Below are 1,066,597 nucleotides of genomic sequence, written 5' to 3'. Positions count from 1 at the left end.
ACCTTTGCTAAAAGGTGGATCCATGTTGACACCACACAGCCTTTTTTGTGCACTTCTCTAGCAGCTGTCAGCATGAACTTGTATTTCCTGTCTGTTTTACACATCCTGTCATAAAGCCTAGGAGAGCCCTTGCTTTCTGGATAGAAGACCAGCCCCATACTCAGACTTTTCCTATCGTTTTCAAATCCTGGTAACTAAAAGCACTTCCTCATTTATTCTAATTCAAGATTGATTTGACACATTTGATGACTCCTTTACTGTTTAAAGAGATGCAAGGTCAAGTCAGAATCTTGAAACCATTGTGAGACATGTGAATATATATATATATTTTGCTTAGTTATAGATGCCTGAATGACACTCTAGCTGAAAGGGATTTATGAATTCCTAAATATTGATTTAGAATTAACCTTATGCTAATGTGTAAGGATTAAATCTAGAGTACTTATAAAAATAAGAATTAGAGTCCATTATTCTTATTTTAAAATGTTTGCATGGAAAGGAGGGGAATGCTGAGAAGTGGGGAGGGGAGGAAGAAGGAACACACAAAGGAAGAGGAGGGGAACGAAGGGTAAGGAGGTAATGGAAAGGATGTTCAGTGTTGGGAGTCATGGACCTGGACTGGAATCCTGGCCGAGTTGTGTAGTACTTGTAAAACCCAGGGTGAGCACATCAAACAGTGGGAAAACAGGTCACCCATAAAAATCTGTTTCCTTATTCCTAAAATGCAGGTGGTTATGCGTATTGGGGTAATCAAAGTTGTTATTTATAGAAAACAGAAACTAGTTTGGCTAAGTTAAAAAACAGAAGAATGTTTTAGATAGCTATCACTGAACCAAAAGTCTTAGGAAAATGAAAAATAGAAAAAGGAGCAGGTATCAAAGGAAGGCAGGAACGATGTCCTACCACTAAGTCCGTTTATGATGCAGTGATGGGAATGTTACTATGGATTCCCTGTTGCAGTCACTGCAAGTAGTCATCAGAGCTCCCTCTACCTTTGAGTTACTTCACAAAGATTCAGATTTGTAGGCAAGTGGACAAACCTAGGTCAGATGGCTGTGGAGCTAAGGAAAGGTCTATTTTCCCACATCCCCCACTTTGGTGAATTGGGGTGAACTCTGCCTCCTTCCTATCTCTGGATTTCCCCAAACTCAGGAGAGTGTCTTCCTGTTGAACAGACAGATATCACAAATGCCTATTACACAATCACAGTTCTAAAAAGAAACATTCTAGTAAATCACTGGCACTTAGTGGATGCTCAATAAATTTTTTTTTTGCATGTTTCTTTTTCCTGGTTACACATTCACATTTTCACAACAATCCTATATGTAGAATGAGAATTGCTCTTTGCATGTTAACTAAAAGAAAATTAAGGGAAATGTAAATTCTTTTTTAAACTTAAGTGATCTATTATAGAAGTATACCTACAAATAACTGCACCGTTCTCTTTGTGTGTTAGGATCATGTTGCACAAAATTAACATATTAAATCATTTTGTCCACTCCAACACCCCCAACCCATTTCCCAGAAAACACATTCAAATATTGATATATGTATTAAGTCACATTCCTTCTCTGATGAAAACTATGCTACATCATCTTATTTTTCATAGTAATAAGCACTGGGTCAGTGTGACTTTATCTGCTTGGCATCCCTTAACTTCACCCTGTGCCACGAGGTACTGTTCTCTGTCCTAGATGCTACTTCTGCTCTTTGTTTTCCCTGCTAGGCTCCAGTACTGCTCTGTTAGATCCTTCCAGGGGCTCCTGCTAACATCCCAAGGCTGTTGGTCCTCTCGAGTGACCAACTGCTCCAAGGGACACTCTGTCCCCACTGGATGCTGTTTTCCCCATGGTCTCCCACAGACACAGACACCAGGCTGGCCCAGCGCCAACAGCACACTGGCAAAGAATCTCTGCTTCTTTTAGTATTATATTATTCTAAGGGCCCCAGAGTGTGCTTTTTTGTGCCCCAGTGTTTTGCAAATTCTAGCAAAAATGTCTTCCGTGTCTTTCGATGAACTGTTCTCTCCTAAGGAGCTTGGTCTGCATCTAGGGACCTTAATTCAATGCATTTAAATTCCATCTGCTACGGAGTATCCCAAATCATCCCCTCCCCTCCGGTTTCTACCACCCCAAACACACACACATTAATAAGGCTTTCTTACAGCCCTCTTTCTAATTGAATCCTGGATCCTTCATGCAAAGAAACACATGGAGGATTATTGGAATTTCAGGGCACATCACGATAAGCAAGAAACCCATATCTTATAGTCCAACAAATGAGTATCCAATGAGCCTTTTTTCCTCATAAAGATGCTTAGGGTTTTTTTGTTGTTTGAATTTGGTGTCTCTCCATTACAGCTCTGCATGACGGAGCAGTTGCTTTACTCTTTGGAAGGGGCCTTTGAGCCAGTGCTGCCCAATAGAACTTTCTGCAATGATGGAAATGTTCTATATGTCTGCTGTCCAATGCAGTAGGCATTAGCCACGTGCAACATCTGAACACTTGACACATGGCTAGTGTTACTGAGGAGCTCACATTTTAATTGTAATTGCTTTACATTATTTAAATAGCTAACCTGTCATTTGTGACTACCATGTTGGGCAATACAGCTGAAGGGAAGATTAAGACGAGAAATATCTTATTCTCAGTTCCCTTAGATGTGGAAGAGTAAATTTTAAAAATATGTATCTATGGAAAACTATAAAGAATAAGACAAACATTAGGGTAGGTGGTGGTGGCACAGTGGCAGAGTTCTCACCTGCCATGCCGGCTACTCAGGTTCAATTCCCAGTGCCTGCCCATGCAAAACAAACAAACAAACAAACAAAACTTTAATTTAGGTAAGACCTTGACATCATTAAATTACAAATGAAAGAAGGAAAGAAAGGAAATAGTCAAGAATAAAATTGCCAAAAAGACTGTCAACAACACATAATTTAAACATCTCATTGAAACTAAAGAAGTAACTATCTGGATTTAATGTCACTGTGGGAAGCTTGAAACAATTAAAAGAAACTGTTCCAAGAAGTAAAATAATTTGGTCCTGAAGAGTAATGGTTAGAAGTAATTGCATTGGCTGTCAAGCATCTATCCAATTTCCTGATTTTAATATCTTAAATACAAAGCATACAAGCAGTACAGCTGACTTTAAATACGCTCAGATTTTTTTTCCTTCCTTTGGAGATCAAACACATTCAGAGTGGAGAGAAGAAAATGATAGGAAAAGATAAGCAAAGGTGACATGGACCACCCACTCTGTGACTCGAATTAAAAGCTGATGCACTATCAGGAAGTTCCTAAATTCATAAATGGAACCATTGCTTATCCCCATCCTCAGACTTTCCAACCATTCCTTAATAAACCTAATTCGTGGGAATTATGCTACATTCAGTGCTTCAGGTCATACCACTTTGAAATCTTGAGGTGAGGTGGAGAGCTACAAGCAATTAAAAAATTGCAAACTGAGGATATGATGTGTGCCTGGGACCCTAGCATTGCTTCTGATAATTAACGAATAGCTATGTTAATTTTTCTTTTTATACATTCTGTCATTGACACTATAATTGCTCTGGGATGTTGTGAGGATTAAATGCTTTTGTGCCTGAATTTCATTAAGTCCTTGCTAATATCTATGCGACAGAGAATTATAGATGTGGTGCATTATAAAGGGATATGTGGAGAAGGGGTTGGCAGTGGAAATGTAGAAAGGGACACATCAGTCAAGACAGGTGCCTTATTGTCTGTTACTCTCCTTGGTGACTTTGTAGCTTGCCTTTAAATCCCAAGGGAAAGTGAGAGGGTGTAGAGGTGACAGGAGTCCTATTCGTAGCCCAGTGTAGTTCTTCAGAGGATAAATGATGAGAGAGACCTCAGTTCTGGGAATTCAAAATGGGAAGAAAGCTAACTATTTTAGCCTTCAAAGAATAACAACAATCATCTTTTATTTGGGGATTAGACACCCTGCATAGGACATATTTCTACCTGTATATTTTATCATCTCAATTTTGAATGGAGTGAAAATTAAAAATAACATTTACATGATGTACAAAAGTATTAGGGCAACATGGTACAGTGAAACTAGTTGCTTTGGAGGCAGCCAGCCATAGGTTTTAATAACTGCTCACTAGTTATTTGTGAGAAACCCTTGAGAACTTTTCCTTAACTCCCAGAGGCTCAGTTTACTCTCCTGTAAAACAAAATCAAAACACCTCTCTTAAAGGATTATTGCGTCAATAGATAAATTATCAAAAGCACATGGTGGACTGAAGTACATTAATTTCCTCCCTCCTAGTGCTCTTTCCACCAGGCCAAGCCCCAAGGAAAAGAAATTATTTGAGACAAATGTGTAATTTGTTTTCCAAGCCAGGGCTCTTGTCCTGAATGCTTTCCCCTTGCCTACCCCTTTTAATTGAGCTGCAAAAACTTGAAGGAAATTGAAAATCTTATTTATCAATGTCTTCTTAAGACAAGAAGCTGGGAACCAGTGCTAAACAGCCAGCTCATGCTAACTTTTCCATGATCTCCCCAGTTCAGTGGCAACAAAGGTGAAAAGCAAAACAAAAGGGACTGTCAGCTACAGAAAGTAGTAATTCAAACTTTCGAAAATTGAAAAGTATTCAAAAAGCATCTGTTCAAGCTTTTAGGAAAACCTTTAGTACTCCCTGGAAAGAACCACCATTCCATTTCTGGAATGGAGCCTACATCTTTCTCATCTTTCTCTCCCCCCAAAAAGGAAAACAGCATTTGCCTCATGTTTTAGTTTGCTAAAGCTGCCAGAATGCAATATACCAGAAATAAAATGACTTTTATAAAGGGAATGTATTAAGTTGCAAGTTTGCAGTTCTAAGGCCATGAAAATGTCCAAATTAAGGCACCGACAAAAGGTTACCTTCACTCACTAAAGGCTTATGCCATTCGGAACACCTCTGTCAGCAGGGAAGGCACGTGGCTAGCATCTGGTGGGTTTTGTTCCCAGTTCCATTTCTTCCAGCTTCTGATGCCAGTGGTTTCCTCTCTAAGCATCTGTGGGCCTTCAGCTCCTCCAAGACACAACTCTGGTTCTGACTTGCTTAGCATTGCATGGGAAAGCATATGGCAATGTCTGCTGCACTCTGCCCATGTCTAGGCACCTGTCCCCTCTGTTGGCACTCCAAGCATTTTCAAACATGCATGTCTCTGTCAGCTCTGAAGCAATTGTTCTCCAAGCTACTGCATCTGAGGTTTCTCAAAAATGTGTCCCCTTTTAAAGGACTCTAGTAAAGTAATCAAGACCCACCCTGAATAGGTGGAATCACATCTCCATCTAATCAAAAGGTCATACCCACAATTGTGTGTGTTGCATGTCCATGGAAGTAACCCAATGAACGTTTAAGCCGTAAACTATAGATCTGATCCCATAAGATGGTATCAGGATTAGAACATGACTTTGTTGGGGTACATATAGTTTCAAACTGGTACACCTCACTCCCAGCCAAGGATCTGTACAATAGCAACCCCTGGTTTCCTGATAACCTTCCTACTGCTTTCAGCACTGCTCTGCTTCTCTGAGTGTGCCTTAATAATAACGGTGGTTGTGATGACTGTGCCACAACCAGCATTTATTCAGTGATTGTAGAATACTGGGACAGGTGATTTATATACTTCCGGCAACTCTCTAATATAGGGAATGTTAGTTTCATGTCCATTTTGTGAATGAATAAACCGAGCCTTAAAGAGGTTAATTTGCCCTTTCATGTAGTTAGTAAATGGTGTAGCTGTAGTTCATTCTTAATTGCTCTCAAGCCCACATCCCATTTTCTTAACACCACACTACACTGCAGTTTTCAGCCTTTTCCACCATCATTTTGGCTTCTGAAATCAGAATCCCTATGCAGTGAGGTTGGAGTGAACAGTGAGGAGGTTATGGACTCCTCAGAAAAGATAAGGAGATATTGTGAAACAGTGAAATAAAAAGTAGAAGGAACTAAAAAGCTTGCCGCAGTCAATGCAATACTGAAAAGATTTCCTTTTTTTTTTCTGAGTCACACTGTCCTGCTCTATAAATGTAGTTAATAAGCTCCATCCTGCCTGTCTACTTACCGTAGATGTTTGTTGAAAGGCTCTCATAAGATGCTTTATGTGATATCTGCCTGAAAAACCATAAAGCCTTATACAATGTAGGTCTTATCATTCAAACTAGATGTTACATAATTTTACCACCCTCCCGGAAAAAATTCCCAACCTTCAACCACAGATCACATGGAATAGAAGCACAGTTTTTTTTCTTGTTTCATTTCATTCATAAGAGATCTATTTTAGAAATGAAGTTGGAGGCAGTTATAGAAAGATCGTAGGCTGTACAGTTTGACAGATTTGGATTGTATGCCAACTTCAACACTTACTTGTCTTGTATTGCACCACTGCAATTATTTACATAATCTGTTTCATTCCTCTCGTTTCTATAATGGGACTAATGCTACTACCACTTTCACAGAATTCCTGGGAGGGTTAATGAGATACCCTGGCAAAACACTTAGCCCAGTATACTGTATCCAATAAAGGGTCAACAGATGTTGAAGCATTCTCCATCCTTACTTAAGTGACTGGGAAGGTTGTAGGTTAAAACAGGATGGACTCTTTAAATGTGTGATTATCATGTAGAAATTCACTCAAGTCTGGCTCACCCTGATACACGTGGAGATTTCGTTAAACACAGGTCCCCAGGTTACATATGTGAATTCTGATTCCCTAAATCTGGGGTAAAGCTCAGGAATGTGAATTTTTAACAAGCCTCCAAGGGAATTCTTATGGGAAAACAGGCTTGGGAACCATAGTCTTCAGTGATAAGACTGATATTCCAATTATACTGTTTGTAGTTCTTCCCAATATGTCTTATACTGATCACACTTTAGAGAATAACATCAATCATTGTGCTATGTCTTGGTTTATAAATCACTGCAAGAATATTTTGAAACTATCATGTAAATGTGAGGCTTTGGGAATCAGGGCAAGTCAATGTAAAACTTAGTTTTATCTCATCTTGATCCTTGATTTAGTGAATAACCCTCCTGCTTCTTGGTTCCTTTTGGAAAACAAAAAATCCTTTGAACAGTACAAGTTATTATTACTTCTATCACCGACTCCTCACTTTCACATGCATGATGACTTATTGGGGACAGTGTAGGTTACTATGGAGACAGTGACTCTTTTCTAGTTGACTGACAGTTTCCACTTATGTAGCTCCTTTACTGTTATGAGTTAAAGCAATAAAAATAGTGTAAAACAGTGATAAGATTTTCCATGTCTTGAAATGAAATGTGTCTCAACTTGACATACTTACCAGACAAAGGGAAAGAAAAATTCACTTTAATTCCTCCTTTCTTCCCTTACTTGCTCAACTTGTTTTCACTTTTTTTTTGCATAATAACAGAATTTGATCAAGGTATGGGTTTTCAGCTCTTTTATTAAAATATTTTCAATGATGGCTTCCTAACTACCATCACATTCTTGAGGATCTAGAAGATCGGTATTGCATAAGAATTTTCTCAATATGAGCTTGTGTTAACTACAATGTTTTGTAACTACACAAAGAAATTTACTCCATTTCGAGGTTCTCAGGAAGTTCTTAGGATGACAAAGTTGGAATATTGGATTCCTAAGATTGCCATAACAGATTACTGCAAACCACATAATTTGGAACACAGGAATTTATTCTCTTACAGTTCTGGAGGCCAGAATTCAGAAATCAGGGTGTCAGTAGGGTTGCTTCTAGGGGCTTTAAGGGATTATCATTCTGTACCTCTCTCCTAGCTTCAGGTGGCTGCTGGCCATCCTTGGCATTCCTTGGCCTGTAGACACATCTCTGCAATTGGTGCCTCCATCATCATGACATTGTTCTATCGCTTTCTCCTCTGTGAACCTTCTCCCTTTCTCTTCTCTTATAATGATATTTGGCATTTGATTTCAGGCTCATTCTCATCCAGAATGACTTCATCTTAACCTGGTTGCATCTGAAAAATCATTTTTCCAAGTAAGGTCACTTTCACAGGTTCTGGGTGGACATATCTTTTAGGGGTCATGTCTCAACCCACTAAGTGCACCATTTGGGATTGTCTCAGATGCAGACATGAGGAAGTGTGATCTTGAGTGGGGGTGATGGACAGGACTTGCAAAAATGGTATCAGGGTAAGGCATGAACTGAAAGAACAGGGGTATCAGAAATATGAACGGAAGGTCTAGAAAATTTCTTGACATCCCCAAAACACTTATTTACTCCTCGCATGCATTTTTATCTTTGGCCAAATCTGTTCCAAAGGACAGATAGATTTAAATTGGCAGAGTTCAGATTCTCAAAATTGGCCATCTGTGAGCATACAAATTAAGTTTCCTTTTGCTCATTTATCACTGAGGTATGAAACATTCTGCATTTTAAAAGAATCAATTCAAGTAAATAAGCAACCCTCTTGTGTGTGTGTGTGTGTCTTCCTACCCACACTTCCCTGGGAATCTTGTTTTAGGAATCTAATGAGCCCACATAACAATATACCTCAAGGTGCATAAAAGGGCATTTATAGGATCATCTTGATTTACAATAGTAAGTCTCATCTTCAAACCCTGTTTCAGACCATATGATTTAATTTTAGGCTCAGAAAATAGGGTGACTCCAAGTGTGTGGCAGAAGAAATAGCAACGACCTTGTCAGGGACCCTGGATACTCTATCTGGATCTGCTATCCCCATGGACTCAGATGTGCTATTTTTCATCTCTGTGCCACCTTTCTTAAGTATAAAATAAAAATCATATTGAACTCTATTTGTAGATTAAAAAATTTTTTTTCTTAAAGAGCTAACCTCTCTTTTAAAAATGCCAGAAAGTATAGATAAAATGGAATCATAACACATATGCTTGGAACCTAATAAAAAATAACTACCTATTCATAGTTATATCATGATGAATCAGGAACTATTAATGAGTATTTTAATATTAATACATTTAATACTCACAAAATTCCATTTAACAGATATAGGTACTGAGATCCAGAGAGGTTCAATAAGTCACATGGCTAGTAATACGGGCTGGGATTTGGACTTCTTACTATCTGACCCTAGAATCTTTGAACTTAATCAGGTTCTTCCTATATTTTATCAGATTTGCTTCAAACTTTATGTTTAAAAATATAAATTTGAAGTTCTTATTTTAATTCTCCACAGGAAACTAATATCATGAATGTGGCATATATATAATCAGTTCTTTTGTCTTTTTTTATATAGTTATATTTAAAATGTATGTTATTCCTTTATTTCTATAAATTTGCATAAATGGTGCCATTTCATTTATCATTATGTCAGTTGCTTTCAGTCAGCATTATTTTCTAGATCCAGATTTGTTAACACATATAGTTTTTATGTGTTTGACCCAACTGTCATGTTTCAATTTAATATATCACAGCTTTTTCATCATTCCCTTACTGATGGCCATTTGGGCTTTCTTATTACAAACGATCATTTTTTTCAGTGTGTTTCCCTACATATATGTATTCCTATATCTATACATACACACACACATAGAGGCAGACGTGACATATATATCATAGAGAATTTTTGTTAGCCATGTTTTTGTTATTTATTTATTTTTTTTTTTTTTTGGTGCATGGACACCAGTTTGAAACTATCGTGTACTCAAGTGTTCTAGTTTGCTAGCTGCTGGAATGCAATATACCAGAAATGAAATAACTTTTAAAAAGGGGGATTTAATAAGTTGCAAGTTAACAGTTTTTAGGCAGTGGAAATGTCCCCATTAAAGCCAGTCTATAGAAAATGTCCAATCTAAGGCATCCAGGGAAAGATACCTTGGTTCAAGAAGGCCAATGAAGTTCAGGGTCTATCTGTCTAGTGAGAAGGCAAATGGTGAACACAGTCAGGGTTTCACTTTCAGCTGGAAGGGCACATGGTGAACACGGCATCATCTGCTAACTTTCTCTACTGGCTTTCTGTTTCATGAAGCTCCCTGGGAGGCATTTCCCTTCTTCATCTCCAAAGGTCGCTGGCTGGTGGACTCTCTGCTTCTTGTGGCTGAATCCTTCTGTTCTGCTCTCTCTGAATCTCCCTCTTTCTCCAAAATGTTTCCCCTTTTATAGGATTCCAGTAAACTAATCAAGACCCACCCTAATGGGTGGAGACACATCTCCACCTAATTCAGTTTAACAACCATTCTTGATTGAGTCACATCTCCAGGGAGAAGACCTAATTATAGTTTCAAGCATACAGTACTGAATAAGGATTAGAAGAAATGACTGCCTTTACAAAATGAGATTAGGATTAAAACATGGCTTTTCTAGGGTACATACATCCTGTCAAACCAGCACACCAAGAAAAACCATATTCTTTAATACTGACTCAATATTGTTTAGGGCGGAACATTTGATTAGATTGTTTCCATGGCGACTGACCCACTTAATGGTGGGTAAGACCTTTTTCTTTTCTTTTGACATGGGCAGGTACCAGGAATTGAACCCGGGGCTCCAGCATGGCAGACAAGAACTCTGCCACTGACCCACCTTTGCCTGCCTGGGTATGACCTTTTCCTTAGATAGAGATGTGGCCTTGCCCATTCAAGGTAGGTCTTGATTAGTTTTCTTGAGTCCTTTAAAAGGGAACTATTTAGGAGAGAGCTGACACAGAGATGTTTGGAGATGGAGAAAGAAAATGACCCAAGGGAAGTTGTTTGAAACCAGAAGCCAAAGGGTCAGCAGGTACCAGTCATGCATTCCCGGCTGACAGAGGTGCTCCAGACCCACTGGCCTTTTTTGAGTCAAAGTATCTTTCCCTGGATGTCTTATTTTGAACATTTTTTATGGCCTTAGAACCATAAAATTATACTTAATAAATTCCCTTTATAAAAACCAACCCATTTCTGGTATATTGTATTTCTGGAAGCATTGACAAACCAAAATAGCCTGGAATTGAACCTGGGTCTCCCAAATACTGGCAAGAATTTGACCACTGAACTACCCATGCACCTCCAAATAATCTTTTATTGTGAAACTTTTATTATCCTCCTTGATCATATATGTATAAGTGTATGTTTTTTTATTTAGATGTGCAATTTGGGTAGGGAGTGTCAAAGTGTATGTGCATTTTCATGTTTATTAAATATTGCCTAACCATTTTCTAAAGTGTTGATAGACATTTATTCTGAAACAATAGAGGTATAAATTCCCTTTTGTTTTATATCTTTACCAGCACTTTATATTATCAGACATTAAAAACTACTCTATTTTGCATTTTCCTAATTATTGGTGACATTGAAGATCATTTCCTAAGTTTGTTGGCTATCTTTATTTTCTCTTCTATGAATTGTCTGTTCATATCCTTCCTTTGTTTCTCTGAGTTGGTATCCTTTTCCTTATTTATTATACGTGTAACTTATGCATTCTGGACACTAATATTCCATTGGTTTATGTATTGCAAAACTCTAAACAATGTTTTATGTATTTCAAAACTCTGTTTGGATTTAACTTTGTTGTCCAATGATAAAGCTTTTATTTATGTTTTGAAATATCATAAGGTTTTTCTTCATGCTTTCTTATTTTTTGTCTTACGTAAACAACTTTTCTGTCCCTGAAGATCCTAAATATGTTCTTTGATATCTTTAAATTCTGTTTTTCACATTCAAGTACATAAATCTTCTGAAGGTTATTTTTTGTATTATGTGTGATGATGACATTTAAAGCCAAATGTATCAATAATACTAGGAATTCATAATCCAAGTCTTTAAATTATAATGTCTCCTCCTTTAAAAGTTTCCATTCATGCCTCCATCTGTTTCTCAGCTCCCTTTCTGCTTTCCTGATCAATTTACATATTCCCATGCCAATATCACACTATATTAATTACTATTGCAATAAAAATATCCCTGCTATATAGTAGGACCAGTCCCCCCACCCATATTTCTTACTTCAGAATTAATTTGCATATTCTTTAAATATTACTCTTCCAATTTACTTTAAAAGTAGTTTACTGTGTTAAATGAAGAGTCTTCTTGGGATTTTGATAGGAATTAGAGCTGAATTTATACATTCATTGAGAAATAACTGATCTATATGTTTGCTATTGAGTTCTCTCACATTGCATTTAGGTCTTATTTCAGGTAAAGAAAACACATTTTTAATATCCTCTGTAGAGGTTTATTCTTTATCAAGTTTATTTTTGGTACATTTTACTCATCCTCTTACTGTGAATAATGGCATATATTTTTGTTTTAATCATAAGCTCTAATTTTTATTACTGATATTAAGAAACAAAATTAAATTTTTATAAATTGTTTTTCTATCCAGAAAATGTGCTAAGCTCTAGTGTTAGCTCTATTAACTTCTCTACTTTTTATATTGGGATTTGTATGCAGTGAATAATTTATTTGCATATAATGACATTTTTGTCTCCTTCGATCTTTACAATTTTATTTCTTTTATTTGATTTAGGACTTGCTTTACAGTATTAAATATCAGGGGCAGTAGTGAGCATCCTAGTATTCATCCTAAATTTAGTCAGAAAACATCTAACTTTTCACAGATGTGATGTTTGCTGCAGGTTTTTTGGAGAAAAGTTTTTCCAAATTAAGTGCGTTGCTTAAGGCAATGCTTGTTGTTCTAACAGATAAACTCCAAAATCTCAATGCCTTAACAAATTTGGAGCTTATTTCTTGTTCACTTTTCAGAAAGTATTCTTAGTACAGGGGTATGGCTCTGTCTGCTTCAGACAGTTATTTGGGGACCTAAGACGATGGAGGATTCAGTAGTTGTAAATTTAGTGTCCAAAGTTACTCTGGGCAGTGAATCGAGAGGAGTCAAAAGTGAAAGGATTTTGTAGTGTAGACCTGGAAGTTGTGCATAATTGCCAAAAATCAACCACATAGCCACACATACCTGCAAATGGAGGCTGGGAAATACTATCCAACTGGTGCCCAGAAAGAAGAGAAAATGGATTTGGTAAGCAAAGTTCACTTGATGCTCCTTTAGGAAAGCCCCTTCTACTTACTCCCTATTTAGCTAAGAATGATTATAAATTATTTGTTAACATGGTCAAATGCCTATATCTATATCCATTGAGAAGATAATAGCCATTTTGTCTAATCTCTAAAGGGGTGAATTCCACTGACAGATTTTTCTCATGTTTGTGTCTTGTGAATTTGTATGTGAAGTATTTTTTCATCAATGCATTGTTGAATGTGATTTGTTAATACTTCATTTGAGGCATTTCATTTTAGTTAGTTTATTTTTTTATTTTGCTTACCTCACAAAATAGATCGAGGAACTCTTATGTTCGTCATTGAAAATGTTTGTATGAAATAGGTAATCTATTCTTTGAAACATGGTAAAATTTATCTGTTGCATACTGTTCAGGTCATGTCTTATGAGGGGATTTTAAAAATTATTTTTAGACTGGATTATAGTCAACTATTTTTCTTTTAAATCAGTCTACCTTAAGTAGTATTATTTAGTTGACAAAGTCAAAGAAAGGACTGTTTAGAAAGACCCAATATAAGTCATTCACATCTTAGAATGAATTTAACTAAATGCATTCCGCTTTCAATGGTAGTTGCATATTAAACATTTCCTCTCTCAGGGTGGTTTCAAGACTCTTTCTCTTATCATTGAAAAATAAAGCATTAACTAATGAATGGATTTGATAATGAAATGGGGATAGAGACAGAACCCAGTGTTTATGATATAACCCACTTTTATCTACCTTCAGTTAATGCCCAACCCATACACTGCAAATTATTTTTTTGCTACCATAGTTTGTTGGCAGGACATAAACCTATTGGAGCAATGTAAAAAGTATCACCAGGCACTATCCTGTTGGCTTTTTTCCATGGACTTCTAAGGTTCTACTATCACGCTTCAGGAGTTTCTTAAACATTTGGTACAGATTTCATTGCATTAACATGCTTTTAATATTTTCCCAACTGTAGAGTTAAACTACTGTAATAAAACTTAACATGTATAATAAAAAAAAATTTGCTTAATAGTTTTTAGCATATAAGAGAGCAAAAAAAAAAAATCAATGTTAAAGCAATGCCAAGGCACTTTGGAATAGAGCTTTGAATAAGATTTCTTCAACTATTTCTATGCTTACGTTAGAATTTATTTTAAGTGCAATACTGATAAGGATTGTTATGAGTCAGTATTTTGTTAACTTCAAAACTTCTTGATCCAAGACAAGAAAGAAGAGAAAAGTTCTCTACTATTTATTGCTTTTGACTTTTTTTTAAAAACCTATCCATTTATCTCATTATGTGTATTCATCTAAGTTAGAAAATCAAGCTATTTCTTAAAATATGCTGAAATTCTTGGTCTCTGGCAAACTTCTCTTCTCATTTATGATATAAAATTGTACTGGAGGATTCTTTGTATCCATCTTATCCTTTGTTGCAGTACAGGAGAAGTGATAGCTATCTCAATAAAATGGGAAAAAAACCACAGTGCACGTAAAGGTTTTTATCTACTGATTCTATTTCAAAAGATCCGTTTAAGAGGTCAGTTATTGGGGCAATGTCTCTCATGTAGTTATATTCAAAAGAAAAGTAGTGTATCCTATGCATCTTTCTCTTGGCTATAGTTCCTATCTTTTTTTAGAGAAGAAAGCTCTCTAAACAAAAAGCAGTAAAGTATCAGATAGGTGCCTCTAAAAAGAATGGTAAAATGTTTAAACACTTATAAAAGATGTAGTTGAGATTTTAATGTTAGTGGCTTTTAAACCCTGATAGAACTATTTTGGTTTCTGTTGATAGGGGGAAGTGGTACATCAACAATTGGTATAATTTACTGCTTCCTATTTTTTCTCAACTACCCCCCTCCAATTGCCCCAAACACACATGAACTTTTTCATCTGAGATCTTTTGAGATCTTTATTACCTTGGGTGTTGAAGATGTGAAAGAAAGAATGACAGGAATTCCTTTCCCCCTCTCTTGAGATGATCCACCATAAAAAAAATTAAAAAAAAAAAATACACTTGCTGGTTCTTCTGGTCCACAATTTCCTAGTAAATTATAATAACTTACTTATTTTGCACATAAAAGAAAAGCAAAACGACATCCTCTGGTATTCTCCCTTGTTGCATCAAGTACACATGATCATACTAGAAAGATTAACTTGGAAAGCAGCAATTACTTGTCTATTATTTCTGATTCTTTGGAAAATATCACCCTTTCAAATATGATGTATTTTCTTTTGTTTCATTTGCAAGACCATTTAAATGTCAGTGAGGTTACTGGCAATAAATAAAGAAGTATTCATTCCATGATTCATCAAATATATACCAAGAACATGTGGAGGGGAAAAGAACTCTCTGATGGAATGTCCTCCAACCTCAATATCAACATTTTCTCAAATGTTGGTATTTCTGTGATGCATTCATATAGTAATATATAATGAAAACTTAGGAATATTAGGGCAGAGCAAAACATCATAGTAGCAGAAAATCATCCTACTTCAAATCACATCTTCAAAATGGGTATATATCTAATTGCAACCCCAAACCTCAATGGTCCATCTAATTCTCTTGTACAAAGAAGAGAATTATCTTTGCTGGCAATGCAGTTTGTAACACCAACAAGTCCTTCCTTGTCAATTCCTTTTCACACATCACTATCCTCCCTTGCAATTCTGCAATTTATAGCTGCTACTGATATGATTTTTATAATGGGGAATAAGTGCATGGCACTAACTTTTGCTAAAATATGTGTAAAAAATAGCTGTCAGCCCAACAGGAATGCATTGGCAATTACCCCCCAAACTAACAAATCCTGCTCTAAATGAGAATATTTTCATACTGTATTGCTTTGTTTAACATTGGCTCAATTGTCTGTTGTCATCAGTTTCTAGGAGATGGATTGTGTATTTGTCTGTCTTTAAAGGTTTTGAGCTTCTTGGCTTTTGAGTGATTTTTGCAAAGTAGGGAAATACTAAGTACAGATGGAAAGTCATCCCCAGTTGTATTCAAACAGATGGTCTTTGGAATCTAATTTGGGGAGCTGTGAGACATGTGTGAAAGCATGTTGCCTGTATAGCAGTTGCTATTAAGGATGCAATGCTGCTCATCTATGCAACAGTCTTGTTGAGTTGCTTTTCACTGGCTTCTCCTTTCCCCTTCCCTAGGTCTAGGGTATATCCAATTTTACTTGGAGGAGAATTGGGTAGAAGATAGCTTCATCCTTATCTCTATAGTGACCATTCTTCTTAGAGTCAGGAATTCTTAGCAAAAGCCACTTTGCCACTCAAAGTGTAGTCTATGGTCCAGATACTTCAGCATTAACTAATAACTTGCAAGTAAAGCAAAATTTCAGTCCCTACTCAAGACCTGCTGAATAGGAATCTGTAATTTTACAAAATCCTCAGGCAATCTCTATTCATGTTTGGTTTGAGAGCTAATATGTAAGAATTCATCTAATCTTGTTCTTTCTTTTAATAGTAGAACCCAGCAGAGAAGTTATCTCACATGTCCAAAGTCACATAAGCAATTGCTAGTAGAATAGAGACTAGAAACTGGAGATAGTGGTACAAGTATTGACTTCACTGAATAACAAGTATAGTTCAAATCTGAGTTCTGCCGCATATTAGTCTTGTGATGCTAAGCATGACAGGGTTTGTGACCTCACCTGGCATCAGCTGCCAGAAGTGGGAAGGACTTTAGATAGCAGACCCAAAGCAAACAAGTCTACAAGTCATAAAATAAAACCAAACAAATGAAGAAATTGGGGGAAATGTATATATGTGGGGTTACCAAGTCCCACCTTCTTAGGGTAGTTGTAAAGATCACATGAGATCATATATGAAAATAAAGTGCACAGCACAGTCAAATGCTTTCCTGCCTCCAACCCAATGCACTTCCTTAGTCTTACAGCTTCCTATCAATAGCTGCAAAGAAGATGTAATCAGTGGCTCTAAAGGCCACACTTATCATTGAATCCAAGAATGAGGGTGTGAGTAATGGATGGGGGTTTTCCAGCAGTACTCTGATTCCCAGGTGAGAAAGAAGGGGCTCTAGAAGTTGGATTGTGTTTTGCAGATTCCTTCATTATTCTAATGAATATTTCCAGGCATGAATATTTGCTACAATTCCCAATACCCAAATGAGAGAGAAAATAGAAGATTCTTCAGGAATGAGAAAGAACTCCTCTACAAGCCAAGATGCTGCTGGACATTGTGGCACATACCATTCACTCAGAGTTTCAGTTCATTCCACATGCAGTATCCAATACCTGTTTCATGCTATGCGTATGGTGTTGATGAGAAGTCAGTCCCCCTACTTCCAGAATCTTACCATATGGGACCAAAGAATAACAACAACAGTAAAATGTGACCCAATGCCATTGTGCAATAATCAAAGGTATGTACAAACTGTTCTTGGAGCAGAGGAGGGTTTGGAATAGGTGATTGGAGAAAGTTTAACAAAAAAGTGCCTTTGACTAGAATCTTGATGAGGCCCATTGTGAATAAACCTTGGCACAACAGTAGAGGTCAGAGCAGAGAATGACTGCTGCTGACATGGCTAGAACTCTCCCTTCCTTCCTCCTTCTTTCCTTCCTTCTCCCCACCTCTCTGCTCCTCCTCCTTCTTTTAACTAATAAACTTAGAAATTCAATTAGAAATAATTTTGTGAAGTAGCTTTGACTATTATATCTTTTAGTTGTTCTCACACTAGAGTGAGGCTAAAGTCAGAAATTATAGACCTGGGAAAATTAGGGGAAGCTTCTTTCAATCTCTGAGGGAAAAAAATTAAATGAAATTAAATAATCACTTTGTTTCACCTAACTCGCAGATTTCACCTGAACACAAATCCAGTTGTTCAAGCCACAAAAGTGGGGATGAAGGCTGCTTCACAGTCATTGGCTCTTTTTTTCAGTACATAGATTTTCATCCCCCACTCACAAAGTAGGCTTCAAAAATCTAAATAATGTGCAAACCTAAAGTTCATTTTAAAATGATAGGCCAGAGATTTTCATGCAGAGCAAAAGAGATCATTTAAACTGCTGCAGGTTTCCATTAGTGAATTTCAAGTTTCTCTCTCTTTTTTTTTTGAATCAAATATGAGATATTTATTCTTCCATCTTTACACAAGCAAAATCCCCTCCAATTTCTAACAGGATAATTCTTGTACAGTTCTAAAAATGCCTTGGTTTATATTTATTTTAATCTGGGTATAATAATGCCTTCTGCTTTATAATTAAACAGTTTTTAGATTACTATGTTACTCATGTTCTTTTTAAAATTTTGCTTTAATATTTAAATGTATGCATGCATAATCTATTACTAATCTTTTTAGATGGCATTAAATATTTTGTCATCAGCAACTAAAATTAAACTCAGTCTTCATTACCAGTAATCTGGCATCCAGCAGAAATCTATAATATTTAATTGTTTTTATTTACCAATGGAGGATCTTCTCAGGCTTTGCCTTGCTATCATATAGAAGTTCATACTACATTATTAAATAAACTTTTTTTCTATAATTCATAAGGTTATTTATAAAGGGAGAGAAAATATAGAGAGATAAGCATTTCTCAAGTAAGTAAAACTATTGGGGTTATGCTTCAGTGTTTTAGTTTCCTAGGCTGTATAAAGCAAAACACCATGAAATCGGTTAACTTTAAACAATGGGATTGATTTGCTTACAATTTAAGGCCATGACTATGTCCAAATCAAGGCAATATCAAGGCGATGCTTTCTTCCCAAAGATCAGCTGCTGATCCTTGACTCCTCTGCCACATGGCAAGGAATATGACAGCATCTGCTGGTCCCTCCTTTCTCTTCCCAGTTTCCTTGCTTTCATCTTCTTACTTCCATCACTTTTTATCTATCTGTCTTTCTGTCTAGCTGTGTATCTCTCTATCTCTCCATCTCTTTCTTTGTCTTGTTTATAAAGGACTACAGTCCTCATGAAAAGATCCTACTTACGATGGGTCCACACCCACAGGAATAGATTAGATTTAAGAACATGATTTTCTGTGGTAAATAAAGCTTCAATCCACCACAGTCAGTATTAACTGATTCTACAAGCTCAGTTCATAGTGCTATTTTTCTTCATAATATGTCAGGTTATGCATTCTTAAAAGAAGTCACATGAGTATTTTAAAATTAACATACAGTTATACCTTAGAGGTTTTCTTTCTTTAATTTAACATGGAATTTTTCATCTTGAATGTAAATCTGTATTTCAGATATGCTATACTAATAGATTATTTTTATCACTTGATGAAGATGAACTTTAACATTTAAATACTCTTTAAATACATTAAAGGGTAGTGATAAAGAATATTTTAAGTATATAAATTATTGGCAAATATAATGTAAAGGAAAACCTCTAGTAAGTTTTCTCAATCCGTAAAATTTTAATCAATGAATTAATGCTTTGATTATTAATTGAAATGAATTGAAAGGTCATTAATAATTTTATAATATCGTTAAAAGGATTTTTAAAAGAGAAGAGCATCTATGTATATATGCTGATTTGGGGAAAATCAAAGCAAAAGAAATAGATTGAATTCAGTCCGTCAAGGAAATAATTAGAGAAACAACTGATTGAATCTGATACTGTAAAATACTCCAAATCCATGTTAAATCAATTAAATATACATAGAATTAATAATCACTACTCTGGTCCTATTGACCTAACATATTGTATTAGTTTGCTAATGCTGCCAGAAAGCAATATACCAGAAATGGGTTGGCTTTTATAAAGGGAATTTATTACATTACAAGGTTACAGTTCTAAGGTTAGAAAATGTCCAAATTAAGGTACCAAATTAAGGCAACAAGAGGTTACCTTCCCTTAAGAAAGGCTGATATCATCTGGAACACCTCTGTCAGCTGGGAAGGCATGTAGCTGGCATCTGCTGGTCCCTTGCTTCTGGGCACCATTGCTTTCAGCCTCTGTTTCCTCTCCAAGCACTTGTGGGTCTTCGCTTAGCTGCTCACGAAAACAACTCTGGGTTCTAGCTTGCTTAGAGTCTCACGAGAATGCACATGGTGACATCTGCTGACTCTGCCAATGTCTAGCATCTGCTCTGTCAGCGCTACAAGTATCTCCAAACATCCATGTCTCTGTCACCTCTGCAGCAACTGTTCTCCAAGCATCTGAATCTGCTCTCACTGTTGGCAGGTCAAGTATGTGAGCTTTTTCCAAACTGTTTCCTGTTTTAAAGGACTCCGGTAAATTAATTATGACCAACCCTGAATGGGTGGAGTCACATCTCCATCTAACAAAAAGGCCACACCCACAATTGGGCATGCCACATCTTCATGGAGATAATTTCAGTCACAGGTCAAGCCCACAACTGAGAGCATTCCATCCCCATGGGGACAAGATAATCAAAAGGGTTTCCACCCTACAATATTGAATCAGGATTAAAGGACATGGCTTTTCGGGGGTACACAACACTTTCAAACCAGCAACCATACATATCCATGTGTTGTTTTAAAAGCAAACTGTACTACATTAAGTACAAATTCACATAATCTAAAGTTCATTAAAAATAAGATTTTAAGTCACCGAGACATAAGCAGAAACATGAAATTTTTATTAATTACACTCTTGCTTCTAGTGAATCACTGACTTATCACATAGAATGTTACATTAAAAGTGTATAGCCTGGAGAGAGAGCTGAGGCCTGTGTGAAGAGAAGAAGCAAAGGAAGAACATTACGTTACATTGGGAAATTACTTTACGTCAAGCTAAAACTTTTTATTTTAAATTATCAATTGATTTATATAAACTTCTTATACATCTAATTGCTTGTCACTTCCCCACATTTTCTCATCTACTAGGTTTGCCATAAGGGTAGTTCTTTGAAAAGAACGAATCCATTTATATCCTTTTGCTTTACATATAGTTTCTCTTTGACTAAAATCCCTTTCTTGGGCTTTCCCACTTCTTTATTCCTTTCTTTCTTAACTTGCAAGAAAACTCCTTCTTATTTTATGATTAGTCAAGCAAGGCATCATTTCTTCTATGGATTTTTATTTTGTCTCCCCACTGATAAGCCCTGCCTCAGGCTGAGGATACCATCTTCCTTTTAATTGTCTTTCTCCCTCGCTTGTTTGTGGACTCTGAATGGAGATATTTCTCTTGTCCCTTTAGCCCTATGCATCTTTTTACCTCATTGCCTTTCAAAGTGGCTGAACCATAGTGTGAACTCAATTTATATAATGTTATGTCCCCCAGTTTTCCTTATGATTTTTTAGGTACAAATAATAACCAGCACAATTTAAAGTACCTTATGTAATGAGTACAATATATTAACTCATATAGTAAGGTAAATGCATGTTGGTATATCTGCCACCTTTACTGCTCAGTCTATAGCCTTGTTACACTCACTGGTTTTTAAAGTAAACAATTTCTGCAACTCATAGTAGTTGAAATTCTAAAAGATTTTACAAAGGTAAAAAGATAGTCAAGTAACTAATCATCTTAACTTGTGTTTGAATTCTCTGCCTGATGGCATAATTGGCCTCAATACTTTACAGCTTCTGTCAGCAAGACATGATGCAGTTTCCCTACTCCATGAATCTGTACTGATTTTATGACATATTTTGACCATTAAAGTGCAGCAGAAATGCCACTTTATAAGCTTTGCACCTAGACCTTAAGAGGCCTTGCAATTTCCACCTTTACTGATTTGGAACTCAGTAACCATCAAGTGAAAGGAGGCAGGGCTTGCCTGCTGCAGGTTGAGGGACCACACAAAGAAAGATGTCAGGTAATCCAGCTGTGTTAGCTGAAATCAATATAAACCTACCAGCACAGCCACTAGTTTATAGCAGACGCATAAACACACCCAGTCAAGATTAGCTAAGCTCTGCCATACCAAAAACAAGCAAACAAAAAGGCACACCCAAAAACTAAGCAAACAAGTTTTGATTTGCTGACCCACAGAATTTTGCACTACATCGACAAATGTTGTTTGAAGCCACTTAGTCCTGGAGTGAATTTTGTTGCATAGCAAAAGTTGCCTAATATAAATTCTATCCAGTTTATGTTTCACATTTTAGTTTTACTTTGTTCAAATAAGATGAATATATCTTTGAGACATAGTATGTGTTGAGTGGTGTCCATATTAAATTTGGAAATTGGAGTTGAACATTTGAGTAGGATGTTTTTGTTGATCTTTATTTAAAAGGAAAGAAAAAATGAACTTTTTGAGGTTGGTCACTGTGTAATTTGTAATTATGAATCAAATGCTGCTTGACCATAAGAATTCTGCAAAATTCTAGGCAAATACTACTCAGGAAACATTTCCATTTTTTTGTATTTGCAAACCATCCTCTCAGGTAGATTCTCTCTAACTTTGCTTGGAACATCAGCTCTTTACTAAACACTTATTTTCTCCTTTGAGGATGCTTAGAGAACTTTATTTCACTAAGGAAAAACACTCAATGCCATTGACCCCTTTTCAGATTTTTCTGTTTTCATCCTGTGACAACTGATACAGAATATTTGCTTGTTAGTTAGTTCTACCATATGATTTGCTGCTCCCAAACTTTCCTGAAATTAGATATCTTTCAAAGATAAAAAAACAAGTGATTTTTTTCCATGCAAGATAGTCTCTCTCAAACCATATAACCCTGGTAATAAATAAGTCCTAGCTATTTTGAAGTCAAAATTGATCTTCAACTTTCATTCTCCCTTCACCCCATTTACCCCATGCTCACTTCAAGCTCTCAGTGCCCTAAATTTTTTTTTCGGTTTCTTTGCTCTTTATTTCAAATCTTCTTCATTGTACTACCAAATTGCTGCCTAAAAATCCTAGATTTTTACTTACTGTTCTCTATACTAAAACATTCCATATTTAACTCCTTTTTATAGTCTATAATCTTAATATTTTTAGCATTTATTTCTGACATATGTATTGAGTTTCTGACCAGTCAGAGTGGCTTTGACTGAAAAGTAACTAAACACCTGGCTTATTCATTGAATCTCTCTAATGATTTCATATAAAATGAAGTCTGACATTGGCATTTCCAAAGTTAGTTCAATGGCCCCATATCTAGGCTCTTTTAATCCTCATTTTCCATTGTTCACAATAAAATAGTTTTAAAAAACACAGTATCATTTATTCCAAGAAAATTAAATACTATGGTATAAATATGTATAGGATCTGCATGCTGCAAATCACAAAATGCTGATGAAAGAAATCAAAGAACAAAATAATGCCATGTTCATGGATCAGAATACCCAACACAATAAACCAGTTGGAAAAATACATGAAAAGTCACTTCACCAAGGAAGATACACAGATGTAAAATAATCACATAAAAAAATGCTCAATGTCACCAGCCATCAGAGAATTGCAAACCAAAACCACAATGATATACCACCACACACCCACCAGAATGGCTGAAAAAAAAAAAAGAAAGAAAGTGACAGCATCAAATGCTTGTAAGGATGTGAAACAACTGGACTACTAATATATTGCTGTTTGGGAACATAAAATAGTGCAGCCACCCTGGAAAAGTTTGCTAGTTTCTCAAAAAAACAAACATAAAACCACCATACTCTCCAGCAACTGCATTTTGGGGCATTTATTTCAGATAAATGAACACTTATATTCACACAGAAATCTCTAAACAAATGTTATACCAGCTTTATTCATAACAATCAAAAACTGGAAAGAGCCCAGCTGTCCTTCAATGGGTGAATGGCTAAAGAAACTGTGATACATCTGTACCATGAAATATTACCTAGCTACAAAAGGAACAAATTGTTGATATATGTGAAAACTTGGATGAACATTGGGGAATGATGCTGTGTTCTAAAAGGTTATATAATGTAGGTATTCATATAATATTTTAAAATAACAACATTTTAGAAATGGAAAGTAGATTCCTACCTGCCACGAGTCAGGGATGGATGAGAGGTGTATGAGAGAGAGATGGGTGGTGGCTACAAAAGAGCAACATACAGAATCCTTGGGATAATGGATCAATACAGTAGCTTTTATCTTTAGGTTTATCACCTCATGGTCACAAACATCTGCCATAGTTCCTGGCATCATGTTCTCACACATCAGTGCCCAAACATGAGTGACGAAAAAATCTTTCTATTTGTGAGTTTTCCCTTTTTTTCAAGGAAGATCCTTGGTTAGATTTCAGCTTATACCATTGGCCAAAATTGTGTGCCAACTCTTAACCAAGATGGCTAGACAAATTTTGTTTTTTAAATAAAGTTCTATTAAAATACATACATGCCTGTTTATTTATTGTTGTTTATAGCTGCTGTCCTGTTACAGCAACAGATTTGAGTAGTTGTGACAAGAGGCAATATGGCCTGTAACTCTTAAAATAATTAAACACTGGCCCTTTACAAAAAATGTTGGCTAACACCTACACTTGACCAAGGTTTGCAAATTACCATAAAAAGACATGAAATAACCATGATGGGTATAAACCAGTCAAGATTCATCACCTAGGGCATATTGCTGATTGGCAAAGTTGAAATTCTATAAATTAAAGAAATAGGCTGTGTGATGGTTAACTTCTTTTGTCAACTTGGCCAAATGATGGTGCCCAGTTGTCTGGCCTAACCATTACTACAAAGACATTTCATGAACTTAAATCATCAGTCAGTTGATTGTATCTATGGCTGATTCCATCTAAGATCAACTGAGGGGGTGTCTTCCACAACGAGATAATCCAATCAGTTCAAATCAATATAATCAGCTAGATCTAATCTGTTGGGTATAATCCAATCAGTTGAAGACTTTTAAGGGAGAGGTGACATTTTAGCAGTCAGTGAAGATAATTTTCATCTCTACTTCAGCCAACCAACCTCTTCTGGGGAAGTCATCAAAAACCTTCATCGTCATTGCCAACTCGTAGCCTACTCTATGGAATTTGGACTCATACAACCCCATAGTTGCATGAAACACTTTTATAAAATCTCATAGCTATAGATGTCTCCTTTTGGTTCTGTTTCCCTAGAGAACCCTGATGAATACAGACTGCTACTCAGGAAACTAGAAGTCCTTGTCAGTGCATCTATTATTTGGTAGAGCTCTGTGATTAGGTAAGGAAATACAAATTAAATACCCAACCTTTGTCCTCAGTTAGCTGAGGTATAATGAAAGAGATATATGTGAAAGATAATTTCCAAAAAGTATGATTAGTACTCTCTATAATATAGGTATATACCTCATGCTATTGGAGTTCTTTATAATTAAAGCCACTTTAATTGTATATTTTCCTCCCTTTCTTTTTTATGTAGGGTCACATTTAAATTGTGTTGTCTTCAATGCTATCCCATAGCCCTTCCATAAGTGCCTCTGCCATGTTTTACAAGAGCTGCTTTGATTCTTCCACTCTCCTCACAGTTCTAATGCCAATACCTTCTACTTTTTCATGAGCCAGACTTCATGGCAAATAAAATCAATCAATAGGAAAAAAGTACTTCCTTAACTTCCAAACTACCTATATATAAAATTATCTATACCTGAATTGATCTTCTCTCCTGGCTTAGAGGAAGACCTGTACCCCTCTGCTTTAGTCTGCAAGTTGACAGAATGCAATATACCAGAAAAAGAACAGATTTTTAAAAAGGGGAATTTAATAAGCTGCAAGTTTACAGTTCTAAGGCCATGAAAATGTCCATATTAAGGCAAGACTATAAGAGTGCCCAAATTAAGGCACCCAGGAAAAGATACCTTGGTTCACAAAGGCTGATGCTGTTCGGGGTTTCTCTCTCAACTAGAAAGGCACATTGTGATATCTACTAGTTTTCTCTCCAGGCTTCTCCAGTGACTTCCCCCAGGTGTTTTCTCTCTTCATCTCCAATACTCTCTAGCTGTGTGGGCTCTGTTGGTTCTAGTAGATCTAAAGCTTTTTCCAAAATGGTTCCCTTTTAAAGGGCTCCAGTAAGCAACCCCACCTTGAATGTGTGGAGACACATCTCCATGGAAACCATCTAATCAAAAGTTACCACCCACAATTGGATGGGTCACATCTCTGTGGAAATAGTAAAAAAGATCCTACCCAGCAATACTGAATAAGGATTAAATAGCTTGGCTTTTCTGGGGTATGCAACAGATTCAAATGGGCACACTCTCCTACCCATGACCAACTCTAATTTTTTACAAGACTCATGGCCCACATCTACTTTTATACTTTCTTAAACCTTATTTCATCAATTATTAATTATCACTTCTTTTCAGTATATTTAAACTCCTCCTCCTCAAAGACTTCTTCACCTCAACATGTAAATATCCTTGAATTTCCCCCAACTTCCTCTTGGGGGAAAACTTCCTCTCTTCTACTGTATACCATCCTCTGGCTCTTTGTTTATGACTGCCTTTTGCCTATAAGACCAGCTTCTTGGAAGAGGCTGGCACACTCATTGTCTAGATTTTCTCATCTCTCATTGACTCATCCATTCACAATGATCTGCTTTTACCTTCAAAACTCACTGAAATTGCTCTCACAAAGTTCAACAATGAAGTTTCGTTTTCCTGGCTGCCAAATCAAATATCACACACTGGGTTGGTGTAAATAATGGGAATTTATCGGCTCACAGTTCTGAGAGTAGAAGTCCAAAATCAAGGTGTCATCAAAGTGATGCTTTCTCCCCAAAGACTGTTATTTGGGGGCCGGCTACCACAAGCATTTATTTCTGGCCTTTCCGTTACATGGTAATGCACATGGTGGCCTCTTCTGGCTTCTTTCTTTTCATCTGGTTCGACTGACTTTCAGCTTATGGCTGCTTCCTCTGTTTTTTTTTTTTGTTTTCTTTGTCTCTGACTTTCACTCTGCTTATAAAGAATTCCGGTAATCTGGATTAAAGCTCAAACTGATTCATTTGGGCCATGCCTTAACTGAAGTAACATCTTGGAAAGATTTTATTTACAATGGTTCCATATCCAGAGAAATAGATTGAGTTTTGAAAAAAATGTTTATTTTTTTCTGTCATGCATGGTTCCAAACCATCACAGCCTCTTAAATGTCAAATCCACTGGACATTTTTCAGATCTTCTGTTAACTTCTTTCTTTCATTTCCACTATGATAATAGGGTCCTTCTTAAATTACTTTCCATGCCTAGTCCCCCAACAATGGACTCATTTTCCTTCTCCTATCTCTTAAATATGATGCTGTTCTTTGATCATTTTCTCATCTCATTTTATAGACTTATTCTTATTGATTCCAGCTACCTGTACAATCTCTACCATTTCTTCCACATTTCTGCCTGAGTGATATATCTAAACTGTAAAGTGTATATTGTTACAATCTGCTTCAAATTCTTTGGGGGCTCCTTAAACTTTCGGAAAATTCCAAAGTCCTTAGTACATATTTCAAAGTTCACCATAATATGACCCTCTTCCAACTTTCCAGTCATCAGCCCCTGCCAGAGTTCTACAGGAAAGCAACTCATGGCCCTGTTCTATGAAATTAGGTATGATTCCTGGAACATAGCATGATTTTTTTTGTACTTTTGCAACTTAACAGGTATTTTTCTGACTGGAAAACCATTCCCTCGTTTGGTCTACTTGAATACTTATTTTATTTGGAAAATAAAAGTAAAAATAAAACCTTGCATATGTCTGTTCTCTGATTCATTTCTCAGTAGAACTTAATAATAATATTGTGGACATTGCAGAGATAATGCTAATTCTAATCTAAGTATTATTTTATTATTTGTGTGTTACAGATTGTATTAGGTCAAATTTATTCCACCTTGTATTTATAGAATGTGATAATTAATGGCTTATTACATGTAGGCATTCATAGTTAAAGCTTTGGTGGTTGAAAGACTTAGTAGGAATTCATTTCTCCCACTTCTTGGTTTTGTGAACCTATGAAATTCATTTAACATCTGAAACTTGTTTTCTCAGTTATTAATTTTGTGATCATATGGTGCTTAATGGGGATAGGGACACTAATTCCCCACTTCTGATATTTCCATTGAGGAAAGGAAGTTTTGTCTTAACTTTCAATGGAAGAAAATCATTGGAGAAACATTTCCAGTTACTCTGCTCCTCCTCACTCATTTCTCCCCACAGAGGAGAGTACTATTTGATCAGCAAATTTTGGAGAAGAAAATAAGCCTGCCCAGCTCAGTTGCTTCTTCTTTCTTCAGAGTTTTCCTCAGGAGGCAAACATGCTAGTGAACTATCTGCTAGTCTGCAAGTATAAAGGGGAAGGCATTGCCACTATGGGGAGAGACCTTGAGGTGTCCAGTTGTGCTGTGTGGGAAAACTGTTTATGCTGAAGTGAAACATTATCCCATTTGGCTGCAGAACTAAGGCTATATTTTTCAAAAAGCATTATCAGTAATGCATTAGTTTCTTAATGCTGTCCAAATGCAATATACCAAGAATGGGTTGGCTTTTATAAAGGGAACTTATTAAATTGCAGGTTTACAGTTCTAAGGCCATAAAAATGTCCAAACTAAGGCATCCAGAGAAGGATAGCTTGACTCAAGAAAACCTGATGGGTCCAGAACATCTCTGCAAGTTGGGAAGGAATGTGGCTGGCATCTGCTGGGTCTTTGGCTTCTGATTCCAATCAGCTTCCCTGGAGGCATTTACTTTCTGCATCTCCAATTGTTTGGGTCATATGTTGGCTCTGTCCCTTCTTCCAATATGGTTCCATCTTAAAGAACTCCAGTAAGCGCCCCCACCTTAAATGGGTAGAGATGCATCTCCATGGAAGCCACCAATTCAAAAGGTCCCACCCACAATGGGGTAGGTCACATCTCCATGGAAACAACTTAAGCCAAAAGATCCCACCCATGATTGGATGGGTCACATCTTCATGGAAACAACCTAATCGATAGGTCCCACCATAAACAATGGGTCTGCCTCCACAAGATTGCATTAGGAAAAAGAATATGGCTTTTCTGGGGGACGCAATAGTCTCAAATAAGCACAAGTAATAAAAAAATGATATATTTCTTTTCCATTTGCCCTAACCCTGGGTACTCTATCTCAATTGATTCTGAATTTGGGCAAAGGAAAGTGATACTGTTAATACCCCCAACAGTACTGATTATAGTACTATTTCCTGATAAAATGTTAAGGTACCTTGCACAGGGTGTAGTACATCCTACTTGCTCAATTAATGTTAGTTATTATTATTGAACATTCTTGAAAACGTTTGGGTCATATCACTGTTCATTTTTTTAAGCAGAGCACATCCCTGATATGATAATGGAGATTAATGGAAACATCATGCTTACTTTAGCAACACTAACATCCTCTCAAGAACACACTGATTTCATTTTGCCATAATCACCCATATATAGAACTAGCCAGATCCCACATGCTTGATGTCATTATGGACAAAATATCAAGATGGGGGACTCAAGTAATTATTGTCAAGTGGCTATTTTGACATTATGGAGGAGGCATAATGTATAAGTTCTCACCTTCAGAATAGGACGTAAACAGGGGCATTTCCTGCTGAAATCAAAATTTCAATATTTCTTCATCAGAATCTGCTTTTTAGAGATGCTGCTGCATTTTACTACCTCTTCATCTTGTCCTTCAATTTTTCTTTATTTCTGTTGCCCCAAACTTGAACATATTTTGATCATTCAATCCTTTGAACATTCAAGTGCCTCTGGCAGTTATCACTTTTAAGCAGCCTTTCCTAAAATCACCATCAAGAGCAGTAAACTCATAATAGGTGTCAAAATGATGGATGGCTCTCCGCAACGACCTTTGATGCCTCCAAAGTACTGGGCCGCGTGGAGACGGGAAATGAGGAATCACACATAAAGCAATCTAGAGCAAGAGTGATGTGATGCAGAATCATTCTGACCAAAAATTGAAAAGCTCTTTTGGTTAAAAAGAAAAAACTTTAAAAAATAAAAATGAAATAGAGTAAATATAGCACAGGTCATTTCTAAGTAAACATCACTTGGATGTTCCCTTATAGACAAAGAGGCACTATCCTCTGAGGCCATGGTGGCACAAGAAAAGGACAGAAATATTCTTTGTCATTGGCATCTATCTACTGCGTGAAGGACACAAGGCTCAGCACATACTCATCACATTCCCTGAGAACCGCATGTATTACGTCCACTTCTCTTTTTAACATATTAACGTATGGGTAAACTCAGAGAAATTAAGCACTTTACCCAATGTCACAGGCAAATAGATGTCAGAACTAGGATTCAGAAACCCAAGGATCTCCTTTCCAGGCTGTTTATGGTAATTGAATGAGTTAACATTTGTAACAACACATGATCTGTGTTTGCAAAATATAAATTATTACCTTATTATATCCCAGCCTGCAATGTTTGGCTGAAAAAGAGTGTCAAACTTTGGGACATTTAACAAACATGCTCAACAAACATTTAAGAAGTTCAGACTCTGTGCCAGACAATAAAATCTCTTAACTATGCCAAGTGCTCTATGTACGTTAGTAATCCTTATAAATCATTATAAAGGAGGTATTCTCATTTCAATAATATTCTTGAACAGTCAGAATTTGCTTATTGCTGCCACTTTCTTATTTTAATGTAATTTTATTGATATATATTCACACACCAAACAGTCCATCCAAAATATACCATTTTCAGTGGTTCACAGTATCATCACATAGTTGTGCACTCATCACCATGATCATTTTGGAATATTTGCATTAATTCAGAAAAAGGAAAACCGCAAACATCTTATACCCCTTTCCCCACCAGTAATATGGAACCCCACCCAATTTTAAGACTTACAGTAGATGTAGATGAATTAAGAAAGTGTAATATTGTCAGAAATATATATATATATATATCATTGAGGCAAAGCAAAACATTCATAAATAGATCCACACAAACACAGGCAATCGACTTTTTTTTTTTTTTTTTTGCTATATAGTTTTACAATCATTATCAAAGACCTGTGCTACTGGATTACAGTTCAACAACTTTAGGTACTTCCTTATGGCTATTCTAAAACAGTAGAGGCCTAAAAGAAGTATCTATATAATGCATCAATAGTCACAGTCATTTGTTACATCTTAGTTTTTCAGTTACACTCCCTCTCATATGATCTTCCTCAAATTTGATCTTCCTCTCAATCTTCAGGGAAAAATAAACTTACTAAGAAAAACTTTTATAGACACTTAGATAGAGCCTAGAGCACTCTCTAGGATTTTCAGAATTACTGTTGGTTGGGGCTTGGCATACTGTGGCAATTTGTGATACGTGGCTGAAGTTTGCATAAGAGTAACCTCCAGAATGACCTCTCAACTCTATTTGAGATCCCTTAGCCACTGCAACTTTATTTTATTCCATTTCTTTCCCCCCTTTTGGTCAAGATGCATTCTACATCCCATGGGGCTAAGACCAGGCTCATACTGGGCATCATGTCCCATGTTGCCAGGGGAGGCTTTTACCCCAGGGAGTCATGTCCCATGTAGGGAGAAGGGTAGTGAGTTTATTTGCAAAGTTGGCTTACAGAGAAAGCCACATCTGAGCAACAAATGAGGCTCTCTGGGAGTGACTCTTAGGCATAAATTCCAAGCAGACCTAGCTTTGCCATTACAGAAATAAGTCTCATAAGACAAGCCTCAAGATCAAGAACATCCCCCAAATTGTGAGTCCCTAATGCTTGAGAGAATATTAGAAATTCTCCAGGTGGGGAAGTTTAATAGTTCCTCATTTTTGCCCAATCCCTCAAGAAGACTTTGCAAATACTTTTTTTTTTACTGCCCACACTACTCTGGAATATATCCAAGTATTACATTAACCTGTGTAGAATAATAAAATCTCATTCCCTATTCTAGGTTCCATGTAATTAGGTAGTTTAAATAAACTGACCAGACAAGTTAAATTAGACAGTGTGCTACAGAAAGTTCAAATTTTGGATCAAATAAACATCTCTTCCTTTGGTCTCACAACAGAAAGTGAAATTCTAAAATATAGACAATATCATCTTTTACCCTGCATTCTGGGTCATCCCGGTCCTAACCAAGTCCATTCATTCTCATCTCCAATTAGAATTGATCTCTCCTTCAACCTCTTCAACGGTTGCTGTGTGGAGCAGTGCTGACCTTCAGATTTGCATAACTCCAAATCTGAGTCTCAAGTGTCACACAGATACCAAATTTTCCAGGGAAACACCAAGTCACATACCAAGAATACAGCATCTCAAAATTTAGAAATAACAGTTAAAACTCAAAAATAGATGTGACTGCTGCAAGAGTCCACAATCCAGGAACCATTACAATGAGCCTTACTTGAACATTCTGTACTTCTTGATCTTTGACCACCTGATATCTAAGCACTCTCCATCCCATGACAACCCACACACTCAAATTAAATTCTCAAAGTTTGCTCATTATAGTTAGTTCACACCAATGAAATTATATATTAATTGTTCATTTATTTCTGGCTTATTTTACTCAAAGTAATGCCCCCAAGTTTCATTCACTAGTGAATGCAGTGAAGAACTAATAGAAACCTGATCAGAACTAATGGAAACCTGGGGTATGGAATTCATTGCATACCACATGATTTCATTCTTTCCTGCAGCCATTCAATATTCCATCGTATGTATACATCACAGCTTGCCCCGCTGATCAACAGTTAAAGTATTCTTAGGTCACCTCCGTCCATTGCAAATTGTGAATAATGCTGCTATAAACATGAGTGTGCAAATGTCTATTTGTGTCCCTGCTTTCATTTCTTCCAAGTCTTTGTCTAATAACAGGGTTGCAGGATAATGTGGGGACTTCATACATAGCCTCCTGTGAAACCACCACACTGGCCTTCTGAGAGGTTGCACCATTCTACTTCCCTACTAAAAATGAATTACTATGTATCTGTCTTTACATTTTCTCCAGCACTTGTATCCTTCTGTTTATTTTTTAAACCACTTTATTCACACACATATAATCCAACCGTAAGTGAACAGAGGTCCCCAATACAATCACATAGTTATGCATTCACCGCCACAGTCTGTATGAGAATATTTCCATTCGTTCTGCAAAGAAAGAAAAAGAGGAGAAAAGAAGAAAAAAAAGGGAGAAAACAACAACAACAAGAATTCTATACCCCAGGTTTCCATTAGTTCTCATCAGGTTTCCATTAGTTCTTCACTACACTCACCAGACCTTTATCCAAACCATTGATGTTGCTGACCTGTAGATCACCCACTGCCCAGGGCACGGTCTCCCAGGGCTTTCAAATCTGCAGAGGACTTTGCAACTTAAATGACACTGTGGTACTCGGGTCATAATTGAGCCAGGGGCAAAGTTCTGTTATCATAAATGATGAACATGCTCTTTTCTTCCCTGAGACCAGTCACGACCCCTGGGAAAGCATGGGGTCCAGAAGTCATATCCTCCCTCTCTTGTCTGTGTTTATCCATCACCCTAGGAGCTCTTGACATTTGGGGGCTCAACCTCTACATTCCCTACTCACCCATAGTAAGCTTCCTAGTGAATATTCAGTGAATATATGCTCTGCCTGTGTTTACAGTAAAAGGAGAAAGTGAGAAATAGAGACATGTAGGGATCAGTAACAGCTATAGATATGAATTGGCCCTTATCCTTATAAAAGTCCAATTGCTGACAGACAGACAATGGAGATAAAGGTTGATTACCTATAGCACTCTTGGAGACGTCCACAGTAAAAAGATTGGTTTGTACCATAAAAATGGAAATGCAGAGCTTCTTTATGGGTTTATAACTCCTAAAGCTATAGGCTTATGTGAGAGGTTCTGACCTGCAATTGTAATTATGGTCTTCATCATCCTATGAAAAGGAGGCCGAGAATTGTAAATACGTCAAGGGCTGTAATGGTTTGGAAATGACTTTTAGAAGACCTATTCAAGGGGAAGGATGTGGAATGCTAATTTTGAAAACGATTATTTTTTAAAGGGATGAAAAAGTACCCAGTTTTATGATAGCTATGTAATCTCAAAAATTATACCACAATTATCTGATGGTTCCTAATATTTCAACTCAAAACAACACAGCATCCCAATAAATTCATGTTGGATTTGAACCACTGGGGGCAAAAATGAATGTTTAATACTAAGCTGAAGTCTCTTTTTTGCCCTCCAAAGGTCATAGTGTGAACTGTAAAACTCTTATATTACTTCATCAGTGTTTCTTGTCTGGCAGTTAACCCTATTTTGTATTATATTATATTTACCTCATCTCTTGTATTTAACTATAGGCAGCACAGTGTAGCAGAGAAGACAAAAACAAGGCAAATTCAGCAGGCCTTTAGAAGTTGGCTCCTGGCTCCATGTTTACCAAATGTGCAAACTTATGCAAGTTACCTATTCAGTTTTCTCATTTGCCAATTAAAAATATATCCCTTCATCATAGTGCTGTGACAGTCAAATACGATAAGATATGTAAACATATAAAACATCCCACCTGATATACAGTGGTTATTTTATAAACATTAATTCCCTTTCTTTCACCTCTGCCCACCAGAGGAAAGAATTGTGTATCTGATTCATCTTTATAACTACTCACACCCAGTCCCGTGACTTGGAGGAATCTGGCACCCTATCATATTAGATTGAAATAAAGGAATAAATAAATAAATAAACCATTTTCTGAAAATCAAGGAAAGGTTAAGAGCAGAGTGAAAGGTAACATTATTTTCAGAATTATCTGAAATTAGAGCACAGGAGTAAGAGTTCTTGGAATTTGAATCATTTTCCTACATGCAAAATCTGTACATCAGAGTATTATTTTTGAACCTCAGAGAAGTGGTGCTTAACTTTGTTAAAAATGAATCAAATTAAATGTTTCCCCAATTATCTGAATATTTTGCTGTGATCCATTTCCATTGACTTAACAGAAAGAAAATCATTAGAAAAAGATGATGACACTTTTTCCAAAACTCTCTGAGCTAATTATGGTAATTTATCCCATAGCAAAATTAATGTAATGTTTGAATAATTTAATTGCCCAAGCTATCTACCTGCACAGCTCAGAGCTGCACAGTTTTCTAGAAATACAATACCTATATACACAAAGGATACTGGTCTATTATATAGGTGAAACAGTCATTCAAGTCAACTTGCAAAATATACAGTGCAAAACTTAAATTATCCAGAGACTTATTGCAAAATGTGAATTATTCAGAAGAGGATACGTACATATTTTAGCATTTTCTGTAAGCATTTTTACTGGCATTTTAAAAGAATTTTAGATATTCACCATTTTACTTCTATGATACATCTCATAATACTTAGACTTTTAAAATATGAATACATGTGTTTCTAAGTTTATTTAGATACTAGAAAGCCCATTGTGTGCTAATGCTACTTATTTTTATTAATAATAAAAGTGTATAGTAACTGTGATCTTTATGCTTCCTCTTGGAAATGATTCTTTTGTTTTTATATTTGTGTAATACATAGTTTGGAAAATGAGTGCCTTCAATATCCAGGTAAAAGTTACCTTCTAATTAGCTTATCAGAAAGGCCAACTTCCAATTGTCACTTTTTACGATATAATCACAATTAAGGCAATTTTGATATTCAGTTTTATCCATGGCAACAAAAATGCAAAGCCACAGTATGGATTCTGTGCTAAATGCTGGGAATATGAAGATAAATATGAACCCTGCACTCAAGTATCTCACAGAATTACAACCAGTTAAACATTATTATTAATTGTATATAAGTGAATGAAACATTCACTTTTGAAACATTGCATTGTAATCTAGAATACAAATCCTAAAACTTAAGAAATTGTTAACTATTCTTCCACACAGCAGCATTTATCATGAACAATAGTTTGAAATAATTTATTAGGCATCTGTGCCTGTTTAAAACTAGTATGTACTCATGAAAAGCCATGTATGAATCCTCATCCAAACTTATAGGGCAGACCTATTGTTTAGCATGGAAAACTTGGATTGGATTATTTCCAAGGAGATGGGACACACCAGTAGTGGATGTGACCTTTTGGTTAGGTTACTTCCATGTATATGTCACACACTCAATTGTGAGAATGGCCTTTTGATTAGCTAGAGATGCCACTCTACTCAATCAAGTTGGGTCTTGATTAGTTTACTAGATATCTTTAAGAGGGGAAACAGACTTCTAGGAAGATGGCTGAATAGAGTAGCTCAAGATTATCCCTGCTTCACAGAAAACTTAGAGAAGGGACAGGAGGGTGACTGGGGCAGCAATTTGGGAGTGCAGTTGACCTGGGAGAACCTTCTGCACCACATGGGGCAGCCCTGGTCGCAAAGGCTGAGTAACTGAGAGGCAGAAAGCTGGAGCCTGGTGTGGAGCCGTGGAACCATGGAGCCCGTGAGAGTGCACAGACGGGAGCTGGGGACTACAAAAGTAAGCTAGGACATATTCCTTGTGTGCTTTACCCTCACCAGTGCAGCCCCATGATCCATGACTCACCTCATACCCCATGCACCCAAACCCTGTCACCTGCTCCCATTCCCCATGCTCCAGGAGTCCTCACCCCACCAGCCCCCAGTGCACCTACCTGCCCCCACCCCCACCCCAAGGGCAGCCCAATCCACCTCTCCTGCACCCCTCCTGAGCACTACTTCCCACTCCCTGTTTCCTGCAGGCTGTTGCCAGCGCATAAAGGCTGTGGACACTAACCTCCATACCCAGGCTACCCCTGCCCCTGCCCATAGTGTTGCACTTTGCACAGCCTCTCCCCACTCCTGCAGAGCTCTGCGCATCAGTTCATGGGACTCCTAGGCCATGGCATGTGCATGGGCTCCCAATCATGTCATTCATCTCTGGGAACCGCACTTTACAGCAGTCCTAGAACCATGCATGCACACAGCCCTCAGACACACTTCTCAGCTCTAAGAAAGTGCTGGCCTGCACAACCAGGTCACATCTGCCCCCAGTGCCTGAAGGCATAACACTGACCTGCTGCCTCATCTATACACGTGTGCAAAAAGGAGCCCATGCCTTAGACCAGTGTACACCATGGTTATGCCCCATAGACCAGTGCACTTGCATAGCTACACCCTCCCTGGCCACTGAATGCCCATGTTCACAAGCATCAGTGTAACATCCCCAACCTGCACCTATACCTGCCCTGAAAGAAATTACCACATTTAGTACCACACCCAGTACCCTGCACTCTGCTATATAACCATCCCATAAACACGAGGCCTTAGAGTACTGAATGAAATCAATTCCCGAAGTAAATTTGTCAAGATATTTACATGCCACAAAGATAGCAGAATATCACTAAGCATATCACAATGCAGACAGATATAGCCCTGCCTAATGACCAAACTAAAACACCAGAGGAGACCCAGACATTGTAACAACTATTCAAAGATGTTGATACAGCTCTACTTAATAAAATAAATGGGATAGCAAATGACATAAAGGAGTTCAAGAAGACAGTAGAAGAGCATAAAAAGGAATTTGAAAGAATAAATAGAAAAATAGCAGATATCACAGAGATTAAAAACTCAGTTGGCCAAATAAAAAACATACTAGAGACATGCAACACCAGATTTGAAGAGACAAAGAAAGAATAAGTGATATAGAGAACAGGATAACTGACTTCAAAGACTCAAACAGCAAATGGCAAAAAGAAGATGGGAAAAATTGAATTGGATCTCAGGGAAATGATAGACAAAACAAAGTTCACAAATATAAGAATCTTTGGTGTCCCAAAAGAAGAAGAGAAGAGTAATGGGCTAGGAAGAGTACTTGAGGGTAAAACTTCCCAACCCTCATAAAGGACATAAATATACAAGTCAAAGATGCCCAGCAAACTCCAAACAGAATAAATCCAAATAGGCTTTCCACAAGGCACATACGAATCAGTCTGTCAAATTTTGAAGAGAAGTAGAAAATCCAGAAAGCAGCAAGAGAAAAGTAATCTACTACATACAAGGGAAACCAAATAAGACTGAGTTCGGACTACTCAACTGGCACCCTGGAGGTGAGAAGGCAGTGGTATGATATATTCAAGATCCTAAAAGAGAAAGACTTCCAGCCAAGAATTCTGTACCAAATCAAATTGTCCTTCAAAACTGAGGTAGAACCAAAAATCAAGATTAAAGTTTTCACAGACAAAAAAGTCCTGAAAGAATCTGTCAACAAGAGACTGGCCCTACAAGAAATACTAAAAGGAGTTCTGACAGCTGGAAAAAAAAAGACAGGAGAGGGAGGTCTGGAGGAGGGCACAGAATTGAAGAGTACTACTAAGGGCAATTTAAAGAATACAAAGAGAAAGAGGGGAAAAGAATATATAGATCTGACAAATAAAATAAAAAAGATAAGATGGTGGAATCAAGAAATGCCTTTTCAGTAATAACTTTGAATGTTAACAGAACAAACTTACCAATTAGAAGATACAGATTGGCAAAATGGATTAAGAAACATAATCCAGCTATGTGCTGCTTACAAGAGACTCATCTTAGATACAAGGATGCAAATAGATTGGAAGTGAAAAGATGGAAAAAGATTTTCCACACAAGTTGTAACCAAAAGAAAGCAGGAGTAGCTATCCTAATATTGGACAAAGTGGACTTGAAATGTAAAGACATCATAAGAGACAAAGAAGGACACCAAATACTAATTAAAGGGTCAATTCACCAAGAAGCTGTAACAATCATAAATGTGTATGCTCCCAATCAAGGTGCTCCAAAGTACATGAGACAGACATTGGCAAAACTGAAGGGAGTGATAGATGTTTCAACAGTAATAGCAGGAGACTTCAATACACCACTCTCCTCTATAGATAGAACAACCAGACAGAAGATCAACAAGGAAATAGAGAAGTTAAATATCTGGATAAATGAATTAGACATAACAGATATATATAGGTCGCTGCACCCCAAAGCATAAGTTTATACATTCTTCTCTACTGCTCATGGAACATTCTCCAGGATAGATCATATGCTGGGGCACAAAACAGGTCTTTATAAATTTAAAAGCATTGAAACTGTTTAAAGCACTTTCTCTGATCACAATGGGATGAAGCTGGTTCTCAATGACCACCAAAGAATGAGAACATTTACAAATATATGGATATGATATAACACACTCTTAAACAACCAGTGGGTCAAAGAATAAATTGCTAGAAAAATAAGTGCTATCTGGAGATGAATGAAAATGAGAATACAACTTATCAGAACATATGGGATGTGGCAAAGGCTGTGGTGAGAGGGAAATTTATTGCCCTAAATGCCTAAAAACATGAAAGAGCAAAAATCGAGGATGTAACAGCACTCCTGGAGGAACTTGAGAAAGAACAGCAAACTAACCCCAAAGCAGATAGGAGAAGAGAAATAACAAAGATTAAAGCAGGGATGAATGAATGGGAGAACAAAAGAACAATAGAAAGAATCAATAAAACCAAAAGTTGGTTCTTTGAGAAAATTGATAAAATTGATGGGCCACTAGCAAGACTGACAAAGAAAAAAAGAGAGAGGATGCAGATAAACAAAATCAGAAATGTGAAGGGGTGCGTTACCACAGACCCTGAAGAAATAAAAGAAATCATAAGAGAATACTATGAGCAACTATACACCAACAAACTACACAACTTAGATGACATGGACAAATTCCTGGAGGCACACAAACAAGCTACACTGACTCAGGAAGAAATAGAAGATCTCAAAAACCAATCACAAGTAAAGAGATTCAATCAATCATCAAAAGTCTTCCTACAAAGAAAAGCCCAGAACCAGATGGCTTCACAGGAGAATTTTATCAAACATTCCAAAAAGAACTGAAACCAATTCTGCTCAAATTTTTCCAAAAACTTGAGGAAAAAGGAAATTTACCTAACTCATTTTATGAAGCTAATATCATTTTAATACCAAAACTGGTAAAGATGCTATAAGAAAGGAAAACTATATGCCAATCTCCCTAATGAACATAGATGCAAAAATTTTCAATAAGATATTATTAGCAAATGGAATCCAACAACACTTTAAAAGAATTATACACCATGACAAAATGGAGTTTATTCCAGGAATGCAAGGATGGTTTAACACAAGAAAATCAATTAATGTAATATACAGATTAACAAATCGAAAGGGAAAAATCACAATCATCTCAATTGGTGCTGAAAAAGCATTTGACAAAATTCAGCATCCTTTTCTGATAAAAATACTTCAAAAGGTAAGAATCAAAGGTAACTATCTCAATATAATAAAGGGAATATGTGAAAAACCGATAGCCAGCATCATACTCAATGGAGAGAGACTGAAAAAAGTCTTTCTTTTTCCCCCTAAGATCAGGAACAAGACAAGGGTGCCCACTCATCACTATTATTCAACATTGTGCTAGAAGTTCTAGTTAGAGCAATCAGGCAGGACAAAGAAATAAAAGGCATCCAAATTGGAAAGGAAGAAGTAAAACTCTCATTATTTGCAGATGATATGATACAATACTTGGAAGATCCTGAGACATCTAGAGCAAACTTACTTGAGCTAATAAACAAATTCAGCAAGGTGGTGTGATATAAATTTACTGTGCAAAAATCTGTAACATTTCTATACACAAGTAATGACCTAGCTGAGGAGTTAGCTAAGGAAAAAACTCCATTCAAGATAGCAACTAAAAGAATCAAGCACTTAGGAATGAACTTAACTAGGGATTTGAAGGACTTGTACACAGAAAACTACATAACATTGCTAAAAGAAACCAAAGGAAATCTAAATAGTCTGAAAGACATTCCTTGCTCATGGATAGGAAGGCTAAATATGGTTAAGATGTCAATTCTTCCCAAATTGATCTACAGATTAGACACAATACCAATCAAAATTCCAACAACCTGCTTTGAACATTTGGAAAAGCTAACTACCAAATTCATCTGAAAGGGAAAGGACCCTGAATAGCTAAAAGCATCCTAAAGAAGTAGAACAAACTGGGAGGATTAACACTCCCTGACTTTAAAACCTTTTATAAAGTCACACTGGTCAAAACAGTGGCACAAAGGTAGAAGCATTGACCAATGGAATTGAATTGACAGTGCAGAAATAGACCACCAAATCTATGGTCAAGTGATTTTTGACAAGGCCCCCAAATCCTCTGGACTGGGACAAAATAGTCTTTTCAATAATTGGGTATGGAAGAACTGGATATCAATAGCCAAGAGAATGAAAGAGACCCCTATCTTACACCCTATACAAAAATTAACTCAAACTGGATCAAACACCTAAATATAAGAACTTGCACTATAAGCTTCCAGAATAAAATGTAGGGTAACATCTTCAAGACTTAGAAGACTTAGCTTCCTAAACTTTACACCCAAAGCTCAAGCAACAAAAGAAAAAAATAGATTAAGTGGGAACTCCTCAAAATCAAATGCTTCTGCACTCCAAAAGATTTTGGAGAAATCTTCCAACTCAATGGGAGAAAAATATTTGGAAATCACATATCGGACAAAGATTTGATTTCCTGTATATAAGAAATCATACAACTCAACAACAAAAGAACAAACAACCTAATCGTAAAAAAGGCTTAAGATATGGATAGGCATTTTTCTGAAGAACAAATACAGATGGCTCAAAAGCACGTGAAGAGATGCTAATTTTCATTTGGCTATAAGGGAAATGCAGATCAAGACTACAATGAGATACCACCTCACACCCATAAGAATGGCTGCTATTAAACAAACAGGAGACTATAAATGTAGGAGAGGATGTGGAGGAACTGGGACACTTATGCAATACTGGTGGGAAAGAGTACTGCTGCAGGCACTATGGAAGACTGTTTGGCAGTTCCTTAGGAAAGTAAATATCGAGCTACCCTATGACCCAGCAATAACACTACTTTGTATATACCCAGAAGAGCTGAAAGCAACAACACAAACAGACATTTGCACGTTGATGTTCATAACAGCATTATTCACAATCACCAAAATAAGGAAATAAACCAATGCCCATCAACAAAATGTGGTAAATACATACGATGGAATATCATGCAGCAGTAAGACAAAATGACATCCTGAAGCACATGACAAGATGGATGATCTTTGAGGACATAATGCTGAGCAAAATTAGCCAGTTACAAAAGGGTGGATACTGTATGATTCCAGTTTTATGACCAGCATAAAGGTATAATCAGGGGCTTATAATACAGAATATAGGGAACTTAGAGATACATAGAAGCTAGAGATGGGTGAAGCATTAGCTAATGAGGTTGAACTCCAATGTAAGGGAATAGATAGGAATGAAGGTGATTCCCTAGTGGGTCTAGAAGTAATATTACCACATTGAAGATGAACAAGATTGAAAGGTGTTGTATAGATCTGCATGTCCCACTGATTAACACTAGAAATATGAATTAGTTCTCACAAGAATTACTTCAAAGATATGATTCTTTTCTGTAGTGCATAATCTAATTCAACCTATCTGTATAGCTCATTTGAACAATTGAAAAAACAGGGCGCACAGAATAAGGAAGAGGTCCTTTAATCCTGTATAGATTATTGTAATGCCTAGATACATTCTAGAGTATTTTAAGTAGATAATCAAAAAGTATTTGCAGGGCAGGCCACAGTGGTTCAGCAGGCAGAGTTTTCTCCTGTCATGCCGGAGACCCAGGTTTGATTCCCAGTGCCTGCCCATGCCAAAAAAAAAAAAGAAAAAAAAAAGTATTGGTAAAGTCCCCTGAGGGATGGGGAAAAAAAATAATAGATCTATTAGATCTATTAGACCTTACCATCAGGGAATCCCTGGATACTGTGTCAATCTTTAGTGACACCCAAATCAATAGGCCATGCCCACGATCATGAGGCTTACTCTTGTGAAACTTATGTAGGTAGCAGAGAAGCTTAGACTACGTATAGGCATGCCTTAGAGTTAACTTCTGGAGGACCTCTTTTGTTGCTCAAATGTGGCTTCAGTCTCTCTAAGCCCAACTCTATAAGTGAAATCATTACCCTCCCCTCTACGTAGGTCATGCCATCCAGGAGTGGAAGTCTCCCTGGTGACGTGGGAGATGACTCCCAGGGATGAATCCAGACCTAGCACCATGAGATCAACATCCCATCCTGACCAAAAGGGGGGAAAGTAGTATCATAAAGTATCAGTGGCAGAGTTCAAATAGAGTCAAGAGGCTACTCTGGGGGTTTCTCTTACACAAGTTTCAGTTAGACATTGCTACCTATCATTACCTGCCAATCCCCAACCAGAACCATTCCACCCAATCCTAAAGAACACCAAGGTTAATATATAAGATTCCACTGGGTTCCATGCACTAGAGTAACTTTCCGGAAACCTACAACCTCCAGATGGGTCTGTGGTCTAGATAAGTCCTGAAACCTAGTCCAGCCTCTCCAGGACATCAGATAGTTCCATCTTCCTACCCCATATTAGTGACACACCCTTCCAATATGAAGAATTTAGAATCATCATAACCTAAACACCCCTAAAGAGAGGGATGGAAAGATCAAAGGTGATGGTGAAGTTATACAGAGAAGACAGGATGTAACAAATGAATATGAATGCTGAATCATCAAACTGATATCTCTTTTAGTCTCCAGTATTTTAGAGCAACTAGAAGTAAAAACCTAAAATTTTGAAATTGTAACCCATGCCAAACTCTGAAATATGTTCTACAACTAATTGCGGTGCTGTGCTTTGAAATTTATAGCTTTTTTGTATATATGTTATTTTTCACAAAAAATAAGGAAAAAAGTCAATTGTGATAATAAAAAAATGTTTAAGCCATCTAATCCTATATTCTGGAGCAGCTAGAAGGAAAAATATGAGAGGATCATACAGTAGTCCATGACAAACTCTGGGATCTGTCCTGTAACTATTTGTTGAAGAGTACTTTGAAAACTATTGCTTTTTTTTCTTTGCTTTGTATTTATGTTATGCTATACAACTAAAAAAGTTAAAAAAAAAAAAAAGTGGGGGAAACATTTTGGAGAAATCTCAAATGCTTGGAAAACAGTTAGTTCAGAGCTGACAGAGCCAACAGAGAGAGCCAACATGAGACCCAGATATTTGGCGATGCAAAAAGAAAATGCCCCCAGGGAAGCTGTTTGAAACCAGAAGCTGAAGGACCAGTAGCTACCAGCCACACGCCTTCCCAGCTGACAGATGTGTCCTGGACCCATTGGACTTTCTTGAGTCAATGTATCTGTGCTGGTTTGAAAGGATTTATGTACCCCAGAAAAGCCGTGTTTTAATCCTAATCAATCTTGTGAGAGCAATGGTTTCTTCTAATTCCTATTCAGTACGTAGGTTGGAAACTTGATTAGGTTATGACTCAATCAATTGTGGGTATTAAAGTTGATTAGATGGAGACCTGTCTTGATTTGTTTACTGGAACCCTATCAAAGTGGAGACATTTTAGAGAAAGTTCCTTTTTCAGAATGAAGAGAGAGCTGCAGAACTATGACAGAAGGATGAGAGAACCCCAGAATCTACCAGCTAGCAACCTTTGGAGAGAAGAAGGAAAATCCCTCCCAGGGAGCTTCATGAAGCAGAAGACTTGGATAGAAAGTTAGCAGATGCTGCTGTGTTTGCCATGAGCCCTTCCAGTTGAGAGAGAAAGGCTGAACATCATTGGCCTTCTTGAAATAAGATATCTTTCCCTGGATGTCTTAGATTGGACATTTCTACAGACTTGTTTTAATCTGGACAATTTCACAGCTTTAGAACTGTAAGCTAGCAACTTATTAAATTCTCCTTTTTCAAAACTATTCCATTTCTGGTGTATTGCATTTTGGCAGCTAGCAATCTAGAATAGCATCTTTCCCTGGATGCCTTATTTTGGACATTTTTAGGGCCTTAGAACTGTAAACTTGTAAGCTAATAAATTCCCTTTATAAAAACCATTCCATTTCTGGTATATTGCATTCTGGCAGCATTTAACACACCAATACATCTATGTTAATCTAGTGGAGGAAAAGGGGAATTTGAGGACTGCACTTTATATCATAGTCTTTGAGGGAAATATGAAATCTAGTTTCTTTGTTCTGTACACTAAGCAAAGACACAGTTACCTGGATAAGTGGCATGTACTCATAATAGTGCCCAGGGCAAAACTGAGTATTTAATGAAAATGATAGAAAGTTTAAAATGACCCTGTACCCTCATGCCTCTCCTGACCCTAGGCCTTGTTCCTTCAGATAACTCTTGAAACACGTACCTTACAGAAACACATGCCTTCCACAGGCTATTAAAATTAAGGACATAGAAGTTTGTTGAAAGTACATTATCATCTCTTTTTCTCCCTTCCCCCAAGTCCCTTCCATTTAGTACTTAACCTAATTTCCAGCTAGCCATGTAACATGTAAAAATCTTTCTCTGAAAGCACACAGGCTAAGGGGAGATAGCAGGTAGCATGCTCCCTCCCTAAGAAATAGAGAAATCAGTGACTGGACACTGCAAGTGAGAATCATTCATAGGCTGAAAGCTTGTTCACGGTGCATGAGTCATTAAGAATGCTAGCAAACGGTCCCCTCACTCTGACTGAAGAAAGAACATGATAAAATAGAAAAGATTTTCAAAATTCACATCCTCATTTTTACCAGAACATCATTCCTCTAGGTGTTTCAAGGAGAAGAAGGAGCCGTGGAGGGGGAGAAATGGAGCCAAAAGAAAGGCAAAAGGAAACCCCAATCAGTATCTACCTGCTGCAACGGAACCCAGGTTTAAGGATGTCAGAAGTCTAATGAAATTTACTGGCTTGCATGGTGGAGAAGCTGGTGTGAAAATGCAGACTCCTTTTTGAAATGCAGCTTTTCTGTAGGTGTTTTGTAGAAATCATCTCAGCAAAGACTATATCAATAGAGAGCTTGTTGAAGCTAAATATCATGTTTGAAGTTGTTATGGATATATTAGTGGAAAATAATTATAGACAGACTATTATAAATGAAAATGAAGCAGTTTTGTCAGTAATCTGTTTTAAGCATGGGAAACAGGCAGCTTTTAGCAATAATTACTATGTTCTGAAAAGTAGTTTGCATTAATGAAGTGGCATGTATTCCTGAAACCTTCCTCAACAGACCCATAACATATACAGCTATGTATGCAAATCACTGCCATTTATTTGGTGCTTACTATGTATCAGCTACTGCTCTGAGCTTTAATTGATTAAATAATGTCAATCTCAGTACTGCCTTTTGAGTAAGTTATTAACTTCATTTAGTAAATAGTGGAAGGTACCAGGATTTTTATCCAGATGTTCTTACTCCAGAATACACACATACATAGGTATAGAAATATATATATATATATATATATATATATATATATGTATGTATTTCTCTCTCTCTCTGAGAAATATATATATATATATATATATATATATATAGAGAGAGAGAGAGAGAGAGAGAGAGAGAGAGAGAAACAAAGAGAAAGAATGAGAGAGAAAACCATATAAATATACACACATTGCTACATATTGGGTTCTCCAGAAGCAGATATTGAGATGAATGAGTCCTAGATATTAGGAATCACCATCTAAGAAGGAAAAGAAGAGGAAGGAGCACTGAACAGAAGTAAAAAAGGAGACCTACACTTAAGGCCTAACAAAATGTTGGCCAATTTGGCAAGGAATGCAGTCATAATAATGTTCTATGTCTGGCCAAAACGACTGGGATTCTATATCCCCACCTTGCTCAACCACTATGTTTGGGCTGCTTCTGGAGGGGCATGTCCTTGGGAAGGGTGGATCACTGCAGCTGAGATGGACCCAGAGTTGCTGAAAGCTGAAGGGTGTCTGCTGACTACATTCTCATGGTTGGGCAACAAATTCTCCCTTAAAGACGGATCTGGGAGACATATGTATATGTTTTGGGAGGCACATTTATATGTTTATCATCTCCTCCCACAAACACAAATTGATAGTAATATATATTTGCCTTTTTTGTTTGTCTGATATTTTTTCCATTGGAAAATTGCCTCTTCCCATATCCATGGAGTTCTGAAGGAGCTGACAATTAATTACATGAGATAGGAAGTTATGTAAGTATAAGCAAAGTTTTGTAAGTATAAGAATTGCTAGCTGCTGTAACACTTGAGCTCTGAATTACTCACATAGAAAGTGAAATGCAAATACTCCTGATTGGTGAATTCTGGGTTACTATTTAGAAATTAAGGCTTCTTTCTATTTCTTATGAATTGTCTCCATTCAGTTCATAGATAAGAAAAGAGAATAGAGGACTGTTTGTAAGGTTTATGCGAACGATGTTTGGGAAAGGAGGACATTGCTTCTGTTCCAAACTTCATTGGCTAAACTCAGTCACTTGTCCACATTTAATTGCAAGGGAGACATGGAATTGTAAATGTAACTGTATATTCCATAACCAAAGGAAAAAGGAAATGTGAAAAATAGTGTTTTCTGCCAAAGCAAGGTAATTAAGACCTGATTACTCTTAAAATATTATCCCTGGGTGACAGTGATTGGTCCAATAAGTGAGCACATAACCTAACCAGGTATTGCTCTATCATATAGAGACAAAAATATAAATGTTCCCTCAGTTTCTATGTTGTAAGTATAAGAAATTACACTACCAACTGGCCATCTTCAGGGAGAAGTTCCATCTGAAGTAGATGACCCTTAGACCAAGAAACAAAGGAAATTATCAGAATGAGAGATAAAAAGAGACAGACCACCCTGATGACATTTATTGAGATCTTGAATCCAGGCAATTCTGAGGATACCGAATGTCTCAATTACGTGAACCAATAAATTCCATATATATTTAAGCACGTTTGATTTGGGTTTTTCCAATCAGAAAAAATTTTCATACATTTTTCTACCAAGATTGTAATTTGAAAAGAATGAGCAGAAAAATGTCAAGAGATTGATAGTATATTAGCAACACCTTATATTCTTGCAAAGTTCTTAAAAGAAGAAAGTCTCCTGTTAAATTTCCCCTTCTGAAAGCAGTGTGCAAAGATCCTACTACTTGTATAATAGAAGCCTTTTCTGCTCAGGTCAGCAATCTAAGACTACCAAAGATAAGATAAGTTTTATGAAATAGCCAAGGTCTACTGCTCTACCCTTTGTTAAGATGACAAAAGCAAGAGTAAATTATGTCAAAACAGTGGGAAATAAGATTGGGACCCAGGAGAAGACAGGAAAATGTTGGGAGGCTGAGGAACCATGTAAATATCTCACACACCAGAAAAAATAAAGTATTTATTTCCCTACATTAAATACCACCTTTTGGAAAGCAACCTCAGTTAGAAGTCAGAGTCTTGCTCTTCCAACTCAGCTAATTGTTTTAATTTTTCTTAAGACACAGATTAACATGGAATCCTTGAAACTAAAGTTTGGAAAGATGGACAAAACACCAAGGCCTGTTGCTAAAAGATAGGACCCTAAATGCAGTGTCGAGATAAAAAAGACCAAACAGGTTTTTACTGTTTATTACTAGTTCACAGGTTTCTCATTAAGTAATCTGACTGGCAATGCTGACGAGGGATTCATGTGACCTGCTGTTGTAAGAGAGATCACCGGACTGTTCAGCCAAGACAATTTCCACATCACATAACCATGGCATCAAAAAGTGAGGACATCTTCAGCTTCCTGAGAGTTATCTTCTTATATGTTCTCTGTGTCCCTCACCCATGATCTAATCATATCAGAAAGAGCTCTGATATACAGATAGACATATATGATTCTAATACACCTGCCTTCAGCACATGCACACTTTAACAGAGCACAGTGGTTAAGAGTATGTACTTTGTGGAGTGAGGCTATCCTGCATTCTAATCACAGCTCTCTCACTTCCTACTCTTCTGACCTTGAACTAATTATATAACCTGGCTGAGCTTTAGTTTCTTCACCATAAAATGAAAATGATAACATAACCTACCTCATCGAGTTCTTGTGAGGATTAAATGTTATAACTCATTTAAGGTTCTTAACATAGTGCTCATAACATAAGTGACTAACATATGATCTGGTATTACTAATGTCATTATCATTTTATTCACATAAATGGTCATGCTTAAATGTATCCCCATCTCTTGATGGAATAACATTCATGTAATTCATTACCAAAGAATATTAAGGTTATTTTTTCCAAAATCAGTGTCACTACTCAGAAATCTTTGAATGTCAGTCTTGCGGGACTCTAAGTTTTAAGCCTCCCTCCCTATCTACTCACCACTCAAAAAGTTTAGAATACTTCCTGGACCATGCACCCAAAAAATAAAAAAAAATAAGGAATCTATGATACACGAGCTGTCTGACTGCCATTTTATGGGATTCAATGAAGGGGTGATTGCAAAGTACCTAAGAATGGATATCCATAGGTATATGGATATGTGTTGTGGGTGTCCCAGAAGGAGAAGAGAAGGGAAAAGGAGGAGAAAAACTAATGGAAGAAATTATCACTGAAAATTTCCCAACTCTTATGAAAGACCTAAATTTGCAGATCCAAGAAGTGCAGTGCACCCCAAAGAGAATAGACCCAAATAGGTGTTCTCCAAGACACTTACTAGTTAGAATGTCAGAGGTCAAAGAGAAAGAGAGGATCTTGAAAGCAGCAAGAGAAAAACAATCTGTCACATACAAGGGAAACCCAATAAGACTATGTGTAGATTTCTCAGCAGAAACCATGGAAGCTAGAAGACAGTGGGATGATATATTTAAATTACTAAAAGAGAAAAACTGCCAACCAAGACTTCTATATCCAGCAAAATATCCACTATATCCACTGACAGCTTTTAAGATTATTTATAAGTGGAAAGAATGAAGTTTGAAAAATAAAAATCATGTTTGATTATAAATGGTTATCCCTTGAATTTTACATACAAAAGATGAGAGATCTAGACTCAGCTTTTTCAGGACTAGAATGTGTTACAGAACCTTTCTTAACCCTTGCTCAAACACTTATAAAGTGGGGATAGTAATATGTTTCTTTAAATGATCAAAATGTAAATGCAATAGAAGTGGTTTATAAAATGTGAAATGTTAAATAAATGCAAGCTGTTGAGGATTATTGGAAATAGTAATTTTTTGACAGTGTTATTCCCTCATCTACAACCCATCCTAGGTGTACAATAAATGGCTCCTGGCATAATCACATAATTATGCACTCATCACCACAATCTATATGAGAACATTCTCATTTCCTCTGAAAAGAAATAAGAAGAGAAAAAAATCACATACCCCCTCCTTTATATCCCCCTCCTATTGACATTTAGCTTTGGTATATTGCCTTTGGTACAATTAATGAAAAAATATTACAATGTTAATGTTAACTATAAAACTTAGTTTGCATTAACTGTGTTTTTTCCATATACCATCCCATTTTTAACAACTTGTAATAAGTGACATACATTTGTTCTTATTCATGTAAAAACTTTCTTGTATTTGTACAATTAACCACCATCATTGTCCATTCTAGTTTTTGCTAATTGTACAGCTCAGTATAATTTTTTTATTCTCCACCTTTCCTTCTGGTGACATGCATGCCCCTAGTCTTCCTCTTTCAACTATACTCAGACGTAGTTTTGTTCATTATACTTACAATATTGTGCTACCATCACACAATATTGTGCTATCCATTTCTGAACTTTTATAATCAACCTTGTTAAACATTCTGTACTCCATAAGCATCAAATGCCCAATCTCTACACTCTATCTCCTGATAACTTGTGTTCTCAACTTTAACTTTCAGAGTTTGCTCATTATATTTAGTTCGTATTAGTAATATCATACAATATATGTCCTTTTGTTTCTAGATTTCTTTGCTGGATATAATGTCCTCAAGGTTCATCCATGTTGTTGCATGCAACATGACTTTATTCCATTATATGGCTGCGTAATATTCCATCATAAGTATATGCCACAGTTTGTTTGTCCACTCATCAGTTGATGGACATTTGAGCTGTTTCCATCTGTTGGCAATCATGAATGAAACCACTGTAAACATCGGTTTGCAAATGTCTGGCAGTGTCCCTGCTTTCAGTTCTTCTGAGTATGTACTTAGAAATGGGATTATTGGATCCTATGGCAATTCCATACTTAGCTTTCTGAGGAACTGCCAAACTGCCTTTCAGAGTGGCTACACAAATATACATTCCCACCAACAGTGAATAAGTGTGCCTATCTCTCCACATCCTCTCCAGCACTTGTAGTTTTCTGATTTTTTTTTATAATGGCCATTCTATTAGGCGTGAGATGATATCTCATTGTGGGTTTAATCTTCATTTCCTTAATAACTAGTGAAGCTGAGCATCTTTTCATATGTTTTTGAGCCACTTGTATTTCCTCTTTGGAAAAGTGTCTACCTATTTCTTTTGCCCACTTTTAAATTGGATTGTTTGACTTTTTGTTGTTGAGTAGGATCTCTTTATATATTCTAGCTATTAAACCCTTATAAGATATGTGGTTTCCAAGTATAGTCTCCCATTGAGTAGGCTGCCATTTTACTTTCTTGACAAAGTGCTTTAATGCACAGAAGTATTCAGTTTTGAAGAGAACCCATTTAACTATTTCTTGTTTCATTCCTCATGCTTTGGGTGTAAGTACAGTCTCTCTGGATGGCAGTTCGGCAGTTCCTCAGGAAGCTAAGTATAGAAACCACCTCCTACCACAAAATCTTTAATATATTTCCCTACATTTTCTTTTAAAAGTTTATTGTCTTAACTGTAATGTTTAGATCTTTGATTCATTTTGAGTTAATTTTTGTGTAAGGTGTGAGATAGAGGTCCTACTTCATTCTTTTGGATATGGATATCCAATTCTCCAAGCACCATTTATTAAAGAGGTTGTTCTGTTCCAGTTGAATGGACTTGGCTGCCTTATCAAAACTCAATTGGACTTCCAGAGAAGATGGCGGCTTAGTAAGACGTACGGGTCTTAGTTCCTCCTCCAGAAAAGCAACTAAAGAAACAGAAAAAATACAAAACAGCTCCCGGAGCCACGACAGAGACCAAAAAGACAGCGTACCCCATTCTGGAACGGCTGAACGGGCAGGGAGAATCCGCTGCGGTGAGATACCCGAGGGGCGCGCGTTTTCCCGGCCGGGGCGGCTGGCAACTGGGGTCCCTTCCATGCACGTGGCTCCCCAGTCTGACTGGGAACGTTGGATAGTGGGGCCCTCCTGCCACACTTGGCGTCTTGGGCCAGCTGGGCAACTTGGACCAGCATTCCCCCAAGCCGCGGCAGCCGGCGAGCCCCCCCTTCACGCGGGGTTTCCGGGCCGACTGTGAGATTCGGATTGGCAAGTTAAAGGAGCCACAGCATCTTTTACTGGTGGGCCCTGCAGACAGACGAGCGCCACGAGCGCCACCTACTGTGCAGGAAAAGAAAAACAGAGCCCAGAGATTTCACAGAAAAACCTTTCAACCAGCCGGGTCCCACACCCAGGGAAATCTGATCAAATGTCCAGACGCCAGCAGAAAATAATGGATGATGCTCGGAAAATTGAAGATATGGCCCAGTCAAAGGAACAAACCAATAGTTCAAATGAGATACAGGAGCTGAGACAACTAATGCTGAATATACGAACAGAAATGGAAAAACTCTTCAAAAACCAAATCAATAAATTGAGGGAGGACATGAAGAAGACATGGGCTGAACAAAAAGAAGAAATAGAAAATCTGAAAAAACAAATCACAGTACTTATGGGAGTGAAGGACAAAGAAGAAAAAATGGAAAAAACAATGGATACCTACAATGGTAGATCTAAAGAGACAGAAGCTACAATTAGTGAACTGGAAGATGGAACATCTGAATTCCAAAAAGAAACAGAAACTATAGGGAAAAGAGTGGAAAAACTTGAGCAGGGGATTAGGGAACTGAATGACAATATGAAGCGCACAAATATACGTGTTGTGGGTGTCCCAGAAGGAGAAGAGAAGGGAAAAGGAGGAGAAAAACTAATGGAAGAAATTATCACTGAAAATTTCCCAACTCTTATGAAAGACCTAAATTTGCAGATCCAAGAAGTGCAGTGCACCCCAAAGAGAATAGACCCAAATAGGCGTTCTCCAAGACATTTACTAGTTAGAATGTCAGAGGTCAAAGAGAAAGAGAGGATCTTGAAAGCAGCAAGAGAAAAACAATCTGTCACATACAAGGGAAACCCAATAAGACTATGTGTAGATTTCTCAGCAGAAACCATGGAAGCTAGAAGACAGTGGGATGATATATTTAAATTACTAAAAGAGAAAAACTGCCAACCAAGACTTCTATATCCAGCAAAATTGTCCTTCAAAAATGAAGGAGAAATTAAAACATTTATAGACAAAAAGTCACTGAGAGAATTTGTGACCAAGAGACCAGCTCTGCAAGAAATACTAAAGGGAGCACTAGAGTCAGATACGAAAAGACAGAAGAGAGAGGTATGGAGAAGAGTGTAGAAAGAAGGAAAATCAGATATGATATATATAATACAAAAGGCAAAATGGTAGAGGAAAATATTATCCAAACAGTAATAACACTAAAAGTTAATGGACTGAATTTCCCAATCAAAAGACATAGAATGGCAGAATGGATTACGACCCAGCAATACCACTGCTAGGTATCTACTCAAAGGACTCAAGGGCAAAGACACAGACAAACATTTGCACACCAGTGTTTATAGCAGCATTATCTACAATTGCAAAGAGATGGAAACAGCCAAAATGTCCATCAACAGACAAGTGGCTAAACAAACTGGCGTATACCTACGATGGAATATTATGCAGCTTTAAGACAGACTAAACTTATGAAGCATGTAATAACATGGATGGACCTAGAGAACATTATGCTGAGTGAATCTAGCCAAAAACTAAAGGACAAATACTGTATGTCCCGCTGATGTGAACCGACATTCGAGAATCAGCTTGGAATATATCATTGGTAACAGAGACCAGCAGGAGTTAGAAACAGGGTAAGATAATGGGTAATTGGAGCTGAAGGGATACAGACTGTGCAACAGGACTAGATACAAAAACTCAAAAATGGACAGCACAATAATACCTAAGTATAATGTAACTATGTTGGAACACTGAATGAAGCTGCACCTGAAATATATATATAAAAAAAAAAAAAAAAAGGGAGGCAAACCTTCTGAGACAAAATGAAGTACAGAGGAAACCAGTTGCTGTTCTCAAGAGACCTAACCAGTTAAACAGAAAGAATAATATTCCAGCCAATTTTACCAGAAGTGGAAATAAATTAAGCCATCAGAAAGATACACGTCAGGCAACTTTTCTTTTCAGAAGAGGCCTGAAGGTTCAGGCCCAGTTGAACACAGAACAACTGCTAGATGATGTAGAAACAAAGAGAACTCGCCAATGGCGGACTTCTACAACTAATGGAGGAATTTTAACTGTCTCCATTGACAATCCTGGAGCAGTGCAGTGCCCAGTAACTCAGAAACCACGATTAAGTCGTACGCTGTACCCTCATTCTTGGCAAAGCGGAAACAATCTGATATAAAGAAGGTTCCTAAAGGTGTACCCCTACAATTTGACATAAATAGTGTTGGAAAACAGACAGGGATGACTTTGAATGAGCGATTTGGGATCCTGAAAGAACAAAGAGCCACTTTCACATTCAACAAAGGAGGAAGCCACTTTGTAACCATGGGATAGATCCCATGTCAGAGGGACTTTTTGAATGACAGCTCTATTTGAAAAGTTGAATTGCTTGAAGAGTTTGTCATAGAAATTCAAGAAACTTTATTGCAAAATATTCTCAAGGCTAAATAACTCTTTATTTTTATTTGTGAAGTTTTTTTAAAACATGTATAAAATAATGTCCTGAAAGAATAACAGGGACTATATACCTATCTGTTCTTAAAGTTTTCATGGTTAGTTCAGCAGAACAACCCTCTGTTTGAGTTCTTTGGTTCCTCATGCAGCAGAAGAAAGAAAAAGATAGAAATCGATTATTTTTGTGATAGTGCTATTTAGAATTTCATCTCCTTTGCCTATTGTTTAGATTTTGCCATGGTAAATCTTGGTCTTTGGAAATATGAGTAGGGTCCCTTCATTGCTGTCACTTATACTTTAATAGTTTTGATGTAATACGTGCAGTTGCCTTTTCTTCAGTAAAAATGTTTTTTAAAAATTTCATTAGAATTCCAGTTTGGGGTTTTAAGATTCAGGGGAATATCTGTAACTCAGTTCTTTTTTTTTTTTCAGCTAGTGTTAGGTTAATTCCTCAGAATGATAATAAATCTTCAGTGAAAAACTTTTAATATGAAATATGGCTCTAGGCATTAGTCTCAGTTTAAGATGTTGGTGTTAAAAGACTGTAAATGCATGTTTACAAAGTTTTCTGATAGAGCCTTGTAGGAGAAGGTCCAATGTAAAAAAATATCATAATTTGTGTTTAGTAAATGAAGAAAGCTTGAAAGAAAGTAGCAGGTTGAGGAACAGGTAACTGAGTGAAAAACTTTAAAATCCAGGTAGAGGTATTCTGTTTGGATGTAGTATAATCTTGGTCCAATGTCCACAAAGTATTTTTCAAATAATATTTAAAAGAACTATAATTATTACATATTTTGGTAGTAAAATTAATAACCATAAAGACCTATACTTCTTTCTTATTTAAAAAGTTGATTTTAAAACCTTTTGAGTTTGCCAAATTAAGCAGTATCCTATTCCAAAAAGAAAAATATACTTGTCTTTGTCACAAAGGAAAGTAATGCAAAAGTGAAAAGAGAGTTGCAATATGACCTTGCTTTATACCTCTCACTTTGATTTAATTTAAGGTATAAAGTTCAGGAATTTGTGGGGAGGAAACAATTTGGTTTTTACCCCTACTGGCGTGGTACAAGGAGTTAGTCTTTTATGCCAAGATCTTAGAGTCCTCTGATAGTTGTATACTAGAAGTTATGGCATAATGCCAAAATGCAGCAAAATATTCCAGCTAGAAGTTATAAATTTGGTCATTACGAAGCTTGATCTTTTGGTTTTCTCTAAATGTGTGTTAGTTTCTCTAGAGTATAATATTAGTGTTTACTTTTCCTATTAAAAAAACATTTAGTTTATCACTCTTGCCTGCCTTGCATTGTGTACTAGATTTCATTGTCACTCATGCTCCTTAGGTTTCTTATTGGTTTATTCAGAAGCCATGGAAAACTGTCATTAACAGTTTCATGCTTACACCAAAGAATTAAATCTGATCCTAAATATCTGGTGTTTTGAAAATACTTCTACTGATAAAGGATTATTGGAAGTCAGTCACAGTATTTGAAAATAAACTCTAGTCTCTCTAGCTATTTTATGCTTTTTGTGGAGGCCAAGGTACCTTTGCAAAAACAATTTTTGCAAGTATGAATGTTTGTATTTGGTCCAGGAGCAGTACATTTTAGACTGGTTAGAATTACTGGTAGCTTATTTTAAAGCAAAGGAGAAAACAACTGAACATGAGTTTGTTGTGATTAGAACAATTTGTGAAAATATGGTGTGAAGGTAGGTTTCATTTTCCTGTTATGTTAAATATTGTACAGAACTATTATTAATGCCTTTTTTTAACCTTAAAAATTGCCCCAAATATTGACATTAAGTGCATCAAACAACAAAATGTCTTTGGTATATTATTCTTTGTGCATCTGTAATTTAATTTTCTTTTTAAATATAAAATTTTGCCTTTGGTACAAATAAATTAAAACTGAGTGCTAATATGTTGTATATACACAAAAGAGAAGAAATTTCCTTTCTTGAAAGTTTAGCTGCTAATATGGTTTGTAGTCATTCTTTTTTAGTACTTAAAGATTTTTTGTTTTTTAAAACAGGATGCCATTTAAAATTCCTTTTGCATCAAGGCGTATGTAAAACATTGATGCAGTGCATCACAAATCGAAAGTTTGTATTTAATGAGGACGTGCTTTACCTGTACTTTTTGGTGTTTTTGGAAACGTTGCATTTAGATCTATTCTGAAGATGTTCATTTAAATAAAAATAAAATGTACAGGTTTCACATAAAAAAATAAACAAAACAAAAAAACTCAATTGTCTGTAGATAAGAGAGCCTATGTCTGAACTCTCAATTCAATTCCATTCTTTATGCCAATATCATATTGTTTTGACCACTGTAGCTTCATAATGTGTTTTGAAGTCAGGTAGTGTGAGATCTCCAACTTCAGTTTTCTTTCTCAAGATGTTTTTAGCTATTTGAGACAAACTGCCTTTCCAAATAAATTTGATTATTGATTTTTCTACTTCTGAAAAGTAAGTTGTTGAAATTTTTATTGGTATTGCATTGAATCTATTCAATAGAATCATTTTGGGTAGAATTGACATCATAACTATATTTAGTCTTTCAATCCATGAACGTGGTATGTCCTTACATTTATTTATTTCTTCCTTGATTAGTTTTAGCAATGTCTTGTACTTTTCTGTGTATAGGTCTTTTATGTCCTTAGATAAATTTATTCCAAGATATTTTATTCTTTTGGTGGCTATTGCAAATGGAATTTTTTTCTTGATTTCCTCCTCAGATTGCTCATTACTTATGTATAGAAACACTACTTATTTTTGCATGTTGATCTTTGTGCTGGTTTGAAACAGTTATGTACCCCAGAAAAGCCATGTTTTAAAATCCAATCATTGGGATTTTATATTTTCTTCAAGTTCTTGAAGAAGGTGTTCTTTTACCTTTCCCCCCTCCTGCCTCTTCCTCTTTCCCTTCCCTCCTTTACAATAAACCCTTTTCAACCTCTGCTCACTGCGTGGTTATGAGTGTTGGACTGAACCACCCCAATTTGTTCTAATATATTGTGCCAAAAATGGTTATGTCCTCACTCTCTCTGCTGTAGCTTGAGCATCCCTCCTTTCATTTCACTGCACCCAACTCCGGCCCACTCCTACTATAAGGTAAGATTGAGGATTTGGATTCTACTGAAATACTCTCATGGGACATCTCAGCAGGGTCCATGGCGGTTTGGCCTCAGGTGTACACTCTCAGGAGGGGCCCCACTCTCAGGAAAGTTTTGTTCGGTGTTCCAGGAACACTCCGCCCTGTCTGGGACAATGCAATGAAGGCTCTCCTCTCACAAATCTAAGCGCTTAGTCAGTACCTCCCACAAGCTATTACCTCGCTCCTAGTCCTAGTCCCAGTGGGTTCTGGGGATGCCCGGACTCCATTTGGAGTCTCTCTCTCTCTCTCTTTCTCTCTCTTGCACAGATGTGGGGACGCCCACTTCTGTCCTTCCAAGACACGGTCTACGCCCCTGAACTGTGACCCCAAAGAGTGTCCCCACTGAGTATTCTTGTTCTTTTCCCCCTCCTCACTCTCTTTCTCTTCCCTGGTCATGGGGACAACACAATGTATTCCCCCTAAAGACACTCCCTTGTGCTGTCTGTTATGCCGCCTAAAAGCCTAGATCTACAAGGCAACATCAAACCAAAGAAACTTTTATTTTTCTCTACTGTGGCTTGGCCCCAGTACCCTCTGGACAACCAAAATTGGCCTGAAAACAGTACTTTTGATCTTAAAATTTTACTGACCTTAATAACTTCCTGCAGCAATCTGCAAAGTGGGATGAGGCACCCTATACCCAAACTTTCTGGACACTGCGTGCTAAACCCTTGATCTGTTCTTCTCTAACTACATACCAAATCCTCCTCAACACACAAAAAAACATCTCACTCCTCCCTCTTCAGGAAAGCCAAACCTCCCTACTCCTCCCCCCTCATCTCCCCCTCCCACTGACACCTACGACCCAGCTGAGCACATCTCTCCTTATGACCCCCCCAACCTCTGCCTCTTCCACTGCCTTCCCCCTCCCCAAACCCTCAGCTCCTCCCTGCTCTTCCTCCTCCTCACCCTTCTCCCCTCCCCATACCCGGTTATGTGGTTATGTAGAGCAGTCCCAGCCCCCACCTCTTCTGTTGCCTTATCCCTCCCTCCCTCTTTTCCCCCTAGTGCTGAATTTCCCACTTCCTCATCTTCACCTGCTACCCCCTCTGCCAGTACTTTTCTTCATAGGAAAGTAGCAGGCCATGAATTTAAATTTTTAACTCAATTTATGATCTCACCTATGAGGATGCAGTTGTAATCCTTACTTCCTCCACCACTCCAGAAAAAATAAAACAACACATTTGGGTGGCTGCTACTGCTCATGCAGATCAACTTTTGTCATTAACCCTCAAATTTATTCATAGGGCTCCGCTGCAGTTCCAACATCACCCCAATTGGAGTTACCAACCCAACTCCCCTAATTCACTCAAATTATGCCACTTCTTCACTTGTCTCTTACAAGAAATTTTTTAAAAAGCAGCATTTGAGGCAATCAATTATGACAAACTTTTAGAGATCTCCCAGGGATCAGATGAAAATCCCATGGCTTTTATGAGCCACCTAACAGATTCAATTCTCAAATACACTGCTCTAAATCCAGCCTCACCTGAAGGACACCCTTCCCCTCACACACACACACACACACTTCATTACACAATCAGCTCCAGATTTTTGTAAAAAACTTCAAAAGTGGAGTGAGGACTCCAAACCCCACAAGATGAATTTATCCAGGTTGACTTCTGGGTTTTCAACAGTGGACGGGAGGAAAAGGAAACTAAAAAATCAACTCAGGAGAAACTCAGGCAGGAGTGCAAAGATGCTCAGGATTTGTTATTAGTCAATGCCCTACGAGGATCCACCCACGCCTGGTGAGATGGAACCAAACCCGGAACTAAGTCACCCCCAGGTCCCTGTTTTCACTGTGGCTACGAGGAACATTGAACAGCTTGCCCTAATCCCAAGCTACCTCTGCATCCTCTTTGCCATAAGACAAGACACTGAAAAGCTGAATGTCCTTTGGCCTCTCATCATGGGAATAGACAGTTACCCTTAGCAGGCGGCCACTCCTCAGACTTTAAAGTCTCAGACCTCCTTGGCTCAGCCACTCAAGACTGACAGGGCCTGGACTCTTCAGCTCTGACTCTTCCCATCTCCATAGCCAAGCCCAGGGTACCTCATGGCAGGTACGCCAATCTCTTTTGTAGTTAACACAGGAGCCGTATTTTCAGTCTTACCTGAGTTTTCAGGACCTCTAACCCCTTGTGTCTATAGTTGAAATTATCAGAGAAAGCATCCACCCACTACAAACTTCACCCATAGCCCACACTCTTCAAAACACTTCCTTTTTCCACTCATTCTTAGCAGTGCCTGCATACCCAGTCCCCCTTTTAAAATGAAACATTCTAGGTAAATTAAACACGGTGCTCACACTTCCCTTACTTAAAGCTAAGCCTTATGCCACCTGCATTCCTGCTGCTTACCCTCAGCTACAAACTTCACCCAATCCCAATCTTAAATTCTTAATAAAAATTGCAAAATTATTGTTTCAAAAATGATTCACTAATGTGTCATAAATATTTTTTATAACAGACATTATTCTGACAGGTTTAAGTTTGATGGTCATTGTATGTAATGAGATGTTTGCTTGGAAACTTCATTATGAAGGATATGAAGGATGTGATTCTATTAAAAGGAAAAAAAAGGATAGTTTTGTATTAAGATAAAATAAATAGTTGTTACAGAATGAGGAAAAAGTAGACAAAACCTGGATGGGTGTAGTAAGTCATAAAATGTTAGTGGAAAGGAAAATCTGATGGGTAAAACTTTAATGTCAAATAATATATTAATGCAAAATTAAAATTTAGTTTTCTCTCTGTTAAAATAACAAAGTTTTCTTGGATTATTAGTCCATTTTAGTAAAAATTATGAAAGTCATGTCTACCTACTAACTGGCCAGGAATTTATACCTGGTCTACCTAACACACAAAATCTCAGTAGCTCCCACTAATCAATCCTTCCCTATTCCTCTCAACATTAACCTAAGACCAAAACAAAATGGTATCCTTCTGTCTCTCTTAGCCACTGTAGGCATCCTAACAGGGGTAAACACTGGGATTAATGGAATAATAATCTCACAGTTGCTCTCAAAAAAACTCCAAGATAGTAGGAAAAGACTTTCTGCCACTGTAATTAATGTGCAAAACCAAATGAACTCACTGGCAGCACATATGCTGCAAAACAGGCATGGACTAAACCTGCTAACAGCCAAAGAAGGTGGCCTTTGCCTATTCCTCAATGAGAAATGCTGCTTCTATGTTAATAATTTACTTACCCAAGCACCCTTATCTGTAATCTTGTTAATCAATTCTATGCCACATTGTCACTTCACTAAATCAAAAGACAGTTCATAACATATTACTCTTAAGTTCTTTCAAAAACAGCATGCTAGGTCACCAAAGACTTGCAAGGCAAGAATTGGATGAAGCAGCCCTTGCCTATCGTCACATCTAAACTCCTGCCTCCATCCCCAAAGCCCCCTAAGACCACCCCCGTCCAACAGGAAGCAATTAAGAATGACAAACGGCACCCTGCCTCCTTCCCTTAAATCTATAATAAACAAAAGGCAGGAATGACAGATCACAGGGGATGAAACTCAGCCCCCCTACCCCCTGCTCACTGTGTAGCAATGGCTGAAACTCATGGTCCACTGACTTGTGACCCTTTCCCTCCCCCTCCTCCTTGCCACAACTTGTGATGCCTCTTGCCAAATGCTGCCCAGGGCAAGAAACCGCATCATAGAAGGACTTACAGCGGAAACTCCACCAATAAAGAGCAAGCAGGTGAGGACAGGCACAAAAAGGAGAAAGCAAAAATACTAGCCAAAGGCAATCAGATGAGTTGCCAAATGCAGAATTCAGAACCAATAAGGGATGGAGAACTTCGGAGTATAAAAGGAGAAACATATCACAATGCAGGCGAACATTTTCTTCAGGCTCTTGAAGAAGGTGTTCCTTTACCCTTCCCCCTACCCCTTCTTCTTACCCTTCCCTCCTTTACAATAAACCCCTTTCAACCTCTGCTCACTGCATGGTTATGAGTGTTGGACTGAACCACCCCAATTTGTTCTAACAATAGGCATTTAAAAATAGTTACCTATGTAACCAAGAAATTAGGATTTGATAAATAATTATGATTATTGAAAAAAATCCAATCATGTGGGGAGTAGACCTATTGCTAGGTGGAACCTTTTCATTAGGTTGATCCCATAGAGGGTGACCTCACCCATTCAAGATGAGCCTTAATCCTCTTACTGGAGTCCTTTAAGAACAGATGCTTGTAGATGGAAAATACCTGAGGAGAAACCAGAAGGACCCACAGGAGCTGAGAGATCCATTTTGAAACCAATCCAGGAGAGAAGAGCCAACAAAAGTCACCATGTGCCTTCCCATGTGACAGAGAAACCTCAATGTGTTAGACCTTTCTTGAGTGAAAGTATCCTCTTGTTGATGCCTTAATTTGGACATTTTCATGGCCTTTAGAATTGTTAATTTGTAACCTAATAGATTACCTTTGTAAAAGTTAATCCATTTCTAGTATACTGTATTCTAGCAGCATTAGCAAACCAAAACAATCTTGTATCCTGCCACTTTGCTGAACTCATTTATTAGTTTTAATAGCGGTGTTGTGGATTTTTCAGGATTTTTTTACATGTAGAGTCATGTCTTCTGCAAAGAATGAAAGTTTTTACTTCTACCTTTCCAATTTGGATGCCTTTAAGTTCTTTTCCTTGCCTAATTGCTCTAGCTAGAACTTTTGGCACAATGTTTTATAGATGTAGTGACTGTGGGCATCCTGGTCTGTTCCAGATCTTAGAGGAAAAGATTTCAATCTTTCTCCATTGAGGATGATGTTTGATGTGGGTTTTTTGTGTAATCCCTTCATGAGGTTGAGAAAGTTTCCTTTTATTCCTATCCTTTGAGTGTCTTCACCAATAAAGCATGCTGAATTTTGTCAAATGCCTTTTCTACATCAATTGAGATGATGATATGGTTTTTCCACTTTGATTTATTAATGTGGTATATTATATAAATTGATTTTCTTGTGTTGAACTACCATTTCATACCTGGAATAAAATCCACTTGCTCATGATGTATAATTATTTTAATGTGCTGCTGGGTTCAATTTGTAAATGTTTTATTGAGGATTTTTGCATCTATAGGCATTAGAGAGATTGATCTCTAATTTTCTTTTCTTGTAGTGTCTTTGTCTGACTTTAGTATTAGGGTGATGTTGGCTTCATAGAATGAGTTAAGTAGCTTTTCCTCCTCTACAGTTTGTGAAGACTTCTGGTCCTAGGCTTTTCTTTCTTGGGAAGTTTTTGATGATTGATTCAGTCTCTACTTGTGATTGGTTTTGAGTGCTCCTATTTCTTTTTGAGTCAGTGTTGGTTTTTCTAGAAAGCTGTCCATGTCATCTAGATTGTCTAGTTTGTTGGCAAATGGTTGCTCATAGTATCCTCTCATTATCTCTCTGATTTCCTCAGAGTCAGTAGTAATGTCCCTTCCCCATTTCTGATTTTATTTGTTTGCATCCACTCTCTTTTTTTCTTTGTCAGCCTAGCTAAAGGGTCCATCAATTTTATTGATTTTCTCAAAGAATCAACTTCTGGCTATGTTGATTCTCTCTATTGTTTTTATGTCCTCAATTTCATTTATTTCTGCTTTGGTTTTTGTTATTACTTTCCTTCTGTTTTCTATGGGATTAGTTTGTTGTTATTTTTCTAGTTCCTCCAGGTGTGCAGTTAAATCTTTGGTATTTGCTTTCTTCTTTTTTTAATATAGGCATTTAGGGCAATACATTCTCCTCTCAGCACTGCCTTTCTTGCATCCCATAAGATTTTATATGTTGTGTTCTCGTTTTCATTTGCCTCAAGATATTTACTGATTTATTGTAATATCTTCTTCCCACTGGTTGTTTAAGAATGTGTTGTTTAGCTTCCTGATATCCATGATTTTTATAGCCCTCTGCCTGTTATTGATTTCCAGCTTCATTCCACTATAATCTGAGAAAGTGTTTTATAAAATATCAACATTTTTTCAAACTTTTTGAGACCTGCATTGTGAGCCAACATGTGGTCTCTCCTGGATCATGATCCATGAACACTTGAGAAGAATGTATATCTTGTTATTGGATGCAATGTTCTTTAAATGTCTGTTAAGTTTAGTTCATTTATCACATTATTCAAAATCTCTCTTTACTTATTGATCCTCTTTCTAGATGTTCTATCCATGAATGAGAGTGGTGCATTGATGTCTCCAACTAATATTGTGGAGGTATTTATTTCTCTCTTCAGTGTGTGCTTTACATATTTTGGGACACTCTGGCTAGGTACAAAAAATACTGATTGTTTCTTCTTGATTCATTGTTCCTTTTATTAATACATAGTGTCCTTCTTTGTCTCTTTTAACTGTTTTACATTTAAAGTCTAATTTGTCTGATATTAATATAGCTACCCCTGCTTTTTTCTGTTTGCTGTTTGCATAGAATATCTTTCTCCAAACTTTCACTTTCAACCTAAAAATAGGTTAGGTCTAAAATGAGTTTTTTATAGACAGTATATAGATGGATCCTGTTTAGTTATCCTTTCTGCCAATCTTTGTCTTTTTTTTGTATGCTGTATGATGGGGGTCACAATTCATTCCTTTTTCCATGTGACTATCCAGTTATTGCAGCACCATTTGTTGAATTTCTTGTTGTTGTTGTTATTATTGTTTTTATTGTTTTGTTGTTGTTGTTTTGGGGAAGTGCATGGGCCAGGAATCAAACCTGAGTCTCCTGCACATCAGGAGAAAATTCTACCACTGAACTCCCTTTACACCCTCCCCAATCTATGTTTTTTGACTAGGGAGTTTAATCCATTAACATTCAATGTTATTGCAGTAAAGGGAGTACATTCCTCAACCATTTTGTCATTTGGACTTTATCTGTCATACTTATTTTTTTCTGTCTTTCTACCCACTTAGTTTCCCTTACTGATAGTCTTCGTTTCCATACTCTCCTCCAAACCTCTCTCTCCTGACTTTTCCTTTCAGCCAATAGCACTCCCTTTTGTGTTTCTTGAACAGCAATTCTCTTGTTCACAAATTTAATGTCTGTTTATCTGTAAATATTTTAACCTCTGTTTTAGTTTGCTAGATGCCAGAATGTGATATACCAGAACCAGAGCAGCTTTTATAAAGGAGAATTCAATAAGCTACAATTTTACAGTTCTAAGGAAGTGAAAGTATCCAAATTAAGGCACCAACAGGAGGTTAACTTCACTCAAGAAAGGTCAATGGGTCTGGAGCAGCTTTGTCAGCTGTGAAGTCATGTGGCTGGCATCTACTGCTCTCTTCCACCTGGTCTCCATCACTTTCAGTTTCTGTCCATGTGGAGTTCTTCACTTTGATTCTCCATGGCTGGCTTTCTTTTCTTGGCTTCCCTTGGCTCTCTCCAGGTTCTAGCTTGCTTAACATCCCGTGGTGATGCTGAGCTCCAAGCATCTCCAAACATTTGTGTCTCTGTTCTCTGAAGCAACTATTCTCCAAGCTACTACATCTGCTCTCTCTGTTGGCTCTGAGGCTTCCATCATTTCTGCATGCTTTCTCCTCTTTTAAAGAAGTCCCGCAAGCCAACCAAGACCCACTTGGAATGGGTGGATCATATGTCCATCTAATCAAAGTTAATACTCACAATTGGGTGTGTCACATCTCCATGGAGGTAATCTAATCAAAAGATTCCAACATGCAATGTCAAATCAGGATTAAGAGGAAAGGCTGCCTCTACAAGATTGGATCAAGATTAAAACATGGCTTTTCAAAGGTACATAATATTTCCAAACCAGCACACTCTCCCACATTATTTTTGGGGTACATGGGCCAGGAATTTAACCCAGGTCTTCCAATGGCAAGCAAGCATTCTACCACTGAACCATCTGTGCACCCATTCTCCCTAATTTTTGAAGGACAGTTTTTGCCAGGTATATAATTCTTGGCTGGCAGTTTTACTCTTTCAATATCATAAATATATGATAACACTGCCTTTTTATCTCCATGGTTTCTGTTGAGAAATCCATACTTTGTCTTATTGCTCTTCCCTTTTATGTGATGGATTGCTTTTTTCTTGCTGCTTCTAGAATTCTCTTTGTCTTTGACATTTGACAATCTGATTAGTAACTGTTTTGGGGTAGGTCTTTTTGGATTTATTCTATTTTGGTTGTGGGGTGTCTCTTGGATCTATAATTTGATGTCTTACATAATAGTTGGAAATTTTTTGGCTTTTATTTCCTCAATTATTCTTTCTGCCCCTTTTCCTCTGTATTCTTCCTCTGTAGCACCAATAATATGTATATTCATGTGCTTCATGTTGTCATTCAATTCCATGATACCTGCACAAATTTTTCCATCCTTTCCCCAACCTGTCCTTTCATTGTAGAATTTCATGTCTTGTCCTCTAGTTCACTAATTCTTTCTTCTGCCTCTTCAAATCTGCTGTTGTATGTCTCCATTGTACTTTTCATCTCTTCTATCATTTTTCATTCCCATAAGTTCTGTTAACTTTTTTGTAAGCTTCTTAGTTCTTCTTTATGGTCAACCAGTTTGGTTTTTTATCCTTCATCCCTTTTGCCACATTTTCCTTGAACTCATTCAATAGATTTAGAAGATTTGTTTAAATATACATAATTATTGTTTCAACTGCTGCATCTCATGTGACATTTCAGTTTGTTCTTTGACTGTGTCATTTCCTTAAGCTTCCTAGTATGACTTGTGAATTTTTGTTGGTATCTAGGCATCTGATTTCTTTATTAGTTTACTCTGTGAGTCATTTTCACTTTTTTGTCTAGGGTTTTCTTCTTTGTTCACTTTGTGTTCTAACTGTTCTTTGACATCTGTTTCAGCTTATTAAAGTCCTCTAGCATAGCTTCTGTGTAATTGTTCAGAATTTTTTCAGCTTTTATTTTTTGGATTCTTGTCCTGCATATATGGAATTATTTCTGAGATTGCCCTTTTTGTGCAGTTTTTGCCCCCAGTAAAAAGCTTTCTCTTCCCTGTTCTTCCTCAGGGTATATTAATCTGTGTTTTGTTGTTGTTGTTTGTTTGTTTTTGCCTCTATATGCTTTTAACACTCCTTTCATTGTCTCTAGCACCTTTTACCTAGAGGGCTGATTCTGGGAAGAGGGTCATCTCAGAAAGGATCTACCCTGGTCATTTTTCCCCAAACAAAACTGGTCCAGGACTCACAAAGGGAGTATAGATCAGTATCAAAATTCTCTGAGGATGAGACAAAGCAGTGTGCCAGTTTTTCCTGTGAAGCTTCCTGATTCAGTACTTTTGTTGTCCTGCCCAACAGGAAAAAAATAATTTAAGTTGAGATGTATCTAGTTTTTTCTTTTTTAATTTCAAAGTCCTGGTTCTGGTTATATTGCATTTCAAATAAAATATTGCTGATTCTCATTCATTCATCTACAAGGAACACCGAATTTGAATTTGGTTGATTTTACTATGTGCTTCATATGGAAGGAATATCAGTATGAAGCCTAACAAAGTTTGCAATGGTAGTTGGGGTTAAAATATATACACAGATGAAAAGTTAGAAAGAAATTCCAAACAACACTCTGAATCATAGGTTCTCAACTGAAGGCCTTGGTAAAACACAGATTGCTGGACCCCACCCCCAAAAGTTTCTGCTTCTCATTGGGGTGGAGCTAAGGAATTCTCATATTTAAAAATTCTCAGGCAGTGACTATGATGCTGGTGTAGGTATCACATGGCAATGAACATGGAATAGCAATTGAGTAGCAAAGTTACCTAGTGCGTATTGACTTCAATCAATTCAGAAAACAATAGAAAAGCATTGCTGAGAGCCAAAGTCTTGCCCCATATTTTCAATAGTTTAGAATTAATTGGCTGCTAATCTCTCTGAAAACATAAGTACATGTAAATGAGATGATATCTTCCCAAGAAAAGCTGTTTTTTAAGATTATGTATATGATCTTGCAGCAAAGATTCCTGCTCTTTCTGTACAGCTTGTTCCATGAAAACAATCGCTTTTGCTACAGTCCATCAAGGAGCCTTGACATTGCAATTGATCTGAACTATAATTCTTATGGCAATTCTTCACTGTCTACCCAGGGTGAGCACTAGCCCTGAGGTCTATCGCATGATCCAAAAGCACCAACTCCCTTCTCTCTTTCTAATTTAGTGTTGTAGTTCTCTAGGTATTACCTACCACCCAGATATTTCTGTTGTTCACTACATAAGGCCTTGGTTAGAAAATTTTTCTCTTAATGGTTTCCCATAAATTTAAAATATTATAGAACACATGTTAGTGATATCAATCTCTTTTATCCCGGAGGATGCCTGGTATCCACATGTGATGTGCCCCCCTGCCCACTGAGCTCCTTACTAGTGCCTGCAGAGTTTATCTAGACTAAAGAAGAAAGAGGGAAATGCAACTCTGGTTGTGGTTCCTTCTGTCAAGTCATACTAACCTATTTACTTCCTACTGGTGAGTATTCCTTTCCCTTCCCCAGACTATTATCTAGAAATTTATTGATGAAACTGTAACAAGATGCAATGCCTCCTTTTGTATGATGAATGTGTTGTCTCTGCAGTATTTATTAATGTGACAGAAATCTATCAGGAAAACCATCCATTTGAATATAATTAAAGGTGACCATTTATTTGGGGCCATCCATATCTTTTCAGACTCATTTATCAGAGATAATTTTCAATGGATAATCACGCATGTTATAAACTAACTGAGGAAAAGCTGAACCACCTCCTGGCATCCTTAGTCATTAATGCTAACCTCAAATGCCTCAATTTATTGTAATTACTTCAGATGACGGAAGATGTGCCCTTCTCCTTAATTTTCTTATGGTAACCTATATGGTTTATTCATTATTGTTCCATTTATTTCCTGAATATCACACAAACAAAATCTTTCTAGCATTCTTACAAAACTATTCGCAGTGTACCTTTGGGGAACTGAATCAAAACAGCATAATATTAATTTAGGATTATATGGCATAAGATTTATATTTTAGATGATGTATGTTAATGTTAATTAAATCTTTAAAGTATATAACCCCCATTCCCCTAGCATTGTATCTGGGATGAAAAGGATCTGGGATTGCCCCTTGCATAATGTTCTTGTGCCTAAGGAATGAGTTCTTGAGAGAGAACACTGATTATTCGGATCCCACCCATTATGCTGCTTGGACTGGCTTACAGCTGAAGTCCTATCTCTATTAGAATACTTATAGGCACAAGTAGTAGAAACCTGAGCCAACTTTGTTTAAATAAAGCAAGACTTAAGTAGTTCACATACCTTCAAGAAAATAAATAGCTGGATTTCAGGCATGGTTTGAGCAAGACTCCATTTCTCTGCAGTTCTCTGGTTTTGCCCTTTGATTCTCTCAAGGTCACAAAATGGACACCAGCAGTAACTTAGCAATGTCTTTGTGCCAGTTTGAAAGTATTATATACTCTAGAAAAGGCATGTTTTAATCCTGACCCTATCTTGTGGACAGCCATTTCTTTTAATCCTGATTCAGATACTCAATTTTGATTAGATTATCTCCGTGGAAATGTGGCATGCCCAAAAAAGGCCTTTTGATTAGATGGAGATATGACCCCACCCATTCCAGGTGGGTCTTGATTAATATTCTTGAGTCCTTTAAAAGAGGAAACATTTTGGAGAAAGATTAGAGCAGAACTGTCAGAAACTTCAGAGCCCAGAGTAGAGTATATCCAGATGCTTGGAGAACAGTTTCTTCAAAGAACAGAGACACTATGTTTGAAAATGCTTGGAGCCTAGCATGCATCACTATGAGATATTAAGCAAGCTAGAACCTGGAGAGAGCCAAAGGAAGCCAAGAGATGAAAGCCAGCCCTGAAGAAGCAAAGAGAAGAACACCCACGGGAACAGAGGCTGAAAGCAACAGAGCCCAGGAGCAAGGAACCAGCAGATGTCAGTCATGTGACTTCCTAGCTGACAGATGTGTTCCAGACCCATCAGCCATACTTGAATTAAGGTATCTTTACCTGGATGCCTTTGTTTGGATATTTTTATAGGCTTAGAGCTGTAAACTTGCAACTTATTAAATTCCCTTTTCAAAAGCTGTTCTATTTCTGCTATATCATTACTGAAGATTAGAGCTACTGAATTACAGTTCTACAATTTCAGGTATTTTCTTCTGACCATTCTAATACACTAGAAACTAAAAAAAAAATATCTAAATAATGAGTCAGTAGTCATAATCATTTGTTAAATCCTAATTTCTCAGTTCACCTCCTCCATCTCATTTGATCATTCTCTCAATCTTCAGGATTATCTGGCCAATGACCATCTTGATATCTTCATGCTGGAAAAGGATGTCAACCTTATGGAGTAGAGGGATGAACTTGGTTGATGTTCTTGGAAGACTGGTACCTCTGAGTTTCAGGGCTTATCTAGCATAGGAACAATGCAGAAGCCTTAAGTTTTTGAAAAAATAAACTTATTAAGTAAAACTTTTATAGAGTCTTAGAGATCACAGGGTAATCTTAAGGGTTTTCAGGAATAGTGTTGGTTGGGACTTGGCATACTGTGGCAATTTACAATATCTAGCTGAAGCTTGCATAAGAGTAACCTCCAGAATGACATCTCAAGTCTATTTGAAATCTCTTAGCCATGTAAACTTTATTTTGTTCATTTCTTATCCCCCTTTTGGTCAAGAAGGCATTCTCAATCCCACAATGCCAAGGCCAGGCTCAATCTTGGGAATCATGTCCCACATTTCCAGGAGACTTACACCCTGGGAATCATGTCCCACATAAGAGGGAGGGTACTGAGTTTATGTGCAGAAGTGGCATAGAGAAAGAGGCCACATCTGAGTAACAAAAGAATTTCTCTGGAGGTGACTCCAGTATAATTATAACTAGGCTCAGTTTGCCATTGCAGAAGTAACTTTTATAAGGGCAAACCTCAATATCAAAGGTTTGGCTTATTAAATGGGGAGTCCCTAACGCTTGAGAGAATATCAGGAATTATCCAGGTGGCGCAGTTTAATGGTTCCACAATTTCCCCCAATCCATCAACAAAACTTTGCAAATATTTATTTTTTTTCTTCCAAGAATACTCTAGAATGTATCAGGGTATAACATTAACCTATACAGAATAAAAATATGTCATCCCCTGTTCTAAATTCCACATAATTTGGTTGTTTAAATAAACTGACCAGAAAGGTTAAATTAGATAGTGTGCTACAGAAAGTTTAAATTTTGAATGAAATAAACATCTCTTCCTTTGCTCTCATGCTGAAGTTGAAGTTTTAAACTATAAATATTATCACACTTTATCCTGTATTCTTATTTACCTAATCCTAACCAGATCCACTTCATTTATATCTCTAATTGAAATCTGATCTCTTTTCAGCTTCTTTAGCAGTTGCTTTATGGAGTAATGCTGACTTTCAGAGTTGCAGAACTCCAACTCTGAATCTGGAGACACCCAATGTTCCAGGGAACTACAAGGTTATACACATAGAGCACACATCTCAGAATTTAGAAATCACATTTAAAACTGAGGAATACATGTGAATGCTATAAGAGATTACAATCTAAGAACCTTTACAATGAGCCTTATTGAACATTCTGTACTCATTAATCATCAATTGCCTAATCTCTGTCCACTTTCTATTCCTTGATGACCTATGCTCTCAAATTCAATTCTCAGAGTTTGCTCATTATGATTGATTTGTATTACTGAGACCATGCAATATTTGTCCTTTTGTTTCTGACTTATTTCATTCATCATAATGACCTCAAGATTCATTCACCTAGTTGTGTGCCTCACAACTTCATTCCTTTCTGCAAGCTGTGCAATATTCCGTTATATGTATACACCACAGTTCTCATTCCATTCATCAGTCAGTGTACCCTTAGGCCACTTACATCTATTGACAATTGTGAATAATGCTACCATAAACACCAGTGTGCAAATGACTATTCATGTCCTTGCTTTCAGTTCTTCCAAGTATATACCTAATAATAGGCTTGCATGATCATTTGGCAACTCTTTACTTAGCCTCTTGTGGAATCACCACCCTGCCCTCCAGAGGAGCTGCACCATTCTCCTTCCCTGTCACAGTGAATAGGTACAATCAGTGGCTCCTGGCATAATCCTATAGTTATGCATTCACCACCACAGTCTATATAAGAACATTTCCATTTCTTCTGCAAAGATAGAACAAAAACAGGAGAGACAAGAACAACAAAAATCCCACACTCCTCCCTCTTAGTGACATTTAGCTTTGGCATACTGCCTTTTGTTCTAGTTTGCTAGCTGCCAGAATATAATATACCAGGAACAGAATGGCTTTTTAAAAGGAGAATTTCATAAGCTGCTAGTTTGCAGTTCTAAGACTGAAACAATGTCCCAATTAAAACAAGTCTATAGAAAGGTCCAATCAAAGGCATCCAGAGAAAGATACCTTGGTTCAAGTAGGCCGATGACATTCAGGGTTTCTCTCTCAAATGAGAAGGCACATGGTGAACATAGTCAGGGTTTCTCTCTCAGCTGGAAGGGTGCATGGTGAACACGGCATCAACTGTGGGTTTCTCTCTTGGCTTCCTGTTTCATGAAGCTCCCTGGGAGGCTGTTTCCTTCTTTATCTCCAAAGTTCGCTGGCTGGTACCCTCTGCTTATCGTGGCTATGTCATTCTCTGCTTTCACAGAGATCTCTCATTCTCCATAATGTTTCCTCTTTTATAGAACTCCAGTAAACCAATCAAGACACACCTAAATGGGTGGAGACACTTCTCCCCTAATCCAGCTTAACAACCACTCTTGAATGGGTTACATCTCTAGGGAGATGATCTACTTACAGATTCAAACATACAGTAATGAATAGGGATTATTCTGCCTTTACAAAATGGGATTTTGATTAAAACATGGCTTTTCTAGGGGCCATACATCCTTTCGAACCAGCACACCTTTGTTACAATTAATGAAATCCTTTAGAATTTTTAAACCATTCATCTAATACCTTTTAATGTCAATAAGGTTAATGAGATATATGATGTTGGTCTGATTTCTTTTTGATCGAAGATGTCTTAATTCCCTCTTTCTCTCTTTTTCTTCTGCCTTCTCTCTTTTTCTTCCCCTTTCTCCCCCTCTTCCTTTCTCCTTCTCCTCTCTCTCTCTCTCTTTTAAAAATCTTTGGTGTTCTTAAATTTCATAATGATTTATTTAGGTATTGGAAATGTTTCATTTATTCTGATTTCCCTTTGACAATCCCTTTCAAAATGGAGATTTACCTCCTATTTGTATTTTTAAATAATGTCTTACTTTCTGTTTGTTGCTATCATTCTCTATTCCTGGAATTACTATTGTTAAATATTTATCTTCTCCAAATATTGTCTATGTCTCATCTTTACATTCACATTTTTTGTTTTTCCCTATATTTTAAAATATGTCCTCAAATTTAGCTTTCAATGTCCTCAAATTTAGCTTTCAATCATTCTAGAGACTTGTTTTATTTCAGCAATCATATTTTCATTCACAGCTTTTATCATTCCTCCTTTTTAATTGTGTTCTAGTAATATTTTATGGCTAAATAAATGTTCTTTGAGGATATTGAGCAGTCTTTTAAAAGTTATTTTATCTTTCATAAAATTTTTCTTTCAACCAGGAAGAGAAAGGAGAATGAGTTTGTTTTTCTTGAACTTTCTCTTCATAATGCAGGTGCCTGGTGATCCTTTTTTGCCTTTTCCCCTTTAAGATGAGACAGAAATGAGGCTATAAATGAAAAGTTCAAGGGCAGAGCTTTTACCTTTACCTATTTTACTTTGGAGGAAGACCAGCAGAAACTGATATTGTGCCACAGAGCTCACAAATGTCAGGCACAAAAGTCATTACTCTGGTGTGCCAATACCCCATGGTATTTGTCCTACTTCCCCCAAATTGATTTATCTAGAGAAGAAACTTTTACTTATGATTGTCAGTAGGTAAGTACTTGGTTTCAGGATGTTTTGTCTTAGGAAATAGAGAATATCAATTTAGAGATTTTAAATCATCTATTTATTTTGTCTCTTTCTTCTCACTCTGATTTGTCAGAAGTTTCAAGGTCTAGAGATTTGTCAAGGTCTGTCAGTTGTCTCCTGCCTTGAAATTCATTCCTTGCCTATTCTAGGCTATGTCTTCATGGCCCTGCTTCTTTAGTCAACCCTCATGTACTTGTTTTCCTTTTCTGAAAAAATGAAATTCTTCATCTAATGCTGTCCCTCTTCCCATTATGATCACTATTGCAGATTTATATAAATTGCATCTATTACTGTATATTACTGGGGACCCAGAAGGGAGCATTTATATATGCATGTGCTCAGTACTGTATCTTGATTGAGAATTTATCTTTAAATATACAAAGTAGTAAGTTGTTTAAGATATAGTGTCTTCAGAAATCGTGTTTGTAGTAGGAGTGATTAAACATTAACTCATAAAACATCTGCACATATGCACACCATACATACAACCATGTGTATTGAGGTGTTGCTTCATGATGCTGGGGTTAAAATTCAGAGTTATGTTTTGTTAATTTTTTTTTAATTAATAAAAAAAAAATTCAGAGTTATTGCTTAAGGTTTCATTATAATGAAGAAGGAAATTTGGTCAAGGTCCTCAGGTTGGGGCATTGCCAAGAAAGGACAGCTCTTTGCAATATTCTTTGTATTAAGAGGGAGAATATAAAAATTCAAATGGTACCAGAAGAGATTAAGCACACTAGATATTAGAAGGAGTATATAAGTGAATGAGGAATGTAGTGCCAGATATTGCCTGGACTTGAAATTCAAAGGCTTATATTTAAGTCTCAACAATCATATTTTTAGCTAAGTGGCCAAAAAGTTAGTTTTACAATATTTTTAAATAATAAAAAGAGGGAAAAATTAAAGAGTTTGTGTACTTTTAGAAAGCAATGCTTCACTTAAAATCAAAACCTAGGAGAAAATTCCCCTTATGAATGTGCCTTAAGGGTACCCTGTGTGATGAAATGAACAATATGCAAATGTGCTTCTGGATAACAGGGATATCTCACTTACCAACACAGGCATATAATGGCAATCAAATTTATGCTAGTGAGTCATGGAAGCTCCAGATCTCCTTCTGCTCCAATTGCAGAAATTACATTTTTCCCACAAATGTTTCCAATCCTGCATATTTGCATTCAGAAAGTTGTCCTGATGGTTGCTCAAAGTTGTCAGTAGCTGAGTCAGGGCCCCATTATAAGTTGGGAGGGGGAAGCAGCATTGACTAATCCAGTTGAAACTGTCTAAGTGGTTCTTCCAATCAATATCCTGCTACCAAGTTAGCTAAATCATGGCAGATTCCATCAATAGGTATCATATTTAGCCCCTGAAACACTTAGCCTCTGACAGACTCCTTCCTCCCTTAAGGTTATTCAAAGACCAAGTCCTTTCCCACTCCCACCTCCTCTACCATAATTCCACCAGATATGATTGTTTACAACTGAAATACACTTGTGATCAACAGTCTCTTTCTCTTTTTTCCCAAAAGGCTTCTCAGGCACTGTTTAAATCAATGGCTATAAATCATTACTTGAAATGAGGGATGTCAGCTAATCTCACAAAAAATACAATAGCAAGTTTTCTATACTCACTTTAAATAATATCCCTCAACCCAAAACAAGAATGTACCTCACATTACTAATGCACAATTCAGAGCAATGTGATCTTGGATCACATGACTCAATCAGGTATGTCATTTTTTAAAATGTTAAGAAAATTAACAGATTCCATATACTTCTGGTAGTTCTCTGTTGTCATTACTACTTGCAATTGAGCTTTGGGCAAGGGTTGGGCAATATCAGTAGACAATTTGAGATTATATATTCATCAAGGATCTGGAGTATAGATTAATTACAGAGACAAAGAAGCAGATGTATGCTTTGAAAAATAAAACAAAGCAAAACTGTGTGCAACTCCACAACAGAGATTGGTAAAAGGAGACATGGAAAGACAGATTCATAATTGTCTTTATAAATGAACTACTAAGCCCCTAAAAAACCATGTCAGAATTGCAATGAATTTCATGAATCAGTATGGCACAATAATTACATAATCAAACTGTTGATTCAATCACACCTGAGTTTGAATTCAGTTTCTGATGCTTGTTGTTAAAGAATGAGTTAATTGGGCGACTTTCACACTGGGTTAATTGCTTTTATGTTTCAATTTCCCATTTTATAAAATATCTTAAATAATAGTATCTTTTACTTAAAGTGGTTAACCTTGCATAGAAATATGCACAAAAAGTGCTTAGCATAGTGCTTTGGATAAAATAAATGCTAAGTAAATACTAGCAAATTCCAGGAGCATTTACACACACACATGTGCACACAAACACATAGAGTCCTGTGATCAAATTAGTTTAGGGAATTATTTTAAGCAGGCTTTAAGAAGAGATATTTCATAAGTGTTAAAATATTAATGTGCATTGTGAATCTTCAAGAGAGCAATACTATTCCAATTTCACAAAACAATTTGAAATCATTATTTCTCAGAGCATCAAAAATAACTGGAGGCAGGGCAAGAGGGCAGTGTGGAGTTAGTACTCCACAGCACCTAATAAATAGCCAGGAACTGTCTGGAACAACTGTTTGGGGGACATCTGTGACTGTACACACATCACTCTGGAACTGGTGGAAGGGCCAAGATCACAGCACAGAAATATAAGTAAAGCTCCCAAACTGTGGAGACTGGTGCCCTTCTCCAACTGGCACAGTAGGCTCTGTTGGAGACAATTCACTATGAGAAAAAGAAGCAGTCACTACTAGGAACAAGGGAGGGTAACCCAACCAAGATCCAATTGCAGTTTTAATTAGCAAATTTGGACTGCTAAATACAAGCTCTGAACACAGAGAAAGCAGCAGGCAAATAACCCTGAGGTCTCTTCTGGCAGAGAGGAGAAGGGGCTGATGAAGAAAAAGAAATATAGAACTTTTAGAGTTGGCTGAGCTCAGTATCCTGGAAGAAGGCTGTGCCCCAAGGATAGGGGCACAGAGAGATGAGTGCCAATTCCAGCTTTTGACTGGTGAAAGTTGGGGCCTGGCTCTGAAAAGGATTTATTTTATTTTTATCATTTTTTTCTGTCTCCTTTTTATTTTAATTTTTTCTAAGCATTTCATCAGAGAAAGCCTTAGACATTTCAGTTATCAATGCTGAACCAAGCAAGGGCAGAGTTAAGATAGGTCTGAAAGACAAAGTAACAAGCCAAGTGAAGGAGATAATTACCTAAAGAACCTATCTTTCCCAAGAAACAGGGGGCAGGATCCAGCTCAAGAGGCAGCCCTTCTACAGAGAATTCAGGCCCAGGGGCTGGAATCAGAAACAGCCTAAGCTTGCCTTCCACCTCAGCCTCTATCTCAAACACACACCTGATGGGGACAGAGTCTTCTGAGAATTAAAGACACCACACCACTTTATGCTGGTGGGGAGCTATGGGTTGAGAAATGCCACTTACTGGGCACGATAGGAAAAGCACAGAGTCAAGAGGCTTCCCAGGAGAGACAGGAAACCTGCAGGGTCTCATCCTCAGAGAAATTTGATATTGATTAGACCCTCCTCCTGAGAACTGACCTACCTTTCTGGGAAAGTCTGATTGAGGTCGTTCATATCTGGTGAGACCCTCCCCAACAACAATTTCTATATAGGCAGGGTAAGCACCAGAAAAACAAGAGCTGAATATTACTGATCAGTTAAACAGAGTATGCTACAGTCTACAATAAGTTGAACTGAATGCCAAAGAATGGGTAAAGAACAAATCCAACCAATAAGAAACCCAAAAAAAGAGTGAAAATGACCTCCAGAATAAAGTAATCAAGAAAATCAGACACTGGGTGGGCTACAGTGGCTCAGCAGGCAATAATGTTTGCCTGCCAAGCCTGAGGACCCAGGTTCGATTCCTGGTGCCTGCCCATGTAAAAAAAAAAAAAAGAAAGAAAAAGAAAATCAGACACCAACAAAAAAATTACGTGTCATACGAGGTGTGGTAGTTAGATTCAGGTGTGAACTTGGCTAGGTGAAGGTGCTTCATTCTATTGCTATGGACATGAACCACTGGCATGTGAACCTCATCTGTTGTTGATTACATCTGCAGTTGGCTGGGAGGTGTGCCTGCTGCAATGAATGATGTTTGATTTAATTGGCTGGTGCTTAAATGAGAGACTCAATATAGAACAGCGCAAGCAGCTCAGCATACCTCATCTCGGCACTCACAGCTCAGCCCAGGCCTTTGGAGATGCAGAAAGGAATCACCCTGGGGAAAGTTGTTGGAACCCAGAGGCCTGGAGAGAAGGCCAGCAGGGATCACCCTGTGCCTTCCCACATAAGAAAGAATCTCAGTTGAATGTTAGCTGCTTTTCCTCTGAAGAACTAACAAAAATATATCCCCTTTTATTAAAAGCTAATCTGTTTCTGGTGTGTTGCATTTTGGCAGCTAGCAAACTAGAACACTAGGCAAAACAAAGTTATAGCCTAGTTAAAGGAAAAAACAACACTTTAAATGAGATACAGGAGTTGACACAACTAATTAAAGATGTTCAAACAAGATTGCTAAATCAGTTAAACACAAACAAACAAACAAGTCAATGAGTTGAGGGAAGATTTGGCAAAAGAGATGAAAGATATAAAGAAGCCATTGGGGTCCATAAAGAAAAACTTGAAAGCTTGAAAAAATACATGGCAGAATTTATGGGCATGAAAGACAAAATAGGAGAGATGAAAAACAATGGAGACTTACAACAGCAGATTTGAAGAGGCAGAAGAAAGGATTAGTGAACTAGAGGGCAGGACATCTGAAATTCTACCCTCCAAAGAACAGATAGGAAAAAGAATAGAAAAATATAAGCATAATCTCAGTGAATTGAATGATAACATGAAGCTTGCAAATATATGTGTTATGGGTGTCCCAGAAGGAGAAGACAAGGGAAAAGTGACAGAAAGAATAATTGAGGAAATAATCACTGAAAATTTCCCATCTCCTATGAAAGAGATAAAATTACAGACCCAAGAAGAACACCATACTCCAAGCAGAATAGATCTAAATATACCTACTCCATGGCACTTACTAATCAGATTGCCAAATTTCAAAGAGAGAATTCTGAAGCAGAAAGAGAAAAGTGATCCATTACTTACAAGGGAAGCTTGATGTGACTTTATTAAGATTTCTCAGCAAAAAACCATGAAGGAAAGAAGGCAGTCAGTATGATATATTTGAGATACCAAAAGGGAAAAGCTGCCAACCAAGAATTATATATCCAGCAAAACTGTTCTTAAAAAATGAGGGAAAGTTTGAAATATTGTCAGATAAACAAACACATAGTTTCTGAACAAGAGACATACTCTAAAAGAAATACTAAAGGAAACACTACAGGCAGATAAGAAACAACAAGAGAGAGAGTTCTGGAGTAGAGTGTAGGAATGAAGACTATCAGTAAAGGTAAAAAGAGAGAAAAATAAGATATGATATATCAGAATAAAGTCATGATGCCTTTCAAACAACATGGATGAAATTTAAGAACATTATATTGTGTGATATTAGCCAGAAGCAAAAGGATACATACAGTTTGGTTTCACTGACATGAGCTAACATTAGTGAGTGAACTTTGAGAGTTAAAGTCAAGAACACAGGTTATCAGGAGATGGAAAGAGTGTAGAGATTGGGTGTTTGATGCTGAAGGAGTACAGAATGTTCAACATGATTGATTGTAAAGATTAGAAATGGATAGTACAATAGTATCAGATGACAGCACAATATTGTAAGTGAACAAAGCTGAGTATAAGTATGGTTGAAAGAGGAAGGATGGAAGCATGTTTGACACTAGAAGGAAAGATAGAAGATAAAGACTGGAACTGTATAACTTAGTGAAACATAGAGTGGACAATGATGGTGATTAAATGCACAAATATAAGAATGTTTTTACATTAAGGTGAACGAATGAATGTCAACAGTTAAAGGTGTTAAAAGTGGGATAGTATATGGAAAAAATACAATGAATCCAATGTAGAGCCTATAGTTATCAGTAGCATTGTAATATGCATCTATTGAATGTAGCAAAGGCAATATAGCAAAGCTAAATGTCAATAGCAGGGAGATATAAGGGGGGAATACAGGATTCCTGGTAGTGATGGTGTTTCTCCTTTTTATTTTATTTCTTTTTTATTCTTAATTTTTCCCCTCTCCTTTTATTGTGGAAGAAATGAAATTATCTTCATATAGAACATGGTGGTTAATGCATAACTATTTGATTATACCAGGAACCATTGATTGTTTACTTAGGATGGATTGCATGGTGTGTGAATAATACTGTTTAAAAAATAAACAGAAAGATATATGTGCTGGAGAAAATGTGGAGAGATGCACTTATTCACCTACTGTTGGTAGGGAAGTAGAATGGTGCAACCCCTCTGGAGGGCTGTGTGTTGGCTCCACAGTTGGATAATTATAGGATTGTCATATGATCCTTCAACCCCATTATTAGGAATATACTTGGAAGAACTGAAAGCCAGGGCACAAATAGACATTTTCATATTGGTGTTTATGGTTGTAGTAGTCACTATCTGCAATGGATGTAGGTGGCCTAAGGGCATGACTGATCAAGGGAAGGGTGAACTATGCTGTATACATACAATGGGATATTGAGCAGCTGCAAGAAAGAATGAAGTTGTGAACATGCAACCAGCGGAAAGAAAGAAGCCAGAAACAAAAAGACAGATATTATAATGCCTTATTAATATGAACTAATTATAATGTGCAAACTCTGAAAATTGAATTTGAGAGCATAGGTTATCAGGGGAAGGCTTATTGTAAAGGTTCCTAGATTGTAAGCATTCCTGAGTTGTAATGGTTATTTCTAAATTCTGAGATGCTGAGCTCAGCTCTTTGTATATAACCTGGGCATTCCCTGGAACTTCCGGTATCTGCTTGACACCTAAAGCTCAGAGTTTTCTAGCTATGAAAGTCAGCATTATCCCATACAGCAACTGTTTAAAAGTTGAAAAAGAGACCTGACTTCAATTAGAGTTATAAATGAAGCTGATCTGGTTAGGACTAAAGTAAATCAGAATACAGGGTAAAGGATGATATTGTCTATGTTTTAAAACATCAATTTCTGAGTGAGACCAAAGGATGAGATGTTTATTTGGTTCAAAATTTATATTTTCTGTAGTACACTATCTAATTTAACTTGTAAGCTCAATTTATTCAAATACCATAATTACATGGAAACTTTAATAGGGAGTGAAATCTTGGTGGTTTTTACACCTTAGTGTGATGCCCCAATACTTCCCAGAGTAACCTGGGCAGAAGATAAAAAAAAAGTATTTGCAAAGTCCCCTTGAGGAACTTGGGGGTAAATGGGGAAATATTAAACCTCCCCACCTAGGAAAGACTTGATATTCTCGCAAATATTAGAGACTACCAATCTAATAGGCTGAGCCCTCCATCTTGGGCCCTGCCCTTATGAAACATATTCCTGTAAATGAGAACCTAAGACTACTTATAATTATGCCCAAGAGATCACCCCCAGAGTTCTTCTTTCATTGCTTAGATGTGGCCATTCTCTCTCTAAACCAACTCTACAGGATGAAATCACTGCCCTTCCTTCTCTGTGGGACATGATTCCCAGGGGTTGCAAATCTCCTGGGCATGAGCCTGGTCCTGGCATTGTGGAATTAAGAAAGATTTTTTGACCCAAATTGGGAAGAGAAATGAAAAAAAAATTAAGTTTTAGAGACTGAGCGATTTCAAAAACTATCAAGAGGTCCTTCTGGAGGTTATTCTTATGCATTATATAGATATCGCTTTTCAGTTTTTGGTGTATTAGAATAGCTAGAGGAAAATGCCTGAAAGTCTCAATTGTAACCCAGTTGCCTTGCTTCTTGAAGATGAGTATGTAACTATATAGCTTTTAAGGTGTGACCATGTGATTGTCAAAACCTTGTGACTGACACTCCCTTCATCCAGTGTATGGACAGATGAGTAAGAAAATAAAGACAAAAATAAATAAATAATAAGGGGGGGTAGGGGCGCAGGATGTTTTGGGTGTTCTTTTTTACTTTTCTCTTATTTTTGTTCTTATTTTTATTGTTTTTAGACTAATGAAAATGTTCAAAAATCGATTGTGATGATGAGTGCACAGTTATACAATGATAGGATGAACCAGTGATTGTATACCTTAGATGATTATATAATGTGAGTATATCTCATTAAAATCACATTAAAAAATAAAAATTTAAATTAAGAAAAAAAACAACTAATGTGTCACAGAATATCCTTTGAGAAATACTAGTGCATGCTCTAGGGGGTAGCCATAAATTTTTATGGCAATGGCTATTTTAATTTAGCACTTTGATACTGTCATTTTAATGAAAAGGATATTTTAATATAAAGTATTGACATGATCACATCAAAATGGCTCTTTTATTTTTTAATTGCTAAATAATACGCACAGTACATATCCTTGATCCTCACACCTCACAACGTCAACTTTCTACTTTATTCATTCCCCTGCCATTTTGGATTTTTTATAAGTCTGTATTAATTTTAGCAACCAGAAAAATATGTTAAGTCTAGTATTGACTGGGTTATGTGATCTTAGTTAGTTATCTAAAAATTATTATTTTTAAGTTTATTTATGGCATTGTATTTTACTGAAACAGCTAAAAAAAATATTGGAGGATTGACTGTATTGTTTGACAGCTGAGTTTGGGGAGCAATTTATGGACACATATTCTGTGTTCTATGTGGAATGTTCTCTCCAATTCTTGCATCTTGACCAGTCAAATCCTCATTCGTCTGAGTTCAGCACAAATATCACTTCTTCAAGAAACATTTGCTTGACTCTCAATAGAAATCAGGTATTCCTGTTATATACTCATCATTACTAACCTACACTTTGCTCTCAAGCCAGCGTCACAACTAAAATTAAATAATTCTTTAATTAGGTGTACAGGTGCCTCCTTTACCCCTGCAGCCCTCACAAAAACTAAGGCTCACAGAGGATAGGGTTTTGTCTGTCTCATTGACTACCATATTTTTAGGATCTAGCTCAGTGTTTTGTTCTTGCTAAAATGGTATTCAATTTTCCAATGTTACAAAGCCAAGAAGGGAATGTTTTCCTTTTAGGCCTAATAAATGTTCACACATGAAAGATCTCATCAAAGTGGCTGACCCTAAATATCATGAATCTAATTGTTTCGTGCTAGAGAAATAGTTCAGTATCACATAAAGGAAACACAAAGTTGTCTTGTAATGTAACTCTGGGTGAATTCTCCAAGGAAAGTTAATCCTTTGAAATTAAATGAGCTCATAGGCTATGTAGAATTCTTAGCAATAAGCTATATAAAATATTAGAATACAGCTGCCCCAAATGCTGATTTCTTACAAGAATCAGTCTGTGCCACTGTTTCTATTATTAGAGAGAAGGATGAGTTACCTATCACAACCGTTTATAATTTAAGATAGTGAAACTATCATCAGTTTGAAAGACAACGTTTATTTTTCTGTCACCATAGCAGTAGGCCTTGAATCTTGCTCTGCCAAATATGTTTTCATGTCACTGAAATAACGAATTTTTTAAAAGGGGAAATGGGGGAAGAAAAGCTTTAAAAATCAGTGCCTTATGCCACCTACATATTCACTCTGCCTGTCAAGATCTACTCTGGCTTACTGTTTCTGTAAGGTTAAACGCTCTAACAATCATTACCAGGGGCTCGTTTTGAAGTTATACTACCGCTTCCTCTACTGGCTGCTAACCAGAGTCAAAAGCTGAATGAGAGACAGTGGTGAAACCAACACAAGCTGGAAACAAACTAATTTTGCTTTGAACATATTTCTTTACGTGGTTATTGGCAATAGTCAGCTATGATATATCCATGCTTAAATTCTGGTCCTCACCCTAAGAAACTTACAATTTTTTTTAAAAAGAAACCAAAAGGATATGCCCAATTTACTACTGAATTAATTTAGAAGAAATAGAGAATCACCCTTTTTGAAAATAGTAGATCCTTACTGAGACTAGTCCCTTATCAATAAAGGTAAATTAATTGGCAATGTTTAAACCCATTAACCTGAGTAAACACTGAACCATCTGGGGTGACGAAAAATCTTCCTGGTCAATTTTTTCAAGTTGTGTGCTATTATCAATCATGATGCTATTATTACTAGCATCAAATTAAAGAGAAGCTTGGGAACCAATAAAGTTCCAGGTACCTTTTCTTGGATGTAAATCTTAAACACATGGTCATCCCACTTCCCACAATGCATTGAAATCTAGCAAGTATATTTCAATATTTCACACATTCCATTCTTTATGACAAATTCCAGAGAGTGGGTTATTCTATATATTAGGTTCTCTGATTTCCTTACAGAATAGTTCCTGTATTTTTCCAAATGAATTGTTCCATCTTTATTATATCTCCGATTAAAAACAACATGCACTATTGTGTTTATAAAGAAAGATATAACAACTGCCTGTATTTATTTTGCAACGTGTATAAAAGAGATAACTTCACTGGACAAACTGTCTATAAAATGAAGGCACTCTGGTTTTGTTTCATAATGGGTAATCCTGTTATGCACTAAGGAATCAGATTTCTCGGCAGTCAGAAATCTCCATGTATAAACCTAAGTGGTCTCATTTTCAGTCTTGAGCAGCATTTTCAATGTTCTTGAACTAAGAATTTATCCATCTTTCAAACCCCTCAGTGTGATCCCCAGATTCATTTTTCTTTGCTTCTCCAGGAAGTTTTTATTTCCTCTCCTTCCAAAGTGATTTCCCTTGCTGGCCACTTTACAAAGGAGAATTTTATCTGCCACTGTGAATTAAATTCAAGGAGCACAGTGAAATACTCAACCAATCATCTGTTCAAGTTATAAAGCCACAGAATCAGCTAACTCAGTTCTCAGAAGACCCACATTTTTCATTAATATTAATGTTTGGGGAATAAATCGCCAAAATCATTTCCTGAATTCTTAGTTCACTTTGCATATATAGACATTTTCAGGTTCTTATCTTCTCAGAATAGATTTTCTTTCCTTTTATTTTCAACTGTAACTCAATTTTGTATTACCTTATGAATAAACTGTTTCTGAAAATAAAACAAGTACTTCTGAAGATTAGAATTGCCATTTTGGGGTGCTTGAAGTTGTCGTTTTCTTACAGTGAATTCCCTCACAAGAAGACAACCAGTTCACTAATCTTATTGAATCAGATGACTTGAAAAGATGTTGCTGTATATTTTGTTTCTGAATTTCACTACATTATTGAAAATTGTGACAAAATAGCTTTCAGTGCTCAGTAATGCCTAGTGTAAATGAACACTGTAAGCTAACAGTACATTTGTATGTACTTATTTAAAACAAACTAAACCAGGAGACTTGTTCAGCAAAATTGTTCACCCCATGCTACTTCCAAATCTCCGCTTCTCTTCTAAAATGAAGAAAATAAATTTCTCAGACTATGTAGAGAGAAAGCAAAAGAGTCAAAATTACATGTAGAACAGGTACTATGGATAAGACATTTCTGAGTTTTCTGGATATGTTAAAATCTATAGTAACTCTATGAAACTCTGTGAAAGTCAGAATGACTTATAAGCAAGACAATGTCATCAGACCTAAATTTTAAGGAAGACATAAAAGAAAGTCATTCCTAAACCATGAGGATTTGAACGCTACTGTGGAACCAAAAATGGGTCAGAAGTTGTTGGCATACTATATTATGGAAAGATGGAATGCTGTTAGTGGAATGAAGATAGTGCTTCACTACTATGAGGATTTATCTCAGAAAACATCAGTGAATTCTCCCTTAGAAAACATCAGTGAATTCTCTGTAATAAAGTCCAACCAAAATATTGTATTACTTGATATTCATTTAAAAATTCCCCGAAAGCCCAACTTCTCTCCCAAGAAGTCTAAGGACAGTGGACTCCCTCAGCCTGAAACTGTCTGAATTCTCTTATCCTGTACCATATTGCCTACCTAGAAAATAGAATCACGTAAATTTAGATGTGGAAGAGCTCAAGGACTCTATCTAATCCAAATCCCCTACCCCCGTTTTTACCAAAGAGGATCTTGGAATCCAAACTTTTAGGTGACTTGTCCAATGCCACTCAGCATATTAAACATACATTGCTATTAGACCCTACGACAAGAACAAATGCTTCTTGGTTGTCTTATTCTCCTGAATTCCTAGAATTTAGCATATCATACACCTTGTAGGTTTCTATTTTTAAATGAAAACAACCAGTTAATAAATAACTCCTACTTAAGACAGTTTTCATTCCTTTGATCCAGTGATTGTTAAAGTGTGGTCCCTGGACTAGAAGCATCATCAACACCTCGGAATTTGTTAGAAATGACAATTCTAGGACTGCAGATGTAATGAATCAGAAACTCTGGGTTTTAAGAAGTCCTCTAAGTGGTTCTGATACACACTTAAATTTAAGAACCAATACTAGAGAATGGTATTCAACCCTAGATACCCATCTGACTTATTTAAGGAACTTTTCAAATATACAAATATATGGCACTCACTCCAGAGCAATAAATTCAAAATATCTCTGGGCGGATCTTGAGCGTTGATATTTTTAAAAACCCCAAATTAATTCTTATTTGTTGTCAAAGTAGCAAACCACCATTCCCACCCCAAATTCTGTGCGTGTGTGTTGTGTATATGCATATGTGAAGTAGCTGGGTTTCAGAAAAAAATGCCCTCTTGATTTTGTGTCCCTCAATTCCATCACTTTCTCCAAACTTCATCCTTCCTGAAATCCCTTTTCTCCTTCTCTTGTCATCTTCCTCCAGTAAACCCTAAATTATAACCCAATTTCTCTAGCCTGATTCATAGCCTATATAACCAATATTAACTATAAGCATATTCCTAAAAGGCTTGGAGAAAATTTTATTTTCGATTCACTCTCTACTATAATATCTAGATTCATCAATATTTTTGTAGTTGTTGTTTCACATATGAAACTGATTATAACTAGTTAAATACTGTTTTCAAATTTGTCCCCGAAATGATATATCCCAAGAGAAATCGCTTTGAAATATCTTTGAAAATTATCTCAATATGAGATAAAGCACATTAAAGTGTATTCTCAGCTATAAAGGTCCATATTAATGTCCATATTAATGTAAGCTATTGATATGAATTGGAATGTAGATCCTGGAAGACATAGAATATGGTTATTTACCTTTGTTTTCCCACCATCTCAAAAAGTTTTTGAAGGCATCTTAAAAAGCCGGAATTAGTTTATTTTTAATAACTTATTTATTGATTAATTGATTTCCATCATGAAATTAAAGTCAGCACAAGCAAGAACTTTGAAAACTTAACTTTGATGACTAAGTTACAATAAATAGGCATAGAATCCTGTATATAGCACAGTGCATGAGAGAGAAAATTAATAATAGAACTTTGCAAAGATTGATGGCAGGATAAGAATACAGATAATGCTAACTGGAAGAACACGGGCTCTCTTAGGAAAATATATGAAAACAACTACTTTTAAAATAAAGAATTTGACATTGAATAGCTATTCAAATAAATAAATGTCTTGATGAAAATGGTGATGATGAAGATGATGACGAGGAGGACAAAAATTATAATCGATGTGTTCTCTTCACAATCCCGGCTAAACACATCTTTACAATGTCTGGAGATTAAATTAATTTTTAAGAGTTTTGATCAAGAATTCTTTCATCATAAATTCAGTTTGAAATAGTGGTAAATGAAAGCAAGGGGTAAGGAGTATGGTATGTATAGTCTTTTTTTCTCTATTATCATTTTATTTCTTTTTCTGTTGTCTTTTTATTTCTTTTTCTAAATCGATGAAAATGTACTAAGAAATGATGAATATGCAACCATGTGATGATATTAAGAATTACTGATTGCGTATGTAGAATGGAATGATATCTAAATGTTTTGTTTGTTAATTTTTTTATTAATAAAAAATGGTAAAAAAAGAATTCTTTCATCAACTTTTATAGGCTAAAACTTATATATACAAAGTTGTTTCATTTAGATATATAATGGTTGGTTTGTAAAGGCAAAATTTAGAACAAAGGATTAAGATTTTCCAACATCATTTCTAATCACATTGCTTTCTAAGCTTTTGTCCTCAAGTCTGATTCTATTTTCTGTGTTCTTTTGCTGATTATTATCTTACAGTTTTCTGAGAGCAGAGAGTTCAAGGACTAAAATAATGCTGAAGTCTACCTTGTTCATTTACTATTTCATTAGTCAGAATATTGCTATTAACACCTGTTATTAATTAGTTAAGAACCATGAAAAGCCTTGATCTTCTCTACTCCCTCCCAGGAGATTGTATTTGAATAAGCACTATAATTCAGAGGAAAACACTTTCCCCGTTACATTTTACAAACAAATCCCTTGACCGCCTCAAGAGTATCAATGCTCTGAAAGAAACAATTTTCACTTACTTTGATGTGTAGTACATGTTCTCTTAAAGAATTAGCCGTGAAGGTCTTTTTGTAGAAACAAAACCAACAACCGGAAAGGTTTTTTTTCCCATTATTGAGGTAGAATGACTGGGACTCTAGATGTAAAAGTGATTTATATGAATTAAAGAACATACTCAGACTACATAGAAATAGTCTTTTGGAATGATTTTCATGAGCTTCATTATGTTTGCTTAGATTTCAACAGGAGTCAAACACATAACTGTCCTCCCCTAACAGCAATGTTTTGAGTAAAAAACACAGAAAGCTATATAATATACTTTTACCTAAATAAAGCATTTTTCAGTACATTCTAAATATCATCATTTAGGTTGCTATTAATTGGATGTAGGGATATGTTACAGTGGAAAGACACTTAGACTGGGAATATGGAGAGTTAGTTTCAATATTGGCTCAGTTAGCTGCGTCTTTCTGGATCGTGATTTTCTCGTTTTTAAAGTGAAAAGATTGGGGTATATGATCTCAAGCAGCTCTTTTAAACTTTAACGTTCTGGAATGCCGTAAGATTCATCAATAATTTGCTCGCTTCCACCATTTTCGGTTTACTATGGAAATTCTTAAACCATTCATTATTTTGTTATTTGAAGATGCATTGAAGCCTACCCTCAAGGGTATTTAAAGCCTGCATACACAGTTTGAAAGTTATGAAAATATTACAAAGATGACAAGGATATTTAATTTAAATAACTGTGTGCTTGTATCTTACTTACATCATTGAAAAGGAGATGAAAGTAATGATCCAATGGTTTGAATTCATTAGGTTCTGCCTGGAGAAGGATTTACATGTGTGTCTTATCTGAAAGGATAGAAAGGAAAATCAGCCTCTCTTTCTCCACCCCTCCTAACTGCCTAGCAAAATACCCTTGTTTAATGCTTAATTAATTCCTACAGGTAGGTAGCAGAAGCCAAAACATAATTAGCAGGGTCAACACAGAAGGAAATCCAGGAGACCCAGGGGAGTATGGGGTATTACTTAGAAAGAACAGGAAAGCTCAGATCCATTAAACATTAGGGATTCTGTAGAGCATATCCTTAGGAATATTAGAGGCTTTGGTTCCTTCTTGCCTGGTTTCTTTTTTCACTTTGATATGATTAAGGGAAGGAGGAAGAAGGGCATTTGTCTGGCACAAAAATTAAAAGAAGGGAATTATGACTGTGCATTACAAATAGTCCAGAAATTGTAAGGGGATTTTTACAAAGAAAAAAAATCCCTTTTTGACTCCTTTTTTCACAATCTTAAAGCCAAATGAACTAAGAAAGGAGAAAAGGAGCAATGGAGGAGGAAGGCAAATTGCTCACAGAATTCTGGTGTTATCCTTAAACCTCACATTTCTGCTCCTGAGCTAGCAGCACAGAGATTCATGAGCATCCCAGGGCTTAAAAAAATGTGCATATTCCAGCCCATATCTAGGGAGAGAGTGGAGGGTATGTATAAGAAAGAGTGTGACAAAAAGAGAGAACTTGCTGGGACAGAGGGTAGGAGAAGAGGTAGCTACAACACGGTAATACAGATACCAACGGTGTATGCTTGTTTAATGGGCTAAACAAAGAAAACTTTGAAAAGATGTGCAAAATTTCTGAAAATTTATCTCATCTACTTGAAATGCAATTAACAAGTTCTCACCTTTCATAACCAGATTTCTCTCATTATCTAAAATATATTTCTTGGAATAAGGTTAATATTTGTGGAAGCATTACTACATTACAACAGCATTTGGGACTTCCTATGCCTAATGCCTCTCACCGCTCTCCCAATTTCTTACTTGCCTTCACAACTGGCTTATGGAAAGAATGACCCAGAAAACTCAAGCAATACAGGTCATTTTTGTTTTCTCACAAATGGAGACTAACGTGGGTGTTCACAATGATTGAATGTTTAATGATTTATAATGAGCAAATGTTCTTCTCTCATCATCTTGTAAATATATCTAAGTGTTTCTTTTCTCAAAAGACAATGCAGCAAAATAACAAGGTCAATGTATCAGTAGAAATTGTTTTCTTTAAATCAGTTTTGAATAGGTTATATGTGTACAGTATGAAACAAAACACCAGTAGTGCAAAATGGTATGTGGTGAAACCTCAATCATATCTCTGTTCTCCTCACCCAGTTCCTTTCTTGAAGGCAACTGCCCTTGTAGGTTCATGAGTATTCTTTAAGGGGAAGTATTCTTTACACAGACAAATGTATATATGCTCCATGCCTGAACACTTGTGTGTGATGTCCATATTCTACACCTTGCTTTTTACATTTAATAGATTTTGGAGATTCCATATCATTAGTTATAGAGCTGACTCATTTTTTTTTTTAAAAATGGCTAGAATACATTCCATTTTAACAATGTGCTGTAAAATGTAAAATCATCTCTCTTAGATGATTATTTAGTATTTGTTAGAATCTTTCCCTATTACAAACAGTAGTGAAATGAAAGTACATAGAGATGCAACATTTCACACGTATGAAAATCCTAGAAGGTGAATGTTGGAGCCAAAAAACACGTGCTTATTTAATTTTAATAGGTTTTGTGACATTTCATTTAAAAGACATATACTATTTTATACTCTTACTTGTAAGTTTGAGTTCCTGTTTATCCACACTCTTGCCAATAATAGAACACCTTATCAAACCAGTATTTGCCAATCTAATAGGTAAAAATAGCATTGCATTATAGCCATAATTTTCATTTCTCTTATCATAGATAAGAATGGACATATTTTCATATTTTTAAGAGCACTTTGTGTTTCTAGGTGAGGATTAAATCAAATTTTGGTTTATAATAATTAATTAATATTCACTTTTAATCACTTTCTTTAGTTAGTATTTTTTAAATTACATGTCCCAGTCTTTCTTTCATCTTAGGTTCTCAATGAAATTTAGGTTCAATCAATCCACTGGGACTTCCACATGATTGCTTAAAGACAGACATAAGGAAAAGTTGTATTTCTTTTATTTCTGTTTCTTTTAGTTTTCTGCTGATAAATATGTTTATGGAGGCACTGAAATTTTCTTTGGCAGCCTTAGAAAAGATCCTAGTAGCCAGTCATAAGTTTCAGAGGCAGGAAACAGAGTCCATTTTTGGCTGATGCCTCTAGCAGGCAGGTCTGGCTCTGGGCCAAATGACTGCAGTGTCACAGGTCCCTGGATGATAGTTGTGGCTGTGTATTTCTGGAGTCAGCACTTCCAGTAGCATTTTTGTGTTTCCTCGGTTTCTCATACAACTCCTGATAATCTCTAGGTTTTTTCTTTTAGCAGAAAGAACAGCTTTCATGTAGTAGTCCTGTTCTATGTTTTATAAGTGCCCCCAGGAAGACCAGCCTAGAGTCTACTCTTCCAAAGCCTCAAAAGCCTTGAAACTCTCTATTCCCCTGGTTATTCATTTTCAAACAGATGAGGACTCGTTTCCATTTTCTGCTACTGAATACTGGCTTATATAGTATCCTTATAAATCCTTAGCTACCTTTCCTAATCGTATCTTTTTTGTCTCTGAGATGAGCTGTCCCTGGCCCAGCTATCTCCAAGGGTTTTGTACTGGGGGAAAGAGCAAGATATGAGGCTCTTAGGAATTTTCCCTAGCTCAGATTGACGCTCCTACTGGCACAGGTTTGCATAAGTGTGTCACATTTCTTAGCCTCTACTTCTCCCAACCAACAAAAAAGCAGTTTTTCTTCTTTATCTTGCCTCATTGATCCTTCATATATAACATGCCTGTGAGCTTCCTCATTCAGCAATTCCTCTCCTGCTCCTCTGTGTTAGCAAATGGTACCCAGAAAAGTTTCCACTGCCAGTTTATACATCCTATTATCCATTGCTCCAAAGAAAGGACTGTTGATTTTAGTTCACAGAATAAGCCACTTACACCAGAAAACTGTTCAAGGCCGGTTTAATTCAAGAACTGTAACTTTATGTGTCTCTTCAGGTAGTCTCCCAGTTTCATTGACAATATTGGCCATTATTTCTTAGAGGACAAAGGGCCAACACCACCTTTACTCTGCCATCTTATTAACCCTAGTGTTATTAACTTTCAATGGTATAAAATATTTGACTCATAAGTGCATCAAGTTATAGAAGTAGATTTGTTTATGAGAGTAGTTAGGTTTGAAAAGTGATTCCAGGTCCATCGAATTTTAGCCCCAGAATTAATAGAATATGACTATCATAAAACATGAAGGGAACTGGGACTGCTGAGAACACATCTTTAACCTTTTCGGGTTGATGCTTTCAAATTAAAACCAATTTATTTTTCCTACCAACAAGCATTTCTTTGAGGACAAATAGACACAAAAATTTATGGTGATAATATAATTCACTTGTCTTCCCTTCTATGACTCCTTTGTCCTTTTTTGTCCATCATTGCTTCCCAAACACCAGTTTAACTGCATAGAAATCTCCTATTAAAAATATATGTGGGCAGTGTGACAGTGGCTCAGAGGAAGAATTCTTGCCTACCATGCCGGAGACCTGGGTTTGATTCCCAGGGCCTACCCGTGTAAAAAAAAAAAAAATCAAAATATATGTGACTGGGATCCCACCCAGACCCAATGAATGAGAATCTCCAGGGCTGGAGATTTTAACATTTCGGGTCTAAGGAATTTCATTTTATTTATTTTAAAGGCATAAGTAATTGGGATATAATTTAACATCTGCTATTAGCAGAGTGAAAAAAAATGAGATGACTGGGTCCATTATAAGAGAGAGAAAAACTTATAAAGGAACACAACATTTAGTTATAAAAAAAAGAGAGAGAGAGAGAAAAGAAACCTATCCTGAAAATAAAGAACCTGGAAATATCTATATAGGAAAAGCAAATTCAAGATTGTAAGCAATTATTCTGGCATGCAGAAGAGTAAACCTAAACATTTACATTTGCCAGTGTTTTTTTTTTTAAATGTGTTGGCTGTTTGTGCTTTTGTGATTCATTCTGCTTGTACTCACAAGGAGTCCCTCACAAGGAATAAAATACTAGAAAGAAAGAATCTCAGTGAGGGTGTTTGGAAACTTATCATTCAACCAGAATTTGTTGAGTATCACCGTGCTCTAAGAACTTTGATGCTTTTTATATGTTACTTCTTCCAATCCTTGTAACAACCCTGTGGGTAAAGTACTGCCCTCATTTTACAGATAAGGAAACAGAATCAGTGACACTAAATTACTTACCTAAAGACATACTTCTATAAAGTAGCAAAGTAATACACCTGGACTCCTTAAAACCATTTTGGCACATTTTCCATGATGACAAAATTGTCTATTATATGTTTTGGTGTCCCTTAGTCTGTCTCCCCTTCTGTAATTGGGCATTCATTTATTTTCTGGCATCTCCAATCTCCTTTGAAACATATTTCCATGATTGTTCATTTCCACCTAACCACCAAATACATTAAACCTCCTTGGGATCTTGGCATCTTCTGAGTAACATGTGGAGGTGAAGGCCATGCTTGTTTGCAGAATCTCAAGAAAATAGATTATTTCCATGGTGCCTACTGGTATAATAGAAAGAGGCAACATGATGTTTAAAGTCAGGTCAAAGGTGTAAACGTATACAAAATTTAACGTAGAGGTTAAAAGCCTCTTCCTCATTCCACAGTCAAATTCAGATATACATCTCCCCACCTTCTAATTATTGTAAAAGCTAAATACCAGAATAAAGAATAAAATCTTTCAGTAAATATAGAAAGAAGAAGATTGGGACATGGGTCCCAACATGGAATGTTAGTCACCAACATCTTCCTGCCCAGTTTCATGCCCAGTGGTCCTTGCAGATCTGCAAATTGAGACCATGGGCAATGGGTTTGCCCCCAAGGAATGCCACACAGCCAGAAGGCCCAGTGCTCAGTCAGTACGGACAGTGACTTCGTTTCATTTTATTTTCTTACAAGCTCTTAATATTTTTTTGTGGCAAAAAAGCACTGACTCATTAACACTGGGGAATAAACTTTACCTGGATGAAGGTATTCTTAAAATGTATCACCAGGTGTTGGCCTCCCTATTGTCTAGCGAACACCAAGAGAACATAAATCCGGTGCTAACAGTCACCCTACAAACAATGACAGACCCTATGGGTTGACTACAGCTGGATTTCGTTCTGAGTGGTTGGTGTCTAACTTGTACTGGTGGCTAAATATTTTGACAATGACATCCTAATAAATCATAAGAATTTAAAGTAACTCAACTATATAAAAAAGCCAACAGACAGAATACTAAGTACTCAGTAACTCATCAAAAGTGAACCCAAAATAAGGTAGGTAATAAGGTCAAAATGAATTTAAGATACCCCCTACAAAATATTTCCCAGTGCTGTTTATTGCCATTCATCCATACACCTTTCCTTTTAAGGGCATTAAGAGGCAAAGGAGGGACATGGAGCTGATAGAACAGAAAGCATATCCTGCATCTTCAGATAGAACTGAATACAAATTCTGTAGCTATGATCTTGACAAGTTATTTTAAATCTGTTTCCTCAAAAGTGATGTTAAGATTAGGATAATACCTATATTGCATTTTTTATAACAGTTAAACAAAATAAGCTAGCATCCTACACATAGATGCTAGAACAAATGATAGCTCTTTTGCGCTCTTTTAACAATTCTTTGGTAGGGGGACTGAGGGGGCCTTAGATGGCCAAATAAATAACCTGAAAATAGACTAAGCACTTGTTTGGACTATTTTTCCTTTGGTAACTTGAACTCAGAGTAAAATACTTAGGAAAACATGTCAGAAATAATCCTTTGTTTACTTCTGTCTTTTACATGCCATTGGAAGAATGAAAACAGGCATTTTATATATTACCAAAGTTGTACCATATGCTGGCTCACATTACTAATTAGAGAAACAAAAATTCCTGAAAGGAAATCAATTTCAAACATGGAGCAATGCCAAGTCTTGCCCCAAAAGCAACCAATCTTCAACAAGACATTTTACAGATCATTCTTCTATACTATTTATTCATATCCTACTGTACATAGCGATTTGACACCTTCATTTAGAGTCAGTGCTCATAACAAGAGTTCATTTAATTTGTAGTCCAAATGCAGTTGTAATTAGTTTGCAGAAGTTTTTAAAGTTAATACTTTTGAGACTTGTTTCCAAAACACACTAATAGGATGCTCTAAGCTCACCTGAACCCATGCAGATTTGGGAGTTGCATCTCCTCCTATTTCTACTACCATCCCATATGAGTCTCCCATTACTATTACATTCTACAATTGATATCTTCACTCCCAAAGTATTATCTTCATAGCTGTTCTACCACAGTCAACAGTTATCAACCATCATCACCACCATTTCCACCACCTTTTACTCATGAATTCCCCTTAGTCTTCTTCCTTCAGGATGTCTTTCTCTTTGATATGTTTTACAGAATTAAATGATAGCAGAAATTACTTATTTCTTGCTGTCTGATGAATACCCCAACTATTTTTCTTAATTTCAGAAGCCCAATTGCAGGTCATTCTCTGCTCTGTCAAGCAACTTAGTGTATCTGCACCCGAGAAGAGACTCCACAGTGGAGTTACTTTCCTGCTGTACTATTTATGTTCTAAAAGGGATCTACATGTTAGCCCATTTTAAGTTTCAATTTATTGCATTACCATAATATGAGGTTGGCAGTGGGAACCAAAATGCTGTTGCAACAATCAAGTTTGTCCAGGTTGGAAATCCAGGTGTTTCATTTTTATTCGTTTACTTCTAACCAATAAATATAGTTTTCACAAGACTTTCCTCTTTTGAATTCCAGTAGACTTGCCCCATCAAGAATCTGGGTACCTTTTAGGAATTCTGTATCAGGATTTTAGCATGAGGAAGTAGCTATTGACTAAACTTCTATGATTTTGTTGAAGTTTCAGTATCACCGTTTCACCGAACTTACAAGTTCTATCCAATTAAGACAATATACACAAGGTCTAAAGGGGTATTAAAGTATTACATTTGAAAATCTCTCCAGTAAAACAGGATTGGGACTGTATCTTGGACCAGAAGCCTTAGGGTTGGCTTCCACTTCATCAGGTTAAAGACATGGACTCCCAGAGCAAATGGTTGGTCTAGCTGACTGACATAATCTCAGGTAGAGAAAACTGGGTAACACCAACCATATCCTACTCCTCTCAATTCCAAAAGGACTTAGTCAGGTGGGTCAGCTGCACGAGGCCAGGAAATCCAGTGTCCTTACCCATCCTTGAGGGAAAATAACAGCCCTCATTATTACAAACGTGGCTGAATTAGATCTGCTAGCTGAGTCTAGCAGAAGAAATAAGTAAGGTAAGAGTTAGTGCCTACTGTTTTCAAAAAATCTTTTCAGAGAAGAACAGCACCCAACTAGTTCTCCTATGGGGAAGAGAGCAGAGATTTATTTTTCATGTGATCTTTACTCTGTGAGTTTGGGGAAATCAAGGACATCCACATGTGCATCTTCTATTACCCCTTCAAACTCCTTTGGCAGAAGGCAGTAAAAAGAGATATTCTTTAATATTTCAGAATAAGTCTCCCATCCCCCCAGGAATGACTTTTAAAGTCATTTTTTATGTTATCTGAGTCAGATTTCCTGGTACTTAATACAATCTAGGAGACAAACACACTCTCTCCCTTCTCTCTTTTTAATGCACTAAATTCCAAATATGTATCTATTCTAAATGAAAGCTTTAGAGATTGGGGACACCAAGAACCTCTGAAAAAAAAAAAGAGAGAGATGGAGATGAAAAGACAACTGGTGGAAAATATGTGTATACATAAATTACACTCTTGAATACATTACTCCATACCACTACTACTTTTCTTCAATCCAGAAAAAAAGTGGAATTTACTTATGGAAATATTTGCACAGCTGAGAACAGGAAAGAGAACAAGAAAAGAAAAGATACCAAAAACAAGAAAATGTTTGAAAGCCCTGTGCTAAATGCTGAGAACTATGATGTTCTCTTTTCCTCTCTTCAATTAAAAAAACACTAGTAGAGCTGTGCTATTCGCTCTCTCAAGGGAGATATGTAAAGATTACTCTCTGGACATAGACCCCAATTCAAATGCCTATAGATACTGCAGATGTGGGAAGGCCTTTCGATAAAAGGAAATATCCATTCCTTATCTATTCACCCTGTAGAGAAGACATCTTACCCACACGTAAGTGCCTGTAGATGCATCCGTGTATCTCTATCTCAAATTTCCAATTAACATTTCTATGTTTTAATTGATCCTTATCTGATCAGGATCAAAATACATTGGAGGAAATCCCCTAATGTGAAAGATGCAGAGAAAACTGGAGAAAAAAAAAAGGACCTTGAAAGAAAGAGAGATAATAAAGAGAACAGAATAAAACATTTAAAAAACACTCTAACCTATCCTCAGATAAAATATAGCCTACATTCAAAGGATAGGATATAAAAGGCACACTCAGAGATAGAAAGAACTCATAGAAAGCTTAACAATTGATATCAGAAATAATACAATGGTAGACAAGGAGAAAAGGTAGGTGCAAAATAAGTTGATCAAGGATGAATGTTGAATGTTACCCCCTTATCCTGCTTCTAAACGCAAACCTGTTCATCCAGTTTAAAGGCTTTTGTAGAGGGTGCTGTCCCAGTTACTCTAACATTTGTTAGAGAGTCACAACATCTACCGAAGTGAATCCATTCGTATCAAGACTTTCATTTTCTCTGGTACCCTTCTCCCATATGAATATTAAGTATGTCCCTATTTCCTTCCCTATACTTTATCTTCATTTTGTTCTTGAGTTGCAGTGTGATGCAGACCAAAGAGCGTGGGTTTAGCAGTTGGAATAAAGGTTTGTTTTGTGATTCTACCACTTATGGGTTAGCAACCTTGGTCAATAACTTAAACTCCATGAACCTCAGTTTCCTTATCTGAGTAGAACTGATTTTGCCTATTATATGTGGTTATTGTGAGGATTAAATAAGATAAAGTATGTTGCCCTGCCTAGTACAGTAACTAACATCAAGTGAGATGTTAACCAATGTAGAGGGTTGTTCTTTTTTCTCTTTGATAGGAGGGCTTGTGAAATTCTGTCATAGCCTGTTGAAAGGGAGACCAAATTTTATCAATACTATAACCAATTGACCTGTTGAAGGCAAAGGTTTTCATCATTCAACCAGTTTCTTGTCATCAGAAAAAAAAAAATGGATTGGAATGTTTTTGTTTAATTTTTTGTTTCTTATATTTTTTACAATTCAATTGCTCATTTAATTGTCATTGTTTACTTATAATATAAATTAATTAGAAGTTTTAGAATTTAAATGAATTTAATCCCTTTTTCTTTTATGAGTTTATGGTCAAAATATCTAATAATGACATTAAAAAAAAACCCTCTCTGGTGGTTCATAGAAGGTAAATAATTATTTGACTGTCGAGGGCAAGTCCATTGTTGTTTTATGTGCATGTTAGTTTCCTGTGCAGGCTGTCTTCCTTTGGGGTGAAGAGACAATGAATCACAATCCTTTCATATGTGAATAATATGGAATTAGTGAGCATTATCTTTATGAATTCCTTGCCTAACAAATAAAGCTTCTCTTAGCTATTTAAGGAACAGAATTGTAGGCAGTAGACAAAACTATCTTCCTGCTTTCATCTTGAGTAGAGTCCAATTATTCATAGTATTTTGCCCCATACACTCTGTGCCATAGAACAAATTGCTAGAATTTTGAAGAAAGCCAATATGTAATTTTCTTTTCACTTTCTAATGCTTGTTTGAGAAACTCATTAAAGAAGATTTCAAGTTCAGCAGTTCACATGTCACATGTGAGACAGAATCCAGTTACTCTGGAAACGACCATTCCTTCCACACTCAATTGTCATCTATTATTCAAATCAGAAAGAGGAATTCCCTCTGTACAGCTAGATAAATAGTTACAAATAGTATGTGTTAGGCAGAGGCTGAGGTTTTTAGCCCAAACACAGAGCCCAGGAGGAAGGGACAGAGAATTGTTGTCCACATTTCTCCCCCAGTTGCTAGTCTCTCGGCGTGTTGAGAGTGAAGGAATCTCGGAACTCAGTTTTAAATAAGATCACAGCCCCTCATTTTAAATAATAGATACAGTTGGCAAACTGAAACATACAATTTTAATTAGATTCTTTGCAGCTGCATGGCTTTGATGTGATGTATGCTCAGTAAATCACAATAGCCCTGTGTTGCCGTTGTTTTGTTTCCCATCCAGTGGTGTGTGAGTTGAGCTTATATAATAGATTTGATCGAAAGGAGCACGGACTGCAAATGGAGAAGGGAAACCAAATGAAAAGGTCCTTTGCTAGTTTTACCCGTGAGTTTAGGAAATTGATATATTCATTGTAAGGTTCAGTTTCCTCTTTATATTATGCTTTTGTAAAACTAGACCCCAATGTACCTACTTCTCAACGAAAAGCTCTGAACACTATTTTCTTTCCTTCTGTAATTGGGAAATAGGGACATTGTTGAGATGCATAAAATTAAAATTATTTCAGATCCTGAAACTAGAATAGATTATCAATGGCAAAAGGTCATTTCAGGATGCTTAGGTCCTCTGTTTTTTTTATCAATACTTATTCATTCATTAATATATATTCGTTAGACACCTACTATATGTGAATCACTACGCTCGTTCCTGGGGTTATGAATCAAACAGACAGTGCCCTGCCTTCACAGAGCTTATGATTCAGTTAGGGGGATAAAAAATGAAACAAGTAATTAAAGTTGAGTGTAAACTTTAGAGCTAAAGAGAGAGTTTAGGATGTTATGGAAGCACTTAGTTGAGGCAGAAGTTAGCAGTTCAATGAGACCAAAAGAAATAGTGATACTCGAAAAATTGGATGAATCTAGTCACAAGTACTTATTGGTAACCTTGATTAAAAAGTGTCAATGGAGTAATAATGGTTAAAACAGATTAAAATGGTTTGAGAAATGACTGAGAACTGAAGAAATGAAAACAAAAAGTTTAAACAAATATTTTGTTTGGCTGTAAATGGTGGAAACAGAAATGGGGTGTTAGCAAAGGAGGTATATAATATCAAAAGAATGTTTTGAGTTTGTGATCTTTTATAAAATACTTTTGAGGAAAGGAGAGAAAGGAATATATTTAAAGGTTCTCAAGTATTATACAAATAGCATTACACAGGTAATGAATGTCCATGGTTAAAAGCACAAATTTGCAGGCAAAAATTATTTGTAAACTTCACCTACAATCCCACCACTTAGATATAAACACTAATAAACATTTTAGTGTATAATCTGGCAATTTTTAATACTTGCAAACATATGTAATTCACATAGACATATGTGTATAATTTTATCTATATGGGATCATTTGTATGTTTCTATGTTTGTCAAGATTTAAATATGGTACATATCGTTCTATAACCTTTCTTTTGCAATGAAAAATGTATATGAAATCTATTCACGTAATTATGCTTAAAACCTGCACAATCTTGTATCACCTAATTGTCACTTAATGTATTTTATCATTCTCCTATTATTTAACAAGTAGGGTATTTCCAATTTTTCGCAAATGCAAACAATGCAAGTATGAAGTGTACGCTTCTGATCATTTCCTTGGAATACTCAACACTTTAATTATTTATTCAAGATACATAAATTCCTAGAAGTAGCTTAGGCATTGCCCTAAAAGTTTGCAGCTCAGTTTGAATGCTGACTGTATGGCTGCCACAGGGATATGAACTAGGAAAACCAACAACAAAGTAACTAACCCCAGGTCATGACTGAGTTAGAGTCAACTTTGCTTGTAGGGATAATGGGGCCCCAGTGAGCACTGACTAGAAACTGTCTGTGGGCACTTGGGGATGTTCTGGCACTCCTATCCAACAGAGTTGCTGTAGCAGAGGAAATACAGGCAAATAACTAATTAAACAAGATGCAATAGAATAAGAATCCTTCTAGGGGAGAGATTCGGGGTCAAGCTGGCATTGCTATTTATGATAGTGAGGAGCCCAGAGAGTGTCCCAGGTGAGAAGGGACCTATTTACCTGAATTTCACTTCTGAAATTGTTTCTGAACTGAAAGACCGATAGATGGGCAACTGTTTAACAAGTTGTATTTTCGCACTGTTGACTTGGAAAATGCTAAACATTTGGCAACCCTGGTTAGGTTTCTTACCCAAGAGGGATAAAAACAATAATTACCACCAAAACAAAACACACGTTTCTGAACTAGCATCACTTTCTAGTGCTTCATTTTAGCCAATAGCTACGAGTTTGCTTTTCCTTCCATAGAAAGTCATGACTAACAGAGGCTATTGTGCAGCACTCATCATAGAATACTTAAAAGTGTGACAGTTTCACATATAATTAGAGCAAATACAATGATAAAAATAAAGATGGGGTACAAAATTGTTTAATATTTCTTAGCATCCATTTATTTTGATTGTTGTAACTAATTACAACATATTAGAAATAGAGGTGCATCCCTGTCTTCTACATGCATTTCTGATATACTTTAATTCAGAATTGGATGCAGAGGTAGCACAGTACCAATATTTGATACAGTCAGCTTTTTAGAAGTCAGCATTTAGAAATGATATTAATGCATAAAACGTTTAAATGGTCTGTAAAATATCCCAGCACATCATTACTTGTACATAAAATAGCTCAAAATATGATATGACCTTGTGTTTGTTTATAATTTTATGAAAACTTTCATCGATGTAAACTGCATCCATATTACATAGATTTTTGTTTTAATGTGTGTGTTGGTGGAGGTGGTCGAAGAATTTTAATATCTGTCAGGCTGCTTTTCTCTGTATTTGGCTAGGAAAACAAACAGCCCTATTTGATTTTTTTTTTATTAATTAAAAAAAATTAACTAACACAACATTTAGAAATCATTCCATTCTACATATGCAATCAGTAATTCTTAATATCATCACATAGATGTATGATCATCATTTCTTAGTACATATGCATCGATTTAGAAAAAGAAACAGCAAGACAACAGAAAAGAAATAAAATGATAATATAGAGAAAAAATAAAAATAAAAATAAAAAATACAAAAATATATAAGAAAAAACAAACAAACAAACAAAAAAACTATAGTTCAGATGCAGCTTCATTCAGTGTGTTAACATAATTACATTACAATTAGGTAGTATTGTGCTGTCCATTTTTTTTTTTTTTTAGAAATCATACCATTCTACATATGCAATCAGTAATTCTTAACATCATCACATAGATGCATCATCATCGTTTCTTAGTACATTTGCATCGGTTTAGAAGAACTAGCAATATAACGGAAAAAGATATAGAATGTTAATATAGAGAAAAAAAATAAAAGTAATAATAGTAAGAACAAAACAAAAACCTATAGCTCGGATGCAGCTTCATTCAGTGTTTTAACATGATTACTTTACAATTAGGTATTATTGTGCTATCCATTTTTGAGTTTTTGTATCTAGTCCTATTGCACAGTCTGTATCCCATCAGCTCCAATTACCCATTATCTTACCCTGTTTCTAACTCCTGCTGAACTCTGTTACCAATGACATATTCCAAGTTTATTCTCGAGTGTCGATTCACATCATTGGGACCATACAGTATTTGTCTTTTAGTTTTTGGCTAGACTCACTCAGCATAATGTTCTCTAGGTCCATCCATGTTATTACATGCTTCATAAGTTTATCCTGCCTTAAAGCTGCATAATATTCCATCGTATGTATATACCACAGTTTGTTTAGCCACTCGTCTGTTGATGGACATTTTGGCTGTTTCCATCTCTTTGCAATTGTAAATAACGCTGCTATAAACATTGGTGTGCAAATGTCCATTTGAGTTTTTGCCCTTAATTCCTTTGAGTAGATTCCCAGCAATGGTATTGCTGGGTTGTATGGCAATTCTATATTCAGCTTTTTGAGGAACCGCCAAACTGCCTTCCACAGTGGTTGCACCATTTGACATTCCCACCAACAGTGGATAAGTGTGCCTCTTTCACCGCATCCTCTCCAGCACTTGTCATTTTCTGTTTTGTTGATAATGGCCATTCTGGTGGGTGTGAGATGATATCTCATTGTGGTTTTGATTTGCATTTCTCTAATGGCCAGGGACATTGAGCATCTCTTCATGTGCCTTTTGGCCATTTGTATTTCCTCTTCTGGTAGGTGTCTGTTCAAGTCTTTTTCCCATTTTGTAATTGGGTTGGCTGTCTTTTTGTTGTTGAGTTGAACAATCTCTTTATAAATTCTGGATACTAGACCTTTATCTGATATGTCGTTTCCAAATATTGTCTCCCATTGTGTAGGCTGTCTTTCTACTTTCTTGATGAAGTTCTTTGATGCACAAAAGTGTTTAATTTTGAGGAGCTCCCATTTATTTATTTCCTTCTTCAGTGTTCTTGCTTTAGGTTTAAGGTCCATAAAAATGCCTCCAGTCATAAGATTCATAAGATATCTCCCTACATTTTCCTCTAACTGTTTTATGGTCTTAGACCTAATGTTTAGATCTTTGATCCATTTTGAGTCAACTTTTGTGTAGGGTGTGAGATATGGGTCTTCTTTCATTTTTTTGCATATGGATATCCAGTTCTCTAGGCACCATTTATTGAAGAGACTGTTCTGTCCCAGGTGAGTTGGCTTGACTGCCTTATCAAAGATCAAATGTCCACAGATGAGAGGGTCTATATCTGAGCACTCTATTTGATTCCATTGGTCGATATATCTATCTTTATGCCAATACCATGCTGTTTTGACCACTGTGGCTTCATAATATGCCTTAAAGTCAGGCAGCATGAGACCTCCAGCTTCGTTTTTTTTCCTCAAGTTGTTTTTAGCAATTCGGGGCACCCTGCCCTTCCAGATAAATTTGCTTATTGGTTTTTCTATTTCTGAAAAATAAGTTGTTGGGATTTTGATTGGTATTGCATTGAATCTGTAAATCAATTTAGGTAGGATTGACATCTTAACTATATTTAGTCTTCCAATCCATGAACACGGTATGCCCTTCCATCTATTTAGGTCTTCTGTGATTTCCTTTAGCAGTTTTTTGTAGTTTTCTTTATATAGGTTTTTTGTCTCTTTAGTTAAATTTATTCCTAGGTATTTTATTCTTTTAGTTGCAATTGTAAATGGGATTCGTTTCTTGATTTCCCCCTCTGCTTGTTCATTGCTAGTGTATAGAAATGCTACAGATTTTTGAATGTTGATCTTGTAACCTGCTACTTTGCTGTACTCATTTATTAGCTCTAGTAGTTTTGTTGTGGATTTTTCCGGGTTTTCGACGTATAGTATCATATCGTCTGCAAACAGTGATAGTTTTACTTCTTCCTTTCCAATTTTGATGCCTTGTATTTCTTTTTCTTGTCTAATTGCTCTGGCTAGAACCTCCAACACAATGTTGAATAATAGTGGTGATAGTGGACATCCTTGTCTTGTTCCTGATCTTAGGGGGAAAGTTTTCAATTTTTCCCCATTGAGGATGATATTAGCTGTGGGTTTTTCATATATTCCCTCTATCATTTTAAGGAAGTTCCCTTGTATTCCTATCCTTTGAAGTGTTTTCAACAGGAAAGGATGTTGAATCTTGTCAAATGCCTTCTCTGCATCAATTGAGATGATCATGTGATTTTTCTGCTTTGATTTGTTGATATGGTGTATTACATTAATTGATTTTCTTATGTTGAACCATCCTTGCATACCTGGGATGAATCCTACTTGGTCATGATGTATAACTCTTTTAATGTGTTGTTGGATATGATTTGCTAGAATTTTATTGAGGATTTTTGCATCTATATTCATTAGAGAGATTGGTCTGTAGTTTTCTTTTTTTGTAATATCTTTGCCTGGTTTTGGTATGAGGGTGATGTTGGCTTCATAGAATGAATTAGGTAGTTTTCCCTCCGCTTCGATTTTTTTGAAGAGTTTGAGGAGAGTTGGTACTAATTCTTTCTGGAATGTTTGATAGAATTCACATGTGAACCCGTCTGGTCCTGGACTTTTCTTTTTAGGAAGCTTTTGAATGACTAATTCAATTTCTTTACTTGTGATTGGTTTGTTGAGGTCATCTATGTCTTTTTGAGTCAAAGTTGGTTGTTCATGTCTTTCCAGGAACCCGTCCATTTCCTCTAAATTGTTGTATTTATTAGCGTAAAGTTGTTCATAGTATCCTGTTATTTCCTCCTTTATTTCTGTGAGATCAGTAGTTATGTCTCCTCTTCCATTTCTGATCTTATTTATTTGCATCCTCTCTCTTCTTCTTTTTGTCAATCTTGCTAAGGGCCCATCAATCTTATTGATTTTCTCATAGAACCAACTTCTGGCCTTATTGATTTTCTCTATTGTTTTCATGTTTTCAATTTCATTTATTTCTGCTCTAATCTTTGTTATTTCTTTCCTTTTGCTTGCTTTGGAATAAGTTTGCTCTTCTTTCTCCAGTTCTTCCAAATGGATAGTTAATTCCTGAATTTTTGCCTTTTCTTCTTTTCTGATATAGGCATTTAGGGCAATAAATTTCCCTCTTAGCACTGCCTTTGCTGCGTCCCATAAGTTTTGATATGTTGTGTTTTCATTTTTATTCGCCTCAAGGTATTTGCTAATTTCTCTAGCAATTTCTTCTTTGACCCACTCGTTGTTTAGGAGTGTGTTTTTGAGCTTCCACGTATTTGTGAATTTTCTGGCACTCCGCCTATTATTGATTTCCAACTTCATTCCTTTATGATCCGAGAAAGTTTTGTGTATGATTTCAATCTTGTTAAATTTGTTAAGACTTGCTTTGTGACCCAGCATATGGTCTATCTTTGAGAATGATCCATGAGCACTTGAGAAAAAGGTGTATCCTGCTGTTGTGGGATGTAATGTCCTATAAATGTCTGTTAATTCAAGCTCATTTATAGTAATATTCAGATTCTCTATTTCTTTATTGATCCTCTGTCTAGATGTTCTGTCCATTGATGAGAGTGGTGAATTGAAGTCTCCAACTATTATGGTATATGAGTCTATTTCCCTTTTCAGTGTTTGCACTGTATTCCTCACGTATTTTGAGGCATTCTGGTTCGGTGCGTAAATATTTATGATTGTTATGTCTTCTTGTTTAATTGTTCCTTTTATTAGTATATAGTGTCCTTCTTTGTCTCTTTTAACTGCTTTACATTTGAAGTCTAATTTGTTGGATATTAGTGTAGACACTCCTGCTCTTTTCTGGTTGTTATTTGCATGAAATATCTTTTCCCAACCTTTCACTTTCAACCTATGTTTATCTTTGGGTCTAAGATGTGTTTCCTGTAGACAGCATATCGAAGGATCCTGTTTTTTAATCCATTCTGCCAATCTATGTCTTTTGATTGGGGAATTCAGTCCATTAACTTTTAGTGTTATTACTGTTTGGATAATATTTTCCTCTACCATTTTGGCTTTTGTATTATATAGATCATATCTGATTTTCCTTCTTTCTACACTCTTCTCCACACCTCTCTCTTCTGTCTTTTTGTATCTGACTCTAGTGCTCCCTTTAGTATTTCTTGCAGAGCTGGTATCTTGGTCACAAATTCTCTCAGTGCCTTTTTGTCTGAGAATGTTTTAATTTCTCCTTCATTTTTGAAGGATAATTTTGCTGGATATAGGAGTCTTGGTTGACAGTTTTTCTCTTTTAGTAATTTAAATATATCATCCCACTGTCTTCTAGCTTCCATGGTTTCTGCTGAGAAATCTACACATAGTCTTATTGGGTTTCCCTTGTATGTGATGGATTGTTTTTCTCTTGCTGCTTTCAAGATCCTCTCTTTCTCTTTGACCTCTGACATTCTAACTAGTAAGTGTCTTGGAGAACGCCTATTTGGGTCTAATCTCTTTGGGGTGCGCTGCACTTCTTGGATCTGTAATTTTAGGTCTTTCATAAGAGTTGGGAAATTTTCAGTGATAATTTCTTCCATTAGTTTTTCTCCTCCTTTTCCCTTCTCTTCTCCTTCTGGGACACCCACAACACGTATATTTGTGCGGTTCATATTGTCTTTGAGTTCCCTGATACCCTGTTCAAATTTTTCCATTCTTTTCCCGATATTTTCTGTTTCTTTTTGGAATTCAGATGTTCCATCCTCCAAATCACTAATTCTATCTTCTGTCTCTTTAAATCTATCATTGTAGCTATCCATTATTTTTTCTATGTTTGCTACTTTATCCTTCACTTCCATAAGTTCTGCGATTTGTTTTTTCAGTTTTTCTATTTCTTCTTTATGTTCAGCCCATGTCCTCTTCATGTCCTCCCTCAATTTACTGATTTGGTTTTTGAAGAGTTTTTCCATTTCTGTTCGTATATTCAGCATTAGTTGTCTCAGCTCTTGTATCTCATTTGAACTATTGGTTTGTTCCTTTGACTGGGCCATATTCTCAATCTTCTGAGCATGGACGGTTATCTTCTGCTGCTGGCGTCTGGGCATTTATTCAGATTTCCCTGGGTATCGGACCCAACAAGGTTGTAAGATTTTTCTGTGAAATCTCTGGGTTCTGTTTTTCTTATCCTGCCCAATTGGTTGGCGCTCCTGGCACACGTTTGTCTGAGGGTCCCACCAGTAAAAGGTGCTGTGGGTCCTTTAACTATGGAAAACTCTCGCTGTCCGGGAGGTTCGCTATCCGAAGCGGCTTGGAAGAGTGCCAGCCGGCCCGGGGTCCGAACATGGGGAGGGTCGCTGGCTGCTGCAGCCCGGGAAAGAGCCCGTCCGAATTTCCTAGTCGGCCCGGGGTACCAAGTTTGGCAGGAGGTCGCCAGCCGCAGCGGCCCGCCCGGGAGAGTGCATGTTCCCGGGGAGTCACGGGTTTGGAAGGGCCCCCCCCCCGTCACCGTTCTCCGCGGCCTGGGGATTTCCGATCCAATTCTCTCAGTTGGCCCGGGGGTCCGCGCGTGGTGTGGGCGCCAGCTGCTGCGGTTTGAGGGGACCGCCTGTCCAATTCTCCCAGCTGGCCCAGGGAGGGGGAAGGGAGTGACTCCGGCCGCTTGCCGCCCCGCCCGGTGAAGCTCGCACCCCTCGGCGATCTCACCAGAGCGGGTTCTCTCAGCCAGCCAGCCGTTCCAGGATGGGGTATGCTGTCTTTTTATCTCTGTCGTGGCTTTGGGAGCTGTTCTGTATCGTTTCTACTCCCCTAGTAGCTGTCCTGGAGGAGAAACTAAGATCCGCGCGTCTTACTAAGCCGCCATCTTCTCCGGAAGTCCCGTGGCAGTGCGACAGTATCCGATCCCTCAAAAGGCTCTGGAAGAGATTCAAAGCCACTTGGTGCAGTTAGAAGCACACCGAATCATCCGACCGTGCAACTCTCCATGGAACACTCCACTGCTGCCATGAAAAAAGCCCAAACCGGGGAATTCTGCCCTGTCCAGGACCTGTGAGCAGTTAATACAGCCGCAGAAACGATCTATCCTGTGGTTCCAAATCCATACACACTCCTCAGCCTCCCTATTTGATTTTAACTGATATTCATTAAAGGAGTTTTGGAATTGCATAAACTACACAGCCCTCCTTGAAATTTACATTGTACCCCAGCTTATTAAAAGATCAGCAAAGTACTGCAGTAACTTTTATTTAGCAAATGCCTACTAAGCAGTGCCAGGTATTGCATTAGCTACACTAAATGTCTCATCCTCACATCATACAAAGTTTATATCATCTTTACTTTGCAGGTGAGGAAGTAGACAGGTGAAGCAATGACCTAATTTGGCCTGCGTGTTAATTAATTTAGGGAGACCAGGAATCACAATGGACTAACATCAATGCCCATGCTCTTTCTAAAATATTCATATAGGAAAATTAAACATCTCAGTTTGGGGCATATTCCGATCTGGTGAGTAATTTGATTCAAGGCTTCAAAGTCAAATCAGGTAATAAAACCAGCCTTTGTTTTTTTCTAAGAGTTGAGATGCATCCTGAGGTTGGGATGGGCGCCTCATCTATGTGTGGCCCCGAGCCCTTATCATTCTCCTCTGTAAGGTCTTCACGGCAGGTCAGGAGCCCCTTGAGGTCAGAGATGGCGTCTGGCTCATTGATGTGTCCTCACTGCCCAACAGTGTATTCTGGGCACAGGGTCTGCCTTCAACAGACACTGAACATGAAGAACAGCTAAGCTAACGTGTGTAGCCCCTGAGGGTTAACTGAGAAGCCCCTTCTGTTTTCACCAATACCAACATTAAATTACAACTCAGAACTCTTCAGTGAACCCTAATATCCCACTCACTTCCAAAGTTGTATCTACTGGTGTTGAGTTTATTGGCAATTTTACTAAGAGGTGGAGCAGAAGACTTGCATTATATACTAGAGGCAACTATAATTCCAATTCCTGTTAGCCATTCTAATGCTTTCCAAATTGCCTATCTAATAATGCTCCCAAAATGGTTCCTCTTTGACCTTTTCACTCTCTTGCTGTCTGTTCCAGCCTTTTTTCTACAGCCTTTAACTCTTCCTGCTACTGCAAAAAAGCCGTAGGAAGCAAAATCCACTAATGGTCTTTCTCAGTGTTTCACTGAAAATATGATTTTTACTGATGCAGACCTCTTTTTTTAAACTCACCAATTCTTAAGTAATTAAATGTGGAAGAGAAGACAAAACTTTATTTTATATTTTCTAAGAAGGTATTTTTCTAAATTTTTCCTAGCTAATAGTTTGAACATGTCTTATTTGATTGTATGGATTTTAATAGAGAGGTTTATCGTATAATTTAAAACTTCTTTAAAAGATGATTTCCTATTTAAATCATTAGTGAAACATATTTTCTTGGAATTATTTATCTCAGATTGAATAAAAATGAAGTTGTCTATAATAAAACATTTTGTTAAGATTTATCTTCTATAGTCTACAGAAATAAATAGCATATATATATCAAATCAAGTAGTTGAGACATACACATTTAGACAATTTAACCCACAGCATTCATATAGCTATAAAGGGACTGCAGTGCACTTTTATATCCCACAGTAGTACATAAAAGGAATAAAAATGTAAACAGTGAGAAGATATGATTATTTTTAAAGCATTCTCTGATCCTGTACCACTGCATAATGATGTGTAAAATGCGCTACAATTTCAAAGTCAGAGGACAATGTATATCGTATGTAAAATTATATTAATTATTAAAAGTTGCCTTTTCCTTCTTTTAAAACCTTTACACGTCAATCATCATGATAGCTTCCTTAGATAAACTTTTAAAAACATTAAGGTTAAGTATGCAGCATATCAGAGAATCTTTCGTTAACTTGTATCATTGGAGAGAAAGTCCCTGTGGCTTTTACAATCATACGCCCATGTCATTTTAGGCTCAATGATTTTATTATCATTACCACCATTTTTTCCAGTGGTTTATCTTCAACTATCAAAGTGCAAATGGAATCCAAAGGGTGGAACATTTCTCCATTATGTTGACTTCTACTGTTAAAGCAAACATCTCTTTAAAGCAGTGAGAAATGTGACAGGGTAGCTACTTAGGGTTTATATTTACAAGTTTATTTTTTCTAATGACCAAAAATGTGCCTTCATTTTATATGTTCTAGGCCAGCAATGTCACCATAGTAACTGAAGTTGATTTTCTATAACAATGTGTTTTACAGCTAAGGATCAATTTAATTCAATAAACATTTTAGTGAAGGCTTTGGCCATGTATTACCTTAAACTCAGGAAATACAGACATAAGTGAGACTGATGCCTGCCTTCAAGAACATTACAGCTTAATGACAGAGATGAGGATAAGGGATGTTATGGGAGAGCTATGCACTCAGCCCTCAAGATAAGCAGAAGAGAAAACACATTTTTGCAGCTTGCCACCCAGGCTGAGACTTAAAGAGTGAATATGAGTTCACCAGGGTAGACCCCACATCCACTCCAGTGTATATACCCTAAGGGCAATCTACAAATCACAGTGTAGGGCCCAGGGGCTTAGATTTAATGGGCTGAAAAGACAGAGGTTGGCACTTGAGACTGTCAATGAGTGAGGAATCTCAAAGACAAAACCCCTAAATTTTAGAGGAGTAAAATACAGGGAGGGGCCAAAACTTCCCCTCAATTATTGGCTGACTCCTCAACTGCACATATGCAGGATGAGATTCCAAAGGCCCAAACAAAATAGCACACTGATTCTGAAGAGTGCGCAAAGATTTCAGCAGCTCCAAGGGAGATAAGGGTTGTGATTCAAGCTCTGACAAAATGAAGGAGCCTAGATAAACAGTTCAGTAAGGCCTAGGAATAAGGTCCTAGGAATAAGGACCACACAGTAAGAGAAACAGCCAAGATCTAGGAGTAACAGCAAAAGCAATAGATTAGTGCTAACAAATTCCAAAATTAAACAAATCTAGTTTATGATGACTGAGATCAGAAAAGTGGTTACTTTTGGGGGTGGAGGGTACTAGTGAGGAGTGGGCCTAAGAGAGACCTCGTGGGTGCTGGAAATATTCTATATCTTAATTTGTGTGATGATCACACAAATAGGTTCATGTCTCACATTTCACCAAGTTTGTACATTTAAGCTTTGTGCACTTAATTTTATGTAATACATACTTTGCTGGAAAGAATGAAAATTCCAATAGACATTATGTGCATCTTGCTGAAAGTCCCATGCCTCATTATCTCATCCATCTCCACATATAACTAACAATTTGCAGAAAACATTTAGGATAGAGGAGCATGTTTACTGACACCATGGGGATAGCATAAGCAAAATCCTGAAAATGGGAAATTCTAAGAGAAAAGTAGCTTATAAAACATAAAAAAATACATAAGTTTTGGGAGGAACGTTTTTATTTAAAGGGATGTAAACCATATATCAAGTAATCTTAAATATGGGTCTTCTTTGGCTCTTGATTCAAACAAAAAATATGAAAATAAAAATATGTTTACTGAGGAAATGTTAACACCGACTAGATATCTGGCAATGTTAGAGATATTTTTAATATTGTTGCCAGAGTGGGAATGGTGTGTGGCTTTATTTCAAAAGTTGAGTTGATGACTTCCAGATTGCAGACTGAAGACTTCATGTATATATAGTCCCCCATAAATGCAGGGGAAATAGGCAAAAGTTGTCAAAAAAAACTTTACAAAACTCTGAAAATTGATCAAAGGCTTGCAACACCCTTACAAGCATTTATGCAAGGAAAAACAGCTGAAACTGAGTAAGAAAAGTGTGGTTGGTGGCATTTAAACATAGCCTGTTCCTTCCTCTTCAACCCAGCCACGTGGCAGCCCTGAAAAACAGCAGCATACAATAATATGTAAACAGCAATAGCTATAAAAACTAGCAGTATGAAGCTCCTGAAGGAAGAAGAAGGGATTTGGAGCTCCTCAAAAAATGCCATGTCTGGAGCCCTTGACTGGTTCCTCAACAACCTGGAAAAGTACCATTCACAGAGCACTGTTATTGTTGGGTCTGGCTCAGGGCATTTTCTGTAGGAAAAGCCCTATCCCCAGTGGCAGTTGTTTAATATCACAGGCGCCTGAGGCTGTAATATTGGTTGCAGCAAACCAGAGCTTCACCACAAATTTGAAAAGAAGATCTGGGGAATGAGAAGTCCACAAGGGACTCTGAAAATCTCCAATATATTCCTGGGTATCTAGAAGGCTGTGTGCATAAACAGAATGGTGTGCCTGACCAGATCAGACTTTTAACTTCACAAGAGTTAAAAGCTTTTGTGCTACAAAAAATACCATAAAGAAAGTAAACAAAAAACACCCCAGGGGTGGGCGATGGTGGTACAGTGATAGAGTTCTCGCCTGCCATGCCAGAGACCCAGGTTCGATTCCCTGGTGCCTGCCCATGCAAAAAAAAACCACCCCAAATTAGGAGAAAATATTTGCAAATCATATTTGATAAGGGTCTTGTATCCAGTTTATATAAACAACACGATAATAAAAAGACAAATAATCAAATGTAGAAACGGATAAAAATCTGAATAGACATGTCCCCAAACAAGGTAAACAGATAACCAAGGATCCCCTGAAAGGATGCTCAAGGTCATTAGTCATTAGGAAATGAAAATCAAAACCACGATGAGATTCCACTTTATACCAAATAGGATAGCAAAAATAATTTTGTTTTTAAAAAAGACAAACAATAACATGTGAGGCTGTAAGGAAATTGGAACCCTCATGCATTGCTAGTGGGAAAGTAAAAAAAAGTAAAATGGTGCAGCCACTTTGGAAAACTGTTTGGCAGTTCCTCAAAACGTTAAACATAGCATTATATTATGATTCATTAATTCCATTCCTAGTTATATACTCAAGAGAAATGAGAACAGATGCACACTCAAACATTTGTACAGGCATGTTCATAACGTTATTCATAATAGCCCCAAATGGAAACAACCTAAATGCCCATCAGCTGATAATTTGACAGTGTGGTATATCCATAACAAAGAATATATTTGGAAATAAAGAAGAGTGAAGAACTGATATGTGCTAAAATATAGACAAATCTCAAAAACAAAAAACAAAAAGCATTATACTAAGTGAAAGAAGCTATCACAAAAGACCAAATATTGTACAATTCCATTTTTATTAAATGGCCAGAATAGGCAAATCTCTACAAACAGTAATTAGATTAGTGACTTTCTAGGGCTAGGGTTAGAGGAAGACTGCAGACTGATTGCTTATGGGTATGAGATTTACTTTGGGGGTGATGAAAATGTTCTAAGATTGGACTTTGGTGATTCTTACACAATTCTGTGGATACTAAAACACACTATAGTGTACATTTGAATGAATTTTATGGTGTTAGATTATATCTCAATAAAGTTATTTGAAAAATGAAAAGGAATACTAAGTTACATATTTAGGTAGCATAATGATTCTGAAATTTGAGTAAAAAATACAAGGCAGGTAAGTAATTGATAAGACAAGATTATCCACGGATTGCTAATTACTGAAGCTGGCTGAATGCATCTGAAAGTTCATTTTTCTACTTTTGCCTGTGCTCAAATTCTTCAATAAAATCAATTTTTAAAATAATGTTTACAACCATTGTTGTAACACCTCAGAAGATTATGCCGTCTGTTTAGAAAAACTGATTGCACTAAGCAAAAGAGGCTTTAACCTATGAACTAGCTCATCAATTGTGTCAAATTAACAACTGGCAGAGATTAAACACAGTTGACGTATTAAATAAAAACCTCCAGAGATGTAAAATGAGAATATTTATTCCTCTGGCAATGGGACAATTTCTGGGTCATCTCTTTGGAAATTAGTCATGTTAAAATTAGAATGGATCTTTGAGAAATTAAATCCCAAATCTTTCTCTCTATCTTTTCCTCGATAAAGGATTGAATCATGACAAATCAAGTTGTAATACCTGATGCTTGTCTATCTTCCTCCCTTAAGGATGCCTCTGGAGGATCCCTTTGGGAAGAAAATTCAGTCCTTAGTAAGAACTCAAGCCTCCAAATCTTGATTATAATTGAAAGCTAAGCAGAGAATGCTATTTCTTCTGTCATTTACGATCTGCTAGCGATTCTTATCTTCAGGGAGGTAAGGCCAGACCAGGGATGAAGATTAGGACGGGAATGGAAAATCCTTCACATCCATACTGCCATTTCCTCTTCATACATTAGTTCCAGCATTGCTATTTGATCTTGGAACTCTTTCCTACTGATCCTTAGAATCTTCCTCAACAAAATTATCCTGAGCAAATACTACCAATCTGTTTGCGTGTGAGTGAAAACTTATTTGCTTTTCAAGTTTTGGGTTGATGCTGGTATTTAAGATACTGTTAAGGGAAGGATAAGATAAGATTTAACATGGAGCTAAGTGTTAATCCCAGGACAAGAGGCTTTCACTAGGGTTAGGATTAGCATGAGACTACGGCTAAATTTAACACCAGAATTAGGGTTAGTGTTAGGAGATAAGGTTGGATTTGAGGATACAGTTAGGTCTTAGAACTTTTGGCTTGCTAGAAAAGGAGTTAGAATTGGGTGGATGTTACTGTGATAGCTGGAATCGGTTGAAAATATAGAAAAATCTCCTAAAGTTGACATATATCTCCTCTTATTAATCTTGAGCGCATTTTTTTTTGCTAGATCAAAATGAAAGAGCTAAAGAAATATGACATAGATACTAATTACTAAGTTCTTAAATTAGTTGTTTTATTTTGTAGATTGTTCTATATGACATGCACATTTTAACGCTTATTTTAAACACTTGCTTAATGACATTTATTAGGCTTCTTAAGAAAGTCTGCAAAACATTTGAAAACATCTTTTCATCACCATTTCAAAAATTTCCCAGACCAAGGTTGTTAAAAACTACTAGTGAGGTAACAAGTATAAAAAATGATCATCATATACAGTGAATTAATAGTGAGTCAGAATGAATAACTACATCTACATTAGAGCAATGAGTTTCAATAACAATGCAAAATAATACATTTTAAGGAAATATTTGAGCACATGACAGCAACACATCACAGGGGCATTGTTGCTCAATTCTACCAGCTGTGTCGTTTTCATTCTTATTTCAAAAACAGAAAGCAGGAAATACTTTATAAATATTAGCAAGCATAAATTTAATCTTTTTTTCATTTTAAAAAAGGGAACTGATTCTTACTGACACAATGACATGAAGGTTAAATGTAACTTTATTGCTTGCTTTCTTGCTTCCTTGCTAATTAACAATCTACCTATTTTCTTCCATTTTCAAAAGGAAGCAAGGCAAAATAAATGTAAATAATTAAGAACCACAATAAAAATAAATATTTTTATAAACTTTGCAGCTACAAACATAAAAAGAAAAGCTATTACAAGATTCTAATTGTCTATAAAGTGAAGTAATACCAATGACTTTTGATGAAAGACAGTGGGTCAAACACTCTCTTCCCTGTCCCTATAAAATGACAAGTCTACAAGGAGAGGAAACAAAAGCAACCGTGTTCTTTTTTGGGGGGTGGGGTGCAAGGGTAGTTCAGTGGTAGATTTCTTGCTTGCCATGAGGAAGACACCGGTTCTATTCCCAGTCCATGTACTTCCCCCAAAACAAACAAACAAGCAAAACAAACAATGGGATGCTCACATGGAAAAATAATGAAATGTGACCCCGCCATACAGCATGCAAATACAAAAAAGCATCAGCATTTTGAATGTTAGAAAGCAGATGGAAAAATGACAACTTAACATATCAGAGATACTTAATGCAACTGTGAGGAAAGCCACTAAGCAACCAGATTTTCATGGAGAAGTCCCCCCAAAATAGGAAATGACAGTACCAGATAGCTCTGGAAGTGAGTAAAGATGGGGACAAAAACAGAAAAATTATGCAAAAGTATGTTTAGGAAATTATACTTTCATATTCCAATTGCCCTCTTCATGGCAACTGCTTCTTACCCTCCCCTTCCACCCCCTCACCCCCCACCACCATGCCAGCAGATAACAAGAGGATTGATCTCTGGAGAGGATAAAATGGAAAGTCTCTGGACTGGGAGCTATGAGGCAGAGTTTAGAGATGGGTCACTACTGACAAAAAAGGCATCAACTGAAAGTTTATGTACTAAATGTTGCGATCCACTCACCATTCTTCCCCTACCACAGGAAACTGGCAGCTAAGATTGTATACCCAAAGGGGTGAGCGAGGAAAGATTAGGAATCTTCTCTAGGAAATCTGCCCAGCTCAGGGAAAAATAACTAAGTATGCTGATATTGGGAATTTTCTCAGAAGAGCCCAGGCAGCTCACACCATTGGGATCAGGTGACAGTACTAGACAGGCACACAGAGCTTCAAGTTAGGGTTTTAGTGTCCCAGAATTATAATGCGTTCACATCCAAGGATCGTTAAGAACTCTTTCAGCATGGAGGTAGAGTGCTAAACAAAAACTCAAAAATATAAACAAAGAAACAAAAATGACAAAGCATTTGGGAGAATAGAGACTATATAGAAAAAAATAGGGAAAATTACAGTTTGCATCTTCAGATGTATGAGAATAGATGGTATTGAAACAAGAACAGATATTCTCTAGAGAAGTGAAAATCAAAAGTAACATATTTGGAGAACAAACAAAAAAGTTCATGGAATTTAAAATTATGATAGCAGAAATTAAAAACAATAAAGAATTGAAGATAATGTTTAGAAAATCTCTCAAAGGGTAAAGTAAATTTATAAATAAAAGGAAACTAGGAAAGAAGAGATTGTTACAAGTCAGAGGTCCGGCCTAGGGAGTCAAATCTAAATAAGAAGAGAGATTATCCTGGAGCTTATTCTTATGCATTAAGTAGATATCACCTTGTTATTCAAATGTAATGCAGAGGCTGAAGGGAACTGCCTGAAAATGTAGAGCTGTGTTCCAGTAGCCATGTTTCTTGAAGATGATTGTATAATGATATAGATTTCACAATGTGACTGTGTGATTGTGAAAACCTTGTGTCTGATGCTCCTTTTATCTACCTTGTCAATAGACGAGTAGAACATATGGAATAAAAATAAATAATAGGGGGAACAAATGTTAAAATAAATTTAGTTTGAAATGCTAGTGATCAATGAAAGGTGGTAAAGGGTATGGTATGCATAAATTTTTTTTCTGTTTTTGTTTTATTTCTTTTTCTGAATAGATGCAAATGTTCCAAGAAATGATCATGATGATGAATATGCAACTATGTAATGATATTGTGAATTACTGATTATATATGTAGAACGGAATGATCAAAATAGGAATGTTTGCGTTTGTTTGGTGCTTTTGGTATTTAAAAAAAATAAAATTAAAAAATTAAAAAAAAGAAGAATCCCATACAGAAAGGTTTATTAGTTTCCTGTGGCTGCTATAACAAGTTACTACAAACTTGATGGCTTAAAATAACAGAAACTTATTTTCAGTTCTTGAGGCCGGAAATTCAAAATTAGTTTCATCAGCCAAAATTTAGGTATCAGGAGGGCTGTGCTTCCCCTGGAAGCTCTAGGGGAGAATCCATTCCTTGTCTCTTCCAGATTCTGGTGGCTGATGGTGGCATCACTCCAATGTCTGCCTCTGTCTTCACAATGCTTTCCCGTGTGTGTGTGTGTGTGTGTGTGTGTGTGTGTATGTGTGTGCAAGTCTCACCCTGTCTCCCCTTTGTGTTGGCATTTAGGGCCCACCTGAGTCTTCCAGGATCATCTCCCCATTTCAAGATCTTTAACTTAATCATCTGCAAAGGCCCTTTTTGTAAATATGACAACATTGACAGGTTCCAGGAATTAGGATTGATATCTTTGGGGGCCATTGTTCAGCTCATTGCAGAGAGCAACAAAAATCGAGAAGAGAAACTCAGCAGTGAAATAATGCAATCACATGCCCCCAAAATAAAATGCATGTGTCTCCAGATTCAAAGGACTTATCAAGTATGCAATATGATGGATGAAAATAATCCATATAATAGCGCATCACTATGAAGCTTCAGAACAGCAGGACAAAAGACAATATTTTACAAGTATCCAGGGAAATTAAAAGAAAAAAACAGAATTCATACAATGATTAAAAAAACAAATGGCATCATACTTCTCAACAGAAACTTTGGTAGCTAGAAAGCAGTGGATAAATGTTTTAACAATTTTAAGGGAAAAGGAAGTACAACTTAAAATCCTATATCGAGCAAAATTATCGATTAAGCATGAGAGTGGGGATTTAAAAGACAATTTAAGATTTTCAAGTTTCCCTGAAAAAATGATCTCCCAGGAACTTTTTTCAGAAGCTACTAACTAAAAAAAGAATTGGGAATCAAGACAGAGGCTCTGACAAGAGAGCCAGTAGAGAGGAATCTCTAGGATTGTGGTAAAGGGAAAAGAGCTCGTAGAAGTCCAGTAAGAGCAACTTGTCCAGTTTGGAGCAAGTGAGAAAGTCCTCAAGAAAGATTTAATCAAGAAAAAGAAATTAATAGAGTACCTAACCTACTTGAAAATATTGAAACAGTAATTATATTGTTTCAATATTTATAATGTTTCGACTGGGGGAGAGTATAAGTATTAATTTGGTACATAAAGTAGGAACATAATAAGTAAATAAATAATAGACAAATTAGTAAAGTACTTATTACCTCTTAAGAGGAGAAAATACTGTAGAATATAAGCAAGAATTCCATCATTTCAGCTGTGAAAAACATTTGCTTTGCCTTAATGCTGCAAACAACAAATATTGACCTAATCAAAATTACAATCCAACTAAATTGGACATGTATAGGGCAATGGCAGAGAGGCTTGTAAGAAAGAACTAAAACTTCAACTTCTAGCACAGAAATCAGTGAATAGTGCCTAAAACTAAAAAACTAAGAAGTGCCAGAATTAAGGATATGATAACTGTTTTAGTTTGCTAAATCTACTGGAATGCAACATACTAGAAACAGAATGACTTTTACAAAGGGGAATTTATTAAGTTGCAAGTTTACTGTTCTAAAGCTGTGACAATGTCTAAATTAAGGCAAGGCTATAAAAATGTCCAAACTAAGGCATCCATAAAAAGATACCCTGGCTCAAGAAGGCCAATAAGGTTCAGGGTTCCTGTCTCAGATGGAAAGGCACAAGGTGACGTCTGTTAGCTTTCTCTCTGGGCTTCTTCAGTGGCTTCCCCCAGGGTGTTTATTTTCTTCATCTCCAGCAGTCTTTGGCTGTGTGGGCTCCATTCATTCTATTGACTGTTGGTTCTAAAGCTTTTTCCAAAATGGTTCTCTCTAAGAGGGCTCTAGTAAGCAACCTCACCTTGAATAGGTGGAGACACATCTCCATGGTAACCATTTAATCAAAAGTTACCACCCACAATTGGGTGGGTCACATCTCCATGACAACAATCAAAATATCCCACCTAGCAATATTGAATTAAGATTAAAGGACATGACTTTTCTGGGATACATAATAGCTTCAAACCAGCATATTTCACTCTTTTGACCCCCAAAAGACATGTTCTTTCCAAATGCAAAATACATTCATTCCATCACAATATAAGAAAGCCTTAAATCATTTCAGTAACAATGCAAATACAATAAAAAGTCAGAAACAGTACAAACTCTCATCAAAGTCAGCTGCAGACATGTCTGTACTAAGGCAAAACTTTCCTCTGGATCTGGACTTGTAAAACTCAGAACAAGTTATCTGCTACTAATATATAAAGGAGGCACAGTCATAGAATACATATTTCCATTTCCATAGGGAGAAATTGGAAGGACACAGGGGTCTCTGGACCCAAACATTTCTAGAAACCTGCAGAGCAAACTCCATTAGGTTTTAAAGTCTGAGAGTCATTTATCTTCAGGGCTTTAGAAAGTGGCAGTCCCACCCTTTCCAAGGGCCTTTGCTGTGGCCTGGTTCTCTCCAAATGCAACCTTGGGGGACATTGGGGAGACCACCTTTTTCTCAGATACACCCTCTCCAAGCATTGGGGCAGCACCTGGGCTTTCTGCCATCTCTGGGGCACAGGCTCAGCCCCTCCAGAACAATGGGGTAGCAGCCAAGCTCTCCCCAATCCCCAAGGAATGTGCTCCATCATCTCCAAGGTGTGAAAGCAGCACAACTCCTCCTGAGCAAGGAAGTGGAAGGCTCACCCTCTGCCTTCAGGGAAAACTCATCCTTTCTACTTTTCTGGCCCAAGTTTCCTTGTCTTGAGACCTTAGCTTCCAAGGTTCTGCCTCTAAAGTTATGATTCCTCCAATTTGTCCCTTTTCAGTCCCTTTTAGTCCAGACTGGCAGTGATTCTTTTATACAGATCCCACAATGCTATTATTGGTTTTCTATGCAGTACACTGGGATCATGGCCATCAGACAAAAGAATGTTCCACAAATCCTTTCTGGATAACTCCATCTCAAATCCTCACTTGTCCTTTAAAAGCTGACTGCTTCCATGTTTGCTTAAATCTTTACATGGGGCAATATTCTCTGAGGGTCTCACTTTCTGGAAGTTCAGAATTTTTCAGACTATCAGTTTCTGGTTTCTTTGAACCCAAGAGTTCAGTTCTCAGTTCATCTCTTTCTTGTCACATTTTATTATAAGCTGCAAGGAGTAGCCAAGCTGCATTTTCCACAGTTAGTTTGATAATTTCCCCAGCTAACATCCCAGGTTGTCACTTCAAAATTCTAACTTCCATCCAGCAGCAATGCAGAATTATTCAAGATTCTGTGCCACTTAACAACAAGGATTAGGTGGGCCAAGGTGGCTCAGCAGGCAGAGTTCTTGCCTGCCATGCAGAGACCCGGGTTTGATTCCCAGTGCCTGGCCATGAAAAAAAAATCACCTCTCTTCCTGTTTGCAATAACACATGCCTCATTTCTGCCAAAGGCCATATCAGAGGTATTGTGAAAGTCCACATTTCTACCAGCAGTCTCTTCAGAGCACTGTATGCCTTCTGTATCAAGCTCCTCACAACTCTTCCAGAAACTTCGACTTATCAATTTAGAAACATGTTGCAACATGTTTGGTATTTGCAAATCACAGCAACACCCCACTTCTCTGGTATAGCAAAATCTGTTTTAGTTTGTAAAAGCTGCCAGAATGCAACATACCTGAAATGGGATGATTTTTTAAAAGGGAAATTTATTAAGTTGCAAGTTTACAGTTCTAAGGCCATGAAAATGTCCAAATTAAAGCAAGGCTCTAAAAATGTCCAAACTAAGGCATCTAAGGAAAGATACCTTGGTTCAAGAAGACTGATGACATTTGGGATTTCTCTGTCAGCTAGAAAGGCACATGGCAATATCTGCTAGCTTTCTCTCCAGGCTTCTCCAATGGGTTCCCGAGGACTTTCTCTGTTCTGTTGGCTCTGTAGGTTCTGGTGGCCCTAAAGCTTTTTCCAAAATGGTTCCCTCTTAAAAGGCTCCAATAAGCAACCCCTTCTTGAATGGGTGGAGACACATCTCCATGGAAACAATAAAAAAGATCCCACCCAACATAACTGAATGAGGATTAACAAACTTGGCTTTTCTGGGGTACACAAAAGACTCAAACCAGCACGATGACCAAAAGCATCAGTTGAAAGTGCTGTCCATGTTTCCCTCTGGGTATAGGGATATGGTAGAGGGGCAGGCACAGATTGCTCTTCTTAACATGCCTTGCAGAAGTGTGAATCTCTAGACTTAGTGCATGTACAACTTTGACCACAAATTAAAATTAAAAATTAAAAATTTTACTGATTATTCTAGACCAGTGAGTTTTTTGGGGTTCTGAGTTCTAGAGGAAATTTCTTCTATTACTTCAAAAAATGAGGATCATGAGTGATAGGATGGATGGTATTTTCAACAATGCCATTAACAATACCTGTAAGAGTTCCTACTGCTCTTTTTTAAAAAAATATTTTTATGTAAGAAAGCAAGCAATACACTTAGAACCACCAAAAATTGACATCTTAATTAGCTTAACCATAGGCATATTTAAGTAAAGTATCCAAATATTCATTGTAAACCTGTTTGTACAGTAAGTTTCATAAACCAATTTAAAACTATGGCAACAAGGAAAAAGTCTACAAATTTTAATAACACACTTCAAAACTTTGCAAAGACCTGATACACACAATTCAGCATAAATGATTCCTCAGCACATCGGAACCCTGCTTGCCAAACAGATCCTAGTTTCCAGAAACAGGCCAGATTCCATATCCTTGCTATATTCATAATCTCTGTTGAAGCCCTGCCCTGTTGTTTTAAGGAATTGAGATCCTGGCACAATGCCACATCAGATCGGGCCAGTACAGACACAAGATAGAAGGACAATAGACAGGTTGTCTAGTAGCTTTGGTGTGGTATGATAGGAAAAGCTTGCTCAGTAAGAATTAAGGTTTTGATATGACCAGATTAACAAAATCCTCTCTCAAGAGAACTCTAAACTCAAGGTGTGAAGTATCTGCAGAAGACAAAAGACACACTGCAAAGAGAGTAGCTATAGTATAACAGCCTAAAATAGTGTCACTTTCTTGCTTCCAACCTGCTTGTTGGCTTTCTTTTTAGCCTACAAGATGAAATCTAGACTCCTGCATTTATAAGACCACTCACAATTTAGTTCCATCCTGCCCCAAAACCAATTACAGCTACTACACTCACCACATGCTCCTGTCCTGTCTCACCTTCCTGGAGTCTATCGGGAGCTGTGCTTTTGTTCATGTGGGGCAATGGCCTCTTCCATCCCTTTCTAAAAAAGCCCTGATCAACTCTCAGCTCTTCATAAAAACCTTTCTGCCTCCTCCTAACTGCAGTAGTAGTAGATCCTTCCTTTTTGTTTCCAGAACAATTATAATATGTACCACATTCTGTTCCAATATATTGTTCATCAACACATGGACTTATTTATCTACCCATATGCCTTAGACCCTAGCATTGTGCTCAGATAATGCTTGGTTTTCAATGACTATTTGATGAGTGAATGAAAGCTTAACATTTTCCAACAATCCTCGTAACAATACCAAGAAAGATGTTATCATTATATGTATTTTTTACGGTTCCATGACCTACGAGTAGCAAAAGGGCCAGCTGATTTTACCTATAGTGGTGATGTTGATGATAAAATATGATTAATAAAAGAATAAATGAATGTATGAACAATTATTTAAAATATTTCTCATCTTGGAGCATTCTTTATTCATATAAGCTTGGATATGTTAAAAATGGAAGGATAAAATGACATTTTCTTTTTCGTTATCTATGTTTCTTCTTAGAAAAAAAGCAGAACTCCAGTCTCAAGAGCAAAGTTACGGTCTATTCATGTGGATTTCTTGAAGTAAGGTAAGAAGCTATGATATAATAAATCTATTTCTAGTCTTGCAAGTTTTCAAGAGAATCTAAAATAGTATCATTTTATCAAGGACAAAGTTTCATATCAAATAGTGTGTAAAATCTAATAATACTTAGCAAGTGATAGAGGCAATGCATGGGAAAATGAAGGCTGTATAGAAACGTTATCAGGGACATTATAGTTGTGAATGAATGGTTCCATTGTTTAGATTATGCAACTGTGTATACAGAAAAAGAAAAAGAGTCACAATCCTGGATACTGTTAGTGGCAAGTGCAATTTTCTCCATCTTTTCCCTTTTTAATTCACTTCCACACTTTAATTTTTACAGTTTTTCTAGGCATTTAAGAGTCTTGGTGGAGACAATGGACTAGAAAAAGCTCTTATTGGAAGGTATAGAATCTGACCCTTGCTTTTTGCTTTGCCACTAACTAGCCTTCTCCCTTCATCTCTTTCATCTCTGTGTCCCCAGCTTTAAATGTGAAGTCAGTGAGCCCCTAAATTCAAATTCCAGATTTTCTTTCTAGCAATTATATTACTTAAGACAAATTACTTAACCTCTCTGATCCTTAACTCTTTATCTACAAATGGGATCCAATGTGAAATATCATACGTAACACCTGTAAGGACAGAATGAACTAATGCATCTTCAAAGCTTACCAATGTATCCAGTACACAATACATGCACAATGCCTTCATTTCTTTTCCTAACACCTTTTCATTCCTCTTCAACTTTAAAGTCTCTCCAGCCCTAAAAACTTCTGCTTATATTAAGAAACAATATATGTAAACCAATGCCTCAGCAGCATTGAATGCATGATGGAGCCACACTCCTTTTAGTGTTCAAATCAAATTACACCATGGTCCCAACCAATTATTTATGGGAATGCCATTTTCCTACCCCCTAAAAGTCCCCCTCCAAAGTTAAGTCCATGGACCCCAAGAAGCTAACTTGGTCCTAGTTCCTCAAAGAAAGAAAGAAACATAAGAAAAAAATAAAAAAATTCCTCTATGCACCGAATTCACAAAATCTTCTAATCTTTGTTGTGTCTTGGCAACTGCCACCTGACAGCTGCCACCGTACTTGCTAGGTGCAGTTACCCAAAGTATACCTTACGTTTCTTTCCAGCAGTGGAAACTCCCCAGATCTGTTTCAGTATCTGTGTGTGTGATGGTAGAGGAGGATGTGGAAGGGAAAGAAGTCTCTCTTCCCCAGTGTCCTACTCAGCAGTGGTCACTCTATATTATTCTACTAGGCCTGGTGTTCTCTGTCATGTATATCCTAAGTGACACCACTTCTAAGTGCGCACATGCACACTCACAGGCCTTTTTCTAAGATAGGACAATGGTGCAAGAGTGGCTGAGTTAGAGAAATTTCCAGCAGTATTAACACATTATACCTAGAATTGGCCCTCATTTAGAGCAGAACAATCTGCTTTTTTCTCACATTTTGCTTAATGGGTCCAGCTCCAAGGTTGGAGCCCAAGGCCGATTATCACTACTAGCAGTGAAAGGGTGGGGTAGGGATGAGACACAGATTGAAACTTCATTATTGGTTTTTTTCCCTGATTTGCAAACCATTAAAACTGCCCCAGACTAATCTGATTATTGAGGACAAGCACTTCCTGCCCAGATTCTACCCTGGGGTGGCCCACAATAGAAAATCTCCTTGTCTTGTTCCCAGTGGTCCCCAACAGATAACCACAAAAGAAATTCAGTCTGACTTTGGTGTATGTTCAAAAAGCTAGGCTATTCATTTTATCATTTTGTTACACCCATGGCAGGAAATCTTTGTATATTCAAGAGGCCATCTCCATCATAATGGTCATAAAATCTTGGATCAAAGTGGGGCTCTTTTCATACCTAGTGACAGAATCTAAACAAACTCCTTTTCTTGCATTCTCATCCCTCTGAACTCCTCCTGCTTCTGTGCCAGGATCAAATTCAACTTCAATGTTCCCATTTCAAAAATCCCTTTGGAGAAGGGGAACTCTTCTGGCTTTAATGAGTATACTGAAATTGTTTTTCTGAGAATGATTAAGACAGTCAGATTTTATATTGGTAGCAGTAATTACTCCCCACACTATCTTAGCAAGGAACAGAGCTGTTGGGAACAGCACATACTGCAGCATTACGTAAGAACTCATTACTCTGCTTTGTGCCTCTGCTCATGGGCTCCCGAAGCAGTGTTGGGCTCCAGTGTGCACCTAAGAGAACCCTGATAGAGTTTAAGGGTATGCTACAAGACAAGCTATGGAAAAGAAATAAAACAGAATAAACGTAGAAAAGGACCTAAAAGTAAAGAAAAGCAAAAGATCCATAAACGCAGGTGTGGAGTCCCTAGCAGCTGACTTTGGAAGGAAGGAGGGAGAACCGTCTCCCTAGGCCAGCCATATGTAACAGGGCCCTGTGATATGCTGCCATTGCCTCATTAACAGCAGCTGAAGTAACTTAAATGCTGCAGAATTACAAAGTCATCACTTAGGACATGTTTCTTAGAAAAATAAGGAATTAAATCCTGAGTTCGACTGAAATGTGAAACCATCTTGGCAATTTAAAGGGTCTAAAATTGGCCAAAGCAGTAATTTAGTCTTACCTTTATTATTAAACATTCCAATAAAATTTTGGAATCAAATGAAACATGAGTGAAAAAAAAAAACTTTCATTAAGTGCCTACTATGTGTAACTATCTGATTGGCCACAACAGTTATTTGATATATTTATGGTCATCCTCACTAGAGAGATGAGGAACTTGAGTTTTAAGATTTAGGTAATTTGCCCAAGAGCACAGGCAAGAACAGAAGCAGACTGAAGCCCTGCTGCGACTCCCAAGGCCATGTGATCTCCACAGAACTGTGCTGCTGCTACATTGACAGCTCAGGATAGTGGGAAAACAGAGTGGAAGACCTATCATCGCCACTCATCCAGCACCTAGAAATCGTGGTTTATATCCTGACTTGTTCTCACAGGTATCTGTCTTCTTTCCTTGGGCCAGCAGTTCAGAGTGGCTGGGTTCAATGCCCAGTTCTAACACTAACTATACAAATTTAACTTTTCTGTGGCTTAGTTTATCCATCTTTAAAATAGATCATATTGTAACCGCCTCATAAGGATGTGAATGAGTTAATACAGAGAGCCAGAACATTACTTGGTACAGATTTAACTCTCCATAAATGTAAGCTAGCAATGTTCATCTGTTTTCTAGCATCCACAATACCACCAAGCAGCATCCAGCTACTAATTATGCTGCATCAGACAAGGCTTCCTCTGTTTCTAGATGCCTGACCTTGGAAAGTCACTAAACTTTGGATTGGATTAAATGTCATAACAAGAGGGTAGGAAGACAAAGGGCATTTTAGGTGGATAAAGGCAAAGAAACATCACTTAGAAGAGTATAATTGGGAATCTCTTCCCATCAACTTGTTATTATTGAAATATAAACCAAAAGGAGGAAAATTTTAGGAAGTAAAACTGGAGGGGAAGAAGAACTTGAGGTTGAGCCTCATCCTGTAAGCAGTTGGTAAACCAGGCAGGTAGAGATAAGCAATTGATGTACAGTTTTATTTTGAGAGAAAACACTGTGTTCTACCATAAATGTTATTTTCATACTTGCCTGATAACTTACTCTACACCAATGTTCCCAAACTTGTTTGCATATGAAAAGCACTTGGGTAGCTTTTTAAAAAATACCAGTGCAAAATAAACATCAAATCAAGTCAGAATTTCTGGGTGTAGGGGACAGTCATTAATAATTTGTATTTCTCATTTGCAGCCAGGTTTGAGAACCAGTGTGCTAATCCAATAATGGCAGCTTTCCATTTCAAGGAAAATATATTATATATTGGGGCTCTGGTGCTGGTTGACTAGTAACAGAACTAGTCCATTGATGTCTTTGCTGAGAGCGAAGATAATGGAAGGTGAAGAAGACAATGCTTTTTCATGTAGGCAAACCTAGCTGGTGACTACAGGATATTACAACATCAAAATTATCCCATTTAATGTGATAATAGTTAAAACTGGGAAAAAATTGTAAAACTAAGAACTTAACCAAAAAAAAAGATAAATGCTGCAAGGAGTATAGAAAGTTTTAGTGAAAATACTGATATATTGAATGCAATATTATCTGAGAATCATAATTCTGCCATGAAGATGCAACACTTCTGCTGAACCTGTATCTCTAATTTCCTATATTTTTTCTTCTCTTCTCTCCTACCTATGAACATTCGTCAGCTGGATTTGAAGCTACAACTAGCTGCTGCTTCACCTCTCCTGCTCGAAGGACTATTCTCCATATAAATGGTCCATGTAAATCTGCTTCTGTCTTACTTTTGTCTCCCACAAAAATATTAACCCTAAATATAATTCATTAGATTTCTTCACAAACTTCCCCACCATGGAACACAGAAAAAAATCATATTCATAGTAAGATAATTGCTTTATTAAACCTATCCCAAACTTACTATTTACAGAAATCATCTGGGTCACCCAACAAGGGTTCTGGTTTTTAGTGTTGAAATAATATTCTAAAATGAAACCCAATATAACATGCAAAATTATTAGAAAAAGGTGAATTGTGAGCATATCTTTCCCTCGCTTAAACATTTAGAGATGTTACAACTTATTGTTGTTTGTCCAACACAACTCAACTGAATGTCCAGTTATTAAACCAATGGTCTACAAGGATAAAAATATGAATAAACCTAAAAAAAAAAGCATCATAGGACTGCAAGAGAAGCTAAAAGGAGATCTCAAATTGGGGGAAAATCTGCAGGTTATGGTGATATTGTTGCAGCAGTGGGTACTAAATTGGAGACATATGACATAGCGTAAGGAAGTTAAAACAGTTTAAAGACAAAGAGCATAACCTCTGGCAAACATCTTAATCTTGCATTAATCTGTAATAGAAGAATAGAGTTAGTAACACCTGCCTCAAACTCGCATGTGGATTAATTAAGACCAGAAATGGAAAAAATATCTAGCACAGCATTAGACACATTATGTGTTTGTTCCTTATTCTTTCCACATTGTATGCTTGTATTTTTAAAACAATTTTGATGACATACCATAGAAATATAGTTTATATCACAACATATTAAAAACCTCTTTCTATATATACTTGCATGTGTGTATGTGCATGTCACTGAATGCCAACTTACATAGTTAGCTACTGCATAGAGCAAATTACCTGAAAACTTAGTGGCTTAAAACAATAGTAAGCATTTATTTTCTCTCACATTTCTGGGGATCAGGTATTTGGGAGTAGCTTAAGTGCCTAGTTCTGGTTCAGAGTCTGTCATACGTGTCCAGTAAAGGGGTAGGCAGGCTGCAATTATCTGCAAACTCAACTGCAGTCGAAGGAGGCACTTCCAAGATGCCACATTCACATGATTGGCAAGTTGGTGATAGTTTTTGATAGGAAGCTTCATTCATTCCCTCATGGACTCTCCTCAGGGCTATTTGAGCATCCCATAACATGGCAGCTAGTTTCTCACAGAGTGAATAATCCAAAGGAAGCCAAGACAGACCCTGCAGAGCCCTTTATGGTCTAGCCTCAGAAGTTACACACCATTACTTCTGCAAGATCCTATTGATAGGACAAGTCAGCCATGATTGCATATGGAAGGAAAATAGCAGAGGGCATCAATACAAAGAGGCAAGGATCATAAGGGACCATTTTGAAGGCTGACTACTATGGTATATCTATCATTGTTTGTCTATCCCTTTATCTATCTATCCTCATATACACATACATACATACAACTAAAACTAACATTTCTTAAAGTAATACGTGCTTTTATTATGAGAAATATAATAAAATGGTCTTCTCTGTCCATTCTACTTCTCTTTTAAATGCTTTTGAAACATTAGACTTCACAACTCACTAATTGGTTGCCACTCTTATCTGAAACATACTTACATACATGATGTTATTAAGTATCAATGTTCTTATTAACACATAGGGAGTGTTTATTGGTTTTACACAGGTAACATTATGAAATCTCACAAAAGGAGATTCCCCTTTACTTAGATACTAAAGAAAAGCAACTATCCCCCTAACTCAAGGGGTTGAAAGAAACCCTTTGACCACTTTATTGCTCCTGAAGAATGATGAAGGCAGAGGCTATTCGCCAAGACAAAGGGCATTTTAGGTGGATAAAGGCAAAGAAACATCACTTAGAAGAGTATAATTGGGAATCTACCATCAACTTGTTATTATCGAAATAAAAGAGAAGGTGCTGGCTGGATAGAGCGCTCACAAAGACTGGGCCAAGGAAATGGGTACCCTTAGGTTCAGCGAGGAAATTAGGACTTTTCATTGACTATGACATATTGGAGATCAATATAGGCCCCATAATCAAGAGATTGTATAAAGTATCATTCAAACAAGAGCAAGAGTAAGGAGAGCTGTGACTAATTACATTGGGACAAGTATAAACTCAGAGCTGTTGTAGGCAAACCAAAAATACGTTTACCCTTCCCATAAGTGTTCTACTTGAGGAACTGTTTTGAGCATTACCAGATGAAAGCACTGGGTATTTTTTCCAAATAGTAATCAGACACTTTTTCTAAGAAGTAAATGTCTTGCAGTGTTCATGCGTGAGTGTTAAATAAATAACGAACATGAAACCCTTAAAAAGTGTCCTGCATGTAGTAAGTACTACATAGGTTCACATAGTTAACTGTGCTTGGAGATCTTCTTGGAAAAAGGGCCTGGTTACTATTTGCAAATAATAGTGAGTGCCTATAGTCAAGCATAACAGACTGTTGTTTGCATCCCAGAAGATAACAATTATTATCAATTCCTCATGAGGAAGATTTAACGATCACCATCAGATCCCAACGTGTATACTGCAGTCAACCGTTTTGCAAACGGTTACATTGCAAAGTATGGGTTTAATTTTCCTAACAAAACATTTGTTTGTCCCATCCAACAAATGAACATATACACATTCATATCTCAGCCAAGTAGATTCCAGCTGACAGTTAAGACAAGGCTATAGGTTTGTAGGCTGAGTAAACGGTGTTAAATAATTTGTCGCGCTTAGCTTGCCTTAACATGGCTTACTTGTCTGTTTTATTCTACATGGTGCAGAATCTCAGCCTATGTCGATCCTTAAAATTCCGGAAGTGTCCAAATGAAGAGTTAGTTGCTGTTCTGGCCAATCAGCATAATGACAAAAATAAAATAATGTATGCCAGCTCTTAAATGGAACAGGAGAGTAGCTTTCCAGAAGGTAGATAAATTTGAAAGCTAACATACTTTTAGCTTTGTTTATTAAGAATTTATTAAGAATCATCTTTATGATGGGCACTATATTAGGCTATTCACTTACCCTAAGTCACTTACTTTTTTATTTGGTCATCGCAATTATACTACATACAGAACAATATTGGGGTTTTAACAAGTTGAAATAATTTATTTAACTTCAGTCGTATGTGATAATGGTATGGCTAAAATTCTGGTCCCCTAATATGTAGCCTGTACTTTTTCACTACTCTGGTGCCTCCACGAAATGCTTGTTTATATCTATAAAAGACAGTCCCTAGGGTATTGGGTAGCTTGGATCAACTTTGAGTTTAAAACCTTAATCCAGGTGCTTCTGCTGGAGCAGTGGCAGAGTGAAGGCAAATAGTACCCAGAGGGAAGCAATAAGCTGGGGATTCTCCTGTCTGTGATGCCAGGGTGCAATTCCTCTGCAATAAATAAACTGGTAGGAGCCATTCTTGCCATCAACAGTCACCAATAGCAACTCAGTATAAAATTGAAATAAAAATTGTTGCTTTATGATACCTGCCTATTAGAGTGCCCACAGGACATGTGTTCCCACCTTCATCTCCTGCTATATGCATCAGAGATGGAGAGGAAGTGAGCAAATATAGGAAGAACCCAAAGACAGAAAAGGGCAGGCTTGGTATTCTTTATGTTCACCGGTACCTCTGTTAGTTCTGGAATGGACACATTTCCCAATAGGAATTTTTTTCATTCCGTTCTCTTTCTTCCCTTTGGTGCAATCTGAATACTGTACTTTTCAGTTAAGATTATGTCCTCAGTGCTCATATTCTCCTTCTTTCCAATCATACTTATAAACTGCCAGCACATTGTTGTGGAAAAGCATAATAACCTCTGTAAATGCAAGGTACTTTACAGCAAAGTGGAGGGTGTTAATATAACGGGTGCAGTAATTCTGAAGGAGGGGGAAAAAAAACTCGTAGCTTACAATTTGGAGTCATTTGGCACCTCTGGGCCTATTCTGGAAAAGACTGTTTAAATGAGACAATAAGAGGAAACCAATTTACAACTTGAAATAAGCAGAACTCATGTTTCCATATTACTAAAAGGCAAGGTTAGAAGAACACTGTACAGTTATCATAAAATTTTTATCAAGAAGCTGCAATACCTTTAATAATTCATTATTTTACCTTCTTACAAGAGCTCCTCTATATGCTTTTAAAATGTTGTTTTCATTATCTTGGAAGAATTGGTTTTGGAAAGGAATCTTTCTCTAACTACATGGAGTCAAATCTATTATCAGAGTCATAATTAGTATACACTAATTTTATCCATACTCCTTATACATATTACAATTGATTATATTAACAAAATTATCCTCCTTAATGCAGGATAAAAAAAAGTAAAAAAGTATCCAGCTTAATGGCATATTGAGGAAAATACAAAATTGCATATTCAAATAACCCTGAGCGGCTAAAAGGAATAATAATGCTAGACTATTTTTCTTATGAAGATCTAGCATAAATAGGTATGTACCTTATTTCACTAGAAAGAGAATCCCTTCTAAGTCCTTCATGAATGAAATTCTGTATATTGCTAAATATATGTAATCTGTCAGTAAACTGACAACTCGTGTTAGAAAGCATTTACGTTAAAGCCTGGTAAAATTTACTTGATTTCACATTGATCAATCCAAGCCAATCACCCTAAATTCAGCACCCAAATGAATGATTGAATCTGTACATGGTCTTCTGATCACTCATGGATAAAAGGAAGTCACAAAGCCTTTGTTAGATATAATTTAATTGCAAATTGCACAAAGCAAGCACCTACTTGTCACGCTGATTCCGAATTTAGTTTGTCTCGTCAAATTATTTTTAAAGGCATTTTCTACTGACTTAGTTGGTGTTACAAAATGAAAGTATGACTTACTGAGGGAAAAACCCAGCAATTTATATGTCCATATAATCAGAGAGCTTGAATCATAATAAAACATGCTGATCTGAGCTTGATGTGGCCAAATTAACCAAATCTGTTTTTTTGTTTTTGATTCTTTGTTTGTGTGCTGTATGGCTGGGGTCACATTTCATTCTCTTTCCATCTGAGTATCCTCTTATTGCAAGACCATTTGTTGAATTTTTGTTTGTTAGTTTTCTTTGTTTGCTTGTTTGTTTGTTTTTTTTGAGAAATACATGGGCTGGGAATCGAATCCGGGTCTCCCACATGGCAGGCAAGAATTCTACCACTGAACTACCCTTGCACCCCACAAATGTGTGTTTTAAAAATATGTTGGAGGGGGTGGGCCACGGTGGCTCAGCAGGCAGAGTTCTCGCCTGCCATGCCGGAGACCCAGTTTCAATTCCCGGTACCCGCCCATGAAAAAAATATATGTATATATATATTTATGATGGAGGACTCCAGCATCCATGCCATGGTTTGATAACTTACAAAGTATGGATTTTAAAACCCAATTCATAGAATAACAACAAATAAAACAATGTAAGAAAAACATTTTCTGTAGCTTCCTCATTTAGTAATTCTCATAATTGGCAAATTAATGCTTATGATAATAAATATGCCTTTCATGCACAATATCAAATAAATTCTGGATGTGGACATTTATGGCAGGGATAAAAAGTTTTTAATTTTCATTGAAAAAATCATAGTACATAGTGAAGAAAACATAGTGTTTTCAATTTTCATATAAAATCTTTCATTCATCAGTAGGGAGATAAAGCATGGACCCAATTCCTGACCTTGCCACCTGAACTGCTCAGCATGCTGCACATAATTTGATCTAAAGACATGCAGAATATCTAGCAACCCAATGTACATTTATTCCAAGGGTTACCCAAAGGAGAGGTGGAAAGTCACTGGATAAGGTCCAAAGGGAGTTTGGTTGTTTGGTATAAACGGTTTTGGACCTGAAGAGAAAAACAGAATCCCATTTTTATTCCTCCTTTTGTAGCCTCCTCTCTGCCACCCCCACACCTCCACCACTGATCTGCAGAGAGGAAAATAAAGGGAATGTGTGAGACAGCAGGTTTTCTAATATAGCACGAAAAGGTCAAGTTCTTTTTGGCCATCCTTCTTTCGAGACCCTATGCTGACCCTGACCCTGGCCCTGGAATCAGTCAACAATATTATAAATGAAACATCAAGCTAGGAATAGTGTGTGTTTGTGTTTGTGAGTGTGTGTGTGCGTGCGTACACTCAAGAGCCATACAGAGCTGAGGGAAATGGGTAGCGGGGGAGCTGGGTTAGGAGAGCCTATATCTATAAGGTACAAAGCTATTTGAAATATCTGCATTCCTGAGTAAGTGAGTGCAAAAGAATCTCTATGTACATGTGTATAGAGGGAGGCAGTTTGTCTATATAGAGTTGGGCCTCTGTAGACTACCTCTTTTCAAATCCTGGCTTTGTCACCAGCTCTCAGCTTACTCATCTGTAAAACAAAGGAAAATATTAGAACCTACCTTATATGGTTGCTGTTGATATAAGATGAGATAAAATATTTAAGCCTACAGTCGTGCCCAGCATAGTAAGTGCTCAATAAATACTATCTATTAAGGAGTCTTCCACTATCCTAAAAGGAGAAGGTTCTATATAGCAGTTCATTCATTCATTCATTCAATTTTTTTCTTTACCCAGTATCCTCTGCATGTTAGGCTGCAATCTGGGGACAGAGCAGTGAACAAGACAGACATGGTATTAATGCTCTGGAGCCTTATGATGCAGTAACAAACTACAACGATAAGTACTTAATTACGTACAAGAAGGATGCCATTAGAGTTTATAGACTTGGTGTTGAATCTGTTCTGCAAGCCCAAGGGAGGATTTTCTGGGAAGTAAATTATATACCAAACCTGAAGGATAAGTCAGAGTGACATACATGGAGAGGAGAGGAAGATGGCTACACACAAAGAAAATTTGTGTGAAAGTTTCAAAATGGGAAGCTGCATGGCATATTTGAGAACCTGATGAAACAGACTGTATTGAACAGAACCAGATAAAGCTGGGCAAGTAGACATGAGTCCTGTCTGGCAAGGCCACACTAATTTATTAGAGATTTTGGGCTTGAACAATCCCAAGACAATAATGGAAAGCTATGAAGATTTAACCATGAAAAAGGACAATACATGTATATTTAATAAATGTGTAATGGGAAGCTATGAAGGTTTAATCATGAAAAGGATAATATTTGTATATCTAATAAATGTTCCCAGTTGCAACATAGAAGCAAATGCAGCCAATCAGGGAAGAGAGGATGGTGTGTGGACAAGCATGTACAGGTAGTAGAATTGGAGAGAAGTGAATGGATTCAAGAAAGGTGACAAAATGCACAACACTAAATAATGTTATATTAAATATAGACAGGCAAAGTAGTAGATGGCCAATCTGTTGAGAACAAGATCGAAACCAGAGTCTGAGAGACAACGTGAAGTCTCTGGAATCCTTTTGCCTGACAGACTGGTGAGAACTGGGGAGAGATTTCAAACAAGTAAGTGGCTGAGATTCAGACACAGGGAAATAGCTCTGTTCCCAACATGGGCTAGAGAACAAAGCAAAACACTGATAAAAAAAAAATTGGCATAACCCAGGGGTTTTAAAGAAAACCTGAGACCCAGTGGTCAGGAGGATGTTCAGAGTATGTCCCAGGCATGTCCAGATGCATGTGCCTACAGCTAGGAGGCGACAATGGAGAGTAGAGGTGAGGGATTCAGATATGCCGACAGGCTGCATAGGATCAGAGTCTAACTCTGTCACTTAGGGCAAATGACTTATACTCTCTGTGCCTCAGTCGCCTCTTTAAAATCACGTGCATGCTGCATAGGGTTGTTGAAAGGACTGAATGTATGGAATGACTGAGGGTATTTCTGACACATCCCAAGAGATCAGTAAATATTAACTTATTTCTGACACATTCCAAGTAATAAGTAAATATTATCTCATTATCATTCAGACCTCACCAGCTGATGGTTCTTGAATTGCTCTGCCTGAATCAAAATGAGCTAATGAGCTCTATGGGGCTGAGCTTGGAGAGAGTTAGCATCAAGGCCTATACCTGAGCAGGGAGGGTCAAGCAAGACAGACTGAACTTGAACTGGAGACAAAGAACTCAGACTCAAGAGGGAGACCAACTGTGAAGAACTAAAGGAAGGGGTCAGAACACTTTGCTTCTGGTGTCCAAGCACTGTCTCTATCTGAGGAACAACAGGAAATAAGGGACAGATACCTGTGATGAGTCAGTGGTTTGGAGACTGTGAGAATGGGGAGATGGACTGAAGAAGGGAAGTGGGGAGATTGCCTGCATTCTTTTGCATGAGAACTTTTTAAATCCCTTGTTAAAAATTAATTTTATTCTTTCATATTCCTAGTTTGCAAAGCATTTCCAATTACCGTGTATTTTTGATGACCATAAAGCTGAAGATCTCAAACTCATTTAAAAAATACAATTTTGATCCATTATAAGAATTTTTGCAAAGGTAAATTAGCAAAAGAAGAAGAATTTCAGAATAAGTCACATTGTTTTTATTTAAAGAAAAAGAAAAACACTGTTTGATCTAATTCCTAGTCTAGAAACTACAAACCAAATTTCTTCTCCATTTCCCAGAAGAGCATTTTCCTGATTTAAAATACTCAGAAATTTAGCATTTTGAATGTGCGTGGCTGCAGCACTAAATAATGATTATTATTGTTTGGAAATGTTAATTAAAATGACAACATTTTCTACAAATCTCAGCAAGAGACTTTTATGTCTGCCTTGTAGCTGCAGTTTGTCTCATGCTTAAGGTTCGTAGATAATATCTGGGTAGCATTAAGGTGTATCCATCAACACCCTTGTCACAATAGATGGTTTCGGAGACTGGTAATGGGCCTCTGAGCAATCCACCTCTGGGTCACTAGTTCAAATGTGGCTCAGCGTAAGAGCGAATGAGACTCCTTATTATACAAGTCCTATGAAGAACTTGTATAAGTCCTATGAAGTTCTTGAGGAAAAGCCTGCAATGTCTGGCTAATTTCTGGAGAAAAAGGATTCTAATTTAAGTGCTATATTGCATTAATTAGCTCTCTTTAAAATGGTAATAATAAACTTTGGATGTCAGGCAAAAGAAATGTTGCATATTTATTTTTGATGAAATGGAACCATATCTGTTGACATTTACTTTCCAGGTTAGCAAGCTCTTTTATCTCCTCCACTGCTATTGACAATACACTAGAAGTAAAAGACAGATTGAAGAAAGTCCAAGTAGTATTGGCTCTTGTGCTTGTTTTTTCACTGATTGGTTTATTTGCAGCACTCTTTCCCATGCACAGGACTGATACCTAGCTCTTCATTCCAGTAGCATGTGGAAAAGGCAGACCAATTCCTTTAAATGACAGCTTAAGTCATCAGTATGTCCAAAAACAATTTTGCCTTTGAAATAGATATTTAAATATTGGTCAACCTACATTGCTAATTTTTTAAGGTTAAGAATCTTTGTTCCCATATGCCCTGGCAAAAACTATGTTGTATCAGGACCATGTTGGGGAGGAGTTAAGGTGTATCCTATATAATTACCATAAGGCTTAGGTATTTGCCCCACTCTCCTCATCTATAAAATGAAGCTAATGATCATGGTACCTACCGCCTAGGCTCTTGAGTATTGAATAAAATAGCCTGTAAGAATTTTACCATTCTGCCTGAAAAATGTTCAATAAATAGAAGACAGTGATGGTGATGGGTATGGTGATGATGATGATGAAGAAGAAGAAGAATGAGTGTATTTGATTTATTTTGTTAGTTGGTGCATGTGGGGTAGAAACACAGGTGAAGCTAGCTACATGGATGAACCAGGCATAGAGCATTACAACACTAACAGTCCATTGTCAGGCATTTATAGGAAAGCATGTAAAGGCCTACTTCACACTTGTCCTGTAGTCATCCATGACAACCCGTTTCTTCATTTTCCTTCTCAGAAAACAGTTTGATGTCCATTCTATGTGTTGCTAGGTGGTGAACAACTCTTGGGGTTCTGAGGTCAGTGTACTGTGGTAGAAAGAACGCCCAGTTCAGAAGACCAGGCCGTGAATTCCAACTGTACCTCTTGATTGAAATATGGTCTCAGACTAGTCAAAAGCTGTCTTAGTCTCAGTTCTCTCTAATCTTTAAATGAGGATAAGGATAACTTCTTGTTACTGATCACCTACTACAAAACAGGCCTGTTCTAGGCCAACTACCTGCATTTCCCCACGTCAGTCTCACACACATGCTGAAATTATATCTTTCCTTCAAAACATCCTCTGAGAAATCATTTTGTGAACTGTGAATGTGGTAGTCCATACTTCCACATTTGACATTTGAGTGAGGTACTATGAACATATAAAGTTAAAGTTAATAATGGGAGTATATTTGGCTTTTAGCCCTGAGGAATAAAAATACAAAAATCAAAATTTCTTCCCAATGATTTCTATAGAGTCTTGGTTGATGGTCCTATACAAGCTGACGCTGGACCAAGGATTTTGGGTGAAAAAGTTTTATAAAGGAAATGTCACCAGGGGAAAGCATACAGAGAATGCAGGCAGAGAATGCAAGACTGAGAAGGGAAAAAGCCAAATGTAGGTGTAATTTCAGCAGAAATTTCCAACACATTCTGTTCTTTCAGGGAGTTCCTGAGGAGTTTTGATCAAATAGAACTTTGAGTGATGATAAAAATATTTTGTATCTTCACTTTCCGATATGCTAACCACTATCTAAATGTTCCTCATGAGCACTCAAAATGTGGTTAGTGCAACTGGGGAACTGAATTTTTTTTAATTGCAATTTATTCAAATTTAAACAGCCCCAAGTAACGGACAGCTCAACTGTATGACATGTATTCCATGCCAGAGTTTATCCCACCTTGGAACAAAGGATCTGTGTTTTGGTGTTCCTCTACTGGTCAGCCATTGGCAATAGATCATACCTAACATAAAATACCCAGGTCCGTTCACATGTCCTTTTGAAAGGTGGCTTAAGTGTCCAATCTTCACGTTGAAACAATTAGCCACAAAACATGCATAAACTAAAGGATGGGCACACAGAATTGGGAAAATGGGTCCAAAGCAATCTGTATGAGGCTCCAGCAGAATCCCCCATTCCTGGTGATGATTAAACTTCCCCCTCTCCCCCAATCTTCCACCTCTGGGATTTAATTGCTGGAGCCATAGTTCTACCATTTGACATAATTTTGAGCCAGTGCTTCTTTGACAAACTTCCTGACTCTACCAATGTAGAACCTATTCTTCTATACCACCAGAATCTGGTCTCACTAAGGCAGAGAAGAGTAGTTGATCTCCATCATGAAGATCGCAACATCTAAGGCCCCTTAAATTGTTTGTGCTTTTCAATTTCTTAAGATAGCCTCAGTTCCATTACTTTCATTTGATTTTTATTTTCTTCGATCAACAGACTCTCCCTCAACACAAGCACACATATGCAGACAGATACACACACACAAACTTCCCTGTTTTTCTCCACCTAAAAACACTAAATACGTTACTCTAGAATAGGTTTATTGATATGTGAGTGGCAAGATTAAATGCTATGCTTAGATATAGTCTATCCCCTTGTTGATGGACCAATATCCCAGGAAAAGCCAAATAACACCACTAATTTGCTTAAGAGCAGTCCTCTGCTTACCTAGAACTAACTTTAAGAGGTTTTTGTACCTTCACCAACACCTGTGGGATGCCTTTTCCAAACCCCTTTGAGAAACACACTATATGAAATAATATTGTTTCTTAGCGCAATGGGCTTACTATACTAAGTTTTAGACTTAAAATTTGTACTTGACTGGCAATCTTTTTCTTCCCAAAGAATTTTAGCAAAGGAAAAAAAATGCAAGTTTTTAATTCATAGCAAAGCTCATGACTGTGCCATTTGCAATTGATGCAAATAAAAATTACATTGTTAAAAAAGTCAAATGAGCTCTTGCTTCATAAAAGAAAGTCTGAACAATTAGAAGTTAAACTATTGAGCTCATTGAAATGTAGCTCTTTGGTTTACCAAACATCATCATCATTTTGTTAACATAGCTGTTTAGAACTGATGACCAGTGTGTCTATAGATGACAAGGAACCATTTACATAAAAAAATCCTAGATAAATGTGGCTAATTTTTTCCACTGACTGATAGTCTCCACATCTTGTCTGAAAGAGTAACATTAGAGAAGAACAATTGAAGAATTAGAGAAAAGATTAAGTTAAATCTGGGGGAAAATCCAGGCTTTCTAAGAGTTTCACATTATGCCCATTTCCATAGCCTCATTAAGCTCACTATCAAAGATTCTTGAAATAATGGGAATCCCACTGGGGACCACAATATATGAAATGATACTGTTTTTCAGTTGTCTGGTTTTTAGATTCCTCCTCAGTAAAAGTGAGAATGGGTAGTGATCTCTTCTACCTTATGTGATATTCTCACATCTCTTATCACATTATGTGCTATTTTGTTTGTGAGTGGAAAGTATGCCAAACTAGGAGTCAGAAGACCTAAATTATTACCCCAATTCTATCCTATTCTAGGTATATTCTTTAACTAAGAACCCAGGTATTTTTGCCTCCTAATCCGACGTTCTTTCCAAACTCTCATTCTATCTAAGACAAAAGAAGACCTGTAAAGTAAGTATAGATAACACTTGTGTCTCCTCTAAACTTATGATTGGAGAGATCTAGTTACCAAGCTCAGCTCTGCTTCATACTAACTATATAAACTTATGTGGTTTACTAACCATAAAAACAGATTTCTTTCTGTTCCAAGACAAAAACCTAATTCAAACTTACATGCACAAAAAGGGGCATTTATTGGCTCATATAATTTTAAAACCTAGGGGTAGTTCTGATTTCAGACCTAGCTGGATTTGGCAGCTCAAATGTCACCAGCATGTGGTTTCTTATGATTCATGGGCTTTACCATCCATTGATTCACATTTATTCCTAGATTCTCTGAAGAGGTGACTTATAGTTCCAGGTTCACTTTCTCATAAATGCATGTAGAGTGGAAAAGGCTCATTTTCATACTGCTTGGTTCCATAGGAATCCAGAAAATTATTGAATTTTGGCCCTAAACCAACCACTCTACTCAGGAGAATGCAGTACTCTAATTGGCTAGTTGTGAATTGCATGTTCTCATCTATCTAAAGATAAGGGGTGGATCTTTCATAAAGCACATAGACTGATAGTTTATTTGGGAATTATTTCCCAAAATAAAGTCAGGATAGCACTATTTGAAGTAAGAGAAGCCAATATAGGACCCCCAAAAGACAAATACTCAGTTTAGAACCTCTGTGAGTTTGGGAACATTTCCTCATCTGAATAGTATATAATAATATCCATCTCTAGAACACCATAAGAATAAACAAAATGCTATTTATAAAGAACCTGATATTTTGTCTTGTACATTGGAAAAACTCAATAATTATTATTGTCTGTCCATACAAGCACTTAAGTCCTATGCCTTTCCATCATTATCTTAAAATCCTTATGGCTCTCCTAGATTCCCAGAACCTCCCACGAAAAATAAAATTAGTATTACTGTTATACACATATAGAGAATACAATAGTTCACAAGTATTTTCTATATACCTTGTAGATAAATGTCTCCTCTGTCCCTATAGTTTTCTTTTGCTGCCTAATGAATTGCCACAAATTTAGCAGCTTAAAACAAGACACATTTATTATCTCATTATCTCATCATTTCCATGGGCCAGGAGTCCAGGCATTAGGGACTCACAAGGCTGCAATCTAGAGGTCAGTGGGGAGCCATATCCTTATCTGAGTGTCCGACTAGGAAAGAATCTGCTTCCAACTTCATTTAGGTTGCTGGCAGATTTCATTTCCTTATGGCTTCCTTGCCAACTTATTACTGGCCATTGGAGAGGCTGTTCTAGGTACTAGAAACCACCTGCAGTTTTCTGCCTAGTCATCCTCTCCATTGGCACTTCATAACATGGCTGTTTGCTTCTTCAAAGCCAAAGGAGAAACTTTCTATACAGTCTACTAAGACTTACATAACCAAACCTAATCAAGGGGATTGCATCCTGTCAACTTTGCCATAATTATTCATTAGAAGCAAGTCTCAGGTTCTCTCTGAGCTCGAGTGGAGGGAACTTTTTCAAGGACATGACTAAATAAGATCATCTTAAGGTGTATCCGTCCCATGCCCCAGTTGCAATAGTGAATAACAATTTTTTAAAGACTTAGATACATTTTCCCATTTGATACTCTCAAAAACACTGTGAATTATCTAAATTGGGAATTATTATCCATATTTAAAGAAAGGGAAACTAATGTTAAACCATTAGTTTAACCCAAAATGCACAGGCAATTATTTATAAATTTGAGAAACCGTAGTTCTGATTTCAGTCTTTCTGCCACTTCATGTTATACTACAGTGATTCCCAAATGTCAGTCACTGGAGAGCCACCTTCACAAAGTTCGTCTATCTACAGGCTGACATAATATGTTATTGATGTGCAATCATTTTAAAAAATAGTTCCTTTCTTCATTTAAATACATTACTTGAATAAGAATATTCATATTGACACTGCAAATGGATGACCAGTATCAGCAGTAGTAAGCAGAAGGAAAGCAATAAATTATTATTATTTTAAAGCTATTACAATTAATAGTTTGCTATTTTCATCCCTAAATTTATAGTGCATGTATGTTGTTGTGCTTTGGGGATATCAATCACATGCATTGAAAAATGCCCCAAAAGATATCCTCCCTCCTATTCATAATTATAACTTGAAAAAAGGAATTTGGGATATGTGTATATATGTTCTTGCTTTGGTAAGGAGATACATTCTCTATAAGTTGGCAAGGATCCCAGTACATTCTCTGGACACTCCTCCTTTGGCTGCCTCTGAAAGCCAAAGTGAAGCCTCTTGTTAGGCATTGCTGTGACTCTGGATGTTGGAGCATCAGTAGAGGAGAATGCTATTAGCAAATACAATTAGTGCCAACATATTGAAGCATGTCCCTGTCCTTACTATCCCCAATACCATGCAAAGCTTTGTGTATATTTTGCTATAAAACAATGCATACATTTTGTGGCTTCTTCTTCCTTCGTTGCTTCCTTCAACATCCTTCTCATGATTGCTTCAAGGTATCAGCACACAAAAATGTTGGGAAATGTCAGGAGGAGCCGCATCTTCCATTTGTCTCTTCGAGAGACAGATTTATCTCAATCCTCTACCTCTCAAGGATCACTTTATTCCTGTTCAAATTCTCTTCAAAAAGCTTCCATAACATTCTCTCATGTTGTTTTTTAATGCTGCTTTTTAATGTAGATTCCCACAACTGTATTTATTACTGAAATCTTTATTTCATCAAATTCAACATGGACACCTAAGACTATGCTATCCTAAACCAGTATACAGATCTTAAGTTCATATTTTGTCACAACAAATGGGACAGATGTGCTAATTCTATGCTCTTATCTTCACTGTTGGGAAGTAAGACTCATAAAAAATAAATATATATGCATAAATAGGGACAGAACAAATATGCTGCTTATGTATAATAAGCATGCTTGAATAATTAACAAACCCCATATAGTTTCTGCATAATTATTTTAACCACTGAAGAAGCAAGGAAAGAGACAAATGTCTGGGTTTAAAGAGAAAGCATCCCACAATAACTACCCCCATAATGTCAAAATAGGTCACTTTAATCAAGAAGAGCGAGTGACATTTGCATTGGAAAGCTCATCTGCATCCACATTTTTATTTGATCCTTAGGAAAACCTCATATGAATTTTCTAAGCCCATGACCCCTGAAATAAATCAAATCTTCCATGGAAACCACTGAGATAGCCTCTACATGATTACTTGTCTGCTACTATGCATTTTTCTGCACATCTATCAATTCTGTTGCTCTTTGCTTATATCATCTTGGTTGCTAATTTCGCATTCAAGACCCTGTGTCTGCCTCCAGAGCATCTCTTTATTTTGGTAACCCACGTAGATTTTCTTTTCTGACTTTTTGCCCCACCCCATATGTAACTCTTCGTTCTTCCTTAATTTCAATGAATCTGGAATCTGGCAAAAATCACATCCTGCTAACTAACAGAGCTACCCTCTGGAAGAATCAGAGATTGTAGCTAGACTTTGGAATAGCTGTAGTCAAGATTTTGGAGGTGGTGCTATTACTGTTGATGATGAGATCAAGCATAGGTCAAAAGGAATTGTTGGGCTGGGCCATGGTGGCTCAGCAGGCAGAATTTTTGCCTGCCATACTGGAGACTCAGGTTCAATTCCTGGTGCCTGCCCACACACACACAAACAACGAATTGATGTTTGAAATGAGGTAGAAGCAGAGATCATAAGAACTAGCTCCTAAAGAATTGAAAAATGACCCACGTGGACGTCCCTGAGACTGGAAAGGAATTAATGGTAGAGGCAAAAACTGTGAACAAGTGCTAAACTCATGCACGAATGAAAATTAGTAGATAGAAGTAAATAGGTATGCTACCAATGTTAGTTTCAACAGAGTGGACATAAAAGAAGCTGCAAGTTTTTTTGTTGCATAGGCAGGCTCCAGGAATCGAACCCAGGTCTCTGGGATGGCAGGAAGAACTCTGCCACTAACCCACTGTGGCCCGCCCAGCTGCAAGTTTTGATGGAAGCAAGGAAATACATAGCTTGGAAGCAGCAGGTAATGGAATCTTCAGGTCCTGAGATGTGTCGAGTATGAAACTAAAATTAGCTTTCACTCATGGGAGCTGCAAGAGACACCATGTTTCTGCTATTTTGAGGAGTGATTGAGGGGTTGAGGACATAGGAGATATTGTTTAATTTAGGCCAGAGTAAAGGAATGGTTTAGGAGAACTGAACAGTGAAGTAAGATTAAAGTGGCATGGGTTGAGATGTGGTAGCCAGTTTCTGGTAATGATTGAAGCTAAACTGTACAAGGCATGATGAAAGTAGTTCTGTTAATCACTTAGAACTCGCTGTCCAGATTATGGACCATGGACCACCATCAGCAACATCACTTGGGGGCTTGTTAGAAAATCAAACCCTTAGGCCCTACCCTATACCTAGTGAATCAGATTCTGCTTTTTTAACAAAATCCCTAGGGGATTAGGTATGCACACTAAAGTTCGAGAAACACTTTCCCAAAGGAGGAAGGGTAGTAAGTTTACACTGGAATGTATGGGGCCAATGGATAATTGTTCAAGTGTCAATCCTGTTAGAGTGGACTCTAGATAAATGAGCCATGTCTCCCCATGAAGCCTTCTATCTTGAATGTTAAGGGGACCTCTTTTCATCTACAGTGCAATGAAGTGGCAATCCAGAGAAAGTGTGGACTTAACTGAAGCAGGCCCAAATTAATGAAATTATCTCCTTGCTAATTTGGTTCAGTGTGTTGAGGCTGACAGGGTTATAAGCAGAAAAGCTTGCTCTCTCCTGCATCTGCAGGTGACTTAGAAGAAGAGACAAGAAGTTGTTTTGCCATCTCTCCTATAGCTCTAGTTTGGGATATTTCCTTCTCTGGATTTGTATACATTTTCAAATTTGTGAAAATCATCTGACTTTCCCATCTCAGAAATAGTTCTATATCAATTGTATGTTGCTACAATAACACTTAAAAACACACCAAGACAAGGGTGCAAGTGTAGTTCAGTGGTAGGATTCTCTCCTGCCATGCAGGAGACCTGGGTTTGATTCCCAGCCCATACACTTCCTGAAAAGAAAACAACAAGAAAAGAAAGAAAAAGAAATTCAAGAAATGATGCTGCAATAACAGGATACCCAAAACGAAAAAGATTGAAATGTGAACCCCACCATATAGCATACAAACAAAAAATGCAAACCAGGCCACATCTTAGTGTCTGAAAACAACAGCCATTCATTACTTCTCCTATGTCTGCTGGTGGGCTGAGCCACGCAGCTTGGCTAGGGCTGGTTGGTCCAAGGACAGTGTTGGCTGGGGTGATCACACTTTCTAGCAGGTTAACCTGGGTTTCTAGGACAGAAAGCAGACACACACAGACTCTTGAGTCTAGGCTCAGAACTAGCACACCGTTTCTTCTACTGCAGTCTATTGGCCAAAACAAGTAAGAAAGCCCAGATTCAAAAAGTGGAGAAAATGACTTTACCTCTTGAAAAGAGTGGCAAAATCACAGGAGATTTGGGGGCCATTTTTAAAATCAACTGATGAAAGGTCCTGTCATGGTCAGGTTCATGTGTCAACTTGGCCAAATGGTGGTACCTGTTTGTCTGGTTTGGCAAGTGCTGGCCTGTCTGTTGCGATGAGGACATTTCATAGAATTAAATCATGATCACATCAGCTGCATCCACAGCTGATTCCATTTGTAATCAGCCAAGGGGCATGTCTTCTGCAATGAGTAATGCTTAATCTAATCACTGGAAGCCTTTTAAGGAGGATTCAGAAGAGACAGGCTCTCTTCCTGCTTCGGCCAGCGAGCCTCTCCTGTGGAGTTCATCCAGACCCTCCATCGGAATAGTTGGCTTCACAGCCTACCCTGAGGATTTTGGACTCTACGTTCCCATGGTTACATGAGACACTTTTATGAATTTTATGTTTGTGAGTGTTTCCTGTTGATTCTGTTTCTCTAGAGAACCCTAACTAATACAGGGTCCTTTGGCTGGATCCCTGTTTAAAGAGAAGTTTTCTTCTAATACAATGTAGTGGGTATTATTATGCAGAGAGACAATATTCTTACAAGAACATGACTCATTTGATACTTTACAAAGGACTATTACTAGGAGGCTCTATCCTTATTTACTGGAGCAATGCACCATCTTGCACTTACTTTATTGCTCATTTTACCCTCTAAAAACAACAATGGAAATTGTTTTCCTAAACATTTTCACAAGTTTAATAGACGATGTAAAGGGTTCCTATGACTGCTGTACTTGTGAAAATTATTGTCAAAAGAGCTATAACAATAAAGGTTTCTCTACATAAAAGCTAGTTTATCTATTTAAGTGAATGCATGGATATGTGGATATTTTGATTACGCTCTGTCTCATAGGACACTAAATATTTGGTAACTATCCTGTGACTAATGAAAAAGTGCATGATAAAATTCCTTTATTTCTGGTTGGCACTTCCAGTAGGAAAACCCTGTATGTCACCTTCAATTTAGCAGCCAATCTAGCAGATTTCATAGTTGCCCTCACTTGTTCAAATTCTTACATGGGCCTCCAAGGTTTCAAGGTCAGTGAGGGATAGTTTTCCTCTCCCCCCTTCCCACCTAACCAGTAGAAACAGCTGTGTAAGTTCAATGATATTAGGGTAAATAATTACATGTAAAAAAAGAAAGAACACCTCTCAAGTATGCACAGCTCCGAGAACTTAATGTTCGCTGATATTTGTAGGCATTGAAGAAGGAATTCATACCTTCTATCCTATGCTTGAGGTTTTTGGGGGGGAGGGAGGAGAAAAAATGTTAGCAGAGACCTCTGAGAATGTAGTTTGGGGAAGAGGTAGAAGGAAAGTAAGAAAATGCAGAAAAAGGTTGAAAGCGATAGGCAGGAAAAAGAATCTAAGCTCCCTGGCAACAGGCAGCATGTCTAGAGGTTAAGAACACAAGCAATGAATTCAGATGTGTATGTTGCAAATCCTAGCTGAAAGAACTTGGACAGGTTTCTCAAATTTTCCCATAAGAAAAATAAGAATGAAATTGATATTTACCTAAAAAGTTTGTTATAAGGATCAAATAAAATGATACCAGTAAAATATCTGATAAATATTATCATTTAGTATCCTTGACTAAATGATTCTTGAAAGAATCAGTGCAATTCATCTTGACATCCAGATAGGGGCTTGGGATTCACATTCTAAGAAGAGTTATCCTGATGCTGGTAACTAAACTCTTTTCCAAAATGTGCACAGAGAATCAATGGGCCAGGAGTCAAGGCTGAAGTTAAGAAAGGTAAAGATATGGATGAGATCCAGTTCAAGATAGCAGACTGAGCCCAGTCATTTCCCTCTTCTTTATCCCAAAACCGCACTGAATAGATCAAAAGACCTGAGAAAAATAATCTTTTTTTTGTATTGTAGATCATCAGCCAAAAAAATCTGAGAAAACTCAGAAAGCAGGGAGATTTAATAGAAAAGACAGAGAAGAGAAAAATTATAAGATAATATAAATATAAGAAAGAATCAAGAGTAATTAATTCTGAAGGACAAGTAAAATGCAAGAGAAGGTAATTGTTCTCCCCAATTTAACATACACATTTAAAGCAATCCCAGTTACAGACCTTAATAGATTGCTTTATGGATATTGATAAACCTATTTTTAAGTTGTCCAAAAGTATATCTGCATAGTTTTCTGCTTTTGGAATTTCTGTCTTGTTGAAAACTCTCTCTGTCATCAGTCATATCTCTTTGTGGCATTTTCAGCCAGGATCAGTCTTCCAGGGTGGCTCTAAACCAAGTGGTATTGAGGAAATCAAAGGAGGTAGGAAGCATTACTTAGGCTTTCACTCTTAAAGAGGAAAGCAAAGCACTATAACATCAAAACTTCATAAATTACACTAAGGAATAAGGGTAGACCCTTATAAAGCAACTCTGCTTACATTTAAGTACATTACAGTGCTGAATTCCCAACACTAACTCAAAAATAAAGGCTTCTAAGTTTGGCATCTGTTTCAGATTCTTGAATGCTAGAAAAAAATACCATGAACGGGTTGGCTTAAAACAGGAATGTATTGGTCACAGTTTCAGACACAAGGATTGTTCCCTCCCAGGGTTGTATCTTCTGGCTGACTGGCAATCTTAGGGGTTCCTTGGCTTTTCTGTCACGTGGCAATATGCATGAAAGTGTCTTCTTTCTCCTCCAAGTTATGTTGGCTTCCAGCTTCTGACTGCCCTCCTTGGCTTCCTCTCTTCCTCCCTGTCTTGTAAAGCACTCCAATAATGCAGAGTAAAGACCACCCTATTTCATTTAGGCCACACCTGAACCAGAGTAATATTATCAAAGGTCCTATTTACAAATAGGTTCAGACCCAGAGGACCAGGTTTTGGAACCTGAACATACCCTTTGTGGGGGATATGATTTGATCCCCAGTAGCATCTACGAGATCTTCCAGTGTGCTTTCCAACTTCATTTCCTAAAGAAAGCCCTTCTCATCTGTATGCCTTAATTGATTATGCAGAACCCATAGTCAACTTTTTAGCTGAGGGATGAGGCCTGATGTGGAAATAGCTTTGGCTAAAACTCTTGTCAGCTAATCAAGCTTGGCCTTTGTTCATAAATATAAGTAATCAAAATTTCCAAGCATTTGAATTAAAACTCACACATGAAAGAGATGATCCAAGTTTAACCCCAGAGGAAACATATAATGAATAGGCCAGAATAAAACTAGTTTTTAAAATACTGCATAATTGTTATATACAAAAAGTTTAAAGTGTTAATTCTAATCACACAAAAAAACAGACCATGATAAAGAAGGAGAGAGAACAAAAGAGGATTATTGGAAATTAAAAACTTGCTGCTTCCCAAGGCATGTGTCCAGATGGAAACACTTGGTATTGATTCTCTTTAATTTAATCTATAAATTCAATCCCAGTCAGAATCCCAAATAAATCTTTTATGAAACTTAATACAGTCATTCTAAAGGTCATGTGGAAAAATAATTGCATGAAAATTGTCAAGCAAGATATTCTATAGGAAAAGATGAATTTTTAGATTGCCAGGCTTAACTAACTGCAATTTTAATTTTTCATAGTAAGAAAATCACATTTAAAAACGTAAAGGATAATTGACAGATTGGGAGAAAATGTTTTGAAAAAAGTATAGTAGAAAATATTATATATGCAGAATAAATCAGAAATATCTCTGATAGAAACAATAACAATTCAAATAGACAACAGGTGTGAAATGCAATTCATGGAAGTGATACAAGTGGTGATGCAAATGCAGATATATGTCTGATCCCATGAGTCAAAGAGAAGCGAAGATTTAAATATGAGGGACTTGAATTTTTCATGTATCACATTTTCTCCTAATACGTTCTCTGAGCAGTTGGGGTTGTCAGAACCTAAGTTTAGTGGAGAGGATCACCTACTTCTGCCTGGAACAGTAATGGCCGTCTATTAGGTGAGGACAAGAGCTGCAGAGAGAGCACTCTGGAGTCTGCTGACCCCTCCCTCCCTAAGTAGAATGAGACCAAGAAGACAGGGGAGCAGGTCTGGGTGGCAAACCAAGAACAACCAGCATAGTCACCCTTTTTCACTGATAGCTCTCAGCCCAAAACCCCACCCTCTCTCTCCTTCATTATGTAGAGTAACCAAGATCAGGTCCCAGAAAAACTTAGGCTATGAACACAATGCTTCCATACTGTTACCCTGCTAGATAGGCCATTGGATTGAGATAAGAATGTGTATTTCTTCCCCAAGATTCCAAAATTTTTGAGAGGATTCTTTTTAAAACTCTATAGTTCATATCAGTAGAAGAAGCTGAATGAACATTGCTTGCAAGAATAAACAAACAAATAAACAAAATGCCATGCAAATACTCCAATTTCCATCTCTTAGTGTCTGAATAGTACATTGATTATGGTTTTCATGAAACATAAATGAATTTGGACATCTTGATCCGTGTTATTTTGGGGGGGATTCTTTCCCACAATTCATTCATCTGCCTTAAGCACACAATCCCCAGCTTGAAAAAAGATTCTTTATGAATAGATGGGCTTAAGAAGTGAAGGCGCAAAGGCAAATTTTGTTTAACACAATAGCTGTTTGTAATGTGTACCTTGTTAACAAAGAGGAAGTTGTAATTCTGAACTATTGATATAAACCTGTGCTGTCCAATAGAAGTTTCTGCAATGATGGAAAAGTTCTACATCCACCTGCACATACTGAAAAGAAAGTATATTAAATGTAGCTGGTTCATCTAACAAACTGAATTTTTTAGTTTATTTAATTGTAGCATCTACATGTGTTAATAGTTACCATATTGAATAGTTCGGGTATTGACAGAGCATGATCCAAATAACAGTGAACCTCAGATTCCTATTTTGCTCAGCAATTGAGAAAATGCTGTTACTGATATATAATCTGTGCTAAAGTTCCTAATTAATTTTTGCTGGTCTTTAAGAGCAGAGCAGCACATCATGTTAAAAGTAAAATATTCATAGCTTCATTACCACAATGAAAATATAAAATCGTCCCTGATGTATCAGCGTCAATAGGAATTTATTGAATTGGAGACAATAACGGTAAAGATAGCTTTATAGGGCCTGCTGCACTCTTCACCCTTTTTCTACTTGAAGGCACTCTCCTGCCATTTCCTGAAAAGGCTTCTGTTCCCTGTGTAGATCCCTACCTTTCAAATCAGATGGAAATGAATTCAAATCTCAGCTCTGCTATTTAAAATTGTTAATTTGTGAAGCTACTGGAACTGTATGAACTTCAGTTTTCTGACATGCAAGATAGTGATACAAAGCCTATCCATTAGTGGTATGTGGATAAATTGCACAAGGTTATATATGCAAAGTGCCTGACTTACTAGCGCTTTTACAAATGTGATTTCCTACTGTTGGAAGCTGTTCTCAGGTAGACCTGAGACATTTACGCTCAGATGACTACCTATATCCAGAGACATTTTCTTCTGGCCTTAGATAAGCTAATTAAATTTTATGAGCCATTTCTTTAATATTGTAAAATATTACTCTTCAGGGTTGATTTCTGGATTATGAATATGATATGTAAAGTGGCTTGGACTTAGTGGATGCTCAACAGTGGGGAGAAAGAGATATTAATGTCTTAAAATTAGAATAATAGTTTTCAAGGACAAATTCATTTGATGGAGGGTCAGCACTGTATCCAAACTACCAAGGCTTTCCAGCAAATTCGGTCAACTTTAATTCTCGAAAGTGCTAAAATAAGTTTGGAAGATATTTACAGGTTCCTGTCTTTTACATTGTTTCTCCCTCTTTTCCAGGTCCCTCTTTCTCTCCAAATAGACAAGAAAATTCCTTCTTTGACTATCTACCCTCTCTCAAACTCTTCTCTATTCTGCAGTTTATGCCAATAGCCTTTTATATGCAGTGCTATATTATGGAGCTCAAAAGTTACCTTTGACCTATCTTTTGACCCTTTTGTAAACAAAGACTGTGTGTGTGTCTTCATTATTGGGGTATGCTGGAAGAAAAGGAGAATACAGAGGCCTGGGAACAAATGGATTCTGATGAAAAGTTTGGTCAAAAACTCGGAAACACTGATAAAAAAACAACAGAATAGCAAGTTGGATTTTTCCCTCTATTGAAAGCAAATCTGAATTTCGTATTCAGAAATGGTACTTTCAGGAGTTGATGGAAACACTTAGAAATCCTCATCATAGCTCCCGAGCAAACGTCTCCTATAATACTAGAGCGCTTATTAAACACAGTATAAATTGGTGCCAACTGAATATCATTCCACAAATGTTTGGGGTGTTTAATTGTTTCCCAATTGTAATACTATGTATGGGAGTTACCAAGTTTATTTGAACAGAGTCTCTGAATTCCATGGGCTCACATGGAAGTGGAGGAGACATGCACATTGATAACTATTTACAACAATGTGGCCAGTGCTTTAGGTGAGATTTGGACAAGAGGCTGTAGCAAAGCATAGAAAACAGAAAGAGAGAAGGGAAAGAAGGACTTTACTTTACAAGAAGAGGATTAAAATCTCACATCTCAAAGGAAACAACGCCGGGACCCAATATTTAGGTTTGTGGTGAAAACTTTGGGGAAATATATAATAATAGTCCACCTCCCAGGATTCAACACTTTAATATTTTGGCATAATTATATCTTTAATATTTGAAATATATATATATATATATTTAAAATATGTGTGCACATAAACAAACAGAACTTGGATTAAAGTACTTATTACCCGGCTATTTTCCCATAATATTATACAGTAATTACTGTCACATAACTTTAAATATTCTGTGAAATATAATTTTAATGATTGTATAGTGTTTTGTCATAGGCATGCGCAATTCCCCTATTAGAAATTTAAGTTGTGTCTTATTTTTCACATTATAAATAATGCTATAATAAAAATCCTTGACTGCACCCCTCATTAGGACAAATTCTAAAATTAGGACTATCAAGCCAACACTTTAATATTTTTTTTGACCTACAGCAAATTATTTTTTAGAAAGGTCTTACCATTTTACATTCTTACTAGCTGTGCATATCACTGCTAGCTTCCCATGGCTCATTTAGAAAGGCAGCATGAAAGAACAGCCAAAATGAAAATGACATTTGAGTGGCTTTGAGAGAAGGAATTCAACAAGTGGCTCCTTGTCACCTAGAAAGAGTACGGTTACTTGTCTGCTAGGGGCACCTACCTTAAGGAAATTACCGAGTTCCAAACACTGGTTCTCAATGAGGCTAAATCATTTGCTAACTGTAATATGGATCCTACTGGCTTCAGATATTGAAACTACCATTTTCATTTTTAAAATCCTTCTGACTTTCAAAGCCCCATATAAGTTGACCTCATCCAACAATGATGATGACGATGATGGTGATGATGATGATGATGATGCGACCATGACGGCAGGGCAGCCGCACTACCAAGAAAACTAGCATTTATGGAGTACTATGTATAGTACTATTATTAGCCACCCTATCCACCCATTATGCCCATTTTACACATAAGACAGTGAGACTTAGAGCTGTTCGGAGACTTGCTCAAAATGAGTGGATGCACTGACATTTGAACTCAAGCAGTCTGATGCAAAAAATCCTAGCTCCTAACTCATTCCAGGTTAAACATATTGATAAATTCTTGGCCAAATCCTAATGTGCTAGACTGACTCATTCTATTGGACCTGCTTTGGTGTCAAGCTCACTAAAACCAGTTACCACGTTGAATAGTTTTGTACCCAGCTGCTTCAAGAATCTGTGCTACCTACTGATCCTTCCCTGAAGTACAAGTGATGCTTCACTTGATGACATTTTCAGTATGTTCATCCAATAAAGTAAAGGTAGGTATAGAGAGGTATAGGGAGGAGAAAAACTAGCTGGTATTTGTATAGTCCTTGCATTATGCTAGACTCTTTGTATAAAATTATCTTTAAACCCCAATACCAACCTGAGAGGTAGGCTTTATCATCTCCACTTTATGTGAGGAAACTACGGCTGAAGAGTTTAAATAATGTTTTCATTCAATTAAGGAGGCAAAAGAGAGTGGATTTGATTTAAGTCTACTGGATTCCAAATTTCAAGCTCTTTCATACATCAATCTCTGTCCACAGGACATTTTCCCTTGAACTGAACATCTTCTCTATGATAGAAACCTTCTGGTTTCACTCCCACATTTTCCCATTTAGTAGAAATTACATTCCATATATCTTCTTGTCTTAGTCAGGTTAGATTAGGCTCTGTAGCTATAAAAAATTAGCTCAGAAATCTCAGTTATCTAATGCAGGCTGGCTTTTTTATTAATTTTTTTCATCTTTGCACAGCATGAGCAATATGGTAATATAAGGTGGGAGTGGCGGCTGCCTCACACTATCTCTCAAAGATACCAGGTGATGGAAAGTTCCACCACTGAAAATGTCTCTGGTCGTCCTGGCAGAGGAAGAGAATTCTGGAGGATCTGGAACCTGGCATAATGTTCTTTAGCCAGAAGTGGTCATAATTAGTACCATGGCCTCTTCCCATTTCATAGGGCTGGAAATATCAAGGAACACTTGGAATATTTGTGACTATTATCCTCTCAACTATAGTTTGTTCCTCTGGAAACCAAAAGTTAGAAAGCTTCTTCCTTCCTCCCACACATAGAACATAATTAAATCCCCCAAAGGAGAATGCCCAAGAATGCCATTCAGTTAACGTATCACCTCAAAATCTAGGGTATCTAGCAATGCATGATAATGTCTACATTAGATTGAATTGTAATTCTTCTTGGTCTGGATACCAATTAATTAAGTAGACAAGAATTCTACCTTCTTCTAGTCTATCAGGTAACACAAGGTGCAGTATAACCACAGTAGCTGCTTGAAGGTGAACTCACACAGCAGTCATAGGTTCAATTCTGCAATCTTGCTGGGCAGACGTTGTAAGGAACAGCAACCCCAGGAGTCAGGATGAGCTTTTTGATTCTGCTTTCTGGAAGAATTGTTTTTGTGCACTGTTTTCTATAGCCACTGGCTCACTCCTCTGAGAGGTTCTCTTTTGTTCCTTAACCTCTTTGCCCACAGGAAAAGTGTTTGTTGGGGTAAAAGCTCACTTCCTGGCTGTAAAATGTTGGGACCCAAGATGTGCTAATTCAGACTCTTGGTTACTTTGTCAGTGTTAATCTCTTGAAAATTTAGTAGGGTTCATATTTATTTGCTTCTGGTCATTTTCAAATGGAATTAATCCCTATTCCTTTTCCTACATGCACACACACACACACACACACACAAACACACATACCCATAGTAGATGGTCACATCTGCTGTATTTCTTTGCCTTCTTGCCCCCAAAAATTAGTCTCCAATTAATGATGGGCCCATTGGGTTTATCTGAAATAGTAGGTAGAAAGGACTTCCTTACCATGATTTTTGCCCCAGTGCATTTAATCAACTGATACACTTTCCTGGGCACCATATCCTTAGTATAATCTTTGTCCAGTGGTATATCAATCCAGTGAGGAATCTTAAGAAATGTTTTGAAGGCCACACTCTTAATCTGATCTTTACTCAATTTGGCTTTTCCCACATTGTCAGGTCATACATTTCTGAAATTCTGTTTTCTTCCATTTTTACTTGCAACTAACCAATACTACTGAAACTTTATTTCTTTCTGTAATTCCAAGCTAAATACCGAAAATAAAATGACCACTAATACAAACTATCATCAATTTGCTTTCCATTCCTTTTCCCCCAAAGCAGTAGTTCATTAGGTATGTAATCTACTTTCCAAGTTACTGTAGACAATAGTTTCACCAAACATTTTGCCGTTGCATTAAAAGTATTGCTATTACTACTGCCTTTTTTCTTAGCATCCTTGCCAAACCATATTTAGGTTTTCTGTGACCGTGTCATACCACTGATACCAATTTTATTATTAGTCAGAACAAGCAAAATATGCTACATTATAAATTAACCTCTACATTCCAGAGCCTTAACACAACTAGTGTTTATTTCTTTTACATGCTGCATGTCCAACATAGGTCATTAGGGAGACATGCTACCCATGTTTCCTCAGGGACCCAACCAGAGTGAAGCTGCACCATCTGCAATGCAACTTGTCACTGTTGCAGAGAAAGAGAAATCCATCAGCTCACATGCTCTTCTATGCTCCTGCCCAGAAGTAATACACGTTACTTGAGCTCAGAATGAGTAATGTGGATCTGCCCAACTGCGTGAATGCTGGGAAATATATGGAGCTCATGAACTACATAGTGAGCATTTCTATTTCAGTCACATGTGTCTTCTTCTAAAAATCTAGCATCCAGGCCATATCTTGAAACCTCTGTTTTTTTTTTCAGAATTACTTTAGTGTCTATAAGGAAAGCAGTAGCTATAGAGATCCTTTGTTCTACTACTACCTCACAAATGGAACCACTTACCATGCAAACTATAAAAGTCGCTTGAAATCCTGTGTTTAGAATGGATCTGATTCCTCTTCCATTGATAAATTCCTCTATAAAAATGGTTTTACCTGTACTGTAAGTGTGGTTTAGGTCTATTTGACTAAAACTTGAGTACATCCTCAGACATTTTGAAGAATTTCCTCCTTTTAAATCTGCTGTATTTACTGACATTTTCACCCCCTGGAAATCTAGTTCTCTTATTTAATAGAGCTGCTAAAATGAAAGTTTGCCACCTGATTAATTTTAATAGTTTAGCCAGAAACCTGTGGATAATGTATATTGGCTGCCAAGCTTGAGATAAATTCTATTGGCTCTGTTGCAAAGATTTGAGCAGAAATAAAGCCTGCCCTTTGCAAAAAAACGCACTGTGGAGCTAGAAGTATGGAATTTCAAAAGCAAGTGTGAAGTAAAAGACTGTTTTGTCTTTCTTTGTGACTTCCCACTGCTGCGGGGATCTGATAAACCATTCAGTGCAATTCTTTTTTAGACCTCGTATGTTTTATTTTAACATTATAGCTCAGGAAGAATTGTAAGCCTTTTGTGTATAGCTAGACCCAATTCAAAGTCAGGAAAACTTCAGAGGCAGCTTGGTGGGACCAACTGTAGGCTGTTGTGATTTTTGTAAAAGACCTGGACAACTAAATAGCATCTTAGAGCACCAGGAGATTACCATGGAGTTTCGTGTTGGAAAAGATCAAACTTTTAAACAATTTATGTACACCATACAGTTGTCTCAATATTGGTTCTTTTTCAGGACTGCTACACAATTTACAGAGCCCAGTACACTATTAAAATGCTGGGACACTTGCTCAAAGAAATAAAGGGAGAAGTGCCTTTATAATATTGAAATACAAAGCTTTTTCCTTTCTTCTCTGGTCTTTCTCTTGCCTTGTCATGGTGTTTATTTTTTGTCATTTAATGTTACTCTAAGTTAAGAAAAAATAAACATTTTAATTATTAGCATGAATTTTAATGTTTATCTTTATAGTGTGCATGCAATGCCAGTTTTAAGCACAGATATCAGAGAATTTAATTTATAGGCATAATCACTGAAATGACAGAATTCCTATTTATGGCTTATATTTGGAGGGTAGCTTAAACTGGCCAGAAGAGAAAAACACAAGCCAGGTTCAAAAAAGTTGGAAGGAGGATGAAAAGATGGACCCAGGCATGGACCTGGCCAAGGTAGTATCAGGCAAGGAATACTTATGAAAGGGAGTTTTCTATTTGGTTGTTTCCCTGGAGTTGTGAGCCATCTTAAGGTGGGTCTTAATCTTTTACTGGAGTCCTTTAAGATAGCTCACAGTGAGAAAGAGCTTAGAAAGAAAACACCACTGGATAATCTAGGAGAGAAAGAAACACCCAGAGACATTTTGGAGAGAAGAATAGCAGATGTTGCCATGTGCTTTCCCATGAGACAGAGAAATTGGATGCCAGCAGCCTTTCTCCAGAGAAGGTAGCTCCCTCTTGATGCCTTAATTTAGACATTTTCATGGCCATAGAACTGCAAATTTGAAACCTAAAAAATCCCTATTGAAATAGTGAACCCATTTCTGGTATACTGCATTCTAGAAGCTTTAGCAAACTGAAACAGATTTTGGTACCAGAGAAGTAGGGTGCTGAGATTTACAAACACTGAAAATGTTTCAGTGGAATGTCTTTATAAATGGGTAAGGGTAGATTTTGGGAGAATAGTGAGATGCTTGATTGTGAAATGTCAGGATTGGAAATGAAGTTATCCAGAAAGGATTTGTGGAAAGTCCTGTAGTCTGATGGCTGGGAATCCTGTTTGTTGCATGGAAAACTGACAAGCTTGTTGTGGGAACCACTGCCAATCTGTACTAAAATAGGACAGAATAAGGTACAGGTTGAGGGAAAAATAACTTCAAAAGCAGAACTATGGAAACTGAGGTCTGAAGCAAAGAAACCTTGGACCATAAAAGAGGACCCACCTATTCAGGTGGATAGAGTGAGTTTGACTAGATATTGCAGAGTGGACCCTCTGCCCTGCTGTTCAGGAAGGGTGCTGCTGCCTCAGGGCTCTCAGATGCCTGCAGAACTGAGAGGAACTGGACTGTTTCATTTTTCAGGAAGAATGCTTCTGCCTCAAGTTTCAAAGAGGGTGGAGCACATTCCCCAGGGATTGAAGAGAGCCCAGCTACCACCCCACTGTTCTGAAGGAGTTAGACATGTGTCTGGGAGATGGCAAAGAGTCCAGGCACCACCCAAATGCTTGAGTAGGGGGCCAAGAACAAGGTGGCCTTCCCAATACTTGGGGCTATCAGATCCCTCATCCAGTGCTTGGAGAGAGCAGGGCTACTGCATAAACCCTTGGAGAGGGTGAGACTGTTGCTCTCTCAAGCCTCAAGGATAAAACATCTCTCTGTAGATGACTCTCAGACTTTGAAAACTAATGGGGTTTTCCCTACAGGTCTTCAGAACTGTTGGCCATGGACAGAAACAGTTGCCACCACACCCTACTTGTTCAAAGATGTTGCAGAAACTGATGCTTAACTCCTAACCCTAACCCTAACCAGGTCCCCACCAGGGAAAGAGGGTGGCAGTAAGGCAAGAGTGAAAAAGTGGAGGCCTGGTGGGCCAGTGCACCAGGATCAGAGAAGCAGGCAGCTCAGAACCTGTCCCGAAGAAGCTTTAGAAGCATAATCCATGTAAGCCAAGGCTCGCAGCTCCAGCACATGCTCCATCATTCTATTGGTCTTTACTTACAATACAGAAATCCAGAGTTAAAACTGTTAAGGCTTTCAATATGTCACCTGCAGAACATTAAACTCCAAGTGCAGAGCCCTAAGCCCCTGAAACTGCACTAGTTAAGTCAACCATCACTCATTAGTACTGGACGTGGTGGCAGCCTACTTAGTTTGTATTATTTTGAATATTAGTATTTGAAGATGAAGAGATTTTTTTTTAAATAAATTGTCTTTAAGAAACCATACTACAGGAAAATAACATACTCCATACATCTTCAAGTCATCAAGAGAAAATATACTTTTCTGTTCATTTAAAATTGTATTTGCTCTAATTCTGTCATGTATTTGTCAAGATAGGTTAGTTGATGCTGTAATAATAATGAATTCTGAAATCCCAGTGGCTTAGCATCAAAAGCCCTCGGTGAGCAAGGGCTCTGCTCCACATTGTCCTCGAGGTTCCATGCTGGCAGAAGCTCTGCCTTTTCCTGGTTGTGCCCTCTGGAACCATTCCCTCTGAAGAAGACAGGAATGGAGGGCTGTGCACCAGTGTTTGAATGACTGAGCCCAACAGTGCACTGATCGCTGTTCTATGCTGGGAATTAGTTCCAACTGTTTCCCACACACACAAAGTCTGTTACTATTGGCAGGTCTCCTAACTATTCTCAACCCATAGTTTCTTCAGTATGATATGTAGATAATATAGTCTACATCATAGGATTATTATTAAATCATACAATTCTATGAAAGCACTTCGTAAGTCATAAAGTGCTATTCAAATAATAAAATATTATCATATATTAGACTTAAAGAAAACCAGAGAGATACATTGACCTTGTCCTAAGCATCTGAACACTCAAAAGAAGAACTCTATTATTTCTTCAATCTCTCAAGAAAATCCCACAATATTCAATGTTAGCACTCACCCTCAATTGAAGCTCAGAAGAGAGAGGCCTTATCAGTGCCATTAGATGGTCATGGAACCTATCCATAAAATGAAGAGGTTATATCAGCATAGGGCCCATCCCCCATCCAATCTAATACTTTGAGACTAGTCACCTACTTCTAAGATGTGGCCTGAGACAAATAAAATAAAACTCTTCTCTGTCCCACATGTTCTTTCCCACTGGCCCTGTGACCACAACTATGATGCATTCTTCTGCCCAAGAGTATCGAAGGTTGCTGTTAAGAAATGGCTTGTCTTTGAGTGGAACAATTATGATATTTGTAATGATTGATATTAAACAAGCAGCTAACTACTTTTAAATGCAATATCCAAAAGTTTCATACGATTCTTTACATTATCTTTCTATGATTCCTCCTTATTAAAAATTAATCATTTCAGCATTTCATTTATAATTATTATACTCTGAGCAGGCCTAATTTTGTGCATATATATTATTTTCTTCTTATCCTATTTTCACTTATTATATAGATCATTTAATTAATTTATTTCTATTTAGCTTTTATAATTGAGTTTGGCCAGTGCTCTCCTGAGTAGCTGCAGCAAAATATACTTAACCATTCTCCTACTGAGGGAAACCGATAATTTCCCATTCTTACTCTTATAGGTAACCCTAGCATGATTAATTTTGTGCATGTGATTTTAATCTTCTCTTGGATTAGTCCTCTGTGATTAGCTCTCAGAAGTGGAAACAATGATCAGATGATTAAATTAAAAGTTATTTATGCCAATTGGCCTAAATATCTGCCAGATTATAGAAGCGTATAAACCAATAAAGTAACCGTTGTGTTATTCATTGTAATTTTTGTTGTTGTTGTTGTTCTGTATTGACTTTTCTTCGTCAACAAACCCAATCAGCTCAAGTTTCCCTCTGGGTATTGGAGGCAATGAGGGAAAGGTGAATGAGACACTGTATTAGTTTTCAATTGCAGTGTGACAAATTGCCTCCAAGCCCAGTAGATTAAAACAAGAGCATTTATTCCCTTCCAGCTTCTGTGGGTCAAGAATCCAGGCACAGTTTAGCTGTGTGCTCTGGTTCAATGTCCATCAACAGGTTGCAATCAAAGCGTCTATCAGTCAGGGTTACAGTCATCTCAAGACTTCCCTCGCAAAGGCTCTGCTTCTGAGCATGCTCATCTGGTTATTTGCAGGTTTCAGCTCTTCCCCAAGTTGTGGGGCAGAAGATCTGTTTTTCAGGTAGCTCATAGCATGCATCTTGTTTCATCAGGGTGAGTAAGGAAGAAGAGCCAGGGAGATAGTATGACCAAAGTGAAAATCATCATCTCTTATCACCTAATACCCTCGGGACATCTCATCACCTTTACTGCATTCTGTTTTTTAGAAGCAAGTCATGAGGTTCAGCCCCACTCAAATGGAGAGTCCACTCAAATTCACAAGAGTGTGAATGCCAGGCCCCTGGAGAGCTATTACAGAAGTTACTTAACATAGATACTGTGGTCTGCCTTTCACTCCTTACTAAAAAAAAAAAAAAAAGATTGTAGACCACCTTTATTCTCTAGTCTTTATTCAGTCTTTATTGCCTCCTGCCCAGCCATTACACCTCCCTCTTAATAGGGGTCTATTGCTGGTTTCTCCCCTTTAGTGATAGACGACTGTGTTTATCAGGATCAGAAGAATCTTCTCAGAGCCCTACACTCCATTTCATTTTGAGTATAATAAGAATTATGGGTAGAATGAGAATTAGTGAGATATTTCTAAATTTACAGCATGATTTCATCCTTCCATTTGAATTTGTAAGCATGGACCTGTACTGTTTCTTCCATTTCCATTATTTTGTTAAAACCTGGAAAAGAGGTAAGACAACACCAGGTATTTGGCAGAAATCCTTTTCATTTTGTCTAAAGGTCAGAAAATGCTTATCTCCTTCTTCTTCGCTAAATGCTATGATTTCAAACAAATTTAAATTTGTTTTGAAACCACCCAGAACTTTATATTTCATTTTAGGCATGATCGTCTCCTAATTTTTACTACACAACCCTTATTCTAAGTGTCCAGCCTCAGTCCTCTATGCATATCTTTATTATGCTACTTGTTGTTTATTGAGATAATAAAATGTTCTTGAACCCCCTGCAAAACAAACAAACAAACAAACAAAACACATGTAGATCACATTAGACTGTAAACAAACTAAGAAAAAAAAATTGCAGCCATGTTAACCACAAATAGGATGTAAACAAATTGAAAATGTTTTTCTAGCAAGTGATAACCACACATTTATGCAAGAATCTGATATGACTGCTTGATGCCAGCCAGAGCGGCACGTCTTATAAGTGCAGAAGTCAGTTGCACACTGAGACCAGACCAGGTCCTCTGACTTCTCTGGCTTGAATCCTCCGCTGAACTGTACAAGGGGCATGGCTCTGGAAATTCCTCTTTAACAATTCTGCCCACTTTTCCCCCAGCCCTCAGGTCAACAGAATTTCAAGACTGGTATCCTTCCCCTTTAAATGTATTGTGTTTCCTTGACCTGACTGTTATGCATTGGTTATATTAGCAGTTTGAAATTAAGCAAGTAAATAAATTGCATTGAACATTCAAACTAGAGCTCCATGGGATCTGCTTTCAAAGGCTGAATTTCCTTTCAGTTTCTATCTGCTTTAGGTTGGTTAAGACAACTACATTTACATGACACTTGCCCAAGTATGTGTGTTTCTCCCCACTCATCTGGGAATTAATTTTGACCAGGAATTTTCAGCAACTGGAAGAGTAATGGAGCTCAAAAGATATTTGCTGAGTGAATGAATGAGACAGTGAACAAGCTCGGCAGTCATGCTAAATAACTCTTCAGCTCTCAAAGCCAGGGTTGTATGGAAAAGAATCACGTGGAGTCTCATCAAGCCTCACTGTTTTAATAACAATAGAAATGAGGGCTGCAAGTACACATTTTGCTATGGAGCCAGAAATTACGTGTTTAAGCAGGACCAGAAGCCACCCTCCTACTCAAGGACATAAGCTTTCATGAAAAGAAAGTGCATTTTGCAGAAATAGATCAAGGTCTGTGCTTTATAAGAGTTGGTTCTGAGCTGGGCTTTCCTTTAACTATCCAGAGGGTAGTTTCTACAAATATTATTCATTCAGATATGAATAATAAACTGCCTCTTGAGATCTAAACCTGTGGCCCTGGGGCAAAAATAGAGTGGCCATTTGCTTTGAAGAAACTGAAGCTTTCTATTTATAGGGTTAGGACAGGACATGAAGATTCCAACTCAACCTCTAAGATACAAGAGGTAATGTCACAATTACTTCACGTATCTTCACGTGATACGTATCTTCATGTGATATGTAGGTTAGAACTTAAGGGAAACTTTGAAAAGGACCATTTCTTGGTGTTTTCTTTTTCTTTTTTTTAATTTTTTTTGTTGTTGTTGTAAAACATAACATATGTACATAGCAAAGACAGAAAAAAAGCAGTAATTTTCAAAGCATACCTTAACAAGTAGTCACAGAACAGATCCCATGGTTTTTCATGGGCTACCATTCCACCATCTCAAATTTTTCCCTCTTGCTGCCCCAAAGCACTGGAAACTAGAAGGAATATTAATATAGTGATTCAGTAGTCATACTCATTTGTTAAATCCTATTTTGTCTGTTATATTTCCCCCATCTCCTGTGATCCTCCTCCCAATCTCTAGGGATCTTTGGGCAATGCCCGTTCTTTTTCCTGTTGAGAAGGGGTATTGACACTAGAGCAGAAAGGGATGTAATTAATTGATACTCTTGGAGAGGCTGATCCCTCTGAGTTTTAGGAACCCTCTGGGAATTGAAGATTCCAGAAAAACAAACTTAGTGCATGAAACCTTTATAGAGTCTCAGTTCAGGCCTTAGGTGTTCTTAAGTATCAACAGGAGTGATACTGATTGGGATTTAGCAAAGCATGGTAATTAGCACTATCTAACTGAAGTTTGCAAAAAAGTAGCCTCCAGAATAGCCTCTTGACTCCGTTTGATCTCTTAGCCACTGATGCCTTATTTTCTTGCACTTCTGTTCCCCCTTTTGGTGCAGAAGGCATTGTACATCCTACAGTGCCAATGCCAGACTCATCCCTGGGAGCCATGCCCTACATTGTCAAGGGGACCTTCATCCCTCAGTGTCTAGTCTCATGTAATGGGGAGGACAATGATTTTCCTTGTAGAGCTGGGCTTAGAGAGAGAGGCAACATGTAAGCAACAAAGAGATTCCTGGAAGCAATTCTTATACCTCATTATGGGTAATCTTAGCTTCTCCTCTAAAAAAATAAGTTTCGTAAGGTCAATACTCAAAATCCAGGGCTTGGCCTATTTTCTTAGGAGTCCCCAATGGTTGAGAAGTTACTCAGGGTTTCACAGATGGGAAAGTTTAATAAATACAGTAAACGTAAAATTTATATGTAAACATATATATTTTTTTCTTCAGACCCTCAAGGTGTTCCACCAATACTTTTTAATTATCAGCCCACCATAGTCTGAGATGTATACTGATATTACATTAAGCTGTGCAGAATTACTAGGCCTTGTTCCCATTCTGAGCTCTAAGAGTTTGGGTTATTTAAATGAGCTATCTAGACTGGTTGATTTAGATTATGAGTTATAGAAAATTCAGATTATAGACATAATAAATATTTCTGCCTTTGGTCTCATATAGTAAGTGAAGATCTAGAGTACATACACTATCATTGTTTACCCTGTATTCTGATTTACCTTAGAACTTCGATGGGCTTCATTTTGAACTCTGAGGTCTGATCTCTTTTTTGGTTACTTCAGCGGTTATTATATATAGTTATGCAGGGCTGCAGCGCTCCATTTCTGGGACCCAGGTATCACAGAGTTACTCAAAGCCCCAGGGAAATACCAGTTGATACACATACAGCTCAGCATCTCAGAATCCAGAAAGACATTTACAACTTCAGACTAAGTATGGCTGCTCTAAGAGCTTGCAACCTAGGCTCCAATTTTCTTATAAGTATTTTCGTTTGAACAAGATCTTAGCATATTTGCTCATTTGTTTCTGGCTTATTTTGCACAACTCATTGTCCCCAAGGTTATTCAGTGTGTTGTATGCCTTTTGACATCCATCCTTTTTGTAGCTGAACCATATTCCGTCATATATAAATGTATCACAATTTGCCATTCTGCTTCTCATTTGTTGTACACTTCGGTCCCTTCCATCTATTAGACATCATGGATCATGTCCAAAATAAACAAGCCATGTCTTACAGTATCTTCACTTGGTTGTACAACCAGCAGCACTCTCAATTTTAGACATTTTTCATTGGTCTGTAATGACAAAGAACTGACAAACACAGCATCAGCAAATATCAAATCAAAATTATTCCTTATCAGGGCAAGATGGCAGCATAGTGAGGTGTGGAATTTAATTCATCCCCCATAACAGCTAATAAATAGCCAGAAACAGTGCAAAACAACTGCTGAGGGAACATCAGTGACTGGGTTCACAACATTCAACAGTCTGGACCAGGTGGAACAGCTGAGATCCCATGCAGAACTGTAAGTTCCCCAAGCCATGGAGGTTGGCACCCCTCCACTACAGGCATGGCAGGCTGGTTCCCCAAGGTAAAAGGAAATAGACTTTACTAGTTGCAAGGGCTTAGATCAACCAAGCTCCAATTGCATAATTAATTAACAATTTCCAACTACTGAAAATAAGACCCCAGCACAGATAATTCCAGGAAAAGCACTAAAGGAACTAGGAGTTTTTGCCCTGGCAGAAAGGGGCAGTGATGATGGAATAAAAAACAAGACAAAACAAAACAACAAACAAGCAAAAAACAGAGGCCTTTGAGTGGACAGCACAAAATACTAGAAAAAGGATGGATGCCAAGAAAAATGGGCACATAGAGCATGAAGATACATAGAGCCCCCATCAACTCAAGCTTTTGATTGACAAACCCAAAGAGCAAAAAACCAGCTCTTAAAAGTCTTGTTTGCTTTATTTATTTATGTATTTATTTATTTTTACTTAACAGCTCATTAGATAGAATTGGATTTATTTTTACTTAACAGCTCATTAAATAGAACTAGAAGCATTCTTAGGCTCCAGCACTGCCCCACCAAGGATGGAACTAAAGCTTGTCTGAGAGACAAAGTAACTAGTCAGCTGAAAAGGGTAAATTCCCTAAAGAGTTTATCTCCCCCAAGAAAAAGAGGGCAGGACCCAGATCAAGCAGAATCCCTCCTTCAAGGAATTCAGGCCCTAGAGACTGGAAAACAGAGGCAATCAAAGCCATCCCTACTACATCAACTCTGTCTCAACCACACCCCAGGCAGGTAGAATTTGCTGAAATTAAAGGCACCACATCACTTTAAGCTGGTGGGAAGCTGTGGGCAGACAAGCACCACATGCTGGGCAGGATAGGAAAAGCACAGAGTCTAGAGGCTTCATGGGAAAGTCCAACAACCTGCTAGGTCTCACCCTCAGAGATAACCAATGCTGGCTACTATTTCCTCCTGAGATGTAGGCCTGTGTGCTCTGGGAAAATCTGGGGTCCATAATATTTGAGGAGACCCTCCTCAAAAAAAAAAAAAGAAGAAACAGAAAAATAAGAACTGAAATATTCTGATCAGTTAAGCATAACCTATGCTAGAGGTCTAGAATAAATTGAACTGAATGTCAAAGAACAGATAGAAAACAAAGCCATACTGCAAGACACCTCTAGCTAAAAGAATGAAAACGACCTCCAGAATAAACTAATTAGAAATCAAATACCTAGATGCCAGCAAAAGATAATGAGTCATAGTAGGAAAATTGAAGACATGACCCTGTTAAAGGAACAAACCAATATTTCAAACAGATACAGGAGTTGAAACAACTAATTCAGGATGTTTGAATAGACATGGAAAATCTCATCAAAAATCAAATCAATAAGTTGAGGAGGAATATAAAGAAAACATTGGGTGAATGTAAAGAAGAACTCAAAAGTTACAAAACACAAATCACAGAACTTATGGGGATGAAAGGCATAATGGAAGAGATGAAAAACAATGGAAACCTACAAAAATAGATTTGAAGAGGCAGAAGAAAGGATTAATGAACTAGAGAACTGGACAGCTGAAATCCACACACAAAAGAAAATATAGGAGAAATAATAGGAAAAAAAATCTCAGGGAACTGAATAACAATGTGAAGTGCATGAATATTTGTGTTGTGGGTGTCCCAGAAGGAGAAGAGAAGGGAAAAGGAAAAGAAAAACTAATGGAGGAAATAATCACTGAAAGTTTCCTATCTCTTATGAAAGACATAAAATTACAGATCCAAGAAGTGCAGCATACCCTAACTGGAATAGATCCAAATAAATTTATTCTGAGACACATACTAATCAGATTGTCAAATGTTAAAGGCAAACAGAGAATTTTGAATGCAGCAAGAGAAAAGCTATCCATCACATACAAGGAAAACTCAATAAGACTATGTATGGATTTCTCAGCCTAACCCATGGAGGTGAGAGGGCAATGTATGATATATTTAAGATTCTAAAAGAGAAAAACTGTCAACCAAGAATTCTATACCCATTGAAACTGTCATTCAAAAATAAGGGAGAGATTAAAATATTTTCAGACAAACAATCACTAAGGGAATTTATGACTAAGACTAGTCTGCAAAAAAAAACTAAAGGGAATACTATAGGCAGGTAGGAAAAGGTAGGAGAGAGAGGTGTGTAGAAAAGTGTAGAAATGAAGACTATTAGTAAAGGAATAAAGGAAAAAAGAAAAGAAAATAGATATGACATATAAAGTCCAAAAAACAAAATGGCAGGAGAAAGTACTGCCTTTATGGTAGTAACATTAAATGTTAATGGAACAAACTCCCCAATCAAAAAGGCATAGACTGGTAGAAGGGTTTTAAAAAGAGGACCCATAGATGTGCTGTCTACAGGAGACTCAATTTAGACCCAAGGACAAAAATAGATTGAAATTGAAAGTTTGGGTAATGATATTTCATGCAAGCAACAATCAGAAAAGAGTAAGAGTACCTATAATAATATTCAAAATATTAGAATTCAAATGTAAAACAATTAAAAGAAACAAAGAAGGACACTATGTATTAATAAAAAGAACACTTCAACAAGAAGACATAACAATCATAAATATTTATGCAATGAGCCAGAGTACTCCAAAACACATGAGGTAAACACTGACAACACTGAAGGGAGAAGTAGACACCTCTACCATAATAATTGGAGACTTCAATTTATCACTGTCATCTAATGGTTAGAACATCTAGACAGAGAATCAAAAGGAAACAGAGGTTTTGAATAATGTAATAAATGAAACTAGACTTAACAGATGTTTACAGAACAGTACACCACACAACAGCAGGGTATGCATTTTTCTCAAATGTTAATGGATAATTCTCAAGGATAGGCCATATGCTGGTTCACAAAGCAAGTCTCAATAAATTGAAAAATACTGAAATCATACAAAACACTTTCTTGGACCATAATGGGATGAAGTTGGAAATCAATAACAGGCAGAGAGCAAGAAAATTCACAAATGTATGGAGGCTAAAAAACACAACCTTAAACAATCAGAGGGTCAAGGAGGAAATTACAAGAGCTATCAGTAAATATCTTGAAGTAAATGAAAACACAACATATCAAAATATGGGATGCAGCAAAGGCAGTACTGAGAGGGAAATTTAATGCCTTAAATGCCTATATTAAAAAAGAAGAAAGAGCAAAACCTGAAGAATTAACTGTTCACTTGGAAGAACTAGAGAATGAGCAGGAAACTAACCCCAAAGCAAATAAAATAAAATAAATAATGAAGATTAGAGCATAAATAAATAAAATTGAGAACATAAAACATTGATAAAAATCAACAAAATCAGAAGTTGGTTCTTTGAGAAAATCAATAAAATCAATGGACCCTTAACTAGGTTGACAAAAAAGAGGATGCAAATAACTGAAATCAGAAATGGAAAAGGAGACATAAACACTGGCCCCACAGAAATAAAGGAGGTAATGAGAGGATACTATGGGCAACCATTTGCTAATAAACTAGACACAATGGAGATGAAATGCACAACTTCCTAGAAAGATATGAACAACCAACATTGACTCGAGAATAGATGACCTCGACAACCAATCACAAGTAAAGTGATTGAATCAGTCATCAAGAAATGCCAAAAGAGAAAAGTTGAAGAGCAGATGGCTTCACATGTGAATTCTACCAAGCATTCAAGAAAGAATGAGTACCAATCCTGCTCAAACTCTTCAAAAAAAACTGAAGAGGAGGGAAAGCTACCTAATCATTCTGTGAAGCCAACATCACCCTAACAAGAAAGTCAGACAAAGATACTACAAAAAAAGAAAATCACGGACCAATCTCTTTAATGAATATAAATGCAAAAATCCTCAGCAAAATACTTGCAAATCGAATCCAGAAGCACACTAAAAGAATTATGCACCATGTACAAGTGACATTTATTCCAGGTATGCAAGGCTGGTTCAACATAAGAAAATCAATTAATATAATACATCATATCAACAAATCAAAGGGAGAAAACTATGTGATCATCTCAATGGATGCAGAAAAGTCATTTGAAAAAATTCAACATTTCATGATGAAAACACTTCAAAGTATAAGAATAGAAGGGAACTTCCTCAACATGATAAAGAGAATATTTGAAAAACCCACAGCTAACATCATCCCCAATGAGGAAAGACTGAAAGCTTGTCCTTTAAAATCAGAAACAAGACAAGGATGCCCACTGTCACCTTGTTATTCAACATTGTGCTGGAAGTTCTAGCCAAAGTATCTAGTTAGATAACAAAAAAGAAATTAAAGGCATCCAAATGGGAAAGGAAAAAGTAAAACTCTCCCTGTCTGCAGATGAAATGATACTATATGTCAAAAAAACAAACTTCTGCAAAGCTAATAGAGCTAATAAATGAGTACAGGAAAGTATACAAGATCAATGCCCCAAAATCAGTAGTATTTCAATACACTAGTGATGAGCAATTTGAGGAGAAAATCAACAAACATATTCCATTTACAATAGCAGCCAAAAGAATCAAATAACTAGGAATGAATTTAAGAGTACAAAAGACCTATACTGTTATAGTTTTATAGAAACTATAAGAAATTGCTAAAAGAAATCATGGAAGACCTAAATAAATGGAAGGGTATAATGTGTTCATGGATTAGAAGACTAAATATAGTTAAGATGGCAATTGTACCCAAGTTTATTTATTGATTCAACGCAATAAATTCCAAAAACTTACTTTTCATAAATTAAAAAAAAAAACAGTAACCAAATTTATTTGGAAGGGCAGTGTGCCCCAAATAGCTAAAACTATCTTGAAAAAGAAAATGAAGAGGGAGGTCTCACACTACCTGACTTTAAAGCATATTATGAAGCTATTGGTGGTCAATACAGCATGGTCCTGGCATAAAGATAGATATACAAACAAATGGAACTGAATCAAGTGTTCAGAAATAGACCCTCTCAGCTATGGACATCTGATCTTTGATAAGGTAGTGAAACCAACCCACCTGGGACAGAGCAGCCTCTTCAGTAAATAGTGTTTGGAGAACTGGATATCCATATTCGAAAAAATGAAAGAAGATCTACATCTCACATCCTATACAAAAATTAACTCAAAATGGATCAAAGACCTAAACATTAGAGCTAATCCATAAAACTTTTAGGGGAAAGTTTCTTAGATCTTACACTGAAAAAAGAAATAGATAAATGGGATCGTCTCAAAATTTAACACTTTTGTTTATCAAAGAACTTTTTCAGGAAAGTAAAAAGGCAGTCTATGCAATAGGAGACAATATATGGAAACCACATATTAGATAAGGATTTAGTATGCAGAATATATAAAGAGATTCTTCAACTCAACAACAAAAAGACAAACAACCCAGTTAAAAAAGCAGGCAAAAGATATGAACAGACACTTCTCTGAAAAGGAAATACAAATGGCTAAAAGGCACATGAAAAGATGCTCAACTTCACTGGCTATTAGGGTAATTTAAATCAAAACCATGAGATATCATCTGCCACCCACTAGAATGGCATTATAAAAAAAAAAAACAGAAAATGACAAGTGCTGGAGAAGACATGGAGAAAGAGGCACACTTATCCACTGTTGGTGGGAATGTAGAATGGTACAACCACTCCGGAATACAGTTTGGCGGTTCCTCAGAAAGCTAAATATAGAGTTGCCATATGATCCAGCAATTCCATAGCTAGTTATATAGTCAGAGAACCTGAAAGCAAGGACATAAATGAACATTTGCACACCAATGTTTATAACAACACTATTCATGATTGCCAAGAAATGGCAACAACCCAAATGTCCATCAATGGACAAGTGGCTAAACAAGCTATGGTATATACACACTATGGAATATTGTGCAGCTGTAAGACAGAACAAAGTTATGAAGCATTTAACAACATAGGTGAACCCTGAGGACATTATGTTAAGTGAAATTAGTGAGAAATAAAGGGACAAATACTGTATGGTCTCACTAATATGAACTAACATTAAGTGAATGAACTTTGAGAGTTGAAGTTAAGAACAGGTTGTCAGGAGATAGAAATAAAGTAGAGACCAGACATTTGGTGCTGAAGGAATACAGATTGTGCAACAGAACTAATTGTAAAAATTCAGAAATAGATAGCACTGTACTACCCAATTGTAGCACAATTATTTAAGTACACTGAATGAAGCTGAATGTGAGTATGATTGAGGGAGAAGGGCTAGGGGTACTTATGGAACCAGAAGGAAAGATAGAGGGTAAAAACTGAGATGGTATAACTTAGGAATGCCTAGAGTGGACAATGATGGTGATCAAGTGTACAAATATAAAAGCATTTTTGCGTAAGCGAGAACAAATGAATGTCAACATTGCGAGGTGTTGAAAATGGACAGTGTATAGGAAAAAGTACAATCAATGTAAGCTAGGGTCTATAGTCCACAGTAACATTGTAATATGCTCCCACTGAATGTAACAAAGACATTATGCCAAAACTAAGTGCAGGTGGGTGCATGGGAGAGGAGTATGGATTCTGTGTAGAAGAAAAGGAAATGTCTTCATATAGATTAAGGTGGCAAAGACATGTCTATTTACTTAGGTTGGATTGTATGATGTGCAAATAAAACTTTAAAAGTGAACATGGGAAAACAAATGCAAGAGAAAATGTGGAAAGAGATGTACCTAGTCACTGTCAGTAGGAAAACTGAGAGGTACAGCCCCTTGGAGGGCAGTATGGTGGTTCCACAGAAGGCTGGGGTGGGATTGTCATATGATCCTGCAACCTCCTTGCTCAGTATATACCTGGAGGAACTGAGTGTGTGGGCATGAGTGGACATCTGCACACTGATGTTTATGGTGGCAGTGTTCATGGATTCACAATGGATGGAGGTGGTCTAAGGATACAATGGCTGAGGAAAAGAAGAGAGAACTGTGGTGTATACATGCAATGGACTACTAAGTGGCCACAAGAAGGAATGAACTTGTAAGGCATGCAACTAGGTAAAGGAAACTTAAGGACTGTATGTTGCATGAAATGTCAGAAACAAAAAGACAAAGACAAATATTATCATGCTTCACTCACATGGACTAACTATAATATAAAAACTCAATGAATTAAAATTGAGAGCATGGGTTATCATCAAGTTGGGGCCTATTGTAAAAGGGTCCTAGATCATAAGCTTTTACAGCAGTCACATCTATTCCAGAGTTATAGCTGTTATTTCTAAATTCTAAGATAATGAGTTGTTTTTATATAACCTGGTCATTCCCAGAAACTTCAGGTATTTAAGTGACACTTGAGACTCAGAGTTAGAACTGAAGCTATGAAAGTCAGCACTACCCCACACAGGAACTGTTTAAAAAACTGAAAAAGGGATCAGACTTCAACTAGAGATATGAATGAAGCTGATCTGGATAGTACTAAGGTAAATCAGAATGCAGGGTAAAGAATGATATCCTCCATATTTTAAAACTTCAACTTCTGTGTGAGACCGAAGGAGAGATGTTTATTTGGTGTAAAATTTTTATTTTGGGTAGCACGTTACATAATTTAGCCTCTATGGTCAGTTTAGTTGAACACCATAAGTACATGGAATCTTGAATATGGCATGAGATCCTGTGATGCACCAGTATATCCCAGAGTAATTTGGGCAGTGAATAAAGAAGAATTTGCGAAGTCCCTATGGGGGACTGGGGAGAAAAGAGGAAATATTCAACTTCTCCATTTGGAGAATTCCTGATATTCTTTCAAGCAGTGGGGACAGCCAAATCGATAGGCTGAGCCATTGATTTTGAGGTTCACTCCTATGACTTATTCCTACAAAGGATAGGCTAAGCCCAATTAAAATTAAGCCTATGGGTCACCCCCAGAGAACTTCTTTTGCTGCTTAGATTTGGCCTCTCTAAGTCAACTCAGCAGGTGAATGCACTACCCTCTCTTCTATGTGGGACATGTCTCCTAGGGGTATAAATCTCCCTGGCAATATGGGACAGAACTTCTGGGAGCTTTAAGGTCAGGAAATGATAGTCCTCCCACTTCACTCATCATTTTTAGGATATATTTAGCTATTTGGGGTCTCATTCCCTTCCAATATTTGATTACTAGCTTTTCCAAGTCTTCAAAGTAGGTTGTTGGGATTTTGATTGGTATTGCATTGAATCTGTAGATCAATTTGGGTAGAATTGGCATCTTAATGCATTGCACCTTACTATCTATGAGCATGGAATATCTTTTCATTTATTTAGGTCACTTTAAAATTTCTTTTAGCAATGCTTTTTAATTGTCTGTGCACAAGTCCTTTACATCTCTGATTTGGTTTATTCCTAGATCCATGATTCTTTTGGTTGCTATTTTGAATGGAATTTTTTCCTTAATTATCTCCTCAGATAAGTAATTGCTTATATATAGAAACATTACTGATTTTTGTACATTAATCTTGTATCCCACCACTTTGCTGAATTTATTAGCTCAAATGCTTTTCATAGATTTCTCAGGGTTTTCTAAATATAACATCATGTCATCTGCAAATAATGAAAGTTTTACTTCTTACTTTCCTATCTGGATGCATTTTTTTCTTTCTCCTTTCTAATCACTCTAGCTAGAACTTCTAGTACAATGTTGAATAATAGTTGTGACAATGGGCATCCTTGTCTCATTTCTGATCTTTTTAGTCTTTCGCCATTAAGCATGATGCTGGCGATGGGTTTTTCATATTTGCCCTTTTTGATACTGAGAGTTTCCTTTGATTCCTACCTTTTAAAGTGTTTTTGTGAGGAAAGGATGCTTAATTTTGTCATATGCTTTTTCAGCATCAATTGAGATTATATGATTTTTCTCTTTTGATTTGTGAATGTGCTATAATGTTGATTGATTTTATTGTGTTGCATCACCCTTACCTTCCTGGCATAAACCCCACATTTGGTTGTGCTGTATAATTCTTTTAACACATTGTTGAAGTCATTTTGGCAGTATTTTGTTGAGAATTTTTGTATCCATTTTCATTAGGGAGATTGGTCTATATTTCCTTTCTTGTAGTGTTTTTTTCCAGTTTTGGTGTTAGAGTGATGTTAGATTTATAAAAAGAGTTAGGTAGCATTCCTTTTTCCCTCAATTTTTTGAAGAGTTTGAGCAGGACTGTTAGTTCTTTTTGGACTGTTTGGTAAAATTCCCCTGTGAAGACGTCTGGTCCTGGGTTTTTCTTTGTGGGAAGATCTGTGATGACTGATTGACTCTCTTTACTTGCAACTGGTTTGTTGAGATCTGCTATTTCTTCCTGAGTCAGTGTAGGCAGTTCATGTATTTCTAAGAATTTGAACATTTCATCTAAGTTGTCTAGTTTGTTGGCATATAGTTGTTCATAATATTCTCTTGTGATTTTTAAAATTTCTTCAGGATCCATGACAATGACGCTCTCATTTCTGATTTTATTTATTTGCATCTTCTCTTTCTTTATTAGTTAGTCTAGATAGGGGCCCATCAATTTTATTGATTTTCTCAAAGAACCAACTTTTGGTTTGGTTAGATCTTTCTATTGTTTTATTGTTCTCCAGTTTGTTTATTTCAGCTTTAATATTTGTTATCTCTCTTCTTTTATTTTCTTTAGGGTTGGTTTGTGATTTTTTTCTCTAAATTCTCTGGCTGAGCAGTTAAGTCCTCAATTTTTGCTCATTCTTATTTTTAATATTGGCATTTAGGGCAATAAATTTCCCTCTCAGCACTGCCTTTGCCACATCCCATAAGTTCTGATATGTTGTATATTCTTATTATCATTTGTCTCCAGATATTTATCAACTTTTCTACCAATGTCTTCTTTGACACACTAATTATTTAAGAGTGTGCAGTTTAATCTCCATGTATTTGTGGAAGCTCTGCTTCTCTGCTGATTTTTAATTTCCAGCTTTATTTCAGTTTGGTCAGAGAAAGTGCTTTGGATAATTCCAATCTTAATAAATTCATAAAGACTCAATTTTTGCCCCAGCATATGATCTATCCTGGAGAATATTCCATGTGCACCAGAAAAGAATGTATATCCTGGTGTTTTGGGGTGTAATGATCTATAAATGTTTATTAAATCTTATTTGTTTATCACATTGTTTAGATTTTCTATTTCCTTGTTAATCCTCTGATTGTTCTAACTATAGTGGAGAGTGGTATATTAAGTCTCTCATGTTATTGTTCAAATATCTATAGCTTCTTTCAGTTTTTCCAATGTTTGATTCATGTATTTGGAGCTCCTTGATTGGGATCATAAACATTTATTACTGTTCTTTCCTCTTGGTGAATTGTCCCTTTTATTAATATATAGTGTCCTTCTTTGTCTCTTATGATGTCTTTATATTTAAAGTCTATTTTACCTGATATTAGTATAGCTACTCTTGCTTTGTTGAGGTTACAACTTGTATGGTACATCTTTTTCCATCCTTTCAACTACAGTCTAATTGTGTCCTTAGGTTTAAGATGCATCTTTTGTAAAAAGCATATAGATGGATTATATTTTTAATCCATTTTGCTAATCTGCATCTTTTAATTGATGAGTTTAGTCCATTAACATCCAAAGTTATTACTGTAAAAGTAGTTTTTGATCTACCATCTTACCCTTTAGTTTTAATTTGTCAGATCTATATATTCTTTTCCCTCTTTTTGTTTTTAACCTTTAAATTACCATTCCTGGTATTTTTCAATTGTGAGCCCTCCTGCAGACCTTCCTCTCCTGCCTTTTTTTCTCATGTTTCAGGACTCCCTTTAGTATTTCTTGTAGGGCAGATCTCTTGTTGACTAGTTCTGTCAGCCTTTGTCTGTCTTTGAAGATTTTAACCTCTTCCTCAAATCTGATGGACAACTCGGCTGGATAAAGAGTTATTGGCTAAAGCCTTTCTCATTCAGGATCTTAAATATTTCATGCCACTGCTTTCTTGCTTTCACAGTGCCTGGTGAGTCATCCAAACTCAATCTATGTGTTTTCCCTTGAATGTAGTAGGTCACTTATCTCAGGCTGCATTCAGGATTCTGTTTCTCTTCAACTTTTGACATTTTGATAACTGTGTGTCTTTGAGTAAACTATTTGGATTTATTCTATTTGGAGTTCACAGGGCCATTTTGATCTGTGTATTTATGTCTTTTATAAGGATTGGAAAATTTTCCCTGATTATATCTGTAACTAACTTTCCCAGCCCTACTCTTTTTTTCTCTTTCTGGGACACCAATGATTCCTATATTTGAACACCTCCTATTGTCCGTCATTTTCCTAAGGTCCAGTTCCATTTTTTTCACCTTTCTTGCCATTTTTTCTTTTAGTCACTCTAGTTCAATTGTTCTGTTTTCTATCTCACTTATTCTTCCCTTCTTCAAGTCTGCTATCATGTGTCTCCAGTATATTCTAATTCAGTCTATTGTATCTTTCACTTCTGTGAAATCTGCCATTTTTCTATTTAATCTTTCAAATTCTTCTTTATGCTCTTCTAGTGTCTTCCTAATATCCTTTATTTCTTTATAAATATCCTTGAATAGGTGCTCCTCATTCTGTGTCCCCATGGTGTTTTGATTTGGTTGTTTGCCTGGCCCATTTCTGCTTGGCTCTTCATGTGGTTTATGATTTTCTTTTCTGTTCAGGGCATTTATTATCTTAATAAGGTTATTTTACAAGTTGGTTTCCTTCATTTGTCTAAAGTTTTGTATTTGCTTGACTGCATTGAAGGTTTCCTTTAGCACTTGATTTGTTAGTTACTCCCTGCCAAACCAAGGCCAGGACTTCACATAGAGGCTACAGTTCTACTTGAGGGTCTACTGGAAGCTACGCAAAGGTGCACGGGAATTTCAGTGGAAGAAATCCCACCTACCAAGTGGGAGACCTGGGATCTCCCAAAAAAATATGCACCCCAAAAAATAAAATTAATAATAACATTAAAATAATAAAAATATGAAAACAACAGACAGCAAAAAAGACCTCACTAGTAATGGGCCTCAAAGTCAGAAGGAGACATCCTAAGATATATTGGAATGAATTCATTCAGGTGCTCACAAAAGGGAGAGAAAATAAAAATTAAAAAAAGTAAATAATTAAAATGAAATAGAATAATAAAATAATAATAGAAAGAAATAGAAAACTAAATATATAATATATATAAATTAAAAATAAAAAATACATACAGAAAAAATATATTGAGAGAAAAGGAAAAAAGAGAAAAACCCTAGGCAGATAAGGAGGCTGCCTGTCTGCACTTACCACTTCTTACCAGGTGATGGCACTCCTGAGGCACTTCCTCAGGCCTGCACCTCTGTGACTGCAGCTGATGACCGGAAAGATGGCATGCCTGGTAGGGGAGGGCCACTCCTGGCACACAGGATGGGGGAGCCAAACAGTCCCCAGGAGAAGCAGCTGACTCGCAGCACCCTGCACCTGGCTGATCCACTACCCACCATGCCTGACAGGATGGCTATTCGTGGTACCCAGCTGGGCGACCACTACAGTTCTTTATGGCAGATGGCCAAGCCTGCTCATAGGCTCCCCACAGGCACTGCCAGCTGCGAGGCCACTTGGGGAGGTGTCCCCAGCCAGTAGCTGGGGAAGGCTGGAATGGTCAATTCCCTCCTATCTAGCCTTCCCACAGCTGCCATCTGTCCCCCATTCGGGGTCACGGCTTATCTAACCCAACCCATCCTCCCAGTCCCAATCATTCCACCTCTCTCCTCCCCAGAATACCCTGGAGACCCTCTTTGATGGCTCGCCCCCTGGTCATTTTCTGCCTATCTCCTACCTTGTCTCATGGAGCAGGGGTGAATTCAATCCACCCCATTCTGGGGTCTTCCAGGAAGTCTCTTTGTGCTTTCTTGCTATCACCTCACTCTTTTGACATTCAAATTCACCAAGATTCCTGCTGAAGCCAGATTTCCATTTCCAGTTGTTATGTTCTGTTCTTTATTTTTAGTGTATTGGTTCATGGAAATCAGATTTTGGAAAAAATTTATGAGGAAAATATTTTCAAATGCTTCGTATGGTGCAAAGAGAAAAATTAGGACAGATACTGGATCCTAGTGATTCAGAAAACAGAAAGCAGGAGAGTAACGTTGTTTATCTCCTTGGTATCTTGCAGCTCACAGAGTTTATAAGGCTTTTTGTGCCTGAGTCGTCACTTGTACTGATTGAAAGTAAAATACCCGGCCCAAGAAGTGGCAATATGATATCACAGTGACAGAATCAAAAGGAAAACAAAACAAAACCACATGCATAATTAACCAGTTCACATTTTGTTAAAAGCTGAAAACAGGGACTTCTAGCATTAACCATTTTTCAGTACATTTGAAAGTAAACATTAGCATATCTGCAACAACTGTATTTTTCCATTCGAGGTAGGTGTTGTCATTTTATGATGTTATGTTCAATTGGACTCCCTAGTAAGTATCTCTGGAAAGGCCATTTAGTTCCACATTGTGCTTCCTTTCAATTCAGTTGAACTGAGAATAGCTCTTTATTTTCTTCTTGTCCCAAACCCTTCACTTTATGTACATTTCCTAGAACAGCAGATATGCCAACACTGATGGAGTTATACTAAAAGCAGAACTTATTAAGAATGTTAAAATAAATTTAGACATAATACTATTTAGCATCATGCTCTAGTTTATGAAATGGGTTTGATTTTTGTTTGTTTGTTCTATAGAATCCTAAAGAAAATTTTAAAATGTTGGTGCCTAAAACTTTCATCTCTTCTGCCTGCCATACAACATTACCAAAACTTGTTTGTAATCCTTGCATGATTTTCATACTATAAAGACTGTGTTATAATGTACACTTTAACACATACAATCTCATTTAATTATGCTAATACTCTTTATATAATGATTAGCAGAAAAAATATTCAAATCTCTTCTGAATTCTTATCATGACAGATATATTCTTACCTATTTGAAACTACCAGCAGCTACCTCTTTGAAGATGATATTTTGTTGATACTAAACAATCAAATGAATAGGAGAAATACATTTTCTGAAGATACAGTACTGCTGCCATGCCAGAGACCCAGGTTTGATTCCTGGAGCCTGCCCATGCCAAAACAAACAAACAAGCAAACAAAAAACTGTATTAGAAAGATACAGTATTGCAATTCTCCTTTGTTTCCTGCTAGGTAGAAATTTAAAACTAGAAAATTTAAAAGTAGAAAAGAAATAATTGCTCCATAATTCTAAAAAAAAAAATAGATGCATTCTCCTGATAGTATAAAAATTGTAAATTAGCGATACATGAATAACATTCTTGTAGAGAAAAATACGATCTATTTAAAATTTTATGAGTTATCATTGAAATGTATGACAACAATAGTTGTCACACACTGACAACAGTAGTTGTCGCAGATGTGACATATATGTTGTCATATACTGACTGATGGTGACATATATGACAATGATAGGACAAAGGACTGAGGGAGAAAGTGTGGAAATACACTGTTATACACTTCTTACACTTATGTCGAGTGGTACAGTATGAATTGAAGGTCAACTCTGACAAGTTAGATAGGAAGACTATAAACCATGGAGCAACAACTGAAAATAAAGTTATGATTAACAAGTCATAATAGAGATATTATGAAATAATTATAAAAATTCATCTTAAAGAAGGCAGGGATGAAGCAAAAAGGGAACAAAGAGAAAACATATCACAAGATGGTAGATTCATACTCAATATCAACAACTACTTTAAATGTAAGCAGCCTAAACACCCCAATTATAAGGCAATATTTGAATCCAATCTAACAGTTAGGAACAAAGGAAAAAATTTAAAAACAAGATACCATATGTGATATCTACAAAGTAACCCACTTTAAATACACAAAACAAAACAAAACACAGAGAGAGTTGGATTAAGTGAAACGATAAAGTTCTACTGTATAAATACGAGTCCAAAGAAATCAAGAATATATACCTTAAATCAGACAAATTAGACTTCAGAAAAAGAGACAGAGCAACACGATAATAGCAGAAGAATCAGCTGATCGAGAGAACATAATGACTTTCAATGCATATGTACTCAATAGCAAAGGTGCAGAGTAGATGAAGAAAAAAGTGTAAGAAGAAATAGAAAAAATGCCACAATTTTAGTTGGAATTTCAAAATTCCTTCTCAGTAATTGGCAGAGTAGTTCAGAGAAAGCCAATAAGATAGAGAGGAGCTGAAGAACACCATCCACCAACTGGACCTGACTGACATTTTAGAACACTCTACCCAATAGCAGTGGCATGCTCTAGACATTCATACAGGCCATTCACAAAGATAAACCTTATTTGGAGGTCATAAAACATTAGATCAAATTTAAGAGACCTGAAATCATATAACCCAGTTTTTTTTTACTACAAACAAACTAAATTAGATATCAATAACAGAAAGATATCAGAAAAAATTCCCACAATATGTGACACTTGAACAAAACACTTATAATCTGTGGATAAAATTAGACTCAGAAGGGAAATTGGAGAATATTTTTACATGAATGAAAATTTAAAAAAAACACATTAAAATTTGTGGGATGCAGCTAATGCAGCATTCAAAAGGAAATTTATACTATTAAAAATGAGCATTAGGAGGGTGGGCCACGGTGGCTGAGCTGGCAAAATTCTCACCTGCCATGCCAGAGACCCGGGTTCAATTCCTGGTGCCTGCCCATACAAAACAAAAACGAACGAACAAAAAGTGAACATTACAAAAGAATAAGGGTCTCGAATCAGTAACATCAGCTTCTGTCTTAAAAAAACAGAAAAGAATGAACAAATAAAATGCAAAGCATACAAAGGGAAGGAAATAATAATAATTAAGAGAAATTAAGAACCAAACAGCAATAGACAAAATCAATGAAAACTAAAAGGTGGTTCTTTGCATAAAGTTAATTAATAAAATAGATTATCTTCTAGCCAACCTGATAAATAAAAATGAAAGAGATACAAATTAACAATATCAGGGATAAAAGGCATCACTACAAATCCTATAAATCCTATAGGTATTAAAAGGTGAAGGAATATCAAATAAAACCTCCCTGCCAATAAATTTGGAAATTTAGATGAAATGGACATGTTCCTTCAAAGACACAAACTTCTACACTTACTCAAGAAGAAACAGATTTGCTTTTTATCTACCAAATATATTATCTTGTTAAAGAATTTGCATGCAAAGTTAAAAATGTTACCACTAAGAAAACTCCAGTATAAGGTGACTTTATTGGTAAATTAAATTCTGCCAAACATTTAAGATGGAAATAATACCAGTTTTTCAGAAACATTTCCTGAACATAAAAGAAGAATAAATACTTCCCAATTCAATTTACAAGGCAAGGATTACCCTGATACCAAATTCAGCAAAGACATTACAGTAATTCAGGTGTGACCCTTTTCATGAACCATTCCCCACACTCCACTTCACTGTGACACCATGGTATCCTGAGTGTAATTCTACCACAGCATTTATCAAATGTAATTGGCCGTCTCATTTATGAAACCAAAATCAACCTTAGAATCATTTCTCCTTCATATGTATAACCTAATTATCTAACACAAAAAGCATATTTAAATAAACAATAAATGAGTCAAGAGTATACCGGTACTTCGAGCTAGGAAATTTTGCTTTCATTAAACTGTAATACTATGTTAACTTCCATTTGAATCTACTAGCTTTTTCAAAATTCCACTGGATTTCTCTAGTTTCTTAATTAATGAGTATTTTTATGAATTTGTGTTTACATTTTCCAATCAGAGCACATTATCTGTCTAGTAGATTATTAGTTTATTGGAGAGAGCTAATAAAATCTCTCTCTCTATCCTGGAGGGTATTATTATTTACAATACCATGCACCAAAACTTGGTCATTTTGCTGCACCGCTTCCTTCCCCTACATCAAGATCCTTTTGGAGCAATCAAAGGTCAAAGTCATTTCCTTCTTGTTCTCACTATGTCCCTCCAAGTACCCATTCAAGTCTATTAAAATAGAGCTTCTGGTTTGTCACTCATGCGCTATGATTCAGAATGTGCCAGCTATTAATTTCAGAAGCACTGAAGAAACACACGAGAATCCTTCACTCTCTTTTTTCTCTTTGCAAGAGTCTTATAAGTGAGCTGGCTTTGTGTCGTATAGGCCAACTGTCTGACTTGGAATTGGGTACTTCATCATGGAAAGATTCAAGTTCCTCAAAATTACACCTGGGTGGAAAATGATTTAAATGGAAATCCCCTTAGCTATTGTAAGATAAGAAAGAGCCAAGTGTATGTCAAAAAGTAGTAAGCTGCTCACTAAGAGACAACAAATAAAATATGTAAATAGGCAGAGATGAAAGGATTAGTTACTGAGACTTGAAATATCAGATTTAAGTGGTTTTCATTGATTCTCTCTCAGAGACAAAACGTCTTTTCCTTTTTATTTCCTTAAAAAATAAAGTAGTCTTTTGTGTCTGTCTTTATCTTTCACATATGACATTTTTAACCTAGTCTATGTCAGGCACTGTGCCACATAAATATTGCAGGTTTCTGCCATTATGAATTTAATGTCTTGGTTTTGACCTATATCAAGAGCATCGTGAGTTCAATATAAATAAGAAAACTATCACAGAAAAATTGTCAGACATTTCTAAAGCAGTGAATTAAAGTAGATAAAGCACTTAAAATAGTAAGAAAAAGTTTTGCCATGAAATCACTGAAATCTTCAGAATGCTTTGTGTTAAAGTAGTAACAGCAGTAGTAAAAGTAATAGTTTTTATAAAGATAGGAGTAATAGCAGCAGAGGTAATAAGCATTTACATTTATTAACCAATTACTGGGTAACAGACTTTGTGCTAATTGGTTGATGTGCATCAACACATTTAATTTTCATAATAACAATATGAAGTAGGTGCTATTATCCCCATTTTAGAGATGAAAACACTGAGTACAAGGGAGGCTAAATAATTTTCCCATGATTGCATAGCTAGCCTATAGTGAAAATAGGTTTGGGAACCGAGGTCTGTTGTTTTCAAAGCCCATCTATAGTAGGATTTACAAAGAAGCCAGACTAGATGAAACTTAGTCCTTAACTCTTCCTACTGAGTAAGCTCTAGAAGTTTTACCACAGGGGTTAGCAAATTTTTTTTTTCTGTAAAGAGTCATATAAAATTTTAAGCTATGTGGACCATATAGTCTTTTGTTGCAAATACTCAATTCTGCTGTTATGGGGTGAAAACAGTCACAAATAAAATTGTATTTGGAAAAACAGGCCAATCCTTGAGTTACATAATTGCAATGAGCTTCAAATTTTTTCATCTATAAAATGGAGAGGGTTCTACTTTTGAAATTGCTATAATTATTTTAAATAAATATGCAAGTGACCCAACATGATAGACAGCAGGTGGATAATATATTAGTTAGTTTATCATTATTTTACTTAATTCTCTCATATCTAATCCCCTAAATGGAGATAATCTCTATATTTTTGCTCCACAATTTAAAAGCGTCCCCAAAAAAGACAAAACGCAAATATGGTATTAAAAGTATAAAGCTGCGTGTGAAAAATCTACTATAAAAAAGAAGGGACATGTTATTTCATTATATTAGAGAGTCTGTCATGCACAGAATCTCCTGGGTGCTGGAAATGCAAAGATCAAATAAATATGGACTTGTCTTTTAAAAGATACAATCTAATTAAGAAAGATGACGTATATAAAATTTATCCAAATTTGGAAGATGTATTTTCTATTAATACCTCTATAAGACTTATCAAACTGTGTTACAAGAATTTATATTCTTTTCTGATCCCTCCATAATTAGCCTAGGATGGCCTGTTCCCTATATATACTCAGCATTTACAGTGGATCCTTACTCATAGCAGTAAATATATACCTAGGAATAAAGAATGCATGGCAAATCAAGTGCGAAGTCATATGTGATCACAAGATAAAAGAGCTACCTTCCAACCGTAATAAACCAGGAAAATGCAATTCATTTACCAACTTATATTAAGCATCTCGGGGGAATTTGAGTGAGATTTGCCTGCACAGCAAACTTTTACTTGACACTTGGGGTAAACCTACATAACCTCTCTAGGTGTGATTTTCCTCTACCAAAAATAGGGAAAATTATTTCACAAAATTTCTGAGGGAATTGACTCATTTCCCTCACAAAAAGGCTTGTTCAGGCCCCACAGGGTGTGAGCCATTTGTAAACAGGATCTCTGAAGATGTGGTCAGTTAAGGTGCACCCAAACTGAGTAAGAGAGAGTCTTAATCCTATATGGCTAAAGTCCTTAAAGCAAAGGAAATTGGATAAAGTAAGAGAAGTCACTGGGATAACCGGAAGTTCAAAGTTAATAGAACCCAAAAGTAAAAGGAGACGATGCTGCTGTATACATTGCCTTGTGACAGAAAAGCCAAGGAACCCCAAAGTTTGCTAACCAGCCAAAAGATACCAACCCAGGAAGGAAGCAAGCCTTCTAGCCCCTCAAATTGTGAGCCAATAAGTCCCTGTTGTTAAGGCAACCCATTGTACAGTATTTATTTTAGCAGCTAGGAAATTAAAACAGATTGCGTAAGATAATTTTACTTAAAGAACTCATACAGTGACTAACACACAGTATAAATAACAGCTAGGATGGTGATGATGAAGATTTCAATAATGGTGATGGACAGTAACATCTGGAGTGTGATTGGCAGAAAGTAACAAACAGTAAGAGTGAGTTAAACAATGAAGAGTTTATTTTTATCACACAATGAAAATTCCAGAATTAAGCATTTGGTGATATTAATTCAACTGCTCTGCAATGTCTTCAGGGACCTAGGAACTTTCTATCATTCTCTTCTGCCATCTTTTAGTTAATTACTATCGAATATGTGCCCCATGGACCAGGAGCATTAGCATTACCGGGAGCTTGTTAGAAATGTAGGGTACCTCCCTACCTACTGAATCAGAACTCTGGATGTGCAACCCAGGAAACCATAGTTTATCCAAGCTTCCCGAGTCATTTATTTAGGCACATTAAAGTTTGAGAGACACAGCTTTAGCCTGTGTTTTCATCTTCACACTTGTTTTCTCGTAGCTGCAAGATACCTTCTGTAGTTTCAAATAGTCTTCCCATGTTGAAGACAGGTAGAAAAAGGAGGAATGATTCTAGTGAGCAGGTTATTTCTGGTTGGAATGTATGTAGGAAGGTATGTCAGGAAAATAGTAAATAACTTAGGTGAAATGGAAAAAATACTTAAAATGTAGTTTTGAATATTAGACAGAGAAAATAGTGATATCTGGTAAAATAATTTAGATTTTATTCACAAGAGGGTGGGGACAGAATCAGAATTGTGTATTTGGACATTCAGTCTAAAAGCATTGAAGAAAATTTTCTGTAAACCAGTTCCTCCCAGATTGGAAAAGGAATGAGTTTCCCATGTGAGTGGAGCACCTGATACGTGCAACTCTATCCTGTGTTTCCCATTGCAATTCTCTCTTAACAATACATTATTAATTATCACTACCACCAAGAGTAGACATACAGCCTTTTAATGCCACTCAACACTTATTGAGATAAGACTTTTAAACAAGGCTTTACAAACAGATTAAAGCTTTGAATGTGACAAAAACAAAATAAAGAATATAATGTAACTATACAATGTGACTCAAAAGATGAGTATTGTGGGCTCATTGTTGCTAGCTTTGGAAGAGGTCTCCTTTAGATTTTACCACCATTGACTTCTCTGAAGGACCTTAAGACCCCTTGAAGTCCAGGAGATACTTTCCCACATTCTTAAGTCTCATCTTCAGAATGTGAGTGTGACAGTTTGAAGCTGTTGTGTACCCCAGAAAAGCCAAGTTCTATAATCCTTATTCAATATTGCTGGGTGGGTGTTTTTTGACTGCTCTCGTGGAGATATGACCCATCCAATTATGGGTGGCAACTTTTGATTGGATGGTTTCCATGGAGATGTGTCTCCACCCATTCAAGATAGGGTTGCTTACTGGAACCCTTTAAGAGGGAACCATTTTGGAAAAAGCTTTAGAGCCATGAGAGCAACCAGAGCTGATAGAGCCACCAGAACCAAAAAAACCAACAGAAAGGACAGTGCCCCGGGGAAGCCATTGAAGAGAAAACTAGCAGAACTTGCCTAGTGCCTTTCTAGCTAAGAGGGAAACCCTGGATATCATTGGCCTTCTTGAACCAAAGTATCTTCCCTGGATGCCTTAATTTGGACATTTTTATAGCCTTGCTTTTATTTGGACATTTTCATGACCTTAGAACTGTAAACTAGCAACTTAATAAATTCCCCCTTTTTTAAAGCTGTTCCATTTCTGATATATTGCTTTTCAGCAGCTCGCAAACAAGAACAGTGAGTTTCTTCTCCAAATGGTAACTTCATTCTTATATGATGGATGGTAAAACAAGAAAAAGAGTTACTGCCTTTAAGAGATAAATGATCTTCTTGTTATTTTTAGAAATATTTTATAATTTCTGAGAATTTAAGTTAAGAACAAAGAGGCCATCAGGAGATAGAAATAGGGTAGATATTGGGGAATTGGAGCTGAAGGGATATAGATTGTGCAACAGGACTGACTGTAAAAATTCAGAAATGGATAGCACAATACTAGATAATTGTAACACAATAATGTTAGTACACTGAATGAGGCTGAATGTGAGAATGATAGAGGGAGGAGGCCTGGGGGCACAAATGAAACCAGAAGGAAAGATAGATGATAAAACTGAGATGGTATAATCTAGTAATGCCTAAAGTGTACAATGATAGTCACTAAACGTACAAATTAAAAAATGTTTTTGCATGAAGAAGAACAAAGAAATGTCAATATTGCAGGGTGTTGAAAATAGATGGTAATTCATATTTTAAAACTTCAATTTATGTGTGAGATTAAAGCAGGTAAGTGCTAAATTGTTAAAAAAAATTTCAAATATATAGAAAATTTCAGCACTTTCATGAAGTTTAACTTTTATTCATTCTTATTTCAAATAACAATTTAAACAATATCACAGTCACCTTTTAACACTTTACCTATTCTCTCCTATTCTTCCTCTCAAACCAATTTGTTAAATGACTTCTTGTGCTGGTTTGAAAATATCATGTACCCCAGAAAAACCATGTTTTAGTCCTGATCCAATCTTGTGGGAGCAGCCATTTCTTTTAATCCTGATTTAACACTGCAGGTTAGAAATTTTTTATTAGGCTATCTTCCATGAAGATGTGATGCACCCAATTGTGGGTGTGACTCTCTGATTAGATGGAAATATGAGTCTACCCATTCCAAGGGGGTCTTGATTAGTTTATTGGAATCCTTTAAAAGAGGAAACATTTTAGAGAGAGTCAGAAATGGCAGAAACAGTGCAGAGTTGACACAGATGCCAACACTTAGAGAATAGAAACACGGATGTTTGGAGATGCTTAGAGCCAAGCAGTTGTTGCTATGAGATGTTACACAAACCAAAAACCTGGAGTGAGCCAAGGGAAGCCAAGAGATGAAAGACAGCCCCAGAGAAGCAAAGTGAGGAAGCACCACAGGAACAGAGACTGAAAGCAACAGAGCCCAAGAGCAAGGGACCAGCAAATGCCAGCCACGTGACTACCCAGCTGAGAGAGGTGTTCCTGACCCATCTGCTTTTCTTGAGTGAAGGTGGCTCTTGTTGGTACCTTAATTTGGACACTTTTGCTTTCTTAGATCTGTAAACTTGAAATTTATTGAATTCCCCTTTTTTAAAAGAGGTCCTGGTTCTGGTATATGGCATTCTGGCAGCTAACAAACCAAGACATTCCATTCCTATTAGATTCTATGTAAATACCATTCCCTGGATTTGGCTCCTAGGATGTCATCCGTGTGAATGGTGCCTCAAAGCATGTTCAAAACAGGTGAAAGTCTTTCTTTCTCATCCATATTTGTATGTTCATACTTTTATTTAAATGTGTATTATCTCATTAAAATAGTATTAACATGCTCATTTGAAAACTTCAAATCAATGTTATCATACTGTTTGTATTGTCCAAGGTATTAGACAAGTACACTAGGCTGTTAAAAAAATAAACCCAAACTCTTCTGTGGTTTACAATTCTTAATTTATTCCTACATTCCATGTGAAAATGGTTCTGTCACCTTGCATTTTCACTTTATATTGCTCTGTACAAACTATCACAAAGTTTGCAGCATAAAAAACACCCACGTGTTGGCTCACAATTCTGTAGGTCAGAAATGTAGGTACAGCATGGCTGGGTTCTCAGCTCTTCCAGTGCTAAAATCAAGATGTTGACCTAGATGCAATCCTTTAAGGGACCCTTGGGACTTCTGCTTCCAAGTTAACTCAGATTGATGGGAATTTTCACTTTCAAACTGAGAAACTAAAGTCCCAGTTTCCCTTCTATGTATCAGCTGGGGCTGCTATCAGCTCCTAGAGGCCACCCTCATATCTGGCCTCATAACCCATCAATCTTCAAAGACAGAAACAGAGAATCTCCCTCCTGTCAAATCCCTCTCAAACTTCAAATCTCCTAAGAGAGCTCAGTTCTTTTTAAAGTTTCACCTTATAAGGTCAGACTCACCAAGGATAACTTCTATTTTAAGGTCAACAGATTTCAAACCTTAATTACATTTTGCAAAATGCCTTCACAAAGGTGCACCTAGATTAGTGTTTAACTGTACAAAGGTGGATATATATTAGGGGCATCTTGAGGTCCATCTTTGAATTATGTCTACCACTTCTTCAACATGTTGCTCCCACAGTTGCTCTGGTATCACCATCCCAGTCAGCCTCAAGGCAAAAAAAGTATCGAAGGGCAGTCAGAAAAGTTGTTTGTAAGCCAAAGCTGGCAGTAGCACATTTCAATTCTCTATACGTTCTGTTGGAGAGAAGTTAGTTGTGTCACAGCCCTACCTGCAAGAGAAGATGGCTTAAGTCTCCTGGAATTTTATACAATAAGAGAAAGTTAATTTTGGTTGATAGCTAGGGGACTTCACTACATTAATCATGATTTGGTCATCCTCTTTCTCTTTCTTCCACCCTCTCTGAGCTTACCTTGTATGTCTGACACCCCTGTTAAATATATATTATAAGTGGGTCTATGTGGCAGGAGTTAAGCAAAAGGAAGTTATCTCAAGATATGTTTAGAAACTGTCTAGATCATATGCCTTTGTTTTCAAGAAACTTCATGCAAGCCAGGGCCTCAGAAGTGGCTGGAAGAGAATCTGTACTCTGGCCCATGCTTTAAGCATAAAACCTGAGTTAGCACCCCCATCCCCCTTTGTGCCAGTTCATTCTTTTTTAATCTGCAATTCCACTAGGGGTCAAACTCAGTTTCTCTGTTTTGGGGACTTTGATGCCAACAAAACCTATAATTTCATTTATGCTTATGGATGTATTTCCATTCAACCGTTTTCATCAATGGAAATATTTATCTGCATTTTATATGTTCTCTTTTTACATCCTAACCATTATTAGTAAATGTTGGAGAAGAGTTGAAGACTCAAAAGAAAACTTAGAGGGTGTGCCACGGTGGCTCAGCAGGCAGAGTTCTCGCCTGCCATGTGGCGACCCGGGTTCAATTCCCAGTGCCTGCCTGTGCCAAAAAAAAAAAGTAAACTCAGAAATGCCATCTTCAACAGATATATCTGAGTAATGATTTTAACCTGAATCCTATGGATCTATTGCTTATTGTTTTTCCTATTATTTTGTTCATATTTTCCAGTCTCTTGTGTGTCTTATTATTTTGATTGAGCGCCAGAAATTTTATTTGAAAAATTATACATATAATTTGAGACTTAGATTGATATTATCCTCCTAGAAGCTAGAATTTTATTCTGACGGGTGACAAGGACGTAAGCAATCAATGATCATCTTTATGGAATTTCAAAATTTGAGACAATTCTAAACTGGCATTCAGTTACTATGTAGCCATTTATAGCCGAAATCTAAACCATGAAAAGTTTACTAGGCCTCTAACCCAAACTGTGGGTCCAGGAATACAATTTTTGTGTGCATAGCAGTGAGGCCATCAAAAGTACTGCTTAGCTTCTTGTGTTTATCTCCTCTAGAATTCGTATTACTCCTATGGGTAAAATGACCTCAAAGTCAGGGCTCACCTCTTCGGGTTTCTCTCTTCTCGTAAGTCTTGGATCCTAATATTCGTTGCCACCTTTTTTGTCCTCTCATGTCTTCAAGTCTTATTTTTTAAACACATCTTATCTAATTTATTAGTATTTTTAATAGGTCATATGATTGATCTAAAATAATTGGTCAATCAATATTCTGGGTGTATTTCTAATATTTAAATATTTTTCTTTCAAATATAGTAGACATACATAGTATAACCTGTAAATAATCATCTTTCATATTTTACTGTTGAAATTTTATTCATTGGTTCAAGTAAAAAATATTTATTATTTTAGGAACAAAATGTTGCCATGGTGAAAAAGGATTGGGAAAGCTGTTAATTTTGTGTACAAAAATAATTATTAAGAACTTTCAAAGAATTAAGCAGATAGAGAAATAATTTGAAAGTTAATACAAATAAGGAGATGATTAATTAGTAGATAATATTAGAAAAAACTTTTTATCACTTTGAACTAACAGATGTTTATATGATTTAATTAATATTACAATAAAATTAATGGAAATTAGGGTATCTCCTAATTTTAATCAATACATGTTCTAATCAACTGATGTTTTAGCCTTTATAAAATTAAATAATGTATAGATATATATTGTAATTATTTAATTGAATAAAGGTCACAAGGATTTTAAGAAAAAGCCCTATCTGGGAATTTTTATTTTGTGAAGATGAATTAAAAACAATATCAAGTTCGCTACCATCAAGTTTCAAAAGGAGATATGGTTCCAAAAGTAAGTACCACTATATCCTTTTTAAATTATCTTTGATACAGATACATTCAAAAATATAAAAAGCATGAAGTGAAGAATGTTTAAGGAAATGGTGTATCCTAAAAAAATCTTGTTCCTTCACCATTCAAGCTGGAAGAGAACATCTATTTATTATCACAAATGTGTAATATAATGATTGTAGGAGCAACAGAGCTGCTGGTTGAGCTGAGAAATTATTGTTCCTGCACCATAATATCAAGCTTACAAAATTTGAACACTAAAATTTTAGTATTAAAATTTTAATGACATTTACATTTGGAATAATATTTAAGATTTGTTCCTGTATCCTAAACATTCATTCTATGATGAAAACATCAAGCTTCAGCTGACTATTGATTTTAGCATTTAGCCATCTGGCATTCAACTAAAATGCATATTCAGTTACATGTCAAAATATATTTATATTTTAAAACCAATTTCCCTTTTTTTTTCTCCCACTCACTTTCTTTTGCATATGGTATGTGTTAGCAGTGCTTAACTTTAAGTTTTAGTCCATTTTTTGAAAAAAAAAATTGATTCAGGATCATGAAGATCTAGAATAGTGGAAATACAGAAATCCCAGACTTGATCAGTTGAGAATGCCAAAGTCATATTCTTTTGAATATGGGGAAACGGGCAGGGGGTACAGTATGAACACTTAAGGTCATATATTTCATATCATAGACACTTGGTAACTGGAACATGGGCATAACCCACAGACCCAGTAATCAGATGCTCAAACAGAGGATTATTAACCCCAGGAAGTGATACATCTCTGCAAGGGCATGTTAGACTACCCATACAATTTAACTACTTGAAGTCATCTCCTGAACACCAGAATGCAAGTAGCTGATGACAAACCAAAAACAGCCATTAGATTTCCATGATATCCATCTCTGTGCATGAGAAAGCATGGGGAACTACCATGGCATCTGATGGACCTGAGAACTATGGAATTCAAAATAATATAAGCAGGTATTCATTAAGAAACACAGAAGGCAAATATGAGAGCAACAGCTAAGACTGGATGGGTGTTCCCTAATCTAATAGTGAATGAATGCACAGATTCTGCAGGAAAGCCTACATCCTCTGAACTCTTAACACTGATCCATTAGGACTCTCTTCTGTTTAAGCCCTGCACCTAGGAGAAACTCCTGAGAGTGTAATCACAACTGAGCAGAAATGCAAAAAAGAGAGGTTCAGATAAAAGTTGAGAAGGGGAACAGAGCCAAATATCTCAGAAAGCAGGCTATCATACATATTTTTAGTTCCAAGAAAACAACAATAGAGGTATCTTGGTGAAATTGCAGTAGCCACACCTCCTTGTAAGAATTCAGGAAAACCATATCCTATTAAATGAGCAATGGAAAAACATCAAGCTCAAATTGCCTAAAAAGTTAACATAAAAAAAGATAATAAACAGAATAACATTCTTATAGATGATAAAAGTACATCAGATCCGGTGCCTGCCCATGCAGAAAAAAAAAAAGTACATTAGAAAGAAACACACAGAATGGATCAAAATATTTACCTTCTATTCAAAAGGAGCTGATAGACATTAGGAAATTGATAAAAGATATAACACAACAGCAGAATTAGAAAAACTCGTAAAAACAGATAACAAAACTCAATAAATCATTTACATATTTTAAAAGTTATTTCTGAATAATAGTCTTTGTCTACTGATATTTATACCTTTCCATAGTATAGTACAATGACACAGAAGAGACCAATAGAGTACTCTGGAAATGATGACATGTCACATGAAATTACATCATAAAAGGCACTGTGTCTTCCATTTGCCTCCATTGATCTCTTGCACTGGAGGGAGCCATCTTCCATGTATTGGAGACAGCTCTGTGGAGAAGCCAATATGGAAAAGAACTGAGGTCTCTGACCAATAGCCAGTATCAACTGTCCAGCCATGGAGAGTTGAAAGTGAATCTTCCAGCCTTCAGTTAAACCTTCAGATGACTAAAACTTCACAAGAGATCCGAGTCAGAACTGTTCAGCCAAGCCACTTCTGAATTCCTGAAACAGACAAATGGCAAAAGATGATGTTTATTTTTCTTTATGTTGCTTTAATCCCCTATGTTTTTGGTCATTTGTTGTGCAGCAACAGATAATTATAAAGATTAAATTATAAAGGAAACAAGAGGGATAAATACAATTAATTGTGCCATGGAAGACATAAAAGACAGAAAAGATGAATAATTGAAAAATCTAGAAATTAAAGAGATTCCAAAAAGTGACAAACATTGAAAAGGGAGGGAAAGTCCAACTCATAAATGATAGGAGTCTCTGTAAAAGAAAACCAAAGTAAGCAAACAGAGCAAATACTAAAGTAGAGACAAAAATACATGACTTTAAAAATGAATTAGAGATATTTCACAGATTATTTGTATGTATAACATGTATGTGTGTGCACATATGTATATATATATATGCATATATACATTAATGCCTACTTAATGGGAATTAATTTCTGTTAAATCCTGCTAGATACAACTGGTATACCTTTGGCAAGTGGAGCTCCATCAGTCTTACTTTCGTGATTTGTATCAGTGGCTAATAATACTTCGTAGGATTTGCTAAAATGAAATTAGATAATTAAGTAACTTGTGTAGTACAATGCATGACACCCACTTCTCAATAAGTGATTGTTACCATTTTTTTATTACTGACTTGTGAAAAGGAGTACTAAAGGCTGATGTACAATATTTCGAATCTGAGTGACTTGTTTGATTACAGCAAAACACCCTGGCAGAGGAGCCAGTCTGTGGACAGAATGAATTAAATTTTGCTCATATGAAATTCACATTTTGAACAACCATGTCATTATTGATTTTTCCAAGAAAATATTCATTTTAAATTCAGAGTACAGATAGCAGTTCTTCTGAGGCAAGATTGACGTGCTAGCGTTGGGATTCTAAACATCTCCAATGCAAATGGTCAAATTCAGTCCTGTCTTGTCAGCAAAACAAGGGGAATTAATTAAAGTACTTGGTGCAGGCTTATTAACCAATCAATTAACCATGAAACTTTGATTTGGGTATTTGCTACTCTATAATTAGTCAAACATATCAGTAGAGGAGTAGACTGGATAATAGGGAAATTCCACTAATGAGTACTCTTTGCTAATTGGACCAGCATCGGTGACAATGGAAAGAAAGGGACATTGGTGATTATCCAATCAGGACTTTCTCCTCCACCATTCCCTTCTACCTTACCATGCACAGCTCAATCTCGGCACCACTATCTGTCCATCCTTTAGGAATAGCTGGCTCCTTGTCTTATTTTTAACAGCTTTAGTACTGTCACTGTTGTCTCCAATTGTTGCCTTCCAGATCATGAGAATTGTACCTATTTTAACTGTCCATTATTGATGAATTGAACCCAATCCAAGCCAAAATCCTGAATTATCAAAGTACCATTCAGTTTCCTCCAAAGAATGCATTATCAATATAACAAATCACTGCTGAAAATCACATAATACCTTGCAGTCCAGTGTAGCCCATGAGTGAATGGTTGTATTTAACAGCTGATTTACTTACCTTTCTGTATCATCAGTCACATGTCTGCGACATCACAGAGGCTATTTTCACTTTTGGATCATTCTTATTTTCTCCACATTTTCTTTTTGCTCACTACTTTGTATTTCTGAAATAGGTGCTCATCACCTATTAAAATCTCCTAAGCATTAGCTTTGTATTATTTATCTAAGTGAGGATAGTATAGCAAGGAGGAAGAAGTGGTTTACCATTATAACTTCTGCTTGTAGGATTTGTAAGCTGAGGACTACACCTGATCATAGGATTTAGAAAATTGGTGGCTTGGGAAAGCAACTGTAAAGGAGTACTGGAAACTAAAGCCTTGACAGAGTGCATTTAAAAGGAAAGGGGAACAGAAGAAGTAAAGATTATCAATATAAATAGTTCTTTCAGAAGTCTTGTTAGACAGGGGAACAAAAAAATAAGGTGGTAACTGGCAATAAAACTGGAATCAAGAGGTTTTATTTTAGTGTATTGGGAACTTTTTAAATATGGGACAATTAGAAGCATGTTTATATGCTGTTAGGAGTGACTCTTACTAGCAGAGAAAAATATGTAAGAGAAATAGAGAATTCCTAGAGCTAAGCCTTTGAGAAGGTGATAAGGGCTCAGTTCCAGGGCACAGGTGGAGAGACTAGTGTTATGTAGGAGCAGGGATTGCTCATCTTGGCTAACAGGCAGGAAGATGAGGGTTATGCAGCCACTAGAGAAAAGGTGACAGTAGCATCACACAGCATAGGAGAGTCCCTAATAAGGAAACTTGGTCCAAGGGCCAGAGGTTATCTCCCCAAAATTTACAGAGCTGTTCCAGGGATTGAATTTAAGAGTTAAAGCTTCAAAGTACTCTAGAGTCTTCAGTCTGGAAAGGTCTAAATTTTCTGCAGCTCTGCCACTCCCCAGAATGTTCCCACTATCTTAAATCTGAAAGATTAGGTTTCCTTCTTTACATCTCCTTAGGGTTTTAAAAGAAACATTGGTATCTTCTCTGATTTGCCAAGAGTCCAGGAACAGAACTTGGAAACCTTGAAAGATTAAATAATCGGCTTCCAGTTCTTTCTCTTAACACGGATTTGCATCTGGGGCTAGAGGACAAGAAACATCCTCCCTGAAACACCCTCAAGAAGGCACAGCCCAGTTATTCACTGTGGGAGAGCAGTAAGCTCCGTTGTGCTATTTAAGATAATGAATGGCCTCAGAGCCCTTCTCTCCCTCGCTCTCTGATAAAGTATTGGAAAAAAAGATTCAATTACAAATTGGACCTCATATAACAAATGGATAAATGATAGTGTGGATTGGGAAAGAGTGAACAGTAAGCAATTTCTGTTGAGGCATGAATTGGGATTCAGCCAGAAGGCAGGTTTCGACAAGTAAGAAAGATGTTTCAAGGCTTTTGGGGGTGTCATTTGAAGTTCTGTGGGTTTACCAAGCTCAGCAGCATTAATTAAACTTAATTAAAATTAGCACATTAAAAATTAAGTGCTTGCAGTTTGAAGGGAAATTTTGCTTTTTGTAAAATTAAATCTCCTTGTATACAATGACCTTCTACTATAACTTACTCTGAAGAACTCATTCTCTGCAATTACTATCATGATAAATGTTACTGTAAAATAATGCTCATTTAGAACACTACATTTACATATAACAATCTTTAAGTCAGATTAAGAAATATTTGACCAATTCAATTTTTTAAAAGAAAAAGGGGAAATAAATAATAAATTTGAGCCTACATACCTTAGCTGAAATTCTAGCTCTGAGATTTATTTGGAGAGTAATTTAGGACAAGCAATTTAATTTTTCTGACTCTTAGTTCCTTTGTCTGCTTTGCAAGGACAATGATTCCTACCTTGTCTTATTATTTCCGGGATTTAATGAGATAAAGTATATAAATCACCTAACATTGTCTGGGAGGTTGCAGATACTTAATAGATTTAGTCAGATCTGAATCTGAGAACTATAGCATGTAAATTCCACAATGGGAATGCAGAGAGTTATACTATTATGTAAGAAATTAGCAAGAAGAAAGGGGACTTTCCCCTTAGTTTTACACATATAAAGGCTTGAGTTTCTGGATAGTTGTATCCACCCAACCCAGAACCTAGCATATTCTCAAGTGTAGTTTAAACACAACCTTCCCTAGTTCTCTGCCAAAATTCCCTTCATTCAAATCCTCCAGCTAGTTAAAAGTCACTTACCAACATTCAGAGTTGTGGGTACTTATGCAAACATGCTAGTTGGAAAGTGGTTTGTTTGGAAATACGAGTGAAGAAGGCCTGTGGGAGGGAAGGAAAAGTGAATATTTTATGACTCCATGTCTGAGTTTTTTCAGCAGGAAATTCCGTTGCTGGGTAACTGCAATACTGAATAAGAAGCATGATTGGCTAGTGAAGGAGATAGGGGTTTCTCTTTCATGCCGCAAAATGCAAAGTCATGCTCTATTTGGTCAGCTAACAGCTCTGACTCTTTCATCTAGAATAAAACAGGGAATTAAGAGGAGCAAGTACTGATTGTTGTGGTAGCTCCCAAATTACTACAGATTCGTCCTGTCAAATCCAAACCAGTGGCATGCTCTGTTCTTGCTACTCTTGTCCCAGGAACATTGCTATCAGTTTTACCTACACAGCATTCTTTAGTGTGCCTTGTCGCCAAGTTAGAAGGTGTTTTGGTTTGCGAAAGCTGAATAAATGCAACATACTAGAAATGGACTGGCTTTTAACAATGGGAGTTTATTCGCTTACACATTTACAGTTCTAAGGCCATAAAAATTTCTCAATTAAGATATCAATAGGACGATACCTTTTCTGAAGACTAGTCATGGTGAGCTTGGGCTCCTCCGTCCGATAGCAAGGTACATGGTGATACCTACTGGTCCTCCTCTCCCAGGTTTTGTTGCTTTAGCTTCTGGCTTCTCCATCTGTGGCTTTTTCTCTAAACTTCTCTGCATGTTGCTCTCTCAGCTTCTGTGTCTCTTCATTCTGTCTGGCTTTTATCCTTTCATAAAGATCTCCAGTAAAACGATAAAAGCCCACCTTGAAATGGGAGTAGGGAGTTACACCTCAATTGAAATAACCTACTCAAGAGGTCCCACCCACAATATGCTGCACCCACTGGAATGAATTAAATGAACATGGCCTTTCCTGGGGTACCTCACAACTTCAAACTACCACAGAAGGTATACTGGAAAAGTGAGCCCGGAGTCCTGCCTTGGCTTCCCATCGATGCAGTCAAATTCACCATATGGATTGAGAACTTCTGAGAGAATCTGTACATTCATTTCAGTGCATGCATAATGATCTTACTTGTAGTTTAGAAGAAAGGTGAGGGGGTCATCTGGCCTTTCGGTAAGAGCAAGGAATGGAAAGATTTGAAAGAGAGATTTTCATTAGACTTTAAAATTTTCCTTGAGAAGAATGCCAACAGAAATAAATTCAGTCACTGACAAGAAGGATGTGTAGATGCCTTAGAACAGGGATGTCTCAAAACTAGCAACCCCCAATCCTACCCACAGAGGCGGTGTGTCAGCCAAAACCGCTCCCCTCACTTGGAAAACAACAAAGAGCTTGTAACTGTATAAGCAGCCCTTGCAACCTATTTGTTCCTTTTCTATTTTTATCTACCAGCTAATAAAAAATAACAGATCTTTCAAATTGATATACCCTCACTGGCATCCTCATTTTCAAAATTGCAGCAGTTATAGATCCTCATTATTATATTAGTGATGGTGCTCCTTGCAGCCTATCTTCATCACGATCATTTTTTGCAAATCACCAAAGAAATAGTGGCCTATTTTGAAACAAAATATTGTGCATAATACATCATATAATGCCTGACTCATAAAATTTGTCACTTGAGTTGGAATCATAAGCAATCTCTGACATTGTCTGATGGTAGGAATAAGACAGGAGATAGCAAGGTGTCTTGAAAAGACCATAGGCTGGGGGTCTGGTATTTCTGGGTTCAAATCCAGATTTTCCACGATTAGGAGCATGACCTCAGACACAGTTCTCAACCCTGCTGGTTATCTATTTTCTAATTTATAAAAGGTAGCTATTAATTCTTATGACAGTTTTGTTGTAAGGGATAGAAAAAATATAGTGTCTTGTGTAGAGGAGGCATATGTAATTATAATTATCCTAAAGGATTCTTTTGCAGGGGATTCTATATAAAAATTCCCATAGGGGGCGGGCCGCGGTGGCTCAGCGGGCAAAGTGCTTGCCTGCTATGCGGGAGGACCTCGGTTCGATTCCCGGCCCCAGCCCATGTAACAAATACGGAGAAACAGAATACAATAAAACAAGAAAATGTTTAAAGATGTTTCCCTTTCTTCCTTCCTTCCTTCCTTCTATCCTTCCTTCCTTCTCTCTGTCTTTCCTTTAAAAAAAAAAAAAAAAAAAAAAAAAAAAAAAAAAATTCCCATAGGAATTATCTTTCCTCTCTGAAAATCTGAACTTAAGCTGTTCTCAAAAATGAAAAAGAAGTAGTTTTGAAAAGTGACCTTCCTTCTTGTCATCCCTGAGAACATATTCAATTAAAACAGTTTTGCCAGTTTTGAGACACCTGCAAAGGAGAGAAAGGACAACTGTCATCTGCATTTGCTGGCACCAGATCCTACAACAAAGATGTTCTAGGCATGTTTCATTACAACATGCTCGATGTCTATTCAAACTGTCAGATTCTAAAGTGTTCTGGTTATTCAAGACAAGTGATCTGACTTCTTCAATGCCTCATTCATAATACCAGTGAGTGACTCTCTCTATTAATGGCCTCTTCTCTTTATTTTAGAGTTGATCAGAATAACATTCATAATTGAGATTTGTTCAATCCATACAGATAACCCTTAGCATAACTAGTATGAAAGTTTTTGATTATTGCCATTATTGGTGCTATAAGGTGAATACAAGAAAGAGATCTCAAGTTATCATTGGTGTCACTGAGGGAAATTGGCCAAATGTTTGGCAATGTTGTTTACTGTGAAAATCAAAAAATTGCCAATTAATTCACATTTAAAGGTATGAGCTTATCATAATATCCAAAGCAGTCACAGAGATTGGGCTAGGACCTTGAACTGGGAGGAGCCAGGATTGTAAATGGAATCAATCCCATGCCTCCATGGAATTGGGCAGGGAGGAGTCAAAACCAATAAATTAAGAGGTAGGGCTAGTCACATTCCTGGGCAAGCAATGAGTGCCCTAGTTTGTGCTGGTAGTTTCTCTGGTAATTTTACTGTACTAGAAGGAGTATGTGATTATGAGTTAGAAATATCCATAGGTTGGGCAGGTACTAAGGGAGGAAAAGGACAAAATCCACTACTGTTGAGGGAAACAAATCAGCCCAAAAGAAAGAATAGTTTTTCCTGAGAACCTAAAGAGAGGCAACAATGAGAGCTTTGTCCATGGATGGCATCAGGCATTGTAAGAGGGGATATTGAGGCCATGGAAGGCAGGAACAAGAACAGATGGGGACACTTCAACAAAAAAATATAGGGTTGAGGAAGAAGATTGGTCAGACTCTAGTACAGTTAGGAATATACTTATGAGGAAACAACTACCTAAGAATGCAACTCAACTATTCAATGCCATTTGCAATTTGCCATTTGTTGAGCTCTTACTGTATTCTCAAGTAGCAGCCAGGATAATCCCTTAATTCATGAGAAAGGCTGAGAGCTGCTTGCATTTATTGAAGTATAAGCAAAATGTGGAGTGAGCTCATCTATCTTGGCTATTTTTTGTCAGGTATGTAGAACAGTGTTTACAGGCATTTAATTAAAAGTTTCAAAATATGGCATCCTCAGAAATGTTGCTTAGTTATTCTAGTCCAGTTTGAAAAAGAAACTAGATATATGACTGAAGGTAAGGTTAAAGCAACTAATCCCATGGGGTAAGAGGTTGTGTCCCTATTGCCACAGGCCCACCTACTTTCTTCAATGTTTTGATCATTTCTTACATATGTCAAAACTTTAAAAAATCGTCAGTATCATCGAGTGGCCACAGAAATGGCTTCTTTGCACTCTCTTGTCAGCTGAAAGATCCTGGCCCCTCTCCATTGTAGTTGGTTCAATAGTGTCCTGCCCCACCTCTTAACATTGAATACTCCATGCCAATTGAAAATTGATTCAAGATCAGGAAAAAATATATATTTGACCAGTACAAGAACAAATCTCCAGATATTCAGGATAACTCTTATTTATGGATCAAGAATAGGAAAAGAAATTGCTTCAAAAATCTTCTATGAAATATACACGGGAAGATGTGAGAAAGAGAGAGAGAGAGATTATAGATGCGATGGACAGCATTCAGCCAGACAGGCAGTCAACAAGTAGTGGCTGATCTCCAAATAGGCCTGGGAAGCAGAAGTCCATACCACAGCTAGTTTTGCTTCATGAGTAAGTTACCTCAACTCTCTGGGCCTCAATGTCCTCATCTGTAAAACAAGAATGCTGAGTCTGATGGTCTTATTGGCAGTGTTGATATTCCACAACTTAACGGGTATGCATTTCCATGCATGATTTCCTCTCCACCGCACTCTTCATTTTCATTTATTCAGCACTAATCCAAATATACTCTACTCTCTTACTGTGGGGAGTCTTTGTTGGAAGGATGGTTACACTATGTGCATCAATCTGAAGCTGATTTCTGCAGTGAGCATCTGTTTCCACTCAGGTAACAAACAGGCAGTGATGACTACCTGCCTCTTGAAGACGTGTGGGTCTGCACACTGTGTGTGTGTGTCTGGCCTGGGGGAAGAGGGGAGGATAACTGGAAAGCCATAGAAAAGAAGACACGGACTCAAGTGCTTGTCAATTGAGCAAAATGTAGATCTAATGGGACTGATGAAAAAGAGCAGAAAGCTGTGGTCTCTGTGTACTTCACCTCCCCCAGAACAGGGTTTGTCAGCCAGAAGGAAGAATCAAGAGGTGCTTTGCAGAGTTCAGATTAGGCTTTAAAAAGAAAATTAGATTCTCTAGTGGGAAAAAAGTGACTCTGAAGGGCCAGTATTATCATTTGGAGGACTGTATGGCTTTGTATAACTGAGGGGGAAAAGTACTCTAAAAAAATCAAGAGTTAAGGGTGCAAATAAGCATTATTTTAGGACCTCAGAGAACTAGCCAGGTCAGAGTCATCAACTGGCATTGATGGGGAGTTCAAAAAGCAAACAAGCAAATAATTTCATAAGTAAAGAGAGCCTTCAGAATGTCTTAACAATAATCAGTATGAATGACACTTTTGCAATCATTGAACAAAATATTAATTTAGTGACTTGCAGTAGGTGTTATAGTAGGTAGTTAGATAGAAAGTAAGCATGAGCAGATAGGGTCTTTTTCTTCATGAAGCTTACATTCTAGTGATGATGACAGATACTGGCAAAAATTACAAAATTAAAACCCTTGTAAGTGCTAAGAATGGAAAACACATGGTGCTATGAAATCCTATGATAGAGGTGTTCAATACAGTAAACAATGTCAAGGATTGATTTCCTAAGGAAGCAATGATGAGTTTAGACCTGAAGAGCGGAAAGTAGCCTGCTATGTGAGAGGAGCAATGACTGTTCCATGCCAAAAATTAAAAAAAAAAAATACAAAAAACAGTATATGTTAAAACACTTTGGTGGTGGGAGGATGATTAGTATTGAGACTTCAAAGTCTCACACAGCTGAGACATAATGTAGCTGAAATGAAGACAACTGTCAGAAGGGGAGTGGATTAAGATCACAAAATTAGGCTGCAGAAGTAGGTAACGGCAGATTATGACAACTTTGTGGGCCATATTAAGAAATTTGGTTCTCATCCGAAGGCTTAAAAGAAGTGTTTTTAGCTGGGAGTGGAGGACTATGTTTATGTTTGACATGGTCAGGTTTCTTTTAAAAATGAAAGTATTTTATTCGTAAATTATTTTTCTAAATCTCCTGCACGGAGAACAAATGAGATCCCGAGCACCAACACAGGCAGGCCCTTTAGGATGATGGAAGTGTTGGAGATGGAGAGATAAGCACAGACCACAGATGCTTAAGAAGCAGAGTCAGTGGATTTGTAAGAGAAATGGAGGATAGAAGAATATCAGATGATTTCTGGATGTGTGAGTGTCACGACTAGATGGAGCAAGATGCTACTCGCTGAGAGAGAGAAACCTGGAAGGTGATTAGTTTGGGAGTGGGTAGAGAAAATATTGGTTCGGATGGGGCATATTAATTTTAATGGGTCCCTGTGGCATCTAATAAGTATTGAGAGTTCAGAGGGGATGTCTAACCTGCATGTGAGTGTAAAGAAACCCTGAGGATGGAGAAGAATATCTACAAAGAAAGCACTGAGTAAGAGTGGAAGAGTAAAGCCTGTGAGTAAAGCTTGATGAATTCTACCATTCAGTTGCTACACAGATGGAATAAGCCTGCAAAACAGATTGATAAGCAGTCAAGAAGGACAATCTGGTTGAATGGAAGTCAAGGAAAAGAGAAAATCAAGAGACCTCTAACACTGTCCGAAGCTAGTAAAAGACAAGTAATGTGAGGCCTGAGAACTGTCAGAATTAATGGTATAAAGGTCATGGGAGGCAGAATAAGAAGCATTTTGGCGGAGTGATGGAGCCAGGTGCCACATGGATTGGGTTGAGGATTAAATAATAAGTGAAGCATTGGAGTGTCTGATATTATAAAACATAATAATAACAATAATAGTTATAATAAAGCAGAAATGGGGTGGCAAGAGAAGGGGAATATGAAGTTAGAAGAGGTTTTTTGTCTGCTTGCTTATGTGTTTAATTGTAAAACTTCAAAGATATTTAGAAGTTGATAGGTAGGATCCAGATTATAGGGAGTAATTGAAGATATGAGAGAGGGAGAGAGAATAATTTAAGAGATGTAATGACGTTTTTAAAATTTAGATGTAGGTTGATTATAAGCATAATATGAGATATAGCAAGCGAAATACAAAAACAAAAACAAGCAAAAACATCTAAGGAGAAGTGTTTAAAATAAGGGGATAGCCCCACTTGCTTCTGGACTGGTCAAGCCTTCTGTGACAAAATGGGTCGTGGTTATAAGACTGATCTCTGGACCCAAACTGCTTGGTTTAAATCTCAGCTCTGCCAATTCCTAACTATGTGATACATGCCAAGTTATTTAGCCTTTCCCTGCCATCCTTACCTCATCAAGTAAGATGAGCATTAAAATAGTACTCTGCATATATGTTTATAGGATTAAATATGCCATATATAAATGTAAGCATCACAGGGTGCACGGGTGAGTCCAGTGGTAGAATGCTCACCTTCCATGTGGGAGACCTGGGTCTGATTCCTGGACCATGCACCCCCCCCCCAAATGTAAGCATCACACACACATATATATATGGAAATATAATAGCAATAAGTTCTATAAATGAGTGTTGGAAACTATAATATGAGTAATATTACCCTGGAATTTTCGGCAGGACAATTTTATATGAATATATAGGAAGTCAAAGCTATTAGCATAGGTTTATTTTAGCCTGCGTTCCTTTTAATCAGGTTTTCTTGCTTACATTTGGGAAATGATGGCAGCTATGTGTAATACCTACATTTCATCCAAGAATGCCTCACCGAAGAATTCTAAGGAGATCTTTTGGGAACTTATCAAGCACGCTGCATCAATTCATTTCATTTATTGCATACATCTGTGCAGATTGTCTAACCTGGGCCAGGCACTATACTAGGGACTGGGGAAATAACAATGGGCATGACACAGTGCCCCTCCTTACAGGAGGCATAGACATATAAAGACACCATGGCAAAATAAAATAATAAAGATGCTGAGGGAGCAACAAGTTCTGGGGACACCAATCAAAGACAGACTGAGCATCTACTGTAAGTTCACTGCTGGATGAGTCAGGGCTACAGCTCAGTACTCAGATCCTGGGTTCCATTGGATGGGTAACTGGTCTACATGCAGTGCAGCCTAGAGACAAGGGAAACTGAGAAGCAGCATCAAAGGGTGAAGTTGGGGTCCAGCCAGATAAACTAAATCAAGAACTCTCAACCCTTGCTGCAAATTAGATCCACCTGAAGAGCTTTAAAAAATCTGGATGTCTGGGCCTTCTACAAGAATAATTAAATCAGAATTTCTGGGATGTGTATCAGACATCAGAGTATTTTAATACTCTCCAGTGGGAACTAAGGTGCAGCCCAGGGGAAAGAAACACTGCTGTCAAGCATCAAGTCAAAGGATAGAGGCACAGAGGTAGAAACAAGTTATGGGCAAACCATAGATTCTTTCTATTCAAAGTGTGTTCCATGAACCAACAATGTCAACATTGCCTGGAATTTGGGGAAATGCAGTCTCTTGAACCCAACCCCATTAGTAGCCACAATTTGACAAGTTTCTCCATGACTCTTTTGCACACTGAAATTTGAGATTCTCTGCCATAGAATTTTGGATATTTGTGATGCCCATCCCCCAACTTTCAAACTGGTCTTCCTGCTTCTACCCATTCTTACCCAGAGCTGCCAGAATTTATATTGAACTTACATTGTTGAGAACTTAGCACACATCATAACTGAACTTGCCTGAATTTTCTTTAAAGAATGAGGACAAAGTCGTATAGTGATGAAGACAGATGTTACAAACTATTGAACATCCCCCCAGGAAACAGATTTTCCCAAAATGGAAATCAAGGTCAAGAAATTACCCTGTAAATTCCAAACCTACTTCAGAGGAGTTGTCACAGTCTGGCAATCTAAGACACTCATGAAATGCTTGAACCAGGATTTAGATCAGTTTTTAAATCTGGGCATCAATATTCACAATATATGCATTTGTAAATAAAGACCCATCCTACTCCTCCTCATCAAGATGACAAGAGTTTTAAACCATACTAGGCCAATCAGGAATGTCTGTCTGATATTATTCTGAAACATTATTGGATTGGTGATAAAATCCAATAATGTGCTTGAGCGTAAAGGAAGATCTGTCAGAAGAGCACAGCTTTAATTATTAGAGGACCTGGTGGTGAATTGAAAGAACTCTTTAAAAAGTTGGTTTCTGTCAGCAACACAAGAAAAGAACCTGTTTTTGGTATTGTCTTGTGTTTAACACTGATCAAATTTCTCTAATTTTAAGAGCATAACAAATCCATAATTTATTAAACATTGTCTTAAGCTAACAAGCTAAGAGTAGCAGACATTTCTGTTTATTCTAAATAATATAATCTGAATATCCACTATTTTCTATTTCAAAAATTGGAATAGGGAGTGCAGAAAAGTCTAGAAGTATTGGCTAAAGCTGAGGAATGCAGGAAATGTATGCAGAGACACAATATTTTAAAACTTTACATTTACTTGTTATTGAGGTTATTGAGCCCATAATAATCCATAGGATGCGCAAGTTTATTTTCCAGCTAAATTCTTACAACTAGCCAAAAGAGTAGGAGCTATTTATCATTTTGTTTTGATTGCAGAGAAACCTGAATTTCATAAAAGCCATGACTTTTACAAAGGTTTTGGCTTGACACAAGCCTTTGACCAAATTCCCTGACTCCAAATCTCAAACCTATTTCATTCTAATAAGTTACCTCTCCTGTACTTTAATTTATCACATTCCTGAGAGTTAGGAATTTTTCTCTTTTGGTGTTACCCAAAGAGCTTGAAGAAAAGCATCTAGGTTTCTGAACAATTGGTTCCTACATTTTGACCCTGGGAACGGAATTTCCAGCTTCATTCTCCCAACTCCCTTAAGAAAAAGAAAATCAATGTCTTCAAAACATAATCCCAGTTCCATTCAAAGGAAATTGTATTTTGCTTTTTGGTTATTGACAGAGCCCCAGTGTCTTATCAAATCAAACTGATTCCAAAACAATCAGACTAGATTTTGTTTACCGTGAAGAAAGCTGTGTGAAGAGAGTCTATGTTGGGCTTGTCTTAGACGCGGAGCAGTTAGTCAGTCTTAGTCATGATTTGTGATACTACTTCCGTCACTGTGTTTATAGAAGAGCTCTGCTTTTTTTCTTCTTCTTCTTCTTGATACTGATTGTTTGCTCTGGATTGCACAAAGCCCTAATTAGCATAGAAAAATCAGCTCATAAAATGAATGCCAACATTTGAACAATTATGAAGATGAAATAAGACAATGTTGAGAGATTTTTGTCCTCTACAGGAGAACATCTTCTGTTGGTCCAGTAGAGAGGTGGGCAGATGGAACGGTGTACCAGAAAGACTGTCTGCCAACCTGATTCTTATGTGAGAAATCTGTGCTCCATGGAGGTGATTCCAGAGAGTCATTTTGCCCTGAAAGGAATGTTGGAGACAAAGGCCAAATAACATGGATATAATTTAATTTTAAATCCATTGAAAGAATTAAAACTTTCTTGATTAAAAAAAGACAGAGTAACATAATTATTTAATTTCTCTCCAATTAGAGAGCACCTGTGAATTCTTCCCTTACCTCTGGGAGAATATTTACGATTTATGGGGTGTATTTGGTCCTTACCTTTGACCTGAGACCCCTTGTTTCCCTTCCCCCCTTATTTCTGTGTTTAATTATATTTACCTCATACTCTGTGTATCTTTGCAAACATCCTCAAATGTTTCTTGAAAAGAAAATGGAAAGAAATCAACTAATCAATCAATCATCTGTTTCTTTGAAAAACAAGTTTTCTGTCACTGGTCTTCTGGCTCCTTTCTCTGTGTTCCCCAAATCCAAAGCTTTAATATAACTTTGTGCAGAAAATAAATTATATGGGACCTAATAGACCTCAATTCAATTGTACTGCTGGGGTCACCCTAGAGAAGAAACTATCCACCCTGAATCTGATTCTAGAGTCATATATATAGGCCTGCCAACTAACTTACAATTTAACACAATATAGATTGATAGAATTTTTTAATTTTAATTTAATTAAGGAATTACAAATGGTAAGAGATCTATTATACAGTATATGCCCAAAGAACCTGTCCTCAAGATACTTTCCACGAAGTGGTAGCTTTTAGGCTGATTTTCTTGGCAATGTCAGGTTATAATCCTCAGCCTACAGCCCTGAAATTAGTATGAACCATAACTATGAGATATTAAACTATTACTGATGCACCTGGCATTTTTAGTAAAAATTTAAGACCCCCAAATAATTCTGAGCAGCAGTAAGAAGTAAGTTACTTCATCACTGATTACCTAGAGAGAGTTCATGAGCTGGACAGAAGTCCTGGCTCCTCTCCTTAGGATCACAATAGAACAATTACAAACAGGAGCTGGAAGACCCAGGTTTGAAACCAAGTCCCAACCATTTATTAGTGGTGTGATTCTGGACAAGTCATTAGAACTCTCTAAGACATATTTTCCTCATCTATAAAATTGGAAGAAATAATAGTGACTACACTACAGAGTTGTGGTGTAACTATTACATAGAGAAGTATCTAGTAAATGCTTTCACATGGTATGGGTGAAATAAATATTAACTGGTTCTGGTTTTCTCTCAGTGTGACTGCTCACAGGCCTAAGTCACAAGATTTACCAACATGAATTTATCTGACAAGCCTTTCCCTGTGCACTCCCTGACAGCATCATTTCCACTCTTATTATGCCATTCTCATAAGCACACAAGTAGGTTATGACAACTCTCAGTTTTAAATCCCTTCACTAGTTCCATTACCCTATTCTCCTATATGGTGAACTCCTGGAATAAAGAATGAGTTCTGGTAGTTTTCACTTCTGCACTTCCATATTTTGCTTAGCCCACTTTGATTTGGCCTTCATCCCCAGCATTCTGCACACACCACATTTGTCATTCACTAATGGCCCCTATCTTCCCAAGTCGATTGGTCAATTCTTGGTCTTCATTTTATTTGACCTCTAGGTAGCATGTGACACAGTTGATTAATTTCCCTGTTTTAAAACCCTTCATTCACTTGACTTCTTGGAAACTGTGTTCTTCTGGTTTTTTCTCTTTCTTTGACTGATCCTCAGTGTCCTTTGCCAACAATTTGTCTTATTCTAAATTTTGTAAGAACCAGACTCTGACCTCTTTTCACTACATATGCTCACTCCTTAGTGATATCCATAACTTCGAATACCTTTTTGAATGCTGATGTCTCCTACGTTTTTATTTCTAACATTTTTTCTCCCTGAGTCCCAAACTAAAATATGTGCTGTGCTTCAACAGCTCTAAATGGATTTCCAATAGCCATCTCAACCTTACCATGTATTGATTATACCTTGAAGCTTCCCTGCAAGTCTTTTCAGTAAACAAATCACTATTCATCCCATTATTCAGGAAAAAATATATAACTAAAATTTAAACTAATTTCTGTGTCCTCCATTTTTATATGACATCATCTCCTTAGTGTTGTACATTTAGCCTCACCCACAATGACCATCTTGTTGATATTCAACTCCAAAACATAATGTGTCTTGGGGCCTTTAACTTTTTTCATTGTTTTTTCTATTTTCACACATTCCAAACACTTTTCTGTTATTTATTTAGTAATAGTCATTCTTGTGAGTGTGAAATAGTATCTCATTGTGTTTTATTTTTTATTAGAGAACTTGAAGGTTTACAGAAAAATCATATATAAAATACAGAGTTCCCACGTATCTACCTTACATTAACACTTTACATTAGTGGGGTACATTTATTATAATTGATGGAAGAATGCTATTGCAATTGTACTGTTAACTATAGACCAAGGTTTACATTAGGGTTCATTGATCGTGTTGTACATTCCTATGGGTTTTTTTTATTTTTATTCTAGTAACATATATACAACCTAAAACTTCCCCCTTTTAACCACATTCAAATATATAATTAAGTGCTGTTAATTATGTTCAAAATGTGCTACAATCACCGCCATCCATTACCAAACCTTTTCCATCACCCCAAACAGTGACTCCATAAATTTTAAGACTTAATTCCTTATTCCCCTCCCAGACTCCAATCCCTGATAATCTGCATACTAGATTCTGACTCTATGTGTTTGCCTATTCTAATTATTTCATATTGATGAGATCATATAATATGTATCCTTTTGTGTCTGGCTTATTTCACTAAACATGATGTCTTCAAGTTCTATCCATGTTGTCATATGTACCAAAACTTTATTCCTTTTTATAGCTGAATAGTATTCCATTGTATGTATATGCAACATCTTGTTTATCCATCAATTGATAGACACTTGGGTTGCTTCCATCTTTTGGCAATTGTGAATATTGCTACTATGAAAATCAGTGTATAATTATCTGTTTGAGTCCCTGTTTTCAATTCTTTGAGGTGCATACCTGGCAGTTGGATTACTGGGCCATATGGTAGCTCCATACTTAACTTTCTGAGGAACTGCTAAGTTGTCTTCCATAGTGGCTGCACCATTGTACATTCTGATAAACAATGAGTGTGTATTCCTATTTTTCTACATCTTCTCCAGCACTTGTAATTTCTTCTGTCCTTTCAATAATATCCATTCTCATGGATTTGAAATGGTATATCATTTTGGCTTTGATTTGCATTTTTCTAATGACAAATGATTTTTTTCACATGCTTTTTGACCATTTGTGTATCTTTTTCGAAAAATGGTCTACATGCAAATCTTTTGCCCAGTTTTTAATTGGGTTCTTTGTCCTTTTGTTTTTGAGTTGTATGATTTCTTCGTATAGTCTAGATATTAAACTCTTATTGGATATGTGATGTCCAATTATTTTCTCCCATTCTGCAGGTTGTCCATTTACTTTCATAAAAATGTCCTTTGATGCACAGAAGGTTTCAGTTTGATGAAGCACCATTTATCTGTTTTTTCTTCTGTTATTCAAAAAGACATGTTCTTTCCCTATGTGAAATGCATTCATTTTATTACAATATCCCAAAGTCTTAAGTCATTTCAGTAACAATGTAGTACAAAGTCTCATCAAAATCAGTTATGGGCCTGGTTTGTTCTGTGACAAAAATTTCTGAAGGTCTGTGGACCTTGAAACTTAGAAAACAAGTTACCCACTTCCAATATTCAAAGGAAGGACAGGCATAGGATAAACATTCCATTGCAAAAGGGAGAGATTGGAAGGTAAATAGTGGTCATGGGTCTCAAATAATTTTGAAACCCCACAGGAAAAATTCCACTAGATTTCAAGGTCTGAGGGTCATCCATGGCTTGATGCTTTGTCCTCTGGCCTAATAGAGTGCAGCCCCACCCACCCCTTCCAAACACTTGTGCAGCAACCATGCTCTCCTTGATCACTGGGGTGTAGGTACTACTCTTTTCAAGCAATGGAATGGCAGCTAGGCTTTCCTAGTGCTTTCCCCTGTGTTTCCTCAAACCCCTGGACACTGGTCTCACCCTCTCTGAGCACTGAGGTAGAAACAATCTTTCTGATCAGTGGATAAGGCCTTCCCTTTCCAAGTGCAGGAGTGGATCTGACCTTTCCATACACATGTATGTCCCCCTTTCTTGGCTTGGGGAGATCTTTTTGGTCCAGACTTCAATTTCCGTGCTTTTGCTCTTGAAATCATTCTTCTTTCAGTTTATCCCTTGTCTGTCCCTTGCAGCTCAAGCTGACAGTGGTTCTGCTCATACAAATTTTGCAAAAGCCTTGTCAGCTTTGATGCATAAGACAGAAGGACTGTCCACAGATATTTCCTGAGTAACTCTACTTCCAATCCTAACATCCACTGAAATTACCAATTAGATCTATGTTCAACTATACCCTCTTTAGCAAAGATTTGGTTCAATCCTCACATGGACCCTTGTCCTCTGGGTACTCAGTTCCCAAAATCTCAAGTAGCTCCTTGATGGAACTGCTTTTAGCTCTAGTCTCAGAGCACAATATGTATATAGGCTCAGAATTTTCCAAACTATCAATTTCTGATTCCTTTGTACTTAAGAGTTCAGTTCTCAACTTACCTCTTTCTTGTTTCATTTTACTATAAACTGCAAGGAGAAGCCAAGCAGCATCTTCCCCATTTAGCTTGGAAATTTCATCAGCTAAATATCTAAATTCATCACTTACAAGCTCCACTTTCAGTCTGATAGCAGAATATAATTTTTCCAATTTCGAATGACACATCTGTCATTTCCTGCTAAGGCCTCATTGGAAGTACCTGTAATTCCCATATTTCTATTGACCATCTCTTTAAAGTAATCTAAACTTGTTCTATCAAGTACCTCAAAAGTTTTCCAACTTCTACCCATCAATTTATTCCAAAGCTGTTTCCACATTTTAGGTATTTTTAAATAATAAGATACCCCACTCCTGGTACAAAAACTGTTTCGTTTCCTCGCTGCTAAAATATATACCATGCAATGGATTGTCTTAAATTATGGGAATTTATTGGCTCACAATTTTGAGGGTAGGAAAAGTCCAAATGCAAGGCATCATCAAAGTGATGCTTTCTACCATTTACAATAACAACTAAAATAATTGAATATCCAGAAAAAGATCTAACCACAGATGCAAAGGACTAGACACAGAAGACTACAAAACATTGCTAAAAGGTATGGCTGCTGACACACCTTGGTCCTTGGCTTTTTTATCACATGCAATGCCCAAGTCAGCTTCTTCTGGTTTCTCTGGGTTACATTGATTTCCAGCTTATTCCCATGTTTTTCTCTTATTCCTGAAGGCAATATTCTTTGTTGATTGACTATGTAATCATCTCTAAATACAATCAACTTACTCATTATTTAAATTCACAAAATATCTTCACACTAACAATCAGGCCACTGATTGCTTGATCAAATAGCTGGATACAATAACCTAGTCATATTTGCACATGAACTTAACTATCACAAGCAGACATGAAAAATCTACCACTAATATAATACTCAATGGTGAAAGACTGAAGTCTTCTCTCCCCTAAGATCAGAAACCAGACAAGTATGCCCACTGTCACTGTATTGTACTAGACATTCTAGCCAGAGCAATTAAGCTAAAGAAAGAAATGAAATGTATTCAGATTGGAAAAGAAGTGAAACATTCCCTATTTGTAAATACCATGATTCTAATTACAGAAAATCCTGAAAAATCCACAACAAAGCTACTAGAACTAATTTTAAAGTTCAGCAAAATGGTTGGATACAAGACCCAATATGCAAAAATCAATAATTTTTCATTACACTAATAATAATTCATTATTATTATCAATAATAATTCATTACACTAATAATGAATACTCAAGAAGAAATCAAGGGGAAAAAATCATTTAAAATAGCCACTACAAGAGTCAAATATCCAGGAATAAATCTAACCAAGGATGTAAAGAAATATACACAGTATCCTACAAAACATTGCTAAAATAAATCAAAGAATGCCTAAATAAATAGAAGTACATTCTACGTTCAGGGATTAGAAAACTAAGCATTATTAAGATGACAATTCTACCAAAACATTAACAGATTCCATGCAATCTCCTTCAAAATTCCAATAGTCTTATTTGCAGAAATGGAAAAGCCAATCACAAAATTCATTTGGAGGTATAAGAAGTCCTGAATAGTCAAATATATTTTGAAAAAAAAACAACAAAGTTGGATGATTCATGGGTCCTTTAACTTTGATAGTACTTGTGCATCCCTAAAATGATGTTTCCCCACATCTTCACATGGCTTGCTCCTTTAAAGCATTCAGGTATCAATTCAAATATCATTTCTTCCCCAATTTTCCTAAAGACCTTATCTAATACAGACTCCTCCAACATTTTCTATATTACAACCTTGTTGTAACTTTCCATGTAGAGCTATTTTATCTTATATGATTCACTCATTCATTTACATATAGAATGTTTCTCTCACCCACCAGAATTTAAGGTCCATAAAAGCAAATCATTCTTCTCTTTTTCTACTGTGTCCCTGATTCCTTCTTTTAACAAATTCCCCCAAAAGTATTTGTGGAATGAATGAATCCTGGAGAGGGAACTTGATTAAGGAAGGATCTGATTCATACTTGGGACGTTAGAGGCCATTTACTGAAAATGAATATTTATCTAAAAACTTTCTGTTCTCATTTACCATCTCAACGTTTTTAGACATTGGAAAAAGTGCTGAACTTGAAAGCAGAAGCACAACAGTGGTGGCTCTGGTCCTGTTACCTATAGTCTGTACCTCCCAGGGATCGTCATTTGCTGTCTTAACAACTCAATGCCCTAGGCTGTAAAATGGTGATAATAACATCTGACATTACTAACTTAGAGAATTGCCAAATGGGAAAAGAAACTATCACTTATTAATCACCTATGTTATATAAGGCATTGTAATATCACATACATCTCTCATTTACATCTCTCTTCTGAATTAATACAAAGACTTCCTTACTCGTTTCTCTGACTTCACTCCATGCAATCTATTTAAGATGGTCCTGGAGTAATTCTAAAAATATATAAATATGATCCTGTCTCCCAATGACACTCTCATATCTCCATTGACTAGATAATAAAATCTAAAGAGTGGCATAAAAAACAAACAAACTTTAAATGATAGAGATCCCGCCTCTCTCTCCTGCTTCATTTCCTCCAGTTGAGCTTTCCCCCATTCCACCATCTGACATTCTCAAAACAATGGCCTGGTACTGATTCCTAAGTAAAGCAGGCTATTTCTCACCATTGGACTCTGAATTTGCTGTGTCCTCTGTCTGGATTTCCTTTCTCACCATTTGTCTTCCTGTCAAACTCCCATTTATCCTGTAAATTTCTACAGACATGTAATCACCTGCAGCAATCCTTTACTAGAACACCCCAATCCTCCAGAACAGTTCGTCTCAGCATAGTATTTCAGTACCTTTACGTATAATCATCACCCTTAATATTTTGTGCTGTAATGTTTGGTTGCCATATATACTGCAAGTTCTTTGTCATCTTTGCATCTGCAGATACTGAACATGCTGTAAATGTTCTAGAAATGTTGGTTAAATTGATTAATGAATTAACTCATATAATTCTAGTGTTCAATCCATGAAGGAAGTCTTATTATACCCAATTTCAACAGAGAACATTATGATATTGCCTAAATCTATCAATATGGAAGATTAATTTGAACTCCATATATCTCTCGTTATGAATTTTAAATACATTTTTATAGTAATTAGTGCTTGCTTTGGGGTTAATATGGTACTAAGTAGGTTTGTTTTTTTAACTATGCATCTTAGCTTTATTCAGCTGTAAAAATGCTAAATGTGTTTCCCAAATATGATAGGGATGAAGATAATAAAATACTCTCATTTTATATCCCCATTTTTAGCTCAGTCCTTTCTAATTAAGCAAGAAAAAGTGCTTAGATAATTAAACGGAAAAAGTTGGGGACTACATTTCTTTAGGCAAGAAAAGCAGTGTGGATATGTTGGTTTGGAGCTGTTATGTACCCCCACAAAAGGCCTTGTTTTTTTAATCCATCACTATGGGGACAGACCTATGGTGGGTGGGACTTTTTGGTTCAATTGAGATATGATTCAGCCTATTCAGGGTAGATCTTAATCCCTTTACTGGGGTCCTTCATGAGGACAAGAGAGAGAAAACACCCAGAGACATTTGGAGAGAGTCACTGAAAAAAGAACCCAGGAGAGAAGAACCAGCAAATGTCACCATGTGCCTTCCCCTGTGGCAGAGGAAACCTGGATGCCAGCAGCCTTTCCTCAGAGAAGATATTTTCTGTAATTTCTGCACATTTTCATGACCATAGAACTATAATTTTGAGACTAATGAATCCCCGTTCAAAAAGTCAACCCATTTCTGGTATATTGCATTCTGGCAGCTTTAGCAAACTGAAACAGTGGGAGAAAGGATTGAATAGAATTTGGGTAGAGATAAGAGAGATGAGTTGTAATAAGGGAAATAAGTATCAGGTATTAGGATTAATTGCTCTTGAGGAGACTGTGGCAGACATGTATGAAGAGAATTTGGGGGAAATTTTGTTGTATATTATGACACAAAACATTTCTGATGTTGCCTCTTCAAGAGGCAGCAATAAATAGTCGCATTTTGTTTCAAAGCTTTAGGAGTCGACATAAGGACTTTTAAAAATATTAGATCATAGAGAATTAGAGCAAGATGTGTATATTTTAACAAGAGGTCCAACATGACTGCACTGAGCTCACAAAACCATATACACTGAAAATGCCGTTAAAATGCTCTGGCCCAACATTTGCACCCTGGTGTTTATGGCAGCAGTGTTCACAATTCTTAATGGATGAACGTGGCCTAAGGGTACAACGGCTGAGGAATGGACGGGGAAACTGTGGTATAAATATACAATGGACTACTGAGTGGCTGCAAGAAGGAATGAAATTGTGAGGCATGCAACTAGATGAATGAAGCTTAAGGACCGTATGCTAAATGAAATGGCAGAAACAAAAAGATAAATATTATAATGCCTCACTCATATAAGTATAATATAAGAACTGGGAGAATTGAAGTGGAGAGCATGGGTTATCAGGTTGGGGCCTATTGTAAAGGGTCCTAGATTGTAAACTCTTACAGCAATCACATATATTCAGAAGTTGTAACTGCTATTTCTAAATTCTGAGATACTGAGCTATTTGTTTATAACCTGGTGGTCTCCTGAAACTTCAGGTATTAATGTGACACCTGGGACTCTGAATTAGAGCACTGAAGCTATGGAAGTCAGAATTTCTCCATACAGCAACTGTTAAAAAAAGGTTGAAAAAATGATCAGACTTCAATTAGAGATATGAATGAAGCTGATCTGGATAAGACTGAGTCAAATCAGAATACAGGGTAAAAGATGATACAATCAATGTTTTAAAGCTTCAATTTCTGTATAAGACCAAAGGGAGAGATGATTATTTGGTGCAAAATTTATATTTTGGGTAGTGCATTACCTAATTTAGCGTATGTGGTCAGTTTATATGAGAGAAAATAAAGTTTCAGTGGCTGAGAGATTTCAAAGAGTCAAGAGGTTATCTTGGATTTTATTCTTATGCAGTATTTAGATATTCCTTTTTAATTTATGGTGTATTGGAGTGGCTGGAGGGAAGTACCTGAAACTGTTGAACTGTGTTCCTTTTTATCCAGGGTATGGACAGATAAGTTAAAAAAAAAAAGTATAAAAATAAATAAATAATAGGGGGATAAAGGGTAAAAAAATTGGGTAAACTGGAGAAATAGTAGTGGTCAATGAGAGGGCGGGGTAAGGGATTTGGGATAATAAGTTTTTTCTTTTTATTTCTTTTTCTGGAGTGATGCAAATGTTCTAAAAATGATCATGGTGATGAATACACAACTATGTGATGATATTGTGAGTCACTGATTGTATACTGTGGATGGACTGTATGTGTGTGAAGATTTCTCAATAAAAAAAGAAGACCCTCCCTGACCATTCTCAGACTCACAGCACATGTTCTGGCAAGGGAGGGCTTGACCTGCACAGAGGCAGGGGCTCAATGGCAGTGCCCAGTTGTCCCAAATGAGTACATGCATGACCCTGGTGTACCAAACTTGGCTGCACAAGCCAGCACACTCTCGCTATGGAGAGTGGGGAGACACAGGCGCATTTAGCAAGAAGCAAGGCAGAAAGAACACAGGTTCCCTAGGGCCACCTACCAGCCCTGTGACCTCAGACATACAACTTCTGACGAGTTATCTAACTGTGCCTTGATCATCTCATCTGCAAAATGGGGGTGATAAAATTACTTACGTCAAAAAGTTGTTCAGAAGATTTCATGTAAATAAAAATTTGTATGTATTTCTTATTGTCTACCCATTTTCTTGTCAAGTGAAAAATTAAAAGTTATCAAAAAAATGTTCTGGTCCAATATATCCTCTAAGCTTGTTCTAATTTTCCACGTCGCTTTATTTTACCATTATTTATAATTATATAGCTCATTTATTCATTTACTAGTGGGATTGTCACACCCACCAGAATTTAAGCTGTGTCAGATCAAAGCTGTTGTCTCTTTCTCCCAGCTAAGCTTGTAGTTCTCATTTGTCCTTTCAACTAGTATGTACCAAGCACTTCTATATATAGGAACCCATGTAGGATAGAGAGCAACCCCTTTCAAACCTCTTATGGTAAACATATCTGTCCACACACACATGCACACACACATTCTCACATGCCAATCTACAAGCAGCTTTAAGAAGAAGTGGGGGATATGGACAAGTAGGAAAATAAGAATTATGTTGGGCAAATGTGCATTGGGAATTCATACCAAAAAAAAATTGAGATCCTCCTATGGAAAAGGGAGCAATTTTAGTGCCAAAACACAATATCCAGAATGTGGATCAAGGGGTGCTTTGATAGAAATCCTGATCTAGGGATAAAACAGAAAATAAAATAAGAAAACATAGTGGGAGCAAGTAGATAGTGAAGGAAAAAAGAAATCCTGAATGAGTGCCTCAAATGCTTCTAAGAAGCAACAGGTGCAGAGCTGTTGGGCAGGTCTGGCTGGCAACATAGGCAGAAAAGCCACCCAAACACATGGCTGTACAATATGGACAATTGGCCCTCAGCATATTACATTATAGAAAGAGAGATAAAACACATACAGTAATGATAATCATTATTATGTTCTGTAGCTAGTACTCAATTGTTCATTATTGTCTCCCAGGAATTTTATCAGATGCCCGCTATAAATTATTTCATTAAAACTTTATAGCAACATTATAATTAAGTAATATTCTCTTCTCTATATTTCAGATAAGAAAACTTGAGAGGTGATAAATCAATTATCCAATCATGTATCTTGTAAGCGGGAAAGCTATGGAGTGTTTAATTCAGGAAAACAAAAATATACAGGCTCCCCTTGGAAGACAGCCTGAGGTGAGCACTACCAAGTGCCATAAGTGAGCACCACATAGAAGCAAAGATGTAACCATTTTAATCAGTGGTGTGCAGGGAAGATCATTGAGCAGGAAGCCATTGAATTGGGCTATGAAAGATGAACAGCAAAAATCTTCTCTATCTCAGTAAACGACAGTTTTAGCAGCGCTAGCCAGCATAACCTGGAATTACTCTTGACACATCATTATCTCCAATATCATTTTGTTCATATTACCTTGCATGAGGTATGGTAGTCAAGATGCAGATCAAGAGAGAGACTGGAAGTGTTTGAAGGATTTATTATACTCACAGTTCTCTGGGGAAAGCAAAGCACACCATGCAGAGTCACAAGGGGGAAACACCAGGGTTGATCACCAGACAGTGAGAGAGAGAAAGAAAGTGACACTAAGTAATTTTTATTGTGGCCCAAGGGAAGCTTCTAAGAATGAGGCAGATATATGCTAAAATGGGATTGGTTAGTTATATTTGAAAGTGGTGCCCAAGCTACTCTGAGGTATTTCCTTGTAAGTAGGATGCAGTCATAATTATCTAAAGAGTAACCAAGTATAGATAGTGGTTGATCACCCGGGACCATCTATAAACATAAAAGAATCAATCTATAGGAGCTAGAAAATATGGTTAATACGCACACCAGCATTTATTCTGTCAAACTATTCTGTCAGCTTTACTTCCTAAATATACCCAGAGACCTCTGCTGCCTGCTGTGATGGGGGATCTTGTAGCAGTCTAAGGGTCTCATGGAGAACAATTAGGATGCCCAGATTTAAAAAAATGTTTAAAGCAAAACGAAATGAAACACCGACACACTGTTAATTGGATCAAGACACGCCAAGGCGATCAGTACTTAAGAGCCTAAGATTCTTGAAAGAGGAAAATCACAGCGAGGTGAGCGAACATCCTTTTGCTTTTTCTGTAGGGAGAGTTGCCCATTTTTGGCTAAGCCAAATGCCTGATAATAGATGAGAAGCCAGCAGTATTTGGGGGCAGAATGTCAGGGCTTAGGAAGCAAAATTGTCAGGACTTCCTCAGCCTGTTTCCCAGACAGAGAGAGGAGAAAAGAAGAAATGCTAACACTCAGTGATTTTCACCTTGATGCGTTTGCCTAGTTCTGATGTCCAGGGCTAGCATTTGAGAAGCCAAGAAGAAAGCTGTTAAAAAGCAGATCAAAATTATGAGTAGCCTCAAAAACTGAAGCGAGACAACTGACGATCCAGGCCTGCCGAGAAAGGGGAACGTCATAAATATGGGAGGTGATCTCTTGATATTCCTAAAAGATACACCCCAGGCAGGAGCAAACCAGAGATAGGCAGAGCTTTGTCAAGAATTCAACTACCTTCAGATCAATTTAGCTCTGAATGGATTAAGTTGGTACTACTCACTTAATCTGTCCAACAGAGAACAAAATAAATACTCTCCAGGTGGAGAAAACATTGCCCAGAGCCTCTACAACTTTTCACAATCCATGTTCAATATTCAATAAAAAATGAACAGCATATCAAGAAAGAAAAAAAAAGAAAAGAAATAGACATTAGAGACAGACCTATAGATGGTGTTATCAGATAGGGATTTTACTATAGATGTGATTAATATGTACAATGAGAAGATGACAAGATGTAGAATTTCACAGGGATAGGATTCCATAAAAATAATAAAATTGAAATTCTCAAACTTAAAAATAACTGGCATTAAGAATGGAAATGATGGATTCTAAAATGGATTGAATATAATGGAAGAGATAAGCATAGTGAGAAAACAGAATGGGAAATACTAAAAACAGAGCTTAAGAGATATGTGGGACATGATAAATTCATGCATACGTTATTGCAGTTTCAGAAGGAGACAAGATAGCAAATGTGGGAGAGGTGATATTTGAATATGTAATAGTCAAGAGTTTTCCCAGACTAATAAAACACTAACACATTAGTTACAAAAAAAATTACAATTAACAAATAATTACAAATAAGCCTTCCCTAGGTATATCATATATCATTACTAAAAGACAATGATAAAGAAGAAAGTTTTAAAGCAGAGAGACAAGAGATATATTACTTCAAAGGATCAACAGCTGATTTCTCACCGAAATAAGTAAGCTAGAAAACAAGGAAATAAAAGATTTAAAATGCCTTAAAAATATGAATGACAATTCATTCTATTACAAGAAAAATTAGCCCTCAAAAGTGATGGGTAAATGAAGACATTCCAGAGAAACAAGTTTTGAGAGAATTTGTAGTCAATGGAACCACTCTAAAAGAAATACTAAGACCATTTATTCAGCAATGAGAAAAATAATAGATGGAAATATAATAATTGTAAAAGATTAAATATTAATCCTATTAAATGACAAGAAGAGTAAATATGTGTGTAAAATCCAAAAAAATTACTGCCATCAAACATGATATTAATGTATTGTGTGCTTATATGTATCTGTAAAATTAAAATTCATGTCAACAATAGCAGAAAAAGCAAAAGAGGAGCAGAAGAAATAGTGTTCTAAGGCCCTAGCATTTTCTAGAAATTGACAAAATTACTCATTATATTAGACTGTAATAAGTGAAAAATCATGTGGTAATATATAGTAAAATCACTAAAAATTGCAAACATCCATAAATAACAAGGAAAATAAAATGATTTTAAAAATTTAAGAAAAGAATGGAATATTAAGTAAGTGGTGCAAGGAGAAAACAAATAGTAAGATGGAAAATATAAAGCCAAATATATCAACAGTTATATTAAAAGTAAATGGGGCAAGCCACAGTGGCTCAGCAGGCAGAGTTCTCACCTGCCATGCCAGAGACTGGGTTCTATTCCTGGTGCCTGCCCATGTAAAAAAAGAAAAAAAAAAGTAAAAGTCCCACTGGTATGGCTATAATTAAAAAAATAAATAAAATAAAAAAGTGTTGTCAAGGATGTGGCAAAATTGAAGCCCATGCCCATGGCTGGTGAGAATATAAAATGGTGCAACTTGTGGAAAACAGTTTGGCAGAACCTCAAGATGGTAAGCATAAAATTACCTTGTGATGCAGCAATTCCACTCTTAGTTATATACCCAAAAGAACAGAAACAGATATTCAAAGAAATACTTGTGCATGCACGCTCACAGCAGCACTATTCCCAACAGTCCAAAGGTGAAAACAACCCAGATGGCACATCAATGGATAAACGGATAAACTAAATATAGAATATGCATACAATGGAATATTATTCAACCATAAAAAGGAATGAAGTACTGATACATGTTACAACATGGATCAGTCTTGCAAAAATTATGCTAAGCAAGAGAATCCAGACACAAAAAGTCACATATTGTATGATTCCATTTATATAAATTATATAAACTTGATGGATCATAGAGACAGAAAGCAGATGGGTAGTTAAAAGGGGCTTGTAAGAGGGAACAATGAGGAACAACTGCTTAATGAACATGGGATTTCATTTTGGTGTAATAAATTTTTGGAATAAGATACGGCTGGTATTTTACTATGTGTAAATGTACTCAATGCCAATGAATTGTACCCTTTAAAAAGATTAATTCTATATTATATGAATTTCACCTCAAAAAATGTGAAAACCAGTGGCTTTCTTTGTCTCTTGTAACAGTTTTTACTTATAGTCTATTATTTGTCTGATACAACAGCCCTAGCTCTCTTTGGGTTACTATTTGCATGGAATACATTTTCCATCCTTTTACTTTCAGCCTATTTTTGTCTTTGGATCTAAAATAGGTCTCTTGTAAATGGCATTCAGTTGGATCAATCTTTTTTATTAATGATAAATGAATTAGAGAATAGAAAAACAATTGAGAGGATCAACAAAACTTTAAGTTGGTTCCTTGAAAAGATTCACAAAACTTACAAATCTTTTGCTATACTGGCAAAGAAAAATAGACAGAAGTTGTAAATAATTAAATATTAAGAGAAAACTGGGTGGGTGATGGTGGCACAGTGACAGGGTTCTCGCCTGCCATGCCAGAGACCCAGGTTCAATTCCTGGTGCCTGCCCATGCAAAAACAAACAAACAAAAAAACCAACTATGAACAATTGCATGCCAACAAATTAGATAATCTGGATGAAAAAGACAAATTCCTATAAACATTCAAACTACCTAAACAAACTCAGAAAGAAATAGAAAACATCAACAGCTCTATAAAAAGTACAGAGATTGAATAAATAATCAAAAACCTTATATCAAAGAAAAGTCCAGGACCAGGTGGTTGCACTGGTGAATTCCACCAAGCATTTAAAAATTAATGTCAATTCTTCTCAGACTTTTCCAAATAATTCAAGAGGAGGGTACACTTGCTGATTCATTCTATGAAGCCAGCATTATTATGATAGTAAAGACAAAGATATCACAAGAAAGAAAATTAAGGACCAATTTCTCTTATGAATATAGATGCAAAAATCTGTAACAAAATGTGAGCAAATAAAATCCTACAGCATATTTAAAATATTATGAACAATGACTGTATTAGTCAGGGTTCCTTAGAGAAACAAAACCAACAGGAGATATCTGTAAATATGAGATTTAATAAAGTGTCTCACAAAACCGTGGGGACCTAAGAGTACAAAATCTGTAGGGCAGACCACGAGCTGGCAGCTCCGATTAAGGTCTTCAACAAATTCCCCAGGAGAGACCAGCTGGCTGAAGCAGAAAAAGAGAGATTCTCTCTTTTGAATTCTCCTTAAAAGCCTTTGAGTGATTGGATTAAGTGCCGCTCTTTGCAGAAGATGCTCCCCTTAGCCAACTGCAGATGTAATCAGATGTGGATGCAACCAGTGTGCTCCTGATTAAGGTCCATGAAATGTCCATAGTACTCCTCCCGCTGCACCAGCCCTCTATAGCTGCATCAGGTCCCCCAACTCTGGCTTCACTTAGTCCTACCTTCTTTCTAACTTCCATATTCCACAATACAGTGTTTTCAGGTTGACTTGCAGTAGACCAGACTGAGTGAAGTGAAAATAAACAACTTTACAATGGATGTGAAGGGACAAGGAAAGTTGAGGGTTGTGGGGCCGAGTTCAATGTGATCCCAGTTTTCAATCCTTAGTGATAGGAAGGATAATAGTTCAATTTGTGTAAGTGAGAAAACCAAGAGAAAAACTATTCATTTAAGTTTTAAATATGTTGATTTTGAAGACTTCAGGTAAAATAGCTGTCAATAATTGGAAATGTGGGCTTTGATACTAGGAAGTGTGTACATCTAGGGCACAAATTTGGGAATCATTCCCATTGATGTGGTATTTGAAACTGAGAAAGCAAATGAGATGAGTAAAAGAAAAGTGAGAAGAAACAAACCATTTTAGCAAGATGTTATAACCAATTTAAGCTGGTTGATGAGGAAAACAAGAGAAGGAATGACAGCAAAGGAAAAGTGGGGGTCATCTTAACATCATGTGAGCAGTGAATGGTGAGACAATCACAAAAGAATAACTTGATTATGAAGCAGCCAAGAGGACCCAGCTGAGAGAAATCTATGGGGAGCTGAGACTAAGTGGTCTCATGCCTTTTGCTAGCTATGTTAGTGAAGAAATAAAAAAGGCAAATAGTGAGAAATTCTCCAGGTTAAAACTTGATCCAGTAGGCATAGGATTGATCTGCTAAGCTAATGATTGATATCATCATTATCACAATCAGTCAAAGGTAAGGAATTCAAGGACATAAGTAGTATTATGCTGAAAGTCCTGGTTGAAAGGCTCTGTCTTTAGTACAAGTCCTGGGAAAATCACCAAGGTCATTGAAAAGCTAAAGCTAAAAATCAGAAGAAGGAAGTAATAGATTCACAGAATATCAAAACTGGAAAAAAATCCAATCCTTCTATTGATTGATTAATTAAGTGATTTAAAGTTTTCATAGACCTTGAGCAGCACCAATATATCATGCACTATTCTCAGCTCTGGGCATGCAAAAGTCTCAGAGGAGGAAAGAGATGAGGTAAAGCAACTTGATGTAGGTCTCACAAGAAGTTTGTAGCAAAACTTCCTGAGTCTTGGGCCATGCTTTTTCTCCCTATGTCCAATTCCTTGCACTTTTCTCTAACCAACTACTAGTTTATTCTTTTCCAAATCCAAATTAATTTCTTCAGATGTCCTTGTATATTTTGGCATTTTGGCATTTGTGCTTATTTTATAGGTTCCTTCATTTAATCAAAACTCTATTTCTCCCACTATAAAATAATAATATAAAGAAAGGTTCCTTATATATGACAATAAGCATGACAGAAAAGTCCTTGAAGAAAGTCATGATGGAGGCAAAGACAGGTATTCCATAGTATAAACAATATGAACTTCTCTTGCTGTCAAATGTTATTTAAATAATATGAAATAGAAAAATAGAGCATTTCAGATATATGCAAATGCTCAAAAATGATCATGGTGATGAATACACAACTATGTGATGATATTGTGAGCCGTTGATTGTACACCATGTCAAGAATGTATGTCAAGACTGTTTGTATGTTTGATTGTTGTTTACAATAAAAAAAAGAAAAATACAGCATTTCAAATTCCATTTTAGAAAGATATTCATTCTGATCTAGCTGTGCCATGAAAGGAAGAAAAGAAAGCACTATTCTTTGTACCTGAAACAAACAGAAAATGGCTGTTTTCATTTCACTCTCAGGCAACTCACTTAGGTTTGCTTTATTAACACAACAGGAGGAAGATCTGTTTAAGGGAAAACAATGACAATATTTTGTCATACATGATGCGTTCTCTGGGGAGTAGGTATGCCTTGGTCAGTGCAATTTAATGCATTTTCATCACCCTGGCTGTGCTGGAGTGTTCTATGGCCAACTTGGGTACCATGAGAACTATGTTTTCCAGGACTCCCTTCTCCATAAGGTTCTAGGTTTGTGTTGGACAAAGTCAAATGCAATTTGGGCAGAAGTAGCAGTCATCGTACTCTGAAATTTGTGGGTTAAAAAGTAGGGAGAGCAGATACGGATGTCCTGGTAGATTCCAGTTTCCCCATATTCTTTTCTTCTTCACATACAGCTGTTTCCAGCTGCTACCACTGCTGTGATAGGCAGAACTCTAAGATGGATTTGTAAGATCCAGTTCAACATGTTAAAAATTCCAACTTTCTTAAAACAAGGCTTTTGTTATCTCTCCACCCCCAGCTGACTCTGAACTGTTGCTAGAGGAAGCCTGTAGTGAGGCAAGAAGCTATAGCTCTTGTCTGTTTTCCCACCATCATTTCTGCTTTTCAGCCACAACTTATTGACTAAACTTTCTGACCATTTTGGTTGAATGTGGAGAATGAAGAAAGTAAAGGGGCTGAGACTAACTTTCACTTGACTGATGTTTTTTTTTCTGGACTTGGAAGAAGTTCAAAGCTGAACGTTTATCCCTTGATACCTTCATAAAATCTTTGGGACCACGCTAGGGGCTTTCTACTTACGGTTCCTTTTGTCTCCATTCTGGATTTTCTGGTCATTTATTCCATCCTTAGTTCCTAAAACTCAGATCATCCCTTCAGTTTATTTCTAATGACATCCTTTGTCCCTCCACGCAACCCTCTGACTCTCTTCTAGCTTTCTTTTACACCTGATCCATCATTGGTTCATGAAAAACACTCATGTTTTCTTACTGACAAATGCTGGGAACACAGGCTGCTCAGAATAGCCACTTCCAATGCCTCTTTTGTTGGCTGTTAGTCAGCCAATGCCTTGCCCTATTGACTTCTTTTATAGGAGTCAGATATCAGTGCAGTCTACACCTCAACTCTGAGTCATCCCATAGGCTTGAGGCGAGGGGCAGGCACCACCCTTTACGCTTGTGAGCAGTGGGAGAACACAGTGTACACCAACAGTTTTCCCCCAAATGTTTATTTATTTACATTTTTTTATTTATTACACAAATTCTCTTTTCAATATTAACCCACTGCTCGATGGGGAGGAGGGGTTTAAAAGCCGTCTAACCAGTTTCCAGCCATCTCTTTCTGTGAATCCTCCACTGTAAATAGTCATGTTCCCTTTGGTGTTTGATGTGTATTTGCTTACATCCCAGAAGAAAATTCCATCGTAAAATACCATCTTGAATCACTAAACCTTGCCCATCCTATACTTCAATTCTTAATCTGTTCTCTTACCTTCCCTAGTTACCAAATTTGCTGTTCATGATATAATTATATTCTCTTCTCTCTCCTTTCAAATAAATGTTATTTCAGTTACTTCATGGCATGCTTCATAACTATTATTTCTATGGCTTAGCTTCCTTCATACAATTTCTTAGTTAGGTCATACTACATGCACATACTATATGTTAAGCATTAGGCTATTCATGAGGATATTAAGGGGCAGTAAGCTATAAATCTTGCCCACAAAGAGAGTGCTAACTATTATATAAGCATCATTAGAAGACTATGCAAAGGGCATTATAATCACATAAGAGAGAAGAATCAGAGAAAAGAGGGTACACCACAGGAGATGATGCATTAATAGTCTTCAAAAATGAATAAGAGTCAGAGCTATTCCAGAGAAAAGGAAAAAAAAAGGTATGTCAGAGAATGGAGACCTGAATCGGGATGGGATATACAGTTGACCACAAATGGATTTGTTCTCATGGGACACGTAGACTGGAAGGCACAAAATGGCCATTGATGAGCTGGCCAAGTATACAGAATACACATTTTCAAGGAATTTGTACTCCCTGTTAAAGACTTTGAAATGTATCTTGAAGGGAATGGAAATACCACATTTTAAATAGGAGCGTGCTTTGTTAATGCTTGAATTTTAGAGAGATCATTCTGACTAAAGGATGCCTAATATTGGGAGGGGGGCAGTAAAACACATTATGACAAAGCACTGATATTCTCTATAAATAAAGGTCTCATATACATAAATAAAAAGCCAAACATTGCAAAAGGAAATAAAAACAAGATCAACAAAAATATATTTTGCTCTACCAGAACTCATGGAAAGGCAAAATTAAAGATGAAATATTTTTCACCCATAAGATAAAAAACCTTCAATGTCAAATATGATGAGGATATGGAAAAATAATCACTTACATAGCTGGTAGGAGTATAAATTGGTGCAGTCACTTTGGAAGGCAATTTTGCAGTTTCTATTAGAACTAAGGGTTCAGCAGATCTTTTTCCAGGTATCTTCTGCCCCAAGCACTTATATCTATGTACAGAAAGGCCTGCTCGAGGATACTCAGAACTGCATTGTGTGGCACAGAAAAATCTTGAAAACTACTGTAAAAAGATGCAGTGAGGTAAAAAGTGGAATTTTTCTCTTTTTTCCTAGAACTAACTAAAGAACACAGGTGAGAACAAAAGGTACCATGCACCCCCACAGTGTCTAAATCTAGAGAATGGTCAAATATTTGGGAGCACTCACCTCCTCTGGGAGCCTGCCTAGGGGTAACATTTCGGTAAAATTGACAGGTGGCTGCCCTCCCACCCCATCCGTGGTCACAGTAGGGGAAATGGGAGGAAAAGAAGAATTTTGGGGGGGTGCTCCCTCCAATTTCCTCAACCAGGAAAGGAAGGGCCAAGAGAATCACTCAGAATGGTTTGTAGATGTCTTTTAAAAAGGGAGATACACATGTTTATTCTCTGGCTAAATTTCTGTTTAGTCACAGAAGATACAATGCTACAGGTGTAAGGGATCGAATGGAACATTACAAGGGAAAGATGGCTGAGAGGGGCAGCCAGTTGGAGGGAGGAACTGACAATGCCCCGAAGTTCCCAATTTCTAATAGGTATAGAAATTAGATCCTGCCTTGGCCAACTATACCCACAGAAAGCAGGGGAGATTGGACTGTGCTCTCTTGCTGGGGATCACCACTGCATGAAGCCACAAGGCTGCTACTTGAAAGGAATGCTGTGAGATGTTCTGGGGGAAGCTGGAAATCTCTATTTCACAAGGAAATCAACGAACTGGGAAAGTGCGTACAGCCAACCCTAGGAAGGGTCTCCAGGCTGGGCTGTTCAATAGATGATGTGTTTTATTCCTTCCTCTCCTCTTGGCCAAAACCAGCAGGGAGGAGAAGGGGAAGGGGAAGGAAAGAGGGGGACATTGTGGGAGTCGGCACGTGAGGAATCATGAACAGTCTATGCTTCCCCCCAATCCAAGCCCTTAGAGCCACACGTTTGTTCAGGTGGAGAGGGGAAGAAAAGGGATATTGTTTTAAATCAAATATGAAACTATAGTGTTAAAATGTACATTACTGAGTCTTAAAGAACTGAATTGGGACAGGTTCAATATCAGGAAGTGATTTTGCTGACTCAAATGAGTTGTCATTAAGGGATCCCACTACCCAGCCAAAGAGAGTGGGGGGAGAGGTTAGTAGAGCATTACAACTGTAGTTATGGAGAAAAATAAAGTTAGCCGTGTACCCTCAGAGAATTGAGACTCTTTTTAAAATAACTGTACAAACTGAATGTTCAGCAATAAGGAAAAGGACAAGTAAATCTCTGTGTTCATATACTATGAATCCAGATACACAAAGCAGTTCAAAAGAATGCACATGCAGTGGTTCTATGTTATAAACATGGGTTTCTCAAAAATACATTGGCAGAAAACAATGAGTCAAAGAACAATTCAGACACAAGATGATATTATATATATATATTCTATGGATGCATATTTATGTATATAAAGGTATATATAAAATTCTTAGAAGATCAAAATCATGTTAGCACTTTACTGGAGGAGGAGGAATGGGAAAAAATGGAGGGTACAAGGTCAAGGGAAACTTTATCTGGATACCCAATGTGTTTATTTTCATTAAAAAAACAAGGACAGTGTATTCATATACTACTTATGTAACTTAAGCAACTTATAAACATAAATTAGACTGAGAGCGATTATAACAAAATGAAAACAATGGTGAATTTTGTGTGATGGATATTTGGGTAGTTGTCATTTTCTTCTTTTCATTTTTCTATATTTTAAAATAACGCTACCATTCAAAACTAAAGGAATGAAGGAGGGAAAAAGAACATGAAAATCAATTCATGAAAGAAGAATTTATAATAAAAAAAACAACATGCAAAATAGCAATCAACATCAGTAGAGTCACATAAAATCCAATAAAAATAGCAGTATTATTTTCTAATGTATTGAAGTGTTTAATTGCAATAATCAAGGAGCTCATTTGCAGCAGGTAGAAGTATATACTGTCACATTCCTTTCTGGAGAGCAATTCGGCAATATGCAAAAAAAAGCCTTTTAAAAAATCATGACAATATATGCATAAAAAAATTCCAAAAGATCATATAGTAAAATATTAACTGGATTAATGTCTGAGTTTGGGGATTATGGGCAATACCTGCTTATATATATTATATGATTTTTCTATAATAAGAATGTAACATTTGTGTCATAAACATATACACAAATGTGCACATACATATTTACATTTTTTACTCATTGACCTAGCAAGTTTTCACGTAGAAACGTATTGTAAGGAAATAAGAGATTTGTCCACAATTTATTACAAAGATATCCATGGCAACATTATTCATGATAGCTAAAAAATGGAAACAACCTTTGTGCTTAACAGTAGGAGAATGTTTTAAGTACATTATCAACAATCATATGATGAAATACAAAGCCCTTCATTAAAATGCTGTTTTCAAAACACAGTGAATTGCATGGGAAAATTCTCATGATGTAATGTTGCAAGAAATAAGAAAGGAAGACAAACAGCGATCAATTAACCGCTAGTCTCCAGGGACTAACAAAACTTGAAAACCATGCAGAAAATAGATATCCTCTGGGAAACTAAACCAATGCCAAATGCAATGAGCCCTGTTTTCCCAGAGTTTTGCTCTTCAGGTTTCAATCACCTTTGCCTAAAGCACTGTATTTCCGAGGACCAGTCACCGGAAGGTGCAGAGGTCCTTGTGTCCTGGGAGGTCCTCCACTCAGCAAACGTGAAGTCCTACTGGCACAGAGGTGAAAAAGCTTTGGTGTCAGCGGCAAACCAATATTTATGTTGAGGGTGCCAGGAAGATCTTTGGGATCTCTCTGACTCAACCCCCAAAGAGTCTGATTAGCAAAGCAACAGTGGGATCACCTTTATTTGTATATCCTGGCAGATGAAAATACACAAATATACACCCAGGCTCTTCCATTTCATTATCACTCAGATCATTGGCTTCTCTTCCACCTTTTTGTCTTGGTTATTGTATTAAATATTGTTGTTTTGGCAACCCCTTACTGTGAATTATACTTCAGTACTAATAAATGCATATGCCAAAGATATTTTATGTTAAACTGTAGACTTTCTGGAAATACATCTGAACTCTATGAATCTGAGGGGTTATATAAACTATGTACTTTAATTCCAGCCTCCTTCTCTCCCTTTAAGAGATCCTGTGACATTTTATTCACAGTTGGCAAACAACAGTTCAAGCCAAGCACACACAAAGAGGGCTCTGAGTGAATCTTTTAAAAGTACATGTGATGGTCAGGCCTCACCTTCAAGGATTCTGATTCAAAATTCTATAAGGCAAATGCCCATTTTATTCAGATTGCATTAATAATGGCTACTGTAGTCCCTTACAGAATTTCTTACTTTAGAAAGAGATATATAGCCATTTTCCAGGGGAGTGTTCTGCATTCAGAGCTGGCCTAATATGCTCCTCTCGAAACACAGACCTCAAAGGTTCTAAATTTGGATGTAGCACTCTACAGCCTCTGGGTTTTAGTTTACCTCTCCCACCTCAGGTTTTGAAAGAGGATTAACAGAATACCTCAGGTGCCACCACCTCTTTAAAGATCACTTCATATGCAATAAACTCCTTCACATCTCCCAACTCTTCAGTGGATTCTGCCACTGCAGTATTCACACACAACTGATCATCACATAATGTCACCTGCAGCTGTCTAGAGTTGATGATCTCCCACCCTGACTCTCTAATTTTAGATACCAAGGTTCCAAAACCACTATGGAAGGCATGTACCAGACTCTACTAATGAAGAATATGCTGATGCGTGTCATTAATTTATGTATTAATTTCCTGCATAGTCATGTCTCACTCCTCACTCCATACTCTTCACTTCCCAAGGTGCCACCCTCCTGACCGTCATACACACACTAGCCACTTCAGCCTAATTCCCATTCCAGTATTATCCAACTCTCATATTTGGCGTTGCTCTTGTTGTCATTGTCATTTTTAGGTAATGAATAGCTTGCGCATGTTTATAGGCTAAGATGAAGGTAGTAGACAAAGAATGAAGAATCAGAAGATGGTGGAGATATTGGTGAGGCTAGATTCCTATGCAGTGTTAGGATTTGACTGACAGAGGAAGGAGAACTGGTATCATGGCAGTGTTTGGAATAAAATATTCTAACAGGAAGATTGTTTCAGCAGAGAATTCTGGTTTTTTGAATTTTATTCTTGACTGTTGACTTAACGCTGTCCATCTCCATTATCACTCAGGGAAAATAAATAGATACGGAAAATTAAAGGACCTAGATCCACCAATATGACTTCTGTTTTCTGATTCTGCATCTTCTCTTTCTCCATCAGCTGTTTCACCTTAGCCTAAAATCATCTTCAAGTTATTCACTATCTCAAAAGGATCATAAAACCACAGCAAATACAAAGATGTGACTTGGGCATTAAGCAGGAAAATGCATCTATCTGATTACTACAAGGCTTTGACTCAAAAGCTCCATTCTGTAGGCTGTTTAGCTAGACTTGTTTTTGTATAATACTTTTGTTTGGCTAAAGACAAGCCTAGAAACTTGAAGCCAAATGTTATCGGACAAAGGCCATGGATTCTTTTGCCCAACATGCTCAATAGCCAATTCCTGAGACACAAGAGTTTCCAAGAAAGAAGAGTTTATTATTAGATGTATAGTAGGAGAGCAGATGGCCTAAAGGCCCAAAGTCTGTCTCCCTGAACTACAGTATTTTGGACAGTTTTATTAGAGAAAAGATGGGCATGGTTCAGCTAATGAGCACAATGACCCCAGATGATGTAATTAGAGGTGATCTAATTACTGAGCATGGGCAGACTGATTACATGCTTAGTCATAGAATGTATGAAAGAAAATGGCAGAAGGAGGTATAGATGACTTGTAGGTTAAAGTCTAAGCTACTGTGCATGTCAGGTGAACCCACTTTGGTTAGATCAGTGATCAAGATAACCTTAGATTTGGTTGGGTTTGTTCTAGGCTGACCCAGGACCCTTCACTAATAAACATTAGGGGCTGTCTTTAGCAATTACAAGCTTCTAAAGTTGAAAATCTGGATAACTGAGAACAAATGAATGTTAATCACACACAGGCAAACTTTTACAATCATGAAGGCAGAAGATAAGGGCCATACAATCACTATCAGAGATCAAGGCAGCTGGATTATAATTTAAAGATTCCAAGAATTTCCCTCTGTCTACCCTAATATACCAGAAAACAAAAAAGGAATATCTGTATAATGATTCAGTAATCAAAATCATCCCTTAGGAGAGGGGGCCAAGATGGTGGCTTAGTAAGATACGTGCGTCTTAGTTCCTCCTCCAGAGCAACTACTAGGTGACCTGAAACAGTGCAGAACAGCTCCCGGGGCCACGGCAGGGACCGGACACACAGTGTACCCCAGTCTGGACTGGCTGGACCATCTGTGAGACTCCGCTGTGGTGAGCTCCCTGAGCGGCGCGCATTTCCCCGGGCCACGGTGGCTGGTGGCTGGTGGTTGGCGCCCCTCCCTCCCTCCTTCCTGAACCAGCTGAGAGGCTCAGAGAGGCAAGTTTCCCAAGCCGCAGTGGTCGGCGCCCCTCTTTCACAGGCTGCTTCCCGGACCGGCTACAAGTCTCAGATCAGCGGGCTCCCCAAGTTACAATTGCAACTAAAAGAATATAATACTTAGGAATAAATTTAACTAAAGAGACAAAAGACCTATACAAAGAAAACTACAAAGAACTGTTAAGAGAAATCACAGAAGACCTAAACAGATGGAAGGGTATACCGTGTTCATGGATTGGAAGACTAAATATAGTTAAGATGTCAATTCTATCTAAATTGATTTACAGATTCAATGCAATACCAATCAAAATCCCAACAATTTATTTTTCAGAAATAGAAAAACCAATAAGCAAATTTATCTGGAAGGGCAGGGTGCCCCAAATTTCTAAAAGTATCTTGAGGAAAAAAAACGAAGCTGGAGGTCTCACACTGCCTGACTTTAAGGCATATTATGAAGCCACAGTGGTCAAAACAGCATGGTACTGGCATAAAGATAGATATATTGACCAATGGAATCGAATAGAGTGCTCAGATATAGACCCTCTCATCTATAGACATTTGATCTTTGATAAAGCAGTCAAGCCAACTCACCTGGGGCAGAACAGTTTCTTCAATAAATGGTGCCTAGAGAACTGGATATCCATATGCAAAAGAATGAAAGAGGACCCGTATCTCACACCCTATACAAAAGTTAACTCAAAATGGATCAAAGATCTAAACATTAGGTCTAAGACCATAAAACAGTTAGAGGAAAATGTAGGGAGATATCTTATGAATCTTACAGTTGGAGGCGGTTTTCTGGACCTTAAACCTAAAGCAAGAGCACTGAAGAAAGAAAGAAATAAATGGGAGCTTCTCAAAATTAAACACTTTTGTGCATCAAAGAACTTCATCAACAAAGTAGAAAGACAGCCTACTACAATGGGAGACAATATTTGGAAATGACATATCAGATAAAGGTCTAGTATCCAGAATTTATAAAGAGATTGTCCAACTCAACAACAAAAAGACAGCCAACCCAATTACAAAATGGGAAAAAGACTTGAACAGACACCTCTCAGAAGAGGAAATACAAATGGCCAAAAGGCACATGAAGAGATGCTCAATGTCCCTGGCCATTAGAGAAATGCAAATCAAAACCACAATGAGATATCATCTCACACCCACCAGAATGGTCATTATCAACAAAACAGAAAATGACAAGTGCTGGAGACGATGTGGTGAAAGAGGCACACTTATCCACTGTTGGTGGGAATGTCAAATGGTGCAACCACTGTGGAAGGCAGTTTGGCGGTTCCTCAAAAAGCTGAATATAGAATTGCCATATGACCCAGCAATACCATTGCTAGGTATCTACTCAGAGGACTTAAGGGCAAAGACACAAACGGACATTTGCACACCAATGTTTATAGCAGCATTATTTACAATTGCAAAGAGATGGAAACAGCTGAAGTCTCCATCAACAGAAGAGTGGCTAAACAAACTGTGGTATATACATACGATGGAACATTATGCAGCTTTAAGACAGAATAAACTTATGAAGCATGTAATAACATGGATGGACCTAGAGAACATTATGCTGAGTGAGACTAGCCAAAAACTAAAGGACAAATACTGTATGGTCCCACTGATGTGAACCGACATTAGAGAATTATCTTGGAATATGTCATTGGTAACAGAGACCATCAGGAGATAGAAATAGGGTAAGATAATGGGTAATTGGAGCTGAAGGGATACAGACTGTGCAACAGGACTGGATACAAAAACTCAGAAATGGACAGCACAATAATACCTAATTGTAATGTAATTATGTTAAAACACTGAATGATGCTTCATCTGAGGTATAGTTTCTTTTTATTTTATTTTATTTTTTTATTTTTTATTTTTATTTTTTTCTCTCTATTATTGTTTTATTTCTTTTTCTGTTGTCTTTCTATTTCTTTTTCTGAATCGATGCAAATGTACTAAGAAATGATGAATATGCATCTATGTGATGATATTAAGAATTACTGATTGTATATGTAGGATGGAATGATTTCTAAATGTTGTGTTAGTTAATTTTTTTAATTAATAAAAAAAATCATCCCTTAAATCTAGATTTCTCAGTTATAATTCCTCTTTCTCATTTGATAATTATCTGTCAATCTTGAGGGATATCTGGGCAATGACGCTCTAACTGCTTCAAAGCTGTAAAAGAGTGTTGTTACTAAGGGGCAAGGGATGAAACCAGTTACTTTTCTTGGAGAATCCAGTATCTCTGTGTTTCAGAGATTCTCTGGCATTGGAATGATCTGGAGGTTTCAAGTCTCTGAAAAACAAACTTAAAAGTAAAATTTTATAGATCAGAGGATATCTTTCAGGTTTCTAGGAACACTGTTGGCTGGCGTTTGCATATTTTGGCAGTTTGCAATATCTGACTGAAACTTGAATAAGAGTAAACTCCAGAATGACCTCTTGACTTAATTTGAAATCTCCCAGCTATTGAAACTCTATTTCTTTACCCCCTATTGGTCAACCAACCCATGATGAGTTGTGTCCTGCAATGCCACGGCCAGTTGTTTCACGCTGCCAGTGCCAGGTTGTCCCCATGGAAATTATGTCTCATGTTGGGGGGAAGCTCAGAGTTTGTCTTAGAGAGAGACCACATTTAAGCAACAGCAGAGATTTTCTGGAGATGACTCTTAGGCACTGATCATAAAGAGGTTCAGTTTACTATAACAGAAATAAGTTTCAAAAGGGCAAGCCTCAAGATTGAGGCCTTGGCTTACTAAATTGGGAGCCCCACTTTCTTAAGAAAATGTCAGGAATTCCTTAGGTGGGGAAGCTTAATAGTTCTATTTTTCCCAGTCTCTCAAGGGACTTTGCCAACACTTTTCCATTTGCTTCCCAAAATACTCTGAAATGCATCTTTGCATAACATTGACTTGTGTATAACATTACGATTTTGTTCCTTAATTCCAGCTTCTATATAAAATAAAGCTGGATTAGGTTAATTGATGAGACAGATTAAATTAGATAGTGTGAATTTTGGGCACAATAAACATTTTTCTTTTTGTCTCACACAAATGTTAAAGCTTTAAAATGCAAACAGTATTTCCTTTGCCTTGTATACTGATTTACCTTAGTTTTAATCAGATCAGTTTCATAACACTTTTAATCTGTTTGATCTCTTTCAGTTTTTTTTTTTTTTTTTTTTTAAGCAGTTGCTGTATGGACCCATGCTGAGTGTCAGAGGTGGAGAACCAAATCTGAGTTTCAGGTGTCACATAGACACTAGTTCCAGGAAACTACTGGGCTATACAAAGAGAAAAACACCTCATAATTTAAAGATAATGGTTAAAGCTTACACTCTAACCCTCTAATTTTTATAAGCATTTTTAAATGAAGCTGCTTTCAGAAATAAAACATTGGATAGTTCTTTTATATTAATCAATCATAGCAGAGGTTTTGTTCTGATTTACTTTTACATGTTTACTACAGCTATGTTAATTAACAGATAAAATGTGATTTATATATTTGTCCTGCCTCTCTTTTAAAGTCTTTCCTTGTTGCAGATGGAGTTCTGACCTATAGTTGACTACATATACTTTTAGAGAGGTGTTAGAGCAAAGCAATGCAACTGACAATTTGGCTGTTTCTATGATGTGTAGCCTTTTAGGAATAACCAAAACCATGACTAACACCACCATACCACTGTTTAACATCATATAGATTAGAATCAGGAAAGAACATTGATAGTGAAAATACTGTCAGGTTTTTAGAAATTTTATACAATCTAATATTATTTTACCTCTACAAATTTAACTGGTAACAGAATAGAAAATTTTTTAAACACTGTAATACTTCCCAAGCACCTCCTATGCAGTAGGTTAAATGATTTCATCACCTGAAAGAACAATTTGTAATAGTTTTTCTCTTAACAGTGAGAAGACTTGACTTCTGAAATAAAGGAGAAGGGCAAGGATATTTACAAGGATATTATTATAAGATCTTTGTCTTATAGGCAGAGTACTTAGATGATTAGGAAAAACTTTTTTTAAACTTTTTTTTAAAACTTTACATTAAGAGCAGACTAACAACCCACATTATTTTTACGGGGAGAAAACTAAGCTTTTATGTGAATACTCAGCTTAATACAAAAGCTTTCTTTTTTTGAAATATATGATAAACAAACCAAATTCACAAATCTTTTGAATCTGCATACTTCTTTCCAATAACAGTATTCATGAAAGGGAGAAGAGACACAGATATTACAAAATAATGGAAAAAGGAAGAAGTTTATGCTTGGGTTTGGAACACAATCAGGCATCTATATACTTTATACTCAGAACACACAAACAATTACAATATGCCTAAAATCTCTCAATCCAATTAAACACTATCTTCAAAGTTCAGAAAAGCCCAATCAGCTTTTTGTGTTTAAGGGATTTCTATCCAGAAAAAACCTCAAACTTTTTCTCAACATTATTTGCAAGTGCTAAGTAGTACCAGCAATATATTCATTTACAAAATTAAGTTTGGCTTCTAAAAAACTAGTTCAGAGTTCTATTTATTTAAATGCTGCATTTTAAATTTAAAGAACTTAACAAGTGTCATCTCTTCTATGAAGACTTCTTAGGTCATTCTTTATCTGTCTGCTTCTAAAATTCTTCCAGCATTTTTATTCCTTCATTGCCACTGTCTTATACTATGCCCTTGTACAGGTATATTCTAATTAGGATATAAACTCTTTAAAGCTAAGAATTAGGTTTTCTCTATTCATGGCAGCCTTTACTAACAGAAATATTCTGATTGACATTAACCAAGTCACTAAAATTCAAATTCTTTCACATACTGAGGTAACAAATGGCCAAGTAACAAAAAGCCAGATTCTTTGAAATCTAGGTACTCAAAGTTACTAAAAAATCTCCTTATATTTCCTACTAAATTTAACCAATTTCTTAAATGCGGTATATTTGAAGCTTTAGCACATTTTAAATTTTATTGTACTTTATACAAGTTTTATTACCAGGTACATTCCTCAGTTCATGTAACCTAACCTATCTAATTACACTATTTTAAGAGGAATTTTATAAATACTAGCTTATTTTATCATTAAGCTTATATAGACTTAAGGAGAATACACCCAAGCAGGATAAAGTCACATTTGTTCAATTTAAAATTTATCATAAAATTCCTTTTATCAGAGGTTGAAAAAATCTCATTGTTTTCCTAATATCTTAAAACACAAATAATTTTAAAAGTACATTGACTATCAAGTTCTGGAAAATATACTGCAATTGTTTAATTTGTCCCAAGGCTAAGTCCAGGAAAAGTTTTCCTTATCTCTCAAAGATCTTTCATTTCACTTACTATAATTTGATAATTATATGTTATTCAATTATTCCTATCCCAAGGCTATTTATACATTAATAATAATCTGATTATTACAGTTGCCATTGCAAAGGTAGTGTTGGAAAAAATACTAACAACCATAACCTTTTCTGTAGTATTTTATGCTTACCATTTCTAATCTCTAGCCCAGTAAAAAAATAATTCTAGACCACACCTTGCCATATATTTCTGTGCCTTGCCTTCCCCCTATAACTGCTTTAGGAGGTTAGCACTTGGGGTAGGGATAGGTTGGACAGAAAGAAGCTAGGTTTGTGGGTTTGGAAGTTTTAGGTGAAGGTTGTGGAATTCTGAGAGTTCCTATGCCCTTCTTTAACTATTTCCCATTGTTAGATTTATTTTACTAAAAGCTGTGACTAAGACCATTGGAAAAAGTCTTTCTTTACTTTTTCCAGAGGCAGCCCATTGGCAGCTTTCTGCTGCCTTAAGGGAATTCCAGAAGCAATTTCTTTCTAACGTCCAGGTTTGTTTACAGTAATTACAATCCATATTGATTACGTTACATAAATAAAACCTTTTTTATAGGCTCATAACCAAATTTTTTCAATTTTCAATACAGTCCCAAAATTTCCTTTTTAAAAGAATTTCCATAATCAGTAACCAATATAGGAACATTTGGCCAATACAAATTCAGAAACATGCCAATCAACAAATTCAAACAGATACTTAACACTTATTATATTTAAGTAGCACACCAACTAATAACTAGACCGAACAAATGAACTAACAAACAGGCATTAAATGCTTAACATACTGATTAACAATTAAACAAGCATCAACTCTTACTATACCCAGATAACATACCTGATAGCACTTAAACCATTTAAACAGGTTTACTTAATTTCATTAAATACCAATTAATTGTTGGATTACCCTTTTTTTTTTTTTTGAGTATAGTCAGCAGACAAATTTAGGTCAGTACCTTAAACCACACGAGTTAGCAATTAAACAATACCTAGATGACACACCGGTTAACATTAAACAGGCCTACTTAATTTCATTAAACACCAGCTAATTGTTGGATTAGGTCAGGGCTTCCATACCTGTATGGTATGGTTTCCAAAATCAGAAGGTGTAGCAGTCAGAGCAAAGGAGATTGTTCTGAAAGCATGACCCTGGCCTGGGTCAAGGGGACTCGAATTACATTTACTTTCCAATCCACCTTTACCCTGATGACCCACTCACCCAACCAGATGTCCATACATGGAACTGGAAATGGTTTCTGTCTTTTAAGCTTTGAAAGGCACCAAAAGTCTCTGGAGTTTCAGCAGAACAAAGTAACCCCAGCTGCCAAGCCTCTAGACTAAATTCGGTCCAGTGGCTGCAAAAGGATTGGTTACCAGGCTTACCTGCACTGCTGGGGCTCCAGAGATGTGGGCATTTGTCCTTTTGTGGTCACCAAATTGTTATTGCACAAAGGTTGTGGATTCTTTTGCCCGACACACTCAATAACCAATTCCAGAGACACCGGGGTTTCAAAGAGAGAAAGAGTTTATTACGCAACACATAGGAGAGCAGAGGGCATTGTGGCCCCAAAATCTGTCTCCCCAAACTGCAATATTTTGGATGGTTTATTTAGAGAAAAAGTGGGCAGGGTTTAGGATTATGAGCACAGTGGCTATATAATTAATAGATATGATATAATTAAAGGTTATCTAATTATTGGGCATGCTCAGATTGATTACATGCTTAGTCACAGAATGTATGAAAGAAAATGGTGGAATGAGGTAATAGTGGCTTATAGGTTAAAGTCTAAACTATTGTGCATGCCAGACAGGCCCACTAGGTGAGATCCAGTCTCGGTCATAAAGATAACTTTAGATTTGGGGTGGGTTAGTTCTGGGCTGACCCAGGACCCTTCATCAATAAAATTAGGGGCCTTCTTTAGCAATTACAAGACTCTAAAGTTGAAAAACTGGATAACTGGGTACAAATGAAGGTTTGTCACAAGGCTGTACAATCATTATCAGAGATCAAGGTAGCTGGATTGCAATTTAGAGATTTCAGGAATTTCCATCTGTCTACTTCAATATACTGTTAGGCCCAAATCGTTAGGAAATCCATGCAGGACAGTGAGTCAAAGATTAACAGATTTATTGAGGGGAGAAAGCAGGGAGAATGCAGGTAGGAGCCAGCAAAGCCTGCCAGCAAAAGGAAAGAAAAGGGCTCCAGCTTGCTTTCTTTTAAAGGAAAAAACACATCGGGAGGGGAAGGTATGGTGTGAAGCACACACTGGCAGGGTTATCAAGCAGGGACGGTTCTTAACTACAGGCTTACGGTTGTTTGTCATATCTTCATTCACCTTCCAGTGGCTGAGGCGTTGGCACCTCTGTGACCATTGATCTAATCACCACATCAGGTTCTTCCAAGTGAAGCTGAGGGACCCCTGAGTCAAAAAGTCCCTTTTATATGTAAAGTTCTTTTTCTGAGACCTGACGTACACCAGAAAGCAAAAAGGAATATCTATATAATGATTCAGTAATCAAAATCATCCCTTAAATCCTGATTTCTTTGCTATACAAACAGATTGAAACTCCTCTCCACTTGTCTCTCTCAACCTGTGACTGAACTCCAAGTTCACCTTTCATAAAACTCTGATGAAAGGAAAAGATTAGTCCTAGAAGAAGATGCAGCTAGGGAGAAGAAACATGCACAAGAGCACAAATGATTGCACCACTGCTTAGAGCAGAGATGATGTAGCCTTTATGCCAAAAGACTTTCTAATGGGAGGAACAGCTTCCAAAGTTTCAGGTCCTAAGTTTCCTGGAAAAACATCCAGAGGGAGCAAAGGAAGATCCCAAGGGAAAGAGCAATAGATGTCAAGGCCTCCATCTGAGCATTTCTGCTGGAGGAAGCAAGAGACACAAAAGACCTAAAACTGAATTTTCTTTAGAAAGCTCTTGAATGAAAGAGATACAGGTTTATTTATATTCTTTCTGCTCAAACCTTACCATTTTAAAATGTTGTCCAATTGTAACAGGTACCCTGCTGGCAATAGTGCTGATGAGCCCCGTTCCAGATTTCAGGGTCCCACCACTAAAAGAATTTAGACAAACAAGAGGAATGGTAGGAAAAAGTAGTCAAGTTTAATAAAGAAAAAGAGGGTATACATTAAAGAGATAATGCAGATGTGTTCAAGGGGGAAACACACTGAGTGGGAGTGGGTTAGCTAGCTTTAGAGGAAGATTATTACTAGTGGCAATTTTCCATAGTAACCTTTGAACACTAGGGACTTACAAGGTTTCTATTAACCAGGTGCTTACAGGGCTAGCATTATTTCAGGAAGAGAAAACTATTGATGCTTTTGGCTAGCCCATCACATGTCAAAAATTTGTCTTTAGGTAGATGTTTAACAATCTTCACCACCCCAGACTTTCTGTTATTAACTACGAGTTTGCTTGGGGCCCATAATTTTACAAGCTTTTGTGGTTTTAGGAAGTTTGGGAGCTTTAGGGGAAATTCTTGTCCCAGGAAGTCTGCAGGTAAAGTTTGCAATTTACAATAGTTTCTGTGGGTAACAAACAAGGGATTTGTAATTTTCCATGAACTCTTTTAAGAGGTGGATAGAAAACTAGGGATTTGCAGTTGTTCTTAAGTCTTTCAGACCTGGGTAGGGCAGGGACCTGCAATTGTCCTATTCTATCCTGCTTCACAATGGGGCTCTGGGAACTGACAATTTAAAGCTTCAGTCTTCCTCCAAAGGAGTTTTAAGCTTCTAGTGAACTAGCAAGTGAATGTTAAACATCTTCTCTGACATAATAGGAAAAGAAATACATTTAGGTGAGAGGGTTAGTACAAGTCAAGCCAGTAAATATAGCTCTTAGAGTAAGTTTGGAAATATGCCTTCAGTGTGCTATGCTACTCATGATAAAAGTACAAGTGTTTCTAAGTGAATTTTTTGAGTTGGAAAATTTTCAGTTTTCAAAATCCCAAATAATTGCAGTTGAAAAATATCAAAGTGATTACCCAAAGACATTTGCTTCAACTCTGGCAAAGACCCCTGCTTTGTAGAGAAGAACTGCTCCTAGGAAAGGTGCAAGGGCAAAGGGCACCAATACAGATGTTCAAATCCAGGACAGAGCGGGAGCTGGGGCAGAGCTGCCTCAGCCTGGGATGTGCCTGCAGCCACGGTGGTAGTCCTTGATGAGCATCCCGACATTCAGTTTGCTTTTGTGAACCCACCGAATGCCTTAAGTTCCAAAACCGGTACCTGAGTCTGAATACATCGTAAGCAGCAATGGGTTCTCACAAACCTCTTTTCCATTTGACGACCACGTTTTTAAGCTGCATAGCCTTCTTTACTGCAGTGGCCATACGTTTCTTGGTTGATGGCTTGCCACTTATAAAAGAGGTTGAAGATGCAATGAGTTTTCTGATGATGAATTCTGAAGATAGGTCAGAGAGATTTCATTTCCTCTTTTTTTATGAGGCTCTGTTTTGGCTTCAATTATACTCTATTCCAACTCATCCAGTGCCAGCTAAGTTACCTCCCAGTCATCTGGGGGAGCTTTCCAGCTTCCTCTGACTTTTGGCATTTTCTTTCACAAGATAATTTGCCAAATTTCCATGACTTTGGAGAGGTTGCATTCCCTCTCTGATCATCAGTTTCCTGATTAGGACAGTTGCCACTTTGTGACTCAAAGATATACTTTTAAAATTAATTAGAGCCCATTCAAGGTTAGCCCTATGACACTATCAGCCCTACCCACTGGCATTCTGACAGCTTTCTAGAATGTAAGAGGAAAAGTCATGTGGCTTTCTGCTTATAAAAGAGGTTTTTCTTATAAAATTATTGCTGGGGCTTCTCTGAATCTCAAACCCAGTCCAAGAGAGTGGCTTGAATTTAGACTGTGATCATTATTTGTGTGTAGCCTTGGTATAAAAAAAGACTGTTGAAGTGACACAACACTCTGAAGTTTACAAATGAGAACCAGAGAAATAAAGTGACTAACCACATGCCAAGGAGTAAATTAAAGGCAGAAAAGGAATTAGAGCCTTATGAACTCCAGTTCAAGCCATTTCCAATACACGAACCTGCCCTCTTTGTAAGGAGCTAACCAAGACTGGAAAAGGATATAAACTGGTAAAGTGAAAGGCAAGAGTGGCTTTCCAAAAAAGTCTTGTTGGAATGGAAAGTTAAAACTTCACATATCCTCACATCTCCTAACCGAATCCCAGAAAGAAAGCTTGTCTCTGTCACCTAAATTAGCTAATGTCTTTTGGATTTCTAGAATTAGAGAACAGTTCATATGTGCGGTGAGTATGGAGAAAGGGCTTGTAATTTTTGCTTTGAACTGCCATTCCTTTTAATTTGACAAAGCTCCACTTAACACACAATTCAGATAATGCTGAAATGTCAATACATTTCCCTATTCAGGCAGCTATCTGCATTACCATACGAAAGGCCATTCAATTTACCAACGGGATGACAATCAGTGCAAGCTCTATTCTTTTTACAGAGGAGAAAACCTTTAGCTTCTCCCACCCCAAGTAATTATTGTTAATACCTCCAGTGAACAGCAAATTCCCTTTCGAAAGTTATCATTAGTGTCCTTCCACGGCCAGAAGCATGAAGATAGAGGGGTAAAGATGACATATTTCAACATAACCTTTAAAAGCCCCCTTTGAAATTCTTTGTGTAAAAGGAAAATCTCCAATGACCTGAACCTTTGCAACTAAATAAACAGTCAACAGGCATTACCGTGGAAGTTTCCCCTTAGGGATGCTTTAATGAGTGAGAAGCAGAGCATTTGTCAGGGTTCCCTACTTGATCTTTTGATTTCTTCATAAGCAGATCCATGGCAGACTCGGACACAGGAGAAAGCCCTGTTTCTAGCTGGTGCTTACATACAAAGTAAGCAACGTTAATGCTAATCACTGTAATTTGTAGTGCACTTTGTATTTTATGAAAAATAATTTAGACAAATTGACCTATTTGTTACTGACAACAACCCTGGAAGCAATGCAGGAGTTATTACTATCATTTCATAGCTAAGGAATTTTAGGCAGAAAGATTGGGAATGAAAATAGGTTACATAATGATTACATAACAAGTTGTTTGCAGTGATGTCTTGTGCTGATGGATATTCTCCATGTCTGGAAAAATATTTCAGTAGGCCTATTATGTCCTACAATGGCAGTCTACAGACTTTTGCTTATTTATCTTTAAAATTTTTTTGAAAGATTATGTAGACTATTATACATTTTTAATAGTCTCGCCTAAAGGATTTCCTCATAAGATCAAATACCTGCAAAGTATATAACTTCTGGCATATTGTAATTATTGAAATTTTAAAATAAGATTATTTCTTCACATTTTTAACATATCCAAACAAATCTAAATACCACTTGTGATCTGACATATGCCTTTATCCATAAATATATTGCATTAAGTAAGTCTTTAACAGTCAGAAATTTAACATTATTTCATTTTCCTCCTGAACTCATAAGTATAGTCCATTTTCCAATGAACTTTTGTTCTTATATAGTATATTTTTACATTTGGACTCTTGTTATGTTGTCATTCCTTCACACTTCTGGGGAAAATACACACACATACACACTGAGTGTATTTCATTTATTTGAGTATCCTATTATCACAAAATTGTAATTGTTAAAATTCATATTTTTATTGAGATATTAAGCAGTTACCATTAGTACAAAATTGATTCAAACAACAGAAAATTATTATTAATGTTGGTAAATAATTCTTATTATTAATATTAAAAGTTCATGTAAAATGTGGCCCTTAATGAGATGTAGGGGGGTTGTGATAAACAGAATAATACCTCCCCCCTTGTCCTAATCCCTAGAACCTGTGGATGTGTTACTTTACATGGTAAAAGGGACATTGAAGATATGATTAATTTTAGGATGTTGACATGGAGAGATTTTTCCTGGATTAACTGGGTAAGCATAATGTAATACAAGGATCCTCAGAAGATGAAGGTAAAAGGTTCAAAATCAGAAAAAGATGTAAGAATGGAAGTCAAGGTTGGAATGATGTGCTTTGAAGATAGAGGAGAGGGTCACAAGCCAAGGAATGTAGGCAGCCTCTGGAAGCTGAAAAAAGCAAGGAATGAATTCTTCCTTGTAGCTTCCAGATGGAATATGATTCTGTGCACATTTTGATTTTAGCTCTTGAAGACACATTTCAAACTTCTGACCTCCAGAATTATAAGAGAATGAATTTGTGTTGCTTGAGGCAACTGCATGGGTGGTCATTTGTCATAGCAGCTCTAGAAAACTAATACAGAGCTTTTACATGAAAATATGACTATTTATCAATGGATGACTATGTTGTATAGCAAGAATGAGACAAGATTTAGCATTAATTCTATACCTATTTATCATTTTTGTATATGTAAGTATAAAAAAGTCTGCTCACAAAGAAAAATTTCACTATGCAATGGCAGACATTTCCTTGAATGTTTTCTGAGCATTATAATAAAAATAAAAAAGTGATCTAATAGCAAAAATTGTTTTGACTCTATCAGCTAACATCTCAATTGACTTGTCCTGTGGTCGGGACTAGGGTGAGACAAAGAAGGAGAGCTCACTTACAGATTTGCACAAGCACAGGATGGGCATGTGTATGACCCTGAGAGTTAGGGCCCATTCAAATTTTGCTCCCTAGATGCCTCGCTTGCCTCACCCTAGCCCTGGTCTTTGCTCCTACTCCAATTTTATAAAAAGCAAAGGAAAGGTAACAATCTGATCAACAACAACAACAATAAATGCTAGTATATATTAGTATACATTATTAAAGAAATTCATTCCCTCAATCTCTAAGTATTTCAAAAGACTTTACCAAGACTTAGCAAATATATATTATTTTTTCAATTGACTTTTTAAAATATGCTTCTTGCTTGTCTCAGAACATTGAAAAATAAATTGAAACGTTGTTAATTTCAATAGTTTTCCAATGTTACAGTTTTTACACAGTAAAAAAACTTTTATTCTGCACTTGAAATGTATTTTTCAAAGCCTTATAGCTGAATATACAGCTCAATAGGTTCATGGAAAATGTCTGCCTATAAATGTATTGGAAACCAATTAGCCAAATTGGTTTCTTTAATGTCAGAAAGAATATTACTTTATTATTTTATGTTACATTTAATTCAAAGAAACATGTTAATACATTATCTCCATGATAACCATTTTACTTATGAATCCTGATTTAGGTAGAGAGCAAGGCATTGGGATATCAAGTGACTACAACACTTAATCAGTATGAAGGCAATGATAACTGTAAGAATTGTGAGTTGGACCTCTTCTTTTTACAGCACTGGAGAACTAGAGAGAACAAAACCGGAGACATAGATTCAACCAGTTTACCAATTTAAGATATGTTCTCAAAATTAAAGGGTCTCTTTCTCTCAGCTTTAAAGGAAACTTATCTCCTGTAGCTACAGGGAAGACTGTATTGAAAATTGGAACAAAGATCTAATTATAAAGGTGACAGATGTGAAAATGTATACTCTCAAGATATGTTTTCTGTTCAATTCAAGACAGTGACCTTATGTTGCCTGAGAAGGTAATATTTGGGTGAATGACCTGAAAATACTGAACCCTCAAATTCTTTTGGCAGCAATCTTCCCCCTATTCTGGAAAAGTACAGCTTCCCCTTATGTGAGGTTATATAATATCTTTACCTTACTGTCTCATATAATAACAATATTTTTTCTCAGATTCCTTCTGTGCCATTCCTAATTGCCTATAGACCAATAACCGGTTCATGCCTAAACTCAGCCTAAACAGATTAATTTAAACCCTTCTCCATGAAAAAATAACCTATATGCCAAAGAATGTCTAATATACTGGCAGGAACTTGGAAAATACAGAGTATAAGACTTGATAGCAGATAATGCATTAAACATTAAGGGTACTCATTTATGATTTGAGATTCAATATTTTGGCAAGGATATCTAGCATCAGTCCTAAGAGTTGGCAGAGATGGCTCATTAAATCTGAAAACTATTAAGGCCTATAGTCCACAAAGTGAAGGTGCCAAAATTTCCTTGGGATAGTATAAAAAAAAGGTTAAGATGACTCATGGATGTGGGAATGTTAGGGTGGATTTATTGTGTGTCACCTGAGACCCTTCCATCTGATAATGTCCCCAAGTAGGGCCTAGAGAACACTCTTATCACTAAAGCAATTCAGAAAGAAATGGTGAAAGTAGTACCACCATCTTTGAGAGGCTCAAAAAATGAATGTGTGCTATGGGCTAAGATTGACTATAAGGGTACCTCCATGAAGCTGGGCTCTCTAATGTCATTGGGAACGATAAGATCCAAGACTAGCAGAAGTCAGGGGCAAAATGTATGCACTTTCCATAGTTGGAAGCAAAGTCATAGTAAAAGAAACAGGATAACTTAATGCTCGAGGTTCTGTAGAAATTGTTAATTATGGTACTTCTAGGATAGAGACCTAGACACAACCCACCAGAGGACTGCTTGGTATGTATGAACAGAAAAGAAAGAGAGAGAGGGTTGGAAAGCAGAGGGCTTATGTAGTGCCCACAATAAAAATGTCATTCTTTCACCTAGTTTCTAGATCCAAGTCATTCACAAAGTCAGAACCCATTGATTAAAGTGAAGGATGGGTCCTATAGAGGAAGAACTTTGCTATACATACTGCAAGAATGTACAGTAGGGCGGGCCATGATGGCTCAGTGGGCAGAGTTCTCATCTGCCATGCTGGAAACCCGGGTTCAGTTCCCAGTGCTTGCCCACGCAAAAAAAAAAAAAAGAAAGTGCAGTAAATATTCTCCCAATCCTGCCCCAAATGTATATATATATTTTTTTTTCCAAATATTTGTTATTCACCTGGGTAACTGTGCACTGGAGATTTTTCAAGAACAGCCTCAAGTCTATGTGGGGCATATAAAGGTCAAGTGATGAGAGCTGAAATTAAGGTGAAGCAGGTGAGATGCCTAAAGAAGGAAATTTAAGGAGGCAATCACTGTAAGGGTTCTGCAAGTGTTAAGTGCCAACTCTTCACTTGTATGACCCTAAAAATGGTTGCCTTCTCAGATTTTGATCCGTACTTGCCTTATTTGCCTCATCTTATTCCTGGACCTGCAAGTGATACATCAGTTTGGCACACATCCATCTCGTGTTATGTTCAAAAGCTGTGGACACACTCTGTGGTTGTTTCCACGATTCTTGCAGGTATAATTGTAAGATAGCTGGCATTTGGCAGAACGGCATTGTTTTCGTAAGAGCAATTATAGGAAGAATCAAGTGGAAGGCTCCGAACATGTTCTACGTTCCCTCTGTCAAGATAGTTAATTAGAAGAAATACAGCAATCCTGGAGAACTGCAGATTAGCACCACTATCTAAAATGTAACATAACCAAGGAAAATGGGCCCCTCCAAGTCCCTTTTCAACGCATTTCCCTAGTTTCTGTGAAAAAAACAGATGGCTTGTGGCAAATTGCAGTGAAATATTGTAAACTTATCCAGGTGCTAATTCTAATTGCAGATACTGTGCAATTGCAACAAGTGCATTTACCTTAGAGAGAATATCACCACATGCTCTGGACTACATGAGCCCTAAAAATTTTACCCACGTGGTGAACTCTTGAATCTTCATGGGTTTATTCCCAACCCTCTGAAATGCATATGCCTTTCTTGGACATATAGGTTATTTTTCACTTCCAACTGTCAGGGCCAATGATCATATTGACATCAATTTAAAGGACTGGCATGATGTACATAATTTCAAGGTGATCAAGTTTCTGGTAAAACTAGTTTATGACAAAGAGCAGGAAGTTATATAGACTGGTTGAAGGCAGTAAAAGGTAGTAATAGTGTACTGTTCTTGTCGTGTAGTGGTAAGCCATCAGCAGGAAGATCCTGCTGATGGAGATTAAGGAAGAAGTATTCACTTAGTAGTTATGTTACCTGTTGGAAGCTGTGTTTCTCTGTTACACTAAAGAAGAAACCATTCTACACAGCACTTAGTGAACGTTTTGGTTTTTGGTGGGGGTGAGGTTGGAGGCAGCTATATAGAACACTTGAAATAACTGCCCCGATTCTGTATTAAATGACCTGAAGAGCTTTCTGCTTCAGAGCAAGAGATGGATTTTCAGCTGGTCTAGCCTGAAGTGTAAGCTATCCTATCACTTGAGTCATATTTTGCGTTACACAATTGCATTACAAGTATGGTTGTAAATGGATGCAAACATGACACAAAAATCCTCTTATATGTGATAGCTAAAATTCGCTAGACTTAGGAATAGAATAATACTGTGTTTGAGCTGAACTTAAAAGCATAAGGAAGAATAAGGGCACAAATTTTTGGCTTTAATAAATTAAATATTAATTTCTAAAACCAATTTAAATCTCTGAATAGTCTTTTCTGAGTGCAAAAATTGCCCTCAAGGGCACCAAATATCTAACACATAATAACATTTATTAGCAATATGTCTAGCTGAAGTGGCTTGACCTCTAAGAGCCTTTTTTTCTTATCAGCAAATGGAGTAAGAATAAAGATTAAATGATATGATACAGGTAAACTTCTAGCCTATGTCTGGTACCTAATAAATGATTAAAAAATGATGATTGTTCTAAAAAGCTTTATAAGTAATAAATCACCATTTACATGAAAACTATAACTTCAGGAAAATCATTCTAAAGAAATATACATCTATCTACACAGAAGTATATGCATAATTATGTTCAGTAAAGCATTATTTTCATAGTAAAAAAACTGAAAACAACATAAATGTCTAACAATAAGGGCTTAATAAAACAAATTACAATGCATTCATATGATGAAATAATTTGCAAATGTTAGCGGGGTAGATATATATATACTCAAGAAAATCTCTCTCAAGACATATTATTAAATAATGAAAAACACATCACAGAAATGTAAATATCAATATTATCACATTTATGTGCAAACAAAGAAGTGGAATATATATACATTCCTAGCAAAAGAACTGGAAGGACTCAAACCAACTGTTAACAGTGATTTCCTCTTGTATAGTGATGGTGAAAGGATGGTGATTGATGGGAAATTGTTTTACTCTGTATACCTAGGCACTTGTCCATTATATAAACTGTTAATCAGATAATGACAAAAGATAAACAGCCATGCATGTGTGTATGTGTGTCTGTCTTTTCCATATATATTATATAAATATATGTTCTATATTTTGTATCTATGTGTATGTGTCTGTCTTTTATCATTACTGGATGAATATTTGTATAATATATAAGTACACAGGAATATATATAATATGTGGTAAAAACAAGAAGTTTAATTAATGGCAAAATAAATTAATTTTTTTTAACATATGTGCTTAAGCAATCCTCTCCACCTCGACACAACATAATTGTTCTACCACTGTTTGTGCCACCTGTTTGAAACCTATCAGAAGCAGCTTTCTTGAAACTGCCCTGAGAAGATCTTTCCAAATGAGTTTGAGTACTCTGATGGTATCAAATGCTTTGCTTTCAGGTTTTTGCACAATTTGAGCTAATAGACAAACAGGGAAATAATAATGATAGCAGCGATAGCAGTAATAAACTGACATTAAGTGTTTACTATGTGCTAGGCACTGCTCTGAGAACTTTGGTTTAATTAACTTTGGTTTCATCCTAGTATCAACTGCATGAGGTACACATCATTCATATCATCCTCCCTAGATAAAAATCCTCCCTAGATAAGAAACACAGAAAGTTTGGGTTACCTGCTGGAAGGCTGAACAGCTAGTAAGTGATAGAAATTGGATTTAAACTCAGGATCCGGCTTCTGAATTTTTACTTATCACCATTGTGTCCCACTATCTTCCTAGTAGAGAAAGGATAGCAGTAATAGTACAATGGACATATGCTTAAGGACAGAAAATTTTCAGGTTAAAAAGCAGTGCCAAACACAAATTGATGCTGTTTAACACTCTACATTCTTTCTTTTAAACTGAGAAAGATGTGTACTATCACAAATGAAGCCCTACTGCCCTCAAGTGAGATCAAAATTCAAGGGAAGATAGGGTCGCTACAACAACTTCTCCCGACAATGTTCCGCCCACACACCACCAAAAAGAACAAAGAGTTCTCCTCACTCTTCTACCCCGTTTCCTTTCTGGAGGTAAAACAACTTGGCCAAAGTCTCACAGCTATCGAGGAGCAGAGCTCGGACAAGTAACCAGAATTTGGGGCAGGAGATCCATGTCCTCACTCACCTATTTCTGAAAACAAGTAGGCTTGTTTTCTAATTTTGAGAGCCGCAATCTACTGTTTACCTAGAAAATAATATATTTGGATATCAAATGGGCTCAAGGATATTCCTGAAGCTGTGTGGTTCAGGAAGAAAACCATCGATTTGGGACCTAAAGTTGAATTAGAAACCTAGCTCTACTCCTTACTGTCTGTGTCATATTGGGATATTATTCCAACTTCTCTGAAAAGTAATACTCTAATAAGTAAAATGGGAGAACTGCCTATGCAATAAGATTATTGCTATAGTTTCAAATTACTCTTAAGAAGTGAACTCTTTATGATCTTGGACAAGTTATTTATTCTCTTGGTGTCCCATTATTTTCACCGGTAAAGTGGGGGCCTAAAAAGTATTAACCTCCTAAGATTATTGGGAGGATTAATAGAGATAAGCCATGTAAAGTGCTTAATACAATTTGAAGAACACAGCCATCCTCATGGGGATTATCACATAAATGCTGGATAAAGAAATATTAGTCTCAAAAAATCTAGATCCACTTTATTTTCATACCACTGGATAAATAATATGACTGTTTCGTAAGTATGTCTTCAAAGTTCTTTATAAAACTTCTGTTTCTATACTATGATATTTTACTGCATTGAGCTTGACGTATTATCCAGTGTACAGTTAAAAAGTAAATGCACCAAGGTTTCTACATCCCAACTCTTCTCAGGAAGTCAGCATAATCCCGATAACAGAAGATGACAAAGAGATTAAAAGAAAATTGTAGGCTTCTTTTCTATGAAATTATATGAACAACTTCAGGTGAAAGGAAGAAGGGAAGGGGAGGAAAGAAGGAAGGAAGCAGGGAGAGAGGAGAGAAAAAACCCAATGATGTATAAAACTATGACTACCTTTGGTTTATTTCAGAAATGTGAGGTTTGTTTGAGATTCAAAATCAATCTAATTCACCCCCTGAGCAGAATAAAGAAGAAAAACACATGATAAATCAATAGATACAAGAAAAGCTTTTGATAAAACAGCACTCATTCATGATAGAAATGCTAAGATAACTGAGACTAGAAGGGTATGATGAAGAAAATCTACCAACAAAAATTTGTAACAACGGATGGCCAAGAGGCACATGAAGAGATGCTCAATGTCCCTGGCCATTAGAGAAATGCAAATCAAAACCACAATGAGATATCATCTCACACCCACCAGAATGGCCATTATCAACAAAACAGAAAATGACAAGTGCTGGAGAGGATGCGGAGAAAGAGGCACACTTATCCACTGTTGGTGGGAATGTCAAAGGGTGCAACCACTGTGGAAGGCAGTTTGGCGGTTCCTCAAAAAGCTGAATATAGAATTGCCATACGACCCAGCAATACCATTGCTAGGTATCTACTCAAAGGACTTAAGGGCAAAGACACAAACGGACATTTGCACACCAATGTTTATAGCAGCGTTATTTACAATTGCAAAGAGATGGAAACAGCCAAAATCTCCATCAACAGAAGAGTGGCTAAACAAACTGTGGTATATACATACGATGGAATATTATGCAGCTTTAAGACAAGATAAACTTATGAACCATGTAATAACATGGATGGACCTAGAGAATATTATGCTGAGTGAATCCAGCCAAAAACTAAAGGACAAATACTGTATGGTCCCACTGATGTGAACGGACATTCGAGAATAAACTTGAAATATGTCATTGGTAACAGAGTTCAGCAGGAGTTAGAAACAGGGTAAGACAATGGGTAATTGAAGCTGAAGGGATACAGACTGTGCAACAGGACTAGATACAAAAACTCAAAAATGGACAGCACAATAATACCTAATTGTAAAGTAATCATGTTAAAATACTGAATGAAGCTGCATCTGAGCTATAGGGTTTTTTTTGTTTTTGTTTGCTTGTTGGTTTGTTTGTTGTTGTTGTTTTTTACTATTACTACTACTTTTATTTCTTTTCTTTATATTAACATTTTATATCTTTTTCTGTTGTGTTGCTAGTTCCTCTAAACCGATGCAAATGTACTAAGAAACAATGATCATGCATCTATGTGATGATGTTAAGAATTACTGAGTGCATATGTAGAATGGTATGATTTCTAAATGTTGTGTTAATTTCTTTTTTTTTTTCCGTTAATAAAAAATAAAAATAAAAAAAAACTAAAAAAAAAAAAAAAAAAAAAAAATTTGTAACAAGTATCATACTGGACAGGAAAATACAGGCTGTATTCCCCTGAGATTGTAAAAGAGACAAGGATGCTGGTTATCACCATTTCTGGTCAACATTTTTATAAGAGCTGGAAAGAATGAAATAAAACTTTTTTTATTCATAGATGATATGATTATGTGTATTAAACTACAAAAGAATATAGGGAAAAACTGTTACAACTTATAAGTATATTTGATGAGGTGGCTGGATACAAGGTCATCATTTCAAAAAATCATCTGCACTTCTAAATAATAGCAACAAAAAAATAAAAACATGTATTAAAAAGATACATTTGCAAACTATCAAAATTCTAGGAAGAAATCTATGATGTCTAAGACTTTTATGTTGATTAAGAGAAATTAAAGAAGAGCTAAATAAAATGGTACGATATACCATGTTCTTGGACTGGAAGACTAAGTATATAAATAGTTTACTTCTTCCTTCACAGATGTATACATCCAATACAATTCCAGTAAAAGAGGCTTTTGTGGTAGAAATTAACAAGCAGATAATAAAATAATACCAAAAAAACACTACACAGGGGAACACTTGACAATTTTTTGCAAGATTTCCATATTTCAGATAGTATAAGAATAAACAAACAGATAAATGCACCAATCTTAAAATAGACCTACAAAAGTCTGTCCGTATATGACGAAGGGGCATGCAATGAGTATAATGATGTCAAGATAGCCTTTTCACCATGGATCTGGCTCAACATGTGGGAAAAAATGAATCTTCACCGCTTCTAGAGAAAATATGCTTGATCATCTTCATTTCTGAGAATACAAAAAGCACTAAGTGTAAAAGTAAAGTTTGATTACTTCAACTACATTCAAATGAAGAACTTCTGTTCAACAAAAAGCAAAGAGATCTAAAGAGGCAAGTCACATAAAGGGGAAAATGATTTGCTATCCCTGTTATCCTCTGAAGGACCCATATCAAGAATACGGACAGAGCTGCCACAAATAAGAAAGATAAACACAGGCAACACAATAAAAAAACTACAAAAAACTTAAACAGGCAATGGTCAAAAATGTATGAAAAAGTATTCACCCTCTCTTTAATCACCTAGGAAATGCAAACAAAACTCACAAAGAACTATCACAACACATCCACCAAGGTAGCAAGAATGAAGTTGTTGGCAAAGCTGTAGTACAACTAAAATTGCCAAGGTCTAATACTGATTATATAATTATGTAGAAACACTCTGGAAAACTGTGTTCATACATACTAAAATTCAACATACTTTTACATTATGAGCCATATATTCCACCTTTAGGTATATACACAACAAGACAGTCAAATTTTGGGAGAAAGACAAATGCCCATCATCAACATACAGAAAAATAAATTGCATTATATTTATATAATAAAATACAATACAAAATGAGAATGAACTATTGCAAAACAAAACAACATGATTGTATTTTACAAACATAATATCATGTGACATAAGCCATATACTTCTTTAACTTTAAAAACAGGCAATACTAATCTCCCCTGGACCAACAGACTGCCAGAACACCTTTTTCTCATGGTGATGGACAGAATGCAAGACATCAAGCCCAACCACTTCCAGAGCCTAAAGACATCTGACTATTGGTGAGACAGTGGCTCAAGAATGAAGAGTTCAAGTTTAAGGAACTGAAGGATGAGCTCATTAAAAACAGATAATGGGAACTAAACTACAGAAAGATATCAGAGAAGCTAGCTTTTTCATTTAATTTATCCCATTCCCCACCCCACCCCACACCAATGCTACCTTCAGAAATGCTTTGTTTGACCATGTGAAAGATGGTGGGACATAAGGAAAAACAGCCCTTACTGGAAGCCAAATGGCTTTGGTACTAGCTTTGGCCAATCAAGAAGAATGTCTGTATATCTGAGCCACAGCTCTCTCATTTGTAGAAGTTAATAATATTTACCCAGCATTTCTATCTAACATGGCTATCAGTGATTTAAATTATACTAGCATTTATTTAGCTTGTTAGGCCTTCTCAAGTGAGACAAGGTGATAGTCTATGGTAAAGTTCATTGTAAACTTTAAAGGACTATACAAAAGCTGACAGAGCCATTGCTAACAAATATAGTAATTTACACAAGCTGCTCACATTTAGGTCAAGTTACAATGCAGTCAAATAATGATGAAGCTTGTCATTAACTAGATGTCAGCCAATTTCTTGTACGTTTTATTTTATTGCAATGTTAAGCAGCTTATGTTCTTTGCTTGTTGCTCATGTAGACTGGTTGTCTGCTTACAGCTTTAAAAAAATTAGGAGTATTATTTCTTGTAACTCAAAACCTGGTTTTAGGAAATCATGCAGTGAGTCAGTCGTGAAAATGGTCTATGAGAAGGCGTCTCTGAATTCTGAGACTGTTACTTAGCACAGCAGGTTCATATTCTTCTAGGGATATTGAAACTACAAATGGGGAGGAAAAGAGACTAACTGTATATGTGATGTCTCACTAAGGCTAGGTAATGGGTAATTTTAATACTTGTGTATCAACCCCTGATCTCCTGAAACTCTCATTTACATTTTTTTTCAATCAGGAGGTGTTTTGAGTAATCATGGAACACTGAATTGTTCATTCTTTAAGGGAAGAACTCTTAATCCTGTCTTTGTGAAATATGGGTTTCGGAAATTCTGTCTATGTGAAGGAAGGAAAATAAACATTTTTTATTATTGCTTTATTTATCATGTAGGGGGAAATGTGGATTTCCTTTAAATGACACACTGACACAGAATGAATGTTGTAAAAACATTGAAAAAGTTCTAAATGTAACCCCTTTTCTCCTCTGTAAGAGCAACTACTGTCTAACAGGTACATGGCATATAGTTTACTAGTTAGAAGGTTGAACTCTGGAGTCAGTCAAGCTATCGAGTGTTGTGAATGCACAAACTACAAAGAAATGTGATCACGGGGAGGGGGCCAAGATGGCTGCTTAGTAAGGTGCGCGCGTCTTAGTTCCTCCTCCAGAACAACTACTAAATAACCAGAAACAGTGCAGAACAGCTCCCGGGGCTACGGCAGGGATGGGACACACAGTGTACCCCAGTCTGGATTGGCTGGTCTGGCTGCGAGAATCTGCTGCAGTGAGCTCCCTGAGTGGCGCGCGATTTCCCGGGCTTTGGCAGCTGGTGGCTGGCGCCCCTCCATCCCTCCTTCCCGGACAGGCTGGGAGTCTCAGAGAGGCAAGTTTCCCAAGCTGCGCTGGCCAGCGGCTGACACACTCCCTTGCGGGCAGCTTCCCTGACCGGCTACGAGTCTCGGATCGGCGAGTTTCCCAGGCCTCGGCGACCGGTGCCCCTCCCCCACAGGCAGCTTCCTGGAGGAAAAGGAAAGAGTCTCCAAACAGTAGCGGGGACTGAGCCCAACCAAACACCAATAGTGGCGTTAATGGACAAATTCTGACTACTAGAAGTAGGCCCCCAGCTCAGGCGAAACTGATTAAGGCGGAAGTCACCTATTGGGCTAACTGAAAAAGAGGAAAGGGGGCAAAACAGAGCCTTCTGCGGCTGTTTCTACGGAGGCTCGGTTGCCTCTGGGCTCAGCACCGGGATTACACAAGGTGCAACTGCCCTAAACACAGAAACAGGCTACTTTCAGGGCTCTCTACCACATGAACCTTCTCCACGGGAGGGGTGAAACGCAACTCAGGTAGAGTCCCTCTCTCAGGGAATTCAGATCCCAGGACTTCGCAATTTGAAGCCATTAAAACTAGCCTACAACCTTTCCTCGGTCTCCACCATGCACACAGCAGGGAGAGCCTTTCAAAGTTAAAGGAGCCACAACATCTTTTGCTGGTGGGACCCACAGACAGACAAACACCACATACTGGGCAGGATAAGAAAAACAGACCCCAGGAACTTCACAGGAAAGTCTTTCAACCTGCTGGGTCTCACACTCAGGGAAATCTGATTAAACGTCCAGACGCCAGCAAAAAATAACAAATCACACCAGGAAAATTGAAGATATGGCCCAGTCAAAGGAATAAACCAATAGTTCAAATGAGATACAGGAGCTGAGACAACTAATTCTGAATATATGAACAGAAATGGAAAACCTCATCAAAAACCAAATCAGTAAATTGAGGGAGGAGGTGAAGAAGGCATGAGATGAACAAAAAGAAGAACTGGAATGTCTGAAAAAACAAATTGCAGAACTTATGGGAATAAAAGACACAGTAGAAGAGATGAAAAAAACAACTGAAACCTACAATGGTAGATTTCAAGAGACAGAGGTTAGAATTAGTGAACTGGAGAATGGAACATCTGAAATCCAAAAAGAAACAGAAACTATAGGGAAAAGAATGGAAAAATTTGAGCAGGGGCTCAGGGAATTGAATGATAATACGAAGCGCACAAATATACGTGTTGTGGGTGTCCCAGAAGGAGAAGAGAAGGGAAAAGGAGGAGAAAAACTAAAGGAAGAAATTATCACTGAAAATTTCCCAACTCTTATGAAAGACCTAAAATTACATATCCAAGAAGTGCAATGCACCCCAAAGAGAATAGATCCAAATAGACGTTCTCCAAGACACTTACTAGTCAGAATGACAGAGGTCAAAGAGAAAGAGAGGATCTTGAAAGCAGCAAGAGAAAAGCAATCCATCACATACAAGGGAAAGCCAATAAGACTATGTGTAGATTTCTCAGCAGACCATGGAGGCAAGAAGACAGTGGGATGATATATTTAAATTACTAAAAGAGAAAAACTGCCAACCAAGACTCCTATATCCAGCAAAATTGTCCTTCAAAAATGAGGGAGAAATTAAAACATTTTCAGACAAAAAGTCACTGAGAGAATTTGTGACCAAGATACCAGCTCTGCAAGCAATACTAAAGGGAGCACTAGAGACAGATACGAAAAGAAAGAAGAGAGAGGTGTGGAGAAGAGTGTAGAAAGCAGGAAAATTAGATATGATATATAAAATACAAAAGGCAAAATGGTAGAGGAAAGTACTACCCAAACAGTAATAACACTAAATGTTAATGGACTGAACTTCCAATCAAAAGACATAGACTGGCAGAATGGATTAAAAAACAGGATCCTTCTATATGCTGTCTACAGGAAACACATCTTAGACACAAAGATAAACATAGGTTGAAAGTGAAAGGTTGGGAAAAGATATTTCATGCAAATAACAACCAGAAAAGAGCAGGAGTAGCTATACTAATATCCAACAAATTAGACTTCAAATGTAAAACAGCTAAAAGAGACAAAGAAGGATACTATCTACTAATAAAAGGAACAATTCAACAAGAAAACATAACAATCATAAATATTTATGCACCGAACCAGAATGCCCCAAAATACATGAGGAATACACTACAAATACTGAAAAGGGAAATAGACACATCTACCATAATAGTTGGAGACTTCAATTCCCCACTCTCATCAATGGACAGAACATCTAGACAGAGGATCAATAAAGAAACAGAATTTGAATATTAAAATAAATGAGCTAGACTTAACAGACATTTATAGGACATTACACCCCGCAACAGCAGGATACACCTTTTTCTCAAGTGCTAATGGATCATTCTCAAAGATAGACCATATGCTGGGTCACAAAGCAAGTCTCAACAAATGTAAAAAGATTGAAATCATACACAACACTTTCTCAGATCATAAAGGAATGAAGTTGGAAATCAATAATAGGCAGAGTGCCAGAAAATTCACAAATACGTGGAGGCTCAACAACACACTCTTAAACAACAAGTGGGTCAAGGAAGAAATTACAAGAGAAATTAGTAAATATCTCGAGGTGAATGAAAATGAAAACACAACATATCAAAACCTATAGGACACAGCAAAGGCAGTGCTAAGAGGGAAATTTATTACCCTAAATGCCTATATCAAAAAAGAAGAAAGGGCAAAAATTTGGGAATTAACTGTCCACTTGGAAGAACTGGAGAAAGAACAGCAAACTAATTCCAAAGCAAGCAAAAGGAAGGAAATAACAAAGATTAGAGCAGAAATAAATGAAATTGAGGACATGAAAACAATAGAGAAAATCAATAAGACCCAACAAGATTGATGGGTCCTTAGCAAGACTGACAAAAAGAAGAAGAAAGAGGATGCAAATAAATAAGATCAGAAATGGAAGAGGAGACATAACCACTGACCTCACAGAAATAAAGGAGGTAATAACAGGATACTATGAACAACTATATGCTAATAAATACAACAATGTAGATGAAATGGACAAGTTCCTAGAAAGGCATGAACAACCAAATTTGACTCAAGAAGAAACAGACGACCTCAACAAACCAATCACAAGTACAGAAATTGAATCAGTCATTCAAACGCTTCCCAAAAAGAAAAGTCCAGGACCAGATGGCTTCACATGTGAATTCTACCAAACATTCCAGGAAGATTTAGTACCAACCCTGCTCAAACTCTTCAAAAAAATCAAAGTGAAGGGAAAGCTACCTAATTCATTCTGGAAACAAACATCACCCTCATACCAAAACCAGGCAAAGATATTACAAAAAAAGAAAACTACAGACCAATCTCTCCAATGAATATAGATGCAAAAATGCTTAACAAAATTCTAGCAAATCCAATCCAGCAACACATTAAACGAATTATACATCATGACCAAGTAGGATTCATCCCAGGTATGCAAGGATGGTTCAACATAAGAAAATCAATTAATGTAATACACCATATCAACAAATCAAAGCAGAAAAATCACATGATCATCTCAATTGATGCAGAGAAGGCATTTGACAAGATTCAACATCCTTTCCTGTTGAAAACACTTCAAAGGATAGGAATACAAGGGAACTTCCTTAAAATGATAGAGGGAATATATGAAAAACCCACAGTTAATATCATCCTCAATGGGGAAAAATTGAAAACTTTCCCCCTAAGATCAGGAACAAGACAAGGATGTCCATTATCACCACTGTTATTCAACATTGTGTTGGAGGTTCTAGCCAGAGCAATTAGACAAGAAAAAGAAATACAAGGCATCAAAATTGGAAAGGAAGAAGTAAAACTATCACTGTTTGCCGACGATATGATACTATATGTCGAAAACCCTGAAAAATCCACAGCAAAACTACTAGAGCTAATAAATGAGTACAGCAAAGTAGCAGGTTACAAGATCAACATTCAAAAATCTGTAGTGTTTCTATACACTAACAATGAACAAGCTGAGGGGGAAATCAAGAAACAAATTCCATTTACAATTGCAACTAAAAGAATAAAATACTTAGGAATAAATTTAACTAAAGAGACAAAAGACCTATACAAAGAAAACTACAAAGAACTGTTAAGAGAAATCACAGAAAACCTAAACAGATGGAAGGGCATACCGTGTTCATGGATTGGAAGACTAAATATAGTTAAGATGTCAATTCTACCTAAATTGATTTACAAATTCAATGCAATACCAATCAAAATCCCAACAACTTATTTTTCAGAAATAGAAAAACCAATAAGCAAATTCATCTGGAAACGCAGGGTGCTCCAAATTGCTAAAAGTATCTTGAGGAAAAAAAACAAAGCTGGAGGTCTCACACTGCCTGACTTTAAGGCATATTATGAAGCCACAGTGGTCAAAACAGCATGGTATTGGCATAAAGATAGATATATCGACCAATGGAATCGAATACAGTGCTCAGATATAGACCCTCTCATCTATGGACATTTGATCTTTGATAAGGCAGTCAAGCCAACTCACCTGGGACAGAACAGTCTCTTCAATAAATGGTGCCTAGAGAACTGGATATCCATATGCAAAAGAATGAAAGAGGACCCGTATCTCACACCCTATACAAAAGTTAACTCAAAATGGATCAAAGATCTAAACATTAGGTCTAAGACCATAAAACAGTTAGAGGAAAATGTAGGGAAATATCTTATGAATCTTACAGTTGGAGGCGGTTTTATGGACCTTAAACCTAAAGCAAGAGCACTGAAGAAAGAAAGAAATAAATGGGAGCTCCTCAAAATTAAACACTTTTGTGCATCAAAGAACTTCATCAAGAAAGTAGAAAGACAGCCTACACAATGGGAGACAATATTTGGAAATGACATATCAGATAAAGGTCTTGTATCCAGAATTTATAAAGAGATTGTTCAACTCAACAACAAAAAGACAGCCAATCCAATTACAAAATGGGAAAAAGACTTGAACAGACACCTCTCAGAAGAGGAAATACAAATGGCCAAAAGGTACATGAAGAGATGCTCAATGTCCCTAGCCATTAGAGAAATGCAAATCAAAACCACAATGAGATATCTCCTCACACCCACCAGAATGGCCATTATCAACAAAACAGGAAATGACAAGTGCTGGAGGGGATGTGGAGAAAGAGGCACACTTATCCACTGTTGGTGGGAATTTCAAATGGTGCAACCACTGTGGAAGGCAGTTTGGCGGTCCCTCAAAAAGCTGAATATAGAATTGCCATACGACCCAGCAATACCATTGCTAGTTATCTACTCAGAGGACTTAAGGGCAAAGACACAAACGGACATTTGCACACCAATGTTTATAGCAGCATTATTTACAATTGCAAAGAGATGGAAACAGCCAAAATGTCCATCAACAGACGAGTGACTAAACAAACTGTGGTATATACATACGATGGAATATTATGCAGCTTTAAGACAGAATAAACTTATGAAGCATGTAATAAAATGGATGGACCTAGAGAACATTATGCTGAGTGAGATTAGCCAAAAACTAAAGGACAAATACTGTATGGTCCCACTGATGTGAACCAACATTAGAGAATAAACATGGAATATGTCATTGGTAACAGAGACCATCAGGAGATAGAAATAGGGTAAGATAATGGGTAATTGGAGCTGAAGGGATACAGACTGTGCAACAAGATTGGATAAAAAAACTCAGAAATGGACAGCACAATAATACCTAATTGTAATGTAATTATGTTAAAACACTGAATGAAGCTGCATCTGAAGTATAGTTTTTTTATTATTTTTTTAATTTCTTTTAATTTTTCCTCTCTATTATCGTTTTATTTCTTTTTCCGTTGTCTTTCTATTTCTTTTTCTAAATCGATGCAAATGTACTAAGAAATGATGAATATGCATCTATGTGATGATATTAAGAATTACTGATTGTATATGTAGAATGGAATGATTTCTAAATGTTGTGTTAGTTAATTTTTTTTAATTAATAACAAAAAGAAATGTGATCACGGATGTTTTAAGTCATTAGCAGAAAAAGTAGCTAAAACATGGGATTTGAGTAGCAAAGGAGTGAATTTCATTCATCATCTTGGTCAGGATATAAGTTATCTATAAATAAGCATTTTGAAGAAGGTAATAAAAAATAGAGAAGCAGCAAAGATTCTGTCCTTTTCACTAATTGGGAAATCAAATTGATTGCTTAGCAGATTATGGTTAAAAAAAAGTGCTTTCTGAAAGGGCTCCATGAACAATAGTAGATGAAAGAAAAATTATGGAAAGCCCATACAGAGAGGGTTTTGAAGGATGTACCCTTACATACAGGATTTGTTCACAAAATACATTACACCATATAACTTGTCCTAGATGGGCCTTCAATCACTTGTGGAAATTTTTTCATAAGACCTTGATTGCTTCCTTCTGCTCCACTATTGTTCTTCTAAACCTTTTTTTTCCTTCTGTTTTATCAAGACATCATCTCCCCTCTCAACTCCTCACTCTCATCTGAAGATCTTGTTCCCTACTTCTATGGGAAAATAACCATAGAACTTAGATTTCTGAATCATAATCTCTCTGGCCTGAAATGTATGCATTCTTTAAACTTCTTCTTCTTTTCACCTCTCCAAAAGAAGACATTGACATTTTCTTCCTGAGGCTGATACCTCTGAAGAATTCAGAGACGCCTTCTCATAGACCATCTTCATGACTGACTCACTGCATGATTTCCTAAAACCAGGTGTTGAGCTATAAGAAATAATACTCTTAACTTTTTTAAAGCTGTGAGCAGACAGCCAGTCTACATGAGCAACAAGCAAAGACCATAAGCTGTTTAACATTGCAATAAATGTTTTTTATTTGTTTGCTATGTTTTCAACTTTTTCCTCTCTAAAGCATTGCTTCATCAAGTATTCTGTCTGTCGGATATTTCAAATCTCCTCCATTGGCTTCTTCCCTTGATCCTACAGACATGTTTAAATCTCTACTATCCTTAAAAATTTCAAAATAAAACCTTGTCTCACCCTGTTCTCTCTAAAGTCACTATCTGTCTCTCTCTTTTTTCCTTCTCACTCAGATTTCTTGAGTCAATACTTTGTTTTTTCCTTAAACCACTGCATTCTAGCTTCTACTCCAACAACTTAACTAAATTGTTTTTTTCATAGGCTATTAACAATTTCAAATTATTATACCCACTGTTTTTAACTTTTCTTATCTGACATCTTATTTTATTTTATTGAGTAATTGCACTATCGTAGTTTCCTTTCTAATTTCATTGACAATGATTGTCTTCTTTTGACTATTTTTTTTGTTGTTCATTCGTTAAATACTTTTAAAGATGTACCCTCCTCCCTTTCTCTCTTCATCTACATACTAGCCTTGGTGTTACTAATCAATTCTTGTGACTTCAACTATTTTACTTTGGTTGGATTATTCTGAAAGAATAATAGCAATAATTTAAAGTGTTTTCAAGCTCCTGGCTACACCTTATTTCATATTCCTGTGCTAAAACTGTTTCAAATTTGATAAATGCAAAATTAAACACACTTATTTTCTTTAAACTTGCTCCTTTGGTGTTTTAGTTTCATAGCTCCTAAAAAAGATATCATGTGATGGGCTGGTGTAACAGCAGGCATTTGATGGCTTACAGTTTCAAGGCTAGGAGAAGTCCACAATCAAGGCACCACCAAGATGAGCTTTCTTCCCCCAACCCATAGCAGTCTGGGACTATGTGCTGGCAATCCTTGGTCCCTGGGTTCTCTGTCAAACAGCAATGCAATGGCAATGTCTTTTCATTTCTCTTCCAGGTTCCCTTGACTTCCAGTTTCTATCTGTTCCCTATGGCTTTTCCTTCCATGTTCAATTTTCTATGCTTATAAGGACTTTAGCCACACTGAATTAAGGCCTACCCTCATTCAGTTTGGGCACACCATAGCTCATAACATTATTCAAAGGTCCTCTTTACAAATGGGTTCACACCAACAGGACCAGAACATGTCTTTACTGGAAGACATGATTCAATCCCAACCTCTTGGTATTCTTCAACCAAACCTGGACACAGATAGGTCATTCCACTACTTGAAAATCCCTACCATCTTATAGTGTTTACAACGCTGCAACAGAGACACTTATCCTGGGTGCACAGCTATACTACATTACCAAGTGTCTCTTTCAGCTGGATGTAACCTTATACTCTAATTCTGCCAATGGAATATGGATAAAAGTAAAGTGCTCTATGTCCAGGAATGGCCCATAAGTATCTCTTATACTATCTCCACTGACTCTATTCTCCACTCCAGGCTGAGAAGTTGTCAATAACCAAGGTACTGAAGATGGTACAGTCTGCCTCAGACTGAGCCACAAAATTATTGTGGCTCACAATAGAGTAGAAGACTCTCCTGTGCCACTAATCAGGAATACTCAATTTTAAAAGTAACAAGTTCAACAAATACACTTCTACATATTAAGATAGCAAGATTTCAGAGTTTTTCTGTAATTACCTTCAATGATAGGCCAAACTTTGGCAAACAGGTTTATCTATTGCTAATTTACTTTCCCCATGATCTTTTATACATTTTGCCTTTGCACATACTACTGTTATATGGAATTCTCCCTTTCATTTCCTGTTCATATGCAGAATGTTTATTCATTTTTAATATATAGTTCAAAGATATGCTCATTGGTGAAGCTATCTCTAACTCTCTAGATGAATTCCTCCCTGCTCTATGCTTTCATCACTCTTTGTCATGTAGTTTATTTCTTAGGAAATTTTTGCATGCTTTATATACTGGAAATTCATTTTTGTTTCTTCCAGAACAAAGAACACTATCTGGCATATTTAGATTTTCAAATAACCAGAAGACTAACCAAAGAGACACATTTTAAAAATTCAAAATCCTGGGATTGAGAATTCCGTATTTACTTTATGACATTTCTAGTAAGAAAGGGTCTAGATTTTTATAATTTGTTAAATGGGCATAAGATTCACATATCACAGGATTATTTCAAGATTAGATAACACATTTAAATAATTGTGTTATTTGTAATTCACTAAAAGAAAAATGTTATTTCTGGAATTAAGAAAACATGATATAGATGTGCTACAATGTGATTGCAATGCATGGCTGTAAATAGGTGATGTGTCAAATAAGAACATAACTGTCCCCTTAAAAAAGGGGTTGCTCTTGTAAAAATGCAGGACAAGTATCCAAAGGCTCAGCAGAACTTATAAAAAAAAGTAAGAAATGCTATGAGGACTAGACTCATAAGGCAATGAAACATCTTAACATCTGCCTCAAAGCATACAGGAAAGATACCTGAGCCCTAAGGAGAAAAAGAGTGAAAGTTTCTTGGGAGTAAATAGAAGAAAAGTGAAGGTAAATTTCCAGAGGTGGTATAGAGAGAGTGAGAAAAATAATAGCTAGTTTAGAACAAGAAGCCATGTAGGAAAATAACAGAAAGGCTCTGATAAAGGAAGATGAGGGAAGATATGTTTTTAAAAATTCAGCTTTGACTGTAGTTCACAGAGAAAATAAAGAAGGAGGTGGGGCAGTGAACCTAATAGGAAAGACTTAACAGAATTTGAAGAACAGGCCCTCACTTGAGAAATTTGAGGCTTAAGTTAAATAGGCCTGCAGAAGCTGATAAATAGAATAGAAAGAAAGAGAAATGCCAAAAGGAAAGAAATGGGAGGGATTCCAAGGAAGCCTAGATGGGTGAACCAAAATCGTAGAAATGCTTGTGAGACCTCATTCCCTAGCAAAATACAGAACAAACAACTGAAGACTGCAGAATCTTAGGGTTGTAGCCTATAGAGCCCTAAGGAGAAACAGTGAGTACATTAAAAAAAAAAAGGTAGGCATTCTTTTTCTTTTTCTTCTTAACTAACTTGATGTTGCTTGAAATGGTTAAGGAGAGAAGAAAAAGCTATGCATATAGCATATTGTTTAAAACAAAATAGGGATAGTTAAGTGACATGAGTCCCGAGCAGGAGGATGTGAATTAGATAACAGAAACATCAGAATTATAAATGTATATGAAAGAAAACAGCTTGAAATTTGAAGCACCATCCCTGAATTTGGTTTAAGGGAAATGTTAGGAGTTAACTCTATCTTTGGGAAAGGAATTACATACACTGGAGCATAATTGGTCAAATCTCTAGAAAAATGGATTCTCTAGACAAAACAAAATAACTGTACCAGAGAAGTTGACTATATTTATACCTTGTGCCATAATATGGGGTGTTAAAGATATTTCTTTTTACATTAAAAGGCAAAATTAATTACTCTAAACTTGGGGTGCTTGGTTGAACTACAAAGAGTATATTCAATTCTGTTGGGAAAAGAATAAATGTTAAAACAAGATAGGGGTTAAGGAGGGGATGAGAATGAAAGCAATGTTTTCTTTGCGCATGTCTGTGTGTTGTGTGCATTTGTGTGTTTTCCCCAAGATGCAGAAAAGGTTGAGTCATGTTACAAACTGATAAGAAGAGAGCTCTTAGGAAAGGAGTAACACCCAAGAGTTGAAGAAAACCCTGGCTGTGATCAGAGAAAATACAATTATTGTGGAACTTGTATTAGAGAGGCTACAAAGAGTAGCAAGTCTGTAGGAGGTTTAGGAAGCAAGCAGACTTAAATGCAAAAGCTGGCTCTGCCAATTACCAGCTCTGAGGTTTTAGGGGCTTTATTGAAAACCAAGCATAAGCGCCATAAAAACAGAGACTTGGACTTGGCTGGCATTTCTCATGGCTGTGTCCCCAGAGTCTAGAACAGCACCAGACACATAGTCAATGCTCAGCAGATATTTGTGGAATTGATCAATATAATTTGACCATTTCATTTCATTCCACAGGTAAGCAAATGACAATCCCAGTTACCCAGTTTCTCTGCAGATCATCTGTTCTTAGAATGAACTTGTTCATGATTTCTGTGCTGCCTGAGAAAAGCAACCCAGCTTTAAATTGAGCACCTATGTGTACTAGGTACTTGAAAGGCATAGTAAAACAGTGAGCAAGATACAATTCCTTTTTCCTGTTTTCAAGGACATCAGAGTATAGAAAAGGGAGAGAAATAAATGAACAATGTAAGTGGCTAAATGGAAATCAACAGTAAAATGGCCTAGATTGTCTTACTAATGGTAGAAGTAGAACCAAACGAAGCCTCACAGAGGGATTAAGACCCCAGATAATAGGTGACTACTTTATTTCTGGGTTGAATTTAGGACCCGTATGTCTGACAGAGACCAAGGCACATATGTAGCAAGATCATGTGAGGACATACTGAAACTTGAAAGAAATTAACTTCTGTGAACTGGGTTTATCTTGACTGTAAAATAGGAATGATATCACCAACCTCAAGGCATTGGGAGAAGCATTAAATAAAATACATAAACAGTATGAATTAGATAGATATTCAACAAATATTAATTCTTTCCTCATTACATTCAATACTTGTTAAGAACCTATTATGTCCCAAGAACTCTGTTCAGAACAGTTATACAATACTGAGGAAAATGGGCATTTCTCCCGCTCTTCTTTAGCTTATAGAACAATGGGGAGCGATGGTGGTCATAAGTACCAATAATGATAAGCACTGTGATGGAAGAAGAGAGAACAGAGGGGGATGTGATAGGGAAACTTGATTTCATCTGGTGGGCTAGAGAAGTCCTCTATGGAAAGTGAATTTGAAACTATACCTGGCAGATTACCTCTGTATAGAGAAGAGTACATGAAGGAACTTCCCTGGCAGGGTGGAAAGGGCCAGAGAGAGTGGCAAACATGAGATACTTGAGGGATGAATCCAAGGCCAATGGGGCTGGAGCACAGAGAGGAAGGGGGATGGTAGTGAACCTAGGCTGAAGAAATAGGCAGCAACCAGATCTGCATTTCACAATGTGATCCCGAGCAAGCTCACTGATGATTTATGACTGTTTCATACCTGCAATGCTGGCTCTAATTATGGTGACGGAGTATTGTCCTTCTATTTTTTTGGAGATGTGCTTCTTTTTTTTTCTAATTGTGAAATATAGATACAAAAAAGCCATAAATTTCAAAGTACATTATAACAAGTAATTATAGAACAGATTTCAGAGTTTGGTGTGGGTTACTGTTCCACAATTTTAAGTTTTTCCTTCTATCTGCGCCAAGATGCTGGAGACTAAAAGAAATGTCAATATAGTGATTCAGCAGTCATGCTCATTTATTAAATCCTATCTACTCTGTTATAATTCTTCCTTCTCCTTTACTCTTTCTCCCAATCTTTAGGGGTATTTGGACTATGCTCATTCTAACATTTTCATGTTGGAAAGGGCTAAAAACAGTAAGGGATAGGGGGATGGTACTAGTTGTTGCTGTGGAGAGGATGGCCCTTCAGACTTTTAGGACTTACCTGGCCTAGGAATGCATCTGGAAGTTGTAGGTTTCTAGAAAGTACTCATAATGCATGGAGTTTTTGTAGAACCTCAGATAGGACTTCAGGTGTTCTTTAGGGTTGGCAGGAATGGTTTTGGTTGGGGGTTGGCAAACCATGGTAATTAGTAATATCTAGCTGAAGCTTGTGTGAGAGTAGCCTTCAGAATAGCCTCGCTACGCTATTTGAACGCTCTCTTCCAGTAAAACCTTTTTTGTTACAATTCTTTTCTTGCATTTGGTTAGGCAGGCATTGTCAATCCCATGATGCCAGGGCCAGGTTGAACCCAGGAATTCATATCCCACGTTGGGGGAAGATTTTCACCCCTGAATGTCACATCCGACACAGGAGGGAGGGTAGTGATTTTACTTGCAGAGTTGGGCTTAGAGATAGAGAGGCCACATTTTGTTGAGAATTTTTGCATCTATATTTATTAAGAAGATTGGCCTGCAGTTTTCATTTCTTACAGCATATTTACCCAGTTTTGGTAGTAAGTGATGTTAGCTTCATAAAATGAGTTAGGTAGTGTTCCCTTTCCCTCAATATTTTGGAACAGTTTGAGCAGGATTGGTGTTAGTTCTTTATAGAATGTTTGATAAAATTCCCCTGTGAAGCCATGTGGCCGTGGACTTTTCTTTGTAGGAAGATGTTTCATGACTGATTGAAGCTCTGTACTTATGATTGGTTTGTTAAGTCTTCCATTTCTTCTGGAGTCAGTGTAGCTTGCTCATGTGTTTCTAGGAATTTGTCCATTTCCTCTAAGTTGTCAAGTTTGTTGGCATATGATTGTTCATAGTATGCTCCTATGACTGTTTTTATTTCTTTAGAGTCCATCATAATGACCCCCCTCTCGTTATTGATTTTGTTTATTTGCATCCTCTCTCTTTTTTTCTTTATCAGCCTATGAGAGGTCCAACTTTTGGTTTTATTGATTTTTCTTTGTTTTCTTTTTTGTCGTTCTTTTGTTCTCTAATTCATTTAATTCTGTTTTAATCTTTGTTATTTCTCTTCTGCTGCTTTGGGGTTAGTTTGCTGTTCTTTCTCTGGTTCTTCCAGATGAGCAGTTAAGTCCTTGATTTTTACTCTTACTTCATTATTAATATAGGCATTTAGGGCAATAAATTTCCCTCTCACCACTGCCTTTGACACATCTCATGACTTCTGATATGTTGTAGTCTCATTTTCATTCATCTCCATATATTTTCCAATTTCTCTTTGACACAGTGGTTGTTTAAGAGTACATTATTTAGATTCCATATATTTGTGAAAGTTCTTGTTTTTTGGTGGTTATTTCTTTCCAGTTTCATTCCACCATGATCAGAGAAAGTGCTATGAATGATTTCAATCTTTTTAAAGTTATAAAGACCAGTTTTGTGCCCGAGCACATTATCTGTCCTAGAGAACATTCCATGAGCATTAAATAAGAATATATATCCTGGTGTTTTGGGGTGTAACAATCTGTATATTTCTGTTAGGTCTAATTCATTAATCAAATTCTTTTTGGTTTCTATTTCCTTATTGATCCTTTGTCTAGTTGTTCCATCTATAGAGGAGAGTAGTATATTGAAGTCTTCCACTATTATTGTTGAAACATCTACTGTACCCTTCGGTTTTGCCAATGTTTGCCTCATGTACTTTGGAGTTCCTTGATTGGGAGCATAAACATTTATGATTATTATTTCTTCTTGGTGAATTGTTCCTTTTATTAATATGTACCATCTTTCTTTGTCTCTTATGATGTCTATCTTGTCTGATATTAGTACAGCTACTCCTGTTTTCTTTTGGTTACAACTTGTATGGTACATCTTTTTTCATCCTTTCACTTTCAATCCTAATTGTATCCTTGGGTCTAAGATGAATCTCTTGAGAGCAGCATATAGACAGATCATATTTCTTCATCCATTCTGCCAATTTGTATTTTAGTCCATTAACATTCAAAATTATTACTGTAAAAGCAGTTCTTGAATCCACCATCTTATACTTTAGTTTTTATTTGTCAGATCTATATATTATTTTCCCTCTTTCTCTTTTTATCCTTTAAAGTTAACTTTATGGATACTCTTCAATTCTGTGCCCTTCTTCAGACCTCCCTCTTCTTTTTTTTTCCCAGCTGACAGAACTCCCTTTAGTATTTCTTGTAGAGCTAGTCTCTTGTTGACAAATTCTCCCAGCATTTGTCTGTCTGTGAAAATTTTAATCTCTTCCTCAATTTTGAAGGACAATTTGGCTGGATTCAGAATTCTTGGTTGGAAGTCTTTCTCTTTCAATATCTTGAATATATCATACCACTGCCTTCCCACCTCCATGGTGCCTATTTAGTAGGACAATCTCAGTCTTATGTGATTTCTCTTCTGTGGTGAGTTGCTTTTCTCTTGCTGCTTTCAGAATTTTCTGCTTCTTGTCAATATTTGACAGACCGATTAGTATGTATCTAGAGTAGGCCTATTTGGATTTATTCTATTTGGGGTTTGTTGGGCTTCTTTAATTTGCATATTTATATCTTTCATAAGGGTGGAAATATTTTACCCCATTATCTCCTCTATTAATCTTCTTTGCCCTGTGCTCCTCTCCTTCTGGGACACTGAAAATACTTATATTTGCATGCTTTGTTTTGTCCATCATTTCCCTGAGCTCCTGTTCAAATTTCCCCATCTTTTTTGCCATTCATTCTTTTGTGCATTTGAATTCAATTATCTTGCCCTCTAGTTCACTCATTCTTTCTTCTGCCTCTTCAAATCTGCTATTGTGTGTCTCTAGTATATTTTTTATTTGGTCTACAATAACTTTCAGCTCTTTGATATCTGTTATTTTTGTGCTTATTTGTTCAAATTCTTTTTTATGCTCTTCTAGTGTCTTTTTCATATTCTTTATGTCATTAGCCAGCCCACTGAATTTGATTAGTAAAGTTGTATGACTATCTTTGGTTCATTGTTCCAAAGTCTGTGTCTCCAATAGTGTTTTAATTTGGTGATTAGGCTGGGCTATATCTATCTGCATCTTCATATGCGCTGTGATTTTCTGTTGACTTCAAGGCATTTAATTATCTTGATAGAGTTACTTTGGAAGCGGATTTCCCTCAGTCATCAATGGTTTTGTATTCACGGGACAAGCGTGGGGCAGGGCATTGTGGCCCAGTGGTGGAGGACTAGGCACAGGGAGGGGGCACTATGCTGGTTCCCAGGGGAATGGGGTGTGGGGTATACCATCAAAGGGGGAGGCATGAGGGCTGTTGGGGTGGGGTGGGGTGCAGTGTAGGCAGCCCTTGAGCACAGGGGCAGGGTGTGGTGCAGTGTCGTGGAGTCAGGGGACAGTGGAAGGCTGATTGTGGGGGCTGTGCAGATGCATAAGGCACAGGGGTGGTGAGAAATTGGGGGAACAGAGTGTAACGGTTTAGGCACAGGCACATGCATATGCGGGCCATGGGGGTGGGGGTATTGGAGAATGGGGTTTGGAAGTTCAGGGCACGGGTGCTTGGGTGAGTGGGACCCTTTGCAGGGTAAGGGGGGAGGAGGAGAGGTGCAGGTCCTCATATGCATGGGGCTTAGGGTGCAAGTGCCCATATGTGATGGGCACAGGGAGCAGAGGGACCAGGGCATGGATGCAAGCGTGCCTGGATTGGGGTGGCTGGGGGGAAGGTACAGGGGTGGGATGGGGGTGGGGGTGTGGGCCAGGGTAGAACATGCTCTGGGTACAGTATAAAGGGAGCTGTGGGGTGCAGAGGTAGGCAGGGCTCAAGTGCATGAGGAATTGTGGGGTGGGGCATGAGGCACATTTGAAGATGGCACTTGGGTGTGAGGAGGTCAAGGGGTGGGCTATGACTTTATCTTTATAAATTCATCCACCCATCCTTTATTTATTGATACCCTACTTTGTTCCAGGTACTATGGGAAAACATGTTATGTGAAGCATTGTCTTTCCTCAAGGAACCTAGATTCTAGACAGGAATATAGTTAATTATCTTCAGGTAGTCTTCAAGTAAAATATACATGGGCCTTATGGGGAAAGATTGTCTCTTAAATCAGGTTGGAGGCATCAGGAGAGACACTTTTGCTGAGTTTTAAAGACAAAGTATTTTTAATATAGTGAGGGTGGTCCCAGGTTCCTCATCCCGGGTTCCCTGTTTGTGCACTCCCGAAGGCTCTGGGCCTTCTTTTGGAGAGGTGGACCGTAGGCTCAGTGCATTAATTGGATGGTCCTATGAGCAGGGCATGCTCATTTACTGGCTTTTAGGTTTACCAAGGGATTTCCAGCCTGTGGAGCTGGGCGGGGGCTGGCGACTAATCTTCCAAGCTAGCTGCAGGGGCAGGCACTTTCCTGGGTGTGGCCTCTTGTCCCAGGTGGAGTACTGATGGAACCAACTCACCCCATTCCCTGCATCCCAATTCCTCAGCTTTTTCATCCAGGGCATCCTATATAGTGTAAAAGATCCTTTCAGGTCACTCATACCCTGCAACTGCTATCCTGACCATTTTTCTGTCACTTTTCTAGCTGTTGCGTAGAGCAGGGGTAAACTCAGTCTTTCCTATTCCACCACCTTCCCAGAAGTCCCATCCTTCTATTCTGTATCTCCTGTCTTTCTAGATGCTATTCTTCACTTAGAATTGCTTTGACCACCCTTACTATATTAAAAATACTTTGTCTTTAAAACTCAGCAAAAGTGTCTCTCCTGATGCCTCCAACCTGATTTAAGAGACAATCTTTCCCCATAAGGCCCATGTATATTTTACTTGAAGACTACCTGAAGATAATTAACTATATTCCTGTCTAGAATCTAGGTTCCTTGAGGAAAGACAATACTTCACATTTCATGTTTTCCCATAGCACCTGGAACAAAGTAGGGTATCAATAAATAAAGGATGGATGGATGAATTTACAAACATGAATGTTGTGCCATCTGTTAAATAACTTTACCTTGTGTTAGACTAAGAACTTTATAAATGTGTTCGTGACATCTTTCAAATGAGGAGGACAGCATCTGATATTAGGTAGGAATGGTGCTTGTGGTGATTTTGTTCCTTGATTCCAATGCAGAGGAAATCAAACTCTTTCTGAAATTTTATGATCATTCAAATGTGGCAGAAATAATTATGCATTGATTTCCTTTTTAAAATATAGAAGCCGAAGAACCATTACATAAGCAGATTTTAAAAGCCATTCTCAATTCAGACCAAATATTTGCATCCTTTATCTGAATAGCTCAAGGGTGGGGCCAGGCAATTCTTTGGATTACCATGGGGTAGTAGGTATTTGCTCAGTGGGGAAAATGGTAAATGGACATCTCAGGGGACATCCTGTGGCCTCACCTACCACCTTCACACCTGCACAACAAACCTCACAAAAACAGTATCTTGTTTGCAATTAAAGTATGTTTAGTTTTTTAGTTTAGATTTTTTTTTGCCCCTTCCCTTAAGAAAAATGCCTTTTGAAATCATAACTCAAATCTCATTACATGAAAAACAGCATGCTGAGTTTACAGTCTGAAATCATCAGAAAAGGAAAAAAGCAGAAAAAGAATTTCATTCTTTGTTGGCTATAAAATTTCATCTGATGTGAAAGAATCCTTGTGAAACCCAGGGCGTGTCTGACAGAGTATCAGAATCAATATTACAGGATAAAATTAGGAACAATGTGAATACCTGCTGACAGGGGAAGATAAATAACCAAGATATCCAAACTGATGGAGCTATTCATTGACAATAATGGCTCTAAGGAACTCCTATGATACAGTAAATGAAATAATGTGTGTGTTTCTGTGCATGTCCATATTTGCCTATCTACTCAGAAAATTCATACTATGTCCTAGGAAATTTCTCTGTGCCTGGGAATCAGGAGTCAGTAGGTGAACACAAGCCTACAGGCATGGAGCTTACAATCTACCTCAGCGGTTCTCAAAGTATTGTTTGTGGACCAGCAGCAACATCTAGGAACGTGCCCAAAACCCAAAGGTTTGAACTTTATCCAACGTTAGCTGCATCAAAAAATTGAGGGGTGTTTTAGCAAGCACTCCAGGTGATTTTGATGCCAGCTAAATTTTAAGAATTACTGATCTAGCTGAGGAGGCAGATATTAAACAATGTTATTTATGGTAATTATGTCATGTCATAAGGGAAGGAAAAGTAATTATAAGATAGGTTATGATGATAGGATGTAAGGTGTTCTTTACTTTGGGGATAAGGCTTCACTGAAGATTTGACTTTTAGTATGATATTTAATGGCATAATAGTGGACCATTGATTACAATAGACGAATCAATAGGTAGATATATGATAAAGCAAGCATAATAAATTGTTAATGATAGAATCTAGATGGTGAGCGTTCATATTTTTACTGACATTTTTCAACCTTGCTATATATTTGAAAATGTTCATAATAAAATGTTGAAGAAAGTAGAGGGTCTTTAAGGAAGATTAAAGGTGGTAGAAGTGTGAATGAAGGTCTTTCTGATAACAGAGAATAAATTCCTTGCTACTCAATCCTCATCAATAAACCAAGTTTTATGAGTCCTATAAGTAAATGAAAGAAAGACATTTCTTCTGGAACATAGTGGAGCATAGGGACTGGTGGAGACTAGGGGAGAGACAGGCAAACAAGGTCAAGACAAGAGGTAAACAGGTTAGCTTGTAGCAGTCAGGCCTCCCCCTCTTTCTGGTTCAGCTGTGCTCTCTGTGGAAAATCCCCAAACCTGCTCTCCTGACCTTCAGGAAGGGGTAAAACTGCAGGCAAGTGAGATAAGACACATTCCTGGGATAGAAACCCCCTCCCCTAGCCTTCAGGAACTGGTGAAAATGCAAATAGGCAAGAGAAGACATTCCTGGGGTGGGGGCCCCTCCCTTAACGGTTTAGCTTTCGGCCATTCTCAACTTAAATCAGCCAATTGTTTACCTTGTCTTTAACATGTCATACAGTCTATAAAAGCTAAGCTTGCCTCAGACTTTCAGAGGCTACTCAGCTGAGCCCTATGGCCATAGAAAATAAAACCTGCTTCCCGAACTACAGATCCTTAGTCTCAGCCTGTTCTAACTTTGCCGAACATTCCTGGAGGCCTGCAGCCTTGTTCCCAGTTTTCGTGCTGCAAGCTAATCTAGGGTTGGGTCAGAAAAGCCATGGTCTTTTCTGTAAGTGCAATCATTGAAATTGGTGGCAAGATTGGAATTATAAAGGAAAATTACAGTGGCTTCTAGATGAATGTTCTAGTTTGCTAGCTGCCAGAATGCAATATACCAGAAACAGAATGGCTTTTTAAAAAGGGGAATGTAATAAGTTGCTAGTTTACAGTTCTAAGGCTGAGAAAATGTCCCAATTAAAACAAGTCTATAAAAATGTCCAATCTAAGGTATCCAGGAAAAGATATCTTGGTTCAAGAAAGCTGACAAAGTTCAGGGTTTCTCTCTCATTTGGAAAGGCACATGGCAAACACAGTCACAGTTTCTCTCTTAACTGGAAGGGCACATGGTGAGCAAGGCATCATCTGCTAACTTTCTCTCCTGGCTTCCTGTTTTATGAAGCTCCTGGGAGGTGCTTTCCTTCTCCATCTCCAAAGGTCACTGGCTTGTGGGATCTCTGCTTCTCATGGCTATGTCATTCTTCTCTGCACTCTCTGAATCTCTTTCATTCTCCAAAATGTTTCCTCTTTTATAGGACTACAGAAACGTATCAAGACCCACCCAAATGGGTGGAGACATGTCGACACCTAATCCAGTTTAACAACCACGCTTGATTAAATCACTTATCTAATTACAGTTTCAAACATAATAAGGATTATTCTGAATGGGATTTTGATTAAAACATGGCTTTTCTAGGGTCCATACATCCTTTTAAACCAGCACAATGAGTATTTGAAAATCGGCAAGAATGTATATAGTGTCACCACTCAAGAAGCTATGCAATAGTCCATGTGAGAGAGGATGGAAAGAAGTAGGTAGAAATCCAGAAATGTGAGTGTCAGTGATGGTGATGCTCCTATATATGTGATTGGGAAAACTCAGAGAGAAGTGGAGATAGGGAATAAATGACAAAAGTTCAATACTAAATGTATTTATATATGAATAAGAAGACCAAAGGGAAATAAACCCAAGCACTAACAATGTCTGTGATAAAATAGTACAACAGTATTTTTTGCTGTAGTTTCTAAATATTGTGTGAATATGGTTATGTTATTTCCCCAGCTATTTTTTATTGAAATACAATTTACACACAGTGCAATGAGCTTTGACATATATATATACACCATCTACACCACATCCCCATCAAGATATAGATTTTCATCACACTAGAAAGTTTCTTCATACCCATTAAAAGTCAAGCTGCACCATACCTCATCCTAAGCAACTCTCCGGATTTCTATCACCATAGGTTTGTTTTGCCTCTTCTAGAACTCTATATAAATGGAAACATAGTTATGTGCCCATTTATATATGATTCTTTTCATTCAGTAAAATGCTTCTTAAAGTTGTACTTGTTGCTGCGTGTATAATTTCTCATTCATTTTTATTGCTAAATAATATTCCATTATATGACTATCCCACTTTGCTTATTCATTCTCCAATAGATGGACATTTCAATTGTTTCCAGTTTTTGACTGCTATGAATAAAGCTGCTAGGAACAATTGCATTGAAGTTTTCAGAGGGCATGTGATTTAATTTACCCTGGAATTGCTGATTATAAGGTAGATATATGTTTAGAAAATTGCCGAACAGTGTAGCAGTGTTCTCAAAGAGTTATACCACTTTACACCCCCACCACCAGTGTATGAAAACTCTGGTTTTCATTTGAGACATGCTAATAGATGTATAGTGGTATCTCATTGCTTTCAATTTATATTTCCCTAACGACTAACATTGACTACTCTCTCATGAGTTCACTAACCATTAGAATATATTCTTCTGAGAAGTGTTCTCTTTAAATTTTTGCCACTTGTAATTGGATTGTTTTGCTTATTAATGAGTTGTAGGACTTCTTTATATATTCCTGGTTCAACTCCTTTATCAAAAGATATGTTGTGTCTGGAAGATGGCGGCTTAGTAAGACGCACGGATCTTAGTTTCTTCTCCAGGACACCTACTAGGTGAGTAGAAACGATACAGAAAGCGCCCAAAGCCACAACAGAGATAAAAAAGACAGTGTACCCCATCCTGGAACGGCTGGCTGGCTGAGAGAAGCAGCTCGGGTGAGATCGCCGAGGCGCGCGGGCCTTACCGGGCAGGGTGGCAAGCGGCTGGAGTTACTCCCTTCCCCCTTCCCGGGCCGGCTGGGAGAATTGGAGAGGTGGTCCCCTGAAACCAAGGCGGCTGGCGCCCACACCACGCGCAGCCCCCGGACCAACTGAGAGAATTGGATCGGAAACCCCCAGGCCGCGGAGAACGGTGACCCCGTGACTCCCGGGGAACGTGCACTCTCTCGGGCGGGCCGCTGCCGCTGGCGCCCTCCCGCCATGCTTGTTGCCCAGGGCCGACTAGGAAATTCGGACGGGCTCTTTCCCTGGCTGCGGCGACCAGCAACCCTCCCTGCGTTCGGACACCCTCCCTGCGTTCGGACCCCGGGCCGGCTCAAGCCGCTTCGGCTAGCGAACCCCCAGGACGGCGAGAGTTTTCCAAAGTTTAAGGTCCCACAGCACCTTTTACTGGTGGGACCCGCAGACAAACGTGTGCCACGAGCGCCACCTACTGGGCAGGATAAGAAAAACAGAACCCAGAGATTTCACAGAAAAATATTACAACCTTGCTGGGTCCAACACCAAGAGAAATCTGAATAAATGCCCAGACGCCAGCAGCAGAAGATAACTGTCCACGCTCAAAAGATTGAGAATATGGCTCAGTCAAAGGAACAAACCAATAGCTCAAAAGAGACACAAGAGCTGAGACAACTAATGCTGAATATACGAACAGAAATGGAAAACCTCTTCAAAAATGAAATCGATAAATTGAGGGAGGACATGAAGAGGACATGGGCTGAACATAAAGAAGAAATAGAAAAACTGAAAAAACAAATCACAGAACTTATGGAAGTGAAGGATAAAGTAGAAAAGATGGAAAAAACAATGGATACCTACAATGATAGATTTAAAGAGACAGAAGATAGAATTAGTGATTTGGAGGATGGAACATCTGAATTCCAAAAAGAAACAGAAACTATAGGGAAAAGAATGGAAAAATTTGAACAGGGTATCAGGGAACTCAAGGACAATATGAACCGCACAAATATACGTGTTGTGGGTGTCCCAGAAGGAGAAGAGAAGGGAAAAGGAGGAGAAAAACTAATGGAAGAAATTATCACTGAAAATTTCCCAACTCTTATGAAAGACCTAAAATTACAGATCCAAGAAGTGCAGCGCACCCCAAAGAGATTAGACACAAATAGGCGTTTTCCAAGACACCTACTAGTTAGAATGTCAGAGGTCAAAGAGAAAGAGAAGATCTTGAAAGCAGCAAGAGAAAAACAATCCATTACATACAAGGGAAACCCAATAAGACTATGTGTAGATTTCTCAGCAGAAACCATGGAAGCTAGAAGACAGTGGGATGATATATTTAAAATACTAAAAGAGAAAAACTGCCAGCCAAGACTCCTATATCCAGCAAAATTATCCTTCAAAAATGAGGGAGAAATTAAAACATTCTCAGACAAAAAGTCACTGAAAGAATTTGTGACCAAGAGACCAGCTCTGCAAGAAATACTAAAGGGAGCACTAGAGTCAGATACAAAAAGACAGAAGAGAGAGATATGGAAAAGAGTGTAGAAAGAAGGAAAATCAGATATGATATATATAATACAAAAGGCAAAATGTTAGAGGAAAATATTATCCAAACAGTAATAACACTAAATGTCAATTGACTGAATTCCCCAATCAAAAGACATAGATTGGCAGAATGGATTAAAAAACAGGATCCTTCGATATGCTGTCTACAGGAAACACATCTTAGACCCAAAGATAAACATAGGTTGAAAGTGAAAGGTTGGGAAAAGATATTTCATGCAAATAACAACCAGAAAAGAGCAGGAGTGGCTATACTAATATCCAACAAATTAGACTTCAAATGTAAAACAGTTAAAAGAGACAAAGAAGGACACTATATACTAATAAAAGGAACAATTAAACAAGAAGACATAACAATCATAAATATTTACGCACCGAATCAGAATGCCCCGAAATACGTGAGGAATATACTGCAAACACTGAAAAGGGAAATAGACTCATATACCATAATAGTTGGAGACTTCAACTCACCACTCTCATCAAGGGACAGAACATCTAGACAGAGGATCAACAAAGAAATAGAGAATCTGAATATTACTATAAATGAACTAGACTTAATAGACATTTATAGGACATTACATCCCACAACAGCAGGATACACCTTTTTCTCAAGTGCTCATGGATCATTCTCAAAGATAGACCATATGCTGGGTCACAAAGCAAGTCTCAACAAATTTAAAAAGATTGAAATCTTACACAACACTTTCTCGGACCATAAAGGAATGATGTTGGAAATCAATAATAGGCAGAGTGCCAGAAAATTCACAAATACGTGGAGGCTCAACAACACACTCCTAAACAACGACTGGGTCAAAGAAGAAATTGCAAGAGAAATTAGCAAATACCTCGAGGCGAATGAAAATGAAAACACAACATATCAAAACTTATGGGACGCAGCAAAGGCAGTGCTAAGAGGGAAATTTATTGCTCTAAATGCCTATATCAGAAAAGAAGAAAAGGCAAAAATTCAGGAATTAACTATCCATTTGGAAGAACTGGAGAAAGAACAGCAAGCTAACCCCAAAGCAAGCAAAAGGAAAGAAATAACAAAGATTAGAGCACAAATAAATGAAATTGAAAACATGAAAACAATAGAGAAAATCAATAAGGCCAGAAGTTGGTTCTATGAGAAAATCAATAAGATTGATGGGCCCTTAGCAAGATTGACAAAAAGAAGAAGAGAGAGGATGCAAATAAATAAGATCAGAAATGGAAGAGGAGACATAACTACTGACCTCACAGAAATAAAGGAGGTAATAACAGGATACTATGAACAACTTTACGCTAATAAATACAACAATTTAGAGGAAATGGACGGGTTCCTGGAAAGACATGAACAACCAACTTTGACTCAAGAAGACATAGATGACCTCAACAAACCAATCACAAGTAAAGAAATTGAATTAGTCATTCAAAAGCTTCCTAAAAAGAAAAGTCCAGGACCAGATGGCTTCACATGTGAATTCTACCAAACGTTCCAGAAAGAATTAGTACCAATTCTCTTCAAACTCTTCAAAAAAATCGAAGTGGAGGGAAAACTACCTAATTCATTCTATGAAGCCAACATCACCCTCATACCAAAACCAGGCAAAGATATTACAAAAAAAGAAAACTACAGACCAATCTCTCTAATGAATACAGATGCAAAAATCCTCAATAAAATTCTAGCAAATCGTATCCAACAACACATTAAAAGAATTATACATCATGACCAAGTAGGATTCATCCCAGGTATGCAAGGATGGTTCAACATAAGAAAATCAATTAATGTAATACACCATATCAACAAATCAAAGCAGAAAAATCACATGATCATCTCAATTGATGCAGAGAAGGCATTTGACAAGATTCAACATCCTTTCCTGTGGAAAACACTTCAAAAGATAGGAATACAAGGGAACTTCCTTAAAATGATAGAAGGAATATATGAAAAACCCACAGCTAATATCATCCTCAATGGGGAAAAATTGAAAACTTTCCCCCTAAGATCAGGAACAAGACAAGGATGTCCACTATCACCACTATTATTCAACATTGTGTTGGAGGTTCTAGCCAGAGCAATTAGACAAGAAAAAGAAATACAAGGCATCAAAATTGGAAAGGAAGAAGTAAAACTATCACTGTTTGCAGACGATATGATACTATACGTCGAAAACCCGGAAAAATCCACAACAAAACTACTAGAGCTAATAAATGAGTACAGCAAAGTAGCAGGTTATAAGATCAACATTCAAAAATCTGTAGCATTTCTATACACTAGTAAGGAACAAGCTGAGGGGGAAATCAAGAAACGAATCCCATTCACAATTGCAACTAAAAGAATAAAATACCTAGGAATAAATTTAACTAAAGAGACAAAAAACCTATATAAAGAAAACTACAAAAAACTGCTAAAAGAAATCACAGAAGACCTAAATAGATGGAAGGGCATACCGTGTTCATGGATTGGAAGACTAAATATAGTTAAGATGTCAATCCTACCTAAATTGATTTACAGATTCAATGCAATACCAATCAAAATCCCAACAACTTATTTTTCAGAAATAGAAAAACCAATAAGCAAATTTATCTGGAAGGGCAGGGTGCCCCGAATTGCTAAAAACATCTTGAGGAAAAAAAACGAAGCTGGAGGTCTCGCGCTGCCTGACTTTAAGGCATATTATGAAGCCACAGTGGTCAAAACAGCATGGTATTGGCATAAAGATAGATATATCGACCAATGGAATCGAATAGAGTGCTCAGATATAGACCCTCTCATCTATGGACATTTGATCTTTGATAAGGCAGTCAAGCCAACTCACCTGGGACAGAACAGTCTCTTCAATAAATGGTGCCTAGAGAACTGGATATCCATATGCAAAAGAATGAAAGAAGACCCATCTCTCACACCCTATACAAAAGTTAACTCAAAATGGATCAAAGATCTAAACATTAGGTCTAAGACCATAAAACAGTTAGAGGAAAATGTAGGGAGATATCTTATGGATCTTACAACTGGAGGCGGTTTTATGGACCTTAAACCTAAAGCAAGAGCACTGAAGAAGGAAATAAATAAATGGGAACTCCTCAAAATTAAACACTTTTGTGCATCAAAGAACTTCATCAAGAAAGTAGAAAGACAGCCTTCACAATGGGAGACAATATTTGGAAATGATATATCAGATAAAGGTCTAGTATCCAGAATTTATAAAGAGATTGTTCATCTCAACAACAAAAAGACAGCCAACCCAATTACAAAATGGGAAAAAGACTTGAACAGACACCTCTCAGAAGAGGAAATACGGATGGCCAAGAGGCACATGAAGAGATGCTCAATGTCCCTGGCCATTAGAGAAATGCAAATCAAAACCACAATGAGATATCATCTCACACCCACCAGAATGGCCATTATCAACAAAACAGAAAATGACAAGTGCTGGAGAGGATGCGGAGAAAGAGGCACACTTATCCACTGTTGGTGGGAATGTCAAAGGGTGCAACCACTGTGGAAGGCAGTTTGGCGGTTCCTCAAAAAGCTGAATATAGAATTGCCATACGACCCAGCAATACCATTGCTAGGTATCTACTCAAAGGACTTAAGGGCAAAGACACAAACGGACATTTGCACACCAATGTTTATAGCAGCATTATTTACAATTGCAAAGAGATGGAAACAGCCAAAATCTCCATCAACAGAAGAGTGGCTAAACAAACTGTGGTATATACATACGATGGAATATTATGCAGCTTTAAGACAAGATAAACTTATGAACCATGTAATAACATGGATGGACCTAGAGAATATTATGCTCAGTGAATCCAGCCAAAAACTAAAGGACAAATACTGTATGGTCCCACTGATGTGAACGGACATTCGAGAATAAACTTGAAATATGTCATTGGTAACAGAGTTCAGCAGGAGTTAGAAACAGGGTAAGACAATGGGTAATTGAAGCTGAAGGGATACAGACTGTGCAACAGGACTAGATACAAAAACTCAAAAATGGACAGCACAATAATACCTAATTGTAAAGTAATCATGTTAAAACACTGAATGAAGCTGCATCTGAGCTATAGGTTTTTGTTTTGTTTTGTTTTGTTTTGTTTTGATTTTACTATTATTACTTTTATTTTTTTCTCTATATTAACATTCTATATCTTTTTCAGTTATGTTGCTAGTTCTTCTAAACCAATGCAAATATACTAAGAAATGATGATCATGCATCTATGTGATGATGTTAAGAATTAATGATTGCATGTGTAGAATGGTATGATCTCTAAATGTTGGGTTAATTTCTTTTTTTCCGTTAATTAAAAAAAAAAAAAAAGAGAAGGGATAATTGGAGATGAAGGGATACAGACTGTACAACGGGACTGGATATAAAAACTCAGAAATGGACAGCACAATACTACCCAATTGTAGTGCAATTATGTTAAAACACTGAATGAAGCTGCATGTGAGGTATAGGTTTTTTGTTTTTGTTTTTTTTGTTTTTTTTTCTTTCTATTATTGTTTTAATTCTTATTCTTTTGTCTTTTTATTTCATTTTCTAAATCGATGCAAATGTACTAAGAAATGATGAATATGCAACTATGTGATGTTATTAAGAATTACTGATTGTACATGTAGATTGGAATGATTTCTAATTGTTTTGTTAATTCTTTTTTTAATTAATAAAAAAAAAGAAATAAAAAAAAAAAAAAGATATGTTGTGAATGTTTTCTCCCAATCTATGCCTTGCTTATTTGATTTCTTGATATGCAGAGGTTTTAAGTGTTAATGAGATCCCATTTATCAAGATTTTCCTTTTAGATTCCATCTTTTCTGTATCATTTCCAAAAAAAAAAAATCTTCGTCTAATGCTATGTTAAACAAAGTTATTCTTCTATGTTTTATTTTAAGAGTTTCATAGACTTAGCTTTTATGTCTAGGTCTGTGTTACATCTCAAATAGATTTTACTGTATGGTGTGAAGTAGGAGTTGAGTTTCATTTTTTTCCATGCAGATATCCAATTACTGCAGCAGAATTTGTTGAGAACACTTTTCATTGTTTATTGAATTGCTCTAGTATCTTTGGAATTTTACCATATGAATGTGGGCTCATTTCTAGACCTTCTATTATATCCTTTTGATTTATGTGCATATCCTTTATCTACACCAGTTTGCTTTGATCACAGTAGCTTTACAGCAAAGTCTTGAAAGCATATAGCATAATAATCCACATTTTTCTTCCTCTTCTAGATCTGTTTTTGGTCTATTCTAGGGTCCTTTGTATTCCTGTACGAATTTTACAAAAAGAAAAAATCTTTAAGATTTTCTTTTAAAAGTTCTTTAAATGTCTTTAACTTTTTTCTTTAAATAAGAGCCTAGTGGAATTTGATTGCCATTGCATTTAATTTGATATTATTTTGATGAGACTTGAAATCTTAACATTATTCTTCTGGATATAACATGGATATAATATATCTCTTTATTTACTTAGGACATTAAAATTTACCTCAGCAATCTTTTGTATTTTTCAGTATATAGGGCTTGCGTGTGTTTTGTTAAGTTTATCCTCCAGTAATTAACATTTGGATGCTATGTGAATGGTAAGTTTAAATTTAATTTTCTAAGTGTTAGTTGCTAGCCTATAAAAATGAAATTGATTTTTGAAATTGTAAGTTGTATATTGTGTCTTGATAGATTCACTTAATTCTAGTAGTTTTTTAAATTAGGAGTTTCTTTGTACACCTGTCACCAGCGAATAAAGACTGTTGACGTCTTTCTTTCTAATCATTGTCTTTTTGTTGTTGTAGCCTTGAAGCACTGTTTAGATTCTCCAGTATAATGTTAAATACAAGTGGTAAGAGTTGACATCCTTGTCTGTTACCAGTCTTTGGGAGAGTATTGTTTTAAGTCCTTTGACATTAAGAATGGCGTTAGCTATAGATTTTAAATGGATGTCTTTAGACTGGGAAGTTTCCTTTCCTAGTTTGTTTAGAGTTTTAATCAGCAACAGGTTTTGAATTTTGTGCTTTTTCTGCATCTACTTAAATGATCATACGATTTTTCATCTTTATTCTGTTAATGTGATGAATTATATTAACCAATATTTTAATATTGAACCATTCTTGCATTCTTGAGATAAAACCACTTGCTCATAATAAATTGTGTTTTCTCATCAATCTTTACATCTATGGTAATGTGAGATTTTGATCTTTGTTTTTCTTTCATGTCCTTGCCTAGCTTTGATATCAGGTTACGTTAAATTCATAAAATGAGTTGGCAATTTAAATAAAGCAGGATATTTATTTCCAGAGTTTGTGTGAAATTACTGTGGTTTCTATTTTAAATTTTGACAGCATTCCTTAAGGAAGTCTTTCTGGGACGGGAATTTCCTTCGTGGAAGGATTTTAAATGTTGAACTCAGTCTTTTGAATACACACAGCCTATTTAGACTTTTTGTGACTTCTAATGTCAGTTAAAGTAAGTTGTGCTTTTCAAATTTTTCAGTTTAAGTAAGTTGTACTTTTCAAATTTTTTTCATTTATCTAAATTTCTAGAATTACCAGGAAAAACTTATAAAAATATAACTCCTTATTATACTTTTAATGGATCTGTAGTGCTAGTATATCTTTCATTCTGATATTACTAGTTTGCACTTTCAAGTTTATTTTTAAGTTTATTTTTAACTAATAAATTTTAAGTTTTAGCAAATTTATTTTGTCAAAGAACCAGCATTTGATTTTGTTGACTTTTCTCAATTGTTTGTCCATTTCTATTGTTTCAAGTTTTTTATTGTGTAACATAACATATATACAAAGCAAAGAAATAAAAAAGCTATAGTTTTCAAAGCACTCTTCAACAAGTGGCTATAGGACAGATTCCAGATTTTGTCATGGGCTACCATATGATCTTTTCATATTTTTCCTTCTAGTTGCTCCAGAATATAAGGGACTAGAGTGCTTAAATACTTTTTTATCATCAGAATCGACTTTTTTCCCTTCTTTTCTTGTGAAAAATCACATATATACAAAAAAGCTATAAATTTCAAAGCACAGCACCACAATTAGCTGTAGAACATATTTCAGACTTTGATATGGGTTACAATTTCACAATTTTAGGTTTTTACTTCTAACTGTTCTAAAATACTAGACAGTAAAAGACATATCAATTTAATGATTCAGTATTCATATTCATTTGTTAAGTCCTGTCTGCTATGTATGATTCCACCATCACCTGTGATCTTTCTATATCTCTCTTTGGGGTTGCTTGGGCTATGGCAATTCTAAATTTTTGATACTGGAAGGGTCTGTCACTAATATGGGTTAGGGAGATGGAACTTTCTGATGTTCTGGAGAGGCTGGGCTAGGTTTCAGGACTTATCTTGATCAGGGACCCATCTAGAGGTTACAGGTTTCTGGAAAGTTACTCTAGTGTCTGGAACCCTTATGGAATCTTATATATTGCCCTAGGTGTTCTTTAGGATTGGCTGGAATGGTCCTGGTTGGAGGTTGGCAGGTTATGATAGGTAGCAAGGTCTACCTGAAGCTTGCGTAACAGCAACCTCCAGAGTAGCCTTTTGACTCATTTGAACACTCTCTGTCACTGATACTTTATTCATTACACCTCTTTTCCCCCTTTTGGTCAGGATGGAATTGTTGATCCCATGGTGCCAGGTGTGGATTCATCCCTGGGAGTCCTCTCTCATGTGGCCAGGGAGAATTTCACCCCTGGATGTCATGTCCCACATAGTGGGGAGGGCAATGATTTCACTTGCAGAGTTGGGCTTAGAGAGACTGAGGCCACATCTGAGCAACAACAGAGGTCCTCCAGAAGTAACTCTTAGGCATGCCTATGGGTAGTCTAAGCTTCTTTGCTACCTACATAAGCTTCATAAGAATAAGCCTCCTGATGGAGGGCATGGCCTATTGATTTGGGTATCCCTAAAGTTTGACACAGTATCGGGGGTTCCCTGATGGTAAGGTTTAATAGTTCCATATTCTTTCTCCCATCCCTCAGGGGACTTTGCCAATACTTTTTGATTATCTGCTTAATATACTCTAGGATGTTTCCAGGCATTACAATAATCTATACAGGATTAAAGGACTCCTTTCTTATTCTGTGCTTCCTGTGTTTCAATTTTGTTCAAATGAGCTATACAGATAGGTTGAATTAGATTATGTACTGCAGAAAATTTCAGTTACAGATCAAATAAACCTTTCTTCCATTGGTCTCAAGGAGTATGTGTGGTTCTAAAATATAGACACTGTCTTCCTTACTCCTATGTTCTGATTTACTTAAACCCCAACCTGCTCGGCTTTGTTCTTATTTCTAAATATAAGATTATATGTATAAAACAGCCTCTCAAAGTCCAGAAATAATAATCACCATTGCAGACTTAATGTCTGTTCTAAAAGCTTACAATCTAGGCCCCTGTTTTCTTATAAGCATTTTCTAAAGGTGACCATACCATTGTTGTTTTTTGTTTCTGGTTTATTTTGTATCACCAAATGTCCCACATGTTCATTCACATAGTTGCATGCCTCACGACATTGTTACCTTTTGTAGCAATACAACCTTCGTTCATACGTATACACCATCAATCGCCAGTCTACTTCTCTGCCAGTGCATCCTTCAGCCACCTGCATTCATCGGGCATCATGTAGAAGTCCCAAAGTCCACAGTCCATCAACAGTCTCAATTTTAGATAATTTCATTGTTGCCAAGAGACAGAAAACCAATAAACATATCCTCACCAAATAGGAAATCTAAACCTCCTCTTAACTCTTGTCCCTCATCCCATTATTTACCTCTGCTGTTGCTGTGGTAGTGCTGATGGTTTCCTTTTGAGCATAGCTCATAGCATGTAACAGCAGTTTTCTCCCTGTATCTGGACTTAAAAATTCTTTATACAAGAATCATGTATTTGAGGTAATTCTTAGGAGAACTCATTCATGTTTCTACTGTGAATCAGTGGGACACGTAGGTCTATACAACCCTTTTCAATCTTGTTCATCTTCAATATGGTAATATTACTTCTAGACCCACTAGAGAATCACCTTTGCTCCTATCTATTCCCTTACATTGGAGTTCAACCTCATTGGATAGTGGGTTCACCCATCTCCAGCTTCTATGTATCTCTAAGTCCCCTATATTCTGTATTATAAGCCTCTGATTATACCTTTATGCTGGTCATAAAAGTGGAATCATACAGTATCTATCCTTTTGTGTCTGGGTAATGTTGTTCAGCATTATGTCCTCAAGGCTCATGCATCTTGTCATGTGCTTCAGGGCATCATTTTGTCTTACTGCTGTATAATATTCCATCATATGTACATACCACATTTTGTTGATCCACTCCTCTGTTGTTGGGCATTTGGTTTGTTTCCATCTTTTGGCAATTGTGAATAATGCTACTATGAACACTGGTGTGCAAATGTCTGTTTGTGTTGTTGCTTTCAGCTCTACTGGGTATATACCAAGTAGTACTATTGCTGGGTCATAGGGTAACTTGATATTTAGTTCCTAAGGAATTGCCAAACATTCTTCCATAGTGGGTACATCATTACACATTCCCACCAGCAGTGCTTAAGTGTCCCAGTTTCTCCACATCCTCTCCAACATTTGTAGTTTCCTGTTTGTTCAATAGCAGCCATTCTTGTAGGTGTGAGGTGGTATCACATTGTAGTCTTGATCTGCATTTCCCTTATAGCCAGTGAAAATGAACATCTTTTCATGTGATTTTGAGCCATCAGTATTTGCTCTTCAGAAAAATGCCTATTCCCATCTTTAGCCCATTTTATACTTGGGTAGTTTGTTCTTTTGTTGTTGAGTTGTACGATTTCTTTGTATATACAGGAAATCAAGCCTTTGTCTGATATGTGACTTCCAAATATTTTCTCCCATTGAGTTGGCTGCCTCTTCATCTATTTGACAAAGTTTTTTGAGGTGCAGAAGCATTTGAGTTTGAGGAGTTACCATTTATTTTTTCTTTTGTTACTTGTGCTTTGGGTATAAAGTTTAGGAGGCTACCACTTATTACTAGGTCTTGAAGATGTTTCCCTACATTTTCTTCTAGAAGCTTTATGGTGCTAGTTCTTATATGTAGGTGTTTGATCCACTTTGAGTTAATTTTTGTGTAGGGTGTAAGATTGGGGTCCTCTTTCATTTTCTTGGCTATTGATATCCAGTTCTTCCATGCCCAATTATTGAAAAGACTATTTTGTCCCAGTTCAGAGGATTTGGGGGCCTTGCCAAAAATCAGTTGACCATTGATTTGGTGGTCTGATTCGATTCCATTGGCCAATGCTTCTGTCTTTGTGCCAGTACCATGCTGTTTTGACTCTGTGGCTTTATAATGGGTTTTAAAGTCAGGGAGTGTTAATCCTTCCACTTTGTTCTTTTTTAGGATGCTTCTAGCTATTCGGTGTCTCTTTCCCTTCCAGATGAATTTGGTAGTTAGCTTTTCCAGATCTTCAAAGTAGGTTGTTGGAATTTTGATTGGTAATGTGTTGAATCTGTAGATCAATTTGGGGAGAAGTGACATCTTAACTATATTTAGCCTTCCTATCCATGAGCAGGGAATGTCATTCCATGTATTTAGATCCCTTTGATTTCTTTTAGCAATGTTATGTCATCTTCTGTGTACAAGTCCTTTATGTTCCTAGTAATTCCTAGTAAGTTCAATTTGATTCTTTTAGTTGCTATTTTGAAGGAAAATTTTTGCTTAACTAACTCCTCATTGCTTGCCTATAGGTCATTGTTTATGCATAGAAATGTTATTGATTTTTGTACATTAATTTTATATCCTTCCACCTTGCTGAACTTATTTATTAGCTCAAGTAACTTTGCTGTAGATTTCTCAGGATCTTCCAGGTATAGTATCATATCATCTGCAAATATTGAGAGTTTTACTTCTTCCTTTCCAATCTGGATGCCTTTTATTTCTTTGTCCTGCCTGATTGCTCTAGCTAGAAGTTCTAGAACAATGCCTAATGATAGTGGTGACAGTGGGCATCCTTGTCTTGCACCTGATCATAGGGGGAAGGCTTTCAGTCTCTCTCCATTGAGTACGATGCTGGCTATTGATTTTTCATACATTCCCTTTATCATGTTGAGGTAGTTGCCTTTGATTCCTATCTTTTGGAATGTTATCAGAAAAGGGTGCTGAATTTTGTCAAATGCTTTTTCAGCAGCAATCAAGCTGATCATGTGATTTTTCCCTTTTGATTTGCTAATGTGCTGTATTACATTAATTGATTTTCTTGTGTTGAATAATCCTTGCATTCCTGGTGTAATCCCCATTTGGCCATGGTGTATAATTCTTTCAATGTGCTGTTGGATTGGATTTGCTAATAATTTATTGAGAATTTTGCATCTATGTTCATTAGGGAGATTAGCTTGTAGTTTTCCTTTCTTATAGCATCTTTACTCAGTTTTGGTATTAAAATGATATTAGCTTCATAAAATGAGTTAGGTAGAGTTCCTTTTTCCACAGTTTTTTGGAAAAGTTTGAGCAGGATGGTGTTAGTTCTTTCTGGAATGTTTGATAAAATTCCCCCTGTGAAGCCATCTGTCCCTGGGTTTTTCTTTGTAGGAAAATTTTTGATGACTGATTGAATCTCTTTACTTGTAATTGGTTTGTTGAGATCTTCTATTTCTTCCTGAGTCAGTGTAGCCTGCTTGTGTGTCTCCAGGAATTTGTCCATTTCATCTAAGTTGTCTAGTTTGTTGGCATATAGTTGTTCATTGTATTCTCTTGTGATTCTTTTTATTTCTTCAGGGTCTGTGGTAATGCATCCCTTCTCATTTCTGATTTTGTTTATTTGCATCCTCTCTCTTTTTTTCTTTGTCAATCTTGCTAGTGGCCCATCAATTTTACTGATTTTCTCAAAGAACCAATTTCTGGTTTTATTGATTCTTTCTATTGTTCTTTTTTTCTCCCATTCATTTATCTCTGCTTTAATCTTTGTTATTTCTCTTCTCCTATTTGCTTTGGGGTTAGTTTGCTGTTCTTTCTCAAGTTCCTCCAGGTTTGTTGTTTAGTCCTCAATTTTTGGTCTTTCTTGTTTTTTAATATAGGCATTTAGGGCAATAAATTTCCCTTTCAGCACAGCCTTTGCCACATCCCATAAGTTCTGATAAGTTGTAGTCTCATTTTCATTCATTTTCAGATAGCCACTGATTTCTTTAGCAAAGTCTTCGTTGACCCACTGGTTGTTTAAGAGTGCGTTGTTTAATCTCTATGTATTTGTGAATGTTTTTGGTCTTTGGTGGTTATTGGGATCCAGCTTCATCCCATTGTGATCAGAGAAAGTGCTTTGAATAATTTCAATATTTTTTTATTTATAAAGACCTGTTTTGTGTCCCAGCATATGATCTGTCCTGGAGAATGAGAATGTTCCATGCACACTAGAGAAGAATGTATAACCTTGTGCTTTGGGGTGCAATGACCTATATATGTCTGTTAGGTCTAATTCATTTATCAAGTTATTTAACTTCTCTATTTCCTTGTTGATCTTTTGTCTGGTTATTCTATCTATAGAGGATTGTGGTGCATTGAAGTCTCCTACTATTATTGTTGAAACATCTATCACTCCCTTCAGTTTTGCCAATGTCTGTCTCATGTACTTTGGAGCTCCTTGATTGGGAGCATAAACATTTATGATTGCTATATCTTCTTGGTGAATTGACCCTTTAATTAGTATTTAGTGTCCTTCTTTGTCTCTTATGATGTCTTTACATATAAAGTTTATTTTGTCAAGGTTAGTATAGCTACTCCTGCTTGGTTACAACTTGCATGAAAAAGCTTTTTCCATCCTTTCACTTTCAATCTATTTGTATCCTTGTGTCTAAGATGAGTCTCTTGTGGGCAGCATATAGCTGGATTATGTTTCTTAATCCATTTTGCCAATCTGTATCTTTTAATTGCTAAATTTAGTCTGTTAACATTCAAAGTTATTACTGAAAGGCATTTCTTGATTCCACCATCTTATCTTTTTTATTTTATTTGTCAGATCTATATGTTCTTTTCCTTCTTTTGCTTTGTATTGTTTAAATTACCCTTAGCCATACTCTTCAATTCTGTGCCCTCCTCCAAAACTGCCTCTCCTTTCTCTTTCTTTTTCAGCCAGCAGAACTCCTTTTGGTATTTTTTGTAGGGCCAGTTCCTTGTTGATAGATTCTTTCAGGACTTCTTCATCTATGAAAACTTTAATCTCTCCATCAATTTTGAAGGACAATTTGGCTGGGTACAGAATTCTTGGCTGGAAGTCTTTCTCTTTCAGGATCTTGAATATATCATACCACTGCCTTCTCACCTCCAGGGTGCTAGTTAACTGGTCTGAAGTCAGTCTTATTTGATTTCCCTTGTATGCATTAGATTGTTTTTCTCTTGCCGTTTTGAGGATTTTCTGCTTCTCTTCAACATTTGACAGACTGATTAGGATGTTTGCCTTGGGGAAGGGCTATTTGGATTTATTCTGTTTGGAGTTCTTTGGGATTCTTTGACTTATATATTTATGTCCTTTGTGAGGGTTGAGAAGTTTTCCCCCATTATATCCTCAACTACTCTTCCTAGCCCTTTACTCCTCTCTTCTCCTTCTGGGATACCAATGATTCTTATATTTGTGTGCTTTGTTTTGTTTATCATTTCCCTGAGTTCCCATTCAATTTTTCCCATCTTTTTTGCCATTTGCTGTTTTGAGTCTTTGAAGTCAATTATCCTGTCCTCTATGTCACTTATTCTTTCTTCTGTCTCTTCAAATCTGATGTTGTGTGCCTCTTGTATGTTTTTTATTTGGTCAACAGAGTTTTTAATCTCCATGATTTCCACTATTTTTCTATTTATTCTTTCAAATTCCTCTTTGTGTTCTACTGTCTTCTTGATCTCCTTTATGTCATTTGCTATCCCACTTATTTTATTACGTAGAGTTGTATGAACATCTTTGATTAGTTGTTCCAACTTCTGTGTCTCCTCTGCTGTTTTAATCTGGTCATTAAGCAGGGCTATATCTGTCTGCTTTGTGATATGCTTAATGATCTTCTGCTATCTTCATGGCATGTAAATATCTAAGGCCTTGTGTTTGCCGGATGGTTGTACAGCAGGGAGCAGGGCACAGGGTGGAGCACTCAGTATAGTGATTTGTTTTAGGGCAGGTATGGGTACAGGTTGGGGATGTTATGCTGATGCTTGGCACCCAGCAGCCAAGGATGATGTAGCTGTGCTGTTGTACTGGTCTGGGGGGTGTAACCCTGGTGTGCACTAGTCTAAGGCATGGGGCCCTTTGCCCTACTATTGCAGCAGGTCAGCTTTATGCCTTCACGGATTGGGCACAGATGTGACTCGGCTGCGCAGGTTAGCACTTTCTCAGAGGTGGGAAGTGAGGTTGAGGGCTGTGCGAATGTTCTAGGATTGCTGTAAGTGTGGTTTCCAGAGCTGAATGACTTGATTGGGAGCCTGTGCACATGCGTGGGCCTGGGGGTGCCATAAATGGACGCGCTGAGCTCAGGGAGGGCAGGGTGAGGCTGTGAGACACTATGGGTGGGGGTCGAGGGTAGCCTAGGTATGAAGGTTAGTGCCTGCAACCTTTAGGGCTGACAATAACCCACAAGGAACAGGGAGGGGGAGGTAGTGCTGGGGAGGGGTGCAGGAGAGGTGGGTTGGGCTGCACTTGGGGTGGGGGGGTGGGGCATGTAAGTGCACTGGGGGCTGGTGGGGTGGGGGTGCCTGGAGTGTGAGGAATGGAAGCAGGTGAGGGGGTTCAGGTGTATGGGGTGTGGGGTGAGTCGCCGGTCATGGGGCTGCACTGGTGAGGGTAGCGTGCCCAAGGAACACAGCCTGGCTTACTTCCTAGGCCTGCACTCCCCTCTGTGCAGTCCTGCCAGCTCCGTGGCTCCGTGCCCCCATGCCAGGCTCCAGCTTCTGCCTCTCAGTTCCTCGGCCTCTGTGACCAGGGCTGCCGCATGTGGAGCAGAAGGCTCTCCCAGGTCAGCCGCACTCCTGAATTGCTGCCTCAGTAACCCTCCTGTCCCTTCTCTAACTTTTCCTTGGAGCAGAACTATTTTTGAGCTATTCTAATTGGCCATCTTCCCAGAAGTCCTGTCCATTTCTATTTTATTGATATCTACAATTATTATATTAAAGACTTTCTTCTACTTGCTTTGCTTTTATTAGTTCTTTTTCTAGACTTTTGAAGTTGAATCCTAGATCATTGCTTTTTTTTTATTTTCTTCCTTTTAATACAGTCAATTAAACTATGTGTCCCTCAGATACTTCCCATGAATTTTAACATACTCTGTTTTCATTTTATTCATTCAAAATATTTTCTAATTTTTTTGTGCTTTCTTCTTTGTTAAGTGGGCTATTCCATAGTCAGTTAATTTCCAAATATTTAGGGATTTTTCATATATCTTTCTATTGTTGAATCCAAATTAATACTCTCATGGTATGAGAGTATTATAATCTACACAATTTCACTCCTTTAAAGCATACTGAGTGATGACTGTGTAAGTATATCGCTGTTACAGTGTGACTGTGTGATTGTGAAAACTTTCTGGTTGATGATCCCTTTATCATCATCCAGATGAGTAGAAACTAAGGACAAAAATAAATAAGTAATAGGGAGTGATAAAGCATATAGGATGTTTTGGGTGGTCTTTTTCATTTTTATTTTGATTTTTATTCTCATATGTATTTTTTGGAGTAGTGAAAATGTTCTAGAATTGATTGGGGTGATGAATGCACAAGTACACGATGATACTATGAGCCACTGATTATACACTTGGCATGATTATACGATATGCAAACGCATCTCAATAAAATCGCATTAAAATAAAACATATCGGGACTTGTTTTACGGCCCAGCTTATGGTATATGATGGCAAATGTTCCTAGTACACTTGAGAACTATAATCCGTTTCTTGTTCATTTTATCACGGGTCAGTTGAGGCCTTTCACAAACCGTCATCCCCCTGAGAGCCTGATGGGGGAAGCGTCCCCTAAACTGAGCATCGCTGCGCTCACGTCAGAGGAAAGGGAGAGTGAAACAAAGCACCCAACGGTTCTTAAAAATTCTACCTAGAATTGACATATATTTCTTCCATCCATATTGCACTGGTTAAAAAAGTAACATTACTATTTCAAAGTCAATCAAAAAGAAATATATAAAATCCTCCCACAGGAAAGAGCCCGAATAATTTGAACAAAAATACTATCCGTGACATATTCTAATGTGACCTGTTGATACTGTCTCCAATCAATAACCCCTACATTCCCGCGGCCTCCGCGGTTGTCCAAACACTCACATCAGCATTGCTGTGAAAGAACTCTTATGGATTTATCTGCATCCACTTTAGCTCCCTGGCAGCAGTTAGAATATTATATTATGAAAAAAAAAAATCTGACATTGCCACACACATTCTCTTCCCACCATCTCGATCACTTCCAACCCCACCACCCAGCCCCATGCATTTAAAACCCCGGTAATGGCTTCTCTTTGCACTTAGGTGAAAATGCAGTATCTTCAGTGGTCTGCAAGGCCCTGCATCACTTAGCCTCAGCCCACCTCCTCTGGCCCGTCTCTCCCCACTCTGGTTCTCACTCGGAGCCTCCTGGCCCCTTTTAGCGCCTAGAATGCATCATTCTATTTAAAGCGCCACAGCCTTTTTTTTTTTTTGCACAAGCTGTTCCCTCTTTCCTTCATACATCACAGGGCTCACCTTAATAACCTCTGTCTTAGAAACACCCTGACCCTGCTTATTCTTAGACATAGCATTTTAAAATTTTATCCACACCCAACATCTTGGTTTGCAGTTATATATTTATTTGTATAATTACTTATTTTCCCCCTCTTGGATCATAGATTTGAGACCATCGTGTGATGAAGTTCAGGATACAATAATCTGTAAGTAATTTTTTTTAGCTTTTCATTTTCATTCTCCTTTACCACTCTTTTTCTTTCATGTGTTTAACTTGATTACATGAGCAGTCCATGCTTATCATAGAGCTACTGTAAATACAGACAAAAATAAGCCCCCACTCTGCCATCATCCAGAGAAAAGCACTTTCAACCCACGTGTATGTGTTTCCAGGCTTTTCTAAGCTCACACATATTTCATGGGTGCTATCAGGCTATAAAGGGTTGTCACTTTTCTTCCCCTTACAATAAATCAGAGACCTTTTTCCTTACTGACATTGTCTACATTGGATTTTTTAAATTGTGAAATGTTTCATATACACAGAACTGTATATAAAGCATACACGTACACTTAAAATAATAACAAAAAAACCCAGGTGCTCCAACATCCCCCCCACCCACCCCGCCCCCTCGTAAATGAACAGGCATTATCTGCATCCTCGCTGCCCTCTGGGGCCCTCCCCAGTGAGTCCTCCTCCCCACTCCCCAGGCGGAACCTCTACATTGCCTTTGGACTTTGCTTTTCTTTAGAGTTGTGTTAATATGGCTTCTATATGTTTCCCTGGGGAACTGTGCTGATTTGATTTGAACAGCTGGGGGCCTGCTCACAGGGGGCTCGGGGCGGATGGGCTCTCTGAGCAGACCAGAAGAAGCCTCCTGGGAAGGTGTAAAGAAGGGGGCTTCTGGGGCACAGACCAGCCTCAGCCTCCCCGAGCACCGACAAGAGCCCCTTCGCCGTTGTCAGAGGGAAAGGTCGTGGCCAGGCGGGAGACGCAGGTCTCCCTGGTCAGGATATCTGGCAGGCTGTGGCCTGTAGGTCCAGTCGGAGGACGGAGCTGTCCTGTCTTCTCGTCTCTGCCCTCACTGTGCCCTGCCCCACGTTCAGCTCTCAGGAGTAGGGTGAACTCAGACGGTCTCTGAGCTGGGCATGGCGGGGAGAGCAGACCATCAGCTCCATCAAAAATCTGGGCTGGGCTCATCGGTCATTCTTTGATAATTTTTGCAGCATTTTTTATTGAAAGATGTAACACGCATACAAAGCAAAGAAAGAAAAAAGCAATAATTTTCAAAGCACATTTCAGAAAGTAGTTACAGAACAGATCCCAGAATTTGTCATGGGCTACCATTCCACCATCTCAGATTTTTCCATCTAGCTGCTCCTAAACACTGGAGGCTAGAAGGAATATTAATATAAAGATTCAGCACTCATACTCATTTACCAAATCCTATTTTCTCTGTTATACCTCATCCTTCTTCTTTGATCCTTCTCCCAATCTATAGGGATCTTTGAGCAATGCCTGTTCTGACTTTTTCATGTTGAGAGGTGTATTGACACCAAAGGATAGGGGGTTGTAATTAATTGATAATCCTGGAGAGGCTGTAAGCCATGCCCCATGCCGTCAGGGAGAATTTCACCCCTGAATGTCATGTCCCACACAGGGAGTAGGACAGTGACTTTCTTTGCAGAGTTGGGCCTAGAGAGAAAGGGGCCACATCTGAGCAACAAAGAGGTTTGTCTGTTTATAGCCTCCACCCATTTTATAATTGGGTTGTTCGTTCTTTTGCTGTCTGAAAGGTTTAGGAGGCGAAAGGGTAAGAAAGAAGGACGGTAGACCAGGAAATTTAAAGTGGGCAGGTTCATTTCTGCACTCCGGGGCTGAGCTCACCAAATCCAAGATGGAGGGAGGTGAGTCAGCGCCTGAGTGATGGCGTGGGCAGTTTTTAAGCAAGCGGGTCAGGTGACGTCGGGAAAGGGCGGTTCTCCAGAAGTCAGGTGTCTGGAAGGGGCGGTTCCAAAGTCATGTTGGAAGGGGCAATAACAGCCTCCGCAGCTCCAGTTATAGTGCCCTTCCCCATTCCCCTGACCTAACACTGTCAAGCTGTATAATTTCTTTATGTACACAGGATATACCACTCTGTTCTAGTTTGCTAGCTGCCAGAATGCAATATAACAGACATGGAATGATTTTAAAAAGGGGAATTTAATGAGTTGCTACTTTTCAGTTCTAAGGCTGAGAAAATGTCCCAATCAAAACAAGTCTATAGAAATGTCCAATTTAAGGCATCCAGGGAAAGATACCTTGGTTCAAGAAGGCCAATGAAGTTCAGGGTTTCTCTCTCAAGTGAGAAGGCACATGGCGAACACAGTCAGGGCTTCTGTCTTGCCTGGAAGGGCACATGGTGAATACTGCGTCATCTGCTAGCTTTCTCTCCTGGCTTCCGGTTTCATGAAGCTCTGCGGGAGGCGTTTTCCTTCTTCATCTCCAAAGGTCAATGGCTTGTGGACTCTGCTTTGTGGTGCTGCAGCATTCTCTGCTCTCTCTGAATCTCTCATTCTCCAAAATATTTCCTCTTTTATAGGACTCCAATAAACCATTCAAGACCCACTCAAATGGGTGGAGACATGTCATCCCCTAATCCAGTTTAACAACCATTCTTGACTAAATCACATCATCCAGGGAGATGATCTGATTACAGTTTCAAACATACAGTATTGAATAGAGATTATTCTACCTTTACGAAATGATATTTTGATTAAAACATGGCTTTTCTAGGGGGGAAAACATACTTTCTTTCAAACCAGCACACATTCCTTTTCTACCCCTCAGTTTAGCCACTAATTCTAGTCCATTTAAAGGGTGTCCCTCCAATATTCATTGTATTTGTTATACACATACATATACGCCAACACACAGTGTTTTGTAAGCATTCAGATTTTTACTGTCCTTACTTAGAACTTAGCAGTTTCTGAGATGTATCTTTGTTGCCACGTGAATATCAAGTTCATTGTTTCTGGCTAATCCTTTGCTGCATCAGCCCCAGTTTACAAATGAAGAAACCAAAGCTCAGGGAGGCTGAGAGATCTCTTAAGATGTCCCAGGTAGAATTTGGTAGATCCATGAACAGAAACCAGATTTGTTTCACCCCTACATTCCTGTAGAGGAATGTCAGTCCTCTACACTTCCATCCCTATCACGTTGTCCTTGCAGTCACTCTGTCCTTGCTAGAGACAAGAAACTTGATAACAGAGAGGTCAGGTGATTTCCGCAAGTGGTAAAGTTGGACATAAACCCATTAGTCTCTCATTCTCTGTACAGCAATGTCTGCTTAACTGGCCCCAATCAATGCTCCCTAAACACACTGACTGAATTCAAGGTCAAATTTCCTGTCGTGATTTCAGAATCTGGATGTCTTTTTCCTCTTCTGAAGCCAACTCCTGAAATGACTACAAACCCCAAAGCTGTGTGCCAGCTCTTAGCTCTGTGCAAAGCATTCCCATTTGCCTGGCCTGGAGCCAGCTGTTCAGAGTTGGTAAAGCTGTTTACTTTCAAGCCTCCACTGTCAATAGATCAAGTAGAAGCACTGATAACTCAATGAAGCTCTGGGCAGCCTGCCCATCAGGCACATCAACATGATACATTTCTATGTACAAGAAGATTTACCTCTGGAACCTTAGCAAACAGGAATTCTTGATTCTGTTCCAGAATGACTATCAGTATTGTCCAACCCCATGTTGCCAGGGCAGGAAGGAAGCTACGCAAACATCTATCTTGGCTAAAATAGCCTTTTGGACCTTGAGGGTACTAATGGGCTTAAGGCTTAATAGGCATGAACAAATAGCTTATAGGGCTGCAGCTGAGATTAGTAAATGATGGGTGAGACAGGCCAAGCTCTCACTCCCTCAACAAGTATTTATTATCTATAATGTGGCAGGCACTGCGGTAGGAATGGTGATACTCAGAATAAAATACAGAGTCTCTACGGTCAACATAGTCACAAGTCTAATGGGAGAAGTAAGTAAAGCAAGATAACTAAGTAAAGCAACCATAGCAATGCTGTGCAATGCCCTCCAGGGGCTGAGGTCTAAGTCTTACCTGATAAGGTAAACTTCAAATGGGATAGAAAACAGAGTTTCTATTCCTGGTGCTACTTAATTGTGTCTTGAACACTTCAACGCACCGAGTGTAGACAGATCATAAAGCTGGAGCTTTCATGGTGATGCTGACAGCGTCAGACATTCTGGAAATTAACTCCCAAGGGGTGCCCGGAAACACATTCAAACTTCCTTTAAAAAATCTCTATAACTGAAATACTTGCGTTACTCTTTTTGCAAGCCACATGAGATGACTCACCAAGGAATATTATATAAACCTAAGATTGTATATATATTTCATTATTATTCTGATATCTGATTTTCCATTAGATGTTCTCTGGTATTTTTCTCTTCTTTTCCGTATCCTCAGTGTCACTGTAGGCTGCTCCTCTTCTCTCTCCTACTTTTTAATTATTTACTAAATAGAGAAGACAAAGTTTGAAACTAAGGAAATAACACAAGTTTTTATTAGATAATAAAGCATGTTCATCTCAGCAATTTATTTTATAATGAAACATGTTTTAGAAGCATGATATATATTTCAGCATTTGAGATTTGTACTCTTTTGATGACTTCACTTTAATCATTATTTTCAGCCTTCTTAGAACACACAGCTACCTCTTGTAGGAGAAAACAAATTAAAAACTGCCGTGTCCAAGCCAGGGCTGCTGCCTATGGTTGCACAGATTACTGCAGAGGGTGCTATTCACCCCACAGCCCAGTGAAGGCATCCTTGCAGCCAGTCTAGGCCTACTTATTTTAATGGAACTCTGCTACAAAATTAAGGGATTGTGCATTATGTATCTAATGAGGGGAACAAACCTGATGGGAGCTAAGATTTCTTTCTGCACTTGAAAGAAATGGCTCATGGCCTTGTCTCATGAACAGCATTGAATCTAGGAGGCAGGATCGAGGCCAGGTGTGCCAAACCAGAATTGACAATGAAACATAGGGACAATTTATCAGACTGAGCTGCCCCATGGCCTATTCTTGGAGCCTAAAGAAGTAGTATGTCACAAGCCAGACAAAAGTAAATGCCAGTGAGATAAGATCAGCACTTTGGATTTGGTGTTGGGACCTATGATTAATGGGTATGTGGTAAACAGGATATTCTACTTGGCAGAAATATTCACAACTTATTTCTAAGGTTGGTTTTTACTTCTCTCTCTCCCACCAGACTAGTCACTTTAAGAGCAGAACTTTATATTCTATGCCCTGAGATTAATTCTGTGCTCAGAGATTAATAGTCAATGTTGGCATATCAAAGCATCTGAAAAGTGCTACAGAAGGTAAACTAGTTTCATCTGGTTTAAGCCACTGTTTCCACACTAATACAACCACAGAATCCCTTTTTCACAGAAAACATATTAATGTCTCACAAAGCCTCCAGGGAATCGTCTGGATAACACTACTTCAAGTGCTCTCCTCCTCTTTGCTGCCAGAATTACCCTTTATTACTACGTTGTCAATACCTGTGTCTAGACTGCATTAATATACGAAGAGAATCATAGATAGAGAAACATAGTTGCTGGGGAAAATGGCTTTAGTCTATACTACACTATTTCACCAACTAACTGTTAGAGCTCACCCCTACTGAAAGGACTAAGGCCAAATGTGCAAAAGGTGTTAGAAAGATCAATGTCCTCTCCCCTTCTTTTCCAACTCATGTCATGCCACATCAGGCTTCAAGCCAAAGTCAGCAATCGCTCTGCCATGGCTAGACTTTTCCCCAAAGGTGTAAGAGAGCTGGAGGCTGTTCTAAATGGGTGAGGGGTAGAGTCAGGGCCAGTGGAATAGTTACCCATTTTGGTACATTTTCCTCCTTTAGTTGCTATTATTGACCATCTTGCCACTTTTCCATTTTCTCTATTTCCCCCTGCCTGTTCTATACCCGGTTTAACTAGAGATTTAATACTAGCCTTTCTAACTCTCATTCCTAAGGGTCCTACTTCAGTCCCATTACCAGGCTCCTGTTTTCCTCCCCAGGGCTAAAACATTCCTTGCAAACAAAGACATATGTTGGGCTCTGACCCAAAGCCTTGACTGGTACTTTTCCATGCCTCTGGCTTCTTTTGAAATGGCCAATATTTTTTCATGGAGTTGTAAATTTCACTCCTGGTCATGAGAGACCAGAAGAAAATTAGAAAAGATAACATTCTGTGGACCTGGGTATACAAATAACCATGCAGCATCTTACAGAAACAAAATTTGCTTTTGGTCACTCCCTGCCTTTAAGTCCTTCAAAAGTTCTCCAGCGTATAAAGGTTGATGATAATACTGGTTAACTTTTACAGGGAACAAGCATTGTGTGAAATTCTGTGGTAAGAGCAGCTTTAACTCTAATCCTCTACAAAGAAGGTATAACTATTATCTCTATTTTATAGATTAAGAAACAAAGGTTCAGACCTTATGAAAGCTACCAAGTGGTTCATGATGGAGTGGTCATTCAAACCCGGGCAGCCTGATAGTGTTTGGGCTTAAGCGTTAAACAAAACTCCTTATTTTAGCCTGGATGAAGTATCAGCTCTTTACCTGGACATATTAAAACCCTCCACATTTAACTAGGTGAACAATCAGGGTAAGTGCCTTTTAGGTAGAGGAACCAGAATATACAAATGTCCAAAGTCACATGTGAGCAAGGTCTATTTGGGGGGCCAGGAAGTTCAAAATGATCAGAGTACAGGTGTTTAGCGGAGAGTGATGGGAAATGGGGCTAAAGAGGTAAAGGAAAAAAAAAACAGATTATGAAGGGCTTGGCCTGCCAGGAAAAGGAGATTTTTTTTTTTTTTTTATGAAAACATTTTACACTTAAGATGGTGTAAACAGCTGTTTCAGTTGTAAAGATAACCATGGAAATAGCCTAAAGGGTAAAAGTTTTAGATTAGATTGAGTTTATATCCAGGAGACTGTTATCATTCCCTTCCCCATGCACATACACACGCACATACACGCATGTGCACACGCACTCACACACACACACACACACACACGGTTAATAAAAAGGGGACATGGGAGCTCCTTGGCCTGATTCCCCTGCTGATGCTGCCCCTGGAGCCTTCCGGTACAGGCCACTCTCCTTTTTGCCATTCTGCTTTGTGCTCCGATAGCCTCCCCATTTGTTTTGCTTCCCAAGGAAATTTCAAGTTTTCTTATTCATGCACTCTATGTAAGGAATATCTCATCATTCTTATCGGAGTCCCTGAAGATTTCTGAAATTTCCATCCTCAGAACACAAAAATATAAATCCTATATTCTAAGGCAGTCTGTATTTATTAGGATGAGTACTATTTTGCTTGCCAATGACAGAAATCCAACTTAATTTAGCTAATGTAAAAAAGTGAATGCATTTGCTTAGGTAACCAGAGAGACCCAGGGCACGGAATCTGGCCAGGTAAAACTAGATCCAAGGTTTCAAATGGTGGACAGGGCCCTCTGTCTTCACATCTTGACTCTTCAATCTTCTGTGCCTTATTTTCATGTACTGTATACTCTCTTCACAAGGAAGTAAGCACCGTGACCAACAGCTCAGGTTTACGTCGTCTTCACAGCATTAATCCCAGAGGAAAGTGCATGGCCTTCTCCCTTTAAGCATCCATATCAATCCTTCATAAGGATGTTATCAGTCTTGGCTGGATTAGGTGCCTGACTCTGGACCAGTCTTTGTGTCCAGAGAAATATAAGGTATCGGGATTGGCTTCTTAGCAGCGGTGTAACACAGCTGGGTTGAATCAGTCTGTAAAACCAGCTTTACACTTTCTCTTCCCAACTCCCCAATTAGTGATGCCAGGTGACTATCTTGAAATCAGTCATTGTGGGAAAATAGGGGCATTTACACCCCAGAAACTTTACAAACACTACAAATCAGTACTTCCTTGTTTTGGAGAGGCAGATGATCAGCATATCACTTCTGTTTGTATCATATTCACATCCTTATCTTAGGAAATAAAGGGTTACATGATTGGCATCCCCACCAAAATCACATCAAATATTGAAATTTCCAAAAGGGAAGGCAAAAAAGGAGAGAACAAAATGTAGCTGATATCCGCCACGTATATTTTTTCTTTGATTTTAGTCATAAATGATAAGCCCTTCCCTTTTGGGTGGTAAAAGTAGTTATCCATGCTATTTCAAAAGCACACCTCTCAGGTACACTCCTGTAGTCACCTTCAGAAAGCAGGAAAAGGAAGAAAGGAAGATCAAGGCACATTTCCCATCCTTGGAGCTCTCTCCCCCTAGAAGTGATTTTTATTTTAACAAGTGTATCTACTGGAGAAATTGAAAATCTATAGCAATCATCTTACACAATGGAAGCACCACCCAATGCATATTGGAAGTTTAATATTTATTAAAATATCATGATGAGTAGTCATTTTAGGACTATCAGATGTGTTATGAATGGAAGCTGTGCTGGTTGTGACAGAGCTAAGTTGGCTACTGTGTAGAGTAAGGCAGAGCCTTTCCCCAAGACATTTGAGAATATCTTAACTTTCAAGACATTATGGATATACTGAAACAAACATCCAGAAATATCCATTGCCTTGGTTAAAGCCAAGGAGCAGATAGAAAAGAAGGTGAGACTTATTCATAATTATCTTTACATCTGATAAATCATTTGCCCCCTTCCTCCTACAAGAAAAGAAGTAGTAGGTCTGAGAAGATACACACATACACACACACACACACACACACACACACATACATACACACACCATTTTGATTGACGGGAACTGCTGGGGCAGGGCAGATTTGGTTCCCTGGTCCATGTGCTCCTATGTGAGTTTATGCCTATTCTCTGACCTAACCTACAATCCTAATTGTTTGTGCCCCCCGGCACGAGAATGACTATCAAATGAAAGACGATTGTCCCTGGGAGTTAAAGCAGCTTTGCTGTTGGAACCTTCAATGAAAAGTTAGACAGCAATGGCACAGAGTTTGCTGATCTGGAGAAGGCCTCCTGGAGTCAGCAGCCCAGGGGAGATGGAGAAGAAATGGGGCCAGTGGGCAGAGCAGCAGAACAACACTGGGCAATTAGCAGAGGAATCCCAGAGCAGCAAGTGGTGAGACATCCCTATGCCCTGCCAACCCCTGAGGAATTGATAAAAGAAAGGAACTTGAGATAGATATTAGAACTAAAGAGCACATGTAGAAACCTTTCAGGATTCCCAAGAATATTGACAGAGGGAATTTCCTGGAAAATAATGGCTTCCTGATATCAGTGTGTAAGGACTCAGAATATCTAGATTTGGCTTCTTACAGGAAAAAGTAACCACAACGTTATTAATTAGCTAGCAAAGCCTGTGACATATAAGTTAAAATTGACTATCACCTGAGAGAGTTCAAGGACGGTAAAAATAGAAGGGTGGTCCCCTATGTGGGTCTAGTTCTCAGACATCAAATTTAATGTCACAAATAGTCCTAAATAATTATGCAGCTCCTTGTTAAAACACATTTCACTAGTTGCTTATTTCCTCTAAAAGTAAAGACTTAACTCTAGTTTGGTATGTGGTATCCATGTGGTTTTGACCCCTGCATCTCTCTCCAGTCTCATCTCCTTTTTTCTCCTATAAATACAGAACTCAAAGCCATGTCAGTCTGAATGTATTTCAGGGAACATATGATGTACATGCCTTGATGCCTTTTGATATGCTGTTCCCCCTACTTAGGATGCTTTACAAACCCTATCTTCCCTGTTTTGGTAATATCTTTAATGTTTAAGAAATAGCTCAGTTAGGTTTTTTCTGACCCTACTTCCTCTTTGTTGACTCCTGTCTACCTCAATCCACACTCAAGTGACATTAGGTCCAACCCTCCACTCTCCTCCTAACCATCATATGAGAATATTCACCACAATATTTTGAGTTTATATGTATCTTCCACAGTAAGTCATGTGTTTCTTGAGAGGAGGAGTTCTGCCTGGTCCTATTCTGCATTCCTGGAGCTTACTACAATTCTAGTTTCCTAGTAAGTATTTAATAAACATGTGATGAATTTAAATAAGCCCAAATACAGTTTAAAAACTCTTTGGAAATATTAGAAACTCTATCAAGAAATATTTTAAAGAATAATTATTTGTAGCCAGACATATTAAAATAATAATAAAATCTTTGCAAAGCCCTATGCTAAGTACTATGTGAGTAGAAATTAAAAAAAAAAACCTAGAAGTCAGTTCACATCTTTAGCTTACTTATTAAAATTTATTTAATGAAATTATTTATTAAAATTTATTTATTAAAATATAGTTTAATATTTATTTATTAAAATAGTAAAATATTTAATCTATTTTATCTGATAGATGAAACTATTTTTCAAGCACAGAGAATGTCTCAAAGTGCAGTAAAGCACATTACTAAACACTATAATTAATTGATTCTAGACAAAAGCAGCATATTAAATTGCTAATTATGTCAACAGAGCAATGGCTATCCAGCAGATGAATGAATGGAAAAATATCTCTTCAGTTCCATCAAAAAAATATGATCAAAGAAATTACAGCTATACCAGAGTAAATCACAATAATTTGCAAATTATTTCAAATACTAAAGGTGCAATGACATATTTTCCCAAGAAAAACATTTTCAGTGTGGAAAACTTCCTGTGATAAACATGAATGTTGGAGTAGAATTAATTTTCTTTTGAAGAAATGGACCTATCTATCTATACCCATATATACTGGTAGATAAATATGTAAGTAATTGATATTTACCCAAAATAAGATGAAGCTAATTAATCAAAAATAAAAAAAGATGGAGTCCTATTATTAATATCATTGGAAATATTTGGAAAAGCCAGGAAATTTTGAGGAAAAAAAAAGGAAGAATAAACTGGTACTTGCCCTATGTTATATTACAGTAAATTGTAAATGTATAGTAAAGTCATTTCACAAACTGATGTGATCTCAATGCTTGGCAACTTTAGGTCATACCTGACTTGAGCCCCAACTCAAAACTGGTATTTACCTAATCTTGTTATTTTTATTCTACTTCTGACCTTATTTCAGATTGGCTCACCTCTTGAACTAGTGTTTCTCAAAGTGGGATACATGGACCAGATGCCAATGAATCATCTGGTTTGCATACTAAAATACAGACCCTGGGCCCTACTGCAGGCTTTTAGTTTGAGAACCACTAGATGAAAGTTTGAGACCCACTGTCTTATATTTTGTTTTACATGTATCATCCCACCCCACCCTCGTTCTCTAACTTGGTTTACAGTTTTATCTGAATTCTAACCATCATTGCATGTACTAACATTGTGGAACTCTCTTTTCCTAAAAAAACAAAAAAAATATTTCCTAGATCTGAGGTCAAATTGCTGCTTTCCTTCACTTACTCCCCACAGCACATACTCTTCAGGTATCACCAGTTCATCCTAGCAACTATTGGTGCCACCTCCATCTTTTTATTGGACTTGACATGGTCAGTGTGGCACCATTTACTACTTATTGTATGGTCATGTATTCCTCTATATTTCTCACTCCCCTTGCAGTTAAGCAGGGCCTTGTAATTCATTTGGCCAGTGAAATGAATATGGGGGAAATGGCAGATGTTACATCCAGGATGAAACACTGAAGAGTTGATGCTTAATCCTTCATTTCTACTTTCCCCCTATAAGTAGAATATTGAGGTGGCAGCTTAACAATTCAAAACAGCCTGGATCAAAGAGTCACTTCAAGCAGGACAGCTGCCCTGGAGATCTCATCTTCCAACTCACATCAATATTTACACAATGTTTTAGTTTGCTAAAGCTCCTGGAAGGCAATATACCGGAAATGGGTTGGCTTTTATATAGGGGATTTATTAAGTTACAAGTTTACAGTTCTAAGGACATAAAAATATCCAAACTAAGACATCAACAAGCTGAAACCTGGACTCCTGCTGGCATGTGAACACCTCTGTCAACTGGGAAAGCATGTGGCTGGTATCTGCCACTCACGGGCTCCTGGGCTCTGTTCCTCTCCGCCTCTGTTTCCAGTAGGGGTTCCCCTGAGCTGCTTCTGTCTGTCTGCAAGCATTTCTCTCAGCTGCATCAATGTTGGCTCTGAAGCAGCTTGAATTTCATCTCTTACCTTTGCTGGGCTGTCTAGGTTCTGGCTTTTCACACCTGTGGTCCTTGCTTAGCATTTCATGGGAAGGCACATGGCAATGGCTGCCGGGCCTTGGTTCCCAACGGCTCTCCAAGCGTCTTGTGTCAGCACTCCAAGCACTTCCAAATGCCTGCATCTCTGTTGGCTCTTTTAAGGTCTCCAGTAAAGTAATTAAGACCCACCTTGAATGGGTGGAGTCACATCTCCATCTAATCAAAAGGCCACACTCATCATTGGGCGTGCTACATCTCCATGGATGGGATCTAATCCAAAGGTCATACTCAATATTGAGTAGGTCAATCTCCATGGAAACAATCTAATCAAAGGTCTCCAGCCTAAACAATAGGTTTGCCCCCACAAGACAGGATTAGGAAAAGAACCTGGCTTCTCTGGGGTTCATAACAGTTTCAAACTAGCACACACAAGCAAGCAATAAATCTCTACTGTGTAAGCCACAAAGATAACAGAGCTGACATTATCACAGCTCAGCCTATGCCCACTAACGTAGTAGGTGTACTGTATTAATCTGTTCAGTTTGCCACGTTGATTTTTGTAGTTCTAGTGAGTTTGCAATATATATGTCTTTCCCCATGTTTACTGACCATTAGCATCTGAAAACATTTATACTAGACATTTTGGTCTGTAAGGCTTTTCCAGTGACCTATACTCGTAGTCACTGATGATCAAAGCTGGCCCTGACCAGTCGGACATAAAATCTAGCATTGATTATAAAATATACTTACTTCTGTTTTCCTGGATGCCTTGGAAACATTCGGTGCTTAATACATGTTTATTGGAATAAACTTGTAAATTAATTCATCCTTTCTATCAGATTATTTGCTTTCTGTTGGAAGGAACTCTGTCTTGCTTTTCTTTGCATTCTTTACAATGCTGTGCTCATATTAGAAGCTGAATGAACATTTTATTTGACTTTAACAAGTAAGTATGACAATATCCAAAGGGGGGAGGGGTAGTACTTGGGCCACCAGGTGTGACAAGTGACCATCCATCTGTTTTTAACTTTGATGAATCAGTGCCAGTGAGATGTTCAGCAACATCTCAAGCAATCTTTTATTCTCCATATTTCACACCCCTCCCACATTCAATATCTAGTCATGAGACTTAACAGACAATAAGAACAGCAAACAAATGTTTAGAGTCTCTAATTTCAGTTTTGCTTGCTTCTCCAAATTGGCACTAGAGTATTAAAATGTCAGTCAGATCAATTCAGACTTATAGCTACCTTTCATGAGATAAATACATAGAGACAGATACGTAAGTAGTTGATATTTACCTCCTTACTCTTAGTAAGAGTAAACACACCCCCTCTACGAAAAACAGGATTGAAAGTTCTGAATTATACATATTTAGAAGATATATAAGCAGGATCCTAACAGAAAATGGATGACACCCTTAAAAAGAATTAAACCAAAAATATTTTGTAATAAAGGAGTGAGGTACTGAGGTATGAATTACACTGAGAAGGTTAATGTAATGACAACTAAAATCTGGGGATTATCCCCAGAGTGACTGTTCCCGAACCTTGAAAATTGTTAAGAAGCACATAGCTCAAGAATATATTTAATAAGTCCCAGCCATTATTGTTCTCATGAAAATATTTTAAAATTACAAGGTTGGTAAACTTAGGCAATGCAACTGGGTACCAAATATAAGATGTGCCTTTTTTTATTTGCAATTTATAACTGTCTCTGGGACTATGCCAAAGGAGGAATTTCCAAAGTTTTTCATTGCTAGGAATGAGTACTTGCCTCCAGCAGCATCTATTTTGAAGTGTGCCACTAATTTGGTTGCTTGTTTAAATAGAAGACCCTCTGCTTTATAGTCACCCCAACTTCCTAGATACAGGCTCAGGGACAGATGCATTCCATGCAGACCCACCTCTAAGGACTCCTGTCTGAAGACCTTCACGAACAGGTACTTCTTAGCTGGCAGGATGTGGCCTGAGCACAAGTCTCTTGATGTGCAAGCCTGATTCTTTCCCCCAGGCTGAAAGGGTTTCTCTGCTTCTATTCTCCTTTCCACGGACCCAGATGTAGATCTGCAGATCTGTCTGTTTGAGAAGACTGCATAAATCAGCTAAGTAGAAATTAGGCCACCTTGCTGTAATCATAGCACTGGATGGCATTCTTCAAGACCCTCTATTGTTCCTGGTTTTCTGAGCGACCGAGGCCCCTCCCGGGAGACACAGGCTGCTTCCTAGGTAATGGAGCCCTGTCATGGGGCCATTTGGATGTGGCAGGTGGAAGGAGATAGGAAAGTAAATGATCCACACCTCTGCTGGGGAGTGTATGATGTAAGAATGAACTTGACCAAAATCTCAGTGTAGGTCACCAGAGCAAGCAAATAGAAAGTTATAGCCATGTTTCACCTTTATAGACTGTAATTGCCTTGGTTTGATTGGCCCCAGAGGTTGTAAAGGTAGGATTCAGGGTAGGGATGGGATGCAAGGGAAGGAGCTGACCAGAAATAGCCATCAATAATGCATATGTATAATAATAGTTCAATGTGTAAAGTCTCTATCTCACCCACCATCTTCCTGGGGCTTTTATTTTTATTTCCCCACTTCAGAAATGAAGAAACCAAGGTGTAGCGAGGTATAGGGACTTTTCTAAGAGGTAAATACAACTGGAAAATGTTAGAACAAAGTCAAAAACCTAGACCTCTGGAGCTAAACACTTGGTTTGTTCCCCTCTGCCAACTACATCTGCTGCCAACCCCTCAGCCATCTGCCACAGTCGCCAGCCCTGTGACTGCTCCAGGAAGCTCCCTAGTAATAATAATATTCTTCAGTTAGAATAATATTGTTTTGATATTTATTACATGCTTCCTGTGTACCACACCATTTGTTCAATGCTTCATTGGATGATCCCATTTAATCCTTAAAACAATTTAGAAGTGTGACCATTATCTTCGTTTGAGACATGAAAACACTGAATAACATTAGGAACTTGCCTAGACCACAGAGCTGGGATTCAACCCCGGTATGATTCTGGGGCCCAGGAATTTAAATCCTACATTCTTATAGCCAAGGAACCCTGTGATGACTATCAAAATTTTCTGTGTGTGCTACCTTGCTGCTCTTTCTTTTTTAGCTAAGCCACTTGCCTCAACCCTGACCCTTGGCCTAGTTAATCAGCAGCTTTCCCAGTCCTGGGGCAAAAAGCTCCCCCACCTCCCCATCCCGGAGCCCACCTGTGGTCACCACCACACCACCTGTACACTCACCCAAAACCCACAGCTGGTCCCATTTGATAAGCTAACAGTCCCGTGACCCTCTCAACCAGTCACTTCTCCTGTAGGGCGTGTGGGCTCTAACCACTCCTTGCGGCCCTCAGGAAATTGAATGAACTCCACCCCTGAACCGCTTTAAAGGCCCCAACTCAAGGGTAGCCATGCTCTGTCTGGCTGAGCCGCCTGAGCCCGTCACGAGTCCCTCGAGACCGCTCACCTCCTCCTGGCCCCCATCTCTCTGTGAGTAACAAACTCTGTTTTCTCATGCATTATGGCTTCGGATTCCTGGACCCAAATTTGAAATCCAACTTAATTCTGAATCGTCACCTCCCTGCAGCCCCCTGGCCCCAGGATCATTCAACATACCAGGAACGGTCACCACTCCTCTGGGGAGCCTTACCTTTTGGGCTTCTAATGGCCGGCCAGCCAGATTCCTGGGAACTGAGTAGAAACTGAAGGAGCAGGCATAGATAAGGAGACCTGAGGTTTCTAGAGACCCACCACAAAAGATAACCTTTTTCTTTATTCCCCCCATTATACAGCAAATATTTTGTCCTCCTTTTATTGCACCCTACTGCTGTATACCTGTCTGAGCGATCCATGGGCTTAATAAAATAGTCCCCAAACAAAGTAAAAAAACAATACAGGGCTAAAATGGAGTTGTAGGAAATAAAGTACCACGGACTTTGCGGGACTCCTCAGGCTATTTTTCTTCTTGGTACGTTTAGTGCTTACTCCTGTCTGCGAACCTCTGGGCTCGCTGTCACCAGCCCAGTCAATTATTATTTTTCTCAGCGTTTCATCAGCAGGTCCAGATTTTTCAGGACTCTGACACCTCAATGAATCTAATTTCACCACACTCCCGCAGACTTTCTTTCCCTCCTCCTTTACTAAATGGCAGCCCTTATAATCCATTTTAAGATGAAAACTCTTTCCCTGTGTGGTCCCAGGATTTGGAGCCTGGACTTTTACTCTGGTAGTGTAGGTTTGAGAAGGAGCCAGAAGGGGCGGAAAATAGCAGAGTGGCCTGCAAGTGGACTCTGTGGGGGCTGATCCCTTCCCTGCCAGTACCCCATGGCTTCATTCAGATGATGTATTTTGAGTGCTCCCTGCATGCCAACTACTGGGCCGCGGGCTATATGAACCACACACATCCACTTTCCCAATCTCCAAAATGAAATGGTCTGGCTGGAAAACCTCTCAGGTTGCTTCCAACCTTTTGGTGTGGAGTCATTGATTTAAATGGGGGTGTTCGTTTATGTGGCAGTATGAGCAGATGTGGAGGGTGGTTGGAAAAGAGTACCATAGAAAGCAAACAAGATAGATTTCAGTCTTGCAGTCCCACTGTATCGCTTCCTTCTCCAACTTCATTTTCTCAGGCTTTTCCATCGCTGACACCTTGGGTCTTTTCTGGGGTACAAGTAGAACAAATCCGTCATCACGTGGACATCCCTTAGTGTAGGCAAAGAGGTTTAAGGATTCTACTTCCTTTGCTTAGCTGGGGGACTCCACAGACAGTGCAGACTGAGGGGTGGGCTTAGGGCATTGGATTATCCTTTGGAACGTGAATTGTGATCCTCCCTCTTTGTCTTTTCATCTTCTCTGATATTGTCTTAGCTCTGATTCTAATGAGTTCATTCCTGATTTAATACAACAGGGAAGAAATTTAGCTGGACTTCCTGCCTCAGGTCCTTTTACTGCCCCTGCCCCCTCCTTCTAATCTAGAGTGTGTTTCTACTTTCAACATCTAATTCTAAACAGGCAATAATACCCTTCACTGGCTCCCTGATTTCTGCCCCACCCAGCCCATCTTGTCCCCTCCAGAGCCCACTGTGCACTATCTATTTTACCCTGATACCAAAATCAGACAAAAACATTAGGAAAAAAAAAAATCATGTTTGTGAGTCAAGTGAGCATGACTTTTCCTATTTTTCCTGACAAGTGCTCACTCACAACTCAGGGAAAAAACCCACAAAACTCTCTGACTTGGAATCACGTAAGAATTACCAACAAAATAAAATCAATTACCAAAAAGCTAAGAGAAACAGAAACAGTGACAGCACTGAAAAAAACCTGATAGTCCTCAATTTATGAGAGCAATAGAATATTTATCTCCAGTGTGAGGATTAAATTGCTAAAGCACAGGTCTCCCTGCTAGCAAGCTATAAATAACACCCCAGTAACACTATGTAAAGGAAGACATTGTGTTTGTGGAAGGATGAAGACCCATCTGTGCCTTAGCTCTGTAAGCTAAAACATCCTAGCAGGTGCTAGGATGGAATTGGTGGCATTGTTCCTAGGAATTGTATCCTAATTGTTTATGAGGAAATTAAAGTGGAAATGAAGTGGTAATTAGCATTTTTTGCATAAATTTGTAAACTCCAAAGAAGCGATAACACTTCCAAAATATAAACTAATATGACCACTAGTTATTCAATTGTATTAGTTGGATGAAGCTGCTGGAATGCATTATACCAGAAATGGGATGGATTTTATAAAGGGAATGTATTTAAATTACAAATTTACAATTCTAAGGCCATAAGAATGTCTAAACTAAGGCATCCAGGGAAAGTTATCTTGACTTAAGAAAGGCCAGTGGGTCCAGAAGACCTCTATCAGCTGGGAAGGCAGGTGGCTGGCGTCTCCTGGTCCTTTGGCTTCGAGTTTCAAACAGCTTTTCTGGAGGCATTTTCTTTCTGCTTCTCCAGAGATGTCAGCTCTTTCCAAAATGTTTCCCTCTTAAAGGATTCCAGTAGGTGGATTGAAATCCACCTTGAATGGGTGGAGTCACATCTCCATGGAAACAACTTAGTCAAAAAGATCCCACCGAATAATATTGAATGAAAATCAAAGAATATGGCTTTTCTGGGGTACACAACAGTTTCAAACTGGCATATCAATCATAGTAAATAGGAACTTCTTTTAGCAACTTGTCTCTTCCTGGCCTACCTGAAAGGAGTTATAGAAGGTCAACATTGTTTTTTACACTACTATATTCAGAGAGAATGTTACCACTAAATTATAACTCAGTTTAAGGCTTAGGCAAGAACCTCTCCTGGGTCCAAACTTAAGTAACACCCTCCTAACACTTTGGCTTATACTCAAGTCTTTGGCAAATCTGGATCCTCTTCACCTTTCTCACTTACCTAGGGTGATTTCTAACGCTGCTTCCCAAACCCAGTCATTGATCTTTCTGAAAGTCTATACAGACCTTGATTTTAATTCATTTGGTTTTTCTTTGATTAGCAGAATAATTCAGTGTCAACTAAATGCCAAACTATGTGCCCAACCCTGCCCACATACTGCCTTCTTTTTGTGCCTTTCCCATCCACCTGTTCCCAGGCTACTGACATTGGTTCTCCTTTATCCCAGACTCAACAGCTCAGGGAGTTGATTAGAGTCTCCTTTGATCTGTGTCCGCTGACCCTGTAGGTCAGGTCTGCCCACTCCCGCATGGCCTGAGACCCATGAAATCCCAATCTAGGCTATCAGTGAGCATGAAGTTATCCATGAATCCTGAAATTTTCTAGGCTTTCTATTTATTTTGACTCCCAGAGCTCATACTGACATAGTAGCCCTGACTGAATATGCTGGGTTTGGTTCTCTGTCATCAGAAAGTTCTCCTAACATGAGTAAGAGAGAAGTGTCTGAGGCTTTCAATGACTCTTCTTCTATTCTCCAGCATAATATAAGGGACCTACCACAAGTACAGCTTCATGGCCCAAATCCAGGGGTGTCATTTACATAATTCCATTTGAGTGTGTCCCTTGGAGCACTGGGTCCACAGCAGGTCTGCACACAATAGCAGGCAGTGGTTCCAAGGACTTGATCCAGTATTGTTCCCCATGGCATAATATTGCCAAATGAGCTGACTGTGTTCCAGAGACCTTGATGTGAACTCAGAGCTTGGTGAACCCCACAGAGGCTAAGATGAGACTCTTTATCCCTCCACAGAAAATGAGCTGGTTTAAATAATATGAGACCTGAGACTCTTAATGTATTCTGTTGAGGATCCAAAAGTTGGTGTCTGTTTTAGTTTCCCAGCTGCTAAATCAAATGCCATGCAATAGGTTTACTTAAACAACAGTAGGAATTTACTGTGTCATGGCTTTGAGGCTAGGAAAAGTCTAAAATCAAGGCGTCGGCAAGCCAAGACTTCTTCCCCAAGACTGTGACATTCGGGGTCTGGCTGCTGGCTATTCTCAGACCTTGACTTTTCTGTCACATGATAATGTGCATGGATGCCTTTCCTGGATTCTCACTCCATCTGACTTTCACTGTGCCTGTAAAGGCCTCCAATAGTGCAGGTTAACATCACAGCTTAACTGAAGTAAATGCATCAAAATTCATATTTACAATAGATGTATATACATAGAAATGGATTAAGATTAAGAACATGTTTTTCTGGGGTATATAACTGCAAGCCACCAGTTTCCTTCAGATTTTATTAGGCCTTTCCTTCCTCTGCAAGGGCCTCAAGTGCTCTCTTTTTCTTTAAAATAGCATTATTGAGATAAAGTTTACATACCAGAAAAGTCTCTTATTTTAAGGATACAAGTCAGTAGGGCTTTTGGTTTTTATTTATTTATTTATTTATTTTTGGTATTTTTGCAAAGTTATATAAGCATCACCATGATCTCATAACATTTCCATCACTGCAAAAAGAGCTATATGCTTGCTTTCATTCAATCCCCACACCCATTTCTGACCCTACATAGCCACTGATTTGCTTTTTATTCCAGATGTTTCATATAAATGGAATCATACAATTCATGACCTTTTGTTTCTAGCTTCTTTCAGTCAGCATAATATTTTCAAGGTCCATCCATGTTGTAGCATGCATTAGTATGCCATTCCTTTTTATTGCTCAATAGTATTCCATTAAATGGATTTATAACACTTTATCAATTCATCTTCCAGTGCTCTTTTGAAAAAAATATTTAGGAGTTGAGACCTCAATGCAGTCACCATCCATGGCTTTTAAGTTGATTCTGAATAGCTCCAAAACTAGACTTTCAGAAGCTGCAGTTAGTGACATTGCCCTTGGGTGGGGAGGCGGTAAGGGTAGAGAGTTTTCTGGACTCATCTGTGCCAGAAGGTTGTGATGTCCTTTGGCCTCTGCAACATCCCTGTTATCTTCCAGTACTTGACAGTCATTTAAGAGTTGTGAGTTACTTTGACAAAGCCCTGATGTAGTCTCTAGGGCTGGTATTTCAGCCCCTGGTCCAGACTCCTTGATTGTCTTGTAAGCATCATTTCATGCTAACACTAACAACTGGGTGTTTGAAAGTTCTGAGGTGGAGTTTCTTGGCCACATCCAAGGAGAAGATGACAGCCCTTCTAGAAACACCACCATATTAATTCCCATATTGTCTCAATTTCTTGAGACTTATAGCTACCTTTTAGGTATTCCTTTTAGGAAATCCTATTGGTATCCTACCAGTTGGTAGGATACCAATAGGATTTCCCATATTGTCTCAATTCTACCAGATAAATCTCTTATTCATTTATTTATTCCACTATCCTCAACAGTCCTAAAGTCTTAAAACCTGAAATATATGATCCTCAAGAAATGAAGTTTTTAACTCATCCCTGGAAGCTTCTATTTCATTAAAATGGCTAAGGATGTTATCTCTGGCCTTACATTGATAATGTCCTTTGTTGCACGTTTGAGACAGACCTCTCATCCAGCACTATAAGCTTTTATCTCACAGCAAGACCACAGATCTTGAAACAGATTATTCATTCTCATTCTTATCATGGTAGTTCCTAACTGATGTTGACCAGTTGTCCAATGTCTCTGAATTTACCTGGCCATTGTAGAAAACTACATGTTATATTCAAAATGCACAAAAGAAACCAACTTTCAGTCAATAATTCTACTGGTACTAGTTATCCTAAAGGCTTTGAATCTTATGTAAGCTAATTAATGGCTATACTTTGCAAGGGAAATATTCACAGAAAGTTTAATTTAAGAACTAGCTCTTTCCTACTGTATCTATAACTTCAGTTTGGATCTGAAGCTGAAGCATCATGTTTGTTGCATTCTGGAAAATTGAGAGTCTCTAGAGGCACATAAGTACACCATTGTCTATGAAACAATATTTGAGGTAGATAATATTTCAGTTTATCCATTTTCTAAGGACTGCAGTAAATGAAAACTGTCCTTCCAAAACAAAGGCTTGGACAGTGGGAGCATTCCTCACGGAACCAGCTAAGCCTCTGTTCCAGGCGTGCAATGTAATGTAGGCAACATGTCTAAAAGTAAGTTCAGTTACCTTAACTGAAAAGCAAGGAAGAAAATGTCTGTCTCTGTCATTTTTTACTGGAACAGATGAAAAGATAGATTGATGTTTACCGTTTTAAGGTGGCAAGACGCAGGTTTCAGATGACAGGGGTTTTACTCTCAAGTCAAACAAGACCGGGATAGATAACATTGTTTAGACCCTCACTGTATCTCAATGAACAGCTCGGGCACTATAATGGAAAACTGCAGGGCATCCCAGGTGGTGTGGATTTTTCTTATGAGGGTAATAGCTATGACTAAAAATCTAACAGCAATCAAAAGCGAGTCCCGAGGGGCGAATTCCCTTCTTTCAATGTTGCTGAACAATAGCAGCGGCACTTTGGATGCTTGAGAGCTGATGAATGACCAAGATTGCTGCAGTGTTGTATAACTTTTCAAAGCCATTTCTGACATCAGGAAAATCGAGACATGTGGTAAGCAAGCCTAAAAACGGCAATGGCTCTAAAATAGACTCTGAAAAATAATGGGAAGCTGAGCAGCTGTAATCGTAACATAGTACGTAAAGAAGAGTGAGCCCTGCTGTCATCTTCCAATTTTTCAAGACTCCGCAAAAATCCTAACCCTACCTCCCTAGCTCTGAAATGCAATCCCTCTACTCACCTCACCACCTCTACCTCCCAAACCAAAAAGTACTGTTCTAGGGAGATCAGGGTGCATTAATAAATAGATGACCTTGGGCAACTTATTTAATTGAGACTCCATTTTCTAATATGATTTAATTATAATGCTAAGAATAATGAACAGGGATAAATTTATAATAATGACAACCTTTATACACTAACAGGTTTTGAAGGTGATAAATATGATCATTATCTTATTTAATTCTCATTTTAAAATTATTAATTTAGTGGGGCGCAAGGGTAATTCAGTGGTAGAATTCTTGCCTGCCATGCAGGAAACCCGAATTTGATTCCGGGTTCCTGCACTTCCAAAAATAAAAAATAAAAATTCAACAAATGATACTGCTATCACGGGATAGTCACATGGGAAAAGAATGAAACATGACCCCCACCATACAGCATGCAAAGAAATCTTTGAGTTTAGGTATTACAATTCATACCATTTTATGGAAGTGGAAATGGAGTTTCAGCATTATGTAACTTGCCCAGGGTTAGTCAACTAGTAAACGGCAGTATTGTAATTTGAGCCCAAGTATTTTACTTCCAAATGCCGAACTGCTTTGTTTTCTGGCATCTTAGAGTTTGAAGTGAATTTTGCTGACAGAGCGTTTCTTATATGCAGGACTCATAGTAGTTTTCAGTAAACGCTTGGTTCCCTTTTTGTCTTTCTTTGGTGAAGCAAATCCTTGCCCTCTCATTAAATCCCTATTGCAATTCATACTGTACTGACCCTCCCTCTTTTCTTCTGAAGGAACTTAAACTGGTGTGAGCAAAACAAACTGTGAGCTGCATCTACTGGGAGCCAATGCCCACTAGTCACTAGAAAGAATAAGCATTGTTTTCTCCAGCAGAAATTCTCAGTAAGGAAAGACACCTTTCTTCTCAAACTCTATGCCGCACGGTGTTGGGGGTAGGGAAACCTGTAAGAGTTTCCCAGAGAAATGTCTTTGTAAGTGATGAACTTCAGAACCTTAGAACCAAGAGCTAGGAGAAGGTGGGGAAAAGTCTTAGGGGCTTGGAAGACTTGTGTGTCCACTGGGCACTACCCAATCTATAGTTCCTCAAATCTTCCATAATATATTTGTTCTTAAAATTGGCATGAATCAGATGTTTATTTAAAAATCAAATTTTATTTCTCCATTGTGTTATATTTGAAATTTCAAGATGAGGTTCCAAGAGGAAAGTGACCCAAGACATAATCAAAACCATATTTTAGGATTCAGTAAATGCCACATTTAAAGGAAAATGTATGCATGCCATGACTAAGTATGGGTAAGCTCAATGTGTTCTGCTAGCAGGTCTAAGGTAGTCTAAAGGCATAGATGTGCTATGAAAGACTGCCAGCTACGACAGGGCAGGCCTGCAAAAAGAAACCTCAAACTGATCGCTCAAGCATAAGCTCACACAAACATGAGCTTACTTGGTGGCAATCTAGCCCTAAGAAACCTGGCTCACACCAATCAAACCCACATGGGATTGAGGTATTAGAAGGGCATTATAATAAATGACAGGGAGAAATGTTTAACTACTGGATTTCAGCTATCCACCGCAGCCTTCCCGCTGGGGAAACCTGCTTGAGAGACAGTCTGCACGGTGGGCATTTATTAGGGAATTCAATCATAAATTGATTGAAAGCCAGTGTTTGATAAAGGATTACTTAAGACAGATGATATTAGCGAAAAACACTCCAATGGACAATGTAAACAATCTATACTTTCAGATTTTCCAAGTTGTTAAATCATCAGAAAACAAAGTGCTTGGACTATATTCGCTCAACATTCTCTGTAATAGAAGATGTTGTCTGCTGTCTCCAAGAGTCCTCTAATCACACTCCATAAATGCTGTTATCATATTTCTTTGAGTGTGATTATAGAGGATGTGAGAAGAAGAGGTAAAAATTTATCTCTGCATTTGAAAGTTGCAAATAACTTTATATTGTGTTTAGTCAGATTTCTCAACAGATGTTATTAAGCTCCAACTATGTGTTAGATGCTCGTCAAAATGTTGAAATTGAATGAGACATAGTCCCTGTCATGGGGGAGTTCATTCTATTAGGCAGACATACACTTAAAACAGCTAACATTACCAGCATTGGAGGCATGTGCAAAGAGACATGAAACAATTCAGCAATAATGAAAAGATAAAATGGCCCAGGATGGGTATTATTGGCAAAAGAAAACATCATATATTTACTGGACAGAATTCTCTGGTTGAAAGTGGGGTAGATACCCACTATAAAGTAGCGTGGAAATGTGGTTTATTACCTTATAAACCTAGAATGTTCATCAGGGTATATTGTGTTCACTATTCACTTTTGGTTGACCTGAAACCTGGTGCTCGCACTGCATCATTGTCTTCTGTTTTCAACACTAACTACATTGCCATCTCTAGGTGATAAGAGAGCAAACAGCTATTTGAGGCTTGCATGTCCCTTGCAGCCTATGATTCCAAAGGATCTTAAGGAATATCTTTCTTCATAATCCCTACAAACATCCAGAAAAGAACTTTGGGTCTGGTGGTATTGTATGCCCATCCCAAACCATTGTGATGGAATTCTCTTAAGTGGTCACAGTGGAGTGTGGGGACTGGATAGTTACTATGACATCATAGTTAGGTGGACATTATCAGGAAGCAAAGCTGGAGAAAGAAAATATATGTATCCCCTACCCTGTAAAAGCCTATTTATCTATATTGTGTTCTAGAATTCATAGGCATGGCTATGAGTGGATCCAATTCAAAAAATATTGGAAAATTGATCCAAAAAGTAAGGTGGTTTCCAATGAAGCTTTCAGAAGAGTAATGCATCTGACAATATGATCGGTACATATTTCCCTAAAGGGATAGGTGTTTATTCTAAATGTCAGTGGGAAACAGTTATCTCTTGTTGGCTGCTTAAAATGTGCCTCACACTTTATAAAGGGTACATCATTACATTGAATCCGCATTAATTCCCCTAAATTGGTTACTGTCATCTTCATTCAAAGATGGAAAAAATAAAGTTAAGTGATTTACCCAATTTCAGAGAGCAGATAAAAAGCAGAGTCAGGATTCAGACTCTGAATTCCAAAACCCCTTCCGATTCCAGATTCCAATTCCAAGACCCATACTCTTAATCCCTATGCAAATTTATGCCGTATTTTAGGGGAATTTGCCACCAAGAAGAAGGATAGTTTTAAAATGGCAGTGGTCTGTACTGAGAAAACAAATGAGGATTGAGAACTCTGAAGTGCTGCCCCAGAGTTCTGCTCTATGACTATCTGGTTTTCAGGGGTAAAGGTGATTGAGCAAAAATATCTGTTCCTTAAGGATAGCCTTTCTCTTTTCCTCCGCCCCATATCCCATCGGCGGGTGGCTTCCAGAACTGTGAGTGCATCGCAATATTTGGGCATTAACAAACTCCATAGGTGGTGCTGATGATCAGCCACATTTGGAATCCATTCTATCTTTGACCTCCTAATTTTAATGTGGCATTTATTTTTTCCTGGGTACATTGATTTTTATTCCAAGCAGGTGCTTAGTAAAAATGTCAGGTATTTTACACGACCTGATGCTTAGGTTAGAGGTTTGCTGCCTGCTGTTCACTAAGACTTCAAGTCTCTTGATTTAAGAGACTCTATGAGCAATTCTAATTCCCTCCATCAGGTATCTGCTTTAATTCTCTCATTTCAAAGTTTGAAATTTATTTATCCTAAGCATTCTGAACATTTTAAAACTATGGCTACTTCATTTAGTGCAGCTTTAAATTTTCTTTGACTTCAAAAAGTTGTGATTACCTCAACATCCTTCTAAAGTTTTATTTTCCCTACCATTAAATATGTCTGATTTCTGTTTATCTTCCCTTTCATAAATCAGAACTATTTCGTTTAAGTGTTTTATGGTTACATTTAGAATGAACATTTTTTTCCTTACTCTAATCACTTTGCAGATAATCACTCTTTGTTTGGGGTATTGTGTGAGTTTTTAAAATGTAACAGATTCAAGCAGAACATCAGTAAAATAAACCATCAGGAAGGAATCTATCAGTAATTGATATCTCCATGTATAGGAATTTATCAGATGCTTTCCTAAGCTGAGATTGATAAGAGGTAGAGAGGATCTGATCGCTCTGGGTACCCACATGCAGCCAGCTCAGAAGGAAAGGGGGATAAAAGGCACAGAAAGGGAAGACTTGAAGGAGAAAAAAGTCACCATACCTCTTGCATAGTTCCTTAGAATGGCTCCCCCACTTGAGCTCCCCGGTAATTCTCAGAAATCTGAATGTGTTCTGGGAAGAATCTGAGCAGACCTTTTGATCTTGCAGTACGTGGAATTGTTTGCCCACAGAGAGCAAAGTTCAAGAGCATTTGTTCAATATTTCCAAAGTCATCCATATAAACCCAAATGTGAATTGAGGTTTTAGAGTTCAAAGCATTTAGAACATTTTATTAATCATCCATCTATGAGTAAATAGAGGACCATCACATGCAAGAATATTTAATAGTGAATATTTCATTGATATCAGATATCAGTGGAAGTTTTGTGAGTACAGAGAAAGGATAACTGACTTCTGATTATCTGTAGGAAAAGGAAGCACATTTTCAAGATGGGAAAAAAAATTAAAGTTTCATTATCAGGCATTTTCTTGAAGTTAATTTTCCTTGCCCTTGTTTCAGTGTGCAGGGGCTCTATCACAGAGAAGATTTATGAGTGTCTTCGTTTAATTAGCAGTCTGGAGGTAAATGTTCTGTGAAAAGTTGAGTGTGTGGCCTCAGTGCACCAGGCTGCAAAGGGAACATATTGTGAAACACGTTACATGAGCTTACTAATGTCATATATTATATTTGCAGTTGTTTCTTCTTCCTTTTCTTAATGCCCAATAAGTGGCCAGAGGTGGGTTAACCATGAATCTAATAAAATTGAAGCTTCATGGCTCCTACCTTACACTGGGTCTATGCAAGGCCTGGGACGGGCCCCAGCAATGCCATGTGTGTTTGTAAAATGGGTTCAGTAAGCTATATCTGCTTCAATCATTGAGCATACTATTTCTTTCCACCCCAGCAGGTTTTCTTTCAAACTGCCCCTTATGCCAGTTGATATTGATATGGCCATGAGCATTTTTAAAATCCAGTTATAGGGAAGTCAAGTTGAGACATACATTTATTTTGCATTTAATGGGATATGGCTACGTAGTTCTGTTCCACTTCTTTGTACAGCTAAAGACTCCTCCTGGTCATGATGGAGACTCATTGTGACATGGTATGAATGTACAGGGTGAGAGCAGGTGTCATATAAAGAAGGTATCGCTCAGGTCTCAGAAATGCAGAGCTCAGTACTGGAAGGACACAATGTTTGGATTTCATGAAATCAGAAGCCAGTCTCTGGAAATTTCTCTCAGATTTCACACGTGTAAAAGTGTAAGCAGAGCTTTGTTTCTTAGTGATGTCTAGTCAAGACAAAAATTATCTTCTGTCATGAATATGACTGATAATGCAGCATATACATTTATAATTGTATTGGGAATTTCTATGGAAATCATGCAAAATAGAATTTAGCAGAATTCTGCTGTCTGTAAGGGAGACACCCACATCAGAAATATAAAACAGAGAGGATACATGTGGGAGAATTTCATGTTCTATTCCTAACCAACATCAATGATTTTTTAAACTAATTTTGATTATTCATACTGAGGGAAAGATTGAATTATTTGTCCAAAATCACTGCAGAAAATATTTAAAAACCATTGTTCCATAAAGAGGTGGCTGATCAAAGAATATGTGTCCAATAGTTGTAGAGTTAAAAGTACCATAGAGGTGGGTCATCAAGCAGTTAATGAATAAAACCATTGTTATTTTTCTAGATTTTGTGATATTTATTATATTTGTCAGCTTTAAAAATTTTCAATTTGTTATGGTTTCTTTTCACATTTTAAATAAATATTCAATTGTATAGCAAATGTCATATTCACAAAATCTGCATGTTTATTTGTATAGGTAGAACCCAAATTAAGTAAACTCTAGGTCCCTATAAACTTGAATCTGCCTCTGTAGGCAACTTTCTCTAGGAATAAGGTCTCTGAAAAAAGAACAAATGCTTTCTTCTTGCAGGGTGGAGTTTTTCTCCTTTTTAGAGAACATAAACAAGCAGTATTTGTTTTAGGAATTTAAGAATGATTAACTTTAGAAAAATCTGTTAAGGTAATTTACCCCATTAATTTATTTAAGTGATACAATTGTATGATCATGTTAATAGATCCAAAAGTATATTGGGTCAAATGTAATATCCATGAGAGATAAGACATAGCAGGGAGTGTCCTTAACTTAATAGAGGGACCTATCAGAAGGCTATAGCAAGGATTGCTCTTAAGATAAAATATTAGATTCACTTTCAAATCAGGAACAGTATAAAGATCCACAGTATCACTGCTAATCAGAGCAAAAACACAACAAAAAGCAGTAAGAGGTAAAAGAATTAGAAATGCAAGTAAAGTTCATAATCCGTAGGTTATGATTGTCCTCCTACGCTACTGAATATAATCCACAGAAAGTGCTAGAAATAATAAGCAATATTGTTGCATTAAAAAGCCACAAATTAATAACCTCCCTATGTACTAGAAACAGCCATTAAGAAAATGTAATAATTGTTTTTAAAGACACCATTCACGTTAGCAGTGGAAACTATGACAGCCATAAATAAATCTATCAACAAGAAAATGAAAAATGTCTTTATTGAAGGACATAAAAGACAGCCCTAAATAAATGGAGAAAGATGCTTTTGGTCATGGATGAGAATAATCAATGTCATAAAGTTGCCAATTTCCTCTAAATTAATCCATAAATTTAACATATTCCTAGCCTAATCCCATTGCAATTTCCTATAGACTGTAACAAGCTGGTCTGAAGATGCATATGGAAGAGGATATAGCCAAGAATGATTAAGTTAATTTCCAGAGAAGAATTTAAGAAATAGGTATTTCCCTACCACATAGCAAGACAGTATTCAGCTATAAAAATTAAGAGAATATTTATTCAGAGATAGATAAACAGGCCATGGAACGTAATAGAAAGGACCCTGATCTGCTTAAAAATATGTGAGCTTTATGTTTGACAAAGGCAGCATTACAATCGAACAGGAAAATGAACTATGTAATAAGTAGTGCAGGAGCAATTAGCATTCATATAGAAAGAGAAAAAATAGGTTCTCAACTGGGGTTGATTTTGGCCCCCAAGGGACACTTGGAGACACTTTTTATTATAACAACCTGGGGTGGGGAGTGCAAAAGACACTACTGTCATCTCACGGATAGAGGCCTGGGATGCTGCTAAGCATCCTACAGTGCACAGGCCAGCTCCCCGACAAGGAAGAATTCTTCTGTCCAAAAAGGCAAAAGTGCCCACATTGAGAAACCCAGCTCTCGTTGGAACAGACTTGCCCCAGACGGCAATTTCCTTACACCTTTCAAGACTGTTCAAGTATCACCTTGTCAATAAGATTGATCTGAACTCTTCTACTTAAAATTCACTCCTCACTTCCCTTTTCTGTGACACTCCTGATCCTTCTTACTCTGTTCTTCTTTTTCTTTATTCCACAACATTTATCACATTCTAGCATTATATCACTTATTAATCTTCTAACATCCAGCAAAATTTACTTATTTATTATATCTCTTCTTTATTGTCGGGCTGCTAGAATGTCTTGTTCTGTTCACTGATGTACCCCCAAACTCCTAGAAGAGTGCTTAGTACACAGCAGGTAATCAATAAATGTTTGCTGAGTAAATGAATAAACAACCCCGAGTGCTAATTGGTGTAGAGTAGCAGGCTCACTTATAAAATACTGGTTGAGAGTGTCACATTAGGAGGAATTTGATATTTTCAAAATATTTAGAGCCGCATATACCAAGGAGTCAGTGTGAAGATGGCATGCTGAGTCATCACAGAATTTCCTTCCCCCAACACCTGACAAATGAGCCAGAAAAGTAAGTACCTATTTAAAAAACCATCAGCAAAACAGAAATAACTCAAATCTATAAACTTTAACAACATGTAACTGAATAAAGAAGCTGAAGATTAAGAACAGCAGGAGATGTCACACAGTAGGGGGCCTATCCTGCCCACCCCCAATTGGTATATCCTTATCTTTTTCCTTTTCAGATAATAGTGACTCATATCTCTACACTCTTTCTTCTAATGGAAAAAAATAACTGGTAAAAATGCTATTATCTGAGCACAACAATCTAGAAGAATCACACAGGGCATAGAAGCGGTATGTGTGTGAGTTTGTACATGTGTGCATATGTATGTATGTGTGTGTGTGTGTGTGTGTGTGTATATATATATAAATGCGTATATCTATATATTTATATCCATCCCAAGCCAAGACCTATTGAACCAGAGTCCCAAGGTATGAAGCCCAAGAATCTTTGTTTCGTTAATTTGTGTAAAGCTCCTCAGCTGATTCTAGTGGTCAGCCAAGTTTGAGAACTCTCTCTCCAGTAGGTTTTCAACCATGTCCTGAGGGTATCTGGGTATCTGTGGAGGCATTTCAGGAGTCATTTCTTGAACATTCTGGGAATGCAGGTGACTTCATCTGTTTCATATAAAAGATTTTGAGGAAGATATTGCTTGGAATAAGAGGTACTGCTTCTTGAAAAAAAAAAGCTATAATCCATTCATCTAGAGAAGCCTGTCAAATTGAGGGACAGTCAAAGTATGTGACAGGTACTGTGCTGTGCCACCCACATCTTCAGGAGTGAGGTTTTTCTCACGCTTTTGGGAATGCAGCCAGAAGACTGTCCTCAGCTGTCAGCCATCTTTGAGACTTGCCTCAAAACTGCCCTGCCGAAGGTCAGACTCCTCCAGGTAAAGCCCATATCCAATGACTAGTCTATGCTGGAGTCAAAAGGCTTGGCCTCGTGCCTCAACTTGGGATAACTTTGAAGAGTTCTCCCACTTGGACACTTGGACAACATTAGAGCTCTTCCCTTGCCCAAACCTGCTCTTTCCCTCTTCTACTGTTCATCCTCGGAGCACCCCATAATAAGCACTCTGCTCACCAACCTCCATCTCAGCATCTACTTCTTAGGAAGCCAACCTGAAATGCCAAGTGAACCTAGGTTTGTATGATGTATTTTATGATACTCCATCATTGCCCAAGTAAATAAACTGACCATATGACTGACAAGCAGATCAAAGGAGAAAAAATATAGTGGACACCAAAACCAGACTGCTCTGCATTAGATGGAAACTAATGATCTGCAAGTTGTGAGTTAGGAAAATTGGGAGCTTACAAGGTATACTAGTGTGATGTTGAGATGGATACACATCTTCTGCCATCATCACCTGCTTATCCAGTTCCGATATTTTGAATTTAGATTGGTCACAAGATTTGGAGAAGGACAAGGGCAGGCATTACTTAAAATCTGAGAAATTAAATGATCGAAGAAAAGCCAAAGTATTTGTTGTAAAGATAGTGTCCTCTCAGAGTGGTGGAAAGAATTAAATGAACTGTTTCCACCTTCCAATTTGTGGTCAATTAGTGTATATATAATTTATTTATTGGGGAATACAAAGATGTATTTATATCAGAAGGAGAAAACACATCATCTAAATACATACCAAAACTTTGGGGGCCCTGTACTGGCATCAGGGCTCCACTGGTGGTGAAGGAGACTCAGTTTAGCAGCACCCTGAGTGTGGGGCCATTTGGGGGTGGCCTTTCCCTCTCAGCTCTCCAGGGTAGCTGTATTATTTGCATCTTCTGAGGAATGTGCATTCCGAATCCTTATATTTATAGAGGTTTATAGTCGTTGCTGCTGTTTTACTGTTCAGTAGATTCCCTACTGAGGAACACCACTTAATGTCAGGAGGAAGCCTTCAGATGAATAACCATTGAAAAAGGTGAAAGGATCACTGTCAACATCATAAAAAAAAGTTTAGTCAAAAGAGATATTTGACAGGGCTGCCAAGACTACAGGATGTGCTAAGCCTGGGACAAAACTGAAAATGAACAGCTTCTTATGCAAGCATTTCTATGACAGACAAAATGCAGAATAAAGAGTGAGGGTTTTTTTTTTCATTCTGTGGCTCAAATGATTGCTGTCTTACTTTGATTTTTTTTTGTTTTGAAAATACAGATTTGTACACATTGATTTTCCCCAAATCTGTTTATTATTGTTCCAATAAATAAATGTGACAAAAAAGAAAAAACAAACAAAAGCAACTTCAATGTAACATTTCTTTCAACCTAATAGAACATCAATTCTGCTTATTTTTTTCTCATGAGAATATAGATCCTGATTTGAATGATTTCTTAACTTCTTTCCACTTTTCATAAATCCAACTAATGTGTAAATAAAAAGACATATCTGGTATAGTAAGGAACCTAGCATTCAGCATCTGTTAGTTACTTAGCCAAACTTTCTCTGATGCCTAAAATTTGGCTCAGTACCACCAGAGGAGCAATGTTGCTTTGGGGTTTTCAATGTACACAAAATGCTTAGACTTACTACAAGCATGAAAAGCAGCCAGGGCTAAGATGTGAATGTCCTTCTCTCTTCAATGATGTCATTATAATAGGCTAATTATTAAAATAGAGCATGAATTATTTAAATGCCCATTATTAAAAGTGTATGAAGTTCTGTAAACTAGGAACAAGTTACAATGACTGTAAAATAAAAATCTCCACCACAACCAGATGAGTAATGGGGAGTAAGACACATTTGTCTAAGAATTTATTAAAGCAGAGTTATTTTAAACTTTGGATTCACAAAAGGAGCCAAACATTAGTCCTGTGGGAAGGGAATAGAAGGAGCTATCTTGCACTGTATAAGAGTATCTGTGAAAAAAAAGAAGCAGGGTAGAGAGGTTGAGAAGAAAGAGGGGATAAAAGAGAGGTAGGCTGAATAGACAGCAAGAAGTAAGATCAGGATTAGCAGAAATAATTTAGACATCTGAAAATGTGGACGGTGCAACAATTAGTTAAAGGATGTTTGATTGTAAATTCCTCCAAACTTTCAGTGAAGTCTGCCACACCTTAAAATGCCTTCTGTAAACAATGTGTGAGTAATGTGTATGTGTGTGCATGTGTGTGTGTGTGTGTGTGTGTAATGTCGGGGATGGGGCGGGGGATAAAGAAAAGCCTGGACCTGTGGAGGAAAGGCGCATGCTTAGGAGAGTGAATGGATGCAGGAATCAGCAAAGAACTTGGGAAAAGAATTCTCTTGGGAATTTGAAGACTCCCTGGGAGAGCCTTGGCCTTTCCGCAATTCGCAGACTAGGGTTTTGAGCTAGTCTTATTTGGATATTATAGACTCATCCCAGCCAATATTTCAGGTTCATATATAAGCATGTGCTGGTATATTTAATGATTTAAAATTCAGGAATACCAGCTCCTGCTAAATTGTACTCGTATTCTCTGAAGAATTGGTTTAATGTCATCATGGATCTTTTCTGAAGGTCAGAAATATCCTGAGCTATCCTGACTTAACCATGTTCAAAGCAGTAAGGACCATGTCTCCCACCCCACTGACCTCAAGAGGCTGATACTAACTCTCTTATCTAGACCTTAAATAATTCAAGCTTTCTGCCATACTTAGGAACTCTAGATGCTGCTAGCAGTTCCATTGTTTCATATGATGATTTTTGCTCCAAAACTCTTTGACCTTTCTCTTCTAAGACAAACCCAAGTATTTAAAGAAAAATATGTTGGCACCAATACACTGTGATTCTCCCACAGTACCCTCTATCTGAGAAAGAATAACCTTTGGAGACTACCTCCATGCCTTCCACCCCTCCAATCTCCTCCTTCCTTTGAACAGTTATGGTTTAGTGAATACTTAAATGCCCTTTGTCTAAATCTTTTAGAGATTTTACCATCTTACTTTCTCTTGGTCAGAACTGGTCCTTTTCCTTCTCTCATGAAAAAGCACTTAGCTCTTTCAAAACTAATTTAGAAATGTATTTACAGTGGTTTCCTCCTAAGGTTCAATTGTTAAAACTGAGCACATGATCGCAAGTCATTCCACCTCTCTGCAACTCTTCTCAACAAGGAATTGGCTAACAAACAGTGGAAAGGAAACACCAAAATAGGATGTTTCCATAAGCTCTTAAATTTATAATGTAACCCATTACCTGTCTGGGGAATAGCATATATGACCATAAACGTTTTGCTTTCTCCCACACTGAATAAGGTATTTCATTGTTTTCTCCACCACAGATTATATTTTGTAATCATTTTGAGAGTTAATTGAATATATAAAAATAATTAAGAAAGTGAAAAAATCACATGACTAACATTATGTATCATCCAAATTGAGATACTTTTCAGAGTGAAAATGGATGTTGTTAATTATTACTTTGGGGCAAGAGACTATTCCAGGCCAACGATGACCTGTGTCATTGTATCCTACCTTCAAAAGATGTACAGAACTTTTCAATGAATATACATACTACAGAGTGCCTGTCTATTTAGAAAATGGGATCATAATATATATAGTCTTTTCTAGAACTTTCTTGTATTAACTCGAAATGGACAAATTTATTTCTATGTCAAAACGCTACAAAATCTTTGTGATGGTGGTATTGACCTTCACATAGCAAGTGTTATGGTTTAATATTAGTTATTTTTATTACTTATTTTAAATTTATTAAATTTTTATTAAAATTTATTTTATTTAAATTCATTATCTATTGAAAGTAAAAATATAACTGTTAGAAAGAGCACAATTGGAAATACCACATTTTAAGTAGGAGCGTGCTTTGTTAAAGAACACCATACTTGAAAGAGAATAAACGCTCACCCGATTGTGGAGAAGAAAAGAATTTCTTCACCATCTTGCTAGAACGGCCACCTAACTGAAAAATGGTGGCCTGTGCACCAAACAATAAAATGCCACGATATACCTATGCCTAGTCAGCAGACCCTTCCCCTGTTTCTCTGGATACTCCAGAGATTACAACCTATCCAGATAGTCTAACTAATTTAAGCTTCCCACAGAAGATTTCCCCATTTAATTAAACTTTATATCTTAATGACCCCGTCCATTAAGAATTTGGTACCAATTTTAGGCTTCTGTCAGAGGCCCTCCCCTCTCCCTGCCTGTATCACCTTATGTGAAATCTAAACTTAGTTTGATCCTTACATGACCTTATCTTACCCAAATGACTAACCATTTGCTCTAAGACTGGTAACGCCTGTCAATCTGGCATTTCATTCTCTCCTATCTAAAACTCTAACATCTGCTCTTAGACTTTTTCTGAATTTATTCTGTTCAAGTGACATGCCAATCTATTCTGGTGCCACTATCTTGCTGTATTAATTACTGTAGCTTTATAGTATATTTTAACACATGGAAGAGCAAGTCCCCTTTCCTTCTTAAATTTTGTATCAGTGTATTGTGTTTTTCATTCTTTTTATGGCTACATATTCTGGAATGTTCTGCATTTTTTATAGAGAGTTGTAGAAAAATAATCTCATTGAGATTATAATTAAGATTGCATCATGTTTATAGATGAATTGGGAAAGAATTGACATCTTTTGAACATTTAATATTGTCCTTCAAATACATAACATACCTAGTTATGTATTTTAATCTTCTTTTGATTCCTTCCATAGTTTTACAGTTTATTTTTATAGTCCCCACATATTTCTTAAATATGTTCTTGTTATAATTTTCCTCTGTTATTCTTCTGAGTAGGAGCTTTTATACATTAATTTTAAATTATTTTTTGAAATATATGAAGAATAATTACATCAATATACTCATGACTACTGACATTTATTTTTAAATTACATAGCAAAGTTACTGAGGAATAATTTACAATAAAATATACCAATTTTAAATGTACAATTTTGTGAGTTTTGACAAATAGGAACATAGTCATCTGACAATTATCACATAGAAATTTTCCTTGTGCTCCTTTGTAGTCAAGTCCCACTCAGCCCCTGGCAGCCACTGATCTGCTTTCGGTAAGTATAATTTTGCCTTTTCTAGAATTTCATTTAAATGGAACCATACAGTATGTGAAGTTTTGTATCTGGCTTCTTTTTTAGTATATTACCTTTTTATCTTTTTATTTTTAGGCAATTATAGATACACATGCAGTTGTAAGAAACAATATAGAGAGAACATATATACACCTTTCCATAATTGCCCAGTTTACCTAACTGAACAATTTCACAAGTAGGAAATTGACATTGATAAAATCTTTCAAAAAAATTTTTCAGCTTTCACCAATTTCACATGCATGTGTGTGCATGTATGTTTAGTTCTATGCTATGTTAGCATGTGTAGGCTTGCATGACTAGTACTGCAGTCATGATACAGAATAGTCCTGTCACCTGTGTCCCTCATGCTGCCCTCTTAGAGTCACAACTTCCTCCTTCCTTCACACATACCTCCACACCTCTGGCAACCACTAGTCTGTTCTCAGTTTGTATAAGGTTGTCATTTCAAGGATGTCATAGAGGATATTATATAGTTTGTATATTAACTATATATAAGCTACTCTATAGTTTATAACTTTTGAGATTGACTCTTTGAATTCAGCATGACTCCCTGAAATTCATCCCAGTTGACCATGTATCAACCATTCATTCCTTTTTATTGGTGAGTCATATTCCATGGTGTGGAGATACCCAATTTGTTTAACCATTCATGGATTGAAGGGCATTTGGGTTGTTTCTAGTTTTTAACTAGTAATGAATAGAGCTGTTGTGAACACTTGTGGAAATATTTTTGGGTGAACATATGATTTTATTTCTCATGTTATTTTTTTTTAACTCTTCCATATTCTACCTGTGTCAGTGGTTCATTCCATTTTATTGCCAAATATTAGTCCATTGAATGGTTAAACCAAATGTCTTTATCCAGTCAGCACTCGATAGATATCTGCGTTCATTCCTGTGTTTGACGATGATAAAGAAAGCATCTATAAACATTCATGTACAATATTCTGTGTAGCGTTCATTTTAACTCTCTGGAGTAAATACCTCAGAGTGAAATTCCTGGGTCATAGGATTAAGTATATGGAGGAAATGCCAAACTGTCTCCAAGGTGGCTGCACCAGTTTGAATTCCCAGCAGCAATGCATGAGAGTTCCATTTGCTCTACATCTTCATGACTTGGGATCATGACTGTAGCTTTTCTAGTGGGTGTGTAATGGTTTAATTTGCATTATGCTTTTGATTTATGTTTTCTTAATGACTGCTATTTTGAGCATCTTTTCATGTTCAAATTTGTCATTTATAGATTATCTTTGTTGACATTCCTGTTCAATCTCCTTGTCCATTTTTAATTTTTTTGTCTCATTTTTGAGTTGTAAGACTTTTTATATATTCTGAATGCATGCAATTTATAAAACATGTTTTGTAAATATTTTCAAGTCTGTTACTTGCTTTCATCTTCTTTACAATATTTTGAAGAACAAAAGTTTTTAATTTTGATAAAATGCTGTTTATCCATTTTTGTAATTTAAATTATTTGTTTCCTACTTAAGAAATCTTGGCCTAATGCAGGTGTTTAACTATTATGTATTTTACCTTTTACGGATAGATATATGATATGTGTCTGTATATGGTATGAGTGAAATAAGGGTTTGAAGTTCTTTTTAAAATTTTTGTATATGATGTCCAATTTTCTCAGAACAATTTGTTGAAAAGATCACCCTTTACCTATTCAATTGCCTTGGTATCTTTCTTGAAAATCAGCTGGTCATATGGTCTGTTAATGGACTTTCTCTCCATTAATCTATCTTTTACCAATATCATGCAGCCTAATTACCTAATTTCATTGTACCTCTTAAAATCAGTTTCATAAATCTACCAACTTTGTCCTTTTTCTGATTTGTTTGAACTACTCTAAATACTTTTCCTTTCCATTTAAGTTTTAGAAGCTGTGTATCAATGTATACAAAAATTCCAGCTGGTTCATTATAATGATTGTATTGATTTTATAAACAAATTGAGAAAAGTTGGCATTCTAACAATAAGGAGGCTTCTGTTCCACAAGCACAGTATATCTGTCCATTTATTTAAAGCTTCTTTAATTCCTATTAGCAGTGTATTCCGTGCACATGTCCTGTACATATTTTGTTACTAATTATCCCTAGGTATTTCAAATCTGAGATGATATTGTACAGGGTATTATTGTTATTAAAATTTCCATTTATTTAACATCAGTGTAGAGAAGTATAATCAATTTTTGTATCTTGTTCTTGGAGCCTGTGGTGTTGCTTAATTTGCTTTTTGTACATTCTGTTAGATTTTCTATGTAAACAATCATGTCATCTGTGAGTAACAGTATTCATAACTCTTTCCAATCTATATGACTTTTATTTCTTTGCTTGCCTTTTTACATTGGCTAGGACCTCAATATAATGTTGAACATGCTAGTGGACTTTCTTTTGTGTGTGTGTGTGTGTGTGTGTGTGTGTGTGTGTGTGTGTGTGTGTGCTGGTGGACTTTTTGCCTTCTCCCTAATTTACAGAGAAAGTAGTCTGTCCTTCATCATTAAGATAGCCATAGCTTTTACTAAATGCCCTTTATGAAGTTGAAGTTCCCTTCTGTTTTAGTTTGTAAAAACTGACAGTTGCAGTATACTGAAATAGAATGGTTTTTAAAAAAGGGAATTTATTAAGTTGTAAGTTTACAGTTGTAAGGCCATGAAAATATCCCAGTTAAGGCAAGTCTATAAAAAGGCACCCAGGCAGAGCAATTGCTTGGTTCAAGAAGGCCGATGATATTTGGGGTTTCTTTTGCAGTTGGAAAGGCACATGGCAACATGTGCTAGCTTTCTCTCTAGGCTTCTTCAACAGCTTCCCCAAGGGGCATTTTCTTTATGCATCTCCAAAGGTCTCTAGCTGTGTTGGCTCTATTGGCTCTGTGGACTCTGTTGCTTTAGAACCGACAGAGTCCACAGAGCCAATGGGTGGAGACACTTCTCCATGGAAACCATCTAATCAGAAGTTATTTGGGTGGGTCATATCTCCCAGGGAACAATCAGAAAGATCCCACCCAGCAATATTGAATGAGGAGTAAAGGACATGGCTTTTCTGGGGCACATAATAGCTTCAAACCAGCAGTTTCTATTCTTAATTTCCTGAGAATTTTTATCATGAATGTGCATTAAATTTTATCAATGCTCTTTTTAAAACTACTGAGATGGTAATGTAGTTTTTCTTCTTTAATCTGTTAGTATGAATAATTACATTGCATGATTTTCAAATTTTGAGCCAGCCTTGCATTCCCAGGATAACTACCACTCAGTTATAACTATTATCCTTTTAATTTATTGCTTGACTTGATTTGCTAACATATTGCTGAGGATTTTTGCATCTATGATTAAAAAGTATATTGGTCTGTAATTTTATTTTCTTGGAAACACTTTGCTTGGTTTTGGCCTCACAAACTGAGTTAGGAAATGTTTTTCCTATTCTATATTCTGAAAGAATTTGTGTAAAATTGGTAAAACTTCAGGAAATATATGATAGAATTTGCCAGTGAATTCTGGCAAATTCTACCATATATAGAAATTCCAGTGTCTGGAATTTTCTTTCTGGGAATGTTTTTAACTACAAAATCAATTTCTAAAATGGATGCGAGTCTTTACATTTTCTAATATACTTTGTTAGATTCCATCTTTCACAGAATTTGTACAGTTTATCTAAGTTTGAAATTTGTTGGCATAAAGATGTTTATAATAAGTCCTTATCCATTTACCATCTGTGGGGTCTGCAGTTTTCACATTTATTATATAATTTGTGCCTCATCATCTTGTTAAACTTCTTTCAGTGAACTTGTTTTTTTTTTCTTTTTTTCAAAAACCAATATTTGGTTTCACTGACTTTCTGCATTATTCATCTACTTTCTATTTCACTAATTTGTTATTACTGTTATTTCTTTCCTTCTGCTGATTTTGACTTAATTCATTCTTCTTTTTCAAGTTTCTTAAATGGAAATCCATATCATCATTTTGAGACCATTCCTCTTGTCAGCTGTGTTTTTCATGCTATCAGTTCCCTCAAATTACTGTTTTAGCTGCATCACAAATTTTTTTTATATAGTATGTTTCCATTTTCAATCAGATGAATTGTTTGAAAAAATTCTCATGTGTGTTCTGTTTTGTCCTGTGAGTTATCTATAAGTAAGTTGTCTAAATTACTAAATATTTGGGATTTTTCAATTATATTTGTTAGTGATTTCTCTTTTAGTTGTTTTAACAGAACATATTTGTTTTATTTCTGTTGTTTAAAATTACTGAGATTTGTTTTATAACATGAAATATGGTCTATCGTGGTCAGTATCTTGTTTGTACCTGGAAGGAATATAGTTCTTTCTGTGGCCAGATGGCATGCTCTATAAATGGCAATTAGATCAAATTGGTTAGTGCTGTTGTTCAAAGTTTTCATATTCTTACTGATATTTAGTTTACTTCATCTATCAAGTAGAAAGAGATGATGAAGTCTCCAAAAATGGTTTTGAATTTTTTTATTTTTCTTTTCACTGTTACTAATTTTTGGTCCGTGCACTTTAAAATTCTTTTATTAGATGCACACATGTTTATAATAGCTATCTTCTATTACTAGATTGGTCACTTTATCACTATTAAATGACCCTATTATTATGGACCAACATTCAGGACAAGATTTCAGATAGAAATCTAATTTGTCTGATATTAAGATAGCCACTCTAGCTTTTGTTGGGGAGTGTTTCATGGTACGTTTCTCTTTTTTTCCACCTAATTACTTTTAACCTCTTTGCATTTTTTTAAATTCAAGGTGGATTTCTTATACATAGTATGTTGTTTGTGTTTGCTTTTTATCCAATCTCATAATCTCTGACTTTAAATCAGAAGGTTAATGCCATTTACATTGATATGTTGTGTTTAAATCTACCATCTTGTTGTTTTCTATTTGTTGCATCTGTTGTTTGTTCTTTTAATTTTTGTTAAAGTTTTTCAGTTGATTCTTTTATAACTCCACAAATCAACAATGTTATGATCTGATATAATGATAATTTAGTTCCTCACTAATTCATAACTTTTATTTTCTTTAATTAGGTTTTGTAATAACTAGTATTTCTAGTTTATGTCAATTAGTATTGCCTCTGGTAAATAGCCATGTAATATTCTAGAATAATAATGGTTGGCAAGTATATGACAGCTACTATATGTCAGGCACTGTTCTATATGCTTTACATGGATTACTCCTTTTATCCCTATAACAACCTTCTGAGACAGTTAATATTATTATTAACTCCCAGGAGAGGAAACTGAGGCAACGAGGAGGAGAAACTTGTCACCCAGCTAATCAGTGGCAGAGCTAAATTCAACCCTCGGCTGTCCAGCCTAGTGCCCGTGCTCTGAACTAGCACCTCACACTAACACTGGTGATCCTCAGGTGAGCATGGTGTGGACGATACACAGAATTTTTCTTTCCATTTGAATTTAGAGAGTTTATTTCTATTACTATCTTGCTTATATCATAAATGGAGGTCTTTTTCCCCATTTTTTAGTACCTACTATAATAATCGTATAGCTTTTGCCCTTTGTTCTATAAATATGCTGAAACATATTTGATATGTTCATTTTTTGGTGGCTTGAATGTATTTTTCCAAGTTTCAGTATAGAACCAGGGTCCACTCTTTGGTTATAATTTCCCATGTCATTATAAAACGAATTAAAGCAAATATTCGTTTTACCTAATATAGGGCCAGGTTTTAAGGAGTAGAAAGTATCTTTACTACTCTCCTTATAATTTGCCACCCCTCCTTGAACAGGTAAGCCTTATATGGCCTCCACTCTCTATTAGTGCACATACACCCTGGTACCCAATCCTATTTTAATTCCTTTATTTCAAATTGGTTAGTTTGAAAGCATTATGTACCCCAGAAAAGCCATATTTAACCCTGATCCAATCTTGTGGGAGCAGCCATTTCTTTTAATTCTGATTCTACACTGCAGTTGAAAACTACGGTGTTTCTACATTGTTTCTACAGTGTAGAAAACTACACTGTAGTGAAAGTCGATTAGATTATCACCACATGCCCAGTTTGGGTGGACTGTGATTAGATGGAGATATGACTCCACCCATTCCAGGTGGTTCTTGATTAATTTACTGGAGTCTTTTAAAAGAGGAGACATTTTGGAGAGAGCCAGAAACAAAAGAAATCTCAGAGCCAACAGAGAGAAAGCCTACAGAAACAGAGCTGAGAGAGAGAGCTGATACAAATGCTTGGAGCCCAGCAGACATCACCGTGAGATGTTGAGCAAGCCAGAACCTGGAGAGAGCCAAGGGAAGCCAAGAGATGAAAGCCAGCCCCAGAGAAGCAAAATGAGGAATGCCCACAGGAACAGAGGCTGAAGTAATGGAACCCAGGAGCAGATGCCAGCCACATGACTTCCCAGCTGACAGAGGTGTTCCAGGCACATCAACCTTTCTTGAGTGAAGGTAACCTCTTATGGGTGCCTCAATTTGGACACTATCACTTCCTTAGGACTGTAAACTTGTAATGTATTGAATTCCTCCTGTCAAAAACCCTTCCAGTTCTGGTATATTTCTTTCCGGCAGCTTCCAAAATAATATGTTAGCCATAAAAATTATTTTATCTATTAGAACTATCCTTCCTGAGGGTTTTCCCTGTATTTTTTAAATTAAATCAATCAGTATATTAATGACATTCTTCTCTCCCCTATTGCTAGCAATACACCCTTTATATATTTACCTTTTCCTATAGAACTAGCTACTTTATACTGAAGTTAGACACTTCCTAAACCACCAGAGGGATGCTGATGTGCTTTTTAAACACTTGGAATCTAGAATTTCTCATGGACCAAAGAGTCTAGACCCTGGGTCACCAAGTCTTTTCCCCTTTGTATGTAACTTGAATATATTCTGATTTTCTATGAGAGGGGAAATGTATTAAAATACAAGCCTAGTTTCCTTAACCAATGGCAGAATGAATAAGAGCCTAAAGGGCTCTACATATGCAAATGTTATTAGTAGATGAGTTGAATGCTTTTGACTGGTTAGAAGTTAGAGGAAAACCATCCCTATGGAAGCTAGAAAGACCTTAGGAAAAAATCAGAAAAAACTTAGAAAAAAAACTCAGAACCCAAAGTTTAATTAGTGTGTAAGAATTATGATATAATATTTGATAACAAGTTTACCTGTAAATTGACAATTCAATGGGAGAATAATCATACAAATACAATGTCAAAGACAATATTTGAGGGATGCAGTATTTTTAGTTCCTCTGATTTCTCATTTAAAATTTAATAATTATTAGTATAAATAGTTCAAAGAAAAACAATTTTTTCAGCTACTTTCTAGCTTTGAGTACAACCTGAGATGAAATGCTGCATGAGTGTCTATTTAAAGAACAATGGGAAGATACAAAGATCATTTTGAAAGATGCAAGTGGAAATTCAAACTCAGCTATTTTAAAATTTATTAACAGCAGTAGTAATTTAACTTGTGATGGGGACAATTTTATTCCTATTCCCACGATTGCTAATGTTCACATTTCAGATATTAAAATTAATCTCGCTCAATTATATTCTGTGGGCTTGTAGTCAGCTGTACTGATTGATAATAGCAACAAACATTAAATATGGTTTTGTGATCTATGGGACTATATGACTATTAACACCAAATAGCAAAGGGTTGACAGTGTCCTTTTGACAAAAAAAAATTGAAAAATCCATTAGGAATTAATGGTAAGTGATATTCTAAAGATAATGTCATTCATTCATTTGGCAATTATTTATTGAGACTGTTAATAGAACTATGCTTAGGGAAGGGAAACTAATATTTACTGAACTTTTCAATATATGCCAAGAACCATGTTAGGCTTTTGCCTAACATATTTAATCCTCCCATCAACCACGTGAAAATAAATATTATTTTACTAGATTTTATACATGTAAGCATATAAGTGTATCAAGGCTAAGCAAAAACTTGTTCAAAATCAGACAGAAGAAAAGCAGTGGTGCTGAATTTACGCTCATATCTTCCATAATCCAAAATCTTAATTTCTTTGATTATCCCATACTCATAGTTACTGAGTGGATTCTGAGAAGCATAAGACTTTGATTTTTTTTCCTATTGCCAAAAGTTTACAGCCTACCAGTAGATAGAGGTAGCTCAAAGATGCATGGATTGAGAAGTAATTGGCAAACGATGGTGTGAACATTTCATAGAACACAGTGCTGCTACCAAAAGGAATGAAGTTGTGAGGCATGCAATGATGTGAACGGACCTCTGGGACATTTGGTGAGGCAAAATAAGCCAGAAACAAGAGTAAGTATTGTACATTCCCATTTAAAAAATATTTACAAGAAAACTGGGGCCTAGATTGTAAGCTCTTACAGCTGTCACATTTATTCTGGAGTAGTAATTGTTATTTCTGGATTTTGAGGGGCTATTTTATATATATATAATCTGGTATTTAGAGATAAGAATAAAGCCGATTGGGGTGGGATTAAGATAATTCAGAATATAGGGGTAAGAAAGACACTCCCTGTATTTTAGAACTTCACCTACTCTTTGAGACCAAAGGAAGAAAGTTTCATTATGTCCAGAACCTAAATTTTTTTGTAGCATATAATCTAACTCAACCTGTCTGGATAGATTATTTAAACAATCCAAACACAGGAAGCCCAGAATAAGAATGAGGGTTTTTAATCCTGTGTAGCTTAATGTAATGCCTGGATATATCTCAGATAATCAAAAAGTATTAGCAAAGTCCCTTTGGGGATGGGAGAAAATTATGGAACTATTAAACTTTACCACTGGGGAAACCCTGGATACCGTGCCAAGCATTAGGGACACCCAAATCAATAGGGCAAGCCCGTGATCTTGAGGTTTGCTCTTGTGAAGCTTATGTGTGTAGTAGAGAAGCTTAGCCCACCTATATATATACCTAGGTGTCACCTCCAGAGGACCTCTTTTGTTGCTCAGATGTGGCTTCTCTCTCTCTAAGCCCAACTCTGAATGTTAAACCACTGCCCTCACCCCCCCTCCGCACATGGGACATGATATCACGGCTGAAAGTCTCCCTGATCCTGGCACCATGGGGTCAATAATGCCATCTAACAAAAAGGGGGAAAGGAAGCATAACAAATAAGGTATCAGTGACTGAGAGCGTTCAAATAGAGTCAAGAGACTACACTGGAGGTCACTTTTATGCATGCTTCAGTTAGGCATTGCTACCTATCATAACTTGCCAATCCAACCAAAACCGTTCCTGCCTATCCCAAAAAACACCTAAGGCATCATATAAGATTCTACAAAGGGTCCATGCACTAGGGTAACTTTCCAAAACCTACAACCTCCATGATGGATCCTTGGATCAGATAAGTCCTGAAAAGCAGAGGGGTCAACCCTTCAGAATATCAACTAGTTCCATCCCCCTATCCCATATTGTCAACAACCCCTTCCAACGAAAAAGTTAGAATGGGTATAGCCTGAATACCCTTAAAGAGTGGGAGAAAGATCAAAGGAGATGCTGGAGTTACACAGAGAAGGTCAGGTTTAACAAATGAATATGAGTGCTGAATCATAATACCGTTATTTCTTTTAGCCTCCAGTACCTCAGAGCAGCTAGAAATAAAAACCTGAAGTTGTGGAATTGTAACCAAACTCTGAAATCTGTTCTAAAGCCAGTTGTTGTAAAATACTTTGAAGTGTATATGTTATTTAAAGAGAAGGAAAAGTATAGCAGAGAGGAAAGAGTTTAACAAATGAGTATGACTGCTGAATCAATATACTAGTATTTCTGTTGGTCTCCAGTGTCTTGAAGCAGCTAGAAGAAAAAATGAAAAATCATGGAACTGTAACCCATACCAAACTTTAAAATCTGTTCCATAACTACTTGTTAAAATATACGGAAATTTATTGCTTTTTGTATGTATGTTATATTTCACAATAAAAAATATTTTTTTAAAGTTTGCAGTCTAATTGACAGGATAAGAGATGCGAATGGTCATTCATTCTACAAATACTTTTAATGGAACAATGTTTTATAAAAGTATGGGAAAAATAATAAATACAATTTATATCCCTTGCATTCAGAAGTTCATGAATTAGTTTCCTTTGCTCTTCAATGGATAAATCAATGCATTTATATTTAATAAACTGAAAAATAATGTTTTCCAAGGATTGATCTTTTCCTGATGTATACAAACTTAATTGGGGTATTAGATTTAACTTAAAACACAAGAGTCGTTCATAGAAATGTAAGCAGAAAGCTAATTCATGAAGTTTGTGGCTCTACTTTATGCATATTTATACATATGTGTGACATGAAAAATAGATTAAAATAGCTCAAATTCTTTTTCATATGTCATTGAGAATCAATAGATTTATTTATTGTATCCAAAATGGAACTTCTGATTTACATCTCCAAACTTGTTCTAATCTCAGAATTTTCCATCTCATTGAGTAGTGCCTTCATTCACCTAGGTGCTCATGCCGAAAACACAGAAGTCATCCCTGATTCCTTCCTTCTGGTACCCGTGATGCAACCCCATTGATGTAATCCATCAATAACTTCTATTGGTTCTATATGTCTAAAATGTATGCCATGAATTTCTCTCCATTTCTACTTCCTCCACCATAATCTGACTATCACATGGCATCTGCTCTATGGCAATAACCATCTCACTAATTATTCTGTTTGTCTTCTGTCCTACTCAGCCCCTCCTCTATGCAGTAGCCAAAACAAGTGTTTTTTTATTGTTATTATTATAACTCAAATCTTGTCTCTCCTCTATTTTAACACTTCATATCCTTAAATTCATTTATTAATTTATTTTCAGGCACTGAATTTCAGTTGACCTTCAAATTATATCCAAATACCTTACTCTATAGATACCCAAAGAACCTGACGCTTCTTTGTATCTCATTTACAAAAAAAATAAAGGGACACCATAGCCCTTTTCTTCAATGTAACCAAACTACCAAGCCAAGTAAGCCTGGTAAACTAGTAAACTAAGTAGAACTAGGTAAACTAAACCACCAAGCTAGCATAATCTCTCCATGGACTAGTATGCCATGCCCAAATCAGTTTCACTGGATGTTTTACTTTTACTTTTTTTGTACTTAGTAGTTTGGGTCAAACAATTTATGCACTATTTATACCTTCCTAAATTTAGGGCCGAATTAATCCTACTGATAGCCCTCAATGTAAGAAAAAGATGTCTGGCTCTGCAGTGAGATTTTAGCTGGAACATTTGTTCTACCAATCCTGTCTGAATATACCAAGTTATTTCACGTCCCTGATTCTTGTTTTTTTGCTCTGTAAAATGGGAAAAATAAAAATACTTTACAGAAGTGTTGTTCATATAAGTAGAATTAAATCCCAAAACAGGAGTTTATGTAGGGTAGGATCAAATAAAAACTAATCCACACTTAAGTAGGAATAGACTTTATTGGAAAGGATTTTGGAAAGAGGAAGGAAAGGAACTATTGCATTTGGGAGAATGCTTTGAACAAGGACTCTTAAACATCTCAAAGTTTAGAAAAGTGGGTTTGGTTTTGTTTTATTTTGTTAATAGGGAGGAGCAAATGAGGCTCTGGATATGGGGAAGTGTGGGCTGGATGAACTGATGGAGGGGCCTGATCAGACAGTACATCAGAGAACATTTTACGTTGAGATCAGCCAATTCTCAGGTGAAGCCCTTAAAGAGGGGTTGTATGCTAACTTAGGCTGGGGTGATTCAAAGTACAGCGGTCTGAGGAAGGAGAAAAACTTAACCAAAGCTTTTGAGTAAAAGCGTGCTTTTTCTTAATTTATCAGTGGGGGGGGAAAGTTCATTTATGAGGCAAAAAAAATGGGAATTTGAAAGGTCTTGTCTGATCTTGCCATAAGTAAACAAAAAGGACATCCACGAATCTTACCTAAGCCATACGGAGAATGGTGGCTCCTTGCAGCAAGCAGTTTCCAGAGCACAAAATTTGGGGGGGAGTTTCTTTAACCATTGATGTTTTTCAGGACCTCAGGGCTCAAGAAAAGCTCAACATTGTTGGTGGAAATTCAGAAATATAGTCCCCTTTTTCTATTCTCACCTCCTAGTAAATAGCCAAACAACCCTGTACAATTTAATAGTGATCATTCCAGTCATATCATTTTATCTACCAAGTTATGCTTAATTAGTTAATTTTATTAACCAATCATACTTTTCTAAAGTGACCATTTGCTTTAATAATAACATCTTTTTTTTTTTAATTTCCAGTTCTGAGACTCTCTCCTTTTAATGTGCTCAGAACAGCAGCATGGTATTCCTAGCTAAGGTAGGAAACCCTATGAAATAGAACACAGTTGTTCACATCCTACATTTCAACTCCACTGGGAGCTGGTACTACAGAAATAACAGGGAACTTTTCCTTGGCTGTTCTGATGTAGATTCAGGTACATCTAAATGTTCTTTGACAGGTTTTTTAGCTTGAATACAAGCATTTTCATAGCTTACTTTGTTTCCAAAAATTGAAAAATCCATCAATCCTTGGAAGGAAAAATACACCATAGTTTACAGCAGGATGTATAAACGTAAGATGACTTTTTAAAATTCTAACCCAATGTGATAACTACTTTTGCTATGAGAGTTACTTGACACCAGAGATGATCAGTTAGATCAGCCTTAATTGCAGGTGGATCTCATTCTGGAGCTTGACCCTGTTTTTTTCTGACTGCTCTGCTCTGAGATCTAGTGCTGTGTGACCAAAGCCACATCTTAATATTCCTTTGAGGCACAGCAATGCATTAGAATGTTGAAGAATAAAATTCTTTCAAAGAGATTGAATGTTCAAAATTGATGGGGTCAGAATGAGATGTGGATGTTCTTATAATACTTAGGAAGCATTAATCTTCAGAGAAAATATAAATTCCGTGATCTCGTCATGCCTCTGGAGAGACAGGCACTGCCTTGATGATATCAGGCTTCCCACCTAGAATCCAACAGATTTGCAAACCCCTGATTGGTGCAAAGCAAATGAGATATCAACTTTAATGGACCCTGAATAAAGATTTTCTCATTGCATTTTTAGTGCCACATGAATTCTTATTAGTGAAAGAATGGATGGCTATTTTGAATCTTCAGGGAACACTGTTAGAGAAGTCATGGCAATGCCAGAAAGCTTTACATAAGAGCTTATCGAGATTTTGTAATCTTATAAAAGAAAGTTTACCAGCTCTTTGGAAGAGAGAAATTTTTCCTGGTACTGAAGATTCAAAACAATTTATCTCATGGATAATTTTTCTTTAACAAAGCATTATTAAGATGTTACAGGGAAGAGCCTGGACTTCAAAATAAACTTTTTCAGTTCAAATTATGGGGCCTGTGCCAGTTTGAAACTATTACGTACTCCAGAAAAGCCATAATTTAATCCTGATCCAATCTTGTGAGGCCAGACCTATTGTTTAGAGTGGAAACCTTTGATTGGATTGATTCCATGGAGAATGACCCACCAAATTGTGGGTGTGAACGTTTTGATTAGATGGGTCTTGATTAATTTACTGGAGTCCTTTAAAAGGAGAAACATTTTGAAGGAAGCTTAGATGCTTGGCGTGCTGACAGAGAGAGCAGATGCACATGAGACCAGAGGTTTGGAAAGGCAGACCCCCTCCCCACCACCGTCCAAGGGAAGCTATTTGAAACCAGAAGCCTAATACCCCAGCAGGTGCCAGCCATGTGCCTTCCAAACTAACAGAGGTGTTTCAGACCCATCAGCCTTTCTTGAGTTGCGCTATCTTTTCCTGGAGGCCTTAGTTTGGGTATTTTTATAGCCTTAGAACTGTAAACTTGCAACTTAATAAATTCCCTTCTTAAAAGCCATCCATTCCATTTCTGGCATATTGAATTATGGCAGCTTTAACAAACCAAAAGAGGACCCATTAATTAATTGCATTGAGACTCAGTTTCCATATCTATACAATGATGATAACAGCAGTACCTGCCGTATAGAACTTTTAGAAAAATTAAATGAAAATTAAATTAAATGTAATGTAACATTTAATAAAATTTTTTTTATTAATTAAAAAAAGAATTAACAAAACAATTAGAAATCATTCCATTCTACATGTACAATCAGTAATTCTTAATAACATCACATAGTTGCATATTCATCATTTCTTAGTACATTTGCATCGATTTAGAAAAAGAAATAAAAAGACAACAGAATAAGAATTAAAACAATAATAGAAAGAAAAAAAAAACAAACAAAAAACCTATACCTCACATGCAGCTTCATTCAGTGTTTTAACATAATTGCATTACAATTGGGTAGTATTGTGCTGTCCATTTCTGAGTTTTTATATCCAGTCCCGTTGTACAGTCTGTATCCCTTCAGCTCCAATTACCCCTTCTCTTTTTTTTCTTTTTCTTTTTTTTTTTTAATTAACGGAAAAAAAGAAATTAACCCAACATTTAGAAATCATACCATTCTACATATGCAATCAGTAATTCTTAACATCATCACATAGATGCATGATCATCATTTCTTAGTACATTTGCATCGGTTTAATTAAAATTTTTATATAAAGCAAATCTTAAGAGCTTGCTTAGAAGAATGCATAAAACACAATAAGCACTACATAATCATTATGTTCATGATTATACTTATTATTATTAAACAAGGGCTTATGACGAAAATTAAATTTCCTACCACAAAATTCCTCTGTCCAGTACAGTTTCCAGGTGTTCCCTATTTTTAGCTATTCCCATTTTTAGTACTTCTGATTGTTAATATCACAGTAAATAATATTCTAGCATTCGATTTATCAATTTACAAGCCCTATCCCTATCTTCTCTTCCCCTACTCCTATGTCACTATAGCTATGTCATTATTCTCAGGCCCTCCAATGATGCACCTTCAAAGAGCATATCTCTAAACAGTCATTACTTACTCAACGAGAGTGTTGAGTCTCAACTAGACAATATCCTTGGACCCTTAGATTAAAGATAATGAGTCATACTAAGGGAACTGAGTTTAACCAGAGGTCTACAGGAACTGAAGAAGCAAAGGTCATCCAGCAGTTTTCTTATATTGATCTCATGTTAATACTAGTGGCATAGTATCAGGTTATTTTTATCAAGAAATACCTGCAGTACCTAAGTAAACAGTGCTAACAATGCTTTGGTTTCTGGTGATGTGATCTGAGAGATGGATTTTGTGAGAAACCAGAGAAATAGGTGAGCTTGCTCAAATCTTACACACTTAACCATGCTTTGACAGGAGACAAACCACATGCAGTTTAAGATTATGGTATAGATATTATGTGTTATTGGTAGATGATAAATGCATATACTTGAATTGCCAGCTTTCAGACAGAAGTCTTAACATTCTGTATTACCAAGTGAAAGGATCTGAAGTATACTGATGTTCTCAACTTTCCTTGAAACACCTTGAAAGTGAAAAGGAGTAATGGGTGGGTAGATGAAAAGACAAAAGGGAGATAGATTTAGCAAAACCACTAGGCCTTGAAGCCTATTCAGAACTTCTGACCCCAGCTGTAGAAAGCTAAGATCCACCTACAGAATTAGGGTGAAGAGGCCATGGAAGGTCACCCTCACTTCTGATACTGACTTAAGTACAGGGGGTTCCCAAAACTAGCTACTAGGAATTTGCTAGAAAGACTTGTAGAATTCACTGAAAGCTATTATACTCATGGTTATGGGTTATTCCTGTAATCAAGAAGTTAGGAATTAACAAATGATTATGATTATTGAATCATTATTTAGATATTTCTTTTTACTTTCTAGTGTACTAGAATAGCCAGAAAAATACCTGAAATTGCTCAACCGTACTCTAGTTGCCTTCATCTTTGATAATGATTGTATAACTATAGAGCCTTTATCTTGTGTTCTTTTGATTATGAAAAGCTTGTGAATGACCCTCACTAGTACCCCTTTTATCTGGTTTTTCAACTTTAAGTTCTTATGATCACTAAAGATAGCCCCTTATGTTTATTAATAAAGAGTCTTGAGTCTTCCCAGAACTAACCCACCCCAATGCCAAAGCTATCTTGATAAACGAAGCTGGATCTAACCAAAATGGGCCCACCTGACATATGCAGAAGTGTAAGCTTTACTAAGCATGTAATCAATCTGCGTGAGCGCAATTATTATATCATTTCTAATATCGTCATCACCAGCCATTGTGCTCATTATCCTAAAATCTGCCCATCTTTTGATACTATAAAACTATCACAACTACTACAGTTTAAGGAGACAGGTTTTTAGGCTAAAAGGCCATCTGATATCCAGCTTCATGCCTAGCAATAAGGTTTTTCTCTCTTTGAAACTGATAGCTGGAAAAATTTCTTGCCCTCGCTGAGTTTAACAATCTATTCTTTGTACTTAGTTCCTAGGATATTAACCAGAACTTCTCAGTTCTGCTTACAGAAGTAAGATGACAGAATAGCATTAAGAATAATTATAGCCCAATGAATCAGTGACTTCCTTCTCACAAGACAAAAGTTTGACATTCCTGAGGACCAGCTAAGAAAAGAGTCACAAAACCTTGCATGTAAGAGCTTGCACATTGATATCTAAATCTAATCACTGATGTTGGAGCAATAAGATGTCCTTAAGACAACACAGGATTGAGAAATTGTTCATGCCCTACTCACAAAGATACGTCATTGCTGACCTGACAGGAATGAATCACATGGACATTATTTAGTTTTTTTATCCCTATCCATTTTCCTTTACCTATGAAAACCCTAACTCACATTCCCACTTTAAACTAGTTTGGGGAAGATTCCTCCAGTTCTTTGCAAAGTGCATTGCACAAAAATCATCTTAACGTGGAGAGACATGTTTCTCCTTGGCAGTGCTGTCAGGCAGGCCGTGCTATCCGGAAGAGCCCTGCTCGCGGTATCACAACTCCAGGGGTCATGGATTAGCTGTTATGCACATCTGGAAGAGAGCCCACTGCTTTTGTGCAGTATCATTAAAGGAAACAGATACAAATTAGAAACAGCCAAAGAGATGCATAGAGCAGAGTGTAGGAGGATTCTAAATGCACAGCTTCCAGGTCCTAGGGCAGCATTACCTTCCCTGCACATTGTGTGTCATTTAGGTATGAAGTTTTTCCAAACAGGGGAACTCCGCCAAGCTCCCATGTCCACAGTTTTTATTAAGGCTTCATACATAGACATAAATGGTTGATTTGATTGCCCACCGGGCTGAACTCAGTCTCCAGGTAGGTCGATATCTCCTGATTCAGAGCTTCCACCCTAAATTATATGGTTAGTCTCTCTGACATGACCAGTGCCCACCCTAAGACCATTGGTTGTGTCTTACCCATCACTGAGCCATCTTGTTAGTATAAACTACCAGATGTAGCCTAATCCACTATGCATAATAAAGACACTCCTATCACTCAGAAAATTCCAAATGGTTTAGAGGTCATCCCTCCAGAGCTGGGGACAAAGGAAAGGCCAGAAACTTTTCTTTGGGGAAGGCCACATTTTTTACCACACATATGGATATGTAATAAAGCAATCACCACAAAATGTTGTCAATTGTGGCATTGAGGCAGTAGCTATCAGAATGTTCACTAGATAATTCTTTCCATTTTTCCTCCTGTATCAAAAATGTTTATAATGAAATGTTGGAGAAGACTGCCAAGTCCTGATTTTCTTCTATCAGCTTAAAAATTCATGGATGTGGTTTGCATGTGTGCAGAGAAATGGTTTTTTTCCAGAAAAAATAGAGCGTTAACCTGTTTAAAATCTGAATGTACACTCAGAGTCCCTAAAAGTCTGCATCAAAAAGCAGGAATGAACCTGGGTTTGATTCCCGGCTTATGTACTTTCCAGAAAACAAACAAACAAACAAAAAATAAACAAAAATTCAACAAATAGTGCTGCAATAATGGGATACTCACATGGAAAAAAGAATAAAATGTGACATACAGCATACAAAAAAAGAAAGAAAGAAAGAAGAAGAAGGAAAAAAAAGCAGGAAAGAAAAACTGTTTTGTACAATTTTATGGTACATATTAACCATTAGCAAACTTGATGAGGAAAAACCCCAATATGACTTCTATGTGCCATATATAGTTGTGGGGTGCTTTTTGTATGCTGTATGGTGGGGTCACATTTCATTCTTTTTCCATGTGAGTATCCCGTTATTGCAGCATCATTTGTTGAATTTTTTGTTTGTTTGTTTGTTTTTGTTGGTTTCTTTGTTTGGGAAGTGCAGGGTCCGGGAATCAAACCTGGCTCTCCTGCATGGCAGGCGAGAATTCTACCCCTGTGCTACCCTTGCACCCCCCATATATAGTTTTGAATAACATTGTTACCTCTTAGTAATCCCCTTGAATGATGATTTCGCATGAAAATTTACCCCCAAAGAACTGCATGTATTGATCTGTGAAGTAGGTTTTCTTAATCTTTTGTCTAGAAAGATTAGATAGTATCAGAACAGGTCAATAACTTGAGAGTTAGCTTAGTATTAAAGTATGAATATATCAATCTTTGTTAAGAGAAAGGCATTTCAGGAAGAAGGCTTAAAGTGAGGCACAGACATGTAAGACTATGATGTTTATTTAGCAAATGGGAAGTAGCCAAGTCTGGTTAGAGGTTATCACATAAGGGAAGAAATGGGGCTGAGCAGTTGGGAAGGGTCCCAACTAAAAGTCCTGGTTAGTAATTTAGACTTTGTTTCACGTATAATGAAAAAGCTATAAAACTTTTTAAGGGTGCAATGGTAGCTCAGCAGGCAGGGTTCTTGCCTGCCATGCCGGAGACCTGGGTTGGTTTCCTGGTGCCTGCCCACGTAAAAAAAAAAAAAAAAAATTTAAGCAAAGAAGAATGCTGGCATATTTGTGGTTTAGAAAAATAACTATTCTGGCCATAAGGAAAATGGACTGAAGAGAAGACGAAATTGAAGCTAGAAGACAAGATTCATAAGGAGTTATACTGTATTCATCCAACTCTCTCTCTTTACCACTCTATTTCCCTATGCCTTTTTTTAGCTCCTTTTATGTCTATGCTTTTAGAAAAGGCATATTAGTACCTATTTCTTTGTGCACATTTCTGTGTTTATCGGATAAACTGGGCTTCAAACATTGATGTGCAACAGAATGCTCTAGGGACCTTGTTAAACATGCACATGGTAGGGTCCCACTCCAGACTGAGAAACTACTGAAGCAGTTTATGAGCTAGGCATTTTGAGCATTCCTAATAAGCATATATCACAATGATATACCTACAAATGAACTTCTGGCAAGTGAGCCAGTAATCACTTCATAAGGGCAACATTTGTCCTGCCTTTGGCTTGACGTTTCATTAGATTTTTACGAAAAGTATAATTTGATGTCTGATTTGAGCTATCTCAGAAAGTAGGGCTTTACCAAGATTTGCCCGAGGGGCTAGCACATAAGAATTAACAGTGACTTCATTATCACAGTAAACTGGCATCTAGAATCTTATCATGGGACCAAAAAACAAAGTCAACTTCCATTTCCTAGGTATCTGTGCATTTAGAACCTCACACATGAATTATTGTGATTCATATTAGGAAATTGGGAAAGTGCAAGATCCCTGAGGACAGACTGGCCATGGAGACATACACAGTAGCCTGAGTACCTAAGGCTATTAATTAATGCTATCCTTATTATAAGAGACAGATGCACAACTCTTCAGTATTATTTATTCCCTAAGTCATTCATTCATTAGTCAATACCCATGATATTTACATAAAGCAGGAAGATTTACTGAGAACAAAAATTAGTGGGACATAAAAATTTAGTTGGGTGGAGCTTTCTGAAAGGAGATCTGTGTATCAGATTTAGAAGAATCACAATTAAATTAAAGCATCTCCTTCTGCCAACCTCAATCCCAGGAAGTGGGAGGACACTAATATTTTTCAAATTTAGGAGATGAGACCTGACTATGTGGACTATCAGGTGTTTACCAGCTAGTGATTAAACTTCATTCACCATGATTCAAAGGGTCTAGATTAGCAGTGAAGGGCTTATGCTTTGGCATGAAAGAATTATGTTGCAAGTATAAACATACTTCAAAGGTAACTCATTCTCATCAGAGTGAGATGTAGAATGAAATGTAATTCCCTGTATGTGGAAGGATCTCATAAATGTAGTTTGGCAAATTAAAAATGAGCAGAAACTCTTGGACACTCTTCCTAAGTAGAGGTGGGTGTAGAATCTCTTCTCTTGAATCTGGGAAAGGTGGGGGACTACTTTGACCAAAAGGAAGTGATACTATACCAGGTTTAGGGCCTATGTTTTAGGGGCAGCTTCTACCTCATATCTCTGGGGACACTGTTAGAGCCCAGAGTTTATAAGTATGCAGAAGCTGCCATGGTGTGAGGAAGCTCAAGCTAGCCACATAGAAGGTCAGACAGAGGGAGAGAGATAGAGAGGAGTAGGGAAAAAAGGAGAGAATGAAAAGAGGTTTGATGGTTAAGTTCATGTTTGCTAGATGATGGTGCCCAGTTGTCTGGTCAGGCAAGCACTGGCCTATCTGTTGCTGTGACGATATTTTTGTGGACTTAAAATCATCAACACATTGACTGCATCTATAGCTGATTACATCTTCCCTTGGCTAAGGGAGTGTCTTCTACAATGAGTGATGTTTAATCTAATCAGTTGGAGGCTTTAAAGGAATAGTCAGAAGAGAGAATCTCTCCCTTTGCTTCAGCCGGCCAACCCCTCCTGAGGAATTAATTGAAGACTTTCATCAGCATTGCCAGCTCGTTGCCTGCCGTGTGGAATTTAAACTTGTGCATCCCTACAGCTACATGGGAACTTTTCTAAAATCATATATTAACAGATTTCTCCTGTTGGTTCTGTTTCCCTAGAGAACCCTGGCAACTACAAGAGGCCTGGCCACTCCCCAGTTGTTCTAGTCCCCAACTATCTAAGCTGAAGCTAGTCTGGGGATGTTTTGATTAACAATGATAGATAGTCATTGAGGAAGCTTGTGATGGTGGCCACTAAAGAATGACTTTGAGAGACCAAAAGGCTTCAATGACTGAATCCATGAGGGAAGGGAGCATCCCATCCTCAAGGAGACACTCAGGACTCTGTAAAGAACAACGATAGTGGTGACTACTATGGCAGAAGACCATGTCCCTCTTTCCAAGAATTTTTGTTTAAGCCAAGGAAAAGGAAAGATATGTTGAAAGATGACTGAGAGCATACTGCTTGCCAACCTTGGTGGAGGGAGAACTAAACCAGGTTTAATTTAAATTAAACAACAACAACAAAAATGACTTCTTGTACTTGAGTCTGAAGCAATTCTCACTGGCTGCCCTTGGAATGATATCCCTATCACTTTCCCGAAGGATGAACTTTGCTGAAACCATTGAGACCCTCCATTTCTCCCATTTCTTTTTTTATAAAATGGGGAAAGCCTCTGCTCCACCTACCTTGGACAGTTATTATAGGGTTGATATATGTGTGCAATAGATAACTAAATATATGAGCCTAATCACTCCATTATATAATCAAATATGTTTTGAGACAAAGGAAAATGTATACAAACACACACAGCACAGCTCTCCTCCTTGGATATCTCTATACCTGACTGTAAATCTTCCACAGGGAGCTAATGGGCCTAACTGAGAAACTGATCTCAGGATTAAAGAGGACAAGTACAGAGCAGGAGAGGGAAGGTAGAGTCATTTATGTATTAGTACAATGCTGGATGCTTTTAATGCATTTATCTCATTAAACCCTTCTTAAACCTTACAATCTAGGTTTTATTATTATTATTATACCCTTTGTACAAATGAGGAAACTGAGGCACAGATAGATTAGTTACATTGCCAAGATCCTGAGACTGGTAAGTGGAGGGAGGAGCTGTATGTTTAATCCCCAAATCTTTACTCTTTCTAGGTTTCTTAAGCAAAAAGATCCTATAGAACAAGGAAAAGTTTTGCTTTAAGTCTTGAATGTGTTTTTTCCTATATATTATGCCCAAGCACAGGTATCTCAGTGTCCCAAGATATCACCATGACAACGGATCCAGCCCAAGCTAACTTCCTTTAATGCGTTCCAAATTACATCTGTGTCTGGAGTGTGCCAAGGCTTGCTGGCCTTGTGAATTAAGCAAAGGGTCACTCATAGCTATGAGAAACTAATTTCCACTAACTGTCCACACTCATTAACTTTTAATGTGCAAATCTGGATTTCCAGGTTCAGCCAAATGCAAGGAATGCCTGACAAGGATTGAATCGAGGATTGTACAAGAAAGGGAGGTTGAAAATAGAACGGGAGGCTCAGCATTCTTTTAGACAAGTAGGGATTTACTATTTCCCTGTCTTTCTGTTCTTCACCTTTTTTCTCCCAACACAGAAGTCCATCTTGGAATCTGCTGTCCTGTGTGTGTGTGTGTGTTTGAGGTTTAACTCTCAACCCACTGAACCACCCTGCTGGTCTACACCAGGGCACAACGGGGCATTCAGCCCTATGATTCAGAACTTGTCTCTGCCAACCCTGCAGGGAGCATAGAAGTGTGCAAAAGAGAGGTTTATTTGTTTTATTAAATCTGTAACCGAAAATAAAACTCAAACTGCTTTCATAGGATGGCTGGCCACCAAAACAGCCTCTGTAGTTCTACTGAGCTCTTAGGTGATTTGAATTGGGTGAGTATACCAAAGTAGCAGCCAACGAGAGCTAATTAGCTATGGCTAATAAGGAGAAATAATTTGTAGGCAATCTTGACAGAAGAGGAAAGAAAATAGAAGAGAAGATTATTCCATAATGTGACTCCTCTACTGTGACCTTCAAAGTCTTCATCAGATCTTTTAACCTTACAAAATGTTTTGTGTGAATGGATTTCTCAGAAATTGGTGGAAGGATTAAGTTTTCTACCTGAGTCGATGTGGAGGAAAACAGAGAATACCAGTACTACAGCTGGAAGCATCATTAATAAAAGATGCCTCTAGGAATTAGCGTAAATACTGGCAAGGTCTTTAGACTTTCACAGGTCATGAAATCTGTAATTAGAAGAATCTTTAACCAGTTATCTCAGGGCAAGTTTCCTCCAATCACATATGAATTGCATGTGAATATATGCAAGATTTCTCATCCATTCATCGTTTAATTAATTTGTTCATTCACTCATTCATTCAAAACTTACTGCAAGCATTATACTAGACAACCTGGGTAAAGAAATAAATAAGTCAGAGTCTGGTGCTGCTCAGATATATTTGTATAAAAATCACTGGATGATTGTTGAAAATGCAGTTTCTGGAGCACGACTACCCCATATTTCCAGTTAATCTGATTTCATAAACCCTGAATGCCCCATCCCCAAATGTGATGCATGTTGTACATGCGTGGACAACACATTTAAAGCTACAGACCCAATCTTTCATTCAGGAAACTTAAAACACAGGAGAGAAGGCAGGCATATAAATCAATAAAGATATTTATTGAAGTAGTGTAGGTGCTATTTGTAAACTCCAGAGGAGATAGTTGGACTTTTTGTTGGTTTCTTTTCATACCTTCCATCCTCCTGCAGCTTTTAAACGAGATTTACAACAGCCTGACTTTCAATCACATATTTGCAAATAATACCTAAATTTGAGTCCTGTAGTCATCCTGGGTCTGAGTCCAGTGTTCAACACAGACTGTATTTACCCATGTGAAGGACCATAATATTAGAGGAAGCAGGATATCATAAAGAGATACACTAGCCATTTGGGTCAAAGGGAGGAATCAGAAATAATGATGGTCATATACCATTTGTTCTTTAATTTATGCTAAATATCAATTGCAAGGTCTTTAGTCAGTGTTGAGTGGCAGTTCAAGCAGCCTGAGTTTTTCGGAATGTCCCACTGGTGCTGTTATATTCAGTGAATGTATATGCACATTTCTATCTGAAGATGGTAGTCTGATATCCTTTAGATATTGATTTGATACAATCTTTGAGATTTCTGTCATTCTGAGCAAAGGTGTGGATTTAACCCTAAACAAATTTTAAGCAAATGATTGAACAAAACAATACTAAAGGCACTGAAATAAATGTTAGCACCATCCTTAGTTAATACAAGCATGTAACGTGATATCATCACTCATTTGAAAACAAAACTTTCTGTTTAAAAAAAACACTTGAAAAACATCAATTTAATTTAAATGACATCAAAGAGTAAAGATTTAGGATTTAAATCAAGCTCAGAAAATCTTACATTCTATCTCTCATGAGTACAAATTTTTTTAATAAATTATTATTATTATAAGTGCTAAGATTTATTTATCACCCAGAGGGCTTAAGATTCTTGTCCAAGGTCCTAATGATATTGAGTGGCAAAGCCAGACTTCCAACCCAGACCTATCAGATTCTAATATTCATATATATAGTCACTTTGCTTTGTCCTCCTTTGACTTTCCTGACACTTTCCAACTGTAAGTACACCTCCTCGGCATTCCTGTATATTAATGGAGTCTAAACATTAAGAGTGACACTGAAGGATGTGCGGGCTTGAAAGGATTGTGTACCTTAGAAAAGCCAGGTTTTAATCCTAATCCTAATCCTAATCTTGTGGAGGCAGCTGTTTCTTTTAATCCCTACTCAGTACTATAGTTTGGAAACTTGATTAGATTATCACCACGGAGATGTGGCGCCATCTTAATTAGTTTACTGGAGTCCTTTAAAAGAGGAAGCATTTTGGAGAGAGTAACAGAGTCACAAGAACCACGAGAGCCCATGCAGCCAGAGACCTTTGGAGATGAAGAAGGAAAACGCCCCCAGAGGAGCTTCTTGAGGCAAGAAGCCTGGAGAGAAAGCTAGCAGATGTCGCCATGTATGCTATGTGCCTTTCCAACTGAGAGAGAAACCCTGAATGTCAGCCTTTCTTCAGTGAAGGTAACCTCTTGTTGGTGCTAATTTGGACATTTCTATAGCCTTGCTTTAATTTGGACATTTTCATAGGCTTAGAACTGTAAATTTGCAATTTATTAAATTCCCCTTTTAAAAGCTGTTCTATTTCTGGCGCATCGCATTCCAGCCGCTAGCAAACTAGAATAAAGGGCAAAAGTTTTTACCTTAAAATTTATCATCAAACTCTCAGAGATTGCAACTACTTCTTTCCTATACTTGTAGGAGTCAATGCCCATTGCCTTAGGGTTATTACCAGGGGCCTATATATTGCTGTGTGGAATAGGCATAAACCTTCTGGACATTTCTGGTATTGAAAGATTCAAGCAGTCACATCCAACCACTTATAAAATGGCAGACTTTTTTCCGACCATTCATAAAATGGCAGACTTATTCTTCTACTTTATAGTGTGAAGTGTGGTGGTATTAAAACAAGTACAGGGAAAAACAACAGGATCTCATTTCTGTGACACTGGGCTCACAGGTGAAATGAGCAATATTGGATGAGGATGAGATGCAGTAAAGTCCTGGTGTCACAGATGACTTTCCAGCAATTTCAACAAAAGGACTGAGGAGGAGAGAATCCTGAGCAGCTTGATGACTTGCCAGCATATTCCCCACAATGGCTCCTCTCATCTGTACAAAGTGTTTTTTACATAAGGAAAACTGACCCCAATCCTGTCTCAGCCACCAACCAGTTAGTGGTTAGTGGCTTAGTGGGACAAGTCATTTCTTTTCTCTAGCCCTCATTTACTAATCTGTAAGATGAAGTCATTGGAATGAATGCTCTCTACTGTTACCTTTTTTTTCCCAACTCTTAGCTTTCTAGAATCCTAAATAGAAGAAACATTTAGCTACTATTTGCAAAAGAATTATTTTACTGAAGGAGATAGAGAATGTTCCCAAGGCACCAGAGATCTCCCTCCCTCATTCAGTCCTATACAGTCACTGGAAGGGTATCTAGGCAAAACAGCATTGTTTGATTCTATCATCAGGAAATAAAATGAAACAACATAGTTTTATATTAAGATTATATAGCAGTGATTCAAAGAACATCAGGGGAAGTGGGGGGGTGCAATTGAAAATCACCTAGAAGCTTTTTCACGCTATACTGGCCATCTATTTCCCTACCCTCAATGGTGAACAGAAAAGCTAAGTGTGTATGTGGATAAAACTGCATAGGGGATTGTTTTAATCAATGAGTTTTGATAATCAGCAGCATGGACCAGTAACCTCTGGGGCAGGACTGAGCTTCCTTAAGGGGAAACTCAGCTGGGAGAAGTTGAGAAAGGCAGAAGGAAGAGGAGCAAGAGGGGGCACTAATAACTTTTACTGACTGTCCTAAGAGAAGTGCCGCTTGCTTTGAGCAAGCAGTCAATTTCAGATGTCTCTGTTTGCAGTAATTTCACATTTAAGTGAGTGGTTCTAATTGGTCTTCTGAATTGGTTGCACCTAAGTGAGTTTGTGTGTGTATTTTTTATTATATTTACCCATTTTTACTGTTTTGTCTTTGCCATTTTATGACATGATCCTTTAGCTTATTTTACTTTATTCAATTATTTCCATTTTACTTTTACTCTTAAAAGTGAAATAGGAAGTGGAGTGTGATGGAAGTGGTGGTGAGGATGCCCATGGCCCGAGAGAATGAATGCCTCCAGTGCAGTGCGTTCTGCACAGCTGCTCCTCCACAGCCAAGCGGATCCCTGGTTTCAGGGTTTGGTCCTGCATTCAGACACTTTGGACTAACAACTCTGGACTGGGGCAGGGAGAGGTGGGGAAGCAGCAGCAGCAAAAGAAGAAAAGAAGGAGGAGGGAAGGAGGAAAAGAAAAGAAAAACCTCTTCTACAGAGAACTCAAAAGAATACCCAGACAAACATAAGTCAAAGTAGCTTGGGGTTAGGGAGCATTCCTTGAAAAATGCTTTTATCTTGTTCCAGAAGATCCTAAAAGAAAATTAGTTGCCAAAAAACCGGAATTCTCTGATATAAACTTATCCAATAACAACGGTAACAGCAGGATAATAAAAATATCAGAAACAACTCTGAGGTTAAAAACTCAGGCCTAGGATCAGATTTCATGGGTTCAAATCCCCAATCCACTAATTATCTCACCACTTACCAGTTTCTGGCCTTGGGCAAAATATTAAACATCTATGAATCGTAGTTTCTTTATTTTTAAAACTAGGATATTAAATTTACTTACTTTATTGGATTAATCTATGTAAGTGGCACATTGCCTGACACAAATTGACTGATGAATAAATGTTAGCTCTGATTACTCATCATTAGTGGAATATTTACCACGTGCTCTGAGTCTCAGCAACATTATAACTAATCCTCTTAGCATGCCTAAAATGTATTCTCCCATTAGAGCAAGCACAGTCCTTTTCTCAGAAGCACACAAAAATTAAACTGCAGACCTGTCTGATTCCAAAGCCTGCAGGCCTGCAACTAAAAACCACCCCAAAAATAGGACATTACTAGCAAAAGCAATTAGTACAAAAAATAACAAAATTATGATTATGTAACACAACATATATGTCTGAGACAAAATAATTTAGTGCTAGTTTAGAGTATTCAGACTCTGGTGAGGTGATTTTGGTTTCTTCTACAGCTAAACTTCAGAAGTGAAGGAATGATTGAGGTATTTGCTCTCCACTCAGTTTACTGAATATGTGAATGGGGATAACTCTCCTTTTTAAAAAATTATCATGAATCACAAAAAAATAAGCACAGATAATGAGAATGTACATAAAATGGAGAGACTCAGAGGAAAAAGTCTAGATAAGGAAAATTTAATCCCTTTCCTAAGATCAAAAAGATTTTTCAAAGTCAAATAGGACCAACAGAAAAAAATAAGACACAATCTTCAAGCATTTCAAAAACAGGAGTTTTTTTAAACTACAGGAAATTCAGAAATTCGCTTTGATTAATGAGATGCTCAAAATTGGATAATGTAGCTGCGCTTCCCAGTGACTGTACAACAATAAATTCCAAATGGCAATGTATTTACTGTTGAGTTCTGGACTTCATTAGATGTTTGCTAAAGGAGTTTGTTATAATTAATGTAACTGCACTGAATGTCAAAGGAATTAATAATGATTAGCCTCTGATTATAAAGAGCTGCCTATCATGTATATTATGTTAACATTCAAAAAACCAACTTGCTTTATTACAGCACTTGTTTTTGAATTGTCAACAGTAATCTGTAAATCAATGAGTTGCACTGTTCAGGATCAGGGATCCCATACAAGTCGGTGGTTGGCTTGTTGGAGCTGTGTTCCATAATTATGTTATCCATGCAGATGATCAATTTCAAAAAGGAAGAAAACAGAAACTCCCAAAATAACATCTTGACATTGCCTACAACCCTGTGTGGGTTTATGTCTACATTTACCTAAATAACTTGGAGACCAATTTTGCTATTTCAAATGTAGATTGCATTAGAATTAAAGGATGTAAAACTTCATTTTTTTTATTAAAAAAAAGGCACAATGGCCTTTGTTAAGTCCCATAATATTTTGTCAAATCTATAAAATACATATCTATGAAAATTAAATAAGGACACTGGAGACCTAGGTAGCATAACCCTTTTCATTATCAACTTGAGAATTTTATAAGGGTTGAAATTCCTGAGCAAAATGCCCTACAATATATTTGAATGTTTGAATATTTAAAATCATTCTCAATAGTTTGAACTTGTACACCTGAAAGAACAAAGTAAAAGCCGATTCCAAGAGGGCAAAGATGCATTTACACCCGAGGGACTGATAATACTGAATGATTCTCAAACCTCAGAAGACAAAAATATTTGGGGTTTATGCAAGATTATTAGGTTTACACAGTGTGGAAAAGAGAAAAGTTTTTTTTTTCACATGTGAATGCAGTCAATTGGCCATCAAAAGCTAATTTACTTCTTTCTTTCAATACAAGATGATGCATGCAAAATGTGCATCAGATTTTGCCTGCACTGTAAATTGCTCAGTCTTTGCAAAGTTCTTAAGAAAGAAATAATAGAAACAAGGCTTTGAAGCTTCAGTGAAATATTATTTGAGAACAGAAAAGCAGGCAAGCTACAAAAGCATGGCTCACTTGTACTGGCCATGAAAATAAGTTTTAATACAATAAACAGTATACAAATACTATATACTTGCCATAAAAAGAGAAGTAGAGCCCATGAAACTTTATTATTTCTTCCTTTCTCCTTTTGCTTAAAAAAGTCCCCTCTAGCTTACTCTTGTGAAGCTTATATAGGTAGCAGAGAAGCTCAGACTACCTATAGGCATGCCTAAGAGTTACTTCTGGAGGACCTCTGTTGTTGCTCAGATGTGGCCTCAGTCTCCTTAAGCCCATCTCTGCAAGTGAAATCATTGCCCTCCCCCCATGTGGGACATAACATCCAGGGATGAAAGTCTCCCTGGTGACGTGGGAGATAACTCCTAGGGATGAATCCAGACCTGGCACTGTGGGATCAACAATTACATCCTGAGGAAAGAAGTAAAATTAATACAGTATCAGTGGCAGAGAGAGTTCAAATAGAGTCAAGAGGCTACTCTGGAGGTTGTTCTTATACAACTTCAGGTAGACCTTGCTACCTATCATAAACTGCCAACCCCCAACCAGGACCATTCCAGCCAATCCTAAAAAAACACCTGGGGCAATATATAAGATTCCCTATACAAGGGTTCCATGCACTAGAATAACTTTCTAGAAACCTACAGCCTCCAGATGGGTCCCTGGTCCAGATAAGTCCTGAAACCTAGCTCAGCCTCTTCAAAACATCAGATAATTCCATCTCCCTACCCCATATTAGTGACATACCCTTCCAATATGAGAAATTTTGAGCTGCCATAGCTCAAACACCCCTAAAGAGAGGGATGGGAAGATCAAAGGTGATGGTGGAATTATACAGAGAAGATAGGATTTAAAAAATGAGTATGATTGCTGAATCATTAAATTGATATCTCCTTTAGTCTCCAGTATTTTAGAGCAGCTAGAAGTAAAAACCTAAAATTGTGAAATTGTAACCCATGTCAAAGTCTGACATATGTTCTACAACTAATTGTGCCGTGCTTTGAAATTTATAGCTTTTTTGTATATATGTTATTTTTCACACAAAAAAGGAAAAAAGTCAATTGTGATGATAAATAAATATTTAAACCCTCTAGCCTCCTATATTCTGGAGCAGCTAGAAGGAAAAGGAGGATCGTATGGTAGCCCATGACAAACTCTGGGATCTGTCCTGTAACTACTTGTTGAAGGTGCTTTGAAAGCTATTGATTTTTTTTATTTCTTTGCTTTGTATATATGTTATACTTTACAATTAAAAAAAAGTTAAAAATAAACAGTCCCCTCTATCCCAGGAGGTGCTTGCTATTTCGACATCTACTCACGTAACACCCTTAAAATTTCCATTTTAGGTCAGTAGGGCTCTTTTTGCAGAATGATAGTAAAACCAGGCAAGCAGAATTTACGTTCAGTAAGCAAACAAGCCACAACTAACATCTAGACACTCTTAAATGCATCTTGCTTCCGTGCTGTCATTCCTTGCTTGTATTATTTTCAATTTCTGGAATGTCTTTCCCTTCTCTCCCTCAAAGTATGTTGTAACTGTTTCCTTGTCTGATAAATCTTCCTAATCTCTCCCCAGGGTATTCTCTGTGTACTGGTGTATTCAATACTTATCATATTTTATTAAAATGTTCATACCACTGCTATTTCACTCGACTCAGGGTTAGAGGTTTTGATCACATCTGTGCCTCAGTGTATCATGCACATTAGCATGTGTTCACTAAAGGAAGTAATTTTCCAAATTCAGACTAATTTAACAATGATTCAACTGATCCAAGTAAATGCCTGCCTTAAAATAACTGATTGTATGTTTTTTAATTCTCTTTAATATCATTTTAGAGTGTAAGATAAGGAACCAAAATAGTTTTTCTCCAAGTTCTTGGCCTCAGAAATCCTTTATATTTGTGAAATTAATTGAAGGCCCCAAAAGCTTTCATTTATGTGGGTTATATCTATTGATTTTTGCCATAGTAGATATTAGAACTGAGAATTTGTTAAAACAAGGAAAACAATACTCTTTCCATTATTCATTAGAGTGATGATGTCATCACAATCATGCAGCTTCTGGAAAACTCCACTGTATGCTTGATGAATAAAAGTGAAAAGAATATATGTAACAACTTTTTATTATTATGCAAATAATTTGGGCTCTGTCATGGTATAAAAGAAATTATGTTTGATGCCTGCCTGGCTTAGTCATTAGTATCTCTTTTGAATGAGCACTCCGGTTATCTCTGCCCTGGGCTTAACCCTGGCTATCACAGCCTCTACCTCTATGTGGTTTGGATAATAAGAGCGACCCCTAACTTCTCAGTTGGGCCCTTGCCACTTCTTCTCCAAATGGCTTCTTTCCACTCTGCTCTTTCATGCCACATAATTCTCTAGCAGGTCAGGTACTTCCATATGACTTTATGATAAGAAACTCCCTTCAGCTTCTCCAAACACCCCTTACCACTTCTGCATTCTATACCTTATACTTTGAAATTGCCAATCCCCAGTATTTACAGGAAAGCCCTCCTCCTCCCCAGTGGGTTACAATAAAGGTAAGAGTTTGGGACCCAGATAGACGTACGTCCCTCTAGGAGTCTATGTTAGTGAAGCCCCAAAGACCCCTCCGCCATGCTCATCCTCTCCACACCCTCTCCAGAGCCTCAGATCTAACAGAGCTGTCCTTTCATGCATCCTTGGCTGGCTGGCTATCTGCATTTGCACTTCATCACCCAAAGAATTTTCAGATAATATCTGAAATAGCCTTATGGAGCTTCCGAAAGGGTTTGGGGGATCCCTTAGGGTTACCGGACTACATATGAGAGCCACTGTGGTGACCAATGAAGCTAACAGATAATAACTAATATTTGACTGTCTGTGTACAGTTTCACCATGTTTTTGCATGCAGTATCTCATGAGAAGCTCATAACAACTCAAACAAGAAGTTTGGGAAACCAAGTCTTGGGTTCAATGACTTGCCACTATAGGATAAACATCAGAACCAAATTGTAAATGAAGGTTTTTGACTTCAAATTCTATGTCTTTCGTAAAACATTAAATGGTAACTTTCACTGTGGGTATTAGAACCGGCCTTAAGGCATTAATATATGAATTTTAAATTTATTTTTAATGCATTTGTGTATTTTTAGTTTCATTTATTCTATTCTTTAGGTTATATCTCAGTACTGCCGTTGTTTATTTCGCTATTCAAATTTTTCCAGCTTTGAATATTGGGAGTAATTTCAGGTTGGTTTCTGTGAACTTTGCACATGCCTCAATTTTTTTTTTTTAACACTGTTTTTCTTTCTGTATGACCAGGTGATCCAGGTTCATCCTGTATTTCCTGTGCCCTAGCATGACTATCAGCTGCTTCTTCAAGGACTTCTAGCTTCTTTGAATGTAGTATGGTGTTTAGAAACCAAGATTTGGGTGCTATCTGTAAGAGTTGCTACTGGTGAGTCTCAGCCTCTAAGCCCTCAATTTTAAAAAGAGTTAGGAAATGCATGCATGAATATTAATCCATGTATCCACACATATCTGTATTTATTTCTCTATCAGTTGCTCAATCTTCCTATAAAAATGAGTTCATACTGACATCTCTGACTGTAATCCAATATCAAAAAGATTATTCTATCCTTCTCCTCTTGCTCATTTGTAAGTTTCTATGATAGGAGAAACCTGCAGTCTGAATTTAAATCACTACTGTGCTCTATTTACAACACAGATATCTTTGTGTGTGTTTTAAAAATTAACTTTGAATTTTGGGGTGTATTTTCTCATAGGTATAAACATTTATATATGTGGTGCCCTTTTATGTATGATCATTAGGTTCCCAGGCTAGCCTACAGAATTCTGCTTAAACCCTGTTGCAGGATTTAAGATTCACCTCTCCAATCAAGAGCTTCATTTATAGTACACACAAATCTCAGTGGTTTCTATTACTGCTAGAACTATAATTACTACTACATCCCCCATTTGAATAAAACTTATCATTTCACAAAGTGCTTCCATATAAATCATCTCATTAATCCTCAAAACAACCATAAGAGTTGGGTTTTATTATATGTAATTTCTATTACTTTAGAAATTCTAAAGTAATTTATATTACTTTAGAAATTAGGAACTTGAGAATCAGAATGAGAGATTAATCATTTATAATAGAATATATTTATTTGTTTGCCATATATCATCAGAATTCAGCCACCACATTAAATCAGTCACATCGTCTGGATTTGGAGCCCAGGAATCCAGATTTTGATGAATTCACTACATGATTTTGATGCTCACTAAACTTCAAGAACCACTGCTTTAGAGACAGATAAACTCACTAAGAGCAAAAATATCAAGCTTTATGAGGACAGGATTGAACTTGGCTTTCTCAGTGTCAGAGTCAGGATTTTACTATATTCTGTATTATTCTACATTGTATAATATTACTATATTAGGTGTTTGGGTACCTAAATCATATTTCTTTGGGTTTAGACAATTTTGAAGATTTCATAAGGCAAGTCACAACTAAGTTAATGGTTCCTTTTCCAGGGACTGATAGAAATATGATTGAAAATGTTCCTGGTGGGCTGGTAAATGTTTAATGCATATTTGCAAGGCTGGTCCATATCATGCTTGGCTCTGCTCAAAAAAAAGAAAAACAAGAGGCATTTTGTTCTTCTTGTTAACCACGCCCACCATGAGGAATGAACGTTCCAGCTGAAAAAGAATATTCTTGGATCTGGAGCTCAGGAGAGGGAAGATTTTGTGGCCATTGGAGTTCATCCTGTAAAACATCTGAATACCCTCGTTAGTATTCCTCGCACCCAGCAAGCCACACTTCTGAGCACAGACTTTAAATCAAAAGCTTTGCTCAAAATTCCCATCTCTTTGCAAATCACAATGAATATCAATGATGAAAAAAAATTATAGCAGAAAAGATTGCAAATGGGCCTCAGAAATCATCTGCTCCAACTCTGTCACCTTACAAACAAGGAACCTGAGGTGTGGAGGGATTCAATGGCTTGTCCATGGCCAGCACAGCGAGTGAGTGACAGCACTGGGGCTGGAACCTGGGTTTCCTAACTCCCTGGATAGCTGCAGCTATTCAAATCAAGCTATTTAAGCAAGATTTCCCCTCCAGTGTCCTTCTAGTTCATCACTCACAAAATAGCAATACCCCTATAGAAGACAGACTCTCTCAGATGTCGCCTCATCACTGAGAGGCTGCATGGGGAAAAGGAAAGATTGTGCTGATATCTGGGAAACCAGAGGCCCTAGCAGAGCTGAACAAACCGAACTACTACGTAAAAGTTTTGCTTGTAAATATCCCAAATTATTTTGTTGTGATTCAGCTGATTTTAGTTGAGTTTGCATATAGACACAGGTGGTTTAATTTTGAATAGACAGGTATTTATTTGGGAATGAAATGAAACTTTTAAGATGTTTTATAGAAATATGCCAAACAAGGGGCTAGAAGACCAAGATGGAGTAGGCCCATGGAAGAACATATGGGCACAGAAAGTAACCTCCAGAAGCAGGAAGGATTTGGAGGAAGAGAGGAAGATGGCAAGTTCTTTGCAAAATGGATTTGATTCTTGCCCACCCCAGCTGGGCTGTCAAGAATTCATTGATAGTGAGTCACAGGTTGAAGAAAAACCTTATAAACAGCCTGCAATAATGGCATCAGTCATTCAATCCTGGAAACCCCTGATAGAACTTGATTAAAACACATATACCCAGGAGAAAAGGTGAGTATATTTGGGCGAAACCTAAATCAGCAGGAAAACTCTTCGTTTTACAAGTAGGTGGTGGTTTGGTTTTGGAGCCTGCAGTTGCCTGGAAATTGCCAGTGTCTATATATAGTCCATTTACTTAATATTGAAAAATATATAATATTTTGGATTAATTAAATCTCTTCATATAGGTTTATGGTAAGAGTGCTTACACTAATTTTTTTTTTTTTTTTTTGCATGGGCTGGCACTGGGAATCGAACCCAGGTCTCTGGCATGGCAGGCAAGAACTCTTGTCTGCTGAGCCACCATGGCCCGCTTACATTATTTTGATGCTTTTTAGGAATCCTATAAAAAATTTATACGCTACTGACTTTATCTCATGAAAATAACAACCTGGTAGAATTCATGAAAAGATCCATGGACATATGTGCTACGGAAATAAACAACTATTCTTGGATGTCTTACGATTGCAATTTTCTGAACTTTGCAATATCTTCATTTTATTTGGAATTGACTATAGCCTATCACTCTCCAAAGGACTATAAGATATTAAGAGAAAAATTGGACACAAATGAGTACATAGTGCTGAGTTCTGCAATTGTGAGAAAACTATGAGGCCTGAAATAAGTAAATATAGGCTAGTTTAGGAGAAAAAAACTAACATGAAAAAGCACTGAAGTGCCGAACTGAGCACGGGGAATTAAATGATCATCATGGTCTGGAATAGACACAAAAGGGTTCATGTAAGAAGTGGAATAAAAGTAGGAATGTAAAGGGTAGATAGGATTTGGATACACAACCAAGAGAGTCCGTGCACTTCAGGTGATAGGATGGCTTGCATGTTTGGTTGTTGGGGTAGGATGGTCCAAAGCTTATGAGGGTAATTAACCTGCTCAGAATATTGGGAACATATTGTATAGCAATGGATGATTAAATCATCTGGGGTCCGGATGATACAAGGCCCTGATATCCAGAAGAGTTTGGCCTTGATGCTGATTAAAATAGAAAGACTTGAGCAGAAGAAAGAAATAAAAGAAACATTGCATTAGGAAGATAAATCCAGAAGGACAATACAGGGAAAACTGAGGAAGGAAATGATACAGTAGGAAACATTTGCAGTAATACAAGTGGAAGTTTTTGAAAGTCTAGTCTAAGGTATTGATACCAGAAATATTTGAGTTATATTTTCAAAGAAGAAGTAATAGCTTTTGGTGTCAAATTTTATGTTGGAAATAAAGTAGAAATATTTGTTAAAGATAACTTAAAGGTTTTAAGACTGAGATACTCAAGAACCTGTAATGAATGACTATTGAAAATAGTTTGCTAGAGTTGGCTAACGATGGTTTGGGGTGAAGATAGAGAAAATACTCTGTCTTTACCAAATCCCGCTTGATTTGTTTCCTCTTGTGCTCACATGGAGACTGCATTTACAAGCATCCTTTAAAATTTGTTTGGAGCCATGTGACCAGATTCTGGCTAATGGGATATGTGTGTAATCAGTATGCCACATCTGGTCTGGGCTGGATGCCACATGTGCAAAATGGCACTGCCACATCACGAGAAGAAAGAATCTGGATTCCTGAGTCACTGTTTGGAAAAGAGACACTTGCCCCACATTGGGTTTAACATGAGTATCGATAAAACATTTTGCATATGTCACTGGTCTTCCAAGTTTGTTTGTTTGATGCACAGCCTGGCCTACCGTAATATACTTCTGCTGATGTGCCATCTAAGCAGACATAGTCTAGAGACAATTGGAAATGCAGAGTTAGAATGTAAGTAACTAGATTCATGGTTTGACGCTTAGATTTGTAATTCATCTTCCGGGTGGTAGGAGTTGCAGAAACAGCAGTGGCTTCCTGAGGCTATGACTGAACAGAAATAAAGGCATGAGAGATGGGGTGTGGGGAGAAATTCACAATTATATAATAAGGAAAAGAACGCAGAGAATATGACAAAACAAAATATTTCCGGGAGGAGAAGGTTTAAAGAAGCAAAGCCTGATCAGCGGCATCTAATACTTCAAAAATATCGAGTATTGTGAAGAGTAAGGAGAGTAATTGGGTTTCACAAAAGTTGAGTTCTCAGCGATATATGAAATAACAATTTCAGTAGAGCGAGGATGCCCGAAGCCATGTTGATAGGAATTGGTAAGAAGAAGGAGAGAGAAACGTGTGTGTATACTGGAGGAGGAAATCTTGAAAACTGTGTATATATGAACTAGAAAAGTAAGTATATTTGTGGGAAGCACAGGGTGAGCTGTGTTTGTATGCATATGACCCTCTAAGCCAGCCTGATCTATTCATGTATCGTGTACCTTTGGGCTCAAAAACATGAGCTGGTTTTTGAGGCAATCACTCTTGAACTTCTTTGACTCCGTCATTCCTGACATTTCAAATCAGGCTTGATTAACCTTGACTTTGATTTCATCTGCCAATAAAAGATTTGGTATCCCTGTGCACTCCACACAGTACTTAAATTTGGGGCTTAAATGAAACGATTTACATGAGGTGCTCAGGAGAGTCCCTGGCTCATAGAAATCACAGATGAAATATGAGGAATAATAAAATAATTGTGGTTACTGCTAATATTATTTTAAACATAGCCTTACCATGTCTTTTTACATCTCACAGTCCATCATTGCTTTGAAAGGAATTCCTTTCCTACCCCTAGGAATATGCAAGAATAGGCATGGGAAGTTTGGGAGACTGAGGCTGTTATTTCAATGGAGGTAAAGGGTATGTACTGGGAACTATGTGTGAACATGCACTGGGTCTCTCTTGTCTTTTGTAACCGTAATGCCTACCATGCAGAACGTTATTGTTAAAATTGGGTGGAAAGAATGAGTACATGCGTAACTGAATAAAATGAATGAATGAGGTCAAGTTGAATGGCATTAAGGTGTTTTTATAAAGAGATCAGACTCAACAGCCAGGTGGATCTAAGGTCAAATCCAAACTCTGTGTTATTTTAAGTAAATTTGTAAACTCCCTTAGGCTGTGTCTTCTATAAAATGAGGAGGATATCAGTATCTAACCAAAAAGTTCATTGTGGGGTTGATTACATTCATGTATTTAAAGTGCTTGGCAGCATATGTGGTACAAAGCAAGCATTCAATAAATGTTAGCTATCATCATTCATCATTGCTGAGTGGGATGGGAATTGTTTATTGAACTCCAAAACAAATTAATATTTCTACCCTAGCCCACAAAGAGAAAAACTGACAATTTGGAGATCTGTATTTCTTAAAATGGCTCTAAAGGAAGCAACCTGCATATAAAAAATTTCTGAGACCAACCTAAGCCAAGATGCTGTTTTAATCACTTTGAAAGTTTCTGGTTTATATGGGCCCACATGGTACTTCCTGCAGCTGTCTTCCTGTCACTTTTCCTTAATGCACACACTACTCATCTCTCCAGGAGCAGGCCAGGGATTTTCTTTTTTCCTTTTTCTTCTTCTAATTCCATCAAAGTGGAAAGACATCTTATCTTATGTTGGATGCTGCTAAACAAATCCATTTATTTTAATCCCAGACTTTACCACATTTAAGATGTCTTTGAGGGATTTGCTATGATCATGGTTTTGTCCTTACTATTCTTGGGTAAATCCCATTTCCACAACTCTGACCAGCACTTCAACCTTGTCACTGAATTCTGCTTCCTTTCCCTGCTCTGTTTCAGATAAGTTTTCTATTGCACACATCTGAAGAGAGGCCGGAACTGCCTTTTATGTAGGTGACAGTTTCCAGCAAAAGAGAAGCCTGACTTCACCTGGCTACTTCCTTAGTATTTTTTTTTGGAATGCCAAGTTCAAGTGAATATTAATGACTGTCTTACGTATGTATTAAGGACTGCTTCTCACAGAGCATTGTCATTAAAGTATGTTTGCATAGTTTTTGATCCCTTACAAAATGACATTCCCCTTGGACTTTTATTCGGGAAATTCTCATTCCTTCTCTTCTGTACAGTCATCTCTAAATAGTACTGATGTGACTTAGCAGACCTTGAGAAATGCACACAGATTTCTCATGGCATTTCTATATTTTAGGCAACTTAAATTTCATTTACTCTAGCTAGTTATTTAACTGTAAATCCCCTCTACAAAAGTTTTATAAATTGCTTTTAATATGACAATAGGAAAAAGCAGCTAACTTAACAAACCCCAAAACTGCAGCAAAGTAGAAGCTTATTGATGTGATGGCTAAATAAATTGGTGGTCTTATTCACGCTCAATGGAAAAATTCTGATCTCAATTTGGATTCAAATTGTGCAATAATTCTTTCTACCAGAATGACACCTTACCACAGCAGTAGGGAAAGCACCGGTTTGGGATACTGTGCATTCCAGGTGGAAAACAGAAAAGGCAGGATGTACAGATAGAGACAGAAGCCTTTTCCAGGTTGCTGCAAAAACAGAAGCAAGAATTTTGCAGAGAGCAGTAGAGGCTATCGACTTCTATAGAAATTACTTGATAATGTCTATCCTTGGCATGAACCTTGGCCATGTTCATAAGTAGAAGCTAGGGATAAGGCCCTGATGATAATATAAGAATAATAATATACTTATTGGCAATATACTAAGTACCACGAATTTGTGTCAGATCTTTGTATTCATCATCTCATTTAGTCCTCACAACAATCCTAAGGAGTAATAATTTGAAAAAGTGGGTCTGATGATGAAATGAAGTCATGGTGGCTTTCTAATGCACGAAGCCACACAGCCACTAAGTATCAAAGCCAGGATTCAATCCCAGGTCTTGCAGGCCCACGTACTAAACTCTTTGCCATTACACAATTTCACTGCATAGGAAGTGACATCACAGAACAGTTTATACAGAATAATAATAGAATAGGACGCAGAAAAAGGATCCTATTAAAACGTGTACGAAGATTCCAAATAACACCAAAAGAGAGGCTGTATGAGGTAGCTTAATGCTGGCCATAAATTCTTTCCCTCTGCTCCCCTTCAGAGCCCTTGTTTCTGAGCTGGGCTGGGACATGCTTTAACTAATGAAACGTGGCAGGAGGGATTGTCTGGGACTAGACCAGGCCTAGAGAGGACAGGGAGCTTCTGTTCTTTTTTTTTTTTTTTTTTTTCCTCCCTGGAAGCTGCTTCCAGACTTTCCAAAAGCTTTAGTTAGACTACTTGTTCTTACCTGGGGCAAATGTGCTCCTCCGGGAACATGTGACAATGTCTGAAGACATTTTCATCTATCCCAACTGCGTAGTGAGGGGATGCTACTGGCATCTAATGGACAGATACCAAGAATGCTGCGAAGCATTCTTCAGTACGCCAGACAGCCCCTCCCCTCCCAACAAAGAATTTTCTGGCCTAAAATGTCAATAGTGCACGTTGAGAGACCTTGGGTTAGAACGAGAGTGCTGCGAGACCAGCCATGTGAAGAGAGAGCAGTCAGGAGTATGATGATTGAGACACCAGACATTTGAGCTTTATTGAAACTTCTGGCCAAGCCCAGGTATGGGCTCAGTACATGGTCTCATGCACCTGCTCAGTACATGGCCTCAGCTGTCTCACCTTGGAGCAGAAGAACCACCCAGTTCTGCCCTGCCCAAATTCCTATACCACCTAATTGTGAGATATACTCGAATTCAGCCACAACGTTTGGTCTGGTTTCCTACAGAGCAATAGACAACTTTACACTATGATTACTATTCTTTTTGCCATTTGTCAAAAAAGTTTGCATCAGAACCCAACTGATGTAACATATACCTGCAGATCATGGTATATTAATATGCCTTAATTAGCAGCAAGGTTAGAGTTTACAATACTCCACTGCATTCATTCCCAACAAAATTTTTGTCATCAATATGAAGACCCAAGCTAAAGAAAGCATTCAAGTATTATTACACATAAGGGTTTGATCAGAGTAGATCTCATTGATTATACCAGTCAGGATTTTGGTAACAAAAGCAAATATTTCCAGAGAAGTTATACCGCTTACAAAGGGTTGCTTTCAAGGCTTATTTCGACTAGCTATGTTGTGTTATGCAGGTCTTAGTGAAAAACCCTTAGCATTGGTTACCTCAGGGATTCCCAACATAGCTCCCTTCATCTTTGGACAATTTTAATGGTTAAACACTTCTTTAAGTCAAATTATATTTGCCTGCAACTTCTATCCACTGATTCTATTTCTTTTACCTAGATCCATGCCCAACATGTACAATTCCTCTTTCTCTCATCTGATAGTCTTTCAAATATTGAAAGACCATTGATTATATCTTTCCAGAATCTTCTTTTATCAGGTCTTTACTTCACCTACAGATTCTTGATGAGAATGGAACCATCCAGGGGAAACCCAAGCATGATTCAGAGGTGCAAGGCCATTACCTTATGATAGCCCAAGGTTTCCTCTTCAGGATTGAAACATGCCTGCTGTTTCCATCCGGAGACCAGCCACCAGATTTAATGATCAATTCTGGATAAACACTGCCTGCATTTGCTTCCAAATGTGCTTTTATATGTCCCTAGCCATTCTTAGGGTGTATAATGGCTCAGAACATAGGCTCTGGAGACTGGATTCAAATCATGGCTCTGTATATTTCAAGCTGAGAGAACTTGGGTTAGGTTTGTGCCTTAGTTTCCACACCTGTAAAATGAGTCCAATGATAATACGTGCCGCATAATTATTATAAGGATTTAATGAGCTAATATACGTAAAGAGTATAGGACAGTGTCTGGCATATATTGAATGTTCAAAAATTGGTTGTAGAATGAATGAATCATCTGTGTTTTTCAGCAGCTCCTTTTCTTTTGTTAATTTATCAATGATTAAGCTATAGTCAGTTTAGTCTATCCTTTCCTTTTCCCAGTTAGCAAGATATTCTGTTCTTTAAAGTTATATGTTGTTATATACACACATTTTATTTTACATAATGTGGATTTTGATACATTTATTTACAGAATTCTGGAGATGACTTGTGTCAGTCAGTTTTAGTCTATATACATTTATTAGCATTCTTTTAATCTTGCCTAAAATCACATTGGCTGTGGTAGATATGTTAATTTGTCAAGAAAGGATTACTTTAGAACTCAACTATATACCTGCAAACTGTAGTATACTAATATGCTTAACTTAGTAACATAGAATTTATAGTTCTCCACTGAATTGGGACTCATTCAATCCCAATAAAATTTTTGTTTTCTGAGTGAAGCCCAAAGTAACCCTGATGACCTTCTTGTTGATTAAAATTTATATGTATCTCTTAATGTGGTGATCCTGAGATATAAATCCTCCAGTCTCTATTTGATCATTGATTTTTGACTCAGGTCCCGGTCCTTGCATTTAGTATTTTAAATTCCAGCTTGATTTAATTGTCTTATCATTCCAAGCTGTCAAGACTCTTTTTGCATTTGAAAATGTCCTTTATGTCTCTGAGCCCATGGTCCATTAAAATTTGATAAACTTACCTTCAATTTGACATAAAAACCCTGAAGAGGTCAGGGCCAAAGATAATACACTGAACCAAAATGCCTCTTGCCCCTGTCGATGTTTGGGGATATGCTATGTGGCAGACTCACAATTAGTGGCAAATTTGGATGAACTGTGAATTTTTCAGGTGCAGCAGTTTGTAGAAATGAATTCCGGTGTGGAAACTTTAGAAAGATGCTCTCCTCTTTTGAGTTGATACCAATAAACAAATGAGCATGATGACATTAATATGGGGAACTTAGGGTGTTCCTTTGTTAAAACAGCATGTTTCTGGCATTCTCTAGTTAATTGTGATTTTAGTAATAATGCAATAATTCCATTTAAGGTTGAGTCATATAATATTCTCAGTTAACTTATATAAATCCAGTTATACTCACTTGGTCTATAAAGGCAAAGGAGAGGAAAATAATAGCTTAAACAGAGCACGACTGTCCCTGCCATTCTACTCATGGAGCGCATGCCCAAAAGCACCCGGACATGGGAGATGCAAGCTGCTTCTCCCTTAAGTTCAGATTCCTCGTGCTTCTAATAGCACACTTCTCACCTCCAGGCATGTAATTGTAACATGTAAAGATACATATATTTGGTACAAATTCAACTGTGAACACAAGGCAACTACTAATTATATAGTGCTTAACTGAACAAAAAAATTCCAAGTCCGGTGGGAAGACGTTGCAAAATCTCAGTGAGATTGCAAGTATGTCTCACCATAATGTGTGGTTTTTAAACAGGATTTTCAAGGACAATTTTTGCAATATTTCATTTTCTAAAAAATTGCTTAATATTCTTATATTTATTTAAGGTTGCATATTTGCTGCTACTATTATGGCTATTTAATCACCTAAAATAGTGATTCATTGATTCAGTCAGTAATGAGCCAGTATTTTTGAATATGCACTGTGTGCTATATTCAGGAGAATGCAGCCTCAAAGAGCTCATGTTTTATTACATGAAATTCCATATTGTATGCCAGTATAATTGATTTAACCATTTATCATTTTGGCATAATGACTTCAGAAACTTTTTTTTTTTTTAGGGAATAGAACCTAATGGAAATGGTTGAAGACCTTCACCCCATTCCTACCTCTTTCTCTGCAGAGGTAAATGTCATCCCAAAATTGGTGAGTCTTCTTTATACAGGCTCATGATTTTAATATTTTCACTACGTGTATATATCCCTAAACTCTACAGAGCATTATTTTGTGGTTTTATTTTGGAAAAAAAAAACAGATAAACTTGGCATGATACTATTCAATGTTTAAGTTCCCTCTTTCTTTTTTCCTTTACATCTTTCTTTCTTTGCCACTAAAAACTATTTAGACTTTATCCCTGGAACACATTAATTTTGTTAATTTATTTTTACTTCTGTATAGCAGTTCATGGAATTAAAATTGCATAATTGATATATTTATTCTCCTATTGTTTGTTTAAGTTGAGTTCATACTTTCAACATTACAAACAACTCCAGTGGACATCTTTGCACATGCCTCCTTGCAATATGGGAAGTGGTTTCTCCAGAGCACACATTTGTTGTGTCATATGTGGATACAGCCTCTGCTTGATCTGATGTGTGTTTACTCTCATGTTGTTTGAATTTACCATTCTATCAGCAATATACGGTGTTTTTTTTTTTATCACATCCTCTCCTTCCATTGGTCTTAGTTGATTTTTAATGTTGGCCAATTGTGCATGTGAAGTTTTGTTATCTTCTTTAACTTGCATTTCCCTGATTCCTAGTACAGGTGAGCATCTTTTCATATACTTGTTAGTCATTCAGTTTCGGTTTTCTCCTCTGTGAATTGTCTGTTCATTTTAAAATTCCTTTGATTCATTGATTTTGTAAGAGTTATTTATATAGTCTGGATACTAATTGTATCTCTTATTGTTCTTAATTGTAAGTAATAGTGCTCACTTTAGCCAGTTTAAGCAGAGAAGTTACATATTAAAAGATATTGGTTCCCAGATCGTGCACCCCCCCCCCCAAAAAAAGGTATCGGTAGGAAGAGATTGCTTATTGCATAGGTGGTTTCCTTTGGGGGTGATGAAAATGTTTTGGAACTGAATAGGGGTGATAGTTATACAATATCGTGACTGTACTAAATGAGACTGAGTTGTACACTTTAAAATCATTAATTTTAGCTATGTGAATTTTACTTCAATAATTGAAAAAAGAAAGAGAGAGAAAAGAGAGACTGTTGTGTGGCTAATAGAATCTCTGGAGGACAGAGTTGAACTAGAAGGCCCTGTGGCTCGTACACATCACACTGCATAATTATTCCAGCAAAGACCTCAGAGCTGCACAGTTGGTCCCAGACACTGGGTTTCCCAGGAATGAGCCTGGAAATTGAAGGCTGGAAACTCTGATACTGCTTCTTGTCCACCAAAGCCATGGGCTTCATTTCTAATCAGTCTTGCACAGGTCCATCTGATCTTTGAAACCTAGGCATCTGCTGGTGCCTTACTGGTTTCTGCCTTGGGGAAGCAGTACTCACTTAACAAGAAATTCCCCAAATATCAGGAAGGGCATCCAACATATACTGGGTAGCTCTAGGCACAGCTAATGTCTACCTCACTACTCATTTGTCACCTATAAATGCTGCGAATATCTATTTCCTCTCTGTGGTTCATCTTTTAATTACTTTGTAATGCGTTTTGTTATACAGAAGTTTTACATTTTTGATTGTCAGATTTATTGATCTTTTTGTCTTAGGCATTGAGTGAATTATTTATTAATCTTTCTCCATGCAAAAGTCATAGTAATATTTTTCTATATTTTCCTTTAAAAGGTTGAAGTTTTACTGTTCACATTTTAATTTTTTTTCATCTGGAATTTATTTTTGTGTTTTATGGGAGAAATAGATGAGTCTTTTTTTCCTTTAAATATTTACCCAACAGAATAGTCCCTGCTTTTCTCCCTGATCTGTGTTATCTGTTCTCAGAAACCAACATCCCATATCTACAAAGGTCTCTGTATGGACTTTCCATTTGTTCCATTAGTCTACTTGGCTATTTTGCACTAGAGCCACATGGTTTTTTTTTTTTTTTTTTTTTTTTTTTTTTTTTTTTTTAAAGAGGGAGGAAGGGAAGGAAAGACAGAGAGAAGGAAGGAAGGAAGAAAGGGAAACATCTTTAAACATTTTCTTGTTTTATTGTATTTTGTTTGTTTGTTTGTTTTTTTACATGGGCTGGGGCCGGGAATCGAACCGAGGTCCTCCGGCATGGCAGGCAAGCACTTTGCCCGCTGAGCCACCGCGGCCCGCCCTAGAGCCACATGGTTTTAAATTGAGGTTTAATAAGTCAGTGTCATGTTGGGTGAGTACCGCTTATTAATTTTCGTGATTTGGCTGTTCTTGGTCCTTCCATATGATGGGATTTTGATTACAATGGTCATGAATGCATTACCTCATAACATTTATGCATGGGGTTTGAGTGAATGGTGTCTTTTTAATTATTAAATCTTCTGACTTATGCTTGTACATCACAATATCACTGACATTGGCATATTAATCTTGTGTCAGGTAAACTTTCTGAACCTTTTATTGATTCTCATTGTTTTTATTAGATATTTTGGATATTTTTATAAAGGCAATCATTTCATCTGTGAATAAAAATCTATTCACAGATCTATTTCATGTTTTCCTTTCCATTCTTTCACTATGTGTTGATACTGCCATATTGGATTGACTATGACCTTAGAGTTAGTGGTGAATAGTAAAGTAAGTATCCTTGTCTTGTTCCTTCAAGGAAATGTACCTAACACTTCATAATAAAGCACAGTGCTTGTTGGAAGTTCTTGGTGGTTACTATTCATCAGATTAAGTAAATTCAGCTCTATTATTAAGTGTGGGTGGGTGTTGAAATGTATCCAGTGCTCTTTTCTACTAGATTTTTAGATGATCATATATTTCTAACTTTCTTTTTTCTGTTATTGTAGCAAATTGTTAATGATTTTTACATTTCTAGAGTAAACCCTATTGGTCATGGTGTGTTGATATTTGCATGTAAACATGTGTGTATATAACAAGCACATCCAAGTTCTGTAGGTCCTGATGCTTATTTACTTTTGTGGAGCCATCTTTAAGAAAAAATATTCCAAAATTAAAAATCCAAAATGAGTCAATGGACCTTAGAAGAATCTCTTACAACTGAAGGATTCTGAGGTTTAAATTTCATTATTTTCATGGTAAATCAACCTCTACCTAATATGTGCAACTAGATTCTGCTTGCTAAATATTTCTTTGACTTTATCATTAATGTAGAAACATTCATGTAGACATTGACATAAAATTTGCTTTACTCACATTTTGCTTTGGTCTTAGTGTCAAGGTTATATTTTATCATAATCTAAGTGAGGTAGCTTTTCCTCTTTTTGCAGTTTCTAGAACAATTTGAATAAGATAGGAGTTAACTACTCCTTGACATTTTCAATTGGAGGCTGTACTTTGATTAATTAGATGTTTACAACTAGGTCTAGATTGCAAGGAGAGAAAAGGGAGGACAGGGATGGAGGCAGGGACTTTAAGACCACTGTGTGCAACAGCTAGTTCTTGTTCTCCACTAAAAACTTTAACGTGCAATAAAAGTGATGTATGATGCAGAACTCAGAAAGGGAGCATGGGGATGTCCTTTATAACACCACCTCCACCACCACCATCACTCAACACCCTAACATGTAAGGCCCTGCTACTGTGCTCCTCATTTGGAAGCCTGAACTGTGCATCTGATTTGGGTAATCTACCTTAAATATGGGAGCTCCTGCACTTCTACAACTAGTCAGCCATATGAACGATTAATTGATTAACAGACACTGTACCAACTCTTGAGAAACAAAATCAAGTCCAAGAATGGAGACTTACCTCTGCCCCTCATTTTATAATATTATTATTATAATTCACAACACCCCAGTTATCTCTAGTCTTGAGGAATAAAAGATGTTCCATAGAAGAACAGTCCAGATACACACATATTTCAGAAGTTTACATTAACATTGTTTCATGAAATCTTTTGATGGGAGTGTTCCTAGGATGTTTTCTTTACCTCTTTATTTTCTTATTCAGAGAAGTGCACTGAGCATAATCTCACCTTTGCTCAGAGCTGTGAATCCCCATTGCAGTCTACATTAAGACCCTGTGTACCAAGATCCTAGGGAACTAACCTTCTGACTGGTCAGGAGCCAACGAAAGTACTTTCCTCTGGAGAGCTTGTACCAAAGCAGGAAAGGGCTAATTGACTTAGTCACTGCTGGCCAGTGGGGTTGCAAGGTTAGGTGGAGTTTGGAGGAGAGTCAGGCTCATAAACTGTTGCCTGTGCAGGCTAGAGTCATGGGGAGCAGGAATTAAGAGCATCACCGAGGAGACTATACTAAAACAAAGAAAAGAATGAAATGTTCAGTAAGAGGCAGGAATGTGAAATTTCCTCACAGAATCAGGAAAAGGGCAGGAGAAAGAAAAGTAGCTTGAAGATTTTTCAGTGTCATAAAATACAGTTCTTTTTTCTGCAGTTGGTTCTGTGGCATTCCCCTGCATCCTTATAAAACAAAACAAAAACAAAATCATATTGGGCATCATGGAGTGAATTTTTTGTTTTTGCTACCCAAAATTCCTTAACTAAGAATTAGCTATATTCATTTGAAATACAAGTAGTGAAGATCACATTAAAGTCAGTAATATATATCAATGTTTTTCTTATTCTAAAGGCCCAGAGAAGTTCACTGAATTTCAAAGTTTAACACATGAGCAATCAATGGGCAAATGTTCATTCACACAATATTTACTGAGGGTTCATTTCATGCTAAATATGGGAAATAGAGATAAAACAAAATGGGCAAGACCCCTGACATAATGGTTTTCATCATTCTTAAAGAGGTGGGGTACATTTTAAATAATCTCATGTAACGATGTAAGTGTTATGAAGGTAAGTCATACGGTGATATGAAAGAGGAAAACAGGAGTAATGGATCGTTGTTAGAGACAGTCAAGGAAGGACTCTTTAAGGAAGTGGCACATCAGCTGAGACTGAAGGTAGGGGTCAGGCCCAGTGGTGTGGGTGAGAGAGAAGACACACCCCAGGGACAAGGAAGAGCACATACAAAGGCCTTCGGTCTGGAAGAAGGGAGGCTGCTGCATGAGTGCGAGGCAGAGGGACTGCAAACAAAGGAGAAAAAAAAACCAAGAGCCACATCATTTAGAATATTCCAGATCTCATATAGGGTTTTGACAGTTTCTCTGTAAATGTTAAAATAAATTGCAAGTGACAAACCCTGTGCTCCTCATTTCTAGGCTGGATGGCTTTATCATGAGGTTTCATCTCTGGAAGATTTTTAATAAATAATTTTAAATATCTATAATGCAGTCAAATATTGATCCTTCTCATGTGCTTTGCTTTTCTTCTTCCCACAAACTTCCAAAAAGTAAATTACAGTAATCTGTTACTGAGAATTATCTAAGATTGATCATTAACCTCTATAGGAGTATCTATTTATGACAGGCCTGTTCCAATGTGTAAAGCAGCTCATTCTTCCAAGGCAATTAGTTCTCCACTGCATTCTGAACTGCCATACTGTAATCCCAAATTGGATGTATGATACAAACAGCAGTGCTAAAATGAATGGCACTGAATAAAATGCCGAGTGACGATGGATAAGACAATAAATTGACATCTGATAAAAGTCTGTCTTATAATCATCCAATCAAATATATAAAGGAAACAGTAATTATGTCTAGCATCTCTAACTAGTGTGGGCAATACTACAAGGACTGCTCTGCTTGTAATAGACCCGAATGTTCCAGAATAAACTCTGCTGAGTTGCAAGCTACAGAGGCTGGTGGTGCAAACAAGAACATTTATTTTGGTTAGGGAAAATGGATTTCAAAACAAGAGCTGCAGGCTGTAGGAGGAGGATCTGAAGCTGACAGGAAGTGACCACATGGGGACTGAAGCAAATTTGGTAAAATAACTCTCAAAAGCTGATTGACCCTCTTTGGTGCTGCTGGTAACACCAGCACCCTCTTTGATACTGCTGGTAACATAGGACAGCACCAGGGGCTAAAACATCTTTGGTAAGCCAGGCTCCAAGCACCAGATTCAAGTATCCAGCTTTGAAATGATTGGGGGTGGGGATGCAAATAAATGTATGAAAGGCTCTCTATTGCAAGTTTTCTTCTCTTCCTCTGGCCATATAGAAAGTATGGGGTAGGGGAAGATTGGTATTATTTTCAACTACAATGAGAGACTATTAGAACTTAGAGGGACCATCAGAATACCTGTTCAACTTGTACAACTTGACACGTTGGGAAGGCCTAACAGGTAATGTGACTTGCTGAAGGAGAAAACAAGCGAGAGGCAGAGACAAAATTTGAACTCACATTTTGGCTCCCAAACTTGAATACAGACACATGAGTATTCATTTGTGTTCCTTTCTGAAGACAGTTAGTAGTTAATCAAATTTCACAGTTCATGGGCCAGTATCTTCATTAATTCTAATAAGGGTGCTCTCCGGTTTATTATTTCTTTGACATTCATCCCAGATCCAATACCCATTCCAATTTTTTCATTGTATCATTCATGAAAACATCACTTCTCTTTTACCTTTACTTACGTAGGGGCTAGAAATTCTTGAATATCTCTTATGTAAGTTGTTTCAAGCAAAATTATGAGATCATTTTGGGTGGGGAGGTGAGGGTCTTTTGGGGAAAAACTGAAATGATTGGAAGATAATACTATCCTTACAGAAGAGTCTGTACTCCTTTATCTTAACTGGAAGCATGAATATTAGAACATGTACCAGCTCTATATTAAATATCTAATATGTCATCTTCTCTTTCCCTGACAGAATGATTTCCGGCAAGTGCTTACCCTTAGTGCTTACCCTGGCTTGAGCTTACTACAATATAAAATGACTTCATTGGTTTGCAGAACTTTGTTATGTCAATATTTGTGTTTCTACTAGAGTGTTGCTGTTTCTTTTAAAATCACATCAGATTAAACCAGAATACCTAGAAATTTTTCCCTCCTACATTCTACCCCTAAGGTAGCACCTACAAGATCCTAAGGGTTCTTGTATTGTTACTTTAAAATCCTGGGGGAGAGGAATCCCTCGAGCCTGTTCAGCTATAGTAGTTTATGGCTTGTGACTCGGTCTCCATTTATCAGGGAAAACTCACAGTAATATCCAAACTGGGAAGAAAACTAAAAATATCATGTACTACTCTCTTCCAGGGCCTCCTTTATCTATGAATATGCATTATCTAATTTAATGACTACAGCCACCATATTAGGTGTTCTAGTTTGCTAGTTGCTGGACTGCAACACACCAGAGACGGATTGGCTTTTAATTAAAAGGGATTTATTTTGTTGGTTCTTCAGAGGAAAGGCAGCTAACTTTCCACTGAGGTTCTTTCTTATGTGGAAGGCACAAGATGGTCTCTGCTGGTCTTCTCTCCAGGCCCCTGTGTTCCAACAACTTTCCCCAGGGTGACTTCTTTCTGCATCTCCAAAGGCCTGGGCTGAGCTGCAAGTACTGAAATGAGGAATGCCGAGCTGCTTAGGCTGTGCCACATTGCGTTCTCTCATTTAAGCACCAGCCAATTAAGTCAGCTGTCACTCATTGCAGCAGACACGCCTCCTAGTTGACTGCAGATGTAATTAGCAACAGATGAGGTTCACGTACCGTTGGCTTATGTCCGCAGCAACAAAACTAGGTATGCTCACCTGGCCAAGTTGACAACTGAATCTAACTAACACATTAGGTAAGTGTGATACTCTTATTTTACCAACAGAACAACCAAGACTCAGAGGGATTAGTCACTTCAATTCACAGAGATTAAATGACACGCAATGTCATGGGATTAGGGAATATTGTTAGCTAGTCTTTGAAACTAGTTCTTCTTGGTTCCAAAAGTCCCTGCTATTTCCACCTTTATGAGTTTAAATAATGAGCTATGCGGTTAGACTTGGTACTAGGCATGCCATATTCATTTGAGCTGTCCAGATGTTTCAGCTGCTGCTCCAGTGGGACAGTAAAATTGAGTAGACTCTCAATTTCTCTCCATTTCAGGAAACTCTGAAGTGGTTTATAAAGATCTTGAGTGATTTTAGCTGCTCATGATTTTTATTCTATTGTAGCCTCATTTTTCAAATCAGTTGTTTATTTCATGCTCATGAAAGACCCAGTAATATAACAAATGCTCTATCAGAATGTGCTTTTGTTTGAGGAGCAGTGAAGGGACATTTATTGAACACCAACTGCATACCAGATACTTAGCTTGCATACAGGTTATTTCATTTAATTTTCAACAGTGCTATAATGTAGAAATTAATATGTACCGTTTATGGAGAAAAGAAATGGAGACAATACCTATTATGAAGCATAGAAATGGGAGAAGCTGGGATTTCAAATCCAGGCCTCCTGGCTCTAAGCCAATGCTCTTTTCATTTTTCCATACTGCTCCCTGATGGTTCCCTATCTGAATTAAATCACAGTTCACCTGCTCTTTCATCTTTCCCTTTTCAGGGATTGTATACTTAACCAGATTTCCAAATAGTTGCCTGCATTTTCAGAGATATATCTATTTCATTCTGACATCTTTATTCTCTCATTATTTTTGAATGCTGATAAATTAACTGCTAGTTTACTTTGAAATTCTCATATCAAGAAATTTCAATACCCAGTGAAGAGTTCAAACCCAGTGATAAAGCAAAAAGATTAATTCATGGATGTTAATTATCCAGCATGGAGGGTCCCTAATGCTCTGTCATGTCACTAAAAAAGATTGCTTTATTTTCAAAAGGCTCACTCACCTCTTTTAGGTGAGCACCATATAATGCACCAAAAAGTAATTGCTGCTTGGTATACACATGACACAAATCTCAGCAACTTTGTGAGATGATGTGCCCAGATGGAAGCTCCCCATTCCTAATAATTGGAAGTAATTGTAGCTAAGATTGAGTCTATCACTGAGACAGATGAAGAAGAATCCATAAATCTGAAACTTTCTAACCACACATGTGTTCCTCCATCCCACTCCAATTATTGATAGTTTCCTTCTTTAAGCAAGTAGCTATTTGTCAGCAATCTTCTAAGTTCTGGCAGTGAAGGTAGGCAGTGAAGATGCAAAGATACATAAGGTCTCTGACTTCAGGATGCTAACCCTCTAGACAGGAGGAGAGACACATACCTGACCAAAAAAACCCTGCAATGCAGACAATCTTAAGATACAACATTTAGTGTAGGACAAGGAACAGAAGGGATGGAGAAGGCTCCACAGAAGTGGCATCGTAATGGAAGAGAATTATTCAGCCTCTCAAAAAAGATGTAAAGAGCTTTTAAGGCAGAGAAAATAGCACATACAGAAGCTTGGGAGAAAATAACAAGATTTAGGAATAAAAGTAAGAATCTCAGATGACTAAGTCTGAAAATTATAAAAGGTATACCAAAGTATAGGCTGATGCCAGTTATGAGGATCCCTCAATACCCTGCTAAAGGTTGTAAACTTAAATATTAGAATGTCAGCTTCCTTTCTGGTCAGATGTCTCTCTGATCACTGGTGGGAGGTAGGCAAAGGTCAAAAGGAATCTGAGCAGCTCTTTTCAGCTCACACCAATTACACTCTTCCTGAGCCAGCTATATTAGAAAAAAGACGTGATGTTCTCCCCATTTCAATTTTCATTTGCACTAAAATGGATGGCCTTTTTACACACCATCAATAATGCCTGTGCTGGAGGATCTTTTAATAGGACAAGCATTCATCATTTTAAGGTTACTCTTTCCCCAAAAGCATGAGAGCAATATGTTGGTAAAATAGAAAAACCTTGTGCATGAGGCTGCCCTGCTGCATTTTCCCCTCAGGTGGTACTCACTGATAGGAGAGAATGGCAGTGACTGGGACAGAAGTAATATGAATTATTATTTTGCTAAGTGTCTCTGCCCCTGAGAAAGCTGTCCCATGTAACAGAAAAGGCCAGGACTAGGGCAGTTATCAGGGTTCTCACTTCAGCCCTGTTACCAAATTACTAAGTAACTTTAGATAAATTACTTCCACTCCCTAAACCTACATATTCTCATCTTTAAAGAAGAACTAGGTTATGGATTTTCAATTTTTCCCATCCATTCCTATGCACCCAGATTTTGATATTAAATTAGGTAAAAGTAAAAAATATGTAAAAGCATTGGATTCTTCAAATGCCTGGTATGATATCCACAATGCCACACAGTCCTCATAACCAATACGGACATATCATCTGTGTCCCAATTTTCTTGTCACTCAGATGAAAACATGCTTCTAGCTCAAATGTAGCCTGCACTGGTACACTAGCAAATTGTACATCACTCATTTTAATTTAGTAGAATTGCAAATGGGGTGTCAATCCAAAACCAAAGACCAAATATATTTGCTTCCCTGACACTCTTTATTAATAAGTTTATAAACTCTAGTCCCCATATATTCATGATGGGGACTAAGATGTAGATTAGTTCCTCAGGGAAGGATCGTAAAATAATAGCACAATAGATGCATTGGGCTCCAGTTCAACCTATTTTCACTACATCACACTTACAGGCTACCTGAGATAGTTTAGAACCAGAAGTCTTGTCAGCAATTGGAAAATAGCAGAAGACATCATTACTGACCTCACAGAGGCTGCAGTCTAGTTGTGGAAATAACACAAACAAACGAGAGAAAGAGAATAACTCCAAGGCAATCCGTAAAGTTGTCTAAGAATTTAAGGTAAGTAAAGGTCGTCAAGGAGCAGAGTTATTCAATAAAGCTTCATCTAAAAGTGATCGCTCCCTTTTTGGGAAAATTTCTATAGCAACATTTGTTCCCTTTTATACTTCATCCCATTTCTAGCATTGCATCTTAGTGATTTGTTGTGTCATGTGCTCATTTATTTGAAGACTCTGAGGACAGGGATCATATTGTATTCATTTCAGTGCCCTTCAAAGGACCTAGTAATGGACATTGCACACATCAGACATTCAACAAATTGTCAGAAGAATGGATTGGCTGGATCAGCGCACAATATGAACTGAGATGACTATTGAAAGATATAGAAGCAGGAATCATACGATAATCATAAGGATCAGTAAGGGAAAGGGAGAAACTGAACCAAGGAACCCATTTGGGGGTATGTTGGAAGGCAAATGTATATAGGTAAGGGAGGAGTCCTTGAGAAAGGTTAGCAGATGAATGGCCCCACTGAGGGATTTGTTTTAGATCTGGCAAAGCTAGTGAAGACCCTTGAGGAGAGGAGAGATATGTGACAAAATCTGTGCCTTGGGAAGATTTATATCACAATATTGTGCATGATGACTGAGTAGAAAGGCAGAAAAATCCACTAGAAGGCTACTGTTGTAGTCTAGACTTAAGAACATTGTTCTTAATATTTAATTTTTGATCCGTAATTTAGTGTCTTAGCAAGGATGGGTCCTTATGTGATGCTGTCCTGGCTGCTTCTCTGACCTCTTCTTCAACTATACGTCATGTGCTCCATTCTAGCTTTGCTGTATCTTCAACAGGTCACATAAAACTCTTGATGTAAGAGCTTTGACATTCCCTTCTGCCTGAAAAGTTTTTATCCTCTTTGTAGAATACTCTTTTCCTAGGTAACTAACTGCATCCCCCAATTCATACAAGCATCCTATGAAATATCACCTTATTAGAGAGTCTTCCTTGCTAACAGAAGTGGTGCCTTATTCCCACCATGGCAATCCCTAACCCCTTAATCTACTTTCCTTTTCTTCATCATCTTTATTCTCTACCCCAGCAGAATGAAAGCTTTAAGTCAACAGACATCAGAGGCTTTGTTTTGCCCTTAACTGTGCTCCTGGCAATAGTGCCTGGAAGCTAACTGGTATTATATAAATATTTGCTGAATAAATGAATGGGCAGCTCCAAGAACTGACATGAACTAATTAGTACAGTTTTTCTTTCTCCAGATCAAAATGAATATCCTCACCTACCAATCCCGTGGAAATGAGATCATCCCCTTTTATTTTATTCTTATGATCATATTAAAGCTAAACTGTCATCTTGTGATGCACTGTAGTGTAGAAGCACTGGACTTTGAGTCAGGGGTCTTGGTTATACAATATGAAAATCTACAAATTACATATTGAGTGGCTTTAGGCAATTCCTTTCACTAACATTTCCTGCCTTATATATTAAACCATCTTCATAACTATTATCCCTACATTCCCCTTTCTACCCAGTCTCCAAAACAGCAGTAACAGTAATATTTTAAGTCTGTAACCAGAAGAAAGGAAAACTACAGGCCAATCTCCCTTGAATACAAAAGGAAAAATTCTCAGTAAAATACTTGCAAATCAAATTCATGGCCACATCAAAAGAATTATACACCACAACCAAGTGGAGTTTATTCCAGGTGTTCAAGTGTGGTACAACACAAGGAAATCAATTAATGTAATACAGCACATTAACAAATCGAAACGGAAACATCTCATGATCATCTTAATTGATGCTGAAAAGGCAAATTCAAGATTCAGCAAACTTTCTTGATAAAAACACTTCAAAAGGTAGGAATCAAAGGAAACTTCTTCAACAAAGGGCATATATGAAAAACCCACATCCAGTATCATACTCAATGGGGAGAGACATGTATGATTGGGAATGAGACAAGGATATCCACTACCACCACTGCTATTCAACATTGTGCTTTAGGTTCTAATGAGAGCAGTTAGGAAGAAAACAGAAATAAAAGGCATCCAAATTGGAAAGGAAGAAGTAAAACTCTCATTATTTGCAGACATGACCCTACATTTAGCAAATCCCAGTTAATCTACAGCAAAACTATTTGAACTAATAAACAAATTCAGCAAAGTGGCAAGATATAAGATCAATGTACAAAAATCAGTAATGTTTCTATACTCTGGGAACGAGCTAAGCAAGGAGGCAATTAAGAAAAAAGTCCATTCACAATAGCAAATAAAAATTTTATTCTAGGAATAAACTTAACCAAGGATGTAAAAGACCTGTACACAGAAAACTACAAAACACTGCTTAAAGAAATCAAAGAAGACCTAAATAGATGGAAAGACAGTCTATATTCATGAACAGGAAGGCTAAATGTCATTAATAAGTCAATTCTACCCAAATTGATCTACAGATTCAATGCAGTACCAATCGAAATTCCAACAACCTACTTTGCAACCTACTTTGACTTTAAAGCATATTATAAAACCACAGTGGTCAAAACATCATGGTACTGGCACAAAGATAGGCATATTGATCAATGGAATTCTAGTGAGAGTTCAGAAGTAGACCTTCAGATATATGGTCATTTTATATTTGACAAGGCCCCTGAATCCACTGAACTGGGACAGAACAGTGTCTTCAATAAATGGTGCTGGAAGAACAGGATATCTACATCAAAGGAATGAAAGGGGACCCCTGCCTCACATCCTATACAACAATTAACTCAAAGTGGATCAAAAACCTAAGTATAAAAGCCAGTACCATAAAATTCCTTGAAGAAAAGGTAGGGAAACATCTTCAAGACTTAGTGATAGAATATAGCTTCTTAGACCTTAGACCAAAACCACAAACAATGATAGAAAAAATAGGTAATTGGAAATCCTCAAGATTGAACACTTATATAAGTCTTTGTTAAAAGGGTGAAAAGGCAGCCAACTCAATGAGAAAGAATATTTGGTAGCCATACACCTGATAAGGGTTTGATATCCAGTATATATATATAAAGAAATCCTGCAACTCAACAATAAAAGCACAAACAATCCAAATATAAAATGGGCAAAAGATGTGAATAAACATTTCTCCAAAGAGGAACCACAAATGGCTAAAAAGCACATGGAAATATGTTCATCTTCATTAGCTATTAGGAAAATGCAAAGCAAAATTACAATAAGATCTTACACCCATAAGAGTGGTTACTATTAAACAAATAGAAAACTACAAGTGGTGGAGAGGATAAAGAGAAATAAGAACACTTATTCACTGCTGTGGCAATGTAAAATGGTATAGCTGCTATAGAAAACAGTTTGGCATTTCCTCAGAAAACTAAATATTGAGTTACCATATGACCTGGTAATTCTGCTACTCAGTATATACCCAGAAGGTCTAAAAGCAGGGATACAAACAGACATTTGCACACCAATGTTCATAGCAGCATTGTTCACAATTGCCAAAAGATGGAAGCAATCCAAAAGCCCATTAACAGAGGAGTGGATAAACAAAATGTGGCATATACATGCAATGGATGTAAGAAGAAATGAGATCCTGAAGCATATGACAACAGGGCTGAGCCTTGAGGACATAATGTTGAGTGAAATAAGTCATATACAAAAGGACAGTGATCATATGATTTCACTAATATGAACTAACTTGAACATGTAAACTAACAATCTTAAAATGTAGAATGTAGTATGCCATGAAAAAGACAGAAGTTAGTAAAGGGGGAGTGGTCATCTAATATATTCAGAATGTATAATGAGGTTGAACTTAAAATGTCTGAAATAGATGTGGGGTGAGGGTACTTCCTTAGTGGGAATATGAAGAGTAGTGCTATATCACAGGTGATTTGGGTTGAAAGGGGTTGTTAAGAATCATGTATGGCACCAATTAACACTACACATTTAAATAAGTACTTGCATGAACTTGTACAAATGTATGACACTGGTTCAAAGAGTTAATAATAGAATGTTATCTGGGGGGAAAATACCTTATGGTAGTGCTGTTATGTACCCCACAAAAGGCCATGTTCTTTTAATCCATTCTTGTGGGTGCAGACCTATTGTGGGTGAGACCTTTTGATTAGTTTGTTTCAGTTGAGATGTGACCCAGCCCATTCAAGGTGGGTCTTATTTCTTTACTGGAGTCTTATACAGGAGGATAAAAAGCAGAGACATTTGTAGAGAGAGACACCACAGACATGTGACAAGAGGGCCCACAGATGCTCAGAGAGAAAGCCACTGGACTCAGAAGCTGAAAGCAATGGAACCCGGTAGCAAAGGACCAGTGTGCCAACCATCTGTGCTGCCTTTCCATGTGATAGAGGAACCCCAGATGTCAGCTGTCTTTCTTCAGAGAAGGTATCCTCTTGTTGCTGCCTTAATTGGGGGACATTTCAGTGGCCTTAGAATTGTACTTGTAACTTATCCCCATTGCTATAAGCCAACCCATTTCTGATATATTGCATTCAGCAGCTTTAGTAAACCGAAATATACTTATTGCAAGCTATGGACTACAGTTAACATTGATACCTCAACATTCTTTCATCAACACTACCTGATGTACCACACCAATCCTAGGGATCAGTAATAGGGGGATATAAGAGATAGATGGTGTTTGGAGTTTTCTTTTTTTGTGTGTGTCTATCATATAATTTTCTTTCTAGAGAAATGAGAATGATCTGAAGTGAGTGTGATGATGATTGCACCAATAAGTAATGATGTGAGCTATTGACTGTATAATTTGGATGGCGTGATTATTAGGTTCTGGTGTTACCTTGGCCAAGTGATTATGCCCAGTGGTCTGATCAGGCAAACACTGGCTTGACTGCAAGGATATTTTGTGACTGGTTAATAAACCAGAAGACTGGTGTTTTCTGTGGCTGATTACATCTGCAATCAACTAAGGTGGCCTCTCAGGAGATAATCCAATCAGCTGAAGGCTTTTAAGGAAGATGAAAGATTCTTTTGCTGCTTCTACAGCCAGCTAGTGTCTCCTGTGGAGTTTGTCCAGACCCTTCATTGGTGCTGCCAGCTTCATATCCTGCCCTACTGGTTTTGGACTCTCCCATTCCCACAGTTGCATGAGACACCTTTATAAATCTTATATTAACAGATCTCTCCTGTTGTTTCTGTTCTCTAGAGAACCCTGACTAACACAGATGGAATATATCTCAATAATATCTGAGAAAAAATAAAAGAATACAAAGAAAAGTACAAAAATAAAATCAGTAACCTCTCCACTTAAATCCAGCCAATGGATTACTATTGCCCAGATAATGAAGATCAAAATGCTTCATATGCCTACAAGACTATATTTTTCCACTGATTGTTTCTTTAGCTTAATTGTATGTTGCACATGGCTCAACTGCTCAAGTCACCAAGGGTTTTTCCCAATATTGACTACATCAGACTTTTTTCCACTACAGTGTTCTCACATATGCTGGTCCTTCTCCCTGGTACATATTTTCTCTTTCCACTCCCTCCTCTTTCCCCAATTTGGACTCAGTTTCTGCTCACAGGTTAGTTTCATCTTAAGCAGTTCCTCAGGGGAACCATCCAGGTCCTTTAGCTAGGCTAAACATCACATACTTTTCTCTTCAAGTAGCACACTTTTTAAAGCATCTATTATTTGTAATTAATTTTATGTGTATTGATTTTCCAGGCTGCTATGACAAATAGCACGTAATGGATTGGTTTAAACAATGGGAATTTATTGGTTCACAGTCTGAGGCTAGGAGAAATCCATCTGCCGGATGATGCTTTCTCCCCAAAGACAGTGGCATTCTGGTAGAGCCTGTCTGTGGTGCTTGGGTTCCTTGACGTTTCTCTCATATGCTGATGCACATGCCAATGCCCTCTCCTTTCTCTTCTGGCTCTTCTCTGTGGCTTTCTTTGACAATATCTGAATTCCTTCTGCCAGTAAAGGACTCCAGTAATCTGGATCAAGAGCCAGCCTCCTTCAGTTGGGTCACACCATAACTAAAGATAGCGTCTTCAAGAATTCCTGTTTACAATGGGTTCACGCTATAGAAATGTGGATTCGTATTAAGAACATGTCTTAATCAGGACACATAATCCAATTTATCTCATGCTGACAAAAAAATATAAGCAAATATTTATTTCTAAATAATAAGCCTATACTTTTCTCTCTTATCTATTAACTTCCTATTAAGCAAGATAAAGATTTAACTCTCATACACTGCCATTTCCTCTGTGTTCCCACCATACCCTTGATATAGATATTATACATTTGTGTTCTTATGAGCTAGGCAAAAATTATTCACAATTGAGCATTATCTGATACCATGATCTGAGTTTCTTTCTTACTTTTAGTCTTGAAAATAATAGTGGCCTTGTTTTTTCATTTGCATAGTTTTTGGTATCTACTGCCAATTCTTTCCACACATTTCAGTAACCCTTCATTATAATTTCCCATAGACTCGATCCTATCAGGGGATCTATCAGATTCTGCTTTTGTTGTTGTTGGACTCATCCCTTTGGTCACCCTCCTTTCTCCTTCCACCTGGGTTCATGACTCTCCAAGCCTGTTGCACAGCCAACATTCTAGGTTTCCCTTTTTGCTGTCATTTTAAAATTTCTTTTGCCTTTCTCCTGGCTTTGATCTCCTCTTTCTTAGGTTTTCTTTTTTCTCTTTTAGGATTTATTTTCTTGTTTCTGTGGCACAGTAATTCTCAGGTTAGAAAGGCAATACTGTGGTAGGGAGGATGCTGATGACATCTCAATAAATTATCTCTTGATTCAAGTTTTCCAGGTTGAACTGTTTGCCCTCCGTTTTGGTTTCCTAATGCTGCCAGAATGCAATATACCAGAAATGGAATGGCTTTTAAAAAGGGAATTTATTAAGTTGCAGATTTACAGTTCTAAGGCCATGAACATGTTCAAATTAAGGCACCAACAAGAGGATGCCTTCATTCAAGAAAGGCTGATTGCATTGGGTTCCTCTGTCATAAGACAAAGACATGGCAAGTTTGCTGGCCCTCTTTACAGTTTCTGGTTTCAAATGGCTCTCAGCTCCTGTTCCCAGTGGCTTCTCTCTAAGCATCTATGTCTGATTTCATTGCTTTGATGTCTGTGTCGGCTCTGAACTCTTTCTCCATGAGTTCTTTTAAGGATTTCATTAAACTAATTAAGACCCACCTTGAATGCACAGGGTTACAACTCCATGGAAATAATCTAATCAAAAAGCCACACCCATGATTGGGCAGGTCACATCTTCATGGACAAACCTAAAAAAAAAATCCCACTTTACAGTAAGTCTGCCCCCACAAAATTGGATTAGGATTAAAAGACATGGCTGTACTAGGGTACGTAACAGTTTCAAACCAGTACACCCTCCATGCGTGGTTCCCTGTTGACATTCTGAGCTCTCCCTGTATCACCATCCTGGAGATACCCTTTATTTCTCTCCTATATTCAATTTCCTATTTTTTTGGTTTACCCCCTCATTGTGGTAGAAAAAAATCATCCAATCCTTTCCAGAGACAGGGTTCATAAGAGATAACTTATTGAGATGCTGGAAAATGGCATTGTTCTTCCTATACATTTAATTGATATTTTGGATAAATAGCATTTTAGGTGTGAAATAATCTTATTTTTGAAATTTGAAGACATAGCATCATTATCTTTCTGCTTCTGGTTTTGATTTCTCAAGCTGAAGCTATTCTGATTTCTGCTTTGTTGTATGTGGTGTTTCCTTCTTTCTCTCTCCCTTACACTAACAGAATTTTCTGTTTGTTCTCATATTTTGAATTTATACAACGATTTGTCTTGGTATGGGTGTATTTTCACCTAATGTTCTTAGCCCTCAGTCAATCTGGCAATATAGTTCCTTCAGTTATGAGCACTTTCTAGAATCATTTTCTTGATGTCCTCTGTTCTTGGTTTTTCCTCCTGGAATGCCTATTTTTAAGATTTAATATTCTGGGACTCATTCTTAAAAAACATTATGTTACATCCCCCACCTCCTACTTTGTCTTTTTGCCCTATTCTCAGATAGATTTCCCCAAATTTATCTCACAAACTTTCTAGTTTTTCAAATCAGCATCATATTTTCAATTTCCCAAAATTTTTTAAAATTATTGTTCTTCGATTGTCTCCCTTCTATATGCATTTTAGCCTCTCTTTCTCTCTCTCTCTTCCCTCCTTCCCCCTCTCCTTTTCCTTGCTTCGGTCTTTTCTGTGTAGGAGAACTTCCTCAGATGTCTCAATAGCGGTAAATCATTGTTTGTCTGCACATACATAAGAGTAGCCCACTAAGATCCTGAGTGGAACCTTTGAGAGTGTGGTTGGGGCTTGCCCAGTGTGAGCTTCACTTTAGGATGCTCTGGGTGGGCTCTTTGTTGGGGAACCCTTTACATCAGACTGTTATATTGGTGACCTCCAATGAATGATCCTCCTTGACTCATTGAAGTTCACAGTGACTCTATGCTGAGCCACTGACTGATTTGATCCGTAGAATATGGGGGAAGTGACCTTCTGCAAGTCCTGGACTTAGCCCTTTCTTGACTTACTTCTTGAACTGGGACCTCGGGGAGCACTGTTTCTTGGAAATCAGCCCCCATAAGGCAACCCAGATAGCATGTGGAGAAGTTCACCTTGGGTTGACAGCCCCAAGCTGAGCTCCCTGTTGAGCCTTCACATGGCTCTATGCCTTTACCCCAGTCAATGCCACAAGGAGAAAAAAATCTGCCCAGTCCACACAGAAAATGGCAAGAGATAATAAACATTTGTTTAAACCAAGTCTGCAGTAGTCTGTTGCAGAGCACTAAATTACTGCCAATAAGTAGCATTGTCTTTTCTTATTTGGGGATTGTCGCAAGTTCTAGAGAAGTGTCTCTCAAAGCCCTGCTTGGAACACAGAGTCTGTCTGTCAGCATTATCTGAACTAACTGGAGAGAAGCTTTAGGGGCTCTTAATACTCAGTCTGTATGTGGTCACTGAGCCTTCCCTCCCCCCGCTGCCCTGTTTTCAGATATCTGTGTTCTCAACTGTGCCACTTGATCTTGGCAGAGTAACTCTCACCAAGGAATAAACCTCCATTCTTCTGCCAGGGAGGATGAGGATGATGGGCAACCAACCACTCAGCATCCTGGAATGGGGGAGAATTTCTAGATTTTTAACTAGCTCTCAAAAATATTTTACATGATAAGATGTGCTTTAGACCCCCACCCACCATCCACACACATTCTCATCCATTTCCTCCATTCTAGTTCTGTTTCCATAACTAAAGCCTTTTAGGGCCTTTGCAGTATTAATTAGGTTGTTTTCCAGCTGTATTGCTGGATGAAGTTTTAGCTTTCTTTGGTATGCTAAGCCCATTATAACTGGTTCATTTGTTTTCCAGGTCCCAAACCATCATTAATGTTGTCTTCTCTCCTGTACTTTTTGGATTTACATCCTAAGGAAAGAAAATTATCTTTACAGTAGTTTTAGTGGTGCTTTTGGAGGGTTAGAAATTAGATTGCTATGTGAAATCTGCCATCCTAACAAGGAATTCTTGATTTTTATTATTATTTTTATGAAAAGTTTCTGTAATTCTTTTTTTAACTAAGTTGCAAAAAAGAGATTGTGCAATTCATTTGTGTACTTTTTACCTAGTTGCTACCCTTATGGTAACAACTTGCAGCTGTAGTTACAATGCCAAAACCAGGAATTTGACATTAGTGCAATCCCAAGACTTATTCAGCACCAGTTTTACATGCACTTATGTGTGTATGTGCAATTTTGTTATATGTGTAGACTTATGCAACTGCCACCACAATCAACATACAGAACTTTTGCATCACCACCGAATGTCCTTGTTCTTCCCCTTTATAGGCACACCAACCATCACCATCTCTAAGCCCTGGCAACCATTAACCTCTTTTCCATCTCTATAATTTTTGTTAATTTAAAAAAATAAAAATAAAATAAATGTTATATCATACCAGTCCATGCACTTCCCAAAACAAACAAATAAGCAAACAAACAAACAAAAATTCAACAATTGGTGCTGCAATAATGGGATACTCACACAGAAAAAGAATGAAATGTGACCCCCACCATACAGCATAACAAAAAAAAATTGTTGTTGAAAACTCAAAAATATTATGTCAGTGGCATCCAGGGGTGAAAGTCTCCCTTGCGACATGGGCGATGACTCCCAGGAATGAATCCAGACCTGGCACCATGGGATCAACAATTCCATCCTGACCAAAAGGGGGAAAGAAGTGTAATTAATAAAGTATCAGTGGCAGAGAGAGTTCAAATGGAGTTGAGAGGCTACTCTGGAGGTTGCTCTTACACAAGCTTCAGGTAGACCTTGCTACCTATCATAACCTGCCAACCCCCAACCAGGACCATCCCAGCCAATCCTAAAGAACATCCAGGCAATAAGATTCCACAAGGGTTCCAGGCACTAAAGTAACTTTACAGAAACCTACAACCTCCAAATGGGTCCCTGGTCCAGATAAGTCCTAAAACCTTGGCCACCTTCTCCAGAACATCAGATAGTTATGTCTCCCTACCCCATATTAGTGACAGACCCTTCCAGTATCAAAAATTTAGAATTGCCATAGCCCAAACAATCCCAGAGAGAGCGATGGAAAGATCAAAGGTGATGTGAAATTATCCATAAAAAATAGGACTTAACAAATGAATATGAATGCTGAATCCTTAAACTGATATCTCCTTTAGTCTCCAGTATTTTAGAGCAGCCAAAAGTAAAAACCTAAATTTGTGAAATTGTAACCCATGTCAAAGTCTGAAATGTGTCCTACAACTAATTGTGGTGCTGCACTTTGAAATGTATAACTTTTTTGTATATATGTTATTGTTCACAAAAAAGAAGGAAAAAAAAGTTGATTGTGATGATAAAAAAGTATTTAAGCCCTGTAGCCTCCTATATTCTGGAGCAGCTAGAGGGAAAAATAGAAGAGGATCATATGGTAGCCCAAGACAAACTCTGGGATCTGTAACCACTTGTTGAAGAGTACTTTGAAAGCTATTGCTTTTTTATTTTACTTTGTATATATGTTATACTATATAATAAAAAAAAGTTTAAAAAATGTTATGTCAGTGGAATCATACTGTATGTAACCACTTTGAGATTGGCCTTTTACACACGGTAATCCCTTTGAGATCCTGATTTATTGTAAAGGTCTGGAATCCTTCCTCAAGTGTAGGCTCCTTGAGAAAGAAACCATGCCTGCCTTGTTCAGGGTTGTATCCCTAGCACTGACCAGAGTGGCTGACACATAGTGGGATTTAAATCACTATAGTTAATTAGACTGAACAAAGCCCTAGTCCTTATCAACCTTTGTTGATTAAGATAAATTAAACCCCAGAGACCAGAAAAATGAAAATAACAATAAAAATGACTCTTAAGCTTAAACCATACGGGGATGTTTAATCCCATATATCAAGAGTTCTGGAGGCAGAGTAGTTTTAACAGTATGCCAACATTATTATCAAGTTCCAATAATCTTCTCCTACTTTCTCCCCTAATGGACTCAGTTTGGTCACTTAACTTCTAGGCTATAGGCAGTTGCTTCAATATTTGTAGTGGCTCCTGTTAGTAAAGAAAAAGGGAGAAATTGCTTTTGGTAAGAATATCAACTTGCTTTTGGTAGGAATATCAGCTATAAAATGGAGGTATCGCTGTAATAGGATATCAAGAGGTCATTTTCACCCACTATGATAATAATCTGGCTGTTTTGGCAGAACTTTCAAGTCTTATGGGACCTGTATTTGTTGTACAAAAGTAATCCATTTGTTATGAAGTTTTATTATAAGCTGTGAGACTGTGTATATTTATAATGCCACAAGAAAACGTTGAAGACTTTTAAAGAAATATCACCCTTCCACTATTTTCCTTAACCTTTCAATACAAGTTCCCATTGTCCTTTTATTGCCCACGACACACTCCTCTCACAAAACAGAGTTGCTGCAGCCGAAAGGACTAACTAGATATATGTGAAATGAGAAGAGAGCAAATGGATGAAATATTGCTAATGGGAGTTCAACAAGGATATGCAAACCAGTGCCAGCAATTGTAGAGGTTTCGGAGTCTGTGGGTGGTTTTGCATTCTTACTTCTCAGATCTGATTTTCTCTATTATGGAAGGAACAATCATTAAAAGAGTCTACTCTGTCCATAATGTTCTTCCTAGATCCTTCATTTCAGACCAGTTGCATTAATTTGGTGCTTAAATGTATTACTCTGGAGTCTAATGTGTATTACTCCTGTCAACATTAAATTTAATTTACTGCAACGGGGCAAAGGGGTTGCTGAAACCAGATTTTAATTCCCAAGTCATTAAAATGTGTTGTCCTTGATAAACAAGATCTTTATTATAAATCAGCACAATGTGTATGCCTATAAAGCTATAACTCTGCAAAATGTCCTTCTCTGGATAGACTTTTTCTTCTTAAAAATGACATGTGGTTTCTTTATTCTGCATATAGAAATGTTCCAGAAATGTTGGGCGATTGAAACATTTTATTCTAAGACTTTTTTTCATCTGATGAAATGGGAAACCTAACCCCAGCTGGACCACAAAATTCTTGTATATTCCTGCTGAGATCTTCTCACCAGTGAATTATAGCCAAAGAGACAATGTTGACATTTTTCTAAGGGCAGACACCAGAAACAGCAGGGATATCTTTTTTTGTCAAAATGAAAATATATTTTTTAAATATTTAAAAATTTTAAAGAACAATTTTATTTTAAGGTAATACATGAATATAAAGAATTCAATTGGTTTGAAATATACACTGTCAAAATTTGTCATATATCCTTTGAGATTCTCTTCTTTCATCCCTCACTTATTCTCTCTCTATCCTATCTTTGTCTGTCTCTATCTCTTATATACACACACATATATATACATATATATATAATTCCCTGTGTATGTTTGCTAACCTCTCTGTTACTATGCATTGAAATTGGCTAATTTATTAAGTACTCTTTCTCATTTATGAATTTTATCATTTGCATCTGTGATGCTGTATCTAAAAAAATTCAAACAAGGAAAATCAATCTCAAATTGGTTGAATATAAGATATATTAGCTGACATAGAAAAAGTTCATATTTAGGATGGGCTTTAGGGTTGATTTATTGGTAGGTCCTGATATTTTCAAGGCTCTAAATTTTTCTTGTCTCCCCACTCTGTGGTCCCCAGTACAAGCAATATTCTAAGGCTAATTCCCCTTCAGTCAGTTGCCATCAGGGGTGCATGTTTCCTTATCCTCAAATTATACTCCTTAGTTCCCTGAAGAGCAAGAACTTTCCAGAACTCCATATTATTCTTCTGCACAGTTCTTCTCCCTCCAGTCTGAACTGTGGATGTAGTCTCCCAAAATGCATTCCCTATGAGTGATCATGATCTTGGTGTCTGGAGCCAGACTGCCACAGCTGAATCCCGCTGACCTTGCCTGTGCCCCTTGGACAAGTTGCCTCCCCCATCCGTGCCTCATTCATGAAAAGAGAACTGTAATAGTGCCACCTTGTAGAGGTGTAGGAGGGCACTGAGATCGGTGTCAGGCACTTATAAACCTTCGTGGACACCTTACACTCCCATGTCATTTCGTCTCCCAGAGAAGTTTCATTTTCAGATTTATATTCACCTTGATTGAAATCTGGAAAGTATGAATATGTTTTTGGCATCCATTTTGAGATGAGAGAAAAGTCACTGTATTTGCAGGTATGTTTCATAGCTCCGAGCCTTAGGATTTACTGCTTTTTATGAAATGAAATGGCCCCATCCAAATTTTACTTCCTTTTCCTCTGGATTCTCATTCTCTTAGACATTGCTGGGAAGTTCCTGGGGTAACTTGTGATTCAGGTGTCGTTCTGTGAGCCCCAATGATTCTCCTTCTGGCCTTCTTGCTCCTCACTGAAGCCTCCATCATTTTCATTTGTACATTATAACTTGAGGTTTTCATTTCTCTCCTTTGGGCATCTAGGCTTCATCCCTACCAATGAAGTTTTATTCTCTAATCTTTTTTCCTATTATTTATTTGTGTGGTTTCAGGGAGAGCAGTACAGTAGCGAGCAGGATGGAGCCTCTTCTGTCCTTGAAGAGAATTTTATTTTATTCTTATCTATTCTTATACTAGAAATATATCTTTCTCTCCAAATACATATATATAGAGAGAAACATGTATTTTCTTGTTTTAAGGAAAGTTAGAAGATAGTGCAGTAAATAAGGAAAAATTAAAAATCACTATAAATTCAGCTATAATTAGCTACTGTTTTAGTTTCCCAGGCTGCTCAAGCAGGTACCATTAACTGGGCATTTATTTGCCCACTGTTTTGAGGCTAAAGGAAAGTGTAAATCAAGGCACCATTAAGGGAATGTTTTCTTCCTGAAGACTGGCATTCTGGGTCTGGCTGCTGGCAATCCTTGGCCCTCAGCTTGTCACACAGCAAGGCATATGGTGGGATCTCTTCTCCTCCAGGTTCTGGTGATGTTTATCTTCTGGCTGCTCCTTCTGTGACTTTCTCTCAGCTTCTTGATTCCTGTGGCTTTTCCCCCTTGTTCTCTGAATTTCATGCTGCTTATAAAGGACTCCAGGAATAGACCTATGACTCATCCTGGACCACGTCTTGACTGAAATAACCTCTTCAAAAGGTCCTACTTAACAATGGGTTTATACCCACAGGAATGGATTAAGTTTAAGAACATGTTTTTCTGGGAAATACACAGCTCCAAACCACAGCAGCTACCATCAACAGTTTGGTGAATATCTTTTCAAGTACATGCCAGTACATATAGCACACATGTGTATTCATGCCTATTTACATGAATGGGATTTTATAGCCTCTTTCTTTTTTCCACAATATGCCATGAGCTTCTGTCTATATAAAGAAATATGTGATATAATTTTTAATGGGGTGCACGGGTGGTTCAGTGGTGGAATGCTTGCCTTCCATGCGGGAGATCTGGGTTTGATTCCCAGACTATGCACCCAAAACAAAAAAAAAGTTTAATGGTTATGTAGTATTCCTTTGGATAAAAATAACCAAGTGTTTACTTCTGTATTTTATGGAGCCTTTTCTTTCCATGATGGCCTCTCTTTTAATGAGCATACTTGTATAGTGTTCTCTGTAATGGAACCTTCCAACTGTGGAATGAGACAGCAGTTCTATGCCTCTCTTCATTTAGCCTACGCTTTGAAAGTGGACCTTTTGTCCAAGAAGCTGATAGCTATCTCTTTTTTCCTAAGAGAGAAATCACATGCTTTTTAAAAAATGCTATCTCAGTCGGCACAGAGATGGATGGTGACTTAAATCTGGAATGACACATGTTTTCTTTTTCCAGGGGAATTCTGAAGTATTAAAGGAATGCATGTAGAGTACTGAAAGAGCAATAATATTCTCTAATTTTTTCCCCTAAACTGGCATCACTACTAGAGGAAGCTCTAAATATGAAATCCACTTGTTCAGCTAAAACCTTACTTTGCTCAGTAAAATCCAAGCTTGAGGATTGTCAAGAATAGTGGGTCTTATCACTTGTCAAAACCCTGGAGAGAAGACAGGGCTATTGAAATCAGCTGGAAGGGAGAGAAAAGAAACTCTCAGAGGACTGGTACAAAAATCAAAACTCAAAAAAGTTGAAATGTCTACTGCTTCCGTTTGAATTCTATAAATTTCTATTTCTGGACAGTTTGGGAAATTAATGTGCTAGCCTGCAGTGTCTGTGTGAACAACTCCTAGCTATACAGCAGTGAATCATTTAATGTGCTTCCTTCTATCATGTACATTCTTCATGGAACTCCCTTTATATATTGTACATTCCTTCCACTAGGTACAAATTCAATAATATTTTGGAGGTGGTTGCCTTTTCTTGCATTTTCCTCATGCAGAAATTTCTCTTTCCTTAATATTTATTAGGCAGATTGTATCTGCATTGCAGAGAGAGATTACTTCACTACCATTTTTCTGCATGTTAAACTGATGGCTCTGTAAGAGTAAACCATGGATATAAAATATTTCAGGAATAATACTAAGACAAAGATGGTGAGGGACCTATCTGCTAACCTCATGAGACTTCTCCTGTTTGTAGACATTATTGTACTCTTTGAAAAGTATGTTGGCTGATCTCAATGTCACTCTAAGCTTCTTTTTCCAAGTCTTTACCAAGAAATAGCTGCTAAAATTTTCCAAGTAAAGCAAAAGCAGATTTATTCAGTTTCCACTTACAGTTGAGTTTGCTATAACACTTGTGAAAATGTGAAATTTGTTCCATGTGATTGACATAATAGGCAACAATTTGAGCACAACATGAATGTCACATTTACTTACATGTGATATCATCTTGGAGAATTAGGTGAATGCAGAAGCCTAGCAGAAACCAGTTAAACCTCGCCATGTGTGAACACCCAAAATGCTGTGGCACACAGACACACACATCCACAACAGACTTCAAATACCTCCAGCTACTTCTTCATTGCATATTATGAGTCATGCTCCTCCACATCTGATGGTACAGCTGTCTGTCTGATTTCAGACAACCTTCTTCCACTAATTCACAAGAACTTACAAATTGAAATGTTCCAACGCCCGCTTCTACAGGCAAATTTTAGATCTTTTTCAAGGTAAAGTCCATAAATATTTTAGTATTTATATATTTTTTAACTATCAGATATTCCTATTTTTTGTTTTAATGCATCACTTATGAAGTTCTTGCTTGTTGTATGCCAACTCTATTTTTCCCAGAAGCCCTGTTTTTTTTCTTATGTGATTTTGTATAACATGGTGATTTTTAAGAGCTATATATGTCATGTTAGAGCAGAGCTGACTGCATATAATCTCACTATGATAATCTCACTGGTGATGTTTACTTCATGCACTTGATTAAGGTGGTATCTCAAAGATCTCCATTGTAAAGTGCCTTTTTCCCCCCTTTTGACCTTTAGAAGAGAATCACTAGGTCTAGCCCACACTCAAGGACAGGGCAATTAAGTTCTAACCCCTAGAGGTCTTCTAGAGGTCTGGCTCCTGAGTCCACACCTTGACTACTAGGTGATAAGGAGAAATTGTTTGGAGTCAAATATGTGTGAGAAGTGTCCCTTAAAAGTCCTACACAGGGGCCACGGTGGCTCAGCAGGCAAGGACGCTTGCCTGCCATGCCAGAGGACCCGGGTTTGTTCCCTGGTGCCTGCCCATGTAAAAAAAAAAAAAGTTCTACACAGAATTCTAAATATATGGCTCAATGATATTGAATCAATGGAACTAGAAGACCATGTCTCAGGAACATGTATTTCAGTTTGAAAATTTGAAAAAGAGAAAAAAAAGACTGCAGGTCTATCATTCTTGGGACCACAAAGGAGATGAGACAACAAGCAAGTTTGGTAAAAATTAGTGTCAGTAATAGAGAATTAAATCATGTGCTGAAATGGGTAATGAATAAAAAAGATCCAGCAAGTCAGTGGTCATAATAAACATAAATGGACATCTGTGAATTCACATTGATTCACTTTTCCTAGATGCTGATATAATGCATGAAAAACTGGGTGAGAGATGGCAGGTCACCTTCTCCCAGTCGATTTTGCAAATTGCTCCATTGCTAATAATTGCAGCACTAGTCAGCCACTTTCCCCATACACTTGAAGTTTCCAGAGAGGGTCAGTTTACTCAGAGGGGCTCGGATTGGGAATCAATTAACACAATAAAGCATTTTGGCTAAAAGAAAGGACTCTGGGGACAGATATAGCCAGGTTTAAGTTTCTGGCTTTACCAATTATCTGCTTGAGCATGTTATTTATCTCTTCTGATTTTCAGTTCCTCTTCTATAGAATGGAATAATAATACATATACCCCAAGTTTATCATACAATGAAATAATGGAATATATGTGAAGTACATAGTCTCTGAAATATAGTAAATGATTGAAAAATATATATTGCTATTATTATTATCACTCCTATTACCCTTAGATTGTATAGACATCTATTTGATTGAAGCTTAAGCTCTTTTCAACGAGTTGGCAAAAATGCATACTGCTTTTTTTTAATGCATATCCTCAAACCATTAAAGTAAAACAGTTCCCAAAATTTAGTCCCCAGTGGTCACCCTTGGCATCTCGAAAGAGGCCTTAGCCTGACTATTGTATTTACACTGTCCAAGGAAGAGCTGTGGACATCCACTGGGACTGTGGCAAAAATGCATATTGTTTTGAACACCAGTGGAGTTCCATAGTATTTGGAAGCCATGGTATAGTGTTGGTACAAATATAAAAAGAGAGAAACCTAGAATATACCCTGTGGCATTAAATTGGAAATGGCAACATTAGTGAAAATCCATGGTTTAAAAATAGAGAGCTAAATATGGAAATATGTGTGTAAACATTATTTATTTACATATTCCCTAGCTCTGTCCACTGAGCGGGCATGGGGGCAGTAACATCCCAATAGCAATGAACACACCTAGCACTGAGATATTGGTTTCTAAGCACTATTCTCCTTACAGAAATAGATGACTCTGGGACTAGAGCAGAGAAAGCACACAATAAGTCTGGAATGTGTTTTGTACCAACAATTCAGGAAGTTCATCTGCCCAGGATACATATGTTTTCTTAAAAAAAATCTGAAGAAATATATTTATAAAGTATATAATAGTATTTTTAATAAATAAAATAAAAGGGAGAGCAGCTATTCTTTTCTAAACAAATGTTATTGCATATGAATTCAGGCTCCATCTTGTTTGAACCTCAAATTGTGCTATATTCAGAGAATACAGAAAACTAGATTTTATAATGCAACATATCTCACTTTTAAAATATTGACTCATGTGCTCACTTCAGCAGCACATATACTAAAATTGGAATGATACAGAGAAGATTAGCATGGCCCCTGCACAAGGATGACACGCAAATTTGTGAAGCGTTCCATATTAAAAAAAATAAAAAAGAAGAAGAAGAACGTCTTGACTCAGATTCTGTAAAGCATTGTTTAAGACCTAAACCAGATACATCAATGTGCCCTCTGGGATGCCAGTGTGTAAACTTTTCCTGGTGGATATCACACTGAGAGCTTTCCCAGCCTTGGGTACTGTCTCAGCTGGAAAGTCTGAGAGGAAAGCTGATAGCCAGAGCTCAGGCACACATAGTTGCTTCAACTTGAGCAGCTCTATTTTGTATGTTTTCTATATTAGTTTTCTACATAAGATTTCTTTTGACATAAGGATTGCAATGCTGAATTTTTAAGAGGTTAGAAATCTACTGCTCTAAAGAACTGAAATCAAATTCCTTTTTAAGTGACAAAACATCGTCACAGAGATGCAGTACATCATTCTCTCGCTCAGCATCCAGCCCCATGAAATATGGTGGTCCACAGGCAGGCTGTCTCCCATCACATAAAAGAGCCTCTTCAAAGCCTTCAGAATCTCCTCCTGGGAAGACTACAGCCCCGTGTTTTGCATGTGCTGAGATCAAACACAAACAAAAATCAGTGAATATTTATTGGGAGTCTTAAATATGCAAAGTGAAGCCTAGAAAATCTCTTCTCTCCATCCTTTTCTTTTAATTCCTCCTCCCACAACCCTGGTCCTCTACCTCCCAGCTACTGCCTGGATCCTTTCCATATTCTTCATTTGTGTGCAGGGGCAATAAAGAAGATTCTAGCCATCAGAGCCTGAGAAGTCTCCTTGGTTATAGAGGTGGTGTTGGGGATGTGATCACAGAAATTGCCTAAGAGGATATATGACAGTCTCAGAATCCTAAAGGAGGTTAGGGCTAGGACATCGTACCAAGAGGACCCTCCCAAGATCAACGCAGCATCACAAATTTAAGAGTCAACATCCTGATTAGTATGTATGATGAATGATTTTCCTGTATGTGGTAGGACATCAGGCAACATTGAGGGGCATAGAATTATCAGAAATTAGAAGACAGGGAGAGGTTAATCTGGGTATTATGACCCAATGAAGTATTTGGGGGGTTATAGTGGGAACCCCAGTTCTAGAATGAAATCGAAAGTCAACTCTAGAAAACGGGACAGTCTAGAGATGCAGTGTGAATAAAAGTCCAGTCTGTAGGATGGAATAAATGCAGCAGTGGGAAAGCCAGGGGAGTCTGGGTCTGGTTGTCAGTGATAGATTCAGGTGGAAAATAAGGACATGGAAAGGAATCCGGGTGCCCAGAGGCCATGGCTCAGCCATCAGAATAAAGGAGTGGGTAGTGTGACTTTACCCAAGCCTCTACCCAACAGCTCAGGCAAATGCACCCACAAAAGCTGGGTTGACACCACTAATGAGTGGCCAACTCAGAGAATGAGGCTAAAAGGTAGGAAATAAAACAGGGGCTGCAAGTAGCCGCTGGTGACCATTCTTTAGTATTGTATCACTTGCACACATCTCTTTAGAGTTAAGTTTCATTTCCCCAGAAAGATGGGAAGCACTTGAGGCAAGGACAAACTTCTGCCTTTTTCCATTACCATGACCCAGAGGTAGAGGCCTTCAACATAAATATTTATTTCCTCAAGCACTGGCATAGGCCTGCTATTTGTTTATTTAAAGATATTTAATGGTTCTCAATCTGTGCCTAAAATGAATATCACAGACTAGAGCTTCACAATCTGCTTGCAGCCCCTCCTTCCCTGCCTCAACTTAGTTCTCTCTTCTCCATACATCCTACAAGTGAACCATGAAAACCACTTATTGCTCCCCATACCCAAGGTCAACAATAAGTATTAAATGTTACTTTGCAAATTCAGATATACCAGAACCATCTTATTTCTTTGTTCTCTTTAAAATAAATTAAATCTAACTTTGTACCCATTTTACCAAGTAGGAGGCAAATACAACTCAGTCAGGACAGGGCCATCTCTCCACCTACCCAGTCCCCAACGGTCCTCTAAAGTTGTCTGTGGGCAGAGTGCTTAGAGAGCCACCTCGGGCATCCTCCACACTGGTTCCTGCTGACATGTGCACTGGACACACCCAGGAGGTTTGTGACAGTCAGATGGCCTGGCTGACTTGCAGATGTCCAGCTTCCCCTCAGCCACCCCTTTCCCCTGCCCCCACCCCAACCCAGGGGCCACACAAACACCCTCACTCTGCTTCCCCACCTCTCACCCCTCCCACTAGCATGACTACCCCAGGGGTGAAGCTGCCTTCACATAACTTCTTTCAGCCCCCACGCTTTCAGCCCCCCAACTTGTTTTTGTTGTCTTCTTAGAAAAGTAAAGGAAGAATTTGTTCTGAAGGGGAAGGGACAGGGTGACAAAGCACAACACGCAAATTGGTGTTTCAATAAATTAGCCATTGTTTACTCCCAGTATTCTCAGCTTTACCTGAGCAGGTACCTGAGCTCTCTTTTCCTTCTAATAATTTCTCTCCTTCCTTCCTAGCCCAGCTCAAATGTCACCTCCTCCTGAAGCCTTTCTAGTTCTTTATCCCCTGCCAGAATTCAGAGCTCCCTCTTCTGGTCTCCCTGTGATTTATAAAAATCCTTGAGTAGCACGTATCAACCTGTACTGCTTCTATTAATCACATGTCTGTTTTGCCCCGCATGTATTGTTAAGTCTGTCAAAGGTAGGAATTATATGTTGTTTTTGTATCCCTGATCCTTAATAGGATTCCTAGAAAATGATGACTTTCAGTTTATATTTGATAGAAAAATGAATGGAGTTAAAAATAAATTTCTTGGTACTTATTTGATTTCACAATGAAAAATAAGTGATTATTGTTTGGAGCAGCCATAGACAAAACAACAAACTAAAGACATAGATAGTGATTAGACCCAATATCTAAGAGATGGACAGAGATGCCCCAGCCCTGACTCGGCAGCCTCCTTAGAAAGGGCAGAGCAGGGTCCAAATTGCATATACTTTTCCTTATTATGGAATTTCCTTTAAATTTTTAATGATTCCAAATAAGAGAGTACCTTGAGTTCCTCAGGAGCAGACCCTAAAGTGAAATTTTGCATGCAAGTGATTTATGAAGGAAGTTTGAAGAGAAACCAGAAAAAAAAAAAAAGTGGAGGAGAATGGGCCAAGCCAGGGTGCAATTTCAGGCAAAGTCCCAGAACTTACCTTCAGTCTGCTTCTCTACAGAGAAATTCTGGAGTATAAATGATGCATCATTACATCCTGAGGCAAGGGAGCTGGATTCTGAGCCTCCTCATCCAGCAGCACTTATCGGATAAAGGCCACTACTAGAAATGGAGGGAGGATGGTGGATAGATTCCCAGGCACTTCCTGCTTTCTGTGCTTGAGAGTACAGTGGCCCTGTGACCCAGTGAGAGCACTCCAAAGAGGATTCACAAGTGCAAGGCCATTGGACCCAAAAGCCTATGGAAATCAGGAGCGGGGCTCAGAGACACAGAACAGGTCTGATTTGGGGAAAATATCAACAGGGTCCACGCAGAGGCTACCACCGCCCTGCTCAGGAGAGTTGACCATCTTCATAGGGGTCTTGGCGAAGGTATGTCAGCCAACCATCCCACATAAGCAAATACTCTCTGCTCGCAACAGGGGTCATGTCAGCGTCTTACACACTCAGTGGCATACAAACATAAACATCAAAATATCCTAAAGCAACTATTGTTCTTAGACATCAGAATTTTGTACACACCCATGACACACAGCATATTGTTAAGACATCTATGTTAGGATTACAGACAGCTATTAGGACCCAGAAATCTGCCTGCCTCAACCTTTTTGCATTTTCAGTTTCCTTATCCTTTAAATGGAGATAACACTTATCTTGTGTCGTTATTGTAAGGGCTGAATTTATTTAACAAAAACTTATGAAAGCATTTATCTGTAAAATGATGGTGCTCAATATGTTGATGACTTACTAAGTTTTGTTTTGTTCTCTGCTGGATCCCAGCACCTACTACACTGCCTGGCACTCTTGTTAATCAAGTGAGTGAAGGGATTGATGAACTTACTGTTGTAACTACCATTTAATCACTCCCCCAATACTTAATAAGCACCTATGATAAGCAAAACAGTAGTCAAGGTACTAGGGGGGTACAAAATTGAATCAAACAGTCCACACCTTGGAGAGTTTACAGTCTAATAAGAAAGATGAAATGATGATGGCTATTACATCTGTAACAACAACCTGATCAGGTCAAAGAAAAAGTGTTCAATGTCTTATATAAAAATGATACAGAAATAGGTGAAGAGATGAGAAAAACAAGTTGGGGTTGGGGATCAGAGATGGCCTAATGGAGCAAAGAGCTTTCTAATTGGGACTTGAGGGAGAAGTTACATATCCTTTAATATTTACCAATATTTGAATTGTTGCTCTATGGCAACAAAAACGGACCCAACCACTGCTCTGATGGAGCTTACATTCTGAATAGAGGGATTGTGACAGATAGATGGAGAGCGAGCACACACATATATACACATGCACATCATGCACGTGATGGTGACTCCTATGGACAAAAATGAAACAGAGAAAGAGAAATTGAAGTCTTATGACTATCTGGGAGAAAAGCATTTAAACTGGAGGGAAGAGCAATAGCTAAGACCTTGGTGCAAGAGTAGGTCGGAGTGTTTGGAGACTGAAAAAGAGGCCAGGGTGTTTGGAGTGGAATGACTGGTAAGAAATGAGGTCAGAAGGGTGTGGGGAGATCATGAACTCATGAAAATGGGGATAGGGAATTTTAGGTCAAAAGGTCACAAGACATCACAGCTTGGATAAAGCACGAGAACGTGAAGCCAATCTGCCTTGTACCAGCAAGGGCAGTAGTCCGAGCTCAGGCATTTTATATCGCTTACATAAGCCTAGGAGAGTCTAAGTTCTCTCCATTAATTGCTGGGATGTTGACTGGCTGCCCTTTCCAAAGTCTTTCCCTTCACTCCACTCCTTTAAGAAGACTCTCATTCTTTGTTGCTTTGGCCCTGAGTCAAGCAGATGGGGATATAGGATAAAAGAAAAGAACCATAGAGCAAGTTCCACAGACAATTCTGCCTTTGACTTCACCATCTTAATGCAGTTAAAGAGCTGCATTTGCAGAGAAAGAGAATTGACAGGGGACAGAGCAGCCCATGTTGTTTTGGTGATTCTAGCATTTGTCATTTCTTAGCTTGCCTCTGCTGGCATATGTGAAAGCTAGATGGTGGTTATGAGAGGGTCCCTGTGATGCTACAGAATAACTTAAAAGCAATGAGGGGACCATGGGCTTGGCTATTAGGCTAGACTTATTACTGACATATGGTATCCAAAGGTACCTGAGTCCCTTTATGGCTGGACTTTATTGTTTCAAATGAATAATGCTAACTGTGCCAGAGATTTTTGAGTTATGGAGCTATATTGGCTTGCAAACAGGAGGCCCACAACCACTTCCCCATACCATATTTTAGGGAACATGGGTACTTTTGACCCAGATTTAGTTTCAAGGGAATTTGTCCTTCTGTTCATGAAAAGGAGCATCTGGTAGAAGAAAAGCACCTCTAATCATCCCTCTCACCCTCAGTTTGGCTTCCCACATCAAACTCTATTCCCAGTCAGAGTCTCAGAGGAAAGACAAGATGATTGAGTAAACATTAAATCCCTAGATAACTCGTTCCAGAAATAATTCAAAGAAAAATTATCATCACCATTAATATCTTCCATTGGCATAGACTTTTACATTTACAGAATGGATTTGTGTATGTGTGTGTTTTATTTATTTTTATTCAGCTGATAATAACAACTACCCAGCAGGGTATGTGTAGACTATGTGGCTTTCCAGGAGAAGATTGGCTAAACCAAGTGTTCTTATTCTTACTCTTGTTTCAGTTGGACGATGCATTTTCTTTTCGATGATGCACTTTAATTCAATATTGAGCATAGAATGTTGTGGAGAGAAAGTCTAGTACTGGGTGGCCCTATGTGTGTGTAAACACACTGTAAACACAGAGATGCTCTAAACAGTTCCCTTCAGTTGCAGCCCAACTGCAGAGAGTACAATCAGCAGACAGCTTTCAGAACCATCCCACTCAAGAATATAATCCTTTCTGGATCAACCAGCATCTGGTCACTGAATGAGGCAGGAGTATGAACCCTACCCCTTTTGACTCAAAGCGGGAAACTGTGATGGTCAATATTGACTCCAACGAGCTCCCCAGTAGTTGGCCGTGTCAGGCCTGCATCACAATTTGACTTCTCCTACCCAACACTACTTTTCCTTTCACAGGTGTTGATCCTTAATAAACATCTTACATACAAAATTACATTCCAGTGTCTGTTCACTGAGATCCCAAATTTGGCCTTTGGTACCCTGAGCAATCCAGGAAAACAGCTGAAAGATGGAATCTGGAGTGCAATCACTCAGCTCTGGCAGTCAATAACCCTTTTGCTGCTGATAGGCAAAGCACAGACAATCTCTGGCAAAAGGCTGCCATCCACTTGTTAAAATGTTTCCAGAGGTGAATTGAGATAGTGCATTGGTAAAAGTAAATAACCAGCTGGTATGATTTATAGGCATTTTAGAGGTTTCGTGGTATTAGGAGCTTTAAGCTTAACAGTATTGGTGGCTATTGCAAAGTGCCATAGATATGTTACAGAAAAATCAGGAACAGGTAGGGACCAAAAGCAGGCACTTGTAAATTTAAAAGCCATTGGCAAAGAGAAAGGGTCTTTTTGTTTGCATACAAAGAAGCTCTCATCCCCCCACCCACACCCCGTGACTGTGGAAAAAATCTAAGGACTTAATAATATTAGTACTTCAAAAAAAATTGAACACCCAAATAAATCAGGTCTGCTATGCCAAGGTCTGGACCTGGATAGGGAAAACCTGAATGGAGATATCTAAGTAGATGCCCATGAAGATTTTTGCTTCCCAGATTCCTCTGAACCTTCTACAGAGTGGTCCAGCTTTTAGTGCTGGCACCCTCCTCATACAGAAAGACAGTGCAGAGTTCTTTCTCCAAAGGAAGCAGGTGTATCCATCTAGATCTGTCCCCACAAGCCCTCTTGGCTACTAGGTCTAGAACTAAGGGTTAAATCATAGAATAACGCAACTGGGGACATGCTAAATATGATAACAGAGAAAAGGGACTATATCTAAAGGAACTGCAAGACCTGAATAGCAAATATGCATAGGACTGGATACTCACAGTGCTTCAGCAAAGAGGCCAGAACATAAATTTTGATATTGATTTTGGGCACTCTATTGAAATACAGGATTTGACATGCTGGTGAGGATCCTAGGAGATGGTGTGAATTCACATGATGGGGAATAGATTATGTTCAGCCAGAAGACCCACCAGGTAAATTCGTATGTTCCACATGAAGGTCCAGAGGATGAGCTTAATTAGCTAAAGGAGGCAGAGGTGGCCCCTATCATGTTTCCATTTAATTCTCCAATCTGGACCCAGCAGAAACCAGATGGTACCACAGAGACAACTGTAGACTACTGCCAGCTCAACCAAGTAGTAGCCCCAGTCACAGCTGAAATTTCAGCTGTGGTCTTTGCTATGGTAAATAGAGACTTCTTGCCTGCTGGCTGATGGACTCAAGGAGCCCAAAATGCTCACATAGCAATCGTGGCTTATAATTCAATGGGAGCCTTTCACAAGCTCATTCACATACCCTATGAAAAGGCAGATATTTTATGATCATTTTATCAACTTGTAAACTAAGACATGAAGATATTAGAGCCCAAGTCTTCTGATTGTACATCCATATTCTTTCCAACAGTTACTAAAGCACATAAATTTTAAAAATATGTGAATATTTTACCCAGCCATCCACCAAGACATCACACACAATTGACCAACAAAACATTTTTAACATCATACTAAATACTTAGAATCTTCTGTATACACTGGCAGTATTTTAGATGGCTTTTACTTACTCTTATAATATTTAATAATTCTGCTTAAAATAATGAAGTATTATTAGACTCTAGTATTTGGTAATGAGATACAAGATTTTGAAGTTCTTTTTTTTTAATAAATACACCAGGATATAGAATAGGTTCTTTTAAAAATTTATAAATAAATCATTTCTATTGCTAATTGATAGAGAATAAATGAGTACAATCCATTTTACTATAGTTTACATATTACATTTTCCCATTAAAATGGGAGTTTTACTTGTTAACATTTGTTGCTGATAAGAACATTAACATTAGTCTCTGAAATTAATACTACATTAAATTTCAAATTTCTCCTCTTACAGATCAATGGAGGGAATAGATTCTAGAAGTAGACTCAAAAAAAAGGTGTATTTAGTATATGTTAAGATGACATTTTAAATTACTGGAAGAAAAATGGATTATCCAATATATTGTATCAGGACAAATGGCCTAAAGCTTAGAAAAATATAACATTCTATCATGCTCCTTAGACAAAAATAAAGCAACAGGAATAAAAAATATACATGTAAAAAATTAAAAAGTGAAATTTTAGTAATACCATGTTCTATTGGTATAATCAAAATTTATTTATTCATTCAGAAAATATCAAATATCACTTATGTGACCCTGTTATCTATATTGCTAAGAATAAAACAGTTAAAGAAAAGTTTGGCACTACCAAAATTAGAACCTAGTCATGAAAACAGCAATTAAAAATAATCATATAGAGATGATGCAATCGCAGACAAATAGGCCAATGAAGGATAATACTGAATCCAGAAACAGATCCACACATACAAGGTTACCAGATACATGACAAAAACACAACTTCAGTAAATTGGAGGAAAGAGCGGTATAGTTTCAAAAATAGTACTATAGTTATTGAGTATCTGTAAGAAAAAAATTTATTGCAAAAATATGAGAAGAGAAAAGCAACCCAACTTTAGAAATAACCAAAAGACTTGAACAGAGGTTCATAAGAATATATCTTATTCTTATTTAGATATAAGAATATATCTAAATGACCAAACAGTATCAAAGAGTATAGAAAAGGCTCTCAATATCATTAGCCATCAGGGAAATGCAAATTAAAGCCACAATTAAATAATGCTGCACCCCCACATAAATAGACTGCTGTTGGGAGTGTAAATTGGTACAACTACTTTTGAAAACTATTTGGCAGAGTGTACAAAAGCTTAACATCAATTCATGTGTAACGAGATTGATTTGCACAACCAAAGACTAGTCTCTGCTGAAAATGGCAAAGAAAAATCCAGAGATCTCAACATGATGTTCATTGAGACCAGCACCAAAACTGGTTAAAATGTGAAATATCTATTCCAGCACCTGGCTATTGATTGTTCTTCCTTTCAAAAGTAATTTACTTCCACTAAGGAGGAGCAATGGCTCAACAATTTCACTCTTAGTTATGCACACAAGAGAAATTTATATATACCCAAATGCACAAAAATATTCATAGCATCTGTTTTCATTATAGCACCCCACTAGAAACAACTCAATCCCAATCAGCATCAGAATGGATACATTAATTGTGTAATTCATACCATGAAATACTGCAGAGCATGGGAAAGAATGAACTAATGTTTCACATAAAAACATGAATGAGTCTTATAGATATAATGATAAGTGAAAGGTAGACCCAATCAAGTATATACTGTATGATTTCACTTATATGATGTTTAAGAACAGGCCAAATCAATCTATGATAATCAGAATAGTGATTTTTCCTTCAACAGAATTGGAGGTTGGCTCAGAAGGGGAAGGGAAGAGTGAGTGTTCTGGGGTGCTAGAAATATTCTGCATCTTATTGTGAGTGTAGGTTGTACTAATGGAAATGACGGTGAAAAAATTATAAATTTTCATACTTAACATTATGTACTTTGTGCATGTTATAAAACAAGTTTTAAATCATCTCAATGAAAATATATTATGCAAAAAGTTTATAATTATAAAATATAAGTGCTTTGAAGAAAAATATAGGGTACTCAGCGTATAAAAGAAAGGAAAATATTATAGTATGGGTCACCAGAGAGAGCTTTGCTAAGAATGTAAGGTTTGAATTGATACATGGAAAATAACTAAAAGAGCACTTCAGAGAAAACCAAACAGCATGAGAAAAGGACCCCTGCACACAATGGAGAAACTCAAAGGAGGCCCATGTGACCAGAGCACAGAGAGTGAGTAGGAGCCTAAGAGTCGGTGTGAGATGAAGTAGGAAAGGCAGGTAGGCACGGACCATGCAGGGCCTTGAAGAGCATGCTAAGGATGCTGGTGTAACCCCAACACAACAGAAAGCCACTGAAGGCTTTGGGCAAGTTTGTATTATGAAAGACCACTGAGCCATATGATGAAGAACTAGGACAGAACCAAGAGCGAAGGCAAGAGAGCCAGTTAGGATCTACTGCAGTCACCTGGTGAGACATCATGGTAGCTTGAGCTAGGAAGGGATTGTGATGAACTGGAGCCAACTCTTACCAGCTTGCAAAACCAATTGGTAAATTTCCAGAAAGTTTGTGAGCCAGGTGTTAAGCATAGCTATTACTAAATTATATAAACTTAAAATTATATAAATTATATATTTCCAAATTATAAATACCCAAATCTATTGCTTTCTAATTACTTTACTATACTATACATTGTCTATGCTTTTGTGGTTATTGATCTATATGGTAGAGATACTATATAATTGTGTGATGTTGAACAGTGCTGCCTAACTCCTACATTAAGTGATTCCAGGTTGCTAGCTTGAAATTGGTCATGGTGAAAGTGTTCATACCACAAAAAAATCATCATTCCCTGCAAATGAAGTCTTGTTTTTTCATTGTTGATGTTTTTGTTTTCAAAGAGCCTGTCAATGAGTTTTCACCAGCACATTACTGGGGAGGAGAAGATTAGATGGATGGTGTTCTAGTTTGTTAACTGCCAGAATGCAATATACCAGAAACAGAATGACTTTTAAAAGAGAGAGTTTATTAAATTACAAGTTTACAGTTCTAAGGCTGTGAAAATGTCCAAATTAAAACAAGTGTATAAAAATGTCCAAATGAAGGCACCAGCAAGAGGTTACCTCCACTCAAGAAAGGCCAATGAAGTTCAGGGTTCTCTCTCAACTAGAAAGGCACATATTGGACATGGCAACATCTGCTAGCTTTTTTTCCAGAGGCTTCCCTAGTAGCATATTCCTTCTTCATCTCCAAAGGTCTCTAGCTGCATGGGCTCTGGCTCTCATGGATCTCATGGCTCTCTCCAAAATGCTTCCTCTTTTAAAGGATTTCAGTAAACAAATCAAGACCCACCTAGAATGGGTATTCGCATCTCCATGGAGCTAATCTAATTGAGTTTCCAACCTACAGTACTGAATAAGGATTAAGAGAAACGGTTGCCTCCACAAGTGGATCAGGATTAAAACATGGCTTTTCTGAGTACATAATCCTCTCAAAACAGCACTGATGGATTTGAAGGATCTTCAGGAAGGAAAATTGATGGAGTTTGATGATGGATTGTACATGGAAGGTGAGGAAGAGAGAGGTGTCAAATATAAGTCCCAACTTCTAGGTTGTGCAGCTATTTTAAAAATGGTGCTTTTCAGCAAAATAAGGAACACTAGAAGAGACAAGGTTTTGGACAGAAATGTGATCATTTTGGTTTAATGCATTATGTTTTAGGATACTTGGAGAATGCTAGTGTATATTTCACTTTTGAGAACAGAGACTCAGCCAGTTAAAAATTATTCCTTTCCCTTACTTGATTCTTTGAGCATATGGTCCTTCAGGGATCTCTTCAGAGTTTTGAGAGAAGGATGTAGGTGTTTCATGGACCCTGGTGTATTACCATCTTGATTTAACCCCCCATATCCATAATATTAGAGTGAAGAAATTGTTTTTTTTTGTTGTTCTCCTAATTATAAGGAATAAACTAGAAAACATTTTAGAAATTTATTTATATAAATTCTAAACTGTTATTTTCAAAAATCACCAATAAGAAGTAAAAAAAAAAGAACAAGCTATGAAAAAGTCACTTGCAAAATGTAAGAAAGAAAGGAGGTATACCACAAGCTCTAAGAAATCAGTAGGAAAAGCTAAACATCCCAATTAAAAAAAAAATACTACTGGATAAAAGGATATAGATTCATGAAAAAAGAATGTCATAAAGACATAAAAAAGAATGTCCATAAGTATTTGAAAAACTGTTCCAATTGCATTAGCTATTAAAATATAAATAAAAATAATGAAAAGTTGTACTTTGTGTTTATCAGATTAGAAAAATACATTACTTAAATATTTAGTATTAATACGAGTGTGGAGAGCAGTGCTACAGTGGCTCAGTGGCAGAATCTCACCTGCCATGCTGGAGACCCGGGTTCTATTCTTGGTGCCTACCTGTGCCAAAAAAAAAAAAAAAAGAGTGTGGACACATTGACACTTTACAAATCATACTATCTTTTTGGGGAGGCAGAGTGGTAAAAGGCATCAATATAAACTGCAAATCTCTACATACTAAAACACAAAGATAATCGATGCAGTATTTTCTATAACACTGAAAATTTAGAAAAATCAAAAGTGTGCATCAATAAGAAATTGGTTGAATATTTTATTGTGTATAGCAAGAGGAGACTATAAGTTACTTCTAGGGCTAGTGCTTAATGGCTCTGAATTCCAGTAGCCTCAGTTGGATCTAATACTCAATTTCCACAGCATTATTTCAGTACTACTGCTGTACCCTTTACGTTGCTAAGTGCTCAGATTACAAAGACGAATAAGGCATATTTTAAGGATCTCATAGATTAATACAGGAGTTAGACTTGTAAACTAACAATCAAAATAAACCAAAAGTACATGTAATAATGGTATTCGTAAGTTGTTAAGGGAGTACAGAGGAGATGTACTTAATTTAGGATCTCCGTAAAGACATACTTGTATCAGAGACTTGACCCCATTCCCATTTTATACTGTGTGTCCAACATCACACAGTAATAAGTGTGCCAGCATTTGAGTATGGGTATGCCTGAGGTCAGAATCCTTATATTTTTCCATTGTCCATTTATAATTGGAATCAAATATATCCATGGTGAAGAATTAATTCTTGGGGCAAAAATGAAGCATGAGCCATTTGACCCCTGCCTTTGCAGATTACAAATGAATATAGCAGACTTTCAATAAATGCTTACTCATTAAATGATTTTATTTTCTCAAAGGAGGATTGCCATGAGGTATCCTAAAGGGATGTGCCAAGCCTTTCTCTGGCAAAGGTAAGCAAACTGCAGTTGACTGATACGTATCTGATACAGCTATATAGAAACAGCTGTATGATGATAAAGGTTGAGGATGACAATTTCCAGGCCCAACTGCCTCTTTATTTTTCTAAACACAGGGCCACAGAAATGGTAATTTTCTCCCTGCAAAATCTGGACTCCCAATAAAAAGACCAGAGAAAGCTTTGATATGACTCACTAATCTTTCAGCAATTGCCATGCCTTAGAACTTTGAACACCAATTTCTTTCTTAATTTTTTATTTTCTTCCCTTAAAAAAAGTCCTAAAAGTAAAAAAAATAATAATAATGATAAGGAAACTATTCGTTGCAGCAAGTTTAAACATAAATCACTGGTGGGGCTTTCAAGAAGGAGGTGGGAAGAGAGGAAGAAAGCAATTAATTATTTTTTTTCTTGCACAGAACAATGAATTGATAAAAGCCCATTGTATGCATGAATTACATCCAAGCTGCAAAAATACTGTATAATTTTAACATTCTACTGACTTTTCCCAATCAATCTCGTTGATGTTCATTCCAAGTATAAAGAATGGAAGCTTGGCTTCTTCAACTTAAGGAAAATATAAGATCATCCTGTGCTTCTTCGATTCTTTGCTATGATGCTTTAATGCCACCAGTATAATTGATTTCTCTCTTTCTCCTCAAGTTGAATGTTCATTTTTTATTCCAGCATGATAGAATCTGCTTTTTTGAGGCTGTGATGAATGAGGTATATGTACTTCTCCAAGTCTTTGCTTTCTGTCCAAACGATACATAAAAGAAGGGAATTGCTAGCTGTCAGACTGGGAGGCTGACACTAGTGACATGTTTCCTGATTGCCTTTGGCACAACTAGAGAACATGTAAGAGAACCATCAGAAAACCCAAAAGGAGTAAAATCCCTTGCAGTCTTGCCCAGAAAAATCCGGATCAGAATCTGGGAAATGCACCAATTGCAATGATTTGTAGGAAATCATTTTTATATAATTTATCTTCCAATGGCTCTAGCCATCTCAATTCTCAAAGAACCTATGGAATCTTGATTTCCCACTAGAGCTAAGCAATGTGCTAGGAAACTTTTATATGTATATAATTCTTACAGTATCCTGGAAAATCATTATTATTAATTACTTCCCCAGATGAGAACAATGTGACTCCAATAACTTAACTAATAGACAATCCCAAAGATGCTACTAAGTATTGAAATTGAGATATGTCTTCAAAGCCCAGGCCAAGCCAAACTACCCCTCGACAAGGATGTGAATGAGCCCAGGATACATTCTTTAACACGTGGTTGGGTCTCAAAAACTAAACCAACATCAGTCTCTCCATTTCACTGCTTTCCCTCAACCCACCAGAACCTACCAAAGATACTTCTCCTTCTATTCCCAACCTCCCTTCTAAAATTAAGGGCCATAAAATATTATTTTGAATACTTTTATTGAGCTCTGATGGAATCTAATTATGGTAAATGTTGTGTTAGTCAATGAAACCTAGTTTAAAAGGATTTTGTTTTATAGACTCGTACCTTGTGAAGGTTGATTTTTACCTATTTGCTGCTGATAAAATTTAGGTGCACTGCCAGCAAGCAAATGGTATAGTGTTGAATTAGATGCTGCAGCTGCAGAAATGCATGCTTCCTTGGTTTTCAAGGTAGGAGCTCATAGGGGCTTTCACATCTAACTCTCCCCTGAAATAATACTGCAGGCTTCGAATACTTTATGTTGATATTGCATCTCATCAACATGAGCTTTCTTTTTTATTTCTGTCTCTCTTTGAATTTGCCGCATTTTTCCCGTTTATGGGCCTGCCTCATACCAAGACATTTTCATGTTATTTTATCTCTACTAAGAAAGAATTGTGCCTATTTTCAACTGTATGTTCAAGAGCCAAAAAGAGCTGAGCCTATGATTTAATCCCAGATATTTCTAATGTAAAAACCCATGAACTTTCTACAGCATCATGCTGTATTTTTATTATCCTTGCTTGGTTTCTTTGTCTTTGTTTATTTCTCCATATAGCCCTTTTTTGACTGACTCTACTTTTATTGTCCCTCTGGTCAAAAATGCACCTTCATCCCTATTTCTTCCATCTCTATTTCTTTTCACTTCCGTATCCTGCCTGTACTGGGCCATCACCACTAGGACCAGTCTAGGTCTCCACGTCTAGGAGTATATTAGTCATTCATTCATTCATTCTTTCAAATAATTTAACAAATATTTATGAAACACCTATTATGTACAAAGTTCCTTGATGAGAAACACAAATATAAAAGAATAATATGATATACCCCTCCTATCACAGAGCTCATGCTCAATCAAGACACACATTCTAGGTGGAAAATGTAACCAGTTCAACATACACAATGCTAAGGGAGCATGAAGGAGGAATAGTCAATTTTGTAGAAACAAGGAAGTTTCTTTGCTTTTTCTTTTTTGCAAAAGTGAACATTTTCATTGTTTATGTCATTTGGATCCTCAAGTAGCTTTTTAAAATCTAACATGCAGATTTCTTTATCAGATAAAATATCCTTTTCAAAATTTACATTTATTGGTTATAGAGGTCATTTCCACTTTTCCTCTGTTAAGCTAGTAATGCTGCAAAGATTTATCTACAGTTTTATTTTACCTGTACAACGGAAGTCTATAAGTGGACCATCTGATTCAAAAAGAAATAAAGTGTCCTCGATACATCTTGCTAAAATGCTTTCCAGAAGATTGTGCAAATGTGCATTCCCACTTGCAGTCTATAAAGGGCCCATCTCACAGCACTCTCCCCGCTAGTAAGCATTATAAAATATTAAAACATCAACTTTCATACATGAAAAAGGATGCTGTTTTATTACAAAAACTTGCACCCATCTGATTATTAACGAGGTTTAAAATATTGGTTATTTGAATTTCTGCCATTTTCTTTCTTTGTCCTTGTATTCCACCGAGTCATTAGTGCTTCTTCCACAGGTTTATAAAAAGCTCTTTGTATGAAAATGTTAATTTTTTATTACAGTTGTTCATTATTTGTCATTTTATTTTACATTTTAGAGAGTATTTTCCATTTTATCAAATATTCATACACTCATTCATACAAAATTGATGAAAAGGCTACTGGTTCCAGACAATCGACTGAGCATACCATGTTTTTCTTACTCTCTTCTGGGTTCCCACTAAAATGATGATAGAGTACTAATGGGGGAAATAAAACCAGAAGAAGCAAAAGAACAAAAAGGGAGCACTAGCAGAAGAGAGATTTCAATTGATTTTCAGATATGAAAAATAGATGGAAGTGTATTGGTAATTGAAACAAAGTGGAGGAAACCTCATTACAGAAAAGCAAGAGAGATCTAAGTAGAAGAGGAATCCCATCTGCCAGAAGAACTCCAGGGAGGATCCTGCTGACGAGAGAAAGGATGGAAGTAGAAAGAAGGCTAAATCTGTTCATGGGATAATCTAGGCAACGACTCTTATCGGCTTCCCAATGCCTGCTGCAATGAAAGGCAGCTGAGTGTTCACACCCGGGCAAACGAACCCGAACAAGCCTAGTCAAAGAAATTCGATAGTTAACTGGGAGACCTAAGGCTGCTGGGGGCAACAGGATGCAAGCCAGAATGAGAAGCGCATCCCTGACTGGTGGAGTCACCAACATAGCAAGGTCCTGCCTTCTTACCCTGAAATCAAGTTTAATAGATTAAGCAAGTATTTGGTTTGTTTAGTTTTGCTTTGACATGCAAAGATTTTCATTTCTATGTAGGGCAGCCTATTTATTTCAGGGGTTGGACTGCTTGCATTGGTTTTTATGCTTAGAAAATTAATCCTAACTTCGTGATCAGTATAAATATTACTTATTTTTTTAATATTTTCCATTTTAAATATTTAACCCTTTAATCTCTTTAAAATTTATTTTCTAATATAGCATAAGATCTAACCTAATATTTCAGATGTTCAAAATTCTGAATATCATTTTTAGTGTTTTTAATACTTATATAGGCTTTTATATAAATTATGTGGTTTCTTTTCAAAACTTTTTATTCTTTTCCATTGAACTGCCTCTTGGATAATGCGTCAGTTCTACTCTTCTTTAATCATTATAATTTAAAAATACCTCTTAATATTTGATAAGGCTTATTTTCCCATTACTTTATTTTTTTCAAAACTATCTTATTTATTCCATAGATTAAGTTTAATATCATCTCACTAAAGTGTCTAAAACATCTCATATTTTAATTGCTATTGTCTTAAAACTTTAAAGTGGATATATCTTTAAAATATTTAGTCTTCCTAAATATAGAATGCAATGAGTTTCATCATTAATTTATATTTTTTCAAACTTTAGGTAATGTTTTGCCATTTTATTAAAATGACAACAACACATTTTTCTTCATGGTTACCCCCAGGTATTTTTGTTTCTGCATTGTGAAGTGATATTTCTCTCCAATAATTCTTTTGGCTGTTGTCATTGCTGTTTTATTTTTATCAAAATTTAAAACACACATGGAGATTAAAGAGTCAAATAGCTCTACGAGGTTTCTTACAATAAAGAGCAATTCCACATCTCCTGATCCTTTTGGTATTTCCCTCCTTATTTAAAATTATCCCACTTATATTACTATATATTGAATTTTTTGGATTTAGAGAGTACCTGTTGATTTCCTCCTATAGAAACTACAAATTTCACTTTCTTTTGCAACCCTCCACCTCATCTTTCTAATCTATTAATTTGTTTGATTAATCTTTACATTATTATATTTATGTAAATGCTATTGACCGTTGAGCCGTAGTTTACTTTTCTTGCTCAATGTTTTATTCTCCTGGCATCATAATTGCCTTGTTTCTATTTATTTGCTTGTCTGGGTGGTTTTCTGCAGGGAGGAGATTGAGTGTAGTTTTCTCCGTGCTGCTCTTTAAGTTATTTCACTTCTGCAAATCTCCTCTCACAAAAATTTAAAACATTGTGCTTCATCACTTCCATCATCTGGAGCAGGTTTTCCTGGAGTGATGGCTCCTCTAGGCCAACTACTCAGCCCCCAGGTGGGCACTCCCTTCACCCTCATCTATTTCTTATTTTCTTGGTCTCTCATGTGTTAGGTCCTTTGTTTCCTAGATTCCATTTCTTCTTTTTTCTTGTGTTACTACCACATTTCAGGCTAGCATGCACTCCAGTAGCTTCCTGGAAAAGGGTGTGTTGCAGGTAAGATTTTGTTTATGCCTTACATGTCTGCAAATGCGTTTACGCTACCCTCACACTTAATTGACAGTAAGGCTGAGTATAGAATGCTAAGTTGGAAATTATTTTCACTCAGCAGTTTGAAGGTAGGTATGTCTTCCAGTTGCTGTATTGTGTTGAGAAGTACATTGTTATTCAGACTCTTGATTCTTTCCCCAAAATGTGTTAGTCCCTCTGAAAGTCTTTACAATGTCCTTTTTTCATTAGTGTTATGAAAATTCAGTTATGTGTACATTGATTTTCATACATTTTGCTAGGTACTGAATGAGCCCTTCAAATATGACAACACTAGTCTTTCATGAATCTTTGCAGTCTAAGATGTGTGACTGAATTATTTCATTGTTTGTCCCGTTGTCCATTTTCTCTTTTCTCAACCTCTTATCAGTCTCTGCTGTTGTACTTCCTGGACTCTTCCTTCCATATTTTTCATTTTATTGTTCCTTCTGTTTCCCAGCTCTTTGATATTTGGCTCTACTTTCTGTGACATTTCTTCAAATTTCTTGTCCAGTTCTTCCATTGAACTTTACTTTTCAGCAATCATATTTTAATTTTCAAAAACTCTTTTTTTTCTCTATAGGTTCCTTCATTTGGCTACAGTTCTTGATCATTTTTTAGAATGTCTCTTTGAATAGTTTGTTTCCTCCAACCTCTTTTAATGTTTATTTGTGTTGGCCTTGATCTTTTATGACCCCTAATGTCTTTGAAAGGGAAACTAAAAAGCTGATTGAAAACCTTATGTCCACCCATGGGTCTCACAGCAGAGTGATCTAACTGAACCATTTCCTTTGGAAATCTCCGATGTTAGTATCTTTAGTCTTTTCTTCTGATCTTGTTAGATTTATCAGAAAAGCTCCTACAGTCTCCTACTGCAGGGTATAAGCTGTTTCTCAGCTTTCCGGGGCCACCGTGAGAGAAGAAGGCTGAGGATTGCAACAGGAAGTGAAAAAACATGCCTACTCCCTGCTTTTCCACAGTAGCATTCTTCGCTGAGCTGGCGCGCTCCCATTTTTATCCTCTCCAGAGGATAAACTCAGGCTTCTGTCACCGCGAGTGGAAAGGTGCAGTCACCTATGTGGGTAGAGTTGGGGATGGAATCTTTGTTCGTTTGCAAGCTGCTGGAATGCAGTATACCAGAAATGGAATGGCTTTTATAGAGGGAATTTAATAAGTTACAGTGTATAGTTCTAAGCCTATGGAAATGTCCAAACTAAGGCATCCAGGGAAAGATACCTTAATTCAAGAAAGACTGATGCTTCTGGAAAACCTCTGCATGTGGGAAGGTGCATGGCTGGCATCTGCTGGTCCCTTGCTCCTGGGCTCCGTTACTTTCAGCCTCTGCTCCTGTGGGAGTACCTCACTTTGCTTCTCTGGGGTTGGCTTTAATATCTTGGTTTCCATTGGCTCTCTCCAGGTTCTGGCTTACTTAACATCTCACAGTGATGTCTGCTGGGCTCCAAGCATGTCCAAACATCTGTGTCTCTGTGCTCTGAAGTTTCTGTCCTCCAAGTGTCTACGTCTGCTCTCTCTGTCAGGGTTGAGACTTCTGTCATTTCTCCAAAATGTTTTCCCTTCTAAAGATTCTGGTAATCTAATCCAGACCTACCTAGAATGGGTGGAGCCACATCTCCATCTAATCAAAAAATTATACCCACAATTGGGTGTGTCACGTCGATGTAGATAAAATCTAATCAAAAGTTTCCAACCTGCAGTGTTGAACTAGGATTAAGAGAAATGGTTGCTCCCATAAGATTGGATCAGGATTAAAACATGGCTTTTCCGGGGTACATACTAGATTCAAACTGGCACAGACACTAAGGAGTCTCTCTAGCCCTTCAAGTTGTCTTCCTATTTTAAGCCCTATAATCTGCCTTCTCATGCTCCCCTTCTACCTGACCTCCCACCTGTACATACTGCCACCAATATCTGAGCCTTTTAGTGGATCCACATAATAAATTAACTTGATTCACTGTTTTCCCCTATTGCAGCTTACAATTTAATTTCTTTGATCTAGTAAATGAAGAACCGTTCTACCGTCTGCCTGCCAATGTATTTCCCATTTTCATTTCCATCTTGGGTATATGCCTTTATGTGGTAGTTATATTACTTTTTTAGTCCAAATTCATGAGTAAGTACTGCTGAAATATATGTTTGCTTACTCTCTCTATCAGAAACCCCTCTTTGATTCTACATATTTATTTTTGGAAAAGAAACTATAAATTTTTATATCCTCAGCTCCTATTTATCTGTTACACCAAACATTTGTGTGACTTAAGGAGACTTTCAACAAATTCTTTCATATTTCTATATTTATACAATATATAATACACAAATAAAAACATTTTACTCTTCTTTTTAAATATATATTTACATTTTTTACTCCATCTATTATTGCATTTGCTGGAACTCCCAGGAAAAATGTTGAATATTGATAGTTTTATTGGTCATTTTTCTGATTCCAAAGTTCCTAATTTTTATCATTAAGTTTCTATTTCACCATTAGTTGCAGGTTGTGATGGTCAGGTTCAGGTGTCAAGTTAGCCAGGTGGTGGTGCCCCTTTGTCTGGTCAGGCAAGTGCTGGCCTGTCTGTTGCTGTAAGGACATTTCGTGGCCTTGAATCATGACCAAGTTAGCTGCATCCATAGTTGATTGCAATCAGCTAAAGGGAGTGTCTTCTGCTATGAGTGACACTCAATCTGATCACCAGAAAGTTTTTAAGGAGGATTCAGAAGAGACAATGTTTCTTTCTGCTTCAGCTAGCCAGCCTCTCCTGAGGGTTCACTGAGCTGCCAGCTCATGGCCTACCCTACAGACCTCGGACTCTTACATCCCCATGGTTGCATGAGACGCTTTTATAAACCTTATGTTTACAGATCTCTCCTGCTGATTCTGTTTCTCTAGATAACCCCAGCTAATACACTGGTAACATATATTTTTACTAGCTTATGAAGGTATCATTCATAGTTTCTTAAGAAAGTACCAAAGCTATAAGTTTACACAAGAGAACAAGCAAATGTCTTTTGTTACATTAAATTCATTTCCTTTTTAAAAAATATTTACAACTAACACATATTGGTTTGGGACATTGTTTTCAAACTAAATATCTAAAATAAAATTTCCCCATTTATAAGAAATATCTATTGAATTTTATTTTGTTAAATGCATGTTCATTAATTAACCATTCATTTACCAGCAGTATTGGAGTCCTACTCTATGACAGGCCATTTGATAGGCACTGGGCAAGATAAACAAGGTCGTTACATGCATGGAGCTAATATTGTAGTCATTCTGAGATTGAAAGTGTATGGCTATTCAGATTTGCTAGTCAGGAACAGTCTCTCTCCATTTTGAATATTTAGGCAGAGGTTGTGAGCCCAGATGATAGGGTGAACCATGATGTCATTCAATGAAGTGAGGAAATACTGGAGGGGAGCTAGTTGGGAGGGGCAATGAGGGAAGGGATTTTATTTGATTTTTTGTTTGTTTGTTTTATTTGGACATCTTACATATAAGCTGTCCATTAGGCAAGTAGGCAGTGTGACTTGGGAATCTGGAGCTCATAGGAGATGACAGAACTGCAGGTACATGTTTAGAATTCTTCAGGGTTAATTGTATTTAAAAACATAAGCTTTACCAAGGGAGTGAGTGTAATTAGAAAGGGAATAGGTACTAAGATATCCCTTAAGGAACATAAAGAAGTTGAAACTTTGGAAAGAACCAGCAAAAAAGAATAAGCAAAAAAGTCCCAGGACTACCTAGTGAATCAAAGAGGGAAAACAGGAGAATACTAAATAATAAACACAATAAAAGCGGCTTCTCCAGAAGGAAGGAGTGATCATTTATATCAAAGCCTTCTAGAATCAAAAGCCTGAAAAATAACCATTAATCTGGGAAAAAACATTGTTGACCTTGATAAGTGTGATTTCAAATCAGTGCCAGGTATACCTTCAATCAACCTATTGTATGTGTGTGCATGTGCATACCCAGCAACTATTAAAAAGGCTGCTTAAATTCATGCACAGGCTAAGTGAAAATTTGGGTTTAACAGATGTGGTGCTTCCCTTAGTAAGTACAACAAAAGGAGTAGAGGGGGGTAGGGAAAGAAACAGGTAGAGGGACAGGAAGAGAGGTGACTATAGGATAATGTAATGGTGAACCCTAAAAGCTAAGTTGAGCGAGGAAAAAAGGGTGCAAAGGAAGTTATGGATCTTGAGAAAATATCAGGGTCAATGAAAGAGACATCTTCCTGATATTCAAGAATTATTGCATTGAGAATAATAGAATAGATAAACTGAAAGGATAGGAGGCAATGATCAGAAAATGAAATGGTGAAACTTCAAGGCTACAGTCATTGGTGAAGGCAGCTGAGATGGGCTGGAGGAAACTGTGACTGGAAGTTAGAAAACGAAGGACCTTGAAGGACCAGAGTAAAGCATCTTTCTCATTCCATGCACAATGGCCAAAGCGCCTTTCTAACAAAAAGCAGATGCTCCCTCACCCCCAACTTTAAGCCAACAGTTTCCAATTGCACTTTGAATATCAAGTTTTCTCACCATGTCTGAAGATCCTCCATGGTCTGGACCACACCTCCTCTCAGGATTCATTTTGACAGTGCACTCTCTCTCTTCTTACTAAACTCCAGTGCAGGGGCTTCTCCCTGTTCTGAGCATGCCCTTTAGCTCATTCCCCATCATTTCCATCATACTTGCTCATTCCTTCAGCCTGTGCTCGTCCTCCACATTTTAAGGTGTCTGTCTCCTTCCTGCCATCTGGGTCTATTGCACACACTGTTGCTTACCTCAGTAGCTACAACTTCTTCCTACCTCAGAATCCAATTTAGTTCCCAATTTCATTCCTCCCTCACATGCCCCAATTTATGCCTGTTGTTCTTGTGTGATATTTAATAGCAAACCATTTTGCAGGCAAAAATGCCCTGATTTGGTGAAAAGTTGTTTGGTCATTTCACCCATGGGTAAATCTTGATTTATGTAAGCCAGATATCAGCAAACTATGACTTAAAGGTCAAACTCAAACCTGTTTTATAAATAAAATCTTTTGTTCACAGCCACACCCATTCATGTACATCTTTCCTATGGCTACCTTCACACTACAACTGCAAAGTTAAGTAGTTATGACAGTGATGATGTGGTCTACAAAGTTGTAAACACTCACTCTCTGGTCCTTAGAGAAGGAGTTTGCTTTTCTGATCTAAGCCAATCAAGACAATCCCATTCCCCCTGCCAGTGATTGGTCTGAGAATCTTTTTTAAAGATAGTTTTGTTTTATTAAAAATGCTTTTTGTTGTAACATATATACAACATAATACTTCCCATTTTAATCACTCAAGTATACAATTCAGTAGTATTAATTACATTCCCAATGTTACGCTATCATCACCACCATTACCAAAGCTTTTCCATCACCCCAATCAGAAACTCGTACCCACTAAGCAATAATTCCCCATTCCCCCCACCACTCTCTGTCTCTATGAATTTTCATATATGAGTTATTTCATGTGCGAGATCATCAATATCTATCCTTTTATATCTGACTTATTTCACTCAACATGATACCTTCAAGGTTCACATATGTTGTAGCATGTTTCAGAACTCCATTTCTTTTCATAGCTGAATAATATTCCATTGTATGTATTCTCCACATATTGTTTATCCATTTATCTGTTGGTGGACACTTGAGTTCCTTCTACCTTTTGGCTGTTGTGAAAATGCTACTGTGAACCTTGGTGTATTGGTCCAGGAATCTTGGCAAGTGAAATTGTGAAGGGACATCCCTCTGGGAAGAATCTGAGAAACACATCTTGGTGGGTGAGAACTAAACACACAGGGAGAGTTGCAACTCCCTTATTTCTTCTAGATGAATTTGAGGTGTGGAGATGACATCTGAAATGCTGTAGCCATCTTTCAACCAGCTGAGGATGAACCCAACAGCCAAGAGATTTTCAGGGAAGTAGGCTAGGACTCCAGAGTGCCACTCCTGGAGGCTTTCATATGTATAGATATTCTCTTGTGTGAGAAGAAAATATGAGTATTGTTTAAGCTAACTGAATGTTTTTCATTAAAGCCGAAATCCAACAATGTAAGGTTCCCACCCAAGATTAACCTTCATAGAGTTGACCCAACTTTCTGACATTTCTATCTCATCCCCTTAAAGTAAGACCACCATCACATTGCCTTACTTTAATTTATTTCACTGTTTGAAATCATATTTTATTTATGTCTTTAACTGTCTTGACCACTAGAGTTAAGCCTCCAATGAAAGAGGGACTACATCTGTCTTGTTCAACCCTGAATCTCTGTCACTCCTCCTACCCTGTCAGACAGAGAACCCTCTCAAAGTGTATTTGTTAAATAAGTAAATAAAGGGGAAGATTTTACAAAGAAGATAAGATCTGAATTAGGTCTAGAAGGATGCCAGGGACTGAGATAGCCTGATAAGGGTGGAAGTTTGTGGGCTTTCTAGGGAGGTAGTAAAGGGTAAAGACACACCATGTCCCTGCCTTGTGAGCATGTCCAATCCAGTCAAGCTTCACTACAAGGCATGCTGAAATCACAGCAGTGGTCTAGCCAGCAAGGTAAGTATGTAGGAATAGGCTTAATTGGGACTAGGCTATTGACCAAGATATAGGATAGACTCTTGAAAGCATTGCCCAAATATCTAATGTGAGTGTGTGGAGAGGGTTGTGTGTATACTTGGACAATAGTGATTTCAGAGAAGGTCTGATATAGTTTGTGGAGGGAAGGAGAAACAGGTTGAGATATTTGCCTGCTGCCCAAGAAAATTACAGTTTTTCTTGATTCAGCATGGACTATCTTTCTGGAGCTGGACAGAAAGATAGTAGTTAGAGGTCCAGAGGACAGGGACCCCCTCCCAACCCAGGGACAGGTGGTCAGCAAGAGCTCAGCAAGTTACCAGTAACCCAGGCAAGGAGGCTGAGCTTCTGAGAAGGGCTCTAGAATCAGCATATGGACAAAAATGTGAATCATATGAACCAGATCAGGAGTGATAAGATCCTGTGTGTACAGGGCGAAGCCTAAGTGAGAACACGGTCAGCTGGCACATATGTGCCCCATCTAAATGAGACAGTGTTTACTAGAGCCATCTTATTGATGCCACAGGCATGAATGAAGGCAAGGACATTTCTAGAGCTGAGCTAGACATCTGTATATATTTGGGAAACCCTAGGTTTTAAATGTTGGCAACTCATTTGGATGTTCAAACAATACCATGTGAAAAACAAGCAAGATCCTTCTGAATCTGGATAAAATAAACATGGTGGTAGTTAGGTTTCAATTCAATGAAATGTGGAGGCCGAGTTAACTGTGCAGGTAGCCAGGCTCCAAACCTTGGGAAACAAGACAACTTCAGGATGCCACCTGTGGGTACAGATGAATTGCCTGACCCACTCCTTTAGCACAAACCTATGGTTCAAGTCTCAGTGAAAATCCAGCTGCTGCAGACAAAGGAAACCTAGCCTGGCTCAAGTGGAAGTTTTGTTTATTGGAGGACTGAGAGATAAAGCTAAAGACTAAAGACAATTTAAATCCAATTTGTTGTACAGGACCATTATTTGGGAAATGATGCTAATAAAGAGACAGAGATCTTTGTAAATAGAAGTTTGATGAATGTCTCAGGTCCTGGTTTACCTAATAGAAATGTGTGCACACAAGTAAATAAATAAATCTGTCTTCTTAGCAGGCAGCCTAGGTCCAAATGAAGCAGGAAAAAAATATCAAATCACAATATTATAACCATTCAATTCTCTATTTGTTTTTAAGGTAAATAGGCCAAGCCTACCTTAAAGCTAATGGGATCAACAGTAGGAAGGTTTGGAAGCAATATATCTGCAAAAAGTAAATTGTTATGAGCTCATCCCTTTCTCCCCCATCCCTAACTTTATTCTCAGTGCTAAAATAGGAATTCTTCAGGAACCACTGCATCTCCCTACTTGCCCTTAATCTGCCTCATGTCAGCTATATTTCTATGGAGAGAGAGTGACAGTTTCTGAACAGAAAACCGTCTCTGGAACATGGCCATTTACCTATTGAAATGAAAGAAGAAGAAATCTGTGCCCATCCTGTTGTGTGTGAGATAGGCTTCTGTGAATGCAGAGCATCAGCGCATTTACCAGGGAGAACTGGTCTCCTTCATGCCCCAGGAGGTTACACAGTCTGCTAATAAGAGGCCATGTGACACCCTCTGACTACAAACTACTTAGGCTTTTGCCAATCAATTCCAAACTCACAGAAAAAAGACCCAGAACAGTGACTCATTTGTAAGAATAATTATGTTGTGAGATCTAAATTTACTATAAAAAAATTGAAGGTCTTGTGCCAGGTAAATGCTTGTCTCCGGAGCCTCAGATTGTCACTGGATGCTTTAACTGAGCTGTACAATTCTCTCAGTCTTATTTGTTCCCAGAATGGCCAATTTCTCTAAATCATCATCACCATAATCATGGTAACAGTTAATAAATATACAACATTCACAACATGCCAAGTACTTTGCTAAACATTTTATATGATTTATCTCAATTTATCACAACAACCCAGAAGGTGGGTGGTATTATTATTCCCCACTTAACAGATGGGGAAAAATAAGGCTCAGAATAACTAAGTACATGACCAAGGTCCCACAGCTAATAAATGACCACACTAGGATTTGAACCTCGGTCTCCCTGACACCAGCACTTACGTGCATAATGATCATATTGAACACTCTTTAAATAACCTGCCTCATCCTCCCTGAAGACAATGAGAATAGTTTCCTGAAAGGCATGTTTCAAGGATGGGATTTTCAAATATTCAGCTTATTGTTTGCTAGTTTCTATCTGTCCTGTCCTTCTTTTAAATAGACCTAGGCTTGCAAAAATGCTGGAAGTTCATGAACGCACCATCTCAGGACCTGGCCTTTGTCTCCAGTGTCTCTCAAGACATTCTACACCTACCCTAATCCATTGATTACTCCATCACATCTTCCCTGGCTCTGCACCTCAACTCCTAGTAGTTTCTATACCATTTCTCTCTGATACTCTGTTTTGGACTTTCCTGTCCAGCTCAACATTGAAATCCACCTTTAAACATGCCAAATAGTTATTCCCCCTTTTCTTCCCATGGCACTCAGACCCTCTCCACCCCAATTCTAGGACCTCCTAGACCTACCCTACTGGACCTTCTATTTAGAGAAAAAAAGATCTGGCAATGGATAACTGGTTATGGGACTCAGCTAAATTCATACTGAATTTCAAACCCGTTCCTCCTTTCCAATGATCGGTGATGAGATACAGAGATCCCACACAGCAAATGTCAAAACCCAGAAATTCAGCCCGCTTTTCTGATCATTATTCAGTCTACTTGTAGGACAGGCAAATGAGACAGCCAATTACAGTGAGCCAATTATAGGCCCCTGACCAAGGGCTGATTCTGACCCCAGTTTACAACAAGGTAAGGTAAGAGACTGAGAGAGAAGTAAGAAAAACAAAGTGCTTTTTTGTAGCCTTGCTTTCCCTGACTTGGAGACCTACTGTCCTATTCCACACATCCCACCATTGTAAGGCAGGGCTATTAGTGGGCCTATTGCTATTCCCCAGGAAGTACAACTGAGTGGCATCTGAAGTCTATTTACTGCTAATAAGGTCAAAATGTAAATGCCCAACCGCAAATGGAATAATAATGTATCATCACCCAGAGTGAGAGAGTTAAATTCCCACAATTCACATCATTAAATTATAATACTAAAGTACCAGCACCCTCTGATCTAATAACGTATTTGATTCCTCAAAGAAGGTGAAAAAGCAATACCTGGCAATGAAGCTTTGTGTGGTAGTTAGATTCAGGTGTCAACTTGGCCAGGTGAAGGTGCCTCGTTCTATGGCTGTGGACATGAGCCAATGGCATGTGAAGCTTATGTGTTGCTGATTATATCTGCAGTCAGCTAGGAGGCGTGCCTGCTGCAATGAATGATGTTTGGTTTAACTGGTTGTTGCTTAAATGAGAGAGCTCCAGGTAGCACAGCCCAAACAGCTCAGCATACCCCTCATCTCAGCACTTGCAGCTCAGCCCAGGCCGTTGGAGATGCAGAAAAGAATCACCCTGGGGAAAGTTGTTGGAATCCAGAAGCCCGGAGAGAAGGCCAGCAGAGATCACCCTGTGCCCTGTGCCTCCCCACGTAAGAAAGAACCTCAGTTGAAAGTTAACTGCCTTTCCTCTGAAGAACTATACATTAACTAAATAAATCCCCTTTTATTGAAAGCCAACCCATCCTTGGTATGTTGCATTCTGGCAGCTAACAAATTATAACACTTTGGTTCACGCTAATAGATATTTTCTGTACCAGGGATTTTGGAGGTTTTGTTCAAAATGCAACATAGGAGCTGTAGTCCCTGACTGTTTAATTTAATAACTCTTCTTGCTTCATTAAGCTAACATTTTTTCTTTACAAAATCTTCATTAATGAATTAACTAACTGATCTTCCCTACTGTGCTGGCCCCTACTCACTTTTAGCCTTTGTAGTCTTTAGGTAAACACACACATGCACACACACATGCACACACACACAAACACAATAGCTTATTTTTCCATGTTGTGGTTCTTGGTTTAGTTAAGGCAGTCTCTTGCACTGTCCTTGACACACACTAATGCCTCTTCCTGGAAAGTCCTTCCACATTTTGTGGGCTTGACAGACTCTTAGTCATACTTCAGGATTCAGCATGATGCCACTCCTCTGGGAATCCTTCCCCAGGTCCTCAGGTAGGGCTAACTGTTTCTTGCAGTTAAGACATTATCCATAACCACAGTAATACTGAAAATTAGTACTCATTTTTTACTTCATGGAAAAATCTGTTCAAAATCACATAAGACTAGTTTCCTTTGACTTGTCAGTCTTTGATTCTGTGGACAGAACGAAAGAACCTACCATTCATTAAGTGTAACTGATAATGTTTATTACCATTTTTGCAAAATCTGTACTGTAATAACACTGCCCAAACCAGGAATAGTCTGCTAACGAAAGATGACATTTTTGTAATCTGTGAGAATGTAGTTAAAAACCTCTCTATTTAAAAACTTACATCAATGTTAAAGCAAATTGAAGTCTGTGTCTTTTCACCATTTCGAAATAAGAGACTAACTATTCTTTATACTAAGCAAAGTTTCAAAGAACAAATCGTCCTGGTTAAGTACCTATTGCCAGTGATATATAAGCACAGCATTTCCCCTAAAAAAAATAAAGCATTTCCTTGGCTGAATATCTCTAACACACATGGGGTCCATATTGACCATTAGAACCCTGTGTTTGGGTTCACCAAGGAGCATGTTGCCCAGAAATGCTAATTAGAACTTCAGGAGAATCCCTTCAATCAATTTCCACATGAAGGGAATCTTCACATTCACATTACAGTGCATTGGAGATGACAAAATCCAACTCATATTAGACTGAAAAATAGAAATCCCTGATCCAAATGTATATTAATAATAGGGCTGGGCTTTTGCAATGTCTGAAATGCTCATGGTGCCTAACCTGGGCAAAAGTCAGAATTTGGAATTTAAGGAATATTTAACCTACGCTCTGGTCAAGTCCCAGCCTCTGGACTGTTTTGATATTCCATATTACCTCCTTTGGACAAGGCTGTATTCATATCAATATGTTGATATCTCTTGATCCAATTTTCTTTTCTTGTGATGACCTTTGTAGCAGCTATATTACTGTAGAACAACTCTCCTAAGATCTAGTGGCTTAAATCACAACCATTTGTTCTTGCTCACAAGCTTACAGGTGAGTAACTTCCCTTGGCTGGGCTTGCACATTTGCCTGTGGTCAATTGGCAGGTTGGCTGGGGCTGGCATGTCTACAATGACCTCTTCCACACCCCTGGGTGTTGGCCAGCTGTCAGCTGGGGTGATACAAGGGACTGAGCCATGCATCTCTCCTCCTTCAGCAGGCTAGCCTGGGCTTGTTCACATGGCAGGAGCAGGATTCAACGAGAGGAAATAGAAGCACCAAGGCTTAGGCTTGGACCTGGCACACCATGACTTCTGTTGGCCAAAGCAAATCACAAGTTCAGTTTATATTCAGGGACACATGTCTTGAAAGGATCCTGTAAAGGTCATGGCTGCAGGAAGGGCTTGAATATATTGTGGGCATTTTTGCAAACTGTCACAATCTTTATCTCCTTGTTTGACACATTCTTTCTTTAGATGTGTTGATATCCCTGATTAAGCTACAGTCAGGTGTCTGCCAGCCTTGTCCTGACAGACGTTCTGGCTCTTGCTATTAATATGAATTCTGACGGTATCTTGTACCTCCTGACCAGAGTCATTTATTACCCAGGCACATATTTTTATTATTGCCTTATTACCACTAATTCTCTATTCCACAAAAACATTACTTAGGATTTTTGTAGCCACAGTTACTGAATGGTGAAGAGTGCTGATGGGCATGGGGACTTTTTTCAAAAAGTGGGAAAGGGGGTAACATAAAAATGCATTACTCCTTTTTAATTCTTTAGCACTGAGTAATGTTATGACAGCAGATACCTGCCTGAACATTTTTCCTACTAAAACTATTCCAGCCTTAGTCTATTGTATATCTCTTTGGAATGTTCAGTAGAAGATTTTTAGTGATGTAACATTTAGTGACCTCAGTCACAGTTTCACAAAAATGGAATTCCTAAGATTGTGGTTTCAGATGAGTGCTGAGGCATATCTGAATTTTTTTCCTGAGGAAAATCCTGGTATGATGGGAGGTATTTCTGTGCACAGACCCAGTGGCCTCACATTCAGGCAAGAATACAGAGTTTGTATCTTAATTTACATGCTATTGCCTACACTTCTGATTTTCTAGTTAATGGGTCTCTCATTAGTCAGCAGTTTAGAGTATGGTTCACCCAGAATCTCAAAAAGAGCATATAAATTTTAGAAATCTGTAATCTAGCATCTATCAAAAATTTGGGACATTTACGATCCAACCTGTAAAAAAAATCCACCCTTTAATACCATTGGTAAATAGTTGGGGAATGTAAACTCCTTCCAAACAGCAACAGCCTGAATTGAGTATCATTGCAAATTACTGGGGAGACAGAAATTCATGGAACACACTTTACAATCAAAATGCAATCATGTGGAATTATCTGCAGCTTGAAAATTATAGATATCCATCCTCATCCCCAGCCTCTTTGTTTCTATAGATAATTGGGAATTCACATATACAGGCATGAAATGTTTTTGATATAAACAGATCAAGGGTAAACCGGTCTTGTTGAGAGGATTGTAGGAATAATACACAAGTGGAAGAAGTGGGCTCTAACCCATCAAATGCTTTCTCTTTATCTGTAGCTAATTCTATTAATAGTGCAACTGAAAGTGGCCAGTGGGAGGGAATGGTGAAAGAGAAACTGAAGGCATCTCTTTTGAAAAATGCAGTTCTTCTTCAGGAAAGAAAAGCATTGTGCATGCTATTCCCTGGTGGATCTGCTCTATCCTGGATGTTTTGATAAAGAAGATATTTCAGACAGTAAGCACCAGGTTGTAGTTTCAAGGAAGCTGGCTATGGATATACCCCAGTCAGAAGCTTCAAGCCAAAAGGGCCACCATGGTCATTGCCATGATTTTGAGAGAGCTTAAAGGCCAAGTCATGGACAGGTCTGAGGGCCTCAGAAGGACAGACCAAGTACAATCAGATGATTTGGCCATAAATGATTCAACCTATTGGAAATGAATGCAGTTCCCTGCATCCATAATCACACCCTGCATTTGCATAACACTTTAAAATAAAAGAGTTTTCTGCAGAGTTTTCACAATGTTCAGTTTATTTTATCCACAACCCTTTCCTTAGAGACAGTTCAGAGCCAATTGCATAAAACTCTCAGTGTATTGTAAGGGAGGAAATAAAGGCAAAGTGAGCGAAAGTCATTTGTTCAATGTCACTCAAATAATCAGGAACAAATTCAGAATGATGATGTCTCTTGGTCTCTGCTTCCTACACCATTGTTCCAGGATGCCAGTAAATTTGCAAAACACATTTGGCAGCCTCCCAAGGCTGTCAAACAACCCTCCAAGATGAGTTCCTAATTACCGTTAAATGCAGCTGACACTAAGTTCCTACTGCCCATCCCTTCTGTACTTCTGATCTCTGGTTGTCTTCTATCCACCTCCCTTTCTCCCATCCCTCCCTAAATCCAGTTGCTGTGGGTGGATGGAAGGAGAACCTACTTTTAGTATCTGCTTATTCCATTTCATTCACCCCATTTACTTCTAAAGTTACATAAGATTGGCAAAGAGGCCCAATCAAAGTTTGAATAGATCCATTTGCTTACTCTGTGACCTTGGACACATTATTTAACCTCTCTGAGCTTCCATTTCTTCAATGCAAAAATGGGTATAATAACAGGGAGTATTCGATGGTATAACATGTATCCTCCCACCCTCCTCCCCCCAAAGACTCACTCCAATAATTATTAGTTTCTTTATACAGAGTCAGTCCCAAAACAATTTTCAGGATAATTCAAATAAAATAAAGGGAAAAATTTGCCTGAAAAACCTAACACAGCTATATTATTAAATATATTCAGAAACGCAATGGCTAAATATCTCCAAACTAAAAGTTATATTGATTATCTGTTTTGTTAAACAAGTACAAGAACACTGCATGTCAATATTAAATTTTGATAGAATTAAGTGGGATAGACTTTCCTCCTTTACTTCAATATGTACATTTCACTTATGAACTAAACCTTCTGTGATGGTCTTCTTCATGTGTCATCTTGTCTAGGCTACAGCCTCCCCCACCCCCTCATCGCCCCAACCCCCCGCCCCCATTATTAAATCAAATGGTCATCTAGAAGTGGCTGTGAAGATACATTTTTGTAGATATGACTAAAAGTTCAGAGCAGTGGTTCACTGTAGAATGCCCACCTTCCATGAGGGAGACCCAGTTCATTTCCCAGACCATGCACCCACAAAAAAAGTTCATAGCAGTTGACTTTTAGTAGGGAGCTTATCCTAGCTAGTCTTGGTAACCCTGATTCAATTAGTTGAAAGGCCTTAAAAGCAGGTTGAGGCTTTCCTGAAGAAGAAGGATTTCCATCTGTAGACAACACTCTCAGCTCATGCCCAAGAGTGCTGGTCTGCCCTTCCTAACGCTTCCCTCCAGCCCCAGTGGATTTCAGAATTGCCTAGCTAGCCCCCACAGCTATGTAAGCCAATTCTTTGCAATAAATCTCAATGTCTTGGTTCTGCATCTCCAGTTGAAACCTGACTTAAATACCTTCCTTTCCCCATAGGTATCAAAAGTATAGACTTTTATTCATTTTGAATAAAAAAATACTATGTGTCATGTGTGTGTATACATACATACATATAATGTAGTGGTTGAACTATGTGGTTTTGTTCGTTTGTGGATCAAAAGAGTTCCTCATAGCGGCATAATAGCTATAACTGCTTGGATTTCTAGAACACTTTCTGTGTGCCAGGCACAATGCTAAGGCATCTCACTGAATCCTCACCACGAAGCAGGGAAGTAAGTACTGTCATTACTGTCAGTTTACAAATGAGGAAACGGAGATCCCAGGAGGTTAAGTAGCTTATCCAAGGTCTCACAGCCTGGACTCAACCCTGCTCTCCAAGCCTTCCAGCATCGGATCTTTATAATTCTCACTGACTTGTCTAGGCATACCAGGACAGGGATTAAAAATCAGCTCCTGCTTTGTGGGTACAGAGTTTCTGTTTAAGGTGATAAGAAATTGGGGTAATGGATTTTAGTTGTGGCAGCCCAAAACTCTGAATGTAATAAATACCACTAAATTGTACTTGAAAGTGGTTAACATAGGAAATTTTGAGTTGGATTTATCTTCCTACAATAAAAAGTTAAAAAGAAAAAAAATGTCCAAGATAGGTTAAAACGAAAAGAAAAATAAAAGAGTTCCTCATAGAAAAAATAGAAGGTTTGACTGTTCCTCTGTGCTAAGAGGGTCTTGACCTGCTTTATCTGAAAAACGCTAGTGAAATGTGGGCACTTAATGAGCCCCAATGATCAGCCCAGGTCTTCAATTCTCTTATAGTCAGCAAAAATAAACGGGGAGCCTGTAGGAATTTTATGAAGAAAAAACATGCAATTCCTCTTTCCTGCTATTTTCAAAAGTACTGGAAATTTCTGCAGTCTTTGTGGAAGTGTGCAGCCTGTTTTGCCTCAAGTCTTGCATATTGTCAGATCTGTGTCATCTCAAGTCACCAGAAACCTTCAGTAGAGTCCAGGAGCAGGGTTTAGGAGAAGTTGAGAATTGTAAGGGTCCAAACAGCAATCCTGTGTGTACACAAAGCCCTAAAAAACAAACTCCCAACTAATAGGTCACTGCCCCTCTCATTCTTAGACAAGCATAATCAATACCTCCAGGTTTGAAGATATAATCTTTCTTGCATTCTCCCCAATCTTCCAGACAGTTCCATTGTTCACCGAATTATCTCCAGCATAATACTGCTTCGAGGCCGTGAGTCTGCTTTGAATGGAACTGAAACATTTCTCCTTCCCAGACAAAGCCAGGAAACTTTGCTTTGTGTACTTTTCAGCTGATGTGCAGCTTCCTATTATGTGAGCAAGCAGGCCACAATCCATCTTCCTTTGGAAGGTTGTGATGCTGCTCCACAGTTCCTAATGAACTGGCGAGGCCAATTAAGCACTGCATAGAATATCAGTACCCAACTAATCCAACAAACAACAGATAAATGCATTTATACTCTGTCTTTTGTAGATGAGGATTACTGGGGAATAGGTTTTTGTGTTATTTTCCAGCTCTGAGGAAAATGGTTTCCCAAATTCAGCAGACCAATATCTTTTTTTCCCCTTAGTGCCCTCTTGACCAACTAGATTGAACTAACTGTTGTGAATATCTAATATAGGCGGGGTGGCCAAGCTAGTCAGTTTTGTATCTATTATCTCATTCACAATAATGACAGGACATAAGGATCACTATGTGATGAAAATACTGAGATTGATAATATTGCTAAATCATGCAGCTAACAAAATGGAGGCTGGGGGTTAAAAATGTGCATTTGTTAACACCAAGTGTGATGTTCTTTCCACCCTGTTAGAGCTTTTCTATATATTAGAGTTGCATTTGTGAGATGAGTGACTTCACAAGATGGACACTGCTTATGGTAGGTGGCTTCCTCAAAGCATCCTTTCCTGTGGAAATTGTCCCTCTGTTTTCTTCTGAGTGGTTCTTTGCCCCATATCAATCAGAATTAATCCCATGGATTTTGGAAACAAAGACTGAGGGGGAAAGTAAGTCTCACGCTGAATGGCTGAAATTAAAAACAAATAATCTAGGCAGCTGTTAGCAGCTAGGTTCTACCACAACATGTTCAATCTTTGAGGAGAGCAAAACCAAGGCAGTGAGAAGCATATTCAGCAGAAAATGGGAAGATACCACTTGAGTTCTTCTTGGAACTCTGGCCTTTCTCTCCAGTCGCTGGCTGGCACTAGCCAAGTTTTGGGTTTTCCCCTAAAATGCCCCTGAATCTACTCCTTTCACTTGAATTAGACAGGCAGTTTCTTCCTTGGGATCAAAAGAGCTCTGTTACACCAGAGAAGTCACAGAACACATTTTGTCATTGGAAGCTTACAGGAGGCTGTGTTTGGATTCATACTGGGATTCTATTTGAAGCATTGCTGCAAGGGGGTAAGGCAGATTATGAGATGAAGGGAATATGGAGGGTAGAATTTGAGGTCAACCTAGGTGTTGACCAAAGCACTGGTGAAACTGCCAAGAGATAGGTAAAGAAGGACTCAAGGACAGATGCCAGTAGATAATGCCATATTTAAAATATGAGAGGAACAAGATGGGCAAAGAAAAAGAAGAATCATGGTTAGAGAAGTAAAAGCAGTAGCAGAATAGTGCTGAGTCACAGAAACTAAATGAAGGGTGCATTTCTAAAGTGGAACCTTCAAGAGCAGCCATTACACATGATAGGGTGAAGTATCTGAGAGCTGAAAAGAGTCTTATCCATGAGAAAACTTTTTCATAAAGGACATATGCACAGAAGTCAGATTACCACGAGTTTTAGAGTACGTAGGTGGTAGCAAAGTTGGTGCACTGAATATACATTACTTTTTTAAGAACTGTGATGGTGAGTGAAATGAAGAGAGGGCAGGAGCTCAAATAAGTAGCACACCAAGCATTTTTTTTAAATGCATGGAGATTTTGAATGATCTATTATTTGAGGCGAAGGGGCACTTATTTCCCTAAAATATTAGTCCAACAACCTATGACTTAGAGATTGATAATTGTCTCCCAGTATCCATTCTCCTCTTCCTTATTTTTGTAATAAGCTCCTTCTACCATTCTGTGTGTGAGCAAGACACATGACTACCCAGCTAGACACTATGTATTGGGGCCTCCATTACAGCAGCCTCCCATTACCAATTCTCATGAATAGTGTAGAAATAATGCATGCAAATCATGCATTCCACATCACTTTCTTTCCCTTATGTGAACTTTTTCCCTTTTACCATGATCTGGAAAGCAGCTTTGCTGGTGAACAGGCTCAGCCACAAGGACAAGCCCAGTGCTTTTAGGAATTGTAGAACAATAAGATAAAAGGAGTTCAGGCTCTCATAGGGCGAAGCTGCCCATCTCTCCTGGAGGACCCATAGATGTTTGGATTGCTGCATGTGCGAGGGGGAGGGAGGTTTGGAAGGTGGGGGATGGGAAAGAGAGAGAAGAGGGAGAGAGTTCTAGTATGCTTGAATAACTGTATTTAGGGATCAGCATTTCAAAAGCTTAGCTCATGCCCTAACCTATAGCCCCATCAAAAAGGAAAACAGCAATACTCTTACGTAGTGTTAACAAGAGCCTGTCTTAGTGACCAGTGAATACCATTCACTCGTGGAAAAAGTTAGGAAGAACTTCTTGTAGATTTAAATCAAGCACTACAAAAAATGTGGCTTTTTCTTAGATGTGGGATGAACATCCTCCCTCAGAGAAGTAGACTATTGGTTTCAGATAAAAATAAATGGGGAATTTAAAAGCATTCTCTAAATTGATTTTAAGTGTACAGGGCAATTGGAAGAGATTTTGCTAAAAATGGCAGAAGATTCCATTTTGATGGTATTTATGATAGTTGGGTCTCTTTTGGTTTAATTAATGGAAATTGGATAAACTTAGGCAAAAAGGGGGATTTATTGTCTCACACAACCAAGGAAAGGACAAGGATAAGGTGGGCCTTCCCAACAAAGTGGGCTGAGGCCTCCACTTCTTCCCTTCTCCCTCTCCTTTCTGCTTTCATTGTGTTTTCGTTTTAATGTTTTAGAGTCACTTTCTTTACATGGACAGCTTCCAAACCTCTCATCACTCAACTTCATCTCCTAAAGAGCCAGAACTTGCACTGCTTCTAAATACAAAAGACCTACAGAAGAGCTCAAACCACCCTAGCTTGGCTCAGGGCACCAACCTTGGGTCAGCTAATGTGTGACAGGAACAGGATATCTGAGAAGAAGGTAACTCCACATTTAATTATTTATTTAATAATTTACATTAGAAATGGAGCACAATACATACTCCAAAAGTCTGACTAGAGCACTTTGGAAAGTTTGAGATTGCTTATTCTGCCTCTAGGGAACTCATATTTCAAGAGACATTCTTTCCATCTTGCAATAAATAAAGTTTAGGTTCCTGAAAAGAAGCATGCTTGACTTTATATAACCTATAGGACAAGCCTATGTATTCTTACCATATCTGCCCTTTTCTGGAGCTATAACATAAAGTGAATTTGTGGATATAAGGTCTTAATTCAGTTGTTGGGCCATAGTTTATAAGCATGACCTTCCTATTAGGAAATAACCAAGTGGAAGCCTGATATATATATTATGTATATACTAAATATATGTATATATATACTAAACATGGTGAGTATCTGGAGACATTGGCCTAAAGGAAACATGGGATGGCATAAAGAAGGACAATTGCTGGCAGCTTTTTAAGAGATTGAAGTCTCACGTAAAACGAGACTCTCTGGGGCCTTGAAGACAGTATATAATTTACCACAAATTTCATTGCCAACTTGAGTCATCTTTTTTGTGACATGAAATGGAGAGAGGCCCCTGGTAGCCCAATGATCAGTTCTCGCCAGCATCCCATATACCCCTGTCTTTCTCTTTCTTGTTTGGTACAATAGAGACTTCCATGGGAGCCCCAACCCCCATAACACAACCTGGGAATTAAGTTACATCATGATTCCCAGATCCCCACCTCCATATCTCCTCTACCCCAGAGGGAGCAGTTGGTCTGCTGAGCACTTGCCTGCAAAGTTAAATAAGATAAGAAGCTGGAATCTTTCTTGAGCCCAGACCATAAAACATAATTGAACCTATCTCCAGAGACAGTATAAAATATTGCGTCCTGTCTTACACAGATGGGATTATTTAGCCTTCACACAACCTTCAAATAACACGTTGTACTCCTTTTCATCAATCCATAATTCAAAGAGGATATCTTCCAGCCTCTTGCGGCTTTCACAGTGACAATAGGGGAGGGCAGGCTAAGGCAAGGTACGTTTTATTACAAAAGTCAAAGTCAGCTTGGGCCATAATTTTATAAATCTCATTAGTGATTATAGTTTCTTATTTCCAGGCATGATAAAATGCCACTTTTCCTTTGTAACTGTATCTTGGCCAGGAAGAAAAACCCCAGGGCCTCTCCACCAGGCACCAGAACAAAGTGGGGAGGCTGTGCCAGTGCAGATAAGGGGCCCTGTGGAGAACACTGTCCTCTGCTTACAAATAGTGTTGTGATGAAAGGTCAGAGAGCAGAGCAGCCTCTATCTGTGTCTCCCAGGGAGAGAGAAAGAGGTGCATGTGGCAAGTGCTTCCCTCTTCCACTCATACTGATTACCCTGTTCGGCCCAATGTCATACAAATTCAGAATAGAAATGACTTATAATCACCAACTCTATGTGTTCTTGGCAGCTGTGCTCAAGTGCAGATGCTCAGAGAGGTTGCATTGTGGTGGGAGGACTCCCTGATGGAAGACCGTGGCCGCCCCAGCAACCAGCAGGCCTACCTGGACTTAGCTGTGATAAGAGATGCAGAGTCACTCGGAAATAATTTTCAAGTATGAGCTTCAGGCAAGGCCTTGGGCTAGGTACTGGGGAGGCAACAGTTAAAAAGACAAATTTCGTATCCTCAAGAAAGAGATAAAACAATGGGGAGATAGAGAAGCAGCCCCAGTACAGGGGATTGGGCATGGTAAAACAGAATGCATGAAAACCATTCCAGAGGACTGCCCAATGGATGGGTAGTCTTGGAGGAAACTTAAAGTGATACTTAAAATGAGACCTGAGAAATGAATGGAAGGGAGCCAGGGGAGGAAAGAAGGGTAGGTGCAAATTCACAGGATGTCATTCAGCAAAGCTGGACTGTAGATAGGGTTTGCTTGGACAGTTTATCCCTGTTATCCCATTGTAACAATTGCGCTCAATTGCCCTCTTAAATCTCTCCTAGATTGTTTGGACGATAAAGTAAATGGTCACCTTTACTACTAGGCACACAGAGAAGGCTAGGAATTACTTTCCTAAGGTAGCAAAGTTGAGAGTGGACCACAGAGAGCTTTGTGAGCTTTTTGCTCAGGAGTTAGGGCAGGATAGATTTTATTCCACAGGTAACAAGAAGCCAACAAAAGGAATTTAAACAGGAGAGTAAGCAAAATCAGATTTGTGTTTAAGGAAGTTAATTCAGGCAGTGGAGTTGAAGACAGCTTATTGAAAAGGGTAAGACTAGTCTCAGGGAAACTAAATAGTTCAGTGAAACCAAGGGTCCATGCCTAAAAATGAATATTTTGTCAATATTGGTGCTGTCCAATAGAAATATAATGCAAGGCATACATGTCATGTTAAATATTCTAGTAGTCACATTAATAAAAGTAAAAGAAAGCAGATGAAATTTGTTTTAATAATATATTTACCCCAGTACATCAAAAATATTATCTTTACAACATGCGATGAAGATTAAAAAATGATATTTTACATTGTTTATAGTAAGTCCTTGAAATATGGTGTGAATTTTACACCAACAGCACATCACAGGCCAAATTTCAGGAGCTCAATAGCTATATGTGGCTAGTGGTACTGATCTAGATGAAGAGAGGAGACGTATACAAAACAAAAGTTAAATACTCAATTCAAAAACTTTCCCATTTATAAAGCCTTTCTCACATGCACATCATATTTCACATAGATGATCAAATGCACTCTAAAACAGCCTTCTAAATTACTTGTGACTTTTAACTCTATAGGTGAAAAAATAAATTACCCAAAAGCCAGTGAGTTTCACCTACCCAACCTCACACGCTGAATACAGGTCAGAAGCAGTCTTTGAACCTAGATCCTCACGATCCCTGGCTCTGTTCATTCTCCCTGTTGACTCAACATCCCCCATCCTTTGCCCAGATTAAGGTCCTATGGATTCTCATATCTGACCTTTCTCTCTCTAACCCTTCTTCTTCTGTGGAACTTCAAAGATAAAAGGCAACAAGAAGGAAGACTGTCATGAGAAAAGCACAGGGATTAGAATAGCCTGGCATAAGGTAGGAAAAAAGAGTAAGAACAAAGCTATCCATGTGGCAGGAACACGGGTTAAGATGAGGTGTAGTTTGTTCCTGAGAGTCAGGCAGACTTGAGTACAAATCCTGGCTTCACTATGGATTTACTCTGTGAGCTGGGCACGTGCCTAAACCCTGAAATTCAGACTCTGTATATGGAAATGGGCTTAATAACAACCACCCTTCAGGCTTACTACAAAGATTACAGATAGTTTACATAAAGGTCATGCCTCAAAAAGGGCACTCAATAAATGGGAGCAGTATTTATTATACCCCAAATTAATATTAATTGTCATTGATGACACCCCCCTTCTGGTTGTAAACCTTGAGTGCCCTCCGTTTGTCCCTCAAAAATATTGCCTTGATCCAAAAACAATGTGGAAGACACAAGACAGCATACAAATGCCAAGTGGTATTTACCAAAAAGAGCTATGTGTTCAGACAGAGGAAATGAAGGTAAAAGATGAAAACAAGGCATGGTTTAAAAAAAAAAAAAAGTAAATACTGAGGAAATAAAGGTTTAAACATGAAAAGCCAACCTTAAAACTTGGAGAAGCGAATATAGGAGAATGTTTTTGTGACTTTGGGATAATTAAGAAATGCAAATATAAGATATATAAAGAGGACTAACCACAAAGAAAAATATTTGCAATATATCAGACAAATAATTAATACCCCCAACAAACAGCCCAACTGAAAATTGTAAAGAATATGATCAACAATTCATAGAAAAGAAAATACAATGAATAGGTGCTCACCTCATAGGTTGTCACAGAATTGAAAATCAAACTAAAAATGAAATAGGAATTGTTTGCTTAACAGACTGGCAAAAAAAGAAAAAAGATTGTGAACATCAAGTACTAGGAAGGATGTGGAGAAATGGATGTTCTCATACACTTTTGGTGAGATAATAAATAACTACCATCCTTCAGAAAGTAATCTGACAATATTTATTAAAATAAAAATATGCGTACTTATTTAGACCCAACAACACTACCTTTTCTCAATAATGTGTCCAGAATAAAATACTTATGAGTAAAGACAGAAAGGCAAGAACAAATTGCTGAATCATTTGTATAAACAAAAACACTACTACCATCCTAGTCAGTCAATTTAATAAAGAAAAAGGCTGTTAAAAAAAAACAAAACACCAGTACCATTCTACATGTCTAAAACCCAGGGCATGTTTTAATAGTCATAACAAAATATCATACTATGAAATACTAAGAGCTATGATAAAAAAGTCTCAGTGTTTATTTGGATACCCTTTAAATTTTTACAAAAGCACATAAACAATGAGATAATATTATCAGATCCCAGGAAAAAAGAATCGAAATGAAAATACCTTCACTATGGGAAGCTAGCTATATAGGCAAAGGCAGTGGATTTAAAAAGAGAGAGGAGATTATTTATTTTACTTCGGGCAGTCTGTAATTATTGAATAAACCAATTCACTTATATTAATTCAAATTGCTGAAGCAAAAATAATAAGTAAATATATTTTTAATAGGTAAGGAAAAAAAAGATAGGAATTATATCCAGCCAACAACCAGAAAAGAAACAAGCAGGTTAAGTACAAGCATGGAAACCAGTGTTAGAATCAAGTACAAAACACTGTGTGGGACTGGTAAAGAAGCCCAATCCTAATATGAGATCGGGTTGTGATTATGTGTGGGACTGGTAAAGAAGCCCAATTCTAATATGAGATCGGGTTGTGATTAGAAAAAAATGAAATTCTGCTTTATATATTGTAATTTGTTATCTATTTTCCTAAATGAGTTAACTGTGCACAGTTCATCAATAGTATGGATTAGTTCTTTTCAATTGCCTCTGCCCCTTCCCCCCGCCCCACCCCCCAAGCACACATACCAAGGACATCAAGTTTCAGAACTGTATTGAGGAGAATGGGATACCCAGTTATGATTTTGAGCCACAGAAAAAGCTATCTGGGGTTGAAAATATTCCAAGACACTTGATACATAACAAGGTCTCACATAGTAACTGCCACGAATTTGGATGAGCCATGCAGACTCACAAGTTCAGATGCATTAATATGGTGGTTATTTTAAAAGATAAGCATCTAAAAAGAACTTCAAGTACATACTAAAAATATACATTTGGATTTCCGGGCAGATTTTGTAGTACAAGGTCGAATTCTCAGTAGCCCTGACTACTGGAGCCTGGCCTTTGGGCTCTGACCTTTTGGGCTTCTCGGAAGTAACAGAAATGAAAGCGAACAAACACTAGACCTGGGATCTAAAGATCTGGTTCAAATAGTTATTGTAATACAAGACATCTGAGTAATTTTAGACCAAAGAAACACTATTTTATAAGGTTTTCTAGATTTATAAAATCACAAATTTAATGCAATCATTCATTTATTACAATACAAATAATAAAGAGATTCCTCAGAGAGAAGTAGAAAATTGATCCTGCTACTCCCCTCTTCTCATCCATGGGTTAATACTTTAAGGTTAATATTATTTTGCAATTTACCTGTTTCATTCAATCATATAAACAAGGTCGCTTTTCCAACTCAATAAATAGCATTGCATTTGACAATTGCCTAGTATTCCTCACCAACAATGTATGGTTTGTTCATGTCTTCATTTAGGGTGCTTCTACTTTGGAGCTATTAAATAACAGAAGTATGGTACATTTTTTTACATCTATCTTTGCTCATCTGTGCAAATATGTTTATAGGAAAAACAGAAATGAAATGAAATTGCTGAGTCAAAGGTTTTGCTTTCAACTGTGATGGGTACTACTGTAAACACTGACTTCTAAAATGTTTTAATATATTCAGATTCCCACAAAAGACATAGATGAGCATCACTGTTATCATATCTTTTCCATTACATGATACTATTGATTTGTTCAATTTTGTCAAACTGATATTATTATCTAATTTTAATTAGTATTTCATTGGTCACTATTGGGATAGTTCATCTTTTCATATGGCTATGAGTCAATCACATTTCCTCTTTGATTAATCTATTTATATCTTCAACTGTTTTCATTTAAATGCATCAAACTATAACAGCAATAGATATTTTAGGTATATAAGTACTTGAAAAAAATGCTTACTCTCCTATCATTCCAGTTCCTCCTCTATTAAATGAGCATAATAACACCTACCTCACAGGACAAATACGTTGTTTTTTCCCTGAGGGAAAATATAAAAATGCATGAAGAAAGGCAAATTTCTGAGTTTGGCTACGTGTGTAAGTTGTTGAATTTTTATATATGTTCTGAGCTTTTAGAATGTGTTGGCCACTCTTCCGGGCACTGGAAATACAAAAATGACTAAGATGGGTCCCTGACACAAAGGAGCTCATGTGTATAGCTGGTAAAGTAGAATAACATGACAGTTGTACTAGAGTTTAAGAAGTGTGTTAATAGAAGAAGCTTTCACTCACTCCTACTCCACCAATACTATGTCAGTTTTCCTAGCTTTATGCTCTCATAGGACCCTACACTTCTCCTTGGTGGCTGTCTTAGTATGCCAGTGCTGCTATGACAAACACCACACACCAGATGGCTTAAACAACTGGAATTTATTGGCTCACAGATTTGAAAGTTAGAAGTCCAAAATCAAGGCTTCAGAAGCTCATACTTTCTTCAAATTCTGGAGCTTTCTGGTCTTGGCAATCCTCCATCATATGCGATCCCTGTTTCTCTGGCTTCTACTTCTGACTTCTACTTTAGTGTCTAATTTCCTTTGCTTATAAGGCTTTCAGCCTTACTGAGTTAAGGCCTATCCTCATCACCATATGGTCAGCTCTCTTTAAGTATTTGTTGTCTGAATGAAAAATGAAAATTTGTTGTCTGTCTTTCATTGTTGACTGAATGAAAGAATGTTAGTTTGGTGATGGGATGAGAGTAAAAATGAACTCTGATGCTGTGAGTAAGGAAAGTCTGCATAAAATGTAAGATATCTGATTTTGTTTTCAAACAAGGAGACAAAATTTCTCAGGTGGATGATGGCAGGCATATCAGGATGTTCAATCAGAATAGCCAATATATGGACATGACAAATACATAGGAAATATGAAGTAGAATTGTAAAAGGCAAGATAAAGGATTCTGGCAGGAGTCAAACCCTGGAACTCTGAGCTAAGGACATTAGAGTTGATTCCCTACCCAGTGGAGTGATATAGGGGAGTTTTAAGTGAAGGAGTTTAAAATCTTATTATTTTTGCTTTCACAAGACCATCCAGCAGCTACATGAGGCTTATGGGAGGAAACTAAGGTTGAGCAAATAAGGAAGTAATTCTGACACATGATAGGCTCAGTAAATAGTTGTTCAACAAATAAATGAGATTGGCAAAATATAGTAAGTAACTTTACATTTTTTTTAAAAAGTATCTTTCTTTTATCTTACTTTTCCAGGTTGAGTTATCTGATTACTGACCTCAGACTCTGCATAAATTGGCCATGATTCCCAAGCTTTTCAGCAAAGAACCAAATTGTTAGATGGCAAATAGGAAGGCAATATTGGTTACCTGGATGAAACTGTTGATCACATGTTAATGGATTTCATCAATAAGTGGAGATGGAATTTCATTGAGTTGCATAGCAATAGCAGGAACAATTTAACTTAGATGGCCAATGGTTTTGCCACTTTTTAAGTCATATGTTGAGATAATTTGGGAAAGTTTCAGCAGTAACCCTCAGAGTCGGGGTGAGATTAAATAGCAAAAAAAAATGCATAATTTATCCACATCTATGTTTTATTATGAAAACTGAGGCAAGATAGAAAACCTCAAAAGGACTTTTCACTATCCTCCCTGTCTTTCAATCTCTTGGTTGGGATTTTGGCTGTGTTACTTAATCTCCATAACCTTGAGAGACATAGTCTAATCCCCTAAGCACTATTCTGCCTCTTTGTCTGCAGAAGATAGTTTTAGCTCCCTATATATTTTTCATGGATGCAAGCAAGAGAACAAGATTATATTTTCTTTAAACTTGGAAAACACGGTCCTGGAATTTCAAAACAACAACAGCATTTTCAAAACAACAACAGCATTTTCTTCTAGTCCACTGCTTTAGCTGGCCGAGTGAGTGATCAGTTCACTTAATTAAGAAGAGGCACCAGGAAAGAAATATATATGCTTCTCACCTCCAAAATCTCATTCTTAAGATAATTCTGTGTCTAAATTCAGTAAATATTCTCTTACCATGACTATCATTAAACCTTGAAAATTAGCTGCTTCTCTCCAGATCTTCTTACCTTGTTTATAAAATGAGCCAACCCAGATGATCTCTAAGGACCTTACCAGTTCTAGCACTCTAGAATTTACAAGAGGAAGCACAGCTAGCAATGCAATACAAATAATTATGTGTCGAAATCTCTATTGATCAGTAGAAATAAGGAAGACTCAATGCCCAGTGCTGTGGCTTTTAAAATTCCAATAACATTCCCTTATTCTCTTCAAATCATTCATAAGGAACAAAACTTTGTCATAAAACTCTTAAAAATGCTCTAGCTCATCATTTCTTTCCCCCCTCCTACTTGAAATACTTTTTAAAATTGAATGAGTCATTAAATCCACTTTTGCATTTTGTTTATTTTTAGTGCAGTTTATTTAACATGGCTACATTTTGTCTATAAGACATGCTTGGGCTTTCTGCTCTCTAGTGCTTGGTACAATCTCTGCTCTAGAAGCTACACAGTATGCATGTCCTAATACCTTTTCAATAAAATACGTGAACTTGTGGAGGAAGTAGTGGGGGGCAAGAAATTGGAAATTCAAAATGCACACTGTGCCAGCCACAGGGGAATCAGGACTTACGTGTTTTAAACGAAAACCTTTTCATCTTTTCAGTCCCTTCTCTGGCTCTTCACTTAACACAGGTCTGTTTCCAGGACATTTTACTTATCATCAGCCCACATTTTACTTATCATCAGCCCTTCTCATGCCCCCTCTGGGAAGGATGTCACTGAAGCATGGCTCCTAAGACTCTCCATTGGTTCAATTATAGCTGCTTTGCTCATTTCCTTATCCACCCTCCCACCCTTAATTTCACACACACCAGCAGAATCAATGTAAATGTCCTCACTTTCTTTTCAAAGAAAAAAAGGAAAGGGGTAGGGGGGAGTAAACTTGTTCTACTTGAGTGTTCCTGTTTTTTCTCAGTGAAACAATTGGATGCCCCCCCCACCCCATACCACCCACTCCACTTTCGTGTCTCTCGCTAGACCATTTTAGATTTCCTAAAATAGGGTGGCTCAGCGGGCAAAGTGCTTGCCTGCTATGCCGGAGGACCTCGGTTCGATTCCCGGCCCCAGCCCATGTAACAAAAACGGAGAAACAGAATACAATAAAACAAGAAAATGTTTAAAAATGTTTCCCTTTCTTCCTTCCTTCCTTCCTTCTATCCTTCCTTCCTTCTCTCTGTCTTTCCTTTAAAAAAAAAAAAAAAAAAAAAAAAAAAAAAAAAAAGTGAGATTCCAAACTGCACTCCTTTCTCCTCTTCTGTCTCACTCTCACTCATATGCCAAGGTTTGTAAGGGTCATGTGTCTGGTTTCCTCACACCTTCCTTCATTTCTGTTTTTTTCTCACTCCCCTTATCTCATTTGTGTTGCCAAAAGGACCTTGCTTCCCCAAGAGGACATTGCCTCTAGCCTCAGCTGTTCCTTTGGACTCAAAGGAATAAAAACTTATTTGCATTGTCTGTCTTCTCTCATGGCTTCCTCCGATCCCTGAGAGCTGGAGAAGCTGGAAACGGTTCTCTGTGTACCTGTATCTGTGAACTTGGGAAAAACGAATCTTCTGCTTCTTTCTCAGTTGTGGAGACAGTATGCTCAGGAGGAAAAAGAGACAGTTAAGCATGGGGAATATCCCACGTAATAGTAAAGAAAGTGAAAGAAGGATTTTTAGAAACTAGTCAGAACTGAGGGCTTTAGCTCAGACCCTCTATACCTCTCACCTGGATTCAAGAGTGTCCCAAACATGATGCTGGGCAGAACCCAGAGTTCTCAGAGAAATCAACCAAGGGCTGGTGTCATGTGGGTTCTTGACTCAATTGCAGGAAAGAATTCAAGGACTAGTCAATGTGTACAGCCGAATTGCTTAACAAGAGGAAGTCAAGACCTCCACTGGAGGATCTCCACCAAGGTCTGACACTGTGAAGTTTCTTGACTCGGCCAAGGAAAGAACTCAAGAACTAGTCAGCGTGTGCAGCCAAAGAACGCAAGGACTAGCCCAGCATATCCAGCTCAAAACTTTAATGTATAGTGAAAGTACACGCTCAAAGATGAGTGCAGGAGTTCTCCAGAGGAGGCGGAGCAGTCTGAGTTCAGGATCCTTGCGTTATTAGCACTTGAGGAGGCCCTTCCTCCTCTGGTTATGCAAATAGAGGGACTGATGAGCTGCACTTTTCATTGGGTTCTTTTCAGGTGCCCACCTGAGTGAGGCCTAGGTTTGGGGGGGGGGTGGGTGTTGCTAAGTGTGCATGCACTAGGTTTGCACGCACCAAAATAACTTTGTGTTATGGGTCTTAGGGTCACTTCCCCCCCAGCCCTTCCCACCTAACCTGCCTCAAAAAGTCTCTCTGTCGGTAGGATCATATCTTTCAATGCTTTGTCACAGTCTTGCTGGAGTCATCTCACTAAATGCCAGATCTGATTGTCATACAGCAGTTGACATCTTTCCATGGCTCCCCAAACCCTGGGATTAAGTTTTGATTTTTAACACAGCCTGTAAAGGCACCTCTCCTGCTTCCCCTCACATCCCAACACACACACACTTCACTTGAATGCTATGTGTCAGTCACACCAAATAGCCTACTGATCACTGGACATACTCTGTTCAGAGTCTCCTCTGTTCCCAAGGCCCTTCGTGACTTCATCCACCCCCAGAAAACCTATTTCTTTTTTAAAACACCACTCATACTATAAAGCCTGTTCCTGTCTTCAAGGAAAATTGAAAATTCTCTCTTTAGAGTCACAAGCACATCCTACATTTACATCTACAGCATATAAACAGCATTTCTCAGACTTAAAAAATTGCTCTTCCCAGAGATTAAGTACCTTCTTTATTGCTGTCTGTCTTTTTCCAAAGTCCAGTTCAGTGCCGCACATAATAGGTGCTCAGTAAATGTTAAATGGATGAACAATTTAGCAATTCTTTCCCCTTCTAAAATCTACCTATGAGCACTTTAACTGAAAGCTAAACTGGAATCAATTTACACTTTTAATTTTCTCCACTGGTTCTGTCCTGTACTTAGTAGCCCCTGAACAGGAAAAGGACCTCTCTGTCATTTTGTTGATTTCATCCAAAGGACCACAGACCCCAGGGGGAACACCAGGTCACCTGTGACACATACTATATTTATGCAAATGGCCATCTGTTTAGATTATCAGTTTGGGCTCATTTAATGTGTTTAGTTTAGGATAAAGGGAATACTAGGAAAAGTGCATCTCACTTTGGACTCATAAAACTCTGAGTGGTACCTGATTCATTTCAAGTTATGAAGGGTCTCAATTTTAATGTTGCATCTTCTCTCTTTGGTCAGAATTCTAAATCTTTTTAATTGCAGTTTAAGCACCTGTAGCCAAATCTTAAATGTCTTTCTCATTTAAATTCTAAACATTAAAATTCTAAACATCTTGATTATGTAAATGACTCAAGTAAGCAGTAGAGTTTTTCTTTCAAGTATTTTCCCCCCTACCTTCATTGCTCCTACTTCTGGTCATTCTTTTATGCCTCTAGCAAGGTGGCTGAGTCTCCCGGCTGATCCCAGAGAAGAACAGGAAGGCTAATTCCCCGCAATGTGTTTTCTAGAAAGCAAAAACCTAAAAATAACTGCCATTGGTTCAGTGCCTATTACTTCCTAGTCACCATACTGGACCCTTCAAGCAAATTTGCTACATGTATTCAATCTTCATAACAACCCTACAACTTAGCATTATTACTCCCACTTGTCAGTTGAGGAAACTGAGGCTCTAAGGTGCCTAAGCTACCAGCCCTAGGTTATATAGTATGCAGTGGTAAGGCTAGGGTGCAAAGCAAAGTGTCTGCCTCTGGATAATTTCTTTGCCTGTTGTCTTCCAAATGCTTGTTTCAGCGCTCTCTGCCAGGACACACAATTGGAAATTTTCTGAAGAATTGCTATCCCCAAGGAAGATTGAGATGAAAGGGACAGAGACACAGAGAAATATGATTTAATCCAAACAAAGGAAAATATACAGAATGGCTAACACTTGCAATCGACACTCATCTGAAGAAAATGGTCTGTCATAACCACCTAGCTGATACAAAGAGGAGACACCATCAGCCTCTCTCAATTCATAGCCATCGTGGGTATGTGCTCTAGCTAAATAATCAGCAACCCTGTATTCCACTGGGTAATAAAGAAGGTATAGGATTAGAACCAGAAGACCTCAATTTGACTACTAAAAGTACGTCATACTAGTTATGTGGCCTTAAAAAATTATGTAAACTATCAAAACTTTTTATGTTACTCAAAATGACATCCAAATCATGAGATTAAAAGAGGATCCAAAAATCTAAAGTGTAGGAAAGGATTCTGGTAAACCGCACTGCAATATACAAATGTCAATTGTTATTATTTCAGGGGCTAGAATACTATATGTTTGGCTTAAAATGGGAATTCTCTAAAAATGATAAATTTCCTTCTTGGCAGAGGAAACAGAGACTTTGTTGTATTGCTTTGGATCCACAATTAACGGAATCATTGGACTAAAGAAATAAAGTTTCGGTTTTCAAATAGCTCGTAATACTGTTGAATTTTTCCCCCTTGTTCTTAAAAGAGCATTTTGCCTAATTAAAAGGCCATTGAAAGTGCAGGAGTTATGATGCCTGATTAGTAACACTACTCTAGACCATGTAATCTACACTAAAACGTAACTACAAGGTGGTAGACGCACTCATTGTTCCATTTTCATTCTCTCAATTGGGAATTTCTCTGGACAACTGAGGCATGTCCAGAGGTAGAGGCGCCATGACTACACAGGACTTTGCAGACTGTACCTTGAACTCACTCATTGGGAACAAGCTGGGGGAATCTCAGTGGCATTAATGAAGTAGGTGCCCAAATGACCCATAGGAGTCCCACTACCAAATTTAACCCAATCCCTTCCAAACTGAGCTTGAAGGTAGATACACATGCTTTGAGCATGGCCCCATAGAATCACCCTTAGGAAGTTTACATAAGCCAACACAGAAACTAGAGAGACGTATCCATTTGCCTCAACTGGGTGAAATAGCATTTTCAGTTTTAATTGAGTCTGGAGAACCCAAGTCAATTAGACTAAGGGTATAATAGGAACAAGAAGCTATATTATTTCACCAGCTTGATTATTTGGTAAAAATAGAAAGAAATATAAAATATGTATAGTCCCTCAGCATGGAGATGTGCCATCTACCAGGCTGTTTTGAGCCATTTGGGATGGCTTTCTTTAAGACATGTTTAAAAGAGCTGAAAATGGGATGTGAGTGTCCAACAATCTGTGTCCTCTGTTGTCCTATAAAGCTTTAAATCAGTTCTGAAAAAGTGAGCAGACCACTTCTGGAATGTGGGTTAAGTTTATCTGTGTCTTAGAGCTATTTGTCAACATATTCTTTGAAAGAATGAATTTTACAGTAAGTATTCTGAGGAAAACAAGGAAGGATCCATGTGACATTAACTGTGTACCTACCACATCCCATACCCTGAGGTCGATTCAGGGAATTGAGGGATGAATAAATTCCCCAGGAGAATTCTCAGTTCAACAGTAGGACACACAGACAACCAAGGGAAAATCATAGTGCCACATCGAGCATGTCTCAGTGGACACTGAGGAAGAACAGTCAGTTTTATAAAAAGAGAAGTTTTTGGAAGTTTCTAGTGAAGCAGTGAGGTGACTCTTGTAAGATTAATAAGATTTCAACAAAGGTGAAGTAAGCAGTTATTCTAAGCAAGCACATCATCATATGTATCTCTAAAAGTATATGGAACAATTGGGGTTGAAAATAGTCCTATGTGCTAGATCCATAAGGAACATACTAGGAGAAAAGGTAAAAGAAAGGAAAAGAATGGGGACACGGAAAATGATGCAGCTGGTGGTATTGATAAAGGTCAATTGTAAAGGGACTTGCTGTGCTCTAGATTTTGGACTTTGCTCTACAGGCAATGGAGAGCCACTAATTTAAAAAAAAAAATTAATTATGGTAATACATATAATACTAATGATTTTAAAGAAAAGATGTGACATATCCAAGTGTGTTAAAATAACAATGAAGGATTCTCACAATCATAGGGGACTGCCAATTTAATGGGTCAGGCCCTCAATCTTGGGGCTTGCCCTTGTGAAACTTATTCCTAAAAAAGAGAAGCTAAGCCTAATTATGGTTATGTCTAAAAGTCACCCAGAGAAAACCCCTTGTGTTGCTTATATGTGGCCTCTCTCTCTCTCTCTAAACCACTCCACAGGTGAGCTCCCCACCCTCTCCACATTGTGGGACATGACCCCCAGAGGTATTAAACTTCCTGGCAATGTGTAACATGAGTCCCAGGGATGAGCCTGGTTCTGGCATTGCATGATTGAGAAAGACTTCTTAATCAAAAGGGGGAAGAGCAATGAAACAAAATAAAGTTTCAGTGGCTGAGAGATTTCATACAGAGTGAAGAGGTCATTCTACAGGTTATTCTTTATGCAGTATATAGATATCACTTTTCAAATTTGGGTGTATTGGAGTAACTAAAGGGAAATACCCGAAACTGTTGACCTGTAATCCAATAGCCTTGATTCCTGAAGATGATTGAACACTATAGAGCTTTTAAGGTATGAACATGTGAGTGTGAAAATCTTGTGTCTCACACTCCTTTTATCCAGTGTATGGATAAAAAAAAAAAGACAAAAAATAAATAAATAATGGGGGAATGTATGGGATGTCTTCAGTGTTCTTTTTACTTTTAAAATTTTTATTGTAAAAAATAGCATGCAGGTGGGCCGCGGTGGCTCAGCGGGCAAAGTGCTTGCCTGCTATGCCGGAGGACCTCGGTTCGATTCCCGGCCCCAGCCCATGTAACAAAAACGGAGAAACAAAATACAATAAAACAAGAAAGTGTTTAAAGATGTTTCCCTTTCTTCCTTCCTTCCTTCCTTCTATCCTTCCTTCCTTCTCTCTGTCTTTCCTTTAAAAAAAAAAAAAAAAAAAAAAAAAAATAGCATGCATTTAAAAAGTTATAAATTTCAAAGCACACTGCAACAATTAGTTGTAAAACAGATTTCAAAGTTTGGTATGGGTTACAGTTCCACAATTGTAGGTTTTTGCTTTTGGCTACTTCAAGGTACTGGAGACTAAAAGAAATATCAATTTAATGATTCAGCAGTCATACTCATTTATTAAATATCAACTTCTTTGTTATAACTCCACATTTTTCCTTTGATCTTTCTCCCAATCTTTAGAGATATTTGGCTATGCTCAGTCTAACTTTTTCATGTTGGAAAGGGCTGTCTATAAAATGGGATGGGGGTGGAAGGAGTTGATGTTCTGGAGAGGCTGGCTGCTCTGGGTGTTGGAAGTAACTGGCCTAGGAACCCATCTGGGGATTGTAGGTTTCTGGAAAGTATTCATAGTGCATGGAACCTTTGTATAATCTCAGATAAAGCCCTTGGTGTTCTTTAGGGTTTGCAGGAATGGGTGGTTGGGGTTTGGCAAACCATAATAAATAGCAATATCTAGCTAAAGATAAGAGTAGCCTCCAGAATATCCTCTCAACTCTATTTGAACTCTCTCAGCCACCTATACCTTGTTTGTTACTATTCTTTTCTCCCTTTTGGTCAGGAAGATATTGCTGATCCTACAGGGCCAGGGCCAGGCTCAATTCTGGGAGTCATATGCCATGTTGCCAGGGAGACTTTTACCCCTGGATGTCATGTCCCATGTAGGGAAGAGGGTAATGATTTTCCTTGCAGAGTTGTGCTGACAGAGAGAGAGAGAGAGAGAGGCCACATCTGAGCAATAAAAGAGGTCCTCTAGAAGTAACTCTGAGGCATAACTATAGGTGAGCTTAGCCTTTCTGTTACTTAAACAAGCTTCACAAGAGCAATCCTCAAGATCTCGGGCTTGGCTTATTGACTTGAGAGTCTAATATTTGAGACAGTATCAGGGGTTTCTCCAGTGGTAAAGTTTAACCGTTCATATTTTTTCTCTCATCCCTCAAGGGACATTACCAATACTTTTTAAATTATCTGCTCAATATACTCTGGGAGGTATCTGAGCATTACATTCAGCTATGCAGAACTACAAGCCCTCATTTCCATTCTGGGCTTCATGTGTTTGGATTGTTTAAATGATCTATCCAGACAGGTTCAGTTAGATTATGTGCTACAGAAAATATAGGTTTTGGACAAAATAAACCTATCTTCCTTTGGTCTCATAGAGTAGGTGAAGTTCTAAAATTCAGACAGTGTCCTCTTTACCTCTGTATTCTGATTTACCTTAGTCCTGACCCAATTGGCTGTGTTCTTATCTCTAATTGAAGCCTGATTTCTTTTTCAGTTTTTTTAACAGTTGTTGTATGTAGCAATGCTGACTTTTAGAGTCACAGAACTCCAGCTCTGAGTCTTAGGTGCCATAAGGTACCCAAAGTTCCAGAGAAATAGGTTATACATATATAACACAGCCTCTCAAAATCTCAAAATAACAACTACAGGTCCAGACTAAATGTGACTACTATAAGAGCCTACAATCTAGGCCCCAAATTTTTTTATTATTTTTACTTCTATTCTTAATTTTATCTCTTCAAGTAATGAAAATGTTCAGAAATCCATTGTAATGATGATTGCACAACTACGTGATGATACTGTGAACCACTGATTGTAAAAATTGGATGATTGCACAGTATGTGAATAAAGAAAAATCAGTAAAGGAGAGGTAGAAACATACCTCAAGTACTAAGTTATCTATATTTCACATCAAACTGATAATACTTTGCATAGATCTTGCAATAATTATTGATCCTTTATATTTAATAATCCTTTCATTCAACAAATACTTAATAAAACTCCTGTACTGTGCAAGACTCATAGGATACAATAATGAACAAGATGAATGTAGTTCTGGCCACATGGAGTTTATAATCTAGAAGGGAAATGAATAATGAACAAGTAAGAGATAATTATAGATTGCGATAAGTAAGTAAACAAGTTTTGGAAGCAAGAATAACAGGGGATACCTATATCAGGGAAGATTTTTCTGAGGTTATGCTATTTAGAATTACGCTTAAAGATCAATGTGAAGAAGCCGGCTAGGCACAGAGCCAAGAATGGAGCTTAGCAGGCAAAGATAACAGCACAAGCAAAGACCCTGCAGTACATCAAGGCCAAATGCATTATAGGGCCATAATTGTTGGCTAGTGATGGAGTTGAATGGCACAAAATGAGGGTGCAGAGATAGGAAGAAGGCAGAGGAGGCCTCATAAACCATTGCAAGCGCTTAGTTTGTTAAAGCTGCCAGAATGCAATATACCAGTAACAGAACAATTTTTAAAAAGGGAATTTATTAAATTGCAAGTTTATAGTTCTAAGACCTTGAAAAAGTCCAGATTAAGGCACCAACAAGAGGTTACCTTCACTCAAGAAAGGCTGATACCATCTGGAAAACCTCTCTCAACTGGAAAGGCACATGGGTGATATCTGGCAGCTTTCTCTCCTTATTTCATAAGGCTTCCCCAGGGGCATTTTCCTTCTGCAACTCCCAAACTCTCTGGCTATGTGGGCTCTGTTAGAACCAAAGCTTTTTCCATACTGTTCCCTCTTAAAGGACTCTAGTAAGCAACTCCACCTTGAATGAGTGAAGACATGTTTCCATGGAAACTAATTAATCACAAGATACCACCCACAATTGGGTGGGTCACATTTCCATGGAAACAATCAAAGAGATTCTGCCCAGCAATATTGAATAAGGATTAAAGAACGTGGCTTTTCTGGGGTACACAACAGTTTTAAGCTAGCACATTCATCCCTCTGGACCCTCGAAAGACATCTTCTTTCCAAATGCAAGATACATTCATTCCATCACAATATCAGAAAGGCTGAAGCCATTTCAGTAAAAATGCAATTACAATACAAAGTTAGAAACAGTATGAAATCTTATCAAAGGCAGATACAGGCATGGTCTGTCCTAAGACAAAATTCTCCTCTGGTTCTGGACTTGTAAAACTCAGAACAAGTTATCTGCTGCCAATATACAAAGGAGGGACAGTCATAAGATACATATTCCATTTCCATAGGGAGATATTGGAAGGAATACAGGGGTCAAAGATCCCAAACAGTTCCTGAAACCAGCAGGGCAAACTCCATTAGGTTTAAATCTGAGATTCATTTACCCCTGGGGCTTAAGAAAGTGGCAGCCCCACCCTTTCCAAGGACCTGTTCAACAGCCCAGCTCTTTCCAAATGCAACCTTGTGGAACATTGGAGAGACCACCTTTTTCTCAACTCCACCATCTCCAAACATCAGGGCAGCATCCAGGATCTCAGCCATCTCTGGGGCACATGCTCAACCCCACTAGAACAATGTGGTGGCAGCCAGGCTTCCCCCAACCCCCACGGAATGTGCTCCACCCTCTGCAAGGTCTGGGACACAATGCTTCCAGAGCATCAAGATGGAAGGCCTGCCCTCTGCCTAGAAGGCAAACTCACTGTCTCCAAGTACTTGGTGGGTCTGCTCTCCTGACCAAACATTTCTTGGCTTCACACCTTACATTCCACGTTTCTGCCTCTGAAGTTATATTTTTCTTCAATTTTTCCTTTTTCTGTTCCTTTTTGTCCATAGGCAGTGATTCCATTTCTATAGATTCCACCAAACTCTTGCCATTTTTCTATGCAGTATGCAGGGATCATAACCATCAGACAATAAGACTTCTCACAGACCCTTCCTGGATAACTCCATCTCCAACCCTGGCTTTTTCTGAAATGGCTGACTGATTCCACGTTTGGTTAAATCTTCATGTGGGGCACTATTCTCTGATGTCTCCCTTTCTGGAAGTCTAGAATTTTCCAGACTATCAGTTGCTGCTTTCTTTGTACACAAGAACTCAGTTCTCAACTTATCTCTTTCCTGTCACATTTCACTACAAACTGCAAGAAGAAAACCAGGCTGCACTTTCCACATTTAATTTGGAAATCACTTCTGCTAAATATCCAAGTGCATGGCTTTTAAAATCTGCCTCCTATCTAAAACCAGTAGTCAATTTTGCCAGCTTCTTTGCCACTTTAAAACAAGAATCACCTTCTTTTCAGTTTGCAATAAGACACGCATCATTTCTGTCTAAGGCCTTAACAGAAGTATCTTTAGAGTTCACATTTCTACCAACAGTCTCTTCAAAACATTCTAGGCCTTCTCCATCAAGCTCTTCCATATCTTCCAGACTCTTCCCCTCATTTAATTTAAAAAGATTTCATTTTTAAAAATTTAATTAAAAAAAATTTAATTAAAAAAAGCTTCCCTTTTCATTTAAAAAGCCATTCCAACATGGTATCTGTAAACTGCAGCAGCACCTCACTTCTCTAGTACCAAAATCTGTTTTAGTTTGTTGAAGCTGCTGGAATGCAATGTACCAGTAATGGAGTGACTTTTTAAAAAGGAGTTTATTAAGATACAAGTTTACTTATATTCTAAGGCTGAGAAAATGTCCAAATTAAGGCATCAGCAAGAGGTTACTTTCACTCAAGAAACACTGATACCATCTGGAATACCTCTGTCAACTGGGAAGCCACATGGCTGGCATCTGCTGGGGTCTCTGACTTCTGGACACCTCTCTCAGCTTGGAAGGCACATGGCAATATCTGCTAGCTTTCTCATTTCGTAAGGATTCCCTGGGGGCGTTTTCCTTCTGTGTTTTCACAGATTTTCTAGCTGTGTGGGTTCTGTTGGCACGAAAGCATTTTCCAAAATGGTTCTCTCTTAAAGGGTTCCAATGAGCATTTTGAATGGGTGGAGACACATCTCCATGGAAACCTAATGAAACCACCTAATCAAAAGGTATCACCCAGAATTGGATGGATCCCATATCTATAGAAACAATCAAAAAGATCCCACCCAAAAATATTGAATGAAGATTAAAGAACAAGGCTTTTCTGAGGTGCATGACAGTTTCAAACTGGCACAGAATGGAATTCAGATTTCATTCTAAAAGCAATGAATGGCTCCTGAAGATGTAAGCAGAAGAGTGAGGCGATCAAATACATGTTTTACAAGATTTTTCTGGCTTCCTATTATTATTAGTTTAGGTCATTACTATAATATGGCTTTTTAATACACAAGTGTAGATGAAAGTATCAAAGGAAAGAGTATAGTGAGAGAAAAAAAAGAGAAATCCCTGAGAAAGTCTGCAGTTCAGAAGTCAGATAGATTAGGAAGAGCCAGCAAGTAAATCAGTGACATAACAGCCAAGAGAGAGAAAAATATTATAATCATCCATGTTTTTGTGCCTAAAAGTTTGAGTACCTCCAATGGATTTGGTGGCATGAGTGATTCAATGGAGTGGCAGTGGAGAGAAGTCAGAATGCAGTGTGGGAGGAAGAGTGAAAGGGAGATGAGATAGTAAATATAGCCTGTGTCAGCAACACTTTTGAGATTTTTCTGTGAGAAGCTGCACAAAAATGGAATAGTAGTTAGATGGAGAATTTGGCAAGGGGAATGTCTTTTTTACAAAGGAATGGTTCATACTAATAGGAATGACCCAGTCGAGGGGAAGCAAATGATAATAGAAATGGTAGAGTTGATAACAAACAAGAGAAGTCTTTGGGGAGGTGAGACAATATGGGGTTGGGAGCATAAAAGGAGGTATTGGACTCTGAAAGAAGAAGAGAGGTTCCCTCACTGTAGCATAAAAGATACTTGTTTTTGTCAAATAGGAGACTTGGATTTAGAAAGATGAAAATGTTCCCTTCTGACAGTCTCTCTTTTCTCAGTTATACTCAAACACTAGATGCAGATTCCCAAGTGGATGATGTTGAATAAGGCCTTCAAGATGAGCCTATTGCGCTATAATTAGGAACACAGAGATGTTAAGCTATTTGTTATAATTACTTAATCACTTGCAAAGTCTTATCCAGAATCATTTTCCATAATACCTTTTGGATCCCTACACCAACCCTCAGCTACTGCCCTAAGATTAGAGTTCTGTAACCTCTGAATTTTATTATTACAGTTGCTTTCAGTCTAACCCAAATCTAGCACATCATTACTCACAGTTACCAGGTGACCTTAAAAATGCAAATCAAACCTGACTATTACACTGCACAGCTTCTAAACCAAAATTATTAATGGTTCCCAGCAATAGGCTAGGAGATAGGAGAAGGCTAGCCTGGGGTTCGTGTTCCAGCTCTATCAATCACTGGCTATGAAATGTTAGGCAATAGTAACACTTACCCCAGGAGCCCTGGTAAGACTTAAGTGAGTTGATTGAGGAGAAGAGTTTAGTCAATATGTGACATTTTGTAAGTACTCAACAAACATCAGTTGTGGTTGTCATTACCCTTACTACATATATTACTTTCCTAGGGCTGCTGTAGCAAAGTGCCACGAACTTGCTGGCTTAAAAAACAAACAAACAAAAATTGTTCTCATATTTCCGGATGGTAGCAATCCAAAATCAAGGTGTCAGCAGGGCCATGCTCTCCCTGAAGGTACTAGGGGAGAATCTTTCCTTGCCTCTTTCTGGCTTCTGGTGGTTGCCAGTAGTCCTTGGCATTCCTTGGCTTGTGGATGCACCACCTCAATCCCTGGTTCTATCATAGCAGGATGTTCTCCCTGTGTGTCTTTGTCCATGTTTCAATCTTCTTAAAAGGATGCCAGTCATACTGAATTTAGGGTCAATCTAATCCAGTATGACTTCGTTTAACTTGACTATATCTGCAAAGATGCTATTTCCAAATAAGGAAGCATTCACGGGTTCCTGATGGACATGAATTTTGGGATGACACTATTCAGCACAGCACACTAGAAAATAAAGCCCAAACTTCTTGTATTAGTTAGGGTTCTCTAGAGAAATAGAATCAACAGGGAACACTTGCAAATATAAAATTTATGAAAGTGTCTCACGTGACTGTAAGAACGCAGAGTCCAAAATCCACAGGGCAGGCTGCGAAGCTGATGATTCCAATGGATGGCCTGGATGAACTCCACAGGAGAGGCTCACCAGCCAAAGCAGGAATGGGACTTGTCTCCTCTGAGCCCTCCTTAAAAGGCTTCCCATCATTGCATTTAGCATCACTAATTGCAGAAGACACTCCCCTTTGGCTGATTACAAATGGAATCAGCTGTGGATGTAGCTGACGTGCTCATGACCTAATCCTATGAAATGTCCTCATTGCAACAGACAGGCCAGCGCTTGCCCAATCAGATGAACAGGTACCACAACTTGGCCGAGTTGACACCTGTCCCTAACCCTGACACTTCTTAATACAACAAATAAAGACATTTCATCGTCGAGTCATTGCCAATTTTTACAAGCTGATTTTACACCACCTCCCATCCCCTTTCATATACTTTCAGCTCTGGATGCCTTTTTTCAAAATAATTCACTCAGAAAATTCCTTTTCTTCCCTCAAAATTCAGTTCAAATATCATTTCCTTGGGGAAACCAGTTCTGACCTCCCCAGGCAATGTTAAGTGCCACCCTCCATCCTTGTCCAAATATTTATTGCAGTATTTTTCACAGAATTGTACACACAGTTTCCTCCCTCAATTAGAACTGTGACTCCAAAGATCAGGGCCTTCTTTCTAATTACCTTCATGTTCCCAGAATCTCCTGCACAGCGTAAATATATAATAGCCCAGGAGTTCTTTGTGGCAGGGCAAAGTCTAAACCACAAGCCTCTCTACACTAGCTTGCTAAATAGCTGCAGGAGCTTGTACTGAGTTAGAAAGATTTCAGATTGAGTACATCACCATCATTTTCACCAAACATCTGTGGAAGTTCTTTATTATTATTTTAGCAGAATTAGTCTTCCTTTGAGCCATTGCATTTGCCAATATATTTGATAGTGGGTGACCTCAAAACAAACCTTTGTAATATCTGCAAGATTTTTTGCTATTCCAAACATTTATAAATTACTTGAAATCATTATGCTTTGCTGGAGAAGAGAAATAGACAAGCTTTTCTCAGCTGGAGTCTTTGAAATGTATGGGTTCACTGGTAAAAAGGACAGATGGCTGAGCTAAATGTTAATAATTGCAGAGAGAAAAAGTCCACTGTTGACCTAAAAATACAACAGAATCTTCCTTTATAATTTTCCTGTGACTGTTTAGATCAAATCCTAATTATTTAAAAAGTTGAGAAAGGAGAGCTTTACATCAGAATATGCCCCAAGAACATAAAAATAATAGGCCACATCCCTATATGTGACAGTTAGTCCAGTTACTCAGCAGCTTACTTAACCAATTTTATCTGGTCTCAGATACATCTGAGAATTTAATTAAATACTCCAATGTAATACTCAAGGAACAAAGGTGAAGGTTAGCCTCAGTGAAAAAATAACTCAACAATCTAACACAAAGAGAAATTTAGCAGATTATCTTTTTTCTCCACAAACAAATTCTCATCAAGTCATTTTCATGTGTATGACTAATGCCCTTTCACATTTTGATAATATTGTTCTAAGAGCTGAAAGACAAATTCCTTCTTCAGCAGCAAAACTTTAGCATCTTTGCTATAAGCATCAAATTGCTTCATATATTTTTATACTCAGATGTGTAGGTATTTGTGTGCAGTTAATTTCCATTTCCATGCAATCTGTTCTTGAGCATCTGAGAATCTTTTTAATTATGAGAACTAATGTTGGAATATGAGGTGTGTAACAGACAATTTCAGAGGTGGCTTTTCAGGTCAAATGAATATCCTTTCTCTGAAGTTAAGCCCCAGGCCCCAGGGGCAGGCCCAGCAGGCTTGTCTGCCCTGTGTGATACTATCTCCACTGACAATAACAGTTTAATCCAAGGATAGACACCTGCTCAAGAAGGCTCAATGGTATTTTAGCAATACCCAGGGACTGGAATAATTAGAGCTGATTCATTGTCAATTCTGGTACCACAAGAAAAAGGCCCCAAACTTGTGCTCATGAAGTGTCAAACATGCCCTCATTCTTTTCTTTCCTGAGCCTCAGTCATGCATCTCTTCCTTCAGTTCTTTAAAATATCAGCTATGGTCACAATAAAGTATGTTTTATCACACATAAGCCTCCTAACGTTATTTTCTGTTGCATGTGCCCAAAAGAACCTTAACAAATATGCGCAGCTATCAGTAGCCCATGTCCCATTTATGTACTTCTGGTCCTTTAACTTATCTCATTTCTTCTGTTTCATGATAGTATAGATACTCTTGGCAAGTGACTAAGTTCATGTCACTTGTCAATTGGGAGCTCAGGGAAAGAATAAGTTTTGGGCAGAAATTCACCCCTACTTCTGGAATAAAAACAAAAAACATGCATTTTAGCCATGTGAGTTCTGTAAATTGATTTCTACATATCCAATTGAAAAATTACTATAGTGAAGGACTCACAAGTTATTTTCTCATTTAAAAATAATTCAAAGTATCAGCAAATACTATAGAGCCAGTCTGAAGGTCAAAGTAGGGGGTCTGCATTAAGGAAAAAATTACAAATTTAAATCCCTGGAAGTCAATATTTACAGTCCACAGTTGCCATTCAGGGGTCTCCACCAGAGTGTCTGCTTCTACCTTTCCCAGAGGCAAGAACAACTTATCTTGCCTGTGGGGAGGAACAGACGAAATGTGGACAGCAGCACACATCAGCCTAATCCTTGTTTTCCACTCATACTCAGTCAAGTACCCCTCAATGCCCAAACACTGCATCCAAAACCTCTTTAGACTTCTATCATCATTTGTGTAAATAAAGGCAAGATGTGTAAATTGCATTTTATTACATCAATATTCCATGAAGGAGCTCTGAATCTGATAACCTACTGCTATTTCAAATATTTGCAAGCATATCTGCAAAACTCTTTAGAAAAGGGAATGAGTAACAAAGGGGACTGTGTAGAGTACAAACTGTCCAAGCAACATAGCTCAGCAGCAGACAAAGAACTTATCCTCAGCCAACACTCTGTTACCCAAATGACTCCCTGTTCCACCAAAACTCCTAGGAAGGAAAGAACTGCATCACTGGAAATTACACAGTGATTTTCTGGGAACTTATCTGTGGCTTGTCATCAGAAAGTAACACAGCTACTATAGGTCAGGGGAAATGTGGATTCTATGGGAATGTTAATGTCTGGCAGATACCAGGTTTATCTATGAAAGCTATGTCAACCTTTCCTTTTATGTGCAGATCTTCTAAAGATTGATTAGCTGAGGACAGCTTGGTGCAAGGAACAGTGGGACCTCATCAGTGGGAGAAAGGAAAGAAGCTGGGTAGTATAGAATTTTCATGATTAATGAACTAAAATGGAGGGTTAGCATTGATGGGGTGACCTACAGTCCAATCACAAAATTGAGAAGAACCTGGTGAGCCAGGGCATACTTTGACCCTGTGCTTGCTGTCTTCAGGATAAAGGAACATACTCATTCAGTAGAAGCATTCTGGTTATAAATGAAATGCTATGTGGAATAGGACTCCAGTCAGCATCAGGGCTCCAAGTTACAGTGTCCATCTCTAAGAGAAGTGAGTGTTAAGGACTAACCTTCACTGAGGGTGTCAGAGTGTCAGTGAGGTGTGTAGACAGCTGTTACATAATCACCTATCTTATTGCCTTTTGGGCACTATAAAAAATGCTAAACAGAAGTTACAAGGAAGGCTCCAATAGAGGAATCACATATAAATCAGGACACCAAGGCCAAAGCACCCTCCCAAAGCTGGACATGTTCACTTTTTGCTGAAGGACACAGAAGAGAAGTTCCAGGCTCCATCAGCTGGAGTGGCTTTTTTGGCTACTACTCCCCCCTCCTTGGCCAGTTCAACTAAAGACCCAGGCAAGGTGCACTTGTCTGGGAAATAGCCTTCAAGCCCTGAGCTAAGTCCTGTCCTGGGAGGCGGGCACTAACATTTGTGGGCATTCCGTGTTTACTTAGAGTCATTTTATCAGTCTATTCACTTTACAGAGCCTCCTTGCCTAGTACACATTTTCCCCTCTGTTCCTAAGATTATGTGACCTTCATCATGACTTACATAAAAGTTTAGTTTGATGTTACTTGATAAAAGCTGCTATTTTTTGAGAACCTATTATCTTCCAGCTACTAGGCTAGGCATTTCACATAGAGTACTGTTAATTTTCACAACTGTGCAAAATAGGTATTCTTATCCTCAGAAACAGTTTCTTGCTCAAAGTCATCACACAGGGCTGAGATGCAAACCCAGATGTGTCTGACCCCCAAATTGTGTACCTTGCACTACATCCTGCTAAGAAATGTTTGAAAAGGATGATTCATTTTGACGTAATTTTGCTTTGTGAAATTTTTAGTACAATCAATTAAGCATGAGCTCTTTCTTTCAAATTGAGTTTGGTTTGAATGTACGTTCAATATTTTCAAAAAATACTTTTCATGTTAAAGGGAAGTTTTAGCAGAACAAGCACTGATCATAAATTTAAGATGTTTTGAGAGATTCGAGATCTCATTCTCAAATGAGTCATTCAACCTTGGGAAGTCCTTCTCTCTGGGACAATTTCCTAACATTTTAGAAAGGAGGTAAAGACTGAGGGGCAGTGGAGAAAGTTGGACCAAAAAATTGAACTCTAAGAATCTTTCGGCCCTTTCAACTCTGAATCTATTTAATCTTTTAGAGTAAAATCTTTTTTTAAAATTTTCAATAGTACCTTTTCCAAAGGAGACATAAGGAAGAAGATAATTTCAAATTTATACTTTAAAGAAAAATTCTCCAATTGTCCACATATCCCAACAAGTTAGATATACAACTTTTTTCACCTACACACAACTTAAAAGAGTAGCATTGATAATGTTGAAGGCTAGCTGACCAAAAGAACATATAAATAAGGATAGCAAATAAATCAAATTTTTGTCTTTAGTTGGAATGAATTTTCAGCATAATTTAATTTAGGGGACGGGTGTCTTAGTTTTAACCATGAAAATGGCATTACATGATTTGAGTGAGAAAATAGAGACTGGATTTAATCATGCCTTTTGTGAAAGGTTCAGCAGCTACAACATTAGAAGGTACTGCAGATAAAAGCTTTGCAGACCTTAAAAGAAGGAGGGTATGAAAACTTCCAGGTAGACAGCTGTTACATAATCACCTATCTTATTGCCTTTTGGGCACTATAAAAAATGCTAAACAGAAGTTACAAGGAAGAAAGAAGGCAAGAGAAGGGATAGGAAGACCTGGAAAGAAATATATAATGGACTCCTTCATCCAGGTCATTTTTCATATGACAGTGGAAGCAGATGGTTAGAATGGTTCACCATGATTCAGCAGTCTGGTGTCAGATTTATCGCTAGAATTATTACATTTCCTTGTAGGGTATTATAGTTCCTATTCCTATAATTTGAAATAATAAATTAATTTAATGCATTTTTGCTCTACTTTGAATGGAGAAGATGAAGAACAATTGATGATACTCTGAGTTTTGTGAATGCATTTCAATAAGATTAAAAACGTGGGGCAGGGTGGTGCCAGGTGGCTCAGTGGCAGAGTTCTCGCCTGCCATGCCGGAGACCAGGGTTCGATTCCCGATGTCTGCCCATGCCAAAAAAAAAAACAAAACAAAACATATAGCGTACCACATAGACTTTTCTAAACAAAGAAAGTACCCACCTGCTAGAGCTGCATTTACTCTAATCCAGGTTACTACCAACCCAGCAAACACAACCCAAAGTATGCTCCTTAATCCAAGTGATGCTTAGACAGAATCCCAGGTGGGTGTTTAAGTAATAGACTCAAGGAGCATATTTGAGATTGCCTCTAGTGCTATTTGATAGAGCTAATGAAAATAAAAAGGCTACTTATAATTAACAAAACTCAGGAGATTTTGACCATGATCCTAAAGACTACACATTGCAGCCAATGAGGCATGGACTGGGGAGGAAAATTGCATTGCTTTTTATAACGTAAATTCTATCTTGGGGCTTGGGTACAGAGAGGAATGAAACTAATTTCTGTCTTTTAATTTGCTTTATTTTGTGTATTTTGCCTTGCCTTGCTTTGCCTTCCTTTCTTCCAGTACCTGTTTCCTGTTTCTGAATCTTCTCCAACCTTTAATTCTTAGGCATTTTTTCTTTCCACCCTGTAGTGTACTCAAAACTGTACTGGGAAACTGCTTCTCAAGGGGTTCCTTGTCCTCTTCCCTTCCTGATCAGTTCCGAATGGATGAATTTTTGAGGGTGAAGTGTCAAACTAAGATGACTTTCTATTCCACCAGAGGCAGAGTCCCTGACCTTTATTTACAGTGCATTGATCTGAAAAGACACTATCAGCCTTGATGTGTAATCCTTCCCCACGGAAAGCAGCTCTGAGAACCCAGTGTGACACTTTAGTGCTCAAAAGATTATTGGAGACTGAATTATTCAAGGAGCTATTCATGGCAAACCCTGTTGGCTGGCAAACCCAACACCCATTCTCAATTCCCTTCTTCCTTACCAATTTACCCCTTCTTCCTTATCTACTTCCACTAAAAAGTGTATCACTTTCCCAGCCTTCCACACAGCTCAGATTGGCCAGGTGAGTTTTAGGTAGTGAAATGGGAACAGAAGACTACTGGGGACTTCTGGTAAAGCTTGTGCTTTCCAAATGAAAAGACCACGTGAGGCTTGTGCTTCACCCTTTATCTCCCTTCATCCTGACTTAGATGCAGCTGTGATGATTGTAACCACCACAGCTATTTTTGTGACCATGTGGCAACAAGCAAAATTACAAAAGCCAACATGCTAAAGGTGACAAAGGAGAAAAAGAGGCATAACCTGAATCCTTGATTGCATTAACAAACCAGTTGAGCCAATGTCTGCAACTGCCCTATTCCACATTTCTTTTTAGATGAGAAAAATAAACTTCTATTTATTCAATCCATTGTTTTTCAAGTTTTAAGTTTCTTGCAATTTAGAAATCATTCTAAATGATAAAGCAATTTCATTGCCAATATATGTCATGTATGTGCTATGATCATAATCTCTTCGTTTTCTTTAAAATTTTCTAATTTACAAAGTCTTTGTGCCATATGTTATCTCAGTTCATCCACTCAGCATGTATTATTTTCATTTAATTCACACGACAGAAATATAAGGCAGAAAATGTTATCCTAATTTTAATGGCGAGCCCACAAGCTCAGAGGGTTTAAATAATTTGACCAAATTAGGTAGATGGTAGAAATTAGGACTTGAACCCTTAGTCTTTAACTCCAATTTCTAAATGAATATAGTTTGCTCACGGCGGAAACCAAACACTTGACTTCACATATTCCTTATATGAATTTCAAGATAGATAAAACAAAAAGGCTGGATAAAAGCTAATGAACTCATAATCTAGAGTGAGCCACAACAATGTACTTAAAATCATTCATTCAACAAATATTTATTAAGCATCTCTTTTAATACCAGGAACTGTAATAAGCCCTAGATTTTAAAGATAAATAGTATGAAATTTCCTATTCTTAGTATTTTCACAGGCCACTAGGGAATACAAGCATGGAATAAAATTATTCCAAATATGACAAGGGTGGGACAAAAGGGATATTTTTTCATTGAACTTGGTAATACTAGTTCTGACTTTGGGAGAAGTGGGGACGAGGGGTGGGTGGTGGAGTGTGCCAAGGAAACAAATACAGAAAACGTTACTAAGCAGTTCTGTATCACTGTGTCATACTGGGGAAATGGAACTTTATGGGAGTTCAAAGCAAGCCATGTCTATAAAATAAAGGTCCATGTACGTCCTTGTGTATTTATGATCCATACAAAGATTTCAAACATGGTCATATTATATAGAGAATTTTATTTTGTAATATTCTTCTGGCACTAGGCAGTAAGATGGAATTAGACAAGACTGGAGACGGGGCTAGTTAGATGTTGGAGCAATTTTCTCCGCAAGAAATACCAAGACTACAAACAAAAGCAATGCCTGTGGTTTGGATAGGGAAAAGGGCATTGGGAAGATATACAAATATTACAGTCTATGGGCTATAGAATACAATTGGACATGGGTTGGAGAGGTAGTTGGAGAACAAAGAATGTAAGATTATACCCAGGTTTCTGGCTTGGACTTCTAAGAAGTGGGTGGTACTGTTCATGGTAGGAAAGACTACAGGAGAAGTAGAGAGGGGAAGAGAGACATTAAAAAAGTGAATAAATTCCACATTGTATATGTTGAGTTTTGCAGCCTTTTAGAGCATCCAGACAGCAATGTTCATAAAAGAACCAGAAAGAAAAATCTGTATTCAATAAATAATTCTGAGCTAAACAAAATCAATTTCTGAAGTTATGGAAGTAAACAGAATCTCACTGGGAGCATGTGTAAGGAGAGAAAAGAAGAGGACAGAACTCTGGAGAAACACAAACATTTAATGAGTGTGCAAAAGAATAAGATCCAAGAAAGGAAATGAAGTTAGACAAATCAAATGGGCAGAATAAAAGTAAACAAAAATTGTTTCTAGAAGACCATGGGATGTATCTCAAGCAGTTAGGGATTTGACCTCTCTGGTAATAACAGAGGTCATTATTGAGCACTTACTCCGCATGCAATATTGTTTTTTTTTATTTTCAGCACTATGAACTATTGCAAAGAGGTAAGTAAAATAAGGATTGAAAATTTACAATTAGATTTCACCAAAAGCCACTCATTAGTGACCTTTAAAAGGAAGTTTTAGTCAAGTGGTGAGAGTAAGCCAGATTGTGGTGGGCTGAGGAGTGGATGGTGAGGAAATAGAAGAGAGTGAAGAGAGTCTATTCTTTTTAAGACACTTATCTGAAAATGAGAAGAGAACATCCTATGGTCTGAGGATCACTTCATAGCACAGTAAAGACTTCAGCTACAGGAAAAGAGGGAGTTATAAAAGCAAAAGAGAGGGTAGAAATGATGCATCAGGGTCACTGGAAAGGTGAAATCGGATCAGAACACAGCCCTAGTAAAGGAACAATTGGTTCCAAATAGGAAAAAGGACATGTCGTCTTCTGAGAACAGTGGGAAGACAATATAATTGCAAATTTTGATGGCATACACACACATATAATTCATATGCATCTAACTGCAGAGGTTAGTTACAACCACCCCAGTAGTTGTTGACCAAAAGCTCATTTTCTCTGGTTATTGATCTGCATCAACAATGGTCTCTTTCTGTGCCCAGTCTCAGGGAAGGCGGTTTGTGAGGATCTGTTACTTTCTTATTTCAAACTCATTTGTTAACTGCAGAGAACTCTATTTGAGCTCAAAGCTCAGGCTTTAAGGAGAAACATCTTATATTGTGTTCTCTCAGCAACTGACCCTGAGATTATAATTTTAGCACAAGTAGCTTTCTGGGGAGGTGATCCCAGGGTGCATGAGTAGCAAGAGGAGGAAGTGAGACAGAGAAGAGAAGGAAGTCAATACAGGGTACACTAATAAGCAGGTTGCTGCTGTGGGCAACTAGGGTTCGTTTTCCCTGGAGAATTCCTGAAGATAGTGCCAGACAAGACTCAAAGTTGACTACTCCCCAGTAGAGATAATAGGTGCTAGAGCATCTACCAAAAGCTGTTTTGGAATTGATGAGAGCTTCTCCTAGAAGTGTTAACTCTTTGGCATTTCTGTTCAGTCCTTGCTTATGGACCCAAGCATGCTCAGGTAGCTAAAGGAAGGGATGGAAAAATGGGGTAAGGAAGCAATATCTAGGAAATGGCCCTGAGATGGGACCAGCAAACCTAGAGCTATTTCCCCACATACGTGACTGGAGCTAGCTCTCCAGACTATAATGAGGATTTAGAATTCATCTTATAACTCGAGAAGACATTTGTGCAGCGGGACAAGATTACAAGCAGCCTTCAGGGTAAAATGAAACCTGCACATAACACTTATAAATACATAAGACATCCAAACAGTCTTCCTGATTCAGCTCAAATTAAATACACTTACTTTTGAAAGGTTAGTGAGCTTGGCTTTTGCTGAAGTGTTTATTCTCCACACTTTGTTTTAATACTGCACTGACAAATTGCCTTCACTTTGAGGATTTATTTCTCTTCAGATGAAGCTTACCAAATAGCTGTAAAGACATAACACTTCAAGGGGGCGATTAGTGGTGATAGGTAGAGGGCTGGGGCTGGTGACAGGACTGTGTGTGATGCCATTTCAGGAAGAGGAAGCATCCCCAGAGCCTGCTGAAAACATCTGCAACCCAGGTTTTTAAGGTGTCATCAGCCCTCCTGCTAATCAGTCTTCTGGTATACCACAAAGTAAAATTCTGCACTTGTGACATGACTGGTAATCACACAGCCCACTGGTCCTCTCACAGAGCTTGTTCAAGAGGGATCCTCAGAGACCAGCGATTCAGTTAGAGCCAGGAATGGGAGAAGCTGGCTTGTCAACTCTGAGCTTCCAAGGATCTTGGCTCCTATCATTGAGAAGTCAACAAAGCAGCATCAATGCAGAGCAGACAGCCTTCAGGGAAGTCAAACTCTTAGGAAAAAGTAGTTTGCCCTGTTTTAGTCCCTGCTCCTGAACCCTCCTGGCAGCAGTGCCTTCAAGGTATTTCTGTACTAGCAGCTGGAACTGGCTTTTCCAAATCATTGAGAAATAAGCTACAAATAGATCAGGTACTGTAAGGGCATAGAGGAAGGGCTGGGTAAAAGCTTAAAAAGTCTTATTAGCAAGTTGGTGGCACTTAATAGCCTTCTATAAACATCAACTGCTTTGTTGTGGTGGCCAGTTAGCAGCAGGGAGGGGAGTTTCAGTCCATTGCCATGAAAAAGTCTCACTATTAGACAGTCATGAACTCACAGAGAGTAGAGGATGGAGCAAAATATCTCCTTACCTTTCTCATCAACTCACTTATCAGTTCATACAATGTTGTCACTTGAATGGGTATCTCCAGAATTCCCCTTAATCACTGGTCTCTCCCCTTCCTCCTTACCAGCTCTTCTTTTTCTACCCTGCTTTTCTCTCTACCAAGGGCCAAAGCTTTCTACCCTGAAGACATGGTAACTACCTTTTGAGATTTAATTCTCAGGATGGTGACCTGAGACCCCTTCAGCTACTTCAGAGGGAATCCTATTCAAGGCAAGCACACTCTTCTCTACTTTGTATTGACCTCCTCTCAAAGCAAAACTTCAATGTATTGTCATACAAACATTCTGATTCTTTGTTTTTTTTCTTGCTGAACACCTTTAATCATAAAAGGAATGAGGTGGAGGGGCAAGAGGGAGTGGAAAAAGTATATACCCTGCTACATAGTTGCTACTGTTGCTATTATTATTATTTTATCATTATTAGATATTAGAGCTGGAGATAGGGGCTATCTACTCAGATCTAAACTCCAGAATTTGAAAAATGCCCATATTTTTATATAATAAATATTTAGGTCCCCATTTGTTTTCCAGCAAATAATTTTAAAACATTTTTGCGATTCCACCATTAATAGAGGAAACGTTATTTTTTAAATGAAAAAAAAGTAAAGAATCTATAAAAAGTGTGCCTTAGTCCAGAAGCCAGTATCAGAAAAATAACAGCAGCAATTTCAGCAAGGTGAGAAAAATTGGTTTATATCACATTAAATCCAGGCACATTAAATCTAGGGGAGATGAAAAAATAAATTAGGAACTAGATCATTGAGAAGCTGATGCCAAAGTTGGGTTAGATCTGGAAGCAATACATAGTTGAAGCCATGCCAAAAAGTAAATGACATGGAACTCCTTCTACCACCCCTGCCTGCAGTCAGGATTTGTATTGGAGGCCAGGGTGGACTGAAGAGAGTCTGGGGAAAGAGAAAGAGAGAGAGAGAGAGATTGAGAGTTGCCCTGTTCAGAGGATACAGAAGGGAGAATTGATGTGCCTATCATCTATTATTGAGAATTTATGATTCACATTTATGATTTTAGGAAGACAGGAATGCCTTTATCTCTCACAAACAATTAAGAATGAAATATTTTGAACTCTGAATATGCAACATGGCAGTGCTTTTTAAACATTTCTTGGATGCAAGTTATTCATTCTTGATTAAACTTTTAAAGCCACTTTCCAACATGATCCAGACAGGGAAAAATGCAAATTATAAAACATAGAAAGAAGAACTTGTAAAAATATATATGCTCCATTGTCAGACTGTAGCACAAAATTTGTATATAATTAGATCCAGCATAATAACTCAAACTTCCTAATTACATTATTTGGACCTGCTGTGGTTTTCTACTTCATCTCTCAAAGAAGTGTTATTCATTGATGCATTATTTATATCTGCTCAGTTCACTGTAAAGCTTCAGCTGTAAAGCTAGTGGACATTTCTTCTCTCTTCTCTCTGCCTCACATCCGAGGTCAGAGATAACGGAGAAGGTGGGTAGATTTGGCCAATTGCCTCTCTTGCTTACTTGCTTGTATTCTATTCTCCATATAGCAGTCAGGGCAATTCTTTAAAACAGTAGTTGTCAAAGTCTGGAGACATGTTGGGTTGTCACCACTCAGTGGATGGATTCTACTGGCATCTTGTGGGTAGAGGTCAGGGATGCTGTGAAATATCCTATAATTCATGGGGAAGCCACCACAACAAAAAATTATCTGGCCCAAAATGTCAATAATGCTGAAGTTAAGAGACCCTAATATATAAATTAAATTATGTCACTCTTTTCCTCAAAACACATCTGTGGCTTTCCACTACACTCAGAATAAAATTCAGCTCTTATTTTTTGAAAGAACATGAGTATAAATAAATAATCAAAACACAAATAAATAAATTACAAGATGTGTTTGTCACCCTCCATGATCTTGTTGAGAAAAATATTGAGTTCAACGAAAGGGGATTATTGAATATGCATCATAGGATTTAGACAGAGAGTTCAGACAGACAGGACGCTGCCTCTAGTAGACTTACTGAAGAGAAAGAAAGGACATATCAGGTAGCAACTAACATCATCAAAGGGAGAGAAAGTGGGAGAATGAAAGGCTCATGCAAGAGCAGACCAGCTAGCTAGGATAGAGGTTTCAGATAAGTAAGAAAATAATAAGGGAAAGAAATGAAAAGTTAGATAGTGGATTTATCGTGGAAGGTTTTGTTTTGTTTTTCACATGGACAGGTACCGGGAATCGAACCCGGGTCTCTGGCATGGTAGGCAAGAACTCTGCCACTGACCCACTGCTGCCTGCCTAAAAGATTTTTTCTATGTAATGTGTTTTCTTAGCTTTGAGTTTTTGTTTGTTTTTTGCATGGGGAGGCCCCAGGAATCAAACCTGGGTCTCCGGCATGGCAGGTAAGAGCTCTGCCTGATGAGCCACTGTGACCTGTCCTTGTGAAAGGTTTTGAATGTCAGAATGAGGCAGGGAAACAACACATTGAAATCTGTTTTAGCTGGATTTTTCTGGCAAGACTGTACAATATGAATTGCAGAAGAATGACTGGGGACAGGAGATAAGAAACTATAAAAAATAGTCCGAGTATGATGTAATTTGTACCTGAACTGGTAGTGAAGACAATAAAAATGGAAACCAAACATGTATATGTGTGAAGATTTTAAAATTCTTCGAGCAACAATTACTAAGCACCTAATAAGACAGAGAAGTGCTTGACATTGAAAATATAAAGAAAATATAAAGAAAAATAATATCAGATTCTCCCACTCCAAAAGCCCCTTGTTGAGTGGACATGAGACTTTTGTTCATTCTTTCTTTTATCTATAAATATTTAGTGACTGCCTGTATGTGCCAGGTAATGTTCTATATGTTTGTAATTCAGCAAAGAACAAAACGGGCGTGTGCATGGATGGGTACTTCCTTGCTAGGGGAGTTTTCATTCTAACCAGAAATTTATGTGTGTTGTAACACTAGGAAACATCCTTAACACAGTGTCTGATATTTTACTTCAGTTCCCACAGTGCCAGATTGTAAGGTGGTGATCAATTTCTCAGGCTCCCTGGGTTCCTGACTGGCAATGGGAGGGAGAGCTGTAACTGGGCCAGAAGAGTCAGGATTTACTCATCTCCATGTTTATCATCTCACTGGAAGGATCTGATTGGGGAACTGCCATTCAGGACATGGCTTCCAGAAATTTATTGAAAAATTTCAACTCTCCTTTCAGAAATGTCATCAACTGGTAGCAAGTTTGGAATAGAAAAGTTCGCAATAGTGCATGTAGTGTTGTATAATATAAACAGCCAAGAATTTAGAATCCAAGGACCCGTTTTCAAGCCATAATAGATGTTTCATTGAATGTGGCTTTGGCCAACAAAATTACCTCCATCAGCCTTACCATCTTCATCTGTAAAATGAGGATGAATGATCTTTAAACACCACTAATAGCATATAATAGTATTAAGTAAAGGTGAAAAAATTTAACATTGACTTTTGTTACCCTTAAGAGATTTCTCCTTATATATCTCAATATCATATGAGAAAAATAAAAGGTAAATGAAGAGATTTAGAAGTGGCTTTCCCAGGTACTTGAAAGGATAAAATGAGACTATAAAGTGTTGTATGAATGTGAGTTGTTGTTCTCGTCATTATTCCCTGAGAATTATCACCAAATATTCTGTCCCACAAGGCAATGACAACCCCTCTGAGATGACCTGTTCCATTTTCTCTTTTCCAGGATGGGCATGGCACAGAAGACAAAGGAGCAGTCTTAGTTTGCCATGTGGGGCATGCCCTTGGCTATCCTGATCAGTTGGGATGGGGTAGGATATGCCATAAGGTTATGCCAGTTATTTAATATTTCCATGTTTCATGTGGGAGAGGAAACTCAGCCCACAATCTTTTTCATGTATTTCAATTGCTTTTAAGTTCATATTCAGTACTAGGCAGTACTTGTTACTGAAAATGATCATGAAGCAGACACCGTGCTAAGACCTTTTGCAAATGAAATGAAATTTATTCCTTTAAATGCTCTGTTGTATTATCACCACTTTGAAGTAAAGAAACTGAGACTCAAAAAGTTAGAGACAAATGACATAACTAGAGCTTCTAATTCTAAACCCAATGATGTTTCCATTATATAGTATTGCATCTCTTTACCACAACTGGAAAATACATAGAAAAAGTTTTTTCTCTAAAGAATTTTTTTTAAATCATAAGGATGAAATATTCCAGTGATTACCAAACGTGCTTTAGCCACTTAACTTTCTGTTCAACCAAAATGCTATGAAAATTTTGAATATATAAAGTAGATAAAAGCACAACTACTCTATTTGAAGCAAGGTTAAGTTTCTACACTCCCACAGCTTCACCCTCTCCTCTACTGGCCTGAGAATAAGTTGAAAACTAATCTTGTGAAACACTTACATAGCAAGAAAATAAAACTAAATCCAGGAAAGATTCTGTCTTTCAAAAACTCAAGCTCTTGCCTAGCACCCAGGAGTGGGTAGGCCATGGGGTTGAAGGCATTGGCCTTGGACTCAGGGGAACTGAAATTTGAATTCTGACTCTGCCCCTTTAACCAGGTATTTGAACTTGGGTTCATTTCTGGAAATTCTATTAGAAGAAATATGTTGGGTGTTTCATTCTTTCCTCCAGGTCTATCAAATTCTCCTTCACATTTTCTGTCTTTTCATCTCTCTCTTATACTCTGAAAGGTTTACTCATATGTCTTCCTCTTCAAATCTACTAATTCTCTATTCAGCCTGTCCACTAAGGTATCCGTTTGTTTGTTTTTTTTATTGCTGTCGATTACTGAATTTATTTATTTATTTTTGGAAATTTTTTATTTAGTTATTTTATAAATAAGCCTTTCTTCATACTTTTATCTTATTGCTTGATGTTCCTGTCCCTTATTTTATCTCTTTGTACATCTACACATAGTTGAACATTCATATCAGAGTGGCTCTATTTTATGAAACTTACTGTGATTTCTCTGACTTGCTCCATCAGTTTACTCTCCCTGATGGCAGTGTACTTCTTTATAAGTCTTGTAATTTTTGCCTGTGGGCTAATCTTCAGTAGAATTATTTTCTAAGAGAGTTGTAGATGCTCTTATGTTGTGGAGAAGTCCCAATTTTAAAATCACCTCTAACAGGACCTATTAGGACTCAAGTCAATGTAATATATTACATTAGTTTCTAGCTAAGGGTTTTTGTACAATAAGGATAGTATATGAATTTAGATCTCACGGGTGTCTGTGGCTCAATATTTTGAATCCAATTCCCCACAGTTGACACTATTTTTACCTATGACATAGGCAGATGACCCACTTCTGTGAAGCATTCTTGGTTGGACAGATTGAATTTTTCCAAAGTGATCTCTCTACCTGTCTCCCAGAATTAAAAAGGAACTATAATTCCTGTCCCCTAGTCCTTAAGGCACATACTACATGTGATTACCCCATGATTTCATACAGCTCTGAGAGTAATTTTTCCATAAATATGTTTTTAAATATTTAAATTCACTATTTTAATCACGATGATTATTATAGTATCATGATTGTCATCAAGCATTGCTGTCTTTGGAATATGAAAGAAGAGTCCTCACTGGAAGATCCCCTTATACGGTTTTAGAGGTACTGTGTTTTTTCTTATTCCTAATCCTAGATTTAATATACATCTCCCTCATGTTCAACACACCATAAAAAAGGAGAAGCACAACTTTATCTAAAACGTTATAATAGAACATTTTAAAAAATTAGTATTATAGTCAAATTCAGAAATTAAACCGTTAAAACTATCAAGGACATCAATTTCAATTGTCTCCTTGTGATGCTGCAAACCTGAATTAAACCAGTTTACATTTTGAGAAGGGGGACAGAGACTGCACTGGTACTCTCCCAGAAACATCTGGGAGATTCCTATTAATTGGAAGTAGACAGAGAACATGAACCTCAGAACTGGTTCTCACAGGAAACACAGCCGTAATAACTTTCATTCACTTTCCTGTAAGAACCAAACAAACCAATCTGCAAGTACTTATAAGCAGGTGAGAGAGAGAGAGAGAGAAGGAGAAAGCAAAAATCAATGTATGAACAAGAGACCAGCGTTCTTTAGCCTACAGTCTATACAGCAGGCTTTGCAACTTGACTGATTTCCCCTCAAGAACTGAAGAGCAATGAACTACCTTTTCAAATGAGAACAATGAAGTAAGTTTCTAGACAGCTAGTCTGATCCAATATATTCTTGCAGACAAAATTTCAACCTGAAAATGTTTGCAATATAAACAACTACAAAGAATAGAAAAAGTATATTGAACGTCCTTTAAAATCATAGCTAAAATTCTGAGAAAGTGAAGTAATTTCTAGGGACCAAACAGAAAGAGAAAACTAAGAACTAGAACTATGAGAAGAGCATAAGCTGCAGCTACCCTGCGATGTCCTGTCAGCCTCGGTGATTTAGTTTTTTATATTAGCATGTTTGTGTACCACCAGGGATGAAAACCTGGACTATGGGAAACAGGGAGATGGACTTGACTCCCATATAAGACCCTGAGACCCTTGAACAATTATGCAATCAAGAAAAGGTTGGATTAGGAAAACATTTCAAAGAAAGTTTACCTGCTTGGTCTTTGAAAGAGAAGAAGGGTCTCCCTTAAAAAGTCAAAATCATGAAACAGTGCCACACATAGATATGGGGCTGCATTTATACAAACTTAAAGGCTTCTAAACAGAGAAGTGAATATTAAAATTGATCCCAATTTATAATACAACAAAACTCCAAGCAGAAGCACCCAAAACTACCCTACAGAAACATACCCTTAAGCTGAGCTACACAGGATTTTCACAGGTAATGCCCATCTAATGAAGAGCTCACATACGAAATTAAAAATCACACGAGGAACACAATACCATGAGCAAGAGACAGCAGATATAAATCCACACACACTAACACACATGAAAAAGCATATTAGAGAGTAATCTGAAAATATCAAAGCATAAGTTTAAAAATTAATAACAATAATCTATGTCTCCATGTAAGGTAGTAAAACTGCAACACATCAAAGCCAATTAGATGATCTAGAAAACAAGTAGGGGAAAGAAAAAATTATGTAAACAGCAGTCACAAGATAATACAAAGGGTGCAAGGGTGATTCGGTGGTAGAATGTTCACTTGCCATGCAGGAGACCTGGATTCAATTCCCAGCCCAAGCACTTCCCCCACATACACACCTTCCAAAAAAAAAACAGAAAATAATGTGATAATTTCTTGAAGGGATTGAGAATTAACTTTGAAACCCTTTTAAATGAGGCTAAAAAAGACCTTTTTAGTCAAAGTTTGAGAGAGTTTTCCACCAGCAGATCCTTAATAAAAGAAGAAACTCAGAATATATTTACAAAAAGAGGTAAAATAAATACATAAAGAATTATTGAAGCACAAGAAACAATGGCAAACCAGCAAGTTATGGAAATATTAAATAAACATTGTCTAAATAAAATAACAGTAGTGTTCTAATCAGCTATTTCTGTGCAACAGTCAGTCAAAATCTCAGTGTTACACAATAAAGAGCACTTAGTTCTCACATATCTGAATGTAGGCTGAGATTCAACTGATGTAGGCTGGACACTGCTGGGTTTGGCCCCAAGCTTTAGGCTGAATCCAGGCCTGCTCCATGTTTCCCTCTCCTGTCTTGGACTAGTAAGGATATACCATCTTTCTCAGGGTAAGATATGCATGTGTGTGTATATATCACACCTATATATATCACACCTATATATCTTAAACAATAAAACAGTAAAAAAGGAAATAAAGACTGCTTAATCAATACAAGCAGATGAAAACAGAATAAGGAAAAAGCCTCATAAATAAAAAGCATAAATAAGATGATAAAAATAAACCCAAATATATATGAGTAGTGACAATAAATGTAAACTGCTCAAATTCAGGTAAAAGAGGTTTTCAGAATGGATTTTAAAATTAATAAATGCATTTATATGTTGTACACAAATGAGGAGAAAGTACCTCATTTCCAACAGAATACAAATTTACGCACATTTTTCCCTTTGAAGTCTGGCTTTAATGATAACATACTAGTGTTTGAAAATGTATGTGGGTACTTTGCTTAAAGGATATACAGGTACTTTGCTGCAAACTGTTTACGGATATTTTGCTTCAAAGGACAGTTAAGCTCACTGTAGAATTTCCACACATTCTTTTTCATATATTTTCCCATACTGCAGAAATATACTTCAAACAGTGAAGGCCAAATTTTTCAAGTGAAGAAAATTGGCAGTCCCACAGAAATTTACAAGTGATTTCCCAAGGGCATGTTGTGGGAAGATAGAACATCAAACATGGGACTCTCCATGTGATGATGCAGTTGGGGTGCTGTTTTAGTTTGCAGAAGCTGCCAGAGTACAATATACCAGACATGGAATGGCTTTTTAAAAAGGAATTTATTACGTAGCAGGTTTACAGTTCTAAGGTTGTGAAAATGTCCAAATTAAGGCAAGACTGTAAAAATGTGCAAACTAAGGCATTTGGGGAAAGATACCTTGGTGCAAGAAGGCAGATGACATTCAGGGTTTTTCCTCTCAGCTAGAAAGACACATAGTGATGTCTGCTAGCTTTCTCTCCAGTCTTCTCCAATAGCTTCCCTGGGGGCATTTTCCTTATGCATCTCCAAAGGTCTCTGGCTGTGTGGGCTCTGTTGGTTGTGAGCTTTTCCAAAATGGTTCCCTCTTAAAGGACTCCAGTAAGCAACTCCACCTTGAATGGATGGAGACACATCTCCATGGAAACCATCTCATCAAAAGTTATCACCCACAACTGGGTGGATCATATCTCCATGGAAACAATGAATAAGATCCCAACCAGAAATATTGAATGAGCATTAAAAAGGCATAGCTCTTCTGGGGTACATGACAGTTTCAAACTGACACATTCCACCCTTTGTACCCCCAAAAGCATGTTCTTTACAAATGCAAAATACACCCATTCCATTATAATATCAGGAAGGCTTAAACCATTTCAGTAACAATACAAATACAATACAAAGTAAAGAACAGTACAAAATCTCATTAAAGTCAGCTACAGGCATGGTCTGTTCCAAAGCAAAATTCTGCTCTAGCTCTGGACCTGTAAAACTCCAAACAAGTTATCTGCTGCAAATATACAAAGAAGGGACAGTCACAGGACACATATTCCATTTCCATAGGGAGAAATCAGAAGGAACACAGGGGTCACTGGACCCAAATATTTCTGGAAACCTGCAGGACAAATGCCATTATATTTCAAAGTCTGAGAGTCATTTATCCTCAGGACTCTGGGAAGCAGCAGTCCCATCCTTTCTAAGGGTCTGTGCAGTGGCTCAGCTTTTTCCAAATGCAACTCTGAGGGACATTGGGAAGACCATACTTTCTTGTCTTCACCCTCTCCAAACATCAGAGTGCACCAGGGCTCTCTGCTATTTCTGAGGCACATGCTGAACCCCTCCAGAACAATGTAGTGGCAGCCAAGCTCTCCCCAGTCCCCAAGGAATGTGCTCCACCCTCTCCAAGGCCTGGAGCACAACTCTTCCAGAACATCAAAGTGGAAGGCACACCCTCTGCCTTCTGGGCCAACTCACCCTCTCCAAGTGCTTAGGTTGGTCCCCTCTCCTGCCTCAAGATTTCTTGATTTCAGACCTTACCTTCCATGGTTCTGCCTCCAAAGTTATTTTTCCTCCAATTTGTCCCTTTTAGTCGAGACTGGCAGTGGTTCCATTTATGTAGATTCCACAACAGTCTTGTTGGTTTTCTATGCAGTATGCTGGGATTATGCCCAACAGACAAAAAGACTTTCCACAAATCCTTCCTGAATAACTCCATCTCCAATCCTAGCTTTTTCTGAAATGACTGACTGGTTCCACATTTGTTTAAATCCTCATATGGGGCACTGTTCTCTGGGGTCTCCTTTTCTGGAAACCCAGAATTTTCCAGGCCATCAATTTCTGCTTTCTTTGTTACCCAAGAGTTCAGTTCTCAACTTATCTCTTTCCTGACACATTTCACTATAGGCTTCAAGAAGAAAACAGACCACATTTTCCACATTCAATTTAGAAATCCCTTCTGCTAAATATCCAAGTTCATGGCTTTTAAAATCTGCCTTCCTTCTAAGACTAGCAGTCAATTTTGCTACATATTTTGCCACTTTAAAAAAAGGATTGCCTTCCTTCCAGTTTGCAATAACACATGCATCATTTCTGTCTAAGGCCTTATCAGAAGTGTCTTTGGAGTCCACATTTCTACCAATAGTCTCTTCAAAGCATTCTAGACCTTCTCTATCAAGCTCCTCACAACTCTTCCAGAAACATCCCTTTATTCATTAAAAAAGTCATTCCAACATGTTTGGTATTTGCAAACCATAGCACCCCACCGCTATGGTACCAAAATCTGTGTTAGTTTATAAAGGCTGCCAGAATGCAATATACCAGAAATAGAATGGCTTTTAAAGGGGGAATTTATTAAGTGGCAAGTTTACATTTTAAAGCTGTGAACATGTCCAAATTAAGGCGAGGCTGTAAAAATGTTCAAACTAAGGCATCCAGGGAAAGATACCTTGGCTCAAGAAGGTTGATGACATTCAGGGTGTCACTCTTAGTTAGAAGCACACATGACACTATCTGCTAGCTTTCTCCCCAGCTTCCTGGGAGTGTTTTCAACAGCTTCCCTGGGAGTGTTTTTTTTTAATGCAACTTCAAAGGTCTCTGGCAGTGTGAGCTCAGTTGTTTCTGAGCTTTTTCCAAAATGGTTCCCTCTTAAAGGGCTCCAATAAGCAACCCCATCTTGAATGGGTGGTGACATATATCCATGAAAACCATCTAATCACATGTTACCACCCACAGTTGGGTGAGTCACATATTCGTGCAAACAATAAAAAGATCCCACCTAGCAATACTGAATGAGGATTAAAAGACATGGCTTTTCTGGGGTACATAATAGATTTAAACCAATACAGGTGCATTCTGTGTAAAGGAGCAGATCAATGGTTTCTCCCCTTCCCAATCTACTGCTTTGAAATGCTCCAATTGGAATCCAGTATGGAAGCCATTGAAATGAGGGTTAGAGAATTAGGCAAAAAACTGAATGAAACCAGTTGCTAGAAACCATAATTCCCACATCACTTTCTGAATTCAAAGACTAGCTCACCAAGCTTTCTGTTTTGACAGAAACAAAGAAACATGTACTTATTATGTATTTAAGGGAATTGTGTTGACATAAAAACAGAAACAAAACAACAAAACCCACAAGCTTCTCTAACTGTTTCGTGTGTTTGCTTAACCCCCAAGAATATCCCTATCTTCCTAAATTCACATCATCATATGGAGTGCTAAAAAGATACAACCAATAGAAGGAGAAACTGTACAAATGGCCATCTTAAAATGTGGCCACAAAACAATGGAAAAGAAAGAGCCTATCAGAGAGCATTAACTGGGGCTTTCAGATTAACTGACCAAGAAATTCCTTCTTCTATCAGAGAACAAAATTCCTCAATGTTCATTTGCAGGATAAGATAACTGCTATGAGTAGATGACCACTTATATTGTCTACCAATCTCTACTTTCCAAAGAGGAGTCTTATCACTTATCTTTATACCACAGTGTATTGGTTGAATTAAGTGTGGGTAAAATTATAACTTAGGCAAAAATCAAAGGGCAAGGAGGTGTTATATTCCCAAGTGACAGAAAGGTTACACACCGGCCAGTGAGGGATCCTGGACTTGGGCTTGCTCCCTTTGAGTAAATTTTATGTATTAAAAAAATAGGCATGTGGGTATATTTTGGATAGCATGAGATGTTCCTTCCTGGATATCTGCAGTTTAGCATCCATTTTCCCTTTTTTAGGGACAAGACCATGAATTTCCTTTGGGAAACTAACTTGCCTTCTTTCTTAGATATATGGATTGAGTTGGATTGATCCCATACCTGAATAGTTTAAGTCAGTCAATGAATTCTACCTTCCTAGATATAACAAAGTGAATTCTTTCTTGGGGGAAACATAATTAACTCTTTTCCTCCCTAATTATATATAACCAAGAGATTATATGTCTGTCCTTACGAAATTACCTTGTAGTTATCATTGTGTTTGTTCATTTGTTTGTTAGCTCATAATTTTAGAAAGTTAGTTTGTTCAGTTTCCATACCAGTAAGAAAAATAAATGCCAACATTAAGTTCAATGTTTGGTTCTATCTGCCCTGTTGAAACCAATAGCAGGTAAGCAAAAGATACCTATCCGTAAAATATATGTGGTAGAGAGGGACAATCAGCACAGTGGGAAACAAGAAAAAAGACCTGGTAAGACAGAGATTTTGTCTAACGTCTCTCTAGTTCTGAAAATCAATGAATACATGGGAATAAAGATTTTCAAATGACAATTTGTATTAATTTTCTACTGCTGCCATAACAAACAACCACAAATTTAGCTACATGAGAAAACGTGAACTTGTAATTCCATTGGTCTTATTCTGACACAAGTATCATCAAGCTAAAATCAGGGCAACAGGAGGACTGTTTTCCTTTTCAACGATCTAGGGGAGAGTCCATGTCTTTGCTCATTCAAATTGTTGACAAGATTTAGCTCCTTGCAGTTGTAAGACTGAGGTCTGATTTCTTTGCTGAGAGTTAAGGACCATTCCTAGCATAGAAACCGCCTGCATTCCTTGGGTCATGGCCCTCTTTCTCCATTATCAAACCAGCAACAAGAGGTTGCGTCTCTCTCTCTCTCTCACTCTTTGAATATCTTCTCTTTCTTCTCCTGTCACATTTCTCTGACCTACTCTTCTGTCTTGTCTTCTAGTTTTAAGATTAGATTAGGCCTCCATGCAATTAGATTGGGCCCCCATGGGTAATCTAAAATAATCTCCCATCTCAAACCTTAATCACAACTGCAAAACCTATTTTGTCCTATAATGTAACATATCCACAGGTTTCAGGGATTAGGACATGGAAATCTTTCTGGGGCCATTATTCTGCCTACCACAGCATTGCCACTGTAATTTTTAGCAGGCTTTCAGTGAAATTTGTTTCAGAAATGGATATCATAGTGGTGGATATTTTACAAGAAGCAACAGAGCCCACTATCTTAAAATCAACAAAGCATGTTACTTGTAACATTTGCACAAAGTGAATGCAGCCCTCATTACCCAGGTCCACTGATGTGTGGCATGCACCACTTTTCCTCTGAATGACATCTCCAGTACACAGCATTACTGGTACCTTCCTCCCCGTAACACAAAGGCAACAGTGAGGTGAAAATGATAAACTTCCACACTGAGTCATAACCATGACCATGATTTATTCCTCTCTGCTTCTCAGAACATCAAGTCCCCATTTCCAAATTCTGTTTATCAGGATCTGGTAGGCCCTGTGGAGCTTCTTAAGGTAAATATGTAAGTTGTCATCTCCATATTCAGGTGTGTCCTAATTTTGTATATTTGGTCTATAGCAAAGCTATGTTGGATTATTACTTGATTTGTTAAAATTAAAACCTATATATAAAGTGAATAAGAAAAGAGAATAGGATGGCAGAGGTGGGGGTCAGACAAGCAGGGTTCCAGGCTCTGCCTCTAATAGCTCGTATGCTTTTGGAAACATCACTTCACTACATGGGTTTTCTCAGTTGTGAGATGGGAGAGGTGGGAGAAAATATTTTCTTAGGTCATTTCAAGTTCTGTAAGCCTATCTTTATTATAATTATATCAGATATTGAATTCAAAGAGTTTTTTTTTAAGTAAAATACACATGCCATAAATTAATCATTGTAAAGTGAGCAATTTAGAACATTCACAGTGCTGTATAACCACCACCCCTATCTAGTTCCAAAATATTTTCATCACTGCAAAATCAAATCCTGAACCCATTAAGGGAGCTCTCCCCATTACCACCAACCTCCACTCACTGGCAGCCACCTAGCTGCTCTCTGTTTCTATGGATTTATTTATTCTGGATATTTCATATCAAAACAATCATACAATATGTAGCCTTTTAGATCTGGCTTCTTTCACTTAGCATAATTTTTCAAGGTTGAGCCATACTATAGCATGTATCAGTAATTCACTCCTTTTTACGGCTGAATGATGTTCTATTGGATGGATGGATCACAATTTGTTTATCCATTCATCCATCGATGGCCATTTGGATTGATTCCACCTTTGGGCTATTGTGACGACTGCTTTCCTTTTCAGTGATCTAGGGAAGAGTCCATGTCTTTGCTCATTCAAGTTGCTGACAGGATTTAGTGCCTTGAAGTTATAAGACTGAGGTCCCATTTCTTTGCTGAGAGTTAAGGACCATTCTTAGCATGGAAACCACCTGCATTCTTTGGGTCACCACCCCTTTTCTCCATTATTGAGCCAGCAACAAGAGGTTGCATCTCTCTCTCTCTCTCTCTCTCTCTCTCTCTCTCTCTCTCTCTCTCTCTCTCTCTCTTCGAATATCTTCTCTTTCTTCTTCTATCACATTTCTCTGACCTACTCTTCTGTCTCATCTCTTCCACTTTTAAGATTAGATTGGGCCCCCAATCTAATTATGAGCACTTGTACGTCTGTTTTAAATTTTTTTTGGTATGTATCTACTTAGAAGTCAAGAAGACTTTTGAAATTGCTCACTTTTGTTTAATTTGCCAATGTATTCAAGGCTTCAAAACTGTGGTATAACTATCTTTTAATATTTAAAAACATGTAATAATTTATGTTATTAGGTATTGAAAATTGCATTTTATTTTTTCCAATTCATCTTCTGAAAAGCGATCTCCCTGACCTTTTGAATAGAGGAAAATGCACATTTCTTCTCCACAAAAAAGGCAATAGTGTAGAATTATCAGATACACAGATGTAATGTTCTCTTATTTATTAGTTATGTAATTGTGGAAAGGTTACTCAACCTCCTTGTGTATCAATTTCCTCATCTGTAAAGTAAGTGCAATAATAATAGTGAACTAGCAAGTTTGTGTGAGGAGTAAATGAGACTGTTGGGGAACTGGATTATGCTCCCCAGAAAAGGCATGTTCAGGTCCTAACCGCTGGTCCTGTGGATGTGAACCTATTTGTAGATAGGACCTTTGTAGACGTTTGTAATTAAAGATCCAAACTGAATGAGAGTGGACCTTACCCCAATACAGCTGAAGTCTTTACAAGCAAAGGAATTGTACACAGAGGAGCCACAGGGAGCAGTCAGAAGCTGGAAGTCAGCTGAACCCAGAAGACAAGGGAGAAGGCACCACATTGTGTATTGCTATGTGACAGAAAAGTCCAGGAATCCCAGATTGCCGGTCAGCCAGAGCGTACCAGTCCCTGGAGGATGCAGGGCTCTAGACTCTCTAACTGTAAAAGGCCAACAAATTCCAGGTGTTAAGCCAACCCATTGTATAATAATTGTTTTACCAATCGGGAAACTAAAACAGAGGTAATACAAAATATTTACAAAAGAGCCTGGCTCAGGGTTTGAAGGTAGTTCAGTGGTAGAATTCTCACCCGCCATGCAGGAGACGCGGGTTCGTGTCCTGGCCCATGCACTTCCCAAACAAACAAGCAAATGAACAAAGAACAAACAAACCAAAAATTCAACAAATGGTGCTGCCATAAGGAGGTACTCACATGGAAAAAGAATGAAATGTGACCCCTGCCATACAGCATTCAAAAAAAAAAATTAATAAAGTGCCTGGCATGTAGCAAACGTTTAATAAGTGTTAGCTATTATTATTATTATTACAGAACTCACAGATTCTGTTTTTATTACCAAGGGTCTATCTTAAAATAATCACAAGGCCCATTCTCAAATTTGAACTTATCCTCATAGCCTGCATTCATCCCGCCTATGACAAATATCCAGCTCAAATAATAGCAGAGAACACAAAGAAAAGTCATATCCAAAAAAAAAAACAAGCACCCCTTGTAAGAGTGGTTGGCAAAACTTAATTGAGCTGATTTCCATTTTTTCTGTATGCAAAGTGATTTGAAGGAAGACTTGGGTGTGTCAGAATAAATTACCTCATTCCACAATTAAAGCCTATGACTCTATACTAAATTATGGAAGGCCAGGGCCACTGTCAAGCAGGCTCTCAAACTTGCTGGGAGTCCTTAGAAGTTAGCTGTTAGTGCTGATTAGAACAGGGCTGATGCGCCAATGCAAGTGGTGGAGTTTAACTGCAGCTTCTTGAAAGGAACTGTCTGTCCTTCCCTGTCAGCATTAGGACTTCAACCCTATTTGTAACTCTGTGGCACAGGCATGCTGAAAATGCACTTCCCTTCACCTCTTTCTTCAAGACCGAGTCTTAGTGCCTAATATTCTGCAAAAAGAGGGTAGGAGCAGATGTTAGAATTGGTTAAATGTGTGGTTTCTTTCAGGATCTTCCCAAAATGATGAACGTTTCCTAATAAACTTTGTAGGTATGGATGAAAAATGAAGAGGTTAATGATAATGATAAGAAGAAGCATTTTTGTGTTTATTAAGTTCCAGCACTTTACATGCATTAGATGTCTCGATTCATACAACAAATGTGTAAAGTGGGGAAATTATGTCCACTTTCTGCGGAAGACACCCAAGGCACATTGAGGGAAAGCCACTGAGCCACGGTCACATCATTATTTAAACCTGCACACGTGGGTCCATAGCCCCCACTGTGGACACAGCATTACATTGCTGCCCTAAGACCTGGAGTGAGGGGCTCCTACACTCCTTAACTCAATCCGGAGGTTGTCTTTCCTGTGTCTCATTCTTCCTTAGCAACCAGCTTCACATTTGCTATTTGTGTTTACTTATGAAGGGCTCAGCTCCGGTGATTAAGGACCTATGGTGGATAATTACCCTGTGATTTGGTATTTCTTGAAGTAGTACTGCTGTATAAATATTACCTGTGTGCTGTGTCAGCTTATTGCCCACCTTGAGAGCTATCTCCCTGTTATTTTTATGGCACATTAAGTCTCCTTTTGGAATGAATTGGCTCTCTATGAGCAGGACTGGTTACATCAGAATAAAAGAGTAAGCAGCAGGGACAACAAGAAAGCGATAAAACAGAAGCATTAGGGAAAGGGAGGGGGAACACGATAGGGTGGGGAGGTGCTGGAAGGAGAGGTTTAAAATGATAAACTAATAAAAGTGAGGTGACAGTCTGAGAGGGCTATACTTAATGCAGAGAGTGTGACTGTTAAAACAGCAGTGTGAGTGAGAGGATGAAATAACACGGAGCTACAGGAAGGAAATAATCTGGGGCGGGAGGGGGGAGGAGAGAAGAGAATGTTCATATTTATTAAATGTCCACTCTGAGTTTGTCCCGACACCCTGAAGCTAGCAGCCTGCAAAGCTTACTGACCTTTAGGGCCTGACTTGAAGCCCCTGGAAGTCCCTCAACTTGCCCTGCTCCCCCTCCACCACCACCCACAACATCAAGAAGACAGAGTGCTTATGACATGGAGCACGGTGCTGCCGCTTCCTCTGCTAAAACTTTAATTTTGGGGGGCCGGAGGGCATCTTGTGTATCTGGGTATGCCTGGTACCAGCACGAAGCTCTCAGTAACTATTTGTCCCTTTTGGTGGATCTAAAGTGAATGTACTGAGCAGGAAAGTCCATCTACAGAAGAGCTAACAGAAATGGTTATTTTGGTATGAATTTCTGCACAAGATTTGAACCGTGCGAATGCAGTTGCATTTACTAATTAGAGAGCACTGGGAGCCTGGAACTAGGTCAGCCTCTCTTACGTAAATAATCTATTGGTTTTGAGATTGATTTGCATTGCAGCTGTCAAGTTTCTTTACAATAAATACTCAGTGCGAGAAATACCGGATTTCCTCCTCTAACTGCTATAGCAGGATCTCTATGGCATAACATCAACTGAAAAAAAAAATTACAAAGCAAGTTGAAAAGAAAGGATGTAAGCATGAGTGTTTGCTTATTTTAAAAAACAATAGATAAATTTTTTAAATGTTGAATGGTAACATGTGAGAGGAAGAAAGAGGGTCGAAGGGGCAGAGATAGCTGCTAGACTTTCCTAAATATTCCTTGTCTTGTGTGTTGTCTTAGGATCAAATGAATATTTAACAAAATTAGAAAATAAAAATAAAAATTTTAAAGCAATACTAAAAATCAAAACCGTAATGAAACAAAAGAGTTTAGCTGTGTTTTGAGTTGGTGGCATAGCCATGCACAGAAGAATTATTTCAAGTGATTTTAAACATGTTTATTTCAATGAACATTCCTAGGAGATACAACCCAAGGACAATATAGTTGTAAAAAAAAAGAAAACCAAAAGCAAAAATCCTAGCGATCATGTTGGTATCGTTAACACTGTTTTGAAATTTGAAAAATCAGTAATTACATTGGTAACGTAGGGAACCAAGATTTTTGACCTGGGAGGATGAAATACAGATATAAGATTGAGGAAATTAAACTAAAACTTAGTAGCCCTAAATTTTAATTGGAAGTGTCATATGAATGATATATTTTGTCTTTAAAGATAAATATGTGTAAATACATATGCATGAACACACTCACACACACACCATGTATGTATCAGGCCATCCAATTATGTCCACTAGAAAGGCCTAGAAACAAAGGTCAGCCAAGGAACAATGACAAAGATTTGTCATTTTTAAGGTTTTGAAAGGATAAAACCACCCAAAGACCATTTAGACAATTAAGGACTGTGCCATTTTGAATCTGTTATGTACTCCAGAAAAATCTTGTTTTAATCTTGATCCAGCCTTGTGGGAGCAGCCATTTTTTTAAAAATCCTGATTCAACATTGCAGGACAGAAAAATTGGATTGATTATTTCCACGTGATGTGACATGTGCGTGTAACATTTTGATTAGATGAGATGTGACTCCACCCATTCCAGGGTGGGTCTTGATTAGTTTACTGGAGTCCTTTCAAAGAGGAAGCATTTTGGAGCGACAGCACAGACATTTGGACAGCAATTGCTTCACAGAACAGAGACACAGATGTTTGGAAATGTTTGGAGCCCATCAGATGTCACCATGAGATGTTAAGCAAGCCAGAGTCTGGAGAATGCCAAGGGAGGCTTAGAGATGGAAAGCCAGCCCCAGAGAAGCAAAGCGAGGAACCCCCACAGGAACAGGGGCTGAAGCAGCAGAGCCCAGGAGCAAAGGGCCAGCAAGTTTCCCCGCTGACAGAGGTGTTCTAGGCACATCAGCCTTTCTTGAATTAAGGTATCTTTCCCTGGATGCCTTAGTTTGGACTTGCCATAGGCTTAGAACTGTAAACTTGTAACTTATTAAATTCCCTTTATAAAAACTTTTCCATTTCTGGTATATTGCATTCTGGTATATAGCATTTAAGAAACGAATACAAAACTTACCTTTATGTATACCATAGGGTCTGTTGAAATCCACTCTCACTTAAAATTATTGTTATATGCATGTAATAAACTTGAAGTCTTGGCTGTTCATTGACTTTTCACTTTAGCTTTTGTTTCAGATAAATATTATTTTCAGTTTGTCTTTGTTTTGCTCACATTCTGTGCTGTGGTTTTCAATACTAAGCAAACTAATGATAGAGTAAATTTTATGCTTCTACTAAAATCAATGAAAAGTTTATGTTGCCTTTAACAGAAATTAGATGTAGAAGAAAATGGATAAATCAGGTGCTGGGGTATTTCAATCTCACAATTTATAAGGTATATTAAATCCTCTTGCAAAATTTGGTTTTTAGGAATTTTCTCTGTTTCTGAAAGTTACATTTTTGGAGTACTTGGTATTTTATTAATCGGTGCACAAATGTTAACGACTGTTAAATCTTTTTTGGAAAGTGTCCTTTTTAGTAGTATAAAATAGCCTATTTTTTTCCCATTTAATTTTTTTTATAATTTTGAGTAGTACTGAGCTGGAATAAAAATTTTCACCTATGCCCTTGCTTTCCTGGTGCATTGCTCATAAACAGCATAGGATTGAACTTTGCATTTTAAACAGTCAACAAGTTTGATGACGGGGTTTCAGGGATAATCCCCTCTGCCTACAGAATTTTAGCAGGTGTGGACTACCTGCCTTACCTTGTTGAGGCTTGTTGAAAAGGCAGACTGGAGAGTCCCACCTGAGTCGTACTGAGTCTGACTTTGTGGGAGATGGAATCCTCACTAATGCATTTTTAGCAAGCTCTGAGGTGACTCCCAAGGTTATCGCCCTTGAAAATCACCAATCAAAAGGACAAAGAAAAAGCATGAGTAAACTAAATTCCTTTCTCATCTATTTGGGGGATTTTTAAAAAGAAAGTTTCCAAATTAAATTTTTCTCTGTATGGGAAGAGTTAAACAATTAATAAGAGGAATTTGATGCGATTCATGGGAGAATTTTTTTTTTTTCTTATTCCTTCTCTCTCATTATCTCAGAACAGGGGAAGATAAGGGGGAGGCACAGTGCCCAAATTTGCACTCTTTCCTGCTCTGGATTTTTCTCCTATTTTATCCAAATACTTCCCATTTTCTACCTTTGCTCCATTTTTAGCTATTGCTGCTTTCCTATTTTTATTTCATGAGCTTTGCTTATAGAATCTGTTTTTGTTTCCTGGCTGTTAAAACAAATCCTATACAATGTGTTGGCTAAACCATGGGAATTTATGGGCTCGCAGTTTTGAGACTGGGAAAAGTCCAAAACTGAGGCATCAACAAGGCAGTGTTCTCTCTCTGAACACTGTGGCATTCTGGGGCTGGCTACTGGTGAGCCTCAGTCCTTGTTTAGTGATGTCTTCTCCTTTCTCCTCCTAGTTCCACTGACTTCTGGTTTCTTGCTGTTCCTTTGGCTTCTCCTTCCAGGTCCAGTATTCTCTGTTTATTGGATGTCAGCCATATTGGCAGACCCTCATTCAGTGGGGGCACACCTTAACTAATGACATCTCCCAAGGGCTTCTTTACAAATGGTTCACATCCCCAGGACCAGGGTTTGGGACCTGAACATGTCTTACGTGGAGATATGCTATAATCCCTCACAGGATCTTTTATTTTATTACCACACCATAATATCTTATCCAGTCTCTTTTTGCAAAAGGGAGAGAACACATTTGAAATCATAACAGCGTGTTAACAGTCTCTGATTCCACTGTCAAAGTTTCCTTACTTTTATTCCTATGCAACAGTGTCAATTTACCAGGCCAAATATCTCAGTACTTTTGCTGTCAGTCAGTGAAGCTACAACACGTAATTCATTCATCATCATACATTTCTTTCCCCACTGAACAAACATTTACTGACTTTTTAGATTAATCTTTCAACCAAAAGAACTAGGAACATTGTCAAACACATAGTGGTACGTAATAACTAGATTAAGCCTCTTCTCTCTGCTCAAGGCTATAGTGAGGCAAATTTCTGTTTATTAAGTCTTCTTTATTAGGTCAGGTTATCAGAATAGAACTTGAGGTAAGCTTGAAATGACATTTCAATTCATTGGGTACATTTCTTTTGGAATTCTATGTACTTTTCCTTTGGGAAATCCTTGCCTACAGTCCCCTATGAAGCGAAGTCTCCTGCAAAGTTACTAGTGGGTTCAAAATATCTATTAACAAATAAAGTTGTTTAATCCTTAGGAGACATAGTACAAATGAAGAGAATGGACTTTTAGAAGGCATCAATTTTAATGTCTTCATTTCTACAGAGTGAGGAGCTGAGGTATGCAAAGATGGGAGATTTTTTGCTCAAGGCCAAATTATAGGTGGCAAAGCTTAGAAAAATATGAGTTCTTAGTCCATTACTATGTTGGCTGCACCATGCTGTCAATGACATGTGTCAGAATATTATTTTTAACATGTCAATAAAACTTTTCTTTGACCTGCTAGTTCTCTACCTATTTACAGTGCCATTATTCACATGTTCCACTATTAATTCCTTAGCTGCTCTCTTTCCTGCACCGTCTATGTCTGTCAACAAGTCATGTAGGAGCTACCCTTGAAATAGATCACAAATCTAACCACTTGCCCTAAACCAAGAGCCCAGGAACTACTGCCTAGTTTTCAGCAATAGCTTCTATCAACTGATGTCCCAGCTTCCACTCTCCAGGACCTCTCATCAACCATCACCCAGGTTAACCCTACACCAGAACCAAGGCCTGTGATCTTTTCAGAATGAAGTCTTTTATCACAGCATTCAAATGGTTGTTCCATCCTTCTTGGAACAAAAGCCAAACTCATTACCACAGACTATGAGGTTTGATAGCATCTGATCCTTGCTTATTTTTCTGAGCTCATCTTTTATTCCCTAACCCTGGCTCATTTGACCAGAGCCACACAGGTCTCTTGCTATCTCTCAAACATACCCACCTCATGGGCTTTGGGATCTCTGTACTTTCTGTTGGTCAGAAATGCTTTTCCCTCAGATGCCCACTGGCTCTTTCCCTTCCTTTATTCAGGTCCCTATTCAAATATCTTGTCCTTCTTGATCACTTGATCTCAAAGAACTTTGCCTTCCTCACCGCCATGCAGCCCTCTTTTACTTATTCTGCCTCAATCTTCTTCAGAACTCTTATCTAACTGATGTTTAACTGTATACCAATTAATTTATCAGTTTTTGGTCTCTCTCTCTTTCCAATTAGAACATAACTCTCATAGGAAAAGAAAATTTTTCTGTTGTATTCATCTCTGATTTCCTACTATCTGGAATGGTGCCTGGCATGTAGCAAGACCTTAATAAAAAGTTGATGAATAAATAAATTAATGTAATCATTCCTCTGTGGCAAAAGTAGGGGCATATACCACACGTACACAAACATAAACACACAACTGCTCTGGTCAGACCAAACTTGAAGTGTTATATTTAATTCTGATCTATACTTTAATAGGGTGAAGAAGCTAGGATGTTCATCTATTTCAGTTTTCTTGAGCTGCTCTCATAAATACCATAAAATGGGTTGGTTTAAATAATGGAAATTTTTGTGCTCACAGTTTTGAGGCTAAGAGAAATTCAAACTGGAGATGTCAGCAAGTCAGTGCTTTCTCCTCAAAGTCTGGGTCATTCTGGGGCTGACTGCCAGCGATCTGTGGGGGTTCTTGGCTTGTAACCCTGCCTTGTCACAAAGCGATGGCATCTCTTTCTCTTCTGTTGAAATTTCTTCTGTTTATGAAGGACTCTAGTAATCCGGATTAAAGCCCAACTTCATTCAGCTGGGTTACACCTTAACGAAAAATAACATCTTCAAGTGATCCTATTTGCAATGGGTTCACTTCCTCAAGGATATGAATTAAGATTCAGAAAATGTCTAAATTGGGGTATACCACTCAGTACGTCACATTATCTGAAAAAAGGAATGATTCTTGGAAAGCATAATAAAACTCTGAAAACCTGAAAAACTGCCACTTTAAAGTAGATAAACAGAGTATGGCTAGAGACAGGATAGACGGAAATTTTCAAGTAAAAGTTATAAGAAAATGGATTCTAGCTCCATTATGGGGAGAAGGACTTTTAACAGACATAAATAACCAAAGATGGAATGGGTTACTATGTGGAAGAGTGAGTCCTCCATCACTTTGAGATGTGAAGGCACAGGCTGGACAACCACTTAGGGACACAGCTGTAGAAAGGATTTTTGCATTACATAGATAGCTGCAGGATACAGCCTGACTGTTCTCATTTTCAGATTCTACACATTATCATTATTCAGAACATCTCTGAGATACTTTCTCAGAAATTGCTTTTTAAAGTCTTGACTTGTTCCTTTGGGTATGTTCATTAATGACAAATTCATGTCCACTAAATAAAGTGAGTGATAAAACTTGTTGGTACATATTATATTCTTAAAAAATGGTTGTGACTATAATACAGCTATTTGGTTTTGACATGACTGTTTTAAAATCCATTTTTCAAATATGATTCCCAAATAATTTTGAGAAATGATAAAATTGTTGAAAAAATACTTTGCTGATGTTCTTCCTTTGAAGGACAAATTGTCTCAACATGTGAATCCTGATTTGTGTGGCTTAAAAGAAACATGTTCAAAAATACATTAAAATCATCAAATTGCTTTATAATCATACCTGATATAATACTCATTGGCATGCTTTTAAAATGCAAAATGCTTTTACCAAATTTCCCATTTTAACTCTTCCATATTTCACAACAATACTATTATTAGCACCTCTGTTTTGCTGATGTATAAGTTAAAGATCAAGGATGTTAATTGACTTGGTGCATAATTAGTAGCAAATAAAGAAAAAAAGAGTAGCCCGTATCTCAGGCCTGCCAATTACCAGGTTCAAGGTCATATTAATCACCTCTGCATTTCTAGAGTTAAGAACTTCAACCAACTCTACAGAATTCTAGGCCCCACAAAAGGTGCATGAAAGAAATAATTCTGGGAGTTTGAGTTTTCATTTTTCCTCAAGCTACACTGTATGGGAAGTCTCCTATTCAGCTTCGTTGTTGAATTGTTCTGGCTATAAAGCACAATAACAATGATAATAATTACTCTTCTCTTTTGTAATGTGGGTCTTTTCTTGCCAGCGTGTGGAAGGCAATGACGGATTTTCCATACACTTTATAAATTGTCTCACCCTTGTTATTTTGTTTTCCAAAATCTATTTACATTCCCTAGCCTTATGTTAAGCCTGGGTTACTAACTCACACATTCATTCTAAACTTAATTGAATTTTTATTACTCATGATAAAATTGGAGCTTGGAATTTTACACAATATTTCCTGTTGTTGGCTTTCATAAGTTACAGTTATACTTGAATCAGAGCTGGTGCAATTAATTATTAATGAATGGAATACAGATATTAATGTTTATCTATTTCAAATGAGAGGCTACATTTGCTTCCCTCTATTGTCACAGCAAGCATGGAATGTGATACCCTTTCCTTGCCTTAATCAGTATACTCCAATCTCAGGACCACCACAGATAATGTAACATTAAGTGAATTGAGGAAATAGTGTCTAGGTGTGTGCGTATATAAATGTCTACTAATAGTTTTCTGTATTGACTTTTTTCCCTCTCCAGGTCCACCACCAAGTAACCTCCTGAGATAGAGAGACTCCGTATTACTCTTTTGGTTTTAAAACCGAAGAAACTAAGACCTGGAGATCTTAAGTAACTTGCCCAAGATCACTTAGTGAGTGGCAAAGCTAGAACTTAAATTTAGATGTGGCTCATTCCAAGGTCCACCAAAACTGAGTGCTCCAGAGCTGACAGTAATGGCTCCAATGCCATTAGGGCTTATTCCGTGCAGGTGCCATGCATGTATTATCTCATTTTTTTCCTTAAACTAGCCCGGTGGGGTAGATGCTATTATTCAACCTATTTCAGAGTCAAAAACAAAACAAAACAAACAAACAAAACACAACTCAGTCTAGGAAAGGTTAAAGTAACTTGAAACACAACTTCCAAATGGCAGAGCAGTGACTTCAACCCATCTTCGTATTCCTATTCCAGTTCTCCTTTGAATATAATCTTCTGATGTTTTTCCTCTCTGATAAGAATTTGAAAAAGAATTGGTTAGTGAATGTCAAAGAATTTGCTTAAAGTAAAAATGACTGCTTGCACAATTTTCTTTTCCTCTATACTGCACACTTTCTATCCTCCAACCCCTCCCAACTAGTCAAGATTATTGTACTGGCTCGGGAGTTGGGGTAGGGGTATAGAGCAGGATGCATGAGAACCATAACTTGGTATAATATTAATTGCCAGATGCATAATGTTTTTAAATTCCAGGTTGGCATGTTTTATGAACTGCATATCACATGTTTGAATTAGATTTGCATATAGTTTCAGATTCATTTATGATTATTTCGTATCTATAATGTATGAACTGCTTTCACATATACTATTCCATGTATATGGAATACTTTACAAAAGATATTTTTATTCTGATTTTGCAAAAGAAATTGAGGTTTAAAGCACTTAAGTGACTTTCTGAAGTTCCAAAGCTGGTGAATGATATACTTGAGATTCAGATGCCAGCCTTCTGATTTAGGAGCGAGTGCCTCTTTGTACTGTGTTCACCAGGTTGGCACATCTTCGAATTCAAGGGGTAACCTGACTCACTGCTACCCCAAACCTTTACTCAATTATTATCATGGTTCCTACTGGGTATTACCAACTCTGGGTTCCCACAATGTTCTCTATTTCATAAGGTCAGTTGTATTGCCTCTCTAACTCATATGGCATTGGGGTTGAGTCTCCAGAACCCAAAACAACTCTTTTCCCTTTGCATCTATGTTGTTTTTTGGCAGGTTCTGGGGATACAAAGTGAGGCACTACCCTTGGTGTCCTTGGTATTGTTAGCTATGTGGGGATTGGTCCCAACTGTGATTATCAGGAGGCCTGAGGCTTTGACTATAGTGGAAGCAAGCCATGGCCAGGAGATGCCAAATCTGAAGGTAGGTTAAGAGACTGGGATAAACAGCTTAATTTCATAAGGCAGGGGAGATTAACATATGAGCAAGTTAAGGAAAGTCAAGTACACATGAAATTGTGAGTCACATAGAACAGCTGATGAATCAGAGAGAAGGGTACTGTTTCAATCTCAGCAAGCACTGTGAAAAACAGCAGAGGTACAAGTCCTGCTACAGTTGGAAGTAGTGGATGTGCCAATATTACCCCATCAACTTTTAGCTCCAAACACTTCCATACTCTGTGATGCTGTGCCTGAGTTTCTACCAAGCACGTTTCTCTTTTGTCAACTTGCTTTTTGTTAGGTTTGGCTAAGGGAGGACACTAGAAGGAGATTGGAGGTGGAAGGTGGTAGAATGAAGGGAGTTAATCCATTCTTTTCTACATCCTCTTTTTGTCTATATTCAGCAACAGCTCTTCATCCCAGCAGGTAGCGGTTGGTTCCACTTTCCAGTTTCTTCCAACAGTCTTAGAACTAGCCTCTGTTATGCCATATCACAGATAGCAGCACCAGCTGAACAGCATTCCTTTCTCAGGGGGCTGGGTTCCAGCTCCTCCTCTGAACTTCTAAGGTACCAGCACCAGGGGGAAGTACTGTCTCTTGTATTCAGAGGGCCTCAGACCACTGAGGACCCCTCAGACCATTGAGGACCCCTCCTCAGGTTTGTAACTTCTAATAACCCTAATGTCTTTGCTTTGTCTCCCCAGCCATAAGGGTGGTAACTATCTCCTAAAACCACCTTCTCTGTGTTAATTTAGGGTTTCCTCTTGGCTTTTAAGTTCTCCAACATCTGCTTAACTAATTATCTGCATCAAATTATTTCAGAAAAAAATAACTATGGGGTTTTGTGCTCCTGACAGGGCCCTGCTTGGTTCATTGGGCTTGCATCATCTAGTTTGTGTTTTCATTAGAGCTGCCAGGAATGCTTTCCTTCCAGTGGGGAATGTCAGGTTGAGATTCTTAAGTCCATTTACCTTTAGGGTTCCTCATTTTAAATTTGGCCTTGCTTCCTTGTTTGAATAAGGAATATCTAGGCACAAGGTTGCACCCTGCTGGTTTAAAGTAGATAGCTGGTAGAAAGGTGATGAGAAGAGGCTCTCCTGACAAAGTCCAGCCACCAAACAGCCTGGACAAAAGTCAGTCCTGGAACCATTCTAGAACCATTCTACTACCTTGTATAGAGCCTTATCCAAACTATCATCATTTGATTTTGTGATGCTATCACCCTCTACCTCAAGAGTCATTATAATTAGACATTGCAATCAATTTTTTTTTTTTTAGAAATTTTATGAAACTCCTATAAAAGAGAAGTCTTTTGGGGCAGCATCCACATTCTGTCTAATAAGGAGGCATATTCTCTTACTTTGTTCACTGAGTATCATTGAACAAGCTCATTCAAGTAACAGTTGATTGAACTGAATCCAAGAATCCAAAAATTATTGTGGTAATACTTCCCAAAGTAGCAGCACCTACTTCTGCAATTGACTTATACAAGAGGAGAAAATACAATTCATTTTGCTCATTTTCTTTATAATGGAAACCTGAAATGAAAGGGGAAGATTACCAGTCTGCCTCACATCTCATGGGGAGGCAAAGTGAGAACAGCCACTAGGAATTCCCATTTTATTATGAGAGATGTCAAAGACTTCAAATGAAGAGAAAAACATTTTTTTTCTTTTTTCATATCTCCATCTGACCAGTACTTCCAGGAGTTCCTTCCTAACTGTGTCTTACATACATTCAAAAAATCAGTCCTGGCTGATACCTACAGGTGCCACCATCTCTGAAGAAGCACTGACAGTGTTGCCCCGGCCTCCACTAATTTTGGATTCCACTACCATTGAAGCTGAACTTTATCAGAAACCAATGAGGTCACCTCCAGCACCACCAGCTAAGCCACAGGTGTAATAGTGGCTCTATGCTGTTCCCACTGGCCTCTTCCACCCTATTGCTAATACTCAGCTCAGCACGGTGTCCTGTCTCTACTGAGATGCCAATCTCTGCCAACTCACCTTCACACGGGCATTATAGTTTTAAGATCCCCTGCAAAGGGGCAAGAGAATATAATTTTTATTTTAACAGACGATCATTTAAAATATACTTAAGATTTCACTTACATCCATTTATAAATCCCTTTTTTCTAAGGAATTGATAATATGCGGAATTAAAACCAAACATAACTTTTCATGCAGTATTTATTACATTCTCCCTCCCAGAGGAAATTTAGCATAAGGATATTCAGTTTATATCAATTCATAAGAGTCTTCAAACATCCATTAAGAGAAAGTATTTGAACTTAGAGTGAGTGGAGAACATCACATGGTATTGGTTTAGGTGAATTTACAGCAACCTTGATATTTTGCAGGTACCTGATAATGGCATGTTTATATATTTTTAAGGAAAGCTCTAGTCTTTTCCCCTTTGGTCTCAACTATTGTTGCCTCTGCAGTATGGCTACTCATAGCTCTTCTGTTCTGCTTAGCAGGAGGTTATTTTTATTTTAATGAGTTTTTTTCCCTGTTTAGAAACAATCAGATAAGAAGACTCAGAGCTTTAAAGGTTTCCTACCTTGGTAACTCAACTCCTGCTTTATTAAATCTACACAATAGTTACAGGGAGAAAATACTGTTGTTGCAGTTGTATAAATACCTGGAAATCCCACTTGTAAGAGCAGAAAAGCTAGATTTGGAGACCTCTACAGCACAGTCCTCTCTTTTGCATTGATATGGAAAAATAATTTCTTTTAGAGTTAAGATCTGCAGCAGTCCTTACTAATTGAACACCTTCAATGCTTTGAATAAAAGCAATGTTATTTCACACAAGTTATTTGCTGTTTAAATATCATCCTGGGGAATGGGGAACAGGTCTGTTTTCCTAAGGAGAGACTGCAATGCTGGTGAGCAAACAATTAGGACTGAGGGGCTGGCTAAGGCATGACTATTTAAGAAGGTGTGTACGGCAAGAAGCCTGGATGTGGAGCTTGGGCTTGAGGCATCTGATATCTGCATGAGGCCCCTTACAATTTGGGGCAATGCTAGGGATGGGAATAGGAAAAGGGCCATGGACTTGTATGCTGGTGCCCGGATTCCAAGTGTCTGGGTGGGACTGTCTGCTACACTCTTCATTTGTGGATTTTCTAAGTAATAAATGGAACATATGACTCTATAATACAGAATGTAGAAAACGCTGAGTGGAGAACTTGGAAGTGTCCTTAAAGTGTAAAATAAAAAGTTAAAGTTAATTCTTATAATTTTAATGCTAATCTTTGGGAAGACAACATGAAAAAATATTGGGAAATGATTTTAAAACTTAATCCATTAGTTGCTAACTCCAAAATTATACCAGCTGAGGTAGGGGCAGACTGTTGCCTTTCCTTAAACCTGGGATCCATCATGAAATTAAAATCCTCTATATTGCTTTATAAGTGCAACCTAAGAGTACCATAGCTGACTTAAGAAGGAGAGGAAAGGGTTCTATTGTTTAATGTGAAACAGACAAACCAAAACAAACAACAACACCCATACACACAGAATCACACACGCAATTAGTGGAGTGAATTTGAAAGTGCATTGGACAGAATACAGAAAATCTGTGAAAAACGTCTTTCACCAATTGTATGGTTTAGGATAATATATTTATTTTCTAGGTTTCAGCTGCTGCACTTCATTACTTGGTAACAATACAATGATGAGAATAAAAGGTTAAAAAAACATATACATAATTAGGAAGACTGGACTCAAGTTATGATTCTGCCCCTGCCTCTGTTTGAACTTGAACACATCACTTAACCTCACCTTAGACCTCCATCTTCTCACCTGAAAATTAAGGGGGTTGGAGTAGATCCGTTCTGACATTGTATTAATGTGCACTTGAAATGAGCTATGAAACATCTACCATTAAATCCATGACCATAATACAAGGAAGATTGGAGTTATTTTAAAAGCAAACAAATAAATTTACTTTTTTTCCCCAGCATTTACAGAGTATCTGCCATTTATTCATTGCAAACAAGTCTGCAACCTATGAGACCCTGAGGTCAGGAGGCTGGAAATGTGAGAGAGAGATGAGCTGTACTAAAGGAACAAAAGTATAGCATGGATTTCACTAACTTCCAAAATGACACCCAAATAGTTGACAAAAGAAGCATATTCTTAGTGCATATTATTTCATGATAATTATTCAACTGCCAACATTTAAATGGCAAATGAGGCAAAACATCTGATAGAAATAAACTTCAGCTACCTCTTAAAAAAAAATAAAATTGTCCTATGTTTGTAACTGATAAATTAGGATTTAAGGGATGATTATGATTACTGAATTATTAAATAGATATTCCTCTTTACTTTCTGGTATATTAGAGTAGACAGAGGGAAATACCTGAAATCTCTGAATTGTAATCCAGCTGCCTTAATCTCTGATAATGACTGTACATTCTTTATCTTGTGCCCTTGTGATGGTAAAAAAAACCTTGTGACTAACCTTCACTTAAACCCATTTATCCAGTTTTTCAAATTTAGAATCTTGTAATCACTAAAGGCAGCCCCTAATGTTTATTAATGAAGGGTCTTGGGTTAGCCCCAGAACTAACCTACACCAAGTCCAATGTTATCTTGATAACCAAATTTATCTAATGAAATGGTAGATAAAACAATTCAGTCTAACCAAAGTCAAAATGCCTGATATGCACAGTAGCTTAGACTTGAACCTATAAATCACCTATGCCTCATTATAATACTAAAAATCAGGCCCCTCATCATATTAAGGCTGCCATTTTCTTACATACATCCTGTGGCTAAGCACGTAATCAATCCATGCATGCTCGATAATTAAATAACCTCTAAGTACATCATTTGGGGCCATTGTGTTCATTATCCTAAAGCCTGCCCATCTTTTAATGTTATAAAACTATCAGAATTTGGGGAGACAGATTTGGGGCCAATAGGGCATTGGCGTCCTGCTTCACACCTAGCTATAAACTCTTTCTCTTTGAAAATCCAGTGTCTCAAGAATTGGTCATTTAAGGGCATGGGTACAAGAATCCATTGCCTTTGTCTGGTAACATGCTGATTACAAATTGTGGTATGAGTGAGAAGAAAACCTATTTTAAATATATAATGAACACTGTTGGTAACTAACCTATTATCCATTCTGAAGTTAGACATGGAAATAACCTGTTCTGGTGGTATATAACATTACAGCCTTCTGATATTCTTTGTCCAGACAAGTGAACTATGTCCTCTCAAATATGTTAACGTCTCTTCTTGATTAACTCATTTATAGAGAAAAAGGTCCCATATCAATGTCTCATATAACCCATATGAACTCACTGTTGAAAATACAACTATATTATTGTATCATATTGAAAAGTGACAAGATTCTCTTTTTCAGTTACTTCATAAAAAGCTCCGTTGATTTATGCCTGGCGCATCATGTGACTCAAATTTCTACCTGCCTGTGGGAGACTGAAGAATGTCCCCCCAACGATTCCCATGTCCTAATCCGCAGAGCCTGTGACCATGTTACCTTACATAGCAAAAGCGACTTTATAGGTATGAAGTTAAGGTTTTGAGATGAGATAAACCTGGATTATCCTAGTAGGTCCCAGGTAATCACAAGGATTCTTACAAGTGAAAGAGGGAGGCAGGAAAGTCAGAGAAGGAGATGTGACAATAGAGGCAGAAGTCAGAGCAAAGCCATTGCTGCTAAGGCATGCAGGAAGTCTCCAGAAGCTGGAAAAGTCAAGGAATAGATACTCCCCTACAGCCCTGCTGACACCTTGAGTTGAGCTCCATAAAATTCTGATTAGACTTCTGGCTTTCAAAATCATAAGATCATAAATTTGTGTTGTTTTAAGCCATGAAATTTTTAATATTTGTTACAGCAGCAATAGGCAATACACTGCTTGATGGCCTCAATCAGCATGCTGGATAGCAGAATCCATGCTTCCATTCTGAAGTTCTTTCCTCCTATCTCTCTTGGGGAATCTGTATTGGGGTGTCTCATCTGGGCTCACAATCCATGCCATCACCAGGGCCTTCACACTCTCTCATCTCTGTTATGCCACACAGCAATCTGCTCTGCCCATGGTCTGCCCTTTATGTCACCATCCATCACTCTCTGCTATTTAGGAGACTGCAAAGAGTTCACTTTTGCTTCTGCTATCATCCTCACAGTAGCCTTGGGGCTGGTGCAATCCCGCTTACCATGGTGGCCCAAATATTGGCACAGAATATTTTCCACAGCAGCTTACAGTGTTTATTAGTAGTCACTGAAGAGATAGTGGAAAGGAATAACCTCTAGAGCTTAACTTTCAACTGGTTACCAGATTGTATTACTGTTAGATTGCAGTATGCATGCTAGTCATATTGGGTCATCCCAGGGTACTTTTCTGCCTTTCTACACAGCTTCCTCCCAGCCTCACATATGGTCTGTATCTCAGTGGCAGAAGCCAGTTACTCCACCACTATTAAAAACGTCCTAATGGGGGTGCAAGGGGAGTTCAGTGGTCGACTTCTTGCCTGCCATGTGGGAAACCTGGATTTCATTCCTGGCCCATGCACATCCCCCAAAAACAAACAAACAAAAACATACCCTGAGTCCATAGAGACTCCTTGACATCCCATTATTGCCCACAGTAAGAGTTCCTTTTTCAGCCCCAGCTAAGGCTCAACTTCCAAGTCTTTATTTCTGCCCCTCTCCCCAGGAAGGACTAACCTGGGTAATTTTCACTATGTTCAAGGAAAATCTTCATTCTTATTAATAGGGGAGCTTACATTATGATCCCAACAGGATAATGACATTATAACATAAAACCCAATACTTGCAAAATAGATAAAGTCACAGAGACAGCATCAGTGATACTTCATTATACCACAGCTTCTATAATACAGAAAGTACAACTTTCATTTTTAACATTTCTCAATGTCAGAGTAATTTGATAGTAAATAATACTTGAGATAGTATTAAGGTTGAACTTCTCTAGCCAGTCCAGCACAGTTTATTAGATATCTCCATTTATGATTACAAGTCTCTGCCTCATATTTGCAAAAACCAACTCATCTATTTGAGTGGATAATTTTGAGATTTAATTGACATAAAATAAATTGTACACGTTTAAAACATAAAATTTGATGTTTTGACATGTACAAATCATAAACTATCAGCACAATTAAGATAACACAGACTTTACCTCAAAATGTTTCCTCGTGCTCTATTTAAACACTCCTTTCTCCTCCCCACTCCTCTGCCTTCATCTCCAGGCAACCACTATTCTGCTTTCTGTCACTACAGAAGAGCTTATCCTTCCTAGAACTGCATATAGATGGACTCAAACAGCGGACACTCCTTTTTGTCTGACTTCTGCCACTTGGCATTTACTTTGAGACTCACCCATATTGTCACAGGTAGTAAGTTCATCACTTTCTATTGCTAAGTAAGCATCAGATTTTGATTATCTATTCACTGTTATGGACATTTTAGTTATCCTCAGTTTATGACTAGTGCAAATAAAGGATTAGGAACATTTGTATGGAAGTCAGTGTGGACATAAGCTTTCATTTCTCTTGGGTAAATATCTATGAGATGAATGACTGGGTAATATGGTTGGTGTGCGTCTAATTTTATATATAAACTTTCAGTTGCTCCTTATCTTTACCAACACTTGATACTGTCAGTTTTTAAAAATTGTAGTGTGTAGTGGTATCTCGGTGTGATTTTAATTTCCTATTCTGTAAGGACTAATGATGATGATGATTTTTCTATGCGCTTATTTGCCAGCCATACCTATATATATATGTGGCGAATTATCTACTCAAATCTTCAGTCCAATTTTACATTGGGTGTTTTAAATGACCGAGTTTCGAAACTTCTTTACATATTCTGCTCACAAGTCATTTGTCGGCTATGTATTTTTCACATATTTACTTTCCAATTGTAGCTTTTATTTTTATTCTCCTAGCAGTGTCTTTTGAAAAGCTTTTAAGTTCTTAATTTTGATGAAGTCCAATTTTTTTTTCTTTTATGGATTGTGCTGGTGGTGTGATAGCTAATAAATATTTGCCTAATTCAAGTTTACAAAGACTTTCACCTATGCTCTGTTCTTAGGCTTAGGTTTTATATAAAAATAATTTATTTTGAGTTCATTTTTGTGTATGGTACTAAGTATAGATTGCAGTTCTTTTTTTTTTTTTTCTTGAGAAAGGGTATCCAATTGTTCCGGCATAATTTATGGAAAAGACTATTCTTTCTCCAAGGAAAACCTATTTTACTTTTGTGGAAAATCAACTGAACCTATATGGGTGGCTCTATTTCTAGATTCTATGTGTTCCATTGATTTATTTGTCTTTCTTGATGCCAATACCAGTGTCTTGATTATAGTAGCTATATAATAATTAAAGTCAGGTAGTGACTCCAAATGTCCTCTTCATTTTTAAAGCTAATTAGGTCCTTCGTTTTTTCATGTAAATTTTATAAACAGATTATCAATTGTTACTAAAACAAAGCTTGCTGGGATTTGGATTGGAATCACAGTGAACAATGCATCATTTTGGGAAAAAGTGATACTTTTAACAATATTAAGTCTTCTGATCCATGAACATGATATATCTTTCCATTTATTTAATTTCCACTTTTGAATAGAAGTCAGGGATTGCTTAATCACACTACTCTCTCTTTCTCTTTAGCCTTTAAATGATTAAAAAGAGAAAAACGTTCCTAAATGGGGACTGAAACGTCATTAAGTTGAGTGGCATATGCACCAAAGTGTTCTATTATATAGTTATATTGGAATATATGTTTTGGACATAAGTTTAAAGGGACTTTCCAATTACTCCTTCCCAGCCTCACCCTGCCCAATAACTTGGAAATTGCATGCAGGGATGGTTGGGTGTTAGATTCAAAATATGCTTTCTCAGCCATGGGGAGAACTGTGACTGGCCTCCAAAATCCAGCTGGTGCTAGAAAGTTGAGACCCTACAGGCCCTCTTTTTCTAGGGTTGCTTATTCCTTGGAGAACAAAACACACACTGATACTAATGAACCATTATGCAGGTTGACTAAGAAGGGGGAAGAGAAAGGGATTTGTTTCAACTTGCAATACAGGGTTCTCACCTTATGGGGAATGTGTCTTAATTGACTTCACGCTCTTAAACATTTGAACATCAGATGAGTCGTTCCTTTTTCTATGGAGTAGAGTGAAAGAGAAAGTTGAGACAGAACCTGAAGGAACTCAGCATTCTCCTCTCCTAGTGCATGGAACTGTAATCTCCTGCTCTCTTTGTGACAACTGAAGTTGCCCCTAACACTTGAGCTCAGTCAAGACTTTCTGTTATAAGACATCTGCACTGCATTTGGAGTGGACAAATGTAAAGGGAAAGAGACAAAATGAAAGAGACAAATGATGAAGACAGGTATAAGAGGGAGATAGAGTTTTTAAGATATGGCTGCCAATTTATTAAAATGTAAAAAAATGCTAAGAAGAAAAATTTTTAGCTTCATGGGGGTTTTATAATTTGTCTTTATTTTGCAGGTAAAAATAAAAGAACCCTCAAAAAGAGAGTGAGGACAGAATTCACTCCAACTTTAAGGGTCCTGTTTAAAACGTTTTTCTATTAAGCTATTCTCTGGATTAAGATGGAGCGTTTCTTATAAAAATGTACAGACTAAGCCTAGAATGACTCAAGAAGATATCGTTCTTTCTTGTAGAAAATGCTAACATGGAATCTAAAAATTGGAGAAATTGTTGAGTTCATTAGAATATTTCAAGAGCTAAGAAGACACTGACACTTAGCAGACACCCAAGTTCTTTCATTTAAAAATGCCTTTGATTACTCAGTGATCTTTTTTCCCAGTGATCTTTTCCTTCTCTCAATTCCAAGTATTTAGATTCTAAATTGCATAATTTACACTATACTTTCATCCTGCCTTTGACTGACTTCTAGGTGATTGATGTGTGTACCTCTGCTCTGCCAAAGTACAAAGACATCAGCTCCCCAGGATGATAGCTTTCTCTATCACAGAGTGTGTGGAGAGGTGGTGTGGCATGGTCTCTAAGACTGGATTGTCCAGCTGTGGTCACTACACTACCAATTTGTGGTGTGATACCCTGGGCAAACAACTACTCTGGGCCTCCACTTTATCATCTGTAAATTGAAATAATAATGATCCCTATTTCACAGAGATGGTATGATGATTAAATGAAGTATTTTGTGTAAGGGATTTGGCAATGCATGGCACATAGCAAGCAAGCAATACATGCAAGCTATTGTTTTTACTTACTCTTATATGAGTTGATGCATTTTTAATTGGAAGCACCAGTTAGTAGGGAATAGACTAAATGTTCTTTGGGAGGGCTGCAGGCTAGTGTACACGCAGAAAGGGGGGAGGGGAATGAAATAAGCATTATTTTATTGGCATTGGTTCTCAAGGTAAAATGTAGAAGGTTTTATGGCCTGTATTGGGAATTAGGCATTTTCCGATAAAAAGCCCAGCATCTTGCCACAGTGTTTAACACATACCAGGTACTCACTTAGTATTTGCCCAATTAATGAATAAGTAATTGGATAGTGATAAAAAAAAAAAAAAGCCAACAGGCACCCTGCTCCTGCTTCCAGAGGATTGCGCTCCCCTGCTGACAGCATATCCTGCTCTCCAAGAGCAAAAGGCAGGTTACTCTAGGGTAGATCTGTCCATTTTGGCAAACTGTTTTTTTCTCTCCCCTCAAAAATCCCCTTCGTGCTGTCAACTTTCCAAAGCATTGAGACAAACACCCCGTTTGCTTCCCAAATGGGCTAATTCTCACTCACTCCAATTCCTTTCAATTTCTGAGGTTTCAATTCCTTTCCTGCTGAGCCTCCAGGCTCTCTAAATAAGAATTCTGGATTTATTTCATCTTCGCCTAGATTTCTAATGTGTGGACCACCTGCAGTCTTTGGCCCTCATCTCAAAGAACAGATAATTCAGCTACACCTCCCTCCTAAAGGGTAGGCAAATCTGCTGGCGGTTCATTTTTGAACCCCTAGAGGCACCGGGACGACGCAGCCCTAGCTCCCGCAGTCTGCCCGGCTCAGGCAGCTCTGAGAGATGCTGTTCGGCTCTGCTCCCTCCCCACCACACTCCCCGCCAGACTCCGGAGCATATTCGAGTCAGTGAAAAGATCCTGGGAGTACCGCACTGTGACTTCTCTGGTTGCGATCTCGGACCCTCAGATACTACTACGCAGCCTAGGTGCCCGGGTAGCCAGGGGGAAGGTTCGCTAGATGGACTCTGCTGACACTCAGTGCTCTCTTCTCCACCCCCACGCCACCTCAGTTTAAGTACTCTTCATGCGGATGTTCAGTCCGAGGCTCACTCTAAAACAGCTGCTAAACACCAAAAATAAAAAGAGCAAAACTCCCCCGCGCTTTATGTATTTGTCCATCCGCGCTTGTGCAAAATTTCCCAACGTCACAGTTTGCAATCCAGGCAGGCGAGCCGAGAAATCCGAGATCTTTGTGGGATCCCCCCCCATCCTGCCCTCTTCTTTGACTTCAGCGCCCCAACAGAGGTAGGGGGCTCACGCAAACCTCAGCCGCAGCGATAGAGGCAAATACCAATCTGCTGCGATTTTCCCTTCCCCCGCTCGCTCCCAGCCCTCTTCTCAGGCGAACAGTCCCGAGCGCAGGATTTCCTTCTAGTTCCCCCAGATCCCTATTCCAAGTAGCTGACCAGGTGCAAGTCCATTTTCCCAGGCCGCGCAGTCGGACCGCCTTTCCCTGAGACCTTTCCGCGGACCCGCTGGCTGCGCCCTCAGCCCGGGCGGTGGGTGGTGCTCGCGCCGCCCCCACCTTCTCCTGGGGCCGCGGAGAGATGCGCGCTGGGCACGCGAGTGTGTGTAGGCGCGCGCGCGCGGGCTTGGCGGGGAAATCTCCTCGGGTGGAAAAAGCTGAGTATCGCCGGCGGAGAGTATCCTGGGAAGCCCGAGAGAAGCCTCCAAAGCACTAGAGCCTCCCGAAAGAAAAACGGAATAAAAGGAGGAAGGAAAAGCCGTTCCCCCAAAGCCCGGGTTTCCAGTAGTCTCGGATCTTCCCGGAGCCCGGCTGAGGCGCAGCGGGCAGCCGTGGCTGCTCGCACTCGGAAGTGGAAAGCTCGTTTGTTCCCTTTCGGGAGGAGGGAGGTGAGGGACTCGCAGGAAAGAGTTGCGTCTGGTCTAGAAACCTGCAGTGAGGAGAACTCTGGGGTAAGTGTTCTGGCACTGGAGCGGAAAGGGGGAAGGAGGAGGGGGGCAAGAGAGGGACGACAGGGAGAGGGCAGGGAATGAATTATGCAAAAAAAAAAAAAAAAAAAGTCCTCAATATTCCGCCACGGAGGGAGAGCGCTGCACAGCACTCGCAGGATGAGTCCCGCCCGGTCTCCCGCGCCTAACCGGCTGGCACGAAGTTCTTTTTTAAGGAGAAAAGAAAGTCGAGAATCCAGGAGGGTGGCTGAGGCGGAGCGCCGGGGGCTGGGGCCGAGACAGCAGCCGTATCGGCCCAATCCTCCGACTCCCAGCCCTCTCCTCCTCCTTATGGCCGAGTTAAGCCTCGCCTCCCCATCCCGGCCTCCTGCCTCCGCCCCCTGGACGCCCCGCGGCGGGGCTGACGTGGGGGCCCCGGGCGGCGACGAGGACGCTCACCTGGTCGAGCTCTCCCTCCTCCTCCTCCGCCTCCTCCGCCTCCTCCCGCCCCCTCCTGCCCTCCTCCTCCTCTCCGAATCAGAAAGCGCCGGGCTCCGTAGGCGAGGAAATAACGACCCCTGCAGTTACATTGCGGAAAATCGCGGCGGCCGCGGCGGCGCTGGTTGCGGGCGATGGAGGCGAGGCAACTGGGGGTTCTGGGGAACCCAGGAAAATAGCGGAGGAACGGAAAGCGCGCGCGCGCCCGCGACGTGGGGAGAACGCGGGCTTCCGACGCGCCCCAGTCCCGGGCGTCCAGCCGTTCCAGCTCCGCGCCCTGGCTGCGCGGCCGGAAGAGGGCTCCGAGGCGGCAGGCTGTGCGCGGACCTGGGGAGAGGGAGGGTCGGCGGAGCTGCTGGTGCCGGCGGTGTCGGGCAATAATCCCTGCCTCTCTTTCTCTGTCTCTCTTCTGTGTCTGCTCCTCCCCCCGCCCCCGGAAGCAGGAGGAGAACGGCCCCGGAGCGGAGCAGCCACCCTCTGACCATGCCCCGGTGAGGGGAGCGGACTTCGAGGGAAACTTGTCGCGGACTGCCTGGGCTTGGCCAGCGAGCTGAGAGCGGCCGGGGGTCCGGGATTGCACGGCGCGGCCCGGCGGGGGGCTCTCGTCTATGTCTTCTTGGGGCGCCAGGCGGATCGGGGTCTCGCTTGTGCACGAAGAGCCCAGCGCTTTTGGCTTCAGGTGGCTGCCACCGCCTCTAGCGTTGTTTCCGCCGCTCGTACGAAGAGCAGAGACGGGCGAGCAGGGAGACCTCCGGGGCAGCGAGGAATCGGACATGTGTCAGCACATCTGGGGCGCACATCCGTCGAGCCCGAGGGGAGATTTGCCGGAACATTTCAAACTGCGATATTGATCTTGGGGGTGACTGCCCCTGGCCGGCTTTCGGGTGGGAGTACGAGTGTGCGCTCGGGAGTGTGTGTACGCGCGTGTATGTGTGTGCCGTGTCGGGCTCGTCCCCTTCCCCCCGTTTTCCCGTCGAGTGATGCACTTGGAATGAGAATCAGAGGATGGAAATAGTCTGGGAGGTGCTTTTTCTTCTTCAAGCCAATTTCATCGTCTGCATATCAGGTACCGGACGCGTTGGAGTCGCGGGCGGGTTTGGGTTGGGTTGTGGTGTTTGGAATGTATAGGATTTTATTGTGTGTAGACTCTTGAGTAGCCTGGCAAAGTGGAGAGGAAGGAAGGGAGGTGGCCGAGACCTTTCCATCTCTGTGGGTTTGCCGCTTTCAGAATTAAAAACCTTCCGATCCCAAGCGAGTGTGTGTGTGTGTGTACGCGTGTGTGCGCGCGCGTGCGTGTGTGTGTGTGTGTGTGTGTGTGTGGGAGGGTTGTGTGTATGGGAAGGAGCTGTGTGGAGTCCAGGGAGGGAGATGGGGTGGGGATGTGACAGAAGAGGCAAAAGGGTGTTGATTTTCAACTGCTTTTCTGACTGAGAACTCTGGCGCGGAAATCTGAGCTTTGGCTCCCCCCAACCCATCCCCTAGCTTTCAAAGTTCCCCAACTCCGTGATTCCCGGCTTGCAAAATGGACGCAGAACCTTGCCTTGGTATCTGGGTACTTGCGAGAGACTGCAGAGGATGCGGGACTGGAGAGGACCAGCAGGTAGCAGAGGGATGTGGATGTTCACCACGCCTTCCTTCCCCAAACATATCAGGACGGACTGAGGGTTTGAAACCTGGTAGAACGGCCCTCTCCGCGCCAATAACACGATATTATAAATACCGCTTTAGATCAGTCTTTCTTAATTCCCACTGGCAGGATGTGGTGGCTGAGTCCTAGATCTCAGTCTACCTGTGCCAGTCTGGGTTCAGGTGCAAAGGGAAAGCCAGGGCATTGAGGCGAATAAGGCATGTATTGTGCTTACCTGTATGTCTTTTGGGGGGGGGGGTGGATTCCGATTTCAGAGCAGAGTCTTCCTTGGTGTAGGAAGTAGTGGGGGTGGGGTGGGGAGCAGAAGCTGTGAAGGGAAGCCCTAGAACTGGCAGTATTCCCCCACATCTGTGACTCCTCCCATTGGTAGTGTCCACCTCTACCTCCCTTCCTACCTACCATTAAAGGACTCGGGGTAAAGCCCATTTGCTGAGCTCCCCTCTGCCTGCATTCCCTCTGCAGAATTGGGGAATCAGCCAACTTCCCATTAATTCAGCAGAAGAGGAGAGGAGGAGCTATGGCCCTTTTGAGCAGGTACATTAGAGCAGTTTGGGGTGGAGGCACATGGTTCTTGCCTTTTCTCTCAACCTTACCTATCCTGCCCCTAAAGGAGATCTGATTCTAGTAGTAAAAAGCCCTGATCCTTCCCTCAGGCTTGACCCTGCTCCCCAAAAAAGGCATAACGTTGCGTAATCTTATCAGAAGTGTTTCTGTTTGGAGCTTGACCATCCTATTAAGAAATCTGGCTCTGTAATATTTTAGTGAGATATATTGTGTACATGGCAGACAGGAGAAAGTGCCCTAAGAACCTCTAGCAGAGCTTCGTTTATGCTCTTCCTATATCTAAGAGGAAAAATTCCCAGATGACTTACAAAGGTTTATATCAGTCATATGTCAGGGGAAGGTCAGATTAGGATCAAAGGCCACATTTTATTTCTTTCTCTACTGCATGTCTCTTTCAGACTCTCTGTGTTGTTCCAGAATGTTTCACTAATTATAAAATAGCCTTCCCTTACCTCTCTCCAACATCATAAATACATTTTAAATCAGACAAGCTGTCTGGGCCTCTTTAAGATTTGCAAAGAGTTAACATTCTCTGAGGCTCTGGATTTCCCCCAGCATCCTCTGCCCTCAGCCCTACCCTACATTTGGTCAGGCAGTTACAGTGGGGAACCAGTGAGAAAGGGTCTGTTCCAAGCCTTCAAAAGAAGAATTAGTGGGATACCCGTCACAGCTCTATTTGATTTAGAATATCAGTAACTAAATTATTTAAATAGAAACATTAGGAGGGGATTATTTTCAGCCCAGGAAGGGTGCTATGCTGTATGTGGCCTTTTGCATGTATTTGCTAAATAATCATCACTGCAATGGGATGAGAGGATAGAAGTGTAAGGAAAATTGCTAGCTATTGACTAGACACAGAAAACTAGGTTAGCGTTCCAAATGCCTAGTTAGGACCTACATTAATTTGCACTTTATAGAGACATTTAGGCAGAGATACAACATTATGTTCTCTGTATTTAAACATCCATAAACTTAGCTCTAAGAGGCTATTCTTTCTTCATGGCCAAGGTTGGCTTCCTTCCTTTGGTAAACAGCACTACACATTGAACGGTGCCCCTGTATGTCCAGAATTATGCTATTATAATTGTCAAAGTTTGAACTCCTTTTTTTCCCCTTCGACGGCCTTAAGAGAGACAGGAATACAATGTACTAAAGTTGAATAACTGGCTCAGAGAGTTTAGTGGATCCTTCATTTCTATGGTTTCTATGATTTGCAGTTTTAATTTGCCCACGACTGAGCATTACCAAAAGGAACATAACCCTGGCATTGTAGAATCTCCTTTATCTTTTACAAAATTAAAAACCAAAGCACCTCTCCACCATTTGGGCGTTAATCCTTACTGGGTCACCAGGCATCAGTGATTGATGTGTTAGTAGCGTTGGCTCTATTTCTGAGGAATACCAGGCTGGAAAGGCCAGCAAGAGAGTCTGTAGTAAAAACATATTGCAGAAGGAAAATATTGGTAGTAGACTTGGCCCATGAAAGCTATATTGACTGCATTTCACCAGGTGGTATTTGCTTTCAGAAGTATTCTGATGCTTTGTAGTTTAGTTATCCAGAGGTCCCTCCCCCCAACTTCTTCCCTCCTTCAAATTAAAAGTATACCAAACAGTTTTTACCCTGTACCTGTTTTGATATGTTGCTTGAAATTCAGAGACCAGGGTTTGCTTTCTTTGATGGCTCTGCACTAATTGTTTGGTTGTGATGAAGTTGTCAGCAAATGAGGTTGGGGACCTGCTTGGCTGAGCTTGGCTGGCTACTGGGTAAGTAGCATGTGTGTATTCCATTTCGGAGATCACATCAATTTTGGCTACTTAATGACAACACAGCAAGGCAGAAGAGGGAAGGGCCACCACCTGGGAGTTGTTCTGGCTCCACATTAAACTCAGATCTTATTTTACTGAAAATGCAAGGCTGCTAGGATCTGTGAAGGGACCAGAGAGAGAGAGTATACCAGAATGATTTTTCTCTGTGCTAGCAGGAGCACTATTCCCTTCCTACAGAAGCAGCTCAGATCAGTGAGAATGGATGCTTCACAGCACGAAGGGAGAATTTCCTGGTCAAAAGACAGCTGCCTGATTTAATTTACACAATGCATCTTACTCCCCCCTTATGTAACATTACTTCCTTGTCACTTTATTCACAATAAAAACAGCAGCAAATGATTTTAATCCTGTGGTGCTGTTACATAGTTTACATGATATTTGCACATATTTTTAACTTATTTATCCTTAGAATTTGTGGGTTAGTTTTATATATGAGGTAACCAGAACCCACAGAACTTCAGCCTAGAAGTTGTTACCCCAAGTCTGAGTCAAAACTTGATATCATTTATGGTTTTGTTCAAGTTTTCTTTGAAATTTTTCTATTCATTTTTTTTTAATTTTGATTTCTCCAACTGAAAGAATAAATTGTGCTAACTGGATGTAAGTCTCAAGGCTTTAGGGTGATTGTGGTTTAGAACTAGAATGAAAAGGCAGCCTCTGGGTTTTAGATGACTCTGTCAATCTATAGATGAGAGTATTAGCCAAGTTTGCCGGCCATGCCCTATAATAAGCAATCCTTACAACCAAGGACTGTTTCATGCATTCTCTTCCAAAGGTGAAAATTAAAATGGTTAGAGTTCAGGTTCTTTATGTGTAGAAAGGGAATAATAATTCATCACTCACAAGACAAGATGTTTAATGTATTTCACTTAACATAATATCTAACACATTGTAAGCTTGCAGTGATAACATTATTTATTTCCTGTCCCCATGAAATGTGACATTGCATAGATCTGTGAATTTTTGGTAGAATAGAGCTTGTACCTTCCTCCCTAGTCAACTTTTTCAAAAGCAAAAAACAAAACAAAATTAAAACAACAACAAGAAGAAATAACAGAAAATTCAGCAGCAGCAGGACATTTTCCAACACTGAGTGCAATCACACTTCCACGGAGGGCTTGGTCAAAAAATTTTGAAAATGTTTGTTAATTTTCCTTCTCATACAAATTAAACCTGTATCACCATTGGTAGCCTTAGGCTTTGATGCATAGTTATGAATGTAACTCAATTTATCCCTTTGAGCCTAATATTGGAGTGAGACATTCGAATTTCATAAAACACCTAGGAACAAGTTAATGCTTACTATCTAGGAGATCCACAGAATTTTCTTTCTTCTTGCTTGTATATTGTAATTCCGTATAGACTCAACACGAAAAGTTCTTCCAAAATGACAAACTGCATAAGCAGTCAATATGGCTAGGTATTGAAATTAGAACAATAAAAACAGAGCCCTTCTCAATGAAGAATACTTTCTTGATTATTAGTATGGTTTCTAGTTTCCCATATGATGTCATATAGCCCCTTCACTGACAGATACCATCATCTTAGACAAGACTTTCCTAACAGTGAATCAAGAGTCTTCTTGAATGATAGAAAATCTGAAGGGAAAAACAGGAATCTCAATGTGAAGAAACATTTTCTTGGGGGGGAGGGGATTTTGATTGCCATCTTTGGCAGTCAGTAAATAACATTTTAATTTTTACCTTCAGTATGTATGAATGGCGCATAATTGCTAATATATGGCTATAAAAACAAGGTTGAATGCACAAAATGCAGAGGGGTATAAAGCAATAAGAATAATGCTTAATTGCTTGGTAAAGGATATAAATGTTGTAGAATAGGAAAATCTAGGCCTGAAGGAAAGGAGTATATTAGAAAGAATTTGGAGGTTAGATGGAAGAGATGGAAGGAGGCACACCCTCTAAAGGAGAGGAATAGGAATGAATGAGATATACAGTGAAGACCATCCCAACTGTAATAAAAGGTTCCTTTGGAAGATACTGAGAAGTTGAGGTGCACCCACTTACGGAACTGATGAATTGGGAGAATAAGGAAGATCCTAATATGTTTACCATATTGATGACATTTATTTTCTTATTATGATCTTTGCATGGATTCAGTGGATTGAACTTGTTTAAAATTAGTTTGAATCTCGGTTTCTTTGGATTTTAGCTTTGTGCTGCATGTCTCAAACTACTGTTGTATTTTACAAAGTTTGTGGCATCTTTCAAATTGTAGAGCTTTGTGGGGGGTTTCAACTTTCTCATCTTAAAATTGCTGATCCTGTAGGGTAATTGTAAGGGTAACCAAACACTATTTATAAAATGCCTAGCATGATATCTGGAACACAGTAACCACTGGCCAAATGACATATACCCTATGAGTGAGAGTTAGCATAGGCTTTGGAGTCAAGAAAGACCTTCATGTGGATTTTGCCATAAGCATTCACTCTCTGTGTGGTCTTGGAGAAGTTCCTTAAGTTCTCTGAACCTCAATTTTTTCATCTGTAACTTGAAGAGTAGAGAGGATAGAAGATCCTGACCTGACACCTGGCAGGTAGTCATTCAATGGATGACAACTGCTCCCATGAAATCATTATCACCATCGTTGCATCCATAATAACAATTGTTGTAGATGTTTTGTACTTGTTCTTATAAATGTAAATTAATTATTCAGTCATTTTTTTCTCTCTTCGGCAAAAAGGGATCAGTGGCCTACTGTGTACCAGATACTGAATTACAAAAATGAACAAAGCTTAGTCTTTAGAATTTACAAGATGGTACTTGCTGTGTGATAGATTTGCATACAAAGTGCTGTGGGACTATAAAGGAGGAGAATTTAGCTCTTCTAAGGGGATGCAAGTGAGTTAGGGAAAGGATTTATAGATGAGAACACTAGGCCTGGAAGAATACATGTGATCCCAAAAAGGCTGAAGAGAAAAAGACATTCTGTGAAGAAAGATGAATATGTTCAAAGACAAAGTGTGAAAAAAAGCAGAAGTATGTTGAAGTGGCAATATGGACTAGATGGGTTGGAATACATGACTAGGGATAGGGCTAGAAACTAGTCTGGAACCAATGTGAAGGGTCTTGCCAGCCAAGATAAGTTTAAATCTTATCTTTTGGTTATGAAGAGCTAAGAGGGAGCTAAGGAAAATGACATTATCAGGTTTGTGTGTAACTTAATAAATGCTTTTTATTTTGATTTTAGTAAGCAATAACTTAGAGACCCATCTCCTTGCTTCCTTTTCTTGTCAACCTTTATTCTTGTCCACAAAACCCTTTTAAAAAATCTTGACCTAATAATTAGGCCATTATGGACACTGAGTGATAGATAAAAAAAAAAGTTGTCGGGCGAGCCACGGTGGCTCAGTGGATAGAGTTCTCGCCTGCCATGCCTGAGATCCGGGTTCGATTCCTGGTGCTTACCCATGCCAAAAAAAAAAAGTCCTATCTCTTGTGGCACTGATTTACCCTGATCTTTGAGATTTGGTATTTTCATGTTATGCGTATGCAAATGTCTTCCATTTTGTACTTAAATAATAGTACTACTGTCTTTAGCATTAGATGAAGGCTAAGAGAAATGAATCATCCATACATGCTTTTGTGTTGTGAAGATTAATTATGTGCCAAGAAATAGATGCACCATTTGATGTGAAACAGATGTTTAAAACACTGCAAAACATTTTGTAACAGTTTTACTTCATTATATTCTGCACAACTATGCCTTGCTACAGACTACATGTTCACTTGGGAGAGTGCACCAGGGGTCCATTAAACTGTATACCCATTTTATCCTGTGGATGGTCCGGTTACTATAGTGAGTATAGAGACCTAAAATGAAATCTCTTTCTTTTTCCACTTACACATTCAGCATTTGTTGAGGGTGCTCTGTATGTCAGGTACTGGGGACTCAACAATGCTGAGTAAGACTCCAAGCTTGTCCTTAAGGAACTCATAGTCTAGTAAGAGACTGATTTTAAAAAACATTAGTAATTATAATAGAATGTGATAGGTACCGTAATCAAAAAAGATTCAGAAAGTATTTGAGGAGAAAAGAGAAGGGACACCTGATTTGTTCTAGAGGTGGGAGGGGTAGAGGAAGGAGAGTGAGTAGACTTTGTTAGAGGATGCTTGGGCTGAATCTTTAAGGATGCTAAAGAGTTGGCTTGGGAAACTGGGTAATTGACCTGGAGGAGTGTGATGCACTTATAAAGGCAAGGGAATTATGGTGTGACACATTCAGGAGACTGCTAAGTGGTCAATATGACAACCAAATGAAGTGTGGAGTGTGACATGAAACTGAGCTCTAAGAGTGTTCAGGAAATAATGATGTCAATAGCAATAACATCACGCATATAGTAATAGTAAGTAAGACCACTTGTCTACTCTATGCAGGAAGGGCATCCTTTCCAGGCCCAATAGGTCTAACTTGGTGCCATTTTGTTTGTCAGGAAGATACCAGTTATGGTTAAAGGTTTTGGCTCCAGTTCAGTTTTGCTCCCTTTAGTCCAGATCACTAGTCATTTTCCAGTCTTGTGTCTAACGCCAGGTATCTTCCCAGAAGCTTTTGAGGCAACCCAGATATAGATTACAGAGTTTATATCTTTAATTAGTTTATCTCCATGTATTTACATCCTTGGAAAAAGAGCCAGGACTCTATTAGCTCACACTGAGTTTTGCAGTGTGCCATTTACCATTCTATTCTCTTTGATTATTGAATCTTTTTCTTCTCATGTAACCCTAGGCAGTACTTTAGAGAATTTCCAACATCCAGGGGTTGGAGTGAGGGACCTGTGGGTGGTGAGAAATCATCTTGGATTGTCTTTATAAAAAAGCTATAATTACTCTTTATTAGCAAGTTTGGGCTGGTAATAGGGTAGTCCGTCTTTAGGTTTGATTACATTTGCATTAGGGTATCATCAGCTTGGCAGTAGAGGGATTGTTAGTGTTTGAGAAGGAGACAGTCTGCAAATGTCTTTCCTTCCTGATCTGGGAGAGGTGGTACCTTTGTCACAGTAAATGCAGAATAAATCTTTAACTTTGCCCAATACTTCATGCCCACTGGCTTAAGGGTCTGGCAGTAGGAAATGAAGCCTGTGACTTTCCAGTGAGTTTTCCAGAGCCAAGTCCTGCTGCCTTCACAGTACATTTGGCAGCAATGCCAGAGTTGGAATAAACACATTTGCTGAAGAATATGAGTCAACATACTCCCTTACCACTGTCCCCTCTCCTTGCCACACACAAAGCTACTTTTTACCCTCAAGGAAAACTATTTTGATAGCAATACTTATTGAGCAAACCTGGACCTTTCCTCCTTCATGGAAGTATAATAAATACTTCATAAGATTCTTGAAATAAACAAATCAAGTAATTTATCTATGCAAGTTTTTTTTCTGCCACTGTTTAATTTGCTCATTCATGCATTCTACATGTGCTGTGAATGCTTCCTATGAACTAGGCACTGGGCCAAACAGAAGATAAAATGCAGTGGACAAAATAGCCATGATCTTTGCCCTTGTAGAAAGTATATCTAGTGAAGCACAAATGTTGCTTTTCCCATTACCCAGCTTAGTGTCTGGCATTTTAGAAATGTTCAATAATGAAGGACTGAAATAATACATAAATGAATAATAGAGTCTCTGTAGGATACTGGGCTCTAAAATCTGAGTGTGGGAAAGTGGGGGAGATGAAGACTTTTCTGTCTGCTACTTTCTTGCTTTTACTGCTTGTAAGTCTGTGAGCATGCAAAGGGTTGGAGAGGAATGGAGCCTTCCTAAGGAGCAATGTATTTATTTGATAGCTTTCCTTTTCCTTCTCAGATTCAACTCATACCTCTGTTTGGGAAAAAAAACATTATTATTTTTGCAAGTGGAGTTGTTAAAAATTTATTTTGGCTCCTTTGTATTCTATGATGCCACACTAAAAGACTTGAATTAGAACAATTAAGGATCAAGGAATGCAAAGTTGTTCTTTTTTTCGTGCCATCTCTGTTCTTTTTAGAGGAGATAGCTTAGGATATGATGCCTTCTAATTGGATTCCAGTTTTGGAGAAACCAGCACTTGAAGAAAGCTCACTGTCCTTCAGCCAATGTTGACACTGAATGCTTAAAGGAAATAGCCTACCCCACTCTTTAGTTTTGATAGCAAATGATACCAGAAAGGACTCTGGTCTCGACTCTGGTCTCTACGGTGTCTTCGGTCTTATGCCAGGTATCTTTACTCCCCTCTGGCCTTTTGTAACAGATATATGGTCTAGCTGACTACTTCTTACCAGCCAGGAGAGCCAGGAGCCTGGGAATTGAAACAGTAGATTTGCTATCCTTGGCTGAGTTCTGCCTGTAATCTCCTAGTTGATCTTTACAGCTGTGAGAAAATGATCCATTGGGTAGTGGGGATTTTTGGTTGTTGTTTGCTTATTTTAATTAAAGAAAGAATAAAGACAGATTATAGGAAAAAGGGGTCCTACTCTTAACTTCTCAGTAGATGTATGGAGATTATAGTGATAGAAATGGATTTTTGGTTTTTGTTTGCTTATTTTAATTAAAGAAAGAATAAAGACAGATTACAGGAAAAAGCGGTCCTACTGTTAATCTCTCAGTAGATGTATGGAGATTATACTGATAGAAATGGAAGCTTCTGCAACCATCACGTTTTTATTGTATGACCTGGGAATATGCCACTTGCTGTCTCAGTCCTGCAGTATATTGTAATGTTATCAGCTGCAAATTGCAGAGACTCAGATCCCTATAGAATGGCACATAATGTAGTGAAGCCATTATTCTTTTGTGTCTGTTACAAGTTTCATCCCTATTTTTCCACTGTGGTGAAGTTCTCTGTAGACTTAGTTTCTGTCCTTGAAGTACTGTGTTGTAGTGACTAAATAAGAGTCACGTGCAATTCTAAGTGCACAAGTTGGCACAGCCTTTTTTCTCCTGTTTTCAGAACTGCTGAAATTAGAGCTTGACTGAGTCAGGTGATTCTTGTAATGTGCCACATCTAAAGATGAACTGTGTTGAACCAGTTCATAAATGAGAGTTTGGCTTATGCGCCTGATGTTCAGGCAGGTAGTGTGTCTAGGAGGGCTGTTCTTCCTTGATCAGCACTCCTTACAAGTACCCTGTCAACATGTTTTTGAGTCACAAACATATGTAATGCTGGAAAGTTGAGAAAAATAATGATTCACCATAGACCAAATTTTCATTTACCAAAATTTGCAGTGATTACTTCTTCAGTCTCAGTATTTGTGCTTGCTCTTTTTTTGAAATTGACATAATATCACGCGTATTTCCCCATGTTGCTTCCTAGTTGTGTTAGTTCAGGTAATCCTGAGCTCTGTGACAGATAAGCCTCACAATCTCAGTGGCCTGACACAACGACAACTTGCCTCTTGCTTATTTCAGTTAAGCAAGTTCATTGGTGGTGCCAATTGTTTATGTAGAGCTGTGGTGATAGAGGAGGGGGAGATGAGGAAGCCTTCTCTGCCTGGTGATTGACAGTCCCAGGGCTAAGGGAGAAGTCTCTGTTATCGCTAAGAAATGGCTTCGAAAGTTCCTGGGCATCAGTCCCTACAAATGGAAAAAAAAGAGCATGGCAGAGAGATTTTTGTGGGGCAAGCAGAAAATCAGTGTACGGCACTTCTGTTCAGTCACGTGGCCACATACGGAAGACTTGAGAATAGTTCCTGTGCTCAGGAGCAAAGGGAAAATCACTTGGTGAATAGTTAGCTGATACTTGCTGCTATAATAGTCAAGATTTACTTTGCAATAATTCTGTAATAGTCTACTAATATAAAATAACATTATTTATATGTGTCTTTTTCCCAGTTTTTGAAAATCTGTGTTGTTTCTGGATTTTGCCATTTTGACATATGTTTTTATTCCTATAGATATTTGTTTCTATTAAATTATTTCCTTAAAATAATCCAAGTATTGTAATTAATTGGTCAAATGGCATGAAGTTCTTTATAATTTTACTGTATAATGTCCATAAGTCATGCACAGGCTATGACTAAGGCTTCAGAAATACACTTGAGTTCTTTGAGGGAGTAAGCAAGTATGTAGAAGGGTGATTAAACTTTCAAAGATCCTTTCAGCAGTAGTCTACACCCAAAACTATTAAGCAAAAATTGAATAGCCATGGGATTCAAGATGTTATTTTTCTTAATATACTAGCTTAGAGACAGGAACAAGAAAAATTATTCCCTAGATCTAGAATTTTGAGGTTTCTTTACTGTTCTTAGAGCTTATTTTTATAAATTATATAGAAGAGAGAATCAGGTGGTTTGCAGAGAAGATCACTGGATGTAAGTTAGGGCATCTTGGACTGAGTGTTAGCTTTGCAGGTGCTAGCTTTGAGAAATTATATAGCTCTGTGCTCCATTTAGTCCTTTTAAATGGGGATATTGTGCTAGATAATTTCTGGGTCCCTTTCCAACTTAATTTTTTATGGTGTTAAGAGGTTTTTACAGAAAACTGTCCAAATTTCCAGTTGATCCTAAGCTTCTCCAGTTTTTGAAATGTTGAGGCAGCAGGATTAAACTACGGGAAGACCTTTCAAGGTGGTATGTGAGCAGAAACATGGTGAATGACTTTCTGGATGGGCAAGAATAAGATCAGGCATTGAGAGAAAAATCCAAACTGTGTCTGTAGAATGATGGAACTACAGCTCTTCAGTTAGACCCTGGGAAAGAGTCTAGGGGTCTTTGAATAGACTGCTGGTTCCAGTAGACTAGACTTCCACTGGACTGCTCTGTGGAAGCAGGGACTGGAACCCTTGTTGTCCATATATTTGAGTCTTAGAATTTAATCTCCACCCTGCCATTTCTAGTTGTACGACCTTGAGAAGTGGCTTAACATCTCTAACTAAGCCTGAGTATCCTCATTCTTAAAATGGAGGCAATAACTCCATCTTTAGAGTTAAGGGAGGTTGAAATAAAAAGAAAATCGTGGCATAGTGCTTGGCTTAGAGAATATACTTGATAAGTAGTGGGTTTTGCTGTTGTTATCGCTGAAGCCAGAAGAACAAAAGACCTATTGGACAAAATTAGGAAAGAATTTGGCAGTAGCATGTAAAATGTGGAAACTAAATGAGCCAAAGCAGGTGAAACAGTTTAACACAATGCCTGCACATAACATATGATCAGTCCAGCTTGGTTGAATCTGATTCAGTAGGGGAACTAGGAGGTCTGGGGAGAGTTTTAAAGGTAATAAGAAGGAAGACAATCATGTCTCTCCATAAAATTATCTTCAGAGACAATTTAGTGGGTACAGCTCTAATTCTTCTTTAATTTTATCAAGGCCTGTCACATTAGCAGGTTTACATGACCTCATGTGATCCAGTGAATATTCAGCCTTGACGGTATGGCATGAACAGAACCTTGGCACAGAAAGTTGCTCATTGTTTTTCTACTTGATATAATAGTAAATATTGGGTCAATGGCCAATGCAATAAAGAAATGAGATGTTATCCAATCAATTGAAAATAAAAGATAATACTTACTGTATAGATTCTGCAACTTTCACTTACTTTTTATACCTGGAATTTGGCTCCTTTATTTTCTTTTCATTGTTTGATCTTGCCAGCTCCCCCAAGCACTAATTTGTGTACATGGCAACCTTACCCATGTTTTTTTCAAATCATTTGCAGTATGAACAGATAGTTTTGATTTATGTTTTTCATCTTGACTTGAGAGAATGATTTTTAAGATGATAATTAAATGCTGGACTATTCCTGGGATTATGATTGGTTCCTTTTCAAATATATCTGAGGATTTCAGCAAAGGACATAAAAGAAGAACCAAGAAGAAACAGGATAGATGATAAATGCTATATTGATGTTAAGTAAAGGCAAGCAAACTGTGACCTGAATGTGTTGGCCTCCAGGGAGCTTGCTTAGGAGCTTTTCTGGGTGTTTGTTTTTTTGGGGGATGCCCCCTCCCCATTATATTGGCAGAGGCTGGATTACAACTCAGAGTGCAGAGATTAATGGCCTGTTGTGACTAATCCACTAAATCTCTACTCCTGTTTCTCTTAAATTGATTGAATTTACAGATGCAGAGGATGGACCCATACCCGCTAGCCTGATGCTAGTTCCCAATGAATTAATGAGACCTGGTGCATACAACCTTAAATCATAGAGCCTCCATGGAACATAGTCACTTTTTTCATTTGGGGATTCTTTTATTAGTTGTTTATTAGATCCCAGTGTGCTGTATCATAATTTTTTAAAAATAACTTTTTAACATGATTATATTTTAAAATTATAATACTGATATAGCCTAATTTTAAGAAATTTAGGGAAAAAAGAAAAGGAAGCATCACCTGCAATCACATTACCTTAATACAACTATTTTTAATATCCTGGTTTTTTTTCCTTCTAGATTTTAATTTACAAGCACTTATTTGAAATTATATCCCACTATTAGCTGTTGGACCAAAAAGTTCATGAGATAAATATATGTGCATTAAAGGAAGATGCACCTAAAATGTAGGCAAAAACAGTATGGTAGATGGACAGATATGGCATTTGATTAAAATAAAAATTTTGTGCCAAATTGGTGAGTTCAAATCGGGGGAAATTTGCACAGAATTTTTATTTCAAATCTCTAATTATGAATCTAGTGCTTTTGCAAAAAAAAGTAATTGGTAGGAAGATGAAAAGATGAGAAATGTAATCATACTAGTGAGGGTTTTGAAACAGGAGAATCGCTGGGAGAGATGGTTTGTAAATTAGGGACAAAAACTTTATTACAACACAGACATTTAAATTCATTGAGATGCCATCTAGGAGGGTGATGAAGACTCAGGGGTAAACAGACGTATATTTAAACCTTCACTTTGCTTCTTCCAAGTTGGGTCATTTTTGGTAAATTATTCTCTTTTGAGTCTCAGTTTTCCAGTCTGTAAAATGGGGATAAAAATAACCACCTCCCTGATTTTTTCTATAAAAGCACCTTTCCCGGGCGGGCCGCGGTGGCTCAGCGGGCAAAGTGCTTGCCTGCTATGCCGGAGGACCTCGGTTCGATTCCCGGCCCCAGCCCATGTAACAAAAACGGAGAAACAGAATACAATAAAACAAGAAAATGTTTAAAAATGTTTCCCTTTCTTCCTTCCTTCCTTCCTTCTATCCTTCCTTCCTTCTCTCTGTCTTTCCTTTAAAAAAAAAAAAAAAAAAAAAAAAGCACCTTTCCCGTTATTATGTGGGAATCACAGCTGAATAAATGCGATCCATTAGCATCATCACATTCATAACATCCAAGATGCAACCAGCCATACCTTCTTTATAAAGGAGGAGGAGGTTTGACTTGCCTGATTTCTAGGAAACGTTGTGCTGGAGGTTCAGAAACCTTTACTGTGTCCCACTGACTCTAAGAAAAAGTTCAAACTGTTGAATGTAATTTAATTGTCTTCCATGACATGCCATAAACCAACCTTTTCAACTTTGCTACAGTTAGCCAACTCAGTATTCTGTGAACAAGTCTTGCACATACTTACTCTTTTTATCTGTGCCTTTTCTTGCACCACATTCCTTGCATTTTGTTTTCTCTCAACTGAATGATACCATCTCTTTATTTGGTCAGGAGGCTCCTTCTCTGTGGTTGCTCTTGTCATCTGTCCAAACTGCAGTGATCTCTCAATCCTTTACACCCCACTGGTTCTTAATGTCTGATACAGCTCATATACTGGCCTTTCTTCCTTTATCAAATGGAAAACTCATCTTGCTCAGGATTCATCTAGTCTACTTTTCATCCCCTCCCCACTCATAGAATAGCATGCTGGTCGATTGGGTTTTATTCCACTTTCTATAATGATGATTTAAATTACATCCTCACAATGTTTTAAGTTGCATTTAAGTTGCATTTCCTCTTTCCTCACCTGCTTTACCACTCTTGGAGATACTATAACTCAGACCAGGTCTTGACAGTCTGAGGGTCAAATATGTCTCACCATCTATTTTTTTTGTTTTCTTTTAATAAATAAAGTTTTACAGGCCCACAGCTATGGTCATTCATTTATGGTTGCTTTTGCACCACAATAGAAGAGTTGTATAGTTGCAGCAGAAATGATCATGTTGCCTGCAAGTCTGAAAATGTTTACTCTCTGGCTCTTAACAGAGAAAGTTTTTGACCCCCAACTCCGATAATTTGTTCAAATGCTTCCAATAAGTAGATAAGAAACTGGGTTGAATAATCCATTTTCTTCAATAAAGACGAAATTTTCTTGGTTAAATTTTAGATGAAGTATTAATGAAAGAAAAAACAAAACAAAACTGAAGCTTTAGGAGCCTCAAAACTATCTTGGCTTTTATGGATACCTTGGCAGTTTTTATCATCCCAAAGGGATTTCTTAAACATCTAGCAGTGTCAGAAACTGAAGAGGAGCTCTGTGCCGGTGTGGATTTATAAAGCTCCATTTGCTGGCACATGAGTTTGGTGTAGCTCTGGCCCTGCTCAGGCAAACACTCCCGGGAAGCCGCCTGCCTTCCCCTAAGGGGTGGCGTGTGCCTGAGATGGAAACCTGTCAGGGGAGGAGCAAGCTTTCTGGGTGTACGCTTCTTGCTGCCAGTGCTTTGAAAAAATAATCCTCCTGTTTTGGGAATGTGAAGGTCAGACCACATTCAGAAATAAGAACATCACCTGGAGAGACAAGCAATTTTAGGAATGACAACCTGAAAAATCAAACCTTTCCCCCTGATGATTGAGACAGGCCAGACAACATAACCTCAGCCACAATCAGTTTCTGCACTTTAGGAGGAGCATTTTTCTTCCGAATAATGAGCTGAATGAGCTGTGTGGGACTCTCGGAGACTGGAGGTGGTTGTCCTCCCTGGACAGATGAGAAAATTTGAAGTCAAGAAGCCATGGCTTAGTGTGGCTGCAGAGGGAATGGTTTCAGTAAGGCCCTTGCAGGACTCACATGGACTGGACTCCCCGTCCTCTTAGACGTGGCATTTGCACTGCAAGGCCCTAATGCAGATTCCAGTGTGCTGCTCTACAGAGACGCTTTTGGATTCTAGAAAAGCGGCTGGCAGCTGATGTCCTGCAAACCAAATCTAGCCCACTGCCTATTTTTGTAAGGGCCCAGAGCTGGGAATGGTTGAAAAATCGAAAGGACAAGATTATTTCATGACATAGGAAAATTTCATGAAATTTCAGTTACAATCCAAAATTTTATTGAAACACAGGCACACCTATTTGTTTACAATAGTCTGCTGAACAATGATTTATTATCTTTGGCTGCATTGGTGCAACAAGGACAGTTGAGTAGTTGTAGCAGGCTGTGTGGACCTCAAAGCCTAAAATATTTACTCCCTGGCCTTTTACAGAAAAAAGTTTGTCAATCCCTGCTCTAGAAGTATATGTACTATAAGTAATTTAAAAAGGCAAGTTTTTTTAAAAAACTGACTTTATTGAAATGTAATATACATACAGTAAAATGCACCTACATTCAGTGTACTGCTGGGTGAGTTTGCAAAATAATACAGTCATGTAAGCGTCACCACAGTCAAGATGTGGAATATTTTCATCACCCACAAATTTTCCTGTGTCCCTTTGTAGTTAATCCTTCTGCCATTCTTGGCTTCAGGCAACCACAGATTTGATCTCCGTGAGTAGTAGCAGCTTTTAAATGTTTGCTTCACAAGCATTTCAGATGACTAGAAGCTGTGTTGAAGGAGGGTCCTGTGGGGGGGGGGGGGGAGGGAACTAGGGGTGTGAAAACAATATGTAATTGGTTAATTTTTTAACCCTCTGAGAGAATTATCCATTTCCCATTTTATTGACAGGAGATAGAAGCGGCTAGTTAAAATTGCTGAAGGGCATACAGCCATAAAGATGTAACTCAAGATTTGAACTCTGATCTGCCTGAATCCAGAGCTTGATCTCAGCCACTATACCACAAATCCATTCACTCTTCACCACACCTCTGCCTGGAGGTTTAATATCAACATTTCACAGATTAGAAAGGTTAAGAGATAGTTCTGAGTGACCCAGCTACCAATTGCTGGAGTCAGGATTTGATCCAAGCTTTCCTAACTGCCAGCCAAAAGCATAGGAGGTATACAGAGAAGGAACAGAATAAATACACTGTTTCAAAAAGTAATCTTGATCTTACAAATAAGTGAATGAAGATGTGTGAGTGAGTGAGGTCATGGGGGAAGGAGCTCTGGGTAATGCAGAAGTGGACATAACAATGAAAAGAATATAAAGCCAGATGTATTTTTGCTTTCTAAACTAATGGATATTCCAAGACTATTTGATTTCATATAAACACCTAATGATCGTAAAGTGCTTTGAAAAACACTAAGGGATGGCCATGCTGACCAACATCGATAATCAAAATACCTTGTCCTTTGGTCTGTTTAAATTGAGAGGAGAATTTAAATCAAGTCTGAGAGGAGGGCTACAAGAGTGCTGCCTTTCTCTTCTCCCCGCCCCCCCCCCCAACCTACTATTCCAAGGGATGGTGTGGTTTACCAGTGCCTACTTGCATGATGACATTGCATTTCTTCAGAACCTTTTTATGGCATAATGACATACTTGGCATCTAAAAGGTGCTCAAGAATCTGGACTGTTTTACCATGTTCTAGGAGCTGTCCACGGTCCTCTCTGCAGCCCTTCTTAAAACCCAGGGCAAGAGACTGTGTTTTAGAGCACTTAGTGGCAAAAAAAAATAGGCTCACTTCAAAACTCATATAAGTAAAAAGAAGTTCATTAAGGCATTTGAAATGCTCACAGAATCTCTAGATGAGCCAAAGAATCAGAATTGGAGGATACACTCACAAGAGTATGCTGTGGGACTGTTACAGAAGAAGACTTCTGTTCCTGCCACTGCTGGGCAGAAGCAAGCAGATCCAGTCATTGATACGGACTGAGTACTGGACACCAGGATATTACCACTGGTGTACAGAAAGCTGGACGCTTCTGCCACTATCCTCATCAGAAAGTGGATTCCATACCTAACCTGCCTCTTCACGTTGTTTGCTTCACAATAGATGTCTCAGGCATCTGATAGGGCCAGCTGTCTGCTGTGCCCTATCAGCAGGCAGACTGCAGAAGCAAAATTCAGGACTCTGCCTGTACAGAATTGAGTGCAAAAGGCACCAAGTATTAAGGACTTAGTGTGGCAGGCTGAATAATGCCCCCCGATTCCCACCAAAGATAGCAACATCCTAATTCCTGGTGCTACCTTATACCATAAAAGAGACTTTAAGTTAAGGATATTCAAATGGGAGTGACTTTTCTGGATTATCCAGGTGGGCCTAATGTTAATCGTATGAATCCTTTAAAGCAAAATAGGGAATCAGGAAAGTCCAAGAAAGTGATGTGACAGCAGAATCAGAGGCTGGAGTGATGCCTTTTGAAAAAAGAGGATGTTCATAAGTGATGGAATGCAGGCAGCCTCTAGGTGCTGGAGAAGACAAGGAAGTAGGTTCTTCCCTGGAGCCTCCGGAAGGAATGCGGCCCTTTAAGACTCATTTTGGACTTCTGACCTCCTGAACTGTAAGAAAATAAACTCGCATCGTTTTAGATCACCCACTAAGTTTGTGGAAATTTGCAACAGCAGCAATAGGAAATTAGTAAGTGTAGGAGAGTGTTCAAATAGAGATGAAAAACCAGAAAGCATGACATGTCCAGCACAGCAGCGTTGGAGTAAAGCTAGAAAAATTGTTTCCCATATCCAGGTTATTGGGTTACATCTCTCCACCCTTTGAGGACATTCTAATAATTCTAGGAAGAAGAAACAAGCTGAATAAAAATGCCTGTGATTATTCAGCTTTGCTCACCTGCTTTATTCATTCCATGATTTATCCAACTACTGTTCTATTTACTAAATAAATATTTACTGGAGTTCTGTGCCAAGCACTAGGAAATTTTACAGTATAAAGGAAAATAAGAGAATAAGACTTAGACAAGAAGACTTATTAACAGTCAAGAAGTTTAGATTTAACTTATTTTCAGTTGTCTCTACAAATCAAATCTAGACCAAAAATGTGCATTAAGGTGGTTTTGAAGAATGGAAGTTAGCATATCCAGATGATTCCAAAGGTAGTTATCCCAGAGGATTCCACACTTTATGTAGAAAGATATAATAAATGGAATGAATACCTTAAAAATATATACATAACAGTAGTTAACATTTGTAAAAGATAATGCTGAATATTTCTTTTACTTGTCTTATTTAATTATCCTATCAGCCCTGTGAGTTGTGGACTGTTATTATCCCCATTTTACAGATAAGGCAGCTGAGGTTTAGGAAATCTCCTGACCAAGGCCACAGTGCTAGGTAATAGCAGAGCTGGGATTTGAACCTCAGAGCATCTGACTTCTTGGTGCACATGCTTTGCCACCCTGCCTTTCTGCCTCCCAGCACTGGGCTCAGCAGCCAGGGAGTCACTTGTGTGTGAGAGAAGATCCCCACATAAATGAACCTTGAAATTTAGTAGGTAAAAACAGCAATGAAAACACAGATGAAGGATTAAATAGCTTTCCAAGGTGACTGGTTTTAAAGGGGAAAATTGTCATTTGGATATATAGTTTCTGGTCCATTTGGCAAAAGATCATACTATTTTACAACTAAGGTAAGATGACAGCCTTTGTGTTGTCTTCATTAATCTAGGTACAAAATGTATTCTCCTGGATTATTTCAATTTTACAATCATGTTCCATTAGGGCTCTATATGAATCATAGTTTCTCTTTTCTCATCCTCCCCTCCAACCATAACTGCGAATACTTTTATCAACAGGGTTGTTTACATTGCTACCCCTTGCTACCTCTTGCCAGAAAGTGTAAAGGTTGGAGAGGGTGACAGAGAAAGCCCTCCAGGACCCTATTCTAAAGCTGGGTGCCTGCCCTCTGCAATGGCTCATCAAGTGTCTGCACAGAAAATGCTGCAGCTGGACTGGACTTCTGCCTGAGTAGTTAAAGTGTGCAAGATTCCTTGGCCACCGAGCCAGTGGCTGCCCCTTACCCAAATGGCTCTCAAGTGTTCTGCTTCTTGGGTTCTGGGAGTGGCTCTTTGCTGAGTTACTGCTCAGCAGTCCTGTTGACAGATGGTGTGCCTCGCTCATTAAATCAGAATCCTCACTACTCCGAGGCCCCAGGCATGTTGAGAGACAGACCTAGTGGTGTTTTCTAATGCTGAATGGTCTGCAGCTCATGAGCATGAAGATAAATATTCTGCTTCATTGTGCATCCACTAACTTAAGCCTTACTGGGTCTATTCTGTTTGCTTTGACAGAGCACATTTCGAAAAGGGAGTGAAGTGCTTTCAGGCATCCAGCTCCTCCATCCATCACTTTCTCTAGTACTATACCAGCCAGGCCCTTTTCTCTGAGACGTGTCTTCACACAGTGTTTTATATCAGTTATATGCAGTATCCTGAACTAGGAAGAGAGGTTCTTAGTCCAGAGTTTGAGGCTTGACTTTGTTTTGTAGGGACTCTTGTGCAAGGCTTATTTCTTTGGACCGCTTTAGAGGAAAGAAAACAACCCATGCAAAGAGGAGGGCCTGGTGTAAAGCCGATGTGGCTCCAGTAGAGATAATACATGTACTAAGTTGTGTATTTATCCTAAGGGCCATGGGAATCCATGAGAAGATCTTAGCCTGCAGGCTTCACATGATCACATTTTAGTTTTACGAGCATCTCTCTGGCTGCAGAGTGGAGATTGGCTGCGAGTGAGGGAGAAAGGGGAAGACAGGAGACCATCAGAGGCAGAAAGGAGGCTCTAGTGGCAGTCTGAGTTAAAGATGGAGGTAACCTGATGAAGAGGGGGTGGATATGGAGGGGAGTAGACAGAATCAGGAGCACTGCAGGACATGGACCACCAGAGCCTGATGGATTGCACAGGGTGAGTGCTGGAGACTGGTGGGTCAGAATGAGGCCCAGGTTTCTGACTTGTGAACTGGGTGGAGGGTGCTGTCATTCATGGAACTGGGGCACGTGTGAAAGGGAAACCATCACGCATAGCATGAACTCTGCTGCCTTGAGTCACAGAGAGAAGTAAAAGACACATTGAAGGGGTGGGGAGAAGGAGACATAGGGTTGGGAGAGGGGGAAAGAAGGAAATAATAGCAAACTAAGAGAAGACACTTGCCCCTGTCATAGAATATAACAGGGCACGAGAACAAATCAACTATTATTACTACCTCAGTAAATATTGGTACCACCACTGTTACTAGTTGATATTAATTGTTTTGTAAATGTCCAAATCTTAAAATAAGCTTCAATCCTTACAAAAACCATGTGCATAGACATCATTCATCATCCCTATATAGCTGGGCAGTCTGTGGTTCAGAGACATTGAATAATGTAACTGAAGTTAGAAAGGTAGTGAGTGGATGAACTCGGATAGGAACCCAAGTTTGTCTGGCTTTAAAGAATATACTTATAACTCCTGGGTGTAACATCCCAAGTGACAAGTAAACTGAATAAAATACCAAGGTAACAAAGACTCTGGGGGGAGATCACCTTAAGAATATTTCTTGGTACAATTGAGGTCTACTGGTTTTAAATGTAGTCCAAATCTCAGGGTGCAAACACAGTAGTTTGAAGTGGGAAGCAAATAAATGAGATTAATAGCACGTAGGGAGAAGAGGACACAGAGAACAGCATTGAAGTTAGCTTTTTTTTTTTTTTAACTTTTTATTATAGTAACATATATACATTTTGAAATGCCGTTCTGCCTTGCAACTTTTGATTATAGCACTTGGTCAGTGAAATAAAGCCCAGGTGCTTAGCTGGGTTCACATGATCCTCCCTTCCTTCTCCCCACCTCTCTTCCTCCCTATTTACCTATTTTCTTCCTTCCTTTCCTTTTTGTAAAATACTTCATTTTATTAATTTATTCATTCAGTGACCATAAATTGAGTACCTTTTATGTGCAAGTAATTGTATTGAGTCCTGGGTATGTAAAGGTGAACATCCTCAAGGTTCTCAGGTGGCTATAATGCATGGAATCCATAGTTCATCACACTATACTTTGAAATATAGTATTACAAACGTATTGCCATATCGAGTTATTATAGAGGCCAGAATAGGGTGTGGCTTTGTCTACAGAAGATGAAGTTTGAGTTTGACATAAGAATAAGGAGAAATTTGTCAAATGCACAAATTTGAGGTGTTGAACTTTTCTGGCAGAGGTAATGACATGTGCCCAAAAAAGCAGCAGATACTTGGAGAATGGAGAATAGTCTTCTGCAAAAGTTGACTTGAGCAATTTCTGAGATGTGACAGTAATTTTTTTTCTTGCTACCACATTTTACACTTCTCTTCCAAAATTCCAAGGCCTCTGTCTTCTCCTTTTCTGCTTCCTTTTTTACCTCTTTGCTGATTCTTTATATTAAACCATTCGTTGTAGATCTCTGACAGTTTTTCCCCTGTCTTGCTAACCACTTAAAAAAATAGACATTTAAAAGCCTTCTGTGGGTCTCCTGCTAGGTTATGGTGCCCATGCTGGGTGAATCGACGTTCACTGCCCTAGGGACGGGTGCCCACAGCTAGAGCCCTGGAGGTTCCAAGGCAGGCTGAAGAGGTTTGCGCCATAGGCTGTGTTGACTGACAGCTTGGCTTCTGCTCTTGGGGGTTGGCCTCTGCCTTCAGCAAAGGGCACGGTACCACATTGCTTACTTTCTGACAGGGCAAGGCTCGGACAGGGCAGTGAAGCAACCCCATGTAACATGGATCAGGTCCAGCCTGACTGCCAGCTTTTCCTTACCACTGGAGGTTACGTGATCCTTACTTGCAAGGCTCAGCCTTCCCATGGTTCTCTGGGCTGTTCCTGAGCAGAGGTAGAGCCAATTTAACCCACTCCATCCCATATATTGAGGTCTGCTCAAGGCACCCTGGAGGCTGTCCCACTCTAGTACTGTGCCTCAGCTGTAAGCCGTGGGATTTCACCTGTATCTGTGCCCAAGACCCCAGTTGGTGCCCTGGTCTTAAAAAGGGTCCTCTCTCCCTGAGCCTTAGTGCTTGCCTCTCTGCAGTGGTAATCTACACAGGGACCTTAAAGCCTGTAGGCTATGGCCCAACATCCTACCTAAGAACTGGTTTTGTTACCCATGGGCTAACCTCATCAGAGCCTACTGAAATACCCTACCAGCACCCTAATAAAAGATGTTGGATTCTGAGTCTCTTCTGTGCCTTCATTCCCCATTGCTGGGTGGTGTATCCAAGCCTAGAACCCAGACCTCAGTCTTCATCTGATTATTATTAGGAATAATAATATAGCAGTTAACACTTACAGTGAAATTACCCTGCCCTTTGCCATGCTAAGCATTTTAGAAGAATTAGCTCATAGTCTCACAATAGCGCTATGAGAAAGGCTCTCCGAGGCATTGGGATTCCAATTCAGGCAGCCTGGCTCCAAAGCCCGTTTTCTTAAGTGCCATCCCCTTCATTGCCTCCTCATCTGGATTATGTGCTCTTGTTGTCATGCTCAATGCTTTTCCAGCCAAACCAATTCTCTGGCAGCGCCTTTCTCTGAGTTGGCTTCACCAATGCTTCCATAGTTCTTTCAGGCAAATTGTGTTCCATCCCAGTTCCTTCACTTGTGCCTTGGCACATGTTAGGTCATCAAACCCTGTAGTTGATTCTTGAGATGATTGGAGAGTCAGTTAAAGGACACTGAAAGGACCACTAATGTCACCAAGCAGCCAACAAATACTCATTGTAGATTCTCTATGTACTCAGCTGTTCTTAATACTATGGAAGGCTCACAGGAAAGAAGAGGTCTCATAGTTGTTAAGCTCAGGTTAATTCGGATGCCCAGATTTGAATACTTGCTTCATCACATGGTAGCTAGGTAGCCTTGAGCAAGCCACTTATCTTTTCTGTGCCTTCTTCAAAATGGGAATTGCAATAGCACTTATCTTATAGGATTGTTGTAAATATTAAATGAATTAATTCAAGTAAAGCATTTCTGCCCACTAAATGTTAAATAAAAAATTGATGATGATGATGATGAAGGGAATATGAAAACATATTCTTCAAGAAGTTTTTAGTCTAATAAGGGAAATAAAACAATAGGAGACTATATATAATTAAATGATAGTTTGGGTGATGAATACCAGGAGTTCAGTAAGAATTAAATAAGTTTCCCAATAGTTATTGAGGAAGACTACATGGAAGAGGAACTTGACCATGGCTTTTAGGATGAATAGGCAGAAGCAGGGAGAGATGGTTTATTCTTCTTGAAACGAGGGCTATTTCTTCCAGTAGAGCACTGATAGTCCTGGTTACAGTGTTTGTATTACTTGTAATCCAACTTCCATCCAAATAAGTGAGAACCCAAAATTTGGGTCTAAGCTGAAGTCTTGGGGGCTCATGTTAGTCATGACAGCAGGATGGATTCACCCTTTAGAAAGCAGAGACTAGAGTAGAAGAGGATTAAAGAGACGGTGCTGGGGTGAGGGGAGAGGACATGCACCATAGAAGCAGGCAGCAGTAGTTGAGTTGGAAGGCAAAATAAAAGCATGACCCAAAAGACTAGAAACTCAGGATAGATGCCAGAATTATGAAAAACAGAAAACAGAGCATAGAGTTGGGAAGCAGCAAGCTGTAAGGGTGTCTGTTGGTAAATTAAAGCAAATGAATTCAAATAAAGGTATCAGATTAATTAATTTGCATTAAAGCAGCATGTCCAGTATAAGCAGAGTCCTAGGGAAATGGGTCATAAGGCGAATGGTCCTAATGGGAGAACTTGAATCATAAGTAATCCATGTTTGGTTGCTCTGATTTGGGATCAATCCCAGAATAGATGCCACAGTGCATGATCCATGAAGGCCATTGTCAGAATCAGCTTGGAGACGCTCAGTGATCTTGCATTGTATGTGAGAAATTTTATGAGGTTGAATGGTATGTCTGTCTTTCAAAATATCTTTATGGAGTTCATACAAAATATATTTATTCGAGGTACTAATATCTGAAGCTGTGGTAGAAAAAGAGGAGACCCAGCCATGCATCTTGCCTTTGAGAAGCTAATGGTCTAAAAGATAAGATAAATCGTATTCACGAATAACTAATACAAGGCAGAAAGCAGAGTCTGATGTAAGGGAAGCAGACATAAAGAGCCTTAGGAGAGCAGAGGAGGGAGTGATTGCACACATTGAAGCTTGGTGGCTCACAGACCCAGAGTGGGCATTAACATAGCCCTGGCAGAGTTCAGACTTCTACTCTATCATTGGTAGATGCCAGTGACCTTGAGTAGGTTATGTAGCTTCTGTAACTGTATCTTCATCTGTAAAATATGGATCAAATGAGACAGTACCTATCTCATAAAGGTATACTGAGCATTAACTGAGATAGAGCATACAAAATGCATGCCACTTCATAAATGGTAGTGGCTACTAATTTCAATGGACTATTGGATTAGGGTCATAACCAAGGGAAATATAGGTCCAAAGGATATCTGATGTCAGAGATTTAGAGGCAGCTGAAAAGTGGAAAAAAAAAAGACTGAAGATAGGAAAGATGAATTAATTTTGTTGAAATGGAAAGGAAACAATTTTTGCTAGACTGCAATCCTTCCAGTCCTTTGATATTTACCTGCTGAATCTATGTATATAACCCCCTGGGAACTAGAGGGCACCAGTTTCCTTTTCCACACCTGCTCCCTCCATACAGTAACACAGAAATGCCCCCCAAATGGAGTGCATCCTGTTGGTGAAAGTGTAAGATGGTATTCCATTATTGGCGCCAAATCTGCAGTATCTATAAATTTAAGTAAAGAAAAAAATAACCCTGAAACTAACAATTACACCTTTCAGTATCTACCCTGGAGAAATATGCACAGTGTGCACCAGGAAACATACATGATACTCAGTTTGACATTATTTAACCCAAAGACATTGGAAATAGCTCCAATCCCACAGGGAATGGGGTAGATAAACAATGATGGATTAACATTATACAGAACAATTTAGCGATGAAAAAGAATTTGGGAGAGCTCTATATTCCTGTGTAGCAAGGTCTCCAGGATGTTTGTTACAAAAAACTTGGAATGAAATAGTGTGCTATTTCTATTAAAAAAAATGTGTTTGTAATCACATATTAAAAAGCCTGGAAGGATGCACACCAAATTGATGACAGTAATTACTTTGTAGGTGAGGGATGGTTATGACAGGGAAGGAGAGGAGGTAAAAGGAACTTGAGCCTTATATGTACTGTTTGAGTTACTGGAAGGATATGTTCACATATTATTGTATAATTGCAAACAAAAAAATACGTAAGGAATATAAAGAGGCCCTGAAATGGCTGTTCCTCTTTGCCACATTTTTGCCTCTTTCATAGGCACCTTTCAGAATGGTGAATATCAAGCTCTTCTGTAGCAAATGCAACATAGAAAGGCAGAGCTTAGTTCATATTCATGGACTGACCCTTTGTAAAGTCAGTAAAAAGTATTTTTAAAAATTTTGCAAACAGTTGCAAAGAAGCAATCTGGTTAAATTTGGTTCCTAAGTTTCATGGAGAATGATTTAAGGTTCTCCCACACATTGCTGGCGTGCACATATGTCCTAAATAAAAATGAGCTACATAGAAATAAAAAGAACATTTATTTGAGATGGACAGTCCTATTTAGCTTGGTTTCCAAAATGGGCATAAATGACCATTTCACATTTACCTTCAGAAAGGAAAATTACCATTATCTCAACATTATAAGAAAAAACGTAATAAACCTAGAGGTTGATGCTTTCAAATGCACAGCAGTAAGCCCATGGCTTCAACAACAAGGCAGATAACGTTAATCAAGCAATCAGGTGAAGAATGGAACCATCAGCCAGACATTTGTTTGTTTTCAAACATAAATGACTGATTTAAAAAAAAATGTGTGTATTAGTTCTCAGAGAGGGTAGAGAACTTTTAATATCAAAATTTAAATAATAGCAATGTAGGTTTGATATGCCTTCATATCCTTTTGTTCTTGAACCTCGTAGCACCCTGCTAGTTATTCAGAGCAGATACAATTAATACCATTTGGACATTCGGTTTCAGCCAGATGTAATTGGATTGTCGAGAAAAGCATCGGCGATATCATAGTCCCGGTTTTCCTCATAGCACTTATCACTACCATATATTATGTAGTATGTTTATTTTGGTCTGTCTGCCTACTAGGCTGAAAGCTGCATGAGAGCAAGAAATTAGCCAGCACTCTTCATTGCCTGGAATGGTACCTAACCCATGGGTATGCCGTAAATAGCTGTTGAATGAATGAATAGGAACTGTGCTTGAACTAATGCCTAGTTCATGTTCTTTCTACCATACAAGCCACACCCCCCAAATTTTGGACTGTGATGATTACAGAGATGGGAAAGGAAAATCACACACTTTCCTCTGGGAGAGGTAGGAGTTGTATAAAAGAAGAAAATAATCTTCGGGTACGATTTGTAGAGTCATCTGCTAAGTATATATCAGTGAGACATTGGGGAGCAGGTACCACAATGAGGGAAATCCTCAGGCAGCAACATGTGTGACTCAGGTGGGCTTCCTAGAGATAGTTACATCTCCGCTGAGACCTCCTGGAAGGCTGAATTGGAAATTTCTCAGGATAAGGATGCAGAAGGAACTACATATGCAAAGGCTGAGAGAAGGGAATGACCAAGTGATGTGTCATTCAGTATGGAAAGAGAATAGTGTGAAAGAGCATGTTAGATGTGGCAGGAGATAAAGCAGAAGATGTAAGCGAGAATCTGGATAATGAAGGGCCTTGAGAGTCAGGTAGACAACTCTAGAATTATCCTGAAATTTATAAGAAACTAGAGTGTTGTGGACTCAGAGGAGAGCAAGCCTCCTTAAAGTTTAAGTCACACTTTAAGACACTCTTGAACTATGAGTAGGATTTTGCCAGGTGAACCAGATAGGAGGAGCCTTGCAAAGATATTGGCATATTCAAAGACTGGGAGGCATGAAGGAAAATATATGAACATGTCTGTGGTACCGTGTGAATAATGGGGAGTGAAGGAAAAGAAGCTGGGAAGTCACACAAGCCAAATCATGAATATCTTGTATATCATTCTAATAAATTACAAAGTTACTCCATTGGTGCACAAAGATATGAAATTCTCCAGTATCTTTTGAACCTTCTTACATGACTTCTACCACTTCTTATATCATACTTAAAGCAACTACAGGTGATAGCCCAGGCTGAGTTACTTGGTAGCATAACAGAATCCTGTATACATCTCAAGGAAATGGGAAAGGTACTCACCTTGGGGAAAAGAAGGGATTCTGAATCTTGGATTCATCACTTACTAACTGAGATCTGGGGCCAACATGCTTAACTTCTCTGATCCTCAGTTTCTCCATCTGTAGAATGGGGCCATTGCTAACTTTTGCTCTGCCTGTTCATAGGATCACTTGAAGATCAGCTAAAATAGTCACTAAGAAATTGTTCACGCTGAACCAATGTGTATGTTTGTCATGGTGGCTGTAGTAGGTGAAGTAGAGATGGTGAACTAAAGTGTTGGAGAGCCAGGAGGAACATGGCAGAGCTCCATAGTCAAAGTGAAGTACAACTAGGAGAGTGTGATGGATACCAGATTAAATAAGAGCCTGGAGAGACCAAGTGAGAGAAACGCAAGAGGAAGAATCTGTGGGATAGATCATCGGTTTGTTAGCCAACAGGAGTGAATAAACAGAGGTGCCCTGCCTCTCAATGATTGTTCTGGACAAGATGCCTTTTTAAAATGGGACCGAAGGCTCTGTTCCCATTAGATTCCTTTATCTATCTGAAAAACATACTTCTCCAATTCTGGTGCCTTTTTAAAGTACATTTATACGTCAAAGCAATGGTGATGAAATAAGAAACTCATTCATTTATTTAATCAACAAGTATTTATTGACTCTTCTAAGAGGGTACCCAGCAGAATACTGGAATATTGGGTGTTTCCTATAACTCAGGGGACTTACATCAGAATTCTTGAGAAGCATTTGGAAAGTAATTTTCTTCATGAAATATGTCAAGTTTCCTTCAAAGGTCTTTGGCCACTTGGCCTACTTCACAAGTCTTCTATTCATGAGTATTTGTTCAGAAATGCATCCTTCTACCAATTCTCTGGTTCCTCCATAGCTGCTGATTTGTTTACAGTAAAACAGTGGTTCCCACTTTGAGGAGGTCGTCAGACACCAGCAGGGCTGGGAAATAGGTAACGAACATCTGGACTTTCTTTCTTTTTTTTGGCATGGGCAGGCACCAGGAATTGAACCTGGGTCTCTGGCATAGCAGGCAAGAACTCTGCCTGCTGAGCCACTGTGGCCCACCCTGGACTTTTTGAACTTTTAAATGAAAACACCACATAGATTAAAAAAAAATAATCTGTAATACTATTACTAGTCCCTAGACTATTTTTCTTTTTATGTATTATCTTTCTAGCAACCTAGGTGAAAACATGGTGTACCTACCATATATTTTATGTTGCTCCTTTTAATTAATATTTCATTGAAATTATTTATAGAACTTTTCAAAATTTCAAAATGCCCGGAAAAACTTGACACCCTGTTGAAGTTCTGTGTGCTACTCGAAAGACAAATCTCTCTGCCTTTGGCCCTGGTTATGTAAGATTAGTCTGGCAATAGGAATACTTCCCATTGACCAGAAGCTATGGTCAGCACATATAGACATCTTGGTGTATTGAAATGGTGGACACAGTTTATTATGAAATATATTAATAAATGCTTGGCAGACAACATTTTTAAAAACATGGAGCCTGGTGTGAGTGGAGAAGAGATGTTTAAAAAATCAAAATTAATCCAAAAAAACCCATGACGAATAAAATGCCCAAATTTTTAACAAAGATGACAGAATCAGCATTACTGATTTATCCTTTAACCTTAGGCTTTAAGATGGCTCATCACAGCACTGTCGGATCCTGTGCTAACTTAAAAATTTTGATAAACTTTTCCTAATGGATTTTTTGCATTAATTTTGGTTAGAAACATTTTATCTTGGTTAATGAAATTTTTGGCGCATCTTAAATTTGGCACCTGAAGCAAGTGCCTCACTCACCCCACCTTGCCTTACCCTAATCCCCAGCATCTGTGTGTTCTTCATACAGTTTTGGCTTTGCAGCTCATTTGTGTCTGGTTTTTGAATTTTTTCTTATTCTTCTTTTTCCTGAAACTGTATTCCTGGCTATTTGGATGGTTCTAATTGAGGCGTGCTTAAAGGGATGTTTTCTACAAAATAAAAGGCAGTAAGAAATATATTTGCAGTAGAGATTTTGGTTTGCTGCTTTCACAGTGTTAGGATAATAATTGTTACATTCTAAGAGAGGCAACAAGCTGGGGAGTAGGTCAAGGCTCCTAATGATCAGCTTCTGTTCGCAGGTGTCTGAGTCCTTGGAATGGGAGGGCAGCCCAGGTGTGCAGCAGGGCAGTACTGTTGTCTGGGAGACAAGCTTGCTTGCTTAAAGCAACTCGTGCTGTCTGTTCTGACCTGTATGTTTGTGTGATGGATCTGATGCCTTCTTAACAGTGATTGGAGGCTCATGTCCATCATTTTGCTTTGATGTGTTTTCTCTCTCTTTCTCTGTGTGTATGCAGATGGCCAAGGGTCCCCTCAGGTTTTCCCCTTTTCTGTGATTGCTGGAGAATGCCTATCAAGAAGCTGCAATTTTCTTTTCAATGAAGGTCTGTTTCTAGTGAGAATTGTGAAATGGGATCACAGGTCCACATACTTAAGCTTTATAGAGTGATTTATGAAAGAGCTGTGTAGCAACTTTGTCCTGCAGCACCTGCTAAATATTGGACTTCAGTTCTCATGCAGCAGTTTTATTTTCTGAAGCAATATATCACCTGATTGGTCTTCTCCCTATTTTAATGCCAGTCAGATAATTTCCCAAATAGTAGCAGAATCAAGATGTATTCTCTAGAACTTCATCCTTCTCATTTTGTCAGACCACGCAATCAAGAGGTGATGAGGAGAAGATGGATCCTTAGAGAATGCTTCTAAGGAACTCTGGGTGCATTTGCCACACTATCTAGGTGAGAGAAGGTGACATACACGGTATGACAGCTTACACTTATTAAGTACTTAGTATGTGCCAACTTGGCCTGAATACCTCCCATGTACTAATTCAGTTGGCCCTCACAGCAATGCTCACCATTTACAGATGGGAAACTATCCTCACCATTTATAGATGGGAAAACTGAGACTCAGGGGAGAAGGGAAAACTGAGCCTTAGTGGGTGGGGGTATGAACAACTTGGTCAAGTTCCCTGTGACAGAACCATGCTCCACATTCCTTATCACTATGCTTTGGAATTTATACAGGCAGATCACTGAGTTATCAAAATTGGACCATCAATGATCCAAAAAAGAGCAGAAATCTGGGTATCTGATTGAACTTGAATTTCCCGAACATCAAGAAAGTCAAGATGCCTGCAGTGGATTGGGGAATGTGATTGAGAAGCTTCCTTCAGGGTATTGTTACGGGTGTTTTAGCTTGGTCTTTCTAGAACCTTCTGGAATTCAGCCTCTCCTGCTCATTCCAGCTGGCTTTCTGGAGGCTGTTCTCTGAGCGCTCTACTGTGTTCTTCAGCTTTTGGGTCTCCTGGCACTGTTTGGACCCTGTCCCATCTTCGTGTTTAGCTGTGGCAGAGTGCCTGCTCCTCAAGGCTTCACGACACCATGTGTCCCGATTTTCATCTGAATCTTTTGGTCCAATCTACATATTTCCTCCGAAAATATTATAAATGGCATGGTTAGAAAACAAAGTTCAATGGATGGTTAACGCGCATTGTTAGCCTGAGAAGCTAGTTAATGAATGTTCAGTTTAAACCGAAACACTTTAAATTACTCACTTGAAGTGTAAATGCATATTTAACTTTGGCGGTTTATCTTCCTTCAGTAGGAGGAAGTAGGAGGGCCATTTTCTTGTGTTTGGTTAACAATGAAATAAGAGTACGTGTCACTGCTGTTATTCTCCTCTGAAATTCCTATAATGTTAAGTAACTGAAGAGAGCATTTAGCCACTAATTACTTGCAGCATGGTGGTATCTTTCCATTGTTGTCTTGCCCTGTCATTGAACGCAGTAATTGCTATTTAACTTTTCATGGGCTTGTCTTGTCTTCCCAAATAGATTATTAATTCCCTAGGACAGGAATTATACCTCACATGTTTCCTCCATACCCGCAGTGCAGTGCTCTGCACATATGAACATCAGTATGAATTTTTTCTCAAGATACTGACCTTTTTTATTGAGCCCTGGTCAGAAAGAGAAGGAAGAAAGAGAGGGAGGGAGAGGACAGAGATGTGTCTATGTGTAAGATTCTCATACATCTCTGTTTCTCAGTGAGGAGGGATATTCACAATTTGTACTGATTTTGCCTCCAAACTTACTTTCCTGCCTTACAGAGGCTGGACCCTCTGTGCTTTGGAGTCTGGCTCACCTGTCCATGGTAATAAATCCTCTACGGAACTCAAGGTGGGTGTTTTAGACCACAGTTCCTGTATTGTTCAATACCCTCAGAACCTGTAATAGATTTTAAGGTGAGAAAACTCTATTAGTAGGGAGATCTAACCTGACATTTTATTGGGGTTATTAGGTTGGCCATTGAATATTTTAGTAGGAGGCAGAGGGAGGAGGTTTGAAATCTCCATATTAGGTTTTTGGGTTTTTCTTCCCCAAAATTAAATTGACTTTTTTTAAATTATTTTTTTCTTTATTAGAGAAATTGTGGGTTTACAGTCTGTATTAGGTTTTGACTGAAGTAAAATGAGGAAAAGGGGAGAATGTTCTTCTCTCTGCGTGGCTGCTGTGGGATACCTTGAAAGTGATCTTTGTGTCTGAAGGACATTCCACATTTATTCGGGTGGAAGGGCAGAGAGGTGTCCAAGTGATCCTGTTGGCAGAAGAGCCAATAATGTACGTAGGACAAGGGAAGAGGTTTGCTATGCTGCTTATGATAATAATGGCTATAACAATGTTTGTTGTGTGAGACACTCTAAATATTTTAACTCAGCCTTCACATCAGCTCCGTGTAGTACATAGTCTTAGTCTCCTCATGATGTCCTCATGATGTGAAGAACTTTCTCAAGGTAGAACAGCTAGGGCCAGGAGGATGTAATCCCAGGGAGTTTGGCTCTAGAGCAGGGTTCAGTAAACATTTTCTGTGACGGGCCGGATAAAATTTTGACTTTGCTGGCCACATGGTCTCTGTTGCACCTACACAGTTCTGCTGTTATAGAGCAAAAGCAGCCATAGATATTATGCAAATGAATGGACATGGCTGTGTTCCAATAAAACTTTATTTACAAAAGCAGGCAGAGGGTTCGATTTGGCCAGTACTTTAGCAGTCACTGCTTTAGAACTCAACCGCTTGCCTCTCCAAAATTAGAACTTGCCACCCCTCCCCTGCTTTTTCCATTACTATGAATTTATATGTGATAAATTAATTATTTTGTAGATTATTCACACCAAATGGTGGGGTTTAATTTTTCTTTTTATTCCCTTCCCAAATACTTTATAATCTGATAGAACCTAAAATGAAGTCCAGTAAATTGGGGCAACAGATCCACTTGTTTCACACATATGAATTTTCTCATACTTAACAACCCGTGGTCAGGCATTCATTCCCTCGACCTCATGATGGTGACGCTAGTGTCGAGAATCCCTGTTCCCTTTTTTTATGATTCCCAGAGGCCCTTCACTCTTAAGGCTCCCCTAGCTACTGCTGGGGTTTGTTTTTCTGAATTCAGTTTAGCTCCTGTCAATATGGAGAGCACCAGATGAAAATGCATGAAAAGAGTTGGTCAGTCTACTTGGCTGTGGTCCTTTTTATTTGTCCCCAGTGACTAGAAATCTCTGGAAAGGGCTGATTAATTCAGAGGAAGATGTGGGGTCAGGAGATTTGGAGAGCATTACAGATAAGGTTGATAGTAGAAGAATATTAACAGTAACTGACCTTTGTAAAGAGCCTTATAATTTATAAAATGCTTTCCCCTACTCCTACTGATGATCAGCCTACATCTCCCCTCCCCTTTCTGAGTGCCTGGGGATTTGTCCTAATGGTGTTTCAGAGTATAAGACTGCTGATATCATCTAATCTAAGCAGGTATTTGGACCTGTGTACATTACTTATTCATGCATTTACTGATGGAGATGGAAACCCAAGCATGACATCAGTAGATACAGAAGGTGATGTTTTCACATCTTCTATCTCGTTAAATCTGGGTCCTTACGTGTCAAAGAGAAAAAAAAGTACATCATTTAAAAGTGCATCTGTCACTTACGTGCTTGGAAACATGTCACAGTGAGTGGTGAAACATTATTAATTCCTTTTGCCTTCGAAGAATAATTCATGCACTTACAAGTATAATCTGCATCACAATGTAATATTTGGATGTAAGCGTAGGTGTAATTAACGCCAAAAATTCTCTGAAACAAGGAAATTCACTTGTCAGCTTCAGACATAATCACAGTGCCAAGGAATTTAGGGATGTACTACAACCTTGTGTAGCCTTGGTAATTTTGAAGGCCAGTGAAGGGAAGAAATGTGAGAGCTTCCTGCATATCTTATAGACCCGTGGATAGAAGATTTGAGCTCCTCTTGCTGGTTTTACATACGCTCTATAATTTGGATCATTTAATTGAACTCAATGTAACAACTAGTTATTGAATCCCCATCAGATGAAAAGCTCAGATATATAGATGGGGTGATACAAATATAATAATAGTAGTGTAGTGTATGCTGTCGGTGCCCAGCCCAGAACCCCCAGGCCAGGTTGCTGTGAATATTGATCGACTTTTAACTTGCAGTTACCCCCTTCTCTATAGAATTGCCCTTGGCCAAACAGGAGCTGCCTGGTCATGGAGGATGTATGGCATTTGCCTATATATCCAATGACTAGCTAATGACTCTGACATGGTAGGCTAGACTGGGAGGAAGGTCAAAAGGGCTAGACCCCTTCCAAGGTGACACCAACTCTGTGGTGCAGGTTATGCTTCAGAACTCCCAGAGAGCCTCTCTTCCTCCTAAGACCTCTCCTTCAATAAATCAGGCACCCAAATTCCCCTTTCAGGCTTTGCCTCTGGAAAGTGTTATCACTTATTGCATCAATACTGAGACAAAGCACTGTCTAAGCACTTTACATGTATCATCTCATTTGATCCTCACAGTAACTCTGTTTTACTGTTATTGAGTCTCAGAGAGGTTAATTAAGTGCTCAAACTCCCCAAAGTCAATAGAGCTGGTTTTTCCAGAACAGGTCTATCAGACTCCAGGAGCCTTCTTCTATCCAGCTCTAAGACTCATAATCAGAGGCGCTCCCTACCCACAAAGAACTTACAGTTGAATAGGAGGAAATATGAAATGCAAAAATATTATCAGAGAGATGCAAGCAAAGGTTATGGGGGCTCAGAAGAGGGGGAGCTCAGATCCAGTTGAAAAAATGTGACTGTAGAGATTTGATCACGCTGTTACATGGAGACAACACTGCATACTGATTTCCCAGTTTTTCTGGCTGGACCCACACTGGTGTTTAATCTGGTGTATTTTATGCTTTGTTCCTGCAGAGCAGTCATGTGGATGAGATTTGAGGGCATTTGAGCATACGTCATTATGTCATATGAGCTCCCACATAAGCCTGTTGCAGATGAAGTTTTTGTAAGCACGATACCACAGGAGGGATGGGATGTGCTGTCTTCTGATTCCAGAGACAACCGGAACAGCATCTCAAATTCTTTAATAGTTAGAATTAATCTATTTTTGCTCCCTTCTCTGATATTGCCCGCTGGAAATTTACCAAATATACCTTCAAAGGTTCTAACCCTATTTTTGGCTTGGGGAGGTTAACTCTAGGGGTGATAGGCTTTATATTTAAATCTCGTCCTGCATCAGCTAGCTACATGACGTTAGACAAGTGATTTTCTCTTTCCCATGTGTAAAGCTACATAAAGTTGTGAGGATTATTTTTATAGCCCATAAGGGAAAGGGTCAATAAATAGTAGTTACTGATAGTTCTGCTTATGTATTTATCTGCTGCTCTAGATTTTATTGTCAATCCCTAAAAAACTCATTCTTTGTGCAACTCATTGTACCAGTCATTAAGCTCCTTTATATTAAAGTTTTATAATTTTAAAATAAGATTATGACATATTAAGATTTGGAAGAGATCTTAGAGATCTTCTTCTACAAGCTTTCATCCACTGCAGGAGTCCTTTCTACAACATGATGGGCAAACTGACCTCCATCTCTACGTCGATCTCTCCTAGTGATTCAGAACTTGCTACCTTCCATCTTCGATGTTTGTTCTTTCAGTTGTAGAGAAATGGCTGTGCAAGGTTTGTGGGATTATGAGTGATTTGCTTCTTTCTCCATCTTCTGAAATATGGTACTATTTATTTTCTTAAAATAAATGTCTTATTTTAGAATATTTTTGGATTTACAGGAAAGTGGCAAGGATAGTATAGAGAGTCCCATATATTCCACACTGAGTTTCCCCTATTCCTATATATTGCATTAGTATGGTACATGTTTCACAACTAATGAATCAATATTGATCCATTATTAGTAACTAAAGCCCACACTTGATTCAGAGTGCCTTAGTTTTTACCAATGTTTTTTTTCTGTCCTGGGATTCCATCCAAGTTAGCACATTACATTTAGTCCTCTTGTCTCCATAGGCTTCTCTGGGCTATGACAGTTTGTCAGATTCTTTCTTTTGGATGACTTTACCAGCTTGGAGGAGTACTGGTCGTGTATTTTGTAGAATGTCCCTCTACTGGGATTTGTCTAATATTTTTCTCATGACTAGACTGGGATTATAGATGTTTGGGAGAAAGGCCACAGAGGCAAAGTGCCATTCTCTTTTATCAGGTCAACGTGATTTATTACTGTTGATGATCAGTTTGATCCCCTGGCTGTGGTTAAAGCCTGCCAGATTCCTCCTCTGTGAAGTTACTCTTTTTCCTTCCTTTCCACACTGTACAATTTTGGAAGAAAATTACTATGCACAGCCTGCATTTAAGAAGTGGAGGGTTATACTCTGCCTTCTTGATGCCCACCTACAGAAATTATTTGGAATTTTTCTATACAGGAGATTTGTCTTTTAACTCCCATTTATTTTTTTAGTCAGTCATACATTTATTTAAATTAGTATGGACTCATGGGTATTTCCTTTATACTTTGGGCTATAATCTACCACTACTTTATTTACTGCTCAAATTGTTTCAGCTTTGGCTATTGACATACTCCCATAATTGTGGTTTTGAGTACAACTTGTGTTTCTGGCACAGTAAAATGTCCCAGGTTCACTTTTTAATATTCCCTGCCCTGCCCTAGAATCATCCATATCTCCAAAAAGCCATGAATGCTTTTATTGGAGAATGGTATTAGAAACCAAGATCTGAGCTCTGGATGTGCCCATTGCGGTGGGGTGTCATTGCTTCTAGGCCCTCCAAGTGACATAGCTTGAAAATATGCGTGTATATTCTAACCAGTGTATACACACATCTCTATGATTGTTTCTCTATTTATCTATCTGGACCTAGATTAAACTAAGTATGAATTTATACTGATGTCTCCAATGCTAATCTAGTACTACATAGTTCATTCTAGCCTTTTATTTACTTTTACAATTTTTTTAAATAGCCTTCATTTAGGAAAAATATCTGATTATAACACCAAATCTGTTTCGCTGTAACTTTTCACCTATTAACTCTGCCCACTGCAGTCTTGCAACATAAAGCAAATCTCATGTCTTCGTTTAAAGTTTGTTTTTCTTTTCCGGCTAAAGGTCCTTTGTTCCTTCCATTCTTTTCCAGCTAAAGGTCCTTTGTTCCTTCCACAATTCCTATTTGGACTGACCACCTACTGTGCACCTACTGCTGCTCTAATAACTTTAACTACATTAATCCCTTGGATATAAAAGCAACTTCAGATAATTAAAAATGCTAAGAAAAGTAAAAGAAAGTAATGGGACACAGAATATTTGGTTGAGGGAAGAGGTTAATTCAGACTGGGCTATTGGAGAAGCAGGGCCATTTAAGACTTTCTAATACCCTAGGTACTCTTATTTTTTCACCCCACCCTTCATTTTTCTTTTATTAAATTCAGTAACTATTTATCTTAAAAAATAAAAAAAAAAATTTAAATGTAATTATCAGTTGAGTGGCAGCTGATTCGTTGAAATAAATAATGTTTGGTAAGCATTCAAACATGTGATAACTTAGAATTTATAGTTAAGAATCTTTTTTTTTTTTAATTTTAGGAGTCAATATTATTTTTTTAAGTTCCAAATGCATCTAAAAAACCCCCCAAGAAATTCATCAGCCTGAGACACTGTGCCTATAACATATAATGGATACAGTGACCCTTATAGGGGTGCCTTTTTGAGAAACAGATATTTGACCTGAGCCTTGAAAGACAGAAGGAGCCAGCCAGAAGACAATCTGGAAAAGTGTTCGAGTAAGGACCCTAAGGCCAGGCTTGAAGTGTTCCAGGCATCAAATGCAAGTATGTGGAGCTGGAGTATAATGAACTGTGGCAGTTAAGTTCAGGTGTCAACTTGGCCAGTTGAAGTGCCTACTATTGCTATGGACATGAGCCAATGGCATGTGAAGCTCATTTATCGCTGATTAGATCTGTAGTTGGCTAGGAGGTGTGCCTGCTGCAATGAATGATGTTTGATTTAATTGGCTGGATGCTTAAATGAGAGAGCTCAATGTAGCATAGCCCAAGCAGCTCAGCATACCTCATCTCAGCAAGCATAGCTCAGCCCAGGCCTTTGGAGATGCAGAAAGGAATCACCCCAGGGAAAGTTGTTGGAACCCAGAGGCCTGGAGAGAAAGACAGCAGAGATAGCCCTACATCTTCCCATGTAAGAAAGAACCTCAGTTGAAAGTTAGCTGTCTTTCCTCTGAAGAACTATATGTTTTTAACTAAATAAATCTCCTTTTATTAAAAGCCAATCCGTCTCTGGTGTGTTGCATTCTGGCAGCTTTGGCAGACTAGAACATGAACTGAGGAAGAGTGGGGGCGATGAAATCAGAGAGGTAGGCAGTGAAGGTTTATGTTTTTCTAAGTGCAGGGGGAAGCTATTAGAGAGTTTTACTCAATTTTAAAATTTAAAGATAACGTGGCCACTATGTGGAAAAAGTTTTTTTGGAGGGCAATAGTGGAACCAGGCATACAGACTACCTAGGAGGATTAGTGTTCCTTGAGAGAGATGAGGATGCCTTGGTCTAAAGCAGGATTTCTCAACCTCAGCACTAGTGACATTTTGGATCAGACAATTCTTTGTTGTCCTATGCATTATGGGATAGTTAATACCACTTCTGTTCTTCTACCTACTAGATGCCAGTAACGACCTATCTCTACCTCCTCATTGCCCCCACACTCCCCACCCCCCACCACCCCCACCACCACGTTGTGATAACCAGGAATGTCTCCAGACATTGCCTATGCCACCTGGGGACAGTCACCTCCTGTTGAGAGCTACTAGTCTAGAGTGGTAACAGTAGAGATGGAGGAATAATGGGATTGAGGACATTGAGCTACAGCTGATTAACTTTTAAGGCTCATGAGATTGGGTATGACCAGCTCCCTCTCCATTATGTTTCAACCTCTAGAATCTAATGGCTGCTATTTTGCCTGCAAGCCTTACAGAAGACAGAGTGTAATCTGCATAGCTCATTCTCCCAACTAGGAAATGAATTGCGAGGGGGTTACTGCCTCCTGCACTGTTACCTATGCAGTGCCTAGGAGCTGCTCAGTTAATGCCTTGGGTGATCTTTACATTGAATAGAACTCATACTTTGGGGAAGTCAATGCAGAGTCCAACTTGAACTTCTCTTCTCCCAGCTCTGTTACTTTGGTTTTCAACTGGTAATCCATGGTTTATTTTGTTTATACTTTTGTAGGAAAAGAAAATATACAGATATATACATACATACATACACATACACATACATACATATAGGTAAGTCTAACGTCCTTGGAATGACTTGTATGAGTTTTCTCAGAAAATCCATTAGAGCAAGATTTGAAATATCCCAAAATAGCACTTATTAGTTGTATGAGGTGGTCTTTATCAGCAAAGTGTATGATCTCCTCAGTCTCACCTTTCAAATGAGCATTGCAATGCTCCTTTCAGTACCTTCCCAGAGCTGTATAAGAATAAATTAAATTATGCAATTGAAGATATTTGACAGACAAAAGGGCTAATCAGGCGTAAGGAAATTATTGGTTTCATTTTTGTTTTGGCAATATGATGCATTTTCACTCGACCAGATCACTGCTCCGTCAATCAGTTTTATGTTTTTTTATTTGGCATTTTCTCTGTTTCCTTGTAGTAGCAAAAGACCTTTTGCCATCATCACGTTGCTCTAACTTTCTTAAATGCTCTTCAATGTTTGTTTCAAGCCTGAGCTGGTGTCTCCTTTGAACTGTGACCAGGAAAAGGGAAGCCCAGCACAAACTGGTGGAAACAGAGGGCTGCTGACCACGCTGCGGGTCTACTTTGTGCAGGGAAGTCAGTCTAGCTTTAAAAAAGCAGTTTCTATTTAGGTACTCAGAAGCAGCTGTTTTCCTTGGACTGGAAGGGCCTCATCATTTTCCTTTTTTCAAATTATAAAAGCCACAACAAGTCTGTATCTGGTATCTGGTGTTGTAATTTTTTCCCTTATTTTCTAGATAATAAAAATGTTAGGATTTATTCAAACTGTTCATGTACACACAACAGCTTCAGTTACAGCTATGAGTATTCAGTGTTCAGCTATGAGTCGCTACATTAAGGATAAACTCCGTGGCTTCTGGAGTGTTTTTATGGGAAAACAAACAAACAAAAGGGAATCACCCTTTTGAGAATTTCATGCTTTGTTGATGTGTGCTCAGACTTAGAATGATCTAAGTCACAACCTGTCAAAATTCAAAGGAACCCTGGAGATTCTGTTCTTTCCTTTGTTCACTTTACAGCAAGAATACTAGATGGAATCAGGAATAGACCTTAGGCTATGGCTCCTAAGTGGGGGTGCAGCCCTGTACCATGGCAGTTTGAGAAACTGAGAAGAGGCCTTGCTTGTTTTACCTGACCTTCTCCTTTTAGAGATGAGGAGGCACTTCCGTATGAACTTCTGGCTTCTGGCCATGTTTCTTCATACAACAGCAAATCCATGAAACCAAAATATCTCCTTTCAGAAGCAGAATATTTAAAAATAAGGCACATGTTTTGCAGTTTCATATAAATGGGTCTCTTTACCATACTCATAATTGACCTCTAGAAGGTATGTTAGCGTTTAAAAGCCCGGTTCTTTCTAAAAACATAGTTTTTATTTTTGGTGGAAAAAAACCAACAGGTATATGCTCCAGCTTATGGCCAGTAGAGGGTGCTCAAGTTAATACAATCTTTAGGAGCTGTTGGGTTCTCAATTAATGCATGTATATAAATAAATAAAACAGGGAACCAGGTTAGCCTAAATGTTTTAATACAAGCCTTTTAATCAATATCCACTAAATGGGGGAACACACATTTTTCTATATATACTGTAGTCATTCACCAAGGAGTATTAGGGTTGTAATGTTGTCTGTAACATTTCATTATTAATTTATCCCCAGAAATCTAGGCAGCTTGCTCCTTCCTCATGGTCAAGGATGTGGTGGCTGTCAGGTCGAAGGTAGGCATGGGACTTGCCATGTAGTTTTGTAATCTTCATGGAATTTTCATGTTAACGGCAAAAAGCCATCCTATGCCAGAGTGAATGGACCTCATATAAAATGTGATGGGGAGTAGCTCTTAATTCATTCCTCATACCTCCCTCTCCCTCCCTATTCAATTTTCAAGGGCTTGGTGATAAACAGATCACTGGTGGAGGATTCCACCTCCCCGGCTAAGTCGACAAGAGGTATAAATCAGGTCAGCTCTTGATTAGCGGCGTGGGCAGGTTTACAGCATTTGGAAACAGAATGAATAGCCTATGGTCAGTAAGGTTTTCATGGGCTTGAAACATGGGCAAGATCAGGCTGGAGAGTGAAAGTGAATACAAATTCCCTGGTTAGTCATTCACGCATTCAGGAAACATTCCTTGAATCCCTGATGCGTGCCAGCCACTGTCCTAAGACCTGGAGAAACGCATATTGGTAAGATTTTTTTTACTTCCGTTAAGGAGCCAAGTTGGGTATGCCTTCTTGGGTAAGAGGTATCTTATACTCAAGGAATATCAACCTTTATTGAAAATCTAATATTAGGTATTACAACAGCTGGCATGTATTGAGTATTTGATATGTACTAGGCCTCCACTAAACATTTCACATGCAGTATTTCATGTAAAACTCACGGCATCTTCTCCTATAGGTGTTATTTATAAACTCCATTTAATAGAAGAGAAATCCAATGCATGGGGTAGGAGTGAGCATAGGGTTAAGTAACTACCCTAGAGTCATGCCACTGGGTATCAGAGACCATGTCATATATAAATATATATTCATGGATATAAATATGAATACGAATATAAATGGACAATGCTTTCCCACAATAAGGGCTCAATAAGTGCTTTTTAAGTGCTAATAATGACTATAGCTACAACTTAATGAGGTTTGCTATGTAGTACACACTATACTATCATAAACATATGCTCTAGGAAGAAACAAAAAATAAAAATAAATAGCAAACTCACTTGATCTCTTTTTCTCTTTTTTCCATCCAGCTACCACTCTCTTTGCTCCCCTTCACAGAGAATCTTGAGCTGTTTGTATGAACTCTCCCCACAGTACCCGTCCCATCCCTACTGCTTCACTAGGGCTGTTGTGGTTAAGGTCACCTGTGGCCTCCTCCATATTGCTAAATCTGGTGGATATTGCTCTGTTCTTCTCTGGCATGACCTTACAGCAGCATCAGATAAAGTCTGCTTTAGTCTTCTTGAACCACTTCATTGAACTCAAGTGACTCCACCTTTTCTTTTTCCTTCTTCTTTAACGCCTCAGATTCCTTTGTTGACCGTTCCTCCTCTGATCAGTCTTTGCGTGTGGCATCTCCTATGGATCTGCCTTAGGAGCCATGTACGGTTATGTCAGGTCTCTCGCTCCAACCCTGACAGCTTGCAGGTTCTCCATGATTCCATTTCCAACAGCCTGCTTGGCATCCACACATGGATGTCCAGCAGCCATCTCAACTTACTATGATCAAAATGAAACTCTTGAGTTCCACTCTCAAACATCCCGTACACAACAGCTTTTCCCAGCCAAGTGAATGCCCCCAAAAGCCAACTGACTGCTGAAGCCAAATTAGATAGATAAATGGATGGATAGATAGATAGATAGATAGATAGATAGATAGATAGATAGATAGATAGGTAGATACCCAGTAAACCAATCTGAAGATAAATCTTATGTTCTCTACCTCTAAAACAATCCAAAGATCTGTAATGGTTTAGTGTAAAATCCAGACTCATTAATCTGATTCAACATAATCTACCCCCTTCCTTACTCTAATTCAGTGTAATCTAGCCCCTTCCTAGCTCTCAACCACCATCACCCCAACCACCTCCATATGCTCCAGTCTCACTGACCTTTCTGATCTTGAACATATTAAACTTTTTCCTGCTTCAGGGTCCATTACCATCTGTTTCTTTTGCATGGAATGTTTCTCTGTCATGATCTGTATTTGGTTTCTTTCTTCTAAATCTGTTCAGACCTCAGCTTAAGTAGCGTTATCTCAAACACGCCCAGCTCAGACCACTCATTCCATTGTAGCCATCCTAGCACAGTCACCTCTTGCCATTATTCTCAGCATAACACCACCATATGAAATTCTTGTTTATTTATCCAGGTATCTGTTGTCGTATATCTGGTACCAGCAGACCGTAAACTCCAACAAGAAGAGGAATTTGTTTCAGTTCCTGAAATAGTGGCTGCCAGATTTGAGTGCTCAAAAACTGTTGTTGAAGAAATGAATGAAAAGTTATGATGGATGTGTCTACAAACATAGCTCGCTGGAGGACTTTTTAATTTAGCAATGGACCTCTAGACAAGTTCAGATACATTGTTGGAGGCACACTAGTTATCCCTTCTCTTGAACTGACTTGGTTGAGTGATGGGTGGGTGTTATAAACCCCTCCCAAATCACTAGGTTCCAAATTAATAGATGAAAACCCCTCCCCAAATCAATAGTCTCCAAATTGGCGCATGTAAAGTTGTATGTGTGTAGAAAAGCATATTCGCACAAATGAAAGATAAAGAAGAGTTGACTCTAACCTCTCCCCTACCTAAAAAGAATTTGACCTAAGTCACCTGGGTTCTTACTGTGGTACTACCAGCAAAAAGCTGAAATGACACAGGGCTAGGTTATTAACAGTGCTAGTTACTGTATTCCAAGCTTTCTACTCAAAGTGCAATTCTTAGGCCAGCAGCATCTGCATCAGAAAGCACTGTTAGAAATACAAAATCTCAGGGTCCACTCCAGACCTTCTGAATCAGAATCTGCATTTTAACAAGATCTTCAGTTGTTCGGGGGCGTACATTAAAATTTTAGAAACTAACTGTGGTTAGACTAAGTATATTTCCTAAGTAAGCATTTCAGGCACTCTAATTTAGAGGGATAAAGACAAGCCCAGAAGAGAGAAAGTAGAAGATGGTGAGAATACCAGAGACCAGGTCATCTACTAAAGGAAGTCCACATCCAGGGGAGATACTTAAAATACGTAACCGCAGGCCTGGGTGCCAAACAATCAGAACAGCAGCCTGGTGTGTCATAGCAGTAGGACCCTAGAGCACCCCCAGACAGACACATAATGGCACTTCTTTAATTAATGTAGAAAGGTTGAGGGGTGGTCCTGGGGAGGGTCAGAGTGGCCATGTACTTGGATGAAGGCAATACACAGGTAGTTTAGGACACTGGCTGTTTATTGCAGATAAATTTTACAGAAAAAAAATTAAATCTTTTAGTAACTGGAGTGTCAAAATAGGGCAAATCTGTTGAAACCATTCCCATTCTTTCCTACTTTTGTGTCTTGTACACACCACTATTATTGGGCTTATCATGCTGTCATGTTACAAGTTGATTCATTATCTGCTTTCCCTACTAAACCATCTCTCCTTGAATGAATGAATGAAATAATGTTTAAGACAGTCATGTGAAAGAAGGGTCAGAGTTATTCTGTGTGACCCAGGAATGCAAAAACCAGTGTACTGCATGAAAATAGCAACAAAGAAGATTTAAGTTCAACCTTAAAGAAGAAACTTCTGAAAATTAGAGGTTGAGAAAATGGACTGAACTTCTCTGGGAGGAGTCAAATTCCCTGGCGTTGAAATTATCCTTAGAGTCGTGATGTTTTCACCACACAGACAAGTCTGTTCATAGATGAAGAAACTCAAATAGCCATAATATGAAAAATGTGCTCATCCTCACTGGGATCCAGGGGAAATTAAAATTTCAGTAGCATACCGTTTCAAATCCATTATATAGGCACACAATTTAAAATCTGATTATATCAATGTGGGAAAGGATATGGTGGATTTAAATTGTTAAAACCACTTTAGAAAGATCTAATTTATGTCAAGATAGGCATACTCTTCAATTCAGTGATTCTTCTTCTTGGTATCCATTCTATATATTTTAATGGGATATCTGAGTGTATAAACAATTAAATATACACAAGGATATTCCATGCAGCCCAATTTCAAGTTACAGAACACAAAAGGGGAAAATCCAGCTATCTATTAGTAGGGGAACAGACAAAGCATTGGTCGTTTATTTATGCCATGGTTTATCACATAGTTAAAATGAATGAATTTTGTCTGCCATATGTTAAATAGGAAAGTCGTTGAAAAAGGATGCATATAGCTTCATAAGTTTTATATAACTTTAACATACCAATTATTAGTATATAAGTGTTAAGGGCAGAAAACCAAAAACATGCGTGTAAATGATTTACAACAACTTCAAAACTGGGGAGCCTCAAGGAAGGAGGGAAATAAGGAGAAGGGAAGGGGAGTAGAATTTCAGATTTGTTTTATGTAATTAATTTTTTAAGAACAATCCAGGCATATTTGGCAAAATGTTAGCTTTTCTTCAAAACCTGGTAGAGACATTACTATCTATTCTATTGTCATCTGAGCTTTTCAGTATATGTGAAATGTTTAATATATATATATATTTAATTAAAGGAAATCAATTGTCATGGAAGTTAATGGGGTGGGGGATAGAAGCATCTATTAGATTCTAACTGTTGGGAGATTGCCCATATGTCCTGAGTCAGTTTCTATAGCTTGCTTCTCCTTCCTAAGACAGGCTTGCAGTCTCCTTCCCAAGATTAGGAGGTCTGTTTTTGTTAGGGGGAACATCTGCCAAATTCCAGAAGGGAAATGTGGTCATAGAAAATGTGACAAGGATATCCTGAAGCTGGTGGGGAGATGCTCAGCCCTGCATCTTCGCTGAGTTCGTTCAGCCTGTGCAGCCCCATATCAGCACCCAGGTGACCACAGAACTGTGTTTGAGGCTCAGGGTCTGGGTTTCACCTGTGTTAGCCCAAGGGCTGTTCACAAAACCTGTGAGTTAAATGGTGGCATCGGGTTTTAGAGGTGAGGGGGTAAAGATTTGACAAATGTAGGTGGTTTTCCCATGATCACCCAGAAAGCAAGAGGAAGTTGAGACTTGAACCCAGTTTTCAGATTCTGAATATTAGTTTCTTTCTACCGCCTTTCAACTTCTGTCTGTAGCACCTTATTCATTACTTGTATCATGTTCTTACCTGATTCCAACATCATTGCGAGGTGGTGAGAGGCGTACACGAATGACATTTGTCAAAATGGAAGTGGGGTTGAAGTTTGCAGAATGGATAATAGAGGGAGGGAATAGAAGTAAATGTCCCAAAACCCAGGCCAGGAGAGAGATTGTAATTTAGTATTGAATTACAGTGAGATTCCTGGCACAAGTAAGACAGGGCCAGATATATGGTTTTATTTTCTGATCAAAGGAAGCTTGTCAATGTGATCAGAAGAGACAAGGATTTCCCTGGGACTTTAATTATAAAAGGAAGAGGTCACATGAATTCTTATGCAGGAAACTACTGTATTTACAATTTTATTTCCTTTTACCATGCTCTCCTCATGGGGAGAACAGTGTCATTTTCTTTTACTTTTTCATTGCAATATAACATGAAAAATGTATAAGTCTTAATTTTGCAGATTGATTAATCTTTACATGCATATCTCATACAACCACCACCCAGCTCAAATATTGCCACCCCAGCAGGTTTCTCCTGCTCCTTTCCAGTCAGTCACCAACTCACCACCCCTACCCCACCGAGATAAAAATTATCCTCATTTTATCACCATTGAGTTTTTTTAGCCTATTCTTAAGTCTCGTATAAGGAATATTGTGCTGTATTTACTCTGTGTCTAGCTTCTTTCACTTAATTTGTCTATGAGATTCAGCCATATTGTTGCAAGTAGCAGTTGTTCATTTTTAAAAATTGATATGTAGTATTCCATTGTATGAACATACAAAAATGTGTTTTTTCATTCTGCTGCTCAAGGATATGTGGGTGTTTGCAGTCTTTGGCTATTATGAATAAAACTGCTGTGGACAGTCCTGTGCATGTCTTTTGATAGACATGTGCACACATTTCTCTTGTATTCCTCCAAAGAGTGAAAGTGGTAGGTCAGAAGGAAAGTCAAGCTTGTAGTTTTAACTTTAAAAGATATTGCCAAGTAGTTTCCTAAAGCAGTTGTACCTATTTATCCTCCAACCTATAACATATGAGAATTCCAGTTGCTCCAAGTCCTCATCCACACTTGGTATTGTAAGTTAAGTCATTCTGGTGCTGTTGATGGTACTTTACTATGATTCTAATTTGCTTGATAAATAATGATGTTGGGCAGGTTTTCATATGCTTATGGATCATTTGGATATCCTCTTTTGTGAAGGGCAAATTCAAGTCTTTTGCCCAGTTTAAAAAATTGACTTGTTTGCATGTTTTTTCTTAATTTGAAGGAGTATTTAATATATTCTGAATACAAGTCTTTTGCTAGTATGTATCTTCCCCTAATTCATAACTTGACTTTTTACCTTTTTAGTGATAACCTTAGATGAATAGAGATTCTTGATTTAAATGAAGTCCAATTTATCAGTCTTTCCCCATCTAGTGCTTAGTGCTATTTGTGTCCTATTAAAGAAATCTTTTCCAACCCAAGGTTCTGAAGATAATCGTCTATGTATTTTTTGAGAAGTTTTGTTGCTTATTGTAATGTCATTTTATTGACGCAGACTTAGAATTAGATAGACCTGGAGTTGAATCTCAGTTTCAAGTCCCAACTTCTGTGCCTCCCAGAAGCAAATTAAGAAGATAAGATCCATGGTGTTCAGTCCTTAGAGAGGTCAAGTACAATAAGAACTAGTTCTTGGTTACTGGGCCTTGGGCATTATAATACTCGTGGAAGGATAAGTTTAAATTGTTTTAGGAACAAAAATCAGGTTAGAGGAAGTTAATGAGAGAGCTGGTGAGAGGGTATGCAGGTGGGAATGATGGTGGGCTGGTTGTTCTGCATTCAGTCTCTCTCTCTCTGTCTGTGGGTAGGCCCAGTCTTGGGCCCTGGATTTCCCAGGCTGTAGATTAGGAAGAACAGCCCTTCCATCACAAAGAAAGTTCCTGCTGCGAGTGTGTTCTCAGACCAAGAAGCATGTTAATCCAGAGGGTAACCACAGTGACTCATCACCAAAGAGTTACCTGCAACCTCTGTCCTTGCAGCACAGTGAATAGATGGATGTTGGAGCCAGACCAACCGAGGTCCAAATCCCATCTCCAACTCTTACCTGCAATTTAGTACAAAATCCTTCTCTGAGCCTCATTTCCTCCCCTTAGGGTTGCTGACTGATTTGAATAAAATAATGTATATAAAGTAACAAACGGTACTGGGCAAATAGGTACTATATTAATGTTATATTAGTTCTCCACACACACACTTTCTTTCAAAAAAAATTCCATGAACAGGAAGCAAAGGAAGAGACAGAACGTACTCTCAGAGGAACACAGAAAGAGAAAGAGAGAGACATGTACAAAAAAAAAGGCACAGAGAGACAGACACTCACAGATACATGCAGAAATGGGAGAGAGAGAGAGAGAAGAAGAAGAAAAAGGAGGAGGAGGAGGGGGGAGGAAGGAAGAGAGAAGAGAGGGTCAGGAGGCAGAAATGGATACATGCAGAGAAGGCGAAAGGCAGAGAGATTGTTTTAGCTCATCCCTCACACAGGGAGGATCACTGTCGGGTAAGATTTTGTGCAGGGTTTAAAAAGCATCAGTGTGTGAGGAGCCTAGTCAGCACTTGTGTTTCACAGAGCACATTTATCCGATTCCTCAGCTGCCTCTCATCTGCGTCACTCGGGAAGCCTCATGAAGAGGCAGGACCTTCCTGGATGCGTTTTGTTGTGCAGTTGATGTTCTTTTAGGAAGACCCGATGTCACGGGAAAGGTCTTTGGGTCTGCTAGCAGTATTTGAGATTTCCTGGTAAATTGAGTGCTGGCATCTAGAGTGAGGCCTCCCACAGTGAGAGCTGTCGTTTACAGTAGCAACGTGAAATTGGGTCCAAAGTGGCATCAAGTTTCCTGCGCTCCCTTTGTTAATAATCACCCTTAAGGAGGTTTCTCTGATTTGACATGTATCTTTTATGTATGAGTCAAAATGAGTAACTAAGAATGGGGGAAATTGTTTAGCCAGCAGTGTACAGGCAAATGTGTGGGAGTGAGAAATTATGCTCAAGAATGATCAGTGTCCTCTGGGTTTTTTTGCTCCCATCTATAGGTCTGAAAATTAAATATTAATATTGGGTAAACTCATTATTTTTGCCATAGAGAAGAGGAGTTGTCAGGGACGTCAGTGAAATCTGGGTCACTGGCTCTAGGAAGCTCAGCACACAGTGGGAGGTTTTGCCTTTTAAATTTTTTATTACATTTTTATTCTAATCATAAAAAATAGATACATATTATCAGAAAATGTTGGAAAACACAGGAAGATAAAAATTAAGATATTAACTTCACTTTATAATATTGTCTCCTGGAAATAGCCTCACTTTGTATTTGGTTGTATTTCCTTCCACATTTCGTTTTCTCTTCTTAAAATTAGGATCATGTTTTATATACTTTTTTTTTGTATTCTGCTATTTTTTCACGTATTGTTTTTAGGTGAAATTTTTCTGTTATTAAATAATCTTTAAAAACATTACTTAACATTTTGTTCTATTATCTATTTAGCTAGTGCTGTGTAGTTTAACATCTGGTTAGTTTTAAAGTTTGGTTATTATTAATAAGGATGTAGTCAACATCTGTTACATAAGTCTTTATCTTCACTGACTCATGGTAATCTCCCCTAAGGAGTTTTTATTTTTCCTGCAGGAATTAACACATCAAATTATCTGCAAAAGCCTGTATCCCAGTTTTAAATCCAGTCGTAGTTAATCTCCTGTGGTGCTGTGGCCAGCATTTGTTTTGATTTCCCTGAATGTTCTGTAAGAGTTAGGCTACTGGTCTACCTGGAAAGCATAGACAACCCGTAGGTTTAGATGGAGAGGGTGAGCCACAATAACTCAGAACTGCTTTATTTCTGGCCCAGACAAAATACTTGTATATTTTATTTTACATAAATTTTATTACATTTATATCTCACATTTAACTTTTTAATCCCTTTAGAATTTATAGTATGCCAAAAATATCTAACAATTGATTTTGGTACAACTAGCAAATTTTCTTAGTAAATTGTTAAATAGTCCACTTTTTGCCACAGATTTTGTGTATTTTCATATTAACAAATATGCTAGAGAATTTTTCAGCACTATCAGTGCTGTTTCACTGATATCTGCTTGCCCATTGCTTGTCAATACCTCACCATATTACTGTAACTTTATAAAGTTTTGATATTTGCACATGTAAGTCCCTAGCAATATTCTTTTTCTTTGAAAAAAAAAAAACAGATGTATTTTCCTCCATGTAAACTTTAGAAACAGTTTCTTAAGTTGCTAAGAAAAAGGTCGCTATTGACCTAACAATAATGTGTCGTTAAAGTAATACATTAATTTAGAAAGAACTGACATTTTTTCAGATTGCCATTTCTAAGCATGAAAGAAACTTACTGATTTCTATTTTATTAGTCTATTTTATTCAACTCTTGTGAGGTTTTCTTTTCCCCAGTCAATTTTCAAAAAATAGATGTGTAAAGTACCTAATAACATCTTTATTTGCAACTATCTCTAATAGTCTTTTTACTTATTTTTAAATCATGAATTCTTTTAAGCATACCAGAAAACTACTGTACCCACCACTCTGAGATGATTAAATATTAATATTTACCATGTTTTCTTCAGATAGTTTAAATAATTGTTGCACATATAATTGTAATCCACTGTGTACCTCTTTGCAATTCCATTTCCCACTTTCCCCCCTCCTCAAGAGAGAACCTCTTTGTTGAAGTTAATATGATTTTTATAACTTTACTACATATATATGCATTCATAAAATGTATAGTTTGGGGCAGTGCGATGATGGCTCAGTGGCAGTTTCTCGCCTGCCATGCTAGAGACGCAGGTTTGATTCCTGGTGCCTGCCCCTGCAAAAAAAAAAAAAGAAAAAAGCATAGTTTTATTTTTTGAGTTTAATAATATGCACATTAAAAATATCATTTATAATGGTAAATGATATTTATAAATCATTTATAATGATTTATAATGATAAATCATATTTTTCATATTAAGATATTTTACAAATTTCTTTTTTTAATTACATATTTCTGAGCCTATCTTGCTACTTGGAGACCTAATTCACTTGTTTTAACTGCTGTGTAGTATTCCTGTATATGACAATTAATTGATCTACTCCTATATTGATGGTATTTAAGCTCTTTCCAATATTTACTTTCAATCTTTTTGTGTTATTTTATTTCAGACATCTCTCAAATATAGAAAACAACTAATTTAAAAAAATCTAGTGTGACAGGCTGTATCTCAAAATAGCTGAGCTTAATCCATTTATAGTTATAAGGATTACCAATATATTTAAATCCGTTTTAGTGTGCTAGCTGCCGGAATGCAATATACCAGAAACAGAATGACTTTTTAAAAGGGGAATTTAATAAGTTGCTAGTTTACAGTTCTAAGGCCAAGAAAATGTCCCGATTAAAACAAGTCTATAGAAATGTCCAATTTAAGGCATCTGGGGAAAGATACCTTGGTTCAAGAAGGCTGACAACGTTCAGCGTTTCTCTCTCAGCTGGAAGGGCACATGGCAAACATGGCGGCACCTGCTGGCTTTCTCGTGGCTCTACCAGAAAGGGACTCTCTCCAAAATGTTTCCTCTTTTAAAGGATTCCAGTAAGCAATTCCACCTTCATGAAGACCTCCATGGAAATCATCTAATCAAAAGCTAACCATGCACCACTGGGTGGGTCACATCTTCATGGAAACAATCAAAATGTTCCCACCCAGCAATATTGAATGAGGATTAAAGGGCATGGCTTTTCTGGGGTCCACCACAGATTCAGACTAGCACAGAATGTATTTTCCAATCCTATGTTGCTTTCTGTGTACAGATTTTCCTTGCTCCTCCCTCTTTCCCTCTCTCCCTCCCTTCTTCTTCATTTTACCTCTCCTCTCCCTTTCTATCTTGACTCCAATTCTTTCTCTTTCTCCATTCTCGACTGTATTGGATTAACATTTGTTCGTTCCTCTTCTGCTTTTTTCTTAGCTGATTTGGAGGTTATACATTTCATTTGACAAGATATTGTCTACAAATACTGATTTTTTCTGCTTCTTTTCAATAGCTATGGTTATTACTCCCGTTCCCACTCCATCACATTGTTCAGAGTTTTCCACGTGCCCATGAGCATTAACACCAGATGGATATTTTTTTTTTGTCTGCTGTATGGTGAGGTCACATTCATGCTTTTTCCATGTGAGTATCCTGTTATGGCAGCACTATTGTTGAATTTTTGTTTGTTTGGTTGGTTGGTTTTTATTTGTTTGTTTTGCTTGTTTGTTTTTTTGGGGGAAGTACATGGACCAGGAATCGAACCTTGGTCTCTCGCATGGCAGGTGAGATTTCTATTGCTGAACCATCCTTGCACCCCCCCATGCAGACTTATTTGTATTCTGGGTCTGCCACTTAATAGCTCATGACCTTGGAAAAGTTGTATTCTATTTTTGAATTTTTATCTCCATATGTTTTATTTTGTCGATGTGTTTTGATTGGGAGACGTGGTATATGTCAAGTATCTAAAATTGTATATGGCAATTAAATGTTAGCGTTTATTTTTTTGTTCATCCGTTTTAATCAACCTTATCTTATATATGATTGGAATGGGGATGCCTATTGGTTTTAAGTTATTTTTCCTTTTTGATCCAAATAATTCTACTTCTAGAATGTATCTTAAAGAATTAGCTGAAGATATAGCAAAGTTTTATTCATGAGAATGTCTCTGTAGCGTCATTAATCATTGTACTGGAATATTCTGGCAGGAAGAGGACAGTGGAGGAATGAGCTGACCTTTTATCTGAGTGTCCACCTGAACCTATGTCTTTAAACTAGTAATAATCAAACATGGTCCCAGTCATTGGCTAGAACACACTTGCTTCTCACCTGGCCCTTTTCTAACTTCATTTCTTATTTTTATGGCCTTGTGACCTCTTAGCTCTATGGCTATTTTGAGTCCTGTTTTGCCCTTTTAGACTTGGAAGCCACATTGCCTCACTGTAATTCTCAGCTCCACCACTTAACAACAGCAAGATGTAGGCCAGATTATTTAATATCCCTTCCTCAGTTTCCCTACCTGTAGAAGATGAAAGTAATAGTAAAGAGAATTGATGAGATTTAATGAGTGTACATATGTAAAGTGCTTAGAACAATGCCTGCTTAAATGTTATCTCTTATTAAATATCTTCTCTTGGCTGCCTCAGCGCTGCTAAGAACATCACTGCTGAATCCGACTGGAGCCTGAAACGTAGTGACAACCCACCCTGGCTTCTGCGAGGACATCATCACACATCATGCGCTCATGAAAGCCAGTGTTTTTTTCATTTAGCAGCCACGTGGGAGTATAATAATTACACAAAGCCTCAGCCAAAGTCGATATTGGTATATTTCATGTGAATTTCTGCCAATCCTCCATACCTGTCTTTGTTTTTGACCTTGACAGTAAAAATATAACATATGCCAACAGCAGCACCCACACTGTTTAGGTGTCCGGTTTTGCCTACCTTTTGAAATTCATGATTGCATGACCCCAGCTGTTCCAAGGAAAACAGATTTATTGAACTGTGGAGTGGTCACCTAATGATGAAAGAGCATTTGCTTACTTTCTAGAGAAAATATGGCCCAAGGAAATCTGGCCAGGATGATGAAACTCTTTTATTGACTGAACTCTGTATAATCCTTAGTGTATTTTTCTGCTTTGGTGCCTAGTGATTTTTTCTGAAAGTCGAGGGTGTTGTCACTGTCAGGAATGACATCTGCCTCACCGGTGTGATAAAATAGTATTTGTTTGTAGAGCCTTTTTCTTAATTTCTTGGTTTTGTAATCTCACACCTGTGTGCTACTTTTATAACAGAAATAGGATGTTCTTGACATTCCCAGAAACTTGAGAACACCTATTGTTTGAGAAAATGGTCATTTCAAAGTATATTTACCTTGTTCCTTTAGATATTAACTTTTAGAAGGTATCTAGGAGAAAATACACTCCCACTAGTTCTCTTCTACCATTTATAATAATCTCTTTGTTTTATAAGTGAGTAGACCTTGAGGGCCCATCACACCAAGTTCTGGAGGTGAATGGTTAAAAGAACAAAATGAGCTCCTGAAATTTTGTAACTATGGAACTTGCCAAATGCTGTTCTTCTTCCACTCACTTTCCTTAGGCAGGAGATCCACCCTGTTCCAACATCCCTGGGTGGATGGAGTTATGTACTCCACACACACACAAAAAAACATGCTCACCATCTTAATCCATTCCTGTGGGTTTGAATCCATTGTAAATAGGACCTTTTGAAGATGTTATTTTTAGTTAAATTGTGGCTAACGGGATCAAGATGGGTCTTAATCCACTGCTGGCAGCCTTATAGAGAGAAAGCCCCTGGGAGAATCAGGAAGCCGGAAGTCAGTGGGAACCTGAAAGAGAAAGAAGAGGACATTGCCGTCTGATGGAGAAGCCAAGGATTGCCAGCCAGCCAGCCAGAACACTACCAGCCCTGAAAGCAAGCCTTTTAGCCTCTGAAACTGTGAGACAAATTACCATTGTTAAAGCTAAACCATTGGGTGATGTTTGTCATAGCACCCTGGAAATCAAGATAGTCCATTTTTCGTTACACATTTTGTTACACATGAAACTAGTGCTTGTGCTAGTAAAAACCTTTGGATTTTGTTAACTACTAAATTTATAATCTGGAATAACTGAAGTGTTTTCTGTTTAAGTGACAATAGATCTTTTCTTTCACAACGCGTATTTAAGTCCTTCTATATGTATTTGGAAGAGCGATGGTCTGGCCACCAGAAGCCTGAGGTCACAGTACTGGCTCCCTACTTTTAAGTCTTCCAAAGGCTTTTATATCTCTTGGTCTCCCATTTTACCATCTAACAAGTGAGGGCGTAGAAAAAGGGTTTTAAAATTCCCTTCCTAGGCTATAATTCTGCATCATGTTTGCATTTTTCTAAATGTGTCGACCAAAATTTAGAAGGTAACTAAATGTAATCAAATAATTTCATTAAAAGGTAATTACAATTCATTATGTCAATATTGCATAGTGCAACTAATCCCAGTAGCTATTTCCGTAGCTGTAGAACAGGAGTTGAAGAAAGCATAAGGTATTGTGCTGACTATTTACTGTAGAGGGCTGTTATTCAGAGGAGCGGAACCCCCACAACCACCACCATGTGGCCATTAATACCTTCAATAAGCTCCTTTCATTGACATTTGCTTATTTTCTTCAAACATTTAAATACAAGAGAAAGCATCTGGATCATCCCGTTTCTGGTAATTGAGTCTTTTCTGTGGTCATTTGAGTTGGTATAAATGGCCTTATCAATTGGCAAATGGGAACGAAGAAAGGAGAAAGGGAGAAGGTAAACATCCTTGATTTAGTTTAGACAGCATACATACAAGACCAAACGTGGGTCAGTATGTAGATGGTCTGATATGAATCCAAATGCCCTCCAGGCAGAAACTTCGGTATAACCGGAGCTGCATATGTAGAGATGAGAAAATCATTTATCATCTAAACTGGGACCTTTTTGAGAGCAAAAGAAAATCCTATTTATAATTACGTGGGCAAAAGATATAAACTGGGATATTCTAAACAAATCAGGAGTTATAATCCCTCTGGCTACATGTTCTCCAAAATACATTTCCTTCTCTTCTTGATTCATCTCAGGAAAACAGGAAGCTTTCAAATTTTCTTCTGTATCATTGGGATATGGGGATTCTGCAAGACATAACTCACCTCTATCCAGTCAAACACCATTGTGTGGTCTACAGATGGACTACATTCCCAGCCTCCTTGACAGTTAGGTACACTCAAGTAACTATGTATTGGAAGCTCTATGCCCTTTTACTTTTTGGTTTGATGTATACAGCATGATGGTCTTAGGAGTCTTAAGTTGCTGGTAACAGGCCCACAAGATGGATGGAGATTGAGCCGTGAATTGGGAAATCTTATACCAATCAGGAAAACCAGTTTGAGATTTTTACATATTTGAGAAATAAACTTGTACCATTGAGATTTTGGAGTTCACCTGTTAGAGCAACTAGCCTTATCTTAACTGATATGTTACATATATAGTGCTTGTAAATACCTGTCTGTTTCAAGTCTCTACCTACTCCCAGTTTAAACCAAGCATACTGATGAAAGGAGGCTTATGCTCTAATGCCCAGTTAAATAAATGAAACACATTTTTCGTACCTACTTTTTGAAGGTCACTTACTTGGAATAACTGTCCTAGGCATTGTTCATACTAGGAGAATGAACCTGATTTTGGATGCAGAGGCTCCCACATGCAGGGCATTGATGGGCTATCTTAGAATGTCCCTGGGGTGTCCCATTCCTAGAGAAACTCTAAATATGCTTTTGAAAACTACTGTACATATTAAACTCTAACGAAAGAGAGATGTGCCATGACAATGCCCCTGTCTACTTATGATTGTCTTTCCCCCTTCCAGAAGCTTAAATATCTCCCTCTTTGACATGCCTCTTCATGAGCCCTGCTCTTCTAGGCGGGGTTGGTGCCACTTCCTCTGTGTCCCCAGTGTACTTTATGTCTTTGTAGGATTTACTATGTTGCATTACAGATGTTGTATAACATATATGTTTCTTATAGTCACAAATCTCATATTTACAACATGTATCATTAATTATTTCTTTAAAATAAATCATAATTGAGTTCTTGAGCTTCTGCTTAAATGCAGAAAAGTGTCTTAGTTAACCTTTAGAGTGAATTCATCATTACCATGTTTCTGTTTCCTGAGTCTTATTGGGTAAATAGTGAACCCAGCTCAAGATTTTTGCCTTTCTTCTTCTCCCTGAAAGAGATGCACATTCTGATGGATGAATGTATTCATCTGGCAAAGGATATTGGCACCTCTTCCAAGGTCATAAGCACCTGTCCACATGGACGTTCAATGAGCTGTGCAGCCTGTTGGCCTTTGGTCACTGGCACCCAGTCACTTTTCATCCATTCTAAAATTTTCATCTTCTGCCTCTCTGTTTGGTTTACCCTTGTCTTTCTCAGCCCACCTGTCCTCCCCAAGTCCAACAAGCCATCCCACCACTTCTTGGTCCCAACTTGGGAGAATGGGAAAGCTTTCAGATTCTCTTCTGAATCACTGTGGAATGTGGAGGATTCTACAAGGCTTAGCTCAGCTTTATTCACTCAAACACTGTACTTAGTCTGTTATTCCATTGCTCAGGCAAGTTGGATCCAACGCTTTTCTTCAAGGCTTGCAATGCCCCTGATTATCTTCTGCTCTGGAATCCCTTCAAACTTGTCAGAAATTTGTATCATGGCTCTGATATTATGGCCTCCACCTCGTTACTTTTTATAACCTGATTCCCAAGACTGTCATTGCCCTTCTGTATGCTTCAAGAGCCTGTTTTGGAAACTCAACACCGATACTTCTGTCCTTTTCCTCAGTTTTCCTACCCTGAGGATAACAGGTATGAAAAGCTCTGACTGCCAACTCAGTGGTAGGGAAGACTGATGGTCAAGAGGAATCAGGGATGATTGTCGGCTAATCTGGATTATATTAGCCTGAAGTATATTAATGATAGCTCTTCCTTTCTCATTGAACTGTGACCACCTTAACATAGTGAGTGCATCCTGAATATTTATTAAATGGTTGTATTGAATTTTATTGAAATGAAATAACTAGCCTATAAAATGCTTAGAAACTTCAGGGATGAGAAAACTTCTTCCAGCTGGAGAGATCACAAAAGGTTTCAGGGAGAATGTGGTCTGTGAGCAAATGCTTGAGAAAGTAGTTGTATTTTGGACATGCAGTAAAGAAAATAATGCTCCAGAAAAAATAAATAACATGAGCACATGGCATACTTAAACAAGAGCAGTTAGTTCAGCTTTACTAGGAGATAAGATTGTCAGTGAGCAGCAAATGCCTAAATATGACTAAAGTTCAAAAATATTTATTGGACACTTTTTCTGGCAGGAAAACAAACCTATAAAATGGTAATTTAAGAAAATAGTATATGTGATAAGACAAAAGTATGTAAAAAAAAAAATGCTATGATTGCACAGAAAAGACTCCCAAAGAAAACTGGGAGTAAGTTTTTAAAAACAGGTAAATTACCCACCTCTCGGAGGGCACTGAGAGCCATACCAGGGCACATGTCACCACCAGGGAGCTATTGAAGAGTTATTGTGGTGAGCCTTGAATGATGGTCAGTGAGTTTGGATATCATTTTATAAATAGTTATAAATAGTTGGAAGTCATTAAATATTTTTTAAGGGGCAGTGAGAGACATGGCTAAAGGAATCTTAATGGGGGTAGGTGTGAGGACAGAGGCAGGTAGCATGGGAACAAGGAGTCCAGTTATTGTGCGGTTGTGATCACCCCTTTAGGAGATTAATGGAGGCCTGTACCTAGTACCTGTGTTCAGCCTGACTTTAGGCAAAGAATGGATTAGAGCTAGAGAAGAAGTAGGGTCAGTGTCTTCATTCCTTAGGTTCCTTAGGTATTGAGAAGTAGGTATGTATCAGTTGGGTTTAGTTTCAGCTGTGAGTGACAGAAATTTCCAAATAAAATGGAGGTTTCGTTCTCTCTTGTAAATGTAGGCAGTACAGGGTTCCCCAAGGCCTCAGAGATCCCAGCTTCTTTTATCTTGTTGCTGGAAATGAAATTTTTGCTTCTTAGGTCAATATGACTACTTGAGGTCTCACCATCATGTCCACATTCCAGCCTCCAGGAAGGGTAAAGAGAGGCAGGCATCTCCCTTTAACAGCACTTCCTGAAAGTCTCACACATTTCCCTACCATTCCATTGGTCATAACTTAGTCACACGTCTATACCTAAAACAAGGGAACCAGAGAAATATAGTCTTTATTCTGAGAAGCCATGTGCCTTACTAAACACCAGAGCTTCTGTTGCTAAGGAAAAAGGGATAGTGAATATTGAGGGATCATTAGCACTGTCTTTGCCACAGGGGCAAAAGAGAATTTTGAACATGAAATCCTAAGAACTGATACTCTATCTAGCAGGCTGCTGGAAAGATAGATCTAGGTGGAATTGGAATGAGAAATCCAGGTGAGGAACATGAATCTGTGAGTCATTCTTATTGAAGTAATGTAGCTAAGAGAAGTAGAATCTATCTAGAGTAGCTACAGCTCTCTAGATAATTCAAGTTTCAAACTTTACTATGGTCTTATTATCTAATTGATGGAACTCTAGTTCAGCTTACCTGGACAGCTCAGATCTGCTCATAATTCACTGGCTCTGTCACTTGTATGTGATAGTAACTCTCCTGGAGTGCTTACTCAGCAAATAATGAGTCAATCAATATTTAAATGAAGGACAAAAAGATGCTGGGCTGATGGTATATGAAAATAATAAATAAATAAAATCACCTTGGTTTCTATAAAAGGTTTGCATCTAGCCTCATGTTCCACTATGGCTAAGTGATTTCAGTGGATCACTTTGCTTCCCTTGTTGTAGCTCCATTGGTCACTGGGCTTAGTCTGATCTTTGTCCCAGCAAAGAGCACAGGTTCCATGCATAAGCTGCTGGATCTGTCATTTCTTCCTTTTCTCTGCAAGTCTCTTGCTCTGTTCCTGCATGGTTGTAGGTGACTGCTCACAAATTTCATGAGAGTTCTTTGGTTTCCTGAACTCTTATTAGGCAGGGCTATTGTCCTCCTTTCCCAAGTGGGCTCCAAAGGTTTAGAGGGTGGAGTGTGAGATTGAGCGAATTCAAGTCATGTTTTCTTACTATTGTTATTTCAACCAGATTCAAAGAATGTTGTTCCATAGTTTCAGATTTTCTTCTCAGAGATGTTTTCTACTTTTTTTTTTTGTTTGTTAAATTCCATTTCTGCTTCTGGCTGCACCACCCACCAACCAGTACAATCATCACTAACATCAAAGAATAAAAATAATTGATGCCATTCATTGAGCACAATGTATTGTCTTATATATATTAAGTATTTAGCTCTTTTAACTGTCTCTCCAAGGTACTTATTCCCAGTTTTTAGGCAAGGACAGTGAGCTTTTAAAGGTGAACTAATTTGCCCAAAGTTCTACATTAGTAGAACATTTAGGATTCAACTCCAGGTTGCCATATATTTTCCATTATTTCATACTGCCTCTCAAAACAGACCAACAATTGGGCTTGATTCCTTTCTTTCATTTGACTTAGCATTGCTGTACTCATGGTTAATAGAGAGAAAGGAGATTTTAGTGCCTCTCAAAGCTACTAGCTGGGATTGAAAGGTTTGTGTGAAATTAGATTAAACCCACAATTGATAAATCCAGTGATTTTAGGAATTATCAAATAGTTTCTTATCAACAATAATTTAAGGGTGGATTCATTATACAGTACTTGTGCTGGTTTGAAAGGATGTATGTCCCCTAGAAGAGCCATGTTCTAATCTAAATCCCATTTCATAAAGGCAGAATTATCCTTATTCAATACTGTATGTTTGAAACTGTAATCAGATCATCTCCCTGGAGATGTGATTTAATCAACAGTGGTTGTAAAGCTGGATTGGGTGACGACACGTCTCCACCCATTTGGGTGGATCTTGATTAGTTTCTGGAGTCCTATAAAAGAGTAAACATTTTGGAGAAAGAGAGATTCAGAGAGAGCAGAGAAGAATGACATAGCCATGAGAAGTAGAGAGCCCACAAGCCAGCGACCTTTGGAGATGAAGAAGGAAAATGCCTCCCGGGGAGCTTCATGAAACGGGAAGCCGGAAAGCTAGCACATGATGCCATGTTCAACCATGTGCCCTTCCAGATGAGAGAGGAACCCTGACCGTGTTCACCATGTGTCTTTCCAGAGAAGAGAGGAACCGTGACTGTGTTCACCATGTGCCCTTCCAGATGAGAGAGGAACCCTGACTGTGTTCACCATGTGTCTTTCCAGAGGAGAGAGGAACCCTGACCATGTTCACCATGTGCCCTTCCAGATGAGAGAGGAACCCTGACCGTGTTCACCATGTGCCTTTCCAGATGAGAGAGGAACCCTGACCGTGCTCACCATGTGTCTTTCCAGAGGAGAGAGGAACCCTGACCGTGTTCACCATGTGTCTTTCCAGATGAGAGAGGAACCCTGACCGTGTTCACCATGTGTCTTTCCAGAGGAGAGAGAAACTGTGACTGTGTTCACCATGTGCCCTCAATTGAGAGAGAAAAACCCTGAACTTCATCAGCCTTCTTGAACCAAGGTATCTTTACCTGGATGGATGCCTTTGATTGGACATTTCTATAGAAATGACTTGTTTTTATTGGGACATTTTCTCGGCTTTAGAACTGTAAACTAGCAACTTATTAAATTCCCCTTTTTAAAAACCATTCTGTTTCTGGTATATTGCATTCTGACAGCTAGCAAACTAGAACAGTGCTCTTTTATGATTTTGAATATAATACATTCATTCTCCTTATTGCTATGATTTGTGGATGAGCCTGGGCATCCACTGGACTTGAATTTCTGGGGTTTGAAGTTTCTTTCATTTTTTAAAAAAATGAGCAGACCCTACTAGAAAGGTGAGAACTTCTGGGCTCTGAAGTTTTCATTTTTTAAAAAAATGGGCAGACCCTACTAGTAAGTTGAGTGATGATATTCATGGAGAATACATTTATATCTGACCGAGGCTGATAAATAATCATAAAAAATGAAACATGATAAGTGCCCTGACTTTGATTAAATTTTCTTCTCATAAATGCCTGATAGAAGAGAATCATTGATTAGACAGACCCACAGTGTTTCTTTATATGTATATGTATATATATATATATATACACTTTTTAAATTGTACACAGCAAACAAACATTCTTGACATACAAACATTCTATACATGGTGTACAATCAATGGCTCACAATATCATCACACAGTTGTGTATTCATCAGCACGATCATTTTTTTTTAACATTTTGCGGTGCTTCTTGAGTTCTATTTGTTACAAGTCAAAATTATTTTAAACTGGGATAACATTATTCTACTATTTGTTTGATGTTACCCCCAATATTTCCTTTTCAAACATAATCATATATTGCTGTGGCAATGCAAATTGTTAAATATTTTTTTTAAAAAGTACCTTGGCATATATTCTTATATCCAGTCTTTTTTTTTTTTTTTGTATGCTGTATGGCGGGATCACATTTCATTCTTTTTCCACATATGCTGTGGTAGTTAGATTCAGTTGTCAACTTGGCCAGGTGAAGGTGCCTAGTTATATTGCTGTGGCCATGAGGCAATGGCATGTGAACCTCATCTGTTGCTAATTACATCTGCAGTCAGCTAGGAGGCGTGTCTGCTGTAATGAATGATGTTTGATTTAATTGCTCGTGCTTAAATGAGAGAGCTCAACGTAGCACAGCCAAAGCAGCTCAGCATATACCTCATCTCAGCACGTGCAGCTCAGCCCAGGCCTTTGGAGATGCAGAAAGGAATCACCCCAGGGAAAGTTGTTGGAACCCAGAGGCCTGGAGAGAAGGCCAGTAGAGATCACCCTGTGCCTTCCCACGTAAGAAAGAACCTCAGCTGAAAGTTAGCTGCCTTTCCTCTGAAGAACTATACATCAAGTAAATAAATCCCCTTTTATTAAAACCAACCCATCTCTGGTGTGTTGCATTCTAGCAGCTAGCAAACTAGAACATATACCCTGACTTCTAACTATAGTTTGGGTATTCTGTGCTAAAGAAAGTACAGTTAAGGATGAGGGGAGGAAGACAGAGAAGAGAGAAGCTCTGGATGTGCAGAGGTTAAGCAATATTAAAACAACCATATGATACACAAGGAGAGGATAATTGGTTAATTATGGCATATCTACTAAAAGAACTGTGTGCACATTAAAAATAAAAATGGGTAAAATCTCTCAAAGTACTATCTAGTGAAGGAAGCAGGATACAAAATTATAGCTTCACTCTAACAACTATATAAAGTGGAGATGGTTTCTTTTTTTTTTGAATTCCACTTTTGTTTGTTCTGCTATTGTCTAGTTCTAAGGACCATTTATCACTAAATTTATTTCAGAGAAATGGTGAAGATTAGCCTAAAGGATGAATATCCCTATAAAACTTGTAAATAACATTTTACATGGAGCTTTCAATGTCTTTCTCTCCTTCCTAAATTATTAAGCAAATATTTATTAAGCACTGAGCTAGGTACACTGATTATATGTTTTGCATTATTGCAGACAAGAGATATTTGCCCTTGAGATTTTTGTGAACCAATGTAATTTTATTTGCATTTAATGTGATTATACACATTCCTGTGTTTACCAAGATCTGTGCTGTTACATGAAAATGCAGTACAATAACACTTGTATTTTTCCTTCGTAAATAATGCTGTAAGCCACTAAATTCAAGTACCCTGGTGCACAGGTGGCTACAGGGTCCTGAAATTAGCTGAGCTTATTTAAATACTTTAAAAAACAACAACAAAAAGAAACAGTTCTGAGTAATAATTATGTAGAAACTACACCATTTACTTAAATACTATTTTAAGATATGTTTAAAGAATGTTATATGAGAACCACTGGCCCTTTATCCCCAGGATTAACAATGACAGAGACTTTGTGAAGCATCTACAGTGTACTCTGTTTAATAAACTTGTGTTTATATGATAAATATATCCTAGAGTTCATATCCTAGAGTTCCTGCCTTTTCAGAACAATGGTTTCTAGTTTTAAAAGCTACAAAATTGGAGATTACCAAAGAAAATAAAGCAAACACATCAAACTTCATTCCATTTTGTCAAAAATGCAGAAGGAAGAATGGGATTTGAAATACAAAAAAATTCTTATTCTAAATCCAATTTTCAAACTTAACCCACAGATCTTGGTACTTGCCAATCAGATGATGGAGGTGTCCCCCTTTTTTAGAAGTGAAAGTAATTAACATAGCATTGTCTTTCTTCTATGCCAGTGCACAGGTTCTCATCCGACCTTCACCAAGCAGCTCCCCAGCCACCTGGAGAGGAGCCTGCTAACGGGAGCACTGGCAGGGAGTGTTATTGCGGGAACAACCCCCTCTAAGGTTATCCTCCACCTCAAGAAGCTGATGGGATGAAATTAGTACTAACTAGTTTCTTCTCCTCTGGGTTAGAAATAAATGCCTTCAAATTAGGTATACAGTCTACCAGTTTGCATGGTAGCTGTGAGTTACTGAAATATTTAACTGTGCTCTCAGAACAAAATCTTTGGTGGAAGTATGTTTTTAAAATTGAAAATGTACCTTTATTTCATCAATGTTTTATCAAAACTACTATCAGTAATCTCTCTAATATAAAGTCATTGCTGGATCATTTTGGAAAGTTGTCCTGGGGCTACTTCTCTATAATCACCAGTAACCAGTTGAGATATTTTTTATTTAGTCAGGGAGACAGGGCTAATAGAAAAATACAAATTCAAAATATATAAAGAAATGGTCACTGCCGAAAGGAAGCTAAATAGACATGATGACAATGTAATGTGGTATCTTGGATGGGATCCTAGAAACAGGACATTAGGTTAAAATTTAGGAAACCTGAGTAAATTATGGACCTTAGTAAATAATAACATATCAAGTGATCAATGTGTTAATTGTAACAAATGCACCTATACTAATAATGTAAGTTGTTAATAATAGGGAAACTGACCATCAGAGATATGTATATGTACACACACACACACACACACACACATACACACACACACACATACACACATACACACATACACACACATACTACTCTAGTCCAAGGCACCATCGTCTGACTCTGAGACCACTACCCACATTAGCAGGTCTCATTCTGAACCACTTTCCCCTGCATCTACAATGAGAATCCTATGTTGGCCACCATTGTGTTCTAAATACCTCCTTGCCTTTTTAGGGTCTGTGACTCCACCTCAAATGCTACTGTCTTAGTCTTCATGAGGCCGGATCTTTTTGGTCATTTAAATCTCAGGCGAATGTCACAATCTCAAAGGCCATCTCTGTCATATAATCCAAGGTGTCCTTCTGGTCATTCTCTATTACCTCATCTACTTTAATTCTACAAAGCATTCTCTATCTAATATTTTCCTTATATTTAATTCAACTGTCTCCTTGTTTTCTGTCTCCTTCCTGTGGAATATGGGGTTTCAGAGAACAGGAATGTCATTTGTATCCTCAGTGCCTCAATTATAAGTACTCTGTAAATGTTTGTTGAATTAATGAATGCAACAAGTGAGGAATAGACATTGTTTTAGTTTGCTAATGCTATCAGAATGCAATATACCAGAAATGGGTTGGCTTTTATTATAAAGGGGATTTATTAGGTTACAAGTTTACAGTTCTGAGGTCATAAAAATGTCCAAACTAAGGCATCTAGAGAAAGACACCTTGAGTCAAGAAAGGCTGATGATTGTCACATGGGAAGGCATGTGGCTGGAATAAGTTGATGTTTGTTCCCCGTCCATTGCTTACAGCTTGTGATTCCAACAGTTTCCTCTCTAAGCATCTGTGGGCCCTCACTTAGCTCCTCTGGGGCAAATCTCTGGGTTCTGACTTGCTTAGCAGCTTCATGGGAAGGCACATGGCAACGTCTGCTGGACACTGCATTCCCATATGTCTGTGCCTAGGCATCTGCTCTGTCTGTTGACACTCTAAACATCTCTAAATGTCTGCATCTCTGTCGGCTTTGAACATTTTCCAAAAATGGTTTCCTCTTAAAGGATTCCAGTAAGTGGATTATGACCCACCTTGAATAGGCAGATACACACCTCTATGGAAACCACCTAATCAAAGATCCCACCCTCAGTTGGGTGGGCCACATCTCCATGGAAACAATTTAATCAAAAAGATCCTGTCCGAACAATAAGTCTGTCCCCACAAGATTGGATTAGGGTAAAGAACATATTTATTCTGGGGGTGCACAATAGCCTCAAACCAGCATAGACATGGAAGTTTGGAAATTCAGGAAAGTGGGGGATCCCTGTGGAGCTGGAATAATCAAGAGGGCTTCGTGAAAACAGTGAAAATTGTTGAGGTTTGAAGATTAACACTAGTGAAATAATAGATAAATAGGGAGTTTCAGATAAAAAGAGTGGAGCAAAGATGTGGAGAGAATAATAAGCATGGAATACTCGAGGACAGCAGTCAAGACAGAAACTTGTAAAGGATCTTTAGAAGTGGGATTGGAAAGTTTGGTAAATCCAAATTGCAGAAATTCTAGAGTACCAGGATGAGTACAGGCTGAGAAGCAGCCATGTAAGGAAATTTTTTCTTGTTGATTTTAAACTACAACTGTCTTTGAGCCTCTTTACCCTGATCATATTCTAAGCCTTTTCAGAAAAATTAATTATAGACTGCTCCACCATCATTTTTTTTTTTTTTTCATGGGCAGGCACCAGGAATCAAACCTGGGTCTCTGGCATGGCAGGCGAGAATTCTGCCATGAGCCGCTGTGGCCTACCCTCCACCATCATTTTTTTCCTTTCCTTATCTCCCATTACAAATACAATTTTAACATCAGCTTGATAGGATCTGGTCCAATGTGCAAAGTGATTGTAGGTTTTCTCCATCTTATGTGCTTAGAGATGTCACTTTGTTGCCTAGTTAGTGAGTGAAAACCTTGGTGATCTCCAGGTTTTGTCCAGTTTTTATGCTAAGTGGGGGTCACATAAGGTGGAGGGTCAGCAATGAGTTTCATTGTCGTCCCGCAAATTCAGAAAAAGTACCAAGTGGCAGAGACATCGTCTTAATTGTGACATCTCCCCTTCACCTTTACATTTTTATTTTTATTTTTTATTGTGAAAAATAACATCTATAAAAAAAGCAATAAATTTCAAATCACACTGCAACAATTAGTCATAGAACAGATTTCAAAGTTTGGTATGGGTTACAGTTTTACAGTTCAGGTTTTTCCTTGTAGTTGCTCCAGGATACTGAAGACTAAAAGAAATACCAATATAATGATTCAAAAGTCAGACTCATTTGCTAAATCCTGTCTTCTCTGTTATAACTCCACCTTCTCCTTTGATCTTTCTCCCAATCTGAAGGGGTATTTAGGCTGTGCCCATTCTAACTTTTTCATGTTGGAAAGGGCTGTTGCTGATATGGGGTAGGGGGATGGAACTGGTTGGTGTTACAGAGAAGCTGGTCCCTCTGGGTTTCAGGACTTATCTGGCCTAGGAACTCATCTGGATGTTGTGGGTTTCTAGAAAGAAATCATAGTGCATGGAACCTTTATAGAATCTCACATAGGGCCCTAGGTGTTCTTTAGGGTTGGCAGGAATGATTTTGATTGGGATTTAGCAAACCATGATAAATAGTAATATCTAGCTGAAGCTTGCATAAGAGTAGCCTCCAGAATAGCCTCTATGAACTCTCTCAGTGACTGATACTTATTTTGACATGATTCTTTTCCACCTCAGGAAGGCATTATCATTCCCACAGTGCCAGGGCCAGGCTCATCCCTAGGAGTCATATCCCATGTTGTCAGGGAGACTTTTACCCCTGGATGTCATGTCCCTCAAAGGGGGGAGGGTAATGATTTTCCTTGCAGAGTTGGTCTTAGAAAAAGAGAGGGGCCACATCTGAGCAACAAAGGAGGTTTTCTGGAAGTAACTCTTAGGCATAACTATAGGTAGGCTTAGCTTCTCTGCCACATAAATAAGCTTCACAAGAGCAAGCCTCAAAATCAAGGACTTGCCTATTGATTTGGGAGTCCCTAATGTTTGAGATAGTATTGGGGTTTTCCTGGTCCACCTTTACTTTTAAATAAGACACCCTGAGCTAAATAAAAAGGGTTTGCTAAGACCTTGATTCCCCCAGGCAGGGTTGTCAACTCCTGCCCTTCCATCTGTCAAGTAAGCACTGACCTGTTGACCAACTTGAAAGCCTTTTTGCCCACATGCCCCTTGTCCAAAAATATAGGGAATGCATCCACATGTCTTTGGTTATAAAATAAAACCTCCCAAGGATTATTAGAGCTAAACTTCAAGTTTGCATAAATATGCAACCTCCCCTAAACAATCTATCATGTATTCATCCTACCTTTATAGGGCACATATTAGGTGCCCAGCTTTGTATAAATGATGGGATTTCAAAGATGAACAAGACACATACTCTGACTTCAAGAAAGTCACACTTCAGTCATCATTGTGGAAACAGAGATCACCCAGAAGATTGTCAGAATGAGAGAAATACTGAAGGGACACAGGATAGAGCCCTGAGGTGTTCAATACGGGAGGAAAAATCCTAACTGAGTTCAAGAGGGAGAACCCAATAAAATTGGAGAAAAAGGAGAAACAGGGCAGAAAATAGTAGCTGGGTGCCATTCCTTGTATCTTCATATCTTTTTTTAAGTTGAAATTAATTTTTAGTGCAATTTTATTGAGATATATTCACATGCCATATAATCATCTAAAATGTGCAGTCAGTTCATAGTATCATCATAAAGTTGTGCATTCATTACCACAATCAATTTTTGAACATTTCCATTACTCCCCAAAAAAAGAAAAAGAAAAAGAACACCCAGAACATCTCATACTCTTTATCGCACTCTATTATTGATTTAGTTTTTCTTACTCATCTGACCATATACTAGATAAAGGGAGTGTCAGTCACAAGGTTTTTGTAATCACAACACTCTGTAAAAGCTGTTTAGTTAAACAATCATCTTCAAGAATCAAACTATTGGATTGCAGTTCAACAGTTTCAGGTATTTCTCTCTAGCTATTCTAATACACTTAAAACTTAAAAAGTATGTCTATATAATGCATAAGAATAACCTCCAGAATGATCTCTCAACTGTATTAGAAATCTCTCAGCTACTGAAACTTTAGTTTGTTTCATTTCTTTTCCCCCCTTTGGTCAAGAAGTCTTTCTCAAGCCCACAATGCTAGGGAAATCTACACCCTTGGGAGTCATGTCCCACATGGAGGGGAGAACAGTGAGTTTACCTACAGATTTGGATTACAAAGAGAGGCCATATCTGAGCAACAAAAGAGGTTCTCTGGGGGTGACTCTTAGGTTTAATTATAAGTAGGCTAGTTTCCCCTTTGCAGGAATAAGTTTCATAAGGGTGCGCCCCAAGATTGAGGGCTTGGCTTATTAAATTGGTCCCCAATGCTTGGGAGAATATCAGGTCTTCCCCATGTGGAGAAATTTAATATTTCCACATTTTTCCCCATCCCTCAAGGGGACTTGGCAAATACATTTTTTATTTTCTGCCCGGATTAGTGGGGCACCACACTAATCTGTACAAAACAACAAGATCTCACTTGCCATTCCCTGTTCCATATAATTATGTTGTTTGAGTAAACTGACCATACAAGTTAAATTAGATAGTGTGCTAGAAAAAAATAGAAATTTTGCCCCAAATAGACAGCTCTTCCTTGGCTCTCACACAGAAGCTGAAGTTTAAAATTCAGTCAGTATAGTCCTTTACCTTTTAGTCTGATTCACCTCATTCTTAACCAGATCAGGGTCTCTGATATCTCTAATTGATCTCTTTTTCAGCTTTTTATACAGTTGCTGTATAGAGTAATGTTGACTTGCATAGCTGCAGAACTCTAGCTCTTAGTTTAATGCATCACACAAATAATTGAAGTTCCAGGAAACAAGTGAGGAATAGACATTGTTTTAGTTTGCTAATGCTATCAGAATGCAATATACCAGAAATGGGTTGGCTTTTATTATAAAGGGGATTGTTTATTTAGGAAGGATTATATGGTGTATGAATAAAACTGTTTAAAAATAAACAGAAAGATACAAGTATTGGGGAATATGTGGAGAAATAGATGTACCTAATCACTGTTGGTAGGAAAGTAGAGTGGTGGAGCACCTCTGGAGGGCAGTGTGATGGATCCACAGGAGGACATATGATCCTGCAACTCCATTATTAGGTATATACTTGGAAGAACTGAAAGCAGGGACAGAAATGCACATTTGCACACTGGTATTTATGACAGTATTCACACTTTGCAATGAATGGAGGTGGCCTAAGGGAACACTAGCTGATGAACACAAAGAGCTCAGCATTCTCAGAGTGTAGAAGTAACCATTAACAATTCCAGAATAGATATGACTCCTATAAGAGCTTAAAATATAGGTTTACAATAACGCTTCCCCTGATAAACTGTGCTCTCAAATTCAATTCTGAGTTTGCACATTATAGTTAGTCCTTATTAGTGAGGCATTATAGTATTTGTCTTTTCGTTTCTAGCTTATTTCACTCAACATACTGTCCTCAATGTTCATTCACCTAGTTGCATACCTTACAAATTCCTTCTTGTAGCCACTCAATATTCCATTGTATGCAAACACCATATTTCTTCAGTTCATCAGCTAGTGTTCCCTTAGGCCACCTCCATTCATTGCAAAGTGTGAATACTGTCATAAATACCAGTGTGCAAATGTGCATTTCTGTCCCTGCTTTCAGTTCTTCCAAGTATATACCTAATAATGGAGTTGCAGGATCATATGTCCTCCTGTGGATCCATCACACTGCCCTCCAGAGGTGCTCCACCACTCTACTTTCCTACCAACAGTGATTAGGTACATCTATTACTCCACATATTCCCCAATACTTGTATCTTTCTGTTTATTTTTAAACAGTTTTATTCATACACCATATAATCCTTCCTAAATAAACAATCGATGGTTCCCAGTATAAGCACACAGTTATGCATTCACCACCACAATCTATATGAGGATATTTTCATTTTTTCCACAAAGAAAGAAGGAAAGAAAAAAGAGGAATGTAAAATAAAATAAAAAGGAGAAACCACAACAACACAAGAATCCCACACCCCTCTCTTATATTTCCCTCTTACTGACATTTAGCTTTGGTACATTTGATGGACACTTATTACTGTTACCTATAGACCCTAGTTTGCATTAATAGTATTTCTTTCAAATACCCTCCCATTTTCAACATCTTGCATTGTTGATATTCATTTGTTCTCTCTCATATAAAAACATTCTTTCACCATTATTGTCCACTCTAGATTTCATTAATTCATGTAGTCCCAATCTTTATCTTCTATCTTTCTTTCTGGTGTCATACATGCCCTTAGACTTCCTCTTTCAACCACATTCACACTCAGCTTTGTTCAGTGCACTTACAATATTGTGCTGCCGTCAGGGAGTACTGTGCTATTACTAAATCTTTATAATACAAGTACTGTTGAACATTCTGTACTCTTCTGTACTCTTTCAGCATCAAATGCCCAATCTATTCTCCTCCTATCTTCTGTTTACCTGTATTCTCAACTTTAACTTTCAGAGTCTGCTTATTAAGGTTAGTTCATGTTAGTGAGACCATCTAGTATTTATCCTTTTGTTTCTGATTACACTCAACATGATGTCCTCAAGGTTCATCAACTTTGTTGCATGCTTCATGACTTTGTTCATGTCTTACAAGCACATAATATTCCATTATATGTATTTGCCACAGTTTGCTTATCCATGCATCTGTTGATGTATGTTTGGGCTCTTTCCATCTCCTGGCAATGGTGAATAACGTTATTGTAAACATTGGTGTACAAATGTCTGTTCATGTCCCTGCCTTCAGTTCCTCTGCGTATATACCTAGTAATGAGATTGCTGGTTCATATGGAACTTCCAGAACAAATCATAATGGAATGAAAATAACATGCAGGAGACAGGAAAATTCACAAACATAAGGAGGCCAAACAACAGTCTTAAACAACCAGTGGGACAAGGAAGAAACTACAAGTGAAATCAGTATAATATACTGAGGCAAATGAAAATGAAAACACAACATATTAAAATTTATGGGATGCAGCAAAAGCCATGCTGAGAGGAACATGTATTGCCTTAAATGCCTATTTAAAAAAAAATGGCCACAGTGGTTCAGTGGCAGAGTTCTCACGTGCCATGCAGGAGACCCGGGTTCGATTCTTGGTGTCTGCCCATGTAAAAAAAAGAAAAAGAAGACACATTTACAGATTTGATTCCCGGTGCCTGCCCATGCAAAAAATGACAGAACAAGAACCGCGGAATTAACTGTTCACCTGGAGGAACTAGAGAAAGAACAGCAAGCTAACCCCAAAGCAAACAGAAATAACAAAAATCAGAGAGGAAATAATGAAATTGAAATTGAGAACATGAAAACAATAGAGAGAATCAAGAAAAACAGAAGCTGGTTTGGTTCTTTGAGAAAATCAATTTTTTGTTAGCTAGGCTAGCAAAAAAAAAAAGAAAGAGAGAGGATGCAAATAAATAAAATCAGAAATGGGAGAGTAGACATAATTACTGACCCCGCAGAAATAAAGATTATGAAAGAATACTATGAGCAACTATATTCTAATCAGCTAGACAACTTAGATGAAATAGACAACATCCTAGAACAAACATTGACTCAAGAAGAAATAGACAACTTCTACAAATCAATCACAAGTAAAGAGGTTGAATCAGTCATCAAAAAGCTCCCCAGAAAAGAAAAGTACAGGATGGCTTCACATGTGGATTCTACCAAGCATTCAAAACAGAATTAGCAAACTAACTAATACACATATATACTTCATGTATATCCTATATATAAAATAATAAACTTTTAATTTTAAAATAGGTTTAGATTGACAGAAAAATCACAAAAATAGTGCAGAGAATATATGTGATATATATATATATATTATGTGTGTGTGTGTGTGTGTGTGTGTAGGGCAGTGTGGTAAATGCTAAAATGTAGGATATTTTATAATAATAAGGGTGCACAGAAGAGGGAGAGATCTAGGTGGTGTAAAATACAAGCATTTCTTTCTCCATCAGATCTGGTGGATGCAATGTAGTGCACTAGGAAAGTCCTTTGCATTCCCCTTGCTGATTCCTGCATTCAACATATGGAGCAGAATTGGCCATAAAAGGAAACAAGTGATGTCCTGGGATATGGTACTTTGCATAGTCTTCCAATGTTAATAATACTTTTGCTCTTTCCAGCATCTGGTTTTCCCTTTTCCAAAAGGTTCAGTGCCTCCTCCTTTGAGTTATCTTCTCAGGCAGAGAAAAGCAGTATCTTAGGGAAACAACTGCTCAGGACTCCTTCTATCACATTAAAATGAAGTAACCACAGAACTATATGTCCTCCCACTGCCTCTCCTATATATTTGGCTCTGTCTTATAGAGCACCCTGGCATATTGTACTGACAGGCATGGAAACTCATTTTTGAAAAGTGCATGTTTATACTTTGGTGTGTTTTAATGGAGAGTGGACTTTTCTTTAGCAATCTCTCCCTGCTGGATCTCTCTGGGAGGGCTCCTCTGTTCCCTTGCGCACCATTTCCTTCTCTGTCTCACCTGCATACCTTCCTTAGGTTATTGTCTTGAGTCTTGTTTCCACCAGGGTCAGGAGATCACTGTGATTTCCATTTGCAGGTATTTTGCAGTTGCATTTTCCAAGCTGCTTATATTACTTAACTCTGTTTTGGTGCTAATGATAGGGATTGAAAGAAAAAAGCATAGAGGAGAGTTGTAAAGGTCAATCTCAAAATTATGTGGAAAGATTAGACTGTGGAAATATAAGTACTTCATCTGTGGAAATAGGTGAGGTTTCTTTGAGTCATCTAGAAACACACTTTGTGGGAGGAATAAAAGGGGATCCTAGGAATTGTTTACTCCTTTGTGACTGGTTTGGAGAACCCAGTTAGAGTTATGAGTGGTGTTTATGTGAGGCCCCAATAATTTTGATGGTTTAGCCTAGGAAATGGAATAGGAGGGGCCATATTGAATTTTATGCAGGCTCTGTTAGCCAGTTTTAGGAAATCTGGAAAAGATATACTGTTATGCATACTTTCTGCTGTGCTTATCTAATACATATCATCCCCATGTAATTGGGAAACCATATATGTCAAAATTCTTTCAGATTTTCTTTTTCAAGTAGCTCATTTCTAAACATTTGAGTAGGAAGCCGGGCTAGTTGATAAAATCCCTTGCTAACTCTAAGGCAGGGGTCAGCAAACTACAGCCCATGAGCCAAATCCGGCCCTCTGTTTGTTTAAATTAAGTTTTATTGGAGCACAGCCAAATCCAGCCCTCTGTTTTTGTAAATAAAGTTTCATTCATTTACATATCACCTATGGTTGCTTTTTTTTTCTTTTTTTATACGATTTTTTTAAATTATTTTTTTGATTTTTTAAAAAATATAATAACAAACATAAACATTCTTGACATATGATCATTCCATTTTACATATATAATCAGTAATTCACAATATCATCATATAGTTGCATTCATCATTATGACCATTTCTTAGAACATTTGCATCAATTCAGAAAAAGAATAAAAAGACAACAGAAAAAAATTCATACATACCATACCCCTTACCCCTCCCTTTCATTGATCACTAGCATTTCAATCTACTAAATTTATTTTAACATTTGTTCCCCCTATTATTTATTTTTATGCCGTATATTTTACTTGTTTGTTGATAAAGTAGATAAGAGGAGCATCAGACACAAGGTTTTCACAATCACACAGTCACATTGTGAAAGCTATATCATTATACAATCGTCTTCAAGAAACATAACTACTGGAACACACCTCTACATTTTCAGGCAGTTTCCTCCAGCCTCTCCATTACATCTTGACTAACAAGGTGATATCTATTTAATGTGTAAGAATAACCTCCAGGATAACCTCTCGACTCTGTTTGGAATCTGTCAGCCATTGGAATTTTGTCTCATTGTGCTCTTCCCCCTTTTGGTTGAGAAGGTTTTCTCAATCCCTTGATCAGCTCATTCTAGGATTTCTGTCCCACGTTGCCAGGAATGTCCACACCCCTGGGAGCCATGTCCAACATAGACAGGAAGAGGGCGGTGAGTTTGCTTGTTGTGTTGGCTGGAGAGAGAGGCCACATCTGAGGAACAAAAGAGGTTCTCTAGGGGGTGACTCTTAGGCCTAATTTTAAGTAGGCTTGACGTATTCTTTGTGGGATTAAGTTTCATATGTACAAACCCCAAGATTGGGGACTCAGCCTATTGTTTTGGTTGTCCCCACTGCTTGTGAGAATATCAAGAATTCTCTACTTGGGGAAGTTGAATTTTCCCCTTTTCTCACCATTCCCCCAAGGGGACTTTGTAAATACTTTTTTACTCACTGTTTAAATCACTCTGGGATTTATTGGGGCATCACTCTGGACAAACCTGCAAAGTATTATGTGCTACTCAAGGTTCCATGTACTTATGGTGTTCAATTAAGCTGTCCACATAAATTATATTAGGAACTGCACTAGTCAAAATATAAAGTTTGTACCAAATAAACATTTTTTGCTTTAGTCTCACACATAAGTTAAAATTTTAAAGTATTAATTACCATCTGTTTTCAACACCCTGCAGTAATGACATTCCTTTGTTCTTCCTCATGCAAAAACATTTTTAAATTTGTATACTTAGTCACTATCATTATATACTCTAGGCATTCCTACATTATACCATCTCAGTCTTTATTGTCTATCTTTCTGATTTCATTTGTGCCCCCAGCCCTTCTCCCTCTATCATTCTCATATTCAGCTTCATTCAGTGTTCTAACATAATTGTGTTACAGTTAGGTGGTATTGTGCTATCCATTTCTGAGTTTTTACAATCAGTCTTGTACAATCTTGTATCCCTTCAGCTCCAATTACCCAATATCTTACCCTATTTCTACCTCCTGATGATCTCTGTTACCAATGAAATTCTCCAAGTTTATTCACTAATGTCAGTTCATATCAGTGAGACCATACAGTTATTTGTCCTTTTGTTTCTGGATAATCTCACCCAGCATAATGTCCTTAAGGTCCATCCATGTTGTTACGTACTTCATAACTGTATTCTGTCTTACAGCTGCATAATATTCCATCATATGTATATACCACAGCTTGGTTAGCCACTTGTCTGTTGATGGACATTTTGCCTGTTTCCATCTCTTTGCAATTGTAAATAATGCTGCTATAAATATTGGTGTGCAAGTGTCTGTTTGTATCCTTGCCCTCATGTCCTCTGAGTAGATACCTAGCAATGGTATTTCTGGGTCATATGGCAGTTCTATACTTAGCTTCCTGAGGACCCACCAAACTGCCTTACACAGCAGTTGTACCATTTGACATTCCCACCAACAGTGGATAAGTATGCCTGTTTCTCCATATCCTCTCCAGCACTTGTCATTTTCTGTTTTATTGATAATGACCGTTCTGGTGGGTGTGAGATGATATCTCATTGTGGTTTTGATTTGCATTTCCCTAATAACCAGGGTAGTTGAGCTTCTTTTCGTGTGCTTATTGGCCATTTGTATTTCCTCTTCTGAGAAGTGTCTGTTCAAGTCTTTCGCCTATTTTGTAATTGGATTGTCTGTCTTTTTATTGTTGAGTTGAACAATCTCTTTATACATTCTGGATAGAAGAGCTTTATCTGATATATTGTTTCCAAATATTGTCTCCCATTGTGTAGGCGGTCTTTTTACTTTCTTGACAAAGCTCTCTGATGCACAAAAGTGTTTAATTTTGAGGAGTTCAGATTTATTTATTTATTTCCTCAATGCTCGTGCTTTGGGTGTAAGGTCTAGGAAATCGCTTCCTATAATAAGATTCATAAGATATTTCCCTACATTTCCTTCTAACAGTTTTATGGTCTTAGATCTAATGTTTAGGTCTTTGATCGATTTTGAGTTAATTTTTGTGTAGGGTGTGAGATATGAGTCCTCTTTGATTCTTTTGCATATGGATATCCAGTTCTCTTGACACCATTTATTGAAGAGACTGTTCTGTCCCAGGTGAGTTGGTTTGACTGCCTTATCAAAGATCAATTGTCCATAGATGAGATGGTCTATATCTGAACACTCTATTCTATTCCATTGGTCAGTATATCTATTTTTATGCCAGTACCATGCTGTTTTGACCACTGTAGCTTCATAATACGCTTTAAAGTCAGGTAGCATGAGACCTCCAACTTTGTTTGTCTTTCTCAGGATACTTTTAGCTATTTGGGGCACCCTGCCCTTCCAGATAAATTTGGTTATTGGTTTTTCTATTTCTGAAAAGTAAGTTTTTGGGAGTTTAATTGGTATTGCATTGAATCTGCAAATCAATTTAGGTAGAATTGACTTCTTAACTATATTTAGTCTTCCAATCCATGAACATGGTATGCTCTTTGATTTATTTAGGTCTTCTGTGAGTTCTTTTAACAATTTCTTGTAGTTTTCTTTGTATGGGTCTTTTGTCTCTTTAGTTAAATTTATTCCTAAATATTTTTCTTGATTTCCCCCTCAGACAGTTCATTACTAGTGTATAAAAACACTACAGATTTTTAAGTGTTGATCTTGTAACCTGCCACTTTGCTGTACTCATTTATTAGCTCTAGTAGTTTTCTGGTGGATTTTGGGGTTTTCCTACATATAGTATCATATCATCTGCAAACAGTGAGAGTTTTACTTCTTCCTTTCCAATTTTGATGCCTTATATTTCTTTTTCTTGTCTAATTGCTCTGGCTAGAACCTCCAACATGATGTTGAATAACAGTGGTGATAATGGACATCCTTCTCTTGTTCCTGATTTTAGGGGGAAAGTTTTCAGTTTTTCCCCATTGAGGATGATGTTACCTGTGGGTTTTTCATATATTCCCTTTATCACGTTGAGGAAGTTCCCTTCTATTCCTATCCTTTGAAGTATTTTTAACAGGAAAGGATGTTGAATTTTGTCAAATGCCTTTTCTGCATCAGTCGAGATGATTATGTGGTTTTTCTGCTTTGATTTGTTGATATGGTATATTACATTTATTAATTTTCTTATGTTGAACCATCCTTGCGTACCTGGGATGCATCCTACTTGGTCATGGTGTATAATTCGTTTAATGTGCTGCTGGATTCGATTTGCTAGAATTTTGTTGAGAATTTTTGCATCTATATTCATTAGAGAGATTGGTCTGTAGCTTTCTTTTTTTTGTTATATCTCTGTCTGGCTTTGGTATGAGGATGATGTTGGCTTCATAGAATGAGTTAAGTAGCTGTCCCTCCTCTTCAATTTTTTTGAAGAGTTTGAGCAGGATTGGTACTAATTGTTTCTGTAATGTTTTGTAGAATTTACATGTGAAGCCATCTGGCCCTGGACTTTTTTGGGGGGGAGCTTCTTAATGACTGATTCAATTTATTTACTTGTGATTGGTTTGTTGAGGTTGCTTATTTCTTCTTCAGTCAATGTTGGTTGTTTATGCCTTTCTAGAAAATTTTCCATTTCATATACATGGTCCAGTTTATTAGCATAAAGTTGATAGTATCCTCTCATTATTTCCTTTATTTCTGTGGAGTCAGTGGTTATGACTCCTTTTCCATTTCTGATTTTATTTATTTGCATCCTCTCTCTTCTTCTTTTTGTCAACCTTGCTAAGGGTCCATCAATCTTATTGATTTTCTCATAGATCCAGGTTCCGGTTTTGTTGATTTTCTTAATTGTTTTCATGTTCTCAATTTCATTAATTCTGCCCTTATCTTCATTCTTTCCTTTTGCTTGCTTTGGGGTTAGTTTGCTGTTCTTTCTCTACTTCTTCCAAGTGGACAGTTAATTCCTCGATTTTTGCCCTTTCTTCTTTTTTGATATAGGCATTTAAGGCAATAAATTTCCCTCTTAGCACTGCCTTTGCTGCATCCCATACACTTTGATATGTTGTGTTTTCATTTTCATTTGCCTCAAGATATTTACTGATTTCTCTTGTAATTTCTTCCGTGACCCACTGGTTGTTTAAGAGTGTGTTGTTGAGCCTTCATATATTTGTGAATTTTCTGGCCCTCTGCCTAAATTGATTTCTGAGCAAGTGTTTTGTATTATTTCAGTCTTTTTAAATTCATTGAGACTTGCTTTGTGACCCAGCATATGGTCTGTCCTTGAGAATGATCCATGAGCACTTGAGAAAAAGGTGTATTCTGCTGTTGTGGGGTGTAATGTTCTATAAATGTCTGTTAAGTCTAGCTCATTTATTGTATTATTCAAATTATTCAATAAATGTTTCTTTATTGATCCTCTGTCTAGATGTTCTGTCCAGTGATGAGAGTGGGGAATTGAAGTCTCCAACTATTATGGCAGAAGTGTCTATTTCTTTTTTCAGTGTTTGCCTCATGTATTTTGGAGTATTGTGGCTTGGTGCATAAATATTTATGATTGTTATGTCTTCTTGTTGAATTGTTCCTTTTAAAAATACATAGTGTCCTTTTTTGTCTCTTTTAACTGTTTTACATTTGAAGTCTAATATGTTGGATATTCGTATAGCTACTCCTGCTCTTTTCTGATTGTTATTTGCATGAAATATCTTTTCCCAACCTTGCACTTTCAACCTATGTTTATCTTTGGGTCTAAAATGTGTTTCCTGTAAACAGCATATAGATGGGTCCTGGTATTTAATCCATTCTGCCAGTCTATGTCTTTTGATTGAGGAGTTTAATCCATTAACATTTAATGTTATTACTGTATGGGTAGTACTTTCTTCTACCATTTTGCCTTTTGGATTTTATATGTCATATCTAATTTTTCTTCCTTTTACCTTTACTGATAATCGTCATTTCTACACTCTTTTCCACACCTCTCTCTACTGTCTTTTCATATCTGCCTCTATTGCCCTCTTTAATATTTCTTGCAGAACTGGTCTCTTGGTCACAAATACTCTTAGTGATTATTTGTCTGAAAATGTTTTAATTTCTCCCTCATTTTTGAAGGACAGTTTTGCTGGATATAGAATTCTTGGTTGGCAGTTTTTCTCTTTTAGTAATTTAAATATATCATCTCGCTGTCTTCTTACCTCAATGGTTTCTGCTGAGAAATCTACGTATAGTCTTACTGGGCCTCCCTTATATGTGATGGATTGCTTTTCTCTTGCTGCTTTCAAGATTCTCTCTTACTCTTTGAGATCTGACATTCTGATTAGTAAGTGTCTTGGAGTACATCTATTTGGATCTGTTCTCCTGGGGTACGCTGCACTTCTTGGATCTGTGATTTTAAGTCTTTCATAAGAGTTGGGAAATTTTCAGTGAGAATTTCCTCCATTAATTTTTTTCCTCCTTTTTCCTTTTCTTCTCCTTCTGGGACACCCACAACATGTATCTACATACGCTTCATGTTGTCATTCAGTTCCCTGAGTAACTGCTCATATTTTTCCATTCTTTTCCCTATATTTCTTTTGCTTGTTGGATTTCAGATGTCCCATCCTCCAGTTCACTAATCCTATCTTCTGCCTCTTGAAATCTGACATTGTGGGTTTCCATTGTTTTTTTTTCATCTCTTCTACTTTGCTTTTCATTCCCATAAGTTCTGTGATTTGTTTTTTCAGACTTTTGATTTCTTCTTTTGATTCGTTCCTTGCCTTCTTTATATCCTCCCTCAATTCATTGATTTGATTTTTGATGAGGTTTTCCAGGTCTGTTCAAACATTCTGAATTAATTGTTTTGACTCCTGTATCTCATTTGAATTGTTGGCTTGTTCTGTTGACTGGGCCATAACTTCAATTTTCCTAGTGTGATTTGTTATTTTTTGCTGGTGTCTAGGCATTTAATTACCTTAATTAGTTTTTTCTGGAGATAGTTTTCACTTCTTTTACCTAGGATTTTCTTGCTGGATGACTTTGTTGTCTTTCTGTTCTTTGACATTCAGTTCAGTTTATTCTGGACCACTAATTTAGGTTTTGTTTAACAAAGCAGATTTTTTCAGTTTTTTTTTTCTTGTTTCTTGCCCTGCCTGTATGATGCCTTTTCTCCTCCACCCTTAGGAGTGTCTTCTTAGGTGTTATAGACCCCAGCCAGATTTTCCCAGACCAAAGTGCCCTCCTGTAAGGAGGAAAGAGTCACCTACTTCAGTTTTCCCTGACGGTGAGACCCAGCAGATTGAAATGCTTTTCTATGAAGCCTCTGGACTCTACATTTTTCCTATCATGCCCAGTATGTGGTGCTTTTCTGCCTGCGGGTCCCACCAGCTTAAGGTTATGTGGTACCTTTAACTTCAGCAGACTCTCCGTGCTGGGGGCGTGGTGGAGGTAGAGGAGAGGTTGTAGGCTGGCTCTAATCACCTCAATTTCACAAACCCTGGGGTCTGAATTCCTTGAGGGAGGGAATCCACCTGAGCTAAGCCCCACCCCTCTCCTGGGGAAGGCACAGGCCCCAGGCAAGCTCTCAAATAAGCTTATTTCTGCCTATGCTTGGGGCAGTTGCAGCCTGAGAAGCCCTGCCACTGTATCCAAAGGCAGTCAAACCTTTGTAGAAACACAGCCACAAAAAAGAAAGAGAAAAATCCTTCTCAGAGCAGGACCCCCATTCCTCAGGATTGCCAATCAAGAGCATAAGTTGGTATGTTGCTTTGTGTACCTTCAGATCCTATGTGCCCCTTCCTTTCCTTCAGGGCCCAGACCCTTTCAAATATTATGTGCTATCCGATCCAAAAAACCTCTCTCTTTTTTCCTTTGTTCTTTTTCCATCAGCCCTGCTCCCTTGGCACCGAGCCAAAAATCAGCAACCTTCACTTTGACAAGGTTCAGCTGAGCTAGGGGCCTATTTTTAGTAGTCAGAACTTGTGAATTAATTCCACAATTGGAGCTTAGTTGCACTCAGCCCCTGCTGCTAGTAAAGTCTCTTTCCTTTCCTCTCTGGGAAGCAGCCTGTGGGGGAGGGGCACTGGCTGCCGTGGCTTGGGGCACTCACAATTCTGGGGGGGCTCGCAACTCGTCCAGCTGGTCCAGACTGGGGTACACTGTGTGTCCGGTCACTGACGTGGCCCCAGCAGTTGTACTGTACTGTTCCTGGCTATTTAGTAGCTGTTCTGGAGGATGAACTAAATCCCACACCATGCTAAGCTGCCATCTTGGCACTCACTCCCTATGGTTGCTTTTGACTATAATGGTGAAGTTGAGTAATTGGTACAGAGACAGTCTGGCCCGTGAAATCTACATTATTTACTACCCAGCCCTTTACATCAAAAGTTTGCAAACTCCTATTCCAAGACCCTATACTTCTAGAAGTGATATCCTTTTTCTGTGCCTCAGTTTCCTTATCTGTACAAGAAGAGATTGGAGCAATTGAACTCTGCTTTCTTTGGAAATCCTGAGATTCTACAAGTTTTCTTTGGAAATGCATAGGTTCTCAACTGCCACAATGAAAAAAGAAGAATAAAACTTAAATATATATGTTTTAACTATACTGAGAGAGTCCGTTGCTATATATACCTCATTATCTGCTAGTGATGGCAGCCTTTATTGTCAACACGATATATTTTATTAGATGCCTAGATTTTTCCCAGGGGCTGGCTATGTGTTAAGAAATTTCTACCCATTGGCAAAGGGAAGCAGGGAAGGATGGGGAAGCGAATGCTGCTCTCTGTTCATCTGCTTTCTCAATCAACTATCCACTCACTAGAAATCAGATGTAAGCAACAACTTGGCCACTGAGGATATGCCAGGCAGGTGTTAACGTTGAAATTTGGTTCTTCTCTAGATGCTCCATCTAAAATACACCCCATGTATTATTACTTTAACAGAATGTTACATGAGGTTCCTTGCGAGCTCCCCCAGAACTGTGAGTGCCCCCAAGCCTTGGCAGCCAGCGCCCCTCCCCCACAGGCTGCTTCCCAGAGGGGAAAGGAAAGAGACTTTGCTAGCAGCAGGGGCTGAGTGCAACTAAGCTCCAATTGTGGAATTAATTCACAAGTTCTGACTACTAAAAATAGGCCCCCAGCTCAGCCATCTTGTCTTTCTAAATTGCTGAGCAATACAAGGCTAAACTGCATATATGAGAGCACTGGAAAACATTACCTAAAGCACCTTCATTTTCTTCGACTCTAGCCTGTAGCTATCATTTTTTGTAATTGATAGACATCCAGTGGACCCCGCTCCGGCTGATTTTCTTTAACTTTTTAACGAATTTTTTTTTATTGTGAAATATAACATATATACCAAAAAATGAGAAAAATCATTAATTTTCAAAATATACCCCAATAAGTAGCTGCAGAACAGATTTCATAGTTAGGTATGGGTTACCATTCTTCAGTTTCAGGTTTTCCTTCAGGCTGCTCCAAAACCCTGGAAGCTAAAAGAAATATCAATATAGTGATTCAGCAGTCATATTCATTAAATCCTATCTTCTCTGTTATAACTCTCTTCCTTCTACTTTAATCTTTCTCCCACTCTGTATGTAGCTTTGGACTATGCCCTTTCTAACTTTTTCATGTTGAAAAGCGGTGTTGATAATATAGGCTAGGGGGATGGAATTAGTTGAAATTCTTGGAGAGGCTGGCCCCTCTGGGTTTCAGGGCTTATTTAGCCTTGGAACCCTCTGGAGGTAATGTATTTCACGAAAGTAAACTTAGTGCATGAAGCTTTTATAGAGTCTCAGTTAGAGCCCTAGGTGTTCTTTAGGGTTAATAGGCATGATGTTGGTTGGGGTTTGGCAAACTGTAGCAATTAGCAATATCTAGCTGAAGCTTGCATAAGAAGTAGCCTCCAGAATAGCCTCTTGACTCTATTCAAACTCTCTTAGCCACTGATACCTTGTTTTCTTACCTTTCTTTTTCCCCTTTAGGTCTGGAAGGCATTATCAATCGCACCATGCCAGAGCCACACTCATCCCTGGGACTCATGCCCTGTATTGTCAGGGAGACTTTCACCTCTGAATATCATATCCCCTGTAGGGGGAGGGTAATGATTTTCCTTTCAGAGTTGGGCTTAGAGAGAGAGGGAGGCCACGACTGAGCAACAGAAGAGGTTTCCTGAAAGCAACTCTTAGCATAATTATAGGTAGTCTTAGCTTCTCCACTACAGAAATAAGTTTCATAAGGGCCAGCCTCAAAATCAAGGGCTTGCCCTATTTTCTTGGGAGTAACTAATGTTTGAGAGAGCACCAGCATCTCCCACATGGGAAAATTTAACAGTTTCATATTATTTCTCTAGTCCTTCAAGGTACTCTACCAACACTTTTTAATTATCAGCCCACCATAGTCTGGGATGTCTCTGGGTATTCCATTAAGCTGCACAAGCCCTCATTCCCATTCTGGGCTCCGTGTTTTGGGTTGTTTAAATGAGCTATCCAAGCAGGTTGATTTAGATTGTGTGTTACAGAAAATTTAGTTCTAGACACAATAAACCTCTCTACCTGTGGTGTCACACATAGTAGGTGAAGGTCTAGAGTATACACGGTATCATTTTTTTGCTCTGTTTCCTGATTTGCCTAAGTCCCAACCAGATCATCTTTGTTTTTGTCTCTAATTAAAGCCTGATCTCTTTTTTGGTTACTTTAACTGTTATTGTATGTAGCAATGTTGACTTTCAGAGCTCCAGAGCTCCACCTCTGAATCTTAGGTGTCACAGAGATACTCAAGGTTCCCAGGAAATACCAGCTTATGTATGTGAAGCTCTGTGTCTCAGAACCTAGAAATGCACTTACCATTTTAGACTAAGTATGACAGCTATAAGAGTTTATAATCCAGGCTCCAAGTTTCTTGTAAATAATTTCTGAAAGAGAGACCTGTCTATATATTCTTTTGTTTCTGGCTTATCTCACACAACGCATTGTCCTCAAGGTTCATTCAGTTTGTTGTGTGCATCATGACGTCATTCCTTGTAGCAACACAGTATTCATCTTTTAGCTTCTCAGTCATTTTACCCTTCGGCCCCCTCCATCCATTCGGCATCAAGGATAATGTCCAAAATAAACAAACCATGTTTTACAGTGTCTTCTCTTGTTTGTACAATCAGCAGCACACTCAATTTTAGACAGTTTTCATTGGTCCAAAGTGACAAAGAACTGATAAACACAGCCTCTCCAAATAGTAAATCAAAACCTCCCCTAATCTCTTGTCCCTCTCCCCCAATTATTCACCCTGGCATAGCTGTGGTACTGTTGCCATCTTGCTGTTAGGTATTGGCCATAACATGCAATATTACTTTTCCCCCTGTACTCCTCGATTATTGACTCTGTACAAAATCAAACCTTTGAAGGAGTTCACATGAGAACTTATTTATAATTGTAGAGTTAATTGGTGGGATACATGGCATCACTTTCGATCATATTCACCTTCAATATGGCGATGTTACTTATAACTCCACTCATTAATTACCACCACTTCTATCCGTGATTAATTTTTTGGGGGTAAATTTGGGTCCTTCACAATGCATATGAAAGAAAGGTAACAGAAATTCTGCTGTTCTATCATTATAATAGACTTTACTCAGATGGTCTGATTGTCTTTCTGTTTGCCAAAACCTTACATAGTCCCCTTGTGTGAATGGATGCAATAGCTTAAGAAGCAATGATTGGAACTAAAGAGAGAGTAAAGGATTTTACAACTTTTGGGCTTGATCAGAAGTTCCCAGTGATCCTTTAGTCATTTGAAACACTCTTACTTTCCAGGAGCTTCTGATTCTTCTTTCACTTAAGTGACATTATATAAATTGATATTTTGGCCAGATTGATAGGTTGTGCGGTGTGGGGGTAAGAGGCTAGGGGGAGAGAGAGAGAGATTATATGTGTGTCTAAAAATCTGAAAACCTAGTCATACTAATCAATATTATATTAAACTTAGCTTCCCTTTTCCCCATCTTGAGGACATATATATTCCTTCTCTTTTTCCCTCTCTGCTCTATCCTTTGGTCAAAATGACAGTTTCTCAAAGATATTGTCAAATGATCGGAAAAAGTAGAAAGATATTTGAGTACATAATGAAGTAGCAAATGTACACACCACTGCAATTCAGACATAATATAGGGAAAAGATTTATCTATAACAAATCTTCTTTAGGACACCCAGCCTCTGACTAGTGTTCACCATCACATTTCACCCGATTCTATTTAGCACATATATATATATAGTGATATAAACTATTTATATGTGCTATATATAAATCACTTTAGGTCAGTGATTGTCAGTGGGGGTGTCTGCTCATTGGGGGATTATTTTGGAAATGAGGAGGCTGTTGAGAAAGTTACAGGAGAGAGGCTGCGCTTAGCACTGACCAAGGGAGGCAGAGCTGCTACATTCCCTTCCATGTATTATACAATCCCGAACAATGACAAATGATACCATGTACCAGCAGGCATCAAATGAGTGGAAAACTGGTTTATAATGATCTGAGCCTAGAATCGAACTCCATTTCCATATGAACACAAATGATCTCTTGCATAGTTCTGATATATCATGTTTGTCAGCATTCAGATACTGTGCAATACAAGGGAAAATTGAATTTTCTTTTGTTTAAAACTTTAGCAAGAATTGTTCATTGTTTTGGAATCACATTCCTGGAAGCATTGACACTTGGAGTATTCTGTATTCTCCGATACAGTAAATAGTATCATCTGTGCCTGCTTCAATCAAGCATTTTACCTATTTCAATCAAGCAGCCTACTACTTCATTTTATTTTCCAGCACATCATGCCCAAGTATTTACGTGTGGAAATAGATCTTATTTTATTATATATTATAGCCCTTGTATTTCTCTTCATATTGCATTTAAAGCATGAAATTGGTTAGTTTTTTTGAAGTTATGTGTGTAAATTAGGAGTCGATAAACTAGCATGAACTTGAGCTGCCACTTTTTTTTTCTTCAGTGAATAATAAAAAATCTATGAAGGTATTTTTTTATTATTATTATATTCAAGGTGGAAATTACAGAAAACATTTGTCTTTAAGAAAAGGGCCATTAGGTCTGAGTGCTTTTGGTAACATCTGGTCTCAAGGATGTCAAGCTTTAGGGATCCCCCTCTGCCCTGCGATGTACCCAATGAATTGGGGAGTTGGACAAGGGTAGATCATATAACGTCAAGGCCCAGAGAAAGAATCAGAACTTTTCTGGGGAACATCCTTTGTCTACCTAGTCAGTGACATTTTCAGCCATTTATCTCTTTAATTGGTTTCTCTATTTGGTCAGGCCTAATGGCCTCTGGGGTAATTACAAAGCTTCTTGGTTTCCCTGGTGCTATAAATAACCTAGTCTCTATTGAGTCTTCCACTTGGCTCCCTGGCTTCTCCAATCTGCTGCTTCGAGATCATTTCCCCAGTGGCCTGCTGCTCCAGAGCAGGTCATCTGGCTTTAAACTCAGCTGTCTTCAATATTTTCTTCAGGGGCTGTGAGCACATCTGAGCTCCATTCATGCTATATGGGAAGTCAGAGTACCAGGAAATCCAATGGACATTGATATAACCATGCCACAGATTTGTGCTGGTCAGCTTAGAAAGGTGTTATCTTTCCAGATCTTCTAATATATTCACTGTCCTTCTTCCATTTGCTTCTTAAGTTCCCAAACTCCACTATCAGCTCTAGAAGTGAGGGGCTCCTCTTCAACCACAGACAGATCTGGAAGCCCAAGGAGGCTTAATGTCACAGGCAGAAAAAGTATCTTCTCTACCCTCTGGGAAAATACTTGGAGCTAAGCAATCTACAGTCTCAGGAGTTAAAAGAATTTAGCAAATCTCTCTATATATGAAGCTGTTTGCAAATCTTTTGTGGCTTACCCATCCTTTCTAGCCCAGAATGATGAGTCTGATAGCTAAGCATTCTCAAGAAGGAGGGTAAAAATAGAATAACATTCAAGGAAGGAAATTAAAGTGAAAGTTTAACATTTGCTATATACTGGCCACAGTACAAATGTGGTTAAAATTGATTTTATTTTTCTCTAGTGTGACTGAGGACTGAAATATGTGTACGGTTTATGCATCATCTCTGTCTCTATGGGGTGTACATCCACGTGCAGTGGAGTTGCCCCATTTCGTGTGCTGTCATAAATGTCAAGGATTATCCCAAGGCCACCTCAATGTGAGATCACAGGTTCCTATGCTATTTCACAATGTCTTTGGTTCCTCCACTCTTTCCTCTTATGGTGTCAGAAGTCCTCACTGTGTTATTTATATTGTTGTTTTCATTTTCCTGGGATCTGAGAGAAGCTGGTGATTTTACCCTTCCCCTTTCTAGGTTGACCTTTTCAGCAAACTTCCTTCCTCTTCACCCCTGAAAGTTCCGTACACATGTGGAGCTCTCACCCCAGCTGTGGAAAGGATCTGCCTCCTCTCCTCAGTTCTCTGTGTGTGTATGTGTACATGTGTGTGTATGTGAGTGTTTGTGTGTGTGTACATATATGGATGAGACAGGGAGGAGAAAAGGGGAGTCAGAATGGAGACAAGTAAAAGGAGACTTCAGATAGGCCTAAATATATAATTAATGACTCTATCTTTGATTAAAATTTCCTGATGATGTTTTATAAAAATTGTAACTATATAGTTACAACTCGATAATCTATTTGAACAAAGGAGGGGGCAGGTTGCTATTGCATTTTGTGGTATTACTTTGGAGTGGAAAGGGGCTATTCTATGGATATTCATTCTTGCTTGGAGAGCCAGGGCATAGCACTTATTATTATTATCTTATTCTCTTCTCCCTTGGTTTTCCTTTAGCTCAACAGAATTCACCAAAAATCCATGAAGGCTGGTGGGCATACAAGGAAGTGGTCCAGGGAAGCTTTGTTCCAGGTAAGTGTGTATTTATTCTAATTTTATTTTGAAAAACAAGTTTGAGTGAAATATAATGCTATTTCTAGAATTTTATTTTGCTCCATGGTATGGAATATATTTCAAAGGCGACATAGTCTAATTTACATGTTGTACGAATTCTCCAAGACAGTTTGTTGAGTGAGTGGCAACTTAACAGAACACGTTTTTACATCAGCCTACAATCCCAAAGTCTTTCCTTCTGTGGGTATCTCTGGCAGGGAGAGGGGGCCAGAGACATGCAGTTGGAGCTCTGTGTGCTGGCATTTGGTTAAGTAAGGTGGGACCATTTCTTAACATTAATGAACAGGAAGTCTGGGAGAGTGAACTGTGGCCACGAAGCTTGCTGGGTTGCATGCTGTCATTGATGTCACTTTAGCTGCTGCTATGTTCAGGTCTTACTTGATATGGCCAAACATTAGCTAAAAATAACAGGCAAGGTGGATGCAATCAACATGGGAGAAGGACAGAGAACTGAAGACAGGACAGAGCCAGAAACATACCATGAGTTTAGAGGTGGGGTCTAGGGTCCTTGGGAGACTTATTCTTCATCTTTCCTGCTACTCTTATCATAGCTGTGGTCCTAAGCCTTTATGGCTTCAAGACTCCAGTGGCCAAAGAGGCAGGGGAAGGAGCAAGTATGTTAAAGAGAAAGATGGAAGGGAAGGCATTGAGAGATGCCCAAGTACTTGTAACTGCTTAGCTATGAGAGAGTAAGAAGCAAAACTGTTAAGAGGAGCCATGTGCTGTCCCTGCTCAGGCTCTGAACACAGAAAGCCCAGGGTATCAGTGGAGGCCTCTGTTGGTGGCAGCTAGAAAGAGAAGTGCGCCAGGTCACATTTGCCATAGTTATGTCTCCCATTTGCCTTCATCTACAGAGTTTGGTACAATCAGCTGTGTAGAGCTAAGCAATTTACCAAAACCCTCTGAGCACCAGTTTTTTCATTTGTATTATGGGAAAATAATACATGCTCTTGGACATTTCCCATGGGAGGAAAGCAGGCCTGGTAAAGGAGAATAGGTGACCCTGGAAAAAGCCAGCTGGCTGCCAAATGGCCTCATAAGTTGATATTATTAACTTGATAAATTTACTCTGGTAAAGTGGGCATGGAAATTAGACATGATTAATTCATCCAGAAATGTAAGGTTTCAAATAATAATCTTACAACAACTTAATTGGCATAAGCTATGTTCACATGACATGATTTTGATATATAGTATTATATATTTACAGTTGGCGTCATTCCTTACTGATGGCTAGAATACTAGCATATTTTTTCCCTAGGAAATTTGCTTCTTATATTTGAGGTTTCCCAGAAGTTACATTTATAGTTATAGTCTTGTGTTTTGCTGAGTACAGAATTAGAGCAACAGAGGACATTCCTTCCAGCTTGTAATGTCTTTTTAACTAGTTCTACCCCTACAGAAACATCCTCTGTAGTGATGGGAATGCTTATAGGTAGTACTGGATGGACACTGCAAAATTTTGCTTTTTAACCTCACTTTTTCAATGTAGGTTTTTCCCCTCTGTTGATGCATTCTTTTTTACATGTGTCCCAGGTCCTGTTTTCATTTGATGGTTGCTCCTAAGACAACTACAGGAAGAAAGTTTTATCTTTCTGTTATGTGATGATTTAAAGAGTTTAACTTTCCCTCATTTCCAGCTTGAAATGAGATTGTATGTGTAAAACCCACTTCATGGGAAGCAACAAGGTCTGAGCATGGAATCTGGAGTTGGACAAACCTGGGGCTGGGCCTGCATTCTATTCTTTCTACTGATAGGACTGTCAGTGATTTACGTAACCATTCTAAGCCCCCAGTTTCAACATTTGTAATACGGAGATAAGAACCAAATCAGCCTCATAAAGTTTTGTGTGGGTTAAATTACATAATACAGGTTGCATTCCTATCACAATGACTGGTGCCTGGTGAGAGTCAGTACATGCCTGTTGTCGTTGGTATAACTGCCATGACTTTATTGGTAACACTATAACTGGATATTGATACTTCTTTGCCTAGAAAGAGACAGAGACGCTTAAAGCTAAAAAATGTAGTGAGGCCAGTGAGGGTCTCTCATGAAGCCTGGAATATGAAAGGTGCTAGGTAAATGTGCCTTGAATTTCTAAACTAAAGGGTCTCTACACCATGATTAACTAAGAAATGATTTTATCATCCTCTGGATTTAACAGTCCCCAAACTTTTTAGCTTTCTGGTAAAGAAGACTGGTATCTGATGATTCTACTTCCTTAACTTTTGGGAACTCTGACTCTGCTGGAAAGGATACATAATTAGAATTTGGGAATTAAATAATTGACCTTGAGCCTCTAACACCTGACAGACTCCAGATGACCTACTTTATATGCATCACTGCTTGCTTTATAAAGCTGAGTATTTTCTTCAGTGTGCTATTGAGAGTTATTTACAGGCTATTAGTGTGTGAAAGAAGAAGGAACGTCATATGACTAGCCTACTTGTACAAGTTATTGTTCCATGAGTTCTTCACTGAGTGTGTAGAAATAATTGTTGGTTGTATAACAGTTGTGAATCTGTGACTTCAAACAAGCTTGTGAATAGAAGCATGTGATGTTTATAGCAATGACAGGTACCAGGTTGATTGAGCACAGAAATTCCCTACTTTGGTCAGTTCATCATGAGTCGAACTGGAGAACCTGTGTGGTGTCAAGCACCACGTCTGGGGCTGTCGATTAAGAGGTAACTGGGATGTCGTTCTCACTCAAGGGTGAACCCGCAGTCTAAAGAGGATGATAAACCAAAAGCCATGACTCAATGTGGCAAGGGCTTTAATAGGGTTTATACAATATGTCTTAATACATGAAGAAGGAAACAGAGTACTGTGACTCTGCCAGTGGGGTATTTAGCAGACCTTGTTTACCTGCTCAAATCTATCCCATCTTTCAGTTCCAGCCATAACCATGGTATGTTTTGCAGGCAGTCCCCAGATTTTGTTTGGCTGTGCATCCTCTACAGCCAAGAGCTCAGGATAGTGGAAGAGAGATGGGTGAATGTCTATCATCTTACAGTGTTTCCAGAATTGCCATGGAGGGGTTTTGAGGGCTGCACAGTCCAAGAGATCAAGGAGGGCTTCCCAGAGGAGCAATGGTTACACTGAGTCCCCCAAGGGTTAGTAAGGTTCTGCTAAAGGAAGAAGAGAAGAAATGGTGTTTCAGAAAGAAAAGCAAGATGGGCAAAAGCCCAGAGGCTGAGAAGAGAATGACTCAGTGGAGCAAAAAGAGATTGGGGGATTTAAGGTTGGGAGAAGCAGCAGAGCCCAGGAGGCCCTGACTGATAGCTCGAAGTTTGGATTTTTGCCCCAAAGGCACTGGGGAACCAAGGAAGGCTTCTAACTACTGCAAAATTCAAAGTGAGAGATGAGGGAGGCTTGAGCTAAAATAGGACCTGTGAGGGTACTGGGGAAGGCCTGGTTTCTAGGGTCAGAGATTCTAACTCCTTCCACCCCATCCCCCTTGGGTCTTGTATACAGAAGGGGCTCAGCTTTGCTAAACTGGCTTGGGTCAAAATGGACAGGAATCCTTGCCCCTTTAAGAAGTCAGGCAACAGGCCTCCCCCTGGAGTCAGCCACTCCTCAACTGTAGAAGCCAAGTGCAAAAATGATATGATAAGCAAAGCAAATACATAATTATAAACTACAAAAGTTCAAAGGAAGGGGACGTTCTCCTGGTTCAGGGAAGTTCAGCAAGCTAATCTGGAGATAGAGGTCTTCCTGTGTAAGCCGTGGGAAGCTAAAATTGTAAGGTTAGGAAGGAATTGTAAAAAGTGTAGTGAGAGAAGTGTCCAGGGCAGTGGAATGAACCTGAGCTCAGACTCAGAGGCAGGCACAGGCGTGGCTTCTATGAATCAATGGGGAAAATTCACTGTGGCTGGGGGCACAGTGGCACAGCAGAGCAGTTCAAGATCAGCTTGGGGCAGTATTCAGGAATCAGATTTCAGAGGACCATGTGCGCCACACTTAGAGTGTCTGGATAGAGTTCCTGGGAATAACAAAGAGACAATAAACAGGTATAAGCAATTTACTCTTCCTCAGCGATATGCCAAGCACGAAGGGATCGGAAGGGATCTGGAAACTGAGTTGTTAGGCAGACTGAATGATGAATAAAGAAACTCTTACTTTACACTTCAGTCCAGGACTAGAACCAAATGACAGCTTTGGCTCGCTGTATCATCCACTGGAGCTTTGGTTAAAATTCACCAGTAATTGTTCTCCCAGGCAAAGGAAACCTCAGGATTCTTAGAAGATGAAAGTAATTATGCCTTTTGGCAGCTGTGGTGCTTTGAAGCCATATGTACCACAGACAAATATGTTCTTAAACTTAATCCATTCCTGTGTCTGTGAACCTATCATCAGTAGGACCTTGTGGTGGGGTTACTTTGGTTAAGGTGCAGCAGGCTTCAATCAGGATGTTACTGGATGTCCTCATCCTGTTACTGGAGTCTTTTATATGGGGAGTGAAATTCAGACAGACAGAGAGTAAGCCCCAGAGGGAGCTGCCAGATGCCGAACATGAACATATCCTGGAAGAGAAGGGAGAGCGCAGAAGATGCTACCATGTCCCTTGCCATGTGGCAAGCTAAGGACCGAGGGGTCGCCAGCAGCCAGCCCCAGTATGCAGCCTTCAGGAAGAAAGCATCACCTTGATGATGCCTTTGTTTGGGCTTTTTCCCAGCCTCAGACTGTGAACAAGCAAATTCCCATTGTTTAACCCGACCCATTTCATGGTATTTGCTTGAGCAGTCTAGTAAACTAAAACGGCAACTACCTGTGGTTCTAATGCCTAATTAACTGTGTTTTTCAAAACAGCCAGTTTTCTTTGCTTATGAAAGGCTCATTCTACACACTAGTAAGGAGTGTGTGCTCTCTTTCTCTCTGGCAATCTTCCAAGGAAGGAAAGCAGGCTGGATGGTGGGGTGCGTGCTCACACAGGATGGCATGGCTGAGGCCACGTGTACCCCCCATTCTTCCATGTCATAAGCTGTGCCTCTATTATTTTTCCATGCTGCATAACAATTTATCAAAAAATGTAGCAGCTTAATAAACCACATTTACTGTCTCACAGCTTCCGTAGGTCAGGAGGCTGGGCACGGCTCAGCTAGGTACTCTGCTAAGGGTCTCAGAGACCAATGAAAGGAGTCAGTCTGGCTGTACTCTCCTCTGGGGCTTATGGTTCTCTTACAAGCTCATTCAAGTCCTTAACAGAATTCAGTTCTTTACAGGTGTAGGGCTGAGACCCTTGTCTCCTGGATTCTGCCCTTCTTTGCAGGCAGTGCACAGCATGGCAGCTTGCTTTTCAAGACCAGAGAGAAAGTTTCTCTCTCCCTTCAAATCTCTCCCTGCAGAAAAAGTCTGGACCCTCTTTTAAAGGTCTGCCCCTCTCCAGGATGAACTTGAAGTCAACTGATGGAGGCCTTTAATCACACATATCTGCAAACTTCCTTTGCCTTTGCCATATAGTGTAACTTAATCATGAGGCTGAAATTCCAACATAATCACAAGTCCCATCCATACTTGAGGTGGGGGAATTATACACACTGTGTCCACCAGGTGTTGGGGCTCCTGGGGCCATCTTAGAATCCAGCCTATCACAGTGTCATCATTTCTCCATAGTAGAAGAGCACAGAAGACTGCTCACATGCTCAGTCCATTCTGATCACAGGGTGGCATTTTTACAGAATAGAGAACTGGGAAATAGTATTCCTTGGATTGGATATTTATTGCTTTTGTTGTCTTAATATGGAGGGTATCTTCAGAAGAAAACCAATGCTCATCCTCCAGATGAGGAAACAAACCAAGCTATGTATAACTGTGCACTGCACATCAGCATGAAAGCTTCTCTAAATACCAGAACTCTTTACTTCTGAACTAGTTGTTCTTTCCTAATAAATTTATCTAAATGTGAGTAGCAGAAAACAACATTTCTTAGATGGAACATAGTTCTGCTTTATCTCCTAACAAAAACATAACTAACCAACAGACAAAAAATTATATGCGATACCAAATTAATCCACTCAAAACTCTTCAATGCAAATCTGTGTTCTCTCTAGGTATGGCCTAGCATTTAAATATAAGTCATTACACTTTCGAAAGTCTTTTCTGTTATCTCATTTTTAAAATAAACTTTTTATTTTGGAATAATTTCATAGTTATGAAAGAGTTACAAAGATAGTACAGAGAGTTGCCACGTAGCGTTCACCTGACTTCCCCAAATGTTAATATCTTACATAACCATAGTACATTTGTCAAAACTAAGAAATCAACAAGGGTACGTTCCAGGTAACCGAAGTCCAGACTTTATTCAGATTTCCCCAGTTATTCCACTCATGTCTTCTTTCTATTCCAGGATCTAATTCTTGATAACATATTGCATTTTGTTGTCATGTCTCTGCCCTATGAAGTTTCTGTCTTTCCTTGCTTTTTTGACCTTGACCATTTTGAAGATCACTGTCAGATGTTTTGTAGAATGTCCCTCAATTTCAGTTTGTCTGGTGCCTTCTCATGGTTAGACTGGGGTTATGGATTTGGGGGAAGAATACCATAGAGGTGAAGCAGCCACTCATCTCATCACATTAGAGGGTACATGACCTTAACAGGTTTCATCTCATTTGTGACAATTTCTCAGTAAAGCAAGAGAACGTTATTTCCATTGCTGATATGCAGATGTGGAAGGCACAGCCAGGCTGGAGATTTATCTGTGATTGTAGAGCAAGTGAGTAGTGGAGTTAGGCCTAGAATACAGGGTCCTTGCAGGCACAGCCAGTATTTATGAAACTAGACTCTACTCCAAAGCCCCCAGATGCCTTACTTTGTGACATAGATTTCTTTTTTTTTTTAATTAATTAAAAAAATTAACTAACACAACATTTAGAACTCATTCCATTCTACATATACAATCAGTAATTCTTAATATCATCACATAGATGCATGATCATCGTTTCTTAGTACATTTGCATCGATTTAGAAAAAGAAATAGAAAGACAACAGAAAAAGAAACAAAACAATACTAGAGAGAAAAAATTAAAAAAAAGAAAAAAAGAAAAAAAACTATACCTCAGATGCAGCTTCATTCAGTGTTTTAACATAATTACATTAAAATTAGGTAGTATTGTGCTATCCATTTCTGAGTTTTTGTATCCAGTCTTGTTGCACAGTCTGTATCCCTTCAGCTCCAATTACCCATTATCTTACCCTATTTCTATCTCCTGATGGTCTCTGTTACCAATGACATATACCAAGTTTATTCTGTAATGTCAGTTCACATCAGTGGGACCGTACAGTATTTGTCCTTTAGTTTTTGGCTAGTCTCACTCAGCATAATGTTCTCTAGGTCCATCCATGTTATTACATGCTTCATAAGTTTATGCTGTCTTAAAGCTGCATAATATTCCATCGTATGTATATACCACAGTTTGTTTAGTCACTTGTCTGTTGATGGACATTTTGGCTGTTTCCATCTCTTTGCAATTGTAAATAATGCTGCTATAAACATTGGTGTGCAAATGTCCATTTGTGTCTTTGCCCTTAAGTCCTCTGAGTAGATACCTAGCAATGGTATTGCTGGGTCATATGGCAATTCTATATTCAGCTTTTTGAGGAACCGCCAAACTGCCTTCCACAGTGGTTGCACCATTTGACATTCCCACCAACAGTGGATAAGTGTGCCTCTTTCTCCACATCCTCTCCAGCACTTGTCATTTTCTGTTTTGTTGATAATGGCCATTCTGGTGGGTGTGACATGATATCTCATTGTGGTTTTGATTTGCATTTCTCTAATGGCCAGGGACATTGAGCATCTCTTCATGTGCCTTTTGGCTGTTTGTATTTCCTCTTCTGAGAGGTGTCTGTTCAAGTCTTTTTCCCATTTTGTAATTGGGTTGGCTGTCTTTTTGTTGTTGAGTTGAACAATCTCTTTATAAATTCTGGATACAAGACCTTTATCTGATATGTCATTTCCAAATATTGTCTCCCATTGTGTAGGCTGTCTTTCTACTTTCTTGATGAAGTTCTTTGATGCACAAAAGTGTTTAATTTTGAGGAGCTCCCATTCATTTATTTATTTCTTCAGTGCTCTTGCTTTAGGTTTAAGGTCCATAAAACCGCCTCCAGTTGTAAGATCCATAAGATATCTCCCAACATTTTCCTCTATCTGTTTTATGGTCTTAGACCTAATGTTTAGATCTTTGATCCATTTTGAGTTAACTTTTGTATAGGGTGTGAGAGATGGGTCTTCTTTCATTCTTTTGCATATGGATATCCAGTTCTCTAGGCACCATTTATTGAAGAGACTGCTCTGTCCCAGGTGAGTTGGCTTGACTGCCTTATCAAAGATCAAATGTCCATAGATGAGAGGGTCTATATCTGAGCACTCTATTCGATTCCATTGGTCGATATATCTATCTTTATGCTAATACCATGCTGTTTTGACCACTGTGGCTTCATAATATGCCTTAAAGTCAGGCAGCGCGAGACCTCCAGCTTCGTTTTTTTTCCTCAAGATGCTTTTAGCAATTCGGGGCACCCTGCCCTTCCAGATAAATTTGCTTATTGGTTTTTCTATTTCTGAAAAATAAGTTGTTGGGATTTTGAGTGGTATTGCATTGAATCTGTAAATCAATTTAGGTAGAATTGACATCTTAACTATATTTAGTCTTCCAATCCATGAACACGGTATGCCCTTCCATCTATTTAGGTCTTCTGTGATTTCTTTTAACAGTTTTTTGTAGTTTTCTTTGTATAGGTCTTTTGTCTCTGTGATTTCTTTTAACAGTTTTTTATAGTTTTCTTTGTATAGGTCTTTTGTCTCTTTAGTTAAATTTATTCCTAAGTATTTTATTCTTTTAGTTGCAATTGTAAATGGAATTCGTTTCTTGATTTCCTCCTAGCTTGTTCATTGCTAGTGTACAGAAACATTACAGATTTTTGAATGTTGATCTTGTAACCTGCTACTTTGCTGTACTCATTTATTAGCTCTAGTAGTTTTGCTGTGGATTTTTCAGGATTTTTGACGTATAGTATCATATCATCTGCAAACAGTGATAGTTTTACTTCTTCCTTTCCAATTTTGATGCCTTGTATTTCTTTTTCCTGTCTAATTGCTCTGGCTAGAACCTCCAACACGATGTTGAATAACAGTGGTGATAATGGACATCCTTGTCTTGTTCCTGATCTTAGGGGGAAAGTTTTCAATTTTTCCCCATTGAGGATGATATTAGCTGTGGGTTTTTCATATATTCCCTCTATCATTTTAAGGAGGTTCCCTTGTATTCCTATCCTTTGAAGTGTTTTCAACAGGAAAGGATATTGAATCTTGTCAAATGCCTTCTCTGCATCAATTGAGATGATCATGTGATTTTTCTGCTTTGATTTGTTGATATGGTGTATTACATTAATTGATTTTCTTATGTTGAACCATCCTTGCATACCTGGGATGAATCCTACTTGGTCATGATGTATAATTCTTTTAATGTGTTGCTGGATTCGATTTGCTAGAATTTTGTTGAGGATTTTGGCATCTATATTCATTAGAGAGATTGGTCTGTAGTTTTCTTTTTTTGTAATATCTTTGCCTAGTTTTGGTATGAGGGTGATGTTGGCTTCATAGAATGAATTAGGTAGCTTTCCCTCCACTTCAGTTTTTTTGAAGAGTTTGAGCAGGGTTGGTACTAATTCTTTCTGAAATATTTGGTAGAATTCACATGTGAAGCCGTCTGGTCCTGGACTTTTCTTTTTGGGAAGCTTTTGAATGACTGATTCAATTTCTTTACTTGTGATTGGTTTGTTGAGGTCATCTATTTCTTCTGAGTCAAAGTTGGTTGTTCATGCCTTTGTAGGAAGTTGTCCATTTCATCTACATTATTGTATTTATTAGCGCAAAGTTGTTCATAGTATCATGTTATTACCTCCTTTATTTCTGTGAGGTCAGTGGTTATGTCTCCTCTTCCATTTCTGATCCTATTTATTTGTGTCCTCTCTCTTCTTCTTTTTGTCAGTCTTGCTAAGGGCCCATCAATCTTGTTGATTTTCTCATAGAACCAACTTCTGGTCTTATTGATTTTCTCTATTGTTTTCATGTTTTCAATTTCATTTATTTCTGCTCTAATCTTTGTTATTTGTTTCCTTTTGCTTGCTTTGGGGTTAGTTTGCTGTTCTTTCTCCAGTTCTTCCAAGTGGACAGTTAATTCCAGAATTTTTGCCCCTTCTTCTTTTTTGATATAGGCATTTAGGGCAATAAATTTCCGTCTTAGCACTACCTTTGCTGCGTCCCATAGGTTTTGATATGTTGTGTTTTCATTTTCATTCACCTCGAGATATTTACTAATTTCTCTTGTAATTTCTTCCTTGACCCACTGATTGTTTAATAGTGTGTTGTTGAGCCTCCACGTATTTGTGAATTTTCTGGCACTCTGCCTATTATTGATTTCCAACTTCATTCCTTTATGATCTGAGAAAGTGTTGTGTACGATTTCAATCTTTTTAACTTTGTTGAGACTTGCTTTGTGACCCAGCATATGGTCTATCTTTGAGAATGATCCATGAGCACTTGAGAAAAAGGTGTATCCTGCTGTTGTGGGGTGTAATGTCCTATAAATGTCTGTTAAGTCTAGCTCATTTATTGTAATATTCAAATTCTCTGTTTCTCTATTGATCTTCTGTCTAGATATTCTGTCCATTGATGAGAGTGGGGAATTGAAGTCTCCAACTATTATGGTAGATGTGTCTATTTCCCTTTTCAGTATTTGTAGTGTATTCCTCACGTATTTTGGGGCATTCTGATTTGGTGCGTAAATATTTATGATTGTTATGTCTTCTTGTTTAATTGTTCCTTTTATTAGCAGATAGTATCTTTCTTTGTCTCTTTTAACTGTTTTACATTTGAAGTCTACTTTGTTGGATATTAGTATAGCTACTCCTGCTCTTTTCTGGTTTTTATTTGCATGAAATATCTTTTCCAAACCTTTCACTTTCAACCTATGTTTATCTTTGGGTCTAAGATGTGTTTCCTGTAGATAGCATATAGAAGGATCCTATTTTTTAATCCATTCTGCCAGTCTATGTCTTTTGATTGGGGAATTCAGTCCATTAACATTTAGTGTTATTACTGTTTGGGTAATACTTTCCTCTACCATTTTGCCTTTTGTATTATATATATCATATCTAATTTTCCTTCTTTCTACACTCTTCTCCACATCTCTCTCTTCTGTCTTTTCATATCTGACTCTAGTGTTCCCTTTGGTATTTCTTGCAGAGATGGTCTCTTGGTCACAAATTTTCTCAGTGACATTTTGTCTGAAAATGTTTTAATTTCTCCCTTATTTTTGAAGGACAATTTTTCTGGATATAGAATTCTTGGTTGGCAGTTTTTCTCTTTTAGTAATTTAAATATATCATCCCACTGTCTTCTTGCCTCAATGGTTTCTGCTGAGAAATCTACACATAGTCTTATTGGGTTTCCCTTGTATGTGATGGATTGTTTTTCTCTTGCTGCTTTCAAGATCCTCTCTTTCTCTTTGACCTCTGACATTCTAACTAGTAAGTGTCTTGGAGAATGCCTATTTGGGTCTAATCTCTTTGGGGTGAGCTGCACTTCTTGGATCTGTAATTTTAGGTCTTTCATAAGAGTTGGGAAATTTTCAGTAATAATTTCTTCCATTAGTTTTTCTCCTCCTTTTCCCTTCTCTTCTCCTTTTGGGACACCCACAACATGTATATTTGTGCGCTTCATGTTATCATTCAGTTCCCTGAGCCCCTGCTCAAATTTTTCCATTCTTTTCCCTATAGTTTCTGTTTCTTTTTGGATTCAGATGTTCCATCCTCCAGTTCACTAATTCTAACCTCTGTCTCTTGAAATCTACCATTGTAGATTTCCATTGTTTTTTCATCTCTTCTACTGTATCTTTCATTCCCATAAGTTCTGTGATTTGTTTTTTCAGACTTTCCATTTCTTCTTTTTGTTCATCCCTTGCCTTCTTCATGTCCTCCATCAATTGATTGATTTGGTTTTTGAAGAGGTTTTCCATTTCTGTTCATATATTCAGAATTAGTGTCTCAGCTCCTGTATCTCATTTGAGCTATTAGTTTGTTCCTTTGACTGAGCCATATCTTCAATTTTCCTGATGTGATTTGTTATTTTTTGCTGGCGTCTGGACATTTAATCAGATTTCCCTTAGTGTGAGACCCAGCAGGTTGAAAGATTTTCCTGTGAAGTCTCTGGGCTCTGTTTTTTTAATCCTGCCCAGTAGGTGGCACTTGTCTCTCTGTGGGTCCCACCAGCAAAAGATGTTGTGGCTCCTTTATTAATGCCACTATTGGTGTTTGGTTGGACCCAGTCCCTGCCACTGTCGGAAACTCCCTCCTCTCCCTCCGGGCAGCCACCTGTAGGGGAGGGGTCCCGGCTGCCGGCCACCGCGGCTTGGGGAACTCACTGATCCGAGACTTGCCGCCGGACCGGGAAGCCGCCTGTGGGGGAGTGGCGCCGGTCGCTGGCCGCCACAGCTTGGGGAACCTGCTGATCTGAGACTCATAGCCGGTCCGGAAAGCCGCCCGTGAGAGAGGGGTGCTGGCCGCCGGCCGCCGCAGCTTGGGAAACTTGCCTCTCCAAGACTATCAGCCGGTCTGGGAAGGAGGGAGGGAGGGGCGCCGGCCGCCAGACGCCGCGGCCCGGAGAAGCACGCACCACTCAGGGAGCTCACCGCAGCGGAGTCTCACAGCTGTTCTAGCCAGTCCAGACTGGGATACACTGTGTGTCCAGTCCCTGCCATGGCCCCGAGAGCTGTTCTGCACTCTGTGACATAGATTTCTTTACTAGAAGTAAGTATATATGAATCTTTCTGTTGTGAGTAGAATTTTCATTTGAATTGCTGTAAAGGTTAAAACTTGCATTTTAAAGAGCCCTGTGACCTGTTGTGTAGTCAAGGGAATAACCCTCTAGTAATAGGAGTGGTCAACCTTGTTATGTAGATTCTGGTTTTATCTGTTGAATTTTCTTCAGTGACGAGAGGGTGGTTGAACAAACCAGTGTCCTGCCCCTGTGCTTTGATTTTCCTCACATCTTCTTCCTCCTTTGGATTATGAAAGCAACAAGGCATGTTGGAAAGAGCTCCCTGGCTTAGCTTTTCCACTAACCAGCCATGAAATCTTAGGCAGGTCACTTAGTATCTCAGGGTCACCATTTCCTCCTGTATAGAATCAGGGCATTGGGCTGCCTGATTTTCTATCACGCAGTCCAGCTCTGATATTCTCTGAGAGATTGCTAATGTGATCTAAGATCGGTTTTGGGAGGTATATTCAGCAGCATTAAGAAATAGAATATTGATTTCATTCATAGGATAATTTTATTATGTTCTTAATTTCAGTTTTTGGAGATGGAGTCAATGATATAAGTGTCTCTCTTGGTATTTCTGATTTTTGCATCTCTAAGGAAAAACAAACAGAATTTAATAGATAGGAGGACCCTCCTTTTCCGCATAGGAAGATGATGTTACACTGATTAAACCCACAATTCTAAATACTTTGAGTTATTTTTTTCCCAGAAATTGGGTTGAAAATTTGCTCTCAGCTTGATGGATAACAGATACCCTGAGAGACATGGGGATGTAAATCAGAATCAGCCACAGCTCCTGATCTTAAGGGTAAGCTTACAGTCAAGCTTAGAGAGAGGCATTGCAGATCTGGAGTCACAGTTTAGCCTGATGAGGGATGTGAGACAGATGTGGTGAGGCCTATTGGCTGCCTAAAGGAGAAAGTAACTCCACCTTCAGGGTCAGCAAAGGATCAAGAGAAGAATTCTCTACTGATAGCTCTTAAAGAATGTGTAGGAACCTGCCAGGTAGAAAAGATGGAAAAGGGCATTGCCAATGGATTAAATGTAATGAAATCTGAACTGCTACTAAGAAACAGATTGTACATTCCTTGCAAACAGTAAGCCTTCTTCCTCATTTTATCAGTGAAAGTCCCAATTATTAGCATACTTCGTAGCTGTACAGTGCAAAGTGCCCTGGACTCAGAAGATTGTGGTTCTGAGTCCCCCACTTTACTGGGTACGAACTGAGTGACGTTTGACAACCAACCAGGAGCTCAGAGCCTCTGTTTGCTCATTTGCAAAATATAAGACTATATCTCAAAGTTTTGTGAAAAGCAAAAGTGTGTTTATAGACTCTAAAAAATGTACAAAGAATTACTATTTTTTTAATTATTATAATTGTTTATTAGGCGATTTAAAGTTGCAAGGAAGGGATCTGCTCAGATGTATCACTACTCTGGGCTCCTTATACACCCTTCTAATGTAGAGAGGCGCTGTAAGCCTTTGAAGATATGTTAACAGCAGGACATTGTGCATTAAGATTCAACTCCAGTGCAGGTTTACATAAAGCATACATCTATGCTTTACCACAAAGATTTTTTTTTTTGGGGCACAAATTGTAACCATCCAATCTAGAGAGCTCCTGTTGGATAGGATTTTCTCAGAGGCACATGGCTTCCTAGTGTCACACACTAATCTCTGGCCCAATTAACACACATGGCTCAAGCCAACTGACTCCTTGGAAAGTACTTCTGAAGCTTCAGGACCTGTCCAGTCAGAGGTGGGCCACATATGGCATGCTGGAGAGTCTGTGCTAGGCGCAGGCACTATGGGTCTTCAGTTCTATAGAGAATTTAAAAGCAAAAATGAGACCCATGGAAATTTTGATCTGATTTTCTGCTTTTTATTATACCTATGGGCTAGAAATTCTAATAACATCAGTGATAAACTATCACTCCCCAAAGAAATCTTGTTTGGTCTAAGCTCTAAACAATTATTGTGGTTCCTGTTGGGTTTTAATAACATATGTGCAATCTTCCAATTAGAACATTTTTGTAACTTAGCCTTTAGTAAACACCCTATTTTATATTTTACACAGAAGTTAATCTGGGTAAGTCTCAGCTCTTCAGTTAGCCTCCAACACGCAAGGACTCAGCCATATGTGCTTGTTCTAAGAGAAAGTTCCTAAGGGTTCAAAATGGATGGAGTTTAATTTAGACTAGTTCCTGTCTCCAGCCGCTGTGGTACTACATATTTCGGAACTTAAACAGTCAGTTCAAGATAAACAATGAAAGCACCGTGCTCGTAAAGGCAAAGAAACAGAACTTGAATTACTTCAATTATGTCATTCTGTGTTACTACTTGGAGTTTTTAACTTGTGTTTAAAATTTAAAATAGTAAAGCAGAGCGTGAACAACAGCATACATTTTTGTTAGGTAAGTACAGTTTTCAGTTAATACTTGAAACATTTTATTGAACCTGAATAACACCTGTACATTGAAATTTCTTTTTAGATGGTTGTTTGTTTTCCAACGCAGGAAAAAGCAAGAAAACATATTATTATTGTTCATTACATAAATATTATTGAAAATAACAATGTTTGGAGGAAGGAGTGTCACCTCCTAAGAGACGGCTTTCCAGACTCTTTTCCTTACAGCCTCAGTGGCCATCTGCTGTGTGTAAATAACTTAAAAATCTCTAGCGCTGGTTACAGCCTCTTCCCAGATATGTCCACATTTTCCAGGCCTTTGGACAGTTATACATTCCCATCTATTGAACAACAGGACTTTACAGGGTATAGTGAATATTGATGATAAACCATATTATGCTCCAGGTGTCAGATATTCTAGTACACCACTGTGTACAGCATTAGATTCAATATCTATTCTCTGAGAACTCATTCAAGGAGGGGGACCACTAGAAGCGGAGCCCATGGTTGCCTTCTGGCCACAGAACGCATGATCTTCTTTGAATTAAGCTTACTGGCTCCTGGAGGATTAAAATCCATAGCAGTGGCTTCGTTACCCTTGGCTTCCAGCCAGATGAAAACTCACTTCCCTCCTCCTAACAAAACCTCTCATTTGAAAGGTATGCCTTAGTGGCTTTTAGAAACCAGAGACGTATCTTTATTGGAAAGCAGGCTAGTAAGCTGTTGGGAGATGCTTCCGCAAGGGTAAATACTGCTCATTGAATTGTTGTGTGATGATGGGAGTGTTTACAGAATGCACAGCAGGATGCCCCAGCCCCAGGTTGTGCCTTTTTGTTGGGTGAAATATAATCAAAAGCAGCAAGCAGGACCAGGAAGCCTACCTCGTATACCTGCAAAAGAATGACAGGGAGGTGCCTGAAGATTGCAAAAATATAACATGTTCTAACATTCTCAAAAAAACAAACTATTTAGCAAAAACTTTTATGCAGCATGTACCCCAGGGCGGGAGGGGTGGGGGGGGGGGCTCTTGCTTTGAAGATACAGACTCATGTTTGGCAATAGGAGATAGCCAAGTCCTGTCCTCCTGCCTCGGACCAGGTTTGCAGGGTGCTAGTATGATCATAAGGACTGGGGATGGGAGAGACTCTTTTCCCTGCTCCGCCCTCCCATGCATGCCTCCTTGTGCCTGGAAAACATGGCGATTGTGATGACTTTTGCATTCCAGCTCCAAAGGGCCTTGCAACCTGCTTTTCCCCTCACTGAACGGAATTAGATTACCAGTTCCTGGCCAAGTGCCAAACCATTGGCTCCTTTTTCAGCCCCTATGTCAATTACCAACGATGCTGCATGCCTTCTTCCTTTCTGGAAAAGTACACACTTCTAGATCTGAGTTTCTACATCTAAGGGCTCCTTTGCAGCCTTCAGTGTCTGCTCTTCCTCATGTCACCTTCTAAAGATGGTTTTCCAGGCCATTTTTCTTTGCCTTATCTCTTCTTAAACCTCAGTGGTTATCTGTTGTGTGTGAACAGCTTCAGTCTCTAGCACTATTCAACAGCCTCTTCCCAGATATGTCCACATTTTCCAAGCCTTTGGACAGTTATACGTTCCCATCTATTGAGCCCCAGAATGTCACAGAATAGAGTTAATATCGATGAGATTATGCTTTATTTCAGACTCTGATTTACCCACAGAGATTTGACTTTTTTCCCCAAGGATTATCTTTCTAACAGTTTCAATTATCCAGAATCATGCCTCATTTTAAATAGTTTATATTTAGTCCTTGCCTTTCTTGGATTTGTTTTTCCTAGGAAATATTTTCATTGCTAATCAGAAGAAAATATGCCTTCCTCTAATCAGTACCTTAAAAATAGCATATCAATGATATATCATACCATAGTATATAATTTAATATTTAATGATATAATATGTCAGTATCATGACATATTTCTGCTTCTGGGTGCTTTAATTGTGCAACATTTGTTATGGCAGCTACTTTTCTTAAGTATATTTTCCTGGAACCCTCAAACATTCTGTTCTGTTGGACTGATTGTTTTCTAAGCTACCTGATTAGCTGTCACAGTAGTTTGTCTTTCTATATATTTTTTACCTTTCTGTGTTGTTTTAATTCTTGTGAAATCTATGAAATTAACTTTCTAATTTTCTGAACTACATATTTAAGTTTTACTTTTTGAGTTTTTTTTACAGAAAGGGTAAAAATGTGAAAAAATTTATACGTCCTCAGTTGTCAAATAAAAGGCCTTTCCTTTGCCTGCACTCTTGAATGATAGTTTGGTTTTAGTTATAAAATTACCTTCCTTCAGAATTTCGTAGGCATTCTGTACAGTCATCTACCAAATAGTGTCCCCAATGAAAAGTCTGATGCTTTTGTAGATAAATATCTCCAGTTCAGGTTACCACTAGCTTTTAGAGTATTGCCTTTATCCTTGAAGTTTAAAAATGTATATTGTTTTTTTTCCTATTATTTGTGCTCAGCACTCTGAAAGGTAGCCTCCAACAGAGCAGAGATTTGTCTGTCTTGTTTACTGATACATATACCATGCTAAGAACAGTATGTGGAGCAAAATAAGAACTTGCTATATGTTATTGAATAGACGAAGTACTATTCAAGTCTATCCTTATTTTTTAGAAGTTTTCCTCTGTTATTTCTTTGCTTATTTTCTTCCATTGGTTCCCTCTGTGCTCTCATTCTGCCAGATTTGGGAAACTAAAGATCTATCTTCCAAGTCTTTCTTTTCTTTCCATCCACAATTTCCATATCCTTTTCTTGATCTTATAATTTCTATCTCTGTTTTTTTTTTTTGTTTTTTTTTTTAATTCCTGGAAGATTCCCTTCACTTATCTTTCCTGTTCTTACTTTGGTGTTCAGCAATATCCATTCAATAGGAATTCAAGTTTTTAAAATCTGGCAATCATATTTTAATTTCCAAAAACTACTCATATCCTTTGACTTATTTTTTTAACTTTTTTATTATATAGTATAACATATATATAAAGCAAAGAAATAAAAAGGTAAAGTTTTCAAAGGACTCTTCAACAAGTGGTTACAGGACAGATCCCAAAGTTTGTTGTGGGTGATCCTCTCAGATTTTTCCTTCTAGCTGCTCCAGAATATAGGAGGCTAGAGGGCTTAAATACTTTTTTTAATCATCACAATAGACTTTCTTTTCCTTCTTTTTTTGTGAACAATAACATATATACAAAAAGCTATAAATTTCCAAGCACAGCACCACAATTAGTTGTAGAACATATTGCAGACTTTGGCATGGGTTACAATTTCACAATTTTAGGTTTTTACTTCTAGCTGCTGTAAAATACTGGGGACTAAAAGAGATATTAGTTTAATAATTCAGCATTCATATTCATTTGGTAAATCCTATCTTCTCTGTATAACTCCACCGTCACCTTTGATCTTTCCATACCTCTCATTGGGGTTGTTTGGGCTATGGCAATTTTTGATATTGGAAGAGTCTGACTTTGACTTATTTTTAAAGAGTATTTTCTTGTTTGATAGACACTTTATCTTCCTATATGCCTAAAAGGATACAAATTGGATTTTTAAAAGTTCTCTCATGTCTTCTGTTGTCTCTTTTTCCCTCTGTTTATTAATCTTGGTTCTTCTCTTCCATGCTGTTGATTTCTCCCAAATGTCCCACGGTGCTTGACTGTTACATTTTTAGATGAAGAACTCAGTTGTTTCGTATTGGGAACCAGTCTTGGTTTCCTCAACTGTTGGGTCTATCTGCTTGTATGACAAACTTCTCCCCTGAATGAGAGGATTAAAAATGGGAAATGCCGATGGTCCATCGTCCCTTCAGGGTATATAAGCAGAGAATAAAAGGCAGCTGGTGAATATTAGTCTCCAAACTAGGGAAGACTTTCCTTAGGGAGTGGTCTGCATGAGTGTATCTCAGTCATCTGCAGAGTTGCCCTTCATGTTTTTTTCACCTCGGAGTCAGGTCTTTGGTTTCGAAGTTACGTTGGGCTTGGTCTGCTTCTTTCTGGCCTCAGGCAAATTCTGAAATCCTCCACCCTTCATGGCTATTCCCTGCTTCATTAGTAGGGACTTTCTCATGGCTTCTGCAGGAGAACAAATACCATATCCACATTCAGGTTTAGCATCGGCATATCAAGAGGAGAAGGAACAGCAGCCCGACACTTCACTTGGTCATACGCTGGGTATTTTCCTTATAGTTGGCCCACAGCCTGCTCCTTATTTCTCTACTTTTGCCTGGGCTTGGAGTTTCTTGGGGGGGCCAGTGAAAAGTTAGGAAGCACAGCTCCTACTACTGCAAAGCTCTTATTCTCTGTTCTGGTTACTTCTTTATTATTTTGTTAATAAATAAAATTTATTTAAATTTTGAATTTAATAATTTTAAAATATTACCCTCTCTGTTGATATCTTCCAAATTTTCCTCAAATATTCATTAAATTCCCTATAATATTTTATTATATTTTAACCTGTCTTCTTGATGTCTTCATCGAACTTCTTATTCGTATTTATTAATGGTCAGTGGTAGTTATTCATATTTATCAATGCTGTTGTATGTTTAATCCTTTTCTAATATCTTTTCTGTAATTTCATCTGGGAAGTAGGAATCAAAAGGAGAGTAGATATGTTTGTATTATAGTAATAATAAACCAAAACAGAACGAATTCTATTTTGTCACTAAACCAGCTCTTTCTCCCCAACTGCCTATTAATCTAATGATGTCACTTTATAGGCAAAAGTCAATGGCTGATGATGGGGGTTGGTGAATGTCTGTCTTGTTTTCTTTTCTTGCTTCCTCTCTTTTGTTCTGACGGTCAATAAATACATTTCGATCTAGATACTGAAGAAGAGCAGTTATATAGTGGAAAACAAAGCAATTATGTCCCTACCCTCTCAGAGTGTACAATCTAGTGGGAAGGCAAATATCAACCAAAAACCCCACAAAATTAAGTACAGATATATTAAGTATGGTAGGTCTTATGAAGGAAATGCCTGTGAGAAGGCCTCTTTGCTCCAGTGCCATTTGAAAGGAGTGTAGGAATGTTGCAGCAAGATGTAGGATGACCCTGGGGAAAGCTTGGAGTGGGAAACAGCTTGCTATGTTGCAGGACACTAGAGAAGACTGGGGAAGCAATTGAGGTGCCAAGCACCATAGAAGAGATTGAAATGCTGGGATGAAGGGCCTCGTAGACCATGTTCAGGATTTTCATTTAATTCTTTACTTACTAAAGGAATTAATGAGTAGCAAGGAAAGGAGTGACAGACATAGTTTACATTTTTTACATAATCATTTTAGCTATCATAGGAGACCAGATGAGACGAGGGCAAGAATAGGGACTTAGGAAAACCAGTTACAAGACTAGTTCAGAAGTGTAGGTAGGAAATAATGGTGGCTAGAACCAGTAGCAGTCAAGGTGGAGAAAAGTGGGCTGATTCTAGATGTGTTTTGAAGGAATTATTGACAGGGCTTACTGATAACACTGGATGTGGATAGAGAGTAATAAAGTATGGCTCTTAAGTTTGGGACTTGAGCAGCCAAGTAAATGGTGGTACCATTATCTGAATAGGTAGAGACTGCAGGAGAAGCAGATTGGGGATAGGAAAAGCCAAGTGTGCTGTTTTAGCCATGCTTACGTTGAGATGCTTGTGAAACATTCAAAAGGAGGCATCACGTTGGCAGGAGAGAGAGGATATATACATTTGCCTCCTGCCAACATACAAATGGTATTTAAATCTGCTGAATGAATGAGATTGCATAAAGAGAAAATATAGCTCACAGAGAGATTAGGAATTGAGAAGGCCATCCTATAAAGGGATGGGCAGAGATGGAAAAAATTCCATCCACTGTGACAACTCATGTTAATATAGGATGGTGTGAACCTGGTGGGGAGGCGGCAGGTATTTATCAAAAAAAAAAAATACATATACCCACACTCATTTTTATAGCACTTATGTTATACCAGGCATAATTCTGAGCACTTTTCAAATGTTAACTCATTTATTCCTTGTACCTACCCCATGAAAGAGTTATGATTATTAACCCGATTTTACAAATAAAGAAATAGAGCACATACAGATTTAGTTACTTATCATCATACAACTAGTAGTTGGGAGGGTCAGGTCTCAAACCCAGGCAGCTGGCTCCAGAGCACTTGCTCCTAACCACTCTGCCAGAGCATTGTGTGGTCTTACCTGGGATTAGTGAGACCTGGTAATAAGCAGATATGACAGGTGAGAATGGAGGTACATCTGCTGACTTATGACCTTTTAGTCTTTGCTTCTTTGACCTAGATTCTGATTCTTGCCACTTACAATAACATGTTGCAAAGACATATGGCTTTTAATCTCCAAAATAATTTTTTTGGTCTGTCATTTCATTATATTCCTTCTGCCACTTTCCTCATCTCTGTCTTGCAGAATATTGTGATAAACTCCTAACCAGTCTTTATTTTCTCTCTGTGCCAATCTTTGCACAACCCCATCCTGTTATCAATTTAATTGAACCCCTTTGGTGGCCTCACATTTCTTACAGGGTAGTATCTACACTCCTCTCTTGGTTTCCAAAGCCATCTGTAATTTGGCTTCAACTTCCAGGCTCATTCATCACAATTCCCGAGCGTGTAGCTACTGCTGTCAACTTGGACTAACTAACTATTCCCTGGATGTGTCTTCGCGTTCTCAGCTCAGCAGCTCTGCCATGCCTCTCAGCACGTTTAGAATCTCTTCCTATTCTACCATACCCCAACAGCTCCTCTCCCTGCCTGTTGGACTCCAACTCATCCCTCACCAACCCAGCTGTAAGGTCCACTGAGTGATTCCCTGATTCATTCAATAGGAATTGATCAAATTCTCTTCTGAAATCGTTGTACTCTTTACAATAGTCATCGCATTCTAAGCATTCTACGTATTTGTGTGTACGGTTTGCCAAGTCCTAGAGGGTATACCTTCTGTATCGCTCTGCTCCCTACAATGGCTGTGCAATGCTGGCTAACAGTTGGCACTTCAAGTATTTATGCACTCAGTAAACAGCAGCAGGCATTCCCCTTCAGCTGCTTCTTCCTGTCTGATTAGTACCTGCTGAGCACTGCCCTCTTTATCTTGTTTTCCATTCGAAAGATGGTGCTTCCCAAATGCATTCACATCGCGGTGTGATTTATTATATCTGTTCCTCAAATGTTCGCCAAGACCTAGGACTTGAAGTGACTGTCCCGGTTAAGGCCTTTTGCAGACATAGGATGAACTAGGGACAAGACTTTTTATTCCCAATTTACCTCTCATCAACTTGCTTTTCAGATATTTCAGGAAAAGAAAGAAAAGGGCAACAAAGTGTTTTGGGGGTATCTGTTTATAGCAGGGAACCAAGTGTTGAAAATGTGTTTATTTTTATCTAAGTAAGAACAAATGGCATTTTTTCAGACTTTTATTTTACTGGTGCAGTATATATATTTTTTACCCTAATTTATGTCTTCTAACTGGAATTTATTTTTAAGTAGGAGAAAGAGTTATTTTGCAATATTTATGAACTAGATATTTTGTGGTTTTTTGACCAGGAAATTAAACACCATATATTAAGTTTTAACTTTTTAGTTTTAGCAATAAAAGCAAGAGATTAAATTTAATATGCAGTATGATTCGATTTTGGTATATATTCTCTTAAAACTATATAAGAAATCCCCTAGAAGGAAAAACACCAAAATATAAGAAGTGTTTATCTCCAGGTGATAGTAATTTTCTTTTTAGTACATTTCTACATTTTATAAAATTTTTATAATTAGTATATATTACTTTTACATTAAACATTATAAAAACTATACCTTTTATTTACAAAAAAAGAATTACAGAAAAGAGAAGTGACATGGAGAGTTTTCTTGAGCCCATTTAAAATGTAGGGCTTGCAAAAAAGCCCATAATCTTCTTATTCAATCCATTTTATGATATATAGTTTACATACAATAAAATTCTCTAATTTTAAATGTATAATTCCATATAGTTTTGACAAACATATACTTGCCTGTAACTACTACCACAATCATGGTATATAGCTTTTTTATTAACTTTTTATTTTTTAATGCTTTCATATTTACATGACAGCTACAAAAATAATACAAACCTCATACACACAACTTCAGCATAGCCCTATCCCCCAGATATGCCGATCTACCCATTTTAACATTTTGCCACATTTGCCTTTGCATTCTGTCTGCCCATCAGTTGATCATCCATCCATCTATCTGTCCATCTGTCAGTCCATTTTCTGAACGTTTGAGAGTAGGTTGTATACATTATAGTCCTTGAACATTTAACACTGCCATGTAGATTTCCTAGGAACAAGGGTATTCATTTATGTATCCACCTTAAGAGCAGTTATCAGGGTCAGAAAATTTAGATATATCACATTTTTATCATCCTTCAAACTTCTGATGCCCCTTTGTAGTTGATCAGTTCCTCCTACTCCTTGGTCCCGGGCAACCACTGACCTGCTTTCTATCAGTATAATTCTACCTTTTCTAAAGGCCCATGTCAATAGGATCATACACTATGCCGCCTTTTGTGCATGTTTCTTTTTTCACTTAACATGATATTTTTAGATTCATCTGTGTTGTTGACTGAATCAGCAATTCATTCCTTTATATTGCCATGTACTATTCGATTCTATGGCTATATCACATTGAAAATTAGAGAGTGATAAACATTTGTGTCATTTCCAGATTTTATGTTTTAAATAAAGCTACTATGAAAATTCATGTGCAAGTCCTATGTGAATATACATGTATATTTCTCTTAAAGAAATAACTAAGCAGGGATTGCTTGGGTTGCTTGTAAGTTGTGCTGGTTTGTATTTGTGGACCCCAGCAAAGCCACGTCCTTGAATTCTCATTCAGTATTCCTGAGTGGGACTTTTTAAATTATCCAAGGAGATGTGACTCATCCATCTGTGAGTGGTAACTTTTGATTAGATGGTTTCCATGGAGATGTGATTCCAACCATTCAAGGTGGGGTTGCTTATTGGAGCCCTTTAAGAGGGAACCATTTTGGAAAAAGCCTGTGTAGCCAGAGACCTTTGGAGGTGAAGAAGCAGAATGCCTCCAGGGGATCTTCATGAAACAAGAAACCTCAAGAGAAAGCTAGCAGATGCCACCATGTTCGCCATGTGCCTTTCCAGTTGAGAGAGCAACCCTGAACGTCATTGGCCTTCTGGAACGAAGGCATCTTTCCCTAGATGCCTTAGATAGGACATTTCTATAACCTTGCTTTAATATGTACATTTTCACAATCTTAGAACTGTAAACTAGCAACTTATTAAATTCCCCTTTTTAAAAGCCATTCCATTTCTGGTATATTGCATTCCAGCAGCTAGCAAACTAGAACATAAGTATATCTCATTTTATAAGAAACTGATAAACTTTTTTCTAAGAAGTAATTGCTATAAGAAAATGCAACTTCATCTTTGAGAAGAAGAATCTCAATCATATACAACATCATTTCTAATTTCTCTGTTTGACCCATGGATTATATAGAAGTTTGCTGTTTAATTACAAAATATTTTAGGATTTTCCCAGATATATCTCTATTATTGATTTCTAGTTCAAGTCTGTTGAAATCAGAAATAATGCTTTAAATATTTTCAAACTTCTTAAATTTATTAAGACTTGTTTGATGTCTCAGAATGTGATCTATATTGGAAATTGCCCTATGTCCACTTGAAAAGTATACATATTCTGCTGTCATTTGGTATAATGTTCCATAAATATCATTTAGGTACCAATATTTAACAGTGTGGGCCAAGTGTTCTTTACATTGTGATTTTGTTCTATCAATTATTGAAAGAAGAATATTGAAATCTCTAGACATAATTGTGTATTTGCCTAATTATTCTTTCAGTTATATCAGATTTGCTTCAGGTAGTCTGAAGCTCTGTTATTTGTGTAATATTAGAACCTTACCAACAGTATACTTCCATTTCCTTTTCCCTAGTTTTATGCTGTTAATACCATGCATTTTACTCCTACATGTGTTATAAATCCTATTATATACTAATATTTTACCTTTAAACTGTCAGTTATTATTGAAAAAGATTTAAAAGAGGAAACATGCCTTTCATGTTTATCTACATATTTAACCTTTCTGATGCTGTTCATTTCATTGTGTCAATCCAAATTTCCATCTGTTCTAGTTTGCTAGGTGCCAGAATGCGATATACCAGAAACAGAATGGCTTTTAAAAAGGGGGAATTTAATAAGTTACAAGTTTGCAGTTCTAAGGCCGTGAAAATGCCCCAATTAAAGAAAGTCTATAAAAATGTCCAAATTAAGCCACCCTCAAGACGTTACCTTCACTCAAGAAAGGCTGATGAAGTTCGGGGTTTCTCTCTCAACTGGAAAGGCACATAGTGACGTCTGCTAGCTTTATCTCCAGACTTCTTTCATAAAGCTCCCCTGGGGGCGTTTGTGTCCAAAGGGCTCTGGCTGCATGGGTTCTCTCATTTCTCATGGATCTTGTGCTCTTCCAAGGCGCTCTTGTCGTTGTGAAGCTTTCTCTAAAATGCTTCCTCTTTTAAAGGATTTCAGTAAACTAATCAAGAACCGCCTGGAATGGGCAAGCCACATCTCTGTGAAGATAATCTAATCAAGTTACCAACCTGTAGTGCTGAATAGGGATTAAAAGAAATGGCTGCCTCCACAATGGATTAGAATTAAAGCATGGCTTTTCTAGGGTATCTAATCCTTTCAAACCAACTACCCTCTATTATTATCATTTGCCCTCTGATTGAAGAGTCTCCTTTAATACCTCTTTTAGCACAGATCTTTTAGCAGCAAATATTTTCTGATTCTGTTTATCTGAAAAAAAGACTTTATTGCACCTTCATTTATAAAATGTTCTTTCATTTGGCAGCAAATTTTAGGTTGACTTTTTTTTTTTTTCCTTTCAGTGCTGGATATTATACCACTGGCTTCTGGCTTGCATAGTTTTAAATGAAAAACTTGCTGTCATTTTTATTTTTATTTGTTTCTCTACATATTATTGTGTCCCTCCCCCTTCCCCTGCCCCACCTACAGCCACTTTTAAGAGAGATTTTGCTCTTTATCACTGGTTGTCATTAATTTACTTACGGTGGATCTTATCATGGTCCTTTCCTTTTGTGGTGTTTAATCTGGTGTAAACCTCATGAAGTGTATTTTTCATTTCAGATATATATTTTTTCATGTCTAGAAAATCCCTCTGTGAGTTTTTAAAACCTTCCATTTCTCTTCTTATTGTGCTCATGTTTTCTTCAACATATGGAGAATATTTATAATAGTTATTTAATGCTTTTGTTTGCTACTTCCATCATCTGTGTTATTTCTGAATTTGTCTACATTGGTTGATTTTTTCTCCTGGATATGAATTGAATTTTCCTGCTTCTTTGTATGCCTGGTTGTTTTGAATTGAGGCAGATACTGTGAATTTTTTGTTTTTGGTTGCTGAATTTTATTTTACTCCCTTTCTAATGTTGGATTTTATTCCAACATGCAATTAAGTAACTTGGAAATTTTGGATCCTTTTTAAGGTTTGCTTTTAAACTGTATTAGGCAGATCTAGAGCAGTCTTTATTTTAGGGATAATTGAGGTCCACAACCATACCCTTTTATGCCTTCTACTAGTTATACTTTGGCTGGTGGGAACATGAACTTTTTCTAGCTGTGTGTGAGCCTCAGGAATTATTCTATTTCTTTCCGTTGGTTCTTTGTCTGGCTTTGAGTAGTTTATTTTGGTGCATGCACAGATCATTACTCAACCAAAGACTCAGATGGGGCTCTCTGCACATCTCTGGAATTCCCTCCTCTTCAGTATCCTTCTCCACAATTTCTAGCTGCCTTGGCCTTGATGAACTCTGGACTCTGTCTCCTCAACCCGGCAATAACCCAGACTCTGCTTGGGTTCCCTCTCCCTGTGCTTTAGCCAGAAACTTTGTTCAGCCATGATCTGGGGCACTCATGGGACTCATCGAGTTTGTATCCCTTCTGTCAAGATTATTGTCCCATGCAGGCTGTTGTCCAAAGTCTGAAAAGCCCTTTTTATGTATTAATGCTAGTTTCCTAATTGTTTGAGGTGGGTGGATAAATCTGGTCCCTGTTATTCCATCATGACCTTAAATGAAAGTTTCCATTTCATTAAAACTTACTTTCAATATCCATAGAATGCAGAGAAGACTTCATAAGTGATGATGCAGCAGATTACTATCATAGCAAAGGATCGGAGGGCCCACGTACCTCTAATAACAAAGACGTCACTACCACAAAACGAAAGTGAATGCCCTTGGATAGACCAAGTACCCAGTATTCATGTTTATAGGCTGGGAATGAAAGTCAGGCTTTCCCTCTGTTAAAGGTAAAGGTTTTTTTTTAGCTTTTAATTTTTAAAGTCACTTGAGAATTGTGCAAAAAAACAAACATAGAATCATAATGGTAGAATGAACCTTTGTTATTTCCCACCATTTCATCTCTGCGACATGACCATCTACCCTCTGCTTACACATTTTCAGTCTTCTGTCAGATATACCTTATATGAGGATCTATTCAAAGAAACGATTGCTTCATCATTTGGAACCATTCAGCAAGTATTATCTTTCTCCTATTTATCTGCTCTATTCTCTGGAATAACATAAAATATACTTTGTTAAATAATTGATGGCCATTATGGGTTCTGCCATAAATCCTTTTTATCTAGATTATAATTCTTTAGATCCTTATAGAGAACAGGGCTTTTAGACCTTCTCACCATGCTGGTCATCATTCTTTGGACAAATTCTAATGTGTTACTTTTACGCTTAATGTGCCTTTGCCAGAAATGAATACTATAAGTTAAAAATAGAGTGAATGGGTCAATTATTTCCCAGGAAAAGGAAACTAGACTTTTATTAATGAAGTTTAAGATTATATTAACTTTTTTTGGAACATGGAGAGATTTAATTTCTGGGTTTATGTGAAACCACAGGTAATTTAAAACACATTTTTTTCCCTACCCCATTGATATATGTGAAGCAGAGGCAATCACAGGGAACCCATTGGTTCATCCATCTGTCTGGGCTTTGGGTGGAGATTCGTGCTGGTTTCAGACGACTTTTTAAAAAATCAATGTAACTTTCATTCTCTGAATTAAAACATGCTCCTGCTGTTTAAGATGATCACTTCTCCCCTGGAATTTCCTATCGGCTGCCAGCTGGCAAAAGGTTCTATACAGAATGCAAGTGTTTTTATAAATCCCTGTCAACAGTGAGAATGTGGAGTCAATCTAATATTTAGAAGAGAAAGTTACTAATCCTGGAATTCAGTGCTATAATGAGGATACTCAAAGACAGAGAAAATGCTCTGATACATATTTCTTTTACACAGAGTCATCCTAAAGGCAAAAAAATAAAGACCACATCAGATTCACAGTAATAAATTTAGAATGAAGGGAGATGATTACATCGTTTTTCATATATTACAGTGATTTCAGAAAATTAAATACTCATAAAATTGCAGAGTTGGAAACGGTTTTAGAATTTATTCAGTTTGACTCTCGTTTTCATGAGAGCCACAGAAAGGAAAATGATTTCCTCATGATCACGTAATTTGGAGCAGGTCTCTGACCCCACCCCGCTGCCCTGGCTGAAATTTCGGCTACACCATTTGGAATGTTTTGACAAAGAAGCCGTTTCTTTTATATTATTTCTGAACAGGGCCCAGAAAAGCAACATGGGTTTGATTGTCATCACATTGTTAAGATTAAGGCAAAAAGAAAAGAATAAGCAAAAATTTAGTGAGAGAAATGTTTCAAATATTGTAGGAGGGGGAGAGGAAGTGGGAAACCCAAAATTAATTATCCCTGAAAGACATATAACATGTTCAGTTTTCAAAATGTTGTCTTACTTCCTCCTGATCACAGCTCTATGTTTTACCTACAGAAGGCCATTCTGACTTCTCTCCTTTACAAATGAGAATCTCAAGGCTCAGTGTTAGATGAGTAACTTACAAGGTAATTCAGCTAATAAGTGGCAGAGTTGTGATAAAAGTCTAGACTATTGAACCTTGTTCAGGTTTGTTTTCACTGCACAATTCTGTCCCCTCAATGATTAATTATGATCCATCCTTTTAATTACGTTTTCCTGTTCTTGGACCTCCAGAACTCGTTTGCCCTTCACTAGATCAAATTATGGATTCCAAGTCTCTAGTCACATCTTGCTTTAATATTTAAATTCATTCTAGTCTTGTGCATTCTAATTCATGGAAGCAAAAAGCTAGGTTAGGAATTGGGTAGACTCGTTTCCATGTTGCCAGTTATGAGCAGTGTGATCTGGGGTGGAGTTGGGGGCGATTAGTAACCTTTCCAAGCTCTTCTGCTTTCATTTGTAAAAGGAGAATAAGAATACTTACCTCATGGTGTTGCTATAAGAATGAAATTACTGATGATGAATGTGCCTAGTAGATACCCAGTTATTCCTCTCCCTTATAGACCTTCCCCATTCCCTCCTGCAACATTCTTCATTCTCTTTGTCACTTAGATAACTTTCCAGTGTGTGTGTGTGTGTGTGTGTGTGTGTGTATAAAATGTCTTATGAGTTTTCTTAGATTGATCCTAAATTATTTAAAAATGTGTTTCTAAGCAGATTACATGTATTACTTATCCATTCAATAACTATTTGATGAGGGGCTTCTATATACCAGACACTTGGCCACACTAGATAGAGTTGGATGCAGTAGAGATCTAGACGGGCGATGGTCCTTTGCTTTATGGTGCTTGCCTTACTGTGAAGAAGTTGGCAAATAAAGAGGTCAATAAACAAATTAGGTATGGTTTGAGAAAAAGTGCCAGCAAGGAAATGGAGTGCTGGGATAGAGGATAGTGATGGGTGGACAACTCGAGAAGGTCTGGAATGGCATAAGAATTAAGCTTTAAAGTGTGAGTAGAATTTTTTCAACCTATTTATTGAAGAAGAAGAAAATTCTAGAATGAGGGGGCAGAATGACCAAAGTCAAGAAGGCCTGAACATTTGTGGTGTGTATGGGGAAAATACAGACCACCCTGTGGGTAGAGTGGCCTTCATGGGAGGATGTCTAGGAGGGTAAGGCTGGACCAGTGTCGTCTGGAGCCAAATCACAGAGGGCTTAGGAGCCCACACAGATCTTTTTGTGGAAGGTAAGAGTAAAGTATGCAAATCTTTTTTTTTTTTTTGAGGTTTACCAGAGGACAGTTTTTGTTTATTTGTTTACTTTTGGAAAAAAAATGTTTGTTATTTGACCTAATTACTGTCTATCCCCTTTACTTTCTAATATGGAAATCTAATATGAAATGTATGTGGTGAATTCCATCTAGTTTAAAGCACATTGTTAAAAATGGATCCCCTGGTTGTTAAATCCAGTTATTACTCATTGATCCTTATCTTCCTTGGTCTTTGGAGTATTTTGCATTGCTGATGGTATGTCCCTTTAAAATCCTTCTTTTTTGCTTAGCTCTTTGGATAATATCTCATGAGACTTCTCCCTCGACTTCTCAGTGCTGATTCTTAAAGCCCTGGTGTGGGCCCTCTTCTCTCTAAATAGTATCACTGGGTGGTTTAATTCACTCCCATCGATTCAATGCTCAAATTTACATAACCAAGTACTTTCTTTTGAGTTCTAGAACTTTGCATTTGGATACTCAACTTATTTACCAGATGGAGCTATTCTCCGAAATCATCTTCTCCCTCCCAGATTATAACATCACTCATCTTAATCATTCTCCCTTCCTCCAGTTATAATGCATGTCACTCTTCTGCCTAAATTCTTCAGTGGCTTCTCAGTGCCTTCAGATGAGCAGAGAGTATGACAGACAGAGGCCTTCCTTGTCTGGCCCTATCTGCCTCATTAGCTTCACCTGCACCTCCTACTGCTGGTCCATTCACGACTCAAAATGTAGCATTGTCTGACACGCTTTTGAGCTATGATAATAACACTAATAATAATTGCTCATATTTATTAAGGGCTAATAGTGTTTCAGTCACTGTGAATTAATTATTTTATATAATTTTCACATCAACCCTATGAGATATTTTTAGAAGAGGACACTGAAGCTCAGAGAGGTTAAATAACTTACCCAGGCTTGCAACTAGTGAACCGCACTGAAAGAATTCCCACTGTTAAGGCTGATGCTAGGTTGCTTCTCACATGCTTGCACAAGCTGTCCCCCTGTCTGGATTTCCCTTCCTACCTGCTTATTTTGACTGGTTGGCTACTATATATCCTTTTTAAGATACCTCAGGTGTCATCTCCTTCAAGAAGCCAGGTACATTGCTTCCCACACTCCAGGGGTCTTATATACTGTGATCTCATATTTTTCCACTAGGCTATAAGCCCCTGGAAGGCAGTGTCCATGCCTATAGTAGGCAGGTTAATCACCCCACCTCACCCTCTGCAAAGGTATCCATGTCCTAATCCCTGGGACCTGTGAATATGTTGCCTTACATAGCAAAGGGAACTTTGAAAATGTGATTACAAAGGGGAGAGTATCCTGGATTATCCAGGTGGGTCCAATGTAATCACAACAATCCTGAAAGGAGTTGGAGAAGGAGCCATGAGGAGAATTTTTTAAAAATATTTTTATTGAGAAATATCCGCACACACAATCAAACCATATTATACAATTAATGGCTCACAAGATCACCACATTGTTGTATATTCTTCATCGTAATCATTTTTAGAACATTTGCATCACTTCAAAAAAGAAATGAAAAGAAGAAAAAGAACTCATACATCACATACCCTTACCCCTTCCTCTCATTGACCCACAGTATTTCAATCTACCCAATTTTTACCCTTTATCTCCCCCATTATTTATTTTTTCATCCTTATTTTTTTTAACTCAGCTGTCCATACCCTACATAAAAGGAGCATCAGAACAAGGCTTTCAAAATCACACAGTCACATTGTAAAAGTTATATAGTTATTCAGTCTTCTTCAAGAATCAAGGCTACTGGAACACAGTTTAGCAGTTTCAGGTACTTCCCTCAAACCCCTCCAAAACACCATAAACTAAAAAGGGATATCTATGTAATGCATAAGAATAACTTCCAGCATAACCTGTTGACTTTTTGAAATCTCTCAACCACTGAGACTTTGTCTCATTTCTCTCTTCCCCCTTTTGGTCAAAAAGACTTTCTCACCCCCATGATGCCAGGTCCTGGTTCATCTCCAGGAGTCAGGGAGATTTACACCCCTGGGAGTCATGTCCCCCATAATGGGGAGGGCAGTGAGTTCACCTGCCAAGTTGGCTTGCGGAGGAGAGGCCACATCTGAGCAATAAAAGAGGTTCTCTGGGGGTGACTATTAGGTATAATTATCAGTAGTAGACTTAGCTGTTAGGCTGGAGATGTTAGGCTGCCGGCTTTGAAGATAGAAGAAGGAGTTTTGAACCAAGGAATGCATGTGACCTTAGTAACTGAAAGAAGGCCAGGAATGGATTCTCCCCTGTAGATTCTAGAAGAAACACATCTCTGCCAACCCATTGTAGGCTTCTGACCTCCAGAACTGTAGGATCATGAACTTGAATTTTTTAAGTCATTACGTTTGTGGTCATTGTTACAGCCCCCATAGACAACTAATAAAATGTCATATTTACCTTTTTACTCCTGAACCTGGCACAGCATCTAGAATATAGTTGGAACTTCATACATAATTTTAGAATAAATAAGATTTTGATTGAACCCCCAACTCCCTCATTCACTAGCTTTCTGAAATTGAATCAGTATCTCTGGCCTATTTGCCTCATGTATAAAATAAGGACGTATTTTAGCTATATTTCTCCAAGTATGCTAAGTGTGATTCCTAAGCCAGCATCAACTTGGAATTTGTTGGAAATGTAGATTCTCATGCTCCACCTCAGACTCTGAGGGTGAGGCCCAGCAACCAATGTTTTCACAAGCCCTCTCCATGATTCTGATGCACACCCATATTTGAATGCCACTAGTCCAGAGATTGGAAAAACTATGGCCTGAGGACTTCTGGACCAAATCCTGCCCAAGACCTGCCTTTGTACAGCCCTTGAGCTAAAAATAATTTTACATCTTAAAGTGCTTATTTTATAGAAAATAAACAGATGAATATGCAAAAAAGACCATATTTGGCCCAGCAAAGCTTCAAATATATACAACTGACCCTTTACAGTAAAGGTTTGTCAACCCTCTGTACTGAATGATAAGATTACCAAAGGCTCTTCCAGTTTTTCCTTTGGGTATGAGCCACACTGTGTGATGAATGAATGAATCAGTGGTGACCTTGACCCTAACTCATGGATTATGGCTATTACTGCGGTGAAGTGCCATTCCCTATTTGCCATTACTCCCCTCTTGCAAGTCTGAGGGACCCCGAAAAACCAATCTCTTCATCCGTAGTGCCAACTTGCAGTAGCTGCTCACATGTTTATTTCAAGCCAGCCGCTCCTGTGTCATCCAGAAGGAAGGTCTTGTAGGCACTCATGTTTTATTCTCTTTTATTGGTACCTGACGTGGCCCAAACCCAGCTTCATTCTATGAGGGAGCAGAATAAAGAACCTTTTTTTCTGCAACAGGCATATCCTATTTCATAATAAGCACTCAAGAGAAAGGCACAATGAAATCAGTAACTAAAGTAAAAGAAGGAGGCTCCTTTATGTTTTTACTTTAAGTTTTATTTAAGAATTGAGTTTCATGAGATAATTAGGATAAGTCATTGTGTTTCCAGCATGTGAAAATAGGTGCGAAGCCATATGGATTAGAATTACTCAAGGAGCTATCAAATAGACTGATGAAGAAAGGGAATTGCTCTTCAAGGAAGGTGCCCTGCAAAATGGAAATAATAATAATAATAAAGCAGTATTGATAGCCTTTGGTTGCCATGGAAATACTAGTTCATCTGCTTCTGTTAGGTATTGTGGTTTGTTTCACTATATTAGGTTTAATAGATCACATACTCAACTATATTTTTTGACCATGTCTGAGACGTAAAACATTTATTGAGCTGTATGGTAGTGGGTAAGCATAGAATTATGCATTTCAGTTTGTACATGGATTTGACCTGCTGGTTGGTTTGGAAGGCAGAGCAGTCAGTGCTTTTAACTTAATCGGTTTTTATTTTTGTGTATGTGATTAGCAATATTTGCTGTGCTCATGGCAGCTCCTGTATTTTTTCAGAGTGCTCCTAATTTCAAATTCCTGTCCTTCTGTTAAAACTCTGTATTGCATTGAAAATGTGGTCATGGCAATTATATCTCAAAGATACCCAGGGAGTCAGACATTACCAGTTTCTAATTTTTATCAATTCTCTTTTTCTGTTTTATCATTTGATTTGTGGTTGAGCAAGTTAGTTTAAAAGAGGAATTGGGTAGGGCTAAGGGAAAGATAACTAACATTTATTGAAACTGTGATGTAGCCCAAGAATTGTGTAAAGAACTTCACAATTATTGTTATCTTCTAAGATAACAATTTTAATTTTTAATCCTTGGTTAAATTCAGTCTTAGAGAAGGGAGGTAATTTGTCTACAATCCTGTATATGATTAGTGACAGAATCTAGTACTATTCCCATTCTCTAGTGACAAATTAGTAAAAATTATACATATTTTTTAAGGTATAGCAATGTACACCACTAGGCTCAGTCAGGTAAGTGTGTTCATGCTGTACATGAGCAAGAGTAAATATTTTATGATTTTTTTTGGCTGATGCTTTGCTGTGCACCCAAAGACCAAATATTTGGAGAACAGATAGAAATGGAATCCAGTGGACCCTTGTTTTCCGTTTACATGTGACTCCTCAATTCACACAGGACTGAGGCAAGTTTCCTTTATCATCCTGAACATCTATTTCTCACCTCTCCCTCTCCGCAGGGGCCACTCCTCACTACACAGTCTTTCTCACTTCATTCCATTACTGTTATCCAGCTGTTTTGCAAGTCATCGTTAAGACAGAAAGGTCATCAGGCCTTCCAGCGTGATCTTTAAAAGGCTGATAATATCAAGATAAATGCATCTTCTTAAATCTGTTTTTAAAGGCCAGAATCATTCATGCATTTCTAGAAGAGGATAATGCCATCAAAATTATTACCAGGAGCCAGGCTCTGTGATCATTAAGAGCAGCCATGATGTCTGACTCAGCTGGACAGAAGCCTCTGCTACCAGGTGCCTGTTCGCATCCCTCGGGAACTCCATTTTAGGGTATAAGATCAAACAATTACTCTGCACTCTGCAGCAAGGCAGTTTGTGGTCTCTGGATGAGCAGATACCAATACTTGACATAAAAATTCTTGACTTATAAAATGGTATTTTCTCCCTTAGAGTATACATAGATAGTGCATGAAATATATAGACATATGTTATGATACAATAAATTCTAAGATAAATACACTATTTTATCTCAGCCTAAAGACTGGTGTACTTGGGTTTGAAATAGAACATAGGGATCTATGGCTAAGGAGGGAGTTATGTTTTCTAGACTTAGACATTTCTTAGACATTTTCTAGATTTATCATCAATGTTCAGGGACTCATTCTTCTCAATTCTTTTGCTTCCCTTCAGAGATTCAGATTCAGGCTGACTACCGCATGCCCACTGTTGGCCAGACACAATGCCAGGCACTTTGTATCTTGCTCATCTCCTCCAAGGATATGGGGATAAGTCTAGTTGGCTTTCACAGATGAGAAATAGCCAAAGGCCATGAGATGTTGAGCAACTCACCCAAGGCTGTGTATTTCAAGCCTTGCAACTCCCAAGTCCTGGGCTCGTCTAAACTCTATCACTTCCTTCCCACCAGCAGCGTTATTTTGAAAGCTAGACAGCATGATGCTCTAAGTCAGTATTTCTTATTCTGGAATCAGAAAGAACATGTAAAACTTGTTGGAATATAGTCATATTAGTTGACCAAGTGATGTTTGGGGGTTGCCTCTTGAGAATTTAGAGATATGATAATTGTCTTTTCTTGGGTTGTCTTAACACTAGGAGGGAGGTTTGGGTGGCCTACTGGGACCCTTCTGTTTCTTGAGATGTTGTGGGGGAGACAAGAGAAGAGGCAAGACCTGAGAGGAACGCCTGCTATGAGTAAATGTAAAAGGACTCAATGAAATTACTTGATTAGCTTACTAATAATAAACTGAAAATATTCACCATTTATCATTGCAAAACTTTAAACCCTGATGCTCTTGGCTATTTTGTCACCCTGTAAGGGAATTATCCAATAGTTCTAAATAATATAATGGAACAGCATGCCAGAGGATATAAAACCAAGCATGTGTGTTCTCTGGGTCACAGGCTGGGAAGAGAGTGTCAGGAATGAACTGGTGGAAATAGGTAAAAATTGAAATGTTAAGAGTTATCTTTGCCTCTTCGTGACCCCAAAAGTCCTGTCATCAAAGCAGCAGTTTCGTGGGTACGTAAACAGCAGGTAGTTTTGTGGATTGACCTTAGAGGAGTGGATTTTTTGTCTAATTCAATATTAGATGCACAACCGTATCTTAACTAGGACTTCCCTATTGCAGTGCAAGGGCTCATGGCACAAGTTTGGTTCTCTTTTCATTTTGTATTATTTGTAGCTGTTTCTGTGAGCTCTAAAGCCAGCCCAGGGAAACAGCCAATAGCCTTTATAAGCAATGCAACTGACTAATAGAATTTTGTTCTAGGACCAAAATCCCAAATGGTGATCCAGTAGCTTCAGTTGTACCTCACTTTTTGACAGATACCCTCTTGAAAGACTCTGTATAAACCATTGTTTTACAATTCAAATTTCACTGAAATGCTAAAAAAAAGCATGCAATATAGCTTAGAGATGCATTTCAAATAAAATCCAGAATAGTTCTGTGAAAGATATATATTTTATAGATTTATAAAATCAACTACTAGTATTTAATTGTCTATAAACTAGATTTGCATATAATGGGATTGCTTGAAAATAAGGGCACACTAGACAGTTTTATTAATAGCAAATATTTGTCTTTCCTTCCTTTAAAAATGGGGGATGTAAGATTTGGGGCAAATTTAACTCTGCAGCCCCTGCATTTTGTTAATAACACCATAATACCCCATGGGGTTTTTAGCTCTGTCATTAAGAAAAACTCATCGGGTTCTCACCTTTATTACCTCATTTATCTTCCAGGCATCCCTGGGAGGCATGGAGTCAGATTTTATTACTTGTATTTGCAGCAGAGAAACTCTGAGAGGTGAGCCAGCATAAAGTGATGGTCAGCAAGATGGTGCTGGGGAGAACTTGGGCAGGATAAATCCTGACCCAACTCACCAGTGTTTGTTGGAAGACTGATCCCAGAGGTCCTTAGCACAGAGGTCCAAGACAAGTGGGGTTCTATGGTGACTGCCTGTGTCTCCTTCTTTTCCTCCTCTGCAACTTAGGCAAGTTATTCAACTTCTTTTGCTTCTTTCTTGTCTGAAAGGTGCAGAAAATAATATCTGCCTCACCTCTGGGAAGAGATCCTTCTGAAGAACAACTGATACCGATTCTGAGTTAGGATAAGGGAAATATAGGGGGTTCTACATCTTGCTCTTTCTTCAGGACACGGCTTCTACAAGAAGGATAACTGGGTCACTCCTTCATAGCCTCAAGGGTTCCTTCCTGTCTGTATTATATAGAATTTTTTTAAAAATTAACTCCGTGTTTGTGTCTTATCTCCCCAGTTTTACCATGAATTTCATTTTCTCCATTATCTCATCACAGAAGCTAGAGCTGCAGGACTCTGAAAATGTATGGTGGTATGAAAATGGTTTTCAGTTCCTAAACTTAATGGGAAAAAACAAAGAAAACATGGGGTCTTACAGTCTGAGTATCCCATATGAGAAAGACTTCTTTGCCTAAGTGAGAAAACTGCAATACAGTGAGGGGATTCTAAGATGAAACCAACCAGTTGCCAATTGCAGTTCCTTCCTCTGAGGAGGTTTTCTCCTGTCCCCTGCATTTCTTTTTGAAAACTTGATATCCTTGGGAGGATTAAGCTAGAAAAAAGGGGGACCAAAATAGGTGTCATTGAATATGGAACTTACATGAGAGAGGAGGGCTAGATTTCCCAAGTCTGCAAAGATGATATTGTTTGGAGGAGACTAAGAGACTGATGTAATTTGGCTTAAAATAATGAAGTGCGATTTATCACACACCCTACTTTGTGGAGCAAGATCCTCATCTATAACATGTGACCTCCTAACTTGCATTGCTTTGCAACATCCCCGCCGAAGACTCTAGCTTTCCTGTTTCCTCAGGTTGCATAAATACAAGTTCATATTCATTATTGGAATCCCATGTGTGTTAGTTTGGAAGCTACTGGAATGTGATATGCCAGAACTAGAATGGCTTTTACAAAGGGAAATTTAATGAGTTAAAAGTTTACAGTTCTAAGGAAGTGAAAGTGTCCAAATTAAGGCACCAACAAGAGGTTACCTTCACTCAAGAAAGGCCAATGGATCAGGAACACCTCTGTCAGCTGGGTAGTCACATGGCTGGCATCTGCTGGTCCCTTGCTCCTGGGCTCCATTGCTTTCAGCCTCTGTTCCTGTGGAGGTTCCTACTTTACTTCTCCAGGGCTGAATTTCATCTCTAGGCTTCCCTTAGCTCTCTCTAGGTTCTGGTTTGCTTGACATCTCATGGTGATGTCTGCTGGGCTCCAAGCATCTCCAATCATCTGTGTCTCTGTTCTCCATGTGTCAGCATCTGTGTCAGCTCTGCTGTGAAGTATCTGTTGGCTCTGAGGCTTCTGTCATTTCTGTTGTTTCTTTAGGCCCTGTCGTTTCTGAGATTTCTCCAAATGTTTCCTCTTTTAAAGGATTCCAGTAAACTAATCAGGATTCATCTGGAATGGGTGGAGTCACATCTCCATCTAATCTAAAGTTAACACCCACAATTGGATGTGTCACCTCTGCATGGAGATAAACTAATTAAAAGATTCCAAACTACATTATTAAATCAGGATTAAAAGAAAAAGCTGCCTCCACAAGATGGAATCACAATTAAAACATGGTTTTTCTGGGGTACGTAATACTTTCAAACCAGCACATAGTCTGCCCAGAATTATAATGCCATCAGGTTGAAAATTATATAACTGTTATTTTTCTCTCAATTTAGGAGAAGTTTTCCATTGCTATTTATACATACATATATATAATTTTTTTACCTTCTACATGGCCATAGAAAAGTAGCATGAAAGTATACCCCAGTAAATGATTTCTCCTTTTGTAATTTGTTTCCTCAATCACCCCCTTATATATCTCATTTCTTCCCTGTTATCACCTTCTTCCTCTTTACCTATAGCCTGAAAAGCAACTGTTGAATCCATTTGTCTCAACAGAAAAAGGTTGATATTTTATGCGTGTTTCACTGCTCTACAATCAAACATATTTTAAGATAAATGCAGACAGAAAAAGTGTTCATGAATAGAAATGACAGTGTCCTGAGTTTATCTATTCCTCTCTAGGTGCCATTTTGTTTAAGTGGTAGTTAGATATTTTTTTTAATCATCCCCTTTTAAAAATGCAATATGTTTGAATCATGAAACCATCTAATTCTATGTGAATGAGCTTTATGAAAACTGCTATTACTCCATTGAACTTGTTTATCATTATGAAATTCTCAGCCATATAAACTTAAAGTGAGTCCATCTCCAAGCCAGTTAGCTTTATTCTCTCCCTATGATGATTAATTATGAGGGACAGTGGAACAGGACAATGGTTATGGCATGTCATGTGTCACAAGAAGCCTGTTGAGGTCCTGGTCCCTCAATCTGAAAGTCAGTGTCTTCCTGATGGAGTCTCAGAAGTATGGACATTTTAAGGCAGAACAGATATTTTTAAAGTGGTAAAGGCAGTGTTCTAGTTTGCTAGCTGCCAGAATGCAATATATCAGATATGGAATGGCTTTTCAAAAGGGGAATTTAATAAGTTGCTCGTTTACAGTTCTAAGGCTGAGAAAATGTCCCAATTAAAACAAGTCTATAGAAATGTCTAATCAAAGGCATCCAGGGAAAGATACCTTGGTTCAAGAAGGCTGATGAAGTTCAGGGTTTCTCTCTCAAGTGAGAAGGCACATGGCAAACACAGTCAGGGTTTCTCTCTCGGCTGGACAGGCACATGGCGAATACGGTGTCATCTGCTAGCTTGGTCTCCTGGCTTCCTGTTTCATGAAGCTCCCCGGGAGGCGTTTTCCTTCTTCATCTCCAAAGGTCGCTGGCTGGTGGACTCTCTGCTTCATGGTGCTGCAGCATTCTCTGCTCTCTCTGAGTCTCTCTGAATCTCCAAAATGTTTCCTCTTTTATAGGACTTCAGAAACTAATGAAGACCCACTCAAATGGGTGGAGACATGTCATCCCCTAATCCAGTTTAACAACCATTCTTAACTAAATCACATCAACCAGGGAGATGATCTCATTGCAGTTTCAAATATACAGTATTGAATAGGGATTATTCTACCTTTAAGAAATGAGATTTATATTAAAATATGGCTTTTCTTAGGGGGCATACTTCCTTTCAAACCAGCACAGGCAGACTTTTTCTTTTATGTTTTAAAAAAGAAAATTAGCCAGGACATATCAAGACCATGTACTCTGATATCTTCTCTCTTCCTCCTGATAAAAATCATAATCATCATTTTCATTATCACCATCACAATCATCAATATCTTCAGCACAATTATCATCATTTTTACCATCGTCATTATCATAGCTCTGATTTACTAAGCAATTACTATGAATGAGACACTATGCTAGTACTTTACATATATCTTATATCTAGTCACTACAAGCCTGTAAGATAATTATGTGTGGTCATTACCATTTTAAGAAACTGAAGCTTAGAGACCAGAAACTTACCTGCTTTTGGAGGGAAGCCTGAATGTCATCTCTGGATGAGAAAACAGTTCATAAAGCTCCCAGAGTGCTTTTTCATCTCTCTTATATACCACTCTGCTTCTTCCTTAACTTTGGTCTCTATGACCTCATTCACTTTCTCTGCTCCTCTTTGGCTTGGGATTGCTGACAATAGCTTTGCCACACCTGGCCCTGGCTTGTGATTTGGCAGCCTGTTCTAGAACCCATGGGTTTATAGTCTCATAGCTCTAGCATTCTCATTTAGGGCAACTGGTGGCTAGGACAGCAGAAAATCTAAATTATATCTAATGGATTTGACATTATTTCTTTCTTAATATATTGAATTTGGATTACATTTCACATATAGGATGGCTAAATAAAAATAAGATGGCATTGTCTGTAACTGGTATTATTACAGCATTACAGGTATCATCCCCAAAGGGGTTGAATACCTCATGGCTATGAAAAATTAGCTTCTTTCAGAACAACACTCCTGCTGAGAGAAACTAGATAAGGTGCTTAAAATATTTAAAAACATGTTGGAAGGCATCAGATAGCAACCAAGTGTGACAAAACCTAACAGGCCAAGATCCCAGACAGAAGAGAAATTCAGAATGAGGCAGAAGTAATATTTAGTGAGATGATGGCCAAGAATTTTCAAAATCCAATCAGCACACAAGCCCACAGATCCAAGAAACTTGACAAACCCTAGACAGGATAAATAAAAGGAAACCATATCTGGGGACATCATAGTAAAACTGTTAACAAAGTGAAAATCTTAAAAGCAGATAGAGGGAAAAAGGGCACATTACTAAGCAATAATAAGAAAGACTTCTTATCTCAACAGAAGTTATGCAAGGTAGAATAAATGGAATGACATTTCAAAAGCAATTAGAGAAAATAATAGCAACCCTGAAATTCTATACCCAGTAAAATTATCCTTTCAAATGAGGGTACAATAAGGACAGTTTTAGACAAACAAAAACTAAAAATTCATTGTCAGCAGATTTAAGTAAAAAAAAAAATACTGAAAGAGGGATTCTTTAAATAGAAGAAAATGACCCTAAATGAGGGTAAGAAAATTCAGGAAGAAATGAGGAAAAACAAAATCATAAGTTAAAATTACTATTGACTATGAAACAATAATACAAGTAAAATAGCAATAATATTCATTTAAATGTATGCAGAATTAAAGTCCCCCAAAGCAATTGCATGAAATGTACAAAGGGGAACTAAAGCATTCTAAGAACCTTGCATTGTTCAGATAATGGCAAAAATAGTAATCTGTATTAGACTTTAATAAATCAAGTATTCACACTGTAATCTCAAGAAAAAATAAAAAGATAAATATACAGAAAACTTGAATATAGAAAAGTGAAACAATGTATCCCACACAAACAGTTTAATATCAGTCAGTGCAGACTTTAGGGCAAGAAATATTACCGCAGATAAAGAAGATATTTCATAATGATAAATGGGTTCGTCCACCCGGAAAATATAATGGCTCTAATTCTGTACTCACCTAGGAACATATCCTCAAACTTAATAAAGCAAAAAGTGGCAAAACTAAAAGAATAAAAGAGCATTGTGATTATAGTCTCAATTTCAATAATTTATGTGCTAAACAGTCAAAAGTCAAGATACAGAAGATTTGAATTAGGTATTCTCCTCACAGTGTTATTAAACTGAAAATCAGTAACAGAAATAAAACTAGAAAATTGCCAAATATTGGAAGGAACATATGTGTAAATATTACCTCATAATTCAGAGAAGAAATCACAGTGAAAATTATAAAATATTTTTTACATTTCCTTGCTTCCCTATGGGGTTTCTGGGGTACTGATAGTGCTCATTTTTCTTGATCTAGGACCTAGAGCCGAGGGGGCAAATAGCCCAGATGTGCTCACTTTGTGGGAGTGCAGTAGGCTGTACAATTATGGTCTGTGCACTGTTTTGCATATGTCTATACCTTACCTATATCTATCTCTGTCTATGTCTGTATCTATATATCAAATTTTTAAAGAAAAATTTTAAATATATAAAATGTATGCTCAGCTTGCGTCTTGCATGAAATCCCCATATTGCTTTCGGATGCTGTAAGTTGTTTGGGGGCAATTGCTAAATTAAACTAAATGAAATTGTTCTCTCCCGGGATTCACAATGGCTGAAGCATTGATTGGTGACCTCTTTTTTTGTATGAGAGTCAACTCAGAAGACTAAAATGTTTACAAGCTACAAAATTAGAACAAATAGCTCTACTGAATTCCCTGAAAAAAGTTAAATTTTGCAACCAAGATCGCTGTATTTTTTAAAGAGAAGAATGACAGTGAGAAAACCAACCCTATTTTTAAACCGCCAAGATGCTCATTTCTGGGCATATATGGAAAGTAGTTAGATTTAACTACTGTTCTGGTTTTTTATCCCTTATTTTTGTATATTGCTTTCAAGTTCTCAATGTATATTTACATGCTTTATCTCATTTCATTCTTGAAACAAACTAAGAGTTTGTTGTTTTTCTAAAAGGCATATACATTACTCCTCTGTGGAATGGTACAGACTTCTCTAAGAATGGTGCTGAGTTAATGGCAGAGTGGAGGCTAAAATTAGCTCTTTTCAAAATACTGAATGCAACGTTTATTGAGTGGTGATTGGAATACCAGATACTCTGCTATGCACAGGAAATAAAGGGTAACTAAAAAGGCAGAGGACGGCCTCCACCAAAATGTTATCACTCTTCTGTAGTTGCAAGGTCTTCTCTTTGCTTCCCCTAAGTTATTTGGTAAATGCGAGAGCAGAGAGGTGCCTCTGTTTCGTGGAAGGCTGGCTGCTGAGTGCCCTGAATGTCCTGGGTGGAGATGTCCCGACTCGTTCGGATCCTCTTGTCTGAAGGTCACTGAGATGCCCCCCAAAAGGAGACTGTCTCCTTCTCCCCGATTGCCCCTCACCACCCAAGGCCATCTCCACCCACCTGGATTGCACCTTCTCCAAGGTCCTCCCACTCTAGAAATGTTCCTCTCCACATCCAAGACTGGTGGTCTGAAAGGATCTTTGTTTTGTTGATAAAAAGCCACGTTTGAAATTAATCATAAGCCAATCGCTGTGACCCAGGACTGGGCGTGGCTTATCCCCAGTCCGCAGCAGAAGTTCTTGAAAATGGCTGTCCTTGGATTAGGCTTTGGGTTTTAGGCTTCAGAAATTGTACATAGCTATCCATTTCTGGGAGACAGACTTGAAACTCCCTTCAGATTCTCAAAGAGGTCTCTTTTGGCCTCCTGCAGTTAACTTCCTCCCTGAACCTCAATATGGGTTACGTTATTTTACCTTAACTTCTTTCATAATCTAGTTATCTAACTCTATGAGGATGCGATTATTTTTTCAGTGTTCTCCTCATTGTTCCCCTTTATTACCCACATTTCACTGGAAAATGTACTTTTTGAGGTAAATTCCCTATTTCTCTTAAGAAACTAAGAGGCAAATGAAATGAGGGGAAACTATGAAGATCTCTGTCACCTACATAAAGTCAGTTGCTTCATAGCCCAGCCTCAGCTTGATGCAGTTCCAAAGAAAGGAAATTTCAGCAACCAGAATAATCAAGGAATTTTTTTTATGTTTTCTCAGATCATTTTTTTAAAGAAAATAATGTTATACAATTAAAACACTTCCCCATTCTGTTTTATTTCCCTTTGTCACCAGCTGAAAACACCACACTGCATGTCCTTTTTAATTCATGTTATGTTTCTGAAATGCATCCCTTTTTATACATGGAAGTCTAGTTTATGAATTGCAATCACACTTGAGGGTTCCGTTGTGTATGGTTCCCAGGTACCGTAGTTATTCATCCATTTCCTTCTATGAAATGCTGGCCCAGTTGATGGCAATATTTTTCTGAAGGACGTGAAGTGATATCTCATTGTTGCTTCAATAAGCATTTCCCTAAATAATGATGAAGGTGTGCCTCTTTTCACATGATTGGATGTCCTCCTCTGTGAACTTTTAGTTCATATTTTTTGCCTATTTTTCAAGTGCGTGGTATGGTGGTTTGAGTAATGTGTCACAAATTTACTCGTATTCTTGGCCTGAACTGCATTCCTGTAGCTGTAAATCCTTTGTAAATAGAGTCTTTTGAAGATGTTGTTTTTAGTTAAGATGTGACCAACTGAATGAGGGTGGACCTTAATTAATCCAGATTACTGGAGTCCTTTATAAGCAGAAGAAATTCAGAAACAGTGAGAGAAAGGCATGGGGTGGTACTGGGAGCTGGAAGTCAATGGAATCTGGAGGAGAAAAGAGAGGACATTGCCAAGTGACAGGAAAACCACGGAACCCAAGGATTGCCGGCCAGCCAGGACACTGGATGGAAGCCAAGCCTTTCAGCCTCCGAAACCGTGAGACAGTAAATCCCTGTGTTTAAAACAACCCATTGTGTAGTATTTGTCTTAGCAGCTAGGAAACTAAGGCAGGTGGGTAGTGTTTTTCTTATTGATTTGTAGGAGTTCTGGACACTAATATTATGTCAGTTATGTACCCAGCAAATATCATCTCTCAGTCTAAGACTTTTTACTTTATTGATACAGAGGATTTAACGTTTTAATGTCACATTCATCCATTTATCAAACTTTTCTCTGACAGTTTATAGATTTTTAATCTTTGGTTCATTAGTCCTCCCCTATGCTGAGCTATAAAGATATTCTTTATCTTTCCCTCCAAGTTTTATAATTTTACTTCTCACTTTCACGTGTAATTTATAAAGCATTAGGTATGGATCCAATATTTTTTTACTCAGTATAATATATTAAATAGTCTATCCTTTTCCCACTGTTTTTTTTTTTGAAAGGTGTGGGTTTCCCACTGATTTTTTAATGCCACTTCCTTCATATGCCAGGTGCTTGTATGTATAAGTTGTGATTCTGGCCTTTTTCTTCCATCATCTTAGCCTGTTTGCCTTTATCTTATACCCATATGCATCTTCACATCTGGCATGATGATTTCCTGTTGCTTCTGAACTTGTTTTCATTGTTTACTTTCATATTATTTTAGGATTTTTAAAAATTAATATAAAATGCATATTAGAATTTTAAGAATTGGAATCTGGTACTCTTTTAATCATTGGAGCTTAATTCCATTTTCATTTATTATGATTACTGATGTATTTGGTCAAACAACTACAATCTTCTACTATTTTTGTTTGTCTTGATTTATCTTTGCTTCCTCTAGTTTCCTAAACTTTTGTTTATATTCTTTCAAAATGTATCCTCAAATTTATACTGGGGATATATGAATTAACACAATCCAAATTTAATGTTTTCAACTTCTGAATATTATAAATACCTTAGACATCTCAAAAGAAAGAAAGGGAAGTCCGTAAAACACTGTCATCAAATACATGAAGGAAAACTAGCAAACCACAAGTATATACCCATAAATTATTGTTTCTTAGAGTAAGAGGGTAATCTGTATTTTCTCTAACTTTGCATTAAAGATCTTTTCTTTGTATTTAGATTTCTTAATTATTGTTTGTTTGAAAGTAATCTCTGTTTTCCCTGTGTTTACTTCAAAGATATCCTCTTTTTCTTTGGTGCTCAACTGTTTCTTGACTTACTTTATTTTGATGCATCATGCTTGAAGCTTAGTACTTTTAAAATCTTAATATTTTTTAAAATCAATTTTTTTTTATTGTGAAAGCTTTCCACCCATTATCTCTTCAAATATTTCATCTCCTCTATAGTCTCTCTGCCTGGCACTCCTATTAGATATATTTTGAACATTCTCTCTCTCTCTCTCTTTTTTTTTTTTTTTAACTTTCTTGTGTGTTACATTCTATGCAGTTTCATCAGCTTTATTTCCCAGTTTTCTAATTATTTCTTCATCTGAATTATGTCTGTTTAACACAGCTGTTAGGTTTTGATTTTCATTTAATTTCAAATCTTTTTATTCCCTTCTTCCCCTTGAGGTCCTGTTCTTTCATTACAATTTCTATTGTTTTGTTACATTTTTATTGTGAATAAACTTATTTTATTGCCTCCCTCAGGATTATATGTTCTGCCTAGTTCTCTTTCTTGCGGCATAAATTCTCTATTTGGTTATAGCTCCTACTCTTCCCTATGTTGACGCATGTATTCATGTTTTTTTCTGGTTTGGGGTAGTTATTTTTTATTCAGTGTATGTTCTTTTTTCTGTGAGAGTTCCTTGAGTGGACAGTTATAAAAGCATTTCTACAGAATTATTTTATTTTTGCTTCTTCTGGATTCAAGGGATTTGTTACTGTCTCAGTTTGCCGTCTTCTTGTGCTTGGTGAAAGAGCTAAGTCAAAATTTCTCACATGACACTTATCTCTATCCACAGGCCTAGCTAGCAAGAAAGCTTCCTTGATATTTTTCCCGACAAATAGATACAGTTTTCCTAATTCCATGTTTATGACCAAGGGAGCCCTTTGAGTGGAGCAGAAAAAGTGCTGACAGCTAATATACAGGACACTTTGATAATTGCAAATAGCAGAATTCATTCCTTTTTTATGTTTAAACTTGCTGTCCTGCAATACTCCAATTTTATAAAGATGGTTTTTTTCATTTGATATTGAAAAATCATTAGACCGTTAATCTGAAAAACATTAAATTTGGTGCCATGCAACTACACATGTGAGTAGGGCTGAAAACTCTTCTGTGTGTATAACCTCCATCCCTTCTTTTACCGAATAATTATTGGACCTATTAAATATAGTTTAACTTCAAACAATACACTTCTCTTGGGGCATTTCCTCATGAGTAAAATAAGTACATTGGACTAAAAGTTATCTAAGATCATTTTCTTCTTTAAAATTCTATTAAACTTTGGTCTCTGCAAAGAAAAAATACTCAATATCCATTTGAGCCAGCCACAGCCTTTACCATTAGGAAGTCCTGCGTGGAAGGCGGCACACTCGTGTTCCACGTTCCCACATCTACATATGTGTGACTCTGGGCTCTGCTCTTCCGCCTGTCACCCATGTGGCCATTATTAAGTTTCTCAGTCTCTCCAGACTCAGTTTTCTGATCTGAGGATGAGATTAGTAATACTGAACTTGTAGGATTGTTGTGAGTACTAGGGTTGTCAACAGAATTAGGAAACATTATTTGACCTTGCTTTTCCTCAGTTTCCTCATCTGCAAAATTGGGATGATAATTATAATCCAACAATCACAAGAGTGTTGTAAAGATTGAGAGAAAATGGTAATGAGTTGCTTACTATTAGTATGTGCTTAATAAATGATAAGCTACTGTTATAAACTCAGTTCATGGCAAATGGGCTGAAAGGTGGAAGGTTTTCCTGGGCAGACACCTTTCTTGCCCCTGGGGCATGGTTCCTAGTCAAGGGCCCCTGGCTCTCCCTGGCTGAGAGCTTCCTGGTCAGTGCCATCTGTACTCACAGGCAGTTCTGCCTCCCATGTTATGGGGAGCCTTAGAATGCAGTGGGCTCATAGCCAGGCCCTTTGCGCTAGGCACCTGGGAAGACAAAGCTCCTTTCTTTATGAGTTTCTAATTTTCTCTTCCATGGTGCTGAAGTCACTTCTCTGTCAGTATTTACTCCGGTTCTCTGTCCTCTTGAAGACTCTCTGCTCAACAATCCATAGCCCTTCTATGTATCCTGGTCCTCTGTAGTTCTTCCTGGTCATGTCTCCAATGAATGCCACTTATAATGCATGTAGGTTTTACATGTATAGTTACATGTATAGTTCATATACATTTCCATTACAAAGTAAGAAGATACCTATCCCAGATTATAGGTCCTGTATAGTGGAGAAGAAAAGAAGAAAAAAGAGCCAAATGTACTTTCGGAGAATTAGACATTTTTTCCCATTTGCTTTAATAAAGCATCTCATGTTTTATATATTGTTTAATAAAACTGAGTAAAATTATTTGGCATTGCCTTCCTTTTTTGATGGACTATTCCACTTTATTATGATCAGCTATAAATGAATAATGCCCAAGCCATCAAGAATGCAATTTTTAAAATTGCCCAGAGTATTTGAATCAGAGCACACTGTCATACTCAGGACCCTGAGGACAAACTGCTTCCACCTGATGCTCAACTCCAAATTTACAGGCCTGACCCCATGGCTTTTAAACCTATAAAACATTGCTTACTTTGTGAAAAATTTCTCTTTATCGTGATCTTCATCATCGTTACGATCAGTAACCATAAATTACATCATGAAAGATAGATGTGTAATATGGTGTTGGGAACCATACGTTCTCTTCTGTAACCCTCCTAAACATTATGCAATGTCGTCATTTCCATTCTCAAATTTCAGGCCCAAAAAGTAAGGCTCAGAAGGGATGCATCAGTTTCTCAGGCTGGTAGTTGGCAGACCCAACAGAAGCTTGGTCACTGTGGCCACTGCCTGAACATTTGTACTGTTCTGAGCACTACTTCTCATCATTCTCTGCAGCACCTTTTCTGAACTCGACTTCATCCTCTGATCATCTAACCTAAACCTTAATCATGTATCTAATGGTAAAATGAATCCAGTACTTCAATTTGATTAGATTGGCTTTGCCGAGTCTAGGACTAACCTGCATTTTTCTCATTAAAAATATTAGTAGATACACTGTGAAGAAAATATAAAAATCATCTAGTCTTTTTTAAACACTTTGCTTTCAACTGTGGGTTTTGATTCCTAAACATTTCTTATCCCTCTAATCTTATATATTGCCCAACAATAAATTCAGAGGAGAAATGCTGCAATCACAATTGACCATTGTCTCCACAGATCCTTTGCAAGCCTTGGAAGTATGTTTTGCCCCACTACGTAGCCACTGTTGAAGGTTTGGTTCTGTTTTTAAAGGAAGAAAGAAACATTTAAGGCTCATAGGCTGTCTTCTCTCCATACAACATGTCAAAACCATACATCAAGAGGTTTTAAAGGCCTGGAGGAAATAATGATTAATTAGAGTGGGCAAATGAAAAATTCAAGTTCTTTATTATAAACAATTTCTTCACTTAGCAAATATTTGTCCTTTTTTTACTAGTAAACCACTAATATGAATTAGACAGAGATCCTGATCCCAGAGAGTTTATGACCCTATTAGAAAGAGAGATATCCTCTTCATAAATTACTGTTCTACAGCATAGAAAATAATAGGTAGCATAAATGAGATATGTAAAATCCTTTACGAATTAAAGGAGCAAAGAAATGATTTCCAGGTGGGAACATAGAGGAAGGCTTTATAATGGCAGGTATTTGAGTCTTGAAGAAGCAGGATTTAGACTCATAGTGTCTTTGAAGTCTTGCATTCATAGTTGTAGAGATGAAATAGATTAATGCTAGTGGCAGAAGTATCTTTTAGTTTCCCAGCTGCTTAAACAAATACCATGCAATGGGTTGACTTAACAACAAGAAATTCTTGACTCACGTTTTCAGAACTAGAAGACTTACTACCCCCAGGTCAGTATCTTCCGGCTGGTGGACAATCTTTGAGGTTCCTTTGCTTTCCTGCCACATGGCAATGCATGTCGTAATGTCTTCTTTCTCCTCTGGGTTCTGTTGACTCCAGCTTATGGCTGCTCCCTGTAGCTTCTTTCTCCATCTGACTTTCACTCTGCTGGCAGAGGACTACAGTAGTTGAGATGAAAGCCCAACCTGACTCCACTAGACCAACCTTAACTGAAGTAACATCTTGAAAAGATCTTACAATGGGTCCAAATCACCAGAACGAGGACCAAGACCAAGAACTTGTCTAGGCTGAGTACATAATTCAAACCACATTAGAAGCACTTGAATCTATCCAAGAAACATTGGTTGAATATTCTGTACCAGGAACTGTACTAGTCAATAAAGTAAAAAAGGATCAATAAGAAGCATGTCCTGTCTTCTAAGAATTTAGTGTTCAGGTGAAGGACAGCGGAGAAGGTGAAAGGGAAAGTGGACACAGGCAGAAAGGCAGGAAAATGTGGATTCTTCAGGAGAAGCATCACTCTTCTATTTGGGAAAATGAAAATGTATGCAAAAGCAGGAGTAAGAAATCTTAAGTTCAACCAGGAAGGCCACTACATTCATGTTTAAATTCATTAGCCTTCTTTTTTTTAATTTAGTAAATCCAAAGAAATTCATGTGTATGAAATCTGTATGACACTTGGGGCTAAGAGTATCATTCGGAATTTCTTTTAAGTAATTAGTGAAGACTGGAAGATCTGGGATTTCTTACTCTGCTACTGATTTCTAGTCAAGTTAACAGTGAAAATGCATATTTTCAATGCATTTAGACCCCAACTTCTGGTCTAAACATATAGCGGCGATAGGAAGAATAGAAGAGAAAATGTAAAAGGCTTAGGTAGAGTACTCAGGTTTTTAACATACTTAGTTAACCAAAGTGTAAATATGTAGTTTCTCTGCTGTTCTTTCCAAAAGACAATTATGCATTAGATACTTTCTGTACCTCCAGCTTCCTAGTACTTAGTATCTAAAAATCCCTATCTCATCTTTTCAATAAAAAATAGTTCTTATGACATTTATATCTAGTTAAGGATTGTGAACGTTTCTATTTTATACTTATTTTCAATTTCCTCTGTTCTTTTCATTCCATCTGAAGTTTATTCACATCTTAATGACTGATTTGATTGATTTGCTTTGTAATATTTTTCCTTAAGTGTTTTAGAATTATGTTTGCAAAGATATCCTATGGAAAGCAGCAGTAATAAAATAGGAAACAAACAAGATAATCAGAAAACCAAAATTGGCCCTTTGAAAATAAACAAACCAAGTGATATATATATTCCCAGGCACTGGGAATCAAACCCGGATCTCCGGCATGGAGGCAAAAAGTCTGCCACTGTACCACCATGACCTTCCCAAACCAGATTATATTTTTAAAAATTAATAAGTAAAATTGATTAAGAAGTAAGAGAGATTGCACAAATTGTATTAGTAATGAGAAAAGTAACATTACTACAGATACAGTGGAGACATAAAAAAGAAAGTTATGAAACCATTTTGGTCAATTCTTTTGTTATGCCAAATATTAACAACTTTATAAGAGATTAATGATTTTCTAGAAAAATATGAATGATAAATAATTTTGATAAAAGACATGGAAAACCAGAATTAACCAGTGTTTCAGTTTGCTAAAGCTTCCAGAATGCAATATGCCAGAAACAGGTTGACTTTTAATATAGATTTTTATTTTTTAATATAGATTTTTTTGCGTGTGTGTGCTGTATGGCAGGGTTCACATTTCATTCAGCACCATTTGCTGAATTTTTTGCTTATTTGGTTTTTCATTTGTTTGTCTGCTTGTTTATTTGTTTGAGAAGTGCATGGACCAGGTATCAAACTGGGTCTCCCATATGGCAGGTGAGAATTCTACCACTGAACTACCCTTGCACCCCCATGGGTTGGCTTTTAAAATGGGGATTTAGTAGTTACAAATTTACATTTTTAAGGCCATGAAAATGTCCAAATTAAGGCATAAGAGGAAAATACCTTCTCTGAAGAAAGGCTGTTGGCATCCAGGGTTCCTCTGTCATGTGGGAAGGCACATGACCACAGTCTGTTGATCTTTCCTTTCCAGGTTCTATTTCTCTCAGTTTCTGATTCCAGTGGCTCTCTCTTTGAGCGTCTCTGGGTCCTCTCTTAGCATCTCCAGGGCATTTCTCTTTCACCAAGCTCTCTTGGCCTTTCTATCTTTTATTCTCCCATAAAGGACTCCAGTAAAGGATTAAGACCCACCATGAATGATGGCAGACCCACCATCAATTGAACAACCTAATCAGAAGGTCCCACCTACAATAGGTCTGCCCCTGAGGAATGGATTGAAAGAACATGACATTTTCTGAGGTACAAAACAGCATCAAACCAGCATAACAAGTAACTATTATAGAAGTTTTTTTCTTATGAAACTGTTTCTATGAGCCCATATATATTATACCAACTATATCACAGAATAGGAAAAGAAGGAAAGCTACCCAGATAATTTTATGAGACTAAAATAATTTTAACACCAAAATCAGATAAAAACAGAAGAGAAGAAAATTATAAGCTATTCTCATGGTGATCATATATGCATCATTTAAAATGAAACGTTAGCAAATTAAATCTGACAGAGTATTAAAATATAATGTGGTATGAAAAGATTTTTTTCAGGAAAGTGACAGTGGGACAATATCATAAGCATCCATCAATGTAATTCCCTATGTTGATTAAAGAAAAAAAATCACATGGTCATCTAAAAAGAAGCAGATACTAGAAAACATATCTAAATTTTAGCTAAATCATAATAAAAAATTTTATTGACCTAGGAGTCAAATGAAACTTCCTTGATCTATTGAAGAGATCCACCAAAATTCTATAACAAACACCTTAGTCATGGATGAAATATAAGAAGTATTTCAATTAAAGGTAGGCATGTGAGAAGATATTCAGTATCACTACTAGCATTTAAATTTACTATTTAAATTAAGGGAATAAAAAGAAATAAGCTATAGAATGATGGAAAAAGAAGAAAATAATTGTCACTATTTGAATATTTATGACCACCTAAATAGAAAATTGAAAGATTTACAGGCAAACTGTCAGGATAAGAGAATTGAACAAGTGTGTTGGATATAAGATCAATATACAAAATTTGAGTACTTTTGTACTCTGGCCATAACAAATAGAGAACATAATGAAAAAGAAAAGGTATTACTTAAAATAATGACTTTAGTAAGGGACCTAGCACTGCACTTATAAAAATGTAGTAAGTCTTTTAACAGCAACAACAACTCAAAAAGTTACAAGGATGATTGAAGGATCTAAAGGTTTGGATTAAAGGGAAAAAATCGCAATGTTCATGAGTGGGTAGAGTTAATTTAATGAAGATATTAATTCTCTGCAGATTAATCAATCCAATAATATTCTAGTCGAAATCTCAAGAGGTCCAAGAATCACCATGGTCTTTTTAAGCAAGATGTGTATGCGGGAATACTTTACTGAACTTAAAATAAATTACCTAGATCTTACCATACCCATATCAACCTGAATAAATCTCAAATAATTTTGTGTGAAAAAGCAAATTTCTGGATAAGCACTTCACAGCATTTATATAGAACCTTTGAAAACTCAGAATATACTATGCATAATGTGGTGATACATACATGTAGCAAAAATATAAAAACAATGATCAAAAAGAATTTCAAGCAACTTCAGAACAATGATCACCTCCAGTGAGGGAGGAAAAATAGTGGGCTTAAAAATGATGAAAATGGATCTTATACTGCATTTGTGATTATTTTTCCTCAGGGAGAGATCTGATGAAAATGTTAACATTTATCAATTTAAAATGCATTTATCAGTGCATTTTACAGTATTTTCCAATTTTACCTGCAAATGTGCTGCATTCCCTTTTTGTGTTTAGTTGATTGAGAACTAGCAGGCAGAGAATACAACAAGCTGCACATCATGACTTCACTGTGTCTTTTGTAGAGAGCTGCTGGACTGGTGATGTGACACTCCAGCTTCGTCAGCCTGATGGTGCAGGTTGGAGTAAGATCAGAATCACCTCAGGTGCTACCTTACTCTTTAGTGACAGAAACCAGGATTTCAGATCGTTTTGCTGTTGCTCAGGGATTTTGGAATATGAACCTTCTACATTAGTTACCCCTGGCCCTCTCATTACTTCTAGACTGTTGGATTCTGGTGTCATCTGTACAGCATATGGAAGGTCTGTGTGGGATTAATTTTTTTTATATGTTAGTGCAATTATTTCTCATCCTCTCTTCCCATAACTCACCTTGACCTTTCCTGTCTATTTTTTTATTACTCTTCTTCCATGTCCAGATGTTGATATTAGATCTGCTTCATGGTCACTGTTCTCCATCACCTGAGTATTTCTCATCTGTCTCATTAGTATGGATCAATAGGGTCAGAAAATCAATATATTTTAGAGAAAGTTCTCTGGAAATTAGAATTTGTGAGATATAAAAGGATCATTTGGGGAAGTATTGTGGAATCTTATCATTACATCAACATTACAGACCAAATCTTACCCCCCACCCCCACCCCAATATAGCTACTTTGTACCATGAAAACCTGGTAGGAAATTATGCATCCATGAAATGGCTTTGAGAACTGCCCTCCAAACCAGTGAAATAGAACTCTTGCAGGACATCCATAGAACATATCCATTCATGGGTTTACTATTAGCAAAGTGTCCAAAAGAGCTATGATGTGTGATGATTTAGAGTGCCACTGAGGCATGGACTGCAAACACACTCTGTGGGGCAGTTGGTAGAACCAATCGCTTGGCTGGGAGTGGCCCCAGTGGACTGCCACCCTCTTCAGCTCAGTGAGTCTTAGTCACTGCTTAGCAAATAACTCTCAAGAGGTCAATACCTATTGGAAATAAAAAGTTTCTTTTATGATTCCAGTAAATTCATAATTAATGTTATGACAGTAATGTGGAAGCATAATGATGTGTAGAGTTTATTTTGGAAGTAGGATTTATTTTTATGGGTTTATGAATGATTTTATTACTGTATTTATAGAATTTTTAAGGTTCTGAAGAGTCACCTAAATTATTCATTACTGTATTTTATTTAAGAAATTATATGTCATAAAAGTTTTCACCACTTTGTTCAGAATTAGGTTCTATTGTTTCTTAGATATAACCCCAAAATAACTTGCTAGTATACTAGTGAAGTTCAAAAGCATCATAAGTATTTGAAAATCTTATTTGTTAAGGTGGTTTTTTTTTTTGAGGGGAGGGAAGTTTAATATTTGAATAAGAAAAATTACCTTTTTCTTCGCCTGGATTTAAGCTGTCTGAGATCAATTGGTAAATTTCTTCAGAGGCTAAAAACAAATGGATATTTAAATAATTATGTACAAAAATTTAGAAATTTGTAATACAATAAAACAAGAATTCGTCTAGTTGACAATAAATGCCATTTATCACTAACTTATTTGGTTTGGGGGCCATTGCATGAAAGCCCACATGCCTCAAATACTCTAAAATATGGGGGAAATACGTCTTAATAATTGATGAAAACTAAGATTTTTTTTTTCGAGAAATGGTGTGAAAATAATGTAAGATGGTGGCATATCAATTGAAGCAAAATGTGTAAGTTTATTCCATATCTTGGATGTAATGCTGTTTCAGTAGCCATAGCTCTCTGGCTAATGTCTAAGGCACAAAATGGCTGCACTAAGAATCTCTACTGTCAATCTCTAAAAAACAAATGTGTCTTTTACGCAATGTTGGTTATAAATCACAGTTTTGGTGGAATAAGCAAGATAAATATATAGCTGACTTTCTTAAGTGGACAATTTTGTTGTTCTGATTCCTAAATGGGTTAGACATTTTCTCTGTGTTCTGGTTAAGGAATTATGATGTGAGAAATTTGTTTTGTTAACTCTTAAAATACATGTGTTTCTATAAAATGCCTCATTTGTGATTGACTGCTAAAGGATAACATTGGAGAATTATATACTTATCATGGGAATTTATCCTGGTGCTGAAAAACAAGATATTAAATTATACCATAAGAAGCAGCATAATTCAATGAAATTTTATGATCTGTAGAGATGGGCAAATTGCATTGCAAATGATAAATGAGTTTTCAGTATCAAGATATACAAATAAATCATCATAAGTAGATATTTTGATTTATTAATATAACTAGAATGCAGCCTCTTGGGATATGCATGTTATTTTCAGTGGTTGTCCTGGGAAGAGACAGCTAACTTATTTATGTGTTGTGTCGTGCTTTTTTTTTTTTTTTTCCTATAAGTAACTACTCAGAATATTTTTAGGAAAGAGTTTATTCCCTTCAAAATGAGCTTTCTTGTACATGAAAGTGAGAAAAGATGTTAATTTGATTAACTCAGTACAACAACATACAAGTTGTTAAAAACTTAAGTCAGTCCAGAGGTCTCTTTCTCTGCCGTTTCCTTAGAGAAAGTCATGTGACTAAATGAATGCATATCCCTGCACGAATAAACTCTGGGTGTTTTATTTTCTACCTTAGTTGCAAAATTCCATTTCACATCTTTCTATCATAAGTTTCTCCTGCTCATCATTGGAAGAATAATGAGCATAATCATGTATTTTCTTCATCAGCTGCTATTCATATCTGTAACCTGAAAATTACTAAACAGAAAAGAAAGAAAAGCTTCATCCATTCATTCCTTTAACAGATAATCTTCACTGGCTGCTTACAGTCAGGGATTGCACTAGTGGCTGGAGAAAAAGAATGAACAAAATGTAGTCCTTGTCTTCAAGAAGTTACAGTAATATACAAGCTATCACAATGAAATGAGGTTGAGCTTCATAGAAATTAGAAAAAGATATTCTGGAAACCCATAGGACAGGCATCGAAACTGTAGAGAAGCATGAGGGGCCAGGATATTTGCCATAGTGAAAAGGATGGTGAGAAAGAACTTCCAGGAAGTTTTAATGCTCAAACTGAATCTTGAGGGATGTGAAGAGCAGATAAGAACATTTCTGGTAGGGGGAATGGCATGTAGTTTGGCCCATGAGTTGGAGGGAGAATATTCAAAGATTAACAAGGAGATAGTCTGTTAAATGGTCCAGGATGCAACCTGAAGGGTAGAGTGGAAGAAGCTCAGTAGCTACAAAGAACAGGACTTGGAGACAGCCAATCTCATTTCCTCCCAGCCCTCTCCTTCCTTATTTCTAAAGGTAGACTAATCCTACATTTCCTAATCATTTCATAATAGGGTAGGAGGGATCATATGTAGAGAAAGACCTGGGTTGTAGCTAGACATCGAATTCAACGTCCACCTTTATAATTTACTAGTTGTGAGTCCTTACCAATGCTTGGTCTCAGTTTTTTCATGCATTAAAACACAACGATACCATTAACTAAATACATGATAAAACATCTGGATTTATTGTGATGCTTGCATAAGAGACTTTGAAAGTGTCTAGAGAGTGTCTGACACATCAAAGGTGCTTAATGAATACAAGTTTTCTTTCCTTTTCTTTTCCTAATTTCTAAAATGAAGGACATGATACTTTCCCCATAGATGATTCTAAAGGATCCAATGAAATTATGCATGTAAAGTAACCAATAAATGAAAATAAGAGATAGAGTGCATGCTCATTATTTATTTATATATAAGGATAAATTTAGAGCACCCTGAAGTCTCACTGTTTGCTTTGATGCTGTCTCCTCTATGTTTGGGTCCGTCCATGCCCATCTTCCTTCCTCTACCCTCTGTTCCATGATCCCAAACTGGTCAGTTCCCTTTAGTAGCAACTCTTATATGCACCCCCAGGGACTCCAGTCTTTCATATGGCACTGAGTGGATCAGCAGACCTTCTTTACTTGTTCTCTAGCCTCCCCTGTCTTCCAGATGTCTGCCACTGCTTTTCTCTCTTACATCCCTTATCTTTGCAGTGGGATAACCTAGAAACATTTCCAGGTGATTCATGTTTTTAATTAAATTTGTATACCAGTATTGGAGCCCAAATTTGTTTTAATATGTGATCTCTTCCCCATACATTAAGTTTTGAGCTTCCACAACCCTTATCACTTACTGAGAAACCATCAAGAGATTCTATCAAAGACCGTTTCCCTAGCTTCTTTTTACTCTCTTCCTAACAGGTCTCTAGTAAAACTGGGATAAATCCCAGAGTGACCCTCTAGAATAAGTGTTACAATCAGGTCATCTGTTTTAATTTCCTCTTGCCCATTTTGCTTCTCTTTGATCTAGTACCCAGGCCAGTAACCTCAGAGCAGCTGTTGCATGAAGGACCCCAAGTGATTGATGCCCTTGGTCTTCCAACATGATGACTTGACTTCTCTTTTTCTTGGGTTTTTCATGAAGATAAATGTTGTCTTCTAAACACACACTTTTTTTCCTAGAAAGACATTGAAAACAGAATCCGAAAATCTGTTACTGGAAGGGTAATTTTGATATATATAGCCTCAGTAGGGTTGAGCTATCCTGTGTCTTATTTCCACACTCTGTGACATTCTAACATGTGCACAAACTCTACCTTCCAAAAGTAATATAAATCTTTATCAGAGTCTCTTAAAAAAGAGATGACATGGCATGACAGGTGGCATTGTCCCCTAAAACACTACTTCCAAGCAGTTACTTACCCTCTTAGAGCAAGGGGACACAGCAGTGGGTTTCGCGTGGCAGAGACAACATCTGTTTGCTCATACCTTTTTCTTTTCCTCCATTGAAAAAACACCAAACAGGGCTTTCTTTTTCCTCTTTCACCCACTCCTCCTATCTTCCAAGATCGATTCATTTTCTAGGTGGGAGCTCTGCCTTTTTAGAGTAAATAAATTCTGGCTCTTGCAGCTCTGCAGCTCAAGGTCCAAGAAGCAGTATGGTATAGACCATGAATTGTCAAACTTCTATAAAGGGCTATGTGTGAAATAGTTTAAGGTTTGCAGGCCACGTTGGTCTCTGTTGCTTATTGTTCTTTGTTTATTTTGTAACCCTCTAAAAATGTAAAAACCATACATATCACATGGGCCATACAGAAACAGGCTTCAGACTGGATTTGGGCCACAGGTCGTAGTTTCCTAACCTCTGGTATAGGCAATAAAAGCACCAGCTGTACTTAGCCAAAGTTTAGCCAAGTGGATGAGATAGCTAACTTAAAACGAATATTCAGTACTCAACAGGTACAATGCAAGCATCATACTTAACATTAGTTTATTTAACCCTCAGATCATGTTAGAAGATAAGTGCTATACTGATCCAGTATTAAGAAGCCGAGGCTTGGAACGCTGTCCCCAGCCTCCAACCTGAGGCCCCGTGCTTATCTGCATCTTGATTTTAGTCCTCCTTTACCTTTTACCTGCTATATAATATTAAACAGGTACTTTAGTTTCTCTTTATCTCTGAGCCTCCATTTCTTAATCAATACAAGAAGGATAATATTATTACCCTGGTAGGTTTTTGGTTTGTTGTGTGTCTATATGTATATTGAGTTAATATGTGTTAGTAGTGTCTGACACACATATGCACTCCATTTGTATCAGCGTTATCATGATCACTATTTCAGTGGATCAGCTTACTGGTCTTTTTTCTATCACTTGCCAGCTGCATGAGCTTCACTAAGCCTTTCAGGTACTCTGGGCTTACTTCCGAATCAGTCAAGTGGGAGCTAGTAGCATTCCAAAATTACCCTGAAGACTCACTGAAGAGAATTAGTAAAAGTTGAAAAATGATATAGATATAAGAAATAATAATTACCATTTACTCATCCTTATGCGCCTAGCTTTATCCCGAGGTTCCCACATCAATTAGTAATGTGTTTCTCAGAGCACAATGTAAGGCGGGCATTGTTGACAAGCATGGACACCAGCTGGAAAGACTTGGAAAGAAGTAAGGCGATAGACACATGTGTGGATTTATTGCTTTCACTGAACCAGCACCAAAACCAGGGCACTCAACATGGGAAAACTTGTTCTCAGCCTCCCTCTTCATCACATGCTACTCCACATGGTACCCAAGCCTTGAGGACGCCCTCGGAATGCTGCTCACAACATAAAATCCAAGACCTCATTTCCACAGGTGACTCTTCTTTTCAAAATACCAATATTGTCTTTTGGTGCAGTTCATGACTCTCCATATTCAAATTGCCTAGCGTTCGATTATCTGTGACCAGAAAGAAAATCCCCACAGCAATTGGGGGTTACCTTTCACTGTCACTGTAGAGCCATGTGAGACTGTTTAGTGATTGAAAAACTAAATCTAGAGGCAGGAAGGGATTCTTAGGGTTACAGAGAAGCAGACCTATTAGGCACTGCAGAGGATAAGAATTTATTATTTTTGGTGATCAGACCTTGTACAATCTTGAGAACTGTGTGAGTCTATTGCTTCCATTCCTGATGATGGAGACTGAAATTTCATTTAAGGTAGTAAAACAGAAAAGATGGATGTGTTGTGGGGAAAGCAAGGATAAACCAGAACCTTTAAGGATCACAGAGACCCAGGAGGACCGACTGCCACCTACCTCAGTCTCCGACCCCCCACCCCCAAGCCTCTGATGATGGGCTGAGCTGCAGAACCTGACTCGTTCCTCAGGACACAAACACACGTGACGTCCAGCAGGAGCTGAAGGTGCCACAGGCCTGGCTGCTGCTCCACTCCAAATGAGCCAGTGAGGAATGGCAATGCATGATGCTGTGGCCTGTCTTCTGCCTTCCACATCCCACATAGATGCCTCTTACAGACCACGCCAACCTGAATTTTGAACTCTGCAGTGAAGAGAATTCTGGGGAGGAAAGTTCCCACTTAGCTAACTTGACACCGTACACATCCTCCATATTCAGTAAGGTCATCGTGATCCAGAGCTTGAATCCTGTTTTCCCTGATTCTTGACTCAGATATTTTCCTGCAATGCTCTGGGGCCTCTGAATTTCCTCCACCATAAATTGGAAGTAATAATGCCTCCCTTACAGAATGATTATACAAGGCAGCATTTATAAGGTACCCCAAATAGTGCTTGATATTCTAATAAGTGTGATATCCTTTTCCTTGATGTCTACTTAGGGACCAAGATAGCATAATTAATAAAAAGGTAAATCATTTTGGCTAAATAAAAAACATATATTGCATTCCTCAAGACAAATATGATCGATTCAGAACTAACCGTTATTTTAGATTACTCACTCCATTGAATCCCAATACTGGTAGGGATAATGGAGAGGCAGTCACAATTTCACAAAACTAATTTAGAACCTGGCTTTTGCTCCAGTTTGAGTCAAGTGGAAGAATTGTGCCATTCCACAAGGAAGAGAGAGGAAAGAAGAGGAGAGACTCGTTTGATTCCTCTCAGATTATGGTCTACCTGACACAACTCGATGATTACTGAGAATTATTCTGTGACCAAAATAAGTTGATTAAAACCAGAGTCCTGTCACTAAAGTGAAATTAAACCACACAGTATGATTTTAATATTGGGCTCTTTCCCTGTGGTGTGTTGCATAATAGAAACCAATTGAAAAAATATATATTAGGATGAATAAATACAAATAAATTGATGCACTGTGCAGAAAGTGGGCTCAGGGGACCCCCACAGAGAAAGGAGGTACTGCCAGAGTCGAGAGCAATGTCTTTTAATTAATAAAAGGGAAATGGGAAGGAAGAGAAATACATCAGAGGAAGATGGGATGGCATTATAGTTTTATGAGGTTGGTATTTTATGATATAAGGAATGCCCAGGGACAGGCATTAAAAGAAAGTAAGGTTACATTTATCCTTAACTGACTCACTCAATGAATAATTGTAGGAGTGAATACTTGTATCCCATATTGTTCTGGAAGCTCTAAAATATCTATAGCACCTGTGGTCTGTGCATGTAATTGAGCACAAAATTATTGCACTATTTAAACTGTTCTTTCATTTTCCCCAAATGGGCATATCTTTTTAATTTTTGTTCCCCCAGATACAGCAGTCTAGGATGGATGAGCACCAGACCTGGGCACCCGTGGCTTCTGATGGCATAGGCTTTGATACAGGTCCTCACCCCAGGGCAGTATCCACCTCACCCTAGCCCATGGTTTCACAGAGCTGAGTCCAGGCTGACCTATCTTTTCTCCTTGGCAGATATTAAAGTTAGTATGCTGGCCTCTACTCTGTTACTTAGAAGCAACAATCCCCAGATGTTTCTGTCCCTAGGAAGGTGACCTAGGGTTGCCATTGGAGGTGACATTGATACAACAGTTTATGTTGACTCCCTTCTGCTACTCTGATTGTTTCTTCCACTAGGGAGTAGGGTAAGACATTTCCTCTGTGGTGTTAGTTTTGCTTGGGGTTCCCTAAAACTACTGACCTGCTCTATTAGTTTCTTACAGCATGCTCCTTAAAATATGAGATAGGTTCTCCCAGGCTTAGACAGATGATAATTAAGCCAGGATGGCTTGGCTCTCTCTTCCACTTCAGGATAAATTTTCTGTATGGGAAAGAGTTTGGGAGAACTCTGCTGCTCCATCTGTCTTCCAGTGCTTGACTGCAAATCTTGAAGTTACTCTTTCCTCTGCCTTTATCTCAGGGCTTCCATGGGGTCTGCATGCAGACAGAATTCTTGGAAACCACTGAGCAGATCCCACATAACCCTAATATATGGAGGATCTTCATCCACAACTGATTTCTCCAGCAACCAGAATGTAACTTTTGGGGGAATGCCACCTACTACTTTATTATGTTTCTATGTCATCTAATATAGTGCAACATGGAATTGTATTCATAACACATCTTTATTGAGAATTACTGTATGCTGGGCTAGCACATGGTATGCATTGATGAATAAAACAAAGGTGATCCCTGTCATTATAGAACTTACAAACTGTGCAGAAAAAGACAGTAAACAAACAATAAGTATATAATGAGTTGAGGTGAATGCTATGAGGAAGAAGCACCAAATTCTATGAGAGGGATTATAGCAGGGAACAAGCTGGGTAGAGTACCTAGAAGGTCCTCTTAGGGAGGTTGGACATTAGCTGAAACTTGAAGGATAAGCCAGGTCAACTATACAGAGACCTCAGGAGTCAGGAAATTTAGGTTATAATCCAGTCTCTGCCACCTACCTAGAAGCTCTGAAACCACAGGCTGCCTCTGTTGGCTGTGAGAAAGTTATATATTTTGAGAAATGCAGTAACATGTTTAAAGCTATAAAAACAATTGAATATATTACAGTGGTTCTCTTGGTGACGTTTATACCACACTTAATCGTTTTATGCTTGTGGCTAACGTGTGGTCCACAGCTGTTAATTAAAAGTCAAGTTTTTCCCCTCAAGTTGAATGGCTTGCAGTTGTTGAGTGAGTGACCATCTGGTAGCCCCTTGTAAGCTAAATGCTGAAAAGGCCATGAATTTTTATCTATTGGGTAAAAATGTTTCCCAGGAAGAAAGGTGTACTAAGCAGAGGAAAGACCATGCCCAAAGCTATAGACAGTTGAAAGAAGATGACTTGTTTGGAAAATCAAGTAAAGTTTAGTGTAGCTTAGAGAATGAGATAGGAAATGATGCTGGAGAAGTGTGTGAGGGCCAGATGGCAAAAAGCTACTTGTGCCATATTGAGGATATTGAACTTGATCTTGCTGATAAGTTTGAGCCAACAGCAGTATTAGAAGCAGTGGTGCTCAACACCAGTAATAACCCTTGGTGAAGAAAGTAGTGGCAGGGAGCTTATCATAGTTGTCCAGACAAAACATGCTGAGGGCCCAGATCATTGGTAGTGAGATGAGATGTCAGAGGTATTTTGGAAGTATAAATCACCATCTGATGCTAAGGGGTGAAAGAGGAGAGGGGTGTCACTTAGATGTGGCAGGGGAAGGATGGATGATGACCCCATGGGTAAAGGAAGCAGGAGAGTCACCTCCTCTGAAACCTCCCCAGGTGAATGATTTGTCTCTCACCTGTGCCTACATAGCACTTACTTTCTCTGACATGATCATTTGATTACTTGTCAGCCTCTCCCAGTTGATGGGAGCTCCTCAAGGTCAAAAGATGCCTTGTCCATCACTAAGTCCCCAGCATGATGGTCCAGGAACATGGGAGGAGTTCAGTAAATAGTACCTACTGTTATTATTGGGCTTTCAGTATTTATGTTAGAGTGAACGTATGGATGACACACTTTCAATGGTAGAATGGTGAAATTCTTTGGTGAGTTCTGAAAACTTCAGAGAGAATGATGGGAAATTCATTGGGAGAGATGATGTTGACTCTTCTGAATTCATTTCAAGAAAAAAAGTGACAGCTCCTAAGAGAAGAGGAAATATAATATTTGAGGGGACACAATAGCTGACCCAGTTTGGTTCCATTGCTAAAAGGCAGCTGTGGGACAGATTTGAAAACAAGAATAATGCAGGAAATGAGTTCTGAGAATCCGTCTCAGTTGGATCATCCTTAGTACTGAATAGACAGAGAACCTTTCTACAAAGAACCCTTAAGTTTCTCAGATAATATAGAAATTTTAGAATTCACCTGAGGTACAATTATCTCCATTTATAGCCTCGTCTTCTCAGACCCAGTTCCCTTAGTTAGGAGGATATACAACATGTCTTGGAGCATAAGGTTGAATGTAGTTTTCTTGAAAATGTTAATTTGGCCTAAAAAGGTTTTATAAATTTTTAAATTGTTGAGCAATGTCTTCTCCTTAGTGATGAAACCTCAGTTTTTTCATTTAAATCATTTTTTGCATATTAAAAAAAAAACAATGCTAGGAAATATAAACAGAATTTTTGCTTAAAAATTCAGTGTTTGTGTTTTGGGCATTTTATTCCCTGAATATTTTCTACTTATTTGCAATAAGCAGAATGCAGAATAAAAGCAATTAGCAACTTTAATTAAAGAACGACATTTTTCTAATAATCCAAATGCTGGGTGTTGAGTTTTGTTTCCTTCTCTCAATTGCTTTGTTTGTGTTAAGTACTTTATGAACTTGAGATCTGGGAGGTAAAATACATTATATGATTTGGTTTTACTCCCCTAAGAGAACTTTATATCTAAGATCAATCATGACCTTGTCATCTTGTCTGCCTTATTCTCTCTCTTTTCATCTGGCTATGACTATTCGTTGATTTCTGGGTTGCCACCACATTCAATTCCATTCAAGAGCCTTCTGTTGGTCTAATGTTTTGCATCCATGGGAAATAAACCAGGGTCAGTAGTAACAAGGAACCTCTAAGAACTTAGCTGTAAAAGATATGAGATCGTCCACTCCAAGTTGAATTACCAAATCAACTCAAGGGCCTTTAGAAATAGGCAGTGATCTTAAAAGAGAAGGAATGCCTCATAAAATAGTGAAGACTTGATTGACGGATAGATATTGTTGACAACAAATATTTATTGGAATCTAGGAGGAAAAAAAATGGTGCATAACAGAAGTGTTGAAGAAAAAGTCTGGGAGGTAAAAGTTGATAGACTCTTTAATCCTGTCCTTGGGAAGGAGTTCCAGCCAAGTGTAGAAAAGGACAGTCACAATGACAGACAGAACTGTACCACGGAGATGGAGGCATTGCAGTAGGTGCTTTCAGGCCCGATGTCTTTTAACATTTAAGTCGTTCTGTTAAGTCATTCTGTTCCCTTTGCTTCAACTCTGTATTTAAGTAGCCTTTGATTAATATTTAGTTTTCCCTATAGTTTTAACGTAAGAGGAAAATTTCAGGGCAGGCTGACAAAAACATTTATTTTAAATCAAGAAATTGATTTATATGCCTTAATCATTTATAAATTTAATCTCTGTAAATCAGGTACTCTAGTCGAAATATCTCGGTAGCACTGATAAGAGGAAGTTTCTGCACTAGCACAGTGAGCTTGCACACTTGCACAGTGAATTCACTAAGCCTGCCAGCTTATTTCTCCTGGAGGCAGACCAACTCATTACCCACCATCAGTCAGCATTGCTGCAGCTCGCAGTCCCATGTGCTGTCTCCAAATTCCTTATATAACACATGAAGAAATAAGAACCCAGATTAGGGTCTCTTAGATTCACCATCGTCTTTGGAAAATTTAGGAAACAATTTAACAAATCTTATCAAAGTCAGATAGTGAAACAGCTCCTGGATTATTTGTCAGTCTAATCCTTATCCCTATGCCACATTGGATAATGGTTTAAATGCAATTTAATAAACCCTGTGCTCTTTCTCTTCTTTCTCTCGGAGTCAAAACTGGGAAAATTCCTCCTCGCTTTTCAAAACTCACCCCATTTGTTACTGCCGTTTTCAAAGCCTACCTAATTTCCCCAATCACTCCCTTTTCTAGCCATTTCATATCTCTATGATATTAAAAGTACTGACATACCACTTTTATTGCCTGTTTTACAATGTGAGTTCCTCTAATGAGTAACCACGGCTTGTTTATCTCTGTATCCTAGCATCAACAGTCTCTGGAACTCAGTTTCTCAATAAAAGAAGAGAAGGATGGAACGAAGGAGAGAAGGAGGGAAAGAGGGCAGGAGGGAGAAAAAAAGAAAGAAATATGAGCACATCTTCCCTAGAAAGAACCTTCTGTTTTCTCAGTAGCAGATATTAGGATTAGATAAGAAGATGAAGTTATAGAAAATATAAGCAGAACCACATCTATGGTTCAAAGCACTCCTTTAATTTCCAAGGCTGAATGGAAGTGCTTGAGTTATTTTCATTCCTATTACCTTATGCATAATACAATTATGAATTATTAGAATTTTCATTCATGTTTCATGGTGAATTAAAAAAATAATATCCTTAAAATACTGGAGGCGCTGGGGAGGATTTTTGCTCATGGTTTCACAGATGCTAATAAATAACTATATCATTTCTTCAAAGTGACCTCATGTCAGAGCTGAAGGATAGTTGATTCCAGTGGTAACTGAAATGCTGCATCAGTTGAACAGATGGGAAAGAATCAAAGTGTATGCTTGAGAGAAGTCCTTATGACATTCAGGGTCAGACACAACAGTAGATGTTAATCCAGCAGAGCTAATTCTATAGTGGGGAGTGAAATATTATTTAATCAGCAGTGCTTCATACATAATTCAATTAACTGCCTTCACTCATCAGTATTAACGAGAAAGGGAGCTTGAATTAATGTGCAAGAGCCTCATAAAGGAGCTCCCAGCCTACCTATGTGCTGCCAAAACTTAATAAAGTCCTGCCAGTCAAATTCTGGTATCTGGACCCAGCGCATCAGTGCACTGATATTGCAGATCAGCCTGAGCACTGCTCATTGTTTCCTAATTCTTTAATTATGCTGATCTCTGCACTAAAATGTTTAATTAGTGTATGGGGGAAAAGGAATAAGATTGCCCAGTGCTTCCTTGACTGTCGGTATTTAGCATCAAGTAAACAAAATTGAAGTTTGTTGCAAGCAATTTTAAACGGCCAATTCTGCTTTCTGATGTTTGTAAGTCTCAGTAATTGAAGAGGAGACACTAAGTTGTGTTATAGCTGTCTAAAAGGCTGCTTTTATCCTGAGAGGATATCGGCAATGCCTGAAGACTGAATGTACCTCTGTCCTATACCTGACTGTCTTTAGTTCAGCAGCTGGGCTTCAGAAACCATAATTTGGTTCTATTCTCCCTAGAGTCATGTATCAGATAATCATAAGTGATACGAATAAAGAGGATATTGGGGCCACTTGAAAACAACTAAGAGATCCTCTGGATTTTTCAGGATGAATGAATATTCTGGTCAAGTTCTTATTTTAAAAACACAGGCAAAGAACCATGCATAATCTTTTTAAGATGATACCTGAAATTAGAGAATGGAAGGCAGTCTGGACAGCCTGCATAGCATTGATTCACTTTATAGATTTTGCATGCTAGTTATTTATCAGGAACTAAGCCACGAGAGAGGAGATACAGTTCCAGATCTCATAAAAGTAATTACCTACTGGAGGAGACAGACAAATGTACAAATAAACATGATAATGACAATAATGAGAAATGATGATAGTGGTGATGATGACACTAGTGAGCATTTAAGTCTTCATCAGCCACGTTATTTCATTTATTCCCACAACAAACCTATAAAGGGGATATTTTTACAGAAAAAAAAATGAGACTTACAGACATAATAGAACAGTGGTTGCCTCAGAGGAAGGAAGAAGAGAATAGGGATTGAAAAGGATACTATTGTATCTGAAATATTTATGCATCTTTAAAACCAGAACTTGAGTAATATGACAAAAATGTCGACATTCATGAAATCTGAGTGGCAGAGGCAGGATGATTAACTTCTCTGCATGTTTAAAAAGTTTTATATTAAAAAGAAGAAGAAAACCCCAAATTTTCAGTAAGTGAGGTAGGTTTACGATAGAGAGTCCCGAGAGTGGAATGAAAGGAGAGAGCTGGAGAGGTGAGCAGACAGTGAGGTTCATGGAAGGCTTTTCACAGGTGTTGGGGTACCGTCCATTAATAAAAGGTCCTCAATCACTGACTTGTTTCTGGCATTGTATTAGATGCCCAAGAAGAAAAATGAAACTGACCCAAGCCATGGCTTAAGGATGTTCACAATATGATTGTTGATTGTGGGTAAGTTAAAAATAGACTATAGGGTGGGCCACGGTGGCTCAGCAGGCAGAGTTCTCACCTGCCATGCCAGAGACCCGGGTTCGATTCCTGGTGCCTGCCCATGCAAAAATAAAAAAGTAGACTATGGCATACAAATATTTTTTCACGTGAAATACATCTGAGAACTAAATACATTTTTGGAGCAGAAGAACATGGACATGTTGCGGTTAGCATTGGAAGGTCTGAAATAGTGATTATTTTATCAACTCAAGGCCTCAAAACCCTGGTGATCAAGTAGGGAAAGGATTCCTGAAGAATATTAATGTAATACTATTCATCAAGTTCTAGGCTTTGCACTATATTCTTTCATATCTTTTTTCTCAGTTAAAGCCATAAACAACCCTAGGAGGTAAGTAAAAATGGCATATTATTATAGATGAAATCTGAGATTCTTAGTAGTTAAATACCTGGCTCAAGTTTATACAATTCAGAAAAATAAGGCTCAGAGAATCTGAGTAACTTGCCCAAGGGCACACAGCTTTTAAGTGGTGGACAATGTATTCTCATCATCAGGATCTCTGCACGCTCTCATAAAGGAGCAGATTTTTCTCTCTGATTGTAAGTTCTTCTTTTGTTAGAGCGGGTACTGAGCCCATCTATGCACCAGGTGGCTACTCTGATTTGGCAGCATCTCTCAGGAAAAGCAGACAGGTGTTGCAGGCCAGCTGGAGTATCTAGCCAAGGACACAAGGTTACCTCCCGACACAGTGCTCCATGTCCTTGAGAACATCTCAGCCACTTCAGCGTGGGCAAGTGAGGAGCAGTGTGTTCCAAGTGCCAAAGTAAAAAGGAAGGCATATTGGACCCTTTTCAAAGGAATAAAATATACATGGAATTCATGGTGCCGCAATAATGGGATAGTCCCTGGAAAAAGAATCAAATGTGATCCCCACCATACAGCATACCAAAAAAAAAAAAAGTGAATAAAAATTATATACATGGAATTAAATTGATTAAGTTAGAACAAAACTTAGTCTCCAAAAAGGGGATCATTAATGGATGTGTGATTAAAATTATCACCTGGATATGGATAAAGTGGCTGTTGGGATTTGGAATTATCCCAGTTTCTTGCTTTCTCCCTTTCAATCTCCTTATTATTGTATGGCCATTTCACTAGTTAGATCAGATAGGTTATTGGTTGGATAAAAATTATCTTTTAACGATTTAGGAAGAAACATTTTGTTCCTTCGCAAAAACTGGGATTGTTTATTATTTGTGACTTTCACACATATTTGCTTAATATTGACATGGAATAACACAGACAAGAATAGCACCTAGGAGTTCTTGAACAGAGGCCTACAACACGGTAATAGTATGTCTGCTAGCATGGGGGACGTGAGCTATGGAAATGTGCATTATACTCCAGGTCATTTTGTCTTGGAAGGTTAGTTCTAGTAAAACAAAAGAAAGCCCTCCCTCCCTTCCTTCCTTCCAAGAACAATTAGATTTTTATGTAGATAGTATTATACAAAGATATTTAAGGTATGTGATATTTCCCTGTAGAGCTGGATAGATCTAAGGTAGAAAACAGAAATATGTAAACAGATCATTATTCATTGAGACACAAGACTTCGGTGGCAGACCAGTTGATTTCAAATCCCAGCTCCATCAATTACTACCTGAGTGATTGTTCTAGTTTGCTAGCCGCTGGAATGCAATATACCAGAAATGGAATGGCTTTTAAAAAGGAGAATTTAATAAGTTGTAAGTTAACAGTTTTAGGCCATGAAAATGTCCCAATTAAAGCAAGTCTATAGAAATGTCCAATCTAAGGCATCCAGGGAGAGACATCTTGATTCAAGAAGGCCAAAGAAGTTCAGGGTTCCTCTCTCATGGTGAACACGGTTAGGGTTTCTCTCTCAGCTGGAAGGGCACATGGCGAACACAGCATCATCTACTAAGCTTTGTCTCCAGCTCCCCAGAAGGCATTTTCCTTCTTCATCTCCAGAAGTCGCTGGCTGATGGACTCTGCTTTGTGGTTCTGCAACATTCTCTGCTCTCTCAGATTCTCAAGCTTTCTCTAAAATGTTTCCTCTTTTATAGAATTCCAGTAAAATAATCAAGACCCACCGTGAATGGGTGAAGACACATCTCCACCTAATCCAGTTTAACAGCCACTCTTGAATGAGTCACATCTCCAGGGAGATAATCTAATTACAGTTTCAAACATACTGTACTGAGTAGGGATCAGAAGAAAGGGCTGCCTTTACAAAATGGGATTAGGATTAAAACATGGCTTTTCTAGGGTACGTACATCCTTTCAAACCAGCACAGTGATCTTGGGCAAGTTATATCATTTATCAGTACTTCTGTTTCCTCTGTAAAATGGGAATGATAGGACATGTACAGCATTAGCACACAGTACCTGGCAAATGTTGGCGAGGAAGAGAGGAGAACAGTGACACGAAACACATTCTGCCTCAGGGAACCAGTGAAGTTCTAAAAGCAGAGTCAGTTTGACCCATTTACTTTTGCTACTGAAAGTGGCAACTGTTGACCAGCAGTGCTGACACCATCTGGGAGCTTATTAGAAACACAGATTCTGATTCAGTAGGTTGAGTGTGGGGACTGAGGTTCTGAATTTCTTACGAGTTTCTGGATGATGCCAATGCTGCTGGCCAGAGGCCATAATTTGAATAGCCAGGATCTACAACAGCACTGCCCACTTTGGAAGCCATTAGCCACATGTTATCATTGAGCATTTGAAACACATCTGAATGCAGAAGTGCTTGCACGTGTGAAATATAGACTTTCTAATACTAATTTCAAAGAATTTGAAAAGGATGCAATAGCTCAGTAATAATTTTTATATTAGTTATATGTTGAAATGATAACACTTTGGATTTACTGGTTTAAATAAATGTTAAAAAATTAATTTCACCTGTTCCTTTTAACTTTTATCAATATAGTTACTTGATGAAATTTAAAATGATATATGTAGCTCCCATTATATTTCTACTGGACAGTGCAGCTCTGGAGCATTTGTCTAATAGGTTTTTCTATACATGTGCATCTCCTAAAGTATTTTACTTAGAAGCTGACACCAGTAGAAACATAGAAATAAAGATTGTATCATCTAAGTAATAGTAAGGGGCTCAATATTTTCAAAATACTTTATTTCATTTTTTTATTATAACAGCGTTACATATTTATTGTAGAAGAGTTTTGAAGCTACAAACAAAAAGAAAAAAAAATCACAGTACGCACAATTGAAGCAACCACTGTTAACATATGTTTTGTATGCATTCTACATTTTTATACACTTTTTTTGGTGGTGGGAGATGCATGGTCCAGGAATCAAACCCAGGTCTCCTGCATGGATGGCGAGCATTCTACCACTGAACTACCCATGCACCCTCTTATACACTTTTAAATATGCTTTTAGATTCTCTCTTATAAGAATCTTTCTTCACTGGCCCCTGGAAACCATCTCTTTTGTGCTTTTTTGTTTCCTACTTCCCTGGCTGCTCCTTTTCAGTTTTCTTCCCTGGTTTCTCTTCATCTTTCCCACATACAGACTTGCACATCTAAAAATTTCTCAAATGTAATGTGTCTAAAACCCAACTTTTGATTTTCATCTTTGCCAGTTTGAATCTGTTGTGGACCCTAGAAAAGCCATGTCCTTTAATCTTCTTTCAGTATTGCTGGGTGGGCTCTTTTTTTTATTGTTTCCGTGGAGATGTGATCCACCCAGTTGTGGGTGGTAACTTTTGATTAGGTAGTTTCCATGGAGGTGTGTCTCCACCATTCAAGATGGGGTTGCATACTGGATCCTTTAAGAGGGAAACATTTTGGAAAAAGCTTTAGAGCCCACATAGCCAGAGACCTCTGGAGACCCAGAAGGAAAATGCCCCTGGGGGAGCTTCGTGAAACAAGAACCCTGGAGAGAAGGCTAGCAGGTGTCATCATGTTCATTATCTGCCTTTCCAGTTGAGAGAGAAACTCAGAATGTCATTGGCCCTCTTGAAACAAAGTATCTTTCTCTGGATGCCTTAGATGGAACATTTTTGTAGACTTGCTTTAGTATTGGACATTTTCACAGCCTTAGAACTGTAAACGTGCAACTTAATGAAGTCTCCTTAAAAGCCATTCAATTTCTGGCATATTGCATTTTGGCAGCTTTCAAACTAGAACACCATCTTTCACCCAGAATTGTTATTTAAAATGACCGTCTGCTCAGATTGAAAAGAAACCTGGGTGTCATCTTTGACTCCTGGCTTTGACACATCACATCCAACCCAATGGTAAATCCTCTTGTTTGTCCCCTTTACACATATTTCAGACCTGGTGTCTCCCTACCTCCACCACTCATTGTTGCCCCAGCCCAAGCCTCCCCTGGTCTCTCACCCCGAACATTTCAATAGCCTCCCAGCTAGTCTCAAATTGTGAATATGTCCCTTATTAAAGGGTTTAAGTTTTCTCTATATGCTTATATCTAATTATGTGTAGGTTTGGTTTTTAAAACATGGCTACTACTATAAATATGATCCAGTCTTCAATTATTTTTTCTAGTTAGTTACTTGCATATAGGAAAGTTATTGATATTTATTTTAATTTTAACTGGCATTTTTGGAAAAATTTTATATAGTGATAATTTGCATATATTCCAGAGCTTTCCAGACATATAGTATGTGAAGCAAGGATAATTAAACAAATCCTTTTTCAATATTCATGATCTTCATTTCATTTTTCCTAATTGCATAGGCTAATTACATTAAATAATGATATATAATGATGATGATAACCAATATTTTATCTTATTCCTGATTTTAATATGAAAACATATGCTACTTCAATATAAAACATGAATTATTTTAAGATTGAAGCATGTTACTCTCATTACATTAAACAGTGCCTTCTTTCTAATTAACATAAAAAAAGATTATTAGGTTTTATCAGATGCCTTTTAAGCACCTTTAAAATGACTGTATTTATTTTTAAACTGTTAAAATGATGAATTATACTAATAGATTTACTAATATTTAAGCATTTCTGTATTACAGGGAAGAACCCCTAAAGATGTTGTACATTCTTCTTCCAGTGTTCTACTGAAATCTATTTGCTAGTATCTAAAATTTTTGTTCTGCTAGATATAAGTTAGCCTTGTCTTGTGTTTGTTTTGTTTCAGTCATCTCTACCAGGTTTTGCTGTTAATGTTTTGTTCACTTTGTTAAAATAATCTAGAGATTTGTGTTCTTTGATCCCGGAGAGTTTAAAAAACATCAGAAACACCTGCTCCAAAAAGATGGGCATGAGAACACTTTCAAAATTATTTGAGCATGATGCTTTGGTGGGAAAGAGCTCTTTGGCAACTTTATTAATTTCTTTTGTGGTTATTCGTCTATTTGTTATTCTATCACTTCTTAAGTCAATTTGGGTCATTTATTATTTTATTAAGAAGTGTTTCATTTTATCCAGATTTAGAAGGTATTAACACAGAGCTGGACAAATTATTATCATATTTTTTTAATATTACAAACTTGTTATTTCCTTTTTGAATTTCATTTTTGTGTATTTTTTGGCCCCTTTTCTTTCTTAATTAGCTTGGGGAATAATAGAATAATAGAACTATTCTATTCTTTGTATTATTATTGTTGCATTTTTTTTTTGTCATGGAGTTAAATCTCATTTAGCCCTCAACTCTGTAGTTCTTCTGTTCTCTTTTCTGTTTCTCTTTTTATCTGGCACATGAAATATTCTCAATAAATATTTGTTGAATGGAAATTTTTTTTAGTAAGTCTCTCCTCATGCTATTATTTTTATTCTTTATATCTTTGGTTATGATGCATTAATTTAATTTTTATACTTTTCCTAAGTAGATATCAAGTTGTATTTCATAAATTCAAATGCTTACTATTTAAATCATTTTATAGATAGGCTGTAGTCAGTTTAATTTCTTCTTTGACACATAATTAGCCGAGAGATTTTAATTAAAAGTGTTTTGTTGTTCCTATTTTGACTGGTTCTCCTTTTTCTAATTTCTTGAGAGTGTGGCCTGAAATATTTACTTTCAGTTTGTACAGTTGTTTCATAGACATCCCAACAGAAGGTGTTTGCAAGTTACAGGATTATACACACATACAAACTATATGCATATATTAGATAAATGTTATTAAGTATATTGTTTGGATGTTCCATGTTCTTCCTTTGTTTATTCTTTCTTATCAGCCAAAACACTGAGAAAGATAAATAAAATTATCCTTTACCACAGCATTTCCTTTAGTTTCTCCCTAAATTTCCCCTGCATTCACTGTCATTTTGTTTTGGATATCTCAGTGCTATGTATATCAGGTAATACATGAAAGTTCAAAACAATCATAGTTTCTATTTTGACTTACCCATGAAATTATCTTCTGTTTTCAATTGAATGCTTTTGTCTTGAATTCAACTTGATTAGCTTTTCGTATTGTGGCATTATTTTCCTTTTGTTTATGTTTGCATTTGCTTTGTATATTTTTGCCCATCATGTTATTCTCCGAAATTCTATGCAGAATTATAGATGGGTAATATGCATTTTTCTGGTGAAATAGTGTACTGCTCTCATTAAATTAGCAAGGCAATCCATGATCGATTAAAGGTTAAACAGTATTATAATATGAATAATTTGCAAAAAATAATTGAGAGGCACCAGCTACGATATGCTTACTAGTCCTGGTCAACTCTCATATCATGTAGGGACTCCAGATTGGGAATATTTGCTAAGGAGTACAGAAGTCAAGACCGTCCTACAAAGGCAGCTCAGGAAATTCTTCCATCATGTTCTGTGGCAAACTCTCCCTCCCTCCAATAAAGGCTTAAATAATGAACTGTTCCTCCTGTTGATATAATTGGTTTTCTCTCCATGGACCCCATCAGCCCATTTTCGTTTTGCTATACATGATATTTTGCTTCACCTACTCAGAACTTTCTTTTCTTTTCTTAATCATCCCTCACTTTAATTCAGCTACAAAACTCCTAATAGCAGTCATAAGGGAACTAGGTGAGAACTGGGCCCAATATCCCTACAAACTAGCCTACAAAACTCTCTTTTGATCTTGCAGAATGTGGACACTGTCAAAGGTCTAACTACCCAACCTGTGCCCTACTGTTAAACGTTTTTAATCTTGTTAGCAAAGCATTTTAAAAAGTGCATCTTTAATCATGTAAATGTGAGTATCAAATAGCCATTGGCTTCCATGAATAACTAGACAATTTCATGGCTGGAGATTTGTTTGCCAAACAATCTAGTTATAGTATTCTTTTCATGCTTGATGTAAATCTCCAGTAAATGTCTTATTTTGTTTTGTTTTTACATATGATTTTAAATCAGTGAAAAGTAAATAAAAGGTAAAATATATATGCAGTCATCTGCAGACCATCCTTGATGTTATTTAAGTAGAGTATATTATTGCATTCAAGCGAAAGAGAAGAGGCACTCTTAGGTGCAGATAATGTATTAGAATTTCTGTGGTACTTTTGATATTCCACACTCTACTGGAAGAAATCAATCAAACAAATCAGAAAACCTGATGTGAGAGAGACTGTGTATACATTAATCCCCAATTTGTTTTTAGGAGAAAAAGAAAAGTTATTTGTGATGGTAAGAAGCACTCTCTGTTATAAATGTCCTAGAAAGGAATAAAGCTTGAAAAGTGGTCAGGTTTGCTGATGCCCAGTAAACTGAAAGGGAGCATAAACATGAGTAATCTGGACAGAGTTAGTTTCATGCTTGGATAAATGGCACACTCTATTAAGGGTGACCAAATATAAAACACAAAAGTGTTTGAAACCAAGAAAATAGAAAAATATATATCATTTCCTAAAGCAAAATTGAAAGCAGTCTCAAAGATATGAAGCCAGATTAGGCTGGAGATAAAAGCGCTATTACTGTGGAGGAAGATGCAAGTGAAAAAAAAAATCCAAAATATAATTGAATACCTTGAAATGAAGAATCCTCATAAATTTGATATCTAACAATTGGGGGCGGTAGGGGGAGAGAGGAGGATAGTGTTCCAAAGCCTCTGCTTCAGCAAGCCCATTTGATCCTTCATGAGACAGTTTTTTAGCACCTACTGTGGTTAAGCCACATGGGCACAAAGATTAATATTACCAAACACCTGCCCTCAGTGAGTTCCCAGTCTTCTAGGAAAGATGGAGACATGCGCAAATATGTTTGAAATACACAAAGCTGGTGAGGTAATGTATTAGGGAGAGGTTGTAGTATTTTCCCCTCCTTGGGTGAATAGCAGGACTTTAGAAGGAGGGAGGAGGGGAAAGAAAATTCCAAATAGAAAAGACATAAAGGAGCATGGTAAGTCTTGAACACCATGAGTAATTTGGCTAATTTGTCATGGCCTTCGCAGCTACAAGTCAGCTCAAGCAAAGATTAGACGCATGGAGCAGGGGTCTCCTCCTGTATTTTCTCTACTTAATTCTTTGTCCCTGAAGGTGTTACTGAATCAAGGCATTTTATTTCCTTTCCTGGGCACTTTTTAATTCGTAGATGCAAAACAGTCCTTAACATTTGACCGATTATCTGCATGGACCCTGATTGAACAATTTAAGTCAACCAAGGAACTACACACATTGTTGTTAATAATAGTGATTAGAATTTTCCTACCCACCTGCCTTCATTGCCATCCCAGCTGAGACCCCACATGAGGCTTGTATAAAATGGGCATGCTGTGAGATTTTGTAGGTTTGTCCAGAGTGATGCCCCAATAAATCCCAGGGTGATTGGAACTGTGAATAAAAAAGTATTTGCAAAGTCCCCTTGGGGGAATGGTGAGAAAGGGGGAAAATTCAACTTCCCCATATGGAGAATTCCTGATATTCTCATAAGCAATGGGGACAACCAAAGCAATAGGCTGAGCCCTCAATCTTAGGGTTTGTTCATATGAAAGTTAACCCTGCAAAGGAAAGGCTAAGCCTACTTAAAATTAGGCCTAGGGTCACCCCCCAGAGAACCTCTTTTGTTGCTCAGATGTGGCCTCTCTCTCTCTCACTCCCTCTCAGCCAGCATGACAAGCAAACTCACTGCCCTCCCCCTCTCTACGTGGGACATGACTCCCAGGGGTGTGGACCTTCCTGGCAACGTGGGACAGAAATCCTAGAATGAGCTGGGACTCAGCATCAAGGGATTGAGAAAACCTTCTCAACCAAAAGGGGGAAGAGAGAAATGAGACAAAGTGTCAATGGCTGAGAGATTCCAAACAGGGTTGAGAGGTTATCCTGGAGATTATTCTTACGCATTATATAAATATCACCTTTTTAGTTAAGGTATAGTGGAGAGGCTGGAGGGAAGGGCCTGGAAATGTAGAGCTGTGTTCCAGTAGCCATGTTTCTTGAAGATGATTATATAATGTTATAGCTTTTGCAATGAGACTATGTGATTGTGAAAACCTTGTGTCTGATGCTCCTTTTATCTACCTTATGGACAGATGAGTAAAACATATGAATTAAAAATAAATAAATAATAAGGGAACAAATGTTAAAATAAGTTTAGTAGGTTGAAATGCTGGTGATGAGTGAGGGGGAGGGAGGGGGGTATGGTATATATGAATTTTTTTCTTTTTTTTATTTCTGTTTCTGGATTGATTCAAATGTTATAAGAAGTGATTGTGGTGATGAATATACAACTATGTAATAATATTGTGAGTTATTGATTATATATCAAGAATGGAATGATCATATGGTAAGAATGTTCTGTTTGTGTGTTGTTACATTAAAAAAAATGGGCATGCTGGCAAATGTTAAATTTCAGAAAAAAGCACATTCTGAAAGACATAATGCCTGTACTATTTATGCTCGATTTTAAATACAGCATGATCTTTACCTTGATGTTCACTAGCACACCTTATTTCTAAGTGTATGAGATAAGAGGGAAAAATATTTTAAAGAGCATTTTATAAGTCGACAGTGACTTATAGGTTAAAATTCATGGTTCAGAATCTTGATATTCTTTTAATCTCCTGTAAATGTGAATAGTAATTTTACAAGTGTGCCTTAGGTTCTTAAGGCCTTCACATATATTCTGTTTACCTTTGTGACATTTATGGAAAATAGATAGTAGATAAAACTTGGCCCATTGTCTGAATTCAGTCCATTGCTTCTCACCATTTAAATGAGTTTTTTGTCTTAAGAGTCACATTCATAGAGGTTAGACAGATTTCAAAATCTAGTTCAATTATTGTTTGAGGTACTTCTCAACAACAGAAAAAGTAAGAAAGAGATAGAAGGAGGGAGGGAGAGAGAGAAAGGGAAAGATGAAAGAAAAGAGAAAAAGGGAGGGGGAGGAGAGGTGAGAGAAAGAGAAAAGGAGAAAGAGGGAAGGGGAAGGAGGAAAAATAAACCAAAGTTTATCTAAGTAGGTGGAAGCAGATATCAATTTTTATCACTAATCACATGAATAGTCTAAATTTTTTTAAGGTTGAGGTATAATTTACATCCAGTGAAATGCAAATACCTTAATTGTAAAGTTCAGCATGTGTTGATGGATATAAACACCTGTCGCCCCTCCGTCAAAATAAAGAACATTTTCATCACTCCACAAAGTTTCCTTGTGACACTTCCCGGTCCATCACCCTCCTCAGGAGTCCACCGAAGGAAGTCCTGAATCCTTTCATCCCAGATTAGTTGTGCTTGTTCTAGAGCTTTATATAAATAGAATCTTTTATATGCACTCTTTTCTCTCTGACTTTTTCACTCAACATAATGTTTTTGAGATTCATTCATGGTGTTGCTTGTGTCAGTAGTTCTTTGCCTTTTCCTCGCAGATATCCCATTGCATGATTATCACTATTTATCCATTCTTCTGCTGATGGTCATTTGGGATGTTTTCAGTTTTTGGTTGGAATGAATAAAGCTGCTATGAAATTTGGGAACAAAGCTTCTGTGAATGTATAGTTTCATTTTTGGTGGGGGTAAGGGGCGGGATCAATACCTGGGAGTGGAAAGCCTGAATCATGTGTTACGTTATTGTTTACCTTTTTAGAGACTGCAAGAACTTCTTCCAAAATTGTTTTACCGTTTTATACCTGCAGTAACAATGTATGGATATTAAATTTGCTCTGCCTTCTTATCAGTATTTGGTGTTGCTAGTGTTTTCAATTTCAGCTATTCTATTTGGTGTTTGTTGGTGCCACTGTGGTTTTAATTTGCATCTCCCTGATGACATGCTTTCATGTGCTTATTGACCATTTGTATATAACCTTTGGAGGAGTATCTGTTCAGCCTTTTGCCTATATTTTTAAATTGGGCTCTTCGATTTTGTATTATGGAATTATACAAATTATTTACCTATTCTGGATACAAGTGCTTTGTCAGATATACTTTTTGCAGATAACTTACCCAGTCTGTTACTTGCCTAATCACTTCTCAACAACATCTTGGGATGGGCACAAGATTTTTAATTTTGATTAAATATAATTTATTCATTATTTTCCTTTTATGATCAATGCTTATTGTGTTTTGCCTGAGAAGCCTTTGCTACTTTAATGTCACAAAAGGTATTAACCTACATTTTCTTCTAGACATTTTATAGTTTAAACTTTTCATTTAAGTCATGATTCATCTTGAAATAATTTTCATGTTTACTATGAAGTAGAGTTGAGGTTTATTTATTTTTCCTCATAAGGATATCCAGCTATACCAACACTTTTTGCTAAAAAGAATTTCGTTTCCTCATTGAATTATTTTGGTGCCTTTATTAAAAGTCAATTGAGGACAGGCAACGGTGGCTCAGTGGCAGAGTTCTTGCCTGCCATGCCGGAGACCTGGGTTCATTTCCTGGAGCCCGCCCATGTGAAAAAAAAGTTAATTGAATATATCCACATGGGCCTATTTCTGGATTCTATTCTGTTCCACTGATGTATTCATTTTTATTTTATCAATATCTCAACTGATTTGATCTTGCAGCTTTATACTAAGTTTTGAAGTCTTCCAATTGTGTTCTTCTTCAAGATTATTCTGCAATTGTCAGTGGACAATCATTCCCTTTTTTAGATCTTAGGAGGAAGGCACCTAATATTTTACACTTATTTACAATGTTAGCTACAGGTTTTTAAGACATGCCTTTCTGTTCCTATTTTGCTGAGAATTTTTATCATGATTAGATGCTGAATTTTGTAATAAAGATTTTTGTCAGAACTGAAATGATAATATGCTTTTTCTCCTCTAGTCTTTTATTATGGTGAAATAAATTAATTGGATGCCGTATTTCAACCAACCTTACATTCCTGAATAAACCTCACTTAGCCATGATATATAACTTTTTTGTGGCTTTAGCTTACCAATATTTTTAAGGATATTTGTGTCTATGTTTGAGAAGTGTTATTCTGTAATTTGTTTCTTATTATGCCCTTTTTGAATGTTTCACTTTTTGACCACGTGCTTTAAGACATAATTTTCAGGAATGCATGTGTTTTCAAACAGCACCCTCCTTTTGCTCCCCATGTACCTTATGCTTTTATCTCATTAATTTTCTATGTGTCCGTGAGTGTGTTTCCTTTAATGGGTGATGATCTCTAAGACAGGAGTCTTGTCTGATCAATCTCTGTGTCAGTAGCACTACTGTTGGCCTTCAGACATTTTAGATGTTCAGCAAAGTGTATTGTACATAACATAATTTAGAATACCATTTGTATTATTGGATATCAATTAATATAAAGAGTCAAACAAGGCAAATTATGATCCCAGCATTGTTTTTCATTTGGTTTCCAAAGAGTTTTACATCTACAATTTGAGCCTTTCCTGCCTGAACCTTTCACATCTTCTGAAATCTTGCCTTTTCTGATTCCCCTAATTATATATTTTCCTTATGTAATTCTCATATCACATATTCTGTAATTTCTAATTATATTTGTGCTTAAAATTGCATCCATCCATGTATTTTCCTCTAAGACTGTAAAATATTTGAGATTAGCAAGTGTGTGTTTAGACTTTTGTTTTAATTACCCTCTACTTTGGTCAAATGACTAGCCTGAAAAATCAGTGTTAGTTGGTGGGATTAGGAAATAATTCAAATAACTGAGAGGCAGTCTTAATTAATAAAAAGTTTTATTATACAATATCTTATAAACTTTAAGAAAAATATTTAAAACTATTTTAAAATATGTTATACTAGCTTACAATAAAATATGTCTCTTGGCTTTATTTATATATAAACAAGAATTACTTTTTGTTAACATAGAATTATAACATAGAATATATGCTATTGACCCTTTTAATGTGGTAGGTAAAAAAATAGCTCAAAAATACACCAGCAAATATCATTAAACAATTCACAATATCTTGTCATACACTCTGTTTTCACTACTACTGTACAAATGATTTGGCAACTTTCACTCTGACACAATTTCTGTTCTGTCTGAATTATCACAAGCTCTAATAAACAAATAATAACTTTCCACTATGATTACTGCCAAGAGTGATGAATCAATGACTTGTCTATTATCAAAGATTGTCCCCAAATAGTATTGACGGTACTTTCTCCAGCAACAAGAAAGGGTGAGACTTTCTAAGGATCCCTTCTATTACAAGGGATCCATATTAAAATCACAGATACATTTTGTATTAGTCATGCCCAAGGGCAGATTTGAATGTAATCTCACTAAATATTTTCTGCTTTTAGGGAAGAAATTGTTCAGTAAGAGTGTCATATGTCTTTTTCTGCTCCAAAGGCTGCGCAGATAATAAGCTTGATGTTGCCCTTTATGAATAAGAAACGGTCTGCTCAGGGCTGCCTGTAAATGAATTAGTTGCATTCTAGGTTCATTTTTAAACTCCCCTCATTCCTCTCTTGTAAGCACAGGCAGCTGCAAAGCGAAGCGAGTAAGTATATCAAATTATTGGTCTGAGGCTAATGAACAGCTCTAGGTCCTTAGTTACTAAGTCACCTATGACTATTTTCAAATCATATCAACGTACAGATCCCAGAACTTCTTTTATACCGCGTTTTGAAATCCATATTTATAATCACCCTCATTAACAAGTTCATTCCCGTAACTTAATAATACCTACAACAAATGTGAAATAATTTAGACTAGTATTTCCCTTGCAGAACTATGGTCTGATAAAGTAAACTTCCCTCACTTTGGGCCCACTTCCTTCATTGCTTCTCCCAGCCTCACCTCCCCCTGTTACTGCTGCTTGCATCTCTACTCTCACCTATGCTGTTTCATTCCAGGCATGCCTGTGATTTACCTTCCAATGGAAGTGTTACTTGATTTTTCAAAAGGAACTAATAGCACTGCAAATAATACTTATTTGTAACTTACAATAAATAGAATAAGCAAAACAATGAATCTGTTAGAGTAAAATTCAGAGGAAGCTTTGATGCATTTGCCTTGGTAACTTCTGAAGTACAGTTGTATTAGATCACCATAGAATTAATGCTTATCACGCTTACCCCATGGGCGTCATAGTTAAAATAATGCTGAAGAAGCCAAATAGTTTTCAGCATTTGAGTACATTCTACCTGTGCCTTGCTCTTTTAAACTATGCAGGGTTGTAGTAGAATCACTTATCTTCTGTTAAAGCATCCTATGGCCATATAACATAAAGTACGCTGCAGTGATAGCTTTTAATTCCGTTTTTAGACTTTCCACTATCCATTCTTCATATACTAGAGAAAAAAATATTTCTTTTACATTGTGGAAGGCTTTGTTTTTCTTAAGTAACCACCTCTCTTTATGTAATTCCCTGTTTTTCATATGCATTCCTTTTTTTCTTTTTTTTTTTTTTTTTCTTAGTAGGCATTTATTGTCTTACAGTTGGGGAGGCTTGGAAGTATAAAATCAAGGTGTCAGCAAGGCTATGCTTTTCCCTGAAGTCTGTTGCATTCTGGTACTGGTATGCCATGCTCTTGGAGTCCCCTGCCCTGCATCTCTGCCTCCCAGCATGTGGCAATCTTTGTCTGCTCTTCTGGTTTCTGGTTTCTTCCTGTGACTTTCTCTGGTTTCTGGCTTCTCTGTAGAAAACCTCCAGAAATATGGATTAAGGCACACCCTGTTGCAGGTTTGGCTACATAGAATCTTTGAAGATCCTTTTTACAAATGAGTCCACACCTGATCTGATAAAATAAATTTCAAAGAGTCCTATTTACAAACAGATTAGGATTAAGATTAAGAACATCTCTTTTGTTGGGATACATGATTCAATCTACCGCAAATGGGCGTAGTAGAATTTATCTCATAGGGCTGTGTAGGGCAAAGTACTTAGCACCCTGAGTTCTGGTATATGGCAAAGACTTAATGAATAGTGATATTTTCATCATCTCTTGTTGCATACCACTCTTTTAATGCAATTTTATTGAGATGTATTCACAAACCATATGATCATCTAAAGTGTACAATTAAGTGGTTCATGGTATCATCATATACTTGTGCATTCGTCACCATCGATTTTTGAACATTTTCATTACTCTAAAAACAATAATAATAGAAATAAAAGTAAAAAAGAATACCCATACAGCCCACACCCCCATCTTCCCCTATTGTTTATTTATTTTTGTCTTTTTCTTACTCTTCTGTACATACACTGGATAAAGGGAGTGTCAGTCACAGGTTTTCACAGTCACACCATAAAAGTTATATAGTTATACATTCATCTTCAAGAATCAAGGCTACTGGATTACAGCTCAACAGTTTCAGGCATTTCCCTCTAGTTACTCCAAGACACCAAAAACTAAAAAGAGATAGCTATATAATGCATAAGAATAACCTCCAGAATGACCTCTCAACTCTATTTGAAATCTCTCAATCACTGAAAATTCATTTTGTTTCATTTCTTTTCCCCCTTTTGGTCAAGAAGTCTTTCTCAGTCCCATGATACCAGCGCCAGATCATCTCTGGGAGTCATGTTCCACATAAGGAGGAGGGCAATGAGTTCACCTGCAGAGTTGGTTTATAGAGACCACATCTGAACAACAAAAGAGGTCCTCTAGGGGTGACTCTTAGGCATAATTCTAAGTAGTCTTAGCTTCTCCACTGCAGAAATAAGTTTCATAAGGGCAAGCCCCAAGATCAAGGGCTTGACCTCTTAAATTGGTAGTCCCCAATGCTTGTGGGTCTTCCCCTCTGGGGGGACCTTTCAAAAACTTTTTATCTCCTTCCCAGATTACTCTGTGATGTATTCAGACACCACACTAATCTGTGCAAACCAACAAGATCTCATACCCTATTCAAAGTACCATGTGATTATGGTGTTCAAATAAACTGACTATACAAGTTAAATAAATGTATTACAGAACATATAAATTCTGTACCAAATAAACATCTCTTCCTTTGGTCTCACTCAGAAGTTGAAGTTTTAAAATACAGTCAATATTATCCCTTACCATGTATTCTGATTTACCTGAGTCCTAACCAGATCAACTTCATTCATATCTGTAATTGAAGTCTGATCTCTTTTCCAACGTTTTAAACAGTTGCTGTAAGGGCTACTGTAAGGGGTACTGCTGACTTTTATAGCTGTAGAAATTGAGCTCTGAGTCTCAGGTGTCACCAGATACCCAAGTTCCAGGGAATGACCAGGTTACATATAAAGAGCTCAGCATCTCATACTTTAGAAATTATAGTTACAACTCAGGTATAGATGTGACTGCTGTCAGAGCTTATAATCTAGCAACCTTTACAATAAGCCTTCCTCTGATATCCTCTCTCAAATTCAAGTCTCAGAATTTGCACATTATGTCCATATTAGTAAGGCATTAGAACATCTGTCTTTTTCTTTCTGGCTTATTTCACTCAACATACTGTCCTCAAGATCCATTCACCTAGTTGCATGCCTCATAACTTCATTTCTTCTTGCAGCCACTCAATATTCCCTTGTGTGTATACATCACAGTTCACCCTGTCATTCATCAGTTCATATACTATTAGACCACCGCCATCCATTGCAAATTGTGAATCCTGCCACCATAAACACCAATGTGCAGATATCAACCCATGTCCTTGCTTTCAGTTCTTCGCAGTATGTACCTAATAATGGGGTTGCAGGATCATAAGGGAACCCTATACTTAGCCTCCTGTGGAACCACCACACTACCCTCCGGAGTGGCTGCACCATTCTACTTCCCTACCAACAGTGAAGAGGTACATCTCTCTCTCTACATTTTCTCCAGCTCTTGTATCTTTCGGTTTATTTTTTAACAGTTTTATTCACACATCGTACAATCCATTCTAACTAAACAAACAGTGGTTCCCAGTATAATCATATAGTTTTGCATTCATCACCACAATCTATACGAGGACATTTCTATTTCTTCTGCAAAGAAAGAAGAACAGGAAAAGAAATGAAGAATAAAATGAAATAAAAAGGAGAAACAATACCACCATCAAGAATTCCTTTCCTCTCCCTTATGCCCCTCTCTTGTTAACATTTAGCTTTGGTATATTGCCTTATTCCATTTGATAGAAACATATAACAATGTTACTGACAACTAACTATAGATACTAGTTTGCATTGATTTTAGTTTTATGTATACCATCCCATTTTGAACATCTTGCAATGTTGACATTCATTTGTTCTCCTTCATGCAGAAACATTGTTATATTTGTGTACTTAATCACCATCATTGTTCACTCTAGGTTTGCCAAGTTATACAGTCCCAGCCTTTATCTTCTAAATTTCTTCTGATGTCATACATGCCCCTGGCATGGCAGGCGAGAACTCTGTCCTGCTGAGCCACTGTGGTCTGCCCCATTGATTTGATTTTTGAATTTATTTGGCATGTTTGTTTGAACATCTTTGATTTGTTGTTTCAATCCCTGTATCTCAATTAAAGTGTTAGTTTGTTCCTTTGACTGGGACATAGCTTCATTTTTCCTGGTATGATTTGTAATATTTTTCTGGTGTCTAGGCATCTGATTTCCTTGATTAGTTTATTCTGGGAGTTGTTTTCACTCTTTTATCTGGGGTTTTCTTGCTCATTGGATTTGTTCTCTATCTGTTCTTTGACATTCAGTTCAACTTGTTCTAGACCTCTAGCATAGCTTCTGTTTAACTACATTTTTCAGCTCTTGCTTTTCTGGTTATTGCCCTGGATATATGAAGTCCTTTTTTAAGAAGAATCTCCCAAGATATTATCTATGCTTTTTAGATTTTCTAAGACAAGGCAGGCCCAGGAGTAAGGTGTAATCAGTATCAAGCTTCTCTGAAGAGGAGACCCAGCAGGTTGTCTGACTTTCCCATGGAGCCTCTTGACTCTGGACTTTTCCTGTCCTTCCCAGTAAGTGGCACTTCTCAGCTCATAGCTCCCCACAAGCATAAAGTGGTGTGGTGCCTTTAATTCTCAGCAGCCCCTATCCCTGCGGGTCTTGGTTGAGATAGAGGCTGAGGTAGAAGGCAAGCTTAAGCTGTTGCTGATTCCCAAGCCCTTGGGTCTGAATTCTTTGAAGGAGGGCCACCACTTGAGCTGGGCCTGCTCCTCCTTTTCTTGGCGACAATAAGACCTTTAGGGAATTATCTTTTTTCACTTGGCTTGTTGCTTTGTCTCTCAGACCTGTCTTAATTCTGCCTTTGCCTGGGTCATTACTGACAATTGAAAACGCCTAAGGCTTTCTCTAATGAGCTGCTTAGAATACTTTTTTTTAAAAGAGAGAGACAAAAAAACATTTGAAAAAATAAAATCCCTTTTCAGAGCCAATCCCCAGCCCCCAGTTTGCCAGTCAAGATCTAGGGTTAGTACCCCACTCTATGTGCCCCTTTTCTTGGGGCATAGGCCTTTTCCTATATTCTGAGCTCAGTCAGGTTACTTTCCTGCTTTCTCTGGTTTTATCTATGCATGGAACATGTGTTTAGCAGTTCAAATTTGTTAATTAAAACCACAATTAGAGCTTGGTTGTGTTAACTTTCCTTGGTCCTAGTGGCAACTGCTTCTTTTTTTCCATGAGAAAGTATCTCCAACAGCCTGCTGTGCCAGTGGGGGAGGGGGGCAACACCCTCTGCAGTTTGGGGACTTTTCGTATAGTTCTGGGCTGTGATATTCACCCTTCCACCTGTTCCAGACTGGTGTACAATGTATTTCCCATCACAAATGGTCCCCAAACAGTTGTTTCAGACAGTTGCTAACTATTTACTGGCTGCTGTCTTCCCATGTATTCTTAATCTGCACTCCCATAAAATTAAATTGAACAATAAGATTTTCTAGATATCATAAAAGGATATTTGAGAAGATTGTGCTTTACTAGGATTTAAATGAAGTAAAGACTTATCCACAGCAGCTTGGAATTGATAAGCTTTCACCAAGCCTTGCATAGTGTTTTTTTTTTAATTAAAGAGGCTGTAAAAATTCTATGTGCAGTATAAAATCTATATTAGACTCAGGTGTTGTTCCATCTCCCCACTTTGTACTCCAGAGCTAACTAACTTTTCCTTGAACTTCTATGACTCTGCAGACAGTCTACTTAGTAACTCCATATGCTTTGTGTGCCTCATGTTAGTCCCCACTGTCTAAGACCTGCAAAATGAGCATAGAGCATCTGAGGGCAGAAAGGATAAAGTTCCCACAGCATAATTTTTCCTAGCTCAGTATCCATTTCTTTATTAATGCTGTGCCCTCTACCAAGAATAGATTTCTCTGCTTTCTCCTACTCATTCTCTGAGATCCACACAAAAGCTGTTTGAAGATTTTCAGAACTTCCACCGCTCTCTTACTGCACATCATTCACATGATAATAACTCTTCTATCATTGTCTGGTGATAATCTGTTTACATGTACATCTTCCCCACCAGGTTATGAGATCCTTGACACTCCTCTTATTTTTTTTTTTTTTTTTTTTTTTTTTTTTTTTTTTTAAGGAAAGACAGAGAGAAGGAAGGAAGGATAGAAGGAAGGAAGGGAAACATCTTTTAAACATTTTCTTGTTTTTATTGTATTCTGTTTCTCCGTTTTTTGTTACATGGGCTGGGGCCGGGAATCGAACCGAGGTCCTCCGGCATAGAAGGCAAGCACTTTGCCCGCTGAGCCACCGCGGCCCGCCCCCTCTTATTTTTTAAATTTTTGTCTGTCTTCACTGCTTAACATGCTACCTGGCATATAGGAGGTACCTAATAAATATCCATCTGAGTAGAAGAATAAATACATAGTTGGTTCAAATAAGGACTGGGCTGTACTTATGTTTTAGTTTCCTATGGCCTGCCATAACAAAGTACCATAAAACTGGATTGCTTAAAACAACAGAAATTGTTTATCTCATAGCTCTGGGGGCCAGAAGTTCAAAATCAAGATGTAAACAGAGTCAGGCTTTAGCTAAAGTCCATAGGAAAGAATCTGTTCCACATCCCTTCTAGCATATGGTGGTTTGCTGGCAATCCATGGCGTTCTCCTCGCTGTCTCTTTCTATTTCTCTGCATCTAGTTTCTTCTTCTAATAAGGACTCTAGTCGTAGTGGATAGAGTCCATTGCTAGTCGAATCTGGCCTCGTAATAGTGTCATCAAAGATCTCATTTCCAAATACAGTCACATTCCTGGGACTGGGAATACGGACTTGACCGTATCTTTTTGGGAAACAATTAAATCCGCAGCCAGTACCTATAGTTCAAGTCATTGTTCCATTCAATATGCTCATAAGCAGTTTAGGGAAGATGGTTTAAAAGGGTGCCTCTGAGATTTTTGAGTAGTATGAATTTGCCATAAATACAGTGAGAAAAGACATAAACTTTAAAGGAGAATTATAAGCAAAATATGAAGCTGTGAGTGTGGTTTAGTAGAAAAGGCATCTGTTTAAATATTTCACCCATTTAAAAAAAATATCATTGGGTTGTTTATTTTCTTATAGTTGAGTCTTAAGATTTCTTTATATATTCTGGATATAAGTCATTTATCAGATATGTGTTTTATATATATTTTCTCCAAGTTTTTGACTTGTCTTTGTATTCTCTTTATAGTACTTTCAGCAGAGCAAGAGCTTTTTATTTTTATGAAATCTAATTTATCATTTTTTCTTTTATAGACTACATTTAGTGTCAGCTGTAAGACTCTTTGCCAAACCCAAGGTCACAAAGATTTTTTTCCTATGTCATCTTCTGAAAGTTTTACAGTTTCATCTGGCTTTACATCTGGATCTGTCCATTCTGAGTTCATTTTTGTGTAAGTTTTGAGATAGAGATTAAGGTGCATCTTTTGCATATGGATTTACAATTCTCCCAGCACCATTTCTTGGGGAAAAAAAAAAACATGATTTGTACATTAATTTCCCTGTATATCTTCATCAAAAATAAATTAACCATACAGGCCTTGGCCTGTTTATGAACTGTGTTCTGTTCCATTGAGAGCTACGTCTGGTCAGTTTAACATTATAATCTTAAGATCAGGTAGTATGGGTCCTCCAACTTTGTTATTCTTTTTCAGATTTTTTTAGACTATTCTAGTCACCTTACTTTCCCAGATAAATTTTAGAACCAGGTTATTGGTATCTACAAAAATCCTACCCAGCGTTTTGATTGAGATTATGTTAAATCTATAGATCAATTTAGGAAAAACTGACATCTTAGCCACCATGAATCTTCCATTCCATGAACATACAATATCTCTCCAATTAGCAAATGAGAAATAACCTCATACCTCACACCTCCACACACAGACAGCTTGTTTTCTTGCCCAGGGAATTGAACCTGGGATTTTTTGATAGAGCTAATTAATAGATAGAGAAGTAATGCCAACTGTCATAAGATTTTTAAAAAGCAGTTATTTTCTATGGACTCATATCCAAATGAACTTTAAGGCAGTTATACTACTGGGATTCAGTGATTAATCCCCAGTGCTAATTTTTCCTTTCATCTGTCCGTGTCCCTGAATGGAACTCACGTTGAACACTTACTATGCGTTGACACTATGCCGGGTACTGAGGGAAATACCGATGATTTAGATGAGTCTCTGCCTTCTAAGAGTAGGCGACATAGAGCCAAGCACCATTTTCCAGACCATTTGTTAGGCGGTGCTGAGAGCTGTGCTTTACAGAAGCATAAACAACCTTGTCTGGAGCACCTGGAGGAATGAGTCGCCCTCTGGAAGTGAGCTGGGAAGGTTTCCTAGAGAGATGACACTTTGTCATGCAGCAGGCCAGAGAGAGGTAGAGAATGCAGGCTGTGTCATCCAAAACAAGTGTATAAGCAAAGGCTTGGAAGCTTGAAAATGCATGATACTCTTGGGTAATAGAAAATAGTTCCATGCAGCTGGTATGTGATACAGTTCAATTTGTTTTTATTCTCTTGAGCCAATTGGTATTGTCTTCTTATGTCATGGTCTGAGCAATGGTGGAATTAGCTAAACAAACTAGGATCTGGATTCCAAGGACATGTGCTTTTGCAGGTAATCCTTGGGAGGTGGTGATAGTTTGTGACTACTCCATGCCTTTGCTCTTATTTTCCCTCTGCCTGGAATGCCCTTCCCATGCTATTTTCCAGCATTCCCCTTCAAGAGAACCATGTCATCTCTCCTTTTTTTAAGAAACTATTGTGTCACCTATTCAGGGAATGCTAAGTAGATTTGTAGGACTAGACAACACCTTATTCGCCCCCATGTTCTGAGCATCTACCTCCATTCCTGTCTGATGAAGTTCTCTCATAATAGGCAGAAAGAAAATGTGATGAATGCAAATGTCCCAGTGGAATCAGAGAAAATTCCAAGTTGATAGGAGGTATGCCAGTTTAAAAATACTATGTACCCCAGAAAAACCATGTTTTAATCCTGATTAAATTTTGTAGGGGCAGCCATTTATTTTATTCCTGATTCAAATTGTAGTGTGGAAACTTGATTAGATTATCCCACAGCCCAATTATGAGTGTGAACTTTTAATTAGATGGAGATATGATCTACCCGTTCAAGGTGGGTATTTATTAGTTACTGGAGTCCTTTAAAAGAGGAAACATTTGGAGAGAGTCAGAAACAACAGAAGCCTCAGAGCCAACAGAGAGAGCAGATGTAGACTCTTGGAGAACTTTTGCTTCAGAGAACAGAGAGATGGATATTTGGAGGTGCTTGGAGCCCAGCAGACATCACCAGGAGATGTTAAGCAAACCAGAACCTGGAGAGAGCCAAGGGAAACCAAGAGATGAGATCCAGGCCCAGAGAAGATTAGAGTCAAAGTGAGGAACCCCCACAGGAATAGAAAGCAATGGAACTCAGGAGCAAGGGACCAGCAGATGCCAGCATATGACATCCCAGCTGACAGAGCTGTTCCAGACCCATCAGCCTTTCTTGAGTGAAGGTAACCTCTTGTTGGTGCCTTAATTTAGACACATTCACTTCCTTAGAACTGTAAACTTGTAATTTATTAAATTCCCTTTTTAAAAGCCATTCCATTTCTGGTATATTGCATTCTGGAAGCTTATAAACTAATAGAGGAGGCATCTATTTTTCTGCCTGAACACGGTGTAACAACATTTCTTGCCCTCCTTCCAATGTGTATAAAATCATTAAGAAATAAAATCCTAGTTCTGCTTTAATTAGCTCTTCAAAATAGTTGAGCTGTCTGTTTCCCTCTTTTCTTTGGAATTATTTATAGGAATTTTAAAAACTGTCTGGGGAGAAACAATCAGCTCCTAAGTAGTCTAGGTTTGTGTTTTAAAAGAGTTTATTATTTCAAGGGAAGACTAAAGCAATCTGGGCAGTGCTGGAAGACAGGAAACTAGGATTCAGAGACATAGGACTCCAGGTACCCTGGATTTAATTCTACCATTTTGTATAATAGCATGAACACCAACTCTTGGCTCCATTTACAGATTTGAAAGAGTGAGGCAGAGCCTCCAGGGGTTCCTGTCATATCTGTATTTCCCTGAGGAGTACTGGCTGTTCTTCCCCTGCTTTTTTATGGATCTGTAGAAGAAAAAGCGTTTTGCTGAACCAAAAGGGACAGAAAGCCACCCACTACTGCTAAAAATACTACTTTGACATCACTTCAACTTTTTTGTTCTTCTCTAATGGCTTCAATGAAGCTTTTTGGTGTGAAAGATTGAGTTAATAGATCAGTACAAATCCACTTTCTGTCTCTGCTAATACAAGCAGAGCTGCAGTGTGCATTGTGGTATGTTTCCCCTTGTCCACATTAAAAAACCAATAAGAAACTGAAATGATATCTGAAAACTGAAGTACGTTGTTATATATTCCTTTAATATAATACCGTACAGAAGGTAATATGAACATACTAGATCTGCATAATCAGTAATATAATGTTGAGTGAAAAACCAAGTATGTACAACCAATTGATATGTACAGAATTGTGATGCCATATATATAAAATATGACAATATGCAGAACAATTACATATAACTTCTGGGATATGTGCATAAATAGTGGACATAGAAAAGCATGCCAACTAATCATATACACCAAATGAGGAAGGTGATTAATTCTGAGGAGGAAGAGAGATTAGGATTAGGGATAAGTACACAGGGCTCTTCAACATAAACAGTAAGATTTCTATCTTTAAAAAAAACTCAAGCAAAAAGGCAAAATGTTGAGATTTGGCAAAGTTGGGGGTTAAGTATATATATGTGTGTGTGTGTCTGTGATATCATTCTTTGCACTTTTCTATGAAATATTTCATGATATTAAAGTTATTAGATGAAAACTCTCTGTACTATCTTTATTATTCCTCTGTAAATCTAAAAATTAGTCCAAAATAATAAGTTTTTAAAAAGTTATTAGATCTGGAATTGGTTTGCAGATGGCTTTGCATTTTGGTGTTGCCAAAAGCACCAGAGCTTCAAGTAGAAGGCTCTGAGTTTCTTAGCCCAGAAAAAAGACCTCAGGCAGAAGAGTGATTCATTCCGACTGGAGGATTTCTCACAGGAGGGAGCTTCTAAACTGAGTCTTGCTGGGAGAATTTTGATTGACCAAAAGGAAAAAGAAAGGGCATGAACAGAGACTAAGCTGTGGACAGTGAGTGACATGCATGGGGAGGGGCAAGTGGCCCAGTGTGGCTGAGTCATGAATTACTGGAGCAAAGGGCAGGAAACAAGGCTGGAGCAGGAGCTGGGTTTCCAAGAAGGCCCTTTGCATGCCATCCCGAGGAATGTGGACTTTACAGTGTGGAGACAACAAAGGGTGCTGTCTATACAGCAGGATGTAGAATCCAACCTATACAGCAGGATGGAGAATGGCCTACACTGATAGAGACCCATCAGGAAAACCACCCAGGAGGTAATTGTCGAAATCCCACTGAGGTATGACAAGAACCTGGGGTGGAAAGAATAAGCACCTGGAGATCCAGAAAGAGAAAGATCCTGGAGCAGTGAGACCCGCTTCTCCGTTTTCCTTTTTTGCCTCCTCCTTTTCTCCCTTTCTGTTTTCCTTTCAATATCTTCCCCAAACTTTTCAATTCCTTTATGAAGGCCATCAAACACTCCACCCAGGAGCAGGGCTATTTTTAAAAAGGAGAGTCAGCATATTCTGCGCGAAGGTCATCAGTAATAGAGGCTCAAACTTCCTGCCTCTCTTGTGACTCTTGACAGCCAGAAGAGAAGCATATATTATCTTTTACACATACTCCCTGGAAGGGACTGATGCTCTTTCCTCTAAGCCACGTCCTGTGACGTACGTTCTGTTTCACTGCCTCACAGAGGGACCCACTTGTGCCTGCTCGGGGCACCAGGGCCTCCAGATTAAACATTGTGACTATCACTGCTGCACAGCGTTGTACTTTTTTGCAGTCTCTGCTGTGCATCCTTATGACCTTGCTTGCCTTCAGAGAAAGTAGGATCATAGCAGTTTGATCAGGACGTTATTCCAGCTCAGAATTCCCTTGTTGAAACAGTACCAGATCCTACAAGCATCACTCAGGGTACCTGAGTTTTAAATCAGTTTTCTTATCAGGAAAAGGAAGGACATTAAATTAGAAACCCTCCTAGCCTGTGTGATTCTGTGATTCCTTAAGGTCTGAAGATGGATGGTCATTATTTGCTCATGCTTTATGACCATATGTCTCATGCAGTGTCCTGTACTGCAAGAAACTATCAGAGAGAGATGGTTGGCCTCTGAGAAGTTCAGCAAATGTGCATTTTGAGAGAAAAATAGAAAACAATTTGAATTTATGAACTTTTTTAAACTTTCATTTAGTTTTGCTCATCTTCAATAAGAAGAATTCAGTAGAATTCAGGAGGAGTGGGATTTGGATCAGAACTTAAGGTAACATCCAACTTTTATTAAGCAGGGATGTAATACTTTAATTAAAAATCACTTCTCATTTTTGAACCTCAGTTTCTGTTTCTGGCAAGCAGAAATAATAACATTTGACTCTCAGAGTTTGCAGGAAACAACTGAGATAATGATGGAAACATTTATGAAGTGCAAGCTCCAAATACATGGGAGTAATTTTCATCACTATTAAAATTAGTTTAATTTGTTAATCCAAACATGTCCTGGAGTTCAGTGTTAAGTGCCAGGTATTGTGCAGGCTCTTGGTTAGGTTTTCTTTCTTGCTTTGCTTTTTTTAACCTCAGTCCCAAACCTAGCTTTCCCTTTCTTAATTTGCCTCTTCTGGACAACCTCCACAAAGCAAGCTGGTGTAAACATGCTACATCTGTCTTTGGGGTCCTTTCCAGACAGGAAAGGTTATTGCTGTTGGTTCTCCATCTGCAAAGCAAAAAAAAAAAAAGCCTTAGCTTTGGAAAGAGTGAAACTAATGGCAGTGATATGTGCTTAGGAAAGAACTGGAAACAGTCAGAAGCCCAGTGTTTTGGGCAAATCTCTGCCAATAACTCTGGTGGCTAGCCCTGGACTTATCTTTCCATTTCCTCCCTTTAAAAAAGGGGAGGTTGGGCCAGGCGACTTCTTAGCATAAAAATAAATGTTTATTTTTAACATTTGAAAATCTGACCACTGCTAACAGTAGGAAAATGTAAATGTTCAGGTTCAATTGAAAGAAAATTATCTCTAACTTTGCACATATCTATTTGTGCATGCTCATCCGCTCTGGTTGTAATAGAAAACAGAGTTCCATTTTAATAACATTGGCAGTTAATTTCCTCTTCTTCTGAAAGACTGTTTGAACATCACAATGTTTTGACTTGCAGCTCAAGAAACTTAAAACCGTATGAGAAAACTCTTACTCATGCTACTATATATATAGCCAGAGATGAGCACAGCATTTAAAAATGTAGCTGCATGCTCATAGAAGTTATTGCGTTTACAAAATGTTTCCTCCCAGATACAGCATTCAGCAGTTTCTGGCCACTCAGGCGCTCCCAAGACAACCTCAGCAGGTTCCATGAAGTTGTCTTGAAGATCAGGTTCTGTTCAGTATAGTAGCTCCTCTTAGAACCCGGCTGCAGTTACCGATTACTACAGAGGAAAGACGCTCAGGCATGTGAAAAGTGATCTGGTTTATCCAAAAGTAAAATACTGGGCACCTTCCTGGGAATTGAGGATGTGTCAGTGAACAACAGCAACACACATTACACACAAAACCTCTGCCCTCAAGGACTGTATGTTCTAAAGGAAGAAAACAGTATAAACATATGGCGTAATTTATGGTGATAAGTACATATGGTCAGGGTCCTGAAAGAATCAGAAGACACTCTCAGAGTAAGTAATTGACTTTAATGAAGAGCTCTTTAATGAGGGCTAAGCAGGGTTAAGAGAAATCAACAAGGAATGGTGAGGCACCCCCAGGGGGCTTCAGTGGTAGGGCAGTGTTTCCCCCAGCTGAGGGAGCCAGTTACCCAAAGCAAGAGAGAAGCAGCTGGGGATGCAGGAGAGGACATCAGCAGGGCTTTGGCCAAGGGAGAGGAAAACAGCCATTTCTAATCCATACACAGAAATTTACTGAGGAATAACACCCGGCCATCTCCCTCCTCTGGCCCTCCAGTTCACTGTGGTGCCTCCTATTGGCCAAACTCAACTGGAAACCTAAGGGTCAGAGATGTATTCCATGCAGGTCAGCCTCCTCGATAACGGAAATCGGTGAAGAAGGGAGAAGAGAATATCTGAATTGTTTTATTTCAATCCAAGCTAAGTATTAAAAATAAAAAATCATTCTGGCCTGATTACATATATTAAAGATGCTTTAACAGAGTTATATTAACAGAGCTGATAAGTACTCTCATGGAGATTGCAGTATCCTGTTATTACACTTTTCTTATCAATTTATTTTATTTATATCTGAATATAAAACAAATGCTTCCTATAAATGCATTTGCTTTTATCACTCACAGTTTCATGGACATCTTTCAGGGTGGTAATGTTGAGCTAACGTGCTCTTTTTAACAAATGCAAATCATCCATCCTCTGTTAGCACATGATACACCTTCTAAAACACAAATGTAACATCAACAATACAGCAAAAGTTCTTTTAACACCATTAGAAAGAATAAGTTATATCCATTAGGGTCCAGTCAAGAAATCAGAAAGCACATTGTTCTAGTTTGCTAGCTGCCGGAATGCAATATACCAGAAATGGAATGGCTTTTAAAAGGGGGAATTTAATGAGTTGCTAAGTTACAGTTCTAAGGCCAAGAAAATGTCCCAATTACAACAAGTCTATAGAAATGTCCAATCAAAGGTGTTCAGGGAAAGATACCTTGGTTCAAGAAGGCCGATGAAGTTTAGGGTTTCTCTCTGTCAAGTGAGAAGGCACATGGTGAAGGGCACGTGGCAAATATGGCATCATCTGCTAGCTTTTTCTCCTGGCTTCCAGTTTCATGAAGCTCCCCGGGAGGCATTTTCCTTCTTCATCTCCGAAGGTCACTGGCTGGTGGACCCTCTGCTTCGTAGTGCCGCTCTCTCTGAATCTCTCATTCTCCAAAATATTTCCTCTTTTATAGGACTTCAGAAACTAATCAAGACCCACCCAAATGGGTGGAGACATGTCATCCCTTAATCCAGTTTAACAACCATTCTTGACTAAATCACATCAACCAGGGAGATGATCCAATCACAGTTTCAAACATACAGTATTGAATAGGGATTATTCTACCTTTATGAAATGGAATTTATATTAAAACATGGCTTTTCTTAGGGGGCATGCTTCCTTTCAAACCAGCTACACACATCATTTCAACAGAGATCATTTAATATAAAATTATTGTTTAATCAGGTATCAGAGGGCTAGGAAGGCAGAAAAAAAGAAAAAGGAATCTTGAGCAATATCAACGAGGTCTTAGTAGAAGGAAGCAGGTACTGCTCCAGGGCAACCAGAGCAAGAAGAGGCTGGGACTAGAGTTAAGAGACTTAGAGGAGGAACCCCTCAGAGCTGGGGACTCGGAGGAGGCTCTGCCTGACTGCTACTAGGGACGCCTGAGCTTGGAGAAGGTCACAACTCTGCCACCTGGTTGGTATTGTGACCTCCAGAGAAGAGCGAGGCAGCAGATTCTGGGAATTAGGGAGGGAAAATCTGCCGAGTGGAACCAAGAGTGGCTCCTAGAACCTCGTGCTATGCCAGGGTAAAGACCCATTGCTGCTTAATGCCAGCAGGAACCAGGAGTAGACAGCAAGGAGCGAGTCCTTCACCTCTCGCCTCTGGTTTCCCTATGGTTAAATCCCATAGAAATGAGCTGAAAAAGGAGAAATGTGTTCATAAAAGCCCAGACCCAGACTCTCAAGACAGAGTAGGAGGTTTGAAGCTTAGAGAAGCGTACATGGTTGTTAGTGGTTTTGCTTGCTAAGCCCCAACTTATAATAAATACCACTGTGTATAGACTCAGGTCTAGCCCACTTTCCTGGGTCTCTTCTACTTGAAGCCCTGAAGGAAAATTAGTTCTGAGAACAGCTAGCATCCAGAAGATGGATCTGTATCTTGTATGTCAGAGCTCCCAAAAATTAATGTACATAGGCAGATTTTATCTTACCCCACCCTGTTATTTATCCTTGAATTTCTTAAGCTTTCCTAAAACACGCCTTTAGATTTTCCTGGGAGCAGAACCTTATAATTGAAATAAATCATTCCATGTTATTCTGTACAGATTTGCAGGTGGAAATGTTTGAAAGTTCTCTGAGAGGCCAATAATGTCCTCACAGCATCTTCTGCATTGTCTCATGATTAACAAGATGTGCTAAGGGTGCTGTGGCTGCTGCAAATGACATTATGGAGAGGGGCTTGAAAGAGGAGCAGAAAGGTTTTAGGCAGGAAGAGGCAATGACTTAATTCACACTACAAAGTGCTGCATTGTTATTAAAAAAAAACCTTGGCATGCACAATTTTACTCTAGCTCCAAAAGGCACTCCCGTGTCACATTAAGAATTCAGACTAAAGTGTCATATTAAGTGAAGTTAAACATCTGTCTGTTTGCTGGGAGAATAATTTCCCTGAGTATAATGTGCTTTTACAATTGAGTAGGAATATTTGCACAACACTAATATAGTCTACAAAAGAGTCCTGCAAGGTCATGTCTACACCAGTGGGCACATATGCTCTGCTTGCAAACCTCAGGTAGGGACCCTCCATGGGATTGAATGAGGCACTCCCAGTCCCCAGGCTTTGGCACTTTGTGCTGCCTCCTCCATTCTTTCACCACAACACAAACAAGAGTAGCTCCGAAAATATAGACAAAGGATACTTTTTTTTCTTTCCACATGAAGGTGCATCCTAAAGTCAAGATTGTGCATTGGGCGGGCCATGGTGGCTCAGCAGGCAGAGTTCTTGCCTGCCATGCCAGAGACCCAGGTTCAATTTCCGGTGCTTGCCCATGCAAAAAAAAAAAAAAAAAAAGATTGTGCATTGCAAAAAGAGCCTGAAAGTCTCTGCAGAACAAGAAGAATTCTACGTCATAAAATTGTAATTAACTGCCTTCTAAAATCCAAGTAGAAAAAAATCTGTCTTAAGAGAATGGGAGCCTTAATCATTTTTTGTTTGTTTTTATACTCGTTTTCCCCTTTGCTTATTAATCTTTTACTTTTCTGTCAAGATATCTGAGTTTTTCTCACTGACAGAAATGTGTGCATGTATGAGTGTGTATTTGAGAGCAACAGGAAGTAAGCAAAAAGAGAAAGATCCATCAGTGGTGCAGTGGTATTCACTCAGAGTTTGTGGACAGGATTCCCTAACAATTCATCCCTCATTCATTCACTGAACAATTGAATAATTGATCCTTGAGACCCATTATCATGCTATAAGCTAAAAGGAATATTAGGGTGTATAAAGATGATGTATTAGGGTTCTCCAGAGTAGCACAATGAAGAGGTTATGAGAATAAGGAATTGACTCACACGACCATGGGGGCTGGCAAGTCCCAACTCACAGGGCAGGCCACAGGCTGGAAATTCCTATAAATTTGAGGGTAAAGTCCTGAATCCAAATTCCTGAGGGCAAGCTACCTGGCTGGAAATTCTAGCAAGAGCCAATACTGAATTTGAAAATTCTTCTGAGTGCTGAAATCCTCAACTCTGGCTTTTAAGACCTCCACCTGATTGGATGAGGAGGCCCCACAGTGCTGAGGGCAGTCTCCTTTTTGGTGAAGATGAGGCCAGGAGGTCATCCTCAGGGTAACAAGCAGGCCAGGGCTTGGCCAAACAACTGGACACAATAACCTAGGCAAGACGACGTAAGAAATTAGCCATCACAGATTCTGCTATCATCACAAGGAATATCATAATAAATAGCAGAAGAGAGACACCGATACAATAAAATTTCAAAGGAAGAAGAGAGTACTATTTGATGAGACAGAAGGGGAAAGAATACTTGAGTCTGGCCATGGAGAACAAGTAGGACTTTAAAACATGTCAGGTGAAGCACACCTTTTGATGAAGACACAGAGTGAGGAAAGCCCTATGACACACTGGAAATGGCAAAGCTCTTATTTCGCTGGAAGCCTAAGTGTATGAAGGAGCACAGTGGAAGGTACATCCCAAAGGTGGGTTGCTGCCAGACAGTGGAGGGTTAAAATTTGGCCCAATTAAGCAATGTTATTTATTTTTGTCTTTTTAAATTGTGGAAGTATGATTTGCTCATTGGAGAATGTTTGAAACATGGGGACACCTAAGATATACGTTAACAGTGCCCTGTAATTCCACCTTGCAGAGATAATGTCTGTCCACATTGTGGTTATTTATTTTTCCTCCAGTGCATATTGTTTTATATATTTGAAACCTCATTCTATGTAAAAGCTTGCTGTGTAGTTATTTGTGTTAATAACTGCACAAATATTCTTTATGTGGATGTACCTAATATAATAAATAAACCATTCTCCCCTTATCATTGACCATTTTGATTTTTGATACTTTATTATAAATTATGTTCTGGTGAACATCTTTGTACACAGATCATTTTTGGTTTTTAAATACATTTTTTTGTTTCTGAAATTACGGTGAGGTGGGTGCAGCCCACTGCAGAGGTGGGCCATTGCAGGTGTGGTCTTATAGGTAGCCTCCCGGGCACCACATGCTGGATAAAACCCCGAGACCCAGTATCTGATGCACAGTTTCCTGAATCCAAAAACTCGATATCCTTAGTATTTCCACAGATAGTCAGGCCCCCAGGGCTACTTGGTGCTCATTGAAATAGCACAGGATGAAGAACAAACATCCTGATGGTTTATTTTTAATTAGGAAATCCCTCCCCAGGATCAGGAATATTCATGTCTACCATCTCAGATGATGCTTTTCTTCCTTCTTGGGATTAGGACACACTTGGGAACTTCTATCTGAGGGTTGCTCGGTGGGCAAGGAATTAAAATGAAAGGAGGTGGGAGTGGGCCTCGGGGACTCAGGGGCAGAGCTCTCGCCTGTCATATTGGAGACCCAGGCTCGATTTCCCGTGCCTACCCCTGCAGAAAAAAAAAAAAAAAAATGAAAGAAAGTGGATTAAATGGAGGGCTATGGCCTCCAGGCCATGGCGAGTCTTGCTGAAATATTCCTGCCCCAAAAGAACACCTTTCTGTGCCTCTTTGCTTGAGTTAGAAGAGGAAACACAACTTTGAAGCTTGCTTTTCTCTTCCATACTTTCTTTTCAACTCTTTAGTGATGTGTTTTCTCCTTAGATTTGTCATTGTTAAAGTCACTTACTGATCTTATAAATCAAGGAAACTTGCTTTCCCCCAGTAAATGTTAATTACATTGGCTGGTTCTGCTTATGGTCTAAGCACAACCTGCAATGGACGTATTTAGGTTGCTCATTACTAATGCAAGCCTCTGGGTTCCACCCTATCATCCAGAACCTCTAATGTGGGGCCACCGATCAGCTCTCCTGACCAAGCTCCCCATTCGATGGTATGTAGCCTTAAAAATCAAGATCTTTAAAGTCTAAAATCAAGGTGAGGTAGGATCACCTAGTGGCTCAGAGGTGGAGGCTGTGTAGCTAGACTTTGAATCCTGGCTCGACCACTTATCCGCAAAAACTTTGGGCAATTTGCTTTCATTTCCCTGTGCCTTCATTTCCTCAACTGTAAAATGGAGATAATAATTATACCCATATCATAGGACTGTTGTGAGGATTAAATGAGTTCACACATGTGTAACCACCTAGAATAGGGCCTACAATGGACTTTGTACTTAACAAATGTTAATTATTCAACTACACTCAACCATTAGACCAATTCTCCACTTATGACATCCTACCAGGATCTTTAACCCTTTAACCTTCTTTCCCTGTTTCCTGTTCTTATTCAAACATTAATCTACCCCCTAATTTCCTCACTGAACCAATGTAAACTGAGTGCTGTCTGTGTCACAGCTTCTTGCTATACCCCCAAATTAATGCTTCAGCACTACCCTAAGGCTCCATTGTTACGTGTTTATACCTATTGGTAATCCACCACCTCTGATCGCTTCTGCATATAGATTTCTTTGCCTGCTTTTCTAGTGAATGAAAGAGAAATCTGAAGGTTTGCCTCCTTCTGAGAGAAGTGGGTTTGCATCCTCCTGTTTGAACTCAGACTGCACAAGGGGTTTCTATTGTAAAAAACAAATGCTAATGAAATTGTTGCATATTATTTCAGGGAGTAGCAGAGCCTGCATGTTTTGAAAACATGTTTTAAAAACCCTAAAGTGGTGGAAAATTAAGGCTTTGCTGGTTTGGCCAGATTTCCCATTGCACAGACAGAGGCAGAAGGGCAGGAGGGGCTGCCTTATGGCTGGCTGGAGCAGAGGCAGAGACCTCCGTCAAGGGAAACTTAGGATGTGTTCACTGCTGATTAAATTTCTGAGCAGTGCTTCCTGGCTCTCCTAGGCATGCTGGCCTTTAAAACTCAAATGCCTTTTTAATCTCTTGTCACCAGGAACTGGTATTTCCTCCGGGCAGTTTAAGTTCTCAGTGAAGACCAGGGAGCCTCCAACTGTAATGAGGAAACTTTAGATTCTTGCTATTTCAAAAAGATGATGTCAGACTTTAATGTCCCGAGTCATTGATTTGAGAGAGTCTTCTAAGCTGGATGGGTTCAAAAAGAAAGCTTAGCTTGGATCAGCATGAATTTCTTTTGCTAGGTTGCCAGTGATCTCCTGGGTAGGCTCCAAGTTGGAATGTGGTTTGCTAAGCACCTCACTTTTTTTTTTTAAGCAACAATGCAGGAAAAGGCCAGGGTTCATACTATCCATTCGTATACACATTACAACAAATATATATATTCCTTGTATTTAGCACATAAACTTGAGTTGTTGTCCTACCAGGAGAACAAAAATGTACTTAAATGCAAAGACCCAACTGACCAAGTGTAATGCTGGTCATTTGAAGCATATTGCAATGTAGCTTAAGTGATTAAGAATTTTTTAACCTAGTTTACAAAGCAGTTTTATATTTATTTGTCATCAAATATTTGTATGGTGCTATTTGGAAGAGAAAAATACCTTCCAAAGATGGAAATACAGCTACTAGAACAGACAAGTATCTTTACAGAGTACTAAAATTACATTGACCAATGTCAGGGTCTTCTGTAGAGGTGGCATTTGACTTTTTATTTTCCAGTATGATCATTCGATGCAGCTTGCAGTCCATCTTTCATGATTATTTCAAGGGTAGGTCAAGTGTCTGCCCGAAGGCTGTACTTTATTTTTAGTAAACTTTGTTTTTTGTTTTTTTTTAACATTTTTAGAATTACAGGAAAATTGAGTAGATAGTACAGAGAGGTCCCATAAACCCCTGACCCCATTCGCCCCATTACTGACTCCTTACCGTAGTATGGCACATTTGTGGTTACTAATAACAGACCAATATCAATACATTATTATTATCAAAAGTCCACACTTTATTCAGATTTCTTTAGTTTTCACCTTCTGCTTTTCTTTTTCTTTTCCTGTTCCAAGGGCCCACCCAGGATGCCACATTAATTTAGTTTTCAAGTCTTCTTAAGCTACTCTTAGCTGTGACAGTTTCTCACAAATTCCTTGTGTTTTTCTTTTTGGAATCTGTTTGATATTTTTCTCATGTTTAGACTGGGGTTATGAGGTTTGGGGAGGAAGACCCCAGGGATAAAGTACGATTTTCATTGCTTCATATCCAGGGTGCACACCAACAACACGAGTTAGCACTGTTGGTGTTGACCTTGAACACCTGGCTGAGGTCATGTTTGTTAGGTCTCTCCACTGTGAAGTGACAACTTTTTTCCTTCCTTTTTCAAACCTACTTTATGGAAAGAAGATACTATGTGATGTCTTCACTAAAGGAATGGGTAATTTATCCAACCTGGATAAACTGTACTGTGTCCCTAGGATCAGGCCTTATCTCTCACTTTATCTGGGGAGAGTGCTCATTATATAGACATCCTAAGCCTGGCACAAAATAGATACTCATTAAAATGCAAATTCTACCCACTTCCCACCCTTTGCCTTATCTTCTTCCACAAGTATATATCAGGTTTTAATTTTTATCCCTTTGTTTATTCAAACATTGTCTGCTAATCTACTGTGTATTATAAACTGCATTTAGTGGAGATTTAGAGATGGAAGTCTTTTCTTTTTTCAAGAAGCATACATTCTAGATGTGGGATAAGAAGAATGCATAGTGAGGTGTGGAATTTAGTTCGTCCTCCCAAGCAGCTAGTTAATAGCCAGAAGCAGTACAGAACAACTGATGGGGGAACATCAGTGACCAGACACTCAGTATACACCGGTCTAGACCAAGTGAAACAGCTGAGATCCCACACAGAACTGTAAGTTCCCCAAGCCACGGAGGTTGGTGCCCCTCTCTTGTGGGCACAGCAGACTGGTTCCCTGAGGGGAAAGGACTTAATCGCAACAAGAGCTTATCTCAACCAGGCCCCAATTGTGAAATTAATAATTATTTTCAGAATTAACAAATTCTGAAAACAGGCCCCCAGCACAGATAAACCCGGAATAAGCACTAAGGAGTTAGAAGTTTTTCCCCTGGCAGAGAAGGGGTGGGACTGACAAAAAATAAAAAAGAGGCTTTCTGAGCTGGACAGCTCAAAATACTGGAAAAGGGCTGGAACCCAAGAAAAGGGTGTACATAGAACCTGGGGATACATACAGCCACATACCAACTCAAGCTCTTGAGTGACAAGCCTGAGGATGAGGGGTCCAGCTCTCAAAAAGACTTTTTTGCTTTTTTTTTTTTTTTACACTCCATAAATAGCTCATTAGATAGAATTGGAAGCACTCTCAGGCTCCAGGACTGCCCCAGGCAAGGGCAGAACTAAAGCTTGTCAGAGAGACAATATAACTAGTCAAGTGAAAGAGGTTAATTCCCTAAAGGTTGTATCTTCCCCAAGACAAGGGGGTGTGGCCCAGCTCCAGTGGAATCCCTCTTTCAAGGAATTCAGGTCTCAAGGACTGGAAAACAGAAGTAATCCAAGCCATCCTACTATCTTACCTCGGTCTCAGCCACACCCCTAGCAGGGAGAATCTGCTGAAATCAAAGGTACCACATCACTTTATGCTGGTGGGAAGCTGTAGACAGACAAGTGCTACATGCTAGGCAGGATAGGAAAATCACAGAGTCTAGAACTTCATAAGAAAGTCTGACAACCTGCTGTATCTCACCCTCCTGAACAAATGATTCTGGCTACTCTTTCCTTCTAAGACATGGTCCTGTCCTGTCTGGGAAAATCTGACTGGAGTCTATAATATCTGAGGAGACTTCTTCAAAAAAAAAATACAAGGCTCCATATAGTCAGGGCAAGAAACAGAAAAACAAGAACTGAAAAATTCTGATCAGTTAAACAGAACCTCTGCTAAAGGTCTAGAATAAGCTGAACTGAGTGTCAAAGAACAGATTGACAACAAAACTATCCAGCAAGAAAACCCTTGATAAAAAGAGTGAAAACAATCTCCAGAATAAACAAATTAAGGAAATCAAAAGCCTAGATGCCAGGAAAAATAATGAGTCATGCTAGGGAAATCAAAGATATGGCCCAGTCTAAGGAGCAAACCAAAACTTCAAATGAGATACAGAACTTGAAACAACTAATTCAGGAGGTTTGAACAGACATGCAAAATTTCATCAAAAATCAAATCAATGAGTTGAGGGAGGATATAAAGAAAACATTGGGTGAACAAAATGAAGAACTCGAAAGTTGTTAAAACAAATCACAGGACTTATGGGAATGAAAGGCACAATAGAAGAGATGAAAAACTCAGTGGAAACCTACCACAATAGATTTGCAGAGGCAGAAGCAAGAATTAGTGAACTAGTGGACTGAACTTTTGAAATCTGACACAAAAGAAAATATAAGGAAAAAATGGAAAAATATGAGCAGGGTTTCAAGGAATTGAATATCAAAGTAAAGCACACAAGTATATGTGTTGTGTGTGTCCCAGAAGGAGAAGTGAAGGGAAAAGGAGCAGAAAGACTAATGGAGGAAATAATCACTGAACATTTCCCATCACTTATTAAAGACAAAAAATTACAGATCCAAGAAGTGTAGCATGCCTCAAACAGAATGGATCTAAATAGACCTCCTGCAAGACACTTACTAATCAGAGTTTCAGATGTCAAAAACAAAGAGAGAATTTTGAAAGCAGCAAGAGAAAAGCACTCCATCATATACAAGGGAAGCACAATAAGACTATGTGTGGATTTCTCAGCAGAAACCATGGAGGTAAGAAGACATCGATATGATATATTTAAGATTCTAAAAGAGAAAAACTGCCAAATAAGAATTCTATACACAACAAAACTGTCCTTCAAAAATGAGGGGGAGATTAAAATATTTTCAGACAAACAATCCCTGAGAGTATTTGTGAATAAGAGACTGGCTCTTCAAGAATTACTAAAAGGAGCACTACAGGCAGATAGGAAAAGGGAGGAGAGAGAGGTCTGGAGAAGAGTATAGAAAGGAAGACTATCAGTAAAGATAAAAAGAGAAAAAAATTAAATGTATAAAATCCAAAAGACAAAATGGTAGAAGAAAGTACTACCTTTACTGTAAGAATATTAAATGTTAATGGATTAAACTCCCCCAATCAAAAGACATAGACTGGCATAATGGATTAAGAAACAGGACCCATCTGTATACTGTCTACAGGAGACTCATTTTAGACCCAAGGACAAAAAATAGGATGAAAGTGAAGGATTGAAAAATGACATTTCGTGCAAACAATAATCAGAAAAGAACATGAGTAGTTATGCTAATATCTGACAAATTAGACTTCAAATGTAAAACAATTGAAAGAGACAAAGAAGGACAGTATGTATTCATAAAAGGAACAATTCAGCAAGAAGATATAACAGTCATAAATATTTATGCACCAAGCCAGAGTACTCCAAAGTACATGAGTAAAACATTGACAACACTAAAGAGAGAAGTAGACATCTCTACCATAATAGTTGGAGACTACAATACCCCACTTTCATGAATGGATAGAACATCTAGACAGAGGCTCAATAAGGAAACAGAGATTTTGAATATTGACAATAAATCAACTAGATTTAACAGATATTTACAGAATGTTATACCCCACAACAGCAGGATACACATTTTTCTCAAGTGCTCGTGGATCTTTCTCAAGGATAGATCACATGCAAGGTCATAAAGCAAGTATCAGTGAATTTAACTAAGAATAAAAAAGACCTATAAATAGAAAACGAAAAAGAATTGTGAGAAGAAATCATGGAAGACCTAAGTAAATGGAAGGGTATCCATGTGCATGGATTGGAAAACTAAATATAGTTAAGATGTCAATTCTACCCAAATTGATTTATAGATTCAATGAAATCCAATTAAAATCCCAACAACTTACTTTGCAGAAACAGAAAAACCAATAAGCAAATTTATTTGGAAGGGCAGGGTGCACCAAATAGCTAAAAATATCTTAAGAAAGAAAAATGAAGAGGAAGGTCTCACACTACCTGACTTTAAAGCATATTATGAAGCTGCAGTGGTCAAAGCAGCATGCTACTGACATAAAGATAGATATACTACACATGGAAATGAACTGTTCAGAAATACACTGTCTCATCTATGGAAAATTGATCTTTGATAAGGCGGCCAAGTCAACCCACCTGGGACAGAGCAGCCTCTTCAATAAATGTTGTTTGGAGAACTGGATACCCATATACAGAAAAGTGAAAGAGGATCCATATCTCATACTCTGTGGATCAAAGATCTAGACATTAGGACTAAAAGCATAAAACTTTTAAAAGAAAATGTAGGGAAATATCTTATAAATCTTCTAATAGGGGGCAGTTTCCTAGACCTTACAACCAAAGCTGAACATTGAAAATCGAAATAGATAAATTTGATCTCCTCAAAATTAAACACTTTAGTGCTTCAAAGAATCTTGCAAGGAAACTAAAAAAGCAGCCTATGCAATGGGAGACAACATTTGGAAACCACGTATCAGATAACAGTTTAGTACCCATAATATATAGAGATTCTTCAACTCAACAACAAAAAAGACAAACAACCCAATTAAAAAATGGGCAAAAGATATGAACAGACACTTCTCAGAAGAGGAAATACAAATGGGTAAAAGGCACATGGAAAGATGGAAAGATGCTCAACTTCACTGGCTATTAGGGAAATGCAAATCAAAACCACAATGAGATATCATCTGACACCCAATAGAATGACCATTATCAAAAAAAAAAACAAAACATAAAACTACAAATCCTGATGAGGATGTGGAGAAAGAGGCACATATATCCATTGTTGGTAGGAATGTAAAATAGTACAAGAACTCTGGAAGGCAGTTTGGCAGTTAGTTCCTAAGGAAGCTAAGTATAGAACTGCCATATGATCCAGCAATCCTGTTACTAGGTATATATTCAGAGGAACCAAAGGCAAAGCCACAAATGGACATTTGTACACCGATATTTATAGCAACATTATTTATGATTGCCAAGAGATGGAAACAGTGTAAATGTCCATCAATGGACGAGTGACTAAAAGCTTTGGTATATATGTAATGATGGAATATTATGCATCTGTAAGATAGAATAAAGTCATGAAGCATGTAACAATGTGGATGAATCTTGTAGACCTTATGCTGAGTGAAATTAACCAGAAACCAAAGGACAAAATACTGTGTGGTCTCATGAAGTAACACTAATGAGTGAACTTGGAGAGTTGAAGTTAAGAACATAAGTTATCAGGAGATAGAAATAGGATAGAGATTGGGCATTTGGTGCTGAAGGAATGCAGATTGTGCAACAGGATTGATTGTAAAAATTCTGAAATGGATAGCACAATACCATCTAATTTTGCACAATAATATAAGGACACTGAATGAAGCTGAATGTGAATATGATTGAGGGAGAAAAGCCAGAGGAATGTGTGAAACCAGAAGGAAAGATAGAATATAAAGACTAAGATAGTATAACTTACAAATGCCTAGAGTGGACAATGATGGTGATTAAATGTACAAATAAAAAAAAATGTTTTTGCATGAGGGAGAACAAATGAATGTTAACATTGCAAGGTGTTTAAAATGGATGGTATACAAGAAAAAGTACAATCAATGCAGGCTAGGTACTATTGTCAACAGTAACACTGTAATATGCTTCCACTGAATATAACAAAGGCATTATTCCAAAACTAAATATCAACAGATGGGGGAAGATTATGGATTCTTTGTGGAATTAAAGGAAATGTCTTCATGTAGCTTATGGTGGCAGACATGTCTTTTCACTGAAGTTGGATTGTATGATGTGCGAATAAAACTGTTTATAAATGAACAGAGAGAAAGAAGTGCTAGAGAAAATGCAGAGAAAGAGATGTACCTATTCTCTATCAGTAGAGAAAGTGAGAGGTGCAGCCCCTTGGAGGGCAGTGTGGTGGTTCCACAGGAGGCTAGGGGTGGGTTTGCCATATGATCCTGCAGCCCCATTGCTCGAGGAATTACCTGGAGGAACTGAGTGTGGGGACATGAATGGACATTCGCACACTGGTGTTTATGGTGGCAGTGTTCATGATTCACAATGGATGGAAACAGCCTAGGGGTACAATGGCTGAGGAATAGAAGGGGGAACTGTGGTATACATACAATACCGAGCAGCCACAAGAAGGGATGAAAGTTGTGAGTCATTCAACGAGGTGATTGAACCTTAAGGACTGTAAAGTTGAATGAAATGTCAGAAACAAATAAACAAATATTATCATGCCTCACGCACGTATGGACTAACTACAATATAAAAACTCAGTGAACTGAGGTTGAGAACATGGATTATTAGGTTGGGCCTATTGTAAAGGGTCCTAGATTGTAAGCTCTTACAGTAGTCACATATAGTTAGGAGTTGTAATGATTATTTTTAAAGTCTGAGATACTGAGTTGTTTGTACATAACCTGGTAATTCCCAGAAACTTTAGGTATTTATATGGCACCTGAGACTCAGAGTTAGACCTCTGAGGCTACAAAAGTCAGCATTACCCCATACAGGAGCTGTTTAAAAAGTTGAAAAAGGAATCAGACTTCAACTAGAGATAGGAATGAAGCTAATCTGGATAGGACTGGGGCAGATCAAAATGCAGGTTAAAGGATGATATCATCCATATTTTAAAACTTCAACTTCTGTGTGAGACCAAAGGGAGATGTGTGTATATTTTGGTAGCCTATTACCTAATTTAACTTGTATGGTCAGTGTAGTTGAACACCATAAGTACATGGAATCTTGAATAGGGCATGAGAACTTCTTGCTTTGTTCAAGTTAGTGTGCCATGATAATGCCAGAGTAATTTGGGCAGTGAATAAAGAAGTATTTGCAAAGTCCCCTTGGGGTGCTGGGGAGAAAGGAGGAAATATTCAGTGTCGCCATTTGGAGTATTCCTGATATTCTCACAAGCAGTAGGGACAACCAAATCAATAGGGTGAGCCCTCGATCTCGGGGTTCACCCCTATGAAACTTATTCCTGCGAAGGATACACCTAAGCCTATTAATAATTATGCCTAAGAGTCACCCCCAGAGAACATCTTTTGCTGCTCAGATATGGCCTCTCTCTCTAAACCAACTTGGCAGGTGAACTCGGTACGCTCCCCACTATGTGGGACATGACTCTTAGGAGTGTATATCTCCCTGGCAATATGACACAGAACTCCTGGGATGAGCCAGGGTCTGGCATCATGGAATAGAAGAAGCCTTCTTGACCAAAAGGGGGAAGAGAGAAATAAGACAAAATAAAGTCTCAGTGGCTGAGAGATTTCTGAGTCAAGAAGTTATCCTGAAAGTTATTCTTATGCATTATATAGATATCTCTTTTTGGTTTATGGTATAGTAGAGTGACTGGAGGAAAGTACCTGAAACTGTTGAGCTGTGTTCCAGTAGCCTAGATTCTTGAAGATGATTGTATAATGATATAGCTTTTACAGTGTGACTATGTAATGTGAACACCTTGTGTCTGATGCTCTTTTTATCTAGGATATGCACAGATGAGTAAAAAATTCAGATAAAGAATAAATAAATAATGGGGGGGGAAGGAGTAAAATAAATTGGGTAGATTACGACAACTAGTGGTAAATGAGAGGGAGGGATAAAGGGTATGGGATGTATGAGTTTTATCTGTCTTCTTTTTATTTCTTTTTCTGGAATGATGCAAATGTTCTAAAAATGTTCATGGTGATGAATACACTACTATGTAATGATACTGTGAGCCACTGATTCTACACAAGATATGGACTGTATGTGTGTGAAGATTTGTCAATAAAATATTTGAAATAAATAGAAGTATACATTCTAAGCAAGAAGTCGAGTATGTACAAAATTACAGTGCAGTATGAGTGCTAGAACAGAGAAGTTCCCAAAGGACCACAGGAAAAAGTGGGGGGTAGAGGGATTGGCAGGTGGAGAAGGCTTCTTAGAGTGTCAGCTGATGAGAATCTTGAAGGATGAAAATATGCTGTCTGCATGGGCAATTGGGGGAAGGCATTCCAGGCAGTGCCTTCACCACAGGCAAAGGTGTATGAGTAGAATTGCAAGAAAGACCTTTGTAGGTTTGAGCACTGGTTGGGGATGAGTGGCAAGAAATCACTGCCCTGTGTGAAATACAAATGCTTTCTTGAAAAGTCCCCTTAGAGAGATTTAATGTCAGTCAAATAACTAATGAACCATCTTTCAGAGGCCAGGCCCTGTAGTTAGATGCTGTGACATGTTCGAGTTTCTCAAGGATCATATTTCTAGTTAGGAAACGATACTAATGCATTTGCAAAATAATGACAATGCAACCATATATAATTAAGTATGACATTTTCTGGTATATAACCAGCTTCTCTTGAGTTCCAGAGTGATAACTTGAATAATAAAGGCCGTTTTAATGGGATGGTTGGGATTTGAAGTAGGACTTGTAGGATGTATGGGATTTAACTAGGGCAGGGCAGAGTGAGGAATGAATAAAAACAAAGGCCCAGATGTAAGAATGAGCACATGATGTTGCCGAGGGCACTGAAGTGAGTGAAATAATGTGCATCCATTCAGTCCACAAATTGTATTAAAGGACTGTATTATGACAAGCACTGGGGAAAAAAAATAGTATGCAGAGCAGACAACATGGTACTGCACTCACTCAGCAATCCATCCATCCATCCATCTATCCATTCAATAAATAGTGGGTGAGTGACTATTTTCTGCCAAGATTGGCATGGGATCCCTAGCTGTGCGCTCAATTCTGTTGCAGACCATGGATCTAGCCCCATTTCCGGTTCTTACTCTTCTCTGTCTGCCCAGCTGTCCTGTCATTTGTGATGTGGAACTGACCCTAGAGCAGAAGAACTTATCTAAGAAATATTGTAAAAGCTAAGGTACATGGAAGTAGAGAAGCTGGATTAGGATAGTGGTCACTGGGTTGGATAAGGAGCATTTAAAGCAAAGAAATCATCCAGATTAGGTTGTTGATAAGATATTGGGGATGATAGAGATCTGTAATAAGTGAGATGTCTTCAAGTTTTCCCACCTGGCTAATAGGAAGCATGTGATGCAAAAGCCAAATAGAAAAGTTACAAGAAACTCAATGTATTGATGAAGGCCCTACACCATAAAAGCTAAATCTAGCATCTCAATAGCAAATACAATCTATCTTAGTACAAAACTGGAAGAAGATGAACAGATCATTTTTGCATTTTCAGTCCCTGTTTAGTGACTACTTCTGTTGTGTCTGGGTTCAAGACTCAGTGGCAGCTTGAAGATTATTTCTTTCAATGTTTCATGAAGATAATTGAGCCCAGTTATTTTTGCAAACTAAAGAAAATGCTCTTAAACAGGTCAAACTCAAAACACACTGGAATGGTTGGAAGCTTCTGTAGGATTACACAAATGTGAACACAGTGGGAAGTTGCAGAGAGCTGAGATGCTCACGGCTGCAATGGGCTGTAATGCTAGGCTCAGCTGCTCTCCCCCATCAGCCTGGCAGCAGGGATTGACGGTAGCATTTTACCCTTTGGCATTTGCCTACCTCTGACATTTGTGTAAGGGCATAATTTCAGAGAGAGTGAGAGGAAAACTGAAAAAGAGGTAGACGTTAGCATACTTGAATATGGGACTCTGTATTCTAAGGACTGTAAAAGTGTTTCCCTGATGTTTGAATTTCTGCAGAATTGTTGCCTGTTCAGGGACTTTTCAGAATTTCCAAAGGCTGTAAGAAATCATGCACTTTCCATGACTGTATGTTTTTTACCTGGTGTTTGATTCTTATGCCCCCACTGCCTTCAGCATTACTGATACGTGCTTCTTGAAGCCAAGAGAACGCAACTTTTTAAAGAATTTCCAGCAGTTCCTGTGGTTATCCAAACCTATCAGCCTGGTCATTCTCTTCTGAGTTGTATAGGTGGAAATAATTAATGGACTTGTTTATTGACATGCATTGAGGCATTCTTCTCCTTGTGGTTTCAATTCCCAGCTACAACACACTAGTTTCAGATTTTATCTGAAACACCAGTAATTACAAGGGGCAAGAAAAACTGCTATCCAAATAAAACCTGATAATGCTTTACACGGCTAAATCTTAAACCCAAGACATTCAAACAGGACTTGATGCATACAGCTGACTATGTTTCCTGCCTTCCTGTGGGTTCCTAAGAATGAGTCATCCTAAATCACTGGCTTTCATTCTGAGAAAGCAAAATATTGAGGAGGAAACAATGAGAGCAGTTTAGTTCAGCTCAGTTCTTTGCTGGGTCTGAGGAATGGATGAGAGTGGAATGAGGATGGGAGTTAGACCTGGGTTCAAATCACCAGCTCAGCCTTGTATTAGTTAAATGCCCCCGATTAAGTCACTTAACTGCTGGAGCTTCAATTCCTCTTTTATAGAATGGGGCAAATAGTACCTACCTTGGGGGGGAATTTTGAAGAGCTTGTTGTAAATCTACTCTTTCAGGTCTACTACTGAAGGCATAATCCATGAATCATTCAGTAATGAAACTGGCTGTGATCACTGCTATTTTTGTCCTTTTAATTTTCACATCATTTTGATGGCCAGAAGTATCCAGTGGAATGTATCATTTTATAATCCTGATTTTAAGTACGAGGAGACCAAGGCTCAAGAGAAAATGTGTTTAGCTCAAATTCAGGGCACTGGGATAAGAAGGAAGTATAGCACATGAATTAAGAGCAGGGCATCTGGAGCCAAATAGCCTGAGTTTTGAATTCTGACTTCACCACTTGCCAATTTGTGACCTTAAGCAGATTATTTAACATCTCCATGCCTCACATTCCTAAAACATCCTGTGAGAATAAGAGTATTAACAAGTTCTACCTCCTAAACAATTAAATGAGTTAATGCATAGGAAGTAATACAGTGCCCAATACATGGTAAGCGCTCAATAAATGTGGCTATTATTAGGAGAATCAGGACTTGAACCCTGTTACCACCCCCAAATACCATTCCATTTCCATCACTCTGGACTGCCTTCCGAAGACAGCTCTGGAGTGTTTCTTTTGCACTAGAGGCAAAGACTCTAAAAGTGCGATTTCCTCTTGAGTGCTTTTAGAGGAAAGGGGCAAGCACTGACCTCTCTATGATTCATGTGCATAACTAACTGAAGACACGAGGATGTACCAGATAATCTCTAATGCTCTTGTCCCCCGCCCTCCTCCCAAGAAAGCTACAACTGTGTAGGGTTACTAGGATCACAAAACCAAGAGGCTTCCTGGGAGGTCAGATGTTTTTATGCTCCTGTCGAGGTGGTGTGGGAAGATGGCAGACTTTTTGATCAAGAAGCCTGACCTTATCAGTTCCATAAATGTTACTATAAGCAATCAGAATGGCACTGACAGGGGAATATACAGATATTTCAGTGGCACAGTCTAGAAACATCAGAACAAATTCAGTATATATAGAAACTTAATTTGTGATAAAAGTGGCATTTAATTCAATGGGAGAAAGGAGTTATATTTAATAAATGCTGGCATAATTTACTTTTTATCTGGGAAAAATTTTAGACCCCTGTCTTCAACATATACAAATATTATTCTCAGATATATTTAAAAATAAATTGTAAAAAGAATAACAATAAAAATAGTTTTAAACATTTAGGAAAACATAACATGCCTTGTAGTTGGTGATACCATTTTAAATAAGACAGGAAACCCAGAAACCTTAAAAAGAAAAAGATCAATAAATTTGACCATATAAAAATTTTAAATGTCTCTGTAGTGAAAGGGAGACTAAAAGCTAGGTAATAGGTTAGGAAAAATATTTGTGGCACATGAAAAAGTGTTAATAATCCTACTCTTCAGAGAACAGCTAAAATTGATATGAAAAACACAGGAAAAATGTGTGAAAATATGATCATAAGAGAATTGCAAATAGCCAATGAGCATATGAGAAGATACTCAACCTCAGCAGCAGTTAGGAAATGCAAATAAAAACAATGAAGTAGCATCCAGTGCTGGAGATTGTGGAGAAATAGACACATCTACACAACTGATGGGAGTGCTATTTTTGTTGACACTTCCAATATCTTTTAAAGTAATCTGGCAGCATCTATGAAAATGAAACTCATGCATAGCTTTGACGCTGTCCTACATTTAGGAATCTTTCTTACTGAAATGAAAGCACTCGTACATAAAGGTATTTGTTTCAGGATGTTTATTACAGCATTGATTTTAATGGTAAAAGGAGGTGGAAACAACCTTAATGTGCTTTGGTCAGGGAATGGTTGAGAAAATTAATGTGCATCCTTACAATGGATGCTCTGTTGTCTTACAAACAAATGAATAGATCTATTAGGTATTGCCGTGGGGAAACGCTCATGGCATATTGTTATTTGAAATAAAATGTGTTTTTGTAAAAAGAACATATCTAACTCTGTGTATAGTGTTTGTGTGTTTGTTTGATCGTAGTAAGAGATGCTGAGTGATCCCTAATAAACCATCCATACTGGGCACCTCAAGGAAGATTCTGAAAGGAAGGAGAGAAAGATGACTGCCTCTGGCTTATATCTGCCTATGTATGGTCTGGCATGTTATCACAACCCTAATATTTTCTTTGTTTGTTGTTTGTCTTTAAAGAAAACAATTGTTCTCAAATTCTAGTCCCTTCACTTACTAAGTGAATTTGAGAAAGTTACTTAATCCCTTTTCTCTTTTCTCATCTATAAATTAATGATAATATTATCTCGTAGAATTGTGGGGCGGGTTGAGCTAAATAAGGTATGGGAAGTCCCTAGCACAGTGCTTATTAAATGGTGGGTGATTAGCAAACGAAAACTGCCCTTCATTCATTTCTCTTCACCCTCAGTTAATGTGCTTTCAGGGATGTGAGTCAGTCACACATGGGAAACAAGCACAAAAAGGAGGATGAATCTGCTGTAAAAACAAATAATCCAACAACTTCTAAAAGTCAAATTAAAATGATTTTCTACTCCCTTCATTCATCCAGGCATGTGAGAGTTCTAGTTCAAAGAAATAATTGCACTAGGTTCACTGAAAGTATGAAATGAAGTGGCTTGTCTTGTGACTTAGATTGCTGCCTGCTCTCAAACCAGGCTGGGCTGTGTGGGCATCTGAGAGCTGCGTGTCCTCCCCCTCCTATCTGGGTCTTTTATCTTTTTGTACCTCTGCCCTGGGAATGCTGCAGAGGTGGAACCACAGTGTGGGTGGCTGGGCTGTTCCCCAGGATCCCCCACTCAACTTGTTCAACATTTACTAAATATTTATAATAGAATGAGCATTACATTAGCTCTCATATAAACATGTTCTCATTTTATCTTCCCAACAACTCTACGAAGTAGCTATCACTCCCATTTTACGTATAGAGAAACTAGACTGTAGAAATTGAACTACCTGCTCAAGGTTTTACGGTGAGGCCAATTTTCTCCTTATCCAGTAGTAACTCTCTAAGTCAAAGACATCAGAAGAGCCAGAGGTTTAAATTCTTCCAGTATAATAGTAATTCAAATTCTAGTGATCATTCATCTCAATTGCAAGGACTAGACTCTCTCTCTGCATGAGGAATAACTTAGTCTTTTGGCTAGTGACTAGACTAGTGTCTTGTAACGTCCATTCATACTGAATTCAAATATCCCGTTTACTAGGTAGGTTTACCCTAGCACTTAAGAAGAGGCTCAGATGGTGTGACAGTGGCCCAGTGGCAGAATTTTTGCCTGCCATGTTGGAGTCCTGGGTTCAATTCCTTGTGCCTGCCCATGCAAAAAAAGAGGTAAAGGAGAGGCCCAAGGTCAGTTTGCTTCCCTCTCTACATTTGAGCTTTGATGTGTATTCCCTTTAGTATAACACATATCATGTTTTGTTGTAACTATTTACAAGTTTACCTAGCTTCCATTTAATTGGTTATCCTTAAGATTGAGGAATTAGATTTATCTTTCCATCCCTGGCTCTTTGAAGATACTCCATTCATTTCTAGATGAAGGTAAAAATTCATGATTGAGTGTTAAATAAGATATATGCAACCCTTTAGAGAGCCCTAAGTGAGAAAATGGGAAATACTAGTTAGAAGCTTTTCATGTAATATGAATCAGAGATTCAGAAATAGAAGGGTCCAGCAGCAAAGGGGTTCATTCTAAGGTCCCCCTATAAAATAAATATGAAAACAGAAAGGAGCCAGAAACCTGCAGCAGTGGATATTTTAAACATGTTCATTGATAATGGTTCAAAGTGGAGATTTATTACCATTGAGAATAGAGAAAGAGACAGTAAATCAGCATTGGTAAGGGAAAGAGCAAAGATACGAATTCTTACTTAAAATGTATTCATATGCTTTATAATCCCAAAGTAGAGATTCCTATACTGAAGTGGAAGTCTTTATTTGTGGGACTGATTTCACTGAAGATATGTTGTATGCCAGTTTTCATTTTCCCAACTTTCGTTTCCTTTCCTTTGGTCAAAAAGTTGGGGACTTAGTTTACGCTTGAAAGAGAGAAAAGATTGCCTTGGTAGAGTTTCTTTATAAAAAATATCCCTTGCTTCAAATTATGACTAGTTTGATCCTAGGAATGTATTTTATTGGCACATATGTTGAAGAGAATAGTTTATAAAGCATGCTGTCTTTGATAGAGAATTTTAAAAATACTCAAAGCAATAGAATTAAATTGACGTAAAACTCTATGTATCCAACTGTTGTTTGGGAACTGATTGTTTTCCCATTTAAACTATGCCAAGGACAATTTAGCACATTCTTGGCTATATTCCAGCCAAGGCGGATGCATCTTTTCATTCATATATCAGACCACGCCCCTTGCCCCTAACACTTAGTGTGTCCCATTATACTTGGAGTAAATTGGAAACTCCTTTCTTGAGCTTCAGATTCTTAAATCAACTGGTCCTGATCTGTCTGGCCAAACTCATCTCTTCTCACTTCTTTTTTTTAACCCAAACTACGGAGCTCAAGTCACCTGGCTTCCTGTCAGTTCCTTGAACTCTTGTCAAGCTCTTCTGTCCTCACTATTTGCTCTTCTCCTCTGCCTTGGACATCCCTTCCTCTGCCACTCTTCAGGAGCAACTCCTTCCAGTCTTTCCAGGTTCTAATAGATGTCACTGCCTCTGAGAAACCACCCCTGACCATTCTGCCTAGGTCACCTCCCCCAACCATGCCTTCTTCTATAGCTTAGCACCATCCTTGTAAAAAATTGTCATTATAGGGCAGGCCATGGTAGCTCAGCAGGCAGAGTTCTCACCTGCCATGCTGGAGACCTGGGTTCAATTCCTGGTTCCCGCCCATGCAAAAAAAAAAGAAATTGTCATTGTATAGATAATCATATATAAATGTACTTATCTCCCATATTCCCAACTAGTTTGCAAGATCCACGACTGTAGAAACTAGGTCTGTTTCAGTCATTACTGATGACAGTGCCTGGCACATAGTAGGTCCTCAGTAAATGTTTGCCTCATGAAGTCTCAGGGCCAAGCCTAATGCCTGGAACATCCTAGGCTGTAAGTAAATGCTTTCGAATTGTGTTTATCTCATTCCCATAGGATTAGCAAATTCAAATAAGCTGTATAACTTTGTTCCAAGTACACAGCTCCCGCAATAGCACTGTCTCTGCAGATTTTGCTTGTTCAGGACAAATGAATAAGGAGGATGCCTGAAAGCACAGCATGACTTTGGAGCATCTTCCCTAGGATAAAAATGTCATCAAGACAAATCTTAACTCTCAATATTACCCTTGATTCCTCTAGTTCCCTGCTTTCCTGACCATATCTTGTTTTGGTGAGAACTTCGTTGTTTTTGACCGCAGATTGCCAACCTGTGTTCATAAACTAAAATTGAACTTTTTTGTTTCATTGATTTTGAACAGGCAGCTGATAGGTTTTGCTTCGGGTTTGCCAAAGCTCACATTTTAAGCAGATGGAATCACAGTCACTGAGCATCTTTCATAGCTTACTGGACCCAGAGCCAAGATTTGTTTTTTTATAGTAAGAATGGTAGTATTGCCATGGGGAAATGTTTTGGCAAGAGAGCACCTAGCCGTGAAACCGCAGTTAAGTTCCATTGTTTAGGGTCTGTGAAAATTAATTTGCAAAAATATTCAGGTCTGTTGTATGTTCTAGTTTACGTGTAAATTAGAAAATTGTTTGGAAAAGATGCCAAGGATGATGGAATTCAAACATCTTCAGGCCAATTGTCCATTAATTTGTTACAGTGATTCTCACTCAGTTTTGCTTTGTTATGTTTATAATTTTTGTCTTGAGAATAAGTTCCGTAGGCCAAACTAGAAAACCGTAATAACCAATGTTTTAAAATATGAGTGTGAAAGTTTGAAAATCTGATTTATAGGCTGAGACAGCCATGGAAAGTAAGAGGAGAAAAAAATTGTCAATGAAACTCTAAATTTGGAAATAGAAGGAAAATTCAACCCCACCTGCCTTCCCTTCAGGTTTATGGGGTGACATAGAGTGCCCATAAACCTGAAGGGTCCACAGTATGGCAGATCGCTAAGGACCAGAACCCTGGGCAAACCCAGCGAGAGAGTGTCTTACTCAGAACCTTGAGGCTTTAGTAATTATGCCCAGCCCTGCTCTGCATGTGAAGTCAGCTGGCTCATGCTCATGGCCCAGAAAGGGTGGGCACTTTCATGCCTCCATTTTCACATCCTAAAGCATTTCCTGGGATCCTGGATTACACTGCGTTTACAGACCTATTCCTGATCCATTTGGTACCTGGGGTCCCCAGACTTGCTTCAACACTTTAATTATTGCCCCAGCACTTGACACTGTGTGTTGTATCTTGCCGGGTCCAGCTGTCCCTGGAGCAGTTCCTCAAGGACAGTAATTCCCGCCAGGTCTCAGGATCCAGCAGATGGGACCCAAACACATTTTTTCCAAGCTTTTTTGCTCCCGGGCTATATTGTTACCTTACTCCATTGATGTATGGCTTTTATGGTATCTTAACTTTATTTGGCAGAGTTGACTTTCAAAGTAATTAGATTTAAACCTTTGCCCTGGAAGTTTAAGTTGACTGAAAAAATATATGCTAATGCTGCTTTTTATTTACGAAAATTGGAACAGTAGCCAAAGTCTCACTATGGCCAAGGAAACGATTTACTCTGAAACTATGTGGCTACAATAAGCTGTTCATGCGTGGAGGCTGTTTGGAAGGAAAAGGTTTCAAGCAGTGGACCCTATTAGCACTGCAAATCTGGAGACCTGGGTTCTGGTTCTTACTCTGACTCTACCTGGCTGTGTGGCCTTGAGCTGATGATTCAGCCTCTCTGATTTAGGTCTTATTTGCATGTATGCATTTAGGTAGCTTTTTCCTCTGAAAGGCTATTAGTTTGGGGATGGTTTATAATCAGCAATCTGGTTTAGAATAAACCTAGGTAGCACTTCAGGAATGGAGCTAATGAGGAAAACGGCTGAGCAGGGAGACTGTTTCTAGATTGTTCCTCAATTGGCTGAGCAGGTGGTTAGAACAAGACACAGAGGCCTTGATAGTGTGGGGATATAAAACCCCAAAACTATTTATGATAAAGAATCCCATGCCCAATTTAAAAAGCAAAGGCAAATGTTCGCATAAAGTTTTTGCTGTTGATGTTTTTTGTGCGGGACTTTTTTGGTGTGAAGTTTATTGGTGATGCATAGCAGCAACTGCCTACCCATGCTGCCACATAATGGCAGTCTTGCAATCTATTTATGGGGTTGGAATAATTTTTGTTAATGATTATCATGGGAGTAGATGAAATGCAATGTGCACCAGCTGTAACTACATTTATCAGGCAGCTGCCTCCCAGAGATGCCTCCCCCAGACATCGTCGAGCCTTTGTCAAAGAGATTATTGACTCACAGAGTTTTAAAGATAATTAATTTCCTATTGCTGTTGTAACAAATTATCACAAGCTTAGTGGCTTAAAACAACACAAATTTATTATCGTACAGTTCTGGAAGTTCGAAGTCCAAAATGAGTCTTACAATACTAAAATCAAGGTGTCAGCAGGCCTGCATTCCTTCTGGAGATTCTAGAAGAGGGTCTATTTGTTTGCTTTTCCATCTTCAAGAGATCCTTGGCTCATGTCCCTTCCTCCATCTTCAAAGTCAGCATCTTTGCATCTTTGCTCTGCTCTCTGTTCCCACACATGCATCCTCTCTCTGGCTTTGACCCTCCTACCTCCCTCTTATAAGAACCCTTGTGATTACGTCCTGCCCACCTGGATAATCCAGGAGAATTTCCCTGTCTCAAGGTCCTTAATCACATCTGCAAAGTCCCTTTCACCATATAAAGTAACTTATTCATGTGTTCCAGGTATTAATACGTGGACATGCAGGGGTGTCATTACTGTACCTACCACAGGAGACACAGAGACCAACCAAGCCCCAAGGGATGAATGAATTGTCTAAGGTCACAGAGCTGCCCTCTGCTGGTGCACTGACTGTATTGCCGGCATCCTCCCCTTTGCCACGTTTATGTGCATCGCTAGTGAAGAGAGAGGAGCATGCCCTGATAGAGGCTTTATTTTCATGATAAACTTGAAATGATTGAGAAAGAAGTTGAGGATTGTCAATCATTGAAAAAAAAACAGAGAGTAGTGTAGGGAAGGAAGAAGTTTCTATTTTTCAAAGAGCCTTCCTCATGTTCAGACTTCCTTAAATATTGTAGTTTTGATAACACATGCTGCCTCTTAAGGAGCCGAGGGGCTTGCAGCGATAGCTTACCATGAACGATGATGAGAAATGAGAGCGATGAGGAATCACAGCGTACACGTTCCTCCCGCTACTCTATGTCACATTCCTCCCCCTTCTCTTTTGGCTTCTATTATTGTCTGTCCATGGTAACCACTTTGAAAATCAGTTATAGCTGGAAAGCCCATTCAGACTCTTTCAGCTGAAGGGGATGGAGCCAGGAGAGGCTTATTGTCCTGGGTTGAGCTACGTTAGTTCTTTGCTGTATTCTGCAACAAGGCCCATCTTCTCTTGCCAAAACATTCTTATAGAAACCCAAGGAACTTTATAGTCCTGCTTCCACACAGCAGTTCCTGTAACGAATAACAGAGTCATAGAATTCGGACGTAGATATGACTAAAGGTATTATCTAGCCCAGTTCTTCTGAATCATGGGTCTCTTATGTATCTCTGACAAAGGTTTGCCAGACTCTTCTCTTGCCTGATTTTATCCATCCATGGAGGAAAGGATGGCTTCTGTAATTTGGAGAGTGTGTTAAATCTGCCTTGAGTTCCTGAGAGGACAGGTACATTAGGCCATGTTGTGACCTGATCGTAAGGCTCATCTCCGGGAATCGTTCCCTGCCCCGACTCCTACCAACTGCAGGTTCGGGTGCCCTCACCTATATCTGTAATGCTCTTTCCTTACCTTAGTCCTCGTGTGTTAATTGGTCTTGTGCTTATCTGTCTCCCATGTTAAACACATTATGGATGGATGAATGAATGAATGAATGAATGGCCATGTAATCTCAGGGGTGTGTAGAGGACACATGGATCCAGGGCTTCAATGGAAATATACTGAGAGGGAAAATTTATCTTTACTGACACAAAATTTATTTAAGGAGATGTTTTAATTTGATACTAAAAATGAGTATATGTTTTTCTTTTGGATGTTTGCACTCAGCACTACATGACATTCATTCTGCCCATCAAATGAGCATGTTTTTCAGCTGCTGGTACATTAGATTAATGCACACTATTGGCCTAAACAAGGACAAAGTCAAGTTGCTATCTCCTGTCTTGAATTAAGTGGGGATTATAAAAATAACCCACTCCCTTAATTCAGTTTTGATGACTCACAGACGAACATCTTGTATGTGTCAAATGCTCCTTTCTTTGAAAAGCTTCAGATAATTTCTAGATAGAACAAGGTTGGTTCTCGCATCCTGCCATATGGGAAACGAGAGCATCACCTCGGGAATTGCTAATCATTTGGTGTAGCTCCGGCATTTCACAGAAATCATGTAGTTGAACTGTGCTGTCTTCCCAGGAAGAAGAAATCACTGCCAGCCATACTCATCAAAGAGGTCACAGGATGGATGTGCCTGGAACAAGAAAATCTAACCTTAAGAGACCATGACTATAGAACTTAGAGATATTGACCGAGATTCAGGCCTTTAAAATACCCCAGGGCTCCCTACAGGAGGAGACCTTGATTTTTCCCATTTTTGTATCATAATTCTTTTTACATTGCTTCCCCAACCTCCCACCCCTATTTACTTCTACGATTTCCTTTTGTTTCTAGTTCCTTCTTTCTGGGGATTGGTGAACTCAGCTTGGAATCTTTGCTCTGTGGGGAAACGACAGTCACCAGTCAACATAGAGACCAGTCACATGATCTTCGACCCCTTTCTGACACCACTTCGCATCAACACTGGCGGCAGGAAGGTAAGTAGCCGTGTTGCTTCCACCATGGAGTAATGGAAGGGGAGGTGCAGCTTCTGAAAGCTACTCCTCCAGGAATTCACTCACCTCAGGACTTCTGCCAACAAATACAATTGTATCTAAATTGCTGTGCTTTTCCTCCCTAGCTAGTAGAGCCTTCATCCTTCTAATTACTCTGCATCCCCTGGAGACTGCCTGAGGTCCTTTCCCTGGGTACTCCATGAAGGTCAGAAAACAGTTGCCAGCCCTGCATGTCATGCCGGGAAAATCACTGCTCTGGGAAACATCTTTACCGGGGCTTAGTTTAACCTCCACACAGTGAAAAATATTTTTAACAAAGGCAAAATCAGATGTTCGTCATCCTGGGTGGAAAAACAAAAATCACTGTAGATGATTTATAAGAAAATCAATAATTAATCTTCCTAGGGACATCTTGCTGGCTAAGAAGGCTAGCTCTTGCAGAGAAATGCTGAGCTGTGCTTTGTGACTGTCACCCTGATAACCTCTCCTCTCCCCCATCCCCTGAGATGCACTCCTCCTTAATTTGCAGAAGGTCATAATGCCTGTAGGGTCTTTTCACTAATGGAATCTAACATTTCTCTTGGCTGGTTCACTTCCTTTTACTGTTAGTAGATACGTGAAGGCGGGAGGAAACACATGGGAAATTGTATTTGAAGGTGATTTAGATATTGTGAGCTCGGGAGGAATGGAAAATTATTTGGGGTTAAAATTATAGACAAGTTTCGTTACTGCTGGCAGCTGATTATCCAGGTTTGGGGCTTTGGGGCCCTGCTTTCTCTTCCCCTTTTGTGGACTATTCACTGTATTTCCCACCAAATTTGTAAGTTATTTTTTTGTCATTCTGATATATTGGAATGGTCTTCCTACCACATAACTGTCCAGGAAAAAAAAAAAGAAACTACGATGACTCATCAACGAGTTGTTAGTGACTTTTACTGAGGGAATAAGGCAGATTTTAAAGGATGTTGTGTGTGATTGCAACTATGTCGTCATATCGTATTTGTATGCTGCTTTAAATTAAACTTGGGAATCATTTTTATAGAAAGGTCCTATTTCGGTCATTTAGTCCATTGCTCTGATTCCGTAGGAAACGAGCTTACTCTAATGAGTGCTTCATTTGCAGTTTTATTTTTATAAACCCTAGAAGGAACTTGAAATGGATTCTATATACATGTCCCTCTAAAAAGGTACGTCATTCATTTAAAATGATGAGTATGAATTCACTGGTCAGCATTTTGAAAGTTGCCATTTTGACTTAATATTCAATCATTCTTTCTTTCTGGGAGAGGATGGTGGAGAGAATGATTACATTCTAGGCAGAGGGAAAAGCAGTGCAAGAGCCCAAGGCCTAATGGAGCTTGGTACCCGAGTTACAGAAAGCACTTGAAAGGTGGCCAGTGAACTGGCTGATGCAGAGACAGCCAAGAGGAGGTGGTGGGAAAGTAAGAGGACAAGAAGGCAGGAGCCAGATCATGAGGCTGTGTTAAGGAACTGAAGGTTTTTCCTGAGAGTTACAGCAAGAATTTGAAGGATGTTTAGGTGAAGGGTATGCTGGAAGTGGGAAGGGAAAGGTGACGATCTAAACAAAGTAATAGATATATAGTTTTCACTTCCTATAAGACAATCTTAGTGAAAAATATTGGTGTGAAAGACAGAAAAAAAAGACTCCTTCTTAAAATGTATTGGGGAACAAGGGACTAGGAGATGACTGATATTAAAAGTCACTCGTATGTTATGGGGTTTTTTGCCCTTTATTTGGCAAGTGATTTTTTTTTTTATCTTTGAAATTCAGTGACATGTACTTGATCCAAATCAATTTTCAAATGCACTGGAGTTTGAAATATTGGAAACATTTACTTTTGACAATGTAAATATTTATAGCTGGCATGATTTGTGTTGGCAACTGTTTGAAGAGCTGAGAATTGTCTGATGATTCCCTTTGCATTTGTGAGAGGTGGAAAATAAAGCATAGATGGTAGGAGGCTGAGCTAACTGGTAATGGAATGCTTAAACTTGATGGACAGTAGCTAAAGCATGGTTGAAAACTTTTTAAGGATAGCGTTTAATGAGTTGGAGACTTTTTTAGGAAGTGTAGAGTTGAATAACTGCTCTGGATTTAGTTTTGCCTAAAACAAATGTGTATCCAACTCCAAAGGTATAAAAACCACCCTGCAAGACTGGAAAGTTTGGTTGAATTTGGGAAAGGTGCCACATTTTAAAATCTGAGATCAGCTGAGTGCCAGCATGTTCAATGCATCCAGTTACTATGTGTTTTATGTTGCGGTTTTTTATCCTGAGCATTATTCCTGCTGGTGTTTAAAGGAAACTTCTACACAAACCCAGGAGACAACTGTGCTGCAGATCCTGACTTGTGTTACTGTGTTGGATTAAGGGCTTTTTTAGCATGGGCAAGGGCTGAAATTCAACCTGAATATAAGAATAATCATAATTAGATGATACGCAAGACATACCATATCTTAGAAATAATAAAAAATATTCATTTTTACTTGGATGAGATTTCTTTCACCTGTTAAATTGCTTATTTTCAATGATAGGTTTTAGGCCTTTTTCTTTTTAGGAGTAGGGAGATTTAAGCTCAGCTCTCCATACCTGGGACTCTTATGACACATGGGACTCTTATGGACAAAAAGCATAATAATTCTGTGCTTTTACATGACACTCTTTAAGGTTGTGGTGTGTATGGACATAAGGGCCCTAGCTTGGAACCAGTTTCCCTCCCTTGACTGCCCCTGGCGTTATACTTAACCACCAATCTGTTGAATAGTTTTTTTTTTTTTTTTGTCTTGTGGCAGTGGGAACAGAAAAGAACTATTAATACTATTAATACAGTTTCAATAAAGCTATTAAATTAATTAAGAAATTTAAAAAGAGATGAGCAGGCTTATTTCTTCCTTCATAGGCTTGGATCAGTTAAAGTCTCTATATGTAGGAGGTTGGGTTATGATATATATGGTGTTGTAGACCCAGGTCAGAACTTACTGATTATTTTAAAAATCGGAACCCTTGTCAACTCTTGAATTGTACAAATTCATGTCATGTTTACCTTCCTTGTCTTTTTGCTCAAGCCCAAATGAGTGTATGTGGAATGTTTGCATATTGATTTTAACGTGCTAATCATGTAAGTGAGCTTCTTGACAATCTGGAAATGAAAATGAAAACTAAAAGTGTGAGGGTTACCCCAGAATGTGAGAGAAGAATAACCTTCCTTGATCATCTTGGGATACAGTAATTCTGATTGGTATTTACCTGCAGCATCCTCTGATATGGGTGGGCTGGAGGGTTGTGGGTTAAGAGGTGAGTTTGGCTTTCATGGAAGAGATATGGTACATAGCTAATCTCTCTGCTGATCAAAAATAAATAGAAGAAGAAAGAATACATTGAAATTGAATCTAAAACCAGTTACCAATTGTTCCATTTTAACAAAAAAAACTAGCTCTGGCATCTTTCCTTATCTTTTAGTTTGTTCAGTAAAAATGGACATGTCTGTAGTTAATGACATGGGAATTGCTCGTGGTGTGTTAATTATAAAAGGTTGGATCTAAAATAAGACAATTTTTCACAATTGGGCCTGTTATATGCATAAAAAAGAGACTTGGATTAAAGGTGAACTTGTTTTCTTTCTATTTTTCTATATCAAGAATGCATCAATTTAATAATTTAAAAAACACCTAATATATTTTAATCCACCTCTCCATTTTGGGTAGAAACGTATTTGGAGTTGAAAGATGTAGCAGATAGAATAAGCTTCCTAAAAGATGTCCACATCCTCATCCGAAGAACCAGTGAGTGGGTTTACCTTCCATAGCAGAAGGGACTTTGTAAATGTGATTAAGCTGAGAATCTTCAAATGGAAGAGATTATCCTGGATTATCCTGGATATGTAACCACAAGGCTTCCTAAGGAAAGATGGAGGCAGAGAGTCAAAGATGTGAGGACGAAAGCAGAGGGCGAAAGGATACAGGGGCGGGAGGTACAGGGCCATGAGCCAGGGAATGGGCCTGGCCTCTTGAAGACAGAGAAAGCGAAGATGTTGATTCTGCCCTAGAGCCTCCAGAAGACCCACGGTCCTGCTGTACCTTGATTTTAGCTCAGCAAAACTGATTGTAAACTTCTGCCTTACAGAGCTATAAGATGATCAGTTTGCTCTGTTTTAAATCACTATGCATGTGGTAATTTGTTACAGCAGCAATAAAAAGCTAGTACAGTAGATGTTACAAGCCACCACAAATCAGCAAGCACTGCTAAAACTCTTTGGTGTGTTCATAAAATTACAGCTTGAAATATCCTTTTTCTTTACTATAGGAAAAAAAATTAAAATGAACTTAAATACAGATCGATAGCATCTTAGCTTTGGGAGGACACCCTCCAAAGTCAGCTACTGCCACTTCCAACCCAGTGCTTGAGTCTGTAATGTTTTCCCCGTTGTGCTGTCCCATTTAATCTCTTTCTGTCTCTTAACAATAGGTCCTGTGCTTGGTCTCTACTATAGGATATCTGACATGCTTTTATGGGCATCCAATATGAATCTGTGGTATACAGTATATCCCTGATAGAGGGCAAAATTGCTAGGACCTGGAAACTCAAAAGAGAAGTAATTGGGAAATGGAAGTAACAAAAAAAGAGGGGAGACTGACCTTCATGGACTCATCTCAAGTATCTGAAAGGAGCAGTCTTTCCCCCATTTATTCAGTTTTCTTTTTTTAAGTTTGCTTGGTAGAGGCTGAAATTCTCAGGAGAAGGCCTTGGTATCCCTACCTACAGTTGTGATCAATTTCCTGCTGACATCTGAATACTTCGAGTTTTTATTGCAGAAGGTCTCAGCAAGGGACAGATGGACACTTAAACTAGGTTAGCTTCAGAGACTTTAATAAAGGTATCATTTATAACAACCCCTGGGCTTGAAAGGGCAAGGGTAGGAGTAGCTACCATAATCTGGAGACAGAGGAGGCTGTGGAAAGGAATTCCTGACCTTCAGTGAGGGAAGCAGCCAGAGATGGAGCAGGGAATAAAGGCCCCAACCTCACTCCCTTCTCTCCATCTTCTGCAAGGGCGCCCTTGGAAAGAAGCCAAAGCCCGAGGAAGCCAGCTAATTCAGTCCATAAAAGCCAACTTCCTAGTCACAGAGCAGCATGAAGATGGCTCTGAAAGAGTAAATGGAAACATCTAACCCAACTTTATCTACATGACCATTTCCACCTTTCCCATGAAATTAATATGAGCTAATAAAACTCATCATTACCTACAAAATTAGGTTCAAACACCTTAGCCTGGCATTCAAGACTCCCTGTAATATGAATCCAATTCTCCTTTCTAGAGCCATATCTCTCTTACATTCTGTGCCTACTCATGCTCCTAGTGAAACTATAATACTACTTTAAAAAAAATTTATCTCACCCTTCCCTGTGACCTTTGCTTGAGTCCAGCATACCTTTCCCCTAACATGCCCCAGCATTATTAGTCCCTCCTTTTTAACACTCCACCTCTGTGGTTCCAGTGCTGTCTCCTCCACATAACTCCTCTTGGTCTTCCTAGCTGGCTGTGACATGTCCCTTCAGTCAGCTTCTTTAAGTACCTTACATGTATTTCTTTGGAACCTGCACCTTGCTCTGTGGTATATTAGTTTTACTTGCCTTTTTCCCATAAGTGGATCAAGAGCTCCTCAAGATAAGTACGCATCCCTATATTCAGTTTTACATCCCTGGGATCATCTGTGATTTGGTTTGAACCAAGATCTTCCTTGATTACCAAAGAAAGTTAGTCAAAAGTTGTGAAAGTCCAAGGAAGAAAGGAAATTGTCTCTCAGTAAAATCTGTCATTAGAGCTAATCATTAGGTATTGCACATTTCCGGAGGTATGATTGAAATTAGTTGGAAAAAAAATAAGGAATATGAATTGGTTGAATGCTTAAAGTCTTATCACTTCTCTGCTTTTAACTTTCCCTGAGAGCAAAATTTAGTTGACCACTATCAATCACTGTCATTCATATAACATCCACATTTCTATGTCTCAAAACCTTTTATATTTGAGGCACTAATGTTCCTTCAAGGAGCTTATGACATATTTGGAGAGAAAATATAGAAACACAGAAGTTAAATGGCAGTAACTGATTAAATAACTATTTGAGATAAGAGTGGAATAGATATTAAGGAAACAGTCGAATGATTAATTAGCAGCCCAATCATTTTGGCAGTCATTTTTAATAAGGGTATAATATTGGGTCGATCAAACCAAGATTTATGGAATTGGTAGCCTATGAGCTAATATGGAAAGATAGAATGAAATACAATTTGCGTGGGTCTCTAAAAGTCAGGTGTTCTGGGCCCAAATGTGGAAGATTGAAAGAAAAGGTAACGGTAGATCCATTTTGTGATCTAAAGATATTTCTATAGGTCTGGATTTTTTAAAGTTATTTTTATTAATTTAAAAACTTTCATTGATAAATGTTCTTACACATTTGAAAATATTAAGCTGTCTTAAGCACTGTTTCTAAGCACTGTCTTTTTATGCTGAAACTCTGGTATCAAATATTATGTATAATTTTACATGTATTTATGTGATAGAATAGATCTTTAAGAACTATTGAAGAAGTGAATGCAGTTCTTACTCATTTATATATAATGAATGATAAATTACTTGACCTGTCATATTGATAATGTCCTTTATCAGAAGAAAGAAATAAGGGTCTGTTTACTTGAATCCAAATCTAACCAACAAGTGTTGTAAAATGGACATTTACTCTGGAAGAAAGTGTTATCTTAGAAATTATGGTAGTCAAGGTTAAAAAGTATCTGAGTATTGTGAGACATGCCTTCAAAAGACAGATTTTTAAAATAGCTATGCTGTCCATGTCTCATGGAAGAGGACTCAGGAGGGTTGGAAAGCTCTTAAAAATGAAATTATGTTAATACAATTACAAATGATGGTACCAGGAAGGAACCAGTTGCGGTTAAAGATACTAATGTGGCTACACAGGGAGTTCAGAAAGAAGGAGTGTTTTTAAATGACATGTAAGAGATGTGGGGAAAAGAGGGCTTATAGCCTAGAGGACAACAAAAGAGGAAATGACTAGTAAAATTGGTTTCAGAGAGAATAAAGACCACAATTAACTGAGGCTTTCAGAAAATTAAATGGTCCTTAAAATGTTATATTTGGAGGAGGTAGGAGTACTAAGACAAAGTAAAGTCTACATTTGGGGAAGATAGATGTCTACAGATGATCTGATGCAAGACCTGGAATTGAATTTCCAGGTGTGCCACTTTAAACCTATATAAGAGGCTTACCCTCTCTGTAAGCTTCAGTTTCCTTACCAGTCAAAGGGAGAGCATAATAGCATCCACCTCACAGGGTCATGTGAACTAATGCACATATTAGGCCAGTTATAATGCAAGTTCTTAGGCCAGTGACTGGCAGAGAAGAGCATGCTCACCAATCACTACCTACCATCAGAGGTGTCATTCCTGCTATTAGCAAGAAAACACAATGTAATTCCTACTTTAGTTTTCTCTAAGAGATTAATATTGAAGTTAGTATAGTAACTTGTGTTCTGGGATGAATTCCTTGAGATTACCTAGCTGCTAAGAAATCATCCAGAACCTACTAGTGGAGGAAGCAACACCCATAGGAGCCACGAGAGATCACTGAAGACAGTGTTGACAGAATCCCCTACTGGTTTTTGGGATGGCATCTAGTGACTGGTGTGTCATAGGAAGGTGTAGCCAGCACTTCCCAGACTGCAGGCTGCAGAACACTTACTCAAGGATGCTTTGCTAAGGGCTATTCTTTAAAACGGAAACATTTTGCATCCTACACCTCACTTCTTGAAGAATCTCAAAGCGCATCACCATATTAAAGGCACTGAAATGTTTTCCAGTAGAAGAACCTGTGTGCCCCCTAATTCCCAGACTTATTTTTTTGTCAGCCACAAAATACCCACCTACATCCCTTGGAACAGACTTCTCTGAAAAGGTAGTTGGGAAATCCATAGCATATGTAAATTTTAGTAAAATATTTGATAAAATTTCAAATGGAATAAAGATAGTACAGTTAGGTGGATGTGTGATGAACAGTGACTGACAGGTGATAGCTTTGTCTTAAGCTCTTTCCCATTCAGTATTTTGATTTGGGGCTTGGATAGAAACATAACAAAGATGGAATAGGAAACACTGCAATATTTTGAATGACAGAATGAGAATTTAAAATGAGCTGGCCAATACCTCCAGTCCAAGAAGTTTAAATTCAGTAGGCATAAAGGTAGTGCTTTACTCTTAAGGTATGTTTTTTTTTTTAATGGTACACAGATTCAGGCTGGATGAAATAAACTATAAGAATACCACTTAGGATAAAGTAAAGGAAGTCAATGGGTAATTAGCTCAGGATGAGTAAATACCATGGGGAAGATGCCAAGGAATGAGTTCAGCTAGTGACATGGTAATAAGGTGCTATCTCCATGGTATGTGAGGTCATAGTCCTGCCATAGGCTTCATTGAAGTGACAGTATCTGGGATGTTAAAGACAGTTCCCCTAGTGCTGATGTCAGATTCACTAATGGAAAGGGAGCTCCAAAGTGTAGTACAGGAGAAGAGGAGCAAAGTGGTGATGAGAAGAATCAAAGTGTTCTAAATTCGATTTCATCTATCTGTCTATTTATCTGAAAGGAAAATATTTTAGAGAGATATTACAGCCACCTTCTATCTTCTGTCCTCTGCAACCTCAGACACCAGAGGTCTGAGACGCCCTGGTGTTTGGAAGTGACTTGAATTTGACTTCAATTCCAAATAATAATTCATGCTGTGTGAAAATTGAATGACCTCCTTTGTTTCATTGAGATGCCCAACCAAATAGAGTTTTGGCAGTCACTGATGGATACTTGAGATTGCAGAAAACACTCAAACACCTGATGAGAGACCTGACTCGACCTGAATACTCCCTTCAACCTTGAAACACTTTGATTCGCTATAAACAGTGTTTAGAGAGACACATGGAATATATTTCCCTAAGGCTGAACCCAGAATGAGATTTAACTGGAATATGAACTCTCTTGTAGGGAAATGCCCTTTAAAGCCCTGTCATTGGTTTGGGAGAAACTTGTATTCTCCTCTTCTTCTCAACCCCTATCAAAACTATTTCTCAAAGTTCAGGATACAGAACTCTTTCTCCTTTAGGATATTTTTCTCTGAATAGCTAGAATGGAAGATTCAGGGAAAAATGAATTTATAAGAAAGGATTTGGATTAAAGATAAAAAAATGAGGCCAAGGTAATTGTGTTTATGCTCAAAACAGCTTTTCTGCAGGGAATAGAAGGTTTCAGTGTGTAGCATTGAAAAGTGATGAAAGATAAGCAAAATGCAAAGGACCAAGATTCTATATCCTAAATTCTAAATTGGGAAATAGATTCAGAGCAAAGGCATTCTGTTATGGGTATCAGGTTCCTTTGCATCTAGAGTGAGGACTACTTCACAGGGTCTCTACAGTTCCTTTGTAATGTTGATCTCTTTCCATTGCCCAGAGAATCAATGCAATCTTTAGGTAGGTCTCCCAGGGAAACAACTGGATGTCAGACTTAGTGTTTTATAAACGTATCCAATTCGCTTTCATTCTTTACTCCTCTGGTGTGTATTAGAACTGACCTTGCTTCATTTCCTGCTTCTTACTCCTTTCTTCTTTCTACCCATCTCCATTTCTTTCTTCCTTTTCTCCTCTTCTCTTCCTCTTCTCTCATTCCTTCACCTCTCCAATCCTCCTCTCCAATTCCCTCTCTCCCTTTTCCTTACCCCTAAACTTCTTCTCATCCTTTCCTTTTCTCCCTGCCTCACTTCCCTCCTCCTTCCCACTCGTTCTACGTACACATGACTGAGGAGCCTCCTCTCTTCTGCATCAAAGTGGAATAGATTATCCCCTTTCACAGAACATCTTAACTAAATACAGAAAGATTGACAATTGTGTGAGTTTGGTGACAATACTCGAATGAGAGAAAAATCAAGTTATCCCTTCATAGCTATACTAGTTTTGCTAAAACATAGGAAATTCATTAAATTGACAGAATTTAGAACTATAGGAAATCCTGATGGCCGTAGCTTTTTCTTGAACTCTCTCCCATTCAGTACTTTTGGTGGAGGTTTGGATAGTGTTGGGGATTGAATCATGGCCCCCACAAAGACAAGTTCAGGTCCCAATCCTGGTATTGTGAATGTGGACCCCTTGTAAATAGGGTCTCTTGGAGAAGCTACTTCTGTTAAAGTGGGTCCAACTGAATCCAGATGGGCTTGATTCCAAATTACTGGAGTCCTTTATAAGCAGAGTGAAATTCAGAGAGTGAAAACTACCACGGGAAGCAGCCAGAAGCTGGAAGTCCAAGGACCCAAGAAGAGAAAAGAGAAGATGCTGCCATGTGGCTGAAAAACTAAAAACCAAGAGATTGCAGCCAACCAGAAAATACTGATCCCAGCAGGAAGCAAGTCTTCTAGCATCTAAAACCATGAGTCAGTAAATTCCCATTGATTGAATCAGTCCATTGAGTAGCATTTGTTTTAGCAGCCAGGAAACTAAAACAGATAGGGATACAACATGAAGAATGGAGTGGAAAGCTGGAAACTTAACAAGATTTATAAGAGAATATGGGAAGGATTAATTTAAGATACTTAATAAATGTATAGACAGATTAATTCATGAGTTACATATCTGCGATACTTAGTTTTCTGACTACATAATCCTACAAATGTAACTATCAAACATTTTACAACTTAGCTACTTTTAAAAAAAAATGGACAATAAAATGTGTTTTTCACATACACTGCTTGCAGTTTAGGTTTCTGGCCAGCCATCTAGTTATGGGGGAGAAGAGAATAAGAAAAGAAAAGTAGGACCTAATTTTTACAAATGTCTTTCAAGCTAGGTTCATCTCTCAAGATGCCCAGAATAAGTAGCTCCTTTACAATCAAGAAGATAAAACTGGTGGAGCACTTGGACAAGAGCTGAAATAGCCACATCCCCACAAGAGGTTTTTGATTTTGATATTATAACTGGCATCGGTTGTGCATTCTCTCCAAGAAGCCTCCGAAATTGGCCTACTCCTTGTAAGTCTGATTGTTTGGTTGGATAGATGAATGAAGCCTTCCTACGTGAGCTTTAGAGACTTTGAGTCCTGTTAAAGTTAAATGTTAAGTTTTGTTAAAATGCTATTATTGCCTAGAATTGCATATTTTGGGCCTGAAAAATAAAATACAAATAAATAATTCCCCCACCATTTAGATTAAAAGAAAAAGCTGGAATCAAGGTTCCAACTTTGGGTATATATGCATTATAAACAATTGAACATCTAAGTGATCGTTGGGCTTTTAATTTTTCTTATGTAAATTTATTGTTATATAGATAGAGCATTATTAATGCTGCAGAAGGGAGTCAGGATAACTAAAGTAATCAATCCATGTCTTTCCAATATCATTTGTATATATATAATTCATTCAATTGTTTATTGAGTATTTACTTTGTTTAGGGCACCATTGTAGGTGCTGGGATACAAAATAAAGACAAACCCCCTGCTCTTATGGAGCTTGCATTCTAGTCAGAGGTTAAGGGGTGAGGGGAGACATAACATATATACAAGTAAAGTCAGTATACAGGTGCATTGTTAGACGAGCTATAGAGAAATAACGTAGAGTAAGGGGAGTAAGGCTTGGGGGGGTGAGAAAGGGGGCAGACTGCAATTTCAAATAGAATGGTCAGTATAGGTCTCATTGAGAAGGTGACAGATTTTAAAACAAGTATCTGATTTAGCAAAACTAAAAGTTCTATCAGCATTTCTTCGATATGCAAATTCTCTAAGTGCATCTACTAATAGAATCTGAATTTCAGAACCAAGAAAGTATTTCAAGGGATACCAAGCCAAGCTAGCACCAGTGGACATTACTGTTCTGCCTAGAACGCTCTCTTCAGTCCACAAGGGAATCAGGCACTCGTAGAAGCTAGCCCTACAATGTGAGAAGTCCTGCTTCAAGTGCTTAATATATCTTACCTCATTTTTTCAAAATCTTTTCTTGTAGAAATTTTTACACACAGAAATAAAGAGAATAATATAATGTACCCATTACTCAGCTTTAACAGTTGTTAACATTCAGCTATTCTCTTTTCATCTACTACCATTACTTTCCTTTAAGGTTAGGGATGGAACATTTTAAAACAATTCCAGGCATTCTGTACATTTCACCCATGAAAACTTCAGGACCTTCTCTGAGAGAACAGAGTTTTTAAAAATATAACTGTACTGCTATCACACCCCATACAACTAACAATTCCTTAGTGTCATCTAATGCTCATTCCATTTTTAATTGTCTCCATCTTTCTAAAAGAACATCATCCTTTTATTACTGCTACTTTGATCTAGTTAAGATCCAAATGAAATCCACCACACTGGGATTCATGTCTCTTAGATCTGTTTGAAAACTTTCCTAATTGTTCCCTCTTCTTTCTTTATGTGGAATTTCTCTTATTCTGGGTTGGCTGAATATATCCTCCTAGTACCACTGTTCCTGTGTCTGGCTTTCTCTGTAAACTGCTGGTTACATAGATTCAGGTTCAAAACTCCTGGGGTGAGACAAGGTACTTTATGGTTGTGTGTACTTCCTTTTGCGTTACATCAGAACACGCAAGTGTCCGGCTACCCCACTCTTAATGCCTGACCAGTGAATTTATGACTGGACTGATCCGTCCACTAGAAATGTCCCCATTAGTTCTTCTCATCATCCTTCACAGTAACTGTATGAGGCAGGTACTGCTATGAGCTCCACAGCAATTATTGTCTTTGCCTAAATAATGGCATCAGGATCTGAGAAAACAATGGGGCCAGCACTTGGGGGCAAATAAAAATTCTGCCACCTTTCTGATTCCTGAAACCCTTCCCTGGTACCCCTGGAATTCATGGTCAGACACCACCAAAAATATGAAAACAAAACCCTTATATCCTCAACCCCTCTGCTGAGATTTCTTTTTCCTTACTCCACCTATCTCTGGCTCTCCTCTAAGGACACTGCTTCCTCTGCCACCTTCGTCATTAATGCCATCACACGATCTCATGTATTTTTAACAGTTTAGAATTTAAGTGTTCTGATCTCTTCTTCTGTATATTCTAGGGCCAAGATCAAAACTAAAAGCATTGTTAAGATTGCTTCAGAGGTGAAGATGTGATCCTTAAAATGCCTTAAGTCAGTTATGGCCTCTGAAACATGCATGCTCTGACCCAGACATGGAACACAGGGTACATATGATGATGGGGCATGGCCACGACTCTGCCCATAGGTGAGACTGTACACACCCTCAGTTGGTTGTGTCTTATCCAACACACTTTGACAGGAACCAATCAAACTAGCAGCATTCCCCTGCCTGAAAATGTCTTTTCCCACCTTTCTGTCACAAATATTCTCCATATCACATCTCAGGAGCCAAGATTTTTTCCTAATTTGCATTTTCCACTGAAGTAGTTAGAAAATATTTCTTTCTTAATTGAAAGGCACTCACCCTTCATCTTTGTAGCCAAGTAGTTATTTTTCCTAATTTCTAAATATTAGCAAAATATATTACTTGTGCTATAATGAAGAAATTGAATACTCATTACTTGTAGCATGTTGTTATTTAATGCTCATTTGTTAGGTAGTCTTAAATGTAGAAATTAACTCAGGGCTTGCTGACTCCCAAATTATTTATTCTGTGCTTGTGAATACTTTTACAAGCACAGAATAAATAGGCTTAGCTTTTGGCAAAATTATCAATTCAAAATAAGCGTATCATTCCTTCAGAGTATGATATTCTCTAAAACTGAGTGTAGAGCCTCGGATAGGGATCCAAGTAATTTTCTGAAGGAGTATTCTCAGGTGAAAGCCATAAGGGAATGAAGGCTGTAAGGTAGGACTCAGGGAGCAGTTCTGCAAAGATATGGGTTCAACTGGAGTCCAACCTCAGCCAATCCCACAGGGAATTCTGGGGCATGAGCAGGGACACAGTGCCATCCCCATCCTCCGCCTCAGAGGTTAGGGAGCCAGCTGTCAGTACCCCTTTATCAGAGGTGTAATCTCCTTGCATTCCCAAGCAATGCAGCTTTTGTTCTGCGGTGTGCTGGAGACACCAGCTTGCACCAGCTTTAAAGAATCTGTAGTGCAAATCTTTTCCCAAGTCCATGTTCGCTAGTTATCAAGATGGTAGCTTGAAATCAGCCCTAGGTGCTGGAGTATTTAAACTTCAGAAACCTATAAATGCTACAAATCAAGCTGTCCCCTCTATCCCCAGCCCCCACCTGCCCTCGAGAGCTGGTTGTTAAACATTCACCAGCACACCACTGATCTTGCAGGCCAAGGACAGTTCCCTGGAGAAGCGTGAGTTGATAGCAGCAGGTGGGGAACCTGTCCACTAGCCAAAAAAAAAAAATGAAATCCAGGGGGATCACTAACAATATCTATCACAGCTGGTGTTGAAAAGAAAATTCTAGATTTGTTGCAGATATTCAAATTGGAAATGACACCAGTGGTCATGATTTGGTGCCCTGGAGCATATCTAACTGAGCTGCCTGCTCTGCATTTTCCCCTCACCGAGCACTAACTGCTTCATGAAGGGAATAAAGCATAGAAGTAATTATATGGAACACTGACTTTTCTTGCTTTTATACTAAACCCTGTGTTGTGCTAAACCCATCTGATTTACTTACTTCCTCTTCAAAGCCCATCTTCCTCCTAATCACAGCTTTGCAACAGAGAGTCTGGCTTATGGGTATAGTTTTGCCAATTGCCTTTCACTGGCAGAACAAAACAAAACAATGTCTTCAGCATCTTGACCAATTCAAGCTGCCACCAACCCATAACCAAGGCAGTCCTGGGCTGTCTCACAACTCCAGGCCCCACTGCCAGCTCCCTGCCATTGACTCTTTGTTTATTGCACATGTGGTAAGCATGTTCGAAAGTCCAAAATGAAGAAATAGGGAGGCTCTTGGAGGCTTTTCCAAGAAAGTGGTCCTTATTCTACGCATTGCCTTTCAATGATTCTGCATCCAAAATATAAGGTTTAAAAAAAAAAAATCTAAATAGGAATGGAGAAATAGTCCTGTGCCAGGCAGTTCTGAGTCCATGCTGTTCAATCAATTCGAAGTATTACTAGCATTTTTCTCAAGAGTGTAATATATGACAACTGCCAAGTTTTCCTTTTGCGATTACAAAAAGGACAGATACTAGAGTGAGCCATATTTCAGCACTGCAGGGATATAAAAAATGAACTGCTAAAAACGGCCCAGGAGGAATGAATAGCAATAAGACATCAGTGTCATCTGTATACTGATTTGTGATGAATTTCCAAAAGGCTTAATGATATGATGCTATGATATATAGGGACTTCCTGAAAGTTAATAACTGAAGGTTACCTACTTGGAAATGGGGAAGAGTAAGTGATCACAGTATACGCCTAAGTGACTTTACGAATATAGTCAAACTGTTCTATGTGTTCCATGTTGCTACCCTCTGTGATGAGAAATATAAAATTTAAAAGACTGTGAAGACACAAGAAAGCCCAATGTAACACACGCACTGATAATTTCACATTTGATAAGGCCTTGACGTTGCCTTTTACAAGACTGGGATGGTTGTAACTAAGGGAAGACTGCATCCTCTGACCACCTTTCAGGGGTGACTTAGTAACAGCCAGAGGAGTCCCCTGATTCTGTTTGGTCAAACAAATGATCCTTGCCAATGACCACGTGGTTTGGCACTTCCTACATGCGTTGTATGCTTAAAGCATCAGTGGATACAAGGCATAGGCTTTTGAATAACCTTATGGTCTGGGTTACTTTTGACCCACTAATCTTTTACTTCTGTGGCAGATGGTTTCTGGTGCCCTTATAAAAGGCACTCAGTTGGTGTTTATTGAATGAAATAATAAATAGATGAGTGAACGAATGCCCCAGATTCTGGGGCTAAAAATAAGTGGGAAAAGGGAAGAGAACTAAATACATTGAGAATTTACTACATCCATTTATACATACACATTTGATTGCATTTAATCCCCCCATCAACCTGTTGTTAAATAATTTACCTTGAGTTACAGAGATGGCAAGAAACAGAACTGAGTTTCAGAGTTAGGTTTTCTGACTCCAAATCAGTGTCACTTTCCAGAATGTTGCACTAAGTTGAAGACAGGTGTGAAATATTGTGTTCTATATCATGGGTTTCAAAAGAAGAAGGCATGGGGCCAAAAGAGCCCTGACTTTCAGCCTTTCTTTCTTCTTCTCTTCTCTTTGCCATATTTTGAGAGTGAGGGAAGTTGGGTACTTTGCCCCCAGGTTCTCACCATGTTTCAGCCTGTTAATTGCATCTCAGCAACCTGTTTGTTTTGGCTCTAGCAACATGCATATTTTTCCTTGGGGGCAGTGCCATAGATCTGCTTTGTTATCCCCCTCCCATTCTCTTCCCTGACAATGTGGCAAAGCATGTAATGATGCCATTTCTGAATGGACAGTTAATTTCCCTACCTCCTTCAAAAAGTACCACATAAAATGCCCAAGATAGTTCTTGTTATCACTGCACCACTTCTGGCAGATGTACAATCAGAGGAAAGACATACAGTTTAAATTTCTTGGGACACAAATATCTGTGTTTTGTCTCTGTGTAGTGGATGCATAGCTTTCTCTCTCTCCTCTACTTATTCTCTCTTCTGCTCTGTCTCCTTTACTTTAGGATAAGGGCACACCCTGCTACTTTTCCACTTGGGATATTTCCCCTAAAGAACATGATTGCACTTTGGAAACCATGACAGTCACATTTCCATGTTCAGTCGGGCTCAGAGTAGATCAGGGATAACTTTTAAAGTCTTGAGCTTCAAAGGACTGGTCAATGTAAATGGCCTGTCCCTGTTTCTCCTAGGCAGTCTTCCTTCAAGTCATTTCATAGGATGTGCATAATTTAACAGGGGCAAAGCAGACATATCCCTGCCATTCATTTCTCAGTCTGCACTCAGCTCTCTGTATATAATAATGATGATAACTGAGGGTTTGCTCTTCTCCATAGCCAGGTTAAGACTGAAAGGAACTCAGGGGTGATCCTTGCTTCCCAATAATAACAAGAATTGAATGATCAAATCAAAGGCTTGCAACTGCAATGATATTTGGCTCCACATACCCACCCAAGACCACCGCTGTGCACTCACCCCAGACTTCCAGGCCTCCCCCTTCACATGGTCTTAGGTGACACATGCTTCCTTGGAGGCAGGTGCATGCGGAGGTGGAGTCATTCCTGCTTCTCCCACCAACTAATATCCTAAACTTCACTTGGGAGCACTGCTGAGATGTGACTTTCTTGCTCTCCATTCTGACAGCGGTATCTCTTTTTACAAGTCTGAATGGCCTGACCTTGAAAAGGACTTTAGCCTTCTTTTGAATTCTCAGAAGAGAGCCTGGATTTTCCAATTTCCCTAGAGCCTCTGATGTAAAAATTTAAGACAGGATCCCTGGGGACTTGCCTGGACGCCACCTAAGTGACCAAGCCAGGTGAGGCTAAGAAGCATTCCTCTCAGCCACCAATGAAAATGCCTCAGGCAAAGGTATATATCCTTAGACTCTCTTCTACCTCAGAGAAATTCACCCTGCATATAATCCCTCAACAGCCAAATATTGGGTTCCCTCTCCCTACGTACGATTCTTGAAAGTCTGAGATTGCCCTGAAACCTTTCTATAAATGGATTCTTCTTAGTGACTGGAATCAATATCCTTGAGATTTTAGGAAAATAAGAAAAGTAAGCCTGTACTTTACTCCCTGTGCACATAAATGAAATACCAACCTCCCAGCAACTGGGAGAGAGCTTTTGTAACTAGATGCCCTCCACCCTGCCCCTTAGCTTCCACCTTTCTCTTCTCATCATGAGTGGGAAGACTAACAGTACAACAACTGAGAGAAGGAAGGGGAACTGTGGTGTATACATACAATGAACTACTGAGCAGCCACATTAAGGAATGAAGCTGTGAGGCGTGCAACTAGGTGAATGAACCTTAAGGACTGTATGTTGAATGAAATGTCAGAAACTAAAAGACAAATATTATCATGCCTCACTCATATGAACTAACTATAATATACAAACCCCATGAACTGAAGTCGAGAACATGGGTTATCAGATTGGAGCTTATTATAAAGGGTTCTGGATTGTAGGCTCTTACAGTAGTCGCATATAGTCAGGAGTTGTAACTGTTATTTCTAAATTCTGAGATACTGAGCTGTTTGTATATAACCTGGTCATTCCCAGAAACTTTGGGTATTTATATGATACTTGAGACTCATTGTTAGAACTCTGAAGCTATGAAAGTCAGCAGTACCCCATACAAGAAATGTTTAAAAAGCTGAAAAAGGGATCAGACTTTGACTAGAGATATGAATGAAGCTGATCTGGATAGGATTAAGGTAAATCAGATACAGGGTAAAGGATGATATCTTCCATATTTTAAAACGTCAACTTCTGTATAAGACCAAAGGCAAAGATGTTTATTTGGTCCAAAATGTAAATTTTGGGTAGCGCATTACATAATTTAACTTGTATAGTCAGTATAGTTGAACACCAAAATTACATGGAATCTTGAATAGGATGTGAGATCTTGTTGGTCCGTCCAGATTAGTGTGATGCCCTGATATATCCCAGAGTAATTGGGGCAATGAATAAAGAAGTATTTGCAAAGTCCCCTTGGGGCACTGGGGAGAAAGGAGGAAATATTCACCTTCCCCATTTGGAGAATTCCTGATATTCTCCCAAGCAGTGGGAACAACCAATTCAATAGGCTGAGCCCTCTATCTTGGGGTTCACCCCTATGAAACTTATTCCTGCAAAGGATATGCTAAGCCTGCTTATAATTATGCCTAAGAGTCTTCCCCAGAGAACCTCTTTTGTTGCTCAGATATGGCCTCTCTTTCTAAGCCAACTTGGCAGGTGAACTTGCTGCCCTCACCCCTATTTGGGACATGACTCCCAGGGGTGTAAATCTCCCTGGCAACATGGAATAGAACTCCCAGGATGAGCCAGGATTATCATGGAATTGAAAAAGCCTTCTTGACCAAAAAGGGGAAGAGAGAAATGAAACAAAATAAAGTTTCAATGGCTGAGAGATTTTAAACAAAGTCTAGAGGTTATCCTGGAGGTTATTCTTATGCATTATATAGATATCTCTTTTTAGTTTACAGTATATTAGAGTGGCTGGAAGGAAGTACCTAAAACTGTTGAGCAGTGTTCCAGTAGCCTTAACTCTTGAAGATGGTTGTATAATAATATATCCTTTACAATGTGACTATGTGATTGTGAAAAACTTGTGTCTGATGCTTCTTTTATCCAGGGCATGGACAGATGAGTAAAAAAAAAAATTGTACAAAGACTAAATAAATAGTAGGAGGTAAGGGGTAAAATAAACTGGGTAGATTGAAATACTAGTGGTCAATGAGAGGGAGGGTAAAGGATGTATGAGTTTTTTCTTTTTTCTCCTTTTTCTGGAGTGATGCAAATGTCCTAAAAATGATCATTGTGATGAAAACACAAGTACGTTTTCATCACCATGTGTGTGAAGATTTGTCAATTAAAAAAAAAAAAAAAAAGAGTGGACAGAGTGATGGGATTGAGCTTCCCTGCTTTATGGGATAGTCATTCCCTTAGCACACAGGTAAGCTAACTAGGTCTGGGAATTTTCTAATAACATTAACGAGAATGCACCATTATTACAATGCACTAAGTTTTGGATGGATATTTTATCCTTTTGTTTCCAAGGCTTTTGAAAAGATAAAATATACATGGACTGCATGGAGTATATTAAAGTTCAGTAAAATATGGTAATGTTGCTTCACACACTGTTCTCTTGGGTATGATATCAGGAAAATGTTTTTCTCTGACAGTCTCCTGTAATGGATGAACATATTCCTTCTCCACACACAGTGTAAGATTTGAGGCATATTATTGGAGTCAGGTAATTTGCCTCTGAAATACTGGTATTTGAAAAGCCAATTTAAGGCTTAGGACATTTTCACTTTATGATCATTGACACTGATGTTAGTAAACTCTTTCTCTAGCTATGAGGAAGAGAAATGCAGGCAAGTTTTTTTTCCAGTTGCCATTTGCTCTTTAAAAATTGTACCGTATGGAGCTCAGTAAGCAAACTGCAAAGGGAGAGGATGCATGGAAAAAAGCAATGTGTGCTTGGACTCTAGTGTCCTTAAGCAAGTTACCCACCTCCTTGAGCCAGTTCCCTGATCTATAAAGTAGAGTCAATATCAAAGAATTGTGATGAGGGTCATTATGTATTGGAATACTTCTATAATTATTTCTAGCCCACAGTGTTTCTGCAATTTAATTTTAATTTAACCTAAAAGTAGCTGACCCTGTAAATTATGTCGTCAAAGCTCCCCATGTAATAATGTGCGTATGATTTGAAGTCAGGGTTATTTTTGTCATCAGCATTACTGTACTTACCAAAGCAGTGATACATGTGACATGGTGAAATATATGCTGGATTATGATATTTGGGGCAGCTTACAATTGAACATATATTTATCATGTATCTAATGGTCCATCCTGCTTAACTCTGAAGCCAATTTGGCACATAGTAGGATCCAAAAAAATGTGCACTGAAATTACTGATAGAAGCTTTATACATATTGAATTTAAAGTAAATTAGGATGACCAAACTAGGTTCAAGAATGTCCAGAAATATGGATGCTTTTCAGTATGACTCCAGAAAAAGACAAGTGGTGAATTCAGAAATTTACTAATTGAACCAAGGAATTTCCATCATATCAAACTATTTCTTAACTGTAGACCAGTCTGACTTTAACTTAGGTTTCCAAATTCCCTTTGGTAGTTCATTGCTATTTTGTCCCAGACTTTTGAGTTTCTTCCAGCTTGTCCTTTTGCATAATTCCAACTTTGTGTCTTCACTCAGCCCCTCACCTATGCACATTTAACCAAATATGCACAGTACTTGTCACAATATGGAAGGGTCAATATAACATATCAAGTAATTAATCTGGTAATATTGGGCAGAATGCATATCCTCTCTGACACTTAACTTGATCCCAGTTTTTTAAAATACATTCCTACATCTTTTACTGCCCCAAGATCAGTGTGTTTGCCAGCAAGCAGCAGGTAGATCTACTTTAAAGTAAGCCATATATTGGGATACACACCCAATAAATGAGGAATTATAATTTACTCCTGAATTTTGGATATTCAATTAATATCCCTTATTCTCTCACTTAATCCTCACAACAACTTTGTGAAGTAGTGTTGAGTATTACTGGCAAACTACTGCTGCAGTAATACTGTGTAACAAACAACCACACTACCTCAGTGGTATACAATAAAAGCATCTATTTCTTGCTCCTTGGTCTCCAGGTTCATCAGGGCAGCTCTGATTTAAGCTTCTGATCTAAATTATTCTTTACAGTACCCAGATTGCTCCTTATTTGAGAAAATTTAACATAAAACAATCCAAAATTAACAAAGGTGCGAAACCCAAAGGCGATAACTTACAGGTCAAAATCGTCCCCCACCCCCAATGACAAAAATACCTTTACGACTCATTTTGCTTTATAAAATCTAAATTTATGAGCCTTTGGGGAAAAGGTCTCTCTCTCTACCCTGTAAATGGCTGCTGGCATTTTTAAAGAACATGATGTCGTTGGATCTTCTGAAGGAAGTTCCAGGTGAGAAATTTCTTTAACACTAGTTGCTTTGAGAAACCTTGCTTCCCCTGAACAATTGACATGATTCTTTTTCCCTCAATGGGTGCTGTTAACTGTGTCATCCATTTCCCATTGACTGTCAAGAACTTCAGAGCCAAATTTCCACCCAGTAATTAAAATTAGGGGGAACATCATTACTCTCTGGATTCTCTGATTCCATTTGAATTTATCTTTAACCTGCTTTGATTTTTGTACATATAATATTAGATAAATGTTTTTTCTATAAGCCACATCAGTCTTTTGTGGAATGAGGCAGGATAGAAGGAAGAACAGAAGAAATAAATTAATCTGTATACTTCTGGGTACCTGATTAAGGAAAGGAAAATCAACTGGTCTGTTTCTCTGCTCTCTGGTTTTATTAATTACCATTGGTAGAAGGATATTCTGTTTATAATCAAAATTAAACTAAATCTTTTGAGATTAAGTTTCTAAAAGAGCTTAGGGGCAGGATCAAAGAGGATTCAGCTCATTGTCTCTAAAACTCCCCTGTGACACTATTCCCTTCTCTGAGCCATGCCTCCTCTCACCCTCCATCCTGAACCAACAAAAGGACAAAAACTTTCCTTCCACTACTACTTCCTATCCCCTGCTTTGCACTGGTGGGTCTGGTTTAAATAGCTTGTCACCAGGATTTCAAAAGAAAGGACAGTAGATATAAACAGGAACTGATGAATTAAGCAAACTAGTGCAAGACTACATTTTATCCTGTGTCTATAATTTCAAAAATTGAAGTGAAAATCAGTCCTGATTGTAATAGAGTGGAAGAAGTTGCAGTAGTTCAAAGAGCTCGTGCAGTGAAATAGAGGAGGGAGCTGTGGGGTTGGCCTGCAAGCCGTTGACAAGAAGGGTCTTTCTCAACACTCTGGTTACCTTGTAGAGTTAACATGAACAAGATGGAAATACTGCAAAGGAGTGAATCCTGCAAATCTCAGAAGGACTCGATAATCTTCCTTTTCTGGAAAACCAAATTATATAAAACTGAGTCTCCAGTCGACTATTAAAGAATAAGCTATTGAAAGAACATCTGTAGAAGAGTTCCTGAAATGGACTCTTTGTCCTTTGAATGGATAATTGCAATTCTTTCTCATCTCAGCACTGCCATTTTGCTCTTATAAAAATGGGTCGCTTTTCATTTTTAATATTTGCCATTTCTTCAGCATCTTCCCATATCTCCAGATAATTCAATGGAAGGACAGGAGAGTCCATATTTCCCTTTCTTTGAACTGGCACTGTTTACCTCTGAATTTCACCTGACTTGTGTGGCATTCCTTTCCTTGAAATCATGATAGGAAGTGCTCTAGGCTTGATCTGTAGATAAATAGTGAAAATTCTATAGGCCAAGTCTCCAATTTCAGAAGAGCCTGAACTACCCTTAAGTGTAATTCTGCAGAAACAGAGATGGCATCTTGTCTTAGTAGTGCTTTAACTTGGAAAATGAGTTTTTATCTTTAACCAAGACCAGGAAATACATATCTGAGTGCACCTTTCATCTTCTGTCTCACCTGTGACTAGGAAATGACTGCATATTTATACTGATTGTGGAAAAGACAGCATGTATGGTCTGAAACATTGCGTGTGCTTGTGCATGCATTCATTTGAATGAATCATCTTCTATGAAATACAAAGATAGCTATCTTCTGGTATTTGTAGAAAATCAGATAAAATCAAGTCAAGAAATTAGTTATGGAAGCCAAGAACATGCTATTCAGTAATGGTGGCCTATTTTACTGATGTCCTTACATTGATATGAGATTGGCATATTTGGAGTTTGAGTTTCTCCGCACTAGGATAGATATCATAGCACATAGCTTTCCTGTGATTTGGTAAAGTAGAGTCCTAAGCACATCAATGGAATAGGAGCTATGATACTGTGGGTTTTAATCCAGTGGGAGCAACAGGAGTCATTTGGAAGGCGCAGCATCATTCCTTAACCAAACTGGCTTTTTATTTAGTAACTGCATTTGTATGTCCCCAGTAGTCAGGAATTAAGGTAGTCTTTATCTTCAAGGATTCCTATTGGCTGCCTCCCATTTTATTTTGGTGTAGAGCTAGGTAATACCGAACATGTCTAAAGTGGAAGTCAAGAATCAGAAGATACGGAGCTGAATACTCTCAGAGGACAGCTCAGCTTCCTAACAAAATCTAATCTAGCAGGCAAGAGCTGTCAACATGATAAATATTCTGGTCTTTAATACTGGTTTACATACAAGGGCAGAAGAAAAGGATAAATTATTCACACACTCAAAACTTGTTAAAATGATGTTGTTGACTTTAAGTGACAGAGGCCCAAGGAAATTCAAAGTTAAGATGGAAACCTCCGGTTGAGCCTGATTCTGAGCTCCCTGGAGACCTTCTGATGTATCAATGCCACCACAGTAATTACACTGCCATGCATGAGCTCTTCCAGGTTCACCATTTGTGGGAATGAGTTCTTTCATTTAATCTCTGTGCCTTAGCTAACTGCAAGTTGCATCTGGTACCAGGTGCATATAGACATGAGGGCAGAGTTTCAAACAGAAATGGATTTCAAATTTATAAATTGGAAAAGCCCGGATGGTGGTATAGTGTGGGGCAGAGAGCACTGGTTTTGAAATTGTGCAGAACTGAATGTGATTCCAGCTCTGCCACTTCGGTCATTCATTCACAAATAATTTTTCAAACACCTACTATATGCCAGGCACTATGCTAGGCTTTGGGGTTATAGATGAAAACAAAAGACAAGGTGCCAGCCCTGGTGGAGCTTATTCTCTAATGGAGGTATTACAGTTCAGCTTCCCCAGGAGGCAGACTCTGAGAAAGACATTTGTGTGCAGAAAGCTTATTAGAGAGGGCCCCCTGGACTAACAGTCTCAGAGAAAGAGCAAAAAGAAAGGTTGGGCAGAGGGAGAGGGGTGGTGCAATGCAGACCCAAAAAGGCAAATGACCCCAGGGGGGCACTCTAAAGCTAGGATAGCTCTTCAGAATTGTCCCACATTGGGTAAGGAGACCCCTGCTTTAAAATGGTGCATAGGCCAGTCATTAACTACAGGCATATCTGGGAAGGTGACGTGACCTTGACCCTGATGGCACTTTACAGTTCAAGTCAACTTCCAGTTAAAGGCAACTGGGAAAGGAATAAGTATTTGATGGTGGATCTGGGCATTTATGCTTATGTTATATAAACATATAATAGTTTTGAAATGTGGTAAGTTAAAGATAAAGCAAAGTAAAGAGCAAGGGTGAGAGGTTTCTCTTTCAGATGGGGTGTCCCTGCAGGCTCCACTGGAGTGGTGACATTTGAGCCAACCTAGAGTCAGAATAAGGAATTGCTTTTAAGATGGAAGATATCAGAGGACATGTTTGTGTGTACTAAATGGGAATCATCTGGTTCATTGGTGATGCAAAGAAAAGACAAGTTATCTGTAGGAGACAAGGCCTCCTTTATGCGAGAGAAGGTAGTATCCAGTGCAAGAGAAGAAATGCTGGGCACTGCTAGGTGAAGGGACAGCTCACCCCATGACAGGAGAAAAGGAGGGTACAGCTGGAAAATTAGGTTTAGTTGTAGAAGATGATTGCATCTGATTGGCTTTTGTGCTCAACCAAATAAGAATCAAGGGCACCCACTGAGAGTGAGGAGTGGTGGAAATAGTTATCCTGAAATATGGGAGATTGAATTGATTAGAATAATATGGTGGGATTGCTAGAGAGTGTTGAGGACACACTTGGAGTTCTGGCTACAGATGGAAATATAGTTGTATATTTCATTCACTGGCTTGATGGCAGGAACAGAGTAAGCAGAGTAGGGTCCAAACATGGGGTGTGGCAGGGGAGTGTGCTGAAAGGAAAGAGGAAAGGAGATGAGATGTAAGTAATGGAAGGATCAAGGTGAAAAAACGTGGATTCTGAGCAGGTAAGGAGGGAAGTGAAGGAAGAGGGGGAGTGATAGAAAAGCTTCCTACCAGCCATGTGATTCTTTGATGCCTTGTGCCCAGAAGGAAAAAGAAGAATGCCTAAGTTAACCAACAGTTATTGGGTGCTTACTCTGTACCCTACACATTTAGATCTGTTCTCAATAAAACCTCACAACAATCTCAGAAGGTAGGGAGGATTATCTCCACCTAAGACTCAGTAAGTCTTGTTTGTCCAAATTACTTATAACTCCAAGTCCAAGCCCTGTTTTCCAACTCCACTGCTGTCTCAGGGCCTTGGGAGAAAATACTAGTCAACCGAAGTTTCTGAGGCACTGATGGATAACCCTTTTGATTTCCAATCTAGAGTCAAACCTTCAACCACTTATCTGCCTAGATGAAGCAAATAGAGAGAACTTACTTTCATCTTTCTACAGTGGTTGAAAATCTCTTATGCCTCATAATTATCTATCAGGCTAAACATGAGAGAAAATTAAGCAGCCACCTTAGAAGGTTTTTGAGACACGTAAATATGACTTTTTAATTGCTATTCAATCTCTGCGAAAATGTAATGTGAAAAATGAAGCTTAAAGAGATGAAATAATTCATCCAGTAATATTCAACCTAAAAGTGGCAGAGCAAAAATCTGAAACCAGCTCTAAAGTGGGTTCAGAGCTCCAAAATCCATGTGGTTTGCATTATACACACTACCTCCTGTTGCCAGGGGAAGCGGAAGGAGCCTATTCTGGAGGCCCCTAATCAAGCCTGCAAACAATAGAGGCAAAGATGAGTTGGGTATGAGGTGCAAGTGGGATTGCTACTCTCCAGTATGCAGTTAATAATTAAGGAAACTTATACAGAACCTCCTCCAGGTGTATGTAAGAGAATTCCAAGTGTATATCCTATTGTGTTCTTTTTATCTTATTATTATTATTATTATTGCATGGGCAGGCACTGGGAATCGAACCTGGGTCTTCAGCATGGCAGGCAAGAAGTCTGCCACTGAGCCACTGTTGCACTGCCCTGTGTTATTTTTGAGGTCATTTTTTATTACTCTGAAAATTTATCTCCTGATTTTTTTTCTGTCCTTTGGTTAAAAGATCCTTAGAAAATGTAAAAGTTTCTCTGGGCCTACTTCATGGACAGAGGACAGATGGGATGAAACTGGGAGACTTCTCAGGCTGCAGTGTGCTGACTGATTCACTCTGGAAGCAAGGAGGGTGGCAGCTTAGATGCAAGGAGCTGAGTCAAAGAAGAAAGATAATGGGAGAGAACTGGGAGGTTTGACAGATAAGCCAGTTTAGGAACTAGAAGGACCTCCTCTGGCATTCATATGAACACCAGCCTCATTCCCCCACATTAGTCTCAGGAGATAATTAACCCACTGACTTGGCCAATTTGACCTTTTAAGTTTATTACAAAAGTTTGTCTATCACCATGGTTTTCATGGATTTAAGAGCAACCAGCTCTTCTCAGTTTGTCCAGGACTTTCCCAGTTTTAGCACTGAAATTCCTGTGTCCCAGAAATCCCTTCAGTCTGGAGCAAACTGGGATAACTGGTTGCTCTATGATGCAACCCAAGTGAAAAGGAAAAGTACTTATTTCACATATGTTAGTCTCCCATTCCCCTGTAAGTACATGCACACATCTCAGCCCATGGGTTTCCCATTTTTGTATAGAAGATACGGCAACCCTAGTGTTCCCATAATCAAGAAAATGTTCCTGCTTCTGCTTATCCAAGAAAGAAATCAGACATTAGTACCGAAAGTTAATATAAAATAGCTTGTTGCATTATTCTTTCCCCTTTGAGTTCTAAGAATTCCATTCCTGCTGGAATATCTTGACCTCTTTTCTCTTGCTCTTGAAAACGTAGTTTCCATCATAATGTAGATGGGGTACAAGTGTTGACTAAATTTTGACATATCACCATATTCTACAAGGTGGCTGCAGGACTCTTCATGTAGAAGAGAAAAAATTAGAAAGAGCATAATTAGGTTTGCATTTCTCCTAACAGAGGCCATCTGTTACCTGTTAGAAAGAACGCCATACCTGAAGGAGAACAAACTCTCATCCGATTATGGAGAAGAAAAGAATTTATTCACGATCTTGCAAGAACAGGTGCCTCACCGAAAAATGGTGGCCCGTGTGCAAACAATAGAACCCCAAAACGGCTCACCTGTGCCTAGCTCGCAGACCCTCCCCCTGTTTCTCCGCTGAGTGGATACTCCAGAGGTTACAGCCTATCAGGATAGTCTAACTAATTTGAGCTTCCCGCCGAGGGTTCCCCCTTGTGGCACCAGTTCTAGGCTTGTGTCAGAGGCCCTCCCTTTCCCGGCTTGTGTCACCTTGTGTGAAAGCTAGACTTAGCTTGATTCTTACATCACCCTCAGTGGAAGATGCTTCAGGTTGAGAACTAATGCATTACTATGAATAATGTGGATGTGATTGCAGTGTTCACTCCAGCCCTCTATAGTGTGCATCTGGCTTATTGGGAAGAGAAGAGTAGTTTAACTTTGCACTCCATACATACACTGAGAACAAGAAGATAAGCATATACTCTGTTCCTGGGGGATGGGGCAGAGAGTGAATGAAGCAGTGTTGTAAGAAAGAGTGAGTCTATCAAATTAATACAATGGTCATAATATTGTAATTATTCTAATAAAGAGTATAAGCGTTCTTGTGCGGCCCACTTCCAATCAGCGCCTGAAAACAATGCTATCAGTGTCCCAGCCTTGGAGGGAATACAGAATGTCTCAGTTTCTATTGGAGGGTTTCAAATAAATACTCTCTTGAATCAAAACGGTAGATCATACGCTCTTGACAGCACAAATTAGCTGTCCTTCGCCACACTTATCACACTTATGAATTAAATCTACATCTGTATAATCATTTCATGAATTCTGTGTTCCCCATTAGATGATCATCCTTGAGGATAAAGATCATGTGTCTTTTGTCAATGTGCAAAGTATGGCAGTAAGAAAGCACTGGATAATTATTTGTTAAGTGAATGAATGACTGAGGAGCAGCTTCTTCTTCTTCCGAGAGTGTGACCCCTCAGTCTGTCTCTTGCACGGTAGTTATTCCACTGTATTATATTCATGGGTTTAATTGTCTGCTTCTCCCATCCCGAGCTACCTGAAGACAGCCAAACCCCGGCACTTCCACAGCACTTAGCATATATCAGTGTGTGTTGCATGAGTGGCTACCTAAAAGAATGTGACGCAGCTGGTATTTTTTTGATTTTGTTGAGAGTTGTAATATACTGAGTTTACAGCAGGCATTAAACAGAACCATCATCCATCACTGTACTAGAGGGCTGATAGCCTTTTCTTTCCTGACAGGATGGTCCTTTCTGCCCAGTGTTTTCAGGGCCCCGCTTAGATCGCCACCATCAATGAAGAGAGCGCTGCAGTAAGAGTTGAGATTGTGCTCAGTTCACTCTGTGGCCTTGGTAGATACTTGTCCGCTGTCCCTCAGATTTTGTAACATGGGCATCATGAGGCCTGGTGTCCTAGTCTCTTAGGATGCTGATCCATAAAAAGAATGAAGATAAAGTTACTGAGAAGAGTATAAATTGCCATGGACCCCCAAGGTGACTTATTTCCTTGCCTTTATGAACCACCAGAAGCCTCTTTCCATTTCTGAGAAGTCTGTAACCAGGTTTCTCTTTTGGTGAATTCTGAAGTGGCACCTCCAAGAAAGAATAATGGGAAACGTGTTTTCTCTGAAGAAAAACAAAATCTAGGCTGTGTTTCCTGGAGATCCCAAAAGACCCTTTGAGAAAACATAGTAGCCCAGGTAGTCGTCTCCAGAAAAGAAATTCTGCACTTTTTTTTTGTTTGTTTATTTTAAATAAAGTTTCTTGTATCTTCCCCTTGTAAAAGTAACAGGACTTATAAGAGAAAAACAAGAAATATAGAAAAGAAAGAAGTAATTATATATAGTCCCACCTTTATAATCAAACACTATTAATATTATACTACGTTTCTCTCCAACTCTGATCTTCAATGAGTAGTTTTCCTCTTCTAAGATACAATTGTCTGCATCACTTTTGTCCACTTCTCCACTTTATTATAAACTCTTGGCAATACCATCTTCTAATAACTAGATAACTCTGCCTCATAAGATTGTTGTGAAAATGAAATGCGTGAATATATTCCTGATGATTCCTAATGAGGGTTCAGTAAATGTTGGCTGCTGCTATATCATCATCATCATCAGGATTGTCATCATTGACTTAATGCTCTTTTATATTGGACATGTAGAGGGTTTCTGAATTCTGGCTATTAAGAATAAGTTGTATGCTTCTAACTCTTTACTGCCTTAATAAACTTCCATTCCAAAGTCCTTAATTAAGGAGTTATTCTTTGACTGTTGCTTTGTCATGATTATTAATCCCCAAAATGCAAGGAACACATAAAGTGAAAATGACACGATAGTGATAATTCTTTTTCCTTTTTAGTCTTTCTACACTGGACTCAAAAGTAATGTTTGGGATATCACAAAACCTGTGAAAATTTACCAAGCTCTTGGGGCTCATATTCACAAGTGTGTCTGTTGATATTTGTAGTTTAGAGCATTTCTCCTTTTAGTGGATCTTTGCCTCCTTGTTATCATCTTTCCTAAGCACCACTCAGCAGAAGCTGACGGTAGGCTGGGCTCTCCCTGTACCTACAGAGCGCCATCAGGACAGGTCCTGCCTACCTGAATCCTATAGGATGAGAGTGGGCTCACAGGAGGGGACTTGGGAGCCAGGCTAAAGCAGAACCAGTGTTCACAGAAGCCCCATACCTGTGGCTAAGCACAGGACTCTGGGTTCAAATCTACAGCTTTCTAGCTGTATGACCTTAAGTAAGTTATTTAACTTCTCTAAGCTTCGTTTGTTTCTATCCAAGATGGGGATAACGGTACACGCTCATAGGATCGAGGGGAGGTACAGCCACCATACGTGTGAAGTCCCAGTGCAGTGTCTGCTGCAGAGATGGACTCAACCCATGTCATCATAATTATGTTTTCTGTTCTCCTCCTTCTCCTGTTTTTCTCAGTGAACGGTGGTAGCATTTCTGAGACAGAACACCAATTATGATCTAGGAGAAGAGCTGAGATGGGAATCTCAAAATTGGTGTCAAGTATGAAGTCTGAAGGGTGAGATGAGGCTGATAAACAAAAACATGAGTGAAGTTGTCCATCACGGGATGGAAAGACAGAGAAGGCGAGGGTCTAGAATGCAGTTTAAGGCCAAGTCTGTGAAAGGGGTGAGAACATTACATGGGCTTTTATTTGGCCCATGACCAAGGGTGGGTCTGGTGGGTTTAATGGCTGAAGAAGCTACTCTTGACTGGATACTGCCCATTTGTGACTTAAAAAGATTATACACGCATAGACATACACACACATATGACTTAGAATTTTGTGAAACACAAAGTAGTTCACCAAAACATAACTAGGCCATGATATATTTTTATGATACACATATATTAGGATTAATTTTGTTTTAGATTTGGAGTATGGTTTCAAATATTCTTTTTTCCTCTAATGCATGATCCAACCAGGTGTGGCATATTAGTGGTATGATACAACACATACGTGGACAGTACAGGGGAGAAATCTGATGTAAGGGCTTTGTTCCAGGTTGACTGAGGAAGAGAAAGTATGCATATCCCATGAGCCAGAAGTGCTGAAGAAGAAACCCCAATTGTTTCTCATTTGCTGGATGAGAAGCACAAATTTCTCTGATAAACAGAGAAGCAGAAACTTCTCTGATAATTAGAGAGACCCATAGAACCCATGCCTCATTCAACCATAGAATAATCCAATTAAGAAAGAATAGTTTCTGCTGGTTGATTTAAACTAGAATCACTGAGAAAAAAATCATGTAAAATGGCTTTGTATTCCATTAGAGACTTTTTTAACATTTCTTAAGCAAGTTCCAGATCAATAAAATTCCAAATAAATGGGTAATGCCCCCATCTATTCAGGAAGAAAGGCTTTTCGTAAAGAATACAGTCTAGGTTTGCTCTCCATGAGAATGATTTGCCTCATATGCATGTCAGCTTTACCTCCTTTATTTCCTGACTCTGTCTACTTCTCTATATACTCCCAGCTCCATCCTAACATCTCTCTCTAAGACAACTATAATAGTCTACTAATTAGTCTTTTCCCTTCTTAGATTCCCATTCATTCTCCACTCTATCCAGAGGAATGTTTTTGCAATTAGAATTCCCCCACCCCAAACACTAGCTCCATTTGAACCCTTTCAGAAATTGCCATAATATTTAAGAGAAAGACAAAATTGCTTATCATGGTCCAGTTATTAGCTGTCATTGAACCTTGTACCATTCCTTTTTGGCAGCGATCACAGCTGTACTTTTCTCTTTTACCCTCATTTGTGTGCTTATTTAAATTACGCTTGCCTGCCCCCGCTAGCCTATTGAGGCAGGAACCACATCTTCTTGGCTCACCACTGCATCCCCAGCACCTTGTACACTATCTAGCAAATAGCATTTGCCAACAAGAGAATTCATTGAATAAATGAATGTCACCTAAATCCTCAATGTGAATCTTTTAGGGACCCTTTTCTCCCTTACTTGCCATTGATTCTAGGCAAGGACAATCAAAGTGAATATTTTGTAATCAGGGACCTAGGCTCCCAATTTGGGGGCTCTTGACTTTTTCATCTAATACAAAAATGCATGCTCATAAGCTTGGTATCTTCTGTGACTTTTCCTCCTGGTGTAGAAATGCAGAAAGGGCATGAACTATATATATTCAGGCCTAGCTTTAAATCCCAGCTCTGCCACTTATTAGTTCTGTGACTTTGGGGAATTTTCTGAACTCTCTAAGCCTCAGTTTTTCATCTATACCTGGTGGTGGCGATGATTAAATAAAATTAACCTTTATAAAGTGCTTAGCAAAATGCCTGGCAGATAATAAGCCTTCATTAACAGGTAAGCTATTATTTTTGCTATTAGTATTGCCATAATTACTATCAAATTCCTATTTCTACTACTTCTATCATTTTTATTATTGTTGCTGTTATTTTCTACCTAGAATTCTGTGATCTCACTCCCAAGTATAAGAGTTCTTACAATGAAAAATGTAAGCTCTTACTAGGCAGCGGCCACAAATCACACTTCTACACCCCTTTACATTGCTTTTTACCTTTGGATGAATTAATATTTTAAAATACGTTTTTAATTAGAAAAATTGTGGTGTCCAGAAAAATCATGCAGGAAATACCCTCCATTGTTAATGCGTTGTATTAGTGTGATACTTTGTTACAATTGATAAAGGAAAATTATCATTATTGTACTAGTAAATATAATCCATAATTCACATTAGCGCTATTTGTGTTGTAGAGTCCTATGCTTTTTCTTTAATTTTTAGATTTTTTTCTACTACATATAAAGCCTAAAATTTCTCCCTTTTAACCACATTCAAATGTATAATTCAGTGTTGTTAATTACATTCGCAGTGTTGTGCTAACAAAACTTTTCCATCATCCCAAATAAAAAATGTACCAGTTAAGCATTAACTCCCCATTCCCTGCCCCAACCCTGGCCCTTGGTAACCTGTACATTAGACCCAGTTAATTTGCTTATTCTAGTGATTTTAGTGAACTCATACAGTATTTCTCCTTTGTGCTTGGCTTATTTCACTCACCATGATGTTCAAGGTTCCTAAATAATAAAGATGACAGCCCAGGACCATTCCAGTAGATCCAAGGCTGCAAGAACTGTCTAGAGGGATTTTGGATTCCAATCAATAGCCTCTAGAATGTACCTCCTCACCTAGATTTGGAAGTATTCGCCACAACAATTTCGTCCCCTTTTGTGGTGCAAGCAAAGGGGACTATTCTTAGTGACTATAAGGTGACAGAGGGGAGAGAGGGCACTTCCTGATTCAGACTATAAATATTCACAGTTTATTCAACAATATTATTGAATTACTATTAAAAAGGTAATTTCATGCTTGGTGAAGTGGTAAATTTGATTTGGATGCCAGAAAGGCAAAGGAACAAATGTGACATTGACAGTAGTAATTACATCCCACCCTAGAACAAGGCAAGGTAAACATTTTGGCATGTAGCCTGCATTTCCTTATTATTCTTACTGTCTTAATAAACTGCCTAAAGAGAGCATCATAAGGTAACAAAGTTCCCTTTGTTGGAATTTATTAGCCTGCTTTTTTCCCCCTAAGTAGTAATTTATTGCATTTTTGTTTGTTTGTTGTGCTCAGGAACTGATTTGCTGTTTGCTAATTTAAATCATTTGAATTATCTCTCTTTTACTTACATGTAAATATAAATAAGCTGGAAATGTTCTCTTTATTTCCAAGTTATCCTCATACTCTTTGACTGGTTCTGGTCACAGCTTTGACCTAAGAGGAGCATCCAGTCCTTGAGAAAGGTATTTGGGAGAGCAGAACCTTGTTTCCCCTCAAATGACCCCTTGCCCATTCATTCCTTTGTTTTTCACTTTGCACAAGTGGGTTGTGTTTTTTTTTTAATAATGCTTTGGCTAGAGTGTGACTTGAAGAAACTTACTAGAGCTCACTGTTTCTTCAGAGAAGGACTTTGCTCCTCTTTGGGTCTAATTTAATGAATGATGATTGATCAGTTTAAAAACCAACAGTACAAAACCAGTCATGGTATTTATTGTGGGTGGGTTGTGGGGATCACCTGCTTTGACATTTTATATAAAGCCGCAGGAGAGATTTCTGTAAGAACAAAATGCCAAAATATGGCAACTGTTGTGCACTGGTTATTGTGCTTATTGTTATTCTTATTATTATCATTGTTATGATTTTGTGTCCATTATAACTGGTTATGTTATAACTGGTTATGTTTTCCTTCTTGCTTTGACCACCAGGATGCTCACTTCTGGACAGACAACCATTTTAGCTCTAGTAAATAACCTGGATTCACCTACCCCTAGTTTCCTCTTACTAACCTAAACTTATCTTGTTTTCACCTTGATTCATTTACCTATTTTTGTTCTTTTCTTTTAATTACAAAGTTAATGTTACATGTCTAGGTTGAAATAAATACAGTTATATAAAGTTAGTCTCAAGTCTGACTGTCTAGGGAAAATCCTTGACAGTTCAGCAGGGTAGAATTTTCTCTAGATATAGACAAATATAATTGTTAATTAAGACGTATATATCTGCATATATACATACTATATGTGTGTATGTGCAATAAATGTGGGCTCACACTATACGCAAACTCTGTAGCTTCCTTCTCTTAACTCAGCAATATGTGAACATTCTTCCATGTTAGTATATAAAGGCCTACTGCATTATTTTCAAGAGTTGCTTAGTATTCTATGATATAGCTATGCTTTTAGTTTCCCAGATGCTAAAACAAATACCAAACAATGAGTTGGCTTAACAACAGGAATTTATTGGCTCACAGTTTTGAGTCTAAGAGAAGTCCCAAATAGGGGATAAAGGCTTGTTTCCTCCCAGGCCCAGTATCTTTTGGCTGTTCGAGAATCTAGGCTTTTCTGTCACATGACAAGGCACACAGCAGTGCTTTCTCTTTTCTCTTCTGGGTTCCATTGACTTTCAGCTCTGGCTGCTTCCCGAGGCATAGCTCTCTGTGCCCCATTCCTTTGCTTATGAGGACTTCAACCATATTGGATTAAGGCACATCATCATTCAGTTTGGGCATACCTTAGCTGAAAGCATCTTCAAAGGTCCTATTTATACGGGGCCAGGAATTGGGACCTGACCATGCCTTTTGTGGGGGATATGATTCAATCTCCAATGCAGGCTATAATTTATCCAGCCATTCTGTCTCAGAATTGAAATTATCTTCAATTTTTCTCTCTTCAAATAATCATACATTGAGTGTCCTTGCAGGATAGATTCCTAGAAATGTTATTGCTGTTTCAGTCTCTATGTTATAAAAATTTTTGATAAGTTGCTCTCCAGAATATCTGTACCAGTTTAAACATTAGCCAAAGAGATGTAAGAATGTTCTTCACATCCCAACCAAACTGGTAATTATCAGACTTAACATTTGTTGCCAATCTAATGGGCAAGAACTGTATCTTGTTTCAATTTGCATTTCTCTCATCGTTAGTAAACATCTGTCACTATGTTGACCGTCCATTTCCTATTTCTTCCTGGTTGAGTTGCCCTCTTATATCCTCTACCCACTTCTCAATTGGCTGGGGTTTCTTTTTTCTTTTTAATTTATAGTTTCTCTTTGTATGTTATTGGTGCTAAACCTTTATTAAATGGGCTGCAAGTATTTTGCTACTTTGTCTTTTCATCAGTCAGTGACCTTTATTCTTTATGACTTTTATGTCTCAGATTTTGTGCAGTTTTCTCATTTTCCCACATTTCTGGAGTCTACAAAGTCAGTGTTATCTTTCTCTTTACCCAAAATGTTATGTGAATGAGTGTTTAAAAAATGTCAGGAGTTTGATTTTATTTTTTTTTACCTTTTTGTTGTTGTCATGCCTTAGGTTTTAATATCCAACTTTATTGCACTGTGGCCAGGGAATGTGGCTAATCTGATTTGAAATTTTGTGTATTTATTAAGACCTTCATTAGGACCTGGAATATGGCCAATTTTTGCAAATATTTCTTAGGCATATAAAAGGAATGTACAGTCTCAGTATGTATGGAACAAAATTCTCATTTTTGCCTCCCTTTTCTTCTTTCTTCTCCTTTCTCTCTCTCTTTCTATTTGTTAGCTATGTTATTCAAAACTTCCAATCCTGACTTTTGTATCTACTTAATTAAAATCTCTGCTGTTTTATTTTTAAATAAAATTCCCCTTTATTATCCATTTTTGTGACGCCTTATGGAAGGTATTAAGGCTAACAGCTATTTAAAAAATTACAATATATGTTTTTACTTTTGTTTTCTTTTTTTCTTTGCATGGGCAAGCATCGGGAATCGAACCTGGGTCTCCAGCATGGCAGGTGAGAATTCTGCCACTGAGCCACCATCGCACTGCCCAATATGTGTTTTATAAATACAAATTATACTTTTCATTGTATCTAATACTTTTGTCTTTAATTCTACTTGTCCTTAGCTCCCAGGTTGTTGTTGCTGGCATTTTCCTGGTAAATCTTTGCCCAGTCCTTTATTTTCAATTTAGTTATGTGGCTTTATTTTAAGTATTTCTCTTTTACACAAGCATGATGATATTGTTTTATTTCCCCTCACCCCAAACTGAGAGTCCTTTAAATAAAAAAATTCAGCTGATGGACATTCATTACAATTTCTGATTACGTTTGTTCTTGTTTCATGTTTTTAATATTTCATTTTTGTTTATTTTTTCTTTATGTTTTGTCTTTCAATGCTTTTTTAAAAAAAATCAACATTGTACTTTTGTTCTGCTAATGCTGTCCTTAAACTCTTCACACACAGAAATCATTTTCCTGCCTCCATACAAATGGAGCCACATCTTCAGTCATTTCACTGAAACAAAATAAGAGTTATTTTATTTTATAACTTTTTCTTCTCTTTATTTATTCCTTATTACCTCCTCTATACTATTAAAATTATCTTGAATCTGGGTTCCAGATTATTAATTTTTTACTTTGTGCTTCTCCTGTTTTATGAATACCTACTTAACAATTTCATTAAATTTCATGACCATATTTTCAACAGTTACTTAGTATTAACTGTGTTTTATTGATATTGTTGCTCATTTTTGGGGTATTCTATGTATTTTGTTTCTCAGCTTTGTTTTACCAAATTGCAACATGAAATTTTATCTCTTTTGTTTTGGAAAAAGTTTATATAGTGTTCTAGTTTGCTAGCTGCCAGAATGCCAACACACCAGAGACAGATTGGCTTTTAATAAAAAGGGATTTATTTTGTTAGTTCTTCAGAGGAAAGGCAGCTAACTTTCCACTGAGGTTCTTTCTTACGTGGGAAGGCACAGGATGGTCTCTACCGGCCTTCTCTCCAGGCCTTTGGGTTCCAACAGCTTTTCCAGGGTGATTCCTTTCTGCATCTCCAAAGGCCTGGGCTGAGCTGCGAGTGCTGAGATGAGGAATGCTGAGCTGCTTAGGCTGTGCTACGTTGTGCTCTCTCATTTAAGCACCAGCCAATTAAGTCAAACGTCATTCATTGCAGCAGACACGCCTCCTAGCCGACTGCAGATGTAATTAGCAACAGATGAGGTTCACGTACCATTGGCTTATGTCCGCAGCAACAGAACTAGGTGCCTTCACCTGGCCAAGTTGACAACTGAATCTAACTACCACATATAGGTAGTAAACTCTCTGAGTTCTTGAATGATAAAAATGTCACCTCCCCCATTCCACATTTGAATGATAGGATTTGAGCTTAGAATGTTTTTCATAGGTCTTTATAAGCATTTATCCATTGTTTTCCTATTATAGGTGGGAAGTATGATGCAAGTAATTATAGTCAAGGTCAGAAACAGGCAACACGAGTTTAATTCCATTTTGCCACTTACTAAACAATAAAGCTGCTTAAATAACTTCAGTAAGCCTTGACTTCCCTATCCCTATATGGGATAAGCATATGATATAGTATCATTGTATGGCAAAGACTAAAATAAAATACTTAGCACAAGTAAATAATGGACACAGAGAACACAATGACAGCTATTCCTTTTTTTTTAACTTTTTTCTTTTTTTTTGTTAGTTTTTGTTTCTTGTGTGTTTTTTCTTTTTTTAAACTTCTTTTATTATACAATATAACATATATACAAAGCAAAGAAAAGAAAAAGCAATAGTTTTCAAAGCACATTTCAACAAGTAGTTACAGGACAGATCCCAGAGTTTGTCATGGGCTACCACACCATCATCTCAGATTTTTCCTTGTACCTGCTTCAGAACATTGGAGGCTAGAAGGAATAAATATTTATCATCACAATTGACTTTTTTTTCTTTTTTTTGTGACAAATAATATATATACAAAAAAATAAATTTCAAAACACAGTGCGATAATTAGTTGTAGAACAGATTTCAGAATTTGGTATGGGTTACAATTCCACAATTTTAGGTTTTTACTTCTAACTACTCTAAGATACTGGAGACTAAAAGAAATATCTATATAATGATTCAGCAATTATACTCATTTGTTAAACCTTACCTTCTCTGTATAACTCCACCATCACCTTTGATTTTTCTATCCCACTCTTTTAGGGGTATTCAGGCTATGTCTCTTCCTACTTTTCATGTTGGAAGGGGCTCTCAATAAAATGGGGTAGAGTGATGGAACTATCTGATGTTCTGGAAAGGCTGGCCTCTCTAAGTTTCAGGACTTATCTGATCCAGGGACCCATCTGGAGGTTGTAGGTTTCTGGAAAGTTACACTTGTGTGTGGAACCTTTGTAGAATCTTATATATTGCCCTAGATGTTCTTTAGGATTGGCTGAAATGGTTTTGGTTGGGGTTTAGCAAGTTGTGACAGGTAGCAATGACTAATTGAAGCTTGCCTAAGAGTGACCTCCAGAGTAGTCTCTCGACTATATTTGAACTCCCTTAGCCACTGATACTTTAGTTGTTACACTTCTTTTCTCCCTTTTGGTCAGGATGGCATGTTGGTACCACAGTGCCAGGGCTGGACTCACTCCTGGGAATTATCTCTCATGCTGCCAGGGAGAATTTCACCCCTGGATGTCATGTCCCACATAAAGGGGAGGGTAATGATTTCCCTTGCAGAGTTGGGCTTAGAGAGAGAGAGCCACATCTGAGCAACCAAAGAGGTCCTCCAGAAGTAACTCTTAGGCATACTACAGGTAGGCTAAGCTTCTCCACTATATCCATCAGCTTCACAAGAGCAGGCCTCAAGATCAAGGACTTGATCTGTTGATTTGGGTGTCCCTAATGTTTGACACAGTATCAGGGGTTTCCCCAGTGGTAAAGTTTAATAGTCCATATTTTTTTTCTCCACCCCTCAGATAGCTATTCCTTTATACCAACTTTATAGTTCTCCCTCTGGAAGCTTTTAGGATTTTTCTTTATCCTTAAGGATCACAACTTTTTACTATTTTCGAATAAAGGGCTAAGTTGACCTTTTCTTTCTGAAAATTCAAGTCCCATTTCATCTCAGAGGCATTCCTTCTGTTACTTGTTTATGTCTCCCTCTCCACCCACACATATATCTTTCCTTCTGAACTCTCACTACGCAACTGTTGGATCTTTCGAACCTGTCCTCCATGTGCATTATTAGATCCCTACTGCTACTGTAACAAATTATCACCAACTTAGTGGCTGAAGACAATGCAGAGGTTATCTCACCATTCTGAAGTCAGAAGTCTGAAATGGGTCTTGCGGCGTTAACAGAACCTCATTCCTTTGGGAGGCTATAGGAGAAAATCCATTCCTTTGCCTTCTCCATCTTCTAAAGACCTCCTGCATTCCTTGGCTTGTGACCCCTTCCTCCATCTTCAAAGCTAGTAGTAAAGCATCTTCAGATTTCTTGGGCTCAGATACTCTTGCCATCCTCTTTCCCATAAGGATCCTTGTGATTACTTTGGGCCCATCTGAATATCCCCATATCAAGATCCTTTATTTAATCTCACCTGCAAAGTCCTTTTTGTCTTCTAAGGTCATATATTCCCAGTCTTCAGGAATGAGGACATAGACATCTTTGGAGAACCATTATTCTGCCTACCACACCACGTCTCTTTACTTTCATTATAAAATTCATCTCTTTGGCTTTTTGCTCTGTTTCCCTGGAGAGTACTTTGTCTCCTTTTCCCAGTCCAAAGATATAGGTATATTTCATAACGTGCTGATATTTTTAATTTCCAACAATTCTGACTCATCTTCTTTTAATTAAGTGGGGAATCACAAAGATCTCTAAGATACTACTTTTATTTGGTTTAAAGTTTTGTGGGGTTTTTCCTATTTTCTGCATTAACTTTCCTTGAGGATTTGGCTGTTTATCGTATGAGTCACTTTTAGTCTATTTGTTTTCATTAAATATAAATGATTCTCAGGTTGTGTTCAGGTTTATAAATGAGAATCTAAATGATTGTTACCTGGAGTTTGGCATTCTCATTACGTGCAGAAATCATTGTTTCTTCAACAACGGGTGTGGGTTCCAATGATAGAGTCCCCGGCTACTCTCAGGGTGTGGAATTAGTGGCTGGGAAGGCTTTAGGAAGTGTGGTTATTTGCCTGTTAGTGGCCCACCATGGTGACCAAAAGTGACTTGGGGGCACAGCACTGCATCTTTTGGCCCTAAGTGCCCACTCTGGGAGTCTCTCCTTGACGATTTGCCAGTCTGTTCTGGAAGCCATGCCTTTAAATATTGCATTCTGAATGGCACAGCTCTTTCACAGCCCTTTATTCACTTTCTCCTCACCTACAGGGAGGACTTCCCTACCTTGGGGTCCTTCCAGAGATTTGCTGGGTATATACATATTTCCTGGTTCTTCTCTTTGCCACATTTTGTCTCGTGGGCTCTTTCACTTGTTAAGATTCATTACCATTTGCATTGTATCTTTCAGGATTCCTCAAATTCTCATCTGCTAATATCAAGCTCCGTATATTTTTTCAGCAATGCCATGGTTTTGCCTTTATTTGCATGAACCTTGTATCATTTAATGGAAGGTGAGGTAGAAGACATGCATAGTCAACTATCGTGAACTGGTGAACTCTTTTATCTATTGTTTATTATATTTCTCTATGTTTTTATGTAAATTGTCACAAATATTTTTGGAAATGTATAAATAGGTAAGAATGATACTGATAGATTAAAGAGAGAGAGAGAGAAATTTTTATCTATTACCTTATGAATAAGGAATCTCTGCTTTTACTTAATGGCACTATGCTATTTATGTGATCATTTGCTTATTTAGCAAACATATATGTCTAGGATTATTTAAGAAAAAAGGTAGCCTTTTTTTTCCCCATGTTTCTCATATCTCTTATTTTTAAGATTCCATTCTGCATTATTAGGTTCATGCAAAACTTAGCCTTTAACATACATAATAGATTAACAATTCATCTCACTCCATAATTGGCTAGAGAACTCTGAAGGTCAGAAATTCATTTTCATGGACCTTGGCTCCCCCGATTTCTAAATTCTTTATCTAAATTCTTTATTTATATTCTTTGCCAGAAACCAAAGTCTCTCTTTCCTAGTTTGATTTTGCTGTATCCCCATGAACAATGAATTTAAGTCAGAGCTAAATAATCCTTCTTCCAGAGTCAGAGTACTAATTTTGCAGCCATCACTCAGAATTTTCCACTAGAAATGTTTCCTTCCCCTGCCATGTATGCTATGTTTCTCCGTCTAGATAGAGAGTGCCTTCCTATAATACTGGCTTTGGGTTTATAGCCTGGATTTTCCCTACATGTATATAGACGACTTCCACCCTTACAGAACCTGGTTTTATTTCCACCCCTCAATCTCTTGTGGTGACTTTATTTCCTTCTTTTCATGGAAATATTGCATATTCATTTGTATTTTGATGAGACTTTTCATCTGCAATGAAAAGTTAGCCTGTATCTTGATATTATGTATCTCTAATCCCTCAATCTCTTGTGGTGACTTTATTTCCATATTTTCATGGAAATATTCCATATTCAGTCTTACATTTTGATGAGTCTTTTCATCTGTAGTGAAAAGGCAGCTGTATCTCGATATTATGTATCTCTAATAGCAATGATATTGATGATGATAAGTATTCTTTATTTAGTATTAACTAGGCACCACGTGCTTTTATATACCATATCAATTATAAGTGTATTTAGCGGCAATAAAAATGATACTATACCATATTAAATAAGTAGGAGTTTATTTTTGTCATCTGTTGAGAGGTTCAAGAGTTGGCAGCTGCTATTGCTGTCCAGATTGTCCATGAGGAAGCCTCTGCTACTCTCATAGCCTTTTCCTTATTGTGGCAGGATGGCTGCTTCTGCTCCAGCCATCATGTCCACAAGTAGGAAGAAAAAGGAGAAAAGGGGAGGAACCTGTATCAGAAAAGTGAAAGCATTCCTAAGAATCTGGCGAATTCCACTTGTGTCTGACTGTTCTTAGCAGCGATACCCTGGCTAGAAGAGGCTAGAGAGAGGTACTTGAGAATGGGGATTGGGCCAACTAACCCAGTGTTAACGTGTTGCACACCCACATTATCTTATTTAATGTATACATCTCTTCCATTGTTACTCTTATTTCCATTTTATACCTAAGGATATTGAAAACTAGCCCCAATTCATACCTATTAGGAAAAGGAATAAGTATATTTAAAATCATCTCCATCTTTCTCTGATCCCCCTTTTTTTCCACTTTATAATGCTTTCCAAGATTGTTTACAGTGCAGGGACATATAACTAAAACAGGATTGAAGGTATAAATAAATTGTTGGCTTCCTAGCTTTGGTACTGATGCTCACATGGCTTTCTATGAGATAGTTCAAAGAACCCTTCAGGTACCAATCATAGGCTCCAATCCTTAGAGTCAGTACTTTGAAAGATGAAGGGAAAGAACTTGGGAGCCACCAGCCTGGGTTCAAGTCCCAATTCTATCACTTATTAATATATAACTGAATCCTTAAGCTCTCTGCACCTTTGATATCTCAATATCTCTGCCAATATTCTCTCCAAGTCCAGTTCTGTATTGCAGCCAAATTAATTGTCAAGAAACACAGTTTTGATGCTATCATCCCCCAGCTGAGTGATTTACTGCTTCTGTGGCAGATACTGTGGTCTGTGGACTGGTTCCTCAAAAGGGACTCAGGTATCTTTCTCTTGGCTTTCTTTACCAGAGAGGCAAAAACCATAAACTACTCAATTACTCAGCATCCTGTGCAGGTGTAGCCCATTTCTAATCAATAACTTGCAGGTGAACCTCTTGGGGAGCTCTTGACGTGTACGTCCCATTAACTTTAGCCTTTCATCCTGCCTGTAGCACAGACATGAGTTTAGAGAAGAGCCCCATACTGTGACCATGAAGTGGCAAGCATGAGGACAAAAGCCACCAGTGAAGGATGATGGCAGAGCAAACCAAAAGAGCCTGGGTCTCCCAGGGCATCACTGAGCCACACAATACCAAGCCTGGACTGCCTGTCCCCTGACTTCTTGCTGCATGGACCAAATGAGCCCCTTCTCATTTAACTACCGTTTGTCATTCTTTTTCTGTCATTTGCAGCTGAACACATTCTTATATGATTTCCTAAGTAACTATAAACCCTTTATGTCAGCATCGAAGGTATTCTAGAGTCTATCTTCAAACTTCTTTCCAGACTTCTCTTCCATTTCTTCCAATGACAAACTCTATGATCCATCTAAATAAAATCACTGACTGTTACTACCTGTACTTCAGACCAGCCTGAAGCGTAACCTGCCCCTCTAAGTCTTCCTCATGTTATCTGACTACTGTCATTTCTCATTCCTTCAAACATTGAACTCATAATGCATAATGCTTTTTCTCTCGGATTTTAGGAATTTAGGTATGCGTTATTCATCTTCCAGCCATGCCCTATACACACACAGCTACATACATCCACCTCCTCAGTCCCTACACAGAACCTACCAGGTGGGTCCTCAGTCCCTGAGTGGCAGTGAATACATTGTTTTGGGTTATTGGCTTAAATGAACTTTCCTTCTGTTTTAACTCCCAGAGTCAATCATTAGTTAAGTCTTGCTTATCCTTTCTGTTATTTTGAATCTTTATCAACCAAAACAGTTGTCTTAGGTTCAGAAGTGCATCTTTCCAGAACTGTTCTTGACCTACTTATGAAAACCTGGAAAGAAGGAGAAATGGTCTTGTTTGCTGTGCTTGGTTCGCAGGTCTTTCTGAGCTGTCTGCTGTGCACTAAGAAGAAACATGTTTTCAATTCTCTTCTTGACAGGCAGATTAATCTGTGCTGGTAGCATAACTCCATCAACAAGTTCCAAAATTCAGCAATCTCTGAATAAGTAGAGTAGAAGAAGCTTTGAACATTGGGCCCAAATATGAACCTCATCCCCCACAGAGCCTAGCACAGTACTTTATATATGTTGGGGACTCAGTAAGTATTTCTTATGGACTTGAAACTATGATTTGAGTCCAAATTTTCAAAGAGGGTTGCTTTGGTTTGTAATTCTGCTTGCTTGTTTCTTATTTGTGTGTATTATTCACACCCTGACTACTTCTCAAAGAGAGTTGTGTTCACTAAAATCCACGGGTACACCATAGCTATTATATGTCATTCAAGTGAGGTTAAAAAGACAAAAACCAAACCACAAAAATGTCCCAGTGGAAGGAAGACCTTGTTTACAATCTAAAAGTTTAGCTCATTTATTCTTCCCTACAACACCACAGGTTTGGTTTTCTTTTTTTTAATGAGAAAATCGAGGTTCAGAGAGGTAGAGCAAATGGGAACACCTCTCACAACCCAGAAATTTCAGAACCAGGACTGAAGCTCAGCATCTGCTGAAGCTGTGGCTCCCACGCTGCTTCCCACTGGGAGAGGACTGGGATTTTAATCTCACTGCCTGAATATTCTTACAAATGAACCAAAATGCAAAAAAAGACATGGATGTTTTAGTGAAATGTGTTACAAAAACCATAGCTTAACGGAAATGTTCTATTCTGTGAACAAAACCCCAAGCCACTGGCATTTCAATAGAACGTCAGCAAAGAAGTGACCCTAAAAATGTCTAGTTTTGCTCCCTAACTTTTCTAGAGGAAGAAAACTAGGGGAAGTGTGTTGCCTGAGCTACTAAGTGTAAGTGGATCATCTATGCTAGCTTGCTTCCCAAAGACTTCTTAGTAGCAGAGAGAATCCAACTGTATTTCTGCCTGGGGATTGGAATCAGAAACACTCAAAGGATGGATGTCTCAAGTGGTCCCTCATTTGTTTTCACAGAACCTCTAGCACAGAATAGTTTAGCATGTGTTTTGTTTCATTTGTGGTAACCTCGTCTTCATACATGCAGATGAAACTTCTATTTGGAACTTGGAATTAAATGATAAATGAATCCCTTATTGATCTTATAAAGGTAAAAAAGCTCCCATGAGCAGGGAAGTTTAATTAAAGATAGGTCGTTGTGGCGGATAGTCTCCAGAGATGGGCCCCCAAGGAGTCATGCCTCCCAGGAGTCACCCCTTTGTGTATTTAAGTATTTGTGCACTTGATTCCTGGCTAACCCTGTGTAACCAATAGACTGCAGGAGAAGAGACCCTGCTGAGACCAGGTCATCAGAAGATTGAAGCAGAGCCCTGTGTCTCTTAAAATGCTCACTCTTGGGGCTCTCCCTCTTAGAATCCAGCCACCATCCCTGGGGCCTATGCCTCCTGGAGAAGCCATGTGTAGGGTCTCTGGTTGACAGCCCCAGCTGAGCTCCCAGCCAACTTCTAGGATCAGCTGCCAGCCCTGTGAGTGAGCCACTTCAGACACCCACCCCAAAGCCTGCAGATGACGTAGCTCCAGACCGAAGGCTTCAAATGAGAACCGCCCAGCTGAGCCCGAGCAAGCCACAGAACTATGAGTGATTTCGTTATTTTAAGCCACTGAGTTCTGAGAGGATTTGCTATGCAGCAATAGATAATGGAACAGTAGAACACACAGAAAGATTATTTTTCTCCCCAGATTCCAAAAAACTCAGTGGTAAAACATAATTACATCTACCAAGATCTAAAAAAGATTGTCAAATTGAAATTTATTTAAACTCCACTCCCACCCTGTCCCAGATTGTTGTGTTTCTAGCTAAGTTATTTCTTTCATTCCTAAGCAAGACACTAAGGATAGAAAGGTCTTGAAAAAAGAACACAATTTAAAAATATCTATTGAGACAGGAGTTTTGACATTTGAAGGAAGAGAAGACAATTTAGGATGCTTTAAGAGCTCTCCAATGCTCACTTCATATTAGTGTACTCTCAGCCACAGAAAATGGTCCTTAGTCTACTGTCTAGTTATTTAGAAGAATCTATAGTGCATGATGTACCCCTTAAAGATTTTAAATGAAATGTGCAGTGAATAATTTTCTTTGCAGGTAGCATATTAAATCTGCCAATCTATATCAAGCTGATATTATTTCTATTCTCTATCTTTTCTTTTTCAAGCTAATTTTATTTCCATTCTCTCTTTGTTTTCTCTCCCTCCCCCCTTCCTCCTTCCCTCTTTTCCTTCCTTTTCCTTTGTTCTTTTGTTTGTTTGTCTAAGCAACACAAACCATTATTAGTGACACAGGAAAGGAATGTAGAAGTGTTATTTAAGGTGTCCCTCATGTTTTCTGTCATTCTAGGTGATTTCATGTGCTCTATCTAATTTATCTCATCACCAAGTGGTGAAGTTTTTCCCATTCTGTAGATGAGGAAACTGATGCTGAGGCAGATGAAATAACCTCTACAAATTCACGGAGGCAGAAGTAGAGAGCAGGAATTCAAACCTTGTTCTTCTTTTTTTATTCCAAAGTCCTGTGGTCTCCACTGCACCGCCCTGCATCTGAAATCTGTATTTTAGTTTCTTATGCTGCTTGTACGTGTGTGAGTGACCCCCCAGAGTGCATCCTCATCTCAGAATCCCAGCCTGCCTTTGGATATGTTTGTAGCATGCTGTCAAGAACTGTTGTTCTCTCCCATTCCAGACCTGTTGGCCTCCTTGCCTTGGCCAGCGGGCTTCTGGGTGCTCATTCTCTAAGCCTGCTTCTATTTGGGGGAAGTATTTAGAGAGACCACAACTTGAACACAAATGAATCTATTGAAAGACTTCACTCCACCCCCTCAGAGATAGGACTGAACATGATCACTTACTTAGAAGGATTTAGGAGTGATTGCTTAAAGGGAGTGATTCTTTAACATACGTGTGCATCATATTTTCATGGGGTGCTTATTGACAGTGCAGATGCCCAGGCCCCACCCCAAAGATCTCATTCAGAGAGATCTTAAATGGAACTCAGGAATTAGACCTCTGAAAAGCACCTCAAGTGATACACTTCGTGGAACACTGCTTAAAGATGAGATATAATATCAATCACAGTTTTAAATCACTTTGGGGAAGGGGATTATTCTTCCAGGAAATTTCAGTAGTGGGCTACTGCAGCTTTTATACTCACGTAGTCTCGTCTGTGTGTAAGGCCACGCTGCTGAATTCACCCAGGATGTTCAAAGTAGTACTGGGAATGGCTTTGAGGGATTGGCCTTTGGAGGTGATGCAGGGGCTGCAGGAGGTGTCCCCTGGGCTTTAGCCTTTAGACAGATTGGAGACACAGAGTTCCTTTTCTCAGCCTCCCGGGGTCCGTGAATGCCCTGCCCATGACTCGGGACATTCCTGGAAGGCACTTGTTTAGAGTGAATTAAAAAAAACTTCACCTCATCCACCATGCTCGTTGCCTGACTCTCTAGTACGATATTCAGGAGCCCGCAGGCCAAAATCATCTGCTGTTACTTCAGATCCTAAAGTGGCAATGCTTCCTTCATTCTGAGGCCAGGAATGTAGCATGCAGCTACTGCATTCCAAGACCTGGGTTGATGCTGGAGATTGAAGTGAAGGAAAAGATGGGAAGACACAGAAGGCATTGATCCCCGCTGCTCTGGTTTAGTGATGGTCATGTTAACAGACAACTACATTCACGTGAAAAGATAATAGGGCTTCTAATGGGGAAAATAGAACAACTGTGAGGCAATAGGGAAAGAGGCTGTTAACTGCGCCTGTGGGAACAGGGGAGGTTTCAAGGTAGTGAGAACTGAGCCGACCATAGGAGCACGGACGGGTAAGTTTTTAACAGAGAAATGTATGTTTTGAGGGTCAGGAGGAATGTATTTTAGGAGTAGGGAAAGAAAGAGCAAATGACATGTTGTTGTGGAAGTGTTTGCTTGAAGAAGAACCAGGAGTTCGGCTTGGTAGAAATGGGGAAACTGTACGAGGTGATGAGAAGTAAAAGAGAAAACGTAAGTGAGGGCCACCTGGTCAGAGTGTGAATGCTGTATGCAGCTGTTTGACATTTAACTTCTCAGCCACTAGGACTGCCAGGTGGTTTTCAATCATTCAGCAAGTCTTTATTGGACAAATGCCATGTATCAGACACCATTCTAGTCCTTGAGAATATAGCAGTTAAAACAAAACAAACAAATCTACCTTCTTGGAGCATGCATTTTTGTATGAAGAGAAAGGCAATAAGCAAAGTAAGTAAAATATATAGTATGTCAGATGGTAATAAGAGCTATGAAGAAGAAAAAGCTGAAAAGGGAGATAAGAAAAGCCTAGGGTCGAGGGGCTCACTGCTATTTTAATTTGTGTTAAGAGAAGGCCTTTCTCAGAATAGGACACCAAGATGGGTTAAATCTGCGAGCCATTGGCTATCTGGGGAAAGAATGTTCCAAGCAGAGCCATGCCTGGGCCTGTTGTAGGAAAGCTAGAAGGTCAGTGTGCTGACTGAAGCGAGGAAACTGGGGAGTAAAGGACAGTGAGGTCAGAGAAGATGGCAGAGGTCAGTCCTGGAGGGCTTTCTAGGCCACTGTAAGACCACTGGTTTTCACTCTGAATATGATGAGCAGCTTCTGTAGGGTTGTGAACAAAGCTACATGATCTGCTTTATAGTTTAGCAGAATCACTCTTTGTTGTGAGTTACTGAAGATGCTCAAAGCTGAATCAGGACAGCCAGTGGAAAGAGTGTTACAACAACCCAGAGGGGAGTAATTGTGTCTTGACCCACACTGGCAGAGAAGAGCTGCTGGGGAGTGGCCAGATTTTGGATGTAATTGAAGGTAGAGTCAAAAAGATTTGCCAGTAGGTTAAATACGGGATATGTCTCTTGACAGAGGTCAAGAATGACTCTAAGGCTTTTGCTTGAGCACTAGAAAGGATGGAGGTCTCATTTATCAATTTTTAAAAAATCCAAGGAGAATAAATTTGGGAGGTAATATCCTGAGTTCCACTTTGGATATGTAGGATTTGATACACTTATCAGACATCCAAGTGAAGATGTTGAATAAGCAGTAGATATTTAAATGCAGAATTCAGGAAAGAGCTAGCCAAAAAATGTAAAAATGGGCATATTTAATAGCATGTAGGTGGTATTTAAAGCCATGACTGATGAGATCATGCTAGAGAAAAACTTAAGGACTGAACCCTTAGGCATCCAGCATTAAGATGGGGAGGCATTGAGGTGAAATCAGCAAAGGATACAAGGATGGAGCTGCCACTGAGGGATCAGGAAAGCTAAAACAGTTGTGGTATTCTGGAAGCTAGAAGAAGACAATATTCTAAGGCAGAAGGAGCTGTGGATGGGTCAGGTATGATGAAGACTGAAATTGACCAATGGAGAAGCAAGACGGAGGCCCTCAGTGGCCTTGACAAGAGCAGTAGTGGTGGGGGGGTGGGGAGAAGCGGCACTAGCATGTGTTCATGAGAACATGGAAGGGGGCTATTTGTAAACAAATATAAAGAGTTCTTGGGGACTTTTGTTGTAAAGAAGAGCAGAGAAACGTGGGAGTAGCTCAAGAAGAAAGAATGATTGAGAGAGGATTTTCTTTTTTAAGTTGGAAGGAATAACAAATGAGTAAATTACTATGTAGGTAAGAAAAAATCATGAAGCAAGAGAAGCATTTTTGATAATTATTAGTTGATTTGTAAATATATATGTGCATACAAGTATATATGTATATATATATATATACATGTACACACGTATGGACATACAGACACATGCATACACACACACAGATTTATTGCCAAAAAAATCAAAGCAAACCATTAAAGAGGCCATGGAATAAAGGTGGGGGTTCTCCTTTAACTTCTACTCCTCATCCACTACCTCCCCACAAAGAGGCGGCCCCGTTAATAGTTTGGTGTGGATCCTGATGGATACGTCTATGCACAGAAAAGTCAATCCACCCTTGTGTTCTCCCTGTACCTCACTGGAGATGTGTCTCACCACGATTGGTTGGGGGCACACTTTCTCTTAAGTTCCTCAGTATTTACTCTGTTCTAGTAAAAGTGAATAAATGATGACTTTTAAGGCTTATAAAGGAAAACCTGTCTGAACCCATTGGTAGATGCCCTAAAAGGGACGGGGGGGCAGTGCCGGGTCTCTGCTGGCAGATTCCAGCCTTGACCCAATGCTCTCCTTCTGGCATGGATCCTGGAACGTGGTTGTGTAGGAACTGAAAGAGCTGAGCATGAAAACCCCAGCTGACCTTAGCTCTAAAGGCGTGGGCACGTCCTTCCTCAAGCACCACACTGCCCAGGCAGAAACCCAAGTCAGCAGGCATTGTCCCTGCCAGGTGCCACCATCAGAGACCTCCACGGTGGTCTCTGCAGTGACATCTAGTGGTGGCAAGTAGCAATGTTTATGATGGGTCCTTCAGCTCCATGAGGCTTTTCTTTTTTTTTTTTCCTTTTGAGTCTGGAAGCAGAATTCACATCCCCTCCTCCATCACACGTGTGTGTGCACACACACACACACACACACTCATACATTTGGCATTCGTGAGGCTTTGAGGTTTGGGAACAATTTTTGGAATGAGCAACAAGAGAAAGATCCTGGATTTCCTTCCACTAAGGCTTATTGGGGGCTCAGATGATCAGTTGAGAAAAATAAAATGGAATTTGATAATGTAACACTCTGAGTATGTGCAACAGATTTTATCAGCTACTTCACAGGTACGTTTTGCTATACACAGACACACATATGCAAGTAACATAATACTGTACATGTTATAATATTATTTTGCCACTTTCCCTTATTTTTCTTTCTTTGTACCAACATTATAACGTAGGTCTCTATTTTAAAGTCAGGCCATATAAATGTATCTATTCTTTCTCTTCAGCCACTCAGCCGTGCCCATCCTGATGAACCTTTGGAATGCTTCTGACTTTTTACTGTTACAAACAATATCACATTGAACATTTTGCAATATAGCATGCCTTTATGCATCTCTACAGATATATTCCTAGAAGTGCAATTTCCAAGCTAGAAAGTCACACTTGCAACTCTGATGGATGCTGCCAAATTGGCCTCCCAAAAGCCTATCCCTCTCATCCAGAGTGTAAGATGCTGCTTCCCACCCCCAGTCCTACCCCCACCCCATAGCTTTGCCAGCTCTGGGTATTATGAATCTTTAAAATTTTTACCCATCTGATATGTGAAAAATACTGTCTCATTGTTGACTGGGTTTGCATTTCCCTGATTGCTAGTGAGGTTTATCACCTTTTCATATGTTTATTTGCCTTTTGTATTTTATTGCCAATTACCTATTCATATCCCTTGCCCTTTCTCCTATTAGATAGGCTGTCTTTTGCATATTTATTTTTATGAGTTTGTTATACATTATGAATATTAGTCATTTTTCTGCTTTAGGTACTGCAAATATTTCCCCATGTTATCATTTGTCTTTTAAATTTAGTTATAGTGACTTTTGCCGCTTTAAGGAGACTTCCATTTTTAAATGATGAAATCTGTAAAGCTTTCCCTTTGTGGTTTATGGATTTGTCTCGATTTAGAAAGGTCTTTTGGGGCATAAGATTATAAAAATACCATCCTGTTAATTTAATCACTGGGGGATATTCTTAGATTTCTGTCTTTAATCCATCTCAAAATTATTTTTAGTGTATTATATGGTAAAGAGATCTATCTAACTTTTTTCAATTTAGCCAATTCTTTGAATAAATCATGGCATCCCCACTACTTGAAAATGGCACTAAGTTCTTACATGTACCTGGGTCTGTTCTATGCTTTCTCATTTAGTTTCTCTCTTCATCTAATCCTGCACCAGTGCCATGGGTTTCACTTCTTCCATCTTATTATTCTATATGTTTTCATGCCAGATAGTATTTTTTCTTCGTATTTCTACATATGCCTTGTATTTATGTTCATATTTATTTTTCCATACTGAAACCTTTTGTATACACCATAAGCAGGGCTCCTATGGAAGGTTGGGGCAGGAAAATGACAGGCAAGTTGGTAAGCAGTGCTACCGTCAGTGAATTTGACTCCTGCATGTATTTTTACTGTCTTTCCTTTAGAAAAATAACCCCCCTTCTCTAATTTGGATTTGGGGAACTTCTTTGCATTCCATTGCTACACCTCATATTTGTTGACATGTGTTTGGAGATTCTCCAGGATTCTGTTTGAAGCACGGTGCTCCTCTCTTGAGTGTCTTTCCTTGGTCTAATTGGGGCACTCCATTCTCTAGTCTTCACTTCCTGCCAGTCTATCTTATTTGCTCCTTATCATTCAGAAATACCTCAACATTTCTGTATTTTATACCTTCACCTTCATCTTAAAAATACTGGGAGGGGGCGGTGCGATGGTGGCTCAGTGGCAGAGTTCTCGCCTGCCATGCTGGAGACCCAGGTTTGATTCCCGGTGCCTGCCCATGCAAAAAAAAAAAAAAATAGTGGGAGATTGAGCAAGTGCTCAGACGCACTGTCTGGCACAGGAGCCACTCATGGGCTTAATCAAATGGGGAGAACAGGGATAAAAATCTACATGTTAGAAAAGTAATCTTGGCAGCAGTAAGGAGGATGAGTGGAGAAGGGACAGAATGGAAGACCATTAAAAGGCTCATGCAACTATTTTCATGTCTGAGTGATAATTCCAACTCTAGTAATTTATCCTAAAGATATAATAAGAACTACGTATAAAAATGTATGTACAAAAAAATATTCATCATAGCACAATGCTCAATGGAAAATATTAGGAAACCACCTAAAACTTCCAACATTTAAGGAATAGCTACCTAAGTGTGGGTAACCAGCTAATAAAAACCTATGCAGATATTTAAAATTCTGTTGTAAAAATATTGAATCATGGAAGAATTATCATATATAACAGAAAACTAAAAGGCAGGTTACAGAGCTATGTATTGTATGTTTTGTTTTAAAAACATGAAGATAACCTGAAATATTAATGTTGGTTATTTCTGGATGTTGGATTTACGGAATTTTATTGTTATATGTATGCTTGTTTTTCATATTTTACATGATGAGCATAAATTAATATGAAATATTAAAAAAATGTTATTTAAAAAATAAAATCGAAACTGATGAGACCTTCACTCAGGCAGCACGCCCTGTTCCTCAGTGAATGAACAGCTATAAACATTTATCGGGCCCATAACATGCATTAAAATTCTGGCAAAAACATAGGATCCCCACCTCATGTAACCATCTGGTTGGGTAATCACAATGCATGTTTGGACCAGAGGAAATAATGAACCAAAGACATTTATAGATGGAAGCACAACTCACACATTTTGCAGCTGTGGACTCTCGTGCACAGAGAACTAAGTTCTCTGCCTAAGGCCCCCCTTCCAGTTAGGGCAGAGCCAGTGATAAATTTCAGGATTGAGCAATAATATGAGAAATGTCCTACAGCCGATTGTAATTCTGTCACGTGAGCAGTATGGACTAAATAGCTGGGATTATTTTAGGAGTTTTTCAGACTCTTACTGAGATTCCAGGGTCACTTTTCCTGCCCTTTTGTTGCTAATACAGTGGCTCTCAAACGTTTCTACTCATCAGAATTTTGTGGGAACTCTTAAAAAGAATGTTACAGGGTGGGCTGCAGTGACTCAGCAGGCAGAGTTCTCGCCTGCTGTGCTGGAGACCTGGGTTCGATTCCCGGTGCCTACCTATGGTAAAAAAAAAAAAAAAAAAAGAATGTTATATCCTAAGCCTCACTCCGGATCTACTGCCTTAGAATGTCAATCGGGTTAGGTCTTGGAATCAGAATTTTAACACTTCCCTAGGTAATTCTGATGCACCATCAACTGAGAATTTTGTGGTTTTATACCTCTTTCCCTCTCTTTACATTCTTGGAAAACAGGCAAGAGATGGATAATGATAAAAGTTGCCTGACCAATGAAAAGTCTTCAGCACATGTAATGACCTTTAGGAGACAGGTTTTTAAATGATTTGATAATGTTAATTGTCATTCAAAAGAATATATTTGCAGCTTCACAGTGATGACACCTCCCCGAACCTTAGGTAGTGGCACAGCACACCTGAATGGCAGGTGGCCAGTAAAATGCATCTTGCTTCAGTCTGTCTCTCTGAGCCAATATGTTCTCGAGATACAGTAAAGAAACTGAAGTAGCAAGCTGTTAGTTTATAAAAGAGAGAATCAACATAGGGTGAGCTGGTCAGAGAAGAGCAAAGTGTTATAATAGTGACATTTATTGAGCACTTATTTTGAGCCAAGAAATGTGCAGAATGCTTCACCTATATTTATTTCATATAATGCTTACAATAAACCTTTTATGTAAAAGTTTGCTTTTATCAAGAAAAGATAAGAATGACAAGGTAGCAAAAAATCCCAAAAATTGGTGGTTTAAAAGAAAGGTTTATTTCCTGCTCATATCTCATGTCCATTTAAGATTTGGCAAAGTACTCTCTTTCATGCCATTTGTGCTCAAAGACATTGGCTGGTGAAGGCCCCACCATCTGGAATGTAGCTGATTGCCAAAGCTAGAGGAAGGGGAGATGAAGCAGTGTGCCTTAGCTCTTATGTGTGTCCACTCTGAAGTGACCCACTTCATTTCCATTCACATGTCTGTGGCCAAGGCAATCCACGTGGCCAAGTGCAGCATAAAGGGCACAGGAAATGAATTTTTCCCACAAGATAAGGGTCAGAGAACTAGAAATATTGATGAGTTTTCCTAATATCTTCTACAATATTATTGTCCTTGATTTTAAAATGAAGGAATTAACCAACTATTAGCATGGCTACAATTTAAGAAACCTGGTAATACCAAGCACTGACAAAGGTGTAGAGCGATTAGAACACTCATGCGTTGTTCTTTCATTCTTACCAAGGAATGCAGAATGGTACGGACACCCTAGAAAGTAGTTTGGCAGCTTCTTTTAAAGTTAAACATATACTTTATCATATGGCCCAGAAATCCTACTCCTAGGTCTTCACCCTCAGTGATTTTGCCCCTCAAGGGACTTTCGGCAATGTGAGGAAGCCTTTTTGGTTGACACAAGTGGGAGGGGCTGTTGCTACAGGCATCTACAGAGTAGAGGCCAAGAATGCTGCTAGATACCCAACAATGCTCAAGACAGCTCTCTTCAGCGAAGAATTATTCCACCTTAAGCATCAAGAGTGCAGCGGTCAAGAAATCCTGTACTAAAGAAATGAAAAGGTATGTTCACACAAACACCTGTACCTGATGTCTTTAGGAGCATTGTTCGTAATCATGAAAACTGGTAACAACCATAATGTCCTTCAACAGGTAAATGGATAAACGCACTGGGTACAGCCACGCAGTGGAATACTACTCAGCAGCAAAAAGAGATGAGCTATTGATACAACACCTTGGGTGATTCTCAAATGCATTATGCTAAGTGAAGGAATCCATCTCAAAAAGTTCATACTGTATGGTTCCATTTATATAACATTTTGGAAAAGCCAAGACTAATAGGGATGGAGAACAGATCAATGGTTTCCAGAAGTAGGAGTGGCAGGGAATTGGAAAGGAGAGTTTCACTACAAAGGGACAGCACAAGGGAAATTTGGGAGATGGTGGAATTGTTCTCTATCCTGATCTTGGTGATGGTTGTATGAATCCATGCATATATTAACACCTACAGAGCTGTAAAAAAAACCCAAAAGTGAATTTTACTGTATAAAAATTATTTTTGAAGTTTGAGAGATTAGAAAAAAGTAAGTAAAAAAGCACAAAGGAACAGAGGCTAAGAGATTTTTCTATAACATAGAACTAGAAGTGGCATACTAAGGGGTAGAACGCAGAGCCATATGACTGCAGAGGTAGTACTTTTCCTTTTTTATGTAAAGCTGCCTCTGCGGAGGGAAGGCCAGTGAGCTATGAGCAGAACATAAGTAACTTCTGAGACATTTCTGTTGTTCAGTTGTGCTGTCTGTTGAAGGTGTTAAGTCTTCTCACGGTGACTTGAATACCCTTGCATGCCATGGTTCTCCGCCTGTCTTGAACACAGAACCAGACACAAACTGAGACCACCTCCCTCTCACAGCCACCCGCCCTGCTCCTTATAGTATGCCTGAGGGTAAGAATAGAGACCAGTCCCCTAGGGGAGAGACCAGCTACAAGATACAGTACCTTTAGGGAAAGCAGATGTTCTATGGGAGCGATAGAAGCAGAGTTTGATGTTAATGATTTTATTTCACCCGCATCTACTTTTCATCTGTCCAGGCCTCCATTTAAAAAAAAAAAAAACAACTCTAATAATGAGTAGTTGCCTGAGGTGCCAAAAATAAAATCAGGAAGAGCTGAGTATCAATGTTTTCAGCACATTTTACATTTGGAACAAGGTTAACATAATACACCATTATAATAATAAGGTCATATTCAAGAATCCAGCTCTCTCTCATAAGGCTTTCTTAGTATTTGTGGTCAGAGGCTATTCTAATTAGCTCTGCTCACCTCCTGACATTTTAATCACTGAAACAATTACTAGTGTTCAGGAAACAAATTGAAAAGGACTTGAATAAAAGAGCAAAGAAAGAACTAAGTTTCTGTTGTTGTTTTATGATTACTCCAAGCGTAGTCACTTGACAAATTTTTTAAAAATGGAATTAATAAGATAATATTGGGCTTGGACACTACCTCCATTGGCTGTGGGCATGAATGGACACAAGACTGAATCCTGGATACCAAGGAAAACTCCTCCAAACAATGCTATCTCTTATCAGATTCCAGAGGGAATGGCTTTACATCTGAGCTTCAGCAACTATTGTATAATCATGTCCTTGAAAGCTAAGGTATTGTGACATTGTTTGGCATCCTTTGAGGATTTGCGTGTATAGAAATATATACTTGCAGTAATGGTCAGGCTTTCTGAGAGAATACACATTTCTCCCCCACTCTGTACAGAAAGGACACAAAACAAATATTGCTGATTACAAGCCATAGTGGCCTGGGTCTCTTCTTCTGCAGAGAAATGAAGCCTGATGAGTTTGAGAAGAAAAAAAGGAACTTACATTTATTAAGAACCAGGCACACCAAGCACGATGCAAAACGTTGAATGCACTTATCCAGTGTACCTAGGTAATCCTCCCCAAACCCTGTGTATCAGCTAGGGTTCAAATGGTTATTTTAACCAGCTATTTAACATGGGGAACTGGGTGCTTATAGTATCATAGAATGGTTCCCAGGCTGGGCCTCCAGGAACTATTCCCAGAAAAAGATTGGGAATTGCCCCACCATAGGACCTGTTCCTACTGCCACAAACAGGAATGAGTGTAATCAGAGACCCACACCAGCAAACACGACTGCCTCTCAACAACCCCCAAACCAGACATAACACTGTGACCTCTGCAGCAGAAAATCTAGTATCCCCAAAATCATGCAAAAAGAAAGAAACAAAACTTTGGCCTCTGCCTTTCCAAATCCTACCTTACTGCATCATCTTCAGGGATCCCAATTCACTTCTGAAAGCTAGCTGCAAGGGAGTCTGGAAAAGATGGTTGTTAGCTTTCCAGCCTCTGTGACACTGAGAAGACCAGAAGGAGGGTAGAATGGATGCTGAGTGCCAACTGCCTAATTCACTGTACCCTATAAGGTAGTTAATATTATTCTCATAATCTATGTGAAGAAACTGAGGCCCAGAGCAGTTAGATCACTTTAAAAAGCTGAAACGTGGCAGTACCATCATTTGAACCTAGGTTAGTCTTCCTCCAAGGCCATCATTTATTGAGTGTCACTCTATAGTATACTTTGTTCTAAGTGCCACCAAATATTATCTTTTTACTCTTTACTGAAACTCTGTTAGATAAGTATTGTGGTCCTCATATTTCAGAGAGAAAAGCAAAATACCCATACTTAAATGACTTGCCCCAAATCACATGATCAGTAAGGATTAGAGCCAGCATTCTTAGACAATGATCCCCCCTATTTCTCTTACCCTTGCATTGCTTTGCAGTCATAACAGTAGTCCCTCCTGTATTTCCAATTTAGGATTCATCTTTTCTAGGGATACCCATGCTCCTCATGAAGATAAGTGTTCACCAGAGAGATTGTCCTTGGTAAAGCCATTGATCAGAGGCCAAAGAATTGTTTAAGTCATTGTGCCAGTTAGCCCTTTGACAGCTAACACTTCCTTGATGCAAACACCTTAATCACTTTGTGTTTCTCCAAGCATGTCAATAAGTGCTCATGTATAATATATGTGTGCTTATGGCATATATAATATATAGAGATGTATGTGGTATTTGGTATTCCATGCCTGAAAGAACAGTTGATTTATTTCCCAGCTTTTATGGACTGTTTTATTATTCTCAACAACATCACATCTATTCCCTTTGCATGCATATTTTATAGCACCTTGATGGACTGATTTGATTTGACCCAGTGTTTGGATGCCAGCACGACCATACGAGGTGCACATTAACTTACACAAATCATTTGCTCAAGTCACTGCAGAGTGTGATCCTGCCCTCAGGTAATTTGTGGACTGCCAGCTCTTTCATGATGGGGAAAACAGCATAGCATGCCCTATAAAGCCATGGCTGATGAAAACCTATTGGTGCTTTCTGGGTCAGCAGGTTAGTTATATAGGAGGGGCTCCTAATAGCTTAAGTGCAGTCAGTCCATTGCCAGAATTACATCATTGACTTCGTTCTTCTGGCTTTCAATTTCTAGAAAGAGTCTAAGAGCCCAGGGGTGGTAGGTTGGATTCTTGAGTGCCAAAAGTTCCTACAGCAGAGAACTGGTCTTAAATACAATTGAATAATGATATGGGCAGGAAGGTCTGAGTCTGGATTTTGGATAACTCCTGACCTCTCTCTTCCTCTCAGATATGAACTCCAAGATTTGCATTCTCCTCTTTTGGGTGCCCTCATTTTTACCTGACTAAGGAAAATTATCTTGTACCCTAGGACAAATAGCACTTTTTTTGTAGTGGTGTAACCATCTACCCTTCTCACCATGGTGTGACCTCAGGTGATATCTCCGGGCTTAAGAGATTCTTCAATTCAAAACATTTGGGGATGGCAACAGCTATAGAAGTTTGCTGCCTAAAGAAACGTGTCCTACGAAGGTGTATGTTTTCATTGATGAGCAGGATCTGAGACTCATTCATCCACTCAGCATATCCATTCTTTTAGCATGCATATTTGGGAGTCTACTAGGTGCCAGGTGCTGAATAAAATCTGAGCTTTTCCTTTAAAGCCCCTTCAAACACTAATCCATGTAAGAGTCACCTATGTGCTATGAAGATATATATTCCCAGACTTACTAAATCCAAATCTCTAGACAGGGAGGTCAGGCAAGTACTAAACCCCAGGGAGCCCTACTTTAAGAAGCTCATGTTCTTATCAGGGATGTTAGCATGGATTCTAACAAATATCACTATAAAGTGCTTTACAAGTCTGAAGAAGAAGGCAGTGACAAATTCCATCTTGGGTAATTGGGACCAAGCTTCCCAAAGATTTAACTTCCAGGCTTTTTCTTATATCTGATTTTTTTCTAGTCTGCTAGATATGCTGCTTTCTCTCTCCTCACCTCAGGAGTCAAAATAGCTCTGTCCAGGTTTTTGGAACCTGTGTTTTGCATGACCATCACATGTAATAATATCAAGGATCTAAAAGAAAGAGTCCACTTTAAGTAGCAGCAGTTTCTTGGATATCACTGGCATTAATGAGACCTGAGAGCCACATGAGTAAATATATATATGAGGAAACTGAAGTCCCAAGAGGCCAAGTAACTCACCCTGGATCACAAAGTGAATTCATGGAGCAGCCAAGACCAGATCCCAGGCTTCTTGACCTTCAAGCAGCTGTTCCTTCCATGATAGAGGGCTCTATTTCCTTTGGTTTCAAAGATTCTCTCCGTGCATTGGGAGTGGTTTGTAATTGGGTGTGTGGTCTTCAAAAAGAATTCAGTGTTCCAGACTGAAGTTTTCAAAATTTAATTTCACTAGAAATGAACTTCTAAACTTTAGGATTATTTACTTCTTTTGCATTTCCAACCTTAATTAACAGATGAGAGTCCTCTTTTTTTCATTGGAGTTTCTTTCAGACTCCCCCCGCCCACCTTGGTAGTTTTTGTTAAAAAATATATATTTTATATCATCAGCATCAAACCATCCTATGTCACTATATTTGAATGTCTCTAGTGATGCCTAAATCTTTTTAAAAGAAAATGTTCCTTTAAGAAGTGATTAGCATAATTTAGATTACACATCTTACTTTCATATAATATACCATAATATTAACTTTTTATAAAACCTTTTGTAAAAGCCTCAGGTTTCATGGCTAACTTGAAATTCCTTCCTTTGAGAATGACCGTAAGTGTCCAATACCAACCATCTTGGACAAGAACTGAGGAAGGCCAGTGGCTGGGTGACTACTAAGTAATGTACAGCAGAGATGCTCATGGATGTTGTTGAGGGGATTCTCAAGGCCAAACAGGGATGTCAGAATTCCAGGTCATCAGTCTGAGCAGTGCTGGGTCAGAGAAAAAGAAGAGGCAAAGATTTCAGTTGGAGACTTAGGGAAACAGCTAAACCAAGGCCACCCCTCTTTGGAATTTATCAAAATGGAAGCAACAAGATCAGGAAGCACATTGACAAGAGTCAGGCAGAGACGAGGCAAGGTTCAAGGTGAGGAATAAGGTCATTTCAAGGGTAAATCTTGTAATCCCAGCCACTGAGTGCCTTTTCCTGTGAACCTGACATCCTCACCCCGAATGGAGCAGGAGGCACCATGCTCAAGGCAGTTGACCCTTCTGAACAGTAAGTCAGTTTCTTCCATGAAGCAGTGCTGCAATCATGCATTTATTACCCATGGCAGTAAAAATAATTTGAGCATTATGAGAAAGAGTAGAAGAGATTCCAGTGCTTTGTATAAAAACCTTTAAATTCCCATTTCATTAAAAATTCCTCTGTGCAGCTGGTAGCAGAGATTACCATGGTTCACCATCTGTGCAGATTAATGTTTACTAAAAAGAGAGAGGAAAAAGGAGAGAGAGCAACAGATAAGATGAATGGCTTCCCAGATATAACAGAAAGCCAAAGCAGAATATCTTCCCATGATTTTTTTCTGCAGCTTACACCTATTTTATTTGAATCCTATGATAGAATTGTTTAAAGAAACCTCAAGTTTATGTATTTTTAAAGACTGAATAAGGAAGAAACTGTGGGTTATCAGCAAACTGTTTAGATTTATATTTATGCAAAATTTGTTTTGAGCGGATTTTAGAATTCATGGGAAATAATTAGGCACTTTTGATACTTCCCTTTATTTCTCATTCTGGGAAGATTTTCCCTGATATTCGCAGCTTGGATTCACGAGGCAAAACCCTAGATTCTGCCCTGGAGGACCACAGATTGCCAATTGCCTCTAGGTCTGAATTAATCACTTACAGAAGTGCATCTCATCCATGGACGGACAGCTTCAGTAGATCACTATTTAGAAGTTTCTGGTGAACTATACAACAATACAGGTAAACTTTTAAAATATTTTTTTCAAAATCCAGACATAATTATTACCACTCTGGACTAAATGTGACTGCTGTAAGTACCTACAATCTAAGCCCATTTTCTTACAAGCATTTTCTAAAGGAGACCATACCATAATTGCCCTTTTGTGTCTGGTTTATCTTGTCTCCCCCAATGTCCCACAAGTTCATTCACGATGTTGCATGCCTCACAACTTCGTTCCTTTTTAAATTTTTTTAAATCTTTTTTTATTATGTGCTGGGTGAGAGGCACAGTGTTTGTTTACCAGCATTGTCTCTTTTAGTCCTCACAATCGTCTAGAGAAGAAAACACTATTAGCTTTCCCATTTCACTGTAATAAAAGCTGAGACAGAGAGTTTAAGGAACTTGCTGTGTGTCAAACTAAGGCATGTTAAACTTATATTTGAATTCAGATCTGTCTCACTCTGAAGTGCATGCTCTTAACCATTACACTCTACAGACTCATTCATTAGTTAGGCTACTTCCAACTCTACTTGGAGACTTTTAGGCCTGATATTAATATTGGGGATCTTATTTCCTTGAAAATCATGCGTTTTCCTCTCAAAATGCCACAAGTCCTCATTACCAGGAATACAGAACACCTTACGTACAGGAATTACACTTGCTAATCAATTCTGTATCACTGCCCAGTGTTATAAATGTCTAGTTACCTATATTCTATTGACATGTGGTCTCATTTCTTTCCGAAATGGGCAGTAGTCTCAATTCAGAGGCTCTCTTTCTAATAGCATAGGGGAGTCAAGCAAATATGGCAATCTTATTGTCAACCAAACAAAAATAAACTGTTGTAGTTATTCCTTGTTTTGGGGATCCTTCAGCTCAGTGCCATCCGGGTACTTCTGAGTTTTAACTACTCCATTAAGGAGACTATTTCTGAGGAACTCTGCTTCCTACAATTATTTTCAGACTTTTCTTTAATTTTCCTATCAATACTTGTCTAACTTGCATTTAAAATATTTGTAGTGTTCGATTCCCAGGGACTGCCCATGCCAAAAAAAAATATTTGCAGTGTTGCTTCAAGGTGTTTTAAAGCCATTATGTGGCACTCCATTTCTATTAAGCTTTGAGAATTAACAAGGTAAACCACATAACTCTGTTGGAAGATATCCTGGGATTGATCCCACTACTGGTTGCCTAAACTGAAGGTGATTCAATGGGAGCTGAGGAATAAATAATCCAGAAAGGGCACCCTGTCACCTCAAAGGGAGAAGCCAAGAATCATAAAGTCCAGGGGTTCACTTGAGTGTCTTTTTGGCCCAGGCTGGCAATGATGTTCAGGGGCAGAAGGAGCAAGGGCTCTTAGAAAGCACAGGTCGTAGCATCAGCTCATTGCTTATATTGTGGTAGCTGAGGAGATCTTAGAAAAATGGTCTAGTCTTGGGGAAAGACCAACAAGAAGCAGCTGAGGAGGACAGAGGGAAGAAATGAAGTTAAACGGCCAGGAGGAATAATCACAAGGTGTTGGAAGGAGGCCTGAAGGTGTTGGAAGGAGGCCTGGTTACAGGGAGAAGTTGTTTCATTAGCTCGAGATCACCGTAAAGCAATGCAATGCACAGGAACAGATGACTAATTACAGAACTATCTCCCTGCTAAAGAGATGGCTTCTAATCTAGTGCTCAGGTGGTGCTTTGTTGGCTCAGACTCGGGGGGACTTTAGCCAGGAGGGTTCAGGTTAGAGTTGAAACACTTGCATGGGCTTTCCAGAGTGGTCAGGAACTAGCAGGACATGACAGAGGCTTTTACAACATTTGCCTTTTGTTTATTTGCTAACAACCCATTCTTTCCTCTCTAGTATGGTGCCCCAGATCTCTTTTGCCAGTAAGTCACCAGAGCACAGTCATGATAAAGATGAGGGAAGGCAACAGATCATTCCTGTATTATTAGAGAAATTCTGTAGTGCATCAGATGGTGATGAGTGCCATAGAGGAAAACAAAGCAGGGAAACGAGATGAGGAGTGTCAGGGTACAGTGGACAAATTGCCATCTTAAAAATCCTAGTCACACCTAAGGAAGTGACATATGGACCCTAAGGAATTCCTACTGGTTCGAAAGGACCTTAGAGGGAAAATACATTCCACTGATCCCTCACCTCTTTTGTCCCCTAGACACTAAGTTCCTTCAGAGAAGAAACTGGGCCTCCTTAGTGCTGGTATCGCCACCCCCCAGCAGCAAGTCTGGCGCGTCCGCGGCGCTCAATAACTGTTGAAGTACACTGTACTCCGCAGACCACTTGAAGGAGCAAGTGTGCCCTTTGACATTTGAAATATCAGTTTGCATTAACAACACCTCCAGCCTGCCTCACTGTGACAGGCAGTAAGCTCCAAGCCTGCAGGTTGCTTATTGATTTGACTAATAATAAGTAATGGAGTGGCAGCTCAAGTGACATTAATATAATGTGGAGAAGAATGAACACCGGGATTGAAATGTTCCCATGCATCAAGGCACCTCTGCTCCTGAAAGAGGAATTTGATTTCCTTGCACAGTGTTTTCTGTCTCGCTTCCTCAGCTCTCAGAACTGTAAAAACCCATGGAAAAGGTGTGAATGGCAAAGACAGAGTTTTAAGGAGGAATGCAAAGTCTGTTTTACAGTTGTGAGAAATGATGGTAGTGAGAAGATAGTGATTGATGTGCTGACTTCAAATACCAGAAATATATCTACCCAAAAAAATAAAGGCAATTGGCCAAACTTCTCCTTCCAAGGGGTTGAAACCATGGCCTCATCTGACTTTTACTATTGATTCTGTCATTCGATAAATGCTTGCTGTGCATCTGCCATGTTTTAGGTCCACTGCTAGGTGCACAGGGGACATTGCAGTCTCTGTCCCTAAAGCAGCTCACAATCTAGCTAGATAGATAAAGACAAAAATCACATTCACAATGCAGTGAGAAAGCAATTTGCATGCAGATGTAGGTTTAGTGTATCATGGAAGAGCAAGGTAGCAGCATCTAACTTATTGGGGATAATAAGAGGCAGCTTCCTGGACGAAGAAACTTGAACGCAAATAGTGATGCACAAGAGCTAGGTAATGGAGACAAGGGCAGCATATGGAGCAACTTTCAGAGTCATCCTTGTGCCATCTGAATTGATAACAATAGTTGTTAGCAGCTCAAAGTCTTTGGACTATTGATATGCAGAATGTGCCTTATGTTCATTGACTCATATCATCCCCACAACAACCTTGTCAGAAGGTTTTGGGATCTCTGTTTTCCAGTAAAGTGTCAGACATTTAGAGGGAATACACAATATGGCCGAAGTTAGCACACTTTTGCTTCATGCTTTGGCTTCTGAACCCAGAACTCTGGTCAGTGATACTGCACAGTATTTTCTTTGGAGAAAACATCTTAGCCTCTGAAAACTATGGTTAGTATAAGGCATCCTAACTCCTCTGGGGTGAGATGGCATATCTAGAGGTGAGGGAAGATGCCAGAAGTGAGGTCAAGGAAGTGAAGTCTAGTTAAGAATCATTTCTGCCTAGAATCCCTCTTATCTGAATGAGCAGAGCTTTAACTATCTATTGAACCATGGTCTTGCTCAACGAACTGATTGCCAAAGAATCCTTAGCCTCTTAATGTAAGAAGGGGTCCTCAAATCTGATTCTAGATTCAGGCAGTCTCCAATTTAAGCTTGACTAATATTAATTGAAGAGAACTTACTACCTTACTAGATAGGTGGTGCCTCTTTCATACAGCTCAGTTCATCAGAGCATTTCTTCTAGGGGTTGGAAATTTAACTCTATGTTCTACCCATTTGTCCTGGCTCTGTCTGTGAGAGGATTAAGGAAGCAGTTACTGGCAATGGCTAGAGGGTGTCTGTTGTATCTGGTGGACCATATAGGAAGGCTTGCAGTTTTGTTTTGACACTTTCTAGCTTGCAGAGTCCACTATTGCTTGTTTTGAGAAACTCATGCTTCTAGAGCTCTCTTTAATGTAGGCTTTAGAGAGTCATCCTTTACTCTGAGCCTTTGAAGTATCTAGTCATATACATAAGTAATCTTTTATTCAATTTCTTTTTTTCTGCATGTGTTCATTGTTCACATTAGAATTCTTTTATGTAAAGCAAGTCCCCCAAAATAAGGGAAACAAAGCAAAGCCAGATTAATTGGCTAATTTTCAAAGGCTTACTCCACATTGATTGCAACTTTTTTTCCCCATACATTTTTTATCATGCTCTCTTTGCTATGCCAAGAGTTGCCTTTGAAACAACAATAGATAAAGTTGATACATAGAAAGTTGACCCAAATCATCTCCTTTATAAAAAAAAAAGGCCACACACCTATAATTTTACCCTATTTCTCGTTTCTCTAACTCGGCGGGTTTGAAATATAATAGAGGAAAAAATGGCGTTTTCATAGGTATATCTTTTCCTAATGTCTTTTTAACCTCACCCTTTGTGTCTGCGTGACTGTTTCTTTTTCTCTCTCACATCCAATTTATTTTTCATCTTTGAAATTTTAACTTGTGAATTTAAAAGCTTCTGCTAAAAGCAGACAATTTGATAACTTTGGGCCTGACAAGAACTTTTACAATCATCTCTGTTGCTACTTGAAGCCCCTCTGCCTCTTAGCCCAACAGACCCCCTCCTCTGGTGATCACCTCTGATGGGAAACCCACTGCTTCCCCAGGAAGTCCTTTGGATATGTCGCTTTTATAAAATTCTCGTTTATCTTAACCAAAAATTACTCTCTTTCTCTCCTCGGCCCTTGTCTGACCCCTTGGGGCCACACAAAACATGGTTTATTTCTCATCTGTTTCAGAGCCCTGAAGATAGTTAAATCAATTTAACTTTCCCCTTACCCTACCTTTAGTTCTCCTCTTTTCTGACTAAAAGGAATGGCAGCAGCCTTCTTTTTATTCTTGCTACATTTGAATAGCAAAAACAGGAGAGAGATCCAGTTTCCGATTTTGTTTTCTTAAATCCCAAAATATGGTGGTTTCCCTTTTTTAATAACTTGACAAGTCACAGCACAAGCATTTGTCATTTTAAGACACACATACTTGCAATTACTTTCTGAGCAATGACAAATCTGCCAGACGCTTTGTATGATTATCTCATTTAATATGCCAATAGCTCTATTCCAATCTAGCTCTTGAAGGACTCAGTTTGGCACAGCCCCTAGACTTAAGAACATACTGGACACAGAATCAGACATGAGTTTTTATTAGGACTTACGAACAGGAGAGGGTATCTGGTGGCAGCCGTCCAGAAAATGCAAGCAGCACTCCTCAATGGTGGGAGTGCAAGGGACAGCTTATAAGGGTTTAGGACAAAGACAGTCCATAGGGTATGAGAACAGAATTTCAGCAGGTTTCATGACACAAAGGTTTAGAGATTTGATATCAACTGTGATTAGGGGACAGAAGTTTTAATGTATTACAAGATGAGTGATTTACAATACCATCTGTATATTCTTTCCTCCCTGAGGAGGTCTGTTAACTTCTTTCCCATTACGTAGGTGGCTATGTGCAGAAACTTATTTGCAATGTAGAGGGGGAGCCGGGGCCCTGGGTCTCCCCAAGCTCCATGAGATATGTGTACTTCCATGATCCTGGCATATGGCTTTCAGGAGATCTGGCTTCATGAAATGTGGGGAATTTTGAAGTATAAGTCATTACTATTATCCTGGATTATTATTCTCAAATATCAGCTGTCTCCTATGGACTGTTAAGGCACAACCCATCGGGCAGGCATTTGTAGCACTGATTTAAAAGAATACTGTATTCTCACTCCCAGGCATGATAAATAGCAAAAGTAGTATATCTGGCTGAGTCCATTGAGGAGATAGAAAACACACCAGGTGTTTTAACATAGAATTTGATCTAAAGAATGACTAACTAGGATCAAATATCTGAAAAAACAAAAAGAGACCACTTCAGTATCATAGAGGTAGCAACTGCAGGGAGCAGATGTGACTTCTAGGGCAAGGCAAACAAAGGGAAGAGGTTGGGATTATTAAAAGTGAGAAACTTAGACCCCTGGGAAGGAGATGTTGGTCAGTTGGTGCTAGCATCTCTGGGCTCAGAGGACCCAAATCAGAAACACCCAGGCTGGTGTTTCTGAGGGTTTGCGATGAGGCTGATCCTACAATGTTGGAAAAAATGCAAACTGTATTCAATTGCTGCTACAGGAAGACACTGCTGATGCTGAGTGAACAGGCAAGACCAGCAACAAGCTGCCAGGAAGTCTTAAACAGGAAGTCCCTTCTAGCTGGGTAGCCTCCCAGCTAGAAATATGTTTTGCAGAGTCCCAGCCCCAGCATCACTGAGCAAAGTATAGAAGACTGAGTTTGAAGCTGAAAGACAATAACTTAATAAGTGGCATGGAGGTGTTGTATGTTAAAAGCTGTAAAAGTGCAGTTTGTATCCTTGGCTTAATAGGAGATCCTCTAATATAGCCCACAAGGAGGCCAGTCAGCTTGTGGAGTGGGAAAGGGGAGTAAATCAGGTACTTAGTGCAATATCTTTTAGTGCTCTTCTCAGTCTCTTTTTTTTTTTTTTTTTTTTTCATTTTCTTTTTCCAAATCTCAGCCCATCAGGATGGCTTGCTGCTGGGCTTATATTCTGAATATCCCCAATGACATTTTAATGGGGGAGAGAAAATGATAGCTGCTGGGCTGTCATTGGCATATATAAATACATCATTAAAGATCCATAGGGTGTTTCTTCTGCATGAGTAGCATGCTAGGTGGCGGAGCCTGCTACTTGCTTTTAGTCCTACAAATACAGGGTCACAGGGAACCATCTGGGACAACTAACATTGGGAGAGAGTATCCATCCTCCAGACAATCTCTCTGAGGAGTAAGTGTGGATAGCAGCTCATCTTCCCCCCCACTGGTCAGTCCTCCCCTTCAGACAGTCACCCTTGCAGATCTGCAGGGTGAAGTGCGGGCCCACTTCCCCCAAAGCATCAGAATATGTATTGCATATTTGGCCCACTCTTCTAACCATTGCTTGCAGTCAGACTAACAGCCACTCAGTTTGCCCAGTGTTTCGGGGAAAGAAAACAAGCAAATGTTGTAAATGAGGCCTCTAGGACTGGCCAGGCAAAGAGAATTGCAAATCTGGCTGTCCTCAAGCCACTCTGTAATTGGATGGTTCTAAATAGGAAGGGCTAATTTCATTGGATCAGTGCTGGGTCTCTTAAAAGCATCTACCATTTAAAGATTAATGCTTGATGAATGCTAAGGTCAAAGTGTCTCGAGAGACCAGAGAAGAAAGGGTTTCCAGGAATGGGATTTGGAAAGAGTATAAAGGATAAAATGGGATACATCTGTATTGAAGAAAGAAAATATTAAGATGTTCAGTTCTAATAAACCAGAGAAAATGAACCTTGTTCTTTCCCGGGTAACACTCCTCTCTCCACATCCCAAATAGCCTGCCATAGTGCTTGTACAAATACTCCCTCACCTCTCACTATTGTGCTCCCTCCTTATCCAATCCCACTCCTCTGACTTTAAATAAAAAATGCAGCATTTATTTTTAAGTACATCATGACAATCTTTAGCCATGAGACCCTCAGAATTCTTGACATAGGCAACTGACCATGATGGCCCCACCAGCCCAAAGCAGTGTAGGAGTTCTGTAGCCCTTTCCAGGTTTTAATGCTCTTTTGTGTTATATCCTTTGTTCTTCACAAAAACTCCACGAAATGCATACTATTTCCACTTCTCACATGAGAAAACTGAAGCTCAGAGAGTTTATGTAACCTGTCTAAGTCACACAATCAGTAGGGCACAGAGCCCAAACCTGAACCCAGCTTTCCTGCCTCCAGTATGTACATCCTTTCAGCGGCCTGTGAGAAATGTGCCCTAGGGAATGACGTCCCTCACAGTGCAGCTGGATTCCCTAAGCTTATTTCCAGGTCCAGCCAAGTGTAAACTCCCTTTGTAATCCCAACCATCCTTCTAGGCCAAAATATTCCAGTATGAGGGAAAAGGATTACAAATTTGGCAATTAAAGTGGTACTAACAGATTAGTGCAGGATGCTGAGCAGTTGTGTACCAGGCCCTTCCCTCCCTCATTCACAGAGAAGGCCAGCTAGAGGGCGGGAATGTAAATCTTGAATAAGCTGAAGGAAGAACAAGGTAGAGTTCATCATTGCCCACTGTTAGTACTCTAAGAGAGTGATTGCAACAGGGTGTGATTATGGTCATGAAATTTCATTGTCACACACTCCAGTACTCTGCCCTGATTTAGAAGAAATGATATTAATACATGACAATAATAACAGCTAACTTTTATTGGGCACTTACTGTATACTTTATATGTCTCATTTAGTTCTGACCCCAACCCTATATATGAGGTACCAATATGGTTCCCATTTTACAGATAGGAATGCTGAGACTTTGAGAGGCTAAATGACCCGCTCAAGGTCACAAAGGGATTAAGAGGCAACTCTAGGATTCAAGCTTAGTGCCTTTGTCTCCTGAACCCACCCTCTCAACCACTACATCCCATGACCTAGATTTGAAGTCTGTTCTTACCTTCCCCTCACTATCCACTGAAGTTATTTGAATACGAACATTTTTCTTGGTGAGTTTGCATGAGTGCTCTAATCATAGCAATTTGCACCAATCCAGCAGAGGCAGTGACCAAGACACACTGGAGCCAAGTACTTTAAGAACGTTCTGTACTAGCAGTTATAAAAAAGGTCTGATTGTTGCAGCAGGTTCAAAGAATTAAAATATGGCGTGGTAGAAGGAGCTGTTCAAGCCAGCTCTCAGAACTACAGTTTTGCCCTTGTAAACAACTTTTATATACCCCTTTTGGAGTGTGTATAATGAAATGACTAACATTTTCAGCTGTAACTGGAGCTATTACACAGCAGCTGAGTATTTTGCAGCTTGAAATCTGTTCAGGAAAACACTGAAAATTGGTGTAAGGGGTAGGCTGTGGGGACTCCTCATCTCTGCACACAACACATTTTCCCCATCCTCCCGGTGGGAATGGCCTGCAGAAAGCAAAATAAGGTACAAGCACAATGTAAATCACCTCCCTGCCTTCTCATTATAAAATGAAGCTCTCATCTGCCCGTGTTACTTCTATTTTTAATGCCTATGTCCCTTTGCATTTGCTCACCAAAATGGAATGTTTGCTTTTCAGTTTTTTTTAATCTTGCCCCCCCAAGGAACTCCAAGACGAGGAATCCAGGTGCCCACCAAGAATCTAAAACTTCTACAATTTGCATATCTAGTTCCCAGGGAGTTTTTTGATGAGTCATTTCTTTCCTCCTCTGTTTCTCAATTTACATAATAATATAGTTATAGTTGCAGATCCCAGTTATGAATCTATTTTTTCAAAAAGACAGTATTAAGCTACTGAGTCTTTTTTCACCTGAATTTCTTCAGAATGTGGATGTCGGCAGATTGAGTCACCAGGGCTAAAGTTTCTCATCCAATCTCAGCCCTAACTGTGCTAAAACGAGACTTTACAAAGGGAAGGCGCTATCGCAGAATCAGAAAGATTGTTGTTATGCCTGCTCCCGCAGACTAGACGAGAAATCATAAAGTTATGAAAACAGAATGTGGTGCCTGAGTCATCTGCTGTCTCTAATATCATTTGGATCATAAAGACAGCCTGTTCTATTTCCAGCCCCTCCGCATGAGAATGGCTACAGGGACAGAACCAGGGAATGTGGTTCTTCCCTTAATCCCCACAGTAGTTTGTTGCTGGAGTAGAGAAAAGCAAAAGAAGCCCTGTGTGGCCCAGCCTGAATCCTGGCAAGGAGATTAAGCCAGACCCGTTCCCTGGGCTGGGACACTGTTTCAGGCATCAGAGAGGGTGCTGCATCCCAGGTGCAACCTTGAGGAGTTTGCTAAGGATGGCGCCTCTTGTCTAATGTTTTTTCCGGCTAAGATCCAGGAGCAGTCTCTCGGCTGATAAAATCCATAGCCGTGGTGGAAGGCCTACACTGCAGGAGGGAGGAAACAGGCTTCTTTAGTCCTTGCTCTGCCATGATACGCAGATTGCATCCGTTCTTAGAACCTCAGTGTCCTGAGCTATATATAAAATAGAGTTTTAAGAGGATTGGGTGAGGAGCCGATGAGATCACAATTGTAAAATGCCTGGCAATAGTGGACTTTTAGCAAATGGTGCTTATTATCAGCATGCAATGGATGGTTTTGCAAAGAAAAGCAGGGGTTTTGATTATTTGGAGGAGTAAAAATTTCTTAAATTCTTGATTTACCTAATTGTCATGTCACGTCTCTCCTTAAAACAAATGGATTGCTCTGCATTGCGTATGGGATAAAACTGATGAACATGCAGAGCACACACACATATACCTGTGAAATCTGTCACCAGCCACTACTCACTCTGTGACTATTGTCCTTACCCATGAACTTTGCCCCAGTCACCTGAAATGCCAGTTCCTCCTTTCTCTCAATTTTGAAGTTTTGTCAGCCTGGACAATTCCATCTACTCTCCTCCTTTAGAACTTTTCACAAGCCCCCTACTTCAGGTCGGTGCGGGGTGGGGTGTTCCTCCATCCCCTAAGTAAAGTTTCATCGTACCTATCTCCCAGCTCTTGGCACAGGCAGCCTTATAGTAAAGGGACCTTGAAGCTATCCATGAAAATGTAAGAACTTATTGGAGACAGGAATTGTGGCAAAATTAGCTTTGTATCCCCCAGAGTTATGGGCCTAGTAAATAGATGCTGATTTGTGCTGCGATTTAGTGTTTATGCTGTGTCTATTTTTGTTCTGAGTTTACTACTTGTTGATTTGTGATTTGTGCCTCTTGTCATTATTTTCATGCTCCTTGGCAGGCACTTACTACTGTCAGTCCTTTTATATTAAGCATTTCTAAACTCCTTGTAGAATCATGTAAACCATTAAGGGATTTGAGGGGTTTGCTATTGTTATCTTCCTGAAGTGTCCCCCTCACATGTTTTCGAGTGGGTGACCCCTTCAATAACGAGAAATAACAACGGAAGACAAAATAAAACAAATTGCTGCCATTGCTACTTCATGGGATGGGAAAAAAGTCTCCACTACATTAGGATTGGATCTGCTTTAGGAAGACATCTGAATCCCTCATGTCAGTCCCTCAGCAGGTAGAAAACTCAAGCAGCAAAGGGGACAGGATTATCCAGGGGACAGGTCTGAAATGCATGAAGCACCAGTTTCTTAATATTGTCTTCAGTTAAACACTGCACATGTGCCTTCACATAGTACATAGGTATCCACAGCTGCCTGAACCTCACTATTCCATGCTTCAGCTCCTCACTGGTAGAGGAGACCAGAAGGTCAACCGACCAGCTCCTGTCCTGTAAGTATTTAGGGGTACAGCAGTCCGTGGGCTCCGAGTCCACTGCTCCTTCCTCTCCTCCACCCAGTGGACTCTTCCCATCCGCTGCTTACTTATGTAGTCCAAATTTTGACATTTCAAGGGACCATCTAAGGAACCAATCACACTTCTTTGTCATTACCTCTTTTTTACTTTTGATAGTGGCAGATTTTGACATTATACTCTGTGGCTCCATGAATGATGAAGAGACTCACCAGCACCAAGTTGCATTACAACCCAGAGGCATGCCTGTTCCAGTACGGTGTGCGCCCTGTGCTCCCCGTAAGGCCAGCACTCTCTTTGAGTCTTTGCATTTCCTCACTACCTGGCTGGGGTGGGGAGGTGGGGGGATGGGTTCCAATTCCCATTTAGGTTGTTTGTAATAGGTGTGCTTCGTATTTTGTTGATTCTTAGACTTGGTATAGTTGGCATTTTAGCATCTCTGAAATTGAGCCCCATCTTATAGCCAATGGTCTGTGATAGTTTGTCAGCATTTTTTTCTTTCTTTAGGGGTATATAAAATAACAGTGTTATTACAATCTATACCACCTTGGTTTTTAAAAGTGTATTGTAATTCAGGGTGGTGCAATGGTGGCTCAGTGGCAGAGTTCTTGCCTGCCATGCCAGAGACCTGGGTTCAATTCCCAATGCCTGCCCATGCAAAAAAAAAAAAAAAAAAGGTGTATTGTAATTCAAAGTGTACACATTACTTTCCCATATAATATTAAGTACCAGCATATATAGAATCCTTAGTGTGTGTCGGGCACTGTGGGCTTTGTGGGTTGCACTAATTGTTTTATCCCCTCCTCATAATAACTCTTCAAGCTGGCATTATCCCCCATTTTATAGATGAGGAAACCAAGGTAAGGAAGCAGTTCCCCCAAGATCACACAGCAGTAGGAAGCAGAGCTGCCTCCACGCCCAGGTCGGTGAGTCCTAAGCTGTTCTTTCCACCCTCTCCTCCCATCAGGTTTCCCTCTCAGTTCCCCCCAGGGCTCAAGATTGACCAGATGGGTAGCGTTAAGAGCACAGGCTCTGGAATGACCTTGGAAAAGTTACCCAACCTCTCCTTCCTCTGTTTTCTCATCTGTAAAATGGGAATGAAAACAGATCCTTCCTCATAAGGCATCTCTGAGATGGATCATTGACATGCATGAGCTGTTCAGTAAATGGTGAGTCATCACCATTAGTCCCTTGTTTACTGGCTTCCCTGTGGGAATCTGTTCAAGCTTCAAAATCTACTGGATCGTAAGCGATGTATCCAAAGGTCTCTATACCATACACCATCTTCTAAAGGCACAGGAGGGGAACTGAAGACTGGATGCCTCTGCCTCCGGGACCCACCTCGACCATGTGGGCAGATGATTTGAGCAGAGCTCGCCTTCCTCTGATGCCCCTTTCCTTAGGAAGTGATTCCTCAGCCACTTCCGTGCTTCCAGACTCCTAGGAATAAATGGGAGCTGCCTACGAGACTAGCCCCTAAAAACTACACACACCAGTATTAGTAAACTCCCAAGGTTTATTATCTTCTGTCCATTTAAAAACTGCACAGAAATGCATTTTACTCTCTCCTAGAGGGATGTTTTCCAGCCACTGCTCCATTTCTGCTGCGTCTACCCCTGTCCTAATCTTGTGTCTCCTGAGTAATCAGGGACACTGAATTCACTGAAAACTTAAGTACCCTGCACAGGCAAAGCTACTGCCCCTAGGCTGAGAATTCATTTATCTGGACCTGGTTTCATAAGCTCCCTAGGAGAGATGATGAAAGAAGGCAGGCATAGAGCAGGCAGACTAGCCAGGTGTCCCTCAGAAGCCTCGGTGAGGAGAGGGTCAAGTACAGGAGAACAAAGGGAGACTATCTGAAGTGTGTCTGAGAGCAGGTGCAGAAGCTGAGTCAAAAAGCACATTTGTAAGACAGATTGCCAAAGCCAGGGCAGCTGTAAGTGGACACAAAGAACTGACAGGCATGGAGAAACTAAGGACCAAGCACAGAGAAGGGCAGCAGTTGGAGTGAATGCACCAGCGGTGATTTGGGCTAAGTCCAGAGTCATGGGCAAATGCCTCCACTTGGGCTTGGGGGGCAGAGAGAGATTCCCAGTGTGGGCAGGCCACATCCTCTTAAAGGGCTCAGTGGGACAGACACTCCAAGCAGCCAGCCCTCCCTGCATCTGAGTTGGGGCCAGCGGAGAGACAGCAGCCAAGCTCCAGGCCATGCCCCACTGACCAGCCTAGCTCCAACCTCATGCAAAACAGTCGATGGGCTGCGGATTCTGGGTGATAGTACATGCATCTGGCATAATTACATTCTGGCCCTATTTCATTGCCCCACTCCCTATCAAGCCTTTTCTATGAATTTTATTATATGGTTAAATATCATCATTGGAACCTTTTTAATATTCTTTTTTATTAAATAATATATTAATATTCGAGTTAATGCCTTACAGTAAAGTAGCCTTGAGCTCTGTTATCCACCTACCCCCTTTCATTTTTCCTAGCACATATATAAAAGTCTCTTACTTCTAAATATAACATATTTTCATTTAAATAAAACAGGTTAGCCAGATTAGGATTTCTAAGCTAGAAATTTATAACGTGGTCATTCTCTCAAAACATTGGAGAACATCTGATTTATGTAAGTAGCATAATGTAGCTAGCCTTAGTAAATAAAAAATAAGTAACTGAACTTGACTGAGCTACTACACTGACATTGTGCTAAATGAATCAGATGCATTATCTCATTTCACTTTCACAACAGCTCTGTAAAGTAGGTAACATCATTCTCCTTTTACATGTGGTGGCACTGAGATTTAGAAAGTTGAACTAGGTTCCATAATACAAAGCAATTAGTTACAGGCAGACCTAGAATTTAAGTCTAGATCCTCCTGATTCCAGAGTCCAAGTGTACATGGCATTTAGATTCAGAACTGGAGTTACGATTTGAACTTTACCTGGATGACCTTCAGCAAATTACTTACCCTCTATGAGATTGTAATTTGGTGGTTTATTTTCCCTACCTTAAAGAGTTCCCATGATGATTAAGTTAAATAATATATAAGCAAGTTCCTAGTACTGTAATAGTACTTCTACTGGCATGTATTGGCTGCTTAACAGTGGTTAATAAAATTCCTAAATAATTCAGAAAATTAATGGATTTTTATTTTGGTCAGAAAATCTATCTGGTAATTGCAGTGTGAAGACCAGGGACAAACACTACCTCTTCCTCTAACTCAGTGAAGTTGGCATCTGGGTGAATGGAAGGGGTTGTGGTCATGGTGAAGATCTGCCAATCTCCAAACTGTTTTGCAAACATGGACCGATAAAGATTGCAGGTGGCAAACACAGTGCCACATGACCCCGATTCTATCTCTGACCCAGGAAGGTTTAAAGGCTGCATTAGTTTGGATGCTGGGTGGCAGGCGTTGCCTAAATATTTCTTCCATTTCATTGTGTGACCCAAGGAAGAGCAGCAGATGGAAAAAATTCCTTTCAAATAGGAGCCTTTATTATGTAAGAATCCCTGGCTCTCAGCCAGGAAGGGAGCAAGCTGTTCTTTAGTTTAATTTCTTTCAAAATAAGAGGATTTCAGTGGGGACTAAGGGTGGGGAAGGAAAGTTTAACTAAAACTTCCTAAGAGTATTTGATTCAAATATTCCAACTCTTGAAGCAGAACAAGACAATTCATGATAAGACATGGCCAGAGAGACTCAGGATTTTATTTGTCAACGTCTGGTTTGGTTTAGTTCAACAATTATTTATCAAGGACCCACCACAAGATCAATGGAGAGACATGGATGAGTGAACAAAATCTTTGCCTTCTAGCGGCTTCCAGTCTAGACAGAAAACTGATCCTAGAACAGGTTAGTTTAACACAGTATGAAGAAATGGTAAATTAGTTATAACAACAACAGCAATTTCTCACACACTTACGACATGCCTTCTAAGTGCTGTATATCCTCAAAACAACTTCATTTCATCCTCAAAACAACCCTATGAGGGACATACTCCTTTTATTCCCATTTGCTGATGTGGAAACAAGCAAAATTTCCCCTGAGAGTGGCAGAGCTAAGATTTGAACCCAGGTTCATCTGGCTCCATTTGTGGCTTCTCTCTTCTGTGCAACACTCTGTCCCCAATCCAGTAGAGTGCAACTCCGAAAACTCCATTCATTTTGTAGGTTATAGGAAGTGGAGTGCAGCATGCAGCCAATGAAGCTACATCTATCATAGAAGACAGTAAGATGGCATTAATAAACTCATTTCAGAGACAAGAAGATAGAGGTTTGGGAGGAATTAGGTGAAATCTCCAAGGTCATAAAAGCTAGTAAGTGCAGTGATGATGCTTGGAGTATGTCTTTTGCCTTCAAATCTTGTTCTTTGCAGATTCCACACTGCATCTACCCTGCACCTCACAGGGAGCTATGCAAGCACAAGGAAGGGGCATTTAGCACAGCCTAATCTGAAGAAGTGGTCAGAGAAGGCACAGCTTCCTCATGGGCCCCCTCAACTGTGAGATGTCCATAAGCTGTCCTATTAGTGGCTAGAGCTCTTGCTGTACATCTGTGAATCCTTTCTTCTGCACAGACAAGCTACTTCTTTCCTCCAGTCACAGCAAAGATCCTGTGGGAAGAACATCAGGCATGGAGTCAGCTGAACCTGGGTTTGCCATCCTTATTTATTTGCTGAACAAGTATTTATTGAGGAATTACTATGTGCCAGGCATTGCTGTAAGAGCTGAGGATACAAAAGTGTTCAAGGTCCTTGCTTTCTGGAGTCTTCCATTCTAGTACAGCATCTGCTGCCTATGTGTCCTTGCATAAGTAACTCTGGATAGCAGTTCTTCCACCTGTTAGATGGGTACAGAAGTACCCACCTCACAACACTGTGCACAGGCTAAAGTGAGATAATAGATGTAGCATGCTTAGCAGAGATCTGACCCATTGCAGGTGTTCAAGAAATCTTAATCTGTTTTCCACTCACCCTGCCACCCTATAAAATAAATGCAACCAGTCCTGCCTTCACTGCTTAAATCCTTTTGAGATGCTGATTGCACTTTTTGATGCTGTGTAAGCTTGATAGATCATCCCAAGCCCATTTTACCAGCATGGGTTAAGGCAATGTACTGGTTCTCCTTGTTCCTCTACTTTATATACATTATGACTCTGTAGATGGAACCATAAAACTTAGGACAGATTTATGCATATGCTGTACTGCATATTTTCATAGAAATGTTTTGCCAGGCACCTATAATACACTGATATATGATGAGCATTTTGTAAAGTTTATTTCTCATAGATCTTTCTTAAATTGCATGTGAAGTGGCATGTGATGGTTTAACTTTTGTTTTCATGACACAGCCCATTTTGCATTTTTGCTGTGGCATTCAGGACTTCCCTGTTGACAGCATGTGTGTTCCTTCCTTAAGCATTTCTTCAGGCCCACATTTCTCTAGGAGGCTCTTGCTAAAGACTCCAGTTTGGCACCTTTCCTGGAAGGACCAATCCATTTATGACTGTCTTATGGAAATGGACTTGAATTATTCAAAAACCATATCCAACTTGCTTATGTCGTATTGATGCAAAGAAACAGACTGAACCCATTCTTTGTGTGGTCATAAACGTTGGCATGACAGCAATCATGAAATCTCATTGCCCCTTTCCCAAATGGTTTTCTCTGCCTGGTGATGACTTGGACTTTCTGACCTGTGCTTCCATCTGATTCTGAAGCAAAGTGCAAAGAAAGGACATGCACATCGATCAAATACCTTCTGTGAGCCAGACTCTTTTTTTATGAGGCACTTTGCAGACCCAAAATCTTCACAAAAAGACCTACACGTTTGTGGTATTAACCTTATTAGAGGAAATAGTTTCCAAACGATTAAGTAAATTGACGAAGGTCACACAGCTAATAAGTGGTGGAGCCAGGTTTTAAGTTCAGATCTGTCTACCACAAAATCTGATTCTTCCTATTGCACCAAGCCCTCTGGCATCCAAGGCAAAGAAGGGATTCTGGTTGAGTCTAGTGCAACCTCAACATCTCTGTCTGCAGGAATGCGTTAATTTGGACACTCATTTAACAGGCATTTATTTCTTGAATGTGGCCTATGTGTTAGGTACTCTGTTAGGTGATGCATTTGAACTGGGCACAGCAATTTTTGAATTCCAAAAGAATCTCTCACACCTCCTCCTGCTGGGCATACTGACCCACAAAGAAGTGACGAGTCTCTCTCTGTGTCCCCAGTTGTATCTAGCACATTTTGTGTGCCTAGTGCTTACAGAGGAGGTACTCACTAAATATTTTTGACTGAATCAAAGAATGGATGTATATACAACATGCCTAACAGATTTGTTTGCATATCTGTGTTCTTTCCAAGGCCAGTACTGCATCTTGGCATCTGGCTATTCTAGGTGCCTGGCCCGACACTTGGCATAAATCAGAAGTTGCTGAATGAATGCATGAGTGGAAGGATGGTTAAATCAAGCGAATTTAGGCCCAATCAGGAATTTCAATCTAGCATCAGAAATGCAACCAGAGTTGGGACTTGGCTTAAGTGAGGGAGTTGCTTGCTTCAGGTGCAAAATTTAAGGAGACACCAAAAAAAACTCAATAATCAGGCTAAATAATATTTTAATGAAATGACATGCTTAAGTGAAACATTAAAAAACAAATCACAATAGGATCCAACAGGGCCAGGACTAGGGTGGAACAAGTAAGTCAAGTTGTCAAGGTACAGAGATGGATCCTGTCTTTGCTTAAAATTATGATTTTTTTCATCCTGGGCTATTTTTTACATTAATTTTGATTTATTGAAATATTGCATTAAACTATTATGTATTTTGATTACTGAGATTTCCTTAAATTTTGCTCCCGAGGTGAGCAACTCATTTGCCTCACTTTAGTCCGGGTCCTGTAGCAACAACAGGAAGAACTAAAATACTTGGAGGTCATATTTTCTGAAAGGTGCTTTATGTACATTAACTCACTGAAAGCCCAAATAGCCTCATCAGGAAGGTGCTGTCATGATCTCTGTTTTGTAGACGAGTGGCTAAGACTTGAAGAAATGAAGCTTTCCTCCTTGGATGTCACAAATGGGTCATAGGTGTGGGATATGAGTCCCTCAGCCCCCAAAGTGTGCTGACCCAAACCTGAAGCCACAGGAGCCTCCAGACAGGCCACCTCTAGCCAGAAGCAGGCTCACTCATTTTTATTTACCATCCATTCTAAGAAGTCCCATTATTTTATGGACATCACTGCTGCCTCCAATATGTCAGCAGTTGTATGTTGTTAACAAGTATAAGATAACCCCTATTTCAGAAATGTTATAATATGAAAAATAATAGTGTATCTTGGAATGAGATGATAAAAGTATGATCATTTCCCAAGAAGTCATGGAATTAAGAAAGGCTGGGAAGATGCCACTCAAGGATTTTGGCATCACTCACATCTTTAAATTTCCACAAATCCATGCACTACTCCCAGATGGTTGAAAGCTGACTTGATTGTAGTAATGAAATAAGAGAGGCAAAGCATACTTAGAAAGAGCATGCTGCATTGTTTGCTGTCTGGAGAGATTTCCCCAAGAGAGGAAAGATTGTGGTATTAGTTGTCTACTTATATTAATCTTTGATATATTAAGAATTTTATCTACTCACAAAATTACTTGGAGCCACAGATTAAAAAGGAAAAGGCTGATGTTGCATAGCTGATTTAAGACTCAAAATCTCTTTCCTTAGCACATCCATTTAAATTGAATCTGTGATGAGCTATGGAGAGATTCCCTATCTGGCATCCAAAGTCTCAGAGAATATCCCTGGGTTTATTATATAACACTACACAGTCCATATTGTCAACATGGAGTGGTTACAATCATTGCCTTGAAGGTGTGTTTCCCATACGATTCCATTGGCAAACAAACCTACAGGGCAAACAGATTCTGGAAAATATCTGTCAAGCCCACCTCATCTCTTCTGGGTCCCCATTGAACTTTGTACATATACCATTATGGTCCTTACCACGTGGCATGTAATGATCTTTTTGTGGGTTTGTCTCCCTGCTGGACAATGATGAGCCCTTATCTTATTCCTCCTTGTATGCCCAGGACCTAATATCCTCTGCCCAGTGCACAGGAGGTACTTGATAAGTTTGTGTTGTCAGGCCTGGCCAATGCCTGAATCTGTGCAACTTGTGGCACTTCCATGTGGTACTTGTTTTCTCTCTGCTGCATTCTCAGGAATACACTCCCTCTTTACTCACTGATAAAGCTGTTAGGAATTTGCAGACTAGTGGGATAGCCTAGCATCAGAACTGCCTTCGTTTGAGTTTTCCAAGGTATCAGGGAGACCAGAGACAAGCTGTTCTCTAAAGAATTTTCTATAATGTTACTCCATATAGTAGAATGCCAGAATTGAATCTGCATCCAAGAGAATTTTCCAAGGGAATAAAGTAATTAAACTAATGAAATATCTAATTTGTGAAAGTGACAATCACCATAGAATCTTTACATCTCAGAACAGACAGGACTTTATGAAAGAGAGTTCTATGGAAGAAAGAGGCCTACTTTTTAACCTATCAGAAATAGGAAGTGGATAAGAAGTGTAAATGAAGTCATGAAATGTTATAAAAACCTTGGGAGAAGAAATTTCTGTTCAGTTCTAAGTGCAACTTGAGTAAAGTCGGATCTTCATGAACTTTGAAGGGAATGAAATTGGATCTGCCAGTACAAAGGGGACTCTCTTAGTTGTTTCTTGCTGCATAACAAATTACTCCAAAGTTCAGTGGCTTAAAACAATGAATATTTATTATCACACAGTTTCTGTGGATCGGAAAATTGGAAGCAGCCTTGTTGGGGGTTCTGGCTCAGGACAAGGCTGGACAATCCATGTCCAAGGTGACCCACTCACTTGGCTGTCAGCAGGAGGCCTCACTTCCCCCCACAGGGGCCTGGCTATGGACTGCTTGAGTGCCTTTAGGGCATGGCAGGTACCTTCCCCTAGAGCTGGAGATCCAAGAGAGCACAAACGAGAAGGAAGCTGCGATGCCTTTTATAAGGTGCTCTCTAAAGTCACCCACTCGCACTTCTGTTTTATTCTACTTCTTTGAAATGAGTCACTAAGTCCAGCCTGCAAGGGCTTCCACCTCTTGAAAGAAAAGAAGTAACCAAAAATCTGTAGGCAGATTTTATAACTACCACAAGGATATTGTTAACACTGTCTTCCCAGATAACTTTTAGAGATGCTAGGCTTTTCCAGTCTCATATGAGACAGTGTGGTCAGGTGAAAAGAGAATATTTACAGGAGTTCCATCTTGTTTAATAATGGATACCTAGAAAAGGCCACTTAAACGGAATTCTCTTAAAATGAGAAACAAAATTTCTTTATAAATGAATGAAAAATGTTCTCACTGGGACTTTATAATGAAAAATTATTTTTTAAATCTAAAAAAGAAATGAGTTTATATTATGAGCTATGTACTAATTATTAAAACAAGGAATAAAATGGTCTTGTTTTTATTTCTCCTTTCGGTATAATTTTTCTGACAGAATCAACCGATTTCACAATATAGCCTTCACTTTTAGTTTGATTTTCTCAACATAATCATAATAAGGGTTATTTTTGCAAAATTTGAGGATTATATCAATATTCCTTAATTCCTTTGGTATGCATGGCATTCTCTTCTGTAATGCTCATCATCATTATCCTTGAGGATTTTCTCATCTCCAAATATCTAGTTGTATTTCTGCCACATTATCACATAATAGTAATTCTGTAAGTAATCCAGAGGTTCTTCAATGGTACTTTTTTCACTTCATGAAATATTATATTTTTTGGAAATTTTGCAAATTTACTTTATGATCAATATGTAAAGTATTTTTATAAGACTATATTTCACAAGAGTCCATGAGAGACCTATAACAATGTTGACTAAGAGTCTAGTGTTAAGTAGGGATTGATTTTGAATGGGGACTGATTTTATAAGTGGTCAATTCAGTGGAGAATATTTTCATGCTACTGTGAATTTACTTTGCTCAAAAACCCACACAGCTATGGAGGCTCCAATCTGGAAAACCCAGATAACGGGAATTCCCAGGCCTTCTTCAGCAACATTTCTCTCCCTCAAAAGTAAAGATATTAAAATCTTTCCATCTTTTTAAAAGCATTACTGGGAAAAGGAGTACTTACATAGAATTACTTTGAAGGAAAGCATATTTTTGCAGGGAACAAATGGTGTATACAATTAGAGAATTTTATTAGTATTGAATTGCGTAAAGAAAATGTTTATTGAATGTAAGCTTGCATTATTTCAGAAAACCAGGAGAAGATATGATAACTTGACTCCAAGAGAGCCTTCAGGTGGGAGAAAAGTCAGCCAGCAATGGATGAATCTAATTTAATCTGTCCTGAAGCAGAGGTCTGGGATTTCTTCTTTAAAAGTCCCTTCCAGTTGAATGAATGTACAAGGCAATCAGAGTGTCAAAAATAAATAGGAAATCTATTTTATAAATGCTGTTCAAATTGTTCATTCAAAGCCTGTGTGACTAGAGTTGGCAATCAGGAAGTTGGCCCAGATACCATAAGCTCTCCTTGAGAGAATGACTCTTTCCTACAGTAATCCTCTCCATCCCAATCTTTCCATTTAGAATGTGTTAGCCACTTGGATTCAAGGAACAGACAGCCCCAGTTGCTAGAGATGTCTCCATGGTTCATTTCTTCTGAAGATGCTTTCATAGCTGCACTTGAGCTTGTCTCTGGGTTAACTTAGCTGTCCCACTTGAATATCTCCATCAATTCCAGTTCAGCTTGTACACAATGAATTTTCAGTGATGCACATGGTCACTGTACTTCCATATCATTCATAGATAACTTAGTAAGTTCACATATAGGCTTTCCCCTTGCTCAACTGCTGGAAACAACCCGTTTGCAGCACAGTTCTACTCATTTTTCTGCTGCAAAAAGGTTTTGCTTGTCTCTTACAGATTCATTTTTAAAAAAACAAAAGCCAGCTGAAGTTGGGGAGCAGGGCTATATTGTTCCCTACACTGTTTCTTTTCTCAGACTAAAATGTTTAAATTTTAATTACTTGATGATTTATTGACATGACTTTTACTATAAGCGGAAGTGATCTGATATGCACAAAAAGTAAATGATCAGTTATACATATTTCTCTTTGCAAATGTTTATGCGCGAGAGAGTTTGTTGCCAGTAATGCTTTATCTTTTATAGAGATATTCTTCCAACAAGTAAACCTAGTAACTGTCAACTCTTTAAAAATACACAGATTCTGAGAGTGAGCAGAGAATTATCTGTCAGGGAACTGCTCCATCACAGTTGTGTCTAGTGGGTACAAAGGAGATATTTTGATATTTCTGCACCTCCTGCTCACTGCAGCCAGCTCTTTAGATTCCAGCCTTTTCTTTATGAATGTATCACACTGTTCATAACAAGAGTTCCTTGCCCAGAATCGCTGTATCTTTTTGAGCCTGGTCCTGTTCTAATAGCACTCTTTATCTTTATCTTTTCTTTTGAAATATAAAGTATTATATGAAGAGTAGCTGTAGCAGACCCCATTGGCCACTAACTTAACATCTCTTTCCCTTGTCCTCTTTACTAAAAGAGTACTAATTTTGTTCAGGTGGCTACTCTCAGAAAAAGTGACCCCAAATCCCAAATAGTCTAAAACCATTGCAGTAATCCTATGTCCCTTATAAATGATTGGGTTAGAGGCAGAGAGAATAGCCACAGCTTGTTTGGGACTCTGCTTCCAATGTTCTACCTCCAGGCTCAAAACCGCGTGCCCATCTCCCTCCTGTTGACAATGCCTTCACTAGCTTCCTTTTGTGCTCATATGAGCCACAGACCCAATATATTCAAAACCGAAACCATCCTCTTTCTCATCGTCGGTCTTCGAATACTCTCCTAAGTCAAAAGCATGGGAAAGAGCCCTAATTCCTCCCGCCCCTTATCTATCACTAACTAGCTCTGCGTTACTATAACCACAAGGAATTATCACCATTGTATTTGTTTTAATGAAGTTGGGATTGGCTTCAGTGTCCAGGTACATTTTAAAATCTGTCGTTGGGCTAGAAATGCCCTGGTAATATGATCAGAACCTAGACAAATTGCATTCTGCACTTTTGTCTACATTAAACCTCTAATGACTGTCCATCACATGACCCAGTTTTCCCAGAAAGGCAGCATTCTCAGTGGAAAGAACATGAGCTTTGGAATAAAGCTCCTTGTTAGCTGTGTGGCCTTGAACAAATGAAATAATCAATGCTTGGTGGGCCCTCTATTAGGCGCTGCGCTAATAACCACCTTACCTGCCTCACCAGTGAGGTGAGCGTTACCATTAAGATGGGAAACCTGAGGCTTAGAGAAGTTTCATGATTTGTCCAAGGTCACACAGTTAAGTTTTAGGCCCAAGAGTCAAACCCAGGACTCCAGAGCTGGGACTCTTAACCCCTGTGCTCTCTTTCTCTCATCTCCCTGATCCCAAGTTTTTCTCTGTAAAAGGAGACAGGTGCATACTTCTTAGGGTTAGTTCCAGAAATAAATGATTCAATAGAGGTAAGTCACCTGCCACACTGACTGTCACTGAGTAATGCATCATCACAATTTTAGGAAACTATTGCTCATTAATTGCCTATATGTTGCTAATCCCCAGGATCAATGTTCATGTGGAGTTCTCTGCAGAGCTGTATTTATATCTTCTCTGAAGTTTTCTGCTTTTCCGTTTCACTCTTGCCGTACTTTCTTTCAGTTATTGACTGTAGGCCACCCACTTCCTTCCTCCTTCTGAACCTCACCATAGCCAGTGCCTCCACCGTTTACGTGCATCACTCACCTTTTCTACCACGGAGAGCATTTTAAGCACAGGATCCTGAGTATGGCGGGAAAGTGTTGTGCGTATTCAAAGCCTGTTACTTCTTTTGCTAACAGTGAACAATTATTTAACCGAGGACTGGAGTCCTGTTTCCTTGCATTGTGTCTCCCACCAACGAACATTTCTAGTATGGCCTGTGAGCCAGGTGTAATGTTAAGAGGCATCAAGGCCAAAAATGCAATGAGACAATATCCCTTATGTGCCTTTAGGAAGCACACAATGGCTTCACTGTTCACAGGGGTCCATAGCAGGTAAGATGGTAGCAGATGAGAAGGGGTGGTCCAGTCTTTGATGGGGGAAGTAGAGAAGGGAAGAGCAGGAGCAGGGTCACAGAAGGTGCCAGGGAGTTGGTAGACTCCCTCGAGAAGAATTGTGTATTTTCCAACCATCTTCTTTACATCTGAGAAGTATAGGGCGAGATATTTACTATGCAAAGGGTGGGGTGGGGGAACAGACTTGCCATATTGTGGAATGTTTCACTGAATTTTCTATGGAGCCTTTGGTTAGGCATCATTATTCCAGAAAATAATTGTCAGTTCTCAAAGTAAATAAGAAACAAGGCTATTTCCCTCAGAGTAATAACTGCATTCAGTTTTTCGCTACAATTAAGCAGTTACATCCCTATAATTGAATCAGCACACCAGCCAACTCATATATTTCTAAGGCTTTCTGAAGCTATAGCAGTTGTAAGAGCCACATTTCCTTGGGGGTTTGGAGACAAATGGGGATTGATTTAGAAGGTACTGGTTCCATCAGGATGTTTCCTGCCACAGAAATAAATCAGCTAGGACATCAAGAATCTATATCCAAAAGACATGGACTAGAACTGAAACTAAGACAAGATGGTTCACATGAAATGCTCCAAACTGAGAACCCCAGAGCCAGGAGCCCTGATTCTGCTTCTGCTTTGAGTTGGGAGTAAATCAACTACTTCTTTTTGATCAACTTTTAAAAAATCTGTTAATAAATATTTGCAAAATGATTGAATTAATGAATAAATATAAGATGATCATTATACCTGCACCACCTACTTCACAAGAGTTTTAAACAAGGCAATTAATTATACATTGAAAAGATAAAATGCTTCAAGACACTTCAACTCCAATTTTTAAATTAGGGTGATAAATATCACTTTAAGGATTTCAAACTTCAAGGCTACAGATTCTTTCATCATCCAAGTTTGCCCTTGACCAAGAAAGAAGTAATGTTAAGTTGAAGAGCAGGTGTTATATTGCATTCTTATTGGATAATCAACTGGTTAGAAACTCCAAAAATTTAGCTTCCTGTGGATTGGACCAGACTAAAAAAAAAAAAGTAAGCTATAAACAATAAAAAAAATTTGACAGGGATAAAATAATGATAATTATAATCTCTCATAGATATAATACTGGACACATATAAACTATCTTGCATCCTCAAATGTAATCCTATACCCATAAAACACACTATTTGATGAAGTAATGGTGTTAGCTAATGTTTTCAGGGCAGCACTGTATAGTGTAAAGCACATATGCATTAGAATAACAGAGACCTGGATTTGAATCCTGACTTGTCTCAATTGTATTGCCTTAGAAAAATTATTTCATGACTTTAAGTTGCAATTTGTAGTCCTCGATGAATGGATATGGCTTTTCATACTATATATTATAAGGTGGCCATAAGAAATAAATGAAATCGTATGGGCGAGTGTATGTAACATCCAACAGAGTGGACCCTCAGAAATGTTAGCCCACACCCCCTCTATTTTCATACCGGGTACCATGAAACTGCTAAAAGAGGGAGATCATATTTTCTTGGAAACTCTGTTTACAAAGAAAAGCTGTGTTCAAAGACCAGCTAATCTGGCTTTGCTTTCTGTGCCTCTATCTTAGAGAACTCTCCGGAAGCCTTGGAGTTTAAACAGCACTAACTTGATGCTTTTTACTATTTTCTCCTTCAGTTTTCATGTTCTTAGTCTGCATTCAAACCAGTATATATGTATCACTTCATATGGCATTATAAATATACACATATTTGGGGTGCAAGGGTAGTTCAGTGGTAGAATTTTCACCTGCCTTCGGGAGACCTGGGTTCCATTCTCAGTCCATGCACTTCCCCAAAAAAACAAGCAAACAAGCAAAAATTCAACAACTGGTGCCGCAATAATAGGATACTTGCATGGAAAAATAATGAAATGTGACCCCACCATACAGCATACCCCCCCAAAAAAAAATACAACATTAATATACACATATTTCATTTCCAAGTCCTTCTCCCCAGCCTCCCATCCCCCATCCCCCTTCATTTCCCCCTTGCTTCCTGAGTAGATCCTTTCAAAAAAAGGAACTAAATTTATATAGTAAGAATTAAAACATAGGATAAGCACCTTACTCTTTCTCTCTCATACTCCAGCATATTCACCTTTGGGAAGTATTTCCTACATCCCCACCCTTCTTGCCAAATCCTCCCCGCCGATTGTGTCTCATAGCTTGTGCCACCTCGACATCATAACCTTCGGCATGTGCTATTACAGTAGTTCGGCTGGTTTTCTTAAATGTCTACTTGCATACACACTAGGAGATCCCTGACCAAGGTGTCTGCAGCATTTGCTGCTGCTGCATTTCACAAGTGTCAAGTAGTGAATGAGTGAATGAATCCACGTCTTTTCCTCTGAACTTTTTACTACATGGTGACAGTCGGTGTGGGCAAGATACTAAGGGTGCTCCATGCAGGATAGTGTGGTCAAGGACCAGTTACATATACTCTGCCCCCACACTGCCTGATCTCTGTCCTAAGAATGCTTGATCATGGCTGTCTCCATCCTGTGGCTTTGAATGCAAAGAAGGAACCTGACTTCATTTCAGAACCAGCTTTGTCTGTATATCAGGTCCTGGTACTTTTCAAAATGCTTGTGCCTAGAGCATCTCATTGGATTTAAAAAAAGGGGCCATGGACTCTTGGGAAGAAAGATCCCAGGAAGAGTCATGGCTTTCTTCCTTTACAGTATATTTACCATGGCCAGCAAGAATGGCAGGGGAGAGATGGAGAGCCAGCCTCCATGTTTGGCCAATTCAGCAAGTGGCATTGCAAAGACTGTAATAGTTCAATTTGTGTTTGCTTCTCACTGCTCCCTTCAAGTCAGTGGGTGAAAGGTGTGCATGAAACATAAACCTGCGCTGAGACATGTGTTGAGGGTGGGTGGGCACCTAAATCTATTACCTCATTGAATTGTTTTCTTTCTCCTCCTCTTCTCTTCCCTCCTCCCACTTTGGTCTTGATTGCCATCATCTTTATCTTTGCTATCGTCATCATGCCCTTGTTTGAGTTCTCCCTGCTGCACCTCTTCTAGGTGGCTAATTCTTACTCACCCTTCTAGCTCAAATGTCACCTTCTCTGACCTTCACAAGCCCTCTCTGTGCTCTTTAGTGCTCTGCCTGTTATATTCTTATGGTGCTTAGCGCTTCCATTTCCCATTCAGTTGGCTAAATGGCTGACCCCCCCAACTCAAGGCAGGTGTCATATGTTAGTTATTTTTTATAAAAACACATAAAGCACTCAGTACTGCCGCAAGCAGTAAACTCAATGACTGTTAGGAATCATTGCTGGTGTTAATTCCTTTCCCACTGGTCCATTCCCTGGCACCTAGGCGGTGCTCCATGAGTGTTTATTTCATTGGATTGAAAATAACCACAAAAACAATTTTCTTAGAAACATCATTTCATCTTGCCCTGTGCTAGTTTTCTTTCTGTGCCTGTGCTGGACTCAGTATAGAGGAGGATGCTGAGAGGAGAATAGGAGTAGCGAGTCATGGATTCCTGGGATATTTAAGGAGTACTGCTGCATTGCCAGGAGACCTAGTTCCACCACTTAGGTACCTCAAAGTACAACTTGATTCACAGAATGTATAGGTCAAGGGCAGACCACGGTGGCTCAGCAGGCAGAGTTCTCGCCAGCTATGCCAGAGACATGGGTTCAATTCCCAGCGCCTGCCCATGCAAATAAATAAATAAGTGCATAGATCAAGGAAAAGCGACCTCTCTTCCCAACCTTATACCCCAAGACACAGCTTCAACACAGATTCAAACTTGCAGTCTTCTCAAAAGCATGCCCTCCTCTAGGACACATTCCTCTCTGCAGTTCACTGTTTTCTCTTCCAGTGGGAGGGGTTTCGGTTCCCCCCAAGTACAAGCAGGTGTCCGCCCAGGAATAAATGACCCCCTGAGAAGCCAGTGTCCAGCTGTATGATGTCCATCTGCAACTTCCTTGAGCAGCTGGGGCAGACTGCTTTTGTTCCTCTTCAGAGAATTTTCTCACTCTCTCTCTATAAAAACATAGACTAGCAGGAGGGGCAGGTCCCTTTCCCAGATCACAGCCTCATTGAATTTTTTTCTTTCTCCTCCTCTTCTCTGTAAAAGAGGAGAGAGTAGGGAGTTTGTCTTGCTGACTCTCTACTTGTAAATTTCCCCCCAAAAGTCTGCTTTTCATGACACTGTGATGGTTGGCATTACCTCTACTCCCCATCAATGATCACTTGTAATTCTCTCAACAACCTATTAGGTATGTTTTATTGGCCCCTTTTAGCAGTTGAGAAATCTGGAGCTCAACTAATTTACATAACTTGTTGAAGGACTCACAGTAAGTGGAGGGGCAAAAGATTCAAGGCCAAGTACCTGTGCTACCTACCTCATGTGGCAGCTACCTCTCCCCATAGAGATGGTGTGATGATGTGCTACTGTTGAGAAACAGCCCTCTCAGCCTCTTAACAACCCAGTTTCCTAACTGTGAGGCAGTCTCTGCTGGTCTCTCTAAACCTGCAGTTAAAGAGGAAATGAAACATCACTAGCCCAACTTTATTAAGATCATTCTGACAATAAGCAATATCTCCTTCTAAGCAATTACCATTGTACAGGTCACGCTCTTAAGCAGTATTGACAGAGAAACCAAGGAATGAGGCGGTTCCAAGAACAGTGTTTGTTCTCTTTCTGTTTTTCCATGAAAACTTAGAAAGTGCTACATGCAATTTCACTTTATGTAATTGAAGTTGGGATTGTCTCTAAATCATTCTTATGCATCATACGCTGCTTTTCGAAGGGACATAATATGCATTACAAAGATTTGTTCAATCTTATACCTGCCTCAGAGCATCCAAGATCAATGTGGAGGCTGATTAAGTTGTGCTCTATAGATTTCTTCAGTCAAGTTCATCAAGGTGCCCATTTCTTTTCCTCTAATGATGCTGAACCCCAAGTTCTTCTTTGAAGTTCCTTCATTTTCACTTGGTCATTGTGAGAAGACAGTGACTTAATGAACCACAAATAGGAAAAGAAAGTTACATAAATCATCTTTATATCCTTTTCTGTGGTTTTACCATAGCTGCTCTTTCATCATTATTGTGCCTCCAGTGGCTTCTGCATGCTCAGCAGTGGAAATTAAATTATAAACCACATTTTCGGCAATGTAGCATACCAATAAAAACATAAAATCATTGGGATAAATAACAAAGACAAATTAATGTCAACACAACCAATATTATTTTCATTGTATTATAATAACTTTCTCCCAGCTGATTCTTAGTTAGGTCTTTTAGAGGATGACTATCTTCTAGAATATATATATATATTACAGAAACACTGTCTATCAATGCAGATTTCACAAAGCCAGCTTCCAGGAAGTGACTACTACACAGTAGCACATCCTCTCCCCATCTCTAGAAGACAGTCCTGCCTTTTGAAATGATAAGTAATGAGTTTGTGATTTGAACACTATGCTGTGTTTTAAAGGTGGTGTTGAGAATTAAAGTGGAGTATTAATTAAAAATTAATTTAAAATGCTAGACCTCTAGTAAGTTCAGGGCTTTTTGCTTAATTCTGAATGGCCCAGTTTGAAAAAGTTGTTTCAACTAAACTAGAAAGTTTAATCAGCTAGGTTGAAGTTTGGAGAACAAAAGAGAGATGGAAAGAAAGAGAAATAATCCTGAGGGTAAATGCTTAAAAATGCATCAAAGGCTTTTGAAAAATAAGCTCTTACTCTGTGTCACATTGGAGGAAAAGAAAGCTGGCAGTAGGAAGACAGTCTGCACTGGTTTCTCCTGGACTGTAGGGTGATGGCATTCCTGAGATCCACCTGGGTTAATGGTCAACCTGCTTTACTTTCAGCACAAACTACACCTGCTAACACCCAAAGGCAAAGCCTGAATACCTAGAAGCCTTTACGATCTTCCCCCAACAGAAGTGCTAAGGGCAGGTGTGATATAAAGCCTTGTTTTAATCCTGATACATCTTGTGGAGGCAGCCATTTCTTTTAATCCCTATTCAATAGGTTGGAAACCTGATTAGATTATCTCCATGGAGATGTGGCTTGCCCAATTGTGGGTATTAACCTTTGATGAGAGGGAGATGTGACTCCACCCATTCCAGGTATGTTGATTGGTTTACTGGAATCCTTTAAAAGAGGAAACATTTTGGAAAAAGCTTCAGGTCCATAAGAGTCCAGACAGCCATGAGAGCCCACACAACCAGAGACCTTTGGAGATATAGGAGAATGCCCTGGGGGACCTTCATGAAACAAGAAGCCTGGAGAGAAAGCTAGCAGAGTCACCATGTGCCCTTCCAGCTGAGAGAGAAATCCTGAATGTCATCGGCCTTCTTGAAACCGATGGATGCCTTAACTTGGATGTTTTTATGGCCTAAAAACATGTAAGCTTGCAACTTAATAAATTCCCCCTTTTAAAAGCCGCTCCATTTCTCGTATATCGTATTCTGGCAGCTAGCAAACTAGAACAGCGGGACAGAGGAATGGACACTTGTGTTTCACTCCAGAGTGCCTCCAAGCACAATTCTCTCTGCAGGAAGGGTAGCCTCCACCCACCCCAGAACCTGCCAGGAGGCTGGTGTTGCCCTGACACTCTTTCACAGACTGTTGGATTTCAGAACTCAAAAGGTCCTCAGAAATTATCTAGTCTTACCTCCCTGCTTCCATCTAATGCGTGAGTCATTTCTATAGGAGACCACTGCTGTTCAATTACTTCTAGGGACAGGAAACTCATTCTCATAAAGGCCGTTCATTCATTCCAATGCTGCCCAGCTCGTGCTGCATATGCTTTCGCCTGCTACTCACAATTTCTCTCCAGTAACATAATCCTGGCCATCAGTGGCCGGAGCCTTAAAGTATAAGTGAAATCACTCATTCACTCACTAGCCCACCTAATATTTAAAAGCAGTTAACATAACACTCCTGAGTTTTCTCCAGATTAACCCCCAAAGATCTTCAAACCATTTGATATTGGCCATACCCTCCAGTTTTCAGGAGCCAAGGCAGATCCAGACAAATTCTGCCCATGCCATTTAGCAGATAGGTGCTCTCAGGTCCATCATGAACATACTTGAGCCTCTGATTCCTCAACTGTGAAAAGGTGTTGTGTGAAAATTAAATGAGATGGTATGTGCAACATTTTTTTTCTACAACATACTTATAAATACATTTTTGACAAACGCTTCACTTTGTACTTGGTATTAAATTAAGTTTATTCAAAAATCACCAAGTTATATACATGTGTTGTCATGCCACCTTCCCTGGGAGGAAATGTGTCAGAACATGCCACAATAGTACACCTCCTCCTTCAAAAATAATTTGTTTACCATGTGCTGGGGATTGGGCATAACTATAGCATTCAATCTTCACATTAATCCTTGAGACAATTGGTATCCCCATTTTATGGCTAAAGAAAGAGAAGTGAGAACGTTCTTAGGTCTAAGTCACATTGGTGGCATGAGGCAAAGCCAGTATTAAACTCAGGTCTCTCTGTTAGTGGATCCATCTGAAGGTTTCTGAGCAGCTAGAAGTTGGACTGGGGGAAAATGAAAACCAGAATATGCTAGGAAAGGCCCTTTTATAGGGGGCATATTCCCATTGCCAGGTCTGGTCAAAGGGAGAGCAAACTTCGAATCCAATTGTGGTAGACAGTATCAGTTCAGAAACCACTCCTCCTCTCTCTCTTAATTATAGCCCCTGGTCATATATCATGGTTGGTCTAAGCTTACCATGGCTATCACAGCCAATGTGTCAGATACTTCCTTAATCACTAGAAGCAGTCTTATGACCCAGCTCTGATCAACGAAAAGGGGAAATGTGGGGGAGTTCTAGAAAAATTTCTTCTTTGGTTTAAAAAAAAAAATCCTTTCTGCCTATCCATTTCTTATCTACTTGGAACAACAAAGTTTGAAGTTGTAATGTTTGGAACCATAGTAACCTTCTTGTTTCTATGAGAGACTTTAAGATGATGGAAAGTAAAAAAGGATCTGGGAGAATAGGGGCAAAATCCTTAACAATATCTCTGTGCTGCTTCCCTGACCCTGGAATCACCTATCCCCACCATCTACTTCTTGTCATGTGAGAGGACAATCAGACATTCTGAGTTGCGAACAACAGAATTAACTTTTGCTAGTTCAAGTAACGATGATAAATTTTAAAAAGAGGTGAGGTGACTCACAGACTATCAAAGAGAGCCAGGAAGCCTACTTTGGAACCACAGAAATAAGAACAAAGTCCACCCAGGCATGCCATGAGAACTGTTTTGGTAAAAACATCACTGTCACAGCCCTTGCCCCTCAGCCCCAGTGTTCCTTCTGCCAGGACACTAGACGCTCTGCTCTTGTTAACAGACAAAGATGGTGGATTCTCTTGCCCAATGATCTCAAATGACCAATTCCTGAGATACTGGGATGTCACAGAAGGAAAAGGTTTATTACTAGGCGTGTAGCAGGAGATCAGATGGCCTATTGGCTCAAAACTCTGTCTCCTCAAACTGCAGTAATTCTAATAGTTTTATAGCATCAAAAAAATGGGCAGGTTTTAGGATAATAAGCATGATGACCCTAGATGATGCAGTTAGAGGTAATTCCATTTTAAGCCTACACAAATTGCTTGCATGCTTAGTCACAGAATGTGCATAAGAAAATGGCAGCCTTAATATGAAGATGGGCTTGATTTTTAGTATGATAATAAGGTATAGGTGACTTATAGGTTAATGTCTAAGCTACTGTACATGTCAGGTGGGCCCAGTTTGGTTAAATCCAGTCTTGGTTATCAAGATAACCTTGGACTTGGGGTAGATTAGTTCTGGACTGACCCAAGACCCTTCATTAATAAGCATCAGGAGCTGTCTTTAGTGGTCACAAGCCTCTAAAGTTGAAAAACTGGATACATGGGTACAAGTGAAGACTACTCACAAAGATTTTATAATCACAAGGGCACAAGAAAAAATGCTATACAACCATTATCAGAGATCAAGGCAGCTGGATAACAATTCAAAGATTTCAGGCATTTCCCTCTGTCTGATCTAATAAAACAGAAAACAGAAACACCTGTACAATAATACAATAATCAAAATCATCCTTTACTCTGTTTCTTGGTCACAACGCCTCCCTCTCATTGGATAATTATCTCTCAATCTTGAGGATACCTGGGTGATAACTCTTCTAACTTCTTCAAAGCTGAAAAGGAACACTGCCATTAAGGGACAAACCGGATGAAACTGGTTACTGTTTTCTGAGAGACTGGTACCTCTTGGTTTCATAGCTTATTTGGTATTGGAAAAAGCCAAAGGTTTTAAATCTCTGAAAAACAAACTCATTAAGTAAAATTGTTACAGAGCCCAGGATATCTTTCAGGGTTTCCAGGAATACTGTTGGTTGGAGTTTGCTATACTGTGACAGTTGGCAATATCTGGCTGGAACTTGCATAAGAATTACCACCAAAATGACCTCTCAACCTGATTTAAAATCCCTTAGCCATTGAAACTCTATTTCTTTTCCCCCTTTTGGTCAACTAATCCCACAATGCCAGTACCAGTTTCATCCCTCAGAGTTATATCTCATGATGCCAGGGCCAGGCTTAACCCTGAGATTCATGTTCCATGATAACAGGGCCAGGCTTACAACCCCTGGAAATCATGTCCCATGTAGTAGGGGAAGACACAGTTCAGCTTAGAGAGAAACCACATTTGAGTAATAGCAGAGATTCTCTGGATATGACTCTTAAGCATTAATTATAAGCAGGTTCAGTTTTGCCATTACAGAAATTAAGTTTCATAAGAGCAAGCCTCAAGATTGAGGACTTGGCTTATGAAATTGGGAGCCCTTATTGCTTAAGAAAATATCAGGAATTCCCAGGTGTGGAAGTTTACTAGTTCCACTTTTTCTCCAGTCCCTCATGGGGGGACTTTCTTATTTTCTGTCCAGAGTACTCTGAAATGCATCAAGGTATAACATTAACTTGTTACACTTTCTTATTTTCTGCCCATATTACTCTGAAATGCATCAAGGTATAACATTAACTTATAGAGAATATTAAGATTTTATTCCTTCTTCTAGGTGCTATATCACCTAGGTGTTATCAAGATAACTTTGGACTTGTGGTGGATTAGTTCTGAACTAACCCAAAACCCTTCATTAATAAACATTAGGGGCTGTCTCTAGTGGTCACAAGTTTCTGAAGTCAAAAAACTAGGTAAATGGGGACAAGTGAAGGTTGGTCACAAAGATTTTACAATCATAAGAGCACAAGAAAAAGGCTGTGCAATCATTGTCAGAGATCAAGGCAGCTGGAATACAATTCAAAGATTTCAAGTATTTCCCTCTATCTACTCTATTGAACCAGAAAGCAAAAAGGAACATCTATACAGTAATTCAGTAATCAAAATCATTGCTTAAAACCCAATTTCTCAGTCACACTCTGACTGCCCTGAAGAAGTAGAAGGCTTCACCACAGTGATGGCCAGCACACTGAGTGCCCCAAACCTAGGCACCTTCTCATATTGCTCACTTTTGAAACTAAGTCTTAAATGGCTACAGCTGGTTAGGAGAACATAAGTCTCATGCTGGGTCTTTAGCAGCAAGAGAGTCTGGAAATATAGTTTTCCGGTCTCTGTGTTTGGGAAGAGAGAACTTGTAATGTGATACATAACTAAAATAGAGAGAGGATATAGGGCAGCCACAAGTGATAAATATCCACTGGAGTAAGACAACCATATGTCATTATTTCTTAAGTTAATGCCAATTAAGTGTTTCGTTTCTTGCTTCTTTCTCTCCCAACCCCTTCTGACAAGTGTGAGTGGCTCCTCCCTGGAGCCAAGTGTCAGCTTTCTATATCTGGAACACAGGGGGCCCAGCCCTGCAAACTCAAGGCTGAAAAAAACAAACAAACAAACAAACATCAAAGAGGTGAATTCCTGAAACTATTCAAGAGTTGTAGTGTACTGGTATTAAGTGGCCATAAAATCTTCATGAATATGAATAACAAGAGCTAGAGTTTTAAGGCTGGAAGGAACCTCAGAAATGATTTCTTTAAAAAGCACAATGTTTTTTCTAAATAGGGCACACCTCAAAGAGACAGAGAGAAGAAAGTCAAAATCCCTCCAGGTCTACTCCAGGTCTATGCGCGAATCACACACCTTGACAGACTTAAGTTGATCCAGAAACCCCAGGCCACTCCCCGCCCTCAGTCTCCCATGCATAAATACTTTAGTGACTGCTGGATGTCTATGTTGACTCTTTCTTCCTTTGGGTCAGGGCCATTTCTGAACTTCATAATGAAGTCCCAATCACATTCTGTTCTACAGAAGAACAAAAACAAAAGAATGAAGACTTGGGAATGATTCCAACCTGCACTCCAAGCCTATGTAAGTGAGGCCTTGAACAAGCCGCTTGCCTCTCTGAACCAGAGTGTCCTGGTTTGAAATATTGGCATGAATATTATAATCACTTGCCTTAGTTTCCCAACTGCTAAAACAAATACCATGCAATGGATTGGATTAAGCAATGGCTCAAGGTTTTAAGGGTAAGAGAAGTCCAAGATCAGAGGCATGAGCATGGTAATGCTTTTTCTCCTGTGATGGTGGTGTTTGGTATTGGCTGCTGGCAATCCTTGGTCCTTGGCTTTTCTGTCACATGGCAGTGCATATGGCAGCATCTTCTCCTTTATCTTCGGGTTCTGTTGACTTGAGGGAGCTTCTACTCTTCCCTGGTGGTTTTCTTTCTGTAGCCTTCTCTCTAAGGCCTCCAGATAAAGGATTAAGACCCTATTCTGCTTTAGTTGGTCACATCTTAACTAAAAATAACATCTTCAAAAGGTCCTATGTACAGTGGGCTCATATGCACAGAAATGAATTAATATTAAGAACATGTCTTTCTGGGGAACATAATTCAACCTACCACATAGACTCACTGGACTGCTATATGAATTAAAATGCTAATATGCTAATGAAGGCATCTAGCCCAATGCCTGACACACAGCAAGTACCTAAATAAATGCTAGTTCCCTTTCCTCTTTCCTTTAGTCCTTTAACTTGGAAGGCATGCACTGGTTTTCAATTTCATACCACCCTCAAGATTCCTTCCTAGGTATTAACAGGAGACTTATAAATGTAGCTCCATGCTACTGCCTTTATTTGCATGGAGATGACATCTTTGCAAGATGTCACAGGAGGACTCCCTACAACCCTCACTGAACACAGCCTCAGTAACTTGCCCTCTCTTGTCTCCGATTGCAGCACAGCTGGTGATGGTCAGCTCCATACATAACAGTGCTTGAGTTTCCTGGGAGCAGGAGTCAAGAAATCCAGAAACCCTTGTGTATAATGAATATTTACAGTAACTAAAGCGATAAACTTGTGTAAAATTTTTAAACATCTTAAAAATTAAAGGAGGAAACTGCAGGGAGCCTGCAGTGGGCCATTCACAGGATTCTGGACACATCCATGGGGGGTAGACTTTGAATAACAGGAAACTCTCCTGCCTACAGCCTTCACTGCTATAAAATCACTTACACCCTCAAGCAGGAGTCCATGTGTGTCTGGCAGAAAAATCAGTATAAGCTGGAGGTCAGTTCTTGAAAGGGGGCTTATTAAGGTTGGTGGTTAGGAGTCGTACTGCCTCCCTCGGCCCTATTAGCACCAGGACCCTCCACAGTCTCCTCTTGTCACCTCAGGTTGCTGACACCTGTGCTGGTCTTACACTGTGCTCTGAATCCACAGTCTTGCCCATTAGAAAGAGTTAATGGTTTCCTGGCTAGCTAAAACCCCTCTAATGCAAGGGAGAAGACAATGGCACCCACTGAACACCTACCTAAGTCTGAGGGACAGATCTGGGCATCTCAACACATGTTCTTATACTAAATCCTCAAATAACTGCAAGAGGTAGGTATGACCACCCCTACATCCCACCCCCATTTACATGTTACAGTGAGGAAACCAAGGTTCAGAAATGTTATATAACTTGCCTGATCTCATACGCCTAGAGAGAGTCAGGAGTTTGAATCCAATATCCATATTACTTTCCATTTTCCTGTACCATCTCTCTAGAAGAAGAAATAACACAGTCATTTCCATGAGTAAATAACTATTCCCTAAAGCAGAGATCAGCAAACTTTGATTATAAAGGGCAAGAGAATAAACCTTTTAGATCTTATGAGACATATATGTACTGTTTCTTATTTGTCTTTGTGTTTGTTTTTTAAACGCTTTAAAAATGCACTAACAATTCTTGGCCTATAGGGCTGTGTTAACACAGGCTGTGAGCCACACTTTGGCCTGTGGGACAAAGTCTCTTAGCCCTGGTGAGAACCAAACATTTTAATGAACTCAGGAAATCCAACTCCATCCATGCCTATGAAGTAATAAAATTAGCTAACATTTAGTGAATGTTACTGGGTGCCATGCACTATTTTGAAGACTATATATATTTACTTCTGACAACTCCATAATATTGTTCCCATATTACAAACGAGAATATGAAGCAAAACTGATTAAGCAACTCAACATCACATCTGGTGACTAAACTAAGACTCAAAACCAGTCAGTATGGTTTCACAATCCCTTCTTCAAACCACAACCAACAGTAAATCATTGGAAGATTTATTTTATTTCATGAACAAACTGTATTTGGCTATGAAACAGGCCTTGTGAGAAGTGTATGAATAAGAAGTAGTTATGCTTTCCATGTTTGGGTTCTCTGAACTGTGATTCATCTCAGAGGATCTTGGGATAGTTTTATTATATATTTGGCTTAATGGTTGGATATACTTGGATTTACTCTAAATGTGCAGGTAAGTAAATGTCTTAAGATGTCTTACTTTGATCATAAGAAATCCTGGGAATTGATCCATTCAATAAAATATTTTTTAGTGTCTATCTTTTGCCAACCCTTATACTGGGCCTTAAGAACAGTAGCATTATACATTACATTCCTTGACCTCAGAGAGCTCATGGTCAAATGAGGGAGGGCGACATGTTTGCACAGAGATGTAATACAGCTGAAAAAGTGAGTAAAATTATGCACAAAGGTGCAGGGAAGAATAGAGAAGGGATAATCCAGTGCTAGCTGGGATATGGGAAGACTTAAGAGAGAAGGCGGAATCTGGAGGGATGTTCTGAGTTTAAAGAGGCCAAGGCTTTATGCAATCCCCAAGTAGAATACTGGATGCTATGTGCAGCCTCAGACCACAGTCCTATCTCCAGCCACTCCTTAGTCACAGGGGGGACCACATGCAGAAAATCAGGGAGGTAGGCTGCTGGAAGCCTTGTCATCTACAGCACCTGCTTCTGAGTTTTCCCTGGGCATTGACATTCCTCTGGTAGATAAGAGAAGAAAACATGAAGAGAGTTTCATGGGCCCAGTTTGAAAGCAATATGCATTGCTGACCACATTCTTTTGGCCAGAACTCACATGAGCACACTTAGCCACAAGGAAGTGTGGAAAATGCAGGCAGTTTGTTGCACTGGATAGAATAGAACTAGGCTTGGTAAACAGCTAGTCAGTCTCCACCACAGAAGCCATCCAACCACTAAATATTTGTGGAGCCCATAGTATGTGTTAGGCTCTATGTCTGGAGATGGGATTAGCAACAATTACCTGACAACAGGAGATTTATAATCTTTTGTAGCTAAATAACAATGCAATAATTTATAAAATGCATGGATGATCTGTATGTCGTTGGCTGGTAACTGGTATGTGCCAGGGACTGCCAAAATGTGTCCATTATAGTTCTATTTATATGAGATATCCTACCCAAGCAAGGGTTCCCAATCAAGAAAATTTGGCTGGTCTGCATTCTATCACATTCCATCAATTCTAATATAAGCATCTTTTTCACATTTAAACATTCTGAAATAGTAATACATTTTATAGCGGATGACGACGACAAGCCTCAGCCTCCCAGAGCAGGTACAGGTGGAAAACTCTGAGGCAGAATCTGGGAATACAGAGTATCCAGCATAAACGGGGCTTTGAAAGATACATAAAATATGGATTGAGCCCAGAAAAGAAAGGACCACTTCCTAAAGTCCTCATTGCTTTATAACTTATGAAGCCCTTTCATATCTTCTTACTTACATTTGCTGTCAGAACAACCCCCTGAGGTATTCAGGACAGAAAGAATTACCCATACTGAACACATGAAGAAACTGCCTTCCCCACATCTGAGCTGGAAAGCTCCAGTTGGGACTTGAACTCCGGCAGGTACCTGGTGCTGTGTCCACTGTATTGATGACACATCTCACAGAGGGTGTCCCAGAAGCTCATCTCCACGAAAACACATCATCACTAGTCCCTGACTGCTATGCTTTTTAATGGATAGGACCCTTCATGTCTTCCATATTTAGATAGCACTGTACACTTTCCATCCGCTGTAGAGAAGGGTTGTATAAAATGCATGGAAACCTCCAGCTTCCCAGGACCTGAGAGGCCACTTCTACTGGACGGAACCCCTTCTTCTGTTCTCTCCTCAACAAATATTCAATTCAGCTGTGATTCTGCACAAAGTAAAGATGAATCCCACACAATCGGATAAGGGAGATTGTATGGTATAAAGTTAAAGAACAATTAAATACTGTGAGAGACAGAGAAATAAAGGGTTTGGGGCTGTTGTAGGAAGAACAGGGCAGGCAGCATGGAACACATACATTTTTATGTGAGCCTTGGAAAAGGCTAGGATTGGGACCAACAGAAAAATAAGGAAAGGAGCCTGGGACAAGACAAGACAACAATTCTGTAGGTAATGCTTTACTGAATTAAGAACAAAGGTAAAATACAAAATAGGCCTACTTGTTACACAGAAAAGGTCTGGTGTCTTGGCTAAAAGCTTGGATTCTGGAGTCAATTTGAACTGCTTGGGTTCAAATCCCAGCACCGACCCTCACAATCCATATGGCCTTGGATACGTTACTTAAGCTTTCTGTGCCTCAGTTTCCTCATCTGTATGGATAACACAAATAAGACAGATAATGTTAGCATCTATTTCCTAAAGCTGTGAGGATTCAATGAAAAAAAAAAAAAAACACGTGAAATGCTGAGAACAGGGCCTGGCACACAGTCCATTCTGGATTAACAATTACAATAACATTACAAGGATGTCCTCAGAAGAGCTAAAAAAAAAAAGAAAAGAAAAGCAGCATCAGCAAACTGATTAAACCTCACCTTTGACACAATTTTTATAATGTATCTTCAGCATTTTATATGTGTTCTTTAATCCTGTTCTCCTTCACATGCAGACACATAGTGAGTTGAAGCTAGTGAGTCTCTGATTGAAGTTCATAAGCATTGCGTTTGGCATGCCTAACGATTTCCATTTTTGCTTCAATTAGACGAGGTTAGAAAACTTACACTTCCTCTTGTTAGATTTACCTCTTTCGTTTCTGTTTTCCACTCATGTTCACAAAATAATAAGGAAAGCGCAGCGACACAATCTAGTAATTGAACAAGCATGGCTGTGTAGACAGTAGGCTGACAGAATGAGCTAATAGCTGGCAGGCGGTGCTGCAAACACCACATCGCTCCATGGCCTCAGTCAAAGAAGGAGGAGGTTGGAATTTGTGCAGTCGAGAGGGCTGCGCGATGGCATGGGACAGGTGTCCTGAGCCCACAAGATTTAGGACCATGTAAAACCACAAAAGCGCCAATGGGTTAACAGGTAAACATCCCAAAGCAAAGGTCTGGAGGGAGGAAATGCCTTAAGAGTAAGAGATTCAACACATAACTAAATGTGACTAGAGCCCAGAGCGGGTCCAGGGTAATATGGACATTTTAAATAAAGGATGGGTGCTGGGCAGAACCCCAGGGGAGCCTAAGATAAAAGGAAATGTCAGCCAATAATATTGTTCCTGTCTTTATTTAAAATGTGGATATTCTGTCCATGGTGGGCCAAAACGATTTTTTTTTAAATATTGCCTGAAAACATTATTGATCTTGATTACTGAGTTTTGGGGTGCCTCCTTAAGTGTTGGATGAGGTAAGTGCGTCCCTGGCCTCACGGTAGCCCCTGCCCTAGTAGAGCATGGGGGGCATGAAGGGAAGTATCTAAAGAGGTTTCTTTGAAGTCAGCTGTCCTGGCATCAAATCCTAGCTCAGCCGCAGCCTAGCCCACATCCTAGGTATTTGTTAGTTTGGGTAGTTTTTCTTAAACCATTAGTTTCTTCCTCAGTAATGGGGGATGGTAATAAAGCCTAACTCATGGGTTTGTTCATTCATCCAGCCAACAAATATTTATGGAGTACCTTTTATGTGCTTCAGGCATGTGGGATATGGCAGTTAATAAAACAAAAGCCTCTGCTTTTGTGATGTTTGCAGTTTAGTTTGGGAGACTAATGAAATGCATACTATGTGCATAAATAAATGCATAATATAATGTGGCATAGTTATAGTAAGTGCTTAGAAGAAAAATAAAACAGGGTGGGATCACAGAGTAATGGCAACAAAGAGGAGCAAGAACGAGGTGGGGCTAGTTCAGAGAAAGGTTATTGAAAAGAATAAAGGAGGTGATTTTCTATAAAGTGCATTGCATAATGCCCAATATATCATAATACCTTCATAAATGATTACTGCTTCTGTTGCCCTAAATTGGAAAAAAATAAGTTTGGAGTGGTAGTTTGGGACCAAATGGCAAAGCACCTATAAAGCTGAAAATTCCACAATTCTGAACAATTCTCCCACTAAACGCACAGACACAGCACTAAAGCATTAATAGCTGTTTCCATTACCTGGTTCAGCTCCTGGAGCAGGAGGTCTCTTGCCTGGAGGCTCAAAAGACTGCAATTATCTGGGGGGGAGGGAGCTGCACCATTCCCTCCCTCCATAGGGAGTGCACTTGGGCTTCTGAGCAGAGAAAGACTAGATATGCTGAAGATAGTAAAAAGCTTGAGCTTTTTTTCTGTAATTGGTATACGAAAGGGAATGTGATTCCTTTCGAGAACGGTTTCCACCAGCAGGAAACATCAGCCAAGCCCAGCGCCAGTGCCTGGAGCTGGGGTTGGCTGCACCCTGGGCTGTTGCAGGCATGCACCCACAGCCTGCTGCAGGTCTGCAGCTCAGCCCGGCTGCCCAGGTGGCCCCTTGCCAACCTCTGGATGTGACCATCTGGCATTTCACCAGCTCATTTCATGGTGTTTGGGTTCTGGCAAAACAGCATATAAAGAAAATGAAACCTTCCTCTTTTTCATCTGGACATTTTTGCCTGCTGAAAAAAAAACAAAGGAAAACAAAACAAAAGAAAAAAATGAAAACAAAAGTAAAGAAAATGACATGCTGTCCAGTTTAGAAAAAATAGGGCTTAGGAAAAGGTTAAAAACCCTCTGTTTAATGAAACCTCTGGTGAATTATTAGGGAGCAAAAGAAGCAGGGGGTGGCTGAGGAAGGCTGTATCTCCTTAGACTGTTGAAAAAGGATATTGATTTGACTTCATTCCATCTAGAACCACTTAAAGTTCCCCAGATTCATAATGGACCTTCCTTTCTTTGTGCCTTTGCTCATGCTATTTGGACCCTCCAACATATATACTATCCCCTCTTTTCTGCCACCCAACACCTTTCAATTCTTCAAAACTCAGGTCATGAAAGACTCATAAGCCCTCTCCTGCCTCACCCAGTCCAGTCAGATGCCTCTTTGATGTATTTCTGGTGCACCATCTTTTCCATTCATTCACTTACTATTTATCGAGTACCAGGCATTATTCTAGATGCTAGGAATATATCCATGAATCAAATCACGGTTCCACCATGGAGCTTTCATTCCTAGGAGGGAGGACAATTTACACTTAAACAATTAGAAATATCTCCAGTGACATTAAGACCTAGAAGCAAAATTAAGCAAGAGTATAGTGATGATGGAAAGGCATGGCTGGTAATTTAGATTATGCTGGTCAAGGACGGAGTTTTTAATTAAATGAGGGGTGAACAGAGACCTGAAGATGGTAGAAGAACAAACGATGTGAATATCTGCAAACAAAACAAAACAAAACAAACAAGCAAAAAAAAAAAAGATATTCTAAGCCAACATTAGTGTAAAAGCAGCTGTGAAACTCTGAGTTGGGTGTGTGCTCAGAGTAGTCAGAGACAGGCAAGCAGCCAGTGTATGCTCTAAACCAGGAAGAATGTAGGAGAGGAGGGCAGGGCCAGGGCCACGTTGTTAAGGACCCTCGAGCCTCATGTGAAGAGTTTAGATTTTACTCTGGGTGAGGTGAGAAGCCCTTGGAGGGTTCTGAGCAGAGGAGGTGCATGCTCTGACTCACATTTGAAAAAGCTCTGTCTAGGGTGCAAGGACTGAGGAATGGAAGAGGGAACTGTAGTGCACACATACAATGAACTGCTAAGCAGCTGCAAGAAGGAATGAAGTTGTGAGGCATGCAACTAGGTGAATGAACCTTAAGAACTGTATGTTGAATGAAATGTCAGGAACAAAAAGACAAATATTGTCATGCCTCACTCATATGGTTTAACTATAATACAGAAATTCAGTGAATTGAAGTCGAGATCGTGGGTTACCAGATTGGGGCTTATTATAAAGGGTCCTAGACTGTAAACTCTTAAAGCAGTCACATATATTCAGAAGCTGAAACTGTTATTTCTAAATTCTGAGATACTGAGCTCTTTGTATATAACCTGGTCATTTCCAGAAACTTTGAGTATTTGTGTGACACCTGAGACTTAGAGTTAGAGTTCTGAAGCCATGAAAGTCAGCACTTTCCCATACAGGAACTGTTTAAAAAGTTGAAAAAAGGGATCAGACTTCAACTAGAGGTATGAAGGAAGCAGATCTGGATAGGACTAGGGTAGGTCAGAATACAGAGTAAAGGATGATATCGTTCATATCTTAAAACTTTAACCTATGTGTGAGACCAAAGGAAGAGATGTTTATTTGGTGCAAAATTTATATGTTGGGTAGCACACTCCCTAATTTAACTTGTATGGTCAGTTTAGTTGAACACCATAAGTGCATGGAATTTTGAATAGGACGTGAGATTTTGTTGGTTTGTCCAGGTTAGTGTGATACCCCAATAATCTCAGAGTAATTTTGGCAATACATAAAGAAATATTTGCAGAGTTCCCTTGGGGGAAGGGGAGAAAGGAAGAAATATTTAACTTCCCCATTTGGAGAATTTCTGATGTTCTTGCAAGCAGTGGGGACAACCAAGTCAATAGGCTGAGTCCTCGATCTTGGGGTTTGCCCCTATAAAACTTATTACTGCAAAGGATAGTCTAAACCTACTTATAATTATGCCTGAGAGTCACCCCCAGAGAACCTATTTTGTTGCTCAGATACAGCCTCTCTCTCTAAGCCCCCTCGGCAGGTGAACTCACTGCCCTCCCCATTACATGGGACATACCTCCCAGAGGTGTAAATCTCCTTGGCAATGTGGGACAGAACTCCCAGGATGAGCTGGAATTTGGCATCATGGGATTGAGAAAGACTTCTTGATCAAAAGGAGGAAGAGAGAAATGAGACAAAATAAAGTTTCAATGACTGAGAGATTTCAAACAGAGTCGAGAAGTTATCCTGGAGGTTATTCTTATGCATTAGATAGATATCCTTTTTTAGTTTGTGGTATTTTGGAGTGACTGGAGGGAAGTACCTGAAGCTGTTGAGCTGTGTTCCAGGAGCCTTGATTCTTGAAGATGATTGTATAAAGATATAACTTTTACAATATGACTGTGTGATTGTGAAAACCTTGTGTCTGATGTCCTTTTTATCCAGGGTATGGACAGATGAATTAAAAAATATGGACAAAAGTAAATTAACAATAGGGATGATAAGGGGTAAAATAAATTAAGTAGATGGAAATACTAGTGGTCATTGAGAGGGAGGGGTAAGTGGTATGGGATTATGAAATTTTTTCTTTTTATTTCTTTTTCTGGAGTGATGCAAATGTTCATGGTGATGAATGCACAACTATGTAATGATATTGTGAGCCACTGATTGTGCGCCATGTATATACTGTACATGTATGAAGATTTGTCAATAAAAATATTTTTTTAAAAAAAGCTCTTTCTGACTCCTAGCTGTAGAAGAGATTGAAGGAAAGTAGAGGTAAAAGCAGGAAAACCTGTTAGAAGGCTACTAAAATAGTTTTAGTGATAATCAGAACTGGTTTGGACTAAGGCACTAAGGTTGTAGCCAGTGTTGGGGAGAAGTGGTCAAATTCATGATGTATTCTGAGGATAAAGCCAACAGTATTTGCAGATAGGTGGGCTGTGGGGATGTTAGAGAATTAGAGAAGTCAAAGATGATTCCAAGGTTTAGCAGATATGTGGTTGTGGGTCCACCTTCTATATTTCCTTTTAGATTACAGGGTCCCTGAGGGGTAGGAACCATGTCTCATAAGGCTTGTTATATCCAACATCCCATACCTGAATATCCGGCATTTAGCATCTAATGCCTACATGAATTAAGTGCACAATAAATATTTGAAGGAGGGAGGAAAGAAGGAAGACTTGTAGAAGGAATTCATCAGCTATAGCCCCTTTACCAAATACTTCGACCTAGGAAAGACTCCCTCAACATTTCTGCTGATTTTGTTCTTTGAAATGAACTACAACTCAATTATTCTACCAAAAAAAGTGTCTCTGCCACCAGCTTGTGGTTAGTAATAATAATAACTGATACACAAGTTGACTCAATGTGTATTGTCTAACAACCCTCACACCAACTCTATGAGGTAGCCTGGGGAGCAGGTGCTACTATGTCCATTTTATAGATAAGGAAATTGAGGTTCAAAAATCTTGAGCCAAGGGCCAAAGACCATACAACTAATAGGTAACAACACTGGGACTCAAACTTAGATATTCTGACTCTAAACCCCACATCTCCACCCCCATATCCCTCTCCAAGAAGGCTCCACATTCAGTTGTCTTCTCGAGTAAGTGGAAATTTTCAAATATGGTTCAGGACCCACTGTTTTGATTCTCTTCCCAAAGACAGACTAAGGAAATGAGTTAAAATGCTGTCAGAGATTTCATCTAGATATGAGAAAGAATTTGCCCAATAAATAGAAATAGCTGACATTGAGGAAGAACATATTAGGTTTAAACTATAAACTCAACCCTGTGCAAGGAGAATGGGGTGTGGGGCCCACAGATGTATAAGACAAGAAGATTACCTTTAAGAAGTATGTAACCCATGGAAAATAATGCAAGAAATATTTACTGAATGTCTGCTGTGTGACAGTCAGGAAAGGCCATTGTACATACACAAGATAAGGACAAACTGAGTGGGAAATTTTGTGAGTGCAAAAAGAACATTCCAAGAGCTGAGGGCAGTATTGCATGGGGGTTCCTAGTTTAAATTCTAGGATCAAATTCTGACTCTGCCACTGATAGTCAAGGGACTTGGGATAAGTCACTTAACCTCCCAGTGCCTCAGCTATACACAGGAACGAAAACAATAACCACCTCATAAGGTTATAATGATTAAATAAGAAAATACATATGAGAACTCAGCACACAACAAATCATCAAACAATAATAAAGGAAGACAGAGAGAAGAGAAAGCGCATGCAAGAGCAAGCTTCTGGTGGGTTGTATGATTTGAGCAGAGCTCCAGAGGTGGGACCCAGTCGTGAGAAGAAGAGGGGCGGGACCTCTGCTGGTTGGACCCCTCAATATAAAAGAAAAGAAAGAACAGTAGGACACCAGAAACCCCTCCTGCTTCGATAGCATCTGTACTGCTTCCTGCTGCAGAAATATGAACACAGGGCTTTGGGACCTTGGGGAAATAACGGAAAGTTAATATATTTTTAGGTCGTAAATCTGCTAAGTGACTTCAGAAGGTGACTACATTTCAGTTCCATAGAAATGAGGCTAATTAGCCCCAAACAGCTCTCACCCCGATAAGGTACCACTGTATTGAAGCCAGCGAGCCTGTGACTTCCCATCACAGGCTGGTATGCCCAGTTCCTGGGCATCAACTTCATCAGCACTTAATGCTTAAAGACATTAAGGGTCCGTGGTGGCCCTGGGTTCCTTCTGCCACGAAGTGCAGAGAGCCGGCTCTGTGGCCAAGGAAGGGAAGGGTTGCAACAGGCTCCTTGGTGAGGCTCCAGTCCAAAACAGACGGAACTTGCTGGCAGAAAAGGCACATAGAGTTCCAGTGGGATTTCAGTTCCAGAGGGTCAGCACTGTGGCCAAGAAGGAGAAGCTCTTACTATGGTTTCCTCTCATGAGGATTAAACCAAGTTTTGAGGGCCAACTTGTAACAGGAAAGAAAACTTCAACAAGAAATTTGTCTCAGGGGGCTTAATTTGTTCAGGGATGATTTCCAGAGTACTCATACTCACATGAAATAAACATATATTTAAATTCATTTCATTGATATCAAGTGTGCCAGTTGGAAACCACTGGATACCCCAGAAAAGCCATGTTCTTTAATCCTGATTTAATATTGTAGGATGAGGTCTTTTTGATTAAGTTGTTTCCATGGAGATGTGACCCATCCAGCTATGGATGGGATTTTTTGATTAGGTGGTTTCCATGGAAATGTGTCTCTGCCCATTCAAGGTGTTTCTTAATCCACTTACTGGAGGCCTTTAAGAGGAAAACATTTTGGAAAAAGCTTCAGAGCCAACACTGATAGAGACATTTGGAGATGCAGAAAGAAAATGCCCTGGGGAAGCTGTTTGAAACCAAAAGCCAAAGGACCAGCAGATGCCAGCCATGTGCCTTCCCAGCTGACAGAAGTGTTCTGGACTCATTGGCCTTTCTTGAATCAAGATATCTTTCCTTGGATGCCTTAGTTTGGACACTTTTGTGGCCTTAGAACAGTAAACTTGTAACTTAATAAATCCCCTTTGTAAAAGTCAACCCATTTCCAGTATATTGCATTTCCAGCAGCATTAACAAACTAAAATACCAAGCAAGAGGCCTAAGCCAGCAGTGATTTTCTGGTATGCTGGGTTTGCTGATGGTGTTGTTTCAGATCACAGGCAGATAGCCATGGCTTCATTATCCAAAGAAATCAAATGCCTTGTTTCTTTGGCATTCTTTTGCTGGGACTCAGTGCAACAAAGCCTCTTTCCTGCCCCAGGATATATGAGGTACTTAGCACGTAGTATTCTTGCCGCAGACTGCTGAACAGCAGGCTAGCTGAACCACAGCTAGCATTTATCAAGTACTACTTTATACCAGGGACCTTATTGCATGCTTTGTTTTCCTCATCTTAGTTAACCTCTCAACACTACTGAGATAGGTCCTATTACTATCCCTATTTTATAGGTGAGAAAACTAGCCCTTTGGGAGAGGGGTAAGGTTTACTCCAAGTTCACATAGCCCATCAGTAGTAGGGACACCATTCAAATCCAGGTCATTCTGAGGCCAAAACTGGTGGATTTAATTTATACCCTCACCCTCGGTGAAAAAGGGTACACAATTGTGACACCCATCCTCACAAACTTGGGCACTCTAAACAGGAACTGGTCCCTCTTCCAGGAGGCATTAAAGTAGCCCAGAGCTCTGGTCTCTGCTCATACTTCCTGGGTTACCCAAAGCAAACCACCTTGCCTCCTTGGGTTCCTTTTTCCTCATCCATTAGAATGATCTCTTAAATTCCCTTCTAGTTCCAGCACTCTATCACTTTATCATATGTCAAGATAATTGAATCAAATAAGATATATTTTAATAGAAGGAAAAGAGCCAAATGCTAATTTTGGCAACTGACAATTTTGTGGATCTTTCAATGAAAAATGCTTTTTTTGGTGCTGTGCCTAAAAAAGGAAAAGTCTACCCAGCTAATTGATAACCTTTCTTCTTTGAATGAGTTCTAAATTACCAAAGGAGGTAGGATAATCATTATAATTCTGTTTTTGACTGTTGAATAAACTGAAGCTCAAAGAGGTTAAATGACTGACTTAGGCTCACCTGGCAATTCAAAGCAAAGGATAAATAAGAGCTGACTGTGTGTCAACTTGGAAAACTGTGCTGGCTGGGTTACGCCAGGTGCCCTGTCACAATTATGCTCAGGAATCACATGTACCACACAAAGGCTCTTTGATGATGATACAGGTGGCAGTGAAAATGATGGCAGAAAGCATCCTGGAGAGTGTAGACTGTGCTGGGCCCAGAACTAAGCTGAATTAAATTCCCCTAGCACTGCCATTTACTAATTACACCATCTTGGGCAAGTCCTGTGACCACCTGACCCCACCCCTCCAATATCTGCTTCTTCGTGATAGGGTTTTAAGGAAAGCACGTGCTAATTAAAGATACTTGTTCATTATATGCTAGTTCCCCTCCTGCATTCCCTTAACTTCTCTGTGCCTCAATTTCCTCCTCTGTTAACTACATGTGACCATATCTGTGCTGCTCTATACAGTTTGTTGGGGAGAAAGGGCTGAACAAGTGGAAGGGTCTGAGGCCAACTATTCTTGGTATTCATCCCCATGCCTGTCCCCCAGGTCCAAGGATATCTGTCCTCTCAACATAAAAGGAAACAACCCTATGTAAGCATCAATATAGGAACCAGTTCAGGCAAATTCCAAAAGGAACTCCCGGTTCTGAATTGGAATCCTGCCGGCCCAATGCCATTAGGTGACAGGTCCTGCTGTGTGTGCCCCATGTGCCCAGCCCAGCCTAGCAACTGTGCCTAAAGAGGGTAACATCTTCCCAGGCTTTTTATCCACACAAAGAGACTGAACCTTTTCTCTCCCCCTGATACTTCAAGGGGAAAACAGAGCCTTAGGGTACAGAGATTGGCAAACTTTTTTTAAAGGGCCAGATAGTGAATATTTTAGACTTGCAGGCCATAGGATCTCTATCTCAACTACTCAACTCTGCCCCAAAAGCAGCCAAAGATAATACAAACAGATGGGTATAGCTGTGTTCCAATAAAACATTGTTTTCAAAAACAGGTAGGCATAGCTTGCCAACCAATGGCTTGTGAAAAAGCAGCCTCACCTGGGGATTCCTTCTCATCTGTGGCATATTTTTACACATTTACTCCTTGCAGCCATTGTGTGTGTAAAGATAATTCTTTCCATGAACAAGTTTGGAAGCCAACACTCTGAGGAGTCGAAGAGCTTGGCAAGGTTAATCAGTGTGCGTCAGAATTCACCAACTGCTGCAACAGAAACCCCCCCAAAATCTCAGGGGTTCCTCCCAAGAAACCACTGAGCAATAATAAATAAGTAAATTTATTTTTTGCTCATGCTGCAACCGAAGATGGGTTGGCAGGGCTGCGGGGGTGAGAGAGAGTTTTGCCCCATGCAGTCATCCAGGCACCAAGCCCCTTCCACCGAGAGCAGCAACCCTGAACCCATTTGGGCTGTGAACCTTGTTGGCAGTCTGGTGCAACCTAAGGACCCTTCTCTGAACAATGTCTGTAAATGAATAAAATAAAATGCATAAAAGCACAAAGGAAACCAATTTTGAAATATTATTGGTAATATATATGCGCTTCTTTATTAGTGCGTTAAAAACCAAGATCTAGTATCCGTTTTGAAAACTGTTGAGTAAACTGGATATCACTTTATTCAGTGGAATATCACTGCTTTGCAGTGATAACAGTGCTAAGATGATATTTTGAGGTGTTGATGTAAGAACTGCAATGTGATATGAAAACATCTCTGATTTCTACTGGTGACAAAGTCAGAGGTACGGCTAACAGGTCAATGGTTTGGTGCTTGCATTCATAACTGAAAAAAAATGTTAACTTTTAATTAGCAGCTAGTGAAATTAAAGAGATAGTTTTGCCTTTCAAGTTCCAGTGTCCACAGACCTCTTTGGGGGACCCAGGAACCTGAGTTTAAGAACCCCTGATCCATTGTTTAGGTCAAGCTTCAGAACCCTCCCCTAGATTCTCTGTTGGCAGATTTTAGAGGAGAGAACATGTAGAAGGTCATGGCTTAGAGTGAGGGCCGGGAGAGGACCACATCTCTTCCCCTGCATTCCGTCACCAGGCTAAGTCACAGGTTCCACCAGTCCATGGTAAGGAGCAGGGAGGCAGCTGCTGGATGAAGGCTGTTTGTGGGCCCCGGAAGGAAAGGAGAACTACATGTCAGTGAGCCCCAGAAGTCTCTCCCACACTGGTAGAACCACGATTTGAACCTGGTTCTCAGTCACCCAAACTGTGCATTTTCCACTATTCCATGCTAATGTGATAATTTGAGACACTCAACCTGAACATCACACTTCCTTTATCCAGCATTTCTCCATCTTGGCACTATTGACCATTTGGATAAGACAATTCTTTGTTCTGGGGGCTGTCCTGTGCCTTGTAGGATGTTTAGCCGCATCCATGGTCTCTTGGTCTCTACCTACTAGATGTCAGTAGCATCTACCCATTCTGATAACCAAAAATGTCTCCACACATTGCCAGATGGCCTGGGGTTGGGGTGGAGAGGTCAACCTGGCTTAAGAACCACTGCTTTAGCCCCTCTATCTAATGCTTGGTGTTTGGTGTTTGGTCTCTAGAATCTTCAGAATCACTCAGAAAGAGAAGCCAAGACTCCAGAAGTTATGTTTACAATGCATAATCCTTATAAACTAGGCCATAAAAGCCTCTGTGCAACCCATATTTGTACTTTTGACTGGACATTTATAGGGAGAATGACCTCCTGGACACTGGAGAATGCTAAATCAGCTACACGGAGATATGAAATTAACATGATAATGGCAACCCAGAATTTCATAAGCAACAAGTGAAATTTGGCGGGGGCTGGACTAGTTGCCCAGCCCTAGTGGGCCACAACAGAGAGGAAAGTAACTCATAAAGACAGTAAAAGTTAACTATAACTGGAGAACTATAATATGTTTCTGCTAATGACCATAAGTCAACTGCATACTGACTCAGAGAAGAGCTGGTTTCTCCAGCACATGACCTTGGTTAAATTGCTTAGTCCAGATATTACTGTAGGTCAGTTCCTCAAACATGAGCTCCACAGAAGCCTACTTTCACAAAATGCTAATAGGTTTTTGGGGACAGGGTATATTGTTCATGGTCATGTAAATTTAGCAACGTTTTTTAAGCAAAACCAATTGCATTTCCTTACTGCGGGACTTATCAGAGCCTTTAATTTGCCATGCGTGCACTTTTAACTTTTAAGCATTGTACATAGCATACAGCACTTCCCACCCACTCCTTCTTTCATAAAGTTTCTCTGGGACTAATGTTTTTCCAAAACACACTTTAGAAAATGCTGATGGAGTCTCTCTAGGCCTCAGTTTCTTCACATTCACATTGGGACAGTAATGTTTGCCTTGCTGACCTCACAGAGCTGTTGAGAGGAGAAATGAGGAAACACTTGAGAAAGTGATTTGTAAACTCTGAAGACTTATGAAAGTTTAACAGGTCATTATTAATGAATACTTAGTAATAATTTACTACAAATAAAATCTTTCCCACCTCACTCAGCGGTTGAAATGACGAATGTGATCATTGAAGTAACTGGAGGCCAGAAGAGGTTAGTGTTGCCCAAGGTCATGCAGCTAGATATGAAATCACAGTGTAGATTAATTAAGATGACAAACACAGAAGCACTCTGGAAAGCACTCTGTGCCATGTCAGTTGCTTTCGTTATTGGGATGGTTGTTACTTTGACTATAATGGGAAACAAGGCAGCAGGAAATCAAACAAACCCAACAATTTGGAAACAGTGAAGAAAGAGTAGACTTAGTGCCAGAATTAACCTTGAGGCCTTCTGCAAGCTAGTTGACTTTTTAAAGACTTTATTTGCTCATCTACAAAACAGAGGTTTTATGTAACACCTGCTATATTATTACTCAGGGTTCTCCAGAAAATCATCACCGACAGGATGGAGAGAGAGAGAGAGAGAGAAGATTAGATTGATAGAGATGTAAATATTAAGAGACTCATTACAGGAATTGGCTTATGCAACTGTGAGGATTGGCAAGTCTGAATTCCATAGGACAGGCCACAAGCTGGGAACTTGAGGATAATGTTCAACTCTCCAGAAAAAGCCACAAGAGGAGAACTCTGGTAAAGTTTCAATGAATTACCCAGGAGAAATTTGCTGGCTGAAGCAGAGATAGAAATTCTTCTCCTTACTGAAATTTTCTGTTCTCCCTTTAAGGCCTACAACTGATTTGATGAGACAATTCCTCTTGTTGCTGAAGGCAATCTCCTTTGTTGATTGTAGATGTAATCAGTTGTAGATGCAATCAGTGGGCTAATGATCTAAAGCCACGAAATACCCTCACAGCAACAATCAAGCCACTGCTTGCCTGAGCAAACATCTGGACATCATTACCTAGCCAAACTGATACATGGAATTAACCATCACACCTGTTTTCAAGTATGGTTGGAAGAATCAGAATATTCTGTGGGACAAAGATTGGTGTGACAGGACTACAGAGTGGCAACAGATGCCATTCAGAAGAGAAAGTTTTCACTCTTACCATGCAGTCATACATAGTTCAATGGAGAACCCACTAATGCAATAAATCCTCTGATGGGCAGGTTCTTACACAGAAGGCAAAAGAAGCAGGTAATATGATCTCCGTCCTCCAGGTGAGAAATGCAAATGACCGTGTGAAATAATGTGAGGTAGGAGACCAAAGGTGACCCAAGGGCTAGATAGTTGTCCAGGTTTTCATGAAGGTCAGGGGAGAAAGCAGGGCTTGGAGATCCAGCTGGGCTCTGTGCAGGTGGGCATGCACTGTGGGCCCCCTATGTCACACGGAACTGTAGACTTAGCCTCTCGTACCCCTCTGGCCTTCACCCTGGCATCCAGGTAAGCCGTCTAGGTATGGGGCTGCCCAGGATCTGATGGAAGGCAATGGAAGAATGCCAAGACAGCGCACTAACATCCCTCATTTGAGACTCCCCACTGTGAGCATGCGCAATGAAGCCCTGCGCCCTGATACAAAGACACAATTGTATCTCAGAATTGATGCAGGCCTTTATGCTCCTGAAGTATTTTACAACTATGAATTGCCTGGACTATTAATGTACCAGAAGCCATCATTTTACGAAGCCGCTTCCTTCTAAGCATGGTTCTCTTGTTCTTCTCCCAGTGGTGCAATTTTTAATCTGTTCCATATAACTCTCTTTTTAATCTTTCCCATCTGCCCTGTGCGTCTCAACGATCTGATTTAGTCTAAGTGAAATTTTAATGCCAATTGAAAATTTCAATAAGTAAATAAATACATTTTAGGCCTCTTTATTTAACATCCCCTGAAGTAAATTTGTGGCGCACACACTGTGATTGTTCTCTTCCTGAAGGATGGAGAGCCACCTAGGAGACTGGTAAGCAGGGGCCCCTCCTCCTGACGGCTGTCACCAGCGCCCCATGGCTAGCAGAACTCCCCCGAACTGTTTTTCACCGTTCTTTGCACGCACGCCCTACACCCCAGTCAGCCTGGGAGCAGGTGGGACCAGGGCAGCGTCAGGACCACCCAAAGGCAGGCCTCCTTAAACTAAGGAAACCTGAGACATCACCTTTTTTCAGGACAGGGCAAGAGTCCAAATAATTCATGCCCTTCTCCATCAACTCCCTTTTCACATAAATAGTTCCTGAATCACCCATCGATCTCCAGCCCTGCTTCCACTGCTCCCATTCAAGGCCACGGCACCAGTGGATTGTTGTGACCAGCGGTGTGCTGGTGAATGTTTAGCAACCAGCTTTGGGGGTGGAGCACAGGAGAAGCCCTGATTTGTCACATTTGCCAATTTCCATGGTGTAAATATTTCCTTTGTGGCTAGTTTCAAGCTACCATTATGACATGATTAAACAAGAAGTTGGAAAGAGATACCCAGCAGCACACCATTTTAAGTTACTTTCACCATAAAGAACAGACATTACAACCTCAAGAGCAGAGACAATTTAGTAAAGGAATTAGGAAATGAATTTTAAGATGTACTACCTTTGTTTTAAATTTAATTTAATTTATTTAATTGTAACTTTATAAAATTAATTTTTTGTAGTAGCTATGTTTGCCAACCAGCTTGCAAATTTTCTTAAAATTTAACCATCAGTTCTTACCTGCATATAGAGGTGAGCTCCAGCACACAGCTGATTACAATAGCCTTTTAGCAGTGGTGACAACAGGAGCACATCTGTAATTGAAAAGTAGAGTTCATTGCTCCTTTCAGTGAAGGAGAATGCATACCAAGGGTTTTCAATGGGGCATCGCAGTAAGGTGGTATTAGGAAGGACTTGATATTAAATACTAAGAAGGTATAGAAATGAGATTTGTGTTAGGTGGTTTGGAGGAGGATCCAGGGAAACAGGGCTTTGCTCTGGATGGGTGCTGTCAGGAAATGGGGGTAGTTTCTAAGATTAAGGATCTTAATAAGTCTTTTTTATAAGGCTGGAGAAATGAAGCCAGGCTAAAGCTATCATTGGTAAAGAAGCATCGGCCTTCATAGTAGCCAAGAAAGGGAGATGTTTAGTCAGTTCTGTAGTTTGGATAATGTGCATGATTTTGTCTGTGTTCAGACTTGATTATGGTGTGGTCTCATTTCACAGTCACAGAGTGATCTTGTTGGGTGTGGCGGAGAGTAAGTCTCGATGTTCATCAGAACACCACAGCCTGGCTGCCGGCACCAGGCCAGCTCCTGGGTTCAGGAGCTGCTTCCCTTGCTCAGCAGGGATCCTCGCCTCAGCTTTGTGCCACTGAAATGTGTCTTTCCACATCGCCAGTCTTTCTAAACGCGCATCTGATCATATCATGTCCCCACATAAACACTCCAGTTGATCTCCTTTGTCCTCCAAATAAAATCCAAGCTTCTAAGGCCTGCTGGAGCCTGGCCTCTACCTTGTCAGGAGCCTTATCCTTAGACACACCCTGCTGCACACCTCGCAGCTGCTCTCCTTACCTTCTTCCCCACCACGCCTTTGCCCATGCTGCCCTCTTGGCTGGAACACTCCACCCGTTCCCCCAGCTCTCCCAAGTCTACCCCAACTCCTCATCCTCTAAGGCGCACGTCGGTTGCCACATCTGCAGAAAGCCTTGCCTGACATCCACCTCCCACCCATACTCCCGTCTGGGCTAGGAGTTGCACCTGTAAGAGCAATTAATGCATCCAATAAATATTTAGTGACTGCTTTCTTTTCCAGGCACTATTCTAGACTCTTAGAATATAACTAGGAATAAGACAGACACGATCCCTCCTCTCAGATTTTACATTCTAGTGGAGAGAAATAAGCAACAATTTTTTAAAAGCTGCAAAAACAAGTGAAATAACCAGTGCTGCTAAATGTTCTGCATAGATTTAAGATGGGGTTCTATAGATGCAGTACAGAGCATGTTGTTAAAGCCTGAAGCACTCAGCTTCAATCCTGGATCCAGCACCATCTTTCTGTGAGGCATTGAACACGTCATTCAACCTTTCCAAATCTAAATTTCTCACCACTGTTAACTGAGTCCCCTAGAGATAACGGGTGTGGTGGCCTGGAGCCAAGTGCCCCAAGAAAAACATTTTCTTAAACTTAATCCACTCCTGTGGATGTGGGCCCGTTGTAAGTAAGATCTCTTCCAGATGTTAGTTTTTTTAGGATATGAACCAAATGAATCAGGTAGGGTTTTAATCCAGATTCCTGGAGTCCTTTATATGCAGAGTGAAGGTCAGACAATGAAAAAGCCACAGAGGGCGCAGCCTGAAGTGGAACATCAGTGGAACCCAGAAGAGAAAGGCCTGGAGAGACCATCCTGTGCATTGCAAAGTGGCAGAGCATCCAAGGGGCACTGGCAGCCAGCCCCAAAACATCAGAAAAAGCATTGCCTTAATAACACCTTGATTTGAAATTCTCCTAACCTCAAAACCTTGAGCTGATAAATTCTCGATATGTCAGCCAACCTATTGCATGGATTTTATTTAGCAATGAGAAACTAAAACAAAGCATTCTGCTTTTTTTCTTAGTTATAATTTACATATGGCAATAAGAACTGCATTTTTTTTGTAGCCTAACCACTTAACACAGTGCCTGCCACACAACAGGTGTTATAAATATTTGAGGAATAAATAGATAGGAATGATATTATCTACCTTCATCATTGTGTGTTTTGGAGATAACTGATTTCCAGGTAATTGGTCAAAATAAACTAAATTCTAGGTTACATATTTGCTCCTTTTTTTGTTCCTATCGTTTTTGTCCCTTTTATCTATGCTGTTTTATACACACATCATAACAAATATTATATTTTATCCTGCATAATGCTATGAGAAGCCTTGGACACAAAGTTATAGCTTAATAGACCTCAGTTTACTGGTTTAAAAATAAGATACTATTAGTAATATGAGGTACTCGTTAGCTCTGAAAAAGTAAGGTAATTATAAAGTGAGCTTTAAAAATACTGAAAATCATTTTTTATTTCCAAAGTGATAAAAGTAGTGCATGAGCATTAAAGAAAATTTGGAAAATGTAGAAAAGTAGAAAGAACAAAATACCCTGGTTCTCCTATCTAAAAATCGTTATTGACATTTGAGTGTATTTTCTTTTGATGCATCTGTAATTCTTGCCTCGTAGACTCACACTGTATGTACCATTTTGTTGGCTTTATTCCCTTAACGTATCATAAGCATTTTCCAAGCTATTCCCTACTTTTAATGGCTGCATTATATTCCATCTAGTAGATATTCCCTAGTTCATTTAGGCATACTCTGTCATTGGATGTTTATTTGCTTCCTCATTCTTTAACATAAGTAATGGTGCAGTAAATGTGTGGAGAAAGATTCCCTGCTAAAAGTTCAGGAGTCAGAGATGGCAGATGTAAGTCTGAAATTGCCTCTGGAACTCTTGGCTGGTAAAGCAAACCATGCTTAGTGCTATAAAAATTTATCCCCTTAGATCCATACTACATTGGTACAGGTGGAAACATCAGAGAAGGAAGTTAATTGGGAAATAACAAGCAAGTTGAGTAAATTGCCTAATCTAATGGCGTTTATTGCAATATAGAATCTTGATGACTGCAATTAACACATTTATAAACTCTCTAGGAAACGTAAAATCTCTCTGTCGACTGAAGACTTAAAACCATCAGCTTTTTCAAGTGGAGTTTATGACTGGGCTGGCCCTTTCCTTGGGCTATGGGGTTGGCCAGCAAATACCCCAGGCATAAAACTCCTACTCCTGTTCTTACTCCAGCCTTGTGGTAATGTTGAAAGAGGAACAGGAGATGACAGAGGCAACGTTTTTTATTATAGATTAATCAACTCTATTGTGATATAACTCACATACAGAAGCATACACATCTTAAGAAGACAGTTTGGTGAATTTTTATACATTTTCAATCCCATGTTATCGCCACCCATATGTTTCCAGCACCCTGGAAAGCTCCCTTGTGTCGCTTCCCCATTACTGCCATACACCACCCCCATTATAACCACTCTAAAGACCTCTATTACCGTTTTGCCTATTCTCGAATTCACATTAGTGAAATTATACAGTATGAACTGTTTGGTGGTCCAGCTTCTTCGGCTCATTTTATCTTTTAAAATTTATCCATGTTGTTTTACAAAGTAGCAGCTCATCCTTGTTTCATTGCTGTGTTTGTATGTATCCATTGTCCGAATATGCCCCAATTTGTTTACTCATTTTACAGTTGATTTATTTACTCGCTTTGCCATTGATAGGCATTTTTGTTTTTTCTACTTTGGGGCTATTATAGATAAAGGTGCCATGGACATTTTTGGTATGTCTTTTGGTGGAAAACAGAGGTAAGCTTTTAAGTGTTTTACAATTTAGTAGCAAAAACAGTGACCCAAGAACTAGGGGACCTGTGTTCTTTTTGGAACACTGCCATTTCCTAGCTGTGCAAAAGGTTATACAAATCATTTCATGTCTCTGGTTCTAAATTCCTTCTACAATAAAATGAATGAGGACGTCTTACTCTCAGAGTCCATGGCTTGCTGACTGAAGAGTTGTGTAACTTAAAGGAAAGCTATTTCATTTTTCTGAGCTTTCGTTTCCTTACCTGTAAGATAAAGTGGTTGAACCAAGACCTCTTCCGTCTGTAAATTCCAGCTTTCAAAAGAGTCAACATGGGGTGTGTCCTAGAGACAACTGTTGCTTTCCACAACAAAACTCCCAAGTGCTCTGGGCATGGGAATTCTTCCCAAGTGTTATTATCCAGCAAAGGGACATAGAAGCAGCAGGCGTAGGTTTGAGTCTCAGTTGTTACTTTAGATATACCCCCTCGGTCTTCCTGGGTTTCCTCATCTGTGAAATGAGGATAATGCATTGACTGCCCCACTAAAGGGCTGTAGTGAGGAAAGGATGAGGTGAAGTAGGATACTCTGCTCCCTACCAAGGAACATGGAAGGAGAACTCTGTGTTCTTGAACGCTGTACCACCCACCAACACCCAACACTGGGCCTGGCACATGGCAGGTGCTCAGCAACTGTTGAACCTGAATGAATCAAAGTGATTTGAAAGCTATAAGTTGTTATACATGTTAGCTTTCAATATTATGATGCCATTATATCCCATGTTCTGATGGAATCCTATCTCAAGGTAGGTTCATTTATGCAACATGAAATTATACATTGCTCATCTTGTGCATTAAATCATGCTAGTTGCTGGGGGAATTCAAAACATGAGGTACAGTGTCATTCCCCAAAAGGACTCATCATTCAATTCAACAAACATTTATTTCCCAAACACCTGTCATTGCACCAGGCATAATGCCAGGTGCTAGCGATAGAAGAATAAATGGCATATTTCTTTCTTCTTTCTCATCTTGGTTTGTTTGTTGGGTTTTTCCATTAATTTGTTTATTTGGTGAGATCTCTACCCCCATGTAATCCACCAAAGGAGTCTACAGCCTAGATGGAAGAGAGACAAGTAAATAGATTGTTAACAACCCCACATAATTGGTTCTATAATGAAAGCGTGAATGGAGCCCTTTGGCAGCAGAAGTGAGGACACTTCCCAAGTAGGGAATCAAGCCTGAAAGGATGAGTAGAAGTCAGCCATACAGCAGGAGCCTCCTAACTGGTCTCCCTGCTTCCTTCTTTTGCCCCTCTCTAATCCATTCCCCACTACGAGTCTTTTTGAAATGAGATTCACAGCACATCATGCTTCTACATAAAACCCTCAGTTTTATGCTGCTCTCAAAAGAAAACCCAAGCTCCTCACCACACCACAAAGCCCTAGAGTCCTGGATTGGCTTCCTGCTCGACTGTCTCTCATATACGGCGGGAGAGACTCCTTTCTGCTTCCAGGCTGTGGTTCACTCTTTCACCTCTGAGCCTTCGCCCTTATTGTCTCTTCCTCCTGGGGGGGGGGGGGGGGGCTCTTCTCTGCATGCCTTATATGGCTGGTTAATTCCCGCCCTTCAGTTCTAACCTAAACATTCCACTCCTTCCTCATTTACTCAGTCTTTGCAGCTTTCAATCCAGACTGCACAGTAAAACTACCAGGGGGATGAGGTATCAAGAAAAGGCAAATGTATGGAAAGAAGATCATTGGTTACTTAGGACTGTGGGAATGGGGAGTGACTGCATGTGGGCAGGAAGGATCTTCTTGGGGTGATGGAAATGTTCTAAAACAGGACTATAATGATGGCAACATGACTCTGTAATTTACTAAAAACTATTAAATTTACACTTAGATGGGTGAATTTTATAGTATGTAAATTATTCTTCAATTATCTGGGGAGCCTTTTAAAAATACTGGTGATTGTGTCCCACTCTCAGAAATTCTGACTTAACTGATGTGGGGATGGGGCCCAGGCATCCCTAGGTTTGTAAAGCTTTCTTGATTCTGATATACAGCCAAGGCTGAGAATCACTGCTTATCTTATCACCACGTTTATTGCCTTCATACCGTTGTAATTATCTTATTTACTCAACTTTTCACTTGCTTATTCTTCTTCTCACCCATTACAATAAAACTTATATTAGGGGTGAGCTTTGCCTGGAATAGTGTTGAATCTCCAGCATCTAGCACATAGTAGCTATTTAATAAACACCCATTAATTAAATGAACTGAAAATGGAGGACAGAGGGAAAGTCCTTATGGCACTGAAGCATGAAAGAATCTGGCATGTTTGCAGAAGAGTGAGCTGGCATGGCAAGCATGTGGCTGGATCAAAGAACTATCTGTGAGAATCATCCAGATAGGACTGAAAGAAAGCATTTGAGACCCCAAGTCCGGTGAGATGGTCATATAACTCTGCAAAGCAGTGTGGACAGACCCTGGACATAGAAATTCAGATGTTCAGTGAAAGAGCCTGGCAGTATGGAAGGGAGAGAGGGAGGAGAGTATGATCTTTCCTTTCGCTAACTCTCTCCTCTCAGAGCAGGAAAATTTTCAGTTGAGTAATTTAAGACCTGATGGCAAAAAAGAAAATACAGACACCTGTAAACCTATGGCCTTTTGCATTCACAAAGATAAAACAATAAAGACAGCTTACTGACTATGAAAATATCTGTGACATTGCAAAATACTTAAATTTGCATTTAGTTGAAATTGGGCTAGAAAGTTTTCAGGATCTTCCCCCATGTTCAGTGAGATGTGTGTGACTTCATTTTGCATTGTTGCAGATAATTTGCTTCTGGAAAAGCATATTTACTTTTTCTTCTTGGTGCTCCATCCAAGCTAGAAGAGTGAAGGTGGGAACCAAGACCAAGTCTGAGAGTGAACACTAGGAGTATAAATAGGAGCTTATTTCAACAAGGAGAACCCAAATTGTCCAATCTGAGAACAAAAGTTGATTATGAACAAGATGCAGGTGCCACTTCCAAGGAGATGACCCAGAAGAGAGAAATGAAAGTCTAGGACAGGAGACATCTTGGGAAAGCCACACATGATAAGCAAGATGAGGTGGAACTTGCTGAGAAAGATGGCAGCTGCCTTCCCTGCATGTGTGGTTCCCAGTTGGCACTTCTCATCCCAGTTCTTAGCCTTCAAAAAATTGTTCGTGTTAATCGTACTATTACATGAAAATACTATATGCTGAAAATTCAGAAGCAAGAATGGAAAAATGAATAATTGATGGGCCAAATCAACGTGTTGAAAAGAGTTATTGAGTACAAGTCAGGTGTATTTTGGAAGGCTGTCTGCCACAAACAGTGACTCACTTAGAGTTGATAGCCAAGCAGTCATCTCTGCTAAGAGCTATATAGAAAAACTATTGGTCAGTTTCAGCAACTTCGAGTTTGTGACATAGTAAAAGGTATCCTTCTATTTTCTATGCCTGAGGAGTTTTTAATGCAGAATATTGCATGCTATTTAAGACCTTAAATATGTAAGCCAAGTGAATCTTTTGTTATTAAATATAATTATCTGATTTCTCAGAAGATGACACCACTGCTCTTAGGGCTCTTGGTGGAATTGCAATGTGGCTTTCGTGGGTGGCCTTAACTAAGAATCTGCAGCTTAAACACATACCAGACCAGGTAAAAGACTGAAAAGGGGGTCAACGAAAGCTGGAAAGATTCTGTGTTATTCTTGAGAACTTTTTGACAAAATGATAGCAAGCATAACTGCTGTCAATAACAGAGCAGCTTTGCCTTAAAAAGCCCATTTGCTCCTCAAGAAAAATATTAGCATGAGAAAACCCAACCTTCAGTTTGTCAGGAATAAACTGACCATATTTTTATATGATATCCGAACAATTTGTTGTAAGAGCAAGATCGTACCCTCTTTGAAGATGAGTGAATTACATGTGAGCCCATTTAGGTGTGATCATGCCTTGGCGTTTATGAGGGCAAGCAGGTAATGCCTGCCAGGCCGAAAGGACTGGGACTCTGCTGGAGGTACAGTCTTTACCTACTAATTAGATTTGGTCTAACACTGCACTGAAGTGGATTACCAATCACCCAGCATCCTCTGCATCTGATTTTGCAGGACAGAGACTGCAGAGAGATTGATATTGGTCCTGGGCCAGGAACAAAGTCTGGGAGTCTAGAACAAAGAAGCCAAGGCCTTTGGCCAACTTCATTTTCTCCTTATTTTGAAGCTATATAGAAAAAAACTGTTCTATTGGGGAGGTACCGCAAGCATTTTAGATTTTAATGCTTCAGTCTTCTCATGTTCTCCATAACTGTTCCCAAGAAGGTGCTGACCTGACCCAAATCAAGAAATGACCAGCAATTCCAGACACTTTCAAAATTCCGGTTGTCAGAATTCGTGAAGGGGACAAAAAAAGAAGCCTTACAAGCTGAGATGTGGACAGTGACAGACCAAAAATTAAGAATGATTGGCTAAATCTGTGAGTCAGATTTTGAGGTCAATAAGTTTAGGTGTTTATTCACGTTTTTCTCCAGATCCATTGCTACAACTTTGTAATTTTTGAATCTGCTTGACACTGGAAGGTGGAAGTCCAGAAAGCATAAGGATGGTTTAAAAATATTAATGGATAATACTAATCTAGTACTTTATGGTGTGCTGGACACTATTCTAGAGGTTTTATAAGGATTAACGCAATTTGTTCTTCACAACAACTCTATGAGATAGGCACTGATTAATATGAAGAAACTGGGGCACAGAGAGATTAAGTAACTTGATCAAGGTCACACAGCCACTAAATGGCTAAGCCGAGCTTTCAAAAAGGGCAGCCCAATTCCTGGGCCTATGTGCTTAACTCCTGTGTGACTCATAAAATCTAGTGTAGGAAAATAGTCTCTTTCATTATTATTGTTCTGCCTGCTTTTTATTCACTGACAAAAGAGAAGATGCTAGATTCTCTGCAGCTAAGAAATTTGCAGCACCATTTGTAGCAAAAGTTAAAAACATTGAAAAGCAAATTTAATTAGTCCCTCTGGTAATTATTGTCTGACTAAATTACACTTTTATTTTTAATTTACCAATCATCACTTAAGTAGCAAATCAGGTTATAGAGAGTAGCCTTATGTTCCTCAACTAAGACTGTTCCTGAAAAATAAGCATTGTGTAGATTTCTACTTCCCCAAAAGGTAGTGTTTCTTTGTTTAATCATCTGTGCCATCCTTGCCTCTAACACCAACAAAAAAAGAAGAGAGAATGAAGAAAAATTAGTGAAAAGGAATTAAACAGAAAGTTTGCAGGATTTCGGAATCTCCAGAAATGTTACACTGTTAGATTACAAAGCTGGGAAAGAGGTACAAAAATCAGGATTTGGGGAGTAGAGGCAGTAAACAGGAAACGAGGTCTTGAAGCAAGGTCTGAAGCACAGGAATGCAGGGCAGAGAGAGGCCGTAGGGAAAGCTGCTCAGCTTGGGCTGACATTCTGGAGCAGTGAAGTCCAGGGAGGAAAGCATTAATTCCAGGAGGATGGGGGACAAACTACGCGTGCTTCCAGAAACGTTGGAGGGAGTGCTCGCGTCTCATCAGCCTCTTGGGACCCAAACCTCAAGCCCACCCTCCTGAAGAGCTTTCCAGCTAGCTCCTCTTAGTGGCCTACAATAGGAGATTTTTGAACATTATCCATTTTCTGGTAAGGTTTCAAGTGATGTCAGAGGACCTGGGTTGTACTGCATAAGGCTAATTTCCCATTTAAGCCAGCAGTGACATGACAGTCTTTTAGCCAGAAGGGTGTCTGTGCATGGCTGCCGGTGTTCTGATATTTTCAGCTGCGAGTCCTGCTGTCTGCTACTCTGCACTGAAAGTCAGGGAGGTGGCTGTTTTATTGCTGATGGAAAGAGATGGGGCACTTAAATGTGGGCAAACTCAGCTGAACCTGGAAGCCCATATAACCTTGGAAGCAGACACGCTCTTAGGTATCATGTCATGCCTAATGGGCATGAAACAGAGGTGGCCAATTCCTCACCGCAGCTGCCAGTGTCACCTGCACATTAGCTGGCGTCTCGGACACTCTGCAGAGGCCCCTCACCATCTACCCCTTGGGCTGAATCCAGACTCAGCCAAACCCTCTTGGATTAATCTTAATCCCCTGATGCTCAAATGTTAAGAAGCGCTTCCTTTTTTTAGGATTTCAGACACAAATCTTCCACACAGGGCCTGCAGAGGGCTTTCGTTTAGATCCTACAGCACTGGCCTGGGAGGGCAGGTTTCCCATGGGGACGGGTTCCCACAAGGATGGATTGTGCTCGGCACTTGTGATGATCACATGAGTTAAAATACGCAAAGCACATTTGGACAGTATGAGCACAAAGTGAGGGTTATGTAAGTGGTAACTATTGTGATTGTTATTATTCCCGTTTTGCAAATGAGTAGATGGGGACCCGGGGAATTATGTAAATTGCCCCCCCCCCCATCCTGTGGCTAAGAAGAGAACCAGGATTAAAACCAGGTCTCCCTGATTCCAAGTCTTTCTCCTCTAGGATGCTAGCTCCCTAAGGGGAAAGTGAATAAGAAGAATTAAACCAGCAGAGCCCAATCCTATCCCCAACACCAGCTGAGAACACAGTTGGGTATGATTAATAATAGTACATTTCCCGACTGAAGTTCTGAAACAGCCTCAGAGTCCTCCTCAACACAGTATGCCAAGCAGCCACTTCCAGTCTATTGGGCTCCGGATGAAAAATGAAACCTATTTGCCATCTCTGAACTGTAACTTTCCTTAAGCCTCCACTGCTGAGGACCACACCCTAAATCCTTTTCATGAAGCTTCATCAGTTGGGGTCTACTGGGATTCTTCCCAGAGCAGGGTCCCCAGTAGGGCTGAAATTGAGACTTCAGAAAACCAGTCTGACACGTTTCAAGTTCAAGTCCATGAGATTTACACACTTAGCACACCATGCTCAAAGACTTCAAAGACTTTATGGTTTCACCAGTTAGACCCTTTCATAAAAAGTGGTGTCACCCTTTCATAAAATATGGGGCATCTCGCACCAGAATGCCTGCTTCTTCTATCACTATAATCCTCATGAAGTTATGCTCTGAAGCTGGAATCATCACGAGCAAAATGCCAGCCCTAGAAAACTGAAATAATGTTAACATCTATAATGCTTCTCACTGAACGATTTCTAGATTTGTTTCTGAAAATGTTTGCTTTTGATCACTATATTTTCTTAATTGTATTTCCCCACAAGGAATTCTATAGTTCCTGTAAGATTCACATAGATGGAAGAGAGGACTGGTTTTTTTCCTCTTTGGCCTGAAAATTAGAAGGTACATTCACACTGTTAAGAAAGTGCATGAGAATCTCCCTGCAATGAAGTTGTTTTCCTCTCTTTCCTAGACGAGACAGGTAAATTGCAAGAGGGAGGGAAGAATTCACCCAGGCCTTAAGGCGGGCTGCGGATTTACCTGACAACCAAAAGATGGATGGGTAGTGTCTATTCATTCCACGGTCAGTCATCAGCTCTGACTGCTCGTCACCCAAACACAAGTGAGCACGTGTGTGGTTTCTCATCGCATCTTCAGTGGAGACTGCCATGAGGGGGCAGAGGTCTTACACCACAATAAAGGGCTCCTCTTCTTTATCCCAGTCACATCCCATCATGGGAGAGAGAAAAGATACCTAAGGGGTTTTGGAGGCAGAAATGACCTCCAGTCCCTGAGAGAAAGGCAGACACTTGAACCTTGCTCATTAGACAAGAGACACCAAGGCAGAACAGGGACTTCTAGGACTGAGCTTCAGTGCAGACAGTGAGATGGTTGGTCTAGAGAGGCTGGGCCCTCCACCTGGCAAACCTGCTGAATTCGATGGAGGCTAGGAATCAAGAATGAATCCCCTCAAACACCAATCCAGGAAAGGTTGTGTGAACCTGAAAATTGAAGACAGAAAGGTCTGCTCAGCTGAATAGATTTAACTTCAGATGCTACTAACATTTCTTCAACATATGCCATATTTCATTAGTTTTAAGACACATTTTTTTCACATTTTAACATCTCTTAAATTAAAATACATCATATAATTGATGGCCTATCATAATTTACTTAGCATTGTTTCTTCTTTCTTGGAGGAACATAAAATAACACTGCCTTATAATCTACAGCATCTTAGATTTTATGAAATATAACTATTATAGCCAAGTATTGTGTCAGTTATTTTTGTTGGCATTATCTCATTTATTCATTTTTTGTAACAGCTTTTTTAAGATACCATTCACACCATACGATTCACCCATTCAAAGTGTACTGTTCAGTGTTTTTGCATGTAAACTGAATTGTGCAACCATCACCATAATCAATTTTAGAAAAACTCTCATTCCTCCAAAAACTCCTGTGTCTTTAGCTATCATCCTCCCCCCCCCAGCTTCCTATCTTCCCTTGTCCTAGGCAACTACCATATACTTTTTATCTCTCTATATATGCCCATTCTGGATATTTCATATAAATGGAATCATATAATATATGGCCTTTTGTGTCCAGTTTCTTTCACATAACATAATGGTTTCAAGGTTTATCTATGTTGTAGCATGAATCACTACTTCATTCTTTTAATGGCTAAATAATACTCCAGATGGGTATACTGCATTTTGTTTATCAATTTGTGTTAGTTTGCAAGCTGCCAGAATGCAGTATATCAGAACTGAAATGGCTTTTGTAAAGGGAAATTTAATAAATTACAAGTTTACAGTTATAAGGAAGTGAAAGTGTCCAAATTAAGGCACCAACAAGAGGTTACCTTCACTCAAGAAAGGCCAATGGGTCAGGAGCACCTCTGTTATTTGGGAAGTCATGTGGCTGGCATCTGCTGGTCCCTTGCTCCTGGGCTCCATTGCTTTCAGTCTCTGTTCCTATGGGGGCTCCTCACTTTGCTTCTTTGGAGCTGGCTTTTATCTCTTGGCTTCCCTTGGCTCTCTCCAGTTTCAGGCTTGCTTAGCATCTGTTGGGCTCCAAGCATCTCCAAACATCCATGTATCTGTTCTCTGTATGTCCACATCTGTGTCAACTCTGCTGTGAAGTTTCTGTCAGCTCTGAGGCTTCTGTTGTCTCTCTAGGCTCTGTTGTTTCTGAGGTTTCTCCCAAATGTTTCCTTTTTTAAACAATTCTGGTAGACTAATCAAGACACACCTGGAATGGGTGGAGTCACATCTCCATCTAATCGAAAGCTAATACCAACAACTGGGTGTGTCACATCTCTCCAGAGATAATCTTATCAAGTTTCCAACCTACCGTGCTGAGTAGGGATTAAAAGAAATGGCTGCTCACACAAGATTGGATCAGGATGAAAACCTGGCTTTTCTGGAGTATGTAATACTTTGAAACTGGCACACCATTCATTAGTTGGTAAAATTTAGGTTGTTTCCACCTTTCAGCCATTATGAGTAATGCTGCAATGTGCATTCATGTATTTCTTGGGTATATACTTAGGAATGGAATTGCTGGGTTAAATGGTAACTCTCTGTTTGACTTTTTGAGAACTTCCAGCCTGTTTTCAAAAGTGTTTGCACCAATTTACACTCTTACAAGCACTGTATTAGGGTTCCAATTCCCTGACATCCTCACCAACACTTGTTATTACCTGACAGGTGTTTATATTCTAGCCATCCAGTTGGTATAAAATGGTGTCTCATAATGAATTTGATTTGCATTTCCCTGATGACTAATGTTGAATATCTTTTCTTATGCTATTGATCATTTGTGTAATCTTCTTTGGAAAACATTTAACTTATTTTTGCAACAAATACTTAACTGAGCCTTTACCATAATTCCAGGTATGTGGGATATTTTAATCATATTAATGACTTCAATATTTTACTCTTTTCAATATCTATACCCTTTGCCACGTAATTTGGTATAACTCTGAACATACGCACACAATTTGCTTTGGTGAATGAGATGTTAGGAGAATATACCCTAACAAGCCTGCTGGAGGATAAGATGTGTGGTGCAGAGCTAAATTGCCCCAAGCATCCCAGCCAGGATCATCCTATATCAATCAACACCCAGCCAACTCTCAGACATGTGACCAAAGCAGGTAAATTTGGCAGAACTATCTAGATGACCACAACTCACCATGGACACATGAGTAACTCCAGCCCAGATTAGCTGAACCCCAAAGACTCAGGGCTATATAATTATTGATCTATATCACTGAGATTTTTTGTTTATTTCTTTTGCAGTATTATTATGAGACTGGAAAACTGACACAAAAACAGCATTTTGGGTACTGATGATTAAGTACCATGATGATTAAGTACCATAATCTGATGAATAAGATGAAGGGCACAGTTCCTGCCCTCAAGGGGCCATGTTGAATTAGGTAAGGCAGACAAGTACGAGAGTGATAATGCAGTTCAGTCTGTGCTGTGAAAGACATTGTACACTCCTTTGACTGAGTGAGACTGGCCATTGTGTAGGAGAAAGAAGCTTTTGAGAGTTTGATTGACAGAGCTTCTTAGCTATTCCCCCCAGCTTCCCCACCTTGTGCGTTTGACTGGCTCCCTCGATGCTCACTGCGATGTATCCTGCACCCACATCATGTTCTTCCTGGAGCCATTGAAAGTGTTTGATGATGCACAGAGTTGGCATAAAATTTTAATTATGAATCTTGGTTGCCCAAATTAGTGTAACTAGCATAACTTTAATTAAAACTTACTGCTTCGTATTCCTCCCAAGTTTTGCCCTGATAAAGTGGTTTAGTATCATTCCAAGTCTGTGTTTCAAGTCTTCCCTGACTTCTCTTGACTTTTGCTTGAGGCATTTTGGTTTGGCCGTATGTTTGCTTCACATTCATGGCAATGCTGCTTTATGCCCATTTTTAAAAAAATTATCAAGCTATGTTAGCACTTATCAAGCTAGGTATGCCAAAAAACAGTAAGTTAAGCCAAGTTTCTTATCAGATCTATCTTTCTTTCTGTCTGCCTGTCTGTCTGTCTGTCTTCCTTCATTCCTTTCTTCCTTCCTTCCTCCCTTCCTTCTCTTCCATGTTGTAACATGAATCAGTACATCATTCTTTTTATGGCTAAATAAACAAAAGTGAGCATGTTTCAAGTTCTAAGCCATCTCCTTCAAAGTGGTTGGTGGCCATCCTCTTATCAGGGATATTATAACCTGAGGTTTTAGCCATTTTAGGAATATAGATAGATGCCTTTGAGCATCTGATGAAAGCTGTGAGCCTTCTTGCAGAAAACAAGCACAGATGTGCATATACAACATTTTTCATTCATTGCAGAGGCTTATCAGACCTCTAAAGCCTCGGGGTCTTTCTAAAGCCTTGGGATCCCCCGGCTTACAGAACTCATATTATAGAGGGAATTTGAGCTTCTAAAGCAAGACAGGGTTAGATTAAATATTTTTAATCAATAGAAGTGCTTGCTTAGCCAAGTGTGCATATGCTGTATAGTGAAAATGAGATAAATGGGAAGGAAGGTTTGCCTATTACTAGGGTTCAGGAAAGTATGCATTGTAGGAAGGCACAGAAAAATAAGATATCAGGGAATTTGCTTCTAGTCCCATCTCTGTCAGAGGTTTGCCGTGGACTCAAGGCAAGTTACTTCCTCTTCCAGGGCCATTGTATCCTCCTCTATAAAATTTTTGTAAGAGTAGGGATTTATTTGAACTATGGTCAGTGACCCCGAATGCTTGTCTGTGGGTATATGCTGGGCTGGCTATATCCAAAACACTTGGAAATCTTGTTCAACAAGGTGGAAAAATGTGTCCAGTGCATTTGAGAGCTGTGAGAGCTAGCCTTGCAGGAACCTTCCCAAGCATTGGTGGCTTAAGCAAATGCATCAGTGGTCTTGATACAGATGGTATGTCCTTGGTAATGGACAAAACTTTGGGGAGTTGGAGAGGAAGGAGGTGAAATGACAGATGCTACATTGTCACGAGGAGGATGGAGTTCCTGGTTTGAAGTACCCCAGGCACCCTGACTACAGGAAGAGAAAGAACTTCAATTTAACCTTAAGCTATAGCGGTCTAGGATTCATGAATTATACTTGAATTACCTAAAAATATTTAGACTTGGGAAAAGTAGTTCTTCTTGTCTGTTTTGTTGATGCAATCTCCTTCCTATATCCCTCACCCCACGGATATAAGTTTTTCTTCACAGTATCCTGTAATATAATCAGGGCAGTGCAGGGATGGCACTTGAGCTTGCATTTCCTGCAAGTGATGGGACACATTGTGCTCTTTGAAATCTAGCTGTTTAGCTTCCACACAAGGGAATAGAAATGGTCTTGGGCCAGTGGTAGGTGAGGTGAGCTCTGGTTGGGGCCCTTTCACTAGTGTCCAGGAGGCCCTGGGCAAGGCACTTTCCCTTTGTGGGCCTCAGTGTCCTGCTCTGAAAAAGAACAGGCTTGGAACAAGTCTTCCATCTGCAATATCCAATGCCATGTGGATGGTCCCTGCAGGGCCCAGGCTGTCACAGAGGTGGTGGGAAGAACACTGGACAAAAAATCAGTACCCTTCAGTTCTGGTCCTACTGCCACCATTTACTAGAAACTCTTGACCCTTTCCAAGCTAGTTTCTCATACCATAAAATAGAGCATCTAGATAGTTCTGGCTTCTAGGATGTTTTTATACCATCATTTTCTTATGCTTTGGATTTTCCCTGACTCCTGCCTACCTCCAAAAACCACTTTTGGAAAGCAGGGTTTTTTCATATTCACAGATCTTAGCATATATGCACACCTGTTCTGTCTACAGCTGCTTAGGACAATATGGGAAGGGGACAGTGGGGTTGGGTTTATGGAGAACACCTTGGGTCTCCCAAGGTCAGGCCTACCCTGTCATCACTGGTCCGATCTAGGAGAGGCTCTCTCTAGGGAAGACACTCAGCTCCTTTGCCACCTGAAGCAATCTGATGCCCATAAACACAGACCTGCATGCAAAGCCACCTTTGGTAGGTCCATATAAACAAAACCTCGGATACCCACAACTCCATAGCAGCCGTGTTCTGGTGGGAATCTTCTGGGTGGCTCTAGAGGAAATGTTTTTTTTTCCATTTTTCTGGCTAACAGTCTTTCCAAAATGTATAACTCCCTTGTTCTGCTTTGGTAAGTGAAAAACATTGGCTAAAATGAAACCATTTATAAATGACTGTGTCTTGGGACCTCATCACCATCTTTCCAATGTGGGTTCTCACAGCCCCTTCTGATGTGAGTGGTGCTGGAGCACCATAAGGTCACATCCAGGAAAGTCCTCAGGAAGTGCATTTTTGGAAATAAAGCCAAAAATGAATATCTACTGAGCAGGTAACTTATGCCATACTCTATCCCAGGTGCTCTACATAAGTTCTGAAGACTCGTAGTGGCTTTTACAGGAGATGAAACTGAGCCTTAGACGAGTTAAGCCCTTACATGTGGGCGATCTGCATCTGAACCCAGTCCTTTCCAGACGCTGTCCTGCCTAATGTGTCCTAAGTTCTCTAATTTGTCTCTTTCTTCCAAAATGCAATGAACCACACCAATTCTCCTTAACAGAGGGTCCCAGTTAATTCCCTTCTAGCTAATTGAGGCTTCACTATGAACCCTATTTAAACTGAGCATTTTTAGATGTTTTTAAAAATCTCAAGTACCTTGTCTTGGTTTTTCTCTTAATTTATCAATTTCCTGGTTGCAGTCTCTACTTTTTCCTCTACTTTTCCACTGGATTGTAAATTTCTTGTATTTATTTTTTTTAAACCTGACAATCTGTATCTCAGTGCTTTGCACAAAGGTCCTCAATAAATATTTGTTGAAAGAATATAGAAATTTATGGCAACTTATGTAATATTGTGTGTGTGTGCACGCATGTGTGTATAAAACATGATGCTTATATGACTTTATTTGTTTGATACCATCAACTTTAAAGTATCAGGCAATTGAATATTAGCTTTTAAAAAAAGCCCTGCCTGAAAGGAGTAGGTGTCTTAGAACCCAACATATAGAAATTAAAATTGATAAAATATAGTGGAGTAATACTTGCCCACCTGGAAGTAAAAAGACCTAGGCATTCAATTCCACCTCAGCTACCAATTAACTGTATGACCTTGAGCTAAGCAGGTAACCTCTCTGACATCAGTTTTCTCACTAATGATTTGGAGAAGGGCACTTCCAGCCACTTTGCTTCTAGCTCTCATGCTCTAAGCTTCCAGGCACCAGTGATCATACCTGTGGGTGCCTGTGCAACTTAATGTACTGTTTAAACACTCATTTGTGCTGTTAACAATGGACACAGAAACAAACTAAAAACATGCTTTTCCCTCTTGTGATACTCAATAAATTCAAGGGATCTCTCCACAGGCCTTCTGAGGCCCAACAAAATCCCTGGCAGAAAAGCGGTTGTTTTAATTTGCAAATATCTGCCCTGCCTAGTTCAATTCAGCCTTTTTCCAAAGAACTACCCAGCATCTGTTGACTTTGCCGAGGTGGGTGCTATGGTCACTGTTTGTTATTTGATGTATTGTGTACAAAGAAAGACTCTGAAAAGCAGATCCCCGTCAGATTGCATCAGATGTCCATAATCTGAGCATGCTCAGGCGTTTGGAGGCAGATGGAGGCACAGCAGGTTGATGAATGGTAACCCTATAGTGAATGAACAGTTGACAAAGAAAAGGTCAAAAATGAGATCGTTAGGAAAGAAAGCACAAGGAACGCCAAACATCTGTCTAAAAGACACAAGGGATAAAGAAATTGTCTTTCCTCCACAGAAGCCGTGTGGGTCTGTATACTAATTTACCAATCAGCAGCTGTTCAGTGTTTCCACTGTTCATTGTCTGGGAAACAAGTTTATTACCAAGCTACAGCAAATTTTTCTAAGCCCAACCTCTAATCAATCAAACCATTTGTTTTATCCTTACACCTGAGTCTCTAGTTTCAACACAGGGCAAATCCCTGCTTTCTGTGTGGTACCCAGTCTCTCAGGTGATGTTGTAATAAATTTTCACCAAATTAAAGATGATAAAGAATTATGGCTCCTGTCTTGGCCTTTAATTCAGTTTTGCTGCAATCTGTAGTTTTTCTTCCTCAGTGACTTTTGGACTTCAATCTGTATGTGTCACATAGATAACTAACTGATGGGGTCAGGCAAATAACATTAAACCATTCCCACCACTATGAAACCTTAGCCACAAGGTTTCCCTTATTGGCCGATGAGCCAAAGGAAGTTGTCAGGAAATCCAGGCCCTCAAAAAGTCGTGATCCAGCATTCTCTATCACCACCACCCACCCATTAATTTAAACCATGATGCAACATTTCCTGTTGCTTTAACTCAAGTGGACTCAGATACAAAGCATGCTGAGTCCTCAACAGCACTGGCCATGAAGAGACGAAGGAAAATAAAACAGCATAGGAGAGGAATAAAAGGACAGGAGTAACCAATTTCTCTCCAGGTTCCTCTCTAGGCCCAACAAAACCCTTGGAAGAATAGCAGATCCTTAAATGTCTTTGTTCTCTTCTTTGCTCCTCCATTAACTATGGGCAATAACATGTTTGAACCCTTGACCCTCTGCTTCCTCTCCTGTGAAATGGAGATGATAATACCTACCACATGGGTAGGTTGCTTTATAGATTAAAATTGATGAAGGGTTTGAGATTATTTTTGAACTGCAAAGAGCTCCATAAACATAAGATATTGTTATCATTGTAATAACAGCGGTTGGGCAAGAGACATTGATCATCCCTGAAGTTCATGTGCACATGATTTATGCCTCCTATCTGCATAAAGCAGACCATCCTCTCGGTTGGATCTGGTGATCTTAGTGCTTATTTTCCTATTTCTCCTTTTTCAGATGCATGAAAACATAATTAATAGCTACCAGTCAATTTACTTTTGATTTGGTCATAATTAACAATATGCTATGATGATAGCTTTGCACATATTCAACAACTGAGGCTGAGCTTATACACTAAGCTTCATTCATTAATTCAGTCTTTGCCTCCTATTCAAATAAATTGCCTTCCATAATGCAGTAATTCTAACATATGCTGTCACCAGTCTTCTACTGCTCAAGTACTTTGAAGCAGTAAAATAGGATTTGATTATGTTTAGCTATAATCACATACCCCTATTTGTTATTGGGCATATAAGGTCATGGTTCAACAATTATCAAGCGTCTGTTTTGTACAAAGCATTGGAGAAGAGCTGGTAAAGAGAATAAAACAAGCACTGAAACCAAAAGAATTGGGCTGTACTTCTGGTGCTGCCATTTGCCATCTTAATTATTTGAAATGAGTTTGTAGCCTCTCTGTGCCTGTTTTCTTCTTGGTAAGTTTGGGAAAGTAATATCTGTCTCTCAGATAAGAACTACCCACAATATCTACAAAGCATCCAGCATAATATCGCTAATTGGAGCAGATACAATGCAGCGCCTCTCTATTTCTTTCTCACTTAATTTCTCTCTCCTCCTTTCCCAGCCTTATCTGTCATGACATATTTTTCTGGGTAGAGATGAATAAGTATCTGTTTTCAAGAACTGATTATCTAATGGAAAAGAGTGAAGTACAAATAAATAACTTCAATACAAAATAGAACTAAATAGATTCTAAAATAGAGTTTCAAAGTTTCACAGTATCACAGAGGAAGTCAGTTAATTCCAAAAGTGTGAAGGTCTTCAAAGGCTAGCAGGAGGCTGTCAAGTGAAAAAGGGAAAATAGTCGTCTAGATGTTCAATGCAGAGAAGTTGATTCCACCTTAGGCCCATGAGGAATTAATCTCTGGGCATCTGAGGTGGTGGCACCAGACATGAGGCTTCATCTCCTTTGGGACCACAGATGAGTTTCCTTAGGTTCTTGGTTACAGACAATTCCCCTCTTATGGGCCAGAGAGAATGGGATTGTTCCAACCATCATTGTCAGTAGCCTTCTGAAGCAGTTAGTTAGGAAGTCTGGCACAACTAAGCAGAGGAGAAAAGTGAGAATCCATAGGGCATTTCATTCAACAAACATTAGGTGAATACTACTGTGTGCTTAGCACTGTGCATTTTGTTCAAATGAACATAAAGATGGAATATTATTTGCACTTTTATAAATGCAGATAGAAATATGAATGTTCTTTGTCATAGTGTCGCTTGACCCCAGGAAATGGTTTTGAATAGAAATTCAAAATGGCAGAGTATTCTGTTAATCAGGCAAAAATAGACTAGTTAGTAGACAAGCCATGAAATTTTGAGTACTTAGGTCTCAGTCTAGCTCTACTATTTAGTAAGTATGTGGCAGAAATACTCTTATTATGACTGTACGCAGAGAGTAAATTATATTCTGGGTAATTATGTAATCTCATTTACTCTTCATAAGGCTCTTTGAGATACTTACACTGGTTCCCATCTTACAAATGCAGAAACTGAGGCTAAAAGAAGTCAAGCAAACTTGCCTAAAGTCACATGATGTATAGCTGGTAGAGCCCAGAGTAAATCCTAATCTGTTTCACTCCAGAACTTGTCCTTTTAATCAGTATGCTATGCCACCTTCCATGCAAGTTGGCTCCTGAATAAGTTTCCTTGTCCCCAAAGTGGAAATAATATATATGAAAGTGATGATATGCTCTAAAACATTATACACATGTTGATTATTTTTTCAAGTAATGTTTAAAGTGTTGTTAACAAATGGAAGTATGACTGAGATTCAAAGATGGTAGAATCTTTAAAGCTGACTCACCTACTCATCTTATTTTTCAAGGTAATAGCATAAATTGGAGACAGAATTTATGTGGCTATGCATTCAAGGCAACAAGTATTTCTTGAGCGCACTATGATCCCAAAATTTAAAAAGTGAATACACAGAGTCCCTGTGCTCTAGGTGCTCTCAGCCTAATAGGGAAGACATACTTGCAACAAATAAATTGCAATCAGTTTTGGTGAATTCAGGAAGAGAATTGTATTCAAGTTAGAGAAGTAGCAGAGGAGAAAAATATGCTCACTTCAGCTAGGAAAGTGGTGGGAAAAGGAGTGTGAATGATTACGAATTTGCCAAATGCAGGAGGTGCAATCCCAACACCTGTCGCTTAAGCCAGTGATTTATGTCGTGAAACCCAAATGACAGTTGTTACGATAGGAATGCTTTCCTGCTTCCGGCAGGAGTCAGGTCCCAGCGGCAGGCACCCTAGACTCACATCTCACTGATTTCCCCACTCTTCTTGTCGTCATGCACAGTCATCACAAGCCAGACAGGAGAAACCAGAGACCAGGGAACGGCATGCTGAGTCAGAGACCTGACCTTGGTGATTCAAACCATTTTTACAGCTTTTGTAAATCTGGATGACCACCATCCAGAATGAGTTCCTCACTCATTGTCTATTCAAGCGTTTGATATACAAAGGCTCCTCCAGCTGCCCACAAGCAAGCAGGCACTGAGAAGTTAACCACTGGCTGGGCTTCACCGGGCAGGTCAGGGCTGAGGCTGGCTGCTGCTGGCGCAACCTGTGCACTCAGCCATGGGACTGGCAGATAATGGGGAGATGAGATACATGGGTCTTTCAGAGGAGAAGAGGGTCTAGGGGTTATCTTCATCCTTTGGGGAACCATTTCCCAATATCTCCTAAGCCTAAGAATCAAAGTCATTTTACTGGGCTCCACAGGCCACTTATCAGGATAGAAGGTAGGTTGGATCTACTATCATAGACATTTAAAATAGAAAATGGCAAATGTGTCTGTGTGTGTTGGTGTGATGAGTCCCTGTGACCAGGTGCTCAGCACACACAGATTCAAGAAGTAATTACAGGCTATGGGTCATGTTTGTTCCCCAGAGAAGTGGAGAAACCTTAGTCAGGAAGAATAGGTACAAGGGTGGCAGAGCAGACTGGGTTTCCAAGCAGAGAAAATACCAAGAACAGACAGACCCTCAGAGGCAGAAGTTGGTAAGCTCAGGGATCTATAAACCAGGTAGTGTTTCATGCAGGGGCAGAATCATGGAGAGGGGCTTGGAGGGGAAGGTACATGTCAGGGTCTATCTATAGTACACAGAAGAAGGTAATAGTGGATGCATTAAACTTGTTTCTTTAAGCTGCAAGCTGCAGTTTTGTTAGCATAAAATGCATTACAAATAAAGATAGCATGACTATAATATAAATATGTTTTATTAGAAAACTGCAACTGAGAACTAAGTTGTATGACAAACACTAGAAGTGTCATTGAATTTCAAAGCAAGAGAGGAAAAAACAAGAGGGGAAAATCTAGCATTTAGTTATTCTGCAGTTGTATATTCTAGCTTGAGGTATAGTAACTCAGGTAGGTTTTTTAAATCCCACTTTTAAAGTGGGTAAAGTAACTTGCCCAGGATCATACAGACCATAAGTAGCAGAGCCAGGATTTGAACCGGGTTTACTGAAGGCCATTGCTCTCGCCTTCTGAGCTCACCTGACGTGGTCAGAGCAAACCTTCCTGGTGGAGAAGAACAGAGCGAAATGCCCTGTAGGTGGTTTTGATGAAAGCTATTTTAAACCAGCATATTTTAAACTAAATCCTTACTAGTTCTGGAAAATAGAATCAGGCATAAACCACCTCTCATGTCCCTCCTTGTACCTCCCAAGTGCTAATGAATTGCTATTCTGCCTCTGGATCTCAGTCTCTGTGCAGTGGCTGGATTGTGGGTTCTCCTTCCTAGCTGAGGAGGGGCCATCACCCCCTCAGCCCCTGCCCCAGCATTCACACAGCCTGTTTGCCAACTCCCTGAGCCAGCTAACTTCTCTGAGAAATTATCCTGGAAACTACACTTGGTCCCTGGCCTTGGGCAGCTGAAGCTGTCTGAATTTCATTCTTGCTTGAAAATGGGAACACCCATGCTTAAGTCACTGGGCAAGGGGAGTAAGAGAAGATATTCCAGGTAATATTTACCCAGTGCTGCCAGCAGGGTGAAGCAAGCTCTTCCCAAAGCCATTCCACCCTGTGCCTGCCTCCCTGGGCAGACCTCTTCTCTAGAACCTTCTCCTGCTTCTCAAGGAACCCAGTGGATAGGCTCTAAAGGCGTGGAGCCAGGTCAGCTTCCCAGCCTCGTGCTGGCCCTGCTTGGAGAACTGCTGTGCCATCAGTTCAGGACCTCCTCAGACACAGGCTGAACCCCCAGACCCCAACCTTCTGTTCCCCACTGCACAACTTCAGCACCTAGCACAAACAGCTTGGTTTATTTGCATGAAAATACAGTCCTCAGGAAATCCTCCTTTATCCAAAGGAAGGAGACCCATCCTTAAAATATGCAGGCCTTTTCTTCACCTCAAGGCCTTCTCTTTTCTTCTTTCTTTTCTTTTCCTTTCTTCCTTTCTTCTGTCCTCTTTATTCCTTTTACTCTTCTCTTATCCCTGTCTGCCTTAGCATGGGAAGGAGAAAGAGCCTAGGTTGGAGTCAGATGGCCTTTACTTTAGTTTCAGCTCCACCATTTATCACTATGAGGCCTTGGAAAAATGGCATGACAGCTCTGAGTTCCCCTTTCTTTATCTGCATAATGTAGATAATAATAGCTACTTTGTGTATTGTTGTACAGACTAAATGTGAAAATATCTGACTGATTAATCCATAATAGATGCCAATTAATTCATCAAATATTTGTTTAGTGTCCAGTGTGTGAGAGGCACTGTTCTGCATTTCAAGGATACAGCAGGTGAGCAAAAGAAACACAGTTTTCCTACTTTTCTAATGGGCCACTTCAATAAATATTCATTTCCAGTTTACTTCCTGTTTGGGGGATATCTTTGGCTTACCGGTACCACTGAAGTATAGGAAGGAGGGAAATGACAGTGGCACTGCTCAGAAGCTACTCGGGGGAGAAGAAGCTAATGTTATAGATGGTTGGGAGATTGACTATACAATTCTATGTTCTGTACCGTATCACTCAGGATTCTTGGTTGCAAACAACAGAAACCATCTCTGACGGGTTTAAGCAAAAAGAGGATTTAAACTGGAAGGATATTGGTAGGTGCTAGAGGTCCAAACTTGGGACAAGGAATGCCTGGCATCAAGAATAGCTGCCTGCTGGTCAGAAGGCTGTCGAAGGCATCACACATCGCTGCTGCCACCTCTGCCGCCGCTCCTGGCACAGCAACGGCTTCCATGACTAGGGTTGCTGCCCTTGGTCAGCCCCTGGTTTGCTGTCACATACTTGAATTTAACGTCTTGCCTCCTGCCTGTACCAGGGAATCTTAGAAGGATCTAAGTCCCAGGCTTCCAGAGTGGGAACTAGGCATTGGTCGTTGCTTTCCTTGCCAAGATCTCACCCTCTGGAGGAGAGGGCAGTTCCTTCCCGGTCTGGAGGGTGATTCCAGATCATCAGAAAACAGACACATGTCTGTCACTGTTCTTCCTGTTTCCATGAAGAATGATGAGAAGTGGGCAAGAGTGTTTTTTCTTATCAGAAAGGAATAGACCAAAGCTTGATGCCAGCTTCTGTTGTTAAGAGGATTCCAATCCGGTGGGCTCTCATTTTGATTTGATTTGGAAAGTGTTTTCTCATAGCATCAGCCTGCTCTGCGCAGGGCCGGCCTGTCACCTGTGATTACAGAATCTGCGTGCTTGTGTGATGGATGGATGGCCTATATTTTCATGCCACTATTGTAATGCTGTCTAGCATATAAACAGAAAAGCATTTCCATTCTTACCATATGTCAAAATAGCAGGAACTCCCAAAGGCCAGAAGGAGTTAGAAGTACACTCTGTGGCACACTCTAGATGACCATAGGACAAAGGTCTTTTCGAGTTAAGTCTCCAGGTATTTAATACATGTCAGCTCTTGCACAATAGATTAGATATTGAGAGGAAAAAAAATCCAAATCACAGCCTGGTTGGGAGAAGAGACCAACTTACAGGGAATCACTTGCTACATCAGAAGACAATGCACAAACACCATCTGTCAATCCCTGGCACAGTCCCAGGCTCTGGAGTCAAATGAGTCTATGTTCAAATCCCAGTCCTACCACTTGCTGGCTATAAGATTGGGAGCTGGTGTTCTGAGCCCTGGTTTCCTCATCTGTAAAACAGGAACAATAACAGAAGCCACTTCAGTGTTATACAGTAGAAAATGCTGTCATGGATGTGTTGAGGATAATAGCTGGCATATAGTGTGTATTCAAAGTGATCACATATGATTGTCGCTGCAGGAGTGAAGATCTGGTGGAGGGGCTCTGAGGTCTGCATGGCATGGGAGAAGAGAAGGAAGGTCCCCCAGGCAGATGCAATGACAGACACAGAGACATCTTCATCGGACAGACAGTCATTGAATCCTGCTGCATGCCTGGACTGTGGATGCAGAAATGAATGGTCCACTTTTCAGGAACTCACAGTCCAGGCGAGGAAATGAACAAGTAGCTTTCTATTTAGGAGTAATATAAATAAGGTCAGATAATAAGAGAAGGTCATTCCACCTGACTTATGTCCAGATGGCATCTTTCCTTATTCAACCTGCTGGAGGAAACAAGGCACCTTGCTCTTAAGTCTATTCTGAACTCATGACAATGCCAAACCCCCATCTCTTCTAAAACATCCCATTTGTGGAGGAAGTAGCAGCAATAACAGCTAATATTTTATAGCACCTACTAATGCCAGGAATTGTGCTCTAATGATCTCAATCTCCACATCAGTCCGTATGGGGAATTATTTTTATTTTCATTTTAATGAAGATAAATAACTGACCCAAAGATGTTTTTAGCATATAAGTCTCATCTTGATCTGGCATTTACTAAGATGTCCAGATTCACCTTTGTCCACATCTCCTCTCTCAGGCGTTCCTCCCAGAAGTGGATTGAATAAAAACCAGAAAAGATATGTCCAAATTCTAACTTCCCAGGAACTGTGAATGTGGCCTTATTTGAACAGGGGGTCTTTACAGATGTAACTGAGGTAAAGACTTTGAGATGAAATCATCTTGGATTTCGGTTAGGACCTAAATATGACAGGGGTTCTTCTAAGAAACAAACAAACAAAAGAAAACGAGAAGGCACACAGAGGAGAAGGCCATGCCGAGATGGAGGAAGAGATCAGAGTTGTGCTGCCACAAGCCGTGGACTGCCAGGGATTATCAGCAGCACAGACAAGCTGGGAGAGACACGGCAGGACAGAAAGGAACCTCCCTCGGAGCCTTCAGAAGGAACCCAGCCCTGCCAACACCTTGTCTTCAGACATCTGGCCTTCAAAACTCTGACGGAATAAATTTCTGTTCTTTTAAATGACCCAGTTTGTAGAGATTTGTTACAGTAGCCCTAGGAAGCTAATATACTCTCCAAGCTCTGTATCCGACCATACCAAACCACTTATGGCATGTATACTTTAGAGTAGGGGCCAGCGAACTACAGCCCGTTGGCCAAATCCAGCTCACTGCCTAGTTTTGTGAATGAAGATGTGTTAGAACACAGCCATGCCCATTTCCTTATGCTGTTTTCTGCAGCTGTTTTCATGCCAGAGTAACAAAGTTGAGTAGTTGTGACAGGAACCATCTAGCCCACAAGGGCTGAAACTTCACTTCCAAGCCCTTCACAGAAAAAGTTTGCCAATGCCTGCATTAGAGTTTCAAAACTCCCGGCTTTTACACCCACTTTCTTTCTGCCTGGTATGCCATTTCTTTCAGAAGCACATGATGAACTTTGATTTTTTTGCCTCAAAACCCTCTAAGAAGACTTCCTTGTAGGTCACTTCCTTCCTTTGTTTACCACTGTTCCTTGGTTTACCACTGTGTACTTCTACTTTTGCATCTGTCACCGTGTATTGCATTTGTTCATTTACATGTTGGGGACACCTGAACAAAAGTAGGGACCTCATTTTATGTACCTTTATATTTCATGCAATTTAATTCCTTGAACCTACTGGCCTTCCCTTCACATTTACTGAAACAAGTTGATGTCTTTCCTGCCTTCCCTCTTCCTGGCACACTATAGTTTTATAATGAGAAGACATTGGAGGCAGTGCTATGTGTCAGAACAGACACGGGGAGCTAGCAGCTAGATGCAGAAATCCTGGTGGCTCTCACCCCATCTTTGTGTCTGTCACCCCTTCACCTGAGTGACCTTTGACAAGTTCTTTCCCCTCTCTGAGCTTGCATGCCTTCATCTGCACACTGGATGTGCAGGATTATCTTGAATGTCCCCTCCTGCCCTAAAAATTCCACAAGCTTCTGATGTCTGTGGCTGGGGTTCAGCAGTTGCAAATATAGCTAGCCAGGAAGGCACCTACATTCCAAACTCTTCTTTGTTCTCAAAGAAGGTCTTATCTGAAAGAATCCCTAGAGTTTTCCGGAAATTCGGGTTGAGTACCCACTACTTCACTTCTGAAGTGATTTAAATGAAAGTTTCTCTCTCTTTTTTTAAATAAAAAATTATTTATTGACAAATCATGATCCCCCTTTCTGGGTTTTCATGCTTATTAGGGTAGAGCACTCTTCACTCAGCATCCACAGGGAGAGATACAGCCTTTGCGAACCACATAAGGTAAAGCCAAACCTGAAAGGGGTAGCATATGTCCCACCATCGTCCACCTCACAGGTGGAATTCCACAACCCCCGGTCAACTCCCACCTTCACTTGGAGCCCATCTCCCAAATTTGTCTCATGACAAAAATGACATGAATTGTATTTTAAGCTACAGATCTGAGCCCCCTGAATCTGCAGCAGTGGCAGTGGAGAAAAGGAATCTGTAAGTTTCCTGCCCAGAGCAGCAGTGGGTTTGACAGGTGAATCTGAGACTCCTGACCAAGGTGTTTGACTCCAAGTATGAAACTCCACTGGCCCTTAAGCCACAGAGTTTCATCCTTGGACTTTGGTTGAAATGGCAATGCCATTTGTCACCCAAACAAAGAGTAATGCGAGGAAAATGAGGAAAGTGTTTCCTGGCAGGGGGTGGGGTGATGGGAGGTGCATTTTCCAGGCCCTGCTGCAGCACCTTCAGGTAGGGCTCCTTTACACACCTGCATATTTCCCCCAATTTTCCAGCGCATTCCCATGTGAATAATTGCAGTTTTGCTAATTGTACCCGTTTCTTAATCAATATTAATGCATCGCATGGACGCAGAATTTATAATGACTCATTCTAGGGGGGTGACAGGGAGGATTCAATTCTGAAAATCATTCTGGGTTCATCTGCCATCTGATGACTTGAGATCCGAATCCTGTCTGAGAAGGTGCTGGGCAGAGCAGAGTGGCCAGACAGGGAGGGATCCCCGAGCTGCCACTGCTGCTCACTGACCTTTTCCTCCATTTTTATGGAGGGGAAACGGTGTCTGTGACCTACGGACCTCCAAACACTGCCCCCTTGCCCCAGGAAAGCCTTTCTCTGGCCCCTCAGGCCCCAGGGCCTGCTCTTCCTGCCCTCTCCTCACCTTGGTGCAAATCAAAAGGGGTCCACTTGAGCCAAGTGATTTATGGCAGAACCTTTCTGGAAGCAGCCAACTGGGCTCTGTGACTTGGGAGATCCCTCCCAACCCGGGAAAGTGAGGCTGCAGTCCTCCTGTGCCCTCAACAGTTCCAGCTGAGAAGTTTCTTCTCCAGGACAACATCCCCATCTCCTGCCGCACAGCCTGCACAGACCTTTCTTCTCTGATCCCCTCCATTGTACCTTTTAGCACACTCGATTCTGATTGTTCCCTGACCCTCTCACCTGACCGGGTGCAGGAAGAGTGCCCCGCTCACCTCTGGGTCCCCACGTCTTGCCCATAGTCTGGGAAAATATAGGTGCTTTACAACTCTGAGTTGAGCAAATGATTGAGCCTTGGATTATTTCCTCCGTGTAAAGTAGTTAGGTGTGATTTTATAGCTATCAGGGCAATTACCATGTGGTCAAGGTATGTTTTCGGCAATGCTGTCTACACTGATGGAAGTAAACCTCCTAACGAAGTGTGAAATCCTGTGAGACCACACTGTCTGTATCATCTAGAGTTGCCATAGCCTGAGCAAGCTATCTGCAGCACCCAGTGCACCAGCCCACAAGCAAGACCAGCCAAGCTTGACTTCCACAAAACGCTGGGTCTGTGAGAAGCTTAGAAGCTCTGTCACTGCTTCTTCCTCTCGTCTGTCAACTGAGTCCAGGAGGGCCTCCTGTGTGCCTAGTACTGGGCTTATCTTGTGGGCCAGGATACTCAAAGGAGAGGGTGCCAAGGAGAGTGGTCCAAGGTGAAAAAACTCCCACCCAACAAGCAGCAGTATAAATCCTAAAGCTGCTGTTAATATTTAGAATAGGAGACCCTTTTCCAAAGACTAAGATAATCTCTCTCCACTATCATTTGCTGAGAGAAGGTGCTTGATGAGCATGGACTCAGAGGAAAAGGGAGTATGCATTCTTAGAGGATTTTTTTCTATTCAATAGAGAGGAGTCTCAGGGACAAATAGTGCCTTACAACAAAGGGGACCCCATTAGTTGCCAGATTTTCTTTAGAAATGTTAATACCTACAGTATGGCCACTATTCCATCTCGCACTCAGCCCAGGAGCTATTCTATAATATATAAGTGAGTTTGCATATAGCTGAGCATTCCCATTATATATTAACTTTTATTACTCATGCTGTAGACATAACTAGATATCATGAACTTCAGTTCACATCTTCCCTGTGTCAATAAATGCTACTGCTACCACACAGTTGTTAAGCCAGAAATCTACAAAGCATACTTGATTTCTCCTTTTTTTCTCATTTTATGCCACCTATAATCTCTGTTTACCACATGAGTCCTTTAGCAGAACCAGCCCTGTCCGTATGCCCTTGGGCTTTACATAGGAGTACACAGCCACCAACTACCAACTGTCCAGGGCTTCCTCTGACTGCTGGTATCCCCTCTGCCCAAGCACAGGTGGGTCTGGAGGACCAGCATGAACCCTCCACAAATGGGTGACTGCCCTTAGCATATAAACATCCCAGCTCCGCTGCCACACCCCTCGGGTAGGAGCTCTAAGGCTGCCCTGTCCAGTACAGGACATCCTTGAAATGGGGCTAAGGCAACTGAGAAATTGAGATTTTAATTAATTTTAATTTAAAAACCAATATTGGATTCCATTATGGCAGAATTTTTATTTGGTACAATTTGGGCATATGAATCTACATTTTTCAACTGCAAGTTTTATGAAATCTAAATACAAATCAAGTATTTCCAATGAAAATTTTATGTTCTCATTGAGATGCACTGTAAGTATAAAATATACTTGGATTTTGAAGACTTAGTATTAAAATGCATGTAAAATATCTCATTAATCATTTGCATTTTGGTTACAGATTAAAATGATCATTTGGGGGATATATTGAACTAAATAATACATATTCTTAAAATTAATTCATCTATTTTCCTTTATTTTTTCGTGTAGGTACTATAAAATTTTAATTACAGATATGGCCTGCCTTATGTTTCTGTTGGACAGTAGTTCCAAAGACATCAAACTCCAATTATCCGCAGTAGCCTAATTATTCACCCTTTACTAACCTCCTTTCTTTCCCTTTCTTAGAGTCCCATACCCTATTGGTGTCTCCTGAATTCACCTCCCAAATTTTTACTGCACTGGAATTCTTGCCTCAGTTTCTGCTTTGGGGACAACCTAAACTAAGACAACTAAGCCACTTCTATTGCAACAAAATGAGCTCTTATCTCTAATATGATATTTGAGCCCTGGTAATGGCCTCCTAATTGCCAGCTTCTACACAACTGACCTCTACACAACAGCCAGAGTGATCTTTGTGAAACCCAAATCTCAGTATATCCCATTCTTGTTTCAAAACCTGTCAGTAGTTTCACAGTGATCTTGGAAAAATCTAGAATATCCTACATTTGACCCACAAGATCCTGCACAATTGACTTACCTCACCAGCTCTGACTTGCAGCATGCCCTTCGCATCCATTTCTCTGTTTCAGCCATACCTGCCTCCTTTCCAGTTCTCAGATGCCACGTGCTTGGATTATCCCCTTTCCCTCTCCACATACATACTTGGCTCAGCCTCTTCGTTCTCATCCTTCAGATCCCTTTAAGTGTGACTTGCTTGGAGAAGAACATTTCCACGTTCCAGACTACACTATGCCAGCTCCCCCCGTTATATATTCTCCTAGCATCGTGTACTTTTTTCCTTTGTCCTTATTATTGTGTAATTATGCAATTGTTGTATGCCTTTCTCCACCATTAAAATATCTTTTTGATGAAGACTTTTCATTTTAAAATCTAAGTCTTGACACATAGTAGACACACAATATGTTGAATAAATGAAAGAACTAATAGCCTTACTATTTACTGTATAGCCTTGTTTTGATTCATCTTATTTATGTTGGAAGGGGCTAATAAGTAACATTCCCTTACCCCCTTACATACTACAAGCTTTTTTTTTTTGGTATATGGTTGGGGGTCACATTTCATTCTTTTTCCTTGGGACTGTCCACTTATTGCAGCACGATTTGTTAAATTATTTTTTCCTTGGGAAGCACATGGGTCAAGAATCAAACCCGGGTATCCCGCATGGCAAGCGAGAATTCCACCACTGAACTACCCTTGCACTCCCCTGCAAGCTTTAAATTAAGAGGGACCAGGAGTCTGACAGAGGGAGACCAAAACATCAGCTTTATTAATGATAATCACTATGTTGAAAGACGTGGCTGAGATGTGCTACAAACCAAATTTGAGAACATCACCCACCCCATGGCCTCAAGTTTTACTTACTCTCCTAAACTACAGGCCTAACTTCAGAGGAGAGGAGACTTCCATACTAAGACCCTAGCATGGCCGAGAGAACAAACCAGAATGTGACCTCTCTCTGGGCAGGCAGTTCTGAGCAGAGAGTAGGGCCCAGTTCTTTCTCCCAGACTCATCAGTCAGAGTAATCCCTCCCTCTTCCTTAGGGGTGACTGAGGAAAGGGAGCAGAGGGGCCAGGAATTTTCTCTGGCCAGAGTCCATCCTTGTGAATCTGCAGGTGTGGGGAAGAAGGGTTTCCAACGAGACCACAGGGCCTGTGTACTCCTCTGGGAGATGACGACAAACACTGGTGTTGTTGAGAGGGTCATGCAAACTAGAAGAGCTACAGAAATAGAAGATATTATTAAGAACTTTTGCATACCTAGGCTGACTGGTACTTGATCACTCTTTCTTCCTTTTTCTAAAAAAAAAAAAATTAAAAAAGTAAAGTAAAAGTTATGTTGGCCTAGAAATTCATCTTCTGACTCATACTGAGCCTAGAATGAAACAGCTTCCACTTACCCCTCCCAGCAGTGCAGCATTACTGTGCACACCAAATGTATTAGCCAGACAGATTGATTTGCAGGCAAGGAAAAAAAAAACCAAACCAAACAAACGAAAAAAAAAAAACACCAATTAAAAATGTGCTAAAGTCCTTTGAAAATTCATAAGTAACAACTAAGGATCTAGTCTGGTGCTTACATTCTGACAGCCTGACAGCTTCATTTGGTGAACTCTTTTGAAAAAGTAACTTTCAAACTTGCAAAAATTGCACCTTTTGTATCTTAAGTCACGCAGGCAGGACAACATGGTTATGCATGACTTTGGAGAGTTTTTGACAAGAAGAGGATATTGATATCCCGAGCCCTGTACCAAATTAATAAGAAGATCCAAGAATCAAAGAGAACAAACAAGCAAAGCCCCTTCTCCACAGGAGAGAAGAGTCTGTGCTTTGAGATGTGCTGGGGCCTGGGGTGTCACGAAAAGACAGGTGTGTGTTTCTGACTAGTGGCTGATAAATATGCTCAGGCAGAAGCTACTGAAAAGACATGTCTCTCCACTGGCAACTGGGAAGCCTTTGATTTGCTTTGTGTTGCAAGTAACAATTGGGCCTCCAAGAGTTCTGAAATGAGAAAAGAAAAAATATTCAAGACACCAGAAACATAAAGATGAGAAACCCAGCAGAATCAAGTGGAGGTGCGACACTAAAATGATAGCTCTGATTCATTGTGGCTGTATTATGTGTCCAGCACAGGGCTGAAGTCAGTTACATGGATGGAATCCCTAGAAAGATACTATCATCCTCCTTTTACAGAAGGGGGAATTGAGGCACGGTGTGATTAAACGGTTTTCCCACAGTCACATTGATTCCAAGGGGCAGACCCAAGATTTGAACTTGACCAATTTGGTCCAAAGATCCAGTGAGCATCTCCCATGTCGCCCCCTCCCTGCAGAAATCTAGCAACTTCACCATCATGGTAGACATGTATGGAGAGAAGACATGAGTGGGTGGCTTCTGTCTCATCTCCCATGTCACCCCCTCCCTGCAGAAATCTAGCAACTTCGCCATCATGGTAGACATATATGGAGAGAAGACATGAGTGGGTGGCTTCTGACTCTGAACGCCTGCCTCATTGTCCTCTTGGCAATCTGACCTTCTCTTCTGCTTGGGCAGAAGATAACCAGCTCACAGCTCCTCTTGTGTTGCCCTGTATGTTAGAAGCCAGCCCAGACTGAATCTCCTATCCAATTCCTAGTAAGTAAGAAAAGAATCTGAGAAGCCCAGATTCAGTAAAGGATCTAAGCTAATCACTGGTGGTTTCCAGAAGTCACGCACACCTGTGGGTAAGGAGCCTGGAGGAGGTCATCATGATGATACTGAATGGAAGAGGTTTCTGCACACCAAGGATATTCCAAGGGGGCCCTGGCTTTACCTTTGGTCCAAAGCAGCCATTGCTTATGAAAATCTTGCCTTCTCTCCACCAGGTCATTCGATAGATTCTTACCATGCACAAAGCAATATTCTAAACATTGTGGGAAATAGAAAAGTGATTGAGGCACTGCCCCTGCCTCCAAGGATCTTACTGCCTGGTTATTAGGATCACTCAGGTGCACAAATAAGGCAGTGCATGCTGCCTGGGCTTTGTGTGCAACCTGAGTGTGAGTGTAAATCACAGCAGTACCAAGCATTCTAAGAGACCAGAGAGGGGCGAAGCCATACGCTGCTGCCCTGCAATGCTCCACAGATTATTGTTATTGTCAACAAGATAGAGAGAGCATGAGTTTTGGAGTAAAATGTTTGTGTTAAACTTCCATTCCATTCCGTGACCTCGACAAATTGCTTAATTTCTTTGAGTCTCAATTTCCTCATTTGTAAAATGGGGATAACAGCACTTATCTCACACAGCAGTTATGAGAATTAAATTACATGACTGTGTTGGCTGAGCCAGTAGAAAATTGCTTCTGTGTTCTCCTTTCCCCTCTTTTCCTCCTCCCGTCCCCATGACAATGTAGCCTTTACCTCATCTTAACCTGGTGTGGTCTGTCTCTTCACTTTCCCCATTTGTAAATTCCTCAAGGATTTAGTCCATATGTGAGTCCCACTTGTGGCCTTTATGCCTGAAACATGAGATGTTAAGGATATATATCAAAAATAACTGAATTCAGGAAACCTTATTTTATATCTTTTTTTATATCACTTGACATTTTTATTTTATAAACAAATATTTATACTAATTTCATATTTCCTTATAATTGTTTTGTTATTTGTTGTGTGGACATCCAAGTTATAGCAGTAACGGCATTACTATTAGTAACTATTAGTAATGTAATTATTAGTAGTAACTAACTACTAAGTAATGCTTTTTGAGTAATTACTATGTGCCAGATATTCTTCTAACAATTTTTACACATGTTCTCTTGACTAATCTTCACAATAGACCCAAAGCCACTATTATTCTTCCCATTTTTTAGATGAGGAAAGTGAAGCTTAGATGGTTTAACTAGTTGTGTTGAGAACAAGAAAGAGGAAAAGAAGAGAGCTGCTAGGACCCAAGAAGCAATGTGCAGCATTTTATGTGTGTCATACGAATTGCCGTTGAGCCCTGATTCCACAAATGTGTGACCACGGACAAGTCACTCAGACTCTGAGAGAGGCTTTGCCCTCATTTGTGGGATGGGCTGCCTGCTCCTACTTCAGGGATTTCCGTCTGGGCCAGAACAGGTAAGGAGCCTCGCTGATGTTAGCCAGCTCGGTATTGGCCACATCTCATCTCACTGATTTCCTCCCTTCCTTACCCCGCTCCACCACCACAGGTCTAGGAAAACACTGGTGCACACTGCATGCTCAATCAGGGCTAGCTGAATGAGCCAGGAAAGACACAGGGCTGTTTGGCAATCACTTTCTTGAATTTTGGAAGGATGAATAAGAAGACTGGACATGGTGGGATAGTTGCCATGCCAAAAGGGGAAAGATGGAACTTCAAAGAATTCCAAGTGTATAACTTTGGAGTTTCATGGAAAGTCACAGGGTCCCAGATCCATCACAGCCATTGCAGAGAGTGGGCCCTGCCCATTATGGCATGGGGACGCTCCCTTTACTGACTTGTGGGAGGTGATCTAGTGGGGAGGCTTTGGAATGGCCAAAACTGGGTTGGTAAACTAGTTTTATTACCTCCTAGCTGTGTGATCTTGGACAGGTCAATTATCCTCTCTGAACCTCCGTTTCATACGTACAAAGTAAATATAATATTAGTACCAGCATTTTGGATTGCTGTGATTATTCCGTGAGATTTTGTCCTCAGCACAGGGCACAGAACATAGGAAGCATACAATACAGCTTAGCAACTATTATTGTAACTTGTGCCTGGCTGATGGTGGTGCCAATTGAGCCCTGTTCCAGGTTCAGGAATCTCGCCACTAAAAGAATATAGACAAACAGGAGGGCCAGTAAGGATAAGTTGTAAAGTTTATTAAAGAGAAAGAGATGACACGTTAAAGAGGTTAATGCAAACGTGCCCAAGGGAGGGAAATGCACTGAGTGGATTGGGTTTAGCTAGTTTTATAGGAAGTTTTGTTGGTGGCAGGTTTCCAACCTTTGAGCACCAGGTGTCTTCTTTGTGCAGGTTCACAGTGAATTTTGGACACCAGGTGTCTACTTTGTTCTAGGAGGAGATAACTATTGCTTTCACGTATCTAAAAATCTGTCTTTGGGCAGATGTTTAATAATCTTTATGACCCTATGCTTTTGTAATCAACTAAGAATTTACTTTGGGCCCAGGATTTTATAAGCTTTTATGGTTTGGGGAAGTTTCGTGGCTTTAAGGGAAATTTTTGTCCCATGATATTTGCAGCTGAAGTTTGCAGTTCTGCATTATCTCTTCCAAAGCTGAATAGAAGACCAGGGACCACAGCCTTGATGCCCTATTCTATCCTGCCTCAATATCCCCCTGAAATAGTTGAACACCCTTAATCTTCAGGGTGCTGAGGGACAGAGCTTTGTCTTTTGAAATTTCCTCTTGCTGTCTTAAGGACAGTAGACCCTTACCTGCAAGGATGTAAACGTGTCTTTCCAGTTTAGTTAAAGGTGGGGAGGGGTTGGTCCTGGTTTGGAACAGCTTGATATTCGTGGGTGGGCATGAGTTTAGTGTGGAGTGCTTGCAGTCTGTTGGAAACAAATTCGACAAGTAGGTTAAGTGTACATGGGCCAAACATAGGAATGAGAATAAAAGAAATTAAAAGATCCAGAAAACGGAGGATCCAAGTAGTTAGATTAGGTAAATGTAGAAAAGGATTCCAGTCACTTCCAGTGCTGTTTTTAATTCACTGGGATTGTTCCTAACGATCCCATATGGTTTTGGTTTCTGTTTTTTTTATTTCACCCGAGTGATTGACATAAAAGCAGCACCCATTGTAAGAAGGGGCAAGGTCCCCTTTGTGCCAGAGTGAGTGCATTTAAGGCTTGTCTCTTTTGGAGCACCACTGCTGCTAGGGATTCTGTTTAGGTCTAGAGGAGACCTCGAGTCCGTGCCGTGGATATTACACTACATATGAGCTCTAAGAAGAGATTGTGGTAGAACTGGTGGCTGGTAACAAATCCTCCTACCCCAAGTCCATGGCTGCAAGTGTGGTGCCTAGTAAAAGAGGGATTAGGACTCCGGCATCTGTCCTGTGACCACTTGTTGAGGAATGCTTTGAAAACTATTGCTTTTTGCTTTCTTTGCTTTGTATATACATTATATTATGCAATAAAAAAATAGCAAAAGAAGACCAAAATGCATGTTTTGGTCTGGAGAACACTGTGAAGGAGGGAAAAGGAACTGAGTTCGAGTTAGTAAATGGGATAGTTCTGGGCTAGCATAGGCTAAAGAGCAAGGGCCAGTCCAGTTGCTGAGTTAACTTAGGTAGGTATTATTTACGCAGAGAAAGAATAATCCTTCCTCAGCTTCGATGGTGACATCAAAATGTAGAGCAGCTAGATGCCCGCAGATTGAAATAATACAGCCAGCTAGTCGCCTAAAACCAATGTGGATTACTCCACAGGTGTTTTTGCCTTTATTTCCCTCAAGCGAGTGAAGGTGTAGTTTGGAAAGAAGCATTCAAGTGGCAGTTGTGGGTGAAAGAAGAGGTGATGGTGCCTCCGGGTGTTTATAAATAAGAATGCCAGGTGACTTTCTATTTTGCCAGGTTGTAGTAACGAAGGGGCCCATCACTTAGGGGTCTACTTTATATCACTTTTCCTGTTGATTGGTAGTTTTTAGGGAAAACTTGGAAGTTTAGCTTGTTTTGGCAGAACTGAGTTTTGCCCAGACAGTTAATTAAGGATTGGTTTAAGAAAATAGCTGCTGCTTCATCTAATTCAGCAGTGGGGAAATAGTTGGGGTTGTTGCAGGAAACAGGGCCTCCTGCTTAGGGATTCCCTCAGGTTTGGCTTTTGGGGCTTGTGGCTGTTACCTCGAGGTCCCAAGTTCATGCATTTGGGTGAATGTAATTATGGATTTGTACAGCTTAGGTGGTATTTTTTCCACATATAGACTGTTGGTGGAGTTTGACTTTATGCAAAAAGGGAAAGTGGTGTCAGGAGCTATTGTTACTTTGGACTATTTAGCACCTGTAACAGGAGCTGTGGTAGGTTGGTGAGCTTTAAATCAGTCTCAAAGGTGGGAGAGTGTTCCTGGGAAGGAATTTAGGAGACCAAGACTCTTTGTGTTACAGACTTGGAAAAGTGGAAAGGCTTGGAGTTCCAAAGTATGTACTGTTGGCTGGCCAAACTAATGGATCTAGAATTTTTAGGACATGGCCAACAATGGGATAGATTGATGTGATGGGCAGTGTAACTTAAGAGGCTTTTTAGGGAATATTTAGAACGTGAGGTGCAAGGAATAGTAGGGCATGAGAGAGAGAGCTCATTGTACTTAGTCCTGCTTCTTTAGTAGGAGTTTTAATCTGCCTAGTGTTTAACAGTTGTAGGATTTTTTCTGTCAGAGGGTCTGCAGGATCCTGACTTGGGCATCCTTGGACTGGTGAATCCAACTGGAGATACCACTGACTTAAACTGCTTTGGGAGTAACAAGAATTACAGAGTAAGGTCCTTTCCATTTGGGCTCTAGATGAGCGCCAGGCCTGTTTTCTTGCCAGGTTCTGATTAAGACCAAGTCTCCTGGTTTTACTTTAGGAGGGGATAAATCTTGTTTTGGGGAAGGGAGAAATTGGTCCTCTTGGTCTGTATAAGTTTTCAGGTGGCTCCTAGGTAAGTTAAGTAATTGGCTAGAGCATGGATTTTTTGATGTAACATCAAATCCTGGGCTTAAAATGGTCTCCCATGCATCATTTTAAAGGGGATTAGTTGGAGGGGTTCTTCAGGTGCCGAACGTGTTCTATGGAGTGCCAAGGGAAGATCTGGTGCCCACAGCCTCTGGGTCTCTTGACATAACATTGCTGATGCTTGTTTCAAGGATCAGTTGGCTCTTTTTACCTTTCTGGAGGACTGTGGTCTCCAGGCACAATGGAGATAATATTTTATGCTAAGAGTTCTTGCCACCCCTTGAGTCATGTAGGTGACAAAAGCTGGCCCAGTGTCATTTTGGATGGAAATAGGCAACCCAAACATAGGAATGATTTCTTTAAGAAGCAGCTTAAAGACAGCATTAGCTGTTTTTGTCCCATAGGAAACACTTCTACCCACCCTGTAAAGATGTCTACAAAGACTTGTAGGTATTTGAATCTTTGGGGAGGTGACATACAGGTGAAATTTACCTGCCATTCTTCTCCTGGGAATGGTCCTTGTGGCTGACGGGGGGTGTTAGGGCTGGCAGCTGGGTAAGGTTGCTAGAAACTGGGTTGTTAATGGCACATAAAGCACAACTTCAAGTAACTGTTTTTAATGGTTTTGGCTAATTTTTTCCCTTCAGGTACTTTTTGTGCTAAGGCGGTGAGAACATCTCTGCCTAGACGGGTCGTTTGGTGGAGACCTTGGAGAACTTTCTACTGAGTTTCACTAGGCTGGAAAATTTTCCCTTCTTTAATAAACCACCCATTTGTTTCATATATACCCTGATCCCTTTGCTAGTTTTTCTTCCTCCTGGGTGTAAACAGGAGTAATAGAGGGGAGAGAGAGCTCAGAGACCAACACCAGCACAGTGATTGGGTTCTCGGCCTCCGCTTTAGCAGCTCTGTTTGTCCTGTCATTTCCTTTAACCATCAGAGAGTCAGAATTTTGGTGCGCTAGACAGCGAATTACTGGCAAACTTTGTGCGGAGCTTTGCAGCTTCCAGCAGGTTGAGAATTTCCTGTCTGTGCTTGATAGGGGATTTATCATTAGTGAGCAGCCCTCTTTCCCTGCAGATGGCTGAGTGAGCACGTAGCACAAGAAAGGCATACTTAGAGTCAGTACAAAGCTTAACCTTCTTTCCAGCTGTGAATGTTAAACCTCTAGTGAGGTCTATGAGCTCAGCCTTTTGGGCCGAGGTCTCCGTGGATAGAGGCTTTGCCTCTATGACATCTTGCAAGGAAATAGTAGTATATCCTGCTTTTCTAAATCCTTCATTTACAAAACTGCTTCCATCTGCAAACAGTTCTAACTCTGCATTATCTAGGGGCTGATCGTGTGGGTCCGGCCTGCTAGAATAATTTTGAGCCAGTGTGTCTGTGCATGAGTGCTTGAGGGGTGCACTCTCCTGATCTGGGCTTACAGGGAACTGGGTAGCTGGGTTTAAGGTGATACAAACTTGAATTTGAACCTCTAATGTGTCTAGGAACAGGGCCTCATGTTTCAGGAGTTTACTGTTCGAAAGCCACCGATGTCCTCTTGCCTCCAGGATATCACTGATTTGGAGGCGGCTTTTGAAGTTTGTCCTCACGTTAGCTTGGTGGCTTGTTCTAAAAGTAAAGCAGAGGCCCTTACTGCTCTGACACAGGGCTGCCATCCCCAGGCCATGACATCTAGCAGCTTTGAAAAGTATGCCACAGGTCAGGGAAATTTTCCAAGATTTTGAACTAAGACTCCTAATGCTACTTCTTTTTTTTTTTTTTTTTAATTACCTATAGATAAAAGGAGTTATCTAAGTTTGGCTGGTTCCAAGGCAATAGCCTGCTCTGCTACCCACTCTAAGGGGGCACTATCAAGTCCCCCAACAGCTTCATACAAAGGCCGTGCATTTTCTCCAAATCAGTATCTAAATCCTGCAATGCATGCCAGCCCCGGGAAGGCTCTTAACTGCTTATTTGCCCTAGGTGGTGGCACCAAGAGTATAGCTAGGACTCTCTCAGATGACAAAAAGCACTCCCCTGCTCTTGAGTGAGGACAAACCCAAGATAAAGAACTTCTGGTAAGGGAATTTGAGCCTTAGAAGATGAAATTCGGTACTCTCATTTGGCTAGGAAATTAAAGGTGGCAATGGTGTCCCTGAAGGAGGCTCCCCTCGTAGGACTGCATGTTAATAAATTATCTCCACACTGAAGAAGGGAGCTAGATTCCAAATGCAGGAGGGCTAGGACCTGTGCTAACACATTCCCAAAAAGGTGAGGACTGTCCCTGAATCCTTGGGGAAGGACTGTCCAGGTGAGTTGGGTTGGGACTGCATACCTGGGCCCTTGCCACTCAAAGACAAATAAAAACTGAGAAGCTGGGTGTCAAGGTATACAGAAGAAAGCATCTTTTGAATTAAGAACTGAGTACTACCTGGTGGAGCTTGGGATTTTATTGAGGAGGGTTATATTTGCTAATGCTGCCAGAACGTAATATACCAGAAATGGAATGGCTTTATAAAGAGGATTTATTACATTACAAGTTTACAGTTCTAAGGCCATGAAAATGTCCAAATTAAGGCACCAATGAGAGGTTACCTTCACTCAAGAAAGGTTAATGCCGTCTGGAACACCTCTGTCAGCTGGGAAGCCACGTGGCAGGTCCCGTGCTCCTGGGCTTCATTGCGTTTCGCCTCTGTTCCTGTGGAGATTCCTCATTTTGCTTCTCTGGAACTGGCTTCCATCTCTTGGCTTCTCTTGGCTCTCTCCAGGTTCTTGCTTGCTTAGCATCTCATGGGAAAGCACATGGCAGGGTTTGCTGGGCTCTGCCCATATCTAGGCATCTGCTCTCTCTGTTGGCACTCCAAGCACCTCCAAACAGCCATGTCTCTGTCGGCTCTGAAGCATCTGTTCTCCAAACATCTGTACCTGAGGTTTCTCCAAATGCTTCCCCTTTTGAAGGACTCTAGTAAATTATTCAGGACCCACCTTGAATGGGTGGAGTCACATCTCCATCTACTCCCAAGGTCACACTCACAGTTGAGCATGACACATCTCCATGGAGATAATCTAAACAAAAGTTTCCACCCTACAATATTGAATCAGGTTTAGAAGAAACAGCTGCCCCCACAAGATTGGATCCGGATTAAAACATAGCTTTTCAGGAGTACATAATAGTTTCAGACCAGCACAAGGGTGAAAGGGCTAGGGAAATAGCAAATTGGTTTATGACCCTAAGATCTTACACTTGGTTTTTTAACAGGCAGAATGGGGGTGTTACAGGAGCACCTGCAGGGATGAAAAGTCCTGCTTTCATGAATTTTTGGATGAGAGATTGAATACCTTTAATGTCCTCCTGCTTAAAAGTATACTGTCTTTTTCTGGGGAAAGGCAGGTCCTTTTTGTACTAGTTTACAGTAGGAGGGATACGAATTGCTTTCCCAGGCAAGTCTGTCTCCCAGACTTTAGGGTCCATCTGACCTTTTATGTCTGAAGGGAGAGACTCTAGAGTGCTTTCAGTCCAAGTTAACACCGTACTTAAGGCTACAGTATTTTCAGTGCGGCTTTCTGGTTCTTGCTTCCGCAGACAGCCTATTATTTGAATTTGGGCACCTAATGTCTTTAATATATCCTTTCCCAAAAGTGGGGTGGGGAACGCTCTGGCATTATTAAAAACGGATGACTCAAAAGAATACTACAGTTCTGCAGGGGAGAGGTGGGGTGGAGGCTCGAGCCCAAGACTTTCCATCTATGTCCACTAAGGGGCAGGTGTTAGAGGCCAGTGAGGCCAGAGTGAGAGGTTAAGACAGGATATGTGTCTCCTGTATCAATTAAAAATTAACAGTCTCATCCGCTCTGTCGAGAGACACCCGGGGCTCGGAGATGTTGATATTCCTCAGTGAGATCCAGGGAGCCAATGGCCCCGAACCCCTTCGTTCATGGTCGGGGATCAGCCAGCAGGGCTTTGGGGTTTGCTCCTCTTTGGGGGCTCGACGCACTCTCAGACCCAGGGTCCTGTCTTCTCGCCTCGTGGGCAGGACCCTGGGGACTCTCTCTGTCCTCAGGGCTCCTTTGGTCCCCGGAGGGGAACTCCCGCCTCCAGTGCCCCGACTCTCCATCGATGAGGGTTCTGGACAGCGCCTTTCCCCAGTGGCCCTGAGGTGGCTACACACCGTGCCTGGTTCTGGGTTTTCCTTGCTTTCTCCTCCTCCGAAGCCCTGCCTCAGTTATTAAAGACAGAAAAAGGTAGTAGTGTTGTCACTCATAGGTGCTTGGGGTCCTGAGGACATCTTTTGCAGTTTTCTCCTTATGTGAGAAGTGGACTAGCCTATGAATTGGGTTTTTAACATAACTCATCCTTCCTCAGAGTCTGGATCGACACTAGTATATTTTTTCACAGCCTCCACTGAGCCAAAGCAGGATTTTCCTTGTCTTTTTGAGTTATGCCTTGTTATAATTTACAGGCTTGACAATAGATTTTCTTTCATACGTTCTATTAAACAGGTAATCATGTGGTCCTTTACGTCAAGATCTTGCTGTTCCAGTCGGGTCTTCATTCGGGACAGCTGCAGTCCCTGCCCTGTGTCGCCGCGCTAGCTGTTCCCCGAGCAGCTTGTCTCCATGCCCTTGGGCTTATAGCCAGACTCTTCATTTCTCCTCAGGAGTGCACCAGGGGAAGAGAGTAACTTGGATATCTCCCCAGGTGAACACATAGACGATGACCAGGCTTTTAAATTCCTCCAGAAACTTGGAGCGATCCTCAGAAAACTTTCCTAATTGCTTCTTACTCTCTGCTAAGGCGGTCATAGAAAAAGGAGCATAGACCCTTATGGTTCCCATATCCCCATTGGCTGCTTTCCAGAGAGGACACATTCCATTTCCTTCTGAGCTCCTCCTTCCTTTTCTGGGGCGTGGCAAGGGGTTCTACTTCCAGTGTGTCTGGCCTGACTTGAATAAGGAGGGGGCGCGGTGGGCTTGGAAGCCTCTTCTTTTAAAGAAGGAAGGTCTATGGCAGCCTCAGGTCCAGTGAGCTCAGGGTCTGGGTTTGGGGAAGGATCATTCCTGAATCTTTTTGGAGTTTCAAACTTTGGGGTCATCTGAAATATCGACCTCCTTCTTTTTCTGAGGCAGAAAGAATTCATCACTTAATTCCCCCTTAAGATAACTCACTTTACAAGCCCCCCTCACAGCTTTGTCCTGATATAGAGCCATGAAAAGCTGAACTGAAGGAATTTCAGCCCATTTCCCTTCTCTTCTACAAAAAAAAAAATTTAATTGGAGAATGGCATTAAAGCCAAGAGTGCCATCTTGCGGTCGTTCTTCTCCACCTCCCCATTTACATTAAGGCGAAGCAACATTACAATAAGAAATTAACCTTTTTTTCAGTTTGGTGGTCAGCATATTACTCCAGGCTTTGAGGCTGCAGCTACCAACTGGAATGCTGGACACATTGCTCCTGTTTGAAAGGAGAGAGGTAGAGGGACACTCACTCACTGAGGTTCGTCCTCCTGCCCTGCGGCTGAATACCTCACAACACCTTCTCACCTCAGGGCATCCCATGAGGGAGAAAACCTTAGATTTAGGAGATGGGCTGTCTGGTTTCACCCCTTAACTCCCAAGCCTGACCCAGAGGGCTGTGAGTTAAATTTCTTACCTTGGCAACTCTGAGCCCGTCTCAGTGGGCTGGAGAGATAGATTACTCACTCCTGTGGGCTCTAAGCCAAAACTCTGAACCTTTCCCAACTCTAGGGGCAGAACGTCTTTTGGTAAGCTTCATGCATGACCCCATCTAAAAACTACCACCAACAGAGAACTTGAAGGGACGGAGGCCCCATGTGGCTAAGGCCTGCATTCCCCTTTGGGAAGAAAAAGCTGATGTTATAAAGAGGGCCTAAGAGTTCTTTGCAGGAATGACACACAGGCCATATGCAAAGGAGGACGTGAGCAAGAATATCTTGAAGAATTTCCTCTGGGGAAAGGGAAGGGAAAAGGAAGGGGCATGGCCAAGGATGAATATCCTTACAAGAGCTATAAGGATGGTCCTCTGGGAAATCCACAACCTTTGAACCACAGGAAGTCTCCCCGAGAAAAACCTTACCACACACCCAACACTGAGTTTTCATGGGGGTCGGATAGCAGAGAAGACAAAGGAACAAATACCTGGACTCAGCAGTCGGCAGCAAAGGGAGAAGAGAGGGGCTGAAAGAGGAGAGAATGCACCTGAAATGGGGAAGGAGGGGAAGGAACCTAGGTGAGAAATTCATGCTGAGCCACCTACCCAGATGGGAGGAAGGCAGCAGCCAATGAAAGTGACAGAATAAGTAGCACAATGACTAGGCAAAGGTAGATAAGGAGAAAGGGCGAGCAGAATGGCAAGAATCAGTATCAAGGGGGATGACTTACAAAATGCAGGAGGCCACTGTCATATGTAGATGACATATGAAGATGCTGCTTCTGGAAGCTCCTGGAAGCTTCTGCAATCTTCTCCTGGCTGGCTCACCAGAATATGTAACCTGTGCCTGACTGGCAATGGTGCTAGCTGAGCCCTGTTCCAGGTTCAGGAGTCTTGCCTCTAAAAGAATTTAGACCAATGGGAGGGCCAGTAAGGATAAGTAGTAAAGTTTATTAAAGAGAAAGAGAGAGTCCATGTTAAAGAGGTTAACACAGACATGCCCAAGGGAGGGACGTGCACCAAGGGAATTGGATTTAGCTTCTTTTATAGGAAGCTTTGTTGGTGGCAGGTTTCCAGCCATGGAGCACCAGGTGTCTTCTTTGTGCAAGTTTCCACAATGACCTTTGGACACCAGGTGTCTACTTTGCTCTAGAAAGAGATAGCTAGCTATTGGCATTTGTGGTTTGCTGTCACATACCTAAAATTTATCCTTGGGCAGATGTTTAACAATCTTTATGACCCTATGCTTTTTGCAATTAACTAAGAATTTGCTTTGGATCCATGATTCTACAAGCTTTTATGGTTTGGGGAGGTTTCAATGGTTTGGGGAGGTTTGGGGGCTTTAGGGGAAATTGTTGTCCCATGGAGTTTGCAGCTCTGAACTAACTCTTCCGAAGCTGACTAGAAAACCAGGGACCACAGCCTTGATGCCCTATTTTATCCTGCCTACTTTATCATGAATGCTTTTATAATTTTGCCCCTTTCCAAGCTCCAAGGGACTTTGTGTCTTATTCGCTTTTATTTTCTTAAAATATTTTGTTCCTCTCTAGTGTATGGAGAGAACACAGGATGTTATAGCCACACTTGGTAATTCGCTGCTCACCACAGATACCTATGATTATTTAGAGCCTAAATAAACCACGCATGCCTCAAAAGTTCGGGTTTTTAGAAAAAAAAATGCAGTTTTACAATGTGCAGCTACTGTACATTCTTATGCATAACAACCAACAGGTACTCCCAAGTAGCTCTAGGAAAAAACACACAAAAACCACAAGAGCTGTTTTTAAAAGTTTCAACATCAGTCTTTTAATAGAACAATGGAGATAATAGACTCTTAGATGCTTTGGCACCAGATCTTCCAGTAATTGGCCTAGAAAACCCCCAAAGAGTACCTTCATGGCTTCAGACCAACAAAGGATATGTCTGCTCCTTAAGCACAAATGGACTCCCATTTTACATACTCCCTCATATCGCCATTTGATTGCTGCCTGTGGGTAAATTATGACTGCCTCCCATCAGGAACCATCTCATCTTCACTTGTATTCCCACTTCACCTGGTCTGGGGCTGAGCAATCAATTCTGTTAATCACCTGATTTAGGATGCACCAGTGAGTGCCCAGGAAATAGTTAAATCTTATTACTTGCATTGAATACTCCTGCTCTCTGGTGCACTTGAAACAGAATTGTATTCTTGATGCATCATGTTGATCTAATAGGATTCATTTGAGCCTAAACCCACCCTCTTTTAGATGTGACTAATATCTACCAATTTTACCAGACTCAGATGAGCCTCTATCTCCTTCAGGGAAACTTTCCTGAATACTTCTTATGCCTGGACACACATATAAACAAAGGGTCTGGGTTAGAGCCTCCTTTGTGCACTCCTTGTAAACCTCTATAATAGCACTTTGTGTATAATTGTCAGTTTACGGCTCAGCCCCCAATAGCCTGTGGAGACTCTCTTTTATCGTGGTATTTCTAGTCCCAGCACACTACCTGGCACATTGTAGTTCCTTAAGAAATGTGAGATGAATGATCCAACATGCCTGATGGCAAAACCTTGTCTTCTGCTCCCCTGTCATGATAACTTGCCATGGGCTCTGTGATGTTATCTCAAGGGAAGCTGTCCATCCACTTAAAAATACAATGGCACAAGCAAAGAAAGAAAAAATAGATAAGTTGGACTTAAAATGAAAAACAGTGCATCAAGGGACATTATTAAGAAAGTGAAAAGTCTGCCTATAGAGTGGGAGAAAAACTGCAAATCAAATATCTGATAAGGGTCTAGTGTCCAGACTATATGACAGACTCTTACAACTCAAAATGAAAAGGCAAAGAACCCAATTTAAAAATGGCAAAAGACCTGAATAGACATTTCCAAAAAAGATATAAAAATGGCCAGTAAACAATGAAAAGATGCTCAGCATCATTAATTGGTAGGGAAATGCAGATCGAATCCACACTTACTAGGATGTCTATAATTTAAAAACGGAAAATAGCAAGTGTTAGCGAGGATGTGGGAAAATTGTAACCCTCCTACGTTTGCTGTTGGGAATGTAAAATGGTGCAGCAGCCTTGGAAAGCAGTTTGGTGGTTCCTCAAAAAGTTAAACATAGAATTACCATATGACTTAGAGATTCCACTTCTGGGTATATTCTCAGAAGAATTGAAAACAGGTGTTCAAACAAACACTTGCATACAAATGTACGTAACATCACTATTCGCCATAGCCAAAAGGTGGAAACAATCCAGTCTATCCATGGATGGATGGATAAACAAAATGTAGTCTATCCATGCAATGTGATAGCATTCAGCCATAAACAGAATGAAGCACTGATACATGCTACAATGTGATGAGCCTGAAAACATTATGCTAAGTAAAATAAGCCAGACGCAAAAGGTCACATATAGTTTGATTCCATTTCTATGAAATATCTAGAATAGATAAATCCTTAGAGACAGAAAACAGATTGGTGGTTGCCAGGGGCTGGGGGGAGGAAGGATGGGGAGTGACAGCTTAATAGGTATAGGATTTTCTTTGGGGGGTGATGAAACTGTTTTAGAACTCGATAGCAGTGGTGGTTGCACAGTATGGTAAATATACAAAACGCCACTGAATTGTACACTTTAAAATGGTTCATTTTGTTTTATGTGACTTTTACCTCAATTAAAAAAATTTTTTGAAGACTGTAAGCAGGCTAAATATTAGTCATCCGATTACTATTTTCTCATTGAGCTGTCTTGGCAAATGGCAAGAACAGATGGCACTCAAGACATGTTGTCATTATAAAAGCATGAAAACATTATTTGTTTTAAGAAATTTTTTTAAAGAACCTGCACATAACTGCAGACTATTTCAAGAGCAGCCCTGGGAACACTGGTGTGAGGAAGAAACATTGTGTTTTAACTTTTCCCTTTTCTGTCTTGTCATGATATCAGTTTTCATCAGTTGCCCTTTTCTTTCTGTAAATTTGATGAACTCTCAAAATTGAGTTCTGAGAGGCTTGGTTTTCTTTCTCTCTAGGGGAGGAGGAAGTATTATCACAGGTTGCATACCCACTTTACATGGAGTACTTTCTCAGGTGACATACAATGTAGATAGGCAAGGTTTCCTCTCCACATATTTTAATGAGCATACATGAGATTTTACCATAGTAATTTTACTAGAGAGTTGGGTTGACAGCGATGAAGGGAAGGCCACTTACGATCAAGTTGGATCTAATACAGTGCCAGGAACTAAAAGTTAGAGTCAAGGATGCTGACCTCCTAAACCTATCCATGTAATCACACAGCGCCCTCTTTGCAGAAAAGTCCCAGCCAGCAATTCTAGCTGGCTTCCCTTATTGAAAGCTGAGCACAAAGATCAATAGAGCAATATTTTGTGAAATTCAATTTATCTAAAGATTTGACATCTTAAAGATGATGGAATGTCTTATTTATTGGCAATTGTGGAAACCTCAGGAAGATTTTGGAGCAGTGAATGTTAAAGCTCAAAGTTGATTTGAAATTTCCTGTCCTTGAAAGAAGGCAATGATGGAGCATTGCTTTGGAAAGCTGAATTTCAATCCTAACCCTACACAGTCATTGTACAAGCCAGCCAAGATTCCAAGCTAAAATGAAAGTGTCATTTTCAGTGAGTTTTAAGAACTGCTTCTACCAAAAGCAAAATTAAAATAAAATTTAAAAAACATGAGGACATCTTTTTACATGGGTGTAGCCTGTGAAAATGCTACCCTTTTAGACTTTATCCCTACCCTAGCCTTTTCCCAACTAAAGTTGCAGCAAATAATCAGATTAAACCTGAGAGTCAATAAATGCAATGTAGTGGCCTGGATTGGAACCTAGAAGAAAAAAAGAGCATAAGTATGAAAACTGATGAAATCCAAATAAGGCTTGTAGTTTAGTTGATAGTGATTCATCAATGTTAATTTCTTAATGGTGGCAAATATATGATGGTTATGGAATTGCCAACACTAGGGCATGCTAGGTAAAGGGTATACAGGAATTCTCTGCACTATCTTTAAATCTAAAACTATTCCCAAAATAAAGTTATTTGAAAAAATTAAGATGATCAAATCTAGAGGTCATTGGGGGTGAATGTGAAATACTAGAAATTATGGGAGACATGGCATCCATCCAAAGGCCTGAGTGTGGAGTTCCCCTCTCCTCTTCTTGGCTGCTGCTGTAATTAAGTTCCTAACATCTCTGGAACTCAGTTTTCTCATCCCTAAATATGCACATAACTAAACTATCCTCCTGCAATTAGTATGAAGACTAAATGACAAAATATATACAATCCAACTGGCAATTAGCAAAAGTCAGTTCATATTAGTTAGATGTAGTCAACAGCTATAACAAGCTAAAAGTTGAAAGCCAAAGAAGGAATATTTTTTTTAAGTGGGAAACCCTTGCCACAGCACCTCCTGCAACTTCCGGAAGTCGGGGTGTCTCATTTCAAGGCCAGAACAACCTGAGAAGTTTTGCCTATTGTTGCCAATGAGGGAACTCCGGCTGCGGTTTGCAGAATAGACTTGACACAATCCTTTTCTCACCTTAAGTAAACAGCTAATTAACATATTATTTTGAGCACTCCCACCCATGGAAAATCCTCTTTTCACAAATGTATTTCCAACTTACTCGAATTAAGAACAACCTTACTTTCCTAGGTAAAAGCCATTATAGATGTGAACTGCTTCGAGAGAAAGACTCCCTGATTCTGTTTGTGGCTTATTTTTCCTTATCTCTGGTGTTGGAGAAATAAATAATAAGTAAACAAAAGTAAGCAACCTGGTATATTCATTTATCTCTCCACCTCCCTGCAAATAAATAGATTGCCTAGGAAATGAAATGTCACTTAAGGAAACTACCACTCAGAGAAACTGAGTCACTTGACCAACACCGTGCAGCCTCATAGCGGGGAGGCCAGATCTCGAACCTGACTCCAGGAATTGTCCTCTTTCCTGCTACATTATCTGTTCACTCCCACCAGAGTCGACTTGGAAGATGTTGGTGGAAGCTCAGCCTTTCCCGGCTACCGTCCCTCCAGAGCCAAAATTCCTAGCCTAGCTGAATAGCAAACTAAAGGATCCTCAGCTCCCTTGTGGAGCCTTGTGACATTTATTGCTATACACTTTTATCTTTAAAGCAGGTGCCTTTTTCACCCTTGGGGACAGAGTACAGAATCAGGCAATTCCACCAGGTCTGGCCTTGGAGTCCTTCTCTTAAAGGAGCTGTGCTTTAAAAAGGCTGGAGCCTTTTAAAGAGACACCCCTTGGGCTGGGCTGCCCTTGTCCTCTCCACCATAAAGCACCTGGACCTGCCCTAAACCACATGGCGATCTAGAATCGGCATGCATTCCCAGCAACCTTTCTTGCTTCCAAGTCTGAGTCCTGGACTCCTTTGCTGCCCAGCACTCCTATTTTTTGAGTCCTGCCGGCCTCCCCTAAAGGATCCCATGCCTTTGCAGTCTGAATCTCACACTTGATACTGCTTGCCTAGTTCTGACCTCAGCTTCTCTTCTTGGCCACAGTTCATACTTCGCTCCTGACTTTTCCAGATATCCGTCTGCTGTCCTTAGCCTTTGCAGCTCTCTGGATCCTGTACCAATGCCGTCACAGGTTCCTGACACTCCTGCTGGGTTACCTAGCCTGTGTGCCAGGTTGCACACACACATACACACACACACACACACACACACACAGCTGCCTGCCTTGCAAGGCCCTTATTAGCATTAAAAGATGCCAAGTTTCAGGAATAACCAGGCTTCTTGGTTACAAGTAAATCTGAGATCACTGCATTAATGCAGTAATGGAAATATAATGAAGGAATTTATAGTCCCTGAAAGACAGTATCTGCCACACAAACCCCATGGGGCACCTCCAGACAGTAAGTACAGCTCCACGCCTCTAATTCCTCTGGCCCACAATTATCTCGGGAGGCCCATGACCCTGCAGTTCTCCCTATTAAAAGTATATTTCCTTACAAAATGCTTTATTGAATCGCATCATTTTGATCACTGGAAAATGACATATTGGGCTCATTAGCCAGGAAGTTGGATGGTTAATTTATGAGGTTTCCTCAGAGCCTGTCCCAGACCACTCATCGAGGGAGCTAAGCAGCCCACAATGAGATGGAAGAAAGTTACTCCGGCAGCGTTGCTTTATTTTTCTCTCATTACAGGGATAATGAACAAAATACACTCCCGGTGAAGATACTGCTTTCCACTCCCACCGCCCCCCCTCCAGTGGTTTTGCTTTATTGCAACCCGATACCATTTGATGGGCAAACAATCTTATTCTGCTCATTAGCACCGTTTCTTGTTTAAAATGCTTCCACTGCTGAGATGAAAAGACGATCTGAGTCTTCGCCTTTATCTCTAATATTTAAAACTGTTCACACAACCTTTTAAAAATCAAATATTGATGCTGCTACCTGTTGTTCTTCAAAGTGGAGCAATTATATTGCAGGCCCTTTGCGGTGAAGCTACCTTTATTTGAAACGGGAATAGGGATGTGAGGGAGCTGTTTCACTTCCCTCTCCACGGCCCAGCTCCCTCCAGCTGGGGATAAGGAAGCTGGGAGGGACACTTGGCTCTTATCAAAGAACTATGCTGAGGCAACCTCCCAAAGGCACCTAGTGTCCAGGCTGACAGAAATGCAAGGAGCATTCTCCAAGAAGATTCTACACAGTGGTACTGTGCCCTTGTAGCTCCTAAGCTCTCAGCCAGGTTGCCCCTGGAAGCCAGCTTCCTTCAACCTCTGCAACCTAGATTTTTGGGGAGTAGCAATTCTGGGTAAAGGAGTGGCTCTATACTGCCCTCTACTGTCAGTGGCCGGAAGCTACATGAGAAATGTGGTCCTCAACTGCATTGGGCAGAATCTTACTGAAGACCTGACTTTTCCTGGGGGACCTGGGATGTCGAGATGATGCCGTGGGAACACAGGGTGAGGTCCCTGCCCATTAAGACCCATGGAGAGGCCTCCAGGGACTTCGAGGCTGAATCTTGAAGAAAGAGAAAGGGTTTGCCATTCAGAGGGTCAAAAGACGCAACCCAGGCCTAGCTGGGAAAGGCCTGAGGGGCCGGGGGTGTGAACTGTAGGCATGAACACTTGGGAGCCAACCCAGGAGTTTAGTTGAGATAGTGCATATCGTCAGTTTTTAAGATGTACATTTTCATTTTATGTCTTAGCATCTCTTTGGGAGGCCTCTTACAAATGGTGGTGTGTCACAATTTTATTTGCAGTATTTTTTTCTTTTCAAGGTGGGACATAAAATCAGTGTGTTTTACAATCTCTGGCATCAGATTTGAGGAAATACAGTAAAATAAGAGCTTAAATTGGGCAGCAGCTGTGGAAATGAAAAGGGGACGCATTATAGAGATTTTGAAGGGGGGAGTCTTTAAACATTGGTGAAGATGTGGAGGATTCCTCTATGAAGTGTGTGTGTGTATGTCTGTGTGTGTGTGTGTGTGTGTGTGTGTGTGTGTGTGTGTGTAGAAACAAATGGAAGGAACTAGTAAAAAACAGTTTTGCTGGGAGTATTTTAAGTTCCTTGACAATAAAAGAGGTAGAATTGTGTAACAGAATGGAGTCATGAAATCACCTCACTGAACGAAACTGTGAGAGGTTTTTCACTGGACCAAGATAATAGAAGGGAACCAGGGAAAGGTGTGGAAATGGATGAGATGGTTTCTCTTTGAGCCTCTGGGTTTATGATTGCCTTTTGCTTATAGGAAATGGGAGCACAGCATTGTATTTAATTGCCCGAATTCATCTGATGAATCCACTCTCCTGTTATCAGCTGAATCAATTGTACAAATAACTTCTGAACCACTCAGTACCTCTGTCATGGATGAGATTGAAGCATATGATTTGCTTTCTCGTGCTGGATACCCAGAGAGCCACTTTTAGGATTGCTAGACAACAACAAAGAATGTCTCCCGGCCCCTCACAATACACACACCACTGCCTTCCCACAGTAGACGTTTGACTATATTAAGGACAAAAAATAGGCTGATGTAACTGTTGCTTTGGAATCATAAGACAGAATATCAGTTGTGTGAAATTGAGCTACGTTACTGAGGTATTGGTTATTGCGGTGCTTAACCTCTCATTCCTAAGGTGAGATTCCAGCTAATGCTGCCAGCTATTTGATCATTCATTGGGCTTTTCTTGGTTGTTGAGTTTTAGATTTCATTCCTGTTAGTCAAAGACTGGGAGAGGGGGAGAAAGGAGCTGTCAGTGGAGGTGGACATGTGGTGCTCAGCCTACAGTGGGGCACCAAAATGGGGACTCTCCCTTGTAAAGAAAGGCAGCCTGTCTAGGGAATCCGCACAGCAGACTAGGACATGCCTGCCAGAAATTGTTTCTTTAGGAAAAGCATCCTTTTCTAATGTGATTTCACAGGACAGTGGAAAGAGGCAGACATAAGGCGTTCAAATCCAGCCTCCTTTTCTTGCCGGCTGTGTGATCTGAGCAAGTTCTTTAATCCCTCGGAGCCTCGTTGGCCTTATTTAAAAGACAGCGACAATGATACTTCGTACCTCACGGGTTTCTGTGAAGAGCAATCAGGGGCACCTAGGTAAAGCACTAGCAGAGCATAAGTCCCATTGCTCCGGTCCAGGCCCCCCTACCCCGGTCACAAATGCCCTATAGGAGCCCCCATTTCTGGCCTTCATATCCCAGCCCTCCAGCCTCTCTGAGTGGTTGCTTCTGCCGGTCCCTGTCTGGACCCCATGTTCTCCCGGGTCCTCGAGGATGCTGCTTCTTATTCTGGGGACTTCTGGACACACACCTCCTGCCCACACTCCAAGGCCCGTTTGAAATGCCGGCTCCTCTGGAACCTTCCCTGGTACCTCATGTCTCCCTCCTCAGAGCCAATACGGCGGCTCAGTGTGCCGACCTCACGGGGTCTTTCACCCATACGGCTCTGACACTTACTTGCTCTGTGACCTATTACACCCTTGCCGAGCCTCAGTCTCTTCATCAAAATGGCGATAATGAAAATGTCTGATTCCTGGGGCAGTGACAGGGTTAAGTTGCTAATGTATGGACAGTGGCAGATGCAGAGCCTGAGAGATGGTAATGATGATGCATTATTATTATTATTATATCTAGATGGGACCTCCGTCATAAATGCAATTGCTTGCTTGCTTCTAGAAAGGTCACCTGCTGTTTCCAGAAATCTGTGTCTTTTCACCCGCTCACTTGTTAAGCTGCAGTAGTGGATGGCAGCAGAAGCGAAGCCAATAACAAATGCATCAGTGGTTGGAGTCCTATTTGGATTTCAGTTGTAGATAATATTTATCAGCTTAAGACCCTAAGCCTTGCTTCCAGGGCACAAGAAGGGGTCATTACGCTTGTAGACCCACTAAGAAATGCAGAGCACGTGAAAACTTGACAACAGTGTGAAATACGCAGACGGTCAGTGATAAGACTAAGAGCTTTGGTGGAAAAGAATTAATAACTGACGTTGTTAGGAGCAGGCGCTGCCTAATCTTGGGAGCAGGGAGCAGTGCGATGGGAGCTCATGAGAATTCTACCTTTGTGCTCCCAATAAACACACCTGGGAGCAAAGGCATTCCCACATTTATGTCATTTCTCGTTTCAACTTATTTCATGACTTTCATATTCAGATAAGTTCTTAGGAGAAATAGTAAGAGGTCCCTAATTTAGATAATGAGACACATTATTCATTCCTAGTAAATAGCACTGTGCCATGCTTTGTGGGTTTCAGAGTACTGGTAAGTTGTGACTACCAACTGAGGTGACCGCCATTTGGCTGCTTCCATGCATGGTCACCCCGTAACACTTGTATGAATCACACACATGCATACACACACACACACACACAAACCTTCAGTAGAGAAAGGGGGCTGTCTACTTGTGTGGAAATCAGAGCTGAGTTGCTGGCACTAGATTCCTAATTTATTCCAGGAGTGTTTTAGTGCTCCTTAAAGTATGGCATCCTCAGCAGCTCCCCCATAGGCCCACCCCTTAGTATAGCACTGCTTGCTTGAGGAAGAACAGAGTGGAAAGAAAGACTGGCCAGGCTGCTCTGTCCAATATAGCAACGAACCACACTTGACTATTGAGCACTTGAAAAGTGGTTATTCTGAATCCAGATGTGCCGTGAATGTCAACTATACATCAAATTCCAAAGACGCCTGATTTTTCAAAAATGTAAACCATCTCATTAATAATTTTGTGGTAATTATATGTTTTGAAATGATGGTGTTCTGGATATATTGGGTTAAACCACACATATCCTTAGTGTTAATTTCTTCTGTTCCTTTTTACTTTTGATGTAGCCACCAGAAAATTTAGGATGGCCTCTGTGGCTCAGATTCTAGTTCTAATGGACAGAGCTGCTGTAGGTCATCTCCTGGGTGCACATCACAGCCAGCATGCTACAGCTCAGATTCGCAACCCATGTGAGTGTCTGGTCCACAGAGAATCTTATTTCATCATTTGAATAATTTTATTTACTTTTAAATTTTGAACAATACAAAAGGGCACAAAATTGAAAAGTGAGTCTTGCAGCCCACCCCTTCTTTTTTCGGTTTCTCTTGTGCATCCTGTATGCACTTCCAGAGATATCCAAGAGATGGGACCCATGCTCCCTGAAGGCCCTGCTGTGGCACCACTCCCCGTTGTCCTATACCCAGCTTGCCTCAGTTATTTGCATTACCTGCAGCCACTGTGGACATTTATTTTTTAATTGTGTGCTGTATAGCAGGGGTCACATTTCATTCTTTTTCCATGTGAGTATCCTGTTATTACAGCACCATTTGTTGAAATTTTTGTTTATTTGTTTGTTTTTGTTGGTTCATTTGTTTGTTTTGGGAAGTGCATGGGCTGGGAATGGAACCTGGGTCTCCTGCAATAGGAGGCAAGAATTCTACTGATGAACTACCCTCACACCCCCTGCTGTGGACATTTGAACATATCCTAGAGGGTGGCAGTTCACGGTGGGCAAGAGTCAATTGGGGCAAGAATACTATGGGAGACAAATGATAAATAATTAATTTGCACACAATGAAGAGGTGAATGAGCAAAGCAACTCACTATCTAACTTCCCTTACACATTTGCTATTTCTAATTTCTTTGATAAACCGGCATCAAGGATTCGAACACATGACCAGGACCCAGAGACACCCACAAGGGGATGTTAAGAAGCAGGTCTTTGTATCCTGCCAGTGTCTTTGGGCCATTGTGTTCCACAGACACCCCTCAAAAAGCATTTTCCTCTTTAGAGATGAAATAACTGGAGATTGGGAGTTATTTTCCCAAAGTGCTATGAATCAGGGATTGAATTAAATGACATTAAGCTAGAAATAACCTTTTAAGGCAAGTTTTATTGTGTTAATTAAGGCAGCCTAACTTGAATTTCCACAGGTTAGAGAAAAGCAGTGGGCAGAGATGAATCGATGTATAGCCCACTTCATATATTTAGAAAGAGCTTTAGTGCTTCCATCCTTAGAATTACTGAAGTGTTTCCTTAAGGCTGGAGGATGGGGAAAAGATAGTGAGACAATTACTCGATACTACTGTGCCCCTGCCCCTGGCCCTGGGCACCTGTCACGTTCAGTTAAAATGAACATCAAGAGAAGCCTAGCAGAGGAAAAGGTGGAGTCCTGAGACCCCCTCAGATTTTGGGCCAGGCACCCAGGTGATGCCCAGGCTTATCCTTGTCCATTTTTTCAACAAACAGAAAGCAAGCATTGTGCAGGGGTATAAATATATTTATACACACACACACACACACACACACACACACACAAGTGCAAAAAAAAAGGTATGCTCAACCAAAGTTTGATTTGGGCAGATACATGGGTAGCTAGGGGGGGCTCCCAGCCCGTGAAAAGGTCTGAGGCTCAGTCGTTTCCATCCAGGCAACTCTTACCAGTTCATTAGAGGGTGTCACCTTGGCTCTGGTGGCTCTATCCAGTCGGCACAGGATTCCAGCCGCTCACTAAGGAGTCAAAAAGACTGGATGCAGACAAGCAACGATGAGGGGTTTGGCGAGAACTCTGTGTACTATCAAAGTCCTAGGGGGCCAAGGTGTAAAGCAGAGTGTTAGTGCAGGTGGGGGATTTGGAGAACTCACCGAGAAACGGAGCCTGAGCCGCAGTCATGAGACTGGGCGTGTTTGTGTAGGGTTAGGGGAAGTGTGGTAAAGCAGAAAGAGAGGGACTCTGAAGTCAGACAGTCTGCGTTCAAACCAAGGCTCTTTAACACAGCTTGGATCATACTGGGTGAGTCCCACAACCTTCTGTGCATCAGTGTGTCATCTGGAAAATGAGGCGATCACATCTACTTATCCGGCATTGGGTAGGGATTTAATATGTCCCTAAGGCACCTAAGGAGACACATAAGACAAATTATTGAAATTAATTATTATAATAAATATAATTAATTATAATAAATCCATCACTGATATTATAATTAATAGTATACAATATTACAGTATTAAAATAACAATACTAAATTATTAAAATCGTTGGTTGGCAGTAGTGGCTCAGTAGGCAGGTGGTACACAAGGCTCACACCTGGAAACCCGGATACCAGGACTATAATGGAAAATTCATTTGAAACACCACTCCCCGGGGTCCCCCTTCCTGGTCAGGAATGATTCAGGCACTGTGCAAGCCTCCGTGCAATAGAAGGACTTCAGTGTCAGCAGCTAACTGTGGCATGAGCATGCTCAGCCTGAGGCCAGCCAGCAGCCCACTATCCCCTGGCGGCAGATGGAGAATGAGGAGCAGCGTTCTCCTCACGTAGCCCACACCTCTGAGGACCAGTCAGCACTTTTCGTGCCTATCCTCATTCCTCTGGTCCACCTCTTGAGCCCATCTTACTCTCAGCACGAATCCTGTTATTTCCCAAAAAGAGATCATGAGTCATGTACCTGCAAGATAGGTTCTATTTTTTTATCTCATTAACAATAATAGGATTCATAGAATAATAATAAGCAACACACATGATCATTTCATGTGGTTTTTCAGTGTCGACTCTCTAATCTTAGTCTCTTCACATAGGAGAAACAGACTGACATAGGTGGGTGGAAAAGAGAAGGACTGGAATAAAAGCAGCATTGCTAAGGGCGAAACCTCTGTCCTCCCTGAAGGATTGGGGATGGTGGATGAGATCTTGGAAGCACCTCTTCAACCCTCCTACCCAGCACAGTCCGTGTCAACACATCACTGTGGTCTGGTTCCATTTCCTTCCTTACCCACATCTCAGCCACTTCCTTCCTAACAGTACCATCCCAAGAGCTCCAAATATTTATAGTCTGCTTTCTTTCGAAGCTGCATTGCATAAATGCCTTCTCCTAAACTTCCACCCCCTTGATCTCCATTCTGTTTTCTCAATGTCTGATCCCTTGCAATGGACTCTACATAGCACAAAGCACATAGATTCATGGCACCGTCTAAATGTTATGTTCCAGATGTCAGGTTGAATTTTTCAATTTTGTTATGGATTATGGTATTAATGCATGCATACTCTTAATACTCAAATATTTCTGAGTTAGTATATATTTATGTAGCTTTCACATAAAATTACTTAAAGGAAAAATAAAAGCGTAAGAGAAAAGGGAAGTGTGTTGTACAGAATAAGAAACAGTGACAGTTGGTTGGTTTCTAGTTAAGGATCTACCAGTTACTAGCTGTGTAATCTTGGGCAAGTTACTCAACCTCGCCCAAGATTGAGTAAGTTTCCTGGTCTGTTTCCTGGTCTGTCGAATGAGAGGTTAAGCTTGATTATCTCTGTAGTTCTTTTAACTCTAGAAGTCCATCCTACCCTAATTTTGCCAATCCATGGGTATTCTATGCTACAGTAAGTCCGATGATTTGTTTCTGGTTGTTTCTGCCACATCATTTTTCCTTGCAAGGATGCCTCCAGGTGCCTTGTCAGGAAGCAGCCCACCAGCTTTTTGCATTCAGCCCTTTGGCATCCAGGGCTACTTTGCCGAAAACCAGACTAAAAAATGTTACTAAATCTCTTAGCCCCACTAATTACACTGCAATGCAGACCTATTACACACCTCAGCAGTGCAGTCAAAGATATATCACAGGAAACTTCAATTAGAAAGAAAGGACATCTAATTTATATGACATGGCTGTTGGACTTTCTTCACTAACCCCTCTTGGCATTAAACAGCCTTCCACTTTTATGGACTTGGCCACCCAATTGCTAAGCCAATGCTAAGACAGGCAGGTGTGACCCTTCTCTCAACTCTCAGCAAGTGGGGACTGGAATCACCCCTGCTGTTCTGGGTCTAGAAAACCCCACATGTATCCAGGCCAAGCTTTGCCAGATTAAACTCAACTAAGCACATCCATGTGGACACCAGATTTTGGCTTTAGGAATTGATCTCAAATCCCAGAAGTTGGTTAGTTATAAGCTCCATGGTTTCCCCAACACTCTTTCTGCCAACTTCTGCCTTCTCTTTCAAGAACCTTAGAATTTGGAATCAAACAGGCCTTGGTTGGAATTCTGGCTTTGCCAATTGCCAACTGTGGAGCTGTAGATAAAATCATTTAACCTCTTTGAGCCTCCATTTCCTCATGTGCAAAATACAAATAAGAGGGTGGGCCATGGTGGCTCAGCAGGCAGACTTCTCGCCTGCAATGCCACAGACCCGGGTTTGAGTTCCAGTACCTAGCCATGCCAAAAAAAAAAAAAAAATATATATATATATATATATATATATATATATATATATATATATATATGAATAAGAATACCTCCTTGCATTGACAGCATAAGGATTGAATGAGATAATGTGTGTTAAGGATCAAATCCGAGGCCTCAAATATACCACCACTGCTGATGATGTGGAGGCTATGTCACACCTATCAGCCCATCATATTGGCTCAAATCATACCGGAGGGCAACTGCTGGATAAGACTGTATCCTGAAGGCAAGAATGCCCTCACTCTTATGTTATGAGTGCACAGGGCTCATGTGCCAACTCCATAGAGAAAAATAATTTAAAAGACCATTATAAGATTTCTGATATTTACAGGCCACTGGGAAACAGGCAGGCGTCTCATGGTGGCTCTGATGTTGCTCTCTGACATAGTGGCAAGATAGTCATGAAGACTTTGGTTCATGAAGATTCTTTCTGAGTTCCAGTCCCCACAGTGGCTCTCTGTGCCCTGGAGCAGAAACTTGTCTGTAACCAGATTTCCTAATTTAAAAAATTACATGGTATCTGACATGTAGCAAACCCTCCAAATTTGAGAGTGCTCTCCACTTGCTCTCCTGACCAACTACATTGAAAATGTAAGAAATTCTAGTGCAAGTTAGATGGCCATCTCTTCCCCTTACACAAATGAATTTCCGTTTTGCCTCAGCTACTCCGTTTGTGGTTACATTTCCATTTATACTGTGAGGAATTATTTCTGAGTATATTAGAGGAGATTTGGATCAGGGTCCTTGAGAGAGAATATATTAGAGACCACACACCAACCAAGCAACTACTTTTGAATCTTTTGGAATTTCTTAAGATAGGATTTACTTGAGCTTAGCTTTCTGCCATAAACATCAGCCCTATGAGCATGATCTCCATTAAATTGAGAAATCTCCAGTATGTTTACTTTGTGAACTGTGTCTTTTGCGAAAGAAACACCTCCTTTTATCTCCTCTGGAAATATCCAGTTTGACTACCTCTAAGACCCCCAAACCATGAGGGACTCCAGAATGATCCTGAGGTCCCATCCACACCCAACAATGAATCTACCTTGTTACTCACAGAACGTTTGACAAGAAAAATTTTGTTTCTTTTGTGTAATTCAGAATTGAACATTGTTTCAAACTGACTCTCCTTCTATATTACTGAGGCTTAGACAACAATTTCTGTACCACTGACTTTTTAAAATTACATTATGTAGGAAATATAGACTATATATACCTAGAAAGAATATGTACAGAGAGTATGTGTGTGTGCACGTGCGTGTGTGTGTGTGTGTGTATATGTAGATATATCTATATAAAATAAACCTGCTGCATGTGGCATCAGCATAACCCTTGGGCTAAGAGCTATTTGTACAGATAGTAAAGAAAGCAAATGGGATTTGTAGACAAGCAATCCCAAACACAAATCTCTGTGGCATTCCCAAAGGCATCAGCCTGCCTCTTAAAGAAAACATCGTTATATTTGCATTGTTAGGTAATCATCTGTGCAATCTCATAATTTCCAGTGGTTGAGAGTACAGGTTTTATAGACAGAAATACCCCACCTCTCCCACTTATGGCCTGTTTGCCTCTTGGCCAGAAAGTACCACGAAGCCAGGTGGGGCAGGGAGGCCTTGTGCCAGGCCACCACCCCGACTCCACACATGGACTGCCCCAATGTCTCCCCACCCAAGAGAAGCAAATGGCATGAGGCTGAGTACCAGGCTGGGTTTGGTGAGAGGGAAATTGCGAGGATTAACAAAGGAAATTCAAGTTTGGAACTTCACACTGCAGCTGACACCAAGCAAGTGTTCAATCCAAGATGCCAGCTGTTATAAGCAGGATCACTGCTAACTTTCAAAGAATGAAAATTGTCCATACCTTAAAAATGTACCGACCAAAATATTTTCCTCTAATACAGCAGCATCACCACAATGAAAGAAGAGATGAGCCAATTGATAAGTGATCTTGGCTAATAGTGAGCTGCTACAAAACACTGTACTTTGCTATATGAGGACGTTCAATTTTACAAAATGAATAAATTGACGGTAATTTTTTGCTTCACTTTTAGAATATATTGCTTCTAGATGATTTCAAGTTATCAAGATAATATTGATTGACACACCAGCTCTGTAGAGCACCTATGAACTGCTTTCCTTAATGCATGTAGCTCCAACAAGCCCCAAACCAATATCAATGTTTGCAGATGAGGAAACCGAGGAACTTCCTGACCCGCAGGCTTTTCCCAAGCCACCTTCTTAGATGAACTTCAGCAGCTTAGTGCCCAATTCTAGCCCTCTATTTGCCTGAAAGAATCCTGATGCATCTGGAATTGCCTAAGACCTGCATCTACAGACCAGAGAAGAAATAAAAATTCTCAACCTATTTTCACCTGAAATGAGCTAAGATACTTGCATTTATTCACATCAAAACCAATGGACTCAGAATCAGAAGACCAGGGCTTGCCACTGCCAGTTGTGTGATCCTGGATAAGTCACTGAACCTCCGCCAACCTCATTTACTTTCTCATTTGTAAAATGAGCATCACACATATCTCTCACTTCATTTTCTAGTGAGTTGAAATAAAACAAACAGGAGAACTGTGGGACAACCACAGGCAACCCAGATGTCCCCTGCAGCTTTAACTTCTCCACTCAGCTCAGTTTCCTGGTCTGCAATAATACAACTTTTTCCAACATGCTGGGCACCAAAGTAGTTCATTGCAAACCCAGTAATTAGCATTACAGACAAAATGACACTGCTGCAATGTTAATTACTACAGTGCAGATGTACCATTAGATATCATACATAATGTTGTCAAGCCCTTATTTTTAAATTAAAGTGCAACAAACCATACCTCAGCTACACAGCTTTTTTTGATTAATACAAATTAATGTTATTTCAGTGTCTAGGAAAAGGATGGGAATAAAGGGGGCATTGCTTCTAATTGGAAGGGCACACAGGCGAATGGTAGGATTTCAGGTGGATTCCCCTTAACTTCCTGCCCCCAACTCTAGTCTCTTCATAATGGAGAGTGTGAACTCCTTGAGGGTAGCGACCACACCTGGTTTGGTTACCATTCTATCCCCAGCACCTAGCACACAGTCAGGTGCAGCAAATACTTCTTGAATCACAGAAGGGAGGGAGGGAGGAGGAAGTTGTGTGTGCAGAAGAGGTTTAGAAGTGGAGCAGGAGAACGGGAACACACAGTAGTTTGTTCCTGACTTCCCTGGTTTTGTGTTTGCTTCGTGGCTTTCAAAATAATCCTGTATGCATTCCATGTCTGAGCCTTTAAAATCTCCGGCAAGAGACAAGTGAATCATCACAGTGCAGGAGTCAGAGTTCTTTTTGTGACTTTTAGCAAACAGCATTATATTCTAGCAGACTCTGAGCAGTGGGCAGGACCAATGCAGGTACCCAGTCAATGGGGAAATGTTATCTTTTAGTTAATGAAACTGAGGCTCTAAGAAATTAAGGAAACTACCCAAAGTCATGCAGCTTACTAGAGGTGGATTGCAGGTCTTTTGACTCCAGAGCCCCAGATTCTTCCATCTACTAAGTGCCAGTGTTTCTAAGTCCTGAGAAAATTCAGACAAGCATATGACATGGTCCCCACATTTTTTTCATTGGGTAACCGTTCTCTGAGAAACAGTGGACAGACCCAGAGTATTTCTAGAAGTTCAGGGAAACCCGAGATACTTCTCCAGTGTTATAGAGCATACATGCTTTAAGAATTCAGAACAGCTCCTTTTGTGCTGCTTTGAATACCCTAGAAGCCTGTGGATGTTACTGGATTGAGTCTCATCTTATGTGCTTAACGTCATTCAAAGAGAATTACAGAGATCCAGGCTTTGCTCTGTGGGATTCTACTCTCCACAGCAGATGGACGTGTAATACCTACTAAATGCTATAATAATGTGTACACCATTTGACCCAGAATTTGCCTAATAAAATGTCCCTGGATTAGTAGTATATCCCTAAATTGCAAAGGATGTTCACTGTACTATTTTTTGCAATAGAGTAAAAGTGGAGGCAATGTAAAGAATCAAAAATAAGACAAGTATTTTTACAATGGAATATTATGAGACCCTTTCAAAATGATATTGCAGAAGAATAATGACATGTAAATAAATGCATGCATGTTAGTGAAAACTATAGTCATATATATATACACACATGTGAAAATCATTTATATAGGTGAGTATACATATGCATACATAAAATGATCTCATAAAAGCATAGGCATATATAGTTGTGTGTGAGAAGTATTCATGCCAAAATATTAGTGGTCTTTATTGGTGAATTGGTAAATTGTGGCTGATTTTTATTTCCTTGAGCTGTTTCATATCTTCCAAACTTTATATAATGCGTGTATGTTATCTTAATAATTACAAAAAATAAATTTTATTTAAAAGCAAGTGTGCTGTCAAACATGAAATTGAGTTAAACCATTGTATTGCAAAAAAAAAGGCATAAAATGGGACATGAAAAGATAGGAAGGTCTCATTACCTCATACTATTTGTGCATTTATTTAGGACTGGACAACAAGAGTAGAGTGTTTGACATGGATCATTTGCATACAAGGAATAGATAACTTAAGAAAAAGATAAATTTATTGGTAAGATGGTGTTCCAGTTTGCTAGCTGCTGGAATGCAATATACCAGGAATGGAATGGCTTTTAAAAAAGGGGAATTTAATAAGTTGCTATCTCACAGTTCTAAGGCCAAGAAAATTTCCCAATTAAAGTAAGTCTACAGAAATGTCCAATCAAAGGAATCCATGGAGAGATACCTTGGTTCAGGAAGGCCATTGAAGTTCAGGGTTTCTCTCTCAAGTGAGAAGGCACATGGTGAACAGGGTCAGGGTTTCTCTCTCAAGTGGAAGGGCATGTGGTGAACATGGCATCATTTGCTAGCTTTCTCTCCTGGCTTCTTTTCATGAAGCTCCCCGGGAGGTATTTTCCTTCTTCATTTCCAAAGGTCGGTGGCTGGTGGACTCTCTGCTTCTCATAGCTATTTCGTTCTGCTCTCTCTGAATCTCCCTTTCCCCAAAATGTCTCCTCTTTTATAGGATTCCAGTAAACTAATCAAGACCTACCCAAATGGGTGGAGACATGCCTCCACCTAATCCAGTTTAACAACCACTCTTGATTAAATCACATCTCCAGGAAGATGATCTAATTACAGTTTCAAACATACTATACTGAATAGGGATTAAAAAAACAGCTGCCATTACAAAATGGGATTAGGATTAGAACATGGCTTTTCTAGGGTACATACATCCTTTCAAACCAGCACAGATGGAAAGTATTTATGTAAGCACAGCACAGGCCTCTTGAAGGGACTGGAAAAAGGAAATGCAAGAGAATTTGGATCACAAGTTGTAATTTTCTCCATCTCTCTCTCTCACTCTCGCTCTCTCAGAACTCTGTCTTGCTTGGCACATCTGCTTTGTTCTTCTCTCTCCCTGGTCTGACTTTCCAGCTGCTTTGGGCTCTAAGAGGATGGCTGTCAACCCTTTGTAACCTTCCAGTTTAGGCCTTCAATACAGACTGTCCGAAGTTTCTGTTTATAATTCCAGATTCAAAGGTGAGAGAAGCTGATTGGCTCAGTGTATGTCAGTTAATTTTTGCTACGTAACAGACCACCCCAAAATTAAGTGGCTTGAAATAACCAATTTAATTCCCAAGCCAATGGATCAGAGGTTAGTTCCAGTCTGGGCTGCGCTAGGTTGACTTTGGCTGAGCCAGTCAGCTAGTGGGTCGGTTGTGGAATGGTTGGTCCAGGATGGCCTCTTCTGGTCCTCTATATGTCTCATCTCTAGCAGTCTAGTGCACACTTGTTGGCATGATGATTTCATGATTCCTGTAAAGAGAAAGGAAGCATGCAAGGTCTCTAGGGGCCAAATCTCAGAACTAGAAGGTTGCACCCATTGCAAGCTACTGGGAAAGCAAGTGGCAAGGCCACCCTAGAACCGAGGGTTGGACTCCTATCTTGATGAGGGCAGCTACAAAGTCACCTTATAAGGGGTAAAAGTACAGGGAGGGGAAGGATTTGGGCCATTTTTGGAATCCATACATAACACCCCAGGGACTCAGGCTGTTACATACTCCATCTGCAGCTGTATCACATTTACATACTTCCACGTAACCTCTTTGGTTAATACAGTAGGGGAAGAGAGAGACTAGAAAACTGCCCACAAGCATTTTACTGTTTCAAACTAGAAGTGGCTAGGCTGAAACAGTGTCTCCTTACAGCCCATGGCCAACACTGCAAAAAGGCATAAAATGGGACATGAAAAAATAGCAAGGTCTACGGTAAGATGGCAGGGAAATGAGTCAATGAAATATTTGATGAGTATTAATGTCTCTGCCACTGTGAGAAATCCACAGAACTAAACTGATTTATCACTCACAAGACCGGTGTCAGAAAGGTGGAGGGGGCAGGTGAAATTTAGTGTTCTTTAGAGTAAATACGTGCAAACCTTGTCTAATGAAGGTACCAGAGGCTATGCGAAGCCCCTAAGGAATCCCTAAGATGGAAGGCTGGGTTAAAAGGAGTCAGAGTAAGCAGGAAGAAAGTCCAAGTAACTCATGTCCAAGAACCTGGAAGCATTCCATCCAGGTCCGTGCAAAGCTTCCTGAAGTCAGCCCAGGAGAAAAGGCAGAAGGGGCATGGGTGGGAACCAGAGTGCTAGAAAAAATTGTTGGGAGGTACTAAGATTACAGTCAGGAAAATGAAGCAGAGATCAAGTCCAAAGAAGAAAAAAGATGGAGAAAAAAAAAAAAAACAGCAAAGCAGTAATGTCAGAAACCTGGAGAGTCTGAAGCAAGGCGGAATTGGGAGTGAGGCATAAACCTGGGAATCTGAAAAGGAAAGCCTGTGTGAATCTCTTTAGTTCAGCAGTGAGGCCACAAGCTCTGAGGAAAGATATAAACTCTCATTTAGCCCAACATGGGGTTGCAAGGGCTGGTGAGGAACCTCACCAAGATGCTCCTGACAAAGCACCTCAGACTTCATACGTAGGCCTTCGAACTCCCACTGGAGTTTGCTCCTATTAACCCATTGGTGTCCCTGTTTCTCAGTTCCCTTCTGAGCCTCTCACCCCTCTCCAATTTCTCACACCTGAATATTGAACTTCTGAAGCATCTCTACATTCCTAATAGCTATGGTAAGAGAGCCAAGCTACGTTTCATCTTAAGGCGTGATATATAAAATATCAGTCATACCTGATGAAAAGCCCCCTTTGGATTCCTGCCTAAAATTCCTAAATTACAATGCCATGCAAAATACAGCAGGGACTCCTCTGGGGAGGCTGTGGTTCCCTTCCTCTCATGGGGATTTAGCCTATTATCTTCCCATCCAAGAGGAAGCATGTGGCATTTGTCTAAGCACTGTGCTGGACTGATGAGGAATGGAAGGAAAGGAGCCCTGCTTAACCTGTCACTTGTTGTCTTGCAGGTCAGTGGGACCATGTACAATACTGGAAGACATGTGTCCCTCCGCCTGGACAAAGAGCACTTGGTCAACATATCAGGGGGGCCCATGACATACAGCCACCGGCTGGAGGAGATCCGGCTACACTTTGGAAGTGAGGACAGTCAAGGGTCAGAACACCTCTTGAATGGACAGGCCTTCTCTGGGGAGGTAAGCAAGTCTTTTGGAAGTACTGAGGTTAAGTGCCAACTACTAAGATTTGATGCCTGTTTATATCTGAGGTGAGCTACCAGATGGAACAATATCTCTTGAATCAATGAAATGAGAAGGTCTGTGCTTCCTTTCTCCACCTGTCCGTTGCAGATTGACAAGGAAGTCATAATGAGCTTCCGGTATTTTCCACAGAAAGCCACAGTGAGGCTGGATAGTTGTTTCTGTGGTGTTGATGCAGTTCTGCTGTGACTCATGTCCTGAGAACTCCCTGAAGCTTTATTTCTAACCTAAACTCTTATCATTCATGTACCTTTTCACTTACACTTTTCAGGGAAAACAGCCCAGATTCTGTGTTCCTCCCTTCAAGTAGAATAAGTCCTATTTGCACAAAACTGTAACATACTGTGAAATAAAATGTCAGACAACTAAAGAGTCTGCCTGAGTTTCTGCAGAATGGAAATGTCATCGTGTGCCACCATTAACAATGAGTGTCACTGTGCACCAGCATCAACCCGTACAGAATCTGTGCCACAGCAGTAAGCCAACCATAGTTTCAATGATAAGATGAGAACTACAAATTAAACAGATGTCCTCTGAGGCATGACACTTGGCAAGCAGGACATAATTAATTTGACCCATTTTACCTCTGTTATACCCCAAAGTGGTTATCACTTGAGATCAGGGTTCCTCCTATGCTCAAAACTCTAATAAGTAGGTTTCTGCCTTTACAAGTCCTAAATAAATGCTATCCAGGAAGGGCTTTGGAGTTACACAAGTATATGTCTTATTACTGACTTGGTTTGGTTTTGTTTTTGTCAAACTCATCTTTAAACCTGTTTCTAAGTGGCAAGTCCATACATTGAGAAATAGATCCATGAGCTTAATGAACCAAGTGGCCAGATTCTAATGTGTGCGCAAAATCTATCTACCGAGAACTTCCCTAGCTATTGTTCTATTCACCAGGGATACAGAATTAAAAAAAAGAAGAGCCCAAAGAGTGGTGTATTTAAATAGTAAGCTAAACTATCAGGCTGTAATGGGGATGTACAAAGGCCCCAGCGAGCTCAAAGGAAATAAGTGACAGATTTTACTTGAAGAGATCAGGGGAAGCTTCATGGAGGAGGTGCCTTTTGGACTGGGATGTGAAGAGATCAGGGGAAGCTTCACGGAGGAGGTGCCTTTTGGACTGGGATGTGAAGAGATCAGGGGAAGCTTCACGGAGGAGGTGCCTTTTGGACTGGGATGTGAAGAGATGGAATGGAGACTGATTTGAAGTCAAAAGACTGAATTTGTCCCTCCTGCTTTGATACACACTATGTGATCTTGGAAGTGTTATTTGATCCTTTTAAAGTCTCAGTTTTAATACTTCTCAAGGTTATTGTCAGAATTAAGTGGAATTCCAGATATAAGGAGCACTAGAAGTACTTGGTGATTGACAGAGAGTAAGGGCAAAGCTGGAAATGGGCATGGCATCTCAAGTTGAGGGACAGCAAGAGCAAAGACACTCAGACATGCCAGGGCACTGTGTGCTGGGAAACTGCACACAGAGTTCATGGAGTACATCACCTCTGATGACCAGTCACAGCTACAAAGCCTTCGGGCTTGAGTAGGGATATGAGCCTGATTCCTGGATTTGTAGGAAAAAATACTGGAATTGATTAGGGATGTCTGCCAAAAGTACTGAAAAGAGAAATTCTGGGAGTTGCCTGTCCGGTCCAAGTATGGTGAAAGCAGGGCAAAAACTCACAAATTGAGAGAAATGGGACTGCAGTCTAATTTATAGAATATTCAAAATTAGGTCAACTCTTCCTTTTAAAAATAAGATTATTTAAAACTTAGTGATTATTTTATTTTTGTTGGCTTATTTACTCATTTATTCACTTACTATAATTTCTTTGTTTTTCCAGTGCCTCAGAGTAGAAATAGTCATTAAGTGAATGAATAAAAGAGATGGGAAAAGTATAGAATGATATCAGGTTAAAATGTAGACTTCCTTAGAGGTGCTCATTGTTTCACTATGTAATGTTTCTTTGTAACTTGTATTGAAACTCAATTTTGGAGTAAATTGGTGCTTCCAGAATCCTCAGGGGAAGAATATAATACATTTGATCTCGTAGCGTATTACTTTTCTGTCTTACCCCAGACCAGAGGCATTAGGCTCTCCAGAGATGGAAGCTTCATTTTAAAGTAGGGTCTGCTGAGCAGATCTGTGAGGCACTGTCTCAACAGTCCATTATAAATAAACGTCTCAATGAATAAAGCACTTATACAGAGCTACAAATCATAATTAACTGGGGAGCATTTTCAAAATATTTACGTTCAGGTCCTTCCCCAAACCAGCTGTATCAGTCTCTGAAAACGGGGTCCAGTTATGGACATGTGTAAGAATTTTCCAAGAGCTCTTGGGTAGGAACCACTGTTTCAATTTCAGCCCATACTCTGCCTAATGAGGATCTACTCAACAAATCCTTACTGCATAAAATAGGCCACCCAGAGGCAGTTGCCTCCTGGGCGTGGCAAATCTGAGGTGCTATCTAGACTGGTGGAACTTGGACAACTGCTTCCCAAGTGAGGTGACCACACAGGCATCCATTGCTCCAAGGCAGGCTTGTGTTAGCATTAGCATAAGTACAGTTCTACCTTCCCCCTCAATATGAGTGGTCTCTAGACAACCTAGTGTGGGTTTAGGTGCAGAGACCAGAATTTTGGAGACACCAAAACAATGTCATAGGGAAAGCAATTGAATAAGCAGTTGGCCTCCATGATATTTAAAGTGGTCTAGGGAGCAGGAAGAGTTTAAGATCTTCTTTATGGCCTGAGGGAAGAGACCCAGAACCAATGCATAAAATAGCTACAGAAAAACAGAGTTCAGTTATTCTAACAATGAGACCCCTACATCGGTGGAATGAGTTTGCCTCTCAAAGTAGTGGATTCCCAATGTTGGAATTGTTAAGCACAGAATAAAATTCAGGGACTTCATAAAAGTGAATCACATACTAATGGGTGGTTGGATCATTAGCTTTAACATATCTTCTAATGCTGAAATTCTACGCAATCCATAATTTCCTTGTAGGAAATTTCCCCCAATTGGATTCCACTGAGGTTCGACCTCAGTTTAAGTAAATATACCTTGCCTTGTAGATTGGCTTGTTATTTTTATTTTACACTACCTTCAAAACCACCTTTGGTCTCTAGATTTGGTTATCCTTTGAGAGGACCCAAGTACCATGTCTAGCAACAAAGCATGTGTTTATTTTGTTGACAGTGAGTAATCCCATTGCCATCTGCCCCATCTATCGTTGCTGATCGTGATAAGTCAATTGACGCCAGGCATTTTCCTTGGCACAGTGCAGCCACCATTATCTGAAGAGCTGTGGATTAATTGCAGTCTTGTCTGGTGAGGTTATTGTAATTGATGGTAATCATTTTCTTTGTTTTTTAAAGTTGCATGGATGTATGACACAGTCAGCAACTGCATTTTTATAAAAATTATTCATGTCCTACCCAGAGAATTCCTAGACTCCTTGTTGGGGGTTGGTGATAAATGAGCATAGTCAGAGATTCAAATGTCTCAATTTTTTTTTAAGAAGGGGAAAATTAACTGTTTTTAATAAGTAAGACCCTTAGCTTGCTAATCATGTCTAAGTGGTTAGATTAATGTCAGTATAAAATAGGGTACTTTTGAAAAGAATACAAATACATTAACAGGACAAAAGATAATATTTGAAAAGAATGCATGCCTGTAGATTAAGTTGCAGTAGAGAAGCTAGACTAGAAGAATCTTTCATATTTGGGGGAAATTGGACAAATTCATTTTAAAGCCCTCCTGAGGTTGTTCTTTTCAAAGAGCCAAAGGGGTGCACAGAATTGAACCAAAATATCTGTGACTAGATCCTACTCCTCCTTTTCTCCCCTTTGCACATAACAATTGTGCTTCTGCTGTGTTCTGGGCTCAGACCGAGGCACTGGCCACAGCCCTGCTCCTGCCCCAGAGAAGTATACAGCCCATTGAGGAATATTACATTTATAATGCAATGTCCTGCAGATTACATTTGAGGATTGTTTCTGAAGGAGATTATGAAATAGCTCTCTCTGGATCGCATTAAGGAGAGAACGGATGAACAGCTGTGCAGCCTGACGCAGTTGTTGCTCCCTCTGAAGGTGAGGTGGAAACTCACTGACCTTTCAAGGTCTCAGTCTTTTGGATTCTCTGATCCTGCTCAAAACACATCTGAAGGAGGAAAAAGTCCATAGCTGTAGCTATGGTGATGTAAATAAGATTTCTTTAATGGAAGGGGGGAATAAAAGTCATATGTAAAAATAGGGTTGTTTTTAAGTGACTCAATCAGAAAAGAGAAAACAATTATTTCAGAGCCAATAACTGAAACTAAAAAACAGAAAATTCTGGACTTCTCCTCTTAAAGGAATCAGTTATTTGCATCCTTGAAAGACTGGTTCCACTAAAGCAACACAAAATTGTAGGAATAAGCAACTCACATCAAATTGTCCTGATGGGTGCTAGGGTATGAAAAATGCTGAAGCACACGTAACACAGAACCAGGATCCCATTAGGGCTGAAGGGCTCTGGGAGAAGTTCTCCTGTAATCAGATTAGCACTTTGCCTCCAGGTTGGGCCCTCCTGGTAGAAATGCCCAATTGGAGATTTGAAGGGGAATGAGAATTGGCATGTGTAAGAATAACAGATACACAGGTAGTAGGTATGGAAAAGCTACTTGGGTGCCCTGGTGAAGTTGTTCCCTGTGCTTGGAAAGCCAGCTCCATGTCTCTCCCCCACATCCACCACAGAGCTTCCCAAGCCCACCTGCCTCTTCCCAACCAGCGAGGGCCTACCTCCTCTCCATTTCCAGAGAATCCTATATATTCATCTATTAAAAAGGTCAAAAAACCATAGCCTGTGCTCCAAATATAGCTCACAAACTAAAAGTGGCTTATATTTTTGAAAGGCTGTGAAAAAGAAGGAGAAGAGACAGAGATTGTATGCGACCTGCCAAGGCTAAAATATTTGCTATCTAGCCTTTTATAGAAAAATTTTGCTAAACCTGATAGATTTCATTACCCACCATGGTGGATTTTTAACAGTTTACTCTCACTTCTATTGGATTCATGGTTCTTTGTTGGTAGAAATTTTATCTTGATCATTGCTGTATCTCCAGCACCTCATACAATATCTGGGCTCATGGAGAGTGTCAATATATGCTTTGTTTTTAAAGAATCATTACTCTTGGTAAACCCCTTAAGAACTAGGGTCTTGCACAATTTGTCTTTATGCACCAAGTACCTAGTACAGTGCTTCATACAGTAGGTGCTTAATTGATATTTATGGAATCAGTGACGCAGTCAACTCTTGGTCTCCCAAGAATAAAACTTTATAGGCTTTTCCCTAAAATTTTGAGGTGAGTTGCATTCATTGACTTTTCAATGAATAACTCCATTTTTCAAGTCAAAAATGAAGTGTTTCAATAAAGGCTACCCAAGGCATCAGATTCCATTAGAAACTAGAAAAGAGGGAGGATGTTTAGCACAGGGTAACCACTAAAACACATGCTGGGATTTCTCTGGGAAAGGAGTATGTTTTGAGTAAATTCAAAATGTGTTTATGGGACACCAACCTACCCTTATCCTAAAGGTGGTAAAGGACACAAAAAGAGTGAACAATTGTCAGCCTGGAGGGATTTCAGATCCATTGGAATGACATGGGAGAGACATGAATCAATTACTATGCAGCACAATCTAGAACTCGCTCAGTTGTGGCCACAGATGGCTGCAGAAGCTCACTGCTAACACCTGGCCATCGTTAAAGTGCTGGCAATCTGACTTCATCTGTTCAGTCAGCCCACAGATATCGATTGAGCACATACCATATGCTACAGAGAATAAGACAGAAAAAAATCCCTGTTTGCAAGGCACTTGCAGTCTAACAAGGGTGAAGAGATAATAAATAATAAACATAATAAATGAGTAAATTTATATGGTAAGTTACAATGTGTTAAGTGTGATGCGGGGCAGAAAAGTTGAGCAAGTTGGGGGGAACAGAGGATGAGGAGTGGAGGAAGTAAGTTACAAGTTTAAACAAGGTGGCCAGTGTAGACCTCATGGAGAAGATGAGATTTTTGAGGTTGCCAAGGGAATGTCTAGGGGAAGGACATATCAGGCAAAGACACCAACTAGGGCAATGTCTTTAAGGTAGGAAAGAGCCATGAGGATGCAGGAAAAGCAGGAGGGCACCCAGGCAGAGCAGTGTGAGTACATGGTGATAGGATCGCACGATGGGACGTGAGGTCGGAGAAGTCAGAGTGAGGCTGGAGGCTGTTGCAGGTCACGGATTCTCTTTATATGGACTTTGTATGGACTTTGACTTTGAATGAATTCCAAACCACAATGATGTCAATTCTCCCATTTGATCACCAAATTTTAGCTTGGTGAAGTTGCTCTTAGTGTAATCTCCTTAACTGGGGAAACTAAGACCTGGTACCACCCAGACAAGTCACCAAGGTTGGGCTTAACTCAAGTGTCTGCTTTATCACACTATTAAGTGTAGGTCAAAGTATACCCATAAGCCATACAATAAAGATTATTCACCTACTCCGGATCCTGTCCCAGTGAGGAAATTTGAGGAGCAATCGGCTATGGGGCCCACCTTTAGCAAATTTACAGTCTAGTAGAAACATCCTGTCTTCCCATGGAGATTATAATTTATGGCTGTTACAGAGTAATATCATCCCACATCCGTAACAGGCTTTGGGTAGATACTATTGAACAAAGAAATTGAATGAGTAAATGAAGATAATTTAAAAGACTGTATCTTTCAGAGTACCTACATTATGTCCAGTATCTCATGAATTGAATTTGATAGTCATAATGGTAAACCCAATAAAGTTAATATCAATGTTAACAGAAACTCTAGACAACATTAAATTGTTCTCAAATAAGTGAATTCTTCAAGACATCAGATACCATAGGTATCCAGGAGAACAGCTGATCGTCAATGTGCTACTAAAATGCATTTAGGGAGTATGTCAATGTTGGAAGCTAAACTTACGGATACTGGGAGCTCCCCCCTCCACCAGCAAGAGCAAACTGGCCTTCAAGAGACAAGACAAGATCAGGAGTCCAGATGGACATGGGGAGATCATGATGATGGTAGCCAGCAGAAGATGAGTCTGATGCAAGGCCAGGAATTTGTTTTCCCTTTGGACATTTTTATAGTTGCTTCCAGGAAAGGACAGCCCAGACAAGTAAGCAACTTCCTGAATTGCCTGTTTTGGATGGACACAGTGGGGCGCCTACAAGAAAAGACATCGCATTTGAAGACAACCTGCTAAGGTCAAGTTATTGTCCCAACTCCATCCTAACCTGCATCATAATCCTGGCCTGGTCCCGCCAGGATGGTGTTACGAAAGCCACCAGTCTTCTCCTTTGGACTCCGACCTCCCCCTGATGTTCTGGCTAAAGCAGGGAGAAAGGTGTTATATTATAAGGACAGTATTAAAGACAGACACTAAGTGTGAATTGATGAGGGTTCAGCCTAGAACCTGTCATCATGGAGACCGTCCCTGTTACAGTTTTACAAGTGCAGTTGAATGGGGCCTTGGTTTATTTAATAGCCCATGGCACCCCAGTTAAAGGGATAGATACTGCTGCTAATTCTGTGAACTATGGGGTGCTTTTTTAATCCATTTCCAAAGCCTCGTGAATAAAATCAATTGGAAAAGAAGGTGTGACTAAGAGTTGCCTACTCGCTGCCACCATGACCACTGTCAGGAGTCAATCACAAACTGTAGAGGTTTCACAAAAGATCACATTTTCTACTTCTAGGTACAGCCTATAAGGAGATGACCCTGCTTTTGGAAAGAGCAAATGTACTCCCAGCTGGAGTCAGAGACACCTCTGAGGTCATCTTTTCCTGCCCAGCCATTGTACAGAGGCAAAAATCAGATGTCAGAAAAGTCAGAGGACCTGCCCAAGGTCACTGAGATTTAGTGGTAGAATAAAGACCAGAGCCCAAATTTCCTGACTTTTGGTTTGGGGTTTAAAATTTTTCAAACAAAGTTTACCCTTATATCAAATATCAGGATGCAGAAGGCCCTTTTAGGTAATCAACCAGCAGAGTAATTGTGACCCGAGAATCAGTAGTAAGCAGATTTCCCTCACAAGGGCATTTATGCAGTCAAATTAAAAAAGGAAGAGAGGGTGGGCCACAGTGGCTCAATGGCAGAGTTCTCGCCTGCCATGCTGGAGACCCAGGTTCGATTCCCGGTGCCTGCCCATGCAAAAAAAAGGAAGACATTGGGAGACTCTTTTAGAAATATGAGCAATGATGAGCATCCATGAGGAAATGGAACTGGACATTGCCAAATTACCCCCCTACCCCAACACACACACACACAAAAATACCACCGATTTGAGAACCATAACAGTGTTGAATTGTGAGAGCTACAGAAGTTAAAGACTGGGAGACTGAAATGGACATGGTAATGCTTAACGATCCTTTGTTTGGCCTCAATACAGAAAGGCAATCATAGGAACCTGAGGCCCTCGGCAATGCTTTTGTGCAGTTTGAAACCTCCCACCCCACTCCCCAATAACCCTCCAGAACAGCTCAGTAATATGAAATACAAGTAATCACCAATAACAGTATTACACAATTAAATCATTAGATGTCTAGTCTTTCCATGGATGTGCTGCTATACAATTCAAAATAAAGCCATTTAGAACCCCAGATTCATTTACTATGACATACCGATAAACTTTTGCTGAAACAAAGCTAATCATCTCCGTGATGCTGACTTAATTGTTCGCCAGTTGATGGATAATAAACAGACCTGAGGATTAAAATAGGAACTAATTACTGTACTCAATTCCATTTACTTGATTTCATGTTCCATTAATTTTTTGCATCATTTCTAGTGGAAGCCTTAGATTTATAGTCGCCCCAAATGAATTATGCCACTTAGTTGCCTGTGGCATACTCATATTCAGAATTGGTTAGAAGGGGCAGAATTCTGGAAATTAATTCTGGAAAGTAAATATTTAACTGAAGTAGCCTACGATATAGTAAGTGAAAGTAATGATCTGTTCCCAAATACCAGCCAGAGCCAACTTCTACAAATCTATCCCCATCTCACCAGTAAAAGGACTGCATCGTGATGGCTCTCATGGTTATTCATTGGATCAGCTTGTTAGAGGCAGTCTCCAGGAGACCTGGTTGCCTTGGCCTAGAAGGGGGCCGCAGGGAAGTAAAGATGAATACTGTATGGGGACAGGGCACTGGCCTCAGAATCAGACACTCGGGCCATCGGACAGAGGCAACGTTTTTATTTAAAAGATCAGAGTTCAAAATCCAGCTCTGTCACTTACTAGCTGTACGATCTTGATATGGGAAGAATTGAGTAAGTCTTTTAGCCTTTCTGAGCCTTTTTAAGCTGTGAAATCAGGCTAAAAAGGCCAGTCCAATATGCATTATAGAGCCATTGGGCAGCACAGAAAGGAAACACTCCTGTGATAGGGATTTTTAAGCTATATGCTTTATAGAACTTTATAGTTTAACCAGCCTAAACATTCTAACTCATCTGGTTGAAATCCCTTCAGATAATACACATCAGGATAATCACGATGAATTAATACAATACTACCATCAGCTTTCATTTATTGAGCATGTACTATGTCCCAGGCATTGTGCTAAGTGCCTTACTTAGCAAACCCAATCCTCACCATAAGCCTGCCAGCTAGCTCTCATTAGCCCCATTTTATCTGAAGAAAAGAATCTTGAAGAGGCTAAAGAACCTGTCATCAGTCACATGGTCAGTACAGGAAAAAGCCAAGATTAGAACCTAGGTTTCTGGCTCCAGCTATGTGCTGCATGGCCTTAGGCAAGTCACCTCACCTCTCGGTCTCTGCCTCTGAGCTTCTTGATGATGACTAAGTCCCTTCTCCCTAATCAAAAGTGCCCTGTTCTGTTACCTGAGTTGATCTCCCAGCCCCTCCCTGTTCTGCATCAGCCTTGCGGATAGTCTGCCCTTTTTTCTGGCTATAAAGTAAGACAGGAGCCTATTTCTTCAAGTGGCACAATAGTGATGTGACAAATGATATGGTGTTGTTTTGTGTGTCTGCTGAGAACAGTAGCCTCGCTCACTTCCCTTTCTCAAGTGCACACAACCAGGAAGTTACATAGAGACATACAGTTCTATGTTTCCTCTCTTTAAAATATAAGTAAGGCATTCTGTACATTTGTATGTGCACAAACATCTATTTCCCCCTGCAAAGCAGAAGAAACCGTATTCACTAGCCTCGAACGTAGCTTGGGTGAACACACTTTACTGCTTTGGATCTATTTGCTGAGCTAGAAATTTTTTAATTCAGCCTTGAAAATGAATCCTGCAGGAGCTGTTTGGCAAAATGAGCTTAGCCAGGAGGTTTTAAATCACAATCCGAGCCAGGAAAAAGGGGAAGGCCCTGGGATTAGCAGATACCTGCATCAGAATTCAGAGCACCAGTTCTACAAACCAAATAATTATATCTACTCCAGGAAAGACTAATTGCATGTGGACCCAAATGTCTGCCCAGAGCAGCTGCCATTTTCTATAAGGTTCTCAGCAGTGGTCAAGCACTTCCTGCCTGTTAGTCATGCCTCTTTAGGGCTGATGTGTTACCCTGATCCAGGTGAGGAACTCTGACTTGCTTTTGTGAACAGTGGCTTATTGCTGGAATTATTCCTTTCTCTGTTTGAATCCTGGCTCCATCACTTATCTGCTGAGACCTTGGGCAAATTGCACAACCTCCCTGTACCTCGATTTCCCTCATTAGCAATAAAAATAGTGCCCAGGCTAGAGGGTTGCCCTCCTCCCCAACTTAGTTAAGGTAGAATTTACCTACAATACAACTCAGCAAGTTTAACTGGATAGTTTGATGAGTTTCCAAAAATATATAGTTTTGTAATCACCACCACGACCATGATTTACAACATTTCCGTCACCCCAGAAAGTTCTCTCATGTCTCTCTGCAGTCATCACCCCCATTCCTGACCCCTGGCAACCACTGATCTGCTTACATTATAGTTTTGCCCTTTCTTGAATCTCAATCAGTGGAATTATACCGTATATCATCTTTTTTTTTTTGCATGATTTTAAAAATTATCTTACAGTAATTATACTGAATCATATTGAGTTATACAATATGTGTGGATTTGTGTAACCATTACACAATCCGGTCACAGAACGGTTCCATCCTATAGATTTGTTTTGAGGCTTAAGAAGATCAATATCTATAATTGCCTAGTATATGGTGAGCGCTCAAAAAGTAGTAGTTTTTATTATCAACAGCATGTATCTTCGAGCTCCATCTTCTGCAATCAGCATTTTTATCCTCCATCCGCACCTAAGAAGAATCCAAAGTGGTGTCAGGACAAGAAGTTAAATTCTTAAAAATTGCATCCGTCATCTTCCTCTAAGAAGACGGGCCTGGGATCTTCTTCTGATGCCTTTTTCTTGTCAGTGCCCATGTTGCCTAAAGTAGGAATGCCAGAAGGAAAGAGTCCCTTTTTCTTTGCACAAGGGAGCCATCCATTGGCCAGGGTGTGTCCTCATGACTGTCCTTTCTGAAGACTCACACAGGCTTGTACAGGTGAGCTAAGCTCCTGCTAATCCCAATTTAGACTTGTAGGGAAATCTTATCAGCACGAGCACATGCAAGGAAGTGCCCTCTCCACCCTCACCTCCCTTTCCCTGTCCATGGATGGGAGCTCATCCTTCCAAAGTACACTGGCAAGTAGAGCATTTTCCCAACCCCTGTGAGTCTGAGGCAAAGCCTGGAGCTGCCCAGATCGGGTGATTCCACGCCCTGGTTGCCTGCAACAATCCAGCTTAATGCCAGGTGGTCTAGGTGTGAACCTCTTTTCACTCCCAAAAGCACCCCACTTTGCTTAATGAGTCATATGGTCACTCTATGTCTAGATGACCTTAGACAAACTGCTCAACTTCTCTGGATCACCTTTTCCACATCTGAAAAACATAAGAATTAGTAGTAGCTCAATCAGGGCTCTTCCAGCACCAGGAAGCCTATGGAAGCAAAATATTCTTATATAATTTTATCATCTCATATAAACCTTGATTGAGGGGTCCCCATGCCATCTGGAGAGTCAGAAACATTGATCTGCATTTAAAATCTTTATGGGGTATTGGAGAGGTTTTCCTCAAAAGTTAAGTATACATTTTATAAGTAGCCACCATCATATGTCCTTTCAGGTAAAATTGTGGGAAATGAAGTCAGTTGATATGAAACCAAAAGTGAAAAGATAAAGATTACTCTGTGTGCTTGAGCACATGACATTTTCTTGTTATGATGCTTAAAACACTGAACTTATTACTCCTATTCGGCTACCGCCACCATTCCTGCTAATACACACACGTGGGTGAGTTCTCATATGTTTTGGTCATTCAGCTACCTCCCAAGTAAAATGTCTCTGTGATTATTAAGGTATTTTAATGGAAACTATGGGCTCCCCTTGAACCATTTTGCTTTGTATATTTTAATTACAATTTAAGTGGTTTCGCTACACTGAGCACCCCTAGGAAAAACCCCAGGAATTATCATCATCATCCACTTAGGCTTTGTTTCAATTTTGATCTTCAGAGAGCCAGAACAGGAAGATTCTGTCACCTTAAATTGCTCTGTAAATCCCTGGTGGTGTCAGCATTTAGCCTCCTTTGCCGTCAAACAAAAGGGAAAATATTTTTGCTCAAAGACACAGTTTGCAGTTTGCAGGCTTTGCTTTAAAACCTCCAGGGCATCCAAATAATCCTACCAAGCTCTAGTGCTGCTTCTGGAGTATTCATTTAGCTTGAGTTACATTATTTTAATTTTCTTAGGGGTGTCTTTACTAGCTGGAGGGTGATTTTTTGCCTTTAATTAAAGAACAAGTTGATTCCAAGGCACACAGCAAAACAAACTCCTTTCATTCCCTGTCTCGCTTGTCACTTTCTCCGGCTGTTCTCTTTTCTGAGTGCTTTTCAGCTTTGCACCGCATCTGGCTTCTCAAAGTGGAAATGGGATGGCATGATAGCGAGATGAGGCATGGCTTTCAATGGAACCAACCAGCTCTTGGTTTCAATTCCTTTAGTTTCCTGGAGCAGACGGCAATTTGAGGGAGGACCAGGTAGTGTTATCTTTATCTCCTAGACTGGTGAGCTGTATCCATTCAGGGCAACTCAACAAATATTCACGGAGCTAAGCAAGGGCCAGGAAATGTACTAGCCTAGGGATACCCAGAGGGGAAAAAACCTTCATCACCACTGTCATCTCAGAGCTCACCTTCGGAGAGCGTCTTATGTAAGGTGCTTTGGCGTGCAAATAACAGGAAGTCTTTCATGCGAGGTTAAGCTAAAAGAAGAATTTACTGGAAGCCCTCTGGGCTATATCATAGGACCCAAGGGTGCCTGGACCATAGCCCAGGGAACAACTCCTTTTCCATTTCTCATCTCTGCATGTCTGCTTTATTACCATCCTCTCTACAAGCTATCTCTGTCTGAGTCTCTGTACGCATGGAGGGCAGAAATGACCCTCTTTCAGTCCAAAGTGTCCCCTCCAATCAAGACCATCTTGGCCTGGCTGACTAGCTGGCTCTTCATCCCATTTCCAAATTCTCCAAAGAGATTTGATCCTCTCAGCTCAGATCTGATGTTCGCTCTAATCCAGTCAGCTGTGCATGTGGCGTGGGGACCTGTAGAATAACCAGCTTCTGTGGTTGGGAGAGCAGCTCTCTTGAGAAGTTAGTCACTGAGGACTGAGTGGACACCCCAGAAGATATCTACTATGCTGGGGGACAACAGACAAGCAGGTTTTACTCGTTGGCCTGAAAAAATCCACAAGCCAAAATGCTATTGAGTCATATGACTCAAATTTGGGGGTCAGAGAAGGCTTTCTGACTTAAACAGGAACACAAAAGAGAAGTATGAATATGGCCGAAATAGGAAGACAGCATCCCAGACAAAAGGAATATTAGATATTAATAGCAAGGCTGACTGAAGTCAGTCCATAATGTTCTCAAAGAATTTAGCATCTTATAACCAAGTGTTACAACAATCTCACTCATCAGAGCCCTCAGCAGAGCCTCACAGCCTTGTCACTTGTCTTCCTGGCTGCTAACATTCTCATCTCTTTCTTCCTGCATACATCTCAGGATGGACTCAAATAAGTTGCCTCAGGGCTAGCATCTAGCAAACATGCATTTTAAAGCCAGCTCTTCCACTTACTGTGTGCCCTTTAACAAGTTATTTTGGCTCTTTCTAAATGGGAAAACTGGCAATAATAGCATCGACCTCAAAGGGCTGTTTGTGTAAAATGAGGTAGTGCAAGGTAAAAGCCTTAGCACTGCCCGGTACAGAGTAGTGTCGAGATCATTCATTTCCAGCCCCTTCCCTCTCCGTCTGTCTTCTCCAGTAGTGGGCTGATGAGACATTTCAGATAAAAAAGCCAGACTTTGGGACTGACGTGTGGTCTAACATTAGGACAAAATCATTAATGTAAGATCTTCTCCCCGCCAAAAGGAACACTTGTAACATAATCAATGGGCCTTTGGATACGTTCTTACCTCTTGTTCAACTGTCAGTTTCCATAACTCGAGCAAAGAGAAAAAGAATTGTTTGTATCGTTCCCACTTACTCGTTGACTAAGCTCCGTTTCCACTTTCTCGGCGTTGGGTCTGTGGGATGTGAGCCCCACCGTGTAGCAATCCTCCCAGTCCCGTGTCACCCACCTCAGTCAGGGACCACCTTACCGACTCATCTGTGACAATTGTAGGTGGTACGTGTCCCTTCTAAGGCACTGAAAAACCCAAAGACTTGTGTTAACTTTGTTTTGAAGAGTTCCAGTTGGAAAGCACAATTCAAAAATCGTCTGAATATACTTAAAAGTCCAGGACATCCCCTGGGAAAGTTTTCCCATTATTAATGTTCTGAAAAATGCCAACAGGTTAGAACCACACAGCTTTCTTGGGTAGAGGTTGAGCTTGAACAACATTGTAGGTTATATTATTTAATTTTGGTGCTCACTTTAATTAAAAGAAAAGTTCAGTTACAGTGGACCTTTAACACTGCGGAAGTGGTTTTTCATTCTGGCATGTGTCTGATTTCTTTTTAAAAGGGAAAAGGAATGTTTGCTTGAGTTAAGAGGTAGGGATCAGGTTTAAATTTGCAAAACCAGCTACTCTCTTTGCTCTACTATGACTTGCTTTATTTCAAATACACATTAATCCCTTTAACCTCTCTTAAGTCCCTGTTGCTTTTGTGACCAGATTTACAAAGCATTTCTACAGTTAAACTAAATTATAGTCAACAGCTTCAAAAAGAGAATCTGACTAGGGAAAATATATTCCTGCATCACAGGGCTTGACAAAGTCTGATTGATCTATATAATATCTTCCTCATTAAGGAAAGAGAAGAATGACTACTATGAAATAATGAATAATCCAAAACCTCTTTATAATGAATTATATCTATTCCTCATAAATATATATTTGAGCTCCTACTGTGTGAATTATTTTGCCAGTTTCTAAATTCAAATATGAATAGTGTACAACTATCCTCAAAGAGCTTCCATTCTCTTAAGGAGACACTTAAAAAACAGTATGTTTTGCTGAGTTGGGAGTGACAGTATGTTATGCTGTGCTAGGAGAAAGCTCTACCTGCAATGGGAATGCAGAGGAAAGTGTGTTATACCTTGCATTTATCCTCCACTGATTCATCTTCTGTCCTGATTCATTGGCTATTTGAGGGAGATCTGTATTCAAGACTTATTTTCCCCTGATCTGACATGATGAGTTGACTTACATTTTGTGTTTGCTGAAAGTAAATATAACCTCAATATTCACATTATTAGAGAAACAGAGATTTATTAATAGCAGAAATGATATGAAGCTGTACAATATATGCCAGCTCAGTTCTCAGTCACTTTCCACTCGCTGGTGTGTGTGTGTCTGTGTATAGGTGTGTTAAATATAGTGCAGGTTAAAAGTTGATACATGAGTGCCAGAAAAAAAAAAGAGACCAAGTTAAGGGATTTGGGGGTGCTAGAGGTAGGGGCAAGCTGTTATTTTTAGTAGGAACGTCAAAGTAGTCCTTACTGAAAAGACATTTGAGCAAAACCTAAAATGAGGTGGGGGAGCTGGCCTTGAGGATAGGAAGGAAAAGAGAGTTTCCTTCAAGGGAGCAGCCAGTGCCAAGCTTAAATACAGAGTTTACCTAGTGCGTTTGAGGTTCAGCAAGTGGTCGATGGACCCAGGGCAGAATGAGGCAGAGGAGGTTAGAGGGCATGTGGTCAGAGAGGCCAGAAGGGGTGCAGATCATACAGGGTCTTGAGTCCATCGTAAGAACTTGGCTTTCCCTCTGGGTAGGAGGGGAGCCATCCAGGGGTTTTGAACAGAGGAGTGACATGGTCTGATAATGCCAAACTTGTTCCAGCTTTGGGAGTGGTTCCCTCTTCCTAGAAAGATATTCCCCCCCACTCCCACCAACCCCGCACCCACCCATCCCCACTGTCTTTTCAAGGCTGCCTCCTTATTATTCAGATCTTTGCTGAAATTGTCCCTAAGCCCCCAGGTGCTCATAATCACATCCCCTATTTAATTCTCTGCCCAGCATTTATCTCTCACTGTTCATTTTACTTGCTTATGTGTACATTTACTTATATATTGCTTTATCTCCTTTCACTAAAATGCAAGTGCCACTGATTCCCCTCCCCTTGAGTGTGGACTGGATTAGTGACTCCCTTGCATGGAAAGGAAAAAGTAGTAACTTTACAGTGAGGAAACCCAGCAGCTGCTGTCTTGACCCAGGCTCAGGGTCAGCATCCCCAGTGACGCCCTGTGGCTGTGATGGGATGAGAAGGCCACTTCACTGCTGTGATACGCATCCCAAATCCACGATCCCAGTGTAATCATGAAAAAATGTCAGACAAGCTCAAACTGAGAGATAGTCTACAAAACGCCTGAGCAGTACCCTTCAAAAGCGTGCTGATCCTGAAAAACAAGAAAAGGCTGAGGAACTATCACAGATTCAAGGAGACTGAGAATAGATGACAATTAAATGAATGTGGAATCCTATCCTGGGTTGGATCCTAGAACAGAAAAGAAGGACAGCGCTGGGAACACTGGGAAAATCTGATTATAGTCTCTAGTTTAGTTGACAATGTTGTGCTAATGGCAAATTATTTGTTTTGATAAAATTACACAGTCGTGTAAGATGTTAAATTAAGATAAGCTAGGTGAAGTGTGGGCACTTTTTACTATTTTTATATCTTCTGTAAATAGAGAATTAGTTCAACATACGGAGTTTTTAAAAAGTAAGTTCTAATGAAAATTGTCTAAATTGAGAGGGCTGATGATTGTTCATCTAAGTAAGGATACTTTAAGACATGGATTGTTAATTTGGGGCATTATCCATGATGCCCAATGGATGGAAGTGACTGAAGGATTCAATGAAAAGCAAAAAGGCGAACTGGGATATATACATATAATGAAATATTGTGCAGCTTCAGAAAGGAATGAGGTTGTGAGGCATTCAATGAAGTAAATGAACCTTGGGGACATTATGTTTTACAAAATAGGCCATAGACAAAAGAACAAATTTTGTATAGTCGCTTTTAGAAAATATTTATAAGAAAATTGGGGCCTAGATTATAAGCTCATAGAGGAGTCACATTTAGTCCTGAGTTGTATTATTTCTAAATTCTGAGATGCTGTGCTACTTCCCTGAAACTTGGGTACCTGTGTGACACCAAAGACTCAGAACTGGAGTTCTGCCACTCTGAAAGTCAGCATTGCTGCATACAACAACTGTTAAAGAAACTGAAAAAGAGGTCAGTTTTCAATTAGAGATAAGAATGAAGCCAGTCTGGTTGGGACTGAGGTAAATCAGAGTACAGGGCAAAGGAAGATATTGTCTATATTTAGAGCTTCACCTACTGTGTGAGACCAAAGGAAGAGGGATTTATTTTGTCCAAAATCTAAACTTTCTGTAGCACATAATTTAACTCAGTCAGCCTGGATAGCTCATTTAAACAACCCAACACATGGAACCCAGAATGGAAGAAGGGCTTTTAATTCTGTGCAGCTTAATGTCATACCTGAATACATCCCAGAGTATATTGAGCAGATAATTAGAAAGTATTGGCAAAGGCCCTTGAGGGACTAGAGGAAAAAAATGAAACTGTTAAGCTTTACCATCAGGGAAATCCTTAATACTATCTCAAACGTTAGGGACTCCCAAGTCAGTAGGCTTGCTCTTACAAAACTTATTTGTGCAGCAAAGAAGCTAAACCTACCTATAATTATGCCTAAGAGTTACTTCCAGAAAACCTCTTTTGTTGTGCAGATGTGGCCTCTGTCTCTCTCTAAGCCCAACTCTGCAAGGGAAATCATTACCCTCCCCCCTACATGAGATATGACATCCAGGAGTGAAAGTCTCCCTGGCAATGTGGGACATGACTCCCAGGGATGAGCCTGGCCCTGGCACTGTGAGATCAACAACCCCTTCCTGACCAAAAGGGGGAAAAGGAATATAACAAAATAAGGTATCAGTGGCTAAGAGAGTTCAAATATAGTCAAGAGGCTATTCTGAAGGCTACTCTTAAGCAAGCTTCAGCTAGATATTGCTAATTACCATCGTTTGCCAAATCCCAACCAACATCATTCCTGTCTACCCCAAAGAACACGTGGGGCTCTATCTGAGATTCTACAGAAGCTTTATGCACTAAGATTACTTTCCAGAAACCTACAACTTCCGTATGGGTCCTAGACCAGATAAGTCCTGAAAGCCAGAGGCCAGCCTAGTTCCATCCCCCTATCCCATATTATGGACACCCCTTTCCAACATGAAAAGGTTAGAATGGGCATAGCCCAAATACCCCTAAGGATTGGGAGAAGGATCAAAGGAGAAGGAGGAGTTATAACAGAGAAGTTAGGACTTAACAAATGAGTATGACTGCTGAACCATTATATTGATATTTCTTTTAGTCTCCAGAGTCTTGGAGCAGCTAGAAAGAAAAACCTGAAATTGTGGAACTGTAACCCATGCCAAATTTTGAAATTTGTTCTATAACTACTTGTTAGAATGTAATTTGCAATTTATTGCTTTTTTGCGTATATGTTATATTTCACAATAAAATCATTTATAAAATAAAGGCAGTCTATCTTTCCTGGCTAATATTCTCTCCAGTACTCACCTGAACTCAAAGACATGGAAAATCCAGGGGATACTGGGTCATTATTGAGCATGCTGTCACCACACTCCAGAGCTCAAATCTTCTTTCTTGCTCTGGAAAAGACAAGTTTGATGGTGTCTGTTTAGATTGTTAATAATTTCATCAGCCATGTATGAAAGGATATAACCTGTTTACCTTGAAAGCCAGTGAGGAAAAATCTAATCCAAAAAAAGAAAAAAAAAGTAAACTCTTCAGGATCAGGGAATTGCCTGTCTTCTGATTTACTACTGTTCCCCTGAATATCTAGAATGACATTAAATGCTCAATAAATATTCAATAAATAAATAGGATGGACACAGTAAATTCATTAATAATGTCTTACAAATAAAAGAATGAACTAAAGTGCTTTTCCAAGTGCAAAGAATTTTGCAAGTAGCCCATTGCAAATGTAGGAGAATATCATGATTACTTCATTTTGATTTTTTGAAAATGGGGAAAGACTGCCCACTTCCTGAGGCATAGATGCAGTAAGTGACAGCTTTTCATGTGATCAAGCCACTCGTGGGCATTGCTGACATGCAGCCATCTCTGTTCATAAAAATTTCCCCAATCAAAGACTCTGAGACAAGAGAAGCCTCATTTAAAAGTGAAAAAAATCATCATCTTGGTGACATCTTATTAATCTAGGCTCATTAAAAATATGTGAGATCCCCTTCCCACTCCACAGTGTATTATTACTCTGAAAACACTTGCCAGAGACAAGGGGAAGACCTTTCTTTCTGAAGAATTGAAAGTGAAAGCAGGAGATTACATTTCCTCCCATTTTCCCTTCACCCTCAATGCCAGGTGCTCTGCTAAAGGTGACCTTAAAAGCCTCTGGTACAAGATAGCCCATTGCTCAGTAGTCTCCACTTCTGGAAATGCAGGCTCTCCTCCCCCAGCTGGTGGGGGGGCACCAGGGAGAAAAGTGAAGGGCCAAATGGCTGAAGAGTGGGCACACTGAGACAGGCTGCAGATGACTTGCATCATGCCCCCATGATATCCATTCACCCATCTATCCATCCACCATCCATTCATCCATTTAACACATAGAGAGGCAGCTGATGCAATAGACAGACCACAATTTGAAAATAAGAAGGGTTCCGATACACCTTTACCATCAACTGGTTTTATGAATTTGGGCAGTTTATTTCCCCTTTCCGGATCTCTCATCTGTCAAATGAGGACCATTCAGTGGAAAACCTCTAAGACCTTTTCTGAGTTTGGCGGTCTCATTCTAAATATCTAGTAAGTAATTATAAGTACTCTGTGCCATGCTTGCCACAGTAGAGTATGGCAGATCTATAGATATCAATAGATGATTAGATCGGTAGGTAGGTAGGTAGATAGGTAGATAGATAGATAGATAGATAGATAGATAGATAGACAGACAGACAGACAGACAGACAGACAGACAGACAGACAGATAGATAGATAGATAGATAGATAGATAGATAGATAGATAGATGCTAAACAGATGATGGCAGATAATAATAAATGATGATGGTAATGATAGATAGTAGATAGTAATAATAATAATGAAAGTGATGATGGATAGATATATATAGATAGATGATAGGATAGATAGATAGACAGACAGACAGACAGACAGACAGACAGACAGACAGACAGATAGATAGATAGATAGATAGATAGATAGATAGATAGATAGATAGATAGATAGATATAGATAGGTAGATATAGATGAAGTAGGATATGGTCTGTGTTCTCCAAGAGATAAGTAACAACACAAGATAGTAGATGACTAAGTATAGACAAATAATCCTACAAAACTATTTTAAGAAGCCAGGCTGTTTCCTGAGGTACTCTAGATTGGCCTCTTAGAGAAAGTTGCACTTGTGCTGGACCTTAAAAGATACACCAGACATATATAGATAGAGAACCAAAAAAGAACTTTCCAGCCACTTGTCTGCAAACATTTGCTCCTTCACACCTCCTGGCCTTTGCCCAGCCAGTTCTCTGCCTAGGACACTCCATCTTCATGCCTTCCTTATCTGCCACTTATATCCTACTTCTCCTTCAAGATTCTGTTCAGATGTCAACCTCTTCTATGAACACTTCTCTGGAAGCTTCTGTGCCCTCTGCTCACCCGGCATCACCACTTCTGCTTCCAGGCAGGATTAACAGCTCCATGGATTCCCACAGAATATGTAAATGTGTTCCTACTGCATATCATATTATTTTCACAAGGAGATCTCCTCATCCCCAAAACTGCACAGTGTCCCTGTTCCTAGCAAAGGACACAGTGCGCAGCAGAGAGTGGGCGCTCTAAACGTAATGAATGATTGAACAAAGGCTGTAGAAAGAAGCCCTGATACAGACACAGCCAGCCATCAGCACCTGCCTTTTACTCAACCTGAGGGACAGACACACAGGGTAGATAGAGAGACGGTACAGAAATTCAATGAGGAAAAGGTCCCTCTCAAAGAGCAAACATATCTTTTTTGGTGTTGGGAAAGGGAAGAGATACCACAAATCATCCTTCACCCATCGGCAAGCAAGGGTCTACCCTTCATCATGCCCACCCCCATGTGCTGGGGACATGTGGAGACACCAAGGAGGCTATGCTACTGGCCCTGCCCTGCAGAGCTTTACCAGCAAGCCTCTCCCTTGTGTTTGTTAATATGCTGGACAGCAGCACACACTTAAAAGCCTTCCTTAAGACCATGGCTCATGCTAATGAAACTTTGACTAGTAAAGGGGATGATGCACATTCTATTCAACTCAAGCTAAAACAATGGGGAAACCAAGATACCCAGTCTGGCTTACTGGGCCTTTCTTGTATGGTTTATTCAAAAGCTGTTTTCAAAGGGGCTTTGGCATGTACGTGGATATTTAGCTTGTCCAGTTGGGAATAAAGAGGAGCATACCTGCCAGGTGCAGTAAAGTGTCCAGTCCTATACTAGAGACCATAGAGAAGGCAGCAAGGACTTTGGAGTCTAGAAAACCCAGATTCAAGTTCCAACCCTGTCACTTACCATCAGTGGTCTTAGAGAAGGACTTCATCTCTTTGAGTCTCACCCTGACCGCTTATAAAATGGTATAATTTCTGTCTTACTTGTTTGGAGACTAGAGATGACGACTGTGAAAGCTCCCCTCCACTTATCCTGGTAGATACTCCTCACTGGTAATTGTTATCCTTGTTATTAGCTATTATCTTTATCTTCAACAGTTATTTACTGAGCTGCCACTTAGCTCAGAGCGACATACTAAGCCCTGGGGAGGCACAGAGATGTTTAAGAGAAATATTTCGTGGAGAAGACAGAAGTTTCTCTGGGTCCTCAAGGATAGGCATAGTTTACCTTTTAAAAAAAATAAACTTTTGATTTTGGAATAATTTGAGACATAGAAAAGTTGCAGCGTTTCCATATACCCTACACCTAATTTCAGTTTTTCCTGTTGCTTTCATCTTACATTGCCGTGTTACATTTGTGGGTACATTATGAGCTAAACTCCAAACTTTATTCATATTTTGCCAGGTTTTTCCATTAATATCCCTTGTTGGTTCCAGGATCCAATCTTGTATACCACATTGCATTTAGTTGTCATGTGTCCTTAGTCTGCACTGCTCTGTGACAGTTTCTCAATCTTTCCTTATTTTTCTTGACCTTGACAATTTTAAGGAGTAGTAGTCAGGTTCCAGTTGATGGAATGCCCTTCAATTTTGGTTTGTCTGATAATTTTCTCATAATTGGACTGAATTAAGAGTTTAGGGAAGTAATGCCACAAAGGTGATGTCTCCTCTTTGCATCATTTTAGGAATAATATCAACATGGCATTACTGGTGACATGAACCTTGATCATTAGGTTAAGGTAATGTTTGCCAAGTTTCCCCACTTTAAGGTTACTATTTCTCCCTTTCCAGCACATATTTTTTTAAATTTAATTATTGTTTAAAACTTTTTTTAATTAGAGAAGTTGTAGATTTATAGAAAAATCATGTAAAAATACAGCATTCCCATATACTCCTCTATTGTGAACACTGCATTAGGATAGTACCTTTGTTACAACTGATGAAAGAATAATAAGATAAAACTGTTAACTATAGTACATAGTTTACAAAGGTGTATTTTTCCCATTTACAACCCTATTTTTAACATCTTGTGTTGTAATAATAGTATTTATATTGTTATAATATTCTACTATATTAGTGTCATACATTTGTTATAATTCATGAAAGAACATTCTTATACTTGTTCTATTAACTATATTCCATCATTTTCAAAAGGGTCCACTGTGTTATGCAGTCCTATGTTTTCATTTTTATTCTAGTAACATATATATGACCTAAAATTTCCCCTTTTAAACACATTCATATATATAATTAAATGCTGTTAATACATTCATAATAATGTGCTACCATCACCACAATCCATTTCCAAAACTTTACAATCAACTTAAATAGAAATTCTGTATAAATTGAGCATCAATTCCTTATTCTCTTTCTCCAATCTACCACCTAGTAACCTATATTCTAGTTTCTAACTCTATGAGTCTGCTTAGTAAAATCGGTTCATGTCAGTGAGATCACACAACATTTGTCTTTTGTGTCTGGTTTATTTCACTCAGCATAATGTCCTCAAGGGTCATCCATGCTGTTGCATGCATCAGGACTTCATTCCTTTTTATAGCTGAATCATAATCCATTGTATGTATTAACCACATTTTGTTTATCAACTCATCAGCTGATGGACACTTGGGTTGCTTCTGTCTTTTGCCAATTGTGAATAATACCACTGTGAACATTGGGCTGCAAATATCTGTTCAAAACTGTGCTTTTAATTCTTCTGGATATACATCTGGTAGCAGGATTCATATGATAATTCTATACTTACCTTCCTGAGGAATGGCCAAGCTGTCTTCTACTTTGGCAGCACCATTTTGCAGTCCCACCATTTTTCTCCACATCCTCTCAAAATCTTGTTATTTTCTATTTTTTTAATAGTAGCCATTCTAGTGTGAATGGTGTGAAATGGTACCTCATTGTGGTTTTGATTTGCATCTCCTTAATAGCTAGTGCTGTTGAGCGTCTTTTTTTATGTGCTTTTTAGCCATTTGTCTATCTCTTTGGAGAAATGTCTATTAAAGTCTTTTGTCCATTTTTTAAATTGGATTGTTTGCCTTTTTATTGTTGAGTTGTAGGATTTCTTTATACATTCTAGGCATTCAATGCTGATCAGACATGTGGTTTCCAGATATTTTCTCCCATTGAGTAGGTTGCCTTTTCACTTTCATGATAAAGTCCTTTGTTGCACAAAAGTTTTTAATTTTGAGGAGGACCCATTTATCTATTTTTTCTTTTATTGCTTATGCTGTGCATGTAAAGTCTAAGAAACTATGGTCATTGTTTACTTTGTTCTTAAGTCATGTAATACCCTCTCTTACATTGAACTTTGAGTTGCAAACCTTCATTCTTTTAGAGTACAAATAATTTTTTTCTGCATTGCACAGATATCATAATATTTAGAGAAAACAAAATATAATAAAGGAAAGATGTACCCATAATTCTCTACCCCCCCAAATCCAACAGTTTTTTATTTTCCAAGTTCACAATGAGTACAGTTTCATTAGGCAAAGACCTAGAAGTGGAGAAGGGGTCTCTTTAGCCTCATCGCACACATGGGGACACTAATGCATCCTAGTTTTTGTTGGCATTGGCCAGTGTTTGCAAAGAAAAACCCATCCTGAATGTCCACGCTATTTAAAAGTGCATATCCCAATTGGACCTCCCTAAGCAAATATATGAAAAACAGTTTTCTTAAGTAGAAAATAAGTGGGAAGGACCAGATAACCTCAACACATCTCCCAACTGAGGAGTTTCCTTTATTGTGGCAATATTCTTTCATATTATATCAATTCCATAACACATGATGTGTGTGCTTGCCATTCTGTAAGAACAACAAACCACACTGCTCAAAGCTCTTGCATTTAGAATGGTCTTTTAAAGAATCTCTCACTGTCTAATTCTGTCCCCTAAAACCTCTTTCCTCTCCAGCCCCCTCAAAATTCAAACTTCTATTGCCTTCATACTACTTGCCCCCCCACCCTCATGACTGTTCCCCAGAGCTGACGTTGCTCCCCAGGCCCATGCAGCCCTGTGGCCCTGGTGGGAGCCAGGAGTCAGGGTAGGCCATGGGTGTCTCTCCCAGGTGCCCAGGGCACTGCCATGCACCCCCTGAATGTCCAGTAACCATTGGTGACGTGATGCAGTGGTGCCCAGCTAGTGAGTGCCAGGCTTTTTATCTTTACTCAGAAATGTAAGGATGGTGGGGCGGGGGTGGGGGGGTGATCAAAGGGGTGAATACAACCTCACACTGAAGCCCAGATAGCATTGCACCCACACACTCGTCAGACATAAAGGATTCTGATTCTGGAAAAGATAAAAGGGTCAGCAAGCACCCCATATGAATGGCAAGTAGGTTAAAAGATTTCAGTCTGATTCTGATTCTCTTACATCAAAGAAAAGATGAGCTCACTAAGTTTCAAAAACTTCCCCAGAGACCTAAATATATATATATATAGTTCTTTGAAATTATAAGACAACATATTTCCCCTGAAATGTATTCTTTCCTATCGATCATACTCACATGACTGCTAATCAGACAACATGGTCAGTCCCGTATGGTACTTCCAAGCAATATGCTTGTCCCAGCACCACTGAACTCCAGCCTGTATGGCCTCAAGGCCTACTTCATTGCCTTCTTAAAAGCTATAATATTCATGCTCATCTCCACCTTCATATGTTTAGCTCCTTAAATCACCCAAACGTAGGGCTGGGACACCATGAATGAAAAATGTCTGTGGGTCTTAACCTCTCTTGGGGAAGGCAACTCTCCTCCACATTTAGAGACATGCAGGGAACGCCGAAACCTACTGTGCCCCAAGCCTGAATTAGGTGCGAGGGCCACAGAGATAAATACAACATGGACCTTGCCTTCAATTCTCCAGTGACTCAACTTCCCAGTCTGCTTTTCAGCCACAGACTGAGCTCAAGTGTCGCCTAAATTCAGTGGTACTCAACGTAGCTGTTGCACAAGTTTTGCGAAGACAAGACAAAAAGAACAGAGTTGGGAGCCATCTGGGAGTTTAAAATTTCATGCCGTCATGTCTCAACTTGCAGGAGATGCCATGCATCATTTATGTGGGGGGGTTGGTGGCATTTATTTTATTCAAAGCCCATTTACTGGACTTTTTCCAGTGCTGTGTGACATTTTATGATTCATCAAATCCCTCTTCTCCATAATATAGTCCTGCTCACATGTTAATCTGCAGTATGCTCAGTGAGTTCCCAGAAGGAGGCAGGGACTCTGTGCAGTCAGAGAAAAAGGTGTGGTCATTTTTTGCAAGTATCCACTGCTTCCTGTTTACAGAGTTGCGATACAAAAGGAGGTACCAAAAAATTCCTTACTACAACACTTTTCCAAAATGGTAGCAACCTATAGCACAGATTACTCAATTGGCACTGTCATTCATTTCTCCTTATCCCATCTTATTTAAGATCCCTTAGCCTGCATAGTCAACATTAGAAAGACCATAAGACTGATGAGTCCATCATGAACCGGATAAATCTTGGGCTTTCTATTGAATGGAAAATCACTTTCCTATCATTATTCAGTAGCAGGGCCAGGACCTTAAGTTTGAATGGCATATAAGGGAAAGGATTTTGTATTCAGTTCAAGAGCGTTTATTGAGACCTACAGTTCAATGGGGGAAACAAGCATATGCTTAAATTAACTTCCCAACAAGATAATATGGAACAAACCATGGCTAAGAGCAGCTAATTGAGGCACCCACATTCATGCATCTACTAAGTGAGCGAGACATTCCCTGAGTTGTGTTACTGACCTGCTCCCTGGCTCCAGTCAAAGTTAGACCCTCAGGGGGGTGGGGGGTCACCAGAGAGCAGGAGGGGACAGGTGAAGGAGCCAAGGAATGGATGAGTCATAGGCTTCTTCCTCCCTCTGCCCACGCCTGAAGTCCAGCCATCGGTTCAGTCCCTTATTCAGGGATAAGAGGTACAACTACCTCACCTGTTCAGATGAGTCAGTGAACAAGGGATAAAGTTGTTTTGAATAGCACCTCCAAATTCTTCAGGAACTCTGAAATAGGAAAACACTTTCATGAGAAGTCATTTAGCTCGAAAAGTAAAGGTCTTTGTTTCCCAGTAATGAAGTCTTGACTTGAAATAAATCCAATTTATTGTGTGTCTGAGTCTTTGCGATGACCTTCTGGACCCACAAAGAGGTGCCCAGTAGGGGCATGAAAAGACGGTCTGTGAAGGCCAAGATACACCACCAGACAGCTGGAGCTGGGGCACAGAGCGCCTGCAGTAACTATCCCGTCCCAGCACATACTTTCTTTCACTCTCCCTTTGCTCTCCTGGTAGATGGTAGAGAGTGTTGCTTAGTTTTTGGCAAACCCAAAAAAGAAGTCACCTGCAGAGTCTGAGAAGGAGGAGTAAGTGTTGTGAATAGAAGCTTTTCAAATGGTCAACATGGAAAAAACTCATGATTGGCTTGCAGCTCACAATTTCTGTAGTTCAGGGGAGCTTAAAGTCTGGACTACAAACTGTGTTGGGAAATAAAACAATGAGAAACCCACTTTAGGTCAACCCCACTTTATGTAGCACGTTTATTTCTAAAAGCGAGTATGTTGATCAATAACAATCCTTTGTGCCTATTGACTTTACAGCATGGTTCCAGTATTGCTTTATCTTTAGAGTAATTTTTTTTTCATTAGAGATTTCTAATCCTTCAGCTCTAAATTACTCTATCCCTACACTCCAACCTCTCTGCCAAAGAAAAGTATTTTAGAACAAAAAGCAAAATTGCTAAGCATTTCCACGTGCCATTTCTCTCTATCCTTCCAAAAGTTCTGTGACATCCTATTTTCCCTATTTAAAATAAATTGGACAACAGAGGTCCAAAATCACATACTTAAGGAGAACCTACACTAGGGCTCCAACCCAGGTCTTCCAGACGAAACCTTAAGTAGCATATTATTGTTTTCTCAATATCTTAATATCTCACTGCAAGCGATTTGTACACATTCATTTAATGCCCGTTTGTTTGACTGTCTTATTACTCTGTTCATAGGTGAATGAGACAGTGTCTGCAGCCTAGAGTAGCTAACAATTTAAAATGGGCTTGTTCACTGAAGTGACTTTTGGCCCTGACTTTGCTGAGATCATCCAGGAATTCTTTCTTCCCAGACCCTATCTGGTAGCTACTGCACCCATCCCCCACAGGCTACGTTTTTGGCTAATAATATCTCACAGTTGCCCCCTTTCCTGGAAAATTGCCTTCTGCCAAATACACCCATCTCATACCCAGCAGATACCTAGAACCCATGGCTGAAAGATACAGAAAGGGAGTATAATGGGCTGACCCCTATGTTCTGTAATTTGCACTCCTGGGATTCCCCGTGGGCTCAGACTGAAGCTATTTCCAGCTAAGTCCATACCCTCACTTAGCTTCTTTTTTCCTCTTGCCCTATCATGCTTCCCTCCCCCACTTCTTTAAGGAGCACAGGCTCAATAAGTTACTGGAACTAGACTCCCCATCTCAGGCTGTGTCTAAGGGCACCCATCCAACAATACCTACCATGGGTTCCTTTTGCAGCAGGAGAGTTATAACATAAAGATTTTGAGAAGAATCTGCATTCCATGTTTTCACTCATTCAGATTGGCTCTTCCCCTAAAATTAAGCAAAATGAGGATCTATTTGTGTTTGCATGATCTTGTTTTTATGGCGGCTAAGGAAACAGTGTCTTATAATATTCAGGACACTCAAGAACCACATGACCATTGCCAGTTTCCCAGTAGAGTCAATCTCTAAACTGGTTCTTGGTGAGAACAACATCACATCCACCACATCAAGCTGATGGAAGCCACAAGTTTTTGCTCTTGAGTAATAGTGTTAATGTGAGTGTGAGCTGCATTGAAATTAATGCACTGTCTGATCATTTCCATAGGGTCTTTGGTAAGGTTGATGTTGAGCTTGTTGGATAATTATCTGTTGTTTTTTTTTAATCTAAGCATCCTTTTATATATCGCAATTTCTGTTTGCAAGTTTAACTTCAAGTTTACTGAACCATTTAATTAACTTAAGTGTTTAAACTTCTAGAGGTGTTGATTGATTCTAATCAGTATTTTCTGCTACTCTAATTGAAGGCTTCCTCTCTTGGACTGTTGTCAGTGAAGCAAAAAATAAAAAATAAAGCAAAATGTTGTTTAGTTTTTGGCATCATCTAACACAAATTTAGTTGGGCCCATAATTGCATGAACCTGAGGAGGACAGAATGGAGCCAAGTCTTCTGTTTCCTTTTAAGTTGGAGAGTCAGCCCCAGGAGGAGAGACAGTGCGGTTGTATTGGAGGAGGCCCTTGCAACCTCTCCACGGGACTTAGACTTCAAGCCAAGCCACTTTCAGGTTTGGCAGTTTGCACTCTTCATGGAAACTCAGTGGGAGGATGTTTTGCAGGGATGCTTGCCACCCAGAGAAAATGATTTTCTCTTATAACAGCTCTTCTGTTCTCAGAAAAACAAAAATCACTCCAACCTCCCACCTCGTGTAGCAGCTCCCCAGGCAAATGCAAACCTAGGCTAAGAGCTACTCGAGATTGAGTTGGTCTTTCAGGAAACAGGCTTCCAAACTCTGTATTCAGATATCCTGGGCATTGTCTTCATCTGCCCTTTGGAGCTCCACTGGAGGAAGGGAGGGAGAGAGGAGAATTGTCTCAGACCCTCTGGCACCTGGTCCATGGCCCAAGAACCTCTCCTCAACTTCAGCTTTTGAAGACCAGGTTTCCCCTTAGCTTCAAAAAGATTTTCTGGCAAGCCGCTCTTGGTTTCTCCTGAGACAGTTCTGTTCTAGTTGACTTCTATTCAGTGCAAAATAATGTATTATGGATATTGCATTTTTCTGCTAAGAAAATGTCTGCTTCTAAACTAGATCAAACCACTCTCCGCTTCTTCAGTGCTGACTCATTTTAATTATTGAACTTCTTTCCCTGGAAAGTACACTCTGTGCTGTTTGCTGAGAAACTGGCATTTGAAAACACGATTTGGAAACTTTTCATAGATTGATCACCCCAGGAAAACAGGCAGCTGATCACCAGAGAAATCCTGCAGTTAAGATTAGCTTGCTACTTGATGATACTGAGGCAGTGAAATGTATGGCTTTCCTCCCTACCACTCACCCTGCCTCCCTTGCTGCTTATAGGACAACACCTTCCTTTGAGTAAACAAGGAGCCCCTTGCTTCCTATGTTCTTCAGGGGTCCAGTTCTAGAGCCACAGCATGCTTACCAGCTCATCTTGGCCAATATAATCCCTGCCTACTTCTCCAACTCTATATTTTGCCTCCCTCTGCTTCAGTTATTCCATTCTAGCCACATCCATCTTTTATTCTGCTCTGAGAACACGCTGTCTTTTCCCTACCTTCAGAGTCTTTGCACTTGCCATTCAACCTAGAAAATTCCAGACTTCTCATCTAGATATGTGGTTTGCACCCCTGGCTGTATGTTCAAATAACCTTAGGCCTTTTCTCTAGGTCAATGAAATCAGAACCTCTGGAGATGGGGCCCACCATCAGTACTTTTTTTCTTAAATCCCAGGTGCCATGGTTGCAAACCATCCCTTTAGATCTTCATGTGACTAACTTTTCTCCATTGTTCAGCTCTTGGTTCCCTTTCAGAGAACCTTTCCTTGACCATGCTATCTTAAATTAACCTGGATTCAAATCCCCAGAAATCCGCATCATGTCACTGATTTTAATATCTCTATGCTACTCATAAATGTCTAAACTTATCTTTTCTATTTTTTATGAGTTCATTGTCTGCCTTCTCCACTATAATTCAAGCTCTAAAAGAGCAGGGTACTTTTTCATCTTGTTGATTTCTGTATTTCCAGAACATATGCCTGATACACAGTAGGTGCACAAAATATATTTGTTGAATGAATGGATAAATAAATGAAAAGATGAATAAGTGAGGGAGTGAATAAATGACCTGCTGTCTTTAGAGTCCAAGTTACTATTTTTGCTAGCATACTTCACTTGATAAAAGCCCCACTCAGTATACCTGGAGAATATATTTACTCTATCAAAATCTGTCATTTTCTACTTGGAGGTTCTTTTAACAAGAATATGCAGAAAATTTGATGAACATCAATGAATGTGTTTTAAGATGACATGTTGCAAGTTGCATAATGATATTGAAAATTCTCTGAAACCCTAGGTCTTTAACGTCTTGTCTTTCCCTTGTGTCCCATGCATGGCCATCAGACCAGCAAGCTGATGCTTTCCTCTCCAAACCCCCACCCTCCTCATACCACTGTTAAACCATAATGAAGACATCTGAATTCTTTTCTCTCCCTCCTTTTTCCCTTTAACTCCCTTCCATGCTCCCCAGGGGAGCATTTATATAATATCCTGGTGTTCAGTAGACTCTGGAAGGAATACTGAAGTCCACTTATGAACACTGAAGCAGCAAAGAGTGATCATCTCTTTGGGGATCCTCCACTACTTCTCGTGCCATCTACTGCTTCACTCCCATATCTTTCCTCAGTAGGCATGCCTGCTTTAAATGCTTCCATAAAAGTCTCACTCCAGCAAGTTCCTTCATCGTGAATCCCCAAGCAGCTCATCCTTTCACCAACATGTATTCTGACATGAAGAAGCATAATGAGTTCTTCTGAGCACCACCAACACCATTTTCCTCTTCCTCAAGGCTAACTCCATTTTCCCTATAAAAGCTAAGGCACTATTCTTCAAAACAGAAGCAAGATACAGCCCAAGATTTGGCCAGCCAGTTTTTCAGAAGGTAATTCATTTTTCTGCTTATGGATGGGAACACGAGAAACAAACATATACTATCCATCTGCTTTCCCTCCCTGCCCAATAAGCATAATGCTTGATAATGAAGATGGTAATCAGGAGACTTTGCTTCTTCTTACCTGTCCTTGGCCATTTATATGCATCAGTAGCTGTGTTTCTGCTTCAGAGAACTGAGAGACATTTCTGGTTACCTGAGAGCTAATTCACCTTCAGGAAGAGACTAGCTGTACCATATCAGAGTTGGATTCAATCTCCACTACTGTAAAAATGTGTCGCAGTTGCCTGTAGTTTGAGCTGGGTGTCAGGGCCATCTAAGGCCCAGGTTGACTACAGTCTAGAGAATTCAGAAACTTGATTGTAGCAGATTACCCCTATAAAGAGGAGGTTCTAAAAGTCTAGCTCACAGCAACCATATAATCCAAGAAAGTTTTGCAGTATACACAGAAAGCATCCATATCCTAAGAACTCAACCAGGCATTCATTTATTCAAATAATAAACATTTATTGAACACCTAGCATGCATCTGCTATGAGAATCTAGGCACCGAGGCTTTATTAGGGTACAAAAAAGAATAAAAATTTCTTCCTAATGGGACATAATGGAGAGACAAAAAATGTATGTAAAATATATAGTACATCAAGTCCTGTACATAAAGCAGGAGAGGGAGTAGACGAAGAAATGCCTGGGGTTGGAGTGAGGACTCTAATGTTAAATAATATGAACAGGGGAGGCCTTACTAAGAATGTGACATGTGAGCCAAGACCTAAAGGGGAGGCAGCCTTGCAGATTTCTACTTGGAGAGTCTTCCAGCCCTCAGACAGAAATGTACCTGGTGTGTGCAAGGAAACCACTGTAGCTAAGACCTACACTTTAAGGTAAGAGAGCAGGTAGGATCAGAAAGGTTGGCTGAGATGGATCATGAAGGTTTTGGAGGGTGGGATCAGGATTTGGATTTCATTTTAAGTGTGATGGGGAACATCAGAAGCTTTTAGGCAGGGGAGTGACATGCTGTGACTTAGGTTTTAACAGGCTTGTTCTGGCTGCTCTACCAAGAAAAGACTGTAGGAGGCCCAGGCAAAGGCAGAGAGGCCACTGGTGGCCTAGACTAGGGTGGTAAAAGGGGTTGGATCCTAGACACATTTTGAAAGTAGAACCAATTCCAGTTACTGATAAGAACTTGGTGTTCTGTGAAGAGAGGAATCAAGGTTTGGGGCCAGAACGGTGAGAAAGATAGAATTGCCGTTAGCCATGATGGGAAACAGTTTCTATAGAGAGCCCACTTCTGCAAATGTGTCCACTTAGGACTCAGATGCAGACCAGGTGGTCCCTCTAGTGAACGCAGAATTACAAGGGGAAAATTCATCTCATTGGTCATAGTTTCCATTCATGGGGCACTAAATACCTGCCAGACTTTGTGCTAAGCACTGAGCCTATACGATTTCATTTTCTCTTCAAACAACCCAATAGATAAATGTACTATTATTATCCTCATAGATGAAGAAATTGAGGTTCTGAGCAAAGTGACTTTCCCAGCCCTGTACCACAACGTAATGCTGAAACTGATTCCAACAAAGCCTGTCTGATTTCCAGACTCATGTTCTCACCCTCATGCCACCCAGAATCTCATTCAGACTATCTTTTTCCACCAAGCTCAAGAACTATGAATTGTCCTTCTTCTTAAGGCTTTTTAAGCTTCAAGAGCAGTTTTCTAGACTGAGAAACCTCCCCTCCCTTTGACAGTGATAGGGACCCCTGGTCAAAGTCTGTCTCTCTAGCCTTCCATTTATATTCTTTTCTACCTGCCACCCCAGCCTTCAGTCAGCAACTCCACAGTGGCTTCATAGCTTGTGATATGTTACCGGTTTCAGAATCATAGTTGATGTTACATCCATTTTGATTCAGAGAAATACTTCCTGTTGATATTTGAAAGATACCTGGACAACCCGATGGGATTTAGAGAGAACCATGCTCTTATCTGCAGCAAGTTTACAACATATGGGTGGCTTTCTTTTGAGGTGACTCTTTTTTTTTCAGCTGAATTAGCCCAATCAGGTGTGAGAGAACTCGTATTTGTCAGAATATGGTATTAATTATATTCCTCTTTATTTGCTCAGGAAAACGTTTATTGAGTTTCCCCTATATGCCAGGCACTGTTTTAAGGAATGCAACAGAGAGCAAATATAACACAGGTCCTGCTCTCATGAGCCTTATAGGCTTATGGGAGAGCCAGACACTAAAGCAAAGGGCCCCTTTGTTTGGGTTTAGGGTAGAGGTAGGAGTAGGGCTCATTCTTCAAAGGGAAGAAGAAACATTCGATGTGTTTATCTAACAAAGGAGCCAGGATTCACCTGGGAGGTGAGACAAGGCGTCTCTGAAGAAATGGCAAGTAAGTTGCTATCCAAAGGATGAATAAGCCTCTCTGAATAGAGGATTGGAAGAGGAGCAAGTGACCCAGACAGAGGCTTCTAACAAGAGGAGCTATAGCAAGTTTAAAAGGTAAAGAAAGCAAGCCAGGGCTTGTTGAAAAATTTGATAGAGTTTGACAGGAGTAAGACTATACAGGGTCTTAAGAGTGATGGTCTTTAGCATAGAGGGATGATCATATTTGCATTAAAAAGGACCATTCTGCCCACATTGTGGGAGATAGATTGAGGGGAGAGATGAACAGATACCATTTACCAATTTATTGCAGTCTCTATATTCACATGATGATCTATTGTATACTGAATTTGCATGGACATAGGATCCTAACCTGTCTAAACTGGAAGAGATCTTTGAAAGCATTCTTCTATTCCAGTTGCCTTATTTTATGGATGGAAAAGTTGGCCTGGAGAGAAGCACCTTGCCCAAGACCACATGGTCACCTGATTTATGAGGTCAACACTCAAACACAGGTTTTCTGACTTAAAACCTTGTCTTTGTAACCATTGTTTTGGTTATCTGTATTTACAGGCAGACTGAACTCTTTCAAAGCATATATAGAATTGTATTCTCAGTGCTGACAGTTCTAAGTGTTCAGTATATGTTGATTGGATGGATGGGCTCGATTGATGGATGCAAAGATATGGGAATGGATGGATGGAGGTGGAAGTTGTTTCGATGGATGGCTTTATGTATGTTTGAAGGATGGATGGAAGATGAATGGACTGTTAGATGGATGGATTTGGAAAGATGCTTTTTCTTTTCCCTTACAGTAACTTCCATAGCAGCAGTTGAAAGAGGAATCATTTTTGCCCCTGTGAAAATCTTACAAATGGCCACCTTCCTCCCCACAACGCATATTCTCTGGTAGCCTCAACCGCTCTTGGTCCACAATATAAAGTGTAACCCCACAGGTTACCCTTCCTTACCTGTGCTCAGGCAGCCTATACCCAGAGGGAAACTGTCAAACTCACTTCTTTCAAAACTCCAGTAATTTGGAGTGGCAGGCAGCCTGGAATCAGTTAGGTCATTGCACTGACTCCTTTCTCCTCCTGGAAAGGAGCCTAGTTTGTTAACTGCCCAAATTGAGTTTTAAAAACTTTGATTAGGTCATCATAAGGATCTGTCTCTTTTAATGGCAGAAAGCCCAGTTTCCTGTTTCCTCGGGAGCTCATTATCTGCCGCCCCACTATTCCTGTTCATCCACACCCCATTAAGGGAAGACTCTGAATGGAATGCTGATTAAATATCATCTTGAGTGACAACAAGCATAACTCAGGGGCTGTTACCAAAATATGACAAGTACTCTCTACTTTAATCTTCACAACAACAATATGCGGAAATGAGGCTTCTCCCAATTTTATAGATAAGTGAGTGAGACCACAGAGGGTAAGGAGATTCCCCACCACAAGGCCAGCATTCAGACTCTTGTCTGCCAAGGATCTCCAAACAGCTTGCCTTCCTTGTTTTAGTTATTTATGGAGTAATCATTGTAACCAATGAACAAAGAAAATTTGTGTCATCAGAAAATTTATTGATCATCTACTATAGACGAGTGTCTTACAACGGCCATCAGGTGCTCCTCTTTCACTTGGAGCATTGAACTAGACACTTTGTTCCAGCCGCAAATCTGCTGCTTTCTCCACCACACTTTCCTGGGGAAAGATGCTTAACTTCCATAAGTCTCAGTCTCCTGCTCTGCCAAATGGGCACAGTAATTTGCATCTGAAAAATTCTCAACAGGATACATAAGGCACACTCAAAAACGAGTGATCTGAGGAAGTTATATTAGAAAAGGACCGTTCACAAAAGTGTGCATCTAAGAACTCTACCTCGAGTCACACTCCCTTCTGTAGGCTGTGGCCACCTCTGTCTAAGTGGAATTTGAATGTAAGCTAGAAATGTTGGAGAGCGTCCAATGGGTCAAAATGGAATTCTGCTGGCTCTTCATGAGAAATGACTGTGAAATTATTTTCCTGAAAATTTTCCAAATATGAGTAGATAATTGAGAATTACCTACAATGAGATTTTCATTTAGGGATATAAATAATATTTAAAAGAGGAGAACATGGAGGAAAAAAACTGACTTTTTTTAGTACCTTGAGGTATGCTTTTGAATAACACAAAGGTCCTGGTCCCCACGGAGCTTCTCTAGAAGAGATGAATAAGCAATTACACAAGGAACATAATAAAAATTAAATCATCTAGTAAGCTATAAGATAGTGAGTACTATCAAAAAAGATACAACATAGAGCAGGGAGAGGAGGACCAGGAAGGCGGGAAGAGGGTGGATGTGGGGAGTGAGCAGGTGAGGTATGGGCAAAGAGTGAAAGCAGTGGTGGGGTGACCAGGTAGAGATGGAGGAAGAGTTCAGCGGTCAGAGGAAGCAGGCACCCTTGACGTCCTGAGATTGAGTGGAGTGTGTTTAAGGAACCTCAAGGAGCCCTGTCTGACAGGAGTCCTACCTGAGCGAGCAGAGTGGGGAGAGGGAACCAGAATGGTTAGTAGGGGCCAGATGATGGGGGCCTTGAAGGCCATTGTTAGGACTTCTACTTTTGCCCATAGTGGGGTGGCGAGTTTTGGGATGGTTTTGAGCAGTGCAATTGTATTGTCTGAAACACCATTTAAAAGGCTCACTCTGGCTGCTGAGTTGAGAATAGGTGGAAAGCAGGGTAAGGAAGCAGCAGGGAAATTTGCCAGGAGACCATTGCACCATCCAGCGAAGACTGCCCCTTTGCAGGGATATTCACCATTTCCCCCAAGAACACCCAGCTGGCTAGGAAGCAGAGCTAGGAGTCTCAGCCCCTTCCCAAGTTCTCATCTGTTTTTCTGCAGCATCTTGTGGATAGCAGGTCCTCCACTGGAAGACCGGGCTTCTACTCACACCCTTGATGCAAACTTATTCTGAGACCTTGGAAAGAAGGAAGGAAAGTGCCTTGCATACTTTCCCATGTTTCCTTGCCCTGAACTCTGATTTCTGTCTCACAAGGATGTTGCAAGAATTGAATGAGGGAACAGCTATGGAAGCATTCTTGAAAAAGTGTAATGCTCTAGATAACTGCAAGTGATTATAATTAATACTAATGACAGTCACCATCTCTTCACCCTGCAACTCTGAGCCTACAAATACCATCACAGCAATACCTTCATGAGGACATGGGTCCCCACATGTAGATGAAACTGGTGCACACATCAGTCAAGGAGAATTTTTCATTTAATAGATTTCATTGTTACAAGATCAGCAATGCCCTGCTACCATGGGCCATCTGTTGGGATGTGAAAGTAGACTTGTCACAACCCCCTGGACCTTTGGAAGGAATAGCCCTGTATCAGCATGCAGTAATTCAAAGCATTGGATTATTCTGCAGTGCTCCAATTTTTTTTTTAATTTTTAAAGATGGCTGGATTTGTTTTCTGTGGTGTGAAGGGATTCTGAGCTGAAGCTAAGCCAAGATCTGGCGTGGGAGGCAAAAACTCCTACTGGCACTCCTGTTTGCATGAATTGGTGTGCCTGGGGATTTGTAGTCTCTGGTTCGAGGAAGAGGGAGAAGGTTGTTTCAAAGAAAGCTGGAGCGTAGACTAGAGAGGAGACAAGAAAATGAAAGGCGGGATAGTGGGTCTTCTCTAGATACTAGCCCTAAGCAAGAACTGAAGGTGACCACTTTGTCCCCTTTGGGCCTTGTGAGATGTGGAGCCCACCTGTTTTGCTTCCAGGCCCAAGTGACAGAGGATGGAGAAGGGAACATTTTCTCCATTTCTGGAAAGAATATGGTGGCAGCATTCAGAGATGGCAGGGGAGCAGCTGCAGCATCTGTTGTGACTGGCAAAGTGATAGGAAAGCAGCAGGAGGTCCCACTGGGCCTGGACGGAGGGGGTAAGCAGCATAACACAGAAGGCAACAGTTGAGGAAGCCATGTCCACATGTCTTCAAGCATCTAATGCTACCAGAAGTCTGGAGCTATGACAAGATGGTAAAGGCTATGGAAGAAGAAAAGACAAAGCAAGAAGTTTCAGGAGTGGCAGGCGTAGGGTGGTCAGGGTAGACCTCTGGGAGGAGCGTACTTGGAAACCAAGAAATGAAGGACTGAGACATCAGGTATCTGAAGCGAAAATGGTTAAAGCAAAGGGAGGAGGTGGTACAAAGGTCCTGAGGACAGAAGCTCAAAAAGGAAGAGAAGGCCCAGATCAAATGGAACTTTATATGTGTTGTTGTATTAATCTTCGCAATGAAACTATGAAGTGTTACCATCCCATTTTTACAGATGAGGCAGACAGAACTGCAGAGAGCTTAAGTAATTTACCCACATCTGTATAACATGTAAGTGACTGGACAGTCCAACTTCCAGCATGACACCTTTTACCCCTTCAGATGCCCCCGGAGGATTCATACCCAACTGTGTTGATTAAAGTCAAGGTCTGTGGGTTATTAATCTATTCTCTGCAGCCAAAACACATAGTCATAGTCACACACGCACTTTTAGATTAAGTTTTGAGAACTACATTTCATTTTTAAGCACTCCTTTGATTGAGATTATTTTTCTCAGCAATATCTGAAGATGAGTCAGGCCAATTTGAAAGGAAGGGCATGTTCTATCAATCCAAGGCACCTACGGAAGGTGGGACAGCGTAGGATGTGTCGGCCTATAAATCAGCAATTGTCGCTGGCAATCAACAGGTCACATAAAATGATAAGCTGTCCAACACAAAGCTAATAGTCTGTTTCCTGTGACATCATCTCCTTATGTCTAGACAACCCATTATTACTTCAAATGGTACTTATGTCAAAATAGAAACAAGTGCACACAGGTCATCTGCCTTCCTCCTTTACTGTCTTTATGACAGGTGATTTTCCATCATGTATTAATTCACTAATTAATTAAAATATCATTGGGAGTGACTGATGTCATGAAAGGACAGTAACCTTTGGAATTGGCAGCCTTGGGCAGGGATCCTGGCTGCACCTGCCTCCAGTAAAGGTCTTAAACATAGTCATTCAGCCTCCCTCGGTATTAGGTTTCTCATTTGTAAAATGAAGGTTTAAAACTCCCTACTTTGTAAAGTTCTCATCATAGTGCGTACAACATGGCAGATAATCAATAAATGGCAGCTGCTATTTTGATTACATGCTTCCTATATTCCAAAACCTTTAATGGGTACTGGGGATACTGACATAGGTGAGCCATGGCCCCTGCCCTCAAGGGGACTTTCACCCTATCTGGAGAGGATGGGATAGGTTGGTTAAAAGCACAGCCTCAGGAGCTGAAATGCCTGCGTTTGAATCTTGGCCCTACCACACATGCCTCTCTGCTCAGATTCCTCTTTTGCAAAACAGATATAATGTAACACCTACTTCATAGGGTAATTGTAAGGATCGTGTACATACAAGTGTTAGGACAGTGAGTGGCCTATAGTAAGGGCCAAATACATGTTTGCTGTGGTTGTATCTTGTAGAGGAGATGGGCATATAAATAACTAATTATAATACAATATGATGCATGCTGTAATAAAGGCAAGAAGGGGAGAACGAAGGAGAGAGGTGTCAGCACTTCTAGGATGGTCAGGAAAAGCATCTTAGAGGTTAAGATACTTGTACTAAGTCATGAAGAAGAGTCGTTCTGCAGGTAGATGGGGAAAGGGATGATGTTCAGGCAGAGAAAACAGTACTGCAAAGTCGTGAAGGCAAAATGTATTCCATAATAATATGAAACACTTTATAACATTAATATAGGAAAGATGATAACAGCACATAGTACAATACTACTTATAGTCCCAAATGCATGCATTACCTCATTCAATCCACATGACAACCTGAAACATAAGGACAATTTTTATCCCCATTTTATAGAAAAGAAAGTTGACACTTAAAAGACTGAGTGATAAAACCTTTCAATGATAAAACCATGGTTCACAATAGTTTAGAAAAACACAGAGATCTCCAGATTCTTGGATTCTTATGAATCAATATATTAGTTATCAACGACTGCATAACAAATATTACCAAAACTTAGTGACTTAAAGCAAAAGACATTTATTATCCCACATAGTGTCCATGGGTCATGAATTAGGGAGCCTCTTAGCTGGATGGCTTTGGCTCAAATTCTCTCAAGAGGTTGTAGTCAGATGTTGGCCAAAGCAACAGTCACCTGAAGGCTTGACTGGGGTGAAGCACCCACTTCCTAGCGGGCTCACTCAGATGGACAGTGACTTGGTGCTGGCTGTTGGCTGGAGGCCTCAGTTCTGTTGGCTGGAGGCCTCAGTTCTGTTGGCTGGAGGCCTCAGTTCCTCACTGCACACCCCTCTGCATACGGATGCTTGAGTGTCCTCCCCACATTGCAGCTCTTTCTCCAGAGCAAGTAACCCAAGAGAACAGACCACAAAGCTGCAAAGTGTTACGATGTAGCCTCAAAAGTCACACTTTCTCATTTCCTTAACCCCCTGTTGGTGTCACAGTTCAGCCCTATTAAATGTGGGAGGAGACCACACAGGGGCAGGAATATCAGGAGAAGAGAACCACTGAGGATCTTAGAGGCTGGCTACCACAATCAATGTCAGCCCATTTTTATTTCTCTTTTTGGAGCCTGGGGTACCTGTAAGGCAGGGGTTGGCCTCGTCATCTTCTTCCCTCTGACCTCTGTGGGACTCTTTTCTACCAATGGAAACCAGCCTCTCCAGCCATTCCCTCTGTCAGCTCTTTGGCTTCTCCTCAGGACCATTTCTATTCCCTGGTCAGTGCAATACAAGCCAATTTACTTAGCAGCTGTTCCTCCTTCTGATTGTTTGTTCCAAGACATATTATTCCACATTTGTCCACATTAAACAGCATTTTGTCATCCATTATCCCAAGTCCTTCAATGATCTGAGCCCTTCTGCACTTGATTGCTAAGCTTGGTGATTTGTGATGCCTGCAAAGCTGTCATTTGCAGATTTGAAATCCTTCTTGCAGGGCCATTACTCGGGTCATTAGCATCAGTAACACAGAGTGGCTGTACCTGGCGGCTTTGCAGAAGTGAGAAGAGACAAGGGAATGGGCACGGGTTTGTTTGTTTTCTTTACCCAGATGACACAATGACACCCAACCCCCCCAGCCCCATCCAGTGTTTCCTCCACCTCTCTTGACATTGCCTTGAGATGGTGTCCCAAATGATTTTCTAACTCCAATTTTAAGTCTTCATGCCATCTCCCTGGCATGTGTAGCCTCCAGAAATCTCAATAATATAATGAACTGTTCACACCAGAATGCCTCTGGTGATCTCTAATCAACCTGGATGTGTTTCTGAACAATCTCTGGCCGGCTTATAAGGGATGGTTCTGGAGATCAAACATACATTTGCATTACAAGAGTGGGGTTCCCTATGAGGCTGATAGCTGGTAAACAACTCGTCACTCCTGACACTCTCCAGTTTGTCCAGCACAGGAGACCTAAGAGGGTTGCATGTCTTACATTTGCAGTCAGGAATTCAAGGCCAAATATGGAGCTCAGGAACTAGAAGCCCACCCCCAGCCCACCCCCAGGTGACATCTGTTCAATGCTCCTTATAATGAGATTCTATTTTCATTATTTTCAGCTTGCACTTTTTAATATTTTAAGGCATCATAAATCTTTCTTGGAAGCCTGAGAAATAACTCATTGAATAATCAATGTATTTTCTTCACAAACACTTAGGAAACATCAACCCAGGACCAGGTGGTAGTCCCTGATGTGCAGTGGACGCGTAGACACAAATAAATTTCCAGTGGAGTGGCAAGTAAATAATTCTAATGAGAACCATTGAATTTTAAATACATTTTTTAACTCTGTTTTTAGAATTTCCATCTCATGTGTCCCTTTATTCCCCAGATGCCCCAGTCCTGTGGGCTTCTCTTTTCAACCTGGCAAGGTCAGCCCCCACCCCAGGGCACTTGGAAATGTGTGGGTGTGTTTTGAGTGGTCATCATGACTTAGGGGAAAGGCTGGCATTTAGTGTCTGCGGGATGCTGGACACCCTGCAATGCTTGAGACCATCCTTCACTAAAATGCCAACAGCACCCCATCGAGAAACACTGAAAGAGGCTGTGTATCAGGTTCCTATGACTGTGTAACACATTATCATAAACATAGTGGCTTAAAACAACACAACTTTATTATCTACATTTCTGGAGGAAAGAAGTCCGAAATGGGTTTCAGGAGGCTAAGAGCAGTGCTGTCAGGGTTGTATTCCTTCTGGAGGCTCTAGGGGAGAGTCATCCTCAGAGCCAGCGATGGCTGATTGAGTCTCTCTCACACCGCTTCACTCTGACTTCTGCGTTCAACACCTCATCCCCTTGTCTGACTCTCCTACCTGCCCCTTATAATTAGAAGGACCCTTGTAAATACATTGGACCCACTCAGATAATCCAGGATCATCTCCCCATCTCAGAATCCTCAAATTAATCACATCTACAAAGTTCCTGTTGCCATGTAAGGGAACATATTCGCAGGTTCCTGGGATTAGAAGTGTGCATCTTTGGGGGGCCATTATTTTGTCTAGCATGAGGGAACAAATGTTCAGGTGTCTGAAGGTACACTGACAGCCTCTGCCACTAGAGGGTGCTCTCTTATGATTCAGGCACTATTCCATTTTCCCTGCTAAAGCGGCAGCCTGGTGAATATTCATGTACCCTAGCAAGCGGAGCACTTGCTGTCACATAGCTTCAGAACACGTGTACAGGTGTCTTTGGAGGGTGGCTCACCTTGGGACTTCTCGCATTTATGGCAGCCTTTGATGAAGAGCCCTATTCATACATTATTTAATCTGTCAATAAATATGAATTCTTTGACCACACAAACCGAACGAAGTGATTCAGAGGAGAGAAGAAGAGTTCAGAGCTTTACATGTTCCACAAAATAGAAACTGGTTATGCAGATAATTGGGCATCGGCTTTATCAGGACTCAGTCATTTTAAAAGCCTCACAGACAGCTTTACCATTTGCAAATGGTACCACATACATTACCTCATTCGTTCTGCACAATGAATCTGGAGGCAAGTGGAGCAAATACTATGTTTTATCACCATTTTTCAGATGAAAAAACTGTGACCAGGAGAGCTTTAGTAACTCGCCCAGGGTCACAGGGCTAATAAACCGGAGAGCTGTACCTCCGATCCACGGACTCCCATCGCAGTGGTTTTGGACTCTCAAAGCCCCACGGAGCTGATATGCAGAGCAGAAGGACAAATTTAAGCCTACCTTGTCTGAATCTTAATTGGACCTGTCATTTCTAAGGAGGCAACATGAAGCCATTAAAAGGGTTTAGAATGAGGGGTCAGGTGGAGCCCAGTTTCCACATCTATTAACTTGGGCATGATAAATCAGTTTCCTGCAGCACTTCCCAAACCAAACTGATCATTAGAAATCCCTGGGGGTGACTGTTAAAAAGACGAATTTTCATTTCTGCCGAGAGAGTCTGATTCAGCAGGTCCAAGGTTAAGATTCTGATCTCTGGATTTTAATAAGCATCCCAGGTAATGAATGACTGGGTCCCCAGGACTTTTCTGTGGATTAAATAAGTTGATGTAAATATTGAGCACTTGGCACTGTCCTTGGCACCAAACAGCCCTTCAGAGACATTGGGTTTCTTCCCTTCTCTCTGCCTTCATCAGGGGGATGGTCTGTCTTTCCATTTCTTCACTCTTGATTGTCAGCATTAAATAGATTAGCACCTGTTTTTAATGCATGCACAAGTTTCAGAACTTTCTCATAGAGAGCATGGGAGGGAGGGTAAAACATTTGGGTGGCAGTATTAACTGATTGTTTAAGGAAGAATCAGTTGAATTTATTAGATTCCCTTCATTTTCCTGCCTTGAGTCACTATATTCCACCATCTCCTTTTACATTTATCCAGGGAACAGGAATATCTAGCCCAATCCATTTATTTTACTTATCTGTTGATTTATAAGACCCACCTTCTGCCTTGAGCTCTGAGTACATTGCACTCATATAAACAGTGCACCTCACATAATGTCAACCAAGCCACATCCCCGAGATAAATCCAGCCTCCCCATGATGGCAGGGGAACTTTCATTTTGCCGGCAGTTTCAACTTGTGCCTTGGCACAGCTTTCAGAATAAGCACCAGCATAAATTCACCCAGGCTCCCTTCTTATCAGTTCAGCTGACCAACCACATGTTTTCCAGAGACATGACAGCAGAACCTGCCTGGAAAATGAATGACTGCTTGATGGCCAGAGTTTCAAGAAACTTCTTCCCCAGGTGGGACTGTGCAAAGGCAGGTGATCCACCCCGTCCAGGGCCCTGTCTTGTTTCTATTTGTCCTCGGGGCCTGGAGTAGATCCTGGCATTAAGTGAAAGCAGGGTACATTGTGGTATTTACCAGTCAAGCTGTCTGTGGTCAGAATTTTTGCTCACACACACAAAAAAGCAGCCCCACCTTCCTCCCTTCATTTAAAACCACCCACAACTTACTTTTTTCTCACCTTAAACAAGCGGTTCTGAAATGGGGATAGTTTTAACTCCCATAGGATATTTGGCAATGTTTGGAGACATTTTTGGTTGTCATGACTGGATTTGCTACTACAACTAGTGGGTAGAAACCAGGGATATTGCTAAACGTGCTGTGATGCTCAGGACAGACCTCACAACAACAACAAAAAATATCCAGCTCCAAATGTCAATAGTGATGAAGACAAGAAGCTCTGCCTTACACCAATCCATGTCTTACTTGGCTGGAATTGGTTCTTTCTAGTTTTTTCCAACCAGCCTATAATAACTAATCAGACACAGCAGCTCCACTATCAGCAGAAATCAGTTTGTGCTCATGGAAGCCAAGACAGAAAGAAACACATTTATTGGACACTGTTATGGGCCCCAATATTGTACTAAGGTCACAGATTAGCTCAATTCCCCTCACCATGTCCTTCACCTCTCCCATTTTACAGATCAGGAAACTAATGCTGAAAAACTTAATTGACTTTCTCAGAGTCACTCAATAGGAAGGGACAAAGTTGGAAGCACACCCAGTTCTTTCCGATCCCAGAGTCCAGGCCCAAAAGGTGATTGTGGAGAAATGGTAGTAGACTTTCTACCACCACCCAACTCTTACCTTTCATAGGCATTATAATTTTCCCACACAATCTAGGTTCTCTTTGGATTTGTACTTTGCCCTAGGATTCTGGCTCTTCTGGAATATGGAAGAAAGCAAGAAGTAAAGGAAAAAAGAAAGATTTCTTAACTGTCATGTATTAGCATCAACCCACCCTCTTTCGTCAGTCTCAATTTGTCCGTATCTAAGCGGTTTGCATTCCTTTTTATTCCCCAACCGTGGCCCTCCTGCAGCATAGAGAAGTCACCAGCCTGAGTTTTTCAATGGATACACTGTGGGCATTTAGGGAGAAACATTCAACATCATCCAGGACTAGTCCCCTGCATTTCACTCCAAGTCCGTTTAGCATCCCTGGGCAGTAAATGTCAGTAGGTGCCCCCATTACTGTGAGAACCCAGACACTCTGACACATTTCCAAATATGCCCTGCAGGGGGCAGTACCACTCTCCAACTTTTGTGAACCACTGGGTCCCAGATCTCTTCCAGAAATCCCACATTGTCCTGCCTGGGCTTCATTATTGCTGACGGATACACATACAGTTCACCACACATTTACCCATTGTCAGACCATTTCTTTCTCCTGTTCAGAGGGAAGCCTTAAGGGTACTTCCAAATTGGTCGTCCAGATGATGGCCTGGCCTGATCATCATTTGATCATGCAGATCTGCAGCCACATCCCATGCTTTTGCACCTACTGGATTTCCTCCCTCTCCAAAGGCTTTAGTCCAGATCCTACCCGCTGGTCAGAGCACACAGATACCTTCCTCCTTGAAGTCTTTCTTGATTAATCAAGCTGGAGGTGGTCTCTACCTCTCTCCTGAAATCCTTTATTACTTTATATCAGGAGTAGGCAAACTTTTTTCTGTAAAGGGCCAGGTAGTAAATATTTTAGACTTTCTGGACCATATGATGTCTGTTGTGAACTTCTCAGCTACGGTTGTGGTGCAAAAGCAGCCTTAGACCGCATGTAAACAAATGGGCGTGTTATTTATGGACCCTGAAATTTTAACTTTATATAATTTTTACATGTGACACAACTATATTCTTCTTTGGATTTTTTCCCACCATTTGAAACTCTGAGGACCATTCATAGCTCCAGATCATTCAAAAATAGACAGGAAGCTACATTTGGCCCTTAGGCCCTAAGTTTGCTGAACCCTGCTTTATATCATCACTTTTATTGCATTTTTCACAGTCTAGCTCCTTGCTGTACCAAGTGGGGTTCTCAGACCAGCAGCATGGACTTCACCTGGGTAGGTTTTTTTTTAGAAATGCAGATTCTCAGGCCCTGCCCCAGACATGATGAATCAGATGCCTTTTAACAAGTGATGCTTGTGCCTGGGACAATCTGAGAACCTGTCCTAGTTTGCTTATAAATGTTGTGTACGTGTCCTCTCCCCCCAAAACTTTAATCTCTTTGTAAGCAGAGATTGTGTCAAAATACATGTTTGATTCTTATATTATGCAAAGAAGTAACACAGCTGTTTTTTTTTTTTTAACATGGGTAAACACTGGCAATTGTTTTTTTTAAATAAATTAATTAAGAAACAAATTAGTGAATTGGGAAAGCTTAATTCACTAACCAACACCTGCCTACCTTTTAGGTGACAGCTCTTTCCCTCTTTCCCCTCTACTCCTTTATTATTAGTCTCTCCCAAAAGCTTAGTTTCCTATTTTCTGCCTAATCCATTAGGGAAAGAGAGGGCTTACCATACTTAGACTTTGCTTTGCTAATTAAGATAGAGAGAGAGAGAAGGGAACTTAGAAGAGGCTTCAGATCATCCCAAATTGTTTAATGGAGAAGAATTGCCAATTTTATTTTATTACCAATTGCCAGACTCAGCCTCTCAGAAGAACTTGCTTATATCCTGTCCTTCCCATTTTTCTCCTGACCACATAAACTGTTCCTGTGGCTCTGTCTAAGATGTTCATCTGTCTTAGAAATAGCTGACTTATTAACAAATAGGAACAGTTCCTGATTTTTTACCTGAAATTCCCTAGACCAGCCAGGCTAAATTTACGACCATGTCCACTTGCTGGGGGGGCCACTCATCCTTCACCCAAGTTTCCCACATGATTTGAGGATTTTTACTTATAGCATGAGGCAACAGAAATGGATCTTTTTGATTTATTGTGCTTTTCAGGGAAGCCTAAAGCAGTCATTCAGGCTCAGCCTTTCATCTCTTATTGTTCTGCAAGAATATAGAGGCTAGTCACATAATGAGATTAAATTCACGTAACAAAAAGTTAACCATTTAAAAGTGTACAATTCAGTGGCATGTAATATTTACAATGTTGTGTAACCACCATCCCTATCAAGGTCCAAAATATTTTAATTACCCCAAAAGGAAACTCCACACATTAAGGGGTTACTCCCCATTCCCTCCTCCCCCAAGACCCTGGCAACCACCAGTCTGTTTACTGTCCCTATGAACTTGCTTACTCTGTATATTTGATATAAATGCAATCATATAATATATGACCTTTTGTGTCTCATTTCTTTCATATAGCATAATACTCTCAAAGTTCCTCTATGCTGTTAGCTTCATCCCTTTTTCTAATTGAGTAATATTCCATTGTATACATATATAGGGCCTTATATGTATATAGCTCAATTTGTTTATCTGTTCATTAAATGGTGGGTATTTGAGTCGTTTCCACCTTTGGGCTGTTAAGAATAGTGCTGCTATGAACACTGGTAGACAAGTATCTGTTTGCGCCCCTATTTTTATTCTTTTGGATGTATATCTAAAAGTAGAATTACTGACTCATATGGTAGTTCCATGTTTAGCTTTTTAAGGAACTGATAAACTGCTTTCCATTTTTACACTGAGCACCTACCTGTGCAATGTACTGAGTTAAAGAGTTCAAAAGACCATGCACTTGAACAATAGACATCTAGAGACAAGTGGAGGCCAGAGGGGCGGTAGTAATTCAGTAAGTCTTTAGGAATCCATGCCAGTTGTCTCTTTTGCTTTCTCTCATTCTTGCCACCTCACCTAAGCTGTCTACCTCTTTCCTTATATTTCTCTTTTTATTGTTAAAAGAGAACTTGAGAGGGTGGGGGGGAAAGGGAAGCTCAATGGAGAGTCCCCTACACAGCATTGGCAAAAATGAATAACAAACATTTATAGCCATTACTTACTGGGCAAATATTATTCCATAGTAGATATTATTAACCCATGTTGCAGGAAAAGAAATTGAAGACTCAGAGAATTATGAAATGTATTGAGATTCAAGTAGCAGAACCAAGATTTGAACCCTGGTCTATTTGGCAACAAAATGCACACTCCTTCAACACATTGGCACTTCTTAGCCAGCAGAAACGTGACAGGCTTAAAACAAACACCAAATATCACATGTCAAGGCTGCTTGCTGCATGTCAAAAAGTCACAGAGGCCTAATGCAAGGGCGGTAGACTTAGCCCTAGTCCAGTTATCACACTTGCACACTGGTGTGGGTGCTGAGGAAGGGTGCAGGCTCAGGAATCACTAACCAGACCCTGGCTTATTTCTGCAGCAACCAGTTGAGAGCCCCTGATTTGGGGCCAAAGGTGGTCCTCCATGTAGAGCTGCCTGAAGCTGGAGGGTATTGTTATCAGAAGTAGAGAGGGGCATCTGCAATTTGCTACTAATGACAAAGTGGGAAGTAACCTGCATTAAATTTACTTTTTTTTTTTACATATAAATTGGAGTCGATTCTAAGCTGTTCCTAAAGCAGTACTCTCTCACCCACTTTGCTGCCAACAGGATTTTTGATGTGAAAGAAAGAGGGTGGCTCTAAGGATACCCCTGAGTCTTGTCTCAGAGCTTCTCAAACTTGAGTTAACATGAGAATCACCTGGCGCGTCTACAAAATGGATTCCGGGGCCCTGCCGCAGGGATGCTGATGTCCCAGGTCTGGGGTGGGTCTTAGATTCTGTACTTCTCACAAGCTTTTAGGGGAGGCCAGTGCAGCTGCTTGCAGATCCTACTTGAAGTAGAGCTGGCTAATAGCCCTCGTAACCAACCATTATTGGCTTAACAGTAAAACTTTGGGCAACTACAAATTTCCATTGTACTCTGTGTCCCTTACTAGATTTTTGTGGGTCTTTTTTCCAAATCAGAGTATTGCCAGAGGTATGTGCATCTCAGGTAAATGTCAAGCATGTGTCAAGGTGAGAGAAAATTTTAGATTGAGATAATTGAGAGATTATACTGGCCCCAATAATTGAGAGATTTAAAGAGTCGCAGATTCCATTCGCATTGCTCAAACCCGGAAATAAAGACAGTTATGCTCATTACTGCTGCAAACCCCAGAGCAGTTGGGAAAGGTGTGCTTCCAACACAGGATGAGCTCAGGCTTTCTCTCCCAGCAAACTCCTGCATGAGTAGCGTCCTCTGCAAAGCTATATTCTTCACCTCCTTGCCTCTTCAGAGCTCATTTTTATGGAGGAGCACGCTGCCTCCTTGAGATGGTTCTCTGTTTATTTAAGGCAACCTGGGGCAAAAGGCTGCATGCTGGAGATGAAATGGGAGCCGTGTTAATTCCAAGCTAATGACAGCAGAGCAATTTTCTTACCGGAAATAACTAGTTACCTTAATCATTTGAAGTAGTTATTAGCAGCGGCCTAAAAAGGGTGGTAATGCTTATCACAATCCACACACAAAGGAAATGAAGACATGAATAACGGGACCTTAAACTGATTTCTGGCATCTTCCTTCTGGGTGGTATTAAATGGTATTAATCTTTTTAACTGACTTCAATCCTGAGACCACAACCGCGTGATAAAATGTTAAGTGAATTGCTGGAAATAGAGGCGGTCCCATCAGATTTATTATGCCAATTTACCAACAGCAGAAATACACACCACTGCTGTGAGGAAAGCAATAGAGAAGGAAGAATGACAGGTAGATGTATGGATTAATTAATAAAATGCAGATAATTGCATCTTTCCAAATATTCATATTTCTTTGGAAGCTGCTCTATATATGTCTCTGGGAAAAAAAAAAAAGAAGCTACAATCTCCTGTTTGTTGTTTTATCCCAACAGCCTCCCAAGATAACATGTTATCATAGGGTAAAAGAATAAAACTGGGAAAAGAATAAAGCTCGGGAAACTTATCTGGACCACAGCCACACAATAAAAAAGAAAAAGTAACTGCAAAAGGAGAATAAAGTGCTTGTTCAAGGGTTTTACAGTTTCAAGACATGTCAAGTAATTATTTTTTTCCTAAGTAAAAAGACTATTTCTCTTCCCTGCAGTGGTTGTGCTTTATAAAAGAAATGGGCTTGATGAATTTGGAAAAATCATCGGTAACAACAAAGTGTATTTAGTGCCTATTATTTGCAATGGTTTATGCTAAATCCTGGGAAAATGATTTGTTGTCCACAGGTGCTCCTTCAAGTAGCTCTCGTTCTGCTGGTGACATATCTCTATAAACAAATAGTTGTATGGTAGAGCAGTAAGTGCCTAACAGAGGTATGTTGTAGGTATATTGGTGGCACAGCAACACGTGTGAGCATTTCCGTCTGGAGGGTATAGCCTGAGTGGGGCTTTGAAGGATGAGTTTACTAGATGAACACAGGGGTGAAGGATGTCCCAGGAGGGGAAAAGACATGTTCGGTCATACAGATGCATGAACAGTCCAGCCTGCACGGGAAACTGCAGTCACTGGACATGACTGGCAGGAGTTGTTGGACAGGGAAATGAAAGGTGGAGCTGAAGGTTTTGAAGAGCCTTACAGGCCATGCAAAAGAGCCTGAATGTTTCCCCAAGGAGAGTGGGGAGCCACCGAGGGGTTTCCTAAGCAAGAAAGTGAAATGTTTAAATTCTGAGTAATTGCAATGACTGCTGTGTGGAGAATGGATTGGAGGACGTAAGGTTGGAAGCAGCAAGGCCAGTTACGAAATTATGAAATAATCCAGGTAAAAGGTGTTAGGTGAGGCCCTGAATTAACGCAGTTGCACTCAGAATAAAGGAGACAGCTTCAAGAGCACTTAGAAATAATGTTAAGATCTACAGAACCTAGTAATTCATTGGTTCCCAGTAATTAGGAAGACAAATTTGCCTTCCAGGACACCCAAGTTATGAAAATAATGCTGGGTGGATGGTGGTGCAGTTAGAGGGGAAGCAGAAGGAGGAGTAGATCAGGAGGGAACTCAGGGTGGAGAGATAATGAACTTGGTTTGGGACAGGCCAAGATTTGGAGGATAAAATTCCTTGTGAGTACTTCTTTGCCTAGGCTCAATGATTGGCCATAACCAGTTGGGGCAGCTAATTGGGACTGGCTTGGGTTAGTCTTGTACCTCTGCCATATGGATCTTTAAGCATGCTGATTTTCAAATGCCAGAGAACAAAAAATGTGCCCAAGAGGGGCTCTAGGGCTGGAGCTGAGACATTTGGTTTTATCATCCTATTCAAATCATCTCTATAAGAAAACGTAGAAAGCAAAGAATTGCCCTTTCCCTGCACACATCCATCTTAAGGCCCTAAAGTCACAAGACCCTTCAGTGCAGAAAGACCAGCAGGAGAGCTTTGTGTGTTTTATCTCGAGCAGAGACAGGGTTGTTACAGACAAAGGCAGGGAGTTTTCTGCCTGATGTGCTCAAATAACCAATTCCTGAGACACTGAGCATTCAAAAAGAGATAGAGTTTATTGCTAGACACAAAGCAGATGGCCTGTTGGCCCAAAATATTGTTTCCTCAAACTGCAGGAATTCTGCTCATTTTATAGTATTAAAAGATGGGCAGGTTTTAGGATAATGAGCACAGGAACACCAGATGATGTAATTAGAGATGATGTAATTTTTGGACATGGCGCAGATGGATTACATGCTTAGTCACAGAATGAATGTAAGAAAGTAGAGGCCTTAATATGATGATGGGCATGATTTTTAGTGTTATAATGAGGTATAGGTGACTATAGGTTAAAGACTAAAATACTGCACATGTCAGGAGGGCCTATTTTGGTTAGATCAAGCTTAGGTTATCGAGATAACTTTTGAATTGGGATGGATTAGTTCTGGGCTGATCCAAGACCCTTCATTAATACACATTTGGGACTGTCTTCAGTGATCACAAGACTCTAAAATTGGAAAAATGGATAAAATGGGTACAAGTAAAGGTTAGTCACAGGTTTTTACAATCACAAGGGCACACGATAAAGTCTGTACAATGATTATCAGAGATTAAGGCAGCTGAATTACAGTTCAGACATTTCAAGTATTTCCCTCTGTCTGTTCCAATCTACCAGAAAGTAAAAAGAAGCATCTATATAATGATTCAGTAATCATAACCATCCCTTAAATCCTAACTTCTCGGTTATGAGATTAGCAGCCTACATGCATATCCACTAAGGGCTTGCCTTGAGACAACCTAAGTTATTGAAGTTCTCCTTCCAGCTCTCTCCTCTTGCTGGAACTCCCAACCAAGTACAGCCAGCCCTGGGGGAATATTTTTTAGCTATCGAGGAAGGTTATTGGGAGGACGAGAGGTCTGGCCCTGTGAAATTAATTTCCATTCAAATCAGTTCCAGGGCAAATAGACCTGGAGTAGGAATCCAGAACTGAGTTTTTTATTCATTTTTCTGCAACCCTGGAGAGGACTCTGGAAAGAACACAGAATATCTGGGATCCACCTTCAGTTTATCATCTGGTTAAGAAGTAGACTCTGGATTAGGCTCCTACTGTTCAAATTCTAGCTCCACAGTTCATGAGCAAATTGAGATATTGGGCAAGTTTCTTACCCTCTTTAAGGCTCTGCCTCTGTAAAATGGGAATGATGAAAATGTCATTATCTAGCCTCTCAGGAGATTTATCAGGAGGATCCAATAAGATAATGCTTGTCAAACACCAAGCACAATGCCTGCCATATAATGGAATACAATACATATTAGTGATTATTACCTTGAGAAGCAACTGGCCCCCAAGCAAGGTGCTAGTGACTCATTTGTAAAATGAAGATCTGGACTCTATAGCTGCTAATAAACCATGAAGTTCAGACATTCTGTGATCCTGTGTGCACTGGGCACTGAGCATCCCTCATGGTGATGGTGGGGGGTGAGTAGTGGGGACAGGGTTGTATGTTGGGGAAAAGATAAGAAAGTAGGGTAGAAAGGAAGAAATTGAGAGTCTTGAGTGCCTATTTTATATCTGGAGTATGCTGGGTGTTTTATATGTATTAACTTATATAATCCTTACAAGTGGGAAAATCAATAGTATTATCCCCATCTTAAAGATGACAGAAGTTAACTTGTTGGCCCTGAATCACAGAATTAATAAGTGGCTGGGCTAGAGTTAGATTTCTGACTCTTTCCCCTACTTATTGGCTTTGGGGGAATTGCCACAAGCATCCAAAAGGTATGATTTAAGGCAGTGCAAAAGGTGACTTTTTGGAGAAAACAGGAAAAGTGTTATTGGAGTTCAAAAAGAGGAAGATAGTAAATTCGGCCAGGAAAATCCAGAAAGCCAGAATGGAGGAGATGGTAATTAAGAGGGGCTTTCAATTGGCCGAAATGATGCCTAAGGAAAATGGCTGTTTCAGGTGGAGACAATGGCCTGGGCAAAAGCAAGAATGTGTGAAATTATGAGGCATGCACAAGGAGCAGCAAGGAGCCTTTTAGACCATGCATTAACTGTAGAATGTATATTGTAAAGAAGTGAGCAAGAGAAGGCTGGAAAAGTCAGGGTCAGGTTGTGGCAGGCTTTGAGGTCACCAAGAGGAGGTCTGGGAGTGTGAGAAAGGAGATAGCATTAGCAGTTGGGAAAAAACAAGAGACTGATCCCAAGCTGGAACTTGTAGGGTGAAAGGGTTTGGGGTATAACTTCCTATCTGGAAAGACAGAACCTGGGACTCACAGCTGGCTGGGCCTGGAGAGAGGGAGCTGGCCAGGGTTGGCACTAAGCCAGCTCCCTCCAGCATTGGAGGGTAGGAGTCCCAGCTGTCTGAACTGAGACTGAGGAGCAAGGCAAGAAGCACATCTGATCCTGAGTAAAACACTCCAGTATAAGAGGCCTTCATTTGACAGCCAGTCCCGTGAGTCTGATAGACAATCCCATGTCCCAAAGCATTTATCATCCATTTGGGGCCATATAGCACAGCAGTTAATACAAACTCTTTGGCATCCTGTGCAAGCCCTTGCCAGATCCATTAATAACTGTGTGACTTGGACACATTACTTAATGTCCCATTTGCCCCTGGGTCATCACCTGAGGTACTGATACAGTTCTCATGCGTGGGATTTCTGTGAGGATTAAATGAGATAATGCATGTGACTTGGCTAGCACAGCCCTGGCACACTACAGGCTGAATAATGTTTGCTAGTTGATGGTGTCGAAAGTGATGTTACTCACTGAGGCTGTAACTGTTAAACAAGAAAACGTGGGGGTAGTATGGACAGTATAGACAGAGTCAGAGAAAGGCAGAGCTGGAATCGGGCTCAGAGATCTTCAGCCCCCCAGCCTAGACCCAGCCACGGAAAGTAACTTCACTGGGTTCAAACATGAGCTGATGTCCCAGAGTGAAGTTCAGAGAAGGAAGAGGACTTATGGATCAGAGGGAGGCTCTAAGCAGGCGGAGTACTCACGCTCATCCTTGGGAAGCAGAGGCTCATATTATGCCCATCACACCTGGGTTTGAGTTGTGGCTCTGCCTTTTATTAGCTGGTTGACCTCGAGCAAGTCATTCCGCCTCTCTGACTTCTGTTAAAAGGGGCAGTAATCCTGCCCATGCACCCATTGCAAGAATTCAATGACATGACATGTCTAGGTATTCAAGACCCTGCTGGAATATGAAAAACTCTCAGTAAGTGGAAGGTCCTCTCTATATATTTTTAATCGAACAGTAAGCAAGATCAGATGGGCAAGTCATTCTGCCTCTCTGACTTCTGTTAAAAGGGGCAGTAATCCTGCCCATGCACCCACTGCAAGAATTCAATGACATGACATGTCTAGGTATTCAAGACCCTGCTGGAATATGAAAAACTCTCAGTAAGTGGAAGGTCCTCTCTCTATATTTTTAATTGAATAGTAAGCAAGATCAGATGGGTGGATAAAAGCAGGGAGGCTACAATAGACAAAAGAAGCAGCTTAAACAAAAATCCAGAGACAGGAAATAAACTATATTTGCAAAATAGGAGTCCTATACTCAAGTCTGGGAGCTGCATTTTAGCAGCCAGGTGAGTTTGGGTCCTCAGCTTCTCCTGCCTAAATGTGGGTTTCAAAGCTTCTTGGACAAATTCTCGCAGGGCTACTATGTAGGTCAATGAAAAAAAATGGCCATGAAGATGCATTGCAAATTACAAAGATCTCCATGTGTGTGTTGTTATTTCCTTCCTGGATTGGGAATTCCTCCAGGGAAGACCAGATCTCCGTCTTAGACTCGCTACCACGTGAGGCACTTGCTGGCATGGGTTGGGTGCCAGCTCTCTGTGGATGTGGACTGCGCAGTCCCCACTCACCAGAGATTATGCCTCAGACCCAACCTTGGAAATGCCTCAGAATGATGCACAAAGGACAAAGACCTTCCCCTCCAGCTGATCTAGTTCTGTCAGAAACCACCTTTGCCTTGGCAAATGACAGAAGTCCCAGAGGGAGCCATGATACTGGGTTTAACTCTTTGCAAAATGCTTAAGCCTGGATTGCAGTGGATAAGAGGAAAAGAATGAAAATGTGGTCTGCTCCAGGGAGACTGGAACCAGTGCCTTCCCCCAAAAGCGTGGTGCTCTCACATGCACACAGCTATGCTTCGAATTGACATGGAAGTCTTAACATAGACTGCCCACATGCTTGCTCCCAAATGCTGTCAGCAAAAAGCTGCCTCTCTTTCCCTCCATGAGTGAATTTCGGGAGCCTGGGACAAGGGCACCATCTGGATTCCCCTGTGGTACAGGGAGGGTAATTCTTTCTCTTTTCCCAAATGTCAGCCCAAACTAACTCTTCAGTGATAGGATCAAGGATACTTCTGGAAAACAAAATCCACTAAGAAAGGTAGGAATGAAGTCCATGCTGCACAGAATTTGGCATGGAATGACAATCAGCATACACTGAAGGACAATCAGTGCAACCCAAAGTGTTTTTACTGGACCCGAAACACTGCAGCCTTCCTGAGTATAGGCGGCGTGAGAACCTCCAATTTACAGATAACAAAACCGACTTTCCCACACATGCCTTTCAGTCTGGGCAGAGGGTATTTGAAACATTGGGGAAGTATTTGGGATCATCCCTATGATGGGGTACTATAAGCAATTAGTGGAAGGGGCCCAGAGACACCAAAGATGCTGCAAAGCACGGCACAGTCACACACGATGAGTGTTTTTCTGGACCCAATCGTACACAATTCGCTGGTTAAAAAACCACTGGCTGAGTAGCAGAGGCAGGACTGGGTTCTAAGGTTCTATTAACTTGGCCAGTAAGCCCATTCACCTGTAGTCATACCTCCTTTCCTTCTTATGCAGTGTGGAGTGTCTTAATGGCTCCTCTCTCCTGTACGGCATGTAAAAATCCTAAAAACAGACCCCAGTGTCCTCCAAAATTTGGCTTCATTGTAAATCGCAGAAGCATGCCAGATCAACGAGGCCGTCCAAGGATCGTTCAGATTCATTACTGAAAATAATTGCTTTTGTACTTTTCCACATATGTATTGGTGCTTTCTGGTATAGAGATAGAGATAGAGATAGAGATGATAGAGATAGAGATAGAGAGGTAGAGATAGCCAACTATTTTCCAATAATTTGATGGCCTGTGCCTTATTTCTTGAAATAATTCAAAATTTTTCTGATTCCCAAAAGTTGTTTTATACTCATTATTCATCTTTTATAATCTTGAATACTGTTCCTGACTTTTCAGAAGCCTCTTTGGGGGCCTCCTGGACCCTGTAATCTGGTTTGATACATTGTTTTCTTATTCTTTCTTTCTTTATCCTTAAGTAAAAAGAACCACTAAGTAATTTGTAATGCCTTTTATGATTAAAGTATTTGGGCAGACATTCAAAATACTTTAAATTTGTCAGGCACAATGACATATGTTATCAAATTTGGATGCTCTAATTCCAGAGAAATTCCAGATCTGCTTTGATTACCTGAATTACCAAGCACCTGTTCAGTCAGTTCTGGAAGGTCAAAGAATAGGGGAGAGTTGACAGGCAGTTGGTAATGTGATTCCTGAGTCAGTCCTGCAGTGAGGAAATGTGCGAGGTCACTGATCTCTATAGTTTTTGGTTGAGTGGTCTGTGCCAAAAGCAATCTGATGTCACCATTCCCTACCCATCCACACATACCCTCTCTTCCATCTTAAAATATTGGATGACTTTTCCAGTGTCCTTAGAATAAAGGCAAAACATCTTATCATGGCCTGAAAGACTCAGCATGCTCTGATCCTTACCTTTTTCTCCTGGGTTCTCTCACCCTTATCCCACACCCTGGGCCCCAGTCTTTTCTTCTTTCACATGTTCCTCTGTGACCACAGGACCTTTGCACATATGCTTCCTTTTTCCTCTCAGGTCTTCCCCCTCTTCATCGCTATTACACAACACAGTACCTGGCACATAGGAGACACAAATAAGTGTTTATTGAAAGAATGGGTGAATGCAGGCTTGAGAGGCAGTTCTCAAGTTGGGATTATTTTGTTTTGTTTGGGTTGGTTCTGCTGAAGCACTGTCAAGTGGATAAACCAGAGGGTAAGAATGGCAGTCAGGACACCCAGAGACTGTTCTGGACTGCAGACACATATTCTTTGGCCACGGTCCCTACCTTGCCCCCTTCTCTCTTTATACAACCTGTCTAGCCCTGTGGAGTTCCATTTGCATTTATTTTACCTTTAATTTAAATATTTGGTTTCAATTCAGTGGAATTTAGTTGACTTTGATAAAAATTCAAGAGGCAGCACCTTATACTGCACACCAATGCCCATTTAGTTTTTAGAAGAATCATGAAATGCTGGTCCTTGAAATCTCCATATTTTCCAGATAAAGGCCCCAAAGTCTAAAAGGGGGACTGATTCACTGAGAATACCCAACTAGGGCCTGACAGAATTGTCATTTAAAACCCAGTCCACTTGACTCTTGGCTTCGGGCGCTTCCTACTCCTCACCCGGAGAAGTCAATTCATTGTGGGTGGTGTTTATTTATATTTAATGGCTTGAAAGTGTGTATTTCTAGTTATTAGGCATCGCATTTTATGCAATTAATGTGTACAGATCAAGCCTGGTTGTAGGAACATTTTCTCTAAATTGCTCCACAGCTTGATTTACAAGAGGAGATAAAACCTTCCTCTCTCACCTAATAGATGTTGTGTTTCTCTTTCCCATTAATCTGACAGTTAAGAGAGTGCTCGTCTGAAGTGACTCTTCTGAATTAACATTGACTGAATTAACATCAGCCAACTGGCTTTGGCGAGTGGTTTGTGAGGATTTAATCTTTCCTTCCTCCGTGGGTGTTGGTGGCCTCAGCAGTTTATAGGAAGCAGATGTGAATGATTAATATGTTATAAAAGTCTTAATAGAGTTGTTTGCGTGTAGAGTTGGAATCTGAGAGAAGAGAGCGCTTGTTACACTTGGCCTGGTGTTTCCTTTGCTCTGGTCTGAGACTCAGACTCAGGAGGGATAGTCCTGCCTCCAGGCATTGCTAATTTAGCCACGCTTACTGCCCAGAAGGAGGCACACTAGAGTCTCCAGATGAGAGCTGTCTTTCCTCTAAAGAGGTTATCCATGAATCTGATCCTCCCTAGTTACCCCAACAGGATACATGTAGGACTGAGCTATTGGAGATCTAAAGAGATTGACACAATTTCAGAATAAGAGAAAAATAGATGTGTAGATAGATGGATAGATAGGTAGGTAGGTAATGTATTGCATTACAGTTTATAAAGTATTTTCATACATGCATTTTGTTGTTGTTCAGCAAGCATATAAGGGTTTATACCCTATGCCTGGCATCAGGCTCCATACTGAAAACACAGCCAGATGTACCTGCATTATGTTTCTTGATCCCTCCCCAAAGCCTGGAAGGCACAAGTGATTAGCCTCGTTTTACCAATTAGGAACCTGACCCAGAGAGATATCAAATGGTTACCTAGGGTCACAAAGGAAGGAAGGAGCGGTCACTGCACTCTGGGTACTAGCACTCGAGATGCTGGGTCCCTCACTCAATGTAGCACAACAGGCTTCCTCTCGCTAGGAAGGAGCATTCTGTTTCCACCGTTTCTCTGTGATTTGAGCTTGGCTAATTAAGGGACCGACTGTGAAGCGTAGCTAAGAGAAGCTTTCTCGGACAAGCCTTGGGTATATAGCTACTGCAGAACATCTATTAATAGTCATTCCTCCTGGATATTTGACAAACAACATTTCTCTTCAGTTTGGTTATATCGAAACTAGTGGTGCCTTAAACGTTTACAAATTACTGTAAGAAGGTTAAAACCTTACATTGGCCCGTGGCCCCCTGAAATGTCATTCATGCCGCAGGATGGGAGCCAGTTCCTATCAATGGAGCATGAAGCTTTCAGAGCCTTTCTCAGCCTCCGTTGGACATGCTTTGGCCGGATCATCGCTTCATCTGCAGGCCGCCTTCCTTGCTCACTTGCGGAGAGCAGACCTGGGGCAGGATATCTGGGCCATCAGGTTCAGGCCCTGGATTTTTTATTATTGTTGTTGTTACATTTTTAAACAGGTTATCTTAACCTGGAGACTGGCTCAGAAACAACTTATTAACAGTTTCCTCTGTGTCTAAGAGATACAGGAAATACCTATAAGTCAGTAGAGCCAACAGGTAAGGCCAAGTTCTTTCACTGAAATGAGAAATAATTCCACCAAAATAGGTTCATGTTGATTTTGTCTAGATGTAACTTAAATATAGGTAGTCTTAAAAAGTCGTAGTATGAACTTGAGGCTGTGGACAGGAACCACAGAACGGAGGATATAGGAAAGATATAAAGAAGGAATGAAGTCATGTCTGTGAAGAGAGTTGGAACAAATTAATAAATATCAATGTTTATTCTTCTTTCAAGATAGACATAATTGTTTGGTCATATTTTAATCTGAAAACAAGATTAACATTGCAAAGTCCTTCCAGATTTCCATGTTTGCATCCCTTGGTAGTTTTCTTTTATTTTTTTTAAGTGCCCCCTGAGCAGATAACATTCCTAAAACCACAGCACACTATAATCAATGGTCTATGCCAAGCCCATTTTAAAATTTTATGTGTTTATTTTATGTCACTTCCCCTTCCTGGCCCATCCCTAATCCCACTGTTCTCCCACCATAGGCACCCACTATAATGCATTTGATATATATTTGATATATGACCTTCCAATCCACCCCAATTTGCTTTTAGATATATACATTAAAAAATATATAGTAGAGTCCCACTCATCTAATACAATTGGGATCAGTAGTTGATCAATTAATTGAAAGAGTTATTTAGAACTGGAAATCATTTAGAAATCATGACTACAGACCTTAAACATTTTGCTATAACTTAAAACATAAATATGCAAACATTTGCCAATCTTTTGATGAAGGGCTGGGCCCTTTTATTTGGTATCCCACAGTAGTTCCAGTGTTGATTTCTTTAAAAGGATTGAGAGCTTTAAAAAGGTTTGCAGGCGGGCCGCGGTGGCTCAGCGGGCAAGCGTGCTTGCCTGCCGTGCCGGAGGACCCCGGTTCGATTCCCGGCCCCAGCCCATGTAAAAAACAAACAAACAAACAAAATATAATAAAACAAGAAAATGTTTCCCTTTCTTCCATCCTTCCTTCCTTCTCTGTCTTTCCTTCCCTTCCTCCCTCTCTCTTTAAAAAAAAAAAAAAAAAAAAGGTTTGCAAAGCAAAAAGAGTACATAATCCTTCTTTGTTGTAATGGTTTTCCCCAATAGTTTCCAATCATTTCTTGTAGACTGAGTTTGACAGTATTTTGAAAAGCAGTGCACAGTTATGAGCTTTAGCAAACACTTTCAACTAGGTTTTCATAGATGCATTAACTCTCTTTTCACCCAAATTATTTTGGTTTATGTAATACTGAATCGACAGAATTAAAATAACAACTATAACTTTCATAGATAGTTTGGGGGGACAAATACGCTTTGGTAAACCTCAACTGGGCTGATAAGGGAGGTGCCCAGAAATACTGGAGAGAGGCAACTAGGAACCAGCATTCCAGATGCTACAGGCATCTCCTAGTATTTATGGGGTAAATGGAGACCCTCAATTAATTGGGTAAGTTAAATTACTGGATTTTTTTGGTTAGATATTGTCTTAGTTTGCCAGGCTGCCATAACAAATATCACACAATGGGTTGGCTTAGCCAGCAGGAACATACTGGTTCATGGTTTTGAGGCTAGAAGAAATCCCAAATCAAGATGTCAACAAGGCTTGCTTTCTCCTAGAGTCTATAGCATTCTGGTGCTGGCTGTCGGCAATCCTTGGGATTCCTGGGCTTGTGTCTCTGCCTCCCATCACATGGCAACGTCTTCTTTCTGGCTTCTGTGACCTTCCAGTTGTTTTTATGAGGTCTTAATAATATGGATTAATTTTTTGCACCTTAATATTGTTTAAGGTGATGCATGTAGTTGCCAAGTTGACAAGAGGTGGATGTGGTAGTTAGAGTCAGTTGTCAACTTGGCCAGGTGAAGGTGCCTAGATCTATTGCTGTGGCCATGAGTCAATGGCAGGTGAACCTCATCTGTTGCAGATCACATCTGCAGATGGCTAGGAGGTATGCCTGCTGCAATGAATGATGTTTGATTTAATTGGCTGGTGCTTAAATGAGAGAGTGCAACATAGCACAGCCCAAGCAGCTCAGCATGCTTCATCTCAGCACTCACAGCTCAGCCCAGGCCTTTGGAGATGCAGAAAGGAATCACCCCGGGGAAAGTTGTTGGAACCCAGAGGCCTGGAGAGAAGGCCAGCAGAGATCGCTTGAAACCTGAGGTTTCAACAGAACCTCAGTTGAAAGTTAACTGCCTTTCCTCTGAAGAACTAACAAAATAAATCCCTTTTTATTAAAAGCCAATCCATCTCTAGTGTGTTGTGTTTCAGCAGCTAGCAAATTAGAACACCTACCCTGATTCAGTTGGCCACACCTTAACCAAAAAAAGAAAAAAAAAATTATCCAAAAGATCCTACTTACAATGGGTGCACACCATTGTGTGACATGGATTAAGATTTAGAACATGTGTTTGTTAGGGATACTTAATTCAACCTACCACAGATTTCTCATTCAGTTCATTAACTTTCTCACTCAGTGTTATTTTTAAGATCTCTCCATGTTTCTATATGTAAATCTGGTCAACTAATTCTGACTGCAGAGCAATGTTCTTTGTATGCCTATCCTACATGGTTGTTTTAATTTTTTTTGTCACCCTATCCCCTATTGATGGAGACCCATATGCTCCCAAAACTCAATACCATTAACCGCACAGCAGGGAACATCCTCAAACACGTTTTTCTATGAATCTGTGTGAGCATTTACAGTAGTTAGGTTCAAGTGTTAATTTGGCCAGGTAAGGATGCCCAGTTGTTCTATTGCTGCAAACTTAAATCATCAGCACGTGAAATTCATCAACAGCTGATTATATCTGCAGTCAACTAAGGGGAGTCCCTTCCACAATGAATGAGGCTTAAAAGGAGAAGTCAGAAGAAAGAGAAACAGCTCAGTACAGCCTGGTAGAGCTCGACAGCAGCCCAGTACACCTCAGCTCAGTGCTTAGAGCTGGTTCAGACCCAGCAGTTTGGAGATACAGAAAAGAACTGCCCTGGGGAGAGCTGTCTGAACCCAGAAGCCAAGGGAGAGGGCCAGCAGATGTGTGCTTTCCCAAACTAGCAAATTTGTAACTAAATAAATCCCATTTATAAAAGCCAGTCCATCTCTGATATATTGCACTCCAGCAGCCTTAGCAAAGGAAAACAATACTCTACAGTAGAATTGCAGGAGCACAGAACATGCAATTGTTTGTTTACACTCAAAGCTCTCAGATTAGCTGCACTAATTTTTATCCCTACCGTAAATGCATGGGGAAAGTTTTTCCCTCATCCTTATCAGTACTTGACATTATCCAAATTTCCCTTTTTGCCAATCCAGTGTTCCTACATGTAATTTTGTTTTAATTAGTTATTCTCTGACTGAGGACCTCTTCATATACTTATTGACATTTGATTTTCATCTTCTGTAAATGCCTTTTCAGATCATTTTCTAGTCTTTTTCTTTTATGATTTGAGAGGAGATCCTTGGGTAGCAGTCTCATGTCAGTTTTAGATATTGAAAATCATTTCTTATAATCCATCACAGATCTTTTAATATCCTTTGGAGAATCCCTCCAGAATAGAAATATGCTATGAGGATCTTTCTTAACAACTCCTTGCCAGTCTTGATGTCACAATGATATTCCCCTATATTTTATTCTGAACTTTATAATCTTATTTTTATATGTAAGTCTTTAATCCTTTTGGAGTTTATTTAGTGTAAAATGGGTTTTTCTATATAGAGTCACTCCTTCCAACACCTAGATCACTGTAGTTTTTATTTTTCTTGTAAATGAAACCTTACATTCTGTTAAGTTCTAGTTCATTATTTTTGGCAGAGAGAAATACTATCTGTATGCTGATATTTTATCTGAAAACCATGTTCATCTCTTTTTCATTCTAAGTTTGTTGATTCTCTTGAAATTTCTGTCATATGCATAGTGACAATCATGCCACCTCCCTTCCAAAATAAATAATTTCTTTTACTCCTTCTATTATATTGCTGAACTATCAGTGATAATGAGCATTCTTGATTTGTGTCTGGCTTTAAAATGAATACATCCAAAATATATCTCATATATACACCTACAAGCTGTGTAGACTTTTTGTAGCCAGCCTTTAACCAATTAAGGAAATCCCTCCTTGTTTTGTAGGAGTATTTTTTTCCAATTAATCATGAAGAGGTGTTGAATTTATTAAGTGTTCTATCACTATGGAGATGTTCATGCTTCTGTTTTTCTGCTTAAGCCAATTGTGTGCTAAATTACATTGGAATCTTTTTCTAATGTTGATCTGTCCTTGGTTCCTAATACGAACCCTACTTGATTGCAATAAATTATGTTTAATATAATGTTTTCCATTAGCTAATATTAATTTAGGCTTTTTGCATAAATTATTGTAAGAGAATCTGGCATAAAAGTCTTGTGGAACATATATGCAAACCCATCTTGGCCAAGGCTTTTTTCATGAGCAATAAATTTCTGTGAGGAGTGGAAGTAGGAAAAAGATCCTTGCTTTAATCTAAAGGAACTAAATAGAATTATGCCTCTACAATAAGTACGACAAGTTGAGCCTTCATAAATATTTGGGAACTAAATGCTGCAATCACACCAGTACAGTGGTTTTCATCCAGGGAAAAGCCCTGCTACAGAACTGATCATGATCTGAGGAGAAGCAGTGCATAGATAGTTTGAGACAGCATGTTCAGTATATCAAAAAACTTTGTAATACAAGCAACAGAAAGAAAAGACTGGCAAAATCTTCTAGGCAGTCAGAGTCACAATAAAGTGATGTGAGACACAAAAAAATGAGTGATACTGGATAACATGTGAAAAATAGTTCAGAAGTGTAAACCTCCTGTCTCTGCCATTATCTGTGGAACTTCGCAAGTCATTTCCTCATTCTGGGCCTCATTTTCCTTATTTGAGCCCCACCAGCCAGACCTTTCCAGTAAGAGTGATCACAATTCCCATTGATTGAATGTTTACTTTATGCCAGGCACTGCATTTTAATCCTGCTTTATCTCATTTATACACTGCAGCTCATTGACATGCATTGGCTCATTTAATCAATGCAACTCTTTGAGTGGTTATGTCATAGTCACAGTTTTGCATCCTAACTAACCCAGGATTTTAACCCAATATGTTTGACTCCAAAATGAAGATAGCTCAATCTTCATCCATGCCCCACACTAGGATGAATTTGAGTTTATAGGGATACAGGGGGAAATTGGTGGATGTAGAGAAAAGAGATGGGTGAGCAAAGAAGTCCAAGTTGTAGGATGTGAGGGTTGGAGGGCATTAAGCAAAATTGGCCAAAGTTCAAAACGTGCCTGCAGACTTCACCTCTAAAGCCTGTCAGGGTGGCAGCCACTGCCTGGGAGGCATTCTGGGAATATCTGTATCTAATTACAGAAGTAATAAAGTAATAAAGCCTGCTCTGGCTTTCAACAGTATCTTCCATCAGCAGTGGAAAAAATATAGATGCTTTGCAAAGGATCATGGGAGGAAAGTTTGGCTTCTGGAGAAGGCTAATTCAAAACATTTCAGGAAAACAAAAAGCATCAAGGAACATCCTAACTCAGTAGTTCTTGGAAAAGGTGTGAGAAATATGCCTCTCCAAGGAGAGAGCTCTCTAGAAGACGATTCTTGGCATGTGGTTTGCTTGTGACAACAGATTTCAAGTCCAGAAACCAAGAAGGAAAATATGGTTAATCTTTGTACTGTGGAAGGGAAGAGAAGGAACATTTCATGACTGCCTTTTATATGAACAACATATGTATCTATAGATATAGATATATAGATATATCACCTCATTTATTTTGCTTGTTGCTTATTCCTTGCCTGGTTCCTGAAAGAATTTGTAATGGATCGTCTTGTTTCATTCTCATGACAATCCTTAGATGCATCCCCATATTACAGGTGAAGAAACTAAGACTTGAAGAGGCTAAAATGCTAACCTGAGATCACTTGAACAGAAGTAGCATTGATTTGGCTCAAAAGCCTTGCATTTTCCAGCATCGTCCTGCACCCAGACACATCACTTGGTGATATGTTGCCGTACAACTTGATGATAAACACCATGTTTTAAAATCCAAGTTTTGTTATCTTGTGGGGAAAAAAATAAAATATCTCACTCTGATTTTCTAGGTTCCTATGATAGTTGGATCACGTTTGGGAGGATGTTAGTAAATGGAATCACAGACCCCTGTTTGTTTGTTTTTGTTTTTAGCCATAACTGCATGCCATGTCTTAAAATGCAGAAAATCATCGGTCACTGGGCAGTCCAGTGATAATTGCCAAACCTTAGAGTGAGAGTGCAAATCTTAGAGTGAGAATGCAGTGGTTGGTAACTATCAAACTGTGTTTTCTCTGTAGACTCTGTATGCTCTTACACATAAAGATAAACTTGTTAATGACTTTCTATAAATAGATTTTAGCTTATAATTGTTGTTCCAGCAACACTACTGAAATGTGATCTCCTCTCAAGTGTGAAACACCCTTCTTCTTTTTGCTTTCTTGTGGAAATAATGTGTTTGTGTGCCTGAAAGCAATGTGGACCAGGGTCACTGTTTAGCTGTGTGAACTTGGAAGAGTTGCTTGACCTCTCTGTGTCTCTGACCTTTGCCTGTTTGGAACAAATGGGGTAACACAGATGAGCTCCTCAAGAATATGGAATATGGCATTCATCATCGGATTCCTGGAGCATAGCCTGGGGTGGACACTCGAGACCTGTGTGTTGATTGTGATAAAACGGGTTTGGATTGAATTGCCTAGGAAAGGTTAAAGGACTATAGAAATGTGACAGAGGTTTATTAGCATTTAAAAGGAAGGGAGAGGGATAATGCTTAGATCTTCTGGGTCTAATCTACTTATTCAGTAAATAGTCCATGAAAATGTATGGCATGTAAGATCTTTATTTTATCGCTCGAATTTAAATTAGCAGAGGTCAGCAAACTACAGCCCACAGGTCAAATCCAGCCCACCACTTGTTTTAGTAAATAAAGTTTTATTGATACCCAGCTATGTCCCTTCTCTTACATTTTGTCTATGGCTGCTTGCATACCACAAAAGCAGAATAGTGATAGAGACCATAAATTCCACAAAGCCAAAAATATTTACTATGTGGCTTTTTCCAGAAAAAGTCTGCCAACCTCTGAATTATACCTCCAGTCACTGGAGACACATTTCTCTTTAAAAGCGATCATTTCCTCCAGTTCCTGGAAAGCGTGGGTGCTCCATACGTGTCTGAATGGAACAAGATGAAACGATCCAGGTTGTGAATAAATAATACTTTCCTTGGGAGAAACAGACTCAGAGTGAGAATTCAGAAGAGGGGGGCTGCACACCTCTGACCTCTATTTCCACAGGAGCCACAGGCTCTATCACCTATTTCCTGTGTAATAATTACAGGGTGAGAATGGCAGCAATAATAATAGCTAATTATTGATGGCTTTCTACATTCTAGGCCCTGGGCTAAATGCCATATGTGATCTGTCTCATAAAATCATCAGCGCAGTCCTAGGATGCAGTTAATATTATTATCCCTGTTTGCATGTGAGGGCCTGGCTTGCCCAAGGGTCCTCAGTGATGGAGCCAGGCTTTGCAATTCTCATAGCCTCATGTGATATTTAACTTCTTGGTTCCCGTTAGAGATGCCCTCCAGACTGTGCCCTAACCAGCTCAGCCAAGTATATCGTATTTTCAGTAGTCTGCATGGCTTCATTCATTTGCTTAAAAATTATTTCTACCAAAGAAAAAAATTACTTCCTCCTTGCTACTGTTAATATGCACCAGGTGCTGGGCAATCAGAGTCGGTCCTTGTCCTGATGAAGCTTAAAGTCTAGTGAATGAGATGGGCGTTTACTACACAGTAAATGTTGAAATAAAACTGTGATGGTTACAGGGCACCATGCGAGTGGGTCATGGGACCTTCATCAGGAAGTGACCCTTATGCTAAGATGCAAAGGAGCTTATAAAGCAGGAGTCAATTCAGGGGTAGAAGGAAGGAAACCGTGTTTACAGTGGACTGAATGGTGCCTCCCACCCCAAAGATATGTCTGTAAGTTCTAAGCCCCAGTACCTGTAAACAGGACCTTATCTGAATCAGTGTTTATAGATGTAATTAAAGCAACTCAGGATGAGATCATCCTGGATTTGGGGGGTGGGGGATCCTGAATCCAGTGACAGTATCCTTCAAAGAAACAGAAAAGGAAAAGACACACAGACATGGAGGAGAAGACCATGAGAAGACAGAGGCAGAGATTGGACTTCTGCTGCCACAGCCAAGGAATGCCAGGGGCCACCAGAAGCTGCAAGAGGCAAGGACGGGCTCTCCCCCTAGCCCCTCCCGAGGGAGATGGCCCTGCTGACACCATGACTCACACGGTGGCCTCCAGAACTGTGTGAGAGCACATTTCTGTTTGTTGTAAGCTACCCAGTGTGTGGTTGTTTGTTATGGCAGCCCTAGGAAGACAGTGTTTCAGCCAAAGGAGCAGTGTGTGTACAGGTTCTAGACAGGAAGATGCGGGCATGTGAGGGAGACTGAGAGAAGGTCCCCAGGCCACGGCACACAGAACAAGCAGAGGCAGCTGGAAAACGCAGCCCACACAAGACCTTGTACTCAGATTTGGGTGTTTATCTTAAAAGTCATGGGAGGCCACAGAGAAGAGGAAAGGGATGGCATTATCAATCCTGAGGACTGCATGTAGCCTTCCTTTCCAAGGCTGCTCTTTCCTGAGCTCACTAATAACTTCTGCTATCGGCACATCACACTGAGAAAGACAAGCTAAGGTGTATGCAACAGGGTATGGAAACAGCCAGTCACTGTCCCGAGGGGTGAGGGCATCCATCTCGCATGGGTGATTCACCTTGCTGTGGCAAAGCAAAACTTGTTTTTGAGACCTTTATAATGAAGGCTGCTCACAGCCTAAACCACAGCAAGGACAGCTTGGGGCAGTCAACCTGTTCATTTACTAAAGAAGAATACCTATCTATTAGCTTGAAAGCTGAAGCACCTGTCACCAAAGGTCTTTCAAAATCCTATCTATAATTATTGGACACACAGGAAGCCCAGAAGAGACCAAGTTTCTAAACACAATTCTCCATTGCCCTTAGCGCAGAATCCAGGCTCTCCTGGTCTAATCCTGCCTATTTGTTTGATTTCTCAAACCACTCCCATGCTCTTAGTAGTTGCTCAATAAATATTTGTTGAATCAATGGATGAATGAAAGACCATATGACCTTGGGCAAGACACAGCCCATCTCTGATTCTCAGTTCCTTCATTTTTAGAAGAACTGGGCTGGCCTCAGGTATCTCTAAGGCCCCTTGCAGTACTAAGACTCTATGAGAGATGCAAATTTGGGTTTCATTCAGCAAACACTTGCTGACACTTCTTGAGCCAAGTTCCATGACAGACACAAGGAGTATGACAATGGATATTCCCGTCCTTGAATTTTTTATACAAATGTAGAAACAGTCGTAAAAGAGAATAGTTCCAACACAATCTGGTGCAGGAGCATGAACTCGGCAGCCATAGGAACTGGGCTCCATCTCAGGTCTACCACTTCTTGGAGCAAATAATTTCTCAAAGGCATGGTGTCCCCCTAGAAATGATGGTACTAACTCACAGAATTCTGTGAGAATTAAATAAGATGATATAGTGGACGTTGTCTCTGGCACAAAGAAGCACTCAACAAATGTTGGTGATTCTGAGGATGCTGATGACTAACGTCAACAACGAGAGTCAGCATGAGTATCGCCATACCAGAGGTCAATGGCTATACTCTGCTCTGCTCACTCCACTTCCATGCCAAGCCAAAGGAACATGCCCTCTGGATGAGGCACACATAGAGCACAGTGGGAGCAGAGAAGACCTGCAGTTGACCAAAGTCAGTGGTTCATGGAAGGTTTCCTAGAGAAGATGAAGCCAGAGGTGAGCTGTGATATAAAGAAGGGTAGGCAAGACCTCCTCTGTCTCCACCCAACCCTCCTGCAGCAGCCAGAGGGATCTTTCAAAAATATATATCAGATCAATTGATTTCTTCTTTAAAACCATTGACTTCCTATTCCTCACAAAGCCCTGCGTGAGCTGGTCCCATCTTGAGCCCCTGCAGCCTCCCCAAACTACACTTTAGCTGCTATTTCTAGCCCTAGCCCTTTGCGCAGGCTATGCTTTCTACCAGCAAGTTTCACCCTCTGCCCCTCTCATGCCTGGGTCCTCTTCATCATCAGAACTCAGCTCAGATGTCACCTCTCCAGAGACAACTTCACCAGCTACATTACGTGATATTGTTTCCACTGCCCCCAGTTATTCCACCACTGCCATGCACTCTTGAAGCCAAAATCATGTTCTGTCTCCTACAAAGCGTGGGCCACTCTCTGTAATTATCTCTAGGAGAGCAAGGAGTTTATCAGTCTTATTCCCACTGGTTTTAGTACATAGTTGGACCTCAAAGATTTTTTGAATGAATGTTCTGGGGTGGAAGCCACAGGATTCCAGCTAGTATCATCACATAACCATACATAGATTAGTACAGAGGGTATGCTGGATTGTGCCACTGTGTCCAAGCATCATGAAAAGACAAACAATATCTTATTTCTTCTTCTAAGAGAGCCATTTCTCAGTTTTGCATTTCCAAAAAAGTTTCCTTAGGAGGATGTCTGTCTAAACTATTAAGAAGTAAAGGTTATAAAATGATTTCCAGTAACCAGGTTTAGCTCTTTCACATGGCAACTCCAAGTAGGCTACTAGAGGCTCTTGGGGTATCTCTTTAATGAATAGCTGAACTTGGTGTTTAATTAGTATGTCATCATTGGCCCCCAAAGAGTTTGCTCTTGTAAGCAATATAGACATTGTCCTGCAATCTCAGTAGCCTAGTGCACTTGCCCAGAACGATGAGTAATCGCTTATTGATCACCTATTTCATGGCTAACACTGACCACCCAAGGAAGCCCCAGAGTTGGTGCTCATTTAACCTTGGATTAGCTCCCATCCAAGTTACTCAAAATTCTGACTGTAGAATTTTGTGTCTAAAAGTGTTACCTATAAAATCCAAGAATTGATCGATAGGCATGATTCAGAATCCACCTGCCAATCAGACACTCTCTCTGGCAGGATGTGATTTGCACATCACTGCCCCTCAAACCCAAACTGATGTCAGGACAAGCAGCAAACCCATCCCGAGGCCCACCCACGCATCATGCATTGGGAGTGGGAAGTGGGTATTGGAGGCGCTTTTCCAGATTGGGAGGAACTAAGACAATAGCTACAAAAACTGTAACTGCTGCAGGTAAGGACCTGGTGGGCAGGGGGAGGGAAGCAGAGCTTCATCACAGTAAAGCCCTGCTATTGCCACCTGAACTGGTGGGGGTCCCAGGGTACCCTCCCCTCTTTCTTTTGAGGTTTCAGTTGGGTTCTGACAGTGGGAAAAAGAAGCCTGACCACTGCCAAGCTGGCCTCCTGGACTCTTGGTGCTCCCGGGGGAATCTCTTGGTACACAACCCACCCACACAAACATGCTATAAATTGCAAATTCCTGCAGATCTTATCTCTGACTTAACAGCCACCCTGAAATTACCGCCTTCTCACATCTGGTCTCTACCTACTCCATTATGTCCTCTTACAGTCCATGATGATTATTTCATTCTCCTGCCCAAAACCTTTCCATGGCTCACCACCTGAGATTCTAGGCCATTTATAACCTCAGCTCTTCCCAAAACACAGGATGCATGTGTCCCTTAACCCAGCTAGGCGGAACAGAAGAAGGGGTGAACACCCAAACAAAATAGGGCTCTGCTAGCAAGGAAGGGGAGGATGGCTATTGTAGCGAGTCAACAATATCTGCTAAACCAACACTTCTCAAATTTCAATGTGCATTCAAATCATTTGGAATCTTGTTAAAATGCAGATCTTTATTCCAGAAATCTGCAGTGGGGTCAAAGAACCTACCTTTCTAACAAGCTCCCAGACGCTGTAGCTGCTGTGGTCCAGGAACCACACTTCGAGTAGCAAAGCACTATCTCATCTGACTGACAGTTGATTGGGAGACAAGGAAGGGTGGACCATGCTGTATTCAAACTAGCTTTATTTTAATAATATTCAGGACTCTATGAAACCACCATTTTTGTAGATCAAAAAGTCAACTTGACATGCTTCACCCTCATACAACAGGCAGTCCATCAGTCATCTCCTAACAGAAAGCAAAGCTCACAATATCAGAATCCTAGCTCACTTACTCTGGAACAAACAGGAGGCAAGACTTCAGGTTAAAATCTAAACATTTCAAAACTGAAGGTTTAAAGCAGAGCATAGCTTCATCCTCCCTCACGGCTAGTAGTCCCAAAAGGAACCCCGTTCTATGGGGCAGGCAAGTCTTCCTGCATTTTTCTGTCTTGCAAGTTGGAGAGAAGGTTTACTCCAGAGGACAGTTTTCCATTTCCAGGCTCTCCAAGGCCTGCTAAAATCCTGAGGCATACCTTGATACCCTGGCACATCCCCAGGTGGCTTATGGGTCATCTGGATCAGGTGGGAAGATATTACCAGATGGCAGGGGTGTGTTTCAATGCTTATTAAGACACTGACTCCACAATGAAGGGAGGTATGGCAAATCCCCCAGGGCTTTTGGTTCCTCCACATGGCAGCACCTAGGAGGGAAGGGAGGGAAGCCAGCGATGATCACAGGCCTGATAACCTGCCTGGCATGAGTCCTGCACAGGCAGGTGCATTCACCAGCCCCTGCCTGTGGTCGCCCTTCTGATGGCAGAGTAGCTACTATAACACCATCTGCCTCCATTGGCAAAACTAACGAGAAGTGAAAAAGCAATAAGAAAATAGGATATTTCAAAAGCAGCAAAAACATGTGCTCCCTCCACGAGAGGCACCACTGACTCAGGATGCTAAGACAATCTCAGATTCAAGGTATATCTCTCTGAGTGGGCATTAATGGACTACTGATACTCATTGATTATGTTCCACTGGTTCTCAATTCCATATGCTCTCTAGCTGGAAAGCTTTTAGCAAATACCAGTGCCCAGTTCCTACCCCAAATCAATTAAATCAGTATTGGTAGGGAAAGGAGGAGACAGGCACAGGTAGGTTTTAAAAGCATCTCAGGTGACCTGAATATACAGTGAGGACTGCAAATCATTATGTTAGCCAAATAAAATAGTTTTTCAAAGATCAAGGGAAAGCACCTCATTTTCAAAGTGCTTTCTCAACTTCTAAAATACTGTTTTCATCTCCTCTTTTGAATGCAATACAGGATGTTAGTAATAATGAACACTCTCTCCTACTTTCAGAGTCACAAATCACCTATACATTCATTTCCTTGTTAGAGTCTTAGATCAGCCGGTGGAAAATTCTAACACCACTACAGAAAGATATATTCTGTGTTTGCTGTGACATTGTTGACAAGAGACCAAAAAATGAAACAACCTAAAAATCAGTGAGAAGATGGCTAAATATGTTCTGCGGCGTTGATGCAACGCAGAACTTGGCAGCTATTAGGAAGATTTCGGTAGATGTATATGCATTGACTAAAATAGCCACAAACTATTTTTAAATGTAAAATAATCAAGCTCCAGAATCACATTAATGATTCCATTTCTATAGATTTTTAAATCCAACATGTGTGTATGTGTGCATAGGTGTATGTGTGTGTGTGATTTATAAGCACATATATCTAGAAGGATATACGCTACTGTTAATAGTTGTATCTTTTAGGCTGGGATTGGACAGGAGACTATCACTTTGTTTTGTTGTTTTTATATTCTTTGTTAAGAAAATTATACTTTCATACTTTAAAAAGAAAATTCTATTTTACAACCACAGCCAGAGATCTGGTTCGATTCCTGGTGCCTGCCCAGGCCAAAAAAATAAAAGAAAGAAAAAAGAAAACCACAGCCCTGAGATGAATTCCGAGAAAAGATAGTTATAGCCATTTATCCCGAGAAGCAATCGAAGCTCCAGGAGGTGGCGAAACTTGTTCATGTAGCTAAAAATTAGGGGGACATTAATTTGAGCATATATATGAACATGTGTTATGTTTCACAATAAAAAAGGGTTTTAGAAAATCAGGTGAGGTCAGACTGCAAACTAGCTCACTGGAGCCCAGCCCAGGATTCCTTCTGCCCCACCCTGCCTCTTCCACAGGAGCTGGACCAGCAAATAATGATCCTCACTGAATTCCTGCAAAACTTGATGTCCCCGGCCGATCTGCCGCTCAGAAACCTAAACACGCGCTCCCTTTCCACCAGGCCCGCCGCGCCTTACAGGCTGGTCAGTTCCCTGCCAGAGTCGCAGCGCTGGCTCAGGACCCCACAACTCCCTGCTTGACGCCAGGCTTCGGGGATGTGATTCGTGCCAGTGGTGGGAGAGCAAGTCCGCCCCCTCAGGCAGGCCCGTTCCTGACAAGGGAAATTCACTGACCCACCGTTGAGAGGAAAAGTCCTGGGCCCGAATCAGGGTCAGCTGGACTCTGGGCTTATTAGAGGCATGCTTGTTACGGGAAAGTCTTTGCCAATGTGTATGGGTATTTCTGTGAGTGTGTGTAAATGCGTGTATGCATTTTACACGCACACATACACACATAATATATCTCCCTCTGAAATGCTTCAAATTGTGTTGTTCTACAACATACTTTGCCGTTCGCCTATATGTAGGGTAGGTATGCTGTGCTCACGCCTTGAATGCCGGCTTGTTGTTCTTATTCCTGTGTTTTGCCTCCTGCCAGGTGCAGCTCATCCACTACAACCATGAGTTATATACAAATGTCACAGAGGCTGCAAAGAGTCCAAATGGATTGGTGGTAGTTTCTATATTTATAAAAGTAAGTCTCTTGCTTGCCTTCATCCTCCTCCTCTTGCCATCGCCACCCCAATCAAAATGTCAGGACATGGTCTCTGTTGGATCTTAGAAATATTGAAAGGGGTGTTCCATGATATCCAAGTCCAAGAAAAGCTTCAGAGTGGTCCTTTTTATAGCCATGGAGATTTATGGAAACTGAAGTCCCCTTCAGAGAGATGCAAAAACTGTGAGCTCCATTTCAGAGCATCAGGGCCCAAGGAGATGTCTGTGCTAGACAGGCTTCTGGTCTCCCTTAAAATTCAGATGAATCACAGGATGCAATAGAAGGGATGGGAGTGGCTCCCTGATGTCTAGCAGGTTTAAAAGCCCATCCATCTGCTTGCACCTCCTTGGGGAAAGAGATACAATTGAAATGTAGGAGTGCTGTCCCTTCCAGGCACTGCAGGAAACAGCTCCCTCCAGCTTCCGCAAAATTGCTCTCATGCTCACTCTCCCTCATAAGCATCTGGGTAAAACGAAGCAAAGATCACCAGTGCTGACTTTATGGCCTCCCAGGGAGGCCCTACATCTCCCTAACAGTCAACATAAACAAAGTAAAATGTCCATCCCATCAAATTCTAATGTGTTAAGAAATGATTACCTTCAACATTTTGGAATACGTGAGAGAATGCTAATTTTTTAATGGTTTTTCCAACTGGGAAAGAAAAAGAAGACAGCAATATGTTGCAGTTCCAAAAGTTGACAGTCACTGCACAAGCCCCTTGAGAATGCCAGACCATTAGAGGAAGAGTCTCAACCAGAACTTGGAATCCAGTGCAGATGACCAATAGCAGCCCAGTATTCTCCAGGAGGGAGTTTTAACAAAGATCTCCTGATGCCAACATCCTTATTCAGGAGGATGAGCCCCCGGGTCAGCCCCAGGGCATTTCTCCCTCCCCTTCCCCCGAGGCATCAACCTTTGCAGTAGGTACTTGACCAGCCTGGTCAAGCCTCTTGAGACTCTACACCTCCTCTTAGCTTTCTCTCCCTTACCTGGCTCAGGCCTTTTTGTGGTCCAAACAGGCTGTCCCTGACCAATGCCAAACTCTTCTATGTGAAATTAGTAGAGGAAGGGGCCTTTGGCCAGGGATATATTTTTAGGCTGCCATGTTTTCTTAACACCTGATATGACATCCCAAAGGAAATTGGTTCTGCTCTAAATCTCTTGACATCATCACAAACCCTATAATAATACACGATAGATTCCTGAATACCAGGCATTGTGAAATGTGCTTTCCATCCACTTTGTCATTTAATCCTTAATAATAAGCCTATAAAGTGGGTATCAATGTCCCTATTTTAGAGATGAGGGAAATGATTCTTGGGCATCCCACCTAAGTTCACATAGCTCCTGAGAGTTCAGCCCGACAAGGAGCCCAGGTCTTACCTGGCTTTAATGCTCATTACCTTATTCATAGCACATGCCTCAGAGCTGGAGAAAGTAATTGAGAGGAAAAAGAGAAAACTGAAAATATCACCCCCACCCCTACTCCCAGGCTACCCATGAACTCAGGGCAAGTTCTTGTGTATCCCTCATCCTGCCCCATCATGACCTAGGTCCCCCTTATGACGGGGAACACTGGGCCTCGCACCTTTCAAGGCTAGACTGTTGTCATCCTTGTCCCTGTTTTCCCGTCCTGGTGGTGAAACCTGCAGATTTGCCGCAGGATTCCGTCGTGTGCGCCCGGGGCTCGCCTTCCCTGTGCTTTTTTCCCAACGCCAGCTCTCCCGTGAGTCGCTCCCACCGGCCTGCCCTCCACGCCTGACCTCCTCAGTCTCGGTGCCTGAGTTTGTCTCACTTTGTTCAAGGCTCCTGAGTCACTGAAGGTCATCGTGGACGTGCAGGCGTGTGGCAGCTGACAGGGTGGTTGATGGCCCGGAAGCCAACCTCCTCAACAGCCTGACTCCTGGGGCTTCTCACGAACTTCTGCAGAAACACTGGCTCCACTGAGATCACTGACTGACGGGCAGGACTCACACCCCCGGGTGCTTCCCTGTGCGGGGGGAGGCTCTCATGCCGCAGACCCCGAGGCCAGGGAAAGGATGGTCTCCTGCATCTGCTCCGGCCAGTGTGGCTTCCCGGGATGCAAATGTGACGCTTCTGGCTAGACAGACCTCAAACCCGCCACAGCATTTCTGTCTTTGCCTGACATAGCCAACTCCCAGCTGTGCCACAGTGAGTTCTCCAAGCTGCAACTTGTCATCCACCCATCCCAAAATACCAACTGCACATGGTACACGAGCCAGCCTTCTTCTGGGCACTGGTCCCCAGGAGTGAAACCAGCCAAGCCCTTGGTCTCTCAGGGTACAAACCCTGGTAGGTGTCCTCCCTCCTTCTGAGCCTCCTGCCTTCCCTCTGCAGCTCCCTGCCAGGTAGAGAGGAACAGAGAGGCCCCACATCCAGATCACCTGAGCCCAAGAGATGTCACCCTAGTCAAAAACTGGGCTGTAGAAGCCCTGGGAGTTGTTGGCTAAAAGAAGAGATTTGTTATCTGTGGGTTTTATTTATCTCAGTCTCCCCTACTAATCCCCACCCTTTCCATGACCGCAGGGAACTGAGATTTGGCTGTAATTGCTACTCAATCACACACCATTAACTTCCCACTTAAGCTCACTTATTCCAAGTACATATTTTATCCTCTCACCCACGCAGCCAACACACTAAAGCCCACAAATCATCTGCGTGTACTTTGGAATTTTTTTCAGTTATCTCTCATCAGCTCCAAAGGGTCCGATTCCAACTTTAGCACTACCCAGACTCACTGGATACCAGGATCCCAACGCATCTGGTTAAGGGATGTGACCCTTACGAAAAGTGGGAGGGGGGGGTTGTTTGTTTTATTGGCTTTTCTGTTTTCCCTGGAATGCATCAGAAAAAAACCTGGGAGACTTCAAGCTATCTTTTTTGGGTTTTTTTTTTTTTACTTTTTAATTTTATTATTTGTATTCTTCAGGCTCTCTTTTTAAATGGCTAAAGAGAACGTCAAAGTAGAAGTTGAATTTGGCAGTGAAGCTTCTGGGGAATAGCAGTGTTTGATTTGGGACTTTTCTCTGTTGGGTGTACGTTCACCTCTGTTAAGCACTGTCACTCTCCAAGCTCCCCTTGGTATGTGTCTCACCAGAGCACACCCAGGAAACTGTGTGCTAGAAAGACAGGCAGGTGGAGGGAAAATAAACAGTCTGTTCTCCCTCCAAACTAAAATTACCTGTTGCTTATCTAATAATAATAATCATCTGCTGCAATTTTTCCAACCCTCAGAATGAATCAGATTTAAAATGTTGATGTGTCACAACATCCGATTAACAGCTGAGGCATAAATTACAGAGCAGCGAGGTAGGACAGAAATGTGTAGGACGAAAAATGGTACCTTGGAAAAGGCTGAGTTAAAAGTGAGTTGTTAAGAAAACAGCATACACAGTTGTGTAGGGGACCTCACACTCTCCAAAGGATAGTTCTCCAACTTAAACCCTTTGAAGTTTGGCTTATTCTCTCCCAAAGGAGGAATCTAGAGATATGAGGGAATGGGCATAGAACGAGAACTGATCCCCTAACATCTCACACAATGTTTGGCCCACAATAGGCATTCAGTAAATGTTTATTGGATGGATGCATGGACTAAAGTTTGATTGACTAATGACATGACATATTCATTTCATATAATTTATACGCAGTGATAAAACAAGGTTCTGTATTACTTGTTATTTTTTCATTTCCTATTACCTTTGTTCTGGATACTCTGTCTCTCTCATGCTCTACTTAGATAAATATCCCTTCCTAACATGTCACTCCCTACCCACTGCTTAAAACCCATTGATGATTCTCCATCCCTACAGCATACAGTTTATGTTCTGCCATGAGATTCAAAGTCTGGCATGAGTTAGCCCCTTGCCTGCCTCTCTAGGCTCATCTTCCACCCTTCTCCCACACTGTCAGGAAATATCTTCAGTTTCCTAAGCATGCCTTGTTTTCACTCCTTCATGTTCATGTGTGTGCAAATCCTCTATATGGAAAGTTTTTCCTTGCCCTTCCCCGTTCTCCACACTTACAACCAAATGCTTGAACCTCCACCCCTCCTCCAAGATCCGGCTTCAGTCTTAACTGCTCAGATTCCTCAGGTGAGTGGTGCTTCCTCTCTAGTGACTAACATAGCACTCTTCATGCTATATTATGACAATTTATCTACTCGTCTGTCTTCTTTCTCTCACCTGGAGTTTCCTTGAGAGTTGGGTCTGTATCTTGCATCTCTGGATTTCCAGCCATCACAGTGTGAGGCACATGTGAATGAATAAATGAATGCTGGAGGCAATGTTTATCCTGGAACAGTACTGCACAGTCACTAATATTTTCTTTTCTCTCCTAGGTTTCTGATTCATCAAATCCATTTCTTAATCGAATGCTCAACAGAGATACGATCACAAGAATAACATATAAAAGTAAGTTCGGTTCAATTTCCTATACAGCACCTATTCTATAAAGGTTAGTCCTGTCTGAAGGCAGGAAGCCAGACTGATGATCTCTGAGGGCCCCTTTTCAGCTTCATGATCCTTTAATTCGCAGAAAGTCATGCAGGAAAGTCAAGATTGGCCAAGAAGCGACTCATTTCAGAGAGATGTCCCTGGGTGCCACTGTCATCCATGCCTGGCTAAGGCGATAATGATTATGATAACGGTGGCCATTGTTATCCCGTGGATTGATAATAAGCTGGGGGATACTGCCTGCTGACAAACTCAGCCATGTCCGCTGGCCCACATTTGGGTTTTTGCCAATTACATGATTGGAAAAGCATCCATCAGATACTTTGGATCCAACCTCAACACTTCCAGTGGCCCTCAGCTGGACCAGTTCTTCCTCTCTGTTTCTCTGGATCTGCCTTCCAGGCTGAAATGGGGCAGCATCTTTCTTCATTCCCATGTGTGACCCACTAATCCAGAGGACTCGGTCCAGTTTCCTTAGGCTTCCAGAGTTTTGTTTCATTTTTGCTTTTATTTTACCACCAGGTTCCTTAAGCAGAAAAGAGAGAAGAGTACAAAGTTAAAGGGTAAGAGGAAAAAGGATTTCATCCATAGTGATCCCAAGAGCTGCAGGATTTGGGAAAAGTTATGAGAAATAGCAGAGGCCAAGAGATGAAAGAAGTCTAGATGAAAAAATGTATACTTGAGAGTGAGCAGGGGCTAGGATTCAAGTCCTGACATTGTCCTTAGGCAAGGGGCTTCCTCACTTGGAGCCTCTGTTTAAACTCCTGTAAAGTGAAGTTGAACTTCAAGGTTCCCAAGGTCCTTCAAGGTCTAGGATTCTGAATCAAGTAATAGATAAACAGTGATTTTAGCGGAAGTGAAAAACAGCATGCAAGCATTCTAATACCCCTATGTACCCTTGGGGTGTCCTTCACCAAGCAAGGGGCTCAGCTGTGTCTGCTACTTCCACCTTCCATGATGATATGAAAAGACAGAGTGAATGTTTGCAGGTCTCTCTTTGGACTGCTAGAGGGAAAATACAGGGAATCCTCCCCTCGTTCATTCAACAAACATTTCCTGAGCACCTGCCCATGACAGGCACCTAGTGAGGTCTGGGGGAGGGAGCGTGATGGATGGACCTGGAGAATCAAACACCACCTAGACAGACATCGCCTCAAAGAATGAATTCCGCCCTTCCTCATCCATATTCCTACAGAGTTCTCTCCAAGTACACACTTAGATTGCTCATCTAAGGGAGAGTTTTTGTACTCCTCTGTAAATAGCACATTTTATAACTCCCCATAAAAGATGATTATTCGTTTAACTTTTTGATTAAAAAAAGCATGAAAATTAAGGAAAACGTTTTCTAATAATCTTGAATTTGCAGTTTAGAGACCATGAAAAGCCATGAAATTGCACATTAAGTCCCAACACGCAGTGTCACAGACTGCCAGCTGCAGAGTCAATCGTTGGTAGGCCTTTCTTCCCCGCCCCAGCATCGGGTCAGTAAATATTAACTGATGTGGCTGCTGCCAAAGATGAAAGCATCCGCATGGGCTGTGCTAGGGAAGGGGGCCTTCCTTAAGAGCAGGTGTTGATTCCAGGGGGCCGGACGACAGGGTGACAGATCTTGTTGGGACCAATGACAGATGACAGTTTTGTGGCGAAGTAAAACTTCAACTTCATTGATTTCTAAGGAGGTGTCCCTGCTGAATGCCGCCCCTGTCAGGTCTGAGAAGAGCACACTTTAGCAATAGCTGAAGTAGAGAGCATTGTGAAAATCCAGGACCTCCATTCATTTGTTCATTCCCTCACTCTGCAGATATTGATGTAGGACTCCGGGTGCCGGGAGATAATCGATAGGACACATTTCTTGCCCACGAGGGTCCTCACTCTGTAGGTGAGGAGAACGGACATACCAGAGTAAATCAGGTTTTATGTAGCAAACAGGGTTGGAAATAGGAACAGAACCTGTTGGGGTTTCATAAAAGTGAATGACCAGATCTGTTTATAATTATGTGGGAATGTTGCACAAAGCAGGTGCCAAAGAAGGACTGAACTATTTACTAGGAAGAGAAGAAAAGGTGTGGGGGGCGGGGGGATAGAAGGAGAGATGGAGTGAGGGGAGAGAAAGAGAGAGAGAAGGGAAAGGAGGGAGGGAGGACGGGAGGACATTCCAGACGGAGGGAGCAGCACGTACCCCAGCAGAGACAGCATTGAAAGGACTGTGGAAAATTCAATGAAACTCTATCTTCATCATCTCTTCTTCTCAGTGCCTGACCTCATACCCGATAAACACGGGTGAGAGGCTGTGTTAGGGGAGGAATGTGTGGTCTCCTGGGTGGCAGTGAGAGGACAGAGGAGTGGCAGGGAAGATGGTCTACAGCTGGGTCTTGACACCCAGCTAAGGAGTTTATGCGTGGACAGGCAGCACATTTGAAGAAATGCCCATGCCATCTCTAGAGACGCACCCCTAGAAATGCAAATAAAAGGGAGCAGGAGCACCCTGTCTCCTTCTTTCCCTCACAATCTATGCCTGGCAGGGCCAGGGGAAAAGAAATGAGAGCTGAAGTAAGACAAAGAGAGATAAGCACTTTAGGCCCTCTAATAGCAGGTATTTTTCTCGGGCCTGGAATAACAGAGGCATCCCTAAGTAACAACCCTTACCACATCCCTGCAGGGAGTGACACAGCAGGGATAATGGTGGCCCTATACACAGAATGGCCTAGACATGCACCATGCCAAGGACACTGGCAGAAAGGGATTGATTTGCTCAGCAGGGACCCCAGAGCACTTGTGCCTCCGGCTAAACTCCTTGAGGCGGGCAGTCTGTGGGTGGCTGGCTGGGTGGCTAGCAGCCAAAGAGGGGGGTTTCTGAAGTCACTCACTAGGACACTACCAGTGGGCAGAAGACACACGTCTGGAAATCTCTCCAGCAGCTCTGCAAGAGACAGCAGGCTATGCTGGCGTGGACTCATGAATTCACACCAAGATGAAGACAATACCATCTGCTCAGGGACACCTATCAGGACATCCTGCTTCTGTACTTCTAAGTCAGGCAGAGAGAAACCACACTGCCCTCCCGCCACCTCACACGACCCAGGGACACCCGACGTCCAGCCCTCTCCCCTTCTCCCGGTTCTGCTGCAATTGCCCAGAGTTGCGCCACACAGCATGCTTCACTGCCCTGTTCGTGTAGCTGCAGGGTCCCATCTGTGACATGCTGAAGCCTCAGGAATATGGAGGTGATGCTCACTGAGCGCTTTCCACACTCTAGCTCTTTGCAAAGTGCTCTCCACACAGTCCCTTTTCTGCTGCTTACAAAGCACCTCGCTTTGAAGTGGGCACAAGTATTATCCCCAGTTTAAAGGTGAGGAAACGAAGGCTCCAAGAAGTGAAGTCATGTGATTGAGGACACACACCTAGTAAGCGGTTGTATATGTCAGCAACTTCACGTAAGCAACAAGCATTCAACAGATAGCACTGATTACTCACTGCTGCATCTGTGGGTCACGACTTTGAGCTGCATGGCTAAAAGTTTGCTGGGTGGCTCAGCTCCAGACAGCTCTCATTTTCCTGGGATCAGGATGCCCAGGGTAAGTACTTCTCATGGTGGAGTCTGGAAACATCTCCTGTTGCGTAAGCCCTCAGTTTGAAACTCACGCTTCGTCACTTCCGTCCATCTTCCCTTGGCCAAAGCAAATCATGTGGCCAAGCCCAACATCAAAATCCTCCCATGGAGGTGGGGCTGGGGAGGAAATGATCATTTGCTGAACAATAATCTACTCTTTCATTGTGGAAGCAAGGATTCAAACATAGGTCTTTCCAGGCTCCTTCTTACCGTTTCCTACCTGCCATGCCTCTTCCCTGAGGAGCAAGAAAAACCTAGCTCTGAGATCTTACAATAAGTTGTAATATGATCATTTCACATTACAGGAAATGACCTATTTTCTATCAGTTTCAGTTTAGGTCTGGTTTAAAGAGCTATCTCTACTTGCATTCCATTCGCTTGGAAGAGACATATACTAACCAGAGAGTCCATGAGTGCTTTGACAGTTCAGACTCATCCTGGCCTAGGCTCTCTGCAACCCATGCCGGGCCCTTGGCATGAGACTTCCAGTGGAAATCAGTCACCCAGAGGCACACGGTGGCACTGCCATTGTTGGCATGTATAGTAACCAGGAAAAGCAAAGAGATTGGATCTAGTATGGGGCCTGTCTTCCCCCATCAGTCTTCCCCTTAAAGGCCATTGTAATGAGAAGCCAGTGTAAGACCTTGAGCAGAGAGTGACGTGACCTGCTGGCATAAGGATCTCTCCAGTTGCTCTGTTGAGAACAGACTATAGAGGGGCAAGGGTGAAAGCTGGGAGATAACTGCAGCAATCCAGATGATGAAATGCTGTTGACCACAGCCTGGATGTTGTGACGGTTCTCATAAAATGTGTTCCCTCCACCCCTCCATAAACATTCCTTTACCACCCGTACTCCTGCACTGCCTAGGACATCTGAAGCAGCGCCCTGGCCATCTTGGACCACATGGGAAGGCTCCTCTTCCCTTTTGGGCTAGACCTCTGCCTGCTCCAGGGCCTATTCCAGTCCTGAGGGTCTGTGCTTCAATGTAGTCAACAGATATTTATCAAGCAGCTAACTTGTCCTAGGTGCTTTTGTGCTAGAGATATATCAGTGAATAAAACAGATGGAAATCTCTATGCTTGGGGAGCCTGTATTGCAACATGGGGGGACACTACAAACAACAAACTTAATAAGTAAATTATATATTATGTTATAAGATGATAAGTGCTAAGGGGGCAAAACAGAGGAAGAGTTAGAGGAATCATGGATGGGGAGAAAGTTGAAATCTCAAATAGCGTGACCAAAGCCAAACTTCATAAAGAAGGTGAAAAACTTCTCTCCCATGAATGGAAAACCTCAAGGTAAGGAAGACTCAAGCCTGACCACTCTAGCCATCTGAGAGGAAGAAGGTGCCGAAGTAGGAAGCATTTTAGGTCGAGGAAAGAGCCATTGCAACCGCATCAAAGTGAGCACATGCCTAGCTTGTTTCAGAATAATCAGGAAGCAAAGAAAAGATTAGAAGACAGAGTGAGAGAGGTAAAGAAGGAACAGATCAGGTAAAGCTTGTTGTAGTCCATTGTTATCAGAAGCCAGTGTAAGAGAGCAACATGACCCAACAAAAGGCTCATGCAGGTTACTCAGCTCACAGAGTTTGGAGGGGCAAGCACGAAAATTGGAATGCTATTGCAGCAACCCAAATGCTGAAGCAATGACAATCATCACCAGGCTGTTGTGACGGAGGTGGTATGAAATATGTTGAAGGCAGAAGATGAAGGAGATATGTTGAAGGCAGAGAGCCAAGAGTTTTCTTGAAAAGATCAGATGAATGATATGAGAGAAGGAGAGAACTCAAGGGTGACTGTAAGCTTTTCAGCCTGAGCAACTGGAAGGAAGGTGTTTCCATAAACGGAGATGGGAAAGACTGTGGATGAAGCTGATCTGTGGGAAAGGAGGGAATCAAAGATTTGAGCATGTCATACTTGTCATGCCTTTTAGGCATCCAAAAAAGAGGTGTTGAGTGGGCCGCTGGATATGTGAGTCTGGATTTCAGGAGAGAGGCCTGAAGATACTATTGTGGAAGTCATCAGCATCCAGATGGCTTCTAAACCTGGATGAAAATCCTGGCAGTAGGACTAAATAGGCATTTAGTCATTTCCTTGCTTTTGAAAGGGCAGCTCAAATCCCTAAGACCTATGATTGCAAAGCGTTTCTAAAGTTATCTGACAAACCCCACCCTGGAAGAGGCCTCCTCTGTAGCTGTCTCATCAGCTAGCTGAAGGGTGAGGGTGAGGGCTCAGCACAAGCATGGAGTAAAATCACCACAGAATGGTAGTTATTAGGGACAGTCCATTTGGCAGGATTGGGCATGGATTGAAGGATTAAGGGGGAAAAAAAGGGAATAGTGCAAAATCATTCTTTGGAGAGGGTTAAGAAAATCTATGCCAAGAAATTGGAAAAAGAAGAAAGAAGAAGAATCTTGCCAAGATGACTGGGAATTTGGGAACACCAAATACCACAGTGATGGTGACAGTGTGTTCTAGGGAATAGAAGTGGGTTCTTATCCTCGCTCTACCATTTCCTTTGCTGTGTGACTTGAGGCAAGTACATTAACATCTCTGAGATACAGTTTCTTCCTCTGTAAAATGAGGATATTAATGCTGATATTGAGAGGGTTGAGTGGGATTACATTAGGTAATATGTGTCTAATCAATGATTGATAGAAACTAGGTATACAACAAAGCTGAGTTCCTGTCTTCCCCTTAATTAAACATGGCTTGGTCCTAAGGGAAATGGTGGGCAAATCCAGCCTCCTGAGGGGCGAAGGCAGGTCACTATGGTGCTCAAAAAGTTATATTGTAGGTGTATAAGTACAAGTCATGCAGGCAACACGGTTTGCTTACCTTAAACGAAGCACGGTTCTTGCACATGAATCTGCGCAGTGATGGTTACGGCTAAATGGGGTTCTACTACTTTCCTTGAAAGCTTAGATTTCATACATCTAAGAGGTAGGCTTATAAAGCACTCTCACTAACTGAGACTGACAATGGAAGAGACCAGCCTGAATTAATTTCAGGCTGAATTTAGAAAGTCTTCTAAAGAAAATCCATTTTATTAAAGTTAAATTCCCCTTCAACAGATTAAGGGTCAAGACTGAAATCATGACATTAAAAAATGGATTTTCTGAATGAATTTTCTGGAGGAGATATTGGTAATTTACTCAGAAGTATTTTATTTTTCAACATGTTACATTGGAATAATGCCAATATTCCTCCGTTTTGCTTGGGTTAATTAATTAGTGGGCACAGAAGCCCAATTACACAAAAGGTAACATCCTTATCTTTTTACTATCTACCTGATTTCATTGAGCTAGCATTTCTACCCAGAGGGCATTATTTTTAAAAAAGAGATTTTATGATATATTCAAGTGGTGAAACCAATGAGTAATGGAGTGCAAAGAACCTTCTTAAATGGGTAAGAGGGAGTAGTTATTGGAACATTGCGTATAAATGCACGCTATCTTCCAACGTCCTAGAACAGTGTATCATTTTGGTAGCTTCATTCTCCTTCAGTTTCACGTGCCTAATTTTCTAGACGGTAAATACAGTGAGGAACTTCAGTGCAGTTAAGTGTCCAAAGGATTTTAAAATTCCAAATTTTTAAAGATCTGGGTATTGTCTTAATATATTCCTCAGAGGAACAGACATCTGACTCAAGGCATTTGGAGGAAGTCTTGTTTTCTTCTGGGGCGGTGGGGTCAGAGGTGCGGGTGCGTGGTCTGAGACTTGACCCAGGTCTCCCGCAGGAAAGGCGAGAATTCTCCCACTGAAACACCCGTGCAACCCTGCAGGAAGGCTTTTAAACACGGTGCTTTGACACACCATAAATATTCCTTAAAAGATCTTTTCCAGTCTTGTCTGTTTTAGCTGCCTACCCCTACCCCTAGCTAAGAGACGAATGAATGTGTAGGCAAAGACAGACCAAGTTGTAACAGCCTCCGCAGCTCCTGTGCTTTGGGCGGTGCTGTGCGCCGGCTCCTCCGCGAGGCGCAGCGCTAACCGTGATGAACCATCGCCGGGGAGTTGAAGCATATTGCTCCCCCAGCCTTTCTCTATACTTAATTGAACTTGTACTTTCATTTCAAAGGAATGGCTTTGGAAATGTTTTCAAAGAATGCGAAATGCAGCACACCACTTCTCGTGCTGCTAAGTTGTAACTCAATCCAGTGAGGCACAGCAAAGGAGCTGCTTACCTCCCCGAATCCAATTCTCCGAGGCACGTTTTTTTCATTTATTGTTGGTGTAAAACAAAAAATCATATGACTTTAATCTTTAGTAATTGCCTTTTTTTTCATTTAAGTTGAATTTGCCTCAGATTACAAGGGTAAATATCATTCCATGTGAGAAAATTGCCAAATAGTTTCATATCGATCAGAAGCAAGTACCGTATTGATCTCTGACATTGCCGCGCCATTTCACAGTCGCGTCGTTCTCTTTGAATTGTGACTTCATAAGCAGGAAGCAGGCAACATTAAATCTCATCAGCGGTCCACAAAGGAAAGCGTGATGCACTGCACAGAGGCCACCGTGGAGGCACAGGCTGAAGGAAGCACTCCTCCACCATGAGTCCTCGGCATTTCATCTTAGGGTGTTACTCTTTAAAAAAAAAAAAAAAAAGCAACTTGGGAGTTATATTTATAACTAAGAACTCAGTATAAGATAAATCATAGGTTCAGCAAGAGTAATGTCATAAAATCAGAGGTATAGCTGTCAACTTCTACAAGCGTTTGAAAGAATAAAATTAGACTATAAACTTGCGTAAATATTGTATGCCTTTTGGTTATCTAAGAGGTCTTCCTGTACTGTAAAGATGTGGCAAACACATTAAAAAATTACAACACTGTCCTACCAAAAATTTGACCTACCTAAGGTAAAGCTTAGGTTGAAGCATGTTTTTGGATCCATAGAATTCTTTTACATGAAGAAGACCTTAACAATTATTCAGGAAAGTTCAGTGCCCCCTAAATGAGAAGTTATGTGACTTACCCGTGAAGGAACTATGAGTTACTTAGACTTGAATGAGAGCTCCTAACTTGAAGCCCAGGGCTTTGTCCTATATAAGCTGTTTTCTCAAATGATAAGGAGGAAGGGAGAGAGAGGCGGAGGTAGATAGATAGACAGACAGACAGATAGATAGGGATATTGATAGCTAGGTAAAGATATAAGACTTCCATATAAAACTCTCCATGAAACTTTATTTGAACTTCTGCCTTCATTTCCTCTCAATAAATGCATTTAAACAAGCAGAAGTATGTATAGTCATCCCCGCTGACCTCTGACTTCACCCCAAATTCCTGTCTCTCTTTTCACAAACAGCTCTGCCCTCCTCTAGGTCTTTGCTGTCGTTCCTTAATCTGTAGTCGTGAATGTCTAGATCAGAATCAGGCTTCCAGTGCATTCGTTGTTAGACCCCATTCTGTCTGCAACCTCCAGATAATAACTTTGACTTGCATAGATGATTTTTTTCTCCTGGCTGCTGCATAGATAAGGTAAGCTATGACAACAATTAATGTCTGGCCTGGTCAGCCACGGAAGCCACCTCAGCATGCCTTGACACTGGAGGAGAAAACTACCAGCTCTGCCCATATTCTTTCCTTTGGTCCTACAACCTCCTCCATCCTACCAAATGCACCAAGCAAGACTTGATGGAAATAAGAAGATGTAAAAAGGTAGCCTGCAGGAGAGACCTGTGCTCTTGGTTCACAAATGCCAATGTATTGATTGAATGGCAGCTTTTGAAGCAGACTGGAGAGCCGTGAGGATAAGCACTGTATGTTCAGTGCACACCAATTTCAGCAATGTCGATATGGGGGTGCGGGTATGTTTGGTGTAGATGATGGGGATACCATGTAGAAGAGGAAAGGGGGGAAAGTCGTCTTACTCCAGTATCTTGGGGTGTGACCTATGGGGAAGGGTGGAGGGTGACAGGCAGCATGGATTTAATCTAATGGCATGGACTGGAGCTGCAGAGATGTGTCCACATCATTATATGATGCTGCTGCCTCTTCTTCCCTTAAGTTCTGCTCAGCACCACCAGTAGGTGGTGCTGCTGCAGACATCATTTCATTCGTTCATTCAAGCAGTATTTGTTGAGCACTCGCCATGTGGTGGACTCCACACTGTGGCTGGGGTTTAGAGATAAAAGATGCAGACACTTTTCTCCAGGGGTCACAGCCTGGTGGGGAAAGGCAAATGGGTAAATAATTGTTTTCCAGCCAATTCAGTAGATGCAATAAAAGAAGAAGGGACTGAAGGCACCATCCAGACGTCTTGCGGAGGCTGGACAAGGACATATCAGGCAAAGGGAAGTGACATCAGTGCTCCCCAGCCTTCCTTACTGCTCTCCGTGGCCCAGCCTATGTGCGGGGTACTTGACAAGCATGATCCCATTTGTTCCTCACAACCCTGTGAGGCAAGCAGTCCAGTCACTTGCACATTACGGATGTGGAAACTGAGGCACAGATGGTCACCTGCGTTCCCTCCGTCACGCATACAGCAGGCAGCAGAGGCAGCACTCAAACTCATTTCTGAGCCCAAAGCTCACACTCTACCACTGTGTCTTTCCACGTTCTATGGCGAGAGGAAATAAAAAGGACAACAAGCTAATTATGGATATTAGCAAGATTTGTGGAAAGAACAGAGTGATAAGCGAGGGCTGTGGGAAGGCAGAAGCTGCCCACATTCTCTTATGACTGCTTGCATCTAGCCAGCGATTTGGGCAAAGAGGAAACTCCATGGTGGATAAAGTCTGGTAGGGGGGCAGATGTGGGAGGTACAAATAAAATGATGGAAACACACACCTTGGTATCCTGCTGTATGGGAAAAATCTGCACATATGACCTTTTGCCCCTTGCTCCCAGCCTGCCCCCGACACCACCACCACTATACCCTTTCCCCAAACATGGATGCAACAAAGACGTTCGTTACTGTTTCAGAGAAATACAAATGTTCTTTTTCTTTACTCTAGTCATGCCTGCAATGCCCCTCATTCTACTGCTCTGTCCTTCCCTCCTCCCCACTGCCCGAATAAAATAAAATGCAATAATAGCAGCATGCTGGAGTACCCAATATGCTCTGCATGCAAGCTTGGTTAAACAAATCACATTGACCTTTAATAAAAATGTACAGAATGCTTCCTTCTCGCATTCGCTGTGTTAATCTCCAGGCCAAATCACGGTAAGCGCAGGCCTCATTAAGTGCAAATCTGATCATGCTGCACCCTTGCTTACAACCCTTCAGTGGCTCAACACTGCCTACCAGATGAAACCCAAACTCCCAACAGTGCAGACAAGGGCGATTGGGGTGTGGCCTGTGCTGACCCCACCAGCCCTGCTCCTCCCCCTACAGCCACCCCTGACGAAGCTGTGCCCAAGTATACACGGCTCTCTATACTTCCTTAGCTCTTTCTCCGACATGACTCTGTCTGCAGCGCCCTTGACACTCCATGCCTCTGCCAGCCACACACTGATTATCTCCACATCGTTCAAGATGCTGTTCATGTCGGCTCCTTGGTTAATCCTTTCCTGAGTCCCACCCCCAGACAAAACTGACAACCTGGGACAATGTGCCCTGCACGGATATATATCACTGTCTCTGTTGCTCCTTGCTGCGTTCACTTAATTATGTCCTACTCACCTATACCTGGCTTAGCGCTTGACACTTATCAGGAGCTTAATTAACAGAGCCAAATGATGGATCCCCAACGTCAGCCTGTTGTGTTGGAGCCTGAACTAACTGCCAGGGACCATCACAGCACAGGGAAGCACCTGACCACTCAGGCCACAGTGCAGACCCGGCTCAGCCGTTTCCTGTCATTACTTCTCTCTTGGGCTCAGCCAGCTTAGCTTGCCTGGTTGTTTTTGATTTAAGGTCAGAAATGTTCAGTGGAAAGTGACAGAAAGTCCTTCTTCCTGGGATTGTTCTCCAAACCCAGCTTGACTGAGCCCTCTCCCTCATGGACAGTACATGGGCAAAGCTCTGGGAGGTTCGGTGTCCCCATCGGGGTCGTATGACGCTTGCAGGGGCAGGGTGGGATGGGACAGGCAGACGGTGAATTTACTTACATCATTCCAAAACACTGGCCCCGTTGCTTTGTTTCTAATGGAATTGACAAGCAATGAAGCACTGCTATTCCAGTTTCACTTGGCAAAGATGGCTCTTTTTCTGTAAGACAAAGTAGAGTTAGGAGTTTCTGGAGGAAGAGACAGGGCAGGGAGGAGACTTTTACCTGGGAAAACAGATTAGCAGCATTACTGCTCGGGATCAGCACATACGTGCAGGCCAAGCCAAGGCACATTTAGCACCTCCTGACATCATAGTCTAGGTGTATTCATTTTGCCTCTGACTGTCTTCTTCTCAGCTCAATGAAGGCAAGTACTGCATCTGTCTTGTTCATCGCTCTATTCCCAGCACCTAACCCTACATCCAACCCAAAGAGGTAGTCAATGAGTATTTGTTGAATGAGTGAATGAACGAATAACCTTGGTCTGGAGCTCAGGAGAGCTATGTTCCAGTTCCCACTCTGCAGGCACCAACTAGCTTTGTGACCTTGAGCAGGTTACTCCACCTCTCTGATCCTCAATTTTTTGTCACTGAGGATTTACTATCTGCCCTACTGATCTTTTACCACAATGTATGCCCTATACTGTACTTGAGAGAGTATATAAATCACTGAGGAGTAAGTCTTGTCTGACCAGGAGCTGGATGTGTGGATGAGAGGATATATATAAATCCAGGGGAGCTGGGGAAGCCAGTCTCATTCCTCTGTCAGCCAGGTTTGGGTCCTTGCCACATGTGCTCCAGGCTACCTGGATCATCAAGATGGTGGGCACTCATGGCACACCGGGGCATGTGGTACCTTTGGAGACATGGACCTGGCCTCTGGAGTACAGGAGGGCAGTTGAAGCCGTGGGTGGAGATGGGCTACCAGACGATGAGAGAGAAAAGAAGAGCACCTCAGACTGAGCCTCAGGGAATTCCAAGACTAAGAGAAGCTACTAGGAAATCAGGAGCCAGCCACAGAACCTGAAAAGGAATGATCAGAGAAGTAGGAATGCTAAGTACGGTGTTTTACAATCCAGGAAAAAGAAAGTGCAGTGCAGAAACAGAAGAGAGTAGGGATCATGAGGAAAGGGGAGGGAGAAAGAAGTTCATTGCAAGTTACGAAGATTTGAGACCTCCAGTACCTCAGAATTTTGTAAAAACACAACCAATGCACTGAAGAAAATAAATAGATGGTAAAACAACAAATTTCTAATGATAATTGTTTTATATGATTGCAATTGTCGTTTTCTTCTTTTCTTTTTTCCCACATAATCTGATAGGTATATATATCACTTTTATAAATGAAGAGGTATATTTAATAATAAAAGATATATTTATACCTCAAGTAGATATAAGAGAAAGGACTGTTTGCATGAGCCTGACAGAGAGGAGATACACAAAACGTGACATCGTTTGTTAAATTTACCTTTTGAATCTCATGGTAGGATTTGACTTCATTAATTTTTTACATAAAAGTATTTTTTTTAACATTCTTCTATTATAGTTTCTAATTAAGTAATAACAATAAATGAGAATGGTGACCCTGTAATTTTTCAACAGGCCTGCAGCTTTCAATTGTGCATTTCTCTATTACTTCAATGCTTATAGGTCCAGGTCCTGGGGGATCCTAACCAAGGACTTGGCACTTCTCATTGTCCTTCTGGTAGACCACCTTGCTCTTCACCAGTATCCAGTGCCCAAGTGTATTTCCTTGCACCCTGCACATCAGCCTTGGCAAATGACTTTTTTGTCTACCAAAATGGGAGCAGAAGTGACATGTGCCATTTCTTGGATGGGAGATTTAAGAGCCTTGCTTACTTTTCCCTCCATCATTGCAATTCACAATGGGCTGTGCAACAGCTACTCTATGAACCAGGGTCCCAGAGTGTAGACAACAGTGGCCCTCAGCCCACCTGGATTGGAAATGTATGTGAGCAACAAATGAGCTTCTTTGTTTCAAGTGATGGGAATGTGAAGGGCTGTTATTGCAGCCTATCTTGACAGATACAGTCTTTCGGAATCCAGAAAGTATGGGAAATATATCAGCCATATCAGCACTTCCTCAAGAAACGTAGTTCTTAAGTGTTTCTGATTTTCTTCTCTAGATGATGCGTATTTGCTACAGGGACTTAATATAGAGGAACTGTATCCAGAGACCTCTAGTTTCATTACTTATGATGGGTCGATGACAATCCCACCCTGCTATGAGACAGCAAGTTGGATAATAATGAACAAGCCTGTCTATATAACCAGGATGCAGGTGAGATTCTTTGTGATCCTTTAGCTAATGGGGAAGATGATGTGAAGACTGTCTGGGTTTGTGGACTGATCTATGTTTAAAGAACAAGGTTTACCTTGTACTAATGGTAGAAGCATCCTACCTGCCTAATGAATGGTTAGTTCTCAAAGGGTGCTCTATGATTATAGTATCCAAAAAACAAACAAAATGAATGAAAAGCTCAGTGCAAATGTGTTGGAAAAGGATTGGTTAGAAAAAAGTTAAATGGATTTTATTACTGGGGACTCTTCAGGGCCTTTAAAATGATAATACATGAGTCAGTCCCTAAGAGGAGGCAAATGATATGAAGAATTCATCACCATCTTTGAACATGGAATTTCTTTCAGAGCATCTCACAGGGCTGGTATTCTTCAGAACTGGTTGGGGACTGGGAGATACGGCCTCTGGTTCCAGCTCTGCTAAGGGCCCATTGCACACTCTGTCTCTCTCTTACTGCACGTTTGCCTTGTTCTTGTCTCCTGCTGGAGACTGTTTTCCTTTGCTTCAGAGTCTTGTGCAGACATGGCTGCAAACATAACAGTCAAACCTCCTGGCCCTGATATTCACAGAAAAGGAACCAGATTGTTCCAACTTAGTTTAGCTCTGACCCCTATACCAATCATTATGGTCTAGATGAGACCCAGGTGGGAGTCGTAGAATTAATGAGCCACGGGATGTCAGAGAATGAAGGCACCTTGGAGAACACATAGCTGGATTTCCTCCTTTGACACATGATGTATTTGAGGATGAGAAAGAGTAAACGACTAGTCCAGTGATATGTGTGAGCTGGTGAGCTAGAGGCAGGGCTCATTCCACAAAGGGAGTACAGCTGAATTCATGGAACAGGGGGCTTACAGGGGGGTCAAGTGCCCTTTCCTGGTCAGTTGGTATCATCACAATAGACTAGCCAATGGTCAATTATGGCCTCACTTCTTTCCTGGTGCACTTAAGATGATATTAGGCATCTCACAGCTATTTCTCTCTCCTCAGATGCATTCCTTACGCTTACTTAGCCAGAACCAGCCATCTCAGATCTTTCTGAGCATGAGTGACAACTTCAGGCCTGTCCAGCCACTCAACAACCGCTGCATCCGCACCAACATCAACTTCAGTTTACAGGGGAAGGACTGTCCAAATAACCGAGCCCAGAAGCTTCAGTATAGAGGTGGGTACAGTGGTTCAGAGAGCAGGAACCCAGCCCCCAGCTAAGCCTTTCTGCTTAGCTCTGATCTTAAAGGCCTGCCATTATCTCCTATTATAGGAATGGGAGATATATCATACCTTAAAACCCCTCTGGGTCAGGCAAGACTGTTCATATTTACCCCCATTTCACAATCGAGCCCAGAGAAGCTTATTTTCCTAAGGTCATCTGTTGGAACAGTATAGCTAGAAGCATTTAGAGCTTTTAGTTATATGTGAGAGGGGACTCTCTTGGCCCCCAGAAGGTGAACAAATACTCAGGGTGCCAGGCCATTGGGATACAATAAGGCTTTGTGTGTGAATGTATCTTTGAACACTGGTAATGTCCATAGAGGTGATTATTATTCTTACTGAAGGAACATTTACGATGACTCCTACCTCCTGTAACCCTCTGGCCCATGCCCAGCCCTCTCTCTTTCCTTCCCCTGCATTGACTGAATATCTGTGGATCATTATGGAAATCCTCAACATGGAAAGGAAAACAGAAGCAGGACAGAGTCATGGAGAGGCCCTGGGCTAGGAATCAGGACACCAGCGTTCCGGATCTGGTTCTGTCATGAATGAGCCATGCAGACCCAGCCAGATCACTGACCCCCCCTACACTGACTTCTTCAGGACAGTCCCTACCCTATCTACTTCAGAAGCTTGTTTGAGTTGCAAATGAGGGCCCAGCTGGGGAAGGCCTTTGGAGCAGTAACATGCTGCCTAAATTAGGGGAGTGTGGTTATTGCCAGGCAGCTTGTAGAAACAGCCACCATCGTGTCTCCTCAGTCCCCCCACTGTGTCTCTCCTACTTTCCCCACTTTCCTTTCTTTCATTTTTTCTCTCCCAGACAGTCTCAGAGTAGGGAGATTTCCTGCTCCCTTCCTGACAAATCTACCAGACAAATAAATACTCAGCTCACTCATTGATCCTTCTCTTTATTCAACGCAGACTTGTTGTACACCTACTATGTGCCAAGCGCTTAGCTAGGTGATCGCAATACAGTGGTGAGGAATATAGATATGACTCTTATCCATACAGCGCTCACAGTCCAAAGCAGAGGATGGCAACCTTTTTCTGTAAAGGTCCGGATATTTTAGATGTGCTGGGCCATACAATCCTTAGCTCTCTGACATTGTATTGTGAAAGCAGCCCTATGCGATATGTAAATGATGGGTGTGGCTATGTTCCAATAAAACTTTATTGACAAAAACAGGTAGCAGGCTACATTTGGCCCAAAGTCTATAGTTTGGCACCCCCCCCCAACCGGCCTAGAATATCCTCTTGATTTTTCTGTGTTATTAGAAATTTCTGTAATTGAATTATCCAAAACAGTAGCTTCTAGACATATCTGGCTATGATATGAGCATTTGGAATGTGGATACTACAATTGTGCTACTAATTCTTTTTAAATTTTAATTAATTAAAGTTTGTGGTAACCAAATGTGGCTAGTGGCTACCATATTGAATGACATAGATCTAGAGGTTCAAGGAGAGGTGGATCAGGGCAGTTGGGATACATTATAAGTAAGTAGATATTTAAAATATACTTTCTTCCTTTTTGGAGTAAGCTCCCAAAACTGTGTGCAAATTAATTCACTTATGCCTTGTTTTATGTAGTGTAACTTGTTTCTTTTTCTCTCTTTCCAGTAAATGAATGGCTCCTCAAGTAGGGAAATAAACCAAGAAGAATCCCACCTCAGTGAAATGCTACAACTGTGAATTGACATAACCTAAAATGTTCCCCTTCTTACTTCTCTCTCCTTCCTTCCCCCAAGCCTAAGTCACCCTTTGGATTGGCCCCTTCTTCATAAAAGTGTCTGCAAAAACCACAGCAGAGCAACAGATCTCCCACACATACGAACACACACACACACACACGCCTTCATTCATACACATATACACATGCAAACATACATATACACACACAACCTCCATGAAGGGCAGTCAAGTTTCAAAAGTGAAAAGCTCATTCATAAGTGGTCATAGAAGAAACTAACTTCAGTTAACCTGATTACAGTTTTATACCATTTTCCTGAACTAATAAACCTACCCAATGAGACTTTTCAGCCTTTGTACATACAAAATTCTTCCAAAAGAGAGAGAGAGATGAAAACACAGCTCCAACAGCTCAAGTGGACTTTGTTCTTTGCATCAAATAATTGCAGATAGTGTCCTAGGATCCTTCTGAGGGTGCTGGTGACAGGTGAGCCTGGACAAGGTTGGCCAAGGACACTTATTTCTAGATTATGGTTCTTCTGTTTACTCAATTAAAAAAAAAAAGGACAGACATTGAAGAGATACACAATGTATATATATATCACTGCAGACTATAAAGAAATGGAACTATTTCCCTCTTTGTCACATATCTGTAGTAGGATTTGCCAAGATCAGAATTGATCCATTTGCTGTTTCTTGTTTTCCAAAAATCATACATTGTGTTTGGTTATTGTTAAGAGCTCAATAAATGTGTTTAACAAGTTAATTTCATTTTTCTGGCTTTGGTCTGTTCTCCTTCTTTACAGGCTAAGCCCTGGCTCCATGCAACTGCATTCTTGGGTTTCACTTGTTCCTTCATCTACATGTTTTGTTCACTTGCAGCCAGTTTTTGCTAAGTTTGTGGCAATCAGGAATGCATTTGCTAAGCAAGTATAACTTTAATTCCACTCCATGGCTCGATCATTCATACGAGGTGAGCTTCAGCCTGAGATAGCGGGCGACAGATTTCTTGCATTTCAAAACTGCCATTCCCACCCCCCTGTGATGCTCCCTTGAAGGAATGCACTTTGCCTTGTAAATTCCTGGGAAAGGGGTGTCTTTTCTCTCCAGGTGCAGCCAGATCTCACAAAGTACAAACGAATGCCTTTCTTTTCTTGTTTATAATGGTCACTCACTGTGTTTGGTTACTGTCAAGAAATCAATAAATGTGTTTAACAAGTTACCCAGTACTCATGTCTGAGTTTATTGAGAAGGAGGAAGCTCCCTGCTGCAGCCTCTGCATCCAGCTGGGTCCTCGAGCAATTGCATTAAGGTTGGCAGGGCAGCTGGAGTCACCAAAACAGCCAGTCTGGCCGTTCTGAGAGCCAGGTAATTAATACCCTGTTGAGAAAACATATAGGCTTAGCTGCTGGATGGGAAAACTTGGATGCTGTTCAGTGACCAAATTAAAAATAACTTTGTCCCTCCTTTCTGTCACCATCTCAAGAAAGAAGGAAAGCACAGGCATGCAAAGTTAATGCAAATGGGAACACTTCACAAGCATACCTAAAACTTTGGCCAAATGGCAGGTATATTGACAATGAAAAATCAAACACCAACTCACTTCACATTTGAAAGAATACACATAACTGGACTTTTTTTTTTCATTTTTATGCACCAATATTACTTATATGACGGCCTTAGCCCTGATGACATCTGAGTCTAACTCTGAGCAATCTTATTTTTCCACGAAGCCAAATCGGTCTGCAAAGGTTTAGGGTGGGCTGATGCCTATCTTTCTTAGGAATTCCTCCACGGTTTGGCTTGCTGCTTCCACTCTAGGTCAGCACCTCTCTTAGCCAGCAACGACAGGCAGTGACACAGGATAAAGATGGAAACTATGGACAGTAGACTCAACCAGGCCTGGATTTAAAGCCCCTCTCCAGCCTGTGGATTTAAATCCTCACTCTGCCACTGCCTGCAGTGAGACCCCAGACAAGTTGCTCTACCTCTCTGATCTGTACAATGGGGATGCTAAGGACAGCCTCCGTGAGTTATGAGGTTTAAATGCTAAATATACATAAAGCATCTAGCACAATGCCTATACTGATTGTTCTTACAGGGACCCAGTAGAGCACATGCGTGGCCTACAGATCAGAGGTTTATCTGGATTGTTGCTGCTCTGTGGGAAGGGTTAGCATCAAGCACAACAGGGAAATCAATGGAATATCAAGCAAGGGCAATAGATACCTGGTAGACAGCACCTAAGTAAATGCCTAAGGGTGTGTAGCAGAGGAAGAAGCACAGGTGAGGGAAGTCCGGGCACTGGGTCTCTAGACCCTATTCTGCTACCAGTTCCCACTGTGACTTTCAGCAATTCATACCCCCTCCTTATCTATAAATGATTTGGACGAGATGACCTCCTACAGCCCTTTCACTCTGTCATTCCTGAATTCTTTCTCTCGTTCGGTTCTTCATCCAAGGAAGACAAAAACCTGGGCTTTCACCCCTGGAATCCCTGGGCCTGGGCAGAATCTTACCTTGGCCAAACGCAACTCAGAATGGAGTGACCCGGCCCTGCCTTCCACCTTCTGGACCAGGCCTAGATGTTTCTTCTCCCCACTGACTGTCTTTCCCCAACTATAAAATGGTAAATGAGGGCTTTGCCCTCAAATCACACTGGAACAGCAAAAATTAGTGAGATTAGTACTACTCCAAACAAAGAACTTTTAAAAATACCCAAGAGCCCTGGGATTTGGCCTGATGAAGACTTCCAGGGATAAGAAAGGAAAGTTATCAGATGTTCAAGAAGGCCGTGGGCAGCAATGCCCTTCCAGCTTTGTCCCCTAGAGCCTCATGGACATTCCCCCATCCTGGAGGCAGTTACCGGTGTGCCAGGATATAAGCCCTGAGCCTCAGTTCTCTCATGGGGGAAGAAGATAAATATGCACACAAGAGAGCTCTGGGCAGGTTGGATGAGAAAAAGGAAAGACAGAGCATGGAGAACCACAGCCCTACTCAGGGACACATTTTTGCTTTCCAAGGCCATTAGGGCCCTGTACTCAACTCCCTCACTAGCAATTTGGTTTCCATGGTGACAGGGTAACCACAATTCACTGCACTAAATGTGTCTGGAATGTAGCACCAGGGAGTGTGAGAAGAACATGGAGTTTGGGCAGGAGAGCAATCCTCAATCGTAGCCCATTCCCACCTTGTAAGGCAGAAGTATCTGACTGACGATCATCAATTAACATAGACCAACACCCCCAGAAGTGGGGTGGGGCTTATCCTGTTGGACCCAGGGCACTGGCAGTTTATAAGGAACATCTCACATTTTCCTGATCTGGGAATTCTGAAGGCAGGGCCTCCAGGAGTAGAAACTCACATTAACATTATTCACCAACTAGCACAACTGGATGTAAGGAAGGATCAGCCAAAACCCAGGCCGAAGAAACTATTCATAAAAACACCATGTGTGGCCCATTTCCCAGAGGCCAGATCCTACACTCAGCAGTTTACAAAAATCATCTCATTTCATCCGCATAACGACCATGAGATAACCACCCCTGCTGTCCCTACTCTATAAATGAAGAAATTGGAGTTCTTAAAGATTAGGGGATATGCTCAGGATGATGTGGTTCATAAGTGGCAAAGCCAAACCCAGCTCTCCTAGGCCTGTGATTCTCAAAGTTTGGCCCTATCAGCATCCTTTAGGAACTGGATAGAAATGCAAATGTCCTGGTCCCACCTCAGACCTACTGATGCTTGGGGGTGGAGCCCAACAATCTGTGTTTTAAGGAGCTCTCCAGATGATTTTGAAATACATCAATTGTGAGAACCCCTCACAAATGTTCACCTCTACTGCCTTTTACTCTAGTGGTCCCCAAACTCTGCTACACATTAGAATCTCCTGGGAAGTTTTAAAAATCCCAATGTCCAGGTAGAATCCCATATCAATTAAAGTCAGAATGTGGGGGTGACAGGCAGACCTCAATGTTTTCTAAAGATTTGCAGACAGTTCCAATGTGCAGGAAAGACTGGGAACCACTACTCTCTGAGGAACCTTCTCAGAGGAGGGCTCACCTGAAAAGCAGGTCCATACCAGAGTCATTGAACACACCTCCCTTCTCTGAATAGCATCCCAGCCCCTGTGCAGACTAACTTCAGATAGTGCTAGGCATTGCCCAGTCCTCCCTTTCCACCTTTTCCAAATCATCAATTAACAGGCCTGGAGTTTGAAGAACAAATCTCCCTTCTTTTTTAAAAAAAACAAAAGAAGCATTAGAATTTGAAATAATGGCCTGGCACAGCCTTCCATAAGCTATCGTAGGTCATTATTCCTAATTACTCAGATTACAAAGTTTCCAAAACCTCAGACCATTAGTGATAAATTAAGCAAGCTGTAAGTTAGGAGAACAAGTTTGGAAAGATAAGATAGGTCCATAATTAAAATAGGTTCTGACTTCATGATGCAAAGCTCCCTCCCTGAGACCTTGCAGACCCTATGACAAGCTCTAAACCAAGGCCCCATCATCTCTGACCTGGCCAATTAAATCAGAGTCTGACTATGAGTCTAGGCTATAGATAAATTTTGAAAACCCTAGGTTGGATGCAATATGCATCCAACAAGCTTGCCTTGTGTCTCAAGTAAGTGAGAGCAAAAATGTCCAAATGCTGCTCTCAGGGAAAGGGAACTTGAGTCCACCCTGAGCAGAGGTTGTAAGAGGTTTCGGCTGGACTTGGGGTGCATGGTGAGTAATCTGAAACGCTTTCCAGGGGAGACACCAAAGCACAAAGCTAAGCAGACAATCCAAAGGTGCACCACTCCAAATCCAAATTGATTTGGTTGAGAAGCAGATTCTAGACATAATACAAAGGTAAATAAACTAGTGCCAGACCTGGAATAGAGATGAGATCAGGACCCAGGGAAATTTCCTGAGCTGCTTATCATCGGATATCTGAGGCCTTGACCACTTTCAGGATGGTGAGCAAAGGCCTGAGTGTCATGTCCCAACGCAGAAATTTCTGACCCATTCCTATTCCATCACTGGGATCAATGACCCAAAACCACTAACTGGAACACATCTCCCAGGACCCAAACTTCTAGTTTTTTTTCCAGTTGTGTTCAAGTTAAAGATTCAAATTCCTTAGTGAAACAAAAGCAAAAGCCAAACCTAAGAATTTGCTTTGCTATCTAGTTCCCAAATGATGCTGATGGTCAGAGCCACGTTTTGAGAACCACTGGCTTAGGAGGGCCGGGTCTGGCTTTGCCACTTATAGCTATGCCATCCTAAGCATGTCCTCTAAACTTTAAAAACTACAGGGCTCAGCCAGCCCAGATTCTTTGCTGATGTCCAACAGTTGCTCATATTTTCCAGCCTCCTGGCCTTGGTTCATGTTATCCCTCCATGTGGAATACTCTTTCTGAGTCTTCCTCATCTGTCTAAGTACTACACAACTTAAAGAGACCCAGCTCAACTCCCATACAGGTTTCCCTGATCCCCCCAGGGAAAATTATTTTTTCCTTGCTCTGAGCTTACACTGCCTATTAGTTGTATCTCTCATTAACATTTTCTTCATTTGGCTTTATATTAGAGCTTGTTTTTCCATCTGTACTTACCTATTTGAAGTTCCCTGAAGGGCTGAGATTATCTCTTCTTCTTTGAATTTCTCCCTCCTACGCACAGAAATAAAAAGAGAAAGAAATGATATGACAATGCTTTGCAAACAGTAGGCACTCAAGTGTTGTTGACATATAAAATGTCCCTATCAAGGGGAGGATAATATTTTATTCTTTTCAATTTAATTCAAAATTATTGTATTCTTTGTGTGTTGGGCACAGTATGAGTTCTTTTACATATATTTTATATACATTCTGTCTTCCATTTGATCCTCGTAACTGTTCTTTGCCAAGTATTTTGGCTTTATTTTATTGATTAAAACTAACAATCAGAGAGAAAAAAAAACTTCTCGCCCAAAATCACACAGCTGAAGAGTGTCAGAGTCAGAAAATCACAGCCAAGGCTGACACTACAGAAGCCTCAGGTGAACATTTTCTTAACAGATACTGGAATAGTTACACTCTCCATGGTTGATCCAATGTACAGGAGCTCTACCAATGGTTCTCAATCCAGGCCAATTAAATCTGAGCCTCTGCCTATAAGCCTAGGCCAACAATATATTTTGAAAGTCTCTCTGATTCTTTTCTGTCATCAGCGTTGAGAACCATTCTCAACTTTGGCTGCCCATTGGCATCGCCTGGGGCATTGGTGCGCTGAAAGTCCTCAGGTGTATCTAATTCAGCCAAGGCAAAGGCCCACTGTTCTTTACCAAAATATTTGCCAAACAGTTCAAAATAGGTCTGAATGGAAAAATGAAGAGTTGACGAAGGAAGAGGACAATTCTTTCAGGGGCCTGGGATGCTGGATTCTGACCCATCAACCCAATGAGATGGCATTGACGATGACACTCAGCCCTCCCACCCAAGTCAGCCTCTTTACCCAGGATCAGACTCCGGGAGAATTCCAAGACTGGAGAATGAATAGTTAACTTCAGGTAGGGGTTACAGATCAAACTGCAGCCAACCTGTCATTGGGCCCTGGTGGTCCAGAGAAGCCCTGAGGACACAGAGCAAGTGGCTGTCTTGCCCAGTCACTAAACAATGGGATCAGATGCTTCACTTCCAGATTTAGGGTGCCCTATCTATCCCAGGGGTCCCTATTTGGAATTAACTTCTCCCTCCTTCAATTCCCTAGGCAGTCTTTCCTTTTAACCCACAGTTCTTGACTCCCAAAAGTGTTTCTTGGGCAGGCCACGGTGGGTCAGTGGCAGAGTTCTTGTCTGCCATGCCAGAGACCCAGGTTCTATTTCTGGTGTCTGCCCATGTAAGAAAAAAAAGGTGTTTCTCAAGATATAGCTCAAGTTTCATCTCTAAAATATCTGTTTTCAACGGGAAGTGCATCCCAAAACATATCAGGGATGCACATCCCCATTTAGACTGGGTGCTTTGAGAACAGGACTGGTGTCCTGACTGCAGGAGTTCTGAGGTCCCTTCAGAGCCAATGCAGCTGGTACAACACTTGCTGTAAGTCATTTCATTAGCTGGTCACTGAGGACTTAAGCACCAACTGCATAACCGGCTCTGTGCAGGCATAATGGGGAAAACTGAAGGATAAATCAAGTTTCCTGACTCCAAGAAGCTAAAAGTCTAGTTGGAGGAAATGAATGAACATTAAACTCTTGCAGTCTGTGTGACTTAAGAATGCTTTACCCTGGGTGGTGCAAGGGTAGCTCAGTGGTAGAATTCTCGTCTGCCAGGTGGGAGACCAGGGTTTGTATTCCCAGACACTGCCCTTCTAATCCTTTGGTAAACTCGACTGCATAACTTATGGTAGTGGGGAACTGCGTACACACCCTCTGTTCTAGTTTGCTAACTGCTGGAATGCAATATACCAGAAATGGAATGGCTTTTAACAAGGGGAATTTAATGAGTTGCTAGTTTACAGTTCTAAGGCCGAGAAAATGTCCCAATTAAAACAAGTCTATAGAAATGTCCAATCAAAGGCATCCAGGGAAAGATACCTTGGTTCAAGAAGGCCGATGAAGTTCAGGGTCTCTCTCTCAAGTGAGATGGCACATGGCAAACACAGTCAGGGCTTCTGTCTCGGCTGGAAGGGCACATGGCGAATACGGTGTCATTTGCTAGCTTTCTCTCCTGGCTTCTGGTTTCATGAAGCTCCCCGGGAGGTGTTTTCCTTCTTCATCTCCAATGGACTCTCCGCTTCGTGGTGCTGCAGCATTCTCTGCTCTCTCTGAATCTCTCTGAATCTCTCATTCTCCAAACTGTTTCCTCTTTTATAGGACTTCAGAAACTGATCAAAACCCACTCAAATGGGTGGAGACATGTCATCCCCTAATCCAGTTTAACAACCATTCTTAACTAAATCACATCAACCAGGGAGATGATCTCATTACAGTTTCAAATATACAGTATTGAATAGGGATCATTCTACCTTTAAGAAATGGGATTTATATTAAAACATGGCTTTTCTTAGGGGGCATACTTCCTTTCAAACCAGCACACCCTCCATTGGAAAAAAAAGAAAGGATGCTTTACTCTCATAAAACTATCTCTGAAACTGTCAGACAAACCTGTGGAAGGTGGTTGCATGATCTGCACATGGTACACAGGTGCCCCACAGTGACTAGAGACACCTTTTTGCAATTCATCATCCAGGAAGGAAGGAATGCCTCCTTATAATTCACACAAAGACACCATCCATGCTAGCTCAGGCCCTGAGGACAACTTTAAGAATGATAGGCGGTTCAGAAATGAAGAACAAGGTCTTGATTGAAATGTTCGGTGGGGAGCTTTAGTGAAGGAAGGAGGAGTTGAATGAGGCCTACCAGGCAGCAAGATTGGACTAGGTGGGGGGGCTGGATGGTGTTTGAGGCAAGTAGAACAGCTTGGGCTAAGATCTGAAGCTAGAAAGAGCCTGGCAGGCACTCTAGGCAAGATGAGGAGTCATGGGCTTAGTAAAGATCAGATAGAGATGAACTAAGGAGAAATCAGCTAGGTTTGGCAGCAGGAGGCCAGAGGGGGTAGAAGTCTGCAAACCAGAAGATCGCTCCCGGGTTTGAGTAGAGTGTTCAACTCTGAGCTCTGTGAATCAGTCATTGGTGACATTTGGCGATCATTTTATGCTGCTGTGTCTAAAATTCCTAATCCATAAAAAAATAGAGGCAGCTCCCACACACTTTTGCAAGCAAATGCACAGAAAGTAGATGGAGAGAGCAATACCTGGTTCGTGGGGTTATAGAGTAGTTGTCTTACTGTAATAGACAATAGAAAGCCGTTGTTAAGACCTGAGCATGAGTAAGAAGAGAAGGAGAAAAGAATTTAAGAACCATCCAGCAGCACTGAGCAGTGAGAAGGTAGGCATTGTGGAATGTGGGAATCTGCTTAGGACATAGATCCCAGGGGTTCTATTAATGAGAGGAACAAGGCAGCTTCATATGCTGATTGGGCAAGAATAAATCACAGCCTCACACCTTCAAAACTGGTGGATGTCATCTTACTGCTTCAGAGATTCTGGTCTTCCAGGGACCCAAGACTCCTGTTAAAGGAGACCCCTTGTAGCTCAGGCACCTTGCCCCGGAAGAAACTTTAGCAACCAGCTGCTCCAACACAAAGATGAGAGAGCCTATTGGTTCAACACATACGGAGGTTAAAACGGACGGTTCAGGAAGGAAGCATGGGAAGGAGAGAAGAGGGATAGCTAATTTCACCAAGCTTTAGAGCTATCGAGTCATTTAATCATCACACTCCTCCTGTAAAGCAGGAATGTGCTCTCCATTCTATAGAAGAGAAATCAGTGGTATGGGGAGGTCACAGCCCATGCCCAATATCACTCAACTAGCAAGCATCAGGGGAGAGGGTGTGCAGCCAGAGCTGTCATTCCTTCACCACACTGTCTAGGGCCTCTCAGAAAACATGTAGGTGAGAAACACACAGCAGAGATGAATTTAAATAAGTAATGAAAACTCAAGACGGGTGAGGGTAAGCACGGAGAGAAATCTAAGGAAGCATCTGTTACATAATCATCCGTCTGGCTCGGGTGCCGTGGTATTGTGTAGCCCAGCTCCGTTGCATCACCTGGTGGAAGAAGGCGGTGTGTCGCAATGTCTGCTAGTCACTGAATACTTTCCATGCGCTAAACACTGTGTCAAGAAAATAGCAGCATTGTCTCATCTAACCCTCCAACAGCTTTATGTGATAAAAGGTAATTACTGTCCCCAAGTACAGTGAGCCAAACTGAGTCTCAGAGCATTTAAGCAGCCTGTCCAGTATTCTACTCTTAGTAAGTTGCAGAGCCAGGATTCAAACCAAATTCTCTGATTGTTCAACCTTATAGCTACTAGACTACTTTTTCTGTCCCTGATTGCTCAAAATCCCTCTGCACACCAGGGCTTCTATGTGAGTGGAGAGACGGCTTCTGCAGAGCCCCAGCAACACCTTCACCCCAGCTTTTTAGCATCCCTTAGACAAAGTAAGCTTATTCCTCCCACTAGCAACTTGTCCTAGAGCTCCCTGCTTGAGAGCAGTATGGCCAAGGAATGGACAACACAGCCATGCTGTTAGCAATTTTGTTTCCCAATCGGAGATGGACAGGGAAGAATCATTGGAGCTCAGAACAATCATTTTGTTTTCACTGAATTAAAGCTGTCACACAATGGAGACCATCTTCTGGACTCTCGCTACAGAATTATCCAGAGGGGAAGAAGTTTGCATGATAAAAACCCAAACCAATTATAGTGAGAAGTCCTGTATCAGAGAGAATCCTACTCCTTCGTGCAGTGGCCAAAATGTGGAAATAACCAAGGATTTGTCAAACACCCAAGTGAAGCAGAGGATGAAAAATGGGCAATAAATCTTTTCAAGAGGAAACCGGGCACCGACAGGGAGAAAGCATTAGAAATGGCCCAACTGGAATAACTCAGAACAGCTTCGTTCTCACTGTAATGGGACACAACCCAGACTCCTGAAAAACGTCAGAAGAGCCTGAGGAAAGGATAGCAGGAAAGCAGAATTTAGTTGGAAAGAACAAAATTTGGTGACTCTAGGCACCAGAAACCTCAAGAACTAGCTAATAGTACCCTGGAGATACCCCCACGCTTTAATCCTATGTTTGAGAGTGAGGACAGACCTACCTAGCTGGCTGGGCCCCACACACCATTACACTGGTGACTTTTGAAAAAAATAACCAAGTTCATGAATTGATGTTAATGATGAAAATATTAGCAGAGGCAGTGTGAAGGAAAGAGCTTGGTTTGGGTGGAGATGTTTGCCAAATTTAAAAATGTTTTAGTGCCTGATTCCCGTTACCAGAGGTGCCAGCCTAGCCCCATGCTGGGATCCCCTAATGTGAAAATGTGGCTACACAGTGGCTTATTTAGAAAACCGAATATGAACAATTCTAAAAGTTCCGACTAGCGGCTCACCACCTTTTAAGGGAGCTTCAGTTAAAAGGGAAGCTTAAAGGAACTTCTCGTCAGAAGAAAAAGAATTAGGCTTTGATTACGGGTTCAAATCCCAGCTCTTTGACTCACACGCCAGATAACTTCAGCACGAAACTTCACCTCTTTACAAGGCTCACCTTTTTTCACCTAAAAGAGGAGAGTACCATCTTCTTTTCCTTTTTTTTTTACTGAAAACATAGACATTCACACACATGTTCTAAGCAATGCCTGACAAAGTTTTCTGGATTCCAACAGCTCATTTACTCTGGATGAACAGATAATGCCCTTCATTACGTTAACTTAGTCCCTTCAGGCACCATCTCGAAATTAGTAGTTTCATAGCTCCCTAGCTGTGCAATGATAGGAAAGTTGCTCAACTTCTTTTAGCGACAGCGTCCTTTAATGCAAAAAAAAAAAACAGGCATAATAAATAATAACTAATACCTAACTCTTGTGATTCCTGAAAAGGTTGAGTTACCGTGTGTTCTAGTCTGCTAGCTGCTGGAATGCAACACACCAGAGATGGATTGGCTTTTAATAAAAGGGGATTTATTTTGTTGGTTCTTCAGAGGAAAGGCAGCTAACTTTCCACTGAGGTTCTTTCTTACGTGGAAGGCACAAGATGGTCTCTGCTGGACTTCTCTCCAGGCCCCTGGGTTCCAACAACTTTCCCCTGGGTGACTTCGTTCTGCATCTCCAAAGGCCTGGGCTGAGCTGCAAGTGCTGAGATGAGGAATGCCGAGATGCTTAGGCTGTGCCACATTGTGTTCTCTCATTTAAGCACCAGCCAATTAAGTCAAAGGTCACTCATTGCAGCAAACACGCCTCCTAGCTGACTGCAGATGTAATTAGCAACAGATGAGGTTCTCGTACCCTTGGCTTATGTCCACAGCAACAAGACTAGGTATGCTCACCCGGCCAAGTTGACAACTGAATCTAACTAACACACCGTGCTTGAAAATGATGAGCATAGCATTGGTCATAGACTCGGGACTGGATAAATGTCATTTTCATTTTTCTCTAAGAGTAGAATCCCAAAATAGAGGTGGTATCTTCCCCACACACTAACACATATTTTCCCCCCTGAATCTCTCCATTTCAAGGCTCGGGGCATAAGGCACACATATGGGGCATTATCAGTAAGTATAGATTACACGGTATCTGGTCAGAGACTCTAGTGGGAGAAAGGTATATTAATGAGGGTAATTAAAGCTAGCTGCCATAACAGCCAACCCCCCAATCTCAGTGGCTTTATGTAATACATAATTTCGTCTGTTTGGCCTCACCATTCAATGCCAACAACAAGTCTCCTTGGTAACTCTCCTCCAGGAGGAGGTGACTCAGGGATTCAGGTTCGTTCTACTGTGTCATTGCCATATTAAACTAATGGCCTCCTCTATTGATTTTGAAGACATTCTTTGCTCCTACCTGCACAAACAAGAAAAAACAGAGAATTTGTGGGCAGTGACTTGCCCAAAGGGTTTTATGGTCAGGCCTAGAAGTGGCACAATGATTTACCCCCACTTCCTACTGGCCAGAACCCAGTCACATGGCCCCACTCTGACTTCAAGGAAAACTGCAAAATGTAGTCTTGCTGTGTACCCAGAAGGAACGTGGCAATCATCTGTTGCTCATAAGGCTTTGTCTCTGATGTTAGGAAGGAGATGCAGGGAAGGGTGCTAACCCGCTCCACCAGCTGCTTTTCAGAAATCTCGGTCACTCAGACCCCCGGGATGTCAGCCCAGCCAGGGCCCACCCTGCTTTCTGGAAGCTTCGCCTGCCCTTGCTCTGATGGACCCTATCCTGAGAGAAAGCTGAACCTCCTGGAAGGAAGTGAGAATTTCACTCAGTACCAAGTTTACGCCGTCTTCAACCTGTTCAAGCCTGGGAGACGGAGACTTGACTCTCACTTTCACACAAGCAGAGGGGCACCAGTGAAAGTGAGTGCCTCTGAGGACACGAACAGTTTCTAGGGATACTCAATACAGGAAATAGGTATTCAAAACTATTCCAGATCTGTTTTCTATCTTGGCAATCCACCTTCTTTCCACCATACAGCCCTTGGGAAAGGGGAGGGCAAATGTCAATTCAAGAACATGAAAGATACCATATAGGGAAAGAGATGGTTCAACAACAAAGCTTTCCCTCCTAATGGGAGACCCAGAAATAAAGGGGAAGGACAAACTCAGACACCTGAGTTCTCGCTTCTCTCGATACACAAATCCCAGGACAGAAGTTTTTCATTTCCATGGGTACTGTAGAGTATCCTTTTACCCTTGCAGACCGACACTCTACCCTTCTCTGCACCCCAGTAGGCTGCCCTTAAGGACCTGTTAACAGGCTTTCTGGCCCTCTCACTTCCACTCGGCTCTAGCAAAGGGAGTCCCAGGCAGGGGACCGAGGGCCAGGAGGAAAATGAGGTCACCGCCTTTGTCTGGTATAAGCCCCTCCTGTAGCTACAGGTCTTAGAGGAGAAACCCTCCCTCCACTTACACAGGTATTTCATTCACCCAAGACACAGGCCTCCACCACGCTAAGGCGTTTGTGTTGTGTGGTTTGGTTCCATTTTCTCCGGGTCATCAGGCGTCTCCCAAGGAAAGCAGCTGCATCCCAAGGCCAAGCCCTGGAGAGTGAAGGACTTGGGTCTGCATCTGGAGGCAGGAGGACCCTTGGCGAGGCAAGGTGGGCTCCTGCAGCCTCAGGCACAGGGCTTCATTGCCAATGGGGCCAATAGAGCTACAACTAAATAACTAAAATTATTTGTAGTTTCCTCGGCCTCTCTGAGCTTCTTTTTTTTTTTTTAGCTCCGAAAAGCGGTGGCACCATCCAGGTCACAAGGAGGTTGTCCTGAGGCCTGATTGAACAGTGTAGAAGGAGAGTAATACCTGCCTCAGCAGAACCTTCAATACATACCAACTAGCTTCCTGCCTCCCTACTTTCCTTCCCATATCCCCCACCCTCCCTCTCAAATCCCTCACCTGTAAAATAAAGGAAGGACTATTTTTTTAAAATCACATTTTAAAAACACCACCTTCTGTCAACCCTTTCTATGAATGCTCTAGGGGGCACCTCCTTTTGGTATGGAACACACACAAAAAAAGTGTTCAGATTGAGTCCAGCTTGACCCTGGGTAGTCTGTCTACCTGACAGCTTTTAGGACATCTTAACTTCCCGGGGGTGTTAGGCAAGGTTCCCTGGAGAAACAGAAGCAACAGGAGAGATCTGTAAATGTGAGATTTATAAAGACTTCTCTCGCAAACATCAGAATAGAAGAGTCCAAGATCCATAGGGCAGGCTGTGAGGCTAATGGTTCCAATGAAGGGTCTGGATGAACTCTGCAGGAGCGGCTCGCCAGCAGTGAAGGAGCCTCTCTTCTCCCTTAAAAGCCTTCAGCTGATTAGATTAGCTCTCATGGGAGGCACACCTTAGTTGATCTTGGGCATAATCAGCTACAGATGCAATCAACGGATTAATGATTTAACCAACTAGCCACAAAATATCCTTGAAGCAATGGTCAGGCCAGTGTTTGCCTGACCAGACAATTGGGCATCATCATTTGGCCAAGTTGGCACCAACACCTAACCATCACACCGTAAATCACTCCATAAATTGGAGTGCCCTGTAACTAAGCCATTTTAGCTTCATCTTGAAGTGGTACAATTGTCTCTGAATGTAACTCTTTCTCATGGCAGAGAGAGCCCTGGTGTAGCCTTGGATCTGGGGTAAAAAGACTGGCAGTACCACTTGTGATGGGAGCTGCCATGTCCATCGCCCAAGTGGGAAACACATGTTGACCATGGTAACCAAGTCCTGGGTGGGCTGAGGCTCTGTCCCTTATACCTTGGGTAACTGCCTTTTACTTGCCTCCTAGAAGATATTTCTTATCAAGCATTTACTTGGAAAAATTATTAACCACGCTCTTTAGTCATTTCTGACTTTTTTTTTTTTGTTTTGCATGGGCGGGCACTAGGAATCAAACCCGGGTTTCCTACATGGCAGGCGAGAACTCTGCCACTGAGCCACTGTCGCACCACCCTGACTTTTGTATTTTAAGCTGTATATCAATGTTCATATTTGACACTGATTTTCTAATCATTAGAGATACTTAAATTAAACTTGTAAATACAAGCAGTAAAATGAAAAACAAAAACAAAAATACAAAACACCACACGTTAATTAAGCATCTACCGTGTGCAGGCAACTCTGCGGCTGTGAGTGTTATGGAGGCCTCCAGGCTGTGTGAGACTATGTCCCTGCTTCCCGAGACGTGAGGAGTCTATCCAGGGAGACTGAAAGATTCCCAACACCTGTAGCAAAACACGGGTTGGTGAACAGAGGGCTGCACAAATCCCCGTGGGAGCACAGTGCAGGGTGCAATTAATCGGGACTCGGGAAATGGAAAAACATGTCCTGAAGGAGTTCAGTTCTGAAGTTGTGAGTTTCTGTGAAGCTGTTGGGACCGTTAATTGGCTATTCACACCAAGTCCCTCGCTGCATACAGCCGCCTGTCACTCACTGTACCACAGGTCTGTGTACCACTGTACCACAGTTCTGCCCTGGGCAAAACACTCGTCAGAGTGTAAATGACATTTTCTCATGGTTTTGTCCAAAAAATAAAAGAAGGACACACGCCAAAAAAAAAGAGAAGAAAAACAGTGCTTCACACTCTGGGTTTGTGACGCCTTGGTAACAAGGCTGATTCGTTGAGGAAGTCTCTAGAAGGCTCCCCGACAGCTCTGGGGACTGGGTTACCTGCGATGGGCCCCACACCTCCTTCTTGCACATCTGTCTCTCTTATAAGCCGTCAAGGTTCCTGTTGTCCTCAGAATAAAGCCTTTATTATCCAACCCCGTTTATCTTCGCACCAGGACCCTGACTCTCTTCCAGATGCCACATAATCAAGCCACACCAGTCACTTGCAAGTCCTTGGACAAATCCTCTCTGCTTGAAACATCCTTTGCCAACTTTCCCACCTGGTAAACTCTCATCTATACATTAAAAACCGAATGTAGGGCGGGCAGCAGTGGCTCAGCGGCAGAGTTCTCACCTGCCATGCCTGAGACCCGGGTTCAATTTCCAGTGCCTGCCCACGCAAAAAATAAAATAAAATAGATAAATAAATGTAAGTACCACTTCCTCCCAGAAGCCAGAAGCCCCCTGACTTCATCATCTGAGCCCCCTGCCCTTCCTGTATGCATCTGCCTGTATCACTGACATTTTTGCATTGAACAGCAATTGCTTATCTATCACTCTTAGTAAGCTAGCGACTCCTTTGAGGCAAGTGCTATGCTTAATTTATAATCTGAGTACCAAACATAATGCTTGGCACATGTATTAGATGCCCAATTAATGCAGAATGGATGAATAAGGGGGTGGATGGAAGGAAGGAAGGAAAGGAGGGAGGGAGGGAGGAAGAAAGGACAACTGAGTGAATACTAAAAGGAGCTATTCAGAAATCAAGCCAGACACATTCGTTCATTTAACAAAATGGTCACGTAAACTCTGGAGCTGAGGTGAGCCTTTGGGCCATGTGCAAGCCACTGGGCATGCAGAAGATGCCAGTCTGTAGAGAGGGGGAATACGGTGGCTGCTCAGTGGTCACGGGAAATCAATCTGCTCCATAAATTGGAGGAAATAACCGTAGTTAATCCTCACTGCATCCTTATGTTGTACATACAATGACAGTCTCCTATTAGCACCTTAGAAACCAAAACTTGCCCAAGGTTGCACCACTGCGTGGTGAGCCAGGATCCACACTGGTCAGTCTGACGTAAGGGCCGCATGCTCAACCCGTGCCAATAGCCTTCTGACTCGCAACACCATCCTCAGGTCCCATCACTTCGCACATCCCAGGAGACCTGGCTTGGTTTCCTATGCTTGTCTTGAATTATATGAACCTCCCTGAACCCTTACATTCACTGCCCCTGCACCTGGCCTGCAAAATCTGGATTTCCAGAAGGCCAGGCTAGAGGTCCTCAGACGGAGGCCTTGGAAGGGATGCCTGAAGCCCTAAAATGAGGACAAGGAAGGGAGGCACAGGCTGCCTGGAGAAATGTGCCAGAGGGCAGGGCCCTGACTGGGCATATGACAAAGTAAAGTTCCCCCAAACCCCTTAGAGTGCTGTTCCCAAACCTCTGCTCTACTTATCAAGTGGCATAAGTCTGAAAAAGGAATCTACTCAAATTGTTTATTGTTTCCCAGAGGAACTGTCACCTAGGAAGCTGTCAGCCTATGTCTCGGAAATTCCTGAACTAAAAATACCAGCAGAATTCTTAGAATTACAGACTCATTGATTACTAGAGCCAGAATGCTGAAAATATTCATGCAGGCTATAGTTACCATATATGTCAGTCCCGGGGATAAGTGCTTGATATATATTCATCTAATTGTCAGAACAACCTTCCCTGAAAAGTAAATATCATTCTGGTTTTTATGGCAGAACAACCTCAGGATCAGAAAGATTAATTTGCCTAAGGTCAAACAGTTGGTATCGAAGGGCAGGGCAGGGCGGGGCGGGGGGGGGGGGGTGTCAAATCATGTGGGTCTAATTCCAATGCTCAAGTCCTTTGCTGCCTATTTTATAAATACAATTTTACTGGAACATAACCAGACTCATTCGTTCTGTGACTGCTATTATGCCATGATGTCAGAGTAGAGTGGTTGTCACTGAGACCGCACGTTCTCTGACCCTTTGCAGAAACACTTGACTAACCTCTACCTTACATCCTGTTGCCTTGGTATTACAGGATCTTGGGCAAGTTGCTCCTCTCTGAACTTCAATTTTCTCATCTGTAAAATGGGGTTATTACCACTTAGGTTTTACCACTTGGGTTATCATGAAAGAGTTTCTGAATCCAAGTAGTGGAGGAGAGATGAGAGAAGTAGGCTAGTGATACCCCTTAACTGAAGGCAAACAATTCCCCAAGTTAGACCGGGATTCATGACTTTTGTTTTCACCTATGGTGATGTTCCAGGTCAGTGTGCGCGGGGACAACTCATACCAATTCACAGAAAGCTGATTGTTAAGTATTGAGGAATTTTGCAAGCTGGTTGTTAAACCATTGGTGGCTTGAAATCAACCGAAGTGGTAGTACCGTGGACATTGGCAAACACTACAAACCAGGCCTTTTTCCCTTTTATTTTTTTCCAGACAGCTGGTTACCAGCTCACCACTGTCAAGGTGAATGACTTGGGAGAGACCTAAACATTAGGGTCATTGCTTAGCTGCCCAGAACTTCATTCCCCGTGGAACAAGCTGAATGGAAGGAAAGAACAAACTCCGTTCCATGGTACTCTAGATTTAAGGGACACCATTTCCTTCCTTAAGTCAGTGGTTCCTAAACTTTTCTCCCTTTTCAACATCCTTGTCATGGGTAATATGCAGTCCCCTGATGGCCCAGGCTCAGATTTCCCGGCACCCTCCTTGGTGCCCACCGCTTCGCCTTCCCACTGAAGAGAGCTTATCAGCAGGCCATGAGTAGGGGTGATACTCTTACAGACATAGTCTAGCTGCTGCTCTCTCTTTTACTAAGTACATCATTTGCAAACACTGTTACTTTATTACTATCAACAAATTGGTTGTAACAAAGCGCACCAAGAAGCCAAGACCCACCTGTTGGGAATCATTATCCTAAGCATATTGTATTTGCCTCATGACTTGTATTCAATAGAGTTTCCCCATTTTTCAAACTGATTTGGAAGCTGCTTATGCATTCCTCTGAACTGATTTTGAAAAGAAGGGGAAAAAATCATCTCAGAGTTGGCACTTGTGATTTTACACGCAGGCTTTTCCTCGAGAAATCAGTCATTCACTGGTCTATTCATTCAATAAACACATATTGAAAACTACCCCATCCCTGTCCTCCAACTGCTGCCAGGGGCAGCCCTCAGAGATGCAGATTTGAGTCCCTTCCCTCTCATCTGAAATCCTTCCATAATTCTCCGTTACCTACAGAGTGAATTTAAACTTGCCAGATGTGCAGGACTGACCCCAGCATGTGTCCCTAAGTGTCATAGTTTCTAGAATAAAACAACTCCACCCTTCCCTGCCCCCTTTTTTAGAGGAAAAAAATTCAAGAATACATCCTCATAATTGAAGTGTTAAAAACAAAAATCATACGGAGTAAAAAAATTAAAATTCCTCTTCACCCACCACCTCTGACCCCCAATTTCAAGCCCCTCCCCAGAGGTAACCACATAGAAATTTAGGTTCTATCTTTCCCAACTTTTTATAAGTATGTATTTACATACATATGGAGTATATATATTAATATATTGTCTGGATTTTTTAAATAATAAATTGGATCATACTAGCATGTTTTATGTGCAAAATAACTTTTTTCACTTTGCAATATACTTTAGAGATCTGCTCATATTCATTCATATATATATAATTTTATAAATTATATATATAAAATTTCTAAACAGCTAAATTGATTTCCATGTATGAAGATATTTATTTATTTAATTAGCTTCCAGCTGATGGGTATTTAAATAGATTGTTAACTGTTTTTCCCAATTGCAAGCAATTGTGCAATGAGCATCCTTACACATATTTGTGCACATGTTTAAGTATTTCTCTAGCACGGAAACCTTGAGTTAAAATTTCTGGGTTAAAGGATATGTTCATTTAGAATTGTAATAGGTGCTACCAAATTGCCCTCCATAAAGACTCTATGATTTATACTTCTATCTACAGTATATGACTGTTCCTATATCCTTACAATCCCATCTAATCCTGGATATATTATCAAGGTTTAATTTTTGCTGGTCTGAAAGCTGTGAAAATGATATCTCATTCCTTGTTGTTAAAATTTTCATTGCCTGGTTATTAAAGAGCGTGTGCAACTTTTCAAATATTTATTGGCCATCTTCATCTTTTTCTTCCGTGAATTACCTGTTCATATACTTTTCCCATTTTTCTAGTGGGTTGTCTTTCTCATTGAATTTTTAGGTGCTCTTATGTATTAAGAATAATCCTTTGTCAGTTAGACGAATTCACTCAGCACCTCTTTGCTTTCCAAGCAGAGGGCTTGAATGTACACAAGCACAAAAGTGACGGCTGCAACATTTCTAAGGGATACAGGACTATTTTTCATTATATATAAAGATTCCCTACAAACATATCTCTACTTATATTACTCATCCTTTCACAGGTACAACATTGTCCCTACTGCCTTTGTGATGGACTCACTAACTAATCATAGCCTCTATCCCACTGAACCTGAACATGGCCCTTGATCTATTATCCGTGTAATGCTCCAGATAACTAATATGAATAAACCAATTAAACCTCTTTGACACCCTAGCTGTCAAACATACAAGGTTTATGTTTAAGGATGGCCCTGTCCAAAGAAGCATTATTCCTCAATCCCTGCTCTCTAGATAAATATTTAAGCCTCTCCTGGGTACAAATCGCTAGGGAACAATCCCAGTCCATATGTCTGTTTTATGCTTCTAATAGATGTGAAAGGGATGGTAGTTCAAAGCCACTTGCTCAATCCTTGCTCTTTAGATGGGAGTCAGGAGCACCTCTTTAGGTGTAGCTGTGAAGGCATTATGTTCTAGCTCTGATGTTTAGCTTGCCCCCAACATCCCTCCTGGATCAGGAGGGCTAGTTCATTTTTGATAGCCAAACGAAAGCAATGTCCTCTCTTTCCTTTTCAAAGAGAAATGGGATTTATTAAACTGAACATCCTTGCTAGATGCCCTAGGTGTGAAACTAGTTGTTCTGGTTCTCCTCCAACTGTGCTTTAAGAAGTATGCAGGGTATCACTCCTTGATGCCAGAAATTGTATCTCTCAGAAAACACAAAAGTTTCCTGTGGAGTCTCCACTGCTCAGTTGCTTACAGACTGCTTCCCTAGACTCAACAACTCCAAGCTATCCTTCGTGTGGGTCTGTCAGGGTATTTCTTATCAGATGAGCCCTGTTCTGTCCAGTTTGTTCAAGGCCCACTGGCTGACTTGTATGGCCTGGGTATCTAGGAAGCTTAGTTTCTCTTGGCCTTAGTCTCTAGCAGATAAGGAATAAAGGGATGTAGGAGGCATGCTCCAAGTCACAGAGCAAGCACACAGGGACATGCTTGCAAAGCCAACACAGGAATCCTTATCTGTGTTGCTGAAAGAAACTGGCTTCTTCTGTTTTATGGGGAGAAGTAGAGTTATAGCCATGTCTAAGAGCATGTGGTAACTGTGTCCCTTTCCTAACCCAGCCACCCAGAAGGCATAAGCACCATCTCTTTCCTGGTCCCATGGTTCCATGTGCTTGGCTCTATTCCAGCACTTCTCTCCTGCAATTGTGTTTTTACTTATCTGTGAGCTCTTTGAGGGCTAGGATGAATCCATGTTCTAAGTTTTTAGTCCAAGCATTTATCTTAATGAAACATAGAAACTCAATAAATGTTATTGCACAAATGAATGAATGGCTATTGAACAGAAACTATTCTGTATTGGGCCCTGTGCTAAACATATTACATGCTTTATGTAATTTAATCCTACAACGTTTCTATGAAGTTGGAATTATTATACATGTTTTACTACTGATAAAAATTGATGTCAGAGAAGTTAAATGAATTCTCAAAAACCCATACTGGTAAAAAGATCCAGAAATAACACCAAGTTCTGCCCGAATCCAAAGCCCACTACTCTATACTGGCTTCAGTTGAATCTGGTGCGTGACTAGAGAGCGTAATGTAACTGTCTTTATAGAGCAAAACCATGACTATGTATTCAATATTCAAAATATATTATATATAAAAATAGGCTGGTTTCAGTGACTAAAAGTTATTAATAGTAAGATGAATATTCACTGTCAAGAAAAGTATTTATAATATAGTGTTAAGTGAAAAGCAGCCACTTTCAGAACAATATGCACCATGATATATATCATTATACACAAAAAAGACCTAGAAGGGAAATATACTAAAGTATTACAATAATGATCACAGATTTTGTGAATTTTCTTCTCTTTGAGTTTATTTGTATTTTCTAATGTAGCTGGAAGGAACCACTGTTCCGGTTTAAGGTAGAAATAAGGCATATCTGTACTTCTTTACCCATACATTGATCTCTCAAGTGCCTCACGTTCCCACATTAGCAGGATGCCTCATTTTCCATACTTGGAGTCAACCCCTTTCTGAATGGTCCAAGACTCATCAGGCTTAGTTCCAACCCCTAGGTAAAAAACAGAAGCAAAAAGACTCATAAGTCCACTGGCAAGCACTGGCCTTCCATTTTCACTGCCCCTGAGGCTGTTGAAAATTGGGCCTGACCAATTCGATGCTTCCTTCTTGATCCTCTTGCTGACCCAGATCCTTGGCTAGGAGCACCCTTTGAGGAAGGACAATCCCCTCCTTCCAGAGTGCTTCAGCTGGGCTGTAGGTGTCCAGAGTTACAGCTCTTTAGTTCACACTTGCAAGCAGGGCCTGTGATCCAAGCTGAGTCACTACCCAAACACCGTCCCTCCTTTTGGAGTTCTTGCTCTCCTTTCCAATCAGCGCATCTCACTTGGAATGGAGGGTCTATTTTGAACCTCTAAAGGGAAGCCTTAAATGCACCAAATTTCTTCAAAGCACCCTGCATATCAAAGGGTATTCCCAAGAGGCATACTGGCAGGTCACAAAAGACCCCATCACACACTTTCCCAAGGATGGAAACTGCCATTAAATCTTCCATTTATGTATGAGAGGCCACATAACTCTTCACTAAATCTGTCTGCTTGCCTGCCCACCCAAACAGGGAAGCTGCAGCTTGTAAATGGCATCTACTTTAAGACTGGATTGACAGGCACCCCCCCCATCCCAGTAATTTTTCTACAATAGACAAACACTGCTTTTCAATAAGGAAAAGGTTTACATTTTAGTAAAATACAAACTTTATTGTATGGGTCCCTCATAGTTCATTGTGGGGAGTATTGTGGCCAAAAAAGACAATCCAACAACCAAAAGCAATATAAAATCACTTTCCTGCATTTCTCATAAATGGGACTCAGATCCAAATGCATAGTTCCCAATTTCTTTAATTCCTTTCTGCTCCCATCCACAACTATCTCTCTAACACGTGCGTGACACAGCACAGATTTTTATTCTCTCCCAGGTTTTCCTACCCCAAACTCTGCTTCCCGGACTCTCCAACCAGATAAAAAAAGGAAAAGAAAGTCAAGGATGGAGCAGGAAAGTACAGGATTTACTTTGGTAGTCTGGGGAAGACTGAAAACAACTCTCCAAATTAATCCATTCCCACATTAATCATTGTGTGTGTGTGTGTGTGTGTGTGTGTGTGTGTGTGTAATCTCGAAAAAGTAAAACCAATTGTTGGGACTGTCTTGCCCACACAGTTGGGAATTCCTGTCCTCAGAAAAGTCACCCACATAATACTGACATATTTAAACAGTAACACCAAGCTACCACTGCTGGGAGTGGGTAGAGAGTGGGTTATTTAACGGACTTACACAGGAAGTAGAAGATCATGTGGTTCTCCCCTTATCAGTGCAGCACTGTCGGGGAATACGCTTTTAGTTCAGATCTCAGTCAGAAAGTGTCCCTTTCCAATGAAGGTGATGAAAACCCTCTTCCTTTTGCACAGTGTGGGGATGGTTGCCATCCCCCTCTGCATTCTGGTTAAAAAAAGCTCGTTGGAGAAGTATGAGGGTTTCCCATTGATACAAGAGCACACAGTCAATATTTTAAGCTTGTTGGATGACATTCCAGGAAAGCATAGCTTTGTATGAAAATCCATTTTAAATGACTAAATCCTTAGAGACTTCTCTTAGATCAGGTGGGAGTAGTTATAAGGGCCCTGCAGGAAGTAGCCAATTTGGAAACATAGGGAAAGTTCCCCAAACCCTGAAGGAAAAAAGGGCCATCTTAAGTCAGCACTGAGAGTCATCACCAGCCCTTCCCGAGAAGGAACTATAGAGCAGTATCAGGATTTATAGATCCTTCTGGTTCATTTCTGACAAGTGCGCATAGTAAATGGCTCTGATTGCAAACTGAAGATCTAATCATTTGTCACAAATCCTCCCTGCGCATTGCTGTGTGTCTGCTCAGGGCAACCGGTACACACCTAAATGTCTTACCAGCTGGGGTCTGCTCTAATTTGGCAAGACTGATGCCATAGCTGTCAGATATTTTGACTATTACCCCTGATATGGATGCCAAAGATCAGTCAGAATTCTGGTGGCTATGTGAGCAAATCTAGGAAAATAAAATAGCACTTATCAAATTCCCTCTTAATAAAATTTATTATAATATGATTGTATTATCCACAAGATAAGCTTACCTGTTTCATTGTTAGAAAACATGTCAAAGGTATAAAATACTGTGCCACAGGCATGGTGGGGGCACTTCTACCTTTCAAACTATGGCCATTATGTAAATCTGTGTGTGGCAGAAAGTGCTATTTACCTGCTCAGTATCCATTTTCCCCTTTTTTACTAAATGGTATTGAAAGCAGTGATGTGCCAAATTAAAACAGTACATTTACTAGAAGATAGAGTGGCTAATGATACCTAAATGGAACTCATTGGGTTGAGTTTCCAGGAATGCCATTTAAAATCTTTCCCTTTTGCCTTTCCCTCTTGCTCTGATCCGATGCCCAGGATGTGAACGTGATAGCTGGTGCTACAAGGCCCACTTTGAGACCATGAAGTAACTTTTAGAATGAAAACCATATACTGAGATAGTGGGGCAGAAAGATAAGGATCCCAAGTCTCTGTTGGCATCATGTAGCTACCATCTCAGCCCTGGACAACTGATAGAGAGAAAAATAGACACCTATATCATGAATTATTAATATCCGGATTTTCTGTTACAGGCAGATGGATTTCATTATAATTCACACATTACATTACCCTTGAGACACAAGAAGACAGCAAGTTCCTCAGAATATAAACCCTGTACTAGCTGACAACTGGTCATCAGAGATGTGAAATAATAAAGGATATTAAATTAATAGTGAAGGGTATTAAACTAAAGAGATAATCCCATTGTACAGGTAAGAAAATTAAAATCTAAAGCCGTGAAGTGACGTTCCAAATTTCCCACTTCCTCAGTGAAACAGCCAGGGTCAGAGTCAGGTCTTCCATCTCTCAGCTAAAGTTATACCAGCCTACAAAGCAGCCAACTTCCTCCAGCAAGCTTCAACAAGGGCCCCTCTGTCAATGCCACAAATGGCACATGACACGACTTGCACTGAACTCACTTTTCCTTCCTGCAGTGACCTCTGAGAGTGTGCCAGAATGTAATGCTAACTTATTTCCTAAAAGGCTCTTTTACAAAAACAACGAATGATTAAATGTACAAGAAAAGTTGAGAAGCTAGAAGAGACAGTTACTCTGAAACAGGGGTCAACAAACAGAAGCCCACGGGCCAAAACTGGACCACTGTCTGTTTTTGTAAATAAAGTTTTATTGGAACATGCGAGGCCCATTTACTTACATGTTGTCCTGGGCTGTTTTTGTACACCAGCAATAGAGTCGAGTAATTGCAATAGAGACCATGTTACCTGTGAGGCTGAAGTTATTCACTATCTGGCCCTTTACAGAAAAGTTTGCTGAGCCCTGATGCAAAAGGGCAAGAATAATTTCCCCTTTGGTGGCACTCATCAACGATGACATGACCCCAGCAAAGAATCCCCACAAGTTTCAGAGATGGCTGCACACCCTCACACTCCATCCTACCCACTCCAGCCGGCACAAGGCAGGGTTGGTGCAGAGAACCCAGGTACTCTCAAATGGTGATGTCCTTATAATTGCCATATTTTTAATGTCTGCAGTTTTCTTTTTTCTTTCTAATAAGAGAAAAAACACAAATCACTCAAGTACAACCAAAGGCCCATGAGACAGTTAAGAGAGAGTGACAGGGCAAATGGTGAGGGAAATGCTATCAGAGCAATCCGTGGGATTCCAAACAAGCAAATGGTGCCAATGTGGAACGATGGGACATCTGAAGAGCTGGAAAAGGTCAAGTAAAACTAGGTGGCTGATATTAAAAAAGGAAATAAGGAAAATTGGAAAAGGCAGAGTATTCATAAGTGGGGGCAGGAGAGACAGATGGACTGTCACAGAGGGTAAATTGCTTTGAGAGAGAATGAGAAATGTGCCAACAGCCAAGAGAAAATCAAATCCTGCATCTACCACATGAGGCAGGGAAAGGAATAATAAAGACAAGTCTACAAGCAAAATGATGTACAAATGCTATTTTTTTTTTCAGAAATAGACTAATAAAATGTAGATGAAACCCATCAAATTGAAAAATGCTTTTCATCGTCTCAACAACGTGCTGAAAAGTGTATGACTGCGGAAGGCAGTTAGAAATGAGTTTAGATTCTGGGTCCCTCACTTACTAGAGCACCCATATCAAAAGAAATTTTACTGAGAAGAAATTCTATGAGTCATCTTGTTTACCTAGCTTGACTCGCCCCAGGCACCAGAATCTTGACTGATCCCCAAATTCACATTAGGTGTTATAGCCAAACTGTCCTACAAAAGCTGTGGCATCGTCCCCAGCCAATCAGAACAGATGCCAGCTGGTACGACACACTGTATGTGCCAGCAGAGATCAGCCCTGATGGATGACACAGCGATGCCTAGGATGGAAGTGTGGAGAATGATTGGGATCTCGCTCTGGAACAAGAACTATTTACAATGTACATGTTATCAAATGACCTGGAAGGAGGCACAGGTACTGATTCCAGTCTATGTGCCTTTCTCAGGGGGTGCTGGTGGTAACTCTCAGTGCTGGTCTAGGACTGATCCTTCTGCCTTCAGGTTTTGGGGATTGTCTTCTGTTTCCCAAGTTGGCTTCTTCTTGTGGGGTCTTTATAACCAATTCTACCTGCTCTAAGGTAAGTCGCTACAGATTCTGTCATTTTTAATTGGTTTCCTTGGAAGGCAACCCTTTCCTCTAATGAAAACCAACAAAGAAGCACAAAATGTTGGCATTCTATGTTCCAATCAACAGTAAACCCTAACTCTCACTCTTTTTAATTAGAATGCTGAAGTTGTGCAAACAAATCCCCTCACTGTGACAAAGGAAGAGGGTTTTCATCACCTTCAGTGGGAAGAGACACTTGCTGATTGAGAGCTGAGCTAGAAGTGGCTCAAAGGCATGTTACTTTACCTTTTGAGTTTCAGTTTCCTCATTTATAGAATGAGTGTAGCAGATTGAAGGAAGTATATTAACAAGAGATGTATGTCTAACCTTGAACTTTGGGGATGAAAAAACCTCTTCTACCTACTCACCAGAGAACACTTTGCCTCTGATGCTATCAACAGAGATGGGGCGGGGGGAATTAAACAAAACAAATACTTGGTTTTTAAACCAACGTAGACTAGTTTAAAGTACCGTACCTAAGAGCCCGGCCCGGAGGCCCGGGTTCAAGTCTGGATCCTGGAGAAACTGGCCATTTTCTCTTTTGCTGTGTTTCCTCTCTGGGCTCACAGTTTTCCCATCTGTCCAACTGAAGTTCAAATCTAGGATGACAATTTTGTGCCTTGGGAGCCACAAAGAATGAGGCTGAATGTTGGTACCCTCCCTTCTCCCCATCCATAATCTACTTCTTCCAGAACAACTTTGCATGATATCTTATATATTATCCTGTCGTATAAGATTTCAGTTGATAAAAGGAGCCCATTATTTAAGGAGATTAAAAGTTTGAAAACCCCCATCAGCATCCTATATTCCTATAACTTGAGATATTTAAAAAATACATTTTTGCCAGATAAAAATGTAGTGCATGATTGTAAAACCAGAAGAAGACATCAGGGAAAATATGGAGGATTAACCAATAGAAAATAACAGAGTTTTCTTCTGTCTACCTCAAATTGGGGGTGGGGATTGGAATGATATTATTCGTCATAATTGCCTGTGTACCAAGCCTTTTGGAGATGCTTATTCTAAAATACAAAATACACGTTACCGTGTTTCCCTGTCTTTATGTCTAAGCCAGTACACTAGAAGAAGGCACATGGCCTGCCTGAAAGGGCAGTGTATTCATTTCTGTAGGTGCTGTAACACTATAAACTTAGTGACTTAAAAAAAAAAAAGAACACACACACTTCCGGAGATCAGAATTTCAAAATGGGTCTCACTGGACTAAAATAAAGGTGTCAGCAAGGCCATTTTCCTTTCTAGGGGAAAAATTTGCTTTCTTGCCTTTCACATTTTCTGTGGACTGCCCCCATTCTTGGCTCATGACTCCCTTCATCTTCAAAGCCAGTGAAAGCTTGTCAAGTCTCTCTCACATATAGCACTCTGACCTGGCCTCTCCTGTCCCCACCTTTCACTCAGAGGGACACCTATGATTGCATTGACTCTACCTGGATGATTTAGGACAATCTCCCCATCACCAGATCTGCTGATAAATAATTCTGTTTGCAACCTTAATATTCCCTTTTCCGTATAAACCTATTCACATGTTCCAGGGATTAGGGACATGAGTATCTTTGAGGGCCATTAATCTGCCTGCCATAGGCAGTTGATATGGAAGGAGGTCTCAGAAGGAGGCAGGTGGGAGAAGAGGAGGGAAGGCAGGGTGTAACTGGGACATCTACCCGCACGGATGTCAGGGGAGGAGAAGGAGCTCCAGCCAAAGTGCCAGGAGGCTGAGGCAAAAGCTGAGAACCCTGATCAAGCCAGTTGGCATCAGAGCTGGAAGGATCACGGAGGTGAAGATGGAGAGACAAACTAAGGCAGCACTAGGAAGACAGTGAATCAGGATGATACAGAAATGGTGCTAGAAACTGGAGCTTCAAAACACTAACAATGATAATGGTGACTACCTTTTACTTAGTGTTTGGTATGTGGTAAATACAATACTGAGTACTTGGTAATCACCTTTATTCAATCCTGATAACAACCCTATGAGACAGGTATTATTAAGCCCATCTTTAAAATGAGAACCAAAACTTAGAGACAGGAAGTGCCTTCCTTGCCCAAGGACATTCAAGTTTTGGGGCTGGGATTCTAAGCCAGGTTTGTCTGACTCAAAAGCCCACTAGGGTGGGCCCCGGTGGCACAGCAGGCAGAGTTCTCGCCTGCCATGCTGGAGACCTGGGTTCGATTCCCGATGCCTACCCATGCAAAGAAAAAAAAAGGAAAAAAAGGCCCACTAAACCCCTAGTCATGGCTTTTGTAACACAACTGACATGTTTTACCAGACTGGAGAAAGGGTCTTTAAAATCTTTTGCTACTTAGCAACTTCAAATTTTTCAGCCAAAGCGAGTTTGTGTAACAAAATGTAAATTTCAAATAATTTTTTAAAATTCGCAACTTAAAACATTTTATTGTCAGGGTTTTTAAGTACGTTTACTAGTATCCAGTAATTGAAAAGTACTGTGTAAGCTACCTTAGGCTAAGTGTTTAGAAAGTGTTTTCCCAACTGACAAGCAGTTTACAAATGTTAGTTATACTTCCAGTTTAAAAGCATCGCCCCAAGAATGTTATGCTTGGTGTTAGAAACCTATCTGGCCTCGGAGAGAACACAGACGAAGCTTCTGCCTCAAGGTTTTCATGCCTTCCCTCTATTCACTCCACTTTCACTCCAGAAGCTCTCCATTCTTCCCTCCAGGTTTCTGAACACAAAGCGAGTATTCAGCTCACTCTAGCTGCTGGCTGAAAGAGGGCCAATTATTTAGTTTTCTTTTCCAGAGATTATTGGATGAATTCAAATTGGCACCGCTTCACCTCCTGCAATGCCTTGAAACACCTTGAATGCCTCTAGAGTGCCTTGAAATAGAAGGCAAAACCGGCCTTCCTTTTGTTTCGCTTTGTTTTTAAAATGATTTTTAATTAATTAATATTAGCCTAATTGTTTATTTTTTTCAAATAGTATATTGTACAACAATATTTCAGCATGAGATAATTTTGGCAAGCTCGTGGAATTTGCTAATTTACATAAGACTTAAAATGCTTATTTCCACTTTTTTTGAAAAGACATATTTATTTCAGTTTTCAGTTTTCCAGAAGGTATTTCCCATCCTGTGAAAGAACTAATCTATTAAAGTTTTTTTTAACTTTTCTTTAATTGTATAATATACGTATGTACAAAGCAAAGAAAGAAAAAAAGCCGCAGTTTTCAGAGCACTCTTCAACAAGTCGTTACAGGACAGCAGCCTTCCTTTTAAACCCAAGAGCAACAGAAAAAATACCTTTCATGACTGAGTTACAGGGCATCCTCCCATACAGCCCATTCAAACTCTGCCCTTGTCCTGACTTGTCACCTTCCATGCACAGGCACTAGGATAACACGACGAGAATCGTAGCCCACCAAAGAGATAAGGTATACTCCCAAAGGGTATTCCCTATATATCTAGCCATCAATAGCCACTCAGGCCACAATACAGGACCATATGCAAGGAGAGCAAACTTTCTGATATGAAGCCAGGTCATATCTCCCCTCTTCAGTTCTTCAGTGATCCTCCAACACCTCTGGGACTCATTCCAAACTACTCAGCAAAGTGCAAAAGGTTCTTCATAATCTGGCCTCTGCCAACCTTTCCAGCCTCATCTCCAGATCTTTCTCCAATGCCTGGATGGATTTTACATTCTAGTCTTACCAAACACTCAGTTTCCAGGTGCACCATGGTTTAAGGGCTTCACACATGCTATGAATTCTGCCTGGAAAGTGAATTCTTCTATTCAACTTCAACGCTATTGGTTGAACTAACCCTTACGTAACCTCTAAGGTCCTGGTCAGATATAATGCCATCCATTTACCCACCCATGCATCCATCCATTCACTTGACTATTGTTGGCCTATTAGTTTTGTCATAAATGCATCCTCACAGAAAATATGTGTAACTGTTATGCAGAGAAGGCATTATGCTTTTCATGGCCATTCCAGGTTCCCTCAATCGTTTCTAATGTGTTAGGAGGACAGTGACTGAAGCCCAAATCAGGGTTAGATTTCTCTCCATCTATGATTTATATACATAGAAATGCATTCATCTGCAGAGACCAGCCTCAGAATATCTGACTTAGGGGCCAGATAGGCCAAGGTTCAAATCCTGGTCTTGTCCCTTCTTAGTTATTTCATCTTCCTAAGTTACTTAATTATTCCTATCCTCAGTTATTCTCTTCTGAGAAGAATGTATCGATACTTACATTATAGAAATGTTGATAGAGATTAAGTGGAATAATTTATGTCAAATGCCTAGCAGTGCCTTGGCATATAAGTAGGTGCTCAATAAATTGTATTACGTTAACTATATATGCTCCATACATAACAACTTACACATTCACATTTTAATGAGAATGAAAACCTCTATCAACATGTTTCAAACTTAGTCTCTTTAAGATGTGCAGCTGGAAAATGGTGTAGACATTTATGCAGGAAGGAGAAGTGGGCAAGTGAGTTACAAAGGGTCCCTAAATGAGTAGCCATTAACTATCTCTATATTGTGAAGGGTAGTTCAAAATGTCATAACTATGAAAGAGCCCAGAGGTCAGCCAATCCAACCATCCAAGCACCATCCCTTCAAAGAGGAACCAAAGACCTTCACAGGGTGTGGGAGTTTCAAAGGACAAGGGTAGAAAGTAATTAAGAGAAGTTAGCTGCCTAAAACTGGTTTGAGAAGCAGGTGGGGCATAAATAATACATAAAATGAAAAAGAATAATATTTTTCTTAACAACAGCTAGAGACTGCCTGGAGCTATAAACCATACGCCAAGAGAAAAGACCTTGTACGCTAGAGGTAGATATTAGCCTTTCTTCAATCATAAAAGAAAGCCAATGTTCAGAGAAGGGCAGATCTCAGTAAAACAGTCTTCAAAGGAAGAGTATGAGTGACAAAATGTATAGTGTTTATAAGTAGAAACTAAAAAATCAATGTGTTTTATTTCTTAATAAAGGCTTTTGTAGAAAAGCATGGACGAGTGTGAAGACAGTCAATTTATCATAAAACGCTGCAAACAGAAAGCTCCCCAAAGTGCCCGCATGGTTTCTTGGAAGATCAATGCTCCCACCTAAGGCTAGCTGTTCAACCTTTAACGATGTTACTGATGAAGCTTCATCTAGCCAATAAATATTTATTGAGCACCTATTAAGTATCAGGCACTGTTTGTCTAGGCACTAGGAATACACTGACCAACAAAACAAGGTTCTGTTGAAGAAGGGAGACAGAGCAAACAATTAAATGCATAAGCAAGATAATTTCAGGAAGATACAACTGCTACATGGAAAAGAAAACAGCATGAAGAGGAGGAAAGAGCTACTTTGGTGATGAAAACAGACTTTTTTCGACAAGATGACATTTGATTGAATGACAAAGATGAAGCGGGTGAACATCTGGGAGCAGTATTCTAAGCATACGGAACACAAGTTCAAAAGCTCCATATAGAAAGCTAGGGTGCAGAAGAGAAACCAAACCAAATGTGCCTGGAGGAGAGCAATCGTGGGGGTAAGTGCAAGGAAAAGGAGTCACAAAAGCAGTAAGAGTAGGTCAGAAAAAGGAGTCTGAATTTTTTTCGTATGTAATGGGAAGTCATTTGAGGGTTTAAGGAGGGAAGTGAAATAACCAACTTACACTTTAGATATCAAGTTTGAAAATCTTTATTATAATGGGACTTGATTTCTAGGATAGATATTCTTAGAGAAGGAGCCTAATGCCAGTAAGAGCTTTCACTAGACTGAGGCTAAGACATCAATTTTCAGAATCATGTGCATGTAACTCAAATAAATCCCAAGAACCACATGAGCTAGTGTCAGTATGATTTGTTCATTCACTCACTCGTTCATTCGTTCAGTCAACAAATATTTATTGAAACCCTGTACTAAGTGCTAGGTTTGCAACAGTAAATGAAATAAACTTTATCTCCTGATAAATCTTACATTTTAAGCGGGAGACAATCAGTAAATGAATACATACATATTTAAAGTTAGTACTAAGAAAGGCTATGAAGAAAGATAAAATGAAGTAAGAGGCTGATGAGCACCTGGAAATGATATTTTAGATTTCCTTTATTTTAGAGGCATGTTCCTTTTGAGGCCCTGGGATTTAATCAGAGCACTAAATGAAGGCATGCAGATAACCAGGGGAAGAACATTCCAAGCAAATAGAATAGCAACCACAGCAGCTGTAAGCCAGGAAAGAGCATGTTTGGTATATCCAACAACCAGCAACACCAGTGAGGTGGAAACAGATTGACAAGTGGTTAGAGCGATAAGAGATATGATCAGAGATGAGCCACGTTCCTCCTCATCACTCTGCAGGGCCAACTGTGTCATAATTCAAGTGTCCACAAATGACACGAGTCTTATTTGGGGCTCTCTGATCTGTTCTGTTGGTCTGTGCTACTGCTCTTGTGCCGACACGACTGTTATCATTCAGGATATTGTGAAGACAGAAACCACAGCCATAATTTGAATGGAAAAAATATAAGGAATTATTTCCTAGTAAAGGTGGCTAACTACTAAAAGGGTTAAAAGAAGACTCCAAAGAAGACAGAAATTGCAAATATAGAGAGTAACTTCTACCCCTAAGGCTGAGGCAGAAGGAATAAATTTGGAAAAAGGGTCCTTCCTCCAAGACTAAGGTTCAGACCTCATTGGAGGTGGATTGCAGCCCACTGGACAACTTGACTACGGTCCCCATGGGTCAGAGCTTCCCACAGCTAGCAGGCCACAGCTGGTGAGCAGGAAGCTGCCTGCTAGGGTGCCTTGACCCAAGGCTAATGAGACAAATGGTGCCTGCTGGGTGCTTGCAGAGCAAGCTGGAAGGTAAGCACCAAGGGGTCTCCCGCATGCCACTGCCACACCATAAGAGCAAAAAGAAAACTGCACTAAAACCTGGACAAAGTCTAGTGTTCAACCGCCTGACCATGGAGGAATGTTCACAGGCTCCACCTCCAGGATCATAAAGCAAAACGAAGATGGGTGGATGAAAGGCAATGAACTGATAACTTGTGAAACCACGTTATTCTAATTACTGGGCTCTATGACAGGTTTTGAAATCCTTTAAAGCAAGTCGTGAGCAAGTCCTCCCATCTTGTCCTTCTTCAAAAGTATCTTGGCTATTTCTGGCCCTCGTGCATTTCCATATAAATTTTGGAACCAGCTTGTCAAGTTAAAAAGGATAAAACGATTGAAATTTTGCATACATAAATCAATTCGGGGGCTACTAACTTCACGATCTTCAGTCCTTCCTTTCATGAACATATTCTATCTCTATTTAAGTATTTTCATTTTTTTGTTTTCTTTTCTTTTTTTTTTCTCATTTTCTATGTAGAGGTCCTGTCCATTTTTGCTAGATTTATTCCTAAGCATTTGATATTTTTATATTCTTATAAATTTCATCTTTTAAAAAATATCCTCTGCTTGTTACTGGTGTTGGATATTGAATTGGTTTTCCCAGAACAGCTGTTGATGTCATAATCCCCAGTACCTCAGAATGTGAACTTGTTTGGAAACAAGGTTGTTACTGATGGAATTAGGTAAACTCAAATGAGTTCATTGTAGTGTAGGGTGGGCCCTCAATCCTATATGACTGATATCTTTATAAAGTCGGGTAATTTGGACAGCAACAGAAAGACAGACTGAGCATTCCATGTGATGGCAGAAGAGAAGCCCATGCTTTGCTGGCATGCCACCCCAGAGGCCAGAGAAAGCATGAAACAGAGTCTCCCCACAGACAGAGGAAGCATGGCCCTGACAACACCGGGACTGCAGAGTTCTAACCTCCAAAACATGAGGTTCTGGTATAAATCTAATTTAATTGCCATATATTACTGTTTTTATCAATTTCTGGCTTCAATTTGTCAATAATCCCATCTATTTTCATGGATAAGATCCGTTTATAATTTTGACTTCCAAACATGTCCTCATTAAGTTTTAAAATCAAGTCCTGGTAGCCTCATAAAATGAATTTTTTTATTTCCTAGAAGAGTTTAAAAGAAATCATAATTATATCTTTCTTAACTACTGGTAGAATTCACCCAGTGAAGCCATCTGGCTATGGAGAGCTCATTGTGGAATAGCCAATTTCTTTAATATTTTTCAGATGGTTCAGATTCTACTTTTTAAATTTTTCTGGTTTCATAGTTGCCCTTAATGGGAAGGTTGTCCAAATTGTGACATCTTCCATTTCCACAGGTAGATGCCCTGACTTAAGTTTTATATAGACCTCTCTAACTGCTATGGAAAAACTAGACTGTAATGCAGAGAGCAGAAGCAGGGAGGCATATTGAGGGGTCATTTTAGTGATTTAGGTGAAAAATGATGGGATGGCTTAGTCTAAGGTGTTAGAGGTTGGAGGTTGGGGGTGGTAAGAAGTAATCATATTCAATATTTATTTTGAACGTATAACAACAAGAGTTGCTAATGGAGACAATTCAAGGATGACTCCAAGAATTCTTGGCGTTAATGTGCAGCTGTTTTTTTGATAAGAGAAACACTGGGAGAGGAGCAGTTTTGGAAGGATGTAAATTATTAAAAATTCCATTCAGCTGAAAGCAAAAGAATTTCTGGCTGACATTGACTTAAACAAGTAAGTTTCATTTTTCCTCAAACAGAAAGAAATCAGGAGGTAGGCAGCTCCTGCTCTTACTACAAGGCTAGTGCCTTGATGATGTCAGTGTGCTTCCCTAGGTCATTCCACCTCAAGGTCACAGGATAATCATTGTCGCTCCAGACATCATGCCCACATACAAGGCAAGAAGAATGTGGAAACTACATTACCAGATGAGTAAGGTCTTCTATCAGCAAAAGCCAGAAGTTTCCTGGAAACCACTTAGCAGAATTTCACTTATGTCTCATTGGTCAGAAATGTGTCATGTGGATTCCTTCAGCTCCAATGGAGTCTGGAAAGGCAAATATTTAGCTTTTCCAGCCTCCATTGAGGAAGACAAAACAGATACTAAGGTTATGTCAATTCACAAACTCTGACCACCACAAGGGATAGAGGTGGGGGAGAGACAGAGCCTGGTTTGGGATACGCTGAATTTGAGATACCTGCTATACACATAAGGGAAGATGTTGAATAAAGAGTTGAAATGTGAGTCTGGAAGTCGAGAGGTTGGGCTAGAGATATTTTATGGAACTTTTAAAAAGTTAAATTAAATTAGATACTATTAGATACTATTTAAAGATACTATTATCAGCAATTAGATACTATTTAAAGCTGTAAGGCTGGATGAGATCACTTGCAAGTAAATTTAGATAGCAAAGGAAAAGGTCGAAGTTCTAATCCCCTAGGTCACTATAAAATTTAGAATTTAGGAAGAACAAGAAAAGGAAGTAGAAAGTAAAAACATAAACAAAATAAAAGTAAAAACTAAAAATAAAGTAGGAAGAAAATCAGGGAAACCTGAAAAGCCAAGAGAAGAAAATAATTTTTAAAGGTTATAGTCATCTTTGTCAAATGCTGCTGAGGTGTTGAGAAGATTAAGACTGAACATAGTCCATTGTTCTAGGCCATTGGAAGTCACTGGCAGCATTGACAAGAGAGTTGCTTTTAGGGAATTCTTGGAACAAAAGTTTAACTGGAATATGTCCAAGAGAAAACTCAAAGAAAGTAAAGGAGTTAGGATAGTACTTTGGGAGAAATAAGCATTTTTTTTTAAAAGGAAGAGGTAATTACAACATTAGCTGGAATGGGATGTGGGGTTAAGGGAGGTTACTGAATTTTTAAGATAGGGGATATTATTCATATTTGATGATGATGACAACAAACCAGTAGAAAAAGAAAAATGGTTCTGGAGAAGAAAGGAAAAATCACTGCAAAATTGAAATCCATAAATAGATCAAAGTGGTTGAGAGCCGTCCATCAGAGAATAGTTGACCATATGAACAGAAGAAACTATGATAGGAGAAAAGTCAGGGAACTGGAGTAAAGACAAAGAAAGTGGATAAATTTGATAATGGGAGAACATGAACATTGTCTACAGATTCTTTCTGTTTTCTCAATAGAACACAAACCATGGATATCAACTAATCAGGTGTATGTTTTATGAGGAGATGCGGGTCAGAGGGGAGAGAAAATGTAAAAAATTACCTTGAAAGTTGTGACTTGTGGATTACAGTAGGATTCTGCTGCTTGTGACCATTTAAAGTCTGTGGTCATGAATTTCAAATGAGACAGTCGGGATGGTTGTGGCTTTTCTTCAGTTACATTCAACTCCTCAGGAGCAGATACATTTAAAGGGGAAAGAGTCTTACTGAGTAGGATAGAGGAAAATGAGAACAAGAGAGTTGAATATTTATGTAAGGAGTTATAAGGATGGACTATGAAATTTAAGTTGGATAAGGAGAATAGTGAGCACATGAGAAAGATGATAGAGAGTTAAAAGTGCTGAGCTGAGTGGATTGAAGGTCTTGGTAGAGCCAAAGTCAGATACTTGGTGTGAGTTGCAACCCTATAAAATGGTAGTCAGAGATTTATAATGCTTGAAATGTAGTTATTGGTAATGGCAAGTCTCAGTGCAGCACTGCCCCATAGAGCTTTCAGCAATGATGGAAATGTTCTTTATCTGCATAGGCCAGTATGGTAGCCACTAACAGCACGTGGCTATTGGGCACTTGAAATGTGGCTAGTGCTACTGAGGGATTACATTTTTATTTAATTTTAATTAAATTAAGTCTCCATGCTTAAAGTCTTTGCATCAAATAGTCTATGCATGTGTATAGTTTTTAAGAGCATGAACTTTGCATGTCTAGCAGATAACCCTGAGGATGTGTGACTAACATGTAGTGAAGGACAAATATCACTGGCCATGAAATAGCCAAGGAATTGGCAGACCAGGACGTTGGATGGATCTTCCATGTGCATTATGAAAATGTCAAAAATGGTGACAAGAGTATAGATAGAGAGAAAGAAGCAAAACCATGTGCTTCAATTTTCAATGAATGAGTGAGTTAAACCATAAAAGACTGAAGATAACTGCAACAAAAAAAGAGCATTCGGTTGTATGGGCTGAAAAAATGTGGTTCAAAGGAACTGGGGATTTTAGGGATGAAGAAAAACAATGATCTGGAAGTGGTAAGGAGGAGCCAAGAATATCCACCCCACCTCCACGCCCAGTGGTATATAGGAAGTGGGGGGCAGGAGGGGACACCACCGCATGAGAAATGACAAGAGAAGCAAGCCTCAGAAGACAGTTTTCAGATAAAGCAAGTAGAGGAAGGAATGTTCCAAAGCAAATTTGAGGATACTGAGAATTTTGCTGATGACAAAACTATGAGTTCCAAAGGGCAGAGTGGAAGGAACTGAGGAGTCAAGAGGGGTGGCATTTTTGGTCAGATTAGGGCATTTACAGACCTATATGGGGATGAAAGTCCAAAAGTGAGAACAGATCACCTGGGAGGCTCGAAAGTCTTACGGTAATTGGAGTAAGCACTAGTAGAGGTATAATGCAACTAGTCTAAGAGACTAAATATACAAACAAAAAATGGTCACATCAAATATAAATAAAAAACACATGTGAAAAGAGGAACTCTGGCCCACAACTCTGCAGCAATCAGTCCAAAAAGCCAAAGCACAGCCTCAAGAGTAATTGGCCCAAAACAACCAGATCTTGGACAGTGATTCTAGATTCCCTCATTTTTGCCCGCAGTTCCAACTTAAGACCAACCAGAGAAAGCCAGATATACTCCACTAACCAATAACATAAGATGACCTGCTGCTAGTTATCACACTTCTCCATGCCAACAGCCTCCAACTAGGGCATACCTGAAGTTTTCCCTTTTTTGCCACTATAAAGATACCATTCCCCAACCTGCCTTTGAGTATCTGCCAAACATAAGTGATGGTGACTGATCCTCTTGCTTGTTCTTATTTTGATGCTCTTCATTTATTTCCACAGGTCCTTATAATCTTTTATAGCAGTGCCTTCTAATCATTTCTTACTGAAACTCACAATAAGAAACAACTTCACATACACCCACTGTGCACATACTACATTCATGTACATAAAATGAAACAAAAATTTCACAAAATAATACCTGCTCATGTTATTTGCTATGCACTCTTTATTTCTTTGTCTATTCTTTTTCATTAAAAATACAGTATGCTGATCACAAGACATTAAATTGATTTCATGACTATAATTTGAAAAACACTGGCTTATAAAAAGGTGGATAATCAGGTCTGGTTATAGCCTTCTTGGAAATGGTCTCTTGACCATTTTAGCATGATGAAACAGGGAATTTGTATACGGAGGTGCAGGGTGGTAAAGGAGAGCATGGTCATATCGGATGTATAGAGAGCTCTGAATTCTCTCATCTCAAATTCTGTAAAGATAAATATTGAAGCCAGAAGAAGGGAAGCCTTGATATGACGCTGTGATGTTGTTTACAAGGAAATACAGACCAGCAACCAAAAGCAATTCCAAATTCTACATATATTTCCTGAAGAAAAAAAAATTAATCCAATTTGTAATTCATAGCACTATATCTAAACACTTCTTAAAATCCACTTTCTCCTAATCTTCTTGATTTCCAATTCTCTCACAAGCCCCAGCTACCCCGAAACTTCCTCCTCCTCAACCTCTCATTCATCAAAACTCAACCTTTGGTGTATGGGTGTTCAGTAGAAGGGTGCTCGCCTTCCATGCGGGAGACCCAGGTTCAATTCCTGGACCATGCACCAAAAAATAATAATAATAACAATAATCCAAACCTGATGATCCTCAACCCTGGCCACTTAATTGAATTACCAAGGCAGCTTTATAAAGATGCTAATGACCAGACCAATCAAATTAGGGACTCATGGATTGACATTTTTAAAAAGCTCTCACGGATGTGTTAATGAACAGCTGAGGTGAGAAGCCCTGCCTACCTCAACACCCTGTGCTTCTGTTCCTCCCTCCCCTCTGTTCCCAGGCTCCTTCTCCACTGTTAACTTTTTCTCCTAACTAAATCTTGGTCTAGGAGCTGGATGGAAGAGGAATAATGATGAAAGAAGTAAAAGCCTAACAGACAACACAAAAGTTTTCCTAGTAGTGTTTTGGGAAGGAAAACTTTCTGCAAAAAGTTTCTGGTAGATTCATAATCAAAGGAGGAAGAAACAGAGTTTGGGCGTATCAATAAAAATAAAATTCCAAATTAACCGCAATATTGATTCAGTATAGAGTATAGGAAGATTAATGTGGGATTTGTGTCTTATATCTATATCATCTGTGAGCATATGTGTACGTTATAGTCCTGGATAGAAATTTACCTCTTTACCCATAGGACCGAGTGATGGGAAAACCTTCTGGGCATATTTCAAATATACACACACTTTGCAAGAGGTCTTGTAGCAATGCAAAGTTCCCCCTGATTTAAGTTTAGAATTAGCAGATAATGAACTCAGGCTTTTGAGGTCTGGGGAACTCTTTCCTTTTTAAAGGAGTTTCATGGTATACATAAATTGATCAATAGTTGGATGGTTTCCAAGTATCTTGGCAACACACATTGTATTTGGAACAAAGACTTTTCATCCAGAAATTGCATTACTCTCATCCGAAATCAGCGTTTTTCTTTGGCACTTTCTACCCTCAAAGGAGACAAGTAAAGAACAGAGATGCTGAAATTCAGCAGTCACCAGGTTTTATAACATCCTTACACAAAAAGAGGATAAATGTTCAGCAAAATAAGGGAGACTGCCCTAAAACGTGCTCTTCCACTTAAAGCTCCAGTATAAAAAGCTAATGGTAAACATAGAGGAAAGAAAAGTATAGAGAAAATGTGCCAAAACAACCTTTAAATTTTCCCTAAGCAAAATTATTGAAAGTTGAAATTACCAATGCTACTTGGAGACTGATATACTTTTGCCTGTTTCTAATGAACACTCCTTTCTGTTTCTCTCATTCATATTTTCTTCTCAATTAATTTGTGCAATAATAAAAATTTTCCTATGACTTTTAATGTAAGAAGAAAAGGGCAAAAGGACAGCAGCAGTGCCATGACTAACTCCCCTTTTACTCTGAGTTGTACAAGGAGATGCCAAGATTTACAAACCCATGCAAAATTGTTAAATCCTGCCCAGGGTTTTCCTCCATCAATATCAGTTCGCCTTGTGTAACCTGTCTTTCAGTTTGGTGATTGATTTAATCTCAGAGTGAAATTGGACAAACATGGTAGCCCTTCATTTGTAACAAGTCCAAAGAGGTTTTATAGTTCTTACATAAGTCTATGGGGCAGGAAAGAACTGAAATTTGGATGTAAATCAGTAAGCAATCATGACAGTGGCCAAGCAGAGTCTCCAACCTTTATATCAGAGACATCTTTGTTACTGTAGCTTGGTGTCAAAAGGCCATTGAAAGAGAAACTCAACAAGACTAAGAATAATGCATGAATATTACCTTTTGTCCCTTAGGATTCTGTGGGTTAGTAACTCGGTAGGGGTTTAGCTGGGATGGCTCTTCTCTGCATCTCATGGTGTCAGCTGGTCTCACTCATGTGTTTGTGGTCAATTGGCAGGTCACCTGGTGGCTGGCTGGTCCAGATGGTCTCACTCTCATACCTGGTAATTGGCTGGGGCCATCGTCCAGTGTGCCACATTCTCCTTTGTTTAGCAACTTTACTTCCAGTAGGCTGGCGCCACCAGACTTCTTTACATTATGGTAGACTCATTTCATGAGGTTAAGAGTGGCATGGTTGGCTCACAAGCCCCTCCCTATCTGCTGTCTATCCATGGCACTACGCTCAGTTGCTCATTAAGGTAATAAAGAGGCATGGACTATCCTATGCATATGCCACACAGAGAACTCATTAGCAGTGATCAGTGCCCATGAAAATGGCACAAGAAAGGGAAGAAATCTTAGAAGAAATAAAGGTGATGGTGCCCTTCCAAGGTGAAGGTGTCAGGCAAAGATGAAAAGAAACTCAACAATAGAAAAAGCTATTAACAGGAAGGCCATATGTTGGGAAAATGTACACAGGGAACAGTTCCATGTCTTATTCTGTTAAGCAATTATAGCATTCCTTGGCTCAAGATGTGTTCTTAAAAGAACATCAGGCCATACATTGACTGAGAAGTAGAATAGCAAAATATGGTGTGTGTGTGTGTGTATGTGTGTGTGTATATATATATATATGATGGAATATTGTGCAACTATAGAAAGGGGCAAAGTCATGAAGTATGCCACAAGGTGAATGAATCTTGGGAAGATTATGTGGTGCAAAATAAGCCAGAAACAAAACAAGAAGTATTGTATGGTCTGTTTTAGAAAATACTTATAAGAAAATTAGGACCTAGATTGTAAGATAAATAGCAGTCACATTTAGACTGGAATTGTAAATGCTATTCCTAGATTTTGAGATGCTGTACTACTGGTATCTCCCTGGAACTTTGGGTACCTGTATGACACCTAAGACTCAGATTTGAAGTTCTGCAGGTCTGAACGTCAGCACTGCTACATACCACAAATATTAAAGAACTGAAAGAGAGGTCAGACTTCATTTAGAGATAAAAACGAAGCCAACTGTGTCTGCACTAAGATAAATCAGAATACGGGGGTAGGGATGATATTGTCTGTATTTTAGAACTTCACCTATTATGTGCAACCAAAGGAAGAGAAGTTTATTTTGTCTAAAACCTAAATTTGCCATAGCACATAATCTGACTCATCCTGTCTGGATAGCTCATTTAAATGACCCAAACACATGGAGCCCAGAATGAGAATGAGGTCTTGTAATTCTGTATAGCATAATGTAATATCTGGAAACATCCCAAACTATATTGGACAGATAATTAAAAAGTATTGGCAAAATCCTTTGAGCGACTGAAGAAAAAACATGGAACTATTAAGCTTTACCATCAGGGAAACCCCTGATACTGTCTCAAATATTAGGGACTCCCAAGTCAATAGGCCATGCCTATGATCTTGAGGCTTACTGTTCATAAGCTTATTTCTGTAGCAGAGAAGCTAAGACTACCTTTAATTATGCCTAAGAGTTACTTCCAGGAAACCTCTTCTGTTGCTCAGACATGGCCTCTCTCTCTCTCTCTAAGCCCAACTCTGCCAATAAAATCATTACCCTTCCTTCTACATGGGACATGACATCCAGGGGTGAAAGTCTCCCTGGTAACCTGGGATATGACTTCCAAGGATGAGCCTGGCCCTGGCACCGTGAGATTGACAAGCCTTCCTGACCAAAAGGGGTAAAGAAATGTAAAAAAAATAAGGTATCAGTGGCTAAGAGAGTTCAAATAGAGTCAAAAGGCTATTTTGGAAGCTACACTTATGCAAGCTTCAGCTAGATATTGCTAATTGCCAAAGTTTGCCAAATCCCAATCAACATCATTCTTGTTAACCCCAAAGAACACTTAGGGCTCTATCTGAGATTCTATAAAAGTTTCACACACTAAGATTACTTTCCACATACTTATAACCTCCAGATGTTTCCTGGCCAGATAAGTCTTGAAACCAAGAGGGCCAGTCTCTCCAAGAATACCAGTTACTTTTACCCTCCTATCCTGTATTATCAACAGTCCTTTCCAACATGAAAAAGTTAGAGTGGGCGTAGCCCCAATACCCCTAAAGATTGGGAGAAAGATCAAAGGAGAAGGTGAAGTGATAACAGAGAAGAGAGAATTTAACAAATGAGTATGACTGCTGAATCATTATATTGATATTCCTTTTAGTCTTCAGTGTCATGGAGCAGCTAGAAGGAAAAACCTAAAATTGTGGAACTGTAACCCATACCAAACTCTGAAGGCTGTTCTGTAACTATTTGTTACCATGTACTTTGAAATTTGTTGCTTTTCTGTATGTATATTTCACAATAAATAATGTTTTAAAAAAAAGAACATTAGGCCAACATTTTCCCTGGATAATCTTATTGCCATTAACAAAATGGGCTCTCTGTACTCACCTCTCTAAAGCAACTTTGCCTATGAAACTTAGCATGATACAAGTGAGACCTGAGAAATTTAATTTTTTTCTGCTGTTTAACCAATGAAATGTTAGCACAATTACCTGTCATTTTTTTCCAAGGATCTTCCAAATCTCATACAAAGGCAGCAAACAGATTTCTGCTCTCCAGATAGTTGGCTTTGTGAACCCCAATCATCTCCTCTAGTGGAGGACACAGAACAAGCAGGGTTGGCCTGCTCTATACTGGGCTTTTTGTTTAGTTTTGTTTTTATTTTCCACTTGTTTACTCAAGAATGAAACAGTCTTCGGAGGTTGGCTTGGTTCCAAAAACTAAGCATAAACTAGAATAAAATAAAAAGCCTCTATTTGTCTCTTTCAGAGCTAACAGAAACCAAAGTTTGTCATAATACCTTTTACCCTTCCATGGTTGCAAAGAAAATGTAGGTCTGAAATCATGTAATATGTCAATTTCTATCTTCAGTGTTGATTATTAATGTAGACATATGAGGAGGAAATAGTTTCCCTACGGTATAGAAATCAGATAACATCATCACTCGATTGTCAAAATTCATATCACCAATGAGAGGCAGACAAACATTGGGTGTCTCCAGATTTGATACCTTGAGAGGGTTCCAGCCTTACCCAACCAGTATTCAAGCCAATATGCACAACCTGAATCTAAGCATGAGGAACCATCAGAGCAGTCCAAAATGAATAACTTCCTATCAAAAGCAAGAAAACGATTGTACTTTCAAATATGCCACTGTCATAAAAGACAGACTACGAAATACTGTAGATTACAGGAGACTTAGGAGATGTGATGACTAAGTGAAAACCTGATCTTAGAGGGAAAAAAAAGAAATGCTATAAAGGACATTCTGAGTTATAGACAAACTGGAATATAGATGGTAGATTAGATACATGTACCCTGTTAATGTTAAATTACTGAAGCAGGTATGTAAGAAAATATTCTTATTCTTAAGAAATATATCTTAGAGTATTTAGGAGATAAAAGAGCATGATGTATTCAACTTAGGCTCAAAAGGTTCAGAAAGAGATCGTGTGTATAGAGAAAGAGAGGATACACAAATGATAAAGCAAATAGGATAAAATGCTGACAATAGGTCAATCTGAGTAAAAGTGTATGTGTGATCTTTGTACTATTCTATTTCTTGCAGCTTTTCTGTATTTATTTTCTAATAAAATGATTTTTTTGTTTTTTGGATTTTTTTTTCAATGAGTGCAAAAGCTTGGAAATATTCTTTTTAAAATGAGCTAAATCAACCACAACCCAGGAAACTGCAGCATTAGTGAAAATCAATAAACACCAGAAAAATGGCAAGAACCATGTACTCTTCTGCTTCCTTTGTCAGTCAAATACCTTTGTTAACTGAAACATCCAGGACAGATGTGTAACTAGATGTCCTTCTGTCCTTAGGAATTTTTAAATCTGCTTATTCTTCTATCCATGCCAGGTGAAAAAGTCCAAAGATCTTTCCATGATATATGAATATCCTGAATTCCCCTATCCCATCCTCATTTGGATGGTGCCCAACCATCCCAGTTTTTCTGGGACTGAGGAGTTTCCTGAGACATGGGACTTTCAGTGCCAAAACCAGAACAGTCCCTAGTCACCTTACATTATAGTTCTGAGTTTTGGCTGCAAGTGAAAATTAGGCTTCACTCCCATCACCTACAGGTACTCATTTTCTCTTTTCCACATGGACATAGGTATGGAATTCAGTCTCTTTTCTGTGCTGACACCCACCATCTGCTCCAAAGTGAAAACTTCTCTCTCCTGTCATGTGAAGAAATAACAGACCTGACTGAAGATCTAAGCAATTGGAAACTTTATATTACCACTCCTCTTTCCCTAAAAACTCTTGCTGGTTTCTGAGCTCCTTCCACCTCTGGTTCCTTCTGATACTCAACTCCTCTCCTTTTATTATACAAAAAGTTTACCTCTGGAGCCTTGCTCTCCTTCTACATAATAAAAAAAAATCACAATGTGTTTTGCTCAATAGGTTAACTCTGGTTGTTTTTTACTTGAGAGACCAGAACCTTGGGCAGTGGTTTTGAAATTTCTGTGTTTACTTTCTCTCTGCTGTTGCCTTCTCTCCATGGCACTAAAAATATTCTATACCTGAAAGAGAGAATAAACTCCATGCTGTACAGTTCAAATTGCATGTGCACTTTATTGTACTCTAATTCTGTGAAACTAGCCAAACCTGAACTTTGGAAAACTGATGTGACTTGCTAGGAAGCAATAGAGCTCTATCATTTGACTCTAAGCCTAGAGTTCTTGCCACTATTCTGTAGCCTCATGTTAATTCTCTACTAACTAAAATGTCCAATTAATTAAAAAATTGGTTTTTCAGGTATGCAGTATATCAGAGAACTTACGTAAGAAGATGATAAAACAGACCTGGGTGGATACTTCTGTTGGCCTTGTTAGAAACCGCTATTCTTGCAGGTACAACCAGGTACTACTCTACGAGAACTGGTAGCCTCCAGATCACAGGCTAATTAGGACCTGGAAAGCCAGTGATTATTCCCTGACACTGTAGAAGAGGGTAAAAGGCTGTTCGGGGAAGGTTTTGTTTTCACTTTGAAGCCCTCTTGCCTCTGGTGGGCCTGGAGTTGGTTAACTCCAGGTCTCTTTTGACCACCCCCCACCCCCACCCCCAACCCCCAACTCTCCAACCTCCCAACCCCGCCTTCCGCTTTCTGGGAAATGTTGTAGCTTGAGCAATGTCCAGTTTAATTTAGCCTTCTATAAAGCCATCCTCACCTGCTTCTTAGCATTCTAATTTGTATCAATTACCATTTATCATTCGGCTTCAACAGCCTTTCACCTACCTCTAATTCTTTCATGGAGCAGGATCCCTAATTTTACCTGAGATAGGCAGGATCTCATTTCAGTTCTACCTCTCAAACATCCTATGCTGTATCCTGGTAGCTTCTTTCCTAGTCTCTTTCTCCCTGGGCCTGCTTGGAAAACAAGACAAGGTCCCTAGGGCTCGCCCCACTCCTCTCTGAGTCCATTTTTAGGATATTGAGGTTAAGCTAATGGGGGCAGTGACTGAACAGAGTAGCGTTCGGGGGTTGAGGCTGCATTCATTAGGATTCTCAGAACCAGAAGTCATTTAAGTTAAGAGATAGTCAAGGATTGAAATCCAAATGTCTTAATTGGTTGATAAGTCTAAAGCAGAACGTCTCAACCCAGCACTAACGGGATACTGGGCTAGACAATTCTTTGGTAGGGGATGGGGGTGGGGGCTGTCCTGGGCATTACAGGATGTTTGACAGCAACTTTGTCCTCTACCTATTAGATGCCAGTAGTGTCCCCACTTCCCACACTTGCACGGGATTGTGACAACTAAAAATGTTTCGGAACGTCCCTCGGGATGGGGTATAAATCACCACTGGTCTGGTGCTTGAGCCCAGCATGGAGAAACGGAAGAAGCAGAGGTGGAAAAACAGTCGAAAGCAAGTTACAAAGCTGAGTTCAAATGAGAGTCAAGAACTGTTCCCATGATTAGGACAAGGACGCCTCAAGGGCCCCTAACTTGGAGCTGGGCATACATTATATAGTTTAAGGGCGTAGAGGCTCGATGATCTCCTCACTTTTGCCAAAGATAGTTCTCCCTGTTAGCCTAGCCCTGTGATCTCTCTATAAAGAGTTAGGCAGCTTTCTAGCCTTGCAGCCTACATCCTGATCACAGTCATAAGTCCTCCCCTAAAACTCTGAGTAAAGAAGCCTAGTCTTCCCTTATAGATTGCCTTAGAGAAATAGCACACTCTGCATCAATTCATTATGTAATCTTTGTTCTTCGTCAGGCCTCTATATCAATTGAGAATGATTTAGACTGCAAATAATGGAAAACAGAACACTAGTTTACACAAATAGGATTTTTTTTTCACATGATAAGAAGTCCTAAGGTAAACAATTGATAGTCACTCAATAAAGGCAGGACCAATCTCTTGGTAATTGTTTTACCCTTTCCCACATGATTATAAGCTGGCTGGATCAGCTCCAGGCATTTAATACATATGTTCTACAAAGGTAAAAAGTATAAATGGTGTGAGCTGTGCCTATCCTTTTAAAAGTAGAGCTATTTATAGCAGCAAGGAAGGCTGAGAAAGTGAGCATTTAGCTTTTCTAGCATCTATAGAGCAGATGAGAAAAAGAGGCGTTTAGGAGTATTGGAATAACCAAACAACATTGTCTGCCATACCTGCAAACCTGACTGTTTCCTAATCATCACTCTGCTCCCCTTTAACCTAGGGTAGAAAAGGCTACTAAAGTGAGAAATCTTAGTAGAATAATAAAATTACTAGTCTAATAATCCTGAACTGATGATGAAATCCTCCTAGGGTAATCAGGGAACAGGTGATATAACTCCAACAATAAGCCCATAAAATGAACATTCCAAGAAAACTACTTATCCTAATGGGGAAGTCAGAAGTTGGGCAAAAGATATCCTTGAAAGGTTAGTCCCATTGGTACAAAGGTAGAGCATGCAAGTAGGATACCACCTACCTGCAGACCCCATTCATGTGTAAGAACAAATACCAAGAGCATTTCCTAGAAAGGAGTCAATGGCAAAGCCAGAAGAATGGCTCAAACCAGGTACCAAGCAAGGTACAGAAAGGAAACTTGGATGGATTCAGAATCAAAATAAGGGAGGCTGAGCCACCAAAAAGCCTTGAGCAAGGAGTAGTGAATGGACAACTGGGAAAAGATCTACAGAAGGTTTGGAAATGTAGTCTATAAATGCCATAAGCAGGTGTTTGCAGCATTTATTAGGAAGTCATGGCTATTAAATGGGATGGAAAGGAGAAGATACCTGCATTCCACAAGTTACCACATAAATTACCTACTCTGCACATACTCATCCCTTTAAGTTGCTTGGAAACAACAGGGCTGGGATCAAGATTGAGATCTGCTGGGAGCCAGAAAGCCAAACTGCCTGTAGGAGGGTATTGAAATGAGGTGAGGAGCTGACCAGGCTTCAGATGCTGGTCCTGGTGAGAGCAATACAGTAATCCAAAGTATAGTGTCCAAAGGGCATGATGAGCTCAAGCATGGTCTTGGCAAGTGTTAGTGACAGAAGGTCCAAATTGGCAGATGGGCACAGTAGCAATCGAAGTCCAGGAATGTCGAGTGCCTGAATTCAGAGGAGGGGTTTCATTATTCAGCTAATAAACTCATTCCTTGCTGGATTTCAGCTGGTGGCTAAGGGGTTAGGGAGAAGAATTCAGTCCCCACCAAGTGGGAGAAAACCTGTAGAACTTGGCAATATATCAGGCTCTTAGTTGTTGGGATATCACCTAATCCACTTTGCTAAGGATCCCAGACAGGGAGGATATCAGCCGAGAGGAAATTTTCAGAGATTGTCTAAATCTAAGGGTCTCTTTCCCTTCCAGATGAAGTTGGTAGTTAGTTTTTCCAAAATTCAAAGTAGGTTGTTTTGATTTTGATTGGTACTGTGTTGAATCTGTAGATCAACTTGGGGAGATGGAAAGGTCCATCTATTTTGAATGGAATTTGTTCCTTAACTGATTCTCAGCTAGCTCATTGCTTGTGTATAGAAATGTTACTAATTTTTGCACATTATTTATCCTTTTGATGCTTTCTATTGTTCTTTTGTTCTCCCATTTATTTATGTCTGCTTTAATCTTTGTTATTTCTCTTCTCCTATTTGCTTTGGGGTTAGTTTATTGTTCTTTCTCAAGTTCCTCCAGGTTTGCTGTTAAGTCCTCAATTTTTGTTCTTTCTTGTTTTTTAATATAGGCATTTAAGGCAATAAATTTCTTACTCAGCCAGACTTTGCCACATGCCTTAAGTTCTAATAAGTTGTATTCTCATTTTCATTCATCTCCAGATAGCTACTGATTTCTCTAGTAATTTCTTCTTTGACCCACTGGTTGTTTAAGAGTGTGTTATTTAATCTCCACCTATTTGTGAATGTTCTCGTTCTTTGGTGATTATTGAAACCTAGCTTCATCCCATTGTGATCAGAGAAAATGCTTTGAATAATTTCAATATTTTAAAATTTATAAAGACCTGTTTTGTGCCCCAGCATATGATCTATCCTGGAGAATATTCCACGAACAATTAAAGAATGTATAACCTTGTGCTTTGGGGTGCAATGACCTATATATGTCTGTTAGATCTAATTCATTTATCAAGTTATTTAACTTCTCTATTGCCTTGTTGGTGTTCTGTCTGGTTGTTCTATCTATAGAGGAGAGTGGTGTATTGAAGTCTCCTACTATTATTGTTGAAACATCTATTTCTCCCTTCAGTTTTGCCAATGTCTGTCTCATATACTTTGGAGCTCCTTGACTGGAACCATAAACATTTATGATTGTTATATCTTCTTGGTGAATTGGCCCTTTAATTAGCATAGAGCATCCTTCTTTGTCTCTTATGATGTCTTTACATTTAAAGTCTATTTTGTCCAATATTAGTATAGCTACTCCTGCTTTCTTTTGGTTACAACTTACATGGAAGATCTTTTTCCATCCTTTCACTTCCAATCTACTTGTATCCTTGTGTCTAAGATGAGTCTCTTGTAAGAAGCATATAGCTGGATTATGTTTCTTAATCCATTCTGCCAATCTGTATCTTTTAATTGGTAAATTTAGTCTGTTAACACTCAAACATTCAAGTTATTACTGAAAAGATGTTTCTTGATTCCACTATCTTATATTTTAATTTTATTTGTCATATCTATATGTTCTTTTCACTCTTTCTTTTTATATTCTTTAACTTACCCTTAGTGATACTCTTCAATTCTGTGCCCTCCTCCAGACCTCTCTCTCCTGTCTTTTTTTTTTTTTTCAGGTGGCAGAACTCCTTTTAGTATTTCTTGTAGGGCCGGTCTCTTGTTGACAAATTCTTTCAGGACTTCTTTGCCTGTGAAAACTTTAATCTCTCTCTCAGTTTTGAAGGACAATTTGACTGGGTACAGAATTCTTGGCTGGAAGTCTTTCTCTTTCAGAGTCTTGGATATATCATACCACGGCTTTCTGACCTCCAAGGTGCTAATTGAGTAGTCTGAACTTAATCTTATTTGCTTTCCCTTGTATGTAGTAGACTATTTTTCTCTTGCCACTTTTAGGATTTTCTGCTTCTCTTCAACATTTGACAGACTAATTAATATGTGCTTTGGGAAAGGCCTATTTGGATTTATTCTGTTTGGAGTTCTTCGGGTTTCTTTGACTTGTATATTTATGTCCTTTATGAGGGTTGGCAAATTTTCCCCCATTATGTCCTCAACTACTCTTCTTAGCCCTTTACTCCTCTCTTCTTCTTCTGGGACACCAATGATTCTTATATTTGTGTACTTTGTTTTGTCTATCATTTCCCTGAGTTCCATTCAATTTTTTTCCATCTTTTTTGCCATTTGCTTCTTTGAGTCTTCAAAGTCAATTATCCTGTCCTTTATATCACTTACTCTTTCTTCTGTCTCTTCAAATCTGGAGTTGTGTGCCTCTAGTATGTTTTTTTATTTGGTCAACAGAGTCTTTAATGTCTGTGATTTCTGCTATTTTTCTATTTATTCTTTCAAATTCCTCTTTGTGCTCTTCTACTGTCTTCTTGATCTCCTTTATGTCATTTGGTATCCCACTTATTTTATTAAGTAAAGGTGTATGAACATCTCTGATTAGTTCTTCCAATGTCTGTGTCTCCTCTAGTGTTTTAATTTGGTCATTAGTCAGGGTTATATTTGTCTGCATTGTGATATGCTTAGTAATCTTCTGCTGTCTTTATGGCATGTAAATATCCTGATTGATTTACTTTGGGATTTGATTTCTTTCAGTATTCTAAGGCCTTGTGTTTGCAGGGTGGTTGTATAGCAGGGAGCAGGCCACTCCATATGGTCATTTGTTTTAGAGCAGGTATGGGCACAGGCTGGGGATGTTACACTGATGCTTGTGTACATGGGTGCCCAGCAGGCAGGGTACAGCCACAGATGTAGCTGTGCGGGTGCACCGGTCTGGGGGGCGTAACCCTGGTGTGCACTAGTCTAAGGCACGGGGCCCTTTGTGCATGTGCATAGAGCAGTGGCAGCAGGTCAGTGTTACACCTCTGTGGATTGGGGGCAGATGTGACCCACCTGCACAGGTCGGTACTTTCTAAGAGCTGGGAAGTAAGATGGAGGGCTGTCCGCATGTGTGGTTCTAGAACTGCTGTAAAGTGCACTTCCCAGAGCTGAATGATGTGATTGGGGTTACATGCACATGTGTGGGCCTGGGAGTGCCATAAATGGATGTGCTGAGCTCAGGGAGGGCAGGGTGAAGCTGTGCAACACTATGGGTGGGGGGCAGGACCGGGGGGAGCAGGGGTAGCCTAAGTATGGAGGTTAGTGCCCACAACCTTTATGCACTGGCAAAAACCTACAGGAAACAGGGAGGGAGAGGTAGTTCTTGGGAAGTGTGCAGGAGAGGTGGGTTGGGCAGCACTTGCACTTGGGGTAGGGGTGTGAGACAGGTATATGCACTGGGGACATGGATTGGGGGCACCTGGAGCCTGGGGAATAGGAGAGGGTGATGGGATTTAGGTGTGTGGGGTGTAGGGTGAGTTACCGCACCAGTCATGGGTCTGTACTGGTGAGGGTAGTGCGCCCAAGGAATGTGGCCTGGTTTACTTCCTAGTCCCGGGCTCCAGTCTGTGCACTCCTTGGGCTCCGCTACTCTGCGCCTCCACGCCAGGCTTCAGCTTCTGCCTTTCAGTTCCTCGGCCTCCGTAACCAGAGCTGCTGCATATGGTGCAGAAGGCTCTTCCAGGTCAGCCGCACTCCTGAATCGCTGCCTCAGTTGCCCTCCTGTCTCCTCTCCAACTTTTCCATGGGGCAGGGCTAATGTTGAGCCACTCAAGTTGGCCATCTTCCCAGAAGTCTCTTTCTGATCCACTTTTAACCATCATCTTCCACATACTCCATAGCTCAATTATTTGTTTGAATGCCTTTCTGCTGTTTGATCACTAATTCTTTTTATCTTCCCTGGATCTGGGCACTCAGCATGGCTTGACTCTATCTGTCTTTCTTGACCCTTCATTAGCTCACATCCCTCATTCTGGTTTTCAGCCTATGTCCTTGACTGACCTCTGCCCACATTAGATGATATGATATCGGTGGGCATGAATACAAAGCTTCATGTCCACAGGACCCCAGGAAAACAGCTGCTCCTGATCATATGTTCTCCAAAGAATCTGACTTGCCACTTTAGAAAGTAATATTTCCTAACTGAACAGAGGCAACATTTTACACTGCACAGAATCATAGGGCAAAATGGGATGGGAAGAGGTCATATTGATAACCCCTTGCTGTCCAGTAGAATGATTAGTCACTGGAAAAAGGCAGGTGCCTCCTTTCTAAATATCCCAGAGATTTTACAAAATCTTCTAATCATTCTAGATAATAAAATAATTTTCTAACTGAATTTCCTGAAGTTTTTTTCTTCTCATTCTCTCCTCATGACTCACAGCAACCTGATGAGGTAGGATTCTAAGTCTCACCACTAATGAAATATACAAGGATAAACAGGATTTACGGGTAGTGTTGTCAGATCATGACTAATCACTAGATTCCTGCTAATTTACTAAACCCTACATTTGGTGGCTCTCTCTCTCAACATGGATAATGTTGCAGTGGGGCTAGTTCCATGCTCTCTTAGGTAAACTAGCATAGGATATGCATCATCACTGATAATTTGACAATAAAAGTATGGTAATAAAGACAATAGGAAAATAAATTGGAATATCCCAAAGGTTATGACCTCTATTTAGTGTCATCAGTCACCTCCTCAAATCCTGGGAATTCAAAG

The 1,066,597-nt window shown here is 39.1% G+C and overlaps 1 protein-coding gene, 4 long non-coding RNA genes, 2 other non-coding genes and 1 pseudogene across 11 annotated transcripts; 5 read left to right on the top strand and 3 right to left on the bottom strand.

Moving 5' to 3' along the window:
• The first annotated feature begins 50,779 nt into the window (after positions 1–50,779).
• On the top strand, positions 50,780–54,463 carry LOC143686618 (UAP56-interacting factor pseudogene; annotated as a pseudogene).
• Positions 54,464–188,824: 134,361 nt separating this feature from the next.
• Positions 188,825–195,141, bottom strand: LOC143685942 (uncharacterized). 2 transcript variants are annotated; one of them, XR_013176807.1, is made up of 4 exons: positions 195,088–195,141; positions 194,109–194,182; positions 193,123–193,622; positions 188,825–189,608 (listed from the first exon to the last, which is right to left on the bottom strand). It is a non-coding gene; the product is annotated as an uncharacterized LOC143685942 (long non-coding RNA). The 2 variants fall into 2 exon arrangements; XR_013176808.1 differs by having other exon boundaries at positions 193,287–193,622.
• A 123,039-nt stretch (positions 195,142–318,180) lies between these two features.
• On the bottom strand, positions 318,181–318,342 carry LOC143689312 (small nucleolar RNA snR34). Its single transcript, XR_013178754.1, has one exon. It is a non-coding gene; the product is annotated as a small nucleolar RNA snR34 (small nucleolar RNA).
• Positions 318,343–324,991: 6,649 nt separating this feature from the next.
• LOC143685941 (uncharacterized) lies at positions 324,992–371,055 on the top strand. 3 transcript variants are annotated; one of them, XR_013176804.1, is made up of 5 exons: positions 324,992–325,098; positions 333,608–333,649; positions 338,942–339,078; positions 365,911–366,046; positions 370,950–371,055. It is a non-coding gene; the product is annotated as an uncharacterized LOC143685941 (long non-coding RNA). The 3 variants fall into 3 exon arrangements; XR_013176806.1 differs by lacking the exons at positions 365,911–366,046; positions 370,950–371,055 and adding an exon at positions 360,121–360,464; XR_013176805.1 differs by lacking the exons at positions 365,911–366,046; positions 370,950–371,055 and adding an exon at positions 339,777–340,199.
• Positions 371,056–406,261: 35,206 nt separating this feature from the next.
• On the top strand, positions 406,262–406,368 carry LOC143689133 (U6 spliceosomal RNA). The gene has a single exon (XR_013178600.1). It is a non-coding gene; the product is annotated as a U6 spliceosomal RNA (small nuclear RNA).
• A 106,534-nt stretch (positions 406,369–512,902) lies between these two features.
• LOC143685940 (uncharacterized) lies at positions 512,903–513,333 on the top strand. The gene is made up of 2 exons (XR_013176803.1): positions 512,903–513,069; positions 513,189–513,333. It is a non-coding gene; the product is annotated as an uncharacterized LOC143685940 (long non-coding RNA).
• Positions 513,334–515,560: 2,227 nt separating this feature from the next.
• On the top strand, positions 515,561–1,014,185 carry CA10 (carbonic anhydrase 10). Of its 2 annotated transcripts, XM_077163066.1 has the most exons (10): positions 515,561–515,876; positions 516,794–517,416; positions 606,378–606,452; positions 730,912–731,054; positions 916,322–916,507; positions 991,552–991,647; positions 996,026–996,098; positions 1,009,896–1,010,050; positions 1,011,059–1,011,233; positions 1,012,901–1,014,185. In XM_077163066.1, exons 2-10 carry the CDS (start codon positions 517,356–517,358, stop codon positions 1,012,921–1,012,923), a joined length of 987 nt encoding a protein of 328 aa, XP_077019181.1. In that variant the 5' UTR covers positions 515,561–515,876; positions 516,794–517,355; the 3' UTR covers positions 1,012,924–1,014,185. The 2 variants fall into 2 exon arrangements, with proteins under 2 accessions (XP_077019181.1, XP_077019182.1); XM_077163067.1 differs by lacking the exon at positions 515,561–515,876 and having other exon boundaries at positions 516,782–517,416.
• LOC143685938 (uncharacterized) lies at positions 640,390–647,734 on the bottom strand. Its single transcript, XR_013176802.1, has 5 exons — positions 647,557–647,734; positions 643,992–644,135; positions 642,440–642,569; positions 641,578–641,711; positions 640,390–640,552 (listed from the first exon to the last, which is right to left on the bottom strand). It is a non-coding gene; the product is annotated as an uncharacterized LOC143685938 (long non-coding RNA).
• Positions 1,014,186–1,066,597: the final 52,412 nt, after the last annotated feature.

The sequence above is a fragment of the Tamandua tetradactyla genome, chromosome 6 (genome assembly GCF_023851605.1).
Source record: "Tamandua tetradactyla isolate mTamTet1 chromosome 6, mTamTet1.pri, whole genome shotgun sequence".
NCBI classification, from domain to species: Eukaryota; Metazoa; Chordata; class Mammalia; order Pilosa; family Myrmecophagidae; genus Tamandua; species Tamandua tetradactyla.
This window is presented reverse-complemented; position numbering and strand designations above follow the sequence as displayed.

Coding starts and splice junctions, on each gene's coding strand:
- CA10 (XM_077163066.1), top strand. CDS start 517,356: ATGGAAATAGTCTGGGAGGTGCTTTTTCTTCTTCAAGCCAATTTCATC. Junction 606,453..730,911: donor CCAGGGAAGCTTTGTTCCAG/GTAAGTGTGTAT, acceptor TTTTGTTTCTAG/TTCCTTCTTTCTGGGGATTG. Junction 1,011,234..1,012,900: donor CCAGAAGCTTCAGTATAGAG/GTGGGTACAGTG, acceptor CTCTCTTTCCAG/TAAATGAATGGCTCCTCAAG.